The sequence below is a fragment of the Schistocerca piceifrons genome, chromosome 2 (genome assembly GCF_021461385.2).
Source record: "Schistocerca piceifrons isolate TAMUIC-IGC-003096 chromosome 2, iqSchPice1.1, whole genome shotgun sequence".
In the NCBI taxonomy this organism is placed as follows: Eukaryota; Metazoa; Arthropoda; class Insecta; order Orthoptera; family Acrididae; genus Schistocerca; species Schistocerca piceifrons.
The window spans coordinates 556478028-557631460 of NC_060139.1; the positions used below are offsets into that span (position 1 = coordinate 556478028).

The 1153433-nt window shown below is 41.5% G+C and overlaps 5 protein-coding genes and 1 non-coding gene across 12 annotated transcripts; 2 read left to right on the forward strand and 4 right to left on the reverse strand.

The window, feature by feature from the left end:
- Positions 1-634: 634 nt before the first annotated feature.
- Positions 635-145029, reverse strand: LOC124776550 (alpha-1,2-mannosyltransferase ALG9). 3 transcript variants are annotated; one of them, XR_007015633.1, is made up of 14 exons: positions 144816-145029; positions 144584-144740; positions 139048-139253; positions 120970-121083; positions 107681-107791; positions 107382-107469; positions 99742-99936; positions 86269-86385; positions 75506-75713; positions 57420-57561; positions 52956-53085; positions 50481-50614; positions 27260-27466; positions 635-652 (listed from the first exon to the last, which is right to left on the reverse strand). XR_007015633.1 is itself a non-coding variant. In XM_047251585.1 (13 exons), exons 1-13 carry the CDS (start codon positions 144902-144904, stop codon positions 27337-27339), a joined length of 1821 nt encoding a protein of 606 aa, XP_047107541.1. In that variant the 5' UTR covers positions 144905-145029; the 3' UTR covers positions 27242-27336. The 3 variants fall into 3 exon arrangements, 2 of the variants coding, with proteins under 2 accessions (XP_047107541.1, XP_047107542.1); XM_047251585.1 differs by lacking the exon at positions 635-652 and having other exon boundaries at positions 27242-27466; XM_047251586.1 differs by lacking the exons at positions 635-652; positions 144816-145029 and having other exon boundaries at positions 27242-27466; positions 144506-144627.
- On the reverse strand, positions 64745-64816 carry Trnat-ggu. The gene has a single exon. It is a non-coding gene; the product is annotated as a tRNA-Thr (tRNA).
- A 42-nt stretch (positions 145030-145071) lies between the features above and the next one.
- On the forward strand, positions 145072-312279 carry LOC124776551 (cilia- and flagella-associated protein 300-like). Its single transcript, XM_047251587.1, has 7 exons — positions 145072-145345; positions 145417-145565; positions 201405-201437; positions 214733-214905; positions 246087-246259; positions 308508-308736; positions 312017-312279. The coding sequence occupies exons 1-6, from the start codon at positions 145257-145259 to the stop codon at positions 308704-308706; spliced, it is 816 nt and encodes a 271-aa protein (XP_047107543.1). The 5' UTR covers positions 145072-145256; the 3' UTR covers positions 308707-308736; positions 312017-312279.
- Positions 312280-351069: 38790 nt separating this feature from the next.
- On the reverse strand, positions 351070-833146 carry LOC124777213. 3 transcript variants are annotated; one of them, XM_047252529.1, is made up of 14 exons: positions 832961-833146; positions 688551-688655; positions 534417-534582; positions 534281-534337; positions 527536-527723; positions 502509-502629; positions 497073-497326; positions 474480-474593; positions 447756-447916; positions 436054-436259; positions 393376-393613; positions 381141-381274; positions 359550-359805; positions 351070-352728 (listed from the first exon to the last, which is right to left on the reverse strand). In XM_047252529.1, exons 3-14 carry the CDS (start codon positions 534548-534550, stop codon positions 352612-352614), a joined length of 1980 nt encoding a protein of 659 aa, XP_047108485.1. In that variant the 5' UTR covers positions 534551-534582; positions 688551-688655; positions 832961-833146; the 3' UTR covers positions 351070-352611. The 3 variants fall into 3 exon arrangements, with proteins under 3 accessions (XP_047108485.1, XP_047108484.1, XP_047108487.1); XM_047252528.1 differs by lacking the exons at positions 688551-688655; positions 832961-833146 and adding an exon at positions 670943-671081; XM_047252531.1 differs by lacking the exons at positions 688551-688655; positions 832961-833146 and adding an exon at positions 535602-535804.
- A 126883-nt stretch (positions 833147-960029) lies between these two features.
- On the reverse strand, positions 960030-962369 carry LOC124776517. 2 transcript variants are annotated; one of them, XM_047251542.1, is made up of 2 exons: positions 961789-962369; positions 960030-961676 (listed from the first exon to the last, which is right to left on the reverse strand). In XM_047251542.1, exon 2 carries the CDS (start codon positions 961630-961632, stop codon positions 960469-960471), a length of 1164 nt encoding a protein of 387 aa, XP_047107498.1. In that variant the 5' UTR covers positions 961633-961676; positions 961789-962369; the 3' UTR covers positions 960030-960468. The 2 variants fall into 2 exon arrangements, with proteins under 2 accessions (XP_047107498.1, XP_047107499.1); XM_047251543.1 differs by having other exon boundaries at positions 961784-962369.
- On the forward strand, positions 962090-974905 carry LOC124776518 (beta carbonic anhydrase 1). Of its 2 annotated transcripts, XM_047251544.1 has the most exons (6): positions 962090-962401; positions 962481-962565; positions 971058-971197; positions 971416-971523; positions 972230-972469; positions 973255-974905. In XM_047251544.1, exons 1-6 carry the CDS (start codon positions 962309-962311, stop codon positions 973462-973464), a joined length of 876 nt encoding a protein of 291 aa, XP_047107500.1. In that variant the 5' UTR covers positions 962090-962308; the 3' UTR covers positions 973465-974905. The 2 variants fall into 2 exon arrangements, with proteins under 2 accessions (XP_047107500.1, XP_047107502.1); XM_047251546.1 differs by lacking the exon at positions 971416-971523 and having other exon boundaries at positions 962104-962401.
- The last annotated feature ends 178528 nt before the right edge of the window (positions 974906-1153433 follow it).

Consider the following 1153433-nt stretch of genomic DNA (forward strand, 5'->3'; position numbering starts at 1 on the left):
CCATTCACCGAAAAGCACAATCACTGAGTCACCAATAGGTACACATAAAAAGAAAGAAAAACTTTACTAGATTCCTCAGTAATCCTTTATCAAGTGTCCATACACTCCTGCTCATGCACATACTCCTCTCTCTCCACATGGTGCCATGTAGGGCATAGGAGGGTGTTTTCTGCATGTATCTGCTGAAAAAGGGAATGTTCAGAAATCTAGCAAGTTTTTTTTTCTTTCTTTTTGTGTGTGACTATTGATGACTCAATGCTTCTGCTTTTTGGTGAGTGGTCTGTTTTAATCCAAAAGTAGTGAAAATTTGTTAGTTACAGGACTGAGTGATTAGGGTGTGATCTACTGTACACAGGAGTCAGAATATACAGTGACAGTACCTATTTTCTTTGAAAAATGCAATGTAATAAGTAAATGTCTAAGCCACAAAATGGAGATGAGTATCGGCTATTCAGTATAATTGAGGAGGCAGCAATGTTATTTCTAATTTATTTACGTTTAGTTGGCATATGCATTTGTAGCATTAAGCAGTATAGTGAAGTTTTATAGTTGATACTATACACAAATTATGGTTCTTTGATTTGCTTATCTTTTTGTTAATGTATACGTTGACTCTTTCAACATCCCCGAATGTTCTCCTCCTTGATGGGATCTGTGGAATAAGGTGAATGAATGAACGGTTTTCAAATATCCTTTAAATAAAGATATTAAATACTCTACTTACCAGGCAGTGTCAAAAACAGTTGGAAACGTGTGTGAAAAATCTAATAGGATACAAAGTTTGCATGCACTAAATTTTATCAAGAGACTAACAATATTCATAAATGTGTCACAATTAGACAAACTGGCAATGAAAATTCCGAGTAGATGCTCGAAGAAAGTATATTTGATTTAATGTTTGGAAATGTGAGAATTACAGTTGCCTTGCCACTTCAGATAGTGAAAAGAGCAAATACTGGAGTTGTATGTAAAATAATCACTTACCTTTAGCAGATCAATGCACGGAGCACAGAAATGTGTAACAGGGAACAGCATTCACACTAGCTTTCGAGCACTAGTTCTTTTTCTAGCAAAAATGTGGCTGTGAGACTGGTGCTGATAATTATTGAAAGTAATTGCCTGAGCTGATGGCAGCGGGGAAGGACACAAGTGAGGAATAGTGTCAGAGGCAGCTCCCTGGAAAGGTGACTCGGCCCCCACACAATACGGTAAAAAGAGAACAGAAGGTAGAACAAAAATAGAGTTAGGAAAAGGGAGGATGAAGATGAGGATGAGAATGTGAATGAGATAAAGGTGAAGATGAAAAAGGAGAAAGGGGGGAAGAGCGAATGCCCATACGGAGGGAGAGGGAAGAATGGTGGGAGAAGACAGTCCACGATCTGGGTGGAGAAGGAGTGGCGCGGACAAGAAAGAAGGGAAAACATAAGGTGAAACAGTGGGAACAGGTTAGTGGAGTTTTTGGTTGGGAGATTGTGAGAGCGCAATATAAGTTGGCGAGAAAATTCCCATCAGTGTGGCACAGAGAAACTTGTGCTGGAAGGGATTATCCATGTGGTCTGCATAGTGAAGCAGCTGTTGAAATCATTTTTATGTGAGGTACTGAAAGTTTGGAAACTGGATGGTCAGATCTGCGGTTAGTCACAGCATGGCAGTGGCCATTCATGGATGTAGTCACTTGTCATGCCCACATCTAAAGCTGTACAGCAGCTGAAGCACAGATGATATATAACACACCTGCCTTCATATGTGGTCCTACTTCTTGTTGGGTAAGAAATGTCTTGTGAATGGACTGCAGTAGGAGACAGTGGGCGAGTGTGTTGGACAAGTCTTCTATCTGGGCTGATCACAACAGAATGACCCAAATTAGTGCTCCAGCACCCGCACCATGTATAGAATACCCTTGTTAATCCTTATTACAATCCCACTCCCAGTCCTGTACCCTAGGAGTCATTCCAGATTCAAAACATGCTGCACATGTAATAGAAATGACTTTAATAGTTGCTTCATTACACAGGCCATTTGGATACACCCTTCCAGCACAAGTTCCTATGAAATATGCGGATGGGAATGGGCTCTCCGACATATCTTGCACTTTTGCAATCCTGTTGGCCTAATCCACCACTAATCTGTTCCCTCTCTGTCTATGCTCTGCCCACCATCTATTTGTCTTGCTGTGCAGCTATAGTCATCTGTCCAAAGACATGCCTCTTTCCCTCCTACCCTCTCCTCATGTCCTTTCCTATCTCCCTGTTCAGGCTACTGCTTTCAGTAATCATGTATGAATAATCAGTCTTGTCATGGCCACAGGAGTGTACATTTGCGTACTTTTGCACAAGAAGAGCTAGTGCTCGGAAGCTAGTGTGAAGGTCGTTTTTCTTTCTGTTACATGTTTCTGTACTCCATACGTTAATCTGCTATAGGTGAGTGGTGGCCTTTACCGTATTTTACGAATTGTACCATCAAGGAATTTCCATTATTGAAATCTTTGCGACACATATCCCACACTGCTAATGTGACTGACTGGAGCTGGCTGCTACAATTGAAACGGGTGACCTACAGCAGGTGACAATATGTAAAAAAAAAAAAGTAAAATTTGAGAAACAAACATGACTTGAAATATGAATATGTTGAATTGAAATAAGAAAGGAAATATCTGTTAAAGATTGCACATTTATTATTGACAGCTGTTTACTAAGACTGTGCCACTTACACTTGTAGCTAATTATGTATTATTTAATGACAAATTAAGGCATGATGATAGCTGAAACAGTGTGGTTTTCTACTTGATTAGGTGTTACACACACTCTCTCTCTCTCTGATTACTAAAGTGTTAGTTTTCAACAAAAATTTGTAATATGAGTTTGTTTTTACACGTAATGCTTGGCATTCAGCATCAACAGAGACTTTTCACTAAACATCCACAGCAATGAATCTGCTTCACATGAGATGCATGTCAAAGTTAGTTATGTAGCCACCATTGGAGGAACAATGCACAACCCTTCTGAACTCATGTCATCAATATATCTTGCAATGGATATGTCAACTAATATACTGCCTGTTTGTACTCATTTTTGATCTCACTCAGTAGCTTTTTGTAGTGCTGCTCCTATTTGTGTACACTAATTATTGGGATAGTGACACAAAATGGAATAGAAAATACTGTACACTGGATTTATCTAATTACATTATATTTTCAATAACTGATTATAACATAATAAATACCCTGAAATGAGAGACATCCCTATGGACCAAGTATTTTATGAGAAATGGTGAAGAGCTACAGGAGGATTTTATTTCTATTTACACAATAGGAAACAGAATTGTAATAATCATAAGTGTAACCAGCTCAACAGAAAGGTAGTATGGCTTGATTTTCAGAAAACAGTAACTACAGACATTAACAAATGGAGTGCATTTAAAGCAAGCAGATCACTTATAATGTTCTCCCTACACCAGTTGGAAAAAAGAATACCTGAAAGAAATAAGAAAGCACATCTAGTATTCACGATCTTAAAAAAGCATAGGACAATGTCCCATTAACCAACCTGTTTGAACTCTGGAACCATATACTTAATGTACAGGATGTCGCATAAATGTTGTCAAGCTTCTAGGGGAGGTGTGGCACATAAGGATTGACAATTGCATAGCAAACCATAGTTGCAAACACCAAGGGTGAGTGGTGGCAAAGGTCAAATACTGGAAAGGAAACAAGACTGATTCATTTGAAACAATGATTGGGTATAATGAGCACACATGGTGTATGACATGAGTACAGTTCTAATGTCACTACAGATACTTGAAGTTTGCACCATCAATGCCTGACACAAAGCATTTACTGCCAGACACACTGGGAGTGTCTTTGAGTGTAGCAGCTAGTCAGACAATTCTTGTGATGAGATCCATTTCAGACTTTACACGATCTTGATCTGTGCAATTTTGGACACTGTTCATAGGTCTTTGACAGGTCATTCATGTATTGATGGACTGGGCATGGTGGGCCTGTTCTCTGGTTCACCCACACACACTGTATTTATTGAGCCTTGGTTTCTTTCAATGGGGGCCATGAAATCCATTATGTATTGTAGTCCTGTGGAGTCTGAAATGAATCTGGTTGCAAGAAACATATGCGCAGCTTCTATAATCAAAGAAATTTCAGGTGTGTTCGAGCATATCCGACAGTCAATACTCCATCGGTATCGGGTGTGCGTAGCATCTGATGGTTTAAATTTCAAGCATACAGTTATGTTGTAATATTAAAGCTGTATTCGTGCTGTACACCGTGTGTACTCACTATGTCCAATAACTGTTACTAATGAATCACTCTTGTTTCCCTTCTGAACTTTGATCTCTGCTGCCACTTACTCCTGACATTTGCAGCCATGGGTTGCTATGCAATTCTCAATCCTTACGATGTGCTCCCTTCCCTATAAATTTGTTGCAACATTTCTGGAGCACCCTTTATATAAAGATATGAACAGAAGAATAATTGTAAGATCTATCATCACTAAACTGATTAAAATAAATAAAGGAGTGAAGTGGATGTTGTTTATTTACTACATTATTCAAAACATACTTACAAATTTCCTTCAGGAAATGGGAAAAATAAATGCAGTAGATTGGGAATTCAGTTGGAAGAGCACAGTGTATATACCCCTCTATTTGCATAACCAGGTGGTGGTTACAACTGATGAAGAAATCACTTACATGGTGAGAAAATTAATAGAAGAATATAGCAAATGAGGACTGAAGTTGAACATCAAGAAGACAGAATACTTAACATGGGAATACAATTGGTAGCTCTAGAAATATCAGACAATGTAACCATCAGTAATCATAAATACCTTGGGAGTAAGATGTAACAGCCGATTTTGATAATGTGATGTTCCACATGTATACTCTCGGGGCAACTCAAGATGTTTGTGAAATCCAATCACGTCATTTATCTAGCTATTAAGCTGGGGAACTGTGCATCAGTGGAGGTAAAGAGAAGGTAAGGTATTATGAGACCAAGCAGCTGAGGTCATCCGTCATACAGAGAAGCATATGCACAGTGTTGAGAAGGCAAAGTGCCAGATGAGTGTCCCTACCTGCTGGGGGTGGCTGCCTATGTTTTGGCTATCTTTTCTAGTTTCAAAGTAAAGGATGATGTAAGAACTGAAATCTAAAGAAGAAAAACAACTTAATGGTTGATGTGTTAGTCACGAGAGAGAATTCTACTTGAAACTATCTGTGATGCTGAGCATAGATTTGAGTATATGAGCTATATGTAGAATATTAAGGAACTGATTTGCTTGTAAAAGTGTTATGTTAAATATAACAGTTATAAGAAACTTTCCGAGTTCCTTGGAAGTTTTGGCAGACGACATGAGTTCTCTTTCCAACATCACAACTACACAATAGGATATGAGGTCTATCACAAATTGTTGGAGCATGGTTATTGGGTACCAATCACCAACAAACTATATTAGACAACCAGAATATTTTATAGGATACATGACTGAATTTGACAGCTCGTACTATGCAATGAGGGAGGTTGGTAAGGAAACAAACGCTATTTGTATGCAAGAAGAAACGCATTGCAGGAGTATAATAAATAAAGATGGAATGTGTGAAGATGACTTAAATCAGATTAAAAATGAAACTTAATAATATAGGGTGTTTAAAAAAAGAATGACCTGATATCAAAACTATTTATTGATAAAAACATACTACTAACTTGAGATTAATTGCAAAATATTCATAAAATCTGGAAGTTTTAGCTATGCTATTACAGCTGCCCTCTGTCCAGCAGCAGCACAAACTACATCTACACGATAGCTAAATTAGGCATAAACTTTATAAAATGTATCTGCTTTTACAGGAGTTATGGTGACTATTACTCTGTTCTCCTATGTCATGAGGTAAAGGGGAGATGAACAGATTTTCCTTCACATACAGCCCCCCCCCCCCCCCCCCACCACAAGAAAAAATTGCACAGGGTCACATCCAGCGATCTTGGAGGCCAAGTATGCAGGGCAGCATCTCAAAGTCCTGTGCACCCTACTCAGCGTTGAGGCAGTGCGTCATTGAGAAACTGATGTATGTTGGTGTTCCAGTATGACGGTGTTCCATCCTGTTGGAAAATGAAGTCATCAGAGTTCTTGTGAAGTTCTGGAGAAAGTCAATTCTACAGCATTTGAAGATGGCTCATTCCAGTCATGGTGCTTTCCTCAAAAAAAAAGACCATACACTTTTTCACAAGTCTCTTTCATGCTCAGTAATGTCATTAGGGTCCTGGAGTCACCATATGTGCATGTAATGTCATTTACTTTACTGCTAATATGAAATATTTCTTCATCAGTGAAAACTGACATAGTAAAAATGTGTCATCTTCTGTGTCCTCTAGTAGAGCAATGTTGAAGTCAACCCATTTCCTTTTAACACGAACCCAAAGAGCTTGCACTAATTGTAGTCAGTATGGTTTATGGACCAAATGATGTCTTAACCTTCTCGAGTTTTCTCCTTGCTTGGTGAGTAGACTTTCGTGGACTCTGGTCAAACGTTTGCCAAATTCTTTCCACCGCATTATGAGTGCAAGGTTGACCTGGGCTCTTACCTTTGCACATGCATCATGTCTCTTCAAATTGGCAATACCAACGAGAGATGTTTTTGAGTGCAGGTGGATGAATACCAAAACACCAACAAAAAGCATGCTGGACTGAAATCATTGACTCACTCTTTGCAAATTGCATCATACAAAGAGCCTTCTGCTGAGTGAACACCATCTTACTTCTGATGGAACTGCAAACTGAGAAGACATATTGACTGACATGTAACAGGAATTTTCTGAAAAACTATAGGCCATGTCCATTCAAACAACATATTTCCTTGCCTGCATGTCCCATGTTTTGTAATTATTAGCATCCAACATCAGGTCATGCTTTTTTATGTACACTGACAGAAAAAAGAAACCCAACACTAGGGAAGAGTTGTGTGACATAAACAAAAGTTGCTAGGTGTGTTTCTACATCAGGAAGATATCTATTCAAATTTTGCACCAGTCACATAAGAGTGGCACTAGTAGTTCACTTGGTGGATGCAAATCAGGTTTCCTTTATATATAAGCTGTAATTGCCACGAGCATTAGTTATCTTTGAGACTGGATGTGTTAAGTTTATGTTAGTTAAGAATGCCATTACACTTATGAAGACGGTAGTATCGACAGCTCACCGAGTTTGAACAAGGTCACGTCATAGGACTACAAGAAGCTGGATGTTCCTCCCATGATACTGCAGAAAGGCTTGGCAGGAATTTAGCCACTGTGCGTGATTGCTGGTACTGGTGGTCACAGGAAGGTACGTTTATAAGATGACTGGTATCTGAATTGGCACATGGTACAACCAAGAGGGAAGACCGTTGTGTTCAGTATGGCTGTGGCACATCATATTGCGTTTGCAGCAACATTTCAAGCAGCTGTTGGCACCACACTAACACAATGAACTGTTACAAATTGGTTACTTCTGGAATAGCTCTAAGTCAGACACTGACCCAACCCATTGCCATTGCCATTTGCAACTTCAGTGTGTTTTCTGATGAAAGGTGGTTCCCTCTCCGTGCCAGTGATGGCTGTGTGTTTGTTACAAGGCCCCGGGAATAGACAACATTCCATTAAAATTACTGATAGCCTAGGGAGAGTCAGCCATGACAAAACTCTACCATCTGGTGATCAAGATGTATGAGACAGGTGAAATACCCTGAGACTTCAAGAAGTATACAATAATTCCAATCCCAAATAAAGGAGGTGTTGACACATGTGAAAATTACTGAACTATCAATTTAATAAGTCATGGCTGCAAAATACTAACACGAATTCTTACAGACAAATGGAAGAACTGGTAGAAGCCGACCTTGGAGAAGATCAGTTTGGATTCCGTAGAAATGTTGGAACATGTGAGGCAATACTGACCCTATGAATTATCTTAGAAGATAGATTAAGGAAAGGCAAACTTACGTTTATAGCATTTCTAGACTTAGAGAAAGCTTTTGACAATGTCGACTGGGATACTCTCTTTCAAATTCTGAAGGTGGCAGGGGTCAAATATAGGGAGCGAAAGGCTATTTACAATTTGTACAAAAACCAGACAGCGGCTACAAGAGTTGAGGGGCATGAAAGGGAAGCAGTGATTGGGAAGGGTTGTAGCCTATCCCCTATGTTATTCAATCTGTATATTGAGTAAAGGAAACAAAAATTTTTAAAAAATGGAGAAGAAATTAAAATTCATGGAGAAGAAATACAAACTCTGAGGTTTGCCAATGACATTGTAATTCTGCCAGAGACAGCAAAGAACCTGGAAGAGCAGTTAAACGGAATGGACAGTGTCTTGAAAGGAGGATATAAGCTAAACATCAACAAAAGCAAAATGAGGATAATGGAATGTAGCCGAATTAAATCAGGTGTGTTGCGGGAATTAGATTAGGAAATGACATGCTTAAAGTAGTAAATGAGTTTTGCTATTTGGGGAGCAAAATAACTGATGATGGTCGAAGTAGAGAGGATATAAAATGTAGACTGGCAATGGCAAGGAAAGCGTTTCTGAAGAAGAGAAAGTTGTTAACATCGAGTATAGATTTAAGTGTCAGGAAGTATTTTCTGCAAGTATTTGTATGGAGTGTAGCTATGTATGGAAGAAAAACACGGACAATAAATAGTTTAGACAAAATGAGAATAGAAGTTTTCACAATGTGGCGCTACAGAAGAATGCTGAAGATTAGAGGGGTAGATCACGTAACTAAAGAGGAGGTACTGAACAGAATTGGGGAGAAGAGGAATTTGTGGCACAAATTGACTAGAAGAAGTGATCAGTTGGTAGGACATGTTCTGAGGCGTCAAGGTATCACCAATTTAGTATTGGAGGGCAGCGTGGAGGGTAAAAATCGTAGCACTGGAATTTTCAACAGCTGGAATATGTGGAGACATGGTTTATATTTATTAACAGTTTTGGTGTATCACACCCACCTGACTGTTTACCTTCCCCAAAAAATAACCACCAGAACCACACTCTCCTGATCCTAAGATGCTAGTCATCCCTTCCCCTGTTGATTGTGCAGTTTAGAATTATCCATCTTTGGTGCAGTTGTGTGATGCCATTCCCTTAAATGGCTTTCTGACTCAGATTCAGAGAAATAAGTCAACATCTGAAGCCCCATCACAGTGTCTGCTAACAAACTTCCTTCCTTCCATGCTGAAGTGATGAAAGTAGTTTCTCAATACAGTTTACCTTTTCTCTTTATTGTGGGTGGTTTTCATTCACATAACCAGGTTGTACGAACCTTTGATAATGCATTTTATCAATAAGAGTAATCAAATTACCTTTAGTGACAGAAAGTTAGCAGCACTCTTCATTAGAAGCTAGCTGGCAGTTGGGATGAATTATGTCACTAGCACACTTGATATGTGATTCAATTACTGAAGTGGTGTGACAACAGTTCTGCTGTTAACCAGGCAACTGAATTTTCCTTTCATATTACACAGAGACAGAAATTCTGTATCTGTCTGGGCTGGAATTCACTGTCTGCAAAAACATTCATCATCAATTTGGAACCGGTTAAAGACAGTTATTTGATATTTACATCAATGTCTGTCATGTTCTCAAACACTATACTGCTGACACTCTTCTACGAGATATACTAGTATTTCTAAGGAGTGTACAAGTAATCTGAATTACCTGATGGTCTGGTAGATAAAAATTGCACAAACTGTGCAGTTTCTGGTTGATTAAAGTCTATAGAAGTTCCAACAACATTTCCTTTGTTTCCTTAACACTCCTCTTGTTATAACGGCAAGTTGAACACATGTGTGTCGTGTCGTTTTGAAATATATAAGTCACTGAGCAAGATGACAAAGCAAGACATGTGAACAAGGTAACATCGAATGAACACTGAGTCCAAGTTTAGCGGCCGCTGCCTGGCTGGCCGCTTAGGTGGCACGGTTGCTGCACAGCTGGCAGACAGCGCCGCATGTAGAGGACGTGCATAATTGCGCGGCGGCACCTTGAATGGCCGGCTAGTCACAACACTTTTCCCCCCTTTGAAATTTTTTCAGTGGTCTTGATGGAGGTGGCCTGGAGATTGCTAACGTCCATAGGTGTTCTTTGGCTAGCCGTAAAGTCTTGAGGAGGAGGCTTCCCGTACGGACGGAAGTGTCCCCAATGATAACGGGTCGAGATGACAGGAGACGTAGGAGTCGAATCTGCTGGGGCCCCGTGCACTAATCTGCCTGTTGCGGCAAGTCCAGTTGATATAACAGGAGACATGGGCAATGTGTCCGCATCCGTAGGAGAAGGAGGTGAGTAGATTGGCTTCGACAGATGATGGTCATCCGGTTCCTGCATGGGCACGTTCTTGTCCTGGCACCGAGACGATGGTGAGAGGGCTGCGTTGTGAGTAATGAGAGATGCCAAGATCCCGAGCGTCAGGTAGAGCTGAAGGTGGTGTAGCGGCATTCGGAACAGGCGTTGCCGGCACACGAGGCTGAAGCTGGTCCGAATCACGCACTGCAACACCCGTGTCCGTCTGGGTTTCATACAGGCATTGCCCACGGTGTCGTAAGATGCGGCCCAGACTCCATTTTGGCCGCCTGCCATATCCCCGTACCCAGACGAGGTTGTCGGCGGTGAACCGGCCAAGCGAAGGCACCCGCGGCCGTGAGGTGGAAGGCTGCAGAAGATGAAGTAGTGTGGGGGGCTGTCGGCCATGTAAGAGCTCAGCCGGGTTGTGGTCGCCCATGGGGGTGAAACGCTAAGAAGCCAGAAACTGGAGAAGCGCATCATCAGCAGCAGAAGAAGTCAGAAATTTCCGCATCTGAGCCTTAAATGTGCGGACCAGTCGTTCAGCCTCACCGTTTGACATGCATAACGCCGTGACGAGCACAAAAATCCACAAATTCGGACAATGCAAATTGTGGACCATTATCAGTAACAAGAGTAGAGGGAAGGCCTTCCAAAGAAATAATGCGGGCGAGAGCACTTGTGGTTGCCGCGGTGGTAGGCGACGTGCAACGGACAATGAAAGGAAAGTTAGAGTAGGCGTCAATAACGAGGAGCCAATAAGTACCTAAAAAAGGTGCCACAAAGTCGGCATGAATACGCTCCCAGGGCGTCTCAGGCGAAGGCCACGGTGACAAAGATGACATCGGGGCGGCGGCCTGTGACGCTCAAGCGCCACAGGCAGCGACCATGTGTGCTATTTCAGAGTTGATGCCAGGCCAGTACACATGGCGGCACGCCAGAGATTTTGTGCGAGACACACACCAGTGCCCTTGGTGAAGGAGGTGCAAGACCGAAGCACGCAAAGACGCAGGTACCACAACACGTGGCAAAGCATTGTTGGTGGAAAGGAGGATAACACCATCCCTAGCCGTGAGGCGGTAGTGCAAAGCATAGTAGTTCTGCAACGGGTCAGAAGTCTTAGTGGACGGACGATCTGGCCAACCCTTCTGAATACAGCGTAAAACCCGGGAGAGGGTAGGATCAGAACCCGTAGCAGCTGCCAGCCGGCCCCGGTGATGGGGAATCCGTCCACAACCCGCTGCTCGGCAACATCCAGATGGAAACACGAAAGTTCGTCCCTATCGAATGCCAGATCCGGACCCATGGGAAGGCGAGACAGTGCATCAGCATTCGTATGTTGAGCCGTCGGTCGGAAATGAATCTCATAATTGAAACGAGACAAGTAAAGAGCACAACGCTGGAGGCGGTGTGCAGCCTTGTTGGGAAGTGACATTGATGGATGAAACAAGGAAACAAGTGGCTTGTGATCCGTAACAAGATTAAATTTGGATCCATAGAGAAAAACACCAAACTTATGAAGAGCATAAATAATGGCCAAAGCTTCTTTTTCAATTTGAGAATACTTCTGTTGGGCATCTGTGAGCGTTTTGGAGGCATAAGCAATGGGTTGTTCAGAGCCGTCCGAAAAACGGTGTGCAAGGACTGCACTGACCCCGTATTGAGAGGAGTCCATGGCAAACACAAGATGTTGGTCAGGTCGATAAGTAAACAGGCACAGGGCCTGTTTCAGCATAGTCTTCAATTTCTGGAAAGCCACATCGCATGACGCGGACCAGTGAAAAGGCATGTTTTTATGGAACAGGCGATGCAACGGCTGAGCCACCGACGCAGCAGATGGTAAAAACTTGTAATAATATGCTATTTTCCCCAAGAAGGCCTGCAGTTCCTTAACAGATGTAGGGTGAGGAAGAGCATCGATTGCAGCAACAGTTTGCTGAAGCGGACAAATACCATCCCGAGAGAGTTGAAACCTCAAGTATGTGATAGATGCCTGAAAAAATTGTGATTTCTGAAGATTACACTTAAGACTGGCAGTCTGTAAGACATGAAAAAGTGTGTGGAGGTTCTGAAGATGTTCTTTGGTGGTGGAGCCAGTGACAACAATGTCGTCCATGTAATTTATACATCCAGGGACAGGGAGCAATAATTGTTCCAAGAATCGCTGAAAGAGAGCAGGGGCGCTAGCAACCCCGAATGGCAATCGTTGGTATTGATAGAGGCCAAAAGGCGTGTTAAGGACCAGAAACTGCTGGGAAGCAGCGTCGAGAGGAAGTTGTTGATAAGCTTCTGACAGGTCAATTTTAGAAAAATACTAGCCACCCGCAAGTTTAGTGAACAATTCTTCAGGTCGGGGCATAGGGTAAGTGTCGATGAGGCATTGCGCATTTACAGTGGCTTTAAAATTGCCACAGAGACAAATATCACCATTGGGCTTAGCAACGACAACAGGAGAGGACCACTCACTGGAAGTGACAGGAAGCAAGACCCCCGAAGTAGTGAGGTGATCCAGCTCCCGTTTTACCCGATCACGAAGGGCCACAGGAATGGGCCGAGCCCGAAAAAACTTAGGCCGAGCAGTGGGTTTGAGCGTGACATGAGCTTCAAAATCGTTTGCACAGCCTAACCCAGGAGAAAAAAGGGTCGAAAATGTCGTCGACAAGGAATCCAATTGAGCATAACGAATAGCATCAGAGACGATATTGACAGAGTCATGTATGGAGAACCCAAAAACGCGAAAGGCATCGAAACCAAAAAGATTCTCTGTGTTACTGTGATCGACCACAAATATGGGAACAGTGCGAACGACAGATTTGTAAGATACCTCAGCATTAAATTGTCCCAAGAGAGAAATCTTTTGTTTATTGTACATCTGTAATTGCCGAGTGACAGGTGATAGGAGTGGAGAACCCAACTGAAGATACGTCTGAGAATTAATTATATTGGCAGCAGAACCGGTATCCACCTGCATGCGAACATCCTGACCAAGGATTTGGACAGTAAGGAATAACTTCCCTGAAAGGGAAGAAGTGCAGTTGACAGACAACACAGAAGCAGAATCAGCATCACAGTCATGAACATCATGTATGTGGTTGGATTTGCAAACGGCAGACACATGACCCTTCTTTTTGCAATTGTGACACACGGCCCAACGTTGGGGACAGTCCTCCCGTGAATGTTTCGTAAAACACCGCGGACATGAAGGAAGTTGCCGGAGGTTTTGCTGCAGTTTCTTAGAGGCTTGTTTACGGTTAGGCCGAGGCTGCACGTGGGAGCGTACTGCGGCCACGCCGGCCAGCGGGGACGCTCCGCACGCGTCGTCAACAGCGCACATGGGTTGTATTTCCCTGACGTCACCCCATGCCTCTATTTGCGCCCCAGCAGCACGAAAAATTCCAAAAGACTGCGCGATGGATAGGACTTCATCTAGAGTCGGATTTGCCAACTGAAGGGCATGTTGCCAAACTTCTTTGTCGGATGCCGACCAGATAATAGCATCCTGTACTATGGAATCGGCATAGGATTCTTTGTGAACGTTAGTAACAAACTGACACTTTCGACTGAGGCCTCGAGGTTCAGCAGCCCAAGCACGATAGGATTGATGCGGTTGTTTTTGACAATGATAAAAGGCAACACGAGAGGCTACCACATGCGTTTGCTTTTGAAAATCGACAGACAGAAGTGAGCACATTTCAGCAAAGGACAAAGACGCAGGATCTTTCAAAGGAGCCAATTGCGACAACAACCGATACATTTGAGGTGAAATACATGAAAGGAACAGAGACTTACATGTTTGTTCGTCTGTGACATGAAATGCCAAGAAGTGCTGTCGAAGACATTTTTCGTAATCAGACCAATCTTCCGCTCTCGTCATAAGGAGGGAAAGGAGATATAGTCAACGACAAGAAACGCCCCGCATTTGATGCCATGACGAAATCGCGAATCGCTGATGTTAGAAGCGTTTGCTGTTCAATAAGACCTTGCAAGAGCTGCTCGACAGTAGCCATGGAAACCTGTGGGTCAACGATGAAAATGAAAAATCCCATCCTCATCGCCAATTGTTATAACGTCAAGTTGAACACATATATTTCAAAACAACACAACGCATATAAGTCACTGAGCGAGTTGACAAAGCAAGACATGGGAACAAGGTAACATTTGAATGAACACTGAGTCCAAGTCTAACGGCCGCTGCCTGGCTGGACGCTTAGGTGGCGCGGCTGCTGCATGGCTGGCAGACAGTGTCGCATGTAGAGGATGCGTGTAATTGCGCAGCGGCACTTTGAATGGTCAGCTAGTCACAACACCTCTACCCCTTCCCTCCCCACTGACCTCACCTTTGGTAGTTCCAGCCCTCTTCCTACCTGTATCCTCTCACCTACTCCCTCTACAGTTTCACACACATTTCTATTCCCCTTCTCAGTCATTTTCTTTTGCCTAACTCTCTCCTCTCTAGTAACACCTCTCACACAGCCTCCTGATGCTGCACCTAGAACTCTACCCACTTGTCCCCATCACATTCCTGCACACTCCCACAGGCAGCACTACAGCATCTACCCCTAAGCCTACCCTACTATTCCACCCCATCCCACAACTTTTATGTAGCCTGATTACCCACCCCAACCAAGGTTGCTACTCACCCCTGTGGTTTAAATGTTCCTGTTTACTGTTCAATGCCTCCTCTAGGTGGGGAGTAGCAATCTATCCTAACTCATATTATTGAACTGATTAACAGGTAATTCAAGGTAGACTGTTGAAACAAAAAATGGGATAATTTAGACTGGTATCATCATTACATTACTTGTAAAAAATCTGTGTGTGATATTTAGGGATACAACAGTTTTGCTCAGTCTATAAGACTATTAGCATTTGATATACATTATTTGATACTAGTTTTGTTTACATGTTGTTGAAAATTATTGCCTTCATGATTCAGTTTATCTTCATGGACTTGTGTATAGTTTGCTGTCATCCACTTGGTCTTTGTGGCCACTTACTGTTTTTCTTGGAAATGACTTGGGTAGTGTCTTACAAAAGACACAAAAAAGGTTGATTTTTGTGTGCAAAATAGCTTGTCATTATGGATCAACAATTTCGGGAGCTTTGGCTATGTCAAATAACACAGCAGGAACAATGTCAGGTACACATGCTATTGCAACAACTAAAACAGGAGCAGATGCAGGAGTTAATCATGTAAATGCAGAGCTGATCCAAAAAGTAAGCATGCCACATGTGGGGACAACCTTTGCCCCACCCCTGCCATTTGCTGTGTTTGATGACACTGGAAAGAGGTGGGAAAACTATCTGTGTAAATTTATGTTGTATTGAAACATCCCGTAGTCCAAAGTGCTTTGTTATATAATAGTAGTAGTCTTTATGAAACAGGTCAACAGCTATCTGTGTGTGCATGGACCCTCGAGCGTTAGAATTTATGTTTGCGAATACTGCCAAAGCATTTGAAGTGCCAGCAGCAGCTCAAAATGCTTTTTCAAACAGTTGGCAAACAGCTCAGCTCTTCACCACACACCGACCGGTTATTCCCCCACATGTGACTTAGGGTGTGAGCCCTGCACAAGGGGAAATGTTTCTTACTCCCAAGTAGATTTCAATGGAATTAGTACACAAACACAGCCTAGCCATGTGTCTCAATTTAGGTCACATTCCTTTGATAGTAACAAAAGTTCCCCTCAGTGTCAGATTAGCCCCAATTGATGCTTAAGTTTTGTCCATACTGTAACGTGTGCCATGAGCATTATCAGTATCCTCTTCTTTTTTGGACATGCTACAACTGTCACAAGCACTTGGCAGCGATGTGCTGGAGCCATAAAACAACACTGTGGGCTGATGTGTGGGTGTTCACCAATACACTGTGGGCAGCAGAACCTGACCAAGCATCAGTGTTCGCCGTAAATCCAGTCCTAGCAGAACCCATCCAAGTGCCTAATAAACTCCTCATCGAGTTGGACTTTAGTGGTATTATGACCTAATTCCACATGGATATGGGGCAGTAGTTTCTCTGATTATCCAGGACTAACTAGCAATTGAGGACAAGATAAGTCAACAGATCACGAAAAATCCCCTTCTTGATAGAAAAATAGATGTGTAATTTCTTTATTTACATTGTTGCAAAATCCATAGAAATTCTCGTTTCACCAGCTATTGATGGCCCTTAAAAAGTGCATTATTTCATTGAAAAAATCTGTAGTTGATTGAATTTTGCAGTAGATATGGAAGTTTTGCATGTTGATCATATGGCAACATACTGTTCTCTTTGCATGCTATCATTTGTGAAAATCTTGTTTTGATATCTCAAACAGTTCATGAGATACTAGGGCTGTTATGAAAATTTCATTCTGCTTTTTTGCTGCCATACACAATCAGAACAGAGTGGATTGTATTCAACCCAGTTTCTCGAGATTGGAGATATATAGCGATATCCTCCCAAGTTTCAAGAATAATTTAATATGTTAGCCACCAAATTTTTTAGCAAATAGTTTATTATAATTGTTTGAGAGATATTGTAGTTTGGCTGCCACATGCATGACATTCTGTTTCATGTCCAGGGTAAACTTGCGTTCTAGCAGAGTTTCCGCCTTGTAGGCTGTGATGTCAGAAGCCAAACAAGACTGGCCAGTGCATGTAGCATTCAAGGAATCTTGTAAGCAAAGAAAAACAGCACTGGAACTGTCATGAAAAATGAGTGAAAGCTCCCTGCCAAGAAGGTGGCTAGCAGACAACGGAACAAGCTAGCGAGTCATTGTGCAAGCATGCAAGTAAGCTTACAGTGAGTTTTACACAACTTGAGATGGGCTTATGGCATCATGTACCTTGGTAAGCAGCGAACCTAAGAGGGGAGGCAGGCATTTCATCACCAGACAGAACAAGTTAGTTTCCTCTTTTCCAACACCAACACATCTCATACCATATATCATCATGACATCCCACATCAATTACACAAAATTTGCAAGGTATACACTAAATCAATTATTTGTCCATATTATGGAGTTTCAAACAGTTGTGTTCCTCACCATTGTTACATGTACAGAAATGACTAATAGCCAAAGACAATAAGTTTATGTCTGTTATTCTATAACCATAGTCTTGCATACTGAACATATTGGTGCAGCTGCAGAACTTGGTATTTTAAGTGGACTTATACCCTCTTCTTAAACTTTCTATTCCTTCATCTTGCTGAAGATGTCTTCTCAATGCAAGAGTTTCTTATATTATTCATCTGCTCTACTTTTCTCATGATAGAACACAACTGCCAATTATTTCTCTCAATACACAGAATTCACAAGAAACTTCTGTAAATACAAATAATGACTGTGGATGCCAAAGAGTATATAAAACTATCACCACATTATATATATATGAACTCTAAACAAATCTGCAACTATGTTGTACAGCCAGTTGTCTAATTTTCAGCATCAGCAATGGATGGAACACAACACAAAAAGTCTTAAGGCCATAGAGCAATGAGTATTAATAAACAATCTAAGTGAAGCATACAACTCTGTGACTATTGAAATGCAGACTAACTACGCAGAACCTCACAATGCATTGCATTTTGAGGGCAAAGGCTTGACAAACAATTACAGAGAGTAAAGAGCGATCAAGACAAACTCAAGCAACCTGTTGGGTGCAGCTGAGATTAGGCTGCTTGACTTTAAGTGTGCTTCTTCAAGCCTTCAGAACACACAAATGATCCACTCTTTATTAACTTGGAACAATAACTTTATTTATTCAAGAGTAAAGCAATCATATCCAATGCGTGAGAAGATGTCTTCCATGAGCGTTATATCATCCATAACACACTCGGAAGGCTAACGGAGAACAAGCAGTAGAGTGCAAGTTGTAAATATGTACAATTACAAAGAGAATGAAAGAAAGGCAAAGAATAAAAAACCAATGCGTACTCAATTTCACTTGGCAATGACTACACACACACACACACACACCAGACAATGACAGAAGATGATATGTTGCTACAAACTGTTCCAGACAGACACGGGTGTTGCAGTGCGTCATTCGGACCAGCTTTGGCCCCGTGTGCCGGCAACACCTGTTCCAGATGCCGCTACACCACCTTCGGCTCTACCTGATGCTCGGGATACTGGAATCTCTCATTACACACAATGCAGTCCTCTCACCATCATATCGGTGCCAGCACAAGAACTGACACCACCAGGAGACGTGCCCATGCAGGAACCAGATGACCATCATCTGTCGGAGCAACTCTACTCACCACCTTCTCCTACGGATGCAGACACATCGCCCATGTCTCCTGCTATAACAACCGGACTTGCTACAATGGGCAGATTGGTGCATGGGGCCCCAGCAAATTCGACCCCCACGTCTCCTGTCATCTCGACCCGTTAGCAATCTACAGGCCACCTCCATCAAGACCTGTGCAAAAACTTCAAAGGGGGGAAAACTGTTGTGACTCGCCGATCTTTCAAAGTGCCGCCGTGCAGTTACGTGCGTCCTCTACATGTGGCGCTGTCTGCCAGCCATGCAGCAGCAGCACCACCTAAGCGGCCAGCCAGCCAGCCAGCCAGCGGCCGCTAGACTCGGACTCAGTTATGATTTGACTGTTAAAGTGTACACACGTCTTACTCTGTTTACTTGATCTGTGACTTTCATGTAATGCGTCTTCCTTGAAATATATTTGTTCAACTTGAAGTTATTACAAAAAGAAAGGTACTGGAAGGAAGAAAAAGGCATGATCATAGTGTTTTTAGATTTAAAGAAGGCACAGCTCAGTGTGATGAGGCATGTGACTGCCTGGAAAAATGAAATACCCCTAAGCTTATAACTAACTTTACAACTACAAAAATTCAGATGCTGTATGATAATTATGAACACAATGTACAGAGAGGATTTGGAAAATTAAAGTGGTCTGGAACAAAGGGACGTATGCAAAAGGACAGTTCCCTTTCCCCATTACCCTGCATCACACTCACGGATCTCGTAATGAAGTTCAACAAGGACAGAGATGATCACCCTTGGTACACAAAACAGGTCAGAACACTGTCACAGTAAAAATGAAAACAGCATGCCAAATTTAAGCAAATGCAAAATTTCCTAGATTGGCCATCTTTTGCAGAAGCTAAAAAGTTAACATGGACTTCAATGCAAGATACTTATAATAGTTTCCACAACGAAACTGTGTCTTGAAACCTGGCAGAAAATCCAAAGAGATTCTGGTAATATGCTAATGGCACGACGCAATCAATTCTTTCTCTGTGTGACAGCAATGGAAATAATATCGATGACAGTGCTGCTAAAGCATGGTTACCAAACATAGCCTTTCAGAATTCCTTCACCAAATAAGACGAAGTAAACATTCCAGAATTCGAATCCAGAACATGAGTAACTTAAGAGGTAAGTGAAGCAACTTACATCATTAATAAAAGCAAGTCTCCTGGTCCAGACTGTATACCAATTAGTTTCCTTTCAGAGTATGCTAAATCAATAGCTCCACACTTAGCAATAGTATATGACTGCTTGCTCGGCAAAAGATCCATACCCAAAGACTGCAAAGTTGCACAGTTCACACCAATATTCAAGAAAGGCAGTACGAATAATCCACTAAATTACAGGCCAATATCATTAATGTCAATATGCAGCAGGATTTTGGAACATATATTTTGTTCAAACATTATGAATTACCTTGAAGAGAATGGTCTACTTATGCACAGTCAACACAGATTTAGAAAACATCGTTCTTGTGAAACGCAACTAGCTCTTTACTCACATGAAGTGTTGAGGACTACTGGCAAGGGATTTCAAACTGATTCCAAATTTCTAGATTTCCTGAAGGCTTTCGACATGGTACTTCACAAGCACATTTTAGTCAAATTGCTTGCTTACGAAATATTGTCTCAGTTATGTGAGTGGATTTGTGACTTCCTGTCAGAGAGGTCACAGTTCGTGGTAATTGATGGAAAGTCACTGAGTACAACAGAAGTGATTTCTGTCTTCCCCCAAGGTATTGGTTATAAGCCCTCTCTTGTTTCTTATCAATATGAATGATTTAGGAGTCAATCTGAGCAGCCGTCTTAGGTTATTTGCAGATGATGCTGTCATTTATCATCTAGTGAAGTATGATTAGAAGATCAAAAAAAATTGCAAGACAATACAGAAAAGATACCTGTATAGTGCGAAAATTGGCAATTGGCCCGAAATAATGAAAAGTGTGAGGTCATTCTCATGAGTGCTAAAAGGAATCCATTAAACTTTGGTTACACGATAAATCAGTCAAATCTAAAGCCCATAAATTCAACTAAATAGCTCTGAATTACAATTGCGAACAACTTAAATTGGAATGAAGACATAGAAAATTTTTGTGGGAAGGTGAATCAAAGACAGTGTTTTATTGGCAAAACACTTAGAAGATGTGGCAGATCTACTAAAGAGGCTACCTACACTATGCTTGTCCTTTCTCTTTTGGAGTACCACTGCACAGTGTAGGATCCTGTCCAGGTAAGATTAACGTTCACAGAAGAGCAGCAAGTTTTGCATCATAGAGAAATAGGGGAATGAGTGTCACTGACATAATATAGGATTTGGGATGGACATCATTCACAGAAAGGCATTTTTCGTTGTTGCAAAATCTTTTCATGAAATGTCAATCAACAACTTTCTCCTCCAAAAGTGAAAATATTTCGTTGTTGCCAACCTACGTAGGGAGAAATATTCATCATAATAAAATAAGGGAAATCAGAGCTCGCACAGAAAGACAAGTGTTCATTTTTTCCACACGCTGTTTGAGAGTGGAATAACAGAGAATTATTGTGAAGGTGGTTCGATGAACCCTCTGCCAGGCACATAAGTGTGATTTGTAGAGTATCCATGTAGATGTAGAACAAAGTGGAAAAAGAATTTCTAAATATTCTTGCATTTTCAGACTATACAGAGATACAGAGGAAATTGGATGTGTGGACACAAAAGTTCAAAGACTTCAGCATAACTGTGAGCAAAACCAAGTTAGAGGCAATGGGAATGAGTTGAGCACTCGCACTTCATAATCTATTTTCATTGGGGCAGAAGGTCAAGAAAGTGAATAATTTCACATATTTTGGTAGTGTTGTGACAAGTAGTGGGCATGCCAATATTGAGGTTCTGAACTCAGTCACAAAATAATCAAAATTCTTCAATCTAATATGAAGACTTGTCTGGAATAAGGATGTTTCTCTAACAGCTAAACAGACAAAGTTCAAAACTTTCCTTCATTTCACAAGCTAGTAGTTCACTTACTTGTCTTTTGGCTAAAACACAGCTCTCCAGACTATAGGACATGATGGACTAAAGGTCTTCAATGGCACCACTGAGGAGGAAGTAAATGCCAGAAATGCAAATCACTTGGTGTTTGGTTAACTTGGCAGTTAGTGATCTCAGTCAATTCAGGAAAGGATACTATTGCTCCAGTGTCAAACCAACACTGTGAGTGGAGCTCTATGAAATTCCTCAGTCTGTCCTATAAAAGACATGGAGAGACCGGTTACTGGAAGTGACAATGAAGGAAAGGCTGAGCACAATGAGCCTGAAATGGTTTGGTCATATGAAACGGATGCAGCCTAACCAATATTCCCATGAGTACTTTCGAAGGAATGTGTGAGGACAAAAATCCATTTTATGTCCAAGAAAAAGATGGAAGGATCAAATTAAATAAGACCTTCAAGGAAAGAAGTGATATGGGCTGCTGTTGTGAGGAAGGAAATCTACCATGACAGAAACAGATGGAGGCAAACCATTCATAAATATTCTACCCAGTTCGTTGATAGGTCTCCCCGTAAAGTAATAAGACGATGCGGCAGCCCAGAAATCATGTATTGAAAACTCTGTGACTTAGTGTTCTGTTCCATACGTGCATATTACCTTGCCACTGAGATATAAAGTCATGGGTCAGTAGAAAATGAACCTGGAAGTGAGGACATTAAGTTACAACTATGAACAAAAAATTAATGAGCCACGTGCAAGCTACTATTTTGGTCTACAGACCTCAGAGGCAAATATCAGTGGCATCACTCAGTGATAAAATGGTCACTAGATTTGAATGCAATTATTATTATAACTATTGTAAAGAGTCACGACTCCACTCCTTTGTCTGTTTTGATGGCCTATGTAAGACTGCTGGAGAGAGAGTTAAGCCTGAGCCAGCACATAGAACACGGTGATGCTGAATATTCTGGACTTTTTATGTTAATAAGTGGTAAGGTAGGAGGAGGAGTGTGCTTTGTTCCGCAGGCACTGACTTGTGCATTTGAGTATAATCTGGAAAATATTGTGTAAATACATAATGGGAGAATTTTATGGAGGTTACAAGGCAACTCTTGAAAAGGGAACAAGTCTCCTATATTTATTTCATTTTAGTTTTTGTAGGTGGAGAAATGGCTAAGCCATTAAGACTAGCTCAGATTTTTGTTTTATCCTTTTCAAGTAGAAATTGTAGTTTGAGAAACAGAGGGATTATCAAGTTTCATCTACAAATCGCCCCAGAGTACAAATTTTGAGGAATAAAAACAAAAGAAAAGAGTGGTCCAATATCCCATGTCCAATATTTGCAGACAGAAAGAAGTTATGATTCTTTCCACCAATGCAATTTTAGTGTTGATGTAATTATTCTAATGTAGAAAAGATTTAAATGATGCAAGGGTCAAGCAGCATCATATAAGCCACAATGTCATATGTAAAAGAAGCTTTGAGATAAAACTCTAAGGTTTTATATTTTTTTCCACTGAAATAGTTTATTTCATAGCTACTTTGACAGTAAATAGCTGTCATCTTCAGATTCCCAGGTATATAACTACACATCAATCTCATCAACTGGCGGGTAGTTACATTTATGGTAGATATGAGAATCTGAAGATGACAGCTAGTTACTGTCGCAACTGGTCACAAAATAAACTACGTTGTATCAAGTGATCTTGGCTTCTAATATTACAAATTACAGCATTATATTGTCCCAAAAACATGTGTGAATTATATAAGTGCACTCCAGTCTATGCAACTGGCTATGCTGCGATATCTCTGAGGCAAAGCTAATGCTCAGGCAACTAGCCGAACATTGAAAAAAAATCTATACATAGCTATTCAAATTCAATTAGACATTTCTTGTAGATAAAATTATAATCTTAACACATTACGAAGAGAATGTCAGAGTTGGTGATAGTTCTGGTCTTTTTGTAATTAGTAGGAGAATGCATTGCACTTGACATATCTCATCACGGATGTAACAGAAATCCAAATAAATTATGCTATCATACACCAATAATCAATCACTTGAGGGTTCATAGGAGACCATCATTTTGACTGACTACTACTATAATAGTACCACAAGGCACATCAGGTACCAACTTTTTCAAACAATGCAGGGCCAAAACTATTGACAGCTAGTGCTACATATTTAATATTCGTCAACAGTGTCACATAACATAGCCACCATTATAAAACAAAACCATGGACTGTGATACACAGCATACCTACTTCCAGCTGCTTGGATGATAATTAGTTTGTCTCACTTGCCTTAAGCTAAGAAACAGTCTAATAATGTCACATTGTATATTCAGACAAGTGTGGAAAGAAGTTTACCATATGATCTGCCCTCAATTATAAAAGACAACGAGACAAAAGTGTTAGAGCGTTTTGGAGTTCGATTGCTATCTGAACTTCTTCCTAAATTATGAGGAAGTACATTTTAATTATACGCACATCAAAAAAAGTTTTGCATCACCTCCGTTCCGAGAGTTCCGGAACCTGTACAGAAAATTGGAATAGACATCAACATAAACATCATTTCTGTCCTTTTTACTGCTCATGAAAACCATACATTGCATGTTGTACCACCATACAGTGAGACCTTCAGAGATGGTCGTCCAGATTGCTGTACACACCGGTACCTCTAATACCCAGTAGCACGTCCACCTACATTGATGCATGCCTGTATTCATCATGGCATACTATCCACAAGTTCATCAAGGCACTGTTGGTCCAGATTACCTCACTCCTCAATGGCGATTCTGCGTAGATCTCTCAGAGTGGTTGCTGGGTCATATCGTCCATAAACAGCCCTTTTAAATTTATCCCAGGCATGTTCATTAGGGTTCATGTCTGGAGAACATGCTGGCCACTCTAGTCAAGCGATGTTGTTATCCTGAAGGCAGTCATTCAAACATGTGCATGATGAGGGCACAAATTGTCGTCCATGAAGATGAATGCCTCGCCAATATGCTGCCGATATGATTGCAGTATCGGTCGGAGGATGGCATTCACATATTGTACAGACATTACAGAGTCTTCCATGATCACCAGCGGCATACATCAACCCCACAGAATGCCAACCCAAAACAGCAGGGAACCTCTGCCTTGCTGCACTCACTGGACAGTGTGTCTAAAGAGTTCAGCCTGACTGAGTTGCCACCAAACACGTCCCTGACGATTGTCTGGCTGAAGACATATGCAACACTCATCGGTGAAGAGAATATGATGCCAATCCTGGGCGGTCCATTCGGCATATTTTTGGGCCCATCTGTAGTGCGTTGCATGGTGTAGTGGTTACAAAGATGGACCTCACCACGGACATCAGAAATGAAGTTGTGCATCATGCAGCCTACTGCTCACAGTTTGAGTCATAACACGACATCCTGTGGCTCCATGAAAAGCACTATTCAACGTGGTGTCGTTGCTGTCAGGGTTACTCTGAGCCATAATCCGCAGGTAGCGGTCATCCACTGCAGTAGTAGTCCTTGGGCAGCCTGAGCGAGGCATGTCATCAACAGTTCCTGTCTCTCTTTGTATCTACTCCATGCCTGAACAGCATTGCTTTGGTCCACTCCCAAGATGCCTGGACACTTCCCTTGTTGACAGCCCTTCCTGACACAAAGTAACAATGTGGACATGATCGAAACACGGTAATGACCATCAAGGCATGGTTAACCTACAGACAACACGAGCTGTGTATCTCCTTCCTGGTGGAATGACTGGAACTGATCAGCTGTCGGACCCCCTCCATCTAATAAGTGCTGCTCATGCATGGCTGTTTAGTCATTGGGTGGGTTTAGTGACATCTCTGAACAGTCATAGGGACTGTGTCTGTGATACAATATCCACAGTCATCATCTATCTTCAGGAGTTCTACGAAACAAGGGTGATGCAGTTGTTTTTTTTTTTTTTTTTATGTGTGTATATTGACTGGTTGCCGGCTTTGCAAAGTAGTTAGCTCATCATTAGCCATCATACAGCCTGAATTTCTTATTTTAACCATGTTTTTAGAACACAGACCAGTTTACAGGTTGAGTGATTGATGGTGCTGCTGAATGGGAGCCAAACCAGTAAGTTTGTATGTTATGCCCTTTTAACCATACCGCTGTTAAATGACTTCACCTTAGTGAAGTAATCGGAGAAGTCTATTTCTGCTCTGGTCGGAGTACAAATGACAACAGAGAATTCCAGACTCCATTTCACCTTGTTAATTAATAATCTTCATCTGTCTAAATGTTCATACGTAATATTTGATAAATAAAATAAACCAGAAGAACTGTAGTTGTGCATACACCATTGAAGCCCACATTTACAATAGCCTTCTAATTAGCAACAGATAAATCCCATATGCAACTGGAAAATGTGATTTGCTAGTTAAATTGTATATATTACATATCAATAGCAATCTCTGAAAGATTTCAAACTAACAACAGTCAGCAGTGTCCTATAGATAAAGTTATAGGACTGTATTGTCTACTCACTGAACCATTCTACCAATTTTTTTTTTTTTTTTTTTCTTATCTGCACTTCTTGAGCTTTTCTCAATACAGTAGTTAACTTACATATAATACAGGACAACCCATGTTACGTATAACCAGTCTGATACGTGTTACTAGACAATGTGTGACATAAAGAACATTACAGAATTAAGGGATTTTAGACTAAATCTGCTTTTACAGTATAAAGAGTTCTTTGAATATAACTTGCCATAATAAGCAGTGGCATGTCAGACAACATGAAGCATATGTCCAACTTAATTTATCCACTTATGTTGTATATATAATGTGAACAACTGAATTTGAAATTTATAGTTGTAAATCTTGGAATCTATATTTGAATCACTTAAAATCATACTGTCTGCAAAGATAAAATATTCCGTTGTTATATTTCTCTTTAAATACCTGTTATGTATTTTCTCTCAGACTAAAACCAATTATGTGGAGCACTGTACCTATTAAATGTAATCATCACAGTACTTACCATAACATCACCTATTCTGACTTATCCTATATCCTGATGTGCTTTCTGTACAATGTAAGATCTAAAGGACCAATAAAAATGCAACACAATATCACTGGAACTAGTCATATGTAACAGCACACCAAGGTATGATTACTTAAAATGCTATAGCTTCAGAACTGAAAGAAAAGGACATCGTTCAGGACAGAATTTGGTACTGAGATTTTTAAAGTTGCTGTAGTGTAGTCATTACAGACTTACTGGAATACAAGCAGTTGGCTGACAGGGATCTGGGTACAGTGGGATGTCTCTAATGGTCTACCTTCTGAATATTCAGACAACACATAACCATTAGCTGTGCGAGAGGGTATCACTCTCTCAGTCTCTGACAATTACTGGTACATATTTACTTCTGAAATTACAGTTGTGATTCTTTCTATTTTGTTTGAATCCTCTCATTAGGAAATGTTAGTGCAGACACTGCTTAATATATAGTGGTGGGCACTTATACATGCCAAACATTCTTAGTGCACTGTGCTTACAAACATCTGCGGAATTTATACATTGTTTATAATTTATATGTCAGTTCATTTCCTTAAGAAATATAAATAAATGCATTAAATTATCTGATATTACACTGCACAAACTTTTGAAAATAAGTCAAATGGGTTGCTCAAATAAAACAAAAAAGGTAGATAGAAAGGGTTCACCTGTCATTTACTTGTATTCTGTATCAATGGAGGTTTATATAATGTTCAACCTCTCTTTCACTGTACGATTACATGTTCTATCTGTTAACTCCATTCTCTTCCTCCATTAATTCAAATTTTGTGGACCTCAGGAGATTATAAGGTGCATAGGTACAAAACCTCTCTGACAGCCCAGGTATATAGAAAGCTCTGAAAAATCTGTGCGACCTGGAACACACGGAAAGTACTGTGATTATAAAGAGGCGAAATAACACTGTTACTAATATATCTCACTTATTCCAAGCAAAGAGAGAATAATAAGACAGTAATTAATTCTAATCCAGAGCTGTAGATTTCTGAAGAGAGACATTATTGTTGTTGTTGCTGTGGTCTTCAGTCCTGAGACTGGTTTGATGCAGCTCTCCATGCTACCCTATCCTGTGCAAGCTTCTTCATCTCCCAGTACTTACTGCAACCCACATCCTCCTGAATCTGCTTAGTGGATTCATCTCTTGGTCTCTCTCTATGATTTTTACCCTCCACGCTGCCCTCCAAAACCAAATTGGTGATCCCTTGATGCCTCAGAATAAGCCCTACTAACCAATCCCTTCTTTTTGTCAAGTTGTGCCACATACTCCTCTTCTCCCCAATTCTATTCAATACTTCATCATTAGTTATGTGATCTACCCATCTAATCTTCAGCATTCTTCTGTAGCACCACATTTCAAAAGCTTCTATTCTCTTCTTGTCCAAACTATTTATTGTCCAAGTTTCACTTCCATACATGGCTACACTCCATACAAATACTTTCAGAAATGACTTCCTGACACTTAAATCTATACTCGATGTTAACAAATTTCTCTTCTTCAGAAACGCTCTCCTTGCCATTGCCAGTCTACATTTTATATCTTCTCTACTTCGACCATCATCAGTTATTTTGCTCCCCAAATAGCAAAACTCTTTTACTACTTTAAGTGTCTCATTTCCTAATCTAATTCCCTCAGCATCACCGGACTTAATTCAACCACATTCCATTATCCTCATTTTGCTTTTGTTGATGTTCATCTTATATCCTCCTTTCAAGACACTGTCCATTCCGTTCAACTGCTCTTCCAAGTCCTTTGCTGTCTCTGATAGAATTACAATGTCATCGGCGAACCTCAAAGTTTTTATTTCTTCTCCATGGATTTTAATACCTACTCTGAATTTTTCTTTTGTTTCCTTTACCGCTTGCTCAATATACAGATTGAATAACATAGGGGAGAGGCTACAACCCTGTCTCACTCCCTTCCCAACCACTGCCTCCCTTTCATGCCCCTCAACTCTTATAACTGCCATCTGGTTTCTGTACAAATTGTAAATAGCCTTTCGCTCCCTGTATTTTACCCCTGCCACCTTTAGAATTTGAAAGAGAGTATTCCAGTCAACATCGTCAAAAGCTTTCTCTAAGTCTACAAATGCTAGAAATTAGGTTTGCCTTTCCTTAATCTTTCTTCTAAGATAAATCGTAAAGTCAGTATTGCCTCACGTGTTCCAACATTTCTACGGAATCCAAACTGATCTTCCCCGAGGTCGGCTTCCACCAGTTTTTCCATTCGTCTGTAAAGAATTCGAGTTAGTATTTTGCAGCTGTGACTTATTAAACTGATAGTTCGGTAATTTTCACATCTGTCAACACCTGCTTTCTTTGGGATTGGAATTATTATGTTCTTCTTGAAGTCTGAGGGTATTTCGCCTGTTTCATACATCTTGCTCACCAGATGGTAGAGTTTTGTCAGGACTGGCTCTCCCAAGCCCTTCAGTAGTTCTAATGGAATGTTGTCTAATCCCGGGGCCTTGTTTCTACGTAGGTCTTTCAGTGCTCTGTCAAACTCTTCACGCAGTATCGTATCTCCCATTTCATCTTCATATACATCCTCTTCCATTTCCATAATATTGTCCTCAAGTACATTGCCCTTGTATAGACCCTCTATGTACTCCTTCCACCTTTCTGCTTTCCCTTCTTTGCTTAGAACTGGGTTTCCATCTGAGCTCTTGATATTCATACAAGTGGTTCTCTTTTCTCCGAAGGTCTCTTTAATTTTCCTGTAGGCAGTATCTATCTTACCCCTAGTGAGATAAGCCTCTACATCCTTACATTTGTCCTCTAGCCATCCCTGCTTAGCCATTTTGCACTTCCTGTCTATCTAATTTTTGAGACGTCTGTATTCCTTTTTGCCTGCTTCATTTAGTGCATTTTTATATTTTCTCCTTTCATCAATTAAATTCAATATTTCTTCTGTTACCCAAGGAGTTCTACTAGCCCTCGTCTTTTTACCTACTTGATCCTCTGCTGCCTTCACTACTTCATCTCTCAGAGCTACCCATTCTTCTTCTACTGTACTTCTTTCCCCCTTTCCTGTCAATTGTTCCCTTATGCTCTCCCTGAAACTCTGTACAACCTCTGGTTCTTTCAGTTTATCCAGGTCCCATCTCCTGTAATTCCCACCTTTTTGCAGTTTCTTCAGTTTTAATCTACAGTTCATAACCAATAGATTGTGGTCAGAGTCCACATCTGCCCCTGGAAATGTCTTACAATTTAAAACCTGGTTCCTAAATCTCTGTCTTACCATTATATAATCTATCTGATTCCTTCTAGTATCTCCAGGATTCTTCCATGTATATAACCTTTCATGATTCTTGAACCAAGTGTTAGCTATGATTAAGTTATGCTCTGTGCAAAACTCTACCAGGCGACTTCCTCTTTCATTTCTTAGCTCCAATCCATATTCACCTACTATGTTTCCTTCTCTCCCTTTTCCTACTCTCGAATTCCAGTCACCCATGACAATTAAATTTTCGTCTCCCTTCACAGTCTGAATAATTTCTTTTATTTCATCATACATTTCTTCAATTTCTTCATCATCTGCAGAGCTAGTTGGCATATAAACTTGTACTACTGTAGTAGGCGTGGGCTTTGTGTCTGTCTTGGCCACAATAATGCGTTCACTATGCTGTTTGTAGTAGCTTACCCGCATTCCTATTTTCCTATTCATTATTAAACCTACTCCTGCATTACCCCTATTCGATTTTGTGTTTATAACCCTGTAGTCACCTGACCAGAAGTCTTGTTCCTCCTGCCACCGAACTTCACTAATTCCCACTATATCTAACTTCAACCTATCCATTTCCCTTTGTAAATTTTCTAACCTACCTGCCCGATTAAGGGATCTGACATTCCACGCTCCGATCCGTAGAACAACAGTTTTCTTTCTCCTGATAACGACATCCTCTTGAGTAGTCACCGCCCGCAGATCCGAATGGGGGACTATTTTACCTCCGTAATATTTTACCCAAGAGGACGCCATCATCATTTAATCATACAGTAAAGCTGCATGCCCTCGGGAAAAATTATGGCTGCAGTTTCCCCTTGCTTTCAGCCGTTCGTGGTACCAGCACAGCAAGGCCGTTTTGGTTTATGTTGCAAGGCCAGGTCAGTCAATCATCCAGACTGTTGCCCCTGAAACTACTGAAAAGGCTGCTGCCCCTCTTCAGGAACCACACGTTTGTCTGGCCTCTCAACAGATACCCCTCCGTTGTGGTTGCACCTACGGTACGGCCATCTGTATCGCTGAGGCACGCAAGCCTCCCCACTAACGGCAAGGTCCATGGTTCATGGGGAAGGAAGAGAGACATATAAGAGAATAATTTATCAGTATCTGTCTGAATGCCTTCATTAACTGACAGTGCTCTACAAGCTCCAGAAATAAGCTGCATTCTGAAACTGAAAGCTTCATAGACAATGCGCAGGAAGAGTCATAAAGTGGTGTCACCTGCTTTATGTCAAATAAGAGCTGAACAACATGAGAGAGCAATGTAACTTACTGAGACATGTGGCTCCATCCTCCAAACCCCAAAATGTAATATGCTGGAAGGAGGGGCAGGATAGGGATAGTGCTTGGTTGAGATGAAGACTGTGGGTACGAGGCAAATGTAGACAGCAGATATTGTTTGTAGTAAATAGTATTGATTTTTGAATTAGGGATTTTATAGTTCTTCACGGATCTACACTAATAGACATGCGGTGCGATGTTCGCACAGTGGCTGAGTCATGTGCACAATGTCTTTCTTCCTTTCCATTTCTGTGCCACACTGCTTCTACTTATTCTATTTTCTAGTAAGATAGTTGTAAACAATGATACAAAACTTACAAAGTGAAACATAGAACAGTGCCACAGCAGTATCTACGGTTTGGGTTTTTTGTCTTTACATCACGCGACACTGGCACAAGAGAGTGTAGAAAGGCACTGAGATACCACAGATGTGAGATGAGTCACAGGCATTGACATCATCATTATGCTGTCCCAACACCCTCTAGTTCAGTGGGCATGATAGCAGAAAATCCACCTAAAATAGCTTTCTAAACCAGTGTATAGCATAATGGGAGAATGTATCAGGCATCAGGGGATTATGACGAAGAGAGAATTACAGAATATTACAGAGCTGCATTAAGGGCCACGGATTGTAGCTGATAAAGTTCCTGTGGTCAAATAAATATGTCAGTGGTACCACAGGGCTGAAGCGCAACACACTGGATGGGTTTCTCAGGGATGGTAGGTGAAGTTTAAGGTTTACGTGACAGTACCCCAGTCATTATAACCATAAATGTGACTGCAGTGACTTCATCATGGATTCCTTTCTTTTTGTGAACAGTTCACATTAAGCTCTTGTTTCTGAATTTGTGTGCTTATTTCTTTCAACTCAGTGATTAGGAGAGTGTGTCACATGGAGCATGGGATAACTCTGACAAAGAAGAGTGGTATGTAGTAAGGCTAAGTATAGAGTGAAGGAGAATAATATATGGAAAAGGCTGGGTGCAAAGATTCATAATGTTAGTAGGAGTACTGATGTAAGATGCTTCCAGGATTGCCACACCACTATTCCTAAGAGACTGTTTGACCAACACCATCTAAATCACAGGGCCTTACAACACTCTGCCAATAGGGCGAATGTATCAGGCATCAGGGGATTATGACGAAGAGAGAATTACAGAATATTACAGAGCTGCATTAAGGGCCACGGATTATAGCTGATAAAGTTCCTGTGGTCAAATAAATATGTCAGTGGTACCACAGGGCTGAAGCGCAACACACTGGATGGGTTTCTCAGGGATGGTAGGTGAAGTTTAAGGTTTACGTGACAGTTCCCCAGTCATTATAACCATAAATGTGACTGCAGTGACTTCATCATGGATTCCTTTCTTTTTGTGAATAGTTCACATTAAGCTCTTGTTTCTGAATTTGTGTGCTTATTTCTTTCAACTCAGTGATTAGGAGAGTGTGTCACATGGAGCATGGGATAACTCTGACAAAGAAGAGTGGTATGTAGTAAGGCTAAGTATAGAGTGAAGGAGAATAATATATGGAAAAGGCTGGGTGCAAAGATTCATAATGTTAGTAGGAGTACTGATGTAAGATGCTTCCAGGATTGCCACACCACTATTCCTAAGAGACTGTTTGACCAACACCATCTAAATCACAGGGCCTTACAACACTCTGCCAATAGGCGAGTGATGTCATCAACTTCAGGTATACAGCCAGTGCCACCTACCTGTAGCAATGCAACCTAGATGCCTGCAGAAACGCTATGTGGAGCCATGTAAACAACTGTTTCGAAGCTATAGTGTTAGTGAGTTGAGTTCCCTTGTGAAATCATTTGCTTTTCTGCTCTTTGAAGTTATATTGCCTGTAGCAGTTCAGGAGTGATCATCACCATGGTGAATAAGTGTTGTGTTTTGGGTTGTGATGGTAATTATGACGAGAAAAAGAAGGTTCACATTTTTAAATTTCCAGCTGACGAGAATACATGAAGGAAGTGATTATCTGCAATCAAATGAGAGAACTTCATTACTAGCAAGCATTCTGTGGTGAGTACCTTTTATTTTAAGCCGTACTTATCGAAGAAAGTATATTGCAGTTGAAGTCTGAGTATCGGTACAATTTTTAGCAACATGCGTGCAGTATATTATTTGTCATTTTGTGGGTCTGCCAATTGCACTTCTGCGAAGATGACATATTGTGGGAAACACAAGCAGTAGACTGGAAAACTGGAGCTATGTTAACCGCACCACTAAGAAAGCCACAACTCTGACAAAAATGCAGTCCCAAGCAAATTTCCTAACTGCTCTTCGCATATTTCAAAAGTGATGCCAAAAACGAGAGTACCTCCCTCTGAAAAACAGAAGAAAAGGGAAACTGCTGCACTGAGAGCATCCATAGAGGACAGTATTAAATCTCTAGAAGTATATAATAAGAGTTTTCCTTCAATTCATTTTAAGAACTGATACAGAAGCTTGACTCTGTCACTTGTAGTGAAAAGTGGTCAAAAGCAGTGAAAGATTCATATATATTGTTTTTTTTATGTAGACAATGAAAAAACACCACATCATATTTTGTACATAATTATTAATCAGGAACTCAGTGTAATCATTTATGTAAAGGGTTGTGAAATCACTTCCAAGAAAGTTAGAAAACCTGTAAGTAATATCCATGATCTAGACAATATTAAAGTATTTGTTGAAAGTTTAGCATGGAAAAAGGAAGAAAAACATCTTCAAGACATCATTGTTGAGTTGTTAGATAACTTAGAATGTGATGGGAAAACTAAAGCTGCCGTTGAATTCATAAGAAGCCAATTTTAGTTAAGCTTTTCACCTCCTGAGAGACATACCCCCCATGTTTTAGTATTTGCTTCTTTGTTATCCTTTTTTTTTTTTTTTTTTAATTTCAAGCCATGCTTACAGATTCATACAGAGCACTGCAAATATTGTTCTGCCTTATCCTAATACTATTAGAAACATCTGTGCAAATATTTATGTTGATCCTAACAGTCCAAACTTTCTAGATTACATTAAGGAGAAAGTACCAAACCTGAATCATCAAAATTGTTTTGTGACACTCATGTTAGATGAAATACACATTAAGCCAGCCATGGACTACAAAGGAGGAAATTTAGTTGGTATGGCATATGATACCACTACTCTTGCAACAACTGCTCATGTGTTTATGGTGCAAGGTGCAATTTCATCATTTAAAGATGTTGTCCACATCTTGCCTGTAAATAAAATGACTGCTGACCAGTTGTTCAATGTAATAAAAAAAAAGTATTGATTGGGTTGGAAAACCTAGGTTTCAAGGTTATTTCTATTTGTTCTGACAATAATTCAATAAATAGAAAAGCTGTTAGTAACTTAGCAAATCCATCACAACTTAGTACTGCTTACCCACACCCTTCAGATCATTCCAGACCTGGTTTTATGTTATACACCCAGTACACATTTATAAATGCATCAGAGATAACTGGGTGAATCTGAAAGATGAACTTCTGACATTTTGCTTCCCCAGCTTTGAAAACACATCTGTGAGAATGCAAGCTTCATTTTCTACAATTAGGTCCATATTTGCCATTGAAACGAACAAATTATTGAAATTTGGGATGGTTTAAGTATGAAAGCTCTGTGATCCTATTTGTCAGAAAAACAAAATGTAAAGCTTCTTTGTCAAATTTTCAATGACAGCATAAAGTGTAGTTTACTGGAGTTGGGGCCTACAAATGACATTAAAAATTATGAAGGAACTGCTGAATTTATTAAAGTAATAAGCACATGGTGGAAAATCGTGAATGTTAAGTCCTCTCTGAAAGGAATTAGACGTAGAGAGGAAATGCAAAAGTCTCTAACAAGCTACAAGGATGATGGAAGGTGTAAATTTCTACAAAATTTCTAAATTAGCTAAACAACTGGAGCTCCATGAATTTGTCAAGTGGTAAGCTCAGTAAGGAAACACACTCTGCATTCAAGCATATAACACACGCATTATTAGAACTGAGAACATTTTGTCTGTCAGAACTTAAAATGTCATATTTGCTGCCTGGAAAATTTCAGACTGATGCCTTGGAAGCCAGGTTTGGAGTGTATCGATGGCTGGATTCCAATACTATGTGTCAATGAAGCAAATATTTGAAGCAGTGAAAAAGCTGAGATTATCAACTTTGTTAGAGCTTTCTTTACAAGGTGACTCAACCACGAAAATTGTAATTAGGTCTCTACAAAGCTGTGATCAGTCTGAATGTCTTGATGTTGCCTGTGGCATCTCAGCATCAGTATTTATAAAGTAAGTGTTGGTTGATGTGATTTGGAACTTATTGGTCCAAAGTGTGGTAACTGTGCTCAGTTTTTAACAATAGATAAGCAGCTGGCATGTGGTGCTGAGCACAAACTAATTAAAGATCTCGATAGAGGTGGCTTGCGATATCTACAGAAAATTCCAATGCTGATAGTAATGTAGTCTTTGTCTTTCATGTGAAAACTATTAACAGATGAACACTGTGATTCCAACGGCAAACAGCATGTAAATTAATTCTTGATTGTGTCATGGCCAATGATGATTTTGCAGTAGATGTCTGTGACAAACATTCAGCACAGGAATAGTGTAAATCTGTTGTTTGGTCAAGTGTTAATATTTTGCTTAGTTGTTGTTGTTGTCTTCAGTTCAGAGACAGGTTTGATGCAGCTCTCCATGCTACTCTATCCTGTGCAAGCTTCTTCATCTCCCAGTACCTACTGCAACCTACATCCTTCTGAATCTGTTTAGTGTATTCATCTCTTGGTCTCTCTCTATGATTTTTACTCTCCACGCTGCCCTCCAAAACCAAAGTGGTGATCCCTTGATGCCTCAGAATAAGCCCTACAAACCGATCCCTTCTTCTAGTCATGTTGTGCCACAAATTTCTCTTCTCTCCAATTCAATACCTACTCATTAGTTATGTGAGCTGCCCATCTAATCTTCAGCATTCTTCTGTAGCACCACATTTCGAAAGCTTCTACTCTCTTCTTGTCTAAACTATTTATAGTCCACGTTTCACTTTCATACATGGCTACACCCCATACAAATACTTTCAGAAACAACTTCCTGACACTTAAGTCTATTATATCCTCTCACTTCGACCATCATCAATTATTTTGCTCCCCAAACAGCAAAACTCATTTACTACTTTAAGCGTTCCATTTCCTAATCTAATTCCTGCAGCATCACCCGGTTTAATTCGAATACATTCCATTATCCTTGTATTGCTTTTGTTGATGTTCATCTTATATCCTCCTTTCAAGACACTGTACATTCCATTCAACTGCTCTTCCAGGTCCTTTGCTGTCTCTGACAGAATTACAATGTCATCGGCGAACCTCGAAAGTTTTTATTTCTTCTCCATAGATTTTAATTTCTACTCCGGATTTTTCTTTTGTTTTCTTTACTGCTTGCTCAATATAAAGATTGAATAACATCGGGGATAGGCTACAATCCTGTCTCACTCCCTTCCCAACCACTGCTTGCTGGATGGATGAGGTGTGTGCTTTTGATGACACTTGTTATCACCATACTTATAACTCTTGTTGCTGATGTGAAGTGTTACAGTTTTAGTTAGTTAGTTTCATGTTCCATGGATCATTTTGCATGAGAAACCATATGATTTAGAATGAGTCATTTTAAATTCACATTGCAAATTAATTTGTACATATGGCTACATGCCGAAGATTTTTATTTTACATTTACTTTACCGTGCAAATGTGAAATGAGCTGTTCCACACTTGTGACCTTAGGTGATGTCTGCTTTTCTGTGAAATATAGTCTGTCAGTAAACTGAAGAGCGAGTGAGCGAGTCTCCACTCTGCCTACCCATCTACATCGCAAGGCACTTCTACAGGCTGCTTCACAACGTAGTACTGGCCCTGACGGGGCACGTGCTTTAAATCTGTGGTGACACCGTGTACAGATACGTCCCGGCTGCTGCATCTATTTTTAGGCAAATGCGTTCAGACCATAAGGAATGCAAAATATGATAGCTTCTTCCGAAACACAACATTTGAGAGTAAATAATATAAACATACGAACGGAAGTCACGATTTTACTGCAAACATAAAACAGAATGCCTGTTCATGTGAATGTATGTTCCTCTTTTGTTATTTGTAAAATGAACCCCATATAACGCAACCACTGTAGAATTTAAGGCTTATTATTACTTTGTGTTTCTACTAAAAGTTTTCTTTGAAGGGTTGCATTGAAACTTAACAATTCTTGCAACACAAAGAGTGTTTAAAAAGTAGCCATAAATTTATAATTTTGTGTGTTGTATTAGTCCGATTTGCACTACTTTTTTCTCGCTGTCTTCGTAAACATGGTTGAAAAGTATGTGAACAATGTTATGCATATTGGGTATTTACTCTGCTGTCAGCTGTCAAAAATGTTACATGTGTTTTGATAGCATCAATGATTATTTGTTTTGTATAAAAACAGATTAGAGAATCTGTATTAAATTTTGTTAACAATTGAACAAAGTGTATGAAATTTTTAGAAATGGTTAAATATTGCTTTTGGTGAGTCTGTTATGAGTAAACCAAGGACATACAAGTGGTATAAAGATATCAAAGCCGGCCTTAAAGGTGAGTGGTTTTACAAGCACAGATGAGATTAAAAATGCACAGTTAAGAGAACTATCAACTACCCCAAAGAAACAGTTCCTAAAGTGTTTTGGGAATTGGATAATTTGGAAATTCATGGTAAGGACTATGGGACCAAACTGCTGGGTCATCGGTCCCTAGGCTTACGCACTACTTAATCTAACTTAAACTAACTTATGCTAAGGATAACACATACACACATGCCCGCAGGAGGACTCGAACCTCTGACGGGGGGAGCCGCGCGAACTGTGACAAGACGCCTAAGACAGCACAGCTACTCTACTGTCAGCCTTCGAGAATTGATTAAAGCTCTGGCATAAGTGTATAGTGTGTAATGGCAAATATTTTGAAGAGGATAACATTGCTGCAGATTAATAAATAAAGTTCTTACCAAAAAATAAAAATTAATATGTGAACGCACCTCGTATGTCAAGCTTTTTACTTAGAAGTCCAGAATCGGTGTACATGTTTTGAAGGAAAATTCAGTAATGTTTAGAGTAGCTATTGCACATGCTTCAAGCAATATGTCTTAGAATCAGGTGAATAGTAACAAAGATAGAGATTTAGTGACAGAATACATTCAAATGCTGCTGTTTCATGTGGCTATGCAACTGTCTATAACAATGGGTTTCCTCCAAAATTATTAGTTTTCTTTCGTGGCAATTCCAGTAAACCATGCGGCTCATTTTCGCGTTCCTTACTTAGCGTATTTACTCAAATTTAAGCCGCACCTGAAAAATGAGACTCGAAATAAAGGAAAAAAAAATTTCCCGAATCTAAGCCACACCTGAAATTTGAGACTCGAAATTCAAGGGGAGAGAAAAGTTTTAGGCCGCACCTCCAAATCGAAACAAAGTTGGTTTATTGTAATATGAGACACAATTTAGGTTGAATGAAAGACGATACAGCTACAGTAGTTTGGTTCGATTTGTAAGCTTAGCAGTTAAGCTTTACCAGGTAGCCATTGCTACGCTCCGTCTGTATTTATAAGGGTACCCTTCCTTTTTCACGTGCTTCGTCTGATTTGGATCGATTGCTTATTTTGCTTTGATCTGATAAGTGCCGTTTTCTTTGTTATAGGTGTTTACGTCACTCTAAGCTGAAAATGCATTACTGTACTGTGTCTTGCATTGTTTGTCACATTCTGATAGTGCGTGTTTACGGCCTGTCGCCACTCGTGGTATGGCTTGCTTTTTTGCGCGCTACTGCCGCTTACAACTAAAAAAAAAAAAAAAAAGAAGAGAGGAATCGTCTCATTAGCGAAACAATGGCAAGAGACTGCTATTTGTTGTTACTTACACTGCTGCTTTCTTTGATAATGATCAACAAGAACCAAATGATAGACTGCGTATGATTGAACCTGTTCTGAACGAGAGTTAGGCGAAAATTTTTCTCCATTTGAAAATCTTTGCGGCCGCTTCTTTAGTACATCAAATTCTGCACAGAAGTTAGTCATCTTAGATTTAAAAATCTAGTCAGTTGCCATGCTTCATTTCTGACTGTAGCACTATTAAGCATAAGAATAATACTAATATAAACATGACACGATACGTATATTCTTCCGCGTTTGCTGTTGTCTCACTCTAGTTTCGTAGTTTATTAGGCAGACAGGATTTAAATGAGATAGCAGCAAACACGAAAGAATACATGGCAAAATGTTTATATTCATATTATTCTTATGGTGAAGAGAATACTGCATGTGATTCACATTTCATCAGGTTCCTATTAGCAACCATCTCTTCTCACAGGTAGGGAAAAAATTCAGTCTTGCCAGTCGGATTTTCGTAGTAAATTGAAATTCTGCTGCATTTGAAGATAAACAATACGGAATTTGTATTTACTTCATTGGATAATGTATGAAAATGCAGTGGTCGAAACTCGGGGCGGATGAAAAAAAGCTCGTCTTCCACCTTTTTTTTTTTTAATTTATTTCCTGATGCAGAGGTTTTGGTGCCAGTATTTATCTTTGTGCCTACAAAGCATGCCTGTGTAGCACTACATATATTCGACGGCAGAAGTTAGTTGTGGCGGCACCTACCAACATTTTTCAGAACTTCCGCTTGCTTTGCACTCGATTCTAAGCCGCAGGCAGGTTTTTGGATTACAAAAACTGGAAAAAAAGTGCGGCTTAGATTCGAGTAAATACAGTATGCATCCTGTTGTGGCGAGGTTGATGTTTGCATAAATTGAAGCCCTTGGACTGGGACTGCTAATATTAGCCAACAGTTCTTTTTGTGTCGCCTCTTTAACACACACTGTAACAACATAAGAGACAACCGAACACCTGTTACTCAGCAAATACCTCCTCTTCTTTGCGTTCTGCACATTTCTTTGCAATGCAGGGCGATGAGTCATTACTTCCGGATACCGAAGTATATCAGTGAGTATACAAAGTTATCTGAGTGACGCTGGCAACTAAGATCCCACAACAGAAATTACGTATATCACTGTACGGCGATCTACACCACTAGACAGGTAAAGGGGAAACTGATTTTGGGTGCCCCTGTAGGCCGGTGGCAGCGTTCTTCTCCGAAAGGCCACTTCCCCCACCAAAAGCGCTGCTCGCTCTTGAGTTTACAGACTATACTGTGCTAGTCATAGGTACCTCTTTTCATTTTGATACTTGAACTAATAAATTCCTGGATTCTTAACGTACTTTTTCTTAGTTCTGGTGCCTTTTTTGTGTTGCATTGTGTGTTTTCCAAATATGTTACTTGCTGTGTGTACTCGCCCTAATATTTAGATAGGTCTTTTTCTGCTATACAGCATACCATATTAATTAAAAAATAAAGCTGTTTCATCCCTCCAACAATCTGCTTGTAGTTTTTCACTGAAAGCAGCAAACTCTTGTTTCACATTCAAGATGCAATTATAGCAACTTTACTGTCTCTAAGATGGCTCTCAATCATGTTGCTTATTATCTGCACAGCATTCTTTGCCACATTGCCATTTTGTAGAGTTTGGTGAGAAGTATTTGCATGTCTTTGACCATGTGCTATGTTGATCATGCTTTGAAAGTTAATTGTGACTGAACAAGGGTGTCATGTTTGTATTTCCTTTACATGTCATGAAATTGGATTGTCTTGTTTTTCTTTCTCCATTTGTGTGAAAGTTATTTTTGTGCAGAAATCTGTTAGTGGGATGTGAGCTACCATTTGAAAACTTGAATCTATTATCTTCCCTACATATTGTGCTGTGCCCATTAGCACAATAATTGAGAACCACACTGTTAATATTGAAGAGGTTTTGTAGGAGAAACTTTGCTATCTAGAAATGCAAATGTGATATGGTTTGAGTAATTATTACCATCTGTCCTTACAATAACCATTAAGAGGCTGTGGCATCAGTCATTATGTCTGTGAAAGAAACATAGCAAATGAAAACAAGGTTACATTCATGAGGACTGCTACTCTGTGCAATGTTTCCATAAGTGTAATGTAGAATGAATGCTTTCATTGTTAGAGTAATGCTGGGCTGTTTCATGAAATTAATACACACTTCTGTATGTTTTGGTTGTGCCACTTTCACTGTTTACAATTTACTTAAAACCATATATTTGAAATATGTTATGGATGTATATTATTATTAGTTGAACATCGTTTAGATGTGTAAGCTGTATATTCTACAATTTTGTTTGTGTGAATGTTACGAGAATAAAACTGTGTCAAATGCTTCTGCTTTTTTCCCAGAGATAACAAATCAACTCACAGTAATTTCATTTATAGTCAAGCTTGATCATCTAAACGTCTTTTACTGTCTTATATTTATCCGTTTCTAAAATGGTGTTAGCGCAACGATTTGGCAAAAGGCAGGGTTCACGCTAAGTGCCTCGCCTGGATTGCATAACATCATAGTTGAGTTGTGAGGCCTTGTCGTTTAGGTGGCGTTGTTTTGACAGAGCTACCAAACAGACTGAAACAGAGTTATGGACTCCTCTGTGAGAAAGCTTGCAGCCGGCTACCGGAAGCAATGAGTGAACCACGAAAAGGAACTTAAGCATGTGTAGTAAGTGTGATAATGCATCTCTGGTATTGTTCTCAGTACTAGTGCTACTTCTCTGGGACAGCCAGCGACTGCAACCATATAAACAGTTTCCAAATGTATCTGGTTACCTGTTTTAGCTGTTGAAGTGTTACAGACAGGCGCTCATAGATATTGTGAGCCAAAGACCAATCAGAAGTGTCCACAATGAACTTTAAAGAATTAACTACTTCCATGTGCAGCAGGAGAGAGATTTCAAGGGGTCAAATTATTCAAAGAAGGGAAGAGTGTAGGGACACAAGTCTAGACAGATGGGCTTGATGCTATTAAGCAGGTTACTTGCAGCAATATACTGATCCAGCACTGTGCCACGGCATTCACTAGACATCACTGACTGCCTGTGGAGACGACTGCCACAAGCAGGAGGCACTTCTCTATACAGTATACGTGACTTTAGCAGCTGGAAAATCACAACAAACCCGCTCTGGCATGTATAAATACTGGTTTTCTTGCCAGGTTAATCATTCATCAATTGTCATCATGCCAGCCTCTGCAACAAGGTCAGCTCTGCTCTGCTATCATCCTGACAGCGCCGTTTGCCAGGGGGTTCAGCCATCGCCAGATGGGCCCCAAGTCTAACCGAGGCTTTCTTGGCATCTGAACTGCTGGATACCCTCCCCATACCCCCAGTACAGCTTGAATAACATGGGGAATAGGCTACAACTCTGTCTTGTCCTCTTCTCAACTACTCCTTCCCTTTCATATCCTTCAACTCTTATGACTGCCGTCTCACACTTGTACAAGTTGAAAATACCTTTCACTTCCCTGTATCGCTCTATCTTCAAAATTGCAAAGAGTATAGTACAGTCAACATTGCCAAGAGCTTTCTTGAAATTTACAAATGCTACAAATGTAGATTTGCCTTTCTTCAGCCTATTTTCTAAAATAAAATGCAAGGTAAGTGTCACCTTGCATGTTCCTCCATTTCTCGAGACCCAAACTGATCTTCCCTGAAGTCAGCTCCTACTACATTTCTCATTCTTCTATAAACAATTCATATAAATATTTTGATAACATGACTTTTTAAAGTCGCTTTCTTTGGGATTTGAATTATTATCTTCCTCTATCAGTCTTAAGGTATTTGCTGTCTCATATATCTTGCACGCTTCTCGTGGTCTTGCGGTAGCATTCTTGCTTCCTGAGCACGGGGTCCCAGGTTCGATTCTCGGCGGGGTCAGGGATTTTTCCCTACCTCGAGATGACTGGGTATTGTTGTGTTGTCTTCATCATCATCATTCATCCCCATTACGGTCGGAGGAAGGCAATGGCAAACCACCTCCACTAGGACCTTGCCTAGTAAGGCAGTGCGGGTCTCCCACATCGTTCCCCTACGCTCTGTAAAGAAGCATGGTACTTCATTTCCATTTTTTTTCCATATCTTGCACACCACATGAATATTTCTGTCATGGCTGGCTCATCCAAGGTTCTCAATTCTGAGAGAATGTTGTCTACTCCAGGAGCCTTGTTTCTGCTTAGGTCTTTTAGTGCTTTGTCAAATTCTTCTTGCAATAACATATCTCCTACATCATCTTTACTTACTTCCCCTTCTCTTTTTATAACACTGTCCTAAAGTTTGTTTCACCCATATAGGCCCTCCATATATTCCTTCACCTTTCAGCTTTACCTTCTTTTGTTAGCCACCTGAGCCCTTGATATTCATAGCTGCTTCTCTTGTCTCCAAATGTCTCTTTAATTTCTCTATAAGCTACATCTATCTTTCCTCTAGTCACATATATCTACAGCCTTGCATTTCTGATCTAGCCATTCCTGCTTACCCATTATGAATTTCCTGCCAATTTCATTTTTTATACATCTGTGTTCCCTTTCATTTACTTCATTTGCTGCATTTTTATATTTTCTCCTATCATCAGTCAAATTCCATACCAACTGTGTTACATCCTTTAATTGGGTACGGAGTCCAGAGAATTTAAAAAGGGAAATAGATTGATTGAAATTAGATATAGTGGGAATTAGTGAAGTGCGGTGCCAGGGAGAACAAGTTTTCTGGTCATCTCAGTATGGAGTTATCAACATAACACCAGGTGGTGGTAATATAGGAGTAGGCCTTGTTACCTATGCGACCCTCTGCTGCCTTCACTATTTCACCTCTCAAACTTACTCATTCATCTTCTATTGTATTTCTTTCCACCTTATCAGTCCAAAGTTGCCTAATGCTCCATCTGAAACTCTCAACAAGCCTCTGGTTCCTGCAACTTACCCAAAAGTCCCAACTTCTTAATCTCCTATCATTTTATAATTTATTTAGTTTTAATCTGTGTTTCATAACCAATAAAATATGGTCAGGGTCCACATCTGCCCCGGAAATGCCTTACTGTTTAAAATCTGGTTTCAAAATCTCTGTCTTACCATTGTATAATCAATCTTAAAACTTCTCGTGTACCCTGGTATCCTCCACATACATGATATTCCTTCGTAATTCTTAAACCAGCTGTTAGCAATTATTAAATTATTCTCTGTGCAAAATTCTAGTAGGCAGCTCCCTCTTCCTTTCCTTTCCCCCAGTCCATGTTCTCCCATTATTTTTTTCTTCTCTTTGTCATCCTGCTATCAAAGAATAATTTCCTTTATCTCATCATACATTTCTTCAATCTCTTTATCGTCTGCAGAACTATATTGCATATACCATTGTGGCAGGTATTGGCTTTATCTGTCTTGATTATGAGAACACATTCACTACATTGTTAACAATTGCTTACCCACATGTCTATTTCCTTGTTTATTATTAGGCCTACTCCTATATTACCACCATCTGGTTTTGTGTTGATAACTCCATACTGACATGGCCAGAAAACTTATTCTTCCTGGCACAGCACTTCACTAGTTCCCACTATATCTAATTTCAATCAATCTATTTCCCTTTTTAAATTCTCTGGACTCCATACCCAATTAAAGGATCTAACATTCCACACTACTACCAGTAGAATGCCAGGTTTGTTTTTCCTGACGAGACATCCTCCTGAGTAGTCCCCACCTGGAGATCTGAATGGGGGACTATTTCAACTCTGGAACATTTTCCATATGGGACTGCAATCATCACTGAGCTGCATGTCCTTGGGAAATATAACAGCAGTAGTTTCCCCTTGGTTTCAGCTGTTCCCAATAGCAACATACCATGGCCTTTTTGGCTAATGTTACGAGGCCAGATAAGTCAATCATACACACATTTACCCCTGCAACTATTGCAAAGGCTACTGCCCCTCTTCAGGAACCACATGTTAGTCTGAGGTCTCCACATATCTCCCTCTGTCGTGGATGCACCTACAGTATGGCTACCTGTGTCACTGAGGCATGCAAGCCACCCTGGCTTGGCAAGTCCAGGATTCATGGAGAATAATATTTGGTATTAAATTATTATGACGACAAGGTGAAAAATAGGCACCACAGTTGTGAAACACTGTAATTTTTTGGTCACAATTGCACTTACGTTTTGGTGTAATCACATTTAAGAAAAGACATTGAGTTCCACATTTTTTTAGGGAGCAGACTCCATAACTGTACAGCTTTATGAAAAAAATGTCCCACAACAAGCAGCGCTGTGTTACCTGGGGATGGCAATCCATTAATGGGACAGTTCCAATTAACCTATTTCTTTATTATGTGGCTATATCAAGCTGCTGAAAAACGGAAGTTTTTGTCTTTATAAGTGGAGAGAATATGATGAAAAGCAGCCCATTATTCACCTGATTCAGCTTGAGATACTACCTACATTAAGTTAGCTAAGATGTTCAGTTCTGCATAGTTAGACCAAGTGATATTACAGTTTCCCCACATGAGGAATTATAAATGTGGCTTCAAGTTAAACTAAATGTACATTTTCTTAGATGTGCATTAAGGATTTATGTTCACTGAGGGAAAATTTGAAAAGAAGACACATAATTGATCACAATGGCTAAATATACTGCAGCTCTTATACCTCTCTAAACAAGCTTACAAACAAACAAAAGAAATGTGCGTATATTTTGAGACCAAAGGCGCATTAATTAATTGTAATTATTATTGTTGGTATTATTATTGTTTTAACTGAATATTTTTGGTGTATCATGGAAAATTTAAAGTTTATTTTCATTAAATTTTTCCATAGAACAGTACAGTGTGTGCTGTCATAAGTATTTTCTAGTAGTTGGCGAAAAATGTTCACTAATGGCTGAAACTGGCCCTGTGGTTTAATCTGTCAGTTACCTATCCACTAGCCGACTGGACTGCATTAACATCCACAGTGGCTCAAATATCATTTACTTTCATTAACTTGTTGTTACTGGTAAACAGAACAAGTTCATCTTAAAACTAAGGTATGAAATGAGGATGCACAAGAAAGAAAAAGTGAGAAACAGTGTACAGAACATAATTATTGAAAGAAGAGACAGATTAGTTGGGCATCTTCTATGGCATGGGACAGTTAATTTGGCATTTAAAGGACCTAACACTGGAAAATTTACATGGGGAGACAAATTCTAGACATATTGACACTGTGTATAGAAGGTATGCAGAGATGAAAAGATACCACAGAATATAAATAAATGGAGGACATTATCAAATCAGTTAAAACTATAGCATCTCTTGGGAAATGGGTCACAGAGAGTAATAAACTGCTTTTTACGTCAGGAGAGTAGCTGATATCAAATTGCGATATGAAATTAAAGCTGCTTGTCATATCAGGAAATGATGTGGTTAATTTTACATATTGTGAGTAATATTTGAAAATGATAATAATAATAATAATAATAGTGGAAAGACACACCAATGGTGGTCCAAAGCTCTGGAACTTTGTCTGGCAAGTGACAGTTAAGGAGAAGGTGGAGGCATATTGATCTTGTTAAAAATCCTTGGTCAATCTGGCTCTGCATGGTCACATCTTTTAAAGCCCCCATCCATGTCTAAAGGTCAACCAGATCAATAGTAAATACTTCTCAGACCGACAATGACAGGTTGAAACATTTTATAGAAGATATTTAGGTAATTAAACCAGGAAGCTGGGAAGGTTTACTAAAACAGAGCAACTGGGAAGGTTTACTAAAACACAAATAAAGTGTATGGATATGTCAATATTAAAATGAAAGTAAATATGGTGGAATGAAATTCATGAATAAGTAAAACAGAAAGAACAAAAGTGTGAATAAATGGAAAAAGTGACCACAACAAGTAGTTAAATAGGCAAATGAATAATAATAATAATAATAATAAATGTGAGAATTTAAAAATAACAACATGCTGTAATACAGAAAAAAAATTGTACTAAACTCGTGAAAGCCAATAAGATGTTTATGAACAAAATAATTGTCAAGTGTCATTTAGTTGCTTTAAACGTGAAAGTGGAAGATTCATGATAAATAATAATGAAAATTGTAAAATGCATGTTAAGTATCTCAGATGACAAATTAATAAACTGTAAAATGAAAATTTGGAACTTCAAGAGATCTATTACAATCTAGTACCTTCTGCAACAAAAACTGGAGCTGTAATCCAGGTACTAAAGAACAACAGGCAAATTTGAAAGGGGTGGGTGAGTAAGGGGAAGGAGGGATAGTGGGGGTATTAAATGCCTAGGGCAGGGAGATAAGGGAAGGGAGGGAAGTCAGGTGTCTGTCTTTCAGTGGTAGAGGCAAAATGAGATTAAATAATGTAAAAAGACCAAAACTGGGTAAGCAAGGTATGGGGTGAAAGATAGACAGCAAGAAAGTAATATTGTGCCTAGCACAGTTTATGGCCAACCTGACACAGAAGAACAAAAGACACATTGGTGGAACAGTTTCCACATGTGCAGTTAAGCGGTACTGGCATAGGATGGGAGGGAATCCAAATGGCACGAGTAATAAAGCAACAGTAAAGTCATTGATGTTTTAGTATTATCAGAAACAGAGTGGTCAAATTTTCTTGTATTAATTTATTTGGCTAGACAGCTGAGCATATCAAGCCCACATAAAGTTTTGCAGCACTGCTGGTACATGCTGTAGCTGTTTTCATATATGGCCATACTTTTGATTAGGTATTGAATATATGCAACAGGAGTTCATTGGGAGGTTGTATGTGAGTGATGTTACAGATCTTGCACACAGGCAGATAGATCATTCACATGGGAATTGCCCTTGAGGTATAGAATTTTGGATGAGGGGTGGGACTGGGGTCCACTAAGATAGTGCGTAGTTTGGATGGGTGATGGAATACTAGTACTTTGAGAATGAGCATAGAATTCCGTGTAGCATATCTCTCATATCAAGGCACAAGAGGTAACTGAAGCTCTGGCAAAGGATATGAATGAGTTTTTCAAGGTCATGGGGGAGATGAGTACAAATCAGTGCAAGGTACAATAGGTTTGTTCATGTCACAATAAGAAATGGCAACAGAAATTTATTTCTGGAGCGACTAGGTACAGTCGGTCCATATATATTCTGGTAAAGTAATTGGCTTATTTCAATACTTTTGCTTCCCACTGGAGATGTGGCACCTGCCAGTGCCTAGGCTGTAAGTGAGGGATTTTTAATGTGAGATGGATGCCAGAAGACAAATGAAGTACAACTGGCAGATGATGCATTTTATATGATCAGAAGGTTTCATGGGGACATCTAGAGGCTAGAAATCAACATCTGGAAAGGTAGGCCATTGAATGCAGTAGGTTTGGGAAGATGTTAGGTCCACTGAGAAAAGAGCAAAGGCTGTCCTTGCCACGGGTCCATATCATAAAGATTCCATTAGTGAGTTTGAGTAAGACATAGGACTTAAGGGATTGAGTTCGGATGGCTCTTAAACAGGATGCATAGGAAAGTGCTGCATGAATACCAAAATCAAAGGAAAATCCAGGATGGAATAATGACAGTATTATGGAAAAGTTAGATTGCTACTCACCATATAGTGGAGATGCTGAGTCGCAGACAGGCACAACAAAAGGCCTTCTTCTGCATTAGACAACATACAAACACATATCCATGCAAGTGCAATGCACACCCACATATATGACCACTCAACTATGGCTGAGGAAGTTTCTGTAGGATCATTGTGGTCATGCAAGTGAGAGTCGTGTTTGTGTGGATGTGTATGTGAATGTCATCTAATGTAGAAGAAGGCCTTTTGGCTGAAAACTTAACTTAGTAGCAGTATTTTTGTTGTGCCTGTCTGCAATTCAGCTTCTTCACTATATAGCTAGTAGCAATCTACCCTTTTTGTAATATTGTCAGTATGAGTATAAAAGGCAGTTCGGCACACTTTCCTGTAAATTTCGCTTCCAAAGGATGGAATACTTATGGGTCCAATTGTGCTTCATGAAAAGGATTTTAAAGAAAGTGGTGGCTGTGGTGTAGGGTCAGTGCTTGGAAAGTGTGTCTTCCATTACAGCAATGCCAAAGGCATGGGCGATGTTCATGTACAATGATACAGCACCAACAGTGGCAGGATTCTAGTGGTAATGCGATAGGAACTTATAAGATGTAAATGATGAAGTTATTAATGTGTTGTATACAGAAAATGGAACTTCAGACACCAACATGGAGATGGTGGTCATAAATGGCAGAGGAAGTCTCTGTAGGAGCCTTGTAGCCAGGCATGATCAAGTGATCAATGGAACTGTTTTTGTGGGCTTTTGGGAGCAGATGAAAGATGGATTTATAGGGGTTTACATTCAGGTGAAAAGTTTAGGAATGGATCTATTATTCTGAAGAGGCTCTGAAGCATCCTAGTGGTGAGATTTGTAAACATAGGTGTTGGAGAGCTGCTTGATATCATCACATAGTCACTGTGGTCCTGACGTCATCAGTGGGATGAATGATAAGGTCAGGATTTGTTTTTATTTGTAAATGGCTGTTTGTCCCACACATAATTTACAAAATCATACAAGATCAAGAAATAAACTTTGAGCAAATTTGGAAGACTGGAAACATCCCAGAAGTAAGGAATGTAGCCCTCACATATGCACAGCACAAGAAGGGCAATACAGAAATGTCAACAATTATGGAAGTGTATTCCTTTTGCCTGTTGCTTATGAAGTCTCAGCAAAAATCCTGTTGAAGCTTATTATGTGAATGTAAAGGAGGGCCCAAAAGACTAAATCTTGTTCAGAACAGATATTCAAACTGTAGTCCACAATTAATCACAAGCTACCAAACATAAACCTTTATAGATTTAGAAAAGACTCTTGTGACCAAATGATAACAGAATTCTGAGTTAAATGTAAATTAGAAGATCTTGCCCATAAAACTCCTAGAGACAATTTTACAAGAACTTGTGTGTGTCAGCTTATCCACTGGTCTGCACTTCTACATGGTGAATGGTTGTTTTTACTCAGTCCATTATTTCTTTTCCACCAGAATTTTCCATCATCATAGCAGAGAAATACAATGTAATATTTATGTACTATGATTTAAACTAAGACATTGATCCCAATATTAAAATATATGGAATAACACAGTCCATAAAAAATAGATCATAAACTCTAACAGTATTTTCTGTGTACCTCAATATATTAGCACGATTCTCAAGGACACAAGTGCTCGTAATGCAACTCACAGCTCTCCCAAAGAAAAAAAATGTATTGTAGTAATCTGTATTTACTACATAAAACATATCATTTACCTTAATTCTAGTGAAAATTGCAAGTCCTTTGTAAAAAGAAAGAAGATCAGATGGACTCAAAGCAAGTTATTACTCTGTTCAAGGAACAAACAGTTCGAAATATCTCCAATAATACGACTTTATACAAACCTCTCCACATCCAAAAATGGTATTGACTTGATAACCATCCAGTAATCTTTCTGATGTGAATAATTGGATTCTTTTGGTGTCTCACGTCCTTCCAGATCCAAATCAAATAAGAAATGGCAGTTTTCAATGTCAAACTGAAAATATAAATTGTTTTAAACCTTTAATTACAAAACATGTTTGCTAAATAATAAAAGAAATGGTCTTACAAAGGCTATTAAGTAAAACTCACTAGTGTTTGTGAAAAACTTTTATCATTCTAACTAACTGAACAAATCACTACTATTAAAAAAAAAAAAAAAAAAAAAAAATACCTTGATCCATAAATTGTGACTTCTTAATTTCTTACAGAAAACTATTCGTGAAATTCAGAAAGATGGTTGCAGTTTTCTTGAAATGTCCACTAATTCACAGTGATCGAGGCCTCTGCAACAGTGTCGAATGAGTTGAACGAATCAGAGCAGAGTCTGGCTGACACCGTCCTCTGTATACATCCAGTCACTTGAACAGTATTCCAGACTACATTTGTTGAACAATTGTTTAAAAACAAACTCTGTCAGAGATAAGCCAGAGCTTTCCAGGCTTTTATTTTTGACTCCAGATCATATTGCCTGCTATGCTACATGCACAGTTCCAACATTAATTTGTTTAACCTGTAGTAGAATCTACAACTTTCTCATGCCCCATATGATGAGCTTGTACAATTTTTTCTTGGCTTTGGAGCCACCTGCCCTTTATGACAGTAATTTAAAAAAAAAATAACAGTAGAACTCATCATATCAATTAATGTAAAACATAAAAAACAGTGAGCCCGCTGTGATTTCATCCATTCTATTACATGTTTGTTTCTCATGAAATCGTCAGTCCAGTTACACATACAGCTACAGACATCATATAAAGTCTTTCCTTTGGAAGGCATTATCGGGCAATCAACACCCAATGATGCTGATTGCCTCATTATGCCTTCCAAAGAAAAGATGATGGTTAAAGACTTACTCTAGAGTTTTCCACTCATTAAAGCCTTTGGCTATGTATATTCATGTCCTTTCTGGATGTTTTCCATTATCATCTATCCACCTTCCATTAGGACACTGCCACAGTCTTTTATCTCCTATGATCTACAAAAGAACTTCCTTGGCATACCTATCATCGATTTACCTGGCAACATGTCATCCTTATCAATAACTCATTTCCTTTATGTTTACAATTATGCCTTCCACCTCAGTCTGTTCCCTGATCGATTTGTTTGTTTCCCTGTCTCTCCCAATAATCTTCAAGGTGCATCTCTCCAGTTACCACTCACCAGCCTTCAGGTTTTAGATGATTTTTTTTGCACTGAAGTTACATGTCTTCATGCGAAAGATCAGAAAAGATAGTAAATTTTCCTTTTCAATTACAGGTACATGAGAAGCTTGGATACAAAAGCACTCCAGGGCATTTTTACACTTCTGTTTATTACTTTTCCTATCCGCCGAGTTATTGTCTTCAACCACACTCAGCATAAAAGATCAGTTCCATGACTTTATTAGTAATTTGTGCTATTATCTTTTTCATAGTTTGTTTATATCACTTTGTCCTGGTCTCACTGTAATTGATTTTTAGACAGGTGTGCAACATTGCTCTACGAAGTTCTTTCGTTCAGTTATCTACAGTAGAGGGGAAACTGTACAATGTCATCAGTAAAACTGAAATGATTTAGACATGTTCCATTAACAAATATTCCTTACTTGTTTTCCCACTTTAATGGCCCATAAGTAAGCTCTGTTACAGCTGATAACAATCCAGGAGATATGCAATCTCCTTGCTAGACTCCTCTTTCCAATTTCAATTTACCACAATCCTGGTGAATTCTAATGTTAGCTGCAGCACTCACAATATACTCTTTGGTATACTGACACAGGCTGCATCAGTCAGATTTAGTTGAAACTGAGAAAAAAAATTTACTCAAAATCCCTGACAATGTTGTAATTCATACTCACTGGTCTGGTCTATAATATTGTTCATAATCTGTAAGTGGTCCACAGCATAACACCTACTTCTAGTCAGCTTGTTGCTTTGCTTGATTAGAATCTATTGTTTTTTATAAGCAGCTGATGATTTTGTATATTTAGGAGGCTGACAGGTCTAGTTTACAGCATCATTTGTATTTAGCAGAAATGCCTTCTTCTACAGACATTCTATGCATTACATTATATGTGCCTTCTATAAAATACCACATCCACCTTTAACCACTTCTGCCAGAAGAAAGAACCACTGGCTCTGAAATCTTGTAAAAGTTAAACCTTTTTGTGTGTGTGTTCTCCTGCCGCCACTTAGTGAGTAGATTTTTTACTATCCATTTACGTTATACTGTCAAATTTAATTCAGGGGCATATATGACATAAGAGTGTAAAGGTGCCTGTACTTGCCACCAGTTGTACAATGTAAATTTAATCTTAGCCAAAATGATACCCCAAGTAAAAAAAGATATTTACTTACATATCTTGACGGTTCTTCTTTATTCATATCATTCATAAATTCAGGTATTATGGATGTTGCATTGTGAGCACTGCTGTATGGTTTTGGCAGCTGGCCTCTAAATTCAGATTTCAGGAACTGCAAATTCCAGCTGCAATTAAAATGTGACATAAATACCCATGTGACAATAGTCTACTTACATATCAAACTACAGTATGTTTAGAATTACAGGTGTTAAATTTTTACTTTTACATAGCTGATCTTCCAGAAATGTACCAAAAACCAAACTATTTATGTAACATACCACATTATAGTCTGTCTTTTCAAGTACACACAGAGTTTTCACAACAAGAATTTGGAATCTACATCTACATCTACACTGATACTCCGCAAGCCACCCAACGGTGTGTGGCGGAGGGCACTTTACGTGCCACTGTCATTACCTCCCTTTCCTGTTCCAGTCGCGTATGGTTCGCGGGAAGAACGACTGTCTGAAAGCCTCCGTGCGCGCTCTAATCTCTCTAATTTTACATTCTAAGTCATGGTATTGTTCATACATCTTCTCAAATGCTTGCATTCAGCAACATTTGTTCTACATGTAATTGTTACTTTTGGTGAAAAAATGATTAAAACTTTACTTGCTTGTACACTTACATTCATCAACGTCATATGGAATAATCTTCTGGGGTATTTCTCACAGAGACATAAAGACTACCAGTCATTTCCTTCCCTTTCCTGTTCCACTCACAAGAAGAGTGAGAGAGAACTGACTGTCTATATGCCACCTCAAGAGCCCTAATCTCTCTAATATTACCTTCATAGTCCTAGTATGAACTGTAAATTGGCAGCAGTAGAACTGTTCTGCAGTAAGCGTCAAATGTCAGTTCTCTAAATTTTCTGAAAAATCTTCCTCAAAAACAACATCGCCTTCCTTCCACTGACTCCCATTTGAGTTCCCAGAGCATTTCTGTAATACTTCATGTTGTTCGGATCCACCGGTGACAAATCTAGCAGCCTGCCTCTGAATTGCTTCGATGTCTTCCTTTAATATGACCGGATGCAGATCCCACACACTAACAGTACACAACAATGCGTGACAGTAGTGTCCTTATATGCAGTCTCCTTTACAGATAAACTACACTTTCCTAAAATTCTCTCAATATACTGAAGTCAATGATTTGCCTTTGCTACTACAATCCTCACATGCTTTGCAATGTTATGCTTAGATTTTTCAACAACTTTACTGTGTCCAGTAGCACACTACTAATGCTGTACTCAAACATCATGGGTTATTTTTCCTACTTATCTAAATTAACTTAAATTTTTCTAGATTTAGAGCTGGTCACCATTCATCACACTAATTAGAATTTCTGCCTAAGTTATCGTGTACCCGTTACAGTCACTCAACCACGACACTTTCCTGCACACCACAGTATCATCAGTGAACAGCCGCAGACTGCTCTTTACCCTGTCTGCCAGATCATTTATATATATGGAAAATAACAGTGGTCCTATCAAACTTCTCTAGAGCAATCCAGGTGACAGCCTTATCTCTAATGAACACTCACTGTCAAGGACAACATACTGGGTTCTATTACTTAAAAAGTCTTTGTGCCGCTCACATACCAGTAAACCTAATCTGTATGCTTGTACCTTCATTAACAGTCGGCAGCATGGCACCGTGTCAAATGCTTTATGGAAATCTAGGACAATAGACTTTGCCTGTCACCCTTCATCCATGGTTTGCAGCATCTCATGTGAGAAAAGGGCAAGCTAAGTTTCACACTAGTGATGCTTTCTAAAACTGTGCTGATTTTGGACAGAGGCTCTTCCTTCTCAAGAAAATTTATTATATTCAAACTGGGAATATGTTGTATTGGGAATCTAGGAAACCTGCTTTCTCGAATCACTACACAACAATTCAAACAAATCGTATTAATGATTTTTATTACAGAAAATAAATGACAATACTTAACTCTGAGAAATACAGATGTGTTGGAAGCAAAGGGTGACATGCAAAATAAACCATGTTCTTCAGTATATACAATTCCTAAGTAGCTGGTCTTGAAGTGCCTAATCTTGATGCTGTTATAGAAGTGGGCCACAACCAGTTGGCACGGCACTTATGTCCTCTTCGAATAGAGGTTGCTGCCATTGCGTTGTCGTCCTGGCGAGGGGTCGGTCAGCGCGCAATTGGCTGACGTCTTCTTCACAGCCGTCTCTACTCTCTCATTTCCGACTGGCACGCTGACACTTGACTTTATGCCATAACAGAATATGTTAAGGGATTCCGCAGCAAACATGTTAAAAATATTGGTTTGTAATTTTTCATGTCCATTATTTACCCTTCTTATACGCATGAGTCACCTGCACTTTTTTCCAGTCACTTGGGACTTTACACTGGGCAAGAAATTTGCAATAAATGCAAACTAAGTAAGGGGCCAATGGTATAGAGTACACTGTGTAAAACTGAACTGGGATTCCATCAGGGATGGACCTGGCAAGTTATTTGTTTTGAACTCTTTCAGTTGTTTCTCTACACCAGGGATGATTATTACCATGTCCTCCATACAGGAGTCTATGTGATGGTCTAACAATGGTATATTTGTATGATTCTCTTGCATGAACATTTTCTTAACTACGAAATTTAAAGTTTCAGCTTTACTTTTGCTATCTTGTAACCTTCTACCGCCACATCAAAATGGAGAACAAGTCACTGGATAGGAGCCTTAGAACCATTTAATGATTTTACGTAGAACCAGAATTTTCTCAGGTTCTCGGTGAGACCTTTTGCTAAGGTATGACAGTGGTAGTTGTAGTAAGCTTCGCACATTGATCTTCCTACACACTTCCACCTGTCCTCACTTGTGCATTCTCTTTTGAATCGAGAGATTTTTCGAATTTCGTTGTTAAACAATAGTAGGTCTTTTTCATCCTTAATCCACTTACTCGGCACATACTTCTCCAGAGTATGATTTATAATCCATTTACACTCTGCCCATAATTCCTCTACGTCCATCATACTGCAAGCAAATGATGTCGGTTCATTGTCTAAGTGCAATACCAACAACTATCTATCTGCTCTTTCTAGCAGAAATACTCTCCCAGCCTTTATTATTGATTTATTAATTTTAGTAATCTAAGTCACTATGGTGACATCATGGTTACTAATCCCTGTCTCTATACTGATGCTGTCAATTAGGTCATGCCTGTTAGTAGCTATGAGGTATAAAATATTTCTGTTGCATTTGGGCTGTTGAACTAGCTGATCAAGACATTTTTTGGAAAATGTGTTCAAAAGAACTTTGCAACACGGTCTGTCTGTGCCCCCTGCAATGAATCCGCAGACGTCCTAATCTATACTTGGTAGGTTAAAGTCAATTCCAATTAATATGGCATGATCTGAGTATTTCCACACTACTGATTGTAGGCTCTCTGTCAATGACTCTAAAAACTTCACAGTGGAATCAGGTGGCCAGTCAAAACATTCAGTCGTTAACTTCATTTCACCTAGAACTGTTATATGTGACCAGATAACTTCACCGTCACATTCAAATTTGACATCAGTAGAGACAATATTTTTTCAGCTGCAATAAACACACCTCCTCCTATGATGTACAAGCTGTGTTTTCGATATATGTTCCATAAATCGCTAAGTGTTTCAAAATTTCCACTTGGGGTTTCAGCCAGCGCTCAGTCCCAAGAATAATTTGAGCACATGAACTTTCCTGGATGCCAAACTACTGTGATTTGAATCCAAATACTGTTTAATTTTACTAGGGTGTATGCTTTAGTAGCCAGGATTTTGAAACGAATGGCACACTGTGATTGTTCTTCATTTCCAACAGTAGTACACATAACAACAAAGTTCAAATAAATGTCGTCATACTTTGAATTTTCATCTATTCTTTTAGGACTGCATGATACATTTGAAATATCACACTTTGCACTTACACTGGAAACTTTGTCCATGCTGACAGAGAAACACAAACCACAGAACATAAATAACATTTAAAAATTATATATATTCAATGAAACTAACCTTCAAACTACGTGTTACTGAATAAAAACAAGTGAATCGCATTATGCAATTCAACTGCCATCTACCAAGCTGCCATAGAGAAATAATTATTTGCTGGCTCACTAGATATCACTGCTAGTGTACATGTTGTTCCTTTATTCAGAAAGCAAATAAACCAAATAACTGTTTTGACGAAAGCACTGCTGAACTGCCACTGGAAGGCTGTGACACTCCTGAGAGCCATGTCGTACAGTTTGAAAGCCCTTGCATTAATCTTAGTATAACTCATATGATACATAAATCTGCTGAATGTGGCATAAATTATTAGTCTTTTAGCCCTGCTGTACAAATAACAGATAATTTGACAAACACAGAGCCTGAATGATTTGATCCCTCTGTTATTTTTATAACAAATGACTATAATTTTCATCAAATTGAAAAAAAAAACAGGGGGCAGTTCTTACTTATTGTCTGGCAGAAAGAAGCTGGATGGGTAACGATACCACTCCTTTCCAACACAAACATTTATGGTAGTGTCAGAAGGAATCCTTTTTTCTGCATTGAGACTATTCAGCTCCAAGAAAATATCTATGGGTGCGTGGTAACCTGTAACAAAGAATGGAGTACACAAGATTGACAAAAATAATAAAGTGATAAAAACTGAATACGAAATTATTGAAGCTGGTTTCAAAAATAATGGGTCTCCTATGTTTTAGAAACAAAAAGAAAGCATGTCACTTCTCAAAAATAATTACAACTGTGATGTTACAAACTCTTGGCTATTGGGACTGATGTTTTGGCCCTCTTGCTGAGGCTTTCTTCAATGAACTGACTTTAGAAAGGCTGAAATGTTGGATAAAAAGATTCTATATGAATGACACAGCACAAATAACCTAGAATTTTTAACATGGTCGACAATGGCCATGAGGACTCCATTCTTTGGTTATTTAATTGTTTATCGGAATTAAACAACATACAATATAATTTAATAACTATACCATTTTTATCTACTGGTATCTCACATCAAAACTACGATAATTACAAAATAATTTAGGTAGAAATAATCATAAAAATTGACATTCAATGTGCAATAAATTCTTTTCAGCAGAGAAGTCTATAAGCATAAGTAACATAGGTTCAGAGGTATTCATCTTGAGATTGAAAATTCTTGCGTCCACAGTTACTTACATGTAAATTTGCTTTTGCACCAGTTTTGCCTTGAGCAAACACAATTTTTTCTTCTTTTTATCCAGATATATATTGCTGAAAGACTGCATCATCAGTGTTTTTTTTATTTCTATCAAATAACAGGAAGCATTGCTTTTTTACTGTCTGTACCTATACAAAATCAGCATTTAAGAAAATATTCACAAACTGAAATAGAATTTTTTTTAAATATCTAGATAGCACATATTGGGGTTTATGTAGCTTCCTGCACTTTTCAGTACTGCTGTTATTCTACTCCTGTTAATCATCTTCAGCTATAGAGATCTTAACACACAAAATTTATTTAATATCAAAAATTACCCCTGGAATGTCAAATTGTTGTGATTTACATTATTTTAATCCATATTTAAGATTGTGTTTCTCACAACATGGTCTTCTCTGTGTAACTGCACTTGTAACTTGCACTGTCTCACTGTTCACTATATATGACAACAAGATAGTGAATAGTTGAATACGAGGGTTGTTTTTTAAGTAAGAGCCGTTCGCGCGTATAGTTCCGTAGTTCGCGCGGACGCCGTAACAAGCCACCGCGCCACTTGCCGGCATCCTTCCCGTTCACACTGATGCAAGTTGCAGCTCTGTAGCTGACGTTTACGCATCGCTGTGCTACTTTATAATGTTTATGATTATTGAATCGCCCGCCGCGTGTGAGATACCGTCAGTGATACGTTTTTTGACTGCAGAAATTCATCGTCAGTTAACAGAAGTTTACGGCTTGAATGCAATGAGTGAAGGTAAAGTGCGTCAATGGGTTAGAGAGTTTAAAAATGGCCATCAAAAAATGATGAAGAACGCTCAGGCCGGCCCTCTGTGATCACTGATGATTTGGTGGCTGCAGTCGAAACAAAGATTCGTGAGGACAGAAGATTCACAATTTCCACTCTTTCTTTGGAATTTCCACAAGTTTCAAGATCGGTTTTATACAAAATTGTGTCTGAAAACATAAACTTTAAGAGACTGTGTTCTCGGTGGGTACCCAGACTCCTCACAGAGGACCACAAAGGGAAGAGATTTGCCACTTCATTGGACTTTTTGATTCGTTAGGAGGAAGAAGGGGATGACATGTTGAGTCAAATTGTCACTGGAGATGAAACATCCCATATCACTCCCGAAAGCAAGTGACAATCGATGGAATGGCGACACACAACCTCACCTATCAAGGTCAAAGCCAAACAGACGCTGTCAAAGTGCAAGATTATGGCAACTGTGTTCTGGGACCGGCGCGGTGTTTTGCTAGTGGACGTTATGCCACGAGGAACGACAATCAACTCAGATGCCTACTGTGCAACTCTAAAGAAGCTCCGCAGAGCAATTCAAAACAAAAGGCGCGGCATGCTGACGAAAGGAGTTTTGCTCCTGCACGATAACGCTAGGCCTCACACCTCTCAAAAGACTTGGGATTTGATTGATTCTTTTGGCTGGGAAGTTTTGAACCACGCACCATACAGCCCCGACCTTGCTCCTAGCGATTTTCACCTTTTCCGGTACCTGAAACACCATCTTGGTGGGCAGCGCTTCAATGACGACAATGAAGTGAAAGCGGCCGTGAACTCTTGGCTGTCGGAGCAGGCGGCCGAATTCTTTGACGAGGGAATTAAAAACTTAGTTGTACGGTATGACAAGTGCTTAAATAAACAAGGCAACTATGTAGAAAAATAGGTAAAAGTGTGTAGAATCAGAAAATAAAAGTTTTTTTTACAAAAGTATTTGTATCTTTTTTAAAAAATAAAAACAGCCCTTACTTAAAAAACAATCCTCGTATCTTCTAGGCAAGAGTTCTGATCTTAAGACTTTGCCTCAATTGTCTCAAAGAATTGTCAGATGACCCAAACTCATAAACACACACACACACACACACACACACACACACACACAGAGAGAGAGAGAGAGAGAGAGAGAGAGAGAGAGAGCGGGGAGGGGGGGGGCAAAAGGGGGGGGGGGGGAGAATCTTGAGGTGAAAACTCTCGCCAAGATGATATTCAACCATTCATCACCTTATTTTCATACCTGGAGAACAGTGAGACAGTGCAAGTTACAAGTGCAGTTTCACTGAAGAGATAATGTTGAAAGCAACACAGTCTTTTAAAATAGAGTAAAATGATGTAAACCACAATAGTTTAACATTCCAGGAGTAATTTTCAACACAAATAAGCTTTTTATACAGTACAGTGTCAATAATTTGAGGTGAATGGGACTGGAATCACCTAGAACTATTGAAAACTCTGAAATTTATGTAGGAGAAAGAAATAAAGCAATGTTGAAAAGAACACGGTATATCATTCAACTGTTTTTGCACTAATGGTGTGTGATGTAGACTGCATTTGCTTCAAGTTTTATGTCCAGTCTACCTGTAGTCTCATATCATAACTGATATGACTTCATTTTTGCATGATTTAGTTTTCAAAACAGAACTTCTTCACAACATTTCCCATAACATTAAACTCTGTATATTACTGAAAAATTTGCAGAGATGACAGTATGCAAAAATACATAATGAATGCATATAGCACCTGTTAAATATTCTTGACCAGATCCTGCTAACAGATGAATCAGTGTGTAGTAGTTAGTAACATCAGGGACATAGAATGTTCAAATCAAACTGCTGATAAAAAGCTTGAAATTTAGAAATATTATACCATGCAATTATTTTGTTAATCACAGCAGGTATGTTATTACCATTGTATTGAACCATTGTGATTTGAATGTACAGGATGCTAGAAAACTATTTACATCATTTCCTAGTTTGTGTTTCACATGTTGACTGATTAAGTATTTTTAATGTAGGTATTGGATTGAAAATGTTTGATTAATAATATCTGGTCACCTATTAGCGGATGTTAATGTGGGGTGGACCTCAACAGCTTGAACTCTGCTGGGGATACTTTCAATGAAGTGCCTGATTGTCGTATATGAACGGTAGCCCATTCTTCCTTAAGAACCAAATCCAGAGAAAGTAGTGAAGTCGCATGCTGGGATCTGGAGTGAAGTTTACATTCTAACTTGTTCCATAGGCGTTCCACTGTGTTCAGGTCAGGACTCTGGTGGGCTGTCCACAAACCATTGTCACATATATGCTGCTTTACGACAGGATGTATTGCCATTCTGCTACAATCAGTCACTGTCTCTGAACTGTTCCTCTAATGCACATAGTATACAAAGCTGTAAAATGTGTTCATATCCTTCTGCACTTTGTGTTTTCTTGGGCGCAGTGGGAGAACCATGCCCTAACTATTAAAAACACCCCCCTGCTATTACACCACCTCCTCTGTACTTCACTGTTTGCATTACACGTGGTGGCAGGTAATGTTTTCCAGGTATTCTCCAAACCAAAACCCTACCATAGGATTTCTACAGGTTATAGTGTGATTCATAAATCTACATCACGCAATTCACCTCATCCATTGCCCAGTGGCATCACTCTTTACACCAGCTCAAATGTGCTTAGCGTTCACTACAGAAATGTACGGCTTATGAGGAGCAACTCAATCATGGTGCTCTATTCTTTTTAATTCATTATGCACAGTCATCGTGCTAGCTGGACTGATGGTAGCACTCACAAGTGATTCCTTCTGATGATTAGATGCTATTTTTTTTAAATGTCTGTCAGTCTCCATCCACTGGTACATGAGGTCATCATGGTCTTGGTTTAAGTATGGTTGTTCCTTCAATTTCCTTTTCACACAATGTCCCTGATGGATTTGTTATTCAGCTGACATCCAATGAGCAGTCCACATTCTAAGTCTCTGAGCTGAGACTGTTATTGCTTCTCTACTGACACAACAATATTCCCTGCTCCTTTTATAAAGGCGATCTGCCTGTTGTGACATCTAGTGGTCAAACCCACATTACACAGAGATGTCCAAATACTTCTGATCAGATACTAAGCATTTGAAACTAGTCACCGTTAACTTGAATGTGACCACAACTAAGGTAGAAAATTAAAGATGTAATAAGATACGTATTAAGTATTAGGAGAGACTTGCTTATACCACTGCATCAAACTTGCCCATATATATTTCATAAAGAAGTCAATCTATATGATAAAACAAAAACCCCTTTGAAACAAAAACGAGGGAAGATTAAGGTTTGAAATTGGGGTCATCAGAAGCAGACCGTAATGTTACAACAGCCAGGGAAGGAAATTGGTAATGTTCTTTGCAAAGGAACCATTGCAGTATCTGATATAAGTAAACTATGTAAATGTGAATATGGGTGGCCAGGAATAGATTTTAACATCTGCAAGCCTTGTTCTTTAACCACATAAAAGAATTTTACACAAGGAATGTAAGAAACATACCTGTGATGAAAAAATGATTCTACTGATGAGGCCCTTGTATACTAAACAACATCAGACTCACTCGATGTTTAGTGAGATAGCACCCTTGTGGTTACATATATATGGAAAATGTAATGGTACCACAACAAAAATTTTATAATTCTGGCAAATATCAAACAATAAAGTTAGCATAAAGCTTAAAATCATTAACTGGGAAATAAACAAACATCAATGATGATATCCCCCACCCTGTATACCATTGTCATTAAATCTGCAATATAACCTAAGACTAAAGCGAGCTTCCAGGTGTTTAGCTGCATAGTTGTTTCCATTTCTGCACAATATTTCAATGACCGACCTGGCCATCTTCTTCAGGTGCCATGAGTTTTGCTATTATGTGTATTCAATGCCTGGACTCCAACCAGACTGTGAGGTATTGTTGGTCTCATGCTGCTATTTACAGCCGAGTTCGATTCCCAATTACCACTGCGCCCTTTGATGCTCTTTTGTTTTGCAGATCATGCACTGATACTCCATAAACAAAAATTCCCCCCATGTTTCCCAACTCTGGTGGATGTGACGGTCAGCGAAATTTTAATGAACTGAGTGCCGGACCCCAAGTGCAGGCACAGTGGACATTGGGAATTGAACTCAGCTATAAACAGCAACACGAGACCAATAACTGCTCACAGACTGGTTGGAGTCCAGTCCAGTGAGTGCAGATAATAGAAAAATTCACAGCACCTGAAGATGATGGCCAGATCAGTTGTCAAAATATTGAAAATGGAAAAAAAACTTAGCTGAACACTCAGAAGCTCACTATTAATCACTCACACTGAGAAAACCTGAGAGGCGAGAAACCATTTCACATAATCTAAGATTAATGAGTATAATGTAGTTATTTAAAACTCAATGTCTATTTTATTAGTTTCCTAATACTAAATGCAGCGAATCTCCTCCACCTCCTGGACTTAACAAAACAGAAACTGAGGTCAATTGCATCACATTTAGCTATATTCATTAGTGAATCAGACATATTCTTCACACTGAAACTTGCAACATTAATCACTGTAAGAAATTCAATGCCAAATAACTACGATAAACTATATAGACTGGTCATATGGCAGAAAGTGCACATCACAAGCAGATGGCTCATTGACTTCACAAGTGGTTTTTGAGGTATTTACATTATTGTTTTTATATGAGAGAGAAATCATGTCACTACTATCATGTAGATCATCAAACAAGTCCGATCATTATTTAATATTTTTCTTTTATTTATAATTTTTCATTTTAATATTCTCTTGTATGTTAGAGCACAATTCACTGTGGCCCACATGCTGGGTAGGACTGTCACTTCAGCAAAGGTTGTTTGTTCTTGTGGAAAGTGATCTGCTATGCACTACTACGCACCCATTCTTGATAGCCAATAGGGAGTGTGGGAGAGAAATACCTTGTTAACTGCTAGTCGCCACATGGAGCTTCAGTTCCACGCTGGTTTCTCTCTCTTGCCCTGACTTTCAGCTAGCAATGTGATTCCTTTCCTACTCCTTTTTTTTTCCCCCTGACACCGAAATTAAAATCATCTTATGACCACCATGACTGGCTAACGACTTCACACACAACCTTGGGCGAGGCTATTTGCATTCTGAAGAAGCTACAAAGCCTCTTTTTTTCATAAAGATTTACACCAAATAATGCTGTAACTTTTCCTCCTACAAATTAGTGCCCACACAGATGGTTTTTGCCTGTTTCCCACTATGGCAGTCTTGAATATTGACATGACACTGTGATTATTCATTACTGAATTTCTTTTAGTAGAGCCAATCAGTTTCATTGTCAGCCTTCACAAATAAAATACCCTTTTTGGACACAAATTCCGGCAGGGCACAAGTTGTTAGCATTCCCCCCAAAGGATGCCCTCACAATGCTTATCCTGACGAGGCCCCTCTGCACTTGCATGAACTTTTGTAGTAGTGGGATACTGGAACCTTAAAACTGCTCACCAGAAATGTTCTTGATAACCTCCCAAGTGCATGTAAGAAGAGGCACTTACTGAGCTGAAATTATTCACAGAGGAGTAAGTGTTAAGATAATTTTGGAACATAAGAAGTACTAATTCCATGTGGAACAGTGGTGGCCAGTGTACAACAGAAACAGTACACATTGATCAGTTTCAGATGGAAGAAATATAGTCTCAGAAAAAAACTGAGGACACATCATTGTGTTAGAAGACACAAAAACCAATCCATAATGACAGAAGCTGAAGTAATTAATTAAAACTTGTGCCAAGGCTGGGACTTGAACCCAGGTCTCCTGCTTACCAGGCAGATGTGCTATCCACTACACCACCCTGGCATTGTGCCTAACATTTGTTGTTGTTGTGGTCTTCAGTCCTGAGACTGGTTTGATGCAGCTCTCCATGCTAATCTATCCTGTGCAAGCTCCTTCATCTCCCAGTACCTACTGCAACCTACATCCTTCTGAATCTGCTTAGTGTATTCATCTCTTGGTCTCCCTCTACAATTTTTACCCTCCACGCTGCCCTCCAATGCTAAATTTGTGATCCCTTGATGCCTCAGGACATGTCCTACCAACTGATTTCTTCTTCTAGTCAAGTTGTGCCACAAACTTCTCTTCTCCCCAATCCTATTCAGTACCTCCTCATTAGTTATGTGATCTACCCACCTAATCTTCAACATTCTTCTGTAGCACCACATTTCGAAAGCTTCTATTCTCTTCTTGTCCAAACTATTAATTACCCATGTTTCACTTCCATACATGGCTACACTCCATACATATACTTTCAGAAACGGCTTCCTGACACTTAAATCTATACTCGATGTTAACAAATTTCTCTTCTTCAGAAACGCTTTCCTTGCCATTGCCAGTCTACATTTTATATCCTCTCTACTTCGACCATCATCAGTTATTTTGCTCCCCAAATAGCAAAACTCCTTTACTACTTTAAGTGTCTCATTTCCTAATCTAATTCCCTCAGCATCACCCGACTTAATTCGACTACATTCCATTATCCTTGTTTTGCTTTTGTTGATGTTCATCTTATATCCTTCTTTCAAGACACTGTCCATTCCATTCAACTGCTCTTCCAAGTCCTTTGCTGTCTCTGACAGAATTACAATATCATCGGCAAACCTCAAAGTTTTTATTTCTTCTCCCTGGATTTTAATACCTACTCCAAATTTTTCTTTTGTTTCCTTTACTTTCATTATTAAACCTGCTCCTGCATTACCCCTATTTGATTTTGTATTTATAACCCTGTATTCACCTGACCAGAAGTCTTGTTCCTCCTGCCACCGAACTTCACTAATTCCCACTATTTGCCTAACATAGCTGAACATACTATCCTAGTCCAATGCCCTCCCTAACACAAACTTTGATTCATGCCACAGCCCATCTTGATTTTACTGACTTAAATCATCAGTATTGCTGAATAAAATGTAATTCCAGTCCATGATGAATCAGAATACGTTGCCAAACACTGAAGCACTTGCAATCACATTGCCCACCAAAAATAAAATGTGAGAGAAATTAATGCATTTGTAGGAGCAGAACAGTAACCCTTTGTAGCCAGTGTTGGAGAAATCTGCATGGTTATTTGAAGAAAGGCAATATTTATCTGCCATGGACTTGACACAGCACAAAATGCTGACTGAGGATGCACACCTGAAACCTCAGAGGCCTTACCGAATCCCCTCACATGTGTAGCATACGACAGCAGTTAGATGCAGGAATAATTCAGTTTTCCTGTAGCTCGTGGGCATCAGCACTGTCATGGTGTCTAAAAAGAGTAGCAATGGGGAAAAATATTATTGCCTGTACTGATACACAAATGGGAAATCGAGTTAGGACACCTGACACTTATGCATTGCCCTGTGTCAATGAAATGCTCTACCACTTGGGTAACTGCAAGTATTTTACTACGTTAGATATGAGGTCACATTACTATCAGATACCCATAGCCCATCCGAAGAGAGCCAACATGATATTTGTCATTCCTTCCAGGCTGTATGAATACCTTAGAACAGTTTCCACACTAAAAACTGCACCTGCTACTTCTTAGTGGTTTAGAGCCTTGCCACTGAACCCTACTATTTATATGTTATACCTTGTTGACATCAGTGTCTTGTCTTGGTCAGTCGAGGAACATGTACAATGGCTATGGAGAATACTGTCATGTTTCACAATGTGGAAACCTGAGCTTAAAACTAAAGGAACATCACTCCTTTGCAATGTGAAGTGCAATCCCTCGACCACATTATAAGTTCCATTATATGTTCTGCAGGTGTTAAACCTGATCTACATCTCTCAAAAGCCATTGGTAACAGACCTACACTGAGGAGGGGACCTTTAATCGTTTCTAGGTCTTGCAAATCACTATTACATATTTGTGCAACATCACTTTAATTAAATTATTGAAAAAATAACTACCTTTCTATTGGACCACTTAATATGACATGGACAAGCAGCAAATTATAGATGTTTTGACAAAATTTCTTATCTGGACTTGTGAAAAACTGTTCATTGTGTCATGTGATTATATTGTAAGACATGAAACCTATTGGTTATGCTCGATAAAGCAGAAACTAAGAACAGTACTATTGAGAAGGAGCTGCTAGCTATGGTATAAAGTGTACTTCGAGTGCTACCTTTATGATAATCATTTCACGGTAGTCACTGACTAGTACAGCTTATAAATTTACTACTAAGGCTAATAAATTTAAAAGACCCAAGTAGCTGACTGATATGACATAAGTGAGGTAAACAACTTCAAACTGTCGATGGGCTATTACAAAAGCCCATGTGTTGCAAGAGGACACTGTGCTTGAAGCTGAACTGGAAGAGGTACAGGAAAAACAGGAGGAATCCTAACAAGTTGCGGCTTGCTGGAATTTGTGTCCAAAGAAAATATTATAAATTGTAAAAGCCCACAATGAAACTAATTGGTTACACCATAAGTGCTTCAGTGATGAATAATCATGAAGTATCATGATAGCTGTCCAAAATGAGAAGCAGATAACAATCACATGAGTGGACACTAAATAATGGTGGAAAAGTTGACAGGATGACACTGAAGGTTATATCTGCAACTGTATTCCTTGTGCACACCACACACAACATACTAAGCCTGAAATTCCACTGCAAATACTACCTGAGACTCCCAGACCATATGAAATAGTAGCTTTAGACATCCTAGAACCATTTTCACAGAGACAGTAACAAAATACATATACATTATCAATCACTGTTTTCTTCTCACATTTCCTATTCTTGGACCCAATTGCTGACATAACAGAAAAAAAAAAAAAAATTGTGGCAAAAGCATTCATTATGCATTTGGTTGTATCTTTTGGAAGTTCTAACAAGATACTAACATATCCAAGGATAAATCTTCATTACTCAATCAAGTTTGTAAACGTTTTAGAATAAAGAACTAGAGGACAATATCTTTTCAACCTAAGGTGAATGGAAGGATTTAACTCGCAAACAGAACCATAACTAAAATGCTTTCCTAAGTCAATAAATCCACAATGATTGGGATGGATATTTGCCCTACATTATGTCTGCCTACAACAGTCAAACCCAAGAGTCAACTGGACATACCTCCTACAAGGTTGTGTAAGGTCAGAAAATGAGTTCCCCATTCGAGGTAGAAAATTTACTGGTAGGTGAAGGCAAAGTATTAGCATGGAGACTTAAAACTACATGGAGAAAAGTGCAGCAGAAATTGCTAAGCAAGTAAACAGGAGCAATAAAGATGTAATTTTGCTAATCTGTTGACAGGGTGACTGGGATCTACTGAGAAATCCTGCATTTAAAAAGGAAAAAAACTATGAAATTCTTCCCATCTTACGAGTCACCATACCATATTTTTCGACTCTTATCACCCACGAATGCTGAGTTACAACAATCCGATTGCACTGTGACCACATATTTCGAAAAGCTATAGCCATACTGCAGTCATCTGCCATCACCATCAGCTGTCAGTACCTACAAACTTACAAGATATTAAATGTCAAAAAAAAGTTTCTGCTTCAGGCGTTCCATCAATAAGCTTTGTGCTCTCAGCACTCATATGGACTTTGATCAAGGGATAGAAGCTTTCCTTCAATCCATGTTTTGCTGAAATTATCACACTATTGTGGGCTCTGCAGCAGACAACCCACACCTGACATCAATTACAACTGCAATGGGATCACAGAGATGGAATGTGCATCAGTGGAAATATATCATATGCTCAGATGAATCATGTTTCTTGTTACGGCAGATAATTGACTGTGTTCAGATATGCCATCATCCAGGCGAATGACTGCTCGAAACATGGTGCATGACGCACACAGGCTGGTGGGGCCAGTATTATGCTATTGGGGACATTCACCTGGGCTTCTGTGGGATCTTTCGTAGCAATCAAAGGTTCCATGGCAGCTGTGGACTACTTGGACATTATTGTGGACTATCTGGATCACTTCATGGTCATTGTCTTCGCCGATGGCAGTGGCATCTTCCAACAGGATAACTGTTGATGTCAAAATATTAGAATCATGCTAAGGTAGTTTGAGGAGCATGACAGAAAACTCATGTTGATGTCATGATCAACAAATTCACCTGATCTGACCCCAATGGTACCCATCTGGGACGTTATTGGGCACCAAGTTCTGGCACAGTTACATGAAATGTGTGGCCTATGTATAGATATCTAGTGACACATATCTCCAGAAATCCACCAAGAACTCATCAAATCCATGTCATGAAGAATAACTGCTGAATTAAGTTCTGAAGTCCAACCAACACGCTATTAAGCAGTGGTCACAATGTTTTAGCTTACCACTGTAAATGGAGAAAAAGGATAGCTATGGTGAGCAACACTGTCATAATTTTGTAGAGGCCTGGTCTGAGACCCCTACTGTTGCTGGGATAAAAGGGTGTGGAGTGCAGTGGATCAGGCCAGTCAGTATGCTGGGTGGCAATGATACAACATTAGCAGAAAAAGAACTTTTTACATTAAAGTTTACAATCAGTTCTTCTCTGTTGCAGTGCTCAGGACAGCAGCAGTGCATGCACTGTCTCAGAACGTGCTGCTGATGTCTCACTGATTCGGAGGATATCACCCGGCAGGCTGTGCTGACAACCAGCGTAGCTTGTACAACAGGCATTGGTATCCAGGACAGTGACCACATTATTACCAGAGCACTCTCGTAGACTTTGAATCGGTCTGCTGGGGTAACCTCTCACCAGCTCTGCACAGTATGGAGATGGACAACAGCATAGTCTGATGGCATGCCAAACACCATGAGTTTGTCTCAGGAACCAGGACGTAGAAATCTCCAAGTGTTCTCACCAGTTGACAGTGCACAGCAAATGAGTTCAGCAGACCACATGGGTAGCAGTCTCGAAGGCGGAAGTCATCTTGGCAATTGGTAGCAGCAAATCAGAGAGTTGGCCTCATAGATGGTCTCCTACGACGTAAAGATGTCAAGGCTCAGAAGCCTGAGTATTTATTATTGCTCATCGAAGGGAATGACGATATGCCTAGCCAGTGATGACTGATTATGGCCTACTTTTCCAAGCTCATCAGTAGTCTTCACCACCCCTCTATCTCGCAAGAATGGTTTTCAGGACTTCAGTTTGTTGCCTTTCCAGCAGATCAGCAGGCCGATTGGTGCTCTTGTGAAACTTTTATTCTCTGTTGGAAAATCATGCTGCACTGTTAGAAAAAAACATTGTCTTCTCCTCGTTCAGGTCATGTTGCTAAGTTATACTTCTGGCTTCTCACTCGCACGAGGTGAGGCAATATCTTACAGGTTTGTTCTGCTGTTCACATTGTTTGCTTTCTACCGTTTTGTCATTTTTACTGTGACACAGGGCACTGGACTGTTTTGCTTTGACTTGGTGCTGATTGGAGAGGACTTTGAGAAAATTTTACATCTGGACATAACACATTTCTGCTGTGTGACAATTTTCAAAATACATATGGGGTGAAACCCAGCATAAAATAAATATTTAACTTTGCATGTGATTTACATATCACTGCTCAATCTACTTCTGAACACAATAGCAATATTGTGATGATTACTGAATAAACAGGGATGTCTGATTAATGTAGGGTAGATTCTTTGCTAGTGTGAGTAAGGGACCTATTCCCTTCTTATCTGTATTTCTACAATCAAAAATAAAAGCACAGCATTAGTTGTCTCAACCACTCACACTAACAAGGTAATCTGGAGGCACATTGCACAAATTTGGCAGAGGAAAGATGTCAGTTTGTGCAAAGGAGGAAATACTTTCAACTATATCACTGTTCAACATCTCCAGGTCTCCCAGTCAATAGTGACATACAGTTATTTCTCTACTATAAATAATAAATTGATGAATACAGATAAGACTGATTCTTAAATAAATGATATTTTCTTTGAAAGAATAAATATTTTCAAAACATTGAACTGGCTGTGGCATCAGAGCTTAGTATGAAAAAACTTTGAATTCTTTCATAATTTTTTTCAAAACCAAACATCGTATACCAAATTATTTACTACTAAAAAGTTTTATTGAAAAGGGAAATCATTTTGCAACTGGTGTTACTCTACAAAACCTACTGAAGTGCAGTAGCTACTAGAAATCTGTTTGCCTATATGCTTCATAGATGTCACTACTGTGGGCTTAGATGTATTCTTCATTTACCTAAAAACCGTAATCTGATGAAAACAGATTAAGTAAAATACATGTAGCAGACTTTTAAATTTTGATAACGATTATAGTAACCCATTGTGATAAAATAAAAGGTGAGTATAGTTAACCATAAAAAGCTATTAAAAGAAATTATATAAAGATAATACAGAGGGGTTCAAAAAAATGTCTCCACTCTTTAAAAGTCCATAACTTGCAAACTAACTGACAGAGTTGTCTCATTTTTGGTGAAAGTGTAGCTTACAGTCCAACTCAAAGATATCACTGTAGGTCTTTGAAATGGTCACCATTAACATCCACACACAAACGATGCCGCTGAACTGCAGCAAGAACTACTGACTGCAACCTGTTCAGTTGGATATTTGCACATGAATGTACGATGGATTCTTGAATTTCATCCAATGTGCATGGCTTTTGTCGATAAACGACGTCCTTTAGTGTTCCCCACAGGTAAAAGTCCAGAGGCATTAGGTCTGGGAAACGTGGTGGATACTCCACAGCACCTCTATCCATCTTCCTGGTAGATTTTCGTTGAGGTACGCTGTAACACGATTTTGGTAGTGGGCTGGGGCACCATCTTGTTGAAAGTAAATTCTTCCATCTCCATACAAGTCTCGGATTGCATGTAAACTGAATGTTTGAAGCTTCTGAAGGTACATCTCACTGGTAACTGTGCCGTCAAAGAATGGCCCGATCAAGCCCCAGTAAGACAACCCACACCACACATTTATTCCTGGCAAATTCACAGCTTTGTCTACATGGACGTCTGGATTTTCGGCAGCCCAGTAGATGCAATTGTGACGATTTACTGTACCACTGAGTCTGAACTGTGCCTCATCAGACCACACAAACATCTTTGCAAACTCTTCATCGTTGTGCACCATCTTAGTAAACCAGTTGCAGTACTCCATTCTACGATCTGGGTCGTCCTCGTTCATTGCGTGTAGCGATTGTGGGATGTAGCACTTCCACTTTGCTGTCTTCAAAATTCACCGAACACTTGAAAATGGCTCTGAGCACCATGGGACTTAACAGCTGTGGTCATCAGTCCCCTAGAACTTAAAACTACTTAAACCTAACTAACCTAAGGACATCACACACATCCATGCCCGAGGCAGAATTCGAACCTGCAACCGTAGCAGTCGCACGGTTCCAGACTGCGCGCCTAGAACCGCGAGACCACCACGGCCGGCACCGAACACTTGAGCGACTCACTCCAGTTTCATGGGCTCACTGTTTCACAGACTTCTGTGGTGAGCGAGTGAACTGTTGTAACACACGATGGGAGTTAGCTGGACTTGTTACTGTTACAGGTCGTTCAGATCATTGTTTGTGTACATCTTTAACACAGCCTTCGGCTTCAAATTTGTCTCGAATGTGACGAATCATTAAACGTGTCAGTGGCTCTGTTTGATACTCATTTCACCATTGCTGTTGAACCTCATTAATGTTTTCGTACTTAAAATACCACTTCAAAACTGACTTCCTTTCATTGAATGTAAGCCTTGCGCCAGCCATGTTTACTCGAGTTACTAGGTGCAACTAACAACAAAACACTGACTACCTGGTGACTGTCATCTGCCAAAACAAAACAACGCAATACAACGCTTGTGTGGTGATTGTCAGAACTACAAAATATTACACTACCACTACACTTTGTCAATTAGTTTGCCAGTTATGGAATTTTAAACAGTGGATAACATTTTGTGGACCCCTCTGTATAAACATTGTATAAACGTTTTCTGTGGGAGACATATCACAATGTTGAAAAGCCCTCTATGGTTAAGTTCTTACAATCGCTGTACACCTATGTAACATCTTGGCAGCCGAACCAATACAGGGCACTGATCACTGATCTGTCTTTTCTTCAGTCATTTAGTCATATCGACATTTTTTCTTTCATAGGTAATTTATAGGTCGCTATAGACAGTGTATTACATATATTTTCTTTTCATAATTTTATACGGTTAACTGTATTTGTCTTTTATTTTATAACAATTGGTTTCTATAATAGTTATCAAAATTTAGAAGTCTGGTATAAATATTTTACCTAATGTGTTTTTTATCAGATTATGGTTCTTATGTAAATGAAGAATACATCTAAGCCCACAATAGTGACATCTATGAAGCATATAGGAAAACAGATTTCTGATATCTACTGCACTTTAGCAGGTTTTGTACAGTAATGCCAGTTGCAAAATGACTGTGTGGACGATGCGGCCTATTTTACATCCTATTTTAGTTCTAAGTGACGATGCTTTGTTGAGTGTATTTATATGTTTTGACGATGCCATTATGTCCTCTGGTAAACCTTCCGGGTGTAAGGTCATGGTCCATGAAACTCTTCAGCTCCTAACGGTTCGTCCAGAGCTGCGCTGGACATCTTCAGAGGGGTGTTTCTCCTCCAGTGAGTCTTGCCGACTGACGGGTCGGACGTCTGAGAGCGACTTAATATATCGTAGAAAGTGGGCGTGACCAGAGTTACACGTGATATGCAGAGATAATCTTTGTCAGAGATAAAACTTAACTATTGATCGTAATCTCGTCACGGATAAAACTGTCTAGCAATTCTGTAGTGCTGCTGTCCAAATATCACTAAGTTTCATGGTCATAAAGAAAGTAATGGATCAGATTGGAAAGATTTTAAGTAAACATGATATTAGACCTGTTTTTAGACCAACGAAGAAAATTTGTCATGTTCTCCGGTCTGTAAAAGATAAACGCGCTCCTCTATCAGCCAGTGGTGTATATAAAATTCCGTGTACATGTGGTAAAGTTTGTATTGAAACAACAAAAAGAAGCGTAAATATGCGGTTAAAAGAACACAGAAGTCTTTGCCGATTAGGAAAAACAGATAAATCGGCTGTAGCAGAACACGCTTTTCAGTCAGGAAATCATCAAGTGAAGTTTTCCGAAACAAAAATTTTATCTACGACAACGAACTATTACCCATGGCTTTGTAGAGAAGCAATTGAAATATATAAACATAGGGATAATTTTAATCGGAAAGAAGAGACCATGAAACTTAGTGATATTTGGACAGTAGCACTACAGAATTGCTAGACAGTTTTACCCGTGACGAGATTACGATTGATAGTTAAGTTTTATCTCTGACAAAGATTATTTCTGCATATCACGTGTAACTCTGGTCACGCCCACTTTCTAAGATATATAAGTCGCTCTCAGACGTCTGACCCGTCAGTCGGCAAGACTCACCGGAGGAGAAACACCCCTCTGAAGATGTCCAGCGCAGCTCTGGACGAAACGTTAGGAGCTGAAGAGTTTCATGGACCACGACCTTACATCCCGGAAGGTTTACCAGAAGATATGTCATCCGGTCGTGAAAGCCTTCATACTATGATGCCATTATGGCTTCATCACATTAGGCCATGGTGTGGAACAGGCACGCTTTACCTTGTTTTATCTGTACATTTCCCAGTTTGTATGAGAGTATACTGTGATATGAAATGCTATATTGTTTTGAAAGATAGCCTACCCACTCAGTGTATATTATTTTTTTATATTGTAGATCTGAAGATGGTCATTACTGACTGAAACTGGTCATCATCGAAGGAATTTATATTGTGATCAAAGACTGGAATAAAAAAAACATTTGAAGGTAGTATATGTCTGTCTGAATGTTTAATAGGGTATCATTCAAAATCTGAAGTAAATCAGTCAAGAACTTTTTGATATTTTTACTAACAACTTATACATATACCCAAATCTTTATTAGAGTAATGTGTAAAAATCTGAATAAACCAGTCAAGTACTTTTTGAGATTTTTGTTAACAATGTTTCACCCTTATGTATTCCATATATATTTATATATTAACATATATTAAAAATATATAGCCTATACCATTCATATGTTGTTTAGTAATTTTAAGTACATAGGTCAAGAACTAAGTGAGATTTTTGTAACAACTTTTCCCCTTTATATATTACATATTTATTTATATATTACAAGTGAAGAACTTTTGGAGATTTTCAGCAAACTAACATTTACATTTTTATTTACACAGATGAAAGGTGACCATGTTCTCTCTATTACACCATCCACAGTGTTCTTTTCCATACGTTCTATAATTTGATGAAATAGTATCGGCATAACAGCAAAACAGTTCTGCTATTGAGTAATTAGGTAGATTTTTCTTCAACTTCATTTTCAGTGCATTGCTCTATGTTTAGTAGTGCTCAAGAAGTGTTCTAACATGGAAGAACAACTATTTAACCAAACAAAGTGGAAGTCTACAGAAATAAAAACTATGTACAAACTAAACTGTTAGTACTATAAAGGAGTATGTAAATGAGTTACTGTATTACTACCTATGGACATACCATTGTATAGTGCAAATATCCTTGAAATCCCAAACAGTGAGCAAACAGCTATTGCTGCCACCATTATTGGCACTGTGTGATTCAGATAATGTGATGCCTTTTCTCCATCTTCCACAAAGAACCGAAACCAAAGTTTCTGCAGTGCATCAACAGTTATTGCTCCATTAAGGCAAATAAGTGGATAAACAGGGAACAAAAATCGTTCCTCCTGAAAAAAAAAGATGTTTTTGTAAGGGATATGTCACTATCATTATCAGTTCTATAAGTAAATTATCATAACTACTTCTGTCTATTAGAAAATGTCTTCCTTAATTGATAGTAGTTGTAAAATAATATTAAGGTCAGTCACGAGAAAATACTACTGCACAGTAACTTTTCATAACTATGGCCACTATGGGAAAGAGTTTGGCCAGTTGGATGCATAACAGGGAAGTTTTCCATCATAGTTAACACTACGGTCAATATCATTTAATCATGTCAACATCCAAACATCAGCCTCCAAATGTTTTCATTACATATCCTCTTTCTGATAGAACCTACAACTTCTTTGAGGGACACTGCTTTAAAACTACTCAAATATCACAAACACATAAGTTTATTATCAAAACAAAAATCAGGAAAAATCAAACAATGGAAAATACAGGTTGAAATATCAGCAGTATTATGAAAAGGATAGACTGCTAGTCACTGTAAAGATGATACGTTGATTTGCAGATACGAACAATGAAAAGACAATTACACACTGAGCCTTTGGCCAGAGGCTTCTTCAGAAAAGAAAACATACACACACTTTCACATAAGCATGCACATCATACATATATGACTGCTCTGTCTGGATAGAATGCAAAGGTGTCATGTCACATGAAAGCAACAATCTGTGTGTGGAAGAGGGAGGAATAGAAGGGCATAAGTGAGGGGAGAAATGTCAGTGCTGCCTAACAGCATGTGCAGGGACCAGATGGTGGCCAGACAAGGCTGCCTGGTGCAGTGTCGGGAGACTGTGATCAAGAGATTGGGGGCAGGGGAGGGGAGGGGGAGGGTGGCAGGAAGCAACACAGCCTGCAATGCTTTAACAAGTGCATTGAAATGTGTGTGTTTTTTTTTTTTTTTTTTTTAACACCTCTTGTATGATGGATTAGTGTCATCGAATCATTCTCAAGCGTACCTAGTGGTTCCACCATGTATACCAGAGCAAAAATTGCGGTCGCGCTACGCTCCAAAGGTGTCAGATGACATTCGGTGGAATTGCAGCCTCACGATATCGTTAGAGGAGGGGTCAACAGTGCCAACACGTTGCTGATGAAGCGCAGCCGAGCTCGAGGGTGACGTCACAGTGCGCCACACACAGCATTTCAGTAAGTAATAATCTCACTTGTCTTCATAATAATTCACAGATGTGTGTAGTTTTCAATCCACTCCAGTTTCATATCAATCAAAAATCATCCGCATAGTACTTTTTTGGTTATTATGTGACGTTCCCCCTGAATCACCCTGTATAATAGAGGGTCCCTATTATCAAAACTATTCTACTAGGTACTTACGTATCTAGTGCATGATCAATTATTCTTCAATCAATGTTCTTTTTCATGCTCTTGTCACTGACATATGACAGTACTATCTCTATTTGGTTTGCTGAATATATAGATATAATTTACCCCAAAAATGTCACTGCTATCAATTTTAAGTTTTTTAAGAAAATTTCTGCTCCTACTGTTATGTAAGCTCAACTCATTTCAATTGCTTTTTATACTTCGATAATAATGTGAAGCCCTTTGTACTTTGATAATGATGTGAAACCTGAGTTTCTCTTGGCATATAAAAGGTTCAAACAACACATGGGAATGCAGCCAGGTAAAGTCTTCATCAACCACCGATATTTTGACAGGTGCACACCCCATCATTTTCAAGCCACAAATGCAGTAAGAGAATGCTTTGCAAGTACATTTAAAACCTTGGTATATGGCGCATATGTGGAAAGAGAACACACACTCTCACACACAGTGTAAACAACTAGCACCACCACACAACCAATGAAGAACCAATGTCAGAGGTTAATGATAGTTAATATTAATTCCAACAGGTGAGCACAAGGAGGGAGCTGGATTCCATGCAGAATTTTAGCAACAACTTCACTGTTAATTTAATCTCAACTGCTTCCTTAATAACACTATTTCAATAGTTGGAAGTGCATGCCAGAATCTCTGTGATGTTATATTCCACAGGATGACTGGTGCCAAGGCAACAACAATAGCAGATCTGCACTGCTGTTGTGAAGCATGGTAGATACTTATCCTCAGTACACTGGTCCTCCATGGCCCTGATGGTCTGACCAATGTATGGCATGCCACAACTGCTAGGAATTCGGGCTGTTGGAAATGCTTCCTGCATAAGACAAAAAGAACACAGACATTGGTTCCACTTTGTCACAGAAGGTTGAAAATGCAACATGAGTCTAAGCTCTCTTTCACTATAACTGTTCAGGTGAAAAGTGATCTCAGAGTGGGCTAAGACAGCTGGCAAACTTTCAGAGTCTGAGATGACATGGGCCCCATGGCCTGAGCCGGATGGTGACAACTATCAACCTGAAGATACAAATCAGTGTGCATTGGTTTCCTATACACAGCATGTCCCAATGTACTGTAGATCTTCCTCCTAACCAACACATCAAAGCAGCCATCAATTCCCACTTTCATTGTAAAGAGAATATTCATGTGGATAGAATTCAGATGTTCTAAAATGTCATTTACATTCTCATTTCCATGAGGCCAAAGAACAAAAGTAGCATATATATATATATATATATACACACACAAAGCGCTCCCCAATGCAATTCCAGTTCTCTGTTCAAAGAACTGGTCATTGAATAAAAATTAATTTGATGTCAATACACACCAAAATAGGTTCATTAATTTAACACAAACCCATCCTGAACTAAGTATAATGAATGTGACAATGAAATGTTACAGGAGAGAGAGAGAGAGAGAGAGAGAGAGAGAGAGAGAGAGAGAGAGAGAGAGAGACCATGTGGTACAATTATTAGTTTACGCCCACTCTTGATGCTGACTCTTGCTCAAAAATCTCACATGCAGCTTCAGTTTATATCTTGGTGAATTTATGTTTCTTGTCTACTGTGATAAATACACCACTTCCATTTCCCACTACCCTGTCCTTTCAATACATACTTGGATTTACTCCAGAAAAGTCACTGTTTTCAATTTTTAGCTTTAGGCAACTTGCTGTTTCTAGTGTTATGTGACTTACACTGCTTATTAAGAGTCCTTCAAACTCTGGCACATTGTTGTGAATGCTTTGGCACTTGGTCTCCACAACTTTAATACTCTCCCCTGTGCAGGCACTTCTTTGGAATTTAAACTAATTCTACATTGGTTCATACAGGTATCATTATATGGACTGGCCTTGTGTGCATCCCAAACACAGTTAGTACCAAGGTAGCAGCCTTTGATGTGTGGTGCACATCTGATCCATTTAGGACGAATCCACAGTTTTCAATCTTGTTGAGAACAGAAAGGCTTCTTAGATCATCTGGAGAGTATCATTCCACATCTCACCTTGACAGATTATCAGGCACCTTTAACTGAAATCTTCCTAATAATGTCCCATTCAATAAAAGATTTTTATAATTCAGCAACATGTGCTCTGGACTCTCTGAAAGGCTGCAAGGTTTTTTAGTATTTGGTCAACTTTTGAACCTACACAGAGATGCCCATCTGTCCTTGACTGCAGAGCAGCCCTCTTTTCTCCAAAATCAAATGAGAATTCTTTGTAATCATCCAGAAAAGTCTGAGTGGATGCAGCAGCAACTTAGTGAATAATGTTCATACTGCAATCCACCTATTCCTGGACACTTTCTTTAATGAGTGCATATTGAGGGACTGATGGCACTGAACAACCCTGCAACACTGCTGAAGAGCATTTTTCTATCAATTTTTAGAGGACACAACACAGATCCTCTAACAGGAGACTTTCAGCCATTCAGTTCCATGGGCATGTTGTAGTGGAGCCTGATTCTACATGATGAGCATTAAAATCCCCGCAGAGAAGAAATGGGGGATGAAGGGGATATAGCTGTGTGGAAAGATTGAGAGAGCCTTGTGATGTGGAATGCCATTGGGGGGTGGGGGGAGGGGAGGAGGAGGAGGTCAGGGGGGAGGGTAGTGGTGAGAGGGTGGAGGAGAGGGGAGAGGAGGAGTAGGTCAAGGGGAGAGGGTAGTTGGGAGAGGGTGGAGGAGGTGGGAGGGGGTGAGGGGAGGGGAGAGGTGAGGAGGGGAGGGGAGGGGAGGGGAGAGAGGGGGGAGGATGAAATTCAAATTTTATTATTTATGGTATGGTATCAGTGTGTGCAATCTGTAACCCTTTGATGTCTGATGTTAGTAGATTCATTTAGTATATTTCTATTAGTTGCACTTCTTGATGTTTGCTGAGATGGTCCTGCCAGTCAGTTCAACCTAACCATGTTGCAGCATTCTTAATAGATCTTCATCTCCTTGTGTGCTGACGAGTGCTGGAAAAGGATGTTAATTGTCTTCCAGGTTACCCAAATGGCATGAACACCTGAACTTTAAACCTTCTATATTGTTATTTTCTCTTACAAAACATTGTATCTCATAATGTTGTATATAATGTGGGTTGGCAGATCCTTTTGAAAAACCGGTTGGCACTTAGACGAGACTAAGACAAGGTTTCCTCTACACAAGCCAGTTCAACAGCCATTTGTCATGGCATCCACTGAATAATATCTAGCACAGTGGGATGTCCCGAAAGCTACTAATAAACATCACAAACATCTTTCACTGTCACAGAAGCCTGAAAGTGGGACATGTAATATCATAAAAATGTCATCTCACACTTCAAGAGGTCAGGTAAAGTGAGCATATCATAAATTTATTCAACATGTGCACTATTGTAGTAACTGTATCATAAAGATTAGTTGCAAAATTGGACCTTTTGCAGGTGAATCAGTTATCGATAATGAAATAATGTAAAAAAAAGGGTGAAAAATAATGTGTTGATTTTGGTAAGTTTTTGAAGAGGAGCAAAGATTACTTACGTTAAAATGCTAAGAAAAGGAATTTAAGCCTTCCACAAAACAAAAAACAAAAAAGTTGTATACTGTGACTACAATATCAATAGCCACAACTGGAGTCAGTCAACTTGTACAAATATTTTGATGCAACAATCTGTAGGGATATGAAATTGAATAACAACATAGATAAAACAGGTGGCAGAATTCAGTACATTGCTAGAATACTAATGAAATAAAGGATAGCATTGAAATTTCCAGTTTTAATATAATTTTTTGTGTGCTTCTGGGTGTGAAAATATCCAACACAACTGCAGTTTCATCGTGCAGCGACTCACGCTTCCTGTATGCACAGAAGTCATTACAAAAATTTACCAGAGGGGCAGCTCAGTTATGGATGCTCATCGTTTGTTCACCAGGTAATTGGGTCGCATTCACCATTTCTTTACTTGAGGTATACTGTTCACTGTGGTTAGGTTCATGTGGGATTTCATTCTACTTAACAAGATACCATCAACAAGAAATGTTAACTGCTAAGTGAGGGTGAGGACAATATCACAGCGGTAGCAGTCAGTACTGAGAAAGAGCCAAATGTAATCTCAGTGGCTGCTGGTATCAGAGACATCAATTTGGCAAATCTTGTGAAAGGATTTGGGCCTACATCCATACAAAGCTGTACTGACTCAAGAGTGAAGCCAAATGATGACAGACTGCATCGTGAGGTCATTGATTGGGCCGTACAGCAGATGGAAGATGATTCCAATTTCAGTGGAAAAATCATCTTCTCAGACGAGGCACATTTTTGTGTTAGTGGCTCCATCAATATGCAAAACTGTCAGTATAGAAGTCAGAAGAACCTACAAGTGATCCATGAGATGCCACTCCATTCAGAAAAACACACTGTGTGGTGCGGTTTATGGCACGGCAGTGTCAGTGGAGCTTATTTCTTTCGAGATGATGATGGAAGAACCATTACTGTCAATAGCAACCCCTACAGATCCATGTTACGGGAATTTCTGTGGCCAGAACTTGAGACCATCGATATTAAATCATGTGCTTCCAGCAACGTGGCACTACATGCCACACAGCTGGTTTTACGCTTGATTTTCCGAGGGAGAATTATGGTGACCAGATCATTTCAAGACATGGATCTGTGAACTGACTGCCATGGTCATGTGATTTCACATCCATGGATTTCTTTCTTTCAGAATAATAAAAATCCCAGATCTGTGCTGATAAGTCACAAACTCTGGAATACTTGGAGGTGAACACCTGTCCTGCTATCAAGATGTAATGCCACTACTACAATATTTTAGAGCCTATGTTATTCCAAATTACAAAGCAATGTACCTTCGGACATGCATGTGTGTGTGAAGAAACAGCACTGCGGCAACTACAGCTATTATGAAATACATGAAATGTATTCACATTTGCAAATACTGACAACCATCAGCTGTATAATGGAATGACGACTATGAAAATTTGTGCCGGACTGGGACTCGAACCCAGATTTTCCACTTATTGTGAGTGTTTCCTGTACCATTTGGCTAGCTGAGCATGACTCATGACCAGAACAAAACTTCCATATGTCATCGACAATGTGTCTACAACCTGTTCTCATACATCCATGACACACATTCCCATAAAGGAGGGACTTTTACTTGAAAGTTGCTTGCCCGGTGTCAGCAGATAAGAATGATATTGCAGTGCCTCTACTATTCCGAATTACAATGCACTGTTCCTTCAGATATACATGCACGTCCAAAGGAACAGGCACTGTGGTGACTACAACCGTCATGAAATACATCACATGTATTCGCAATTACGAATATGGACAACAATCATCTGTGTAATGGAATGACGACTGAAAATCTGTGCCAGACTGGGACTCTCACTCTTAATGAAAGACCCTTTACAATAAGTCTACAAAAGAGACTGCTAATAGAACACTTGTGCAGCTCATCCTTGGGTGTGCTGAACCCATACCCAATAGGCTAACAGGGGATATTGAATATATACAGAGAAGGGAAGCAGATACATCACAGGTCTGTTTGACTCATGAGAAAATGTCACAAAGCTGCTGGAGAAACTGAACTGGTGCACATATTAATGTGCATACAGTCACACACAGTCTTGCCTCAGCAGCCAGAGACTGAAGTAATTGAGACGTCAACATATCGCAAGGATAGTACCTTCTGAAATGCAAGTAGCTGAGTGAATATTGTGCAGTCAGAGAGAAACATAGTATACTTAATTTCATGAAAGGGGATGTATCTTGGCATAATAGTGTGATGTCAGTCGAAATCAGTAAATTGCAATAGCCGTAGAGGTGAGATAGATAATCAAAAAGGGAAGTTGAAGGAAACAGTCACCCTTAAAAGAACATTAATTCGCCTGTGTTGCTCAAAAAGGGCAAAGCTGATGTCCTTAATCTTTTAAGTGCACCAAAAGACATCCACTATTATGAATGCCAAAATTACAGCTGCACTACTCTTAACATGTAAAATCGAGGCAACATGTGGGAAATGTGAGCAGACTGTTCGTGGATCAGGGATTGCACACTTGTTACTACTTGTTACATGAACTGCTCAGGCAAGAACACTGCATGGGCGTGCAAGTTCCACAGCAAAAGATATGAATAATACCAACAAAGGAAAAAACAACCCACCAAAGAAGGTAAACAGTGATGCACAAAGAACAGGCTTTTAGCACAGGGAAGACACCTTTGCTTCTTTATACTGGAAACTTTAAAATAGACTGACACATTTATGATAATAGCAAGAGGTTGCAATTATGATCAACTAACACACAAATAACTGACTAACTAACTAGCATGCAGTGTCCACAGAAATTATGGTCTGTGTAGGTTATAGTTGTCTACATTTACATTTATACTTTGCCATCCAGAGCAGAGGGCAATTCTCATTGTACCAGTCATTAGGCCTTTTTTTTAAATTTTTTTTCATTCTTTCACATATCAAGTGCAGAAAGAATGATTACTTAACTACCTCTGTGTGTGCTATAATTAGTTTAATCTTGACTTCGTGATTCCATGAGTCATATATGTAGGAGGTTGTAATACATTCATTTCTAAAGTAGGCTTTCACAGGATAGTTTGCATGCATTTTCAAGTGTCTGCCAGATCAGTTTGTTCAGCATCTCTGTGACATTCTCTCATGACTCAAACAAACCTGTGATGTTTGTGCTGCCCTTCTCTGTTTACATTCAATATTACAATAAAAGGATAGTTGTTATTCATCACATAACAGAAATGCTGAGTCGCAGATAGGCACAACAAAAGTGAGCTGTGTTTTTTGTATTTGTGATTTGTGTGTGTGTGTGTGTGTGTGTGTGTGTGTGTGTGTGTGTGTGTGTGATTTCTGTTGTGCCTGTCTGTGACTCAGCATTTCTGATCTCTACCTATTTTTCCTGTGTGCTACGAGTCACAATCTTTACAACAGATCTTATGAAGTATGTTATTGCTCACTGAAAACTGCATGTCTGTATTGAAAGTCTTGTCTTCTGACACTGTGGTAAGGAGGGTGACTGAAAATTTCATTTTCTTAAAAATATTTCCCCTTTTGTTGAACAACTAACCAACCAACAGATGGTATTAAGTATCCTTTTTGTAATCATATGGGACACCTTTTGTAGGGACACTAGTGCTTTAGCTCGTTTTTTTAGCCTCTTCTCAGAAATACTGTCAATAAGTGTGATCTAAGAAAAAGCTTAACAGTCAAGCACAGTTTGCACTCATTGTTCAAAATCATCCAGAATATGTTTGTAATTCAATATCACTGTAATTTGTCATCTGTACTTTTGAATCCCATAATAATAATAATAATAATAAAGGAATACAAACGTCTCAAAAATGAGATCGACAGGAAGTGCAAAATGGCTAAGCAGGGATGGCTAGAGGACAAATGTAAGGATGTAGAGGCTTATCTCACTAGGGGTAAGATAGATACTGCCTACAGGAAAATTAAAGAGACCTTTGGAGATAAGAGAACCACTTGTATGAACATCAAGGGCTCAGATGGAAACCCAGTTCTAAGCAAAGAAGGGAAAGCAGAAAGGTGGAAGGAGTATATAGAGGGTCTATACAAGGGCGATGTACTTGAGGACAATATTATGGAAATGGCAGAGGATGTAGATGAAGATGAAATGGGAGATACGATACTGCGTGAAGAGTTTGACAGAGCACTGAAAGACCTGAGTCGAAATAAAGCCCCCGGAGTAGACAACATTCCATTGGAACTACTGACGGCCTTGGGAGAGCCAGTCCTGACAAAACTCTACCATCTGGTGAGCAAGATGTATGAAACAGGCGAAATACCCTCAGACTTCAAGAAGAATATAATAATTCCAATCCCAAAGAAAGCAGGTGTTGACAGATGTGAAAATTACCGAACAATCAGTTTAATAAGCCACAGCTGCAAAGTACTAACATGAATTCTTTACAGACGAATGGAAAAACTAGTAGAAGCCGACCTCGGGGAAGATCAGTTTGGATTCTGTAGAAATACTGGAACACGTGAGGCAATACTGACCCTACGACTTATCTTAGAAGAAAGATTAAGGAAAGGCAAACCTACGTTTCTAGCATTTGTAGACTTAGAGAAAGCTTTTGACAATGTTGACTGGAATACTCTCTTTCATATTCTAAAGGTGGCAGGGGTAAAATACAAGGAGCGAAAGGCTATTTACAATTTGTATAGAAACCAGATGGCAGTTATAAGAGTCGAGGGACATGAAAGGGAAGCAGTGGTTGGGAAGGGAGTGAGACAGGGTTGTAGCCTCTCCCCGATGTTATTCAATCCGTATATTGAGCAAGCAGTAAAGGAAACAAAAGAAAAATTTGGAGTAGGTATTAAAATCCATGGAGAAGAAATTAAAACTTTGAGGTTCGCCGATGACATTGTAATTCTGTCAGAGACAGCAAAGGACTTGGAAGAGCAGTTGAACGAAATGGATGGTGTCTTGAACAGAGGATATAAGATGAACATCAACAAAAGCAAAACGAGGATAATGGAATGTAGTCGAATTAAGTCGGGTGATGCTGAGGGAATTACATTAGGAAATGAGACACTTAAAGTAGTAAAGGAGTTTTGCTATTTGGGGAGCAAAATAACTGATGATGGTCGAAGCAGAGAGGATATAAAATGTAGACTGGCAATGGCAAGGAAAGCGTTTCTGAAGAAGAGAAATTTGTTAACATCGAGTATAGATTTAAGTGTCAGGAAGTCATTTCTGAAAGTATTTGTATGGAGTGTAGCCACGTATGGAAGTGAAACATGGACGGTAAATAGTTTGGACAAGAAGAGAATAGAAGCTTTTGAAATGTGGTGCTACAGAAGAATGCTGAAGATTAGATGGGTAGATCATATAACTAATGAGGAAGTATTGAATAGGATTGGGGAGAAGAGAAGTTTGTGGCACAACTTGACCAGAAGAAGGGATCGGTTGGTAGGACATGTTCTGAGGCATCAAGGGATCACCGATTTAGTTTTGGAGGGCAGCGTGGAGGGTAAAAATCGTAGGGGGAGACCAAGAGATGAATACACTAAGCAGATTCAAAAGGATGTAGGTTGCAGTAGGTACTGGGAGATGAAGAAGCTTGCACAGGATAGAGTAGCATAGAGAGCTGCATCAAACCAGTCTCAGGACTGAAGACCACAACAACAACAACAACAATAATAATAATAATAATAATAATACAAACCTTGTGAGGTTGTGCAAAGAACACAACCATCCATAAGAACATGGGCATAAGAGACAACCAGAAAGGCAAGCAACCTGGATTTCGTGGCTTTGATGGAACAAGCCAAGACACCAAAAGCTGAAAGCAAGAGAAGAAACATATTTGTTATTTTTATCATCTCCTTATATTACTAAAAATTTCCATAATTTTTCCACTCATAGGATTTCTATATTTGTGGATGCAAAAAGATTTGAGAGAATGTCTTCACATTTAAGGTTCTTTTTTAAGAACAAAAACATACAAAAATATGTATCACTGGTTAAATTCATAGTCATATCATATAGTGTTCATCGATATTCACAGGGGCATGTGAAAACCACTTTGCTTCTCTAGAGGGTTGGCTAAAACTAGGTTGCATCAGCAACTTGTTTGTAAAACCTGAAATGTTGTTTTGTTTATAAAAAAAAGTTTGAAAATCCTCCTTCCAATGAAATTTTACTGAGGAAAAGATACATAGCTTCTTCTAACTCAAGATTTTGGTTAGTATTTTATATACATAGTAATTCATGAATGCAAGACACTGCTCAAATTACTTATTTGATTAAGTAACATCAAGCATACTTCCTGGAAAAGATGTGTCTCTGGCTTTAGTAACAGGTTCCAGCATATACCAAAGTATATTCGACAAATTCCTCTTTTTAACAGGTAGGTAAACACATAGCAAATAAAGGTATGTGAGACATAGTTTTTACTCATTTATTTATTCATAACTGGATCCCCCCCAGGGGACACCACATTATTGAAGGCACCTTCAGTGCTGCGTGGCAGGGTTTCTGTGCATTGATGAAGATCCCCCCCAGGGGACACCACATTATTGAAGGCACCTTCAGTGCTGCGTGGCAGGGTTTCTGTGCATTGATGAAGTCGAGGCTTCTGCTAGCAGTAGCATAGCTTCTGGTAAGGCCACCTATGCTGGAGTGGTCTTGACAGAGTAGTGAGACAAAGTGTGTCCCACAACGTAAGGCAGGGAGAGTTCTAGAGTTGCAGTGAAGCCAGTTTCCCTAACGGCACAAACCTGATACAAATTCTGGTCTTCCAGGTAGGGCATTTGGCATGGGGCCGATAAACCCATACTCCAAAAAAAGACAATTGCAGAAACAACAGACATCTTGGATACTGGATGGAAAACACATATCATCACCCCAGCAATGGAAATAGGTAACTGGTGTGACAATAACAACATGGACTGTGAGGATGATGCTTCACCCTAGAAAAACAGAACAAACAGCCAATGAAATTTTAAAATTTAAGAGTAATATTGTAGAACTACAGAAAATAATATGGCAAGAAAATGGGCAGGTTGATGAACTCATATACTAAACAGTATGAAGTGGGCCAGAGAAAATAACTGGCCAATTTGGAACAGGGTTTGTAATAGGCAGGAATGCCCGGAAAAGCCTATTAGGATTTGAATCAATAAATGGAGGAATGTGCAGACTTAGAATAAGAGGGAAATTCAGTATCATATCAACAATAAATGAACATGCACCAATGGAGGATAAGAATGATATAATAAAGTACCAGTTCTATGTGCGTGTGGAAGAAGTATGCTGCGCAGAACCTAAGAATGATTTGATATTAGCAGTAGGAGATTTTAATACAAAAGTAATGAGGAATGAGCATCCAGATGGAGTTTCTGGCAAGCATTCATTGTACAAAGAAAACAACAACAATGGAGCCTTACTGTGCAAATTCACAACATGAAATAATATGATAATTAAGAGCACCTGTTTCCCACAAAAGAAGATTTGTCTGCATACAGGGAAGTCTGCAGTTAATGGGATAGTCAACCAGATTGACCATATTTTAATGAATGCCCACCATTCCACCTCAATTACAGATGCATGGAGTTCCCGAGGACCAAATTGTGACTTGGATCACTTTGTGACAAAATCAGTCTTAAGAGATAAACTATCATTAGGAAATACCAATAGGTCAGAAATAAGGATGGACCGGAATATAGGTAAACTCAAAATTCCTGATGAAATAAAAAAATACCAACTAACACCAAGTAGGAAATTGAGTAGTAAAGGGCCACCAGCAGGAGTAGGCAAAAGATGGAGCAGGATTTAACAAGCCATTAACAATTTTGTATAAAAAAGAACAGGTGTGAGAAGAAGCAGAAGAATCCAGGAATGGTTTGACGAAGACTGCAGGTTAGCAATAGAGGAAATGAGTAGGGCAGGAATGAGATTGTCACAAAGAGAAGGCAGAAATAATGTGGAACAATACAGAAAATTAAGGAAGAGTGCTAACAGACTGTGCAAGAGAAAGAAAAGAAAGCACACTAAGAAGAAATTTCAAGAACTAGAAGAGGTAAAGGAATGGAATGAAATGAGAAAATTCTATCATGTTGTAAGCAAAATAAGGAGTAGATTCCAGCCACAAACAAAAGCATGCTCAAGTAAAGATGGGAGGATGATAAGGGAGGAAGAACAGATAGTGAGAGATGTGCAGAATATTTCAAACACCCATAATACCACCCTGGAAGAAAGAGAGGGCCTAACAGGAAAAAAGAGCAGAGATGAAGTAGGCAATGATGGAGGGAAGCCAAGGCTGCAAGAGGTATTTATGGCTGTCCACAACATGAGAAACAATCAAGCCCCCAATTAAGACAGCACAATGTCTGAATTAACAGGATGTGGGAGAAGTGCTGTAATAAAGGAACTGCACACACAGATATCATATATATGGTAAACTGAAACCATGCCAGATAATTGGAGAACTGGAATAACAATTCCCATTTATAACAAAGGAGACAGACCAACATGTGAAAAGCAAGGCTTACATGATCTTCACAAATATGCTAAACAAAAAGATGCAAAATTTCACAAAAGATGCATATCAGTGTAGTTCTTAATCAGACAGAGTAACAACTGATCACATATTTGTGGTCAGAGAAATAGCTGAAAAGTTCTACAGAGATAATAAAGCTCTGCACTTACTATTCACTGTTTTCAAACAATTCTTTGACAGCAAAAATACAGAAGGCTGAAAGAAGTTGGTTTATGTGCCAAATTAATAAATATAATCAGAATGATAATGATACAGACAAGAGCAAAAATAGATATATTCAACAGGCCAAGTGAAAACTTTGTAACAAATGAGTGAAGCAAAGTGACAATCTCACCACTGTGTAATTCAATACAGCTCTGCACAGCATAACAAATAAATTCAATAAAGCAGGCACCATATTTATTAAAATTAGCCAGATATGTGCATACGCTGATAACACTGCAATGGTAAGAAGAAATGGCAATATACTTAACGGAACAAACATGGCAATGGAAAGAGAAATATTAAAAATCGGCCTCAGAATAAATTAAAATAAAAGAAATTCTGTCTAAACATAAATGGGAAATGTTTCAAAGGAGTGTCCTCTTTCAGTTACTGGGAGCTTTGATGCATTGGAAAGTTATAAGGGAAAAGTTGCATGCAGAAAACAGAGCTTATTTTGTAAATCTACAACTCTTCAGAAACAATCTTGTTATAAGAAGAATGGGACTCCCTAGTTCACCCAGTGGCTATAAATGGGTCAGAGGTACTGACGCTGACAGAAGATGGCAAAAATGCCTTAAGATTTGATCAAGAAGTACTATGCAAAATTTATGGTCCAATATGGGAGAAAGAAGGCTGCAGGGTGTGCTATAACACCAAGCTACAGGCATTAATACAAGGAAGAAATATAGTAAAATTTATCAAATCACAACTAATACAATGGCTAGGATATGTGGAGAGAATGGCAGAGAAAAAAGAATACAAAAGAAAATGATTAAAGATGTGCTCTATGTTACTAGATGAAAATAGATGCCTAGAACAAACAGAAATGTTGATGATGTAAAAGAGCAGCTCATGAGTATGTGAGACCAGGGGTGGAAAAGAGATGCAAAAAACTGTGAAGTGTGGAGGGAAACAATTGAAGCCAAGGCTCACCAAAGGCTGTAGTGCTACAGAAGAAGAAGCAGTTTCATAACTGGCATCATTTGTTCAGGAGCAGCCTGACTGCCTCATAATTGCCTACGTAGACAAAATTTGATCAACATTAACATCATTTTAAACGCAAGCCATTTATGAGCTGCAGTATATGAGCAACTGGAGCAGTGATGATGAGCACATAAATTTTAAAATGTGGCAGATTAAAAAACTCTACAGTGAGTATCAGCAAATTAGTAACATAAAGAAGTAAAGACAGAGGGTAAGAAACAAAAACTGCAGAGAGGAAGGGGGGGGCACACACTTTTAAAGGTGAAATGAAAACTCAAGATACAAAAAAGTGAAATTGGAAACAAAAATCAGGTAGAGGAAAAGAGGAAGGCAACTAGAGCAATCTGAGAAGTCAATCATTGAAGTTGTCACATATTTATTTAATATGGCTAATAATTGGCAAGAATTTTCTAATAGCATCATTTTAGTTATTGAGCTCATGCACTCTAACATTCCTTGGCAATGTCTGCAATGGTTTAATCAAGCTAAACCCAAAGAAAATATGCTGGCACAGGTATTATTACTAAACACCTTTTCTCAGTTTTGAGAATGTGACTGCATGTTTTACACATTGATATTAGAGCACCTGAACACTGCCTGAAAGGCCATAGGTAGTGACAAATAGTCATAACTTTTCTTTCCCTCTGATGCTTACTTTATCATGGATCCAACATCTGCAACAGAACATGTGCCAAAATACAACAGATCCGAGAATCTAAAACTTCGACAATATATTGATCTTGAACTTTTCATTACTTACATGTTAATTAGTTCACCATATCTCTAAATGCAAGCAATTACTTAAGATATACCCAATTATCTGCTTCTAGATTGACAAGAAAGAACTTGTAAGACTGTCATGCAAGACAGACAATATGAACTTGAGGAGCTTGAATGGCAGGTCAATTCCACAAGTATCTGACAGAGGTGACATTTCATCTCCATAAAGTTACACAGAGGTCCATAACTACTCAATCCATGACGTAACATATGCACTGGAATAATGTGTTACTATTCAGTATGCAACAGAAAGTTATGGCCACAACTTTCAGGAAACATTCCACATACATAGAGCAAGTAAATGCGTTATATGCGCATGAGTATAAAACACTTTATTTCCATGTTGGACATTATTTTCTTCACAATCACATTAATCACGGGAAGCACACAGGAAAAGAATGTATCAGCACAGTATGAAACACTTTCCAAAAGGAAATGTACAAAATGTCCTCTGTTAACAAGAATACATACATCAACCCATTTTTCCACTGAATCCCTGATGTGGTGATGTATCCCTGGAGAACTGGCTGTTGTTTCACAGCCTTCCACAATTCGGACACGAAGACTCTGTAAATATTGTACCAAGGTTCCATAAACAAGAGTTTCCAAATGCCCCCACAAATAAAAGTCTAGAGGTTTTAGGTCCAGAGAGTGTGGAGGCTAAGGAATCAGTTCAACTCTTGCTCCCAAAGACAACAAGCAGTTGCTTCAAATATTCTCCAGTTGGTGTACCATCATTCTAGACATCTCTCCCAATGCAAATGCTGAATGCCACAGCCACTATCATCTGCTGAGACACACAGGAAACCATGATGAACAGTAAACAGTTGATGCTATGTGCTGGATGCCAGTAAAAAAAAAAAAAAAACTTAAACTTTGTGTTCTGCCTTACGGCAGGTCTTGTCATGGGGGAAGCCTCATCAGAGAAGTCCATCGCATGAGCTTCTAGGGAAGTGATTCCGGTGGTGGTTTCTCATTGCCTTCCACTGATGATGATGAAATGATAATGAGGACAACACAACACCCAGTCCCTGAGCGGAGAAAATGTCCGACCCAGCCGGGAATCGAACCCGGGCCCCTTGGCGTGACAGACCGCCGCGCTGACCACTCAGCTATCGGGGCGGACGATGCTAGTAAAGCAGTGAATTTAGTAACATATCAATACAAGTAATGAAGAGTGTCACATGTCACCATTATTTTCATTCTATTAAACCAACACTGGCAGTGAACCTAAGAATTAAAACTTACTATACATTCTGACCAAACACAGCCAAAAGGGTATTTTGCACATTTCATGTAAGAAAACATTTCTTGTAATCCTGGTATGTTGTTTGCATGTGTTTCCCATCATCAATATGATTATGATGAGAAGTAGAAATTGAGTTTTAACAGGGAAATAAAGTGTTTCTGGGCCACTGTTCATATAACACATTGTATTTCTCTATGTTTGAGGAATGTTTCCAGAAAGTTTGGGCACACATTTTTGTTACACACCTTGGAAGGAACTGTCTGAAGCAGACGAGTCACCCTGACCAGCACAGTATCAGAATGTAATACATTGGTACTGGTGGTTCAGTGAAGCACCCAGTAATTTCTGTGGGAGGTACAAACATAAAACCCTCAAAGTGCCTAATTAAAAATTCAGCACAAAAGAAAGCACCTTATATGATCTTGTAAATTTGCTCACTAGAGTACGGAGGCTTGAAAATATAACATGATCATGAGTTCCAATAATAAAGTTTTCAAATTGATGGTTAGACATTATCACACAATGGAGGTCCGTTGGCATTCCATAAATATCTGTAATGTTATTTCATGACATGGGCTAAGCTCAATGATTTTCTAACACACACAAGATGATAATGATCTTTGTGAAGCCTACATTGACAAAGGAACCTTGATTGTGAGCTCACAAAAGGCCAATAATGTTTACAGAATTTGACACTCTACATATTGTCCACCACGCAACTGCAATATTGGCTGTTAATGGCAACAGGGTGCGAACTGGAGGTATTCAATGGTGCACACAGCATGAGGCTATGGAGCGTAGGTGAACTGCTTAGTCAATGAGTAACTCACAACAGTGCTAGAGGTGTTGATACAAAATAAAACAATGGCAATGACAAACAAAATGAACATTGCATTATACCTACAACATTGCTGAAGTTGGCACTTTGTCAGACAGGAATCCAAGGGATTTTGCAGAGTGAGAAGTACGTGACAGATGAAATATTAGCATTTCTGCAAGATAAGTCAGTGGAATGTGTGGTGCCATATGCACTCAACTGTGCGGACAATGTACTTGACGAGTACAACTGGTGATGAAATGTGCTTAACAAGTGAAAGTGATATTAAAACAAATATTGAGACATGTAATTCATCAGCCTTGTCGGACAGGGAGCCACAAACCCCATCTATAGTGAAATGTAGTAAAGGACAATCATTTTCAGCATAATTATGTATATGGTAGATCATCCATGGCATACTTAAAAGCAAGTTCATAAGATTTCAAATAACTCCACAGTAATGTGACTGTGTAGTGCATAAAATTTTCACTGCCAATGTTCTGATTTAAATACCAAACCCCTCCGCAGTGCCTCATGAAAGGAAGGCATGTGACACTGTTAATGATGATCCATCCATTGGATGGGGTCGTCAAGTCTGGGGGCCCCTTGGTGCTCTCCCTTCACTCTCTTCTATCATCATCGTGTAACACAAACATTACACTTCACACACACACACACACACACACACACACACACACACACACACACACACACAAAAAAAAAAAAATCACTCAATACATACACATAATATTACAAATACTGCGATGGAGCATATCACAAATAAATAAACTAAACCAGATACAATTTACAACATATATGTTGACAGTGACCTATTACATTATGCACATCAAACTGCATGTGACATCGAGCACAGTGGTTCCAGGGAAGCAGTGGACGTTTGCATAACTGCAAACAGTGCCACAGAATTGGAAGATGGAAGAAACGAAATTTCAAATAAAGTGTCACCTTGACAATGCTCAACAAACTGCACAATCGGCCCAAAAATTTGTAGATGAGATAAACAAACTTATTTCATCATTCAATAAGGAATTTGTTTCCAACTCTGACCAATTGGGTTTTGAAGAGGAAACACATATGAAAGGAACCCTAGAAATTAGAGGTACCATGAGAGTTGTATCACGATCAACTAACATCAATTCTTTAACACATTTGTATATAATTATGCTGGCTGTTCATCTAAATGGTAAATTGGCTGGAAAGTTATTTACTGTGCTGCAAATAGTTGGAGTTACTTTGCCCACTATGATTCTTTCCCAAGTGAGTGATCTTGCAAGGACAGTAGGGAATATTTATGTCACAGCAAGCAACAGTGGGAAAATGGGCAAAAGAGAACTACGACTATGGTATCAGCACTGCTTGTGGCCAATAGCTCATTAAAACAACTTGCTTTTGCTTTATTCCTTGTCTGCATATAAAAATCATACTACTGTAGAGTAAACTATCCCTCCTGCAAAATATGTGACATTGCAACTCATACCATCTGGAACCACTGGACATATTAAGCCTCCGGATGTTTGTTTTCTCCGTGCCTATAAAACACCAAATGCAGTTATGCCTTCAAGGACAGCCAGTTTCATGATAAGCTCCATGACAGACTGTTTTGCATTTGGTTGCATGGCATTACATTCAATCAGTTCTCATCACCTCATTACACTAATAGGATTATATATGCATTTTTTAACAGTGGATACCTAGCTGAACATCCCAGACGGTTTGTAACTCCCAAGGAATTTGCTTTCATTCTTGATGGAGCTAACCTTTGTGATCACCGTGGCATGCCAATTTTTATTCAGTGTTCATGGTGCAAGTTAATGGTTTGTTTTGAACATTTCTTGAATGTTTGTAAAGTGTAATACATACATCCCATAGAAGGTTGATCTCTGCACCTCGAGAAACTCATTTCCTGTCACCCTTCTGATGCACATGCTGTGTCATTAGCAGCTAATATTTTTCCTATAGTAACTGTTAACACAACACTTTCAAATGAGCCTTGCTAAAGAATGAACTAGTGAACTAGCACTCAAGGGGTTCCTTGTGAGACCACCGGCATAATTTCATCGAATTCATGAATTCTCAGAATGACAGGATGTCATAAGGGAATTTCAAACTATCACCTGGCCACTGTTTTCTTGCAGAATGATCTGAATTAAGTACTTTCAGGACACGAGGAACAAGAAAGGTCTCCATCAATTAGTGGGTAGCTACTGAAATTACATCCTTCAATATTGTTCCGAATGTATTTATTTCAACTGTTCTATCAACATTACAGTGAAGGTTCAGCATTTCTACATCTACATTTGCATGGATACTCTGCAAATCACATTTAAGTGCCTGGCAGAGGGTTCATCGAACCACCTTCACAATTCTCTATTATTCCAATCTCGTATAGCGCATGGAAAGAATGAACACCTATATCTTTCCGTACGAGCTCTTATTTCCCTTATTTTATTGTGGTGATCGTTTCTCCCTATGTAGGTCAGTGTCAACAAAATATTTTTGCATTTGGAGAAGAAAGTTGGTGATTGGAATTTTGAGAGAAGATTCCGTTGCAACAAAAAACGCCTTTCTTTTGATGATGTCCAGCCCAAATCCTGTATCATTTCTGTGACACTCTCTCCCATATTTCATGTGAATACAAAACATGCTGCCTTTCTTTGAACTTTTCAATGTACTCCATCAGTCCTATCAGGTGAGGATCCCAAACTGTGCAGCAGTAATCTAAAAGAGAACAGACAAGTCTAGTGTAGGCAGTCTCCTTAGTAGGTCTTACATTTTCTAAATGTCCTGCCAATAAAACGCAGTCTTTGGTTAACCTTCCCCACAACATTTCCTATGTGTTTGTTCCAATTTAAGTTGTTCGTAGCTGTAATACCTAGGCATTTAGTTGAATTTACGGCTTTTAGATTAGACTGATTTATCATGTGACCAAAGTTTAAGGAGTTCCTTTTAGCATTCATCTGGATGATCTCACACTTTTCATCATTTAGGGTCAACTGCCACTTTTCGCACCATTCAGATATCTTTTCTAAATCGTTTTGCAGTTTGTTTTGATCTTCTGATGACTTTATAAGTCAATAAATGACAGTGTCATCTGCAAACAACCGAAGACGGCTGCTCAGATTGTCTCCCAAATCATTTATATAGATAAGGAACAGCAAAGGGCCTATAACACTACCTTGGGGAATGCCAGAAATCATTTCTGTTTCACTCAATGACTTTCCTTTAATTAATACGAACTGTGACTTCTCTGACAGGAAATCACAAATCCAACCATATAACTGAGATGATATTCCATAAGCACGCATTTCACTATGAGCCTCTTGTGTGGTACAGTGTCAAAAGCCTTCCGGAAATCCAGAAATACGGAATCGATCTGAAATCCCTTGTCAATAGCACTCAACACTACATGTGAATAAAGAGCTAGTTGTGTTTCACAGGAATGATGTTTTCTAAACCCATGTTGACTGTGTGTCAATAGACCATTTTCTTCGAGGTAATTCACAATGTTCGAACACAATATATGTCCCAAAATAATGCTGCATATCGATGTTAATGATATGGGCCTGTAATTTAGTGGATCACTCCTACTACCTTTCTGAATATTGGTGTGACCTGTGCAACTTTCCAGTCTTTGGGTACAGATCTTTCGTCGAGCAAATGGTTGTATATAATTGTTAAGTATGGAGCTAATGCATCAGTATACTCTGAAAGGAACCTAATTGGTATACAGTCTGGACCAGAAGACAAGCTTTTATTAATTGACTTACGTTGCTTCACTACTTCGAGGATATTTACTTCTACGTTACTCATGTTGGCAGCTGTTCTCGATTTGAATTCTGGTATATTTACTTCGTATTCTTTTGTGAATGCATTTTGGAAGGCTGTGTTTAGTAACTCTGCTTTGGCAGCACTATCTTTGATAGTATCTCCATTACTATTGTGCAGAGAAGGCATTGATTGTTTCTTGCCACTAACATACTTAACATACGATCAGAATCTCTTTGGATTTTCTGCCGGGTTTTGAGACAAAGTTTCGTTGTGGAAACTGTTATAAGCATCTAGCATTGAAGTCTGTGCTAAATTTCGAACTTCTGTAAAATATCGCCAATCTTGGTGATTTTGCATCTGTTTAAATTTGGCATGTTTGTTTTGTTGTTTCTGCAGCAGTGTTATAACCCGTTTTGTGTACCAAGCAGGATCAGCTCCGTTGTTTGTTAATACATTTGGTATAAATCTCTCAATTGCTGCCGATACTATTTCTTTGAATCCAAACCACATCTGGTTTGAAATGAATGGAGAATGTCTCCAGGAAGGCGTCAAGTGAAATTTTAACTGTTTTTTTTTTTTTTTTTTTTCCAATGGGTATATTTTTCGTTATGTTTTGAGGATTTTGGGATTACAATATTCAATCTCGCTATGACAACCCTGTGTTCACTAATCCCTGAATTGGTTTTGATTCTCGTTATTAACTCAGGATTATTTGATGAGGTCAAGTGTGTTTTCACAACCGTTTACTATTTGCGTGGGCTCATGAACTAACTGCTCGAAATAATTTTCAGAGAATGCATTTAGCACAATTTCGGATGATATTTTATGCATACCTCCGGAATTAAACATGTATTTTTGCCAACATATCAAGGGTAAATTAAAGTCACCAGCAACTATTATCATATGAGTCAGGTACGTGATTGAAATCAAACTCAAGTTTTCTTTGAACCTTTCAGCAACTGTATCATCTGAACTGGAAGGTCAGTAAAAGGGTCCAATTATTATTTTATTCCGGTTGCCAACAATGACCTCTGCCCATACTAACTCACAGGAAGTATCTACTTCAATTTCGCAACAAGTTAAACTACTTCTAACAGCAACAAACATGCCACTGCCAACCATGTTTAGCCTGTCCTTTCAGAACAGTGTTAGGTTCTTCGCAAAAATTTTGGCTGAGCTTGTATCTGGTTTTAGTCAGCTTTCAGTACCTATAACGATCTGAGCATCAGCGCTTTCTATTAGTGCTTGGAGCTCTGGTACTCTCCCATCATAGCTCCAACAATTTAAATTGTTATACAAATGGTTCCTGTATTTACGTTCTTCCTGGGTCCAGCCTGCACCCTTTGTGACTGAAGCCCTTCTTGTGTTTTCCCCGAGACCCTCTAACCTAAAAAACCACCCAGTCCATGCGACACAGCCCCTTCTACCCATATAGCTGCCTCCTGCACATAGTGGACACCTGACCTATTCAATGGCACCCGAAACCCAACCACCCTTTGGTGCAAGTCAAGGAATCTGCAGCCTACATGGTCGCAGAACCGCCTGAGCCTCTGATTCAGACTCTCCACTCGGCTCTGTACCAGAGGTCTGCAATTGATCCTGTCCACTATGCTGCAAATGGTCAGCTCTGCTTTCATCTTGCAAGCAAGACTGGCACCCTTTACCACTTCTGTTAGCCGCTCAAAACCAGAGAGAATCTCTTCTGATCCAAAGTGACACACATCATTGGTACTGACATGAGCAACCACCTGCATATGGCTGCACTCTGTGCTCTTCATGGCCTCCGGGAGGACCCTTTCCACATGGAGAATGAGTGCATCTGGTATGCACACGGAGTGTACATTGGTTTTCTTACCCTTCTTGTCAGCCAAGTCCCTAATGGGACCCATAACGCGCCTAACATTGGAGCTCCCAACTACCAATAATTCCACCCTCTGTGATTGCCCGGATCTTGCAGACTGAGTGGTTTCCTCTGAAACAGGACAGGCGACAGCATCTGCCTCAGCGACAGTGTCAGCCACAGACAACAGCTGGAACCTGTTTGTCAGACAAACCGGGGAGGCCTTATGTGTGGCCACCTGGGAAGTCTTTTCACCGCCTGCTTTGCACCGGGGTGACCCCCCACTTGACCACAGGTGAGGCGTCAGCCTCAGTGCGAGTAGTAACTGGGTTGGCCACCAGTGAGGACCGGTCGGAGCACTCAGACGTGTTGGACATCTGTTGGATCCCCAAGGCCGGCCCACAACAGTGGTGCCCATCCATTGCAGCCTCAAGCTGTGTAACCAAAGCCATCACATCCTGAAGCTGAGAGCGAAGTGTCACTAACTCGGCTCGCAGCATCTGCACACAACAATCGCAGTCCCTGTCCATACTAAAGACGGTGGAAAACTAATCTATGCAGATAAACGGACTATTGGCACATGCTGCGCAACTCTACTCTTGACCCTGACGAAAACGCAGGAACTGTGTCTAATAATACACAGATATTCAAAAACGTAACTACTGAAGCATTCAGGTGAAACTAAATAATTCTCCCCTGATTAGGAACTTGTAATATGTCACAAAATCAGTTTACTTTCCGACGCAAATGAAAATGCGAGAACTGTGGCTATTAGATATTAAATTTACATGCAGAAACTCAAGAAATTAAACTATTAAAGCACACAGATGATATAATAAAATTAATTCCTTTCATTTGATTATTGATGTTGCCCGACAATATCAGGATCCAACCAACGAGTTTCATCCTGTCAACATGGTTTCTAGTGATATATGTAAGTAAATAACAGTAATCACATTTTGACATTCTACTCACCAGAAAAAGAGGAGAGAATAAAGCTGCTAAGAACACAAAGTTGAAGTTCAGGAACCCATTAACAAAGTAAAATGAAAATGGCTCTGTGCCATACAGATTGGGTCCATGATTTGTGAATATATTGTAGTGAACAATGTTGTATGGAGCAATAACAAGTCGACCAAAATATGAAGAGTCTGTTTTCACCATTGGAAGCTGTTTAAAACAAAAAATCAGTATTAAAATTAAGCATTGTGAATTGCAATTTATTCAGATCATAATATAAATTTGCTAATAATGCAATTAGGGTACAGGAGTAATATAAAAATGAGTATTAGGATACAGGTGTTATATAAAAATGAGTAACATAATTAATTAATATAAAATTATATTAATGGGATAAATCAGCATTTTAAACTGAATAATACAGTTCTCTTCTTTTTCTCATTTTTATTTTGTACAGCAGTATTTACACAACGGTGATGATAAGTGACATCCTGATTAAATTATCCATTCACAGTTCATCCTCAATGAACTCTTCCCACTGAGCAGTGACAGTTCTATGGCAAAAATATTATGTAGTTACTATTTTGTTGTTGTTGTTTTTTTAAATTTGTTGTAGATTTTCATTCCCTTATATTGTGGTGCCTGAGCATATAATCTGGATCAGTTGAAACTAAGCATAAAGTGATCTTAATTTCTTTTATTAAGTGAGTGATCAAAATGTTCTTCCTTTAATAATTATGAGTTACAGTCTTAAAAGATGATGGGCTCGTAAACATAGAGGACGGTTAAAAGCCCCTGATTTTTAAATGAAGGGTGACATGGTTCCCTCCACCACACAAATTTCTAATGACATATTTTTTTCTGGAATTACCTAGGCACATAATGCTCCACTCAAAAACAACCCCATATCTTATTACTGACTGTAAGTAGCTATGATATAGTCTCTTTGTTATGTCTACAGCAACAAGCAGATGTATGGTAAATAAATTTTCCATTATATCACATCTCATATAACACTTACCGCAACACACTTATTTTACCATCAGTAAGAAATGCATTTGATGTTTCACTGTCTTTAACACTGAGATAATAATGAAACAAATGTATACATTAAATTTAAATACTCCTTCAAAGAATCAAGTCATCAATGGCTCATTTTTTTAGGAACAATATATTGTTTCACTTGGATTTCATAAAAAATTAAAGGTCAAAACAAAATTATATGATTAAAGCCTATAATTAATAATAAATGAAGTACTGCCCAACATTTCAACACTAACATCTTTCACTATTTAAAAATATTTATGTAGTCAATTATGGATTGAATTTTATTGCCCAATTAGAGTGTATTGAGATGCGAGAAAATGAAATAGATCATGAACTCTTAGACATTAAATCTATTTAACAGTTTTAATACCATGAATAATGATGTACATTCAGACGTAAGAGCTGTCAACAAGAAACCAGATGCTATGTGGCACGTTGTGCACTTAACAAAAAGCAGTACAATTTCCAATTTAGATTTGAAATCTGATGCAAGGATTGGAGTGTAAATAGTATGGCAGTGAAGAAAGCATACACCGAGTCTCACAAGTTCATGAAATATGATCACGTCAGACACAGCTGATCAAGTTAGTTAACCATTCAGCCTATGTAAATCCATGGGGTTCATTACAGAAGGAAAAAAAAGTATAATTTTAAAAGTGTCCTAAATCAACTATCATATAACTGAAATATAGATGTGACATAATAATGTGATGAATGCAAAAAATCTTTCATGCGTGTTTAATGGTTTGAGGAGGAGTTGGGTGGAAGAGACCAAACAGCGAGGCATTATTCTCATAGGATTAGGGAAGGACGAGTAAGGAAGACAGCCATGACCTTTCAAAGGAACCATCCTGACATTTGCCTGAAGAGATTTAGGGAAATCACGGAAAACCTAAATCAGTATGGCTGGGAATTGAACCGCTGTCCTCCTGTATGCGAGTCCATTGTGCTAACCACTGTGCCACCTCACTCGGTGTTTAAAGAGGAATGGGACATAGCACTGATAGAGTTCGAGGATGAGATACAAATAAATTCACAAAACAACTCCTTAAGAAAATGCTATACAAAAACAGAGCAGATGGTGCAGTGGCAAGACATTCAGGTGGATGGCAGTTCAAATCCTCATCTGGCTATTCAGGCTTAGGTTTTCTGTGGTGTCACTACATGGCTTATAGCAAGTGCCAGGGAGGTTCCTTTGAAGAGTACATGGCTAATTTTCTTTTCCACCTGACACTGTGTGCCACCTATTATGATCTCACTGTTGAAAGCACATTAAACCCAAATCTATCTTTTTTCCTTCCTAAACAAAACTATATTGCTCATGTAACTAATTTAACACCTTGTGAGGTGATTATTACGGTAGTTCGGAACCATACAGAAATTACTCACTGACAAGATAACGTGGAATGCGATGTGTATGCCAGAGAACAGTTGTACTGGTTTACCATCAGTGCCAATACAACAACAACTTCCCCATCTATCAGACAGCTGACCCATTTCAAACAGCAATGTTGACAGATCACAGTCAAAATGTGTGGAAATCTGATATAACCTGGTGTGTGTGTGTGTGTGTGTGTGTGTGTGTGTGTGTGTGTGTGTGTGTGCAGTCTTCAAATTTGTAACCACCTTCAACAATGGCCTCTATTTTCTTGAGATCTTCCCTCAAACCTCTGTCCCTATAAAACCAACTAAATGCAAGTATATCTCCACATCAACAGTTGCACCCCTTTCACAATGTGTTGAATCTGCTTCAGCACCAAGTTTCTCAATATCTACAATAATAAATGCTTTTACACTTTCCTCTCCCATAAGTGCACCACTAACTTTGGTCATAAAAAAATCTCCCAGATAGTTCTCCTCCTCTCTTACAGCTCTTACAGCAGCAAAGTTCCTACTTTCAAACCAAACAGTCACCTCGTCTTCTCCCTTCCACCTATACTAGTCTTTCTCTGAAATCAGTCACAACCATCAAATATAAAAGAATATCCACCCAGGGAAATTTATGATGGAATGATGACATGAATCTAGTTGTGAGAGATACACATAGAAGGTTTGGATTCACTAGACGAATTCTGAGGAAGTGTAGATGTAGATTTAATACATCAACACAGATATTTTATAAAATTATGACATATTTTTGAATACATTTTGATGGCCTAGTGTTCTTGCCATGTTGAACTGATGGAAAGGATAGGTACTGTTTACAAAAGAGTTGCATGATTCAGCACTTATCAGTCTAATCAACAAACGACTGCACAGTATTTCTTCCTCCAACATAAATATCACTTATTGTTAATTACAAGAAAATCAGAACAAAATGGGCTATATCGTGGCAACAGTTCTTCCTGTGCAGGAGTTGCAAATGAGAAAAAGGAGCAGGAGAACGTGACTCTGGTTTTATATGTTCTCAATGCTACAAAACATACAACCAACTGCAAAGCTCACACTGTAAGATTTTGGATGAAATCGAATAACCCCACCACCACCACCACCACCACCACCACCAACAACAACAACAACTTCATCACTTTTGCCATTCTAAAAAAAAATCCTTAATCACATGTCTAGTATGTGCTGTAAATGTAAATGATGTTGATGAGTGCTTATTATGTGTAGGATGAGCAAAAGGTATTAAAACTAAGAGCAGCATACAACAGTAAAACAGCAACAGGTAGGCTACAGGTACAATGTCTTGGCATAATTAAAGTATTACCATATTCAACTACTTACGTTGTCTTCCAAGTATATGAGATCACATTTTAACAGACGATACTTCTGTAAATTCCTGTAGTATGAACTTTACACTGACTCCTCTCTTCCCATGCAAGTGAGACACATTCATCCAGTGGTGGATTGGGAGTAGTACAGTATGTCTGCTATCTCACTGAATGTGATAGCTGTATATAGCCTATTATTATGATCAAGTCACCACTTCCCCACCTCCCACCCATATTCCCCTTCTGTCTGTGTCTAGCATATAGAGTGTGGTCAGACATGACATTGTTTTCCAAAGTGTTTGTGTGTCATTTAATTGAGGTGGAATGTGGGAAACGGCACTGTATTCATCTAAACATCACATGCAGGCTGATCACCACACTGACCTCGATCAATAAACTGCGAGGTGGATTCAACCCGTGGTCGGCGCACTTCCCCGTATCCCAGAAACAAGCACTTTAACATGCTTGGCTATCCGAACGGGTCTTGCTAGTACAATATAAATGATAAATATGTTTTTGAATCATAAAGGTTTGATTAATTTATATCAAATTAGGGCATTGTCCAATTAGTGCTTAAATACACTGAAGCCCAAATGACCATTGGAGGAGGACAACCAAGGTACACCAAGCTCCAGCTCAGTTTATGGAATGAGGAAGTTAGTCAATGGATCTGCATTAAATTTCATCAGAAAAGTTGGGGAAGCAATGAAATCTACTCCACTTAATAAGAATTCTCTTGTTTGTCACTGAACACCTAGCTTTATTTCCAGTGTACACTTCGGTTGGTTTAGTACACAGACACAACTATACTGTGGAGTGGCAAATACTGAAAATGACACTGGTTTTATTCCTACAGCAGTATAAATACCCGACTGGACAGCTTAGCCCATTTAAAGTGCCACCTCTGTGATACAGGGAGGTGAGCCTGCCCTGGGTCGTATCTCCCTCGTAGATTACCGATGAGAGCTGGTGAACTAGCTTGTACATGATGTTTAGATGGTTTTACACATCTAGTTATATAAATACCACCTCAGACACACACTACAAAAAAAAATTAGAAAACATTCTCACACTTCAACATAGATTACTACAGACATAGACGGATGGAATATATGTGTGGTGCAGGGAGCGAGTGGTGGTGTCAGGCAGAGCATCCAGCCACCATCTACCACAAACATAGCTTGAAACCATAATGTCAAAGCCGACCTAACAGAAGATACAAGAAAAGGCGAAGAAGAATAAGAATGAGAGGAGGAGGAGGAGGAGGAGGAGGAAGAAGAAGTACAGCAGGATATATGAAATATGATGTTTTTGTGTAAGTTCATTATACCTGTGTTGCCCGCAAGGCTAGCCGCACAGTCTAATGCGTTGCTTCCCAAGCGAGCAGGTGTGCTGATCCCTGGCACGAATTCACCTGGCGGATTAGTGTTGAGGTCTGGTGTGCCGGCCAGTCTGTGGATGGTTTTTAGGGAAGTTTTCCATCTACCTTGACGAATGTGGGCTGGTTCCCCTTATCCTGCCTCAGTTACACTATGTCGGCAATTGCTGCACAAACACTGTTTCCACGTATGCGTACACCACATTTATTCTAGCACGCAAAAATTTGGGGTTAAACTTATCTGCTAAGAGACGTTCCCCACGCAGCAGAGGGGGGGCGTCCACTGGGGGCCAAACCGCACAATAACCCTGAGTTCGGTGTGGGGTGGTGGTGGTACGAGTGGACTGCTGTGATCTGTTGTGGGGTTGTGAACCACTGAGGGTGGGATGAAGCCTCTCTGTTGTTTCTAGGTCCCTGGTTTAATATATACATACATACTTATGTTCCCCTACATATAAACTGTAACACGAGAAAAAATTTACCATGGAAACAATGAGTGTGAAAATATAATAATAATAATAATAATAATAATAATAATAATAATAATAATAATAATAATAATAATAATTCATGACATTGCAATGACAATCTCAGTAAAATAAAGGTGTTTGGCAAAACACAAAGAGGTCGCCGACAGAAAACGGGGCAGATATTGAAAGGTAACTGATGATCTTTTTTTCTCTCTCAAAGGCATTAATAGTCATCTGGTATATATTTTTGTGAACTAAAGAGCAATAACTAGTACACTATTTCTGAAGTGGCTTCCTTGACACAGAGATGACAATTCGTTTCATAGTGTACAAAATAATGTCCTGACTGACTCATCATTGTCCAGCACCAAACCGTTACGGCTAGAAACTTGATAAATGGAGAGGGTCTTAATCTTATACTGTTAAGTGTCATTTAAGAATGGATTTTTCGAGATTCCATTCTCAAGGAATGAAACAGGGGACCAAAGGGTTTTGAAAATATGTCACTATTAAGGCAATTTGAAGCTAGACCTATGAAAATTGGTCTTTGGTTTCTCAATCAGAAATAAAGAAATACATGTTTCAGTACTTTTGACAGTATTATGAAAAGGATAGCTGCTTCTTACCATATAGTGGAGATGATGAGTCGCAGGTTGGCACAACAAAAGGACTGGCAGAAAATAAGCTTTCAGCCAACAATGCCTTCATCCAAAGATAGATCATACATACACACACACACTCAATGCAAACAGAACTCACACACACATGACGGCAGTCTCTGGCTATTGAAGCCACACTCAGTAATTTTGGAAATTTAACCCCTATGGGGATGAAGTAGTGGGTGAAAACTCATTCTTAAAGAAATACTAAAGTGTTTTCAAAGCTACATCTAAGAAAATTGGTACTTGACTTCACAGTTACAAATAAAAAACAGCTTATTGCAAATTCAGCCCCTCTGGGGGTGATATTTGGGATGAAAGTTTTTATGGAAATATTTCATTATGCAATCATTTTTAAGCTAAACCTATGAAAATTTGTATTTGGCTTCTCTGTTTAAAAAAAAATGCATTTCACTATTTTTGGACATTTATGCTTTTAGGGGATGAAATAGGGGTGATACGTATTATGAAAATATTTCATTATGAAAGCATTTTTAAAACTGAATCTAAGAAAATTTATATCTAGCTTCTCGGCTAGGAATTAAAATAATAATAATAATAATAATAATAATAAACACTTGTTCCACTATTTCTGGAAATTCAGTCCCTAAAGGGGCAAAACATAGAAAGAAAGTTTTTATGCAAATATTTCATTATGAAAGCATTTCTAAAACCAAATCTCTGAAAATTTGTATTTGGCTTCTCAATTAAGAGGGAAAAAATATGTTTTTCATTATTTTTAGGACATTCAATCACTAAGGGGGTGAAATAGGGAACAAAAATTTTTGTGATAATATTTTGTTACCAGTATATTAAAACATTTGTAAAGCAAAATCTATGAATATTGGTATGGGACTTCTAAGGAAATATTTGTTACAGGATGACAGTTTCTATGGAAATACCAGTGACAAGAAGGCGAAAGGCACGATTAGCAAAGACCTCTGACTTCAGCTAACAGAGTTGCTTTCTGGTCAAAAGTACATTCAGAAAATACCATGCTTCTATGGCCATAATTAGTGCAAAAAGTTTTGAAGATGTTGCAGTTTGTGAACAACATAAAAATTTGTTAAAGTTAAACATAAAAATCTGTGTAGATCAAACAATCTGCATGCGGAAAGAAACTGGCACTAGTCTAGTGCTCCCATAAAGATTTTGAACATGCTTTCTTTACAGTCAAACATCTGGTCAGGCTCAATCACTAGTTACAAGGTATCATTAGAGACTCCTAAAACTAATAGTCTAAGTAAAAATTTATTCTGTTGACTTCCTCCAAAAAAATATTTGCTCTAAAGAGCAATTCAAGTGCAAGTGTTTACAATGTAGAAATGTTTGATTTTAAATGACAGAGAATGGAATAAGTAGTAGTTACATAATTAATATTTACCAAAATAACTGCAACGGATATTCCACTCCACTGTATGAATTTGATGACATCTTTTCGCCGGAAAACAATGTCCAGTGCAATGGGAACACTACAGAAAAATTGGTCAAATCACCATTGTCCCTTGTTGAAGCTCATTATAGGAAATAATTACATATATAAACACATACTTCATATTCTGAAATAATAACAATAGCAGCAACAGTAAGAACATTAACAGAAAAATGACAATAATAGTATTAAACAACAATAATATACTAATACATAAGTAGTACACCCTGTTGTTAGTGCTTTATACTCACCCTAGCAGCCCTGCAAATGGCCAGCTTATAAATGAGGAGATTGCTGTAGCAAAAATGGCTAGTTCATACTTCCTTTGATACCATGCACCAAGAGAGACCATAGTCATATACCTGAAATGCAAAGAACATATAAATCACCAAAAAATGACGTCTGCTCATCATATAGTCATAGTTTATGGCCCATATACAATTTAGTTTTGGAGTAAGGCACAGCTTAGAGCCAGGCCAAAATATTAGGCATAATGGCTGCTGCCACAGTTATGTATTGCAAAACTCTATTTAAATTTCGAGTAATGCATTTCTTTCACATGGGGGCGGATTCTTCTGTGAATGGCTCAATGTTTATGCTCCATACACTATGAATGTGACAAACTGATTCCACATTCATTTCACTGCCTGCTGGTGGGATATCCTCTTTACCACTTGGCAGGGATACAATGAGATTGATGATGGATCAGAGCTGTAACACAGATATCCCCACTGAAACGCACATAGGAGGTGATACCTGAACTGTTACATCAGTCATCTGTCCATTGAATGATGGTAACAGGGGGGGGGGGGGGGGTGTGTATAGATGGGGCTTCCTCAGAGGACACCATTAACACGACCTTCATCTGCATCTGAGTTTTAAAATATATGACCAGTCATTCCAATTCAGAGTTTGATGCTGGGTGAAAAGGGACACTGGTCAGGTCATCATGCCATTTTTTGGCAAAACTGGCAGAACTCAGATGTCAAAAAGTGAGTCCCACTGTTGGATACTATCATTCACAGCGTGTCCTCTATTGCAAAGATATTGGACAGGGACCGGACTGTTGCAGCGGTAGCTGTGGAAGTCACTCTGGCCATAAGAGGAAAATCAGAGAGGGCATCTACTACCAGATGTCACACTGTGCCTTTAAATTGTCTGCTTAAATCAAAGTGTACCCACTCCCGTGGATGTACTGGCTTGAACCATGGCAAAAAACCCTGCACTAGATCACACTGATTTTGCATACGTGTATCAGAACTGTACAGCTCATTCAGTCTGCACATCTATCTCCGGCCAGTAAACATGACACATTTTCATGACCTTCATACAACTCATTCCTGATTGCCTGCAATGCAGGAGGTGGATGATATGGGGTCAGCACCCAGGTGATGTTACGATTTTGCACACTGCATCCCCCATAGCCATCAACAGGATGCCATCAATGGCATTAAGGTGGTGTCAGAAGGAGAAATAAATTCTCAAAGTGGAGTCCAAGCACTTGACAATACACTCAAAGCCAACCCTGCTGAACTGACATCATCACCTCTGAAGAAGGAGGCCCACTCATCTAGCCTTCATGACATCATCATAAGCTGTGACTGTAAACCTGGCAATAGAATGCATTACATGTCCGTTTATCGAAAAGTAAGCAGTCTTCTACTTACTGAAATAGTGGTCCACTGGGAGACCTGATAAGGTGAGACTGTGAAGTATGTTGTAATTATAACTGCTGAGAAACAATGCCTAACTCTGAAGCCACTGTTCTCTCAAGGAGTTTCAACTCTGGACCAAACATGGTGATTGGCAGACTATGATCGGTTAGTAAATGGAAATTGCTGCCATACAGAAATATATGGAACTCTCTTTTACCCTACACATTATGGTCAAGGCTTCTTTCTCGATAAGAGAATAATTTTTCTTTTCCCACTGAAGATAAAGTTTATGCCATAAGTCCTATAAACAGCTCTGTCCCATCAGTGTCTAGATGGGACAGCATGTCATCAATGCCAAACACTGACATGTCTGCGGCTAACATAACACTTCTTCCAGATTCAATGCATTATTTCAAGGTAGCAAATGCTCTCTAATAGGCGTTAGGCTATACAAATTTAATCCTTTTATGTGAAAGATTTCGTGAGGGGCAAATGAGGACCATTCTGGGAATGCATTTTCTGTAATAATTTATTTTCCAGGTAGAGTTTGCAGTTCTTAAAGATTCCAGAAAGTAGACTTTAATTTGTTTATACAGTTGTGAGCCCTGAGCTTATCAAACAAAGAATGTAAATTGACAAGCTGTTGCCCCCTCGTAGCTTTACTCACAGTTAAGTTAAGTAGTTAACATGCACAAGCACACAATGCAAGAATCGTTCTAAACACCATCAGAAAATTGTGGGCACACTTGCAATGTCAAGTGGCAGTGAATTGTAAAAATACAACCCAAAAGGCATGTTTATCAGATATAGAGCAGAATGCCAGTTTTTAAAAAAAGTAGTAAACACTTGAAAAATTTGCCAGCAGTTTGTTCAGGAGCCCTTGAAATGGCCCCAGATGGAGACGGCTCTTTGAGTACATGACAGATGAATCCACTAAGTGGTGCTCCAAGTAAAATTCAAACAGCTGCAGAACATTTTCACAAATGGTAAAATCTGGGATACAGTGATGTGTGACTTCTCCTGGAAGTTGCAAGCTGATGAATTCCAGAACAGAAAATCCAACATAAGCAATATACAAATAGTCCCAGATGTATCCAAAATGAAATACAACTCCACAATAAGGTAATCAACACAATACTATAATTGTGTATACCAGAGTGCTTCATGTACATTATGTGAAGTGGTTTCCCTAGCTGTAGAGCATACTTATTTAAAGCAGCCAAGAAATTAAAGGTTTCTCTCATCTTAGACATAGCTCCTGGCGACTCTACTGGTGTGGCTCAAGGCCCGTCATCCACCCCTACTGAGATGACTAATCAATTTCACCTCCATATCACTGCACACTGGTGGGATATACTCATCACTACTTGGCAACTATATGCAACTCACACTTGCATCTTTACTTCCCATTTCTTCAACTATATTTAACCTTCCTGTGGAGAGAGTCAGTTCTTCTTAAGACTATTTATTTATCAGTTTATTTACAAGTCGCATACACTTTCCAATTTTGCTTCTTTGCACTGCCTCCACACTCTTATATTTGGTCACTAAGCTAACATGTTTTTTGGGTCATTCATGCCTCTTCCTCCTCTGATTTCACCATGTCTACAGGGGCTGCATGATCTTAATTTTCCCTCACTAAATCACATTCCTCTTCTATTGACACAGAACTGTTATTGAATTTGGTTGATTTAATGGTTACTGATTGGTTGAATTTGCACTTCAGCTAATTATTTAATACACCTTTTTCTCAAACATCTGTTCTTTTATTGAGCTGAAACTTACAGTGAAAATAAGATAGTAATTACTATAAAGTTTTAAAAGGAACAATAAAGTATAAACTTTTATTAGAGAAAAGTTGAAGAATAATCAATCCTAAAATACCAAAAAAATCTTCATTACTCCTTCTAAGCAATGAGGTGTACCTATGCAGAATACACTGAAAAAGCATTTTTTAAGACAATATAGTTTTGGGGAAAGAATATTGTTCTCTCAAACACTTCAATGCATTCGGCTCTAGCCAATTTTACAATATTGTGGTTAGCATGTTGCATCCTTTTTAGGAGTGTCATAGAGAGATGGAAAAATAAAAGCAAATTTACCACTTCTAACTAACAGAACACATGGAGGTCATGCAGTAACATAATAATGGAAAAAACACAAGCAATTGTAAGAGTGAATACCACAATTCCCTGTACAGTTGAGGTGTCAAACAGTTAATATGCATTTGCAGTTGCGTTGAATGGAATGGATGAAAGAAACACAGGAGAGGGGAGGGGAAGGTATGTATGAAGGTGTGGGAGGGAAAGGGCTAGGGGTGTACAGGAAGAGAGGCACCAAGGGAAAGAGATAAAAATGTAACACCAGTAAAGTCACTCCAGTGCAGCAAAAGATGTCATATGCATTTAACAATGAAACAGACAGTGTTTGTTAGGCAATGAGGGAGGCAAGAGGATAAGAAGAGCTGTAAAGAGAAAAAGGGAGCACATAGAAGAACAGTGGGGATGTAGATAAATAGGTGGGAGAATAAAACTTAAGTAAATTATTGAGGAGCAGCTGGTGAAGGGATGAGGAGGGCAGGCACAGAATAAGGGGTTGGAGATGGCTCTGCAGCAGGGGATAGTGAAGATTGTGGGATCAAAGTATGTGCTGTTTGGGTATTTCCCCCAGTTGCATACTGAAGGAAAATCTTCATCCATTGTTCTGCTGGTGGCACTCCACCTCTTCTCTCCCCTGGGTCTTTATCGCAATCCATTCAACATTTTCTTTGTTGAAACAATATAGAGTTGTATAATGCTCTTCAGGTGAACATTGACATGGTCTGTGGCATTTTTCATGGCATATACATGCTGCTCATTGAGCTATATTTGCACTTAGCAAATGTATGTGCACCACTGACCAGTCTTCACATTTTGGAAACTATAGCTACCAGAATGTAATCAGAGCTTCTCTTTATTCATACAATTTATCTCATGCTGAAGCCAGAGTTCAAGATGAAGGAAAAGCTTCTTTCTCCCTCTTGGTTCATATTTTATTCATGAATTCTAAAGCTTAAGCTTTGAAATTTGAAGGAAAAGCATTTGCTTCACTTTGTTCACATGGCCTGTTGGTCAGTTGGTTGGTTGGTTAGTTTAAAAGAGAGGGGGAGGGACCAATCTGCTACGTCATCAGTCCCTCGTTCTCATTAAAATAATTCCACAAGAGTGGGAGTAAAATAAGCAAGACTTAGAAAACAAAGCTGGAAGAAAGAAGAAAACTGCAAGAATGACAGAAAGGCAACAAAAACTAAAATGGACAACATCGGATAAGAAAACCACAGAGTGATGCAAGAAACACGTAGAAGAGATCAAAACAAGAGAGCAGATTACCGTGGCTGGCTGACCATGAGAATAAAAAGGAGAAGCCAACCACTCTGCAACACATTAAAACCTCCACCCTAAAAGCACTAGGGTGGGGGACACAGAGAGACAAAGGACATGTGCTAAAACTTAGATCAAAAGATAAAAACCCATCCTCACGAATACAACGTAAAACTAAAGCTGCTGTTGAGGCATTGTTGCCCAACACCGAAGGTAGGGTGCTGGGAAAGTTAAAAGTCCCTCGCAGAGTGGCTAAAAGTGGGCAGTCCAGCAAGAAGTGGACAACCGTCATTTGTGAGCCACAGCAACACTGAGGTGGGTCCTCGTGACGGAGGAGGTAACCATGTGTTAGCCACATTTGGCCAATGCAGAGCCAGCAGAGGACAACTGATTCCCTGTGAGAGAACCGTATGGAAGACTTCCACACATTTGTAGTCTCCTTAATGCAACACAATTTGTTGTGGGTACTGTTATGCCATTCCGTCTCCCAAAGGCAAAAAAACCCTGCAGCATAAGACACAACGCAGGTCAGTTGCAGAGATGCCCATCTCCAGAAGCCGTTTCCGCATAGTCTGTTTGGCCAGCCTGTTGGCAAGTTCGTTGCCTGGGATTCCGACGTGTCCTGAATAGATGCTACCACAGGATGGCGAGGGCAGCACTGGTCGATAGCTTGTAGGTTGCTCAAAGAGTCAGTACACAGGAGAAATGTCTCACCAGGGCATGAGCGGATGTGCTCAACAGCACGAGATATGGGCGCCAGCTCTCCAGTGAAAACACTGCAGCCATCTGGCAGGAGTGCTGCTCAATATGTCCTCCATGAACACATGCAAAGCCTGCGTGACCATCAGCCATCAAGCCATCTGTGTAAACCACTTCATTGCCCTGGTACATGTCGAAAATCGAGAGGAAGTGATAGCAGAGAGCCGCAGGGTTAACGGAGTCCTTAGGGCCACCCAAAAGGTCCAGAAGAATCTGCAGCCTAGGTGCACACCACTGAGGTGTACGTGAATGGACCTCGAGGAGAGGTGGTAATGGGAAGGACTCCAGTTCAGATAAAAGGGACCGGATGCAAAACACAATCGAAAGCCCTGACATGGGCCGCCGATGCGGGAGATGAACCTCTGCAGTTGGGAAAAGGAGATGGTAATTTGGATGCACAGGAGAACTACGAACATGTGCAACGTAACTGGCAAGCAGTTGTGCATGCCTAACCTTCAATGGAGGGACTCCGGCCTCCACCAGGACACTGTGTCATCGACTTGTTCTAAAAGTTCCCGTCGCTAGGCGAAAGCCACAGTGGTGCACTGGGTTGAGTAAACGCAACACTGATGGTGCCGCCAAACTGTAAACCAGACTCCCATAGTCAATGTGGGATTGAAAAAGGGCTCTGTAGAGCTGCAGCAGTGTAGAGCGATCTGCACCCCAGTTGGTGTTGCTCAGGTAGTGGAGGGCACTGAGGTGCGGCCAGCACTTCCACTTAAGCTGATGAAGGTGAGGTAGCCAAGTCAATTGGGCATTGAAAATCAGTCCTAAGAATCGATATGTCTCCACTACAGTGAGTGGATCGTCGTTAAGGTAAAGTTCTGGTTCTGGATGAACGGTGCATAGCCGACAGAAATGCTCGGCACACGACTTTGAGGCTAAAAACTGGAAGCTGTGGGCTAGAGCCCATGACTGCACCTTGTGAATGGCTCTCTGTAGGTGCCACTCAGCAACACCAGTACTGGAGGTGCAGCACAAATGCAAAAGTCATCCGCATATAGAGACAGTGAGACTGGCGGCCCTACAGCTGCTGCTAGACTGCTAATAGCCACTAAAAATACACAGACACTCAATACGGTGCCACAGAACCCCATTTTCCTGAATACGGGTGGGGGCGGGCGGGGGGGGGGGGGGGGGGGGGGGGAGGGGGAACTATGGGAGGCACCGACTTGGACACGGAAAGTATGGAGCAACAGGATGTTTTGGATAAAAATTGGGAGCGGGCCCCAGAAACCCCCCCTCACACAATGTGGCAAGGATATGATGTCGCCAGGTCATGTTGTATGCTTTACGTAAGTCAAAAAAGACGGCAACCAGATGTTGGTGTCTGGAAAAGGCTGTTCGGATGGCAGACTTGAGGGACACAAGATTATCAGTGGTAGAGTGATCCTGGTGAAAGCCGCCTTGACATGGAGCCAGTAGGCCACGTGACTTCAGGACCCGACCCAACCCAGCCGCCGACACACCATATGTTCCAGCAGCTTACAAAGAAAGTTGGTGAGGCTGATGGGCCAGTAGCTATCCACATCAAGCAGGTTTTAACCAGGTTTGAGCACCAGAATGATGGTGCCGCTTGTAGTTAGATGAGAGATGTTTAGTCATCTGACTGTGGATCCGATCTGACCCAGGAGCTGTGTCAGGGCAATGTCAAAGGGCGTGGAGGACTCCCACTCTGTAAATGAGGTGTCATAGGGTTCACTGTGGTATGTAGTGAAAGAGAGGACTTTCTTTTCCATCTACAGTTTCTGGGTGCGACGCAGAGGCTCGAGCATAGTGCTCAGCAAAGTGCTCGGCAATTGTGTTTGCATCGGTAGATAACACGCCATTGATGTTAATGCCAGGGACACCTGTTGGGGTCTGGTACCCAATAAGACGTCTGATATTCGTTCATACTTGGGAAGATAATGTATGGCATCCAATGGTTGACACGTACCTCTCCCAACATTCCTGTTTCCGTTGTTTTATAAGCTGGTGAACACGGGCATGGAGCCGCTTAAAGGAAATTAGGTGCTCTAGGGAAGGGTGCCACTTATGTGGCTGTAGAGGTTGTTGACACTCTTTAATTGCCTCAGCGACTTCTGGCAACCCTGAAGGGACTGTCTTTTGCCAGGGGTACCCTAAAGAACAAGGGATTGCATTTTCCGCCACAAAAATTATAGTTTTAGTGACCTGCACGACGACAACATTGATGGCACCATGTGGGGGAGATTAAGCAGTGACAGCAGAGGTGAAGGCTTCCCTGTCTGCCTTGTTTGAAGCCCATCTGGGTAGGCATCTGGGGGCATGACACCGGGGGAGTGACAGCAAGACCACACAGGTCATCATGTGCTCTCCTGTGGATAAATGGGAGAAGACCAGGACTGCAAATCGAGAGATCAAAGGTTGAATATGTGCCATGTGCCACAATGAAATGTGTGGAGGCATCTGTATTTAAGAAGCAGAGGTTGAGTTGTGACATTAAATTTTCGACCTCCCTACCTTGGCCAGTAAGCATGGCACCACCACACAAGGGTATGCACATTAAAATCTCCCAAAAGTAGGAAAGGTTTAGGGAGTTGATCAATCAGCGCAGCCAATACGTTCATGGATGGCCTACTGCACCATCTGCAGGAAGATATACACTGCAGACAGTTATTTCCTGTGTCGTCCTTATCCTGACAGCCACAGCTTCAAGAAGGGTTTGAAGGGGCACAGGTTCACTATATACTGAGTTCAGGACATAGATGCAAACTCCACCTGACACTCTATTACAGTCACTATGGTTCCTGTAATATCCCTTGTAGCCACGGAGGGCAGGGGTGTGCATTGCTGGGAACCAGGTTTCATTGAGGGCAATGCAGAAGGCAGGTGTAAAGCTTAACAGTTGCCGTAGCTCAGCAAGATGGTGGAAAAAGCTACCGCAATTCCACTGGAGGATTACGTGATCATGAGACTGGGAAGGTATGAAACACTCAATGCAGCAGTCTACGCCTCAGGGTCACCTGCTGCCACCAGATGAGTAGCTGTGCAACCAACATCCATTGTATCTGAGGGCCCAGAGAGATCTAGGTCATCAGGGGATGCCAGAATCTCCACCTCATCCTCAGACACAGAGCTTGTAGGTAGTGGTGGTGTGGGTGCCACTGCAGTGCCTTGTTTCTTTGGGGTCTTTTTCTTTTTAGGTTTATCTCGCTGCTCCTTCTGTTTGTCTGGCTGGGACTGAGGGGACTGAGGAGGACCGTGAAGCCCTACCTGTGGTTGCTTCAGCCACTGGTGCTTGTCAGCTTTGCCACTGGTAGCAACCTGGGAAGGGAGTGACCCACGGGATCCCTTCCTGGTGAGAGAAGCCGAAGAAGCATCACATCGGGGGAGGGATATATTACTTTACGTCACAGTGGTAGACCATCACCTTGACCTTCTCAGGTAATGTGTCACCCTTGAAGGCCAAGATGAAGGCACCGGTGGCAATCTGATTATCCCTCAGACCCTGGTGGACGCGCCAGACGAAATGGACACCTTGTCGCTCTAAATTGGCATGCAGCTCATCGTCAGACTGCAAAAGAAGGTCCCTGTGAAATATGATACCCTGGACCATATTTAAGCTCTTATGTGGCGTGATGGAAACAAACACCCCCAGCTTGTCGCAGAGGAGTAGTGCCCGTGACTGGGCAGAGGATGCTGTTCCGATCACGACCGACCCTTACCACATTTTGTACAAGCCCTCCACAACCCCAAACTTGTCCTCTAAATGCTCAATGAAAAACTGAGGTTTCATTGACAAGTAAGGTTCCCCATCAACTCTCGTACATATGAAGTACCGGGGTGAATAAGCTTCGCTGCCATCCTTAGCCTGGTGTTCCTCCCATGGTGTGGCTGGAAGGGGGGGGGGGGGGATGAGTTTGACCTTGTCCCACTTAGAAACTGCTCATGTTTGACCACCAGCAAGAGATGACGTACTACACTTCATGGTGTGTCATCTGCTCTGATGCCACCCAGCTGCAGCAAAGGCCATCCTGCAGACCCGATGCCCCAGGGTGATGGACATCTACTCCTTGGTATATGTGGGGAGTTAATGGTGTAGGCATCAGCAGAGCAATCCCTGTGTGGTCAGGGGGCTACAACCAACAGGGTACATGGAGGCCCCACCACAACAGACTGGCTACTATGCTGGACATCAGGCACAAAGGACCTAAGAAGTCCATTATCGTTGGCAGTGCAGATAGCAATACTGCACAGAGGATGGAGGAAAATGCACCTCGGCCAACAGCTGGAGAATGAGCGGAAGTGCAGATCCATATCGGCAAAGGATGCATGTTGTCTCAGCGCATGATGGACACTATGCACCTTGTAAGGCGCCCTTCCCCAATTGGCTTGCTCTTCGGGAAAATTTTGAAAAATGGAGCTTAAAACCTACAGAGGACCATCACATAAAAGCCGAAACATGAGAGACTCCTTTTAGTCACCTTTTACAACAGGCAGGACAAGGGCAAAGCTGCAGTTGTATTGCACAAGCAGGCTTACACTTGAAAGGTGCAGTGTTTACTGTCTGATTCAGGGCATTGCAAGATCAGTGCTGACCCTACAAAAAGTGTAAAGAGAAAGATTGACAACATCCTGAAGAAAAGTTTCTTGTTGCAGAGTCTTAAATCTTACTGAGGTGTCTCCTCTAGATTATATAGCTTTCCAAACATCCATCAGTAAGGGGCTCCTCTTAGGCCTGTTGTGACTAACATTAGTGCTCTGACAAACCATGTAGCAAAACACTTGCTACTCTGCAATGAATGAAGTCACTGAGCCATGACACGCTACGGGCACATCAATGTGCACACCATCACGCTGCTGTCTTCAAGTCAATTATAAACAAAGAAATTAAGAGTGGCAAGGAGATGATGTCACAAAAAATAAACTGAAAGTAGTTGCTTGCACCTCCATTCTTGATGGCTCCCGTGTACTTGCTGGCTACAATTTTAATTTTAGTATTGTTAATAATGGTACTTTTAGTCATGGTAATGGCTGGTTTACTGGTGCCATTGTAAGAACTGGTAGTAGATCAGTGTGAGCATCGCATTAAGAGCCTGGTGGATTCATTGTGTTGATTACAGGAATTGCAATGAATGAACACTGATATTTTAGTAATTTTTTATGAGGTCTCTCCCTCTCTCTCTCTCTCTCTCTCTCTCTCTCTTCGCAGTCCTTTATCTGATTCATTATGGTTAATTGAGATTAGGTTCAGTATTGAATTACTGAATCTATTTTGACATGTGTTTACTTCCACCTACTTTTTATTCAATGAGAAGTACCATGAAAAGACAGACGGAGTTGCAATGGGAAGCTCGTTGTCACCATTATTGACAGTTTGTTTACAGAAGACTTTGAGGAATGTGCCTTGGAGTTGGTGGCATTGAAACCTGCATATTTTTTTCAGATATGTAGATTATACTTTTGTTGTTTGGCCGCATGGTAGTGAGAATTTAAATTGCTGTATAGAACATCTGAATTCAATCAACCTGAATATTAATATCATTATGTAGTTGGGAAAGAATGGATCCCCCGATGTGTTGGTACATTGGAACATGCTGTTTATAGGAAATCAACTCAAATTGACTTTTTTCTACAGGTACCAACTCGCTCAGTGTGAAGGGATGCTTTGTACATTGCTTCACAGGGCTCATGTCATCTGAGACCCTGACAGTTTGTCAGCTGAGTTAGCCCATCTCAAAGCCAGCTTCCATCAGAATGGTTATAGTGAAAAAGACAAGTCAATATGCTTTGCACTATCGACCAGCCATGGACAGGTTGAGTGCTGATAATAACAATGTGTCCTTTTAGGATCCATAAAGGATGACATTGGTTTGCATTAAGGTATGTGTCCATCATATTTCTCGCAGTCATGGCATGTCATATACTGGTCAGGCCATCAAGGGCAGTGGAGAACTGGTATATTGAGCATAAGCATCACATACGCTTACAACAGCTGAGTAAATCTGTTACTACAGAACATTGTTTGCACTGATCATCCTATGGACTGTAATTTGGAGATTCTGGCATGTATTCGCAGTTACCTGAATAGTGTTATTAAGAAAGCATTGAGATTAAATTAATACATGATCTTAGAAATAGAGATTAAGGTTTTTGCTTAAATTCTGCATTGAATCCTGCTCTCTCTCTTGACAAAAACAGAGGGACAGAGCTTTGTGTGTGTGTGTGTGTGTGTGTGTGTGTGTGTGTGTGTGTGTGTTTTATATCCTTGCAAATATATTATGTATATTTCCAGCTTTCTTGCTGCATTTATGCCATGAAAATGACAGGGTGGTCACCTGTCGAAATATCAGTGGTCGTCAAGGACATCACCTGGCAACAGTCCTGTAACTTGTTTGAACATTTTATATGCTGGGAGAAACTCATGTTTCACATATTCCACAGTTGTGAGAACCTCACAGTAAATTCCTTATGTCTATTTCCACGCAAGCCTTTGATATTTTACAAGGTGTACACCCTCCTACCATCTTCTTTATTGCATTGACATGCAGTTAGGAACTTATGAAATGTACAACAAATGCTTGTTGATCTAAACTTTTGAGACTGGATTAATAAAAAATAGAAAAAAAGATAAGAACCTGGTTTTAAGCTTCAGGTGTTCTACATTGGCTCTCCCCAGGTAAGTGTAACACATGGAACATTCATACAAAAAAGTCCACTTTTGGCACATTGTTTAACTCCTGTATCACATTGCTTTGAATGCCAGTTACATTGTTGAAGCATTGACCATTCATATGAATTTCTGCACTGTTTTGTTTTGTGGTATGTTCATACTGATAGCTCAAAGTCTTGTCATCAACAATGATTTTTTCCAGAAAAAAATTGTCCCTGTTTTGGTTTCAATCCAATTGGGGCACATTGGGCATCCAAGTGTCTTCATATTTTTTCAGGAGTCAATATGTGTGGGACAAGCTTTGTACACACTCTTATTTTCTTCAAAATATTCTGGAGAATTTATTAAACAATTGATTTAGAGATGTTGTTCCATTGCGGTCTGTAACATAATGTTGATACAGTACAGTCACATGTCCACTACTTAGCACTGCAAGCTTACAGTCTGACTGTTCAAGTGCACATCCATGGTTTACAGCAGTTTGTGCAAGCTGCCACCGTCGTACTGTGCTGATGTTGCTTATACACCAGGAATAAAACCAGTCTCAGAACATTTTGGATAGATGGTGTATGATAATACTTCAGAGCTGCAGGTAGATCTCAGGATACACCAATCATGTCAGCCAAGTATATATTTAAAAATGTAAGTCATCATCAGCATCAGCAGCAGCAGCAGCAGCAGCAGCAGCAACAACACCACCAGCCAATTTACACTGATTCCCACATAAAAGCCTCCTGTAGACTTTTTTGTGCATTATTGTCTTCAGCTATACACATTTATATTGTTCTTGCATGTCTTTTAATGTCATCTACTCAGTTTCTATCAGGTCATTGTCCTGATCTTTCCTTACTCTTAGAATCCAGCAGATAATTATTTTCATTCCTCTTCCATCATTTTACTTGGCAAATGTCCTACCAACCTCCATTTCATTTTCATTAATTAATGAGGCAACTGCTCACAATTTTATTGACACTATATCTAGATGCATATGAATAACATAATGTATTTCAGCAAGGGATAAGCTTTTCATTAGAACTACACATAAAAACAGTGATGATTCATTCACGTTTTGAGTATATTAAGAGAAATACTACATACGTTCAAATGCAACATTTGTTCTAATTTTTACTCACATTGAAAAGGTAGAGGGCAGGAATGCTGTGCTAGAAATAAACATTCCTGCACTAAATATCATAAATGCCAACATAAGACGACCAATCTGGACTCCAAATTCACGGCAAACGCTCCTGAAAAGGAAAATCCACAACTAAAACACAAACATGAATTAAATTTTAGCTTGTCACTCTTAAATATTGGCTTATTATCCCTTAACGAAATGGTATACTCAATGATAAGTGTGAAATGTTACAAAACTTCTATGAATTAAAATATAAAAAGATGCTTGATTGGGGAAAAGTTATAACTCTTATTGTTTCTTCATGTTTCTTGCCATTAATATATATTCTTACACTTACTACTGATTTTTTTCTTTTCTTTGTTTATAATTCACAACATATCATGACTGACTTAATCTTTTTTGCATGACATTTCAACTGATAACAGAGCTTGTTTCTCTCACATTCAATGTCTCACTTGCTGACAGAGAGAGAGAGAGAGAGAGAGAGAGAGAGAGAGAGATCCTAGAAAACCCAAAACCATCAAAAAGAGACAGTCCAGAATGAATCTTTGATTCCGAAGCAGTGTGTGAAGTGTTCTGAAATTTCCTGGCAGATTAAAATTGTTTGCAGACTGGGTCTCAAACCTGAAACCTTACCTTTCACAAGAGAAATGGCTCAGTCACAACACAGAGGAATCTTTCCAGAATGAATCTTTCAGTGTGCAGTGGAGTTGCATCTTTTTGAAACTTCCTGGCACATTAGAGTTGTTATGCCATTTCTCCATAATAGCATTTCTTTCAGTAGTGCTAGACACACAAGGTCTGTGGGAGAGCTTCTGTAAATTTTGCAATATGAGAGAGAGGTATGACAGAAGTAAAACCAAGCGGACAGGTCATGAGTCATGCCTGTATATCTCAGTTAGCAGAGCACCAGCTGTGAAAGGCATAGTTTTGGGTTCGAGTCTCTGGCAGCACAAAGTTTTAGTCTGCCATACAGTTTCAAAACAGACAACATGATGCTGCTGAGTGAATGATTTGTTCTGGAAACAAACCCCTGCACTGTGGCTTTCCCATTTCTCAGCAACATCCTTCACTGCAGGTGTACTGGTACCATTAGGTACACAAGAAAACTTCTATGATTTTTAGAAAGTAGGAGAGGGGTACTGGTCAAATTAAAGCTGTGGTGGTGAGTTATGAGTTGTGCCTTGATAGCTCAGTTAGTGAAGCATTGCCAACAAAGGATAAGGTTCTGGATTCAAGTCCCAGGCCACCATAATGTTTCAATCTGCCATGAAGTTTCAAATACAAATATGGGGAAGAAACAGTCTTGGTTGCAGGGTTGTAAGTATTATTTATTTACCAATGACACATTTCGTCTGATTCAAGCATCTTCAGATTGGGTGATATTAGATAATGTTAGTTTTCAAATAGAAATATGTAGCATACAAAATATCCCATGTGCCTAACACCATCTAACATCAGCCAATCTGATGATTCCTGAATCAGATGAAACATGTCACTGATAAATAAATAACAATTACAACCCTGCAACCAAGACTGCTTGTTTCTTCATCATAAATTACTGGTTGCTGTACCATCCCTACTATGAGTTGGAAAAAGTTTTCAAATAGAAATATGTTTTGATTTCTCCTGTTCTATATCAGGCTGTTCCAGCACTACCACATGAAGCAAGAGCATACACAGGCCCCTGTCAGCTTGTCACAGCCAGATGCAGCTAGTATATGCTACCTGTAAGGCAGCCCTAATGCATGTGTTCTGCACATGCAAGAGGTGCTTGGCCATCCCTGCCAGCTGGATCTCTGCCAGGGCATCTACAATCACACACACTACAGCCAGATTCTGTCACTACCAGCCCCTCAGTTGCTAGCCCACCCTTTCCCACAGGTGCCCAGCAGCATGTGGGCTGGCAATCACACCTGAACAGCCTGTTCTATAGCATATCACCACAATTGTCTATATTTACATACATGAGTAACTGAATTAGTCATTTGTCTTGTGGCATATAGCAGCTCTATCATCCTGTTGACGGCAACAGTGCATCACTGCATGGTTCTCACATGAGACACCAAGCATGTTGCCAAGCCATCCGAACCTACGAAAACTCCACTTCTGCCCACAAATCATGGAGTTTGCTATTGTCCAAATCACGCATATCTAGCGTGACAGTTTCCCAGAAGCAAAAACTAGAAAGAGGTCGTATGACCTGATTAGCACATACAAGTTCATTCATGACTGTGGACTGATACACGAACGATTATGATGCAGTTAGGGAGAAATGGAGTTGATGTATTGTCTTGCTGAAAGTAGATTACCTGTTGGCTGCTGTAAACAAGCAAAGATACACATAATATCAGGAAACAGGTCCTGCCCATTTGCCAGTGAGTTGCTGGTACACATATCAGTGGCCTTATTTCATCTTGTGTAAGTATCCTACACACAAGAACACATCCACTGCCTAACTAAACAGTACCATGTTGCCAAGTGAGTGGCAACACCCCACATGTAGTTTTCAACATATCATATCCTGCCATTGATTTCATCCATTGTCTACTGTAGCTCATTAGTCTAGGTAACTTTTACCCATGCTTCAAGGGTGCAATAGTGGAGTTCCTGTGGATACACCAATCTCCATTCCCAGTAACATGTGCTGAGTACAGGTGCACAAATAAGGTATAAGAAGATGGTGATTCAACATGTCATAGCTGTTCACCAGTTACTGTCACCTATAATTGGATTGGAGAGTGGTTTCCTGCATGATGCCCCATCTATCTGTTGTTAAAATCTGTGACATTCAATGGTGACACCTCTGATCAAAACATTGTTTCTCACAACAAATGAATCTAATAGCACCACCTTTCTCTGAACTGAGATCCTAAAGGTACTCGTACAGTCTCAATGGGGACAAGTAGAAAGATAAGTGCCTCCATGCCCACAGAGTCAGGGTATGACACACATTTGAAACCCACAATTGTTGTGTTGATATTGAACTTGTTCACTCTGGCCTTACTGACACACTGATGGCCAGTATCTGGTACGATTACATCTTATTCACAACTGCTCCATTTCCAATGTTAATGGGATGACATTTCTCTCTTTAAACCAATGTTTCTCTATTTGCCTCCCATCAAAAGTAGCCTGAAAGCTAAAATGACTTAATATTTTCACTCTTAGCTTCAATATTTCACATTCTCCTGATAAATACAGAATTGAGGTCAATGTCTACCTTTTTATACAGGGGATGCAGAACTCCATCTAAGTGAAGTGTGTTATTTAGAGAACACAGATCCAAAATAGTCTTTCCCGAAATACCTTGCAAAGTGGGGATGGTAAAGAGGTGTGGTAATATGGAGGCAAAAATAGGGCAGGGAAGTACTAGGAGGTGGAGAGGGAGACAGATGGCTCTCAATGGCAGTGATTGGATTATTAATGGAAATAAAATATGTGGAGGGAGGGGGGGGGAGAGAGGGGGAGAGAGAGAGAGGGGAGGGGCAGGGGGAGAGGGGGAGGGAGGAGGGGGGAGAGAGGGGGGGAGGGGGGAGGGAGGGAGTAAGAGCAAGAGAGGATAGGTGTCAGGGGAAGGATAGTCATGAGTATTGGAAGATATTAGTGTGATCTTCAACATCACTTCCCTTAAACTGTATTGTTGGAGACTACTGAACATGAGTTGGGTGCTTTTTTTTCCACTAATTCCTCTCCTGTGCCCACCTCTTCATCTCAGAGTAGCACTTGCAACCTACATCCTCAGTTATTTGATTGATGTATTCCAATCTGTGTCTTCCTCACAGTTTTTTTCCCCCTCTACAGCTCCCTCTAGTACCATGGAAGTCATTCCCTGATGTCTTAACAGATGTTCTATCATCCTGTCCCTTCTCCTTGTCAGTGTTTTCCACATATTCCGTTCCTCTTCAGTTCTGTGCAGAACCTCCGCATTCCTTACCTTACCAGTCCACATAGTTGGCAACATTCTCCTGTAGCACCACATCTCAAATACTTTGATTCTCTTCTGTTCTGGCTTTGCCACAGTCCATCTTTCACTACCATACAAGGCTGGGCTTCAGATGTACATTCTCTGAAATCTTTTCCTCAAATTACGGTCTCTGTTTGATAGTAGTAGATTTCTCTTGGCCAGGACTGCCCTTTTATCCAGTGCCAGTCTGCTTTTGATGTCCTCTTTGCCCCATCCGTCATAAGTTATTTTGCTATGTAGGTAGCAGAATTCCTTAACTTCGTCTACTTCATGACCATCAATCCTGATGTTAAGTTTCTTGCTGTTCTCATTCCTGCTACTTCTAATTACTTTTGTCTTTCTTTGATTTACTCTCAATCCAAATTCTGTGCCCATTAGATTGCTCACTCCCTTCAGCATACCATATAATTCTTCTTCACTTTCACTCAGGGCAGCAATGTCATCAGAAAAATCGTATTATTGATATCCTGTCACCTTGTATTTTAATTCACTCCTGAATCTTTCTTTTATTTCCATCATCATCGCATCTTCAATGTACAGATTGAACAGTAAAGGGGAACACACCCCTCCCCCCCCCCCCCACACACACACACACACACACACACACATACGTGCTCACGCAACTCACACACAAGTGACTGCAGTCTCTGGCAGGTGAAGCCACACTAGCTTCAGCTGAAAGAGACTGCAGTCATGTGTGTGCGAGTTGCGTTTTGTGTGTGTGTGTGTCTGTGTGTGTGTGTGTGTGTGTGTGTGTGTGTGTGTGGAGGAGGGGGGGGGGGGAGAAGGCGGAGGGGGCTCTTATTTTCGATGTTGGCTGAAAGCTTATTTATTTGTTACTGTCTTTTTGTTGTGCCTGTGTGGGACTCAGCATCTCCCCTATTTTTCTCAGAATTTCGAACAGCCGCCACCATTTTACATTTTCGAACACTTCTTCCAAGTCAACAAATCCTATGAACGTGTCTTCATTTTTCTTTAGTCTTGCTTCCATTATCAACCGCAATGTCAGAATTGCCTCTCTGGTGCCTTCACCTTTCCTAAAGCATAGCTGATTGTCATCTAGCACATCTTCAATTTTCTTTTCATTCTTCTGTATATTATTCTTGTCACCAACTTGTATGCATGAGCTGCTAAGCTCATTGGGCAATAATTCTCGCACTTGTCAGCTCTTGCAGTCTTTGGAATTGTGTGGATGATATTTCTCTGAAAGTCAGATGGTATGTCGTCAGACTTATGCATTCCACACACCAATGTGAATAATTGCTCTGTTGCCGCTCCTCCCAATGATTTTAGAAATTCTGATGGAATGTTATTTATCCATTCTGCCTTATTTGATCTTAAGTCCTCCAATGCTCTCTTAAATTATTATTCTAATACTGGATTCCCTGTCTCTTCTAAATAGACTCCTGTTTCTTCTTCTATCACATTAGACAACTCTTACCTCTCATAGAGGCCTTCAATGTACTCTTTCCACCTATTCACTCTCTTCCCTGAATTTAAAAGTGGAATTCCCATTGCACTCTTACATTGCTTCTAATATCACAGATGATTGTTTTGACTTTCCAGTATGCAGAGTCGTTCCTTCTAACAATTATATCTTTTTTGATTTCGTCACATTCTTCACGCAGCCATTTTGTCTTAGCTTCACTTTACTTTCTACTTATTTCATTCCCCAGGGACTTGATTTCTGTATTCCTGTACTTCCCTGAACATTTTTGTACTTCCTTCTTTCATTGATGAAACCCTGTGGCTAAGCATGCCTTGGTGCACGGCCAGCACATCTTGGCACAGTGTTACACCGTCCGGGTTATCTGGATACTTCCCACCAACACCAACCTATCTGAACTCCGGAGATGGGAACTTGCTCTTCAATATATCCTCTCTTCCCGTTACCCACCAGGCCTCAATCTCTGCTAATTTAAAGTTGCCGCCACTCATACCTCACCTGTCATTCAACATCATCTTTGCCTCTGCACTTCCGCCTCGACTGACATCTCTGCCCAAACTCTTTGTCTTTAAATATGTCTGCTTGTGTCTGTATATGTGTGGATGGATATGTGTGTGTGTTACCCCTAAGGTAAGTCTTTCTGCTCCCGGGATTGGAATGACTCCTTGACTCCTTACCCTCTCCCTTAAAACCCACATCCTTTCGTCTTTCCCTCTCCTTCCCTCTTTCCTGATGAGGCAACAGTTTGTTGCGAAAGCTTGAATTTTGTGTGTATGTTTGTGTTTGTTTGTGTGTCTATCGACCTGCCAGCGCTTTCGTTTGGTAAGTCACATCATCTTTGTTTTTAGAAGTACTTCTTCTGTTACACATGGTTTCTTCACAGTTACCTTCTTTGTACCTATAATTTTCTTGCCAACTTCTGTGACTGCCCTTTCTAAAGATTTTCATTCCTCTCCAATTGGGCTGCCTACGGAGCTATTCCTTATTACCATATCTATAGTCTTAGGGAACGTCAAACATGTCCTGTCATCCCTTAGTACCTCTGTATCCCACTTTTTTGTGTATTGATTCTTCTTGATTATCTTTTGAACTTCAGCCTGCTCTTTATCACTACTGCAGTGTGATCTGAGTCTATATCTGCTCCTGGGTATGCCTTACAATCCAATATCTGATGTCGGAATCTCTGCCTGACCATGATGTAATCTAACTGGAATCTTCCCGTATTACCCGGCCTTTTTCAAGTATCCTCCTCCTCTTGTGATTATTGAACAGAATATTTGCTATTACTAGCTGAAATTTATTACAGAACTCAAACAGTCCTTCTCCTCTCTCATTCCTTGTCCCAAGCTCATATTCTCCAGTAACCTTTTCTTATACTCCTTCCCCTACAATTGCACCCTCATGGCTATTAAGATTTTCATTTCCCTTTATGTACCATATTACCCTTTCAACATCCTCATTTACTTTCTTCGTCTCTTCAGCTTGTGACATCAGCATCTATACCTGAGCTGTCATTGTAAGTGTTGGTTTGGTGTCAATTCTGACAATAACAACCCTATCACTGAACTCTTCACTGTAACACACTCTTTGCCCTACCTTTCTATTCATAATGAATCCTTCTCCCATTATATCATTTCCTGTTGCTTTTGATATTAACCTACACTCATCTGACCAAAAATCCCTGACTTCTTTCCATTTCACTTCACTGTCTCCTACTATATCTAGATTGAGTCTTTGCATTTCCCTTTTCAGATTTTCTACCACATTCAAGCTTCTGAGATTCCACACCCTGACTTGTGGAATGTTATCATTTCATTGATTATTCAACATTTTTGTCATGGTCACCTCCCCCTTGGCAGTCCCCTCCCAGAGATCTGAATGGGGGGCTATTCCTGATTCTTTTGGCAATGGAGAGATCATCATGAGACTTTACCAGTTACGGGCCATATGTCCTGTGGAAATACATTATATGTCTTTAATTCAGTGGTTTCCATTGCCTTCTGCATCCTCATGCATCATTACTGATTCTTCCGCCTTTAGGGGCAGTTTCCCACCCCAAGGACAAGAGAGTGCCCTGAGCCTCTGTTCACTCCCCTGAGCCTCTGTTCACTCCTCTGCTGTATCTGATACTGCCTTTGGCAGAATGAGGGTGACTTCTCAAGCCAGAAGCCTTCAGCTGCCAATGCTGATTATTAATCAAAATTTACGCGGGGATGGGTTTCAAAGCACCATGAAAGAGAAGTAAAATGATATTGCCAGAGTGTAAACTGTGCCGTATGATTCCTATGGACAAACAAATGAGTGAAAAACTGAAGTCTTCACAGAACAGAAGACATAACCAAAAATTCATAGGGTCTGTTCTGTATTTGACCCTCCCCTCACATTTCACACACTTTCTGTTCTTCCTATATATTCTCATGGTCTTCTGTTCATTATCTGACATTTGCCATTGTTTTCACAACTTCTCAGTCATACTCCTCTCACAATATTATTATATTCTCATCTTAAGATATGTTCTTCACAACCAACTGGCATGCACAATTGTAGTCATAACGTTTTAATATCGTTTGTCAGTAATTTGGATCATTTTACAATTATACAAGATCTGACAGCCTAATACGTGGAAAATACAAGACATACTGAAATGTTACAAGCCATCTGGCTTGCCTCCTTCCGTTCATAAACTAACACTATCTGCTCCTTGTCACAACTGGAAATTGCGGGACACATGATTCTCACCACTTTATTTAACTCTGACTACTGTACTTGATACTGAGTAAGGTATTTGTTAAAAAATTGCAGGGGTTGTCTGTCTGAACTAACGTCGCTTCAGCTGAGGCACACAGCACCGGGAATAAAGATGCACTCCGCTCACCACTCAGAGAATTAAGTCTCTTACACGGGTGGCACAACCACTCGAGCGAGGGTTGCGGGACTCTCGTGTCACTCAAAGGAGGATAGGATGTTTGTTGTTATGGCATATGGTACTGTCTGGTGCCTGGCTACAGGTTTTGAATCTTAAGGGTTGGCTCACCACCTGATAACATCTGGAGAGTCCTTACTATTCTTGAAGAGACGTGGCTTGCTGCTGTGGTAACAGGACCTGGTGGAGCTCCCATTTTGTTTGCTTAGCACGTTGGAAATTCTGAGTTGTATAAACAATGTTCTGATTTGTCTATCAACTCTTGACATCAGGTGGGAATTTCTGCAACAAACTTTGAGATCTTATTGGCCCTCTACCTGATATACACGGAGATGATAAAAGTCATGGAATAGTGATACGGACACACACAGATGGCGGTAGTACCACATTCACACGGTATGAAAGGGCAGTGCAATGGCAGAGCTGTCATTTCCACCCAAATGATTCATATGAAAAGGTTTCCAATGTGATTATGACCATATAATGGGAATCAACATACTTTGAACATGGAATGGTAGTTGGAACTTGAGGCATGGGACATCCCATTTCGGAAATCGTTATGAAATTCAGTATTTGGAGATCCATAATTTCAAAAGTGTGATGGGAATACCAAATTTCAGGCATTAACTCTCAACATAGACAACACAGGGGCCGGCATTCATCACTTAATGACTGAGAGCAGTAGCATGTGCGACGCACTGACAATGCTAACAGACAAGCAACACCGTCGCAGTAACTGCAGAGATCAGTGTGAGACACATGACAAACATATCCGTTATGACAGTGTGGTGAAATTAGACACTGATGGTCTATGGTCGCCGACGACCGATGCGAGTGCCTTTGCTAACAGCGCAACATCACCTGCAGAACTTCTATTGGGCTTGTGGCCATATCGGAAGGACCCTAGAGGACTGGAAAACCATGACCTGCTCATATGAGTCCTGATTACAGTTGGTAAGCGCTGATGGTAGGGTTCAAGAGTGGTGCAGACTCCACAATGCCATGAATCTAAGTTGTCAGCAAAGTACTGTCAAGCTGGTGGTGGCTCCATAATGGTGTGGCTGTGTTTAAATGAAATGGACTTGGTCCTCCAGTCATCTAAACTGATCACTGACTGGAAATGGTTTTGTTTTGCTATCTGGAGACTATTTGCAGCCATTCATGGACTTCATGTTTGCAAATGACGATGGAATTTTTATCGATGCACCATCTCACTGTGCCTGAACCACAATTGTTCCCAATTGGTTTGAAGAACAGTCTGGTCAATTTGAGTGAATGATTTGGCAACCCATTGAAAATTTATCAGACTTAACTGAAAGGTCAGTTCATGCACGAAATCCTGTGCCAGTAACGATTCCACAGTTATGGACAGCTATAGAGGGAGGCCCCCCCCCCCCCCCACAACTAACCCTGGACCTTACTGTTGGTGGGGAGGCTTGTGTGCCTCAATGACACAGATAGTCATGCTGTAGGTGCAACCACAACAGAGAGGTATTGTTGGGAGGCCACACAAACATGTGGTTCCTGAAGAGGGACAGCAGCCTTTTCAGTATGTGCAGGGGGCAACATCAACCCAAAAGGCCTTGCTGTGCTGGTACGGCTGACAGCAAGGGGAAACTACAGTTGTAATTTTTCCCGAGGGCTTGCAGCTCTACTGTATGGTTAAATGATGATGGCATCCTCTTGGGTAAATGTGAAGTGTGGAATGTCAGATCCCTTACTTGCCCAGGTAGGCTAGAAAATTTTAAAATGGAAACAAATAGGTTTAAGTTAAATATAGTGGGAGTTAGTGAAATTCAGAGGCAGGAGGAATAGATCTCCTGGTCAGGTGAATACAGATTATAAATACAAAATCAAATAGGGGTAATGCACGAGTAGGTCTAATAGTGAATAAAAAAGTAGGTACTCAGGTAAGCTACTATGAACAGCATAGTGAATGCATTATTGTAACGAAGACAGACACAAAGCCCACACCCACCACAGTAGTACAAGTTCATATGCCAACTAGCTCCGCAGATGATGAAGAGACTGAAGAAATATAAGATAAAATAAATTATTCACATAGTAAAGGAAAACAAAAATTTAATAGTCATGGGGGACTGAAATTTGATAGCTGGAAAAGGAAAAGTAGGAAAAATAGTAGGTGAATATGGACTGGAGAAATGGTTTGAAAGAGGAAGCTGCCTGGTAGAATTTTGTACAGAGCACAACTTAATCATAGCCAACACTTGGTTTAAGTATCATGAAAGAAGGTTGTATATGTGAAAGAGGCCTGGAGACACTGGAAGGTTTCAGATAGATTATAGAATGGTAAGACAGAGATTTAGGAACCAGGTTTTAAATTGTAAGACATTTCCAGTGGCAGATGTGGTCTCTGACCACAATTTATTGGTTATGAACAGTAGATCAGGGGTGGGCAAATAGTGGCCCGCAGGCCCCATGTGGCCCGCGGAGGGGTTTTATGTGGCCCGCCAAGACATTTACAAAAATCATAGGAAAAACAAAATTTCCCTTCCCCGGGCGACTAACAAAATCCACGAGCGTCTGCGCTACTTGGTAGTGCGTACTACCGACAATGAACCTAGCTGCATGTGGGCATGGTGGATTATGGGAGCACTACCATCAGCCACCACGGGCACGGAAAAAAACACTGTGCATCCTCCTACTGGCGCAAATTTATGCTCCGCGCGGTGGCTGATGGGAGCGCTGTATTTCCCCTGCGCCGAGTGAACAGTACGACGTTCAGAGCAATTTTCTTCTTTTTTGGGTGGTTTACTTGTGTTTTGTCTGTGTAGCTGTACAATGCAATTTTTTTTTTTACTTCAGTGCAATCACGACTCCTAAGAAGAAGCGTAAAGTCAGTGATAAGTGCCGTCTGTTTAATGAAGACTGGACGACCAAATATTTCTTTATTGATACAGGAAATAAAGCCGCACGCTTACTATGCCATGATACAGTTGCCATATTCAAGGAGTACAATCTGAAATGACATCACGAAACAAAACACAGTGACTTTGGCTGCAAACTTTCAGATGAAGAACGAAAAATAAAAGCAGCGGAGTTCATGAAACACTTGAAGAAGCAACAAGCGTTATGTACGAAGCAAACACCACTTCAAAATAGTGCTACAGATGCAAGTTTCATGGTCGCCTATAACCTTGTTAAATGAAACAAACCTTTTTCGGATAGGGTTTTCACTGGCAATGGATGAAAGACAGATATTGAAGATACTGCACAAGTACTCATCTTTATCCGTGGAATTAATGAACATTTCGTCATCACCGAGGAATTACTTGGTATAGTATCCATGAAAGATAGAACCACTGGTCAGGACTTGTTAGAACGTGTTGTTAATTGTGTGGAAACAAGTGGCTTATCCTGGAACAAAATGGTAATCATTACAGCAGATGGGGCCAGAGCTTTCTGTGAGAAAAATATAGGTATGGTGAAACTTTTAAAAAACAAGTTCCAAGCCGAAGACACAGACAGCGATATTTTGGATTTTCATTGTATTTTACATCAGGAAAGCCTCTGTAAGACTGCACTAGACTTAAAGCATGTGGTAGATCCTGTTGTTGGTGTTGTGAACACAATCAGAGCAAGGGCACTCCATCACAGACAGTTCAAATCTCTTCTTGAGGTGGGGACAGAACATGAAGATGTAATTTACCATAACAGTGTGAGGTGGTTGAGCTTGGGCAAAGTACTAAAAAAGTCTGGGCATTACAGAATGAAAATATTTTATTTCTGGACACTAAGGAGATATCTCATGATTTTGTTTCAAAAATAGGATGTGAAGAGTGGAGATATGAGATGATGTTTGCAGCTGATATTTTTGAAAAACTGAATGAGCTGAATGTGACATTGCAGGGAAAGGGGTTGTTTGCTCATGCAATGTGGACATATGTCAAAGCATTTAAAACAAAACTAGGTCTGTTTGCAAGGCAAGCAAATGAAGGCAAATTTTCTCATTTCCCTTTACTAGGGAACCAGAAAGCACCTGGAAGTGTTTCAGCTAAGATTAGGGATTATCTGCAGAGTTTAGAGGCTGAGTTTACTACAAGATTTCAGGATTTTAAGAAAATTGATCCTCAATTTAATGTTTTATCGTATCCCATCACTGCTGATATTGACACCGCATCACAGGAGCTGCAACTTTAACTGATTGACATGCAGGCAGATCATGCAGTGAAAGAAATGTTTAGTGCTGTAATTTTAGTTGACTTTTATAAATCTTTGTCAGCTGAAAGATTTCCATGTAACAAGAAATTTGCAGGCAAAATGTTCTCCAAATTTGGATCACCGTATATTTATGAACAAAGTTTTTCTTGCTTGAAAATCAACAAGAGCAAAAACCGAACTTGTTTAACAGACAGTAATTTGCAGGTTGTGATGAGAATATCAACTAGCAGTCTGACTCCTGATTTAAAAAAAATTGTGATAGGATGCATTTGCCCCGTTAAACTTGTTTTAAAATTTAATGTACTTGGAGATGATACTAAATTAGCAAAATAAATGAAATTGAACACAAATATCTTATTTGAGGATGTCAGAAGGAAAGTGACTTTAGTCTTACCAAAATTATAAGAAGTATACTTATACCCCTTTGCTTCCCACTCTTTCATTTATATCTAATGATTTTTATGATACCTACACTCCTGGAAATTGAAATAAGAACACCGTGAATTCATTGTCCCAGGAAGGGGAAACTTTATTGACACATTCCTGGGGTCAGATACATCACATGATCACACTGACAGAACCACAGGCACATAGACACAGGCAACAGAGCATGCACAATGTCGGCACTACTACAGTGTATATCCACCTTTCGCAGCAATGCAGACTGCTATTCTCCCATGGAGACGATCGTAGAGATGCTGGATGTAGTCCTGTGGAATGGCTTGCCATGCCATTTCCACCTGGCGCCTCAGTTGGACCAGCGTTCGTGCTGGACGTGCAGACCGCGTGAGACGACGCTTCATCCAGTCCCAAACATGCTCAATGGGGGACAGATCCGGAGATCTTGCTGGCCAGGGTAGTTGACTTACACCTTCTAGAGCACGTTGGGTGGCACGGGATACATGCGGACGTGCATTGTCCTGTTGGAACAGCAAGTTCCCTTGCCGGTCTAGGAATGGTAGAACGATGGGTTCGATGACGGTTTGGATGTACCGTGCACTATTCAGTGTCCCCTCGACGATCACCAGTGGTGTACGGCCAGTGTAGGAGATCGCTCCCCACACCACGATGCCGGGTGTTGGCCCTGTGTGCCTCGGTCGTATGCAGTCCTGATTGTGGCGCTCACCTACACGGCGCCAAACACGCATACGACCATCATTGGCACCAAGGCAGAAGCGACTCTCATCGCTGAAGACGACACGTCTCCATTCGTCCCTCCATTCACGCCTGTCGCGACACCACTGGAGCCGGGCTGCACGATGTTGGGGCGTGAGCGGAAGACGGCCTAACGGTGTGCGGGACCGTAGCCCAGCTTCATGGAGACGGTTGCGAATGGTCCTCGCCGATACCCCAGGAGCAACAGTGTCCCTAATTTGCTGGGAAGTGGCGGTGCGGTCCCCTACGGCACTGCGTAGGATCCTACGGTCTTGGCGTGCATCCGTGCGTCGCTGCGGTCCGGTCCCAGGTCGACGGGCACGTGCACCTTCCGCCGACCACTGGCGACAACATCGATGTACTGTGGAGACCTCACGCCCCACGTGTTGAGCAATACGGCGGTACGTCCACCCGGCCTCCCGCGTGCCCACTATACGCCCTCGCTCAAAGTCCGTCAACTGCACATACGGTTCACGTCCACGCTGTCGCGGCATGCTACCAGTGTTAAAGACTGCGATGGAGCTCCGTATGCCACGGCAAACTGGCTGACACTGACGGCGGCGGTGCACAAATGCTGCGCAGCTAGCGCCATTCGACAGCCAACACCGCGGTTCCTGGTGTGTCCGCTGTGCCGTGCGTGTGATCATTGCTTGTACAGCCCTCTCGCAGTGTCCGGAGCAAGTATGGTGGGTCTGACACACCGGTGTCAATGTGTTCTTTTTTCCATTTCCAGGAGTGTATTATGAAATGTAAAGCTAACTAATCAATGAATTTTAACGCTTTCACTGCTACACCCGAAATTGCAACTCGTTGTGTGATATGTGATCAGAAATAGAGAAAACTTGCATTTTCCCACGTGGAATGTTTCCTTCTATTATATATATATATACACACACACACAAAGATGAGGTGACTTACCGAACGAAAGCGCTGGCAGGTCGATAGGTAAGTCACCTCATCTTTGTTTTTATATATATAATTTTTCCCACGTGGAATGTTTCCCTCTATATATATATGGCATTACAAGTGAAAAGTTTATAAGGTGCGGCCCTCCGCTAACCTCTGTGTCTATAATGTGGCCCCCAAGCCAAAACAATTGCCCACCCCTGCAGTACATTAAAACTGAAGAAATTGTAAAAAGGCAGAAATTTAAGGAGATGGGACCTGGATAAACCAGTAGAACTAGAGGTTGTAGAGAGTTTCAGAGGGAGCATTTGGGAATGACTGCAAGATCAGGGGAAAGGAATACAGTAGAAGAAGAATGGGTAGCTTTGAAAGATGAAATAGTATAGATGGCAGGGGATAAAGAAGGTAAAAAGATGAGGGCTTGTAGAAATCTTTGGGTAACACAAGATATATGGAGTTTAATTGATAAAAGGAGAAAAGATACAAATGCAGTGAATGAAGCAGGCGAAAGGGAATACAAACGTCTAAAAAATGAGGTTCACAGGAAGTGCAAAATGGGTGAGCAGGAATGGCTACAGGACAAATGTAAGGATTTAGAAGCATGTATCACTAGTGGAAAGATAGATGCCGCCTATAGGAAAATTAAAGAGACCTTTGGATAAAAGAAAACCACCTGTATGAATATCAAGAGCTCAGATGGAAAATCAGTCCTAAGCAAAGAAGGGAAAGCAGAAAGGTGGAAGGAGTATACAGAGGGTCTATATAAGGGAGATGTACTTGAGGGCCATATTATGGAAATGGAAGAGAACATAGATGAAGGTGAAATGGGAGATGTGATACTGCGTAAAGAACTTGACAAAGTACTGAAAGACCTAACTCAAAACAAGGCCCCTAGAGAAGACAACATTTCATTAGAAATATTGATAGCCTTGGGAGAGCCAGCCATGACAAAACTCTTCCACCTGGTGAGCAAGATGTATGAGACAGGTGAAGCACCCTCATACTTCAAGAAGAATACAATAAATACAGTTCCAAAGAAAGCAGGTGTTAACAGGTATTAAAATTAAAGTCGCGTTTTCTAACATGAGTTCTTTACAGAAGGATGGAAAAACTGGTAGAAGAAGACCTTGGGGAAGATAAGTCTGGATTCCAAAGAACGTGGGAACATGCGAGGCAATACTTTCCTTGTGACTTCTCATAGAAGATAGGTTAAGGAAAGGCAAGCCTATGTTTACAGCATTTGTGGACTTAGAGAAAGCTTTTGACAATGCTGTCTGGAATAATCTCTTTCAAATTCTATAGATAGCAGGGGTCAAATATAGAGAGTGAATGCCTATTCACAATTGGTACAGAAACCAGATGGCAGTTATAAAGAAACAAAGGGCATGAAAGGGAAGCAGTGATTGTGAAGGGAGTGAGACAGGGTTGTTGCCTATCCATGATGTTATTCAATCTGTATTATGGGCAAGCAGTAAATGAAACAAAAGAAAAGTTTGGAGTAAGATTTAAAGTCCAGGGAGAAGGAATAAAAACTTTGAGGTTTCCTGATGACATTGTAATTATATTAGATACAGCAAAGGACTTGGAAGAGCAGTTCAACTGAAGGAACAGTGTCTTGAAAGGAGGATATAAGTTGAACATCAACAACAGCAAAACGAGGCTAATGGAATGTAGTCGAATTAAATCAGGTGATGCTGAGAGAATTAGATTAGGAAATGAGACACTTAAAGTAGTAGATGGGTTTTCCTAGCTGGGAAGCAAGTTAAACTGATGATGTTTGAAGTAGAGAGGATATAAAATGTAGATTGGCAATGGCAAGAAAAGTGTTTCTGAAGAAGAGAAATTTGTTAACATCGAGTACAGATTTAAGTTCGGGAAGTCTTTTCTGAAAATATTTGTATGAAGTGTAGTCATGTATGGAAGCGAAACATGGATGATAAACAGTCTAGGCAAGAAGAGAACAGAAGCTCTATAGAAGAATGCTGAAGATTAGATGGGTGGATCACGTAACTAATGAGGAGGTATTGAATAGAATTGTGGATAAATGGAATTTGTCATACAGTCTGACTAGAAGAAGGGATCGGTTGGTAAGACACATTCTGAGGCATCAAGGGATCACCAATTTAGTACTGGAGGGAAATGTGGGGAATACAAATCATTGAGGGAGACCAAGAGATGAATACAGTAAGCAGATTCAGAAGGATGTAGGTTGCAATAGTTACTCAGCGATGAAGAGGTTTGCAAAGAATAGATAGCATGCAGCACTATGCTGAGCAAAATGAGGTCCGACACGATATTATGGCATATTCCCTGACTTCTGTCACCTAAGAGTATTACATAGTGGGAAATTATTTAACATGGCAGTTTCACACCATTGGACAGACATAAATAACATTTTGCCTGTCTAGTGTTTGCTTTGTGTAGTGGGAACAGGGAAGTGTTTGCATGGACACATGATCAGGAACTCTGGGATTGGTCATCTTAGAGGCAACGTCATGTGCTCAATTGCTAAGAGGGTGATCATTCTGGTGTTAAAACTGCACTGGGGCATCATGATCCACAGATTCTGGGCTAGTGCAGATCTCACGCTGACCCACATTTTCATGTCCATCGACACGGCAAGAGGCTGGTGAGTATATTGTGCGGCACCAGCTCATTAGGTGGGAGTTTATCATTTTTATAATGGTATTCCAACGCCACATTGTCGTTTGATTTCAGTTAGAAAGATAGGGTCTTTCCAGTTTAGTTACAACAATCAACCACTGCATAGTTGAATTCAGATACAAGGAGTTCATTCACATCACTGAGGGAATGTGCAACTTGAATCCATTATTCTTCCCTGCAAATCATACTTGTGCTGATTAATTGTTCATCATGATAGCTCCTTATTTTCAATCTGCTGGTTTTCTTGTGTACGAAGTCAAACTTCTGCAATAAATTGATTCTTTGAGGGTGTGGCGGAGTCTAGAAAATCATTGACTCTGGTAACAACTTCTAAGTTCACATGTATGGAGCATGTATTGCAATATGTAAAGGAATTTGAATACACACACATGTTTAATGAGGAGAGGACAGGAGTCTGAGCTCCCAAACATTAAAATGGCTACCTATTTCCAACAACAGATGACCAACAGCTAGCATTCTGATTTTTACCCATTTTTTGTGAACATTATCTATTCATTTCACATGTTGTATATATTGCCTATTCTTCAGAAACATCTAGCACCACTTATCACATATTTTCTTAACAACTTATTCTCTGCTCAGCCATTTCTGAGATTTTCATTCATCTTCTCTTTAATTTCAGCTTTTTAAATATAATCACAAAATTGAAATCTACAATTTAACATACAAAGCTACATTGTACATACCTACTGTATTTGCCTGCTGCTATTCATAAATCAAACAAATAAACTGCAACCTGAATTGCCTATTTCAGCAATGTTATCATTATTAATACTTCTATATTCACCAACATACAAAAATATCTTACTTGTAAAAGTAAACTTCACAAAAGGCACACAAGAGTCCCAAAAGGCATCTTGTGAAGTAAAAGATCAAGAGCCTATTTGGCTGCAGTAAACGATGGTACAGCCATGCAGGTACCACATGGAGGAGAAGATACATGTATGAGCGGAGAGCATAGTTCGGACTATACTCCCAGGTTTGAAATCCTTTCCCAAATAGGAGGTAGTGGCTCTGAAAAAGAAAAAAATTATCAGCGCCAAAATTTCGCATGCTTGGATTTGACCTAACTGATCATGATCTCTCTCTCTCTCTCTCTCTCTCTCTCTCTCACACACACACACACACACACACACACACACACACACACAAAGTTGACTGCTGGTGATGCGATTGTGAAGTGGAAACACAAAGGAACAACCACAGCTAACTCAAGACCACACAGACCTCATGCACTGACAGATAGTAACCATCAAGCATTGTGGAGGGTGGTTATAGAAAATGACTCTGTGCAGGGAATTGAAAATGCTACAGTGCTCAAGCAGCTCCTCAGGGCTGAATTTCCTCTGACCTTTAAACTGATTTACCCAGTCAGTAATAGGGATAGGACTTACAGTTTAATATAGACTCTGATGTTTGGTGCAACTTGGAATTTTTCAGATTCCACAGATCATTTTCATAGATAATAAAAATAATTACAGAACAAAATTTAGTATCGACTACAGTAAGATTTAAACCACTGAGCTTTTGATTTGTAGTCTGGCACTTATACAAACTATATGTTATTATACTGAAGATGTGGCAAATATATTATTCAGAATGTTAATGTATTGAAGGATACATGTATCAATGGTAAAGTCTCATTAAACTTCATCATGATAGTGAGAAACTCAAAATTGAAAGAAAGAGAACTCTTTCAAGGAGATCCCATATCACCAAAAGTAATGTCAGAACTCCTAGAGGAAATTTTTAGATTCCTAAAATGGGGAAACAATGACCAAATGGGGCATACCTGAACCACTCTCATTTTGCTGATGACATTGTGCTACTTGCCCATAACGCAGAAAAACTTTAGCTACAAGTGGGAAAACTTAAATGAATAAGATTGAAAGTGATCCAAAATTTCTAAAACAATAAGATTGAATCAATGTATAACCGACATACTGAAAAGAAAATAGTACCGGAAAAATATTTTTTCATATTTAGGGTAGTTGAATGGACGGACAGCAACAGAAAGACTAGAACTGAAATTGCCTTTTGTGCTTCTGATAAACCAAGTAAGATGTAGCTTACAAAACTAAGCTTCTGGTGTACCTCAAAAGAAAAGTTTCATATCAATGTGTATTACTCATTTTGTTTTATGGTAGTGCAACAGGAGCTTTAAATATGAAATCAGTATTTAAAAAATTAGGGCTTCTATGTGAATAATAGAATACATATTCGAAATTACTAACATACAAATGAAAACAAGCAAACTGATGAGAGGAATAGACTGGAGTTGAAGTAGTAATTATGACTGTAATTAAATGGGCAGGGCATTTAGCTAAGTAAATGTTTGGCAGATGAACCGTAGAAATTCTTTACTGGATTCCGAGAAATAAAAAGAAGATCATGGCGACAACATATTGAAAAATAGGTAGACGACATTATTAGATATGATGAGAATAATTTGAATGCGCACAGCTGGAGACCATAAGGCATGTAAAAGTCTAGTGATGGTGTTAATCCAATAGTGATGATTAACAGATTATGATGATACTAATGAGGATACTAGGTTGAATCAGTGCCATGTTTCTGAAGATCATTATAACAGATTTTGTTAATGTCTCCTGATTTTCTTGAAAAGGAGAATAATTCCAGCATGGTTCCAGTTCTGCAGAACTGTCTTCCCCTGCTGAATTCTGTAAATAATTTGGGACAGTCATTTTGGATTACTTTTCTTCTGGTTTTAATTATTTTTATTGGAACATCATCATCAATTTGTCTTTTGTCTTTTTGCACAGTTAAACTGACTTTACACACCTAATCTGGCATTACTTCCAGAATTTCATTACTTCCAAGAATCATGTTCCTCTTATTGCTTGCTTGTAACTTGCACCTACTGTGCAATAATTTCTTTATTCCAAATGATATTTCCTTTCCTTTTAACTTCTTTGTGCCAGTAGAACCTTTTGCAGTTTGAATGTGTTCATTTATTAAATCATTGGCACTTCTGTCTGCATCTGGGATCCAGATACTGAACTTGCAGTGTAATTTATTCTGGCATATCTCCCTATTCTTAAATCTTATCCACATAATTTTCAGTTCTTATCTCCTACTTAACAAGTCTGTTTCTTCTCAGATTTACATCTAACTTCACTCTACATCTTAAGAGTCTATGATCAGTTCCCATTCTTAAGTGTTTTCTGTCCAACACACCTGTACAATTTCTTTATTGTTTGCTAAAACAGATAAATTCAGTTTTAGTCAGACTCAGTCCATTCTAAAACACTATTCTGTTTATTTATTTCTAGAAGAATGTGTTGACAACAAGCATATTTCTTCTTGGCAAAGTCTATTAACAAGTGATTTCTGCTACTATGTACAAAGTTTCCAAATAAAAAACATTCTTTGTCTTTTCTCTTATTTCCACACTGAAATTCCCTGATATCATCTTTTAGAGGGATTTATTGACATCTAATTAGTTTCTGTAACTCTTTGTATAGGTTGTATAACTCTGTATTGGAATGTGTGCATATTGGTGCAGTGATGGTAATGACTGCCATGGCATGTTCATTTTATTTTGAAATATATCTTGCCATTTTGGCCGAGATTCCTTCATTATCAGTAATTTATGGTCACAAATAAAAATTGGTTTCTTTAAGTCCATGTCACTTTCTATATAGGCAAATTCTGTAAACCTGCTTGCAGGTGTAGAGGAAGATGGGCGTGTCCCACAACCTGCAGCCACTGGCCTAGTTTTCTGTTTTCTCAGTACAGTACTCCCGATATTCTTTCATCTGGAGTAAAATACCAGCATTCTGGGAACTCATAGATGGTAATTGGTCCTCTGACATCAGCACCCTTGGTTCACTAGCCTGCCAGTACACGAATTACATGAAGAGTTTGGCAAGATATGTGACCACTGCTAAACCTAGACAGAATTCTGCTCACAGAAGCCTCGGTCCAATCCTGAGTGCTTTCAAATCTCAGAACTTGTGATGAATAAGACAGTTCTCATATTGATCAGGCGCAGGTGGTGAACTTAGTTATATATTGTCATTTAGCAGTGAGATTAGTAATACATTTCATCTAGAGGGTTGCATACAATGACTTACCATGCCATATGCAGCGTACATGAGCAGCCCAACTACGTTTGATCTCCACATAGTAAAGTTTCTCTTCTTCAGAAAAAGAGGTTTTACATAGTTACAGGCGTGCAAACATAAAGCTGATGCCGATTTAAAAATGTAAGGATGATCAAAAGCAGAAAAGCTGAGGGAGGAGGTTAAACCCTATGGTTCCGTAGCACATGGAAATGTTGAGAAGGTGTGGCAGGTGAATGAATGCACAAACAGTACCAAGTGAGGGCAAGAGGGTGGTGTTTGGAAGGGAGCTACAAGGCTATAAAATGGGTGCGGTAATGGTAATGACTTTGAAGGTGAGTGATGCAGTCTTAAAAGAAGAGTCTTGTGAATGATATTTTTCACTTCAGGCTATGATAAAGTGCACTCAAAGCCCTGGAAGATAATAAAATAATACAATTCAGATTGTTTCTTCATAGGAATTCAGTAGCAGTGGTGCAGAAGGGAAGAGCTTTGCAAGAGATATGTTCGCAAACCACAAAAGAAAAGTTCTCCATGTCTTTATGAATACTGACAAGACCTCCAGAACATTTGGTGATGTAAATTTGCTAATGAGAATAAAAAGTAAATAATTCATCACCCAGAATGTTTGATTCTTTGCTTTTTACCTGTTTTTATTGCAGAGGAAAAGTTCTGACGGGAATGACTGGAATATTTGGACATAGAACAAGTTATCATCATGTACGAAGACAGATGATGCAATGAGGCTGAAGCAGTTAATATTTATACCGGCTACTCCATCAGTATGTTAGGTCTACAGTACTTGGTCCATATCCCAGACAAACTACCTTATATTATCAATTAGTGTCAGCTACAGTTAAAACAGAACTTGGAAAATGTTGTTATGTATTTTTTTAACTAGCAAAAAACTTGTCCAAGGTTGAAATGAAATTAATCCAAAACAAATAATAACATCTTCGGATCAAACCTCAATCCTTTAGATTTGCAGGCAATGCTTACTGACTGAAACGTCATATCACAAAATGAAATGCAGTAACATTCATACTGAAAAACATAGCTTGTCAGTAGAGTTTGTACCCAGCATAATCAATTTCTAGGATGAATCTTCCAGGAAGTTTCTACATGATCAATTATTCATAGTTCCTAATGTTTGGGGGCAATAATCACTACTGTCAAAAGCTATACTATTCTAGCATACCCATCAAATTTATCAGAAATTGCAGTTTCAACACTTTCATAAAATGGTTGGTATGAGGCTTTCAGGTCTTTAAATATGCTCTAGCAGTTAACTGGCCTGTTGAGCCATCTATTAGAAAATAGGTCCTAGTACCACTTGATAACAGAAACTATGAATGATTATAATAGTCATCACTGCTGTAAGGGTTTATAGTTTTAGTCGACAAATAATGTTATATCTGTAAGTTTTATGATTTGAACTGAGGTTTGTGTTTGGTCCTGGAGCATCTCTTGCAATAATTAAATTCATGTTTTCGTTATGGTGTGGAAGAACTAATTGCTTTCAGTGTATAGATAATTACCTTGTGAAAATCACACACCATTTCTCAAGAAATTAAGCTGACAACTTTGTTTTACTACAATTATGACTATTTTCACATTAATCTTTATTTCTAAAACAATTAAAAAAGAATTACATACCGCATCTTCTGCACAGGACAACTATGAGTCTTCCATTACTAATCCTCCAAAGTGAGTGTCAATGTTGTTTGTCTGAGAGTGTTTATTAGAATACTTTTCACATGCTGTTGATCAATATAATATAAGTAAAAGACCATGCAAGATATAGGAAACCAATTAAAAGTGTTTGAAAAAAAAGTTGGAAACATGGCAAGACAGACGGTGTCAATATTATGACAAACTATACGCCTACGGTTTGCTGCCTGGAAATTATTTACCACACAACTGAACCACCCGGAAACTCTGGCGGTACTAGAGTTTGGGAAATTGTCCATCGTCACGAAAACACAGTAATTAAACGAAAGAACTGCAAAGAATAAAGAACTGATAAAACGTATTTCAGAAATGGCAACGAAGTTATTACCAAATCGGTGGACGTAAAGTAATATCAGGGAACTGTCAGTGCAACAGCAACAACTACTACTATTTACTACTACAAGTACTACTACTTCGAATGACTTGGCTGGCTGCTTGTATTACCGGTACCTAAAACGGTAACTCGTGCGTAAATCATGGCTTTGCTGTACTCAAATTCTTAGCATCTTGAAACAGTTTATCACTCACTGGTTCCCAGTAGTTGTATGTTTCGTCGCAGTCAGAAATGTGGCTCCAAATTGCTGCACAAAATCGTGCAGAAAGTAGTGCCTTAAATGCGGTTTCGCCACTTGGATACACAATACCCATATCAGACGGACTTGGCGCAGGATTATATTCTTCTCGCCTAAAACACAAAAGTTCAATTTCACGACTTTCATTCATAAGTTTTACAGTGTAAGAAGTTCGTTTACTCAAAGACCTGGAATTTCCTGATGATTTTCGTCCACTTATTTTTTTAATATCCTTGCGACTATGGGCATGATTACGCTGGCGTATTGATGGGGACATGGTCGTCTCAGGTTAAAGTTCATAAACGTGTCACAGACGTACGTCAAAACAACACAATACAGCTGTTGTTTACACACAAACCGCTTCCTTCGATCAAGCCGGTCAGCTGCGATCGGTGATCTCTGGTGTCAAGGATATTAAAAACTTATCATACTACTCTTAGCGAATTACAAGCATATATAGTGAATAGGAGTATTCGTGCTATAACTCATTAAATTACCATACTGAAGGTACAAATGTATACGTTCTCTCATCAGTAGTACGGCTTTGGCCAGACCAAAACTAAAATACCCAACAGAACGAAAGAGCCGGCTAATATTTCGTTGCTAGGCATCAGATTCTCCTAAGAATCATGGAGGATACTTACACTTTCATATACGTGCCGAACCGAGAGTTCAATACTTTTAAAAAGAAAGACGTAGCCGAACTGTTAATGAAATGGTTGGTAAATGCGAGGTTGGACATTAATTGTTTTTGATACAAAACATTACATTTCTCTCGTATTTCTGCAGGTCAATGAAAGACAATCTCAGATTTCAGACCTACTGCTTCAATCAGCCATTTCAAACGTATCGGAAAAATGATTTGATAGAAGCATTTCTTAAGGACCAGACTGTGATAGCGTCATTGGATTGCTTCCAACAATCTTGGAAGCCTCGCGGTAAGTTTATTTGGTTTTCGTTACAAAAAAAAAGTCAGAAACAAAAAATCCATCGTAGAAGGAATACTGCATTTACATTTACACGGAACAATGAACATTGTATCTATGTTTTGAACCTACTTTGTTCATCCTAGAACTTAGTTCTCCACCAGTGCCGTATCTTTTATGTTTATTACATCCTCAAGATTTTTTCTGATGAATTACCGGTTTTAGTCAGTTAAGCTTAGCTTCCATTAAAATAACTATGTTTATAGATTAATGACATAAGCAGTGGTTCAATATTTAAAACTACTCTTTTCGATGACGGAAATGCTGTTTAATAGACGCACATAAAAATGCACATCTTTATCGTATTTTTTTAGGACACTAGACTACAAACACGACAATGTTTCAGGTGATAGTGTCACAAGCAAGCACAACATTACTACAAAGCTTTATTTATCAGGACTGTGGCAGATAAGCAGCGTAACACATTAGTCGGTTTGTTGACGCAATACATTGTTGCGCGGAGTCGACAAAACGCTCTCGAAGTCAACAAATGTGGCTTCCGGCGTCATGGGGCCACTGTATTCGGCATGAATACAGTCTCAATCAGGTTCAACACAACGAAAATAGAGACCTCCACCAGCAAGAAGTTGCGAGGTTTTCTTCATGGTTTTGGAGAGAAGTTCAGCACTGACGCGGAAATATTATTTTGTAAACTGTGTGAAGTTAGCGTAGAAAACCGCTTTAATGTGCATCACTGTAATACAACCAAACACAGCAATTATGTGAAGAGAAGTGCTGAAAATGACGGCAGACAAACACTTCATTCGAACAGACCACCATCAACCTTGTTAATCACTCTTCAAGGACTCGAGTGAGATGATGGTGCCTTGCAACATACCACTGCAATCTTAGTTTGCGAGATTTTTTATTTTGAAATTTGGGACTGCTTCGCTGGACACCCAGCGTATGGCTATGTGTACGTGTCCAGCATCTCCTCCTAAACCACTGGCTCAGTTCGATACACATACCAAGGGCGCCCATGCTCCGGGGCAAGGGGGCCGCCCCCTCCCCCCACATATAGTGTTACCATGTGTATTTTTTCAAGAAAATGATTGAAAGTCAGTATTACACAGGTTTTTAACAGTGTCAGAAAATTACCTTTTTTTACAGCTACATGCAAATCACTATACATATTCCAAAATAATAAAAGTACAACAGATCTAGTTCACCTCCTTGCACATGGGCACCCTTGACACATACCGCTTGCCATCTGGGAATCAGCACTGTGGGGAATTAGAACCTCATAGCTCCCACAGGAGCAGAGATGTGGCTGAAAAAGGGCTTCCAACTGCTGTTATCTAGGCTTCTCTGCATGACAGGATTTTGTGTGGGTAGTATCTGCATGCATTGCAATGGCTACACCTGCAGATGGGCACAACTGAGCAGAGGGGGAGCAGGAGATGGGTAGTCAGAGGTGGGAGGATGAGGTGGAGAGAAAGGAGAATGGGAAGATGGACAGACAGAGAGGTGGGAGTAGGAGATGAATGTAGAGAGAGGGGGAGGAGGAGATGGGAACAGAGAAAGGGGGAAGGATGAGATGTGCAGGAGGTGAGAAGAGACTGGCACAGACAGATGACAAGAAGTGGACTGATAGAGAAGGAAGGAGGAACTGGAGATACAGAAAGAGTTTGGAGAAGATGGGCAGAGAGGGAGGATGGAGCAGGAGATGAATGGATAGAGATGGGAGGAAGAGACAGACAGTGAGTGAGAGGGAGGAGACGGTGGACAGATAGAGGGCAAGGATAGGATTGTCAGAGATTGGGGTTAGAGGAAATGAACTGAGAGAGGGTGAAAGGAAGCTGACCTGAGAGATTGGGGTATATAGTGAGGAGGATTAGATGGAGAGAGGACTGTCAAGAGATAGAGGGTGGATGAGGTGGATTAAGAGACGGAGGAGGAGATCGGCACAAAGAAAGGAGAGTAAATGGATAGAGAGGGGTGAGGTGAGATGCTCATTGAGAGGGAGCAGATCAGATGGACAGAGATAGGGGAGATGTACACAGAAAATTGAGGAAGAGGAATCGGACAGAGGGACAATGGAGATGGAGATGGGAAGAGACAGGGAAAAAAAGGAAAATGATATAGATATCTGGTATAGGTATTAAATGAACCATCGATACATACACTGTTGCGACAATACTTCCACAGTGTGAGGAAAGTCGATGTAGTTAGAAATGCTTCAGATGGTTTTCACCTGCGAAGCCCTATGAACGAAAAAAATCAAAATAATAGCTGTAAACACAGCACCATTTTGTTGATATGTCACTGCAAAGAGAGTTCCCATTATTTACTTTACAATTACATACTGGAATAAATAAACTCTATAACTCCTGCACAGAGGTGGACAGAGTGACGAACACAATTGACAGAGCCACGGGAAGAAGCTAGTATATACATAAAAAAGTGGATATATGTATGTGTGTATGTCCAACATCTCCTCCTAAAACACTAGATCAGTTTCAACCAAATTTGGGCATGTCTGACTGTAGAGAGGGGGGGAGTAGGAGATGGTTAGTAAGAGGGGATGGATGAGATGGGTAGAGAATGGGGGGGGGGGGAGACAGACAAAGAAATAGGGGAGGAGGAGATGGACAGATGGAGAGGTAGGTATAGGACTTGGACACAGAGGGAGGGGCAGGAGGAGACGCAGAGACAGAGAGAGGTGGGAAAGGAGGTGCACAGATAACAGTCAGAGGATGAGGTGGACAGAGAGAGGGAGCAGGAGAAGATAGAGTGGCAGGATAGATAGTTGGAGGGTAGTGTGAGAGGGAGAGAGAGACAGACAAGACAAGGAGATGGGCTGGGGGATGGAGAAGGGGAAGTTGGCCTGAGAGACTGGGTAGGAGGATACTGGCAGACAGAGTGGAGAAAGGGGAATGATTAGAGCTGGGGGAGGAAGAGGTGGAGAGAAAGAGAGGGGGAGGAGGAGATGGAAAGAGAGAGAAGGTAAAGGAATGGACCAAGAGGGATGAGGATGGATAGTCATAGAGAGAGGTAGGATGAGATGGACCAATAGAGGGGATATGGACACAGAGCTGTGGAGATGTGGACATAGATGGAGAGACAGTGGATGGGGAGATGACACAGGAGGGAGGAGGCAGAGGATATGGTGCTGTAAAGACAGTTCAAATTACATTCATTTATAATTACAGATTGGACTAACTAAACTCTCCACATCTCTGGCATAGGGAGCCAGGGAGGGAAAGAGGTGGACTGAGCGAGTGTGTTCATGAGTTGCATCCAATTTAAGTATAGAATGTGTATGTGGGTCAGGCTACCAAGAAAAGTCTAATCTATGTCCATAAAGCAGAGTGTAAGTATGTATGCCCAGTGTGTTCTCCCAAACCTGTGACCTATTTCAGCCAAATTTAGCACACAAACAGAAGTTTCGAGAGTATCAGCCCTCTGGTGTTTATAACCTCCTGGCTCTAATGACAGCGAAGATGTGGCATAAACGTGTTTTTTCCAGTGCCATACGTGTAGGTTGCCCTGTATGACAGACACGTTGTGTTGGAGTAGTAACCTATTGCTCTATTAGGGTAAGGTTGGGGATGAATACAGGATGGAATGGACAGAGAGGAGAGAAGAATGAGATGATAGGCAGAGAGAGGGCCGGAGGGGGTGGACAGAGAGGGGGGCTGAAAGAGTTGGCCAAAGAGAAGAGGGTAACAGGGGATGGTCAGAAAGCAGGGGCAGGAGGAGAACAGGTAGGTAGGGAGGATATAGATGGCAAGAGGGGGAAATCAATAGAGACAAGGGGAAGGAGATAGGAACAGAGAGGCAGGAAGAAGAAGGTGAGTAGGAAGAATGTGGAGGAGGAGATGGATATGGGGAGTGGAGCAGGAGAAGATGGAAAGGTGGGGCAAGAGATTGTGGAGAGAGAGAGAGGATGGAGGGGGAGATGGGCAGATAGAGAGGCAGGAGAAGTAGATGGGTAGAGAGATAGGGAGGGAGAGATGGACAGAGAGGTGAGTGAGGATGAAATGAACAGAAATGGGGTGAGAAAGTGATAGATGGAGAAAGGAGAGAGGTGTATGGACAGGGAGAGGAGAGACAGGTATGGTCAGAGGAGGATGTGGACCAAGACGAGGGGGAGAGAAAGAGAGGTGCTCATTATATGTAACAAATGCATATGTAGGCAAAGCTGCAGGTATCAAGCTAGTTTATATTTTTATTTATTTATTTCTCCTCTCTATATGTATAAAGCAGAGTGTATGTCTGGGATCTCCTGCCAAACCCGTGGATCAATTACAACCAAATTTGGAACAGAAATAGCAGGTCTTGTAAGTATCAGCACTGTGGGGTTTATAAGCTTCTAGATCCAATATGAGCAAAGATATGGGCCAGAACGTGTTTGTCCAGCCCCTGCTACATAGGGTGCCCTACACAACAGGTGTGGCAATAGGATCAGCCTGACCTACCTTCCTGCTTTGCTGTGCATGCTATACATTAGTTGCATGCAATGGGTTCGCAGCCCCTATAATATAGGTTGTACAGAGAGAGGGGAGGGATCTGGACAGATAGAAGTTAGAGGAGATGGATAGTGAGTGATTGGGGTGGAGCAGTAGACAGACAGTGAAGGGAGGGAAGAGGAGATGGACAGGGAGAGAGGAGGAAGGTTGAGATAGACAGAGGGAAGAGGGCAGGAAGGGATGGGTACAGAGAGGGGGCAGAAGGTGTTTTTCAGAGAGGGTTTGAGGAGGACATGGGGCAGAGGGGAATTAGGTATAGATGGGTCAGAGAGGGGGGGGGTCTAAGAGGAGATTGACAGAGGGAGGAGAAAGGCATTGACAGAGAGATGGAGAAGAAAGAGATGGTGAGAGAGAGGGGTTGGAGGAGATGAGAAGAGTGAGGGAGGAGGAGATGGAACAAGAATGGGGGAAGGAGGAGATGTGTGCAATATGTGTCAAACTTGCATACAGGTGAAGCCATTGGGAAAGGCTGGTACATCGATCGAAATGTATAAAGTTGAGGATGTGTATGTATGTGTAAGAACACCTGGACTGGAACAGTCCACATTTTACACACAAACTAGTTGCCTGGTGAGAACCAACATAAGGTGCTCATAATCTTTTTACTATTTGTGGAGCTACAGCGATGTGTGGTTTTTTTAGCCCATGCTGTATATACTGCCCTTCATGACAAGTGTGCTGTGTGAGAGAATATCGATCTGCTGTGCAGAACAGCCTACACAACAGGGAAAAGAAACGGTTTTCCTACCTCCAATGTGTAGGCTGTCTAGCGCAACAGGCATGCTGTGTTGGAGTAGTATCGGTCTGCTTTATCAACCTGCTTTGCATGGCAGCCTATACCACAAGGGGAAAAAAGGATTTTCAATATAGACTATGCTGCACGAGAGGTGTGTTGTGGGAGTTATAGCAGCCTGCTGTATTGGCCTCTTTTGCAGGGGCTGCATGTGCAGATAGGTTTGCTTTGGGGAAGGTTGAGATGGATAGAAGAGGAGATAGAGAAAGAGGGGGGCAGGAGGGGATGGATAGGAAGAGAAGGGGCAGAAGGGGATGGGTAGGGGGAGAGGGGGCAGGAAAGGTTGTAGAGACATAGAGGGAGTGAAGGATCAGATGAACAAAGAGAGAGAGGAGGTGGAGGAGATGGACAGAGAGAGAAGAGGACGAGATAGACAGTGGAAGATGATGGAGGAGATGGAGAGAAAGAGGGGAGAGGATGAACAGAGAGAATTGGGAGGGTGAGATGGACAGATAGGGAGGTAAGGAAGTGATGGGCAGGCAGTGGAGGGAAGAGGATATGGAGTGAGGGAGGAAGATATGATCAGAACAGTCAAACAGATGGAGCAAGGGACATTGACAAAGAAATGGAGAGGGCAGATGGAGAAACAGAGGTTGAAAGGCAGAGGAGATGGATAGATAGAGGTGGGAGGTAGACAGAGATAGAGGGGGAAGGAGATGTGTGCAATATGAGTGTCGAATGTGTATGGTAGCAAAGCTGCAGGGAAAAGTATGCTCTATATCCATACACAGTACAAAAACGAATGTATGTGCTTGCATTTGTATGTATGCTCTACTTCTTCTCCTAAACCACTGGACCGATTTCAACTGAACTTTGTACTTATTTACCTTACTGTCAGGCAACAAAAGCTGTTGGGGTGAGAAACACTTACCTATCAAAGGGGTGAGGGTATGGATGAAAATGACGTCATAAATACTGAGATGCATGAAGAACTGCTGCATTGTACATGACATTACATTTATTACTTCATTGCTGCTACATTTTGCAGTACATTTTGCAGGTAGTCACCACTTATGTCACTTAATATGCCTACAAAATTGTGTCATTGTGTAACACATAGCTCAGGAGATATGATGTCATAAACGTTAAGCATAAAGCCTAATGCTGTGTGGTATGGACATAGATGTACAGCTATAAATAAATACCTGGACAATGCCAGGGTTTTCTGCTAGTATGTACAGGGAGTGGCAAAAAGATTTGACGGTTTTTAAGTACAAATAACACAAATGTTAAGAGTGATAAATATGTTTTATTGGTTATTATAGAATGGTGTTAATGGAAATTAAAGAAAATAACATTGGAACAACGGATTTCATCAGTTTAAGACTTGAAGATGACGTCCTTCAAATGGTACCCTTCTGTGATAAGCACTTTTCCAGTCTCACACCAAAACTTCGAACTCCTTCCCTAACATTGCAGAGGCAGGTTGGCGATTTCTTGAGTTATGGCCACCTTAAGTTCGCCCAATGTGTGGGGCTTGTTTGTGTATACTCTTGATTTCAAGAAATCCCACAAGGAAAAATCACAAACGCTTAGATCAGGAGAGCATTCTGGCCATGCAATATCTCTGAAACACGAAGTTACTCGGCCACGAAACTTACTTTTCAGAATGTCTATTACCTCATTGGCTGTGTGGGCAGTTGCCCCATGCTGCTGGAACCACATTCTACTGTGCACTAAGCGTTTCTCTGAAATTGAGGGATCAGGAAGTTTTGTAACATCAACCGATAATGTGAATTGACCATAACAGTTTAACCACCCCTCTTCAAAGAAGTATGGCCCAATGACAAGTTTTTGTTACACCACACCACACAGTGACCTTAGGACTATGCAAAGGATGTTCATGCAGTTCTTCAGGATTTGTAGCTGACCAATAACGAAAGTTCTGTTTGTTTACATCACCCTCCAGATGAAAATGCACCTCGTCACTCATCATGAAATTTTTTCAGCTGTAATCAAATCAGTCAATTGTTCTGAAAATGCTTTTTGCTTTTCATTATAATTGGGCTTTAACTGCTGAACAATAGCCATTTTGTATGGATGGATGTGCAGACTGAAACACAAAATTCATCTTACCGAGTGGTCAGACATATACAAAGCAGCAGCTTGTTGACATGTCAGCCACCAAGGACTGGCTTACACAGCTTCTCTTATTCTGTCTATATGCTCTGGCATCTGGGCTGACCTTGGACGGCCTGTCGAATTTCATTTCAATGCTGAACCGGTAGCTCTGAAGCTACTCACCCACAACATAATTGTGTTGCGTGTCAGAACTTTTCCTCATGGACCTAAATTAAAATGCCTACAGAATCGCTGCAGCACAGCAATACAGGAATTGTTACTTTCAAAAAGTGCCTCGACAACAAATGCGCGATGCTCAACTGGCCACTGCTCCATGGTTGCTAAAAATGTCCACATGTAGTGTCTGAAATGTGCCTATACCCACTACCCCTACCCCCACTCCCTCCAACCACCACCACCACCACCTACTCGCTCAACTGTGTGGCAATGAAAACTGTCAGATCATTTTGCTGCTTCTTGATTATAAAGCTGTGTGTGTGTAGGTATGTATGTGTAGGAACTTATCCCAGGCTCCTGGTCCAAAGTGAGCCAAATTTGAGACACAAACCCCTTGCCCCCACAGCACCAACATAGGGGGTATATAATGCTCTAGCTTTCATGTATATGAGGATACAGACATGCATGTTGTTTAAGCATCTGCCATATAGGCTGCCCTGCATGACAGGTGCAATGTGTGAGAACAGTACTGACTTACCTTATCGCTCTGCTATGCAGGGAAGCACACATGTCAGGGACAAAATACTTGTTTTCCCAGCCCCTCATGTGGATGGACAGAGAGATGGAGGAAGGTGGGAATGGTTAGTGAGAGAGTGGGTTGAGGATATAGAAAAAGGTATAGAGCAGGGAATAGGAGATGGACAGGGTGAGGCAGGAAGAGGAGATGGACAGAAAGAAATAGGAAGGAGGAGAGGGGCAGGGAGAATTGGGGAGAAAGGTATAGACAGAAAGAGAGGGAGGAGGATATGGTCTGAGAGGGTTGCAAGTGAAGGTCATAGGGCAGGGAGGAGAGGAACAGTGAGAGGGTGGGGGGACCAGTAGTATGCAGATAGACGGGAAGGAAGAGATTGATACAGAAAAAGGCTGGAGGAGATGAATAACGAGAACTGGGGAGGAGTGGATAGGGAGAGGGGATAGGGGGACAGGAAAAGAAAGATAGGAGGTGGAGTGGGAGGCAATGGAAAGAGGCATGGAGGCAGAAGGAAATGAACAGAGAGAGGGGTGAGAATGATGTGGAAAGAAAGATGAGAAGTATGGAATGTGCATAGCACTGTGTGATTTATAACGCTCTAGCTCAAACATTTACAGAGATACAGGCATGTGTCTTTTTTCAGCCCCTGACATATAGGTTGCCATGCACAATGGGTGTGTTGTGTGGCAATAGTATTGGCATGTCTTGTCGACATGCTTCTCAGGGAAGCCTACACACCAGGTGCAGGAAATAATTTTGCGTTTCCTGACATGTAGGCTGCATGTTGTGTTGGAGTAGTATCAGACTGATTTATCAACCTTTCTTGCAGGGTCTACAATTGTGGGTGGATATGGCTGGGGAAGGTCAAGATGGAGAGAGGAGGGAATGACCAAAGTGAGGGGGCAGGGGGGGATGTGAAGAGAGAGAGAAAGGAAAGAGGACATCAACAAAGAGACAGAGATGGAAGGAAGAAGTTGGATAGGGGGAGAGGGAGGAAGTGATGGACAGAAAGTGACGGAAAAGGAAATGATGAGCAGAGAGATGGGAAGAAGTTTGTGAACACAGAAGTATGGAGGAAATGTTCAGAGTGTATATGTGGCGAAGATCAGAGGGAGGGAGGGGAGGAACAGAGAGTGCGGTAAAGAAGATGAATAGGGAGAGAAGGACAGCAGGTGAAAGGCAGCTGGAGGAGATGAACAGGGAGAGAAGTAGAGAGTAGGGTGGGAATAGGGAGAAATGGTCAGAGGTGGAGAGAGATGAGGGAGAGGAGGAGATGGCTAGAAAGGAGCTGAGGAGGAGATTGGCAGAGAGGTGAAAGAAGGAAATGGACAGAGGGGCAAGTAGGGTATTGACAGATGTTGGGGTGGATGTGGTCTGAGAGTGAGGGATCAGGAGATGGGCAAGGAGGGGCCAAGGAGTAGGTGGACCAGGAGAGGGGAAGAAGAAGATGTGTGCAATATCTTTGTTGAAGATGTATGCTGGTGAAGCCACAGTAATTAGAGTACATAAAAAGCAGGGGCTATGAATGTACACATTTCTGGGATCTCCACCCAAACCCCTGGATTGATATGAGCCAAATTTGGGACAAAAACAGCAAACATCATAAGGATCAGCATTCTAACCCCATAGTCCAATAGGGGCAGAGACATGGGCAGAAACGAATTTTTGAGCCTCTCCCGTGCAGAGTGCTCAGCACAACAGGTATGTAGTGTGAAAATAGCACTGGCTCATCTCATTGGCTTGCTTTTCGGGGCAGCCTACACCTGAGGGACAAAAAAGGTTTTTACAGACCTCATCATGTAGGCTGTCTTGCATGACAAGCATGTTATGAGAGTAGTATCAACCTGCTTTATTGTCCCCTTTTGCAGGGGGCACATGTGTGTAGGTAAGGTAGTGGGAAGGCTAAGATGGACAGACGACAGATGGACAGAGAGAGAAGGGGGCAGGAGGGGAGGGACATGGAGAGAGAGAGCAGGAGGTTATGGGTAGAGAGAGGAAGCCAGGAGGGTATGGACAGAGCAGGGAGAGGAGAAGATGTACAGAGAAAGGGAGGAGGAGGGGAAGTTGTAGCAGGCAGGTGGAAGTTGTAGTGGGGTAGTGGGCCAGTGGAAAATATAGAGAGGAGAGGAGGAGATGAACATAGGGAAGGAGAGGAGGATATGGATGGAGTTAGGGGAAGGAAGAACCAGTCGGAGAGAGGGAGCAGGACAGATGGACAAAGAGAGAGGGCAGGAGTGTATGAAGCAATGAGAAAATGGGGAGGAGGAGATAGACAGATAGAGATGGGAAGATGAGATGGATGGAGAGATGGAAGTAGGATGAGGTGGGAAAAGAGAGGAGGGTGTGAGGGGGAACTGAAGGTTTGTGAAACATATGGTTTGAATGCATATTCAGAGGAAGATTCAGGGAAAAGGTTAGTATATACGAGGTCATCAGAAACAGTGTGAAAACTTGTAAGGGTATTGCAGATGAGGTTGTTCTGAGAAATAACTGTTAAGAAAAAAACATGATACTTTGCATCATTTCCATGATATTTAGCATGAAGTTAGTCTATCAGGTTGTCACATGTAACTTGCATGCGCTAAAATGCAGTAATGCACAGACATCTATGGCTCTTTGAGTTACCACTTGTTCAAATGCTCATTACCAGTTGAAGTGTGCCTTTTTAGGAAGTGATACATTTAACCTTAGTGACCAAAGTCTACATTTGTTTGGTTTGGGGAAACCAAATGCAGGATACATTTGGCGATACTGAGTGCAGCAAGCTGCTTGAATTTGCTTGCAGGATGATGTGGCTAGCTAATGTCAATGTTAAATAACTCCAATAAGTCCAATGTATCTAACTTTTTCTTGACAATTATTTCTCAACACAGCCTCCCCTGCAACACCCTTAAAAGCATTCCAAACAATTTGACAACCCTGTATATAAAACAGTATGTATGTGCGTACAGGGTAATCATAACTAAAGTTCCAGTTTCAAAGTGCTTTAAAAGGAGAAGTTCCAGACACTCAAGGGTATGAAGAGAACCATTGATCCAATGTATGCTAAGGGTCTGTACAAAATGATTACAAAAATTAGAAAGACAGGTTCTTTTGAAGTATGCTGTGGCAGAGGGAGGAACGCAGTTGATCTGACATCTGTCAAAAATGTGGCCACAGCATTACAGGTGGGGTTGAACGGTAGTGTGCAAACATGCAGAGCATGGGGAATTGCCTGAATACTGGACATACCTGTGAGCACAGTGCATAAAATCCTAGGTAACATCCTGCATTGCTCTCCATACAAAAATCACCCATGTTCGAGACTTGCTTCCTGCTGACCTGCAAGCAAAACAAACATTCACTTTGGAATGTCATGCTCTCATGGAAGTGGACAGTCAACAACCATGGAATGTTCTGTGGCCAGACAAAACCCATTTCCATCTCCAATGAAATGTCACTATGCAGATTTGCAAATTATGAGCAATGGAAAATCCGCTCACACTTCAACCAGTAACACTTCATTCTGCAAAGGTGACTGTGCAGCGAGTTGATGCCGTGGCTTATCGTAGGGCCACATTTTTTCTAGGAGATGAGTCCTGCAGGTCTTGTTACCTCTACTGTCACTGGTAAATGCTATGAGAGTCTTTTGAGCACCAACATCATTCCACCCCTTGAACAGTGTACATGTGTCAGTAGGACCATTTTCACACAATATGGCACTCCTCTGCTCATTGCACAGCTAGTGGAGTGGCTGCAGCAGAGATACTACAGAAATGCTAAAATTACCAGCTGTCATTCCCATGCAGCATGGCTGTCCAGATCATTCGATCTTAAGCCATGTGATTTCTCAAAAAAATGGTTCAAATGGCTATGAGCACTATGGGACTTAACATCAGAGGTCATCAGTCCCCTAGAAGTTAGAACTACTTAAACCTAACTAACCTAAGGACATCACACAGCCGGCTGGAGTGGCCGAGCGGTTCTAGGCGCTACAGTCTGGAACCGCGCGACTGCTACGATCATAGGTTCCAATCCTGCCTCGGGCATGGATGTGTGTGATGTCCTTAGGTTAGATAGGTTTAAGTAGTTCTAGGTTCTAGGGGACTGATGACCACAGCAGTTAAGTCCCACAGTGCTCAGAGCCGTTTGACATCACACACATCCATGCCCAAGGCAGGATTCGAACCTGCGACCATAGTGGTCATGCAATTCCAGACTGAAGCACCTAGAACTGCTTGGCCACAGCGGGCGGCTGTGATTTCTCACTGTGGGGTTACTTGAAAGATGCTCTGTCCAGTACTCTTATTGCAAACATAGCTGAACTGAAAGCAAGCCTTCTGAACATGACCTCTGAGACACTCCATCTGTTGTGGAACATACTGTTTCTGAATTTCAACTTGTGACAGAAAATGGTGGACAGCATACTGAACATGTCTTGTGCCAGTCTCAAGATAATTAGAAACAGATGTCATTATGCTTTTTATACAATTTTTGGCCTCAGGACAATTAAAAACTGATTCTTCCCATCCAATGTGGGACAACCTTGCCATGGTGTATGGGCCTGCCCAGCTAATTGAACCACAAATGTTAATTGCCAAACTTGTGCTGTCATACATGTTGCTCAGTAAAGATGGTGTAAAGTGCAATTCAAACTACAGCCACCATATTGCAATTCATCTGTCATTTGTAACCAATCTCATGTATCTTAAAAGGCTTACAGCATCGTCTATTGATAAAATTTTGGTTAAATTTTTTTGTTCCAAAACTTTTCCCCTGAGTCAATAATATGCTGTTCAAATTCAATGTAATTCTGTGGAGTGGTTCTCTTTCTACGGCATTTGAAACTGGAGCTTTAATTATGTACAATCTGTATAAAATAGTTTTCCAGCCCCAATTTGTGGGCTGCCCGGCATAAGAGGCTTGCTGTGTTGGAGTAGTGTCAGCATACTATGCATGGCAGACTGCACGTCAAGGGAAAATAGGGTTTCCAAGCCCTTGTCATATAGGCTGTGCTGCATGAGAGACCTGTTGCGGAAGTAGTACCAGCCTGTTTTATCGACCTGTTTTGCAGGGGCTACATGTGTGGATGGGCATGGCTGGGGAAGTTCGATATGGATAGAAGAGGAGACAGAGAGAGAGGGGCTGGGACGGGATGGATAGGAAAAGGGGTGACAGGAGGGGAGGAGTGGGAAGAGAGGGGGCTGGGAGAAAGTGAAGACAGAGTGGAAGGTGGAGGATGAGATGGACAAAGAGAGAGGGGTGGATGAGATGGACAGAAACAGGCAAACGAACAGGAGATGTAAGTATATCTGGAACCTCCTCTCAAACCACTGGATTGATTTTGATCAAATTTGGCACACAAACAGCAAACTTTACAAGTATCACCATTGGGGAGTTTATAACCCTCTAGCTTCAATAGGAATAGAGATATGGCAGAAACATCCATCTCCTTCCCCTCTCTCTCCGTCCATCTCCTCCTATCCCCTCTGCTCACACCTACTCCTGCCCACCTCAACCATTCATCTCAGCCTGCTAACTCTCCCTATCCATCACCTCCTGACCCCTCTCCTTATCCATCCCCTTTCCCTCTCTATCTGTCCCTCCCTACTGCCCCCTCTCCCTATCAATCTCCTCCCCCATCTATCAGTCCCCCTGTCTGCATCTCTCCATCATCTCATCCTATCCCCGTCTCATAGTCCGCCCCCTCCTGTCCCTTGCTCCCTATCTTTCTCCTTCTGCTCCCTCCCTCTGCTCATCCCCTCCTCTCTTCATATCAACCTATCTCCAGCCATCTGCATCTGCAGGTGTTACCCCTGTAAAACAGGTCGACAAAGCAGACAGACACTACTCCCACAACATGCCTGTCGTGCTGGGCAACCAATATGTCAGGGGTGTCAAACCTGTTTCTTACCTATGGTATGTAGGCTGCCCTGCAAAGTAGATCAATAATGTGGACAAATACTATTTCCACACAGAATTCCCATCATGTAGGGTAGCTTATATGGCAGGGGCTGTAGTAACAAGTGTTTGCCCATATTTCTCACATTTTTCAAGCTGTTGTTGTTGTTGTTGTCTTCAGTCCTGAGACTGGTTTGATGCAGCTCTCCATGCTACTCTATCCTGTGCAAGCTTCTTCATCTCCCAGTACTTACTGCAACCTACATCCTTCTGAATCTGCTTAGTGTATTCATCTCTTAGTCTCCCTCTACGATTTTTGCCCTCCATGCTGCCCTCCAATGCTAAATTTGTGATCCCTTGATGCCTCAGAACATGTCCTACCAACCGATCCCTCCTTCTTGTCAAGTTGTTCCACAAACTCCTCTTCTCCCCAATTCTGTTCAATACCTCGTCATTAGTTATGTCATCTACCCATCTAATCTTCAGCATTCTTCTGTAGCACCACATTTCAAAAGCTTCTATTCTCTTCTTGTCCAAACTATTTATTGTCCACGTTTCACTTCCATACATGGCTACACTCCATACAAATACTTTCAGAAATGACTTCCTGACACTTAAATCTATACTCGATGTTAACAAATTTCTCTTCTTCAGAAACGCTTTCCTTGCCATTGCCAGTCTACATTTTATATCCTCTCTACTTTGACCATCATCAGTTATTTTGCTCCCCAAATAGCAAAACTCCTTTACTACTTTAAGTGTCTCATTTCCTAATCTAATTCCCTCAGCATCACCTGACTTAATTTGACTACATTCAATTATCCTCGTTTTGCTTTTGTTGATGTTCATCTTATATCCTCCTTTAAAGACACTGTCCATTCCGTTCAGCTGCTCTTCCAAGTCCTTTGCTGTCTCTGACAGAATTACAATGTCATTGCGAACCTCAACGTTTTTATTTCTTCTCCATGGAATTTAATACCTACTCTGAATTTTTCTTTTGTTTCCTTTACTGCTTGCTCAATATACAGATTGAATAACATCGGGGACAGGCTACAACCCTGTCTCACTCCCTTCCCAACTGCTGCTTCCCTTTCATGCCCCTCGACTCTTATAACTACCATCTGGTTTCTGTACAAATTGTAAATAGCCTTTCGCTCCCTGTATTTTACCCCTGCCACCTTCATAATTTGAAAGAGAGCATTCCAGTCAACATTGTCAAAAGCTTTCTCTAAGTCTACAAATGCTAGAAATGTAGGTTTGCCTTTCCTTAATCTATTTTCTAAGACAAGTCGTAGGGTCAGTATTGCCTTACTTGTTCGAACATTTCTGCGGAATCCAAACTGATCTTCGCTGAGGTTGGCTTCTACCAGTTTTTCCATTTGTCTGTAAAGAATTCGCATTAGCATTTTGCAGCTTTGACTTATTAAACTGATAGTTCGGTAATTTTCACATCTGTCAACACCTGCTTTCTTTGGGATTGGAATTATTATATCCTTCTTGAAGTCTGAGGGTATTTCACCTGTCTTATACATGTTGCTCACCAGATGGTAGAGTTTTGTCAGGACTGGCTCTCCCAAGGCCGTCAGTAGTTCCAATGGAATGTTGTCTACTCCCGGGGCCTTGTTTCGACTCAGGTCTTTCAGTGCTCTGTCAAACTCTTCACGCAGTATCGTATCTCCCATTTCATCTTCATCTACATCCTCTTCCATTTCCATAATATTGTCCTCCAGTACATTGCCCTTGTATAGACTCTCTATATACTCCTTCCACCTTTCTGCTTTCCCTTCTTTGCTTAGAACTGGGTTTCCATCTGAGCTCTTGATATTCATACAAGTGGTTCTCATTTCTCCAAAGGTCTCTTTAATTTTCCTGTAGGCAGTATCTATCTTACCCCTAATGAGATAAGCCTCTACATCCTTACATTTGTCCTCCAGCCATCCCTGCTTAGCCATTTTGCACTTCCTGTCGATCTCGTTTTTGAGATGTTTGTATTCCTTTTTGCCTGCTTCATTTACTGTGTTTTTATATTTTCTCCTTTCATCAATTAAATTCAATATTTCTTCTGTTACCCAAGGATTTCTACTAGCCCTCGTCTTTTTACCTACTTGATCCTCTGCTGCCTTCACTACTTCATCCCTCAGAGCTACTCATTCTTCTTCTACTGTATTTCTTTCCCCCATTCCTGTCAATTGGCCCTTATGCTCTCCCTGAACCTCTGTACAACCTCTGGTTCAGTCAGTTTATCCAAGTCCCATCTTCTTAAATTCACACCTTTTTGCAGTTTCTTCAGTTTTAATCTACAGTTCATAATCAATAGATTGTGGTCAGAGTCCACATCTGCCCCTGGAAATGTCTTACAATTCAAAACCTGGTTCCTAAATCTCTGTCTTACCATTATATAATCTATCTGATACCTTCTAGTATCTCCAGGATTCTTCCATGTATACAACCTTCTTTTATGATTCTTGAACCAAGTGTTAGCTATGATTAAGTTATGCTCTGCGCAAAATTCTACCAGACGGCTTCCTCTTTCATTTCTCTCCCCCAATCCATATTCACCCACTATGTTTCCTTCTCTACCATTTCCTACTCTCGAATTCCAATCACCCATGACTGAAATTTACGTCACCCTTCACTACCTGAATAATTTCTTTTATAACATCATACATTTCATCAATTTCTTCATCATCTGCAGAGGTAGTTGGAATATAAACTTGTACTACTGTAGTAGGCGTGGGCTTTGTGTCTGTCTTGGCCACAATAATGCGTTCACTATGCTGTTGGTAGTAGCTTACCCGCACTCCTATTTTTTAATTCATTATTAAACCTACTCCTGCATTACCCCTATTTGATTTTGTATTTATAACCCTGTATTCACCTGACCAGAAGTCTTGTTCCTCCTGCCTCCGAACTTCACTAATTCTCACTATATCTAACTTCAACCTATCCATTTCCCTTTTTAAAATTTCTAACCTACCTGCCCCATTAAGGGATCTGACATTCCACACTCCGATCCATAGAATGCCAGTTTTCTTTCTCCTGATAACGACGTCCTCTTGAGTAGTCCCTGCCCGGAGATCCGAATGGGAGACTATTTTACCTCCGGAATATTTTACCCACGAGGACGCCATCATCATTTAACCATACAGTAAAGCTGCATGCCCTTGGGAAAAATTACGGCTGTAGTTTCCCCTTGCTTTCAGCCATTCGCAGTACCAGCACAGCAAGGCCATTTTGGTTAGTGTTGCAAGGCCAGATCAGTCAATCATCCAGACTGTTGCCCCTACAACTACTGAAAAGGCTGCTGCCCCTCTTCAGGAACCACACGTTTGTCTGGCCTCTCAACAGATGCCCCTCCGTTGTGGTTGCACCTACGGTACGGCCATCTGTATCGCTGAGGCACGCAAGCCTCCCCACCAACGGCAAGGTCCATGGTTCATGGGGGTAGGAGCAAGCTAGGATGTTAAAATCCCACAGTGCTGATACGAAGTTTGATGCTTGTTTGCCATATTTGGTTCAAATTGATCCAGGGTTTGGGAGGAGAGCTTGGACATACATACATATTTATAGTGTGAATTTATAGCTGCCCATACAGCAAGAGTTGAAGATATGATTTTAGTATATATATCCTTCATCTCTTTGTATATTGCCTCCTTCCCCTCCCTCTTTCCCTCTCACCCTCTCACCCCTTGTGTTCCCTTCCTTCCCCTGTCTCTCTCTCTCCAACACATCCTCCCACTACTGTCTATCCATATCCTCCTCCCCACTCTCTCTCTCTCCATCTCCTTCTCCTCATTCTCTTTGTCCCTGTCCTCAACCCCTCTCTCCAAACCATATCATCCTCCTCTTCCCTCTGTCTATATCCTCCTCATACACTTTCTGTCCCTCTCCTCCTCCCCCATCTTCCTGTTGCATCTGACCTCTATGCCTTTACACCTTCACAGTAGTAACTGTATTCCCCCTCCTCCACATCTCTCTCGCTGTTTCCTCCTCTCCCTCTCTCTGTCTGTCCCATTCTCGACTCTCTCTATGCCCATCACTTCCTCTACCTCTTTCTATCCACATCTTCCTCCCACCTCTTTCCATCTATCTCATCTTCCCACCTGCTGTCTCTGACCACATCCACCTGTCTCCATTTCCTGTTCTCTCACCCTATCTATTACCTGCTGCCTCCCCCATTTGCCTATACATTTCCTCCTGCCCTTCTCCCTGTTTCCAACTAGTCCCCCACTCTCACACTGTTCCCCTCTTACCTTACCTCTGCCAACCAACTGCAACCCTCTTTGTCAATCTCCCCTCCCTCTGTTCCTATCTATCATGAACTTCCCTCTCTCTCAGATCTGCCTTTCATCTATCCATCTCAATCTTTTCCCACCCTGAAAAACAGGTCATTAAGGCAGGGCAATACTACTAAAACATAATGTTACTGTCATGGAGGACAATCTACATATTGGAGCCTGGAAAACTATTTCTTGATCAGAGTGCATTGGCTCCCTGCAAAGCAGGTCGATAATGCAGGCCAGTACAATTCCTACACAACATGCCTGTCTTGCATGTGGCCTATAGGGTTGGGGCAATCAATAGGAGTCCAGATTTTGCTGAAATCATACCAAGGGTTCAGGAGAAGATCCTGGGCACAGATACGTGCTGCTTTGCATATGTATATAGCCTTTTACCTGCAGCTTCACTCATGTATGTGTTTGACACGTATATTGCATACATTTCTTCCTCCTACTCCTTTCTCTCTGCCCATCATCTCCTCCCCCCTCTCTCTGTTCATCTCTTCTTCTCTCCCCTTTATGTTCATCTACTTCTCCTCCCCACCTCTCTCTCAGTTCATTTCCTCTTGCCCCTTTGCTCTCTGTCCATCTTCCCTTACCCCTTTTCTCTCTGTCCATCTTGTCCTCCCCCCTCTACCTCTCCACCTCCTCCTCCCCCTCTTTCTCTTTGTCCATCTCCTTCATCCCCTATCTTCATCCATCTCATCCTGGCCCAACACCCTGTCTATCTTCTCCTGCCAATCAGTCCTTATCAGTCTCCTCCAGCACCTTCCCCCTCCAACTCCTCCATCTCACCTCAACCTATCCATCTCCTCCTATCCCCTCTCCCTATCACTATCCTCCTTCCACAATGTCCCCACCCATTTTCTCCTCCATCATCTCTTTGTCCATCTGCTTCTCTTGCTCTCCCTATCCCTGCCTCCTTCCCTCTCTCCCTACGGATCGCCCTCTCCTCCCACCCATCTCCTCCTTCCACCTATCTCTCTGTCCCTCCTTGTCCTCTCTCTCTATGCCTATTTGCCAATGTAGTCCCTATACAACAGTTGGATGAAGCAAGTCCATACTACTTCAACCCCACATGCAGGGCAGCCTACCTGAAAGGAGCTGGGAGAACCTCCTACTGGAGGTAGGAGGTTATAATCCCCACAGAGCTGATACTCTTGAAGTTTGCTGTTTGTGTGCCAAATTTGGCTGAAAGCATTCCAGGGGCTTGCAAAGAGATCCTGGATGTACATATTTACACTTTTTTCCCACGGCTTCATCTGTGTACTTGTTCGACACATATATTGCATACATCTCCTACTCCCCCAACCTGCCCATTACATCGCTGCCACTTTATCTGTCCATCTACTCCTCACTCCACTCCCTGCCCATCTCCTTCTCTCACCTCTATGCTCATCTCATCCTTCCTCCCTTGTGACAATCTTCTCTTTACCCTCTCTGCTAGTCATCTCCTTCCCATCTCTGCCCATTTTCTCATTCCCCCTCTGACTGTCCATCTTTTTCTCTCCCCTCTGTCTGCCCATTTAGTCCTCACCCCTCTCTCTATATGCCTCTCATTCTGTCTCATCTCTGTGTCCATCTTCTCCAATTACTCTCTCTCTCTGGCCATTTCCTCCTCCCCATCAATCTCTGTACATCCCCCTCTGCCTCTCTCTCCCTACCCATCCGCTCACGTCCCATTCATACTTTACTGACTCCCCCCTTCTTCTCTCTCTGTCTCCATCTCCTCCTCTATCTATCTCAACCTACCCCCTGGCATGCCTGTCTGCACACGTAGTCCCTCTGCAGAAGGGGCCAATAAAGCAGGCTGATACTATTTCCACAACACACTTGTCGAGCAGTGCAGCCTGTACATTAAGTGCTTGAAAACTGTTTTTTACCCATGAAATATATAGACTGCCATACAAAGCAGACCAATAAAGCAGGCTGATAGTACTCCAACACAAGACATCTGTCATGTAGGGCAGTTTACATGTTCGGAGCTAGAAAACTGTTTCTTGCCCTGATACTATTCCCACACAACACACTTGTCATGTAGGGCAACCTATATGACAGAAGCTGAAAAAAACATACTCTGCCCATACCTCTGCTCCTATTGTATCTAGGACTTTATAAAGTTCACAGTACTGATACTTGTGAAGTCTTCTGTTGTCTGCCCAAATTTGGGAGGCAATCCCAGACATATACACATATACATATACACTCTGCTTTATATTTTCCCCATTGATTTCAATACATATTGAACACACCTTCTCCTCCCAATCTCTGTGTCAACCTCTTCCTCCTTTTGTCTATCCACCTCATCCTCTCGCCTCTATCTATCTCCTCCTCCTCACTCTCTCTGTCTTGTCATCCTCTTCCCCCTCCTCCTCCTCCTCCTCTCCTTGTCCGCTTCCTCCTACCCCTCTGTTTGACCATAACGTCCTCCCTCCCCCCTCTCTGTTTACATCTCTGCATCCTTAACCACCAGCTCACTACCCCTTTACAACTTTCACCTGGCTCTGTCCATTTCCACCTCTTTTTGCCTTGTCCATCCCCTCTATCCACCTCAACTTGTTCCCAGCAATTCTCATTGGCATGTGTAGTCCCTGCACTACAGTTCAATAAACCATGCCAATAATACTCCCACAACACACCTGTCACGCAGGTCAAACTACAAATCAGAGCCTCCAAAAACATTTATGTGCCTGTGATGTACAGGCTGTCAAGAGAAACATGCTGAAAAAGCATGTTTATACTGCTCCAACACAACATACCTGCCACGCAGGGTAGCCTACATGCTTGGTGCTGGAAAACTGTTTCTTGCCCCTGATTTATAGGCTGCACTGCAAAGCAGGGTGGTAAGGCAGGCCGGCACTATTCTCACTCAATGCACCTGCTGTGTAGAGCAGCCTGTACACCACAGGCTGGAAAAAACTTGTTTTCTCTCATATCTTCACTCCTATTGCAGCTGGGAGGTTATAATCTGTACAATGCTGATATTTATGAGGCACCTCCCTGTCCACAGTGTATGTACCCACAGTCCTTTTAATAGATGTACCACATATCTGTCCATCTCCTTTCCTCATCCTCCCTGTTTTATCCATCTTGCTCTCCACTGTATCTCTATGTCCTCCTCCCCAACTCTCTGTGTCCTCCTCTATCACCATCCATCTTGTCTGCCCCCTCTCTATGACTGTCTCATCTCATTCCTCTGTCCATCTCCTTCCCTTCTTCTCTATCCATCTCCTCCTCCCCTCTCTCCATCCACCTCCTCTTCTCCCTATCTCTAACCATCTTCTCCTCCCTCCTCTCTCTGTCCATCTAATCCTCTCCACTGTATCTGCCATTCTCCTGATCCACTCTCTCTCAGGCCAGTTCCCCTCCCCCTTTCTGTGTCCATTTCCTCCCCCTTTTCTCTCTCTCTGTCCACCCCTTTTTCCCTCTGTCTCTGGCCATCCACAACTTCCCTCTATCTGTGCACCTCCCTTCCCCATTGACTCTCTGTCAGTCTCCTTGTGCCCTCACTCTGTGTGTCCATCTCCTATTCCTCTTCCCTCCCTCTCTGCCTATCTCATTGTCCCACCTCTATATATTCATCTCCTCCTCTCCCCTGTCTGTGTCAGTCGCTTCTTACCATCACTCTATCTGTCCATTTTTTCCTTGACATCACTACCTTTCCATCTTCTCCTCCCCTCTGTGGAAATCTCCTTCTGCCACCTATTTGCCTGTCCGTCTCCCCTCCCCCTTTTTCTATCCATCTCATCCTCCCGCCTCTCACTATCCATCTCCTACTCCCCCTGAGCTCTGGCATGCCCATCTGCATGTGTAGCCAAACCAACACATACTGATACTGCCTTCATAAACTATCTGTCGTACAGAGCAGCTTACATGACAGAGGTTGTCACCTATATCTGCATTCCTGTGGTAGCTATGAGGGTCCAACAGCCTTAGCACTGATTCCCAGATAGCAATGAGTATTTTTATTATAGGAAGATGACATTGATTTTGATCAGGTGATGGGATATGCCACCTGGAGGATAGTAGATGTACTGATAATGCTTTCAAAGACGTCTGCTAACAAATACTGTTGTGACTTAGTTATCAAACTGCCATCTATGTCTACCCTTTAATAGGGAATGCTCACAGCCAGAAGGCTCAGTGTGGTGCACATGTGTGAAGCAATCAGGCAACTATGACACAGTAATGCACTCATGCTTCCTGTAGCCAACTAACTGAGTTTCAAATGGGTCAGATTGTTGCCTTTCAATTGGTAGGATGGTCCTTTCAGAGTACTGCCACACAGATTGAATGTGATATGTCGTTTGTGCAATGATGCTGGTATCAGTGATCACATGAATATTCTTACACCCTTAAATGATGTTCTGGATGTGCATGCGGTACAGTTGCCTGCCAGGACCATCCTATTATAAGGGTGACAGTGGCAGATCATGCAGTTACCAGACCACAGATAAGAGGGATTGTGAGCCCAGGCATGTCAACAAGAACAATTGGGAACTGGTTATTAGCAGAGGGATGATGGGTATACACACCTGTAGCCCATCTTCCGCTCACATCACAGCATCAATGTTCACGGCTCGACTGGTACCATCAGACGATCACTTGGAAGATGGATGGCATGCTATGGTCTTCAGCGATGGAAACAGATTCTGCCTACATGCAAGTGATGATTATTTTTGCTTGCAATGTAGACCCAGTATGCACTGTCTTGAAGAGTGTGTTTGTCCAAGGCACACTGGCTCCACCCCAGGCCTTATGGTCTGGGGTACATAAGCTACAAATCTCATTCACCTTTGGTGTTGAAATGATTTTTCATTGGTGGTGGCAGGAGATCATAGAAGGGCCAAGCCCCATGTTCAGAATCACTTTTGGTTGACAACATCTAGGTTTATTTTGTGAAAACATTTAAAATGTTCCTTTACAATGCAATGAGGCAAAAAGCCAGTTAACAACAACAAAAAATCACAAAGTGTTAGAAGGGCTTAAAAATTCGGTTTGAAATTTATCCCTTTATAAAAAATTACACCAAGGTCAGCACACAATAATGACAGAGAGCCAGAAGGCTTAGAATTTACTTTAAAATTCTCTCTTAAAAATATTTACAATAAGATCAAAATCAATAATCACCAATTGCCAGAAGACTTAGAAACTACCTCGAAGTTTTTAAGTAATACAACAAGGTCAAGATCAATACAGAGCCCCAAAAGGCTTAGAAATATTCCCTTTAAAACTATTAAAAAAGCCACCTTAACAGAAATAGATCAAGATAGTTTGCAATTCTTCCAAAACTATTTAAGAGAGTAAATGGCCCATTTCAAAACAACTAAGCCATGGTGGTGACTACCAGTAATACAACAAACATAAAAACAGTGACAACAAGCAGGCCTGTAGGGGCTTAGACATTTGGTAAAGTGACAACAATTCTATCTGTGATGAACTAAACTTGCAATGTTGTTGTTGTTGTGGTCTTCAGTCCTGAGACTGGTTTGATGCAGCTCTCCATGCTACTCTATCCTGTGCAAGCTTTTTCATCTCCCAGTACCTACTGCAACCTACATCCTTCTGAGTCTGCTTAGTGTATTCATCTCTTGGTCTCCCTCTACGATTTTTACCCTCCACGCTGCCCTCCAATACTAAATTGGTGATCCCTTGATGCCTCAGAACATGTCCTACCAACCGATCCCTTCTTCTGGTCAAGTTGTGCCACAAACTTCTCTTCTCCCCAATCCTATTCAATACTTCCTCATTAGTTATGTGATCTACCCACCTAATCTTCTGCATTCTTCTGTAGCACCACATTTCGAAAGCTTCTATTCTCTTCTTGTCCAAACTATTTATCGTCCATGTTTCACTTCAAACTTGCAATAGGAAGTTAAACTCTACAGCAAGTTTAGTTCATAACACAGAGATATATATATATATATGATGAACTAAACTTGCAATAGAGTTTAACTTGGTGAAATTTAGCAACTGAATGGCTTTAAACCTTCATAATTGCGCAATTTTGAGCTTCATTCCAAGAGGGGAAGGCAGCAAGGGCGAATTTAATGAGAAATGGAAAATTAAGAAGATCCCCAGGACAGAGCATTACAATAAGTATAAGAACTTAAGTGATTGATGAAACCGCAGATCAGCATGGAATAGTGGTTCCGATGAGGTCCTAGTACTGGTCTTCACCAGAACCACACCCACTTAGTCTCCTGTCATCAAGTCAGTTGGCTGGTGAAGAACAAGGAACAATTTGTTGGCTGGTCAGACAATCAGGACCTGGGGTAGCATATAATATGGCTAACTAGCCCAGCCTGCAAAACTGACAGCCTGGTATTGTAACCATGTAAATATACAAGAATAATTCAACACTTGAACCTTCTGCAAAATTTGTTCGCTTCCCTTTTATTTTATTTTATTTTATTTATTTATTTTTTTTTTGAAAAAAGTGACAACATTTAAAATAAGATTATAACACTTAAGCCCAAGAAATAATCAAAGATAATGCAATAAAACTATCATTTGTCCTCAGAACTAATGGAGACTAAATTTCTGAATGAGCTGTCAGTCTTAATACTGTCCAAGTACTGGATTTGTGGAGCAACTTGTTATTGGACAGTATTAAGATTGATAGCTCATTCAGAAATTTCACTAGAATACTACACCTTACCAATACAGGGCAGTCATCAAAAATCCACAGTCTCCACTACATGACAGCCATCTCCCTGTGAGGCTAGGGCTAACAGATATCCCACTGGATGGCCAACGTAATTCTAAAACATAATTTAAAAAGAAAGAGTTTCACAAGTAAAAGTAGTTGAAGGTTTAGTTGCAGAGAAGTGAGGGAAGGGCCAAAAAAGATACCAGGTGCTGTATGACATTGGTAGGCCACAAGGTGGGGACCAAAGAACGAAGAAGAAATTAGAGGACAGAGAAGCATGAAGGGCTATGAAGTCTGAACCTGCCGCAAGGCAGATAACCAAATGATGATGATTACTGGAATTGCTATATAAGATTACCTTTCCCCTTCCAACTTTTATGGTTGTATAGTTACCTTAAACATCCACCATGTTTTGGGATATTATCATTCATAAATACCACCTAGTGAAATCATAGCCGCATTGAGATACCACGACAAAAAGTATATAATGATCTAAACATTTATTAGCACAAACATCAAATTTTTTTGTGATGTTATTAATGAATTTAGGAATGGGAATACACAAAGAATGTAGCCAGTGAAAGTACAAAGGTGCTTCATAAATGGAAAATACCCATGATTAATTACTACTTACTACATTGTATTTGTGATTATTGTTTGGAGGAAGCTCTTGTGAGAGAGACATCTCTGCTTATCTTAACATTTGTATTTAAGTTACATGTCCAGGTAAACCATCTCCATTGCTTATTATTACCTATTATTTGCATAGTGTTTACATTACACCTGCATGATAGACACTAATAGCTTGATCAAGTAACATTTGCTGATGTTCAAATATACTCCTAGCAGCATAACATTTGTGTGTGTAGTGGTGTGTTGCAATGGGGCAGTGAACCCCCTAGAAATATTCATGCCTGAGAAAATTCACAGTGTATGAAGATTTTAAACTTAAAATAATGAATTCTCCTACTCCTACACAGCCACTTTTGCCAAGTCACCATGAGTGGCTGTGGAGGAGGAAGGGGCCGGGCTCCCTGAGGTGAGCCCCCAGGTGCAGTCGTTCTGCAAGCACACAGCAGGAAACCGGGCTGACATCCTTGCCTCGCTCAAGAAGGGACATGATGCAAAGAGCCCATCTGACAATGAGAAGCATACCGAGAGCTGATGGACACCTGCAGCCATTAGGACGGAACGCTAAGAATGTATGTGCGAAAGCATCTGAGTTCTTCTGGCCTTGTGTCAGTCATTTTACCTGCCTTAGAAAACAGGGCTGTGCCGACAATACCAGCACCCCACAGGCATAGCGAGGAGTGTGCAAAAACTGCAGGGAATCAGCACAGGGAAGCGTGTGAAGGAAACCAGCACTCTTAAGAAGATGTTTTCCTTGACAGTGAGGACATTCCTTGTAAATGATGGATGCTGGCAGATTTTGAGATGGAGCCCAAACATAAGTCTGTCCAGGGCTCACGCAGAGGGAGTGATTATAAAGAAGTGTTGTGTAGGTGCTCTCCCAACAGCCTCGGAATGCAGGAAAACATATTAAGAATGTGAAGTCACCAGAAAGATGCCAATTCACGAGGCACATGCCAGCCCATGCCAGATAGAAAATTTCCACTCTGCACATAGAGGCATGGCAATGAAATGGTGATCTGTCATTGGGCTACATTGTAAATTTTGTCTGCCAATGACAACGCCAAAAGGAATAATGTTTTAAGAGGAGTTGAGCTGAGAGATGGAGGAGAAGGAAAAAGGGGGGAGTCATGGAGACACCACGGAAGCAAGAGGACATGGGCACTCTTCCACCCATCGCCAACATCCATCTTCTGATGCTGTGATAGCACAGCTTAGGCCATGCAATTGACAATGGGTAGACAATGTTGAGATCGTACCTGGGACCCTCTGCAAAGCCGCAATTGGTATCAAGAACAGCCAACCCGTGCAGCACAGCTCAGATGCACCGCGCTGCACCGACTGCCATCGACAGCAGTATACAACGAACGATAACAAGAATAGTGAGACGATTCATTCTCTCCTCCTTCCCCTTAATAACTGAGTCATGTCCACACCTATTTATAATTTTGTTTTGTTTTGTGTAAACAGCCCAAAAATAAATACAGTTCTTTCATTTTCTGAACATATAAGCAATCTTTTATATTCATACAGGAACCCCTTAATTTTGTACCCTTTGTGTTTGATTTCATTTAATTTCTTGAATTCACTACAGTTTTCACACCCAACATGGGGCGGTGGTATCTGATGTAACAAAAGAATCTCTCGAGTTCACAACGTTTTTAGCACGCAATGTGGGGCCACCTGATTGATAATTTTCATGACATGTGAGGTCACAAAATAATTTCTCGAATTCACAACAATATACAGAGAAGAGCAGCACAAACGGTCACAGGTTTGTTTAACCCATGGGAGAGTGTCACAGAGTTACTGAAAGAACTGAACCAGGAGACTCTTGAAGATAGGTGTAAACTATCCTGAGAAAGTTATTAACAAAGTTTCAAGAACCACCTTTAAATGATTACTCCTACAACCCCCTATGTATCGCTCACATAGGGATCATGAGGATAAGGTTAGAATAATTACTGCATGCACAGAGGCATTCAAACAATCATTCTTCCTGCTCTCCAGATGTGAATGTAACAGGAAGAAACCCTAATAACTGGTACAGTGGGATGTACCCTCTGAATGCACCTCATAGTGGTTTGCAGAGCAGTGATATCACAAACAAATTGTAAAGTTTTCTGTGTTTGTTGTTTGTGAAACAAAATGCAGAATGTGAAATGAATTGGATGCTAAGAGACATGTATCACAGAAGATAAATGAGAATGAGTTGTCTGCACAGCTAGAGAACAACCTTTTGGAGAAACATGATATTGGACAACAACTGCCCAGTGCTTATAGGCAATCAGTTGAAGAACACAATGATCAGAATCACAAAAAACATTACATACTCTCTAAAATTGTGGACTGTATTAAACTTCATGGTTCATCTCAGATACACTTCATGAACTTAGTAGACTGGCAAATGCAGTGAAACATTGACTCCTTACAAATTTCACTGTTGAATTTGATCTTGCACTTGACAAACACCTTTTGAAGGCTAATGCCTTAAAAAGCAGTTATAAAAATATTCGAAGTGATGTACTTTCTTGCAACATGGAGGTATATCGTGACTGAGTAAGAAAGGACATTTCTGCCACTAATTTTGCATCAGTTATCACAGAGGAGGCAACTGATATTTCAACAATGTCTCTGTTTATGATAGTTATCAGATATGTTTTGTCTGAGGGCAAACATTTAGAAAGATTTTGGAGATCCTTCACTCCTTGTGAACATGATGCAAAAATGTTAGCAGAATTGCTTAAAGAAACTTTACTGGATATTATGGATAATTCAGATAAAGTTATTTCTCAGCACTATGATGCTACAGCTGTTATGAGTGGTCATTGTTCAAGTGTACAGAGTCTTCTAAATGTGTATTTTAGATGTGCCTATTTTGTTCATTGTTATGGCCATAAGTTTAATCTGGTTGTGGCCCTAACAGAGTCAGAATATGGATGTGGACATTAGATTTTTTTTTCTTTTTTGCTGACTTTATTGAGGTTCCTAGCATTTTTCATAATTCTTCTCAGAGAACAGTGGTGCTAATGACAAAGTGAGCAGAGAAGTCCCTCACATTTCCAACACAAGAGAGAATTTTAATTACTGAATTCAGAGAACTCTGCAGGCTCTTAGGTAGTGATGGAGATTGAGAGTAGATCATGAACTAAAGTTCATGTTAGCATAGGATATGATTAAGACAGTTTTTGGGAGAAGCGTTTAGTGCTCAGCCACAAGCGTAATGTGTAATGGAGTTCTTCAGACTAGCCTTGGAGATCAAATCCAGACAATGTCAGATCATTGCATGGGATTGACTGTCACCACCAATTAGGAGTCAGCCTTCTGTTACCACAGAGCTGTTATCAACAGGGGAAGTTGAAGCTACAACTTGAGCATCAAAGAAATTTACAGTTACACCTTGTCCAGTGAGAACTGATTTTGACTTTGTCTATGGCTCTTTACATGGTATCCAGTCATAATAAATTGTATTGAATCATGTTTTGGCACCTTAGAAGGTCAAGAAGAAAGTTTTCCCCAACTTGTTGAGTAGAATCTTGAAGATAAACTAAGGATCTTTAACCAGTGTTGTGGAAATGGAGCAGATGAACTGTTCTCTTCACAAGCTTTAGATAAGATATTTCAACTCTGCACCTTTAGGCTTTAAGCTTTCACATCCACAGATGTAGCAATCATGTAAATTTTTTGTAAAAAATATAAGTCTCCATTCATGCATGAAAGTTGATATTAATTACATAATATTTTAATTTGCCTTGAAGAATTTTATGGTGTATGCACTGTCGCCATTGCCATTCAACAAGATATACTGCTCTCATAATTTTTCTGGTTTCATTCTTCCAGGACTTCATTTCTTAGGTCGCATATGACTTACTCTGTAGAGGATCTTTTCCATAAGCCAAAATGACAGTTAATTTGAAAGTAAAAAGAAGGTCTTTCTTGTATCATTACCCATTTTCTCAAAATATTTTGAAAAATCTGGAGGAATTAAAATAAGTGTGTAGTTACAATTGACAGGACTATCTCCATTTTTATACAAGGTTAATATTATTGTTTTTTAAATCTGTCAGTAAGTGTGCTTTGAATTATTTTCTATTATAGAGATGGTCATATTAAGTTAGCCTAATGTGGCAGCAATGGAACCATAGAAGTTCCAATGCAGTGAGGTACAGTTTTGGTATTGTCATTTTTCTGATTGTGTACTCTTAGTTTTTCTTTTTCTGAATGAAATTCATAAAAGCAATATATGTGTTTCTCAGCTAAGTTATGAACATTAATAATTAATAAAACAGTTTAGTACTTTTTTGTGTGCAGTAACTGCAGTAGATAAGTTACATTGGTAAGCCCAGTTAAACCAAATAAAATACCAGTTTTATGGACATAAAGTGTACATGGGTAAATCATGTCAACAATGGAAGATAAGAATTTAGAGACAGTTACAAGACAGGAGGGAAGATAAAACAATGATTTTCAAGCCAGCCCAGTCAAAATTTCATCTGCGCTGATGTGTATCAGCAGTGGGTCCACAGACCCAAGTCTAATTTTGTGAGTGGCCATCTCTAGAGAGAGAGAGAGAGAGAGAGAGAGAGAGAGAGAGAGAGAGAGAGAGAGAGAAGCCAGCATATGTGCCATCCATCAATTCACAAACCCCAACCAAGTGATAACGCAAGCATCAGCTACTCCACAAGAATGAATGCTGAGCTTGCTTCCACTGATACCTCAACAAACAACAATGCAAACTCAAACTATACAAATGTAAACTTGGCCAGAAGGTCAAGTTTTAACTTCTCTGCCCCTGAAATTTGGAGTTAAATTATTATGACTGAATAATACCTAGTTACCTGAATGGAAACTTTTGGGCAAGAGAAGTCACTTCCACAATACTTTACAAAATTATCTGCCACACTTCCAGGTATGAAATTAATTATTAATTGAATTTTCAAATGTATAAAACAAGATGATTAGAAGTTATAGTTCATGATCATACTCCATCTGATACTTTTTATCAGAGTTAGTATGAGGAATAAAATCTCTGCTGCTCTGCTGAGCTCTGGCGATCATTGATTCTGAAAATTTTCAAAATAATCAGAGGCACCATCGTACACCATGGGGAAGCTGTCGTGGGTGCTATGACATACTCACTCTGCAGCATAGGAACAGGTGTCCAAGTTTTGTATCAATTTCGATAAAATCCAAAATTTAATCTCTTAAAATAGAGCATAAGTGACTGGGGTACAAGCTCTACTGATTTCCCAGGATACAAAGTTCCCTAAGTGTTATGACACACCAAATAATGTTTCAAGCCACAGACAAGGAACAAGTTAAAATAACCAAAGAACTGAATGGACCTTTTCCATTCATGAAATTATATTTTTCCATAAATGATTTTCTAGCTACATTCCAGTATACATCATCCTCTTGTGTGAGATGAAATGTTATCACAATTAATCAAATTTCATTCCATATTCAATCTGGCCGCTTACAAAAATGCCACTAATTACAATTCCACTGTGATCCTACTCTCACAGGCCTCAATCAGAAGTAAGTAGCCCATTGTACATGTAGTCTTCCACATTAGATTCACAGAATTTTTATATCATGTGTCAGAGATAATCTGTCTCTCACAGTCATAATGAGTCTCTGAGCCATATAAATCACTTGCTCAGTTACACATAAACATTTCTGCTACATGATAAAAAAACGATAGAACGAGGGTAATATTACAAAGTCCCTGGCACTCCACACTTTAGGCAGGGAGGCTTTTTGGGAGATGATGGTGAAAGGTGTGGCAGCATTGAATGCAGAGAGATTCTGATGTAGTGAAGTATAGTTGTGTTTCTGACATCTTTAGGTTGTTTGCTCTAAGTTTCAGTTTTTCTGAATACAATGTGTGCATGCAGTATTTGTGTTTCTCAGGTAAGTTATGAATGTGGATAATTACTGAAGCAATTTAGTATTGTGCAGGGTTTGTATGTGTGCATTGAGTGCAGCAGATAAATACAAAATACAGGAATACAGAGACATGAAACTTTTCCAAAATTTCTCCTTCCCTTTTTGGCACAATAAATATATGCTGACACACTGAACATCCTCTGGAACAGTATTCTTCATATACATTTCGAAACCTCTCAAGCTAATTCTGTCATTTAAATGGATAATATGAGATACCATTTTGTCATGAAATTTTTTCTTTTAGTTTGAATTATAATAGAGGAATTTTGTAGACTTTCCACAGTTGCATTTAATAGTTTGAATTTACTCAGCTGAGCCCCTGAGTATCTGAGATACTACAGAAGTCCAGCAAGAGTACTATATTGTTGAATTACATCGTGACTAGGCTTCAAGGGAATATAGTGTTTACATGACTCTTCAGTGCTTAACCACTTACATGACCGAGCTAAAACATGAATTTAAAGAAGAGATCATCTAACAAACATGATTTTTCTGAATGGTAGAACAGTCTGTTTAAGAATTCATGTATCTTTAAGGTGATGGCAGAAAGTAGACTGCCAATTCCTAAAGAATCCAAAATAAACAAACCTCCACCACAAATAGAAAAGATAAGGCAGAATTGATTGACAAATGGTGGTCACTGTTTTTATCAGTACAAGCAATACCAGAAAAAATGTTCACTTATGACTATGTAGTTAGAGTGACAGAAGCCCAAGTGAACAAACGATCTTCCACAAATTAACATGGCTCTCTATATGTCACTTTCACTGCCAGATTGGTATTTGACTTGAAACAATTTCTTTTGTAAATTACAATGTCAACAGATTACATATCACAGTATAGTATAGATAACTGTAGAAGAAAGAAATGGAAGCTACAGTTTAATATCCAGTGATATTGAGAGTGTGAGAAATCTGTGTCTTCACTTGTATTGTGCACACCACCATATAATGCTTACTACAAATACAGATTCTACACAACATGAATCAGTGTTGGTATCTGTCTGTGCAAGGTCTAATTTCTGTAGTTTTACTATCATAGTCAGCACATGAGATGTATGTTGAAGTATGTACTATGTTTTTTTACTTACACTGGAATATAAGCTCTCAGAATTCTAATAGTAATATTCTCTTTGATGTACCATGCCTTTCTTTTTTTATAGGGATTCACATAGGAGCCAGTGGATAATTTTTGTTATGCTCTTCCAGTAACTGAACATTCTTGTGACAAGTTGCTTGTGCAGTTCTTTTTTGACTCTTCACAATATCTTCCAGTAATCAAACTTGGCAAGGCTCTTCAAGCAATAAACAGTAATCATGAATTAATAAAATGAGATTTTGCAAGTGACTTCTTTCATGGCTTAATTGCTTTTCTTAGCATTCATCCCACAAATCTCAGTTTGGTATCTGCCTTACACACAATCACAATACTATGTTCCACACATCATGTTTGTTCTTGCTAAAATAAACTTGGTGATGAGTGAGGGTCAGATTTTCACCATATGTTAGTGTCAGTGCTAACACACCTGATAAACATCTCGATGGAGGAAATAGTGCAACATCTGACTGCCCAGAAGCAAGCTTTTGCAGAACAGCAGCAGGTTCTCACCACCCTCTCAATCAAGTGGTGTCTCCACATTAATGGCAGGTTTCTCTCCTGCCAATGCAGCCATCACCTTTTCCAGCATACGATGAATCAGCTGAAGATTGGGACTCCTACAACACATGGTTATGCCAACATTTCCGGGTTTTTCACATCGGCGATAGAAACTTGTGTAGGGCTTTGTTTCTTTCTTGACTTTTGCTGCATGTGCATCAGTTATTGTGCTAACTTGCTCCTTTGTAAGAGACCGAGCGAGGTGGCGCAGTGGTTAGCACACTGGACTCGCATTCGGGAGGACGACGGTTCAATCCCGTCTCCGGCCATCCTGATTTAGGTTTTCCGTGATTTCCCTAAATCGTTTCAGGCAAATGCCGGGATGGTTCCTTTGAAAGGGCACGGCCGATTTCCTTCCCAATCCTTCCCTAACCCGAGCTTGCGCTCCGTCTCTAATGACCTCGTTGTCGACGGGACGTTAAACACTAACCACCACCTCCTTTGTAAGAGCAGGCCAGTTTATCCTTCAATGAAATGTGCAAGCTTCTCTCAACCTATTACTGTTATAGAACTCATGTGACGTGTTTAGAATTTTACCATTTTCAGAAATGCCCAAATCAGTCTTACAAAGATAGGAAAGTCCTTGGAAAAGCACATCAATGAGAGAGTCTGATGCTAACAGTCCTTTGAAGTGTCATGGGCTGCAGGTGATCAGATTGCTGCATGGGTGGAGAGTATCGGAAGTTGCTGAGTCAACCCCTGTTAGGCACACTGTAAGCGTTCAGGATGATGGGGAAGCCATTGTAGCAGTACAACCTTCAACTCAGCATTGCATGGGGCAGCATCGATTACAGCCACAGCAGCAAGGGGCTGCTGTACATTCATGATAATATCAGGAACTTGGGTGGTCATCCGGAAGGTTTTTTCTCCATGTAAAATGATAAATGCCAGGATTCAGGGAAAAATTGTTTTTGTTCCCAAGAATTACTACTAACTTGCACAATATTCACAAAAGCTGGCTATGGTCACAGAGTGAACTGCACATGGTGTGGAAAGAGCACACCACCCTCAATAGGAAGGACTGCTGGACACATACAACGGGTAAGGAAGCTGACAGGCAAGAGAGCGACCCGCTGTTGAATCATTACCTTGTCAGACCTCTTGCGTATCTCATATAATGGCACCTGGATCTCCCATTGGTGAGTTTGTGGCAGAAAGTTGGCATCTCTCACTCAGCAATACCGTGGTGGTGTCCCTAGCTCAGCGTAATAGAGAGGGAGCCGGTCACAGGTACTGCAGAGTAGTTTACATAACTGTTCATGCCACTACCAGAGGCTAAGTTAAAATGATGGAAGCAGATTACAATAAACATTTTTACCATTATTACCCATTACCATTTACAATTCCTCCCACCTTCCATGATTGTTACAATGGCTTACACGCAAATCACCCTTAGTGACCAATTCAAAATGAAGATTTTTCTTCTGATATACATGGAAGGTGACTGAAATTTACTGTTTTTCTTTTATCATTGTCCATTTGTGCCACTTGAGTCATTCATAATTGGAAGTCTCTGTTGATATACAATGGTGTCCAAAATTAAAGCAACCAACTGCTGTTTCCCCATCCTGTGCCTAATTCATGATATAATCATACTAACTGACACCCACGTGTCCATTCAATCATGTTCTGCACAAAAGATGGCATTCCAGTCAATAGACAACCATGCCAACAGTGACGTCAAGGCACTTACGAAACGATGTAGTGTTTGCCAATTAGCTCCACATCCACAATCACTGTATACACATTCACAGACAGTGCAGTATGGTACAGAGAAGATGCTTACCAGACTCTCTGTGGTGGAGGGCCAGAGAAAGGTAGGAAGCAGGACAGTCACAAACTGATGTGGACCAATGGCTTAGTGTGAATCGTTCTGTTGTTTCTCAATTAGTGTGAATCGTTCTGTTGTTTCTCAGATGGGGCGACAGTGTATATGGACCAAAACTGCATCCCAAACACTAGGGCAGAGCCAACCATGTGTGATTTCAGAAGAGGAGACAGTTATTTAGCTGTAAGAGCATGACAGTATCCCCTTAGTACTGCATGGCAAATGGCATGTGAACTTGCAGCATCCACTGGACATGTTGTATCAAGGCAAAAGGTGTGCAGAAGACTTTGGCAGAGTGGCCTTTACTGTAGGAGACCTGCTGTATGTTTACCTCTGATGCGTCTTCAGAGAAGGGAACGTTTGGAGTGGAATCATCAACATGCCACCTGGGCAGCCGAACAGTTGGACAATGTTGTTTTCACAGATGAGTCCTGATTTAATCTGGAGAGTGGTACTCAAGGGATTTGCATCTGGAGGGAATGTGGATCATGAGCTTGGGACCCAAACATTGTGGAAAGAGACCAATATTGAGGAGGATCGCTAACAATGTGGGCAGGGATTAGTTGACCACTTGAACCCCTTTTCATGAAATTATATGGAGAATCGGCAATGTTTAACTGATGTGAGGTATTATGATGAGATCTTGGGACCTCATTTGCAGCTGTTGTGAGGTACTGTGGGCCATAGAGCACAGTTGGCTGATGTTTTCTTGGAAATGAAAAATATTTCACACATGGCATGGCCTGCTCTCTCTCCCAATTTGAATTCCATAGAGCATGTCTGGCATGCACTAGGGAGACAGCTTACAACATTTCAACTTCCACCAATAACTCTCCAAGACTGCAAGCAACTGTGCAGGAAGAATGGGTGTCATTGCCTCAACATGGGACTGATGACATAATTCACAGCATGCCCCATCATTGTCAGGCCTGTATTGCTGTCAGAGGTGGTCACACCCCATACTGAGCACATTAACCAGTTGTCAGAATGTGTATGCAAATCCTTTAAGTTGGAAAAAATGAAGAACATTTTTGTCTATTGTTATGCATGTTTCAGTTGTTACATTCTGTATTCTTTACATTGTTTCTACTCTACTATCACCTGCTTATATTGTTTTTTTGGAAAATAAAAGCAACGTCGTAAAACTTCTGTTTGTTGCTTTAATTTTGGACATGAGTGTAGTTAAGGTATTGTTACACACTTTGCAAAGCCATCAGTGTTGGTGCAGTAGCTGGTAGCTGACTGGAAGTATGGAGCCAAGGCAGTGTGGGCAAAATGGCGGTGACTGGCTAGGCTGCAGCTGAGCTGAACAGCATGGTCACCCAGGCACCATAATAAGGACCTAGAGTCAAGATGACTAGAGGGCTGGCTAACCAAATGAGAGCATGTCAAGTACCAGTGACTGCAACACTCGCAGGTGGGAATCTCGTTATTGGGGTCTCAAGTGACTCACAATAAATGGGGTGAAGTATCAACAAGAGATGGATACAAATACACAATGAGCCTGTAATAGGCATAATTGGCAATTGATCAAACCAGGTGCCAAACATTTTGATTACAAATCATTAGTTTGTTTTTACTCCTGGCATCTCAAAACTACTTTCCCATAAAATTGCTTTGAATAAATTTTGTGTAGAAGTTCAGCACACAGTTATACAAAGCACTGTAGCTTAACCTGTTGGTAGGGCTGTGCCTGTAAAGTAGTATGACTCATCAGACATTACCTACAGTATTCACTGTCTGGCTGGGGACCTGGTGGTTCATGGATTTGCAGTAGCAAAATTTATACTGAATCCATACAATGATGCCAATGACCATTAGAGCTCCAGATACAGAGGTAATCCTTGAAATGGCCACTCGATTGGGATAATGCTTGAAATGCCCACTTGATTGACAGTGTGTGCAGTAGGAAAATGGAGTGATGAAGGAAAACAGTTCAAAACAACTGACACACAGCAAAATTGAATTTATATCCCTTAACATTAGACATGACTTACCAAAGTGTGAAGCATTCGAATCTTTGTAAGGCTGTATTTTCTGATATGTAAGTGATATACTTGGATAAATAATTAGGGCACTGTTGATGCCTTATAGAAAAACCTGAGAAAGTCAGATGGGTCACTGCCACAAGAGAGGAGCAATACCTTGGCATAATGTGGCTGGAAAAGAATGTGATGTTCCTGGTACTGTCAGAGGGCTTAGTACTAATTAATCCAGCAAGCTCCTCATTGACAGAAGAAAGAAATACAGAATAGAGCTGACAACATGGCAATAGGGCAAGTGATGAAAGCAGGAGGGTCAAAACATTAATTGCAGTGCATGCGGTCATAGGTGCCCACTGGCAATTCCAGCAGAGTGGATGCACATGCACCATGTTCCATTAGTAATGTAAATAACTGTGTCAGCAGAATCAGTCCATGCTCACTCAGTCCACTGCAGAAATCAACAAGTGCGCAGTCTTGCATCAATTACTAGATTAAGCGTTTCAGCATTTCTATTTGCCTATGGGTGTAGTGACATGGACACTAAGCGAGTTCTTTGCAAGTTGGTGTGTCGTACATTGGAATATGCAATAGAGCTTGTGGCATCACTGTTAGTGACAATGATTCTGAATGTATGTTAATGTAGGTAACTACTACCAGTTCTCATGGGCTAATCTTTTCCTATCTCCCACTGTACTGGGGATTGCTACTGTATCTAAACTACAGAAGTAACAGGCATCATGGTGCACATACTGTGTTGCATCCAGCATGAAAAGTATTTGTTGTGTAAAGTGCACTACATGCACATCTCTCAATGAGAGCATATAATTATTTACAGTATTTAGATAAGGAGGTATATCCTTATAATTGGTATGTTTCCCTCAACTGCTGTTTTCAAATGAACAAAGTTGCAATAATATGAAGTATCTATATCTGTTATTTCCCAATAGCTCAGTCTGAGCATCCTCTTAACTGCATTGAACATTTTTATACATGACATAATAAAATAAAAATACACTTCAAAGTGGGCAGGTAAGCCCAGAGAGAGGGGGTAAACTGTCAGATAAAACACATAAATACCTAATCAAATACAAAGTTATGCAGGCAGAGCTTCAAAATCTTATGCAAAACACACTCAACATTTTTCATACATTTGTTAGTATCTGGAGTAGGGGCTGTTGTGATAACTTTTCCCTTGTTGTTTATGTTGTCATGTACTTCTGGTTATAAATTGATATCTTTCACGTGAAAGTATTGGGCAATGAGCACCTAACGGTTCTCCCTACACCTTAAGGTGCACCATAAATTCAAATATTACTTCTAATTGTTACTAAAACATGATCTTTTTAGCAGTTTTTTACTGTCTCAAAGGCCTGAGGTGACATAATCATTGATGACATTGTGTCATTAAGTGTTTTGTATCTTTGTGCCTGTACTCTTTGTCACTGTAGGTCATCACTGATGGCCTTTGCAGTGATTTACTCAACCTACCTGCAATATCCTAAGAACTGTTGCTTTGCATTGGAGATTCTTGCAGACGTTGGCAGTTGATTTCCCAGTGATGAACCTACCTTGAAGTCTAAAATCTGCAAGTCAGTGTGGTAAATTATAGAAAGTAGCTTGAAGCATATATCTTTTTTTAATATGTATTTTGTGAGGACATGTAAACTGTGTTTGGTAAAATCAATAAGCCATTTTGATGTGCAAAGGGGAGATTGTGGCTCTATTCCAGAGTTTTTTAACTGCATTTTGTAAAGGTGATAGATGCTGTAGCTAAGCAAGTCTCAGTACAGTTGCTGTGGCTTGACACAGTGGTATGTACTCTAGTCAGCAGGATATGCTGTCACATCAGCAGCAACCAAACCTCTGGAGCATGTGGTGCCTTTATGACAAACAATATTCATGCTGTTGAAAAACATTGGAAAATGTATCTGGCTCATTAGTGCAGTGGCAGAATCAATAATGACTTGTAATACTTGATAGTTTTCTGTTATCATTACATATGCAAAGCACATACTTTACTTCAATTATGTTTTGTAACATAAGGATATAGCTGGAATTGCTGCAGATTGATAAGCTAGTACACATAGTCACTTTTAGATACTCAGGTTCTCATGATATGATTGCAGCTACAAAATAAGTGGCAGTTCTCACCCTAATTTGAGTGAAGTTTCACTGAACGTGATCAATAATGGGTGTTACTTACACCATATGTTGAATAGAACTTTGCAGTATTTGTATCTTAATGTCCGATTTCTGCTTAGTTTAAGATCTCTGCTAGGAGTAAGTTAACTTGGGTAGGATTTGGTTACACTGGTGTATTAGAGAGAGAGGATTTTCGTGAAAATATATATTGTAATGGGAAAACTTCTTGGTATTTGTATCTTAATGTCCGATTTCTGCTTAGTTTGAGATCTCTGCTAGGAGTAAGTTAACTCAGGCAGGATTAGATTAGATTAGATTTACTTTCATTCCAATTGATCCGTAGTGAGGAGGTCCTCCTGGATGTGGAACATGTCAGAAAAACAACAATACATGACAAATATTTACAACTAAAACAAATAAGCTAATGTACCATTCCACAGGTCCCAAGTGGAATGATCGTCATTTTTAATGAACACTAAGAGTCATTTTACAAATACTAATGCACTGAATTTAAAATAAAAAAAAGTTTTTTATTTATTTATAAGGTAATAAACATGTAATACAACTACTGTAATACTTATTTACAATGAACACATTACTGCACTGAAATGGTGCAGAAGTTATGTTGTACTTATATACAAATCAGTTGGTTTTACTAAGAAATTCATCAATGGAGTAGAAGGAGTTGGCCACCAATAAATCCTTTAGGCTTCTCTTAAACTGAATTTCATTGGTTGTTAAGCTTTTTATGGCTGCTGGCAAGTTATTGAAAATGTGTGTTCCTGAATAATGCACACCTTTTTGTACAAGACTAAGTGACTTTAAATTCTTGTGAAGATTATTCTTATTTCTAGTATTGATTCCATGAATTGAGCTGTTGGTTTGGAAAAGTGATATATTTTTAATGACAAATTTCATTAAGGAATAAATATACTGGGAAGCTGTAGTTAGTATCCCTAGTTCCCTAAACAGGCTTCTGCAGGATGTTCTTGAGTTCACACCACATATAATTCTTACTGCACGTTTTTGTGCCCGGAAAACTTTAGCTTGGCTTGATGAATTACCCCAAAAACTAATCCCATATGACATTATGGAATGAAAGTAAGCATAGTATGCCAGCTTTTTCATTTTTATATCCCCTACGTCTGACAAAATTCGCATTGCAAACAGAGATTTGTTAAGACGCTTCAGCAGTTCTGTGGTGTGCTCCTCCCAATTGAATTTATTATCAAGCTGTAATCCCAAGAATTTAACACTGTCCACTTCTTCTATCTTCTTGTCATCATATGTTAGACATATACTCTTGGGACACCCCTTACAAGTTCTGAACTGCATGTAGTGTGTTTTTTCAAAGTTTAGTGACAAAGAATTGGCTAGGAACCAGTGATTAATGTCCACAAATATTTTATTGGCTGATCTTTCTAAGACTACACTTGATTTGCTATTTATTGCAATGTTTGTATCATCGGCAAACAAAACAAACTTGGCATCTGGTAATGTTACTGATGAAAGGTCATTGATATACACAAGAAAAAGTAAGGGCCCCAAAATGGAACCTTGTGGGACCCCACATGTAATTAGTTCCCAGTTGGATGATGCCTGATAGACATGTATCAAGCTCTTTCCTAATAACACCCTTTGTTTCCTGCCAGAGATATAAGATTTGAACCATTTTGCAGCATTTCCTGTTACACTATAATATTCTAGTTTACTTAAAAGGATATTGTGATTTACGCAGTCAAATGCCTTTGATAGATCACAAAATATACCAGTTGCCTGCAATTTTTTGTCTAATGAATTAAGGACATTTTCACTATAAGTGAAGATAGCCTTCTCAATATCAGAACCTTTTAGAAATCCAAACTGTGAATTTGACAGTATGTTATTTGAGATAAGATGGTTATAAAGACGACGGTACATTACTTTTTCGAAAATTTTTGAGAATGCTGGTAACAGTGAAATTGGACGGAAATTTGATGCTATTTCTTTATCTCCCTTCTTAAACAGTGGCTTAACTTCAGCATATTTCAGCCATTCAGGAAATATTCCACTGATAAACGACTGGTTACACAGATAGCTTAATATGTTACTTAGCTCAGAATCACATTCTTTAATTAACTTTGTTGATATTTCATCATACCCACTAGATGTTTTTGATTTTAAAGATTTTATGATGGACATTATTTCTGTTGGGGTAGTGAGGGTCAAATTCATATTATGGAAATTACTTGAAATGTCTGGTCTAAGGTAATCCATAGCAGCATCTACCGAACCTGACAACCCCATCTTTTCAGTAACAGTTATAAAATGTTTGTTAAAAAGTTCTGCAACACTATACACATCTGTCACCAATGTATCATTTACTCTTAATGCTATTTGTTCCTCTTCATGTCTGGTCCTACCGGTCTCCTCCTTCACTATATCCCATATTGTCTTTATTTTGTTATCTGATATGACTATCTTTTCCTTGTAATATATTTGCTTTGACATCCATATTACAGTCTTTAATATTTTGCAGTATTTCTTATAATGTGCTATAGCATCAACATTGGAAATGTTTCGGATTGACAGATACAGTTTTCTTTTTGTTTTACAAGATACCCTTATTCCTCGAGTAATCCATGGCTTCTTTGTAGATTTTCCTCTAACCTTGGTAAGTTTTGGGGGAAAGCAGTGTTCAAATAAGGTAAGCACTTTATTAGCAAAAATGTTATATTTTTCATTCATGCCATGAGCACTGTAAACATCAGTCCAGTGAATGTCTCTGAGGAGTGTCCTAAAATAATCAATTTTTGGCTTACTGATTACCCTCTTGAGCTCAGATTTAACAGATTTTATATCCTGTTCAGTATTAACATTTAACAGAAGGAACTGCATGTCATGGTCTGAGAGGCCATTGGCTATTGGTTTTGTAATATAATTTTGTTCATTGGACTTTTCTATAAAGATATTATCAATGGCTGTTTGTGAGCAAGTGGCTATCCTAGTGGGGAACTTTACTGTGGGAATTAAGTTGAATGATAGTGTTACTAACTCAAATAAGTTCTTATTCGGAGAGTCTTTAAGGAAATCTACATTGAAATCACCAGCAACCACTATTTCTTTGTTTTTGGTTATTAAATGGGCCAGTACAGCTTCAAGGTGGTTTACAAACAGATTAAAGTTACCTGCAGGTGCTCGATATACACTTAATATTATGAAAGATTTTTTGTGAAAATCTAATTCTGTTGCACATGCTTCCATATGCTGTTCTAGGCAAAATTTATGAATGTCTATGTTCTTAAATTTATGACAGTTCCTGATGAATGTGGCAACTCCTCCTTTCTCCATTTCTGATCTACAAAAGTGAGATGCTAACCTAAACCCTGTAACACTTAAAAGTTCTATTTGGCTATGTTGGTGTATTATAGAGAGAGAGCTCTCATGGAGCAAGACTTTCCTCGAAAATCCATATTGTAGTGGGCCTTTGGCAAATATGGACCTCCATTAATCGCTCCTGCTACAGTGAGAGACAGGACAGCCAAATCCTCCAGGAAGTGTTAACTGAAATTCTTAATGTGACTGGTATACTTGGGTTTACTCAAAACTATGTCAATTATGGTCTTGATTATTCAATCACATAATGGAGTCACTTTGCATAAGAAACTAGAAATATTTTCCTTTATCTACTTAAAACTATTAGTAATAGTTTGCATGCTATGATTGGTATGATAGACTGTGCAGAATGGTTTCTGGCGAGCTCTGAGCAGTTTAACATTGGACTTATTTAAGCCATGAGTCAAGTGCATGACCATTTATGTGATAATGGATTTAACATTTTAACTTTATGTTTTAATAGTTCTATGCTAAGTTGGGATACAGTGGGTGTTTGGCACATGGATGCTGTTTGGTGTCAGAGTGATGGCCACCACTTGCAGCTAGAGAAGTGGTGGGGAAACTGGTGCACATTCAAACTTTTGCAAGCGTGCAAGAATGTGGTGTCAGTCACTGTAGTGGCTAAGCTTTTCTAATTGTAACTTCATTAATATTTCCTATCAGGAGGATGGAAAGACATTTACCAGGCAATCAGTAATGATACTATGGTGCAGAAATCTTCAGTGACATGCTTGTGACCCTGTTGCCTCTAAGCTGATGAAAGTAAGCTTATCTTTATTAGTTTCCTGTTTTATAATAAGTTTTCCTTTCTACCAGATAATAATCAACAATATTGAACCTAAATGGGATTGAATTGCTGCTTCAGTGCACAAAATCTGAGTGTAGAATAATAGTAAGGGTTTTGTTTGAAAGTATGATTCTAACTCAACTCTTATAAGCTTTAAGTGCTGTATAGAAGGTAGCTGTTTTAATGAACTGTTTCATTTTCATGTAAATAAATTGGCTGACTTCAAAAGTAATGGCAGTGGGTAACATGTTACATTTGTATTACACTCTGTGAAAGTAGCATAGGAAGCTGCTCGTGGCATTATAAATCATTACTGATGAAACATCTTGAAATACTTGTTGAGAGATAGAACCACACTGGACCAGTGCTGGCCTAAAGCTGGCTTGAGGAATTAAACCCCTCCCTAAAGCTGAGGCAGGTAAAGAAAGGGTAAGATTGACCTCTCCAAAGTACTAAACTCATTAACTGACCAGAACAAAAAAAAAAAATATATATATATATACCCTCGCATGTCAAAACCTCATTCCACAGGCGGTACGAGTTTTACATAATTTAAAGTATAAAATAGTTATTTAACTAATTAACTAACATCTCATAGAAAACAGGATAATCAAATTACACAAATGCAAATTTATGTCACATTTATCTTGGTTGCTTGATGTGTGTTGTGAGTCGTATGGGACGTGCTGGTTATCAATTCAAACAAACCCAGGACTCAACCACAAGACAACAATAATCCATTTCCATTGGGCTGAATATTAACTCTGAAATGAGCCCAACAGCATACAGCAGAAGAAATGGAAGAGAATACTAAAGTGCCTGATAGGAACAGTCAACGCTAGCCACGACGAATAACTTCGGCGATATGGTTACTGGATCACTGTTTTAGCGGAATGTGAATGTCAACCACTGCTGAACAAAGATGTATGATAGGTCTTACTTTGATTGATACACTTTCCAATGAATAGCTACTGGTACCGGGACACAGTCTTGCTTGATAGGTCTTACTTTGGTTGATGCACAAACTGACGAATAGCTACTGGTACCGAGACACAGTCTTGCTTCCACACCGGCAAAATAGAGGACACAGAAGTGATAAAATTTCAATAACATCTTGAATCAGACACCTCTATTCAGACCCAAAGCCAGTAACCTTATCGAGGCCACATCCACACTAGACATAGCGTTGACAACCGTCCCACTACTGAGGCCCACTCACCACTCCGGCCTTCGCGCTCACCACCAGCTGCGTGTGCAATGAGGAACTGCTTCACGCAGAGCACACAGTGCTCCCTTGGGATCGCTAGTCAACAAAAGATGGCACGTGGCAGGAATTGAAACTAACACTGCAAGCGACATTAAGAGGCAGAGGAATTGAACTGTGAAGAGCACACAGTTCACACACTACATGTGAAGCATTGTAGGAAGAAATAAAACAGTTGTGTACTGGTAACAGTTATTGCTTGCAAATGCAAGATTTATGTATCTCAGCTATCCATTGGTACTAATAACACCAAGTGAGATGGCAATTTTCTAGGTGTTCAAATTGTAGCACAAGAAGGAGTTTCTGACTGACTGTCAAGTGGAGCATAATTTGTGTTCTTCATGTGTATGTAACACTTACATTGGGTTATGACCACATGTGTTTCTGACAAATGGATCACTGTTAAGCCTTTTACTCCATTTAGCATCTATTTCACTTATAGCAACATTATGCAAACTGACTCAGTTTTCTATAAGCTTTGTGGAGGTCTTTTGTCTCCCTGGACTTGCATTACTTAAATTCAAGCAATTTGTTACTGTTGATTCATAACACTTATTCTCTTCAGTTTTTTTGTTCATGACCAAGTCTAAGTGGTCGGCAGTGTCTAACTTATGTAATTTGTGACTGTTACAGTTGTCAACACCTTTGACCCATACTGACATGGATTCAGAATCATTTATTTTATGATGATTCCTGGTCCTGATAACCACTCATATTGGATAACCATCCAACTCTGGATGTAGAAAATTTACCAATCGATAACTAGGGACTCAAGGATGCAACAGTTTTGCCTATATAAGTAATGATTTTGGTAAGAAGGTGTCAGTCTTTGTGCACAAATAACAGCATTTGATTGCTCACACAGAAGATGCCATGTTATTATAGGAGGAGAAGGCATACCTGCCTTACTGTGTATAAGCCATCGATAATATTGTAATTAATACCGAGAAATACGTAGGCATACAGGTTATTTTGCATGGCCCGTCAGTGTTCTGTGGTGGTGTTCTGAATTTTACGCTTACTAACAATGATTCTGCACAGCATGGTAATGGCTGGGTTATCATTGCTCTAGTACATGGACCGAAAGTAGAAAAAGTACCAGGTCTCGAATCATTTATCAGTCATGACATCATTGTCTATCGGACATTTCAGGCCTGTGAGTTGTACAACAGAGACATGGGTAAATCGTATTACATGTCCACCATGCCTTTGGTTATCAGGACCAGGAATCATCATAAAATAAATGAATCTGGATCCATGTCAGAATGGGTCAAAGGTGTTGACAACTGTAAGGAAATAAAGATTTTAGGTGATCTCACACACTATTACAGAAATTAAATAAAGTCTTCCTTTTACCCTATCCCTAAAAAAAATTAAAAATATATAAAAAAACTACACACTGATCTTGCCAAAAGCCGAGAAGCGATTCTTCTTGGTGTTGTAGCTCTCTGGGGCACCCTGGGATGCACTCTATGTGAACCTTGACCTTAGTGATTACATAACCGCTTATTGCTCTGTGTTTACAAACAGACTGCACATAGTGCATCTTATGTAATTTGTGACTGCTGTATCACAGACTTGCTCACACTTTCACATTTTCCTGTAACTGGCAGAAATTTGCCACAACCAAAAAAGAAGAAGAAGAAAAAAAAAAGAAAAAAAGAAAAGAGAGAGAGAGAGAGAGAGAGAGAGTGTGTGTCATGTTATAAGTCATGCTGTTAAGCATCAGTAGCTAGAGCAGAAAAATATAAGATTCATTTTTCTGCTCTAGCTGCTGATGCTTAACAGCATGACTTATAACATGACACACACACACTCTCTCTCTCTTTTCTTTTTCTTTTTTTTTTTTTTTTTTTTTCTTCTTCTTCTTTTTCGGAACAGCATGCATCTCTCTGTTGCACTCAATTTTCTCCATGTAATACATTTTACAGATACAAACAAATAGTTAAATGATCCATATCTTTCTTGTCCTATTTTGATACATTCTTATCAGCAAATCTTTCTCCTTTAGTCCCTGGACCTCAGTGCGTAGGGATGGATGCTTGATTCTTAAAGCACAGTGAGGACATGCTGGTAATGCCGTATCTTTCTTCTTTTTCTGCTTTGTTGTGGTGACAGCTTTACTAGTTGGTGTGACTTTAGGTGTTTAAGTTGGTCCTCCTTGAGGTGGCACAGTTCAGTCATGATACGTCTTTAGTCGATCGAAGTATACTTTGCAGTACAATCAGGTAAATGAATTTTGGCATTCACTGTGGTGATGATGCACGATAGAGAGAAGGGGCCCTCATACCGAGGAGTGAACTTCTTAGTTTGTCCCTTTTTTACCATGGAATTTCATAACAATACCAAATCACTGGGTTTGTATTGAGGGAGTATAGTGCCTTTGTTGCTACAGTCTGGCTATTTTTGTGTGGCTTTGAAATTACTGTGTTTAACTTGGCTCCATATGGCTCTTAGATGGCAGACCAGCCTTTTCACTGACACTGGGTGGCAAAGTGTCAATCTGGATCTCCCACAGACTGCTTCATATGGCGAGTATCCCGTTGCTTCGTGGATATGACTATTGTTAGCTGAAGTGACAAATCCGATGTATCTGTCCCAATATAACTTGGTCTTTCCTACATAATATGATAGCATTTGAACAATAATTTTGTCCACTCAATCTAGGCACCCATTGGCCTTAGGATGAAAGGGCACAGTTCACCATTTTTTGGTTCATAAAATTTTGCAAACTTGTGCAACCAGTGCCAAAATACAATTTGAGCCTTGGTCAATGAGTATTGCATCAGGTCTTCCAAACGGCAATACCAAGAGATTGACAAAGGCAAAAGCAACAATTTCAGCAGTCATATCTGCAAGTGGTATCAAAATTAGATACCTTGAAAAGTGATTGATAACTGACAATGCTTTGTGGAAATGGGCTGAAAATATCTAAGACCACAATCTGAAGTGGTTTGTAAAGGAACTTTAGTCTTTGGCGAAAGAACTCATTTTTGCACAAGGCAGACAATTTTGTGTATACTTCCTAACATCAGTTTGTTGGCCTCTCAACCAATCTGAGGCTATTCTTGCATTCACGGCTCATCGCCCATTGTGACACTGTGCTGCTACTTGTTGTTACAATTCTTTAGGTATTACTACTCTGTTACCCAATGGAGTCTTGTGATACAGTATACTGTCTTCTGTGACAAAATCAGAGAGTGATGCATACTGGTGGCATTCTACATCTCTCTCTTTTGAGTCTTTTAGTTCTTCTGTGGAAACATCATCTGTTTGTGCAACTCTAAACTTTCTGCTTAGGCTGTTGGCATTGCTGTGCCAACAGCCAGGCTTATGCTGAACTGTGTAATCATATCCTGATAATTTTAATGTCTATCTAGTCAAGCAACTACTGGGGCCTTTTGAACTTAACATCCATACTAAAGCAGTGTGGTCTGTAACCACAGGGAACTGACACATACACAAGTAACACTTAAAGTAATTTACTCTAAGCATGAAGGCTAGCAGCTCCTTCTTGACAGCACTGTCCTTTCTGCTGACTTCATTTGTGTGGAGGTGTAAACAGTTGATCTTTCTTCACTATTATGTTCCTGACTTGAAACAGCTCCGACACCATACCAGAATGCATCAGTTAAAAGAATGAAAGGTTTTTCAAACTTTGGAATGTTAGTAAATATGAACTAGTCAAAGTTTATTTAATTTTCCTTATTGTTACTTTGCACTCATCTGTCCATTCAAACACTATATCTTTCTTTAGTAATTTTGTTAATAGCTTTGCTGTTGTAGCATAATCCTGTGCAAAATGCCTATAATAATTGGCTGAAGCTAGGACAGATTTTAACTCTTTAACATTTCTTGGGGTTGGAAAATTATCCACTTCTTCATTTAGCCTTCATGTGGCTTAACTCCATCTGTACTAATGATGTGTCCCAGGTACTGAACCTGTGACCATGCAAAAGAACGTTTCTCTAGTTTTAAACTCAAGTGTGCACTTTGCAATCTCGACAATGTAATTCTTAATCTTTCAGCATGCTCTTCCATTTTTTTTTTTTTGCCAAAATTATGATGTCATCAAGATACACAAAACACATAGTAGGCTTTAAAACTCTCAATAAGAAGTCAGCAAATCACTGAAAAAAATGGCAGGAGCATTTCTTAGACCAAAAAGCACAATAAGAATTCATAAAGTCAAGATGGGATCACAGAAGCAGTTTTAGGTTTGTCTTGTGGTGCAATTAGTATCTGATGGTACCCAGGACACATGTGGCAGGTGTCAAGTATGGTGCCCCCCCCCCTTTTTTTTATGACAAGTGGACTGGTCCACAGGCTTGCAGCTTGCAGAGTGTTGAATTGTCACCGCAGCCAATTTCTGCTGAATCATGTCTTTAACAACTGATTGTAAATGATGAGGTAACTGATATGGCTTCTGCACAGTTGGTCTAGCATCTCCTGTGGGAATTTCATGTTGTATGAGGTCACTTACTAGCAAATATCACCTTTCCTTGAATAACCACACATATTTCTCTAAAACTGGATACAAAATATTTTGCACTGTCTCTAGAAAATGTGCCAACTTCTCTTTCAACTGATTTCTTATCAAGGTGGCTAGTGCACAAATCTTCCTTGCAGATATTTTTGTCTTGACACTGTTTCTGGTTCAAAACTTCTATTTGCATAACTTCTACGCCACTGGCTTGTAATGTGCCATGTGGGTTTTTTCTCCCATTGACCAAAATTGTCAACACACACAGGTAACTGAAACCTGTTCCCTTTTACTTTGGGTCTACTTAGACCTCTCTTAACATGGATTTGCAGCCTGTCGAGAAAATCGTTCTTGATGAGTGGGTTGACCAGAAAGTCTGATCTTGGTGGTGCCTGGTCTTTTACTTAAATCCAGAAACTTTTCTTGTTCCACCACTGATTGTTACAGATATGATAGTTTTCAATGTGCATTTACATGGTTCCATTGAAGCTTGTGAGGTAGGCCTCCCTTCACAGGTTCCTCACAAATGAGACGCACACTCACTGTCTGGACAGTGGTCTGTGTCGCTGAACCAAACAGCATGTATCCTACAATCTATCAAGCCTGATAGCACATTAGAAGATTGTTTCCCAGGATGATATCAAAATTCCATCTGCATTTCCTCACTACTTCCATATCAAAGACATACTTTTTCCCTTCAGTGTGTAGGTCTATTGTACAAGTACCAGCAGGTCTGATTATCTTGTCTCCAAGTCCACTTATATTGTACCATGGCGATTTTAACACATGCTTGTCATTATTAGGAAAAAAAGAACACTAACCTGAGCTCTAGTATCCACAAGAATTTTGACACTCTTCCCTCTGACCTTCCCCTCTAAAACTAAATATGCCACCTCAGTGGGCTCTTCCCTTTTTGTTGGGTTCATATATTTCATGGTGAGTGTCAGAACCTGCCCCACACTTGTTTCCCAATGGAATAGTACTCCTGTCTGACTGACTATTTCTTTTGTTGCCTGTTGAGGGAATTTAGCCACTTATTTTGCGGGCAGTAATCTTATTCATGTCCGACAGTATGGCATTTCTTACAACAGATAGCCCAGTAGTGCTTGCCCATATGGTTGGGCTTCTCGCATCTCTGCAAATTTGTGTCATTAATGAACACATGTCATGCTTTGTTGGCACACACTTGGGCGGGTCTTCAGACTTCCTTGCATTATAGAGCAAGTCTTACTACTTCATGCAAGGAGATAGGGGAGGCTACCTTTACCTCTCTCCCTGTACCTCTCCCTATATGTAGATTGATTCCATATATGAATACATCAATTGTTCTCGCATCAGCTTCTTCAATTAACACTTCATTATGTGTATTGTCCCTTCCTAGGGTGTACATGTGACAAGATACTGCCCTAATTCTGTCTGCTAATGCTTCAAAGGCCTCCCTGCTTTTTTTGTCGAAGGGTGGAAACTAATCATGGCAATAGCTAATCCTTTACTTATCAGAGTAACGCTCTGCTAACCCCTATGCCAAGAATTCAAAAGTGAGTGCTTCCCACAAAGCATCTACTGATTCAACAAAAGTTTGCGCATCACCCAAAAGCTTCAGCTTGGTGAAATTTAACAATAAATGGTCTGGCCATGTGCATATATGTCCAATGTGTCTGACATTTTTCAAAAATGTTGTTACACTTTTGCTTGGCTTTCCAGCAAAAGAAGGTACGAAAGTTATGGCTGGAAGTGACTGGCTATATCTGGCACTAACTTTTCTGTTTGAACTTTAGGGGCTCTTGAAGGGCTTGAAGTTGTCACATTTTCAGCAGCTCTAGCTTCATGTTCACAATTTATCATGTTAAGCTGTTCCTGTAGCTCTATTTATTCAAGTAGTAGGGTGCTTATCTGCTGTTGCAGTAAAATAATGTTATCAGGCTCATTCAGGGCCACATCTGCAGCACTGAAAGCCAATTTGGTCCTCTCTGCTCGTTGGCAAGGTCATAAATCCAGCACGATTTCAAAACTGGGGTTTAAACTGAACAGATGTATACAAAAAAAAGATCTCGCTCTATTCTAGGTGATGAAAATATCCGTCAGCAGATGTTCACTGGAGTTATTAACTAGCAGAATGCATTGCAGTGACACTTACATACACTGAGGTGGCAGTGGTGTTGGCATCGGTATCAGGGGTGGCGAAGGCTGGAATGTCAGGGGCAAGCTGTGAGAAGCTGCTGCATGGTTACGGCACCCAGCAGCAGTGCTCAGTGTGGTGCAGCCTGCAACTACTCTTCTACTGTTTGCTCCTTGCCCCGGCATGGATGCAATGTAGTGGCACATGGCTATATGGTGCTCTCGTGTACTTGATTGGACTATCACTGCCTAACACACTGTCGGTCATGCCCAAATGTGCTTCTAGCGCGAACAGCTAAGTGGCCCATGGAATCAAATCTCTATGCATTGCTATGGTTGCCAAAACATAGAATCAGCAGAAAAATATCAATTTGGATCAAATGGTGGGAAAGATCCCACTCTTGGACTCCAGTCTGTAAATGTCAGGCAGGTATCAGAAACTGAGGTGGGCATCCAGAGTGTTTTCCCTTCACTTAAAATGAGAAATGTCAGGATTCAGGGAAAAATGGGTTTTATTCCTAAGAATTACCACTGAGGGATACAATATTCATGATAACTGGCTATGGTCACAGAGTGAACTGCACATGGTGTGAAAAGAGCATTTTGTCCTCTATAGGAAGGACTGGTTGACACATCCAGAGGATAATGAAGCTGGCAGGCAAAAGAGCGAGTCACTGTTGTGGCTGCTACCTCGCTGAGTCTCTTGCATACCTCAAGTGATGGCGGGTGTGTGGCAGAAAGTTGGCATCTCTCTCTCAACAATACCATGGTGGTGCCAATAGCTCAGTGTAAGAGGCTAAGTTAAAATGATGGAAGCACAATACAACAAAAAATATTATCATATTACCCATTAGCATGTACACTGCATTACAGCAGTGGCCACATGCCTTCATCCAACATGAACATGCATAGAGTTACAAGTGTCCAAAGAAAGGGCACATTGCATGAGTGTGTGTTTTGCACACAGTAGTACCATTGGACATAAACTGTATCTCTACAATGACTGTTTCTCCCAACAGATTGTTTATTGACTTGCGTGTGTTTCATAAACCACTAAAAATGTGAGTGTCCACAGGAGCTGAAGTACTTTACTAAATGCACAGATGTATGTGGATTTGGGCTCTCCTCATCTCACACAGCTTTCACAGAAGTTGGTTAGCTGGAATAAACAGCAGATTCCAATCCTTGGTCAGTTCTCTTCTTCTGTAACTTACAAATCTGTTGTTTGCCCTTCCTTATAGTGGGTCATTCCCATACAGCAGACCTGTTGGAATTAGAGGTGTCTATCACTTTTGGTTTCTCCTTGGCTGATGAAGTAACTTTAGTGTCAGATCAAGTTTCATATCAGCAACTGGAGTCACTCTGCTCAGAGTTTTCATCTCTGTTTTCCCCTGGGCTCAGTTGTACTACCAGTTTTCAGGCCCCTCACCACAAAAGACCTTTTTTTGTGTATGTGTGTGTGTGTGTGGGGGGGGGGGGGGGCAGATGTCTGGCATGTTGCCCTACTGTCAAGACTGAATTAGACCATCTGACATCATTTGATGTCACTCGGCCTATCTCTTCCAGTGAATGAGCTGGTCATCATTAAGAAGCTGATGGGTAAACTTCACCTCTGCAGTGACTTCAGTGTCATGATTAATGCACAGTATCTGATAGATACGTAGCCTTTGCCCCACCTTGATGATTGCTCACAAAATTATCTTGTGGCCACTACTCTTCCAAGATTTATTTGCTGGAAGTGTACCTCCAGCTCCCCTTGGATGAGGCCACTAGGTGCCTTCTCATTACAATGCACCTTTCAGACTATACCTGTATCAACACTTGCCTTTCTGCGTCACCAGTGCACCTGCAGTTTTTCAGTGATTTTTTGGAACACTTGACAGCCTCTATACCCGGCTGCATCACTTACCTCAACAATATAATTCATTTGTGTATTTCCACTGGAGAACACCTTAGTAATCTTTGATCATTGTGTTTGCAGTCTGTGGGTCTCAAGTGCAATCTTAGCAATTCTCAATTTTTTCAACCATCAACTGAGTTTTTAAAACCTGGGTTTTAAGGTTTGTCATACAGGTGTCAAGCCATTTCTTCACTATGTTGATGCAATTGCAGCTTTGCCATGGTCAACCTACATTAAGGAACTCCAAGCATTTATAGGTAATGTTGTATACTAACATAAGTTTTTACCAGGTGCATCCACAATTGCTCAGCCACTGCATGCACGTTTATGTAGAAATATGCCTTTTGGTCTGAACAACCCATTGCTTACACTTCTAAGGCTTTAACTCCTGCTCAGCAGAAGTATTCTCAGGTTGAAAAGGAGGCTTTAGTGATTGTTTTCACCCTCAAGAAATTTCATTTCTTCTTGTATACTTCTAAGTTCCATTTAATCATGGATCACAAGCCATTGGTTGCTCTTTTTAATCCTTTGGCTTCTGTGCTGGACAAGGCATCGTTTGCTGTGGTGGGCTCTCTTCCTCTCCCGTTACCATTATCAGATCCACTACCAGCCGCTGTGCAGCACACTAGTGTCAATGCATTGTCTTGCCTTCTAATCAGGCTGAACCTAGTGTTCAGTAGGATTAGTTGCTTTGTTTCTATTTAGATATTGAGAACCAGAATGCACTTGGTTTTCCCATCACTAGTGCTGCAGCTGTTACTGCAGATTCTGTCCTTAGTTGGGTTCTTGCTTTTGTGTAGCATGATTGGCCAAAAATGTCCCCAGGCCATCTACTCCCTGAGTTGTGACTGCTACTTCCTTACACTGTAACGTACTGCAGCTTCTGCATGTCAGTCACTGGGAGACCTCTTACACCAAAGCTTTGGCCTACTGGTGTGTGTATTGGCTGGGCATAGATGGGGATGTTATGCAGCTTATTGCTGCTTGCACTCACTGCATTTGGCAAAAGACGGCCCTGCGGGTGTCTTTCTCCCCCTGGCTAGCACAGAACACAGAAGCTCCCATTGGAGTGTCTACATGTCGATTTTCATGGAGCCTTCCTGAACCAGTATTGGCTCATTGTTGTGGACGGCTGTTCCCAGTTCCCATAAGTGACACATTGTCCATCCATGTCTGTGGTAACCAGTATTTCGGTTCCGTCTAAGACTTTTGCCATTGAGGGTCTCCCCTCTATTGTGTATACTGATAATGGCCCCAAGTTTCTTTGGAAGTATATGTCGGGCAGTTTCCCTGAAGCTGCTTTAGTCAATTTTTTGAGTTCGTACCCTTTCACTCTAGTAGGGGACAAGAGCCTGGCAGAGCTGCTACATGAATGCCAATCATGGACCCTCCTTCACCTGCTGCATCATCACCTCCACTACAGTTCCGGCTGGGTGCACTTCTCTGGGCTTGTGGCTTCGGCCATCACTGCACTTGATTCCTGACATCATCAACCATTGCCAGAGCTAGCGCCTGTGCATCATGCACGCTCCTGGTGGGCAGATGTCCCATCACTTTGACCAGCTGCAGCCACATGCAGCAGGCCCTGTTCTGGAAAGCCCAATGCCTTCCCATATCTGCCACTGCTGATGGCTGTTCCTGTGTCACAGATAGTCTGGTTTGTGCTGCAGAAGGGATCACTGCTTGGCAGATTGCTGTCTGGGGTTCCTACCTCTGCCCCTCCTTCCTTGGTTGCCATCACAAACGCAGCCCTCACTGCACCTTATGCCACAGCCATTGCTATCACCTCCATCATTGGGTCCTTTGCGGCCATCGTCTCCAATGCCCCTGCTGATGCTTTTGGTGCTGACTGCTGACCTCGACAAGGCATCACTATGTAGATGCCATCCCCAGTCCTGCCCTATAGTCTTTCACAAAAGAGGGGATGGTGCACCTATCCACCCCCTCATCGCTTCCACCCTTACTCACCTGTGCCTGCCCACACATGCTGCAGCAGCTGCCATCATCAGGCAATAAAATGGACATCAGCACCATCATTGGTGTTTCCTGTGGCTCTTAATCTCAATGTCTTATGAGATCAATGTTTTTCTTTTTTCACAGTACCCGTGCTATTTTGGTACTGGTGTTTGTTTGGTACTAGTGCTTGTTCGGTGCCAGTTCTTTTTTACTGTACCGTGCATTTTTCCATGTCTGGTGTTCTTTATGCATATCTGTATATGGTTTTCCCACCCCTTAGAGGGGAGAAGTGGTGTATCTTCACTCATGTCATGTGTGATTTTGGGGAGCGCACTTTCATACAGTTCACAGATCCACTTATAGAGGCCACCAGGGTTGGCACCATGGTATACTCTGGTGAGCCACCAGAGAAACAACATTATTTAAGTGATCCCAAATGAGTGCTTGGTCTATTCTTTATGCTGTATTACTGTTGTCCGGTCAGTGTGTTCAGTGCTATGCACAACCTGTATCTTACATGTTGCTCTAAAAAGTACTATGTCCATACATCATTTCTGTTCTTGCTGTAAGACAGACAAGTACTAGTAGACACTTAACAGCTGTGACTAACCTGATTGGCTGATCACTGAAAGTATAGTCAAACAATAAATTCTTTTTTCAGCAATATGGAAAGGATAGATTGCTACTCACCACACATAGGAGCCATTTAGTTGTAGACACATATTCACACATGACTGAGTTGACCCTTAACATCCAGAAACAACAGTGCCCATGTGTGAGTGTGAGTTGTGCCTGTCTGAATGTTTGTGTGTTTTCTTTTTATGAAGCACTTAATCCACAAGCTAAACATTTGTAATATTCTTTTTTATAGTGCCTGCCTGCAAGTCAACTCCTCCTCCGTATGGTGAGTAACAATCTGTCCTTCCAATATTGGTGTTTTGTCATCCTGGGCTGTCCACTGTTTAAATTTTTTCTTGTACAGTAAAAGACAAAAATAAAAATATTATATACCATGAAAGAATTATTGAAATGAGACAGAAATCCGAAGATGTGATGTACATGTACACACAAACAAATGATTACAATTTCAGAAAAATGTATGATTTATTCAAGAGAAAGAGCTTCACAATTTGAGCAAGTCAGTAACACATTGGTCCATCTCTGGCCCTTATTCAAGCACTTATTTGGCTTGACATAGATTGACAGATTTGTTGGATGTCCTTCTGAGGGATACTGTGACAAATTCTGCCCCATTGGTGCATTAGATCATCAAAATCCTAAGATGGTTGAAGGACATTGCCCATAATTCCCCAATAATTCTCAATTTGGAAGAGATCTGATGATATTTCTGGTCAAAATAAGGTTTGGAAAGCATGAAAACAAGCAGTAGAAACTCGTGCCAAGTGAGGGCAGGGATTGTCTTGCTGAAATGTAAGCCCAGGAATGCTTGCCATGAAGGGCAACAAGATGGGGAGTAGAATATTGTCGATGTATAGCTGTGCTGTAAGGGTGCTGTGGATGACAACCAAAAGGGCCATGCTATGAAATGAAATGGCACAACAGACTATTGCTCTTGGTTATGGAACAGTATGGCAGTTGACAAATGGTTCAAATGGCTCTGAGCACTATGGGACTTAACATCTGAGGTCATCAGTCCCCTAGAACTTAGAACTACTTAAACCTAACTAACCTAAGGACATCACACACATCCATGCCCGAGGCAGGATTCGAACCTGTGACCGCAGCGGTCTCGCGGTTCCAAACAGAAGCGCCTAGAACCACACGGTCACACCGGCCGGCAAGGCAGTTGACAATTGGGTTGATATCCCACTGCTGTCTGGAGCGTCTCCAGACATGTTGTCACTAGTCATCAGGGTTCACGTTGAAGCAGGACTCATGAACTCATCACTGAAGACAGTTCTACTCCAGTCAGTGAGATTCCATGCCGAAGATGTGTCTGTAGATGACTCAGACAGTGGTGAGATACCAATCTGACTGTCACCCACCATGCAGCCCAACAACCAGGAGTGATGGTCTGAGGTGCCATTTCATTTCTTAGCACAATGCCTTTGGTTGTTATCCATGGCATCCTTACAACACAGCAGTATGTTGATGATCTTCTACAGGTCGTTTGGTTGATCTTCATGGATAGCTATTCTGGGCTTATATTTCACCATGATAATGTCTGCCTACAAATGGCAAGAGTTTCTACTGCTTGTGTTTGTGCTTGCTAAAACTTACCTTGGCCAGCAAGGTCACTGGATGTCTCCCCATTTGAGAACATTTGGAGCATTACAGGCAGGGTCCTCCAACCATCTCAGGAGTTTGGTGATCTGTTGCACTAATTGGGCAAAATTTGGCATAATATCCCTCAGCAGGATATCCAACAACTCTATCAATAAATGCCATGCTGAATAACTGTTTGCAATAGGCCAAAAATGGACCAATGCATTATTGACTTGGTTAGTTTGTGAAGCTCTTTCTCTTGAATAAATCATGTAATTTTTTTAAAAACTGTAATCAATTGTTTGTCTGTACGTGTATGTCACATCTACCAATTTCCCTCCCATTTTGATAATTTGTTCACAGATTTCTTGGAGTGTACTTACATATATTACATTGCAGGTTTTAAGCAAACAGCCAGCTGGCAGCTAGTGCTGATCATATGAAACTGTTCCCGCATTTCATAAAAAAAATTTCATATAACTACAAAAAATGATGGCCTTAGTGCACACAGGTGACATATGCTGATAAACATTTTCCCACTGATGTTGTATCCCCATTAAGAACAACATACTAAATTGTGTTTATTAAAATTTTCTAGACTGTTATGCTGCAGTCCTGCAGATTCTCTTGAATTTGTTGTTGTTTTTTATGTGTGAGGATATATTCACTGGGATTGTGTCTTCAAAGTTAAATAGGAGTGTTTTTTTGTGTGGAAGGGATGACAGTTGGTACTGGTACTATTGGTGGTTGTTGGATTTTATATTGATAGACTTATGGACTGTGCCATCAGAGAGATGGAGATCAATGTCCTGGAAGATGGCGCATTGGGTTGAGAAAGAGAAAATCAAGCAGATGGAGGAGAAGGTTTTGGAGGAATGAGGATAAGACATCTTGGTCCTTGGTCAGATTATGAATGTATTATCAACAAACATGAACCAGACAAGGGTTTGGGGTTTTGGGAGGCTGGGAAGATTTTCTCTAGGTGGCCCATAAACAGAGCAGCATGGAGGGTGCTGTGCTGTACCCATGGCTGTGCTACAGATTTGTTTATACACTGGTGTCCAAAATCAAAGCAACAAACCACTTTTTCCCCATCCTGTGTCTAATTCATGATATAATCATGCAAACTGTCAGCAGATGTCCTTATGATCATGTTCTGCATGGAAGATGGCAATGCATGGAAGATGGCATTCCCATCAATGGACAACCATTCCAAGAATGACATCAGGGCACCCATTAAATGGTATAGTCTTTGCCAGATAGTCCCACATCCACAGTCACTACGTACACAATCACAGACAGTGCAGTATGGCACAGAGAAGATGCCTACCGGACTCACTGCAGTGGAGGGCCATAGGAAGAATGGAAGCAGGACAATCACACGCTGATGTGACCTGATGACTTATTGTGAATCATTCTGTTGTTTCTCCAATGTGGTGACAATTTATAGAGACTGAAACTGTATACCGAAGACCAGGGCAAGGCTGATCATGTGTGACATCAGAGAGAGAATACCATTATTTGGCTGTAAGGGCTTAATAGTACCGCCTTAGAGCTGCATGGCAACTGGCACCTGACCTTGCAGCATGTACTGGAAGCCTGTATCGATGCAGAAGGTGAACAGAAGGCTTCAGCAGAATGGCATTTACTGTCAGAGACCTGCTGTATGTGTACTTCTGATGCATCTTCACAGAAGGAAACGTCTGTAGTGAAGTCGTCAACAAGCCACCTGCTCTGTCGAACAGTAGGCCAATGTTCTTTTCACTGATGAGTCCTGATTTGGTCTGAAGCATTGGAGGGAATGTGGAACATAATTTTGGGACCCAAATATTGTGGAAAAAGGCTGATATCGAGGAGGATTCCTGATGGTGTGGGCAAGGATTACATTGATCACTCAAACAGCTCTTCATGGAATTATATAGATGAATCAGGAAGGCTTAACTGCTGTCAGGTATCATGACAAGATCGTGGGACCTTTTGTGTGGTTGTTTCAAGACATTGTGGACCCAGACTTCGTACTGATGGACGATAATGCTCAACCTCATAGACTATGGGTTGTCAATGTTTTCTTGGAAATGGAAGATATTGCACACACCATGTGGCCTACTCGCTCTCCTAATTTGAATCCTATAGAGCATGTTTGGGATGCACTAGGGAGATAGGTTGCATCATGTCAGTGTCCACCAACCACACTTCAAGAGTTGTGATCAGCTCTGCTGGAAGAATGAGTGTTATTGCCTCAACCTGAGACTGACAACTTCATTCACAGCATTCCTCAATGTTGTCAGGCCTGTATTGCTGCCAGAGGTGGTCACACCCTATACTGAGAACATTAACAAGTTGTTGGAATGTGTGTGCAAATTCGTTAAGTTGGAAAAAATAAACATTTTTGTCTATCATTATGACTGTTGCAGTTGTTCGTATTCTGTATTCATTACATTATTTCTGTTATATTATCACCTGTTTCTACAGTTTTGTTGGAAAATAAAAGCAACCTTGCAGAATTTCTATTTGTTGCTTCAATTTTTGGACACCAGTGTACATTTTCCCCTTGAAGAGAATTAGTCGTGAATGAGGATGTAATTGGTAAGGTGTATAAGGAATGAGTTAGTGAGTTTTGAGACAAAAGAATGCTGGAAGTGGTAGTCTTTGACAGCAGCAAGGCGATGAACGTGAGAGATGCCAAAGAATAGCGAGATGGTATCAACAGTGATAAGTATGGATCCATTAAATAAGTGGGTGGCGAGTGTCACGAGTTGGTGAAGGAATTGGTTTGTATGAGAGGCTAGGCTATGGGTAATTAGTTGGAAGTGTTGAGTGACAAGAGCAGAGATTCATTTAGTGGATGCACAGTAACCACCTACAATGGGGGTGTCCAGCATTTTTAAATTTGTGGATTTTGGGAAGCATTTAGAAGGTGGGTATGTGGAGATCATTGGGGTGAGGAGTAATATGGGTTCAGGAGAGAGATCCTGGTATGGGCCTATGGACTAGAGTAGGAACTGGAGGTTATGTTGCACTTCTGGAATGGGGTCACTATGACAGACCTTGTAGGTGGAGGATTCAGACAGTTGGGGAAGCCTTCTTTCAGAAAGTCACTGTGATTCACCATTACTGTGGCAGCACGTTTGTCTGCAGGGAAGGTACAAATGGCTGTTCTTTCTTCTGTTGCGAATTTTGTATTTTTGGGAAGGGACCAGTGGAAGAATGGTGAGGCTAAGTTAGAGGTAAGGAATTCCTAAAAAGTGACCAAGATTGGTTAGGTGGGAAGGGATGAGGTCACAGTTTGATAGGTGCATGAAGTGGGACAGGTGAGGTTCAGTGGTAGGATTAGTTTGGCTTTAGTTGGAGGTATTGGTAGCAAGGAAGTCTTTCCACTATTTGGATGAGTCCAGCATGGTTGAGCTTAGTGTGGGGTTGGAGGCAGAGCCTTTGCTAAGGACTGATACTCCTGTAGGATAGATATTTGTGGTGGATATGTTGATGACAATGCTTTTGGAATTTTTAGGTTCTAAATTTAGTTTCAGGAGGGAGTTTCAGAGGATGTGGTAAATGGAAAAGTTTAACAAAGTAGAGGCTGAGTGTTATGAGGGGTGAGGGGTTGACAACAGGGTTTTCAGGGCTTAGGATAGCTGTTGGGAGGTAGTGGTGTCCCAAGGTGGCATTATGATCTCAATAAGTTTGATAATTTATGGAAATGGTGCCTGGAGTGCTCTTTCAGGTGTTGGAAGGTAAGGCATCCAATTTGGGAGGTGTAGTTTAGGTAGATGATTGATCAGTGACAGTATCTAGCAGAGGTGCCTGTGCCAAGAAGATTTGTTTTTGTAGTACTATGTTTGTGAGGGATAGGGACTGACAGAATCTGAAATTATGACCATCTATCATGAAGCCCAGAAGTGAAGAATATCCTGTCTGAGGTAGTACATATCCCTACTACTGTGGTATTCCACTATCCAACCAACCTACACAACATCCTGTTCCATCCCTATACCATTCCCACTCCTAACTCCTAGCCACAGAGGTTATAACCCTGTGGAAGATGTAGATGCAAAATCTGACTGATTCACCTACCCAGGACATTGTCCTGTTGCAGGCTTATCCCAATCCATCAGAGGCAAAGTCACCTGTGAAAGCAGCCATGTCATGTACCAGCTCTTCTGCTATTTTTGCACAGCATTTGACCACCAAATGAATGGCCATCACATGAATGGCCAAGAACACAGTTGACTGTACAGAGATAGAATGCACAACTGAGCACAACATGATTAAGTTCAGTGGCTGCTTCACAATTCATGCCATCTGTATCCTTCCACCCAGCACCAGTTTTCTGAACTATGCAGGTGGAAGTTATCATTGCATTACATCCTTTGCTACCATAATCCTCCTGGCTTCAATCTCCACTAACCCACTGCACCCACATCCTCTACCCAACAGTCTCACCCTCCTCTATCCTGCCACCTACCATATTTACTCGAATCTAAGCCACACTCGAATCTAAGCCGCACCTGAAAAATGTGACACGAAATAAAGGAAAAAAAAATTTCCCGAATCTAAGCCGCACCTGAAATTTGAGACTCGAAATTCAAGGGGAGAGAAAAGTTTTAGGCCGCACCTCCAAATCGAAACAAAGTTGGTCCATTGTGATATGAGACACAATTTAGGTCGAATGAATGACGATACCGCTACAGTAGTTTGGTTGGAGTCGTAAGCTTAGCAGTTAAGCTTTACCAGGTAGCCATTGCTATGCGCCAGGTGCTCCGTCCGTATTTATACGGGTACTCTTCCTTTATCACGTGCTTCGCCTGGTTTGAATCGATTGCTTATTTTGCTTTGATCTGATAAGTGCCGTTTTCTTTGTTGTAGGTGTTTACGTCACTCTAAGCTGAAAATGCATTACTGTACTGCGTCATGCATTGTTTGTCGCATTCTGATAGTTCGTGTTTACGGCCTGTCGCCGCTCGCGGCATGGCTTGCTTTTGTTCGCGCTACCACCGCTTAAAATTTAAAAAGAAAAAAAAAAAAAAGAGAGAGGAATCGTCTCATTAGCGAAACAATGGCAATAGACTGCTATTTGTTGTTACTTACACAGCTGCTTTCTTTGATAATGATCAACAAGAACCAAATAATAAACTGCGTATGATATAACATGTTCTGAACGAGAGTTAGGCGAAAATGTTTCTCCGTTTGAGAATCTTTGCGGCCGCTTCTTTAGTACATCAAATTCTGCACAGAAATTAGAGTCATCTTAGATTTAAAAATCCAGTCAGTTGCCGTGCTTCATTTCTGACTGTATCACTATTAGGCATAAGAATAATACGAATATAAACATGACACGATATGTATATTCTTCCGCGTTTGCTGGTGTCTCACTCTGGTTTCGTAGTTTATTAGGTATACAGGATGAGATAGCAGCAAACACGAAAGAATACATGGCAAAATGTTTATATTCGTATTATTCTTATGGTGAAGAGAATACTGCATGTGATTCACATTTCATCAGGTTCCTATTAGCAACCATCTCTTCTCACAGGTAGGAAAAAATTCAGAACGTAGAGTTTGCCACATTGACAAATATCCCAAACAGTCTTGCCAGTCGGATTTTCGTACTACATTGAAATTCTGCTACATTCGAAGATGAACAATACGGAATTTGTATTTACTTCGTTGGATAATGTATGAATATGCAGTGGTTGAAACTCGGGGCGGAGAAAAAAATCTAGTCTTCCACCTTTTTTTTAATTTATTTACTAACGCAGAGGTTTTGGCGCCAGTATTTATCTTTGTGCCTTCAAAGCATGCCTGTGTAGCACTACATATATTCGACGGCAGAAGTTAGTTGTGGCGGCACCTACCAACATTTTTCAGAACTTCCGCTTGCTTTGCACTCGATTCTAAGCCACAGGCGATTTTTTGGATTGCAAAAAGCAGAAAAAAAGTGCGGCTTAGATTCGAGTAAATACGGTATGCCCTCATGTCCTGTGTGCTCTCCCTCATGCATTCCTATCCCACACATGGGCTACCTCCTACTGTGCTGCCAACTACCCCTCTCCAGCCCATTCCCTGCTTCCCATCTCATTCTTCATCTACCCACACCACATGACACAATCCCTCACTCCAGTCGACCAGGCAAACTGCAGTTCCAGCTAGCACACTGTAGCTACAGACGTGTATGTGTTCTTGTATAGCAATAACAAACATGATTTATGTAACACAGTACTTTATAGAGTGACACATAAGATAAAATGAAGTACTGGTTGTGCTTAGTACTGAACACACTGACTGGACAACAGTAATACAGATTACAAAATAAGCCAAGCACTCATTTGCAATCACTTAAATAATATCGTTTCTTTGGTAACTCACCAGAGCATGGCAGGAGGCCAACCCAGGTGGCCTCTATGAGTGGGCCTGTGAACTATACGGATGTGTGATCTCCGACATGCAGGAGCTGCAATACATTCTGGCATAAAGGAAGTGGAAATCACAACCCGGGAAGCAGCATCCTTCTTATCTAACAAGAGAACCCCATTATACACAAAAATGTGGTGCTGGAGGGAGAAGCAGGAAGGCCCAGAGAATTACCTGGTGAAAATCCCATCATACACAAAAAGGTGCTGCTGGAGGGACAGGTAACTACACAAGAAATCCAAGGCAAGGCCTGGATGGGGGCAGGGGTCAGGGGGGGGGGGGGGGTTTCTCTGGCGAACTGTACTGCACAAAACAGAGGGCCTTCATTTATGGATGATGCTTTAGTGGCACTAGTGATCGGAAAACCATCAACCATGTTCCGGATCTAAGTATCTAAGAAGAAACAAAACAACTCATCCTTATCGAACGTCATGTCCGGGTCCAATGAGAAGACGAGATAAGACATCGACATTGGCATATTGCACCATTGGCTGATAATAGATCTGATAACGATAATGGGAGAGGAAGAGACCCACCACTGCAAACAATATGCTGCCTTGTCTGGCATGGAAGCCAAAGGACTAAAAAGAGCAACCAACAGTTTGTGATGTGTGATTAAATGGAACTGAAAACCATAAAAGAAGACATGAAATTTCTTGAGGGTGAGCACAGTCACTAAAACCTCCTTTACATGAATTACCCTAGGACTATATGTGTGCCAACACCATGTCAAGACCATGCTGAGGGGAATCTGTAGCCAACACAAGATGCTTACCAGACTGAACAATGGCCAGCCGTAGGGCAGATGGAAGCTTAAATTTAAGCAAAGCAAACACTCTGTTACAAGCTGCAGACCAGAAAAAGGCACATTTTTATGCAGAAGTGCATGCAGGGGCTGAGCAACAGTGGATACATCTGGTAAAAAGATGTGGTGGTATGCAACTTTACCTGGAAATGCCTGTAGTTCCTTAATGGAGGTTGCCCATGGCAAAGCTGGAATTGCGTCAATATGGTGATGCAGTGGCTTGACTGCTGTGTGGGAAACCTCAAACCTAGGTATTGAATTGACAACTAAAAAAAATTTTGTTTTGGCAAGGTTGCACTTGAGACCTGCAGACTGCAAAAACAGAAAACAACAATAAGAGATTTCTAAGGTGGTCTTCAGTGGAATAACCTGAAACAAAGATATCATTGAGATAATTGATGCTGTCAGAATTTCTAAAAAACACTGAAAAATTGCAGGCATGCTAGTGATGCCAAAAGGCAAGCATTGATATTAATATAGGCTGAAAGGTGTATTGACATCAAGTGGCCTCATCCAAGGGAAGCTGGGTTTATGCTTCTGACAAATCAATCTTCAAAAAGTGGTGGACACATGATAATTTTGCAAGCAACTCATCAGAGAAGGGCAAAGGTTATGTATCTATCATGGACTGTGCTTTAGTTGTGACACTCAAAACACTGCATAGGTGAAGCTTACCTGTTGATTTCTTAATGATGACTGATGATGTACCCCATTCACTGGAAGAAATAGGCTGAATGACATCGACCGATGTCAAATGGTCTAATATGGCCTTGACAGAGTCACACAATGCAACAGGCATCTACCACACCCAGAAAAAATGAGGGCATGCCTTCTCTTTCATGGTAATTTGGGCCTAACAATTGGTAGCACAACCAAGTTCAGGGGAGACCAGAGGTGAAAATTCAGAGAAGAGGGAATCCAGTTGCTTATACAGAACTTGAAATGACACAAAATTTACCTCATCAGCAATTGAGAAACCAAAAGCGTTAAATGCCTCTAACCCAAACAGGTCTGCTGTAAGGGAATGATCTACAACAATGAAGGTGAGGGGGTGAACGACAAATTTGTAAGAGATATGTGTGAAGGTGGGAATTTAAGGAGATGGGACCTGGATAAACTGACTAAACCAGAGGTTGTACAGAGTTTCAGGGAGAGTGTAAGGGAACAAATGGCAGGAATGGGGGAAAGAAATACAGTATAAGAAGCATGGGTATGTTTTAGGGATGAAGTAGTGAAGGCAGCAGAGGATCAAGTAGGTAAAAAGACGAGGGCTAGTAGAAATCCTTGGGTAACAGAAGAAATATTGAATTTAATTGATGAAAGGAGGAAATATAAAAATGCAGTAAATGAAGCAGGCAAAAAGGAATACAAATGTCTCAAAAATGATATCGACAGGATGTGCAAAATGGCTAAGCAGGGATGGCTAGAGGATAAATGTAAGGATGTAGAGGCTTATCTCACTAGGGGTAAGATAGATACTGCCTACAGGAAAATTAAAGATACCTTTGGAGAAAAGAGAACCACTTGTATGAATATCAAGAGCTCAGATGGAAACCCAGTTCTAAGCAAAGAAGAGAAAGCAGAAAGGTGGAATGCGTATATAGAGGGTCTATACAAGGGCGATGTACTTGAGGACAATATTAAGGAAATGGAAAAGGATGTAGATGAAGATGAAATTGGTGATATGATACTGCGTGAAGAGTTCAACAGAGCACTGAAAGACCTGAGTCGAAACAAGGCCCCGGGAGTAGACAACATTCTATTAGAACTACTGACGGCCTTGGGAGAGCCAGTCCTGACAAAACTCTACCATCTGGTGAGCAAGATGTATGAGACAGGCGAAATACCCTCAGACTTCAAGAAGAATATAATAATCCCAATCCCAAAGAAAGCAGGTGTTGACAGATGTGAAAATGACTGAACTATCAGTTTAATAAGTCACAGTTGCAAAATACTGATGCGAATTCTTTACAGACGAATGTAAAAACTAGTAGAAGCCGACCTCGGGGAAGATCAGTTTGGATTCCGTAGAAATGTTGGAACACGTGAGGCAATACTGACCCTAAGACTTATCTCAGAAGAAAGATTAAGGAAAGGCAAACCTACGTTTCTAGCATTTGTAGAATTAGAGAAAGCTTTTGACAATGTTGACTGGAATACTCTCTTTCAAATTCTGAAGGTGGCAGGGATAAAATACAGGGAGCAAAAGGCTATTTACAATTTGTATAGAAACCAAATGGCAGTTATAAGAGTTGAGGGGCATGAAAGGGTAGCAGTGGTTGGGAAGGGAGTGAGACAGGGTTGTAACCTCTCCCCGATGTTATTCAATCTGTATATTGAGCAAGCAGTGAAGGAAACAAAAGAAAAATTCAGAGTAGGTATTAAAATCCATGGAGAAGAAATAAAATTTTTGAGGTTCTCTGATGACATTGTAATTCTGTCAGAGACAGCAAAGGACTTGGAAGAGCAGTTGAACAGAATTGACAGTGTCTTGAAGGGAGGATATAAGATGAACATCAACAAAAGCAAAACGAGGATAATGGAATGTAGGCGAATTAAGTCGGGTGATGTTGAGGGTATTAGATTAGGAAATGAGACACTTAAAGTAGTAAAGGAGTTTTGCTACTTGGGGAGCAAAATAAAAGATGATGGTCGAAGTAGAGAGGATATAAAATGTAGACTGGCAATGGGAAGGAAAGCGTTTCTGAAGAAGAGAAATTTGTTAACATCGAGTATTGATTTAAGTATTAGGAAGTCGTTTCTGAAAGTATTTGTATGGAGTGTAGCCATGTATGGAAGTGAAACATGGATGATAAATAGTTTAGACAAGAAGAGAATAGAAGCTTTCGAAATGTGGTGCTACAGAAGAATGCTGAAGGTTAGATGGGTAGATCATATAACTAATGAGGAGGTATTGAATAGGATTGGGGAGAGGAGAAGTTTGTGGCACAACTTGACTAGAAGAAGGGATCAGTTGGTAGGACATTTTCTGAGACATCGAGGGATCATCAATTTAGTATTGGAGGGCAGCGTGGAGGGTAAAAATCGTAGAGGGAGACCAAGAGATGAATACACTAAGCAGATTCTGAAGGATGTAGGTTGCAGTAGTTACTGGGAGATGAAGAACCTAGCACAGGATAGAGTAGCATGGAGAGCTGCATCAAACCAGTCTCAGGACTGAAGACCACAACAACAACAACAACAACATATGTGAAGAACTGACCTAGGACTGGAATATCCTGCTTATTGTAGCTAACCAACTTCCATGAAAGCTGTGTGAGGTGAGGAGAGCCCAAGTCCACATACATTTGTGCATTTATTAAAGTACTTCAGGTCCTGTGTCCACTCACATTTTTAGTGGTTTATGAAACACACACAAGTCAATAAACAATCTGTTGGGAGAAACAGTCATTGTAGAGATACAGTTTATGTCCATCGGTACTAGTGCATCCACCATGTTTGAGGAGTTACACACTATGCAGTGTGGCCTTTCTTTCAACACTTATTTCAAACAGCCCAACACTTAGGGCATATAGCACATTTGCATTGGATGAAGCAGTACGAGCAAGATGGAAGGGGTGCATGTGGCCACTGCTGTGATGCAGCTGCTGTGGTCACAATCGATGCTGCCCCATGCAATGCTGAATTGAAGGCTGTAAGGCTTTCCTGTCATCATGAACACTTGCAGCGTGCCTAACAGTGGTTGACTGAGTAACTTCCATACCTCCCCTCATGCAGCAATCTGATCGCCTGCGGTCCATGTCACTTCAAAGGACTGTGCTATATTGAGCACGTCCATAAGCACTGGAGCCTCACATTAAAGTGCTTTATTGCTGACTTCCCTGTCTGGGGCCACACAAATAATAACATCAAGCACCATGTGATCAGTATAGGATTCGTGATGGGTACTATTGACAAATTTACAATGATGGCTCAACACATGTAATTCTGCATCCCAGGCTCTGTAAGGCTGGTTTGGGCATTTTTGACAATGGTAAAATTCTGCACACCTCACAATGACATGCATCCTGCCACAGTAATAGGTTGAGTGAAGCTTACACATTTCATCAAATGATAAGCTGGCTGCTTCTTGCAAAGGCACAAGTTGGCACAGCAACCAATAAATGCACAACAAAAGCTAGAAAAGAAAGAGCTAAATAGGTTTGCATCACCCATGCAAAAAACCTGGGAATGTTGGTTAACCATGTCTCGTAGGAGTCTCAATCTTCAGCTTATTCATTATATGCTGGAAAGGATGATGGTTGCACTGTCAGAAGAGTAACCTACTGTGAACACCCAGATCTTCAGTCCTGAGACTGGTTTGATGCAGCTCTCCATGCTACCCTATCCTGTGCAAGCTTCATCTCCCAGTACTTACTGCAACCTACATCCTTCTGAATCTGCTTCATGTATTCTCCTCACATACATACATACATAAAAACACTAGACACAGAAAAATACATGGTACAGAAAAAAAGCACTGGTACCACAGTTCTCTAACTCGTTAAAGGATTTGTTCAAAAAGTAGCTAGTTTCCTTCCTTTTCTGTGTGCTTTTCAATGACTCAAAGCTTCTGCTATTCAGTGGTTGGTTTCCTTTACTCCTAAATTATTTGCAACGGTCAGAAAGATTTGCTAGTGAGCATGCTAATATTATTCTCAGTAATAGCAATGCAATCATAGATATAATAACTTCTACAAATATCTTCAGATCTCTCAATTTTGCATTTCAATAACTAAAGGAAAATTTCTTCCAAACAGGAATTGCTGCAGATACTGTTGAAATTAAACAAGTTCCTTGTACTGTAACATCAATGTCATTTTTTGATCCTCTTCTTGACAGTGATAATGGAATTGTAAGAGGTGATGGCTGGATTTCAAAGTGCATGATTTATTCTATAGATGGTTTCGAAATATATGATGAACTTGGAAAGGTAATATTTCAGTTTATTTGATTAGCTGTTAGCATGCTAGACTACTTCTAATTGCCAAAATTCATTTTTCTAGCAGCATATTTTGGCAGCCTGCATTTGAACACATCAATTGATTTTTCAAATAATGGAAGCTTCAGGTGGGAATATCAACAGCATTAGGAAAAGCATAGACTGCTACCCACTTTAAAGATGACACATTGAGCTGCAGATAGGCACAATGAAAAGACTGTTACACATTTAGCTTTTGGCCAAGTTCTTCTTCAGAAAAGAAAACACACACACACACACACACACACACACACACACACACACGCAAGCAAGCAAGCACACCTCAAGCACACATGACTGCCAAATTTGGCAGCTCAGATCAGGATGCCAGTTCTGGTCCAAGCTGCTGGAGATGGCAGTCATGTTTGCTTGAGGTGTGGTTGGTTGTGTGAATGTGTGTATGTTTTCTTTTCTGAGGAAGTCTTTGACTGAAAGCTAAAGCTAAATGTATAATAGTATTTTCATTGTGCCTGTCTGCAACTAACCTGTCATTTTTAGAATCAGTTTCTTTTTCAACAATTTATGCTGATTAGTCTGCAGTTTTTCCCATGACTTATACTATCTTTAGTAAAATTTGTAAACAGTGTCTTATTTTCATATACTATGAGGAATATGTTTATGATTGCCATATACTGTTCTTTATAGCATTACAGAATAAAAAAGATATGCAACATACAATGTTAACTTATGCAAAAGATAAAAGATATTTATTACATTTGTAGGAAATAAAAAAGTGTAAGCAAAATAACATGTTCACATGGAAATTTTGTCCTAGGTACTGATGCAAAGAGTTTGGTGATATGATTCAGCAGACAAAATAAGGCAACAAGTAAAGGGCTTTTATGCAAATCTTGATTCTTCAAATTCAGTTAGACTAAATTCATTCAGAGACAGAAAGTAATTACTACTCAGAATCACAGAAATTATACATTTCTTTATCACACATGTTACATGAAAATTAATATGATAATAGAAAATACTGGATGGAATACAAACAGTTGTATAAGACAGGCAAATTCACCATAGATAACTATTGAGCAGTGGACAAACAAACAGTTGAAGGATGTTGTAGTTCAGCTTTTGAACTTTTGGTTCTTACAATGAGAAATATTAGTTATAAAGTTTGTTGCAGATAAAACTAATGCTCCTATCACTCATCTCGCCTGTCCCTTAGTGGTGGAAAAATGCTGGATAATGGCTGGCAGTAATGGTGTTTTGAATAAAATATTCTAACCTGGTCTGAACAATGTTTATTTTTGTGATCTAGAGAATGATTTTCCACATTGTAGCATTGTTAGCACATTATGTAACTAACTGTCCCTGAAATCATCCTATCTTCCACACAGTAAGTGATTTAATGGAATGACTTATTAAGTTAAGGTATTCTTGCAAAGTCTTTTCTCAGTATAGTGTTTTGGTGTTCATTGCCTAAAAGCTTGAGAGGTTTGAAGCAAAGTGTCCGTATCTGAACTTCTGGAGAGCTCCATGCCTGCATCTGATTGCAGGAAGCATTACTCGTATCAGGCTATAGGCTGCATTCAAGGCTATTCAGAAGACTTTATCATGGGTGCATCTACTGTGTAGTGAATTATACTGATTATGTCACACTCTACAGTCATACTCTGCAAGCCTCTGTGAAATACATGGACTGGAGTACATCCCAATGTACCATGTATTAGGATTTCATTGCATCCTATTTGCAAATGATGTGCAGGAAGAGTGATGGCTTAAATGCCTCTGTGTCCTTTAATTAGTCTAATCTTATCGTTGCAGTCTCTAATGGAATAATACTTATGGCACTGTTGTATATTCCTAGATTCCTCACTTTTACTCATTCTTGAAACACTGTAAGTAAACTTTTGCAGGATATTTGACATCCGCCTTTGGGCATCTGCCAGTTCTGGTTACTTAGCATTTCTGTGACATTCTTCTATGATTCAAACAAACCTGTAGCTGTTTGTACTGTCCTTCTTTGTATACTTTTAATGTTCCCTGATACCTGTAGTTGGTATGGGGCCCCCATACATGAACATTACTCTAGAATGTGTAGCACAAGTGTTTTGTAAGCAACCTAACTGTCTGTGCATCATGAACAGAGAGAGCATTTGTTATTGGGTATACAGTTATTTTCTTGCTTTGAGCTTCACCAAACGAAATGTTGTCAATTAGGGTGTCACTGTCTTTACTCACCCATGTTGAACATTTAATTACGGAGATAAAATTGCAGGATCCAAATAAGGTTTCCAGTTCACTTTTTCTGTCAGCATCCTTTATGTGATCTATATTGAAGTCACTGATGTCTGATAGATAGCATATTAAGGAATCCAGATTCCTCATAAACAGTTTAAAATTCCCCAGTGGTGATTTGTATGGTGTTGGGGGAACAAAGTGCTAATCCTCAAGAGCATAGTTTTGGCTTATTGGGTGTTATATGTTTGGATAAATCTGTAAATTTTAAATCACAACAGCTTTTTCTACAGATGGTTCTATTTTTTCTTCAGTTATGCAATATGTTATCTGCATTATAAATTGTTGGAAACTCCCAGAAATTATTTTACTTGTAACATTGTTCCTACTCTTGTGAGTTAATATTGTCTTCACCTACAAGTACTTGCAAAACTTTTGAGAGCAAATATATGACTTTTACTCTCATACATCAAAGAAGAATATACCAAAGTCACTAAACACAGAAAAGAAAAATAAACTCTTACTGTAATAACCCAAAAATCTTCATAATGTAACAAGCCAGTGTTTACCTCAATTTGGTCACCACACAAAGGTTTCTCAGTTTTTGCATTAGGTTTCCTTTGTATTACAAAACTGAATACTAGAAAACTAAAGCTTCAAACATAAATAAATTACAATTCAATACATATAACACACTCATGAAGAAACAGCGATTTCAGTTACGCTTTGTCACAACACTAATGAAGTAACCCGAGGTTATCAGTCTCTTCATTATTCGCTTTACATTTTTAGTTTAATTGGAATGTGCAATGGGGAGGACATCCATCAGGCAATAGTATGCAGATCTTTACAACTCTACCATCCCTCAAAAGATGCAAAATAGGCTACATTGCCCTTGGTCTGTCACTGTGAAAAGACGTCTGTACTCTTCACCAACACCAGCCATGTAAATAAACAATTCTCCATCTGAAGATGATGGTGTGAACCACTGAAAAACATAGTGGAAGAATAAACAAGTGACTGATGCAGAAACTGCTTTATTTGTATGATATAGTGTAAAAAGTTAATTATTTCCGCTTAAAACAAGAACCCAGCATTCACTTAACTGCAATCTCTGTTAATTAAATAGTGTCTATTTGATAGTTTAATCACAGGATACTACAGTTTCACTTTTTATAAAATGCATAATTTTACATTTATGAACATTTTAAAGAAAGTTACCAATCTCTGCAAAACTTTGAACTCTTTTCTATATCTCACTGAATAATTGTGCAGCTTTTCTAGCCAGAACATCATTATAGAAACTACATCACCACAAAAAATCCTGAATGCAGTATCTTTTCAAAGATTCTACAATAGATGGAGTTCACTGATATTGTATCACCTCTCCTATTCTTCTTGTGGCCAGGTGACCTGTACTTCCTTCTAAGCACTGGCAAAGTTTATTGTTCAAAGGAACTGTGATGGATTATTGTTACATTCTTGGATGCTGTATCTCTCTTCAGACTAAGAAAAGTTATTGAGTAGCACCTAGTTTGCCTTTCATAGTATCTACCAGAGTAAATTTATTTTGGACACTGATTTGTCTGGTGCATGTATCCAAATTCTGAAGTACTCACTGAAGTGCAAATCATCAGTCATTGAGCACTGAGAAATGCACAAGAAGTAAAGAAAGCACAATGAAAGATGAATGGCAGTTGGAGCAGTTCTGAAGTGTGATATCTGCTTCATTATTAGATGACTCAGATTTTCCGTATTGAAGAGGTCCTCATGAGCTTGATGCCATGGGCACTTGATGATACCTCTCCACAACCTATTGTAGGCAGTAAAATCCCCGTGGAGAAAGAATGGATGGGGAGTGTTAGAGTACCTCTTGATCAAATTGTTCATGAGAGAGCAAGCAGTTGTCTACTGACCCACTTACACTGTTACATCTGCAATTTCTAGGTTGGCAGGGAGAAGCAGAGGTGAAGAATGGCATACATAATGTACAATGATATCTGATCCTCCTTTAGCTCTCCCTGCTGAGGTTATCCTTCCTTCAAAGGTTGTTATCCTGTAGGAGAGGAGCACTATATAATTTAAAAAGTGTTTCTTGTAAACATGAGCTAAAGAGTGTGCCTGTCCTAGAAGTCTGAATTCCTTCCAGTGTATGCTTAATCCCTTAATGTTCCACTGTAAAATTGTAACTGTCTTATATGTGATGTTTTATTTTACCTTTCCCCCTGTCTTCCCATCAAGTTAGTCATACTTCAGTGGCAGAGAGATCACTTGAGGAACTAGCTGGTTTCCTCTGGCAGACTGCAACATCCATGTTATCTGTGTTTGAGCCATCAACTGATTTGGATTTGGAATCAGTGTAGAGCAATTTGAGAACTCTGAAATAATTAGATTAATCTGTTTCTATCATCTTTTTTTTCTGCTTCTGTGGAGACTGTGGTGATTGGGGACACACTGTTACATTGTTCTTGGTCTGCCAGAGAGGCCAACCTATTGTATCAGGGTATATTTTCTTCTAACATTTACTGATGGTATGGAGGAGACAACTGATTTAACTGAAGTCCACAGCTGTACATACACATGATAGTATGTGTGTTCATGCTGGCTTTAGCTGCCAAAATAGGTATGTGTAGGAATTCTTTATCAGTGTGGCAATTGACACACATAATGACAGTAATTTAAACAGTTTGTGAGACATGTATATCTTTTTCATTTCAGTATAAGGTATTTAGCTCATACATATTACTTTATAGATTTTATTTCCCTCTTAAAAAGTTGGACAGTGTTGATTTCAAACTACATGTTTTACCTAGCAATTCATTCAAAATAATGGGGATTAACACCTTAGTCTGTCTTTGTATGCCTCTTGGCTACATTTTCCACAAGTTTTGTGCCCACCCACAAGGCTAATATTTGGAACAGTACATTTGGTTGGAGTTGCATGGTCTCACCTTAAAGTCAAAAAATCTACCACTACATGTCCAAACAGTGGTGGAGAATTTAAGTCAATGTGTATGTGGCAGTCTCATTGAGTTCTGGATTAAGTTATTTCATAATATTCATTCACATCTCTTTTGTCTACCCCCTTTCGACTCCTCTTTGAGCCCTTTTTAAGTCAATAAACCCTTCAACAGACAACATCATGATAGCTGTGTTTTCTCTTACTTTTGAGATTTTTCCAAACACCCAGGCATTAGGGATCAGTTCACCTTACTGGTAATTAACCATTTCTCATGATTCATTGTAAACTGTTGCTTGCATAAAGTATCATTACATTTTAAATAATTCATCCTCTCTTTTAATAAAAAAAAAAGACATTTCAAAGAAAATTCCGAGTCCTTTTACTATCTGGTAGTCTCTTCTGAGCTAATGCTCTCACTGGACTATCTGAAGTCAACTTCATTGAGTATGCAGTTTTGCTCCTGGGCAATACAGCAATCCTGTAAATGCTAAAATTCTTGAACTGACAATTATTATATTCCCACAAGCAGCTAAGAAAATACAAGTCAATAAGTGAGCACCCCAGAAAAGTGAGTAAACTTCAAAACAACTGCAGTGCAGCAGGTTCTCCAGAAATTTCTTTCTTTCACCTGTATGACTTCAACAGGCATCAATTCCATTGACATATACCTGACATGCAAGTTGAAGGTTTTTATAAACGTCTGTATCGTTGCCATAATCCAGACAGATGGAGCAAGTTTTCTATCTCCTATGACACACAATATTTCACCATCACACCAAATGGTAGTTAATGAAGCATGCTCAGAGTTCACATTATTGGGAGACTTGTGGCATTGACAGCCCTCCAGCTTGGAAGCTCTGGTTTTGTGAAACCTTAACATAGTGAGTGCTCTCTGTAGTTTTAGAGGAACTGATCATTTGGTATGACTCAGGAACCATGTGGAGCTTATCAGATAACACATCAAAAAAGGAAAATGTGTTTCCGAGAATAACATCCATTGAGTTCCATGCATTTGGCTCAAGCAGATTCTTTTTTTTTTTCATTTTTTCCAGGAAGAGAATTGTTTCCAACTTTGCAATAAGCTCATTTACAGTAGACATGCTCCTCACATACCATAAATATCTTCCCTCAGATACACCGAGGTGACATAAGTCATGGGATAATGAAATGCGTATATTCAGATGGTAGTAGTGTTACGTACACAAGATGTAAAAGGTTAGTGCATTGGTGGAGATGTCATTTGTACTCAGGTGATTTGTGGGAAAAGGATCCTGATGTGGTCACAGCCACATGATGGGCATTGACAGTCTTTGGACATGCAGTGATAGTTGGAGTTAGACATATGGGACATTTCATTTCACAAATCATTAGGAAATTCAATATTCTGAGGTCCACAGTGTCAAGAGTGTGCTGATAATACCAAATTTCAGGTATTACCATGACCACACAGTGACCTCTTAACATCCAAAAGCAGCAGAATTTCATTAGAGTTGTCAATGCTAACAGAGAAGCAACACTGCATTAAGTAACCACAGAAATCAATATGGGCAAAATGACAAATGTATCTATTAGAAAGTATGGCAAAATTTGTCATTAATGAACTATGGCAGCAGATGAGTGATGTGAGTACCTTTGCTAACAGCACAACCTGCCTGCAGCACCTCTCCTGGGCTTGTGGCCATATTGGTTGGACCCTAGATAACAGATGATGTGGCCAGATGAGTCCCAATTTCAGTTGGTAAGAGCTAATGGTAGGGTCCAAGTGTGGCACATACCCAATGAAGCCATGGACTCAGTTTGTCAACAAGACACTGTGCAAGCTGGTGATGGCTCCATAATGGTATGGTCTGTGTTTACATGGAATGGACTAGGTCATCTGGTTCAAATGAACCAATCCTTGACTGGAAATGGTTATTTCAGTTACTTGAAGACTGTTTGTAGCCTTTCTTGGACATCATGTTTCCAAATAAAGATGGAATTTTTGTACATGACAATTCACCATGTCACCAGGCCACAATTGTTGGCAATTAGTTTGAAGAACATTCTGGACAATTTTAATGAATGATTTGGCGACCCACATCACCCAGTCTGAATCCCATTGAACATTTATGGGACATAATCCTGCACTGGTGATTCTTTTCACAATTATGGACGCCTATAGAGGCAGCATGGCTCAATATTTCTACAAGGAACTTCCAATGACTTGTTGAGTCCATGCCATATTGAGTTGCTCTGCTATTCTGGGCAAGAGGACATCCAACACAATATTAGGAAATATTCCATGACTTTGATCACCTCAGTGTATAATTCATATGTTGTATTCACCATAGTGAACCACCTACTCACAAATTAACCACCGGAATAACAAAGAGGCATGAAATGGAATTCAAAGTAGTACTCCATCTACACCCTTGCCTCAGTTTGGTTCCCCTGTGGTAATTCTCATTTCTTAACCTCTTAAATTAGCTCTGAGAGAAGGTATTTTTGCCATATGAGGAGCATGTCTACTGTAAATGAGTATTATGAAAAAAAAAATTCTGTTTCAACTTTTTATGAAATGAAAAAGAGAGTAGCTGTTTAACCCTTTTAGAAATAGCCATTGTTCATTATGCCCGACAGAAAATACAAGACTTTTGCTGTTTTGGTGAATTTTCACCTTCATAAGATTACTGAATTCCTTGGTAAACTGTAATAGTAGGTCAGTATCTCTTTTCTAGTTACATAATGATACCAGAAACTTCTCCTTTACCAAAAATAATTTTTTGGTTTTGATCTGGTGTCAATAAAGTGTGGCACCCTATCATGAACAAAGCAGCTTCTTCACATGCAAAACTCAATCCACTGTACTGTGTACCTATTTATAAATGGCAGCTATCTAAAGACTCACAAAATAAAAATCATTTACAGATGAACTGCAGTATACACAACCACAGTACAAAGCTAAATGGACCACTTGTAGACTCTGCACCATTTTTAAATTTTCAGGTTATTTGACTTTAATCATCATATTGTGAGATTTACAAAATTTTAGCCAATGTTAAAAATGGCCTTAATCATAAGACGTATTTGAAATGAAATGAAGTCCCATGCTTCTTTACAGAGCGTAGGGGAACGATGCGGGAGACCTGCACCACCTTACTATACTGATCACTTTATTGCTAACATATAGGGAGCTTCTCTGTAATGAGGAACAAATATCTTTGAAATTCTGTCTTAAAACAGAGGGAAACTGAAAATCAGCAAAAAATTAAAATAAAATAGAAAAATGCCTTATTAGCTGCTCCTTTTACAAAACAATTTAGACACAGCAAATTCGTATCAACTGCATGACTCATAGCAATGTGCATTGTAAATGGACCTATGTTCTCATGGCATGTAGACAACTACTGTTCTTTGATAAATACTGCTGTAGTCATGTAAATATTAGGCTGGAAATAATTGATAAACAGCAGTTATATATCTGAGAAAACAGCAACTTTTTTCAAAGTAATGGCTTTCCTGCTCACTTTACTATGTTGAACTTAGACTACATAAGCACAGGTACAATAAGCCTAGCACTTATGGTAATTACAACACCAAGAGGGATACATATGACTCAGAAGTGTGTTACATCATACCTGGAGAACAGTGAAAATTAAGTTGCTAAATATCTATATTTCAATCACATTTGATAAATGACTTTGGACATCAAAGAAAGCTTATGCATACTTCACCCTACAACTGAGTGTTATCTTGCTGACATAGAGCATATGCAGTTGCAATAGGAGTTGCACCAGCAACATGGATTTCGACAAGATCACAGAACCACAACAGCTCACACAAAACTTTGGCACAGAGGCTAAAGTTATATACATGAAGCAAAGAATGCATATTTATTTGTTTAGCCCATTGATCATATGTAGTATAATGTACGATGCAATATTGGACTTGACTGTAGCCTTCACAAAGAACAAAGATAAGATTGTACGTAAGCCTACATATTATAAATTACAAAAGTAACAACTTACATAAATTGAAGTTCATGTATTCACTTACTGAACAGAAGTAGTGGTACTACAGATAGTCTGTAACTGATCTCTCAAAAGCAGAACTATTCAGTATTCATTTTATATCATTTGGCAAGTTGCTTAATTGTTTTATTCCCATTATTCCCATACAGAAGGTACCTTTCATATAACGACGGTATTATGAAAAGGATTGACTTCTACTCACCACGTAGAGGAGATGTTGAGCTGCAGACAGGCACAACAAAAAAACAGCTATAAGTTTGTACTTTCATCCAAAAGGTTTTCTTCTAAAGTAGAAAACACACACACACACACACACACACACACACACACACACACACACACACACACACCTTGACCACTGTCTCTGGCACTAAGGCTGGACTCTGTACAACAAATGTGCCTGATGTGAGAAGCAGTCTGTGGGTGTGGGGGTGAGGAGGAGGCTGGGTTGGGGAGGGAAAGGAATAGCAGAGGAGGTTTGGGGAAGGTGTAATGCTGCTTGTGGGAGCATGCAGGGACATGGTGAGGATGTGGTGGAGCTACAACGTGCAGCGGGAAGGTTTGGAAGGGGTGGAAGGGAGGGAGGAGGAGGGGGAAACAGAAAAAGAGAGAAGTAGAGGAGAGGAAAAGACTAGTGTGTGTTTGGTGAAATAGAAGCCTTTGTAGTGCTGAAGTAGCAGCTTGCTCTGCCTTTGATCAGATAGCTGATGCCTGTGACCATACTGGAGTAGGTGGTGTTGGCAGGATGTAAGGGACAGGTCTTGCATCTAGGTTCACTGCAGTGGTATGAGCCATGAGGCTAGGGATTGGGACCAGGAATGGACAAGGACATTGCATAGGTTTAGTGCATGATGGGATACCACTGTGGGAGGGGTTGGAAGGGTAGTGCATAGGACATTCCTCATTTCAGGGCACAACAAGAAGTAGTCAAAATTCTGGTGGAGAATATGATTCAGTTGCTCCAGTTATGGGTGGTACTGAGTCACAAGGGATGGTCCTTTTTGGCGACATGGTGGGAATTTGGGAGACAGTATGTGACCAGAGAAACAAAGCATGGGGGACATGTTTCTGTACAAGGTTGGGAGGGTAATTTTGGTCTGTGAAGATCTCAATGAAACCCTTGGTGTATTTAGAGAGTGAATGCTTGTCACTGCAGATGCTATTGCCGTGGCTGAATAGGCTGTATGGAAGGGATTTCTTGATATGGAGTAGGTGGAAGCTATTGAAGAGTAGGTGCTGCTGATGTCTGGTAGGTTTGATACAGTTGGGGGTACAGATGTAGCCATCTTTGAGGTGGAGGTTAACATCAAGGAAGGTGGATTGCTTGGTTGAGGAGGACCAGGTGAACTGAATGGGGGACAAGGTGTTGAGGTTCTGGAGGAATGTGGATAGGATGTCCTAACCTCATCCTCAGTCCAGACCATTAAGACATCATCAGTGAGTCTGAAACAGGTGAGCGTTTTGGGATTCTGGGTGGTTTTGAAGGATTCCTGTAGATGGCCAGTGAGTAGGTTTCTATAAGATGGTTCCATGCAGGTGCCCATTGCTGTACCATGAATTTGTTTGTAGATGATGCCTTCAGAGGTGACTGCGTGTGAAATGTGGGTGAGGAAGGTGAACAAGGAGGTTATAGGTTTGGAGTCAGTTGGGTGTTGGGAAAGATAGTGTTCAATAGTGGCAAGTTGGGCATTATGGATGTTAGTGTAAAGGGTGGTAGTGTAAAGGGTGGTAGCATCAGTAGTGATGAGCAGGGCACCATGTGGTAAAGGAACAGGAACCATGGAGAGTCAGTAGAGGAAATAGATGGTGTCTTTCATACAGGGAGGTACATTATGAGTGATATGCTGAAGGTGTTGGTCCCTGAGAGTAGAGATTCTCTCAGTGGGGCACAGTAACCGACCACAGTTGGGTGCCCTGGGTGGTTGGGTTTATGGATTAAAGCAAGCACGTTGAAGGTAGAGTGCGAGAAGTGGTAGGTGTGAGGAGAGCAATAGACTCAGGGGAGAGATTCTGGGATGGACCTAAGGACTTGAGGAAAGACTAGAGATCCTGCTGGATTTCTGGAATGGAATCACTGTGACAGGGTTTGAATATGGACAAATCTGACTGCTCGTGGTCCAGGTGATCCCTACAGTTAAGAACCACGGTGGTGGAATCTTTGTTGGCAGATAGCATTATAAGGTTAAGATCAGAATTTAGGTAGTGGATTTCAGTTCTTTCTGTGTGTGTAAGATTATTTTTCATGTTGAGGGATGTGAGAAATGATCAGAGGCAAAGTTTGAGGTTAAGAAATTCTGGAATGTTAACATGAGGTGATTTGGGGGCTGTAGGGGTGAATCACAGTTGGATGGCAGAATGAACTGAGTTAGGCATGGTTCAACAGTGACTTTGGGTTGAGTCTGAAGCCTTAGTCCCACAGAAGTATCAGTCGTTTCTAAAGGCCTTACCTTTTGTCCCACTCTCAAATCCAGTCGTTATGGACTCATAATGACCTTCTCTCCTTCTCACAGTCCCTACACTGGAAACACATTTTCACCTACCAGTCCTACCAATCAGACCTGATATGGATCCTTGTAGTACACCTTGGGAAATTGTTTTCTAGTTTGAGGAGTAATTTCTTGAATTTGAAGTTACAGTTACTCTTTGTTTCCTGTCTGTTAAGTGAGAACTGAACTATTGTAAAGCAGTGCCCCAGAATCCATAATCTTTAATTTATGGAGAAATAGGAAGTGGTTCACTGAAGTGAAGGCTTTTGTCAGAAAACAGAATATTCCTGTGACCTTTATACCATCATTTAATGTGGAGCTTATTTTTGGAGTAAAACTCATTGACGGCATTTGCAGTGCTTTTTACCTGTTGAAGTCCAAACTGGTTTTTAAAAATTATGTCATTTGCAGTCAGAAGTTGTTGAATTTGTTTTGCTGCAATCTTTTCAACACTTTAAAGAAGACTGACAGAAGAGAGAGAGGGTGGGAATTCCCCATATATTCTGTCAATTCCTTTTTGAATAATGGTTTTATGTCAGCATATTTCAATATGGTTTGAAAACATCCCTGCACAAAAGAATGGTTTATAATATCTGACAGTGCTTGTGAAATGTTATTGTACACAGTCCTGATTACAGAAATGAGTCTTTCATCAAACCCAGACAACATGTTTTTTAAAGACAGTATTTCATTTTCCAACTCTCTCTGGGTGATTTTTTCAAACTCTTTGAAAGATGTGTTGCAGTTGTTTTCCAAGCGTATATTTGCTGTAGGTTGCCATATCTAAATCTGATCTTGCTACATTTAAGAAAAATTCACTGAAGAAATTTGCCATATGAGCAAGGTTTATTATAATATAATTTTTAAATTTGATTTTCAAGTTCTCTTGATTTTTGACTTTGGCTCCTGATTCTGACTGAACACCTGACAAGAATACCTTTGTCTTATTTCTGTGTCTGAGAATAAATGTATTATTTGCCATTTTTTTAGGTGTAGCTACAATTTTTCTGAATACAGCTTTATAGCATTTAACATGTATGACAAAATCAGGATTCACTGTACAAAAACCAACACACACCAATGCCCATACATGGTGCCAGGTGGACACCAGAACTTTCCTACAAAATCAGCCTCTCAGTTTCAAAGGCAACAGATCAGTCTTTACTGGGCAATAATAAATTAAAGTGGTTTACATTTCCCTCACTGAAAATCCTATGTTTGACCTTTATAATGTTTTTTGCCTATCCTCCTTTAATAGCGATGGGAATTATTAAAGCTTTATGGTAATTGAACCTTGTACATACTGTTTCATGGACCACTTACAGTTCTCTTTGTCAGTCAAAATTTGACACAAGGCTATCTGACTGATTGGTGTTACTCTTGTTGCAAGGTTTACCATGACAGTAACATTATATTATTTAATGACCCTGACTAGAGCAGCTCTCTGTTTATATTTACTGAGAAAAACTATGTTGAAATCACCATAAAATTAAGCATCACATGTAATTATTTAGGAACCATTAAATTTTTCCCTGAAATATCCCAAAATTTCCTGGCAGAGAACAGTCCACAATGGCTGTTATCAAATTTAATCTCAAAGTCTTTCTTACTAATTTGGAGGGTAATATTAGCTATTCTTGATGAATATGGCTGCTGTTCTGTAGTGATCACTAGGTCTACAATAGTGGTCAACCTAAGAGACATTTTGATGGGAGACAGAAACACACATTACAGAAATATCATTTAACTAATGCATTATTAGTGTATTTAAATCTTATACTTTGTTGTATAGGGACTTAACAATTTGGTGAATGATCTTCATTACAGAATTTGAGAGAATATCTAGAGTACCCCTTACTATCAGTTTAAGTGCTGTTCTCTTAGAACTATTGTTTCTATTAGACAGAAGTACTTGTGGATACACAATTTTTGTTGCAAAGATGTTTGGTGCTTGCACATCAGTTCTAGGTGCTGTGTTGCTGGTTTTCCTGTTGTCAAACAATGTCCTGTCTCTATTTATCTTGTAGGCTTCCTCTTTCTTCTTCTTTCTACTAAATTTTGCAGTTTGTGTGTGTTTCTTCTGTATATTCAATTTGTCATTGTTTCCAGACCAAATCTGGTAGGTTTGTTTCTGGTTCTGTTTTTGCAGAATATTTCACTTGTGTTGCATACGTGTTTGGTGTTTGCATGTCAGCTGTTGGTGCTATGTTGCTGTTTTTTCTGTCTGTTTATTTTGCTGGCTTCTTGTTTGTCCTGCTTTCCATTAAATTCTGCAGTTTGTGGGTGTTTCTTCTGAATCTGCAATTTGTCATTGTTTTCAGACCAAGTCTGCTACAGCTGATTCAAGTGCTGTTTTTGCGTAGTATTTCTTCCGTAGCCTGGTTTTTACATTAGTGATAAGTTCCCTCTTGCTACACTGATTCAAGTGGTAGTAGTAGTATTAGTAGTAGTAGTAGCAGTAGCAATAGCAGTAGTGGTAGTAGCACTTTTTGTTGTTTTATTCATCCATAGTCTGCTGCTCATGGTCTCACGGTAGCGTTATCGCTTCCCAATCATGGGGTCCCAGGTTCGATTCTCAGTGGGGTCAGGGATTTTCACCTGCCCCGCGATGACTGGGTGTTGTTGTGTTGCCTTCATCATCATCATTCATCCCCATTATGGTCAGAGGAAGGCAATGGCAAACCACCTCAATTAGGACCTTGCCTATTACAGCGGTGCAGGTCTCACGCATCGTTCCCCTATGCTCTGTCAATAAGCATGGAACTTCATTTCCTTTTCATTCATCCACAGATTGCTCTTACCAGGATATGGGACATGTTAACAGTTTAAACACAAAGAAAATAACATGATTCATATAACAGGCCTTTTACATTCTTACTGTTCTAGCTTGCCAGGGATGGAAAAAGCAGTCAGCTGTGACCTTAAAGTAGGAACCATCCCAGCATTTACCTGAAATAATTTAAAAACTGTTTTAATTAGTTATAAGTATAACCTGGCCATTAGACCGAACACAACTTTTTTCCATGAAACCATTAACAACTTGAACACAGTATTTAAGTAACATTCACACAGACCAATTACATACACAAAGAGCTGTAGTAGTACACATAAAGAACTGAGGCAGAGTATAGCTCAACTAGCCATAAACGGACTGGGGCCCATGACAGGCTCTGAGAGTGATTCTCTCTCTCTCTCTCTCCCTCTCTCTCTCTCTCTCTCTCTCTCTCTCTCTCTCTCTCTCTCTCCCTCACACACACACACACACACACACACACACACACACACACACACAAAAGTCTAAGTCTGAGGTGCCCTCTGCAGACAACATAGCACTGCCACATGCACAGCCTTTTGAAAGTATATGCACATGTCACTAAATTCCTTGGATTGTTGAGATATCCATACTGTCCTCATCCACTGGGCTCTGGCTAAGGTGGCATACTGCAATGGGAGCATATGCTCTGAAGTGTTCAGGTGCAGACTCATTTTGCACCTACCTTCCCATGTCAAACCATATGGCAACACTGCCAACATTGGGATTGTTTTCATGTCAACCTCAGACATTGGCTCTGGTGATAGCACTTGCAGTGCTGATGATACTGGTACCAGCAGTTGCTCAGGAGCAGGTGACAGAATCCCTGACAGTGGTGTCAGAAGGAGTAAAGGAACTGCTGGTTCGGCCTCCGAGGATGGATGCTCTTGCCTGTGCGGGTGTGGAGTGGAGAACCGGCAGCCAACAGCAGGTGATGTGATGACAGAAGTGGACAGGCTTGGAGGTGATGTTATGACAGGCAGGGGTGGGGGTGGGCAGGCAGTGGGGGTGGGGGCAGCCATCCATGCGAAGGCAAAGCTGATCAAGGTGCCTCAAGCAGAGGCTGTCCTCCATGCGGACATCACAGAGTCGCCACCTCTGGCATCTGGCGGTGACAGCTGGAATCCTTTTACGGCACTGTCCAAAACTGTGTACCCAGACAGCCACACCCAGCCAAAAGAGGCACAGTGCAGCTGGACAGGTTGATGCCTGAATGGAGGACACATAGGGTATAGCACTGTCCTCAGCTGGCATCCATGGAGTAGCTCTGCCAGGCTCAAAATGGCAATGTTGGATGAAGAGTTGGCAACATCTGAATGTTGAACATTTGTGCAAGGTGTCCACCTTACCATTAGATTGTGGATGGAATGGCAGGACGAGGATGTGACGGATACCACAGGAATTGCAAAATGCTGCAAACTCTTGCAATGAAAACTGTGGACCATTATTGGCACTAACATCATGAGCAAATCTCTGAGTGAAAAAATTTTGGACAAGGTTGCTATGGTGGAAGTTATGGATGTGGGAACACAATTAACGACATATGGAAAATGAGAATATGGGTCAATGACACAGCCAGTAAGTGTTAAGAAATGGGCCTGTGAAATCCACATGCATATGGTCCCATGCTTGTGATGGCATCAGCCAAGGAGACAATGATACCCAGGGAAGTGCTTGGTGTGTCACACACAGTGACCAGGAGGCAACCACGTGGGTAATGTCACCATCCAAGCCAGGATAAAACAAGAGTCAATGGGCCAATGCTTTTGTGCATCAGAGAGCCTCCAAATGAAGCACTGATGGGGTCACTACCTGAGAGGCCATGTGATCCATGTCTAACAGCAGAACACCATCCACAACAGACAATCAAAGTTGAAAGGGGGTCGGACATACAAGAAGATGGTGAATCCACCTAACTATGTTGTACAAATGTTATGACCTTCCACAAAATGTAATCTGAAACTACAGCCTTTGCAGTCCATGTTCTAGTTACAGGGAAACATCAATCATTTGCTGTGTGGTGACATCAATGTGGAAGCAAAGCAATTCCTTCTGATCAAATCCTGGGTCCAGACCATCTGGCAGGCAGGGAAAAACATCAGTATTTGTGTGTTGATTTGTAGGGCAGAAATGAATCTTATAACACAAAAGGAAAAGAGCCCACCATTGAATGTAACATGCTGCTTTATCTGGCAACAACACAGAAGGACAGAACAATGGTTTGTGATCAGTGACCAGGTGGAATTTGGTACCATAAAGAAAAACGTGGAATTTCTTCCTAGCATATACAATGGCCAAAGCTTCCTTTTCTATCTGATAGTACCTAGTTTGAGCTGGGATCAGCATTTTTAAGGCATAAGCAATAGGACACCTGGAGCTATCAGAATATCTAGACATAAGCTCTGCCCCCAACCCCTACTGTGAAGCATCCATCATAAGGATTAAGTGGAGGCCTAGTTGGTACATCAGTATGCAGTACATAGACTGAAACATGGTCTTAAGGGTGTAAAATGCAGTTTCACAAGCTGGTAACCAGTGGTTAACATATGTTGTGACTCTTTATCTAAAGGGAGTTGTAAACAGCATCTGACATCTGACAGATCAATTTTTGAGAAATGTTCACCACCTCATAACTTTTCAAAGAATTCGTCTGGATGCAGTATCAGGTATGTATCCACAATGGATTTTGCATTCACAGAAACACTGAAATTGCCACAGAGATGTAACTGGCCTGGTGGTTTCTTTACTACAACTGAGTGGGTAGACCATTCACTTGATGCAGTAGGCTGAACAATGCCAGATTCCATAAGGTGATCTAATTTATCTTTGACTTGTTCCCTGAATGCTACTGGAACCAGACAGGCCCAGAAAAAAATGAGGCCAAGCAAAAGGCTTCATGACAATGTGTGCTTGAAAACTGTTGGCATACCCCAACCTATGAGAGAACAAAGAGCACAACTCAGAACACCAATCGATCTAACTATGTATACAGCTTGTTCAGACACTAAATTCATTTCATCTGAAAGGGTAAAACCAAACAACTTAAAAGCATCTAATCCAAATAGATTCTCCACACATGCATTATCTACAACAAGAAATGTAGGTGACCAGACTACTGACTTGTAGGTCACTGGGGCAGAGAATTGGTTGAGAATAGGAATACTCTGTTTACTAACTTTCACGACACAGGGAGAAGCAGAGGGGAGCCCCAGAGCCCATATAAGTTTTTGAGTTCATCGAGGTTACCACAGCTCTTGTATCCACTTGCATGTGGAAGACTCCACAAAGAACCTTAACATCAATGAAAAGCTTGTTTGGCACAACAGAAATAGCCATTGCAATGTTTACATCTATATCCACATCAGGATTGTTGTGCTGGATTTGTGCATTACAAACAAAGCAATGTGACATTTTTGTTGCAATTATGACAGGTAGCCCAGCTTTTTGGGTAGTCTGAGTGGTCATAATTAATGAAACAATAAGGGCAGGATGGGAGTGTGGAATGCATACATTGTTGTTTACTGGCCTGCTTACTTTTTTTTGCGGACTGCTCCTGGGAGTGAGGCCAGCCACCTTGACATTGGGATCACATGTGGGCCACCACAGCCATGTCTTCTCCCTGTGAACTATCAGGAGCTTGGTGTGGAGGAGAGGGTTGAATTGCTGATACCTCACACCAAGTTTCAGTTTGGTTACCTGCAGCTTGCAACACCTCAAATGTCTGTGAAATAGCTAAAACCTTGGAGAGGGATGGATTTTCACACTAGATAGCACATTCTTGCATCTCACTATTCAGAGCTAAATGAATGATAGCATCTCTCACCATCTGATTGGCATACAGCTCTTTATGCATCTCGGACACAGAATGACAATGATGGCTTAACCCACGGAGTTCAGGCACCCATGCTCGATAGTATCAATGTGGTTGTTTCATACAGTGGTAAAACACAACACAGGGTGTGCTTACAGTAGTACTTTTTTGAAAGAAGTTCACACATTTGGTCAAATGTTAAAGAAGACAGATCTTGCAAAGGAGTGAGTTGACACAGGACTTGATACATTCTCCATCTCCATCTGCATCTACATCCATACTCTGCAAACTACAATGAGGTGCATGGCAGAGGGTACATCCAATTGTACCATTTATTAGGTTTTCTTCCTGTTCCATTTAAATATGGAGCATGGGAGGAATGATTGTTTGATGCATCTGTGCATGCAGTAATTATTCTAATCTTATCCTCGAGATCCATGTGTGAGCAATACATGGTGGGTTGTAGCATATGAGTACAGTAATCATTTAAAGCCAGTTCTTGAAACTTTGTTAATAGACTTCCTCGGGATTGTTTACACCTGTCTTCAAGAATCTGCCATTTCAGTTCCTTCAGTATCTCTGTGACACTCTCCCATGGTTAAACAAACCAGTGACCATTCGTGCTGCCCTTTTCTGTATACATTCAATATACCCTGTTAGTCCTATCTGGTATGGGTCCCATACACTGGAGCAATATTATAAGATGGGTCACACAAGTGATTTTTAACCAATCTCTTTTGTAAACTGATTGCACTTCCCCAGTATTCTACTAATGAACTGAAGTCTATCACCTGCTTTAGCCATGACTGAACATAAGTGATCATTCTATTTCATATCCCCACAAAGTGTTACATCCAGTATTTATATGAGTTGCCCAATTCCAACAGTGACTCATAGACTTTATAGCTATAGGATACTACATTTTTTCGTTTTGTAAAGTGCACAATTTTACATTTCTGAACATTTAGAGCAAGTTGCCAACCTCCACTCCAGGTTGAAATCTTATCAAGACCTGATTGAATATTTATGCAGCTCTTTTCAGATATTACTTGATTATAGATAACTGCATCAACTGCAAAAAGCCTGATTTTACTATTAATATTGTCTACAAGGTCACTAATATCAACTAGAACAGTAAGTGTCCCAACACACTTCCCTGGGGCACACCTGATATTACTTCTACATCTGACGATTACTCTCCATCTAAGATGACATGCTGTGTCCTCCCGACCAAAAATGTGCTCAATCCAGTCAAAAATTTCACTTGATACCTCAGATGATCCTATTTTTGACAATAAATGTAGTAGGTGTGGTACTGAGTCAAATGCTTTTCAGAAATTAAGAAACACTGCATCTATCTGGTTACCTCGATCCAAAGCTTTCAGTAAGTTGTGAGAAAAGTATAAGTTGGGTTTCACATGATCAGTGTTTTCAAAATCTATGCTGGTTGGCATTGAGGAAGTCATTCTGTTCAAGATACCTCATTATGTTTGGGCTCAGAATATGTTCTAAGATTCTATAACAAGGATATTGGATAGTAGTTTTGTGGATCACTTCTACTATCCTTCTTGTAGACAGGTATGACCTGTGCCTTTTTCCAAGAACTGGGCATGGTCTTTTGTTTGAGGGATCTATGATAGATTATAGTTAGAAGACGGCCTATTTCAGCTGCAAATTCAGTATAACATCTCACAGGAATTCCATCGGGGCCTGGAACTTTGTTCAGTTTTAACAGTTTCAGCTGTTTCTCGACACCACTGACACTAATACTTATTTCATTCATCTTTTCAGATGTATGACGATTAAGTTGGAGCAATTCTCCTGGGTTTTCTTTGTAAAGGACTATATGAAAATGGAGTTAAACTTTTGCTTTACCACCCTCAATTTCAGTTCCTGTCTCATTCAATAGGGGCTAAACACTAACTTTAGTGCCACTAACAGCATTTATATATGACCAGTATTTCTTTGGATTTTGTGAAATATTATTTGACAATATTCTGCTATGGTCGTCATTGAAGGCATCACGCATTTTTCTCCTGATAGCCAAATGCATTTCATTCAGCATCTCTCCATCTATAGCTCCATGCTTTGTTCTACACATATTGTGCAGTAATCTCTGTTTCTTAGAAGTTGCTTTACAGTGACTGTATACCAAGTTGGTTCCCTCCCATTATGAACTGTTCTAGGGGTACATATCTATCCAATGTGCGGTCAACTATTCTTTTAAACTTAAGTGAGAATTCCTCTACATGCTTGTGCCCTGTGCTGAAACTTACAAGCTACTCATTGACATATCTACTGGTTTTATCTGGTTTACTGGACATATATATCTTGATGCTTGTTTTAGTTGTCCTTTGTACTTTGGTAATCACTGTTGGCACAACCATGTCATTGTCACTGATACTTGGACATATCCATGAAAGGAACAAGGCACTACATAAAATAATATCAGGAATCCCAAAAGCTTGAAAGAGTTGTAGCAGACGTTTCTCATGTGTGTCACATTCCTCAGTGGACTCATAGTATGTAGAAAAGGGAGGCAGAGAAGCCACAATGGCTGCAGAGTCTAAAACTGCAGGCAACAGAGGCTGAAGAGCATGCCAACTAGACAAAACAGAAGCTACTGATTGAAGTACCTGAGTTTGATTGTCTAGTGCCTATGATTGGTGGTGCAATGCCTTGGCAAATGATTCTTGCTGTTCAACCAACTGACATAAAATGTGCCCTGTAACACCCTCAGCCACTGTGAGAAGAAATGGAGGACAAACCAGAGTAGAAATATGCACGCAGAACATGACCATACTCATTGCCAAATGTGTTATCATTAGGCATAAGTACAACAAGACCAGTAGACTGATCACAACTTTATTCCATGGAAGCATTAACTACTTGAGCACAGTACCTAAGTAACATTCAGAAGGAACCAATTACATAAACAAAGAGTTGTAGCAGTACTCACTCAGGTAGCCTTAAGTAGACTGGAGTCCATGGCAGGCTCTGACAGTGATATCTCTCTCTCTCTCTCTTCTCTCTCTCTCTCTGTCACAAACACACACACACACACACACACACACACACACACGCATGCATGCACACAAGGCTCATTTGCCCTATGCAGACAACACAGCACTGTTGAGCATGTAATCTTTTGAAAGTACGCACATGCATCACTGCAGAAAACCGAATCATGATAGCCAGGTGAAGATTCAAGCCACCACCCTCCTGAATACAAGGTCAGTCTGTTTAACACTGTGCTATCTCATTCAGTTTATTGCTAGTGTACTATCCTGGTTTGGAAAGAACGCATTTACTAATATTCATTCATTTACTAATGTTCATTCATTTCTCACTGTCAGTCACTGCACACACAACACATGCTAAACACACATTATTTCAAAATGTGACATTACACACACTATCAGCTGATGTCAGGGCCGTAGTGTTGATGTTAAGTTTCCATTTTATGTACAATGACTTTCCATTTGCTAGCCTGAAAAATAAGTCAGCATCCCTCCTTAATGATTGGCATGTTTAGCGCAGAAAGACCATGAGGTGTTAGAATCATACACTGCATGTGTTTGGGAGTATGGTTTCCCAGAAAAGGAAAAAAAGAAGGAGAAAATACAGTGTGAAAATGTTACATGAAATGTTAAATGTTTTATTATCTTTGTTGTTATTTGCATTACATTTATTATCAAACCACTACAGTGTGTTATCTAAAGAGATCATCAGTGTATAGAATGTATTGCTTAAGAGATACTTTTTAATTTTCTTTTTAAATAAGTGTGTTTTAGCAAATTCTTCAATATCCTTTTTTATTGTACACTTTTAGTTCTTGATAGAAAATGCTGTTTTGAGTTTTATGTTTATTCATTCTTGTTAAATGTTAGTTCAGTCTAGATTTTGTTCCATGGTAATGGACAGAGCTGTTTGTGTAGTAATGTAATTATCAATTTTGTTTTTGATGTGCACAACTGAGTAGTAAATGTACTAGTAGTAAGTGGTACAGTGAAAATCCCCAGTGTTGTGATCATGTCTTTAAAATGAGCTTGACTATTGCCTGTGGTTATTATTATTATAGCCCTTTTCTGTAGCTTGAAACCTCTTTTCATGTTTTGTGAACTTGTTGTCGACAAAAGAATTCCATAGCTAAGTCCTGAGTATACATATGAATAGTATGTAACTGAAAGGCACTGGCCGTTACACCCTGATGACAAGACTCTAAGGGCATAACATGGTGATGACATTCTGTTTGGAGGTATTATGTGTTCACACCACTTTAACTGAGAATCGATATTCATTCTTAGAAATTTTGTGCTTGTTACACATTCTACAGAAGTGTTAGCTACATTTTATTTAACAATATCATTTTCCTTTTTCAAACTGAAATTTGTGATATTTGTTTTCCTTATCAATGTCACTTCATTACTTATTGGCCAGTTGTAAACTTCCTTGAGGGTTTCATTTGCCTTCTCTGTAAAGAGGTCTCTTGTTTTCTCAGTGACTATGATAATGCTGTCATCAGCAAAGAAAATTTGTTCTTCATGACTAACAATATTGAAAAGTCATTGATGTATGTCTGAAACAGTGTTGGTCCTAATATACTACTGTGAGGAACTCCTGTATTAATGTGATTTGGTTCTGATAGGTGGTTCACTAAAAGTGTGACCTTATTTGTGGTATGTGTACCTCTACCCTTTGTACCCTGCCTGCTAGATATGATTGGAACTAGTCATTAGCTAAGCCTCTTATTCCTAGTGATTCCAGCTGATTTAGTAGAATCTTATGGTCAATAACGTCAAAAGCCTAAGAATATCTAAAATATACCTGTGACACACTCATTTTTGTCAATAACAGCAAATACCATTTTTGAGAATTTTGCTTTCACTGATTCTTGACTTTTACCAGTTTGGGAACCAAACTGTGATTCACTTGGAAGGTAATAGATAATCTGTCTTTCATAATTGATTTAATAATTTTTGAGAATGATGACAGCAGGGAAATAGGTTAGTGGTTTTCTGTGTCTTGTGCATTACCTTCCTGTTGCAGAGGCAAAACTCTTGCCTGTTTTATATACTCTGGAAACTTTCCTGATGTAAGTGATTCATTTATGATGTTTATTAAGAACCCTTGCATAATCTGTATGCATTGTTTCAGCACACACATTGGTGCTTCATCTAAGTCTACTGATTTTGTTAGTTTTGTGCAGTTTTACTGATTTCATAGTCTGTGGGAGGTAGTAACATCATTGTACTTAATGCATGATTATTTTGTAGGGGTTAAATTTGCTTTTGGGAATTTTTATTGTAATTTATCTGCAATAATCAAAAAATGCCCATTCACATAGTTTTCTAGGTGCGGTTGATGAATTATTACTGTGACCCCTTCCGTACCAGAATTTTGTTATGCTTTTGTGCTGACTGCCGCATATCACATCCACTGAAACAACTCCTCTCATTGCTATTAATGTATAATGACTAGACATTCACATTATTTGTTCAAAAGTATTATAGTGTATTATTAGTTTGGATAATTTCTCTGTTAACATATGACCAAACAGTCAGGCCATATTTGAATGGCAAATTTGCTGGAATAATACTGGTGAAATTTAAATTTCAATATGAAGCTGTTTATGTTTTTTACACATCGAATCAGTATCAGAAGTAATTTTCTGTGAGATTGGAGCACTCATTGTTTATCCTTACAGCCACATTATCAAAATTAGCTCCAGTCACCAAATAATTTTATATTTTGTAAATACTTTTGGATTAAAGAAGATCACCCACCAAAAAGCAGAATCATTGAGTTCTCAATAGGCACACACAAAAGAAAGAAAACTTGCTAGCTTTCAGAGTTATCCTTTGACAAGCTAGAGTAATTCCACTATCTCTCTCTCTCTCTCTCTCTCTCTCTCTCTCTCTCTCTCTCTCCCTCTCCCTCTCCCTCTCCCCCTCTCTCCTCCTCTCTTCACATGCCCCTGCATGGTGCCACCTGAACTAACAGTTCCAATGATACTTTTCGGCAGGTGTACTGGTTGTGGTAGGGTAGTGTCAGGTGGGATGCTTACAGGAAGAGAAAGGCGGGAAGGAGGGAGAAAGAAGGGTGGATGGGTGGGTAGCAGCAGCCCAGAGGGCTGGACCCAAGACCAAGAGTTCTGCTCTCATTCCTCTGCAGGATTCTGCTGTCAGTATCACCTGGTCTTCTTGAACTCAATATGCCACTTTCCTGAACATAAGGCTCTAACTCTCTGATAAATCCGTAAAACCTTCTTCTCTATCAAACTCATCAGTCACAAACTTTGCTAGCAGCCACCCCTTCCGCACCAAAGTCACCATCCATTTATAGTGTATATACAGAAATGACAGGTCCTATGCCCAGTATGCGGAAAGTCTAATGAATGTCTTCACAGTCAGGTGCTGCCACCTGATCTTCATCCACAAGCAGATCTCCAGTACCACACCCTCCCACATTCCTAAGGCCAGTATTACACTTATGTATTTCTTTGTCAAAGTTGGTATGTCAAATATTTTTCTCAAATAAATATGATAGCATAATAGGAAGCTTCATCAAATCTTGTCTTTTGTCAAAGAAATATGATCAAATCTAGGACTTTGCCATAGTTTTGACCATAAAAGTCATTTGTCTTCTGTTCCCTGCAACGTGAAAGGTAACCGCTTGAAGCACTGGCAACACTATGGCTATTTGATGTCTGAAGTGTGTTTGTAAATGTGTTTAGGTGGTGTGTTCCTTCAACTCTTTTTATAACTTTGCTTTCACTCAGGTTGGGGTGAGTAGGGGGCACAAGGTATGTTATTAATCATGTGCTGATGGGCAGGTGGGATATACTGCAAGTGACTTCAAATCCACAATTACAGCTATAGCCATCCACCTCTACACCTGGAAATATCCAGGCAGCTTTTCAGTTAACCAAAATAGAGAAGAAAGAATTACTCTACTTTGTCTATTTTTGAACTCTGGATGCCACAAGTTAAAAAGTGCTTCATCTGTTTCACACTTTTTTTAAATTTTTTAGTTGTTGGAACATTAATTCCATTAATTATATTATTCAAAAATAAAAATAGTTGTTAATGCCCATATAGTGTACTAAACATTTATTTTCAGATATTACTCCTTCAGTGCTTTCTAACTCATTTCAAATGTTTCTTGAATTATTTTGCTTAATGTGCACTGTGATATTGAGTGCTGTATTGTTAGCTAGAGGATCATCTCCAGTGGCAAGAAATTGCAGTGTTATGGTGAGCCTGTCTTCTGCATATATAGCATTTCTGAATGGAGTATTCTGTTTTGTAATATGAGGAGCCACTTTACTGAGCAAGTACTAAAATGCCCTCTCATCGATTTGTAAGTAATTTATGTAAGACTTGACGTCCTCCACTTGCAGTGCTCACAAAAAAATTTGCTGAATGCATTTATTATCTCAACGTGAAACCCACTGCTTCACCCAAGTGTGTTTCCTGTCCACTCAGCCTGCAAAATGTTTGGTTTGCCCTTATCTGTCTCCTACTTCAATCCCCTTGCCATGTGCATCGTATCTGTTGGAGTGCTGCAAGACCTGTCCCATGCACTCACCTAGCATATTGTATTCCAATCCTGTCACAGGCATACACTCCTGGAAATGGAAAAAAGAACACATTGACACCGGTGTGTCAGACCCACCATACTTGCTCCGGACACTGCGAGAGGGCTGTACAAGCAATGATCACACGCACGGCACAGCGGACACACCAGGAACCGCGGTGTTGGCCGTCGAATGGCGCTAGCTGCGCAGCATTTGTGCACCGCCGCCGTCAGTGTCAGCCAGTTTGCCGTGGCATACGGAGCTCCATCGCAGTCTTTAACACTGGTAGCATGCCGCGACAGCGTGGACGTGAACCATATGTGCAGCTGACGGACTTTGAGCGAGGGCGTATAGTGGGCATGCGGGAGGCCGGATGGACGTACCGCCGAATTGCTCAACACGTGGGGCGTGAGGTCTCCACAGTACATCGATGTTGTCGCCAGTGGTCGGCGGAAGGTGCACGTGCCCGTCGACCTGGGACCGGACCGCAGCGACGCACGGATGCACGCCAAGACCGTAGGATCCTACGCAGTGCCGTAGGGGACCGCACCGCCACTTCCCAGCAAATTAGGGACACTGTTGCTCCTGGGGTATCGGCGAGGACCATTCGCAACCGTCTCCATGAAGCTGGGCTACGGTCCCGCACACCGTTAGGCCGTCTTCCGCTCACGCCCGCCTCCAGTGGTGTCGCGACAGGCGTGAATGGAGGGACGAATGGAGACGTGTCGTCTTCAGCGAAGAGAGTTGCTTCTGCCTTGGTGCCAATGATGGTCGTATGCGTGTTTGGCATCGTGCAGGTGAGCGCCACAATCAGGACTGCATACGATCGAGGCACACAGGGCCAACACCCGGCATCATGGTGTGGGGAGCGATCTCCTACACTGGCCGTACACCACTGGTGATCGTCGAGGGGACACTGAATAGTGCACGGTACATCCAAACCGTCATCGAATCCATCGTTCTACCATTCCTTGACCGCCAAGGGAACTTGCTGTTCCAACAGGACAATGCACGTCCGCATGTATCCCGTTCCACCCAACGTGCTCTAGAAGGTGTAAGTCAACTACCCTGGCCAGCAAGATCTCCGGATCTGTCCCCCATTGAGCATGTTTGGGACAGGTTGAAGCGTCGTCTCACGCGGTCTGCACGTCCAGCACGAACGCTGGTCCAACTGAGGCGCCAGGTGGAAATGGCATGGCAAGCCGTTCCACAGGACTACATCCAGCATCTCTACGATCGTCTCCATGGGAGAATAGCAGCCTGCATTGCTGCGAAAGGTGGATATACACTGTAGTAGTGCCGACATTGTGCATGCTCTGTTGCCTGTGTCTATGTGCCTGTGGTTCTGTCAGTGTGATCATGTGATGTATCTGACCCCAGGAATGTGTCAATAAAGTTTCCCCTTCCTGGGACAATGAATTTACGGTGTTCTTATTTCAATTTCCAGGAGTGTATTATAGCCTAACACTGGCAACACCACATGTGAAGGAAACTACATCATGCACCACTTCTCTGCAACCTTAGCATAATTTTTGATGTTGGGAACACCACCATCAGCTGTCTATCTGGATGAAAGTTTGTTTCAAGACATCTGCCATCTGGAAACTACCTCTCAAATCCAGCTTCTGATTTCATAAGTGAATGCTTTCTGTCAATACATCCTTTAGTTCTAGAGTCCCCATGACCTTGACCTCCATTATTTCCTATTCTTCACCCATTTCTGACCTTGTTGTAACTTCACCAATCATCATCAGCTTAAGTTTTTCAGCAATCTCATCTATTCTATCCTGTTTCTCCACTCCTAATCCTTGTATCCTCTTTCATCAGTCCAAAATGCTGCTACCTCTGCCTGCACGAGAACTATCTCTCTCTAATGCTGTGTTCCTACCACCAAGTCCACCCCTTCCCTAGCTCTTACTCTTCCCTTCCTTTCACCCTTTCACCACTCCCTTACCCACCCTCTTTCTAGTACAGTTCACCTGCTTCGACCCACACTGCAGTCATGCCAAAGTGCCAGAACATTGTTGTCATGTGTGTGTGTGTGTGTGTGTGTGTGTGTGTGTGTGTGTGTGTGTGTGGGTGGGTGGGTGGGTGAGTGCACACTTGCATACATGCTCTGAGGGAGAATTAAAGCTTTTAAGTTGAACTACAGTGTTCCAGTTTTTGTTTGTGTGTCTATCTATGAATCAACACCTCCACTTTACACTAAGTGTTTATATTGATTCCACTCTTTATGGTCATAACATTGCTCAAGAGAGCTTGGTATGAAATGGCCCAGCTTTTAATTGAAAAATATAGTTTTGTTGTATATAATTTGTGTGTGATGTATACATTAATGAGCCAAAATATTATGACCCTGAGCTTTATACTGTGTTGCTCAATCTCTGAAATTCAATGCAGCAGCTATTCTGTGAGGCCTTAATTTGACAAGTCATTGGTAGGTTTCCAGAAATATGTGGCACCAGATGTGCATGCACAGGTATCACACATGCTGCAAACTCCAGTGGTTTGTGGGTGAGAAGCTGGCACCCAGTAGTGTACTAACGTGTTCCATGATTTTCTGATCAGGCAAATGGTTCAAATGGCTCTGAGCACTATGGGACTAAACATCTGTGGTCATCAGTCCCCTTGATCAGGCAAATTTGGTACCAAGATATAATTGTGAATTCACTATCAAGCTCCTGAAACTGCTGTAGTATGATTCTGGTCTTGTGATATGGACAGTTTTCCTGTTGGAAGATGCCATTGCCATCACAGAAGAGATAAACATGAAAGGATATGAGTGGTGTGTTGTAAAGTTCTCATAGTCCTCAGCTATCACGGTCCCTGTAGTTAGTAGATACTACCACAGTCCTGACTGAAACTGTTTTACAGGTCTGCATCCATGCATTTTTGAGCACCTGTTTACCTTTAGGACTGCATATCAAAAAAAGACCATTGAACTAATGTAATAACAAATGCAATACATCTAACAACATGACATCTTTTCTATTGACCCAGGGTCCAGACTTGGTGATAACTGTGTTTACTGAAATTGTAATTGGTGATATCATTGGGTCAGCATTGAACTATGTAGGGACTGTCTGTTGCGGATGCTCATGTTCAAAATTGTATGCTGAATTGTGTACTCTGTGTACACTTGTGCCTACACCAGCATTTTATTCTGTCATCAGATCTGCCACCACTCACTGGCCATCCTGCTTTACGGAGCAGGCAGTCCTCCAGCCTCCATGCTCTGTGATAAGGCGTGGGTGTCCAACACCTCATTGCCTCCTTGTGGTTTCACAGTCCTCCAAGCACTTTCAGTGGATGCTCACAACAGAGGGATGCAAGCAGCTGGTCAGTTTCACCATTTCTGAGATGCTAGTTTCCAGGCACTGGGTCATGCCAAGTACCGTATTTACTCGAATCTAAGCCGCACTCGAATCTAAGCCGCACCTGAAAAATGAGACTCGAAATAAAGGAAAAAAAAGATTCCCGAATCTAAGCCGCACCTGAAATTTGAGACTCGAAATTCAAGGGGAGAGAAAAGTTTTAGGCCGCACCTCCAAATCGAAACAAAGTTGGTCCATTGTGATATGAGACACAATTTAGGTCGAATGAATGACGATACCGCTACAGTAGTTTGGTTCGAGTCGTAACCTTAGCAGTTAAGCTCTGCCACGTAGCCATTGCTATGCGTCAGGCGCTCCGTCCGTACCCTTCCTTTTTCACGTGCTTCGTCTGGTTTGAATCGATTGCTTATTTTGCTTTGATCTGATAAGTGCCGTTTTCTTTGTTATAGGTGTTTGCGTCACTCTCAAGCTGAAAATGCATTACTGCACTGTGTCATGCATTGTTTGTCGCATTCTGATAGTGCGTGTTTACGGCCTGTCGCGACTCGCGGAATGGCTTGCTTTTGTGCGCGCTACAGCCGCGTACAATTTAAAAAAAAAAAAAAAGAGGAAACGTCTCATTAGTGAAACAATGGCAAGAGACGTTACTTACACTGCTGCTTTCTTTGATAATGATCAACAAGAATCAAATGATAGACTGCGTATGATACAACATGTTCTGAACGAGGGTTAGGCGAAAATTTTCTCCGTTTGAAAATCTTTGCGGCCGCTTCTTTATTACATCAAATTCTGCACAGAAATTAGAGTCATCTTAGATTTAAAAATCTAGTCACTTGCCGTGCTTCATTTCTGACTGTATCACTGTTAGGCATAAGAATAATACAGATATAAACATGAAACGATACGTATATTCTTCCGCGTTTGCTGTTGTCTCACCCTAGTTTCGTAGTTTATTAGGCAGACAGGATTTAAATGAGATAGCAGCAAACACGAAAGAATACATGGCAAAATGTTTATATTCGTATTATTCTTATGGTGAAGAGAATACTGTATGTGATTCAAATTTCGTCAGGTTCCTATTAGCAACCATCTCTTCTCACAGATAGGAAAAAATTCAGAACGTAGAGTTGGCCATACTGACAAACATCCCAAACAGTCTTGCCAGTCAGATTTTCGTAGTACACTGAAATTGTGCTACATTCGAAGATGAACAATACGGAATTTGTATTTACTTCATTGGATAATTATGAAAATGCAGTGGTCGAAACTTGCGGCGGAGAAAAAAAGCTCGTCTTCCACTTTTTTTAAAAAAAAATATTTACTGACGCAGAGGTTTTGGCGCCAGTATTTACCTTTGTGCCTACAAAGCATGCCCGCGTAGAGCTACATATATTCGACGGTAGAAGTTAGTTGTGGTGGCACGTACCAACATTTTTCATAACTTCCGCTTGCTTTGCACTCGATTCTAAGCCGCAGGCGGGTTTTTGGATTACGAAAACCGGAAAAAAAGTGCGGCTTAGATTCGAGTAAATACGGTAGTCCTTTGTCAAAAGTTGTTCATGGCAGGGTGTTTCCCAATTTGCAGCCCATTCCATAGCTAGAATGATTCCTTGTTCTTCTCTGCTCCACTTACATACTTTCTTTATCATGTTAAGTACCTGCATCATCACTAGCTGGCTTTCAGTCTTGTGGTAGGCAGTGGCCATAATGTTTTGACTCATAATTGGAAGTTATAATTTACTTGCAAAAGCTGAACAAAGAGCCAGAATTCTCATGTTTCTAATGTAGAGATTCTTAAAATTCTACTGTAGAGTGAAAAAGAGAAGCACATAATATTATTCTAGCAAAATTAATTTTATTGCCTGTAGTCTACAAATTTTACTCGTATTTTATGTATTTAAAGATAATGGTATATGGTGAGACCTGTTGATTTAGAATCATTCAATTTCAGGTACTTCTGGATAGTGAAAGTGAAAATTATGATATATTTTCTGAACAGGACCGGGAACAGTTTATTTTCCAGATCTTTAAGCATCTCTGTCTTGGAGGAAAATGGTGCCAATATGAAGATAACATAAATCCCTACTTGGAAACAACAAAGTTAATATACAAAGATCTGCTAAGGTATGTTACCATCTGAAAAGCTATATTCTCTTTGTACTGCAGCAGCAGCAAGTAGGTTGCTTTTGGATCAAGGATTAATTTATTTAAAGCAGTAAATATATAACTGGATCACTGCTGAAAGAGGATAATGGCTTCAAAATTGGAAATGCAGATTTTGTCAGTTTTGGTTTATTGAGACATAGATGGATTGATTGGAACCAAAACTGGACATCATCATTGCCTTTCCACTTGTAGAGACCAGAGTGAAATATCAAATTGTTATAATGGTTTCTAGTATGGGACAACTCCAAGAATCATTATGTCTAAGAAATAAATGTGTGGCACTCCTGGAGTCATGCTGGACCAGTCAGTGGTTTTTGTTGCAAACTCTGACTAACTAGTCCACAGATAACATTAAGATGAGCAGCCTAGAGTTGTGGTCAAGTGGTCAATCATCTTCTTAAGATGTTTTGTATTATTTTTGTATAAACTTAAGACAGTTTTGTCAACAAGTGCACATCATTTTTTATTCATTTTGTGTGAACTTGGTACAGTTTTGTGAACATTGAAGAGTTGTATGCTAACCTAAACATAATCAGTGGTTTTGGTTGAAAAGCATTGAGAAATTGTAAGTTATTTGGATATCTTTTACACATGCTTCATTACATGATTACATATGGAAGTAATGCATTTTTCTGTGTGATAGTATGCCCAGAGCAGAGATATTTACTTTATATTACATTTATTGTGCCAGAAATACTGCCATTAATTAATTATATGTTCTTACTATTATATAATTGAAATAAATGTATTAGAATACATTTGCTTCTTTTATTAGTGTAAAGAGAGAACTTCAGATGTTAAGAATCATGATATCAGTTACAGCTATTTTTCAGACATGGCGATATTAGCCCTACACAGTCCAGAAAATTAATGGTTCCATACTGCAGAAATAAAATTGCATTAAGTTGTTAAACAGTTGGTGTGGAATAACTATTCCCTCTCATGAATAATTTATCAATCATGAGTTGTCCCCTTTTAGAAATAAGCAATTCAATTCAAATTGTGCCAGATAGGAGTATTGAGCAGTATCTCATTTCCTTTGACGTAGATTACAAAAAATGTACCCAGAATTAGGTAAAGACATAAATGCTGCAGTGGTTGTTGTAGTGTTGCCATTATTAACTGTCTGTGAAAGACCTTAGACTGAATAATTGGGAACTACGATTGTGGCTGGGTTCTTTAATTCAGACAGCTCCTTAGCAGTCCATTGTGGGCTCACGAGATACACTATGTGATCAAAAGTATCCAGACACCCCCAAAACCATACATTTTCATATTAGGTGCATTGTGCTGTCACCTGCTGCCAGGTACCCCATATCAGGGACCTCAGTAGTGATTAGACATCGTGAGAGAGCAAAATGGGGTGCTCTGCAGAACTCACAAACTTTGAAAGTGGTCAGGTGATTGGGTGTCACTTGTGTCAATAGTCTGTATGCAAGATTTCCACACTCCTAAACATCCCTAGGTCCACTGTTTCTGATATGATAGTGAAGTGGAAACATGAAGGGACACGTACAGCGCAAAAGCGTCCAGGCCGACCTTGTCTGTTGACTGACAGAGACCGCCAACAGTTGAAGAGTGTCATAATGTGTAATAGGCAGACATCTATCCAGACCATCACACAGGAATTCCAAACTGCATCAGGATCAACTGCAAGTACTATGACAGTTAGGTGGGAAGTGAGAAAACTTCAATTTAATGGTCAAGAGGCTGCTCATAAGCCACAAATCACCTAGTAAATGCCAAACGATGCCTCGCTTGGTGTAAGGTGCATAAACATTGGAAAAATGTTGTGTGGAGAGACGAATCACGATACACAACATCCGATGGCAGGGTGTGGGTGTGGCGAATGCCTGGTTAATGTCATCTGACAGCATGTGTAGTGCTAACAGTAAAATTCGTAGGTGGCGGTGTTATGGTGTGATCATGTTTTCATGGAGGGGGCTTGCACCCCATGTTGTTTAGTGTGGCACTATCACAGCACAGGCCTATATTGATGTTTTAAGCACCTTCTTGCTTCCCACTGTTGAAGAGCAATTCGGGAAAGGCAATTGCATCTTCCAACATGATCGAGCACCTGTTCGTAATGCACAATGGACTGGCTTGCACAGAGTCCTGACCTGAATCCTACAGAACACCTTTGGGATGTTTTGAAATGCCGACTTCGTGCCAGGCCTCACTGACCAACATTGATACCTCTCCTCAGTGCAACACTCCATGAAAAATGGGTTGCCATTCCCCAAGAAACCTTCCAGCATGTGATTGAACTTATGCCTGCGAAAGTGGAAGCTGTCATCAAGGCTAAGGGTGGGCCAACACCATATTGAATTCCAGCATTACCGATGGAGGGTGCCACGAACTTGTAAGTCATTTTCAGCCAGGTGTCTGGATACTTTTGATCACATATTGTATCTCACCACCATTGACAATTTTCTCCTGCTGGGCATAATTATATGGAGGCTATCCTATGGAGGAATCATTAAGTAGGCTATTTATTTATTTTAAAAAAAAAATCTTGAGAAGGTCTACAATATGACTTGAAGGCATAATATTGCAGGAAAACTTCATTATTGGGAACTTCAGGCATTTCTTCTCATCTTTTTGTGTTTCTTCTTGTTTTTTAACTACTTCAGATATCATGATGGGAAATTCTCTAAGACAGTTTTGAGTGGCAGAATGTCTCTCAGGGGAGCATCCTCATTGTTAACACTTTGGCTTTACGTCCATGATTAAGCAGCCAGTATAGGCTCACCTCTGTAATATCAACATATCAATTATAGGTATTCATGAAGAGGCTGAAAGAGTAGATGGTGCAGCAGTTTCAGGTTAGCAGTGGAATTCTAGGAGCATTTACTGTCAATTTCAGTCATGATGAACAGTATTCTGTAGATGAGGGGTTTGCTTAGGTTTCTGGGCCTCAAGTTTGATTAGAAACACACTTGGAAGCCACAACTGAGGGACCTAAAATGTGGTTCCTCAAAACACTTAGCATTTTGAAGCGTCTTATGCATTCAGCTTGAAGATCTTTTAAAAAACACCTGCCCCAATTTATAAAGCCTTCATGTGGTTACTTATTTTTTTATTGTATAAAAATAAATAAATACTCATCAGCAAGATCTGCCAGTCTAAAAGATCAACACTGTTCACTATGAGTTGATCAGGCTGGCCATAAGCAACTACAGAATCAGTCCCATTCCAGTTGCTGCACCAAGACTGGTTAGCAACTACTGTCCATTTGACAGTGATTTCTCATGGTGCATCAAGCATAGAGGTTCTTGTCTGATCCTAAACACCATCTGGCCAGTCACTCATCCATCACTTTCACCAGCTGCCCAAGTGCAACAAAATGCGAAGCAAGACTTTGCAGTACATGGTGTGGAGCCAGTTTCAGTCATTATACAAGACTGGAATCAGCTGCCACCCTGAATGCTCAGAGGCCCAAAGTTAATTTAGATTTACAACAGACTGACAAAATACTGCTAGTGATTTCATTTTTCAAACAAAATTTTAACCAATGATGCAGGCATCACAATTACATACTGGGTATATTGACGAGTGTAAGCTGGGAGATGATGTTTATGCTCACTGATTTGTCCCAGTCATTTTCTCAGAATATGCCCACTCAACAAGTTTGGTTCATGATGTGGAGGGAGATGTATGCAATTTTGAGGGTATTGGATCAATGACACATGTTTATAAACTGGAAGATGCAGCAACCAAAGAGACATTTTCAATAGTTACAGTTTCGAAAAACAAAATCACCTGCTGTAGCCCTGTGGCCAGGAGAAGCATCATGCATCATTGAGAGATGTGAATGGAAGTGAGGGAAAACAAACTGTAGTCATATAACTTAGTATCCAACAGTCTCATCACCCTGTCTAGCCAGAGAGGTGAAATTAAGTGCTACTAACATTTCTTCAGGTAAAATATTGCCGTTTGATGTATGGTTTCAACCTATTGCAAGAATATCCACCATTTGCAGTGCTTGTGATGTACATGTGTTAATATGCACATTTTGTGTGAGTGCACTCAGTTTGCAACAGGGAAGGTACCTCATAATTTTGCTAATGGTTTATCTTTATAATGCAGGTGACAACACACAAAATGTTGAACTTTTGCTCTTCAACTCAACTCTTTGAGCAAGTGTTGTTTAGGTAGTTTTAACTTGTTCCTCAAAGTGATTTACCTAATAAATTTTCTTGTGTGGCTGCCTTACAACTTTTCAGAATCTCTTTATTAGTTTATCAATTTTTATAATTTTTCTACCCAGGGTGTACCATAACTCAGATCTAGTTCTAGTGGCCAAATTAATAGGTGTCCTGTATGCAAATGGCAACATAACCAACAAATATATACGGTACCATAACATTCATACTGTTGCATTAAAGCATTGCTAGGAAACAAGTAAACTGCGTTAGTAGTGTTGACAATAAATCGGACCATGACCATCTAGTAACACTGTTTTGTCTTAAGCTTTTTTATGAAAAAAGTTAACTGTGGCTCGTAGTTGATATATAAACTTACTGTAGGTCCACCGTGTCCTTTGTACATAAGGAAAACTACAAACACCAGTCCATTTTGCAATTACTTCAAACAGTAGGAGAGAATTTTTTGAGAAAAATTATATTTAAAGCTAAAAAAATGCGTACAGATATTGATTGGCCCAGTTTATGTGTATAGAAAATACGAGAAATATGGAAAGCTGTTTATCAAATGATTGACAAAAAATGTACTAAGGAGCTGATACATACAGCTAATACTGAAGGCACTTACATACCTAATTTATGAAATCTTAACAGCCTTTGCATAAATATTAATGACAGTGTTTCACATTCCAATAATCTCCTAGCAGTTATTTAGGATTCAAATTTTCCAAAATAATGTTCTTAATTCTAATTATGCCAATGAAAATGAAAATGTATATACAGGCTGTTCAATTCATCTGAAGACATCGAAATATGTCAAAAACAATACACTAGACACATAAAAAAATTATAATAAAAATCTGTTCATGTTGGAGGGGGACATCTAGTGATACCAAACTCAAATCCCCATCACACCCTGTGTCTTGGGGCAGGGGGCAACTTTGAAATCTTAAACGGGAACCCCCAAGTTTTATTGCAGATTTGGGTTCTATGGAAACAATACATAAGTATTAGCTGAAATGTTGTTTTTTTTTTGTTAAGTGGCAGATGGCACTTATTTATTTATTTATTTATTTCTTGTTCCTTAGATCCAGTTAGTGAGTCAATCACAAGGATATGGAACGTGTCAAATTGTACAGGTTTCAATTTAAACTTACAATAAATACAAGGGCATTTCAATGGCAAATTGTACATAGTTTAAGTAAGACATACTATAAATACAGTAACAGATACAATGTCAGCTAGATAACATAACTACCATTTGACAGAAAAAGGAGTTTCAAATAAAGGTTAAAGATAAGAGCACAAAGTTAAATCAGATATTAGGCCTACAAGAGTAAATACATGTACAGCCAATCTGTTGAGCACAAAGTTAAATCAGATATTAGGCCTACAAGAGTAAATACATGTACAGCCAATCTGTTGTTACAAAAAGTGTGCTAATGCCCAAATTCACAATAAAATCAATTGAACTACTTCTAGACATAATACGTTTAGTGATGGTATACATTTTCTTTCAGGTATTCATCCACAGTATAATAAGATTTCTCTGTCAGGTAATCTTTGAGAACTTGTTTAAATTTTGGCAGTTCTGTATGAACACATTTGATATGTAGTGGTAGAGCATTGAACAGCTTAATGCTGGAGTAGTAAACTCCTTTTTTGTACCAGAGTGAGACGTTTCATTTTTAAATGTAGATTGTTTTTGTTTCTGGTGTTATAACCATGGAATTTACTGTTGTCTTGGTAGATGGAATAATTTTTCCACACAAAGGTGAGCAAGGAAAAAATATACCGTGAGGCAGTTGTTAGGATACCTATCTTCTGAAACAAGTGCCTGCAAGAGTGTCTTTGATGGACCCCACACATTATTCTGATTGCTTTTTTTTGGATGGTGAAAACTTTTTTTGCAAGTGGTTGGTTCCCCCAGAATATGATAGCATATGACATCAATGAGTGGAAGTAGCCAAAGTAGGCAACCTTAATAGTGTCAACTTCAGCCACTGAAGAAATTACCCGTAATGCAAATGTTGCCGAGCTAAGTTTTTGACATAGATGAAGAATGTGAACTGACCAATTACATTTACTGTCTATGTAAGCACCCAGGAATTTTGTGTCTTCAACTTTCTGTATTGGTTGATCTCTACATTTTATGTTAATTTCATCAGGATTACTTTGTGATGTATGGAACCTCATATATTGAGTTTTATCTGCATTGAGCGAGAGACCATTTGAGGAGAACCAATTTAAGGTGTCATTAAAAACAGTATTTGTAGTTTTTTCAAGATCATGATCAATCAAATCGTCAATTAGAATTGTGGTATCATTGGCAAACAGGGTAAATTTGCTGTTTGTCTCAGAACAAAGAGGAAGATCATTAATAAAGATGAGGAAAAGCAGTGGGCCCAAAACGGAGCCTTGAGGCACACCACACGTTATCGTGCCCCATTCAGACGAGGCAGGTTCTCCAGAAGAGCCATTTAGCATTACAGTCTGCTTCCGATCCTGTAGATATGATTGCAGCCACAAGCCAACAGTACCACCTAAACCATAGTATTCTGCCTTTTTCCAAAGAATTTGGTGGTTTACACAGTCGAAGGCTTTCGTAAGATCACAAAAAATACCCACTGGAGACATTTTTTTGTTAATGGCTTCCAAAACTTGGTTGCTGAAAGAGAATATTGCCTGTTCAGTACAAAGACCGGCACGAAAACCAAACTGATTTTTGCTTAAGATACTGTGGAAGTTGAGATGGTCTACAATCCTCCTGTGCATGAGTTTTTCTAGAATTTTCAAGAAGGTAGTTAATAGGGATATTGGGCGATAGTTTGTTACAATGCTTTTATCCCCTTTTTTAAAGAGAGGAATCACTACAGCCAACTTAAGTCTGTCAGGGACAATCCCATCTTGTAGGGATGCATTGTATATGTTGCATAAGACGGGACTAACAAATTTATAACAGTGTTTCAGTATTTTACTAGAAATATTGTCCACAGCAGCAGAATTTTTATTTTTTAATGATCTAATTACTCTTATGACTTCGCTTACAGTAACTGGAGGTAAGGATATCTGTGGGATTCTGTTACTAATAGCTTTCTGTAGGAGGGACAATGATTCTTCCATAGAACCATTACAGCCTGTCTTCTCTGCTGCTCTCAAAAAGTGGTTATTAAATATTTCTGCAACCAACTCAGGTTTCTTTATGATACTGTCCCCTGTATTAATCTCTACCTGAGACATGTTCCCTGTTGTCCTGCCAGTTTCCCTCTTTATTACATTCCATATAGTTTTAATTTTATTTTCTGAGCTTTCAATTTCTGATTTTATGCACATACTTTTAGATTTATTTATAACCTTCTTGAGAATGCTACAGTAAAGTTTGTAGTGTTGTCGTTTCTTTGGATCATTACAAGTCCTGAGAGAACTGTATAACATCCTCTTTGTTCTACAAGATGTTATTATCCCCGTAGTGATCCAAAACTTCTTGGCATTGCCTATATGACTATTTCTAACTACTTTTTTGGGAAAGATGGACTCAAATACAGACATGAATTCATTTAAAAATGAATTGTACTTTTTGTTTACACCTGTTTCCCTATAAACTCGGCTCCAGTCTATCTCTTTTAGGCTATCATTGAATTTTTTATGGCCCTGTTCATTTATTATCCTAAAAGATTTCCAAGAATGCTCGGAACTGTTGCACACACTGATGTAATTGAGCCTAAGCAATTGACCACCATGATCAGAAAGGCCAAGGATTGGATGTACAGTGATCTCATTGCATTTAGACTTATCTATAAATATATTATCTATCAGACTTTTACTGTTAACAGTAATCCTAGTTGGGAAATCTACTATTGCCATCAGATTATAAGACTCCATTAAATGTGCTAAATCAGCTTTACTATTGCTCTCATTTAGGAAATCAACATTAAAGTCACCAGTAATTATCAAGTTCTTGGACTTTGAGTACAGTATGGATAATAAAGAATCTAAGTGCTTAAGAAATACATTCAAATTCCCTGAGGGAGATCTATACAGTGCTAACACTACAGCCGTGAAGTCATTTACAGTAATCTCAACACCACATACTTCAATTTGTTGCTCTATACAATGGCTCTTTAAATCTAATGCATTGTAAGATATGTTGTTTTTTACATAAATTACCACTCCACCTTTTTCCATTATGGTTCTAGAGTAATACGCTGCCTGACAGTAACCACTTAGCTGTAACCTTTCAATATCTTTCACATGATGTTCACTAAAACATAATACATCAGTATCTTTTATTCCTTGTGGTTCCTCTAACAGAACAGTAATGTCATTTACTTTATTACCAAGTCCTCCCACATTTTGGTGAAAAATCGTCATTTCTTTGGAATTAGAGACAGAGCTAAACTTTTGCCTAAAAAATTATCGGTAGCTGCAGACACAGTACGTTCATTACTAACAATTTCCTGAAACATTTGAGTTTGAAACCGAGTCTGACTTGATGGTTGGAGCCATTCAAGAGCGATTGGTTCCAACTTTGGGGTACATTTGTGGACTTCTTCCAATATTTTTGTTTTTAAGAGGGTACCTAATGCTTTTTTCCCTGATCTGTTCAGGTGCATACCGTGTCTTGTAAATAATTTAAATAATTCTCGTCCAAAACTGCTTACATCTACAACACAAGTATTTTTAAAATGCTTACACAACTTTGCTAACTTAGAGTTCGTTTGTGAGATAGCCTCATTTACACAGGACTGTGGTATTAAGTCATGTCTCTTTGGAATGTTCACAACAAATACCTTAGACTGATGAAGCGCCGATATTTTCTTCCTGTAATTGGAAAAATCAAAATGGGAAGAAAATTGTGTTTCAACAATCTATCCAATGACACAGGGCAGGCAATTATTTTACAACTTTTGATGGGTCAGAGGAAAATAATGTTGAGAATGGGGTTTCCCATTAAAAGTTAAGAAAAATTGACTCTCTTACCCTCACAGTATGGAGATTGGGGGGAGGGGGTGTTAATTCAAGTGCCATTGGATAACCTTTTGAAACATACAATTTTCTACTTATTTTGATTTTTCTGACTACAGCATCATCTGTCATGAAATGAAAAAAAATTTTCAGAGAAAACTTATGTATTTTTGTTCATAGAATCTAAATCTGAAATAAAAAATGAGGGTTCCCATTGAAGTTTCAAACTTCCTCTCCTCCCCCTCCGCACCCCAACACATAGGGTGCGGGGGCAGCCAAATTCCGCATCATTGTATATTGCCCATCGAGACAAACAAATTTGAACTGTAAATTTTTTCAATCTGATGTGTAGTTTTCAAGATATTTGGATGTCTTCAGATAAATTATACATGCTGTATATAAAGGGTGAGCCAGGAAGAAAGGTACAAGCTTAAAGGGGTGATAATATCAGACATTCTGAACAAAGAATTTCATATGGACATATGCCCTATTCCAAAACATTTCCCAGATGTTGACAGGCTTGATTCATGTAATGCATTGCACAACAGAAGGGCATGACTTTCTCAAAGCAATCATCACTTGTGGTGAGTCATGGGAATATTACAGCACACCCAGAACCAAACAGGCCTCTATGGACTGGAAACATGCTGGTTTTCCAATATGAAAAAAATTCAAAGTGACTCAAAGTGCTAGGAAAGTGCTTGTGACAGTGTTCTGGGGTATAAATGGTGTGTTATTGGTGAACTTTGGTGAACACAGGAACACTGTGAATGCTGCAGCCTCTATTAAAACTTTGGTTAAGTTGCATCTTGTCCTTCACAACAAACACCACAACGTCAATGCTGACAGTGTCAAACTACTTCAGGACAATATTCACCCCCAAGTTGCTGCTATGGTTCATGAGAAAATCGCCAGATTCGGGTGGAAGGTGCTCCAGCATCTACCATTTTGTACGTAGAAGAAGTTGCGATTAGATGAATGATGAACACTAACTTCACTTAACGAAGGTTTATTCAGCACTTGCACATACAAGAGTGTGGAGCAAACTGCCTCTGGCCATTAACACATACAGTATATATACAGCTACAGAACATTTGAGTACAATGATTCTTGATATTTGTGTATACTTCTAGAATGTACCCAAACCAAATATGGAAATTAGAATTGTACAGTCTAGGTGAGTTTTGATCTCATGACCCTCCATGCAACAGTTTAGCATCATAACCACACCACAGTGCTACTCAGCTTTTTCTGTGACAATATAGTTCAGACCTTGCTTCATCAGACTTTTATCTGTTTGGTCTCATGAAGAAACTCCTGGCTGGTCAATGCTTTTTGACAGAGCGGAAGTGAAATCAGCAGTCTGCAGATGGCTATACTTCAATCAAATGGGATTCTATGAACAGGGCATATTGAAACTGGTACCACAATGGGAGAAGTGTGTTGAGAATGTTGGTGTCTATGTAGAAGAGTAGGTAACAGTTGTAAGTTCCTTTGTGAGTTTTTTGTTTTTTACGTATTAAACTTCTTGGTAATAAAATTATTGTGCACTACTTTCTGATCTTCCCTTGTACCTAAGCAACAGTGCATTTTTAGTGCCCACCAGGAGGCAACCCAGACAAATACTGCTCGTCATGACTTGCATGAAGTACCGAGTGTTGACCAAAAGCATCAGTTTCCATAATGAAATTTACACTCTGCAGCAGAGGGTGTGCTAATATGAAACTTCCTTGCAGACTACAAATGTGTGCCAGACCAAAACTCAAACTTAGGTCTTCTGTCTTTTGCAGGCAAGTGCTCTACCAACTGAGATACCCAAGCATTAGATACTGCTAGAAATAAAGCTGTGAGGATGGGTCGCGAGATATTCTTGGGTAGCTTGGTTGGTAGAGCACTTGCCTGCAAGAGGAAAAGGTCTCGAGTTTGATTCTTGGCCTGACACACAGTTTTAATCTGGCAGGAAGTTTCATATCAGCTCACACTCCACTTGAGAGTGGAAATTTCATTCTGGAAATGTCCCCCAAGATGTGGTGAAGCCAAGTCTCTGCAATTTCCTTTCTTCCCAAAGTGCTAGTCCGGCAAGTTTTGCAAGAGAATGTCAGTGAAATTTGGAAGGTAAGAGATGAGGTACTGGTGGAACTAAAGCTGTGAGGATGGGTTGTGAGTCATGCTTGGGTAGCTCATACAGTAGAGCACTTGCCTGCAAATGGCAGAGGTCCTGAGTTCGAGTCTGAGTCTGGCACACTGTTTTACTTTACCAGTAAGTTTCGTGTCAGCAGACACTCAGCTGAAGAGTGAAAATTTCATTCTGGAAACTTCCTCCAAGCTATGACTAAGCTATGTCTCCACAATATCTTTACTACGAGGAATGTTAGTCCTGCAGGTTTCACAGGAGAACTTTTGTGAAGTGTGGAAAATAGAAGTAAAGCTGTGAGGATGAGCCATGAGTCGTGACTGGGTAGCTCATTTTGCAGAGCACTTGCTTGTTAAAGGCAAAGGTCCTGAGTTTGAGTCTCAGTCTGGCACATAGTTTTAATCTACCAGAAATTTTCATATCAGTGTGCACTCCACTGCAGGGTGAAAATTTTGTTCTGAGAATATCCCCCAGGCTGTGGGTAAGCCTTATCTCTGTTATATCCTAGCCAGTAATGCCACCCGAGCCCGCTGCCAAAAGGTTGGCAGCATCAAAGTCCGGACGCCGTCCGCATAAGCAGCGCCGAGCGAGACAGCAAATCGCCGCAAGTCTGCACGCGCCACCGCTGACTTCTGGCTTCTTAAGCACTGGAGTCGCGAGCACTAGGACAGTTCTGTATTCGCCGCTCAGTTGTATACTCGCCACTGAATTGTGTACTTGCTAGTCAGTTGTGTGTTCATCACAGCAGAGTTGTTGTTTGTCGTCAGCCGACGCTGACCTAGCCGCTCCGACTCGAACTAGACAGATTTCTGTAGACACGGAGGTCACCACTGTGTTTCTGTATCTTCGTTAATAAAGATAAGTACCGACTTTTATTTAATCAGAGTGTTTGGGTTTTCATCTTTCTGTTCACTGTTCCAGCGGACCGGTCAGCCCGCTATTAAAAGTGTGGCGGTGACTTCGTAAGCCGTTTCTACCGCAAATTGTTTGTCGCTACGAACACCGCCACAAAAATCTCCACAATATCCTTTCTTCCAAGAGAGCTAATACTGTGAGTTTCATGGAGAACTTTTGTGATGGATAGTAGTTAGGAGTTGAGATACTGGTGCAAGTAAAGCCCTGAGGATTGGTTGTGAGTCATGCTTGGGTGGCTCAGTCAGTAGAGCACTTAACCTGCAAAACGCAAAGGTCCTGAGTTCAAGTCTAAGTCTGGCCCATAGTTTTAATCTGCTACTAAGTTTCAAGCAGTGGCTTGTTTCCCATTACAGACAAAATTGCTCTTAAAGTGTAATTTTATTTGGCCATTCAATAGAATTCTCACTAATTAGTCTAGTGTGATATTCATTTTATTGATTTCATATGAATGTATTGTCGTTTGAACATTGCACAGAGTACTGTACATATGACATAGTATTAAGCATCCCTGGTGGAGAGAAACAACTGAAAGAGTTGAAAACATGTAAGTTTCCAGGTCTGGATGGAATCCCAATTCGGTTTTGCAAAGAGTACTCTATGTCATTGGCCCCTTACTTAGTTTGTATTTATCGAGAGTCTCTTGACCAGCAAAAAGTGCCAAATGTCTAGATAAAAGTGCAGGTGACTCCTGTATATAAGAAGGGTAAAAGAAGAGTCCCACGAAATTACAGACCAATGTCCTTAACATAGTAGGTGAATATGGATTGGGGGGAAGAAATGAAAGAGGAAGAAGCCTTGTAGAATTTTGCACAGAGCATAACTTAATCATAGCTAACACTTGGTTCAAGAATCATAAAAGAAGGTTATATACCTGGAAGAATCCTGGAGATACTAAAAGGTATCAGATAGATTATATAATGGTAAGACAGAGATTTAGGAACCAGGTTTTAAATTGTAAGACATTTCCAGGGGCAGATGTGGATTCTGACCACAATCTATTGGTTATGAACTGCAGATTGAAACTGAAGAAACTGCAAAAAGGTGGGAATTACAGGAGATGGGACCTGGATAAACTGAAAGAACCAGAGGTTGCAGAGAGTTTCAGGGAGAGCATAAGGGAACAATTGACAGGAATGGGGGAAAGAAATACAGTAGAAGAAGAATGGGTAGCTCTGAGGGATGAAGTAGTGAAGGCAGCAGACGATCAAGTAGGTAAAAAGATGAGGGCTAATAGAAATCCTTGGGTAACAGAAGAAATATTGAATTTAATTGATGAAAGGAGAAAATATAAAAATGCAGTAAATGAAGCAGGCAAAAAGGAATACAAATGTCTCAAAAATGATATCGACAGGAAGTGCAAAATGGCTAAGCAGGGATGGCTAGAGGACAAATGTAAGGATGTAGAGGCTTGTCTCACTAGGTGTAAGATAGATACTGCCTACAGGAAAATTAAAGAGACCTTTGGAGAGAAGAGAACCACTTGTATGAATATCAAGAGCTCAGATGGCAACCCAGTTCTAAGCAAAGAAGGGAAGGCAGAAAGGTGGAAGGAGTATATAGAGGGTTTATACAAGGGCGATGAACTTGAGGACAATATTATGGAAATGGAAGAGGATGTAGATGAAGACGAAACGGGAGATATTATACGCGTGAAGAGTTTGACAGAGCACTGAAAGACCTGAGTCGAAACAAGGCCCCGGGAGTAGACAACATTCCATTAGAACTTTTGACGGCCTTGGGAGAGCCAGTCCTGACAAAACTCTACCATCTGGTGAGCAAGATGTATGAGACAGGCGAAATACCCTCAGACTTCAAGAAGAATATAATAATTCCAATCCCAAAGAAAGCAGGTGTTGACAGATGTGAAAATTACCGAACTATCAGTTTAATAAGTCACAGCTGCAAAATACTAACGCGAATTCTTTACAGATGAATGGAAAAACTGGTAGAAGCGGACCTCGGGGAAGATCAGTTTGGATTCCGTAGAAATGTTGGAACACGTGAGGCAGTACTGACCTTATGACTTATCTTAGAAGAAAGATTAAGAAAAGGCAAACCTACGTTTCTAGCATTTGTAGACTTAGAGAAAGCTTTTGACAATGTTAATTGGAATACTCTCTTTCAAATTCTGAAGGTGGCAGGGTTAAAATACAGGGAGCGAAAGGCTATTTACAATTTGTACAGAAACCAGATGGCAGTTATAAGAGTCGAGGGGCATGAAAGGGAAGCAGTGGTTGGGAAAGGAGTGAGATAGGGTTGTAGCCTCTCCCCGATGTTATTCAATCTGTATATTGAGCAAGCAGTGAAGGAAACAAAAGAAAAATTCGGAGTAGGTATTAAAATTCATGGAGAAGAAGTAAAAACTTTGAGGTTCGCCGATGACATTGTAATTCTGTCAGAGACAGCAAAGGACTTGGAAGAGCAGTTGAACGGAATGGACAGTGTCTTGAAAGGAGGATATAAGATGAACATCAACAAAAGCAAAACGAGGTTAATGGAATGTGGTCGAATTAAGTCGGGTGATGCTGAGGGAATTAGATTAGGAAATGAGACACTTAAAGTAGTAAAGGAGTTTTGCTATTTAGGGAGTAAAATAACTGATGATGGTCGAAGTAGAGAGGATATAAAATGTAGACTGGCAATGGCAAGGAAAGCGTTTCTGAAGAAGAGAAATTTGTTAACATCAAGTATAGATTTAAGTGTCAGGAAGTCGTTTCTGAAAGTATTTGTATGGAGTGTAGCCATGTATGGAAGTGAAACATGGACGATAAATAGTTTGGACAAGAAGAGAATAGAAGCTTTCGAAATGTGGTGCTACAGAAGAATGCTGAAGATAAGGTGGGTAGATCACGTAACTAATGAGGAGGTATTGAATAGGATTGGGGAGAAGAGAAGTTTGTGGCACAACTTGACTAGAAGAAGGGATCGGTTGGTAGGACATGTTTTGAGGCATCAAGGGATCACAAATTTAGCATTGGAGGGCACCGTGGAAGGTAAAAATCTTAGAGGGAGACCAAGAGATGAATAAACTAAACAGATTCAGAAGGATGTAGGTTGCAGTAGGTACTGGGAGATGAAGAAGCTTGCACAGGATAGAGTAGCATGGAGAGCTGCATCAAACCAGTCTCAGGACTGAAGACCACAACAACAACATCCTTAACATTGGTTTGCTGCAGAATTCTGGAGCATATTCTGAGTATGAATGTAATAAATTTCATAGAGACCAAAAAGCTTGTGTCCACAAATCAGCACAGCTATAGAAAGCATAGCTTGTACAAAACTCAGCTTCCTCTTTTCTCACATGATATACTGTGAACTATGGATAAAGGGCAACAGGCGGATTCCATATTTCCAGATTTCCATAAAGCATTCAACATGGTACCCCACTGCAGATTGTTAACAAAGGAACGTGCATTTGGAATAAGCTTCCAGATGTGTAACTGCCCTGAAGACTTTTTAAGTAATAGAACCCAGTATGTTGTCCTTGACAGTGAGTGTTCATCAGAGACAAGACTGTCATCAAGTTGGCTCCAGGGAAATGTGATAGGACCACTGTTATTTTCAATATACATAAATGATCTGGCAGACAGTGTGGGCAGCACGCTGCAGTTGTTCACTGATGGTGCAGTGGTGTACAGGAAGGTATCAGAGGTAAGTGACTGAGGTTGACACAAGATGACCTAGACAAAATTTCTAGTTGGTGTGATGAATGGGAGCTGGCTCTCAATGTAGAGAAATGAAAGCTAATGCATATGAGTAGGAGAAACAAACCTATAATGTTTGGATTCAGCATTAGTAGTGTCCTGCTTGACACAGTCACATCATTTAAATATTTGGGCATAACGTTGCAAAGTGATAAGAAATGGAACGAGCATGTGATGACTGTGGTGGGGAAGGTGAATGGCCAACTTTAGTTTATTGGGAGAATTTTAGGAAAGTGTTGTTCATCTATAAAGGAGACAGCTTGTAAGATACTAGTGTGACCTATTCTTGAGTATTGGTCAAGTGTTTGGGAGTCACACCAGGTCAGATTGAAAGAAGACACTGAGGCAGTTCAGAGGCGAGGTGCTAGATTTGATACCAGCAGGTCCAATCAGCATGCAAGTGTTATGGATATGCTTTGGGATCCCAAGTGGGAATTCCTGGAGGAAAGAAGATATTCATTTTGAAGAACACTACTGCGAAAGTTTAGGGAGCTGGCATTTGAAGCAGACTGCAGAACAATCCTACTGCCTCCAACATATATATTGCATAGGGACCATGAAGATAAGATATGAGAAATTAGGCTCATATGGAGGTATATAGGTAGTCAATTTTCCTTCACTCTATCTGCAAGTGGAACAAGAAAGGCAGCAACTAGTTGTGGTATAGTGACTTACAGAGTATATATGTAGATGTAGATGTAGAATATGTATTAACAGGAACAGTAAAGTGTGAAAAATAACTGGTACTGCAGCAACTACAGCACCTCCCTGCCCAACATTTCCTGCTACTGCCACGCAACAGTACTGCTTAGTTTCTGCTGGTGTACTGGTTGTTCTTTACATTTTACTGCCCTTGCCAATACATAATGATAAAATGAATATAGCACTAGACTAATTTGGTTCTGTTCTGTCAAATGGGCATCTAAAATCCCATTTTAGAAATAGTTTTGTTTGTAATGGGAAAAAAACAGAGCTTTCCACCAAAACTGTGCATCACAGGCAAGATGTTACAAGCAGTGTTTGTTTGGGCTGACTCCAGCAACATATTACAAAAATATCTGTCAAAACACCATGGAAAATGTACATGGTGGCTCTTAGGAGGGACGTCATATATATCAGCAACAAGTAAGCCACTATTAAAGAAAGGGAAAACAATGACAATCATTAACAGTTCCTGGCCTACCTCCAGATTGGTCCATCTTTGTTGTTGGTTAGTCTGTAGGTTTGGCTGCAATTTAGAGCACTCAGGTTCAATTTCTGTTGCTGCTAGGGATTTTTGTGTGGCGAAAGTACTGAAAGAAGATGCACACAGCCTCATGAGCCTAATTGAGAAGCTATTTGAATGGGAAGTATCACCTCCAAGACCTGGAAATTTCACTGTAGAGGGGAGAGCAGTCTTCTGACTGCATACTCCTCTACACCACATCTAAATAATGTGATTTGTCAGAAGATGACATGGCAGCTGGTCAGTACTGGATGGTCATCAGGGCATGATAGAGGAGTTACTAATTTCAGTCTATCAAATATTCTGAAAGTGCTGAGGAAGTGATATACCAACATGTAGTAAAACAGTAGTGTATTAAGCCTTGCCAATTTATTAATCATTCTGGCTATGTTGAATGATTGAGCAATCTTTGTGTATGAGTTGCCCCATTGGGAATGCACTGTCATAACAAAATTTTTAATTTGAGACAAATGGCTAAAACATCTCATTTACATTACCCAAAATTAAATGTTCCTGGACATGATTAAAAATCATGAAGATACTTTTATTAGTAAGTCTCCTACATATATGTTTATTAATACTCTTACATATAGGCATAAATGACCTCACTTTCTTATTCTGCTGCATTAGTAGCCATAAAAAAAAACATCATTATGTTGCAGACTGAGTCTTCTCCACTTTCTTGGCTGAAGGTTTCTGTTGCATGTGTGGCACTGATAGGTCACATCGACCACACAAATTACAATCTTTGGAATATTAACTGCTCGGACGAGTTGCCATGTTTAATTCAGTCTGCCTTTGTACTTCATGCAGTGTTCATGTGTATCAGTCTTTATCGTAAAGTATATGTGTATATAGGAAACTTGGGAACTGTTTATTACATATATTACGATCCATAACCAGAATTCCATATTGCTGACCATGGTCAAAAAGTTCTATGTCTTCCGTGACTTCCGTGCCGGTCATATGGAATCAACAGGTTTCACATCCGACGCCATGGCTACTTCACCGAACATTCTTTAGAAAGATTTGGAGGCCCAGCTCTTACGACCAGGCCAACACAACCCTCCACCGTCAGTTATTTTACAGCTAACGGACAATGATCTGTGATCTTCGACAAGGGTAACCTCTACTTTAGCAACTCCACAATGATCAAATGTTCCGCAGTTACCTCAAACAATGGACTCAGGCTTTGATTCACTGGATTACACGCAACAACAACTGAAAAGTGAAGTGGATGATCTACTAAATAGTGTGGTGATCGAGGACTCGTACAAAGTTAAAAGGGACCGAAATTCGCACACTTGCTTTGATCCTCTATGCGCCACGACGTCGATTACAGTAGTGCCATGTGCAACGCTGCCATTTGTGCAAAATGCACACACAGTCAACTATTACAAAGCTACGCCAGCCTCGCCTTCCTTCAAATCAGTAACAGACATTTTTATGCATCCAGTTTACCAGAACAAACCACTGGATCGGTGGCCCAGTTTCGCGACCACGTGGGTACGATTGCACCCAACATAGCCTCTTCACGCAGTAACATTGTACTATGACAGTGCGACTGCCAACAGGTTTCACCAGTGTTTTATGGTCCTACCACAAAGGGTGCATGGCCAGTGAGCATGGGAAACTCTTGTTGTTGCCACTTTAAGCTCCAGGCCATCTTCCCCCTAAACCCCTCCCCCTCACCCATGGGGGGCTTCGATTCCGACCATACAATCGCTCGCTCCTTCCGCAGTACCATCTGCATCTGCCGTGCCAGCCTTCTGCATCATTTCCAAGTTGGACAATGTCAGTGCTATTACTGCAATTTCTGATCCAGTTTACAGGCCCACATTACGTGCCAGTTGCCTGTTTACTCCCACGGTACCGACCGTGCCTGCTGCATCATGTTTTTGGGTGTCTTCAGACACATTACAACCAGCCATTGTTCCGAATGTGTGTGCTAGTAACATTTTCGCTCCGGTGATGCCGGACCCAGCATGAACTCTTGTGCAGTGGGACCGCAGGCCTTCCAAGACACGCTGAAGCCACCTTTGTCTCCACCTCCAGGCCGCCTACCCAAGCTACCTCCCCTAACGAGGACAATCCAGTTTTATGGTTTGCACTGGTGGAACACCTCTTCAAGCTGCATCAAGTGACTGATGAAAACTCCAAGTTTGTATGTTTGGTCACACATCTTTATGACCACTTGGATTTAATTTGTGATCTCCTACTTTCGCCTCCACCGTCACCAAAGTACGAGTTCGCCAAGAAAATGATATTGGACCAACTTGCCTGTTTGCCACAGGAATTGATAATTGAGATTTGTACGAGGAGCAGCTGGGGGAATGCACTCCATCACAACTTTGGCGCCGCCTCAGGTTACCCATGAGTGAACACACGATGCCAGACGTAACTCTGTACGTGGTATGGTCTGCCAAGTTACCTACTGACCTACAGATACACCTAATGCTGCACTCTTTTGAGTCTATCGGTTCTTGACTACACATTGCAGATCAGATGCATGTGCTCCTGCACCAGAAACACCCAGCTCATCCCCCATCGCTGTGTGACACTACACCTCCTGTTTACCAGCCGTCTGCAGGCAGGGGCAGGGCCCGTTTCGCTTCCATGCCTTCTACGCTGTTAGGCAGTATTCGTTCGCTGTCTCCTCTTTCTGAGCACTCAAGACTTGCCCACACTCCATACATCCCGGCTTACATCCCAGAACAGATCAACAAGGACAAGCCTCCCCCGCTATCACAGTCACCACCACATCCGGCTCATCCATACTGTTGGTTCCACAAGATTTTTGGGGCTGAGGCCAAGAAGTGCAGGTTACCGTGCGAACACCCAAATGCTGACCGCAGGAACTAAGTGAAGTTGAGTTTTGCGGAGAACTTCACAGCCCCTGTCCCCTAACATTGCACTCCGTCCACTCATCCCCTCGGCTGAGTGGTTGTTTATATGTGACAGACATTTCATCCCAGTTTGTCTACCTAATTGACACTGGCAATGACGTGTCTATCATACGTCAACCATTGGCTCCTACCAACTTTTCCCGACAAAGTCTCTCCTGCGAGCTGTCAACGTATCAATGTTACAAACTGTTGGTTCTGTGAAAGTGATGGTACGCCTATCTCCTTCTCTGCGTTTCCTGTGGACCTTCTACCTTACTGACATCGACGAACCAATTCTTGCTATGGATTTTTTGTCCCATTACAAGCTCTCCCCATACATAGTCCAGTGTTCAGTGTTACACCACCTGTCTAACGCTCAGATACTGTGTTCCGGCATCCATACTCCTCGTTCCGTTTCCGTCACAACGTGGGATTTAGTTCGTGAGTGTTCCACTGTCGCAGGCAAGATTTTGACCTGTGTCACTAACCCACTTTCAGAATATAGCTGAGTGGTGCACATCCACCGGGAGAACAACGAGTTGAAACAACGCATTGCTCACACTTATAATGAGCTCGCTGCGGCCCGCACCTCACTGTTGAAACTGCAATCCACAGTTCCTCCACCAGATTGAACTTCATCACAAAGCATCAGTTCAAACAATCATCAGGTTAGTTCGAAAACATTCATTGCATGTGACGATTCGTGTTCAGTGACCTCTGCACTGCCTAAGCGCCCACTATGTTCAGTGCCTCATGTTTCAAACAGTGTCTCTAATAGCAGTCACTCGCGCGGCATGACCATGCCCACTACGCAGGCAGCCGCCCCGTTTGTTGATAAACATTCCGCCTCTCCCGCATGCCAGCCGAGCAACTCGGCGGCCATCACTGTCCCTTGTGTGACGCCAGTGCCTCTCTCGCCCGTGCTGGTCACCCAAGGTAAAGTTAACAACAGACAGTCACTGTGCGCCCCACTCTGCTCCGTGCTGTGCATGCAGCCGACCTCTACAAACAAGCACACACTGCGCTCGCGTAATAGGCATGTGACTTTCATGCTGCCTATTCCCACTCGCGCTAATGGCTATGCCTCATCACGCCCCACTCATCCCAAAACTCCACATCAGAACGTTACTCAGCCTTGTGTGCAGTTCTCAGTCTCTTCTGTCACTGACGGAATGACATACAAGCTAATTACCACTGCCGGTCCTCCTATTAGACACAAGGTTAGATGCTTCAACCCCATTAAGTTGCGCATGGCCCAACAACAAATTATCAAACTTCTGGAGGCAGGCATTCTACAGCCATTGGACAGCAATTGGTCTTCACCAATTCACCTCGTCACCAAACACAACGGATCTTTTCGAATGTTTGGTGATTACAGATGTTTAAATGCTCGCACTGTCTTGGAAAATTACCCTGTGCCAAACATAAACGATTTCACTCATATGTTATTGGGCGCCACAATGTTCAGTGTGATTGACTGCAAACGTGCTTATCACCAGATTCCCGTAGTGCCAGAAGACATTCCAAAGATTGCGATCATCACGCTGCTTGGTTTGTTCCAGTACAACTTTGTGCCATTCGGTTTAAAGAATGCGGCACAAACGTGGCAACGTTTCATTCTGTGGCAAAGAAACTCAATCTTGTGACGATTTGAGCTCTGCTTTGCATACCTGGATGACATACTCATTTTCAGCAAATCGACTGAAGACCACGAAGATCATTTATCCCAGGTCCTCCAGACTTTGGCATCCAGCGGTGTCGAGGTCAACAAAGAAAAATTGCAATTGTATCAGTCTTCTGTGACATTTCTGGGTTACACTGTCTCCGCAGATGGAATACAGCCTCCCAAATCCCACATGCAGGCTATCACGTCATTGCCACCACCAGCTATGTACAAAGAACTCAGACGTTTCCTAGGTACTGTAAATTACTACTGCCATCATCTACCTTCTGCCGCCACCGTGCAGGGCCCGCTGACGGACTCACTCTCTGGCAAACAATCTTCGGACATTAAACCAGTCCATTGGACTGAACCCGTGCTAGAGGCTTTCTGGGCTCTTAAAACAGCTTTAGCTCCCACAGTAGTACTCGCCCACCCTGATCCGTCTGCTGATTTGTTCATCACCATGGATCAAAGACAACACAGTTTCACCACTTCATTTCTTCTCCAAAAAACTGTCTACAGCACAGAAGAAATATTCCACTTTTGATAGAGAGCTTCTGGCGGGATATAAGGCTGTCAGACATTTCCGGACTGCCATCAAGGGCCTTCCTTTCTTCATTCTTACTGATCACAAACTGCTGGTGGATGTCTTCTGCTACCTGCCAGAGGGTCCTCCCCCCTGATGTATCCGCCACTTCGACCTGGTCTCTCAATTTACTACGGACGTATGCTACATCAAAGGCATGGAGAACATCCCCGCTGATTTCCTCTCACAGATCAATGCCATTTCAACTATCATCAATGTATCCGACCTCGCCCCTCTACGTGCTTTGGATGAGGACACTCAGGTTCTGCTCATGGACCCACAGTCTTCACTCTTGTTTACCAAGGCTAAGTTCCCTGGCATTTCAGATGACATGTGGTGCAACTTTTCTACGGGCATTCTGCGGCCTTTGCTCTTGCCCACTCTGCGCCGACAGGTTTTTGACGCCTTGCATAATCTCGCCCACCCCAGCGTCCGAGCAACCACTTACCTCGTCACTGAGCATTTTGTGTGAAAAGATGTGAAATGGGACTGTCAAACATGGGCAAGCAGCTGCATTTCCTGTCAACAAAACAAAATAGGACGGCACACCTCTCCACCACTCAGCAAGTTTGACATCCCTAAGGGACGTTTCCGTCATGTATACCTTATCGGTCCCCTGCCTCTGTCGGAGGGCCACAGGTATATCCTGTCAACAATAGACTGAATGTCTCATTGGGTGGAAGCCGTCCCCTTACCCAACATCACAGCAGAAACTGTGGCCAAAGGATTCGTTTCTTCTTGGATCACTAGGTTCGGCTGTCCATCCACCATCACAACCGACCATTGTCGACAGTTCAAATCTGCACTTTTTATGGTTCTCTGTGATCTTTGCAGTATTAAAAAGATCCATACGACAGCCTACCACCTGCAAAACAACTGGCTGATGGAACGTTGGCACCGCACCCTTAAAACTGCAATCAGGTGCCACGACTGTCTCTGGTCCAAGGCACTTCCTTGGGTGTTGCTGGGTCTACGTTCTACATTCAAACCAGATTTACATGGGACGATTTCCAAATTCGTTTTTGGTGAAAACCCAGTTTTACTTGGGGAACTAATTCTCCCAGAGGATCCCGGGGATTCCCCCTCCTTCTCAGACTTTATTGTAAGGATGCCTGCACACTTTAGAAACACCCGGCTACACCCACCTGTCAGCCATTCCCCACCTGACACTTATGTGCCGAGCACACTCAGCACTTGCTCACATGTCATGCAGAGGGACGACTCTGTCAGACAACCCGTACAATCCCCTCACGTCGGCCCCTTTGAAGTACTCTGGAGGGGTGAGACGATGTTTGACATTATGACAAAAGATCGTCTGCAAACGGTTTTCTATGCAGGCTCAAGCCTGCCTTCGTAGACTCCAACACCCCTCTGCCGTCCCTGTTGGACTGCCCGAGCACATGTTCTTTTGACGAACCCACTAATGAGTCCATTCAGCCTATGGTTGGGTTTTCTCCATACAACAATACACCACTGCAGTTCACGGGTTCCTCAGGCATGTCATCATCATCCCCATTCACAGGTTTTAAAGACATTTCAGGTACTAGAGATGCAGACACCCTGTCCTTCATTTTGCGCTGCAACGTACCATCTGACCTCGTTGACAATGTGTCGATTATGGTGTTAGATAATTATGTGCTTGTACTGCTCACTGACAGCACAGACGTGACCCTCACCAAGGAACTCAATGTCAAGATGGTGCATAACTTGTTCCTCCCACAAGAGAGTGACCCGCCATGTGTTCGAGCTTTCATTTCTTCGGACAGCTTAGTCTGCATTCGGGGAAGGCACACTCACATGCCACCTCCTCTCCCATACCGCTACTCCCAAGTTGGTTGACGCATCATTACCCCCCACTGGATTTTGGATTATGCGTTGGACCGGCGGCCGCCCTCCGCACGCCAACCCGACGACCCACACGACGCCCCCCCCTCCCCCCATCAGGTGTCATAGGCCAAACTCTGTACTGTGGAGGGGGAGCGGGGGATGGGGGAGGGGGGGCAGTGTGGCATCAATAGGTCACATTGACCACACAAATTACAATCTTTGGAATATTAACTGCTCGGATGAGCTGCCATGCTTAATTCAGTCTGACTTTGTGCTTCATGCAGTGTTCATGTGTATCAGTCTTTATGGTAAAATGTATATGTATATAGGAAACTTGGGAACTGTTAATTACGTGTATTATGACCCATACCCCCCCCCCCCCCCTCCCCCCATGAACCATGGACCTTGCCGTTGGTGGGGAGGCTTGCGTGCCTCAGCGATACAGATAGCCGTACCGTAGGTGCAACCACAACGGAGGGGTATCGGTTGAGAGGCCAGACAAACGTGTGGTTCCTGAAGAGGGGCAGCAGCCTTTTCAGTAGTTGCAAGGGCAACAGTCTGGATGATTGACTGATGTGGGCTTGTAACAATAACCAAAACGGCCTTGCTGTGCTGGTACTGCGAACGGCTGAAAGCAAGGGGAAACTACAGCCGTAATTTTTCCCGAGGGCATGCAGCTTTACTGTATGATTAAATGATGATGGCGTCCTCTAGGGTAAAATATTCCGGAGGTAAAATAGTCCCCCATTCGGATCTCCGGGCGGGGACTACTCAAGAGGATGTCGTTATCAGGAGAAAGAAAACTGGCGTTCTACGGATCGGAGCGTGGAATGTCAGATCCCTTAATCGGACAGGTAGGTTAGAAAATTTAAAAAGGGAAATGGATAGGTTGAAGTTAGATATAGTGGGAATTAGTGAAGTTCGGTGGCAGGAGGAACAAGACTTCTGGTCAGGTGACTACAGGGTTATAAACACAAAATCAAATAGGGGTAATGCAGGAGTAGGTTTAATAATGAATAGGAAAATAGGAATGCGGGTAAGCTACTACAAACAGCATAGTGAACGCATTATTGTGGCCAAGATAGATACGAAGCCCACACCTACTACAGTAGTACAAGTTTATATGCCAACTAGCTCTACAGATGACGAAGAAATTGAAGAAATGTATGATGAAATAAAAGAAATCATTCAGATTGTGAAGGGAGACGAAAATTTAATAGTCATGGGTGACTGGAATTCGAGTGTAGGAAAAGGGAGAGAAGGAAACATAGTAGGTGAATATGGATTGGGGGACAGAAATGAAAGAGGAAGCCGCCTGGTAGAATTTTGCACAGAGCACAACATAATCATAACTAACACTTGGTTTAAGAATCATGAAAGAAGGTTGTATACATGGAAGAACCCTGGAGATACTAAAAGGTATCAGATAGATTATATAATGGTAAGACAGAGATTTAGGAACCAGGTTTTAAATTGTAAGACATTTCCAGGGGCAGATGTGGACTCTGACCATAATCTATTGGTTATGACCTGTCGATTAAAACTGAAGAAACTGCAAAAAGGTGGGAATTTAAGGAGATTGGACCTGGATAAACCAAAAGAACCAGAGGTTGTACAGAGATTCAGGGAGAGCATAAGGGAGCAATTGACAGGAATGGGGGAAATAAATACAGTAGAAGAAGAATGGGTAGCTTTGAGGGATGAAGTAGTGAAGGCAGCAGAGGATCAAGTAGGTAAAAAGACGAGGGCTAGTAGAAATCCTTGGGTAACAGAAGAAATATTGAATTTAATTGATGAAAGGAGAAAATATAAAAATGCAGTAAGTGAAACAGGCAAAAAGGAATGCAAACGTCTCAAAAATGAGATCGACAGGAAGTGCAAAATGGCGAAGCAGGGATGGCTAGAGGACAAATGTAAGGATGTAGAGGCCTATCTCACTAGGGGTAAGATAGATACCGCCTACAGGAAAATTAAAGAGACCTTTGGAGATAAGAGAACGACTTGTATGAATATCAAGAGCTCAGATGGAAACCCAGTTCTAAGCAAAGAAGGGAAAGCAGAAAGGTGGAAGGAGTATATAGAGGGTCTATACAAGGGCGATGTACTTGAGGACAATATTATGGAAATGGAAGAGGATGTAGATGAAGATGAAATGGGAGATATGATACTGTGTGAAGAGTTTGACAGAGCACTGATAGAACTGAGTCGAAACAAGGCCCCCGGAGTAGACAATATTCCATTGGAACTACTGACAGCAGTGGGAGAGCCAGTCCTGACAAAACTCTACCATCTGGTGAGCAAGATGTATGAAACAGGCGAAATACCCTCAGACTTCAAGAAGAATATAATAATTCCAATCCCAAAGAAAGCAGGTGTTGACAGATGTGAAAATTACCGAACTATCAGCTTAATAAGTCACAGCTGCAAAATACTAACACGAATTCTTTACAGACGAATGTAAAAACTAGTAGAAGCCAACCTCGGGGAAGATCAGTTTGGATTCTGTAGAAACACTGGAACACGTGAGGCAATACTGACCTTACGACTTATCTTAGAAGAAAGATTAAGGAAAGGCAAACCTACGTTTCTAGCATTTGTAGACTTAGAGAAAGCTTTTGACAATGTTGACTGGAATACTCTCTTTCAAATTCTAAAGGTGGCAGGGGTAAAATACAGGGAGCGAAAAGCTATTTACAATTTGTACAGAAACCAGATGGCAGTTATAAGAGTCGAGGGACATGAAAGGGAAGCAGCGGTTGGGAAGGGAGTAAGACAGGATTGTAGCCTCTCCCTGATGTTGTTCAGTCTGTATATTGAGCAAGCAGTAAAGGAAACAAAAGAAAAATTCAGAGTAGGTATTAAAATTCATGGAGAAAAAATAAAAACTTCGAGGTTCGCCGATGACATTGTAATTCTGTCAGAGACAGCAAAGGACTTGGAAGAGCAGTTGAATGGAATGGACAGTGTCTTGAAAGGAGGATATAAGATGAACATCAACAAAAGCAAAACAAGGATCATGGAATGTGGTCGAATTAAGTCGGGTGATGCTGAGGGAATTAGATTAGGAAATGAGGCACTTAAAGTAGTAAAGGAGTTTTGCTATTTGGGGAGCAAAATAACTGATGATGGTCGAAGTAGAGAGGATATAAAATGAAGGCTGGCAATGGCAAGGAAAGCGTTTCTGAAGAAGAAAAATTTGTTAACATCCAGTATTGATTTAAGTGTCAGGAAGTCATTTCTGAAAGTATTTGTATGGAGTGTAGCCATGTATGGAAGTGAAACATGGACGATAAATAGTTTGGACAAGAAGAGAATAGAAGCTTTCGAAATGTGGTGCTACAGAAGAATGCTGAAGATTAGATGGGTAGATCACATAACTAATGAGGAAGTATTGAATAGGATTGGGGAGAAGAGAAGTTTGTGGCACAACTTGACCAGAAGAAGGGATCGGTTGGTAGGACATGTTCTGAGGCATCAAGGGATCACCAATTTAGTATTGGAGGGTAAAAATCGTAGGGGGAGACCAAGAGATGAATATACTAAGCAGATTCAGAAGGATGTAGGTTGCAGTAGGTACTGGGAGATGAAAAAGCTTGCACAGGATAGAGTAGCATGGAGAGCTGCATCAAACCAGTCTCAGGACTGAAGACCACAACAACAACAACAACAACATGACCCATAACCAGAATCCCATACATTGTTCAAGTTGATGCTTTGGTGATGATGTTTGTGCTGCTGATGCTGTCTCACTTCCTCCATTCTGTCTGGCTTGTTTCTGACAGTTGTCACCTTTCGCAATTCTGTTTAGTGTTGGCTTTTCTTTGGTTCTTGATCCTTCAGATTGTACCATTGTCACATTTTTTGCAAAAATCACTGCAAATTATGTTTATAAGTGCAGGTTTGAATAAACATGTTCTTGCAGTAGCATCTAAAATCTGCATATCTTTTCATTTCATTGTTAACTGAAGACAATATCTACTGAGAAACAAATTTATCTTCACAGTTGGAGCATGGCTATAACACCATGCAGTTTCCACCAAGAAGTTATTTGCAGAGTAAATTCTCTCACTGCATAGAGGTTCATCATATCAATGTGCTATTGTGCTTACAATTGTTTTTGTATAAATGTCTTTTCAAATACATGCTTAAGAGCACACTTGAAGACCTTGACCTTTTTTTATGTTGCTTCTTCAGTAATCCCACTGGATGTACAAACTAAAGATATAGGCATGTATAACATTGGCCACATGCATTGAGGGCACCTGTGGTGGAAACATCCCTGCTATTGCAGGTCAGTCACATAAACTTCTGTAGTGGATAAATACAAGACTGCCCAGAGGGGAATTCACTTTTCACTGTACAGTTAAACCATGACCACCACTGCTATTTACTTGGACCTGTTCAGACTTGTGTTGTATAGTCATTTGACTATTGAGCATGTGGTTTCCACAACTAGCAGGCTTAATGGATCTTTCCTTATTATTATAATTACAATATATGAGAACAGTGAAATAGTTGTGCTTGGAATTATATAAATTTTAATGAGGCACTTTTGTGTATTAATTTCTGCCTGTAACTAAGGCTTTTATTAATGTCCCTTAAGACAATTATTGTTTGGTTTCAAGGGCTAATAGACAATTTCAATCTGTTCTTACAGAAGTTTATCTATATTCAATTACCTGTGTTGGTGTAAAGTGAGAATTACAACAGTTTTCTTCAACTAAAACCATTACACCATGATTCTGGCAAATTATTTCATTTTTTCATTGACACTGCAAACAGCATATTTTAATCTGATACTGAGTTTCACTAGTGATGAAGTAATATATTCTAGCTACAGAAACTCATTTAGCATTCCTCCACAGTGGCATCCATACCTATCAGAAAGAAGAAGTACTTTTTCTGTCTTTTGTTTATGCTGTAAAGTCCTCTCATAGATTCCTGTTGTCTATTTGGTTTGCAAAGTTGACCAATGAGTGTAAATGTTTGTCAAGAGCGTTTGGAGATAAATGACTCCGAACAAATGAACATTTACATTTTTATTTATATAAATTGGCATGGAGCAAAAATGGTCCCATATGTGACTCCCTTTATGATTTCTCACCACTACAATTAACTGGCCACCAACATCACCAGACCTTATGCCAATAGATTTTTGTTTATAGGGTTGGGCGAAGGCTGAGGCGTACAAATGAATGGTGAGTACATGAGATGAATTGCTAGGTCGCATCATGGATGCTACTGCCCTCATTAGGGAATGTACAGAGACACTCATAAAGGAACATTGCCAGGTGTCAATAAATGATCTTGATGAAACTTGATGGGTGTATAGCGGGGACAAAATAATGCAATACTTATTTTTTTGTTTGTCCCTAATTTCACTTTTAAGAGGTAAAACACACCCTGAAAGGTAATTTGGTATATTAGGTTTGGAGAGAATGCCTTTAAATAATGATAAATAAAATATATTTCTTGTATAAAGGTTGATATATAATTAATGTTTTGAAAACTGTATGATCAAATTTTGTAATAATTTGAAATTCTGCAAGCAATCCCAAAGTAATTTTGAAAGATGAAAACTTTTGTTGCAATATAAATTAAAGAAGCTTTCCAGTTACATATATACATATCCATGTGTAATAAACCTGGTTTTTGAAATACTATTTTGGGAGAATAAGCTGTACACAGTGTGCTGTCTGAGTATTTTCAACATACCTAATTAAAATATATAAATATTCATTATTAATCTAGTTTTTTATTTTACTTATATTTGTTTCATGTTTTAGCTGGTTATTTTGTGTTCTACATCCTTCTTCTGCTTCGTCTTCTTCCTATTTAACATATGTGCATTTTATTAATTGAAAATAATAAATAACACATTATTATGATACCAAATCATTACACTAATGATAATCTGTAAATAAATGCTTAAAACATAATGTTTTTGTACACCATACACATAAAATGAACAATTTTTTTTCTCATAATATACATGGTAGAGAACACAATGTACAACAGCAGGATTTCAAATTGTTGCTGGTGACCTTCAAAATATCCTGACTTGTATCAGGCATATTTTAGTGCATGGGTAAGCTGTGGCAATGAAAACTTCTTTCAAATAAATGATAAAATCATCTCCGATTGACAGCTGAGTCAATGCATCATTATCTGGCAATGTTTCAGCAAGTATCTTATTTGCCATCTTCAGGTGAAGCATTGGCTTCACATCTTATCTCAGTCATTATAGCTGCTAGACCATGGGCTTCTCTGCATCCTCGGTGCTGGTCAGACCAATCGAGTGTGAGCAGAATCAGCACAGCAGCTCATGGTTTCGGGGGCCATGAGCAGTGGGTCTCAGTCTCTCACCTCAGTGCATCCTGTTTATTTTATCAGCCAGCACCATTGTGCTTCCATTAATGCACTCTCAATATATTCTTGCTAATGTTGTGTCCCACGTGGTGCTAAGTTGGAAGCCACTATCCCAGTTGACCAGGTTATCATTGACTCATATCTCCAATTCCTATTTAATAATAGGGTCCCAGAAATCATTCATTCTACACAGCATCTTGGTTTGTTCAAATTGAAACATGTGTTCTTCACTGAGGCTGTGCTCCGCTACAGCAGATTTCTCTTTTTTCCTGAGGTGAACGCTTCTCACATGTTCAGAGAGGTGTTGTGCGATGAAATGCTGCATGTGTCCAATATATTGTTTTCCACATTCAAAGGAAATGCTGTATATACCTGGTGTTCTAGGACCCAAGTTGTCCTTCATTGAGCCCAGCATATTCCTGATTTTTGCTGGTACCACTGGTGCTGACTACTGGGACAAAATTAATTCGCTGCTTCAGGACCAGGCTTACAAACAAGTGGAGAAGTACCCTACAACAGCTGTGACTAGAAAGACCATTGCTCTTCACAACAACTCAGGTCCATACCAGGACCTGGTAAAAAGGCTTTACCCCAAAACTCCAGTTCCACCATGGTTATACGGGCTCCCCAAGACACACAAGAGGGAGGTACCACTACGCCCAATAGACACTATAAATTCTCCCACCTATGGTATAGCCAAAACACCTGGCACAACTGCTGAAGCCTCCTGTCGCTAAATGTCCCCACCACATCAAGAATTCCATGGAATTTCTTGACAAATATGATATTATGGTCAACTTTGACGTCATATCAGTCTTCACAAGGGTACTGCTAGTGGACATCTTGAAACTACTTGAGAACCATTTTGGTGAAGACACAGTGGAATTATTCCACCATGCACTCACAACCATGTACTGCCATTGTGGGGGCAAGTTTTACCAACAGATGGATGGAGTCATGATGGGATCCCCACTGGTACCATGTATGGCCAACCTGTACAGGGAATATTTTGAGGATATCACCTTCGAAACAGCACACCTTGAACCCAAGATCTTTTATCAATATCAATATGAGTATGATACTTTTGCAGTCTGGCCACTCAGTGAGCACACTTTAAAAGAATTTCTCAACTCTCTGAACAGCATACACAAGAACATCAAGTTCACAATGGAATTAGAAGAAAATGGGTGCCTACCCTTCCTCGACATCCTAATAAAGAAGAAAACATACATCACAGTGGGACACTTGATCTACCAAAAGAAAACACACATGGACCTGTACTTCAATGCCAGCAGCTGCCGCATAGCGCATGACATATGTGACAAGAAAGTCTACCTACTGAGATGCAGCATCTGAAGAAAACCTTAAAGAAGAATGGCTACACTGAAGTGCAGACTCGATGTGCTCTCAAGATGAGTAAGATGAAGAAGGAGGACTGTCAGGAAGAAGAGGACAACAAGGACCTGGCATTCCTCCCATAGACAGGGCTGCCCAGGGGAAAGATTTTCAGGACACTGGAGAAGAACAAGAACAAGATCAAAACCATCTTCCATCCTCCATCAAAAATGAGGAATATGATTGGCTCAATGAAGGACAACTTGGGTCTAAGAACACCAGGTATATACAGCATTTCCTGTGAATGTGAAAAACAGTATATTGGACAGATGCAGTGCTGCATCACATAACACCTCTCTGAACACATGAGAAGCATTCATCTCAGACAAAAGGAGAAATCTGCAATAGTGGAGCACAACCTCAGTGAAGAACACATGTTTCAATTTGAACAAACCAAAATGCTGTGTAAAGCGAACAGCTTCTGGAACTCTATTATTAAAGAGGCAGTGAAGATATGAGTCAATGATAGCCTGGTCAACTGGGATAGTGGCTTCCAACTTAGCACTGCATGAGATACAACATTAGCAAGAATACAATAGGAGTGCACTGATGGAGGCAGGTTGCTGGCAGCTGATGGAATAAAAAGGTCATAATGAGATAAGATGCTGGGACGCATCGCCTGTGGTCTCATACAACACGTGCTGCTGAGCCAGTTCCACTCACACCTGACTGGTCTGACTGGTGCTGAGAATGCAGAGAAGCCCATGGTTTAGCAGCTATAAAGACCCAGGCAAGACATGACCCCCACACTTTGCCTGAAGATGGTGAGCAAGAAACTTGCTGAAACGTTGCCAGAGAAGGACACGTATTGACTCGGCTGTCAACTTGAGAAGATTTTATCATCGATATTCACTGAGAAAGCCTGCATTCTCATATCTTTCAAATATTTTTTGGCCTGTTCAGAAGTTTGGTAACCAGTTATGATGCTGTTGAAAGGACATTTGGGATTTCAAAAAGAGATTCTTGAATTCTTGGTCCAAAGTCATCATTAGTTTCTTTCAAAACTATGAAAAGGTGCTTTGTGAAAAAAACTGTTTTGACCACCATACCCATCAACAAGAAACTTGTTCATCTGGTGGTCCCAAAGGGCTTACAGGTACAGTCATGAGATGTATACAGCTTTCAATGTTGGATAAACTTCGTGAGAAGATTGACAGATCTAGTTCCACTGAATGATTATGATGTCATTCTCCACTTGAGAAGCAATATAATCCAGCTCCAATCAATAGTACATAATCAATTCTCTTTGCTAAGATTTACTAATGTATCGAAATATGTCTGACACAAATCAGGATATTTAGACTGTCACACATAACAATTTTAAATCCTGCCAAAGTTTGTTGTATATTGTGTTCTCTGTCATGTATATTATGTGAAGAAATTTCGTCAATTTTATATGCAGGGTGTAAGAAAACGTTATATTTCAAACATTTATTTACAGGGTATCAGTACTGTAATGATTCTGAAAACATAAAATAACTATTTATTTTTTTATTTAGCACTTGAATTGTCACATTCATGATATGGACTTGTCAAGGTACAGAACAGTATAAAATATTACATATTTACATCATGTACAAAATCTTAACATTGGTATCAACACATCTCTTTAACAAAAGCATTATTCTGCTTAATTTGATTATAAAAGTATATATGTACATACATAGTATAAAAGCTAGTGAAACCCCTTGGTTGATTTTACTAAAACTATTAAATACCAGTACTTTAGTTAACTAAGCATTGTAACATATGGCACAAAAGCTAGGTGCATAATAAGAAACATACATGGACAAAAGAAGTTTGGTTTTATCTAGGAATGGTTGATAATTGTGAATTCTTGTTTAAAGAGTCATGAAGCAGACCTACAGATCTGAGCAAAATGCCAGGTATTCATTAATGCTGTAGAAGCTGTTGTTTATTAGTAGATTTTTTAGTTCTTTTTTGAATGTATTAATGTTTGGTATTTTTTTGATCTGGCAGTGCACTGTACAGAATTTTTGGTTGGTAAACAGCACTGTCCTGATATACTAATTTTCTGTGTGCATCCCTATGATAGTCATTGCTGTTCCTTGTTTGATAATTGTGGATCTCACTATTCAAAGCTGAAAGTTGATGGTTTTTAACAAAGAAGATGCTTTCAAATATTAATATAGATGGTAATTCCTTAAAGATACCTCTACAGGGTGCTATGTAAGTAACACCACTTATTAATCTTACAGCTTTCTTTTGAAGCTTAAAAGACTGCTTTGCAAAAGAGGTATTTCCCCAGAACACTATACCATACTTCAGTATGCTATGCATGTATGTGTAATAAGCACTTAACACTGTTTCAGTATTGCAGCAATCTTTAACCACTCTTAATATGTAACAGTACTTCCTTAATTTTTTTTTAAGCATTTCTACATGTTTTTCCCATCTTAGATGCTCATCCACCCATAATCCTAAAAATTTTATGTGATTCTTTTGGCTATTTGATAATGTGAATTTTACATTGGTCAAGTTTTTGTTCCTTATATGGTTGAAGTTCATCCATACAGTTTTCTTCTCATTGACAACTAGACAGTTATCTGTAAACCATTTTTCTGCCACTTCTGCTGTTTTGTCAGTTTTTTCCTGCATCTCATAATCATTCCTCTCTTTTATAATGAAGCTGGTATCTCAGCAAATAATATGGTATCAGCTGTTGAAAACTGTTGTGGTAGGTCATTAATAAAAATCAAGAGTAACAATGGTCCCAATACCAAGCCCTGGGGTACCCCATAATTAACTCTCTTATACTCAGAATGGTACACATTTTCATCCTGGGAAATTTGTACTCTTAGTTTCCTATCAGTTAAATATGACTTGAACTACTCTTAGGAGATATCATGAACACCATAATTATACAGTTTTAATAGCAGTAGATTATGATTTATAAGATCAAATGCTTTAGAAAGGTCCAAAAACAACCCACAGATCAGTTCCTTGTCCTCAATTGCTTTGTAAACAAGTTTTAGGAAACTGAAGAGAGTCGTTTGTGTAGATTTTCCTTTTCTGAAACCATTCTGTGCATTTACAAGAATTTTATTTTTGTTTAGGAAGTCTAGCAATATGACATACATTATTCTTTCAATTATTTTTGAAAATACAGATAATAATGATAGTGGTCTGAAATTTTTAATGTCAAATGTGTCACCACTTTTATAAACTAGTATTACTGTTGACTGCTTAAGTTTACTTGGAAACACACCAGTTTCAAAGGCGTCATTGATTATGTCCACAAGTTGAGAGACAACATTATCGGTACCATATTTAATAATTTTGTCAGGGATACCATCAAATCCCCAGGTCATTTTACTCTTTAGTTTGTTAGTTTGCTGATACCCGCTTGTACTTCTTTGGGTGTTAAGGGGTATAGATACATTGTCCTTTCATTTATTGGAGTTATTACCTTTGTCTTTGGGTTACATTTAGTGGTGATCAGGTTTTGGGCTACATTAATATAATGACCTTTAAATATATTAGCTATTAGAAGTGGATCATCAACAATTTCATTTCTGTGTTTTATGGTGATTTTATTACTTGCATTTTCATGTTTGCCTGTATGATTATTAATAACTGTCGACATATATTTCATTTTGTTGTTACCCTTTCTGATATATGAATCATTATGCTTCCTTTTTTGCAGCAACTATACGTTCCCTGTGCTTTCTCCTATAACACTTTACATATGGTTCCAAGATAGTATTTTGCTTTACACACTTATATAGTATTCTTAGACTTTCTGATGACTCTTTGATTTCACTTGTGATCCATGAATTTGATTTTTTGTTCATTTTCATTCTCTTCAGAGGGAATGAAATATCATAGCAGTATTTATAATTTGACAAGAACTTGTTGAATTTTGTATCTACAGAACTATTGCTTTCCATGTCCCAGTTTACATTTTTTAACATTTCATTAAACATCCTAATGCTGTCATCATTAATTAATCTTCTCTCAATATGTCTCCTGTTGTCATGTTTCTCATGAGATTTCTCTAGAGTCAATTTATCAGCTTGGTGGTCAGAGAAACCTGTATCCAATACCTCAGATTTAAAGCCACATTTTGATTTGTCAATGAATATTTGGTCTATAGTACTTTATTTTTGCTGCTGTATCTGGTGGTATCTTCTACACACATGTCCATATTGTATGTTTTTAGTAGATTAACAAGTTTCTGCCCTTTTTTACAGTTGTCCTTGAAATTAACACTGAAATCCCCAAACACAATTATGTACAGGGTGTTTACAAAAGAATATCAGGGTTTTAACACTTTATAATATTTATTATATTGAACTTACAGTTATAATGATATGCCAAATGAAAGAGCCACTCAAACAGTTTTACCAAGAACCTTATAAATGTTCAATGTGAGCACCATTTGTCACATGGCACACATCAAGTCTATAGCCAAATTCTTCCCAAATGTTGATAAGTGTGTCTTCAGTGATTATAACAACAGCTGCTTCAATCCAGTTTCTTAATTGAGGGAGGTCTTCTGGTAGTGGAGGCATGTACACATGATGCTTGATGAAGCCCCAAAGGAAAAAATTGCATGGCGTTAGGTTGGGTGAACATGAAGGCCATGCAAAGCAAGCTTTGTCATTGGGCCCCTTGCGGCCTCTCCAGCGCTTGGGTACAGTGTAGTTCAAACAATCGCGTACTTCGCTATGCCAGTGAGGTGGCGCACTACCTTGCTGGAAAATGGAGGTCTCTGGCTCATCTTCTTCCAACTGAGGGAAGAGCCATTGCTCTAGTGTATGAAGGAAAGAAGTGCCAGTTACAGTAGTTTCACCAAAAAGAAAGGCCCATAATCTTTCTACTTGGATATGACACAAAAAAGTCACTTTAGGGGAATCTCGCATTTTTACCACCTCATGAGGGTTTTCTGAGCCCCATATGTGCACATTGTGAGTGTTAATGTGTCCACTAAGGTGAAAGGCCAATTCATCACTGAAGACAACATGATCCAGAAAATATTCATCATGAAACAACATTTCGTTTGCGAAGTTGGCACATAAGCCATGGTCTGCCAGCTTTAGAGCCTGTAATAACTGTAAACAGTAAGGATGTAGTTGTATGTGTTTTCTTAAAACTTCCCAAACAGTCAACACAGGAACTTGTAACTCATGACTAGCCTTCCAGACTTATTTGTTTGGGGTATGAGTGAACAAATCTCTCACTCGCTAAACAGTCTCTTCGCTAACTCTTGGTCATCCTGTGGTCTTCCATTTACAAAGGCAGCCGGTATCCTCAAATTGATGATACCATCTACGAATGTTGTTATCACTTGGAGGATCACAACCTAACTTCAGCCGGACTGCATGTTGCACAGTAACTACAGATTCAGTATTTGCAAACTGCAAAACACAAAACGCTTTCTGTTCACTAGTCGCCATCTTTGCTACTACTGCTGTCTAATGGATTGCAGCAGAAACATTGTGTGCTGTGCATGTGCACTGGTGCCAAACACAACTGTTTGAGTTGCTCTTTCATTTGACATATCATTTATAACTGTAAGTTTAATGTAATAAATATTATAAAGCATTAAAACCCCGATATTTATTTATAAACACCCTGTATTTTGATGACTATTTAGATAGTTCAGAAGATTTTCCAAATTTTCAGAGAACAATTCGAAATTGCCAGGTAGGGCCCTATATATACATGCAATTTTAATTTTACTGTCTTTTTGTTCACATAAACAATATTCAAAATCTTTTTCAATACAGCAGACATTTTTAAACCTAATTTCCTTTGATTTAATATCTGTTGTTACAAATATACATGTTCCACCCCCAAAAACATAAAACAAATGTAAGTAAAATAAAATAACTAAACTAATAATGAATGTTTATATATTTTAATTAGGTACGTTGAAAATACTCTGACAGCAGATTGTGTCCAATTTATTTGTCAAAAATGATAGTTCAGAAACCAGCTTAATTAGTCTTGGATGTATGTAATTGGATAGCTACTTTATATTGTAACAAAAGTTTTCATTTTCAAAATTAGTTAATGGTGGTGGGGCATTTTGCAAAATTTAAAATTATTACAAAATTTGATCATACATTTTTCAAGAATGTTAATGACATATCAACATTTATTTATATTTTGGTTCAGTCTGGAACCACGCTGCTGCTATGGTTGCAGGTTCGAATCCTGCCTCCGGCATGGATGTGTGTGATGTCCTTAGGTTAGTTAGGTTTAAGTAGTTCTAAGTCTAGGGGACTGATGACCTCAGATGTTAAGTCCCGTAGTGCTTAAAACCATTTGAACCATTTTTTATTTCTTATATGTCTTCATTTTGAAGATATTTCCTCCAAACTTAATATGCCAAATTCCCTTTTAACCTCATATGCCAAATTACCTTTTGATGCGCAGTTTATTCTTTGAAAGTGAAACTGGGCACCAACAAAAAAATACTTACTGCATTATTTTTCCACCTCTACACAACTGCCAAGTTTCATCAAGATCAGTTATTGACACCTGAGAAAGTTCCCTTCTCAGACAAGCAACACAGCATATTCTCCCAACAGTGCACAAATGCAGTGAAGTAGTTAACATTGAGACATTTCAACATTTATTGTGAACTGTACAACAGGTTTAATGTAATGTGTACAATAATGCTTAGAGATCAATGTGTTAAAAATACGTATTGTGTAATCTTTCACATAGGGATAATGGGGATAAGATTAGACTAATTACTGTATACACAGAGGCATTCAAACAATCATTCTTCCCATGCTCCATATGTGAATGGAACAGGAAGAAACCCAAATAATTGGTACAATGGGACACACTCTCTGCCTTGTATCTCACCATGGTTTGCAGAGTATAGATGTAGATATAGACTGATACTTTGTAAAACACATGTTGTAATCTTTACTAACTGTTGTACATGTGTAAACCTGACAATATATTGAATAATATAGAAACTATATAACAATGTACATTAAACATACTCTACATTGGAAACATTATTCTCTTATGATACATTGTGTTCATATGAAGTTTTTTGCTTCAAATGATCATTCCTGTCATACTCCTGGATACTGACCATTCCTTATGGCATACCATGTATATACACTAAATTCTAGAGTGTTTTATGTAAGTGTCAATATTCTACCAAAATTAAATAGCTTGCATTTAGTGCTGTAACTTCTATCAATTGTTATACATTTAATGGTTGAAGAAATAAGTAAAAAGGCCTGCCAGTATTAGGCAGATGGGAGTAATTGTATACAATCTTAAAAGTCCAAGCATTTCGGGACAAAGGAAAATGTTTTTTTGGAAATACTGCCCCTAATCTCTAGAAGATTTCTTGAGTTCCAGCTCCAGATAATGTTGTTTGTATTATTATTATTATTATTATTATTTTCCTTTCTCAGACATTATGTCTGGTTAAAAATGGAAAGTGACGTGGACCTTGATCAAGCGTGACTTTCTTTTAACAGTATGGTATATGTTACATTGCATTTAAGAACTTTCGGGTAATTGAACATGGTTATTATTGTTATTATTATTATTATTATTATTATTATTATTATTTGCATATGGACCATATTGGATCACATGGTGCTTTTAGATTCAGTTTCCTGATCTTCCATATGGGTCCCATTCTCTCTCCTTATGCAATTTTTCTTTCTTCAGCCCATTTTATTCCCATTTTTTTAAATCTAACCCTCTGGCTGTATTACCCAACAGTTTACCTTTTCACTGAACATTTTTCTGCCCGCTACTTGCACTGCTTGTATTTGGACTCTCCTGAGATCTTTTAACATGTTAGATTCACAGTATATTCTTTAATTTTTCCATATAGACTTATGTCATAATTTTGTGTAACAATAATGGACATTCCTCACTGGAGCAATACATAAAATATGGGAACAGAAACCACTCACCTATAGCAGTTCAATGCATGGAGTACATAAACATATAACAGAAAACAATACTCTTGCTAGCACTAGCTCTTTTTCTTGCAAAATTACATCCATTCGCACTTGCAACCACACAGACACCCAAACACACTCTCATATGGTCACGGCAAGACGGATTATTGATGCTCTATTATTGAAAGCAATTGCCTGAGCTGGTGGAGGTTTGAGGTGTTGACTGGATAGGACGGATTGGTTCAGATGACCCATAGTAAGTTGGCTTAGATGGTCCCGTGTGAGTACCCCTGGTGGTACCATGGATTTGTTTGTAGATTTTGCCTTTGATAGTGAAATAATTATAGGTCACAATGTGGTTGACTTGGAGGAATAGGAAAGAGGTGTTGTGTTTAGTATCAGGAGGACAATGGGAAAGGCCATGGACATGAATGGTGTCAGTACACAAGCATGTCACATGAACAGTGACCAACACCTTGATATGGTGGTAATGGGACAGGAATAGTGGAGAGGCATTGAAGGAAGTGAGCAATGTCTTGAATGAATGCAGGACAAGAGGTTACGGACAACAGTTTGGAAGTGTTGGTCGACAAATGCAGAAGTTTGTTCTTGGAAGCATTGTACCGAGCTACAATGGGATGACCAGTAGGGAGACCTGTGGGGTTGGGTTTGTGGAATAGGTAAAAGGTATGTTCCATAGGAATGGTGTTGGTCTCAAAGAGGAGGGATTTAGGAAACAAAGATGAGGCCTGGTTAGAATTGAGGAATTCCTGGAATACTATCAGGGGATTACTGTATGGAAGGGGAGAAGCGTCACAGTTGAAGGGAGGTTGGAACTGTTTTAAACAAGGTTCTGTGTGGGGTCTTGGTTGGCTGTTGACACTGACGTGTGTTGTGAAGGAATTTTCCCAATGAAAAGAAAGAGAAAAGGAAGTAAAGTCCTTTACAACTCAAGTATGGTTGAAAGTAGCTTTGGAGCTAGAGGTGAGGCACTGTAGAAAGTACTGAGACTTCTGCAGGGGTCAGAATTTGGCAGAATGTTTGACAACAGTGTTACAGGGTAGGTGTTCAGGAGTAGTGTGTTTATGGAGGGTGGAGGAGGTTTTTGAGGATGTGGAATGTGAAGTGAGACAGCAATTCATGGTTGGGGAGCTGTGAGGGGTTGACAGGAGTGTTCAGGGAGGATGGGGTCAGAGTGGATGGTTTTTTTCTTTAAAAAAAAAAAAAAAAAAAAAAAAAAAAAAAAAAAAAAAAAAAAAAAAAAAAAAAAAACCAAGGATTGCATTATCGTGAAGGACCAAATTCATGAAGTTGAGAGACTGGTGGGATTGGTAAAGGTAATATGGGAGATGTCAACAACTACCAATATGTTTCACTATCAACATCATTTTCCAAAATTTTTGAGATGTAATGTATTCTAGAATGGTATCTCACAAGAGTAACAATAACATCCTCAATATATCACAGTTTGCATTCCAGAAGAGTTGCAACAATGAGAACACCATTTATGTGTACACTCAACAAATTTTACAAGCAATGAATAACAAAATAGTGCCTGTTGGTATTTTCTGCAGCCTATCTAAGCTAAGGTATTTGACAGTGTGACTCATGATATAGTCTTAGAGAAACTGAGATTTTATGGGACTGATGCTAAGCCAATCAATGGAAAATATCATATCTAAGTAAAAAAAATGCAGAAAGTTGTACTATGTCATGTCTAAGTAAAATAATACAGAAAGTCGTACTAAGTAATTAAACAAATGTAGTCCAGGGACATTATTCTGACTGGAGAGAAATCACTTATGGGATTACCCAAGACTCTGTCTTAGGTTTACTGTTGTTCCTCATATATGCAAATAATCTTCCATGTTATATACAACAAGCAGAATTAGTTCTTTGTGGAGATGACACTAAAATTGTAATCAATACAAGCACACATACTAGGACGTGTCATTTTGGAAGGCAAAAATAAAATTTCATGCTTTTTATGAGTGAGGGGGGTTCAAAAATGTGCCTTTGGATGTGTAATATCCTAATTTAAAAGACTTTTCTTTATTGATAAACATTTAGCTTGGTAAATTTGCACTTGATTGTGAAGTATATTGAAAATTCTGACAAAAGTCCATAAATAAATATAACGTCCACCAAAATTTGCTCAAAAAGTGTTTTAATGAACTCAAATTTCTTTATATTTTGTCTCTATCATAAAACATTGAAAACACATTGTAAAAATGTAAAAAACCTTAAACCAACAACATTCATCCAATCTTGCTTCAATTCATTTCTAGGCATCATTTGCCTTCTTGCTTCCCAGCCTCTTAATACATCCTTCTCTTATCTCATGAGTATACACTTTGCCAGAAGCCTCTGTTACTTTTTTCACACATCTCTCTATGGACTGTCTGTGACATGGTTATTTTGGAAGTTGCTTTGTCTCTTGAACATAGTTTCCTATTTCTGATATTTTAAGTTTACAAGTAAATGGAGGTTCAAATAATTTTTCTAACCAGTCTATCGGTACCAACAGTGAAACTGCATTTGGATATACTGCAGGTGTTTTCCTTGGCCAAACAGATACATCACCTGGTGTATCATCATCTTTATTCCTCAATTCATTTATCTTCTGACCCCTTTTTTCTGGGTCTTTTGAGCACAAAAGTGTTGAAGCACCATATCACTAAATTTGTACCATGGTGAATGTTGGATTGTTGGCAAAAAATATCTGCTATTGACTTCTTCCTGGATTTTATGAGCTTCAATTGATAAAGATTGTGGAGGGTTATTCCTCCCAAGAGAGTTTTAGTTTGGTAGCAAACCAGCAGGGATAGTAAATGCCAACATTGTATTCCACAAGCAGTCATAATGTCTCCAAGTTGTTTCCTTCAAGTCCTTGTTTTGAAACCCATATCACACAAAACCTATTTACAGTTGTTAACCAATTTCTAATAATTCCAGATCAGTTGGAATTGCAGCTATCCTTATAGCTGAGTTATCCTGTGGCCATAAGCCTGACCTGTAGAGAGATCTTTGACAACAATATCACTCAATGAAACCAAAGGCTCTGTCAAGGATATGCTGAAAAAATGAGGGATTGATTTCAAATAAATTTAGCCTATCCAGCATCGAGAATGAAATTCTTCAGCAAATGAGTTCATGGCTTTTTCTTGGGCCTTTTTACGTTATTGTAATCAAACACAAGTCTCCTGTCTCCTCTAGTAATTAATCCAGCATCCAAATGTGCAGCTGTTGCAATGGCAGCTATAGCACATAGACCAACACCATACCTAATACTTTGCAATGAAAAATTTCACTATTGTAAAGTGTAATACTGACTTGTGCTGGAAATAGAAAGTAAATCAGAATCATCACATGGTATCTACAAAGGATCTTCAGAGTTTTCATCTTTAACATTAGTTATCTCTTCATTTTCTTTGAAGAAACTAATTTTATTTGGTCATAATGTTTTATATTCCTCCCCATTCTGGTTATATTCATAAATTCTTTTTATTTCATACTCCTGTCTCTCCTGATTTTTAATTTGCCTTCTGTGCTCAGGTAGACATGGTAACCCAATTTGATGCTGTCCAACAGACCCAACCTTCTCTCTTTGACTTTTAATAAACCTAGCTCTTTGACAGTTATCTCCATATCCTTATTAAAAGAACAAAAGATGTGCACTTCATCTTTGCAGTTGCACAACCTGGGCATGGACCCCAAAATTCTGAAAAAAGCATAACCATACACTTGCAATTGAGGATATCAAAGAGCTTGTCTAATGTTGCTATGAAAGCCACTTTCACTTCCAGGTACCCTCTGTCAACTGGTATCTTTTTCCTCTTCCCCAGTTTCCTTCTGTTTTCTTTAGCACTGTGACTCAAATTTAAAATTGGCACCAAAAAAAAACTGTGTACTAACACCCACTTTTCAAGAACTTTTGGATAAATGTCCTTTGCAAGAGTGCCTATTGGGTAATTTGTGACATTCTCTCCACTCTGCTCTCTTAGTAGAAGTTCATATCTCACAACATCATAAAGAGTTGGGAGTTCAGAAGGCAGCATTTATCGACCAGTTCCAAGAAGTTACTCATGTGAGTGGTAGGTTCCTGTCTTGTCTTCCTTTCACCAGCCATGGTTCTGAATTTTCAGATTTTGAAAATGGAAAAAAAACTATTTGTGCCTGGAAAAATAAGGAGGAGAAAATATCACTACTTGTATGGAATTAATGTAGAATACTCTTCTGCAAATGAGTATTGCTAGTTTAAAAACTTTTACAAGAGCTATAAGGAAAGTTCACAGATGTTATAGTACATTTCTGTTCTTGAGTAGAAGTACAGGCAGGATTAATGATAAGAAGGCGCTTCTTGAAAGAAGATAGTTTGTTACAAATTTTAAAGAAAACATCAAAATACCATGGAATTGAAGTAGCAGTTTACCGAGCAGAACAATGTAATTGCCATTTCTTGTAAATATAATTGGAAATCGCTAACCAAATCACAACTTTATATCCCACTTAATTTTGTGAAAAACAAAATCGCCGGCCGCGATGGTCTAGCGGTTCTGGCGCTGCAGTCCGGAACCGCGGGTCTGCTACGGTCGCAGGTTCGAATCCTGCCTCGGGCATGGGTGTGTGTGATGTCCTTAGGTTAGTTAGGTTTAAGTAGTTCTAAGTTCTAAGGGACTTATGACCTAAGATGTTGAGTCCCATAGTGCTCAGAGCCATTTGAACCAAAAACAAAATCAAAGTATTTGATCTACCCTAATACAAATGGCAACAGAAGAAATGGTAAACAATGTTCTTAAAAGTATCACTGACTGGTTTTCCCTGAATGATCTCACTCTAAATTTTAAAAAGAGTGCAATGTATTCAGGTCTGCATGTCTAGTGATACGACATCAATGATATGTGTAACACAAGTAAAAATGGTGTAATTTCAAAATTCTTAGATGTCCATATTGGCTGGAAGATAAACTGGAAAAAGCACATTTTGGAACACCTAAAATAACTCAGTTCAGCTACATTTGCACTTAGATCTTTGCAAATGTTGGGGAAAGACAAATTAGTAAGCTGATACATTTTGCACATTTTCATTCAGCAATATCATATGGAATAATGTTATGGGATAACCTGTCTTTGAGAAAGAAAGTCTTCATTGCTTAAAAATGTGATGTAAGAATAATAGGCGGTGCTCACTCATGATCATCTTGTAGACATCTGCTTAAGGAGTTAGACATTTTGACTGCTGTTTCACAGTATGTTTCTTCCCTCATAAAGTTTGTTGTAAATAGTCCACTGCAGTTCAAAAGAAACATTGACGTACATAACTGCAATGCCAGAGAAAAAAATGACATTCATTATGCCACATTAAAGTTGTCTTCAGCACAAAAGGGGATGCACAATGCTGCAACCATGATTTTTTATCACTTTCTCAGTGATATCGAATGTCTAACAAACAGCAAAGTAAAATTTGAAAATAAACTGAAGAAGTTTCTTCTCAACAGCGCCTTCTATTCCATATAAGAGTTTCTATAACTGAAATGTGTAAAAGATGGTGACTAGGAATTATTAACTCAAATCTCCATGTTTTCTTTTTCTTTATGCTACTTGAAAATTATCGGGCATGTAGGCATACTTACAAAGTAATTTGTGATGTGAATATAAAATTTGCATCATAACAACTTATGATGCAAATGATCCATGGAACATGAAACTAAGTAACTAACTTGGGGCTGGATGGGTGACATCCTGCAATGCCAGTTTTAATGGTAAGCCAGTTAGGTGGGATACCATGAGCCAGACATGATTCTAGAGAGGGGATCTGTGATTGGAATTTTGCAAGGGCAAAGAAGAGTTCTTGGAATTTTGTGTGTAAGCTTGTTGCTGAGAGTCTTTGGATGCATACATAAAATGTCAGTCTTCATTTTCTAATATCTCCTGCCATGTTTGATAGTTTCTCTGTTACTTTACAAGATGGCCATTTGTATACACCCTCTAATTCTTCTGGTCAAGAATTTTCCTCACAGTCTTTCATTCTTTTTTCAGGATGTTTCCCAGATCATCTCTTCCATTGAGAATTAAAATTTTTCTTGCATACAGAGCTTTAGATCTGATCACCATGTTGTAGTGTCTAACCTTTGTATGTGTGGAGATGCACTTCTTGATGAAGATGTTTTGCATTTTCCCCTATGCTCTCTTCTATTCTTGCTTTTCTAGCTTTGTTGGTTCTATGGTCTCATAGAGGTATTTGAAGTGCATAACTCTTGATTTTCCCAAAATTTGTTTTTAATTTATGAAAGGTAAACATAGTGCAATGAACTCAGTTTTTTCAAAAGAGATTTGTAGACCTCATTTTTCAGTGAATTCTTTGAGGAATACTATCAGTTTGATTGTATGAGTTCACTGTCCACTTGTATTGCTAAGTCATCTATGAAAGCGAAGCATGTAATCGTAAAGTCATCTTTGGTCCATCCAAGTTGAGTAAGTTTTTAAAGATTTTGGATTTTAAATTACTTTTCCCATTCCCTGATGACTTTATCTAGGATGAGGTCTTCCTGGAGAACAATGATTTTAACTGAAAATGGGCTCTGATAAATTTTACTATGGAGTTTTGTATCCCTGAGTGTTTACTTGATGAGGATTACTGTCTTTGCATCTAGTCCCTTAGGATGTCAATAATTGATTTTGATTGACCAAGTCATATGCCTTCATAAAGTTGAAAAAAAGTGTAGATGATTGGACTGTTTCATATTGCCTTATATTTCATTGCTGTTTCTAAGTTGAAGATCTGATCTGTGCATGAACTCCCTGATCAAAAGTTTGCTTGGTATTCAATGATCTTACGTCCAAGCTTTGCTTGTGTTTTTTGGAGTGCACATTATGAGAATATCTTACACCTGATTTGAAGGACAGAAATCCATCTGTAGTTATTTGTGCCTGTACTACCACTTTTCCTGTAGAGTGAGAGGATGAGTGCACACTTCTAGTCTACTGGCACCTTTTGTGTTTGCTAAATACCCATGGTGATTTGTGTAATGACATCATCTGTTTTTTAAATGAACTTCATAATTATGAGCAAGAAAATCCATAGTACGATGTATTCAAAGGCAAGTTAATATAAGTAATTTTCATACAGTTTTTATGAACAGTAAATATGTTTGTAAATGTAAACTTAAGGGAATTCAAACAATAAAGAAAAGAATAGAAATTGATCCTGAAATCGATAATTTTATTACAGCAGATCTAGATTTCAGCTATTAAATAGCCATCTTCAGTGCTAAAAATTACAAAACAGGAGAATAGTTTACAACACTCATAAGTGCAAACATAAACACCATGCATTTACGTACCATATAACAACACATGACATTAGTCCAAAGTGTCACACTGTAAACAATGTTGGTTGACATAGAACATACAGGAGTCTAATATGAGCTGAAGCCAATACTTACATGGTTTAACAGGAAGAAAATGTGATAGCAGAGATGCATGATTCCCTTTATTGTGGTACCAGTTAATAATTAAAGAATATTGATGCTAATTTTTTTTAAATGTGCTGAACAATAAAACCCTGAATAATGGTTAAACCATGGAAAATGAATCCCATATTATGTGGAGCTATAAATAAAGCTCACTCAACAACAATAAATACAGGAAGGTATGTAATGTATTATTGCATTTAAAGCTAATCGAAGAGAAGCCATTTACAATTACATACAACTGTGAAAAGTACAATATTAAAATAATTAAAATATAAAGGAGTGAAAATAGTACAACAAAATATGGTCTGCTCTCTCTAGACACAACCTAAAATCTTATAGATCATACATTAGCACCATCTCTGGACTTACAGTAGAAACGTGTGGAATAAATTAGCATTACAATGTCAAAAGAAAGGAAACTAGCCAGTGACACATGAAAAATGAACAAGTAAGTAAAATAAAGGCTTGAAAATAGTACAGTAAAACATGATGGCCCTGTCTGGTCATAAATAAAATCAGACAGACTGTAAAAAATACATTAGCACCAACTCTCCACTTAGAGTATAAACGCGTGGAATAAAACAGCATTACAATGTCAAATATGGAGCTAGCCAGTGGTGCATAGAAATGAGTAAAAAATAAGTAAAATGAAGGAGTGTATCAAAAATATGGGGAATAAAATATGTTCAAACAAACTGTGATTGAGTGAGACCATGGTTATATTCAAATGTGCACTCTCACTGGGCTAAATTAAGGAATAAGATATCCATGCTTAGTGTAATTTTTTGACATTATTTCCCCAGAAACAAATAAAAGTATGAAAGTAGTATAGTAAGTTACAAAAGCATCCATAAAAAAGTATTATGTACCAGCTTGAAAAGCCAAACAACTGCCTGTACGAGATCACTCACTGTGTGTGTGTGTGTGTGTGTGTGTGTGTGTGTGTGTGTGTGTGTGTGTTTTCAGAGCCAGTGGCTCCTTCTTCTAGTAGAATGGGTGAAGGGAAAGGAAGAAGGGTGAAGGGAAAGGACTGATGAGGTTTAGGAAATGGGGAGAGTTCAGAAAAGTCACCCAGAACCATGGATCCAGGGAAACTTACTGGATGTGAGAAACTTACTGGATGGGATGAGAAGGAAAGATTGATTGTTGGGGACTGCATCAGACCATACTTGAAAACTTTAGAGCTTAAAGATAGAAGGCAGAGCAATATGGAATACACAGATTACTGACAAAGAATCGTGCATGAGTTAATAAGTGTGAAAAGCTAAGTGCATTGTATACAGTAGAGGTAGGGGTGGGGAAAATAGAGGGGTCAGAAAATAAAAGATTTAGAAAACTAAAAGGGAGTGAAAAATAGAATATTGAGACCAATGAAATTAATGTAAATTAAGCACAGGTAGATGGTGTGAACCAGGGACATATTGTAACACCAGTTCTCACCTGTGGAGTTCTGGAAAACTGATCCACTGGTATCGACTCAGTTTACTCCATGTCAAACAACTGATTGAGCATCTTAAATGTAGTTTTGATCTTGATTGGTATTTGCACTGTCTTTCCCACAACTTTTGACTTCCACTTCTTCTTCCACCTGACCTCACTCCGTATTCTGCTCACTCGACTAGAACACACAGCTGATGTCCTGGTACTGTCAGTCCTGCGTTATGTGCATATCATGTGACATTTTGCTCCATGGGACCACATGAATCCATACTGATGACATCCATACAATATTTATTGTTCCACGGATGAATAAATAAATAAATAAATATGCACCAAGCCAGGCATCTCGGTTGCATGCTATCCTCCAGCCTGAGAAAATAGAAGTTTATACACCTTACCAAACACACATGATTTACACTTGCAAACTCTAGCATGACCAACTTTACAATGCCACAAGTTCCTATGTCACTAATTTTACTAAAAGCTAGAGCATGTTCACACAGAATCAACAACTTTTAGTTTATAAATACCATTTGAACCTAGTCCAGAACAGAGAGTTCACCTTTTTTGAATACCTTACATCCATCTTTGCAAAAACATCATGTATCCCCTTATTAACCAAAGATGGGAAACTACCAAAGAGGAAACTGACAACAATTTAGTGACTAACCATCTTCTGATTGAAGATATGCCTGTTGAATTGTTGATAACATTTCCTTTCTTTTCACTTACTAATTCGACAGCATCAATACACTTCATAATTTTTTGTCTGCAAGTTATGTGGTACAAAATATTGAAGCCATCCCTTTCTTGAAGTCATGTGCAATGATGCTCCAGAATCAACTGTCCACTCAATCTGGTTGAAATCCATCATACCAAGAGCACAAACCAAAGACTTGTATGTTTCCTGGAAATCCTTCTTTGAGGATTCTAGCCTCTGGAAACAATCAGATTTGAAGATACCATACTTCCAGCAGATGAAGCATTTCATTTTCTTCTTTTTTTGTGTGTCTTTGGAAAAAAGTCTTCTTTGATTTCTTACAATGTTTTGTGAATAAAGGACTATTACTGCCATCTTTGTCCAGCTTGGGATAGTCTTTCACACATTCATTTAGCAAATGTTATATACACTGGGCAGTACCTTTGGAGTCTTAGCTTCCTTTGTGTGACCGTGCAGACTCCAAGCATGGTTGCATGTTTGCTGTAGCCCAGATTCTTGTGTTCTTAATTTTCATGTGTGAATTCTTAGTGCTGTTGTGCTCCCTTACATCTGTGTTTGTCCATGACCATGCACTCGGACCCTCTGCTTACATGTTAGGCTGACACTCACTGTTTGTTCAAAGGTATCCTGTGTCATGGTATTCGTTGCTCATTCCAAGCTTTCTCTTTCTTTGTGAATGCTACCATCTTGCTTTGCAAGATATACCAGCAGGCAACAAGAACTTGCTCTCAGATGTCTGTTCATTTTTGTGTTAGTGTGTATATTGCTAGCATCACAGCCCCAGCGACTTTGGAGGCAATAAATGCAACTTCAGGAGGTGCGGCAGAAACAACAACAACAACAACAATAACAACAACAACAACACCAGCAGCAGCAGCAGCAGCAGCAGCAGCAGCAGTTGCAACAGCAGCTCATTCATTTGTTGACTGCACAGCCAGTGATCAAAGTGCAGGTGGCACAGCCTCCACCACCAGCACCAGTCCCATTTGCAAGTTTTGTGAGACCTTGGAAAGATGGGAAAATTATTTATGCCATTTAAGCTTTACTGTAAGACAAGGATCATCACTGAGTCTGTAGATTACTTTATTGCTGTCAAGTAGCAGTTGTTTGCATGAGAGCTGCAGAAATTGCGGCCCCTTGTGGATCTTGCAAAAGCTGAATTTGCTGGGTTGTGTCAATCACTAATGCACTACTGAGGTCAGCAAATGCACATGGTAGCTGCCTGCTTACTATTCAGCCAACATTATAAGCATCCTGGCAGTCATAATGCAGTGTGGTTACTCAACTTGCAAGGGTTAGCACATAGATGTCATTTTGATTGTAAACAATGATGTAACATGTCCTACATAGATACTCTAATTCACAATGCTGTGATACGGCTGTTGCCAGACAGTTCAGTTCAGACCAAGGCATTACCAAATGTGGATCCTACATTAGACAAGGTACCACAGATCTGCAGAGTGGGAGGAATTGATTACTGCAGCACAAAACAATTTTTCAGATGATTGGTGGTTGGCTAAAATTCATGAGTCACACCAGCAGGGCAGGTCTTTATTGAAGCCTTTTCAGGCTTTAGCAACCATGTTGTCGAGTTGGTCAGTGAAGCATGGTGACTGAGGGGTACTCCTGCATCCCAACACTGGTTGGCTACAAGATGAGGGCTGCAACAAACTGCTCTCTGTCGCTGCTGTGTTAGTCACCAGCAGAGTGCACTGGAGGTGCAGAGTGCTGTGTTTCCCCTGTGCCAGACTCATCACCATGGGCAGCAGTCTTTCCCAGACTGTTGATGATTACAATGGCCCCATTTCATTGCAACTTGTTGAGCCTGCCATATGCTAGCACATTTATCCATGGTCGGCAGGAAACAGTGGTGAGCAGCACCATGGAGTAATGTTCCATTGTTTGCAATCTAGTCCCCAAGCACATCAGCAGATCTACAGCAACACAGAATTGTGGTAGACTTGGAGATAGCTGTGTGTTGCGTGGAGTTTCAATTAGACACAGTGTCTTTGGTCAGTCAGATCAATTTAGACACAAGGGACAGAAGCTGCTAAAGCAAAATTTACAAAGTAAAGGAGGAAAAGTAACAAGCATCTTCCTAGACTTAAGTAACGTATTTGACGACTTAAGTAATGTATTTGACACAGGTGAGCATGGGGTACTTTTAGGTAAATTTGAAGCACTAGGAGTAAGGGTGGGGGGTAAATAAATGGTTTAGGTCTCATCTGGCAGGCAGAGTGTAGAGGCTAGAGATATCCCAAATTTCAAATGGCTCTAACTATATGGTAAAATATCTTTCAGTTCTAGAATATTTGAATATAGGAATCCCTCAATGGAGTATGTAAGGCTCAATACTGTTCCTTATTTACATTAACAACTTCCCACTGTGGGTCACACAAGGAGAAGCTGTGTTATTTGCCGATGACAGCAATATAATAATTATAGATAGGACGCCAGAAATGTTAGAAGTAAAAGCTGAAAAGGCACTTTTGGCAGTCTGCAACTGAGCAAATCACAATAAAGTAACTCTTAATGTAAAAAGGCTAATAGTATGAACTTCTACATAAATAGAAAACCTGATATAATAATACTTAAAATACATAATGAAACCATAGTGTGTGTGGTTGTCACAAAATTTTTAGGTATGTATGTTGATAGCAGTTAAAGTGAGATGAACATATCAGGATAGTTGAAAAAAGAATTAGCACAGCATGCTATCTATGCCTTATGCATACTAACCACAACATGTAATAGCCCATGCCTAAAAGAAACATGCTATGCACACACACATTCTAACATCAGTTATGGCATAATATTCTGGAGTGCAAATGCTCAGAATGTCGAAAATGTGCTCAAATTGCAAAAACAAGCCATAAGAATACTAAGCAAGAGTCACAAAAGCACCCACTGCATTGAGATATTTAAAAAATGGGGTATTGTGACAGTTCCAAGCGAGTAGGTATTCCAAACTGCAGTTTTTATACAAAAAACACTCAACAATATGCAGAAAACAGCTCCATACCTGATCATCAAACCATATGCAGTGATTGCTTCTGCCTGGATAGAATGAATAGATCAAAGACCCAAACCACTATGTTTTACTGAGGAGTCATGATACATAATAAACTGCTAAAAAGAGATCAAAACATAAAGGATCTCTATAAATTTAAAACGTATCTTAAAGAATATTTACTAAACATTAGTTTTTGCTCCATCAAAGAATTCATGTTATATAAAATTATCACAAATAGATAAGCAATTTGACCAATTACAAACTGTACAAAGAGGGTGGAAAATGGTTGTTAGCAACACAGTACATTGTAATTTGAATTTACTCCATGCAATGCAAAACCCAAGATGTATTATTGGAGGGGTCTTATGGCTGCTTTCTCTTGTTTGAAGCAAGTTCTTTTGCCTTATGTAATGCAGTGATAAATTATGCATACATATATTTCTATTATGAATTCCTTATGTATACCCTTTTTTTCATTGTCTTATGTCCTTCTATTATGAATTATGTTTGTGTGTAATAATGTCACCCACACAAAGAAATTTGTCTATGGATGAATGAATAAATAAATAAAATAAATAAATCATTGGCTGGGAGATGCCCTTCCCCTGTCCCCTTTTTACAACACTCTCAGCACCATTCCCTTGCAGGGACAACCACTAGTCACAATGAAATACAAAATCATTGAATGCCAGCTTGCACATTTCACTGTAAATTTGCAATCGGCAGAAAATAATTTTAGCATTGCTGCTTTCTCTATTTTTGAATTTCAAGCATTCAACAATGTTAACCTTGTCTCACAGATAGTACTACTTCAAAACTTTCGGGCATTGCTTCAGTCATTCAATCAACTTTTGGTAAGGATCTGGGTAGAGCCACCAGTTATGAGTTCCACATTATATTGAACTCATCAGCAGTTTCTAAATCCTCTTAAGCCCAATTCACATCATTTCTTATGTGAGATAAAATGAAGACAGAACTCAAGAGATAATATTTTCAGTTGGTGCCACTAGTTTTATCAAGCCAGTGCGCCTCCCCTGTGGTCAGAATACTGGAACCCAGTGGCTCCATTTGACTTTGCGGCACTTTTAAGTACACAGTCACCCCCAAAAGTGAAATAGATGTTTATCCGACACTGCATCCCAAGGAGTTGTTGACTTAAGTTGGTCAGTGATCAGTATTTATGCAAAATTGACCTCAGTGATGCACACATTCAGTTGCCATTGGACACTAATTCTTGGCAAATTTTAGTGTTAAATGTCCTTTCAGAACATAACAGCTTAACAATTTGCTGTTTGTGGTAGCATCAGCTCCAGAAGTAAACCAGCATCTTCTTTGAGCAACTTATCAAAGGCATTACATGCTGCATCGGTTATTTGGATGACATTTGAATTACTAGCTCCACATGACAATGACATTTGAAAAATTTGCAGGTAGTTTTCCAGCAACTGTTAGACAACAGGCTGTCATACAAGCTAGAGGAATTATTTCTTTCTTCTAAAGTGCGGTATTTAGGGTATGTCTTAAATAAGGATGATATGGTCACAATTGCAGAACATGTAGCAGCTATTAACAAATTCCCAGTTCCTGGTAATATTAAGATGTTGCACTTCTTTATGTGTAAGCTACTCATCTCCATGTTTTGTCCCTGGTCCAAACTTCCAGACAGGAAGGCACAGCATTTATAGCACAGAGTCTTGTTTCTCAGTACTTATTCTAATGTCATTCAGTACTGGCACACTTCCCAACATGTGAACACAGACACTTTGTCTTGGTTATTGGTGCAGTCCATCATTGACTCCAACAAACAGCAGGTAATCTGTCTTGCAGTGGAGCAGAACCTTCAGAATACCCTCTGTGAATTTCTTTTGATGCGTTAAGTTGCACTCTGGGTTTATAAGTTCACAATAAAGTGTTGTAGAATGGGACCTCATGCTAACTACAGAAGATCAAAATTGCTATGTTGTTATTCTGTCTTCTCTGTGACAATACATCCAAACAAATAGTACATGTGTCCTGTTGGGGGATGTCCCAAATGAAAACACTTGCCTGGTGATATGTCTATTGCCAGTAATTAGTTCTGCTACCGAACATGCAGTGTATTTTTTCATGGTCCCTACCAGAGCACCCATGGGAATCAGTGCATTTGGACTTCTTGCGGGCCATGTGGCTGTCAGTGGTAGATGTCTTGTCTAATTTCTCGTATTTTTCTCAGTTGCTATCTATGACATTGCATACTAAAAATCATATCTTAGCTACCATTTACACTCTCGAGGGTGCGCTGTGCATCCTTGTCTCTGACAATTGTCACCAGGTGGAATTCAACTTTCCTGGTGTAATTCCATGGGCTCTGAGCTCAGTTGCATGTTTGCTCTAGTCTGGGTTCTTGTATACTTTGGCCTTTGCTTGTGAATATTGCATGTGAATATTTTATGCTGTCACACTCTCCTATTTCTATGTGTACCCTGACCACACTTACAGACTCTCTGATTGCCAGTTAGGTTCACTCTCACTGTTTGATCAAGTGTGCTTCACATTATTGCTCTCCAAGCTCATTCTGAACACTTTTGTGACTGCTACCATTTTGCTATGCAAACAAACTTTCTGTAACAACAAAATGAGATTGTCTATTAGTGCATGTACCTAATAATCATATACAATGGAAATTAATATAAACAGTGGTCCCTGATAAAAACAGATGTAGGTGCAAGCACTACTACATTGTTACACATATGTATTGCAAATATAATTATTAAACAAAGTTCTACTTAGTCTTACAGCAGTAGAAACCACACATTCATCAGTTGAAACACTATGCAACACAAGTTCAGATAAACAGCAGCAACAGTTTCAGCTTACTTCTAGAGGCAAAGCTGAATAATAGCAACTGAGGATGAGTTAACTGCTGGTCAGCCTTTTATTTGCCTGTTATGAAAGTTATTGTGACCATCCTATGATGTTGGTAGCTTTCCCTCACTGAAGATAGGCAGTTTTCCACATACCAATACATCCATGCCTTCCATTTACATGTCAGATTGGACTACCAAATCCTTACGTTGTTATCCTTTCCTAATTACTCATCAAACAATCATTTTGCATTGCCTTACCGTTGCCTGTTTTCCTACAATTTTCCAACCCTTTTGTGTCTTGTTTCAAGATTATACTTCCCTTTCTCCATCTTTGTCTCTCTCTCTTTCATGCCTTACCTCCTCAGTTTTGAGATTGTTATCAGAATTATTTTGGCACTTCTGCAGCCTGTCTTGCTGCTGCATTTTTGCACACATCCGGGCAGTGTGTGTGTGGGGTTAAGGGGGGGAGGGTTGGTCAGTGTGTGTCGATGTTTGTGTGGGCACATGCAACACATATGCAGCTGAATTCTGATTGGAATACAAGAATTATATGATGTAATCCCGGTATGATATTCTCCTGCACTGCATATATTTGGACTTACTGTGTTCACATGTAGATCAAGGTTCTGTTCTGAGTGAAAATAACAATAATGTTTGAATTTGTTTCTTGCTTTAATTGTAATGTGCTGCCTTGAGTAAAGGCTACCATTATGAACATATACAAACACTGGGCAGGCTGTATTTTATAATTTTGAATATTTGTTTTGTTTTCTCCATATTTAATTTGTTTTGTAACTCTGACAATATTTTCTCTATTGTAAATAGTCTGTTATCCCTCAAAGAACAATTCTGTGGATCAGTAGTGACTATGTACTACTGTGGAACATTGCTAGCACTGATGAGCAGTTTGTATTTTGTGTCACACAACAAATTAAGTACATTCAAGTCTTCTTGCATCTGTATATGTAAAAACTCACAGGTAGGATAGTTTTCTTGTCAGTAACAAAAGTAGATACTGAAGTGTAGATATTTGGTGTAACTGAGTGGTACACCATTATTTCTCCACAGTTTTCATCATCTCAAATCATCGGATTCACCTTTGAATTATCACTGCTGCAGTATCAGCAGAAATATAATAAGTTGTCATTAAAATATTTGTTTCATCCACAAACAGTACTGTAGTTCCACTTTGATTTTTTTCTGCTGTCATTCACAAAGACAGGAATAGGGCAAATCGCAGAACTGTCTCCTGATGGTGTCTATGCATCATGTTTTCGTAATATACTGTAAAAACTAAAACTGCTATGTGTTACTGTGTGTTTAAATTTTTCCTTTAAGGCATAGACAGTCATAGAAGAATGACTGGATCTAAATGCAAGCCATGTGCATAATCCCATAACTGCTTGTGATTTGCTAAAATCAAGATACATCAGAAATATGTTGTTTATTATCTACTGCTGTTGATATTTCATTTTTAAAGATAAAAATTATTGACTTGATTGACTTGCCAACTCTGAAGCCATACTGTTAATTGCATATTATGATGTCTTTAACCCTTTTTAATCTCATATGAAACAATTTCTCAAGAATTTTGTTGCAAAGCTGACAACTTTAATATGGATCTATAGTTACCAGTTCCACATTTTCCATTCTTCTTTATAGCTTTTAGGTTCTTTGTAAGTATACCAGCTTCAAACACTGATTTCAAAATGTTTGTCAGCAGTTCTGAAATAGATGTCCATCATTTAGTTATATGCACATTTAGTGAATCATTTGAGCCACATTTTTTACATACAATGATTTATAGTTATGCATGTTCAGTCTCTCAAGCATATTATATTATTACATACTCAGAAGTTATTCTGTGGAGTAGAATGAGATGGTAAGTGGGTATGATTTCATGTTTTGTCTGAAGTTAATTTTATTGTGTATTAAATTCTTTACATCTCTGGTTTATATAAGTTTTGATGTTAATATTTGATATATCAGCACCATTTATTCAGTAATCCTATCATAATTTTCATCTATTCCCTAGATGTTGCAGTGTAGACTATAATGTCCTTGTAGTACATTCTGAATCTGTTCCAACCCTTTTTTACCATTTGCCTGTTTGTTATAAAGGGTATTAATTAACTGCTGTGCTATTTTTAAAAACAAAAATTTAAGGCACTGTGGTGGAACTTCTCAGTTTATTTTTACTTTCAATCAGCTGTTCATGACTACTCTGCATATATTTGATTCTGGTGATAATTAATTGCCTCTATTGAAGGAAATATGTTTAAAATTGTAAGATACCACTCAATGTAAGAAGCTGCAGTAATTACGCCAGAATATGATCATGGCTACAGCAACTGAATATTTCTTGTTATTTTGCTTTGTTGAAATAACTTAAGTGATTAAAGCACAATTTTCTCTATAGAATTATTGTCTAGAAATGAGCCCACATCCAGTCACATGCTACAAACCCAAATAGGATTGAAACACTGAAAGAAATTATAAGGATCTATTACTGAGGCTAGTTTCTTACCTTCACTTTTATAAATGAATATTGCCAATGTTTATTACTATTTTTTGTGAAATACACCTTGAGAAATTGATAGGTTGATCTAAAACTGAGGAATTGTGGCAGACTATCATCTGCAAAATAATTTCAGTTTGTTTGCTAGCAATTTCTGTGTAGCCCAAAGAGATTTAATTTTTCTGTCAGGAAGAGATTTAATACATTCAGTAGTTGCTGGTACAGAGAGCATTCTATAGTTTTGGATCCTTACGTAGCTTGCATTTATAGTAACTCTCTTGCCCAGTACAAACTATCAAGTGACTCGAATAAGAAGGGGAAAAGAAAGGACCCACAAAGTTACAGATTAATATCCTTAACATGGGTTTGTTGCAGACTCCTTGAACATATTTTAAGTTCAAATATAATACATTTTCTTGAGATGGAAAATCTTCTGTCCACAAATCAATATGGTTTTAGAAAGCATTGCACATGTAAAACTCAGCTTGCCCTTTTCTTACATGGTATTCTATGAACCATGGATGAAGGCTATAGACAGATTTCATATTCTCAGATTTCTGGAAAGCATTTGACAAGGTGCAACCTTCAGGCTGTTAGTGAACCTCTGAGCAAATGTATTTGGTTTCCAGACATGTGAATGGTTTGAAGACTTCTTAAGTAGTAGAATCCAGTTGTTGTCCTCTAGGGCGAATGTTCACTGGAGACAAGGGTATCATCAGGGGTACCTCTGGGAAGTGTGATAGGACCATTCTTGTTCTTTAAATACATAAACAATCTGACAGACAGGGTGAGCAGCAAACTGCAGCTACTGTTGATAATTCTATGGTAGAGACTATAGAGGAAGGCATTTTTGTTTTATCGTGTGGCTTACACAAAATTTCTCATTGGTATCATGAATGGCAGCTAGTTCTAAATTTAGAGAAATGTAAGTTGATGCAGATAAGTAGAAAAACCAATCCTGTAATGCCAGAACACAGCATTAGTAGTGTGCTGCTTGACACAGTCATGTTGGTTAAATGTCCAAGTGTAACATTGCAAAGCAATAGGAAATGAAATGAACATGCAAAGGTGGTAATAAGGAAGGTAAGTGTTCTACTTTGGTTAATTGGGAGAATTTTAGGAAAGTGTGATTCATTTTCAAAGATGACCACATATGGAACACTAGTGTGACCCATTCTTGAGTACTGCTCGAATGTTTGGGAATCCAATCAAATTAAATTAAATTAAATTAAATTAAAACATTCAGATGTTATATGCATACAATTCAGAGGTATGTTGCTAGACTTGTTACTGATAGGTTTGAGCAACACACAAAGATGCTTTGTGATCATAACTAGGAATCCTTGGAAGGAAGATGACATTCTTTTCATGAAACACTATTGATAAACTTTATAGAACCAGCATTTGAAGCTGACTGCAAAACAATTCTACTGCCACCAAAGTATGTTTTGTGAACATGATAAGCAAAATTCAGCTCATATGAAGGCATACAGACAGTCATTTTCCCTTGCTCCATTTGTGACTGGAATAGGAAAGGAAATGATTAGTAATGCTACCAGTACAAGATACCTTCTTCCATGCACCATACAGTGGCTTGCAAAGTATTATGTAGATGGCTTAATAAATGAATCTACCTGAGTACTATACATTTATGTCTAGGTTTAGTCTTGATGTGTAGGCATTTAGTCAGTGTTATAAAAACTTTCTTTTCTTTTTCTCAGCAGTCATATTAATCTTCTTTTTTGCTGTCTCATCACTAACGTCAAGAAATTCTTTTATACTGATGATTTTGTTTCCTGTTTAATAATGCCTCACTGTGAAGCTTCATGGCAGGAATATATTCCGTGACATAACAGAAATTGGATCCAGATGTTCTGGGACAATATTCTACATATTGAGCTGTCTGCACAGGTCTGACACCTTAGCTCAATTCTTCTGTCTGCTAGTATATGGAAACAATGCTAAGGCAATGGCTATGCATGAATGCTTCTGTGAAGTCTGAGAAAGTAAACACTGTTACTAAGCAGAGTGTTACCCATGAAATATAGAAGTTTTTGTACGAGTCTTGTAAATGGTTATAGGCTGTTAATATGTTTCATTATATTTCAAACTGCATTCATATTACTTACATTTACATTTCTACATGTTTGTTTTTATGGGAAACTGAACACAAGGTCAATCATGCAGGAGTATTTCTACAAAATGTTAGATTTTTTGTTTGCAGTGATTATTTTGCAAATCTCTTCCAAAACTCTTTCTGTAAATACTCTATCAAAGTCATTATTTAAAATTCCATTATGCTCAGTCTTCTTTCGTTAGTTAACCCAAAGAGAGAGATATATCTCATTGTGATAATAGTGATCAGTTGCAAACTTACTATTGCTTTGACATATAATTTCCTAAAAATAAATGGATAAAAAATAAATACAAATTCGCCAATTGCAGTTGTGTTTTGTCCCTGTAATGTATTGTTGCTTTGCTCCTCTAGATTTATAAGCTTTTTATATTCAGACTTTTTTCAGTCATGTTCTTGTCTAATATTTAATAAATTCTTCTTTTTCCCCATTCCCTTTGATCTTGTTAAGATAAAGAAATCCCTGTACTTGTAATTCACATTAATTTTCCAATTTACTAAATTTTTAGATCATTTTGTAATACAGTAACAATATATTATGTTATAGTATAATCATCCTTCATATGCTGAATAGATCCATCATCAAAATTAGTGGTTATATACCACAGTGTATAGCATTAATATGTGCAAAAAAGACTACATAAATATTGATGATAGGAAAGTGTGTGCATTGAAGTTCCGTATGGCCATTCTATTTATTGTCAGCAGTTAGAATACAAAATATGTATAAAATAGCTAAGTGCATCAGGACACAGATTTTCACAGTATTTTCAAGTATTGAACTAACTTTTGAAGTTCATTCTGCTTCTATAAACACTTTAGTGCCATGCTCAATTCCATCTTTCATTCTGCAATATACATTCTGCAAAGTAATTTGATAAAAGACTTTTTATGTTCAGTAGTTAGGATCTTTATAATTCATTTTAGTATGTTTAAGTTGATGATTACATTTTTGGGATAGCAAACAGTTGTGCAAGGTGACTGAGAAGGGTAAGGATAATTATTTTGCATGTGATATAGATCTCTGTGGTTACAGCTTCGTCTGTTCACTGGAATTAATCAGCATCTGAAATAATAATCTGAATGGGGTCTAGCTGTATTGTTAGAAACCAAATGACAAAGATTAGTGTTGACTGACTTCTGGACACTGCCAGTTATCAGACAACAATTTCTTTAGCTAGTCTCTGTCCATGAAAGTAGAAATAACATATGGAGTGAATGATTGCTGAAATATTATATGTAACTGATCTAAAAATAATCTCATTCACTGACATATTAGACCCATTAAAAACAGTGCTGACTGCTAGCTAAAATTGCTAATGACTGGAAAATACTCAATAGGGAACAATATCAAATGATTTCTATCAACTACTCACACCATAAACTTCAGAGAGGGCTTTCTTAGAATGTGTGTATAGTAGAAGTAATAATGTTATCAAGTGTGAAATCAGTTGAGGCAGATAATTAGAATATAACAACAAAAATAATCACTTATTTATAATATAAATGGATAGATAAGAGATCTACTCAAAATCTACTCACCAACTGGTGGCAGGGAACACACACACAAAAGGATTTAGCTCTTACAAGCTTTCGGAGCCTGTGGCTCATTCTTCTGGCAGAATAGTTGAAGGGGAAGGAAGAGTGGTGAAGGAAATAGGACTGGAGAGGTTTAGGGGAAGGGGTACAGTTTAGAAAAGTCATCGAGAACCCTGGGTCAGGGGAGACTTACTGAACAGGATGAGAAGGAAAAACTGGTCAGTCTTTCCTTCTCATCCCATACCAATAAGTCTCCCCTGATTTGGGGTTGTGGGTGACTTTTCTAAACTGTACCCCTTCCCCTAAACCTCTTCAGTCCTATTTCCTTCACCACTCTTCCTTCCCCTTCAACTCTTCTGGCCACAGGCTCCGAAAGTTTGTAAGAGTTAAATACTTTCGTGTGTTTGCTCCTCTGCCGCTGCTTGGTGAGTAGATTTTTTATCTATCAGATAAATGATTAGAATAAGCCAGAATGTTTTTTATTCAATAGTTCGATACTAGTTTACTCTAATTCAATAAATATTTGCTCTCTGTATGTAAAAAACGAAAAGAGAGAAAGAAAAATTGAGATTCAGAATAGACAGACCTGTAATTCACGAGAGCCAGCCAAACAGGTACTATGAGTATGAATTACAAAATTCATATTTCAACAACAGACATGAGAATGTAAAACATGTCATATTGGATTATGATAATGAGTTCATTTTGTAGATTTTATCACATCTGAGGCTTTAACTTTTGGCTTTTTTGCTTAAGTTCTAATCAGTGGGACACTTTTATATTTTCTGTTCTCAGGGTACATAAAGACAGTACAAACAAGAAATTATATATATCATCTTTAGTATTCAGAGTAGTTGCAAGAGACAAAAATGGTATTGCTTATTTTCCGTTCAATCCTGACAACATCCAGAATTTTGCATACTTGATAATCGACCCACCAGAAAGAAAGATCACTACTGTCACACATAATTATGGTGGAAATTTCAGTTCTTAACAAGACATATTATTTAAACAGCTGACTAAGGTAACAATATATTATTTTTAAAATATTTGCACTTATCCTTGATTATTTTACTTTATGCATTGTTTTTCTTACCAAGAAGTTGTAATTTCTGCTTCCATATATATTACACAGTGTTCCAGAAATATAAAAAAAATGTTCATAGCACTATTGTCTCCAAATCATGGATGTTATTAGTGGTAATAATGATATAAGAACAAATAAAATTTGAATACCATCTTTATTAGTTTTTGTGTAGCTGTGGCATGGCAATATTTATTTTCTCTAATTACCTGTACAAATGTTAAGATTTTGGCTCACTAAGTGTTTTCTATTCTGTCATTCATCTTGAAAATCAGGATTTTTGATGAAAATAGTTTGCTATGTGATGAACCGTGCAGTTAATTACAAAAAAGGAAAATTTTATAGAGAAAAAGTAGTAAATTATGTTTATGAGACAGAATTACTGAGCAGTACTTATCTTCAGGAGGTGAAATATGCAGTACACAGATAGGCATATATGAAAATAAAAGTGCTTTATCTACTCTCATACTAACTTGAGAGGAGGGTCTCTTTCATTCTGGGACCTGGGTGACCCGCCCTACTTTTTAACCATTTGCAACGTATCCCTCTCTGTTTCCAACATTGGAACTATTTGTTCCAAAAGCTAAACAGTATGTCCCTTTTACTTTTATATGTGTCTATCAGTGGTTCTGAATGTAGGGATTAGCCATCAATTCTGTCTCATAACTTAATAGAACTATATAGTTAGGAAAAGATGATTTCCTCTATTGAAAAGAGCTTGTAGAAGTGCTAAATTTTCTCTGTCTATTATGTAAATGAGAGGTAAATCATTCATTTACTAGGTACTAATCAGTTAAAAGTCTGTTCTTTGAGGAATGCTGTGCCCATACACATGAAACTTCCTGGCAGATTAAAACATTGTGCCAGACCAAGACTCAAACTCATGTTTGGGTAGCTCAGTTGGTAGAGAAATGGTCCACAAAAGGCAATGGTCTTGAGTTTTCATATCAGTGCACTCTCCATATCTATGCAATATCCTTTCTTTCAGGAGTGCTAGTCTTGCAATGCACGCAGAAGAACTTCTGTGAAGTTAGGAAGGTAGGTGACAAGATACTGGCAGAAGTAAAGCTGTGAGGATGGGTCATGAGTCATGCTTGGATAGCTCAGTCAGTAGAACACTTGCCTGCAGAAGCAAAGGTCCTGAGTTCAAGTCTGGGCCCAGCACACAGTTTTAATCTGCCAGGAAGTTTCATATCATTGCACATTCTGCTGTTGAATGAAAATTTCATCCTGGGTGCTTTCAGCATAGTGTAAACTCATCAGTGAGAATGTTGGCCTTTGATCCATAATTCAAACTTCTGCATAGAATTTGTGAAAATATGAGTGATGTGTCAATTGCTTAGTCCATCTTGAATCCAGACTGAGAAATGATAAAGAAATATATTTTTTTAAATTAATTTGTGTGTTGTACTAGTTTATAAGTTAAGAGCTAGCAACTGCAGTGACAATTATACCAATTTTGGACTGAATTGACCGCAAATGCGTAAGCCACACAGATGAACCAGAGTGTATTCCTTGCAATTTTTTAAAGTGAAAATCTTCCACTTATTTATATGAGTGGCATTTAAAGTAATACTTTTTGTGGATACAAACATTTTAAATTAGTTGAGTGTTCACTACTTGCAATCTACATTCAGTTATACCAGTAAAGATAAATAATGTTGCAGTTAATGCATATAAAGTAACATATAAGTGGTCTGCAGGCTCTGACTCCAGTCAAAATTTAGACAAATAATTGTGAAGGACATTCAAATCACTGAAAGGGGTGAAGTGAGATGAGACAAATATGCTGAATTAAATTATTAGTAATGAAGAAATGTTCATGAATTTTTACTTTGGACTGTAAAGGTAAATGATTGGAAGGGCATTACTCTATTGTGTGAAAATACTCTTTGCTAAGCTTTGTATGAGACAAAATTGAATAGTTATTGTATTGTACAAGATTCACAGTAAGAACTCCAGAGAAATCTGATAGAGAAATGAGTTTAGGAATAATAATTATAGCACAATTAGTTTAACAGCTCATGCATTCAAATTGCAAACAATAATAATACAGAAAAAATGAAAAGAAAATTGAGGATTGGAGTTAGATGACAAACAGTTAAAGGCACCAGAGCGGCAGTTCTCACATTGTGGTTGATATTGCAACCAAGAGTGAAGAAAAATGAAGACATGTTCATTGTATTTATCAACCAGCAAAAAACTTTTGGCAATCGGAAGTGGTGCAAGATGTTCGAAATTCTGAGAAAAATAGGGGGAAGGTATAGGGAAGAACAGGTAATATACAATATGTACAAGAACAAAAAGGGATCCGTAAGACTGGAAGACCAAGAACAGAATACTTGGATTAAAAAGCAATGACAAAAGTAAAAGAAAGTTTCAAGAGTGTGTTGAATGAAATGAACATCTAATGAGTACAGAATATGAATTGAAAGTAAGCTGAGGAAAGATGAAAGTAATGAGAAGTAGCAGAAATGAGAACAGCGAGAGACTTAACATTATAATCGGGGATCACGAAGTAGGTGAGGTTAAGGAATTCTGCTACATAGGTAGCAAAGTAACCCATGACGGGTGGAGCAAATAAAAAGCCATCTATCACTAGCAACAAGGGCATTCCTGGCCAAGAGAAGTCTACATATATCAAGCACAGGTCTTAATTTGAGAAAGAAATTTCTGAAAATGTACATTTGGAGCACAGCATTGTATAGTAGTGAGACACGGACTGTGGAAGAACTGGAACAGGAGAGAATTGAAGCCTTTGAGGTGCAGTGCACAAGAAGAACATTGAAAATTAGGTGGACTAATAAATTAAAGAATGAGGAAGTTCTGTGCAGAATCTGCAAGGAAACGAACATATGGAAAACACTGATCAGAAGAAGGGACAAGGTGAATCAACATCTGTTTAGACATCAGGGAATTACTTTCATAGTACTAGAGGGAGCTGTAGAGGGTAAAAACTGTAGAGGAAGACAGAGATAGGATACATCCAGCAAATAACTGAGGATGTGGGTTGAAAATGTTACTCTGAGATGAAAATGTTAGCAGAGGAGAGACTTCGTGATAGGACACATCAAACCAGTCAGAAGACTGTAGAGTCAGAAAAAAAGTGGCTGTCATAAATTTATTAGCTTTAGAAATCCATTGTACAAGGGCTAGTCACAATGTTTCATCATCTCAAAAAATATATAAAGGTAAATAATTATTTTTTGTTTGTTTGCAGGTACATGCTACCTTTTCAACCTAATGGTGGTAAATGGTGAAAAAATGTCCACGTATATCCCATATAACTGATTCAGCAACTATGCAGCTTTCATTACTATGAATTAGTAATTGGAGGACCTTACATCAGAGCAAACCAAGTACAAATTATATTTTTAAAGTTATAAAGCTTTAAAACAAAACCTGATAAATAAAAACAGTTTGTAAACTCACTCATAGCATATGTTCAATATTATTGATTAGCATTTCATACATCAGACACCTGTAACAGGCTACAATTGTTCATTACAAATAAGTGGAATAAAAAAAACAGAACTATCATTTTATTATAAATTGATTTCATAGTATTCCATATCCTTGGAGTATGTGTAACTGAACTGTATTATGTTAAACTTTTCTTTTCAAATTCTGGTACATCCTATGTTTAATCTAGCTAGAGTAAGACCATACATGTTTTTCTCTTTGTTAGAACTGAAGTTAACATGTTATAACTGTGGAAAATATAACTTTTCACCAAACAGAACTTTTACATTGAGCTCTGGATTTTTTGCTCAAGTCATGTATTTCTTGTGTGAGGAATATGTATTAGCTAAATCTCACCTTGTTCTCACTGTGACTGTTCCGATGCTTCCTCAATGTTCATCCAGCATGTAGTACAGTTCCTCCATAAGCTGTGCACCAAGATTGGCTGCTTATTAGTCTGTCTTACTCTTTATAGTCATCTGTGTAGCTTTAAAAATAACAGCCTTTCTCACACTGGTATGTCTTTTCAGTGGTTTTAACCATGTTATTTTTGAGTTGTTGACACTCCAAACCTCTGACAATTCTATCAAAATGAAAACTGACTTGAGGAAACTGTTAAATTATCTGTGCATCAATTCTGCCTCCTTGCAGTTTTAGACCTTTCATTAATTAATCTTTAAAATTTAGCTTTAAGTGTTATCAGTTTATTTCAAATAAACTATACATGTTATTACTGAAAGAAAGAAGGTTAATCTTCCTTGAAACCCTGCATTGGTAAGGGAAATGTTGTATTTGTAGAACAGTGAATCTGAAAAAGAAGTATAAGAACAATTATTACAGCTGAACACTGAGACAAGAGTCCAAGTATGTTCCAGGAGTGGTTAGTAACTAATGCCAAAATTTTTCTGAACCTTCAAAACACACTAGTGCCAATTGGCTTATATCTCTGCATTCTTCTGTAATTTAAGAAGTTTGTTGGGCATAATTGAAAGCTAATGCATTTAAAATGTATTAGTAGTGTAGTCTTCTGCTGTTAAAAAAAAAAAAAAACAGACTTCATTTACCTTCATACAGGCACAGTTGGGTAAAAATGGGGCAGGTAGTTGCCTATAGTCAAGTAGTAAGAACAATCATTGCATTTGCCTGAATTAATTTAGAGAACCTACAAAAAACCTATATCTAAATGACCAGATGCCTCCATCTTCCCAAATACAAGACCATTCTGTTAAAAACAGTACTTCTAGCATACAACACTATCTTGTTTGTACATTATTGCACATAACTTATTTCATAATGTGAAAATCTAGTGCTCCACTGTTTATTCACTTTTCAACACAAATCACTGCACACACTCCACTTACCATACACACATTATTTCATAATGTATAAAGTCAGTGCTACATTGATCATTCAAACTCAATAACTGAACACTCGGTATCCATCTTTCATCTTTGTTTGCCATTGGCCATTAACATAATGGAATAGGTTTTACATCTTACACATGATACTGATATATTTACAGATCATAACCTTACTCTCTACGTTTTAACAAATGTTTCATATATTTTATTACGTGCTCAATCACAGATATTTATACTTAATTATATACACAGCTACAAGCATTTGTACCAAATTGTCTACACAACTACAAACATTTAGCCATATATTTTAAATTTTAATGTATGTCCACATTTTGTCCCTTCAAGAAATTCTGTTACATTATAAAACGGATTTTCAGCCAGCCAGCTGTACAGTTTTCTTTGAAACAGGTTAGAAGGCGTGGACCATGCTGAGGGTGTTTGGGAACTGATTGTGGGTGAGTGGGCTTTTTTTTACTTGTCTGTGTCTCGGAACATCCATTTTAATTTGTCCTCTGGTGTTGTGTTTGTGTATATCTCCCCTTATATAAAATTCTTTGATATTTATTTTAATGTATAGTGCTGTGACTTACCAAACGGGAAAGTGCTGGTAGATAGACACAATAAAAACACAAACACACACACAAATATCAAGCTCTCGCAACCCACAGTTGCTTCATCAGGAAATAGGAGAGGAGAGGGAAAGACGAAAGGATGTGGGTTTTACAGGAGAGGGTGAGGACTCATTCCAATCCCGGGAGAGGAAAGACTTACCCTCTCCCTTAAATCCCACATCCTTTTGTCTTTCCCTCTCCTTCCCTCTTTCCTGACGAAGCAACCGTGGGTTGCGAAAGCTTGTTATTTATGTGTGTTTGTATGTTTTTTTATTGTGTCTATCTACCAGCGCGTTCCCGTTTGGTAAGTCACAGCATATTTTTTTAATATATTTTTCCCATGTGGAATATATATATATATGAAAGCACTGGCACGGCAATAGACACACAAACAAACACAAATATACACACAAAATTCTAGCTTTCGCAACCAACGGTTGCTTCGTCAGGAAAGAGGGAAGGAGAGGGAAAGACGAAAGGATGTCGGTTTTAAAGGAGAGGGTAAGGAGTCATTCCAATCCCGGGAGCGGAAAGACTTACCTTAGGGGGAAAAAAGGATGGGTATACACTCGCACACACACACATATCCATCCACACATATACAGACACAAGCAGACATATTAAAAGGCAAAGAGTTTGGGCAGAGATGTCAGTCGAGGCGGAAGTGCAGAGGCAAGGATGTTGTTGAATGACAGGTGAGGTATGAGGGGCAGCAACTTGAAATTAGTGGAGATTGAGGCCTGGTGGATAACGGGAAGAGAGAATATATTGAAGAGCAAGTTCCCATCTCCGGAGTTCAGATAGGTTGGTGTTAGTGGGAAGTATCCAGATAACCCGGACGGTGTAACACTGTGCCAAGATGTGCTGGCCGTGCACCAAGGCATGTTTAGCCACAGGGTGATCCTCATTACCAACAAACACTGTCTGCCTGTGTCCATTCATGCAAATGGACAGTTTGTTGCTGGTCATTCCCAAATAGAATGCGTCACAGTGTAGGCAGGTCAGTTGGTAAATCACGTGGGTGCTTTCACACGTGGCTCTGCCTTTGATCGTGTACACCTTCCGGGTTACAGGACTGGAGTAGGTGGTGGTGGGAGGGTGCATAGTAATCCGGAAACCATCCTTGTAACCATTGATGCCACTTCTTTATACACAAATATCCCGCACGTCCAGGGCCTCGCTGTGATGGAGCACTTCCTTTCACGCCGATCACCTGCCACCCTACCTAAAACCTCTTTCCTCATTACCTTAGTCAACTCCATCCTGGCCCACTTTCGAAGGCCAGACATACCAACAATTAAAGGGAACAGCCATGGGTACCAGGATGGCCCCCTCGTATGCCAACCTATTCATGGGTCGCTTAGAGGAAGCCTTCTTGGTTACCCAGATCTGCCAACACAAAGTTTGGTACAGATTTATTGATGACATCTTCATGATCTGGACTCACAGTGAAGAAGAACTCCAGAATTTCCTCTCCAACCTCAACTCCTTTGGTTCCATCAGATTCGCCTGGTCCTACTCCAAATCCCATGCCACTTTCCTTGACGTTGACCTCCACCTGTCCAATGGCCAGCTTCACACGTCCGTCCACATCAAACCCACCTACGAGCAACAGTACCTCCATTATGACAGCTGCCACCCATTCCACATCAAACAGTCCCTTCCCTACAGCCTAGGTCTTCGTGGCAAACGAATCTGCTCCAGTCCGGAATCCATGAACCATTACACCAACAACCTGACAACAGCTTTCGCATCCCGCAACTACCCTCCCGACCTGGTACAGAAGCAAATAACCAGAGCCACTTCCTCATCCTCTCAAACCCAGAAACTCCCACAGAAGAACCACAAAAGTGCCCCACTTGTGACAGGATACTTTCCGGGACTGGATCCTCCAGCAGGGATATGACTTCCTCAAATCCTGCCCTGAAATGAGATCCATCCTTCATGAAATCCTCCCCACTCCACCAAGAGTGTCTTTCTGCCGTCCACCTAACCTTCGTAACCTCTTAGTTCATCCCTATGAAATCCCCAAACCTTCTTCCCTACCCTCTGGCTCCTACCCTCGTAACCGCCCCCGGTGTAAAACCTGTCCCATGCACCCTCCCACCACCACCTACTCCAGTCCTGTAACCCGGAAGGTGTACACGATCAAAGGCAGAGCTACGTGTGAAAGCACCCACGTGATTTACCAACTGACCTGCCTACACTGTGACACATTCTATGTGGGAATGACCAGCAACAAACTGTCCATTCGCATGAATGGACACAGGCAGACAGTGTTTGTTGGTAATGAGGATCACCCTGTGGCTAAACATGCCTTGGTGCACGGCCAGCACATCTTGGCACAGTGTTACACCGTCCGGGTTATCTGGATAGTTCCCACTAACACCAACCTATCTGAACTCCGGAGATGGAAACTTGCTCTTCAATATATCCTCTCTTCCCGTTATCCACCAGGCCTCAATCTCCACTAATTTCAAGTTGCCGCCACTCATACCTCACCTGTCATTCAACAACATCTTTGCCTCTGCACTTCCGCCTCGACTGACATCTCTGCCCAAACTCTTTGCCTTTTAATATGTCTGCTTGTGTCTGTATATGTGTGGATGGATATGTGTGTGTGTGCGAGTGTATACCCGTCCTTTTTACCCCCTAAGGTAAGTCTTTCCGCTCCCGGGATTGGAATGACTCCTTACCCTCTCCTTTAAAACCCACATCCTTTCGTCTTTCCCTCTCCTTCCCTCTTTCCTGACGAAGCAATTGTTGGTTGCGAAAGCCAGAATTTTGTGTGTATATTTGTGTTTGTTTGTGTGTCTATCGACGTGCCAGCGCTTTCGTTTGGTAAGCCACATCGTCTTTGTTTTTAGATATATTTTTCCCACGTGGAATGTTTCCCTCTATTATATTTATATATATATGTATATAGTCCAGCCCTACGCATTTCTCGTCCAACCTTTTTTTTTGTATTTTCAATATAGCAGCTATATGTGTGAAGTGGCATCATACTAGCAGTCCATAAGAAATGTGAGACTGTAAAAATCCAAAACCTGTCAATCTTAAATAGTTAGGAGTAAATCTCTCAATTTCCACATTATGTATGTTACCCTTGACATTCTTTTGCAAATGTGACTGGTGTGTTCTCCCCAGAGTCAGTATGAAATCCGAAAAGTTTAACTAATAGAAGATTCTGGGTCTTGTCAGGATTACACAGCAGTTTGTTAGAGGAGAACAGTGACATTTATTGTAATACTGATGTGTCCTGGTGAGTTGCAATAGTTGTTGTCTCATCCGCATAGCAGACCACAGATTGAGGGACATGATGTGGCAAATCATTGATGGCAATTATGAAAAAGAATGATCCAAGCACTGATCTTTGTGGTACTTCTGTTTCTACCATTTTCATTAGAGAATGTCTGTTTCTCATTGAAACATATTGTTTTCTGTGTCTTAAGTATGAAGCAATTATTATTAGTGCTGTAGTTTGTACTCCACAAAGTTCAAGTTTCTCAGTCAAGATTCCATAAGGGATACAATCAAAGGCATTACTTAGGTCACATGAAACCAGTGAGGTTCTTTTCCTCAGCAGTGCTTATCTGGTTTACAATTTCAAGAACTGCTAAGGTAGTAATTTTTCCTCATTTGTAACCAAAATGTTTGTTCAAAAGGAGATTATTTTCTTCAAAACAGTCACTTAATTGATTAAGAGTTTCGAATATTTAGGAAATTACAAGATCTATTGAGATTGGGCAATAATTTTGGAGGAGATTTTTGTCTCCTTTTATAAAAACTGGTATAACTTTTGAAATTTTTAATGATACAAAGAAAATTCCAAACTGAAGAATTTGTTAAAAATGAGGGCTAAAAGCACACAGATAAAATGAACAGTTTTCTTGATAATTTAGTTGGATAGCCAGTAATATCCATAGTTTTGGAGTTGGAGAATTATTTTGCTGCTTTTATCACATCTGTGCCTGTGATAATTTTCCACTGAAAAGATTGTTTCACTGGCAGCTACTTACCAAGTAGTTCACTTTCAGATGTGTTGGTCATGTTTATTCCGTTTCCAATTTCTTTACTATGTCACAGAGACTATACACATGCTGTCAGTTGAAATCAGGACCACTGTGTGATAAACACATTTACTCACATTGGTTTAACATAATTTAACAACTTAACTGTGTTCAGCCATATACTGCCTTGGTTTCCAGCAGACTGCTTATCTGTATACCTCATACTGCTTCAGTTGAAATTATTAACTATTTGTCACGCTTAACACAGTCCCAAAACTGAAACTGGTGCATTGTGCCTATAAACCCCTTGACAATTTCCATGGCTACACTTAATCTACACCAAAGATTATGACTGTGGATAAGTAGTATCATTACATTTCCTTTATTGTAACCCCAGCTTTAGGACCAACAAACATTTATTGAATACAGAATTAAATCTGTAATTGTAGATTAAATTGTTCATCAGTCCACAAGATCAAACAATAATAGTCTCTGATTGAAGCTAATATACATAGATCCAAGCATGACTAATCCATAGTGAACTCATATTGCAATTATAATATTAAACACACTTCCAAATAAGTCTTACATTAATGGAACACATATGCTCACTAATTACAAGCACTATACAGAAATTTTTGTGCCAGCTTGTGAAGTGCAGGTAACAGGCTCATCTTTCTAGTCATTCAGTAATCTGAAAGTAGTAACTATCCAAACACAAGTCCAATCCAGGCCAGGTAAACAGCAGCTGTGGTAATAGATAACATCATAGAGGCTGAGTTGGATAATAGCAGCTAGTGAAGAAAAAACTGAGACTGGGCTATGTGCTGGGCAGCCTTGCATTGGCCAACTACAGAAATATGTGTGACTGGGCTGTAATATCAGCAGCTTCTGTGTCAGATGTGGGTAATGTTACGCATATCACTACATCTGTATCTTCAATTGAATGTGTGGTGGGGTTAATAAACCCTTACTAGATTTTTTAATTGAAAAAATGTTAAAAATATTGAAAAATGAATTCCACAACCTTGACCAAAATTTACTGAAGTACACAACATTCCAAGTCTGAACAAATTGCAAATTTCTTCTTTCTTGCTGCACTTTCCAAATTTGCGAATATTTACTTTAACGACTCTCATACCATCAACCATCCCATCCCTGAACAAAGATTTACAGGCCTTCTTCTGTTTTTATTTATTTTGTTTATCAGTATCTTTGAAAGGAAAGGTAATACAATTTGATAGATAACAAACAATCTACTGTACTCACCAAGTGGCAGTAGGAGAACACACATACAAAGATATTGAAATTTTCAAGCTTTCAGTATCCTTATATGTTTGTTCTCCTGTGCCTGCTTGATAAGTAGACTTTTTTTATCTATCCCATTACATGATATTTACAAAAACTGATTGTTTTCATTTAAAAAGGGAATTAATTTTTTTATATACTATGTCATATTTATAGGAAACAATAAGCATTAGATACAGAAACTAAGTTATCAAAATGACTTCAAATTACTGTTTCTCTCAAAATATTCACAATCATATAAAATTGGCAGATTGTGTTAGCATATAGAAAACTATTATTTGGTACATTACAATGAATATATGTATAAGTATTTTGAAGAAATAAAAAAAAATATAAATTGAAAATGTTATGTTACATGGATATAGGTTAGTTACTATATTAAGGATGAAATAAATAAATAAATAATGTAAATACAGAGGCAGATAAGATAAAATGCAAATACTTGAACTGTTTCAAAGTTTTTAAGTGCTGGTGGTACAAAAGAAAATTGTAAAAAATTTCAAAATTTACAAGGCTTTTCTTCACTTGAAATAAGAAACAAATCTGTTAAACATAGACAAGCAAAGTAAACTGCATAATTACACATCAAGACACAAAGGAACTGCAGACATTAGCTGCCAGTGGGCATTGATTTATGTCAATGAGGCAAGTTGAAAATTTGAGCCAGACTGAGATTCGAACCCAAGTCTCGTGCTTACTAAGCAGATGCACTGACCATTATGCCATTCGGACACAGTGATTACTACAACTGCACAGAGTACAGCTTCCCATCAGCCCCATATTCTCTACAGTAGAGATGCAGTGCCCCTTCTCATTAACCTCATTACTCATGGTATCTCACTGATTCCTGTAAGAGTTCGAGCTTGGTGAGCATTCGCACTTAAGGGATTATTAGCTGTCTTCACCTCATATATATAATTATACATAGTGATTCCTGCACTCTAAAGTACATAACTAAACATTTTCTTCATCAAAACCTGTTAAATATATAGTTAATTTACATTTCACTGCACTATAAATAATTAATAGCAATTTCTTTAGAGCAAAGGTACAATAGATCAAACCATAAAAATGAAATGCCAGGACATTTATAATGCTAGCAAAACAGAGTAGGTCACTTTCTGCAAATGTCTTTCCATATAAGGTTTTTTTTACTGTTATTACATATCTTATGTTGTTTCAATACCATGAGAATTATTTTAATTGTTTTCTGAAAGATAAAATTACTTCACTTGTATTTGGTGTTTTAAGGATTACTGGATAAATTGCAGTATCACTGGTATAATGGAGTTGCTGATCCTAGGTCCATTGGTCACAGGTAGCGCTGCAAATGACAGCGTAGAAGAGATAGCAGTTGATATAATTTTGTATGCTTTTGTATGACCCTGGTGGTTATGGGAAATGCTATATGTGTGTGTCCACATGAGTAATATTTTTCCTGCCATAAATTACAGTATTTTGGGTGGTTTGGGCTTCCTAGACGCCATAACTTTTAGTAAGTGCCAGGGTATAGGCTTCATGTTTGTGTCCTTGAAGTTGTTAACCTTGAGTTGGTATGTTACTCTTGTGGTGGCTCAATGGCATAGTATATATTGACCCTGATCACTCTGGTCGTGGATGCTGAACAGGAACAAAATTCCCCCTGCTCCCCTACCCCCACCTCCCATCTACATGCACAGCTGCACAGGGGTTGCTAAAGCATTTTTCCTACCTCAACCCCTGTAGTTGATTATAGTTCCTCAGTGCCCATTCCTTATTATCTTGTACTTGACTCTTCCTAATATTTATACACAACACTATTATCACTGCTAAAAACACAAAATAACAATCAAAGGATAATGAATAATACTGCCACTAAAAATAAGCTATGCTCACAGCATCTAATGCTGTACTGTATTAAATATAAATCTGTTCAAAATCTACAATTAATACATTGTCCACACAGTGAAAAAACGAATCCTATATCTTGTTTATTGTTTTGTGGCTCATAAAAATTAAATTATTCTGATCAGCCTAGCCCTAATTTTAATTCATAAATACATCACATATTGCTTGGTATACACTGTGTTCTATATCATGTTGGAATTCTCTCTCTGTTCTATATCATGTTGGAATTCTCTCTCTTTAGTATATTATTGCTTCATATTTTCCATATCTGCTTTGCCATGGAAATTCTTCAAACTGATTGATGATGAACAGGGATCATTTATTACATCTGTTGCTACGGTAGATGTGGTACATTTTATTAATGTTTTTCAAGATCTATTCAATGTGGTTTGATACTGGCCAGCAGTGAGATGAAAATCTGTTCAGCTGCATGTCTCTTCATTTTTCTTTACAATTATTACTCATGATCTGTGTTCCATTATCACCCAGGATCTTCTTGGGATCTACTAACACTTTTGTAGCATTTCCTATTGCTTTCAGGAATGGGGTTAATAGATCAACTCCCATAATTCCCTTAAGCTCTTGAAGAAAGATCAGATTCAGAATTCCTTCGTGTTTTATTGTCAATGTTTTAGTTTTTTCACATAGTTGGCAGGAACTAAGACTCTTTCTTGTGCACCAGACCATGTTATTACAAATTTTGGCCCTGTTTGAAACTCGAAACAGTTTTTCAGTTATTCTTCTTCAGTTCCTCTTTTGTAACAATCTCATGTACTGTGTCAATTACCTCAGTACACAGCAGTTGTGTACTAGTCATTTTTCAATCAGTGTTCTCATCTGCATGTATTACTGCTCTAGCTGATGTTTCTCCTTGTTATTTGCATAAATAGCTGGTGTGCACTACTCTGGTTCTGTCTGCTTAAATATTTTCCACACCCAATCTACAAATTCCTTCATAGTATCCATGACTGTGGTACATACACACATGGGTAAGCTCTGCACTACATAGCTCATGATTGTGCATTCTTTGAATTGGCTTCATTTCCTTTTTAATAAAATTTTGTGAATGTGCCACCTTTATCTATATCGTGTGAGTGATTTAATTGGATACATAGAAAATCTACTCACCAAGTGGCGGCTGAACACACACATAAAGGAGGGTTATAATTAGGCAAGCTTTTGGAGCCAGTGGCTTCTTCTTCAGTCAAAAGGGTTGAAGGTGAAGGAAGAGGGGTGAAGAAAAATGACTGGAGAGGTCTAGGAAAAGGGGAAGATTTCGGGAAGTCACCCAGAACCATGGATCGGGGGAGACTTAACACAGGATGAGAAGGAAAGACTGATTGTTGGGGATTGCATTGGAAGAGATTTGAAAACCTGAGAGCTTAAAGATAGAAGACAGCATAATATGCAAGACAGAGATTACGGCTTAAACATCATTCATGAGATAATAATAGTGAAAAGCTAAGTGCATTGTACATAACAGAGGTGGGAGGGGATAGTGAAATATAGACAGATAAGAAGAAATATAGACAGATAAGATAATAGACAGAAATGTCTCAGCATTTCTTCATAGTAACTACTAGTTTTTCTTCACTCCACTACAGTTTTCTACATCCTTCATTGCCTATTTTTCACTGCCCACCTTCCACGCCTGTTATGTACAATTCACTTAGCTTTTCACTCTTATTAACTCGTGCATGATGTTTAAGCAATAATCTCTGTCTTGCATATCATGCTGTCTGCCATCTTTAAGCTCTTAGGTTTTCAAATCTCGTCCAATGCAGTCCCCAACTATCAGTCTCTCCTTCTCATCCTGTGTGGTAAGCCTTCCCTGACCTGCAGTTCTGGGTAACATTCCCAAAATCTACCCCTTTTCCTAGGCCTCTCCAGTCCTTTTCCTTCACCCCTATTCCTTCCCCTTCAATCCTTCTGCCTGAAGAAGGAGCCACAGGCTCCAAGAGCTTGCCTAATTATAACCTTCTTTTCTGTGTGTGTTCCACCACTGTTTGGTGAATAGATTTTTTATCAATCCAATTAAATTATTTTGTTAAAAATTGATTGTTTTTGTTGTTTTATGGTGTGAATAGTTAGAAGTGAAAGTCAAAATTTCATCCTGGTACTTCTTACTCCAATACATTATTAGAAAAGTCTTTCCAAGTTACACAAAGATCGTGTTATTGACTCTAGCAATGAATCTCAGCTACACATTCATTCCTCCAAACTTAACACAAATGTGATTTACAGCACCTCTGACTGTGCATCAAGTAGAATTCCCTTCTTGGGTTATATTTATTAAACTGCTAACTTTTATGAATTTGTAGATCATTTTGAACTGCCATGTCCCCACCACTAGCCTATTCGTAAAGCACATTTTTTGCGCGATAGTTTGGCTGCCACAATTCTTTCCATTTCTGCTAAAATTTTTCATTTGATAGCTGCTATTTCCACACTATGTTTCCATTCAACAGTATCTTTATCTGTTCTGTGCTATCTAGATTGCTAATGATTTCAATTTGCATTGGAATCAATTGTAGTAATCTTCCATCCATCTCATTCCTTGCTTCTTCTCCTCTTACGACTGATTTTCATTTTTTCCCATTGGCTGACTTCATCTCACTAATACTTTATTCTCTGATGCTACTCACATTTTTGCTCCACCTGGATTGTGTTCTTCTGTAAGTCTTGTCTCAGAATCTGAATTATTTTATATCATTCCCTACTGATTCTGCTTGGCTTTCTTTTAAATCTTTAAATCAGTTTCTTGATTCCAATTAAAATACTGATATAATTCATTTTGTACAGTTTTGGAGACTTCTTATTTTTCATTTAGTTTTTGTTCTTTTATCTTCATGACTTTCCACATCTTTCTTGCACTTATTTGCAGTAATGAATTTTTTCCTTCAAAAATTTGAATACAGTGGTAATATTTAAGGTACCTATGATAATTTTATTGCTTCAGTGACATTTATTTGTTTTTGTGGGTTTTAGACTACAAATGGCTATGTTGTTGGATCTTTCTGAGTGTAGTGAAAATTATCCTCCACTGTGATGTGATAAATGTTTTGTAACACTACAGTCTACATTTGATGCATTCTATGTTCCATATGGCAAGCAATCTACATTTGACGCATTCTATGTTCCATATGGCACTCGTACACTGTCTACAGAAAGTCAAAGTTTGATACTGTTTATCTACTATTCAAAGTTGTACTGTTTATTATACTGCATCTGAAAACTGTATGTTGTAACATGGTAAACGACTTGTAACATCAGTTCCCCACTTGCAAGTATCAATTCTGTATCTCCATCTATGCTCTGCAAACCACTGTGAGGTGCACAGCAGAGAGAATGTCGCACTGTACCAGTTATTATTGTTTCATCCTGTTCTGTTCATGTGTGGAGTGTGGGAAGAATGATCATTTGAATGCCTCTGTGCATGCAGTAACTATTCTAATCTTATCCTCACAATCTCTATGTGAACAATATGTAGGGGGTTGTAGTATATCCCTAGATTAATCATTTAAAGCCAATTCTTAACTTTGTTAATAGATTTTCATGGGATAGTTTACATCATTCTTCACGAGTCTGCCATTTCAGTTCTTTCAGTATCTCTGTGACACTCTCCCACAGATTAAACTAACTGGTGACCATTCGTGCTGCCCTTCTCCTGTTACTCCTATCTGGTACGGGTCCCATAAACTTGAGCAATATTCTAGGGTGGGTTGCGTGACTGATTTTTAAGCTATCTCCTTTGTAGACTGTCTGCACTTTCCCAATATTCCACCAATAAACCAAAGTCTACCACTTGCTTTATGCACGACTGAACCTATGTGACCATTCCATTTCATATCCCTACAAAGTGCTACACCCAGGTATTTGTATGTGTTGGCTGATTCCAACAGTGACTCATTGGTATTATAGTCATAGGACTAGTCATTATTTCATTTTGTGAAGTGCAAAATTTTACACTTCTGAACATTTAGTTGCCGATATCTGCAGCATGCTCAAGTCTTATCAAAACTTGATTGAATATTTATGCACCTTCTTTCAAATAGTACTTGATTACAGATAACTGCATCATCTACAAAAAGCTTGATTTTACTATTAATATTGCCTGCAAGGTCATTAATATACAACATGGACAGTAAGGATCCCATCACATTTCCCTGGGGCACACCTGATGTTACTTCTACGTCTGATGATAACTATCCATCTAAGATAACAAGCTGTGTCCTCCATAGCAAAAAGTCCTCAATCCAGTCACACATTTCACTTGATACTCCATATGACCATATTTTTGACTGTAAGTGTAGTAGGTGTGAATGCTTTTTGGAAATCAAGAAATACTACATCTACCTGGTTGCCTTAATCCAAAGGTTTCAGTACATCATGTGAGAAAAGTGCAAGTTGGGTTTCACATGATCGGTGTTTCTATGCTAGTTGGCACTGAGCAAGTCATTCTGTTCAGGATACCTCATTATGTCTGTGCTCAGAATATGTTCTAAGATTCTACAAGAAATCGATATCAAAGATATTGGATCGATAGTTTTGTGGATCACTTCTACTACCCTTCTTGTAGATGGGTGTGACCAGTGCCTCTTTTCAAGAACTAAGCATGGTTTTTTGTTTAAGGGTTCTCCGATAGATTATAGTTGAAGGGGGTGGGGACTAACTCAGTAGAGAATCTGACAGGGATTCCATCGGGGCCTGGAGCTTAGTTCAATTTTAACGATTTCAGCTGTTTCTCAACATCAATGACACTAAAACATATTTCATTCATCTTTTCAGTGGTACAAGGATTAAATTGGGGTGATTCTCCTGGGTTTTCCTTTGTAAAGGAACATTTTAAAACAGAGTTAAGCATTTCTGCTTTTGCTTTGCTACCCTCCATTTCAGTTCCCGTCTTGTTCACCAGGAACTGGGCTCTAGCTTTGGTGTCACTAACTGTCTTTATATATGACCAGAAAGACGACAGTATTCTGCTATGGTAGTCATTGAAGGCATCACACTCTGCCCGCTTGACAGCCAAACACGTTTGATTCAGCATCTCTCTATCTACAGCTCTACACTTTGTTTTACACTGATTATGAAGTAATATCTGTTTCTTTAGAAGTTTTTTAACAGTGACTGTATACCATTGAGGTTCCCTCCCATTATGGACTGTTCTACTGGGTACAAATGCATCCAGTGCATGGTAAACTATTCTTTTAAACTTGAGCCATGGCTGTCCTACATGCTCCTGCCCTATGCTGTAGGTTTCCAGTTCCTCATTGAGATATGATACTACTGATTTTTTTTTCTAGTTTACTGAACATATATATCTTCCTGCTTGTTTTAGTTGTTCTTCATACTTTGGCAATCATTGTTGCCACAACCACATCATGGTCACTGGTAGCAGTTTCGATGTGGACATCCTCAAAGAGGTCAGGTCTGTTTGTTGCCATTAGATCCAATAATTTCCATCATGAGAGAGGTTCAATAGTGATAAGAGACTGATTGTGGACCAAAAGTTGCTGTATAGTGTATACCTAATGTATTAATTCTGTACCTTGTGAAGTGCTGTTGGAATATGCCTGTTTAACATTCAGTACCATAGAAATTTGTTTAATTGCAGCTATGTGTAATACACGGGTTTCTGAAATGTTAGAGAACAAATGTAATCCCATCAAAAGTTAATATTTAATAAGAAAATCAGTTCTGTACAACTCAACAAATATCTTCTCAATGTGTCGCATTTCTCAATACTAACTTGTGGCGTCGATAGGTCATATCGATTACGAACAACATGATCTTTGACTAAGATCAGACATTGGAGCCGCCATATTATTCTAGGAGTCTACTTTTATCTCTCTTGCTGTGTACATTTGTATGACTACTGTGGAAATATATATCTGTGTGCAGATATTTGTGGGACTGTTCATTCAGTATACCCTCTACACGCATCCCGTTCCCAAAAACTCATTTGTTGCATGTAAGTTTAATGCTGGGCCATCACTAATTGATAACTTAACTTAGCTCAATTAATTGACTATAGTTAATGCATATGAAGCATATACTCCTATGGATCCCAGCAAACTGCCTGTTCTCATGGCATATACTTCCAGGTTCCAAATAATTCGTTGTGTGTCACTCATGACAATGTCTCAAAATTTAAAACCGGGCATTGTTTGTATCACTCCCACTCAGTATATACTCAACTAGCATCCATTGCCATCAAATTAACACTTTTCCCAGACCTACATCTACATTTACATTTACATCTATATTCTCCAAGCCACTTTACATGTAGCATGCAGTATACTTCGGTTAACAGTGTCAACTCCCCCTTTCATGTTCCATTCAGGAATGATGGAACACAGTTGAAGGGTTACAGCAACTGCTTCACAAAAAATTCATCTGTGTCACTGTTTTCAAACATAAATGGATCAGTGGAATTCTAATCAGTGTGAGGCTTTTCCACGGTAAGCAGGGGCATTGCTTCAATGCTTTCACTGTAGATTTTTAGCAATTACCATAGTAGAGACTGAGAACCAAGTTATTTTTTTATGAAAATTTGATGACAACACAGTTATAGTTGTTCAGATTCATTGCTTCTAGATATGATTCAATGCCCAAACAGTTTTTGGGACACCAAGAGAGTTATTACACTGATTTTCTTTATTCAGTTAAACAACCAGCCAAGCTGTAAAAGGCATGACCACTATATAAATGTCATGAAAGTTACTTTTATGGATCAATAAGACAACACCATTTCCTGCTTTATTCCAAGCAACTTCTGAAACTGATTATTGCAGATGTGCACACTAAAACTGGAAACAGGCAAATTCTCTGCATTAAATTGAATCAGAGCAAGCTTACAGCCAAGAATATGTGAACCTAAGGAGTGCAATTGCTGTAACAATGATCTGACTGTGTTTTGAGAAACACCTGTTCATCAGAAAGCACTAGTGTTATTCACACTGATGTACATAAATATGACATTAGTTCTGTTGTATATGAACCTTTTGTAAGACGTGGTGCATACAGAATCTTATGCAGGATTTTGGTTGAGGGGCTGAGCTCATAGAAATTATGTATCACCGTGCCCTCTGCAAATTCTCTAGAGGGAATGAAGGTGTTGTGGTGCCCCGTTGTATCTTCTCTAAAACTTAGAGCCGCGCTCCTTGGACTATTAGTGTGAACTTACTTGAATGCCAGATACAGGTTCAGCTTCCCCGCAGCTCTGGCATCTTCTGCTTGCATCAAACTCTTCTCCGAAGATTTTATATTTTGAAGAAGGTGAAAATTCATCTACTATTCCCAAAATCCTATTATCTAGTCCAAATAAAGACTTTCTGAAAATGCAGTTGCTGTTAACATATTCTATATCCAAAATTCAATACACCATTTCTCTGCCACATTAAACAGTAAGCCCACACTTTCTTAGGGCATTCGCACACGGCTGAATTAAACCAAATTAGATAACATTTTTTCTCAACGATACAATACTAATATACATGTCCGTCTGCTCAAGACCAAGTCACTATTAATAATAATACTTTTTTTTCTCCTGTTGTCTCTCCACAACACACAACAATCACCAATGTTTTTCGTGCATGAAATTCGTCCACGGAATTCTGGGCCGGAAGTTTTTCTTTTCTCTTTGCTGCAACCGAGCGCGTCACTTGTTGGCGGTTTTGCTCTTCTTTCTCGGTTAGCCTGCACAAATAACGTTCTGCAGCAGTGTGTATCTGTTTATGCTACAACCCACTACAAAATAATGTGTGTTCGAAGTGGCTGGAACAAAAGTGACTCCAGACTTTCGTAAAATTCTGGGGGCACTATGGTGTTAACTTAGTCTATTAAAATAACAACTACAATAGTGAGTTTTTTAGTTCTCGGAGGAGGCTGGAAATCAGTGATCTAGCAAGCAGGACAGGAAATTCTTTAAAATCATCCCCTCCCCCTTTTTTTAAGGACCTAACCCTTTGTATTGAAGGTGAAGTTTGGCTGATAATTTATTAATACCCCCATATTAATGTGACAGCTGCTGTTATTGTGTTGACATTTAAAGTTATGAATTATACTATTTACCCATCTTATGTGAGGTACACATCCATGCTGACTATTGAAACTCAACTAAATCTATAGAGTACATTTGCAAATGTATACATAAAGTTGATGTTCAAGGGTTTAATTTCACAATGGAAGCAATTACTGAGATCAGGAGAAATTAAGTAACTGTTATATGGACTGTTAACTGAGTAGTGATGAAGATACCTGGTGTAGCTTCGTATTTTCTGCATATGCCAGAGACCACACAGTCATCCATGACAGTTTCTGTTAGGAACAGTCAGTGTGTTTATTTTAATGTAAATACATTCAAAAAAACACCATACACCACATCAAAAATGATGCTGATCATTTTCTTTCTTTCATTCTTAAAACACTTACTGTAAAGATACATCAAGTTGCAGACAGGTGCAATTAAAAGTCACTCACATGTAGCTTTTGGCCACAACCTTCATCATTCAAGACACACACACACACACACACACACACACACTAGCAAGCACACTTCATGCACACACAACTACCAACTCCAGCATCTCGGGCCAGAATGCAACATCACGTGGGATGCAAGCAGCAATCTCTAGCACGTGGGGAACGGGAAGACGAAGAGAAATGGGAAGGAATACATGCTATCTGGTGGAGTGTGCAAGGACTAGACTCCAACAGGCACAATGTCAGTGGTTGTGGGGTAGGGAGATGGGGAAAAAAGGAAAAATAAAGGACAGGCACAGGGAAAGATGGGCAGATGCACTGGCAGAGGGCTGCAAATAAACAGGGTGGAAGACGAGCAAGGAGAGGAGACGTTGGGTGGAGGTTTTGGGGATATGTGTTACCATAGGTTGAGGCCAGGATAATTATGGGAGTGGAGAATGTGTTGTACGGATAACTCCCTTCTACACAGTTCAGACAAGCTGGCGGGAGATCTGGTTGCGGACTAGGTCTGAGAGATAGTGCCTGTCTGTGAAGGCCTTGGTGAGATCCTCAGCATACTGAGCAAGGGAGTTTTTGTCACTAAAGATACGCTGTCCCTGGATGGCCAGCCTGTATGGGATAGATATTTTGGTGTGAAAGGGATGACAGATGTCAAAATGCAGGTACTGTTGGTGGTTGGTTGGTTTACTGTGGACAGAGGTGCAGATGGAGCCATCAGAGAGGAGGAGGTCAACATCTAGGAAGGTGGCTTGCTGGGTTGAGGAGGAGGATCACATGAAGCGGATGGGTGAGAGGATGTTCTGGTTGTGAAGAAACAAAGATAGGCTGTCTTGGCCCTGGGCCCAGATAATGAAGATATCATCAATGAACCTCAACCAGACTAGGGGTTTGGTGTTTTGGGAGGCTAGAATGGTCACCTCTAGATGGCCCATAACAAAGTGCCGTGCGGGTGCCCATGGCTGTGCCATGGATTTCTTTGTACACTATCCCTTCAGATGAAAAGTGGTTGTGGTTTAGGACAAAGTTAGTAAGGTGTATGAGGAATGAGGTAGTGAGTTTGAAGTCTGGAGGGCAGTAGGAAAGGTAGTGTTCAATAGTGGCAAGACCATGGGAATGAGAGATGTTGGTGTATAGGGAGGTGGCATCAACAGTGACAAGTAGGGATCCAGGAGGTAAAGGGTTGGGGCACTCATTGACCAACACCTCCAACCAGTTGCCCATCATTTAGCCTCCCACATCAAAGGCACCAACCACTGCCTTCACCAACTCTCCACAATCCCCACCCCATTACCTCCCAGATCCCTACTCATCACTGTTGACGCCACCTGCCTATATACCAACATCTCTCACTCTTTTTATTTGCAGCCCTCTAATAATGCATCCGCCCATTTTTCCCCGCTCCTCTCCTTTTTTGTTCATTTTTTCCCCATGTCCCTGTGCCACAACCGCCTGATTCTACACCTGTTGTAGTCTAGTCCCTCCACACTTCACCAGACAACATCTGTCTCTCTCCCCACCAGTACTCTACTATCACTCCCCTTTCCTCTTTCCCTTTACCTTCCCCACCTGCTCCAGATTGCTTTTTGCATCCCATTTGATGTTGCATTCCAGCCCAAGACGCTGGAGTTGGCAGTTGTGTATGCATGTGCTTGCTTTGTGTGTGTGTGTGTGTGTGTGTGTGTGTGTGTGTGTGTGTGTGTGTGTGTGTGTGTGTGTGTCTTACCTGACGAAGGCTGTGACTGAAAGCTATATGTGAGTGACTTCATTCTGACTGACTTTTAATCATGGCTGTTTGCAACTTGACATATATTCTTTATGGTAAGTAGCAATCTATCTTTTCCTACACTATTGATATTCCTACTTGGAATTTACATTGATTTACCGAAGTCCTCACTGTCACACTTAGGATACAAGCAGTAATGAGTTCAGGTGTCACATGCTTGAAATCCATGTCTGTGGTGTGTAGTTCTATATAATTACAGGATCTCCAGTCTCTCCTCAAATCCTTAGGCCTATCCCAGAACCTCCCCCTGGGGTCCATCTGTCTCCTCACCCCTACACTGGACTCGCACTCGGGAGGACGACGGTTCAATCCCGCGTCCAGCCATCCTGATTTCGGTTTTCCGTGATTTCCCTAAATCGCTCCAGGCAAATGCCGGGATGGTTCCTTCGAAAGGGCATGGCCGACTTCCTTCCCTGTCCTTCCCTAATCTGATGAGACCGATGACCTCGCTGTTTGGTCTCTTCCCCCAAACAACCCAACCCCTCCTCACCCCTACCAGTCCCCACACTCCCTAAAGTCCATAAACCCATCCACACAGGATGCCCCATTGTGGCCAATTACTGTGCCCCCACTGAGAGACTCTATGCTCTCATAGACCAACACTTTCAGCCTATTACCCAAAACCTACCTTCCTATATAAAAGGTACCAATCATTTCCTCTACCGACTCTCCACAGCTACTGTTCCTTTGCCACATGGTGCCCTGCTCATTATTATTGATGCCACTTCCCTTTACACTAACATCCCTAAAGCCCATGGCCTTACTGCTATCGAACACTACCTTTCCAGATTCCCTATGGATTCCAAACCAAACACCTCCTTCCTAGTCGCCATGACCAACTATATCCTCGATCACAATTACTTCTCTTTTGAAGGCATTACCTACAAACAAATCTGGGGTACAGCTTTTGTCACCCACATGGCACCATCCTATACCAACCTATTCATGGGCCATCTAAAGGAATCCTTCCTGAACACCCAGAATACCAAACCCCGCACCTGCTTCAGATTCATTAATCACATCTTCGGATCGGGATCTAGGGTGAGGATACCCTATCCGCATTCCTCCAGAACCTCAAAACCTTCTCCCCACTCACTTCACCTCGTCCTACTCAACCCATCAAGCCACCTTCCTCCATGTTGACCTCCACCTCAAAGATGGCTATATCAGTACCTATGTCCGTATCAAACCTACCAACCACCAGCAACATGTACACTTCGACAGCTGCCACTCATTCGATACCATGAAGTCCCTTCCATACAACCTAGGCAACCATGACCTCACATCTGTAGTGGTGAGCAGTCCCTCTCACAATATACCAAGAGTCTCAATGAGGCCTTTACAGAACGTAATTACCCTCCCAACCTTGTACAAAAAGAGATCTCCCGTGTCTTGTCTTTCCAGTCACCCAACACCTCCTAAAGTCCCACTGTCCGACCACAGAGGAGCATCATCCTCATGACATATTACCACCCACGATTGGATCAATTGAATTACATTCTCTGCCAGGGTTTCAACCACCTCCCATCATGCCCTGACATGAGAAATGCCCTACCCACTATCTTTCTCGCTCCTCCCACAGTGGTATTCCACCGCACACACAATATCCTCTTCTATCCCTACACAACCGTGCTCCAAACCCCTTGCCTCATGGCTCATATCCCTGTAATAACCAAGATGCAAGACCTGTCCCATATATCCTCCCACCACCACCAATTACTCCAGTCTGGTTACAAGCACCATCTGTCCCATCAAAAACAGGGCTACATGTGAAACCAGTCATATGATCTGCAAACTAAGCTGCAACCACTATGCTGCATTCTACATGGGCATGATGACCAATAAGTTCTCTCTCTCTCTCTCTCTCTCTCTCTCTCTGTCTGTCTGCCTATCTGCCTGTGTGTGTGTGTGTGTGTGTGTGTGTGTGTGTGAGAGAGAGAGAGAGAGAGAGAGAGAGAGAGAGAGAGAGAGAGAGAGTTGTCTATTTTTGACAAAGGCGATTGTTGGCCAAAAGCTAAATTGCTGACAGTCTTTTTATTGTGGCTTTCTGCGACTCAGCATCTGCACTATGTGGTGAATAGCAACCATACTTTTCATTATATTGTTATGTAATTTCAATTAGTGTTGATAACTGCCAACCACACACACAGAACTGACAGAAAGGCCTGCAAGGCTTCTCAAAACTAATCAACACTGTAAAGCCTACCCAAATATTTGGACTGAGGATGTAAAAACTGTTTAAATGAAATGTTTGTATTCACTTTACTAGCATATACACTGCTAATAATGTTCTATGGAAGGTAATGTAGAAGTAGTTACTAAATCATAAGTGTGAGTAGATTCCTGCTAGTCATCATTTGTTGTTAGCTTACTTTACAGAAGTTGTATTGATTCGAGAATTTTTCTGTAAATTCTAGAACCACTCAGCCTTCTACCATCTTGAACACATGATATTCTGGTTGTCATCGTGGGATGGTAGAATCCTACCTACTGCGCGTCACATGTTCGTGTGTGCAGGTTTAAAATCAGTTGCAGGAAGAAAGTAGACACGGCGGACGAGCGGCACCAACAAGTACCTCTCGGGCAATCCATAGATGTTTTAGTGCTCAACTACGCAATGTGAATTCTACGCTGGATGAGCATGAAACAAAACTTGATTACTTTAGTACAAAGTTGTAGAAGATACTGTTGAGTGAACTTTTATTGTTTAATTATCATATTTAAAGTTAGTTTTAAATTTTAAATATGATGATTACACAATAAAAGTTCACTCAACAGTATTTTCTACAACTTTGTACTAAAGTAATCAAGTTAGTTTTAAATGAAGATCATAGAGAATTTTCTAAAAGCAGTCCACAAGGGATCCAGCTACAGGATGTGAACATTACAAGACTAGCCTATGCAGATGACGTAGCACTAATAAGTAGTTCCAAAAGAGAATTAATCAGAATGATGCAAAATTACCACAAAATTGCTGAGAAAACAGGATTACATGTTAACGAAGAAAAGACAGAATACCTGCCCATAAGAAAGAAAACCAGAAAAGATGCACCTCTGAATGCCCATTTATCAAAAGCAAACAAGACACTTTTTAATTTCATCAAAATTCTAAAAAAAAGATCACTTAGCAGTAACTTCAAAATCTGCTTATATCAATCGACCATTATATGTGTGATGTTATATGGATGTGAAACATTAATATTTAGAAAGAAAGATGAAGAAAACCTGTTGATATTCAAAAGAAAAGTACTAAAGAAAATTTTTGGACCTGTATATGACGAAAATAACGTGGAATGGAGAATAACAAGAAATGAAGAATTAAGAGGGCTGTACAAACACCGTAACATCATCAAAGTGCTCAAGAGGAGAAGGTTGAATTGGGCAGGCCATATAGCAAGAATGACAGAGAATAGACTACCTAGAACGGCATTCAGCAGAATAATAGATGGGACGAGAGGAAGAGGGAGACCCTGAATCAGATGGCGGGATAACATTTGGAAGGACACAACTAGGATGAACAGCAACAGCAACTGGACAAACAGCACATTGGACAGGCAGAAGTGGAAGAGGTTCATAGAGCAGGCATATGGTTGATAAGGCCCTTGCCACATGTAAAGTAAAGTAAGTTTTAAATGCTTGCAAGAGCTAAGGCACATAAAAGTATGGAAAATATACAACAAGTTGGGGAAACTCAAGACCCAGCTATAGCCATAAGAATTAGCAAAGAAGTGCCTAACTGGGGTGCGTTGATAAATTTAATCAAAGCTCCAAGTCTTAAGTTAAACTAATTAAATTCTCAATTAAATGCTCAGAGTGTGACTCTAAGTAAAGAAGTAGTCTTAGTAAATTCTCAATTAAATACCCAGAGTGAAGATTTAAATGCTCAGAGTGAAACTCTAAATATTCAAACAACAAATTTAGGTTTGTTAAACTCCAAAGTCGACTCTCAGAGCAAAGAATTTAGTAATCTATGTGAAGGCATGGGTGCTTTGAAGACTGAGTTCGACACAATAAGTAATAAAGTAGAAAATTTAAAAGTAGATTTAAAGAACGAGTTGACAAATTCTTTGACCACTGATATACATCATATGTTCACTGACCTTAATCAGAAACAGAGTAACACGTTTCAGGATTTATCAAAAAGATTAGAACTTAACATTGAGAGCAAATGTAATAATGTAGAATCCGAACTTACTGAAAACTTAGGATCTTTTGAAAATGTGTATAATGTTAAGTATAATGATGTAAGGCAGTGGTTGAATAATTTGAAAGAGAGTGTAGATAAGCAGAATGAATTAATGCCAGTCATTCAGTCGCAAATTACAGGTGTCAATACATGGGTAGATAATGTAGAAATAAATTTCAAAGAGAAAATAGCTAACTCTGATATTATAAATGTAATTAGTTTGGAGGAACAATTTGGAAAAATTATAGATCGAAAGGTTACCGAGAGAATAACATCTGGGAATGTATCGCCGATTCCTACTTCTGAACTTAGTGATACCAGGAAGGGTATGGACAACCTGTGGAGAAAATTTAAGCTTATCCAAGATAAAGTAGAAAAAAGGGTAACTTCACCTAATGTTGCATTAACTAGTGAATGATTTGCAATAGGAAGCTAATTCAGGGTTATCTAGACAATTCCTTAAATTTAAGCTGGATGGAGATGTACTTCTGACCCATTTCTTCAAAATATTTAACCAAGCTTTACCAAAAAATTGGAAAGATTCCAAGAAGATTGAATTTGCTTTGGGGTACCTTCTAGGGGATGCCTCAGAATGGGAAACAGTAAATATTGAGAATTTTTGCTCTAGGCGAGGCTTTCAAAAGAAATTTAAAGAGTAGTACTGGTCTGCCAGTGCTCAAGAAAAGTTAATAACACATATATGGCACCCAAAATATTATAATAATACTTGGGGTAATATAAGGAAATATTTTGATTGGCATTTAACATGAGCAAAGTTTTTAGATAAGCCAATGGAAGAAGAAGGATTAGTAAGTATTTTAACTAGACAATTGCCAATCTATGCGAGAAAAGACAACTTGTGTAGTGATTGGAAGAGAGAAGAGCTGTTGTCTTTTGTTGATGCAATTGATGCAATAAATAAGGACTGCAATGAAACTTTACACCAAAGTGAAAGTTTGAACTATGAAAGAAATAGTGGAAATAATTTTAAAAAATATGAGGCAAACTTAGCAAAATTACACCATTACAGTAAGAAAAGTTGTAACAACAATTATCAAAAGAAACAGCCACCTTCAAATTTAGATCCAGTAGCTTCTCAAGAATTTGTACCAAGTAGCCATAAAACACAGAGTGGGAATGCAGTATCTTGTTTTGGTAACCAACCGATAATTAGTAGTAATGAGGAGTACACTTCCATGATAAACATACTTCATGGGCAACGAAAATTAAGGATTTTGAACTTATCCTAAATGAATTACCCCATTTATTGACTGGGTTGTCACCTTTAGAAGTTATAAGCAAACCTTTTATAGGAGAACCTCTAATTAAGTGTTTTAATTGGCCTGAACAACCTAGTGTCAATTACAAAGTAAATCAGGAAATAGTTTCTAAGAATTTAATTGAAAAGGCACTACAAAGAGTAAGTAAGCATAACGAAAAGGCTGTGGAACCTCAGTACCACGTCAATGACCTGGTTCTTATAAAACATCTTCACAGCTCAACTCTGAAGAAAGAGACTCACAAGTTTCTCCAAAAATATGAGGGACCGTACCTGGTACAAATGGTAATCCATCCTAAGATGTTATTTTTATTAGATCCCACAACTGGATTAGAGAAGGAGAAATACAATGTAATGGATGAAGAATTGTATATCCCCCAGGGACGTTAACATTATGAGTTAATGGGTGGAGTAACGACCGTCAGATTCCGAGTTGGCTTTGGTGTTTCTTCCAAAATAGTTTTCCTGGACCAAATTCCTTTAAAATCTAGAACTAACCTGTAATCTTATTGCTTAGAAAACCGGGTATGACTATAAAATAGAGAACTATTTAGAGAATTACAGAAAAAAAGTGATATCTAGACGGAATAAACTGAATAGTTTGTGGAAAATATAATTTTTGTTTGTGGAAAGTATAATATAATGTGACTAGCTGAACAAATGTTATACCGTAGTGTATAGATTTTATATTTTGTACAGAGTATTTTATACCTTTTATGAGATGTGATATAGATGAGAGGGTTTGTATAAATTTTGAAATGGGTGGGTATTGTAGCTAAAAGCATGATTTACAAGAACAGATAAATCATGACTAACACAAAACACTCATCACACCTTTCAAACAACCCTTACAAACAAGTGTGCCTGAGTTTTCATCATTTACCGTTCCATTGGGTTGCTACGATTTCTTTCGGGGACCTCAAAGGGTGAAAGTGGGACAAGTCCATTCTGTAGTGGACAATTTAACTCCAGATCTCCTCTGGCGTCTCACTCAAGTACCTGAGGGGTAGGGATCCGAGGGAATGGGGGTTGGAAGCGTTTCCTGTCTTTGGGTCTACCTTCTTCTTCGATCCTAGCATCCACATTTATTTTTTCTTTACTTCTCATCTGAGGACCTGTCTATTTTTTCCCTCTTTTCATATTCACAAACTTCTATCACTGAAGTCCTTCCGTATTTCTGTGTTTACTAGAAACCAAAATCTTATCTTTAGATAAGAAGGCTGAAAAATCAGACTACATGAACACACATTCACATATATACAAATATACACTTCTACACAAACCTTAAATTATGTAAGACAAAGCCTGTCATGATGTGAGAACTGCCAGGTGTTATAGGGGGAAATGTGTGTACATATGGAAATATGCACCCATATATAGGAAGCTATGACTGTTCTACATTGAATATACATATGAAGAGGTGCACATAAACAAAGAACAGTGACTGTTCTAAATAGAGATTAGAATAGGCACAATGCACTCATGTGCACAGAAAGACAAAATCATATAAGTTTAAGGAACGAAAATGCTACATAACGAACAACTATAAAGTAGTAATGAGTAATGGATAAATAAGAAAGAGGTGTGAGCAAAGAGAGAAAATGAAAGTAGGAGAGGAAAAAAGTCATGTTGATCATTAAGAAACACCAGTTTAATAAATACTATGATAAATTGAAGGATAATGGGACGTATATAGTATAGTATTTATTGAAAATACAGAAGTTGATAGGTAGAGGAGGACTCTAGGGAGTAAATGATAAATTAAAGAATGAATGTGAAGTTTAAGATAGATTTATTATCTTTACCAGAAGATACTTAATTATGGTATACATAGACATATATACTAGGTAATGAATCGTGAGGCCTACTCAGAAACGATAAGGGTGGCGTACCTGGCATTCACTAAGTATAAAGGGCAGGTGTACCTACGTGGAGGTAGGACGATCCTATCTAAGGGGCATACCTACCAGAATGGAAAGAGGAAGTGCTCTCATAAGGTCAACCTACAAGCAAGAAATAGGTGCTGGTCCTAGGAGAAGGGAACAGTATCATGACAAAGGTCATAAATTTTATAGGGATTATTCTGGGAAGTGTGAATTCTATGAATGACAAGCATTATCATGTTTCATGGAAATAAATGAGTGTCAAAAGAACACTTCCATTTTGCCCACAGTTCCTCCAAGCTACAAATAATGAAAATAGTACATACTAGGAGAAAGGTAGTACAAAAGATAGGAATAGAAAATAGAGTACTCATGTGTCATAAACACCTGAAGTTCACAATTGAAAAAGGAAATAAAGAAAAGAAAAAGAATCCTCACAATTCCTAAATATTAGTAAAGCTGACTAAAACCACGAGTAAATGCTCATGTCTTAATAACAAAGTAAAATGAGAAAAGAGTAGAGAAACAATAAGCGAAAGATTGTTCAAGAGAGGACAGACTTGTTATTGAAAGGAAAGATACGTATATAAACATATGTAAGAAATGTATACTGTTAAGATATGAAATGTTATTATGAGTGATATTATTTGCATAATAATTATGTATGAAGTATCTCGTATTCAATTTAGCGATTTGAGAATTTCTGTGTAAATTCTAGAACCACTCAGCCTTCTACTGTCTCGAGCAAACGATATTCCGGATATGAGTGTGGGATGGTAGAATCCTACCTACTGTGCATCACATGTTTGTGTGTGCAGGTTTAAAATCAGTCACGGGAAGAAAGTAGATGTGACGGACGAACGGCACCAACAAGTGCCTGTCGGGCAATCCATAGATATTTTAGTGTGTGTGTGTAAGGAAAAACCACGGATTTTATATGCAGGTCTGTGCTTATTGGGTCATTGACTATTGTTATTAAAACAAAGACAGTGGAAAAAGAACTCCTGGAAACTCTTGACATAACCTTGCTATAGGCAAGACTTATTTTCTGATTTATGCTAAGAAGAGTTAAGGTTTCAAAGCCAACTTTCTTTTAACTGTAATTTAATTTGTTTCTGACATTTGACTGTACGAGGGACTTACTGGAAGTTATTTATTTATGTTGAAAGTGAGAGTCAAAAGTGAAAGTAAAATACATCGTTAACTGACGAAAAGTAAAGTTTGTATGTCTCCTTATTTCATAAGTAGAAAGAGTCTAAAAATTCCTGTACCTAGCATTACTCGACAGAGAAGAAGTCAAGAGGGTTTCCAGCTACTGGCTATCCAGTAAAGAGGAGTGGCTACAAATTCAAAGTAAGTCACCTCGTAAAGAAGTGGAAGGTGAAACTTCCTGGCAGATTAAAACTGTATACCAGACCAAGACTCAAACTCGGAACCTTTGCCTTTCGCGGGCAAGTGCTCTACCGTCTGAGCTACCCAAGCACGACTCACGCCCCATCCTCACAGCTTTACTTAAGCCAGGAAAGCTGTGAGGATGGGGCTCAGACGGTAGAGCACTTACTTGCCTGCGAAAGGCAAAGGTCCCGAGTTCGAGTCTCAGCATTTCTCACAGTTTTAATCTGCCAGGAAGTTTCATATCAGTGCACACTCTGCTGCAGAGTGAAAATCTCATTCTGGAAGTGGAAGGTGGTTTGGGGGAATAAACTGAAATAACCCAGATTCACACACTCACTTTAAATCAGAAACGTTAGATCTCCAGTGACTGATTCTGTACATTAATGTATAACGTGATTCGTTTCACGTCCCTGAAGGTGTGTGTGTGTGTGTGTGTGTGTGTGTGTGTGTGTGTGTGAGAGAGAGAGAGAGAGAGAGAGAGAGAGAGAGAGAGAAGACTGAATGCAAGAGTCTGTGGTGGTCATTCAGCTATTTAGTTATGACAAGTGGTTGCTGTTTTGGTAAGTGTTTCTGGCCTGTCCTGTTTCTTAGTTCTCTGGCAGACCTTCAAAACTGAATTGGCCGAGGATTTCTTACATTCTGATTGAGGAGAGGTACCTCCTGCCCATCAAAATCCTAGTTAAATCAATATCTACAATGTAGGAAAAGATTGACTGCTACTTACCGTAAAAATTACATGTGAAGTAGCAGACAGGCACAGTTAAAAGACACTTACACATAAAGCTTTCAGCTACAGCCTTCTTCAGAAAAAGGTAAACACACACCACTCATTCACACGAGCAAGCACACCTCAGGCAGACATGACCGCCAACTCTGGCAGCTCGAGCCAGATTCTGGCTATGTTTGTGAGGTGTGCTTAATTGTGTGGATGAATGATGTGCATGTTCTCTTTTCCTAATGAAGGCTATGGCTGAAAGCTTGTGTGTGTGTTTCAGTTGTGCCTGTCTGCAGCTTAATGTGTAATCTTTATGGTAAGTAGCAGCCTATCTTTTCCCACATAATTGATATTCCTAACTGGAGTTTCCATTCTTTAATTCAATATCTGGAAAGGATTTATTTCATTTGGGTGCCTACTTTTCAAATAGTTAATGGAATAAATGCTGAGATTCTCATAGTCTACAATTTCTTCACTTACACTTCCTGTCAATTACAAATTAAATATTCCTTCATGCCTCACGATATGATTAGGCAACCTATCCCCTTGAGATAAAATCAGTAAATCTTCACTAGTTACTCAATCACTTATCTTTCAAGAAGTTGATTTTACATTATAACAACTGTAATGTTGGGGCTGCTTATATATAATTTTCCGAAAATCTGCATGGGATCATTTCCACTAGAACTTACAATCTCTACTGATTAATGATATTGAAGATTCTTCCCATTTTGGCTGAGAAATATAACTTTATTGAATGGCTGTGCAACAGAGTAATTCTTGACCCTTATCATCATCATCCCCCCCCCCCCCCCCCAAAAAAAAAAAAAAATTAATAATTTTTTTAAAAACTGTTAACAACCTACAAAGTAAAACAATTAACTGTGTCCCTGTCTTAGCCTCATCTTACCTCTCCACTGATACTGTTTTCAAGGAGTAAGTGCATTATCCAGTTGAGTTTCATATCTTGGAATTACCTGCACTTCCCTTCCATAAACTTGATAGAAATTGGGAGTGCCAGTAATGCTACTGTGGAACCTGGAGGCACACATTGTGAAACTGAATGAGGCTGTGAATATAATAATTATAGTAAAATATTGCTTTTTAACTGTCTATGGTAAATGGTAAATTCTTTTCAATCACAGAACCCATGTCATGGCAACAACCCTGCCTTCAGTGTTTTCAGTTTCCAGTAACAGCTGCCTTCACCATGATAATAAACAAGTAACTAAGTAGCGGTATGAGGCTTGTAACATATAGGTTTCCACTTGGAGAATCAATGTTTCCCCTGTGGGCAATTGTACATGGTTTTGTTCTTAACAAAGTGTAAGCAGTGTCCAGAAAGGATGGCTGTAAATATTGTGTAAAAGTCTGTTGGTTAAACAAATTTGGATTACATTAATCTCTTAAAAAACATAGAATAAATTTTTAAAAAAGTAAGAAATCTCCTTCTGATATATCGTGAATAATTTTACATACAACAGGGTGGGAAAACAGTTAGAGTAGAAACATTTGCTATAATGTCAGTCAAAGAATAAATGTAGAAAAGTATAGATCAACATGTGCTGTGTCCTCCGAACAGGATACAGCCAGGACAAATGCACCACAGGTGCAAAGGTGTGAATTGGTGCCAGTGCCACAGAGACTCGCCACTTGCACGAGTGCCACCAGTGCCACAGGCAGTGCTGAGGGTTAAGGTATCAACTTTGCCTTGGCCAATTGCTGGCTGAGTACAATCTGCCAATGACTGGACGACAACGGAGAGAAGCCTACTCAGAAGATAGAAGAGCAACTCTTGCCGACTGGTTATAGGTCATAGTCCAGGGCTGACTTACACAGGGAACATCGTTTAGTGAACTCTCAAAGTGAACAGACAGTTGTTGTAAACTGCATTTGATATATACTGTGAAGTTACCTATGATTATGTGCTCTTATCCATTGAGGACCTTTCTTGTGTTATATTACATGCAGTATTGCAGACTTCATTATTTGACAGTCACAAAGATAAGTAAACTTTTCACTAATTTGTGTAACTTTGTTACTAATTTGTTGGAGTGTTATAGAATCTTCATTCTGTTACCTGACCCTGGGGCACAGCTGTGTAATAGTGACAGGGAGAAATTGTCTTAGCGGTGTACTGCACCAGAAGCTCCTTCACAAACTCAAAAACTCTGCCTACTGTAACAATGGTGGCAACTCAGCCTCCACAGCAGTAGCAACAACCCCTTTACAAAACATGTTCTCGCAAGTCATCATACAGTGTACCATACTACTACTACTACTACTACTGCTGCTGCTGCTCTCTCACCTACCATGGCCCCTCCCCACCCCCCCACACACCAAATTTTCCTTTTTTAATGGTTACCAAGAACAAATACTGTCAGTACTCCTCCATCTTGGCCCGAATTTCTTTTATTTTACAGTTGTAGAAATTATGAAGGATGTATATAATGTAGTTATTCACTAGTGTTGGTACATGAATGTTCATATTTTGGGAGAAAGACTTTTGAAGACATACATCTGTCATCATTTTTCAAGTGGCCTCCTTTCTGTGTGAATTATACTTCTTTAAGATTCTTTTAAGACATGTTAGTTTGGAAACTTCATTCCTCAAAGTGATATTTTTGCCTGGTTATTACACTGTAAATTGTTCAGACAGATATTCCTAGACTTATGACATTTGTTACTAGTGCTACTCACAGATTTTTGACTGTGTAGGCAAACAATATCAGGTCTTCTCCTCAATATATTTGTGTATATTATATTAGGTTTATTTATGTTTATGGGCCCACTGCTAGTGTTGGCACTAACTGTTGATCACCTTCCAGCCTTCTTGCATTTTATAACAAGTTTTAGTTCACATCCTTGTACACTTCTGTCGATAGTTCAAAAAACACACATTATCTGTGTTATATCCCAGCCAGTAATGCCACCTGAGCCCGCTGCCAAAAGGTTGGCAGCATCAAAGTCTGGACGCCGTCCACATAAGCAGCGCCAGCGAGACAGGAAATCGCCGCAAGTCTGCTGGCTTCTGGCTTCTTAAGCGCTGGAGTCGCGAGCGCTAGGACAGTTCTGTATTCGCCGCTCAGTTGTATACTCGCCACCGAATTGTGTACTTGCTAGTCAGTTGTGTGTTCATTGCAGCAGAGTTGTTGTTTGTCGTCAGTCGACGCTGACCTAGCCGCTCCGACTCGAACTAGACAGATTTCTGTAGACACGGAGTTCACCACTGTGTTTCTGTATCTTCGTTAATAAAGATAAGTACCGACTTTTATTTAATCAGAGTGTTTGGGTTTTCATCTTTCTGTTCACTGTTCCAGCGGACCGGTCGGCCCGCTATTAAAAGTGTGGCGGTGACTTCGTAAGCCGTTTCTACCGCGAATTGTTTGTCGCTACGAACGCCGCCACAAAACTGGCGACGAGGACTTCCAAACTCGTGTGCAGGGCTGGTTCAACTTGTTTCTGGTTATACTAATTATAGCGATAAAATTTTGGGGGCTGGGTTAATTTGTGTTCACTATGTCTGCCGAATTACAACAGTTGATCTTGTTACAGAGTCAGCAAATACAAAGTCTGGTGGAAGCAATCGCCAAACAAGCGGCTAATCCTCCAACACAAAAGGAACAAGCACAGGAAGCACCACCTTTCCGTGCTTTTGATGCATCAAGAGAAGAATGGCGAGAATATTTCGCGCAGTTGCAGGTGCACATGACAGTCTACAAAATCACAGGTACTGAGCGGCAGCTTTATTTAATTTCCACTGCAGGCGTGGAAGTCTATCGACTACTTTGTAAGTTGTTCCCGGAATCCCATCCAGAAGCTTTAGACTATGACGTTGTTGTTAACAAGCTTGCTGAGTATTTCGAGTCGCGAGTTCATGTGGCAGCAGCCAGATTCAAGTTCTTCAGATTAAAGAAACTGCCACATCAATCTAATAAACAGTGGTTAACAGATTTACGGGGCCTCACCCGTCAGTGCCGATTTAATTGTGTGTGTGGAGCTTCCTACAGTGATGTCATGTTACGAGACGCTATTACTCAAAACATTGCAGATTCTCGTATTCGTGCTGCTATCTTAAAGTTGCCTGACCCGTCATTAGAGACTGTGATGAACATCATTGAAGCCCAAGATACTTTTGACTATGCTGAGTGTGAGTTAGATCAGCCATGTATTTCTCAAATTGCCTGTGCTAAGCAAGTTATGTCACGCCCGCGGCCCCACCGGCAGAGTCAGACTGTAAACACTAGCCGGCCGCGTCATGTTAAACACATTCGTCAGCCGCGTGTGCAAAATGATAGAGTTAAGTCTTGCCCTAAGTGTGTTCTTGTTCATCCTCGTGAACGTTGCCCGTTAAGAAACGCGGTTTGTCACTTTTGTCAAAGGAAAGGACACATCCAGACTGTTTGTTTGCGTAAACGCAAGAACAATTCTAGTGCTGCCCAGCCCATGGATATTCATGTTCTTCAAAGCCAGTCCGCCCAGAAGGTCGCGTTTAAAGACTCTTCCACGGTTCGTGTGGGTAATAAACTTGTTCGCAATAAGCCACCCACCCAGCCCTCTGCTATGCGACCCAAGCGTAATTCAAACGCTGTAAAAAGTAATGTACAGACTGCAAATGAAGCAGGAGTAGTTGTTCCACCCGCCCAACCCACGAGTTGTCGTTCGCAGCGAACACGCGCTAAACGCGCTGATTTTGTGTCTTCCACCTCCACTGCACCGATCCAGAGACAGTGTAATAAACTATTTGTGAAGCTACGCATCCAGGATAAGACCTTCAATTTTCAATTAGACACTGGTGCGTCTGTGACTCTCATAAATAGTGCTACGTATGCGGCTATCGGCCGCCCTAAACTTTCAGCGGCAAAACATTCTTTGGCTACTTATAGTGGAGAACAAATTCCTGTGTTAGGTGTATGTAGCGTGCCAGCCACATTCCGTGGCAATACCAAAACAGTTTCATTCACAGTGCTCCGCGCTACAGACAGTGTAAACATTTTCGGATTAGACTGTTTTGACTTGTTTGGCCTGTCTATCCAAGACAATGTGTTGCAAATTAATTCTGTTGTTGTTCCTCAAGACAGCATAACCGAGTTGTGTAAACGATACAGTGACATATTTAAAGACGAACTAGGTTGTGCTGCGAACTTTGCCGCTCATATTACGTTAAAAGATAATGCTCAGCCTCGATTTTTTTGTGCTCGTCCAGTGCCTCATGCCCTCCAGGCACCTGTAGAAGATGAACTTCGTCGTTGGCAAAACAATGGTGTTATTCAACCCGTTTCAGCGAGCCAGTGGGCTTCTCCCTTAGTTATTATAAAGAAACCGTCTGGCAAGTTACGTTTGTGTGCTGATTTTAAGTCGACAGTTAATCCTCAGACTGTCATTGATTCTTTTCCTTTGCCTAGACCGGACAAGCTGATGGATAAGTTAGGGGAAGCTCGTTTCTTTTCCAAAATTGATCTCCGTGAAGCATATTTGCAATTGCCCCTCGACAAGCAATCACAACAGTATTTTGTCATAAACACGTCGTTGCGGTTGTTCCGTTTTCTGCATTTGCCTTTTGGTTGTGCGTCAGCTCCAGCTGTTTTTCAGCGTTTTTTGTCACAACTTCTGGCTAATGTGCCATCGTGTTGCAACTATTTAGACGATATTGTTGTGTCCGGTCGGACGCCTGCTGAACATTTCCGTAATTTGGAGTGTTTGTTTACAGTGTTGTCTCAGGCAGGCCTACGTTGCAACATTGATAAATGTTCATTTTTCCTTACGGAGATGGAGTATCTGGGACATGTTATTAATGCTCAAGGCATTCATCCCTCCCAGTCACATTTAGCAGCTATTCGTGATTTGCCCGCCCCTCGCAATCTGCATGAATTGCAAGCAGTTCTTGGCAAATTGACGTATTATATTAGGTTTATACCTAATGCATCACAGATTGCTGCACCGTTGCATCGTCTCCGCCGTAAGAATGTTCCGTTTGTGTGGTCAGCTGATTGCCAATCAGCCTTTCAGCAGCTTAAGGAGGCTTTATTGAATGATCGTTGTCTGGTCCATTACGACCCTAACAAGCCTCTGGTGTTAGCTTGTGATGCCTCTTCTTTCGGCCTCGGTGCTGTGTTGTCTCACCGAGTCGGTAACACCGAACGTCCTATTGCGTTCGCATCTAAATTGCTAAACAAAGCTCAGTGTAATTATAGCCAATTGGACAAGGAAGCATTGGCTATTGTGTTCGGTGTCACAAAATTCCATCACTACCTCTATGGTAGACCATTCTATTTAGTAACAGATCACAAGCCCCTGACGTCACTGTTTCATCCGTCTAAACCAGTTCCTCAGCGGACAGCTCAGAGACTACAACGTTGGGCTCTTTTGTTATCACAATACCAGTATGAGATACTGTATCGCCCTACAGCTCAGCATGCAAACGCTGACGCGCTTTCTAGATTGCCGCGGATGATGTCTTTGATTCCTCTGACGACTCTTGCCATCAGATTGACGCCGATGAGCATCAATCCCTCCGGGATTTTCCGATTGGTTATCGTCAGGTGGCACGTGAGACAGCTACGGATCCTCATCTGAGTTTACTATTACGTTTTGTTCAACGTGGTTGGCCGTCCAAGGCAAAGGACATATCGGATCCTGTGGTTCGTCGCTATTATCCGCAACGTCATCTGTTGTCTGTTTCGCACGGTGTTTTGCTGTTACGCACCGAGAATGACCAGCTTCGTGTAGTGGTTCCCCAAGTGCTCCAATCCAAGGTCCTCGACTTGTTGCATCAAGGTCATTGGGGAGTGGTCCGCACCAAGCAGCTTGCCCGCCGTCATTGTACATGGATCGGCATTGATAAGCAGATTACGCAGATGTCTACAGATTGTTCGACGTGTGCCGAACACCAAGCTGCTCTGCCTCAACGCTATTTTGAGTGGGCACGCCCTGCCGGTCCCTGGCAGCGAGTACATATTGATTTCGCTGGTCCATATTGGAATTCTCGTTGGCTCATCGTGATAGATGCATTTAGTAATTTTCCGTTTGTTGTGCCCATGCAGTCTACAACGTCTGCACAAACTATACAGGCGTTGACTTCAATTTTTTGTATTGAGGGTCTTCCAGAAGTTTTAGTGTCTGACAATGGTCCACAATTTACCTCTGCTGAATTTGAAAGTTTTTGTTCTGCCAATGGCATTTGCCATGTTCTTACTCCGCCGTTCCACCCTCAATCGAATGGTGCAGCGGAACGTTTTGTACGCACATTCAAGGATCATATGGACCGCCTTCGTGCTACGCGCTCTCGTCAGCAGGCCCTCATCACGTTCCTGTCGTCGTACCGGACCACGCCACGCGACGGCCCTTCGCCTGCGGAGCTTCTCCACGGCCGTCGTCATCGCACCCTACTACGGTTGTTGCACCCCCCGGATTGACCCGCCGCTTCTGAGCATCGCACGCGTTTTCAGCGCAACGACGCCGTTTTTTTCAGAGTTTATCACGGTCGCCGTCGTTGGGAACGTGGTACCGTGATAAGTGTCCAGGGTCGCGGTTTTTATACTGTTCAAGGTGCTACTGGGGTGCACAGGAGGCATCAGAACCAGTTGCGCCGCGCTGGCCGCCCGGATTCTGCCGCTCGTTCTTTGTCCACAGATTTGGTCTGCGGCGGGTTCCAGCCGCGCCTTCCGACTTCGCTGCCGCCCCCAGGGCAGCAGCAGCAGCAGCAGCCGTCGCCGCTACCACGCCAACAGCCCGTCCCGTTGATGCCCCCCGCGCAGCTTCATCCGGGAGCGCCCCAGGTGGTCGCTCCGGCGCCTGCGGTCCCTCTTCAGTCGCCACCCGCCTTCGGAGCTGATGGACATCGACCCTTCAGCCGGGCCGCCTTCCCAAGCGGTGGCTGTGCAGCCTGTCCTGCAGCCGCTTTCCTTGGGCACCCCCAAGGAGTCTGACACCGCAGCGCCTTGTCCGGCGCCCACTCAGCAGCCGTCGACGCAGCGTCAGGAGACGCCGCCTCTCTTCCTGGGTCCCGACGCCCCGTCGCGTCCAGTACCAGAAGCTGCGCCCATGGTCACAGGCGTGCACCCTGACCTCGGTTTTCAGTCGGTGTTTCCCGAGGCCCCGCGCAGCCAATGCTGGGGTGCGGACCGGGGACTGCCACCGACAACAGTCTCCGCCCCGGTCTCTTCTGCTACGCCTGCGGCCAGACCCCTCCCCCGCCGTCGACGCTCGCCACGTCATTATTCAACGACGGTGCGGCGATTTGGGGGGGAGGAGTGTTATAGCCTAGCCAGTAATGCCACCCGAGCCCGCTGCCAAAAGGTTGGCAGCATCAAAGTCCGGACGCCGTCCGCATAAGCAGCGCCAGCGAGACAGGAAATCGCCGCAAGTCTGCGCGCGCCACCGCTGGCTTCTGGCTGCTTAAGCGCTGGAGTCGCGAGCGCTAGGACAGTTCTGTATTCGCCGCTCAGTTGTATACTCGCCACCGAATTGTGTACTTGCTAGTCAGTTGTGTGTTCATCGCAGCAGAGTTGTTGTTTGTCGTCAGCCGACGCTGACCTAGCCGCTCCGACTCGAACTAGACAGATTTCTGTAGACACGGAGTTCACCACTGTGTTTCTGTATCTTCGTTAATAAAGATAAGTACCGACTTTTATTTAATCAGAGTGTTTGGGTTTTCATCTTTCTGTTCACTGTTCCAGCAGACCGGTCGGCCCGCTATTAAAAGTGTGGCGGTGACTTCGTAAGCCGTTTGTCGCTACGAACACCGCCACAAAAATCTGAGAGGTCATTAATAAATATCATGAACAATGATGATCCAATCACATTCCCTTCTCAGAGTGCACAGAATACTATTTTGTTTCCGATTTGGCCTTTCCATTATGAACAACACATTGGGTCCTGATTGCTAGGAAATGTTTTACCCAGTTACATTTCTATTTGGATATTCTGCAATGTAATATTTCTTTACTAGGATACAGTACTGAACTTCAGTGAAAACATTTTAGAAATTAAGAAATACAGCATTAATATTGACTTGCAGAATTGATTATTTTTACAGAGGGATTATCTGGCTCGCAAAAAGCTTCTCATATCTTCTATAAGTTTATAGAAGTTAGGGTTCCAGTGCCCTGAGACAGTGGTTGTGTGTGTGTGTGTGTGTGTGTGTGTGTGGGGGGGGGGCACTAGGCATGCATGCATGTACGCATTTTCTATTTCAGAAGAAGGACTTCGCCCAATAACTCAGTTTTCTTCATTGTGCACGATTGTGACCAAATGCCTCTTCATTGTGCATGATTGTGACAAAATGCCTCCTCTACATGGTGAGCAGCCATATATCCTTTCCATACTGTTATTAGGGAAACAGTTTTGTAGATCTCCTTGGTGAACTTTCTTATGCTTCTGTAGAAACTGGTGCCTTTTCCCAGTTGCATGGAATGCAACATTGCTCAATCCTGTTATAACTGGCTCCTCTTCTAACAACCATTCAGTGTAAGTGTGGAAGTGCCCAGGTCCAAGGAGAGGCTATCACAGGGAAAGAAAGCAAAAGGAGGTGGTCCAGGGCAAAGAAAACAAGGAAGGTTTTGAAGGGAGAGGTGACGGGGGAAGAGGAGCACCAGCAGATATCAGTAGCAGTGTTGTAGCAGAAAATTAAATGGAAAGCATGATCAATATAGCATCAATCACTTCATCACCTAAATCTTTCTTTGACTTCTGTTCATTTACATTCATTCTCATTTGATGAAAATCACAATTTCACTACTGTTGAACGCAAATGTCAGTGTCTCTCTGATGTCCACAGTTTTAATTTTTCTGCTGATAGCTCCTATTTAGGGAATGAAAATAGTTATTGTGCATCAAGTTCATTAGACAGGAATAAAAATAATAACAAATGTATTCAGTGACATTTGTGTCTTTACAGTTTTGGTAACAATTTATGACACACAAACTTGCAATTCATATAAATACAGTACTGATTATTAAGTCTTAATACAGCAATTTTAACAAAATGGATCCTGAGTATTACCAAATGCAGTATTATTAACTTCAGTATAAAAATGTTATCATACAGCAAAGTATGCTGTGTAAGCATGAATGTTTTAGGTAATTTACATTGTCAGTACATTTCTGGAACATTATTAATCTTATAAATGTCTCAGAGTTACATACCTCTGCCACTGTAACACAATTGTTGATGATTATCATGATGATAACAACAACAATAATAATAAATAAATAATAGTAATAATTACACATACAAAATTAGGAAATATGTATACTCCATGGCATACGGGAATATAACAACTAACAAATAATCAGATGTACATATGCTGCTTTGTGGTACTTTTCTCCATTATTCTACTTACAAACATTATTCCAGCCTTATGAAATATAAAAATAGCTTTCTTCAACTCCTTTGACAAACCTTGCCTGTTTACATTTCTTCAAATTTCTATTTCTAAAATAACTTTTTAAGCTAGTATCCACAGTATACACACACACCATTTTACAGGAGGAGGAAAAAAATACTGGCAACATTAAATCAAAATAATCAGTTTTTTTAAAGACATGGAATGACTAGCACAGCTCCTTACAACCGTGTTAAATTTCCATATAAAAATGACAGTCTGGCAGGTTAAAACTACACAACAATAACACATATAAATGGTACCTGACTTTTGTATTTATTTTAAACTTAAGTAAGTCATTTTTTCATAAATAACTGTACACTGACTAGCATAAGAAAGGCAAGCAACTTTATAAAACAAAGTAAATGCCATTGTAGGAATTCTCTTATCAAGTATCATGAACAACTCAATGTTCAAATTTAAATGAAATGTGGAATATCTGCATTGTACAGAACCTGTCATTAACGACAATGATGGTCTGAAAGGAAGCAAGGAAGTGTTATGTGTCATCTTGAGCTTTTAATAGCTAATTAAATATTAAAAATGTGCACCAGTTTAGAAAATGGCAAGACATTTGACTATTCCTGGTGCTGAACATATGTTTCCATTTTTATATATCACATTGGTTAACGGATCTCATTGGTGTAAGACAAATATTTGTTATTAGAACTACATAATATCAAAACAGTATCACTGTGCAACATTTATTTTGATTTTGGTCTCTTACTGACTTCATGTAGTTAACACAGAACATAAAAACACTTACCCTCTACTCACAGATTATAGACGTAGATGCACATATGTGCACAATGCAATAAAGGATATATGAGAAAAGCAAAGATCTGAACTCACGGCGCTCAGATTGAGGCTGAATATCTGCTTGGGACTGACAATTTCTTCAGTAGTTTGTCAATCATCAGTTATGCTCGTATCACTTCCACTACAAATTCACACACAAAAACAGTAAAAAAGGAAAAATACATCATAGATGGAGTCATTAAAAGAAGGCAAACTGTTTTAGTACCCCCTCCAAATAATAGCACGTGTGGACAATATTTAAACATTTTCAATGCTCATTTGGTTGTCGAAGTTTGCAGTAACAGTACTTGCTTAAATGATGATCAGCACTACTTAGGCAGGAAGCGGCACTCCCATAACGATTTATGCGGCTGACATCTTCAATCTGCAGGAACAATGGGAAAAATTGAGTATCAAGAATTTTTCATGAAATAATTTACAAAATGATTCATCTTTTTTAGTTGAATAGAGGTCATATTGGATGTTACTACATAAAACATTGCTATAAAAATGTACAGCTGAATGAGAATTTATAACCTGTATATCCTGGTAACTCATGAGTATCTGAAGTAAACAAATTTCACATATCAAAAAATAGAGCAATATCAAATTGTGCAACACATGAAACTATGCTGTAACAGCACGGGCGAATGTTAAATGAACTTAAAGTTCTTTAACAGATATGAGGAGCAAAAATATTTGGATACATATTTAGTTTATATAATTCTCTGTTTAGGCCTACATTTATTCTGTTACAGGAGTGTTACTGACAAGAGGACCTTACAGACCAGCCCTCTTTGATTTTCTTCATATTTATAAGATTTGGAGGTCCAGTATCCTGAAGCAGTATAATGAAATTAGAAAAGTCTTTGAAGACTGCAAGTTTTCTGAGCTTTGCTATATACAAAATTACTTTGATCTTACTAATGTAGTTTCTGGTTGCTGCGGGCGTAGTGTAGAAGTCTAATGATTGCAAAGTCACTGGTCTGAACCTCATTAGTTGACTTGTTCTTTTTACTTTCCTTATTTATTGATAAATGGAAACTTTAATTAATAAATACTGAATCATAATTTCTTAACAAACATACAATCATTGTATTTTTAGTTATTGGTTGTATTAAAATTTGATGCATATATGTAAAATTCCCTTGCTGTTAAGATGAAAAAATTGTATGTATAAATCATACTGTTCAGTCTCTAGAAATCAAGTGTTTATTTTCTATTGACGTTTGGTATTTTTGTGCCAGTTTTTAATACATTAAGAATATTTGCATCATCTTATGTTTATTAATTAAAAAATTTTGATTCAATGTTTGATAACGAACATTCCACTTGTTAGTAAAACTATAATTTTTAAAAAGTAGATAAGACAAGCAATCAGTCAGATGTGTACCAACAACTTTTATTATGAAAAGTATAGATTGCTACTCACCTCATACAGAAGAAGGCTTTGTATCACAATGAAAAGATTGCTAACCATTTAAGCTAACAGACAAAAAAGTCCTTATTCACAAACATTCGTGATTATCATACTTTCATACTCCTCACTCAGCTACCTTTATACTTAAAGCTTGGAACACCTCTTAATCTTCAAAAGTGATTTTTTGAGGTCTTTCTGGGGCAGGGGATTGCATTCTACTGTTGTAAGGAAATTGATGTCCAGGCACTGACTTTCAAATCCTATACATATGACAAAAATCAAAGAGGTCCCATCTGAAAGTTCCCCTTGAGAGATAAGAAGTTTAGTGAGTTATCATATTTCTATACAATCCTACTTGCACAGAGGTCTAATCTAATCAAAACAATCAAAACATTTGTATAGTCCAAAGTGACACTGTGGCCAATGCTCCAAAAGCACTACAACAAAAACCATTTCCTTATGTAAAAAGAGTTACCCTGGATCAAATTCTATAACTAGAAAGAAACGGTATCACTGAGAAAAACATTTTTGATGTTATAAATTGTTTGTTGTAGTGTAGACTAGCATGACAACCAATAAACTATAAACAAGGAGCTAACAACAGCAGGTAATTTGCATCTGAGTACAGAACATTTTTTGAGATGATCTTGGAAAGTGTGAGTATGACCTAACGCACAACAGTTGACTTTGATAAAGGGCATGCTGTAATGGCGTCTTAGCTTTAACAAGCTTCACAATCATTAGTATCTATTAAATGACCATTTATTTTGTATGAAGCATTTCACTGTAAAGCGTAGGATGTTTACGCTTCTTCCAAGAGTGGGACATAACAAATTTGTAATGCTGATTAGGCAAACATTTCTGGTACAAATCATTCGCTGCACATTGTTAAAAAAGGTACTAGTTAGCAGATGACATACTTTTGCTTGCTCACTGACCCAATAACATTCTCATTTATGACTTCAGTGGGTACACCATCATTCTTGTTCCAATGAATAACAGAAATAAGTAGTCTCTTCTGAACAATTCAGCTTCCTATTACAGGTGATCAATGTCCCTGTCTGGTTATGCCACCTTCCAAGGGAACACTTGTATCACTGGACATTGTGGCTTTGGTGAGATTATATTTTAGGAAACCTGAAGTTGCTACAGACAGCACCATGAAAACTATGGACAACATTCATTTTATTGCTACTCCTTTCATAAATGATATCTTCTCCCAGGATATGGCATTTTCTGTCATGACTGTTTTCAATGCCAAATGACCAAACATATGCTAAGGAAGTTTGAGACCCATGCTGATTTGCCATAATGAAAAATGCCTGGGATGTCATAGAAGATTAGTTCAGAACACACTAATAAGCTTTTAATCTACCGAAATAATGTGACTTATGTATGGCCATACAGTGTCATCTACGTCCCACACTACCATGCACTCCATCATCTGGAAACTTTTTGCATGCCAATGTGGGAATAAGGGTGCTATAAGGTATGAGATCAGTGAACATATGTCAGCTTGTTGTTTCATCTGAATTCCACTTGTTACAAAACTTGTACCAATATTCTCCTCACAACACTATTTTATAGACAATCAAACCTCTTTATCCTAAGTATCGCATTGTTCCTCCTCCCAAATCCTACAGCCATCTTCTAGTTGTTTCTTCTCATGCCTGAAATCATGCAGAGTGATAAGACACACGTCAGCTTATGCTTCAGCTCTGACTTCCCCACTACCAGCATGTAATAAGTCATTTCAAATGTTAAATGAGACTTTTTGCTCCTGTCAGATACTTATCAGACACTTAAAAACGCTAGCAACAGTCATTTCAAAATTATTTGAGAACCTGATTTTTATACTACTACATGGAGAGGCACTTTATACCCTGTTTCTCTCTCAGTCTTATAATGTCAGTTACACATAACACTGCATTCTTCACGCATTCACTAAGCTGAAGCGTCTTTATGCTATTGAATATATTTTGTTATTCTTAACAACATCATGTAATACTGTCTTCTGCAAACCAACATACATGATCTACATCTACATCTACATCTACATCTACATCCATACTCCGCAAGCCACCTGACGGTGTGTGGCGGAGGGTACTTTGAGTACCTCTATCGGTTCTCCCTTCAGTTCCAGTCTCGTATTGTTCGTGGAAAGAAAGAGTGTCGGTATGCCTCTGTGTGGGCTCTAATCTCTCTGATTTTATCCACATGGTCTCTTCGTGAGATGTACGTAGGAGGGAGCAATATACTGCTTGACTCCTCGGTGAAGGTATGTTCTCAAAACTTCAACAAAAGCCCGTGCTGAGCTACTGAGCGCCTCTCTTGCTGTCTTTTCCACTGGAGTTTATCTATCATCTCTGTAACGCTTTTGCGATTACTAAATCATCCTGTAATGAAGTGCGCTGCTCTCTGTTGGATCTTCTCTATCTCTTCTATCAACCCTATCTGGTATGGATCCCACACTGCTGAGCAGTATTCAAGCAGTGGGCGAACAAGTGTACTGTAACCTACTTCCTTTGTTTTCAGACTGCATTTCCTTAGGATTCTTCCAATGAATCTCAGTCTGGCATCTGCTTTACCGACGATTAATTTCATATGGTCATTCCATTTTAGATCACTCCTAATGCCTACTCCCAGATAATTTGTGGAATTAACTGCTTCCCGTTGCTGACCTGCTACATTGTAGCTTAATGATAAAGGATCTTTCTTTCTATGTATTCGCAGCACATTACACTTGTCTACATTCAGATTCAATTGCCATTCCCTGCACCATGCCTCAATTCGTTGCAGATCCTCCTGCATTTCAGTATAATTTTCCATTGTTACAACCTCTCAATATACTACAGCAATGTCCGCAAAAAGCCTCAGTGAACTTCCGATGTTATCCTTAAGGTCATTTATGTATATTGTGAATAGCAACGGTCCCATGACACTCACCTGCGGCACACCTGAAATCACTCTAACTTCGGAAGACTTCTTTCCATTGAGAATGACATGCTGCATTCTGTTATGTATGTGGTGGATTGTAATAATTTGATCCATATCTGTTTCTCATAAACCATGTCAAGGGGAGGAGAGATTCTAGAACTTGAATAAAAGCAGATGTGAATGTAAGTGATATTATTTGAAATATGGAATGAGAAACCAATAAAAAGTGTTAAACCTGAAAATAAGGAAAGCAGATAAGACAACGGGGGGCAATGTGGTAATAGTAGCATTGTTAGGAAATGAAAAACACCGAAAAAGGCCAATAATCGAATGGATCATTACTGGAATTTTCAGCACATTCACGAAAATGATTTAAATGTTAAGGCAAATTTCTGTCTGAAAATTCATTTTTGATGTTTGTGTAGCAGAACTGGAGAAGATAAAAAAAGTAAAAGGTGTAGAGGGATACAGAGACAGAGGAATTTTTCACTAGCTCAGAAGGAGAACGTAAGGTTCAGTGTGTGAACAGTCTGTTGTGATACATTATGAAGGTAAAAACCATTTCAATATTTTCTGGACAAGACTTAGAGAAAGCACTGAGAACCCATGTTGAGAAGGTCTTACCAAACTTTAAACCCAATTTCTCCATTATTCAAGCCCTTGTCATTACACCGTGTAGATTTCATATTGCAATGCTTAACCACACAATTATTGGAATCCACACTCCATAATACAATGGTTACATTTTTTGACAACTAATCACTATAAATGGCTGAATCAGATCTTTCTACAGACAATATTGCTAAAAAATACAAGTCACAGAGTTAAACAATTGAGATATAATGAAACTGTTATGTGGCTTCAGCTGCAAACTAACTGGTTATAGCTCCAGAAAAGAGCCATAAGAATCATAACCAAAAATGGAAGTCAAACTCCTTGTAAAGATCTGTTCAAAACACTGGGGATTTTAACTGCTCTGTGTGAATACATTTACCAGTCAGTTGTACACATCAAAAATGACATTGGTAATTACTGCACAAATAGTTGTCTGTGACCGTGGAACAAGAGCTAGACTCAACTTACATTTGCCAAGAAAAAAATAAACATAAAACTCAAAATAGCATTTGCTACCAAGGAATAAAACTGTACAATAAATTATCAAAAGAGATAAAAGAAATTGCAAAAATGCACTTATTTAAAAAGGCAGCTACAAAGTGCCTGTTATACAATACGTTTTATACATTGAAGGATTACTTAGATAAAACAGTGTAGGGGTTTGGTAAAAAAAAAGTTATACAAATATATAATAATAATGATTATAAATCATCCAACATTCCACATAACACCTTTTTTCCTTCTTTTTCCTTTTCTAGAAAAACTTACTCCCAAGCTATGCATTGCACAATACTAACACCTCTTCCTCTTTCTGAGGTCAACATCTCACTCATTATAGAAGGATGCTGACTCAGTTTTTCAGGATAGCAAATGGGAAGTTGTGGTACAGAAAATGGCCCAGAGATCACCAGTGTGTGTGTGTGTGTGTGTGTGTGTGTGCGCGCGCACGCTTAATGAGTGAAGTGTTATGAAACAATGTGTATAGTGTGTGCAGTGACTGATAGTGAGATACGAGTGAACAGTGTAGCATTACATTATTTAATATGTTATTTGTAAAAAAAAATTATTGTACACCAGGAGTAAATCTAATGATTGTTTCTAACTAGAAGTCTGTAAATGTATGTGTATATGAATTAGCTTATTTTAAATTGGTCTAAACTTGTAAATACTTTGACATGTCCTATATCCTTGTAAAAGAGATCTACAAATGAATAAAGCTGCTGCTGCTACTACTACTATTACTAATTTTACAGGTCTGTGATGCAACTGTGATGTACTTTGGTAATGAGCATAGTTTCTTGACATGTAGCCTCTAAATGCCAGTGGGAAAAGCCCCAACTTTTTTATGTTTTAAATGCTCAGTTTTGTAATAAATCAATATACCTTAGCAGAACTGAGTGCAAGGTGGTACAATGATTAAGGCGCTGGACTCATATACAGGAGGAAAGTGGTTCAAATCCTTATCCAGCCATTCAGGTTTCTTTCTTTTCCTCGGGAAATATGAACATACCTTAAACATGATCTGGTGGGGCCATCATTGAAAGTTAACTTAAAACCAAATGTTTTCTGTATTTCTTCACTGATTTTTTTTATGTCTTGTGCACTGCAGATTACATTATCCTTACTGCAGTGTTATTGTTACAGTGTCTATCAGTTCTCCATAGCAACACTTAGTACAAAGGTTATTCAGTTTTGCCACAGCTGGAAATTCTATGAGCTATTTACCTTAACCAGCAAATTCATTTGGGTGGATGTAGAAGTCTCTATCTAAGAGAAGGGCCTCATTATAGAGGCATTTTATAAGTTTCAGAGTTCCCACTCTCCTTTCTTTATAAGAAATTTGATCAGGAAGGCCAATAGTGCCATTCCATTATGTTTCAGGCACAGAGTGGAGCAGCATTCACTCAGCGAGACAACCTACTGTACAGTAATAGTGCCTTGAAGTTAAGTTTTAGTTTTTAGGTATTGGAAAGTTGGTGCAGGACTTCTACACTACTTTTCCAGTTAGAGATAACCAGATCCCTCCTCTTACATTCTAAAATGATAAGTTCCACTTCATGACTGTTTGGACATTAGAGGATAAGTATCTGACAAAACAATATTTTTCCTTGTAGTCGGTATTATGCAACACACTAAAAAGCTAAAGAAGACCGTAATAAATTTGAAAAGTTTCATTGCACTTCTTAAATTTATCAGAGGAAAAAACAATTCATGCTACTATTTAAAACACTTACCCGAATGGTAAAGCTGTCTTCTTGTATATTGTATCGCATGGAGACTTCGAAAAGTCCATTTCCTGGCTCTGTTGAAACCTTTAACTGATATATTTCATGTGAATGTCGTGTTTTTGCTGAAAGATCTGGAACAAACCCATCTAAATCTGCATTTTTTCGGAAGTGCAGCAAATTATGATTTGGTACAAGGCGAGCAGCCCACTGCACATGTTCAAGATGTAATGGTGAACACAAATGACGCCGTTCACTGGTAAACCTGCAAAATAAAAGTAAAATTGGTTACCTTTCTAATTAATTGTCAAAAGTTTACCTAATAATGACTGTTCCCTGGATAGTATGAGAAGTTATTTCCTTGAAAAATTCATTATTTTCCATATTAACCACACTGACTAACCCTAATACAAATTAACACATTAGAAATATTCCTGCATTGTTAACTACATCCACATACATACTGCACTAGCCACCATATGGAACATGGAGCATGCAGAAGGCGTTACATACCACTAACAGTCCTTTCTTTTCCTCTTGCACTTGGAAATACAGTAAGGGAAGAATGTCTTCTATAACCCTCTGTACGAGCCCTAATTCTTCTCATCTTATACTCGTGGTCCGTACGTGAAATGTTAATCGTCGGCAGTAGGGAATAACAATATTAATGTGCTAATAGTAAACTGCAGGAGCGTCTATAGAAATGTCCCAGACCTGCTCTCATTAATAAACGGTCACAACGCCCATATAGTACTAGGGACAGAAAGTTGGCTGAAACCAGACGTAAACAGTAATGAAATCCTAAACTCATATTGGAATGTATACCGCAGAGACAGGCTGGACAGTGAAGGGGGAGGCGTGTTTATAGCGATAAGAAGTGCAATAGTATCGAAGGAAACTGACGGAGATCTGAAATTTGAAATAATTTGGGTGAAGGTCACTGTTAAAGCAGGCTCAGACATGGTAATTGGATGTCTCTATAGGCCCCCTGGCTCAGCAGCTGTTGTGGCTGAACACCTGAAGGATAATTTGGAAAATATTTCGAGTAGATTTCCCCACCATGTTATAGTTCTGGGTGGAGATTTTAATTTGCCGGATATAGACTGGGAGACTCAAACGTACATAACGGGTGGCAGGGACAAAGAATCCAGTGAAATGGTTTTAAGTGCTTTATCTGAAAACTACCTTGAGCAGTTAAACAGAGAACCGACTCGTGGTGATAACATATTAGACCTTCTGGTGACAAACAGCCCCAAACTATTTGAAACAGTTAACGCAGAACAGGGAATCGGCGATCAGAAAGCGGTTACTGCATCGATGAGTTCAGCCATAAATAGAAATATTAAAAAAGGTAGAAAGATTTTTCTGTTTAGCAAAAGTGACAAAAAGCAGATTTCAGAGTACCTGACGGCTCAAAAGAAAAGTTTTGTCCCAAGTACAGATAGTGTTGAGGATCAGTGGACAAAATTCAAAACCATCGTATAATATGCATTAGATGAGTATATGCCAAGCACGATCGTAAGAGATGGAAAAGAGCCACCATGGTACAACAACCGAGTTAGGAAACTGCTGCGGAAGCAAAGGGAACTTCACAGCAAACCGTAGGTCTCTAGAAGAGCGTAGCATTCCAAAGGATTGGAAAATGGCACAGGTCATCCCCGTTTTCAAGAAGGGGCGTTGAACAGATGTGCAGAACTATAGACCTATATCTCTAACGTCAATCAGTTGTAGAATTTTGGAACACGTATAATGTTCGAGTATAATGACTTTTCTGGAGACTAGAAATCTACTCTGTAGGAATCAGCATGGGTTTAGAAAAAGACGGTCGTGTGAAACCCAGCTCGCACTATTCGTCCATGAGACTCAGAGAGCCATAGACACGGGTTCACAGGTAGATGCCGTGTTTCTTGACTTTCGCAAGGTGTTCGATACAGTTCCCCACAGTCGTTTAATGAACAAAGTAAGAGCATATGGACTATCAGACCAATTGTGTGATTGGATTGAAGAGTTCCTAGATAACAGAACGCAGCATGTCATTCTCAATGGAGAGAAGTCTTCCGAAGTAAGAGTGATTTTAGGTGTGCCACAGGGGAGTGTCATAGGACCGTTGCTATTCACAGTATACATAAATGACCTTGTGGATGACATCGGAAGTTCACTGAGGCTTTTTGCAGATGATGCTGTGGTGTATCGAGAGGTTGTAACAATGGAAAATTGTACTGAAATGCAGGAGGATCTGCAGCGAATTGGCGCATGGTGCAGGGAATGGCAATTCAATTTCAATGTAGAAAAGTGTAATGTGCTGCGAATACATAGAAAGATAGATCCCTTATCATTTAGCTACAAAATAGCAGGTCAGCAACTGGAATCAGTTAATTCCATAAATTATCTGGGAGTACGCATTAGGAGTGATTTAAAATGGAATGATCATATAATGTTGATCGTCGGTAAAACAGATGCCAGACTGAGATTCATTGGAAGAATCCTAAGGAAATGCAATCCAAAAACAAAGGAAGTAGGTTACAGTACGCTTGTTTGCCCACTGCTTGAATACTGCTCAGCAGTGTGGGATCCGTACCAGATAGGGTTGACAGAAGAGATAGAGAGGATCCAACGGAGAGCAGCGCGCTTTGTTACAGGATCATTCAGTAATAGCGAAAGCGTTACAGAGATGATAGATAAACTCCAGTGGAAGACTCTGCAGGAGAGACGCTCAGTAGCTCGGTACGGGCTTTTGTTAAAGTTTCGAGAACATACCTTCACCGAAGGGTCAAGCAGTATATTGCTCCCTCCTACGTATATATCGCGAAGAGACCATGAGGATAAAATCAGAGAGATTAGAGCCCACACAGAAGCATACCGACAATCCTTCTTTCCACGAACAATACGAGACTGTTATAGAAGGGAGAACTGATATAGGTACTCAGGGTACCCTCCGCCACACACTGTCAGGTGGCTTGCGGAGTATGGATGTAGATGTAGATGTAGTGTTTTGCAGTGTGTCTCAACATTTCCTTAACAGTGCCTTGTAGAACACTGTTGTCTTCCATACTGGGATTCCTGTTTGACCTCTAGGGATTTCCATTTAAGTTTATGAAGCATTTGTGTTACACTTGTGCTATGATCAAACCCAAAGGTAACAAATCTATCAGCTCACCTCTGTATTGCTTTTATGTCATCCTTTAATCCACTCTAGTGGGGATTCCAAATGCTCAAGCAGTACTCATGAATGGGTCACACTAGTCTTCTACAGCAAAACCCCTATTTTATGTTTTCGTGCATGCCAGACTTTAAAAACGCAAAACCGAAGAAAATGCAGAATCAAGGAAAATGTAAACCCCCTCCCCCAAACACGAGCAAAAACACACATCATTGGCATATACGAGGGTGGTTTGAAAAGTTCTCAGAATGGAATAGAAAAAAAGTACTTATATCAATGAAACATTTTTTTATTTTTTGATGTAGTCTCCTTGTAGATTAATGCACTTGATCTGACGATGTTCCAGTGCCTTGATCCCATCTCAAAAATGAGTTTCCTCCAGGCCTGTAAAATAGTTGTCAACGCCGGCTATCAATTCTTCATTTGAAGTGAATCTTCATCCACCAAGAAAAATGTTCAGTTTTGGGAATAGATGGAAGTCTGATGGAGCCATAGCAGGTGAATGAGGTGAGTGTGGCAACAATTCATACCTTAGTTCACATAATTTTGCCATGGCAACAGCACATGTGTGCAGGCATGCATTGTCTTGATGGAAGATGACTTTGTTCCTTGCTAAACCAAGCCTTTTTTCTGTGTCTTTTGTTGCAATTTGCCCAGAAGATTAGCATACTATTCTCCAGTAATTGTTTGCCCAGTAGGGAGATAATCTACAAACAGAATCCCCTTCGCATCCCAGAACACTGATGCCATGACCTTTCCCACTGAAGGAATTGTCTTTGCTTTCTTTGGTGACGAAGAATCAGCACGTTTCCACTGCTTTGACTGTTGTTTTGTCTCATGGTTGTGCACCCAAGTTTCATCTGTGGTCACAAACCGGTGCAAAAAATTTTGTTCATTTCTTCTAAAATGGACCAAACATTGTTCTGATATGTCCATTCTCATGCGTTTTTGATCCAGTGTCAAGAGTCATGGCACCCATCTTGCAGATAATTTTTTTCATTTCTAATTCTTCAGTTAAAATGTGATATACCCTTTCACATGACATCTGGCATGTGTGAGCACTTTCAATCGGTGATCCTCCATGACCACACATCTTGGCCGACCACTGTGCAGATCATCATCTAAGCTCTCCCAACCAAATTTAAATTCATTTGTCCACTTGGCAACAGCTGAATATGAAGGAGCAGAGTCACCCAGTTTCTGGAAATCAGCATGAATGATCTTTGCTTTCATACATTTCTTTATGAAGTACTTAATCACTGTTCGAATTTTTTCCACCTTTGCACATTACTACGCGGGAACAACAACAGAGCCATGTCATCGCCACAGCTATCTTCCAAGAGCACTGACATGACACGTGTTTACAGACAACAATCCAATGAATATCACATGAACAACTCGTTGTGCTAGCACTGACCTCTCGTGGTGATACCAAGAACTTTTTTAAATCACCTTTGTATGATTAAAAATCGCAATCCTCTCCAATACTTTGTATAAAATCTAAGTGAAGGAAATTAAATGACAATACAAAGTTTATATAATAATTTGTGTTAGTGAGTTTCATCATTTCTTAAGAAGTCACAGATGTGTAAGATCAAGTAAAAATTCATCAAAAACTTTAAATTGGTGTGTGGATACAAGGCAATCAAGCTATTTTCTAATATGCTATGACCACAAATTATACATTCAAAACATGCATTTTTGAGAGATCTTCCTTTGTGCTCACCCAGAAAAAGCAAAAATTGATGAACATGAACTAAACCAAAAACATCACACCAGATAAGTGGTTAAACCATAAGCATAAATTCAGACATCTGCTTAATGACACACTTTGTCACCATTGCTGTTACTGTTTAATGCTTTTCTTACAAGCTGCATTTCATTTGCTCACCACTGCTGAAGTATTATTTTAGGCTTGGCAAGAGAAACGGAGATGTAAAAAAAATGAGTTTACTTCTCCAGTTGAAGTTACAAGCTAATTAGAAGGCAGCTAAGTTAACTTCTGGACACTGTGTAAAATGTAAAGTTGAAAGGAACCTCAGGTCCTACCGTTTCGCTTCATGCCCTCTGTCACTGCTGCCAATCTTTAACGATCTACAGTGTGTGGTGTGTGTGGTACAAAGTATATATGTGAGTAGTGAACGTAGTTGCTGGAACTGTACTTTGTCAGATTTGAACACAAGTGTTTAAAATGTGCTATCACAAAACCCTTGTTCTATTTCCTTGGGACATCTCTGTCAAAGCACACCATCTGCACTAGAAGTACATTTTCAGCATTTCACAAAATGCTTTCACTCCTACCTGCACTCCTATCATTGAATCGCCACTCTCCCTCTCCACACATCCAGTAGGTGAGCTCACTTTACATGTGTTAGTGTGGTGTGGTAGCTGTGCTGGCTATTGGGTGACTTAGTAAGCTGCCAGTCAGTGAGAGTTCATTAGCCAGAAATGGGCAACATTTTCTTGATTCTGACTGAGTACATTTCTCGAGACTCACTGTTTAAATTTAATGGGTTGACAATTGATTTTGTTGCTGAATACAGTAAATCAGAATTACATGCAAAAAGATGAATCTGAGTTATATGTGGCACAATAAAAGACGGCGGCTGGGCCCATTGTCATATATTGGCTTGGTCTGGAAAACTTTGCTTAGACTGTCTTGTTTTTTCCCTACCACTGCAACCTAGCATTAGTTTTACCATAACTGCACAGTGAAGCGAAATGTTGCAAGTTGTGTTGGCAACACCAATCATGGATTGTGTCAGCATTTCCTCTCTCGCGTCTCACTTCTCCACAATGGCCTTAAACAGACCTTTAATTCCGCCACCACCCATAGTGCGAACCATCTGGCTTTTGTGCCACTTATAACTCATTCAGTTACATCAAATGTCAATAGAAAGAAAATGTGACAAAGTCTAGTGAGACGTCGAGTAAGAACTTAGAATCAAGGTAAACCTTACTAGCAAGAAATGTAAAACTATGGAACTTTTAGCATTGATCTTAAAGGTTTTTCACAGGGGCTACCAATTTATGGCGTAGAATCGTGAAAAATGTAAAATCGGAGAACTTAAAATTGTAATCCCACTGTATATGCCATCTCCTTTATAGATGAGCTACACCTTCCTAAGACTCGGCCAAAGAACCGAAGTCGATCATTTGCCTTTCCCATTACAATCCTTACATTCTCATGCTGTATCATATTGCTTTGCAACATCATGTGTCAAGTAATACTTTACTAATGCTGTATTCAAACATTAGAGAATTGTCTCCCCTACTCATCTGCATTGCCTTACACCTTTTTACATTTAGAGCTAGCCAACTAGAAATTTTGTTTAAGTCATCTTGCATCCTGCTATAGTCACTCAATGAAGAAACCTTCCTGTACACCTCAATGTCATCAGAAAACAGCTTCAGATTGTTGCTCTCCCTGTTCATCACATCATTTATGTACAAAGTGAATAACAGCAGCCTCAACATACTTCTCTGGGGTGCTTCTGATGATAACCTTGTTTTTGATGAACACTGACAATTTATTGGGTTCTACTATGTAAGAGATCTTGAGCCACTCACATATCTGGTAGCCTAACTCATATGCTCAGACTTTAGTCAACAGTCTGCAGTACTGCCCCGTGTCAAACACTTTTGGAAAATCTAGGAATATAGAATCTGTCTGTTATTGTTCATCCATGATTCACAGGACAGCTTGTGAGAGAAGGGCAAGCTCAGTTTCACATGACCTCTAAATTTGTGGACAGAAGTTTCCTGTCTCAAGGAAATGTACAGGGCAGGAGGGAGGAGGGGGGAAGAGGGGGGGGGGGGGGGGGGGGGGGGGAGGAGGAGGAGAGATTCACTACGTGACGTCATTGCGGTCTTCAGTCCAAAGACGGGCTTGATGCTGCTCTCCATGCCACTCTATCCTATGCAAGCCTCTTCATCTTTGAATAACTACTGCAACTTACACCCTTTTTAATCTGCTTACTGCAATTTACACCCTTCTTAATCTGCTAACTGAATTCACCTCTCCATCTCCCTCTACAATTTTTACCTCCCCCCCCCCCCCCCCCCCCCCCAAGCACACACACACACACACACACACACACACACACACACACACACACACACACTTCCCTACAATATTAAACTGCTGATACCTTGATGTCTCAGAATGTGTCCTATCAGCCAATCCCTTCTAATCTAGTTGTGCCATTAAATTTTTTTTCCCCCCAATTATATTCAGTTACATGCTCTATCTATCTAATGTTAGGCATTCTTCTGTAATATCACATTTCGAAAGCTTCTATTCTCTTCATGTCTAAACTGTTTATTGACCTTGTTTCACTACCATACATGGCTACACTCCATACAAAAAATTCTGGAAAAGACTTCCTAACATTTAAATCTATATACAATGTTAACAAATTTCTCTTATTCATATACGCTTTTCTTCCAATTGCCAGTCTGCATTTCATATCCTCTCTACCTTAGCTATCACCATTTATTTTGCTGCCCAAATAACAAAACTCATCTACTACTTGTAAGTGTCTCATTTCCCAATCTAGTTCCCTCAACACCGCCTGATGTAATTCCATTATGGTCCATTATCATTGTTTTGAAATGCAACACTTTTTTTCTTGGCCCATTTCAGTTGAAAAGTTGCAGAATTTGTTGTGGGACATTGTCGAGTATCCCTGCTTTAGTCCTTATAGTTTCACAAGTTCCGATAGGTGGCGGCGCTATACACAGCGTTCCAAATGGCACCTGTAACATAGGTACATTTCAAGCAGAGAGCTATCATTGAGTTTCTTTGGTAGAAAATCCAAACATTGGCAGGTATTCATAGACACTTGTACAATGCTTACAGAGACCTGGCAGTGATCAAAAGCACAGTGCATCATTGGGTGAGACATCTGTCATCACTGCAACAAGCTTGACCAAACCTCTCCAATCTCATGCATGCCAGCTGACCTGTGCTCCCCCAGGAAAGTGAGAAACGACTTCAGCATGTTCGTCACTACAAATATGCAAATGAACTTCTCCTTCTCCATGACAACACAAGGCCTCACAGAAGTCTGCGCACTTGATAGGAACTACAGAAACCTCCATTGGACTGTTCCTCATACGTCTTACAACCTGGATAACACACCTTGTGATTTCCATCTGTTTGGCACAATGAAGAATGCACTCCACAGGAAGCAGTACATGGATGATTGGGAGGTTATCCATCCAACACGACATTGATTCCATTGTCAATCAGTAGAGGGCTATTGTAATAACTTCAGGTTGAACAAATATATTTCAAGGAAGACGCAATACATGAAAGTCACAGATCAAGTAAACAGAGTAAGATGTGTGTACACTTTAACAGTCAAATCATAACCGAGTCCAAGTCTAGCGGCCACTGACTGGCTGGCCGCTTAGGTGGCACTGCTGCTGCATGACTGGCAGACAGCGCCGCATGTAGAGGACACGCGTAACTGCGCAGCAGCACTTTGAAAGATCGGTGAGTCACAACACTTTTCCCCCCTTTGAATTTTTTGCACAGGTCTTGATGGAGGTGGCCTGTAGATTGCTAACGTCCATAGGTGTTGTTTGACTGGCCATAAAGACGAGGAGGAGGCTTCCCATACGGACGGAAGTGTCCCCCATGATAATGGATCGAGATGACAGGAGTCGTGGGGGTCGAATCTGCTGGGGTCCCATGCACCAATCTGCCCGCTGTGGCAAGTCCGGTTGTTATAACAGGAGACATGGGCGATATGTCCGCGTCCGTAGGAGAAGGAGGCGAGTAGAGTTGCTCCGACAGATGATGGTCATGTGGTTCCTGCATGGGCACGTCTCCTGGTGGCGTCAGTTCTTGTGCTGGCACCGATATGATGGTGAGAGGACTGCGTTCTGAGTAATGAGAGATTCCAGTGTCCCGAGTGTCAGGTAGAGCTGAAGGTGGTGTAGCGGCATCCGGAACAGGCGTTGCCAGCACACGAGGCTGCAGCTGGTCCGAATGATGCACTGCAGCACCCATGTCCGTCTGGATTTCATACAGGTGTTGGCCACGGTGTCGTAAGATGTGGCCACGACTCCATTTTGGCCGCCTTCCATATCCCTGTACCCATACAAGGTCATCGGCGGTGAACTGGCCAAGCGAAGGCACCCGCGGCCGTGAGGTGGAAGGCCACAGAAGATGAAGTAGCATGCAGGGCTGTTGGCCATGTAAGAGCTCAGCCGGGCTGTAGTTGACCATGGGGGTGAAACAGTAAGAAGCCAGAAATTGAAGAAGCGCATCATCAGCAGCAGAAGAAGTCAGGAGTTTCCTCATCTGAGCCTTAAATGTGCAGACCAATCATTCAGCCTCACCGTTTGACTGTGGATGGAATGGAGGCGCCGTGACATGCAGGACACCGTGACGGGCACAAAAATCCGCAAAATTGGAAGGGGCAAATTGCGGACCATTATCAGTGACAAGAGTAGAGGGAAGGCCTTCCAAAGAGAAAATGCGAGCTAGAGCATTTATGGTTGCCACGGTGGTAGGCGATGTGCAACGGACAATGAAAGGAAAGTTAGAGTAGGGTTCAATAATGAGAAGCCAATAAGTACCTAAAAAAGGTCCCGCGAAGTCAGCATGAATATGCTCCCAGAGCTTCTCAGGCGAAGACCACGGTGACAAAGATGACTTCGGGGCAGCGGCCTGTGACACACAAGGGCCGCTTGGCAGCAACGATGTGTGCGATTTCAGAGTCGATGCTGGGCCAGTACACATGACAGCGCGCCAGAGATTTTGTGCGAGAGACATCCCAGTGCCCTTGGTGAAGGAGATGCAAGACTGAAGCACACAAAGACGCAGGTACCACAACACGCGGCGAAGCATTTTCGGTGGAAAGGAGGATAAACCCTCCCCAGCCGTGAGGTGGTAACGCAAAGCGTAGTAGTTCCGCAACGGATCGGAAGTCTTAGCGGACAGACAATCTGGCCAACCCTCCTGAATACAGCAAAAAACCCGAGAGAGGGTAGGGTCAGAACCCGTAGCAGCCGCCAGCTGGTCCCCGGTGATGGGGAACCCGTCCACAACCCGGTGCTCATCAACATCCAGGTGGAAACACAAAAGTTCGTCCCTATCGAATGCCAGATCAGGACCCATGGGAAGGGGAGACAGTGCATCAGCATTCGCAAGTTGAGCCGTCGGTCGGAAATGAATCTCATAATTGAAACGAGACAAGTAAAGAGCCCAACGCTGGAGGCGGTGTGCAGCCTTGTCGGGAAGTGACGTTGATGGATGAAACAAGGAAACAAGTGGTTTGTGATCTGTAACAAGATGAAATTTGGATCCATAGAGAAAAACACCAAACTTATGAAGAGCATAAAATATGGCCAAAGCTTCTTTTTCAATTTGAGAATACTTTTGTTGGGCATTCGTGAGTGTTTTGGAGGCATAAGCAATGGGTTGTTCAGAACTGTCAGAAAAATGGTTTTTTTGTAAATATTATTTGTATTTTACGCTGGGTCTTGCCTAGGGAAAACTGCTATCGAACGATTACATCGATAGGTCGTGTGAAGACTCAAAGTGTGTAGGATCTTTGGTAGTGTTAACTCTGCCGCGTGGAGCGCGAGCAGAGCTGTGGGAGTCTGGCTGGAGTAGAGAGTGGAGCAGGTGTGTTGTGTGACGCTCCCGCGAGTTGCCGCGCTTTCGGGGTTTGGCAGCATGTAATTGCGCTCGACTCGCGATGATAGTTTCTGACATGGTGTCGTGGACGGGAAGCATTAGCTAGCGCACATCAAGAGCCCATTTCGCCTGGTGACCGTGTCGAGAAGAAGGCGCGCCAACATCCAGCTTCTGCAACAGCGACGGCCGACAATGAGTGACTGTCGCCACCTCCTCGATCGACGGCTTCAAACCTTCAATCAACCAACAAGGAAGACTAAAAGCACGTAAAGTTTCAGAACTGTATGGCAGACCTCAGCTTTTCAAATTGTTCCATTTGCCTCGCAAAATTACAGCAACTTAGCATGAACCTTTGTTGCTCATTGTCCCAATTGCATTGCCAAGCAGGGTCCCTTCCTTTTCCGAAATGAACCCGAGTGTCGTTGAAATTCAAACGCCAGCATAATTCCATTTCACTGCTTTAATTTCAAAGTTCAATTTTAGTATTCATAGCTGGCTACAATAGGTAGATTACAAAGCACAAATTAAGAGTGCGAGTTTTGTTACCGTATTTTAGCTTACCTGTGACTGCAGCTCAGCTTGGTACGTATTAAATTTTTCTATTGTTAACTGTTCAGAATCGTTTAATTCAAGTTCAAAGTTAAATTTCTTCTTTCTAAATTGCGTAGATTCAAGTAGCTTTAGAAATGATTGTTGAGGTAGTCCAAGACTAACTGTATTTCGATGTGCTTCAGAAGGAAAGCTCACTATTAACTTCAGTCACTAAATTAACTTTCGATTTTCCGGTTTCATTAATTCTTTTGCTAAATTAAGTGTAGCGAAATTTATTACTTCTGACAAACTTTCAGTTTTCACACTACACGTGTCAACCTTCAGTTGCCACGCTTCTAGTGCTAATTATATGTGTAATAACCTTTCTTTTTCAGTTATTATAGTAATTGTCCATAGGACTGGCGACCGTAATTTCCCCCAAATCTCAAATATCTAATTACCGCTAGTTGATTGTTAACGTAACGGCCGCACATTTACTTTCTTTATTAACTTTATCCCTATTTCAAAATTAATTTCCACCAGTTTCACTTGCATTTTTCCTTTCATTTAGATGTAACCCTTTCCTCCCTCTTTACCGACAGGTTAACTTCGGTGACGATTGCTTTTCCAAAATTCCCATTAGGTACACGCGGTTTCATTTTTCACTGTCATTAAGGTCGATAAGTGAGGGGGAGGTTACATATTGATAGAGGCCGAAAGGCGTGTTAAGGACCAGAAACTGCCGGGAAGCAGCGTCGAGAGGAAGTTGATGATAAGCTTCTGACAGGTCAAGTTTAGAAAAATACTGCCCTCCAGCAAGTATAGCGAACAATTCTTCAGGTCGAGGCATAGGGTAAGTGTTGATAAGGCATTGAGCATTTACAGTGGCTTTGAAATCGCCACAGAGACGTATATCACCATTTGGCTTAGCAACGACAACAACAGGAGAGGACCACTCACTGGAAGTGACAGGAAGCAAGACCCCTGAAGCAGTGAGATGATCCAGCTCCCATTTGACCTGATCACGAAGGGCCACAGGAATGGGCCAAGCCCGAAAAAACTTAGGCCGAGCAGTGGGTTTGAGCATGATATGAGCTTCAAAGTCGTTTGCATGGCCTAACCCAGGAGAAAAAAGGGACGAAAATGTTGTCAACAAGGAATCCAGTTGAGCATAAGGAATAGCATCAGAGACGATATTGACAGAGTCATGTATGGAGAACCCAAAAACGCGAAAGGCATAGAAACCAAAAAGATTCTCCACATTACTATGGTCGACCACAAATATGGGAACAGTGAGAACGACAGATTTGTAAGATACCTCAGCATCAAATTGTCCCAAGAGAGAAATCTTCTGTTTATTGTAAGTCCGTAATTGCCTAGTGACTGGTGGCAGGATTGGAGAACCCAGCTGAAGATACGTCTGAGAATTGATGATAGTGGCAGCAGAACCAGTATCCACCTGCATGCGAACATCTCGACCAAGTATTTCGACAGTGAGGAATAACTTCCCTGAAAGGGAAGAAGTACAATTGACAGACAACACAGAATCAGAATCAGTGTCATGTTCATGAACATCATGTATGCGGTCGGATTTGCAAACGGATGACACATGACCCTTTTTTTTCATTTGTGACACACGGCCCAACATTGTGGAGAATCTTCTCGTGAATGTTTCGTAAAACACCGCGGACACGAAGGAAGTTGTCGTGGGTTTTGCTGCAGTTTCTTAGAGGTTTGTTTACGGTTAGGCCGAGGCTGCGCTTGGGAGCGTACTGTGGCCGCGTCGGCCAGCGGGGACACGTCACACACTTCGTCAACATCGCACAGAGGTTGTATTTCCCCGACATCGCCCCATGCCTCTATTTGTGCTCCAGCGGCGTGAGAAATTTCAAAAGACTGAGCAATGGATAGGACTTCAACTGGAGTCGGATTTTCCAACTGTAGGGTACATTGCCTAACTTCTTTGTCGGGCACCGATCGGATAATAACATCCCGTACCATGGAATCGGAGTAGGATTCTTTGTGAACTTCAGTAACGAATGACACTTTCTACTGAGGCCATCAAGTTCAGCAGCCCAAGCGCAATAGGATCGATTCGGTTGTTTTTGACAATGATAAAAGGCAACACGAGAGGCTACCACATGCGTTTGCTTTTGAAAATAGACGGACAGGAGTGAGCACATTTCAGCAAAGCACAAAGATGCAGGATCTTTCAAAGGAGCCAATTGCAACAACAACCGATACATTTGAGGTGAAATCCATGAAAGGAACAGAGATTTACATGTTTGTTCGTCCGCAACATGAAACGCCAAGAAGTGCTGTCGAAGACGTTTTTCGTTATCAGACCAGTCTTCCGCCATCTCGTCGTAAGGACGCAATGCAGGTAGAGACAACGATGAGAGACACCCCGCATTTGATGCCACGATGAAATCACGAATCGCATTTGTGAGAAGCGTTTGCTGTTCTATGAGACCTTGCAATAGTTGCTCTAAAGTAGCCATGGAAACATGTGGGTCAACGATGGAAAAGAAAAATCCCATCCTCGACGCCAATTGTAATAACTTCAAGTTGAACAAATATATTTCAAGGAAGACACGATACATGAAAGTCACAGATCAAGTAAACAGAGTAAGATGTGTGTACACTTTAACAGTCAAATCATAACTGAGACCAAGTCTAGCAGCCGCTGGCTGGCTGGCCGCTTAGGCGGCGCTGTTGCTGCTTGACTGGCAGACAGCGCTGCATGCAAAGGACGCGCATAACAGCGCGGCGGCACTTTGAAAGATCGACGAGTCACAGCAGCTATGATAATGGCATACATGCCCTCCCAGTAAGGTAGCTTAAAGCTATCAGACTTATTGGAGGTTGAAAAATAGGGTTAGAGTTGGGAATAACGTGGTGTATTGGAATCCTGAGAAAAAAAATTTGCTTTCAGAAAAAAGTATGTTTGATTACTTATTGAATGCCCCTTTTATTCCATTCAAACTCAGAATGGTTTCAAGAATTCTACAGCAAATTTATGATGAGGACATTTATCTGTAGTTATTCTTTTACCTTTCTTATATGCAGGAGTCACCAGCAGTTTTTTCCCCAATCACTTGGGACTTTACCCTGGGCGAGAGATTCATGATAAATGCAAGTTAACTAAGGGTCCAATAATGCAGAGAGCTCCCTGTAAAATCTAACTAGGATTCCATATGGATGCTACTACATTGCTAATCATCTAACTATCTCCCTAAAATTCATTAGAAAACCACAATAAAAATATTTAGTAACCTAAGAGTGATATCTTGTTACCAATGATCTCATTACTTTGTCTCCCCCCCCCCCCCCCTCTCCCTTGACAAGTGGTGACATAAGGTGCCCATTGCTATAAGAAAAGTAATGTAATGGCTCAAACACTGACAGCCAGCAGCACAGCCCAGCAACCAAAACAGGACTGCAATTACTGTCCAATGTGCTGCCAGCTCAGCAGCATCAACAGACACAGCTTCTGCAGCCAGTGCATTCATGTGAGGGACAACACGTGGACTTGTGTCTCACGACTGACCATCCTTCCGATTACGCCACACCAGGCCATCGACCCTGCTCCAGATGGTTTACATGGCCTCAATACAGGGGACCTTCCGCAATTGTCAGCACGTGTAAATCGGATTTAAACCACTAGGACCAGCCAATCAGGAGGTGATCACAGCTGGGCTCTCTCTGATGATACATGATGTGTGTTGGTCATTCTGCATCTATGACACTTCCTATGCTGGGCCGTCAAAGAAAGACTGCTGCCTGGGTGACCAACTTGGGCACAGGGATGTAACCTCAGCACCATGCCACTACCCCACAGTGGTCTGCTGCCATCTGCCGACATGCTGCTACTGTCCGTGGGAAATGTCTGCATTGGCACACCTGTACCAGTGTGCAGAGGTGCGAGGATCACCTCCTGTCATCTGTGGTCTGTCTGTTTTAGATGTGCTGAACCATGTTTGTTCGTATTCATCAATAAAATCTTCTATCAATTGATTGGCTGCTTTCTTCAGCCGCTCCATCGCCAACCTCCGGTGGGAAACCACTCACCCAGTCCTACCCTGCAGTAAACTGCTATAATATTGGTGTCAGTATACTTTCTGCAGCTGTAAATGGTCACACAACACAGCACTGAAGGGAAGGAAGTGCAACTGCAGTGGTACTCAGCTCAAGTTTTTTGCCGGCAAGTGGTGTTTTATTTTGGGCCTATCTCATTGTGATTGTCCTTTCCTTTGTATTTTGCATATACTATGCATAGTGGTGGTAGTCCTGAACAAAATGGTTGTCCCTGAGAAACCAACAACCCAGAAGACAATTCAGCATATATTAAATGAAGTAATTTAGGTTAGAGCTGACAATGAAGTTGTGTGTAGAAAAGTGAATCATTTGAAGGATGAAAGATGGGAAGGGTCATATTCAGGCATGTTTTCACATGTCCTTGATGCTAGTATGGTTGCATTGGTGGCTGGTCCCTTTTGGACACTTCCATTATCATTAGATGCCTTTCGGTCTGAAAAACGCACCAGCGACTTTAAAATGCTTATGAGACAGAGTTCTGCAAGGCCTGAAACCAAAACAATGCCTAGTATATCCAGATGACATAATAGTTACTCCAAGGACATCTGGGAGCACATGGTGCATCTGCAGGAAGTATTTGAATGGCTGCGTGTAACTTCCTATTGCAGGAAAACTACTATTTAGGTCACATTATTGGCAGGACAGGGTATGTACCAACCCACAGCTTGTGTGAGCAGAAAAAGATTTTCCAATGCCCAGCACAGTAAAAGAAGTACATGGGTCTGCAAATTTCTATAGAAAATACATTCCAAACTTTGGAGAGGTAAGCAAGATCCCTTAGGCATTTGTTTAAAAGAAAAAGAGCTGTAAAATTTAGCTGGATTCAGAGCTGTCAAGAAGTATTTGAATGGTCAAATGGATTACCAACCATGAGTCCTGTTCTGATATTTCCAGACCATCAACAACAGTTCATCTTGTCCTGTCACTCTAGCAACCATGCCCTTGGTTCTATCCTGAACCAAGTGGTGCATGGGAAGGAACACTTCATAGCCAATGCTTCCAGGTAACTGAATTAAACAGGAAAAAAAGTGTTCAATTTCAGAAAAGGAAATGCTGGCATTAATTTTTGGTATCACATATTTTCTAGGCTATCTTTATGGGAGACATTTTAATGTCATAACAGATCACACTACACTGAAATGGCTTCTAAAATTACAGGATCCAACCAGTAGGGTAACCTGCTGGACCTTAAGGCTTAACGAATTTGACTTTGAGGTAGTGCATCATTCAGGAAAGTCTCATGGTAACGCTAACGGAATAAGCTGCAAAGTACACACCATAGAATGCCCCAGAATAAGCACAGAAGGGTAGCACAGAACTCAGAATGCAAACACCAATTGTCAACAATACAAAAAACATGCAAATTTCAGCTCTGATGATGATTGAGTGCTTTACAAGCAAACACAATTTGGCTGTCGTATTATTGTGCCAGTCTGTTAAGGGGACAAAGCATTGAAAGAAGTCCTCGATTCCATCTTAGCTGGGCACATCAGATGATGAGCCATGGACTGCAGCATTGTAGAAAATTACTGGTAGCCACAGGGAAAACAATATGTCGTGCTACGTAAAGAACTGCATCCCTTATGCTCAAAGAGCTGATCTGAGTCCTCCGCAAATACTCCTGTAAAGACTGTGTGAGGCATAGAAACCTTTTCAATTAATCAGCCTCACACTACTTGGCCCTTTTGTACAAACACCAGTGGCAAATCAATATGAACTAACCCTAACTGATCACATTTCACATTACTTGGCCATGATCACCATACCAAACCAGCAAGTACACATAGTGGCTCACGTTTTCATTAACTGTTGGCTACTGAAATCTGGCACGCCAAAAACAATAATAACTGACCAAGGCATGAACTTTACGTCTGAATTGTTTAAGCCGCTATGTTGATATTGCACATTAAGAAGTTGTAACTAGCGCCCTTCACCCACAAGCGAACAGAGGAACAAAGAGAATGCATAGGACTTTGAGCAGAATGCTAAGTTATTTTGTGAACAGTAGCCACAATATTTGGGACACCCTTTTACAATATGTTTTGAGTGTGTACAGTTCAAAAATCCATGTCAGCATTGGTCCTCCACCCAACAAGGCTGTTTTTAATATAAAAATTCCCTCACCTTTTTAATTATGTCAACCTACTCCAGGAGTGGATGTATCCTCTGTTCGAGACTTTCCCAAAAGCCTAAAAGTGATGTGGCATCAGGTGAAAGAAATGAACACAAAGGCTCTAGAAAGATGGGAAAATACACAATAAAAAAAGTGAAATTATCACTCCGGGCAGTGGGTTATGTTAGCAACCCCTGTTCTGAAGAGGAAAATGAAGTTCATTCTGCAATACCAGGAATCCTATCAAGTATTCAAAACAACACCCTCAGTTAATGTTAAAATACAACTCCCAACCTGAACTGTGTTAGTCCAAATGAGTAGAATCCACCCATTTCAAGAAGAATCGGAAGCACTGCCTTAATTGATGGTAGCTCCTTCCAAATGGGGAAGGGAATTGGGTAAAGAATGCAGGCGAAAAAAGACATAAATAAGCCAGTGATGGAGAGTATACCTGAGATTGTTCCAACACAATCCATAAATCTTAAAACAATGTGGTGGTGTCACAAGTTGACTGTTTGTAATTTCTTATCAGTTATGTATTATGGTTACGTTTATGTGATGTTATCTCTATGAAAAATGTTCATGAGGAACACTTGCATATAGTTAATAGGATTGAGAACTGTTAATAGAGCACTGGTGTATCTAATTCAATTTGATTGTTTTGTTTTGTATGCAGTTCACATGGAAGGTAGATATGCAGGCAGAATGTGAGTTGGTAGTGAGTGAGTATATATGTGACACACACTGGCTTGTAACTTGTTGAATATCCTTTATAAAGGATGTTCCCTAGATCAATTCAGTCATTTTGCGTAATGAGGTATTTAAGGAAATACTACTCTCCTCCTCGGTGTCATTGTGGTGCTGAGACATGTGAGTCACTGTTTGCCCAACAAAGTGAACAAATACGGCACCTGAGTCATGCGAATATACTCTGTCTTGCTCTGAGAAGCCTGCAACTAATTTCCCCAGGGAGCTCATTACAAGTGAAACTGAATTTTTCCAGAAGATTGTGTCACACTGACTGTACTCATTACCAAAACCAGCAGTAGCCATTGCCACCTGCCACGACCAAGGACATTTCGGCAGCACCCAGCACATAAAACTACAAAGTCAGGGATCGCTAATGAATGGTATGCAATGTGATATTTGAGGTTCCACTTTCTGGTTATCTGCCACCATTACCAGAACCACAAGTCTAAACACCAGCTAATTGTTGATTTACCAACCGACCTACCTATTGAAATCCTGCCCAAGGAAAACCAGTCTTTCCTGAATGCCATGCTAGATCCAACTCTTCTGACTACCCTGGACCAAATGGCAGCAGCACAAAATGGACATGTGATGATGGAACATCTACTTGATCATGAAAGAAAATAATGTAACAAACAACAAAACCAACTCATAACCATAGGGACTAGCACATCAGATATTTGTGTAATTTTCAGCATGATAAGTATCGTGTACTGCCATCTCAGATGTAAAGCTGCTCAATATTTACCCCTTACCTCCCTTCAGCCTACGGGTCCACAACAGTCACTGGCAAAGATGTTACTCAACCACAGAGAACAATAATAAATTGTGGAGAAAAAACCAAAGTGAGGCGCATACACTCAGAGCCGAAGGATGGTGGAAGTGAGATACTATATTTAGTGTAAAATAAAACAAAAAGGAGACATGCCAAAGTCTTATTCAAGCGATGAAGAAACAATGATAGATAAGGAAGTGTCTCTTTTACAGTCAGACCAATAAACCAGGAATACAGAGAACTGGATTAATCTAAGAAGGGAGGAAATGTAACAGATCAAACATAGACAGCAAGGACTGCAGCCCAGCAACCAAAAACCAGGCCACAGTTACTGACCAATGCTCTGCCAGCTCAGCAGCATCAGCAGACACAGCTTCTACAGCTGGTGCTTCCACATGATGCACATCACACAGACTCCTGTCACACGGTTAACCAACCTACTGATTACGCCACACCAGGCCATCGACCCTGCTCTAAATGTTTCGACATGGCCTTGATACAAGGGGGCTTCCCCACCGATCAGTATGTGAAAACAGAATACAAACTACCATGATCAACCCATCAGAAAATTGTCCCAGCTGGGCTGTTTGAGGATGCACAGCCTGTGATGGTCACAGCTGCATCAATAACACTGCCACTGCCAGGCCGTGAACCAATGACTACTGCCTTAGTGTCCAATATGAACACAGTGACATCACATCATTGCCAAAACGCTACCCTGCAGTCGTCAGCTGCCATCAGCACGCTACGGTAGCTGGGTTGCACGCTACAATCCATGGGAAATGCCTGCATCGGCACACCCATACCAATGTGCAGGGGTTCAAATATCACCTCCCATCACCTGCAATCTATCTGTTTCAGAAGTCTGTTCATGTTCATCAATAATGTTCTATCAACTTATTGGTTGCCTCCTTTGCCCACTCCACCACCAACCTCCAGCAGAAAACCAATTGCCCACTTCTATCTTGCAGTAAATGCTGCTACAGTAGATTAGTACAAAAATAATGTTGTCCTTCAGTTTTTGTCCAGAATGAAGAACGGAAATTCTAATGTTAATGCTTCTCCGGTATGTCAGGGTTGTATCCATAAACTATACTTTGGTTACCAATGACACTCTTCAAAAGACAGAGTAAAAGCTGCTCTTAAAACAGTTCCATAACATCCACACTTATAAGCAAGTCAGCATGGAGCAAGTAAGCATGAATTTTGCCACAATCCTCTCTGTTTCATTTTTTTACCATCAAAATTTGTTAACTTCAGATTTTACAGGACTTATAAGATGATAATCATCTTTCATTGGTGTTTCGTCATTTTACACACTTACACCAGTCATAAATTCAAACTTAACTTTGGTAAGCACAAGTTTTAAAATTTCATACACTTCCTTAACTAACTTTATGTATCTTGTAGGAAAGAAGAAAAGAGGGAAGTAATAGAAATGGGAGAGAATAAGTAGAATCAATTACATTTTAAATGCAAGTTCACATTATACAAAAATAATTTACATGTAACATTTAATGAATGAGGAGCTCGCTGCTTACTGTGTTCAAAAATTAATAAAGAAATGTATATTACTGGCTACTCCATCCATGAGCTGTCTAAGGATACTGAACATAAAATTGAGTGTTCTCTTAACACAAGAACTGAGACTTAATGTTATAACATTAATCCTGTGAATGGTGTATCGCAAAAACATTAGCCTCTTTTAAAAGTAATTTTTTAATGTGTATCAAACAATGGAAAATCCAGGATGGAATGTAACAATACCAGAGAAGGAAAGTTGCTACTCACCATATAGCGAAGACGCTGAGTCATGGTAGGCGAAATAAAAAGATTCACACAGTTAAAGCTTTTGGCCATTAAGGCCTTTGTCAGCAGTACACACACACACACACACACACACACACACACACAAATGCAACTTGCACAAACATCAGCAGTCTCAGAGAGCTAGACCACACTGTGAACAGTAGCAGCAGTGCATGATGGGAGTGGCGACTGGGTGGGGGTAAGGAGAAGGCTGGGGTGGGGAGGGGGAGGGATAGTATGGTGGGAGTGGCGGACAGTCAAGTGTTGCAGTTTAGACGGAGAGTAGGAGAGAAGGTGCGGAGGGAGGAGGGGGTAAGTACTGGAAAGGAGAGAAATAAAAGAAATTAAAAGACTGGGTGGGGCAGTGAAATGACAGCTGTGTAGTTCTGGAATGGGAACAGAGAAGGGCTGGATGGGTGAGGACAGTGACTAACGAAGGTTGAGGCCAGGAGGGTTACGGGAACATAGGATGTATTGCAGGGAAAGTTCCCAACTGCGCAATTCAGAAAAGCTGGGATGTGTATGATGCGTTGATATGGAAGAGCAGTTTCACATGGTATTTGTTTGAATTTTGTTTAATATTTACCTGCATAGTTGAGACAATATGAGGAAACATTTCCCATAGCTTGTGTATTTAGTAAAGAGAATTAGCAAACTGGTATTGCCACAGCCTGTATCAACTGATTTACGAGGAACATCATAATACTTACTTGTTCAAGAAATCTACAAACGTTTCAGCAGCTTTCTTGACAGTCTTGTCTTCTAGACTAACCTCTTGCCAGTCAAGACATGCACACCAATGAGCCTCTACATAGGCATCAGAACATGTCCGTTCCAAGGGAATCTTTAAACATGAAACAATTAATTAATTTCAAGTATAATGATATACTACAAAATACAGGCACTTGTTTAAAATTATTAGACCAGAATTCAAGTCAAAACAGATCTACCGAGTTTTAACAAACACCTTTTGTTAACAACTTTTTAAATTTGCAGTCAGAAATTTGTTCCACAAAAACTACACAGAGGAATGCAGCAAAACCTTATGCGAATGGCAAATGCTGCAGAAGAGAAGATTTTTCTCAAAAAACTCATGTCATGCATAGAATGTGGACAATTAGCTACAGTCTGAAAGGTTGAAAGGAAATGATAAGGTATGTAATAGAGCACAATGATAAACGGTGGTTTAGCCATCATAGAGTACAAATGAGGAACACATACAAAAATACAACAGTAGAAGATGTTAATGAAGTAGAGTCTTCCATTGTGATAAAACAATGAGCATGATCATACAGATTCATATGATATTTGCATGGTAGGAGCAGAAGGCTCATTACCAGGTGCAGCAGACAAAACTTGATAGTAAAGATGATTTATTTTAACTGACATAGGAGACAAAATTGCTTACATTTCCACTGACAGTTTTTGGGGGTTCTGCAATCTTACTATTTATTCTTTTCCTCCTTTTGTGTTGTAGTTCTAGTTCTAATATGCAAATCATGAGTCTCGAATTCTGATATGTCTGCATTTCTATGTTGTTATCAGTTATATTATAAACTTTAAAACATTATCCAAAATAAAAAGTGTAACACTTGCATTTAATAAGTTTAGGAAACCACAGGAAACCTAAATGGAGAAGGCCCAAATCGAAGTCCACTGCTTTTTTTTCCCTCTTTTTTCTCACTCTCGAACAGTGAGGAATAAATAACATGTTGTGTAGCAAATTTTTTATGGTAACTACACTGAGGTGACAAAAGTCATGGGATAGCGTTATGCACATATGAAGATTACGGCAGGTATAAAAGGGCAGTGCACTGGCAGAGCTGTTGTTTGTAATTAGACGATTCATTTGAAAAGGTTTCTGACATGATTGTGGCCACACGATGGGAATGAACAGACTTCGACTGTGGAATGGTAGTTGGAATGTAGCAATATCCCCGTCCTAGCCTCCTCCTTACCCCCACCCAGTTGCCACTCCCATCATGCATTTGTGCTGCTGCTCTCAGTGCGGCTTCAGTTGCCTGAGACTGCACTAGCATGTGTGAGTTGTGTGTGTGTGTGTGTGTGTGTGTGTGTGTGTGTGTGTGTGTGTGTGTGTGTGTGTGTAATCTTTTTTTGATGGAGGCCTTACTGAATGAAAGCTTTAGTTTTGACAGTCTTTTTGTTGTGCCTATCAGCGTCTCAGCATCTCCACTATTAGTGAGTAGCAACTTTCCTTTTCATAACATTGTTACATTCCAGCCTGGATTTTCCATTGTTTGAATGGTACTTGGGGTTAGACCTATGGCACATTCAATTTCAGAAATTGTTAGGGAATTCAATATTCTGACATCCACAGTGTCAAGAGAGTGCTGACAATACCAAATTTCAGGCATTACCTCTCACTACAGACAATGCAATGGTCAACAGCCTTCACTTAATGACCAAGAGTAGTGTAGTTGGCATAGAGTTGTCAGTGCTAACACAGAAGCAACACTGTGTGAAATAACCACTGAAATCAACGTGGGATGTGCAACAAATGTATGTGTTAGGACAGTGCAGCAAAATTTGGCATTAATGGGCCATGGCAGCAGATGACAAACATGACTGCCTTTGCTAACAGCATGATATTGCCTGCAGTGCTTCTCATTGGCTCTTAACCATATCCGTTGGACCCTTTATTAGTGGAAAACTGTGGCCTGGTCAGATGAAACCCAATTTCAGCTCATTAGAGCTTATGGTAGGGTTTGAGCCATCCATCCAAGTTGTCAAAAATGCACTAGTCGAACTGTGGGCTATGTTTACATGGAATGGACTAGATTCTCCAGTCCAACTGAACTGATCATTGACTGGAAATGATTATATTCAACTACTTGGAGACCATTTGCAGCCATTCATGAACCTCATGTTACCAAACACTGCTGGAATTTTTATGGAGGACAACTCACCATGTCACCGGGCCACAATTGTTTGAGATTAGTTTGAAGAACGTTCTGACAATTCAAGCAAATCATTTGGCCACCCAGATCACCCACCATGAATCTCATCAAGCATTGTGGAACATAACTGAAATGTCAGTTTGTGCACAAAATCCTACACTGGCATCATTTTCACAATTATGGGCAGCTACAGAGGCAGCATGACCCAGTATTTATGCAGAGGACTTCCAATGATTTATTGAGTCCACACTGCACTACATAGGGCAAAAGGAGGTCCTACTTGATATTAGGAGGTATCCCATGACTTTTGTCATGTCAGTGCATTTTGAAATGGGTGTACAACACTGTAGTTAATGTCACTGTAAAATTCCAGAAATACTTCATGATGCTGTTAATTTGTTTTCCGACAAATAAAGAGTCTAAGAATCACAGCTGGTGCACGTAGTTACAAGCATCTCCTAAAACAGAAACTGTCCTATCCTAGAGAGATGCAGAGCCCAGTACCTGAGTGGTGAGACTGCAAGCACAGCATTCTTTCGCCATCACTCCTCTTACACTCACGTCAGTTTCACATACTGGTGATTCCTTCACTCACCTAAATGAGTGAGCACTCAATATGCTGAAGCAACAAGCACTGCCATTTGGCTGAAGAAACATGGCGATTAGTTTAGTCACAATATAGCAACTCTAATGAGTCTGGATGCCTTGGAATGCTTTTCAATTAGAGATTCCCTGTGTTTCCATGGTCTATAAAGAATGTATGTTATGATTCATCAAATATTTCGAAGGTGATTGAACACGATTATGTGTAGCCAATATTAAAATGACTATGAATGTAGAATGTTATTGATTTTGCTGTCCCACTGTACAAATTGTATAAATGAATAGATGCAGCAATCTGTGGCAGGTGGTGGGCATAAGGAGAAGGCATGGGGTTGGGAGCAGGAGATGTAGCAGGGTTGTGTTGGGGGAAGCTGTGGGAGCCAGCAGGGGTATGGTGGGGACAGGATAGGGCTGCTAAGTGCAGCCAAACTGACAACTACCCTTACATTAGTATATAAGACACACATGGCAAAAATAAGCTGAATTGGAAGTGACACACCACAAACTTCACAGAGTAGTGGATCCTCCTGCCACAGGAGCAAATTGTGTATGTTAAAAGGCTATTTCCTACATGAAGTGTTCATCAAGCCTGTGTGATCAATTTGAGTGACCACAGTTTGTTTTCCGCCACCTCTACCTGCTCAGTTTCCCACTGTCCCACAATTCATCTGTGAGCCAATGAAATGATGTGCATGAACACACAACACCATCCTGACATGCCTCTTTGCCTGCTTTGTCAGCTCTGTCTTTTCTCTGTATCCTGAGTATGTCCATGTACCCAGCAGAAGACCACCTCCTTGCCACGATGTAGGTGCTGCTGTATGGAGTCATGGATGAGCTGAACAAACTGGTCTACCAGATACATTTGGGGGACCTCTTGTAGCGCACTGACTGAGTCAGAACAGATGAGAAACTTCATACATCGATGCCTGTAAATCCACTCCAGTGCCATCATAATGCCATATAACTCCACATCCTAATTTGTAAACTGTTCCAGAAAACCCTTTGAAAACTCTAGCAGGGAAAACAGGTGAACAACTGAGCATTCTCTTGCTGGGACCCATCTGTATGTACAATGATAAAATGGTGGTACATACTTAAAAATAAGGAAACAGTAGGAAGAAAGTAGTCTAGGTTTCCTTGTACTGTGTCAAGCTTAATATCATTTTATGCTTCTGAAGACGCCAAGGTGGCAATTTGTCCCATTTCTGGCTGATATTTAAAGGTCTGGTCCTTGAGAAAGTCAGTAGAATGTATCCTGAATGGTTTGGCCGCATGGGACTGATTCCTGAACAGCCACTCAAAGTGGGGGTGGACTCAACACAAAATGCCTATGACTGAGGCAATGCCAAGACTTTCAGGGTCTATCAAGCCAGAAGAAGGCACTGCCAAATCCAGGGTGATGGGTCACCAGCCACAGCACACAGACTCTGAACTAGGCTGATCTTAAAGGCTCCAGTCAATATCTGAATGCCCCAGTGGTGGATAGCATCTAACATCTTGAGGTAAAAAATATGGACTGACCCATAAATGATGCTACCATGATCTAACTGTGATCTGACAAATGGACTATAAAACTGCAGAGGATGGAACCTGTCAGCTCCCATGCCTTTCCACTGAGGCATTTCAATAAATTCAACATTTGAAACCCTTTGTTCGCAAGTCTTTGAGGTGCAGGAACCACGTTAATTTTGAATCAAATAGTAGGCCCAAAAAGTGCACAGCAGCCTTAAAATGTAAAATGTGGTCCCCTATTGTGAGTTCTGCTCGATTAAAAGTTTGACAAGCATGGTTAAATTTGATATATGTAGTCTCCTCTGGTCAGAAACTAAAGCCAGTTTTACTGTCTCACACTTCCAGCATACTAATGGTCAGCTGTAGTTGTCTTGTTGTTGTTGTTGTTGTTGTTGTAAGATAGGAGGAAAAGTAGAAGATTGTGAAGATGTACACAAACAAAGAGCATTTAACAGGGCTCCTGACTGCTGACGAGTTGCCACAGACAGTGACTGCAAACAATGTGACACTGAATACACCACACTGGGGAAACCTATTCTCCTAGGCATTGCAGTCTGACAAGGCATCACCAGTGCCATACCAAAAGCACTGTTCCTTGAGGAAGGGTTGGATAAGAAGCAACAGACGTCGACATAGTCCCCATTCACAAAGTTGGTGAAGAATGTTCTACCTTCAAGTAATGTTGTTCCCTTTTTCAAGACAGACAACAACAATGAGGCAACTACAGCCGACCATCAGGATTCTGGAAGCTTGGAAGAATAAACAAAATAGTTTTGGCATACGAAGGAATTCTATATCACAATCTCCAGTAGAATTAAGTCGTCAAAGGCAGGATGTGGTAGCAGCTGAAATTGTGTTCAGAGCGGCACAGGTGACCTCAGAATCTGAGAAGCCAGATAAGGCAGCAGTTGACAATGTCCTTAGGAATCTTACCCATACATCTGGTAAGGGTACACTCCTGTAACAGTTAGGGTTCATACGATCCTTGACTGGTTTCCACAATGGAATTAATATTGCCTCCTCCTGGGTACTCTTGATCAAACCAGATCTGACTGAAATAAGATGGGAGTTTGCCATTGGTTTCGGGTCACAGATGATGGAGCATGGCATAATGAATCTGATCTGGTCCTGGAGCAGAGTCACTAGCCACTGATATAGCTTGTTCCAACTACCAGATGAAGGATGGTAGACCACCTCATCCCACAGGAAAAAGCAGAGCAGCCACTTTTCCACAGTCCTACAAAACAAGTGGAATACAGAAGTCTGGATGATGCTGAGATGATAACAAAGGTGTTCAGCTAAAACCTGAGCCAGATCTTTAGGCACGTCTGTCTACCAACACCCCATTTGTCAACAAGGCCGTAAGAGGAGGTGTACTGCCCTTTCCTGAAATCTGCCTTATTGATTCCCAAACTTACACAGTGGAAGTGGACCAATTAATGGAAGTCATGAATTCCTTCCAGGAGTCGTCTTCCATTCTTTTATCCACTTGTGCTCTCACTGATCTGAAGGCACGAAGGTTTCCTATCATTGGACAGTGTCTGAATTTTCGCAAAGCTGGCTCCGACTGCCAAGTGACATTTGTCATACCATCAAGGGACATGACATCATCTGCCGGCCGCGGTGGTCTAGTGGTTCTAGGCGCTCAGTCCGGAACCGCGTGACTGCTACGGTCGCAAGTTCAAATCCTGCCTCGGGCATGGATGTGTGTGAGGTCCTTAGGTTAGTTAGGTTTAAGTAGTTCTAAGTTCTAGTGGACTGATGACCACAAATGTTAAGTCCCATAGTGCTCAGAGCCATTTGAACCATTTTTGAACCATGACATCATCTGAGGTGGTTGCTCGACTGGGGAATGGAATCTGTGGCAGCTCATTGAATCTCACAGGTGACATATGGCCCACCATCTCCTGGTACAATCCTGTTGTTCAAAGATGGTCTGCTGACTATATTGCAACCAATTTCCCCTTTAAACCATCCATATTTGCAATCTTCTGTCAACCACCAATTAGAGTCAGCAGACAAATACACACCAGAAAGTGGCCGCTGGAAAGGAAATCTGTGGTCAGTTCCCCCTGAATTAAGTCTACAGTAGCTGGGGAAGAAAAACAAAGGTCAGTGGCTGAAGATAATCCTGCAGCAGTAGAAAAGTGTGTCATCTGACCAGCGTTCAAAGGGCAAGACATTCTCTCAATGGATGAACTGCTCAGTAATTCGACCCCTGGAACAAAAATGGTAGGTGAGCCCCACAACACATTGTGTGCATTGTAATCCCCCATGAGGAGGAACACAAGGGGAACAGTGAGAGTTCTGTCACTGAATCTTTTTGTGAAATCTTATGGGACTTAACTGCTAAGGTCATACTTAACCTAAATTATCCTAAGGACAAACACACACACACACACACACACACACACACACACACACACACACCCATGCCCGAGGGAGGACTCAAACCTCTGCCAGGACCAGCTGCACTGTCCATGACAACTGTGATTTTAACTGGTTTGATAACTTCCACTGTAACTGCTTTTATGACCATGGTAAGAGGAACAGGAGAGGAATTACATCTGTCATCAATGAAAACAGCAACACTACCCTTATCCCTATCTCCAGTAACACTGTCCTTCCTGTAGGAGCAGCAGTCCATTAATGCTTGTGTGTTGGCAACTTTAAAATGAGATTCTTGTAAGCAGGTGCAGAACAGTTTCTACTTGGTCAGGAGCTGTAATTCTTTAAACTGTAATGAGTGTCAGTTTAAGTTCCACTGCAACAGAGTAGTCCCTGTGGGAGTCATTCATTAGTGATGGTTGTCCTTGTACTTCTTCCTTATTGGTGGTGATTACCTGAGATGTCAGGAGGAACATTAGACTGTGTCAGATTCTGCCTTTCCTCCAGGAGCATATCAACATTCTCAACAGTAAATTCACCACTGGACAAGGAGAGTGCCCGTCTACACAAAGGTTTAGCTGCCACTTTCTTCAATTTTGAACAGCTTTTTATGTTGCTTATTTCTTATTTGTGGCAGGAGTTGCTTGCATTGGTTGAAAGGACAGCTTAATGGGCTTTCCGATGGTGTGCAATGGTAGGGAGCTCAAGTTTTAAGTCCACTGTTAACAGCTTCTGAATGATTTTGGGTTCAAAAGTAGCTTTTCTCCCCTCACATACACAAGTGTACTTAAATCTGTTTTCTGGGTTTGTGTGGAGGCATCAAACTTGGTAACTGACTTCTTAAGGGCCGATGTAAAAGAAGTAGTAAATACCTGAGGTTGCATAGCTATTTTAGCTTCACCATGGGGCATGTGTCCCCTAATTTTCAACTCCTGAACTTTCCTTTCCTCATTAGAAACCCCACACTTTCTGCTTCATACTGCATGATCCATGGAGCAGTTTATACATTTTAGTGGAAGTGTACAAGAATCATCTGATTCGAGGGCTGAGCCTCCACAATTGCCACACACAGCCCTCCAGTTACATGCCACAGTGGTATGACTGAATCCTGACATTTGAAGCATCGCACTGGTTTGGGCACTAATGGTCAAACCTTAAAGACAGGTATAGCCTGCAAGAATATGTTCACGTAATTCTGGAGTGTTAAATGCTATAATAAATGTTGCAGTTTTTTCCAATGTGCCAATTACTCTTATATAGTTCTCCACTTCTGTGACACCCTTATTTTTCTATTCTTCACGTAATTCCTCAGGGTCCAACTCCATTATATCGGACAGGTAACCATGCCTTTACCAAAGTTAAGGGCCTTATGCAACTCAGCCAAAACAGGGTAATCATCAATGGCCTTGCATCCCAGAAGCTTCGATAGTTAGTTTTATCTGGCAGTTTCAATTAGAAGTGTTCCATTACGAAGTCATTTAATACTTTTTAAGGACCCAGCAATACCCTCCAATGCCATGCAAATATAGAACGGGAATACCTCCTCAAAGATTCCCTCTGCTCTCTTGATTACACCGAAAGTGTTATGGCAGACTACTGCTCTGTTACTATAACTCTGCAAGTTCTTCTTGGACAGACTGACCAACTAAACTCTCTTTGTTGAGAGGGTGAAGGTGCTACCTGATGATAACACCCATCCTGTCAGTGGTAGATGTGGATTGAGGTCACTCCACAGGGACCCCATCAGCCACTAGGGAAACAAATGTTGATCCAAACAGAGCCCTGCATACCTGAGAAGGCCTTATACAATGGTGGGGCAGCAGATGCCCCAGAGAGAATGTTTTATTTCACCATTCTTTCACCTCATCAGTACTTGGCACACCTTGGGGTGAGACACACAACGTTCTACCGCAGTGCCTAACGATGGTCTTTACTTATGCCCAGAGTTTATGGTGGCCTGGTGGTACTGGCCAGTCCCCATCTTGGGAAACCTGGGGTCACCAAACTCATAGCAAGCTAAGAAAACCACAGAAGTAGTAGTAGTAGTGGTAGTAGAGGGGTTTTGGGTGCACAACAGCAGGGTTAAGGAAACCACAGCCCTCCCTTCCCTATGTTATGGGACATACTTCATCAGACCCCTCCGCTGAGGTCTGTCCGGCTTGGGCAACCCTGTCAGTAGCTATACTACTGCCAGCATAGTCCTCAGCATTACTGAGGAATGCAAACCCTCCCACCTGGCACTTAAGGTACCTACGATAAAGTGGTGTCCCGCAGGAAGAAGCAGTCATTGAAGTGAGCACATTGTGTTGGGTAGAACGTTCAGCAACTGGCTGGTCCATCTGTCTCTTGGCCACAGTTTGTCAGTGGCCATTAATGCAGAGACAGCTTATTAGTTGTCATACCCATGGAGAAAGCAGCACAGTGCGCTGCAGATTAGTTTGTAAATCAAGTGACCGCTTTCACAGGTAGCCCTGCCTTTGTTGGGACAGGAAATGCCTGTGATTGGATTGGATTATGTGGTAATGGGAGGATGTATGGGATAGGTATTGCATGTAGGTCTATTGCAGGGTTATGAGCCATGAGGCAAGGGGCTGTGAACAAGTGCTGAGTTGGGAATCACAAGGACATTACACAAGTTTAGTGGGCAGTGGAATACCATTGTGGGAAGGGTGGGGAGGAAAGTGCATAGGGTATTCCCCATTTCAGGACATGACAAAAGGCAGTTGAGACCTTGGTGGAGAATGTCATTCAGCTGCTTCAGTATTTGGTTGTACTGAGCCACAAAAAGAGTGCTCCTTTATGACCAGACAGTGGGCATGTGCGAGATGGTAGGTGATCGTGGAGATAAAGCATGGGAGATCTGTTTCTGGGTATGGTTAGGAGGGTAATTTCAGCCTGTGAAGGCCTCAGTGAAAACTTTGGCATATTTGAAGAGGGACTACTGGTCACTACAAATGCAATGACCATGACCATGGGTGGCTGGACTATATGGAGAGGACTTCTTGGCACTGGATGAGTGGCAGCTGTCGAAGTGGAGGTATTGTTGTTGGCTGCTAGGTTTGATGTGGATGGAGGTACTGACGTAGCCATCCTTTAAGTGCAGGTCCACAGCAAGGAAAGTGGTTTGCTGGACTGAAGAGGACCAGGTGAAGTGAATGGAGGAGAAAGTTTGGAGGTTCCAGAGGAATGTGGATACGGTGTCCTTACACTCAGTCCAGATCATGAAGATGTCGTCACTGAATCTGAACCAGATGAAGGGGATTGAGATTCCGGATAGATGGGAAGGATTCCTCTAGATTGCCAATGTATAGGTTAGCACAGGATGGTGAAATGTGGGTGCCCATTTCTGTACAACTGATATGCTTGAAGGTGATCCGTTCAAAGGAGAAGTAATTGTGAGTGAGTATATAGTTGATCATGGTGACCAGGTAGGAGGTTGTAGGTTTGGAGTCACTCGGGGACTGAGAAAGTTGGCGTTCAAAAGTGGCAAGGGCATGAGCATAGGGGATGTTAATGTAGAGGCAGGTAGCATCGAAAATTATGAGCAGGGTACCTGATGGAAAATAAACAGAAACAGTGCACAGTTGGTGGAGGAAATGATGATGTATTTTATATGGAAGGGTAGGTTACAGTTAATAGGCTGAAAGTGTTGGTCCATGACGCACAGTAACTGGCCACATTGGGGCATCCTGGGTGGTTGGGTTTAAGGTATTTAGGACCCATGTGGAAGTCAGGTGTGTGAGGAGTGGTGTGGATGAGGAGAGAAATGGACTCAGGTGAGAGGTCCTGGGATGGACCTAATGATTTGAGGAGGGACTGGAGATCCTACTGGATTTCAGGAATGGGGTCATTGTGGTAGGGTTTGTAGATGGATGTGTTTGACACCTGGCAGAGGTTACAAGATAAGGATCAGGTTTTGGCTGGTGGAGTGTGGTTCACTCTGTGGATGTAAGGTTGGTTTTCACGCTGAGGGACTTGAAAAATGATGGTGAGGCGAAGCCTGAGGTTAGAAACTTCTGGAAAATTGACAAGGGGTGATTTGGAAGCAGTGGGAATGAATCACCATTGGATGGAGGAGTGAACCAGGTCAGACAGGGTTCAATATTGATTTTGGATTGAGTCTGATTGTTAGGGCTGGTGGCAAAAAAGTGTTTCCATTGTAGGGATCTGAAGAAAAGAGAAAAATTCCAGGATGATTAGGACAAGTTCATGACAATGCTTCATATTTGCTTAGGTTCTATATTCTGTATGGTATTGGGAGGGAGTTTCTGAGGATGTGGTAAATGTAGCAGGTCTGTGAGAGAGGGTTTGTCAGCTATGAGGAGATGTGGATTTCATTCACCAAAATCAACAATTTTTGAAAGTCTGCAACTATGTCACTATTCGTTTAAATAATAAAAAAGTGAACAACTTACACTTTTTAATGCATAACAGGATAAGGTTCAGAAATTTCTCTCTTTCTCAGGTGCAACTATTTCCGTGTGTTTGTTGTTCTGCCCCTCTTGCTCTGAGTCATCTTTTAATGGTTACTGCATTTCAAGAGAGAGAGAGAGAGAGAGAGAGAGAGAGAGAGAGAGAGAGAGAGAGAGAGAACAATATACACAACAGTCATCACACAAAATACCAATATATCGAAATATTTAAGAATGGGAATAAATTCCTGAAACGTGTCACGTTAAGCATGGAAACTGATGCAGTCTTTATTATTGAAATCAGAAACACAACAGTGAAATATCCACAAACTATAATTCCCCAGTATTATTGCAACTGTCTCTAGCAGCTTTGTGCAATTTCGGATACTTCCTGCCAGTGGTCTGTAACTGTCAGTAGTACTAGTTTATATGTTTTCTGGTATACTGCAATGGCACAACATTGAAAGATTTGTTTAACTTAATATTTATTGATGCAAAGAGCCCAGGACATAACTCAATTTTATTTTATTTATTTGTATATATAGTTACTGCTTCTTTTCTTTTATTGGTTCTGGCATGCATCATGCTGTATGTGTTAATTCCACTGTTTCCCATTTGAGATACTGTTAAGCAGAACAAACATGCTTACATTTCCATCTTCTCCTTCATTTTCCTGGGTGGATATTAGTAAAATATAGGACTCCGCCATTCCATATGGTACTTAAGAATAAAAGACACCTTTGGCTTTATTTTTGGGGTTGAAAATACACACACACACACACACACACACACACACACACACACACACACACACACACACACACATCTCAAACTTGTTTTGCAAAATCTGATTATAATGTCTTATGTACCAGGCATGATTACACCTAGTGTGCTCACAGTAACTGACGGGACCACTGCAACTGGCAGGCTGTGTAGATGTTCACTCCCCTTCACATCTTTTTGCCTATGCCCCATGAACTCTAGATCTTCCTAAGTACTAAGTGCTAATTTCCAGTTTGTGCTTTAACAACCTTCACATTTATCACACATAATTAAATTACAACATGAAAATATCATAAATTACAGGAAGTCAGATGAAGATGATCTACCTCTTTGAAAAGGCTGATGGACCTACTGCGTATATTGCCTCTACCTGCTCCTTCAAAGTGTAGCACATTTCTAAGTGTTGGATTAATATCAAATGGTGTAGTCAGCCTCACAGAATTTCGCTTGAAGTTTTCCACAGCTTCACGATATTTGTTTGAGAACCAAGGTGGAAAGACAAAAGCAAACATTGGTAGTCTTTCCTCTTGTTTACCTTGATCAGTGTTTCGAATATCTGCAAAACTACAGAAACATACAAAAACAACAATATTAAATTGGGATTTTCCCCTAATCTTGATCAGATATAGAATTTTGGATTTAAGAGGAAAAAAAACTACATTTATTGAAACACAATGCATTTCATGCCATATTTTCTGTGAATGTGACAAAATTCCAGTAAGTATAAATTAAACAAGATGACACCAAACACACAAAATGGTATCCTTGCATGCTAGTGGCTCAGTAATGGCAATTTGCAGCAACCTACAACAAAGTTTGCATTCAATTTTTGAAGTACAGTTTGAAACTTATAATTTGTCCAGGCAATTCAAGTAGCAACATGATATATGCATCTATCACCATTTATATAAATACTAAACAAGCAATTTTACAGTGAATGACAGAGGGTGTTTCATAAACCTTAGCTGTCCATCACTTTTCCTACAACTGACGTTATGTGCCCATTCATTTTCATGTTATTTTGCAACTTTATGCCTACATATTTAGTTAATGATATGAATATAATAGAGGGAAACATTCCACGTGGGAAAAATATATCTAAAAACAAAGATGATGTGACTTACCAAACGAAAGTGCTGGCAAGTCGATAGATACACAAACAAACACAAACATACACACAAAATTCAAGCTATCGCAACAAACGGTTACTTCATCAGGAAAGAGGGAAGGAGAGGGAAAGACGAAAGGATGTGGGTTTTAAGGGAGAGGGTAAGGAGTCATTCCAATCCCAGAAGCGGAAAGACTTACCTTAGGGGGAAAAAAGGACGGGTATACACTCACACACACACACATATCCATCCACACATATACAGACACAAGCAGACATACTTAAAGACAAAGAGTTTGGGCAGAGATGTCAGTCGAGGCGGAAGTACAGAGGCAAAGATGTTGTTGAAAGACAGGTGAGGTATGAGTGGCGGCAAATTGAAATTAGCGGAGATTGAGGCCTGGTGGGTAACGGGAAGAGAGGATATATTGAAGAGCAAGTTCCCATCTCCGGAGTTCGGATAGGTTGGTGTTGGTGGGAAGTATCCAGATAACCCGGACGGTGTAACATTGTGCCAAGATGTGCTGGCCGTGCACCAAGGCATGTTTAGCCACAGGGTGATCCTCATTACCAACAAACACTGTCTGCCTGTGTCCATTCATGTGAATGGACAGTTTGTTGCTGGTCATTCCCACATCGAATGCATCACAGTGTAGGCAGGTCAGTTGGTAAATCACGTGGGTGCTTTCACACGTGGCTCTGCCTTTGATTGTGTACACCTTCCGGGTTACAGGACTGGATTAGGTGGTGGTCGGAGGGTGTATGGGACAGGTTTTACACCGGGGGCGGTTACAAGGGTAGGAGCCAGAGGGTAGGGAAGGTGGTTTGGGGATTTCATAGGGATGGATTTGAGGAAGTCGTATCCCTGCTGGAGAGCCACATTCAGAGTCTGATCCAGTCCCGGAAAGTATCCTGTCACAAGTGGGGCACTTTTGGGGTTCTTCTGTGGGAGGTTCTGGGTTTGAGGAGATGAGGAAGTGGCTCTGGTTATTTGCTTCTGTACCAGGTCAGGAGGGTAGTTGCGGGATGCGAAAGCTGTTTTCAGGTTGTTGGTGTAATAGTTCAGGGATTCCGGACTGGAGCAGATTCGTTTGCCACAAAGACCTAGGCTGTAGGGAAGGGACCGTTTGATGTGGAATGGGTGGCAGCTGTCATAATGGAGGTACTGTTGCTTGTTGGTGGGTTTGATGTGGACGGACGTGTGAAGCTGGCCATTGGACAGGTGGAGGTCAACGTCAAGGAAAGTGGCATGGGATTTGGAGTAGGACCAGGTGAATCTGATGGAACCAAAGGAGTTGAGGTTGGAGAGGAAATTCTGGAGTTCTTCACTGTGAGTCCAGATCATGAAGACGTCATCAATAAATCTGTACCAAACTTTGGGTTGGCAGGCCTGGGTAACCAAGAAGGCTTCCTCGAAGCGACCCATGAATAGACTGGCGTACGAGGGGGCCATCCTGGTACCCGTGGCTGTTCCCTTTAATTGTTGGTATGTCTGGCCTTCGAAATTGGGCAAGGATGGAGCTGGCTAAGGTAATGAGGAAAGAGGTTTTAGGTAAGGTGGCAGGTGATCGGCGTGAAAGGAAATGCTCCATCGCAGTGAGGCCCTGGACGTGCGGAATATTTGTGTATAAGGAAGTGGCATCAATGGTTACAAGGATGGTTTCCGGAGGTAACAGACTGGGTAAGGATTCCATGCATTCGAGAAAGTGGTTGGTGTCTTTGATGTAGGATGGGAGACTGCATGTAATGGGTGTAAGGTGTTGATCTACGTAGGCAGAGATACGTTCTGTGGGGGCTTGGTAACCAGCTACTATGGGACGGCTGGGATGATTGGTTTTGTGAATTTTAGGAAGAAGGTAGAAGGTAGGGGTGCGGGGTGTTGGTGGGGTCAGGAGGTTGATGGAGTCTGGTGAAAGGTTTTGTAGGGGCCCTAAGGTTCTGAGGATTCCTTGAAGCTCCGCCTGGACATCAGGAATGGGATTACCTTGGCAAGCTTTGTATGTAGTGTTGTCTGAAAACTGACGCAGTCCCTCAGCCACATACTCCCGACGATCAAGTACCACGGTCGTGGAACCGTTGTCCGCCGGAAGAATGGCAATGGATCGGTCAGCCTTCAGATCACGGATAGCCTGGGCTTCAGCAGTGGTGAAGTTGGGAGTAGGATTAAGGTTTTTTAAGAAGGATTGAGAGGCAAGGCTGGAAGTCAGAAATTCCTGGAAAGCTTGGAGAGGGTGATTTTGAGGCAGAGGAGGTGGGTCCCGCTGTGACATAGGACGGAACTGTTCCAGGCAGGGTTCAATTTGGATAGTGTCTTGGGGAGTTGGATCATTAGGAGTAGGATTAGGATCATTTTTCTTCGTGGCAAAGTGTTATTTCCAGCAGAGAGTACGGGTGTAGGACAGCAAATCTTTGACAAGGGCTGTTTAGCTGAATCTGGGAGTGAGGCTGAAGGTGAGGCCTTTGGATAGGACAGAGGTTTCAGATTGGGAGAGAGGTTTGAAGGAAAGGTTAACTACTGAATTAGGGTGTTGTGGTTCCAGATTGTGTTGATTGGAATTTTGAGGTTTTGGGGGGAGTGGAGCTGGAAGTGGGAGATTGAGTAGATGGGAGAGACTGGGTCTGTGTGCAATGAGAGGAGGTTGAGGTTTGCTGGAAAGGCTGTGAAGGGTGAGTGAGTTGCCTTTCCGGAGGTGGGAAACCAGGAGATTGGATAGTTTTTTGAGGTGGAGGGTGGCATGCTGTTCTAATTTGCAGTTGGCCTGTAGGAGGATGCTCTGAACAGCCAGTGTGGATGTGGAAGAGGAAAGATTGAGGACTTTTATTAAGGATAGGAGTTGACGGGTGTGTTCATTGGCTGAGTTGATGTGTAGGTGAAGGATTAGGTGGGTGAGGGCAATGGATTGTTCAGTTTGGAACTGGTATAGGGACTGATGGAAAGAAGGGTTACAGCCAGAGATGGGAACTTTAAGTGTGAGGCCTTTGGGGGTAATGCCAAATGTCAGACAAGCCTGAGAAAATAAAATATGGGAGTGTAATCTGGCTAGGGCGAAGGCATGTTTGCGGAGGGAATGTAAATAAAACTTAATGGGGTCGTTGTGGGGATGTTGTGAGGGTGACATGGTACTAAAAGGTGGAAAGTGGAACATGAGGCTGAAATGAAAATTAAAATAAAAATATATGGGGAGAGATAAAGGTGAACTAGAAAGCAACTGGAGATCTGGTGTGAAAAAAGGTGAAAAAGCGCTGGTTATAGCTGGGCTATGTTGAACCTGTGGTGAACTTGGGTTGATAGACAACGATGTGCACAAGGTTAGGTGGTTGTGTTGCCACCAAAACATGTTAAAGGGTGGAGCAATTCGCAGACCCTGAATGTGGCTCTCCAGCAGGGATACGACTTCCTCAAATCCTGCCCATTCAGTTTCATGTTATTTTGCAACTTTATGCCTACATATTTAATTAATGATATGAATATAATAGAGGGAAACATTCCATGTGGGAAAAATATATCTAAAAACAAAGATGATGTGACTTACCAAACGAAATTGCTGGCAGGTCGATAGACACACAAACAAACACAAACATACACACAAAATTCAAGCATTCACAACAAACGGTTGCTTCATCAGGAAAGAGGGAAGGAGAGGGAAAGACGAAAGGATGTGGGTTTCAAGGGAGAGGGTAAGGAGTCATTCCAATCCTGGGAGCAGAAAGACTTACCTTAGGGGGAAAATGGACAGGTATACACTCGCACATACACACGCACCCACACACACATATCCATCCATACATACACAGACACAAGCAGACATTTGTAAAGGCAAAGAGTTTGGGCAGAGATGCCAGTTGAGGCGGAAGTACAGAGACAAAGATGTTGTTGAAAGACAGGTGAGGTATGAGCGGCGGCAAATTGAAATTAGCGGAGATTGAGGCTTGGCGGATAACGAGAAGAGAGGATATACTGAAGGGAAAGTTCCCATCTCCGGAGTTCTGACAGGTTGGTGTTAGTGGAAAGTATCCAGATAACCCGGATGGTGTAACACTGTGCCAAGATGTGCTGGCCGTGCACCAAGGCATGTTTATCTCTCCCCATATATTTTTATTTTAATTTTCATTTCAGCCTCATGTTCCACTTTCCACCTTCTGGTACCATGTCACCCTCACAACATCCCCACAACGACCCCATTAAGTTTTATTTACATTCCCTCCGCAAACATGCCTTCGCCCTAGCCAGATTGCACTCCCATATTTTATTTTCTCAGGCTTGTCTGACATTTGGCATTACCCCCAAAGGCCTCACACTTAAAGTTCCCATCTCTGGCTGTAACCCTTCTTTCCATCAGTCCCTATACCAGTTCCAAACTGAACAATCCATTGCCCTCACCCACCTAATCCTTCACCTACACATCAACTCAGCCAATGAACACACCCGTCAACTCCTATCCTTAATAAAAGTCCTCAATCTTTCCTCTTCCACATCCACACTGGCTGTTCAGAGCATCCTCCTACAGGCCAACTGCAAATTAGAACAGCATGCCACCCTCCACCTCAAAAAACTATCCAATCTCCTGGTTTCCCACCTCCGGAAAGGCAACTCACTCACCCTTCACAACCTTTCCAGCAAACCTCAACCTCCTCTCATTGCACACAGACCCAGTCTCTCCCATCTGCTCAATCTCCCACTTCCAGCTCCACTCCCCCCAAAACCTCAAAATTCCAATCAACACAATCTGGAACCACAACACCCTAATTCAGTAGTTAACCTTTCCTTCAAACATCTCTCCCAATCCGAAACCTCTGTCCTATCCAAAGGCCTCACCTTCAGCCTCACTCCCAGATTCAGCTAAACATCCCTTGTCAAAGATTTACTGTCCTACACCCGTACTCTCTGCTGGAAATATCACTTTGCCACGAAGAAAAATGATCCTAATCCTATTCCTAATGATCCAACTCCCCAAGACACTATCCAAATTGAACCCTGCCTGGAACAGTTCCGTCCTCCGTCACAGCGGGACCCACCTCCTCTTCCTCAAAATCACCCTCTCCAAGCTTTCCAGGAATTTCTGACTTCCAGCCTTGCCTCTCAATCCTTCTTAAAAAACCTTAATCCTACTCCCAACTTCACCACTGCTGAAGCCCAGGCTATCCGTGATCTGAAGGCTGACCGATCCATTGCCATTCTTCCGGCGGACAACGGTTCCACGACCGTGGTACTTGATCGTCGGGAGTATGTGGCTGAGGGACTGCGTCAGTTTTCAGACAACACTACATACAAAGCTTGCCAAGGTAATCCCATTCCTGATGTCCAGGCGGAGCTTCAAGGAATCCTCAGAACCTTAGGCCCCCTACAAAACCTTTCACCTGACTCCATCAACCTCCTAACCCCACCAACACCCCGCACCCCTACCTTCTACCTTCTTCCTAAAATTCACAAACCCAATCATCCCAGCCGTCCCATTGTAGCTGGTTACCAAGCCCCCACAGAACGTACCTCTGCCTACGTAGATCAACACCTTACACCCATTACATGCAGTCTCCCATCCTACAGCAAAGACACCAACCACTTTCTTGAACGCATGGAATCCTTACCCAGTCTGTTACCCCCGGAAACCATCCTTGTAACCATTGATGCCACTTCCTTATACACAAATATTCTGCACGTCCAGGGCCTCACTGCGATGGAGCACTTCCTTTCACGCAGATCACCTGCCACCTTACCTAAAACCTCTTTCCTCATTACCTTAGCCAGCTCCATCCTGGCCCACTTTCGAAGGCCAGACATACCAACAATTAAAGGGAACAGCCATGGGTACCAGGATGGCCCCCTCGTATGCCAGTCTATTCATGGGTCGCTTCGAGGAAGCCTTCTTGGTTACCCAGGCCTGCCAACCCAAAGTTTGGTACAGATTTATTGATGGCGTCTTCATGATCTGGACTCACAGTGAAGAACTCCAGAATTTCCTCTCCAACCTCAACTCCTTTGGTTCCATCAGATTCACCTGGTCCTACTCCAAATCCCGTGCCACTTTCCTTGATGTTGACCTCCACCTGTCCAATGGCCAGCTTCACACGTCCATCCACATCAAACCCACCAACAAGCAACAGTACCTCCATTATGACAACTGCCACCCATTCCACATCAAACGGTCCCTTCCCTACAGCCTAGGTCTTTGTGGCAAACGAATCTGCTCCAGTCTGGAATCCCTGAACCATTACACCAACAACCTGAAAACAGCTTTCGCATCCCGCAACTACCCTCCTGACCTGGTACAGAAGCAAATAACCAGAGCCACTTCCTCATCTCCTCAAACCCAGAACCTCCCACAGAAGAACCCCAAAAGTGCCCCACTTGTGACAGGAAACTTTCCGGGACTGGATCCTCCAGCAGGGATACGACTTCCTCAAATCCTGCCCTGAAATGAGATCCATCCTTCATGAAATCCTCCCCACTCCACCAAGAGTTTCTTTCCGCCATCCACCTAACCTTCGTAACCTCTTAGTTCATCCCTATGAAATCCCCAAACCACCTTCCCTACCCTCTGGCTCCTACCCTTGTAACCGCTCCCGGTGTAAAACCTGTCCCATGCACCCTCCCACCACCACCTACTCCAGTCCTGTAACCCGGAAGGTGTACACGATCAAAGGCAGAGCCACGTGTGAAAGCACCCACGTGATTTGCCAACTGACGTGCCTACACTGTGAAGCTTTCTATGTGGGAATGACCAGCAACAAAATGTCCATTCACATGAATGGACACAGGCAGACAGTGTTTCTTGGTAATGAAGATCACCCTGTGGCTAAACATGCCTTGGTGCACGGCCAGCACATCTTGGCACAATGTTACACCGTCCGGATTATCTGGATACTTCCCACTAACACCAACCTGTCAGAACTCCGGAGATGGGAACTTTCCCTTCAGTATATCCTCTCTTCTCGATATCCGCCAGGCCTCAATCTCCGCTAATTTCAATTTGCCGCCGCTCATACCTCACCTGTCTTTCAGCAACATCTTTGCCTCTGTACTTCCGCCTCAACTGACATCTCTGCCCAAACTCTATGCCTTTACAAAGGTCTGCTTGTGTCTGTGTATGTACGGATGGATGTGTGTGTGTGTGTATATACCCGTCCTTTTTTCCCCCTAAGGTAAGTCTTTACGCTCCCGGGATTGGAATGACTCCTTCCCCTCTCCCTTAAAACCCACATTCTTTCGTCTTTCCCTCTCCTTCCCTCTTTCCTGATGAAGCAACCATTTGTTGCAAAAGCTTGAATTTTGTGTGTATGTTTGTGTTTGTTTGTGTGTCTATCGACCTGCCAGCACTTTCGTTTGGTAAGTCACATCATCTTTGTTTATACATATTTAATTAATGTGATATGGTCCAGCACTATGCAATTAATACTCTTTTTGAACATTATATGAAGCTGTCAGCCATTTCACCAAATAGGAATCCTCTACATCTTATCCTGAATTGCCCCCCCCCCCCCCCCCCCCATAAAGTCATTTAACGAGGATACTGATATGTGCTTTTCCTGTGATTTCTTGTTTGCACCTTTTAGTATGTTGTCTATTGTCTGTTGTACTACTGAAATTTAGTGCTATGACAAATTTTAAGATAATGTACTAAATACAGTATCTTGTTAATTTCATCTGTTTCCAAATTTATAACCACTTCTAGTGACACAATGACCCACTTTCAGATCTCATTCAGAATGTTAATCACATGCAAAATCTTTCAATAATCTACAAATCAGTAGCACAGAGGCAAAGTATTTACAGTGTATTTTCACATATAAATTCTAATAGCCAAATATCACAAGGTTGTTTTTTGATTCCACAGTTATTGAAAACAATAAACTTTATGACCACTAATAGAAATAAGCAGATGTCCATGTTCGTGATACAAAAATGTAACAAGAATGAAAGTTATCTGCACATTAACTCAAAGAAGTTAATAATAGATAATATGAGTTATTATATGATAACACATTGGTGTGGTCCTCCAACTGGCTGTTTTGGGTGGAGGCAAAGTATACAAAGACTGATATAATGATGTCTTGTGATCTTGGATATTACATGTTAATTTATAAAACTGCAGGATGAAAATTTACTAGTGTAGCTAATCTATGAGTTCTATTAATGATTTGCTTTAACTAAAAGATATCATAACAATGATTTGCTATAACTAAAAGATATCAGGTTAGAAAAGTATAAAAGTCCACAGTACTATTTTATTATGCCTCCTTACGTGTAAAACTGCTACATTTGTTTATGCAAATTTGTAATTACAGGTTTAACTGAATAATGAAGAATGTTATCTGGTCCAGAAAAATTAGAACAACAAAAATATAATGTCAAATTCTGAAGTCTAACAAGCATATAGCTCAATGTCAAAAGTAATTTTGGGTGTGGCCAGTCTTTAATTACTAATGTCTTTCAAGTTAATTAGTTTTTGCAAAACTGAAACAGGTTGCTGAAAAGAATGAAATGAGGAGCTTGGCTCTGAGCACTGTGGGACTTAACTTCTGAGGTCATCAGTCCCCTAGAACTTAGAACTACGTAAACCTAACTAAGCTAAGGACATCACAAACATCCATCGCCGAGGCAGGATTCGAACCTGTGACTGTAGTGGTCGTGAACTACTGATTAACTCACACTAATTTTCATGGGGAATGTTGTTTTAACATCTTAGATTACTAATTTCTTTTAATTAACAAGATGACACTGAAAAGTAATAATGCTATTACAGCCAGCATGTAATAAAAATAATAAACTAACATAAAATACTATGTGAATAAGAATTTAGCAACTGTGATTGCACATAGCATTTATATTACTTGTATAAATACAGCCAGACAAAGGAGAAAGAAGTTAGTTATTTAAAAAGAGCAGAATAATAGCACGTGGACTGATTTCACTTAGGGATGTTTCAACATCCATGCAAGTCGCACTTATGCAAATACCTGAATGTAACAATTTGTGACTCATCCTAGAATTGTTGCACAAGTGTGTGGGACCCACACCAAATAGGTCTAACAGGGAGCACTGAATGTATACAAACAAGGGGAGCAGAAGGTGTGTGTCAACTATCCTACCAGAGCCTATTTGCAAAGTTTCAAGAACCAGCAGTAACTGTAGAATCTACAAATGTACTACAGCCCGCAACATACAGCTCACTTAAGGGCTACAAAGGCAAGATTACACTAATTATTGAAAACACACAGACATTTAAGGAGACATTTTTTGTGTACTGCATATGCAAATGAAACATGAAGAAACCCTAGGGATGGTACAATGGGAAGTACCCTCTGCCATGGACTTCACAATGGCTTGCAGATGATGTAGATGAAAGGTTATTAATATACATAGATGACAGGAACAGTCCTTTCACCCTTCTCTGGAGCAGTCCTTACTTTATCTTTGCTTCTGATAAATACTTTTTATCCAGTACAATATAGGACAAAGTACTGGGTTCCATTATCCAACAAGTCCCTAAGCCAGCCACATTTTGAGAACTGCTTCAATATTTGTTAACAGTCGACAGTACTGAAGACTCTCAGAAAAATCTAGTAATAGAGTATCTGTCAACCTGTGTCTGCAATATGTTGCAGGACACTGTGTGTGAACACCAGCAGGTATTTTACAACCTAAAATATTCTTCTCTACCAGCCTTTTGCACAATTATAATTGAACACACATAGTAACTTTGACAAAATGAATACATCTCTTTTCATTTTTATTTGACCATCCTACTGAGCTAGTCTTTAAGGCAGCTGTTATCTCAAACTAATTTCTTATAGATTGATTTATTATTGGGCTACAGAATTTTAAACATTTGTTATGGATGCTGAACTGTGAGGATGTACAATTACATCACATGCGTACTCTTGCAAGTATAGCATTCTGATGGAGGCATTGAGTATTACAATGTGGAGAGTATTTTGCTCTGTGGTGAAATGATGGTACTTCAGTGTTTTGACCAGTCATGTCACACAACTTTTTATCATTATAGCCTTCATTTCATTACTGCTGTACATTTATCTATTTTCAATATTAATATCCACAAACAAATTATGAAAGCCATCTGTTTTAACCTGTTACCATTAGTTTATGGAAATAATATTCATCTTTTGCCTATATTTTTAAGTCCATATTACATATCGACTTCTCAGTTCTAGTAAATGCAAGGCACAACATAAATTATTATGTCACCAGTGTTGTTGACTGTTTAATTTCTTATTATAATGCCTCCATTTCTCCCTTCTGCTGCATTCCTGGTTACTCATCATCCATGAATTTTGACCTTCAAACAACTTAGTAAGCAGCCTTGACACAGACTTTCTCATCCTAAATCGATCTTACCAGCCCATGATATACTTGATAACAGGTAGGTTGGTTGGTTGGTTGGTTGGTTGGTTGGTTTGGGGTATAAAGGGACCAAGCTATGGGGTCATCAGTCCCTTTTTCCTAATGCAAGCAAGGCACAAGGTACAAAAACACCCAAAGTATGTTTGAGAAAGTAAAAGGGGGAAAAGAAATGGGGAACCACACCTAAAATGAAAATGAATGGAATGAACAAAAATCAGATAAAACTTACACCACAAGGAAAAGTAGAAGAATGTACTAAAACCATAGAGCAGATGGTCTGTGGCTGATCACAATAATGAAAGAGGATGGGCAAGCCACTCTGCAACACATAAAATGTCCACCCCAAAAAGACAAGGCGAGATGAACACATGTAGGGAAAAGATGACCACCAACACAAACAAATGCAAAGAAAGTGTGACAGAGTTAAAATGGAGGTAGGGTGGCGGCCTAAGAGAGAAGGCTAAATGCCCACCCTTAGATGGTATGATAAAAAACTATGGGAGGCACCAACTTGGACACGGAAAGTACGGAGCGATAGGAAATTTTGGATAAAAACTGGGAGCGGACCCCGGAGATCCCACTCATATAATGTGGCAAGCATATGATGTCGTCAGATCGTGTTGTAAGCTTTTAGGAAACCAAAAAAAGATGGCGACCAGGTGTTGGTATCTGGAAAAGGCTGTTAAAGGCTGTTCGGCTGGCAGACTCAACGGAAACTAAATTATCTGTGGTAGAGTGACGCTCTCAGAAACCGCCCTGGCATGGAGCCAGTAGCCACGTAACTCCAGGACCCAATACAACTGCCAACTTACCATACATTCTAACAGCTTACAAAAAACGTTGGTGAGGCTGATGGGCCGATAGCTATCCACATCAAGTGGGTATTTGCCGGGTTTGAGCACTGGAATGATGGTGCTCTCTCACTGTTGCGAAGGAAAGATGCCATCACACCAGATCCAGTTGAAGATGGCAAGGAGATGTTGCTTGTAGTCAAACGAGAGATGTTTGATGATCTGACTGTGGATCCGATTTGGCCCAGGAGCTGTGTAAGGGAAATGTGCAAGGACATTGAGGAGCTCCTACTCCATAAATGGAGAATTATAGGGTTCACTGTGACGTTCTGTGAACAAGAGGGCTTTCCTTTTCACCACCGTTTGAGGGTGCAAAATGCTGGGGGATAATTCTCCGATGCAGAGGCTCGAGCATAGTGCTCAGCAAAGTGCTCGGCAATTGCATTTGCATCGGTAGATAACAAGCCACTGATGTTAATGCCAATGACACCTGCACCCAATGGTTGAGACGTACCTCTCCCAACATTCCTGTTTCTGTCTTTTTATAAGCTGGCGAACGCAGGCATGGAGCCATTTAAAAGCTATTTGGTGCTGTAGGGAAGGGTGCTGCTTATGTTTCTGTGGAGCCTGCCAATGCTCTTTAATGGACTCAGTGATTTCCAGCTACCACCAAGGTACTGACTTTCGCCATGGGCACCCTAAATAAGAAGGGATCACGTTTTCCGCTGCAGAAAATATCACTCTAGTGATCCGTTCAACTACCACATCGATGGTACTATGTGAGGGAGATTCAACGGGGACAGCAAAGGTGAAAGCTTCCCAGTCTGCCTTGTTTAAAGCCCATCTCGGTAGACGTCCAGAGGAATGGCACTGGGGGAGTGACAGGTAGATGGGAAAGAGGTCACTACCACACAAGTCATCGTGGGCTCTCCAGTGTACTGATGGGAGAAGTCTTGAGCTGCAGAGGGATAAATCAATGGCCAAGTAAGTGCCACGAGCCACACTGAAATGTGAGGGGACCCCAGTATTTAAAAGGCAGAGGTTGAGTTGAGACAGGAAAGTTTTGACATCTCTACCTCGGCTAGTAAGCCCGATGCCACCCCACAAGGGGTTATGGGCGTTAGAATCCCCCCAAAGTAGGAAAGGTTTAGGGAGTTGATGAATCAGTGCAGCCAATGTGTTCAGGGGTACTGCGTCATCTGGAGGAAGATATATGTTGCAGACATTTACTTCCTGGTTGTCCTTATCCTGAGAACCACAGCTTCAAGAGGGGTTTGGAGGGGCACAGGTTCACTGCACACTGAGTTCAGGACATAGACACAAACTCCACCTGACACTCTATTATAGTTGCTACTGTTCTTCTAATACCCGTTATAGCCGTGGAGGGCAGGGGTCTGCATTGCCGGGAACCAGGTTTCCTGGAGGGCAATGCAAAAAACAGGTGTAAAGCTTAACAGTTGCCGTAGCTCAGCCAGGTGGTGAAAAAATCTGCAGCAATTCCACTGGAGTATGATGTTATCATAAGGCAGGTTAGGCCTCAGCGTCACCTGCTGCCACCAATTGAGTATTTGTATCTGTTCCTATTGTGGATGAGGCATCAGCAAGATCCATGTCCTCAGGGGATGCTAAGATCTCCACCTCATCCTCAGGTGCAGAATCGGTAGGGAGTGGTGGTGTTGGGGCCACCAGAGGGTCCTCTTTCTTAGCAGATTTATTTGTTTGCTTGCCCTCTCCCTTCTCTTTACGGGCTTGCTGGGAGGACTTCTCCGAAGCAGCATTAGGCACAGAGGAAGACCGTGAAGATCTTTGTCCAGCAGCTTTTGGCTCCTTTAGCCACTGGTGACTGTCCGCTGTGGCATTAGTGGAGACCTTGGGAGAGAGGGTACCAAGGGACCCCTTCCGCACAAGAGGAGCCAGAGAAGGCTGCTGGTTCTCTGCCTGGGGGAAGGGGAGAGGTGTCCCCTGCATTTGGAGGGCCTTGCTCCCGAAGTAGGTACTTTGGGAGCAATGGAAGGAGATTTTCCCCCTACCACCAAGGGGGTGGATGTATTCTGGAGGCCCAGAGGGCCCACTGTTCATGGCACAGAGTGTGATATGACTGGTACTTGTGACGGCAATGATAATGTAGCTACAGCATATGTGGACATCAACTGAATGGGGTGTAATCATCCAAATTTACGCTTAGCTTCTTGGTAAGTCAACTGGTCCAGGGTCTCGTACTTCATGACCTTCCACTCCTCTTGGAGTACTGTGCAGTCTGGCGAGCAGGGGGATTGGTGCTCTCCACAGTTGATACAAGTAGGAGGAGGCACACATGGACTATCTGGATGCAGTGGATGTCCGCCGTCTCGACATGTGGAGCTGGAAGTGCAGCGGGAAGACCTGTGGCCAAATTTCCAGCACTTAAAACACCGCATAGGGGGCGGAACATATGGTTTAATGTCACAGTGATAAACCATCAACTTGACCTTTCAAACAATGAATCACCCTCAAAGGCCAAGATGAAGGCAACAGTACCAGCCCTGTTATCTTTGAGTCCCCTGTAAACATGCCAGATGAAAAGAACACCCTGCCATTCTAGATTGGTGTGGAGCTCATCGTCAGACTGCAAGAGGAAGTTGTGATGGAAAATAATCCCCTGGACCATGTTGAAGCTTTATGTGGAGTGACGGAAACAGGAATATTACCCAGCCGGTCACAAGTGAGTAACACACGGGATTGGGCTGGGGAAGCTGTCTGAATCAAGACTGCACAGCTTCTCATCTTGGACTGCACAGCTTCTCATCTTGGACAGCACTGTCACTTCCCCAAACTTATCCTCAAGACGTTTAACAAAAAATTGAGGCATGTAGAAAAGAGTTCCCGTCCATTCTGTCACAGACTAGACACCGAGGTGAATATAGCTCTCTTCTTTCTGTAATGCTACATTCCTCCCATGGTGTAGCAAGTGAGGGAAATGATTTAGGGTCATATCTGTCAGCACTGTATTCAATCTTGCCCGAGACCAGCAAGAGACGACTTAGTCTGCTTCATTGCGGGTCATCCGCCCTGATGCCACCCACTCCGATTAGGGGCTCTCCCCATGGGCACCACCTAGCCACAGCAAAGGCCACCTGGCAGGATAGCCGTTGCCGGGAGTCCTGATGCCCCAGGAACATGGGCACCTACTCCTTGGCATACATGGCAAGTTTTCCGCTCAGGCATCAGCAGTGTGATCCCTGTGTTGTCATGGGGCTATCAACAAATGGGTACATGATGGCCCCACCACAACGGACTGGCTACCATGCTGGATATTGAGTGCAGAGAAATCCAATATAGTCATGGAGGCAAAAGAGGACAGGAGACAATGGAAGAAGATGACATACTCCAGAAAGTGTGCTCGCCCAAACAGGTGAATTGCAGGTGGAGATGCAAAGACATGACAAGAGGTTCAGGAGATAGAATCTAAGGGCACTATGGATAACTCATGCACTACTTAAGGCGTCTTTCCCCATATGGCCTGCACTTCTGTAGAATTTGGAAAGTGGCAGGTCAAACCATAAAATGGGACCTGAACTAATAGGGCCAGAAAGTGTGAGACTCCTTTTAGTTGCCTCTTTTGACAGCAAGGGACACCTCGAGCCTATTCTATCCCCCAGACCTGCAGGGGGGACCTGATAACACCATCACATTTTTATTACACGAAAAAAAATATACTAATTTTAAGGTTGTTCATAACACTCTCTCTCTCTTTGCAGGTTTCTCTCAGAAATCTGTTGGTGTTGATTAGTTTAGGATATGTGAAAATGCATGGTCATTAGTATCCCTGTAGGAACAAATTGAAGATACAGAAAATAAGTGGGCCTCACAAAGAAAAAGAATGATTAAAAATGGAATAATAATAATAACAATAATAATAATAATACAGTGTGATCAAAGAGTCATGCACATGAAAATAAATGTGTGTATAAATAGGAGTTGCACTGCACTAGATCAGTCAGCCACAGCTATATAGCACTATACAAATTACTACAACAAATGAAGATGCCAATGTTGTTGTTGTTGTTGTTGTCTTCAGTCCAGAGATTGGTTTGATGCAGCTCTCCTTGCTACTCTATCATGCGCAAGCCTCTTCATCTCCGAATGACTACTGCAACCTACATCCAACTGAATCTGCTTAGTGTGTTCATCTCTTGGTCACCCTCTTCGCTTTTTACCCTCCATGCTGCCTCCATTCTGAGGCGTCCATTGATGCCTCAGAATGTGTCCTACCAATCGATCCCTTCTCCCCAATTGTATTTAAACCTCCTCATTAGTTATGTGATCTACCCATCTAATCTTCAGCGTTCTTCCACATTTCGAAAGCTTCTATTCTCTGCTTGTCTACACTGTTTATCATCCATGTTTCACTTCCGTACATGGCTACACTCCATACAAATATTTTCAGAAAAGACTTCCTAACACTTAAATCTATACTCAATGTTAACAAATTTCTCTTCTTCAGAAATGCTTTCTTGCCATAGCCAGTCTACATTTTATAACCTCTCTACTTCAACCACATCAGTTATTTTGCTCCCCAAATAGCAAACTCATTTAATACTTTAAGTATGTCATTTCAAAATCTAATTCCCTTAGCATCACCCGATTTAAATTGACTACATTCCATTATCCTTGTTTTGCTTTTGTTGATGTTCATCTTATATTCTCCTTTTAAGACACCGTCCATTCCATTCAAGCTGCTCTTCCAGGTCCTTTGCTGTCTCTGACAGAATTACAATGTTGTCAGCAAACCTCAAAGTTTTTATTTCCAAGGATTTTAATTCCTACTCCAAATTTTTCTTTTGTTTCAATATACAAATTGAATAACATCAGGGATAGGCTACAATCCTCTCTCATTCCCTTCTCAACCACAGCTTCCCTTTCATGCCCCTCAACTCTTATAACTGCCATCTGGTTTCTGTATAATTTGTAAAGAGCCTTTCGCTCCCTGTATTTTATCCCTGCCACCTTCAGAATTTGAAAGTAAGTATTCTAGTCTACAACTGCCAGAAATGTAGATTTGGCTTTCCTTACCATATCTTCTAAGATAAGACGTACTGTCAGTATTGCCTCGCATGTAATAACATATCTACGGAATACAAACTGATCTTCCCCAAGGTCAGCTTCTACCAGTTTTTCCATTTGTTTGTAAAGAATTCTTGTTAGTATTTTGCAACCATGACTTATAAAACTGATAGTTCGGTAATTTTCACACCTGTCAACTCCTGCTTTCTTTGGGATTGGAATTGTTATATGCTTCTTGAAGTATGAGGGTATTTCACCTGCCTCATGAATCTTGCTCACCAGATGGAAAAATTTTGTCACAGCTGGCTCTCCAAGGTTATCAGTAGATCTAATGGAATGTTATCTACTCATTGTTTCAACTTAAGTCTTTCAGTGCTCTGTCAAATTCTTCACACAGTATCATATCTCCCATTTCATCGTCATCTACGTACTCTTCCATTTCCATAATATTCCCTCAAGTACATCGCCCTTGTATAGACCCTCTATATACTCCTTCCACCTTTCTGCTTTCCCTTCTTTGCTTAGGATAGGTTTTCCATCTGAGCTCTTGATATTCATACAAGTGGTTCTCTTTTCTCCAAAGGTCTCTTTGATTTTCCTGTAGGCAGTATCTATCTTACCCCCCATGATATATGCCTCTACATCCTTACATTTGTCCTCTAGCCATCCCTACTTAGCCATTTAGCACTTCCTGTCAATCTCATTTTTGAGATGTTTGTACTACTTTTTGCCTGTTTCATTTACTGCATTTTTATATTTTCTCCTTTCATCAATTAAATTCAATATCGCTTCTGTTACCCAAGGATTTCTATCAGTCCTCATCTTTTTACCTACTTGATCCTCTGCTGCCTTCACTATTTCACCTCTCAAAGCTACCCATTCTTCTTCTACTGTATTCCTTTCCCCTGTTCTTTTCAACCATTCCCTAATGCTTTCTCTGACACACTCTACAACCTTCATGTCCCATCTCCTTGAATTCCTACCTTTTTGCATTTTCTTCAATTTTAATCTACAGTTCATAACCAATAAATTGTGGCCAGAGTCCTGGAAATGTCTTACAATTTAAAACCTGGTTCGTAGATATCTGTCTTCTATCTGAAAACTTCCAGTATCTCCAGGCCTCTTCCATGTATACAACCTTCTTTCATGATTCTTAAAACAATTGTTAGCTTTGATTAAGTTATGCTCTGTGAAAATTCTACAAGACAGCTTCCTCTTTCATTCCTTACTCCCAGTCCATATTCACCTACTATTTTTCTCTTTCTTCCTTTTCCTACTATCGAATTCCAGTCCCCTATGACTATTAAATTTTTGTCTCCCTTAACTATCTGAATAATTTCTTTTATTGCATCATACATTTCTTCAGTCTCGTCATCATCTGCGGAGCTAGTTGGCTTATAAGCTTGTACTTCTGTGGTAGATGTGGGCTTCGTGTCTATCTTGGCTACAATAATGCATTCACTATGCTGTGCGTAGTGGCTTATCCAGATTTCTATTTTTTTTATTCATTATTAGACCTACTCCTGCTTACCATTATTTGACTTTGTATTATAACCCTGTATTCCCCTGACCCGAAGTCTTGTTCCTCCTGCCACTGAACTTCACTAATTCCTAATAAATCTAACTGTATCCTATCCACTTCGCTTTTTAAATTTTCTAATCTACAGGGTTATTACAAATGATTGAAGCGATTTGACAGCTCTACAATAACTTTATTATTTGAGATATTTTCACAATGCTTTGCACACACATACGAAAACTCTAAAAGTTTTTTTAGGCATTCACAAATGTTCGATATGTGCCCCTTTCGTGATTCGGCAGACATCAAGCCGATAATCAAGTTCCTCCCACACTCGGCGCAGCATGTCCCCATCAATGAGTTCGAAAGCATTGTTGATGCGAGCTCGCAGTTCTGGCACGTTTCTTGGTAGAGGAGGTTTAAACACTGAATCTTTCACATCACTATGCGTGAAACTTGCCCGCACGCGTTCAACCGTTTCTTCGCTCACTGCAGGCTGACCCGTTGATTTCCCCTTACAGAGGCATCCAGAAGCTTTAAACTGCGCATACCATCGCCGAATGGAGTTAGCAGTTGGTGGATCTTTGTTGAACTTTGTCCTGAAGTGTCATTGCACTGTTATGACTGACTGATGTGAGTGCATTTCAAGCACAACATACGCTTTCTCGGCTCCTGTCACCATTTTGTCTCACTGTGCTCTTGAGCGCTCTGGCAGCAGAAACCTGAAGTGCGGCTTCAGCCGAACAAAACTTTATGACTTTTTCTATGTATCTGTAGTGTGTCGTGACCATATGTCAATGAATGGAGCTACAGTGAATTTATGAAATCGCTTCAATCATTTGTAATAGCCCTGTACCTGCCTGATTAAGGGATCTGACATTCTACGCTCCGATCCGTAGAATGCCAGTTTTGTTTCTCCTGATAATGATGTCCTCCTGGGTAGTCCCCACCTGGAGATCCTAAGGGGGGACTATTTTACCTCTGGAATATTTTACCCCTGGAATATTTTACCCAAGAGGATGCCTTCATCATTTAACCATACAGTAAAGTTGCATGCCCTCAGGAAAAATTATGGCTGTAGTTTTCCCTTGCTTTCAGCCATTCACAGTACCAGCACAGCAAGGCCGTTTTGGTTGATGTAACAAGGTCAGGTCAGTCAATCATGCGGACTGTTGTCCCTGCAACAACTGAAAAGGCTGTTGCCCCTCTTCAGAAACCACCTGTTTGTCTGGCCTTTCAACAGATACCCCTCCATTGTGGTTGCACCTATGTACAGCTATCTATCTCACTGAGGCACACAAACCTCCCCACCAAAGGCAAGGTCCAGGGTTCAAGAGGGGGGGGGGGGGGGGGGGGGGGGGAAGAGGGGGGTGTTCCCATTGTAATGGGTACAAATCACACATATGTAGTACTGTGCAGTTTACTGGTTGGTAAAATGTTGTCTTCCCAAGAGTAATGAGTTTTCATTTTTGAATAGTATTCTACCAGTAATTTGTATGCACGTGTTGTAGACACATTTTGGGGGAAATACCAAGATTCCATAACGCCAAAACAATTCAATAATAGAAAGATTAATTACCCACTGCAGATGAGAAGAGAATGGGGGTACCTGCCAATTTGATGGACGCCAAGCGGGCTATGGTAAGAAATGTGATGCTGTGTTCATACTCAATAAGTTTGAAAGAACTTGTCTGTCCAGTCTTAGATTTTGTATGGTAGTGCTCAGAAAGCAATGCAGACGTTATAATTTAATGCATGTTATGTTCATAGTGTGCAGAAATTGAAGGCACCAGATAAAGAAAAGTATCTATATCTACATCTACATTTATACTTCGCAAGCCACCCAACAGTGTGTGGCGGAGGCCACTGTCGTTACCTCCCTTTCCTGTTCCACTCGCGTATGGTTCGCGGGAAGAACAACTGCCAGAAAGCCTCCGTGCATGCTCGAATCTCTCTAATTTTACATTTGTGATCTCCTCGGGAGGTATAAATACGGGGAAGCAATATATTCGATACCTCATCCAAAAATGCACCCTCTTGAAACCTGGACAGCAAGCTACACCGCGATGCAGAGGGCCTCTCTTGAAGAATCTGCCACTTGAGTTTACTAAACATCTCCGTAATGCTATCATGGTTACCAAATAACCCTGTGACGAAACGCGCCGCTCTTCTTTGGATCTTCTCTATCTCCTCCGTCAGACCGATCTGGTACGGATCCCACACTGATGAGCAATACTCAAGTATAGGTCGAACGAGTATTTTGTAAGCCACCTCCTTTGTTGATGGACTACATTTTCTAAGCACTCTCCCAATGAATCTCAACCTGGTACCCGCCTTACCAACAATTAATTTTATATGATCATTCCACTTCAAATCATTCCGTATGCATACTCCCAGATATTTTACAGAAGTAACTGCTACCAGTGTTTGTTCTGCTATCATATAATCATACAATAAAGGATCCTTCTTTCTATGTATTTGCAATACATTACATTTGTCTGTGTTAAGGGTCAGTTGCCACTCCCTGCACCAAGTGCCTATCCGCTGCAGATCTTCCTGCATTTCACTGCAATTTTCTAATGCTGCAACTTCTCTGTATACTACAGCATCATCCGCGAAAAGCCACATGGAACTTCCGACACTATCTACTAGGTCATTTATATATATTGTGAAAAGCAATGGTCCAATAACACTCCCCTGTGGTACACCAGAGGTTACTTTAACGTCTGTAGATGTCTCTCCTTGAGGGCAACATGCTGTGTTCTGTTTGCTAAAAACTCTTCAATCCAGCCACACAGCTGGTCTGATATTCCGTAGGCTCTTACTTTGTTTATCAGGCGACAGTGTGGAACTGTATCGATCGCCTTCCGGAAGTCAAGGAAAATGGCATCTACCTGGGAGCCTGTATCTAATATTTTCTGGGTCTCATGAACAAATAAAGCGAGTTGGGTCTCACATGATCGCTGTTTCCGGAATCCATGTTGATTCCTACAGAGTAGATTCTGGGTTTCCAGAAATGACATGATATGCAAGCAAAAAACATGTTCTAAAATTCTACAACAGATCGATGTCAGAGATGTACGCCTATAGTTTTGCGCATCTGCTCGACAACCTTTCTTGAAAACTGGGACTACCTGTGCTTTTTTCCAATCATTTGGAACCTTCCATTCATCAAGAGACTTGCGGTACACAGCTGTTGGAAGGGGGGCAAGTTCTTTCGCGTCCTCTGTGTAGAATCAAACTGGTATCCCGTCAGGTCCAGTGGACTTTCCTCTGTTGAGTCATTTCTGTTGCTTTTCTATTCCTTGGACACATATTTTGATGTCAGCCATTTTTTCGTTCGTGCGAGGATTTAGAGAAGGAACTGCAGTGCGGTCTTCCTCTGTAAAAGAGCTTTGGAAAAAGGTGTTTAGTATTTCAGCTTAACGCGTGTCATCCTCTGTTTCAATGCCATCATCATCCCAGAGTGTCTGGATATGTTGTTTCGATCCACTTACTGATTTAATGTAAGTCCAGGACTTCCTAGGATTTTCTGTCAAGTCGGTACATAGAATTTTACTTTCAAATTCACTGAACGCTTCATGCATAGCCCTCCTTACGCTAACTTTGACATTGTTTAGCTTCTGTCTGAGAGGTTTTAGCTGTGTTTAAACTTGCAGTGAACCTCTCTTTGCTTTCGCAGTAGTTTCCTAACTTTGTTGTTGAACCACGGTGGGTTTTTCCCGTCCCTCACAGTTTTACTGCACGTACCTGTCTAAAACGCATTTCATGATTGCCTTGAACTATTTCCACAAACACTCAACATTGTCAGTGTCGGAACAGAAATTTTCGTTTTGATCTGTTAGGTAGTCTAAAATCTGCCTCCTATTACTCTTGCTAAACATAAACCTTCCTCCCTTTTTTTATAATCCTATTTACTTCCATATTCAGGGATGCTTTAATGGCCTTATAATCACTGTATTATGCAATGTTTTGGTCATCTGTTGGCATTAATGGAAGCACAGGACTGGATTATATAATCTTCCATGGTGGGGTTTCAATAGTCAGAACACAATAATACAGTTAACTGATGTTTGACATGTCTTCATGAAAAATCTTGCACTATCAGAAAACTGGAGTGATGTTTGCCATATTGTGTTGTTGAGCAGTGAGCCCTATTTCCTTTAAAACTATAATGCACGTTGTTGCATATCAAGATGTCATTACACAGTTTATTTTGATTCTTGAAGCAGACGAACACTGTTGTTGGCTGCAGCAGGACAGTACCAATTTCCACACATCTAATGACACAGATCATTTATCAAACAAATTATTTGTTGATGAAACCATGTCTAAAGGATTATGGCCTCCATACTCTCCCAATTTAATGTCTCCAGACTCTTCTTCCTGTGGGGCCACCTGAAAGGAGCAGTCTACAAAAACAAGCCACTAACTCTGATGGACCTAAAGATTGCCACAGCAATGGAGATTTCATCATCAGTAGCAAACTGCTCTGCACATGGTAAAATGAGTTCGTGCATGTGTTAATGAAAAGGAAACCATTTTGGATACATGTTATAAACGATGTGAGTGAAATTATGAAATAAACACACGCGAGCGTGCACGCACGCACGCACGCACGCACGCACACACACACACACACACACACACACACAAACACACAATGACGCGCGCGCGCCCACACACACACACACAATTACTTTTCAGTGTGCACACTTTCCAAGTACCCTGTAAAATGCTTATATACTTGCAGTACTATCTATGTACTATGAAATTGCTAATAGGTCTAGAGAACTGAAATTACAATCTCCTACTGAACAACTTTGGTAACAAAATACATGATACACAAAATCTTTCCTTCATGTCTCCACTGCATGCAGTAGAGACAAAATCTGTAGATATGCAAGTGCCACTCTCTTATAAGAATTTACAGTAATGTGAAGCAAATGATGATAAAATGAAACTGGCATTCATGAAACCTCCCACTGAAGAGAGTGGCTATGCTTCAAAGGGATATGCCTTAATTTTTGTCATGTTGAAGCCATATTTTTCCAGCTGAATGATTGTACAGCACCTACTACAAAGGATTGTCGGCATAATTTGATCGTTTGTACCTCCAGCCACTTATTCTCCTGCTGATAAGTGACTTTTCTTCTCAACAGTATAAAAGCACATACTGCACCTTGCTCATTTCCCATAATTTATGTGCACCTGCTATCCAGTACAATGACACTCTCATTCCATTGTAGCACATGAAGGGTGTCTTATTTGTTCTGCACTACACTCCTGTTGTGTGCATTTGCTTTTGTTGTTGTCTTTATTATTGATGGTGGTGATGTTATGTTATATTAGGGCACTAAGAATTGAAGTCATCAGCATCATTAGTAAAATGTTTTCTGATGAATGTGGTTAAAATGCTTAAAACTGCAAGGTAAATCTATAAGCAAGGTCTGCCTTATAATGTTCCATTTTCAATGCTACTCATTCACATACTTAAATAGAAGCAAACCAATAGGTAAAACTGATCTGTAAGCCTTGTATACAATCCAGTGATAAAATACAAGTAAAATAACAGTACAGACTAAAACACTCTTAACAGGTGTTGTGGCTTACTAATTACCAGGAGAATAACAATGAGACAGTAATAAATTGGTATGTCAGATGTAGCACAGAATGAAATTATCACCAGCTACAAAATTGCCAGATAATAGTTTTGCTGCCCTCTTTATGATTCAAAAAACCATTATTAAAATATTCTTATGTTGTGCTCCACAGTTTTTATGAAAGGTATTTTTATGCTTACAACCACAAAGCTGTTAATGCATTCATTGTGCTGCAGCTAGTTTTGACAATATTGCATTATCTGGCACACTTGGACCTTTGTTTCGCGTTCAGGTCTGTCGCATCATTTGATATTGTCAAAATTATTTGCAACAGACTAATGATATGAGCAACTTCATGGTGGTATTCATAAAAATAGATGCCCCTAAAGTATGGCATACAGATATTTGTACACTATAAGCCAGAGGAAGAATCCTTATGTCACTGGACAGTCCCTATCCTCAAGGATATTAAAATTCCTTCTTCTTGCCTCAGTGACTGACAGGAGGAACAGCACGCTTGAATTGCTGACTTCACTGACCATACCTTCCTGTTCCTCATCCCTAACCACTCTTTCTCCCAAAGACTTACAATTCTGAATCTCAACTGTAAGGTTGCTGCATGTATCAGGGCAGTGCACAGTGCCACAGAATCTGTGATGCAGGTATTCTTGACTGCACCATTTCTCTGCATTCCCACTTTTTCTGGCTAACAGTACAATGACTGTGCTGGCGTAAGCTGTCGCCAGCACACCAGCTGGCAAAGATGAAGTGAAAATCGATTAGTCTGTGGTGAATCAAGCATGCCTATCGCCAGAGACATGACTACAAGCAACATGCCACCAACACTCTCTTGACCAGAGGGTCTCACTGACTCACTCTTCCAGTTTGGTGTCTGTCAGTATATTCACAGAGCAGATATAGTTCATCGCAGGTTACGACAGTACATAGCGACCAGATTAGTGCCTATGGCAGGACTAATAGTGAGACTAAAGTTTGTAATAACAAGAGTACTGATATTTTCTGCAAGACAACTATTACTGATGAGCTTGTACCACAATACATGGACTCTATTCAAATGAAGTAAATGATCATGTAAATAAGGAACTGTATTAATCCATCTGTGCATTTGTGTCGTAGAAAGAGGATACCGGCCACCCGTCACAACATCCTCTTCCTTGCTGCTTCCTTGCAGTACAAGACTCTACAGTGACAATGAGGATGGGAACGAGGATAATTCAATGGTGATCCAAGATAATCAACTTGGCTGAAGATTTTTTCTAGCTTCTCTTGTGTTTTGTATTGCACGGGTGCTCGTGTTCAAGTGTTTCTATTTACTAATTTGTTGTGTTCTTGCATGTATTCAAGGAGGGAAGCTGCAGAACTAATCAAATTTCTCTTTTCAGAAGCTTTGCTTGTTTTTTGCTATAATGTATTCATGTAAACCATGAATTCCCCATCCCCCTGTACCTCACTCACAGATGGCCAGTGTGATGGATCTAATGCAAGCTTTTCAGTTTCAGAATCAACAAATCACAACCTTGCCAATGAGTGTACAACAACCACTGGCTGCACAAGCTGTGTCTGCCACACAAACACAACTGACCAGCCAACCGGCCCAACAAGTGCTGTCAACCAGTATACCACAGTCCCGGCAATTTAAGGACACAGAAGAGGAATGGCTCCAATACTTGACTCAGTTCCAAGCACATTGTCAAGTTCATCATGTTCAAGATACTATAAAGTTACAATACTTCCTTTCAACTGCAGGGTCCCCAGTGTTCAGGTTAATAGAAATATTATTCCCAACTGTGTCTCCCAAGCTATGACTGAGTAATCGCAGTATTAACTCAATACTGTGACCAGCACGTCCAGGTAGCTGCAGCTAGAAATTAGTTCTTTCTCTTGCAGAAAAAGCCGGAACAGCCAGTGGTACACAGAATTAACGGGTATGACTAGGAAGTATAAATTTAAGTGTAGTTGTAGCAACATTTACAATGATTTAATGATCTGCGAGGCAATAACATTGAATGTCCCAGATGACAGAATACAGGAACAGATCATAAAGCACTCTGATCCATCACTTCCTCAAGTATTGCAAACCTTGGAGCAATATGCCTTGGGAGCCATAGTGGCCAAGAAGTTGACCAAGCCCCAATTTGTCAGGTTGAGTCGCCCCTTGATCCCATCCGCCCCAAGCAGCCACAACAACGAGCGTGTACACAACTTTGTGGACAGACACACAGACGTGTAAACAAACCTGTGAATTTAGTAAAGTCTTGCCCTACATGTTTTGCTCACCATAATAGACAGAACTGCACATCCCGTAATGCAGCATGTTACATGTGTGGAAAAAAAGGCCATTTCCAAGCAGTTTGTTTGCAACGGCACAAGAAAGCCAATTTTGCCTGCTCCCAGAAAGAACAGGCTCATGCGCATGCAGTGAACACTGTTTTTTCAAAACGTACAACAGCTTCTGACAAAAGTAAGATTAAGGTTGTGCCTTCTCGCCCTAGTGCTGTGCAACGATGTTCTAACAAACAATTTGTCTCATTACAAATTGCTGGCTGTTGTGTGAACTTTTAGTCAGACACAGGTGCCTCAGTACCTTTGCTTAATCATGCCACATACAAACAGTTAGGCTCACCATGCCTTTCTAAATCTAGAATTGCTTACAACGGACAGGAAATTCCAGTGCTTGGACAGTGCAGTTTGCCTGCCACTTACAAATCTCACACTAGGGCAGTAAATTTTACTGCGCTGAAATGAAGATACAGTGTGAACATATTCAGTTTAGGATTTGTTTGTACTTAGCATCCAAGACAATGTATTTTCAATGTCTACATTTGGGCCAAAAGACAGTGTAGCTAGCTTGCTTAAGGAATTTCCTGAATTATTTTCAGAAGGAATGGGAAAAGCTAATAACTTGACAGTGCATGTTACATTGAAAGACAATGCACAACATAAGTTTTTCCGGGTACGCCCATTCCAATTGCTTTAAGAAGCAAAGTAGACAGTGAATTGAAAGAATTGCACAATAATGGTGTAATTGCTTCCATTCCATTCAAGTTAGCCAATGGGCAAGTCCTCTCATTTTGTTGCCTACGCCTTATGGTTGCATTCACATTTGTGTTGACTTCAAGTCTACAGTCAACCCACGGGCAGTAGTCGACACTTATCCATTACCTCACCCTGAAGAACTCATGGACAGGCTTGATGCAGGACGTTCAATTTCTAAGATAGACTTGCGTAGTGTCTACTTGCAAATTCCATTGGTTGAATAAACACAAAAAGCGTTTATTGTAAATTCACACTTAGGACTGTTCAAGTATTTGTGTTTGCTCTTCAGCAATGCTTCCACTCCAGCCATTTTTCAATGTTACTTTGAACAGCTGACAGCAAAAGTGCCATTTTGTTCAAACTATCTTGATGATATTGTTGTCTCAGGTCGTACACCAGTGGAACACGTTGCCAGTTTGCATACTCTTTCTTGAGTGTTGTCAGAATCAGGACTCAAGTGTTGTCTCGAAAAGTGTGACTTTTTTCAAACTGAACGACAGTGCTTTAGTTATGTGATAAACAGTCTGAGTGAGCATCCCCTCCAATCTCATTTGCATGCACGCCGTGACCTGCCTGTTCTTCACAATGTGTCTGAACTGCAGTTGGTACTAGGCACGACAACATACTACACTCGGTTCCTACCAATGATGATGATGATTGGTTTGTGGGGTGCTCAACTGCGCAGTTATCAGCGCCTGTACGAATTCCCAGTCTTTGCTCAGTCCAATCTCACACTTTCATGAATGATGATGAAATGATAAAGACAACACAAACACCCAGTCATCTCGAGGCAGGTGAAAATCCCTGACCCCGCCAGGAATCAAACTCGGGAGCCCATGCTCTGGAAGCAAGAACGCGACCACGAGACAGTTCCTACCGAATGCCGCTCAGATCATAGCTCCATTGCATCACTTGTGTTACAAAAATGTACCTTTTGTGTAGACTAAAGACTGTCAAGATGCATTTCAGGAACTCAAAAATACTTTGCTTAGTGACAGATGTATAATGCATTTTGACACAGCCAAGCTAGTAGTTTTGCAAGTCGACAGTTCTTCTTATGGAATCAGCACCGTCCTTTTGCACAGAATTGGGGCACAATACAGACCTATTGCTTTTGCCTCAAAGTTTTTAACTCAACCTCAATAATATTATTCACAAATTTAAAAAGAAGCCCTCGCTATTGTGTATGGTGTGACAAAATTCCATCACTATCTGCTTGGTCACAAGTTCTATTTAGTGACAGATCGCAAGCCTTTGCACTCTTTGTTTCATCTGCCAAAGCCGGTTCCTACATGCACTGCTCAAAAATTGCAATTTTGGGCTTTGTTGCTTTCACAGTATCAGTATGAAATTGTGTACAGACCTACAGCAAAGCATGGCAATGCAGACGCCCTGTCTTGCACTCCAATAGGCCCAGACTTTGAATTTGATGCATCTGCCACATCTTGTTGCTAAATCGATGTGCAGGACTCTGAATTGCTGGAATCTTTTCCCTTGCACTACAGAAAAATTGTGCAGGCCACAAAAGCACACCCAGATCTCAAGATTTTGTTGCATTACATTTGCACGTCTTGACCTCGTTCATTGAACTGTATCCAGAACTCTGTTGTGCGCCAGAACTCTGTTGTGCGCCGATACTTGGCTCATCGGCATAACCTTTAAGTACAACAGGCTGTGATTCTAGTTCCAAATGACAGTGGACAATCGCATGTGCTTATTATCAAAGTGTTGCAAAAGGGTGCATTGCAATTGTTGCATCAAGGACATTGAAGAACTGTTCACACTAAACAGTTAGCATAATGGCACTGTACTTGGCAGGGCATGGTCATCCACATTGAACAGATGATGTCACAGTGTTATGCATGTGCAGAAAACCAATCCACTCCACCACAGACACTCACAGCTTGGCCTAAGACTCAATTGTCATCACAATGAGTGCACATTGACTGTGCGTGTCCATTTTGGAACACTCGTTTGCTCACAGTGGTAGACTATTGCCGTGCCTATGGCTTTACCACATCATGTAGCACCATTCAAGCACTGTCCTCGATATTATGCATAGAAGGTTTGCTGGAAGTACTTGTGTTGGACAATGGACCACAGTTCACTTCACGTGATTTTGAACAGTTTTGAGGAAAAAATGGCATTTGTTACCAAACAAGAGCTCCATTTCGCCCCCAGTCCAACAGAGAAGCTAAACGTTTCGTACGCACTTTTAAACAACAGGTGGCCAATCGTGCATGTTATTTGCCTGTGATTCTGCTACTTTGCTTTCCCCAGATTCACGACCCCATGGGAATGTGTAGCCTTGCAGCCACCCACTGGTGCCACTGGGGCACTCCAGGAGGAGCAAATGGATGATGTACCCTCGCCCACACTCCCAACGTCCCTGTTTGCCGACCCGATGAACTTGGACCCGTTGTCGCTGCCGCCATCGACACTGCAAGACATGCCCTCAGGCCTGGATGTGTGCCCTGGAGGGCCTGGATGTGTGCCCTGGAGGGCCTGGATGTGTGCCCTGGCAGCAATTTTCCAGAGGATGTTCCTGTTGCCTCGCAAGCCAGATGGCAGGAAACGATCGGGAGTACATCATCCTCCACAGTCACAGCTCCACCAGCTCATCTCTACATCCAGGGTCCTACCCCCCCCCCCCCCCTCCTCCCCATCTCCTGTTGTCTTGTTTGTTTTGTTTTGCTTTAGGGGGGCAAAAAACAACTGGGGTCATAGGCGCCCAAGTCAAAACTATAGAACACAAAGACAGATAGGAGTTAAAAAACGACTATACTCAGTCCCAACTGACATAAGAGAAGACAGCTAAAAACAGGCACGTGGAGAAAGGGCTAAAAAAGACACCCTACAGAAACAGAGGTCCAAAACTAAAAATTAAATGGCCTTCGCCATATTGCTTTGGCAGATAAAAAGTAAAATTCAGTCAACAACCCGCATGTCATTTGCTAAAATGTCCAATAACTTAGACGGCAAACCCAAGTGGGAACATAAACAGTTAAAAAATGGGCATTCCATCAGCAAGTGGCGGACAGTTAAAACTTGGGCGCAATGTGTACAAAGTGGTGGGGTGGCACCACTTATCAAATGACGATGGCTAAAAAGGCAGTGCCCAATACACAGCCTAGTTAAAGTTATCTCCTCCTGGTGGGAGGGCCGAGAGGAAGTCGTCCAAGCCGCTGGGAAAGGCTTAATTAGCCGGAACTTATTCCCATGAAGGGAGGACCATTGGCAATGCCAAAGGGACACCACCTCCTGACATACAGCAGCACACAGAACATCAGAGGGAATGTAGGAACTAGCAGCTGAGGTACGAGAATTGCAGCCTTGGCAGCAGCGTCAGCAGCCTCATTTCCTGGCAGACCAACATGACCAGGAACTCTCAGAAACATCACACTGGCTCCATAAAGAGTGAGCAAGTGACAGTTTTACTGGACCCACTGCACTAAGGGGTCGGCAGTGTACAGCGCACAGACTTTCAAGGGCGCTAAGGGAGTCTCAGCAGAGGATACGATTGAAAAGCCTATGTCGCCAGATGTACTCCATGGCCTGAGACAGTGTGAACAGCTTGCCTGTAAATACTGAGCAGTGTGCTGGAAGCCAATATCGAAAGACATGGGTGTCAATGATGAAGGCACACCTGACTCCATGGTCAGTCCGAGAACCATCAGTGTATACAAAGGTACTATCGCAAAGTTGCATGTGAAGGTCATGAAACTGAAGGCGATAAAGTGAGGCTGGAGTAGTGTCCTTAGGAAGCGAATGAAGGCCAAGGTTTAACATGGACTGCTCCACGAAGTCAAGGTCCTGAAGGGTTCACACCCACCAGGAATGTTGTAGGTAATGTGAAGTTAAGCCTCCATAGCAAGTGCCGAAAGCAGACTCCAGGTGGTAACAGGGAAGGGGGACTCGCTCTATACTGGTGATCAAAGGAATCAATGAAGAACGAGGCAGCACAGGATGGGTGGCTACGCATGGCAGACAAACGGCATGCATACCTGCTGAGGAGAAAGTCACAGTGGTAGGACAGAGGTAGTTCAGCAGCTTCAGCATACAGACTCTCAACTGGGCTAGCGTAAAGGGCACCAGTGGCCAAACGGGTGCCACGATGGAGGAAAGCGTTGAGACATCATAAGAGGGATGATCGTGCAGATGCATAAACAAAGCATCCATAGTCGAGTTCTGAACAGACAAGAGACCAGTACGCATGGAGGAGGGTGGTTCGATAGGCACCCCAGGAAGTACCACTGATGACACATAGGTCACTGAGGAACTGCGTACTATGAGCTGTCTGGTAAGACACATGGGAGGACCAAGAGAGTTTCCTATTAAGCATGAGCCCCAGGAGTTTCACACTTTCAACAAATGGAAGGGAAACAGGCCCAAGATGTAAAGATGTTGAGAGAAACCATTTGTGCCACCAGAAATTCATACAGACGGTTTTGTCAGTGAAAACGCGAAAGCCATTGTCAATGCTCCTGGAGTAAAGACAATCAAGACATCACTGAAGACACTGCTCAGTGAGACAGGTCCTTGGAGAACTGCAATATACGGCAAAATTGTCAACAAAAAGGGAGCCAGAGATGCCTGGCAGGAGAGAGGCCATTGTAAGGTTAATGGCGATAGCAAAGAGGATGACACTCAGCTGGTGGCTTTGACACCTTGATGGCCTGTTACACAGCTGGATGGGGGGATGGTGATGCTACCTTGACACTGAGTGATTTCACAACCTCAGAGCTGAATTTGAGGTCACATGTCGTTTATGGAGCTAGGGGTATCAAGAACAGATCTGTAGGCGCCAGACGGGAGAACACAGGGTTTGCAACTAGACAATAACTTGCGAGTGACTGGGTAAGGCACTTATCCACATCTCTTGGACAGCCCACTCATCAAGATACATGGGACAATCCCGAGACAATGCAGCATGGCCATCACTGCAGTTGATACAGTGGGGAGAAGGGGACGGACAACTGCCCTCGTGCATATGCCTACCACAGGTTACACATTTGGCTTGATGTCAACAAGACATTCTAGTGTGGTTGAAATGATGACAATGCTAGCAGTGCATTGGGTTCGGAATGTAGGTCAGACCATTGAGCAGCCGAGTGTAAATAACACCATGGGAAGAATTCAAAGTTCTATGGGCCTCAACACGAACAGGGTAGCTGTGGAGAAGCAAGGGAGCAAACAGTTGTTGTGCTTGAGAATCAGAAGTAGTCTCCTAATGCAAAGTGCCATTCCGTAAATGAGAGCAGGATTTCACAGGGCTGGCAATTGCATCAACACCTTCCTGAATAATAAACGGATTTACCATGGCGAAGAACTGACCGTCTTCAGTATGTGAGACCATGAGGAAGGGTCTCTGAATCACTAGCCTCATTAAGTTTTGTAGATGATTGACTCACTGCAAGAAAATTCCCCATGATTGGCAGCGTCTCTGATGGCACACTCCATCCAACTGGGGGCCCCCTTCAGGAACACACAGGAAGGAAGAAGGAAAAGAGAAACCTCAAACGTCGAAGCAGAGGAACAAAAGGAGAATGGATACAAAGAAAGGAAAAGGGAATGAAAAAAGATGGTGAGACTGTTCTTACGTCAGCGACAGACAATGCAGAACATTCCCAATAACACCCCAGACATGTTCCCCAAGGGAGGGGGAAAAGAATAGCCAAAGAATAGCCAAAGCATAGACATGCAACACAGAAGGGAAAAAATGCTGCAAAGGCTGGGGCCCCTTGGTAGCCAAGCATTAACCTGTGAACCTGCCAAAGAGTGGTGAGCGCCCTGGGGGGACTCCCCATTGTCATTCACATCCTCCCTACACAAAACAGAGCGGCATTTCAGGGGAGGAGGAATGTGTTGGTGTGAGCTGTCGCCAGCACATCAATCAGCAAAGACGACGTGAAGAAGATCAATTAGTAGCAAGCATTATCACGAGAGAAGCCAGAGACACACCGACAAGCAACATGCCGTCAGCACCCTCTCAACAGCAAGTATTTAGGCTGCTGCCACTGGCTGGAGGGCCTCACTGACTCACTCTTCCAGTTTGATGTCTGTCAGTATACTCAAGGAGCTGGTATAGCTCAATGCAGGTTATGATAGTACATAGTGACCAGATTGGTGTCTATAGTGGGACTAGCATTGAGACTTAAGTTTGTAATAGCATGATTACCAATATTGTCAACAAGAGGACTATTACTGATGAGTTTGTACCTCAATACATGGACTCTATTCAAGTTAAGTAAATGTTCATGTAAATAAAGAACCATATTATTCTAAGTGTGCATTTGTGTTGGAGAAAGAGGATACCGGTCACCCATAACAACATCCGCTCCCTTGCTTCCTTGCAGTACAGGACTTTACAATGACAGCTCCTTTCACAGTCCCTATAAGTGGAGGAAGTGTCGTCATCCACCTGGACTTGTTTATTAACTGGGTACATACCATGGAGGATTCAAACAGCACTCGGAGTTTGAACATGTGAGAAATTTAATGGCATGATTACATGTCATAAGATCCAATGCCCTCAAGACTGCGTATTATTGGTGCAAAATGTTGATATTTCACTGAGAAACCACATCTTGAGGATACATTCTGAGAACAACAAAGAGCAGTCTATGAGTACTTTCTGTTTAGGATTACAGGTTTGGCTACATGCAGTGATAATTTCTGTAAGCAAATGCTTCATATATAGCTATGTAATAGACCTGGCTGACAGTGTTGTTTATGTTCTCTAAATTGTATTGTACTTATGCTGTCATCTCATGTTTTAATAACTAGTTGGTTTCTTAGGATCATGTCTTCTATCATATTTGGAGTTAGAACACAATTGGTGACAAGCAGAGCTTTCATGTGCTCAACTTCGGTGAGCATTTTTCAAGCAACTTATCCATGGATGTGCTACTTCAATTACATCTCTGGCAACAGCAGCTTATTACAGCCAACATGGAAAAATTTGTGGCTAGTTGGCAGTTCAGGTGTCACCATTTCAAGTGCACCATCTACTGTTTCTGCTGTATGACGACTCTTCTGAAGATTGAGAAACTTATGGAAAACAGCTCTGTCAGCACTTTGTTGCACTTAGGACAACAGACAAAGAAACTTTTAAGGTTTTGTTTTTATTATGGGTTCCTTCTCACACATACCAGTTGTATCAAGTAGCCCCTTTGCAGGAACCAGTCTCCCTCACTTTTGTTTAAATGTATAGTTTTTCGTCTTCTTATCAACATAAGCACAACCATGCCATTGCCACTTGTGCAGAATTTTACCAGGACCACAAGCAGCCGCAGCAGCCTTATCGGGCTTGAGCAGCAGAGTTGCAGGGTTTGAATATTTACTGTCACTTTACAATTAACGCCTCCAAAAATTCCTATGCAGATTCTGTGGTTAGAGATGTGATCATCTATCTCGCACCTGATAAGGAAGTTCATCAGAGAGCCCTTCGATGTGAGAATCCGTCCTTGGAAGAAGCTTTAAATATTGCTCAGTCCTTTGAAGTCTCTCATGCTGTGGGCCACCAAATCAAAGATAGGGTGATGTCACCATTGTTGATAGTGAACCACATCAGTGCATGGTAACAAATTCCCTGAACGAAGAGGGATTCAATGCTGTTCAAACCAGTAAACCCAGCTGCAATGGACAAACCTATCAGCAACAATGAGGAACCGGTGTGGCACTTCTGTCATACCCCCTTGCTTTGTGCAACATGAGAGTCATGCTCCAGGCGGTGAATGTCATGCTCCAAGTGTCACAAGAAAGGCCACATTGCACCTATCTGTTGTTTCTAGCCTTCCTCAGAACAAATGGACATTTACATTCATTATATTTCATCATTATCTGCAGGGCAGAATAAGCTCTATATTGAAGTGTTTGTTCTGAACAAATCATTATCACTGAAAGTGGACGCTGACGTAGCTGTTTCAGTCCTCAGTTCTCAAACATATGCAAGGCTGAGCTCCCCACCATTGACTCATGTTAAACTCCATCTGGTAAGCTACAATAAACAGCATCTTCTCATTCTCGGTCAGTCTATTGCTTCCATGGCTTACAAATCTGTAGTCCATCCTACCACAAAATTACATCTCTGGCAACAGCAGATTATGACAGCCAACTTGGAAAAATTCATGGCTAGGTTGGCAGTTCAGGTGTCACCCTCGTACTGAAAATTTGTTAGGGTTAGATCCTTTCCTTGCTTTTGAATTTTCTATTACTGACACAGTGCATCTTGTATCAGATCAGGTTCCTTATCAAGACTAGATTCATTGTGTTCTGAATTTTCAGATTTGTTTTCTAAAGGATTAGCATGTGCAAACAACTTCATAGCACATATCAAGCTTAAACCTTTGGCTTGTACGCATTTTTTTTTATGCATGGACCTTACCTGTGTCCTTTTGTGAACAAGTCAAGTCCCAAATGGATCAGTTGACGTTACTCGGAATCATTCAACTGATTTGAAGACGTGAGTGGTCTACACCATCAGTGATTGTAAGAAAACCCTTGCGTCAGCTTGAACTTTTTGGAGTCTGTAAAGTTACTGTAAATGCAGAGTCTGTTATTGATATTTAGCTTCTGCCTCAAGCTGATCAATTACTTGCAAAATTAGCCAGGAGCCAATTCTCTTCAAAATGTACTTAGCTGGGACTTACCTGCAGGTTCCATTAACTGGTGCATCGAAACAATTGCTTGTAGTGAACATGTCTTTCAGTCTTTACCAATATAACTGTTTAATGTTTGGAGAGGCTGATGCCCTGGCTATATTTCAACACTTTTGGAGCAACTTATGACAGATGCTCCTTGCTGCATCAAATATCTTAACAATCCTGTAGTAACAAATGCTACAACAAGAGAACACTTATGTGATCTCCATTCTGTTTTGCACACTGAAGGCCTTAACTGTCATCTTACTAAGTCACTGGTTTTTCAACCCTGAATTTTTTATATCAGTCATGAAATTTCCAGACAAGTGTTTGACCCTAAGAACAGCAAGTTGCCACCATTATGGCTTTACTTCATCAGACTAATTTGCAGGAACTACAGGTGTTCCTTGGTAAAATAGTATACTACCACAGGTTTGTGAGTGTAGCCACTCCGGCTAATCATCTGCAGCAGTTGCTTTGTAAAAACATTCATTTCAAGAGGCCTCTGGCATGTGAGCATGCATTTGTGCAACTTAAAACAAATTGCTCTGTCGTCTTCCAACCTGGAAGACATTTATTCTTAGCCACAAATGCATTAGAGTATCGGGTGGGGGCAGTTCCATCATGCTGACAGAACTGAGAAACCCATCAGTTTTGCAACCAAAACACTGAACGCAGCTCAGCAGCACTATTCACAGATCAAAAAAGAAGCCCTAGAAATTGCTTATGTCTTTAAAAGAAGTTAGGTATTCTTATATGGTACAAAATTCCACGTAGTCACAAATCATAAATCTTTAGTTGCCTCGTTTCACCCTTCTGCTGCTTTCCCTGACAAAGCTGCTAATTGCTTTCAACATTGGGCCTTACTTTTGTTGAGATATCATTACAAGACCCATTTCTGCCCCACATCATAGCATGCTAAAGCAGACACATTGTCTCAGCTGCCCATAGCACCTGGTCCATTGTTTGATCAGGAATAACTTTCATGTTTTCAACTTAACACAGAAGCATGAAAGACTAATCATTCCCCCATTACCAGTTCCAGGATTGCATCTGCAGTAGTTCCAGACCCAGTGCTGAAACAAGTGGTGAGCCTGATACAACACAGAAGGCCCGACTATTTACCAGTCTACGCATCCTACCCATTGTGGAACCTCTGCACTTTTCTTAATCGTCTTTCCCTGTCAGATGGTGTCATTCTCTTGTCAACAGAAGGTTGTACTCCCTGTGTTGTGATTCCAACAATGTTGCATAGGGAGGTTCTCAGCCTGTTACATCAAGGTCATTGCAGAGTTATAGTCACTAAACAATTGGTTAACATTCTGACCCGATACTGATTGCTATTTACAGCACTTGGTTGCTGCTTGCCGCATGTATTCAAATCAACAGTTTTTTTTTCCTTAGCCAGTGCCCACACTACCTAGCGAAAGAATTGATATTGACTTCACTGGACCTTTTATAGACACGTTTTGGTTATTGGTTGTTGGTGCCTTTTCCAAGTTTCCTTTATGTTGTTCACTTGTTCACTGTTTTGTCTTCCACAGTTAATGCGTCTGTCAAGTTGCAGTCCTCTTTTTTTTTTTGTCGAAGACCTACCTTATGTTTTTTCTCAGTTCTTACAAAACGACTTCAACTGGGGTCAAGAGGCCAGCCAAATTCTTGCATGGCTGGCAGCTGCTGACACTGCTCCATCTCCTGTTGCCTGACAGGCATCCTGCAATAGCACCAATGTCATTGTAGTCTGTGCCCAGAACTCCAGTCTGGGCCCAAGGGTTCAGACAACACCAAAGTCAGATTCCAGGTGTCATCGACAGTCACAGCGGTTGATATGTGTTCATGGCGTGTACTGACAAGTGACTTGTGGCGCGCCACTACATTCAGCTACACCCCGGGTGGGTGCAGATGCCTCCCTGCAGACCACTGTGCAGGTGTCACTTCTACTGGCATCACAGTTAGCTGTGGCAGCAAGCCACCTGGGCTATGAGCATCCACCTTCCCGACTTGGTCTCCAGTTGCCCCACCAGTGGACCAGCTCAGCACAGACAACACGGCTCAACCTCTTGACACCCTTGTGGTGTCTTCTCTCATGGGAGGGAACACTGGGGCTTCATCAGTACACCCACAGTTACCTCCAATGCCAGCGGATCCTGCAGTGATGCAGGTGTCTACTGTCCACCGGCTGGCGCTGCCTTCATTACCTCCAAAAATTGTGGCTCCCCATCTCATGGCACATAGAGAGGAGTCCAACATCGACATGATCCCTGGATATGGAGTGCCAGGGTTGTCCGCCTGCTCTCGTGTAGGGGGCAGAAGACACGCATGTCTGCATTCGTGCCAGTGCCACCCCAACTCGCTGGTTGATATTGACTGGAAACTGTTCATGCCCAGGACAACCAGTTCAAACAATATAGGTGTACCAATCATCAGCATGCTGTGGAGATGCTGGCACATGGTCGCTCTTTCCCTCTGCCACCACCACTACAAAACATGTCAATATGTGTGTTCATTTGAGTAGAGCACCATTCGGGTGCTCTGGGCTCCCACCACAGGCCACTGACCTTGGTCAGCTGCTTCTATCGCCTGCAGCTAATAGCAAGTCGCCCCTGGCAAGCAAATACTTCTTATATAGCCATGTACTGGCTCTGGCTGGCAGTCTTTTGTATGTTCTGTAAACTGTGTGGTGTGACATAATCAATAGTTGGTTTCTTATGATCATGACTTATATCATGTTCGGAGTTAGGAATTGGCCATATACATTATGGACCAAGTAGATGCTGCTGAATCATACGGGGCGATTTATCAGTCTCAACACAGAAGCTGAGAATTGGATAACCACCTCAGAAGCCCCATTTGTGAAAGTGTCCAAGGATATAATGCTTCCACATAGTGTGAAAGGCCCTTCAAGATTGAAGAATGTGTCATATTTACCTGATCACCCTGAATATAAGATGCGCTGCAAACACCCCCCCCCCCCCCCCCAAAATCCTGTTTTGAAGAGGCTCCAGGAGAAACTATTATTTTTAATGTATTCTGCTGAGTTACAATTCCAAACTGTTTTACTCATAAAAAGCATCTTAAGAGCTATATAATTTTATCCATGCTGTACCTTGTGAACTCTGGCCATTAAGGATTTTTGGTGAATGATGCAACCACCCACACATAATAACACAGGGCAGCCAATCGAGATGTTCTGTTTAGGATTGTGGCTGGTTGTGTTGTTCACCAATAATCTTAAGAGCTGCTGAAATAAATTAACACTACCCACTGCAACCAGTCATGGTACTTTCTCAGATAGAATATACAACACTGATACGCAAGTAGTTCTGCGTTAAAAACCACAGAAAGTCGCTGGGCTAGTTTTGTTCTGCAGCATAATGTATGTGTCACCATTTTCATCATTGTTATGCTCCAGTTTGTACCTGCTTTGAATTCTGTGAGACACAGGGTCAGGAAACTGCACTATCTCCAGAGTTTTCATTCGGATAATTTTTCAAGTAATCAGGAGTTGAGTTTCTCTCTTACATACTGAGCAACCTGCTGCTTTATGTCTTAAAACATTCCCTGATTTGATCCCCCGAAACTATGAAGTGTAGAATTGGCAATTCCTACTTTATTCTTTCTAAGAACATTTGCTTCTGAGACATAATTTTTTTCCCTGCTGTACAACTGTTTGTAGCCTTGGCTTCACGAATAACTTAACTTAAAATTAGTGTTTCACTGTCTGTGTGAACCAATTGTGAACTGCAAACTCATAAATCCATATTATCAACAGAGTCAAGACTGTGTTTTGCATCAGTTATCAGTTACTACAATTTACTAATTTATGGCACTAAGCAAAGTGGATAACAACAATATTATATTCGCTTGGCTCCCTAGTAATGGACTGGTAGAAATCAGACCCTTCAGGCTAACAGTCCAATTCACAATTTGTTACCAAACTTGAAAATCAAGCAAACTTGAAAATCAAGCAGTAGCTAGTTTAATGCCATTGCTGAACCTCTTGTTTCATTTATTGTCTCCTGTAGAAGTATATACTATTGCTGAGTATTTGTCCATTTGCAAAATCACTTCGGTTCCAACTACATTTAATGTCAGTGTACACATGTTAGATGTTCATAAAAAGCAAGGTATGTGAGATGTGATCCAAAGTTTGGCAACACAACAAAATTTGCTCACTGTTCCCAAATTTGACCAACCTGATGCCACTGCACTCCATCTCACACTTCTGAAATCTTCAAATTAAATCTGCATGTGAACTCAGCTACCAGAGCTTCAGCTGCTTAGTTGGGTACATATGGGATGCATGATGTGTTGTCGATATAGTAGTGATTGTTGTATTGGCATCTCCACACAGTAAGACTGTCAAGGATTGTTTATCTCCAGAACTGACACTGGAATTGACTAATTGGTTTCTTAGACTTTATAATCCTGGTCATACTGATGGACCATAAATTCCAGCATTCCTTCTTCCTCTGCAGTTAATTAGCACACAATAGTAACTGGTCAACAATGTACTAACATTTTCTGCTCTCAGGCAATGGATCGAGATGGCTTCTTATTTCCAGGATAGAAAGAGAACCAAAGTCACACCCATCTTCATGAAAATCTCAGAAATGATTCACTGAACTACTGCCTTGTATTTTAAGTATGTATCTACTGCAGAAACACTAAGAGAAAACAGTGATACGCATAAATACAAAAAGCTGCAATCAGGTAAATGCAGCACATGTCCTTCATATAAAAACTAGTATAAGCCATGTATCCTGTGTCCTGCTCAATATCCCACTGAAAAATTCTAAAGAAATTGTTTCTATGTGATAATCAATATGTATTTTCATTGACTGGGGACTGAGTGTGAGGCAAAATGTGGATCACCATTCTTGATCAGGGAGAAAAAAATCTGAACATGGCACTGCCATTTGGACAACATCTATATGTAACATGATGTAATAATGGAATTTATAAACTTTATATGTTATAAATTGTTGAAGAAAGCAATATTTTACATCCAGATTTTTGAACTATGTGTAGAGTATCGTTGTAACACCTGCAATCACTGTAAGGATCCAGTCCTCTTCTATAGATCCAGGATAGACAACAAATATACACTGAAGTGACAAAAGTCATGAGATACCTCCCAATATCTTGTTGAATCTCCTTTTATTCAACATAGTGCAGCAACTCGACGTGATATGGACTCAACAAGTCAGAATTCCTCTACAGAAACATTGAGACATGCTGCCTCTATAACCATCCATACTTGAAAAATTGTCGCTGGTGCAGGATGTTGTGCATGAACTGGCCTCTCTATTATGTCCCATAAATATTCAATGCTATTCATGTTGGGCAAATTGGATGGTCGAATTGTTTTCTTGAATTGTTCAGAATGTTCTTCAAACCAATCATGAATAGCTGTGGCCTGGTGACATGACACCATTGTTTGGGAACAGAGTCCATGAATGGCTGCAAATGGTCTCGAAGTAGCCAAACATAACCATTTCCAGTCAATCATCAGTTCATTTGGATCAGAGGACCCAGTCCATTCCATGCAAACACAGCCCACACCATTATGGAGCCACCAGCAGCTCACACAGCACCTTGCTGACAACTCATCTCCATGGCTTCATGAGGTCTGCACCACACTCTAACCCTACCATCAGCTCTTACCAACTGAAATAGGGGCTCATACGACCAGGCCATGGTTTTCCAGTTGTGTAGGGTCCAACTGATATGGTCACTTACCCAAGAGAGGCACTGCAGGCAATGTCGTGCTGTTTGACAAAGACACTCACATCGGCTGTCTGCCACCACAGCCCTTAATGCCAAATTTCACTCTACTGTCCTAACAATTATGTTCGTCATACATCCCCCATTGATTTTGCAGTTATTCCACACAGTGTTGCCTGTCTGTTAGCACTGAAAACTCTATGCAAATGCCACTGCCCTCGGTCACTAGGTGAAGGCCATCGACCACTTCATTGTCCATGGTGAGAGGCAATGCCTGCAATTTGGTATTCTCAGTACCCTTTAACACCATGTAGCCTGGAATAATGAATTCCCTAACAATTCCCCACATGGAATTTCCCATGTTCTTGCTTCAACTACTACTGTGCATTCAAAGTCTGTTAATTCCCATTGTGTGTCCATAATCACATCAGAAGCCTTTTCACTTTAATCACCTGAGAACAAATGACTGCTCTGCCAATGCACTGCCCTTTTATACTTTGTGTACGCATTATTACCACCATCTGTATACGTGCATATCACTACACAATGAGTACAGCACCTCAGTGTAAACTTTGTAATCACTTAAAATCCTGAGGAGTTCTGCATTATCAGAAGCTCTTGTAGCTTGTAATAAGCTGTTCAATTACATGATGTATGTTCAAGTCAACACAGAGGATCTGTTAATGTACTTCACACTAAAACCAACTTCACTGATAAAGTTATGAACTGCCTAACTACTATTCCACTAAAGCTGTAGAAATACAATAACAGTATTAGGCAATACACAGCTGACTGGTTTTCCTATATGTTCAGCAGTTACAACTGTCAATTGACGGACCTGACATTGAAATATTATCTACAATCAGTCACTGTTTCTTCTGCCCAATGATAGGGGGTGTAAAGGTGGTTGGCCAAAGATTTGAATATTCATTTTTATTATGTATTGTGTGTTTTATTAGGCATATGCCATCCCTCCCGTTGCACCAATAATCAAGATACACTGGCATTATCATCTACCAATTCTATATACTGCTCATTTTCTGTTAAGATGCGAATAATGCTTGCAAATACATTAAAGTACCATTTCGTATACTAATGAATACAATAATAATAATAATAATAATAATAATAATAATTGAAAGATCAAAACTTACCGGTGGCCATGATCGCTCATGATGATAAATACAGTGTTGTTAAGATGGCCTTCTCTATGCAATGACTTCATCATTTCGAGCAGATCCCCATCAGCTGCTCCCACATCATTATATGAATCATGAGACAATTCACCATGGAATCCAAACATAAACTTTGGTTTTGACTTATAAACTTTAAAGAAGTGACTGATATAATTCATCATTATCTGGAAAACAGAGAGAAGTAGTAATTTAATTTACTGTTTAAGTAAAAGTTTTATGAAGAAACAGAATACTGTAGAACTGTGCAGCACAGAACTACTTGTGCATTAAAAGACAGACTGAAGTTTTGGCAAAACAAAATTTTACTAACACACCACAGGTTGTAGTAGCAGCTTCCATATATGATTATCACATGGAATCACGGTAAGGTCAAACAATTTCTTGTTAGACTACTTATTTTTAGGCCACTGTTCAATGGTACTGACTGATGATAGTGATATGATCAGACACTTGATAACCAAATCCTAAACTTTTCACTGCAGACACACTTGCTAAGTAAACCAAGTAGGGGAAAGTCTGACTTATTTCCAAAATATGTTGTGGTTTTTCATGTCGCATCTTCTATGACAAATGTGCTAAAGAAAAAATATCAGTTGGGCTCTATTACTTCTTAAAGGCAGCAACCATTCTTGAAAACAACAGTGATTCAGAACAGTTAGAATTGCTAATGATATCTGATAGTATTCTTCATTATCCTATCTCTGTTCATCAGTATGACTCTTTCTAACAAATATTACAAAATGGCATTCAATATGTGAGGAGCATCATTTCAAATCACATCATATCCACTAATGGACAAAATTTGGTTTGATACATTTTTATATACGCGTAGTTTCTAAAGCAATCTTTCATACTGTGAAGTCAGATTGTAATAAATTTTATTCACTGATAGTATAAGCAGCTGCTAAAATCTAGCTGTTGTTTCAAATTGTATTCAGTCCTGTATAGTGCATGTTGCAAATCATATTATGTCTGACATTAATACTAAATGAAGCTGATTAGTTACTTTGCTCAGCTTGTTACAGTGACAACCAATGTGCTTTTCTTGATAACGCTGTGTGTGCAATATTGACAGTTATGTTTTACTTGTGAATTGTATGTAAGGAAACAGCTTTTTGGATTATTGAGGAAGGAACTGCTGATAATTCAAAAGGAAGCCTAAAGGAGGAAAAGAAAACCAGACATGTTCATCAACTTAAATTTGAGACAAGGTACGTAAAAATAAACTTAAAAAAAGAATACTGCAACTGTAAGTCTCACTACAAATATTAATCTGACCCAACCAAAATCTTAATGAATGTTGATGACCTACAATTTTGAATGCTGATAATCTATAATTTAATACAGAATTAAGTCAACATTCAAGTTTATGACTTTCCCAATTCTTTTAAGGAACTTGTATTGCTTCGAGAATTTTGGGGTAAATTCTAGTAACACTTGGCTCTCTGCCATCTCAAACACCTGATATTTTAATGACAAGGGTGAGAGAGCCTTTTTACTGTACCACACATATCTGTGTGTGCAGGAAGGACAGCTGTCATGAGGAGCCAGAAGCTGTGTCAGATGAGCGGCCCCGACAAGTGGTTACAAGCAGCACTTAGAAATTATATCAAAAAGTCAAAGAGTATCTGGATAAGTTCCATAGTGTGTGGTGTCATGAGGATTGTTAAAGAGACAGATGAAGAGTGTGTTATATAGAAAGTCTTACTTTATGTCTTGGCTCTGCATGAGGCAGAACAGATGTAACTGTATGAATGTGTAGTAGATTCTAACATTTATCTTGAAACCAGTTGGCTTGCTGGAGTTTGTACATAATAATTGTTACTTTGGGACGAGAGTCACACATATGTCGTCGTTTAACTGACAAGAGCCAATGAGTACATAATTTATTGCAAGAATATAGAGCTGGTTAATAATATTCCCCTTTCGGAGAAGAATTAAACGGCGAGAGCGACGTAGCTGATAACCCAAAGAAGAGGATCAGCTGCATGCACAATGTGTAAGTCAACTGGAAGAGACGTGTGAGTCATGCAACCCAACACCGCACTGTCTGTTGTCATCCAAGAAAGCATTAGAAACTCTGATAAAGATCCTAATATGATTGTGTTCACACCTCCATGCCAGCACAAAGATGGTCATTACTCATTACCACTGCTGTAATATTCCTACTAAGGGCCAAAAATAAAGTATTTGGAGTTCTAAACAAAAGTAAGCAGGATCAGCATGTTTAAGTGATGATTCAGGTTTCTTGACCAAAGAGATGCCACTCTAGAGCTGATACCAGGAAACCTACATCACGGACCCATAAGTATCACACACCAATAAATAGACTTGGAACCAGTGTGTGCAAATCTTTTTGCAAAGCTGTTTGGATTTGGACAGAGTCATCTAAATGCAATTACTATATCAGTTATGGGTGGTGAAGGATGTAAATAACATGAAGAGAGTTGTCATGAGGAAGAGAAGTTAGCAGCAAAGAAATAGAAGGGTATTAGTTTCCCCTTGAGCCTAAAGGATAGGGAGAGGGGGGGGGGGGGGGGGGGGGGGGGGGGGGGACGGTATTCCTCCAAAAAATATTCAGCTCAAAATTGAACTTAGCTTAGATTTCTGAAAACCTGCATCTGATACATGTAGCTACTGCCTTAAAATGTCTCTTAGGTTGGTTATAGCTGTTCAGAATGAAAAATCAGGAATTCTGACAAACTCGAGTGCTCATAGACCAAGGGCAAAAATTTTTCATCAACCTGGGCTCTGAAATGCAGCTGAGTTCTTCCAAAACTATTAAACAATAAGGCATATTATCCACAACAAATAAATTATCACACTCTGTGTGACACGCAAGGATAATAGAAATCCACACTTCTATGTCTGGACAGAAAATCAAGCTGTCAGAAGTTCTGTTGAGGTTGCTTCAGGTCTTTGTGATCTTCTGTACAGATTTGAGTTCCCTACTGAGAATGATAGCTTGAGGCCTCTTGCAGTAGGTTGTGAAGAGCAAAATCTTCAAAAAACTGACAGACAGACTACCACAGTGTTTATAAATGAGTAGGTTTAGTTAATTTCTTAGTTGAGGACTGGAGTGTGAGGGACCACTAAGAATTTAGTGAACTTTTTAAAAAGGAGGATGGTATCAGTGAGATGAAGTGAATTACATTATGAAAATCAATGAAATATGAAACTTACAAATTTAAAATAAAAATGGAGCCAACCTCTCACTGTGATGAACCATCCAAGACTTTCAGTCCCATTCTAAGAAAGGGAAAACATTGCCTTACTGTTTAACCATCAGTTACTTCACCAGACAGTAGAATGAATAAAGCAAACAATACTGATGTGAGAAACTTGCTACGTAAATATTTTGGAGATGAATGGAGGAGCATAGGAGATTTAGATTTCTGTGCTAACATCATTGATGCATTTGTTACATTAACTGTCAACAAGGAATAAGTTAGTATGATAGCTTTTGTTTGCTTGGAAGGAGGAGGAGCATTGAACCAAATTTAACAAAAAATTGACAGGATGGTCATTCTGAACATTCCACGAAGCAAAATGTTTAACCCGAAGATTTAGACTTTGGATTAACAATTTTGTTTAATAATAATGCATACAAGCATTTAAATAATACAGTATATCATTGAAGAATTGAAGCAGAAAGACATTGTGAGAATTGTATATCAAGATGGCTAAAGTGAATATTTTATTGTGTAATAAGATGAGCCGTGCGTGATTAGCCGAGCGGTCTAAGGCGCTGCAGTCATGGACTGTGCAGCTGGTCCCGGCGGAGGTTCGAGCCCTCCCTCGGGCATGGGTGTGTGTGTTTGTCTTAGGATAATTTAGGTTAAGTAGTGTGTAAGCTTAGGGACTGATGACCTTAGCTGTTAAGTCCCATAAGATTTCACACACATTTGAACATTTTTTTGTAATAAAATGATTTCCAATAATAACATGTTAGTCTGATATAAATCCTATTGCTATCAACTGGCAGCAAGAAAGACATTATACACATACTATACATTAGAATGTTTACTGTGAAAATTAATTTATTATTAACAGATAATGTTGTTATATAATGGTAACAAAAATAACTGGTTAGTTATGCATTTTCCTTATTAATCATTTTTTTTATTTCTACATTTTGCATTTTACTGTATCAAAATGTGTTAAGTTCAACACATTTTCCTCAAATTTGAAGAACTATAGCAAATCATCACTTTACATGTTTCCAGAAGTAAGTCTCAAACACAATAATTTCACATCCTACAATGTGTGAAAAGTTTCCCAGCTTATGCGTAATTAGTTTTTCGCTTCACCTGTAAAATGTCGTTTTTTGGGTGTAACACAAATTGAAATAATATTGCTCATACTATTGACAAGCACACAGACATGACCGTACTGAACAAAAAATTGGTTCTTCCAGTCCACAGAAATAAAAGCAGCATAGAGAATATTAAGTCTAATTTTCTTGAATCATCTCTCTCCTTTTTTTTTTTTTTTTTTCCAGATCGCTGCATCTTGTATCTCAGCATAGCAAGTTTGAAAACCTGTCAGAAGGCATGGACCTTGAATTTTGCCAATAGGCAACACAGATACTGCTATGAGTGCTAGTATTGCCATGTCAAAGCATTGGCCATGCAGTACCACAAAGCCACTTTCTGTCTCACTGGCCACAGCAGCACTGTAAAGCTCACCACACTGTGGCTCCACTTTCAGTTGTGTATTTGCTGGGCTCTCATATTGTTCTCATTACACACCATTGGTTTTGGTCTCACATTTTCACTGTGTCTTATGTTTTTGTTCTTTGGACTGCTCATTGTTTTCCTCGTCATCTGTCGTTCTATTCACACTTGGCAGTCTGCTGCTTGTGACCCCTGGCCAGTCATAATAACTGATGACAAAGCAAAAGGTTAACAGCATACCATGGATGTTAAACTCTTGCAACAGCAACAGGACAACAGCTGTTGCTGCTGCAGCAATTGCAACAGCAGTTTCAACAACAGCAGCAGCAGCAAAATGAGTTGCTCTACCAGGAAAATCAGCTTCTGAAGGATCAACTACAGATACAGAGTACTCACCTGATACAGGCAGTGGTCACTTCCCAGCCAGAGAGCAGATCACCTAGCACTCTACTTCTCAATTATGTCAAAGAGAATTGAGACACACATTTACAGCAGCTGAAGCAGCACTTTCATGTTACAGGTGACATTTCCCAATGAACACTCTTCCTGTCTTGTTCTTTCCTGAAGGTGTTTTTCTTATTTAAGAAGTTGGCTCATTTCTTAAATCCAGTCACTTTTATATTTGAGATGTCCACGTTATTTTTGAAGTACTATTCACAATGATTCCACAACTGCAACGCAACTCAAATTTCACAATAGCACAAGCAACCTGGTCAAATTGTAACAGTCTTGCGTGATTGATTAACAGGTACTGAGTCACTGTTGCAATTTCACCTTTGTGACTCTACATCTACATCTACATTGATACTCCGCAAGCCACCCAACGGTGTGTGGTGGAGGGCACTTTACGTGCCACTGTCATTACCTCCCTTTCCTGTTCCAGTCGCGTATGGTTCGCGGGAAGAACGACTGTCTGAAAGCCTCCGTGCGCGCTCTAATCTCTCTGATTTTACATTCGTGATCTCCTCGGGAAGTGTAAGTAGGGGGAAGCAATATATTCGATACCTCATCCAGAAACGCACCCTCTCGAAACCTGGCGAGCAAGCTACACCGCGATGCAGAGCGCCTCTCTTGCAGAGTCTGCCACTTGAGTTTATTAAACATCTCCGTAACGCTATCACGGTTACCAAATAGCCCAGTGACGAAACGCGCCGCTCTTCTTTGGATCTTCTCTATCTCCTCCGTCAACCCGACCTGGTACGGATCCCACACTGATGAGCAATACTCAAGTATAGGTCGAACGAGTGTTTTGTAAGCCACCTCCTTTGTTGATGGACTACATTTTCTAAGCACTCTCCCAATGAATCTCAACCTGGTACCCGCCTTACCAACAATTAGTTTTATATGATCATTCCACTTCAAATCGCTCCATACGCATACTCCCAGATATTTTACAGAAGTAACTGCTACCAGTGTTTGTTCCGCTATCATATAATCATACAATAAAGGATCCTTCTTTCTATGTATTCGCAATACATTACATTTGTCTATGTTAAGGGTCAGCTGCCACTCCCTGCACCAAGTGCCTATCCGCTGCAGATCTTCCTGTATTTCGCTACAATTTTCTAATGCAGCAACTTCTCTGTATACTACAGCATCATCCGCGAAAAGCCGCATGGAACTTCCGACACTATCTACTAAGTCATTTATATATATTGTGAAAAGCAATGGCCCCATAACACTCCCCTGTGGAACGCCAGAGGTTACTTTAACGTCTGTAGACGTCTCTCCATTGATAACAACATGCTGTGTTCTGTTTGCTAAAAACTCTTCAATCCAGCCACACAGCTGGTCTGATATTCCGTAGGCTCTTACTTTGTTTATCAGGCGACAGTGCGGAACTGTATCGAACGCCTTCCGGAAGTCAAGAAAAATAGCATCTACCTGGGAGCCTGTATCTAATATTTTCTGGGTCTCATGAACAAATAAGGCGAGTTGGGTCTCACACGATCGCTGTTTCCGGAATCCATGTTGATTCCTACATAGTAGATTCTGGGTTTCCAGAAATGACATGATACGCGAGCAAAAAACATGTTCTAAAATTCTGCAAGAGATCGACGTAAAAGATATAGGTCTATAGTATTGCGCATCTGCTCGACGACCCTTCTTGAAGACTGGGACTATCTGTGCTCTTTTCCAATCATTTGGAACCCTCCGTTCTTCTAGAGACTTGCGGTACACGGCTGTTAGAAGGGGGGCAAGTTCTTTCGCGTACTCTGTGTAGAATCGAATTGGTATCCCGTCAGGTCCAGTGGACTTTCCTCTATTGAGTGATTCCAGTTGCTTTTCTATTCCTTGGACACTTATTTCGATGTCAGCCATTTTTTCGTTTGTGCGAGGATTTAGAGAAGGAACTGCAGTGCGGTCTTCCTCTGTGAAACAGCTTTGGAAAAAGGTGTTTAGTATTTCAGCTTTACGCGTGTCATCCTCTGTTTCAATGCCATCATCATCCCGTAGTGTCTGGATATGCTGTTTCGAGCCACTTACTGATTTAACGTAAGACCAGAACTTCCTAGGATTTTCTGTCAAGTCGGTACATAGAATTTTACTTTCGAATTCAATGAACGCTTCACGCATAGCCCTCCTTACGCTAACTTTGACATCGTTTAGCTTCAGTTTGTCTGAGAGGTTTTGGCTGCGTTTAAACTTGGAGTGGAGCTCTCTTTGCTTTCGCAGTAGTTTCCTAACTTTGTTGTTGTACCACGGTGGGTTTTTCCCGTCCCTCACAGTTTTACTCGGCACGTACCTGTCTAAAACGCATTTTACGATTGCCTTGAACTTTTTCCATAAACACTCAACATTGTCAGTGTCGGAACAGAAATTTTCGTTTTGATCTGTTAGGTAGTCTGAAATCTGCCTTCTATTACTCTTGCTAAACAGATAAACCTTCCTCCCTTTTTTTATATTCCTATTAACTTCCATATTCAGGGATGCTGCAACGGCCTTATGATCACTGATTCCCTGTTCTGTACATACAGATTCGAAAAGTTCGGGTCTGTTTGTTATCAGTAGGTCCAAGATGTTATCTCCACGAGTCGGTTCTCTGTTTAATTGCTCGAGGTAATTTTCGGATAGTGCACTCAGTATAATGTCACTCGATGCTCTGTCCCTACCACCCGTCCTAAACATCTGAGTGTTCCAGTCTATATCTGGTAAATTGAAATCTCCACCTAAGACTATAACATGCTGAGAAAATTTATGTGAAATGTATTCCAAATTTTCTCTCAGTTGTTCTGCCACTAATGCTGCTGAGTCGGGAGGTCGGTAAAAGGAGCCAATTATTAACCTAGTTCGGTTGTTTAGTGTAACCTCCACCCATAATAATTCACAGGAACTATCCACTTCTACTTCACTACAGGATAAACTACTACTAACAGCGATGAACACTCCACCACCGGTTGCATGCAATCTATCCTTTCTAAACACCGTGTGTACCTTTGTAAAAATTTCGGCAGAATTTATCTCTGGCTTAAGCCAGCTTTCTGTACCTATAACGATTTCAGCTTCGGTGCTTTCTATCAGCGCTTGAAGTTCCGGTACTTTACCAACGCAGCTTCGACAGTTGACAATTACAATACCGACTGCTGCTTGGTCCCCGCATGTCCTGACTTTGCCCCGCACCCGTTGAGGCTGTTGCCCTTTCTGTACTTGCCCAAGGCCATCTAACCTAAAAAACCGTGTAGCCGCTTGTTGCGTGTAGTCCATATCTGGACACTAAGTCAAGGCATAGTGATCCAAATGGCTCCCAATCCATCAGTTCGCACATCAGCCCTAAGCTTGACAACCCATCAATGAAAGATATTCTGACAATTACACAAACTGCAGAAATAGCACAGGCAGCTAAGGATGCCTCCTGGCTCACCCACACGTAACAGTGGTTAAGATGTCACATTGCACCATAGGAGCATGAAACCATTGTAAAGCATTTCAGAGACAGTGGTGTCATGATTCATCGCTTCCCAATATGTCAATGGCCTCTGCACAGCCAATCATTCAGCCAATTATTCCTTGTCGGTGTGTGCAGTGGCGTCTTCTGTGATACTAAGACTGCTTCACAGCACACCCGCAAGCAGACTGTTAGGATTTCTGGGCACACTGTACCCTCCGTGGGAAAGATTGGCATCTCCAAACAGTTTGTTGTAAACCATCAGGCCAATCGCACCCAGCTCTCTGCCTGTATCTTGGTATCAAGGAACAGTGCACGAACTTCAGGCAATAGTTCTCCCTGGCAATCTTTTCATTAATAAGTTGCTTACAATCCTAATAATTGTGGATGAAAACATCTATTTCTAGGTGGATGCTGGAGCTACCATTTCCCTCATAAGTCTCTAAACATGTGCTTATATGGGTTCCCCAGATTTGGCCTACCCTCCTGTTGATTAGTAGCATATGGTGACAGCTAAATTCACTATCTATGCACCCTACAAGAAGATCACATGGCAGAACATTTTTGGTCTGGAAGCCTTCTCATTCTTTGGACTCTCCACCAATGATGAGATTCAGGTCATACCTGACTAGCACCTGTGTTTGAACCTGGCCTAGGGTGCACCTCAGATTTCCAAGCTCTTATCTCCTTCATACAGACACAGTGTCTCATTTCTGTCTTGCATAGCCCTTTCCAGTCTCCTTATGGACAGCTACTAAGCAGGAACTCTATCATCTAAATAAGACCGGGGTGACTGAATCATTTAAAATTAGAACTTGGGCCATGCCTCTAGTATTGGTAAAGAAACACAGTGGCTCCCTCTGGCTATACGGTGACTATGAATTGACAATGCCTATGCATAGATCAAAACATGCCCTAACCCATGTCCAGAACAACTCTTCATATGCTTGTCAGGGGAGAATATTTTGCTGTGATTGACCTTGCTGATGCATATTTGCAGATCCAGATGGATGAGGTGTCGCACACCATCATGGTTATAAACACTCTTCCACCTTATACTCACCTTATACTCATCTTATCTTTCATCTTCTTGCCTTCTGGGATCTCTTCTGTTCTGAAAATCTTCTAGTGATATCAGGAATAGTTAAACACATCCACATCCATTTACACTAACTATCTCAATGACATAACTGTTGAAGGAGCTACACGTCAGAAACAGCTGTGAAACCTTTGTACGCTATTCACTACGAGGTGGAATCCAAAATTTTCGGGACTCATGCTGCCATCTGGAAAGTAGGAGTAGCAGATCTTTGCACCGCTAGGTGGCGAGAGCTGCAAATCTGATGAGTCAGTGTGTGGAGAGGCGATGAGTTAGTGTGCAGAGAGGCATTCAGCTGGGAGGCTGTGTTGCGTGTCCACAGTGATTTCCGTAATACTCTGTGTTTGGTGTGTGGCAATTTTACGGCGGATCCGCAAATGGTAAAGACCGCATCTGATGATCCAACCTTTTTGTCACAGGTTATCACCGGTGACGAGAGCTGGATTTATGGTTATGACAAAGCAACAATTGCCCCAGTGGAAGAGCCTGGGCTCTCCAAGACCCAAGAAAGTGGGGCAGGTGAAGAACAAAGTGAAGAACATGATCATCGTTTTCTTTGATGCCAAGGGAATTGTACACAAAAAATTCGTCCAACCCAACCACACAGTGAATTCTGCATACTACTGTGACGTTTTATGACGGCTCCATAAAAACGTGTAGCGACGATGGCCTGAACGTTGGTGTCAAGGGAACTGGCTGCTGCATCACGACAATGCACCCTGTCACATGTCCTTGCTCACCAGGACCTTTTTGGCAAAAAGCAACATGGCGGTTGCACCCCACCCACCGTACTTGCCAGGTTTGGCACCTTGTGACTTCGCGCTATTCCCAAAACCGTAACTCAAGTTGAAAGGCCATTGGTTCGACACTCTAGAGAGGATTCAAGAAGCATCACTGGCAGTGATAAACACCCTCAAAGAACAGGACTTCCAAAAAATGTTTGACCAATGGCAGAAGTGCTGGGACCGGTGTATGTGTGTGTGTGTGTGGATGGGAACTACTTTGAGGGTGATGGTAACCATTAGTCCAAAGGTAAGGTTTTCAACAGATGGCAGCACCAGTCCCAAAAATTTTGGATAGCACCTCGTATGTTACATGACACAAGGCTAATGTGCCTCTTAAACAACTTTTAGTTTTCCAGGAGCAAGTGGAGTATGGTAAATTATTATTCAAAGTTCATTTAAGCAATACACATCATGCATCCACTAAACCAGCTGCGGAAAAAAGGCATTTAGTGCAGGTGGGTGGCTATCTGTGAGGGTGCCTTCACGCAGTTGACGTGCATGGTGAGCTTGGCAACCTGGCTTATGCCTTTTTCATCACTGTGTCACACTATGGTTGCCTCTCCATACAGCAATCGTGCAGTGCTGGTGCACCGGAATGATGATAGCATTGAGCAACTGACTGCCTATGTGTCAAAGATGCTGACACCCACTCATAAGAACTAATCACAAATAGGAAAAGAAGCTGTAGCAATTGTCTTTACCATTAATAAATTCTGCGTTTACCTGTTTCGGATTATGTCCACTTTAATTATGGGCCACTCTTCAGACCATACTCTAGACTTCCAGAATGAACAGCTCAATGGCTCCAGCGTTGAGCACTTTTCCTCAGCTCCATTGAATACAAGCATCCAGTGCAATATACCAATGTGGATGCCCTATATCGCCTACTCGAGATATTTGCTATCAAATTACTAAATAACAGCATTTTCACAGCTAGAAAAAGCTGCTCCTGGCATTAAATTTCGTACATATTTTATGCGCATACAATGAACAAGGTGAAGTGCTAAGTGTATATTTTATTTTATTAATGAATATTATTTAGTGGAGGAAATTTTTTGTCTCTTAGTGGACAACGAAAAGTGATACCACTTGAAAATATAACCAGTTTGCCCCTTTCTGATATATGAAGTGTATTGTCATAGTATCATAAACAAAAGAGAGAACTTTGCTTACTTTTTGTTATTGTGACCATAATGAACTGTTGCAGTGCTTACCTTGTGTCTTGGGATCGAGCCCATGCAATATTTCTTGTGTTTTGAAAACTCTGGCGCTGCAGCGACATAATATGTCCTCATGTAGTGATCAGTTGGAGGGTCACTGAATCCCTTCAGTCTGTAGGTAAATGTGCCAATGCTTGGACAGTCTTCCATGTAAGCTATAGGTGAACAGAATTACATCAGATTACAGAGGTACAATAACCATTTTCAAATATCAGTCTGTGATGTTGCTGAAACATATTTAAGACAATGATAATGTAGACTGAAATAGTTTAGATGAATAAACACAAAAAGGCTATGAAGAGGGATTGGGAAAAAAGATTATTTATATTATGAAGAAAAAATGGAAACTTAGGGTTTAATGTCTTCTAAGTGATGAGATCAATAGACACAGAGCACAAGATTATACACTCCTGGAAATTGAAATAAGAACACCGTGAATTCATTGTCCCAGGAAGGGGAAACTTTATTGACACATTCCTGGGGTCAGATACATCATATGATCACACTGACAGAACCACAGGCACATAGACACAGGCAACAGAGCATGCACAATGTCGGCACTAGTACAGTGTATATCCACCTTTCGCAGCAATGCAGGCTGCTATTCTCCCATGGAGACGATCGTAGAGATGCTGGATGCAGTCCTGTGGAACGGCTTGCCATGCCATTTCCACCTGGCGCCTCAGTTGGACCAGCGTTCGTGCTGGACGTGCAGACCGCGTGAGACGACGCTTCATCCAGTCCCAAACATGCTCAATGGGGGACAGATCCGGAGATCTTGCTGGCCAGGGTAGTTGACTTACACCTTCTAGAGCACGTTGGGTGGCACGGGATACATGCGGACGTGCATTGTCCTGTTGGAACAGCAAGTTCCCTTGCCGGTCTAGGAATGGTAGAACGATGGGTTCGATGACGGTTTGGATGTACCGTGCACTATTCAGTGTCCCCTCGACGATCACCAGTGGTGTACGGCCAGTGTAGGAGATCGCTCCCCACACCATGATGCCGGGTGTTGGCCCTGTGTGCCTCGGTCGTATGCAGTCCTGATTGTGGCGCTCACCTGCACGGCGCCAAACACGCATACGACCATCATTGGCACCAAGGCAGAAGCGACTCTCATCGCTGAAGACAACACGTCTCCATTCATCCCTCCATTCACGCCTGTCGCGACACCACTGGAGGCGGGCTGCACAATGTTGGGGCGTGAGCGGAAGACGGCCTAACGGTGTGCGGGACCGTAGCCCAGATTCATGGAGACGGTTGCGAATGGTCCTCGCCGATACCCCAGGAGCAACAGTGTCCCTAATTTGCTGGGAAGTGGCGGTGCGGTCCCCTACGGCACTGCGTAGGATCCTACGGTCTTGGCGTGCATCCGTGCGTCGCTGCGCTCCGGTCCCAGGTCGACGGGCACGTGCACCTTCCACCGACCACTGGCGGCAACATCGATGTACTGTGGAGACCTCACGCCCCACGTGTTGAGCAATTCGGCGGTACGTCCACCCGGCCTCCCGCATGCCCACTATACGCCCTCGCTCAAAGTCCGTCAACTGCACATACGGTTCACGTCCACGCTGTCGCGGCGTGCTACCAGTGTTAAAGACTGCGATGGAGCTCCGTATGCCACGGCAAACTGGCTGACACTGACGGCGACGGTGCACAAATGCTGCGCAGCTAGCGCCATTCGACGGCCAACACCGCGGTTCCTGGTGTGTCCGCTGTGCCGTGCGTGTGATCATTGCTTGTACAGCCCTCTCGCAGTGTCCGGAGCAAGTATGGTGGGTCTGACACACCGGTGTCAATGTGTTCTTTTTTCCATTTCCAGGAGTGTATTAGGGAAGATAGGAAAGCAAATTGGGCATGCCCTTTCAAAGGAGCCGTCCTGGCATTCATCGTAAGTAATTTGGGAAAATAAGGGAAAAATCTACATACAGATGTCTGGCGCGCGTGCACACACACACACACACACACACACACACACACACACACACACACACAAACCTAAAAATATCATTATCTTTAAGGGGACTGTTCTGCAGTTCCCCTGAAATCACATACAGGGGCTCTTTAACTGTCATATTCTTTGACCCAGCAGGATACTTTGTGGCACCGAATCCTCCTCCATCAGCAAACACTATATTCAGGAGAATGGTGTGCCTCCTGCATGTGACCCTCGTTGCTTGCATATCTTTGCAACTGGAACCTAAGAGTCCATTGTCACGTAGATTACCTCTATCTACGCTATAGCGCTTCATCAATAGCTGCTGCTGAATATCGACTTTAAAGAACCCTCTGCAGGGTACAAAATTGGTATTTAAAGCATGGATTCCAATTTGCCTCCTCTAAAAACCAAGTAATGTATTTCTCCATGCTAATGAGTTACTCTGTTTCCTATAATTAAGCCACATGCTATTAACTATAGTTCAGCAGCACTGCTTCCTTAGGCTCTCATTCAACAGTGGGCTGACAAGACTACCTTTCTATCCTACTAGGAATCAGGTGGAAACAAAGTTCATGATCACTCACACAGATTGTGACATGAAGGCCAGTAGGACAAACAAGCAGTTGCGTGGTCTCTAATGACAACAAGATCATGCCAACTAGAAGAAAAGTCCAGAATATAGTGAAGAGTGTCACAAATTCATGATAAATTCATTCCAAGAGTAGCTCAACTTGAAAATAGTAAGCAGGCAAAGACAAACTGTGACTATCTCAGTTCTGCAGGCCACAATATTTATATGCCGCATCATGTCAGCCAACATACCCACCTCACAAATTATTTGTGCACTCCATGGTTGAGGGGCAAGTTGCTGTTTGGACAGGTCAGTTATCTCTGACTGCATGCCATTATTTCTTCTCATGTTGAACTGGGCTGGGAATCTGTATCACTACCAGATACTACACCCCTACACCTTTTAACAAGCATGTAGGACGAAAAATTGTTAGATATGCATCTGGCCCAGTAAGGAAAAAGGGAACAAGGTGCTGGCATCCCTGCCAAAGGGTTTCACAACATGTCTGCATCATGACTGGTGCCTGTGCTGTGGGCGAAAGTACTAGTTGATTGTAAGCCTCTGAAGTGTTGCCTGGGCCTGCCAGTGAGAGACTGGGTGCTGGCAGTGATGTGAGGATGGCAGTTATTCCACCTCTGTGGATATTTCCCTGTCTTTATGGTCAACACATTTCCAATTTTTGGACAGGGTTACTGGTTGTGGTAACCAGAGGTGACCTAAGGAGTGCCAGTAGTTCCACTCCTAATAGGTCCCATTCCTGCTCTTTATTGTCATCTCTATGTCACAGAAGGTGGGGGCAGAGGTTGTAACATGGTGGCAGATAGGCTGGTGAGTGAGCTCATCAAGACTGAAATTACGAATACTGAGATTGCGACAGCCCTAGTGGGCTGAGGGGTGAGAGGTGGCATTCTGGCCCAGATGATGGCAGACGACTGCTTTTGATCAGCTATGATTTCAAACAGTTGTGCAACCTCCTGCCAGTGACAACAACATGGATCCATCCAGGATTCTGACTGAAAATATAAGCCTATACATCGGATCCCGCATGATAATGTGGCTGAGTGCATAAGCAATGAGTTTGCTGGGTTGGGTGAGGTAGGTCAAAGAGAGTAGATAATGTGTGCCCATACAATATTTTGACTGAACTATGTTTGTTAACATTGGCCAATCTACACTCCTGGAAATGGAAAAAAGAACACATTGACACCAGTGTGTCAGACCCACCATACTTGCTCCGGACACTGCGAGAGGGCTGTACAAGCAATGATCACACGCACGGCACAGCGGACACACCAGGAACCGCGGTGTTGGCCGTCGAATGGCGCTAGCTGCGCAGCATTTGTGCACCGCCGCCGTCAGTGTCAGCCAGTTTGCCGTGCCATACGGAGCTCCATCGCAGTCTTTAACACTGGTAGCATGCCGCGACAGCGTGGACGTGAACCGTATGTGCAGTTGACGGACTTTGAGCGAGGGCGTATAGTGGGCATGCGGGAGGCCGGGTGGACGTACCGCCGAATTGCTCAACACGTGGGGCGTGAGGTCTCCACAGTACATCGATGTTGTCGCCAGTGGTCGGCGAAAGGTGCACGTGCCCGTCGACCTGGGACCGGACCGCAGCGACGCACGGATGCACGCCGAGACCGTAGGATCCTACGCAGTGCCTTAGGGGACCGCACCGCCACTTCCCAGCAAATTAGGGACACTGTTGCTCCTGGGGTATCGGCGAGGACCATTTGCAACCGTCTCCATGAAGCTAGGCTACGGTCCCGCACACCGTTAGGCCGTCTTCCGCTCACGCCCCAACATCGTGCAGCCCGCCTCCAGTGGTGTCGCGACAGGCGTGAATGGAAGGACGAATGGAGACGTGTCGTCTTCAGCGATGAGAGTCGCTTCTGCCTTGGTGCCAATGATGGTCGTATGCGTGTTTGGCGCCGTGCAGGTGAGCGTCACAATCAGGACTGCATACGACCGAGGCACACGGGGCCAACACCTGGCATCATGGTGTGGGGAGCGATCTCCTACACTGGCCGTACACCACTGGTGATCGTCGAGGGGACACTGAATAGTGCACGGTACATCCAAACCGTCATCGAACCCATCGTTCTACCATTCCTAGACCGGCAAGGGAACTTGCTGTTCCAACAGGACAGTGCACGTCCTCATGTATCCCGTGCCACCCAACGTGCTCTAGAAGGTGTAAGTCAACTACCCTGGCCAGCAAGATCTCCGGATCTGTCCCCCATTGAGCATGTTTGGGGCTGGATGAAGCGTCGTCTCACGCGGTCTGCACGTCCAGCACGAACGCTGGTCCAACTGAGGCGCCAGGTGGAAATGGCATGGCAAGCCGTTCCACAGGACTACATCCAGCATCTCTACGATCGTCTCCATGGGAGAATAGCAGCCTGCATTGCTGCGAAAGGTGGATATACACTGTACTAGTGCCGACATTGTGCATGCTCTGTTGCCTGTGTCTATGTGCCTGTGGTTCTGTCAGTGTGATCATGTGATGTATCTGACCCCAGGAATGTGTCAATAAAGTTTCCCCTTCCTGGGACAATGAATTCACGGTGTTCTTATTTCAATTTCCAGGAGTGTATAAGTTGTGGAGAAACTAGTGAGTTCTTTCCCAGAACAGACTTTTGTCATGACTGTCTGCACTTACTTTCTGAACATCCTGACCAATTACTCCTCTTTGAAAATTGATCCTGGGTGGAATGAATCTGTTCTTTTGGTTGGTGCTTCAGGGTGAAAAACTGCTAAGATCATAAGCATCTGTGTCATAATGTAAGAAAAAACAAGTACTAAATAAAAAATCTGAGGCGAAAAAGGCAAAAACCCGAACAAGCAAGTTTAAAGGGGGGCAGTTAAGGGCAAGGACATCCCTAGGGAGAATTTCTCAAAACATCATTGAGATGGTGGAGGTCCCCGCAGTGGGGAAGAAGTTTGCTTTGCCATGCCGCTGCGGTGAATAAAAAGTAAGACGTGACTGTCAGAATGTGTGTTATCCACTAGAACATCTAACAAAGCAGACGGCAAACATAGATGTAAAAATAAACTGTTAAAATATGGTCACCAGGTAAAGTGGTGCATCGTCAAGAGTTGAGAGCAGTATGACAGAGTGGGGCATGGTCACCACTTAATAAATGGCAGTGACTAAAATGACAGTGTTCTATATGCAGCCAGGCTAAAATGACCGCCTTGCAATGCGAGGGCTGACAGGAAGTCCACCACATTACTGGGAGAGGTTTAATGTCCTGGAGTTTATTCCCCTGGAGAGAAGACCACTGTGCACTCCAAAGTGGTACTACATGCCTACAGACAGTGACACAAAGATTATCCAAGGGAAGAGAATGACTAGCAGGCCGAGGGTGGAGAGCTGCAGCCTTTGCAGCAGCATCAGCAATCTTGTTCTCTAGCATGCCGACGTGACCAGGAGCGCACGGGAACATCAAGTTGACTACCCCAACAGTAAGCGAGTGAAGGCATTCTTATATTCATTGTGCTAAAGAGTGGATTGAGTACAGAGAGTGAAGCCTATGAAGAGCACTGAGAGAATCTGAGCAGATGACACAATTCAGAAGCCCGTGTCACCGGGTATATTGGGTGGCCTGATAGAGGGCGCACAGAGCTCTGAAGTAAAAATTGAGTACTGGTCAAGAAGGTAATATTGAAAAGCATCATCACCAAGTACAATGGGACACTGGTCTTGGAACTACTGGTGTAGATGAAGACACTATCACCAAACTGCGTGCAAAGTGAGAGAAACTCGCTTCGATACACCAGGCTAGGAGTAGTGTACTTGGGAAGCGAATGGAAACCGAAATGAATGTGTACCTCAGCATGAACCCAGAGTGGTGAAGAGTTTGCACTTATGGGGAACGTGGCAGGGAGCATGAAGCAAACTATTGAAGCAGCAAATGAAAACAACTCTGGGAGGCAAAAGAAAAGGTGGGTGCAGCCCATAGTAGCAGTCAAGGGAATCATCAAACAAGGGAGCACAGGATGGGTGACCGCGTATAGTAGACACACAACTGAGGAGAACATCCCGCTGATAGGACAATGGTAAATCAGTAAGTCAGCAACCTCAGCATAAAGACAACGGGAGTAGTATAGAAGGTACCAGTTGCTAAATCTGGATGATTGGTGATGTTAAGATGACATAAGACAGACGGACATGTGGATAAATATATGATATGTCCATAACCATATGTACATGGGAATGGTATAAAAAGAGGAGGATGGTCTGATCCGCTCCCCCACCAGGTATCACATAAAACACCTAGAACATTGAGGGAGCAAGTACAATGAGCTGCTAGATGTGTGAAGATCAACGGAATTTCCTATCAAATATTAGTCCCTAGAATTTTGTTGTGTCAACAAATGGAAGAAGGAATGGGGTGAGACATACTGATGGGGGAAGAAATTCTGGATGCCTGCAGAAGTTCATACAGACAGTCTTGTCAGCAGGAACCCGGAAGCCATTGTTGATGCTTCATGAGTAAAGATGGTCAAGACATTGCTGAAAATGCTGCTCAAGTAGACAGGTTCACTAAGAGCTGCAATAGATCTCACAGCCATCAACGGAAAGAGAGCCTGAGATACCTAGCGGGAGGCAATCCATAATATGGTTAATGGCTAGGGCAAATAAGACAACACTGAGCATAGAGCCCTGAGACACCCTGTTCTCTTGAATAAAAGTGTCCAACAGAGTCGAGCCCACACAAACCTTAAAAAACATAGGCTTTTAAAAATTCCCAGATAAAAAGGGGCAGGTGACCCCGGAAGTCCCATTCGTACATAATACGGAGGATACCCCTCCTCCAGCAGGTGTCATACACCTTCTCCAAATCAAAAAACATGGCCATAGCTTGACACTTCCACAAAAATTATTCATAATATGAGCTAACAAGGTGGCAAGAGGATCAACTGCAAAGTGGTGCCCATAGAATCCACATTGGTCATTAGTGAGGAGATTCGAGGATTCAAGCCACCACACTAGGCGACAAATAATCATATGTTCCATCACTTTGTAGATATAACTAGTGAGGGAAATTTGGCGGTAGCTGGAAGGAAGGTGTTTGTCCTTACTAGGCTTAGGTAAGGGAATGACAAGGGCCTTATGGCAGCGACAGGGAAATGTGCTATCAGTCCAAATGCTGTTATATGTATGGAGGAGAAAGCGAGGCCTCAGGAGAAATGTGTTGCAACATCAGAATGTTAACACTGGCCGTTCCTGGAGCGAGCAGATGACTGGGACGAAGAGAGTGCATGTTTAAGCTCCCTCATAGTAAAAGCAATATTGTAAATTTCACAATTCTGGGAGGAGAAAGTCCTTCCCTCCACAACCATTTCAGAGGGAGGAAGGCAAGATGGTAGGAGGTGGAACTTGAAATGTCTGCAAAATATGGGCCCAAGGTGTTGGAGTCATCAAGAGGGTCTACAATGACATGGTTTGCTATGGTGAGGAACTGGGGTATGGACCGTAATACCTCAAAAAACAGAAGGGGGAGAGCTTTGAAAAGATATATCCAACTAGCTTTTTTTCTATTTATGAAAATGTGGCAACACTGCACATGTAGCTGTTTATAATGGATACAGTTTGCCATCATGGGATGCCGTTTAGAAACGTGGAGAGCTTGTCTCTGCGTGCAGACTGCATCGCAGCATGCCTCAGCCCTAGGGGACGGAGGCCCATTGTGGTGAGGAAGAGGTGTGAGGTAGGGAACATTCCGTGACAGTAAGGATAGTGTTTGTAAGGTATTCTACTTGGTCATCAAAGTAGGGGAAATGGTGCTTACTGAAAGTGGTTAGCAAGGAGTGGAGCTGCCAGTCAGCTTTTGATAGCTGTCAGTTGGTTGGATGCACAGATGGGATAGGCGTTAGCAAACGAATGACACAGGGGAAATAGTCACTCAAGTGTGTGTCAGAGAGAACGAACCACTCGAGATCACAAGCAAGCTGAGTAGTACAGATCGAAAGGTCCAAGAGGGAAAAGGAGTGTGTGGTATCGGAAAGGAATGTGAGTGTACCTGTGTTCAAACAGATTAGTTTGAGCCTCTCGGACAGGGGCATGGAGAGCCCCAAAAGGGATGATGGGCACTGAAAGTGCTGAGCAACGAAAAGGAAGAAGGAAGCTGAGTAATCAATTGCAAAACCTCTTCCATGGTGACAGCAGAAGAAGAGAGTGAGTAGATGTTGCAATGAGAGAAGGTGAAACTGGGAAGGGAAAGACAGACAGCAACAGCTTGAAGCTGGATGTGCAAGAAAATGGTGTGATATAAATGTTGTCTGAATGAGCAACATGACTCCCCATGAGCCGAAGTCTCTGGCTCAGGGGAAAGGTCAAAAGAGACTAAACTGAGGAGTGGGAGGCGAGGAGGACGTAATTTTGTTTCCTGGAGGCAGAAAACAACTGGATAGTATGATCACAAGAGGAGTCATAATTGAACCCTATTGGATACGAAGCCGTGAATGTTCCATTGGAAAATAACCATATTCCATGATAGGCAGGAGCTGGGTCAAATAAGAGGTCAGGCACTGCAGTGGTTGCTGAGTGCCAGAATCTGAATGCGCCTAATGACCAGGTTCAGGAGCTGAAGGAGTCTGGTCCATAGTTTGACAGAGGTGGCGGTATTCGCCCTTAGTTGGCCAGAGGACTGGTTGTTAGCAGTGTGTGAAACAGATGTTGGCCAGGTGTGGGTATCACATGGTAACACCAATGAAGAAGAATGCTGAGGTGGAAAATGGGAAGATTGTTTGCCTTTGTTTGACTGCTTAGAACCTTAGTGTTTGTCAGGTGCAGACCCCGACATTGGCTGGCTAGAGGTGTGCAGAAAGTCATTGTGGGAGTGCTACTCCTTAGATTTTTGTGCTTCTGTTTGCGAGGCACGCAATGTCTCTAGTGCAAGTGAAGGTCTGTTGGTATAGAGTGCATCCACAGCAGATGAATATGAGGATGATTTCACAACCATGGCACTAAACTAGAAGTCGCAAGTTTGCATAACCATGTCCTTCATAGGAGGGGTGTAGCAAGAACTGTACTACAATTGGCAGAGGGTGGCGTACGAGGTTAGTGGCTAGCCAACATTTTCCAAGCAGTGCGAGTAGGATCCTTTTCCTTTGCCTGGATCTCCTGAATGGCTCTCTCACTGAGGTAGATTGGACAGTCATGGGAAGCAGCAGCATGATCACCCTTGCAATTGATGCAGTGAGGGATAGGAGGTGGACACAGCCTCATGTGTGTTCCTGCTGCAAGTTACATATTTGGCTGCATTATCACAAGATTCACGGGTGTGTTTGTAGTGCTGACATTCATTCATAGTGATGCATGGGATTCAGGATATATGGTCTAACAGTAATAGCTTCATAGCCAGCCTTAATTTTTGAAGTTAAGCACCACACGTTCAAATGTGAGGAGTAGACTGAGGGTTGGCACTAATTCCTTATCAACACTTTTCATGATGCAGTGAACTATAGTCAGTGAGATAGGCTGTTATTTCAGTCTTGGTTAGGCCATCAAGCAGTGAAGTGTATATAACACCACAGGAGGAATTAAGACTGCAGTGGGTCTCTACTAACAGGATAGCTGTGGTAAAGTGTTGCATTGAAAAGTTACTGTGCTTAAAAAGCACTATCCTCCTCCAAAAGCAAGGTCCCATTACACAGCCAAGAGCAGGACTTCACAGGACTGGCAATGGCATCTACACCCTTCTGAATAACAAATGGATTAAATGTCATGAAATTGTGATCAACTTCCATGCAGACACTACGAGGTATCGGGGTGCAGCTGGTTTAAGTATCGATTCTTTCATCTCAACCCATTTACAATTTTGGGATTAGAAACTCATTGCTAAAAAGTCCTCCATGGTTGCCAGCATCTCCAATGGCACACACATTCCTGCTGGGGGCCACCCTCATGGGGGAAGCACACCTGCCTTATATGATTGTCCGCACCTCAGGTCACACCTCCTGGAATCCAAAAGAGGGACCAATCGGCATAGAGGAAGGTACCAGCTCAGGCAATCACTCCTCCCTGGGCCTGACCTTTACCAGGGGGTACATACCAGCCCTACTTGTCAACCCAATCAACTTTTATGCGTCAAATGTGTGGGCTGGCTTTGAGGCATGCACAGGGAGGAAGAAGAAGAAGAAAAGGTGAAACAGAGACCTCAAATGCTACAACGGAGCAAGAGTAAGAAAAGGAAGGACAGGGAAAGAAAGGTGGGTGGACAGGATGAATCCATACACAGTTTACCAAGAACTTCGGTTTCCCAAAGAGGGCACACAACTCGGTCTTCAAGGGAGGGGAAAAGAATAGCAGGAGGATTGACATGCAGCACGGAAAGGAAAGTAGCACTGCAAAGGCACCACTATCAGTGCCCCATTTCCTTGTACCAGTCGCAAATGGTTCGTGGAAAGAACGAGTGCTGGTATGTCTCTGTGTGGATTTTATCTTTTTTGGGTTGTTTTGGGGAAGACCAGACAGCGAGGTCATCGGTCTCATCGGAATAGGGAAGGATGGGGAAGGAAGTCGGCCATGCCCTTTGAAAGGAACCATCCCGGCATTTGCCTGGAGCGATTTAGGAAAATCACGGAAAACCTAAATCAGGATGGCCGGACGCGGGATTGAACCGTTGTCCTCCCGAATGCGAGTCCAGTGTTCTAATTTCATCTTCTGGGCCTTTTTGGCAAGATATACATAGGAGGAAGATCTATATTGGTTGACTCTTCCAGGAACATACACTATCAGAACTTTAACAGTACATCACTTTGTGATGCACACTGCCTCTCTGGAAACATCTGCCATTGGAAATGGCCGAGCATCTCCAAGACACTTTTGTGCTAACTAAATGAACCTGTCTCTTCTATGGATCTTCTCTGTTTCCTCGATCAAATTTATCTGGTTTGACACTGATGAGTAATATTCAAGCATTGGTTTTTCTAAGCTACCTCCTTTGTTGAAAGATTACATTTCCTGAGGATTCTTCAATGAATCTCAGTCTGACATCTGTCTTACGTGGCATTAGTTTTATGTGGTCATTCCACTTTAAATTGCTTTGTATACATGTCCTTGATATTTTATGAAAGTAACTGCTTGCAGTGATTGTTCTGAAATTGTGTATCAATACAATAATGGGTCTTTCTTTCACAACTTCTTTCTGTTGAGAATGACACACTGTGTTCAGTTTGCTAGATGTTATGCTTTTTTTCTTAGTATATGCCCAGCATATACTTGGCTGAAGTAGCAAAATATGCAATCACTCACTGGGCCAGGAATGTAGACCATGGGCTTGAAGTTGTTGAAGTAATGTCTGTGTAATCTGTTATACCTATGCATAGAGAATGGCTTATTAATTAATAGAATTTCCTTAGTTTTATTATTGATTGGCAACTGCAAAAGCAACATTCAAGTCTATTTTTGAGATATTATGGCCACAGCAAGTTAAGCTGACAATTCCTATGGACTAAGTATTGGATACAGACCCATGCTGGTTGCACATAACTACATACTGTGACTGATCTATTATAACTATCACTGGAATTATTGACGGCTAGAAGATACCAGGGGCACTACTTCCATTTTTGTGTTTTATCTAGTTCTACCTTAAATGGATCATGTTTAGGGAGTAGCTTTAGGCATGCTCTGTAAAAGTGAGGTGCTGTGGATTTCTTTAATTTATATGTGCTTTACAAAGCCTATTGTACAACCTGACATAGGTTCAAACAGTTGCTTGAACTGTCAATATGTTGTATCAAGTTCTCGAACAATATCACACTTTAAATCAGATCTACTTGGTCTTGATTTTAGAAACCAAAAGGCAAAAAAGTGTTTGCTTCTTAAATTAGTTGGTAATTTTTTTTTGTACTTAGTAGCATGTATTGAGTTTTGATCTTGCCATGTGGACAATTCACTATTTTACTTCACTACTCTATGCTTAGCTTGCTGCGGCAGTTGTGAACCAATGCTCAGTACATGGCCAAACTGGTGACACACAGCCATAGCCGTCCAATGGGAAGTCCACTACCTGCATTTACAACTCTACTATGCAAACCACTGTGAAGTGCATGGCAGAGGATATGAACCATTGTATCCATTATTAGGGTTTCTTCCCATCCCATTCAGGTATGGAGTGCAGGAAGAATGATCGTTTAAATGCCTCCATATGTGCTGTAATCAATCTAATCTTGTCCTCATGATCACTATGTGAAAGATAAACATGGGGTTGTAGTATATTCTTAGAGCCATCATTTAAAGCCTTTTCTTGAAACTTTGCACATAGGCTTTCTCGAGATAGTTTATGTCTATCTTCAATAATCTACCAGTTCAGTTTCTTCATCTCTGTTACACTCTCCCACGGATCAAACAAACATGTCACCATTCATGCTGCCTTCTATATATACGTTCAATATCCCCCTTTAGTCCTATTTGGTATGAGTCCCACACGCTTGAGCAATATTTTACAATGGGTCCCCATGAGTGATTTGTAAGCAATCTCCTTTGTAGACTGATTGCATTTTTCCAGTATTCTACCAATAAACCGAAGTCTATTACCTGCTTTACCCATGACTGAGCCTATGTGGCTATTCTATTTCATATCCCTACAAAGTGGTACAGTGAGGTATTTGTATGAAATGGTCAGTTGAATTGTGACTCACTGATATTATAGTCATAGGATAGTACCTTTTTTTTTCATTTTGTGAAGTGCAAAATTTCATGTTTCTTGTACACAATTAAAGCATGTTGCCAGTATTTATACCACTTTGAAATCTTATCAAGATCTGACTGAATATTTATGCAGATTCTTCCCGACTGCACGTCATTATAGAAAAAAATCTGCTTTTCAAGTGTGCTTCAAACTATGGCATTACTATTAACATTGGCCACAAAGATCTCAACACATTTCCCTGGGGTATACCCAAAGTTACTTCTACATCTGACACTGACCCTCCATCCAAGATAACTTGCTGCATCCTCCCTACCAAAAAATCCTCAGTTCAGCCACAAATTTCACATGATACTCCATATGACTGTACTTTTGACAATAAGCATAGATGTGGTACTGAGTCAAATGCTTTTCAGAAATCAAGAAATACAACATCTATCCGATTAGCTTGGTCCACAGCTTTCTGTATGGCATGTGAGAAAAGTGTGAGTTGGGTTTCGCATAACCAACATTTTCAGAATCCGTACTACTTTGGCATCGAGGAGGTCATTCTTTTTGAGTTCACAATATGTTTTAAAATTTTAGAAGAAACCAATGTCAAAGACACTGGTCGGTAATTTTGTGGGTTACCTCTACTCTCCTCCTTGTAAAAGGATGTGACCTGTGCTTTCTTCCAACTACTGGACATGTTTTCCTGTTTGAGGGACCTACGACTGATTACAGTTAGGAGAGGGTCTAACTCAATGACAAATTCGGTATAGAATCTGACAGGGGTTCCATCAGGGCCTGGAGCTTTATTCAATTTTAATGATTTCAGCTGTTTCTGAGCATCACTGACATTAATACTTATTTCATTCATCTTTTCAATGGTACAAGGACTAAATTGGGGCAATTCTCCTGGGTTTTCCTTTGTAAAGGAACATTTGAAAATTGAGTTAAGCACTTCATCTTTCACTTTGCTAACCCTACTTTCAGTTCCTATCTCGTCAGCGAGATACTGGGCACTAACTCTGGTGCCACTAATAGCCTCTACATATGACCAGAATTTCTTTAGGTTTTGTGTAAGATCATTTCACAAATTCTGCTATGATGGTCATACACAAAAAGGGGGGAAAGGTATACAGTAGAAGAAGCATGGGTAGCTTTGAGAGATGAAATAGTGAAGGCAGCAGAGGATCAAGTAGGTAAAATGACAAGGGCTAGTAGAAATCCATGGTTGAATTTAATTGATGAAAGGAGAAAATATAAAAATGCAGTAAATGAAACCGGCAAAAAGTAGTACAAACATCTCAAAAACGAGATCGACAGGAAGTGCAAAATGGCTAAGCAAGGATGGCTAGAGGACAAATGTAAGGATGTAGAGGCTTATTTCACTAGGGGTAAGATAGATACTGCCTACAGGAAAATCAAAGAGACCTTTGGAGAAAAGAGAACCACTTGTATGAATATCAAGAGCTCAGATGGAAAACCTGTTCTAAGCAAATAAGGGAAAGCAGAAAGGTGGAAGGAGTATATAGAGGGTTTATACAAGGGCAGTGTACTTGAGGGCAATATTATGGAAATGGAAGAGGACGTAGATGACGATGAAATGGGAGATATGATATTGCATGAAGAGTTTGACAGAGCACTGAAAGACCAAAGTAGAAACAAGGCCCTGGGAGTAGAGAACATTCCATTAGGGCCACTGATAGCCTTGGGAGAGCCAGCCATGACAAATCTCTTCCATCTGGTAAGCAAGATGGACGAGACAGGTGAAACACCCTCCTACTTCAAGAAGAGTATAACAATTTCAGTCCCAAAGAAAGCAGGAGTTGGCAGGTGTGAAAATTATTGAACTAAAAGTTTAATAAGTCACAGCTGCAAAATACTAACATGAATTCTTTACAGACAAATGGAAAAACTGGTAGAAGCTGACATCGGGGACAATCAGTTTGGATTCCGTAAATGTTGGAACATGTGAGGCAATCTGACCCTATGACATATCTAAGAAGATAGATTAAGGAAAGGCCAACCTATGTTTCTAGCATTTGTAGGCTTAGAGAAAGCTTTTGACAATGTTGTCTGGAATACTCTCTTTCAAATTCTGAAGATAGCAGTGATCCAATAGAGTGAGTGAAAGGCTATTTACAATTTGTACAGAAACCAGATGGCAGTTATAAGAGTCAAGGGGCATGAAAGGGAAGCAGTGGTTGGGAAGGAGGTGAGACAGGGCTGCAGCCTATACCCGATGTTATTCAATGAAACAAAAGAAAAATTTGGAGTAGGAATTAAAATCCATGGAGAAGAAATAAAAACTTAGTTGTTTCCTGATGACATTGTAATTCTGTCAGAGACAGTAAAGGACCTGGAGGAGCAGATGAACAGAATGGACAATGTCTTGAAAGAAGAATATAAGAAGAACATCAACAAAAGCAAAACAAGGATAATGGAATGTAGTTGAAATAAATCAGGTGATGCTGTGGGAATTAGATTAGGAAATGAGGCACTTAAAGTAGGAAATGAATTTTGCTCTTTGGGCAGCAAAATAACTGATGATGGTCGAAGTAGAGGAAATATAAAATGTAGACTGGCAATGGCAAGGAAAGCGTTTCTGAAGAAGAGAAATTTCTTAACATCGAGTGTAGATTTAATTGTCAGGAAGTCTTTTCTGGAAGTATTTGTATGGAGTGTAGTCCTGTATGGAAGTGAGACATGGACGATAAATAGTTTAGAAAAGCAGAGAATAGAAGCTTTCAAAATGTGGTGCCACAGAAGAATGCAGAAGATTAAATGGGTAGATCTTGTAACTAATGAGGAGGTACTGAATAGGATTGGGGAGAAGAGGAATTTGTGGCACAACTTGACTAGAAGAAGGGATTGCTTGGTAGGATATGTTCTGGGGCATCAACGGGTCATGAATTTAGTATTGGAGGGCAGCGTGGAGGGTAAAAATTATATAAGGAGACCAAGAGATGAATACACTATGCCGATTCAGAAGGATGTAGGTTGCAGAAGGTACTTGGAGATGAAAAAGCTTGCACAGGACAGAGTAGCATGGAGAGCTGCATCAAACCAGTCTCTGGACTGAAGACAACAACAACAACAACAACAACAACAGTCATTGAAGGCTTCACACTTTGTTCTCTTGACAGCCAAATGCATTTCAGTCAGAATCTCTCTATCTACGGTCCTATGCTTTGTTTTACACCTATTATGCTGTAATCTCTATTTCTTAAGGAGTTTTTTTTTTTAGAATGACTGTATACCGGGGAGGGTCCCTCCCATCATGAACTGTTCTACTGGGTACACAGGGTGTATACGTGGACAAGGAAAGAAAATTCCCGGATTTTTCCTGGTTGAAAATACACTTTCTCCTGGGTGACAGTATATTTTCCCTTATCAATCGTTTGAATAGTTATGGTTTTATACACGGGCATGCAATTTCCTGGCACTTTAGAAAACGAAACTCAGGGAAAAAGACATGCTTTGGAAATATCTTTGATGTGCAGCAACATGTACGCTGCATATTAGGAAAGCATACATTGGAATTCCATCAAACACTGCATGTTACTTTCCGCTTTTGTAAGCCACTCGTAGCTCATGTCACGTGATCTCACCAGCCGATGACAGCAGATATTAAGAGCATAGGATACATGATGTAGTCAGCCAACAAACAGCAACATCACTGTTATGTAGCACGAACACACAAACAGGGAAAGCTAATACTTTAAATTAATATACATAGTGTTGCTACAAGAAAAGCAAAGCTTTCACATATATTGGTCTCACGCTGCAAGAGAAGCTAAGCTTTCGTGTATACTGTTGATCTTTTTTGCGTGTGTTACACTTCAAGATATATCACACAAATGTGCCAGTAAAATTTTTAATAATGTCTGATCTTCTGGGTTTGAAATTCTTCTAAATGGCTCGTCATCAAAGAGTTGATTTTTAAATGAGAGTCAAACACTCTGTGATCTAATAAATTCATGGTACATTCTTGCATATAGTTCAACTTATGTGAAAGGATATTTACTTTGAAAGTAAGGCTTTTCAAACCACTATTCACAATATTTTCCCGCGACCTGTTAGAAATAGATTCGTTTCAGCAGTTGCCAGAGAGCGCAGATAACAGGCAACACCGCGCTTGGGTAGTTATCATGATGTAGGAAGCTCGTATGTACGTATGTGTAAAACATTGAAAGATCATACATTATGTCACAAAATAAACAAGACATCAGAGGATACTGCAAGAGCATCGGAATTTCGTTAACCATATAAAAATGGGCGCATTTAAAGTGCATACTTAAAGGGCACATTTGTATGTCCAGATTCCCAATGAAGTAGACCTTGACCTGATATTAAGCTTTTCAGTGTGGTTTTCGGGATGTAAATTTTCATAGAGCACCAGTACTGCATTATATCATGTTTGCTTCTTTATTATGGCATAATGCCATACATGCTAGAAAATGAAAACGTGCACTTGAAATGCAGCGAACAGTTGAAACTAGCCAGTACCGTGGAATTAAACATTTCGTTTCAAATAAATTGACTGCCTCTGTGGAAAAGGTTAACGAAAGTCAAATTTCTTTAGCAAACAGACAAAAATAACTTCATTGTTCTGCATGGCGATTAATGCTTGACTGTCAGAAAGGTAGAAATAAAATAAAAGCTGAAACTAATGACATATTTCAGCCTTCCGTAATTATGTGAATGTGTTCTAATTCACTTGATAGCTCCCGGCCACAGATATCCATTTTGTTTTCATTTGACATGAGAGTAAACGAAGAGGAAACAGCAAAATCACTAAATGTAAACACGGGTCACGTGGAGACTACCCACTAGAACTCAGACTGCTCTGTGCATCAGCCCCGGATCTATGACATTTGCGAACCGGGTCAATACAAAAAAAAATCGAAATTTCAAAATATGTTCATCTTGTAGCGCACATCTTTCTGAAAAGTCTGAAATATAAAACATATGTATTTGAGGAAATGTAAGACATATTATTTGGTCTTAAGTACGCCAAAGTGCAGTGCCACACCTCTTCATAAAGCATTTTTCTACCGCACACCCAAACTATATTCAGGAGAGTGGAAATTGAAATGTCCTGTGGTGCCTCTCCTGCTCCCAGTCGGCTGGAGTTGATTGCACCCTGTTTCCTAAATGGCTGCTGGAACAGTCTCTTCAACATGTTGAATGGGACCCCCAGGCACACACACTAAGTGCACCTGTTGTTCTTTCTTGTCCCTAGCTGCTAAGGGGTACCATTATTTGCCATTTTTTTTTAATGGCAATGATTAATAGACCCCTTACTCTTGACACAGGGCAAAGTAGGTTTCCCAAAACAGGTGAAGTGAGCCCCACTGACTCAGTTTCAGTTTCAATGAAAGATAGCACATCAAACCAGTTGCTTAGGGAGATCAGTATAACACTAGTACTCCCCTGGTCCCCCCATCTACCCTGTACAGGACTCCTAAGTCCACTACTGACACACCATTCACAGTCAAATGGACGAATAGTGACAGATCCTGTACTTCCTGCAGATGAGACAGGATTCACAGATACTTGACGTCCCAGAGCGCTTCCAATACACTGATATGCAGCAGTTGCCAATCACTTAACAGTAGTATGCTGCTTACAAGTGTTAGTCAACTCATCCCTTGTTCGAGAACAGCATTTACAATGCGGCTGCATTGTGGCTGGTGCAGTGTATTACAAGACAGTGAACAAATAGCTTTAAACTAAGCCTGCTAACTACCTTTCATTCTGTTGAGCTAAAAAATTACTAATTCCCCATAAGAATCAAAGAAAATACACAAAACAAGATTTATATTAAGCCAACAAAAAAAGCTGTGGTAAAAGTTATACTTTCCTAAAACTTTTTGAGGTTAGTTATAGGCATTAACAAACTAAAAAATAGAGTTTATTTACAATAAATGTAGATAATACGTACCCCTCTTGAAGCAAAAACTAGGTTTACTATAATGTGTTACTTACAATATCTGCCACAGTACCCAAATTCACAAATGCCGATTTATTACAAATTAGGTGAGGTACAGGACAATGGTCTTGAAAATTCTCAAAAATGTATGTCTATTTGTGTGATATACACAAATTCTTGGGGAGCTATTCTTTGGCAGTAACTGTGAATCACAAATGCTGATTTGCTATGAAATAAGTTATCCACAACAATCGCACCAGTAACTTACAAAAATTTTCTAAAATATAGTTTTGTAAGTGTCCAAAAATTCTCAAAAATAATCTACTTCTCACATAGTTATATAATGAAACTAAAGAACAATTGTTCTGAACAAGAATAGGCCTACTGTTCTCAAAAATTTTAAAAGAGCACAAATAAGTTTAAGCTTACAATGAATGATAACAGTACGAGTTTATCGTGCCACTCAAAAATGTTCAAAATTTCACAATATATCAAATACAAATGAGTACTGATACAATCAACGAAAGATTATGCAGAAGTGATGTAAACAATAACATATATGAATCCAGAATTTCAAATTGGCATACGAATCTGGCACACACAGTCTCACACAAAGGAGAATTCTGAAGTCAGTTTTTACATACAGATAGATGTGCAAATTGCTTGAATTTTTACTTAGCTGATTCTGTGACAGTCTCTATACTGGTGTGCCGAAGATGAAAACTGCAGTGACAGTTTATCTCAGTCAAAATTGGAAAAATGTGCGGCGAGAACAAAGCATGTCTTCTGCCTGGAGCAGCTAACAAAACTGACCAGTGCTCCATTCATCTCCATAGTGTTGATGTGAACTTCTGCAGGTCTCCATCAGCTCCTGTGGGTACCATCTGGATAGCATGAAGCTTGCTGATAGAGTTGTTGTTGCTGGGCACTGGCCGTAGAAAACACTGGTTAGGTCCCTACTTGTTGCACACAATCAACTGTGTCATTACAGAATGTGCAATGAGGTCTCTTACGTTTGGTGCTGCAGTTTTGAGATGATTTATTTGAGGCAGCTATCCTGGGGCTTGCACACAACAATTTGGAGGCAATTTTTTTGTGAGTTTCTGCTCACTCTAGGAGAGGACTACAGCAAAGTAACAGATTTTCTTTGTGTGTGCCTACCACTAATGACAGATGTTAATCACTAACTACTGGCCTAACCTCTTAATCCCACATTACCAGACAACCAGTTGCTCAGTAATTCAGACACGATGTTGACTGACTACCATCAGTTAAAGGCTAAAGTCATGACTGGTTGCTAGTATGATATTCTACATTGGTGTTGATGCCACATGGTCTATACAGCCTGTACTGACACTGTTATTTTGGGTGCTTTAGTGAGTTTTAGAAGCTCAATTAATGTTGGGTCAGATTACTATAATGCCTTTGCACTGATTTGCTGTCCAGAGATAGACCTATGTCACAGATTTAAGATTCAGCATACAATGTGTCATTGTTCATATGAAATATCACCCTCGTGAGCCAGGCCTTAAAGATCCGCAGTCCACGCTGCATATGTTTACTGGTGCTGCTTAACATGATAATTTAACTCAGGCCTAACTGCTACCACATGGTTTAGTGACTGTAGCAGCCACTCAACAAACCATATACATTACAGAAGCAACACAAACTGAAGAGTTGACTGCACAGCTCTTGCACTCACATGAACTCCTAATCTTATCACCCCAATACTATGTATGAAATGCATATGGATCCACAGTGCCATCGATACTCCACCTAGTAGATCCCAAACATCACAGCAGCATGAAGTTAGTAAAAGCTCCACTATTAGCCTGTTAATGCCTTCGCCTATCTACTACCTCCTATTGCATGGGCCACAGTAAACAAGAATTTCTGTTGTATGTCAAGCCATTGAGATGTTTAGCCAGCACGAATCATATGCATCATATGAGATATATATTTTGGAACAACAAAAGGAACTGTGAAATAACAAACAACATTCGGACAAAACCTATAATTTTACGAGGTTGAGAAGCAAATATGATTGAGTCATCAGTAAAAAAAAAGTGATTTATTAATCGGAAGTGGATAATGTATCATTAACCACTTATAAATTAGTTTAAATTAATTATGTTTTGAGAATATTCATAGACAATGAATAATCTTCAACTGTGTGATATTTTTCAAAACAATGAGGTACATGCAACACAACTCAACAGTTTTTATATTCCAACTTTTTTCACTCCATTTCTTATTTTTCGTACATACTTTTCAAATTCTTGTTAGATGAGTATTCAATGGTGTGGGATCCATATGTTTCAAAAAACTAAACCCCAATGTTCTGCATATAGTATCATTGGTATATCTCCAGTTGATAACAGTCCTTGCCTTTTACAAACTTGTGACACCACATTTTGTAATGCTGCTTCTGGTATTTGAAGTCTATACTCTGTCTAATTCTGTTTCTTTTTCACATGGTCTTTGTTGTACAGAATATATGAATTAAAAAGTACTATATGAAATATGTAAAGAAAAAGTTTTGGTGGCCTTTCAAGTACTTCTTTGTAACAGGGAAACTTGCTAATATCTGATCTTGGCAGATAATACCAATCTCTTCCCTGCTGTAATCACTGACACATTTTGGTTTGAAAGTACTGTTTCATTGACTGTTGTTTTGTTCAGTCATTACTTCCGTGCTTTGTAGAAATAAAATAGGCATCCTGTTTATCCTTACACTTCAGTGCTAATATGCTTTGCACTTATCATGCATTCCTCATTTTTAATTTTGCTTCAACGAGATCTTCCAGTGTATTTTCTCTATTAAAAAACACTATCTCAACAACATTTCTTCCATTTTCAATTAAAGTTATAAACAATTCTGATAAAGCATACCAATTATCCACATACAAAGTGTGTCCTTTATTTAGAATTGACTTTCATCCAACAGTTTCAGATGCATTTTAATCGCAATCTGTTTTATTGTTTTATGAATATATTTTAAAATTCTAGCAATAGCTCAATGCTGATTCACAAAGCTTCTAAAATTTTATCCCAAACTTTGCCCTCTTTGAGGGAATAATTTGTTTATAAGATTGTGTCCCTTAAATTTCATTACTGATTCATTGATCACAATGTTCTCTTCCATTACAAACACTACTATGAATTTTTTTATTAAAATTGTCTATCACAGGCATGACTACATAATTTATTCATCGTGCCAGTCATATCATTATTTGCATAATATAAAAACCTAGTGATTTGCACATTTCTTTTCAGTGGCATAGTTTTCCTGAAATCGGTGTTTCTATGATGGCTCTGTTAGGCTAGTACATCTAATTTTTTTTTTGTAACTTAAGCCATTATAATGAATAATGCAAAGTACATTTTAAGTTAATTACAACTGACAAGGATCTGTGTCTCATCAATTTTCTTTCTTGTATTTTCATTGATCATTAATGGTTGTTCTGGATACTGATTTGTTTCCACAACAATATCAGCCAAAAACACATTGTCAAACAGTGCACAAAGAATGGCTAACACTTTTGTACTTCTGCCTAACTGCTCTTATACCAAGTGTCAGCATACACTCCTGAATTTGTGGCATGTTATTTTCTTCTTTCCAAATCTACTGCATAGATGATTGATGACGATACTGTCTTCATCAGTGATGTTATCTTCAGTGATTAATCTTCTTGAACACATGAAACACAACACCACTACTGTCCTATAACTATCAGAAAGGTCTATCAAATCATTGTTCACAATAACAACATACTGCTCACTACTATCATCAGTACTAGACATTCTTTTTACTGACACAATAGGTATACAGGGTGGTTAAATCTTTTAGGGACTTATAATCGACATGCATGAATGCAACAAAGTTGTACAAATAACTGAAGAACATTGAGAGCTGTTGAATCACGAGTCCGACTCATGTTGTTGTCGTTTGTGCCGCATTGCATACCATGAGCCTGGCGCATCTTGTTTACATGTGGACAGTGTAAAGAACCATGGTGCAGGTTCATGCTTACTGTTTATGGCCCAACTTCCTTACCATGAGTCACACTCGTGGTTGTAGGCCAAGGAGTTAATAGAGGCAGCCATCCCACCAAGAAGGGATCAACTTCAACAATGACTTGAGCTCTGCAGCAGCAATGGATCAAATGTGTAATCATCCACATAACCCAATTATTCCTAACAAGATTCATGAATCGGCCCAGATCCAGTAAACCAGCAGAAGCGAAATTGCAAATTTATCAACTGGCCTTTAAGCCCCCTCATAGGTAACATACATACGCCCCATTCTAAGACACTTCATGGTAAGTTATCTATTCTGTATTAAATTTTGACCTATTCCAAGGACTTACCATGTATAGAGATGTATGCTCCTGTCAGTAAATCATGAGTTCCTTAACCACGAAGTTTTTTTGGGGGGTTTGAGTTATAAAGAGATCAAACTACAGCGTAATCAGTCAACCAAGAAGTAATTGGTACAAATAGTCTTAGGAATAATTAAAGAGTTGGTTATGTATTCATGGACAATGGGCATGAGCAATGATATTTATCAATTGCATGCTGCATTTTGGAGGCAAAGTTGGTAGCTATCACTCGTGTCTTCAAGTACATGCATAATTTTTTACTAGAGCTGTGATTAAATGAGTTGTCTCCAAGGCTTGGAACAATGTAAAACTCAGAACTGCTTCACAATCTAGGTATTGAGATCATATTTGTATATAGAGTGAGTGAGTGAGAGTACATGCACACGAGTGTGTGTGTGTGTGTGTGTGTGTGTGTGTGTGTGTGTGTGTGTGTGTGTGTGTGTGTGTGTGTAACGATGCAAAATCTGTCCAACATATCATACAATTCAATGAGGGAAAGCAAGCTATAACACAAAATTTAAACTGTTAATAATCTGTTGAGCTGGTTTTGTTCATAGTAGATAGAGTGCCTCACCCTGCAGATAAAGTATGAGCATACTTGAGCCATGGATGCTCCACACCCACACAGTCAGTAACATCATCTCCAGCAAAGCAACTAATTAATTCATTCATTCACTCACTCACTTCAGAAGAATGTATCGGCCACTTATCTTGTTCTCATTCATGTTACTCACATAGAGTTTGTGTTAACCTTATTTTACAGAAACAAGTCTATCCTTTAGGATAGACTCTTTAGAGAGTTCTGTCAACTGTCTCACTATTGAATAGTATCATCATCATCATCATCATCATCATCATCACTGGCCTTTTGGTTGGTTGGTTGATTTGGTGGGAGAGGACCAAACAGTGAGCTCATCAGTCCCATTGGATTAGGGAAGGAAGTCGGCCATGCCCTTTCAAAGGAACCATCCTGGCATTTGCCTGAAGCGATTTAGGGAAATCACGGAAAACCTAAATCAGGGTGGTTGGATGCGGGTTTGAACCACTGTACTCTCAAAAGAGAGGACAGTGTGCTAACCACTGCACCACCTCGCTCGGCTACTCTCTTTTATGAGTGTCATTCAGAAAGTAAAGAATGCTTGTGCACAGATTCTGTGTTGTGTTTGCTGACAGCAAGATGTAGAGACTTGCCCACTTCAATTTATACATGGATCTATTGACAGCTAAATCTATAGCCCGCAAAGCACATGACCGACTGTGTGTGATGGAGGGCATACCTGACACCACTATCATTTCCCTGCAGTGTAACTCTGCCACAGCGGACCTCTTTGTCTATAGAGATGCAACATGTTACATTTATTTATGTTCATGGTCAACTGCCGGTCCTTGCAATAATTGCCAATCCTCTTATGGTCTTCCTGCATTTTGCTACAGTCTTCTGACCTTAGTACCTTTCTACAGATAACTGCATCATCTGTGAACAGCTTCACAGAGACTTCAGTGTTATCCATTAGATCATTGACATATTGAACCATAGTGGGTCTTGAACAAATGCTTCACATAGTTCTTGCCACATTATATTTATCAGTTTTGAGCTTTTGGCAACTTCCTCCATCTTCATCATCAGGAAATTAAATTTCAGTAGACAGTTAGATATCTCAGTTGGCCAAATTATGTCAGGGAGACATCATTGCAATTACATAGTTGTAAAAAGTATGTTTTGGATTTGGGAACATAGACAGTCAGTGACAGCAACACTGTCCTTTGGTCACAAGTGTCTGCAAGAAATCTGCTGTACTGGAAGAAGTGGTGGTGATGATGATGATGATGATGATTGGTTTGTGGGGCACTCAACTGCATGGTTATCAGTGCCCATACAAATTCCCATTCTCTGCTCGGTCCAGTCTCGCCACTTTCACGAATGATGATGAAATGATGAGGATAACACAAACACCCAGTCATCTTGAGGCAGGTGATACGGAAGAAGTGAATCTCTCTATGTGGTAACGACTGCTGGCATAACAGCATACTGAATGAATTACTAACTGCAAATCAAATTTTGAAGCACAATGTGAGATTGTCATGAGGATGCTGGGGGTTATGGTAGTGTTCCGTAACATGATGGACAAATCAAATCATGTAGAGAGTACCATTATTTTATAACTCTGAGTCACATAACATGGATCCAAAACAGAACAATTAAGAGAATATTGGAAAAGGAAATCCTGAGAACTGAATTAATTTGAAGTGCAAAAAAGTTTAAAAAGGCTGACATAGAGATTTTAACCGAACTGAGGATACACTAAGATACATATTATAAATCAAAATAGCTGCTACAGTCAAATCAAGGGATTGGATGTAGAGTGTGTGACACAGTCAGAAAAAATATTAAATAAATAAAATTGGTTAAATAGTAACAAAAATATGTGTACTATCTAAATTATATGTGGACAACTGTGTAAGGTTTCATTACAATGACTATAACAGTAATTACAAATACCTGATACAGTAGTAAAACAGCATTACTTCACAAAGCTAACTGATAATCACAATCTATTGTTGCAATCTCTTAAAGCTTCCCCCGGATGCCTTGAAAGACACAAATGAGGAAATATATCCAGGAGGTGATTGATATAGTTGTCAGGGCTGTCTTTGTACAATAATAATGACCTGTAGACTCGGTTGTCGCCGGGTGCTGCCTTTGTCATTTTAATCGAGAGTAACATGTTTATCTTTTGAGTAATTATTACCCAGCTACGGCAATGAAAAAACATCACAACTGCATTTGCAGAGAAATTTGGCCATGTTCATTCAATATCCACATCAAAAATACCTGTGATTGTAACAAAACAAAGTGCAGTTATATGTTTGGATACAAACTGTGAGTACTAAAAGCTTTGTAAATACTTTACTGATAAAACCATACTGCAAATTTTATACATATTATAATGAACTGTATGAACAGCCCTAAATGGTGAACGTATCATCATCATAGCATGAGGTTAACTTCATACTATCCACTCTTAGAACTCATATCTATTCACAGGTATTTAGTCTATAAAAACACACAACGTGAATTAACAAATGAAGAAAATTTATTAGCTGATAAATATCATCCCATAAATATAAACAAAATTTTCAGAAGCAACCAAAATAGTAAAACAACAGCTGCAGTAATGCTATGGGAAAATACAAAACATGACCAAAAGGTAGCAAATGTAGTTTCTTTCAATAAGTATTACCTGTAACATAGCCACTGGATTGATATTCCTTCCACAAAAATGGATAGACATTAACATAGGAAGCTTTGTCACCCATTCTTTTTCTTGTTTCTGGGAGTTCCAGTTCAATCTTCCCTACAAAATGTTCAATAATAGTTTCAAAAAGCATTGTAATTACTATTCACAAAAATATAACTGTTACAGTAATAGTATGAAAAACTTAGTGATAAGTCATGAGTTGTAATCTTACGTACATGTAATTTTATCCTTATCTTGTATGTATGGAAAAAGTTACTAGACAGGTTTAAAAATTTAATATAGGAATGTAATTCTTTTTTTGCAGTGTAAGAAATTATAATTCACAACAAGGATCATATTCATTTTGATTACTTTTTTAAATAATCTGAAAGTGGACAATAAATTGAGCCAGAAGGCAGCCAGTTGAAAAATGCTCCTGTTTGAGCACAAAAAGGTGAATTTCTTGTCTTTAAAAGACTCTGACAGGAAAGTGGGGAATGAGCTGTCTCAGTCATCATACTGCCTTCATCAACAAAAGTTCTGGCACTCAACATGTTTCCGCTCTTTTAACAGAATGTTCTAAATCCTTTTACTCAGCCTCCCTCTGTAGTGGCATTCACAATCAGCACCTCCCCATCACTGTTACTTACTACATGTCTTTCCCACTGTCTCCTTCTCTACCACCGGCACTTTCTCCTGTCTACCTCTGCCACTATCATTGTCTTCGTTCCTTTCTCTCTCACTCTTCCTTATCACTGTCTCCTCCTCTGTCTTTCTGCGATAGTGCCATTGTCTTTGTCTCATTCTTTTTCTTCCCCACTGACATTGCCTCTTTCTGTCTCACTTACAGTCTGCTGTCTTTCTCTTCAACAACCATTGTCTCTTGTCCACACATGTCCTTGTGGATGGTCTGCCCAGGTTTTTAACTCCTAGACTGGGAAACTTTAACAAAGGGGTATAGGGGATGGGTGAAAGTGTGCAAATGTTATGCTAGAGTTCGCTGGTCTAGGCAGGTGGCAAGTGGAAGGGGTGAGGGGGTTCCAGACCATGCAAACCTATGTATGGTCTCCACTCACCTCTCTCTTTTCATTTCTACCATCTCCTCTCTCTTTTACCCCCACTGCTATTCTCTCTACCTACATCACTTTCTCTTTTACTGGCACTGTTTCACACTGACCATCACTATCTCCTCTCTTCTTGTTTCCCACCGCTATTGTCTTAATCAATCTGTGCCCTATTATGGCAACACAGTGCACATACAAGGAAAATAGACATCCATCTGAAAGAATCAATGAGAATTATTATGGGTATTTAAAATCCATACTGATCCCTTGCTGCACACAATCATAAACATTCCACCACCTGAATTGTGATGCCAAGGAGCAACCAATCAAGAATGGAGGAATCTACATCACCCCAAGTATCCCTTCCAATTCATACAGTCTTAAATGACCCTCCTATAGATCAATTGATATCACGTACTCCACAGTAACATAATGGAAGAAACAACAAGAAGTCTGACATGAAAGAAGAGTTTTGCAAGAGATGGAGTGCTGCAACAACAAAACATCTGCCAGAATTAGATCTGAAGAGAAGTGAGTGGACAAGACAACAGGATAAGAACTGGTCATACCAGGTGGAATGCTATGATGCATCAGTGGAGACTCCGAAACTCTTCAGCCTGCAATTGTAGGGCCCAAGTACAAATCATTCAGCATACTGCACACTGATGCGCTGCCCTCTCAGAGAGTGTGCCCAGAACCATTCAGTGACTTTATTAATGCTATCAACTACTTCAACAATCTGCTATCAACTGCTTCATTCCCTAGATGTTGTACTATGTTTAAACGTATCTGTTTTAATTATGGCTGTAATTTTATGGTTTAAATGTTCTCCTTCTAGTATTATTGAATTATTAATTTTCATAATTTAAACATATTAAATTTGCACCTAAATCCTTAAATGTATAACTGTTACCTATATGTGTTTCTTAATATTTGTTGTTGTCACCATATGATAAATAAATAAATCTCTTTCTCTTTCATTGCCAAAATTTTGGGTGGTGAAGGCAGAATAAGAATTGAGGCAGTAGATACCCTACCTTTCTGTCAGAGTCTTTTGAAGACGAGCATATGGCTATATTTGTGCTCCAATAGGAGCATTTTCAGTTGGTTCCCTTCTTTTCCCTGTTACAGCAGGGTGCGCTACTCATATAAAATAAATTCTGTAGGTTGGTACAGTTTTGACAGTTTATTTATATACTTCCAACACATTTAGATATTTCAATACATGTTGTTTTTGTGGTCTTCAGTCCAGAGACTGGTTTGATGCAGCTCTCCATGCTACTCTATCCTGTGCGAGCTTCTTCATCTCCCAGTACCTACTGCAACCTACATCCTACTGAATCTGTTTAGTTTATTCATCTCTTGGCCTCCCTCTACAATTTTTACCCTCCACACTGCCCTCCAATACTAAACTGGTAATCCCTTGATGCCTCAGAATATGCCCTACCAACCGATCCCTTCTTCTAGTCAAGTTGTGACACAAATTTCTCTTCTCTCCAATTCTATTCAATACATCCTCATTAGTTATGTGATCTACCAATCTAATCTTTAGCATTCTACTGTAGCACCATATTTTGAAAGCTTCTCTTCTCTTCTTGTCCAAACTATTTATCGTCCATGTTTCACTTCCATACATGGCTACACTCCATACATATACTTTCAGAAACGACTTCCTGACACTTAAATCTATACTTGATGTTAACAACTTTCTCTTCTTCAGAAACGCTTTCCTTGCCATTGCCAGTCTACATTTTATATTCTCTCTACTTCGACCATCATCAGTTATTTAGCTCCCCAAATAGCAAAACTCATTTAATACTTTAAGCCTCTCATTTCCTAAGCTAATTCCCACAGTATCACCCGATTTAATTCGACTACATTCCATTATTCTCGTTTTGCTTCTGTTGATGTTCATCTTATATCCTCCTTTCAAGATACTGTCCATTCCATTCAACTGCTCCTCCAGGTCCTTTGCTGTCTCTGACAATATTACAATGTCATCGGCAAAACCTCAAAGTTTTTATTTCTTCTCCATGGATTTTGATCCATACTCCAAATTTTTCTTTTGTTTCCTTTACTGCTTGCTCAATATACAGATTGAATAACATCGGGGATAGGCTACAACCCTGTCTCACTCCCTTCCCAACCATGGCTTCCCTTTCATTCCCCTCGACTCCTATAACTACCTTCTGGTTTCTGTACAAATTGTAAATAGCCTTTCGCTCCCTGTATTTTACTCCTGCCACGTTCAGAATTTGAAAGAGAGTATTCCAGACAACATTGTCAAAAGCTTTCTCTAAGTCTACAAATGCTAGAAATGTAGGTTTGCCTCTCCTTAATCTATTTTCTAAGAAAAGTTGTAAGGTCAGTGTTGCCTCACGTGTTCCAACATTTCTACGGAATCCAAACTGATCTTCCCCGAGGTCGGCTTCTACCAGTTTTTCCATTTGTCTGTAAAGAATTCGTGTTAGTATTTCGCAGCCGTGGCTTATTAAACTGATAGTTTCGTAATTTTCACATCTGTCAACACCTGCTTTCTTTGGGATTGGAATTATTATATTCTTCTTGAAGCCTGAGGGTATTTCGCCTGTCTCATACATCTTGCTCACTATATGGTAGAGTTTTGTTAGGCCTGGCTCTCCCAAGGCTGTCATTAGTTCTAATGGGATGTTGTCTTCTCCTGGGGCCTTGTTTCAACTTAGGTCCTTCAGTGCTCTGTCAAACTCTTCACGCAGCATCATATCTCCTATTTCGTCTGCATCTACATTCTCTTCCATTTCTATCATATTGTCCTCAAGAACATCGCCCTTGTATAGTCTCTCTATATACTCCTTCCACCTTTCTGCTTTCCCTCCTTTGCTTATTACTGGATTTCCATCTGAGCTCTTGATATTCACGCAAGTTGTTATCTTTTCTCCAAGGATCTCTTTAATTTCCCCCCATGAACCATGGACCTTGCCGTTGGTGGGGAGGCTTGCGTGCCTCAGCGATACAGATAGCCGTACCGTAGGTGCAACCACAACAGAGGGGTATCTGTTGAGAGGCCAGACAAACGTGTGGTTCCTGAAGAGGGGCAGCAGCCTTTTCAGTAGTTGCAAGGGCAACAGTCTGGATGATTGACTGATCTGGCCTTGTAACAATAACCAAAACGGCCTTGTTGTGCTGGTACTGCGAACGGCTGAAAGCAAGGGGAAACTACAGCCGTAATTTTTCCCGAGGGCATGCAGCTTTACTGTATGATTAAATGATGATGGCGTCCTCTTGGGTAAAATATTCCGGAGGTAAAATAGTCCCCCATTCGGATCTCCGGGCGGGGACTACTCAAGAGGATGTCGTTATCAGGAGAAAGAAAACTGGCGTTCTACGGATCGGAGCGTGGAATGTCAGATCCCTTAATCGGACAGGTAGGTTAGAAAATTTAAAAATGGAAATGGATAGGTTGAAGTTAGATATAGTGGGAATTAGTGAAGTTCGGTGGCAGGAGGAACAAGACTTCTGGTCAGGTGACTACAGGGTTATAAACACAAAATCAAATAGGGGTAATGCAGGAGTAGGTTTAATAATGAATAGGAAAATAGGAATGCGGGTAAGCTACTACAAACAGCATAGTGAACGCATTATTGTGGCCAAGATAGACACGAAGCCCACACCTACTACAGTAGTACAAGTTTATATGCCAACTAGCTCTGCAGATGATGAAGAAATTGAAGAAATGTATGATGAAATAAAAGAAATTATTCAGATTGTGAAGGGAGACGAAAATTTAATAGTCATGGGTGACTGGAATTCGACTGTAGGAAAAGGGAGAGAAGGAAACATAGTAGGTGAATATGGATTGGGGGACAGAAATGAAAGAGGAAGCCGCCTGGTAGAATTTTGCACAGAGCACAACATAATCATAACTAACACTTGGTTTAAGAATCATGAAAGAAGGTTGTATACATGGAAGAACCCTGGAGATACTAAAAGGTATCAGATAGATTATATAATGGTAAGACAGAGATTTAGGAACCAGGTTTTAAATTGTAAGACATTTCCAGGGGCAGATGTGGACTCTGACCACAATCTATTGGTTATGACCTGTAGATTAAAACTGAAGAAACTGCAAAAAGGTGGGAATTTAAGCCATTTCTTTAGTACATAAAATTCTGCACAGAAATTAGTCATCTTAGATTTAAAAATCTAGTCAGTTGCCATGCTTCGTTTCTGACTGTATCACTATTAGGCATAAGAATAATACGAATATAAACATGACATGATACGTATATTCTTCCGGGTTTGCTGTTGTCTCACTCTAGTTTCGTAGTTTATTAGGCAGACAGGATTTAAATGGGATAGCAGCAAACACGAAAGAATACATGGCAAAATGTTTATATTCCTATTATTCTTATGGTGAAGAGAATACTGCGTGTGATTCACATTTCATCAGGTTCCTATTAGCAACAGTCTTGCCAGTCAGATTTTCGTAGTACATTGAAATTCTACTAAATTCGAAGATGAACAATATGGAATTTGTATTTACTTCGTTGGATAATGTATGAAAATGCAGTGGTCGAAACTCGGGGCGGAGAAAAAAAAAAGCTCGTCTTCCACCTTTTTTTAAAAAAAATTATTTACTGACGCAGAGGTTTTGTCGCCAGTATTTATCTCTGTGCCTACAAAGCATGCCTGTGTAGCGCTGCATATATTCGACGGCAGAAGTTAGTTGTGGCGGCACCTACCAACATTTTTCAGAACTTCCGCTTGCTTTGCACTCGATTCTAAGCTGCAGGCGGTTTTTTGGATTACAAAAACCGGAAGAAAAGTGCGGCTTAGATTCGAGTAAATACGGTATTGAAGCAGCTTAACAATTATTAAAAGTAAAATGTGTTTCTACCCAATAAACCTGTTGGATTGGTATTTGATAGGAAGTGTAAATATTTGAAACCAAATAATGATTGAAATTACAAAGTGGATCTACTATCATACAGGGTAACAATTATTGAACTATATGAAATAAAGTTGTCATAATTTATGAATGGTTTGCATTAGGATTTTCAAACTTCATGGTTGACTACAGGGCATGATGGGAATTAGGATGCACATGTGCGTGCATCTTCTTTTTGCTAGCCGTTTGCATGTGAAAATGTCATGGTAAAACATGCCTAAGCATACAGCGCTTGTGGAGGCCTACTATGCGAGCAATAAATGCCCAACTGTGGCTCAAAGGAAGTTTGCGACCAAGTTCAAGCTGAAGACAACCAACAATCAAGAATTTGATTCACAAGTTTGAGAGAACAAGTAGTGTTCATGATGACAGTGTTGGCAATGTCAGTCTCCACTCTACCTGAAAACATGGAGAAGACATGCACTGTGTTTCAAACAAGCCCCAGGAAACTTGTTGTTGAAGACCTGCACCTCTTCCGATACAAAATTCAAACCCCTCAGACACTAAGTCCCAGGCCCATGGGACAGCACTTGTGTTTCACAAACACTATTGTCCACAGAATTGACAAACAAGACTTTGACGTGAATATGGTTTGGTTTAGCGAAGAAGCCCACTTTTATTTGGATGGGTTCGTTAATAAGCAAAATTGGCATATTTGGGGCACTGAGAATCCGCATTTCATGATTGAGAAGTCTCTTCACCCTCAATGTGTGACTGTGTGGTGTGCAGTGTCCAGTTACAGAATAATCAGTGCAATATTCCCTGATGGCATGGTGACTACTGAACAGTATGTGAAGGTTTTGGAAGATGATTATCCAAAGTGACTCTGATTTCGACAACATGTGGTTCATGCCAGATGGAGCTTGACCGAATCAAAACAGTAGTGTGTTTGATATCCTAGACAAGCACTCTGGGGATCGCATTCTGGCTCTGGGGTACCAGAGACCACTGGCATGGGCCTCTATTGGCTGCCGTATTCTCTGGACCTGAACACATGTGACTCCTTTTTGTGGGGCGATAGTAAAGACAAGGTGTACAGCAATAACCCCAAAACCATTGCTAAGTTGAAACCAGCCATTCAGGATGTCATCAGCAGCATCGATGTTCCGACACTTCAGCAGGTCATGCAGAATTTTGCTATATGTCTGCACTACATCACCGCCAATGATGGCACGCATATCAAACTTGTCATAACCTAAATCTGAGTATCTGTGATGACATTTACATGTTGAATAAAAAGTGTACATGCTGTATTTGTAATTAATTTATGTTTTTTTCATATAATTCAATAATGGTCACCCTGTATATTCAGGAACAAACAGAATAGGGAGTGAAAACAAATAATTTCCAGTCAAGGAGCAGTATCAAAATGCAGTTTTGTTTTTGGGCTCAGAAGAGATCATGCTGTAGAACAATTTGGTAAACAGCACACCAGTAAACAATTGATTATACCAAGAGATGCTACTGAGTTGAGGTTGTGTGTCCTATCAGAAGCAAACACAGAGGTTGGTTGTCAAACTGCAGTTGCCACCTTATCGCTAAGCATTGTGTTGAAACATCTTGTGAAATGGGTTTTGGTGTATTTAATATGTGTGTATTATTACATTAGATTAGTACTTGTTCCATAGATCATGAACACGACACTTCGCAATGATGTGAAACGTGTCACGTCAATAAAAGACGTCTATACAAGATATTACATTACACAAAATATTACATGGCACTTAATTTTTTTTTTTTTTTTTTTTTGTGGGGGTTGGGGAAATTACTCATTTACTAAATCCAAAAATTCATCTAATGAGTATAAGGAGTTGCCATTAAGAAATTCTTTTAATTTCCTTTTAAATGCTATATGGCTATCTGTCAGACTTTTGATGCTATTAGGTAAGTGATCAAAGACTTTTGTGGCAGCATAATTTAACCCCTTCTGAGCCAAAGTTAGATTTAACCTTCAGTAGTGAAGATCATCCTTTCTCCTAGCGTTGTAGTCATGTACACTGCTATTAATTTTGAATTCGTTCGGATTGTTAATAAAAAATTTCATAAGTGAATATATATATTGTGAGGCTACAGTGGAGATCTCTAACTCTTTAAATAAGTGTCTGCAGGATGACCTTGGATGAGCTCCAGCAATTATTCTGATTACACGTTTTTGTGCGATGAACACTCTTTTACTCAATGATGAGTTACCCCAGAATATGATGCCATACAAAAGCAGAGAATGAAAATATGCGTGGTAAGCTAATTTACTGAAATATATATCACCAAAATTTGCAATGACCCTAATAGCATAAGTAGCTGACCTCAAACATTTCAGCAGATCCTCCGTGTGTTTTTTCCAGTTCAACCCCTCAACCTAGAAATTTTAAATATTCTACCTTAGCTACTGATTTCTGATCGAAGTCTATATTTATTAATGGTGTCATTCCATTTACTGTGTGGAACTGTATATACTGTGTTTTGTCAAAGTTTAATGACAGCCCATTTGCAGGGAACCACTTAATGATTTTCTGAAAAACATCATTTACAGTTTCACCAGTTAATTCTTGTCTGTTGGGTGTGATAGCTAGACTTGTATCATCGTCAAAAAGTACCAGCTTTGCATCTTCATGAAAATAGCATGGCAAGTCATTAATATATATTAAGAACAGCAGAGGACCAAAGACCGAACCTTGCAGCACCCCATTCTTGATTGTTCCCCAGTTTGAGAAATAAACAGTTTTTTGCATATTATGTGAACTGCTTATTTCAACTTTCTGCTCTCTTCCAGTTAGGTATGATTTAAACCATTTGAGCACTGTCCCATTCATACCACAGTACTTGAGCTTATCTAGAAGTATTCCATGATTTACACAATCAAAAGCCTTTGATAGATCACAAAAAATCCCAACGGGTGACTTCCGATTACTCAGAGCATTTAATATTTCATTACTGAAAGTATATATGGCATTTTCCGTTGAAAAACCCTTCTGGAAACCAAACTGACATTTTGTTAAAACTTTATTTTCACAAACGTGTGAAGCTACTCTACAATGCATTACTTTTTCAAGAATTTTGGATAAGGCAGTCAGAAGAGAGATTGGGCAGTAGTTGTTGACATCAGACGTATCCCCTTTTTTATGCAATGGTTTAACAATGGCATACTTCAGTCTATCTGGGAAAATACCCTGCTTCAGAGAGCTATTACATATGTGCCCTTGTTCCTGATTACCATATATTTGTAATATTTTTGAAGATGTGTTACCATGAACTACAACAAAACCCATTTGGGGGTTTTGCTTCCTGCAATGACTGTTTTACCATTTATAGGATGACAACAAAAATAAGCAGTTTTCATCAATGTTGCGATCCTTTATTATTGTTTTCACATTTGTTTTAAGCACTTTTTCATTGTACATGGTCAAAGGAGAGAAATCAGAGTACACAATTAACAAAAATAAACCACAAACTCTTTTTAATTAAGGATCAACTCCATCTGTGGCAGTTTAAATTAGTGTGTGGTTCTGTTTGATACTTTAGTGGCTGAATTGCTTCAAGTACACAGCAGCCAAATAACAACTTTTCCACAAAGTAGCAGCTGCCTGACAAGTCCACCCCAGTGCTGCAGATGATTAGGCGGGCTGCTTAGACTCAGTAATAATGGATATTTTGAAAACATTACAGTAATGTACATTAATAAAGTGAACACGCGGAAGTCCTTATAACAAGAACATGCAGCAGTGGCACCTGGAAACTCGAAGGGGCATGGCCTGAGGCCTGCTCATATTGTCTTCTCCATTGATGCTGCACTCACACTCTCTCTCTCTCTCTCTCTCTCTCTCTCTCTCTCTCGTGTGTGTGTGTGTGTGTGTGTGTGTGTGTGTGTGTGTGTGTGTACACGCGCATTTGCGCACGCACGGACGCATGTGTGTGTGGGCGCTCGTGCACGCGCACTCTAGCTTGAGAATGCATTTACTCTCAAAGTTAGCAAGTTTTCATTATTTTTTGTGTGTGCCTGTTGATGACTCAAAGCTTTTGCTTTTTGGTGAGTGGTCTCCCATACTCCTAAAATATTTACTTTTGAACAGAGCTTTCCTACTACTATATTACCCACAGTAATAGCTACATCGATTCTGAAACAATTGATCAGTATAAAAACAAAATGAAATCAGCCATAAAAGTAAAGATGACTCCTGAAATGCTTTGACAATTTTGTTTGATGACAGTGCTGAGTCACACTGTTCACAGTGAAGTGTTCAGCTTGCTTCCCAGAAGAACAATTACTGCTTGCAGCTAGCACAAAGAGTGCATAAAAGTTCCTAAGAATATTGCTTTTCATATGGTACACCCCTTTCCCCTCCCCTCAGGACAAACTATACTGAAAATGTCTAGACAAGACATGTTCATAAACTTAAGAGTTGGAACAGATATTTACAAATTATTTAAAATTCATCTCAATGATGCTGAACAAAAGGACGATCTCTTCAAAATTTGTTCCTTTATCAGTCAGCTCCATAACAAATTCTTGGAATTCACAGTATTCTCTGAATACTTCAGCAGCAATTAGCAAATACACTGGTGTCCAAAATTAAAGCAACGAACCATTATTTCCCTGTCTTGTGTCTAATTCACCATATAATCATACAAATTGTCAACAGATGTCTGTACAGTTGTGTTCTGCATAGAAAATGGCATTCTGGTCAATGGACAACCACACGTATGATGATGTCAGGGCTCCTATCAAATGGGGTAATGTTTGCCGGGTAGTCCAACATCCATAATCGCTTTGTGTACAGTCACCAATGATGCAGTACAGCGTAAAGATGATGCCTACTAGACATTCTGCACAGGGCAGGGCCAACCCTGTGTGATATCAGAAAGAGAGGACCATTATTTGGAAGTAAGGGCATGACAGTACCGCCTTAGTACTGCACTGTACCTGGGATGTGATCTTGCAGCACCTACATATACATCTACGTGATTACTCTGCTATTCACAATAAAGTGCCTGGCAGAGGATTCAATGAACCGCCTTCAAGCTGTCTCTCTACCGTTGCACTCTGGAACGGGTAAAATGAGCACTTCATTTTTTCTGTGTGAGCCCTGACTCTTACTTTATCATGATGATCATTTCTCCCAACGTAGTTGGGTGTCAACAGAATGTTTTCGCAATTGGAGGAGAAAACTAGTGGTTGAAATTTCATGAGAAGATCCCGTTGCAACAAAAAATGCCTTTGTTTTAATGATGTTGTTGTGTTGTTGTGGTCTTCAGTCCTGAGACTGGTTTGATGCAGCTCTCCATGCTAATCTATCCTGTGCAAGTTCCTTCATCTCACAGTACCTACTGCAACCTACATCCTTCTGAATCTGGTTAGTGTATTCATCTCTTAGTCTCCCTCTATGATTTTTACCCTCCACGCTGCCCTCCAATGCTAAATTTGTGATCCCTTGATGCCTCAGGACATGTCCTACCAACCGATCCCTTCTTCTAGTCAAGTTGTGCCACAAACTTCTCTTCTCCCCAATCCTATTCAATACCTCCTCATTAGTTACGTGATCTACCCACCTAATCTTCAACATTCTTCTGTAGCACCATATTTCGAAAGCTTCTATTCTCTTCTTGTCCAAACTATTTACTGTCCATGTTTCACTTCGATACATGGCTACACTCCATACAAATACTTCCAGAAAAGACTTCCTGACAATTAAATCTATACTCGATGTTAACAAATTTCTCTTCTTCAGAAACGCTTTCTTTGCCATTGCCAGTCTACATTTTATATCCTCTCTACTTTGATCATCATCATCAGTTATTTTGCTCCCCAAATAGCAAAACTCCTTTACTACTTTAAGTGTCTCATTTCCTAATCTAATACCCTCAGCATCACCCGACTTAATTAGACTACATTCCATTATATTTGTTTTGCTTTTGTTGATGTTCATCTTATATCCTCCTTTCAAGACACTGTCCATTCCGTACTACTGCTCTTCCAAGTCCTTTGCTGTCTCTGACAGAATTACAATGTCATCGGCGAACCTCAAAGTTTTTATTTCTTCTCCCTGGATTTTAATACCTACTCCAAATTTTTCTTTTGTTTCCTTTACTGCTTGCTCAATATACAGATTGAATAACACCGGGGAGAGGCTACAACCCTGTCTTACTCCCTTCCCAACCACTGCTTCCCTTTCATGCCCCTCGACTCTTATAACTGCCATCTGGTTTCTGTACAAATTGTAAATATCCTTTCACTCCCTGTATTTTACCCCTACCAACTTTAGAATTTGAAAGAGAGTATTCCAGTCAACATTGTCAAAGGCTTTCTCTAAGTCTACAAATGCTAGAAATGTAGGTTTGCCTTGCCTTAATCTACTTTCTAAGATAAGTCGTAGGGTCAGTATTGCCTCACGTGTTTCAGTATTTCTGCGGAATCCGAACTGATTTTCCCCGAGGTCGGCTTCTACCAGTTTTTCCAATCATCTGTAAAGAATTCGCGTTAGTATTTTGCAGCTGTGACTTATTAAACTGATAGTTCGGTAATTTTCACATCTGTCAACACCTGCTTTCTTTGGGATTGGAATTATTATATTCTTCTTGAAGTCTGGGGGTATTTCGCCTGTTTCATACATCTCGCTCACCAGATGGTAGAGTTTTGTCAGGACTGGCTCTCCCAAGGCCGTCAGTAGTTCTAATGGAATGTTGTCTACTCCCGGGGCCTTGTTTCGACTGAGGTCTTTCAGTGCTCTGTCAAACTCTTCACGCAGTATCATATCTCGCATTTCATCTTCATCTACATCCTCTTCCATTTCCATAATATTGTCCTCAAGTACATCGCCCTTGTATAGACCCTCTATATACTCCTTCCACCTTTCTGCTTTGCCTTCTTTGCTTAGAACTGGGTTTCCATCTGAGCTCTTGATACTCATACAAGTGGCTCTCTTTTCTCCAAAGGTCTCTTTAATTTTCCTGTAGGCTGTATCTATCTTACCCCTAGTGAGATAAGCCTCGACGTCCTTACATTTGTCCTCTTGCCATGCCTGCTTAGCCATTTTGCACTTCCTGTCGATCTCATTTTTGAGACATTTGTATTCCTTTTTGCCTGCTTCATTTACTGCATTTTTATATTTTCTCCTTTCATCAATTAAATTCAATATTTTTTCTGTTACCCAAGGATTTCTACAAACACTCGTCCTTTTACCTACTTGATCCTCTGCTGCCTTCACTACTTCATCCCTCAGAGCTACCCATTCGCCTTCTACTGTATTTCTTTCCCCCATTCCTGTCAATTGTTCCCTTATGCTCTCCCTGAAACTCTGTACAACCTCTGGTTTAGTCAGTTTATCCATGTCCCATCTCCTTAAATTCTCATCCTTTTGCAATTTCTTCAGTTTTAATCTACAGTTCATAACCAATAGATTGTGGTCAGAGTCCATATCTGCCCCTGGAAATATCCTACAGTTTAAAACCTGGTTCCTAAATCTCTGTCTTACCATTATATAATCTATCTGATACCTTCCAGTATCTCCAGGCTTCTTCCATGTATACAGCCTCCTTTCACGATTCTTGAACCAAGTGTTAGCTATGATTAAGTTGTGCTCTGTGCAAAATTCTACCAGGCAGCTTCCTCTTTCATTCCTTACTCCCATTCCATATTCACCTACTACGTTTCCTTCTCTTCCATTTCCTACTGTCGAGTTCCAGTCACCCATGACTATTAAATTTTTGTCTTCCTTCACTATGTGAATAATTTCTTTTATCTCATCATACATTTCATCAATCTCTTCATCATCAGCGGAGCTAGTTGGCATATAAACTTGTACTACTGTGGTAGGCGTGAGCTTCGTATCTATCTTAGCCACAATAATGAATTCACTATGCTGTTTGTAGTAGCTTACCTGCATACCTATTTTTTAATTCATTATTAAACCTACTCCTGCATTACCCCCCACTACATCTAACTTTAACCTGTCCATTTCCCTTTTTAAATTTTCTAACCTACCTGCCCAATTAAGGGATCTGACATTCCACACTCCGATCCGTAGAATGCCAGTTTTCTTTCTCCTGATAATGACGTCCTCTTGAGTAGTCCCCGCCCGGAGATCCGAATGGGGGACTATTTTACCTCCGGAATATTTTACCCAAGAGGACGCCATCATCATTTAACCATACAGTAAAGCTGCATGCCCTCGGGAAAAATTACGGCTGTAGTTTCCCCTTGCTTTCAGCCGTTCGCAGTACCACAACAGCAAGGCCGTTTTGGTTAATGTTACAAGGCCAGATCAGTCAATCATCCAGACTGTTGCCCCTCCAACTACTGAGAAGGTTGCTGCCCCTCTTCAGGAACCACACATTTGTCTGGCCTCTCAACAGATACCCCTCCATTGTGGTTGCACCTACGGTACGGCCACCTCTGTATCATTGAGGCACGCAAGCCTCCTCACCAACGGCAAGGTCCATGGGGGGGGTGGGGGGGGGGGGTGTTTTAATGATTGCCGCTCCAATTCACACATCGCATCCGTGACACTATTTTCTCTATTTTGCGATAATACAAAATGAGCTGCCCTTCTTTGAACTTTTTTGATGTCGTCCATCAGTCCCACCTGATGCAGATACCACACTGCACAGCAATACTCCAGAATACAGTGGACAAGTGTGATGCAAGCAGTCTATTTCGTAGACCTGTTGCACCATCTAAGTGTTCTGCCAATGATTCGCATTCTTTGGTTTGCTCTACCCACAATGTTATCTATTGATAGTTCCAATTTAGGTTATTTGTAATTGTAATTTGTCAAGTATTTAGTTGAATTTATGGCCTTCGAAATTCAGTGGATTTCTTTTAGTACTCATGTCAATAGCTTCACACTTTTCATTAATCAGGGTCAATTTCCACTTTTTGCACCATACAGATATCTTATCTAAATCATTTTGCAATTCATTTTGATCATCTGATGACTTTACAAGATGGTAAATGACAGTATCATCTATAAACTATCTAAGATGGCTACTCTGATTGTCTCCTATGTCGTTAATATAGATCAGGAACAAAAGAGGGCCTATAACACTTTCTTTGGGAACACCGGATATTATTTGTTCTACTCAATGACTTTCTGTCTTATTACTATAAACAATGACCTTCCTGACAGGAAATCATGAATCTAGTCGCACAACTGAGGCAATATTCCATAGGTACACAGTTTGGTTAGAAGTCGCATGTGAGGAATGATGTCTAAAGCCTTCTGGAAATGTAAAAATATGGAATCAATTTGGCATCCCTTGTCGATAGCACTCATTACTTCATGAGTATAAAGAGCTAGTTGTGTTTCACAAGAATGATATTTTCTGAATCTGTGCTGACTATGTGTCAGTAAATCATTTTACTTAAGGTAATTCATACTGTTCGAAAACAGTATATATTCCAAAACCCTACTGCAAATCGACATTAGTAATATGGGCCTGTAATTTAGCGGATTACTCCTACTTCCCTTTTTGGGTATTGGTGTGACTTGAGGAATTTTCCAGTCTTTAGGTACATTTCTTTCTGTGATTGAGCAGCTGTATATAATTGCTAAATATGGAGCTATTGTATCAGCGTACTCTAAAAGGAACCTGACTGGTATGCAATCTGGACCAGAAGCCTTGCTTTTATTAAGTGATTTAAGCTGCTTTGCTACACCGAGGATATCTACTTCTATGTTTCTCACCTTGGCAGTTGTTCCTGACGGGAATTCAGAAATATTTACTCCATCTTGTTTGGTGAAGGAGTTTCAGAAAACTGTGTTTAATAACTCTGCTTTAGTGGCACCGTCATCAGTGACTTGCATCGTTGTTATCGCACAGTGAAGGTATTGATTGCGTCTTGCCATTGGTGTGCTTTATGTATGACCAGAATCTCCTTGGGTTTTCTGCTAGATTCCGAGACAGAGTTTCATTGTGGAAATTATTAAAAGCATTTCACATTGAAGTATGTGCTATATTTCGAACTTCTGCAAACCTTTGCCAATCATGGCGATTTTGCGTTCTTTTCAATTTGGCGTGCTTTTTTCGATGCTTCTGCAACAGCAATCTGATCTGCTTTGTGTACCATGGGGGATCAGTACCATCACTTATTAATTTATATGGTATACATCTCTCAATTACTGTCAATACTATATCTTTGAAATCATTCCACATCTTTTCTATGCTTACACCGATAAGATCGGAGGGAGTGAAGACTGTCTTTTAAAAAGGCCTTAAGAGTATTTTTATCAGCTTTTTTAAATAGATATACTTTGCATTTCTTTTTGATAGTTGTAGGTGTTATGGTATTCAGCCTAGCAGCAACTACCTTGTGGTTGCTATTCCCTGTATTCGTCACGATACCTACTATTTATTCAGGATTATTTGTTGCTAAGACGTCAAGTATGCTTTCACAACCATTTATGTTTTGAGTGGGCTCGTGAACTAACTGTTCAAAATAATGTCGTGATAAAACACTCACAAGGAAACCTCCCCATCGCACCCCCCTCAGATTTAGTTATAAGTTGGCACAGTGGATAGGCCTTGAAAAACTGAACACAGATCAATCGAGAAAACAGGAAGAAGTTGTGAGGAACTATGAAAAAAATAAGTACAATATACAAACTGAGTAGTTCATGTGAACATAGAAAACATCAAGGACAGTGGGAGTGGTCGTGTGGTTAGTGAGAGCAGCTACGGAATGAGAGGTCCTAGGTTCAAGTCTTCCTTCGAATGAAAAGTTTAATTTTTTATTTTCAGTTTATGTGACAAACTCTTATGTTTTCATCACTTTTTTGGGAGTGATTATCACATCCACAAGGAAACCTAAATTGGGCAAGGTAGAAGAATCTTTTTACCCATTCGCTAAGTGTACAAGTTAGGTGGGTCGACAACATAGTCCTGTCATGTGACGCACATGCCGTCACCAGTGTCGTATAAAATATATCAGACGTGTTATCCTGTGGAGGAATCGGTTGACCTATGTCCTTGCGATCAAATGTTTTCGGTTCCGATTGGAGAGGCACATCCTTTTGTCTATTAAACGCACGGTTCTGCGGTGCGGTCGCAAAACACTAAACTTATTACAGTGAACAGAGACGTCAATGAACGAACGGACAGATCATAACTTTGTAAAAATAAAGAAAGTACAATTTTCAGTCGAGGGAAGACTTGAACCAAGGACCTCTCGCTCTGCAGCTACTCACGCTAACCACGGGACCATGGCGCTCCTGAGCTCACATTTTCCTTGATATTGCCTGTCTCGTGCATGGACTACTCAGTTTGTATATTTTGCTTATTTTTTTCGTAGTTCCACACAACTTCTTCCTGTTTTCTCGATTGATCTGTGTTCAGTTTTTCAAGGCCTATCCACTGTGCCAACTTATAACTAAATCTGAGGGGGGCGCGATGGGGAGGTTCCCTTGTCAGTACAATTTCAGATGATGTTTTATGCCTGCCGCCAGCTTTAATGTGTAATTTTTCCAGCATATTGAGAGTAGACTGCAGTCACCACTGACTATAACTATACGAGTGTGGTACCAATTTGAAATGAGACTCAAGTTTTCTTTGAACTGTTCAGCAACTATATTTCCAACTCGAGGGGGTAGGTAAAACGATCCAATTAATAGCTTAGTCCGACTGTCAAGAATAACCTCTACCCATAATATTTTGTATCAACTGTCTACTTCAATTACACTACAAGGTAAACTACTTCTGACAGCAATAAATACTCAACCATCAACTGTATTTAATCTATCCTTTCTGAGCACTCTTAGATCATTTAAAAAAATGTTGGCTGAACTTATTTCTGGCTTTAGCCAGCTTTCTGTACCTATAACTACTTGAGCTTCAGTGCTTTCTATTAGGGCTTGGAGCTCTGGTTCTTTCCCAATGCAGCTACAACAATTTATAACTACAATACTGATCGTTTCTACAACTACCTTACTGTGCTTTTCTTGCCCCTTTTTAGACGAACACCCTTTCTGTGGTTTCCTGAGCTCTTCTAAACTAAAAACTTGCCCAGTCCACACCACACAGCCCCTGCTACCCATGTAGCGGCTTCCTGTGTGTAGTGGACTCCTGACCTATTAAGCAGAACCCGGGAACCCACTGATCGATGGTGCAAGTCAAGGAATCTGCAGCCTACACTGTCACAGAACCACCTGAGCCTCTGATTCAGACCCTGCACTCGGCTCTGCACCAAAGGGCCACAGTTGGTTCTATCGATGATGCTGCAGATGGTGAGCTCCATCATAATCTCACAAGCATGACTGGCAGTCTTTACAATTTCTGCTAGCCGCCCGAAACCATATAGAATCTCCTCCGATCCAAAGTGACACACATCATTGGTACCGACATGAGCCACTACCTGCAGTTGGCTGCACCCTGTACTCTTCATGGGATCCGGAAGCACTCTTTCCACATCCGGAATTACTCATCCCCCACTCCCAGTATGCACACTGAGTGCACACTGGCTTCCTTCTTCCTTCTCTCCTTGGCAGCCACGTTCCTATGGGGCCCCATTATGCGCCTAACATTGGAGCTCCCAACTATCATCAAACCCATCCTCTGTGAATGCCCAGACCATGCAGCCCAAGAAGCTTCCTCGGAACAGGGTGGACGACGGTATTTGGTTTAGAGACTTCGTCAGCCACAGATAACACCCAAAACCTGTTTGTCAAAGGAACCAGGGGGAGGCCCCACAATCGCCCCTCAGAAAGTCTTTTGCCGCCTGCCAAACTTTGGAATGATCTCCCACTCAACCACCGGTGAGGGGTCAACCTCAGTGCAGGCGGTACCCAAGGCAGCCACGGCAGTGGACCGACTGGGGGACACGTGGGATGTGCTCAACGTCCCTCACATCCCCACATCCGACCCCCCACAGTGATGCCCCTTGGCAGCAGCCTCAAGCTGTGTGACGCAAGCCAACACAGCCTGGAGCTATGAGTGAAGGGTCACCAACTTAGCTCGCATCTGTACACAGCAATCACAGTTCCTGGATATGTCATATCGAGACAAATGGTGTACAAAAGGCTTTGAAAAGTCACCTTTATTGTTGGAGACCTGCTGTACGTGCTCCTCGGATGCGTCTTCACAGAAGGGAACGTCTAGAGTGGAGTCATCAACATGCCAGATGGGCAGTCTAACAGTGGGTCAATCTTTTTCTCAGAGATGAGTCCCAATTTGGTCTGGAAAGTGATTCTTGATGCATTTGCATCTGGAGGAAATGTGGAACATGATTTTGGGACCCAAACATTATGGTAAGAGGCCAGTATCGAGCAGGATCCCTAATGTTGTGGGCAAGGATTATGTTGACAACATTAACACCTCCTCAAGAAATTGTACGGGTGAACTGGCAAGGTGTAACTGCTATCAGGTATCATGACAAAGTCTTGGGCCCTCGTGTGGTGGTTGTGAGGTGGTGCACGCCCAGGCTTCGTATTGCTGGATGATAATGATCGATCTCATGGAGCAAGAGCAGCTGATGTTTTCTTGAAAACTGAAGATATTGCATTCACGGCGTGGACTGCTTGCTTTCCCCGATTTGAATCCCATAGAGCATGTCTCGAGTGCACTAGGGAGACAGGTTCGATCATGTCAGCAACCACTCTCCAAGGCTTACGAGCAGCTGTCCAGGAAGAATGGGAGTTACTGCCTCAATGTGAGATTTACGATATCATTCACAGCATGCCCCATCGTTTTCAGGACTGTATTGCTACCAGAGGTGGTCACGCCCATACTGAGCACATGACCAGTTGTAGGAATGTGTGTGCAAATCTATTAAGTTGGAAAAAACGAAGAACATTTTTGTCTACCGTTATGCATACTGCAGTTTTTTACGTTCTGTATTCTTTACATTGTTTCTACTTTACTGTCACCCGTTTGTACTGTTTTGTGGTAAAATAAACACAATCTTGCAAATTTTCCATTTGTTACTTTAATTTCGGACACCAGTTTAGTTCAGTACTATGGACATCACTTTCTGAAACATTTTAATTGTGAGATTTGGGCTCAGATAGATGGCCATGAGCTTTCCCTTAAGTGGTTTCTGCTAAAAAGAAAAAAAAGAAAAAGAAATACGTGTGATCCTACTGAAGTTTCAGTTTATGGGGCTTCGTGCCTCACCAGTACTGCAGATGACTGCCTTACAGCAAAATACAGATTTTTCATACAATCTACTTCAACAACTTCTTTTACGTTTTCATCAGATGAACAACAGGAACCTATCATATAAACAGAATGAATAATTACCCCACTGAAAGTGAGAGTAACGTGAAGAATAAAGAAAGAGGAACCCATGATTACAGATTCAACACTAAAACAGAAATATTGGCAGTAAGGTGTAAACATAGTGTTTAATCATGAGACACTGCAACCAACAACCCTCGGCAAGTGATGGATCAAGTCTGGAAAAAAGTATATTCAAATTCTGCAGTCTATATTGACTGCAAAATACAAGTCCACTGGAGGTACTGATAGGCTTGACTGGAATATGTAGAAGTACTGGATCGGAATTTGGATAAATAAATGGTACTTTCAACTGATAACCAGTGCAATAGATGCATTGACTTGGAAATGAAAATACTTCTATGCTTCAATTCTTAAAATTTGTTGCAAGGGTATATCTTGCTCAGTCATCATCTCTGTCCAACCTTAAGTGAGGTTCATATCTTTCACACATAAAACCATTAACATCACATGTTCAGGCAGCAATGAGAATTTCCAGAACCACACATATGATTGAATGTACAGCAAAGTTTACAAGAAAAATGCAAGGAAGCAGTACTGTATACATAATATGTGGTTATATATTGACAGTTTTGCTGCTTACCCGCCAGGCTAGCTGAGCTATAATGCGCTGCTTCCTTGACTCGGGTAGGCGCGCCGGCTCCAGATCGAATCTGCCTGGTGGATTAACGACAAGGGCCAGTATGCCAGCCAGCCTGGATGTGGTTTTTGGGCAGTTTTCCACATCCCACTAGGTAAATACCGAGCTGGTCCCCACGTTCCGCCTCAGTTACATCCAGGCTGGCCGGCATATCAGCCCTTGTTGTTAATCCATTGGGCGGATTCGATCCGGGGCCAGCGTGCCTACCCGAGTCAAGGAAGCAGTGCATTAGCGCTCTCAGCTACCCTCGCAAACATTTGAAACATGTTCACATTATCCCATGTCTTACACTAGACGCAGACAGCTGGGGTACACTAATTCTATCCCAGGGGGTTCGGGGTGGTGGCAGTAAGGGTATCCGGCCACCCTCTGCCACTAACACTGCCAAATCAATAGTGACAAGGCCGACCCCGCATTGCCGCGGGAATAAGGCCTCACAAGAATGATGACGATTGACAGTTTTGCTGCTTGGCATTCAAAGTAAAAAGTTATTGTAATGTTAATTGGTATTCGTGTGATCCCCATTTGGAGGTGGATTGCAATACACAGTCAAATTTTTTCTAACATTATTTCTTTGCTAATAAATTACAAGAGACTTCCTAGCTTCCAGAAATATTAGTTCTTTCCTCTGAGAGGAGAGCAGGATACTTTGGAAAATGTTTAAAAGGAAGAGCAGATCACCCAGACACTAGGATAAGAGGATCCCACCTGTAGTGAGGACAGGCATAGGCAAAGAGGAAGGAGGAAGCACTGCTACACTTTACACCTGCTGAAAATAAGTATTGGCAGCAATTCCATCTCATAATTTATTAGTTTTCTCAACAAAATTTTTCTTTGTACTATACTTTTCTTCTTATTTTTATTTTGTTATACTTAGCACCACCTGGCAATTAATTTATGTCACAGGAAATAGTGTGTTTCATGACTCGCTCTGGACTTTTTGACCTTTATGGGTAAAGATATCTGTGATGAGCAATGTCTTTGGTGTAAAGTATCCCACACAGTTTGTTGAGCATTGATGTAACACTCTTATGCTCAATAAATAAACTAGTCATGAACTGTGTAGATATTCTGTGAATCTTTGTTCTCTCATCCATTAATCTACATTGAGAAGAGTCCAGACTGATGAATGATGCTCAAGATCTGGGCAAACAAGCGTTTTGTAAACAACCTGTTTCATATATGAATTACAATTTGTTAGGATTATTTCAAAAATCTTAAAATGGGGTCTGCGTTCCCATGGTAGAATTTAACAATTGTTCAATATTAAACTGTTCTGGAGAGGAGCTCATTGAGATCTGAAGGTTTTGAACGATTCCAGTGACTGACTGCCAATTTTCTGATAAATACTATCAACTTTGCATTCTCTGAAAATGTCCAAATTATGATACGATTAACTGTAGCAGCAAAGTGTTCCTGGTTTCCACCTTTCAAAGCAGTTAATGTCAGGAGATTTACCTAATTGTCTTTGTGTGTATGTGTGTGTGTGTGTGTGTGTGTGTGTGTGTGTGTGTGTGTGTGAGAGAGAGAGAGAGAGAGAGAGAGAGAGAGAGAGAGAGAAAGTGTGTATGTTTGTATGGTGGAGATATAAATGGACTGGGACTTCAAACATTCATACACAAACGATCAAAAATGTTATACTGATGTTGTATAAGCTTCTTAAAACACAAGTCATATTTCACATATTGCAAAAGTTAGAAAGGCAGCTTTAATTACTATGATAGAAGGTGCTTCACTACAAATACCTGTAAGAATAGGGATGAGTGCTTGTGGTGTTCCATCTCCAACAATATTATATCCGTGTAGTTCAATTGCATTCAGGTTTTCAGTAAGAAACTTATAAGACTGTGGCATTTTTCTGATGAACATATTGTGAGACAATGAGTCAAATCCAAACATCAGAACATTCAGTCTGAGAGCATCATGTGGTAGTTTATCCCAACCAGTGCGATCCAAAACATCTTGATCATGGCGTATTCCTGCCAAAACACTGTGCCATCTACAACAAATTAAGAATCACTGCAAAAAAATGTTCAACTTTGAAAAATTTGATACAAGCATATTTTCTTCTTAAATAAAACTTATCTCTTAAGGGTACACAATACTGACACTGTAGCTATAAGATAATGCAACCAGTCATTTCACATTATTTTCACTCAACCTCACATTGCTCAAAATGCATACTGTAATGGAACATATTTTTGGACTACCTCTTAATTTCACCAGCACTTCATCTCGAGTAACTTCAGCATAACAAAACAGAACTCATGTTAATGTTCACCCATCATCGCCCAATGATAAGCCTCCTTGATCTAAACAGCCAGTTAATAGAGTAATACATCAATTCACGTCCCATGAGCTACAGCACTTGCCTAGGTAAGTTGGCTTGAGTGCTCCAACAACACAGATTGCAGTATCACAGGTGCTATAACATTTGAGGGCTATCTGTAGAAAGGCCAGACTAACCCATGGCCAGAAGAGTGGCAGCAGCCTTTTCGGTAGTTGCAGGAGCAACAGTCAGGATGATTGACCGATGTGGCCTTGTAACATTAGCCAACATGGCCTTGCTGTGCTGATTCTGCGAACAGTGAAACCAATTCGAAAATATAGCAGTAATTTTTTTCCCCAAGGGCATGCAGACTTACTGTATGGATTTATGATTATGGCGTCCTTTTCAGTAAAATACTACAGACATAAAATAGCCCCCATTCAGATATCCAGTTAGGGGCTACGCAGGAAGAGTCTTCATTGGGGTCTGGCATTCTACAGATTGGAGTCTGGAATGCTAGATCCCTTAATTAGATGGGTACATTAGAGAACTGAAAAAGCGAAATGGGATATGGTGAAGTTAGTTGTAGTAGGAATTACTGAAGTGTGGGGCAGGAATAGGCCAAATAGTGAATAAGAAAGCAGGAATACACATAAGCTACTATGAACAACATAGTGAACACATACTAGTATCCAAAACAGACACAAAGCCAAAACCCATCACTGTAGTAGAAGTTTATATGCGAACTAGCCACTCATATGAAGAGATTGAAAGAAAAATAATGAGGTAAAGGAAATTATCTAGGCAGTTAATGGAGACAGAAATTTAATTGTGTTGGGGACTAGAATTCGGCAATGACCATCCAGCGAATGTTTGTGTGTACAGGTCTCCACAGCAGACAGCTGGTTCATGCGCACATGCTGACTGCTGATAACATCTTTTATGTTCCCTCAGAGAGACAGTCATTGGAGTGTGCAGTGTGAAATGTCTGAAAGCAAATACCCTGCAACAATTGTGGGAAGGGTCCAGGTTGGAGGGCATTTCCTGGGTTATCTCATCATTCTGGAAGGCACAATGGATCAACACAAGTATCAATCTATCCTTGGGGATCATGCTCACTACTACATGCAGTTTGTTTTTTCTTGGCATAATTGTGGGTTGAACAAGCATTGAGGTACGAGCGGGAGCATTATTGTGATGCAATTTCCAAGACTGGTTTTGCCACAGCTCCGGTTGTTTTCTTCAAATTGCTTCAGGCAAACAGCACTCCCAGGTAATATTCCTTACTAACCATACAACCTTAAGGTAGAAACTAATGACACACTATCCCACTGTAATCGAAGAAAACAGCGTGAAGAACCTTCACATGTGATCAAACTTGTTGCATTGTTTTGGTATTGACTCTTCAGGCAGTTTCCATTGGGACAGTTGGGTCTTGGTTTCGACATCATGCCCATATATGTTCTGTCAGTTGTTATAACTTTCAGTAGAAGTTCTGGATCATTGTCAACTTCATTCTGCAATTCCTGAGCTATGTCTACACAATGTCATTTTTGATCAAAATTCAACAATTCCGAACACACTTTGCTGCTACACGTTTCACGCCCGAAACATTTTTTAAAAAATTAAAAAAGTAAAAAAATCGTTTGGCATAAGCCAAGGTAGATGCCAACATCATTAGCAACCTAGCTGATGGTGATTTTCCAGAATCAAATTTTTTTTTACTTTTTCCACATTGTCATCAATAACTGATGTGCTAGGGCAACCAGACAGTCATCATCTTCAACATCTTCCTGACTCTTTTTGAAATGTCTATACCACTTGAAAACTCTAGTCGTTGTCATAACAGATTTGCCAAAAGCCACAGTCAACATTTCAAATGCAGTGCTGCATTTTATTCCTTTTTCAACCAAAATTTAATGCAAATTCTTTGACCCCTCTTTCTCATAAGTAAAAATACACCATGCACTCGAAAACAGGTGAAACCTTTTCAACTGTCAACAAACAAGTTAAAAAAGCTTTGAAAATCAGATACATAAAGCCTATGAAATTAAAAATATTCCTGTTATTTTTATCACACCTCGTACTTGCCATAGATCCTCAACCAAGAAACCTAGCACAGCTGGCCACAGCACTGGCTCCACATCCCTGTCTGTGTCTTCTAGAACCTCACTGACAATCTTCCTGCACATCTCACAGTGCTCCACACTACAAAAGGTGATCATCTGGGCATGTGATAACATTAATGTGATTACACACCATATAATGGTAAAACAGAGATTCAGAAACCAGATTTTAAACTACAAGACACATCCAGAGGCTGATGTGGATTGACCGTAATTTATTTGTTACAAACTGCAGATTAATACCAAAGAAACTCCAAATGTTAGGAAACTGAGCAGACAGAACCTGCATAAATTGAAATGACCAGAGGTTACTGAGATTTCAGGAGCAGTATTAGGCAACACTTAACTGAAACAGGGGAAAGGAATGCAATAGAAGGGAAATGGTTAGCTTTAAGAGATGAAATAATGAGGGCAGCAGAGGATTACACACATAAAAAGACAAGGACTAGAATAAATCCCTTGATAATAAAAAGATATAGAATTTAACTGCTGAAAGTAGAAAATATAAAAATTCAGCAAACAAAGGAGGTGAAAGAATATAAGGTCATAACAAAATGACTTTTTTCATAAAAAAAATGAGATATGGCAAAGTAGGAATGGCTGGCAGACAAATGCAAGATTGTAGAAGCGTGCATAACTAGGGGAAAGGCAGATGCTGTCTATAGAAAAATTGGAGTCCAGCCCAGGATGCTCAAGGTGACGGTTATGTGTGCATGAGGTGTGCTTGCTTGCGTGAACAGTGTACATTTCTCTTTTTCTGATGAAAGCTATGGCCAAGAGCTCTGTGTGAGTGTCTTAATTGTGCCTGTCTGCAGTTTAATGTGTCTTCTTTATGGTAAATAGCAACCTAGCTTTTCCTACATTGTTGAAAAATGAAAGAGCTCTTTCAAGAAAAGAGAAGCAACTGTATGAATTTTAAGAGCTCAGATGGCAAATCAGTATTAAGCACCTGACAAGTGAAATCTGGGAGGAATATATACAGCACCTATATGGGGGAAACAGACTTGAGGACAATATTATAGAAAGAGAAGAGGAAGTGGGAAAAAGATGAGATGGAAGATATACTGCTGTCAGAAAAATTTGACAGAGTACTGAAAGAACTAAATAGAAACAAGACCCTTGGAGTACATGACTTTCTTTCAGAAGTATTGAGATCCTTGCAAGAGCCAGCCATCAGACACAGCTGCACTAGTGCCACTGCATGTGGACGATTTGTGTGTGTGTGTGTGTGTGTGTGTGTGTGTGTGTGTGTGTTTCTAGCATTCTTATTTTGCCTCAGCAACTCAACACCGCCTCTATGTGGTGAGTAGAATTCCATCCTTTTAATAAATTTTTATTACATGTTTCATGTTTTATCATCCATATTAATTGTTTTAGAGATCATGCCCTATGATCACATACTTCACAAAGCATGCAAGCCATCTACCTTTTACAGCAAGGAATATTCTGTAGTAGGAAGTTAACTTCCTGCTACCTTGGATGTTGGGCACCAAATTTGCTTCAATAAATACAACAAAAAAGAATGAGTTGACGGAATGGAAAGGAAAGGAAATACATCTAAGAGCACCTAGAATTTTTTTGGTAAGCCAAATAGGGTCTTCCAGTATGTCAAAAACGGGAACAGTCAGTTTGCATCACTAGTTTCACGTTATGGCATTGAGATCTGAATTAAGATTAAAGGCTGTGCAGTGAGCAATGGTGATACGCATGCTCAGGAATACTAGTCAGCACAGCAGAACAACAAATAAATCAGGGAAGAGCCTGGAGTGAATGCTAGTGTTGACCAGCAAAAGGGAAGGAGGAAAGGAAGGAAGGAAGGAAGGAAGGAAGGAAGGAAGGGAGATTAGTTTTCAATACCCATTGACATTGAGATCATTAGAGATGGAGCGCAAGCTTGGAATGTATCAAGGACGGGGAAGGAAGTCAGCTGCGCCCTTGCAAAGGAACCACCCTGACATTTCCTGAAGGAATTTAGTGCTGAGCATTATCTAGAGCATGATTTAAGGGACTTGAGTGCTTGCTGCACCCAACCAACATTAGTTTTCCTGAACTCTAGAGAAATGAACTTGCTTTCTAACATATTTTCACATCCTGTCACCCTCCAGGAAATACACTCCATTAACTATATCCTCTTTTCCACCTTTTTCACTTTTTTAGTCCTTCTCTTTCTTATTTTGTGCTTATTTCTTCCTCCATCTATTTTGTTTGTTTTATATTTGCATCTTGTGGTTTACTTAGTTTTTAGCTATAATCTCTATCTTACAATACATTTTCACATTTGAATTTTGTCTATTATAACCCACTGTTAGGGAAACCTCATTATCTGCAGCATTTGCCTACTCCACCACAATTTTTGAAAGAAATTTCTTCCCATGTTTTTGATGTTTTTCTGATTTTTTCTTTTCTTTCAACAACTGAATTATTTCTAATGTTTCAAAAGCTAGACAGTTTAAGGCTGTATTTTACTGTTGTCAATAATCCCTTCTCTGGTTGGTTATCTTTTATATTTTGGTAAATTGGTAATATATCTCATCTGTCTTATATGCAGAGTTTCAATTTTTTTCTTGCATTATTTTACGGCAAATGTCCATGAGGCTGCTGGAAAAGCCCTCTACAAGATTTATTCATCTATATTGCTCAAATGTAGAGCATATGTTTACTGATAATTTGTGCTATAAGTAATTAGGTAAAGCATGTTTTCAACAAATTATTAATAAAATATATAGTCCAGTAAAACTATTTTGAATGAAATTATTTAAATAATAGTTGTGGAATATGGAACTTACGTGTAACCTTTACTTGATATGCAGTTGACTTTCACAAAATCAGACTCCTCCAAGTGGTACTCTGTATGTGTTTGAGTTGTTACACCATCATGTGTTGCATGATCACTATCACGAAATATATCTGTCAGATGAAATCACGGAGGGAAAACTTAATTATCATTAAAATATTGTATACAATCTTTTCCCCAAAACTTAAGGGGACTACAGTTACAATACAAGTAAATTTCTCTCTCTCTCTCTCTCTCTCTCTCTCTCTCTCTCTCTCTCTCACACACACACACACACACACACACACACACACGTGTGGTGATTTTTTTATGTATACAGAAGCATCACTTACAGGAAGTACAGATAATTTGCATATGAAAATTCCTCTTCTATTTCTTTGTTTGGTCAATGGTTTAGTCAATAATTAATACCAAAGTGTTTTGTTTACAGAAATAGGCAGCCACACTGGCAGAAATTCATAGTTCAAGTTGACAATACAGGGAGGATAGGTACAAGGAAACATACACCACATTTGCTCGACAATATTTGCCACGTAAAACACTGCCAGATAAGCTCTGAAGGTGTAAAATGTTTCCACAGTTATGACTCTTCTGCTTGGTTCACTACTGAAACTTTCTCTGAATTTTACAACCAACATAATTCCTTCTGACAAAGCAGTTTCATGAAATCTTTATAGTGTGATAATTTTATGTATGACTTAATTAGTTTTATGTTCTTCTGACTTGTCATTTATGAGCTATAAAAATGTAAAAATAGCTTCATAAATATTTGTTTTCATGAAAAACGGTTCATAATGCTTCAGTTCCTTTCAGCTTAATCTGTCATTTGATTTTCCATACACATTAAAAGTCACGATATAATTTGCAAGAGAACAAAAAACAAGTTGACATTCATAATTAGTAAAACATGATTTTATTAATACAGTATGATGCATTTCAAGTTGTTAACTTCAATTCATTTACACATTGTTTTCTGTAGCTTCCGTCATGAAGAAGAGCCTTAAGGAAAGTGGATCAAGTTACACATTAACCTCAGAATTACAAAGTGTGTGTAAGCGAAAAATGTTCACTGAGAGCATGTTGGATAATGATAATTCGAAATTTACAAAAATAAGTGGCACCTCATTTAACCACACAACTTCAAAGATGATTTTGATAAACCCCTTTTGTGGAGACAAGGGCACATAGTTAACTGCAAAGCTTAGGGAGAATCACACACTAAAATAGAGAATACCTCAACACAGGAACACGTTCATGCAGAGGTGCTTCCATTATTTTCAAAATTTTTGACAGTATACCAAAAGCAAAATAAGATAGAAACTGTTTTTTTGAAGTATTAAAGTAGAATCTTTGAACATATAATGCGATTGTATATATCAAAAGTCTACCCACCCAGAAACAGCAGGAGAAAAAACATATAAAGGTACTGAAATTTGCAAGCTTTCAGAGCCAGAGGCTCTTTCTTCTCATAGAAGCATTGAAAGGGAAATAACAGTGATGAAGGAAAAGAACTGGTGAGACCTAGGAAATGGGGAGAGTTCAGCAAAGTCATCCAGAACCCTGGGTCAGGAGAGAATTACCAGACAGGATGAGAAGGAAAGACCGATTATTGGGGACTGCACAAGACAATATTTGGAAACTTGAGAGCTTAAAAATGGAAGACAGGATAATATGCATGACAGATATTAATGACAAAACATCACGCACAAGTTAATAAGAGAGAAAAGCTAAGTACATTGTATGTAGTAGAGGTGGGAGCAGGTAGACAGGTAGGAAAATACGAGGGCTATTCAGAAAGTAGGGAACGTTTCCACCGGACGCTGCTAGGCACACACCGATCGCATATATTTTGGTGCGTGTGTACTTGGCAGCTTAGTCGGCATCCATCTGTGACAGCAGGAATGTCTCCGTGCATCTGGTTTTTTTTATATTAGAATTTGAAATGCGCGCTGCAACTGAAAATCCTGCCAGTTGTGAGGTGTGATCTGTGATATGGTTTTTGTTGGCAAAAAACCTAAAACCAATAGAAGTTTATCGTGAACTGAGTGAAGTGTACAGAAACAACATAATGAGTGAATGTTCCGTCCGAAAATGATGCATTCGGTTTAAAAATGGCCGAACCTACATTCATGATGAAGAGAAGAATGGACACCCAAGCATTGTGACTGGCGATCTCGTCGCTAAAGTTTATGAAACTATTAAAGTTGATGAAACTATTCGTGAAAACCATCGCTTCACAATAACGGAGCTTTCACTTTCTTTCCCACAAGTTTCACGGATTTTGTTGTTTGACATTGTCACTCAAAAGCCTGGCTACCACAAATTTTGTGCACAATGGGTGCCCAAAATGCTTGCAGAGCACCATAATGAAAAGCGAATGGGGGCAACGTTGACATTTCTGGAGGCCTACCATTAATATGGTGATTCATTACTGGATCAAATCGTAACCAGTGACAAGACTTGGGTGAAACTTGTCAATTGTGAGACAAAATTACAGTCCATGGAATGGGGGCACACAACGTCCCCCCAAAAACCAAGAAAATGTTTGCAAACCTTGTCAGCAAGGTAATTGGGGCGACAATGTTTTGGGATAGGCAAGGTGTACTTCTTATTGATTTCACTGAACATGGAGCAACCATAAATTCTGCCCGGTACTGTCAAACTCTGCACAGCCTTAGAAGAGCAGTTCACAAACGTCAAGGAAAGCTGACATCCAAACTTTCGTTTTTGCATGACAGTGCCCAACCTCACATGGCAAACGGGTGCAGAAGCAACCTAGGGTCTGACAAGGATATTATGAGGATTGAGAGAGGGACGGAAAGCTATTCTATGTGTGGTGGGCAAAACCTCATGCAGAATGGACTTCATTCCAGGGCACAATTTTGGGAAGCTGTAGCCTATTTGAAGTAATACATTCAAGGCCAGGATAATTCTGAGTGATAAGAGGTATAATCCTAAGCTGTTTTTTGGAGGCATCAGCAATAGCAGGATTGGGTGTGATGGCCCAGGGAATCTGCTTTTGAATTAAGCTGGTGGGATAATTACTTCCAGTGAGGGCTGAGGTGAGAATTGTGGTGTATGGCCATAGAGTCAGCATCTGAACAAGTACATAGGCCTTGAATGCCAAGGCTGTATGGGAGGGAAGTTTGAAGTGGAAAGGATGGCAACTGTCAAACTGTAAGTACTGTTGTTTGTTAGTAGATGCAATGTGAATAAAAAAGTGCAGCTGACCCTCAGTGGGATGAAGTCAACATCAAGGAAAGTGGCATGGGATTCGGAACAGGACCATGTGAAATTTAATTGGGAGAATGTATTTAGAGATTCCACAAATTTTAACAGGCCAGCCTCACCAAGAGTCAACATGGCAAAGTTGTCAACAATGTTAGTAAACCAGGGCTGAAGGCTTATGTATCCCAGGAAAGCCCCCTCCAATAGGACGCTTAAAAGAATAGTTGACCAGGCACTGGATAGATATGTACCTGGTAGAACATTTCATAATGGGAGCAACCCTCCATGACATACAGTAGAGTAAAGAAATTTCTAAATCTGGTACCAAGCACTGCGGGTTTCCAATCCACGCCAGACAGCATGGGCCTCGATTACCACTAGAGGTCTCTGCAGCTGTTGCAGCGCAAGCCATGGCTGCACACGTTCCTGGCCCGCATATAAAGTGAGGGCGCCATGGTGGAGCACGTGGTCCCAGCAGCCAATACAGACATACCCTATCCTGTATTTAAGCGCTTGCCTCTCGCTCAGCTAGGTAGTCTGATATTCGCATGTGTATATCAACATCTCACCTACAGACAGCGTGTTTACGTTACTTTGTTTCCGTGTACGAGTGGACGTTGTGGATTCGTTAGTTCGTCGCTTGTGAGCCCGTTGCTTCTTGTGTGGTGGTGTTTGTAAGATCTTGCTTGGTCGTCTGGCGTTGCTCATTACCATCCTTTCCCATTCATTTGTTTGCTCATGGGCCACCCCTGTTTGGTCCCACCGCACTTCATTCTCAACAACCCCGCGACTGTTCCGGTAGCGGTTACAACATTTTTGGCGACTAGGTAAACGGTGATAGTTGTTGGCATGGAGGCAAAGTTGGTCTGTCTTCTGGGGCAACAGAAGCAGCTCATGAAACAGCAGCAGCTCCAGTTAGACATTTTACAGCAGTCGCTGTGGTTGCTAATGGACAAAGTTGATGCAAGGGATGCACTGCCACAACAGCTTTCAAGTCATTAGGTGTCCGACGCTTTCCCACGTCTGATATCGTTCCCCTCATTTAATGACGCTAAAGAAGACTAGGAAACATACTTACATTGGCTGAAACAACATTTCACAGCTCTTCAAGTCATGGATGACTCCTTGCAGCAGTCACTGTTTTTGTCTTGGGCTTCCCGAGGCATGTTCTTTCTTCTCCGCAAGTTGGCACCATTGTCCGATCCTGTGGCTCTCTCTTTCCAGGAGATATGCCTTTTGCTGACAAACTATTATTCCCAACACTAGCACATGGTCGCCTCTCGAGAGAGTTCCGCCAGTACCATAAACAGCCTTGTCAGTCGTATTATTCCTGGGTCCCGGACTTTCAGCAGACTCCCTGATCTAGGATGTGGTGATTCAGCTGGCTCCCGATCCTGAGGCCTGCACTGTGGCATTGAAACTCGATAACTCCTCCTTGGAAGAGATTCTCCGCATTGCCCACTCCTTTGAGATTGCTCAAGTGGCTAACGAGCGTCTCATGGTGCGGCCGCAACTGGTGGCGATCGAGGCATCTCGGTGGGTTCCATCCTCACGACGTCGACGTGGCCCAGCCGACAGAGGCCAGCGCCATTGGGACTCCTCTTTGTCAGATGTCTCTATGGCATCGGCGCCTCCAGTTGCCCCTTGTCGCCAGTCGTGAGGCCCACTTCCATATTGCCCACAGTGCTTTACCACACATTCTCGAGCTGATTGTCCCCACCGCTGGAAAACGTGCACTCTGTGTAACAAGGAGAGTCACATCCAATCGGTTTGTCGTAGTCGCCTGACTCACTCCAGTCCTGCCCCTCCTGGGCCTCAAGATACCGTCCATGCTCTGCAATCGGTCATCCCACAGGATGACCCTTCAGTGCAGAAGCATTTTCTCATGCTCCGCCCTTTCACTGAGGAGGCCAGTTTTCAGGTCAACACTGGGCTCCCTGATTAATATGGTGACATATACCCGACTGGGCTCTCCTGAGTTGTCACCCCCCTCTCGGCGTTTGGTCGCTTATTGAGATGGTTCCATTCCCCTTCGTGGGCACTCCGTCGTTCAGGCAACATACAAATGTGTTTCCCAGCTCCTTGCTGTCTTTGTTGTTGACCATCTGTTGGCTTCAAATATTTTTGGCCTGGATGTGTTTCAAATGTTTGGCTTTTCAATTTCCAATGAAGTTGAGGTCATTTCCACGGCTGTTCCTTTTCAGGACTTGGACGATCTGTGCTCCACTTTTGCGTCGTTGTTTGCAACGGACCTCGGATGTGCTTCCGATTTTCAGGTGCACATCATACTTCAGCCAGATGTGCAGCCTCGCTTTTTCTAGGCCCAACCCCTTCCGGTGACCTTACGACCGGCAGTCAACCAGGAACTTGATCGGCTCCAGGTTGCTGGCATTCTAGAGTCTGTGACATACAGTGCCTGGGCGACACCATTGGTGGTCATACGGAAACCCAATGGGTCCCTTCGGCTGTGTGAGGATTTCGGCACTACTGTCAATGCTCAGTCCCTTGTAGACATTTACCCCATTCCCCGACAGAAAGACCTTCTCCCCAAGCTTGCCGGGGGAGAGTACTTTTCAAAGATCGACCTGGCTGAGGCATACCACCAGTTACCCTTTGATGCTGATTCCCAGAACATCTTGGTTATCAATATGCCTTTCGCATTTTACAAGTACAAGCACCTTCCATTTGAATTCTCTTCAGTGCCAGCCATTTTCCAGTGGCTTCTGCAGCAGCTTACACAGCCTATCCCTGACTGTGTGAATTACCTGGATGACATCTTGGTCACTGGGCGTTCCCACCAGGCATTTGCAAAACCTCAGTGCCTTATTTCAATCTCTGCAATCTGCAGGTTTACACTGTCGGCTGGACAAGTGTTGTTTTTTTCAATCGGAACTGGAATACTTAGGCCACTGGCGTAGCAAAGATGGCATTCGCCCTTCAGATTGTAATGTCGTGGCCATTGAGGCCCTTCCTCGTCCCAAGAACTTCCAGGTGTTTTTGGGCAAGGTTACTTATTACTTACGGTTCTTGCCCCAGGGTGCCTCCATTGCTCAACCCCTCAATCACTTGATTCACAAACAGGTGCCTTTTGATTGAACTCCTGCCTGTGACCAGGCTTTTCTCCGTTTAAAGGTGATGCTGAAGACTGCCCCTTGCCTTACTCCCTTCTCTCTGGATCGCCCCTTGGTTGTGGCAGCTGATGTGTCGGCATATGGCATTGGGGCCATCCTCACGCATCAGAATGCCAACAGCTCAGAACAGCCCATCACTTATGCATCTAAGACGTTGACCCCCACACAATGGAACTACTCCCAGCTTGAAAAGGAGGCCCTGGTGATCATGTTCGCCATCCAAAAATTTCACACCTATCTCTTTGGGGCAAAGGTCACCCTCCAGACAGACCATAAACCTTTAATTACCCTTTTCGGACCCCACTCTCACCTAGAGGACGGCTCAACGTCTTCCGCGCTGGGCGTTATTTTTTCGAAATTATGCTTACACCATCCATCCCACTGCCCGCCATGCTAACACAGATGCTTTGTCACGTCTCCCAGCAGGACCCAATCCTGCGTTTGGTCAACAGGAGGTCCTCTTCACATTGATTCCGCCCACCGGGATGCACTGGACGGTCTGCCTTTTATGGCTGCTCACACTGCCATGGCTACACGCCGAGACCCTATCTTGCGGACGGTTCTCCGCTACATGGTCCACTGGTGGCCCTCCTATATTACTCGTCGGATGCAGACCAATTTCATCCCCTGGTGCCACCTGTCCCACAGGCTCTCCATGGTCAATGATGTCCTTCTGTTGGCCATGGAGTCGGATGCCCATCCCTCTGGATTTACGGCATCAAGTGCTCGCTCAGATTGTTACACTGTGGGTACTGGCGTTTGTTCCGCATGAAAGTTTTGGTCTGCCAGCACGTGTATTGGCCTGGCATCGATGGTGACATTGACCACCTGGTCCGTCAGTGCGTTGTGTGTGAGCGTCATCAGGTAAGCCCCCCCTCAGTCATTTACACCCTGGCCTGAGCCTCGCCAGCCCTGGGATCGCATCCATCTCGATTCTGCGGGCCTATTTTTGGGATCCATGTGGTTACTTATCGTTGATGCTTACTCCAAATACCCGTATGTCACCCGCATGGCATCCACCACCATGGAGGCCACATTCACGACCCTGGCCCAAGTTCTCACCATAGAGGGCCTGCCTCACACATTAGTCTCTGATAATGGCCCCCAATTCACGGCATCCTCCTTCCACAACTTCTTTCTGGCCAACGCTATCAAACATATCCATAGCCCACCTTTTCACCCTTCCTCCAATGGCGTGACAGAAGCTTGTCTGCACATTTAAACAACAGTTGATGAAGGCAGTCAAAACATCTCCAACCATGTCGGCCCTCATCCTGTTTTTGAGCACCTATCGCATGATGCCAACTGATGGATGTAGTCCAGCGGTGCTACTCCATGGGCGACAGCTGCGGACCCTGCTCCATTTGCTGACGCCGTCCTCCTCCCGCCCCCATTCCCGGTCCTCTCAGTGTTACGTTCCCGGCACAGCCCTGTGGGCCCGAGTGTACGGGCACAAGGCGGGTTGGATGCCCGCCATGGTCATCGCGGCCCATGGGTGGTATGTGACTTCTGTGCAGACATCGAAAGGGTTGGAGTGCCACCATCATAACCAGCTCCGCCCTCGTGACCCCATGGGTCTCCCGCTGCCACCTCCTCCTCTGCTACCTCCTTCAGTTCAGACGTGGACATCGAATTGCCGCCGCCGCCACTGCCCCCCCCCCCCCCCTCCTGCGCTGCCTCCATGCCTCCAGGTGGATCGGTGGCTCCCTCCGCCGCGCTGGCCTCTTGACCTCTGGGTCAGCTGTCATGGACACGTCGGACGTCCCTTCCTCCCCACCAACGGCGGTTGGCGAGCCCGTATCTTCTCCCATCTGCCGACCATCTCGGCACTGTCCAGGGTGTTTCTGCCCCTACTCACAAGTTTCATGGGGGAGGGTTCTGGTACCGAGCGCCGCGGGTTTCGAATCCACGCCAAACGGCATGGACCTTAGTAAATGAATCGACTTCATTTACTTCCGTTACGATGGACGTGGAATAATTATGGGCAAATTTTAAACATATTGTAAATCACGCATTGGACAAGAATATGCCGAAAAAGTGGGTTACAGATGGAAGAGACCCACCGTGGTTTAACAGCGCAATTCGGAGAATGCTCAGGAAGCAAAGGCAGTTGCACTCACGGTACAAGAAAGATCAGGAGAACGAGGACAGGCAAAAGTTAGTAGAGATTTGTACTGCTGTAAAAAGAGCAACACGTGAAGCATTCAACCACTACCACCATCATACCTTAGCAAAAGATCTTGCTGAAAACCCAAGGAAATTCTGGTCTTACGTAAAATCTGTAAGCGGGTCGAAGGCTTCCATCCAGTCACTCACTGATCAGTCTGGCCTGGCAATGGAAGACAGCAAAACGAAAGCTGAAATTTTAAATTTGGCATTTGAGAAATCTTTCATGCAGGAGGATCGTACGAACATACCGCCGTTTGAGTTTCGTACAGATTCCTGTATAGAGGATATAGTGATAGGCATCCCTGGGATTGTGAAGCAGCTGAATGGGTTGAAAATAAATAAATCGCCAGGTCCTGATGGGATTCCAATTCAGTTTTACAGAGAGTACTCTAAAACATTGGCTCCTTACTTAGCTTGCATTTATCGCGAATCTCTTGCCCAACATAAAGTCCTGAACGACAGGAAAAAAGCGCAGGTGACGCCTGTATATAAGAAGGGTAGAAGGTTAGATCCTCAAAATTACAGACCAATATCCTTAACATCGGTTTGTTGCAGGATCCTCGAACATATTCTCAGTTCGAATACCAAGAATTTCCTTGAGACAGAGAAGTTGCTGTCTATACATCAGCATGGCTTTAGAAAGCATCTCTCCTACGAAACGCAACTCGCCCTTTTTTCACATTATATCTTGCGAACCATGGATGAAGGGTATCAGACGGATGACATATTCCTTGACTTCCGGAAAGCGTTTGACTCGGTGCCCCACTGCAGACTCCTAACTAAGGTACAAGCATATGGGATTGGTTCCCAAATATGTGCGTGGCTCAAAGACTTCTTAAGTAATAGAATGCAGTACATTGACCTCGATGGAGAGTGTTCATCGGAGGTGAGGGTATCATCTGGAGTGCCCCAGGGAAGTGTGGTAGGTCCGCTGTTGTTTTCTATCTACATAAATGATCTTTTGGATAGTGTGGATAGCAATGTGTGGCTGTTTGCTGATGACGCTGTGGTGTACGGGAAGGTGTCGTCGTTAAGTGACTGTAGGAAGATACAAGATGACTTGGACAGGATTTGTGATTGGTGTAAAGAATGGCAGCTAACTCTAAATATAGATAAATGTAAATTAATGCAGATCAATAGGAAAAAGAATCCTGTAATGTTTGAATACTCCATTAGTAGTGTAGCGCTTGACACAGTCACGTCGATTAAATATTTGGGCATAACACTGCAGAGCGATATGAAGTGGGACAAGCATGTAATGGCAGTTGTGGAGAAGGCAGATAGTTGTCTTCGGTTCATTGGTAGAATTTTGGGAAGATGTGGTTCATCTGTAAAGGAGACCGCTTATAAAACACTAATACGACCTATTCTTGAGTACTGCTCGAGCCTTTGGGGATCCCTATTAGGTCAGATTGAGGGAGGACATAGAAGCAATTCAGAAGCGGGCTGCTAGATTTGTTACTGGTAGGTTTGATCATCACGCAAGTGTTACGGAAATGATTCAGGAACTCGGGTGGGAGTCTCTAGAGGAAAGGAGACGTTCTCTTTTCATGAATCGCTACTGAGGAAATTTAGAGAACCAGCATTTGAGACTGACTGCAGTACAATTGTACTGCCGCCAACTTACATTTCGTGGAAAGACCACCAAGATAAGATAAGAGAGACTAGGACTCGTACAGAGGCATATAGGCAGTCATTTTTCCCTCATTCTGTTTGGGAGTGGAACAGGGAGAGAAGATGCTAGTTGTGGTACGAGGTACCCTCCGCCATGCACCGTATGGTGGATTGCGGAATATGTATGTAGATGTAGACCTCAATTAGCACTAGAGGTCTCTGCAGCCGTCGCACCGTAAGCCGTGGCTGCGCACATTCCTGGCCCGCGTATAACGTGTACCCAGCAGCCAATACAAACGTACCCTATCCTGTATTTAAGCGCCTGCCTTTTGCTCAGCTACGCAGTCTGATATTTGCATGTGTCTATCAACATCTCGCCTACAGACAACGTGTTTACGTTACTTTGTTTCTGTGTATGAATGAACATTGTGGATTTGTTAGATTGTCGCTTGTGACCCCGTTGCTTCTTGCATGTTGTTGTTTGTAAGGTCTTGCTCGGTCACCTGTGTCCGTCCTTTCCCATTCGTTTGTTTGCTCGCAGGCCGCCCCCGTTTGGTCCCGCCATGCTGCGTTCTCGGCAACCCCACAACCATTCTGGTCGCGGTTACAACATTAAACATATGGACATTACTACATAACAGGTGTAAAACAAAGCATAGGAATATGGATAGAGAGAAGCTGATTAAATGTGTTTGGTTGTCAAGAGAGCAATGTGTGAATCCTTCAATGACTACCCTAGCAGAATACTGTCGAATGATCTTTCACAAAACCCAAATAAATTCTGATCATCTATAAAGGCTGTTAATAGCACCAAAGTTAGTATCCAGTCCCTAGCAAATAAGACAGGAACTGAAATTAAGTGCACCAAAGCAAAAGCTAAAACAGGAAACCAATGCTGAAATTCTTATCTCAGTTTTCAAATATTTCTTTACAAAGGAAAACCCAGGAGAACTGCTCCAACTTACTCCTCGTGCCACTGAAGCACTTAGTGAAATAAGTGTTAGTGGTGTTGAGAAACAGCTGAAACTGTTAAAATTGAACAAAGCTCCAGGGCCCAATGGACTGCCTCTTTTCTAACTATACTCTAGCATAGATACCGTGAACAAAAAAGTGTACCTTGGACAAAAAACTGTGCCCAGTAGTTGGAAGCAAGCACAAGCCATTCCCAGCTACAAGAAGGGTAGCAGAAGTGATCCACAAAACTACGATCCAATATCCTTGATACTGATTTGAAGGAATATTATGAAACGCGTAGTTGCTACTCGCTACATGGCGGAGATGTTCAGTCGCACATTGGCACAACAAAAAGAATGGCAGAAAGTGAGCTTTTGGACAAAAAGGCCTTCGCCAGAGATAGACAATATACACACAGACACTCACACAAATGCAACTCACACACCAGTCTCTCTGGCTGCTCAGGCCACACTGCGAGCAGAAGTGCGTGATGGGGGAAGACTTCAGGTGGTGAGGCTAAGGAGGAGGCTGCAGCAGGGAAGGGGAGGGATGGTGGGTTAGGGGTGGGGACAGTAAAGTGCTGCTTGTGGGAGCATAGATGGACAAGGTGTAAAGAGAGTAGGGAAGTTGAGTGCAGCCGGGAGGTTAGATGGAGGGAGATGCACAGGGGTGGGTGGTGGGGGGCGAGAGCGTGATAGCGAAAAAGGAGAGAACTTTGATACTGATTTGTTGTAGAATCTTAGAACTTTTTCTGAACTCAAACAAAATGAGACATCTCAAATAGAATTACCTCCTCCACTCCAATCAGCAAGGATTGCACAAACATCAACCATGCAAAACCCAACTCACACTTTTCTCTAATGACATAAGGAAAGATCTGGATCAAGGCAAGTCAGGTAGATGCAGTATTTCTTGATTTCCGAAAAGCATTTGACTCTGTACCATAACTGTGCTTACTGTCAAAAGTATGATCATATTAAGTATCAAGCAAAAATTGTGACTAGATTGGGGATGTATTGGTAGGGAGGATGCGGAAAGTTATCTCAGATGGAGGGTCATCATCATATGCAGAAGTAACTACGGGTGAGGCCCAGGGAAGTGTGTTGGGACCCTTGCTGTTCATGATATTAATGACCATGCAGACAATGTTAATAGTAACCTCAGACTCTTTGCAGGTGATGCAGTTACCTGTAATGAAGTACTGTCTCGAAGAAGCTGCATAAATATTTAGTCTGATCTTTGAAATTTTATAAAGTGATGCAAAGATGGTTAATTTGTTTGAAATGTTCAGAATGTACAATTCTGCACTTCACAAAACGAAAATCCTGTGACTATAATATCAATGAATCACAGTTGGACTCAGCCAACTCATTCAAATACCTGGAAGTAACACTTTGTAGGGATACGAAATGGAATAATCACATAGGCTCAGTCACATTTAAAGCAGGTGGTAGACTTTGGTATGAAATTACAATGAAATGAACACCGTTAGCTGCTTACAGGCATTGACATACGTCAACGGGGACAGATGAAAATGTGTGCCCCGAGTGGGACTCGAACCCGGGATCTCCTGCTTACATGGCAGACGCTCTATCCATCTGAGCCACCGAGGACACAGAGGATAGCACGACTGCAGGGATTTATCTCTGGCACGCCTCCTGCGAAACCCACATTCTCAACGTATTGTCCCGCACTACAGTCGTAGTGCCCCCGCCCACTATACTCATTACTCGCGGCGCGTTGCTGATTCCCATAAGAGTTCGGGCACTGTTTGTGCATTCGCACAGAAGAAGAAGATGGTCAAGTGGCTGGTGAGCCTTAACTATATATATACTAAGATGGTATCTGTTCTTTCGGACATGTCCGAACCATCGGTGACCATGCAGCTCGTTAGAATGAAATTACAATGAAATGAACACCATTAGCTGCTTACAGGCATTGACATAAGTCAACGGGGACAGAAGAAAATGTGTGCCCCGAGTGGGACTCGAACCCGGGATCTCCTGCTTACATGGCAGACGCTCCATCCATCTGAGCCACTGAGGACACAGAGGATAGCGTGACTGCAGGGATTTATCTCTGGCACGCCTCCCATGAAACCGACATTCTCAACATATTGTCCCGCACTACATTTGTAGTGCCCCCTCCCCCCCCCCCCCCCCCCATTATACTCATTACTCGCGGCGCACTGCCGATTCCCGTAAGAGTTCGGGCACTGTTTGTGCATTCGCACAGAAGAAGAAGATGGTCAAGTGGCCAGTGAGCCTTAACTATATATATACTAAGATGGTATGTCCGAAAGAACAGATACCATCTTAGTATATATATATAGACTTTGGTATATTGGTGGAATAATGGGGAAATGCAATTAGTCTACAAAGGAGATTGCTTCCAAATTACTCAAGTGTGCCATTGTAGAATGCAGGCGATGGCGTGATGAACCATCCCTGTTTCTTCTTCTCTTACTATCAAATCTATTCATCAAGAATCAGCAACATTAATGTGCATGGGTCCCTTTGAAGTAAAATATTCCGGAGGTAAACTAGGTTCCCATTCGGATCTCCAGGCGGAACCTACTTCGAAGAGATTCAGGCCAAAAGGAATTTTCAGGTTGGGAACATGGAACGTTAAAAGTTTGAACAGGCCAGGAACGTTCCAGACATTATTAGACGAATTAGATAGATACAATGTAGACATTACAGGTATTCAAGAAACTCGGTGGTAGGGGGAGGGTAGCATAAGGAGGGGTAACTACACATTTTTTATGGAGGTGCGGAAAGCTCACAGTTTTGGAACAGGTTTCGCAGTACAGAGAAAAGCGCTTCACACAATCAGAGATATAAGGTTCATTAGTGACCGACTATCAGTTATAGTGTTGTCCGGCAGGTGGAATAGACTAGTAGTAGTTAATGTACATGCACCAACTGAGGACACTGAAGAGGTTGTTAAAGACAGCTTTTATGGAGAACTGGATCAACTGTGGGATGAGTTCTCCTTGTATGATACAAAATTAATCATAGGTGATTTTAATGCGAAGATAGGGAAGGAGGAAGCATTCCGGCCTGCAATTGGGAAGGAAAGTTTGCATAACATTTCGAATGATAATGGCACAAGAGTGGTTAATTTTGCTGTTTCAAAAGACATGATTGTTGAGAGCACATATTTCAAAAGGAAGGTCATTCATAAAGCAACTTGGGTCTCTCCAGATGGACACATCCGAAACCAAATTGATCATGTTCTTGTAGATCGGAGATGGCACACTAGTATAGAAAATGTTAGGACTTTCAGGGGAGCAGACTGCGATTCTGATCATTTTCTTGTAATTGCCAAAGTTCACCAACGGCTATCTTCAGCAACATCGAGGTATCACAAAGCAGAACTTGTTAGTTGACACTGACAAGCTAAATGGTGAAAACTTTAGAAGAAGGTACATGATAGAAATTTCAAATAGGTTTGATGCTCTCAGGACACATGAAGATCAAGACGAGGTTGTAAATAAACAGTGGATCATTGTGAGGAATAATATCAAAGAGGCAGCGAAGGCCACAATAGATACAATTAAGAACAGGAGGAAACAGTGGTTTGATGAGGAATGCAAGAAATTGGTAGAGGAAAGGAGAAAAGCGCGATTAGATTAGGATAGAATGGGAGACAGAAAACGAGAGGAGTTATTGAACTTGAGAAGGGAAGTTGGTCGTAGGCTACGGGCAAAGAAGAGGGATTATTTGAACAATCAAATTACAAAAATGGAAACAAACAGTAAAACAAAAAACATTAGGGAACTTTACCTAGACATAAATGGGTATAGAAAGGGCTTCAGGGCTAGGACAAATGCACTTCGAGGGGATGCTGGGGGAATACTGACAGACCCCAGTTCTATATTAAGTAAATGGAGGGCGTATTTTGAGCATCTATTAAATGTACACCAGGAAGCAGGAAATGAGCAGGCGTACAAAATACATACAGCAGAATCCCAGATACCTGAGCCAATGTTAAAGGAAGCAAGAGATGCAATCAACAAATTGAAAAACCATAAAGCACCATTATCAGATTGCTTAACTGCAGAATTAGTTAAAAATGGGGGACAGAAATTGGTGGAAGTAGTTCACAAAGTGATAACTAAAGTATGGAACTCAGAGATGATACCTGAAGAGTGGCAGGAGTCGATTCTGATCCCAATTTTTAAGAAGGGCGACAAAATGGATTGTAGTAATTATAGATGGATTATTATCAGTATTACCAGTATGTTCCAAAATTTTCTCTAATATTCTGCAAAGCAGGCTTACACCATATGCAGATGAAATTGTGGGGGGGATTACCAAGCCGGCTTTCGGAGGAACAGATCAACTATAGACCAAATATTCACCCTGCGTCAAATTTTGGAAAAGAAATGGGAATACAATAAACCAGTTCATAATCTTTTCATAGATTTTATAAAAGCATATGGTTCAGTATTGCAATCAAAATTGTACAGAATTCTTTTGGAACTTGGAATACCAAAGAAGTATGTTAGACTTATAGAAGCGAGTTTGAAAAAGGTAAAGTACGCGTGGGGAAATTAGAGTCAGAAGAATTTGTAATAAAGAACGGACTTAAGCAAGGAGATGCCCTGTCTCCACTACTTTTTAACTTAGTCCTAGAATATATTGTACAAATGGCAGCAGATAATTCAGAGGGTTTGGAGTTAAATTGAAATATTAAGATATTAGGGTATGCAGATGATCTAAACATCATTAGCGATAGGAAAGAATCTGTAACAGCAAATGCGAATGCATTAATCAAGGCTAGTGAAGATGTAGGTCTAAGGATAAGTGAAGACAAAACTAAATACCTGGTTACTACTAGAATGCCAACAGCAGTAGATCAGGAAATGTTAAGAGTTGGAGACATGCAGTTTGAAAAAGTGAACACATTTAAGTATCTAGGCGTGAACATCACTTCGAGAAATGAGATTGAATCCGAACTGAAGAAGAGATTACAGGCGGGAAATGCATGCTACTTGTCACTGACTAGATTACTTTCATCACGGATATTGTCTAGGAATTTAAAGATTATAATATACAAAACTATTATTCCACCAGTTATGCTGTATGGGTGTGAGACTTGGTCTCTCATTGTGCGAAATGAAAAGCTGTTTTGAGTATTTGAAAACAGAATTTTGAGGAAAATTTTTGGAGCAAAAAGGGATGACATTAGCGGAGAGTGGCGAAAACTGCATAACGAAGACGTTCACAAACTCTGTTCAAGCCCTGACATAATCAGTAGGCTGCGATGGGCGAGTCACGTAGCTCGAATGGATGAGGGCAGGGCAGCGCGCAGAGTACTGGTAGGGCAGGCACCTAGAGGGAAAACGACCTGTGGGGAGACCGAGGCGTAGATGGGGAGGACGATGTGATGGCCAATTTTAGGAGCCTATGTATTGAAAGTGAATGGAAGGAAATAGCCCAAGACAGGGACAGATGGCGAAAATACGTTGCTGCAGTAATGGACTCTAGAGTCCGGTATGACCAGTGAGTAAGTAAGTAAGTGCCATTGTAGACTATTGCTCAAGAGTGTGGGACTATTACCAAATAGGACTCACAGAGGATACTGAACGAGTACAGTGAAGGACAGCATGAATGATCAAAGGTTTGTTTGACCCATGGGAGACTTATAGAGATGCTGAAGAACCGGAACTGGCAGACTACTGAAGATAGACACAAACTATCCCAACAAAGCCTACTTACAAAGTTTCGAGAACCAGCTTTAAATGATAAGTCTAGGAATATATTACAACCTCCAAAATATTACTCACTTAGAGAACATGAGTATAAGATTCAACTAATTACAACATGCACAGAAGCCTTTAAACAATCATTCTTCCTGTACTCCTTATGTGAATGGAAGGGTAGGAACCCTAATAACTGCTACAATGGTATGGTGCCTCTGCCATGTTCTTCAGAGTGGTTTACAGAGAACAGATATAAATGTATATGAACTGTAGTCCAGCCCGCCAGGTTGGACAAGATTTCTAAGACGTGGTACAACTCTTCTAGCTTTAGACTAGATGACTAACACTGTGTTGACCCAAGGAGGTCCAGAACACACAAACAAAACACAAGCAATAGTAATCAGAGAGTTTAAAAGAGATCTTTATCTTGCCCTTCTGGTAAAAGGAGGGATTCTTTGCATTAATGCAAAATTCCTGAAAAGTAAGTCTCTAGTAATTAGTATTCTTGATTCATATGCAAGGCTCAGCAATTTTACATCGGGCACATAACTGGGAATACTCGACGCACTAATGTAAAGATTGTGGCCATCTTGTGTCTGTTTAGAGGTTACTTGTAATAATAATTTTCACAGGCATTCCATGAAACCAGAGCACTGTCAGTCCAATCCCTGCGATTTCCACTGTGTGTGCTGGGTCCATTTTAGGATAAGTATTTCCAAGAGACAAATATGACAAATAGCTACAAGAACAGCATTTAAAGGTATTTCTACAGGGGTGTTATACGTAACATATGGTTATTATCAAGTCACAGAAATGGGACAGGTGCACCTATACAGGTACAAGGTGCCTACATTTCTATAGGCATAAAATAGGGTGGGGCAAATAAAAGTGGCCCAGAGAATGAAGTTCCAGGGTACAAAGAAACACAGCAGAGAAAGTAAACACAGTACTAACCTGCAGATGCTCTTGGCATTTTTGGGCACTGGTCAGCAAGTTGCTGAAGGCAGATCGAAGCTGGACTGCTGGAATTGCTGCAGTATTATCTAAAATGTTCTGCTGTAGTTCTTCAGGACTATGAGGGTTGTTACGACACATCTTACACTTGAGGGCTCCCCACACAAAGTAGTCACACAATGACAAATCGTGTGACCAGGGTGGCCAGCTAGGACTGCGACCAGACTGACTTTTGCTTTAACAACTCTGTCATGTGTGAAGACTGTGTAAATGTGCTCCAGTGTTCAGTCGGCTGTATGGGCAGTTTCTCCATCCTATTGGAAATTACTGTAGGTCCTCTCCTCCTCTCTTTTATATGCATGAATGGATACATTCACACCCAGTTGTATCCACTTGTTCAGGCCACTTTTATTTGACCCACCCTGTATAAAAAAGGGGGGAAACTCATTCCACATTTTTAGATTTCTAGAAGGCTTGTGCATGGTTTGTCACAAGCGACTTCTAATCAAATTGCATGCCTTTGGTGTATCATATTGGTCATGTGACTGGATCCATGACTTCCTGTCGGAAAGGTCACTGTTTGCAGTAACTGATGGAAAGTCATTGAGTAAAACAGAAGCAATATCTGGTACTCCCCAAGGAAGAGGTCCTCTCCTGTTCCTGATCTATGTCAATGATTTAGGAGACAATCTGAGCAGCCGTATTAGATGTTTGCATATGATGCTGTCATCTACCATCTTATAAAGTCAACAGATGATCAAAACAATTTGCAAAACAATTTAAACAAGGCATTTGTATGAAGCAAAAAGTAGAAATTGGCTCAAAATTGTGGAAAGTGTGAAGTCATCCACACAAGTACTAAAAGGAATACACTAAATTTTGGTTAAGGAATAAAACACACAAATCTAAAGACTGTAAATTCAACTAAGTACCGTATTTACTCGAATCTAAGCCACATTTGAATCTAAGCCGCACCTGAAAAATGAGAATCTAAATCAAGGAAAAAAAATTTTCCCGAATCTAAGCTGCATCAGAAATTTGAGACTTGAAATTCAAGGTGAGAGAAAAGTTTTAGGCCGCACCACCTCCAAATCGAAACAAAGTCGGTCCATTATAATATGAGACATAATTTAGGTCGAATGAATGACGATACAGCTACAGTAGTTTGGTTCGAGTCATAAGCTTAGCAGTTAAGCTTTACCAGGCAACCATTGCTATGCGTCAGGCGCTCCATCCGTATTTATATGGGTACCCTTCCTTTTTCACGTGCTTCGTCTGGTTTGAATTGATTGCTTACTTTTCTTTGATCTGGTAAGAGCCGTTCTCTTTGTTATAGGTGTTTACATCACTCTAAGCTGAAAATGCATTACTGTATTGTGCCATGCATTGTTTGTCGCTTTCTGATAATGAGTGTTTACGGCCTGTCGCTGCCCGCGGCATGGCTTGCTTTTGTGCACGCTACCGCCGCTTGCAATTAAAAAAAAACAAAAAAACAAAAAAACAAAAAAAAAGAAAAGGAGAGGAATCATCTCATTAGTGAAACAATGGCAAGAGACTGCTATTTGTTGTTACTCACATTGCTGCTTTCTTTGATAATGATCAACAAGAACCAAATAATAGACTGTGTATGATAGAAGATGTTCTGAACGAGAGTTTAGCGAAAAATTTTCTCCGTTTGAAAATCTTTGCAGATGCCTCTTTTAGTATATTACATTCTGCACCAAAATTAGAAGTCATCTTAGATTTAAAAATCTAGTCAATTGCCGTGCTTCATTTCTGACTGTATCACTATTAGGCATAAGAATAATACGAATATAAACATGACATGATATGTATATTCTTCTGCTTTTCCTGTTGTCTCACTCTAGTTTCGTAGTTTATTAGGCAGACAGGATTTAAATAAGATAGCTGCAAACACGAAAGAATACATGACAAAATGTTTATATTCATATTATTCTTATGGTGAAGAGAATACTGCATGTGATTCACAATTCACAAAAGTTCCTATTAGCAACCATCTCTTCTCACAGGTAGGAAAAAATTCAGAACGTAGTGTTTCCCATATTGACAAACATCCCAAACAGTCTTGCCAGTCAGATTTTCGTAGTACATTGAAATGCTGCTACATTCGAAGATGAACAATACGAAATTTGTATTTCCTTCATTGGATAATGTATGAAAATGCAGTGGTCGAAACTTGGGGCGGAGAAAAAAGCTCGTCTTCCACCTTTTTTATTTATTTATTTTTTATTTTATTTACTGATGCAGAGGTTATGGCGCCAGTATTTATCTTTGTGCCTGCAAAGCATGCCTGTGTAGCGCTACATATATTTGACGGCAGAAGTTAGTTGTGGCGGCACCTACCAACATTATTCAGAACTTCCGTTTACTTTGCACTCGATTCTAAGCCGCAGGCGGTTTTTTGGATTACAAAAACTAGAAAAAAAGTGCGGCTTAGATTCGAGTAAATACGGTACTTAGAGTACACTTTTTTTATGGGAGAATTTAAAGTAGACTGGGGCAGCAGAGAGAATTTGGAGCAAGGAGGGAAGTGTTCCTGGATAATCCATGCAGTTGTGTGCACCACTGTGCCAAGGTGGCTTAATGGCTAACGCACCTGCCTAGTAAGCAGGAGACCTGGGTTAGATTCCCAGTGTTGGTACAAATTTTCACTCACTGCTTCAGTCTATACATAAAATCTTATCTGTATGAAATCATTAAAGTCTCTGAAATTATGTCATTTCATTTGCACTTAGGGATTACAGTTACGAATAACTTATATTGAAATGATTAAATAGCAAATGATGTGAGGAAATCAAACCAGGGACTGCTACTCATTGACAGAACACTTAGAAAATGCATTAGGTCTACTAATTACTTGCACTATGCTTGTTCGCTCTCTTCTGTAGTACTGCTTCGCAGTGTGGGATCCGCGTCAGATAGGACAGATGGAGCACATCGAGAAAGTTCAAAGAAGTGCAGCATGTTTCATATTCTTGTGAAATAGGAGAGAGCATGCCATACATATGACATGCAAATTATGGTGGCAGTAAATAAAGCAAAGGTGTGTTTTGTTGCAGCAGGAACTTGTCATGAATTTCAATCACCACCTTTCTCCTCAGAGTGTGGAAACATTTTGTTGGCACCTACCTACGTACGGGGGATTATCATCATAATAAAGTAAGAGAAATCAGAGCTCGCATGAAAAGATTTAAGTGTTCATTTTTCCCATCCGCTGTTTAAGAGTGGAATGGTAGAGAAATAGCTTGAAGGTAGTTCGATGAACCCTCTGCAGGTCGTTTAATTGTGAACTTCAGATTGATAATGAAGATTTAGATGATTGGCTATATAGAAACAAAATGTGGAATAAACACCAAAGACCTAAAAGAAAACTGCATCGAACAGCTCTTTAAGAGCTGAACTTTTGTAAAAAAAATCTGTAACATACAAGATAGCAGTTCTGATGAGATACAGCTTGTGGCAACTGAGACACATATTAAATTCAAAACACAGGCCATGGCCAATAAATTCAGTGAAGTCTTTCTTGCAGCAACTGAAAGGAGAGGAAGAGGACTTTGAAAGCAGAATCACTAGATTTAAACAGGCCTTGCATATTCCATCAGCAGGTGTTACTTTTGCCACAACTATTGGAGGAATATCAAAAATCATTAGGCCATGGAAAAGCATTAACTCATACAGATATGATTGTTTTCAACATAGGCACTAAAATCTACTGCTGACATGATAGTGCACCATTGAGTTGTCTTGTAATCAGTTGCACTGACAACATGTATTTTCTGAAAAACTGGTGTGTGTTTGTGTGATATTAACAGCCATTTACAAAAGTAGTAACTTCTAATCATAAAATAATCTCTCTCCTCCCAACTTTCTCAAACATTTTTGAGAAGGCAGCTTGAAATACACTATTGGACAACTTTTCTGAAATTAACCTTGTAACAACTGTTCATTTTTAGCTTCTGTAAATGATTCTGAACATAGAAAGCATTATATCATCTCATGAACACAGTTCTTGTTCAACCAAACAATTCTGTAACCTTGCCAAGACCTTTGATTGAGTATAAGTAGATTTTAACACAGAAATTAAACTAAGGTGTTGAAGGTGTTTCACTTGCAAGGATGGAATCACATCTTAACAACAGATAACAGCGTCCCACCATCAAATCATACCATAGGATGGGCAAACATTGAATATATTGTCTTGCAAGGTTTGATACTTGGTCCACTCTTTTTCTCAAGCTACAAGAAATAAAAATTATTAAATATTTTGGAGGTTTCTTCAGAAACTGTGACATTTGCTGAAGACACAAGCTTAATGAATAAGAGTTCAAAGATATCTACGCCTTGCAAAACTAGAAGAACAGTGGAGCACATTTATAGCTGGTGCACAGCCAACTGCCGAATTCTTACAGTTCGAAACAAATATGTGTACCAGAAGTAGGTCTACCTCCATAGTCAGCATGTCTGGTTGCTACGCAGAAGGTCCGGGGTCAGTTCCTGTTACTGCTATGGTGGGAGGACTAGAATAGTGCGCACTCAGCCTAGTGATGCCAACTGAGGAGCTACTTGAGTGAGAAGAAGTGGCTCTAGAGTCTGGGAAGCTGCCAATGGCTGGCAGAGCAGTGTGCAGACACCATGACCCTCCGTAATACATCCAAATGACACCACTAGGGCCACCACTCGGTACCGCATGGCAGTCAGTATGTGGAGTTGGTACCAGAAGTAGAGATCATGTGTGAAATTTCTAGAAATCCAAAACCCAAACTGATAGTAAAATGAAGTGGCACGAACAGCAAGTGAATAAGTTAACCAAAAAGCTCAGTTCTGCCTGTTTTGCACTTGGTAATTCCTCTCATTGCACTGACATGAAGATAGATTTTCCTGCATACTTTCACTGAATACTGTCAAAAAGTACAGGGTGACACACGGGAGACGGACGGCTTTGAACTGCGTAGTACTGAGGGCGCGGCGGTGGGAGGTGGTCATGGTGGGGATAGTTCTGATCCACACAAGATGCCATTTCATTTACTCAGTCACTATGGAGCAGTGGGACTTGCAACGTCGAGTGTTTGTCTACGGCAGTTTCGTGAAAAGTAGTGAGTCTATTATTGCTACGCAGCGATTGTTTCATGTGTGGTTTAATGTCGGTCGACATGGAGCTGTTCGGAGCCATAACACAATCCTCAGATAGGTGGAAAACTTCACATCACCTGGAAACATACTGGATAAGAAGCATCCTGGCCCGAGACGCAGAGTAACGACACCAGAAAATGTTGAAAGGGTAAGGCAAGCCGCAGTCAGAAGCCGAGGACGGTCAGCTAGATGTCATGTTAGTGAGTTACAAATCAATCGTGAATCAATTAGAAGAATTTTGCATAAATAATTAAAATTCCATCCCTACAAAATGCTCATTGTCCAACAACTTAAGGAAACTGATTTTGCTGTATGAGAAGACTTCGCTTACAGAATGCAAGTGATTTTGGGATCGAATGAAAATGAAATTTTATTGATGAGTGATGAAACTCATTTTCATTTAAACAGGACCGTGAATAAGCAAAACCTATTACTGGGCTCCAAAGCATCCACACCTTATCCACCAGCGTCCTCTACACTCAGAAAAAGCAACAGTCTGGTGTGTTCTTGGCTCTGTTGGCATTATTGGACCTTTTTTTTTTTTTTTTTAAAGAGAATGTGGCCACAGTTACTGTTAATTCGGTTCGTTACATTCATATGCTTGAAACATTCTTGAAACCAGAACTAAGAAGACGACAAATCCCTTTACAACGCATTTGGTTCCAGCAGGATGGGGCAGCATCACACATTGCAAACACTTCAATGACAGTTCTTAGACGCATGTTTCCTGGCCGGATTATCTCACGTTTTGGCAATGTTCCTTGACCTCCCAGGTCTCTCAACTTGTCAGTATGTGACTTTTTTCTGTGGGGGTACCTTAAGAATTGTGTCTATAACCACAAACCACTAAATTTGGATGAGTTGGAGAATGCAATCATTCAAGAAATTGCTGCCATCCCTGCAGAGATTTTAGTCGGTGTGATGGAGGATTTTGAAAAGAGACTTGATTCCTGCATTCGAAATGATGGACATCACCTTGACGACATTATTTTTCACAAATAACTCTGTTAACTAAAATGGCAAATAATGAGCTTTGATTTTGTGTAAATAAGCATGCATTAATTTTAAAGTTGGCTGAGTATTATTTCATTAAAAACCGTCCGTCTCCTGTGTGTCACCCTGTACTTATTACACAGAAGTGTTTAGTTAGAGTATTATGTAAACTTGATAACTGTATGTCTTAAAGAAGCCTTTTCAGGAATCTTGGGATCTTTATACTAATGAGTCAGTATGGTGGTTGATGATAATAGGGTATTTAATATGAACTGTGATGTTCACAACCACAAAACTAAAAGTAAAAATAATTTCTACACATACTATACATCATGCTTAGGGTTGAGAATTGAGTCTTATGTTCTGGTGAAAAAGCCTTTAAAAAGTTGTCAATAGACAGCAGGTGGGGAAATTGAAATCCCCTTAAACTTTCAAACACATAGTAAAAGATTACCTCAGTGGTCACTTCTTTTATAATTTATCAGAACATTGGGACACATTGACATAAATTCTGACTAACACAAATGTTCATTTCTAGTACACAGACAGCTGATAGTGGTCTCTGAAATTAAGTTACATAAGTAACTAGGATGAAGTGGTAGATGGCTCTGAGCACTATGGGACTCAACTGCTGAGGTCATTAGTCCCCTAGAACTTAGAACTAGTTAAACCTAACTAACCTAAGGACATCACAAACATCCATGCCCGAGGCAGGATTTGAACCTGCGACCGTAGCGGTCTTGCGGTTCCAGACTGCAGCGCCTTTAACCGCACGGCCACTTCGGCCGGCTGAAGTGGTAGACAGCAGGTGAGTAGTGTAAGATAAAGTAACTCACATAAATACCAGTGTGAGTAGCACCTGACATAATTTACTGTTAGTATACTTTAGAGAAGTTTCCAGCAACATCTGCTTCTGCCTGTTAATGTACAACTAGACTGGTTGCACACCCCCATCCCTATCTTTTTTGATATGATTAAAAGAACACAATGTCTTATATGCAAGTGAAATTCTCCACTAATTTTTCCTGTTAAAGCCATTTGCAGAAGTTATAAATGTGAATAGAAACACAATAATTACATGTTTGATAAACATACTAAAATAAAATGTTATATACCTGTAAATCCACACTCAATGTCTCCATATTTTTTGCGTGCAGTACTTGTTATACGAGCAGTACTGCCATCCATCTCAACCCAATCTTGTTCATCTGAGCACTTTATAGGTCCAAGATCTTTGATGAATTTCATTATATCTGGATTGTTTACTTCCAGATAGGGATGTCTACATGCCTGGCCTCCAGCTCTGATGATTAAAACCATTACAACATTAAATTATCAAAATAAATCAATTCCAAATGATATTATAACATGTGACGGATTTGACTAAAAATTAGTAATATAGACAGTAAACGACATTAAACATAAATATGACACTGGATTCTGATATTCCTTTTCACTGATCATTAAGATAGCTTTCTTGCACTCTTCTCTACACCTAGTATAAATTTAAACTCATTTGTACACTCATTCACTCGTCGTCATACTCAACAGATCTAAGGACAATCGTTAAATATTTGAAAAATAAATGTTCTATTGGAGTAAATGAGATCTCTAACAAAATATTAAAACAATGTTGTGCAGTTACAGCTGATGTTCTGAGTCACATATGTAACGCATCACTAACTCGAGGTATTTTCCCAGACAGGTTAAAATATACTACTGTCAAGCCTCTTCACAAAAAAAGGGGACATCACATGCCAATCGTCAAGAAAGTATTGCACTCAAGAGTTGTTAGCCATCTCAAAAGTAATGTGATACTTGGTAAATCACAGTTCGGATTTCAAAAATGCTGTTCCACTGAAACAGCAATATACAGTTTCACTGCCCACATACTGGAGACTTTAAATAGTAAAACATCATCAATATGAATTTTCTGTGACTTATCCAAAGCATCTGATTGTGTGAACCATGACATTATGTTATAGAAATTACAATTCTACTGATAATGATGATGATGGTGATGACGATTGGTCTGTGAGGCATTCAACTGCGCGGCCATCAACGCCCGTACACATTCCCAATCTGTGCACAGTCCAATCTAGCCGCTTTCAGAAATGAGACTGGAATGATGAGGACAACACAAACACCCAGTCCCCGGGCAGCCAATCCTCAACCTGGCCGGGAATCGAACCTGGGACCCTGTGATCCAGAGGTATCAGCGCTAGGCTCTAGACCTACAATTCTATTGTGTAAATGGAATGGCATATGAGTGATTTAAGTCATATCTATAGAACAGGAAGCAAAATGTTTCTTTATATGGTTTAAGTGATTTATGAAGTTTGCAACTTCATCTATTTTGGATGAAATTGCATTGGGTGTTCCACAGAGCTTGATCATGGTTCCCCTCCTGTTGCAAATATATGTGAATGACCTCCCTACTTATCTGAAACAAGAAGCTAGACTGACACTGTTTGTTGGAAACACAAGCATCATTATTAATCCAGTAAAAGAAACTCCAATAGAAAATGATACAAATAATGTCTTTGGAAAAGTTATTAACTGGTTTTCTGCAAATGGGATTGCTCTGAACTTTGAGGGGGAAAAAAATAGTACATCCAATTTTCTGCTGCAAGGAGTACAGTTCCTTCAATAAATATAAAACATCAATAGAAGTCAGTAGCAAGGGTAGAGCATACCAAGTTTTTGGGTGTACACATAGGTGAGAATCTTAATTGGAAAAAAAATCATATTTTGGATGTCCTAAAGGGACTAGGTTCAGCAACTTTTGCAATCAGAATAATTGCCATTTTGAGGATATAGAAATTAGTAAGCTAACATTCTTTGCATACTTTCACTCTGATGTCAAGCAGAATAATATTTTGGGGTAACTCAACACTTAGGCAAAAGGTATTCACTGTTCAACAGAAAGTGGTCAGAATAATGTGCGGGGCTCATAGTCGCACATTTTGTAGGCATCTGTTTAAAAGGTTAGGAATTCTTACATCAGCCTTTTATTCAGTAATGAAATTCGTTCTCTACAACAGGGACCAGTTTAAAAACAACAATGAAATTTGTGACTATAATACCAGAAGAAAGAAAGACTTACACTGTCCTCTACTTAACCCATCTTTGGCACAGAAATGGGTCAAACAGGCCACTGTAAAACTTTTCGATAAATTACCAGATGAAATAAAATATCTGACAGGCGGCAGTAATAGTTTCAAAAATAAACTTAAATCATATTGCCCTGGCAACTCCTTTTATACCAGAGATGAATTCTTTAATAGGAATAAATAAATCTGTAGGTATAATTTATGCATTTTGTATCACTTATGGGAATGGGGTAGGTAATAAAAATGAGGGTGGCTTTAGACTCTTCTTTCCCTTTTGTGTAGCCAGTATATGCACTTCTCAAGTAACTGTAGCAATGTTGTAGATCAGGAAAATCTGTGGACTTATCTGTTTTACACAGTGTATCAGCATGATCACTCTCCCTCGTGTCAAATACTTACCTTGTTTGATTGATACTTATCTACATTAGTTTATAAAAGCTTTGTGCTGTTCACTTTTTTTCACTACTTCTGGTCTTAAATATCACACCAATTACTTTGGATTAATTTAGAGAGATAGTTTTGAATTAGATACTTATTTGCATTTTCAGTATTGAAGACTGTTTCATTTCCAGGTTCCTCCTTTGCACTGTATAGATAACCTTCATGCCGTCAAAAACCCAGGATTAGTTAACCAGTTGGTTTATGGACTGATGGTCATTAACTTGGCGAAGGTACGAGCCTTAAGCAATGACCAATGGTTGACATAACTAACAACAAGGATACATTAACAAAATAAACTGAGACATACTAATGGGACGTCCATGGGAAGGGGGGGGGGGGGGGGGTATAAATAAAAGAACACTGACCTGTCACATTCATTGGTTTCTCCAATTCCCAATCAAACTACCACCTTCCAAACTAACCTAGACCTCACATTACATGCATTTCACAATACAAAATACTGTTACCCTCAGTTGATCACCATCTCCACTAGAACTCTATCAGGCTAACAAAAAACACATTCTAAGCTACCACCAACAAGAAATAAATGATATATTATGAACAGAACATATTACTGTCATCTATAGCTGAAATATACAAACAAAAATATCCCAGATGCCATCTCCTTAAAAAATGACATCACATTTCAAAAGCATTATAAATTTGTCCTAAGACTTACACTCATGCCTTCTTTAATACTATATCATAGATTTTCGCAAAAAGCGAGATCAGTGATACTGGTTGTCAGTTTCATAATTCACTTCCGTTTTCTTGCTTAATGATTATTTATTTTCAATGAAAATTACTCCTCTATCGTGGCATTCAGAACACAAGTAACCATATACTTTTGAGAGAGATAATGAAACACCATCTAGGGCAGATGAGTGTTTGATTTTCATTTTTATTATCCACGTCCAGTGATGCCTTTCAATTGAGGATGACAAGGTAGCCGGTCAGTACCTTTGGGTACTTCTTGCCCTCTTCGGGTGGAGTTTATTTTTTTTTTTTAATCATGTTTAAAAGCTCTGTCATAGTTACTTCAGAACAAAATTCATGCTTGAGATTTTTGGCACTATACTCATTTCATATGTCTAATGTTTTGCTATCATTTTATGCACTGCAGTTAAAATATCCATTCAAAATGTTTGCTATGTTTTGAGGACTTACATGCTTTCAGTAATATTCACATGGCAGGTGGCCTAAGTCCGTTTTGTTACTTTCCTTCGTTCTCCCATTTATGAAGACCTACAAATCTTCTGAATAGTTATATGCTTAGTCTGTAGCTCCCTTTCAGAAAAGGGTCTCTTATTACAAGGGACTTAGTTTAATGTTTCTAAATTCAGTTTATTTCTTGCATGGGTTACCTCCTTAGCAATACGGTTCTTCTGTGTTTGGCCTTCTACTAATATTTTGTGCGCAGGAGGTTGAACATTAAGTCTATATCAGACAGTGACCAGTAACAAGACAATGATTATATTACTATGCACATGTAAATAAATGGCATTACATGTGGATTTATCTTCCATCAAGAAGTCAACATCAAGATGGATCAGTATAAAAGAACTGTAGACCACTTTCACACTCACAACAGCCTTCACCAAAAACCAGTTTGGTTAAAAAAAAAAGATCAACAGGGTAAGCTATTTCCTCACAAATGGAATTCTTGAATCAATAAATAACAAAATTCCACCTACTGAAACATTCTGTGGCTTGTCAAAAGCCTCTGACACTGCAGATCACAATATCCTCTTACAAAGGCTTATTGTTACAACACAGCAAAAAGCAGCATGCGATTCTTAATGGTACCGATGGCTGTCCTGTTTCATCTAAGCATCTGAGCATCCTGTTTCATCTGAGCATATCTTAGACCTACATAGAAGGCTCAGTGTGGCAACTTATGCTCTGCGTGTAATCACCCCCATTGGTGATGAGGACGCTACTAAAGCTGCCTACTTTGGTTATTTTCATTCTATCATGTCGTATGGCATAATATTTTGGGGCAACAAGCCTTTAGCCAAAAAAATATTTACTGCACAGAAGAGAGCTGTTAGAATCATGAGTGGTGTTCATCCAAGATATTCTTGCAGAAGTCTGTTTCATAAGTTACAAATATTAACACTTACCTCTCAATTCATATTTTCTTTGATGATTTTTGTTTCTAACAACCTATCTCTTTTTAAAACTAATAGTGAATGTCATGATCATAATACTAGGTCTAAAAATGATCTACACAGGGATCTGAAACATTTAAGTCTTGTTCAGAAAGGTGTTCATTATTCAGCCACAAAAATTTTCAACTCCCTTCCATCAGGTATTAAAGATCACATTAATGTCTTACCTACTTTTAAATGTAAATTGAGAGAATACCTAATGGTAAATTCCTTCTATTCTCTTGATGAGTATCTACAGATAAAGCAATGATTTTTTATACTGATAAAAATTTGTTTGCTATAGATCACATTAACTGTTTAATTTGGAAAATGTACTATATTTCCTTTTTAGGTATTGTTTTATATTACTTGAGCTATACCTTTGATTTGATTTTAACCTACAAACTTATTCATAATCTTATGGTACATTTTTGTCATTTTATATATGTGTATTATTTGTTTAATTTGGAAAATGTACTATATTTCCTTTTTAGGTATTGTTTTATATTACTTGAGCTATACCTTTGATTTGATTTTAACCTACAAACTTATTCATAATCTTATGGTACATTTTTGTCATTTTATATATGTGTATTATATCTGTTGTATGTAATCATGACTCATTCCACATCCTTGTGATTTATCACAATACGGATTAATTGAATACGAAATAAATAAATAAATAAATAAAAAAAAAAATAACTGAACTACATTAAAGTGTGGAGTGCCACAAGGTCCACCTTGGGACCTCAAGTGTTTCTTACTTTAATCAACAATCTCCCACTCTGTGCAAATTTGCTCTGACATTTTATACTGGTTTAAGTCTAATGGCTTAACACCAAGTACTTAAAAAGCTCAACATATGCCATTTCATGCATCTCGACAAGGAAATTAAGTAATCCACTTAACTGTGAAAATCTAAATATATTACATTCTGAATCTTCTAAGTTCCAGGCATTCTAATTGATTACAAAGTTAAATTGGTCTGGGCATATGCTAGACCATCAAAAAAGACACAGTGTGTCAACTTATGCTCTTTGTGTAATCACCCCTGTTGGTGAAATGAATTGTATCAAAGCTGCTTATTTTGGCAATTTTCACTCTGTCATGTCACATGGTATAATTTTTTGGGGGTAATCAGCCTTTGGCCCAAAAAATCTTTATTGCACAAAAAGAGAGAATTTAGAATCATGAGAGGTAGTCATTAAATATATTCTTGCAGTTATCTGTTCTGTAAGTTCAAAACGTTAACCACAACATCTCAATACTTACTTTGTTTGACGATTTTTGTCTGTAAGAACCATTCTCTTTTTAGATCTAATAGTGCATACCATGTTGACAATACAGTCTAGAAATGATTGACACAGAGATCTAAAACATATCAGTCTTACACAAACAGGTGATCACTATTCTGCCAAAAAAGGTTTCAATTCTCTTCCATCAGATATTAAAGTCCACAGTAATGCTCTGCCTACACTTAAATCTAAATTGGTATTCTACTGTCTTCTTGAGCACATGCAGGTTAATCAATGACTGTTTTTGTGAACCTGTATTTTCCATTTGTATTTATGTTCTGAGACTTTCAGTTTATAATGTGTCAGCCATAATTTGCCTTCCTTGTTTAACATGGTAACCTATAAATATCCTTTTTTCTTTAGATTAAGTTACTCTCAGTAATTTATGTTATGTTGACTTTACTATACCTTATTAACTATACTTCAACCTTTAAGTTTATTCTCCTAGTTGTTACATTTTTATTACTGAACATTTTCTTATTGTTTCCCTATAATTATGTAAACCTGACTCGTTCCACCTGACACATTCAACATCCTTGTGATTTGTCATAGTATGGATTCATGGAATTTAAAATAAATAAATATCAGATCTGTGAGAGTAAAATGTTAACCTCATTTAAGAATCTCAAGCACTGACCTCTGTCTTATAGACATCCAATGTGCAGTGAATATTTAGTTATAGGAATACAGCTCAAATCACTGCACTATAGATTAAGAAGTAACTGAAGTTTAAGATATACCAACTGCTTTTGTAAAGTGACCACTAACAAGATGAAAATAACTGTTGGCTTTCTTGCCAACGGGAGAGGAGTGAATTCTTCTGGATAAAATTACAACAGCTTCATCAACATACATACTTACGCAAGTTTTCGCCATGTCTCATCAGGAGAAGCTTGAATCATGCTGGATATATATTTCCTGTAACAACAATACATATTCTCAAGTGGAAGTTGTGTAATACACAGGTAATACAGTCATTATAAGAAAAGTTACTTACAGTCTGGCCTCTCTGTCACTGTCATCTATATAAGTATACCCAAAATGTGTTCTAGCAATCTGTACTCCAATATATATGAAGCAGAGACCAAGAAAAATGCAAACAATTCTCCGGACATGAAATGTAGACGTCATTCTTGGTGACTGATTAATCCTTACATTTGCAGCTGTAAGAGTAAAGAAAAAAATTACATTTGTGTTAAGGACAAACAATTTCCTTAACTACCTTTTTTTTAAAAAATTTAAAGGCAGAAGCATTTTTTGTAACATAATACCATCTGAATCTCTAGTAAGGACACACAACTAGATTAACAGCTATGAAATAGTAACAGTCATATTCCACTCGTGTACCATTTACTATTACCCCATGCCAATACAAACAAATTTTTCAAAAACAAGAATTTTTAATTAACTGCTCGTAATTCATGACGAAAAATTAAAAATTACATGGGCACTATGGCAAAAAATATATGAGAAGTAATTACAGGAGAGTTTCCCCCACAAAAAACACGGCAATGTGATTCAAGAATCAACATTCAACGCATTTGTCAAACTTTTTGATGTTGTACTCTGCGCTTCCTTCTTTCATTGCCTATTGGTTTGCACCTAACGACCCTCAATATACGTGTTGCTGATACGAGTGGGTGCTTCTTGTTACTGATTGATTACCACGTTTGAAAGTGCGTCTAGTGTTTTCGTTCCTTTATAGCTGCATTAAATCACTGTTCAGCAACGAGTCTACAAGTCAGCGTATTCGAGTTGTTTGACAGCTTCGAGGTTAAACCTTGAACTGAAGCTACAGAAGTTAATAACATAACTTTCCATATTCATTGACATTAACTTTATTTGAATTTCCCTCCTTCACGTAAAGGGACGGAGCTGTTATCTTCACTGTGACAAACCAAGGGTTCATCTTTTACCGAAGACACTACAAAAGCGTCTGTTCAATAAATTGGGGACAAACTCTTTTCTACGTTTTAAAAAGTGAGAGCAATTCCAGTTGTTGCGTACAAGTAAATAGTACGCTACAGACAACTAGTAAACATAAACAATACCGCTCCAATATCGAGCGTCTCGACTGCGCACTCGTCGGCAATGGTTCACAAATAATAGCAGACGACTTCATGATCTCCAGAGTAGGAACTTACTGTTTAACCAGTATACGATTTTATTTCTTTTAACGTACCTTTAGTGGTTAAAAACGATGTTAATAACTTAGAAATCGGTGCACTTTCACAAGCCGTGCGCTTTAAATAGCAGTTATTGAATGCACATCAACGCTTTCATGCAAAAAGAGAAATTCCTCCTTTTTTCGTAAGCATAAAGTGCTGATATACTCAACTATACCACCGCAAAACCACATCGCGACACCTTTCACCCCTCACCCTCTTCACATACCCTACACATTCGGCGTATTTGTACCGACTGCATCCATAAGGTTTGCGCATGCGCGTCAGGGATGTCAAAAGTGCGTGTCGCATCCGAAGCGTATGTCGGAGGATTTGGGGAAGGGAAACTTTATATTTCCACAGTCTCGTTATACGATCAAACCGGGTTGCTCTTTCACATCAGCTTCCTGACACAAGTCTTCCGTTCTAACCAAGACACAATAACATTTCTTCTTGCTCTCCCCTATCGTTAATTCTGGGTAATTACGCAATTGTAGGCCTACTGGGCATCAGTGGATAATATCAGGCTGTTTGACGTAGCAAATGCCACTTTTCCGCAGGTAAATGGAAAAATGGAAAGTAGAGAAACGTAGCAGTATGTTTTGTTAGATTATTCAAAAGGAAAAAAACTGAAGTCAAATCACGTGACACAAGTGTACCTGTAGAAACTAGACGAAGAAGTAGTAGCTCTTAATGAGGAACTCGTAGCTTCTAGCTCAGAACAGGGGCCTATAGAGGAACTGTGGCTCAAGTTTAAAAAAATAGTAAGCGATGCATTGTACAGATGTTAAAACAATTAAGTGATGGATTCAGTGGGTGGTCCAGGAGAGGGCAACATCGGCCCGGAAATTAAAAATCCGCCCCACCCCCGAGAAGTTCATATCTATTTGCATATAACATTGCAAGTCAAAATAGTGTATCAACTGAAATTAACGTACGGGCTGGTGTAACAACCAACGAAGCTTGTTTTGTTTTGACAAATTTCAACTGTCCCAGCAGCCACGGTTTACGGAGTTTGGAATCAACAATGGACAAGTCGTGATAACTCTACATATACCGGTACTGATAGGTGCAAACAGGCCACCGCCTGATAAACAATACGACAATAATAAGCTTCCACTCCTGCAATAAATTTCTAGTTCTTGTATGGAACTATACTGACAGTCAGTAGCTTTACTTTGGAAGAGTGCTGTGATCATGCAATGTACGTGCGGCCTTCGTCAATTTGTCGTATAAAAAGAAGTGTTTAAGGTGCAAATGCGATGTCAAAAAAACTCTTAATCTGCTTTCTTTTTTAATAAAAAAAACAGCTTATTGCAGAAACTACAGATGAGTGTGAGTCTATTGAAAGAAATGATAGGGAATGTGGTGGCTAATTGCTTACCGTATTGGATTTGCTGTTACTCTTCCTCAATTTCGAAAGAAAAATGTTCTATTTCTGACTTGTCATCCTAAACTGTGCGTTGAAAGTAGCAGAAAAATGGGAGTTCAGATACAATTGTTTATACTTGGCCGCGATCAGGATGGGGCTTTTTGTAAACCGTGTGAGATGCATTTAAAATATGATATTGAACCTCTTCAAAAGCAGGGGTAGTGTTCATTTCTGTACCTCTCGCTAAGTTTAGAAAATCTGTGGAAGCACGGAACAACTAAAAAAGCACGCCAACTCAGTAAAACAATGCAAATCCGTTACATTTAAGAAAATTTTAAATTAAAGGAATTAAACGCTCCAGTTCATGTGCAGATAATCAAACAAAAGAAACTGAAAAAGTTTTAAATTGCCAAGCAGTGTCTTATTTAATTTGAGGTACGTATTTCCTTAGTAAGGAAGAAATCCACACAACAAAATATGAACCTCTAATACGCAAGATAGTACTAAACGGCGACATTAATCTTGATAAATTAAATTTCTGAGTGAAGGTTTCATATGTTAGCAAATATACTGCTTCAGATGCTTTTCCTTGATAACAGATGAATTTGCAAATTTTTCTAACCAAAGCGAATGTGAGAATCATATTATGTTGTACTTGTGTAGAACAAAAAGTACCACATATTATGATTCTCACATTCCGTTTCACAAGTTTTGACTCTTGAATTCCTTTGTTGTGACATAGTTCACATTCATTTGTTGTTTTTATTTCTGCTCTCACTATTCATCAGCTTTGCTTGTGACGGTAATATAATCTTACCACATGACTCTCATTCTATAACCAGTGTATAGTATGATAACTGCCAAGACTACGGATGGAGAACATACACGTCAATGACTGGACAGAAAGTTCATAATATTGTGAAAAAATTGGGTACTAGGGAGATTTGAACACGGGTCTCCCACTTTGCAGCTCAACTCCGCGACCACAGAACTACGATGCGCTGATTCTTGCATTTCGCACGATGTTGCAAATCCCGGGATTGGCACAATCAGTTTCTATTTTGCTTCTTTTTTCGCAGCTCAGTACACTTCTTCCTTTTTCCATGGTGAATCTGTGATCAGTATTTGACGGGCAGTCCACTGGGCTATTTTATCTCTAAACCCGACAGGGGTGCAATGGGGAGTTTCCCTTGTAAGCGACTGTAATTTACCTTATCTATAACATGTTTGTTGATTGTAGCAGTCATGGACTGTGCGGCTGGTCCCGGCGGAGGTTCGAGTCCTCCCTCGAGCATGGGTATGTGTGTTTGTCCTTAGGATAATTTAGGTTAAGTAGTGTGTAAGCTTAGGGACTGATGACCGTAGCAGTTAAGTCCCATAAGATTTCACACACATTTGAACATATTTTTTGATTTTAGCATAATCTGTTCTAGTGTAGCATGTGTCTGTCATTCTAGTGTCGGAACTTACTACATCTAAAAGATTGTATGAGCTTAGTACATCATTGAGCTTCACGTGGACTATACTACATCGACGGGAAAAATCGCATCAAAAAATAATTTATTTAGGGTAATGAAATTTTGGAAATACATTTGACTAGGTAACATATTTAAGTGACTAACACTGGAAGATCACAGGCTAATGTAAGTGAGACGAACTATTGCAAATGTGAAATGCTGGTACATTAATAACCCTTTATAACCGTCAGAACGCTGCATGCAAGCATACAAACATGCATGCATTGTGTTGTACAGATGCCAGATGTCAGTTTGGTGGTTAGCACACTGGACTCGCATTCGGGAGGACGACGGTTCAATCCCGTCTCCGGCCATCCTGATTTAGGTTTTCCGTGATTTCCCTAAATCACTTCAGGCAAATGCCGGAATGGTTCCTTTGAAAGGGCACGGCCGATTTCCTTCCCCATCCTTCCCTCACCCTAGCTTGCGCTCCTCTCTAATGACCTCGTTGTCGACGGGACGTTAAACACTAATCTCCTCCTCCTCCTTCCATGTCAGTTTGTATAATGGAGTTCCGTGCCTGTTGAACTTGGTCGGTCAATACAGAAGGGTTAATTCTGTTCGTGGATGACACTGGAATTGTCGCTGAAGATGTCCCATATGTGCTTGATTGGAGCCAAATCTTGTGATCGAGTAGGCCAAGGCAACATGTCGACGCTCCGTAGAGCATGTTGTGTTGCACGAATGGTATGTAGGCTAGCATTATCCTGTTGGAAAACACCCCCTGGAATGCCATTAGTCAGTGGCAGCCCTACAGGTCGAATCGCCAGACTGATGTACAGATTTACAGTCAGCGTGCGTGAGATAACCATGAGAATGCTCCTGCTGCCATACGAAATCATATCTAGAATATACCTCCAGGTTATGGATGTGTTCAGCACACAGCCAGGTCGGTTACGGGCCCTCAGCTGGTCTCTTTCTACCCAATACACGGCCATCCTGGCACCAAGGAAGAACGAAATTTCACGAGAAAACACAGCAGACCTCCACCTTACCCTCCAACAAGCCTCGCTTGACTCCACTGAAGTCGCAAATGGCGATTGTTTGTGGTCAGTGAAATGCATGCTACAAGGTGTCTGGCTGGGACCTATCATAGATACAACAGTTCGTTGTGTCATTAGGAGGCCAACTGCTGCTCCAGTTGCTGTTGCAGATGCAGTATGGTGCTCCAGAGCCATACGCCGAACACGATGGTCTTCCCTCTCGGTAATACCACGTGGCTATCCTGAGCCCCATCTTCTTGCGACTGATCATTCTCTTGACCACCGCCGGCAGCAATCATATTTATTGGCTTCATTGCTGCCGAGTCTTTCTGCAGTATTGTGGAAGGAACATACAGCTTCTTGTAGCCCTATTACATGACCTCATAAAACTTACTGAGGTGTTAATAATGGCGTCTTTGTTGCCTTAAAGGCATTCTTGACTAACATCAACTCATCACGTCCAGTCTCAAAAGTAACTAACGCACACGACCGTGTATTTACAGCAAACCTGATTTGCATCCTCATTGCGGCGCTACTAGTGCCACTTTCGTGTTCCGATGCGGAATTTGAATAGGCACCACTTTTCAGATGTACACTGACCCGCACGAAAAACTCAACACTGAATAAATGATGTGCAATTATTGTATAATTATCTGTTTAATCAAAGTGAAGCACTTCAATCAATTTTTTTTAGACGGAGTACGCGCTGCTTTGCGAACAAACAATGAAGTGTTGATTGTCTATTGCACTAGCCTAAAAAACACATCACTGAATGTGAGCGAATAATGTTTCCTCGCTGCCGGCCGCGGTGGTCTAGCGGTTCTAGGCGCGCAGTCCGGAACCGCGCGGCTGCTACCGTCGCAGGTTCGAATCCTGCCTCGGGCATGGATGTGTGTGATGTCCTTAGGTTAGTTAGGTTTAAGTAGTTCGAAGTTCTAGGGGACTGATGACCACAGATGTTAAGTCCCATAGTGCTCAGAGCCATTTTTTGTTTCCTCGCTCTTGTAGCGCTTACAGTTGTACCCTGAATTTTTCCCTTTCAATCACACGTGTTTGTAGGCTCTTTCTGTGATTGTTGTAATCAGTTTTCTGGAGTAAACATGTCGTTAAGCCCTGAACGAGCTGCAAAAGCTGTTGCTTTGGTGAAAGATGACCGCGGCATGCAATACGTTGCAGAAGTGGTGATGACTACACTTTACACGATGTATGGAACTGTACGAAGGCACACGGAAACTCGAGGCTTTGCAAGGAGACCAGGTACAGGCCCGAGAAGAGCAACATCAGAGAAAGATGACCCCTTCTCACAACTCCAGGTTCTCCGCAACCATCACACTACACCTATTGAAGCACGAAATCGACTCCACTAGCTTCGAGCAGTCAATCTTAGTGAGGGAACCGTTTGAAGAAGACCGGAAGAAGCCAATCTTCAGTCCACAAGACCTTGGTTGGTTGGTTGAGGTTTAAGGGACCAAACAGCAAGGTCATCAGTCCCTTGTTTCAAATATGCGCCATTCCGCTAATGGAACAACTCAGTAAAGTCAGAACAATAAAACGGAAAAAGGGAAAAAACGTAAAAAGGCAGTCATGTTGTCATTGGTAAAAAACAAAATGAGGGAAGTCGGCAAGTGAACGAACCCAACACTATGCTGAAGCAGCATAGGCAAGACCACCTGTGACTTAAAAGGTACAACTGCTATAATGTAGAAAGTACGTATGGGAATAGAAAGACTAACCAAGCCTTTAAAAAAAGGTAAAAACAGAGTAAAAGGGGAAGAAAAGAGGAATTCGGTCAGGGAGGTGAATCAGGAATCTCCGAACACTGCTTACAGTGGGAGACACCCAAACACTCACCGCCCTGTCCCAACACCAGAGAGAGATTAAAAACCTTAAAACTGAGAATAAAAACCACTTTCCCGGAGGAAACTGAGAACCAGAGAGACCATCCGGGAATCGTCAGCCAACATCAAAGGTAAAGTGTGGGGGAGTCTGTACTTAGCACGCAGAGCCAAAAGAAGGGGGCATTCAACCAAAATGTGGGCTTCTGACTGGAAGGCTCCACAACCACATAGTGGGGGTGGCTCATCACGCAAAAGAAAACCATGGGTCAACCGAGTATGGCCAATGCGGAGACGACACAGTGTGGTCGAGTCCTTTCGGGAGATGCGAAAGGAAGAACGCCACGGGCCTGGTGTCACCTTAATTGCACGAAGTTTATTAGACAGGGGAGTAGCCTCCCAAGAATTGGCCCATGACTGTGCGAAGTGGGATTTGATGTGAAGCCGTAAATCCGCTGCAGGAGGGGCTACAGAAAACGGGGGGTAAGTAACTGCTCCCCCAGCCAAACGATCAGCGAGCTCATTACCCGGGATACCCACATGGCCAGGGACCCAAAGGAAGTCAATAGAACAAGCAGCACGGTGAATATGAGCGAGATGGTCATGGATGGCAGAGACCAAGGGATGGCGCGAAAAACACCGGTCAATAGCAAGAAGGCCACTCATCGAGTCCGTGCATAACAAAACGCGATTGTGTTGGGACTGTTTAATAAAGGTAAGGGCCTGGGAAATTGCCATCAATTCCGCAGTAAACACCCCACATGTAGGTGGCAGCAGATGACTTTCCGTTCCAACAGAGGACGTGAAGGCATACCCAACACGATCAGCAGATTTAGAGCCATCAGTGTAAAAAACAACAGCATCCCGAAACTCCCATGAAATTTGGCGGAAAAAGGAACGGATCACCACCGGGGGGATGGAATCTTTCGGACCGCGGCGGAGATCCATCCGAAGTCGAGGCCGAGGAACTAACCAAGGAGGGGTGGAGGGGAGGGAGCGAGGAAGACAGGACAAAGAAGGAAGCTGAAAATCACGGCGGCAAAGAGACGCAAGGCGCAGCCCAACCGGTACACCCGCCCGAGGGCGGGAGTCGGGTGGGCGACGTCCATGGTCTGGGAACAGGATAGAATAGGAAGGATGAGTGGCAGAGGAACGGATAGTGAGTGCATAAGACACCAGAAGCTGGGACCGCCGAACAGAAAGGGGGGGATCCCAGCTTCAACCAGGAGACTATCAACAGGGCTAGTAGGGAAGGCACCGGTGGCCAAACGGATACCACGATGGTGGACTGGATCCAGCACGTGCAGTGTGGAAGGAGCAGCTGAACCATAAACTTGACAACCATAGTCCAAGCGAGACAGAACTAGAGCACGATAAAGACGGAGAAGAAGGGAATGGTCCGCACCCCAAGAGGAGTGGGCAAGGAAGCGAAGGACGTTGAGTTTACGGAAACATCCTACCTTCAGGAGTCTGATATGGGGCAGCCAAGTGAGCTTGTTGTCAAAAAGAAGACCCAGGAAACGAAACTGTGGGACCACAGGCAATCGTTGTGCAGCGAGATAGAGCTCTGGATCAGGGTGGATCATAGTACAGCGACAGAAGTGGACCACCCGCGATTTTAAAGGAGAGAATTGAAACCCGTGTGAGAGGGTCCATGCAGAGGCACGCCGTATAGCTACCTGGAGCTGCCGCTCTGCAGATGCCATCGAGGAGGAACTAACCCAAATGCAGAAATCATCCACATACAGGGCAGGGGCGACCAAGGGACCGACAGAGGCCACAAGACCATCGATAGCAATGAGGAAAAGAAGGAACTAAAAGCAGTACCAACTCGAACTCTGAATGACCGATGGATCAGGAACTGGCGGATAAAAATTGGGAGTGGGCCCCGAAGACCCCACTGATGAAGGGTAAGTAAGATGTGATGGCGCCAGGCTGTGTCATAGGCCTTGCGAAGGTCAAAAAACGCTGCAACCAAATGGCGGCGCTGGGAAAAAGCCTGCCGAACTGCGGATTCCAAGCGAAGTAAATGCTCGATTGAAGACCGTCCCCCTCGAAAGCCACACTGGTAAGGCGACAATAGATCCCGAGATTCGAGGACCCAACTGAGCCAACGGGCTACCATCCGTTCAAGTAACTTACAAACAACATTGGTCAAACTAATTGGCCGATAGCTGTCAACAGATAGGGGGTTCTTACCAGGTTTAAGGACAGGAACCACAATGCTATCCCTCCACTGAGAAGGGAAGTCACCCTGGAGCCAGATACGGTTAAACACCCAAAGAAGATGTTGCCGTTGTGGAGCACTGAGATGTTGAAGCAGTTGGTTATGAATGGAATCTGGGCCAGGGGCCGTATCATGAGAAGAAGATAGAGCAGAAAGAAATTCCCATTCAGTAAAAGGTTCGTTGTAAGATTCTGACTCACAAGGGGTGAAACATAAGGTGGAAGCTTCAGCCAGCTGTTTTTGATGAAGGAAAGCAGCTGGATAGGAGGCTGACGCTGACGCCACTGCAAAATGGGTCGCAAGATGTTCTGCAAGAACTAATGGGTCCGTACAAATGCCATCTGGGAGGTGAAGGCCTGGGAGGGTGGACTGCCGATGGCAACCTTGGAGAGAACGAAGTGCAGCCCATACCCGTGACAGAGGGACAGTAGAACCAAGGGAAGAAACAAATCGTTCCCAACATATCCGCTTACCCTGTTTGATTAAATAACGGGCTTTAGCACGGAGGCGTTTAAAGGTAGTAAGGCTGGCTACAGATGGGTGCCTCTTAAAGTGTTGCAAAGCTCGACGGCGATCACGGATGGCAATGGCAATGGCCGTACTCCACCACGGGACTTGCCGGCGACGAAATGGTCCAGATGAGCACGGGACAGCAAGGCTAGCAGCGTGAACAATCGCGTCAGACACGTCACGTAGGACGTCATCAATACAACCCGACAAAGAGGGAGAAAACTCGACCTGTGCAATGTATAGAGGCCAATCGGCGCGGTGGAAAGACCAACGAGGTAACCTGTCCATCGGGGAGCGGGAAGGGAGCGTGATAATCAACGGGAAATGGTCACTATCACAAAGGTCGTCGTGTGGCGACCAGTGTAATGAATGGAGGAGAGAGGGAGAAGAAAGAGAAAGATCAATGGCAGAAAAGGTACCATGACCGGCATTGAAATGAGTAGGGGAGCCATCATTAAGAAGGCACAGGTCGTGGTCTGCAATAAATTGGTCTATAAGAAGACCTCGTCTAGATGGAAAGGCACTGCCCCACAAAGGATGATGAGCATTAAAATCCCCAAGGAGGAGGAAGTTGCTGAAGAAGGGCGGTTAAGGCAGCAGGTGTAAGAGTCCTGTCAGGAGGGAGATAAAGATTGCAAACTGTGACTGCAGAGTCTAAGTGGACCCTAACAGCAACCTCTTCCAATGTAGTTTGGAGAGGAATCCACGTGCTAGCAATGTCTGTATGGACCAACGTACAAACGCCACCAGAAGCCCGCAAGGGTCCGACCCGATTTCGACAGAAAACACGGAACCCACGGAGGGTCGGTGAGTGAGCGTCAGTAAAATGAGATTCCTGGAGAACCACACAAGCTGCAGAGTAGGACGCAAGAAGGGATTGCAATTCCGGAAGGTGCCGATAGTATCCATTACAATTCCATTGGGGAACCACAGAACGATGGTTTAAATGAGGGTTGAACACGCTAAATCCAGTCATACCGCCGGGTCCCCACCCGTCACTGACAAGGAGGGGGCGACATCCATGAACGACAGGTCAGAATCCCGTTGTGAAGCCGAGGAAGGGACCTTCGGTGACACCAGAGGCTCTTTGTCCCGGGACTTATGTTTCTTCTTCTTTTCAGGCTGAGATCGAGGAGGGCTGTGTGGCATAAAGGAGCCAGCTGCAGCAAGATCAGGAACAGAAAGAGACCGGGCGACCTGGGGGCCGACAGACCGCGGCTCTCGCGGTCGCCGCGCGGCAGCAGACCTTTGACCTGGAAGGTGCCGGGAAGGGGCATCCCGGGAGAGGCGCCCTTGACCGGCAGACGCCGAAGGAGTGGGACACTTCTCCGGCTGGGGAGGTGGAGCAGCGCCCATAGGAGAAGGTGTGGGAGCCGCAGGGGAGGGGGGGAGGAGAGGGGTCCGGGATGGGGGTAAGGAAGGGGGAGGAAGGGGTGAAGATGTAACCAAGGCGTAACTAGATGTCATGGACACAGGGTGCAGTCGTGCATATTTCTTACGGGCCTCTGTGTAGGTTAAACGATCGAGGGACTTCTGTATCTTTTTTTCTTTCTTATATACTGGGCGATCTGGTGAACGTGGAGAATGACTACCGTGACAATTTACACATACAGGAGGGGGAACACAGGGACTCCCCTCATGGAGTAGACGTCCACAGTCACCACAGAGAGGGGCCTGGGAACAGCAAGAAGACATGTGGCCAAAACGCAAGCACTTCAAACACCTCATAGGAGGTGGGATGTACAGCTTCACATCACAGCGATAGACCATAATCTTAACTTTCTCAGGAAGGGTATCCCTTCAAAGGCCAGGATAAAGGCACCAGTATCAATACAATTATCTTTAGGACCCTTCTGAACACGCCGAACAAAATGAACACCCCGCCGTCCGAGATTTTCCCGAAGTTCCTCATCAGTCTGAAGGATGAGGTCCTTGTGAAAAATTACACCTTGTACCATATTTAGAGACTGGTGAGGGGTAATGGACATAGGAATTGTGCCAAGATGGGTACAGGCACGAAGGGCCGCAGATTTGGCAGCTGAAGCAGTTTTTATCAGCAACGAACCCGACCGCATCTTGCTCAGCGAGTCCACTTCGCCAAACTTGTCTTCAATGTGTTCCACAAAGAATAAAGGTTTGACACTGGTGAAAGTATCTCCATCAGTCCTGGTGCAAACTAGATAACGGGGGAAAGGTTTTGCCCCTAGACGACGGGCCTGACCCTCTTCCCAGGGGATAGCCATGGAAGGGAAGGCCGAAGGGGCAAGAGAAGCAGTACTTGAGGAATCAGTTCCACGCAGAGAGACGGCCGCAGAAGAACGGCCAGAGTTTTGGACCCGTATGCGTTTCATCTGCATAGCGTCCGCCCTGATACCACCCACTCCGATCAGGGGCTCTCCTCACGGGCGCCACCCAGCCACAGCAAGGGCCGTCTGGCACGGCGGCCATTGCCGGGAGTTCCGATGCTCCAGGATGACGAGCAACCACTCCAAGGCATGCATGAGGAGGTCACAGCTCAGGTATCAGAAGTGTGATCCCTGTGTGTTCAGGGGGCTCAACCAAAAGGGTACATAGCGACTCCACCACACGGGCTGGCTACCGTGCTGGCTATGCACCCTAGCATCAGACAACGACGTGATAGAAAAGGTGGAATGTACTAGGAGGGCGCATGTCGGAGACACTAGGTAAGGTGCTCTTCCCCAAATGGCTCACACTACGGAGGCGAAATTTTGTAATGGAGGTCAAACCCCAGAGGGGGACCAAAGAATGCCAAAAGGAGGAGATGATTATGCAATAAAGCCGGAGTGTAAAACCAACAGAACCAGGAGGATAGCGGGGGCCAACATAAGCAAGGACACCAATAGAGGGAGAGGAGAGGGCGAGGGGAAAGGAGCATGGAGGGGAAAGGAGGGGAAGGGAAAGGAAATGCAGCCCGGGAGAGAAAGAAGGCTGCAATGGCTCGGGGCCCCGTGCTCGCCACGCACGTATCCACAAAAGAGTTGTGGACCCCCTGGGGGGTCCACAAGACCTGTTACAAATATGGTTCAAATGGCTCTAAGCACTATGGGACTTAACATCTGAGGTCATCAGTCCCCTAGACTTAGAACTACTTAAACCTAACTAACCTAAGGACATCACACACATCCATGACCGAGGCAGGATTCGAACCTGCGACCGTAGCAGCGGCGCGGTTCCCGACTGAAGCGCCTAGAACCGCTCGGCCACGGCAACCGGCTAGACCTGCAACAGTTCCGGAACTCACCAGAGGACACTGCACAGCTCGACAACGTTTCACAGGGGAACATCTTGGCTGGACAGTGCAAAAATGGAATCAATTGTTGTTAACCGACGGGTCACGATTTGGCCTCTGGTCACCTGACGGAAGAGACAGGGTCTGTAGAACTCCAGGGGAAAGATATTCACCTTGCACAGTCTCATCCAGGTAGCCTATTCGTGGTGGTTCTGTGATTGTGTGGACAGGAATCAATACAGCTGCAAGGGCGGATTTGGTCTTCGTGGGGCATGAGAGCCCTACTGCACATCGGTATGTGGAGGAAATCTTTCTGGAGCACGTTGTTCCTTTTGCTCTATTTATTGGTGATGATTTTACACTAATGTACAGCAATGCACGCCCAAATGTTACGAGAATTGTGCAAGAGTTCTTGGATGAGCAGGAACACATGCTATGGGTTGGCCTGCTATAGAGCACGTTCAGGGCCAGCTGGTGATGAAAGTCTGTCAGCACTATCCAGACACCCTGCAGGACCTACGGAACGCAGTCCTGGAAGGATGGGAAATGATTCATCAACAGAACGTTACCACATTAATCAGGAACATGCCTGAAAGGTTGAATGCTGTCATTGGTGCAAGTGGTGTCAATACACACATACGAAGATGCGGACAAAAGTCTACTCAATCGTCTCCGGGGTCTGTGAAGTAATGTGTGAGGTGTATAGCGTCAAAACAGACATGCTGCTGCTGATGATGATCATGTTTGGTTTGTGGGGCGCTCATCTGTGCAGTTATCAGTGCCCGCACAAATTCCCAACCTTTGCTCAGTCCAATCTCGCTTTTTTATGAATGATGATGATATGATGAGGACAACACAAACACCCAGTCATTTCGAGACAGGTAAAAATCCCTGACCACGCCGGGAATCGAACACAGGACCACGTCCTCAAGAAGCGAGAACGCACCCGCGAGACCCAGACATACTAATAAGTTCTAATCTATAGCATATTATATCACTGGACGTTAGTACATGTTTAGTTAATACATGTTGTCAATGTTCCTCTTTGAACATTTGCAGCATGTCTAGTTTCTTTTTGAGATATTTAAATGCGTCATCTTTAAGTATCTTATCCCTTCTTGGTGATTTGGCATCTTGCAGGAATTACACTTACTGAAGGTACATTGCTTACAACAACCTAATGTATAAACTGGGTATGTAGAACTGGGCATGTGTGCATACGAGGGGCGTTTGAAAAGTCCGTGCAAAAATAAAAACTACTCACGTTTTTGGGGTAAACCTTTTTTTTATTTTTCGATATAGTCTCCTTTTAGACTTATACACTTCGTCCAACGCTGTTCTAATTTGTTGATCCCTTCCAAATAATAGGAATTGTCCAAGTCTGCAAAATAGCTATTAGTTGCTGCAATCACCTCCTCATCTGAATAAAATCTTTGTCCCACCAGCCATTTCTTCAAATTGGGGAACAAATAGTAGTCCGCGGGTGCCAAGTCTGGAGAAAAAGGGGGGTGTGAAACGAGTTGGAAACCTATTTCCATTGATTTTGCGACCACAACTGCTGAGGTGTGTGCTGGTGCATTGTCGTGATGGAAAAGGACATTTTTGCGGTCCAATCGCCGGCGTTTTCCTTGCAGCTCGGTTGTCAAACGGTCCAATAACGATGAATAATATGCACCTGTATTATTTTTACCCTTTTTCAGATAGTCGATGAGGATTATCCCTTGCGAATCCCAAAAGACAGTCGCCATAACCTTTCCGGCCGAAGGAATGGTCTTCGCCTTTTTTGGTGCAGATTCTCCCTTGGTAAGCCACTGTTTAGATTGTTCTTTGGTCTCAGGAGTATAGCAATGTATCCATGTTTCATCCACAGTGACGAAACGACGCTTAGTCCTGCAGATTCTTCCTGAACAGCTGCAAACCATCCTCGCAACACTTCACACGATTCCGTTTTTGGTCAAGTGTGAGCAATCGCGGAACCTATCTTGCGGATAGCTTTCTCATGTCCAAATGTTTATGCAAAATATTATGTACCCGTTCATTCGATATGCCCACAGCACCAGCAATCTCATGCACCTTAACTCTTTTGTCATCCATCACCATATCATGGATTTTATCAATGATTTCTGGAGTCGTAACCTCCACAGGACGTCCAGAACGTTCAGCATCACTTGTGCCCATATGGCAACTACGAAAACTTTGAAACCACTTATAAACTCTTCCAATCGAAGGTGCAGAGTCGCGTAATGTTTATCAAACTTCTCCTTAGTCTTCTGAGGCGTTTTGCCTTTCATAAAGTAATGCTTAATCACCACACGAAATTCTTTTTCGTCCATTTTTTGACAATCACTCGACTCCTTTGATTCACACAAATGACAAACACAAAGAAATAGACCAATATCGCTGAAACTTGGTGTGCGTTCTTTCCAAAGATGCTACTAACTAAACATGACCTTTTGTTGATTGTTTACTCGTTCTGGGAACTGTAAATAATGATAGGCAGCAACTGTACTGATTTATTGTAAATTCCAAAACAAGCAGCAATTCTGTGCAGTTCTGTTGCTTGTTATGTCAGTTATGTCTGCTATATATATAAACCAGAGTGTATGTTTGTCTGTATGTCCAGGATTTCCTCCCAAGCCCTTGAATCGATTTCAGCCAAACCAGACACAGAAACAGCAAGCCTCACAAGTATTAGCACCATGTGGTTTATAGTCTCCCAGCTCTAATTGGACTGGAGATATGAGTAAAAATGTTTTTCTAACCCTGGCATGTAAGCTTCCCTGAATAACAGGCATGTTGTGTGGGAACAGTATCAGCCAGCCAAATCACCCTGCTCTGAGGACAGCCTACATTTCAGGGGCAATAAATAGCTTTCTGGACCTCGATGTGTAGGCTGCCCTGCATGACAGGTATGCAGTGGAAGTAATATCAGCCTGCTTTATTTATATTGTATTGTAGGCGCCATACATACCATCGAGTATGGCTGGAAACAGGCTGAGATAGACACAGGAGAGGAAGGACAGAGCAAGTGGTAGGAGGAAATGAACAGAGAGAGAGTGGAGTAGGTGGAGATGCATGAGGCAGGTAGGTGTTCAAAATGGTTAAGATCACTATGGGACTTAACTGCTGTGGTCATCAGTCCCCTAGAACTTAGGACTACTTAAACCTAACTAACCTAAGAACATCAAACACATCCATGCCCAAGGCAGGATTCGAACCTGTGACCATAGCGGTCGCGCGGTTCCAGACTGTAGCGCTTAGAACCGCTTGGCCACCCTGGCTGCTGTAGAACATGTAGAGTGGTAGAGGGGTAGAGGGCAGGTGGTAAAGGAAGAGGGGCCAGAGACAGAAAGAAAGAGGGGGTGGAGGATATCATCAGAGGAAATAGGGGGTAGATATGGCCAGAGAGAGTGATTGGAGGAAATGAACAAAGAGAGGGGAGGAAGGGATGAAGTGTCAGAGGGAGTGAGGAGGAGGAGATAGACAGAGAGGGAACCTGAGGTGGACTGACAGAGTGAGGAAATGGTGGGCACAGAGAGGAGGAGGTGTGTTCAGTATATGTGTCCAAACATACAGGGTGACAGTTATTGTGCTATATGAAATAAAATCGTCATAAATTCTGAACAGTTTGCGTTTGGACATTCAAACTGCACAGTTGGCTGTGACGCATGATGAGAATTAGTATGCGCATGCATAGTTTGGTTTAGTGATGAATCCCACTTTTATTTGGAGGGGTTCGTCAATAAGCAAAATTGGGGCATTTGGTGGACTGAGAATCGTCATTTCGCGATCGAGAAGTCTCTCCACCCTCAACAGGTGACTGTGTGATGTGCAATATCCAGTTAACTGAATAATCGGTGCGATATTCCTTCATGGCATGATGACTACCGAACGGTATGTGAAGGTTTTGGAAGATGATTTTATCCCCATTATCCAAAGTGACCTTGATTTCGACAAGATGTGGTTCACGCAAGACAGAACTCGACCCCATCGAAGCAGGAGAGTGTTTGATGTACTGGAGGAGCGCTTTGGGGATCGGATTCCTGCTCTGGGGTGCCCAGAGGCCTATGGCGTGGGCCTCGAATGGCCGCCATAGTCTCCGAATCTGAACACATAGGGCAGTATGAAAGACAAGGTGTACAGCAAGAATCCCAAAACCATTGCTGAGCTGAAAACAGCCATTCAGGAGGTCGTCGACAGCACTGATGTTCCGACACTTCAGCGGATCACGCAGAATTTCGTTATTCGCCTGCGCCATATCATCGCAATTATGGCAGGCATATCGAACGTGTCATAACCTAAATCCGAATATCTGTAGAGACGTTTACTTATTGAATAAAATGTGTGCACGCTGTAGTTTGAAACTAATTTACGTTTTTTTCATGCAGTTCAATAAAAGTTACCCTGTACGCAGACAAAGGTGCAAGGAAAAGCCTAGTTTCTAATATTTTCAAGTGTTATTTACAACTTAGTGGTACAAACATACATTTCACGTTTCTGCTGTAATATCACAGTTACAAAACAACAGCAAGTTGTACATTGATTTGAATACAGAATGTAGTAGCTTTCGTTTTATTGATTGGTAATTGTATCATATTGTCAGCTGAGTAGTAGATGAAAGTGTCTAATGCTGAAGTTATGTACGATGTTCATGCAATGGCAATATTTTAGGCTGAGTTATTGCCCGACTCATATTGGCAACGTATTTACAACTTGATACATGATTCAGAGACAGTTTTCCAGTACTACTTTGAAACAGTATATATTCCTTATCACTTCATAATCTTCTGTTACGTGTGTATAACTGTAAGATTTATCGTATAACGGGCTACCTCTATTCTACATCCATCTTTTATGTTGTTCTAAACTTGGTAAAAATACATGTTTCTTTCTTTCTTAACATCATAATGAAATTAGTTTGTGCCTTTACTGTAACGCTTCTTGTGTTACACTGAAGAACACAGCACCTACCACACTTTGTTAACCTTTCACCGCCACAGTAGAATACCTGACAATTAGCAGTCAGTTACAATCTAATTTTATTGGCAAGACATGGGTATGAGGGCTGTGGCCAGCTTAATGTAAAAACAATTACATTCCCTTTACTAATTGTTGTAGAGAGTTCAAACTGCATAATAATGTAGTTGGAATGATTCTTTCCCAATTCATGTGTTTCAAAATCTCTATTTACTTACAGAAGAATACCGAATTACAAGCAGAAGCAACATTCTGTCAGTGGATCCTTGATGAAGGAGGTTTGCAACCTATTTGAGATCCATGAAAACTACTGAATGTGCACAAGAACGAAACGATGACAAGAGAAATGTGCACATACGGATGAGCAAGTTTGCAGACAAGAAAAACCAACGTAGCAAACGTTGTAGTCAATACATGTAAATCGAAAAAGGACGATTGAGTTTAACGTCCCGTCGACATCGACGTCACTAGAGTAGGAGCACAAGCTCTTATTACGTCAGGGATGGGGAAGGAAATCGGCCGTACCCTTTCAAAGGAACCACCACGGTATTTGTCTGGAGCGATTTAGGGAACTCACGGAAAACCTAAAAGTGGATGGCCGGACGCGGGTTTGAAGCGTTGTCCTTCCGAATGCAAGTCTACACAAATAGATACTATGTCACAATACGTGAGCTTGGTGCACAACTGAAGATAGTCACAATTCCATACACAACCAAGTAGTGGGAAGGAAAGGCTATCGGGCGACGTATACAAAATGTGTGTGTTTTTAACTGACATGCGAATCTGGATGAAAAAGAACGGGAGTTCTACTACATCCAGCAGTGACCGCTTGACTGAGACATAAAATGTGAAGTAAAGGGAACCCTCACCGACCCAGGTGCAATAAATACATGTCGATCAAAGAATCGATCTTAAACGTCTGGCTTGAACATTTTTATCTGTATTGAGAGGTTAAACCGTGATTGTAAGGTATCTTGGAACCCTCAACAGACTACAAGCAGCTCCCTGAGAATAGCCGTAAAAGATTCAAATGGTTCAAATGGCTCTGAGCACTATGGGACTCAACTGCTGTGGTCATTAGTCCCCTAGAACTTAGAACTACTTAAACCTAACTAACCTAAGGACATCACACACATCCATGCCCGAGGCAGGATTCGAACCTGCGACCGTAGCAGTTGCACGGTTCCTGACTGCGCGCCTAGAACCGCGAGACCACCGCGGCCGGCAGCCGTAAAAGAATCGAGAATCTTGTTGGCCCACGTTACAAATTTGGGAATGAACTGAAATAACGTGAAAAGCCCTAGAATCCTCCTTAGCTATCCCGTGAATGCTTTGTAAACAAAAATGTATCGTGTCGTGTTCACATTCATGGCTTGTTAATGAAGCGAAAAGCCTGAAGATTCTCCTCATCAGTCTCTCTTAACCCGTCAGCCGAGTGAAAAATGTGGCTTCTCCATACTTATTACCATGCTCGTTGGTAACGAGCAAACCTGTCTTCTAACTGCTAGTACGCGGTCTGCGATCATTAGCTTCCCATTCTATTGTACAGTAAAGAGGTGTAGTAGGTATTGACATTGCCTCAAAAAGTAGTTTGTAACAGTTATTTATTACGGTTACTGTAAATCTGCGGTACATTCCTAAAGACCTTAACCAATCAGGAGATCTGTGGAGTACGGTTTGCGAGGGACGACTGCTAAATTTAGTAGAAAACAAATTGTCGTTGTTGTGGTCTTCAATCCTGAGACTGGTTTCATGCAGCTCTCCATGCTACCCTATCCTGTGCAAGCTGCTTCATCTCCCAGTACTTACTGCAACCTACATCCTTCTGAATCTGCTTAGTGTATTCATCTCTTGGTCTCCCTCTACGATTTTTACCCTCCACGCTGCCCTCCAATGCTAAATTTGTGATCTCTTGATGCCTCAGAACATGTGCTACTAACCGGTCCCTTCTTTTTGTCAAGTTGTGCCACAAACTCCTCTTCTCCCCAATTCTATTCAATACTTCATCATTAGTTATGTTTCTGAAAGTATTTGTATGGAGTGTAGCCATGTATGGAAGTGAAACATGGACGATAACTAGTATGGACAAGAAGAGAATAGAAGCTTTTGAAATGTGGTGCTACAGAAGAATGCTGAAGATAAGGTGGGTAGATCACGTAACTAATGAGGTATTGAATAGGATTGGGGAGAAGAGAAGTTTGTGGCACAACTTGACTAGAAGAAGGGATCGGTTGGTAGGACATGTTTTGAGGCATCAAGGGATCACAAATTTAGCATTGGAGGGCAGCGTGGAGGGTAAATATCGTAGAGGGAGACCAAGAGATGAATACACTAAGCAGATTCAGAAGGATGTAGGTTGCAGTAGGTACTGGGAGATGAAGAAGCTTGCGCAGGATAGAGTAGCATGGAGAGCTGCATCAAACCAGTCTCAGGACTGAAGACCACAACAACAGTTATGTGATCTACCCATCTAATCTTCAGCATTCTTCTGTAGCACCACATTTCGAAAGCTTGTATTCTCTTCTTGTCCAGCTATTCATCGTCCACGTTTCACTTCCATACATGGCTACACTCCATACAAATACTTTCAGAAACGACTTCCTGATACTTAAATCTATACTCGATGTTAACAAATTCCTCTTCTTCAGAAACGCTTTCCTTGCCATTGCCAGTCTACATTTTATATCCTCTCTACTTCGATCATCATCAGTTATTTTGCTCTCCAAATAGCAAAACTCATTTACTACTTTAAGCGTCTCATTTCCTAATCTAATTCCCTCAGCCTCACCCGACTTAATTCGACTACATTCCATTATCCTCGTTTTGCTTTTGTTGATGTTCATCTTATATCCTCCTTTCAAGACACTGTCCATTCCGTACAACTGCTCTTCCAAGTCCTTTGCTGTCTCTGATAGAATTACAATGTCATCGGCGAACCTCAAAGATTTTATTTCTTCTCCATGGATTTTAATACCTACTCCGAATTTTTCTTTTGTTTCCTTTACTGCTTGCTCAATATACAGATTGAATAACATCGGGGAGAGGCTACAACCCTGTCTCACTCCCTTCCCAACCACTGCTTCCTTTTCATGCCCCTCGACTCTTATAACTGCCATCTGGATTCTGTACAAATTGTAAATAGCCTTTCGCTCCCTGTATTTTACCCCTGCCACCTTTAGAATTTGAAACAGAGTATTCCAGTCAACATTGTCAAAAGCTTTCTCTTAGTCTACAAATGCTAGAAACGTAGGTTTGCCTTTCCTTAATCTTTCTTCTAAGATAAGTCGTAAGGTCAGTATTGCCTCACGTGTTCCAGTATTTCTACGGAATCCAAACTGATCTTCGCCGAGGTCGGTTTCTACCAGTTTTTCCAATCGTCTGTAAAGAATTCGTGTTAGTATTTTGCAGCTGTGACTTATTAAACTGATAGTTCGGTAATTTTCACATCTGTCAACACCTGCTTTCTTTGGGATTGGAATTATTATATTCTTCTTGAAGTCTGAGGGTATTTCGCCGTCAGTAGTTCTAATGGAATGTTGTCTACTCCCGGGGCCTTGTTTCGACTGAGGTCTTTCAGTGCTCTGTCAAACTCTTCACGCAGTATCGTATCTCCCATTTCATCTTCATCTACATCCTCTTCCATTTCCATAATATTGTCCTCAAGTACATCGCCCTTGTATAGACCCTGTATATACTCCTTCCACCTTTCTGCTTTGCCTTCTTTGCTTAGAACTGGGTTTCCATCTGAGCTCTTGATACTCATACAAGTGGTTCTCCTTTCCCCAAAGGTCTCTTTAATTTTCCTGTAGGCTGTATCTATCTTACCCCTAGTGAGATAAGCCTCGACGTCCTTACATTTGTCCTCTAGCCATCCCTGCTTAGCCATTTTGCACTTCCTATCGATTTCATTTTTGAGACGTTTGTATTCCTTTTTGCCTGCTTCATTTACTGCATTTTTATATTTTCTCCTTTCATCAATTAAATTCAATATTTTTTCTGTTACCCAAGGATTTCTACTAGCCCTCGTCTTTTTACCTACTTGATCCTCTGCTGCCTTCACTACTTCATCCCTCAGAGCTACCCATTCGCCTTCTACTGTATTTCTTTCCCCCATTCCTGTCAATTGTTCCCTTATGCTCTGCCTGAAACTCTGTACAACCTCTGGTTTAGTCAGTTTATGCAGGTCCCATCTCCTTAAATTCCCACCTTTTTGCAGTTTCTTAAGTTTTAATCTACAGTTCATAACCAATAGATTGTGGTCAGAGTCCACATCTGCCCCTGAAATGTCTTACAATTTAAAACCTGGTTCCTAAATCTCTGTCTTACCATTATATAATCTATCTGAAACCTTCCAGTGTCTCCAGGCCTCTTCCAGGTATACAACTTCTGTCATGATGCTTGAACCAAGTATTAATTATGATTAAGTTATGCTTTGTGAAAAATTCTACCAGGTGGCTTCCTCTTTCATTCCTTACCCCCATTCGATATTCAACTACTACTTTTCCTTCTCTTCCTTTTCCTACTGTCGAATTCCCTTCAGTACCTGAATAATTTATTTTATCTCATCATACATTTCATCAATCTCTCCGTAATCTGCGAGGCTTGTTGGCATATAAACTTGTACTACTGTGGTAGGTGTGGGCTTCGAGTCTGTCTTTGCTACAATAATGCGTTCACCATGCCTTTCGCAGTAGCTTCCCCGTTTTTTATTCATTATTAAACCTACTCCTGCGTTACCCCTAGTTGATTTTGTATTTACGATCCTGTATTCACCTGACCAGAAGTCTTGTTCCTCCTGCCACCGAACTTCACTAAGTCCCACCATATCTAGCTCTAACCTATCCATTTCCCTTCTTAAATTTTCTAACCTACCTGCCCGATTAAGGGATCTAACATTCCACGCTCCGATCCGTAGAACGCCAGTTCTCTTTCTCCTGATAACGAAGTCCTCTTGAGTAGTCCCCGCCAGGAGATCTGAATGGGGGGCTATTTTACCTCCGGAATATTTTACCCAAGAGGACGCCATCATCATTTAACCATACAGTAAAGCTGCATGCCCTCGGGAAAAATTACGTTCGTAGTTTCCCCTCGCTTTCAGCCGTTCGCAGTACCATCACAGCAAGGCCGTTTTGGCTAGTGTTACAAGGCCAGATCAGTCAATCATCCAGACTGTTGCCCCTGCAACTACTGAAAAGGCTGCTGCCCCTCTTCAGGAACCACGCGTTTGTCTGGCCTCTCAACAGATACCTCTCCATTGTGGTTGCACCTACGGTACGGCCATCTGTATCGCTGAGGCACACAAGCCTCCCCACCAACGGCAAGGTCCATGGTTCATGGGGGGAGGGAAAACAAATTACCGGTAATAAATACTTTTCACCACAATAAAAATTCATCTGTCAATATAACCTCCATTAACTCAATGCAGTTGGTCCAGCGAGATGTCAGTTTTCTAATTCCCCCAATAATAATTTGTTTCGAAATCTACATAATACTCGTAGTCATACAATCAGGCATTCGAGCTATCTTTTTGAGTTTATGAAACAGAAAAAAAGCCATCTGTGAGTCAAGTCTGGGGAACAGGTTAGGTGAGGAATTACTTCGAAGTCCAGATCCAGCACTTATACTCATCGCAACGACAAATGTGTCAAGTTTGTTATCCTGTCGCAAAAACACTTTTCCCGCGCTAAGTTTGACAGCTTCTTCAAAAAACTATGCAAAGCTCTAATACCGTTCTCCAAAAAAATCGCCATTGTTTTACTCGTTTCCAAACAGTCAATCGTTATGAGTCTGTGAGTCCAAAGCTTCTTGTATCCACAAAATAGTTTTTGCTTTTTTTTCAATGCATTGCCACATTCACAACCAATTGTTTCAATCGCAGTTTTTTTTACAGAGTGCACTGGTGGAGCCACATTTTTCCAAGTCACATAAGAACGCCATCGCTTGCAGAAATATTGAGCCATGCTGCCTCTATAGCCGTCCATAATGGCGAAAGTGTTGCCAAGGTAGGATTTTGTGCACAAACTAACATTTCGAATATGTCCCACAATCGTTCGATGGGATTCACGTCAGGCGATCTGGGCGACCACATCGTTTGCACGAACTGTCCAAAATGTTCTTCAAACTAGTCGACAATAATTGTGGCTCGGTGAAACGGAACAGTCACCTATACAAAAATCCATCGTTGTTTGGAACGTATTGGGCTTCGGACCTATGCAGTGCCCTATGCGCGCTGTAATCGAATTAGTGGTTTCCATACCAATCCAAGCATGGCTGCAGATTGTCTCCTAGTAGCCGAACATAACCGAGGACCCAGTCCATTCCATCAAAAGTCAGCTCACATCATTATGTAGCCACCACCAGCTTGACAGTGCCTTGTTGACAACCTGGGACCTTGGCTTCGCGGGGTCTGGAGCACACTTAAACCTAACCATTAGCTCTTACAAACTGAAATCGGGACTCATCTGACCGGGCACGGTCCTCCCGTCGTCTAGAGTCCACACGATATGGTCACGAGCACAGGAGGGATGCTGCAGGTGATAGTGTGCTGTTAGCGAAGGCACTCGCGTCAGTATTCTGCCACAGCCCATTAACGCCAAATATCGCCTCACTGTCCTAATGGATACCTCCATCGTATGTCCCACATTGATTTCTGCAGTTATTTCACGCAGTGTTGCTTGTCTATTAGTACTGTTAATTCTACGCAAATGCCGCTACTATCGGTCGTGAAGTGAACGACTTGGACTGCTGTATTGTCCGCGGTGAGAGGTAATGCCCGAAATTTTGTATTCTCGGCACACTCTTGACACTGTGGATCTCGGAATGTTGAAGTCCGTAACGTTTTCCGAAATGGAATGTTCCATACATCTAGCTCTAACTACCATTCCGCGTTCGAATTCTGTTAATTCCCATCGTGCGGCCATAATCATGTCGCGAACCTTTTCACATGAATCACCTGAGTACAGAGGACGGCTCCGCCAATGCACTGCACTTCTATACCTCGTGTACGCGTTGCTACCACCATCTGTGTATATGCATATCACTGACCCATGACTTTTGTCACCTCTGTTTATTACTCGCATTTGAATAGTGACCATCAACTAAACCTCTGAACCTTCACCCTCAGCAACAGGTTCACAAGCAGCAGACTTATCACCAGCGTATGAACCCTCATCAACACGTGGACGATAACCAGCACCAGAAGAGCAAGCATCACTTGCAGAAACCAAGCAGGTTCAAAAAATGGCTCTGGGCACTATGGGACATGACATCAGTCCCCTAGAACTTGGAACTACTTAAACCTAACTAACCAAAGGACATCACACACATCCATGCCCGAGGCAGGATTCGAACCTGCGACCGTAGCAGTCACGGGGTTCCAGACTGAACCGCTCGGCCACCTCGGCCGGCCAAGCAGGAAATAAAGGAATCATCACTACCAAAGGCACCAAAAGCACCGCAAATTAAAGTCATGCACTAGACCAGGACACAAAGCTAGCCATCTACCTTTCGTAGCAGCATACTTCCAGTTGAGTCATCTGATCAAAGCGAACGGACCGAAACAAAGTGTTGGCGGTTTCCTCCTACACCCTACAGGAACTGTCTCACGCTACTGACAGCCTAGAGAGTCTGACTCTCCTGCTGCCTCAGCAGTGGTAAACTAGGCTGTAAACTATTACTGAGTGGCTGCCTGTGATGGGTAGTTATCCAGGCTCAAGTCACAAAGCTGTTTATAGTTTTAACTCATTACAAACTATCTATTCAGCAGTTCCAGCGGGCCTGCAGCTTGCATGGATTCGCGAAAAAGACATATTTTAAGTACAAGTTTCTTGCTGCACTATTTATTGGTTCAAATGGTTCAAATGGCTCAGAGCACTATGAGACTTAACATCTATGGTCATCAGTCCCCTAGGACTTAGAACTACTTAAACTTAACTAACCTAAGGACATCACACAACACCCAGTCATCACGAGGCAGAGAAAATCCCTGACCCCGCCAGGAATCGAACCCGGGTGCGGGAAGCGAGAACGCTACCGCACGACCACGAGCTGCGGACACACTACTTATTAATTTCTTCGTAGTGATATAAGTTACACGACCAGATTGTTCCGGCAGTTTGCGGTTATCGAGTGTACCTGTGAAGATGGTTTAATAGATATAATATTATTCCTTACTTCTATGTCGGTCTGTGTCTACATATGGCACCTTATGCTTACGTCATAACTGGAATGACATGTCCCTATGGCATCTTGAAACAAACAGATTTTAAACATAAAAATACCTCGTAAATTTTATTGTCATTATAAAAGTAAAACGGTAAATTATCGCGATAAACACGAAACAACAGAACACTTAACTATCTCTGAAAAATAGAAATTCCATTGTAACAAAAGCTGTCAAAAATAAAAAAAAAATAACTCTACAGTATCACGCAAAGAAAAAGTAAACATGTAAATAACATGATCACATCGTAACAGAAAGACAACCACATTTACGCTCGAAGATGCCGGATGGACCACGTCATACCAGCTAAGACGTAAATGTAAGGTGTCATACGTGGCCACAGACTAAGGGACAACATTACACCTTCTATACCATCTTCATATGTACACTTGATAATGGCTAAACGCCGAAACGAGCTCCTCTTGTAACCTGTATCACTACGAGTAAATGAATAAATAGTGCAGCAAAAATCTTGTACTTAAAATCTATTCAGCATAGTGAGTTAGTTGTATATACTACGGGCCACTTGCAACACATATGATAACGATGTGAAAGGAGTCAATTTGAAATTATTAAATCAATTTGTATTTAACTGTATATGAATGCTATCTATGTACAATAGAGCTCACAGAACTCAAAAAGCATTAACGTAAGTATGTAACTATTTTGGCTCCTTAAGATATGCGTCTTGTTGTTATAAAGAAACAGATCACTATTTTGAACCTTTTTTTTTCGAGTAACATGAATGAATACACCATTAATATTTTAAATGTTTCACAGCTGAACAATAACAGAAAACAAATTGTCTTTTCTCTAGAACTTTTCGTTTAGAATTCTAGTAAACAATAATGGCTGTTGCTTCAGCGCATGTAAAAGTCACGTTAGTAGGTGTCATATAGCTCCTAAATGCTAGCACATGTTTCAAGCGGCCACGTTTTCCAAGAGGAACATTGGATGCTATTTTCATTAAGGATTTCTATGCAAAAAATTATATTTGTATCCACTTCCTCGTCTTTTTATGCTGTTCTGTAGTGTGCCTTTTCCATCTATTTTCACAAATTTAACTTACAGTGACTATTCCGGGTCAGTATCTTATACGGATGTCGGATGTCTGTGCGCGATAAAGAGGGTATTTGGTGGCTGTACAGTATATGGACATCTTCTGTCAATTTATTGTTCAGCGCTACAGTCAATATTTCGGAGATGACTTCGTATTTCAACGGTATCTGCTCCTATGATCTTGACTGAGCATGCTTGGGACCTGTTGAAACTTGCGGTACGTCGTCGCAGGAACCCGCCCCCCCTCCCATTTATCTTCTGTCACTGGATGGTCCCAGATGGAAGAAGGACCGCTGTCTAAGAATGGGGCAGGCATGAGCGGTAAAGCCTCGACCACGCGGACACTATGCCAAGGAGGATCCAACGTTTTACAATGTATAGGGTGAAGCTACACGGTATCGAATGTTACTCAACAGCAGATTTTAATTTCGCAATGTGCAAAGTTGTTCACCTTTGAACTGACTATCTCTATTTTGGTTATTATTTTATTCGTATTTCCCTGCTCCCCTTGAATCTAAACCCGCACACGTTTATGGGTATATAGGTCGTGCAAAACTTTTTTCGGGAAGTTTGTGGCAGTTGAAGATAAAGACTGGATCGAAAAAAAAAATGAATAGGGGTGTATAAAGGGCCTGCGTACTAAATACCTGGGGCGACAAAAGTCATTGGATACCAATAAGCACGTATACAAATGGCGCTTTTATTACGTACACAAAGTATAAAAGGCCAGTGCATTGGCAGGGCTGTCATTTGCACTCAGGTGGCTCATGTGAAAAGGTTGCACGTGATTATGGCCGCATGACGGTAATTAACAGACTTAAAACGCAGAATGGTAGCTGGAGCTAGACGCACAGGCATTCCGTTTCGGAAATCACTAAGGAATTCAATAGTCCGCGATCCACAATGTCGGAAGTGTACCTAGACTATCAAATTTAAGGTATTACCTCTCACCACGGACAACGCAGTGGCCAATGGCCTTCATTTAACGACCAACAGCAGTGGCGTTTGCGTAGAGTTGTAAATGCTAACAGACAAGCTACACTGCGTGAAACAACCACAGAAATGAACGTGGGACGTATGACAAACGTATCCGTTAGGACAAAGCGGCGAAATTTGGCGTAATTGGGCTATGGTAGCAGACGATCGACACAAGTGTCTTTGGCAACAGCAGCACGACGTCGCCTTCAGCACCTCTCCTGTGCTCGTGACCATATTGTTTGGATGCTAGACGACTGGAAAACCGTCGCCTGGTCAGATAAGTCCGGATTTTAGTTGGTGGAAGCTGATGATATTCGCATGTGGCGCAGACCCCACGAAGCCATGGGGCCAAGTTGTCGACAAGGCAAACTGATGGTGTCTCCATTTGGTGTGGGCTGAGTTTACATGAAATTGACTGGGTCTTCTGGTCCAACTGAACCGATCATTGACTGTAAATTGTTATATTTGGCTATTTGCAGACCATTTGCACCCAAACAACGATGAAATTTTCATAAATGATTATGCGCAATATCACTAGGTCTCAGTTCAAATCAAATGGTTCAAATGGTTCTGAATATTATGGGACTTAACATCTGAGGTCATCAGTCCCCTAGAACCTAGAACTACTTAAACCTAACTAACCTAACGACATCACTCACATCTGTGGCCGAGGCAGGATTCGAACATGCGACCGTAGCGGTCGCGTGGTTCCAGACTGAAGCGACCTAGAACCGCTCGGCCTCACCGGCCGGCCTGGGTCTCAGTTGTTCGCGATTGGTTAGAAGAACATTTTGGAAAATTCGAGCGAATAGATTGACCATCCAGATCGCCCAACATGAATCCCATCGAACATTTAAGGGACATAATGGAGAGGTCAGTTCGTGCACAAATCCTGCACCGGCAACACTTTCGTAAATATAGACGCTTACAGAGGCAGCATGCCTCAGTATTTCTGCAGGGGTCTTCCAACGACTTGTTAAGTCCATGCCACGTCGTTTTGCTGCACAACACCGAGCAAAAGGAGGTCCGACACGATACTAGGAGGTATCCCATGACTTTTGTCAGCTCAGTGTATAGAATTAAGTTTTCAGTTAATCTGAAATGGAAAGCTTACATTCAGTTTTCGTTACTTTTTCAGAGTTTTTTGGTCTGGAGGGGCGAGAAAGAACCGGTGTCAAAGCTAAATGAGATGTCAAAGATTTTCCTAAACCTGAAACTGCGTGCACCGGTCAGTGAAACAGGCCCATTAAAGTTAAATCTTTAAGTAGCCAAGTGACGTACTTCCTTCGCATCAAGTGGCATATGGTCACATATGAAGTGCTAATATTACATGTCCAATATCGACAAAAGCCCAAAGAACTTTATAAAATAATGTCAACATCATGTCTACATTCCTGCGATTCTCTCAAATACAGTATACACTTGCTTCACGTGCGATATTCTTATTTGTGTCTATATGCTATTGTCGTCACTTTTGCATCTCATTTGGCTTTTTATGTAATTATTTGTGATTGCGTCGTAGGCAGCTGATGTACACAGTCGAAGTAAGATCAATTCACACTGAACGTCAATGGAACGAAACAGAACTGTAAGCAACGTCACCATCAGATGGAGGGGTGTTATCGCTACACAGAACGTCGACACAAAGCCACTTCGCTTCGCCTAGTACCGAACCCAGCAACGCCCTCACAAGCTTTTCAAACTGTTTCTGACCACCCTTTACATCGGTGATGCACGAAGTTATGTAAATACCGCGAGAAATTCATGGTTGAACATAAATGCAAATACTAGCCCAACCTGCAAGTTGCGCTGTTGTATTTGACCACGAATGGCACCTGTGCAGTGTCCTCAATACGTCGCAAGTGTCAGTCACGGTCAGGAAAGTGTTCTGTGCAGCTCTGATTGCATTGCGTCGGTGATAAGTGAAGTCAAACGAGGAGAGATTGTTGGTGCTCTTATGGTGGGTGCTTACGTAGCCAAGGTAGGCAGAGTGTTGGGTGCTTCAAAAGACACCGAATCGCAGATTTACGCGGCATAGAGGGAAAGCTGAAAACATCATCCGCTAAGTCACAACGCGGACGAAAGTGTGTGTAAGTGATTGTAATGGACGGTCATGGAAGAGCACTATGACGATACATAAGGGGACGACAGCTGCAAAAGTTACCGCAGAACAGAAAGTGACACGAAGGGGGATCCAGAAGCAGGGGATCACAGGGCGAGCTGGAACTCCAGTGTCATTCATCACACATGCTAATGCCCGCAACAACAGGAAAATGTTGCGACGAAGCCGTAAAACCCAAACAATGGAGCAATGGAAGAATGCAATTAATCGGATGAGTCTTGTTTCGCACAGTTTCCAACTTCTGGCCTAGTTTACGTCCCAAGAGTGAAACATGGCGGGGTTCGGTGATGATTTGGGTAGCCACATCGTGGAATTCTGTGTGTCACGTGCTTACTGTGCAAGATCGCATTACTGCCGAGGATTATGTCGCCGTTTTGGCTGATCAGGTCCAAATGGTTCAAGTGGCTCTGAGCACTATGGGACTTAACATCTGAGGTCATCAGTCCCCTAGAACTTAGAACTACTTTAACCTAACTAACCTAAGGACATCACACACATCTATGCCCGAGGCAGGATTCGAATCTGCGACCGTAGCAATCACGCGGTTCCAGACTGAAGCGTCTAGAACCGCTCGTCCACTGCGGCCGGCCTGATCAGGTCCGTCCCATGGTACAGTGTTTGTTCCCCAATGTTGATGCTGTGTTCCAAAACAACAGGACCCGTGTTCAAACAGCTCACTCGTCCATGACTGGTTTTTCTGAACACGAGAACAATTCATGACATCCCACCTCTAAGGAACTCACAGCTTATTAATGGCAAAAACAAAATTTATAACGAGTGGTTTTGAAAAAGATTGTATGGTAAATTTTCCACACTGCTGAGAAATGAACGAATAGGAAAACTGTCGCCCAAAAGTTGCAAAACACTGCTATTTATTGGTTGGAGAAAACGAAGAGGGTCGCCAAAAATATAAAAACACCAAAAAACAACATATTTCCATGCCTAACACATGGTAGGAAACCCATTAGCATTCAGAACACTTTCCAATGGTTTCCGAATGGATAAATATAGGCCCTGTAGGGTTTTCAATGGAATCAAACATTCTCCCTGCAACATAGTGCCCATGTCGGGTAACGATGATGGAATTAGATAGAGATCACTCACATTGCTCTCCGAAGTAGACCACAAAGGCACAACAATACTGAGATCTGGTGACTGTGGGGGCCAGGGGAGATGCGGCAGTTCATCCAAATCCTCACAGAAACCAGTCCTGGACGACGTGAGCTGTGTGAGCACGGGTCCTATCGTTTTGGAACACAGTATCAACATTGGTGAACAAACACTGTACCATGGTCACGTAATCTTCGGCAGTAATGTGACCTTACAGAGTAACCATGGGACACACAGAATACCACGTTGTTGTTGTTGTTGTGGTCTTCAGTCCTAAGACTGGTTTGATGCAGCTCTCCATGCTACTCTATCCCGTGCAAGCCTCTTCATCTCCCAGTACCCACTGCAGCCTACATCCTTCTGAATCTGCTTAGTGTATTCATCTCTTGGTCTCCCTCTACGATTTTTACCCTCCACGCTGCCCTACAGTACCAAATTGGTGATCCCTTGATGCCTCAGAACATGTCCTACCAAACAATCCCTTCTTCTAGTCAAGTTGTGCCACAAACTCCTCCCCAATTCTATTCAACACCTCCTCATCAGTTATGTGATCTACCACCTAATCTTCAACATTCTTCTGTAGCACCACATTTCGAAAGCTTCTATTCTCTTCTTGTCTAAACTATTTATCGTCCATGTTTCACTTCCATACATGGCTACACTCCATACAAATACTTTCAGAAACGACTTCCTGACACTTAAATCAATACTCTTCTTCAGAAACGCTTTCCTTGCCATTGCCAGTCTACATTTTATATTCTCTCTACTTCGATCATCATCAGTTATTTTGCTCCCCAAATAGCAAAACTCCTTTACTACTTTAAATGTCTCATTTCCTAATCTAATTCCCGCAGCATCACCCGACTTAATTCGACTACATTCCATTATCCTCGTTTTGCTTTTGTTGATGTTCATCTTATATCCTCCTTTCAAGACACTGTCCATTCCGTTCAACTGCTCTTCCAAGTCCTTTGCTGTCTCCGACAGAATTACAATGTCATCGGCGAACCTCAAAGTTTTTATTTCTTCTCCATGGATTTTAATACCTACTCCGAACGTTTCTTTTGTTTCCTTTACTGCTTGCTCAATATACAGATTGAATAGCATCGGGGACAGGCTACAACCCTGTCTCACTCCCTTCCCAACCACTGCTTCCCTTTCATGTCCCTCGACTCTTATAACTGCCATCTGGTTTCTGTACAAATTGTAAATAGCCTTTCGCTCCCTGTATTTTACCCCTGCCATCTTTAGAATTTGAAAGAGAGTATTCCAGTCAACATTGTCGAAAGCTTTCTCTAAGTCTACAAATGCTAGAAACGTAGGTTTGCCTTGCCTTAATCTACTTTCTAAGATAAGTCGTAGCGTCAGTATTGCCTCACGTGTTCCAGTATTTCTGCGGAATCCAAACTGATTTTCCCCGAGGTCGGCTTCTACCAGTTTTTCCAATCGTCTGTAAATAATTCGCGTTAGTATTTTGCAGCTGTGACTTATTAAACTGATAGTTCGGTAATTTTCACATCTGTCAACACCTGCTTTCTTTGGGATTGGAATTATTATATTCTTCTTGAAGTCTGGGGGAATTTCGCCTGTTTCATACATCTCGCTCACCAGATGGTAGAGTTTTGTCAGGACTGGCTCTCCCAAGGCCGTCAGTAGTTCTAATGGAATGTTGTCTACTCCCGGGGCCTTGTTTCGACTGAGGTCTTTCAGTGCTCTGTCAAACTCTTCACGCAGTATCATATCTCGCATTTCATCTTCATCTACATCCTCTTCCATTTCCATAATATTGTCCTCAAGTACATCGCCCTTGTATAGACCCTGTATATACTCCTTCCACCTTTCTGCTTTGCCTTCTTTGCTTAGAACTGGGTTTCCATCTGAGCTCTTGATATTCATACAAGTGGTTCTCTTTTCTCCAAAGGTCTCTTTAATTTTCCTGTAGGCAGTATCTATATTACCCATAGTGAGCTAAGCCTCTACATCCTTACATTTGTCCTCTAGCCATGCCTGCTTAGCCATTTTGCACTTCCTATCGTTTTCATTTTTGAGACGTTTGTATTCCTTTTTGCCTACTTCATTTACTGCGTTTTTATATTTTCTCCTTTCATCAATTAAAGTGAATATTTCTTCTGTTACCCAAGGATTTCTACTAGCCCTCGTCTTTTTACCTACTTGATCCTCTGCTGCCTTCACTACTTCATCCCTCAGAGCTACCCATTCGCCTTCTACTGTATTTCTTTCCCCCATTCTTGTCAATTGTTCCCTTATGCTCTCCCTGAAACTCTGTATAGCCTCTGGTTCTTTCAGTTTATCCAGGTCCCATCTCCTTAAATTCCCACCTTTTTGCAGTTTCTTCAGTTTTAATCTACAGTTCAGAAATAATTATTAAGAAAAAAGTTAGATACGTTCCGCCGTTTACGCGTTATTTAACACTGAAGTTAGCCAGTCAGGTCGTTAGGCGCACAAATTCGAGGACTTTCAAGTGCTAAAATGCGGTAATACATAGACATCTGTGGATTCGTGGTTACCACTTGTTCAAATGCTCATTAATATTTAAAATGTGCCTTTCTCGGATGCAATAAATTTAAGCTAGATCAACAAAAGCTACGTTTGTTCGGTTTTCGGAAACCAAGCTGAGAACAAGTTGGTGACACTGTCTCTGAGAAGTTGCTTGAATTTGTGTATGCCACGATAGGCTAACTTCAATGCTAAATAAACCGAAACGGTGCGACTTACCAATTTTTTTCTTAACACAACCTCGTCTGCAACACCATTACAAGCTTTATAGGCTGTTTCTGATCACCCCATACATGTACAAAAAATAGCTATTTAGAATTCAGTATATAGAGGGATTTCACCTTATACTTTCTGGTTTTTATTGCTTTATAATTACCAACAAACGTCAAAAACAACTTTATTTTTCTCTCTTAACAGAACTGACATTTAAAATGTTAAAAGAGATTTTTTAATGAAAATTGTTTCATTAATTCATATTTTTATTCGTGTTTTTTCTTTGTCCAGGTATTGTCAAACCTAAATCATTTTTCACTTTCAGATATTTGGCACCTTTTGTAGAAATGTAGTCATAGGGGAAATGTGGAAGTTATCATGGAACCTTCGCAAGGTGTCCCGAAAACAGAGCAAAAAATAACATAAAGATTACGAAGGTATAAAAGCACGAAGTTCACCTCTGTAACACGATTAAATGTGTCTTAGGAAGTCTTTCTTGAAGGTATCTGTGTGAAGTGTAGCCATCTACAGCAGTGAAACATGGACGATAAACAGTTCAGACAAAAACAGAGTATAGGCTTTGGAAATGTGGTGCTACAGAAGAATGCTGAAGGTTAGATGGGCAGATCGAATAGGTAATAACGAAGTCCTGGATCGAATTGTGGGGAAAAGCAGTTTATGGCACAGTTGACTAAAGGAAAAAGTCGGTTAGTAGAAAACATGCCGAGGCATCAAAGAATCGTCAATTTGCTAATGAAGGAAAAATTGTAGAGGGAGACCAATGCTTGACTATAGTAAAATTGCCCACATGTCTGCAGGTGGCAGTAGTTTTGCAGAAATGAAAAGACTTACTGTCAAAGTCGAACTGTTCTTCCCGAGAATCGTGGACGTCGACTACCCGTTCCGCTGTCAGCCCGTATAAATGCCGTCGTGTAAAACGTATAGACGAATGTTGTGACATTCCATTCCGTGACATTCAGTATGAATCGCTCTAGGCGTTTCTCGCATCGGAGATCCTTGTGCTCGCGTGCAGCGTCATGTGTATGCACAGCACAGTGTAGTTTTCTGAATATCTGGTAAACAAGTCTTGCCTCACGTGTGTGTTTTGGCACCTTACGTGCAGCGCCGGCTACCACTAGTCAAGTCCTGGTAAATTTCCCTCTTACACAAAAGAGACAGCATTCATAACTACCGGCCGCTGTGGCCGAGAGATTCTAGGCATTCCAGGGTGGAACCGCGCGACCGCTTCGATCGCAGGTTCGAATCCTGCCTCGGGCATGGATGTGTGTGATGTCCTTAGTTTAGTTAGGTTTAAGTAGTTCTAAGTTCTACGGGACTGATGACCTCAGAAGTTGAGTCCCATAGCGCTCAGAGCCATGTGAACCATTTGAGCATTCATAACTCACCTCTTCTACATCCCATTACAATGATTGTAGACGGGACCACTGGCGTTTGGCATATGCAAACATGTTGGGCTGCTAGTCCCGTCGTCAATCCCATACAGAAAATGTATTCAGCAGATTTAGAGTCGACTGTGCGTTTTTTTTAACTTCGTGACAGGATGTATCTCTTTCATATCAACGCAGCGTCCGCCCCCCGTAGCTGAGTGGTCAGCGCGACAGACTGTCAATCCTAAGGGCCCGGCTTCGATTCCCGGCTGGGTCGGAGATTTTCTCCGCTAAGGGACTGGGTGTTGTGTTGTCCTAATCATCATCATTTCATCCCCATCGACGCGCAAGTCGCCGAAGTGGCGTCAAATCGAAAGACTTGCACCAGGCGAGCGGTCTACCCGACGGGAGGCCCTCGTCACACGACATTATTATTATTATCAACGCAGCACTTGCTGACCGTTGAAATGCAGTAGTGCTATTTGTTTCTGTGCTTCACCAATATTTACGCTGGAAAAATAATAAATAGGAGAGTAACAGCAGCGCGTCCAGCAGCGGAGAAGTAGCAGGTGCGGCGGGTCTGCTCTTGGCGGAAGGTGTGGTCGCGGTTCCCGGTATAGCGGAGCTGGTCCGCTCTGAGGTAAACGCTGCGCTTCGCGATAAAGACAATCTCGATCTGGTAGCAAGCACTATATCAGATAAAGTAACGGCAGCAGTACTGGCCAAAATGCATGAAACTGTTCAGGCTAATACCGCCAAAATTACGGTATTAAAAAAGTCGGCGTCTGAGAACGAGAAAATGGACAAGAGTTAGAAGTAAAACTATCTGCCGCGACAGACGAGCTAGAACAGACCGAAGGCGAAATAGTCTACGACTGTTTGGCGTAGCAGAAAATAAGGAAGAAGACACAGACTACCCACAGGTTGCACGTGAAAAATTGGGCGTTGAAGTGACTAGGGCAGACATTGACAGGAGCCACCGGGTGGGCCGAAAACTAACAGGTGTTACCAAACCTCGTCCAATAATAGTAAATTCGTCTCATACCGAGAAAGGGCAGAGATCTTTACCCAGAAGAAGAGATTAGCAAGGAAAGGGCTTAAAATAAGGGAATATTTGACATGCGAACGGCTAAAGATTTTAAACAGTGCTATATCCCATTTCGGTCTTCAGAATGTGTGGACACAGGATGGTAATCATCAAGACAGCAGCTGGAAAGAAGACAGTCACAAACGTGACAGAACTGAATAGTATTAAGTGAAGCTACACGAGCCAGAACTGCGAACTTAACACCATTTGCCTTGTTTAAGTACTAACAAATTGTTACATCCCCTAACTCAGATATACTGTCTTGTAATTGTATTAAATTTTTAATCATCCCCATATTTGTACCTTCTACTAACTGTTTTTGTAATTGTATTAACCTTGTATTATTTTTTGTACCTGTAGTTGTAACGTTTACTTAATTTTAATTACTGCTAATACTATTTTTATTTGCTCACTTTATTCTCTTCCATTCTGTAACAGTACCATTGCAATTATTAGTCTCTCCTTTAGTTCATTAGTCACCCATCTCTTCCGTTTAAATTGTTCAAAACAAAAATTACTATCAGTGTTACTTCAGTAAATTTCAATTTAATTGCAGCTTCCTACGATAATCTATTAGTTATTAGTTTGCTTCTCTCTGCTGACAGCATCGGCATTTTAAATCACTCCCCTTTTTTCTTTCGATCATAAGCTGTTTCAGATACACTAATTACATTTCATCTTTTACGACAGAGGATACACGGTCACACACAGCCGTCACTGTTTCGGTCATATTCCCCTCGCACCGAATACTGCTCCTCCATTTTCGATACCCGTGCAACCTCGGGAAATGTCTTGCGATCGCCTTTCTTTCTGCACTCGCGGAGTCACAAATAGGGTGCGCAAAATCTCGTACACCCCTGTGGGATGTTACTTCGCGGAAGCAGCGGCCAGTGCCCCTCGCGGCAGGTAGTGGTTAACAAAGGGACAAACCAGTCTACCACCCTACTCCAGTCTGCTCAGCAGAACGCGTCAGAGCTTTTAGCAGCGCACTGCAACATCCAGTCTTCATCTGCACATTACGAAGAACTTAGCCTCCTCTTCAACCAACTAGACCACCACGTAATCCTCTTATCCGAAACGTGGTTAAAACCACACCTATCCTCTACATCTGTTCATCTCCCAGGGTACACATTTCTTAGGGCAGACAGATAAAAAAAAGCGAGGTAGCGGTGTCGACGCGTATATACGAACAGATCTCAAAGCGAAAGTCTTATGTATGTCAATCCCCGCTGAAGAAAAGAAGCTGAATTCTTGTTCACTGAAATAACGTACAAAGTCGGGAGTGCTCGATTGGTGTCGTCTACATGCCGCCAAAAACAAGCTCAATGAGTTCCTTTCAGTCGGAATTACATTCACTTCAGTGTCAATACGAACACATCATCGTAATGGGAGACATGAACATAGACCTACTCAAAGACACTCCCTCCGCAATAGACCTAAGAACATTGTTTAGTTGTAATAGCATGAACATTCTTCCATTACAACCTAAACATCATACGGCGCACAGTCATACTCTTATAGACATAATTGCAAGGAAAAAGACTGACAAAGTAAGTGATGTTGGTCAAACCACCTGCCCCAGGCCTCTCAGCACATGATGTCAAATCGCATTACTTAACTTGTAGGAACATGAAACGTCAAATCGCATTACTTAACTTGTAGGAACATGAAACGTATTGATCTTGACGCTCTAACAGCCGATTGCTCAGAAATCTCATGGCATCAATAATCAGAGAACCTACAATCGAGGGCAAAATTAATGAACTTGGTGATAAACTCACTGCCTTCTAAGACAAACATGCACCTGTACGCATAATCCGTGTAAGAAAATCTCCTGCTCCATGGCTGGCATCTGAATTACGTCAGATGATGAATAATAGGGATGCTGCCCACAGGCGTTTTAAGGCAGATCCGAAACCCGAGCGTTTCGAAGAATATAGAAAGCTACGGAACAGAGTGGAACAATGCACTCGCAATGCTAAAATCAGGCACGCCCGCTGCTTTGTATGCAGCGATCTGACGCCCACGACTCTGTGGAAGAATCTCCGTAGCATGGGGGTCGGAAAGGCAAAATCGGAAACCACTGTCTCAGCTAACGAATTAAATGAATTCTTCCCTGCACCTCTGAATTCCCATACGGCGGATAATTACCGTCAACAAGAATCCCCTGACTGGATAACTAACCACGATACCTTACAATAAATACGGCAAGAAAAGCAATAAAGAGAATCTCTTCTGATGCGACAGGCAATAACAGTATCAGAATAACCATGATCAAGAATAATCCATTAAATTTCGGGCATGCAGCCGCGCAAATAAAATTTCTTCTACTGATATTTCGGCCGCGTATCGTCCGGCCATCTTCAGAGCGAGTCACAAGACTGATGACGAGGTGCCAAGCGCGGCCTTATATGCTCCACCGCGGCGGTACTGCGCATGCGGGTCACAGATGCTGCGCCGCCTGTGGCGAAAGCGTACGGACGTTCGATGTGCTTATCGATGTTTGATCGGCGGCGATGACACGGTGACGACTTCTCTGCAATTTAATTAGTCCAAGAGCCGGATTCCATGCTTTGTCCAAATTGAAACCTTTATCTCTGTTTATTAAATTGTTGGCTAATCGAATTTCTATGGCTTCCTTGAATACAGAATCCCAAAAAGAAGAGGTGGATGTTAAAATCTTCACATCACTGTAATTCATGGAATGACCCGTATCAATACAATGTTCGGCCACAGCTGACTTGTCTGGTTGTAATAGGCGTGTGTATCTTCGGTGCTCCACACACCTTTCATGAACGGTGCGTGTTGTTTGACCTATGTATGACTGCTCACAATTTCCGCAAGGAATCTGGTACACACCCGCCTTACGAAGCAATAAATCGTCCTTTACAGAGCCGAGTAAAGCCGCAATCTTCGTGGGGGGCCGGAAGATCACCTTAACACTGTTTTTCTCTAGAATACGGCCTATCTTTGAAGAAAGAGCACCCACATAAGGCAGAAACGCCCTAGATCTGAAGAAATTACTATCTTCTTCCGCATCGTATACCTTCTTTTTAGGTTTTACATCGAATGCTCTACGAATTTGTTGCGGAGAATATCCATTCGATTTAAAAATACTCTTGAGGTATGTTAGCTCTCCTTGTAAATTGTCTTCATCGGATACACAGTGCGCCCGATGCACTAAGGTCTTAAGGACACCCATGCTCTGAGAAGGATGATGGCAGCTACTGGCATGAAGGTATAGATTTGTATGCGTTGGTTTCCGATGTACGGCATGTCCTAATGTGCCATCACTTTTACGGCGAACGACAACATCCAGAAAGGGGAGGCACCCGTCTTTTTCTATTTCCATGGTAAATTTAATGCTAGCATGGATAGAATTCAAATGCTGAAGAAATCGATGTAATTCATCCATACCATGGGGCCATACCACGAATGTGTCGTCCACGTACCTCCAGAAGACCGTGGGTTTAAAACATGCTGAGTCCAGTGCCTTGTCCTCGAAGTCTTCCATGAATAAATTAGCTACCAGAGGGGAGAGGGGGCTTCCCATGGCAACACCGTCAATTTGCTCATAAAATTCACCATCAAACTGAAAATAAGATGATAAAAGCACATGTTCAAATAAGGCCGTAATGTTCTTATCAAAATGTTGGTTGATAAGAGCTAAAGAGTCCTTTAAAGGTACCTTGGTGTATAATGATACTACGTCAAAACTAACAAGAACATCCATACTATTTAGCCTGACATTGCTAAGTCTCTGAATAAAATCCATTGGTAGCTAATTTATTCATGGAAGACTTCGAGGACAAGGCACTGGACTCAGCATGTTTTAAACCCACGGTCTTCTGGAGGTACGTGGACGACACATTCGTGGTATGGCCCCATGGTATGGATGAATTACATCGATTTCTTCAGCATTTGAATTCTATCCATGCTAGCATTAAATTTACCATGGAAATAGAAAAAGACGGGTGCCTCCCCTTTCTGGATGTTGTCGTTCGCCGTAAAAGTGATGGCACATTAGGACATGCCGTACATCGGAAACCAACGCATACAAATCTATACCTTCATGCCAGTAGCTGCCATCACCCTTCTCAGAGCATGGGTGTCCTTAAGACCTTAGTGCATCGGGCGCACTGTGTATCCGATGAAGACAATTTACAAGGAGAGCTAACATACCTCAAGAGTATTTTTAAATCGAATGGATATTCTCCGCAACAAATTCGTAGAGCATTCGATGTAAAACCTAAAAAGAAGGTATACGATGCGGAAGAAGATAGTAATTTCTTCAGATCTAGGGCGTTTCTGCCTTATGTGGGTGCTCTTTCTTCAAAGATAGGCCGTATTCTAGAGAAAAACAGTGTTAAGGTGATCTTCCGGCCCCCCACGAAGATTGCGGCTTTACTCGGCTCTGTAAAGGACGATTTATTGCTTCGTAAGGCGGGTGTGTACCAGATTCCTTGCGGAAATTGTGAGCAGTCATACATAGGTCAAACAACACGCACCGTTCATGAAAGGTGTGTGGAGCACCGAAGATACACACGCCTATTACAACCAGACAAGTCAGCTGTGGCCGAACATTGTATTGATACGGGTCATTCCATGAATTACAGTGATGTGAAGATTTTAACATCCACTTCTTCTTTTTGGGATTCTGTATTCAAGGAAGCCATAGAAATTCGATTAGCCAACAATTTAATAAACAGAGATAAAGGTTTCAATTTGGACAAAGCATGGAATCCGGCTCTTGGACTAATTAAATTGCAGAGAAGTCGTCACCGTGTCATCGCCGCCGATCAAACATCGATAAGCACATCGAACGTCCGTACGCTTTCGCCACAGGCGGCGCAGCATCTGTGACCCGCATGCGCAGTACCGCCGCGGTGGAGCATATAAGGCCGCGCTTGGCACCTTGTCATCAGTCTTGTGACTCGCTCTGAAGATGGCCGGACGATACGCGGCCGAAATATCAGTAGAAGAAATTTTATTTGCGCGGCTGCATGCCCGAAATTTAATGGATTATTCATTACGCCGCGAGAAGTTGAAAATGCACATGATCAAGAATGTTGCAGATATCTTAGTACCCGTCTTAACTGACATATTTAATTTTTCCCTCGTGAACGGAATGTACCCCACTGCATGGAAAAGAAGCATAATTCGACCCATCCCTAAGATCGAAAACCCGCAACTGCCTAGTGATTGCCGACCAAAGCACTTGAATATATTGTTCATGATCAAATTACTGAACATCAGCACGAATTCAACCTATGTGACAAATTTCAACCCGGATTCCTTTTTTAAACACCACAGCACGAAAACTGCACTAATTAAAGTAACTGATGACCTGAAATATGCCATCGACAGCCGAGAAGCAACAATATTGACGGTACTAGACTTCAGCCAAGCTTTTGACGCTGTTAACGTTGACACATTGCTCAGAAAAATGCGACAGCTTAATTTCTCAGATAGTGCTATGAGGCGGTTTGAAAGCTACTTAAAAGACAGACAGCAATGTGTTGTCTGTGTACATGAAAAATCTCCCTGGAAACATATCTCCTCAGGAGTGCCACAAGGATCAGTCTTAGGGCCACTTTTGTTTTCTTTATACGTCAATGATATTTCGTCGCTTCTGTCGTTCTGTAAATATCATTTCTATGCCGACGACCTCCAGCTTTACCTAAGCGTCAGACCTGAAGATATAAACACTGCAATCGCTCAGATGAATGATGATCTGTCTTCATTGGTGAGATAGGCGAAAAACCTGGGGCTTAAACTAATTGCAAAGAAGATACTAGTAATCTTAATAGCTCATCAGAAATTAATAAGTTCAGATTTCCGCGAACGACTGCCTCCTATTCAGCTCGACGGTATTCCAATACCGTATCAGAAAACAGTTAAGAACTTGGGTGTAACTTTGGATGAGCATCTCAACTGGGCAGAGAATACAGTCGCTGTGAGCCGGAAGACGTCCGCTTGTCTCTATGCCCTCACAAAGTATCAGAACGTATTTCCACAGAACGTGAAACGCCAGCTCGTGCAAACACTCGTTCTACTGAACCTCCACTATTGTAATTTAATTCAACAAGGCATGAGTAGTGAAAACAAAAGACGGTTAGAACTAACCATGAATGCCTGTGTGCGTTACACCTGCAACATTCACAGATAAGCCGCGAGGATTGGCCGCTTGGTTTTAGGCGCCATGTCACGGATTGCGCGGCCCCTCCTGCCGAAGGTTCGAGTCCTCCCTCGGGCATCCAAGTGCTAGCCAAGCCCGACAGCGCTTAACATCAGTGATCTGACGGGAACCGGTGTTACCACCGCTGCAAGGCCGTTGTCCAGAGATATTAACTACTGCTTTCAAGTGTCTGCATGAAATTTGCCATTACAAATACATTAGCTCTCTTTTTCAAACCAACAGTTCAGTTCATGGTATCAGTACTAGAAATAAGAAAGATCTTCACAAAGATTGAAAGTCACTTATTTTGTCCCAGAAAGCTATCTCTTATCCAGCAACATGCATTTTCAGTAACTTGTCAGACAACCATAATAAGTTTAACTGCTGATAAAGCTAGTTTAAGAGGAATCTAAGGAATTTATTGCTGGACAACTCCCTCTATTCTACAGACGAATTTCTTTTCTGAACCAGTTGGCGTGTATGTTACTAATAAGATCAAGTAATGCGAGTGTTACGTACAATCTGACTTCTGTACAAATTCAATGCAGTAATGCGATCCTTTGTCAATAAGTACTGTAAAATGATTTTTTTACTTGATGATGCATGGATACAACAGCATGAGAATTATCACATGCAACTCAGTGTACCTCTGTGGGAGGTAAAGTAGTGCAATTTTTTCTCTTTGTGAATATTTATTGTGCATTCTGTTTTCACATTTTTTTCATTCTAGAGGATCTCCACACTATGGATCTATTGGAACGAAAAGAACATCTGTTCTAATCTAACAGTCGTGCCCTTAGGAGAGAATTCACGTAACCCAAAGTTTCTGCCACTTTTGAAAAGCATTCTGGAAGTGTTATCTTTGTTAGGGTGTTTGGTATCCTCTGCGATTCTGCTTGAGTCTACTCCACCCTATTAAATCTTCGCCCTTTCAGCGTGGCTTCCGTCTCGGGGATGAAGGAGTCGTGCGGAGCGCAGTCAGGAGGGGAATAACTGTCATTTTGAAACTTGAGTTTCTCCCAGCGTATAAGATGTTCAAACAACGTACGGGAACGCAGCTGGGTGACGTCTTCGACAACTGTCGATATTTCGACAGGCACATACTTCATTCCCACTTTGTGATTTTGACAGGGTGGGCGCCTGTGGAAATATCGGCCGTTGTAGAAGATGCCACCCGGCTGCATTCCCGCTGTTTGAACTGTGATCTGATTTTTAATCGAAAATTCCTGAATAACGTAGGCCATTTGCGGTAGTGCAGTGTCATAGTGGAGTACACAATCGTCCGTAAGCCACTTCTGCGTACTTTTTTCCTCATACCCTCCCACATATGTATTAGAACATCAAGACAGAACTCTGCATTGACCATGTGGCCAAAAGCGACGAACTCTATATGAACAATTTCACACATCACTTAATGTTTGTTAGTCTTGACTTGTGGAGCTCCTTTTAGCGGAGGCAAAAGATTTTTGCGTCGCACGTTTGCTGCCATGGTCATAGCCATAAACCAAACTTTTATCATTAGCGACAACCTATGAAGGAAAGATAGAATCGTCTTCAAGCGGTTGTTTAAGTTGCCTGTAGTCATCCATGCGGTGTTGCGTCTGATGGTCTTGAAGCAATCGTTGCATACTCTTCGCTGAAATCCTGTTCAAGCTCTGTTCTTCTGACGGAATACCTTCGTATATGCCATCATTTACTCCCAAAGTGGTGCAGAGGTCTTGGATGTATGACCATGATTTTTCAGAATCCGATGCTTCAGTTTCTAAACACTTCCTTGTAATATGCTATTGGTCTGTCTAGTGACTGCAACAGCAATCCACATATTCTCAAAATAGGGCCGCACATGTTTACATTGAAACGTCCCCTTTTTACAATTTGTACAGGACTGTGCTTAAACTGACACACAATATTTTTAGCGCAACGCAATCTGACTTTCAAAACTCCCTACTAAAGAATGGCCCTGACAAACATTAAACTATACCTTTCACAAATCACTTACCTCACAAAAATCTTCGCTGCTCAAGCTACTGCAATACAGCGAGCGCCACTACTGCCAGCTAAATAAAAGATTCAAACTACTGAAGGCACTAACTACTGATAGGGGTAGTTAGCAAATGAAAGATATTAATAGAGAGCAAACAATGTATTTACCTTAATATCATCACAAATCATAATATATATATATCAGTTCATGACAAACTGCAAACCTCCGCCATCTCTCTCCCCACATCCACCACTGCTGGCGGCTCACCTCCAACTGCGCAACGCTATGCGCTGTTCACAGCCAGTTGCCGCTGCCCAACACTACAATGGCAGACAACAATGTAAACTAGCCACAGACTGCACACAGCACAGCCAGTGATTTTCATATTGAGCGCTACGTAACGTTGTCAATAAGAAAACATAAACAGCCTACTTACATAGAGAAAACATAAACAGCCTACTTACATACAGAAAACATAAACAGCCTACTTACATAGCCCCCATGCTCCCCACAAAAAATTTTTACAAATGGTGTTGGGCACTGGCCAATACAGATTTGACAAAAATTTTTCACAATTACAGTAACAAAGATATAAAATGCACACACTTATTGATACAATGTTGGTCAAAAGCTAAAATTTTCTCACAGTCTATAAAGACAGTCTTGATCATTCATCACAGTGAAACTGCCGTTTCTTTTCTCAAAGTCTGAGCAGTAAAAGACAATGCACACAGAAGTAGTGGATTTCCATGCAGTCTTGAAGAAGTAGTGTTGTCCTTCCAACGGAAAGACAGTGCTGACTCTTGACATGCTGACAGGTAATGGGCCACAACAGAGCAAACCCACAGCAGAGTTCATTCGACGTTTTGAAGAATATTGTTAGGTAGGTCATCACAGAGCAGACCCACTGGAGTCCTGGTAGAGATTGTGGTATTGGTGGGCCACCAGAGGTGCAGACCCACTGCAGTCCTGGTAGAAATAATGGCGTTGGTAGGTCATCATAGATGCAGACCCACTGTAGTCCTTGTAGAGATAATGGTATTGGTGGGCCACCAGAGGTGCAGACCCACTGTAGTCCTGGTAGAGACGGCCAGCAGCCATCCGTTGCGACTGTGCAGGTGCACAATCACCATCGAAGATTCTTGCAGAGAATATAGCAAGTCCATAAACCACCACTTGTGCACTCAGAAAGTTTTTCTTTTAATTGTCCTTAGAACCAGCAATGCTGTTATCCAGTCCCTTGCTGAGTTACCAACACACGTGCAAACACTAACAGTCCCTACTTCTCATATATTGTCCACATACTATGACCAACAGAAACGTGTGCAGTGAAATGTAACTAACAAGTTAATAATGTCATGAACTGGTGATAATTACAATTTTATAACATAAGAATACAATTACAAAGGTACAAAATACATCATTAAAAACATAACAATATAGATAACATTTGTAGTACAGGCTTTACAAAAGAATCGAACTAACATATACATCAGTGGAATTATGACATGAGTACATACATAAAAGATCACAATAACTTTTGAAACATCAACTTCACACATGAGCATTAAACAGAATAAATAATGTGTAAGCATATTTATAAGGTAAATAACATATTATTAATGCCAATTATATTTGAGGATAACAGTATTCCTCATCATAGTGAATGTAGCTTAATATTAAAAGAAGAAAAAATTCTATGAAACTACACAGAGACAGGAAGAAAACAAATACACAAGGGTACACACACACATAGTGGGATAACACCAATAGGAAAGGACAGGGTTCGTTTTCAGTGTAACATTTGGTACTGCAGTCCATCCCAAAACTTCATTCTATAGATCTTTTGTCTTATTTCAACCTTTGCTTCCACCAAAAAAAATTCTATCTAAGCATGCTTTCTGTATTCTATTCATATTTCTTTCAATATAATTATTTTTCAGTGTACAATACTCATTTTGGCCCAAATCTTTTTCATATTGTCCATAGTCAGTTTCTTATATAGTCTACCCCCTCTTAAGCTAACTTAAATCTACTGAGCTCAGATGCTAAACTAAGGGACGAGGCAATGCAGCATCACATAACAAATAATATAAACAGCAATTACCAAAAAATTGGAAAATTGCAAAGCAAGCTACCGTAAATCTAAATTAACAGATAAAATGCAAAATTACAACTAATATGAGCCAATGTGCAGCAACATGAAAAATCAATGAGTAGTAAAATTGGCTTAGCAGAGTAACACAAATTAAAGTTCAGTAGCACTATGCCTGGCAAACAGCAGCTTATATCTAAACATGACATAGCTCAAGAAGAAAAAATATTACAGTAAAAACAACAATGCAGATAAGGGAAATGTATATTCACATCTTAATGTCTATGTAATTAAAGTGGTGCACCACAAGAAGTTATTCTACCAAAAAGTTACCAATTACTTGAAAAGAAAATTATGAATGCAGTTACTAGTTCCTTCTTATTGTTCTTTCCTGTCCAAGTGCTCCTTTTTTAAAGAATGTGGATCATAAAATAATTATTTAATAGATCTGTTGACAGAAAGTGTTCACATTAGCAAATGCATTTTATTTTATAAAAGCAATGCTGCAACACAGCTGGAAAACAGATGTCAAATGAAATAAGCAACTATGAAAAGCAAAGCATAAAAATATCATTCAATAGTCATGTGGCATTTCGTAAGTTAGTAGAAATTCTCTCAACTCTCATAGAAAGACGCTTGTCATAATCAGGTGTGCAGATGTACGAATATTTCCCATCAATTCATAAGCATTTCAGTAATTAGCACAAAGTGCGAGTAATCATATGTTTTCAAGTAACGAGGGTGTCGCATTAGCGATGAAAGGCACACCCTAATGGCTTGTTCTCCAGGTGTTTGACACGTCCCACGTCCCCTTTTTTTTCTACCTGTGCCGCTGAAAAGGGCTCGCAATAATGGCTTTTTCTCCAGGCGTCTGACACAGCTGGGTGCCCACGACGCATTATGTGTAGGTGGTCCGTTAACTTTCTTACGGAAATATTTACGACAGCAGTTTCCGCTACAGAGACAGTCGCACATAAAAATATTTCACAGGTCAAGAATTAGCGTTGCAAATCTGTAGAAACAAAATCCTATAAATATAAGTGTCCAAAAAAAATTTTCGTCTGCATTGTAATACATTCACGAATATACACACACATTTCATAACTCTTAAAGTACGTTTCTTGGTTTCCAACATCCTTTTCATAAATCAGAGTCCCTAAACACTACTCATTATTCCTTACCTCATTATACATATACATATTCGTCGACACTTCTTCAATATTTCATCATGAGAAATACGTAGCATAATAAACATTCCTCAACAACATAATACACATCGTCGTCGTAATAATAACATCATAACACCTCAGTCAAATCTCAAAATCGTCGTAACTTCCTCCAATAATTTCCAAGCCTAAAAAAATTCTCTGCTCATGTCAAAAGTGTCAGCTGCCTCAAACGTACTTTAAAAATCATGAATCCATACCAAATACATCATTCAAAGCTCTCATAGTATCACAATGGTTCCAAAAAAAAAATATGAACAGTTTACAAAGTACAGACAAAATACAGTTTCATAAGTGTGAAGTTATCCAACGGTGTAATTGCGTAAACATCTGTCACTGATGTAGTAAAAAACATGCTTATCTCTCAGTTAAATGATCAGATAGCTGTGTAATTTGTGTGTTAGAGAAATATGGTACCGATGTGTAAAGTTGTATAAGCAAATACCATATTAGCTAGGGCTCCTTGTGCTTGCCAAACACATGGTACACAAAGTAAGCGTGTACCCCCCTGAGGATTAATGTAATTATACCCTCAGGTGTTACAGATTACAGCAATGGAATGAAATGTATCACGGAAAAACTTTGTATCATTATGTTTCAAATATCTTTGAAAATAAATGTTTTTAGTACAAAATTGATCACTCAAATGCGTGTCCTGTAGCGCTAAATGTGCGTCTTGCTGTAAGATAATTCTGTGGAAGTGTCGTACTTATCGTCCTCCGAAAGCCAAGTTCTGCAGAAGCCAATGTACTTACCTCATGATAAACAAAAGTGAAATGCTTTGCGTAGAGATATCTTAGTTATTACGCTTATTGTTGTGATGATGAAAGTACTGTACAGTAACGTATTGTTGTGCCACGAAAAAGCTGTCTCATTGTTGCTATACCACAAAAGTTACTACTAAAACATGTTTTTCTTTCCAGAAGAATTCAGAAAACTGTGCAGATATAAAACAGATACACCGCAAAAGTAACATTGTAAATTGTCACTCATTAGTAGCGTCGTGATAAAAATCGTGTAGCTGTCACATAAACTAACCTCTGTGTCATCTGGTATCTCTCAGAAAGCACTTTAAATACAGAATGTATTTTCAGGTAACCAAAATGTTGCATTAAAATCTCATTAGCAGTACTGGTAAATGTTCTAAGTATGTGAGCCTTATAGTCGTTATGTAATCGTACAACTAACAAGCAAGAATGTACACACACAATAACACTGTGACGTCTGTTCACTATAACAATGCATTTGTAATTACTGTTTAAATAAGTTCTCTTGGTTCTTGATTGGATATTTAACTTCAAACATTGTTGCATGTTAACAGTTTCTAAAGCATACTAGTAACGTGAAGTGAAACGTTTTATGGCAAAGACAAAGTTAAAAAGCAGATTATCTTTCAATAAACGGTTTTACATGTGAAGTGTGGTGCAATCCTTTACTCTTCATAGTACTCAGAGTTTGAACTTGAATGCAATTGTCAGGCGGTATACGTCGGTAAAGAATACTGGAATTTTTCTCAAGGTTAGCGTCTATGTTATTTTTCTCTGAGCCACCTGGCACACGCGGCTGCCTGCAGTGCGAGTCATTGTCTGTCTCTTTGTTGGCGCGCGTTGTTATTGGGATTAGGAGACCTAACTTCTACAAATTCGCCTTTCCGAGAGGGCCCAGCTCTGTTAGAATCCCGCCAGTTCTGATGAAATTCACGTCTGTCGTTTTGTCGGTAGTTTACATAGTTTCTTGTTTGTCGGTCATGTGGTGGAGAATTTCTCCCTGGATCGTAACTCTGCGCCGAACTGTTGCGTCTGAAGTTATTCTGCCTCCCTTGATAATACTTGTTTTGGTTCCCATATTGTCTGTTTCTCTGATTGTCTCTGTGATAGTCATTACTACGGAAATGCGATCTTTCTCTGTAACTATTATTACTCTGCCAACGGTTGTCGTACGGGTGGTGTCTATTTTGGTCACGATTTGCGTTGTAAGAATAGACCTGTCGTGTCCAGTTATTGTTTCTGTCGTCACGGAATTGTGACGGATGTGACCTGTAATTGTTGTGTCCTTGTTTTCGCGTTCCGCGATTGTCAGCGTCACTTTCCAGTTCTTGTAACAGTCCCTGAAATGCTTCAATGTCGTCTTTGCAACGCCCTGCCAAAATAATGTGTCGTAAATGTTCAGGCAATTTGATTAAGCAAATGCGAATAAGTTCTGAGGGGCTGTATGGGTTTGAAAGATACTGATTCTTGTGCAACATGTCTTCAAAATATTTGACAAGACTGGAAAATTCAGATTGTTAGAAATGTTTCATCATTATGATGTTATGTTTTACGCGGTCTTGTGTGGCTTGAGACCAATATGCTGAGAGGAAGGCATGGTAAAATTCTCCTTCACTGTGGCAATCGTGAATGACCGATCGCATTCTTACAGCTGGTTCATTCTCTAAGTAGCCACACATAAATTCTAACCTGTGCTCCAATGACCAGTTGGGAGGGAAACAATGAGAGAATTGATGGAGCCACGCTTGTGGATGAATGTCGTTGGCAGAATTCTTAAACGTTTTCAATTTACGTGTAGTAATGAACAGCTTATAGTCAAAATCATCATGTCGGTGAGTCGCATATCGGTCATTGTTAGGTCGTGTCGGCCGTTCCATCTCAAAATTCGGTGCACATTGCCAATTTCTTTCATAACTTCCGAAATGCCCTGTGTTATTATTTTGCGGCTTTTCCGTGTTTCTAAGTCCCTCTTCCCGTGTTGGAGCGCGAGTGTCTTCTGAAATACGTAATTCTTGTATTACCTGTGTCAGCTGATCTTGTACTTCCCGGATTTCTCTTTGGTGTTGCGTATCAATTTGATTCAGATTTTGTTTCAGTTTCCTAATTTGTGCGTTCTGTTCTGTGTCATTAAAGACTACCGGTTTTGCGTCATTCAGATTATCATCTACCTTCGCAGATAAATTATTTAGCTGATCCGAAAGTTCAACTACTTTCTCTGATAATGAACACATTTCCTCAGTGTGTTTTTCTGAACCAAGTTTCAGAGTGTCCATTTGTGTTGAAATCGAATCTACTGTGTCCTTTAAGTTATCCTGAGTTTTTGCAAGTTGCGTAACCGAATCGGTAGATGCAACTGAGTCAATTTTAGCTTGCAAGGTGTTGTGATTTTCATGAACAATAGTTTGCAGTTCTTTTATGGCTGCTTCGTGGTTCTGTAATGCATTTTCATGACGCGAAAAAATAGGTTGAAAATGCTCACAAATTTGAGTTTTTACGTCATTACAGACTTTTTGACATTTCGATTCAATGTTATGTAACTCAGCAGTTAAATCCTCACGTGTTTGTTCGAGAGTTTGTTCCAATGAGTCTAACTTTTTGAGATTTTGTTCCACTGTGTCTAACTGTTGCTGTGTTTGTCTCTGGTGTTGTTCCATTGTGTCTAACTTTTCAAGCTTTTGCTGTGTTTGTCTCTGATTTTGTTCCATTTGTTGCATTAATTGCAATAATAATGTATTAGTGTCTGGAATCTGTTTCTCTACGCTTTTCGGCAGTGCATTTGCACCGGCAACATTCACATTTTGACAAGCAGAAAATGCGTCTTGACTTATTTGAGAAAACGGTGATAACCCAAAACCTGAATCTACAGTATTTGCGAAATTGTGTCCTGTCATTTCGGATTCCTGAGGCGAGCTGTTGCCGACCGATCGATCGATAATGCTTCCCTGTTCACTACCTGTTTCACTGTCTACACCATTGTTTGCAGCCCGCTCCATTTCCCTATTCACAATTACCAAATTACTACTTTGAACATCAGTTAATTCATTACTCTGCGGCGCTAACACACTGCCTTCGTCTTCACTGTCATTTCTCAGTTTACTTTGGAGCCTAGTATTACGTTTTTCACACGCCATTATTGTCACAGTATTTCACACGACAACACAGAAAAACACAATTTGAAGATCAAAAATAAGAGAACCCATTAACATAGCACTGAAAATAATATCTAGTTAATTGCAAGCGCAGCTGCGAAATACTTGCTGCAAATCTACATGCATGCCACAACTGTTTTACTATACAATAATGAAAGACTGCAACTACAAAGGAGATTTTCTCTACAATTACGCGCTAGCAATAAACAAAATCTACACTAATTACACAAACTACAAGAAAAAATCAGAAGATTCCAGGTTCGAATCCTGGCAGGGTCGCCATATGAAACGTCCCCTTTTTACAATTTGTACAGGACTGTGCTTAAACTGACACACAATATTTTTAGCGCAACGCAATCTGACTTTCAAAACTCCCTACTAAAGAATGGCCCTGACAAACATTAAACTATACCTTTCACAAATCACTTACCTCACAAAAATCTTCGCTGCTCAAGCTACTGCAATACAGCGAGCGCCACTACTGCCAGCTAAATAAAAGATTCAAACTACTGAAGGCACTAACTACTGATAGGGGTAGTTAGCAAATGAAAGATATTAATAGAGAGCAAACAATGTATTTACCTTAATATCATCACAAATCATAATATATATATATATCAGTTCATGACAAACTGCAAACCTCCGCCATCTCTCTCCCCACATCCACCACTGCTGGCGGCTCACCTCCAACTGCGCAACGCTATGCGCTGTTCACAGCCAGTTGCCGCTGCCCAACACTACAATGGCAGACAACAATGTAAACTAGCCACAGACTGCACACAGCACAGCCAGTGATTTTCATATTGAGCGCTACGTAACGTTGTCAATAAGAAAACATAAACAGCCTACTTACATAGAGAAAACATAAACAGCCTACTTACATACAGAAAACATAAACAGCCTACTTACAACATGTCTCATTGTATCCGTATATTTGACCAACGCGCTATAAGGTGCTCCAATAGGTGTTGAAAATAAAGTCGTAGAAGTAGATGAATCGCATGTCACAACTCGCAAGTACAGGAAAGGATGACTTTTGAGAAACGAAATTGAACAGATATCTGTGTTTGGAGGCATTAAAAGAGAGTCTCGGAAGTGCTTCATAATTCAAGTGTATTCAAGGGAGAAACGGCCTGTAATGTCCCTTATTAAGAACTTCATCTTGCCAGGAACGAAAGAGATTACCAATGCTGGAAGTCTTAGTACAGATTGACGAAAGAGGATTTTACCAGGAATTTGTAGACCATTCATTGAAATTCGTGTTTTCGGGAGACTCATTGGTTAGTAAGCAGAATATCGAGCGCTTGTGGAAATCTCTGAAATCCTCTATTAAACGAGAAGGCCAGCGGGAACAGAGACGAACTGTGCATATTTCAGTACCTGTACTTCCACAATTTGCGGTTGCGTGGAAAAAAGTTTACTTGCGAGACTCTCCCATTTTCCTGACAGATGTAGCCAGTGTACCTCAGCTACAGTCAAAAAAGGATTGCTCCCGGCTTCTTACACAATACGCGAAAGTGTCCAGGAGGATCTGGGTGACGAATAAGGTAAGTGATATTCCATTTAATTACATCATTCGAAGACAATCCTTCGTCATTGTTGTTGTCGACGCTGTAAAGAAAATCGATATCGTTCATCTTTTATCGTTGACTGAATGTCAACGACACAGACACACATTGCTATAGTTGGTATCACGAACGATTGCAGTCGAGCTTAGGCTTGTTCTGCGCACCTACGTTACGTATACTCCGACATCCAATGAGCGTTCAGTAGTGTTCTGAGCGCTCTGCTCTGAATGCCGTAGCTAATGCGACCACTAAACATGATCTCAGCGAGTTGTTTAGTGAATTTATATTTCATTTGTTGCGAGCTGTCATTGCGGATCGTGGTGGTAAGTGATAAATTATGCATAGGCAGAGGCATAATTTGCAGGATATACGCTTCCTTCAAACGGAAAGCACGTGCATGCGCGTAACGCAAATGTCGCTCGGAATCGTCAACAATGCCATTCTCGTTCGTGCCTCGACATGCGCGAACCGTCATTATTCTTGAATCGAACTATAGACTGGCAATATCGTATACAATATCATTGCTGTCACTGAAGCCAGCAGTACAGAATCGCAATATAGCGGCGAGCGCAAAGGAATGGCAAAACACTCGCAATAAATGGAATAAAGTGATACAATTACATTGTAACAAATAAGCCCTCGGTCACAAACATTAAGTCAAAATTGACCTGGTTTCGACGCTACTATGAGCGTCGTCTTCAGAATTAGACTAACTGTACTAAAACATTAGGTATATAGTACATTAATAAAATTCAAGTTTGTACTGACTCGAAAAGATGCAGTACTCACTTGTGTTAACGTGCCACAGCAATGCCTCTGCGACGTGGTTACCGTCGTCGCTGGCGGCGCAGTGTACCTGTGTATCGCAGTTTGAAGGCGACTGATATTGACTTGGCTGGGCAGTTTATTAAACAGCAATTGATTGGAGGTCCAAATGTTTTTCGTGGACTGCATCTGAGCTTCACTTGTGATGTACAAGCAGTGTTCGGAGGTAGTACATGGCTGACATTGGCTGTTGTATGGGGAAACCAAGCAGATTATTGTGGCCTTGAAGCATTTCCAGATGCTAACATTTTGGCATGGAAAACTTGGAGTATTGCTGAGACTACAGGACTGTTGGCTAAACAGCCTTATGGTACTCTTGTTCCCAGCATGCCATTTAATTGTCTACTAGAAGAAAGAAGTTAAATGCTGATGAGTACCTTTTTTTGTGGGCGAAAGTCGGCAATGGCAATTGTAAAATAAATATCAACGGTTACTGTATGTTGTGACATAGTAAGTACTGCATCTTTTCGAGTCAGTACAAACTTTAATTTTATTAATGTACTATATACCTAATGTTTTAATACAGTTAGTCTAATTCTGAAGACCGGGTCAATTTTGAATTTATATTTGTGACCGAGGGCGTATTTGTTACAATATAGTTCTGACACGGTCACTGAACCTTAGCAGCTATGTTCAACGTTTTATGATACAATTACGTTACCTTTTGAGTTTTGACATAATGGTCAATACATGCGTCGCGTTTGACTTTAATTTTTCGTACAGCAGACGAAAGATGCAAGGAAAGAAACATGTCTCATTGCAAGCATAACTAGAAACATCTTACATATTTTTGCTTTTGTAGGGTATTAAGCCTAAATAATTACATTACAGTGAGTCTTACCCGAAATACGGGCAGTATTTAAATAGTTTGTGGGTATTTTAGAGGGTTTAAAAATCTAATATTAACAGACGCAGCTTAATTATGTGTCTTTACCAGTTCACATCAACTTTAGCTTTTCTTCGAATAGTATGCTCACTATGAAAGTGCTCCTACAAGTAGAACGTGCTATTAGTCTATGATAACAAGTGTCTTTATTCATTTGAATGTTCTTACGAAAACTACAGTCCGCTTTAAACGTGTATATATTGTATGTAAATTGGTGCTCATCTCCTAACGCGATTTTACAATGTATGTATTAAACTCAACCAGAGCGCAAATATTTATTCCACTCCAGAAATTCTTTAATCCACCTCGTAAAGCTTACAACGCCATTTCGCTTTAGAAAATCGTGTTAGTACCACACACAAACTTCCTGGCGCCGCCATCCTACCTCAACAAACGTCACGCTTTAGTGAAAGCTACGTCATTGCCAGTCTAGCAATGTATGCCGGCAGTCAACAGTCTAATAAAGACTCTGTAAACAAAATCGATATCTGGCGCCTTGACAGTCGTGCGTTCGAAATATATCGCTTACAAAAGATATTGGAAATTACCTTAAATAGAATAATATGGAACAAGAAACTATTGTGTATCAGTCATGGCTATGCCATAGTATCCTGTGACCTTTGTGCTCTGGTTCATCGCTGATAACCGCAACAAGTAGATATTGAACGCTGACACAACAAAGCGATGTAATAATCACACGTCAGTTCAAACTAAAAAGTAAAAGAATTAAAAATATGGAGACGTGTCCGTTTCACAATCCATGAAGGTCATTTATTTGCAGAACTCGGCCTATGTGAACAGTACACGTTCGACGAATAGACGATCTAAGGATACAAAGCACAATGCTCTGAAGAAACAGTTGAGTGTAACAGATAATTATGACCAGTAGATTCACAAGAGTCACAAATGAGTATTATTTGGAAAAAGCTAAAATCTGATGAAAGAAAACATACGTGAGCCATAATGCAGAACATTTACCGAAACAGAAGGTACTGTTTGTATGTTCTTCCCTTATCCGTAAAGGAAGTGCAAACGTGGAGTTTCAGTGGAATAACTGAAAAACAACGCAATGGAACATTATACACACTTGAGAAGCGCAATATGTGATTATGCTACATCATTTTCGGTGTATATCCATTGCATTAGCACAATATCAAAAGCAACAGTGATCACATTATCAAATGATTCAACAGCAATACAAACTTCGTAACCAGATATTTAGCGTAATACAGCTGTGTATCATGATGCAAAAACTTGCTTGTAAGTATGATGAAGATGGTTTATGAAACATCGATCTTGTAACGTGATCTGTAATTTGTCAGTTTGCTATCGTACAAAATAAACAGGACATCTGGCATAAACTTTGTACGGTCCAAAACATATTGTTTCTTCGAGGAGGTGTGCTTCAATAGCCTTGTCCTCATTAAACTTTAACATCGATTGTACGCAAACGCAAGGTTTTACAGATAAAACAACTTGATGGTTGGTACAACAAACACATCTCCGTAATTTAAACTCATTTCAGTCTGGTGCAGTTAAAGCCGTTCGAGCAGGACTATTTACCTTGTCAGCTGAGAATGCTCTACCGTCTGCATAATTTCAACCCTACAGGTCTGCGACACTGTGGATACGGAGATAGCAGGAGAGAGCTGAGTAACTGAGGCGTTCCCTGGAATAATAACTTTACGTCCATTAAGTCGTTTTCCGCTTCCTCCAAGTATTGCATCTGTGCTAGTCTGTCTCCGTACTAAAACGTTCTTCTGCTGACAAAATATTGTTACACTGTTGTTACTCTCCGAGACACAACACACTCTAGAAACATTTGACTGCCGTGTTGCACCTGCCGCGGTGGTCGTGCGGTTCTAGGCGCTCGAGTCCGGAGCCGCGCTGTTGCTACGGTCGCAGGTTCGAATCCTGCCTCGGGCATGGATGTGTGTGATGTCCTTAGGTTAAGTAGTTCTAAGTTTAGGGGACTGATGACCTTAGCTGTTAAGTCCCATAGTGCTTAGAGCCATTTGAACCATTTGAACCGTGTTGCACCACGCCTTTTTTTATTCGTTTAATAGTTTAGTCACTGTCTAGAGCCAGCTGCTTCGCTCGCGTTTGTGTAGTTCTTATAACAAAATAATTTTGTAAACATACAACAGGTCTACTGAAAAATTAATATATTAAAGAGCCGTTTCTTTTTGTAAACAATTCTCAGAACGCCGACTTGTGTTGACTGTTGCATAGCTTTATTTGACTGAATTGAAACATTTCAACACCTTCTAAACTTTTCATGCTATTTAAGACCATAGAATCATTGTCATTTCTCAGTGTACTTCTGTCCAAAAAGCGATTCTAGTAGCGGAGTCGGAGGTTTTTGTTAATCCTGCCTTTTCAGCCTTGCGATGATCTTCCCATAGATACTTTAATTCCCTAACAAGCATTTTTTTTATTCCTAACCGAGAAGCCAAATACAAATTTTCATAGATTTAGCTTCAAAAATGCTTTCATAATGAAATATTTTCATAAATACTTTGATCCTGTACTTCACCCGCTTAGAGGTTGAATTTCCTAAAACACAGAAGCACTTGGTCTGACCGAGAAGTCAAACTTCAATTTTCATAATATTGGTTTAAAAATGCTATTGCAATTCTTCAATAATGATCTAGCTGTTATATTTCCAAAAATGCTGAAACAAGTTTTTTTTTTAATTTTCTGAGTGAGAAACCAGATACCAATTTTCGTACTTCTAGTTTCAAAATTGCCTTAACAGCAGCGTATTTTCAAAGAATCTTTAGTCCCCTATTTCACTCCCCCCCTAGGGATGGAATTTCGAAAAATCCCTTCTTAAACGATGATAACAGTGTAAGATCAACACCCTCGCAAAATTTCATGTACTTATCCTTTGCGGTTTGGGCCAGGCGATGATCGGTCAGAAAATTAATCAGGACATGTCCTTTTATACACAGAGATTTGGCCTTGAGCGCCAGGAATTGTTAACATAAAAAATGGATTTTTTTAACTTTGACATGAAGGTATTTGCTTAAAATAACAAAAAAATCCTTCTTCACTATTGGCCAAACAAAGAAAAGGTTAGTTTTAAAAATCGAAGAAAAAAAACAATCAAGTTTACAAAAGTACCTACTCCTTGAGATATAAACGATTCATTAAGTAAAATGATGATATCACTTTGTCTATTGTTCTGCGTGTAGTGTTGGCAGAAGAGCCAACACTGTGTTGCTAGAGGAGGCCGAAATGCACGCGTTTAATTATACGCTGACTGGCGCGAGGTCTGGAACAGTTAAGGGAATTAATAGTAGCAAATAAAGTACGTAGTTGATATAATACTTAACTTTAATCCACAATTGGTGTACATCGCTCTTGACGGTACAGGTTATAATGTCAATATCAAATGCTATGGCGCCTTGCTAGGTCGTAGCAAATGACGTAGCTGAAGGCTATGCTAACTATTGTCTCGGCAAATGAGAGCGTAGTTGTCAGTGATCCATCTCTGGCTAAGTCGGCTGTACAACTGGGGCGAGTGCTAGTAAGTCTCTTTAGACCTGCCGTGTGGCGGCGCTCGGTCTGCAATCACTGACAGTGGCGACACGCGGGTCCGACGTATACTAACGGACCGCGGCCGATTTAAAGGCTACCACCTAGCAAGTGTGGTGTCTGGCGGTGACACCACACTGTGGTCAGATTTAAAAACTGCAGCTGTACATGCTACTCTATTCTGTGCAAGCTTCTCCATCTCCGAGTAACTACTGCAACCTATATCCTTCGAAATCTGTTTATTGTACTCATGCCATGGTCTCCTTCTACGATTTTTACCCTCCGCGCTTCCCTCCAATACTAAATTGATGATCCCTTGATGCCTCAGAACGTATCCTACCAACCGATCCCTACCTCTAGTCAAGTTGTACCACAAATTTCTCTTCTCCCCAATATCATTCCGTACCTCCTCATTAGTTACGTGACCTACACATCTACTCTTCAGCATTCTTCTGTAGCACCACATTTCGAAAGCTACTATTCTCTTCATGTCAAAACTATTTATCGTCCACGTTTCACTCCATACAAATACTTTTAGTAAAGACTTTCTGACACTCAAACCTAAACTCAAAGTTAACAAATTTCTCTTCTTCAGAAACGCTTTCCCTGCCATATCCAGTCTACATTTTATATCCTCCCTACTTCGATCATAATCAGTTATTCTGCTCCCCAAATAGCAAAACTCATCCATTAAGTGTCTCATTTCCTTATATAATTCCCTCAGCAACACCTGATTTAATTCGACTGCATTCCATTATCCTTGTTTTGCCTTTGTTGATGTTCATCCTATATCCTGCTTTCAAGACACTGTCCATTCCGCCATGCTGCTCTTCCAGATCATTTGCTGTCTCTAACAGAATTACAGTGTCCTCGGCAAACCTCAAAGTTTTTATATCATCTGCATGGATTTGAATTCCTGCTTCAAATTTTTCTTTTGTTTCCTTTACTGCTTGCTCAATATACAGACTGAATAACGTCGGAGATAGCTCCAAACTTGTCTCCCTCCCTTCCCAACCACTGCTTCCCTTTCATGCCCCTCGACTCTTATAACTGCCATCTGTACAAATTGTAAATAACCTTTCATTCCCTGCATTTTACCCCTGCCACCTTCAGAATTTGAAAGAGAGTATTCCAGTCAATATTGTCAAAAGCTTTCTCTAAGTCTACAAATGCTAGAAACGTAGGTTTGCTTTACCTTGTTCTATCTTCTAAGATAAGTCTGGGTTTCCATCTGAGCTCTTGCTATTCATACAAGTGATTCTCTTTTCTCCAAAGGTCTCTTTAATTTTTCTGTAGACAGTCTCTATCTTACCCCTAGTGATATATGCCTCTACATCCTTACATTTGTCCTCCAACCAGCCCTGCTTAGCTATTTTGCAGTTCCTGTCGATCTCATTTTTGAGACGCTTGTATTCTTGTTTGCATGCTTCATTTACTGCATTTTTATATTTTCTCCTTTCACCAATTAAATTCAGTATCTCTTCTGTTACCCAAGGATTTCTATTAGCCCTCGTATTTTTACCTACTTTACCCTCTGCTGCCTTCACTATTTCATCTCTCAAAGCTTCCCATTCTTCTTCTACTGTATTTCTTTCCTCCATTCTTGTCAATCGTTACTCAAATCACTCTCTGGAATCCTCTACAACCACTGGTTCTTTCAGTTTAACCAGGACCCATCTCCTTAAATTCCCACCTGTTTGCTGTTTCTTCATTTTTAATAACCAATAAATTATGGTCAGATTCCACACCTGGTCCAGGAAATGTCTTACAATTTAAAACCTGGTTCCTATATCTCTGTCTTACCATTACATAATCTATCTGAAACCTTCCAGTGTCTCCAGGCCTCTTCCAGGTATACAACTTTTTCATGATTCTTGAACCAAGTATTAATTATGATTAAGTTATGCTTTGTGCAAAATTCTACCAGATGGCTTCCTCTTTCATTCCTTACCCCCATTCGATATTCAACTACTACTTTTCCTTCATAATCTATCTGAAACCGTCCAGTGTCTCCAGGCCTCTTCCAGGTGTACAACTTTTTCATGATTCTTGAACCAAGTATTAATTATGATTAAGTTATGCTTTGTGCAAAATTCTACCAGGTGGCTTCCTCTTTCATTCCTTACCCCCATTCGATATTCAGCTACTACTTTTCCTTCTCTTCCTTTTCCTACTGTCGAATTCTCTTCAGTACCTGAATAATTTATTTTATCTCATCATACATTTCTTCAATCTCTCCGTAATCTGCGGGGCTTGTTGGCATGTAAACTTGTACTACTGTGGTAGGCGTGGGCTTCGAGTCTGTCTTTGTTACAATAATGCGTTCACTACGCCGTTCGCAGTAGCTTCCCCGTTTTTTATTCATTATTAAACCTACTCCTGCGTTACCCCTATTTGATTTTGTATTTACGATCCTGTATTCACCTGACCAGAAGTCTTGTTCCTCCTGCCACCGAACTTCGCTAAATCCCACCATATCTAGATCCAACCTAGCCATTTCCCTTCTTAAATTTTCTAACCTACCTGCCCGATTAAGGGATGTGACATTCCGCGCTCCGATCCGTAGAACGGCAGTTCTCTTTCTCCTGATAACGAAGTCCTCTTGAGTTGTCCCCGCCCGGAGATCCTAATGGGGGCCTATTTTACCTCCGGAATATTTTACCCAAGAGGACGCTATCATTTAACCATACAGTAAAGTTGCAAGCCCTCTGGAAAAATTACGGCTGTAGTGCCTCTTGGTTCCAGCTGTTCGCAGTAATCGCACAGCAAGGCCGTTTTGGTTAATGTTGCAAGGCCAGATGAGTCAATTATCTAGGTTGTTGCCCCTGCAACTACTGAAAAGGCTGCTGCCGCTCCTCAGGAACCACACGTTTGTCTGGCCTCTCAACAGATACCCCTCCGTTGTGGTTGCACCTACGGTATGGCTATCTGTATCGTTGAGGCACACAAGCCTCCCCACCAACGGCAAGGTCCATGGTTCATAGGAAGAGGCCAGATGAATAAGTTCTTTAGAGAGAAAGTTCTTTATTCATTTCGAAAGCTGTGAACTGACACCTGTGATTTGTGCCGGAAAGGTGAAGCTCTACTGAGTGTCAACGCAAATGATCCTCATAAAGAAGTATATGGAGAACATAAAATAAAAGTTGAACATTAAGACTGTCTTTAGCAAAAAAGGGATGCACAATGCTGCAACTAAAATTTTTGATCACTTACCCAGTGACATAAAATGTCTGACAGACAGCAACGTTTCTGTTTAACAACTCCCATTTCATAAAAGAACTTCTATCACTGTAATGTGTAAAAGGTGGTGGGGAGGAATTAATGACTCGTTCCTCAGCATTACGATGTATCATACAAACGATCCACGGAACGTGAAGGTAACTAGCTAACTACACTAAAGGAAAAGGTATCTGAGGTCGGCCAAACTGGAAAACACATATACCTTAGGAGCCCGAGTTTGGTCAGGAGCTGAACTTGTTCTAGAAAACAATAAAATTTACTTGTTTGGTCATTGTGCAGTAAAAAAAGATTCAAATCCTGTTTGTTATTTTTTCTATGATTTCACAAGTAGGAAACCGAAGGATCTAAATAATATTAGGACCATCATACTTCTGTCGGAATCGTGAGAAGGGAAAATAAAAATACGAGTATGTGAATATCTTTGGTATTCAAAGCAAAAAATGTACCCATACAGTACGTGTTTCCAGTTAGGGGACACTCATACAGTCAATGCGACCATAATTTCGGCCTACATGGAAAAACTGTACTAGATGTTGAAAATACTGAGAATGACCGCTAATCTGTTGCACCGCTTTAGAACTGCGGAGAGAGTCCAGCACCATGTAAAGTGCTATCCATGTATATTCATTCTACATCAAATAAAGAAAAAGAGGATATACATTAAGATTCTTTTGCGCTACTCAAGTTCCTATGAGAGAAAATGCCGAAGTGCTAAAGACGACTATAGAAGACTGTTCAACTGCGAAAGAAAATGAATACTTAGAATGTGAAACAGAAAAATGATTGCAAAGACAATTGAAGATCATTTGAGAGAAAGTCACGACCCTCGCGATCCCATTCTGTAGTGTTTCCGCTATGGCAAGCGCTGTCTACTAAGTACCGTAACATAAATAAAACGTGCAACGCATGACACGAGCAAAAAATGCAATTACTTAAAACTTTTGGCCATCTGGAGCTCCATGTGCGTCGTTTTCACTTCTGGCCAAGCCCTGGATATACTATAACTTTTGACGAAATTGGTGATGACGAATAGGCACGAACCTGTCATAAGAAGTGACGGAAGCACGTACTGAGAACTCTAATCTTCCGTACTTTTCGTTTGATGATCGTCCAAAAGCACCGGGGAGGGGAAAGGGCGATGAGGTCGTGTATAAGGTAGCAGTTCTGCAATCCATGCTGCGTGTGAGTGTCTTTCCGGAGCTTCGACCTAAAAATACTTTGATTTGCTTATCAGTGTCGTTTCTGGTCTGTTGGTGACAGACGACGGGTAGCTCAATTTCTCGTGTAACGGATGGAAGTCGCCAAGGGACGTCGGCAGAGTAGAATTTAACGTCCCATCTATAATGAATTCATTAGAGACAAAGCACGAACTCGAACCGAGTACAGATAGGGAGATGTACCAGAATGACCTCTTTCAAAGGAACCATCTAGTTTGCATGAAGCAAGTTTAAAGAAACCATGGAAGGCGTAAATCGGAATGACCGGTCAGAGAATCGAATCTGAACGCGAGTGCAGCGTCTTACCAGTGCAGCAAAGCGCTCCGCGGGTCAGATACCGAATACTCGTAAGTACTGGAGGTAAAGCACGAGGCTGTGTAGCCAGTACGACAGCATGGGAAATGTGATGGTGACGCTCTCTAGACAAAGTAACCCAGTGGAGAGCACCTTTGACAAATCCGTCGCCAGAGATCATTACTCTGGGCAGGGCGGGGTCCGTGCAAGACAATGCACCTTACAATACGGTTAGAAATACACCTTTAAAAAAAGCTACGTCACACCACGAGGAAATTATCCGAATGGGACGTAAATCAGTAGATGTGAAGTAAACGTACAGACAATCAAAAGATTGCAATTTCAGAAAAATTGGATCTTTTACTCAAGAGAAAGAGCATGTCAATAACGTTTTTAGTCCATGTCAGGCTCTTATGCAATTAATTATTCGGCTTGGCATTGATTGATAAAGTTGTTAGATGTCCTGCTGAGGGATATCGTGCCAAATTCTGTCCAAATGGTGCGTTAGATCGTCAAACTCTCGAGATGGTTGGAGGACTCCGCCCAGAATGCTCCAAACGTTCTCAATTGCGTTCACAACAGCGAAAGACATCCAGCGACCTTGCGGTCAAGACAGGGTTCGGCAAGCAGCAGAAACTCTCGCAGTGTGCGAGCGGGCATCATCTTGCTGAAATGTAAGCCCAGAATGGCTTGCCATGAAGGATAACAAAACGGAGCGTCCAGTATCGTCGAAGTACCTCTTTCCTGCAAGGATTCTGCTGATGACAGCCAAAGAGGTCCTGCTATGAAAAGAAATGGGACCCCAGCCCATCACTCCTGGTTTTCGAGCCATATAGCGGGCGACAGTCGGGTTGGTATTCGTCGGAACGTCTTCAGACACGTTTTAGTTGATCATCACGGCTCAGCTCGAACCGAGATTCATTCCTGAAGATAATTCTATTCCAGTCAATGACATTCCAGGCCATAGACTTCTCTGGAGATGCCCTGGACAACGGTGGGATACTAACCTGTTTTTCACGTTGGATTGTCAAGATCCCGGGAAGGTTGGAGTGCTCTGTCCAGAATGCTCCAAATGTTCTTAATTGGGGAGACATAAGGCGACCTTATTGGTCAAGACAGGGTTTGGCATGCACCAAAACAAGCAGTAGAAACTCTCCCTGTGTGCGATCGGGTATTACCTTCTGAAATGCAAGCCATGGATGGTTTGACATAATGGGCAACAAAACAGGGCGTATATTATCGTCGATATACCACTATGCTGTAAGGGGTCCGCGGATGACAACAAATGGTTCAAATGACTCTGAGCGCTATGGGACTTAACTTCTGAGGTCATCAGTACCCTACAACTTAGAACCACTTAAACCAAACTAATCTAAGGATAACACACACATCCATGCCCGAGGCAGGATTCGAACCTGCGACCGTAGCGGTCGCGCGGTTCCAGACTGTAGCGCCTCGAACGGCTCGGCCACTCCGGCCGGCCGCGGCGGATGACAGCCAAAGAGGTACTCCTAAGAAAAGAAATAGCACCCCAGACCATCACTCTTGGTTGTCGAGCCGTATAGCGAGCGACAGTGAGGTTGATATCTCACCACTGTCTGGGACGCCTCCAGACACGTTTTCGTTGATCATCGAGGCTCTATTCGAAGTGGGACTCTTCCCTGAAGACAATTCTACTTCAGTTAAGGAGATTCCAGGCCGAGGACGTGTCTAGGGGCGCCGTGGACAACGGTGGAGTACCAGCCTGACTGTCGCCAGTCGTATGGCCTGACAACCGGGCTGTCATTTCTTTTCATAGTAAGGTCCGCTTTGGCTTGTTATCCGCGGAACCCTTACAACTCAGCGGTACGTCGACGATATTGTACGCCTCATTTTGTTGCCGTTCATGGCAAGCCATCCTGGCCTTACATTTCGGCAAGATAACGCCCGCCCGCACACGGCGAGAGTTTCTAGTGATTGTCTTGGTGCTTGCTAGACCTTATCTTGGCCAGCAAGGTCACCAAATCTCTCCTCAACTGAGAATGTGTGGAGCATTTAGGGCCTGGGCCCGTTAAGTAGATCAAAATTTTGAAGATCTAACGTGCCAGCTGGACAGGATTTGGCATGATAACCCTCAAGTGCACATCCAACAACTCTCTCAATCAATGTCAAGTCGATTAACTGCTTGTACAAGGCCAGAGGTGGATCAACACGTTATTGACTTGCTCATTTTGTGAAGCTGTTGAACAAATCATACAATCATTGTCTGTGTATGTACATACATCACATCTACCAATTTACGTCCCATTAAGACAATTCCTTCGTGGAGCGTTGCCTTTTTCTGTCTTAGAGTATATCTGCCACGAACGATTGGATCATTGTTTCAGCGTACCACTCGTTTCTTAACTCCTCGTATCTTAAACCAATCAGACATCCACATAAGCACAGCGGAGACCTGTCAGCATCTGGCTGGGACGCTTCCACGTTTTCTACCTTCTGTGTGTGCTGCAAATGTCAGTTACTCTCGATAGTGTCAGGTACTTATAGCAAGGTCGTACGTCACTTAAGGAATCCAAGCAAAGGATGAAAGAGGTAAAGTTATTTGTAGAAGCGTGCAGTCGTATTTTCTGTCTTCAGCTGGCGAATGGGACAGGAAAGTGAAACAGAAATACTCACCCGAAATACCTACATCCAGTAAATTATGACGCGTGAAATATGAATGCGCAGAGTGTCACATTTGTATATGAGCTTGGGAGACATGGCGAAGCAAGTGAATTCACGGTGACTGGGCGATTTTAATTCAACCTGGCTCGGCACTGAGTAGCTGTTCTTTATGAAGAAGAGCTGACTGTCCAACGTGGCTACAAGGACTGGTATACCACTCGCACCCATATAACAGGGTGCCTACGGCCTCAGCTGTTTTGCGCTCTAAATGGAGAAAACCTACCCACAGGGGCCGGAAACGAATGTTAATAATTATCGGTTTCAAACCCAATTGTAATTGCTCTTCCAGTGTGTGCTGGTTCATCTCGACCAGATTCTGGTCGAACACTAAGAAGAGAACTGCGTACAATTGACATTAGAATGAGGTGCTTTGAAACAGGCCACTTCGCACGGCAGCATATAAAAGTAAAGGGGGGTGGTCAAATATATGGAAATACCAATAAAACAACACGGTATTGGAAATTCGATGGAAATTCAAAACAGTTTCCAGTCATCTCCCAACGGATAAAAACAGGCCCTGTATGGTTTTCAAGGGACTGTTATACGATTCTTCCTCCAAAGTAGTAGAAAGTTCAGGAAACAATGAGCAAGATGGGTAGCAATCATGCGTCCTTTTCTCCAAAATACACCAAAAAGTGCCAATAATGTTAGGATCAGATGACTGTGGTGGCCAGGGGAGATGCGACACTTGATCATTGTGCTCACAAACCAACCCTGAATGATGTGAGTTTGTGAACAGCGGCCGGGTTTTTGGAACGCATCATTACCACTGGGGAACAAACACTGTTCTATGTAAAGGACCCGATCACATAACCCTTGGCAGTAATGTAACATCGTAGAGTAGCCATGGGGCTCATGGGATGCCACAATGTAGCTGACCAAATAATCACCGAACCCGCACCCATGTTTCACGCTTAGGACGTAAACTAAGCTAGAAGTTGGAAATAGTTTCATACTATACATCGGATGAGTCTTGTTTCATAGCTCATCCGATAAATTACATTCTTCCATTGCTCCATAGTCCAGAATCTATGGTTTCGTCACCTTGTTTTTCTGTTACAGGCATCTGCATCTCTAATAAGTGGTTTTGGAACTCCAGTTCTCCGTGCAATTCCCTTTTTATAGAGCTTCCTTCGTGTTGTTTTGGCGTTAACAGGGGACGCGAATTTCTGCTGTGACTTTTGCAGCTGTCGTTCTCTTATTTTTCGTAACAATCCTCTGTCGTGGTCCTCAACAGTCACATTCGTCCGCATTGTGACTTAGTGGATGATGTTTTGGTGTATTTCCTGTATGCGGTATAAATCTTCGATAATATGTCTCTTGAAACACCAGACACAGGCTACATTGATTATGGAAGCACCAACCATAGGAGTACCAATGATTTGCCCACGTTAGAATTCACTTAAATCCTGCGTAATGCACTCACCATTACGAGGAACATTGTTCTTCCCAGGACCGACACTTACAACGTATTGGAAACATTACATAGGTGGGTTCGTGTCAAAGCGGCAGCGCAACCTGCAGACTTGCCTAGTAGCTGCTTTTATGTTCATGGATGCATGTCTGGCGATATTTCCGTATTTTTGTTCAATTCCTATACGCGTCCTCTACAGCGAAATAACACAGAAACTAGTCAATAGCTGGCTAGATAAGTATACTATCGTCCGACATCCCTAAACATTTTTGGAAATTTGTGGTAAGGACTATGGGACGAAACTGCTGAGGTATCGGTCCCTGGGCTTACACACTACTTAATCTAACCTAAACTAACTTACGCTAAGGACAACACACACCCATGCCCTTGGGAGGACTCGAACCTCCGACGGGGGGAGCCTCGCGAACCGTGACAGGACGCCTCAGACCGCACAGCTACCCTGCGCGGCTCCGACATCCCTACACACCTCATCTACAGCCATACAACACAGAAACTGGTTAGTAGCTGGCTAGATGAGTGTACTGTGGTCTGACGTCTCGATATCGCCTCTTTTCACGTGCTGTACGGCGTCGAGTGCACTGACAGGCCAATGCGACGTTTAGCTCACAGTGTACGGAAGGGAGAAGTTCAGGCCAGAAGCGATTCTGTGATGTGCTGTGGATGTTTTTCATACCAATTTTTGTGCTCACTCATCAGGTTTTCTTGAACAAGAATCAGAACGTTTATTTAACGTGCTCGGTACCTAGTGTTTCTTTCCTTGTAGGTCTTCATTGTGAGTGAGGTGTGGACACGGCCGTCTTACAAGACGACAACAGGGTTTTACAGAGGCACATGGTCGACCCTCTATTGGCCATCTGAATCGTCCTGTTTTAATCCCATAGAAAATGGGACAGATGTAGCAATTAACACTCCAGGAAAATTCCTGTAGCTCTACGGGGTCTGATCATCAGTGAGTGGTTTCAGCTGCATGTGGCATAGCTGAAGAGACTTGTGGACTCTCTTCTTCACTGAACTGAGTCCATTATGAAAGCTAGAGGTGATGTTACCCGGTATTAGCATCGTTCTCCTGGATGCGACTAACTTTTGGTCGGTTGTGTCTATCACGGCGCCTAACAGGCTAGAACTATCGACGTTTCATGCAGGTGACTTTGCCTCCCCTACTGGAAGAAGTGCCACTGATGTTTCGAAAGGTTATGTGACTGCTACATGCTGGAGCTCCAGCCCACTTCACCGTCGACGTCCGGACGCATCTCAGTCGTGTCTTCACTGGTCGATGGATCGGATGCGGGGCTTCAGTTGCATGGCCTGCTCGTTCACCGGATCTCAACCCATGTGATCTTTGGTTATGGGGCATTTCAAAAGTATCGTGAATGCAGTGCCCATTCCAGATGTGGAGACACTGGAGCGGCGTATTCGTGCTGCCTTTGACGCTGTTCGGATACAGTCTGGCCAATGTGAACGTGTGAAACGGAACATGCTATGGCGCGTACACGCATACTCTGAGGCACATGGAATCAACACATACTCTATGGCTGCAAGGTACAGGGCGGATTAGACCGCATTCTCTGTGACAATGTACGATTGCATAAATGGTATCTAGCGTGGAAACCATGCATTTCCGGGCATACTAAGTTCATTAGACCTTCTTTGTTCCATATCCCCTCATCAACCACTCCTTAAGAGTTTGTACATGGTTGAAAAAATCACCCTGTATATTAAATAGTTGCCTATGTCTGAATATGTATTAGAATATAGTGCACTATTTTCAAGCAACTCGGTAAAGAATCTTTCGGAACTTTTGGTCACGACGTTAAACAGCGACTTGTCTTTACATAATAGTATAAATTTTGTTTATGCATTTATATATCAAAGATATTAGAGACATATGTAACATGTGTCTGTCCAAACGTGTATCAGATTATTGCGTAAAAATTTGAATTACATCAGTCGATTACTTTTCGAGATTTTTGTTAACAACGTTTCCCGTTTATATAGCAAACATACAGGGCGAATCACCTAAAAGTTGCAACGCGAATATTGCGGAAATGGAAAGCCCTATTGATGTACAGTTGAAACAGAATGAATTAGTAATCAGAGGTTCTATTGATAGCCAATAAACAGATTGTAATAATACTTAGAAAGCGTATTTTTTGTGCAGACATGGAGCAGTGCCTATTGAGATTAACAAACTAAAAGTAAGGTAAATTACAAAGTTAGTCGCCGGCCGGTGTAGCCGTGCGGTTCTAGGCGCTTCAGTCTGGAGCCGCGTGACCGCTACGGTCGCAGGTTCGAATCCTGCCTCGGGCATGGATATGTGTGATGTCCTTAGGTTAGTTAGGTTTAAGTAGTTCTAAGTTCTATGGGACTGATGACCACAGATGTTAAGTCCCATAGTGCTCAGAGCCATTTGAACCATTTTTACAAAGTTAGTCGTGTTTGTTGTAGAATTGAAATGAGAGGAATCGTATTTTGAAAAATCTCCACACAGACACTTGTTTGCGCCATTCAACCCGCGTAGTTGCTGGGTACGATGTTGTTCTGTTTCCTTATAGAGTGCTGGTGTGTTCCTTGAGTGCATTGCGACTTGCAATCAGTAGCCCATGAGTGAACGATGTGATTTGCCGATACAGAAAAAGCCGACACGCTCATGGTGTATGGAGAGTGTCGGGAGAACACAGTTCGTTCCTGTACGATGCATGCGGCAAGTTATCCCTACAGGCGTCAACCATCTCTGCTACACACGATGACATGCAACGACGTATTACTGCAGCCTGCTCGGTCATCTCCGCTCCGCTGAAATGCTAGCACACGTACAGCAGTCGTCCCATACAATGTGAATTGCCGCTGCCGGCTGTCATTTTAAAGACAATCTGTGATGATCAATAGTCTCGTTACTGGTCAGAATCTACATAAGTAGTGTATGCAGTTGGGTTGTTCTTTAGTGTGTGTTGCTATAGCTATCTTACAAGTGTCAGTGTGCAAACGTTTCAAAATACAGTATCTCGTAAACGACTCGCACTAGAATCCTGCAACAAACACAACTGGCATTCTAATTTACCCTACTTTTTATCTGTTAATGTCAGTACACATTGTTCCATTTAAAAAAGTGTACGTTGCACAAAAAATACACTTTATAACTATTATTAGACTTTGTTCATTGGCTTAGAATACGACCCCTGACTAACAATTCATTCTGTGGAAAACGCACATCGATAGCACTCTCCATTTCCGCAAGATTTGCGGTGCAAATTTCAGAATATTCATTCTGAATATACTACTGGCCATTAAAATTGCTACACCAATAAGAAATGCAGATGATAAACGGGTATTCTTTGCACAAATATATATTGCTAGAACTGACATGTGCTTGCATTTTCACTCAATTTGGGTGCATAGATCCTGAGAAATCAGTACTCAGAACAACCACCTATGGCCGTAATGACGGCCTTGATACGCCTGGGCATTGAGTCAAACAGAGCTTGGATGGCGTGTACAGGTACAGCTGCCCATGCAGCTTCAGCACGATACCACAGTTCATCAAGAGTAGTGACTGGCGTATTGTGACGAGCCAGTTGCTCGGCCACCATTGACCAGACGTTTTCAGTTGGTGAGAGATCTGGAGAATGTGCTGGACAGGGCCGCAGTCGTACATTTTCTGTAACCAGAAAGGCCTGTACAGGACCTGAAACATGCGTTCGTGCATTATCCTGCTGAAATGTAAGGTTTCGCAGTGATCGAATGAAGGGTAGAGCCACGGGTCGTAAGACATCTGAAATGTAACGTCCACTGTTCAAAGTGACGTCAATGCGAACAAGAGGTGACCGAGACGTGTAACCAATGGCACCCAATACCATCACGCCGGGTGATACGCCAGTATGGCGATGACGAATACACGTTTCCAATGTGCGTTCACCGCGATCTCGGTAAACACGGATGCGACCATCATGTTGCTGTAAACAGAACATGGATTCATCCGAAAAAACAACGTTTTGCCATTCGTGCACCCAGGTTCGTCGTTGAGTACACCATCGCAGGCGCTCCTGTCTGTGATGCAGCGTCAAGGGTAACCGCAGCCATGGTCTCCGAGCTGATAGTCCATGCTGCTGAAAACGTCGTCGAACTGTTCGTGCAGATGGTTGTTGTCTTGCAAACGTCCCCATCTGTTGACTCAGGGATCGAGACGTGGCTGCACGATCCGTTACAGTCATGCGGATAAGATGCCTGTCATCTCAACTGCTAGTGATACGAGGTCGTTGGGATCCAGCAGGGCGTTCCGTATTACCCTCCTGAACCCACTGATTTCATATTCTGCTAACAGTCATTGGATCTCGACCAACGCGAGCAGTAATGTCTCGATACGATAAACCGCAATCGCGACAGGCTACAATCCGACCTTTATCAAAGCCGGAAACCTGATGGTACGCATATCTCCTCCTTACACGAGGCATCACAACAACGTTTCACCATGCAATGCCGATCAACTGCTGTTTGTGTATGAGAAATCGGTTGGAAACTTCCCTCATGTCAGCACGTTGCAGGTTTCGCCACCGGCGCCAACCTTGTGTGAATGCTCTGAAAAGCTAATCATTTGCATATCACAGCATCTTCTTCCTGTCGGTTAAATTGCGCGTCTGTAGCACGCCATCTTCGTGGTGTAGCAATTTTAATGGCAAGTAGTGTACTTATTTAAAATACACATTACAAATTATGCAACCTACGCGCCTCCGATCGTTTATTAGATTATCGTGTAAAAATGTGATGCAAATCACTCTCGAGCTTTTCGAGATTTTTGGTTGTTGTTGTTGTGGTCTTCAGTCCTGAGACTGGTTTGAAACAACTTTGTCTTAATGGTGTAGTATAGATTGAGGTCGGGAACCAGTGATCTAGACAGATATGTCGTGGCTGTGGAAGTCTCACAAAAGCGCCTAAGCGAGACACACCGCTGGGACGACAGGAGGGGAAGGCCGAGGGGGCTGGCGGCTGACATCATTAAAGCTGCGGGCTGCAGTGCGCCGGTGTCACATTCTGAGCCGCGCGGCCAAGGCCGCCCACTGGCAGGGAGGAGGAAGCGCCGCGCGCGCCGCACAACAGCTGCTCGTCACGTCGCAGCCGATGGCGCAGAGGTTTAGCGTTGCACAACACCACCAGCTGATAAATCCAGTGATTGACCAACAGCATTCGGAGATATTTTGGCTGTGCGAAGTCAACTGCCAAGCAATAGTGTAGCACTACGAAACTGTTGTGATCGTCAGAATCGAATCTGCGACCTCTAGAGCTCCAAAACTACCTTTCACGTCAACCGGATATGAAATATGTTCTCAAAATGTCTAACTTCGCGACAAAGACATTAAGTTTGCTAATTGCAACAATTACTTTTTCTATTTTGTCACAACTATTCCACTTATGCATCTGCACTCGTAACGACAAAATTTCGTACCGTCGAGGACAAAATTCACAAAACCATACCGGTAAAATTTTCAGATTTAGATTGCAGCATTCCTCGAGCAGGATAATAAAAGGCTGAATATTTTACAAAGAAGTACAGGCATGAAAAATAACAAAATGTGTCATTTCGAAGTGAAACGCGTTGTGGTTGTCACTGTCGTTCCTAGCTCTACTAAGAGCTATTCTTAATACTATGGTTAGAATCGCGCTGTAAATCTTGCGATCAAACACGACAGAAGGGATAGATTACATTCCTTTGTAATTTCTAAAATCTGTAGTGGAAGTAGCAACCAAGCGAATATTCAGGTTTGTATAAAATCGATGAGACAGGGGACATAACATAGTTTCGGGCTTTCGGCAGAATTTCGTCGACATAATTCCGAAGATAGAAAGCACAAAAATTACGAGAAATACTGCATAAATTTCTTGACAGCTCATGTATCCAAGTTGCTGACCAGAATAATATACAAACTAACGGAAAAGAAAACTGAGGACCTGTTACGCGGCCACTAATTTATCTTTAGTGAAAGTTAAGGAACCAGAGACGCAGTTCTGACGTTTTGCTTAAGGGTGAAAGGTAGACTTTAGAACCATCAATACACATTTTAGAACAGTCAAAACACCTTAAGAGAATTTTTCGACTTAGAAATGCATTCCACTATATATGTCCAAGATACATAAAACCTCCAGAAAATAGACATACGCTGCAGGTAAAGACGAGTAATCGTTACAGCGCGGAAGCGTTGTTACAAATATGTCTTAAAAGACCGTGCACAGAATAGCGGAAAGCGGGGGGGGGGGGGGGGGCGGCTCTTCGTGCTCCATTCTTATATTTGAGCTTGGAACATGGGGGGGGGGGGGAGGGGGAGTTTTTAGTTTCGCTCCGTCCAGCGGCCATTTGTATAGCGTTTCGCACATCTGTCTTACTGTAGCAATGTTACAATATATGGAGCAAGGGTTGAACGACGGACCAGGCGTATGGGGCGAATCGATTAATTACTTTAAAAAAATCTTGCTTCATTTGGATTTTGTGTGCAAAAAACACGTTTTTATGTGGATTTTTGAAGCTCGCCACTGATATACATTTAACTTGTACGAACCGGTTCAGACTTTGCACGAAGGTAGATAAATGGATAAAGTCAAAGCGAAATTTTTTATCCAATAATCTTTATCAATTGTCGAGATACGATGGTTTAAAGTCGAGTTATATGTAGCACGTTAAATTCGTTCTTACGTGAACTGAATGCGTGGAAGCGGTTTAAAGTGAATCAAATAAATAAAAAATGCATTCTTATCATAAAATGAAAACTCACTTTCAGAAATTTAGATTCATTCTGATATTACGTGCAAAAAACACGTTTTTTGTAGTTTTTTTACTGCGCCTTCTACATTTCAGACTTGAGTGAATCGGTTCAAATTTTGTAAGAAGGTAGACAAATACGTGTAATTAATAGTCGTCCTGTTGCTTTGTGAAAGCTTCACCCGTTGCCACGATATAAGCAACACGGTTCGGAACACAATAAAAGAAACCTCTGCCGGATCAATCGACGACCGAGTCAACAAAAATCTACATCGATTGCCAAACAATGGCGGTCCAATGTGAAAATTATGGTAGAGTAAAAGTCGGGAGTCATAATGAAAAATCATCGTAGTACAAAAATGGCTAATATGCACTAAGCAGAATAGGGATGTTAAAGAAGGGAACTAACTTATCGATTTATCAGGCAGGTTCAAACACATTTAAATCAAAACATCTTGACATATTCGCACTTTTTTACGATATAACTCTACTTTCGCAGCGAAGTGAATTCTCTTAACTCACAAACTATTAGACGCGTCGTGAGGGGTGCAATAACAGACAGACATAAATTTATGTGCTTCTAGAGAGCGGGATGCATCAGCAGTGTGGGTGCATCCATACTAGCAAGTATCCTAGAGTGGGGATGCATGCATCTTAAACTTTAATGACATGTGTCAAATGCCATGTTGGATGACATGATTGCATGAGTCATATTATACGACATGACATCATGTATCATATTACATTAGTTGGGACGATGCGTTACATTACATGACATGGGTACCAATATTAACAAGTAAAAAAGCGCGAATATGTCAAGATGTTTTGATTTCAATATCTTTGAAGCTGCCAGATAAGTCGAAAAGCTAGTTCCTTTCTTTTGCATTCCTAATTCTGCGCAGGACATCTTCACTTTTTTTTTTGTGCTACGATACGAGCAATTGGCACTGGGTATGTAGTACGTACAAGAACCAAGAGGGAACAATAAGAATGGAAGACCAAGAGAAAAGTTCTCGGATTGAAAGGAACGTAAGGCATCTGCAACTACATACATACTCTAGAAACCACTATGAAGTGTATGGCAGACGGAACTTAGCATGTTACCTCATGTTAGAGGTTCTTCCAGTTCCATGAGATGAAGATTGGCAATGGAAGGATATCAATGATAAGATTCGTTGATAACACTGATGTCCTCTGTGAAAGTAGGGAAGAATAATAGGACCTGTTGAACTGCATGAACAGCAAAGAGTATAGAATATTGATTGAGAGAGAACGAAACTATTGTGAAAGTATTGAGAAGCAAATATGACAGCAGCGACAATCATAACATCAACATTGGGAGCGAAGCAACAGGTGAAGGGAAAGGTTTCTGCTGCCTTGCAACAAAAATTATGCATTGCACACGAATCAACGAAGCTGTAAGCAGCAAATTAAGACAGGATATTCTCCGCTAAAAGAGCACTGTGTGGAAGTGAATTATTGTGGGAAAACTGGAGAAGAACAGATTCGAAAAGTTTGAGCTGCGGTACTACAAGAGGATGATGACACTTAAAGCCAAGTAATGATGTTCAGTGCAGGCTTAGTGAGCAAAGGAAAGTGTGGAAAATACGAGGGATTACCCTCTTCTCCGAAAATTTGAAGTAAAGTAAGTAACACGGCGATCTGGCCTGAAAATGATCTGGTGCTCTTTGGAATTGCGTGTGAATTTATTCAATAATAAAATCTAAATGAGACTGAATTTCGCAAGCGAACTCTCTCTGGATTATTTGTACGCCTATACCAATGGCATAACACTTCATTGTTCGAGAAAGTTGTAAATTTCTTGGGAGTGAGTTTAGTTTAGATAAATAGCAGAAATCTCAGGGAGACAGCACCACGACAGTCAAGTAGAATGCAACACATGGTGTTAAGGAAGCTTCGGATAAGATAAGAGGAACGTGACGAGGATAGCTGTTTCCTGTTCCTGAAGAGAAAGTGAGTGGAAAACCTGCTGCGTGCTAGGGCATGAAGGCGGCGTTAGATTTTGCAGCGGGAAAGTTCTCTCTCCTGCTGCGTGTTCCTGCCTTACCGATGCAGAACGATACGTCAATAAAAGCTATAATTTACGAACATCTGCATGCTGATTCACAGTTAACGATGGGCGTACCAATTCTGCCGAAGAAAGAATTTATTTTTCTTTATTGCAGCCTTGGAAGATTAGTGTTTAACGTCTCGTCGACATCGAGGTCATTAGAGACGGAGTATGAGCTTGTATTATGAAAGGATGGCGAAGGAAATCGGCCGCGCCCTTTCAAAGGAACCATCCACGCATTTGCCTTAAGCGATTTATGGAAATCACGGAAAGCCTAAATGTACATGGTCGGACGCGCGTTTGATCTGTCGTCCTCCCGAATGCGAGTACAGTGTGCTAACCACAGCGCCGCCTCGCTCGGTGTTTGCAGTCTTAACAAACGAGAAAACTAAGTTCAGAAGCGGTGAAAAGAGCAACTGAGGCGTAATCGTCAAATGTAGCAGCATGTGACAGGTAGCTTGCGTCCCTTTTTAAAACTAATTTTTCTGTTTATACTACGAGGGTCGTTCAATAAGTAATACCCCACATTTTTTTCTCAGAACATGTTTATTGTTAAGAGTCAGATTTTAGTGGCAACATACATCAACATGTCTTGTCCGTGTCCTGTTTTTTACGTAGTCTCCTTCACGTTCTATGACGGTACGCCAACGTTGTGGAAGAGCATGTATTCCCTGCTGGTAAAAGTTCTTCTCTTGTAGGAGCAGTCTTGTTTTCACTGTATGACTAACACTCTCGACATCTTTAAATTGTGTTCCCCGTAGAGAATCTTTAAGCGGCCCAAAGAGATGGAAGACCGAGGGTGTCAGGTCTGGGCTATAGGGTGGATGAGGTAATGATATCTATCCCAACTTGGCGATGCGTTCCGGGGTTCTCAGACTTGCGTGTGGGCGTGCATTATTGTGTTGGAGCAAGATTTCTGCTGGATTCTAGTCCGATCGTACACGTCGGAAACGGTTCTTGAGTTTATTCAGTCTTCACGTATTCCTCTGAAATGATGGTTGACTCTCTTGGCATCACATCCACGAGAATGACGCCATCACAATCCCAGAAGACTGTCACCATGACTTTTCCGGCAGAGGGGGTTGTCTTGAATTCCATCTTTTGTGGAGAATGAGGATGATGACACTCCATGGACTGCTTTTTTGTTTCCGGCGCAAAGTAGTGCACTCAGCTTTCATCCCCCGTAACGACCCGTGACAGAATGGGCTCTCCGTCGGTCTCTAAACGCTCCAACAATTCAGATGAAATGGCCTTCCCTTTAATCTTGTGGTCCGTTATGAGCTTTCGTGGAACCCATCATGAGCACCTCTTTGAATATCCGAGAGTCTCAATCATTGCAGAAGTACTTCCAATGCTGACCGACAATTGTAGAGCCAACTGTCGAGTTGTGATGCGGCGGTCAGCACGAATAATGGTACCCGCACGCTTCATCGTATCTGGAGCAGTGACGGTGACAGGACGCCCCGAGCGTGGGTGATCATGGAGCTCTGTTTCTGCATTTTCTGAGGCTGTAACTTTCTTTACCCATCGCCTAATTGTACTCCTATCAACTACAGTATCGCCATACACTGCACACAAACGTTTATGGGTGTTCACCACGGTTTCTTTTTCTACACACAAGAATTCAATAACAGCACGTTGCTTGTTACGTGAGTCTTATGTAGACGCCATTTTGACGCTGTACTACGGCTCTGCCATCTGCCAAAACGGTTCGAAACTTCACCGGCGCACAGAACAAACATCAAATGTGTAGCACCAACGAGGACGTATGTCTACGTATATTAAAGGCTTTTATTTAAAAAAAATACGGGGCATTACTTATTGAACGAGCTTGGTATTTTATTATTCGAATTTCCTAAAAATAATACGGAAATGCATTGCTTCAACAAGTCAGATATGTAGAGTGTTCCGTAAATTAAATATTCCTACGACATTAAAGTGATGATTTAGCCCAATTATACGATGAGGTAGCTCCGATGTATGTCAAAATGTTAGACGATAATATTACAGTACAGGGTCCATTGTAAAATAATGCACGGTAACTGTGTAAAATGTGTTTCGATGTAATCGGAATATGACTAACAATAATAAACCAAAATCCTTGTTAACGCACCCCACAATAATGTCATCACTAGTCGAATCTGAAAGGGACCGCATTCTAGGCCAGAGTGTGGCTGGGTGGGAGAGTATTGCAACTACATGAAACGTCTGCGCAGCTGCGAATAGGAACAATCCTCAGCTGTATAAGGAAGAGGAGACAATGAAAATTTGTTCCTGACCGGAACTACAACCCGGATTTCCCGCATTACGTAGCGGTAGCCTTAAGCGCTTTGTCTATCCGTAACGGTCGCGCGGTTTCAGACTGAACCGCCTAGAACCGCTCGGCCACAACGGCCGGCTACAACATGGTTAATGAGTAACAGCTGGAGATATGAATGAAACCATTACGTAGACTCGGTTGAGCTGCCAGGGAATCAGTCAGTTATGCAGAGAGAGAGAGAGAGAGAGAGAGAGTGGTTATGTGCCAAATAATATATCTCTGCTGATCATAATTGTCTGCTGCGTCAAAAACGAGCGCTATAAGAGGCTTTATCGGCTGATTGTATCAGCAAGTCTAGTACAGAAGTTTGTTCAAAGCCTCTGATCTTCGCGTTGGTTGTCTTTCTCAAATTATCTCACAGAAACCCATCTGTGAAGCGGACGTTTCTGAATTACATTGTCCTCTTCCCCGCCAATTGCCGCTTGCTTCCCGGATATCTTCTCAAGAGTCATTAAAGCTCTTTTGTACTTACCGCCAAAGGTTTACGGCGAAGAGAGAACATGGAAATCTTTTGAAGCTACAATATCCACGCCGACGTTCGGAGCCGTATAATCCCAGGAGACTTACAGTTGCATTAATGAACATTTCTGAAAGTGTGTGAAAGCGTCTAAGGGTTCACGTGTGTGTGTGTGTGTGTGTGTACGCTCGCGTATGTACGGTGGGGAGGGGGGGGGGAGAGGTAGGTGGATGAAAGAGTGGGGAGGGGAGGGGGTAGGAGCGAGAGAGATCGAGAGACAGGAGACAGAGTGACACACAGGTGTTGAAGTCTTCATGAAGACCGGTCAATGATCGAACTCTACAAGAGAAGACAAATGAAAATATAATAGCTGAGCAAACAACGGTTCAAATAGGTCTGAGCACTATGAGGTCATCAGTCCCCTAGAACTTAGAACTACTTAAACCTAACTAACCTAAGGACATCACACACATCCATGCCCGAGGCAGGATTCGAACCTGCGACCGTAGCAGTCGCGCGGTTCCGGACTGAAGCGCCTAGAACCGCTAGGCCACCGCGGCCGGCTGAGCAAGCAATCACATTAAATAATTGTCAAGATTTTTCCTCTAACTAACGTGCTGTCTGTCCAGGAAAACCTTCCTCGACCCTTTCAACAGGCAATAATTCAAAGATAACTTAATTAGACACATAAATGTCTAATGTTTCTGTATTGGGATTTGTATTGTGAGTAGATTGCAGTCTCTTGCTTCTACCGCAAATCATTTAGAGCCTGTTTTGCGGGACTGGATCTTTGGGCGTCGTGAAACAAGTGAAACACAGGCCATGGACTCAGCAGCATTGACTGAATGTGTGGTGAAATGTCTCGAAGTTCTGAAGATCGTGTCGAGATGTATGATATGTTTATCGTAGGGCTACTACATGAGAAGTGGTAGCGTTCGTCCGTGAAGCGAACGAGTTACTGTATGCAATAAAACATCTGAAAAATTCGGTTTCCAGGATAGAAGACCAGAAAATAAAGGCCTTCTGTTTTGGTAAGACCCCTTGCCTTTCACACACTTAATTTTTACAAACACATCAATTTCAAACGTGTTTTGTTACAGCTGATACCGTCCATTCACTTTCATAGGTTTTAAATGTAGACGAGTAGAGTCAAAAATTAAAACAAAATGGTTAAGTTTTATATATTTACTAGCGGAAAAAGTCGGTGTTGCCCACGAATTTATTTATAGATGTTCGTCCACGCAGCGTCAGGCTTAGTGCTTAATGTTTATGACATATCTCCTGAACTACGGGTCTTACAATGATACAATATTGTAGGTACATTCAGCGGCATATGTGAATATTGTCTGAAAAATGTGTTGCGAATGGCGTTAGTAGCAACGCAGTAAACAATTTAAACGCCATGCACAAAGCGGCAGTTTTTCAAGCATCTCACTGTATATGACGTCATGTCTCCTGAACTATATGACGTAAAATGATATAATATTGTATGTACATTAAGCGGCATATGAGAATACTGTCTGTGAAATTTATTGGGATTAGGAGTTAGTAGAAAAGAAGTAATAAATTTAAACAGCATGCATGATGCGGCAGCTTTTTACGCGTCTCGTTGTTTATGACGTTTTATCTCCTAAACTATTTGTCGTACAATGATATAAATTTGCACTTACATTCAGTGGTATATGTGCACACTGTTGGTAAAATGTGTCGCGAATACAGTAGTAGTAACATCATGCCTCATACAGTACTGAACTGGATGAACAGCGGAAAAGTAGTAAACGATAAACATTTTTCCTTTTATCATTTCGTAGAGGTTGCTAACGAAAATAAATATCGTAAAGGTTTGAAGTTATGTGTAAAGTTTGTTGCAAGTCGCTAAATGCTCTCATTCTCAAATACCGGATGAATCAAGTCTTGGAATTCACCTCGTCGCAAGCTACGCTTCTTTTCCACCCTCCTCCCTTCCCCCTTTTGACAAGTAGTTGATTCTTATACTCACAGCGACTGTCACCTAACAATGAGGTATATGTGTACCAAGTTTGGATGCAACCGATCCATTGGTTTGGGCGGAGTTGTTTAAAAGACTTTGACTGAAAAGAGGCGTACCAGCTGCCTCATTCTACCTTCATCAGCATCTTTAAAAATTTTCCCAAAAATTTGGCACGCGAACATATCACGCTTTTTTCTAACATGCAGTTCACCTCAAACTTACAACCTCCTCCAAATGTAACTCACTTATGCCCATTAGTCCATCACTGTAAGTTGCCCATATCCATCCACTCCCAGTTGCCCTTTCTGACACAATCAATCAGCCCAACTCGTTGTCATTATCTCTTAGGGTCCCTCTGTGAATGTCTTCTGTGTCACAGTCTCAGTCTACTTAGCTCTGTCCTGTTAATAGTCTCCTCTCATTGTCATTGTCTCCCTCTTGCTCTCTCTTACTGGTGATCTCTCATTCCTTCCTTACTACTGCTGTCCTTTCTTCTCACCGTCACTATCTCTCTCTTTCTCGTTGCAATTGTCACTTATTCTGCCTCTCATTACCACTGGCTCTCCCTCACTTCCTCTTTCTCTTTCTCTTTATTGCTGCCCTCCACCCTGGCACTATCTCCTTTACTCTTTTCCTAGCACTGTTCTCTCACTGGAATACCGTGTCGGACCTCCTTTTGTCTGGAGTAGTGCAGCAACCCGACGTGGCATGGAGTCAACAAGTTGTTGGAAGGGCCCTGCATAAATATTGAACCATGCTGCATCTATAGTCGTATGTAATTGCGAAAGTGTTGAAAGCGCAGGATTTTGCTCACGAACTGACCTCCTGATTATGTCCCACAAATGCACGATGGGATTCATGCCGAGCGATCTTTGTGGCCAAATCACTCGCTCGAACTGTTCAGAATGTTCCTCAAACCAATCGCGAACGATTTTCGCCCAGTGACAAGGGGGTTTATCAGTCCAATTAAATTCCATCTTGTTTGGGAACATGCAGTCCATGAGAGGATGCAGATGGTCTCAGTTGGTTCAGTTGGACCAAAAGACCCTGTGCATTTAATGTAAACTCGGCCCACACCATTATGGAGACACCACCAGCTTGGACAGTGCCTTGTCGACAACTTGGCCCCATGGCTTCGTGGGGTCTGCGCCACACTCGAACCCTACCATCAGCTCTTACCAACTGAAATCGGGACGCATCTGACCAGGATGCGGTCAGATGCCCATTAACGCATAGCCCATTAACGCCAAATTTCCCTGCTCTGTCCTAAAGAATATGTTTGTCGTACGTCCCACATTTACTTCCACGGTTACTTCACACAGTGTTGCTTGTCTGTTAGCACTGATAACTCTACGATATTGCGGTGCTTATTTTATTCCGTATTAAGATGTAATATTCCTTCGGACATAAATGCATATCCCTCTCTGAACTATACCTGATAAACAAAGTAAGAGCCTACGGAATATCAGACCAGCTGTGTGGCTGGATTGAAGAGTTTTTAGCAAACAGAACACAGTATGTTGTTCCCAATGGAGAGACGTCTACAGACGTTAAAGTAACCTCTGGCGTGCCGCAGGGGAGTGTTATGGGACCACTGCTTTTCACAATATATATAAATGACCTAGTAGATAGTGTCGGAAGTTCCATGCGGCTTTTCGCGGATGATGCTGTAGTATACAGAGAAGTTGCAGCATTAGAAAATTGTAACGAAATGCAGGAAGATCTGTAGCGGATAGGCACTTGGTGCAGGGAGTGGCAACTGAACCTTAACATAGACAAATGTAATGTATAGCGAATACATAGAAAGAAGGATCCTTTATTGTATGATTATATGATAGCGGAACAAACACTGGTAGCAGTTACTTCTGTAAAATATCTGGGAGTATGCGTGCGGAACGATATGAAGTGGAATGATCATATAAAATTAATTGTTGGTAAGGCGGATGCCAGGTTGAGATTCATTGGGAGAGTCCTTAGAAAATGTAGTCCATCAACAAAGGAGGTGGCTTACAAAACACTCGTTCGACCTATATTTGAGTATTGCTCATCAGTGTGGAATCCGTACCAGATCGGGTTGACGGAGAAGATAGAGAAGATCCAAAGAAGAGCGGCGCGTTTCGTCACAGGGTTATTTGGTAACCGTGATAGCGTTACGGAGATGTTTAGCAAACTCAAGTGGCAGACTCTGCAAGAGAGGCGCTCTGCATCGCAATGTAGCTTGCTGTCCAGGTTTCGAGAGGGTGCGTTTCTGGATGAGGTATCGAATGTACTGCTTCCCCCTACTTATACCTCCCGAGGAGATCACGAATGTAAAATTAGAGAGATTCGAGCGCGCACGGAGGCTTTCAGACAGTCGTTCTTCCCGCGAACCATACGCGACTGGAACAGAAAAGGGAGGTAATGACAGTGGCACGTAAAGTGCCCTCCGCCACACACTGTTGGGTGGCTTTCGGAGTATAAATGTAGATGTACCTTAAGTTCTTGATTACTGAGTTCTTCTTGAAATGCGGCATACGTTTTTTCCTCTTTTTTTAGATATTACTGTACGGAGTGATCATCTACTGTGGTTTTTCCATAATCAGAACATCCGCAAACCTACTTTCAGTGTCTGTGTAAATACATTTAAATGTTGGTTGAAAGCTCGTCATGCTGGCAGTTTGTGACAAACTGGGAAATTACGAAATTTCGTACCGACCAATGCTTTGTTCCATTAGTTTCAATTCTGGCAAGTAAGCTGAAATGGTGGATTTGTTTTTATCATGTTTAGACTCTAATCTTGTGACTACAAGTTAATCTGATTAAATTCAACAAAAAATCTGTTAAATATGCAATGTCTGCTTTCAACTTGATTAAATTTTCTTTTAAAATTGAATCTTTACCATCCAAAAACTCTAAAACAGTCTCAACAAGTGAGAAAAATCTTGTCAAGTATAAGCCTTTCGAGAGTCAGCATACTTCACTATGAAGCAGCAATCGATCATAGTTCTCGTCACTTTCTTTACACAACAAAGCCAGCATACGCCAATAATATTGCATCATTATCAAATAACGTTGACCCATGGAGAAACGGGTCGTTCGGAGATAACTATACAAGATAGTCATTAAACCGTGTTGTTCCTCAAAGATTTTTTTTTTTTTTGTGTATGATAAGCAGGTTTATATTGAACTGTTTTTTAAAACCTCTTCAGTGGATAGCAAAAGTTAACTGTTACGCAATAGTATTCAGCTTTCTAGATTTTACAATAACGAGCGAGATGTTGTAAGATGCCTAAAAAGCACCATCGTCATCTTTTTGTGACGTCGGAGCGAACATACTGTCCACCGTGGATCTCAATTGAAGTTTTTCCTTAAGTATAGGAAGGTATTCAAACCTTTTTCAGTTTTATCAGTGTGACATCTTCTCAGAGGACCCTCCAGCTTGGATGGTTTCATAGCGTCACTGCTTAGCACTTCCTTCCATAAAAGGCACGTAGGTAATTATTTGTCCGACAATGCGACAATGATAAAATGAAGCCAGACTTAAAATAATCAGCTCTGCCCATCTACATTTCCTTCTATATTCGGCCATGTTTAATATCAGTTAACCGTGGACAAATATCAAGCTGTTTAGGTATATATGATAAGACATCATTATCAAATTCAACCCTCCCAAACTACCAAAAAGAATATTTACTTTATTTTGTCGGCACCAAACAATACAGCGTTGATTCACTTTAACTTGTATGGTACCTAACTATGGCCTGCTAACAAAGAGATGAAAGAGGATCTCAGCGATGTAACACAGGCTGGTCCGTAATTAGCCATTGCGAAACGACAGTTGTACCAAGCTGTGTTGCGTAGCAAATTAATAAATCTCTTGATGAGTGTCGAAGCAGTTTCATGAGCAGCGCCAGATACTCTTTTCGCTCCCCAGAGAAGGGTAAGTAGTGTCAGTTCGGAAACACTTTTTTTGGCACAAGCGACTTAATAATTTGGTGCCCCCTCTTACCTTGTACACCTTCACCCGAGTTAGTTTGTGCTACAAATTGGGACATGCGCTGTGTACAGATCTTGTTCTTGGACCCTCCTGGCCCTCGTCTCACATTGGCGACCCAGGCGACAACCACTAATTGTCTTTTACAGAAATCTTACAGCAATGGCGCCTCGGGGGCGCCACTCAGCTTGGCGCCCCAAAACTTAAAAACAGGCCCTGAGGGCAAGAGGCAGTACTTTACGGAGTGGAGTTAGAAAAAGAATTGAAGCTCTGAGAACCATGAGGACCTAAAGCACACCATCATCGAATTTGAGATTGTAGCATGATGCATACTCTTGACATCTGTTGACCTTATGGTGAACCAGTTGTATCTATATCTCTAAGCCCACGCTGTGTGTATGAAACTTCATGAAATGTTGTCTCATCGATTTCCCGGATGTTCATTTCCATAACTGCCCAAAGCATAAAGCACGATATTGTTACTCTATGCCACTCAAATGTTATCTAGGGTTGGCAGCATAACTTAATGTCTACATCACGTACGCAGCAACAGTACTTCCTAACGGAGATATTTTTGTGGCGGTGTTCGTAGCGACAAACACTTGGCTGTAGAAATGGCTTACGAAGTCACCGCCACACTTTTATAGCGGGCCGACCGGTCCGCTGGAACAGTAAACAGAAAGATGAAACCCCAAACACTCTGATTAAATAAGTCGGTACTTATCTTTATTTATGAAGATACAGAAACACAGTAGTGAACTCGGTGTCTACAGAAATCTGTCTAGTTCGAGTCGGAGCGGCTAGGTCAGCGTCGGCTGACGACAAACAACAACTCTGCTGCGATGAACACACAACTGACTAACAAGTACACAATTCGGTGGCGAGTACACAACTGAGCGGCGAATGCAGAACTGTCCTAGCGCTCGCGACTCCAGCGCTTAAGAAGCCAGAAGCCAGCGGTGGCGCGCGCAGACTTGCGGCGATTTGCTGTCTCGCTGGCGCTGCTTATGCGGACGGCGTCCGGACTTTGATGCTGCCAACCTTTTGGCAGCGGGCTCGGTTGGCATTACTGGCTAGGACATAACAGATATTTCTGCAGTTTCTATTTGGACCTCAAGCCACAGAATGTGCTTAATGAAAATGAAGATAACGAGGCCCATGAAGAGCTGGAATAGTCATAGTTGTGTGTGTGTGGTGCAGTTAGTATTTGTGTTCTCATTATAATTTCAAGTTAATTAAAAGCTTACAATTGTCAAAAGAGACTATTGTCAGTTGCCTATATACGGACATTTTGTGAATTAGCATTAATAATAAATATAATCCTAAATATTAATTAATATGGCACATTATTCTATCATAGGAAATATACATGTTGCGGCTTGGTTAAAAACCAGGGCACACCTATGAGAGTGGTGGTTTATATACAAATCTGATTTTGACAAACTTCTATTTTTTCTCGAAACTTCGTGCCTGTGCTTTGGGCCCTTATGGTTCCCAGTGCCTCCGTTAATAGTGTCTCCTAATGTTGCGAGCAGGGCAGCGAGAATAGACAGTCGCTCCACCTTCTCCCCTAACCGATGAGTCAAACAGTGATATACACCAGAGCAAGCTTCAGCACTGTGGGAACAATACGGAATATTGGATGCTACCTCCCTAAACAGGATCCTTTTCTTGTGGACCCTCCCTTACATTTAATGCACCCCTATTTTTTGCCTGACATTTGGTAGTTATTCATTTCGTCTAAACTCGTGAAATGGATTTTTTTAAATTTTTATTTTTACTTACGTACAGATAAGACGTCGAGTTAGGTCGCTCTTTGAAAAGCAATTTTTATTCGACCAGCGTAATTGCAATGCGACTGTCCGCTTAAGGAATTAATTAGTTACAGCAACAGGTAACACAGAAATTTTTTCTCCGTTAAAAGCAGTAACTGAAGTTATTTAAAATCAGTAGCAATGTACAAGCTGGCTAATGAAACTAAGAAGTGTCTCCAATAACTTAAATTCTATTGCCGTCCAGAATAAATTACAAGTCTCATTTTGTAACAACTACACTAATCCAGAATGAGATTTTCACTCTGCAGCGGAGTGTGCGCTGATATGAAACTTCCTGGCAGATTAAAACTGTGTGCCCGACCGAGACTCGAACTCGGGACCTTTGGCAAAGGTACCGAGTTCGAGTCTCGGTCGGGCACACAGTTTTAATCTGCCAGGAAGTTTCAACTACACTAATGTACAACGTATCTCAAAAGGTATGGTACAACTTCAATGTGTTACAGCATCCAAACTAATTAGGATATTCACACCATGTTTGGCTTATGTAACACACAATATCAAAAAAAGTTTTTGTGCCACCCAGTCAGTTTCAACATGTGCAATTTTTGTGACTGCGTTTTGCCTTCGAAAACATTTGCAAGTGAATGCAAAAAGAATGGTCAATGAAATTATGGTGCAGTTCTTTGATAGCGAGAGTAGCTTTTCATTATCGAGTTTAGAGACTAATTGGCTACAGTAGTAGTTATTAATTTTATAAACAAAGTGAAGTGTTGACCCTGTGAGTTTCGTTAGTGATATCCCGCTTCGTGTTATAACCTAATGATCATGAGGATGTCATTAAGATATCTACAACGTTGGTGTTTGCCTTCATTAACATTGTGGTGTCTCACACTACACAGAATGTTTTTACCAAACAGCCTACCTTACAATGTGAAACGATGTGGAGGTAAATGTCGGCTCTGGGTCAGATATTTGTGCGTGTGATGTCGGTGGCAAATTGCGCACGTAGATAAAGAAGAGTTTTGTTATGAATCTACAGATAATGATCGATGCCAAGCAACGCCAAACCTATCAATCAATCCATTTAAATAGTATCTTGTTTCTTTTTTTCCGTCATATAAACATCACACAATACATTGCTTTCCTTCTTTCTAAAATTATCAGGACACATTTCGTCCCAACATTCGCTGTACAATACATGTTGGTTAATATGCAACAAGTCAATCTTTTGAGACAACAAACTCCTTTCGTAATGTGTATAGCATTTCTTTCAGTCATACTTAACTTCAATATAAATTTGTTCTTCATTTGCCATGTCTGGTCTTTACATGGATGTAAGTTTTAAAACACAAATAAAATCACCAGCTAAAAATGTTATAAGACGATGTACACAACAGCACAACTTATAAGTTCTGGAGCAGCTGAAAGTAAAACTACTTTTATGTCGACTAAAACAGCACAACACCTTCTAGCAAAAGCCCCAAAATCTGAAGAAAAGTTCAACGTACCGAATAGCATTTCGTCAGTGGACAGGAAACACGGTGGGCATTATTTTTTTCAGCTAAAAAGATGTTTTCTCCGTGATCTTGTTTGTTTTTATTGACATTAACTAAAATTTTATAACAATAGATATTCGTTCTTATGTGAAGCAAGGTAATAGAGAGAACTTTGATAAATAGAATTTTGGAAAATTCCTTAGAACTGAGCAGTTTTGTCCTATTCCAAGATGAATGGGACAATACGTAGGTTTACCATACGCAAGTATAAGGAGGAGGTCGTTATCAGGAGAAAGAAAACTGGCGTTCTATGGATCGGAGCGTGGAATGTCAGATATCTTAATCGGGCAGGTAGGTTAGAAAATTTAAAAAGGGAAATGGATAGGTTAAAGTTAGATATAGTGGGAATTAGGGAAGTTCGGTGGCAGGAGGAACAAGATTTCTGGTCAGGTGACTACAGGGTTATAAACACAAAATCAAATAGGGGTAATGCAGGAGTAGGTTTAATAGTGAATAGGAAAATAGGAATGCGGGTAAGCTCCTACAAACAGCATAGTGAACGCATTATTGTGGCAAAGATAGATACGAATCCCACGCCTACTACAGTAGTACAAGTTTATATGCCAACTAGCTCTGCAGATGACGAAGAAATTGAAGAAATGTATGGTGAAATAAAAGAAATCATTCAGATAGTGAAGGGTGACGAAAATTTAATAGTCATGGGTGACTGGAATACGGTAGTAGGAAAAGGGAGCGAAGGAAATGTGGTAGGTGAATATGGACTGGGGTTAAGAAATGAAAGAGGAAGCCGCCTGGTAGAATTTTGCACAGAGCATAAGTTAATCATAGCTAACACTTGGTTCAAGAACCATAAAAGAAGGTTGTATACATGGAAGAATCCTGGAGATACTAAAAGCTATCAGATAGATTATATAATGGTAAGACAGAGATTTAGGAACCAGGTTTTAAATTGTAAGATATTTCCAGGAGCAGATGTGGACTCTGACCACAATCTATTGGTTATGATCTGTAGATTAAAACTGAAGAAACTGCAAAAAGGTGGGAATTTAAGGAGATGGGACCTGGATAAACTGACTAAACCAGAGGTTGTACAGAATTTCAGGGAGAGCATAAGGGAACAATTGACAGGAATTGGGGAAAGAAATACAGTAGAAGAAGAATGGGTAGCTCTGAGGGATGAAGTAGTGAAGGCAGCAGAGGATCAAGTAGGTAAAAAGACGAGGGCTAGTAGAAATCCTTGGGTAACAGAAGATATATTGTATTTAATTGATGAAAGGAGAAACTATAAAAATGCAGTGAATGAAGCCGGCAAAAAGAAATACAAACGTCTCAAAAATTATATCGACAGGAAGTGCAAAACTGCTAAGCCGGGGTGGCTAGAGGACAAATGTAAGGATATAGAAGCGAGTGTCACTAGGGGTAAGATAAATACTGCCTATGGAAATGGAAGAGGATGTAGATGAAGATGAAATGGGAGATACGATACTGCGTGAAGAGTTTGACAGAGCACTGAAAGACCTGAGTCGAAACAAGGCCCCGGAGTAGACAACATTCCATTAGAGCTACTGACGGCCTTGGGAGAGCCAGTCCTGACAAAACTCTACCATCTGGTGAGCAAGATGCATGAAACAGGCGAAATACCCTCAGACTTCAAGAAGAATATAATAATTCCAATCCCAAAGAAAGCAGGTGTTCAAATGGTTCAAATGGCTCTGAGCACTATGGGACTCAACTGCTGAGGTCACTAGTCCCCTAGAACTTAGAACTAGTTAAACCTAACTAACCTAAAGACATCACAAACATCTATGCCCGAGGCAGGATTCGAACCTGCGACCGTAGCGGTCTTGCGGTTCCAGACTGCAGCGCCTTTAACCGCACGGCCACTTCGGCCGGCGAAAGCAGGTGTTGACAGATGTGAAAATTACCGAACTATCAGTTCAATAAGACACAGCTGCAAAATACTAACGCGAATTCTTTACAGACGAATGGAAAAACTAGTAGAAACCGACCTTGGGGAAGGTCGGTTTGGATTCCGTAGAAATATTGGAACACGTGAGGCACTACTGACCCTACGACTTATCTTAGAAGCTAGATTAAGGAAGGGCAAACCTACGTTTCTAGCATTTGTAGACTTAGAGAAAGCTTTTGACAATGTTGACTGGAATACTCTCTTTCAAATTCTGAATGTGGCAGGGGTAAAATACAGTGAGCGAAAGGCTATTTACAATTTGTACAGAAACCAGATGGCAGTTATTAGGGTCGAGGGGTATGAAACGGAAGCAGTGGTTGGGAAGGGAGTGAGACAGGGTTGTAGGCTCTCCCCGATGTTATTCAATCTGTATATTGAGCAAGCAGTGACGGAAACAAAAGAAAAATTCGGAGTACGTATTAAAATCCATGGAGAAGAAATAATAACTTTGAGGTTCGCCGATGACACTGCAATTCTGTCAGAGACAGCAAAGGACTTGGAAGAGCAGTTGAACGAGATGGATAGTGTCTTGAAAGGAGGATATACGATGAACATCAACAAAAGCAAAACGAGGATAATGGAATGTAGTCGAATAAAGTCCGGTGATGCTGAGGGAATTAGATTAGGAAATGAGACACTTAAAGTAGTAAAGGAGTTTTGCTATTTGGGGAGCAAAATAACTGATGATGGTCGAAGTAGAGAGGATATAAAATGTAGGCTGGCAATGGCAAGGAAAGCGTTTCTGAAGAAGAGAAATTTGTTAACATCGAGTATAGATTTAAGTGTCAGGAAGTCATTTTTGAAAGTATTTGTATGTAGTGTAGCCATGTATGGAAGTGAAACATGGACGATAAACAGTTTGGACAAGAAGAGAATAGAAGCTTTTGAAATGTGGTGCTACAGAAGAATGCTGAAGATTAGATGGGTAGATCACATAACTACTGAGGAAGTATTGAATAGGACTGGGGAGAAGAGAAGTTTGTGGCACAACTTGACTAGAAGAAGGGATCGGTTGCTATGACATGTTCTGAGGCATCAAGGAATCACCAATTTAGTATTGGAGGGCAGCGTGGAGGGTAAATATCGTAGAGGGAGACCAAGAGATGAATACACTAAGCAGATTCAGAAGGATGTAGGTTGCGGTAGGTACTGGGAGATGAAGAAGCTTGCCCGGGATAGAGTAGCATGGAGAACTGCATCAAACCAGTCTCAGGACTGAAGACCACAAAAACAACAACAAATCAAGGTTTTCGAATATTTTATACACCAATTATTGTTAATCTAATATAGATAGACTGGTAACTAATGACTGGCATCTGGCTTCACGTTTTGTTCCGAGGTGCTTTCCTTCGAGAAAAAAATCATTTTTTCACCTTCTAAAAAGTAAGAAAACTACCGATGGAACATTTCATACATTCAGTGACTCTGGAGACATTTGCTTTAGGAGAAGATCCCGTCACTTATTTTAGCTGTGGCGCTGGCTCAATACCAAATCCAATAAAATAAGTAATGAGAACAGACCGTCAGGAATGAGCGCAAAATGTGGTTGTTCTTGATGTTATATGAATAAACTGTAATTACATTATCAGAATAAATAAAGTATTCTGTCATATGGAAGTTTCAGCGATTTTCCAATTTCCAGTAATATATTATAGTTGAGATTAGTATCTTCATGTTTATGGTGTTTAGGGTTGTATAAGCTGGTATTTTTTCGAACTAATTCCATGACTTGTAAATGATCCATTACAATCAGAAAAAAGTCAGAAAATGAAACGAACTTCAGTAAAAACGCTTCCGATATAGCTTGATATTACTCGTATTACTTGAAATACTCGTCAGTGCTTTCGAGACGAACGATTCTAGCCAATTTCGAGTCACTGCAGTCACTCGCCTACAGAGGCATCATTACAAAGGGTTGCATTCATTGCATTAATGTGGTCCTACGCAACCACAGCTGCGCGGCTGCAGTTGTCTGAGACACCGAATTGGTATGACACCTAGAGAAAGAAAAGACCATCCACGACGAAACGACAGTATGATAGTGGATAAAGGAATCCCAAATGGAGGCTAAGTAAATCATGATTTGGATACTGAACCAGACAGTTTTATCTTTGACGGTATACCAATAGGAAAATGCATTCATTTATAACAAAAAAAGTACAAAAGTTACAATGAAATCATGTTTGAACATAGTCAACCTCGTTTTCAATGCACGTTTGCCCATCGCCGTACAACCTTTCTGATGCCCAGAGGAAAAAAAGTTATCCGGTGAACAGCAAGCCATATACAGGGTGATTCACGTAGATATACAAATAGTTTAATATGTTATTCTACAAGTAAAACTAATGAAAAAAGTTCGTATAAACGTAGGTCCGCAAATGTTTAGTTACGGAGTTACGGCTAATAAAGGATTTTGCCTGAAATTTAGCAACTCCACTAATATGAAGCCATCGCAAAACTGTACGAGCTTAAAGTAAAGCATGATTTCCATTTATATTGTTGTTATTGATCCGGTGAATCTAAAAAAACATGTCCCAGATGTGTATCTGCAGTAGTTTTCCAGAACATCCAAAGAAAGAATTCACGTGGGCTATGGTATTAATAAAAACAGATTATCAGACACATTCAAACAGTTTCAGTTAACGTTATTGCCATCATTTTCCCAAAATTAAATTCTCTACAACTTCTGTTGGAAACTTTGTGCAACTATCTGGACTTTAAAAAACAAATTGGGCCAAGCAGTTGATAAATTAAAAATTTTACGAAATTACTTCTTTCTTCTGGCTGTTCTGAAAAACTACTGCAATTACAAGTCTGGGGCACGTTTTATTAAATTTACCAGATCAATAACAACAAAACAAATGGAAATCGTGCTTTACTTTAACCTCGTACAGTTTTCCGATGGCTTCATGTTAGTGGAGTTGCTAAATTTCAGGCAAAATCCTTTATTAGCCGTAACTCAGTAACTAAACATTTACGGACCTATGTTTATCTGAACTTTTTTCTTTAATTTTACTTGTAGAATAACATATTAAAATATTTGTATATCTTCGTGAATCATCTTGTATGCTATGTATGGTAATGCGACGGGACGCTATATCTTCCGACAATCTATACCGACGTTTGTTTCGAATTGCAAATTGTAAAGCGTATTACAGTGAAATACATTGTTGGCTGTTTTCTCCGCAATGTCTCACAAATGGTCCTCGTCAGTCTCACAAACTAGCGGGCATCGCTTGTCCAGCAGTGATTGTCACTTTAGTTACCTTCCTTAGCAAAACTGTCCACTAGTTGTTATTCTCATTCGATTGCTCTTGAGCTCAACACTGAGTTGTTTTGGGGACAGGTGATATGAAACTTCAATATGTTATCCATGATTCCACACGCAGAACCACGACTAATGTGCATACGGTTTGCCACTCATCAGTAGTCAGTAGTCGGTTATCAGAATCTTGGTATCACTAATGGATGTGGTTGGCCGCCCTGAACGTTTTTCATCCTTCTTGTTTGTTCTACAATATTTAAACTATTCAGTTCTCCTGTGTAAAGAAAAATTAAACGGGTAAAAATATAACTGCACCCGGAGAAAACTTACAGAGAAATTACTGTTGCATTGAGGTAGAGGTAACTTGTACATTTGAATTAGCGTCTTAATTTACATCATTTAATACGAGGGGCAGTCGTAATCATAACTTCTTTAGCCATCTGGATTGGTCTGACACAACTGCAACATTTCCATTGCTGCCGAAAAAGAATTCCCGGACGATACTCCTCCACTAGCTGGTGTATAGAATCTATGAGTCTCGAGATATACCATCAGACGTTCGAAAAAAACATCATCCACACAATCCCGAAAATAGCAAGGGAAGAAAAGCGCGAGAGCTACCGCACAATCAGCTTAGCGGCTAGAGCATCCTAGTTATTCACAAGAATAATATTCAGAAGAATGGAAAAGAAAATTGAGTGTCTGTTGCATGAGATCAGTTTGGCTTTTGAAAAGGCAACTGCAGAAAGGCATTTGTGAGGTAGCGACTGATAATGGAAGCATGACTTAAGAAAAATCGAAACAAGTTCATAGGATTTGTCGACATGGAAAAAGCTTTTGATAATGTAAAATGCTGAAAGATGCTTGAAATTCTGAGAAAAGGAAGTGTAAACTGTAGGGATACGCGGATAATATACAGGGTAATACACAATATGCACAAGAACCAACAGGAAACAAGAAGGTTGGAAGACCAAGAATGAAATTCTCAGATTAAAAAGCGTATAAGACAGGAGTGTAGTCTTTCGTCCCTTCTGTTCAATCAATACATCGAAGAAAGAATGATGGAAATAAAAAAGAAAGTTCAAGAGTGGTTTAAAATTCATGTGCTGAAAGGATACGAATGATAATATTCGTCTAATGAGTACAGAATATGGACTGAGAGTAAACCGAAGACAAGCGAGAGTAATGAGAAATGGCAGACATCAGACGAATGTTGAAAATTAGGTGGACCGATAAGGTAACGAATGATGACGTACTCCACAGAATCGTCACGGAAAGGAATACATGGAGAACACTGACAGTAAAAGATACAGGACGGTGAGACATCTATTAAGCCATCAGGGAATAAATTCCATGGGAGTACAGCAGGGGTGTTCAGCCTTTTACCTTCATTGAGGCACTGAGCCGCATTCGAAGATGACGAGTATTTTTGGGCAGAACATATTGTACGTAACACTAACAGTAACCACTAAAAAAAACAGGGATGAATCAATGACAGAATAGCATCGTGCGGCGGGAAAGTGGAAAATATTCAATTCACCTAATTTTACATATTCGGGATTTTACGTATTTTTTCCGATCGTGTGACAACTATACATCTCCAGAGCCGCATTGATGCATCTTTTGAGCCGCAAGCGGCCCGCAGGTCGCTGGTTGGACACTCCTGTGCTAGAGGGAGCTGTTGAGGGTACAAACTGTAAGGGCAGACAGAGATTACAATACACCCAGCAAATAATTGAGGATGTAGGGTGCAAATGCTACTCTCAGGTGAAGAGGTTGGTACAAAAGAGGAATCTGTGGCGGCCCGCATCAAACCTGCCAGAATACTGATGGGGTTCAAAAATGGTTCAAATGGCTCTGAGCACTATGGGACTTAACATCTGAGTCATCAGTCCCCTAGAACTTAGAACTACTTAAACCTAACTAACCTAAGGACATCACACTCATCCATGCCCGAGACAGGATTCGAACCTGCGACCGTAGCGGTCGCATGGTTCCGGACTGAAGCGCCTAGAACCGCTCGGCCACGCCGGCCAGCACTGAGGGGGGGGGGGGGGGGGGGGGGAAGGAAAACGCTACTTTAACATTGGGTAGTGCCATTTCCTCGTGGTGCGTGGAATTGTGGTGCGCGAATTTCAATCTGTAAGAGGACCGCAGACACGTAAAAGCAAACAAACAAAAAATCGGGAAGAGGTCCCGGGTTCGAGTCCGGGTCGGGGCACACATTTTCAACTGTCCCCGTTGACTTACATCAACGCCTGTATGCAGCTAAGGGTATTCATTTCATTGTATTTTATTTTTTTCGAAGTGATAATCAAATCATCATGGCTACCCCAAAGTAACTACAAATGACTTATGTATAAACTATGCAATATGCTCACTGGTGAGCCAAAACCTTATGACTATCTGCTTAACATGTTGTTGGTCTACATTTGGAATGCAACACAACAACGATCGCTTGTATCATTGATTCGACTAGTCCTTGGTATGTTGTCGGAGGTATGTGGTTACAGATTTCTACGCACAGACCACGCAATTCCCGTGGATTACGCATGCTGGCGGCTAGACGATAGCCGTCCAGATTCGTTCCATCGGATTGAGATCAGACGAATTTGGCGACCAATACATCAATATGAGTTGACTAGCATGCTCTCAAACCACATTCGGACGGTACAGGTCTTGTAATACGGGCAGTTATCCTGCTGGAAGACGCCATCACCGTCGGGGAAGACGTCAAGCGTGGAGGGGTGCAGATGGGCTGCAATAATGCTCACGTAGTCTACAATTGACATGCTGCCTCCGATTAAAAGCACAGCCGAATTTCCCCGCACAGAATAACGCTGGCACCACCGCTCTGCGACAGTGGCGCAGTGCAATTCTCGGGCAGCCGTTCGCCTGAATGATGGCTTTCCCGGAACACGATCAACGAACAGGCGTAACATGAAATGACAATGAAATGAATACCCCTAGCTGCATACAGGCGTTGATATAAGTCAACGGGGACAGTTAAAAATGTATGCCCCGACCGGGACTCGAACCCGGGGTCTCCTGCTTACATGGCGGACGCTCTTTGCATCTGAGCCACCGAGGACACAGAGTATAGTGCGACTGCAGGGACTTATCTCTGGCACGCCTCCCGTGAGGCCCACATTCGCAACTTATTGTCCCACAGTATATTCATAGTACCCCTGCCCATTATACTCATTACTCGCGGCTTTACTGCCGATTCCCGGAAGAGTTCGGGCACTGTTTCTGCATCCGCATAGAAGAAGGTGGTCAAATGGCCGGTGAGCCTTAACTATATGTATACGAAGACGGTATCTGTTCTTTTGGACATGTCCGAAAGAACAGATACAATCTTCATATATGTAATATGAAATGTTGGCCATCCAATCAGGCGTCACGTGCCATTGATCAAAGGTCCAATCTCTATGATCCTGTAGCCACTGGTATTGAAACTGACTATGTCATTATGTCAACATGGGAATACGTAGAGCTCGCCTGTGCACGTGAAACAAAGTGCGCCGAAAGGCGTGCTCAGAAATGCTTGAATCTGCATCTGTGTCGTCAGATGTCACATATCGCTGCCCCTCCTGCTCGTTGGCTGACTTCCTTCAACCATATTCAATAGATGCTCGCGACGATAGGCTGCGTACAGCGGACAACTTCGTCGTTTTCGAGATACTTGTTCCCAGACCTTAAAAATATGTACTTTGTCAAGGTCGTTTACGTCAGTAGATTTTCTTATGAGCTGCCCGTATCGTCGCTAGAATAATTCTGCATTGCTTTCTGTTCCGTTTACATACGAGACGTGTTTTTTGAAGTAAGGTCCGTTCTTCCGTTTTGTTGTGGACACCAGTAGTTTGCGTGCACACCGCAACGAGTGCGTGTGTCGTGTACCGGAATTCCTCGGGAACAACTATGCTCAGTTTTAGCTCTGTAGCTAACCTGTACGGTTCTGTTATGTGCTTTCAAAATTTTTGAGAGTATCAACTCGCCCGCGGCGTGTGAGGTTCGCTCAGTGATACGGTTTTTGTTAACAAGGAACCTGTCTGCTGCAGAAATTCATCAACAGATTTTCGAAGTGTACGGTGAAACTGATATGAGTGAAAGCAAAGTGCGTAAGTGGGTACGAGAATTCAAGGATGGCCGTGACAACGTCCATGATGAGGACCGCTCCGGTCGTCCTTCTTTGATTACAGACGATTTGGTGGCTTCAGTTGAAGCGAGGATTCGTGAGAACAGGCGCTTCACAATAACAGGTCTCTCAAACGAATTTCCTGACGTGTCGAGATCAGTGCTTTACAACACTGTTTCTGAACACCTAAATTTTAGGAAACTGTGCTCCCATTGGGTCCCGAAACTTCTAACAAAGGACCACAAAAACCAAAGATTTGAGTGTGCGATGTCCATCTTGACTCGTTATCACGAAGAAGGTGACGGCTTCTTGAGTCAGATCGTAACTGGAGACGATACGTGGGTTTCGCATGTCACGCCCGAATCGAAGTAACAGAGCATGGAATGGAGGCACACACACTTACCTGTAAAGGTGAAGGCCAAACAGACTCTGTCCCAGCGCAAAATCATGGCGTCGGTGTTTTGGTATAGGCATGGTGTTTTGTTGGTCGACTTAATGCTACGAGAAACCAATATCAATGCAGAAGCATACTCCCATACCCTGAGAAAGCTACGCAGAGTTATACAAAACAAAAGATGCGGCATGCTGACAAAGGGAACTGTCCTTCTCCATGACAATGCAAGACCTCACACTGCAGGCCAGGCCCGCGATTTATTGGACAGTTTTGGCTGGGAAGTTTTAGACCACACACCCTACATTCCTGACCTTGCGCCGAGCGATTACCATCTGTTCCTCCACCTCAAACAACACCTCAGTGGCAACTGTTACAACGATGACGACGACGTGAAAACGGCAGTGAACACTTGGTTATCGGAGCTGGCGGCAAGTTTTTATGAAGAGGGTATTTTAAAATTGTTTGAGAGGTATGATACGTGTTTGAACAAACTTAGCAACTACGTCGAAAAATAGAGTAAAGTATATAATTTCTGAAAATAAATTTACTTTTCTGAAATAACCTTTCGTTGTGTACTTATGTTCAAAAGGACCTTACTTAAAAAACACGCCTCGTACTTTCCTTACCACGTCACGTCACGTGCCGGCATTGCCACCAGGTGGTATTTTATGAAGGTGTGCTGAAAAGTAATGCCTCCGAATTTTTTATGTGGAAACTTATTAGGCTTTTTAAATGAAACAGTCGTTATTAACATTCCACTTTTTTTATTCTTCATATCTACATATTTGCCGCCCTCTGCCGCCAGAGGGCTCCGAATTGTAGCGTATAACGTGGCGGTGCAACGTAACTATATCGGTGTGTGAGAAGCAGTGTGCTGCAATCGAGTTTTGAATTCTAAGAGTTCGTCCACACATGGAGGACCCTCCCCGTTAGCATGACATTGCCAGACCACACACGAGCGCTGCGACATCTGCCTTCAGTTCACTCTCACTGTTCATACAGTCCTGACTTGGCCTCAACCGATTTTCATCTGTTTCGACAACTTAAAGAACACATTCGAGGACTTCACTTCGATAGTGATGAAGCGGTGCAAGCAGAGATGAGGTTGTGGCTCCGTCAACAAAGTCAAACATGCTATAGTGATGGTATCAACACACATCTCTTGTTGAACGAAACGTGTACGTCGCCAGGGTTGATTTGGGGGAAGAGACCAAACAGTGAGATCATCGGTCCCACCGGATTAGATAAGTATGGGGAAGGAAGACGGCCCTGCCCTTTCGAAGGAATCATCCCAGCATTTGCCTGAAGCGATTTAGGGAAATCACGGAAAACATAAATCAGGGCGAGTACGTTGAGAAATAAATATGTAGACATGAAGACTAAAGATGTAGAATGTTAACAGAGTTTGTTTTCTTTAAATATCTTTGAGAGTTTTCAGATAAAGAATTAGGAGCCATTACTTTCCAGCACGCCCTCGTGTGTTCAAACAATGGCTCTGAGCACTATGGGACTTAACTGCTAAGGTCATCCGTCCCTAAGCTTACACACTACTTAACCTAAAGTATCCTAAGGACAAACACACACACCCACGACCGAGGCAGGATTCGAACCTGCGACCGTAGCAGTCGTGCGGTTCCGGACTGAAGCGCCTAGAACCGCTCGGCCACCGCGGCCGGCTCCTCGTGTGTCGCAGATGGCAGTTTTCACAATGTTTTGGCTCCTCATTGTACCCTGTTAGCACTCTTATAAATGGTGTAAATCTATTAATTATCTCTCTAGGCACTGAGTAATTTACATTACGGTTTCTCTTTCGTTCTCCCGGTTTTTTTTATGATTTAACGTGACACAATGTAATGATCTATTGTGAACCTTAATACTAACACATTATACGGTATCTCTACCTGTAGTTAAGCAAAATATGGAGTATTAGACCTACTCTAATTGATAAAAGTGTTGAGAAATTTTAGGATTTATGTAATGCAGATTGAAAATTGTATCTTTACGGCTGAACATCCGCCTCTCCTAAATAAAAGAAATGGAATCCTGTTCTTCTTTCGTGCAAACGGAGAGTGACACAGCAATACTTACCACCTAACAACGCAAAGCGAACTGATGAGATAACAATGAAACAAATCTACCATTAGCGAAAAAACCTGTGCCACTTAGTAGTGTCTGGCGATCGCAGTAATGTGTAAGCCGCGCAGCCAGCCTACGGACGATTACAGAAATATGCAAACACGTACTGCGTCATCCTCATGTAACTCGTACTGAGAAAGGATGCAAATGAGAGGGGGAAAAAAGGGGAGGAAAGGACAGTAATACCTACATTTATACTCAGCAAGCCACCGTGCGGTGCGTGGCGGAGGGTACCCTGTACCTCTACTAGTCATTTCCTTTCCTGTACCAGTCACAATTAGAGCGAGGGAAATACGACTGTCTGTATGCATCCGTATGAGCAATAATTTCTCGTATATTATCTCCACGCTCCTTACGCGAAATGTATGTTGGCGGAAGTAGAATCGTTCTTCTGTCAAACACCGGTTCTCTAAACGTTCTCAGTATCGTTCACCGAAAAGAAAGTGGCCTTCCCTCCAGGGATACCCATTTGAAGATATTGCAGAGCCTGTGTTATCCTGATTACGATACAAAGTTCCAAACAAACAGACACTGCGGCTACCACAGCCGTTACGAATGACATCAAATGAATTCGCAATTACCAATAAGGACTACCGTCAGCTGTAGAATGGAATGACGACAGTGAAAATTTCTCACCGACCGGGACTCGACCCAGGATTTCCCGCTTATCGCGAGCTCTTGCCTTACCATTTGGCTATCCTTGCACGACTCACGGCCAGGCCCACGCTTCCATATAGTCAGCAATATGCATGCACGTCCAAAGGAACTTTGCAACGTAACCATAATAATACAGCCTCTGCAATATCATATTTATCTGCCGATATCGAGCAAGCGACTTTCAAGTACAACGTTTGACCTGTACGGGAATATACGTAACGGATGTACGAGTTCAGGTCGTAGACGCATGGTCGACGACATATGGAAGATTGGGTCTGGCCGTGAGTCGTGCGAGGAACGCCAAATAGTAAGGCGAGAGCTCGCGATAAGCGGGAAATCGAGGTTCGAGTACCGGTCCGGCAGAAGTTTTCATTGTCGCCATTGCATTCTACAGCTGATGGTAGTCCTTCCACGCAATTGCGGTTTCATTTGATACACATTTGACTTACCGAAGCATTTCCGTAATACTTGCGTGCCATTCGAACCTACCTATTAACAGTGGCACCTCCATATTCCCTGAATTTACTCTCATTTCCTTTGTTTTGCCTGTATTTATCTTGAGGTCAGCAGTCTCTGCTTCTTCTTTCAGGAAGTTTAATTTAGCTTGCACGTCAGTGAGCCTTTGAGCTAATAAAACTCTGTCGTCTGCAAAATCCAAATCCTCCAGACGTTCATGGGTCCCCCACTGGATTCCTCGTCTCCTGCTGCTGTGACTCTTCTCATAACTGAGTCTAGAACAACTAGAAAAAGTGTTGGTGATAAAATGCAACCCTGCCGGACTCCAGTTGTTATTTTTATGGGCTCTGTCATATTTCCCTTGTGGAGTACGCAACATTTTTATCCATCATATAGATCTTTTATGACGTTTAAGATCTTCTGTAGTATGCCATACTTCCGCAACACCTGCCACAGTACTTTATAGTTCACGGAATCGAAGGCCTTTTGAAAATCAATGAATGCCAGGTACATGGTTGCTTGGAATTCTTTGCTTTGCTCTAAAATGATACTAAGAGTCTTAATGAGACTAACACTACTGCGTTGTGCCCTAAAACCGGCCTGTCCTTTACGCAGTCGCTTTTCAAGAGACTCTCATTCTGTTTACAATAATTCTGGTGAGGACCTTACTGGGCACTGACAACAATGTAATGCCACGCCAGTTGTTACAGTCTGACAAATTCCCTTTTTTGGGAGCTTTACCACCAAACCATTCTTCCACTCCTTTGCACACTTCTCTTCAAGCCAAATATGCTTCAGCCACTGTTAATAGGGGAGCAGCGGGTGGAGACTGTCAACTCATTCCTGTATCTGGGTAGTATAGTGACGGAAGATGGTGGAGCTGGAGATGACGTGAAAAACCGCATTAAAAAGGCAAATGCTGCCTTCATACAATTGTATCCAATACGGAAAAACAGAAATACCACGTACAAAACAAACATCCGTATTTTTAATACAAATGTGAAGGCTGTCCTTCTCAACGCCAGTGAAAGCTGTAAAATGGATAAAAAGATAACATCGCAGTTACAAAGCTTCATAAATAGATGTCTTCATGAATATCTGGTAGCCAGAAAAAATATATAATGAGGAGCTCTGGCGAATAACAAACCAGATACCTACAGAAAACCAGATACGAGAGAGAAAGTGGGGTTGATTGGGGCACACATTGAGAAAACCAGATGGAGCCATCGAGGAAAAAGCATTGGAATGGAATCCCCAGGGAACAAGGAAGAGAGGAAAACCTAGTGGCACGTGGAAGAGGACAGTGGAAGGGGAAGCAAAAAGAGTTGGCAAGACCTGGACAGAATTGAGGCAAATGGCCAAAGACAGAGACCGATGGCGAGCTCTCCTGGATGCCCTATGCTCCCCATAGGGGCAAAAGGAATTTAGTCAAATAAGTCAATTCGAACCTACCGGTAACAAATACAGCAGGTCGCATCTGAATTGCTTCAGTGTCTTCCTTTAATACGACCATGCGCGGATCCCGAACTCTCGAGCAGTACTCGAGAATAGGTTGCACTAGCGTCCTATATGCAGTCTCCTTTACAGATGAAGCACACTTCCCTAAAATTTCCCCATTTCGATGTCAATCATTCGTCTTCCCTACTACAATCATTACATCCTCGTTCCATTTCATTTCGCTTTGCAACGTTACGACTAGATATTTAACAGACGTGACTGTGTTAAGCAGGACTCTACTAATGCTGCTCCCCAACATTATGAGTTTGTTTTCCCTACATTTAAAGCTAGTTGCCATTCATCGTATCAGCTGAGAAGATTGTCAAGTCACCTTGCACCCTCCTACAGCCACTCAACTTCGATACCTTCCCTTACATCACAGCATCATCAGCAAACAACCGCAGATTGCTGTCAACCCTGTCCGCCATATCATTTATGGGTATAGAAAATAACAGCTGTTCCGTCACACTTCCTTCGGGCACTCCTGACGATACCGTTATCTCTGACGAATGTTCAACGTCGAGGACAAGATTCTGGGTTCTATTACTTCAGAAATCTTCTGGCCACCCAGATATCTGGGAACCCATTCCAGAAGCTCGCACTTTCATTAACAGTCTGCAGAGGGGCACCGTGTCAAATGCTTTTCGGAAATGTACAAATATGGAATCTGCCTATTTTCCTTCATCCATGTTTCGCTGTATATCATGTGAGAGAAGAGCAAGCTGAGTTTCGCACGAACGATGCTTTCTAAAATCACGCTAATTTGTGAATATAAGCTTTTCGGTCTCTAGGAAATGGAAAGTACTCTTGTAAAACCGAAATGGGGTTGGTCAGGGCCTGGCGACTTACTTGTTTTCAACTCTTTCATTTGTTTCTCCATGAGTTTGAAAGATGTTTCGCTCAACGAAATTGCATAGATAACAAATAGCAGTTTACTTTCCATCTTACCCGTAATAGAAATGAATACGACCTTAAGCACATCATAAAAGTCGGTGGGGAATAAAAGCCACTTGCATGCTTCAATGCTTGAGGCACAATGCATTAACCTCGGAAACCTCTTCCTCTGTCTTCAAGGTGGTTTACTGGTGAAATACACATTTACATCGAATCTTAATGACTGTTATACCTAGTATGGAAATGTTCCTAGATTACTACGTTTTTCCCATGAATTTTTAGGTACTGTAAAATCTTATGTGACGGCTGGATACACATTAAGTTAGAATATTTTAATATCTATCCATACTTGGGCCGCTTTAACAGCTCAACATTTCAAATTGTTACATATGTACTTTTTTTGTTTGTTTTTTTCTTCGGGACTGGAACACTTAGGAAAGATGGGCGAAACGTAAAATAGAAAAAGCAACTGCCAACATTATCTGTATTAAGAGGCCTTATGTAACGCCTTGTTTTATATTATGACACTTTGCTTCGATTTGCGAACTGCAGCCGGCCGGGGTGGCCGAGCGGTGCTAGGCGCTACAGTCTGGAACCGCGCGACCGCTACGGTCGCAGGTTCGAATCCTGCCTTGGGCATGGCTGTGTGTAATGTTCTTAGTTTAGTTAGGTTTAAGTAGTTCTAAGTTCTAGGGGACTGATGACCTTAGCAGTTAAGTCCCATAGTGCTCAGAGCCTTTTGAACCATTTTTGATTAAAAGCGACAGCTTTATTCTAGAGGACAGTAAGAGAAATAAATCGATGAACTGCAAAAGTACTTGCACTTTTTATCTGGAAGGTGTGTAAGGAAAATCTATTGTTCTCTTTCGAGTAATATTGGGGAGGTCGGAATGTGAAACTATTAAAAACATGTAAGGTTAACACTTTCAAGAGAAGTAATCGATAAAGAGTTTCAGAGTGGATGACAATATATGCATTTATTTATTTCACGTGACACAATTCTCCTGCAACTAACCAAGCGTCCTTAGACGAGTGTCACTGCAATGTGCACAGTGCATGAGCTCGCACGTAATAATAAATGCATGATATTCGGGGAATGACAGTCTTAGTAATATGGTGTTAAATAATTTTGTCATAACGTAGCGTTCCTGTTAAATGTGGTAATGACAAACTAAATAATCTGCGTGGAATAGTAAGAAGGAATCAAAGCCGGAGAAGAAGTTGACTGATTTGGGAAGGAGCGAGAAATAATAGGGTAAAAATAGCAAATGAGACAATTCAGTTATACAAAAGCTGTCTCACACATGACGCAATACAAATAATGAACGTACAGGCTCCTCCACATTATGAAATTCGAGTGAAAACCCAAGAATTGTTCTAAAAAGTCATGGAACGTATAATAGAGTAGCAATAAGACACATATGCAGAAATATCGAGCTGACCTCGCGTTCGAAGTTTGTTCCACCAGTTCATCATCAAAATGCTTATACAGATTCAAAAATAAACGACGATTTGACTGAATGTCGGCCTTGATTCGCGAAAGAAATTTCTGAAAGGCAAGTCAGTGGTACACTATTGAATGGTAGTGAACCACGGACTGTGGGAAAAACAGAAAAGAAGAGAATCGAAGCTTTTGAGATGTAGTGCTACAGGAGGATGTCGAAAATTAAGTGGACTGTTATGATAACAAATCAGGAAGTTTTCCGCAGAATTGGCGAATAAAGGAGCACATGGAAGCGCTAACAAGAAGGAGTAACAGGACGATGGGACTTGTACTAACGAAGGGGAGGCTTCAGACACGGCCAACCGATTCGGCTCAAATTTGGCAGGTCGCTTGTGTACAACCTAAACCGAAGGAATCTAAGATATTTTGGGTCAACACCCCCGCAATTTTGAGAAAATCACCACTAAAAGTTATGACGAGCAATCGAATCAAAATTGGAGGGCTCGATAGATAATTGTAAGTAAAGTATTTTGCATCATCAGGTATGGGGTCCGCAAACGCATACTTTTCCGGAAATCGAGGAAAGAAACTTTTACAACTGTCGCTTCTGTGCCCACATGGTAAATCCTTTTTGCCGACAGCGCTGATACCGCAACGGCCGAGGTAACTGGCTGGGAATCGGAAAACCCGGGTTAGAATCTCGAAGAAACCTAGCGGATGTTATTCGTTTCGTTTGTATTTTTCCATATATCAATTGATAGTGATAGGAAGGTTAATAAGGTAAGTAAATCAATAAGGAATGATAATAATAAGGCAGGCACACTAATTTCCCAAACGCCGTGAGTTAGTAAAGTATTAAACTTTTAAGCCTTGTCACACGAAAACAACTCCGACTAAGAGTGCTGCGAATTCCTCACGAGGGACCACAGATAGCCAACTGCGCGAAGCTTGTTTACAGAGAGGTACCGGACAGAATGCGCGCGGGGAGAGTTACGTTGTCCCGGTTGCCTCTCCGTCATATCATAGTTGTGCACCTGGAAGAGTGAAGGTGTCCAGCACGAGCCTAATAGAGGTCAATCGGAAAGAATTGTTTTCCGTCATTAGGCTGCCGCGAACCTCGCGCATACATGTAGTGATTTTTCCATCGTTAATGCGCCGAATGAAATACGTTTTGTGAATGAATATAATGTAGTTCCGTAAGTAACGTATGACGAGTACTGTATGTAGTTTGTAGTAATTAGCTCGTCTGTTTATGCCGTAGTAACTAGTTATTGTTTGTTGTGTCATATCTTTCAGGTGCATAATCTGAATAATGGAGGATGTACACTCTTCGACTAGCGCTGTAATATATAGTTGGGAGCCTGTCACAGACGATGGCAAGCGGTAAGTTCCCGACGCTGTGTTTTGGTTTGTAAAAGTGTTGCAAGACAGAAGTATTATCAATTCACTACCGGAAGCAGGCAGTTCTGTTTCTCGGCGTTCCAGATTGATAGGAGCGGCTATCATCGAGCGATTTTTGGAGCTGACGAACGAAATGACTTTTGTTGATACTGAAGTACTATACCATGAAGACGAAGCAGAAGGTGATTCAGTGGAAGATATCCCGACTAGTGAATCGCAAAATGGTCATAACACTTTGGAAGTCTCCACGTCACTGGGAATATGTGCTTCATCTGTTCCCGATGAGTATTACGAACCGGTTACCAAACGATTGAACTACGGCGCTATACCCCTTGAAGCGAAAGTAAAGGCGGTAGCACTAGCCAGGAATCATCCAAATTGGAACTTACAAACACTGCAAAAGAATGGAACATCAGCAGCCCTGAAAAGGAAGGAGGACTTGAAATTGTGGGAAAGTGATATCGTTAAAGGAGGGACAAGATACGACAAATACTAGACTATAAATAAGTGGACATGCGACCGATTTGTCGAATCTCGTTGTCGTAATGAGAATGTAACAACGAGAATGCTTCAGGAGTGGGCTGCAGGTGCAGCGCTTCAATATACGGCCAACAAGGATTTTACGTTTGCCGCATCATTATCTTGGGCAATAAATTTCAAATCGGAGTATAAAATTCGCCAACGGCACGTCACTAAATACATCTCTCATAAGGAGGTACAAAATATAGAAGATATACAGAAAGTGGCGGCTCTTTTCAGCACGCAAACGGCGTCACTTATGACCGGTTTTAATCTTGATTACGTGATCAACACCGATGAAACAGGATGCGAGTATCGGGTGAACATTCGACGCACGTTATCGCATAAGGGAGAAAAACGAACCCATTTCGCAATTGATAGTAAAAACAAACTAACACATTCGTACACGGCGCAATATGTCATCACAGCCTCTGGAAAAATGTTGCCTAAGGTTTTCCTGTGTTTACAAGAAACGAATGTTACATTTGGTCCTCGGGTTATAGAAGAGGTCAATCGTTTAACCGACTCGTTGAAAAATGTTTATATTACCTGCTCCAAATCCGGGAAACTGACGAATGCGATTTACAGAATATTTCTTGAGAATGTTTTAAAACCATACGTTTCTGATAACAAGTTTTGTCTAATATTGGATTCCTGGAGTGGTTACATTAATACTACAACATATGACACAATATTTATAGATGGCGTGGGTTAGCCGACGTGCACATTAAAAGTAATACCACCAAACTACACACCTGTGTGCCAGCCGTGTGATGTTTATTTCTATCATCAGGTTAAAAACTATTTCCAGGCTTCAGAATTGCAGTGTGCTTCTGGAAACCCAGCGGGAATTGCACAACCGCACGGATGCAATAGCTATTCACAGCATAATTCATAACCAACTTTCACCACCGATTTTTCAGGCAATGATATCGTATGCGTGGTACGCATCAAAATTAATTCCTGAAAAGACATATTTTCAAATGTAAACCAAGTTTGTTTCCCGCCGACTGCTGGGAAGGAACTGTGTAGCTGTCGAAAGATTGCATTCATTAGATGTTCTTGGTGCCGTGAGTATATTTGTTCCGAATGTTTATAAGACAAGTACCATCCATCTAGTTGTTCGAAGAAAAGTGAGGACACGTAACAGTGACTGGAAGAGCCATTGTAAAGTGATCTGTAGTAACATTTTAGTTGTTTACTATCCCAAGAGGTTTGAGAAATTTATTTGCCTACCTTATTATTATCATTCCTTATTGATTTACTTACCTTATCAACCCTCCTATCCCTATCAATTGAGATATGGAAAAATAAAAACGAAACGAATAACATCCGCTAGGTTTCTTCGAGATTCGTACTCGGGTTTTCCGATTCCCAGCCAGTTACCTCGGCCGTTGCGTTGTCGGTGCTGTAGGCGAAAAGTGGGTATAGCAGCGGGAGTTGTGAAAGTTTCTTACCTCGATTTATGGAAAAGTATGCGTTTTCGGACCCCATACCTGATGATAAAAAATGCTCTGTTTACAATTATCTATCGATCCCGCCAAATTTGAGTCGATTGCTCGTCATAACCTTTAGGGGTGATTTTCGCAAAAACACGGGGGTGTTGACCCAGAATATCTTAGATTCCTTCGTTTATGGTTGTACACAAGCGACCTGCTAAATCTGTGCCAAATCGGTTGGCCGTGTCTGAGGCCTTCCCCTTGTAAGACATCAAGGAATAACTTCCATTGTACTAAAGGGAGCTGTAGAGTGTAAAAACTGTCGGGGAAGACAGAGAATAGAATAATCCAACAAATAATTGAGGACGTAGGGTGGAAGCGCTGCTGTGAGATGAAGAGGTTGGCACAGGAGAGGACTGTGAGATGATCGTATTATATCTAGTGTTCAAAAAATGTTCAAATGTGTGTGAAATCTTATGGGACTTAACTGCTAAGGTCATCAGTCCCTAAGCTTACACACTACTTAACCTAAATTATCCTAAGGACAAACACACACACCCATGCCCGAGGGAGGACTCTAACCTCCGCCGGGACCAGCCGCACAGTCCATGACTGCAGCGCCTCGACCGCTCGACTAATCCCGCGCTATATCTAGTGTGAAAAGGGAAACGTCTACCACTGCTTGGCAGAAATTCGAGAGCGGCAGGGTCGTGGCCTACTGAGACAACAGTTTATCGCTCCGCGATATTGTTCCTCGCGTTGGTTGGGACCCCACGCCTGTCATTCGAATCTGTAATCGATGCTTTCTAGAGGACTGTATTCAAAGCTATCAGAATCTCAAAGGAAACATAAGATTAGCACCCGAGAGGCCACGCATGTCGTTCGCTTGTCTGTGAAGTATCGTACAGCCACGTCACATATCTCGAGTAAGGAAATGTGTGTGTTTGTAACAAGACAGGTATCCACACGGACGTTTAGAATACCATGGGCTGACAGCACGGTGGCCGCTGTTGACGATACCCTTGACGTCCCACAGAGAAAGGCGCGTCGACAGTGGTGCTTATGCCGGGTCTCTCTCCCACGGGTCGCCAGGTGCATTTTCTCTGCTGTTCCGGCAGATATTTGCAATTTAGTTTCTACAACGTGTAGTCTTTCATACGACGCCCAGAGTCGATCGAAAGCATCGTCTTGCTTCCCTTTAGAAACAATACGAGTTATAAACTGGAATTTAACGTGCCCGTTCGACAGAGCGGTGCCAAGTTAGTGTACTGCGTTATTTATTTTATCGATATGTATTAACAACAGCAGTAAGACACGAAGAACAATTAGTACTCCAGCTGCGACTAAGCAGGGCTGGTGCATGGTGGTAGCTGTCGCTCCTGGAGTATTGGTTACTCTTCGTGTTTTACTGTTCCTGTTAATACGCAGGGATAAAAGGAATATCGCACTAGACTAATTTGAGAGTTATGTGTCGAATGGAAACGTAAAATGTCAAAGGGCCCGGGTTCAATTCCCGGCTGGGTTGGAGATTTTCTCCGCTCAGGGACTGGGTGTTGTGTTGTCCTAATCATCATCATCATTTCATCCCCATCGACGCGCAAGTCGCCGAAGATGCGTCAAATCGAAAGACTTGCACCCGGCGAACGGTCTACCCGACGGGAGGCCCTAGTCACACGACATTTTACCGAAGGAAAGAGAATCAACTTGTAGAATGATTTTTAGAATTTTTCAGTTCGTTTAGTCCCTTGTTAAAAATGTGTTTCTAAGCACCACCTCCTCAAAAATATTTATAAGTAACTTAGATGACAAAATCCTGAATTCCAAGCCCCACCTCCTCAAAAATATCATCTACTACTACAGATATGTAAATGATACCCTCATTTTAATTAAAGGCACTAAAGATGACATCAGTGGGTTGAAACAGTTATTCGACAACTCCCATGAAAACATAAAATTCACAGTTGAACACCGAACAGACGACAGAATAAATTTCTTAGACCTTACCATTAGAATAAAGAATAACAAACATCAGTTTGAAATTTATCGGAAGCCTACCACAACACACACTACAATCCACAACTCCTCTTGTCACCCCACAGGCCATAAAATGGCAGCATTTCGGTACATGATCAATAGAGCTATCCAATTACGACTCTCTGAAGACAAATGTGATCAAGAAATTGAAATAATAAAAACAAACAGCTATTGCAAGTGGTTATAACGGCTCCGTAGTAGTCACCCTAAAACGCCCAATAAATGCAAAGCAATCACAACACAAAAAACAGAACTAATATAACATCTTCCACACAATCCCCTTTCTAGGTAACATTTCATATGAGACAGCCAATGTCTTCAAACGAAAAGGCATAAGCATATCCTTTACCACAGACAAGATTGGACAGAAGCTAACCCACAACGACAGCACACGAAACCCACTTCATCACAAAGGTGTCTACAAAATTGAATGTTTGGACTGTGACTGCTCTACATAGGCCATACAGGCAGATCATTTGAGATTATATTCAAAGAACACATGGCAGCACTAAAAAACAAAAAATACCACACATCAGCAATAACCACCCACCTGCATGAAACAAAACACCATGTTAATAACACAAGTATCAGCATCCTACACATCCAACCAAAAGCAGGAAATTAGACATCGTTGGAACACTCCAAATATACAATACACCAAACAAAACAACTTGAATCCATATTAAGTGACAAAAATGACAGTATTTACAATAGTATCATCTCTGTTTTCAGCAAAAAATGTTCAAATGTGTGTGAATTCCTAAGGGACCAAACTGCCTATGTCATCGGTCCCTAGACTTACACACTACTGAAACTAACTTACGCTAAGAACAACACACACACACCCATGCCCGAGGGAGGACTCGAACCTCCGACGTGAGGGGCCACGCAGTCCGTGACATGAAGCCTCAAACCTCGCGGCCACTCCGCGCGGCTGTCTTCAGCAACTCCCTATATCATCAAAATTGCACACACACACACACACACACACACACACACACACACACACACAAACCTTAATACTTCCATAAATATTTAGTTATGTTACCATGACAGCTGCCAAGAGTAAAGAGATTGACCTCATTTAGATATATATCATCACACCAATAGCTTGTACCCCTTGTCAGCTTGAAACTATAGGTACATCAACTACTGGCACAAATTATACATACATCCGCATATTTTAATGCATTAACCAATGTATTACTCCAAATTTTAGGCAGTTATTACATGTTGTTGTTGTTGTTGTTGTTGTTGTTGTGGTCTTCAGTCCTGAGACTAGTTTGATGCAGCTCTCCATGCTACTCCATCCTGTGCAAGCTTTTTCATCTCCCAGTACCTACTGCAACCTACGTCCTTCTGAATCTGCTTAGTGTATTCATCTCTTGGTCTCCCTCTACGATTTTTACCCTCCACGCTGGCCTCCAATACTAAATTGGTGATCCCTTGATGCCTCAGGACATGTTCTACCAACCGATCCCTTCTCCTGGTCAAGTTGTGCCACAAACTTCTCTTCTCCCCAATCCTATTCAATACTTCCTCATTAGTTATGTGATCTACCCATCTAATCTTCAGCATTCTTCTGTAGCACCACATTTCGAAAGCTTCTATTCTCTTCTTGTCCAAACTATTTATCGTCCATGTTTCACTTCCATACATGGCTACACTCCATACGAATACTTTCAGAAATGACTTCCTGACACTTAAATCAATACTGGATGTTAACAAATTTCTCTTCTTCAGAAACGCTTTCCTTGCCATTGCCAGTCTACATTTTATATCCTCTCTACTTCGACCATCATCAGTTATTTTGCTCCCCAAATAGCAAAACTCCTTTACTACTTTAAGTGTCTCATTTCCTAATCTAATTCCCTCAGCATCACCCGACTTAATTAGACTACATTCCATTATCCTTGTTTTGATTTTGTTGATGTGCATCTTATATCCTCCTTTCAAGACACTGTCCATTCCATTCAACTGCTCTTCCAAGTCCTTTGCTGTCTCTGACGGAATTACAATGTCACCGGCGAACCTCACAGTCTTTATTTCTTCTCCATGAATTTTAATACGTACTCCGAATTTTTCTCTTGTTTCCTTTACTGCTTGCTCAATATACAGATTGAACAACATCGGGGAGAGGCTACAACCCTGTCTCACTCCCTTCCCAACCACTGCTTCCCTTTCATGTCCCTCGACTCTTATAACTGCCATCTGGTTTCTGTACAAATTGTAAATAGATTCTCGCTCCCTGTATTTTACCCCTGCCACCTTTAGAATTTGAAAGAGAGTATTCCAGTCAACATTGTCAAAAGCCTTCTCTAAGTCTACAAACGCTAGAAACGTAGGTTTGCCTTTCCTTAATCTTTCTTCTAAGATAAGTCGTAAGGTCAGTATTGCCTCACGTGTTCCAGTGTTTCTACGGAATCCAAACTGATCTTCCCCGAGGTTGGCTTCTACTAGTTTTTCCATTCGTCTGTAAAGAATTCGTGTTAGTATATTGCAGCTGTGACTTATTAAACTGATAGTTCGGTAATTTTCACATCTGTCAACACCTGCTTTCTTTGGGATTGGAATTATTATATTCTTCTTGAAGTCTGAGGGTATTTCGCCTGTTTCATACATCTTGCTCACCAGATGGTAGAGTTTTGTGAGGACTGGCTCCCCCAAGGCCGTCAGTAGTTCCAATGGAATGTTGTCAACTCCGGGGGCCTTGTTTCGACTCAGGTCTTTCAGAGCTCTGTCAAACTCATCACGCAGTATCATATCTCCCATTTCATCTTCATCTACATCCTCTTCCATTTCCATAATATTGTCCTCAATTACATCGCCCTTGTATAGACCCTCTATATACTCCTTCCACCTTTCTGCTTTCCCTTCTTTGCTTAGAACTGGGTTTCCATCTGAGCTCTTGATATTCATACAAATCGTTCTCTTATCTCCAAAGGTCTCTTTAATTTTCCTGTAGGCAGTATCTATCTTACCCCTAGTGAGATAGGCCTCTACATCTTTACATTTGTCCTCTAGCCATCCCTGCTTAGCCATTTTGCACTTCCTGTCGATCTCATTTTTGAGACGTTTGTATGCCTTTTTGCCTGCTTCATTTACTGCATTTTTATATTTTCTCCTTTCATCAATTAAATTCAAAATTTCTTCTGTTACCCAAGGATTTCTAGTAGTCCTCGTCTTTTTACCTACTTGATCCTCTGCTGCCTTCGTTACTTCATCCCTCAAAGCTACCCATTCTTCTTCTACTGTATTTCTTTCCCCCATTCCTGTCAATTGTTCCCTTATGCTCTCCCTGAAACTCTGTACAACCTCTGGTTTAGTCAGTTTATCCAGGTCCCATCTCCTTAAATTCCCACCTTCTTGCAGTTTCTTCAGTTTTAATCTACAGGTCATAACCAATAAATTGTGGTCAGAGTCCACATCTGCCCCTGGAAATGTCTTACAATTTAAACCTGGTTCCTAAATCTCTGTCTTACCATTATAAAATCTATCTGATACCTTTTAGTATCTCCAGGGTTCTTCCATGCATACAACCTTCTTTCATTATTCTTAAACCAAGAGTTAGTTATGATTATGTTGTGCTCTGTGCAAAATTCTACCAGGCGTCTTCCTCTTTCATTTCTTACCCCCAATCCATATTCACCTACTATGGTTCCTTCTCTCCCTTTTCCTACACTCGAATTCCAGTCACCCATGACTATTAAATTTTCGTCTCCCTTCACAATCTGAATAATTTCTTTTATTTCATCATACATTTCTTCAATTTCTTCGTCATCTGCAGAGCTAGTTGGCATATAAACTTGTACTACTGTAGTAGGTGTGGGCTTCGTATCTTTCTTGGCCACAATAATGCGTTCACTATGCTGTTTGTAGTAGCTTACCCGCATTCCTATTTTCCTATTCATTATTAAACCTACTCCTGCATTACCCCTATTTGATTTTGTGTTTATAACCCTGTAGTCACCTGACCAGAAGTCTTGCTCCTCCTGCCACCGAACTTCACTAATTCCCACTATATCTAACTTCAACCTATCCATTTCCCTTTTTAAATTTTCTAACCTACCTGCCCGATTAAGGGATCTGACATTCCACGCTCCGATCCGTAGAACGCCAGTTTTCTCTCTCCTGATAACGACATCCTCTTGAGTAGTCCCCGCCCGGAGATCCGAATGGGGGACTATTTTACCTCCGGAATATTTTACCCAAGAGGACGCCATCATCATTTAATCATACAGTAAAGCTGCATGCCCTCGGGAAAAATTACAGCTGTAGTTTCCCCTTGCTTTCAGCCGTTCGCAGTACCAGCACAGCAAGGCCGTTTTGGTTATTGTTACAAGGCCAGATCAGTCAATCATCCAGACTGTTGCCCTTGCAACTACTGAAAAGGCTGCTGCCCCTCTTCAGGAACCACACGTTTGTCTGGCCTCTCAACAGATACCCCTCCGTTGTGGTTGCACCTACGGAACGGCTATCTGTATCGCTGAGGCACGCAAGCCTCCCCACCAACGGCAAGGTCCATGGTTCATGGGGGGGGGGGGGGGGTTATTACACGTAACTTACATAATCTTAAGACCCCTTGCCAAGTAAAGTTTGTTCTCATACAATCGCTCTTTCCACCCTCTCTCTCCCTCCCTCTCCCTCTCACTTTCCCTTTCCCTTTCTCTTCCCCTGCCTCCAGCCTTTCAAATCTATCTAATAATCCCAATCAAAATTGTTATTTATGTGCAATTTTACCGCTGCAGCCATTATGTTTATTGTACTTAAAGTCTGTAACATTGCACCTGGTTGTATAAAAAAGTACGAAGTTTAAGCTATTTTAACATTTTACCTGATTGTATGAACGAGTATGAAGTTTAAGCTATTTTAACTTTTCAAGATCAGATTTATATACCACCTGTAGAAGCCAACCTCGGGGAAGATCAGTTTGGATTCCGTAGAAACACTGGAACACGTGAGGCAATACTGACCTTACGACTTATCTTAGAAGAAAGATTAAGGAAAGGCAAACCTACGTTTCTAGCATTTGTAGACTTAGAGAAAGCTTTTGACAATGTTGACTGGAATACTCTCTTTCAAATTCTAAAGGTGGCAGGGGTAAAATACAGGGAGCGAAAGGCTATTTACAATTTTTACAGAAACCAGATGGCAGTTATAAGAGTCGAGGGACATGAAAGGGAAGCAGTGGTTGGGAAGGGAGTAAGACAGGGTTGTAGCCTCTCCCCGATGTTGTTCAATCTATATATTGAGCAAGAAGTAAAGGAAACAAAAGAAAAATTCGGAGTAGGTATTAAAATTCATGGAGAAGAAATAAAAACTTTGAGGTTCGCCGATGACATTGTAATTCTGTCAGAGACAGCAAAGGACTTGGAAAAGCAGTTGAATGGAATGGACAGTGTCTTGAAAGGAGGATATAAGATGAACATCAACAAAAGCAAAACAAGGATAATGGAATGTAGTCTAATTAAGTCGGGTGATGCTGAGGGAATTAGATTAGGAAATGAGGCACTTAAAGTAGTAAAGGAGTTTTGCTATTTGGGGAGCAAAATAACTGATGATGGTCGAAGTAGAGAGGATATAAAATGTAGGCTGGCAATGGCAAGGAAAGCGTTTCTGAAGAAGAGAAATTTGTTAACATCCAGTATTGATTTAAGTGTCAGGAAGTCGTTTCTGAAAGTATGTGTGTGGAGTGTAGCCATGTATGGAAGTGAAACATGGACGATAAATAGTTTGGACAAGAAGAGAATAGAAGCTTTCGAAATGTGGTGCTACAGAAGAATGCTGAAGATTAGATGGGTAGATCACATAACTAATGAGGAAGTATTGAATAGGATTGGGGAGAAGAGAAGTTTGTGGCACAACTTGACCATAAGAAGGGATCGGTTGGTAGGACATGTTCTGAGTCATCAAGGGATCACCAATTTAGTATTGGAGTGCAGCGTGGAGGGTAAAAATCGTAGAGGGAGACCAAGAGATGAATACACTAAGCAGATTCAGAAGGATGTAGGTTGCAGTAGGTACTGGGAGATGAAAAAGCTTGCACAGGATAGAGTAGCATGGAGAGCTGCATCAAACCAGTCTCAGGACTGAAGACCACAACAACAACAACTGGAGTATTTATTCCAACGCATGTATCCGACACCTCAAAACAAACACCTCCAAATCCTTAAAAAATAAAAAAGTAATAGTAGTCTGTAATAATGTTGTTACTTTGCGATAATGTTTTGTCTTCTGTTATACGATCCTTGCACACAATTGTTTCCAGACGCCATATTTGTTTACAAAGTATGACAGTATACATGTGATGTGTTACGACAGTGAAAGGAACCTGTGACCACTGGAGGTACTCTATTTTACTTATTTTATGTTTACCGTTACATATACTTTACTTTTTGTCAAAAGAAACCCAAAACCATGTTCTGAAATAGTGTTTTGTTTTTTCCACTAGACAATGCCACAAGTTCCCCCATAAATCGTAACACAACACACACACAAATGTCATACTAACAAATGTAAATCCTCCTGATGATGGAGGTTTAAACCTTTGAAAAGCGCCATGGAGATGAATAAAAAAACAGTGACTGGTAACAGTAAACTTGTTGTTTCATTTAAATGCAGACATATTGTTTTACAAAATGTATCTACACAAACTAAACAAAAAATTTAAGATACGTCATGTTAGTGCCATACTCATAAACGTGGCAGAGAACACAAGAACCTCAAGAAATTATCATGGGAGGACCTTGTGCAGGCGATTAGTTTGGGCTCCTGATCAGTGAACTGTTTGTTTCTGTAATGGGTTGACAAGTGTGATGAGGGCGTGGCGAATGTAATGGTTTTGATACTTGCAGGTGACACACAGTTTAGAAAAAAATCTTGCATGTTGAGTATTCCGCAGTTTGTATGTATTTCATAAAGGACACTTAGTTGTACACCATGACCTGTATTTCAAAAGTATATATTTGCCGGACCGGTTTTCGGGCATATAGGCCATCGTCTGCGGTATCTGATACGGAGGATAAACAAACAAACGAATCCGTATCGATGACAATAACACAAAACATTTTGTGAACATTAAGGTAGAAACATACATATTTACATACTGTGGATGTCGAAATCGAACAACTTACACTGTGAACATAAGGATACGCCCTAAGGTCACAAGTGAATACCCATTTCACCTGACTGCATAATTCACAACAGTTCTTGCCATCCATGGTCCTATAATGACGTGTTTTAGTCAGGTTCTATGTATTCTCAATCCACATCGTTTTAACCATCGTGATGATTTTACTCTTGACAAACAGGTCGTTTGTTGTAGACGTGCACAGTATACAAGTAATCTTATGTCTCTAGTTAGTGTCCACAAAACGTTCTGTGTTATCGACATCCATATGCAAACATTTGTTTGTTTATCCTTTGTATCTAAAAATGTTCAAATGTGTGTGAAATCTTATGGGACTTAACTGCTAAGATCATCAGTCCCAAAGCTTACACACTACTTAACCTAAATTATCCTAAGGACAAACACATATTCCCATGCCCGAGGGAGGACTCCAACCTCAGCCGGGACCAGCCACACAGTCTATGACTGGAGCGCCTAAGACCGCTCGGCTAATCCCGCGCGGCTGTCCTTTGTATCTAAGACCACGGATATGTACCAGTACTGGTCTGGCAAGTAAATACAAGGGATGTAAATACAGTAGTGGCAACACTGATAGAACGCAAATTTAATGAACCAGCATATACAACTGCATTACATTCATTTAATGTAGTCAACCGCAAAGTCTGTTACCTTTTTCCAAATGTCGGTAAGCCGTTTGGGAGCGTTGACAAGGAGTCCTGTGTTGACGACAGTGGCAGAGCGCCCTACTGCGCGGAGTGCAGATGCCACGTCAGGAAATCGGCGGCCTCGGAGTTGCTCCTTCAAATTCAGGAAACAGGTCCAAGTCACAAGGACTCATGTCTGGTGAGTACGGAGGGTGTTACAGAGAACTCCCAATGCCGCCGTTGCGATAAATGATTGACATTGTTTGCGACATGACCAAAGTGCGTTGTGATGCAGCACAATACGGCGATCGTTCCGTAATAATCGTGGACGTTCGCGCAGCTTCGTCGGACACAGACGTCAGAAATCGGCAATAGCAGTCGCGTTGACGGTAGTCGTACACTACAATCAGCAAGATCTTCACAGGACTGGATTCCTGTCGAAATTTCTGTGGATGTGGCGAAGCCGGGTGACGCCATTCATTCGACTAACGCTTTAATTCAAGCTCGTAATCTTGTGCCCACGTCTTATCCAACGTGACAATACCCTGCACAAATGCCTCTCCGTCGCGGTATCTGTCCAGGGGATGCCAGCCAGTGCATACTGCTGTCATTTCTGTGCGTCGGTGAGTCGATGTGGAACCCAACAGGATGCAATTATCCCCGTGTTAAGATATTTCGTCAGTATGTGCTACACCATTTGATGACTGAGATAAACCCCTTCGGATAGTTCCCGGACAGTCCATCGATGGTCTACGGAAACAAGGCCATTCACATCGTCAATTCGATATTGAGGTATGAACGGCCGACTTGTGCCTTGAAAATCCGCAGTCTCATTCAGACCCGCACGAAACACCTTGACCCAACGTGAAACCGCCGTGTACGTAATTCAGTCTCGCCACCGGCTTCACGCAATCGTCGATAACATTCTGACGCATTCTTGCCATGGTCAACCACGATTTTAATCCACGAACGTAGATCACGTATTGAAAACACGTTTCAGGGCGTTGAAATCAACACTCTTCGCTTCAAAGCCACGCAGCAACAACACTCTCAATTGGGTCGTTCTCAAAGGGACACTGTACATCGACAAAAGAGCCGCCTAACCGCTCCCATGTCTGCCCCCGGTAGCTGAATCGTCAGCGCGGCAGACTGTCAATCCTAAGGGCCCGGGTTCGACTCCCGGCTGGGTCGGAGATTTTCTCCGCGCAGTGACTGGGTGTTGTGTTGTCCTAATCATAATGATTTCATCCCTGTCGACGCGCAAGTCGCCGAACTGGCGTCAAGTCGAAAGACTTGCACCCGGCGAACGGTCTACCCGACGGGAGGCCCTATTCACACGACCGCTCCCATATCCTAATTGCGCATGCCTGACCTTCCGCGAGTGGACTACGTTGCCACTGCTCTATTTACAGCCATTTTCTTTGGAAGTACAGCTCAAAGTGTACAACAAAAATCCTTTATTAACACAATTTAGTGATTTGAAACTGAACACGCCGCTCCCCTCTTCCAGGGCCGTTTTCTTGCACCCCAAATTCTGGCATAGAAAACTACTTACGTCTCGGGGATATGCATCAACTATATCAGGATTAAGCACTAATATGCGACAGCTATTTATCAAGGTCAGCCGTGGATGCATGTCTTGACCTACGTCTTCTGGTTGATAGTGATATCTTTACTGAACTCAGTTTATAGGAACTTTAATTTCTTGGAATATCTGACATGCAAAGATTTAAAAAAATCTCACCAAGGAACTTTGCTCGACAGATGTTCGTACTCGTATCCATTGAGAATGATGGCTGTTACACAAACTAAGTTGTTAAGTTCAATATCACGCACATGCGAAAGGCTACCGTGACCCAGTTATCATTTCAACACGTAACCTTTGTATAATGTCTGTAGTCTAGCCTATCAGAGATGATATTGTATCTAATTTACGTTTTTAACTATTTTCATTTGCACTCGAATTCGCGTTCCTCTTACCATAAACTTACTGTCATATTACACTACTGGCCATTAAAATTGCTACGCCACGAAGATGACGTGCTATAGACGCGAAATTTAAGCGACAGGAAGAAGATGCTGTGCCATGCAAATGATTAGCTTTTCAGAGCATTCACACAAGGTTAGCGCCGGTGGCGACACCTACAACGTGCTGACATGAAGGAAGTTTCCAACCGATTTCTCATACACAAACAGCAATTGACCGGCGTTGCCTGGTGAAACGTTGTTGTGATGCCTCGTGTAAGGAGGAGAAATGCGTACCATCACGTTTCCGACTTTGATAAAGGTCGGATTGTAGCCTATCGCGATTGCGGCTTAGCGTATAGCGACATTGCTGCTCGCGTTGGTCGAGATCCAATGACTGTTAGCAGAATCTGGAATCGGTGGGTTCAGGAGGGTAATACGGGACGCCGTGCTGTATCCCAACGGCCTCGTGTCACTAGCAGTCGAGAGGACAGACATCTTATCCGCATGGCTGCAACAGATCGTGCAGCCACGTCTCGATCCCTGAGTCAACAAATGGGGACGTTTGCAAGACAACAACCATCTACACGAACAGTTCGACGACGTTTGCAGCAGCATGGACTATCAGCTGGGAGACAGTGGCTGCGGTTACCCTTGACGCTGCATCACAGACAGGACTGCCTGCGATGGTGTACTCAACGACGAACCTGGGTGCACGAATGGCAAAACGTTGTTTTTTCGGATGAATCAAGGTTCTGTTTACAGCATCGTGATGGTCGCATCCGTTTTTGGCGACATCGCGGTGAACGCACATTGGAAGCGTGTACTCGTCATCGCCATGGTGGCGTATCACCCGGCGTGATGGTATGGCGTGCCATTGGTTACACGTCTCGGTCACCTCTCGTTCGCATTGACGGCACTTTGAACAGTGGACGTTACATTTCAGATGTGTTACGACCCATGGCTCTACCCTTCATTCGATCCCTGTGAAACCCTACATTTCAGCAGGATAATGTTGCAGGTCCTGTACGGGCCTTTCTGGATCGCGAAAATGTTCGACTGCTGCCCTGGCCAGCACATTCTCCAGATCTCTCACCAACTGAAAACGTCTGGTCAATGGTGGCCGAGCAACTGAATCGTCACAATACGCCAGTCACCACTGTTGATGAACTGTGGTATCGTGTTGAAGGTGCATGGGCCGCTGTACCTCTACATGCCATTCAAGCTCTGTTTGGCTCAATGCCGAGGCGTATCAAGGCCGTTGTTACGGCCAGAGGTTGTTGTTCTGGGTACTGATTTCTCAGGATCTATGCACCCAAATTGCGTGAAAATGTAATCACATGTCAGTTCTAGTATAGTATATTCGTCCAATGAATACCCGTTTATCATCTGCATTTCTTCTTGTTGTAGCAATTTTAATTGCCAGTAGTGTATTTTCTGCCATGCGTTTCTCGCGGAGTTTCCATATTTTCCTCCAGCCCCCGTATTTTCCTTTCTACCTTCCTAAAACTGCCTTCGAAAGCAGCGTGCTTTCTCCTTCACAAAACGCGTTCGCTGTTGTTCTTGCTTGTAGTATGTGTATGCACCAAGTTTTGCTACCTCTTGTGCCTGCGACCGTCGTACCAACATATGTGAAAACAAACATACATCTTAAGAGCTTGAGCTTAATCACACAACGAAGGTAACGGACCACCAAATACTTATTTGATAACTGCCCGCAACAAAACGTCTGCGCCAACGCTGAAGGATAACATTAACCCTAAATATTGGAAATTTGAGATAAGTTCCTATAGGACCAAAGTGCTGAGGACATCAGTCCCTAGGCTTACACACTACTTAATCTGACTTAAACTAACTTACTCTAAGGACAACACACACACCGATGCCCGAGGACGACTCGAACCTCCGACGGGGGAAGCCGCGCGAACGGTGGCAAGGCGCCTTAGATTACTAAACCCTCGAAAAATTTACGGTTTCATCAGCGTGTAAAACCAGATATTTTGTACCTAATTTGGTATGTAGCTAGCCATTGGATAGCTAATAATTGTAACTGACTTATGCATAACCCATACATTATGACTTCGTTTGACTAAATTTCGAGTAGCAAAATTTTGCGACTGTTTAGTAGCAATGAAACATTTTCCCCCTTTGTGTTCTAGGGTTAAGCTACACACATTAGTATATTATTTTAAACGTATTGTATTGTATTGTATGTTAACCGGGGACCTAGAAACGACGGAGAGGCTCCGTCCCCGTCGCAGCCTCAGTGGTCCACTACGACTGCCGCAGTCCACTTCACCCCTCCGCCGCGCTACACCGAACCCAGGGTTATTGTGGGGTTCGGCCCCCGGTGGACCGCCCCAGGGAACGTCTCACACCAGACGAGTGTAACCCCTATGTTTGCGTGGTAGAGTAATGGTGGTGTACGCGTACGCGGGGAACTTGTTTACACAGCAATCGCCGACATAATGTATCTGAGGCGGAATAAGGGGAACCAGCCCGCATTCGCCGAGGCAGATGGAAAACCGCCTAAAAACCATCCAAAGACTGGCCGGTTCACCGGACCTCGACACAAATCCGCCATGCGGATTCGTGCCGGGGACCAGGCGCTCCTTCCCGCTCGGAAAGACGTGCGTTAGACCGCACGGCCAACCGTCCGGGCATTATTTTAAAGGTAATACTATGTAGTTGAAATCGTCTGAAAAAGAACTTCGAATAAAAGTAGCATGTCAATGTAAATGAAAGCATAACGTAACTAGCCACAGAATTTTAAATGTTTTTAATTTAGGAAATGTCCTGGAGGGTTTACTGCCTCAACCTGCGGGAGTTCCAATGTTTATCTCCGGTGCATTGTCTCTGGGAGCCCACCTATGTAGTCATATCTGTGTTACTGTGCGATTACGCTTTTATCGAGAGCATTGCACTTCAGCGCAACACATTTACTGTTCATAAACTTCAGCAAAGATAACCATTTTCACGCTCAGTATTGGTGGCACGTAAAGTTCACTTTTCAACAAAGATATAGAGTAAAAGTTAAATGTAGTTGTCTAACGTCGTCATACAGCAGAGTCACGTATAAAGTTTGTAGGTTTTCGCAGTATTGCTAGATACTCAAGTACGCGATTTATTGGATGGAGTAATCGTAATCATATTATAGGCATGGCTGACAACACTAACGGTTTGCAGTTTTGCTACGTTGAATACAGATGTTACACATGCTTCGCTGCGATTAGTGGTCTACCATTCTTCGGCATTTACCGTGAAGCACGACTCAAATACCGTAACGGAGAGACGCAACATTGCTTCGAGAAGGTTATTTCCTCCTCAAGCGCCTGCTGCGTGTACAAACAGCGGAGAAACTGTTTTAATGCCGTAGTTCACGTCTCTGAAAGCATGATGCACACTGTCAAGAAAAGGGCAACAGATTTGTCATTTATATTTTACCATCAGCTTTAAGAATTCAGATGAATGTGATTAAGAATGAGTAACAACGAATTCTTGTTCAGAAAAAAACAGAACACCTTGAACGACCAGAGATGGGACGTTCATATTCGCAGGACATGAGTCGTGGAATGATGGCGGCATGAGGACACTTTTGATATTAAATTGATATGCCAATTAATTAAACTGATCTATTAATTATAACCACCCGCACCACTACGCCAAGGATGATGTCATGTGTTTTCCCCAACCGACACCATCCTCCCCACCCCTGCCCCTTTTCCTTTTTTCAGCTACTCTATTTTTTATTTATTTATTTATTTATTTATTGTTCCGTGGGACCAAATTAAGGAGAAGTCTCCATGATCATGGAACGAGTCAATACATGAAATTATAACACGACATTAGAAACAGATAAAATGAAATATAAAAAAAACATATTCAGGTGACAAGTCGTAAGTTTAAATGAAGAAAATCAACAATGTAACATTGGAATTTGCTTAACTTTTTAGTTCTTCCAGGAGCTCCTCGACAGAATAGAAGGAGTGAGCCATGAGGAAATTCTTCAGTTTAGACTTAAAAGAGTTTGGGCTACTGCTTGGTGATAGTTTCGAATTTTGTCCGAAATTTCGAATTTAGGTGGGAATTTGGAATTGTGGTGGGAATTTCATTTTCCCAGGGTTGTGCTGCCGACCCACCCCACTCTCGACCCGGGAATTGGCGGGAAATTAAAAATGGCTGGGCCCTTTCTGGGACTCTAACGCTTCTCCTTCTGGATGGGAAGCACAAGTGCACCCCCTCTCCCTCCAACAATCGAAACTATCCAGATGCAGCAGAGGAAAGTTAGATTAGTGTACTTTATTTATTTTGGTTGGAAACTGAAGTAAAGATCGGTCCTAATTAGGTAAGTTACCATAAAGATCTGTCCTAATTACACAACTATATGCATAGCTTTACACAAGGAGCACCTAAAATCGCAACAGATCTCAAAAATCGACGATGCCATACAACTGCTGTTATCCTGCTGGGAAAAAATTTCAAAATACCACTCGAAACTTGTGCCAGACACACTCAAACCCTACCGTTCACTTCAAGCTGGCAGGAAAAAGTCTTAAGTGGAAGGTACTATATTTTTTTTGGGAGGGGGGAGGAGGGAGGGAGAAATATGTTCAACTGATGAGAAGCAGATAGAGAGGATTTTAATAAGTGTATTACCTATAAGCATACAGCTGAGGACTACGTCTATCACTGTTTGGTGTCAGAGTTCGCTACAGACGAATCCCACTGCATTGCTCGACAGCCACCCTGCAGGTGAGTTAATCTAAATTCAGGAAAGCCAATACACGCTACCACAACTGATGGAAAATGTTTCACTGTTCTAATTACACATCGAAATCGTCGTGAAAAATGCCAGCACTCATAATCAACAGGTCATAAACAACATATGTACTAGGGACTAGGCTTTTTCAGCTGCTACCACTTCCGCATGACGCCTATGTTGACCACACCCGTATGCCGTATCTGATGGCAGAACCTTCAGTCCAATGCAGCCCCGGCGAGCATGTGGCCGCTCTTTGCTAACGATACCGGCATACACAACAGGCTACAATGCCCACTGAACAAAGCAAGATAAATGACAGTCAATTTGACTGTGCAATTTGACTGTCTAAAATGTAACCATCCCCAGGAGGCCCACAACCGCCTCGGGCGCCCACACACACTGGGACCACCTCCCTACCGAAACCGCATGCCGTTCTCGAATGGAGAACACTTTTATTTAATGTTTACGCACCTCCTATAGGCGAGCATATATTAAAAAAAACACAGTTGTGACGATAATTAATATCCTCTTTCCACGAAAATAGGTGCAGTCCATTTCTATTTAGTTTTATGAGCAAAAGTGATATAGTTTTTACATTCGACTGAAGTATAGAATTCACATCTCTCTGTCCCCTCGCCTCCTGCTATTTTATGACATCCAACAAAGTGAAGAAAAAAAACTACAGCACTGCTGCCAATTACAGATGACCAAGCTCCAGAGGTCAGAATGATTTCTTTCAGTCTCATGGACAAAATGACTTGACTTGAGAGCATCCCCCACGCTCAAATCAGTGTTTGTAAATAAATTGTCATGCACTTGTGTATTACAAACATTTCAGACATGTGAAATAACATTAAGATTACAGTCTTACACTTTCACATGGCAGAAAAAACACAATCATTATACATTCGACAACAACAAGTTATAAAGCAAGAGGAGATTGTTGTTTTGTACACTATGACAGGTCTCATTTTACTAAAGCTATATTGCACTGGCGTTTATGAAACAAATTGTGAGAGTATGTCTTGTAAGAGAACCACCTAACATCACCTAGTAGAGAACCCTGTAAGATCCCTCCAATACATAGAAAACAAATACTATACGTGTGATGACATATGACTTTTTTGCTCCATAACTCACCTCTAGCGATGTGTTTGTAAAATTTCTGTCATCCAGCAGACAATCATTCGCAATAGCAACAGATTCTTGTGTTCTAGTTCTGTAAGAAATTCAATCATCACAGAACAGCCTGTTTCATGCAATCTACTCACACATCGGGAATACACTGTCATTTCTAGATTCCACAATGAGCTACAATTCAAGATATGTCTACTTTATAATTAGAGGCTATGAAGTATGAAATAGCACAGGACTTGAGGTAACATGCATTTTTAAACATACAATCATATCGATAGTCATAAAAACAGTCATCATTCCACAAGAATAGATTTAGTCGATTTTTATTAGTTTTATGAGCAAAATCGTTGTAGTTTGAGAGCATTCAGCATGTTCAAATTACAAATTTTCACACACAAGGGCATTACATTCATTTCAGATGTATGAAATACCTATACAGATCAGCATCCACATCATTTAGTACATTTGAGAGCACTCCTCATCGTTATTTTGTAATATCCGGCAGGTAAAAAACTACGAACTATCTCCACGCAAACTTTCACCAGTCATACCACTCCTTGTAATAGAACCTCCTATAAGATTTTACCATGTCTCTCTCTTCTGATACATCAAAAAAAAAACACTGTCTGTGTGTTGACATCGAGCATATTACATACACATGTATCGCTCCACTGGAACAGGTGGCCAGTGGTTGCGGTCACTTGCACAGACTTATGTAAAGTTTTGTTGCCTGTACTGGAGTAAGACCACAACCAACAGACCATCAATCACAAGAGAGGGTTCCTGTGTTGTTCTTTCATAAGCAGTTTAATGCATTGTTTTTCAGTTGTAACATATCCAAGCAGTGTATGACTACAGCTTTGTACACTGTCATACACTTTGTTTTTCTATCATGTCTTTGAGGTCTGTGTCAGGTGCTAAAACAATATTGACAAATTTCGATACATTGGCTCTCACAGAAAGCTGAACATTGCATGGTGTAAACTATGCTGCTCCCACAACACACACGATGGTAAAAATAAACGAGAGAGGCAATATTTCTCATTGACAAAAATGTGGAAGAGATCCCAACATATGGAAACTGGAAGAGCTTGTGGCATTTTAGCGTGTTTCCAAACAGCTATCCAAAGGTGATGACCTATACAGTTAATCTCATCTGCCCCATTGATAGGGTAGCAGATATCTCGGTGTTCCATTCTGAAGTTCATTGTTTCCTCATTTTTCAGCATACCAGTAGATGGATGGGAAAGACCTTGTCAATATGGGTGGATGTACTGTACTAAGAACTGCAGTTGATACCACAATCAATTTTAGCAATTTCACCAGATGTTCTGCAATTTCAACACCAGCCAATGACACAGCAGAATGCTTCCCAATATCTGTACCATTGCTAAATCACCCCTACACTGCTTTGCAAGTACCATATTCTAATCGCTACAGTCTGGAACCACGCGGCTGATACGCTCGCAGGTTCGAATCCTGCATCGGGCATGGATGTGTGTGATGTCCTTAGGTTAGTTAGGTTTAAGTAGTTCTAAGTTCTAGGGGACTGATGACCTCAGATGTTAAGTCCCATAATGCTCAGAGCCATTTGAACCATTTTTGCATGCATGTCGAGGAGGGTAGCATCCCTTATCAGTGTACAGTAGACATGAGAGAGGTGTGGTGATAAAACATAGGGGGAGATAGGTCCAGTGTGTGTGTGGGTGCCCGAGATGACTGTGCTCCTGCCTGGGAGCAGTGCAGTGTGGTTACATTTTAGATGATCAAGTTGCACTCGGGGTGACCATCTTTTCTCTTGCTTTGTTCAGGGGACACTATAGCCTGTTGTATATGCCAATGTCATTAGCAGATAGCAGCCACTTGGACAATGCAGCCACATGCTCGCTGGGGCTCCATTGGACTGAAGATTCTGCCATCAGATAGAGCGTAAGGGTGTGATCAACATAGGTATCATGTGGAAGTGGTAGCAGCTAGCCATTTGTAAAAGCCTGTATCTCCACCTATGCTGGGGAGGGGGAGGGAAAGTGAGGGATCAGGGAAGGTGAGAGTGGCTTTAAGTTTGGTACTTCCTGACCACACATCGAGGAGAATGCATGTTCAACTGCTGCCCCTCTCTTCTGGTGTAATGTTTTGAGATGACGATTTTCTCTGGTCCCTAGTACGTATGTTGCATTATTACCCATCAGTTATAAGTGCTGGTATTTTTCACGACAATTTCGATGTGTAATTAGAACAGTGGAACATTTTCTATTAGTTGTGGTAGTGAGTATTGGCCTTCCTGAATTTCGATTACCTGAGCTGAAGGCAGATTGTCGAGCAATGCAGCGGGAGTCTTCTGTAGCGAACTCTGATGTCAAACAGTGATAGACATAGTCCTCAGCTGTATGATTACAGGTAATGCACTTATTAAACTCGTCTCTGTCTGACACCAGCATGTCGTCAATTGAACATATTTCCTACCAAAAAATAAATTACCTTCCACTCCAGGCTTTTTCCTGTCGGCTTGTAGGTGAAAGGTACAGTTTCATGTGGTATTGTGAAATTTTTTCCAGCAGGATAACAGCATTGGTGGGTTATTAATTGAACAATGTACGGGAAGGTGGGGCAAGACGGGGAGGAGGTGGTAAGACGGGGATGGGCTATAAGCTACAGTTAGAGTATTGCCATCTGTGGATAGCTGCGTCAACATCATCAGTACACAGGCCCCAGTGCGTTGACATTGCTGAACCTTAGTTTCACGGCGGTTTCTGTGAGCTTTGCAAGGAACGTACAATTGTTATACTGATTTGCAATGTTTTACACCTTTCGAGGTCCTAAAACATGTGTTTCGTGAACATTTGTCCAGACTGTATATACAGCACTGAATAGTACGTCTTATTAACAGTAAACTGCTGTGTCAGTAGTCAATGTTCACTACATAGTGTTCATGTAGGCGTAACATAACCTGACAGCGTGGTAGGGGGCAAGACAGGGTGGGGCAAGATGGGGACCTTCTCCGTCTTGCCCCTGCTATTTGTCCCACCATTACGTTCTTATCGTCTCGCTGCGGGTTTTGAACAAGTACATTATACGTTGAATACAATTGTATATAGAATGATATTCGTTATTCCAACGTTTCCTAACTAATTACAAAGTATGCCTTAGGCTATATGGTGAATAAAAATACACAAACCGTGCAAAGTCGGTATTTTTGCTATGCTTAAACGACTGACTATTGGAAATATGGTATTTACTATATAATATAGATTACCAGGAATGATCCGAGTCAATAGTACGTTCCACGTGTTTTATTTCAGATGGTTCGCAAGTATCGGCGACGAACGTCTAGGCAAGATTGGTCATTGGAGCCAATGGAAGGCGCTGTAAATGCTGTTATAGAAGGTCATATGGGTTCTTTCAGGACTGCTCGACAGTTCAACGTGCCACAGAAATCTGTGTTTCAGCGTCGGGGTGCCCACGATACTTGTGCAGGGACAGAAAGTGATGATGACGAGGCTGTCCACACTTGTGTACTACGTGAATGTAAGAGGCCTAAATAAAACGTACTGCCTGATTCTACAATTCGCAGAACCATGTTTCGAAACCTTATCGTCATATGATTACGTTATTCCAGTCCTTATTTAAGCTTTAGAGATGAATTCATGCCAGTTCCCCATCTTACCCCGCATATGGGGCAAGACCGGGAATTGGTAGTTTATGTTTCAAATCGAGATATTTCTAACTAAATGTAACAAGTTTGCAGGTTTCTTTGCATGCTATTGTAATTCAATGGTTAAGTAAACAAATGATAATCAAACCTACTTGAATTTGTTTATTTTTGTCCCTTTTGTAAGGGTTTAAAGTTAGTTTCCGCATCTTGCCCTGCCTTCCCCTAATTAATCAGTGTATCTGTTTGATATCAAAATTTTCCTCATGCCGCCATCGTCGCACTACTGACATGTATGTTAGAATGTTCCGCAGAAATTATTGGCATTTCAGTCACATTGGTTCACTACGTGTCCTGTTGCCTAGTAGACATAGGGTCTGCCATGTACCTTGATAACTTGTTCCATGCATGATGGCATCGATGTGTATAAGGCGTGAATGGCATCCCGTGTTGTAGCCATCCATGCTGCATTTCTCTATTCCAAAGTTCATCTTCTGTGGTTGGTACTGGGCACAGCGCTGCACCTATTGTTTCACCACATCCCATACACCTACGATTGGCGACAAGTCTGGTGATCTGACGCGCCAGAGCGAAAGGCTGGCATCCTGTGACACCCAGAAGGCATGTGCTCGTGCAAGAACAAGTGGTCGTGCGTGTCTTGCTGAAAAATTGCATCTGGGGTGTTGCGTAGAAAGGGTATGGCTACAGAGTGCAGGATGTCATTCACATAGGTCACACTCGTGATAGTTCCCTGAAAGCTCACCAACTATGGTTTGTGGTTGTTTCCAACAGCATCCCACACTGTAAGGCTAACAGCCGTGTACCGCAAGTCTCTAGAGGAACGGAAGGTTCCATATGATTGGAAAAGAGCACAGGTAGTCCCAGTCTTCAAGAAGGGTCGTCGAGCAGATGCGCAAAACTATAGACCTATATCTCTGACGTCGATCTGTTGTAGAATTTTAGAACATGTTTTTTGCTCGAGTATCATGTCGTTTTTGGAAACCTAGAATCTACTCTGTAGTAATCAACATGGATTCTGGAAACAGCGATCGTGTGAGACCCAACTCGCTTTATTTGTTCATGAGACCCAGAAAATATTAGATACAGGCTCCCAGGTAGATGCTATTTTCCTCGACTTCCGGAAGGCGTTCGATACAGTTACGCACTGTCGCCTGATAAACAAAGTAAGAGCCTACGGAATATCAGACCAGCTGTGTGGCTGGATTGAAGAGTTTTTAGCAAACAGAAAACAGCACGTTGTTATCAATGGAGAGACGTCTACAGACGTTAAAGTAACCTCTGGCGTGCCACAGGGGAGTGTTATGGGACCATTGCTTTTCACAATATGTGTAAATGACCTACTAGATAGTGTCGGAAGTTCCATGCGTCTTTTCGCGGATGATACTGTAGTATACGGAGAAATTGCAGCATTAGAAAGTTGTAGCGAAATGCAGGAAGATCTGCAGCGGATAGGCACTTGGTGCTGGGAGTGGCAACTGAACCTTAACATAGACAAATGTAATGTATTGCGAATACATAGAAAGAAGGATCCTTTATTGTATGATTATATGATTGCGGAACAAACACTGGTAGCAGTTACTTCTGTAAAATATCTGGGAGTATGCGTGCGGAACGATATGAAGTAGAATGATCATATAAAATTAATTGTTGGTAAGGCGGTTACCAGGTTGAGATTCATTGGGAGAGTCCTTAGAAAATGTAGTCCATCAACAACGGAGGTGGCTTACAAAACACTCGTTCGACCTATATTTGAGTATTGCTTATCAGTGTGGGATCCGTACCAGATCGGGTTGACGGAGGAGATAGAGAAGATCCAAAGAAGAGCGGCGGGTTTTCGTCACAGGGTTATTTGGTAACCGTGATAGCTTTACGGAGATGTTTAGCTAACTCAAGTGGCAGACTCTGCAAGAGAGGCGCTCTGCATCGCGGTGTAGCTTGCTCGCCAGGTTTCGAGAGGGTGCGTTTCTGGATAAGGTATCGAATATATTGCTTCCCCCTACTTATACCTCCCGAGGAGTTCACTAATGTAAAATTAGAGAGATTCGAGCGCGCACGGAGGCTTTCAAACTGTCATTCTTCCCGCGAACCATACGCGACTGGAACAGAAAAGGGAGGTAATGACAGTGGCACGTAAAGCGCCCTCCGCCACACACCGCTGGGTGGCTTGCGGAGTATAAATGTAGATGTTGATGTAGATTTGACGCTGTATGTCTTGTGCGAATGCAAGCACTGTGATGCTGCTTCCCCTGTCTGCGGAGAACCAAAATGCAGCCACCATTTCGAAACAAAAATAGCCTGGATTCCTTAGAAAACACTATCTGATGCCATTCCTGTCCCCAGTGACATCGTCCCATACACCACTGCCATCTAGCACGTTTCTGCACACTCGTTAAAGGTAGGCAAACCATGTCGTAATAAACAGCGATGGATTGTCTCCCCTGATAGTGTACCATGTGTTACATTGTTCCACTGCTGCATCAGAGCTGAGGAGATCGCAAACATGTCCTGCAATGTCATTCGGACGAGGTGTCGGTCCTCTCGGGGAGGAGGGGGTGGTCTGCGTGATGCGCCCTGACCCATCTGGTTGTGTTCCACGGCCTTCCGTGAACCATTCTGCACACATTCGTTGCGCTACCGAAACACTTCGTCCCACACAAGTAGCAATTTGCCGGATAGATGCATCACATTCTCTCGTGCCAGTAACGCGGCCTCTTTCAAACTCACTTATTAGACGGTACGGTTCGCGCATACGCCTGCGAGGCATCTTGCACGACTGCTCAAGTCACACTGATCCACTACCTTCGGTTTATAGCGACAACGAGAGCCGCAGCCATATTTTAACGGTAGGTGGTGTTGCGTCGCGGTATCTATGTTGACCTTGCACCCGCGGACCGACATGGTTCAAACGCTATTGATTTGTCCAGAAAATACTAATGTACATGTCCTACGAATATCAACATCCTATCTCTAGTCGTTCAAGGTTTTCTGTTTTTCATGAAGATGAGTGTAAATCACCTTGTTTGCTACTTTGTACTGATATCCTAACACTCATTGGGTTTGAAAATGCGTTTCAGAAAGGAAGTTCAATATCAACGGGAAACAGCTGTAATTTCACTTACAGATTGGAGACCAGCAACGCGTCAATCTGCGCTGTAGAAAGTACTGCAGGTATGGGAGGGATCACACAATGACGGGAACTGATTAATACTGTCGAGTTGCATTATCCCGAATTCAGCTTATTTCTAGCAAGCTGCCTACAAATATTTTGTATTTGACTAGTTTATTACTGTCGTGTCAGTAAAATAGGTATCATATTAGCAGATAACTAAAATATTTTGAGACAATGTTGAAATTGATAATCCTGCAATAATAAATATTTACACTTTGCTGCCCTCTGTTGTCATCGTATTAATTGCACAGTTCCGTTTCTAAAATCGCTTTCGGTTGTTAAGATTCCCTAGACTACACTTAAGGTGTCTTCCTTCCCCTAAAATGAGTAACCTTTGGATTACAGGATCAGTTCGTATGAAAGTTCGCATTTCAAATACGTGGAAAATGTGCGTTCACTGTCGTTCTCACCTGATTGTCTATGACAACAGTAACAGAGTGGTACTTGATCTGAGGCCAAGTGATTCTAATCTCAATTGGATAATAAAGTAATTGACCAATAGAGGAAATAAAGTCGAGAAGCAATATCCCTGATCACCACATCATGGCCGCGCGGGGTAGCCGCGCGGTCTAAGGCTTCTTGTCACGGTCCGTGCGGCTCCCCACGTCGGACGTTCGAGTCCTCTCTCGGGCATGGTTGTGTGTGTCGTCCTTAGCGTAAGTCAGTTTAAGTTAAATTAAATAGTATGTAAGCTTAGGGACCGATAACCTAAGCAGTTTGGTCCCATAAGATCTTACCATAAATTTCCAAATTTTTTGCACATCAAGATCCAATTAAGGACCAGACGTTGTGAGAACTACTCCCGTTGAATGTTCATGACACACTTCAAAAAATTGCAAACATCAATCCAGCGCTGAGTCTGCTTAAATGTGTTAATGCTATGGTGAAAGCCCTAGAAGTACCCAGCCCGAATCTTTATCTTGGAGTAAATTTGCGATCGCGAGAATTACTACATAGTATAAAAATAACTGCCTCGATCGCGTAGATTTACTAATCCTTATTATGACGCGCCCCGCCTCTGTAGCTGAATGGTCAGTTGTAGATGACTGCCATGCGGAGGACCCGGGCTCAATTCCTGGTACTGTCAAGTGCACTCACTCAGCCTCGTAATGTCACTTGAGGTGCTACTTGGATTCCGTGGTCTGGAAAAAGGGCAAAACGGCTGGGAGAGGGGTGTGCTGGGCACATGCCCCCCCCTATAACGCATCCGCATGACGTCGCAAGGCAGAGGGTGACACGGCGGCCGGTCGGCTTCCCTTGTGCCTTCAAGGCCTGGAGAGGAGCTCGTTATTATGATGCATATCGACGTCAGTTATAATCAGATATATAAGATAAAATGTTATGTAAGGAGGATTTTACATAAGCCAAAGAAACTGGTTAACAAGGAACTTGGTGATTTTTATAACATACTGAGGTCTAAGACAGCTCACCTAGGCTGCCAACTTCTGTAACACCCCAATACTGAGCACCAACGATAACCAAAAACTTTTACGCCGGTGAGCTGATTATTAAGGGAAGGATATTCACAATGAAGTAAGCAGCTAACTTGGTTTAGTGTAAAATACTGTATCAATAACGTTGAATGTAGATACTACAGAGCTTTTTTATACACTTACAAAACATTCAAAATTTTGAACATCGAATGTTAACATACTCCATGAAAATGTAAAATCCTATTTACCTATTTCTTTTGCTTTATTTTCGCCTTGAATGAATACTGTTACTGACTCATGCTAGCCAAGGATATTCCTCTTCTCATCTTTCTAGATGAACACACAGCCTTGCACTCTCTTGGGGGATAGTACTTTGATAATATTCCCACGCTCGGGTTCCCGGGTTCGATTCCCGGCGGGGTCAGGGATTTTCTATGCCTCTTGATGACTGGGTGTTGTGTGATGTCCTTAGGTTAGTTAGGTTTAAGTAGTTCTAAGTTCTAGGGGAGTGATGACCATAGATGTTAAGTCCCATAGTGCTCAGATCCATTTGATAATATTTCTATTTGTACGATGTCCACAATGGACGATTCACGTCTATTGTCTACGCTAATTTCTGTTTATTCCGAGTTGCAGTTGGCATCAGCTAGTTGAAATAAGACATCCTTCATTGTTGTGTCAATTTTTCAAACTTTAGAGTTTTGTTTGGTAAAAAATAGGCTGTATTATTTCAGATACTTTGACGTCTTAAGCTACACTATAAATAATGCGAAAACGAACTTAAACGCATTGGCTAATAATAAATAAAAAATGTTCAAATGTGTGTGAAATCTTATGGGACTCAACTGCCAAGGTCATCAGTCCCTAACCTTACACACTACTTAACCTAAATTATCCTAATGACAAACACACATACCCATGCCCGAGGGAGGACTCGAACCCCCGCCGGGACCAGCCGCACAGTCCATGACTGCAGCGCCCTCGACCGCTCGGCTAACCCCGCGCGGCAATAATAAATAAGTAATGTGATGTACCGTACCGTGATTCGGACAAAGCCGATACACGACAAACTCTTACTTCAATGTACTGATCGGCGACATTCTTGTTATTTCAACAGAAGCTTTACAACGATGAGGCAAATTAGGGGAAAAATATTAAACATGTGATTTTAGCATCCCATACGAGGTCTTCATGCGATAATTTTTTAACCTTCACATACGGGAGCTCCTTTACCATGCTGGATGGTTGGCACACTACAACTGACAGATACGGCCGAAAAGTTGCCGCAAGGGCGCTACCGTGAGGTGTCTATTGGCGCACTAACAGAACAGTACACAACTGTACTCACACAATAAAACAGAAAAAAGACATGATTCATTTCAAAATTAGTTAAGATTACTAAATGTCTGTGATTTAGACTGTTCTGTTTATGAGCACGAGAATTATACAGACCGGCAAGTGGGCAGCAGATGAAAGCGCATGACAATGTCTCAGTTTATATTGCGAAGTAGGAGACGAAATTCTGTTGTTCTCAGCGATACCGTGGCATGAGGACAGTTACTCGTAGACGCTTTTGGTGGTGAGCCTTTCATCGGCCGGGAGCAAGAGAGAAGTAGACTGGGTAAAACGCCTTCTGGTTGTTTCATTCCATACACATTCATGGCACAAACACCGCACTATAGCGCACAGTAGTCATCATCATGACATCCTAAACACTATCGGCTGGACAAAGGTACTGGGCGACAGGTCACCCACACTAGGATCTTGCCGTAAGTAAGTATTATGTGGAGTATGTCACACCGATACTACACTCAACCGATGAGTACGTGAACTCAGCTGCGCGCTACACGACATAACCTATGGAGAACAATATCGAGGTAAATACCGTTTTAGAGATTTAAATCCTTCGCTGAGAGCAGCTGCGGCGTCCTTTGCAGCGGATATCACGGACGAAACGGCAGCTGAGCGGCGCGTGTAAGTGAGGCGCTACAACAGGTGCGTCGCTGGCGAGGCCCCGAGCTGCACTGGCTGGCTGAACTGGCGCGCCGCCAGCGCGCGGACCACGGGCCGCGCAGAGCACAGGCCGGACGCTCGCTTTCCCGCCCCGCCGATAGCAGCAGCAACAGCAGTACGCCGGCGCGGCCGACCTTGGCTGCCTCTTCCAGACGAGTTTGCGTGCGGCCAGTCTCATCCGCAACATGACCGCGAGGCGTGCTACAGGTATTCTGCAAACCCCCCACCGAGGTCTAGACGGAGACTGCGTTTTACTGACCACTATTTACATACCAAAACGGACTACCGACATCTGCTTTTAAGGTACACTGCCTGACAGAAGAGTGAAGCAAGCAGAAGGGGAAGAGAGAACGAAACGAAACTTCACAGCCTGAGAGAGTTGTTGTTGTTGTGGTCTTCAGTCCAGAGACTGGTTTGATGCTACCCTATCCTGTGCAAGCCTCTTCATCTCCCAGTACCTACTGCAACCTACATCCTTCTGAATCTGTTTAGTGTATTCATCTCTTGGTCTCCCTCTACGATTTATCCTCCACGCTGCCCTCCAATACTAAATTGGTGATCCCTTGATGCCTCTGCAGAACATGTCCTACCAACCGATCCCTTCTTCTAGTCAAGTTGTGCCACAAACTTCTCTTCTCCCCAATCCTATTCAGTACCTGCTCATTAGTTATATGATCTACCCATCTAATCTTCAGCATTCTTCTGTAGCACCACATTTCGAAAGCTTCTATCTCTTCTTGTCCAAACTAGTTATCGCCCATGTTTCACTTCCATACATGGCTACGATCCATACAAATGCTTTCAGAAACGACTTTCTGACACTTGCATCTATACTCGATGTTAACAAATTTCTCTTCTTCAGAAACACTTTCCTTGCCATTGCCAGTCTACAATTGATATCCTCTCTACTTCGACCATCATCAGTTATTTTGCTCCCCAAATAGCAAAACTCCTTTACTACTTTAAGTGTCTCATTTCCTAATCTAATTCCCTCAGCATCACCCGACTTAATTAGACTACATTCCATTATCCTCATTTTGCTTTTGTTGATGTTCATCTTATATCCTCCTTTCAAGACACTGTCCATTCCATTCAACAACTCTTCCAAGTCCTTTGCTGTCTCTGACAGAATTACAATGTCATCAGCGAACCTCAACGTTTTTATTTCTTCTCCATAGACTTCAATACCTACTCCGAATTTTTCTTTTGATTTCTTTACTTCTTGCTCAATATACAGATTGAATAACATCGGGAATAGGCTGCAACCCTGTCTCACTCCCTTCCCAACCACTGCTTCCCTTTCATGCCCGTCGACTCTTATAACTACCATCTGGTTTCTGTACAAATTGTAAATAGCCTTTCGCTCCCTGTATTTTACCCCTGCCGCCTTTAGAATTTGAAAGAGAGTATTCCAGTCAACATTGTCAAAAGCTTTCTCTAAGTATGTGATGTTGTTGCACTGATTACAAAATTAAGTGAAATTTACAAAGAACTTTGCAGTATGGGCCTATTTACCTTTGTGGCGTTGCACCCCCTCTGACCTCCATACATCCATTGATTCGATTGGTAAGGGTACCGTTGTATCCTCTCGTGCGGCAACCTGACCAACAACTGTTGTAACTCATCCTTGATAACGTATACTGGCGATGGGACGGATTTAACGCCCGAAGGAAGGAAGACTGGATTTAACGTCTAGTCGACATCGAGGTCATTATAGACGGTGCACAAGCTTGGATTGTATCGAGGATGGGGAAGGAAATCGGCCATGCCCTTGCAAAGAAACTATCCCGGCATTTGCCTGGCGTGATTTAGGGAAGTCACGAAAAACCTAAATCTGGATGGCTGGACACAGATTTGAACAGTCGTCCTTCCGAATGCGAGTCCATTGTGCTAACCACTGGATCACCTCGCTCTCTAATGTCCGAGTTAGTACTACTCATGTTTTATCGTGAATAGATCTGAAGTCTTGCTGGCCACGGGAGTTCCTCAACATCACGCCAACAGTTCATAGAGACATGTGCCACCTGTGAACGAGCACTGTTCAAAAATGGTTCAAATGGCTCTGAGCACTACGGGACTTAACAGCTGTGGTTATCAGTCCCCTAGAACTTAGAACTACTTAAACCTAACCAACCTAAGGACATCACACACATCCATGCCCGAGGCAGGATTCGAACCTGCGACCGTAGCAGACGAGCACTGTACTTTTGACAAATGATCCAGCAGTACAGTAGCCTGACAGGTAACATCTAAGGACGCAGGATGTTCGTTACGTACCATTGTGTCATCAGAGTACCTTCAATCAGTATTAGCCACGACCTTAAATCATATCCGATAGCTCCCTACACGACGCCACGATTAACACCTCTCTGTCTCTCCAAAACATTGGAAGAATGAGACATATTCCCAGGTCGCCGCCATACTTGCTGACGGTGCTTATCCGAGGTAGTGCAGGACTGCGATTCGTCGCTGAACACAATGTGACGTAACTAATCAGCAGTTGGTGAAACTTCCTGGCAGATTAAAACTGTGTGCCCGACCGAGACTCGAACTCGGGACCTTTGCCTTTCGCGGGCAAGTGCTTTACCAACTGAGCTACCGAAGCACGACTCACGCCCGGTACTCACAGCTTTACTTCTGCCAATATCTCGTCTCCTACCTTCCAAGCTTGGAAGGTAGGAGACGAGATACTGGCAGAAGTAAAGCTGTGAGTATTGGGCGTGAGTCGTGCTTCGGTAGCTCAGTTGGTAAAGCACTTGCCCGCGAAAGGCAAAGGTCCCGAGTTCGAGTCTCGGTCGGGCACACAGTTTTAATCTGCCAGGAAGTTTCATATCAGCACACACTCCGCTGCAGAGTGAAAATCTCATTCCAGCAGTAGGTGCTTCCTGGTCGTGGTTCAAATGGTTCAAATGGCTCTGAGCACTATGGGACTTAACTTCTGAGGTCATCAGTCCCCTAGAATTTAGAACTACTTAAACCTAACTAACCTAAGGACATCACACACACCCATACCAGAGGCAGGATTCGAACCTGCGACCGCAGCCGTCGCGCGATTCCAGACTGTAGCGCCTAGAACCGCTCGGCCACCCCGGCCGGCCCTGGTCGTGGCACCACTACGAGGGGCGTTCAATAATTACCGCAGCACAATTTTTTCTCGGTCAGTTTCGGTTGAAAAAATGCGGAATTTGTTGTGGGACGTCGGGGAATATCCTCGCTTCAGGCCTTATACGCTGAAGAGCCTAAGAAACTGGTTCACCTGCCTAATATCGTGTAGGGCCCCCGCGAGCACGCAGAAGTGCCGCAACACGTCATATCATGGACTCGACTAGTGGCTGTAGTAGCGCTGGAGGGAATTGAGACCATGAATCCTGCAGGCGTGTCCATAAATGCGTAAGAGTACAAGGGGTGGAGGTCTCTTCTGAGCAATACGTTGCAAGGCATCCCAGATTGCTCAATAATGTTCATGCCTTGGGAGTTTGGTGACCAGCGGAAGTGTTTAAATTCAGAAGAGTGTTCCTGGAGCCACTCTGTAGCAATTCTGCACGTGTGGGGTGCCGCATTGTCATGCTGCAATAGCCCAAGTCCATTGGATTGCACATTGGACATGAATAGATGCACATGATCAGACAGGATGCTTAAGTGTACGTGTCACCTGTCAGAGTCGTATCTAGATATATCAGGGGTCACATATCACTCCAACAGCACATGCCCCACACCATTACAGAGCCTCCATCAGCTTCAACAGTCCCCTGTTGACTTGCAGGGTCGATGGATTCATGAGGTTGTCTCCAGACCCGTACACGTCCATCCGCTCGATACGATTTGAAACGAGACTCTTATTACCAGGCAACATGTTTCCAGTCATAAACAGTCCAATGTCGGTGTTGACGGGTCCAGATGAGGCGTAAAGCTTTGTGTTGTACAGTCATCAAGGGTACACGAGTGGCCCTTCGTCTTCGAAAGCCCATATCGATGATATTACGGTATATTGATAATTTTTACTTATGGACCGTCTGACAGCAACTGAATAAAACACAATTTTAGTGCCCTACGCGTTTCGCCTTTATTTTCTGCAAGGCATCATCAGTGACAGGTTGCGTGGACAATTACGCTCCTGTTGCATTTTTGGTGTTGTTCTTCTTCTTATGAATGCCAATTTGCGGTTTTTTCCCACATACCACAGCACTATAAACTGAACGCTTGTTTCAATGCAATGTTTTGGTTTCTGTTCTGTTTCTGTTCTGAAACCAAAACATTGCATTGAAACAAGCGTTCAGTTCATAGTGCTGTGGTATGTGGGAAAAAAACCGAAAACTGGCATTCATAAGAAGAAGAATATCACCAAAAATGCAACAGGAGCGTAATATGTAAGAAATTGTCCACGCAACCTGCCGCTGATGATGCCTTGCAGAAAATAAAGGCGAAACGCGTATGGCACTAAAATTGTGTTTTATTCAGTTGCTGTCAGACGGTCGATAAGTAAAAATTATCAATATACCGTAATATTACACGCAACTGAGGAAGACAGGACCAAAAAAGTTGAAGATATCGATGATGTTTCATTGAATGGTTCGCACCCTGTCACTTGTTGACTGCCCAGCATTTAAAACTGCAGGAACTTGCGGAAAGGTTGTACTTCTGTCTTGCTGAACGATTCTCTTGAATCGTCGTTTCTCCCGTTCTTACAAGATCTTTTTCCGGATGCAGCAATGTTGGAGATCTGATGTTTTGCCGGATTGCTGATATTCAAGGTACAGTCGTGAAATCGTCGTACGGGACAATCCTCTATTCATCACTACGTCGGAAATGCTATCTCCCATCGCTCGTACGCCGACTACAACACCTCGTTCAAACTCACTCAAATCTTGATGACCTGCCATTGTAGCAGCAGTAACCGATCTAACAGCTGCGCCAGACACTTGTTGTCTTATATAGGCGTTGCGACCGCAGCGCCGTATTCTGCCTGTTTACATATCTCTACATTTGAATGCGCAAGCCTATACCAGTTTCTTTGGCGCTTCAGTGAAGTTTCATGAAGTTCTGATAGGTAGCGCCGCTGTATGTAGTCTTCAGAATGCTGTCTGTAACGGAGGTGCGTTCCAAGCAGAGGGCAGCCATTGAGATTCTTTTGAGGGAAAACCAGAGCGTCACAGATATTCATAGACGCTTGCCAAATGTTTACAGAGACCTGAAAATGAAAAAAGCACGGTGAATCGTTGGGCCAGGCCTCTGTCATCATCGCAACAAGGTCGGGCAAACCCGTCCGATCTCCCGCGAGCTGGCCGGACACACACAGCTGTGACTCCTGCAATAGTGGAACGTGCGGACACTCTCATTCGCTGCAAAACTGGACGTCTCTGTTGCCAGTGCTGACACACTCGTCCACCAGCTGGGTTACTCAAAGCTATGTTCCTACTGGGCTCCACACTGCATAATAGAAGTCCAGAAAGAGCAACGAAGGACCATCTAAACGAAATTGTTTGCGTGTTACGTGGCTGGTCGTGACAATTTTTTTTGGAATGTCGTCACAGGCGATAATACTTGGTTCCATCACTTTGAACTGGAAACAAAACGACTATCCAAAGAGTGGCGTATCTTTATTCCGAAAAAGATTTTCAAGCCGCATCCTCAGGTGGTAATGTCGTGGCGACGGTCTCCTGGGGCTTTGAAAGGGTTATTCTGTTTGATGTTCTCCCTCAAGGTGTAACGGTCAACTTGGTAGTCCATTGTGTTATTCTCCGGAAAATGAAGGAACAAAAATGCAACAAACTCCTCATTCTCCACAACAATACAATGCCTCACACAAGCCTGCACACACAAGATGAGCTCAGGAAACTTCATTGGACTGTTCTTCCTCATCCACCATGCAGCCCAGACCTCCTAGATGGGGAGGTTACTGATGCAGTAAGACGTTGGCTCTAACGTTGAGCAGTAGAGTGCTACCACGCGGAGATACAAGCCGTCCCAGTCATGTGGCGAAGGCCGTCGCATTGAACGGAGATTGTGTTGAAAAATAGTGGGAAATAATGTGGTGTACTGGAACCCTGAAAAAAACCAACCTCCTTTAGGAAACAAATGTTTTGCACTACTTATTGAAACGCCTTTCGCACATTAGATGGAAAAGCAATTCATCTTTCTCCTAGAAGTTTTGAAAGTCCTCAGCCTTATAATGATTGCACATGCCCATCTATTACGTATCATGATCGTAAACAATAATAAATTTGTCTTACAATAACACACGGCCAAATAGAAAGGAACTAACATGAAGACTGATCACATATGACTAGAGAACAATCTGTTCCTTTTAACTGGATCATGTGTAGACCAATGTGTTACTGCTTATGAGCGTGATACATAATACACTACTGGCCATTAAAATTGCTACACCAAGAAAAAATTCAGATGATAAACGGGTATTCATTGGACAAATATATTATACTAGAACTGACATGTGATTACATTTTCACGCAATTTGGGTGCATAGATCCTGAGAAATCAGTACCAAGAACAACCACCTCTGGCCGTAATAACGGCCTTGACACGCCTGGGCATTGAGTCAAACAGAGCTTGGAGGGCGTGTACAGGTACAGCTGCCCATGCAGCTTCAACACGATACCACAGTTCATCAAGAGTAGTGACTGGCATATTGTGACGCGTGAGTTGCTCGGCCATCATTGACCAGACGTTTTCAGCTGGTGAGAGATCTGGAGAATGTGCTGGCCAGGGCAGCAGTCGAACATTTTCTGCATCCAGAAAGGCCCGTACACGACCTGCAACATGCGGTCGTGCATTATCCTGCTGAAATGTAGGGTTTCGCAGGCATCGAATGAAGGGTAGAACCACGGGTCGTAGCACATCTGAAATGTAACGCCCACTGTTCAAAGTGCCATCAATGCGAACAAGAGGTGACCGAGACGTGTAACCAATGGCACCCATGCCATCACGCCGGGTGATACGCCAGTATGCCGATGACGAGTTCACGCTTTCAATGTGCGTTCACCGCGATGTCGCCAAACACGGATGCGACCATCATAATGCTGTAAACGGAACCTGGATTCATCCGAAAAAATAACGTTTTGCCATTCGTGCACCGAGGTTCGTCGTTGAGTACACCATTGCAGGCGCTCCTGTCTGTGATGCAGCGTCAAGGGTAACCGCAGTCATGGTCCCCCAGCTGATAGTCCATGCTGCTGCAAACGTCGTCGAACTGCTCGTGCAGATGGTTGTTGTCTTGCAAACGTCCCCATCTGTTGACTCAGGGATCGAGACGTGGCTACACGATCCGTTACAACCACGCGTATAAGATGCCTGTCATCTCGACTGCTAGTGATACGTGGCCGTTGGGATCCGTATTACTCTCCTGAACCCACCGATTCCATATTCTGCTAACAGTCATTGGATTTCGACCAACACGAACAGCAATGTCGCGATACAATAAACCGCAATCGCGATAGGCTACAATCCGACCTTTATCAATGTCGGAAACGTGATGGTACGCATTTCTCCTCCTTACACGAGGCATCACAACAACGTTTCACCAGGCAACGCCGGTCAACTGCTGTTTGTGTATGAGAAATCGGTTGGAAACTCTCCTCATGTCAGCACGTTGTAGGTGTCGCCACCGGTGCCAACTTTGTGTGAATGCTCTGAAAAGCTAATTATTTGCATATCACAGCATCTTCTTCCTGTCGGTTAAATTTCGCGTCTGTAGCACGTCATCTTCGCGGTGTAGCAATTTTAATGGCCAGTAGTGTAGATGGACACGTGCAGTCATTGTAACGGTGAGGGCTTTCGAAACATCTAAGAAAAAGATGAATTTATTTTGCATCTAATGCATTTGACTTTTCTTCCAGTGATGGTGGTCTGAGTGACCGAAATCGGTAGACAATAGAGGTTTATTTAAACAGCTGATGCTTAAAATGCAGTTCCTTAAATATCTGACGGCTATTGAAAATCTATTGGACGTAGGCTTGAGTGTCTTGCTGGCCAAGGGAGTTTCTCAGCATGACACAAACAGTTCATAGAGAGGTGGCATATATGGAACGAGTACAGTCCAGTTGAGAAATGGCCCTACGAACTGTCTCGTGAGAGGTAACACCTGAGGGCGCAGGATGTTCGTAACGCAACGTTGTACCATCAGAGTTCCCTCAATCACTACCAGTCATAACCGATAGCCCCCTACACCATGACGCTAGTAATAACACTTCTGCGCCTCTCCAAAACATTGGAAGAATGTCCGAAATACTTGCTAACGATTATCATCCGAGGTAGCGTAGAACTATGATTCTTCACTGAACACGGCGTTACTAGTCAGCAGGCCACGTTTCCTGGTCACGGCACCACTGCAAACCCAGCCATCTGTGCTGAAGTGTTAACGGCTGCCTGCGCATGGGACGGTAATTCCCTAGCTCGGCTCCCGCTAGTCTCCGGTTAGTTGTGGAGGATGACATCAAGTATTGCATACAGTCGACTATTTTTTCTCGGATGACAGGCCCAGATGCTGAAGGGATTACGGTGTGTTTGGACCGCAATTCTCCCTTGTGGTGGTTACACGTGGTCGATCGCAACATCAACGAGGAGTTTGGCTGCCCTTACTTTTCAATGCAGTCTAACATCGAGATACTACGAGCGTGGTTTGAAAAGTTTTCGGAACGGAATAGAAAAAAAGTACTTACATCACTGAAACTTTTTTTTATTTCCCAGTGTAGTCTTCTCGCAGATTACTGCACTTGTTCCAACGATGTTCCAGTTCCTTGATCACATCTCGAAAATGAGTTTCCTCTAGACCTGCAAAATAGCTGCAACTCCGGCTATCAATTCTTCGTTTGAGGTGAATCTTCGTACACTAAGAAAAATTTTCAGTTTGTAATGTTATGTGAGCCTCACTGCCCCCTTTTTTTTAAATTTGTGTCTGATTTTATTCTGAGAAGCTCAGTAATGTATGTAAATACCGTAAATGTTCATTTGATTCAAAAAGTACTTGAAGTGAAGTGAAGCGCAGCTGGACAGCAACAAACTCTTTAGCGCGCAATATCCGCAACGATAATAGTTGTGAATCTTTGAGTATGAACTCCAAAAAAAATGACGATTTATTAAAAAAAAAGAGAACGGTTAATCTGTATCTTGTGGAAAGAGGACGTGTTGCTAGGCCGTCGCTCAGAACGTATTGTTACATTTAATGAAAATTGATATTTTAGTGATAAAACCGAGTAAATATGTGTAAGAGGTGCCAAACATTTATGTACACAAACTTTCTGGAAGTGAAGAATAGAAATATCTTGTTTTTGGAAAATGATGTAAACTTCATTGTCGTTGCCATCTATCAATCGACAGAATTGTAAGTGTACAAAGTTCACCAAAATACAGGAAAAGAAATGCATTCTCTGTAGTTTTCATTCAATAAGTAACAACCTCTCAATTTCGTAATTGGATTATGTTCTTGTACAATAGTATGGTGCTGAACGCCACTGACCAATTTTGATGTAGCAGGACGTGTAGTTTGAAGGAAGTTTGAGTTCTAAGCGATCTCCTTTTCTCACGAAAAGCAGATTTCTGTTTGATATTATTTACTTAGAACTAGGGTCCCTTTGGTATGAAAAGCTACGAAAACTTGGGCTCAAAGCTATCCGCAATAAGGCCAAGTAACTAACAGAGTCATATTTTAAACCTTAAAGAACAATAACTTATTATATTCATTTATATTCATGTTATTAAAAAAAGTCATTTTATATATGTGTTTGGAGAGAGAGAGATTGATTTTTGATTGAGATTTTTACTTGGTCGTAACTGTTACCTGAATTTTGGTTGCTGCCTCCTTGAATGATCAGCTTCTGCACCATCTGGAGACGTACTACAATTTGGAGGAAGTTATTGTTCTTTAATGTTCTTTAGTGTTCACTCACCATCTGATGCTTTTCACGCCCGTTGTGTACCCTGCCAGAACTCGTAACATAGCCGGCCGCTGTGGCCGAGCGGTTCTAGACGCTTTAGTCCGGAACAGCGCACCTGCTACGGTCGCAGGTTCGAATCCTGCCAAGAGCATGGATGTGTGTGATGTCCTTAGGTAGGTTAGGTTTAAGTAGTTCTAATGATCTCAGATGTTAAGTCCAATAGTGCTTAGAGCCAATTGAACCATTCTTTTGAACTCGTAACAACAATAATGCACTCTAATGGATGTTCTGTCATAGGGAACTGCAACTCTAGTCATTTACATACAGAGGCGGACGAAAGTATTCAGACACTGGGAGTAATCAGAAAAGTAAAGTTTAAATGTGTTTTTAACCTCAAAACATATATTTTATTCTTTACAGATGAGCAGTATATATGTCAATCTGAACATATACAGAACAACAAGTACCAAAACGCACCTTATGTAAGGAAAAAAATGGAAATCGAAATATACAATGGGCAAAAGTACTCAGACACTCAGCAGTCAGTAATTGGTAACGCGCCCCTTTTTCTGTATTAAAGCCCTCAGTTCTAGTCGCATGAAGTAAACAACCTTTCCCGTTACATCCGAACCGACATTCACCAATTCCTCTTGTATCAGTGCATGCAAATGTGTCCAACTGCTCACATGTCTTTTGAGTAGTCTCGTTTTCAGTTCATTCCAGATGTTTTCGATGGGATTGAGGTCCGGAGACTGCGGTGGGGCGATGAGCCAATGACGCGTGTTGCATAGGATCCACAGTTGACAATTTTCGCCGTGTGCTTAGGATCACTGCCTTATTGGAAATAAATGTCGTTCCAAGATCCAACTTCGCAGCACTTTTCGTCAGATCTTGTTTGAGTATATCGAGATAGACAGATTTTTCCATGGTGCCTTCAATAAAGACAAGCTAACCACCACCTCTGGAAGGCATGAATTCCCACATCACACTGCCACCTCCATGTTTGACGGTTGCTGGAATTTTTTTGGGCTCCCACTCTGTGTTTTCTTGGCGCCATACTAAACTGCGGCCATCCACGTGGCCCAAAATAAATTTGCATTCATCACTCCTCAGAATCTTGTCCCAAAAGGTCACATCCTTGCCGACAAATTCTTCAGCAAAAACCATCCCCTTTTTTGCGTTACGCTTACTGACGAACGGTTTGCGCTTTGGCACTCTCGCATTGTACCCAGCACTGATCAGATATCTGCGCACTGTTCTGACACTAACTTCGGTACCAAAGCCTTCTGCCAGTTCTGCCGCTATAGCAGGGGTCGTTGTCCACGGGTCGTTTTTCACCATTCGAATTATCGTCCTCTTGTCTCTGTTCGTGAGTTTCTGAGGACGCACCTGTCGTGGACGATTGACGAGAGTTTTTTCTTCTTTCCATTTCTGGACGACACTAAATATACGAGGGTTGTCCAGAAAGTAAGTTCTGATCGGTCGAAAAATGGAAACCACAGTGAAAATCAGGAACATTTTATTTGCAAGAGTTAGCTTCACTTCTTTGCATAGTCACCGGTTCGACTTAGACATTTTTCGGAACATTATACCTCATTTCCAACACCATCGTTATAGAAGGCAGCCTCCTGTGCTTTCTGATAATTCTCTACACTGGTCTATAGCGTGTAGCCTCTGCCCAAGTGTTGTCTTCATATCCAGTATTTCATGTGAACGGAGATGATACTCATGACGAGCCAGTTAGGGCTGTGTTGTGGGTGATCGAACATTTCCCATCGAAAAGGCTGCAGGAGAGTCTTCACTGCCCCTGCAGAGCGTGGCTGAGAATTGCCATGAAGAAGTGCGTGGCAGTTGTGTTAGGTGGGCTGCATTCATTAAGGCGAAGCCTCTCAACCGGCGCTCCTACTTGGCGGGAGACATCGTTGTTCTAGGCACCTTTACCCTCTCACGGTGCGCTCACAACTGAAAAGAGCGTCTTGATGCGATCGTCGGTCATACTAGAGACACTACCCAACACATCTGTGCAAAGCTTCATCGGGTTTTCACTTTGGTGTCCATTTTGCGACTGATCGGAACTTACTATCTGGACAACCCCCGTAGTTTTTCGGCTTCGGTTGATGACCTTGCATGGCGTTACGTTGGTCTTTTTTGGCAAGACCTGTGTTTTCCTGCAGTTCGAGACAGCTTCCTTGCGTACACTGAATGCTTGCTGCGCCGAGTTGTGCTTTCAGACTGCTGTTACCTTGTCTAGCGGGACGGTGTCTGATTACTTCTGTCGCTCGTGAAACACACGCCTGTGATGGTAACACAGACTAATCGTTCCAGGTGGAAGGTACGGTGACCTTCGCATAGTTGACGTCTTTCGAAATATTCCCTGTATTATGGCACATACGCAGATATACATTCCGTGTTTGCATCAGTCGCAATTGACCGTGGGACACGCATGTCACCTGTTTCTGAATACTTTTGTCCGCCTCTGTACGTACTGTGTACGTGTACAAAGTTACACTGACATTCTACTACGTCTTCTGTGTGCTTCCCCTGTTTTTTGCCATTCGCTGTATATCACGGTACCAATTCGACAGCCGGCCGCGGTGGTCTCGCGGTTCTAGGCGCGCAGTCCGGAACCGCGCGACTGCTACGGTCGCAGGTTCGAATCCTGCCTCGGGCATGGATGTGTGTGATGTGCTTAGGTTAGTTAGGTTTAAGTAGTTCTAAGTTCCGGGGGACTGATGACCACAGCAGTTGAGTCCCATAGTGCTCAGAGCCATTTGAACAATTTTTTTGAACCAATTCGACAGAAAAGGTCAGCTTTCGCCGCAAGTGTCTGGGGCTCGAAATTGCGAAGTGAATATGTCGCAATCAAACTGCGTCGCATCCAAAGAGAAATATTGCCTTATTTCGCCCATGGGTGCTAGTGCAGCAGTTCCATGTTAAACAGGAAGCGAAGCGCTATTTGTCCAGCAACACTGTCTAAACGTGTTCCATTTGTTTGCCACTTTGACGGTCGTTGTGGCCGAGCGGTTCTAGGCGCTTCAGTCTGGACTTACAAATGCAACAGGCGGAATGGGAGAAAAACCAAAAATGGATAGAAATTTACGTTTCACGCATTAGTTATTCACCGTCATTTCTTAGTTTTTGATATAACTTTTGCATAATATTTTCCTAGAAAACTAACTAATTCGATGTTAATGCTTGTCTTGGTTTGAGTTTCCAATAGTTACTTCCTTAATTAGCAGTGGATAACTGCGGCTCGTAGAGAGAATTTTCGACCTACAGAAAATCATTTACGAGTACTGTGGTTTGCTCATTTTGAAAAGAGATACTACCTAGAAAATTATGTGAATATACGTCGACTTAAGGACGGTACTATACCCATGGGCAGAAATGATCTCATTAGTAAGTACAATGGTTTACTTGTATGTTTTTCGGGTTGCTAAGGAAAGAAAACCACGGAAGTCTAGAAACGAAGTTGGTGTTGTTCAAATCGAGCGTGAGAATGATGTGGCTGTTTCTTGTTGTATCTGAGATCAGAATTATTCATTACCATCAAATATAAGCAAGTAAAAGAAAAAAAAATGGGTAAAATTGAGAAAGGAAAGATTGAGAAAACTGTATGATATAAAAAGAAACTGAAGTCTATAATAAATAAGTACAGTCGAAGACGTGTCAGTTAGGTAAGGTGAAACAACCGAAATTTGAAAACTTAGTGAAAGATCAAATAATCTCACTCTGTGGTACTTACTCAGTTTCATGCAACAAACTTGTATAGAGAACTTATTGCATTTTCACTTCAACTTGTCATAAAAGAGTCAAACATTCTTGAACAGATACCTCAAACTTCCCGTCTTTTGATGTACATATAATAAAGGAAACTAGAAATCTACGTTCATTTGAGAACAAATTTCAGACAGACCAGACTGATTAGTAGGAGTTGTGAAGCAAATATGTTTGTGTTTTGTTCTTCGATTTGCTTTCGTTGTTTCTCATCCCCTCCAAATCACTAGGCCAGTGTTAATATCCATCCCAGCGAACGGTGGCGGTTAGGAGCTTCAATTTTTGGAACAGTTGCCTCACTTCTCCACTACAGCGTAATGGGGTCTGCATTGCTCAGACTGATGGACATTTTTAGCACAATGCCCGTCGAGTTACTCCTGGTCTTTGAAAGACTGCTGAGGGAGAACGCAGCCAGCTGCAAATACTCTTAAGAGACGTTATTGTGCCACCATGGTCGGTTTCGCGCAATTATACACATCTTCAGATGGTTACTGTTCACTAGAGTAAATCTAAGGACACATAACGTGTTCCCATTATACATCTTTAATTACGTGCACATTATCATATTTCCCTATATTACAGAAGTCATCCAAACAGTACAGCGGTCCTAAAGTGGCATTAAATAGTGCAGTACAGGAGCAGAGGACATGCCAGTAGCAATTCTGAAACTGTATTAAAAGAAATGTAGCCCTCTCAAGGTGGGAATTATGGTCCGAAACCAATCATGCCAATAAACTTAACCTTCTTAAGAATACAGTGGAACCTCGCATAGCGAGCGTAATTCGTTTCAGAATCTTGATCGTAGTCGAAACACTCGTTAAGCGAAACAATTTATCCCATATAAATTAATGTAAAATATGATAATGTGTTCCATGCAAAAGAAGTACTAAAAGTTTTATCTTATTCAAGCCCAGAAAATTAAAGATACAGTATTATGTACTTTATTAGTCACGATACATAACTAATTCTTTTTTACCATGAAGCTATCTATAAACATTAATTTATCCTGACACAACACTTGGTGAAAATGTGACACAGCATTATCGCCAAACACGCTTGTAGCGAGCGTAGTCACTGCTTTATTGCAGTGATGATTTTCAGTGTACGATACAACCAATTCCCATGCTTTCAGAATTTCTCTTATTCCGCCAGAAGATTGCTGCTTTGCTGTTATCGCCTCCTCCTCCTCCTCCTCCTCCTCTGAACCTCTGAACTCCTCTCTATAACTTCCTGCTGTAAAACACACTGCAACCCCATAAGCTCTTTGGTGATAATTTCTTGGCTGTGATCTTCCACAAGCTTATCGATGTCATTGTTATCCACTTCTGGTCCCACACTCTTGGCCAAAGACACAATCTCGTTGTCTACAGCCTCCACAAGTGCTGACTCAGATGCCTCTGAGTCACATTAGACAACGCACTCTGGTCAAAGCTTCTTCCAAGCAGAAATCAGACAGTTCTCTTGGTAACCCCTTCCCACGCCTATTCGATCATCTTGACGCAGGCAACGGTGCTGAAATGATATTTCCAAAACTCTTTGAGAGTTAGATTGGTAGCTTCAATCAACTCAAAGCAATGTTCGAAGAGTGATTTAGCGTAGAGTTCCTTAAAGCTAGAAACAATCTGCCGGTTCATAGGCTAGAGTAACGGAGTGGTGTTGGGAGGCAGAAATTCTTCAAGGAGTTGGTCTTGCAGGCCTGGAGAATGGGCAGGAGCGATGTCCATAACACGCAAGACATGGAATGGCAGATTCATCTCAAGCAAATATTTATTCACCGAAGGACCAAACACTCCATTGATCCAATCACAAAAAAGATCATGTGTCACCCAAGCCTTGTTTTTGGACCTCCACATCACATTTAACATGCTTACTAGACTTTACACTTCTTGAAGGTTCGTGGAGTTTCTGAATGGTAAAGAAGCAGCGCTTTAATTTTCAAATCGTCGCTTGCATTGGCACTGAGCAGCAGTGTGAGATGGTCTTTCTTTGGCTTGTGACTGAGCAACGAATTCTCTTCTGCTGTTATAAAGGTACTCTTCGACACCTTCTTCCACAACAGACCCGTCTCGTCACAATTAAAAACCTTTTGCGGCAGATTATCCTCAGAATCTAAGAGCATCTTCAAGTTGCTGATGAAGTTCTCTGCTGCCTTTATGTCGGAGCTGGCTGCTTTGCCGTACCTCACAACGCTGTGGATGCCAGCTCTTTTCTTAAACTTCTCGAATCACTTACGCCTTCCCTTAAATTCTTCTTCAGCCGCTGATGATTCTGGCGTCTTCTTAATGACATCGGCGAAAATCATTCTCGTCTTCTCAGAAGTGATGTTATCGTTAATAGTGTCGCCTTGGAACTGCTTTTCCTTTATACATAAAGGAGCAACCTTTCGACTTCGTCCAGATTACGAAACCGTTGTTTAGATACGCTTGTCATTCTCTTTGAAACATCAGTGTCCTTTATCTTGTCCTAGTTCTTGAGAATAGTGCAAATAATTGATGCAGACCGATTGTGTGTGCATGCTAAATCAGCAACGCTCGCATCGCGTTCGCGTTTTTCAGTGATTTTACGTTTCGTTTCTAAGGTCATTTTCTTTCTCTTATGGTTGACTTCTTGCGGCCTTATCTTTGGGGACCCTTCTACGAAGGTTATTAAAACTTGCGCACAAAATAAACACTATGTGAACACAAGTTTAGAAAAATGCGTGATCACAAACTGCACTCGTTAAGCGAGTCATTTTTTTACAATTTGCTCGTTGCGCGATTAGCGAGTTATGGGAGGTGCTCGTAAAACGAGGTTCCACTGTACCTATGGTTGCCTGCCTTCTCCCTTAACAAAGCTTAACCTTAATAACAGCCACAGCGTTCAAGATCCAGCTTGGGGACAATCTTGGTCTTATTTGCCCCATAAGCAAAAATTTACGATATTTGGAAGCCTATCACTGCTTGCAGAAAGGAAATGTAGCGAAAGTAAATGACATTACCGCTCAGGACAACATTAACAAGAAACAATTTACGGAATGGGTGGTTGCTGAATCGAAACGTGACTGGAACGTGGGAAGAACAGCACACGTGCATGAGTTTTTCCCAAACATCTGTGAAAGACTTGAGCTCAATTATAAACCACTTCTTCAATGACAGTGGCAAGACATGGTCCACACCCTGTATGTTTTTGTTAAATTAACAACAGTAGGCGCTGCGCGGAGTGGCCGCGCGGTCCGGGGCGCCATGTCACGGCTTGCGCGGCCCCTCCCACCGGAGGTTCGAGTCCTCCCTCGGACATGCGTATGTGTGTTGTTCTCAGCATAAGTTGAAGTAGTGTGTAAGTCTAGGGACCGATGACCTCAGCAGTATGGTCCTTAGGAGTTCACACACATTCGAACAACAGTAGGCCAAAGCCGAGTAACTGTGGATTGGTGGTTTGTGTGAACATACTCCTTTGAATGGAATCCATACATTGAATTTTCACAGGGATTTACATGAGTTCTGATAGTGTTTATGGCAGATTCCGTGATGAAGAAAAGCAGCAGGTACATGATGTTGTAGCGAATAACGCGCCTAAATCCAGATAAGCTGAATGTTAAAATTGTAGAGGTCCAGGGTGGATAACCTCTACGGTGACAGGGTCGAGTCGAGGCGGTGGGTTGTCAAAATGATGACAGTTGGACTCTCATAGAAACATAATTATTAATTAGACATTTTATTACTCCTTGGATTACATAGCTCAACAGGTTGAGCTACGCCTACAAGCCATCTGGGCAGAAGGGCAGCTCGGCATTGGACCCGCAAAGGCGCTTATCCAGCAGCGGCGGCAGCTCACGTTGCGGAAGGGAGGCATCCTGGCTGCCCGACGAGTAGTGCGGTGCGGCGCAGTTGAATCGCACCAGTGGCCCAGCGCGGTGAAGATAGCCTGCAGCTGCACCTGCTGTAAACAAACACAAATGCGATGAATGGGCCGCTGGCGTAGCACACGCACACTAGTGTTGGTACACTCTTGGAAGTAGGTCCTACTGTTGTACCAGTTACTGTAACGTTCTTCATAAAAGTGTAACGTTCTTTATAAATTACTGAAATACTTAAATGGATGCCTGAACTGGGAATGCATACAAAACTGGAGTTACCGTATAGCGTGTTGTAACTGCAAGTGGTGTGCTTACTTTGTGTTGTTGTTAGCAAAATTTTATACGAACTGATTGGGCAATGCAACTCCCAATATCAATAAAGAAATACAGTCACTGCAAAATACATTCAGCGCCTTAGGTACTGAATCCTCTGGCACTGTTCAAAACTGATAAATTTGGTCCCTGTGCACATGACGAATAATTAAAATTGTCCTACCTCTAAATCAGCAACGGTGGATCGCGTTATATTCTGCTCTCTCATGGAGAAGAATAAAATATACAGCTACCGACTCAGCTGTGTGCAATGCTGACCGTAATACTTTGAAACAGACATGAAATTCTTTTGTCAAATAAATGACAATATTTAAGAAAGATTCAATGTCTTTAAAAAACATATGACGTGGACAGGGAGGCGGTAGTGATTTGGGTGAATTACTAACACTGTATTTTTAAATAGTGAAGTTGTATTCGAAGTTAAGTTGGTTTTTTTAAAACGTCTGACAATTGAAACTACATTACTAAGAAAAATTACAGTTCTTTACTAAATGAAAACCTTTCTTTGCTGACGAAGTCACAAACAATGACATTTTACAGCAAGTATTGTCTAATGTCACTAAAAAGCATAAAGACAAATCTTCAAATTGTGTATACCTGTGTTAACGAATCTTAGAAACATTACAAAAGGGAAATATCTAACTAGCCTATACATCAAATCTGTTTACGTACACTCACAGTTGCAATTTTCAGTCAACTCATTTACACTAACGCGACAGCAAAAGGAAAATAATAAAAAATTAACTTCTTTACCTCAACTGCGAGAAAACTTCTGCTTCCACATTTATATTTCCTATAATACATGCACTCGTAAAGCTTCCTTGTAGTATCAATCCAGTAATCCTTTCCTGTAGCAATTAAGTTTACATTTCATCATTTCACTTTACATTCCATTATAAAATCACTCATTATTTTTAACTACCTATTTTACTTGCGGTGTAACACAAAATATTGGTATGAGAAAATTCCTGCATTATAATCTAACACTTGGTGGCTTTACAGAGCACACCACAAAAACTACCTATTGCATCCGCTTTCGCGATGGATACACACTCACTGCTGTGCGCCATCATTAAAATCTCAGACCAGAAGCAGTATCTTTGGTTCTGCGGTGCAAAGTAAGCGATCCGCTTTATAGATCCCATCAGACATACATCGTTTACAATGCAATAATTTCATTTCAGTTTACAGTAGTATCATTACAATATTCGGGTGCCACATATAAATGCACCCCAGTAGACTCCTTTCAATATCTTATTACTACGTCACTAGAAATGAAACTTCCAGACATTCTAATGAATTAACAGCCATCAACGTTTTTCTTGATCTTAATTTAGCTACGTAGTTTTCATTTCGAAAATTGTGCATAGTCGCAGCGTCTGTAAACACCACGCGAGCGGAAAACCATTAAAAATGACGAGAAACAATTTCTTAATGTTTTTCACATGATTACAGGCAAAATCGGCTTTGAAGTTTTTCGAGGAATAGTATTTACTGGATGTATAAAAAAAGATTAGGTATGAAATGCGTGTCGCAATCCATAACGTTGACGTCTGATAATAGTATGTACTGTGGGGCTTTGGTTCAAATCTCGTTGGGACCATTTTTTCTGCGTCAGTTTGAATATTTACATTATTTAAATACGAAATTCATGAAACATATGCTAATAATCACATACATAATCATCATTTATTTATGAAAAATGTGCGTCTTCTTATTTCCAATTACATATCGTGCACAAAATTCCTGTTTTCAGTTGTCGGTATGTTATTAAATATTATTAAAGAATGTTTACATTAAGAAATCGTTACACAACTAATTTTTTTTTGGAGAAAAATGAAAAATCAAGTGCTCTTTACTTGGATATGTCCACTGCTTTATACTGCAGATGCGGTCTCACACGAGCCAGAGCGATAAACGTCGTAGAGACACGGAAAACAATTTTCACGGCATCCAGCATATCGTCGAATGCTGCATTTTTACAGTTTCCACCGTACCTCTGGAATCTCAACCCAATAAAACTGATGTGGAGCCAAGTTAAGGCCGGCTGGTGAGGCCGTGCGGTTCTAGGCGCTTCAGTCTGGAACCGCGTGACCGCTATGGTCGCAGGTTCGAATCCTGCCTCGGGCATGGATGTGTGTGATGTCCTTAGGTTAGTTAGGTTTAATTAGTTCTAAGTTCTAGGCGACTGATGACCTCAGAAGTTAAGTCGCATAGTGCTCAGAGCCATTTGAACCAACCAAGTTAAGGGATTGGCCGAGAGAAATAACAAGACATTTAAGCTCCCAGACGTATTGGAACTAATGCACGAAGCTTTGTCACGCGCCACTGCCCAACGCTGGCGAAATGCAGAACAGCAAGTCACAAAAGAAGAGGACAAAATTTATGTTCTTTTGTGGTTTCGCGGATTCTGTTGTTGATCGCCTCGTTATCAACATAGCAGGTGACAGTTCCAGTACTGAAATGCAGTCGATATGGGAGTAGTTCAAAGATTACCAGACGACTGCTATACCTTCAGTGACCTTAGTCCCACATAGCTTACGCAGAAAAATTACCCTGTGTTTAGGAATTTTCATCACTCTTGTTATTAATTACAGTACTAAGATCAAGAGCATGTTATGATTTTCGTCTGGTCACGTAAGAAGCATTTTGCCAAAGTTTTTCCATATACTATTTTATTCTGATTAAAAATAAAATGGCATTGGATGCCATATTGTTTGAAACTCCAGGCAGATTAAAACTGTGTGCCAAACCGAGACTCGAACTCGGAACCTTTGACTTTCGGGGGCAAGTGCTCTACCAACTGAGCTACCCAAGCACGACTCACGCCCCATCCTCACAGCTTTACTTCTGCCAGTATCTCGTCTCCTACCTTTCAAAGTTTACAGAAGCTCTCCTGCAAACCTTACAGAACTAGCACTCCTGAAAGAAACGATATTGCGGAGACATGGCTTAGCCACAGCCTGGGGGATGTTTCCAGAATGAGATTTTCACTCTGCAGCGGAGTTGCAGAAGGTTGGTAGTTGGTAGAGTACTTGCCCGCGAAAGGTAAAGGTCCCGAGTTCGAGTCTCGGTCCGGCACACAGTTTAAATCTGCCACGAAGTTTCATATCAGCGCACACGCCGCTGCAGAGTGAAAATCTCATTCTGCCATATTGTTTCTCTGCTCGTCTCCTTTTAATTGCAGCTGTTCACATCACTGCAAGTTAGTTGTACAACTTTGCCCAGCCAGTTCTGTCCGAAGTTCAAATGTGTGTGAAATCTTATGGGACCTAACTGCAAAGGTCATCAGTCCCAGAGCTTACACACTACTTAACCTAAATTATCGTAAGGACAAACACACACACCCATGCCCGAGGGAGGACTCCAACCTCCGCCGGAACCAGCCGCACAGTCCAGGATCTGTCCGAGTTAAACGCGGCAGTAAAGCTGTTGCTCCGTATCATTGCTAAGTCGATGTTCGCGTAACGCACAACATAAAAGTATGTTTATCATCGTACTTGACTATATTCGAAACAGCTTGGCTTCCGTGCCACGTGAAACGAAATCCAACGAGATTCCATCAAACGCGGTAGAATACGTAGTGTAATGTTTACATCACTTTTATTCTTACGATTAACGCAGTATACAATTCCGACACATGCGAGCGGCGGCGAGCATCGTCGAAGTTCGCCCGTCCAGGCAAGACGAATGAGTAGCTGTACTGCCCTGGGCCTGAACTGTTGGCCTCCAAAGCCGGCAGTGTCTGATGGTTGGCCTGCAGGAGGCCCGCTGGTCGGAAGGTGTAAAAGGGACACATGCGCTAAATCGGCTAAAAATATCGAAATCTCTTTTTTGTCATTTCACATGCTCTGCAGCTTTCTTCGTAAAATGTAATCTCATGATTGTTTTCCGAGATACTGACAATTTTACAATTCGTTGGACATCAAGTGACACGACAATTTCCTAGTTGCAGTAAGTTTTCAAGCGTATGACTTCCTGTTATCTCCATGTGATGTGAGCATCTTTGATTAATATTTCAGTAACTTCCCAGCCTGTAACCTAGGTGACTTCTCGTTGTTGTGGTCTTCAGTCCTAAGACTGGTTTGATGCAGCTCTCCATGCTACTCTATCCTGTGCAAGCTTCTTCATCACCCAGTACTTACTGCAGCCTACATCCTTCTACATCTGCTTAGTGTATTCATCTCTCGGTCTTCCTCTACGATTTTTACCCTCCACGCTGCCCTCCAATGCTAAATTTGCGATCCCTTGATACCTCAGAACATGTCCTACCAACCGGTCCCTTCTTCTTGTCAAGTTGTGCCACAAACTCCTCCCCAATTCTATTCAATACCTCCTCGTTAGTTATGTGATCTACCCATCTAATCTTCAGCATTCTTCTGTAGCACCACATTTCAAAAGCTTCTAATCTCTTCTTGTCTAAGCTATTTATCGTCCACGTTTCACTTCCATACATGGCTACACTCCATACAAATACTTTCAGGAACGACTTCCTGACACTTAAATCTATACTCAATGTTAACAAATTTCTCTTATTCAGAAACGCTTTCCTTGCCATTGCCAGTCTACATTTTATATCCTCTCTACTTCGACCATCATCAATTATTTTGCTCCCCAAAATAATCTGAAATAGAAAAGATGCAAACTTATTACGGTTTAACCATAAGAAGGAACAGTAATGATTCTGGAAGGCCATCGGAGGTTCGAGTGCTCCCTTGGGCATGGGTGTGTGTGTTGTCCTTAGCGTAAGTTAGCTTAAGTTAGATTAAGTAGTGTGTAAGCCTAGGGACCGATGACCTCAACAGTTTGGTCCCATAGAAGTTACCACAAATTTCAAACTTTTGATTTTGAAAGTGTGAGAAGAGCTGTATGGGCAATTTTTTTTCCTTAATCAAACGATGAAGACCCACACCGCAGTCTTTGTAAAGCGGTCCTGAAAGTGGGTGCAAATACAAACGGGCGTTATGTTCTGGCGAAAATTATGAGCATAAATACTCTTTACCACTAACAGTTACGAGCACAATAAAACCTATATTTAGGGAACCTGCTAATAATGATCTACTCAAGAAGTGCTTACATGGTAAAACTCAAAATCTCAGTGAAAGTTGGAACTTCGTAATTTGGAAACATCCCACAAAAACGGTGTTTGTACACTATGAATCTTGAACATTTGGTGTATTAGATGATGTTTTAATGATGACATATCAAGAAAAACTGATGTACTTTACAGACTAACAGTCAATGTAGTTGCAAACACAAGACTGGCGTTAGAGAAGTATCGTTGTTTAAAAAAATTCGTAAAGCACGCATAGCTGGACTCAGGTGCGCAAAAGAAGTGAGAAAACAAAGAACAGACAAGAATAACAGAAGAGAAGATGCCTACGTTTCAAATGTTGTTGAATATGGCGAAGGAAAATATTAATTGTAAAACTTGTTCTAAAAATTTGTAAATAATACAAAAATAAAATTTTAAATCAAGTTGTCTCAAAACTGTATTTGTTGTCCTATAGGTACCGTAATTTACAGACTTGTGTGTCATGGAAACTCGAAATTTTCTGCTGTTGCTCCAAGGCAGCATACAGACGCAGATCTGGCTTTGTAAATGTTTTTCTTTTAAGGCTCAAAAAGAATATTCATTTTTTTTAAATTCCCATAATTTTTTTACAAATATCAATAGAACTCTTCAAATTCAACGTGCTTGAAACTGTCGTAGATTAAAGCCATCATTACAGGAAATCTCCTTTGCAAGTTTCAATGTTCTATTTTAATAGTTTGTTCGTAAATGGTAGCTAAATACTTGAAAATTTGCATTGCCGCCATAGTGGGATTGGCTCGCGCCTGTCTCCCCTTTCTCACCAGCACTGGACTTAGCGCAGCGGTCGATCCACTGCTAGCAGAAATTAAAGTTCGGCAGTGGTAGCTTGCCGTACGATGTCGCTCTGCCAGACTAAGGTCCGTTTAGCTAAAAATGTTCGGAGTTATCGGTATTTATACAGTTACAGTAGCTATTTGTTTTTCCGAATCACCATTTTTAATCATGTACACCAAAACAAGCTCGTGGCTCGTATGTGTAATGACTGGCTTGCCGATCCCGCAGTATTCCTGCCTTTCTGCTGCATCGACGTTGTTGTGTCACCGATCCGCTTGTTGGCCTGCCATGTGGAAACCGACAGGTGGCGTTATGCCTCTGGGAAAGGACGTTCCGGTCTGCTCTGCGCGTGTCTGCTCCCGTAGCCTTTTGCTTTTGCGACAACCGAAGTAGCGCCGCAATTATACCCTGTAGTGCAGTAAATTACGGCACAAAGTAGAAGAAGACGCGAGCAAGAAAACGAAGTCGTCAGCAGTCAACGCAGTTCAGTACGACTAACAGACCAACAAATGTTAACGACCGCTGCAGATGTAGAAACTGCACAAATTGTTATGACAAGGGAAAGATCAAGACATGGTATTTCGCAAAATTCAAGGAGTCAAGGGTCTACAGAAAATCAGTGAAAAAACAACTGGTAATAGCAGACAATTGAGTCAGTATAAGCTTCGGAGATGGGTCATACGTCCAGTGCCGATGTTTCAACTATGGAAAAGTTGGCTCGGTTGAAGAAGAAAATTACAGATCCTTGATATCATTTAGCACAAGAAAATAAAGACACAAAAGGTAAAAAAATGCACATTGTACCGCCCTCTAAATATTATTTGATCTGCTTATAAGTATACATTTTCTGGAGCACAAAATGTTGGTGGTTTGAAAAGTTTGGACACTTTTTTTCTTTTTTCCACCGTGTGTCCAGGGAGAACGCGACACTGGACGTTAGGCCCTGCCCCCCATGTTACGCTCACAATCATTATCTTCTATTGGTAGTTCTTATGTCACCGACCCTCCGTACATTATTGACTACTCGTAACGTTGGAAATACAACGTCTTAATCTCGATCTTGTCGTAGTTCCTGGTGCTGACTCTCGATATTTTGCGATCCATCTGCCCGTCATCTTCAGGAAAGATTCTGCTGTTGCTTGGTCCTGCTGAGAACCGTCGTGCTATACAGGGTTTAACAAAAAGGTAAGGTCAAACTTTCAGGAAATATTTCTCATACGTAGAAGAAGAAAATGTGTTATACGGACATTGGTCTGGAAAAGCTTTACTTCGATGTCAGACTTCTACAGATCAACACGTCAATCATGGGAAACACACAAGAGTAGAACATATCAGCACAGTACGAAGCACTTCCCTAAATTAAATGTTCAAAATGTCCACCTTTAGCAAGGATACATGCATCAACCTGCAGTCGCATGGAATCCCTGATCTGTTGGTGTATCCCTGGAGAATTGCGCATTGTTTACAGCCTTGTACCATACGGGCACGAAGACTCTGTACATCTTGAACGAGGGATCAGTATACAAGGACTTTCAAATACCCCACAAATAAAAGCCTAGTGAGTTTAGGCGCCTTGCCACGGTTCGCGCGGCTCCCACCGTCGGAGGTTCGAGTCCTTCCTCGGGCATGGGTGTGTGTGTTGTTCTTAGCGTAAGTAAGTTTAAGTTAGATTAAGTAGTGTGTAAGCCTAGGGACGGATGACCTCAGCGGTTTGGTCCCATAGGAACTTACCACAAAAAAATTGAGTTTTGGTCCGGAGAGCATGGAGGCAAAGGAATTGGTCCAACTCGACCTCTCCATCTGTCATGGGATTAGTTATTTAGAAGCCTACGAACATTATCAATGAAATGAGGAGGGGCTCCATCTTGCATGAAGTACATGTTTCGTCGCATTCGAAAAGGCACGTGTTCTGGCAGAACAGGTATATTATTATCTAAGAAAGAATGGTAAGTTTCTCCATTGAGCACAAGGACCTGTCAGCCACTAAGAATGCCGGTCCAAATATTGACAGTTAATTTTTATGGTGATACGACTGTATAATTTCTGAAAATTCTCTCTTGGCCATATGCGGAGGTGGTAGAAATTTACAATCTGATCACGTTGAAATGAAGTCTTATTCGTGAAACAGTACATTTGCATTACAATTAGAGTAGACACAATGTTGAATGAAACATTCGCAATAAGAACGCGTGCAGGAAAATTAGCTGGCGATAGCGCCTGCACACGGTGCACGTGGTATGGGTACGGCAGGTTCTCTCTTAGCAGTCTCCAGGCAGTCATGTGGTCAACATTACTTGTTGCCGCTAATTGTCTCACGCAACACTAGGGTTGTCCTCAACTCCAAGAAGAAGTTTCTATTCCATTAGGCCTGGATACACAGGGCGAGAGGGGGGGGGGGGGGGGGGGGGTGGCTGCAAACAGTGGTATCTGCTCCAGGTGAAAATTTCAGGGGGCACCTAATTCATATTCTAGAAGGAAAAAACCTTGAAACTTCCGGGTAGATTAAAACTGTGTGCTGGACCGAGACTCGAAGTCGGGACCTTTACCTTTCGCGGGCAGTTGCTCTACTGAGAGCCAGGAAGTTTCATATCAGCGTACACTCCTCTGCAAAGTGAAAATCTCATTCTGGAAACACCCCCCAGGATGTGGCTAAGCCATGTCTCCGCCATATCCTTTCTTTCAGGAGTGCTAGTTCTGCAAGGTTTGCAGGAGAGCTTCTGTGAAGTTTGGAAGGTAGGAGACGAGGTACTGGCAGAAGTAAAGCTGTGAGGACGAGGCGTGATTCGTGCTTGGGTAGCTCAGTTGGTAGAACACTTGCCGGCGAAAGGCAAAGGTCCCGAGTTCAAGTCTCAGTCCAGCACACAGTTTCAATCTGCCAGTAAGTTTCATATCAGCGCACACTCCGCTGTAGAGTGTAAATCTCACTCTGAAAAAAACCTTGTTTCACAAAGCGCCTAGCATTCAGCGCGCGTTGGCCTATCAATTATTCATATGGTTTTGAAACGCATCCCAGTTTGCTTTTTAAAATTTTCGAACACATTCTAACTTGATTTCTGAACGAATCATAAGTCGGATTTTTACTGCGTCTTTGCCAGGGGAATTCCCGTCGCATCTAGAAATAAACCACTTTCACGGAGACAAAAGGGGACGGGACTATAGGGTCTGAGCCGAATAAACCCGAACGGGTGAGTATCAATCAGTGTTTGTTTATATAGTTGACTGGGTGTGCGAATGATAAGCGTTGTTATAATTATTAACGAAATCCATAGATTTAGACTTCTACAGTGCAAACAAACGACTAACAGAAATAACAGGTAAGAAATATTACATATTCTCTTCTCGGTGGATCCAAGAAAATGAAATCCTGACAGAAAATTTTTGTTAGATCGCTACACTACTAAAGGCCAGTTGTAAAGTCCCCGGTTAGCAGCCGCTCAGTTCTGTTCTCGGAATAATGCGGAAAACGTTGTACGAACACTTAATAACGCCTAACCAGAGAATAAATGCGGGATAAGTAAACCGGTGATTCTGGCAGTGTTACTGAAGTTAACCGGAGAACAAGTTTTGACAGTGGCAGAAATAGTTACAGAATTAGTGATGACAAGATTGTTTATTAAAAAGAATAAGAAGAAGAAACGGCGACATCACACATGTTACATGGAAGAATATGGCGATTACAAATTTATATAAAAATTTCGAGCTACAGCTACTACTTTTCGACCTCTTGCTTGAGAAACTGGAGCATATGAATGAAATGTGAAACTATTTCCTGACATAAAACTTTCTGCTTGTAATAGGCATAATGGCATTTGATATTGGTACTTCGTGAATTATATTCTGTCGTGTTATTTACGTAAATGAGGTAGATAAAAATGACCATTTGTACCAAAACAGTCTGTCATATTTGGCGTGAGTTACAACTGCTGCAATAATAGAAAGGCCTAAATCGTTTTATCTAGCAGACAGTGACAAAATAAATGTAACCAATCGAGAAACTACGCCACTCTTGGGTCCTATTCATATTAACAGCTTTTTCAGTATTAGACAACGAAATTTTGATTTTTCATTTACCAAAATATTTGACGAACTTTGGTGGATTAATAGATTGTTTCGTAGAAAGAAAAGCATGCAGTGTAAAGTTGTAGCGAATTCAGAGAGAAGAAAATACTCGGACCTAAAGATTGAAGAAATGTGTACTGTCTTGCTTGTCTCTTGTCCTTACTGGTTTATGTTTCCTATATTTAATTTTATGTCACACAAGAAAGGAAGTTATTAGCTAATTGGCAATAAAGAGTGTAATTTTGTGAAGAGTTCTTATTCTCCCGGTTACAAATAATCCCAACCAGTATAATTGTGAGCGAGCTTTTTTTAAAAGGTACAGAATGTCAAACCGGCCGATTGGAAGAAGGAGAGGCACCAGAGGACATTTTAATTTCCACTGTCCTGAACATAGGCTTGATGGATTACATTACAAAACGTACACGTTTGAATTCCACAGAGCGAAATACAGTGACGTGCGATAGAAGAATACTGTGTGAAGAGGCGTAGCACGACACTTCGGCACACTTAACGGCCAAATAACATGTCTAACATTTCCTCGAACATTTATGTTTTATATATCAAACTCTTCAGAAAGATGTGCGCTACAAAGTGAACATATTTTTGAAAAATCGATTTTTTTAAATTTTTTGACGTTCTGCCTCAAACGTTCGAACAGAGGGGGCCGGGGGGGGGGGGGAGGAGGGAAGGGGGGTGCCATTATCAAGTTCTTCTCCCGGCTCGGAAACATCGTAGATTTGAGGCTGTATTCCATTTGAGGTGTCCTCTTCCTTGTAGGCCTACCCCGGTCGCGACCAGTAAGCTTGTACGTCCCATACTCCCTAAGACGACGATCAATTCATCTACATCTATTCCGATCACGTACAGCGCGCGGAAAAAAGAACACCTATATCTTTCGGTGCGAGCTCTGATTTCCCTTATTTTATTATGTTGATCGTATTTCATTGTGTAGGACGGCGTCAACAAAATATTTTCGCATTCGGAGAAGAAAATTGGCCTTTGTTTTAATCCTATATCATTTTAGTGACACATTCACCCGTATTTCGCGATAATATTAAACGTGCTGCCCTTCTTTGAACTTTTTCGATGTACTCCGTCAGTCCTATCAGGTAAAGATCGCACACCGCGCAGCAGTATTCTACAAGAATATGAGCAAGCGTAGTGTATGCAGTCTCCGTAGTAGGTCTGTTACATTTTCTAAGTGACCTGCCAATAAAACGCATTCTTGGTTAGCCTTACCCACAACATTTTCTATGTGTTTCTTCCAACTTAAGTCCGCAGCTCGTGGTCTCGCGGTCGCGTTCTCGCTTTCCGAGCACGGGGTCTCGGTTCGATTCCCGGCGGGAACAGGGATTTTCTTACCTCCATATGACTGATTGTTTGTGTTGTCCTCATCATTGCATCATCATTCATGGAAGTGGCGAGATTGGATTGAGCAACGGTTGGGAATTTCTACAGGTTCCCATAACCACGCAGTTATGAGCCCCACAAACCAAACATCATCATCTTCCAATTTAAGTTGTTCATAATAGTACTTCCTAGGTATTTAGTTGAATTTACGGCCTTTAGATTTGACTGATTTATAGTTAAACCGAGGTTTAACGGATTCCTTTTAGCACTCATGTCGATGGCCTCACACCTTTCGTTATTTAGGGTCAACTGCGCCCCCCCCCTCCCCTCCCCCCTGCTATGATAGTCATACACAAAAACGGGGGAAAGGTATACAGCAGAAGAAGCATGGGTAGCTTTGAGAGATGAAATAGTGAGGACAGCAGAGGATCAAGTAGGTAAAATGACAAGGGCTAGTAGAAATCCTCGGTTGAATTTAATTGATGAAAAGAGAAAATATAAAAATGCAGTAAATGAAGCAGGCAAAAAGGAATACAAACGTCTCAAAAATGAGATTGACAGGAAGTGCAAAATGGCTAAGCAGGGGTGGCTAGAGGAGAAATGTAAGGATGTAGAGGCTTATCTCACTAGGGGTAAGATAGATACTGCCTACAGGAAAATTAAAGAGACCTTTTGAGAAAAGAGAACCACTTGTATGAATATCAAGAGCTCAGATGGAAACCCAAAGAAGGGAAAGTTGAAAGGAGTATGTAGAGGGTCTATACAAGGGCGACGTAATTCAGTACAATATAATGGAAATGGAAGAGGATGTAGATGAAGATGAAATGGGAGATACGATACTGCGTGAAGAGTTTGACAGAGCACTGAAAGAACTGAGTCGAAACAAGGCCCCGGGAGTAGACAACATTCCATTAGAACTACTGACGGCCTTGGGAGAGCCAGTCCTGATAAAACTCTACCGTCTGGTGAGCAAAATGTATGAGGCAGGCGAAATACTCCCAGACTTCAAGAAGAATATAATAATTCCAATCCCAAAGAAAGCAAGTGTTGACAGATGTGAAAATTATCGAACAATCAGTTTAATAAGCCACAGCTGCAATATACTAACGCGAATTATTTACAGACGAATGGAAAAACTAGTAGAAACCGACCTTGGGGAAGATCAGTTTGGATTCCGTAGAAATATTGGAACACGTGAGGCAATACTGACCCTACGACTTATCTTAGAAGCTAGATTAAGGAAAGACAAACCTACGTTTCTAGCATTTGTAGACTTAGAGAAAGCGTTTGACAATGTTGACTGGAATACTCTCTTTCAAATTCTGAAGGTGGCAGGGGTAAAATACAGGGAGCGAAAGGCTAATTACAATTGGTACAGAAACCAGATGGCAGTTATAAGAGTCGAGGGACATAAAAGGGAAGCAGTGGTTGGGAAGGGAGTGAGACAGGGTTGTAGCCTTTCCCCGATGTTATTCAATCTTTATATTGGGCAAGCAGTGCAGGAAACAAGAGAAAAATTCGGAGTAGGTATTAAAATTCATGGAGAAGTAATAAAAATTTTGAGGTTTGCCGATGACGTAATTCTGTCAGAGACAGCAAAGGACTTGGAAGAGCAGTTGAACGGAATGGATAGTGTCTTGAAAGGAGGATATAAGATTAACATCGACAAAAGCAAAAGGAGGATAATGAGACATTTAAAGTAGTAAAGGAGTTTTGCTATTTGGGGAGCAAAATAACTGATGATGGTCGAAGTAGAGAGGATATAAAATGTAGACTGGCAATGGCAAGGAAAGCGTTTCTGAATAAGGGAAATTTGTTAACATCGAGTATAGATTTAAGTGTCAGGAAGTCGTTTCTGAACGTATTTGTATGGAGTGTAGCCATGTATGAAAGTGAAACGTGGACGATAAATAGCTTAGACAAGAAGAGAATAGAAGCTTTCGAAATGTGGTGCTACAGAAGAATGCTGAAGATTAGATGGGTAGATCACATAACTAACGAGGAGGTATTGAACAGAATTGGGGAGGAGTTTGTGGCACAACTTGGCAAGAAGAAGGGACCGGTTGGTAGGACATGTTCTGAGGCATCAAGGAATCACAAATTTAGCATTGGAGGGCAGCGTGGAGGGTAAAAATCGTAGAGGGAGACCGAGATATGAATACACTAAGCAGGTTCAGAAGGATGTAGGTTGCAGTAGGTACTGGGAGATGAAGAAGCTTGCACAGGATAGAGTAGCATGGAGAGCTGCACCAAACCAGTTTCAGAACTGAAGACAACAACAACAAGGGTCAACTGCCAACTTTTGCACCATACATATACCTCTCCTAAATGGTTTTGCAATTTGTTTTGATCTTCTTATGATGTTACTAGTCGATAAACGACAGCGTCGTCTACAAACAACCTAAGACGGCTGCTCAGATTGTCTCCTAATCATTTACACTCCTGGAAATGGAAAAAAGAACACATTGACACCGGTGTGTCAGACCCACCATACTTGCTCCGGACACTGCGAGAGGGCTGTACAAGCAATGATCACACGCACGGCACAGCGGACACACCAGGAACCGCGGTGTTGGCCGTCGAATGGCGCTAGCTGCACAGTATTTGTGCACCGCCGCCGTCAGTGTCAGCCAGTTTGCCGTGGCATACGGAGCTCCATCGCAGTCTTTAACACTGGTAGCATGCCGCGACAGCGTGGACGTGAACCGTATGTGCAGTTGACGGACTTTGAGCGAGGGCGTATAGTGGGCATGCGGGAGGCCGGGTGGACGTACCGCCGAATTGCTCAACACGTGGGGCGTGAGGTCTCCACAGTACATCGATGTTGTCGCCAGTGGTCGGCGGAAGGTGCACGTGCCCGTCGACCTGGGACCGGACCGCAGCGACGCACGGATGCACGCCAAGACCGTAGGATCCTACGCAGTGCCGTAGGAGACCGCACCGCCACTTCCCAGCAAATTAGGGACACTGTTGCTCCTGGGGTATCGGCGAGGACCATTCGCAACCGTCTCCATGAAGCTGGGCTACGGTCCCGCACACCGTTAGGCCGTCTTCCGCTCACGCCCCATCATCGTGCAGCCCGCCTCCAGTGGTGTCGCGACAGGCGTGAATGGAGGGACGAATGGAGACGTGTCGTCTTCAGCGATGAGAGTCGCTTCTGCCTTGGTGCCAATGATGGTCGTATGCGTGTTTGGCGCCGTGCAGGTGAGCGCCACAATCAGGACTGCATACGACCGAGGCACACAGGGCCAACACCCGGCATCATGGTGTGGGGAGCGATCTCCTACACTGGCCGTACAGCACTGGTGATCGTCGAGGGGACACTGAATAGTGCACGGTACATCCAAACCGTCATCGAACCCATCGTTCTACCATTCCTAGACCGGCAAGGGAACTTACTGTTCCAACAGGACAATGCACGTCCGCATGTATCCCGTGCCACCCAACGTGCTCTAGAAGGTGTAAGTCAACTACCCTGGCCAGCAAGATCTCCGGATCTGTCCCCCATTGAGCATGTTTGGGACTGGATGAAGCGTCGTCTCACGCGGTCTGCACGTCCAGCACGAACGCTGGTCCAACTGAGGCGCCAGGTGGAAATGGCATGGCAAGCCGTTCCACAGGACTACATCCAGCATCTCTACGATCGTCTCCATGGGAGAATAGCAGCCTGCATTGCTGCGAAAGGTGGATATACACTGTACTAGTGCCGACATTGTGCATGCTCTGTTGCCTGTGTCTATGTGCCTGTGGTTCTGTCAGTGTGATCATGTGATGTATCTGACCTCAGGAATGTGTCAATAAAGTTTCCCCTTCCTGGGACAATGAATTCACGGTGTTCTTATTTCAATTTCCAGGAGTGTATATAGACGAGGAACAGCAAAGGGCCTAGAATAATACCTCGGGGAACGCCAGAAATCAATTCTGTTTTACTCGATGACTTTCCATCAATTACAACGAACTGTGACCTCTCTGACAGGAAATCACGAATTCAGCCAGTTACATAACTGAGATGATATTCCGTAAGCAAGCAATTTCACTACAAGCCGCTCGTGCGGTCGGTGTCAAAAGCCTTCTGTAAATCTAGAAGTACGGAATCAATTTGAAATCCCTTGTCAATAGCACTCAACACTTCGTAAGAGTAAAGAGCTAGTTGTGTTTCACAAGAACGATGTTTTCTAAATCCGCGCTTCAACGTCTTCCCGTCGGGGCACCGTCGTTCTGGAAATGTCTCTCGATGCACATGTTGAGTGCCACGGCCTTTGCCATCTGCTAATCCATACGGCAAATATGCATCTGCCAGCTCCGCAATTGAGTACAATTCCACTGTATTGGAAACCAAGTCCTTGACGAACAGTAAACAGATGTTGCTACGTGCTTGATGCTGGCAGAATAATGAAGTTAGCCGCATGTAAACACAAGCAATAAATTTAGTTGTATGTGAACACAAGCAATGAAGTAAGTAACACGTCAACATGGCCCCCGTTCAACTAGATAACAGACATTGTAGGTGAATCTAGAAATGTACTTTTTAACCAAACATAATGAAGAGAGCACCTTGAACATTACCTTTAAGAAATCGTTTGATGTAATGGATTTCTGTTTCTATGTGTCTCTCATGATTAATGTGATTATGAAGAGAATTAGGAAATGAGCTCTACCATGGCAAAAAAGCATTTTCGAATCCATGTCCACATAACATATTTTATTTCTCCATAAGTAAGGAATGTTTCCTGAAAGTTTGGCCATACCCTTTTGTTATACCCTGTATAGGTCCCCATAACGCGTACGGCGTATGCGCCGTCTACCACAGGTTCTGAACTACCTCTCCCTCCCCTCTACCCAACCCTCGACCCAAGGCTGGGGTGTGTGCCACAGTGCAGCTCCGGTGCCAACGAAGTATCACCCTCAAAGACTATCCTCTAACACTTAGGCCGGTCACACGAAAGGACTTTGAGCTTCGTGCAGAATAATACAGGGTTTTACGTTGTGCTAATAAAATGGTTCAAATGGCTCTGAGCACTATGGGACTTAACAGATGTGGTCATCGCACATCCATGCCCGAGGCAGGATTCGAACCTGCGACCGTAGCAGTCGCGCGTTTCCGGACTGCGCGCCTAGAACCGCGAGACCACCGCGGCCGGCGTTGTGCTAATAGGAAAACCCTTGGCTCTATTCATCAAGTTCTCTGTCAACTTAATTTCAGCTGAATCCTTATAAACACCGTCCGAAAAACCGGACGTACGAGCATCTACCGCGGTTTCGTCAAATATCGTTCCGAGTCCCCCGTTTAAATAATGCTCCCCTACCACCGATTTTTCAGGCTGTTGTAGCCTCGGATGACAACGATGTTCCATGTACCTGTCCTCAACTTTGCGAATGGACTTGTCGATGTAAGCCTTTTTGTGTGTGTCAGGCTTCCTAAGCCACAAATCAACCTTGACAGAGTCGAGGCGTGTCGTGTCCTTATCTCGGCAGGTGGGTGGAACTCCTTCTTCATGCCAAATCTTCTGAAAATTCTTCCAGTCTTGGAAGATATGCCCATGCATAAGGAGTAAAGGCGACAGATTCATGCTGCGGGGATCGCCCAGGTCTTACAGACCGACGAATCTGTTTCTCGGAGTATCTATTTTTCTCAAACACCGGCGACAAGTGTGCAGTTTCCTGTGTTAGACTATTGGCGTCGGAAATAGCACATGCTCTGCTTACCAGAGTCCTTGGACGCTAGAGCTTTGTTACGCTTGGTGGTAACTCTTTGCAAGCGGATGTCGGTCGGCATGTGTCGGTTTTCGGTGAAGACTGTGTCCCAAAGTAACACAATATATTTTTTACTATTACATCCAAAAATGTAAGCTTTCCATCACTTTCAACGTCCATGGTAAATTTAATGCTGGGGTGAAGACAGCAGGAGAGGTCCGAAAACCGAATAAGAGAATTTTGTCCGTGGGGCTGGACAAAAAAGATGTCGTAAACGTATCTCCAGAAACATGTTGGTTGCAGAGGGTCCGGCAGCAAACCCATGGAGACTACCAAGAATTATTACGCCGGGAAAGTCTTCGCAGTCACAATATCAGAACATATTTCCTGTATAAAATGGCAGGTATATTCAAAGTGACATAGTAGAATCCTGATATTTAGTATTAAAGGATCAGGTGCAGTGTTCTTCCGATAGATTATTCTAGTTTTAGTAAATATATTAAACAATGTAAATAGATAATAAAGTGTGTAATATAGCGTCCAATAGTCGCCTTTGGAAGGGGTGTATTGGCAAATCGGTTGCGACTGAAAACCTACAGGACCATACTGAGGCGAGCACAACGTACACTGAAGAGCCAAAGAAACTGGTATAGGTATGCGTATCCAAAACAGAGATATGTAAACAGACAGAATACTGCACTGCGGCCGGCAACGACTATATAAGACAACAAGTGTCTGGCGCAGTTGTTAAATCGGTTACTGCTCTACGATGGCAGGTAATCAAGGTTTTGAATGGGTTTGAACGTGGTATTATAGTCGGCGCACGAGCGATGGGATACAGCATCTCCGAGCTACCGATGAAGTGGGGCTTTCCCGTACGACCATTTCACGAGTGTACCGTGAATATCCGGAATCCGGTAAAACATCGAATCTCCGACATCGCTGCAGTCGGAAAAAGATCCTGCAAGAACGGGACCGCCTGCCGCGGTAGCCGTGCGGTTCTAGGCGCTGCAGTCCGGAACTGGGGGACTGCTACGGTCGCAGGTTCGAATCCTTCCTCGGGCATGGATGTGTATGATGTCCTTAGGTTAGTTAGGTTTAAGTAGTTCGAAGTTCTAGGGGGCTGATGACCTAAGATGTTAAGTCCCATAGTGCTCAGAGCCATTTGAACCAAGAACGGGACCAACGAAGTCTGAAGAGAGTCGTTCAACGTGACAGAAGTGCAATCCTTCCGCAAATTCCTGCAGATTTCAATGCCGGGCCATCAACAAGTGTCAGCGTGCGAACCATTCAACGGAACATCATCGATATGGGCTTTCGAGGCCAAAGGCGCACTCATGTACCCTTGATGAATGCACGACACAAAGCTTTACGCCTCACCTTGGCCAGTCAATACCGACATAGGACTATTGATGATTGGAAACATGTTGTCTGATCGGACGAGTCTCGTTTCACATTGTATCGGGCGGATGAACGTGTACAGGTATGGAGACAACCTCATGAATCCATGGACCCCGAATGTCAGTAGGGGACTGTTCAAGCTGGTGCATGCTCTGTTATGGTGCAGGGCATGTCCAGGTGGAGTAATATGGGACCCCTCATACATCTAGATACGACTCTGACAGGTACACACACGTACGTAAGCATCCTGTCTGATCACCTGCATGACCATTGTGAATTCCTACGAACCTGGGAAATTCCAGCAGGACAAAGTGACACTCCACACATCCAGAACTGCTACAGAGTGGATCCAGGAACATTCCTCTGAGTTTAAACACTTCTGATGGATACCAATTTCTCCATACATGAGCATTATTGAGCATATCTGGGATGTCTTGCGACAAGCTGTTCAGAAGAGATCTCCAACCCCTCGTACTCTTACGGATTTATGGACAGCCCTGTAGTATTTACAGTGTCAGTTCTCTCCAGCATTATTTCAGAGGAGCAGATGCGGATACAGACCACTTCCAAGTCATACGCAAATTATGATTACAGCTGTGCTACAAAAATGAAAAAGAACAACGTGGCCAAGAGACAGTTTGATCCACAGATGTGCCAGCAATGTAACATTTGAGTGCGTACCAAGTCTGAGGTATTGGCATCAGGTCACGATGATGATGTAAGAGCTAACAATCGATGGGAAGAAATAAGGACCTCTATAACTGAAGCAGCTGAAGAAATTCTAGGAGAGAAAAAGTTAACAACGAAGAAGAAATGGTTCATTGCGATATGTGAACAAGCTGTGAAGGCCAGGAAGAGAGGAAGGGCGGTGCACACGCTGGACAGACGATGTACGGTACAACAGGAAGCACTGAAGACCGTAAGAAGAGAAACAATTATGATTCTGAGAACCGGAAACAGAAATTCATGAACAATATGATTGATGAAATCGAAAAGGCAAATACAGTATCAGACAGCAGGAAAATGTTTCAGACGTTGAAACATGTGAGGAATGGTCACAGAAACTAAGCTTTAGTTATTAATGATATGGATGGAAATATGTTAACAGACAAGAAAAAAATTCTGAATAGATGTAGAGAATATTTTGAAGAGTTATTAAATGCTGAAGATCCAGATAGTGTCTTTGCACATGAGAATAACACAGAGGGTGAAGGAGAAGCCGCAAACATTCAAGTGACTCAACAAGAAGTAGAAAGAGCAATGAGGAAACTAAAGAATAATAAGGCACCAGGAGAAGGTAGGATAACGGCAGAGATGTTTAAGGCAGGAGGAGAAACAACTCAGAAAGAGCTATACAATCTCATAAAAGAAATATGAGAAAAAGAGAAAATCCCAGAAGAGCGGAAATCAGCTGTCACTATCCCACTGCATAAAAAGAACAATAATAGGAATTTTAACAACTACAGAGGCATTTCTCTCCTAAGTGTACCTTATAAAGTTCTATCTTTAATAATACTTGAAAAAATTAAGCTATTTGCAAAAGGTATTGTAGAAGAGTACCAGGCAGGCTTCCAGGAAGGAAGATCGACCATGGATCAAACGCCATGAGGAAAATCTGGAAAAAGTGCGGGGAATTCAACCATCGGTTTCTGGTGACGTTCGTGGACAGTATTCACAGATTAAGTATGTACAACATCCTGAGAGAGCTTGGTATACCAATGAAGTTAATAAGAATGTGGTCAAGGTGTGCACAGCAGAGACAGAAGCCAAAGTCAAATACCAAGGGGAGCTGTCCAAGGAATTCCGTATCAGAACTGGTGTGAGACGAAGTGATGTTGTTTCACCACTGTTAACTAATCTGGTCCTAGAGAAAGTAATCCTAGAAATGAAAGCAGAAAACGAAGGGGTGACGCAAAATGGTAGGACAGATTTACTGGGTTATGCAGACGACATCGAATTTCCAGGAGAATCAGAGGAAGATATGGCAGAAACTGTAGAGGGCCTAGCGCAAAATGCAAGTAACATTGGGTTACGGATTAATGCGGAAAAGAGTGAGGTAATGGAAGTAACAAGAGAAGCCCCCAATGACATCCCATTACCTGTACGGATGTGGAAATTTGCCAAAGTGGAAAATTTTAAATACATTGGTACATGGTTCAACACGCAAAATAATTTAAAACAGGAAATAAACCAACGTATTGTGAATGGGTCTAAAACTTATTTCAGTCTAAAGCAGACAATGTTATCCAACAATCTGTCAATTAAGACCAAACTTAAAGCATACAATGCCGCGATAGTGCCAGTATTGTTGTATGGGACAGAAACCCTAAGTACAACAAAGAAGGATGAAGAAAACCTGTTGGTCTTCGAAAGAAAAATTATGAGAAGGATCTTTGGGCCTGTCCAGGATGGCAGCTCGTGGAGACGCAGAAAAAAAAAAGAAAAACAAAAATTGTATGAGCCGATGAGGCAACCAAACATCGTTCAAAAACTGGAGGCGCGGAGAAAAGGCTTTGCAGGCCACAATGCTAGGAGACTAGACACCTCTCGGGCAAAAGCCGTACTTATGGGAAGATCTGATGGTACCCGTCCAAACGGAAGACCCAGAAACCGATGGAAGGATGAGCTACAGAAAGACCTTTGCCAGCTAGGAGTCCATGACAGCTGTCCAAAGTGCACAAGGTCACCACCTATGGAGTAGCATTGTAAGGTCGGCACGTAATATACAGGGTCCTCGATCACCGATTTGATGATGACTACTTCAGATATTAGTCGACTCCATGCCAAGTCGTGCTGCGGCACTTCTGCGTGTCCGCCGGGCCCTACACCATATTAGGCAGTGTAGTTTACTCCCGAAGCCCCTGCAGTCTCAGTCGACTACCCGTGCCAAGTCAGCCTACTGCAACGCCCCTCGTGTTTAATTCCTGTGTCGAGATCCTCTTGTCGCAAGAGGCCGTGAAACCCCAAAAAGTCTCTCGTCTGAAGAGAGGTGTGTGCGTTGCTCTTTAGCACCCAAATTCTTAACGAAGAATGAGACACTCTGGACGCCAACATAGTAACAGAAGGGAATGTTAAACGATGGTGTGTTCACACTATGCAGGCAAAGTGCCAACATAACGTCGTATAGTTTAGCAGTGTACTGAAAGTTGGAGGTGAAAGTCAGGATATGAGGGGCTATCCAATTTTCCAAAAAAATCGGAATATTGTAATAGTAATAAAGAATTAGCAATGGTAGCAGAGGTTGTTGATGACCAAAGAAAAATTCGTAATAAGTGTAGTGCCTACTTGATAAAGGAGACACAGCAGATTTTCTACACAGCTGAGAACTGAAAAAAAAGCAAAAGTGTCGTTCAAATATTTCAAAACATTAATATATATTTTCTCGAGAAAATATGTACATACAAAAGTCTAATAATAGTTAGAAGGCAGTACATAGAGCCTTTTTTATGCATTGTGTCTTGTTTTCTTTCAAAGTGCCAAATAGCTTCGAAAACCTATTAGTTTCGTTTCAGTAGAGCTGTCATTTCCACTCTCGAAACAATTATCAAAGAACTTTTTCCATTTTGTTACGTTCTTATTTATACGCAGTGGATGGTTTTTCATCGTCCAGTTAGTGTAAAACATAAATATTTTCGCTTTCGGATTCTTGGTCTCCCTTGTGGTGGGACACCCAAAGGAAAAATATCAAGTATTCATGAAAACTATTCAATCTGCCACAAAAGTAACGCAAACAACAAAATAAAGATTAAGAAGTCAACAAAACATCACCGCACATACCGGCTCTTAAAGTGAGCCGATACACCTCTCCCATTACATAAACACACTATATACATATATATGACGAAAATAAACACTAAACGAAAAAACTACAGAGAACGAAACTCGTCCAGCTTGAAGGGGGAAACCAGATGGCGCTATGGTTGGCCCGCTAGATGGCGCTGCCATACGTCAAACGGATATCAACTGCGTTTTTTTTTTTTAAATAGGAACCACCATTTTTTATTATATTTTCGTGTAATACGTAATGAAATATGAAAGTTTTAGTTGGACCACTTTTTTCGCTTTGTGATAGATGGCGCTGTAATAGTCACAACGTATAAGTACGTGGTATCACGTAACATTCCGCCAGTGCGGACGGTATTTGCTTCGTGATACATTACCCGTGTTAAAATGGACCGTTTACCAATTGCGGAAAAAGTCGATATCGTGTTGATGTATGGCTATTGTGATCAAAATGCCCAACGGGTGTGTGCTATGTATGCTGCTCGGTATCCTGGACGACATCATCCAAGAGTCCGGACCATTCGCCGGATAGTTACATTATTTAAGAAAACAGGAAGTGTTCAGCCACATGTGAAACGTCAGCCACGACCTCCAACAAATGATGATTCCGAAGTAGGTGTTTTAGATGCTGTCGCGGCTAATCCGCACATCAGTAGCAAACAAATTGCGCGAGAATCGGGAATCTAAAAAACGTCGGTGTTGAGAACGCTACATTAACATCGACTGCACCCGTACCATATTTCTATGCACCAGGAATTGCATGGTGACGACGTTGAACGTCGTGTACAGTTCTGCCACTGGGCACAAGAGAAATTACTGGCCGATGACAGATTTTTTGCACGCGTTCTATTTAGCGACGAAGCGTCATTCACCAACAGCGGTAACGTAAACCGGCATTATATGCACTATTGGGCAACGGAAAATCCACGATGGCTGCGACAAGTGGAACATCAGCGACCTTGGCGGGTTAATTTATGGTGCGGCATTATGGGAGGAAGGATAATTGGTCCCCATTTTATCGATGGCAATCTAAATGGTGCAATGTATGCTGATTTCCTACGTCATGTTCTACCGATGTTACTACAAGATGTTTCACTGCATGACACAATGGCAATGTACTTCCACCATGATGGATGTCCGCGTGCGGTTGAAGCGGTATTGAATAGCATATTTCATGACAGGTGGATTGGTCGTCAAAGCACCGTACCATGGCCCGCACGTTCACCAGATATGACGTCCCCGGATTTCTTTCTGTGGGGAAAGTTGAAGGATATTTGCCATCGATCCACCGACAGCGCCTGACAACATGCGTCAGCGCATTGTCAATGCACGTGCGAATATTACGGAAGGCGAACTACTCGCTATTGAGAGGAATGTCGTTACACGTATTGCCAAATGCATTGAGGTTGACGGACATCATTTTGAGCATTTATTGCATTAATGTGGTATTTACAGGTAATCACGCTGTAACAATATGCGTTGTCAGAAATGATAAGTTCAAAAAGGTTCATGTATTACAGTGGAACAACCGAAATAAAATGTTCAAACGTATCTACGTTCTGTATTTTAATTTGAAAAACCTACCTGTTACCAACTGTTCGTCTAAAATTGTGAGCCATATGTTTGTGACTATTACAGCGCCATCTATTGCAAAGCGAAAAAAGTGGTCCAACTAAAACATTCATATTTCTTCACGTACTACACGAATATGTAATAAAAAATGGTGGTTCCTACTAAAAAAAAACCAGTTGATATCCGTTTGATCTATGGCAGCGCCATCTAGCGGGCCAACCATAGCGCCATCTGGTTTCCCTCTTCAAGCTAGAAAAAATCGGTCGATATAAGAACCATCTATCTATCATAATTCAAGAGACATGGCGATATAAGTAGTGAGATGCTTGAAAGACTTCCGCATGATGCACGACTTTCAAAATTATTACGTCTGTGCTACTAATTTTATTCGCAAAAAAATTCGCAGACAGTATCCACATATGCCGCTAAATCCACCTATAAAAGTATATCTCGGTACCACACATAGTTGAGGAGATAAAACATACTGAGACGCATGAAAAACTGCCGCTTTGTAATGACGTTTAAAGTTGTTACTTATTTTCTACTAACTGTGTTCGCAACACATTTTGCAGACAGTATCTACAAAAATGGCACTGAATGTACACATACAAATACTTCATTGTATGAAATATACTTCAAAGATATAATATCACAAACGCTGAGATGCGTGAAAATGTGCCGCCTCATGCATGAAGTTTTAATACATTTATTCTTTAACTCCTACAGTCGTATCAACTTAAGGGACTCCCCAACACCTGCAATACTTTTGACAGCTACCAACCGCGAAGCGCAAACGGCTGTAGGCGAAACCAATAGCCGTCTAGAGACTTTTACAAAATTGCTTTTTAGGCACGCGAAGCAGCTGTACTTAATCATTTGCACATTATACAGGGTGAAAAGAATTTAAACCGACAAACTCTGGGAGGTTGTAGGGGACATCAAAACAAATAATTTCCCCTAATGTCATTTTTTCCTATGAGGATTATGTAAACCGGTAGAGGCCGTATTACGCTCTTCAGTTGTTAGAGGCCCTATTACGATCTTCAGTTGTAGGCAACTGCTGTCCACCAGTGTAGTAGTGTATTGTCTCTGTTTACTAATGGAGCGATACACCTGGAATGGGTACACTGATATGGTCAGTGTGTACTACGTAGCGCACCACAACAGACGAGCTGCACAGCGGGTTTATCAACAACAATATCCTAATCGCCGTATCCCGCATCATACGACTTTTGCTGCTGTGTACCAACGTCTGCGTGAGACCGGGTCATTTTGCAGATTACCTGGACAGGGACACCGTCGCACGGTAAGAACGCTGCAATTTGAGGAAGCTGTCTTGCAGCATGTGGAGCGGGATCCTTCAATCAGCACTCGTGCAATTGCACGTAACATAGGGACGAATCAGACGAATGTAAGAACAGTCCTTCGAAACAATTGTTACGTCCATTTCACATACAGCGTGTCCACAACCTGGAACCAGTTGATTATTCACCCAGAGCACAGTTTTCGCGGTGGTACCTGGGACACTGTGAAATGCATCCTACATTTCCATCCTCTGTGTTGTTTACCGATGAAGCAACGTTCTGGTGTGATGGAGTCTTCAACATGCACAGTTCGCATGTTTGGATTGTGATAACCCACATGCCACAGTTACTGGCGCTCATCAAGTGCGATTCTTCGTTAATGTGTGGGTCGGTGTTGTTGGGGGCTGTTTAATTGGGCCGTATCTGCTACCTAGGCCATTAAATGGCAGGCACTATTACAAATTTCTCGCCAGAGCATTGCCAGAATTACTGGAAGACGTCCCGCTCCCTACAAGACAACGCATGTGGTTCCAACGTGACGGGGCACCGGCGCATTTCAGTCGTCGTGTGCGTCGATTCCTGGACCGGCGGTTCCCAGAAACGTGGACTGGCAGAGGTGGTCCTGTACCATGGCCTGTTCGATCCCCAGATATGCCCCCTCTGGACTTTTTGTGTGGGGAGAGATGCGCAACCTTGTTTACGCAACTCCTGTTGCATCAGAAGAGGATCTGGTAGACTGGATAGTAGCAGCAGCTGCAGCAGCAGGAACAATTCAGGGTACTCCTGGGATTTTTGCCCGTGTCAGACAGAACATGATCCGACGGTGTAACCTTTGTTTACGTGTCAATGGAGGCATTTTTGAAAATCTACTTTAATTCAAATTGGGTTGTGTTAATGTGTTGTCTCTTGGTCATAAAAAATGAAAAAGTGTTTGCTGGTTTAATTAATTTGCCGGCAAAGAAATCTTCCTCTACCGGTTTAAATACTCCTCATAGGGAAAATGACATTAGGGAAAAATATTCTCTTTGAGTTATTTATGCATGATGTAGCTATTCGTCACTTCAGCGTTGCACAAAACAAATACTGCACGCTACCTACGGTACAGTTTCATTAAATGCAACAACAGTCCATTTCTTACAAGAATCTGTACTTAAGTAGTAAGAACGTTTCTTACATTCTATGTAACAACATTTAAGTTCATTAATAATAACAAATAATAACCTCAAAAATTAAAATAATATCTAGTACAGTATTTCAAGACCAAAACAGGTACGAAAAGATAATTTGCAAGGGTACACGAGTGGGCCTTCGGCTGCGAAAGCCCATATCGATGGGTCTGGGAGCTTTCAACGCACGTTCTTGCGAGATGTACGGCATATTGCTTCTTGTTTGCAGTTAACGTTTTTCGACATTTTAACTCGCCAGTTAAACAACCCTGTGTCCACACGCACAGCCCATAGCCTATTGATACTGTTGCCAGACCGTATAACCGTTCCTGACTCACTATATAACGTAAAAATGTTTATAAACACTTTTAGTTTGCAAAAAGAACGCTCGGCATTTGTAACAGCCACAGGTTCCGCTGGATATACACATAAGAGCCAAATAAACTGGTACACCTGCCTAACATCGTGCAGGGTCCCCGCGAGCACGTAGAAGTGCCGCAACACGCCAGGGCATGGAGTCTACTAATGGCTGAAGTAGTGCTGAGGGAATTGACACCATGAACCCTACAGAGCTGTCTATAAATCCGTAAGAGTGCGAGGGGCTGGAGATCTCTTCTGAACAGTACGTTGCAAGGCATACCTGATGTACTCAATAATGTTCTTGTCTGGTCAGTTTAGTGGCAGCGGAAGTGTTTAAACTCATAAAGTGTTCCTGGAGCCACTCTGTAGCAATTCTGGATGTGTGGCGCGTAGTATTGTCCTGCTGGAATCGCCCAAATCCATCGGAATGCACAATGGACATGAATGGATGCAGGTGATCAGACAAGATGCTTACGTAAGTGTCACCTATCACAATTGTAACTAGTCGTATCGGGGGTCCCATATCACTCCAACTGTACACGCCCCACACCATTTCAGAGCCTCCACCAGCTTGAACAGTTCATTGCTGACATTCAGGACACATGGATTAATGAGGCTGACTGCATACCCGCACATGTCCATCCACTCTATACAATTTGAAACGAGACTCGTCCGATCAGGTAACATGTTTCCAGTCATCAACAGTCCAATGTCGGTGAGGACGGGCGCAGGCGAGGTGTAAACACTTGTGTCGTGTATTCATCAAGGGTACACGAGTGTGCCTTCGGCTCCGAAAGCCCATATCTACTGTGTTTCGTTGAATGGTTCGCACGCTGACACTTGTTTATGGCCCAGCACTGAAATCTGTGGCAATTTGCGGAAGGGTTGCACTTCTGTGATGTTGAACGATTCTCTTGATTCGTCGTTGGTCCCCTTCTTGCAGGATCTTTTCCGGTCGCAGCGGTGTCGGAGATTTGATGTTTTATCGGATTCCTAATATTCACGATACGCTCGTAAAATGGTCGTACGGGAAAATCCCCACTTCATCGCTACCTTGGAGATGCTGTGTCCCATCGCTCGTGCGGCAGCTATAACGCCACGATCAAATTCACTTAAGTCTTGACAACCTGCCATTGTAGAGCGGTAACCGATCTAACAACTGCGCCAGACACTTGTTGTCTTATATAGATGTTGCCAACCGCAGCGCCGTATTCTAACTGTTTACGTATCTCTATAGTTGAATACACATGCCTATACCAGCTTCTTTGGCACTTCAGTGTATCATAATAGCGCCTTTAAGAATTAAATTTAGATTTTGACTGAATTCTTTTTTTAAACACCATTGTACATGCCACTCATGACTGCTGCTCACGATACCCTTAGCCGTAACATTTGCTGAAAGCTAAGCCCTTTAGTTGTATATATTCAGTTAACTGAATGAATTTCATAACCATCTTTGATTATTTTAACGTGGGGAAAGAGTTCACTTGACAGATCGATTCTGCTAATTTTCCCCCCTAGAATTTTTTGTTATTTCTTTCCTGTCTTTCCTTCCTCTTCTTTGTCCTCAGTAATCCCATAGCACTGCCCTTGGTGCCCCACCTTAGTCGCCCTCTGCTACTATTGCTGGGTAGTTTCCCTACTATGCGCTGGTTACTACCCGCATGTCTTGCTAAGAGTAAGCAACAAATCACGACCTGAAGCGTTTCGCAGATATGTAGGAGTCCTTGCAGCGACTCACGCCGTTGCTAAGAAACGGCCTGAAACGGGGCGACTGGCCGACTGCATGACTGTGGATCTGCCTCTATTTACCAAACCGCAAGAAAATCGAGAGATACAGGGAGAGCACGGAGCAGACATAGCAGTCGAAAGGTAAGACATCAACAAACACATGAGTTCTGCCAATCTGTGGCATACAAAACAGGCGTTAAATGGGCTACAGCTTTCTGTGTGCGCACGACACAGATTCTCACAGTCATATACAGGGTGTTTCAAAAATGACCGGTATATTTGAAACGGCAATAAAAACTAAACGAGCAGCGATAGAAATACACCGTTTGTTGCAATATGCTTGGGACAACAGTACATTTTCAGGCGGACAAACTTTCGAAATTACAGTAGTTACAATTTTCAACAACAGATAGCGCTGCAAGTGATGTGAAAGATATAGAAGACAACGCAGTCTGTGGGTGCGCCATTCTGTACGTCGTCATTCTGCTGTAAGCGTGTTCTGTTCACAACGTGCAAGTGTGCTGTAGACAACATGGTTTATTCCTTAGAACAGAGGATTTTTCTGGTGTTGGAATTCCACCGCCTAGAACACAGTGTTGTTGCAACAAGACGAAGTTTTCAACGGAGGTTTAATGTAACCAAAGGACCGAAAAGCGATACAATAAAGGATCTGTTTGAAAAATTTCAATGGACTGGGAACGTGATGGATGAACGTGCTGGAAAGGTAGGGCGACCGCGGACGGCAACCACAGAGGACAACGCGCAGCTAGTACAGCAGGTGATGCAACAGCGGCCTCGGGTTTCTGTTCGCCGTGTTGCAGCTGCGGTCCAAATGACGCCAACGTCCACGTATCGTCTCATGCACCAGAGTTTACACCTCTATCCATACAAAATTCAAACGCGGCAACCCCTCAGCGCCGCTACCATTGCTGCTCGAGAGACATTCGCTAACGATATAGTGCACAGGATTGATGACGGCGATATGCATGTGGGCAGCATTTGGTTTACTGACAAAGCTTATTTTTACCTGGACGGCTTCGTCAGTAAACAGAACTGGCGCATATGGGGAACCAAAAAGCCCCATGTTGCAGTCCCATCGTCCCTGCATCCTCAAAAAGTACTGGTCTGGGCCGCCATTTCTTCCAAAGGAATCATTGGCCCATTTTTCAGATCCGAAACGATTACTGCATCACGCTATCTGGACATTCTTCGTGAATTTGTGGCGGTACAAACTGCCTTAGACGACACTGCGAACACCTCGTGGTTTATGCAAGATGGTGCCCGGCCACATCGCACGGCCGACGTCTTTAATTTCCTGAATGAATATTTCGATGATCGTGTGATTGCTTTGGGCTATCCGAAACATACAGGAGGCGGCGTGGATTGGCCTCCCTATTCGCCAGACATGAACCCCTGTGACTTCTTTCTGTGGGGACACTTGAAAGACCAGGTGTACCGCCAGAATCCAGAAACAATTGAACAGCTGAAGCAGTACATCTCATCTGCATGTGAAGCCATTCCGCCAGACACGTTGTCAAAGGTTTCGGGTAATTTCATTCAGAGACTACGCCATATTATTGCTACGCATGGTGGATATGTGGAAAATATCGTACTATAGAGTTTCCCAGACCGCAGCGCCATCTGTTGTTGACAATTGTAACTACTGTAATTTCGAAAGTTTGTCTGCCTGAAAATGTACTGTTGTCCCAAGCATATTGCAACAAACGGTGTATTTCTATCGCTGCTCGTTTAGTTTTTATTACCGTTTCAAATATACCGGTCATTTTTGAAACACCCTGTATGTGTAATGAATACGTTGGTCTTTCACTTGTTAGACACATTCATTGCAGTTTGATTTTACAAACCAGTCATCCAGACTGTTTATCATGGCTTGTCTGAAGAAGTTTGTGTAGAACTCTGAATGTTATCCCAGCCTTATAAAACTCGTACTTGCAAGAAAACACTACAAATTCTACATTCTCGTACAAAATTTCCGTAGCCAGTAGGTCTCTGCATTCGCTCGCACAGATAACATGCAAGAAGTCAAGTGTATACATGGAAACTTGAAACACACATGCATATACCGTAACAAATAACAAATTTTATAATAATTTCTAACTTATTGTAGACGTTTTTAATTTATTACACCAATCTTTTCAGAAAAGTTCAAATGGTTCAAATGGCTCTGAGGACCATGGGACTTAACTGCTGAGGTCATCAATCCCCTAGAACTTAGAAATACTTGAACGTAACTAAGTTAAGGACATCACACACATCCATGCCCGAGGCAGGATTCGAACCTGCGACCGTAGCGGTTGCACGGTTCCAGACTCTAGCGCCTAGAACCGCTCGGCCACTCCGGCCGGCTCAGAAAAGTAATTTGACATTTATATCATAGGCGTCTCAAGAAGTGTAGATGTTAATGGGATGAAATGCGACTTGAAATTATTGTTTTCGCTGGCGTATAATTACATAACGTGAACAGCTTTATAGTCTTATGCCAGAAGTAATATCCTCAGTCCCATTGCGCTGCTCCAATATTTGCATGGATTCTTAGCTGTATCTAGTAAGCTACTGCTTGGCTTCTTAGCTCTCACTAGTAAACTACTGAATCTGTAGATACGAACTGAACTCAAACACAATAAAAAGGCGTATTCAATGCAACTATTATATATTGCAAAAACATTGCTCAGTCGAAGCCCAACTCGCGGTTTTCTCTCGAGATCCCCCTCAAGTCATGGAGCAAGGCAGTCAGGTACGTACAGTACTTCTTGACTTCTGAAAAGCGTTTCAGTCGCTATTTTTCTAGTGTTGGTCCATAACACGTCTGAAATTTTATAGGTGGAGTTCTGCTTCATCCAGTGTAATGAAGTACTATTTAAAAAACAAAAAAATAAACCCTCATAATTACCCAGTCAGATTTTGATAATAATTCAAGTTTGGGAAAAGATTAGTAAATTGCTTTAAATGTGCATAAATGTAAAATTTTGCTTTACACAAAACATAGAATAACAGTAAAGATCTTCTTGATTGTCAGTGAATCACAGTTGGAACCAATCAACTCATACAAAAAGCTGGCTATCAGTCGTAGGTAAAGCATGTTGCAGGCCTCAGTTTCTTGACGGGAGACTGGCAAAACACAACGAATCTAAGAAGGAGACTGCTTAAAAACACTAGTGCAACCCATCCAAAGATACTGATGAAGCGTTTGGAACCTGTATGAAAAAGGACTAACAGGGTACATTGGACGTATACGAAAATGTGCGGAACGAATGCTCACAAGTTTGTTGCAGTCAGGAGAATGTCACGGAAGCGCTGCAAACCCTGTATATCCAGACTCTTGAAGATAGACGCCAACTGTTCGGTGAAAGCCTACTTACCAGGTTTCAAGAATCAGAATGAAGTGAGGAGGTCTAGGAACATAATACATACTCCATGTACCGCTCTCATAGCGACCGTGAGGACAAGGTTGGACTGACTACAGCATGAACAAAGGCATTTAAGTGTCATTGTTCCTGTCCTTCAAACGAGAATGGAACGGGAACAAGCCCTAATAAGTGGTACAGTGTGAAATAATCGCCGCCATTAGCTTTACAGTAGTTTGCAACCTATGTGTGCACAAGTGCATGTTAATGCAGAGATTGCTGAAATTCGAGCAACCAATATTTTGATTCCTACCCCTACCATCTTTGGCTGTCAAACAACACTGACGGCACACAGGTGACAAAAGTCATGGGATACCGCCTAATATGGAATCGGAGCTCCCTCTACCCGGTGTAGAGCAGAAATTCGACGTTTCATGGACTCAGCAAGTCGTTGGAAGTTCTCTGCAGAAATATTATTAAGTCATGCTACCTCAGTAGACGTCCATAATTGCGGGAGTGTTACCGGTGCAGATTTTGTGCACGAACTGACGTGTCGCTTATGTCCCATAAATGTTCGATGGGATTAATGCCGGATGACCTGGTTCACCAAATAATTCTCTCGAATAGTCCGTATGGTTCTTCAAACCAATAGCTCATAATTGTGGCCTGGCGCATTGTCATCCATAAAAATTCCAACATTGTTTGGCTACATCAAATCCATGAATGGCTTCAAGTGGTCTCCAAGTAGCCGAACATAACCATTTACATCAATGATCAGTTCAATTGGACCAGAGGACTCAGTTCATTACATGTAAAGACAGCCCACACCATTACGGAGCCACCACCATCTTTCAAAGGCCCTGTTGACAACCTGGGTCCACGACTGCGTGTGGTCTGCACCACACTCGAACCCCACCATCAGCACTTACCAATTGAAATTGGTTATTTCCCGCAGTGTTGCTTGTCTGTTAGCACTGACAAGTCTACGTAAACATTCCTGCTCTCAGTCGGTAACTGAAGGCCGTCGGCCGCTTCGTTGTCCGAGGTGAAAGATAAAGCCTGAAATTTGGTATTCTCGACGCACACTTGACACTGTGAATCTCGGAATACTGAAATCCTTAAAGAGTTCCGAAATGGAATGTCCAATGCGTCTAGCTCCTACTACCATTCTTCAAATCTGTTACTTCCCGTCGTACGGACATAATCAAGGCGGAAACGTTTTTACACGAATCATTTGGGTACAAATGGCAGCTCCGCCAATGCACTGTCCATTTATACTTTGAGCATGTGATACTACCACCATCTGTATATGTTTATATTGCTATCCCATGACTTTGTCACTGTGTATAGCAATCATGGCGTAATGCTCTGTTTAGTTTCGGTGCTACATAATTTACAGCAGTACGTATCACTTGTGCGTGCCCTCTTATACATTCTTATTCCCTTTGCTCTGACTCCTGAAGCAGATCCGTTGATGACGAGTTCATTGAAGACCTCATATACGACCGAGATGTTGGTGGGGATCTCGGTAGCTATGTTTCCTGTTGCTTCTCATCGACCCCACAACTTATGAGTAGTTTACCAAGATACACTGAAGAGCTAAAGAAACCGGTACACCTGCCTAATATCGTGCAGGGCTCCCGCGAGCACGCAGAAGTGCCGTAACGCGACGTTGCATGGACTCGACTAATGTCTGAAGTAGTGCAGGAGGACATTGACACCATGAATCCTGCAGGGCTGTCCATAGATCCGAAAGAGTGCGTGGGGCTGTAGATCTCTTCTGAACAGTACGTTGCAAGGCATCCCAGATACGCTCAATAATGTTCATATCTGGGTAGTTTGGTGGTCAGCGAAAGTGCTTAAACTCAGAAGAGCGTTCCTGCAGCCACTCTGTAGAAATTCTGGACGTGTGGGGTGTCGCATTGTCCTGCTGGAATTGCCCAAGTCCATCGGAATGCAGGACGCATGGATGGATGCAGGTGGTCAGACAGGATGCTTACGTACGTGTCATCTAGACGTATCAGGGGTCCCATATCACTCCAACTGCACACGCCCCACACCATTACAAAGTCTCCACCAGCTTAAACAGTCCCCTGCCGACATGCAGGATCCACGGATTCATGAGGTTGTGTCCATACCCACGCACGTCCATCCTTTCGATACAATTTGAAACGAGACTCGTCCGATCAGGCAACATGTTTCCAGCCACCAACAGTCCGATATCGGTGTTGACGGGCCCAGGCGAGGCGTAAAGCTTTGTGTCGTGCTGTCATCAAGGGTACACGAGTCGGCCTTTGGCTCCGAATGTCCATATCGATGATGTTTCGTTGAATGATTCGCAAGCTGACACTTGTTGATGACCCAGCACTGAAATCTGTTGCAATCTGCGGAAGGGTTGCATTTCTGTTATGTCGAACGATTCTCTTCAGTCGTCGTTGGCCCTGTTCTTGCAGGGTCTTTTTCTGGCCGCAGCAATGTCGCAGATTTGATATTTTTCCTGATTCCTAATATTCACGGTACACTCGTGAAATGATCGTACGGGAAAATCTCCACTTCATGGCTACAACGGAAATGCCGTGTCCCACCGCTTGTGCGCCGACTACAACCCCACGTTCAAACTCAAATCTTGATAACTTGCCATTGTAGCAGCTGTAACCTATCTGTCAACTAAGCCAACTAATAACAAGGGCTGAAACTTACTAAATTTGTTTCGGTATGCTTTTCTCCATCTACATTTACGTGACTACTCTGCAATTCACAGTTAAATGTCTGGCAGAGGGTCTATCGAACCACATTCACACAATTTCTTTATTGTTCCACTCTCTGACAGCGCTCGAGAGAAACGAACACTTAAATATTTCGTGCGAGCTCTGATTTATTTTATTACAACGGTCATTCCTCCCTGTGTAGCTGGATATCAACAAAATATTTTCACGTGCGGAGCACGCTAAAAGATCTCGGCGCAACGAAAAATGTCTTTGTTTTAATGATTGCCACCCCAATTTGTGTATCATATCCATGACACTTTCTTCTCTATTTCGCAACAATACTAAACGAGCAGCCCTTCTTTGAACTTACCTGCAATACAGTCTGTTAAGGATCCCATACTGTACAGCAGTTGTCTAACAGAAGACAGGCAGAAATAATGCAGGTAATTTCTTTAGCAGACTTGTTGCAGCTTTCCAGTGTCCTGCTTGGAGGTAAAGAAAGAGAAGGAAGGTGTCATTCACATCACAGATTTAAAGCCGATGTCCGCCATCTTAACTAGTTCAAAACATTAGGGTCACTGCATTCATACCTCCATAGTTCACCACGGTGACACTTCTCCGTGACGTCACTTTGATGTGACCGTGCCCCGTTTCGACAGTGTTGGGTGCTTTGATTGTGTGGAGGCTTAGTTGTATCATCAAAAATGCCACCTTGGGTTGTTTACGGGTGTACAAATCGATCCGATCGTAACCCTAAAGTTAAAGGAATTACATATCATTCATAAGTGACGCAATTCAACCAATACTCTCTTTTGTATACACGAATTATTGTTGCACTGTTTACTTTTATTGCAGTGGTTTTATTTCTGCCATATGATTTTAGATTTGTCGTACTTTATTTAGCATAAATTCTCTCTCTTCTTTTCTGCGTTGTTCATTGCCTTCCGGGTCGCAAACGCTCCGACATCCGAGACACACGCTATTTACCTGTGCCAGCACAATGCACGGCTACGTAACGGCGCGGACTGTTGGGGCAGCATGTCATGCCCTAAATTCCTCTCGCCGATAATTATTATTCATTGTTCACATTTCCTCCCACTTTAAAAAAGATTCTGGCTAGAACAGCCGGAGACACCGGTCATGCATGTGTGAGTTTTGTGTGTATGATAGTATGGATGTGTGTTTGTGTGCTGCGCTTCATTCTGAAGAAGGATTTGGCTGAAAATTTATGTGAACACTCTCTTCGTCCTGCCAGTCTTGTACTCGGCGTGCGAGCAGCAATATATCCGTTTCACAGTATAGTTATTCCCTCACGAAGTTTGCAGTAAACAATCCACTGCACTTCAACAGGAACAAGGATGTGCATAATTAAAATACCAGAAATATCACATTAAGGTTGTCTGTAGCACAAATAGGGATTCACGTTCGAAATTGCCTTCCTCACACTATGTTGTTCACGTAAGCACTGTAATTTTAGTATTGCGCGTACACGACAGAAATAATGAACAAGAAGCAATCGTAAACAGTGGTCTGCTGATGTTTTGGGCAGGCCCCGCCACTCTGGCTTCAATACAACGTATAGCGTTAAGTCTCTAGCGTCACCTCCCTTCTTTTTTTGCCTCCATGGTGTTCTGCCAATAATACGTAGTCTTTGATTTACCTTCTCCACGACATTATCTACGTGAACTTTCCAGTTTAAGTTGTTCCTAAGTAACTGGAATTTAGAGGTTTTCTTTTAACACTCATGTGAATGACTTCACACTTTTCATTATTTACAGTCAATTGCCACTTTTCGCAACATAAAAATACCTTGTCTAAATCGTAGTACTACTAAAGTGGCACTCACCTGAAGATGGCCAGAAGACTCTGCGCCGAAATATCGTGGCAGGACGTTACTGATATCCGGCAGTTCTCCCGTGTTTTTATGGAACCTTGTCTAAATCATTTTGCAACTGGTCTTAGACAATTGATGACTTTACATAACGGCAAATGATAGCATCATCTACAAATAATCTAATATGGATGCTCAGATTGTTTCCTAAACAGTTTATGTAGATTAGGAATACTTCCTTGGGCAACGTCAGATATTACTTCTTTTTTCTGGATGATTTTCTCTTAATTACTACTAACTGTGATCTTCGCGACAGGAAACCACGAATCCAACCGCACAACTGAGACGATACTCCTTAGGAACACAAAATGTTTAGAAGTGGCTTGTGAAAAACTGTGTTAAAAGCCTTTTGGAAATCTAGAAATATGGAACCAACTTGAGATTTCCTTTTATATCACTCATTACATCACAAGAATAGAGAGCTAACTGGTTTTCACAAGAACGGTATTTTCTGAACCCATGCTGCCTCATTTTCCTGTAGCCAATTCATAATGTCGAACACAGTATATATTTCAAAGTCCTACAGAAAATTGACGTCAGTGATAAGAGTGTATAATTCATCGAATTACTCCTAGGTCGTGTCTTGAATATTGGCGATATGTGCACCTTTCCAGTCTTCCGGTACGGATCTTTCGTCGAGCGAGTGGTTGTGTATGACTATTAAGTATGGAGCTATTGCATCAGCATACTCTAAAAGAAATCTAACTGGTATACAATCTGCACGGGAGGATTTGGCTTTATTAAGTAATTTAAGCTGCTTTGCTACACCGACTACATCAACTTCTACGTTACTCATGTTGGTAGCGGTTCTTGATTCGAATCCTGGAATATTTACTTCGTGATCTTTGGCGAATGAATTTAGGTAAACTGCATATAGTGCCTCTGTTTCGGTGGCTCTGTCATTGCTAACATTACCTTCACTACCAAGCAGTGAAGGTATTGTTGTGGCTTGCTATTGGTGTACTTCACAATCTCTTTGGATTTTGTGCCAGATTTCCGAATAGAGTTTCGTTTCTTGAACCTATTAAAAGCATCTCGCAATGAAGTTCACACTAAATTTCTAGATTTTGTAAAAGATTGCCAATCTTGGAGATTTTCCTTTCTTTTAATTTTGGCGCGCTTTTTTCGTTGCTTCTTCCGCAATGTTCTTACCTTTTTTGTGTACCATGGGTGTCAATTCCACCTGTTATTTTTCTCAAGAACCATAGTCTACCTTTTATGGAAGTGTTCAGATAAAAATTATTTGCCACTTGCCTTAAAAAGCTTATTAAAAGTATTTACAATTTTAGGGTTACCTGTTATCAGTTCATGATGCGCCTGTAAATAATTTCCTCCACTTTCATGGTTCCTTTTGTTGGCTCACTTTTACTATGTTTGCAGCAGTTCTCATATTGCTATTGGAGAAATTTATTTTTTCTTGAAAATATATGCAACGGTAAAACTGGACTCATACTAGGAGAGACAGTGGTTATAATCGATGGATGGCTATCCAGATTTAGGTTCTTCATGACTTTGCTCACTCACAGAAGGTGAATTCTGGAGTGTTCCCTTGAAAGGGCAAGGCCATACCATTGTCAACATTGTCAGCTGATCTACTATTTAAGTTTATCCATGTTGTATGGATGTTGTTTGAGGTCTGCGACTGTATTATAAGATTATGTGGGATAATTTTATACTGCTGCAGTCACTTTTTATTAATAGTTTATTAGCACAATGCATTTCGGCCGCATTCCGCCATCATCAGGTGCGTTATACAGTTACTATTAGCTGATAGGTTACGTACATTATCTGTGTGTGCCAGTGGCGTTAAGAATCGAAAAATAAACATTTTTGTTGGCGATTTCGTCTTCTGGCACACAGAGCACAGTAACAGGTAAATCACAACTTAGCATTTTCACAAATGTCTGTTTACATGGTTTACATGGTATGGTAAACAGACATTCCTTGGCTAGTTGATGTCTACATGTGTGAAACTGCTCCATTAAAATTCCATCCTGGTCAACTGAAATATTTATTTGATCTGATAATTTGCAGACAAGTTCTACTACCGATGTCGGTGTTTTGGTAATTTCAGAAACTTGATCTGATATTGTAATACGCGCTGACAAAATTTTACGTATGCCCATTATGATACTGATCACTTTACGGGACAAAAAATCTATTTTCTTGAACATTTCTGCCACCTATGAACCAGGCCGGTCATTTGAACCGATGGTTGTTCCACTTCTGCACCATGCTCAATATTATTTAATTTGGCTGCATCCATCTTTCGCAACAATAAATAAACTCTTGTTCTTTTCATTAAATTAATTAATTATTCTCTCATAGTTATTCTAATTTCCAAATACACACAACTAATGATATCTGATATAAAGAAACAATCTAGCAGCGTTTTGCATCCTCAGACATTCTGCAGCCAAAGACAGGCATCTTATTCCCGTGAAATGCTAATAACTACAACTACACTGCTGATGAAAATTATTCATCTTAATAGGCGAATTTTGAATACTGAGGATACTAGAGCGTACTCGGATGCATGCACAAGACTGAGTAAGAAAACATTTTTCTTTAAAACTATGTTTGGGTCTGTTAGAAATTTCTTCGTGAAGGGTAGACAAACTTCTCAGGTCACCGACAAAACTGCAGTTCACCTAAAATGCACCCCACCGCTTTCCACTTAAATTGCACCTCACCGCTGCCTCACCAAAAGAAAGTGGCAACAATGGTGAGCTAACCAGTACAATACAAGTAATCAGAATTCGAATGAATGGCAAGATCGCAGGCAAGAGTGGCTGCAAAATCGCGACTGGACTAATTGGACTCTGAAGACAAGGCGGAAGAAATTAAAACTTTTATATCGCCTCCAAACGGGGAAATTATGAGCATCCATATTAAGCTCCAGAATACTGGCCATGCGTAGGAGGCCGGCCGGTGTGGCCGTGCGGTTCTAGGCGCTTCAGTCTGGAACCCCGTGACCGCTACGGTCGCACGTTCGAATCCTGCCTCGGGCATGGATGTATGTGATGTCGTTAGGTTAGTTAGGTTTAAGTAGTTCTAGGGGACTGATGACCTGAGATGTTAAGTCCCATAGTGCTCAGAGCCATTTGAAACATTTTTGAACAGTATTCATTCAAGGTGAAAATAAAGCAAAAGAAATAGGAGTGGGGGCAGTGACAACAGTGTAAACATGCTCATTTATAATGATGGGAGCGACAAACGTGAAGAATTATATCAGTAACTGAATGAGTATACTGGTCAGCCTGCGAAAGTATTGCAGTTGTCTGTACATGCACATGTTGAAGATAACCATGTTGTGACTGCTTTGGTGCTGATGCTGCCAGGAGTGTACTGTCTACAAATTTATGTAAGACATTTTGTGAATCTGCCAAAATACGTACTTTCCCAGTAAAAAATTGCAATATTCTGGGAGCAATTGGTGCCAGGACAAAAAAGGTAAAGATACAAGCCCGTTTGCCTTAAGGAGTATACCGGGAGACGCCGAGTATACCGGGAGACGCACCAGCAGCGGTAGCAGAACAGCAGTTATCTGAGGCACGGTAATTTAGTTTACTTTTTTTTTCACTTGCTTCTGCAAAGAAGTGAACTATACCTGTGCATTTTACAATGTACACTAGTGGTTAGCAAATTACTGTACGTTTTTGTTTTTGCTCGTACAAGGCATATAGTTATATCAGCCACCATAGTTTGCATACTTATCTCGTGCAGTACCTTTAGAGTAAGCAGAGTTTCTAGTAACAGCCAACTGTAGATACATCCACTCCAGTTGAGAAATTTATTTCTGTTTAAGAGCTTGTCGTCTCAGGGCTTAATGTGAAATCTGCAGTTTTTAGTGTTTTTTTATTCTCCTCGTTATATTTTGCGTACATTCCAAATTCAGCAGCACCATTTGAGATCTTATATATATTTTTACACACTGCAATATGGCTGGGGACTGTGCTTGTTGTGAGTGGACACAGGGAGAATTGGCTGCTGACCTTAAACAGCTGGAAGCAGCGTTGCCTACCGTCGATATGCTTTTGGCTAGTGCTCAAAGTTGCGGCGGCATCGGGGCGCTGGGGATGAGTCCTGCAACATCTTTGGTGTCGTTGGAATCCCCTGGTGACCCAGGTGTCACTGCATCTTCTAACAGTCAGCATCTGACCGCTCCGTCCTCACTCCAGAGTGGGTGGCAGACAGTGGTGGGTTCGCGTGTCACTGGGCGGAAGGCGAAGGAGCAGGTCGCGCGGCTGGCTCTCTACGCCTTATAACAGGTACGAGGTGCTACCCAGTGTTGATGATAACTCTGAGCCAGAACGGGATGCCTCTCCTGTTGGCCCAGCGGCCGATTTTCCTGTCCAGTCCGGACAAGTGCAGAGGGTGGGTATGCTTGAAATTGGGAGCTCCAGTGTTAGGTGGGTGATGCAGCCACTCAGGGAAATAGCAGGCAAGGTGGGGAAGAATGCCAGTGGTTACTCGGTATCTTTGCCGGGGGTCTCATCCGCGATCTGGAGGGGGCCCTGCCTCCAGCTATCGAGCGCACTGGGTTCAACCGGCTGCACATAGTGGCACATGTCGGCACGAAAGACGCCTGCCGCTTGGGTTCTGAGGACATCCTCGGCTCCTTTACGCGGATGACAGATTTGGTGAATGGAACTAGCATTGCACGTTGGATGCAGGCTAATCTGTCTATTTGTAGCATCGTACCCAGGGGTGAACGCGGTCCTCTGGTTTGGAGCAGTGAGGGAGGTCTAAACCAGAGGCTCAGACGACTTTGGGACGGTATCGGATCCGAATTTCTCGATCTGCGCTATAGGGTACAGAATTATGGGGTTCCCGTAATAGGTCAGCCTTGCACTGCACGCAGAAAGCGACTACTAGGGTAGCGGAGTACGTGTGGGGTGCACACGGGGGCTTTTTCGGTTAGAGAAACCCTCCGTTCGGGTCAAAGACGATTTGCCTAATAAATTAGCCACAATGTCCTCAGAGAACATTCGTCGTCGCAGAGCAGAGATAGAAAAAGTTAATATGATTTTAGTAAACTGTAGGAGCATCCGAGGAAAGGTCCCAGAATTAGGATTGCTTACTGAAAGTTATTGTTGGGTCTTGTCCACTCATCTCGTATAGGGTGACTAAGGGATACTGCATTCTCGGAATGCTATACAACAATTCAAGCAAACAACATTAGTAGTTTTATTTCAATAAAACAGATTGACAATACTTGACTTGTATTTACACCAAGTGTCGCAAGCGATGGGCGACATGCAATATAAATCAGAGTCCTGTGTAATATGCAATATTCAGGCAAGTCTGTCACGCAGTTTGTAGATCACTACTAACGGTTCTTGTAGCGCTCTCTGCTAGGCCGTGCTAATACTGTCCACTAATGTCCGGCCGAGGCCGGCAGTAGCGGTGCTTATGTTCACTTCTTGCTGAGGCCGCTCCTGTCGTGGCGCGGTCCTTGTCAGCGGGCTATTGGCTCAAGTCGCCTCACTGCCTTCTCTGGTCTTGCATTCTTCCTCTTCGTTCTTGTGGTTACACCAGAACAGTTGTAATTCACGGACATTATTAAAAACAGAAAGTTGGCTAAACCAGACGTTAATGAAAACGAAATCCTAAGTGCACGTTGGAATGTTTATCGTAAGGATAGGTTTGTTGCCAGTGGTGGCGGCTTGTTTATTTCAGTAAAGAATACGATAAAATCTAGCGATGTTATCACAAATTCCGATTTAAATTAATCTAGGCGAAGTAAGTATCAAAGATTGGTCAACAATGGTAATCGAATGCTTTTATAGACCGCCTGGGTCAGGAGCTCTAGTGGCAGAACTCTTCAGACAGAACTTGCAGAATATTGTTAGTAATTTTCCTGATGGTGCCGTCGTCATAGGGGGGTGACTTCAGCGTGCCAGGTATAGATTAGGAGTGTCATGGTATCAAAACCAGTGCCAGTGACAGGGATTCGTGTGTCATTGTTCTGGATGACTTGTCCGAAAATTACTTTGAGCAGATAGAGAACCAACTCTTCAGGGTAAAGTCTTAGATCTCCTGGCAACAAACAGACCTGATCTTATCGAATCAGTTAATTTAGAGGAAAGTATCAGTGATCATAAGACTGTGATAACATCTATGACAACGGGTCTAACAAAGAATGTTAAGAAAGGTAGGAAGATATTTTTGCTTAGCAAGAGCGACAGGACACAAATTTCAGAGTCTCTAAGCAGTCAGCATAAAATATTCGTTGATGAGGACGAAGATGTGGAAAACAAATGCTCTAGACAAATATGCTCCGAGTGAAGTCTTAAGGGATGGGAAGGCCACGCCATGATTTAACAGCCGTGTTAGAAAACTGCTACGTAAAGAAGGACAGCTGCATCTCAGGTTCAAGAGAAGTAAAAATCGAGCTGACAAACAAAAGCTGAACGAAGCGAAAATGAGCATAAGGAGAGCGATGAGAGAAGCGTTCAATGACTTTGAAAGTAAAGCTTTGGCAATGGAACTGAGTAAAAACCCTAAGAGATTTCGAGAGTATGTAAAATGAGTAAGTGGGTCAAAATCATCTGTTCATTCACTCAATGAGCATAATGGCACCGAAACGGAAGATAACAGAGAGAAGGTCGAAATACTGAATTTGGTCTTCCGAAATTGTTTCACAGCGGAAGATCGCAACACGGTCCATCCTTTCAATTGTCGTACAAACTTCGAAATGGCAGATACTGAGATAACCAACGAGGGAACAGAAAAACAACTACAACCGCTTAGTAGTGGAAAGGCGTCAGGACTAGACGAGATAACTATAAGATTCTACAAAGATTATGCAAAAGCAGTAATTTATCGTAGATCGCTCTAACAACGAAGGGTACCTAGCGACTGGAAGAAAACGCAGGTCAATCCCGTTTTTAACAACGGTCATAGGAAAGATGTACACAATTATAGACCCATACCGTTGACGTCAATCTGTTGTAGCCCGCATCTCGTGGTCGTGCGGTAGCGTTCTCGCTTCCCACGCCCGGGTTCCCGGGTTCGATTCCCGGCGGGGTCAGGGATTTTCTCTGCCTCGTGATGGCTGGGTGTTGTGTGATGTCCTTAGGTTAGTTAGGTTTAAGTAGTTCTAAGTTCTAGGGGACTGATGACCATAGATGTTAAGTCCCATAGTGCTCAGAGCCATTTGAACCAATCTGTTGTAGAATTATGGAACATGTTTTATGCTCAAGAATTACGAAGTACTTGGAGAAAGAAAATCTCCTCTATAAAAATCAACACGGATTCCGCAAACAGAGATCATGAGAAACTCAGTTCGCTCTACTCCTTGATGAAATCCACAGCGCCGTCGATAATGGCGCTGAGGTTGATGCCGAATTCCTTGGTTTCAGGAAGGCATTTGACACCGTCCCGCACTTCCGTTATATATAAATCTAATAGAAAGCGTCGGAACGCTGTTCTCAGTTGGTACGGCTGTGTATAAAAAAGTAGCAACGCCAGAAGATAGTAACGATTTGCAGAATGACTCCGTAGAATTGACGAGTGGTACAGGCTCTGGCAGTTGACCCTGAACGTAAATAAATGTAACGTATTACGCATACATAGGAAAAGAAATCCAGTACTGTGTAGCTACACTACTGATGACAAATCGCGAGAAACAGTATCTGCCGTAAAAATCTAGAAGTAACTATCCAAAGCGACCTTAAGTGGAATGACTACATAAAACAAATAGTGGAAAAAGCAGATGTCAGACTCAGATTCATAGGAAGAATCTTATGAAAATATAACTCATCCACGAAGGAAGTGACTTATTAAGACGCTTGTTTGACCGATTCTTGAGTATTGCTCATCTATCTTGGAGCCCTACCAGATTGGACTGACAGAAGAGACAGGAAGATCCTACGAAGAGCGGAATGTTTCGTCTCGGGATCGTTTGGTCGGCACGAGAACGTTACGGAGACGTTACAAGAGAGGCTCTGTGCATCACGGAGAGATTTACTATTAAAATTTCGAGAGATCACCTTGCGAGAAAAGTCGGATAACATATTACTTCGCCTCTGTACGTCTCGCGTTGTGACCATAAAGAGAAAATTTGAAAAATTAGAGCCAACACAGAGGTATATCGACAGTCACTCTTCCCATGCGCTATTAACAAGGTTGGAGGGCTCTGTTAGTGGTACAAAAAGTACCATCTACCACACACCATTAGGTGGCTTTCGGAGTATGATTTAGGTGTAGAAGGGTAGAAAATGTAGTTATTCAGAGCACCATTTCAAGTGGTTGATAATTTAGTATTAGACTGTACTTTAGGGATCGACTTCCTGGTTGAGAGGGACACTAGATTTGACGTCTCGCCAGGAAAGCGTAATTGTAAGGTTGATGGTCAGCATGTGATTGAGGATTATTGTAAAGGGATGCTGGAATGCTAATTCTGCTGAGGTGTAAACGCGAAGATAATTTCTGATAAGTGTGACAAACACCGCACTCTGCAGCCTGAGTTCTATGAAATACCAGTGAACCAGAATCGAACTCACGTGTATAAAATAGCTTCAAACGACTGATTATAAATGAGTTAATGTGTTAAACCTTTCACTCTCTTTGTTATTGCTCGCGTAACAACTAATATATTGACAAATGGATGAGATAGAATATGTTGCTACGAAAAGAGCCCTGAAATACTTTTTAGGGATGCTGTACTGTGACTTTCTTTGGATCATTAGTTTTCAACAAAACAGAATATATTATGTTCTTATTATTCTGGATCTGGCTTTCTATAAAAGAAACATTGTTTCGTTACTGTAGATTTGATTTGATTTTAACACGAGAGCTAAAACAGCTTAGGTCTAACCCGCCGCTGCCCGCACCGAAACTAGGTTTATTATACGGTATCGCTCCCTGTATATCTAGTAAAGCCAACCAGTGCCCTTGAATAGTGCAAGGAGTCCCTCTACCAGTTTTTTGTTAGACACAATTTCTTCAGGTCTAGTTGTCCCGAAGATTCTGTATCTTTTACTCTCCAATGCCATGCATTCAAAGATTAGGTGTGATGCAGTTTCTTCACCCTCATCACAGATCCTACATTTAGGGTCCTCTTTCATTATACCCATTGAGTGTAGATGTTTTTTGAAGTTTCCATGGCCGGTCATCAGTCCAGTCATGAGTTTGACCTCTTTCCTGTTCAATCCCAGGATTACAGAGATTCTTTTAAAACACGGCTTGGGCATCATTACCTTACCATGTTTTTGTTTGCAGACCTTGGTCCAATATCCTACGTGCTGTTTCCTAAGCCAGTTCCGTAGTTATAATTTGATCACAGCCTTGGTGATTGTCAAAACAGGTTCTGGTCCAATAAATGGAGTTGTTGCCCCCGTCCTAGCCAATCTATCGGCTTGTTCATTGCCACAGATCCCTGAGTGGCCAGGGACCCACACTAGGTACACCCTATTGCTTCCCCATAGCTCCACCAGAGCCCTGTGGCACTCTGCAACAATCTTAGATCTTGTTGCAGGAGCTGCCATTGATTTCAGGGCTGCCTGGCTGTCTGAATAGATGTAGATGGTACGATCATTGTAGTACCTACTCATATTCTCCTCCACACATGCCTGATTGCAGTAATTTCGACTTGGAATACAGAGAACAGTTTCCCTAGAGAGATGCTGCTCTCTAGTCTTGGCTGAACCCCGTACAACCTTGCCCCAACGCCTTGATCTGATTTCGACCCACCGGTGAACCAAACGATGTCCCCCGTATGGTGTAGAACTGTTTTCTCCCACTGCTCCATGCTTCCAATTATTATGTTCTAAGGTTTGTCGAAGCAGTTAGGAGTTATTATAGAGTCAGCGGGCATTTCCCCAGCCATACCTATATTTACCTCACTATGTTAGTGTGTGATTCTGGATATCCAAATAAGACTCAGTTTTGGCCAGTTTTAAGTCTTATGCCCCAGCTGCTGCCTCCATCTTAACCCAAAGGTGAAGTGGAGGCATGTCCAGCATGGCTTCCATTCCAGCGGTTGGTGTGCTGCTAATTCCGCCCATTATGGCTAAGCAGGCCAATCTGTGCACCTTAGCAAGCTCTTTAGCAGCAACCTGCTGTTCTACCTTCTTCCACCACACTACAGCCCCATAGGAAATCCTAGGTCTAACCATTGTGGTGTATATCCAGTGCATACCCCTGTGGCTTAGACCCCAGTTTTTGCTACAAGCCCTCCTAGAACTCACTAAAGTGCTTTTTGCCTTGGGGCAGATACTCTTAATATGAGGGGTCCAAGTTAGCTTCTCATCCAAGGTACCCCTAGATATTTCATTGTCCCCTTCACAGGTAGAGTTTCATCGAAGAGCTGTAGATTCCAACTTGCATGCTGAATATGTCTCTTCGTAAATGGCACCACAACAGTCCTCTTAGGATTAACTCTCAGATCCTGTTTAATGCACCATTTTTGCACAATGTCCAACCCTCCTTGTGCCATATTCCTGACTGTGTCAGTGAATTTGCCAAGTATTACTATGACAAGGTCATGTGCGTATCCTTGGCAGAAGCATAGTCTGGAATTTAGTTCCTCAATGAGTTCTTTCACCACTAGATTCCACAATAGAGGAGACAAAACTCCTCCTTGTGGGCAGCCTCTAGTGGTCTTAATTACCATCTTTTCATTCATCATGGTTGCCTCTACCTTCCTTCCACTAAGTGTGGTTCTGGTCCACCTACATATAGTGGTTCCCAGATCATGCACCTCTGCTGCCCTTACCATGGAATCGAAGGTCATGTTACTAAAGGCCCCCTCGATATCCAGGAAGATGCAGAAGGCTATTTCTTGGAAGTGAAGTATTTTTTCCACCTTCCCGACGAATTGGTGGAGAGCTGTTTCACATGATTTACCTGGTTGGTTTGCGTGTTGGTTCTGGTGTAGAGGGACCCTACATAGCCTCCTCTCCCCAACGTATACATTAACAAGTTTTTCCAGTGTTTTGGGAATGAAGACTGATTGGTCTCATATCCTTGGCCTTGGTATGATCAATTCTGCCTGGCTTTGGAATGAAGACAACCTTCACTGCCCTCCAAACATTGGGAATGATTCCTACTGCTAAGCTAACCCTAAATAGCCTGCATAGGATTCTTATAAGCTTTCCTCCTGCCTGTTGCAGGAGAGCTGGAAAAATTCCATCTGGGCGAGGTGACTTGAATGGCTGGAATGTTCCCACCGCCCACTGGATTTTGTTGAAGTTCACACACTCCTTGGCCGATTCCCAGGCCTCTCTTCGAGTGTCTGAGAACCGTTGTCTCTCTGGGGTCACATACTGGTCTGTGTTATCCGGCAGAGTATATTGAGGAAAGTGAGTTTTGAGGAGCAATTCCAGCGCCTCAGGTGCTGTTTTTGTATATTCCCCATCCTCCTTCCACAACGTACCTCCTGGATTAGTTGGTACTCTAGTGGGAAATTTGTGAAGTCTGGCTTGTGCAGCTGTGCCTTCCACTTCCTCACAGAATGCCTTCCAGAATGCCTCCTTTGCTTGTCTTATTGCAAGGTTGTAACTGACAAGCGCCTCACGATATTTAGCCCATTGTCCTTTGCGTCTCTCAATATTAAACAGTCTCCGTACCTGTTTTCTTTCCATTTACAATTTGTTATTCCACCGAAGAATACTCCTATTTGTGCACTTTCTGGTGATTGTGCAGTTGTCTTGATATGAGGTCACTATGGCAGAGGTAACAGCGTCTGCTAGTTCCTCAAATTCTACTGGCATCCATATCGTGGTTTTAATTTCCGATAAGCCTAAGTCAAGGTCTCTCCTATATGTCTCCCAGTCTGTTTTCCTGGGATTTCTATAAGTCATGGTCTGTCTGATTCCCATTTCAACCTTGAATTTAATGTACATGTGGTCCGATGAGGATGGCTCCAACACCACATGCCATTGTTTGAGATAGCTCCCCATCGCCATGGAACCAAATGTTATGTCAGTTACTTCTTCTCTTCTGCTATTCCTGAATGTAGGTTCATTGTCCCTATTCAGGACCTCTAAGTTGTTAGCTAAGAGGAATTCAAGAAGGTACTCACCTCTACTGTTGGTGTCCTTGCTGCCCCACACTAGGTTGTGGGCATTAGCGTCGCACCCCACCAGCAGTTGGCCACCTTGCCGATGGCAAGTCTCTACCAGTCTCCTCACCTCCAAGGGAGGGGGAGAACTGTCTTCGTAAGGAAGGTATGCTGAGGCCAAGACAATTTCCCTCGTGATACCTTCCTCACATTGCTGCATTTTGGTGGTCACTAAGTCCCTAGAGCAGAAATCCATCATTGGCTTGAAAGAAATGCCGTTTCTAACATAGATGCATGTTCTGGAGTTTCTTAGATTTCTAGCATAGATCAGCTTACCTCCAGTGCCTCTGAGGCCCGATACACCCCCTTTGTATAAATAGGGTTCTTGTATCAGGGCCACATTCACTTCCTGTCGCCCCTGGCAGCGTCTCAGCGCAGCAGATGTCCCTTTACTGTGCTGCAGATTAATCTGCAGCACCTCCAGGCTCCATCTTACTGCCATCTTTGAGGTCTTTGAGAACCCTGATGGTGACCTGCGAGAACCCCAAAAACAGTTTCAGGTCCTGCTCCCGCATTGCCTTCAGGGACTTCTCATCAACCTCCACCACCAGGGTTCCTCCTTCCAGAGCAACCTTCTGGTTAATCACTCTCCAGTCTTCTGTCGGGACTTTTTGGTTCTGGGCCCCTATTTTCCCGAACAGAGTCTTGGGAGAGACTTCCTTGATCTTGGGTACCGATAATGATATCTTTGCGGTCTTAAGAAGTTCTGCTGCCGTCTTGACCAGCAGCTTCGCATCTTCCCACGGGGATATCATGGGCACCTTGTGCTTGTGCACCCCCTCACAGACAAAAATGAGTGCACCACGGTCTAGATAGGCCCTCCTGAAGTTGGGACCCTGGCCAGCATCCCCTTCCCCCCCCACCCCCCCCCAAATCTTTTCAAAGAGGGCCATCTGGACTAGTTCCTCCTGCTGCGAGGTAATGGCCACCAGTGGATAACCTTCCTGGATAACTGCCATCATAAAAACCGAGACTGCAATACTATAGGTCTGTTTCCCTATTTCTTGCCTCGGTTTTTTCTGGACTCGCTTATCCAGCTAGGAGGGAGTCTTTGATTCCTCCCTTATCCGCTTACTACCTGTCTTTGACGTTGTGGGGGTCTGCATGTCCCCTTCAACTTGAGACAGTTTTTTCCTCGGGGTCTTGGGTTCTAGTCCCTTTACTTCCCCCCATTTGTGTTTAGGAAGACATTCTTTTCCTTACTTTTCCCTCTGTTCCCTGAGTAGCTTCCTCCTTTGGGCCCCAAGCAAGCGTTTGATCTTAATCTTGTCTAGCTTCTCGGTTACAGTTCCCACTTCTGGCTCAGGTCTAGACCCTGATTCAGAAGTGGAAGTGCCTTCCATCGGTTCAGTCCCCGATGTTTGGGTATCTGGGGTCTCAATTTGCCCCTCAGTTTCTTTTTCTCTTTCTGTAAACGTGTCCATGTTGGTCCCACGAGATTTGGGGATCTAGAAGGTCCACACCACGAATACCCCGCGCGGTGTGAGGCTAATTACTCAGGGAGATCGCCCTGTATCCCTGAGGCTCCGTTTGCGACACATCTTCCCATGTACCACGCACCCCTCAGCACGGATCGCATCACACCTTGGATTGGGTCAGGGAATATGGTAGGACTAGGAGTGGATAGGGAAGAAGGGGCGTTGTGGGACACTCTTAGTCTGAGGCCTTTCTGGCAGTAGGTCCTCTACCTTCGGCATAGCCCTCAGCTTCACTTGGATACGCAAGCCTCTCCACCTGAACGGACAGTGCTTCGTCAACGTGGTGTCCCCCGGAGAGGTTCGTTACTGTAACTCGCTATTAAGTTCAACATATCTTTCTTACTTTACATTTATTGAAAAGGTTACTGAAAATTATTTCGTTATCGATACTGATGTTACAGTACGCAATGTTTGTTCAACATCAAAATTTTGAAGTGGATTTTTGTTAACATTAGAACACCAATAAGTACCACGACTAACACGAGAACATGAGACTATTATCAGAGAAAAAAATGTTTTTACTATAATGTTTGGCAGACCAGAACTACGCACAGCAAGATTTCTTTTATGTCATGAAGGTAAATTATCTTTTTGCACTGTTAATAATATAACATCATCCGCAGCCGCGCCCACCTGTAAAACACATCATAAAACCTGTTGTTCTGCCCTGCAATCCCGAAAACTGAAAGCGTGCCAAGTATAGACTGGGTTGCATGGATTCACTGCGGGGGCGACAGACAGACAGTCTTGCGAAATACTTTTGAACACGTTTTCTGAAAACTGTCTTGAGCAGCTAGTTCGGCAGCGCACGCGCAATGGAAATATCTTAAGACTTTGTAGCTACAAAGAAGCCGGACCTTGTCGACAATGTCAGTATAAAAACGGGGATTAGCGATCATGATGTCATTATAGCAACTATGATTGTTGTTGTGGTCTTCACTCCTGAGACTGCTTTGATGCAGCCCTCCATGCTACTCTATCCTGTGCAAGCTTCTTCATCTCCCAGTAACCTATTGCATCCTACATCCTTCTGTATCTTTTTAGTGTATTCATCTCTTGGTCTCCATTTACGATTTTTACCCTCCACGCTGCCCTCCAATACTAAATTGGTGATCCCTTGATGCCTCAGAATATGTCCTACCAACCGATCCCTTCTTCTAGTCAAGTTGTTCCACAAATTTTTCTTCTCCACAATTCTATTCATTACCTCCTCATTAGTTACGTGATGTAGCCATATAACCTACAGCATTCTTCTGTAGCACCACATTTCGAAAGCTTCTTTTCTCTTCTTTTCTAAACTATTTATTGTCCACGTTTCACTTCCATACATGGCTACACTCCATACAAATACTTTCAGAAACGACTTCCTGACACTTATATCTATACTCGATGTTAACAAATTTCTCTTCTTCAGAAACGCTTTCCTAGCCATTGCCAGTCTACATTTTATATACTCTCTACTTCGACCATCATCAGTTATTTTGCTCCCCAAATAGCAAAACTCATTTACTACTTTAAGCGTCTCATTTCCTAATTCCCGCAGCATCACCTGATTTAATTCGACTACATTCCATTATCCTCATTTTGCTTTTGTTGATGTTCATCTTATATCCTTCTTTCAAGACAGTGTCCATTCCGTTCAGCTGCTCTTCCAGGTCCTTTGCTATCTCTGAGAGATTTACAATGTCATCGGTGAACCTCAAAGTTTTTATTTGTTCTCCATGGATTCTAATTCCTACTCCGTTTTTTTCTTTTGTTTCCTTTACTGCTTTCTCAATATACAGATTGGATAACATCGGGGATAGCCTACAACACTGTCTCACTCCCTTCCCAACCACTGCTTCCCTTTCATGCCCCTCGACTCTTTATAACCGCCATCTGGTTTCTGTACAAATTGTAAATACCCTTTCGCTTCCTGTATTTTACCCCTGCCACCTTCAGAATTCGGAAGAGAGTATTCCAGTCAACATTGTCAAAAGCTTTCTCTGAGTCTACAAATGCTAGAAACGTAGGCTTGCCTATCCTTAATCTATTCTCTAAGATAAGTCGTAGGGTCCGTATTGCTTCACGTGTTCCAACATTTCTACGGAATCCAAACTGATCTTCGCCGAGGTCGACTTCTACCAGTTTTTCCATTCATTTGTAAAGAATTCGCGTTAATATTTTCCAGCTGTGACTTATTAAACTGATAGGTCGGTAATTTTCACATATGTCAGCACCTGCTTTCTTTGGGATTGGAATTATTATATTCTTCTTGAAGTCTGAGGGTATTTCGCCTGTTTCATACATTTTGCTCACCAGATGGTAGAGTTTTGTCAGGGCTGGCTCTCCCAAGGCTATCAGTAGTTCTAATGGAATGTTGTCTACGCCCGGGGCCTTGTTTCGACTTAGGTCTTTCAGTGCTCTGTCAAGCTCTTCACGCTGTATCGTATCTCCCATTTCATCTTCATCTACCTCCTCTTCCATTTCCATAATATTGTCCTAAAAAAACATCGCCCTTGTATAGACCCTCTATATACTCCTTCCACCTTTCTGCTTTCCCTTCTTAGCTTAGAACTGGGTTTCCATCTGAGCTCTTGATGTTCTTGCGAGTGGTTCTCTTTTCTCCAAAGGTCTGCTTAATTTTCCTGCAGGCAGTGTCTATCTTACTCCTGGCGATACATGCTGCTACATCCTTACATTTGTCCTCTAGCCAACCCTGCTTAGCCATTTTGCAGATCCTGTCGAAATCATTTTTGAGAGGTTTATATTCCTTTTTGCCTGCTTCATTTACTGCATTTCTGTATTTTCTCCTTTCGTCAGTTAAATTCAATATCTCTTCCTTTACCCAAGGATTTCTACTAGCTCTCGTCTTTTTACCTACTTGAACCCCTGCTCCCTTCACTATTTCATCTCCCAAAGTTACCCATTCTTCTTCTACTGTACTTCTTTCCCCTATTCTTGTCAATCGTGCCCTAATGCTCTCCCTGAAACTCTCTACAACCTCTGGTTCTTTCAATTTATCCAGGTCCCATCTCCTTAAATTCCCACCTTTTTGCAGTTTCTTCAATTTTAACCTACAGTTCATAACCAATGTATTGTGGTCAGTGTCCACATCTGCCCCTGGAAATGTTTTACTGTTTAAAACCTGGTTCCTGAATCTCTGTCTTACCATTATATAATCTATCTGAGACCTTCTATTATCTCCAGGGTTCTTCTATGTATACAACCTTCTTTCATTATTCTTGAACCAAGTGTTAGCTATGATTAAGCTATGCTCTGTGCAAAATTGTACTACGCGGCTTATTCTTTCATTCCTTAACCCCATCCCATACTCACCTACTACGTTTCCTTCCCTTCCTTTTCCTACTATCGAATTTCAGTCGTCCATGACTATTAAATTTTCGTCTCCCTTCACTATGTGAATAATTTCTTTTATCTCATCATACATTTCATCAATCTCTTCGTCATCTGCAGAGCTAGTTGGCATATAAACTTGTACTACTGTGGTAGGCATTTGCTTCGTATCTATCTTGACCACAATAATGAGTTCAGTATGCTGTTTTTAGTAGTTTACCCGCATTCCTACTTTCTTATTCATTATTAAACCTACTCCTGCATTACCCCTATTTGATTTTTTATTTATAACCCTGTATCCATCTGACCAGAAGTCTTGTTAATCCTGCCACCGAACTTCACTAATTCCCACTATATCTAACTTTAACCTATCCATTTCCCTTTTTAAATTTTCTAACCTACCTGCCGATTAAGGGATCTCACATTCCACGCTCAGACCCGTAGAACGCCAGTTTTCTTTCTCCTGATAACAACGTCCTCCTGAGTAGTCCCCGCCCGGAGATCCGAATGGGGGACTATTTTACCTCCGGAATATTTTACCCAAGAGGACGCCATCATCATTTAACCATACAGTAAAGCTGCATGCCCTTGGGATAAATTACGGCTGTAGTTTCCCCTTGCTTTCAGCCGTTCGCAGTACCAGCACAGCAAGGCCGTTTTGGTTAGTGTTACAATGCCAGATCAGTCAGTCATCCAGACTGTTGCCCCTGCAACTGAAGAGGCTGCTGCCCCTCTTCAGAACCACACGTTTGTCTGGCCTCTCAACAGATACCCCTCCGTTGTGGTTGCACGGTACGGCTATCTGTATCGCTGAGGCACGCAAGCCTCCCCACCAACGGCAAGGTCCATGGTTCATGGGTTACGAAAGTTAATATATCAGTCAAGAAGGCTAGGAGTGTCTTTCTCTAGATGGAGGAGACAAGCAGTTATTAGCTTCTTACTTTGACAGTGAATTTGGCATCCCTTAGTTCCATTAAGACGGATGTAGACGATTTATTGGCAAAGTTGAAGCAGATTGTAAATCATTATCTGGAGAGTTATGTGCCGAGTAAGCGGATAAAGGATGGAAAAGACCCACCACTGTTTAATAACGAAATTCGATGGATGCTGAGACTGTTGCACTCTCGGTTCAAAAGGGAACACATACATGACGACAAGCGAAGATACGTAGAGATCCGTGTCTCTGTGAAAATATCTATGCGCGAAGCATACAACAACTACCATCGTCATACCTTAGCTAAAGATGTGGCAGAGAAACCGAGAAAATTCTGGTGAAATCGCTAAGCGTGTCTAAGACTGCGAGGTGCCGGGGCTAGCAGTGTATTTAACACTAAATTCTTCTAGAATCTTCATATATAAATAATGCTCTAAGCCCCCCCCCCCACCCTATTCTAACTCCGACTTTTGCTGTTGCACATGGATTAAAAAGAAATGCGAACTGACTGTAATCGAACCTGCAAGTGGAGTAGAAAAGAGTTTGGCACCTGCAATAATTTAATTTAATAAATAAGTTAAATAGAGGAAAGTTTCATTAACGTAGTGAGAAATGAAAGGGTTGTTCTACCGATTAACAGAATGAAAGTTCTGTCCAAAATAACAGTATGATTTATTAAGACTAAACTCAAAATAATAAAACACATGAAACATTTACAATACATCAAATTGGCTCAAATTGGATACTCAAATAAATGCTGTGATTGTGAAGTTGTCCCTAAACTAGATTGTGACATTTATGACGAAGTGGTATGTGGTGCCAATTCCTTGCAACTCAAATCTTAAGAGAAACACAGCCAACGCAACATTAATTGCTGCTGCAGTAGTGAGAACTCAGGCAATGAACACCCAAGACAGAACAAGGTTAGAAAAAAGACGAACAGGCGCGCTCTGCTGAGCTGATTATCAGCTAGGAAAATCCCTAATCTGCCGGTGCTGCGCACATACATTACAGGCTGTCTTCTTAACTGCAAGAACACGATCTGGCATACCGGAGGCGATGGCTGGTTGCTTCGACGTCCCGTCATGGTGATGATAAAGCCACGAGTATAGCCCAAAACAAATTATCCTGGTCTGGTTGTTCCAGACTAAAGACCTCCTAGCAATACAAATGCGCCTCTGAGGGAGACGAAGAAGGCTCGCCACACAATCACTGACGGCACAGTGATTGATTTTAACAAGCGAAGTCACACAGTAACTCCGATACAGTAACTTTAGCCAAAACTGCTCAAGACAGACAACATAGGCCGCTTGTACACAGAACGCTCAATTGCCAACTGTACTCGGAAAGTTACGTTAAAGTCGAAACTTCAGCAACTTCGTCAAACAGTTACAATTAAATAAAAGTACATTAGACAACCGACGGGAGGCAGGCGGTCCAGAGCAGCGAGAGCTCAATCTTGTAACCTACTCTGACCAAAAGGTGAGGGTCGACCTTCACAAGAGCACCCGTACCAACCGAACACAGAACATTCCCGCCCCCACGACAGTGGCCGTGGTTAAACGTTCCAATCAGCAACTCGAAAACCGGCGGAAAATTCCGCTCTATTGCCGAAGCACTACCATTCCACCAATGGAGATTCTTGGCGCCAATTTCTGCGCCGATTTTGCTACGTCATGGAGCTATGCCCTGAGCAAGCCAATCACAGTTACGATTTTGTAGAAAACGCGGGAATTTGCCCGCCAAGACTGCTTGGGAACAAAAGTCATTCCCATGCCTCGCTGGTAGCCCGCCAGAAAGTGAGTGTTTTCGCTCTGTTTCTGCGAAATAACGGAATCTCTAGCCCAGCCGCTCCTTCAGGCCCCTGCGAGCGTGTCTTCGCCGTTCTTACGACAATGTCGGCGTCTGCAAAGCATTCACTCGACTCCCTCACACCCGTCGGCTTAACCCTTTCAAGATGAGCAGAGCCCGCCTGTCACTGGACCACCCGGGTGACGAGAGACGCGGGAAGTCCGCGTGTGAAGGAATAGCGACTTTTCACCGCATGCAAATAGAGATGAAGATCGAATTACTCAGACTAAGATATAAATATGAAATATGAGAGGAGGCTCATGCCACCTCTCAAGACTTCCCTTATTGACCAGTCTGGTGTAGCAGTTGAAGATAGCAAAACGAAAGCTGAAGCTTTAAACTTAACGTTCAAGAAATCGTTCACATAGGAGAATCGTACAAACATACCTTCATTTGACCGTCGCACAGACCCCCGTATGGACGAAATAGTAATAAGAATACCTGGCGTAGAGAAACAACTGAAAAATTGGAAAGCAAATAAATGACCAGGTTCGCGTGGGATCCCAGTTCGATTTTTATAAAGAATACTCTACGGCATTGGCTCCTAATCTACCTTGCATTTATCGCGAACCTCTTGCCCAGCACAAAGTCCCAAGCGACTGGAAAGAAAGCGCAGGTGACTCCGGTATATAAGAAAGGTAAAAGAACGGGCCCGCAAAATTACAGACCAATATCCCTAACTTCTGTTTGCTGCAGAATTCTTGAACATTTTCTCAGTTTGAACATATTAACCTTTCTTGAGACTGAGAAGCCTAAGTCCACGAATCAGCATGGTTTTAGGAAGCATTGCTCGTGCGAAACTCAGTTTGCCCTTTTCTCACACGATATACTAAGAACTATGGTTGAAGGGCAACAGACAGATTCCATATTTCTAGATCTGCGGAAAGCATTTGACACGGTGCCCCATTCCAGGCTGTTAGCGAAGGTACGAGCATATGGAATAAATTAACAGATAAGTGAGTGACCCGAAGATTTCTTAAATAATAGAACCTAGTATGTTGTCATCGAAGGCGAATGTTCATCAAAGACAAGGGTATCTTCAGGAGTGTCCTAGGGAAGTGTGATAAGACCGCTGCTGTTCTCTATATACATAAATGATTCGGTGGAGACGGTGGGCAGCATGCTGCGCTTGTTTGCTGATGACACCGTGGTGTACAGTAAGGTGTCGAAGTTGAGTGGCTGTAGGAAGATACAAGCCGAATTAGACAAAATTTTCATTTGATGTGATGAATGGTAGCTACTTCTAAATGTGGAAAAATGTAAGTTAATGCGGATGAGTAGGAAGATCAAACCTGAAATGTTCGGATACAGTATTATTAATGTCGTTCTTGACACAGTCAAGTCGTTTAAATATCTGGGCACGAGGTTGCAAAGCGAAATGAGGTGGAACGAGCATTTGAGTACTGTGGTGGGGAAGGCGAATCATCGACTTTGGTTTATTGGAAGAATTTTAGGGAAGTGTGGTTCACCTGTAAAGGAGAGCGTATATAGGACCCTGGTGTGACCTGTTCTTGAGTACTGCTCGAGTGTTTGGCATTTTTACCAGGTCGGATTGAAGAATTGCATCGAAGTAATTCAGAGGCGGGCTGGTAGACTTGTTACCGGTAGGTTCGAACAGCATGTAAGTGTTAAGGAGAGGCTTCGGAAACTCATATGGGAATCCCTGGAGGAAAAGTGACGTTCTTTTCAAGAAACACTATTGAGAAAATTTAGAGGACCGGCATCTGAAGCTGACTATCAAACGATTCTACTGCCGGCAACAAACATTGCTCTTAAGGACCATGAAGATAAGATACGAGAAATTAGGGCTCATGTGGAAGCACACAGACAGTAGTTTTCCTCCCGCTCTGTTTGCAAGTGGAACAGAAAAGTAGTGGTACAGGGTACCCTCACCAAGCACCGTACGGTGGCTTGCGGAGTATCTATGAGATGTAGATGTAGACCTTTATGCCTGCTCTACTGGTCGACGTCAGAGCCAACGCCTTGCTGCTCAAATATTCTCCCCGGCATCCACATATTGCTTCCGGTGGAGTGCTTCCTTCATTAGGCTAAACAAATGGAAGTCAGAAGGTGCTAGATCCCGGCTGTAGGGTGGATACCAGTAGGCGCACACCTTTGAGTACTCCAGCTGGTGGAACAGTGTGTCAGCACTAGAAAGAGAGACATCCAATTGTGTAGCAACGTGTTTGATTGTGATCTGTCCATCAGCTCGAATGAGAGAGCCCACACGGTGGCAACATTGCAGGAGTGTGCCGGTACGAGGGACATAGGACAGGTTTGCGCGACACTGCAACAGTGATGACAGAGGCCTCGCCCAACGATTCACCGTGCTTTTGTTCACTGGCAGATCATTATAGATATTCTACAAGCGCCTATGAATATCTGCAATGTTCTGGCTCTCCGCCAAAAGAAAGTGAGTGACAGCTGTCTGCTCGGAACACACCTCCTTCACCACCACAAATCCGAGCTTGATGAAGCTATAAGGGCTGAAGCGCAAATATCCGACGATGTCCCACAACTAATTCCGCATTTTGTCAAGCGAAACTGGCCAACAAAAAAATAATTTGCGCTACTTATTGAGCGCCCATCATATGTTGAAAAATAGGGTTTCGAAGCCCAGAGAGCGGGGAATAATATGGTGTACTGGAACGCTAAATAAAAACCAATCTCCTTTCACAATAAAGGTGTTGCATTACTTATTGAACGCCCCCCGCACGTGGGATCCACCCGATTATTGTGCCAGAGTCGACGGTCTTACCCATCCGTGTCTAGTCCCAGCTAGCGCTCTGTTTCCAGTAATATCCCTTTTTCTGGGTATGACATTTCCACAACTGTACTTTTTATCTCTTTCTTTCTTCGCTACTGCACCGATGGCCACTTAAATTGGAACGCCAAAAAGTACAACAAATAAAGCACTTATACTTATTGTGTACTGATAGTACAACAGAAAGTTTAGCTGATCGAATTTGTAAGTGATTTAGAGGTAAACAGGATGTGAAATTTAGGCATTTTGCTATCAAGTTGAACTGGATTTAGATGACAGATACGGGTACATCATTCCATGCTGAGATTCACTTGTCACGAGTGGTGGTTTGTGTTTGCATGTGACTGCCCAAAAAAACCTTTTCTGGAGAGAGATGTCTACGTTGATTTATAGGATCCAAATTTTTAATGAAGAATGAGTTAGGATGGATGCCAACAGTCATAGAACAGAAGGGAACGTCACCGCTGAACGGTGGTGTATTCACACTACACAGTACAGTATAGGCCAGAGCCGGCCAAGGGGTGGACGATGAGCGGGTCGGGGCTCGCTGTCCCCCACTTTCCATGGTCCTAGTCGGAAGTACTGGGCACGGCGCGCGCGGCATTTCACGTAGCAGTGGGATGCCGCACTGTATTCCGACATGTGGTGTGGCATTTTTCGAAGTGCTTGTGCTGTGTATTCCTCGCTATTTGCTTGTGGTTTACAGGAAATGAGAAAGAACAGTGGCTGTGTCACGAGCAATTGAATGTGAGTCGCAATTACGGTACTTTCTCGAAAAGAAGAATGAAAATTCTCAGTGTCGCATTATCGCCGAGCAGGGCAGATATGCTGCAGAACGGCATTACACCACAAAGCAAAAGTAATTTAAAGATTTCCGTAGCAGACATGAAAGGGAAAACGAGTTGGTGAACCTAAAAAGGTGCAATGCAGCACAGCGGGCCGAAACGTGAATAACCCGTGAAAACCATTATTTTATCCTGTTTGTATTTTTACGAATTTGTTTGTAAGAATCCAATGCGTTTCCAATCCGTCTGTTGCTTCTTATTTTTTTCACGCAGTCAACTGTTGCGGCACTTCATTGAAAGCAAGCAACAAAATAGCGCTCAAAATTTGTAGGATTTAGTAAACCTTTGAGCGATGGCGAGTTCATTAAACGGTGCATTGTTGTGACAACGCAGCTTGTGACGCCATTGGAGGTATAGAAATTTTCCAAAATTAGGCTTTCGAGACAAACAATAACTCGCCGTATAGCTGTCACGCCGGCGGACATCTGTAGGCAGTTAAATGACGATGACAGTAAGTTTACTCCATTCTCGCTTGCTCTGCACGAGCCGATCAACGTTTCGGAGACGGCACAACTTGCGATTGATGTTCGTCGAGTTGACAGCAGTTTGGGCATTTTGGCATCAAGCTGAACTGAATTTAGATGACAGATACGGGTACGTCATTCCATACTGTTGCAGCTCTGTGCCAGAGTTCATTAATCATAGCGACCGGCAAGTGGTTGAATGCCAGTCTCTCGACAACGCATGACCAGATGTATTCAGTGGGGGAGAGAAATGAAAAACGTCACGTCAAGGGAAATGTTGAGGCACCATCTAAATCGAGGTAGGTGAGGACGGCATAAGCAACACACCATCTTACGTAAAGTTTCTGAAAGATAGCGACACAGAAACTTCAAGATACTTCATCGTGATGGTGTACGCAGAAATGGGACTGCGACGACGTCGTGCTCTTCCTGTGTCCGCTGTTGGTCAGCGCACTATCTACGTCCCTCTCTCTGCTGCCATGTCAAGGCAAGCAGAAATAACGGTCGCCGTGCTGGCACTCCGTTGTGTTCCACACAGTCTCACACTATCAGTGGGGACACTCGCCTTCCTGGAAACAAGCCCATTTCCCGACTCAAAGTACACGACATTGTTGTACGATCATGCAAGGATGAGCAAACAATGCATCTTTCCCCTCAGGCGCTAGTCATGCAGGGTCACTAAGTTTTTACGTGGTGTTGAGTACGGCCCTCTGAACCCACCGATTCCAAAATCGCACGACAAGTCGTGACCTCCCCACCAGTCCGAGCAGCAGTCGCTCCAAAGAGTGATAAACCGCAGTCTTGACAGGCTACTATCCTACCACCGTCGAAATCCGGCATTGGCTCGTAGATGTTCCTCCTTCCAAGACCAGTCATAACGTAGTCTCACAAACACCATTCAAATGTGTTTTGTGAATCCAAAACCCACTGCGTTATACACTGACGGAAAAAAATGGCAACACTAAGAAGGAGTTGTACGACATAAACGAATGTTGGTAGGCGTGTTTCTACATCTGAAAGATGATTATCAAAATTTCGCGCCAGTCGCATAAGAGTGGCGCTAGTAGTGCCACTATAAGGATGCAAATCAGGTTTACTTTAAATACACACTTTAAAGGTCGTGAGCGTTAGTTACCTTTGGGATTGGACGTGTTGAATTGAAGTTATTCAAGAATGCCTTTAACGCAACAAAGACACCATTATCAACACCTCGCTCAGTCTGAACGAGATCGTATAACAGGTCTACGAGAAGCTGGATGTTCCTTCTGCGATATTGCAGAAAAACTTGGCAGGAATGTAGCGACTGAACATGATTGCTGGCAGCGGTGGTCACGGGGATGTACGTTCGCAAGAATCTGTTGTGTTTGCCGCGCGGGATTAGCCGAGCGGTCTCAGGTGCTGCAGTCATGGACTGTGCGGCTGGTCCCGGCGGAGGTTCGAGTCCTCCCTCGGGCATGGGTGTGTGTGTTTGTCCTTAGGATAATTTAGGTTAAGTAGTGTGTAAGCTTAGGGACTGATGACCTTAGCAGTTAAGTCCCGTAAGAATTCACACACATTTCAACACTTTTCTGTTGTGTTTTTTGATGGAAGCTGGTCTCATCTTGGCTGCAGTGATGGTCGTGTGTTGGCTAGGAGGAGGCCAGTTAAAGCCAGCAGCCAACCTGTCCGCATGCTAGACACAGTGGACCTACCTACACCTGGTGTTATGATCTGCCGTGCAATTTGGTATGACAGCAGGAGCACTCTCATGTCTATCCCACGCACCCCGATTGCAAACTTATACGTCAGCCTCGTGATTCGACCTGTCCATTCATGAACAGCATCCCATGAGGTGTTTTCCACCAGGATAACGATGGCCCCCATACCGCTGTAGTAACCCAACATGAGCTACAGTGTGTCGACATGTTGCCCTTGCTTGCTCGATCACCGGATCCGTCTCCAGTCGAGCACACATCGGACAGCATCGGACGACAACTCCAGCGCCATCCACAAACAGCATTAGCTGTCCCTGTATTGAGCGAGCGAGTGCAACAGGCATGGAACTCCATACCACAAACTGATGTCCAGCATGAAGTATCTGCGCCAGCAGAACAGAAATGCGAAAACACCAGTCCGAAAACAATTTATTGGACTCACCAAAACGAAACAATAACACAATCTCCAAAAGAACAACAGACTCGATCCCAACTGCGGATCGACACAAATATAAAATAACAAATCATAATAATAGAAAAGACCCGACTCTTCACAGGGAGCGCTAACAATAAACAATTCTACAGTGTCAAGAGGTTTTTCGACCAAGTCCATCTACAAGAGGTCGGCCAGCTAGAAGAGGCGCCTGTCCGTGGCTGTCGGGCTGCCAGCTTTGTATACTTCTAAGCGGTGCGTCGAACTGCCCTTTGCCGGCGGTGCGCTGCCTTATAAAGCCCGTTTGGCGGATGTATCTTCCGGAACTATTGGCTATCATGTGCCTGAAGTATCAAAGTAGTTCCTGAACTAACTGCGACCTCTGGTGAAGCTGTTCTGCAGGCTCCGCGAATGGGTAGCTGTCCCTGGCGGCCGTTAGTAGAGACCTGGTGCTGTGTTGTGCTGTTGGTAAATGTTTGTGTTGACAACACAAGCGACGTAGGTTTTCCTGGTGAATACACGCCCTGTGATGCAGGCATCCCGTGTTGGTTGCACGTGAAGTGGGATGCCGATTCAGTAGGCAACTACAATGTATGAAGTGGGTGGCCACAGTACAGCAAATGTATAACAATGCATGACAATGCATGCACGATTGCGGACTTGCATTCAACAGCCTGGCGGTTACACTGGTTATTAATGTACCAGAATTTCACATTTGCAATGGCTTATCTCGAATTTACATTAACCTGATGAACCTGTGATCTTACAATATTAACCAATCAAATACGTTACCTAGACAAATGTATTCCCGAAATTTCATTGCCCTACACTCATTTTTAGTGTTGTGGTTTTTTTCTGTTAGTGGCGTTCCTCATGCAGGAGTCCCCGGAAGGAATGGTCAATATTCAGGAATCATTCGAAGCAAAAAATGTCTATTAAACATAGGCTATAAAATTCATACCTTAAAAGGTATGAGTACTTCTTCATCTTAGATACTATGAAACACATTTCTTCTACAGAAGAAATCCTCATAGCTGTTAAGGTTTCAATTTTAGAGTCCATATTCGCTAGATTTTTTTTGCGTCGAATGATCGTTCCTGTCATATTTCTGGATACTGACCATTCGTTCCGGAACACCCTGTATACAGAATGGATACAGCGTTACTCCTGCTTGCTTTCTGCAGTTGCGCTGGAAGACTAATCCTTTACATAGACAAGCATGTACTATATGTTAATTTGACTTTTGTTGCGTGCCATCATCATGGTTTTGTAATTTTAATTGTCAGCACAATAGTTTTGGGGTCGCAGCCCCATTCTGAAACGCTCGTTCTCGTTTAAACAAGACGAACTGTCATCTTGCAACTTGGAATTGTCACTAACAACAGTGATGACGGCTTTTGGCAGCATTACACCTTCGCTGACTGTAACGAGACTGAGCGTTTGAGAATGAGGCTGCAATCCCAAAAAAGTAGAGAATAAATAAATTAATAATAAAATGTAGCTGTGGAGCTATCTCCACGCAGAAAAATATTTAATCAGCTACGGACCCTCTCGTGAAATCATGCTTATAAAGTTGTGGACAGGAACATGAAACATAATAACCTTGTTTCCGAAGAGCCGTTTTCCTTTCTTCTCTCGTTTGACCACTGTGTTCGTTATCCGACAGCAGATCTTCAAGAGCAAAGACAATCGCTGCAGATATATTGTATCGCTGTTGTGCAGATCGCAGTCAGCCGTTATTGCGTTCTCCTAACGGTCCGTGTCGAAAATGTAATGTATGTAATGTTACGTGACAAATAGTAAGGAGGTAAGAGAGTTACATTTTCTCAGTTGGAACAGCTGTCGTTACGCCAGTTTTCAACAGCCGCCAGCCAGGAAGCGTAAACATTTCAGCCCGTTACTTGGTCTGGAAGATAGCAACCTCTACACTCTTGAGCAAGAATGGGAGCGAACTCAGCAGAAAATCGTTACAAGGGTGCAGACCGAACTTCCTTTGTAACTTTATGTAAGAGACACTGGATAGGACGCGACATCACCTAGCAGGGGTTTGCCTAAGCAGTAAAGGCACTGTAACAAGTTCTTTAAGCAAATGTAGCAGGACTGAAGAACGCTGACGACCCGAGAAAAGGAGAACCGATTTGGCCGTTACGAATGACGTCATGGAGCGAATCCTCTCCTCGACGACATAAATACTCCAGCCCCGCCAGCCTGAATCACTCGATCAGTAGGATCGATGGCATTCATGTCGTTCGCAGTCGATCTCTGATTATGGTATGATAACATCCCGTGTGCGAGATAGTTCTAGTGTTCATCGTACACTTTCTACCTTATGAGAAAGTCAGTGATCCGTAGCCACGGATAATGAAGACCGGCGTTCAGTACCGAAGTCAACACAGCAGTCAGCACTGATGAGTAGTCCAGTAGTCTACGAACACGTCTCAGGTCCAGGGCAGAAGCTGCCTTAAAACTCTAACGTCGCCCAAGTCTGACTACCTATCGTATCAGCGGGCCAGTTTCAGCATTCAGCACGACGTCACGGTATCCAGCATCATTGTCCACCTTATGGTACAACACAGGCACTGATCTGGAAGGGATGCAGTAGGGTACTCCCCGAAACAGCGCGTGAATCAAGCACACACATCGCAGTCACTGTAATCTCCAAGCAGGGCTACCGACTGAACGTGCCTATCCCGCCAGCGGGCAGCAAACCACACCAGGGTGTAATCGACTTCCACTCTGAGCTGATGCCACGTCCTGGGCAGCCTAGAGTTTGCTGTTGCATTCAGCCGATTCCTCTCTGGATTACGTAGCTATCAGTCGTCGCAAAAGGCATGCCAACTACTTGTATTCTGAGTAATACATGGAATAATCTTGAATAATGTTTTAGTAAGCCTAACTACGACACACAAGTCCTCGGTCTGTATCCTAACAAAACAGTAGGGGTTTCCAGCCCGGCAGTTGGCAACCCCTACAGTAAGCACCATATACGAAGGAGCTTGAAAAGTTCATGGCTTTAGCCTCTTCCATTTCCGATTCAAAGATGAGTTTTGTGTCTTCAAAAATCTTTGTATGTTGTTATATAACTGCATAAATATCACATATTTCCTATTCTTACAATTGTTTTTAATTTCACTTAGAAAGTAAGATGACAGAGGTAAGTTTCACATTTATGGATTTATATGGCGCCATGAAGTTTTTGTTTCTGCACCGTAATCGTTCAAAGGACACATTAACATGTCAGAACCCTAGAGGGAAGTGTCATTCCATAGTACTACGAAAACTTGCATGTCTCGTCTCAAGACTGAGCGTTTCATTGTTGGAGATCCAACACTGTCTGTGGCACACAACATCAACACACCCGGCGACAAACTATGTTCTCCATAAGCTGAGTCTTGAGGACCGACGAATAATCCCCAAAAAGGTATTCGGGATACTGGATATTCCCTGGGGGCGTTTTGGTTTCATTATTAATAATATTCTGGGAACGGGGAAGCATCCAACGAAGTGGGCGCCAAACTCTATGAACAGCGAACAACAGAAGCAAGAGTTGAAACATCCATAGCTGTTTTAGACAATTTTGAAGCTAAATACTACTCTTTGTCTAGGTTAGTGACTGAGGATGAAACCTGGATCAATATTTATGACTCTGAAAGAGGGAAAAGTGAAAACAATACCTCCACAGAGGATCGCAGTTACCGAAAAAGTTCTGCACTCAGAAACCGCGCAAAAAGTCATGGCGTTCGTTTCCTGCAGCGAAGGTAGTTGCCGATATTGTGAAGGTGGATTACTTCAGAGCGAGTACTATAACAGGAGAAAGGTACTAGCCTCCTCGACCACCTTAAGGATGAGATTAAGAGGAAATATCATAGAAAGCTGACCAATGAGACGCTATTATTGCACGACAATGCACCTTCGCACACGCTCCAAATCGTGGCTTCCTAACTTCGCCCTGGGTTTCAAAAAAATGGCTCTGAGCACTATGGGACTTCACTTCTGTGGTCATCAGTCCCCTAGAACTTAGAACTACTTAAACCTAACTAACCTAAGGACATCACACACATTCATGCCCGAAGCAGGATTCGAACCTGCGACCGTAGCGGTCACGCGGTTCCAGACTGAAGCGCGTTTAACCGCACGGCCACACCGGCCGGCTCCCTGGGTTTCAATTTGGCCCCTTATTCACCTGATTTGGCACTTTCGGACTGTTATGTGATACCTACACTGAAAAAGCATCTGGAGTTTCGTCATTTTGGCGATAATGAAGGCATCAAACTTGACTAATTGAATGTTACCTTTAACATGTATCACATGTATTCTTTTTGAAGCAGCTGGAAAAGTTACAGCAGTGATGGAAGGAGTGCATCAGCCATGGAGAGGGTGGCGGGACATGAGTTAATGTGTACTGCCAACATTCTGCCACTATTCTTTATTTTTGTTTATTTATATTTATGTAGTTATTTATTTATTCATTCATCTGTAGACAAATTTCTTTTTATGGATGTCGTCATTACAGACCACACACAAACACACACACACACACACACACACACACACTCGAGTAATGTCTGAAGTAATGCTGGAGGGAATTGACAGCATGAATCCTGCAGGCCTGTCCATAAGTCGGTAAGAGTACGAGGGGGTGGAGATCTCTTCTGTACAGCGCGTTGCAAGGCATCCCAGACAGGCTCAATAATGTTCATGTCTAGGGAGTCTGGTGGCCAGATGAAGTGTTTACACTCAGAAGACTGTTCCTGGAGACACTCTGTATAAATTCTTGACCTGTGGGGTGTCGCATTGTCGTGCTGGAATTGCCCAAGTTCGTCGGTATGCACAATGGACATGAATGGATGCAGGTGGTCAGAAAGGACGATTACGTACGTGTCGCCTGTCACAGTCGTATCTAGACGTATCAGGGGTCCCATATCACTCCAACTGGACAAGCCACACACCACTGAAAAGCCTCCACCAGCTTGAACAGCCCACTGCTGACATGCAGGGTCCTTGGAAACATGAAGTTGTCTCCAGACCCGTACACGTCCATCCGCTCAATACAATTTGGAACTAGACTCATCCGACCAGACAACATGTTTCCAGTCATCAACCGTCCAGTGTCGATGTCGACGGGTACAGACGTGGCGTAAAGCCTTGTGTCGTGCACTCATCAAAGGTACATGAGCTGGCCTTCGGCTCCGAAGGCCCATATCGATGATGTTTCGTTGAATGGTTCGCACACTGACACGCGTTGATGGCCCAGCTTTGAAATCTGCAGCAATTTCCGGCAGGGTTCCACTTCTGTCACATTGAACGGTTCTCTTCAATCGTAGTTGCTCCCGTTCTAGCAGGATCCGTTTCCGGCCGCAGCGATGTCGGCGATTTGACGTTTTACCGGATTCCTGATATTCACGGTACATTCGTGAAATTGTCGCGTGAGAAAATCCCTACTTCATCGTTATCTCGGATGTACTGAGTCCCATCCCTCGTGCGGCAACTATAATGCCACGTTCAACCTCACTTAAATCTTGGTAACCTGCCATTGTAGTAGCAGTAACCGATCTAACAACTGCGCCAGACACTTGTTGTCTTGTATAGGCGTGGCCGACCGCAGCGCCGTATTCTGCCTGTTTACATATTCTTGTACTTGAATACGCATGCCTATACCAAATTGTTTGGCGCCTCAGTGTAGTTACCCTATAGGGCTAGTCACGTAAGATGTTGTTGTTGTTGTTGTTGTTGTTGTTGTGGTCTTCAGTCCTGAGACTGGTTTGATGCAGCTCTCCATGCTACTCTATCCTGTGCAAGTTTCTTCATCTCCCAATACGTACTGCAGCCTACATCCTTCTGAATCTGTTTAGTGTATTCATCTCTTGGTCTCCCTCTACGATTTTTACCCTCCACGCTGCCCTCCAATACCAAATTGGTGATCCCTTGATGCCACAGAACATATCCTACCAACCGATCCCTTCTTCTTGTCAAGTTGTGCCACAAACTCCTCTTCTCCCCAGTCCTATTCAATACTACCTCATTAGTTATGTGATCTACCCATCTAATCTTCAGCATTCTTCTGTAGCACCACATTTCAAAGATTTCTATTCTCTTCTTGTCCATACTATTTATCGTCCATGTTTCACTTCCATACATGGCTATACTCCATACAAATTATTTCAGAAACTTCCTGACATTTAAATCTATACTCGATGTTAACAAATTTCTCTTCTTCAGAAACGCATTCCTTGCCATTGCCAGTCTACATTTTATATCCTCTGTACTTAGACCATCATCAGTTACTTTCCTCACCAAATAGCAAAACTCATTTACTACTTTAGGTGTCTCATTTCCCAATCTAATACCCTCAGCATCGCCCGACTTAATTCGACTACATTCCATTATCCTCGTTTTGCTTTTGTTGATGTTCATCTTATACCCTCCTTTCAAGACACTGTCCATTCCGTTCAACTGCTCTTCCAATTCCTTTGTTGTCTCTGACAGAATTACAATGTCATCGGCGAACCTCAAAGTTTTTATTTTTTCTCCATGGATTTTAATACCTACTCCGAATTTTTCTTTTGTTTCCTTTACTGCTTGCTCAATACACAGATTGAATGACATCGGGGAGAGGCTACAACCCTGTCTCACTCCCTTCCCAAGCACTGGTTCCCTTTAATGTCCCTTGACTCTTATAACTGCTATCTGGTTCCTATACAAATTGTAAATAGCGTTTCGCTCTCTGTATTTTACCCCTGCCTCATTCAGAATTTGAAAGAGATTATTCCAGTCAACATTGTCAAAAGATTTCTCCAAGTCTACAAATGCTAGAAACGTAGGTTTGCCTTTTCTTAATCTAGCTTATAAGATAAGTCGTAGGGTCAGTATTGCCTCACATGTTCCCATATTTCTACGGAATTCAAACTAATCTTACCCGAGGTCGGCTTCTACCAGTGTTTTCATTCGTCTGTACAGAATTCGCGTTAGTATTTTGCGGCCGTGACTTATTAAACTGATAGTTCGGTAATTTTCACATCTGTCAACGCCTGCTTTCTTTGAGATTGGAATTATTATATTCTTCTTGAAGTCTGAGGGTTTTTTGCCTGTTTCATACATTTTGCTCACCAGATGGTAGAGTTTTGTCAGGACTGGCTCTCCCAAGGCTGTCAGTAGTTCTAATGGAATGTTGTCTACGCCCGGGGCCTTATTTCGACTTAGGCCTTTCAGTGCTCTATCGAATTCTACACGCAGTATCAAATCTCCCGTTTCATCTTCATGTACATCCTCTTCCATTTCCATAATATTGTCCTCAAGAACATCGCCCTTGTACAGTCCCTCTATATACTCCTTCCACCTTTCTGCTTTCCCTTCTTTGCTTAGAACTGGGTTTCAGTCTGAGCTCTTGATATTCATACAAGTGATTCTCTTTTCTCCAAAGGTCTCTTTAATTTTCCTGTAGGCAGTATCTATCTTACCACTAGTGAGGTAAGCCTCTACATCCTTACATTTGTCCTCTAGCCATCCCTGCTTAGCCATTTTGCACTTCCTGTCGATCTCATTTTTGAGACGTTTGTATTCCTTTTTGCCTGCTTCATTTACTGCATTTACATATTTTCTCCTTTCATCAATTAAATTCAGTATTTCTGCTGTCACCCAAGGATTTCTACTAGCCCTCGTCTTTTTACCTACTTGATCCTCTGCTGCCTTCACCACTTCATCCCTCAAAGCTATCCATTCCTCTTCTACTGTATTTCTTTCCCCCATTCTTGTCAGTTGTTCCTTTATGCTCTTCCTGAAACTCTCTACAACCTCTAGTTCTTTCAGTTTATCCAGGTCCCATCTCCTCAAATTCCCACCTTTTTGCAGTTTCTTCAGTTTTAATCTACAGTACATAACCAATAGATTGTGGTTAGAGTCCACATCTGCCCCTGGAAATGTCTTACAATTTAAAACCTGGTTCCCAAATCTTTGTCTTACCATTATATAATCTATCTGAAACCTTATAGTACCTCCAGGGTTCTTCTATGTATACAACCTTCTTTCATTATTCTTGAACCAAGTGTTAGCTATGATTAAGCTATGCTCTGTGCAAAATTTTACCAGGCGGCTTATTCTTTCATTCCTTAACCCCATTCCATACTCACCTACAACATTTCCTTCCCTTCCTTTTCCTACTATCGAATTTCAGTCATCCGTGACTATTAAATTTTCGTCTCCCTTCACTATGTGAATAATTTCTTTTATCTCATCATACATTTCATCAATATCTTCGTCATCTGCAGAGCTAGTTGGCATATAAACTTGTACTACTGTGGTAGGCATTTGCTTCGTATCTATCTTGACCACAATAATGAGTTCAGTATGCTGTTTTAGTAGTTTTCCCGCATTCCTACTTTTTTATTCATTATTAAACCTACTCCTGCATTACCTCTATTTGATTTTTTATTTATAACCCTGTATCCACCTGACCAGAAGTCTTGTTAATACTGCCACCGAACTTCACTAATTCCCACTATATCTAACTTTAACCTATCCATTTCCCTTTTTAAATTTTCTAACCTACCTGCCCGATTAAGGGATCTCACATTCCACGCTCCGATCAGTAGAACGGGTTTTCCTTCTCCTGATAATGACGTCCTCCTGAGTAGTCCCTGCCCGGAGATCCGAATGGGGGACTATTGTACCTCCGGAATATTTTACCCGAGAGGACGCCATAATCATTTATCCATACGGTAAAGCTGCATGCCCTCGGGAAAAATTACGGCCGTAGTTTCCCCTTGCTTTCAGCCGTTCGCAGTACCAGCACAGCAAGGTCGTTTTGGTTAGTGTTACAAGACCAGATCAGTCAATCATCCAGACTGTTGCCTCTGCAACTACTGAAGAGGCTGCTGCCCCTCTTCAGGAACCATACGTTTGTCTGGCCTCTCAACAGATACCCTTCCGTTGTGGTTGCACCTACGGTACAGCTATCTGTGTCGCTGAGGCACGCTTGCCTCCCCACCAACGGGAAGGTCTATGGTTCATGGGGGGGACGTATGATGTAACACCGCTTTTATTTCGTGAACTGTTACACATATCGAAACGCGGTTTTCGGAAAATATTAGAGCTTCGAGGCGCATGTATGTTTTTGTTTGCTTAAAGTTTCTAGCGGTGATAAAAACTGAGATAATGAAGCAAGTACTTTTTTTATGCAACCGGATACTTTTTATCTGCATTCGATAGCACTTGAGAAGACAATTACAGTTTGTTAATATTGACGTTGAAATCAGTCGTAAAAAAACCGAGAAGTGTCCTAGGATGTGCGAGCACTGTGGCTGGAAACGGCATTTGCGATGCAAGCACTGCTAAGCAGGCGTCTCGGACAAGAGTGTGTAGTGGTATACCGTAAGGCAGACCTGCGCTACGACGGAAAGCTATACTTCCCCTGGAAACAACTTACGACCTAGATGCAGGTTCACCTACGAATGTTGTACGTGGAAATACGGCATAGGCTAGAATCTAGCGTACGACGAAGGGCTTAGACAAACTATTTCACATTTGTGTATCCTCCCAGATTTACTTGAGTAGAAACAGAGAAATCAACTGTTCATTCTTGAAAATAAAGAGGTCGTATACTCTGGAAAAAGCGGCTACCGTATTAAATATCAAATTGTTAGAGAGAAGATTTTACCTATCTCTTCCTGTGCTTCTTAGAGGTAAAATATATGCTGTCGGACAACTGTCTCTACCTACACCGCTCTAAATTATATCATATGGGATAGATTAAAAAAATGGTTGAAATGGCTCTGAGCACTATGGGACTTAGCATCTGAGGTCATCAGTACCCTAGAACTTAGAACTACTTAAACCTAACTAACCTAAGGACTTCACACACATCCATGCCCGAGGCAGGATTCGAACCTGCGACCGTAGCGGTCGCGTGGTTCCAGACTGAAGCGCCTAGAACCGCTCGGCCACACCGGCAGGCTGGGATAGATTCGTTGAACTAAACATTTTATTAAAAATACGTTGGTGACCACCTGTATACCGCTAAATAAATATTCTTCTTAACGAAACGTTGTTTCATTCCAAACGTGAGCGTGCAATGACAGTGTTACCAGCTACATGCAGTACATGCCGTCGACTTATTTGACATTGCAGAGAAATTTCGTACTCACGCAACTGAAATAAACGATTTACTAGCAATGATTTGGGAACCAAACATATCACACAACATAAATTTTGTCTTCCAAAAAAACTTTATCCTTTATCTAAACGTGTGTTCAAACTATTGACCACGGACTGGAAGGCACATTTGCAATCGCCGTTCGAAAGAGCGATAAATAGATCGTGGATGATATGGTAGAGCATGCACTGGCGATTCACATATCGTCTGCCGTAGTTGGGGCTTCGTCATAAACTACATCTTTGAGCACTCCTCAAAGAAAGAAATCGAGAGGAATTCAGTCGAGGGACCTCGCAGGTCATTTCACAACAGAATTTCGTCCTATCAAACCTCCAGGAAAGTTCTAATTCAGTATTTGCGTTACAACAAGGGGCGAGTGAGCTGGATAACAATCGTGTTGCAGCTGCGTACACTGTCCAATATCCAGTGGTACCTCTTCTAGAAGAACCGGCAGAATGTTGATCAGATAGTGTGCGTACGAATGTCCATTTAGAACGCCTGAGAGTAAGGCCCACAACGGTATTTTCTACGATGTCGCACCATACTTTTACTCTCCACGGTCACTGATGATGAACCTGACGAAGCAAGTGTTGAACTTTCTGCTGCCCAATAGTGCATGTTATGCAAATTTACTTTAGTGTGGTTAGTAAGCGTTGCTTCATGGGTAAAGAGCACACGTTGGAAAAACTTAGGGTCGTCTGTCAGTTGCTGAAGGGCAAACCGACAAAATTCTGTGCGCCGTTCGAAATCACGGTCGTGGAGTGTCTTATGTAGTAACAGATGATAGGCTTTGAAATTCTGTCGAAGCAGGAGGCGAATTACACTCGTCTACCTGACTCCATATTTCTTGGCGATATGTCTCGTACTACTGTGCGATCCATTAGCATCGTAGCCAGGACAGCTTATTCGTGTTAACTGTCAGTTGCAGTCTTCTTTCTTGTACTCTTTTTGACAGTCAAGCAGCCTGTCGGCACTAGTCTCAATAATTTTTGTAACAGCCTGGCGCGTCGGACATTGGGGATCTGGATAGATAGCCTATACCGCTGTACTGTTTTATGGCATTTCTTTTACATTCAACATATAAAACCAGTATTCCAACTTCTCCTCACTTATGCACATGGCTGCACACAATGAATGATTTTTTAAAAATTTAATGGTATGGCTAGGGCCCCCCGTCGGGCAGACCGTTCGCCGGGCACCGGTCTTTCAATTTGACGCCACTTCGGCGACCTGCAGTCGATGACGATGATGACAGCACAACACCCAGTCCCTGGGCGGAGAAAATTCCCCGACACAGCCGGGAATCGAACCCGGGCCCAGAGGACTGACAATCCGTCACGCTGACCATGCAGCTACCGTGGGCGGACGCACAATGAATGATGAAGCAGAAGCGAGCGGCATGCAGTGCGGGCAAGTAAACAGGCAACTGTGTTGACATTCTGACACAGCGTAGCACAAGAGCACCGCTTGGCAGTGTTTGCGCTGCTAATGCCGATCCCCGCCACCGTGCTCTCACACCCTACGACACTTCTCGAACTTTGATGACACGTTTCGACGTTAACATTAACAAACTCTATATCATTGTAATTGTCTTCTCAAGAGCTATCGAATACAGTTATAAAAAGTATACGATTCCATTAAAAAACAATTTGTTGCTTCAATATCTCCGTTGATACCAGCGCTTAAAACATTAACCAACCAAAAAAATACGTGCCCCTAGCTCTAACATTTGCCTGAAACTGCGTTTCGATATTTTTAACCAATCACGAAATGAAAGGAGTGTTTCGCCTTATGTGACGACCCATAGGCCTATATACGTTTCAGCGCAAATAGCTCTGGAACAATAATAGATATTGAAAAACGACTTCACGGGCACAAATTTAAGGCAGAGGCTCATGAAAGTTAATACTGCAAGACATTCTAAAAATTAAGCAAACATTATTTTCAACACAAACGTATATTTCTTTACATGGACCCGCCATATTATTTCTTACACGATCGATAACATGAAACATCACAAAAAGATAGTGGATATAAATATATGTAAACACAATTTATCACTGCGTTACATTAAGTAGAAATATACTGCTTCAAACAAGAGAAATAAATCGGAAGACTGCTCCGATAACAGGCCTTCGTTTTGTATTGCATGAAGTAAATTGCAAACTATAGTGTAGTCTATTGCCTACAGCCATACTCCATCCTCTTTGTCTAATTTGTAATCAGTCAACTTGATAATTTATTTGTAAAAATTTTATGCTGCATGAACTCCTTAATGGAGTAAAAACTATTTTTTGGGAAATATTCTTTAAGAAATGTTTTAAATTTGTAGAGTTCCTTTATGTTTTTTATATTTTTTGGCTGTTTAAAATATCTTGACTCCTTGGCAAAACATAGTGTTTTGAGTATTTGCTCTCTTCAGTCTATCCAGGTTAAAGCAGTCGCTGTATCTGGTTTGACGACTATTTGTGGAGGTGTTTGCTGTTCATTGCTCAACTGTTTTGGATAAAAACTTGTATAAATACTTATTCACTTGGAACTGTCAGAATACCCCATTTTTGAGTAGCTCAGTGCAGTATGTCCCTCTGTAATCCTTGCTGTTTATTGTGATGACTCGTTTTTGCAGTCTGAACACATTTCGCCAGCCGGAGTGGCCGAGCGTTTCTAGGCGCTACAGTCTGGAACCGCGCTGCCGCTACGGTCGCAGGTTCGAATCCTGCCTTTGGCATGGATGTGTGTGATGTCCTTAGGTTAGCTAGGTTTAAGTAGTTCTAAGTTCTAGGGGACTGATGACCTGAGCAGTTAAGTCCCATAGAGCTCAGAGCCATTTATTGAACACATTTCCCACAATCTGAGCATTTGCAAAATGGTTCAAATGGCTCTGAGCACTATGCGACTTAACTTCTGAGGTTATCAGTCGCCTAGAACTTAGAACTAATTAAACCTAACTAACCTAAGGACATCACACACATCCATGCCCCAGGCAGGATTCGAACCTGCGACCGTAGCGGTCGTTCGACTCCTGACTGTAGCGCCCAGAACCGCACGGCCACGAGCATTTGCACCCCACAATATTATGTCATAAGTGATGATAGAGTGTATGTGTGCATAGTATGTCGCTTTTAGGCTTGAGCTATTACACGCTGTAGTTAATATTCGTAAGGCATATCATGCTCTGGTGATTCTTATTGCGAGTACTCTGGTATGATCATTCCGTTGCAATCGTTGATCAACATACATTGCAAATCCATTTGTGCAAATCCAAGAATTCACCGGCCTTCCTCGTATGCAGCAGAGAGTGATCCAGGGCAGGGAGACGGCTTCGCCTGCGACACACAAGTGCACCGGCATGGGCAGGCTCGGGCGCGGGGCGGGCGCAGGCAGCGGACATAATTAATGCCGCGGAGGCCGGCCATTGTCTCGCGGCCATTGTGCCTCCGCTGCGGCGCTCGCCGGGCGCACGTGCTCGTCGCTCGCTGCGCCTCCTCAGCAAATAACTCAGCCATCACGTCCACATACAGGCTACCTAATGTGTCGACAGAAGTGCCGACACAGTGTTATTTTGAGGGGGCCGATAGGCACGCTATCTAACGCAGACGGGCGTGAATTCTGGAACAGGATAACTATTGAATGGTAGCAATAAAAGTACGTAGCTGCTTTATACTTAACTTTATTCGTTGATGAATACAGCGTTCTTCTGGAGACATTTATACTATAACTCTCAAAGTAGGTAAGGCTAATGGCGCCTTGCTAGGTCGTAGCCATGGACTTAGCAGAAGGCTATTCTAACTGTCTCTCGGCAAATGAGAGGAAGGCTTCGTCCGTATTGTCGCTAGCAATGTCGTCGTACAACTGGGGCGAGTGCTCGTCCGTATCTCGAGACCTGCCTTGTGGTGGCGCTAGGTCTGCGATCACACAGTGGCGACACGCGGGTCCGACATGTACTAAATGGACCGCGGCCGATTTAAGCTACCACCTAGCAAGTGTGGTGTCTGGCGGTGACACCACACTACCCTAGCAGGAATCGTCCGTATTCAGGGGTATGACAGGAACGATCATTCGAAGCAAAATACTAAATATGGGCTCTAAAATGCATACCTTAAAAGTTATGAGCACTTATTCATCTTCGACACTGTGAAATAAATCTCTTCTGCTGCAAGCTCTTTGCTTTCCATACTTTTGGAGGTGATAGTATCGACCAAAAAAAGTACAGAAGTCCAGTAAACATGGGATGGAAAGTCCATACGTTAAAAGCTATGAGAACTTATTCATCTATGCTACTGTGAAATACATATCTTCCCGCGAACCCCCTCACAGCTCTTAAGGTATGCATTTGAGCCAATGTTTTCTAGATAATTTTGCTTCTGATTATTAGTCCTCTCATATTTCTAAACATTGACCATTCCTCCTGGCACATCATGTCCACTGATATGACAAAAGTCATGGGGCATCAGCGTGCACATGTACGGATGGCAGTAGTACGCCTACACAAGGTATAAAAGGTCATTGCATTGTACTCAAGTGAGTCATGTGAAAACGTTTCCGACGTGATTATCGCCACGCGACGGGAATTAACTGACTTTGAAAGTGGAATGGTGGTTGGAGCTACACGCATGGAACATTCAATTACGGAAATCGTTAGTGAATTAAATATTCCAAGATCCAAAGTGTGAAGTGTGTGCTGAGAATACCAGATTTCATGCATTACCGCTCGCCACAGACAACGCAGTGGCCGACAGCCTTCACTTAACGACCCATTGCAGTGACGTGCTAACAGACAAGCAACGCTGCGTGAAATAACCGCAGAATTCAGTGTATGACATACAACGAATGTTTGCGTTAGGGCAATGCGGCGAAATCTGACGTTAATGGGCTACGGCAGCAGACGACCGACGCGAGTGCCTTTGCTAACAGCTCATCACCTGCAGCATCTCTCCTGTGCTCGTGACCATATCGGTTGAGCACTAGACGAGTGGAAAACCGTGGTCTGATCAGAATGACTCCCTATTTCAGTTTGTAACACCAGATCGTAGATTTCGAGCGAGCCGTAGCCCCACGAAGCCATGGACCAAGTTGTCAACAAAGCATTGTGAGAGCTGATGGTGCTTCCGTAACAGAGTGGGCTGTGTTTATATGGAGTGGACTGGGACTTCTGGTTATGTTCGGCTACTTGGAGACCATTTTCAGCCATTCATGGACTTCATGGAATTTTAATGGACGACAATGCACTATGTTACAATTATTTGCGATTGATTTGAAGACATTCTGGACAATTCGAGCGGATGATTTGCCTACCCAGATCACCCGACATCAATCCCACTGAATATCTATGAGACATAATCGAGAGATCAGTTTATGAACATCACGTCCACCAGTAACACTTTGACAATTACGGTCGGCCATAGAGACAACATTAGCTCACTATTTCTGCAGGGGACTTCTAACGACTTCTTGAGTTCATGCCACGTCGAGGGCAAAACAGGTCCCATACGATATTAGGAGGTGTCCCTTGACATTTGTTACCTCAGTGTATATTCCCGTATAAGGGCCTTACCGGGGAGGTCGTGAGATAGGCCTTCACCAAGGGCGCAGGCGCAGAGGGGCACAAAAACTGGTCGAAATGAAGACTCTTCGTGAAACAACCGGTGGGAGTTACGTGAGTTCTCCTACCCCTCGTGTTCCTATCTTCTGCCTACAACTACATCTACATCCGTACTCTGCAAACCACCGTGGAGTGCGTGTACCTGTTATTAGGATTCTTTCCCTTCCACTCACGCATACAGCGCCGGAAGAATGACTGACTGATTGCCTCTGGCGCTAGGGTTGGGGACAACCGAATGAAAAAAAAGTGATTCGGTCGATTGTTGAAAATAACCAACTAATTCGGCTATAGTTTTATGTGTCAGTTGAACTATTTACTCATTCTTCTTAGTGAAACCAGTCTCTGGCAACAATCGAATGAAATTCCCATTCTTCCAATGTTTTCGAAAGGCACAGTTGTGTTACTTCTGACGACATGGTGTGGGTTGTCATCGGGTATGAGACTGGTTGTGAACTCTTGACGGCACAGCGGCGTGTCCCCTTCCCGTCGGTCTCGGTAGCGGCTTTCTACCTGTAGTTCCCGGGAACGGGAAAGGGTCGGTCTCGTTCTCGCAACGGCACGTCGGCCGGTCTCGTTCCAGCCTCGGTCCCGTTCCCATCTGTCTCGGTCTCGCTCGGCCGGATTCGTCCTTCACGTGGTCACTCGTCGCAGTTCCACTGCCGACTGCCCATAGTTAATTCAGTATAGAGTTGTTCGTTTCGTTCGCTGCCCGCGCCCATTCTAGATATGTTGCATACCTTTTTTGAACTCTGAGTTTCTGGTTCTTTTCGTATTCTATTCAGCGTCCATGACCGGTAGTTAAAATCTATTTTATAATCACATAATTTACATAAAATTACGTGGTATGTAACACACACATCTTTTCAGGTAACAAAACAGCGTTTCAGTTTACGTCACTATTTCGATAAACAGCAGAAGAAATTCTTGTAAAAAGGCAAGATTTTTTATTACACATGCAAAAGAAGTCGGCACGGCACACACGAGTGGACATTTTCCGTCTTTTTTTTTATCCAAGGTAAAAGAGCATGTTCATTGTTATGGAAGACAGACCGATTTACAACCGAATGAAGTCCGCGTACCATAATCGAGTGTTCGGTGTCACATTTTGTAAAGAGAATATGATAACTTGTACAATATTATTTCAGTGGTACAGGGTGGCGCACGGAAAAGCTCATTATCGCCTACCAATCGTCATCTATTGTTTCGAAGTTGTTGTTTGCATTAGGTTATTTGTTGTTTCTTCACTGCCAAATTATTACATGTTTATCTACTCTGCTCGTAGCGGTCAACAAACCCTGCGTAATTGGCGAGCAGTCTGTACTCGGGGCCATTTTTTCGTGCGCAACCTTACATTATTTCACTGCGAGCAGCCATATAACGCTACAGTTGGCTAAACGAGAGGTTTTGGAGAATCACGAAAATTACAAGTGTATGAGAATTCTGTTATGAATAAAAACTCTGAACTCCAGGGTGGGGGGGAGGCAAGTGCCCCCTCTTGGCGCCTTCCATCTTCAGTCATCTATGCTACTAATTTTCAATTTTTCGTAAGAACTGTATACCAAGCACAAATGAACAGTGAACGAGTAAAAATGAACGGTTCCCAAAAAAGAGCGATCACTAGTGAACTAGTTCCCAAGGATGAACGAGTTCGCCCATCTCTTGTCCCTAGGCGTTACCCCTCATGCGACAGTATCGTGGTGCCATTTTTCAACAGCTCGATGCTCATCTTCTACAGGTGGCACGTGCCTCTATGAACTGCCTGCGTGATGTTTAGGTACTCCTGGCGCCAGCAGAATCCTCAGATCCGTTCCCAACAGATGATGTGAGGGACCAGCTGGGACACCACCTCTGTCCCAGTGCCAGTATTCACAACAGCAAGGACCAGTTGCAACAGTAGTGGGACAGCTTCCGTCAGGAGAGGATCCAGTGGCTTTATGACACCCTTCCCAACGAATCAATGTATACATCCAGTCACAGGAGATGCAGTGTCGTACAGATAAGTGGGCTCATACTGCCAAGCCCTTTGACCTTTGATTCGACTTAGCATCACTGAAATAATATCAGATAACCTCTCAACCGATGATGTTTCCTCCTTCCCTTTCGTAGGCTTCACTTTTTCCCACAGGCGGGGTATATTGCGCAGAAAATTATGTTACCAGCTCCATGCTTGCAAATTCACCTACATTTTACAGCATAGCAGATTTAGTACAAGTTTATCACGGACATGAAGGAGTACTGTTCCTGTTCACACATTGGTATCAGATTGGTGCATAAGTTCGTAGCGTTTATGTTTTGCATGTTGGTATTCCGGTTGCTATGGGTTCATTTATCGATGGTCCTTTTTTATTTTTAATTTACTCTTGTTATCTGAGTTCACATACCGTCATTTTGCCATTTAGAAATGGTGAGTGGAGTTGTGGACGCTAGAAAATGGAGTCTTTCTTTAACTGGTGCCTTATCCTGCGTGGCGCAGGGTCGGCATTGTTATTGTTAGGAACGGACTTGACAAGGTTAATGGTTAAGGGGTGGCCGGATGCCCTTCCTGCCGCCACCCTGAACCCCCCCCCCTCCCCCCGCCCCAGGATGAAATGAGCGTACCCCAGTTGTCCGCATCTGGTGTAATCCATGGAATAGTGCGAACGTGTTCAGATGTCTGCGAGTCGTGTAACTGAGACGGAACATGGAGACCAGCCCGGTATTCACCTAGCGGGATGTCGAAAGCCGCCTAAAAACCACATCCAGGCTGGCTGGCACAATGGCCGACGTCGGGAATCCGCCGGGCGGATTTGTTCCAGGACCAGAGCGCCTACCCGAGTCCAGGAAGCAGCGCGTTTGCGCTGTCAACGAACCTGACGGGTACGCTAGAAAATGGAGTGCCAAGTGAAAAACTCGGAACGTTTCCGAGATGTTCTAGAGTTCAATAGAGGGGTGACTGCAGCGGAGGCAGCCAGAAACATTTGCGCCGTTTATGGGGATAGATAATGCCAATGGACAGACTACGGGGAGAAAATAGTTTTCTCGTTTTTAGGAGGATAGTTTTGACATTAGTGACACTCCACGTACAGAAAAACCTTCAGGGTTTGATGAAAATCGTTTAAACGCAGTGTAGTCGAGAACGGGCAGATGTGATGAACTCCGACCATTCCACCACTGTGCGACATTTGCATGCAGTTAGCAATATTAAAAAACAGGGTGTACGGGACCACATATCTTAAGCCAAAATCAAAAAAATCTGCGTGTGGCCTATGTGCATCTCCGCTTGCTCGTCATCAATTGACTCGCGAACAACACCGACGACTCCTATATCGTATCGCTACCAGTGTCAAGATACACTATGTGATCAAAGGTATCCGGACACCCCGAAAAACATACATTTTTCATATTAGGTGCCTTGTGCTGCCACGTACTGCCAGGTACTCCATATCAGCGACCTCAGTAGTCATTAGACATCGTGAGAGAGCAGAATGGGTAGCTCCGCGGAACTCACGGACTTTCGTCGTGGTCAGGTGATTGGGTGTCACGTGTGTCATACGTCTGTACGCGAGATTTCCACACACCTAAACATCCCTAGGTCCACTGTTTCCGATGTGTTAGAGAGGTGGAAACGTGAAGGGACACGTACAGCACAAAAACGTACAGGCCGACCTCGTCTGCTGACTGACAGACCGCCGGCAGTTGAAGAGGGAAGGGTCGTAATGTGTAACAGACAGACATTTATCCAGACCATCACACAGGAATTCCAGACTGCATCAGAATCCACTGAAAGTACTATGACAGTTAGGTGGGAGATGAGAAAACTTGGATTTCATAGTCGAGGGGCTGCTCATAAGCCACACATCACGTCGGTAAATGCCAAACAACGCCTCGCTTGGTGTAAGGAGCCTAAACAATGGACGATTGGACAGTGTAAAAACGCTTTGTGGAGTGACGAATCACGGTACTCAATGTGGCGAGACGATGGCAGGGTGTGGGTATGACGAATGCCCGGTGAACGTCATCTGCCAGTGTGTGTTGTGCCAACAGTAAAATTCGGAGGCGGTGATGTTATGATGTGGTCATCTTTTTCATAGAGGGGACTTGCACCCCTTGTTGTTTTGCGTGGCACTAATACAGCACAAGCCTACGTTGATGTTTTAAGCACCTTCTTGCTTCCCACTTTGAAGAGCAATTCGGGGATGGCGATTGCATCTTTCAACACGATCGAGCACATGTTCATAATGCACGGCCTGTGGCGAAGTGGTTACACGACAATAACATCCCTGTAGTGGACTGACCTGCACAGAGTCCTGACCTTTGGGATGTTTTGGAACGCCGATTTTGTTCCAGGCCTCACCGACCGACATCGATACCTCTCCTCAGTGCAGCACTCCGTGAAGAATGGGTTACTATTCCCCAAGTAACGTTCCAGTACCTGATTGAACATATTCCCGGGGGAGTGGAAGCTGTCATCAAGGCTAAGGGTGGGCCAACACCATATTGAATTCTAGCTTTACCGATGGAGGGCGCCATGAACTTGTAAGTCATTTTCAGCCAGGTGTCCGGATACTTTTGATCGCATAGTGTATGGTGTCTTTATGCTAAAAAACGGAAAAGAAATGAATGGTTGAACCCAAACAAAGCAGAAACTCCCCATACAAATACCCTCGCGCATCCACGAAAGATAATATTATGCATCTGGTGGGACAGCGACAGTATGTTGTACTACGAATTGCTTCCCGAAGTGTAACCATCACTACTGACATTAATTGTAAGAACTGAGACGTCTTGCAGATGCAGTTCAATAACAACAAGAAGGGAGACTGCATGAAGTGAAGCTACTCCACGATAAGACCCGGCAGCATTCTGACAAAAAGCACTATACAGGAGTTCGGTTTGGAAGTCATTCCGTGCCCATATTACTCAACTGATCTTACGCTCTCAGATTTTCACTTTTTCCGCTCTCTATTCAACAAACCTCAAGGAACTTCATTTCTGGATGAAAATATGCTTGGAACATGGCTCGACGAGTTCTTCGCCTCAACACGAAAAGTTACCCCAGCGTTGGCACACTGTTGTAAATAGTGAAGGAGAATATGTTACTGATGACTAAGGTCTATGTGGTGTCACCGCCAGACACCACACTTGCTAGGTGGTAGCCTTTAAATCGGCCGCGGTCCATTAGTATACGTCGGACCCACGTGTCGCCACTGTCAGTGATTGCAGACCGAGCGCCGTCACACGGCAGGTCTAGAGAGACTTACTAGCACTCGCCCCAGTTGTACAGCCGACTTTGCTAGGAAAGGTTCACTGACAAATACGCTCTCATTTGCCGAGACGATAGTTAGCATAGCCTTCAGCTACGTCATATGCTACGACCTAGCAAGGCGCCATTATCAATATATATATAACTTGTGATCCCTGTACCGTCAGACCGATATTCTCCAATTATGGATTAAAGTTAAGTATTCTACCAGTTACCTCCTGTTTTGCTAGTCTTACTTCTCTGACCTGTTCCAGACCTCACGCCAGCCTGTGTGAGCTCAAACGCGTGCCTTTCGGCTTCACCTCATAGTGACTTGGCTGTCTTGCCAAGTCACAACAGTCTATGTTATGTGTATCTGTTGTGTTTATTAAACTTTTGGAAAAACGTTACAAACTTATGCATCAATCTAATACTTCAGTTTCACAGTTAAGCTTATTTTAGTCATCACTGTAAACAGTCATCAACCACGTTCCCACTAGAATTACCACACGTACTTTATAATAAAGTACTGTGAGTTATTTCGGGCAACTATTCTCTGTACTTTATGAGAACAAAAAAAGTACATTTAAGTTCTTTTTCCACATTGTTTTATTTTTATAGCATTCATTTTACGTAAATCGTTAAAAGACCATGAATTATGAATGAAGGAAAACAGATTAAAAAAGAAGATCTACACATTCTTTCAAATCAGTAAAACAGACAAAGGAGACGCTTGGGGAGGCAAGACAAAAATTGATTTAGAAGAAATGCAGATTGAACAGGAGGCTTTACTCATCAGAGATAAATTCAGACTAGAAGTCACGAAATTCAAAGGTTATCAGAAAGCTGAAACAAACAGAAAACATCTGGTGTCAGATAGTCAGATGAAAGGAAAAGGCTCATTCTGAGAAATGAAACAGTTTTGGAGGACGAAGGAAAAGAGAAATAAATAGTTACCTTGACATGATCCTAGCTGGTATGTAACAGTCAAACAGAGAAAAGTCTACTGAAGGTGATGGTTATTTTGCGTCTAACGAATCGGATGTCAGAGCCATGAACTGAGTTCTCAATTTAGAACGCAGTCTATTTCAAATGTCAGTACTGTCAATGAAAAACGACATGACTATAAGAGTAGATACACTAAATAGCTGCTTATATTGAGTAATCTTTATTTATGATAGACTGTTTCGGCTTAATCGCCATTTTCAAGTACCTGCAACTACAATTTTGGTAAGAACAGGTATGGATGTCAACATAATCACCAAATTATATTACAAATGTAAAACACCAAAGCAGAACACAATACATATCGAGATGTCCCTAACTCGAGAAACATCACCTACACAGAAAATAAGATTCGTACCAGCAGTCTACCTTGGTAGAATCTCCAACAGAATTAATGCACTTTTAAAACCATAAATATTCAACTAGCCTTTCGAACCAATAACAACCTTTCAATAAAATTACGTTCCGCCACCACTAGAACATCGAAATATGATAACCCAGGCATGTATAAAATCACATTTGGCAGCTGTAACAGCTTTTAAATTGGCCAAACTGGAAGAAATTTTGACGTGAGATATAAAGAACACACTAGAGAGAGCGAATTTAATCAGTCCAACTTCTTTCTATACTTGAAAAATCAACATCACACTGCTGATACGATCGAAAATGCACTACAGATTCTGCACAAAAGGTTTTGCAATGAACATTCTTGAGGAATTAGAAATTTATATGCACACGAAAAAATACCCACAAAAAATATTAAACGAACATACAGAATTTAGACACAAGTACTACCTTAAAAAGCTTTATCGAACTTTTAGAACACAAAAGGGATACATCGGAAGCAACATATGCAACAACCAAAGATAATCGTAACAAATTTTAGTTAATAAAATAATATCGCTGTTCATCTGCACAACTTTGTAAACTAATAGCGTCGTAAGCGTGGAACTGTCAAACTGCTGTCACGTCGTAATTAACATTTAATTTCAACATTTTGACCACATTTACGATCTTATTAAAGCAGTGACAGTTAAAAAACAGTCCACTAATGACGCAATATGGACGTCACATCAATCTAGACGTCAGTACAAGACAGATACTTTAACATGAATGTCATTGACATCCATACCTGTTCTCACCAAAATTGTAATTACAGGTACTTGAAAATGGCGATTAAGCCGAAACAGTCTGTCGCAAATAAAGATCGCTTATTATAAGCAGCTATTTGGTGTATTTAATAATCATCTTGTCATTAGACATAGGAGTATATTACGCTGCTGGCCCTAAAGAAGAAAATCTGTGAATGTAAAAATTTCTTGTCGAAGTTTCAATTGAGAAAGAGTGATAACCCTTAATTTCATATTCTTTGCGACTACGATTAGTAAGTACTGCATAGAAGTCTCAAAGATTGTGTGAAGAAAATAAACATCTGTATGTGGATTATTTATTTCACGAAAAGTTATCCGACGGCCTTTCAAGTATCATTCGTTATCGGCACTAGTCGCAGCATTTCGTGTAATTAGTAGATGACTGCTGCTAACCTCAGGGATTTGATGTTTGTAGCATTATTGTAGCGTGGAAAAACCTTGTATTGAGTGTTTCAATTCATTTTGTGAGACGCGGGTTTTCTTTCATGCATGAATGTATTGCATATATGAGTGTGTACTTTTTGTTGTGGTGGTTAGCTGGATTGGTGGTTGATAGTGGGTGAGGCGAATGGTTTATTCTTATTATTTACAGGTTAAGTAACACCTGTAAATAAAACATCAAAATCTAAATCAAAAAGGGAAAAAAGTCTGGGCTGCATGAGAAATTTCTGAACTCTACTTCTGATACCACATTTAAAAGCACATCTTGTAATGATCAAGAAAATGTTACTGACGCTGAACTAGCCTTATCATGTCACACTGTAAAACAGAGTTTGCCCTACAACAGTGTGGACTGTATTGTACCACCAAATAAAATTATTTATGCTAATTCAAGTACAGATTCAGTTACTGGTCTGGCTTGAACCAAAATAGAAGCTCTAATTATAGATGTGTTGGGTCATATTCTATTCAAAATGCCATAAATGATCTAAATATAGAAAACTTATTTTACACTTAAAAACTCATGCTTCTAACAAGAAAATGATAAATCTGTTTCCATTACTGGTACAATATATTAAAACAAAACTGGCATTCAGAATAACTTAACAGATTTTTATGAAAATAATGATAGTCTGCTGATGGCATGTTACAAGCTTTCCAGAAGTCAGTGGAAAAATACAAATAATGTTTTTTTACGGTGTGTCTGGGCTAAGTGCTGACAACACAAACACTAATTTTGGAGTTGAACATTCTTTATTCACAAATATGAGGGATTTGGTACCAGGTTTCATTAACGGAAATTGATATGCACACATAATGAATAGCTGCATGAGTTCCTTTATAGAAATGGCATTGAGACAGTAACTTTGAAAATTGGTGCTAATTTTTCTCACTCCCATGTAAAAAGAGAAGAACTGAAAAAAAATTATGGAATCTGTGGATGAAGACTTTCATGAAGTGGAGTGCCATGTGACAAGATTACTCTCTCTTTTACTCTGCACAGATACATTATTATTAAACTGGAAAGCCATCAGAAGTTATTTTTTAACTTTAGGAGAAAACTATCAAATGATTTTGAAAAAATTACTGATGCCTAACCCTTATAATACGTTTATTGAAATTTTCTTCCATTTTTGTAGTCTTATTATAATTTTTTTAATTAAACTGTAAAAAGGTTGGAAGGCAACTGCCTAACAATTTTGGATGAGTATAATACAATTGATAATCTTAAAAATGGACTAACAAAAAGAAAACAAGATCTCTCCTTCAGATATGAAAGAGGCAAAAAAGTTAAAGGTGTCTTCACTTGAAGTGACTACTAAAATTCACAGACTTTTTTATTATTTGTTGATGAAGCTTCAGCGTATCTAAGTAAATTGCTTGATCTTAGTGACACAGACTAGTTATTTTCACTAATCAATATTAATTTAAAAAGCAATGTTGAATTTGACGATTTTGTTAACGCGCTTGAAAGTCTGAATCTGCAAAAACCCAATTATTAAACAAATTATATGAGCAAATAAATACTGCAGAAGGCTTTGCAAAATTATCCACCACATAAAAAGACAACAAATTTTTAATAGTCAAACGCTTTAATCTGTAAAATGGCTGGAAGGCAACTGCATAACAATTTTGGATGAGTATAATATAATGGATAATCTTAAAAATGGACTAACAAAAAGAAAGCAAGCTCTCTCCTTTGGATATGAAAGAGGCAAAAAAATTAAAGTGTCTTCACTTGAAGTGACTAGTAAAATTCACATGCCTTTTTATTATTTGTTGATAAATCTTCAGAATATTTAAATAAATTGTTTGATCTTAGTGACACAAACTGGTTATTTTCGCTAAGCAATATTAATTTAAAAATCAATATTGAATTTGACCATTTTGTTAATATGCTTGAAAGTTTGAAGCTGCAAAACCTCAATTATTAAACAAATTATATGAGCAAAGGTAAACTTCAGAAGGCTTTGCAGAATTATCCACTACACAAAAAGACAAGAAATATTTAATAAGCAAATGATGATTTTACAAATGTGTTCACATAAATTTCATTCCCACCACTTAAACATTCACAGAGAGAGTGGCGAGACAAAAATGTCTGTGAACTTTATAAAAATTATATATGTTGGTACTAGAGCCTGCTGAAAACTAATGCCTTTGATGTTTTTGTGTGAAAACTCTTCAAACTCTTTAGATAAAACAAACGTTATTAACACTATATGTCTTTATTTTTCATGTCTATCTATTTATTTCTCGACATAGTCAACTTGGTGACAAACATAATCCTCCCAACGAGAGACCAGGTTGTTGATACAGTTGCTTTAGAATGTTCGAATTTTTTGATGGAGTCACCTCCCCTCTGCTTGCATTACTTCGTTACTATCAAAATGAAGTGCTCGACCGTGTTATCTTAGTTTTAGGTCCGTGCGGTTCTAGGCGCTACAGTCTGGAGCCGAGCGACCGCTACGGTCGCAGGTTCGAATCCTGCCTCGGCATGGATGTGTGTGATGTCCTTAGGTTAGTTAGGTTTAATTAGTTCTAAGTTCTAAGCGACTGATGACCTCAGAAGTTAAGTCGCATAGTGCTCAGAGCCATTTGCACCAATCTTCGTTTTAGAAACAGATGAAAATCGGATGGAGCCAAGTCGGGACTGCATGAAGGATGAATTCAAGGCGTCAGATGTCGTAGCATTCGTGCTTGGTTTGGCATTTTCATGCTGAAGGGGAGGTTGCTCTATATGTAGAAGAAACTCTTCGAATTCGAAACTTGATTACAGCGCGCTGTTTCTCGATGGAAGGAAGGAAGCGACGTAGTTAAGTTACACACGGCCATATTAGAAGCTACAGTTCGGAGCTCTCTAGTGGCAGAGGGCTGCAAAGAAGAATCAAGATGTAGTATGTTAATGTGTTTGTTTTATTTAAAAAACTTTAAGAGTTTTCACTTAAAGAATTTCGAAGCACTACTTATTAACACGCCACCGTACAGTGTACGTTTTCTCCCACCTTTAACAAGCAATAAATTTGAATTGCTAAGAAAAAATTGCAATGCTAATTCGCATCCGTCTGGGCCGCCGCTGAGACGACAACTCGAGTCGCCTGATTCCTGGCGCATGCAATTTTAAGCGGAGACATTCGATCGCTTTGGCACTGTAAAATCGTTATTGTTGACTGAAGTATGTTATCTCCTGTCGTCACTGGTTGCGTATAAACAGTAGCACACAACTAAGCTGTTTATTGTTTACAGGTAGCGATAAATAGTTTAGTACAACCTGAAATTGTGTACTGAAAACGTGGCTACAGCTTGAAAATCCGGCCAACAGCGGACTTCCAATGAAAATAACTGTAAACAAAAACATATTTCAATATCTCTGGAAAGTAATTCGCCGTGTGTGACTCTTTGGTAGGAAGTTGCATTTAGAATCACTTGTATGCACGCTCTTATCGCCGCTGCCTCTCGATTGTTCTCTTGGTATATTCTTCTGTGGTATAAAGACGTATTTAGTTATTAGTGGCGATTACTGTATGTATGTCTTATGTTCTGATAAACGTATGAACACAGTTGAAATTAATGTGCTCTGGTAACTGTTATCGGACATTACTGGTGAGAATTAAAACTATTATGTTTCATGAACTCTTCGCTACTATGGTGTCGTTGTCAGCTATTGTCCAAGCGTAATAGAGTCTGTAACTTTGACACGTATGAAATTTTCTGCTACTTAATTAAATTAAATAAAGAACTTTACGCTGACCACAAGGAATGAGTTGTCGAAACAACAAGGCGCGTCAGCTGAAGAAAAACAATGACTGGTGGGACATCCACAGACCGGAATTGACGGCTGAGTAAGAAATGGAAAGAGTGATGAAAGGAACGCTGGGCCGCATCCATGCTGAATTGGGTGGCAAGATGTCGTCTCTGAACGAAATAAACAAAAAGTTCTAGTTTCTGCTCAGGAAAAGATTGCTTTGCTACGACGCTGACAAGGAGAACCTGAAGACCAAATGTGAAAGTTTGACAAAATTTACAACCATGACAAGGTTGGCGCACAGTTACATGCAGAAGTTTTGAAATGCAGGGTGTTGCCATCAGGCTGTGATTCCATCCTACTTTCACGAACAAAATAACTTTTTCAATTCATTGGTAAATGTGTTCCCAAATTTAAGCGTGGTCGTCCAAATCACGTTGACAGTCTTCGTCTCCATGGTTAGCTGCGAGAGATTCTTTGGCAAACTTATGCTCATATTTCGGTATCTCCGTCCATCTATGGGACAAAACGGGTTCAGTGACCTTTCTCTGCTTAGTACTGGAAGGAAGGTGACAGAAGAATGTAATTATGACTGAGCAATTTGCAACAGCGATAGCAGGAAACATATTTTTTGCGAAGTGATTCATCTGTGGATAGAAAAATGGATATGTTTTTGTTCTTTTCAAAACAAATGTAATTCAACCATTTGCTGCGCAAAAGCGCAGTTAGTGTTTCTTATGTTATTTTGGTGTTTCTTTTTACTGAAACAGTGAAAAGAGCTTTTCAGACACAAAAATAGGATTAATATTTTTTGGCGATTTGAAATTTGAAATAGAGTTTCGCTCTGTTTATAGTTTCAGTTTTCTTTCTGCATTGTGTAAGAATATAGTTAAGATGTAGCGAGATCTCACTATTACTGTATAATAGAAAAAATATACTTTTATGTAAATGTTTGAGTTTTCACTGTATGTTCTGTAGGTTGAAATGTTGTACATATTGATTTAAGGAATTGAATTTCATTATATTTTCTTGCTGTAGGAACACAATTAATTTGAAGTTTTCCTGTCATCAAAGAATGGAATGACTAATGAATGATTTGTAGCAGCAAGATCATAACATTATTTAATTATTCTTAATTATTTAAGCATAGACATTGCATTTTAGTAATAATTTAAAACTCAGACGGTTGGTTGATTTTGGAATTTAGAACTGGCGATTTGACGACTTCTTGTTGAAACAGATAACCAAAGGGTACAAGACTTAATACTCTTCTTGCTTAAATACTCAACAGTTGATGAAAACCTTGTAGGCTACATTGCGATTTTTATTTACTGAAATATTAAAGAAAATATATAGCAGATGACAAAGGTTGGAATGGAGGGATGAGGAATAAACAAAAACGTGAAGAAGTTGGTAGCAGTGGGAGGGCGGAGGGGTGGGGGGGGGGGGAGGGCAGGACTGACCCGGGCGCCAGTTATCCTAGTTGCGCCACTGGGTACGCTAAGTATGTTGATAAAATTTCAAAGTGGAGCAAAGATTAGCAATTTGATTTAAATCTTCGGGAATGTGAAACTATGCACTTCAGCAGACGGTAAACTTTAGTGTCTTATGACTACAATATCGAGTCGCAACTTTAGTCAATCAACTCATACGAATACCTGGGTGTAGCAGTTTGTAGGCATATGAAATGAAACAATCACATAGCCTCAGACGTCCATAAAGCAGGTAGCAGACTTCGATTCATTGGTAGAATACTAGGGAAATGCAGTCAGTGTACATAGGAGATCGCATGCAAAAACTTACGGGACCCATCCTAAAATATTGCTTAAATGTGCGGGGCCTGTATCATATAGGACTAATAAGGGATACTGAACTGATAAGAGAAATGGGTTGGTCGCATGTCTGTTTGACTTGTGGGGGAGGGTCACGCAGATGCTGAAGCAACTGAATTTACAGGCACTTGAAGATAGATACAAACTATCCTGAGAAAGCTTATTTGTAAAGTTTCAAGAACCGGCTTTAAATGACGAATCTAGCAATGCACTACAACTTCCTGCGTATCACTTTCGTAAGGATAATGAGGACAAGATTAGATTAGTTATAGCATGGCATTTAAACAGTCATTCTTCCCGTACTCCATACGTAAATGTAACGTGAAGAAACCCTAATAACTGGTACAATGGAACGTACTGTCTGCCGTGCACCTGCACACATAGGCTCTTGTTTGTATGGATGTAGATGTAGATTAGATCTTCAAGCAACGCAAAACTGAAGTATCCTTTCTTCGAAATAATAAACTCATTTGGCTCACAGGTCTGTGCGGCTATTTCTATTAAATGTCTCTTCTGTGGCTTGCGTGGCAGGTGTGTTAAGTATAGCTGTTTACTGTAGATGACTTATAGGTAGATACAAAGTAAAGTGTCGTGTTTGTGGTGTCTGTGACGACGATACAGAAGGACTAGACAGGAACCTGGTGCAAGTTTTAAGCCTGCTCTTTCCTGTGAGCAGCAAGAGAGCTGTAGCAACTAGTGTTCCCAACCGACAGACAAATCACATGCAACATTATATGACCTGACTTCATGACAGAAGGCGAAGAGGTTTTGGAATCCAGCTCAGGATACTAGCACACGGTCTGTTTATGGAGAACTACATGTCGCCCCTAGCAGGCCGAACATTGACGATAAACATGTCTTCTGCCACCAAGATTTGGACTGGTTGCCTGTGGGTGCACCTCTGTACTACCCTACATTAGCGACCTCGGAGACGAGTGTCACCAATGCCTGCACTTATCGGGGGTGACTTTTTTGTTGCAGAGGCTAGCCGTCGTCTCTCATTTCCCAGTTGTACCACGGAGAATTTCCGCTGCTGATACAAGGAGCAATCAGATATCGCCGGGATACACTCATCTTACATGTGCTGTTGCTGATTCTGTGTAATATATTCCTGTCAGCAGAAGTGGGCGACATACACAACGCGACGTCTTGATTTCTGAATTCATATATATTATTGAAATTGCTGTACGTATACTTGTGTTTATTTATGTATGTTCCACACCTTCTACAAAATGACTGGTCTGATTTCAACTAAACTTGTTACACACATCACTTACTGTCTGGAAAGAATTGCTGTGAGGCCAAGAGCCACCTAACTATGAAAAGGGTAGGGGCTGGGGTGAAAATTCAGTGTAGCCCGCAACGCACGGATACCCATACTTTAGTCATTCAGTACTTGAGAATGAGATCGTTTAGAGAATGCAACAAACTTTACACATAATTTCAAACCTTTATGAAAATTTTTTCTCGCTGACACACCCCAAAAAATGATGAAAGGAAGAAATTTTATCGCTTACTACATTTTCGTTGTTCATGCAGTAAAACTGCCGCATGAAGCACGCTCTTTTAATTTATTACTTCTTTACTTCCAGCTCTACACGCAACACATTTCGTAGACAGTTATGTCACCACATTATACATGTCGCCGAATGTACCTGGAATAGTATATAACTACGACACTCCGTTCAGTAGATATGGCGTCAGATACTGAGATGCATATAAAACTGCGGCATCATGTATGACATTTTATTACTTCTTTGCTGCTAACTATATTCGCAACACTTTTCGCAGACAGATTCCACATATGCCGCTGACGTACGTAGAAAAATATATCATTGTGCAGGACATAGTTCAACGATACGTTGTCATAAACATTAAGCTGCGTGAAAATTAAACTGCAGGGCGAAATTCACTAGAGATTCGAGTGAAATATGTGCACAAACACGTGTGGGCTTTGTTAAATATATGAGAAACCTATGTGACATGTGTGTACCCGGGCAAAGCCACTGGTAAAAAACACATTCTAAACGCCTGGAACGACTTCACCCAAATTTCGTACACATACCAGTTACTATCTGGAAATAAATACTGTGGAAGTAAGAGCCACCGCCTCCTATCGGCGTGAGCGTGATATCATGGAGAAAGAGGGGGGAGTAGGAGAGAGACAGACAGCGAGTGGGGAGGAGGAGATGTACACAGATAGGAGGGGAGGAGAAGATGGCCAGAGGGAGGGGGAGGGGGAAATGGATAGACAGAGCGGTGAGGGGGAGATGGACGGAGAGAGGGGGACTGAGCAGATGGACTAATAGAAGGTTCACATGGTTCAAATGGCTCTGAGCACTATGGGACTTAACTTCTGAGGTCATCAGTCCCCTAGAACTTACAACTACTTAAACCTAACTAACCTAAGGACATCACACACATCCATGCCCGAGGCAGGATTCGAACCTGCGACCGTTGCTGTCGCGCGGTTCCAGACGGTAGCGCCTCCAACCGCTCGGCCACTTCGACCGGCACTGATAGAAGTTGGGAAGAAATGTATACCTGGGCAACGCCAGGTGCTCATTTAGTAACGTTATAGGTTTATAAAGGATGGTTAAGAATTTTTATCTGATTTTATACTATCAAAATTAAGTGAATTTCTGTTAATTGGAATGAACGTTATTTGTATCTGTTACTCCTTCTTCGGAAATATATCCTATTTGTTTAACACCTGTGAGCGAACGTAAAAGCTGACGGACAATTTAATTTTGTATCAGTGTGCACACATTTTGAGGTTATCAGATCCACTATCCTTCTTCAACGATAGTGTTCGTGGCCCATGTCCTACAATTCATCCCAACACTATCTGGAGTTCTGGAACAAATTTAAGAACAGGCAGCAGATGCAAGTAGTGAACGATCTCCGATAACTGTAAGGAAATGAGACGCCTACAGCGCTCCTTATGATCTTACTTATTGTGTAGTTACCAGTTTCGGCGCTACAGTGCGCCATCATCAGGCCGTAGTTGATGCTGAAGGGGTTATCACGATCCAGATATACGACGATTGCCCAGAAAATAATGCACCACATTTTTTTCTTCAACAATCTTTATTGAACATAACGAGAGTTACACACATGAAAGAATGGTGTTTTATCTACATACCCTATTTTTCCACGTAATCTTCACCCCATTAAATGGCCTTCCTCCAGCGCGAAACAAGAGTGTGTATGTCCTGTCGGTACCAATCCTTGTACTGGTGACGGAGTGTGAATCACCTCTCACCGTCCTCAAAATGTTTTCCATGAATGGCATACTTTAATGGACCAAACAAGTGGAAGTCCAAGGGAGCTAGGTGAGGGCTGCCAGATCTGACAGCCGTGGATGGTCTCCCCGACTGCTGCAAATCGTGGAGCTCCGCCAAACCGCCTTCAGATGACCTCACCCTCCGTGCCTAGCGACTAACTGTACTTCTGTCGACAGCAGATGCTGCACAGACTTTGCGCAGTCAGAAATTCAATGACGGCATATTGCTTGTAACGTACATCACCTGCAGACGCCATTTTGAAACTGTCCTGCAGCTACGCTATCAGTCGGAAGAGACGGAAACTTGTCTCGCTCACTCAGGAGACTGCAAATAATACATACGTAACGTTTCGCGTTAGTAGCATTGTTTTCGATTAAGAAAAAAAATGCGTTGCATTACTTTCTGGGCAACCCTCGTACACTGCATCAGTGGCCAACATAACTGCTTTACGCAGACTATCTGTAACTGTTGTGTCAGCACTCCAACTGCCAGTTGGCAGTTGATGGTTGGAGTGCTGACATTACAATTACAGTCTGCATAAACCAGTTATGTTGCTCACTGATGCAGTGTATACAGGGACCGTGATAACCCCTTCAGTGTCAACTACAGCCTGAAGATGGCACATCGAAGCGCCGATACAGGTAGCTACACAATAAATGAGATTGTAAGGACAGCTGTAGGCGTCTCATTTTCTTACAATAGTGAACGGTTGTGGCCCCAAGACGTCCAGTCAAAAGGATGGACATACAAAAATCTCTGCCATCCGTCCAGAAAGTGTCTCGGCAGTCACGCAATGGCTGGACAACCACTTCTGAGAGCGTGGTCTGCGACTATGGAAACCTCACGAATGCTCTTCCAGAAGTCCTTAATCTAAGCCTTGAGATTTTTACCACAGAAGAAATCTATTCAACAGAGATACACTCTCAAGGAATGAAAGAAAGGCATCAGTTTTGCTCATTAAAACCCGACTGTGTGTACTGCCGCGAAATCTTATAAAATACTTAAAATCCTATACACGAAAATAACCGACGTTTTGAACGTGTTTCAGCGGCCTCCCTCCTGACAGACTAATTAGCTGGAGTGTCGATGCGTCGACATACTGAGTTTTTAACGGTGTGATAAGACGAACGACGCCACATTTCGTCGACATTATTGGGCGTAAAACACTACTGTGCGTTATTATGGAACTGGGAGGGGATATATGGCTGACTATTCGTAGGTTATGTGGCTTGCCTGCTGTTGGTTTCGAAGAAACGACGAGAATTGTGTATGCTCTGTTTGCTTAGTCCGAACCCACCACATCAGTGACACACACAATATCAAAGAAGAATTGAAACAGCTGCATAACACATTCCGAGCCAACGCATAGGACAGTAAAATAATACGTAGAGCTACACGGTTCAACAGGAAGCCAGTCGCAAGAAATGCAATAAAAGAACAGCTCTCTGCGCTGCACTTACGTTGCATCATAGGCGTCAGCGAACGAGTAGACAAGATGCTTCGTCGGAGGGGCTAGTGTAAAATAACACTCCAGCAGAGTGATGTGTAACCTTACATCTACCTAGCCGAGCCGACGAATGATGGTCGCGATAGTTGAAATCATGTAATCATTAGTAGTTAATGATGCCATCAGTGTTTGCAAAAGTATTGAAAAGGCTGTGTATGTAAGGAAAATTGATCATTTTCTATGATCCGACTTGCTATCAAACGTACAGTCCGGCTTTAGAAGTCGTTTAACAACTGAAAATGCTATATTCTCTTTTCTCTGTGAGGTACTGGATGGGCTAAACAAAAAGTTTCGAAGGCAAGGCATTTGATTGTGTTGATCACAAAATATTGCTCCAGAAGCTGGACCACTACGGAATATGGGGAGTACGGGCAGTAGCTCTTGCTTTAGCAACAGGCAACAAAAGGTCATTATTCACAATGTTGATAACGACTCTGCTGTGGGATCTGAGTGGGGTACTGTCAAGTGGGGGGTGCCCCAGGATCAGTGTTGGGGCCCCTCCTGTTTCTTATTTATATAAATGATATGCCCTCTAGTATTACGGGTAACTCTAAAATATTTCCGTTTGCTGATGACAGTAGCTTGGTAGTAAAGGATGTTGTGTGCAACATTGACTCGGTTTCAAATAGTGCAGTACATGACCTCAGTTCATGACTTGTAGAAAATATACTAACGTTAAATCACAGTAAGAGTTAGTTTAACACACAATACAACAAAATATGACATTTTAATTTCACAGAACGGGCATATGATTATTGAAACTGAACAGTTCAAATTTCTAGGTGTTCAGGTAGATAGTAAGCTGTCGTGGAAAGCCCATATTCAGGATCTTGTTCAAAGACTTAATACTGCCAATTTTACTATTTGAACGGTACCAAAACTGAGTGATACTTTGACACGAAAATTGGTCTACTTTGCTTATTTTCATTGAGTTATGTCGAATGGTATTATATTTTGGGGTAACTCTTCCCATTCCAGAAGGATATTTATGGCTCAGAAACGGGCGGTTAGGGCAATAAGTGTTGTGAGTTCACGAACCTCTTGTCGACCTCTGTTCACGAGTCTGGGTATTTTGACATTGACCTCTCAGTATGTATATTCATTATTGTTGTTTCTTATTACCAATATTAGTTTATCCCAAGAATAAGCAGCTTTCAGGCAGAAATCAAACCTGCATTTGGATCGGACTTCCTTAACTCTTGCGCAAAAAGGTGTGCAGTATACTGCTGCATCCATTTTCAATAAGCTGCCACTCGAAATCAAAAATCTTAGCAGTAATCCGCGCGCTTTCAAATCGAAACTGAAGAGTTTCCTCATGGGTCACTCCTTCTATTCTGTCGAGGAGTTCCTTGAAAAATTATGCTGATTCTTATCGTATTGCTGATAGCGTTTACTTAAACTTATGGACTGACTTTTTTCAGGTTCACGAATAATTTATTTTTATCTGTTATTATTTTTATGAGCTTTGAGATTTGCTCCTCAATTTGGTACTACAGTACTTGACGTGTAAATAAATAAATAAATGTACACATTATTATTTTAATCCTATTCATGCAACTACACTTAAAACAAGTTCTTGTTACAGGCTACCAGTCTTTAAGCAGAAATTTGTCAGTGAACTGGAAGGAGTTATCCAGGATAAATTATTTTAAGTTGGATTTAAAACTTCCTTTCCTCTGGCCGACATTTTATGTTATTGGGTAAATGATCAAAGATTTCTGTTGCTGCATATTGAACTCCTTTCTCAATGTCAGCTTTAATAATTGGTAACGAAGTTGTGGGAATGAACATCACTGTTCTTCCCAAATTGTGATGGAGTATTTATGATGAATTTTACTAATGAATGTATGTACTGTGAAAGTGCAGTTAAAATTCCAAGCTCCTTGAACAGATACCTACATGACGTCCGTGAGCAAACAACACATATTATTCTTACTGCTCTCTTTTCTGTAATCAATACTTTCTTTCTAAGTGATCAGTTACCCCAGAAAATGATTCCATAAGATATTATTGTGTGCACTTAGTTGTTTGGGAAGCTCAATAATACACTTCCTTCAATTCATGTTTTCATCAATTTGTACACCTACAAGTATGGAGCACTGTACTCTATTTACTGCTTCCTGCTCATGCACTGTATCAGGGTTGTTACAACTCTGTTTGTTGTACAAAACTGAATATAGCGTTTTCTTAAAATTTAGGTAGAGTTCATATTCTGAAAACTACATTTCCTTGGAAAATATCATTTCTGTTTCTTTCTCTCCCATGAGATACAGCACTACCATCGTCTGCTTGTTGTACGTTAAGTGGAAGGTCAGTCACATATATAAGGGACAAGAGTGGACCCAAAATTGAACCCTGTGGGACTCCCTTTGTGATTTCTCCCCAGCCACTAAACATTCTACCCCTGTGAAATGCTTTGAATTATTCAGCAGAACATTTTGCTTTTAGTTTTTAAAATGTGATTCAAACTTGCTACATGAAAAGCTATCAATTCCGGAAAACCGAAATTTTTCTAAGGGTGTAGCACGATCTAGACAATCAAATGCTTTGGAAATATCATAGAAAATACCAGTTGGCGATATTTTATTATTAAAAGTTTGTACTGTTTAAATTCTTCATTTGTGTGTCCATAGTGTCTGTAGTTGCTTTATAATTCTTGAAGATATTTTTGTTCTGTCATTGTAACTACAAAAATGCATGATTTTTTTCACCAGACGCGTTTCGCTTTATTGAGGTAAAGCATCATCAATGATGGTGATTTTCGGTTGATTTCTCGCTTACATCGAGAAATGCTGTCTGTTAGCACATCGTTGTGTTTCTGCATTAGACCCTGATAATTTTGGTCTGATTTTTAGTTTTTCTGCAGTGCTATGTATTACTTAGAAGTACGAAAACAAACAGAATACAGCGGTGTACATAAAAGTGTGTTGTGTAAAACATAAGGAATGCATAGTGCTGCAGAAAAAACTAAAATTTAGACCAAAATTATCAGTGTGTAAAGCAGAAACATAACGATGTGCTACCAGACGACATTTCCCGATGTAAGGAGAAATCAACGGAAAATCACCACCACTGATGATGATTTACCTCAATAAAGCGCAATTCGTCTGATGAAAAAAAATCAGCATCTCTGCAGTTGCAACGACAGAACAAAAATACCCCCAAGATTTGTACTATTTGATGAGCGAAAGTATAAATAGTATTCTCTGTCGAGCAACCCATCGGAAGTCCAAACTGTGGTGTGCTAAGCAACTTGTTTCCACTTATGTGTGAGATTATCTTGAGTACAATACTTTTTCGAATATTTTGGAAAAAGATATTAGTAAGGAAATTGGACGATAATTGTTTCAATCTGTCTTGTCACTTTTGTTATGAAGAGATGTAATAGTTGCATATACTAACCTGTCTGGAAAAGTACCTTGTGACAGTGATGCATTGCGCATATCAAAAAGGACATTACTTGTTAAGTTGGAACAACATTTCAGAATTCTATTTAAAACTGCATTATACCGATGGTTGCCGCGCGTTTTCAAGGAGGGACGGCGATCGCAGTATTACCACCAGTTGCAGTACGTGCGAGGGGTTTATGTAACCTCCATGAGTCCGTGTCCTGATTTCCCTGACAATGCTGAATGACATCATGGAAGAACAGAAGAGGTCCAGAGAACTGTCAAAAATGTCATTAGTCGAGTGTGCGGTCTCAAACTGTAGATACAAGCGATAGTTTCCTGTTACTGAAAGTTGAAATATACCTCTATAGCGGTATATTCAATTTCCTGAAATCTAACAACTGAAGGAAGGGACCTACTTCTGCCTTGGCTGTTGTAAGATGAACAGGTAAACTGCCGATCCTTATGTTATGTACATTTTCATGGACAATAATTTCTTTTATTTTAATTCCATGGTGGGTAATAATTATTATTGTATAAATATATTTTAATGTTTTTATTTTCCACCTGCATGTATCAGTATATTGTGCACACATTGTTGAAGACTGAGGGATTGACTGCTCATCGCATCATGTCATTTAAATATTTAACTAACCACTAGTCGAACCCGCAGATTTTCATTCATGAAGTCCGATTAAACATTTTCTATCTGTTTTACAGTCTTTACGGTCAATGGGCCTTCAACCAATGACGAAGTACAATAACCACCATGGTCAGATTTACATCTACATGACTACTTTGCAGTTCACAGTTAAGTGCCTGGCAGGGAGCTCATCAAACCACCTTCAAGCTGCTTCTGTAGCCCACTGGTCTCGCATTCGGGAGGACGACGGTTCAAACCCGCGTCTGGTCATTCTGATTTAGGTTTTCCGTGATTTCCCTAAATCGCTTCAGCCAAATGCCAGGATGGTTCCTTTGAAAGGGCACAGCCGACTTCCTTCCCCGCCCTCCTTAATCCGAAGGCACCGATGACCTTGCTGTTTGGTTCCCTCCCCCAAATCAGCCAACCAACCTACTTCTCTACCGTTCCACTCTCTAACAGTGCGCGGGAAGAGCAGACACTAAGTCTTTCCACGCGAGATCTGATTTCCCTTATTTTATTATGACGGTCATTTCTCCCCATGTATGTGGGCACCAACAAAATATTTTCACACTCTGAGGAGAAAGCTGGTGACTGAAATTTCATGAGAAGATCCTGCCACAGTGAAAAATTTTATTTTAATGACTGCCACCTCATTTCGTGTATCATATTCGTGGCACACTCTCTCCTATTTCGCGATAGTACAAAACGAGCTGCCCTTCTTTGAACTTTTGCGATGTCTTTCGTCAATCCTATCTGATCCGGATCCCACACCGCACAACAATACTGCAAAAGAGAGCGGACAAGTGTAGTGTATGCAGTCTCTTTAGTAGACCTGTTACACTTCCTACATGTTCTACCAATAAAGCGCTCTCTTTGGTTTGCTTTCCGCACAACATTATCTACGTGGTGGTTCCACTTTAAGTTACTCGTAATTCTAGTCAGTAAGTATTTAATTGACTTTACAACCTTTAGATTTGTGTGATTTATAGTGTATCCGAAATTTAGCAGATTTCTTTTAGTACCCAGGTGGATGACTTCACACTTTTCATTATTTAGAGTCAATTGCCACTTTTTACATCATACAGATATCTTGTCTAAATCATCTGATGAGTATCCAAGACGGTAAATGACAGCATCCTCCGCATACAATCTAAGAGGGCTGCCCAGATGGTCTCCTAAATCATTTATGTAGATCTGGGTCTGCAACACTTCCTTGGGGAACGTCAGATATTACTTCTGTTTTACTCGATGACTTTCCGTCAGTCATATGAATTGGGCCCTTTCTGACAGGAAATCACGAATCCACTCACACAACTGATACGGTACTCCATAGGCACGCAATTTGATTATACGTCTCTTTTGAGGAACAACGTCAAAGCCTTACCTGAAATCTAAAAATATAGAATTTGACGTCCTCTGCCGAGAGCACTCACTACTTCGTGAGAATAAAGAGGTAGTTTTGTTTCACAAAATCGATATTTTCTGAATTCGTTTGACTATTTGTCAGCAAATGGTTTTCGTCGACGGAACTAATAGTGTTCGAACGCGATATATGTACCATAATCCTACCGCAAATCGAAATTAGTGATATGGGTCTGTAAATCAACGGATTACTGATATTTCCTTTATTTTATTTTATTTTATTTACATGTCAAGTGCCGTAGGACCAAATTGAGGAGCAAACCTCCAAGGTCATGGAACGTGTTAGTATATGAAATCACAACATAAAAGTAATAACAGATAAATATAAAATGTTTATGTACCCGAAAAAGTCGAGCCAAAAGTTTAAGTAAACGCAATCAATCATACAACAACAATCAGCTTAATTTTTCAAGGAACTCGACAGAATAGAAGGAGTGACACATGAGGAAACTCTTCAGTTTCGATGTGAAATCGCGTGGATTACTGCTAAGATTTTTGAATTCTAGTGGTAACTTGTTGAAAATGGATGCAGCAGTATACTGCACACCTTTCTGCACAAAGAGTTAAGGAAGTCCGATCCAAATGGATGTTTGATTTCTGCCGAGTATTAACAGAGTGAAAGCTGCTTATTCTTGGAAATAAGCCAATATTGTTAACAAGAAGTGACAGAAAGGAATTTATATATTTAGAGGCCAATGTCAAAATACCCTGACTTGTGAGCAGGGGTCGACAAGAGGTTTGTGAACTTCCGCCACTTATTGCCCGAACCGCCCGTTTCTGGGCCAAAAATATCCTTTTAGAATTAGAAGAGTTACCCCAAAATATAATACCATACGACATAAGCGAATGAAAATAAGCAAAGTAGATTAGTTTTCGTGTCGGACGATCACTCACTTAAGATACCGTTCGAATCGTAAAAATGGCAGCATTAAGTCTTTGAACAAGATCCTAAACGTGGCCGTCCCACGACAGTTTACTATCTATCTGAACACCTATAAATCTGAACTGTTCAGTTTCACTAATCATATGCCCATTCTGTGAAATTAAAACGTCAGTTTTTTTTTTTAAATTGTGTCTTAGAAACTATAGAAACTGAGTCTTATTGTGATTTAGCGTTAGTTTATTTTCTACAAGCCATGAACTTATCTCATGAAGTACTCTATTTGAAACCGAGCCAATGTTGCACACAACACCCTTTAGTACCAAGCTAGTGTCATTATCGAACAGAAATATTTCAGAGTTACCTGTAATACTAGAGGCCATATCATTCATATACACAAGGAACAAGAGTGGCCCCAACACTGACCCATAGGGCACCCCCCACTTGACTGTACCCCACTCAGACCCCACATCACAGCCATTCTCAACACTGTGAATAATGACATTTTGCTGTCTGTTGATAAAGTAAGAGGTGAACCAATTGTGAGCTACTCCCTGTATTCCATAATGGTCCAGCTTCTGGAACAATATTTTGTGATCAACACAAACAAACGTCTAACATGTGCAGCACAGTACTTTAATATTCTGCTAGGCATTCCATCATATCCATGAGAGTCCTTAGTCTTCAGTGATTCAATTATTGACTCAATCTCCCCCTTGTCTGTACCACAGAGGAGTATTTCAGACATCAATCTCGGAAAGGCATTTGCCAAGAAATTTATATGAACCCTGTAGAAACTAAATTTTTATTTAATTCACCAGCAATATACAGAAAATGGTTTTAAATACTGTACATATATCTGATTTATCAGTGACAGAAATATTTTTACTATGAACTGACTTTATATCATCGACCTCGTGCTGCTGACCAGACACTTCCTTCACAATTGACCATGTAGTTTTAATTTTATCCTGTGAATTAGCTACTCTATTTGCATACCACTTTTACTGCTACTGCAGCTTGCTTGTGACTACTTCTAACATTCTGATATAATTGCCGCTTTGTTCTCTATGATATACTTATCCCATTAGTCAGCCACCTGGGCTGGCTTTTACTGCTAGTACCCCATTTAGAAAGTTCTAATGGAAAGCAACTGTAAAAGAACATAAGAAATGTGTTAAGGAAAGCATTATATTTCTCATCAATGTTATCGGCACTATAAACATCCTACCACTCTTGTTCCTTGCCGTTGGATTAGCTTTGCCACATCGTTCGTAATTATATGTGACATTTCTTTGAGTACAAAGGCCTTTTAGTGTTAAAATTTGTGCATCATGGTCTGAAAGGCCATTCACCCTTATACTAACAGAATGCCCATCTAGTAATGAAGACCGAGTAAAAATATTGCCTATTGCTGTGCTACTGTTCCCCTGCACTCTAATTGAAAATGTACAGTCTGCATCAGATCATATGAAGTTAGGTGATCTACCAACATCTCTTTTCTTGCACAATCATATAAAAAATTTATATTGAAGTCACAACATATAACTGATTTCTGGTACTTCCTATAGATTGAATCAAGAACCCTCTCTAGCTTCGGCAGAAATGCTCGGAAGTCAGAGTAGGGGGATATAAAGAACAACAATTAGAAGTTTAGTTTCACGAAATTCAACTGCCCCTGCACAACATTCAAATATCTGTTCAGTGCAGTGCCGTGATACGTCTATGGACTCAAATGGAATACTGGTTTTTACCTACATGGCCACTTCCCCATCCACAAGGACATCCTTGAAAAACAGCCAGCTAATCTGTATCCTAGTAAAGGAAGCCTCTGAATTGTCAAATTATTTAACCGGTGCTCCGATATACCAATAATTTCAGAATCAACATCTATAAACAGTTCATTAACTTTATCTCTAATACCTCTTATATTTTGATGAAATATGCTAATTCCTTCTCTACTCGGAAACATGTCCTCTGATAGTGAGCCATTAGTTAGAGGGACTTTATCTAAGCAGGTACACCTATCAGCTGACTTCAACCTAAAAAAGGTGCGGCTCTAACACCAACTACTACAGGAATTTTTCCATGAGTGATCCCACCACACTGTCACCTATAAACTTTGCCAGCCTCCCCTTCCCATACGTATTGAGGTGCAGGCCATGCCTAGTGAAACCCGATCTACTGATAGACTCAACTGGCACCACTGGAATGTGACCAATACCCTCTTCCATCAGTGCCTTCTCCAGCTCCATGTTAACGTGCCTAATAGCCGCATTAAGATGAGGCCGATCATGACGCTGAATCAGTTGCACGAAATGCACTTCAGCGCCACTAGTTTGAGTAGCTATTTTTACCAGATCACCACCATCATCATATTCCCCGTCCATATCATGACTGTTCCTTACTCCACCCACTATTACACCTGATCCTCTTTCGTAAAATTACTACATTACTCCCCTACACTGTCAGTCAACTGAGCCAACCCTGCACTAGGCTTCACGATGCTGGTGAGCTGGTACTTACTCCCCAACACTTCCTGCAACTGGTGGCCCACACCTCTACCGTGCGAACTACTTAGCAGCAGAACCTTCTTCTTTCTGTTACACTTTTCAGCTGACCTAGGCCTCCTAACTGCTGAGGACTGCTGCATGTTCCCTGCACCTACAGCTACAAGAGGCTCCTCTCCACTCAACTCTGACAGTTGGTCAAATCTATTGCATATACGCGAAGTATAACTGTCTGAATACCTCCCCTTCCTAGCTGCCTTCTTGCCAACTGCCAGCTCCCATTCCCCAGTACCCTTCACCCTCCTCAACCTATTTAGTTCCTCCTTTGCGTGTTATAACTGCACCTGAAGGGCACAGACCTTAGGCTCCTACTCCTCTATCAACTTATTTCTGCTACAGATTCTGCATTCCCAGGAGAGGTTCACAATAGAATGCCCGCTGGCTTCCACACTGAATGCCCCCCAATGAAAAGACTTTGAACAAATCCCACACCGTAACCCACTACTCACAAACCTACGACAGAGCTCACACTTCCCACTCATGGTAAAATTTCACAGTTAATGGAAAAAACTATACGTCTACATTACCTAAGTTCAGTTACACCGGTAGAACTATTTATAGAACTAACAACAGCGGTCTCGAAATTCTCTCTCTACTAAGAAAGAAACTACTTGTAGTAATACTACTGAACCACAACTAATACTAGTGCCAACAAAACTTCACAAAATTATTAGCTAAACCCAAAAATTCAAGCGGTCCCTGGAACACACAACGAAATTAAAACAATGAATGAAAATTTTACTGAACTATTTCCCTAGAAACAATAAGAAACGTCAGCTGAAAACTAAAGCACAAACTTTACTAAACGGCTTAAACGCACAGAAAACTCTAGAAAGCACATCGAGCGAACGTTTCCAAAAGTTTATTAAATCACTTTTTCGCCACAAACAGCACAAAACACCACTGAAAACTATTAAATTTAATAAGCGTGAGGCTTGGACGAACGACGTAAGCACACTCACCTTCTTGGGTATTGTTGTGCTTGCGCAACTTTCCCGTCTTGGGTACGAATCTTTTGACGAGCGAGCGGTTGTATATGATTGCTAAGTAAGAAGCTATGTATCAGCATAATCTGAAAGGAACCTGACTAGTATACAATTTGGAACGGCGGTCCTGCTACTTCATTACATCGAGGATAACTACCAAGTTACCCATGTTTGCAGTTTTTCTGGATTCGAATTCTGGGATATTTACTTGGTCGACTTTTTTGCAGGAATTTCGTAAAACCGTATTTAGTAACTCTGTTTTAGTGGCACTGTCACCGATAACGTCACCATTATTATCGCGCAGTGAATGTATTGATTGCGTCTTGCTACTGGTGTACTTTAAATACGACTAGAATATCTTTGCGTTTTCTGCCAGATTTCGAGAGACAGTTTCGTTGTGGAAACCATTAAAAGCATCTCTCGCTAAAGTCTGCGCTAAATTTCGTGCTACTGTAAAACTTCTCCAATCTTGGGGATTTTGCGCTCTTTTAAATTTGGCGTGTGTTTTTAGTTGCTTCTGCGACAGTCTTCTGACCTTTTTTGTGAACCATGCGGCGTCAGTAGCACCTCTTTTTAATTTATTTGGTATATACATCTTAATTGTAGTCGATACTATTTCTTTTTATTTAAACTACAGGTGATCTACGCTGACTTAATCATATAGTAAGGGAATGGACATTGTTTCTTGGGAAGGTGTCAACTGAATTGTTATCTGTTTTTTTTTTAATTGATATATTTTGCGTTTACTTTTGGTGGGTTTGGATGTTACGGTATTCGGTCTAGCTACAACAACTTTGTGGTCACTAACCTATGTACCTGTAGTGATGCTCCCTACCTGATCAGGATTATTTGTTGCTAAGAGGTCAAGCATTTTTTCTCAATCACTTACACCTCGAGTGGACTCCTGAACAAACTGTTCAAAATAATTTTCTGACAAAGCACTCAGTACGATTTCGGACGACGTTTTATGCCTACCACCGATTTTAAACATGTAATTTCGCCAACATATCAAGGATAGATTGAAGTCACCACTAACTATAGTTTTATGAGTGGAGTACCTATTTCAAATGAGACTCTAGTTTTCTTTGAACTATTCAACAACTGTATCATCTGAGTCGGGGGACCGGTAAAAGGAACCAATTTATGATCTGATTCCGGTTGCCAAGTATTACCTCTACCCACACTAACTCACACGAGCTATTTACTTCAATTTCATTACAATATAAACTACTTCTGATAGCAATAAACACTCCACCACCAACTGTGTTTAGTCTGTCCTTTCTGAACACGCTTAGGTCCTTTATAAAAATTTCGGCTGAACTTATTTCCCGCTTTAGACAGCTTTCCGTACCTATACTGATTTGAGTTTCAGTGTTTTCTGTTAGGACCTGGAACTCTGATTCTAGCTACAACAGTTTACAACCACATAATTGATTCATATTACGTCTGCCCTCTTCCTGTCTTCGTCTTGCACCCTTTCAAACTGAAGCCCTCTCTGCGCTTTCCCGAGACCCTCCAACCTAAAAAATCACGAGCGCTGGCACGAAAACATCAGGAATAACAGGATCTAAAATAATGCTTACATATCTAATTACATGGTGCCAACGTATAATTTTAACAAGATTTAAATATTTGTCTTTTTTTCATCTGCCAGAAAGGAATTCAAATACAATCGCCCAAATCAGTTGGATGGTACTCTTAAAAATTCTTGAGAAACCGACTCCGAAGTTTTCTGAGCGGCATAATATCGAATAGTCAGATTGACTTTTCGACAGGTAGTGAGGCTGCGTGGTAGAATGCTCGCCGGCGCTGTGGAAAACCTGTATAGCAGGTCACCTTAGGCTTCAGGCTCGCTCCGTAGCTCGTTACCGCCGTGGGTCGCAATCGCAGCCACGCGTGGCAGCGGGGCCGGGCGAGTCAGCCGCGGCTCGCCTGCGAGTTTCCACTGCACTCGTGACAATCGTAGACACTCCAGCGTCGTTTCTTACGGAACTATGACGACGATAGAGGGCGTTCTGGGAATGTTAGCAGACAGGACGTACGTTCTGCTGGACAGAACAGGAACAAGCCGGGGTAGTTCCTGCTGAAATAAATTCAATGTACTTGTTTTGTTTTATTAGGAATGTTTGTCATTTCATGTTAGATGAACGAGGTGTGCACGCCGTCATCTGATTTTCCACAAGATTACTCTTACAGCCAGATTGACTGGCTCAAAATGGCTCTGAGCACTATGGGATTCAACATCTGAGGTCATGAGTCCCCTAGAACTTAGAACTACTTAAACCTAACTAACCTAAGGACATCTCACACATCCATGCCCGAGGGCAGGATTCGAACCTGCGACCGTAGCGGTCGCGCGGTTCCAAACTGAAGCGTCTAGAACCGCTCGGCCACTACGGCTGGCGATTGACTGGTTGAACAAGGGTGTTCAAGACTTATATTCCTATCTTCCTTTACATAGTGACGGTTTGAAGGTTGTAGTATATTGTTAGAGCGTTCAGTTAATTCAAGAATGTTATTACGAATGCGAACTTCGCTCTCGTAACTGATATGCTTTGCTAGTAAATGAATCAAAGACTCTACGCCGAGTTAAAAAATTTTGGATTCCATACTGCTAATTATTTCCACTTATTGACCGAAAGAGCTAATAAAACTAAATTTCATTTGATCTCGTGCTTACTTGTGGTGCTCGCTTCTCCCAGGAAACATACGATCTGTATTTAATAGTGGAAATAAATCATTGTGTAGCAGATATTTTGAAAGATTTAAATTATAACTTCATCATATAAGTTGAATTAATTAGTGACGCACTTCGCTGAATGCGCAGTTCTTTGAAGGGCAATTAGCTCCCATGAATGAGAGTTTATCAAAGACCCTCTAGCTATTAAAGTTCAAATTTCCTAAAATGCAATCTGATCTAATGGACTAATAATACTGTGCTGTTTAGTGCAACGTTTCGTTATCTGGTGTGTTTTTATTACGATAACTCGACACAATTTAGATCCTGCGCTGTGTTCTTAAGAATCCAATGCCAAGTTTATTGACATTTAATTCCAAGCTTTAGCAAACAAGATTAACGCCAGATCGACGTTGGACGTGCACTTTACAAACTATAAAAACTGATGCATTTCTTTCGCTCATAGTCTAATTTAACTCAGTTACACATTTAGCTGAAAAGCTCAATCACGGACGAAGGTCACCGTAAAAAATAATAAAATAAAATGAACACTTGGACTTATTCGAGATTTGAATGATTTTTGTAATGAACTGAAGGGACTGTGCTCCAGATTTCAGCTTGGGACAATGTGGGAATAATAATCTTAATATTTTCCACTTTACCTTTTGTTGCCTTATTGTTTCGGAAAGAAATGCATCGTTGTGTTAAAAAGATATGAGAAAAAATAGGAGCACTATCCGAGATAGATTCCAGATAGTGGCTCAAAGGCATACATGTGATCCTGTGGGTTACGTTCAGTACCGAAAAGAGGGATGCAGAGCGATACTCGTATATAAGGGAAAGCACCACTAGCATGAAAAGACGTAAGTGCAAAATTACCCCACATTCGACCCGTACAACAGATCGAAGAGCGAAAGTTGTTTATGCAGACTCCATCAACCTTCTATGCCATTTTCTACATCAGCAAGTCCTTCCTGAAATATATTCTCTGACTGGGTTCAACGTCCTGTCGACATCGAGGCCATTAGAGACGGAGCAGAAACTCGGGTTGTGTCAAGAGCGGGGAAGGAAGTAGGCCGTGCCCTTTCAAAGGAACCATCCCGGCATTTGCCTGGAGCGATTTAGGAAAATGACGGAAAACCTAAATCTGCATGGCTGGACGCGGGATTGAACCATCGTCCTTTCGAATGCGAGTCCAGTGTGAAGATATTCTCTGAGTACAAATTGAATAACAGGGGTGACAGAACGCATCCTGTCGCACTCCTCCGCAGATATTTACCAAGTTGATGGCCTCACCATCAAACTTAACTGTGCTCTCTGGTACCAATATAAATTCTCTATACTGTGGATGTCCTTCTGATCTAGATCCGTTCTTTAGAGAATTTCCATAAAATTATGACGTTGAGTTTTCATAATGCAAAAAATGGTTCAAATGGCGCTGAGCACTATGGGACTTAACATCTGAGGTCATCAGTCCCCTAGAACTTAGAATTACTTAAACCTAACTAACCTAAAGACATCACACAAATCCACGCCCGAGGCAGGATTCGAACGTGCGACCGTAGCAGCAGCGCGGTTCCGGAGTGAAGCGCCTAGAACCGATCGGTCACAACGGCCGGCATTTCATAATCAATTGAAAAAAGACCTAGATTTTTATTCTGATCATAGCACTTTCGCACTAGAACTTGTAGTGCAACTATTGCTTCTGTTTTACCTAAACCTTCATAAACTCAAACTGTGCCTCAAAAATGAATTTCTCGCATTTTTCATATAAACTTTGATGGACGACTTTCAGAAATATTTTCAGTGAATGGATCATTAGACTAATGGTCTATGATTTTCACGTTTTGGTGATTTCCTCTCTTTGGTAAGGGTATGAAAGTTAATAATAGTCACTGGGCAAGGTAGTTAAAAGTTGGTGTGAGGCTCTGAGACCTTCTTCATGGAGAAGTTTAATGAGTTCCACTTGAATTTCATCAGGTCCTGTTGCTTTATTGGTTTTTGAGTTTCGTATGGATTTCGATTTCATTTTGCATAATTGGAGGTCCTGTTCGATTATTGTTACTAGAAATCTCATCATTTGGTCTATCATCTGGAAAGAAGTTCCTAATACAGTCTTATCATATCGATTTCCTCTCCTCGCCATGAAGAACTATTTTATTATCTTCGTTGATTGTCAAGAAGACGTTTCTGTACATCCGCGTGGTTTATTTCAGTTTTTTATATATGTTAAAATTCATAATGCGAAGCTTGTAAGCTTTCAGTTTCCTCAGATTCGAGTTGTAACTATTCATTTTTTGCTACTTTAATCTTTTATCTTGTAAGCCTCTGAATATTATTGTAATTAGTTTGATCTTCTGGGCTCTATTCTTTTCTAAATTTTAATGTAGCAATTTTAGTTTTTATAATGAAAACTGTTAAATGTTATGGAAAAGCGGTACAAGCTAAAGATCATTCTATCACGACAAACGTCATTTCTCATTCACATTAGTTGGCTTAGCCATCTCAGAACCGAACTGTCACCTTAGAATCTAATGTGATATCGGGTTATCCTATAAATCAGCCTTTCACCACAACCAAGATTTCCAGAGAAGGGGTGGGGTGTATGTAGAAGGTCAGTTATTGGAACATCTGAGATTTTCCCGGTGTGTTTCTCCTTCTAATAATTTTCGAGTATGCAATCGGATACCGTCGACATTCTGCCGCGATATTTCGGCCCAGAGACGTCCGGTCGCCTTCAGGTGAGTAACCAACTACTGAAGGACCCAGGTGCCTTCACGGTCGGGTGATGACATGCGCGGGACAGCCACGTTGCGCGTGCTGCCCATGGTAGTGGAAGTGAGAAATGATGTAATCATTGCTTGTCGAATGACCCCTTCGACCCCGCTGTGACAGGATAATTTTAACTATAGGATTTCAACTTTATCCAGTTGAGAGCCGTTATCACGATTTATAAGATTGACGACAGGACGTATTTCCAACGCTTATTTGATTACTGAATCCCAAAAACTGGAAACTGGAGCTAAAATTTTTGTTCTGTTGTATTCCACAGAGTGTCTCGTGGAAATAAAGTGTACTGCTACTGCCAATTTGAAATGTCGCTGAAAACGGGTGTATCTTCCGTGTTCCGTTCAACGCTCCTGGACAGTTGGTGTCGTCTGGCCTATACACTAGGTGATCAAAAGTATCCGGACACCTGGCTGAAAATGACTTACAAGTTCGTGGCGCCCTCCATCGGTAAGGCTGGAATTCAATATGGTGTTGGCCCACCCTTAGCCTTGATGACAGCATCCACTCTCGCAGGCATACGTTCAATAAGGTTCTGGAAGTTTTCTTGGGGAATGGCAGCCCATTCTTCACGGAGTGCTGCACTGAGGACATGTATCGATGTCGGTCGGTGAGGCCTGGCACGAAGTCGGCGTTCCAAAACATCCCAAAGGTGTTTTATAGGATTCAGGACTCTGTGCAGGACAGTCCTTTACAGGGATGTTATTGTCGTGTAACCACTCCGCCACAGGTCGTGCATTATGAAAAGGTGCTCGATCGTGTTGAAAGATGCAATAGCCATCCCCGAATTGCTCTTCAACAGTGGGAAGCAAGGAGGTGCTTAAACGTCAGTGTAGACCTGTGCTGTGGTAGTGCCACGCAAAACAACAAGGGGTGCAAGCCCCTTCCATTAAAAACACAACAACACCGTAACACCACCGCCTCCGAATTTTACTATTGGCACTACACATGCTGGCAGATGACGTTTACCGGGCATTCGCCATACCCACACCCTGCCATCGGAACGCCACGTGGCGTACCGTGATTCGTCATTCCACACAACGTTTTTCCACTGTTCAATGTTCCTGTGTTTACGCTCCTTACACCAAGCAAGGCGTCTTTTGCATTTACCGGCGTGATGTGTGGCTTATGAGCAGCCGCTCGACTACGAAATCTTAAGTTTTCTCACCTCCCGCATAACTGGCATAGTACTTGCAGTTTGGAATTCCTGTGTGATGGTCTAGATAGATGTCTGCCTATTACACATCACGTCCCTCTTAAACTGTCGGCGGTCTCTGTCGGTCAACAGACGAGGTCGGCCTGTACGCTTTTGTGCTGTACGTGTCCATTCGAGTTTCCACTTCACTATCACATCGGAAACAGTGGACCTAGGGATGTTTAGAAGTGTGGAAATCTCGCGTACAGACGTATGACACAAGTGACACCCATTCACCTGACTACGTTAAGTCCGTGAGTTCCGCGGAGTGCCTATTTTGCTCTCTCACGATGTCTAATGACTACTGAGTCGCTGATATGGAGTACCGGGTAGTAGGTGACAGTAAAATGCACCTAATATGAAAAACGCATATTTTTGGAGGTGTCCAGATACTTTTGATCACATAGTGTATATGCAACACCACACTCACGGAAAATTTTGTTAACGCCCGCTTTTTTCAGTTGTAAGTCGTCTTTAACGGATCCAACCAGAACCAAGCTTTTCGCTGGTGGACGGAAGATAATCTTGTTTTTATTTCCCCTAAGCAAACTACCTATTTTGGAAGACACATTCGCGGCATATTGAAGGATGAAGGAACGCAGTTGATTTATAGTCGTCATCCGTGTCCTCAGTGGGTGCTTCTTGTTATTGTAGCTGTGTATGGCCTTCGTTATTTGGCGTGATCGTGGCCAAAAACCTTCTCCAAGTGTTGTAATTCTGCCTGGAGGTTTTCATCGTCATATATTACGTGCGCCCGAGGTATTAAGGTACTAAGAACACTGGCTGTTTGTACGGGGTGATGTTAACTAGACGTCTGGAGATACAGATCTGTGTGCGTGGGTTTTCTGCACATAGAATGTTCCAATGACCCATCCATCTCCACAGGTTGTGCTGTAGTGGTTGGACGGAGAGCACGTTGAATCTGCCACTCTGAGTACCCATTTTTTCGAAATACAGTTCTCAGATGTTCCAATTCCTGAGGTAGACTCTCTGCGTCAGAGATAGTGCGCGCCCTATGTACTAGAGTTTTAAGTACCCCATTCCTCTGTGAAGGGTGGTGGCAGCTGTCTGCGTGCAAATGCCGATCAGTGTGCGTCGTTGTCTTCCGATACACCCCATGACCTAGGGTGCCGTCAGCCCTTCTCTTGACCAAGACGTCAACGAAAGGTAATTTACCCTCCGTTTCAGTCTCCATTGTGAATTTGATGTTGGGGTGTATGGAGTTAAGATGTGTAAGGAAGTCAAGGAGTTTATCCACAAATGTTAGTGCTGTCGAACAGGTTGCAGCTCGACTTCCGCCTGAATCAGCTGAGGAAATACATCGTGAAACTTGTCGTGCGTTGACGAAATCCAAGCCGATGAAGTCAAATATCACCAGTAAAAAGAGGGCGGCCATTCGTGATCTGAGGGAGCGCTCTGAAATTGTTGTCTTACCGGCTGACAAAGGCAATGCTACAGTTGTTGTCTCCCATAAAGACTACACTGATAAGATGCAGAGCCTGCTAAATGACGATTCCTACCGGAAGATCACCGTTGACCCTACAAAGAAGGTGGAGAACAAGACGAGGTCGCTTCTCAAGGACGCAGGTTTACCGGACTCAGTCCGGAACCGCGCGACTGCTACGGTCGCAGGTTCGAATCCTGCCTCGGGCATGGATGTGTGTGATGTCCTTAGGTTAGTTATGTTTAAGTAGTTCTAAGTTCTAGCGGACTGATGACCACAGATGTTAAGTCCCATAGTGCTCAGAGCCATTTGAACCATTTAATTTACCGGAGGGTGACGCTAAGAAATTGTTACCCCAACGTCCGGTACCGCCTAGACTATATGGACTCCCGAAGGTTCACAAAGAGGGGGTACCATTACGCCCCATTGTCAGCAACATCAGGGCACCTACATATTTGTTGGCCAAATACCTGACGGGAATATTAAGTCTTTATGTGGGTAAATGCCCTCATCACATCCGTAATTCCTTGGATTTTGTTAAACGCCTTGATAGCTTCAGGTTGGATGAGTCAGATGTCATGGTGAGTTTTGACGTCGTTTCCTTGTTTACGAGGGTACCCCTGCGAGAGTCACTAGGATTGATTAGTCAGAAGTTTGACGAGAAGACCACTGAACTTTTTAGGCACGTCCTGACTTCCACGTATTTTCTTTTTAATGGAGAATACTACGAACAAACGGATGGAATCGCTTTGGGTAGCCCACTCTCACCGGTGGTAGCGAATTTGTACATGTAGAACTTCGAGGAGGAAGCCCTGTCGTCATCCGAATGGAAACCTACTTGCTTTTTCCGTTACGTGGACGACACTTTCGTCATCTGGCCACATGGTATGGATAAACTCCTTGACTTCCTTATACATCGAAACTCCATACACCCCAACGTCAAATTCACTATGGAGACTGAAACGAAGGGTAAATTACCTTTCGTTGACGTCTTGGTCAAGAGAAGGGCTGGCGGCACCCTAGGTCATGGGGTGTATCGGAAGACAACGCACACTGATCGGTATTTGCACGCAGACAGCTGCCTCCACCCTTCACAGAGGAATGGGTAGTACTTAAAACTCCAGTACATAGGGCGCGCACTATCTCTGACGCAGAGAGTCTACCCCAGGAATTGGAACATCTGAGAACCGTATTTCGAAAAAATGAGTACTCAGTGTGGCAGATTCAACGTGCTGTCCGCCCAACCACTACAGCACAACCTGTGGAGATGGATGAAAGCACGAGGGAGGAGGTAGGCACTGCGTTTATTCCATATACAGGCGCACTCTCGGGGAAAATCGTCCGCATTTTGAAGAACACCGGGTCGGAACTGTGTTTTGTCCTCCGAATAAAACTCGTGCATTGGTGGGGAGCGCCAAAGATGACCTCGGTTTGAGGAAGGCCGGCGTGTACCAGATTCCGTGTCAATGTGGCAAGACGTATATTGGTCAGACGATGCGTACCGTCGAGGGTCGATGCCGTGAACACCAGAGGCACACTCGACTGATGTATCCGAGCAAGTCGGCGGTTGCTGAACATTGTTTGTCGGAAATTCACGCTATGGAGCATGAACGCACAAGGATTCTGGTACAGACGTCGAGATACTCGGACAGCGTTGTTAGAGAAGCCATCGAAATTCGCACCAATGACGACCTCATAAACCGTGACTGTAGCTATAATCTTAGCAAGGCTTGGGAACCAGCGATTGGGTTAATCAAGAGTAAATCGAGCAAACGTATAGTTGCGACGACCACGGCAGACAGAGCCATCACACCGACGTCATCTCAGACGCCGTCGCAATCTGTTCCACCGCGCGACCGTGGCGCGGGGCGCGGACGGCGGAGGGAGGGCGCCGCGGGCGGAGGGTATTAAAATCCGCCGCCGCCGCGACCGAACCCAGTTCCATCTGAGCATCCATAGCGTACGGATCTCCGTGCCGGCACGTTCACAGGAGCTCAGTCCGTCAGTTCACCTGATGATGGCGACATGTATGATCGCCGAAATATTGTGCCCGTTGGACACTATAGACCGGCAGCACACCCGTGGATATTTTGATTATCAAATACGCCAGGAGAAACTCAAGAATCACAATAATCGTATTGATACGTGTGACAAGTACCGTAGTGCACCACTTGTCTTGGTACGTTCGATCAAGAACTTTAACTATAAACCTTTCCGTGATGCACAACACGTCTGTTGTAGCATCTTTCACTGGAGTTGGATGTTAACGGCTATGACGCTCTCCCGCTTACTAAATGAACCCGTGGCGAAATGTGGTGTCCTTCTTTGGAACTTTCCTACCAGTTCTATTAACCTATGTGGCATGGGGCCAGACTGACTCTATAATCGATTCAAGTTCTCTCCTAAATCAAATACTGCTAGACATTATACGGTTACCATTAAATGTATTTGCAGTTGCGAATATGGACAACCATTAGGTGCCGAATGGAATGACGACAATGAAAATTTGTGGCGGACCTGAACTCGAACCTGGACTCCCCGCTTATTGCGAGCGGTCGCCTTACCATTTGACTATCTGTGCAAGACTTACGCCCATGTCCAAACTTCCATATTTCGTGAACCATGCACCTACAACCTGTACTCGTACATCCATTATTTATGTTTGCGTACAAGTGAGACATTTTATTTGAAAGTCGTTTGCTCGGTATCAGTGAATAAACACGATATTGCAGTACCTGTGTTGTTCTGAATTACGATGCAAAGTTCCTTTGGACATGCCTGCATGGTTGACGACATATGGAAGTTTGGGTCTCGCTCTGAGTCGCGCACGGATAGCCAAATAGTAAGGCGGCAGATCGAGATAAGCGGGAAATCCGGGTTGGAGTCCTGGTCTGGCACAAATTTTCACTGTCGTCATTCCATTCCACAGCTGATGGTCGTCATTATTCCCAACTGCGAATATATTTAATGTCATTCATAACTGTTGTAGTCGCCGCAGTGCCTACTCCTATGGGCATGCATGCATGTCCAAAAAAACTTTGCATCTTAAATCAGAACAACATAGGCACTATAATATCGCATTATACGGTTAGGGACATACCAGTAATTGATCGCAGGTCGTGAATCGAACAATAATTGACTTCCGACACGTTTATGCGAATGCGATACATTTGCTCATGCTGATGGATTGTGTTGTATTGAGCAAGTAAGTGTGGCGCCCAGCATAAAGGTAGTGGAAGCAAACTGCTTACCACAGAAAAATTGTTACTGTATTTAAATTGCTTGCTTGCACGCTTGCAGCTAGTCTGGTCACGGGGCGATTAATATGTAACAAAAATAAGGTGGGTAACACGCGAGAAATTATTAATAATCATTTATTAAAACCAGGCGCACTATAAATACTCAACTTAGTGAGACGAACAGGTGCGGGACTTAAGTTAAAGATCTGAACAAGCCTCACCTAACTCATCGACCCTAACTAATCTAATAGTTATTCATCCTGGACTGTTGTCAAACAGTTTATATTTCAGGCTCAGTTAGTCACATACTCTTCATCACTCGGCGTCGACTATCCAGCGATCACTCATTGACGGCTGCTGGGCTATAAGAGCAGTAACTGTAGATGACTTGGCACAACAACTGGAACTTGTCGACAACTGGTTATATGCGACGACTGATCGGCAACTGTCCGATTGAATCTGTGCGCATGGAAGTGTAGTTCCACCACCCTCACACTAGTGTGGTGACCAACACAAGAAGTGCTATTGTCACCTCTGCCAGAGGGTTAGTTTACTAATCAAGGAGGCACAGGATGTGGGTCTATGATGTTGTACGTATGTTTGGGAGTGATCATCCATTAATACGGTTCCATCGAGGAGTTAGTTGACAGAAAGCAACTGAATGGTAGCGATTTAAAGGCAGAGAGGGAAAACCGTCACAGCAGACGCATTGGGAAGAAAACCCCTGCGACAATCTCCGCGGGTAGTAGGACTGCTGGAGGATTTGTAGCTGCGTGTTGAGGAATGTTTCTAGAGAGGTACTACTGTTATAGCTGGTCTCCGACGAAATTTCCTGGGTCAGCTGCTGCGTCAATATATCTGCAACATGGCGAGTCATGATATGAGTGGTCTATATGATTATAAAGTAGGCCGCTCGTTGTGATGACTCGGTGTGAATTTGTTTGTGTCTTTGTGTGTTCGGTTTCCCTGCGTGTGCCGTCTAGTTGGCTACATAAGTGCAGCTGGCGGTGTCTCTCACACTTGCTGTAATATAAGGGTTCCATTGAAATGAAACTTCCTGGCAGATTAAAACTGTGTACCAGACCGAAACTCGAACTCTGGACCTTTGCCTTTCGCGGGTAAGTGCTCTACCACCTGAGCTACCCAAGCACGACTGACGCCCCGACCTCACAGCTTTACTTCCGTCAGTACCTCATCTCCTATCTTCCAAACTTCACAAAAGCTCTCCTGCGAAACTTGCAGAACTAGCACTCCTGGAAGAAAGGATAATGCGGAAACGTGGCTTTGCCTGGGTGATGTTTCCAGAATGAAATTTTCACTCTGAAGCGGAGAGTGCGATGATATGAAGGTAGGAGACGAGGTACTGGCGTAAGTAAAGCTGTGAGGAGGGGGCGTCACTAGTGCCTGGGTAGCTCAGATGGTAGAGCACTTGCCCACGAAAGGAAAAGGTCCCGAGTTCGAGTCTCGGTCCGGCACACAGATTAAAAAAAAAAAAAAAAAGAAAGGAAGATGGTAGAGCACTTACCCACGAAAGGAAAAGGTCCGGAGTTCGAGTCTCGGTTCTCGGTCCGGCACACAGTTTCAATCTGCTAGAATGTTTCATATCAGCGCAGGCTCTGCTGGCAGATTAAAACTGTGTACCAGACCGAAACTCGAACTCTGGACCTTCCCCTTTCGCGGGCAAGTGTTCTACCACCTGAGCTACCCAAGGGAGCTGCAAGGGTGCGTTGTTTGTGTGCTTAATTTAAACCCGCCATAGGTGGTTAATTTTCCGTAAGTAAAAGTGGTCTTGGGCAATTATGCTTCCGCATGTGTTTGTAATGTTAGTTCCCCAGATTCAGGATGAAGGGGTTGTACAAAGCTCTCTAGTTCTTGGAACGTCGTGTGGCGTGTTTTTTGAATACCTACGCCAGGGTATCGATGCGGAGTTCATAATGTAAGTTCACAGTGTATGTGTATCGTGGAACATTGTTTATAATGCCTTATACCTCGTTCTGTATGACTTGCAGGCGGCGCAAACGTGTTGCAGCTGCTCAACCACTGACTGGAGGTGCATATGTCATTAGTAGTCTAATGGTGGCTGGGGGTGGGGTTATTCACTTATGGATGTCACCAGCGCTCTGAAGAATGCTTTTGTACAGTGGGGTCCTGACTGTGTTCGGTCGAGAGCAATTGTGTGGTGAAGGCAATGATTCTTAGAAGCACTGCCATCGTGAAATGGGGAAATACTGTCGCCATTAAGCCAACACACATGGTTCTGATTTGGTTTTGTCGGCCTGTGAGTAGCTGGGTGCGTCTAATTCCGCCATTCGTTTTTGTGTGGATGTAGTGCCCGGGCAGGCTTGTGCGTTGGTTGTTTGGGTTGCATCTGTTGGCAGATGTGAGGCAGCAGTTGTGAGGGGTGAGTTATGCAAGCTGCAGTCTCTCTGTGCGATTCGTGTAGCAGAGTTTCATTGATCTGTTGAGTGCGTTACTGTTTTGGTGTAGACATGTTCCCCTTTCTGTTGATTGAGTTTTTCCTCCTCCTTCTCTGGGGCTTAGGTTTTGCTTGGTGGGTGCACCTTTCATGTTTTGCTGTGTGTTACAGTTCAAGATCTCAGGTTGTTTTGATGTGTCGTGTATCGTCTGTGGCGTTGGGCTCGGTGTGGATACTGGATCAGGTGTTGTCTGTAGGGACTGTGTTGCTGTTGCTGGGGATGTTGTTTGAGTGTATTCAGGGTGCTGAGGGTCCTTCTCCTGCCCCGCGACATGGACAGCGAAGCAAATGTCACGCCTCATGGGTGACTTATGTCTGCTTTGTTACATTTGCGTTATTGTGTGTGATGGCTGCCGGCACATTTGTGGCAGCGAGATGCCAAACCACAGCACGTGTCTGCATGTCTAAATCCCTCACAGCGGTGGCGCCGTTGGGCGTCCATCGGTGGTTCGTATAGCTGCGATGTTATGACGAGGCGATTTTCCTTCAGAAAGGCGGCGGATTTGGCCGTCTCGGCCAGCTCCACAAAGTAGTTTGCGAGTGCTCTTTGGTTTAGGAACCCGGCCATTTGGCTCAAGGTCACGCAATCCCAGCCGAGTTGAATGAGTTCTGTGTGCATTGTCACACTCGTTGTTTCTGCGTCCATCCCTGTGATGACGTTCTGTTGTGTACTGTACATGCGGTACTAGATTTGATTGTTTTTAAGAAAATCCAACAGGTTCGTGTAGTCTGCTTTGTTCGACGTACAGTGTAGCGTGCTCCAGCGGCAGTTTCGTGTGGCACGTGGTAGGCTTGTGTGCCACTAAGGCGGTATTCAGACGACTCAGGTCGCCACAGTTGCGGATCATGACTGGCGGGAACCCAGTCTAAGTTGTTGTGGACTGCGCTGAGGTTGCTGTGAGGTTGTTCTCTTATGCACCTGGGTGGTTTGTATTGGCCCTGTTTTTGTCGTTTCTAAATAGTGAACATGATTTTCAGAACGATGTACTGTCGTTGCCGCGTTTCGGTGTGTGCGAGTTATCTGTTACCAGAGTTCGTCGCTGTGGCTCTGTTCATGTCGATCATCTTGTGTGCAGATACCGATTGTGACATGCGTTGTTTCTGTGTGAAATATAATTGCGTTCCTGACGTCGCTTCCTCTTACTTCGATGAGAACTTGACAGGTGGGAAGCGGGACGTTGATGTTGGGGAGATCACCCAATACTTTTGCCTCTTGCCGCGCCAGCGTCTTACTGTGGGCGGAATAAGGACTTCTAGTTGTGGGATCTGTCACCGCCTCAGCATACATAAACTTTATTTAGAGAGATGACGATTTTGCTTTTTTCAAGATGGCGCCGGTAATTGTATGTAGATCTACGGAAATGAGTGGCTCTATTCCTACTGTTGCAAGGGAACACGGAAAGGAGAGAATGGCCTACAGTGCGCGGGTTTATTCGAAGTGAACGGGCCCCTGACAATAACGTGCCGTAACGAAGAACGGGGAGTCCCGCTGAGGAGGTTTCAATCGAAGTGGCGGGAACTATGAGCAAGCAACTCTTTTCTATTGTGCGCTAGAAAGCGTTAGCAGAATTTGCAACATGACAATCTGCTTTGGCGGAGCGCTGTGCGTCTGCATTAAGCCGCAAACTGCGGAAGAAACAGTTTACGTGGAATACCAAAGTTTAGATTCCAGGAGGGAATGCTACATATCTATTCAACCACCAAATACTGCAAGCCTTAAATTATAAAATATCGCTAGTTGGTATTTTTGCGATCGTTTCAAGCCGTTTAATTGTGTAGATCATTTTACATTCTTAAAATTGAAGAACCATACTTATCAAATAGAATGCAAAAGTTATGTCAAATAATTCAAGCAATGTTGGAAAGGTAGAAAATTTTAGTTACTTTGGAGTAATCACAAAGGGAGTCCCACAGGGTGCAATTTTGGGTCCACTCATATTTCTTATACACTGTAAGACACAAAAACTAATAAATAAATAAATACAAACGACGCACCAGGTAGGTATTATCCATATGGAGAGGAAATCGATAGGTGTGATGCAAATGTACAGACAAACAAATGGTTACGATTTCAAAAAAAATTGGATGATTTATTCAAGAGAGGTTGACAAATTGAGCAAGTCAATAACGAATTGGTCCACCTCTGGGGCCTTTATGCAGGCTGTTATTCGGTCTGGCACTGATTGATATATTTGTTGGATATCGTCCTGAGGGATATTGTGCCATATTGTATCCAAGTGGCGCTTTAGATCGTCAAAATCGCCAACTGGTTGAGGGGTCATGCCTATAATGCTCCAAACGTTCTCAATTGTGGAGAGATACGGCGACCTGCCAAGCACGAAGAAGAGCAGTAGAAGCTCTCGCCATGTGCGGGCAGACATTATCTTATGGAAATGTAAGCCCAGGATGGCTTGCCATGAAGGGTAACAAAACAGTCCATGGAATATCGTCAGTGTACCGCTGTGCTGTAAGGGTGCCACGGATGATAAACAAATGGGTCCTGCTATGAAAATCAATGGCCCCCAAACAATCACTCATGGCTGTCGGGCTGTATGGCGGGTGATAGTGACGTTGGTATGCCACTGCTGTCCAGGGTGTCTCCAGACGCGTTTTTGGCCTAGAGTCTCGCTGTCTGGAATAGAATTGTTTCAGCGATGAGTCCAGCTGTGAACTGAGCCCGATGCCCAGCATGTACGTGTCTGGAGGCGCCGTGGACAGCAGTGTGATACCAACCTGACCTTCGCCCTCGCCCTCGCTCCTTTGGTAGCTATCAGATACACGCTTACAAGACAGCGGTACGTCGACGACATTCTACACCCCACTTTGTTGCCTTTCATGGCAGGGCATTCTGGGCTTAAATTTCAGCAAGATAATGCCCGCCACACATAGTTAGAGTGTCTAGTGCTTGTGTTCGTGCTTTCCAAACCCTACCTCGGCCAGCAAGGTCGCTAGATCTCTACCCAATTCAGAATGTCGACTGTCTAACGCATCAGTTGGACGGAATTTGGCACGTAATCCCTCAGGAGAACATCGAACAACTCTGTAATTGAATACCAAGCCGAATAACTTCTTGCATCAGGGCCAGAGGTGGACCAACGCGTTATTGACGTGTTCAATTTGTGGTGCATGCACACGTACATCACATCTACCGATTTCCGTCCAATTCGGGTACTTCCTTCGTGATGCGTCGCTTTTTTTCTTCAGCGTATATGTGAATAACCTTCCACCAAACATTCGACAAGTAGAATTGGTACTTTTTAGGGGTGATTCTAATGCTAAAGTAAATCCCGTCAGAGAAAGCAACATAAGAGATTGTTAATAAAGTTTTACAAAGAATGGTCTACCCGAGGGGAGGAGTGCAAATTTATATATATACAAAAATATATAATTAAACAAATTAATTATCCTATTGACATATTTGATTTTTATGAATTTTGCAGCGAATAAATTGTCTTTCACTTTTAATTCACAAATTCCGTAAACTGTGAGCCAGTGGTGTCGTGAAATTACATCGAATCTGGTATCCTTGGCTATATTCGTCTTCTTCCGCCGTAAGTATTTCTCTTTCTTGGCCGTGTGTACAATATTAATTCGTAATCGGACTTCCTCTTCCGACGCAGGCAGCTATGTGGACATGACATTGGGATAAAGCGCGGAAGAAAAGAAAACTTCCGTGGTTTTTCACAAAAACGAACTCTCAGACTTCATATTTTCATAGGATTACTATTCAGACAACACATAGTATCACAAGAAATACGTCTTCTCGCCAAGAGAACTAAAGACAGGGTCTATGTAATAACTGACAAAAAATTGAATGGAGTTTTTATCATTTGCCATTCGCCTTCCGGCGTAGCAAATTACATCTTTTCCGGCGCTTACAGTGGCCGCGCTGATCATTATTATCATTGGTTTTAAATTTTTGTCGCAGCTTGTTGGGGCTTTTCCGTATGTACCTATACAGAGGCCCTAGTCACACGACATTTACATTTACAAAGAATTATTGCTATGTGATTAATCTGATATTAGGAGATATTTGGTAGATTCAGTATCGTTTATGAAGACATATGAATGCGACTGACATAGTTAGGCACACTTTTCCACTAATTCTTAATGCTCATTGCATGATGGGTGACTGGTTTAATTTTATCAAAGACTGTGAGCTCAGTGAAATAAGAGACACAAACAGGACATAGATCTCTACCGCGGGAGGTTCCACAGAGACACACGGGTCGGCTCACGGTACTTTCACGTTAAAGCGGTCGGCGACCTCACAGATTGTATTGCGAGACTGCGGACACAATGTGCACAAGAGCTTGGCCGGCGCCTTGCAGCCACATCTGGAAATCGTGTTGAAAAATACAGAGGACGTCTGCGTTGTCCTAAGAGACCCAGCAGCGCCAGCAGCCTTTAGCTCGGCGGTCATGTACGCTAGGCTGCTCCCCGCAAATTTTTCGCTGGATGGTCACTGATTTGTAGAATTTTGTTTACGCGGTAAAGTGGAGATAAATTCTAGAAGTTTCGACGCCAAAAACCAAAGTAAAGTCGGTGGTTGGTCGGCTGTCGGAAGAATGTGTGAGTAGATATCTTAGGTGTTGCGAAGCAACTCAAATCACTTAAGAAAGGCAAGTATTCCGGTCCAGATGGTATACCAATCAGGTTCCTTTCAGAGTATGCAGACACAATAGCGTCTTACAATTACGAGCAAATTAAACTGGAAAGACCACGTAGATAATATTGTGGGGAAGGCGAAACAAAGACTGCACTTTGTTGGCAGAACACTTAGAAGATGCGACAAAGCCACTAATGAGACAGCCTACATTACACTTGTCCGGCCTGTGCCGGAATATTGCTGCGCGGTATGGGATCCTTACCAGGTAGGATTGACGGAGGACATCGAAAAAGTGCAAAGAAGGGCAGCTCGTTTCGTGTTATCGCGCAATAGGGTGAGAGTGTCACTGATATGATACGCGAGTTGGGATGACAATCACTGAAACAAAGGCGGTTGTCTTTGTGGCGAGATCTATTTACGAAATTTCAATAACCAACTTTCTCTTCCGAATGCGAAAATATTTTGTTGACACCCACGTACGTAGGGAGAAATGATCATCATAAATAAAATAAGAGAAATCAGAGCTCGAACTGAAATATTTAGTTATCCGTTTTCCCAAGTGCCATTCGAGAGTGGAATGGTAGAGAAGTAGTATGAAAATGGTTCGATGAACCCTCTGCCAAGCACTTAAATATGAATTGCAGAGTAACCATATAGATGTAGATGTAGAATGAGAATGCACAGGCAGTTCTCTTACTATGACTCGACGCCCGCAGTTGTGGGGAGAGAGGCGGAGGAAATCACAGGTTTGCTGGAGAGCCAGCAGTTTTGATGAGGGGTCCTCCACCTGCAAGCCCGTGAGGAACGGACATCTTTCGTGTCAGCTGTTCAAATGGTTCAAATGGCTCTAAGCACTATGGGACTTAACATCTGAGGTCATCAGTCCCCTGCACTTACAACTACTTAAACCTAACTAACCTAAGCACATCACACACATCCATGCTCGAGGTAGGATTCGAACCTGCGACCGTAGCAGTCGCGCGGTTCCGGACTGAAGTGCCTAGAACCGCTCTGCCACAGCGGCCGGCCGTGTCAGCTGTTGTTGCCGACGGACGGAGCTGCTATATTTTGCTCTCAGGCGAGCAGTTAGGTCACTTTACTTGTAATCTTAGACGATCCTGAACTTCGCCTTTATGTTTGGGCTTTCTTGTCTAGTACGCAGCACACAATAATCTTGAGAGCACTTGTTATGCTCTCACGTTGAGACGTTTCTGGCCGGGATTCCACGTCTCTAGAGAAGCTAGATGACAGTATTCAGATTTAGTAGTTTGTGGACCGCAGTCTGCAGTCCAAGGCCTTGTATTTTAGCACTCAGAATATTCTGAAGGGCAGCAGCTTTGTCTACGGTGCAGATTTCTTCGAGAATCGTCACTCTGTTTCGCTACTACTCTGTATTCACGGTGATATTGCCATTCCCTCTGGCATTGCAGGGTGGTAAAAGTAAATAGCAGCGGTCACTATTAACGTATATTTTATCTCCACTGAGGTTTCATACCAACTGTTTGGAGCAGTTTCTTCTAGAAACTCTACTGAGGCGATGTCAGTAATTTCGTTGATCACGTATCCAGATACAGGGCAGAACTAGGCAGCTGATTGCTAGTACTGGTTTACATTGACTTTGATTTTGTTTTATATGTCCGTTGGACGTTTATGTCATTGTGTCATCTTGATTTAAATTGGTTCTGCCTTGAAGTAAATTTATATACTGCCGGATTGTATTCATTCTTTCAGTAGAGATTGGTTTCCCTTGGTCATTGATTTTTATTGTTTATGTTTTTTGTTAATAATGTTCAGATGCAGTAGTTAATTTTGTTGAGCTTATGACCTGAGAATATAGTCTGAATATCCTGTAAAATCACTGAACAGTCCTTGGGATATGCTCTAGTTATAGTATATTCATTGTGATGTAACTATTTGTTGTTGTCGGTTAGGTACTGTTTCTAACCACTACTTACAGGGTCTATTTATAAGTGAGTGGGCCATTCTTCACATCGCGTTAGTTGAATCCGTTGCACAACTTTTCACACTTGTAGCTACCCTAGGTTTGTGTGCCTCCATATTCCGATACTTAAGAAGTGTATAAAAAGCACACACACACACACACACACACACACACACACGCAACAAACCAGTAGGGGTTTAGATATTCGCTAATGAAATTCATAATTAACAACAATTACAATTTGAAAAGAATAGTGATGTCTGTACTTGCAATACTAGACGAAAAATATTATCTTTATTATCCACTGTTAAAACTGACAGTAGCTCAGAAAGGAGTTCAATTTAAAACAACAAAAACTTTTAATAATTTGCCCACTACCATAAAATGTCTGGCAGGTAGTTTTAATTCTAACGTAAAATAGTTTCTCCTGGACAGCTCCTATGCCATGTACTAATTGTTATATGTAGTGCCATGAATAGGACAAAAAATTATGTATTTATTAATGTGAATACTAATCATGTGTACATATCTTGTAAACTGACTCATTCCACATCATTTCGATGAAATATTCGTTCATATGATCTACAGAACAGGTAACTAACTAAAATCTGCGAGCTATTTTGATGGACGAAGGAATTAGTCCCTTGTGTCAGCGCAGTCTGTGGCGGCAGATGTAGCTATCAGCGGATGAAGCGGACCGTTTGTAAGTCTTATGTGGGAAGCACAAAGTGTTTCCTGTTACGTGCGGCGTCTGTGCGGCGACTGATCATTATCGTGCGGCGCCACGCTGGAGACTGCCCGGCGTTTGGCGCCCTCCGTGGGTATCGTTCAATATCGTGTGAGGCGGTGCACACAGCATCTGGCCGACAGCCAGTGTCTGCAACCATCCTTCATCCTCTGCACATCTTCCTGCGTTTCGTTGAATTTTTTTCTGGCGTTGCGACTTCCTTGCACACAGAGCATCGTCTGCCACGTCATTTGCTACAGTACTGCTCGTAAAAAGTGAAGCACCAAAACCGAGGGATGTGATCACATTGAAATTTATTCCACCGATTAGGGATACGACACTACACAAATGATTAGTATTACAGGTCTAACTAACCTAAGGACATCACACACATCCATGCCCGAGGCAGGATTCGAACCTGCGACCGTAGCGGTCGCGCAGTGCCAGACTGAAGCGCCTAGAACCTCTCGGTTATACCGGCCGGCAAACTGGTATAAGTATGCGTATTTAAATAGAGAGATATGTAAACAGGTAGAATACGGTGCTAAGGTCGGCAACGCCTATAAAAGACAACTGTCTGGCGCAGTTGTTAGATCGGTTACTGCTGCTACAATAGTAGGTTGTAAGCGAGTTTGAACGTGGTGTTATAGTCAGCGCACGAGCGATGGGACACAGCATCTCCGAGTTAGCGATGATGTGGGGATTTTCCGGTACGATCATTTCACGAGTGTACCGTGAATATCGGGAATTCGGTAAAACATCAAATCTCCAACATCGCTACGGCCGGAAAAAGATCCTGCGAGAACGGGACCAACGAAGACTGAAGAGAATCGTTTAACGTGACAGAAGTGCTATCCCTCCGCAAATGGCTGCAGATTTCAGTGCTGAGCCATCAACGAGTGTCAGCGTGCTAACCATTCAACAAAACATCATCGATATGGGCTATCGGAGCCTAAGGCCCGCTACCTACACTGGACTGTTGATGGCTGGAAACATGTTGCCTGGTCGGATGAGTTTCGTTTCAAATTGTAACGAACGAATGGACGTGTATGGGCACGGAGACAAACTCATGAATCCATGCTCTCTGCATGTCAACTGGGGACTATTCAAGCTGGTAGAGGCTCTGTAATGGTGTGGGACGTTTGCGGTTTGAGTGATATGAGACCCCTGATACGTCTAGGTACGACTCTGGCAGGTGACACGTACGTAAGCATCCTGTCTGATCACCTGCATCCAACAGACTTGGATAATTCCAGCAGAACAATGCGACACTCCAGTCGGCCGCTGTGGCCATGAGATTGTAGATGATAGGGATAGTAGCAGTTGTCATGCAGGATATACAAAATTGTACTTTTGCTAGCCGACCTTTGTGACCGAGCGGTTCAAGGCGCTTCAGTCGGGAACCGCGCTGTTGCTACGGTGGCAGGTTTGAATCCTGCCTCGGGAACGGATGTGTGTGATGTCCTTCGGTTGGTTAGGTTTAAGTAGTCCTAAGTCTAGGGGACTGATGACCTCAGATGTTTAAGTCCCATAGTGCTTAGAGCCATTTTTGCGACACTTGCTACAGAGTGGCTCAAGAAGGACTCTCCGCTGGCCACCAAACTTCCCAGACATGAACATTATAGAGCATATCTGGGATACCTCGTAACTTGCTGTTCGGAAGAGATCTCCTCACCCTCGTACTCTTGCGGATTTATGGACAGTTCTGCAGGATTCATGGTGTTAATTCCTTCCAGCACTACTTCAGACATTGTTCAAGTCCATGCCACGCCCTGTTGCGGCACTTCTGTGTGCTCCCGGGGGTCCTACACGATATTAGGCAGTTGTACCAGTCTCTCTAGCTCTTCAGTGTGTTACGTGCATGAAGAGCATCGGATCTTGACTCGTCACTGTGAGGGACATGGAGGTGCCGCCTATTCGTGTGAGACAGCGTTATCAGTATCTGACAAAGTTTGACAGGGGCTTGATTTTGGTTCCGCATTTGACCCACTGAGCCAGTCATGCAACATTAAGTGTTTAACATTAGTACAGAAGTAGACAGGTACATGGGAACGACTGTATTTAACAACCTGTCACAGCATATCAAATACTTTTAGGTAATATATAGTGGTTTTTAAGAGTGAATTAGAGCACCTTCTGTTGTGGAAACTATTTCTGCAAAATAACTTAAAATTAAGATTTTAGGTTTTTTCAAATGATCATTAAGTTTACAAATACAAAAATATTTCATGGTGTTGAGTCATTTCACAGTGTCGCATTGAAATAAAAGGCACATCTTTGACTTCTTTTCACATCTCAGAGACTACTCGCTATGGTATCCATGAAACACGACTAATACGACGCAGTTTTAATGTTTCACTAGCGGATGTTGAACTGGTGGTTCCTATCTTCGAAGTTGAGTATGTTCTGATTTAAACGGGTGTTGCTATATAGCTTCACTAAACTGTTGCATTGTGGCCCTAATAGCTAGCGGGAGGACGTGTGGGTCTTGGCGAAGTTTTGTATATCTGCTGTTGGGATGTCGTATGTGTTTTCCTTAATTGATAGGTACAAACTGATGTCGGTCGATGCAACTACATACACTTACATTTAGCTCACTTATTAACAGTACATTTATTTTGTCTGGACATTAATGTATTTGGTTCATGGGATCTATTTTACAAATAACATCCTACAACTTGGAAGCATAGGCGGCATAGCGTGATTAGTATAACGGAATAACTTAACTTATTCATTAAATGTACAGTTGCAAATAATGATCGACTAAAAATGTTAGTAGGTACACCAAATTGGAAGACCTCAAGTAAAAGTTTAATCGTATTATATCAACTTTCGATTAAAAAATCTGATATTGAAATACCTAACGCGCAAACGTTTCGTGCCACTACGTAACCGCTTCTGAAGTAGTTATAGACCAGACGTTATTGTACTGAACAAGTTCACCCGCACCAGTGATCATACAGTGCAGTGCACTAGTACGTAAGGGATCATGTTATGTTATTCAAACAGCCAGTCTGACCCTTAAAATACACTCCTGGAAATGGAAAAAAGAACACATTGACACCGGTGTGTCAGACCCATCATACTTGCTCCGGACACTGCGAGAGGTCCGTACAAGCAATGATCACACGCACGGCACAGCGGACACACCAGGAACCGCGGTGTTGGCCGTCGAATGGCGCTAGCTGCGCAGCATTTGTGCACCGCCGCCGTCAGTGTCAGCCAGTTTGCCGTGGCATACGGAGCTCCATCGCAGTCTTTAACACTGGTAGCATGCCGCGACAGCGTGGACGTGAACCGTATGTGCAGTTGACGGACTTTGAGCGAGGGCGTATAGTGGGCATGCGGGAGGCCGGGTGGACGTACCGCCGAATTGCTCAACACGTGGGGCGTGAGGTCTCCACAGTACATCGATGTTGTCGCCAGTGGTCGGCGGAAGGTGCCCGTGCCCGTCGACCTGGGACCGGACCGCAGCGACGCGCGGATGCACGCCAAGACCGTAGGATCCTACGCAGTGCCGTAGGGGACCGCATCGCCACTTCCCAGCAAATTAGGGACACCGTTGCTCCTGGGGTATCGGCGAGGACCATTCGCAACCGTCTCCATGAAGCTGGGCTACGGTCCCGCACACCGTTAGGCCATCTTCCGCTCACGCCCCAACATCGTGCAGCCCGCCTCCAGTGGTGTCGCGACAGGCGTGAATGGAGGGACGAATGGAGACGTGTCGTCTTCAGCGATGAGAGTCGCTTCTGCCTTGGTGCCAATGATGGTCGTATGCGTGTTTGGCGCCGTGCAGGTGAGCGCCACAATCAGGACTGCATACGACCGAGGCACACAGGGCCAACACCCGGCATCATGGTGTGGGGAGCGATCTCCTACACTGGCCGTACACCCCTAGTGATCGTCGAGGGAACACTGAATAGTGCACGGTACATCCAAACCGTCATCGAACCCATCGTTATACCATTCCTAGACCGGCAAGGGAACTTGCTGTTCCAACAGGACAATGCACGTCCGCATGTATCTCGTGCCACCCAACGTGCTCTAGAAGGTGTAAGTCAACTACCCTGGCCAGCAAGATCTCCGGATCTGTCCCCCATTGAGCATGTTTGGGACTGGATGAAGCGTCGTCTCACGCGGTCTGCACGTCCAGCACGAACGCTGGTCCAACTGAGGCGCCAGGTGGAAATGGCATGGCAAGCCGTTCCACAGGACTACATCCAGCATCTCTACGATCGTCTCCATGGGAGAATAGCAGCCTGCATTGCTGCGAAAGGTGGATATACGCTGTACTAGTGCCGACATTGTGCATGCTCTGTTGCCTGTGTCTATGTGCCTGTGGTTCTGTCAGTGTGATCATGTGATGTATCTGACCCCAGGAATGTGTCAATAAAGTTTCCCCTTCCTGGGACAATGAATTCACGGTGTTCTTATTTCAATTTCCCGGAGTGTATTAATGTATCACAAGAAACTAAAATTCAGTTCTTGTTCGCTGGCTATGAAAGTGACTAAGCTCAAATGATCCCTTCAGAAACCAGAATACAAAATCTCACTCTACTTTACTATTGTCTATATAAAGGCCATCTCTCGCAAAAATACGGAGTGCACCAATTACGCGTGATTCTCCGACAAGGAAACATCAGCAAATTGACCTTATATTTTAAGGAGAAAGAACACACTTGCAAGACATTAGTCCCAGAAATCGACCCAGCGCAAAAATTTTGGCCATAATTCCGATAGTACGCAATTATGACCTTCTGAAAGTACAGCTTCTAAACTTTCGCGCGTATCGATTTTGTCACTCCCTACGTGCCACTGCAGTTGCATAATGCCCCAGCGCCAAGTACTGTACAGCGGAGTAAGGCTAAGCGCAAATTGAGACGCGTGTAGCACGTGAGACGCGACGCGACACTACAGCGCTACGCGCACATTCTGCACACGTCGCGCGGGTCGATCGCATGAGACGCGTACACGTATTTGCACGCGCCGGTTGACGAAGCTCGGAGCTGACGGAAACGAAGCGCGCGCACACTGTGATCTTTCTCAAACGATTTTACAGAAACTACTCAGTAAAAATATTTCATTTTTACCTTGGTTGTAGCGTTATATGTCAGCTTCGTGGTGAAGTGCCCATCATCTCGCTAATGGTCATACTCATTGAGGTATACACATTTTAGTAAAACGCTAAGAAAAATTCGAAAAGTTTGCGATGAATAATAGGGATCGCTATGATATTGCGTTTGGTGCGTATTACACCATATATGTTGCTGCGAATGAAATGTAGCCAACATGATGACTTTTTGTTTAGACTTGCCTCCGATCTCGATAAAATGGATGCTATGAAGCCGGTTGGAGTGGTCGAGCGGTTCTAGGCACTACAGTCTGGAACCGCGCTTTCGAATCCTGCCTCAGGCATCGATGTGTGTGATGTCCTTAGGTTAGTTAGGTTTCAGTAGTTCTAAGTTCTAGTGTACTGATGACCTCAGAAGTTAAGTCCCATAGTGCTCAGAACCATTTGAATCATTTGATCCTATGTAGCGCGCTCACTTCCAAGTTCACGTCCGCGAGAATGAAATACTCGCAACATCTCTCCCATCTCCGCTCGAGACATCGAAACGAAAGTTTGGCGGATGTTAGAACACAAGGAGGAGAGTAGTTTGTCAGTTCGTAAACTCTTGGAAATTTCTTATCTATGGCGATATATCAGTAATTACACTTCCCTTTTTATTTGTTTCATTCCAGTGACTGTAATTTTTTAACAGTTATCGACAGCTTTCGAAACAAGAGTTAGCTAGGCGCAAATTGAGACACGTATAGCGCGTGTGGCGGGACGCAGGGCAGCGGACGTTCTTGTAACTTCACAGGTTCGAATGGGACCGCGCAAATTGAGTCGCGACGCGACTGGGACGCGACACCACGGGGGTGAAAGCTGTATGGGAGAAGAGGCAACAAGCCACGTAGTTCCTTCCAGACCACTAGAGGCGCTAGGGGTCAAACGAAGCTGCAACTGACCAATGAGAGCTGTCCAATGACGGTTGTTGATATTCTGTCGTCTTGCTCTGTATTGAAGTCTACGGTTACAGTCGTTTTCGTATTTGTTTCATATTCACATACTACTGATCTTAATTACCAAGAGATTTTTTACTTTAAATTACATGAAGTACACCGTGGAATTGAAGAGATTTCCTGCTAAAAAAATTTCCATAATTAATCCTAAGGTAAGAAGTTTAATTTTCAGTAAATAATCTCTTAGCCTATGAATGAAATATATTCTGTTCTATCATGAATTAAGCTGTGTGGTTTCCGTTTGTTTATTTAAATAACTTTGATTTGTCAGTAGTAGTTTTATTTAATGAAGAATTTTATTTTTTTCAGAATATTCAACATAACAAATTGACGTTGAAATTCTTTTGTAATTTCCCTGGCTGTTCGTTTGAATATTACGTGGGTTTAACGGAGAAGGTTAGCAACAAGCATTTCTACAGGTTTCCGAAACAACCTCAAGAGTTGCTTCTGAAGTGGAAAAGTGTTTGTAAACTGTCACATAATGTGAACTCTGCTACTTATTTTGTTTGTGAAGATGATTTTTTCGGAGAAGATTTTATGAATAAAACTAGGCATGATCTGAAAAATGATGTTTTTCCAAAACATGTGGCAGGTGTTCCTTATGAAATTGCTAATGTCAGTAGTGAATCAGGTAAAACTGCTGTTAATAGTGAATTAGGCCAACCAGGCACTGTATTTCAGTTAAAAGAAAATTTTTATTGTGTGGTTGAGAAATAAAAAGTAAGTTTCGTTTTCATTTCACTGTTTTTATCCACCTTTCCTATTTTTGATACTTAATATTGACGTCTTCTTTTCTGTGTTGAATCATTTACAATCTTAGGACAATTTCTTAAGAAATTAATTGTCAGCAGTGCAAGTTTCCTGGGCAATTACTCAGAAATTACAGTCCTGAAACATAGGTGTAACAAATTTTAAAATTCTTCATTAATTAACACTATGATGAAGATTTCTTAATTGAACCTCTTTAACTGCCGATTATTCTCTTAATAATAGGTTTTTTCCTCCATTGACCCAGCAGCTTGTAAGACATCAAAGTACGACATTTTTCAGGAATATTTGTAGCCCAATTTAGCTGCTACAATTTTTATTTAGCTAGACACAGTTATTTAGACTACAAGCTTGTTTCGACTTACTGTCAGTTTCAAGTCTTGTGTCTAATTATTATGACGCACAAAACATCCTTTTATATGTTGATAGAAATCAATATAAGTATGTCAGTTTGCAAGTCTATTTTCGACGTTTATGTCTGACAATCGCTGCTCAAGAAAACATCGTAGGAGCAGCGACTGTCAGACGCAAACGTCAAAAATAGACACATATAAAAGCTCCGGGATGTTTTGTGCGTCATAAGAATTAGACATAACACTTGAAACTGACAGTAAGTCGAAACAAGCTTGTAGTGTAAATAACTGAAGCTAAATAAAATTGTAGCAGCTAAACTGGACTACACATATTCCTGAATAATATGTTTGTCATTGCTGTATTACAATGTGCTACAGCTGTGTTTAAATTATTTTACACTACTGGCCATTAAAATTGCTACACCAAGAAGAAATGCAGATGACAAACTGGTATTCATTGGACAAATATATTATACTAGAACTGACATGTGAATACATTTTCACGCTATTTGGATGCATAGATCCTGAGAAATCAGTACCCAGAACAACCACCTCTGGCCGTAATAACGGCCTTGATACCCCTGGGCATTGAGTCAAACACAGTTTGGACGGCGTACAGGTACAGCTGCCTATGCAGCTTCAACACGATACCACAGTTCATCAAGAGTAGTGACTGGCGTATTGTGACGAGCCAGTTGCTCGGACACCATTGACCAGACGTTTTGAGTTGGTGAGAGATATGAGCATGTGCTGGCCAGGACAGTGGTCGAACAAAAGTATCCAGAAAGACCCGTACAGGACCTGCAACATGCGGTCGTGCATTATCCTGCTGAAATGTAGGGTTTCGCACAGATCCAATGAAGTGTGGAGCCACGGGTCGTAACACGTCTGAAATGTAACGTCCACTGTTCAAAGTGCCGTCAATGCGAACAAGAGGTGACCGAGACGTGTAACCAATGGCACCCCTGCCATCACGCCGTGTGATACGCCAGAATGGCGATGACGCATACACGCTTCCAATGTGCGTTCACCGCGAAGTCGCCAAACACGGATGCGACCACCATGATGCTGTAAACAGAACCTGGATTCATCCGAAAAAATAACGTTTCGCCATTCGTGCACCCAGGTTCGTCGTTGAGTACACCATCGCAGGCGCACCTGTCTGTGATGCAGCGTCAAGGATAACCGCACCCATGGTCTCCGAGCTGATAGTTCATGCTGCTGCAAACATCGTCGAACTGTTCGTGCAGATGGTTGTTGTCTTGCAAACGTCCCCATCTGTTGACTCAGGGATCGAGACATGGCTGCACGATCCGTTACAGCCATGCGGATAAGATGCCTGTCATCTCGACTACTAGTGATACGAGGCCGTTGGGATCCAGCACGGCGTACCCTCCTGAACCCACCGATTTCATATTCTGCTAACGGTCATTGGATCTCGACCAACGCGAGCAGCAATGTCACGATACGATAAACCGCAATCGCGATAGGCTACAATCAGACCTTTATCAAAAGTCGGAAACGTGATGGTACGCTTTTCTCCTGCTTACACGAGGCATCACAACAATGTTTCAGCAGGCAACGCCGGTCAACTGCTGTTTGTGTATGAGAAATCGGTTGGAAACTTTCCTCATGTCAGCACGTTGTAGCTGTCGTCACCGGCGCCAACCTTGTGTGAATTCTCTGAAAAGCTAATCATTTGCATATCACAGCATCTTCTTCCTGTCGGTTAAATTTCGCGTCTGTAGCACGTCATCTTCGTGGTGTAGCAATTTTAATGGCCAGTGGTATACATATACTGTGGACTGATGTAAACAAATCATTATTGTTATTAAAATCTCGGGATCTGTGATACGTTAAAGAAGGAGGAAGGATGGAATGATGGCAGCAAGTTGTGTTCGGTAATGGGAATAGGAGGGGGCAGGGAGACAGCAGCAAACTGTGAAGGCCCCCAGAAGCTGGCAGCCGCTGCCTTGGCTACAGGATCCACATCCATACTCTGCAAACCAGTAAGACGTGCATAGCAGAGGGTACATCCCATTGTACCGGTTATCAGCACGTCTTCCGGTTCCATTGACACATGAAGCGCGGGAAGCATAACTGTTTAAATGCCTCTTGGCGTTCTATAAGTAATATATGTTGTCCTCATAATCCCCACCGGAGCGAAACGTAGGAAGTTCTAGTATATCTCTAGAGTCATCATCTAAAGTTGGTTCTTGAAACCTCATAAGTAGTGTTTCTTGAGATAGTTTCCAAACTCGGAGAGTTTCTATCTATGTTCAAGTGTCTCCCAGTCGTGTTTCTTCAGCATCTTTGTGACAAAAAATGGTTCAAATGGCTCTGAGCACTATGGGGCTTAACTTCTGAGGTCATCAGCCCCCTAGAACTTAGAACTACTTAAACCTAACTAACCTGAGGACATCACACACATCCATACCCGAGGCAGGATTCGAACCTGCGACCGTAGCGGTCGCGCGGTTCCAGACTGTAGCTCCTAGAACCGCTCGGCCACTTCGGCCGGCCATTTTTGTGACACTTGCCCATTGATCAAATAATCATGTTACCATGTTCTAAGCACGAAACTTCTCTACATACATCCTATACCACTTGTTAGTCCTATTTGGTATGGGTTACAGACACGAGAGCAAAATTCTAGGATGGGTTCTAAATTTTTTTGCATGCGATCTCCCTTGTATATTAATGAATTTCCCTAATAGTCTACCAATTCCAACGACCTTGCAGCAGTGGTAACACCGGTTAAGCGCTGTCGGGCTGGGTGAGCAGTTGGAGGGGTTGTGGGGCGGCAGGTGGAATATACAGGGTGTTTCAAAAATGACCGGTATATTTGAAACGGCAATAAAAACTAAACGAGCAGCGATAGAAATACACCGTTTGTTGCAATATGCTTGGGACAACAGTACATTTTCAGGCGGACAAACTTTCGAAATTACAGTAGTTACAATTTTCAACAACAGATGGCGCTGCAAGTGATGTGAAAGATATAGAAGACAACACAGTCTGTGGGTGCACCATTCTGTATGTCGTCTTTCTACTGTAAGCGTGTGCTGTTCACAACGTGCACGTGTGCTGTGGATAACATGGTTTATTCCTTAGAACAGAGGATTTTTCTGGTGTTGGAATACCACCGCCTAGAACACAGTGTTGTTGCAACAAGACGAAGTTTTCAGCGGAGGTTTAATGTAACCAAAGGACCGAAAAGCGATACAATAAAGGATCTGTTTGAAAAATTTCAATGGACTGGGAACGTGACGGATGAACGTGCTGGAAAGGTAGGGCGACCGCGTACGGCAACCACAGAGGGCAACGCGCAGCTAGTGCAGCAGGTGATCCAACAGCGGCCTCGGGTTTCCGTTTGCCGTGTTGCAGCTGCGGTCCGAATGACGCCAATGTCCACGTATCGTCTCATGCGCCAGAGTTTACACCTCTATCCATACAAAATTCAAACGCGGCAACCCCTCAGCGCCGCTACCATTGCTGCACGAGAGACATTCGCTAACGATATAGTGCACAGGATTGATGACGGCGATATGCATGTGGGCAGCATTTGGTTTACTGACGAAGCTTATTTTTACCTGGACGGCTTCGTCAATAAACAGAACTGGCGCATATGGGGAACCAAAAAGCCCCATGTTGCAGTCCCATCGTCCCTGCATCCTCAAAAAGTACTGGTCTGGGCCGCCATTTCTTCCAAAGGAATCATTGGCCCATTTTTCAGATCCGAAACGATTACTGCATCACGCTATCTGGACATTCTTCGTGAATTTGTGGCGGTACAAACTGCCTTAGACGACACTGCGAACACCTCGTGGTTTATGCAAGATGGTGCCCGGCCACATCGCACGGCCGACGTCTTTAATTTCCTGAATGAATATTTCGATGATCGTGTGATTGCTTTGGGCTATCCGAAACATACAGGAGGCGGCGTGGATTGGCCTCCCTATTCGCCAGACATGAACCCCTGTGACTTCTTTCTGTGGGGACACTTGAAAGACCAGGCGTACCGCCAGAATCCAGAAACAATTGAACAGCTGAAGCAGTACATCTCATCTGCATGTGAAGCCATTCCGCCAGACACGTTGTCAAAGGTTTCGGGTAATTTCATTCAGAGACTACGCCATATTATTGCTACGCATAGTGGATATGTGGAAAATATCGTACTATAGAGTTTCCCAGACCGCAGCGCCATCTGTTGTTGAAAATTGTAACTACTGTAATTTCGAAAGTTTATCTGCCTGAAAATGTACTGTTGTCCCAAGCATATTGCAACAAACGGTGTATTTCTATCGCTGCTCGTTTAGTTTGTATTGCCGTTTGAAATATACCGGTCATTTTTGAAACACCCGGTATGTTGTTATTTAAATGTAGAATGTAATGTAGAAAAAATGCATTTCCCGGCCGATCTCAATGTTAGCAATGTTAGTACTAATATTTTCTACTCTCATTTCAACATTATCTACTCTTTGCACAATATGAGTAGTATCAGTTTTGATTGCATCTACTTCTGCTTGACATATGTTTACTTTTATATTAACATCTTTAAACCTATCTGAGCAAAGTTCAGATTCCGCCTCGATCTCTTCTGTTAACTTGTGCTCCAGCTTCGCATCTTCCATTTGGAAGTCTTTGCGAAACTCAGCAACTTCGGATTTTACTGTTTTATACATTTCAGAAAATTGTTGAGCAACCGTTTTCTTAATATCCTCATGATTGTAATCAATTTTATAATTCAAACTGTCCAGATCTTCTTTCAACTTATTGCAACCAGCCTTGAAGGTATTGTCCATTACCTCCAATCGTTTATTAAAATTGGTTTGGCTGGCCACAATCCTGTTATTTACCTCAATTATATCAGATTTTAACTCAGCTGTCATTCTAGCATTACTGGCTGACATTTTTGCATTACTGCTTTTGACCTCAGTTATTTCAGACTTTAATTCAGCATTACTGATAGCTATTTCTTGTAACATAACATTTAAATCGATAGCCCCAGTATCTTTGGGTTGCTCACTAGCTGGTTTTTTTATCATACTCAGGTGACGAAAAACTAGCTCCAATACCAGAATCATCAAAACGAAATGAAACATCTGATTGATCAGTCATATCTAACTTATCCTTTTTAAACTCTTCCACCTCTGATGACTGTTTCGTTTTTAACTCATCAGATAAACTATCATCCAATAAATTAACAATTTCTGATTTCTGCTTTACTACAAGGGTCACTATTATTGAATCATTGCCCCTTTTCACACTACTGTCAGGAGACAATACTTCATATTTCACTTTAACATTACTATTTTCATGTATATTTATACTTGAACCGTTGTCTGGATTTACAGTTCCCTCAACAGACATAGGTTCTGATTTAAGTTTAACCTCAGTTTCTTCTGGCGATTCCATCGCCGACAGTGTTTTAGTGCAGGTTAGTAAAATTTTTAACAGCTTTTCACTTAACTTAGTTCCTTCTGCACGACGTATGGCGTTGCCGGCGCAGCGTACCAGGATTACTGATGCGACGCAGCGCGTTGAACTGCAGACGGCACTCCGACGGAAATTAATCGTTATATAAATGTTCCTATTATTTATTTAATGCTGTTGTTTGCCGTTCTCAACACTGGCTCACTAACTACAATATTGGCAACCAGAAAGTGATTAGCAAAACGTGAAGCTTGTAATTAGAATTCCTAGTGCCCACTTCATCTGAGAAATACATTTATAGCTACAGCTTATAGCTCTGAGGAATTAGGAGATTGTCTGAGATTCATAATCAAAAACGATTCTCTAAAAATGTCCACTATATTCTGAAAGTCACAGATCAAAAAGAATCCACACAATCCAACTAACAGAGCAGTTCAGAGTCTAATGCGCTGATGCAACTATAACTGCTCAAATTAAATGTTTAAGTGAATGCTCGCCATAATTTGATGATAATGTTCATCAAACACCACGCTAAATAATGGTAGAATGTCTGTCCCGCGACGGCACGTGAAAATACGACATACGCAAACTGAAGATAGATCATTAAAGTCATCCCAGAATTAACACTTCACTCGAAAACAATTTCATGGTTACGCATATCCCGAGTAACTTATTACGGCATCCAAGGCTGTTCATAGCAATGATACCGACGCGACGCGACTCCCGACACAGGTGGTGCGCTAATCAGCGTCTGCAGAGAACTGGGGCCTTTCTTTCTCGCGCAGCGTTCTTATATATAAAGCCGCGGTGCGGACGGCTAAAGGAACGCCTGATCAATTCCGCTCTCCCGACTAGCCGCTGGGCTAGTAATGCACCACTTTAAGTTATTGAATAAATCATCGCTTCCTTTGCTGATGGCCGATGAAGCTCTCAATTTAAATGTGCCTTCAGCACCCAGGTAAGTAATCATAATAAAAGTCTGACGTGGCTAAGTCAAATATTTTGGGCGAGAGAATTAATTTAATTACACTACACGCAGTAGACGAGCTCTGAACTTGCCCTTTGGAGATATGCTATCGCTATAGTTTTATAGTTATTCAATTGAAACTTCTCACATCTTTATGATTATAGCGGATCTCCCTTCTACTTAAATTTAAACATCCTAGCCTTATTTATTAGCCTACTTAATCTATCTTGCTTCCTTAATTTTTAAGACAAAAACCAGAAAACTATGAATCTCAACTAAAATTTTAATTTGTGAGATCCAGAATACTGTTTCTACTAAATTATTATGCAAAAGGAATCTAAATACAAATTTTTAAGTTTCTAGCTCTTTTCTGTTGCGCCAATGATTTTTACAGAAAAACGTCCAAATTTCGAAAATGGTTAAAGTTATTGAACTGATATTCAACACATACTGATTCTACAAGTTACAGCGGACTGGCTGGCACATAATGGAAAGACTGATGTGAATTTTATACGGCGTGAGTAGGCTGCTTCCCTACAGGGTGACCATCCGGTCTTGGATGGGTGACCATCCAGTCGTCTGAACGCCATTGGCAAACGGGGTGCACTCAGCACTTAGGAGGCAAACTGAGGAGCTACTTAACTGAGAAGTAGCGGCTCCGGTCTCGTAAACCGACATACGGCCGGGAGAGCGGTGTGCTGACCACATGCCCCTCCGTATCCGCATCCAGTGACGCCTGTGGGCTGAGGATGACACGGCGGCCTTCTTGGCATGTTCAGGCGGAGTTTAGTTTAGTTTTAATATTCTACCAATGAACCCCAGTCTGCAACCTGTTTTACGGCTTCAACTGAGCCTACGTAATCATTCCATTTCACATCCCTAAAAAATGCCACGGCCAGGCATTTGCACAAGCCGACCGATTCCAGTTATGACTCGTTGGTACTGTAGTAATAGAATAGAACTTTTTTCTCCGCTTTGTGAAACTCACAATTTTACATATCTGAACATTTACAGCAAGTTGTCAATCTTTGCACCGCTTCGAAATCTTATCAATACCCGACAGATTATTTGTGCAGCTTCTTTCACACAGTAGCTCATCATAGATTACTACATCATCCGCGAAAAATCGGGGGACACTGGCAATATTGTCTGAAAGGTCATTGGTATATGAGATGAACAGCAAGGGACCCGACACGCTTGCCTGGTGTGGACCCGAAGTTACTTCTATTGCTGTCGATTACTTTCCATCTAAGATAATGGGCTACGTCTTCTCTACGAAGAAACCCGAAATCCATTCACAAATTTCGCTTGATATCCCATAAATTGGTTTTTTTCATAATAATCATTGATGTGACACTGAATCAAATGCTTTCGGGAAATTGAGAAATACTACATTTGCCTGACTGGTTCGATCCATGGTTTTCTGGATGTCATGCGAGAAGAGTGCTTATTGTATTTCACATGATCAATGTTTCCGTAATCAGTTCTGGCCGTCATGGAGGTGGTAATTTTGTTCGAGATACCTCATTAAGCTTGAGCTCAGAATATGTTATAAGATTCTACAACAAATGATGACAATGGTACTGGACGGTAGTTTCTTTGGATCACTTCTGCTACCCTTCTTGTAAACAAGTGTGACCTGTAGTTTCTCCCAGCTACCGGTCGCGGTTTCTTGTTCGAAGGATCTATGATAGATTATGGGTGAAAGAGATCCTACCTTGAGCATAAATTTGGTATAGAATCTGATAGGGATTCCATCGTTCCCTAGGTCTTTATTCAGTTTTAACAATTTCAGCTTTTTTTTAACGTTACTGACAACAATATCTGTATCATTCACTTTTTCTGTGGTACGAGAAACAAATTGTGGAAATACTCCTGGGTTTTATTTTGCACAGGAACATTTGAAAACAGAGTAAGCATTTCTGCTTTTGCTTTGCTACTCTCAATTTCAGTTCCTGTCTCGTCCGTGTGTGACTGGATACTAACTTTCCGCCGGCCAGAGTGACCGAGCGGTTATAGGCGTTTCAGTCTGGAACCGCGCGACCGCTACGGTCGCAGGTTCGAATCCTGCCTCGGGCATGGACGTGTGTGCTGTCCTTAGGTTAGTTAGGTTTAACTAGTTCTAAGGTCTAGGGGACTGATGATCTCAGATGTTGAGTCCCATAGTGCTCAGAGCCATTTGAATCATTTTTTTACTAACTTTCCTACAGGGGCGGATGCAGGGTGGATACTCCAGGGAGGGAGGGGGAGGGGGTGGCAGCGGGTGAAATTACGAGCTGAAGTTGTAGCTTTTCGTGTTAACAATAACCAGAATGAGCACATTTAGGGCTGTTGGAAAAATCGAAAAAATTACATCAGTTTTTAGGCTAAGTTATAATGACCCGAGTTTTCTTGGTCCTTGTTCAATAATGGTTCACATGGCTCTGAGCGCTATGGGACTCAACTTCTGAGGTCATCAGTCCCCTAGAACTTAGAACTACTTAAACCTAACTAACCTAAGGACATCTCACACATCCAAGCCCGACGCAGGATTCGAACCCGCGACCGTAGCGGTCGCGCGGTTACAGACTGTAGCCCCTAGAACCACTCGGCCACTCCGTCCGGCTCTTGGTACTTGTCCCTGAGCTACTGGGAAGGGGGGGGCGGCGGGGCGGGGGTGGGAGCCACCCTTTGTCCTACAGGGGCGGATGCAGGGTGGATACTCCAGGGAGGGAGGGGGAGGGGGTGGCAGCGGGTGAAATTACGAGCTGAAGTTGTAGCTTTTCGTGTTAACAATAACCAGAATGAGCACATTTAGGGCTGTTGGAAAAATCGAAAAAATTACATCAGTTTTTAGGCTAAGTTATAATGACCCGAGTTTTCTTGGTCCTTGTTCAATAATGGTTCACATGGCTCTGAGCGCTATGGGACTCAACTTCTGAGGTCATCAGTCCCCTAGAACTTAGAACTACTTAAACCTAACTAACCTAAGGACATCTCACACATCCAAGCCCGACGCAGGATTCGAACCCGCGACCGTAGCGGTCGCGCGGTTACAGACTGTAGCCCCTAGAACCACTCGGCCACTCCGTCCGGCTCTTGGTACTTGTCCCTGAGCTACTGGGAAGGGGGGGGCGGCGGGGCGGGGGTGGGAGCCACCCTTTGTCCCCCATTCCGTGGATATGTCAGTGAAGGTCAACAGCCTTTATATACGATTAGTATTTCTTTGGGTTTTATGAAAGGTCGTTCGATAATATCCTGTTACGGTAGTCGTTGAAGGGTTCACTTATTGGACTCCTGAAGATAAACGCGTTTCGTTATACATTTCCTTATGTATAGCTCTACGTATTGTTTCAGATCTACTATGCGGAAGTTTCTTTGCAGTGTCTGCACACCATGTAGGGTCCGTCACGTCATAAACTGTTTTAGTCGGTACATACCTTCCAGATGGTGGTCAACTATTCTTCAAAACCTGAGCCACAGTAAATCTTCACGCTCCGCTCAAGAGCGTAATGTTCCGAGTTCCTCTGTATCTAGTCCGATGAAAACATAAACCCCGCTACGTATTTTAGTTACCATTTATACTCCGGTAATCACTGCTGCTGCAGCTGCCACGTGGCCACTGATACCACTTTCTGTGCGGCAGAGTGCCTTCCACTGCTGAGGCGGCAGCCGCTGATAGCGCACACGCGCCACATGCACATCCTGTGAGCCCGATAGTCGGGCCTGCACTGGTTGGCGCTGCGCAGCTCGTTCAGATCACGCTCGCTCAGAGCTGTACGTTAGACAGGATCTTTCTAACCAAAGTTACTAAATCAATACCCTACTCATTGTTTCATAACCACGATTTTACTGTTTACCACCGTTCCTCAATATAATGAACACATAATAACACATTGTGTAGGATACATTGTTGTCTTCACCTTGTCCAAACTACGCTTTTATTCAATACGTAGATCCAGCTATTTCTTAGTGAGTATTTCGATTTGGCTCAGTCCTTGGTCATTTTTTGCTTTATTGATATTTCACTGCCAGTGAATACAATTCGCCGTTCTTCAACCACATGAGAGTAAAAATTTTAAAACATAGTACAAAAAATGGACATGGCGATTGACAAAAAACGCTGTTGCATACAATAAAAAGACAGATCATTAATTGCATAAATCAAAATATGGAAGGCTCATTTGTTGATTAGTTAAAATAGGGACACAAATGAGTGAAAAATCAATGTTTCAGACGAATTAATTCACTTGGGCGACAAAAGTGATGGGAAAGCGATATGCACATATTCAGATATCGGTAGTATTGCGTACACACAGTACAAAAGGGCAGAGCGTTGGCAGAGCTGTCATTTGTACTCAGGTGATTCATATGAAAAGGTTTCCAACGTGATTATGGCCACACGGTGGGAATAAACAGACTTTCAAAGTGGAATGGTAGTTGGAGCTAGACGCATGGGACACTCCATTTCGGAAATCGTTAGGGAATTCAATATTTTGAGATCCACGGTGTCAACGGTGTGCCGAGAACACTAAATTTCGAGTATTATCTCTTACCATGAAAACGCACTGCCCGACGGCTTTCACTTCACGATCGAGAGTAGCTGCGACTGCGTATAGTAGTCAGTGCTAACAGACAAGCATTTCCGCTTCATTTAACCGCAGAAATCAATGTGAGGCGTACAACTAACGTGTTCATTAGATGATATCAATCCCATGGAACTTTGATGGAATATAATCAAGAGGTCAGTTCGTGCATAAAATCGTCCAAAGGCAACACCTTTGCATTAACATATAACAGCACGGCTTAATATTTTTCCAGGGTTCATCTAACGACTTGTTGAGTCCATGGGATGTCCAATTGCTGCACTACGCTGGGCAAAAGGACGTCCGACACGATATTAGGAGGTGTCCCATGACTTTTGTCACCTCAGTATAAGGCTCATGGACCGTTGCACAACATAAACGGTAAAAGGCCGATGTGTTGATTGAGTAAAATAGATACAGAGATGAGTGAGGTAATGAGTGGATGTAGACTGCCAGAGAACGTATCATTCAAGGTACTGTGTAGGAGGGTGTTTCTGCGGACCGATGTTCGGAGGAGGGATTTGGGAGAGCGAGGGGGACGCAGTTCCGAAGCAAGAATTAGCAAACGGGTGACGCGGAGTTGAGAGGAAAGGAGGCCTCATAAGGTAGGATCTCCTAGAGTTGGTAGGACGGTTATATGTCACGGCAGATTTCATGGTTGGGTGAAGGAACGCCATTAAAGTTTCATTGGGAGAGGACGTGGCGGGCGTAGAGGAGTAATGTTGTGGGAATGTGCTGAAAAAAGTGAGGCAGAGTACCAGGATCAGTGAGCAGGGGAGAAACTAGTGTGAAGGTAGTGTCAAGTTTACAGGTAACGTAGGATACTAGGAGGTGTTCAAGATGGAAGAGCAGAGTGGGGAATTTTGAATGTTGGAAGAGGAGGCAAATGTCTGAGAGTAACCTGATCCCAAAGGCTAGGCGGAGTGCATGGCATTCGCGGATCTATAGGGTGTGATAAAAAGAGAGGCAAAAGCCCACGTCACATTTGCATAGCATGGGATGGGTCGTATCAGGGATTTATAGATGTGGGGGAATCGTGGAAGGGTGCAATCCCCATGTTCGGCCGGTTAGTAGTTTTGGTAATTTTAATCTGTTACGGGCTTTCTGTTGAATGGTTACTAGATGTGGCTTCCATGTCATTCGGCGATCAAGTATTGGTCCGAGGTATTTTAATGTGTTAGCTACCTGGATAGGATAGTCGTAAGTGGTAAGGTACAAATTATACGGGCGGAAGCTGCGGGTAGTTCGGCCTATAGTTATTGTCTGGGTTTTGGTATGGTTGATTCTGAGGAGCCACTGGTTGCACCAGGAGATGAACTGATTGTGATGGAGCTGGAGGGATCTTTAGTATTTCTTGTGTAACCGCTGAAAACCTAGAGGAGCCGAGTTTCGTTTGTTTAGGTGCAAGAACAAAAGAAAATGTGTTTCGAAGCACAGAAAACACAGAAGTCTGTCCACACTTTGCTCTTCATAAATCATCATCGCAAAAGCTCTGTAAAATTCACCCAGTAGTGTAATAGTTACTCATAGTCTCACCAGACAAAAAATTAGTCAACCCCTTAAAAGTTGAGGCCCTGGTGCTCTAGCAAATAGAACACTAAACTTCGAAACTTCGAATAGGGGTGGGGATTTTTCCTCGTTCCAGTCCCTCCATGGAGGCCCCAGGTACTTACCTGGCTTTCAGATGAGTACCGGGGTCCTTCACGGGGCAGTGAGCGCACCACCCTACCCTTCCCACTGCCGCAGCAAAGAAAGTTTTAACTCTGGCGCTTGCACGTTATGTGCTCGCTTTCTGATCGGCTATATCCGCCGATTAATAGCAGGACAACTGTACAACATCTCGACGCCTATTGCACTTCAAAATTGTCCATAAGGCCGAAATTGGCCAGTCGTACAAAACGTATCCTCCATACAGTCCCAATTTCTCCCCATGCGATTTCCATATTAAAAACGTTAAATGAATCACATCTCATATTAATGTAAAAAAAGTACTTACCAAAACTTCTCAGCTATGCATCTGCGTAATGAGAATGACAGTATAAGTTAGATTAGGTTAGGTAGTGTGTAGGCCTAGGGACCGATGACCTCATCAGTTTGGTCCAAATAGTAACTGTATATACGTAACACATTTGTCCTTATATATATTTGTGTGTGGTATTCTCATGCACTGTACAGAGCAGGTCAAAGATTATTCAACTGTGTGTTAAGGGAATAAAAAGATATACCTACTACTGATTAGATCGGTCGCCAGCACGACATAGATGCTAACATTTCACATAATTACAAACACTAAATGGGGTAACACTCATATCGTAAGACTTTCTGCAAACGTGACATCACATGCAATAGCGACGCCACATGAATTGTTACTGACTTTGTGACGAGGAAGAATATGAATGTCCACACTTCGCTCTTCATCATTCATAAATATGAATGCTCCTTGCTTCACCTGTAGCAATTTAAGCTGCCTTACTATGTTTTTTCGCAAGACTTTCTGTTTATTCACCTTCTCGCCTTAAGTTTAAACCCACACACGTTTGAAGACGGCGCAAAACTTTTTTGGGCAAGTAACTTGTCTGCATTTCAGATCTGACATTGATGTAGCCTTCTGTGCAGAACACAGAAGTGAAAAAGTGGGTAACCAAAAAACACGAGCAATCCACAATGTTAATACCCGATATGAAATGTAACTTGTGTTGCTATTGATGGCTATCGAAATTATAGCAATGGGGATTACAAAATCCTGTAATATCGCTGGCTTGTTATTTCCCCTTTCGTAAACCTGCGTGTGAAATGTTGTAGACAGTGTTGTCACTGATGTCTGTCGAAATGACGAAAAGAGAGAGCGGAACTTTCTTTTATGCTGCTGACTTTGTTTTTTTCTTTCGCCGTCCATCTAGTGGATAGCGAAGGTTCGGGTTACCATCGAACATTCCAGTAAACATATGTGATCAAAGGAGCTACAAGGTTTCCTGTTACCATCGAACATTCCAGTAGACCGTCATTTTTTCCGTTTTCCGTCGTTCCTTAGTTGCTTCAAAATTCATGGAGGTGTATTCCGTCTATGCAAGTAAATGAATGGCAGCTTGATTTTTTGCCATGCGCATTTCGCTTCTTCAGTGGCCCGTAATACATGTTTCTTTTTATGCATATAATAATTGTATTGTGTAGTAGTTAGAATATGTTACTACGTTACATTTTATCATGTTTTTCTCTTTGCTAAAGATGCTTCATAAATTAAAAAAAATCCAGTTTGTGATACTTTAAACAGTTTATACCGGGCAACTACACAAATACCGCCATCTACCCTTTCTGAACTTGACCTTGTCATTGAGCTATCAGAACTCAATTTTCTACTAGTCTCTCTCCATTACTGCCGAACGCTGAAAAAATGCTGCTATACCGCTGCAGACAGTCATTTCCGGGAGAAATGTTGCTGCGTAGAGGTAGAGCTCGACCTAGACTAGAACTTGTAACTGAAATGCAATGTCATATTTTTATAGGAGTTGTAACTGCGTTTAAAACTTATGGTAAATTAGTTCTGTTTGTTGAAGCAATCTCGTTGGCACCTACGAAGTTCGGAAGGAATCGATTGGCAAGTTCTGAGTTGCCACATGAGGACTTTTCAGAGGCCTTTGATTAGAAGAGCAGTACCTGGGAGACGAGAGACCAGTGTCGAATCGCGATCTGGTGCAGTTTTAGATTACCTCGAATATACAGCGAACCTAGCTGTATCTTAAAGAGCAAGAAATTCTGTTTCATTTCAGTCTTAAAAGTATCTTCGATGGCTACGTGTGAATGCATAATAGCTGAGAGTGTTGACAGCACAGCAGTACAGCACAAATCTGCCATGTCAAGTGGTGATGCAATATGTTTACGTCACCTCTTCAGAGCACCCGACTGTATGCTTAAGGATTACAGTTTTAGCTATGAAAAGGAGTTGGTAAAAAGGCATCGAGACATCGTTTAATGAACCAGCTAGTGTCGAGGGTTATCAGTAAATTGAACAAGACTCAAACTGAACGCAGGTACCGAGGTGAATTAATGCTCGTCCTTTTGTTCTTCATTGGCTGCGATAATACAGTGAAGTGACTAAAGTCATAGGCTAGCGATACGCACATATACAGATGGCGATAGCATCGCTTACAAAAGATATAAAAGGGCAGTGCATTGGCGGAGCTGTTATTTTTACCCAGTAGATTCGTGTGAAAATGTGTCCGGTATGATTACGGTCTCACGACGGGAATTAACAGATTCTGAACGCGGAATAGTAGTTGGAGCTAGACGCAGGGGCATTCCACTTCGAAAGTTGTTAGGGAATTCGGTATTCCGAAATCCCCAGTGTCAAGAGTGTGCCGAGAACACCAAACTTCAAGCGTTACCCCTCAAATTTCAGGTGTTACCCCTCACCAGGAACAATGCAGTGACCGACAGCCTTCAGTTAACGGCCGAGAGCATCGGCGATTGCACAGAATTGTGAGTTCTAACAGACAAGCAACACTGCGTGAACTAATCGCAGAAATCAATGTGGGACTTACGAAGAAAATATCTGTTAGGGCAGTGCGACGAAATTTGTCGTTAATGGATTATTGCAGCAGACCACCGACGCAAGTGTCTTGCTAACAGCACGACATCGCCTGCAGTGCCTCTCCTCGGCTCGTGACCATAACGGTTAGGTGCTAGACAACTTGGAAACCGTGGCCTGGTCAGATGAGTCCCGATTTCAGTTGGTAATGGATGATGGTGGGGTCGAGTGTAGCGAGCGTAGACCGCATGAAGAAATGGACCCAAGTTGTCAACAATGCACTGTACAAGGCTCCATAACGGTGTGGGCTGCGTTTACATGGAGTGCACTGTCTCCTCAAGTCCAACTAGGCCGATCGTTGACTGGAAATTGTTATGTTCGGCTTGCTAGGGACCATTTTCAGCCATTCATGGACTTTATATACAAACCAATGATGGAATATCTGTGGATAGCGATGCACCATGTCACCGGGCCACAACTGTTCGCGACTGGTTTGATGAACATTCTGGACAATTCGAGAGAATGCTGTGTCTTCCCAGATTGCCCGACATGAAGCACAACGAATATTTTTGGCACATAACCGGAAGGTCAGTTCGTGCACAAAATTCTGCATCGGCAACACTTTCGCAATTATGGACGGTTTGCAAAAGAAGGTCCGCCAGATACCCCATGACGTTTGTTACCTCAGTGTAAGAAGTTATAAGGTATTAATTATCAACTCGAAAAAAAGTTACTTACTTAATTTTTCGTTTGTTTGCAGTTATGGATAAGACTGACTTCCTCGCGCCACAGTGCTGTAGCACGCCACCAGAGGAGCCAAGACAAAATTTCGCAGCTCACTGAAGGAGAACAAAAATGATGCAAAGTCAGCTTCGGATTGGCGGAAGTGAACGGCAAAAATGCGCCATCGTATTATGACCCCGTGCTTGGGTGACACAGACGCTGCCGTAGTGGTCAAACAATTCTGAATGATGAATAACAAAGTGGCAGGGAATATTTATCAGAAGTCTGGGAATCGCCCTAGTGCTCGAAAACTGGAATATCACAATCGAGGCTATAGTGGGAAAAGTGAAAATCAGTGAGAGTTCAGCTTTCAACATCTTGCACCCCATTTTGAGGGAGGTAAATGTTCGTCTCCCACTGTGTTCCGTGACCGCTCACAGCCATTCAAAAGATGCGCCGAACCATGACAGCAGCGGAGATGCTGCAGCTGTCAGGTTAGGGACAGTAATTTCATCCCTACTCCTAATTTTGCCCGCCCCCCCCCCCCCCCCCCCCTATGAATTTACAGTTTCCACATTTGGTAACTGATGTTTAACTGTGAGCAAATGTGTGACACCATTTGCCTGTTGTGTTGAGAGAGTATGTGGTGTGCAGCATGTTTTGCACCCTTTATGAGGGAACTCATTGTTTTTAATGCTGAGTGATCAGCGAGGCAGGCTGCCAAGCGGAGGACCCGAGTTCGGTTCCCGGTACTTCCAAACATTTTTCCTTTGTCAGAGGATTGGTCCTGGGGTGCACTCAGGTTCTTGATGGTAATGGTAGAGCTACGTGGCCGAGTAACAGCGGCTCCGCGGTCTGGAAACTCTGCAAAACGCCCGGGATAGCAGTGTGCTGACCATGTGCCCCTCGACACCCCATCCGCATGACGCCGCAAGGCAGAGGATGACACGGCGGCCGGTAGACATCCCTTGGGACTTCACGGCCTGGAGAGGAGCTCGTTTTTCGAATTAGTGTAGCAGTCAAATTAAACAGCCTGTAATTCCTTGTGTGAGGACTGATTTGTGTTCTAATACTGGGCTGTCTTTCGATCGTGTGTTGTTGTTTCGGGGCGTGTAATCGCTGTAGACAAGCTGATGTGACGTGTGTCACTGCAGCGGACATTATAACAAACCTGGGGAGGTACGTACTTTCGTCTCGCTTGCAATTACTGTTTTCGTCCTGTGAAGGAAATCTTGAAGTGTTATTAAAATTTAGTTTTATTTGCTATTCATAAAGATTATTTTAAATTTTCCAGATGGGAATATGGTCTTCATCTACATGGACGAAGAATTCCAAGTGCTGTACATGTTTTGAAGACTGAAAATAATTTGAAAACATTGTTCATTCACAGCCTTCAGTGATTTACAACAGTGAAGGCGTTTGGCTTCGTTAGAAAGGAAAAACAGATTTAAATTAATTGTACTTTTAATACTTCTTACGGGGGACGAAATTACGAACACTTTTTTGTATTTCTGTTTTTGTAGTGTTAATGTTAAGTCAAAAAGTGACTACAATACTTTATAACAATTTAACTGTGACTTGTCTTGAAATAGAGAGTTTATCCAGGAATATTTACACCAATTTTTAGACTTTTGCCATAACCATTCGGGGATTATGCAGGTCCTAACCTACTGAGATGATGAAATTTGGGCCTCCTATTTTATCAGGAGAGTTCAGTTCAAATAATTTTTTAACCCTCAAATCACCATGGGCAATTGCTCGCTGTGTCAGTATGACCTCGAGACGATGACCAAAGCAAGCAGTGGAAACCTGTGGATTCAGCTCCGCCGAAAAAAGTGAAGCCCACATCATAGTTAAGCAAGGTGATGCTACTCATTTTATGGACTGCCATAGTGTGCTGCCTATAGATTATACTCGTAAGCGACAAACCGACACAGGAGCATAATATCAAAATGTCATGACAAGGTTACGGGAAGCTGTCAAAACGGTGTGTCATGGGGAGCTGTCCAACGGGTGTTTTTGCCCCACGACCGTCCTCCAGCTCGTTCCGTACATTACGCAGTCACACACACCACTTCTTTGGGCTTTCAAATTTGATCTCATCGGTTCCCCCCATTCCCCCCATTTACTGACTTCTTCCTATTTTCTCGGATGGATAAATCATAGCATGGCAGGCGTTTCCAGAATGACGACAAAGTAATTTTCGATGTAGAATTTGCAGACTTCTACAACCAAGGTCATCCTCAAGCCACGAATCGTTGGGAAAATGTGTCGCAATGAAGAGTGAACATATAGAGAACGGCTAACGCCGCCGACAAGTTTCATGGTCGTAGCCGGACGTTTTTGTGGTGATAATGAAAACTTTATGACAACACCTCGTATAGCCAATGGCTACCTCATGCAGCTATGACTGAAGTTTTTCGTATACTCTAGAACGATCAGCACTGTGGCCACATCCAATTATGACCTGGTTTTACGATAGTCACCGGGTTGTATCACCGAGTATATGGGCAGATGACTGTGTGAGCGCTATTGTGAGGAAACGAAATGTCCTTCCAGCCGACATTATGGGAAGAGCTGTAAAATACTCGTTTGGGTTGGCACAGCGGCGCGATGCGACCAGCCTAAAGGAGAACAAATTGGAGGGTCAGTGCCGGACTGTGTCTGGCCTCATTCCTCAGTAGTGGAAGATGGTACACAAATTCTTCCCACGCGGTCGTCAATGGCCTGGTGTTCTTCGGACAAATATCGATACCTGAAAGCGATATCTGATCTCTGGGGCGGCCAATCAGGCCCCAACATGTATACTTTGGTTCACTATACTACTGATATAGCCTACGAGCTATCAAATACGAGTAAGATATCAGACTGGTCCTTCTAGTTTTGGATACTGAATTTCCGTAGCTGCACTTAGGTTAACAGAAAGGTTACACCAACATGCAAAAAAAAAAAAAAAAAAAAAAAAAAAAAAAAAAAAAAAAAAAGCCTTTAAGAAAGGAATCCACATCCTACACGTTACTTCTGCTAAAGACTCTGTCTTTCTTGATTAAATTATGTGCTAATCTAAATTCGATTGTCTCCTTTATTACCTTGTCCCAGAAATTAGTCGTCTGCACCACAATCTTGGTATCTTGGTATTTCATTTCATGTTCAAAGGTGAGGCAGTGTTCGGTGTCAACTGATTCAGTTCGCTGTTTGAGTCGCGTGTAACGCTTCCGTTCTTTACATCATTCTTCAACAATTCTCATAGTGTATCCAACTGATTCAGTTCGCTGTTTGAGTCGCGTGTAACGCTTCCGTTCTTTACATCATTCTTCAACAATTCTCATAGTGTATCCAACATTGGAAATACCATATTCGGACGGTATGTGATATAGTTGCGTATGTGTGGAACATGTGAAGAACTGAAGAACAAAGATTACCAAGGGAAATGTTGCGAAATAGAAATGCAGAAATAGCATTTGAAGGAAATTTTCGAATTAAAACTTTTAAAACAGTATTTAAGGTTTATTATTTAATTATGTAAAAAACTGATATACGGTTTATGAGTTACTGAAATATCAAAGAAAAAGAAAGGATTAAAATCATTATGATATTGAACACGATTTATTAATGTCGCTTGAGGAACTATATTTTTCTATATAAAAAAGAGCAAAAAGTTGAGACTCATATCTCAGCAAAAATCAATATTTAAATTTTAAATAGAGCATATTGTAACCATAAGCAAAACTTGTTTGTTAGGAGAATGCAAAATAACGAAAGGAAAATAACTACTAATCAAATCATACAAAGTAATTACGTGTACATCTTTTAAGAAGGCTCGCAGCCACAGTGTTATTTTATAGTCTTGCTGTGCGAGCCCCGACATGGCTGCTGCGGTATTACTCTATCACATTTCTTTGTCAAAGAAATGTCACTAAATATTCATCATATTTCTCGGACAAAGATCTTTGACGTGCCGCAAATTGGGGTATTACACTGTTATCAAATATTTCGGCATAGCTGCTTGAGAATGGCTGGAACGTGGCAACAGAAGAACCGCATGGTATCACGAGAAACTGTTATTTGTAATGCTGTTAGTTTCATAGTCCACAGTCACTAAACGAGGTTGTGAGTTTTCCAACACAAATACGAAATGTAATTAAACTAATGTACGTCCTCCTATTAATGTTAACAAATAATGATAAAACCTGAGTACAATGCACTGTATTGCCAATTCATATTACAACTGCTGACGGCAGAACGCGAAGCTAAGTTTTGTTTACATACTGACGGGACCGAAGGCGTCCTACAATATTCTACAGTACACGTATGAACCACGTGGACGGTCATTAGCGTTAGTGTCATAGTGCGTTACCACTGCTGTGTATGCTTAGCGTCTGCTGAAATGTACAGTGCTCGCGTAAATATACGTTATTGAGGAGTACGCTCAGACGGGGAAGTATCGAGTAACACTTTGCCCTCCGCACGTCTAGTACAAATTTATTAGTTTGGCGCCGGCGGATTACTTGGCTTGTCGCCGGCCGCTTGTCACCTTTCGTGGATGACAAGCTTCAAATACATTGACTTTTGCGCGCTTTAATTTTCCGGAAATCCTCTATTTTCCCTATCGTTCCACAAACTCGAAATTTCTTTTCAAGTAACTTCTCTGCAAGTTCTACACTGTTACAATAGTTATCCATGCAGAGGTGATGCCACTTTCCTTCAGAAGGTGTCAGTAGTTCCATCACCGTTTTTGCTCAAGGCTGTCCAGCGCCGGAATATATCTTGAATGAGGAAATGCATCCCGTACTCGAATCACACAGCATCCGAATGAGTATGCCGGATTTCGTAATTTTCGACGGATTGTAAACTTTAAAATTTAACCGTCCACACCACGGTATCATTCCTTCATCAGTTGAGATGTGTTGACTTAGATTAAACGTTTCTTTAAACTTTTTGTAAAAATAATCAATTACGAATTGCCCTTTGGCAAGCCGGTCGGCATTATCCAGTTTATTGTTGCTTTCGGAAAAATGTAAAAATGATAATATTTGTCTGAATCGGTTGCGGGACTTCGTTTTGCGAAATATCGATGTGTCTATCAACGGATTCGTTGACCAACAGTCATTGATCCTTGCTTTTCTTACAATTCCCATATGGATAGCAAGCCCAAACCATTTTCTAAGTTCGGGTCCCGTAACGTCGACAAATTTGGCATTTTTTAAATCCAATTTCCTTCTATTGCAATGTTGACTGTAGTACTTTTTGGATTCGTTGCTAATATATTCAAATACATCGTTCCCAGTTTACAATTGTACGATATCCTCGACGCTCTGTGTATCTTTGGGAAATATGTTTGGAACCGGGGATCCTTCAAATTTATTATTGGTCCTCCGTAAATCAAAGTCTGACCACTGTGCACTGTCTTCTTCGTCTGATTCAGCCGAATCCATTGGCAACCGTAGCGTTCGCCGAATTCTTCATGGAAGTATTTCACTATCTTCCTACATTTCAGCTCCACTTTCATTTTTTGGATATCCAATGTCTTCTTCCCAATCGGCTAAGTCGTCCAGAACGTCAGACAAGACGTCCGCGCATTCATTGTAAATAATCCTATTGTCTCTTTCGTCTGTCATGATCAAAGGGCACAAGTACTTATAAAAACAAAACACTTGTTGACGTGTGTAACTAGTTGTTGTTGTTGTTGTGGTCTTCAGTCCTGAGACTGGTTTGATGCAGCTCTCCACGCTACTCTATTATGTGCAAGCTTCTTCATCTCCCAGTAACTACTGCAACCTACATCCTTCTGAATCTGCTTAGTGTATTCATCTCTTGGTCTCCCTCTACGATTTTTACCCTCCACACTGCCCTCCAATGCTAAATTTGTGATCCCTTGATGCCTCAGAACATGTCCTACCAACCGATCACTTCTTCTAGTCAAGTTGTGCCACAAACTCCTCTTCTCCCCAATTCTATTCAATACCTCCTCATTAGTTATGTGATCTACCCATCTAATCTTCAGCACTCTTCTGTAGCACCACATTTCAAAAGCTTCTATTCTCTTCTTGTCCACACTATTTATCATCAATGTTTCACTTCCATAGATGGCTACACTCCATACAAATACTTTCTGAAACGACTTACTGACACTTAAATCTATACTCGATGTTAACAAATCTCTCTTCTTCAGAAACGCTTTCCTTGCCATTGCCAGTCTACATATTATATCCACTCTACTTCGGCCATCATCAGTTATTTTGCTCCCCAAATAGCAAAACTCCTTTATTACTTTAAGCGTCTCATTTCCTAATCTAATCCCCTCAGCATCACCCGACTTAATTCGACTACATTCCATTATCCTTGTTTTGCTTTCGTTGATGTTCATCTTATATCCTCCTTTCAAAACACTATCCATTCCGTTCAACTGCTCTTCCAAGTCCTTTGCTGTCTCTGACAGAATTTCAATGTCATCGGCAAACCTCAAAGTTTTTAATTCTTCTCCATGAATTTTAATACCTACTCCGAATTTTTCTTTTGTTTCCCTCACTGCTTACTCAATATACAGATTGAACAACATCGGGGAGAGGCTACAACCCTGTCTCACTCCCTTCCCAACCACTGCTTCCCTTTTGTGGCCCTCGACTCTTATAACTGCCATCCGGTTTCTGTACAAATTGTAAATAGCGTTTCGCTCCCTGTATTTTACCCCTGCCACCTTCAGAATTTGAAAGAGAGTATTCCAGTCAACATTTTCAAAAGCTTTCTCCAAGTCTACAAATGCTAGAAACATAGGTTTGTCTTTTCTTAATCTAGCTTCTAAGATAAGTCGTAGGGTCAGTATTGCCTCAAGTGTTCCAATATTTCTACGGAATCCAAACCGATCTTCCCCGAGGTCGGCTTCTACTAGTTTGTCCATTCGTTTGTAAAGAATTCGCGTTAGTATCTTGCAGCCGTGACTTATTAAACTGATAGTTCGGTTATTTTCACATCTGTCAACACCTGCTTTCTTTGGGATTGGAATTATTATATTCTTCTTGAAGTCTGAGGGTATTCCGCCTGTCTCATATGTCTTGCTCACCAGATGGTAGAGTTTTGTCAGGACTGGCTCTCCCAAGGCTGTCAGTAGTTCTAATGGAATGTTGTCTACGCCCGGGGCCTTGTTTCGACTCAGGTCTTTCATTGCTCTGTCAAACTCTTCACGCAGTATCATATCTCCCATTTCATCTTTATCTACATCCTCTTCCATTTCCATAATATTGTCCTCAATTACATAGCCCTTGTATAGACCCTCTATATACTCCTTCCACCTTTCTGCTTTCCCTTCTTTGCTTAGAACTGGGTTTCCATCTGAGCTCTTGATATTCCTACAAGTGGTTCTCTTATCTCCAAAGGTCTCTTCAATTTTCCTGTAGTCGGTATCTATCTTACCCCTGGTGAGACAAGCCTCTACATCCTTACATTTGTCCTCTAGCCATCCCTGCTTTGCCATTTTGCACTTCCTGTCAATCTCATTTTTGAGACGTTTGTATGCCTTTTTGCCTGCTTCATTTACTGCATTTTATATTTTCTCCTTTCATCAATTAAATTCAATATTTCTTCTGTTACCCATGGATTTCCAGCAGCCCTCATCTTTTTACCTACTTGATCCTCTGCTGCCTTCATTACTTCATCCCTCAGAGCTACCCATTCTTCTTCTACTGTATTTCTTTCCCCCATTCCTGTCAATTGCTCCCTTATGCTCTCCTTGAAACTCTGTACAACCTCTGGTTCTTTCAGTTTATCCAGGTCCCATCTCCTTAAATTACCACATTTTTGCAGTTTCTTCAGTTTTAATCTACAGTTCATAACCAATTGATTGTGGTCAGAGTCCACATCTGCCCCTGGAAACGTCTTACAATTTAAAATCTGGTTCCTAAATCTCTGTCTTACCATTATATAATCTATCTGATACCTTCTAGTTGTATCTCCAGGATTCTTCCATGTATACAACCTTCTTTTATGATTCTTGAACCAAGTGTTAGCTATGATTAAGTTGTGCTCTGTGCAAAATTCTACCAGGCAGCTTCCTCTTTCATTTCTTCCCTCCAGTCCATATTCACCTACTACGTTTCCTTCTCTCCCTTTTCCTACTACCGAATTGCAGTCACCCATGACTATTAAATTTTCAGATCCCTTCACTATCAGGATAATTTCTTTTATTTCATCATACATTTCTTCAATTTCTTCTTCATCTGCAGAGCTAGTTGGCATATAAACTTGTACTACTGTGGTAGGCATGGGCTTCGTGTCTATCTTGGCCACAATAATGCGTTCACTATACTGTTTGTAGTAGCTTACCCACACTCCTATTTTTTTTATTCATTATTACCCCTATTTGATTTTGTATTTATAACCCTGTATTCGCCTGACCAAAAGTCTTGCTCTTCCTGCCACCGAACTTCACTAATTCCCACTATATCTAACTTTAACCTATCCATTTCCCTTCTTAAATTTTCTAACCTGCCTGACCGATTAAGGGATCTAACATTCCACGCTCCAATCCGTTGAACGCCAGTTTTCTTTCTCCTGATAACGACGTCGTCCTGAGTAGTCCCCGCCCAGAGATCTGACTGGGGGACTATTTTACCTCTGAAATATTTTACCCAAGAGGACGCCATAAACATTTAACCATACAGTAAAGCTGCATGTCCTTGGGAAAAATTACGGCCGTAGTTTCCCCTTGCTTTCAGCCGTTCGCAGTACCAGCACAGCAAGGCTGTTTTGGTTAGTGTTACAAGGCCAGATCATTCAATCATCCAGACTGTTGCCCCTGCAACTACTAAAAAGGCTGCTGCCCCTCTTCAGGAACCACACATTTGTCTGGCCTCTCAACAGATACCCCTCCATTGTGGTTGCACCTACCGTACGGCTATCTGTATCGCTGAGGCACGCAAGCCTCCCCACCAACGGCAACGTCCATGGTTCATGGGGCGGGTGGGGGGGGGTGTGTGTAATTATTGTTACCTAAACAAAACACCAACATAATGCAAAAGAGACTAATGTGCTGTCGACGGCTGCTGCACAATACTATGTACATGACATCACTTTGGTGTCTCCGGCCTCTGTGCGATACTATGCAGACGACACCATTGTGGTGTTGCCGGCCACTGCGCGATACTTTGCACACGACACCACTTTGGTGTCGCCGGCCACTGACCGATACTATGCAGACGACACCGCTGTGGTGTCGCTGGACGGCAGTGTTAATAACGTAGTTCAGTTCCATCGAGAAGATGAATGGAAAGATTTGCTAACACCGTTAGATGGGGCTCTAGAGAGAGCAGCGGTCGTGGCAGGAAAGAGTGTAAGATCGTGCATAAAGTTGTGAATGATGTTAGGAAATCCAGACGGAGGATACAGTCAGTAATTCCACGGGGAAACGATCCAGTTTCTGGCAAATTTGAAGGATGGGGGTTTCGTTTCAAAAAATGTAAAATAGACTAACATTTCTGATTCAGATGGAGGACATCGTAGCTTGGCATGCATGCTTTCTTAGAACTTAGAGAGAAAACGAGAAAGATGTGAAGAAACATGTCGTGTATACTGATGAAACGTGGGTGCAAACACATTATACTGTCAGTAAATGTTGGCAGCATAGTAACATAGCAGGTACGCGGAAAAATGAAATTTCTGGACAAAGAGCAAAAGTGGCTCATGCGGGAGGAGAAATATGGTTCACTGAGGGTGCATAGCTCAACTATGATTCTAGATCAACATTGGAAAACTACCAAAACGAATGAACAACGAAAATTATATAAAATTGTTGCAAGGGCGCCTATGACAAATATTCCAGCTGGAACGTATTTTCGTAAAGCAGATACATAAGCCGGCCGGAGTGGCCGTGCGGTTATAGGCACTACAGTTTGGAGACGAACGACCGCTACAGTTGTAGGTTCGAATCATGCCTCGGGTGTGGATGTGTGTGATATCCTTAGGTTAGTTGGGTTTAATTAGTTCTAAGTTCTAGACGACTGATGACCTGAGAAGTTAAGTCGCATAGTGCTCTGAACCATTTGAACCAGATACATAATCATGGTTGACTAAGCATAAAATTCCGTTCGGTACGGATTTAACACCCAGCAAGCTCTTGAAAGTTGTGAAACATTAAAAATCCGAGCCAGAATACAGTAGACAGAGTACTAAAAGAATCTGGGAAATGAATTGCAGTGTTACACATTCCACTTGACAACTGTGATCTGAGCCCCATCGAACTTATCTGGAATTTAATGAAACTCAAGGTTATCGAGCAACGTTGGCAGCGTTATTCTTTCCCAGCTTAAACAAACTGCTACGGCCGCAATACAGAGCATTACGAAAGACGACTGGAAGAAGGTGTGTGACAAAGTGAAAACTATTGTGAACGAATACTGGCACAGAGGTGCACTGATGGACGAAGCTACTGGGAGCGTAATTATTCAACTTCAGCCACACATTACAGTGACATTTAGTCCCGTGGTTCTGATGATACATCACAGGAGGCAGATTAAGACTCGACAGAGACAGGTACTTCGTACGTCAGCAACAGCTCTACCGAGTCAGCAGTGAGGCAGAAGTGCTAGGTGTTCAGCCCTTACATATGTATTAAAAGCTGTTGAAAACACTGCATTAACTTTTTTCACTGGGTTACCTTTTATGTTCCTGTCTCTTTTTTCATTTGAAATCCTTGTGTATGTGTTTATGAATATTTTCATTTATCCAGCATAATAATTAAACATTTGAAAATGCTGATGCATTCATTAAAAAACAGTAGTAAAATAATCAGTTTCCCTCGGTTGTGCAATGCGGTCATAAATGTATTTTTCGCTACAAGATTTAAAAATGTAGTGATCAGATTCATCTCTATAAAGATTTGAAAGTAAAGAAAATGTTACAGCACCTGACAAGATTGAAACCCACAAGCTATTGCACAGTAAGTATACGTGTTGTCCACTGCACCACGTCAGCTAACAGCATGTACTATTATTTTAATGGTATATATTCTCGCATGAAATTTCGAAACTTTCTTTTTTTTCGTTCGTTACTTGCAAATGATGGCCCATGAGGGTGAATCGCTCTAGGATGTGATACCTGGGTCCCTAACCTACACCACAATATATATGGTTTCAAAAGTCGATCCCCTACCAGTGGGGACCTCTCTCTGTTAGTTATTAGATTGTACACCAGAATTTCTATTTCACTTTTGTTTATTAAGCGTTCCTATAGACTAATGTATTAACAGCGAATGTACTTTTATCTGCTGCACGCCCAAATCAAGTTAGGAGGGATATCCACAAAGTACATTACATTTTGGAATTAAAAATAAATAAAGAATTGGAAATTTTTTTTATTATATACAGATGAAAGCCACACTAAATACTACTTTTCTACATAGTTGCCATTTAAATTAGGGCACTTATCGTAGCGATGGACGAGCTTGAAATTCCTTCGTCGTAAAATTCGGCCGCCTACGCCTTCAACCACGTGGTTACCTCTTCTTGAAGCTGTGCGTCATCAGCAAAACGCTGCATAGCCAACCACTTCTTCATTACTGGGAATAAGTGGAAGTCGCTCGCTGCCAGGTCGGGACTGTACGGCGGATGAGGAAACAACTCCCACTTAAAAGATTCGAGAACTTCACAAGTGGCATTTGCCGTGTGGGCCCGGGCGTTGTCGTGAATCAGCAAGATCTTTGAGCCCAACTTTCCCCTGCGCATGTTTTGTATTGCTCTTCTGAGGTTGTGCAGAGTTTGGCAATATCTTTGAGAGTTTATTGTAGTGCCTCTTTGCAGGAAATCCACAAAAATCACACCTTTTCTGTCCCAAAAGACAGTCGCCATCACCTTCCTTGCCGACATTGTCTGCATGCATTTCTTGGGTTTTTGGGGGGAATTTGTGTGCCCCCATTGCACTGACTGCAATTTTATCTCGCAGTTCACATGCTTAACCCATGTTTCGTCACCAGTAATGATACGATCGAGTAATAAGTCGGCATCTTTCTCGTAAGCGTCCAAACACGTTAACGCTGCAGCCATTCGCTGATTTTTGTGAATCTCTGTCAAGATTTTTGGTATCCATCTTGCACAAAACTTGTGGTAACCAAGCTTTTCGGTAATGATTTCGTGCAACAAACTTCGTGAAATTTGTGGAAAACTCATAGAGAGTTCCGTTATTGTGAAATTACGGTTTTCACGGACCGCGGCATCGACTTTTTCGACAAGTTCGGCAGTCACTATGCTGGGTCTTCCACTTCGCTCTTCGTCGTGAACGTTAGTTCGGCCATTTTTAAATTTTATGACCCATTGACGCACTCCACCTTCAGTGATTATGTTATCCCCATACACTTCACAAAGCTGCCGATAGATTTCTATCGGTGTACAGTTTTTTGCAGTCAGAAACCTTATTACAGCACGCACTTCACACTTCGCGGCATTCTCAATTAACGCTGACATTTCAAACTGTCGCAGTAACTCAACGGAGTACAGCACGAACCTCTCACTAGCACGGCAGGATGCCGACTGAGCGGCGCAATGCCATGACACCAAGATGGCCGCGCTAGCCCCACCCCTAACGGACACAAACGAAAACGTAATGTACTTTGTGGATAGCCCTCGTATTAGATCCAGAACCAACAGTTTTATTTTAAGTTCACACGACTTTCTGTACAAGAATGTGTTATTATCAAACGTATTACGCGTTCGCTTCAGTCATTAGATCGTAAGACTACAGTTCTTTTTCAATTTCCCACGTTTTCCTGTAGAAGAATATATTAAAAGAGAATTTACCGGTGACTCTTAAAAGCGCGCACAGCTGCAGTGTTCGACCGTAAAACAGCAGTTTTATATTATTATTGTTCATTTCGATTGTTTTTGAATACAAGATTGTGTTAACAGAATGTATATTTGTTTTATCTGCTACACGTATACCAAGTACAGTTCACGAACCGTGTTACATTTACACTGAGCGCAGTTGTACCGTTCGGGGTCATCCGAAACAACCAATAGCAGCAAACATCAACAGTTCGCAGCGCGCCCAGCTAAAACGGCAATTGTAAACTGAACGGGTAATACACAGTTCACAGTAGCTGGGTCGTAAATGTATCATCGAAAGTCCATCCACATGAAAAATGAATATTAGCTGACGTGCGTTTAAGTTCAAAAAGATCTGATTGTGAGCATATCCGAGTGCTTGCCAAGTAGGCCTTCTTTCTGATACTTAAGCCGTTTATAATTCGTTTCGCGAATTTCACACTCGTTGTAATACATTCGAAACTAGGAACGATCTTTACATTCTCGGACATTACCTGCTATTTATTCTTATAAAAGACGTTTCAGCCTTGTCTTTGCTTCTATGCCTTGCGTGTATCTATCAAGTCTCTCTTTCCCGGCTGCAACATTTACTTTCCTAGCATGTTCACCTGTGACGCTTTCACCTTTACCTGTACAACTTAACCTACAGCTAGCAAATGTTCCACTACATTTAGCAGGAAACTCAGTTCCTATTCACTCTCAGCTATCACTGCTGTATCATCAGTGAATGGTATTGTGCTCACTTTCTGTCCTTGACAAACAACAACAGTTCCTTGGTTCCCTTTCGCATGGAACAAATAAACATCAATGGTGATAATGAATTTGCCTTATATCTTTTCCGGTTTTGAATCTTATACAAGTCTGCCTGTGCAGACTAGTTTAATTCGATTTGAAGAGACAGTGGCGTTCCATCAAACTGTCTAAAAAAAGAAAAACATTTTACTTCATCCCAAAGTGTAAAAGGCCTTTTCATCTTTATGGTGTTACAATAAGCTCCGAAATACGACCTCCTTTGCGTTCTGAATTTGCTTTCCCACTCATTATACACAACACATAATGGTTTCACAGTGTTTTTACACATGACAGCCGCTTTCAGGAAACAGAAGACGATCGCTTTCTTTGATAGCATCTGAGGAGGCGCTAGATTTGATCAACACAATTTGACGAAAGGTAACATCTGACAGAAGTTCCCTATTGCACTACGTCAAATATATTTGACAGAGCAATTTTGTCTAAGAAATTTCACACTGAAATACCGGTCTAACAGACGACTGAAACAGTCAACTCGCCTTATACAGTTATGTAACTGGATTCCTGAATTCCTGTCAGAGAGGTCATAGTTCGTAGTAATTGATGGAAAGTCATCGAGTAAAACAGAAGTGATTTCTGGCGTTCCCCAAGGTAGTGTTATAGGCCCTTTCCTTCCTTCTCTACATAAACGATTTGGGAGACAATCTGAGCAGCCGTCTTAGGTTGTTTCCAGATGAAACTGTCGTTTATCGACTAATAAAGTCATTACAAGATCAAAACAAATTGCAAAACGATCCAGAAAAGGTATCTGTATGGTGCGAAAATTGGCAATTGACACTAAATAACGAAAAGTGTGAGGTCATCCACATGAGTGCTAAAAGGAATCCGTTAAACGTTGGGTACACGATAAATCAGTCAAATCTAAAGGCTGTAAATTCAACTAAATACCTGGGAATTACAATTACGAATAAATTAAATTGGAAAGAACACATAAAAAATGTTGTGAGGAAGGCCAACCAAAGACTGTGTTTTATTGGCAGGACACTTAGGAAATGTAACAGATCTACTAAGGAGACTGCTTACACTACACTTGTCTGTCCTCTTTTAGAATACTCCTGCGTGGTGTGGATCCTTACCAGATAGGATTGACGGAGTACATCGAAAAAGTTCAGAGAAAGGCAACACGTTTTGTATTACCGCGAAATAGGGCAGAGAGAGTCACTGAAATTATATAGTATTTGGGGTCCACATCATTAAAAAAAAAAAGGCATTTTTCGTTGCGGCGGAATCTTCTTACGTAATTCCAGTCACCAACTTTCTCCTCCAAATGCAAAAATATTTTGTTGACACCGTCCTACGTAGGGAGAAACGACCACCATGATAAAATAAGGGAAATCAGAGCTCGTAAGAAAAGGTATACAGGGTGTTCCATTGATCGTGACCGGGCCAAATATCTCACGAAATAAGCGTCAATCGAAAAAACTACAAAGAACGAAACTTGTCTAGCTTGAAGGGGGAAACCACATGGCGCTATGGTTGGCCCGCTAGATTGCGCTGCCATAGGTCAAACGGGTATCAACTGCGTTTTTTAAAATAGGAACCCCAATTTTTTATTATATATTCGTGTAGTACGTAAAGAAATATGAATGTTTTAGTTGGACCACTTCTTTCGCTTTGTAATAGATGGCGATGTAATAGTCACGAACATATGCCTCACAATTTTAGACGAACAGTTGGTAACAGGTAGGTTTTTTTAAATTAAAATACAGGGCGTAGGTACGTCTGAACATTTTATTTCAGTTGTTCCAATATGATACATGTACCTTTGTGAACTTATCATTTCTGAGAACTCATGCTGTTACAGCGTGATTACCTGTAAATACCACATTCATGCAATAAATGCTCAAAATGATATCCGTCAACCTCAATGCATTTGGCAATACGTGTAACGACATTCCTCTCAACAGCGAGTAGTTCGCCTTCCGTAACGTTCCCACATGCATTGACAATGTGCTGACGCATGTTGTCAGGCGTTGTCGGTGGATCACGATAGCAAATATCCTTCAACTTTCCCAGCAGAAAGAAATCCAGGGACGTCAGCTCCGGTGAACGTGCGGGCCATGGTATGGTGCATCGACGACCAATTCCACCTGTTACGAAATGTGCTATTCAATACCGCTTCAACCGCACGCGAGCTATGTGCCGGACATCCATCATGCTGGATGTATATAGCCATTCTGTCATGCAGTGAAACATCTTGTAGTAACATCGGTAGAACATTACGTAGGAAATCAGCGTACATTGCATCATTTGGATTGCCATCGATAAAATGGGGACCAATTATCCTTCCTCCCATAATTCCGCACCATACATTAACCTGCCAAGGTCGCTGATGTTCCACCTGTCGCAGCAATCGTGGATTTTCCGTTGCCCAATAGTGCATATAATGCCGGTTTACGTTATCGCTATTGGTGAATAACGCTTCGCCGCTAAATAGAATGCGTTCAAAAAATCTATCATCGTCCCGTAATTTGTCTTGTGCCCAGTGGCAGAACTGTACACGACGTTCAAAGTCGTCGTCATGCAATTCCTCGTGCATAGAAATATGGTACGGGAGCAATCGATGTTGATATAGCATTCTCAACATCGACGTTTTTGAGATTCCCGATTCTCGCACAATTTGTCTGCTACTGATGTGCGGATTAGCCGCGACAGCAGCTAAAACACTTACTTGGGCATCATCATTTGTAGCAGTTCGTGGTTGACGTTTCACATGTGGCTGAACACTTCCTGTTTCCTTAAATAACGTAACTATCCGGCGAACGGTCCGGACACTGGGATGATGTTGTCCAGGATACCGAGCAGCATACATAGCACACACCCGTTGGGCATTTTGATTACAACAGCCATACATCAACACGATATCGACCTTTTCCGCAATTGGTAAACGGTCCATTTTAACACGGGTAATGTATCACGAAGCGAATACCGTCCACACTGGCGGAATGTTACGTGATACCACGTACTTATACGTTTGTGACTATTACAGCGCCATCTATCAGAAAGCGAAAAAAGTGGTCCAACTAAAACTTTCATATTTCTTTACGTACTACACGAATATGTAATAAAAAAGGGGGGTTCCTATTTTAAAAAACGCAGTTGATATCCGTTTGACCTATGGCAGCGCCATCTAGCGGGCCAACCATAGCGCCATCTGGTTTCCCCCTTTAAGCTAGACAAGTTTCGTTCTTTGTAGTTTTTTCGTTTGACGCTTCTTATTTCGTGAGATATTTGGCCCGGTCACGACCAATGGACCACCCTGTAGGTGTTCATTCTTTCTGTGCGCTATACGAGATTGGAATAACAGAGAATTGTGAAAGTGGTTCGATGAACTCTCTTCCAGGCACTTAAACGTAATTTGCAGAGTAGCCATTTAGGTATAGATGTAGATGCAGTGTGTCACCCCCCCCCCCCCTTTTTATTTTCCCATCATCTGTCCCGTTTCCGCCCACCTGCTCGCGACTGTGGTATGTCATATTTTAGTGCAGTGTTCCAGTGACTGTTCAGTGTTGTTTCGTCTTTCCCCGTGTTGCGAACAGAAACCATGCTGTCGCTGGATGTGAATTTTATGTCTTGCGAACAGAAACCAAACTTTCGCCGTGTTTTTTAACTGACTGTCCATTATTTTACCTGCCTTCTTCATATGTATTTTATTAGCATCATCATCCCTTTGTTCTATGTTTTAAGTTCCACGAATTTTTCGCCATGTTATCCTTTGTCTCCGATTTTATCGCCTGTTTTTTTATTATATATTATCTTCATCTTTTTAAAACAAAGTCTGTAGGCTGAAGAGCGGCATACTAAGCTGCTGCCAGCCCGCCCCCTTCGGGGGGAATCGAAATTCAATAAAGAAAAAAAAAATAGTGTGATACAGGATATACTGACATGGAGAGCTGCATCAAATCAATTTTCGGACTATAGACTACAACAAAGTATATAGAGGTAATATTAAGAAGCGATATTAAATGGTACGATGAAATAAAATCGGTATTAGGGAAGGTGAATAGAGGGCTTGCATTTGTTGGAAGGGTTCTAGGAAAATGCAGTGTATCTGTAAATGAAACTGCATACAAGATGCTAAATCCAATCTCTGGAATCGTTATCATGTAGGCGTGATAACAGACATCGAACAAGTTCAGAAATGAGCTGCTAGGGACGTAGCAGGTCGGTAAAGTCCACGCGAGTGTGGAACAGAAATTTTTGTTAAGCTTAAATGTGAATCCTTGGAAGAAAGACAACGTAGTTCGCACGAAACCCTGTCGGTTAAATTTAGAGATCCTATACTGGAAAAAAGATTGTGCGACCTCTATGTTGCCATCATCGTATATCTCGCGTAAGGGCCATGATAATAAGATAAGAGAGAATAGAGCTCGTATAGAGGATCAGGTGGACAGCAGAGTTAATATTTCCCTCGCCCAGTGCACGAATGGAGTAGGACAGAAAATCGATATTTTCACGACTCACACTCTGCCATGCACTGTACCTTCGCTAGTGGAATGTATATGTGAACGCAACTGTGCGTTTGTGAAATACTATCTACCTACCCTGCAGTCTCAAGTTCCCCTTCTTCATCTACACTCCTGGAAATGGAAAAAAGAACACATTGACAACGGTGTGTCAGACCCACCATACTTGCTCCGGACACTGCGAGAGGGCTGTACAAGCAATGATTACACGCACGGCACAGCGGACACACCAGGAACCGCGGTGTTGGCCGTCGAATGGCGCTAGCTGCGCAGCATTTGTGCACCGCCGCCGTCAGTGTCAGCCAGTTTGCCGTGGCATACGGAGCTCCATCGCAGTCTTTAACACTGGTAGCATGCCGCGACAGCGTGGACGTGAACCGTATGTGCAGTTGACGGACTTTGAGCGAGGGCGTATAGTGGGCATGCGGGAGGCCGGGTGGACGTACCGCCGAGTTGCTCAACACGTGGGGCGTGAGGTCTCCACAGTACATCGATGTTGTCGCCAGTGGTCGGCGGAAGGTGCACGTGCCCGTCGACCTGGGACCGGACCGCAGCGACGCACGGATGCACGCCAAGACCGTAGGATCCTACGCAGTGCCGTAGGGGACCGCACCGCCGCTTGGCGCTGCAGTCCGGAACCGCGGGACTGCTACGGTCGCAGGTTCGAATCCTGCCTCGGGCATGGGTGTGTGTGATGTCCTTAGGTTAGTTAGGTTTAAGTAGTTCTAAGTTCTAGGGGACTTATGACCTAAGATGTTGAGTCCCATAGTGCTCAGAGCCATTTGAGCCATTTGAGCACCGCCAATTCCCAGCAAATTAGGGCCACTGTTGCTCCTGGGATATCGGCGAGGACCATTCGCAACCGTCTCCATGAAGCTGGGCTACGGTCCCGCACACCGTTAGGCCGTCTTCCGCTCACGCCCCAACATCGTGCAGCCCGCCTCCAGTGGTGTCGCGACAGGCGTGAATGGAGGGACGAATGGAGACGTGTCGTCTTCAGCGATGAGAGTCGCTTCTGCCTTGGTGCCAATGATGGTCGTATGCGTGTTTGGCGCCGTGCAGGTGAGCGCCACAATCAGGACTGCATACGACCGAGGCACACAGGGCCAACACCCGGCATCATGGTGTGGGGAGCGATCTCCTACACTGGCCGTACACCACTGATGATCGTCGAGAGGACACTGAATAGTGCACGGTACATCCAAACCGTCATCGAACCCATCGTTCTACCATTCCTAGACCGGCAAGGGAACTTGCTGTTCCAACAGGACAATGCACGTCCGCATGTATCCCGTGCCACCCAACGTGCTCTAGAAGGTGTAAGTCAACTACCCTGGCCAGCAAGATCTCCGGATCTGTCCCCCATTGAGCATGTTTGGGACTGGATGAAGCGTCGTCTCACGCGGTCTGCACGTCCAGCACGAACGCTGGTCCAACTGAGGCGCCAGGTGGAAATGGCATGGCAAGCCGTTCCACAGGACTACATCCAGCATCTCTACGATCGTCTCCATGGGAGAATAGCAGCCTGCATTGCTGCGAAAGGTGGATATACACTGTACTAGTGCCGACATTGTGCATGCTCTGTTGCCTGTGTCTATGTGCCTGTGGTTCTGTCAGTGTGATCATGTGATGTATCTGACCCCAGGAATGTGTCAATAAAGTTTCCCCTTCCTGGGACAATGAATTGACGGTGTTCTTATTTCAATTTCCAGGAGTGTATATACATACACGCAAGCCACCTTACGGTGCGTGGCGACGGGTTACCTGTGCCACTACTAGTCATTTCCTCTTCCGTTCCACTCGCAAATTGTGCGAGGGAGAAGAGATTGTCTACATGCATCCGTACGAATCCTAATCTCTCTGATCTTATCTTCAAGGTACTTACGTGAAATGTACGGTGGCAGCACCAGAATCGTATTACAGTCAGTTTCAAATGCCGGTTCTCGAAATTTTCTCAATACTGCTCCTCGAAAAGAACATCGCCTTCCCTCCAGTAATTCCCATTTGATTAACAAAATTCTCATGTATTGTTCCGCGTCAGTTGCACATTTTTTAATTGGATTACATGTTTCGATCGCTCTGGGTCATCATCAGATCTAAAACAAAGTAAAACTAAATATGTACCATACTAATATTTACAATGACTAGAAAAGAGAAGAACAGTACATAAACGTAGAATTTACCTAAGGAGTTGCGTCAGCAATCCGTCTTGCCTATTCGGAACCATATATCCGAGTACTACGGTTTGCAATTGCAGTCAGTGTTTCAAATTGGTACATGTTGGAGGTAGGGGGGAAAGGGGGAAGGGGAAATTGTGTGAGACTGATTGGGGGAGGGGAAAGTAAACAGGAAGGAAGTGGTGGGGATGTTATTATTTTAACAAGAGAGGGCTTGCTAAAATTATAGAAACGTGTAATTATGTAAAAATTCTCGTTGAAACACTAAAAGTGTAGAAAAATGGGTATGTAAAATCTAAACGGCATAAAACAGTGAAATTATCAAATGGGGCAAGAGCCGGCCGGAGTGTCCGAGCGGTTCTAGGCGCTACAGTCCGCAACCGCGCGACCGCTACGGTCGCAGGTTCAAATCCTGCCTCGGGCATGGATGTGTGTGATGTCCTTAGGTTAGTTAGGTTTAGGTAGTTCTAAGTTCTAGGGGACTGATGACCTAAGAAGTTAAGTCCCATAGTGCTCAGAGCCATTTGAACCATTTGAACCAAATAGGGCAAGAGGGGATTGAGAATGACTGACCAAAGAAGGCAAGGGAGGGAATGACTGACCAAAGAAGGCAAGGGAGGAGGCAGACCGGGGGGGGGGGGGGGGGGGGAGGGGGCGTGGCAGGCCTGCTATGTGTTTAATAAGAGACGGTCTCATACAGAAATTGCAAATAGTCAATAACGCAAAAAACCTTCTGTTAAGATCCAGACTGGATGCATAAGACTGTAAATGGGGGATAAAATAGTAGATTACGAAAGTGGAAATGAAGTAGCGGACACTGATTTAGTAGAATAGAAAGACATAGAGAGAATTGTAGCACAGGCAAAGCTGCCCACTCATAAACAGAATCACCTTGCCGTCAAAGTCACCAACGCGTTAAGAAAACAACTGCAATCAAAAAGCAGCCGTAATAATGAAGGTAGGAATATAGACAATTTAAATAAGAAGTTCAAGTGATATAAAGCATTAATCACAAAGGCAGATAAAGGCAGCGCTGTGGTCCATATGAATGATGAAGTTTATGCAAACAAAACTGAAAAAAGGACCTCTGAAACGGGACTGACGAAGTGACTAGGGATCATACAAAAAATTTCCATGCACACCTAAAACGCAGAACCGAGCGAGGTGGCGCAGTGGTTAGCACACTGGACTCGCATTCGAGAGGAAGACGGTTCAATCCCGCGTCCGGCCATCTTGATTTAGGTTTTCCGTGATTTCCCTAAATAGCTCCAGGGAAATGCCGGGATGGTTCCTTTGAAAGGGCACGGCCGACTTTCTTCCCCGTCCTTCCCTAACCCGATGAGACCGATGACCTCGATGTTTGATCTCTTCCCCCAAACAACCCAACCAAACCCCCAAAAACGCAAAATTCAAAACTCACATTTTCTGTTTTCAGACAGGGAAAAAGGCGACAAGTAGTGATGAACCCACAAACGCCAGACGCGCGTGCACGGGTTAAGTTTCATAAAAAGGACAAATCCGTGAGAGTTATATCCAACACTTGACAGACTCCAATTTCTCGATAACTGCACCGCTAACACAAAGGTTGAAAACACTACACATATTTACGAGCAGAACAGCTTAGAAAATACGTAAGAGTTTGCGGACAAAGTTAAGGATTGAGTTATACCAACTGATTTCATCTTTACATCCCTAGATGTGGTGAATTTGTATATTAATATTGCTATCTGTGAGACATTAGAGATAATTAAGAATAACCATACAGAACACAATAAAATGGCCTTAGGAGAAATAGTTGAATTAATGGAGGTTCTAGAAGTGGCGTTTCTCATCAACTGTTTCACGTTTAATGGAGGGCTAGCCATGGGAAATATCCTTGCTGCCATTATGACTGAGGTTTTCCTCACTCATTTAGAAAACCAATTTTTCACTAACAACTCTGCAATAGCCAGTGAAGTTATTTACTATTATCGCTATGTTGATGATGCTATTTTGTTAGTTAAAGGAAATCAAAGCGATGTTAATGACATAGCGGAGAGAATGAGTGCCGTTCACCCAAAAATTAGGTGTACAATCGAGCACTAAAATAAAGGATCCATCAACAGCCTCGATCTTACTGTTCCAAGAGAGGCGGGTAAACACTGTTTTAGCCTGTACAGAAAACCGACCAGTACAGACATTATTATTTACTCTAAGTATTGGCAACCTGAAAGGATCAAGACAGCGTATTTTCGATCCATGAACAATAGATTATTAAAACTGCCACGAAGCGAGAATGAGAAGAATAAAGAAATAACTATTATGAAGCAAGCTGCTGTGAGTAACGGTTATCAGGTCGTAAAAATAACTAAGTTACTAGAGAAAATTAAACGACAACAACAGCATAAAAGCCGGCCGAAGTGGCCGTGCGGTTAAAGGCGCTGCAGTCTGGAACCGCAAGACCGCTACGGTCGCAGGTTCGAATCCTGCCTCGGGCATGGATGTTTGTGATGTCCTTAGGTTAGTTAGGTTTAACTAGTTCTAAGTTCTAGGGGACTAATGACCTCAGCAGTTGAGTCCCATAGTGCTCAGAGCCATTTGAGCCAACAGCATAAAATCCATGGCAACAAGCTAGAAGGTGAACATGAAGAAAAGAATGTCGTTTACATATACGTGAGTTATAAAGTATAGGTTCAGAAGTTATTGCTAGACAATTTCGCAATGCCAATTTGCGTATAGTGTTTAAAACTAATGGCGTTATTCGCTTCGTGTGAACAGAAAAGCCTCGAAATTCACGGTAGCAGGTGAGTATAAACTGAAGTGTGGAAACTGTCCAGAAGTTTACGTAGGTCAAACAGGCAGAACGTCTGACATAATTTGCAAAGACCACGCTTCGATTCACAGTAATAAAACAGGGTTTGGTGAGCACCTTCTAACATCGAAGCATGCTTGCTGCTATAACTATTAATACGCATTTGTAAATGCTACAAAGTGAATCTAAGGGACACCTCGTGACAATGTTGGAACAAACAGTGATTGTTACACATCGTCTGCAAGAGCCTGGCAACATTAAATCAGCAGGACTATTTTATTAACATAGAAACTTTGAAAGCTTCTTCCAGCCGTCCATCTCATCGCAGCTCACGTGTGATCAACAGACGCACTTGCCGAGAAGAGAGAATGGGAGCGCATTAGCTCACACACCGTCCTAGCAGCAGGCAGGCGCGCAGACTGGCTTCTGTACATAGTGCAATGCTGCGCGCCGTACAAACCCTCCAAGGAGAAGCAAATGCAGTTAACCAGAACTCACACACACTGTTTCTTATAATTTTAGTTGCTGCACATAGTTTCATTTTTATAATTTATTATTGTATATTTTTTCCGCTTTATACTTTCAATATTTTTTTAAAAATTCATAATATTTAACGATACTTCATGCTGTTGTAATTCTTTAAAATAATCTCACTTCCGTAATTTACGATCTTTATGTCTTTCACCACTATTTATATATTCATTGTTCCAGGCCTACACTTTTCATATTCTAATTAAAAAAAGATTTATACAGTTTTATTTTTATACTTTCAGAGTAAGAGCTTATGACTTTATACTTTCAAAGTTTAACACTTTGAATATCGTCAGATACTAAGTTTTCGCTACTTTACTTCCACTGACGCAACTACTTAGGTAAATTCTCCGATTATGTATAATTCTTGTACTTTCTACTCATTGTAAATATTAGACGGTACATATTTAGTTTTACTTTGTTTTAGATCTGATGATAATCTACAGTGATCGGAACATGCAGTCCAGCTAAAAAATGTACAACTGAGACAGAACAATAAATGGGAATTATGGTTCAAATGTCCGCTCCCGGAAGCTAATTGGTCAGCGCGACGGAATGTCAATCCTAAGGGCCCGGGTTCGATTCCCGGCTGGTCGGAGATTTTCTCCGCTCAGGGACTGTGTGTTATGTTGTCCTAATCATAATCATTTCGTCCCCACCGACGCACAAGTCACCGAAGTGGCGTCAAATCGAAAGACTTGCACCAGGCAAATGGTCTACCCGACGGAAGGCCCTCGTCACACGACAATATTATATGGTTCAAATGGCTCTAAGCGCTATGGGACTTAACTCAGGTCAACCGAGCGAGGTGGCGCAGTGGTTAGCACACTGGACTCGCATTCGGGAGGACGACGGTTCAATTCCGTCTACAGCCATCCTGATTTAGGTTTTCCGTGATTTCCCTAAACCGTTGCAGGCAAATGCCGGGATGGTTCCTTTGAAAGGGCACGGCCGATTTCCTTCACCATCCTTGCCTAACCCGAGCTTGTGCTCCGTCTCTAATGACCTCGTTGTCGACGGGACGTTAAAAAACACTAACCTAACTAACTTAACTCAGGTCATCAGCCCCTAGCCTTAGAACTACTTAAACCTAACTAACCTAAGGAAATCACACGCATCCATACCCGAGGCAGGATTCGAACCTGCGACCGTAGCAGCATTGCGGTTCTGAACTGAAGCGCCTAGAACCGCTCGGCCACAGCGGCTGGCTAATGAGAATTATCTTAGTGGTCTAAAACTGCTGTTGATTTTATCAAGCCGATTATGTCGACTAAAGTGAGAATTCCCATTTGAGTTCCCATAATACTTGCGTGTTGTTCGACCGTCCCAGTGACAAATATAGCACCCCGCCTCTGAACTGCTTCGATATTTTCCTTTAATCCGACATGGTGCTGATCCCAAACTCTCGGACAGTACTCAACAAGAGGTCGCACTGGTGCGGTCTCCTTTACAGATGAAACACACTTTCTTAAAATTATCCCAATAAACCGAAGTCACCATTCGTCTTCCCTACAACGATCCTCACATGCTCGATCCATTTCGTATTGCTTTGTAACGTTACGCCTACACATTTAATCGGCCCTGTGTCAAACAGCACTTTACTAGTACTGTATTCGAACTTCATGGGTTTGTTTTTCCTACTCCTCTGCATTATCTTATATTTTGCTACGTTTTTAGAATTATCTGCCATTCATCACACCAACAAGAAATTTTGCCTAAGTCGTCTTCCATCCTGCTACACCCACACAACGACGACGCCTTCCCGTGCACTACAGCATACGGTCGCAGACTCCAGCTTACCCTGTCCACCACATCTTTTACGTATATTGAAAATGACAGCGATCCTATTATGCTTCACTGGGGCACCCCTGACTACAACCTTTGTCTGATGAACTCTCGCCGTGGAGCACAATGTACTGGATTCTTTTACTTAAGAAGTCTTAGAGCCACTCAGATACCCAGGAACCTATTCCGCATGGTTGTACCTTCCTTATCAGTAGGCAGTGTGGCACCGTGTCAAATGCTTTACGGAAATCTAGGAATATCGAATCCACCTCTTCCCCTTCACCCATGATTCGCTGGATCTCATCTGAGGAAAGGGTAAGCTGAGTTTCGCGCGAGTGATGCTTTCTAAAACCATACTGATTTGTGGACAGAAGCTTTTCCCTCTCAAGAAAATGAATTGAGAAAATGATTTTGCAGCAAACCGATGTTAAAGATATTGGTCTGTAATTTTTCGGGTCCGTTCTTTTACTATTCTCATATACAGGAGTCGCCTACGCTTTTTTCCAATCGCTTGGGACTTTGCATCGGGATCTCGCGACTTACTTGCTTTCAACTGTTTTAGTTGTTTCTCTACATCAGTGATGCTTATTACTGTGTCTCCATACGGGAATCCGTTCTCCTGCGTGAACAATTTCTTAAATGCGAAATGTAAGACTTCGGCATTCTTTTTGCTATGTTCTACTGCTACACCAAACTGGCCAAAAAGTGACTGGATGAAAGCCTTAGACCCACTTAGCGTCTTTACGTACGAACCAAGTTCATGTCAGTCACATGTACATACATCAAAAAAAGTTTTGCATCACCCTGGTTCCCAGAGCTCCTGAAAATAGACGTTGACTGTGGATATTGTATCACAGGCACAGTCCCTTTGACTGTTCAGATATTTCACCAAACCCGCCCAGAGATGTAAACAACCATGCATGAGCAGCGCCTATTAGACGGAGGCAGTCCGACACCCGATCAGTTCCAGTCATTCCACCAGGAAGGAGGTACACGGCTCGTGTTGTCTGTAGTTCAACCGTGCCTAGATGGTCACTACCGTTGTTCGATCACGTCCACATTGTTACTTTGTGCCAGGAAGGGCTCTCAGCGAGGGAAGTGCCCAGGCGTCTTGGAGTGAACAAAAGCGATGTTGTTCGGACGTGGAGGAGATACAGAGAGGAACAGGAACTGGCGATGACATGCCTCGCTCAGGCCACCCAAGGGCTACTACAGCAATGGGTGACCGCTACTTACGGATTATGGTTCGGAGGAACCCTGACAGGAACGCCACCATGTTGAATAATACTTCTAGTGCAGCCACAGGACGTCGTGTTACGACTCAAACGGTGCGTAATAGGCTGCATGATGCACAACTTCACTCCCGGAGACGCACGTGGTAGCCTCGCGGTCTCGGGCACCTTGCCTCGTTGGTGCGACTCCCCCCTTCGGAGGTTCGAGTCCTCCCTCAGGTTTGGGTGTGTGTGTTGTCCATAGCGTATGTTAGTTTAAGTTAGATTAAGTAGTGTGTAAGCCTAGTGACCAATGACCTCAGCAGTTTGGAACTTAACACAAATAAAAAAAAAAAATTCACTTCCGATGTCCATGGCTATGTCCATCTTTGGAACCACGACACGATGCAGTGCAGTACACATGGGCCTAACAACATGCCGAATGGACCGCATCACGTTCACGTTCTCTTCACAGGTGAGTGTCGCATATGCCTTCAACCAGACAATCGTGTTTGGAGACAACCCGGTCAGAGTGAAGGCCTTAGACACACTGTCCAGCGAGTGCAGCAAAGTGGAGGTTCCCTTCTGTTTTGGGGTGGCGTTTTGTGAGGCAGACGTACGGCGCTGGTGGTGATGGAAGGCGTCGTAATGGCTATACGTTTACTGAATGCCATCCTCCAACTGATGGTGCAAGCATATCGGCAGCATATTGGCGAGGCATCCGTCTCCATGGACGACAATACGCGCCCCCATCGTGCACATTTGTGAATGGCTTCCTTCAGGATAACGAAATTGCTCGACTAGACTGGCCGGCATGTTCTCAAGACTTGGACCCTATCGAACATGCCTGGGTTAGATTGAAAAGGGCTGTTTATGGACGACGTGACTCACGAACCACTCTGGGGGATTCATGCCGAATTTCAGTTGAGGAGTGGGACAATCTGGACCAACAGTGCCTTGATGAACTTGTGGATAGTATGCCATGACGAATACAGGCATGCATCAATGCGAGAGGACGTACTACTGGGTACTAAATGTACCGGTGTGTATAGCAATCTGGACCACCACCTCTGAAGGTCTCACTGTATGGTGGTAAAACTTGCAATGTGTGGTTTTTATGAGCAATAACAAGGGCGGAAATGATGTTTATGTTCATCTCTATTCCAATTTTCTATACCGGTTCCGGAACTCTGAGAACCGAGGTGATGCAAAACTTTTTTTGATGTGTGTATGATGTGATAACAGACGCCAAGTGTGGCGTATTAACACCAAATGTAGTAGGTGGGTGCCAGGAGGTGCCATATTAAACTCGGTGAGAACTTTCCAAATGATTTATTTGTTTCCACTACAATGCTCCATTCCCTCGGTCGCCGCGCGGGATTAGCCGAGCGGTCAGAGGCGCTGCAGTCATGGACTGTGCGGCTGATCCCGGCGGAGGTACGAGTCCTCCCGCGGGCATAGGTGTAAGTATTTGTCATTAGGATAATTTAAGTTAAGTAGTATGTAAGCTTAGGGACTGATGACCTCAGAAGTTAAGTTCCATAAGATTTCACACACATTTGAACATTTGATTTCACCTCGGTCCATGTCACTGGGCCCAGCAATGCTGAGGCCACCGCCCCAGTGATCCAGTGCAACACGCTGTGTCGAGCCGGCCTTGTACGACAGCTGCTGAGTTCCGATTACGTCAGGATGGCTGCACCAGCAGCCGACTAAGTGGCTACTGTTCTCGATGTCTCCGCGCTGCTCCGCCGGGAGCCGTAGCGCGGCTAGCTGACAACTGCACGTTGCTCGCGCCGCGATTCCTCGCTGGTGTGGCGCTAGTCGCGGCGCCACACAAGCGCCCGCTATCCAATGTCCGGATCTGCGGCCCTCGGCTCGGGAAGTCTCTGGCGCGGTAGCGAGCCGAATAGTTGCCCGCCCTGGCTGGCTGTGGACCCCGCGTCGGCCTCAGAGGGTCGAACCAACGACCCGCCGTGGAGTGGGACGCTGGCGCCCCATCTGTTGCTGCGTGTAGCCCGGTGGTGTGATACGCCCCGCCGTCAAGGAGAGCTGCCACACTTGAATGAGTCTCCTTAGAAAACAACACCTATTTATCCTCAGCTGTGCGCCTCTGTTTCGCTAACACACCGCTTCGTGTCGCGTATGCAGAACACTTAGGTTGGCCAGTGGCCCCCTTCTGCCTGTGACTAGCGCCATGGGAACTGCTGTGTGCGCCCTCTCCGGCAGTTCTACCCTTCCCTGGCCCCTATTTGCCTTCGCAACTGTTGGTATGCTTAACTTGCTGCAATCCGGCTAGCACCGAGCTGTAACTCGTGTTCCGAATATTGCACAAAACTAACTTTCCCTATCCTAAACGGCGGTGCCACTACATTATTCCCCTCTTCAGAAAGACCCAGTCCCCAGGTCGCCCTGTAACTAACTCTTTAAACTTGTTTGGATTGGCACTTATGACATACTTACTTACTATTAGAAAACTTACACGTGGTCTAGTGCTCCTAGAAACGTGACATGAGGGGAAAAGCATAAAAAAATCCTTAATGGATGACCACTCCGCTGAACTCTTGTACTACCCTTTACCTTCGCTCTCGGTATCCAATCTACTGGGACTTGGACTACCCTCGGACTCCTCTGGGAATTGGCTCTCCACCTGTTCCGAAAGAAAACAACGCATAACAAAGTTAAGGCTGCGATGACACGTGGCACAGAGGTGCACAAAATGATCGTTACTTGCCGTTGCCGTTCCCTATATTGAGCGACATGTTGAACAAGCTGTTCGACTGATATGCGTCCCTCTTGCTCTAAAATGAACTGGTTTACGGATCTCAACAGACCTGCCCCTGAGTTTGATTTAACACGGTCAGATTCTACCTTGGCAAAAACTCCTAACTGGTTTCTGGCCAGTACAGCTGTGGCTGCGTAACATTCAATTGCGTGACTCCTGAAATTGACGCTGGCAGATGGAAGGTTGGTCCTATTATGTTACACTTAGTTCAATTGATTAAAATTCCGCTTCCTTCGAGCTCTACACGTTTCGCTTCCGTAAACACTCCTTGCTCAAAACAACTTGCTACTACTATCAAATTCTCGTAGGTGGAGAAGATCCAGTGTATTCCTACCCGTTGCAAGCTCAATTTTGGTTCCACGATGTCGCTTGGACAGTCTATTCCTTTCCCCCTAGCTAAAAATAACTGCACGGTGCGCATGTCCCATATTTGTAGCGTCACAGATTTTCCTCCAACATTCAAACTCAACACCGATTATGTGACTACTTTCATTCTTAAATTACATTATGTGAACTGGTGCAATAAACGCGACTTTTCTGACCCAGCACTGTCGATAACTAAAAATTTAAACAGGAAATCGTACGACTCTGACATCGTCCAACACATATTTATTACGGCTTTGCCGCAAAATTTACTCCGACGCATTTATTTCTCCAGAACTGCGTTTGATTTCTCCTCCAACAACACTCCACATACGTCAAACGCTACACTTTCCTTTTCAGTGACCTGAGGACAGGGATCACCATCACCCTTCCTCCCTTTTCAAAAGGACTGCTGCCCCAGCAGGCTCAGAATACTCGAAAACACATATAAAATACAATGCCTAATTACTCTATGCAAACCGAATGATACATGACACGAAACAGAAAAAAATACAAATACTCTACTACTTTCTAGATCGCAAAGCATACGGTACTTCTTGCTGTACTCTATCTGCTCTGTCTGGTTTTCTCTGTGTTAAGCGCCTCTCTTCATTCTCTCCTTCTTCCTCTTTCCTTCCTTTGACACGCCTGGAGTCACATCCGGGCAACCTTTAAATGGCCGTAACCGCTCAATGTGTACTTTTCGTTTTTCTAGTTGGCAGCTGAAGATTAACATTAACGGGAGATGTGGTTTCAAAAACTTGGTATGGCCCTTGATACCTCGTGAGGAACTTCTCCGTTTTCCCTTTTTTGCGTATAATGGCTGGACAGCATTACCCATTGCCCCACTTTATACTGCAGTAAACTTCCTTTCCGTTTTACTGCGCCTTCCTGCCTTTCCAAAGCCTTTGTATTCGCCTTTTGTACCCGTATCCAAGCATCCAGAATTGTTCTCGCGAATTGACGTACAAATCCACCGGTCCTTCCTTTCTGTAGCTTCACTAAATCAAATGGTAACAGCAGTTTTCGCCCGTACACTACCTCATATGGAGAAAAACCGGTGTCTGTATGGACTTTTGCATTGTATGCGGATACAATATGCTTCAAATACTCTTCCCACTGCCGGTGACGAGAATCCACGCAAAAACTCAGCATCTTCCCGATTGTTCTGTGTACCCGTTCTGTCCTTCCGTTGGCCTGTGGATGCAACGCGCTCGTCCTCAACTTCTTCACGTTCAACAATTCGCACAGTTCCTTCATTAAATCTGACATGAAGTTGGTCCCATGGTCAGTAATTTTTGTCTCCGGTACACCAAACTTCAAAATCCAGTTCTTTACTAACGCTTGGCATAACCACCATCTCCACATACCTCGAAAAATGGTCTATTATTGTGAGAACGAATCTGTTCCCCGATGGTGTTCGCCTAAAAGGTCCTAGGGCATCAATCCTCAGAAAAGAAAATAGACATTTCGCTTCCGGTAATCGTTGTAGTTGTATCTGTTTCCGACTCAAATCTGCTCTCTGCGCACATGGTATACAATTCTTGACATACTGATCCAAATCTCCTTTCCTACCTCTCTACCAATACCTCTCCGCCACTCTCCTATTCATCGCTCTACAACCTCCATGACCAAATAATACGTGACCATGTGCTTCCTTTAAATCCTCAACCCTCAACTTCGCTGGCACTACTACCCTTGGCCCTAACTTCGTTTCCCTGCACATAAGACCGTCGTACACATTAAACTGTTGCTGTGTCCGATACAATTTACAATCGTTGTCCGCGTCCTGTAATTTTTGCCATACTGCTAGGTCATAAACTATACCTTCTACTTTCGCCACCTTCCTACTTAGTGCATCCGCATTACCGTGCTTCTTCCCAGGTTTGTGCACAACCTCATAGTGAATTCACTGAGCCTCACATCTAGTGAGTCTAGTGAACGGATCCTTCAACCCCAACAACCACTTCAACGCAGCATGATCCGTCACTACTCGAAATCTTCTCCCGTACAAATAACATTTAAAATATGTGATTCCATAGATTACGCTAAGCATCTCCCTCTCTATTGTTGAGTAATTCTTCTCTGCTGCATTCAACTGCCTAGTCGCATAGGTTGTCCTTTCCCATCAACTTCTTGACTAAGAACACACCCTAATGCTTGATTCAATGCATCACAAGCTAGTATAAACTCCTTTTCAAAATCTGGAAACACAAGAACAGGACTTTATGTTAACACTTCTTTCAGTTTGTCAAACGCTTTCTGTCTGTCCAATCAAATTTCACACCCTTCCGTAACAATCGCGTCAACAGCTCTAAATCTGCAAAACCCTTCACGAACTTTCGATAGAAATTGCAAAGTCCGATGAATGACTGCACTACCTTAAGTGTTTTCGGTTACCGAAAATCCCTTACAGCCTCTGATCTGTTCACACTCTGTCCTCATTGATAATATGACCCAAACGTTTTACTTCTTCTAATGCGAAATGACACTTCTCCAGGCTCAACGTCAAATGAGCTGCTCTTAACCTCATAAAGACTTCCCTTAACCGCTGTCTATGTTGCTCCATACTACTTGGTTCAAATGGTTCAAATGGCTCTGAGCACTATGGGACTTAACTTCTGAGGTCATCAGTCCCCTAGAACTTAGAACTACTTAAACCTAACTAAGGACATCACACACGTCCATGCCCGAGGCAGGATTCGAACCTGCGACCGTAGCGGTCGCGCGGTTCCAGACTGTAGTGCGTAGAACCGCTCGGCCACACCGGCCGGCCATACTACTTGAAAACAATATAATGTAATACAAATCGACAAGACACTGCCGTGGTTTCAAACCCCTCAAGACACTGTCTAGCAACCTCTGAAACGTTGCCGGAGTGTTTTTCAAACCGAATGGCATTCTAATGTACTGGTAATGGCCTCCGGGTGTAGAGAAAGCAGTTTTTGGACGATCCTCTGGAGCCACCTCTAACTGATGATAACCACTTGTCAAATCCATCGTAGAAAAGTACTGGCCCTGTCCTAAGGGATCCAAAGTCTCCGATATGTCTGGGATGGGGTATGCGTCCGTTACTGTCTTATTATTGAGGTATCGGTAGTCACAACAGAAACTGTATTTCTTAGTTCCATCCGGAGACTTTTTAGGCACAACGACAATGCCTGTTCCCCAGCAACTATTACTATGCTCTATAATACCGTCCGCAAGCTGCTGATCAACGAAATCCTCCACAATCGGCTGCAAATACCTCGGTATTCTGTATGGTTTACGGTAAACAGGTGCTTCATTCCCCTCTGGTACCCGATGTTGAACTAATGGAGTTGCTGGTAAAGGCCCTTGTGGAAAAAACAAATCCTTAAATTCCCACAATAATTCTTCCATATGCTCTCTTTCTACTCCTTTCAAATGCTTAATTTTGTCACGCAATGCAGTTCTATTGGAGTTAGTGGTTGATCGCTTCGCCTACCTCTCGAACACCAGTCTTCGTCATCTGGCACATCCAAATTTGCTACTAAAACTCCTTTCCTTAAATTCGCGTCTACAGCTACTACTCGCCCGTCGTTCCCCTCATGTACGCGTACAACACTACGTTTCACAAAACAACCCAGTGAACCCAAATCTTCATTATACTTCAATGGTACCCACTGTACCCACAGGTAGATTCGACTCCACACCTACCCAAAGCGACATCTCGGTGCCACTAGACACTCACTCATGCGAATTGTACGCAGTTCAATTGGTTTGTTCATTACAGTTTCCTCTAGCGGAAATAACATTCCACCAAGTTCCACAGTTCGTTGTCCAAGGTCAATTTTGGCATGATGTTGATGCAAGAAATCTACGCCTAGGATCATGTCGTAGCCCTCGCTCACCCATGGTACTATCTCCATGCATGCATTAAATCGGACTTTCCCTATGCGAAAGTCAACTGTCACCGACCCCAAAGGCATGACCTCCTTATCACCCACTCCATGCAACCTATAACGTTATATTCTTAGTAGTCACTGACACTTGCGCCCCTGTGTCCAACAAAATCATAAACTTTTTAGTTCCTACGGATGCTACCACTGAACATTCCACCTCTGCATACGTATTCGTAGCATTGAAATTAAATGGGACCTCCCTTAGGTTGGTCTTGGGCCCCCTCTGCCGTTTAATGACTGACCACCTCTCCTCTCTCCACTTCTTCATCCTCCACGCTGATGATTTCCACCCCTTCCTCTATTCCTCGGTGACTGGGTACATCGCCTCTGCAGATGTCCCATACGACCACACTTATAACATTTAAAACCCGCACGTTTAATTCCTCACACTGAATTGCCAGCTGACATATGCGCCGGTAACCCGCTCAAAAATACATCAAGTGCGCTTTGTAACCTCTCCCTAAAGTACCGAGCGCTATTCTGTTTCTTGTACCTTTGTAAAAGCCCTTCCTTTAACTGCTTAAACTGTCCTGCCTTCCTGAAGGCCTCACAACACCTTACATATGTTTTCGCTTCACCCGTTAATCTAATCTTGGTTATATGTAACAACTGCTCATCAGACCAACCATTAACCACCGCTGAAGTCTCCAAGTCCTCCACAAAGGAACGCACATCCTCAGATGCCTTGCCAGAAAACGGAATAATCAAACTTGCGGCAGCTGGATCCATCTCCTGCATCCTAGGCAACAACGACTGATCAGATGTGGTTTCCCGCTCACTTCAAGATGCTAATTCATTTCTCAACTGCATATTATCTGCTGTCAATTGTGCTACTTTTTACATCAAAATCCGCACCTCTTCTGGTTCCGACACACCTTGCGTCCTTGACTCTGCCATTGTGTTGCTTTCGTTCCCAGTTAGTCCTGAAACAAAACGACTAAGTACAAGAATAATCTGACTTCCTACAGCTCCATATCATCATACTCAGTAACATCATACTCAAATTAACACCAAAAGTAATTAAACGCCACAAAACAATGTTGCTCCCTAAATGTACTAACACTTATTCTGACAACAAAATATATTATGCCCACGCAAACATCTAAAAATGTGGCTTGCCAGGAGCCATACTCGAAAAAACAAAAAAGAAAGAAAACGCCCAACACTCATAAAGAACAATTTTGTCAGCACTCACCACATCTTGTGACCGTACTGCAGGCGGTGAGCTCAAACGTCGTACTGGACAGATGACGTCCGCTATTCTGACACCAAATGTTGTGGTATCAGACGCCAAATGTGGTGTACTGACACCAAATGTAGTGGCTAGGTGCCAGGAGTTGCCATATTAAACTCGGCGAGAACTTTTCAAATGATTTATTTGTTTCCACTACAATGCTCCATTCACCTCGGTCTGTGTCACAGGGTCCAGCAATGCTGAGGCCACTGCCCCAGCGACCCAGTGCAAAGCATTGTGTAGAGCCGGCCTTGTACGCTAGCTGCAGAGTTATGATTATGTCAGGATGTCTGCTCCAGCAGCCGACTCAACGGCCACTGTCCTCGATGTCTCCACGATGCTCTACCGGGAACCGTAGCGCGGCCAGCTGACAACCACCCGATGCCCGAGCTGCGATTCCTCGCCGGCGTCTCACGAGTTGAGGCGCCACACAAGCGCCCACTATCCGGTGTCCGGATCTGCGGCCCTCGCCTCGGGAAGTCTCTGGCGTGTGTCGGGAGCCGAGACAACTGCCCGCAGCAGCAAGCCAAAGCGTGGCCCGCCCTGGCTGGCTGCGGACCCTACGTCGGCCTCAGAGCGTCGAACCAACGACCCACAGTGGAGTGCGATGCTGGCGGCCCATCTGTTGCTGCGTGTAGCCCGGTGGTGTGACACGCCCCGCCGTCCAGGAGAGCTGCCACACTTGAATTAGTCGCATTAGAAAACAACACCTATTTATACTCGGCTGTGCGCCTCTGTTTCGCTAATGCACCGCTTCGTGTCACGTACGCATAACATTTAGGTTGGCCAGTGGCCCTCTTCTGCCTGTGACTTGCGCCATGGGAACTGCTGTGTGCGCCCTCTCCGGCAGTTCTATGCCCCCCTATCCTCTATTTGCCTTCGCAACTGCTGGTATGCGTAACTTACTGCAATCCGGCCCACACCTGGCTGTAACTCGTGCTTCAAATATCGCACAAAACTAACTTTCCCTATCCTAAACTGTGATGCCGCTACAATGTACAAGGTGTTTCAAAAATACTTTTAAAACTTTCGGGAAGGTTTCTCACACCAAAGCAAAAAAAATCCTTTCAACATGTTTCCACACTGAAGCACCAAAGAAACTGGTACAGGCGTGCGTATTCAAATACAGAGATACGTAAACAGGCAGAATAAGGCACAGTGGTCGGTAACGCCTATATAAGACAACAAATGCCTGGCGCTGTTGTTAGATTGGTTACTGCAGGTTATCAAGATTTAAGTGAGTTTGAAGTGGTGTTATAGACAGCGCACCAGCGATGGTACACAACATCTCCGAGATAGCGATGAAGTGGTGACAGGCCCGTACGACCATTTCACGAGTGTACCGTGAATATCAGGAATCCGGTGAAACATTAAATCTCCGACATCGCTGCGGCCGGAAAAAGTTCCCGCAAAAATGTGACCAACGACGACTGTAGAGAATTGTTCAGCGTGAAAGACGTGCAACCCTTCCGCAAATTACTGCAGATTTCGGTGATGGGCCATCAACAAGTGTCACCATGCGGACCATTCAACGAAACATCATCGATGTGGGCTTTCGGAGTCGAAGGCCCACTCGTGTACCCTTGATGACTGCATGACAAAACGCTTTATGTCTCGTCTGGGCGGAAAAGTCTCCTTTCAAATTGTATCGGGCAGATGGATGTGTATGGATATGGCGACAGCCGCGAGGGATTAGCCGATCGGTCTTAGGCGCTGCAGTCATGGACTGTGCGGCTGGTCCCGGCAGAGGTTCGAGTTCTCCCTCAGGCATGGGTGTGTATGTTTCTCCTTTGGATAATTTAGGTTAAGTAGTGTGTAAGCTTAGGGACTGATTACCTTAGCAGTTAAGTCCCATAAGATTTCACACACATTTGAAAATTTCTTGATATGGCGACAACTAAAAATGGTTCAAATGGCTCTGAGCACTATGGGACTTAACAGCTATGGTCATCAGTCCCCTAGAACTTAGAACTACTTAAACCTAACTAACCTAAGGACAGTACACAACACCCGCCGGCCACGGTGGTCTCGCGGTTCTAGGCGCTCAGTCCGGAACCGCGCGACTGCCACGGTCGCAGGTTCGAATCCTGCCTCGGACATGGATGTGTGTGATGTCCTTAGGTTAGTTAGGTTTAAGTAGTTCTAAATTCTAGGGGACTGATGACCACAGACGTTAAGTCCCATAGTGCTCAGAGCCATTTGAACCATTTGAACACAACACCCAGTCATCACGAGGCAGAGAAAATCCCTGACCCCGCCGGGAATCGAACCCGGGAACCCGGGCGAGGGAAGCGAGAACGCTACCGCACGACCACGAGCTGCGGACTAGCGACAACTTCATGAATCCAGGGACCCTGCACGTCAGCAGGGGAATGTTCAAGCTGGTGGAGACTCCGTAATGACGTGGGGCGTGGGCAGCTGGAGTGATATGAGAACCCTGGTACGGCTAGATACGACTCTGACAGGTGACGCCGGCCTGTGTGGCCGTGCGGTTCTAGGCGCTTCAGTCTGGGACCGCGTGACCGCTACGGTCGCAGGTTCGAATCCTGCCTCAGGCTTGGATGTGTGTGATGTCCTTAGGTTAGTTAGGTTTAAGTAGTTCTAAGTTCTAGGGGACTGATGACCACAGATGTTAAGTCCCATAGTGCTCAGAGCCATTTGAACCATTTGACAGGTGACACGTACGTAAGCATCCTGTGTGATCACCTGCATGCATTCATGTGCATTGTGCATTCCGACGGATTGGGCAATTCTAGCAGGACGATGCGACACCCCGCACGCCCAGAATTGCTACAGAGTGGTTCCAAGAACACTCTTCTGAGTTTAAACACTTCCTCTGGCCACCAGACTCCGCAGAAATTCACATTATTGACCATATCTGGGATGCCTTCAACGCATTTTTCAGAAGAGATCTCCACACCATCGTACTCTTACGGAGTTATGGACAGCTCTGCAGAATTCAGGATGTCAGTTCCCTCCAGCACTGCTTGAAACATAAGTCGATCGCACACCACGTTGTGTTCCGGCACTTCTGCGTGCTTGCGGGGGCCGTACACGATATAAGGCAGGGGTACCACTTTCTTTGGCTCTTCAGTGTACAATGGATACTTGTTCATTTTCGATAGTGTGCAACACGGCTCATCTCCTTGAGCTCTTTGCTTTCCATATTTTGGGAGCAGGTAATACAGATGAAAGGAAGAAAAAACGTCCAGTACACATCGGTTCCAAAATGCATACATTAAGTACTATGCCCACATCTTCAATAAAAGAGGTGTATTTCACAGTAACGCAAGATGAATAATGTCCTTACGGTATGCGTTTTAGATCCCATTTTCACTGGACTTTTTCGTTGTTTTACTCCACACTACTTCCTCCTAAAATAGTGACAGCAAAGAGCTTTTACTAGAGGAGACCTATTCCTCAAAACGAAGACGAACAAGTGCTCATAGCCCATGACGTAAGACCGAGCGAGGTGACGCAGTGGTTAGACACTGGACTCGCATTCGGGAGGACGACTGTTCAATCCCGCGTCCGGCCATCCTGATTTAGGTTTTCCGTGATTTCCCTAAATCACTCCAGGCAAATGCCGGGATGGTTCCTCTGAAAGGGCACGGCCGACTTGCTTCCCCATCCTTCCCTAATCCGATGAGACCGATGACCACGCTGTCTGGTCTCCTTCCCCAAACCAACCAACCAACCAACCCATGACGTAGCATTTTAAAGCCCATATCTACTAAACATATTGTCCCCAAATGTTATAAAAGTATCTTCGAAACACCTTGTATACAGGATGAACCATTCGCGCACTAGCGCGCCATAGCACGATTCCTTGCATACTAACAGTATGAACATGTTTTGTCACATATCCGATAAGTACCCTTATTCAATACTGCATATCCGTTATGGCCAGTTAGTGCAATGGGTACTGTTTTGCGTTAGAACACTCGATTTCGATTCCAGCTCTAGTTGCAATGTTTGTTGTACTCTAATTTTCATTTGTTCAGTGATGCTGTAGCATATAATGTTTCTTAAACGGCACACACCTTGCAGTAACAGTTATTTTAACGTTGAAAATAACAATTATAGGTCAGAAATGTCAGAAATATTACCGGCCATTGGACAGAAATAACTGCAAAACACATGAATATGGAGACGTTAAATTTTTAAATAGACTATCAGTGACAGCGTGCCATCACAACATTTTCATTTCTACGTTAGTACTAAATAATTGCACTTGTTTTGTGTAACGTGCTGTAGTTACGAAATACCATATCACGCAATGTAAAACTAGAAAATAAAAAGCTGTTACACTCAGACCCAGAATGGAACTGGCGTATTCCACTGTAGAGCTCTACCCATTACATTAACTTTGCAGTCAGGGCCGTTTCTATTATTAGGCAAGACTAGGCGGCCGCCTAGGGCGGCAAAATTTAGGAGCATCAAAGGGCGGAAAAAGTTAATTTCAAATCAAATAGCCAAAAAATTGAGCAAATGTAGAGAAAAAATTAAAAAGAGGAATAATTAAAACACCAAATTGTTTTTTAAAAGTATACGGAAAATTACTTAATAAGTTTTCACTTATCATACTTTGACGAAAGTGGGCGCTGAAAAAATGAGATTTATTCCTAATTCTAAAATACTTCAATTAAAACAGAAACGAAATAACACCACGATTATACAGATGACGTAGTTTGTTGAATCGGCACGTCTCCCATCATCGGAGTATAATTTCTAAATTCAAGGAAACATTCATTCACATCAGAAAATAGTTTCACACCTTTATTAGTTCATTTTCTTGCAATTACATAAAATAAGTAATAGATGCCACATCTGGCTGCGCTGCTATATTCAGCTGAGTTCTAGTTTAAAATGTTCAGCACATTCATCCTACATCAATAATTTGGGGAATTTCAAAAATTTAGGACAAAAAATAAGAAATTGAGGACATTTGTTGTCCTGAATCAGTTTTAAAGGAATTGAGTACCGATCATGAAAACCGGGGACTCTCCCCAGAAAATGATATCTGGTCACCTTAATGACTGTTGGGCCATTGGATGTTAGTAGTGGTGGTGGTGGGGGGGGGGGGGGGGGGAGAGGAGACGGATATCGGGGAGACGGATGGTAGTAAAAAAACAGGGGGTGTCATTTTTCAATTCTTACCTACGGTGACAAAACCCCCAGCAACGGCCCTGTTTGCAGTGCCGCTACTGCTACCAACTACTGAATTGAGTTACTCATCGGCGATGTGCTTACGGTGTCGCCAAATTGTCCTTCTTTAACGTCCATTTTATACCAAAAATATACACGTAAAGAATTGTTGTTACAGATATTTTGTGTCAAGAGCAAGGTCCCATTTCACACATCCGCTTTCACACATGACGTCCTATATGATGTCATTAGTTTACGTTGCGACCTATTATCAAATGTTATCTGGGCATTTATTAGTTTCTCGTGTAATCTGTAACATTTGCAAGCATCAAGCATAGCTTAAACTGTGGACAGATAAACAAGCATCATTTTAATTTTTATTTTTTTACATAAATACTTGGTTGTTTATTTCTGAATTGGGCACGATTTCTGAGGGTAATGTCAGGGAGGAACTTTAGAGCAGAAGTTAAATTGGCGTGAGTGTAACGATTAGTAATTATAAATATAATATTGTTTCTTATAATTATTAATGTAGAAAAAATTTTCCGTGTGAGATTATCAGATGCATTGCTGATACGATCATGAGTGAATTCAGTTGTAATGCTATTCATAATTTTGGCTGTTTTCTAATATTTTTTTTTCGAGTGTGACGTCGTTGAAGCGTTGCGTATATGAAATCGATTGTTCTTTTACATGTTTTGTTGTTGGTGGTTGATCACTCTTGTAGTGAATGTGTATTCTTGTATCTGTGGTTTGCAGTAATGATGTGTTAAGTGGGCAATGCTTTTGGTATCGGTGCACGCGTTTCAGTTACACAGACTTTATTGATATCACGATATTGCATCTCGCGGTTCGGTTTGCGGTTTTCGGTACCACTGTCTCCGTTTGAAATATAGAGGTCAAAGGAAAAATTCTATTCCAACTGTGAAATTTTTGTATTTTTATATTTGGTTTTAGTCCAGATGAATTCGCATCTCATATTTTTCGAAGTGTTGGGTGCTCTGGAATGACTTTATTAATCTTATTTTTAAGTTCGTTTCCTCCTAAAACACCTTTATTTCCCTGGTTGTCTCGTTAATTTCATTTTCTTTGCTAACTAGAATACTTTGCGTGTAATTTAAGTTTGTTTATGAACAAAATGGTCTATCTTGTTGTTGTCATCTTGAGTAACGCAATCAACTTGTAATTAAATGTAAACGGTTCAAAATGGTTCAAATGGATCTGAGCATTATGGGACTTAACATCTAAGGTCATCAGTCCCCTATAACTTAGAACTACTTAAACCTAACTAACCTAAGGACACCACACACATCCATGCCCGAGGCAGGATTCGAACCTACGACCGTAGCGATCGCGCGGTTCCAGACTGACGCGCCTAGAACCGCTCGGCCACTGCGGCCGGCAATGTAAACGGTGGTTGTCTTAGTAATTAAAGTCTTTACGCGTCATGTGACTCATTGGTTAAAGCAGACAGGTGGAATCGGACCTTACTCTATTCCAGATATTTTAGTACTGTTAGTGTCAAGGAATCGCGCTGTAGCGTTCGATTGCGCGAATTTCGATTCACTGTGCGTGTATATGTATCTTTTAAATATACTTTCCATTACCTGTCCCGTAAGGTTAGAGGTTGGAACCGCTGTAGAGCCTAGATATTTTCAGGCAAATAGCAGACGAGGCGACAATTCAGCTGGGAATATTTGAGAATATATTTCCAGTTTTCGCATTTGCATTGCAACCAAGGGAAACGACCCGAAAACCTTGCTCGGAATAAGGGGATTGATTTGTCGGAGAAAATGTCGTAGACAAAAATATGAAAGCCTGGTACAAAATGGTTATGCCTTCCGTGGCCACTTGTTGACAAATGCCGGCCCGAGTGGCCGTGCGGTTCTGGGCGCTACAGTCTGGAATCGAGCGACCGCTACGGTCGCAGGTTCGAATCCTGCTTCGGGCATGGATGTTTGTGATGTCCTTAGGTTAGTTAGGTTTAATTAGTTCTAAGTTATAGGCGACTGATGTTAAGTCGCGTAGTACTCAGAGCCATTAAACCATTTTTTTGTTGACAAACTGCCTGCTGTCTTCTGTCTCGGATTCGTCTATTTAAGCCTGTAATTTAGCAATGTCAGTGATTTGCTATATATGAAAAATAAACCTAACCCGATGGATCGAACCTGAGGTGGCTGATGTTTCAGTTTTCACAAATATTAGTGCTGAACCAACGTATCGTTATAAGCAGGAGTAGATATTGCCGTGCTGTGAGTCCGTGGCTGCACCGTAAGACGGAGGCGCCGGGCACGCAGCGTTGGACACGTGGCGCGCAGCCTCCAGATCGCGAGCCAGGCACACTTGTGGGCTGCGCTGTGGGCGGCAGTTATCTGCGTGGGCGGCGCCCCCCGCCCGCTCTGATCCCACCACGGCGCCCCAACGGGCTCCCCCTAGAGACGCACCAAGTCTGATACTCTGACGGGCTGCACATACTGCTGAAACGGTCCCAACACGAACTGTCCTACTCACATACATCTTGAAGCCGGTTGGTCCAGCATGTGTACTCTAAAAGTAATTTCTCTCTTCATCTTAAAAAACCTGACGACCATGACCGGACCAGATAGATGAGAGATTAGTGAGGGGCGTACCATAGCCACTCTATACAAAATCTGGTAAGTTCCAAGAGGAGTCGTGGCCTGAGATATATATCGAACGCGCGGCTCTCGAGGTGGCATGTATGTATATTGTTTCCAGCGCTGACAAGAGCGACGACAAATGACGAACGTTTTGTGACTTGAGGCTCCTACACACACACCAATCGACCGACCGAAAAACTGGACATCTGTAAGCGCTTTGGTCAACCAACCGATCAACGTCTCTTGTAGGGACGTCACTCGCTTAGGATTAACCGACAGCCGAATCCCATCGTCGTGACTCCCCCCCCCCCCTCCGCCTCCCCCCCCCCCCCCCGCGACGCCAAGCCCATCCACCACCACCACCAATCCACCCAACAAACTGTGCCGTGTGTAGCGCTGTTGTGCCAACTGCCTTACAAAGTTCTTTTGTCACTGCACGCAGGATTAAGGTTGGATCAAATGGCTCTGAGCACTATGGGACTTAACTTCTGAGGTCATCAGCCTCCTAGAACTTAGAACTACTTAAACCTAACAAACCTAAGGACATCACACACATCCACACATCCATGCCCGAGGCAGGATTCGAACCTGCGACCGTAGCGGTCGCGCGGTTCCAGACTGTAGCGCCTAGAACCGCTCGGCCACTCCGGCCAGCCAGGATTAAGGATTAAATGGTGTTCTAATATACATAACTGAGTCCGAGGCCAACGACACTTTAACGACAAAGCTTCTGGAGAAATCTGAAGACTGCAGATATTTGTGGGACCACGTTGTGCGCGGAAGTTTAGCAACAGAGATGCAACAAATACTTTTTCCATGTGGCACATAGGAAGAGTAAAAGATATATATTTTATGAATAAAAGTCCGTCGACCATCTATATTTCGGTATTTAGATTTTATTTCCGATACTTGCTGGAAATGAAATCTAAAAACCGAACTACAGAGAGATACGCACCGGAAGCTAAACCCAAAAACCGGTATATGGACAGTCTATGGACGTGTGTTCGTAGAATATACTTGCGTCATTGTTATAAGTGTGGAATTTTTTTACAGTTCTAACTGTTGCTAAATTCCCCATTTCTGATGTATCTGTTGTAGCTATTAAATCATGTGCGCCACCACTATTTGTAATCTTTCTTATTCTAATTTGAAATGAGTTTCTTAAACTTAGAAGGGATCTTTCATGCTACATACGATAAATTAATAAAGTTTACATGAACATCTTTTGTTTTATTTATTTTGCGTTACAATGATGTACTCGTATTCGTAAAATGTAAAGTTTCAATGCCAGAAACGTAATAATTAATGAAATATTCCGGGCTATTATGCCGAAGTCGAATGGATTTCACATTGAAAGCCCAACGTTTCCTCCCCATCTGCAGAGGACATTCTCAAGGGGGATTGCAGCTTCTTTGAGAGTCCGATTCGACACCCTTGTTCGCTGCAGCTACCGTCTCCACAGATGGGAACAAAACGTTGAGTTTTAATGTGAAATCCATTCCACCACGACATAGTAGCCCAGTATATTTTATTGATCGTGAATGATGTATTTCCACAGTCGACTATAAGTAACATTGCAGGTTTCAGGAATAATTTTAGACAGTAATTGATAGGAAACAACAGCACTCATAACTTCTGCCAGTGGCTAGAAACTGTAAAGTACCGAGCAGCCTTTCCTCGCATCTTATAACCTCTCGTGAATGTATTCTTTTTCGTTAAGAATAGTTTGATGATGTTTAGCAACTCCGAACTATGTGTTTCAGTCATTCTTAGATAATAACGAAAATCATCGGTTTCCACTTCCTGAAGTAAAAGAGCATGGGTGAATTTCTTTCTTTGCATTAGGCATTACTTTATCTACGGCTACTCTCGGCATTTTTTCGTCTTGTTACTTTTAAAACAACCAAGACAAACCCCAGTTTTTGTTTCTCTGTAAAGCCAAACGAGATGTCGAATATAAACAGTGTGGCGTTGTATTCGCTGAGTGTAGTCTGTCGGGAAGTGTGTAGGCTGCTACGGTATACACTGAAGCGCCAAAAAAAACTGGTAGAGGCATTCGTATTAAAATACAGAGGTAAGTGAACAGGCAGAATACTGCGCTGCGGTCGGCAATGCCTATACGAGACAAGCGTCTGGCGCAATTGTTTGGAAATTTGTGGTAAGGTCTTATGGGACCAAACTGCTGAGGTCATCGGTCCCTAAGCTTACGCACTACTTAATCTAACTTAAACTGACTTACGCTAAGGACAACACACATATCCGTGCCTGAGGGAGGACTCGAACCTCCGACGGGGGGAGCCTCTCGGACCGTGACAAGGCGCTTGAGACCGCGCGGCTGCGCAATTGTTAGATCTTTTACTACTACTACAACGGCATGTTATCAAGATTTAAGTGAGTTTGAACGTGGTGTTATAGTCGGCGCACGAGCGATGGTACACAATCTGTCCGAGGTAGCGATGAAGTGGTGATTTCCCCGTACGACCATTTCATGAGTACACCTGGAATATTATGAATCCGGTAACAGATCAGATCCCCGACGTTGCTGCTGCCGGTAAAAGATCCTGGAAGAACTGGACCAACAACGACTGAAGACAACTGTTCACCGTGACAGAAGTGCAACCTTCTCGCAAATTGCTGCAGGCCGGCCGGATTGGCCGTGCGGTTCTAGGCGCTACAGTCGGGAACCGAGCGACCGCTACGGTCGCAGGTTCGAATCCTGCCTCGGGCATGGATGTGTGTGATGTCCTTAGGTTAGTTAGGTTTAATTAGTTCTAAGTTCTAGGCGACTGATGACCTCAGAAGTTAAGTCGCATAGTGCTCAGAGCCAAATTGCTGCAGATTTCAGTGCAGGGCCATCATCAAGTATCAGCGAACCAACCATTCAACAAAACATCATCGATATGGGCTTTCGGAGCCGAAGGCTCTCTCGTGTACCCTTGATGCCCGCACGACACAAAGCTTTACGCCTCGTCTGAGCCCGTCACCACCGACATTGGACTGTTCATGACTGGAAACATGTTGCCTCGTCGGACGAGTCTCGTTTCAAATTGTATCGAGGGGACGGACGTGTACGGGCATGGAGACAAGCTCATTAATCCATGGGCCCTCCATGTCAGCAGGGGACTGTTCAAGCTGGTGGCGACTCTGTAATGGTGGGGGGATGTGCAATTGGTGTGATATGGACCCCTGATACGTCTAGATACGACTCTGACAGGTGATAAATACGTAAGCATCCTTTCCGATCACCTGCATCTATTCATGTCCATTGTGCATTCCGACGAACTTGGGTAATTCCAGCAGGAATATGCGACACAACACACGTCCATAATTGCTACAGAGTGGTTGCAGGAACACTTTTCTGAGTTTAAACATTTCCGCTGGCCACCAAACTCCCTATACACGAACATTATTGAGCATATCTGGGATGGGGTGCAACGTGCTGTTCAGAAGAAATCCCCTCACTCGTACTCTTACTGATTTATGGACGGCCCTGTAGGATTCATGGTGTCAGTTCCCTCCAGCACTACTTCAGATATTAGCCGAATCTATGCCACGTCGCGTTGCGGCACTTCTGCGTGCTCGCGGAAGCCCTACACGATGTGAGGCAGGTGTACCAATTTCTTTGGCTCTTCAGTTTAGATCGGGTGGTCGGTATGCCGATAAACTCATGCTTGTGAAGGGGCCTTTAGAATTATTTACAGAGGAAACTAGTAATTTTACTTTTTACTCGCCAGGCACATCTTCAGCGGGTGCTGTACGTAGCCGGAAGCAATCTTTTTTTTTTTCAATAATCGGGATACACTCTTGATATGTCTCTGAGAAACATCAGCAGAGTCTCACACGTGACAGTTTCGCCAGACAACCGTAAATTGTGAAGTACAGATGTTGGACAATATGTAGTTCTTCTCGCTCTTCCGGTCGGCGCTCTCTCTTAATTGAGGATTTCAAAGATTTTCACAACCTCTCAATGTTCTGACAGTGCACCGATGGATCGTCGGAAGACAAGAATCCGACGGAATGGTACACACAGTCTTGATCTACGCCCCTCTTTCCTCAAAGTTTTATAAGTCTTCCAGCAGTCAGTTATAAATTTCGTGTGCGGAAAAAAATGAAGTACTTTAGAAGAGTCCCTAAAGTTTTCTTACCGTAGAGTGTACTCGAAGTATAAAGCACTTCCTAGACTTCTTTTCAATGTCTCCGAAAACCCATGTATGTTACATTTCGTTTTCTTAGAAGACGTCCACAATTCCGAGTGGCGACAAGCGATTCATCGACTTCTACAAACTTGTTCCTACCACCGACATGGACATTTTCATTCGTAACAATAACGTAGCACACCTCACGACAAAATCCGCTGTAGCCGCAAATAGTATTCACTGATACATCAATTTCCCGATGTAGTGGTTTGTAAAACGTATTATCTTTTACACAGAACGTCACTACACTGAGGTCACAAAAGTCATGAAGTAACTCATAACATCGCGTCGGACGTCTTTTTGCGCGGCGTAGTGCAGGAACTAGACGTGGCATTGACTAACCAAGTCGTTGGAAATGCCCTACAGAAATATTGTGCCATCCATAACTGCGAAAATGTTGTCAGTGCAGGATTTTGTGCACCAACTGACCTCTGGATTACTTCCTATAACTGCTCGAGTTGATTCATATCGGACGATCTGGATGGCCATATTATTCGTTCGAATTGTCAAGAATGTTCTTCAAACCAGTCGCGAACAATTGTGGCCCGCTGACATAGCGCATTGTCGTCCATAAAAATTCCGTCATTGTTTGTAAATATGAAGTCCATGAATGTCTGCAAATAGTCTACAAGAAGCCGAACGTAACTATTTCCAGTCAGTGATCGATTTAGTTGGACCATAAGACCCAGTCCATTCCATGTAAACATAGTCCACATCATTATGGAGCCACCACCATCTCGCACAGTGCCTTGTTGATAGCCTGAGTCCATGGCTTCGTGGGGTCTGCGCCACACTCGAACCCTACCATCAGCTTCTACCAGCTGAAATCGGGACTCATCCTTCCAGGCCACGGTTTTCAGACGGTATAACCGAGGTGGTCACGAACCCAGAAGACGCGCTGCAGGTGATGTCGTGCTCTTACCAAAGGCACTCACGTTGGTCCTCTTTGCCATAGCCCATTGACGCCAAGAGTCCCCGCACTGTCCTAACTCATACGTTCATCGTACGTCCCACATTGATTTCTGCGGTTACTTCACGCATTGTTGTTTGTCTGTTAGCACTGACAACTCTACGCAAAAGCCGCTAAGTCGTTAAGTGAAGGCCATCAGCCATTTCGTCGTCTGTTACGATAGGTAATGCCCGAATTTTGTGATTTCGGCACTCTCTTGACACTATGGACCTCGGAATAACGAATTTCGTAACGATGTCCAAAATCGAATGTCCCATGCGTCTACAAGCTCCAACTGCCATTTCGCGTCCAAAGCCTGTTAATTCCCGTCGTGCCCCCATAATCACGTCGGCAACCTTTTCACAGGAACCACCTGAGTACAAATGACAGCTCCACCAATGAGCTACCCTTTTATAACTTGTGTACGCGATAGTAACGCCATCAGTACATGTGCGTACCGCTATCCCATCTGTATATGTGCATATCGCTATCCCGTCACTTCTGTCACTTTGTTGTCTAATGTTACTCTTCTCGATGGTCAATTTGGAGCTGTAAGACCATGTATTTTTCCTGATGGAAGTCCTTTTCTTGCATTATTTGCAATAAGTTTACATCGGCGGTCTTCTTAGACAGTGTGACACACATCTCCCCCTGACAGTCGACGCAGTTCCTGGTTTGGCAATAACTCGTTACTCGCAAGGAAACTACAAACAGTTGTCTACACTACACAAACGCAGGATTAACTTCCGCCACTTGAGACAATTCGAACTCGATGCAGCACAGGATTCCATCATCCCTGTCAGCAACGTTATGCGAAGGACGGTTTTCAACGCAAAAAACAGTACCCATATTTGCCGCCTTTAGAGTGGTGCGTTCGATATACACTAAAAAAATGCACCACGAAGGAGTTATGCAAACTGTTCACAAGTTGATATTCATACAGGTATCGACGGAAAATGGAAAATTGTAAACTTTGAGAGCTGAGCACGTCTGCTTTCATGCCCCGCAGCTAATTCACTGCAAATAATAAACTGTAGCTGTCATCCTGCGGTGAAATAGTCTTTGCATTGGCTGGAATTGCTAATTAATAAAATACACAAAAATACAAAATAAAATGTCTAATGCCTGTAATTGATGTAGACAACAGAGGATTATTTTAAATAATGTTATTCAAGAAAGGACATCTCAAATAAAAGGGAAGCGGTCTACGATGTTAAGTTAAATTACAGATAGAAAATATCCTCATCAAACGCAGTAAAGTTACACTGGGAGCTTTATGAGAAAGGTAGCAAAATCCCCAAACTAAATAGTCATCAAATATATGTGAAAACTAAATAATCGCAATACACGAAATGTTCACCCGGTCAAAACAGTCCAGAGTTCAACATCATGCTTTACAAATTAACACACGGGATACAAAGAATAGTAACTCATACTCAGTCTATCCTTATTTCCGTAATACAAGCTGAAAAAGTTAATGTCCTACTCTGGAGCGTGTAATATATCAGGGGGAAAGAGACACTGCAAACACTATCTTTGGTTTGATCAAGAAACTTGAAGATGCCACTATTAATGAAATCCTGGAGAATGAAGAACACGTGCAAAAGCCTTCTGAGGACATTACATACGTCAAACCAATTTATGAGCGTTTTACTGATGATGGAGCTAATGACTATGTTCCTTTTGAATACGTCAAGAAGGTACCTGAGGCAAAAAATAAAGGCTGTGAAAACATTATGTGTCACTTCATGAGGGTCGAGGACTGGAACTATCTATCTCTTTGTCAGAGATATTATGGACAACAAGGAAGAAAACGTGAGAAATTCAAGTTCGTATTGGAGTACGTTTGGTGTGCTTTTCAAGAGACGGCAAGGGCTAATTCCATGCATGTGCATGATGTTGACATAAAGTGGTGGGCATGCGCAAATGCTAGAGCACTTGGATTGACGGATTTCGACGTTAGACCTATCTGGCTGTGAAATTTTAGGGCAGTTCACAAGGGTTGCGAAGTTACACGGTTTGTAACGTAAAAATATGCTCAAGCGCAAGAAGAGATAGAGAATTCTGCCATTGCATTTAGTATTGAATTCACGAACATCATCGCTCCTGACTACTCAGCTGTTTCTGTATTTAATCATGACTTTCACAGAGACCCCACACTATCTAGTATGGGCGAATAGGACAAATTTGTCGAGATGCAATCAACATCTGGGACATCACATTCGTATACAATTCAGCACATTATTTCCACGAAAGGCAGACTTCTTTCTCCGCTATTCATTGTCGTCTACGATACAAGTGGTACATTTGGTTCACTTATGCAAAATAAAATGAACTGAACTCCGAACATACATACAATGGCTTCAAAATCAGGCAAAATGGACAAGCATATTCTTGATAACTGTCTCTCACACAATGTTGGAACAAGTTGTTGTCCGGTTCTGGATTCATTTTCACTCCGTCAACAGGATCTGTTTGTAATTCCAGATAAACACATACAGGTAACAACCATTCCACCTGGCGTAATGTCCCTTGTTCAACCTTTGGATGTATACTTTTTTCACCAGTGGAAAAAGTTCACTAAAAGTTTTTATGAACGAGTTTTACTGAACTCCACAGTCGTAACACTAAAATCAACCTTCACGCATCAGTTCAGTGTCCCCATATTCAACAACATTATCAATCATTCCTGGAAGGAAGCTAATTTCAAGTTGAATGTTATGCTTTTCTGACAATTTTATATGGAATTTGAAAGATTCAAGTTGCTCAACAAACGACTGCACAACTGCGTCATTTATACAGTGTGTAAATTGTCGTTTACATTTGTGTTCAACAGATTTCTATGCCAAGACCCACAAACATGCTTATTAATAGAGACGTACAGCTAAATGAAATAAATAAACAATAAGCATTATGTTATACCTGTGTTTCCTGTTCTATTAATTACTACACCACTACGTATAAGAGTTACCAAAATATGTAATTACCGCTATGGGCAGCTAAAATTAGTGCAGTAAATACTGATTACACCTGACATTTCCATCCTAAATAACTTTATTTCAATATTGGTGAGGCACTTTACGAATGTATCTTGTAAGTAGACATAAGTAGGGATGTATGAGCGTACTTTTCTTTAGTTGTTTATATTTAGTAGTAACGTAACAACGCAAAGTAGCGTTTGCTTGGACAAAATCGTTGTTCGTGAACTAAATATTTAAGTTAAAGAAAAGCTAAGAGCAGCACTTGAGAGCTAATGCAATTTATGTGTAAATTCATATATGATACATGCATATAACATTAAATTTAGGGTTTTTAAGTATGTTTCGCAAGTCGAAGTGTGTGCGCTTGACTCACGTCAATGCGAGGGTTTAAATAACGGTGGTCATATTTGCGTGGTGCTTTTTGGCTGTGGACACACTACGTTTAGTTCATGTGGCAGTCGGGTTTGTGATCTAAACAGACAGTACGTATACGCGCCAGCTGGTTGTCCTTCGAGTCAGTCAAAATATTTCTAAGAATTGCGTCGTGGACTTGGGATATTCACACCCGTCACTAGTGAACACACTGTAATATTTTTAACTTGGTGACTTAAAATATTCACATTAGGTAAACTAGTCGAGTCGTGGACATGTGATATTCATGTATGTCGCAGCGAATACTCTAAAACACAGGGAGTATCAAAAAGAATCATCCGATTTGGCACGTCTATATTTCTGAAACTAACAAGCATATACAGTGAATTTTGTTTCTTGACGAACGGGAAACTCAAAAAGTTGTTTTTTCATACCTTTTCATAGGTGTTCAGTATGCCCCCCCCCCCCCTTGAGATGCACGGCATATGTCAGTGCGGTATTCAAATTGTTCCCACACTGCAGCGAGCATGACTTGAGTTACAGCTTCCACAGCTGCTGTTGCACGATGTCTCAGTTCATACACTGTTGTTGGTAACAGAGGCACATAACAGATTCTTTTGGAAACCCCCACATGAAATAATCACATACAGTCAGGTCCGGTGACTTTGGAAGCTAGTAATGTAAGGCTGAATCATTTGGTCCAGTGCGCCCGATCCATTATTCAGTAACCCTTTGATTTGAAAATTCCCACACTTCTAGATGCCAGTGTGGTGGTGCCCCATCCTGCTGTAAATGAAGCCGCTCGAATCAGTCTTCAACTGTGGGAAAATAAAGTTCTAAGCATATCGAGATATGTGCTTCCTCTAACAGTGTTCTCGGCAAAGAAAAATGAACCACACACCTTTTCCCGTGAAACGGCACAAAACACATTAAATTCTGGAGAGCCCCTCTCATGTTGCACAACTTTATTTGGTTGTTCCATACTCTATAATCTCACATTATGACGGTTCAACTTTCCTTTTAAATGGAATGTTGCCTCCTCACGAAACACCAAGCGTGGAAGAAAACTGTCATCCTCCATCTTGCCAAGAACCAAATTACAGAACTCCACACGTTACCTTCCATTCGGAAAATGGGTGCATCAGCGACTGTTATGTGATTTATAAATTATAGAGGGCAGCAACGAGTCGCTCTTTTTTTTTCAACTTTTATTACGCAAATCCGTTATCAATGCACTATTTTCTAATTTCGACGCATGTTAGTTCCTTGTTGTTCGGGCATCAGTCACAGTTCTTTGAATACTACTGTATAAAGGCATGCTGTATTCTAGACATTAGAATCCATCAACGAAGATGCATGTGGGGTGATGTGAATTACATCATTTCGTTGTCATATTTTGGATGTAAGTCAGCTCGTTCAGCTTTATATTTGTAGAGATTCTAAGTCAATGGCAGCGAGTGGTAAGGTTCCTTTCTGTTCTAAGCATACGTTTCCCTAGCCATTTGCTTGAGAGTTCTTGTGTGGGAGAGTAGGATTGTGAGGATCAAGTGTTCTGTTCTGCTTTTGTTCGTACCATTAGTGCAGCATACTGTTTAAATTCGGATGTCAAACACACATCCCTTGCATTTACCTGTCTCCAGCAAGCAGCTTGCTTTCATCGTGTTGGTTACTGAGATGTATATTGACAGTAGTCGGTTTTTTGTAGGTATAATTGGTAACAAACTGTGAAAAGCTAATAGTTTACAGCAGACGATGTTCAAACCAAAGCATGTTCGAAACACTTATGTAGTTGAGATAAAGTACCATCCTCAAGACTTAAAAGAGATTTGAAAGATACATTATCAACGAATGGGAACACTTATGTAGTTGAGATAAAGTACCATCCTCAAGACTTAAAAGAGATTTGAAAGATACATTATCAACGAATCTAGTGCTATTTGCTCACTTTGCAACGCAGCTTTGTTGCTGATTCTCTTCAAAAACGAAAAGTATCTCTCAGTTGACTCAACCAGGAGACAATATCACAGATATACTTTCACGAGATATATCTGTGAAGTAACTCTGTTCATCTTCCTTACGATGACATTAAGCCCAGTGGTTCACAGGTTCACGTTATGTTAGACAACAGAAGACAGTACCATAAGAAATCCGCTAAAGATGTTGGGCGTCCTATGTACCAACAAAAAACACTTCTGAATACTAGATAGGAGGAATGAATGGATTTTAACGCATGGCTAAACGTGTGAAATTATAGTATTATTCAAAGCTAAAGACTTTCACGATGCTTCTGTTAAGCTAAAAACCTTAGAAAAGTGACTATGTATATCCTGCAAGCCCTCATACAAGACATTATGGAGTTTATCTCATATCACAGTGGAACACCCCGCCCATCACTTATCTGGTTTTGGCGTGTGTTCACCCCAGCTATTTGACTAACAGATCAACAAAGAGCGCAAAACTGCCGCAGTATCGCATAACGCAAAGAAAGTAATAAGGCCCTGTGACTCCTGATTGAACTGCAGTGACAGTGTTGGCATTAATTGATTCAGAATTGATCCCTTTTTAATTAAAAATGGTTGCACATTGATGTTCTATTCAGCTATTGAACACCAGATGCAAATGTTGAACATAAAATTAATTAAGAAAGTGACTTGGGATTTCAATACCTTCAATCATCAAATTACATGACTCTCCTGACAGGCATTGGGAATAAATTGCGTTTACGTGGAGTAAAGCACGATAAATCAAAATTAATTCCTATCGACTGACCCAGGCGTAATGCGAAGTGCAAGAAGGATTCTACAATATACGGCCCATGAAACCCTCATGGAAACTTTGCCGATGTGATCCAACAAATTAATCAGTGGCCTAACTCAAGCCGGAGCGGGCGCAATATCACCGAATTCAGTGTGGCAGGGCGTCGTCGTTGTGCGGACGTCGGCCAGCCTCGTGGTGCTGCAAGGCTGCACTCGTCTATTCACTCCTAGCTATCTTGGTCAGTACATAGCTGAACAAAAACTTTCTATCTCCAAGCTCAATCGTTCTGTTTGCTAAGCCCTAAACTGCAGAGATGCTCACACTCCCTCAGGCAAGCTGAGTAAAGAACGCCACGTCCGCACTCTAGGCAAGCTGGGAACGGAAGACCTCTACGGAGACTTCTGCCAGTCTGCTCTTCACCTCGGTTTCCCCTCCAGCAAAATCACTTACGCCAATTGCAGCGCAAGTGGCGTTAATTATACGTCACTTCCCAGCGCCGACCAATTGCTGCTCTGGGAAGTGAACAAATTCCCACAAAATTTCCCTTCCTCTCAACTTCTGCTATTTAGCTCCTCCCAGGCTACCCACCAAGGTTAGCATCTGCATAAAACACCAATTTTTCCGAAATTCTGACTCCCAGGAGAGTACTTCAAATTCCTTGGTCCTACGTTCCCATCAGAGGCCGGCGTATTTCATTCTGTCGCTCTTCACCTGATTTACCCCAGACTCTGCGGACCGTGAGTTCAGCGTGAAGTTGCTATAGTCACAAACACGCATATTTCGGCCTCTTTTGACCACTCCACTGTAGCTTTGGGTGGTTTTCTCACATGTTGAACTGAAAATGGGACAACGGACATTTATCAACAGGCGTACAAGTTCTCCGTCTGCTTCCCGGTACACCAGCATGGAGTCGGGGTCAACAACCCTCTCCCTGTCACTCATCTTAAGGCAGCTGGAGGACGTGCCCCATTACCGCTTTCTCAGAGTTTGAGCCGCCCTAAGCTGCCTATTGTCACTCCCCTTCGCCGCTCCCCAGCAACGCACAGCCACCCGGCCGCGGTCAACTCTGAATACTTCCCTGCAATAAACTAGCCTCCAGTAAATCGACACGTTTCTACAAAGTTTTCATGTCGTGTGAATTACTTTAAAACCATCAGCCAACATTAATTATTCCAAAACGTCCATACTATACCCTCTACAACATGCATTGTGCCTTGTCAATCATTTTTGTTCAGCCCTACTTTTTGCTCAACGTGAGTTTGGTGATCTATAATGACTTCATGCAAGGGGCATAGTTCTTGCCATGTTACAACACCAGTCATTCTCTTTCATATTCCACTTGCAAATGGAGCAATGGGAGAAAATTTATGTAACTTTGTGCATTAGGTATTCTCTGTCATGCACTTTAAAGCAGCCAAGGGCAAAGAAATACAGGTCGCTATGGAGAGACGCAATCTATGATGGACACATCTTAAACCACTGTCCGATGGTGTTGCCAAGTATGTGTTGGAATATAAATGCTGCATTCCCTGACTTCTGGTAGGTATTCAGTACAGTTCTAAGATATCAGCAAAATATGGGACATCATGTTGGATTTATGACTGGATTGAAAAGTTCCTAGCAAACAGCACACTTTATCAGTGTGTAGTAATTTCATTGATTTTGGTTCTAAGAGGATGTACTGAAAAATGTTCCAGATTTGTGATCTGAAAACTCTTTTTTAAATAAACTAAACATTATTAATATTTTGCAACTTTATTCTTCATGTCTTCATACACTCCTGGAAATTGAAATAAGAACACCGTGAATTCATTGTCCCAGGAAGGGGAAACTTTATTGACACATTCCTGGGGTCAGATACATCACATGATCACACTGACAGAACCACAGGCACATAGACACAGGCAACAGAGCATGCACAATGTCGGCACTAGTACAGTGTATATCCACCTTTCGCAGCAATGCAGGCTGCTATTCTCCCATGGAGACGATCGTAGAGATGCTGGATGTAGTCCTGTGGAACGGCTTGCCATGCCATTTCCACCTGGCGCCTCAGTTGGACCAGCGTTCGTGCTGGACGTGCAGACCGCGTGAGACGACGCTTCATCCAGTCCCAAACATGCTCAATGGGGGACAGATCCGGAGATCTTGCTGGCCAGGGTAGTTGACTTACACCTTCTAGAGCACGTTGGGTGGCACGGGATACATGTGGACGTGCATTGTCCTGTTGGAACAGCAAGTTCCCTTGCCGGTCTAGGAATGGTAGAACGATGGGTTCGATGACGGTTTGGATGTACCGTGCACTATTCAGTGCCCCTCGACGATCACCAGTGGTGTACGGCCAGTGTAGGACATCGTTCCCCACACCATGATGCCGGGTGTTGGCCCTGTGTGCCTCGGTCGTATGCAGTCCTGATTGTGGCGCTCACCTGCACGGCGCCAAACACGCATACGACCATCATTGGCACCAAGGCAGAAGCGACTCTCATCGCTGAAGACGACACGTCTCCATTCGTCCCTCCATTCACGCCTGTCGCGACACCACTGGAGGCGGGCTGCACGATGATGGGGCGTGAGCGGAAGACGGCCTAACGGTGTGCGGGACCGTAGCCCAGCTTCATGGAGACGGTTGCGAATGGTCCTCGCCGATACCCCAGGAGCAACAGTGTCCCTAATTTGCTGGGAAGTGGCGGTGCGGTCCCCTACGGCACTGCGTAGGATCCTACGGTCTTGGCGTGCATCCGTGCGTCGCTGCGGTCCGGTCCCAGGTCGACGGGCACGTGCACCTTCCGCCGACCACTGGCGACAACATCGATGTACTGTGGAGACCTCACGCCCCACGTGTTGAGCAATTCGGCGGTACGTCCACCCGGCCTCCCGCATGCCCACTATACGCCCTCGCTCAAAGTCCGTCAACTGCACATACGGTTCACGTCCACGCTGTCGCGGCATGCTACCAGTGTTAAAGACTGCGATGGAGCTCCGTATGCCACAGCAAACTGGCTGACACTGACGGCGGCGGTGCACAAATGCTGCGCAGCTAGCGCCATTCGACGGCCAACACCGTGGTTCCTGGTGTGTCCGCTGTGGCGTGCGTGTGATCATTGCTTGTACAGCCCTCTCGCAGTGTCCGGAGCAAGTATGGTGGGTCTGACACACCGGTGTCAATGTGTTCTTTTTTCCATTTCCAGGAGTGTATTTATTTCTCGATATAGTCATCCTGGCACCGAACACATTTCTCTAAATGAGAGACCATTTTGTTGACACTGTCACTGCATAATGTTAGACATTGTTGATAGAGTCCAACCTTCACCTCTTTTGCACTGCTTCATCAATATCAAAATGGGACCCTTGAAGGACTTCTTTTGGAAACAGTTTAAATCAGAGATATTATTTATCAGGGTGCCCTCGTACATTCGATATTTTCAGCGCAAAATTCAGTGTCGCCTTTACAATATTCGTCTTAAATGCGTAAGAGTACACCTGGCGAGGGACTTTACTCTTTTTTAGGTGAAAATTTCATTGATTTCGATACATTATTCGCCAATTTCACCATAAAATTGACGTGAAAATTCAGTACTTTTGCTTTATGTATGTCAGCTGTCTCCTTTTACAAATCATGCAGAGACGTCTAATATTATGTGTGCAGCATAAAACACAGAGTGGAACAGGAACCCTTAGATGTAAAATTTCTGTGACATGGTTGCTGTGAAACTGACAGTAAATTACGTACGTTTTCTGGTTTCACCATAAACCATAAAGTATCCTGATAGATAGCCTTGGTATCATGAATTCTCCTGGTACAGTCAGTGTCCAAAATTGTTGTGTCATTATAGTTTTTCATAATATGCTTTGTCTGATAGACAGGCTTGACTCTGCAGGGGTAACAAACACGCTTTGTTCTATAACTGGTACAGGAGGAGGGAGGGTGAGCTTGGGAGACACTGGCCTTTGTCCCAGAACCACAGGCTCAGACTAACATCTTTTGTCTAACGTGTAGGCATGGACCAGCAGGGGAAGCAAACTTCTTTTATCATCGGAAAACTCAGGAAATCTGACAGTAATGCAAGCTGGCCCAATATCCCTGGTCAGCCACCTCGAATTCTAACATGGCAATTAACCAACTTAGATTTTTTAAATTTTCTACCAATTTACACTTAATACCACAGCCCTACTTCCACACTGAAGTCATATGAATGGCAGAAAACCCACTGGCACAATTGGGCTGTTATTGAATTTCCTGTCATTTTTTTTATTTCCCACCATTTTATACGTCGGGCAGCTGACCCATATCAGAGGAGATATGTTGGGTACAATACCTTTTGTTCCAGAACTGGGAAACATGGGAGGGGGGGGAGGGGAGGGGATGACATGAACAGAATAACAGGGGAATTAGAGAACGATAGCCCTTTCTTCTAGAACAACTGAAGGGGAGGGGGTTACATGAAAACTACATAATACGACAGTGGAGGGGCGAGGGGAGCGCAGGGTAGCGGCACCCTTTGTTCCTGAATTCTCGCTGTTACCTATTGCGGTGTCTACATTGACGATAAAAAATTGCAAGACGAAGCAGGAGCTGTGCGACATAAACAGAAGATGGTACATCTGAAGGATGATGTTTTTTCAGTTTTAGCGCCAGTCGCAAATCATATTTCCTTTAAATACGCGCTGTAATGTCTTTTGAGATTTGACGTGGTGAGTTGATGTTAGTCAAGAATGCCTTTAAGACGACAAAGACGCCATTATCATCACCTCACTGAGTTTGAATCAGGTCATGTAATGGGGCTACGAGAAGTTGGATGTTTCTTTTGCGATATTGCAGGTAGACTCGGTAGGGACATAGCCACTGTACCTGATTGCTGGCAGCAGCGGTCACGAGAATGTGCAAATCTCAAGAAAACATGGCTCTACCAAGTGGTAACGCGACTGTGCTCAGCGTATGGCTCTGGCGTATCGTACTTCATCTGCAGCAGCAATTTAAGCATCAGTTGGTTCAAAATGGCTCTGAGCACTATGGGACTTAACTTCTGAGGTCATCAGTCCCCTATAACTTAGAACTACTTAAACCTAACTAACCTGAGGACATCACAACATCCATGCCCGAGGCAGGATTCGAACCTGGAACCGTAGCGGTCGCGCGGTTCCAGACTGTAGTGTCTAGAACCGCTCGGCCACTTCGGCCGGCTAAGCATCAGTTGTCACCACTGTTATAAACTGTTATAAATTGGTTACGTCAAGGACAACTCCAAGCTAGACGCACTATTGCGCGCATTCCACTGACCTCAAACCACGGCCATTTGCGACTTCATTGGCATCAAGCAAGATCTCATTGGAGCGCAGGGTGGAGGTCTGTTGTTTTTTCTGATGAAAGCCAGTTCTGCTTCGGTGCCAGTGATGACCGCGTGTTGGTTAGGAGCAGGGCAGTTGAGGGCTTGCAACCAGTCAGTGCCTGTGCCAGATGTACTGGACATACTCCTGGAGTTACACTCTGAGGTGCGATTTTATATGACACCGGGAGCACTATCTATCCCACGCTCTCTGACTGCAAAACTGTACGTCGATCTGATGATTCGACCTGTTGTGCTGCCATTCGTGAACAGCCCTCCAGGGGGTGTTTTGTATTAGGATAACTTTCGCCCACATATCGCTTCTGTAACTCAACACGCTCTACAGAATGCGGACATGGTTTGCACAATCACCAGATCTGACCCTAATCGAGCATATCATATGACAACTCCAAGGTCATCCACAAACAGCATTAACCGTTCCTGTATTGACCGACCAAGTGCCACAAGGACATAGATCTGTCCCACAAACTCCCTCTAGCACCTGTACAACGCAATGCACGCACGTTTGCATACTTGCATTCAGCATTCTGACAGTTACACCGGCTGTTAATATACCAGCATTTCACACAATAAATTATGGTCAGTGTCTACTACTTCCCCTGGAAATGTCTTACGTTTACAATCTAATTCTAAAATCTCTATCTTACCATTCTATAATCAGTCTTAAACTTTCCACTGACTCCAAGTTTGTTCCAAAAATACAACCGTTAAAGGTGTTAAACTATACAGTCGGAAGTATACTTACTACCAATAGTCACAGTTTCATTTTAGTGCGTTTTGAAGAGCACAACACTTAAGCTGTTACATACTTTCGTTAATTTACATTTACGACCGTTATCTGCAGAGAAATTGTTAAGCTGTGTGATACAGAATGCTGCTGCAACGATTTGCTATCACTGTCGGTTTCACAGTTTTAAGATCCCATTGCATCACTACATTATAAATGGTACTAGTTTCTTCTGATTCAATTTCCCTAGAATACACGTTTCATTTTCATGCAACGAGTGCTTCCTTCATCCAGATTCAGAAACTTTTTCATCGGCTAATCGCAATTATTTGGTAGTACTTCACTTGTCGAAGAAAGCTTTCACTGCATTTACCAATGTTTTTCTGATGACTCCACTTTTTAAACACCTTGAAATCTTTCTTCCTAGATGGATAAATCCTTTGTTCCTGCCCCTGTAGATCACCAATTATTTTTTCCTTCAGAATCGCCCTTTTCTCGTTTCTACTTGTCTTCTTCGCTTCCGTTTCAGCTTAATTTATTCTTTAACCCATTTTTTGTTCTAAGTACTTTGAGGAATTACGTTTAACAATTGTTGTAAGTCTTCTTTACTTTCAGCCATAAGAGCTACTATATCATCTGCAAACCTTAATTATGGTATCGATTTTCCACGGAATTTTATTTCCATCTTGAAAATTTCATTGCATTTCTTCGTTGCTTCTACCATAAACAAATGAAACACAAAAAAATGGTTCAAATGGCTCTGAGCACTATGGGACTTAACTTCTAAGGGCATCAGTCCCCTAGAACTTAGAACTACTTAAACCTAACTAACCTAAGGACATCACACACATCCATGCCCGAGGCAGGATTCGAACCTGCGACCGTAGCGGTCACGCGGTTCCAGACTGTAGCGCCTTTAACCGCTTGGCCACGCCGGCCGGCAAATGAAACACAAAACACAGTAAGCGACGACGTTGAACCCTAATATTCCCTTCCCTTCAGACGCAGATTCTAATCCCGCTCCGCCAAATACAAGCACATTGTCTTAACCACTGTGCCTTTTCGTTCTGCAAACATTCCATTAGTCATCAGGCTCCGGTATGCAGTTTGCAAGAGACTATCACTTTTTTCAGTTGTATTTTTAGGTCTTGACACCGTCTATAGTCTAGAAAACATATTTACGAAGAGGTTCCGAAATAAAGGTTTCAATACCAAAACAATTGTAATTTCCTTACTGTGCTGGAATCTATCTGACGAGCAACCTTGTAAATACTCATTAGTGTCCTCGCAGACATTTGATCATTCGTCGTGTGGATGCACACGTAACTCAAAGAGACGAGTAGATTAATAAAAAATTGTGTCAAAGCCTCGTAGCAACAGCTGGACGATGGAGCTGCCTCTTAAACAGATCTGGATTTGAGAAGTGATACCATTTGTGCCATGTGTCCTCGAAAAAAAATGGAGAGTATTAATGACCCTATGCGTTCCTTTGTAACCACAAGAGGAATTTTTTTTATTTATTTCTGTAGGGAATGACTGGAAACAGGCACCTTCTAACAGACGGCAGTTTTGTGTCCAGTCCAGTCTAAGTGGTGGTCCAGAATTATCCCCAAGTTCTCTACAGAAGAAGGAAAGGTTGTTTCTGGCCTGTTTAGTATTAAGGGTTGAAGAGGTTCTCTGAACGGAGAGGTAATAAGACTTTTGTAAGCGACTAAGATTTCTTGCGTTTTAGATGTCTCCAGTTTCCCTATGCATCTTTCAAAGTACTAACAAACCAGTCATATGAATCACGAATGAGTGTGCAAAGGTTAAATATATCGAGAAAGCACCATGACGCTTTCTTGGAGTAGGAGAGTGAAGGAATAGTAATCAAGTGGCTGTCCAAGACCACCACAGCTAAGGAACTGGATGACACCTACACAGCAAGATAGAAAACTGATACGACTTACATACTTACAAGTTCGGCTTCAGGTGCTACTCGGTATTGAATTATTGTAAAATGTACGTGCGCTACATTTAACTTTATTTTTTAAATTAAGTTAATTCAGTCTCATTCTACTCTAAAAGAAAACGCTAATTATTATGATGAATTGTTCATTCACGAAAAATCTTGTGCCAGTAACGCTGCGATATGGAGTGTTCCGTCCCCACTCATTCCCTGGCGTGCCCACAGATTTTATTAAATAGATATCGGCGCACTCGCATTTAAGCAACCATGAGTCGTACAGCGGGGAGCATATTACGTATAACCTACTTGCCTGCAACACTGTATATGGCGCTTTGCGAACCTTCCGTTCAGGAAATGTCTAAAGCGTAACATGAAAGTTTAGTTACCTTGTGAAATTATACTGAAGAGCCAAAGAAACTGGTACACCTGTCTAATATCGCGTAGGGCCCCCGCAAGCAAGCAGAAGTGCCGCTACATGACGTGGCATGGATTCGATTCGACTGATGTCTCAAGTAGTACTGGAGGGAACTGAATCCTTCAGGGCTGCCCATCGATACGCAAGAGTACGAGAGGTGTGAAGATCTTTTCTAAACAGCACGTTACAAGGCATCCCAAATATGCTCAGTAATGTTCATGTCTGGGGAGTTTGGTGGCCAGCGGAAGTGTTTAAACTCAGAAGAGTGTTCCTAGAGCCACTCTGTAGCAATTCTGGAGATGTGGGGTGTCGCATATTCCTGCTGGAATTGCTTCAAAAAAATGTTCAAATGTGTGTGAAATCTTACGGGACTTAATTGCTAAGGTCTCAGCCCCTAAGCTTACCCACTACTTAACATAAATTATCCCAAGGACAAACACACACACACCCATGCCCGAGGGAGGACTCGAACCTCCGCCGGGACCAGCCGCACAGTCCATGACTGCAGCGCCTTAGATTGCTCGGCTAATCCCGCGCGGCGGAATTCCCTAAGTCCGTCGGAATGCACAATGGACATGAACGGATGCATGTGATCAGGCAGGATGCTTACGTACGTATTACTGTCAGAGTCGTATCTAGACGTATCATGGGTCCCATATCACTTCAACTGTACATGCCCCTCCCGGGTTCGATTCCCGGCGAGGTGAGGGATTTTCTCTGCCTCGTGATGACTGGGTGTTGTGTGATGTCCTTAGGTTGGTTAGGTTTAAGTAGTTCTAAGTTCTAGGGGACTGATGACCATAGATGTTAAGTCTCATAGTGCTCAGAGCCATTTGAACCATTTTGTACATGCCCCACAGCAATACAGATCCTCCACCAGCTTGAACAGTCCCCTGCTGACATGCAGGGTCCATGGATTCATGTGGTTGTCTCCATATCCCCACACGTCCATCCGCTCGATACAATTTGAAACGAGACTCGTCCGACCAGTCACCAGTCACCAATAGTCCAAAGTCGGTGTTGAGGACCCAGGCGAGGCGTATAGCTTTGTGCCGCGCTGTCATCAAGGGTACACGATTGGGCTTTCAGCTCCGAAAGCCTATATCGATGATGTTTCGTTGAATGGTTTGCACGCTGACACTTGTTGATGGTCCAGTACTGAAATCTGCAGCAATATGCGAAAGGGTTGTACTTCTGAACGATTATGTTTAGTTACCGTTGGTCCCGTTCTTGCAGCATCTTTTTCCGGCCGCAGCGATGTCGGAGATTTGATTTTTTGCCGGATTCCTGATATTCATGGCCCATTGGTGAAATTGTCGTAGGAGAAAATCCCCACTTCATCGGTACCTCGGAGATGCTGTGTCCCATCGCTCGCACGCCAACAATAACACCACGTTCGAACTCATTTAAATCTTCGAGAATCTACTATTGTAGCAGCGGTAACCGGAGTAACAACTGCCTGTTTACATAGCTCTGTATTTGAACACGCATGTCTATACCAGTTTCTTTGGCGCTACAGTGTATATTCAGATCCATAGTCCATCTGAGACAACTTTTAACACGAGTCAGAGTGTGGAATGATTTTTCTGCTTCAAGTACAGTCACTGGAAGATGTACCAGATGCACACAGCCGCACATACATACAGATACAAGTTTAAAATTTTAAGCTCGTGCATTTTATTCAAGAGCTCTAACGGTTCCAAAGTAATGTATTCAAAGTTCTAAGGATGAGTTTTTCAAATATTTAGTTTCTTCTTCTAAATCAAATGGTATTCACTGATAAATAACTTGAATGCCTCAGCGATCTGATAGTCATCTACCTTTAAAATTTCCATAAAACCCTAATGTTTCACCTAAAATCATCACTGATTCAAATAGGGTTTTCAAGCTAGACACCATGTTTCACCTAAAATCATCACTGATTCAAATAGGGTTTTCAAGCTAGACACCAGATTGTCAATAGTTACATAAAATACATTTATCTTGAATACATCTTCTGAATTCACATCTGTCACTTCATTCCTGGCTTCAAGGTGAAATGATTTCCTCTTCTTAGTGCGCACCTCTGGAAATTCTGGATCGCTATTAACTGTACTGGCAAGATCTTTAGATCAGGGAGAATGGTATCCCAATTTTCGAGGAGATATCTTAAGTCGTTTAATAAGCTCTCAAAATGTCTTACCTCAACATCAATGGTAATATTTCGAGCTTATTGTAATTTGCTTCTGCAGTCAATTGGCATTAACTTTAGCTAAATTGATTCCATGACTTGAATGGTATCACGTAATGTCCGCCTCCGCAGCGTAGTGGTAGCGTTATCGCCTACCACGCAAGGGGGCCCGGGTTCCATTTCCGGCATGGGACTGGGTATTGTGTGTCCTTCATCATCATTGACACGCAAGTCACCGAAGTGGCGTCAACTAAAAAGACTTGCAATACGGCGGAAACCCCGAAGGGGATATCCCGGCCAATAAATGCCATACGATCGTTTCATTTCATATCACGTAAACCAAAATATGTGCCGACTGGGGTGGCCGAGCGGTTCTGGGCGCTATAGTCTGGAACCGTGTGACCGCTACGGTCGCAGGTTCGAATCCTGCCTCGGGCATGGATGTGTGTGGTGTCCTTAGGTTAGTTAGGTTTAAGTAGTTCTAAGTTCTAGGGGACTGATGACCTTAGAAGTTAAGTCCCATAGTGCTCAGAGCCATTTGAACCATTTGAACCAAAATACGTCATACCACAGAACGTGATTTATCTGTAGTATTTGACTTATTGAGAGTTTCAATAGCAATGGCAATCTTACCCAAGTGAGCTGCAATTATTGATATTCCATCGTTAACTCGAGCACTCCAGTGCTATCAGACATGGAATATAAAGAACTTCCAACACTTTTTTTAGAATTTCTCATTGTTGTGGACTGCTACTGAACAGGTTGTAAAGAAGTTGAATCACTTCCAAAAATTTATCTGCTTCACAAGTTTCATCTGCAAGTACTTCACTTGAGGCTCTGACAACTACAAAAAATGGTTCAAATGGCTCTGAGCACTATGGGACTTAACATCTGAGGTCATCAGTCCCCTAGAACTTTGAACTACTTAAACCTAACTAACCTAAGGACATCACACACATCCATGCCCGAGGTAGGATTCGAACCTGCTACCGTAGCGGTCGCGCGGTTACAGACTGAAGCGCCTAGAACCGCTCGGCCACACCGGCCGGCCTAACAATCACGCAGTGAAAATTTTGCAAGAGGATTTCACAAAGAAAATGTGCCTGAGGTCTTTCATAAGACCCTCTAATATTACTAACCGTTATCATAACCTTGCTCGCGATATTCACTGATAGGAATTTAGTGTTTCATAAGTGTTGATCGAATTAAATGTGCAGTAGCAACTCTCGTTTTTTGATTACAATTTACGGGTTCCAAAAACCGTTCATTTGTTTCATATTTATCGATTTCCTTCTTCAAGTAAATACAACGCAGGATGCATGTTGTTTGTTCAGAATGATTGGAATCAGGAGTTGCATCAACAATAATTGAATAATACTTCTCATTGTCACTTGGTCCCTGATGTGGTGGGCACACTAGGAACAATTCATTCTCAGTATCATTTGACCGCTTGTAAACGCTTTCCAGATTCTTGTCTGTCTCTGACTTTGCTAATGTACTTTGCGAGGACTGGATCATGACTGATATCCCGGAGAAATTTTCATTATTTGGATCTCAAATTTTCTGAGCTGAACCTCTGGTGGCCAACCCTCTTTGACCAAGAAATGTCAGATCAACTGACATGAGAGCAACCATGTAAGTTGACTATTCTACGGACGAAAAAACGAAGATTAACCTTTTAATTTCCGGGAACCAGCATGGTTAATTTACATGTTTTATTCATTCATTTCATTTCTTCACTTTTACGATTCTTCTAGGACAGCTATTTACAAATAGAAATGCTTTATTTTGTGTTTACTTTTGATCGCAAAATGTTTTCTGTACATTAGTTTTTCGTGTAAAATCACCTTTTGATGGACTCAGAAGTGCCTTATCTTTGAATGTTGTTGGAAAATCTACCAAATTAGAACGATGTTTCACAACTGTTTCCGTGTGCATTTGTTGGGGAATTGTTTTGGGATGAATTCCAATATTTAAAGAATGCGCATTTTCGAATCCATCACAAGTTGGTTTTAGTGCTCAATGTCTAAGGAAAATATTGAGCATTCATTATTAAACACGGAATAGAATTGTAGGCAACTGGCCTGTGTGATTCATAAAACTGAAGTGAAAGGAAGAGCTGGACTGGTTATGCTGGCGCTGGGGTAATGTTCTTTTATTTATAATACGATACAAAAATTATTTTAGTATAACAGCCTGATTTTTTCCAACTTAGCAATCTGGGGATCCGAACCCTTGAAAGACTTGGGCCCCCCTTGAGGCCCCAGGGATTTTGCCCTCCCCCAGGCCTTCATTGGACCTGGAAATGGAACGAGTCACTTTTAACACTCATATGTAAATGCGGCTACATGCTGACCACATACATTTTTCTTGTTGTCTACTGTACTAGTGACTGGAATCAGGAAATTTTCTACTTGTTTGACGATATTACTTCATCAAAAAACAGCAAATTCACATATCTATGTTGTGTATCGAAAATGCAATACACCGTCAGTTTCTCACAGGAAGGCTTCTCATGCGCGAAAGGAACTACTGCAGCTTTCAACTTACTGGTAGTATTGCAAACAGAACACCTACATCAATGCCTACAATTATTAATTCTATCCCGTGTCTTGCCAACTCTGATGTATCCGCACTTTTGGCGGTAGCAGTTACTAATAAAAAAACTGCATAAGTAAACTTTCTAGATAATACAGATACACAATTATTTTACATTTTATAAAAACACAAACAAACAATGAATTCAAGAAACGGGTAAAAGGCCACAATCTAATTTCGGAGACCAACCAACTTAAAAAACGATCAGATTTCTGAATGTTGGCCTTAAAAACGTCAATCTGCTAGCCCTGGCCTCGACTGCGTTCAAATACAATGGACACAAAACCTACAGTTGTGCCCATTTGTCGTTCTTGCAACGCGTTCATGTTATTGCCCCAAGATGCCTATATATATTCGTCGATAAATGAATTACCTCCGACAGCAATAGCCTTACAAATTGTAGAGTGTTTTAGAAGTCCTGACATACACGTCTAAAAGCTACAGAGCTTTTTAGTATAAAAAGTGCCATGTGGAAACAGAATAAGTCAGAATATAATAGGTTTCCACGTAACAAGGACGCCAAAAACGACTGACTTTTTACCTTTCGAACTAATTTTTTATTTTGTAGATCAGTATTAAACTGCTCGTTAAATACATCACCAGGTTTGTTGGACAAATTGTATTCCCGCAGTTAGGTTCTGACACATTCAATTAAAAATACCTTGTGTACTGTGGATCGTTTCTGTCGCACCAGTCATGAATGCAACCAGTCAGTCATATAGAATAACTACGTAAAAATATCATTAATTAAAAACCTGAGTCGATTTTGTTTTTCTCGAATTGTTTCGGAAGATATGTTTCGTGCAAAAATTTACCTACTAATTCCCCTGCACAGTTTATACACTTGTCCTTGGATGTGTTGAACACACTTTAAACTGGTTTTAGAAACATATGAGGAAAACTGGTGACACAAAGACATCATCTTGACCGTATCATCTTGGCATGAGTGTGCGTCACGTAAGCACAACGGTTATCGAATGTCAAGGCCTGTCAATTAGAAACTGATCTAAGGTCAGTTGTAATCTGTTCCTATTTTATTTGGAGTAGTGTGTTGGTATATGAAGAGCAAACTTTGACGTAGAAGATAAATACATGGGTGTCACAAATGTCGGGAAATCCGACGCTGCAAATGAACTACTGCAACAATGTCAAATCGCAGTCGATAAACGTCGGAACAGTCGCTGCTGAAAATGTCTCTTACACTTCGTGCCGTAAGGAGTCACATACACTAATAGTGTGTCACTCTTTCTTCATTAAAGTATGTTGAGGTAATCGATTTTTAACTGAAATTAAATCTCTGGCCAATATGGAACAAAGAATGGACCGCGAAAAATGGGCGCCACTTGGATGTAATCATATTCAAAGCCTAACTGTCCAAATGGTTTCTTTAACTTCATCCAGTGTATACTATTTACTTATGCACACCCTCAATTTAAGGTTGTGCCACAATATAATTGCTCATATCTAGGATAGTGTGGGTCGAGCAATGTCATCAAATCGTCAAATAATTCGTCAGAGTGTGAGCTGCCTCAGCGGTTACCCCATCTCGCTTGAACCACACTCGATTAGGCGTCTTCTTCGTAGTTTAGACGCCAGGAAGTTCTGAAATCACCTTAAATGTTTGTCCACCATTTCCACACTTCACAATTCCATAACATACGGTCACTTTGTCGCCAACAGCCAAATTTCTGACTGTTAACCTAGCCAGGTAAATGGCAACGAGCTGTGTCGGCCAACAAGAGAACCAAATCACCAATCACCAAGAATTTGTTCCAAAAAAGTTACGCATTTTGCGTAATTTCGAGCTTCTAGTGGTTGAAGAAAGACCATTATATAAGGGTGAAAGTGTAACTTGCAACAAAGTATTCGCACTGCGCTACGACCGGAGAGATGCATAGTAGGAGTGTGTATACAGGCTCGTCGGTAATGGACTAGTCAATACGAGTGATACTTGCTCAGTATCGTCTGGTGATCTAGCTGACGATGGACGACATGTTGACTTTAATTTTAAGAGTTTAACTTGTATCTCTGAAGTTTTTCACACAGAACAAACAGTGTTACAGGAGTCCAATTCCATAGCTGAGTGGTCAGCATGCCTGAATGTTAAGCGAGGGGCTTGGGTTCGATTCCCAATCAAGCCGAAGATTTTCTTTATTCGGGGACCAAATTTTGACCTGTCCTCATCATCATTGACACACAAGGGGACTCCTGGAAAAATGTATCGTACATACCTCTCATTCTATGGTGTAGGATGGGACACTTCCTGTTCAAATTGCTTTGAAATGTTGGCGGTATTGTCCCTGGGTTGCAATGTATCAACCACATGTTTCCACGAAGATGCATGGTGCCTACACGGCCACAGTTCCATGACTACTGAAATGGCTTCGCAATTACTACAATGCGTCGCTAGGCAACAATGAAAATTTCATTATCAAATACAAACTGTTAGTTCCTTTTTGCAACACCCTACACAGGGTTATTCACAACAAGAATCCACGCAAGATAAGGTGGCCGATTCGCAGTTATCAAAGTTCATCGGGAGTGCAGGGCGATTTCATTTCTTTTGTTCGTAAGGGGAGGCCGACATTGTTTGCCCACTTTCGGCCAGTCGGTGACGGGCTGCAATGACAGTATTGAGGCGTACGCCCTGCAATATTTCTCAAACGATTTTATAGAAACTATTTAGCAAAAAATTTCACCTTTATATTACTTATATCTTTATATGTCAGATTCATGATGCTGTACCCTTTATTTCGATAATGGTCATAGTTGTGATATTTGAAATTAAGTAAGACACTACACGTAGGTTTGCAAGAAAAATTGGGATTCCTATGATTATGCGTTTTGTGCACATTATATAATACTTTGCTGAATATGAAATGTAACTGAAATATTGAATTTCTCTTTGTCCTTGGATGGAGGTCTCTATCTGTCACCAATCTCGAGAAAAAGGATCAGATATGCACGTGCCATTAGTAAAGCCAAAATGAAATACCCACAACATTCCTCGTATTTCATGTATGGTTTGAGATATCTAAATGAGATTTTGGCAAATTATGGCACACAAAGAGGAGACTATTTTACCACATGGCTATTGCGCAAAACTTCATCATCTACCATGTTTTTCCACCAAGTACAGACTTTTTCGATGAAAGAATGTAAGTTTCAAGGGTCAATTGCTGGTGAAGTGAGAAATGCTGTGAGTTTTGCAACAGCATGAGTGAAGAAATTACACGTTTCTTTTTGTACCGAAGATGCACTTTTTCATAAGCTATTGGGTTTACTTTTCCTCAGTTCCCCACTTAAATTCTCTCGAAATTGCGTCTGTTCAACATGTTAGTGAGGTGAAGTTGTGTAACCTCCGCTGTGTTTTGGCAAAAGAAGCAAATTTCAACATGGCAACAAGAAAAATGTAGGTTTAACTCAAAACTCGTCACTCGCGTCACTTCTCTGAAAGTTACAAATGGCTAAGAATTCGTCAGAATTCTTTTCAGACACTAACCAAGTAGAGGTGACAGATCTTTCTGAATGGTCACCATGCAAGTGTAGGCGTGAAGGGGCTCCTCTTAATATTTACAAAAAAATGTGATCATAGGTTTCAGTGTAGAACGGCACTTCCCCTACGCCTGTCCGCAAGTCCCAACACTATCACTCTCGCGACGCATGTCCTGCTGATGGTGCAGCTACCGGCGACGTTATTCTGAGTACACTCTAGCTCTGAGTTTTCTCAAGAGAACTGCGTGAAAACATAGAACACATACAGGAAAATGATATGTATTGGTGATTAGAGCATCTCTCCTAGTTTCAATTTGTAATACGTACCAGGGCATAGCTGCACTAGGGGACAGGCATGTCAGAACGTGCAGAAAATCATCAGATTTGCATTGCCCCATCGAATTAGTTACAGCCTGTCGACAGGCATTCTGATGATCAGATTTTGAAAGCAGGTTGCTATCACATCTTCCTCGGCAATTCGTGTCAGCAACTTCAATGAACTGCACGTGAGTGTTGACATTTACAGCATCACACAAACAGTGTCCATATTGTGCACCAGCAATGTGAGTAAAAACTCACATTTCTGACATATGTCATTTTTCTGCAAGTTTAGTACTTTCCCTGGAATTGTCTCCTGAAGCCCCAAAGTTACTTCAGAATCACCCTGTGCAGGCAACAAGACAAACCAACAAAAGTGCTAGCTGTAAGCTTTCTTGGAACAAGTGAGCCATTTGGAAGTTTTCACTCAGGTGACAGCAGTTTTCTGAAGTGCTCAGTCAGTTGCAGACGACGTATCAGTAGACAGCACTGTCCTGCTAAACCTGGATGCCATAATTTCCCTACATACTTGTTTCCACTGATGATGAGTCGAAAATTTTGGAAAGAATGCTTGACTACTTTCCAGTCCTTATTTGTGAGAAACTGAGAATGATGAATACTTTGAGGAGCTTCAATAGATACTGCAACACATTTATTTTCTCAGTGGGTGAATGAGGAACAGCCCATCAACTTCTCCTATATTTGACCTATCAATATCGAATAAATTTGGCTCGTTACCTGAAATAGGAGGGGAAGAGCCTCATACAGCTGTAGGTTACAGTAGGGTGCCACAGGCTTCTAGCCAAGAAACTCAGTGTATGTCGGTACCAAGAGAGAGTAGCAAGAAAAAGTCTTGTTGCTAGATAGTATTCATGGGAGGGGAGTAGACCAGATGGTGCAGGAAAAATTAGGAGCAGGGTACCACATTACAAGTGTTGTGAAGCCAAGTGCTAGCCTTAGCCAGGTGACAGAAGACATAGGAAAATTGTGCAAAAGTTTTGGAAAAGAGGATCAGGTTATTATGGTAGGTGGAGCAGGAAATAGGCTGGCTAATAACAGTAATTACAGCATTAGGGGTGACCTGGAAAAATAGGAGAAGCAACTACACACACAAAAATGTGAGTTTCATGGAGGTCCTGCAGCGCCATGACCAGCTGTAAGTTAATACTGCTGAGACCCATGTTAACTCTAAGTTGAGCAGGTTACTGCTGACTGAAATGAATTCTCAAATGAGTGCAGTGCCCGTTGCTACAATTGGGAGATGGGATTATACTAGACATTGCCTGCACCTGGATAGGAGAGGAAAAGATAGGTTGGCTAAACTTTTTGCAGAAAATGTATGGGGGGGGGGGGCCTCTATCACACAATGCAAGATCCCTGTGATTACTGGTGTCAGAGGGGTGCCTTTTTTTAGTTTAGAATCAAGTTTCAGGCGCCCTGTTTTGAAAGAGGTCACTATAGCAAAAGAGCCCCACATGAATGCACAGAAAAGTAAGGTTAGCTTATTCCACCAAAATATTAGAGAATTGAGTAATAAGGTAGAAGAGCTTCTTGCCTGCTTGCAAAATTTACCGGAAAATATAGACATCCTGTGCCTGTCTGAGCACTACATAGCCACCAGGTTAGATAAGTTATATATAAACATTACAGTCTAGCAGCTTACTCGTGCAGAACTAATATGCGAAAAGGTGGAGACAGAACACAAGTTCAAAAGCATTGACACAAGTAGATTTTGTAGCAATCACCTCATAGAAGTGTGTGCTTGTGAATTAATGATGAATAGTTCACTTTGAAAAACAGTTCACTTTTAATTGTAACAGTATATAGATCCCCACTGGGAAATTTTGAATTATTTTTGAGGAACCTGGATTCCTTACTGTGCTGTCTGTCAGGCATCAGCAAGCAGTTAATAGTCTGTGGTGACTTTGGTGTAGATTTTCTAAAGGATTCTGATAGGAAAAATGGTCTGGAAGCTTTATATGGATCCTACAATTTGCTCTCAGTAGTTAACTTTTAACATGTGTGGATAAATACAGTAGGTCCCTAATTTATAAGGTTTTCTTTGATGAGGCACAAAGAAAGAAAATAACTGTTTACCCAGTAACAAATGCTCTATCTGATCATGATGCACATTTAGTCAGGATAAATGACATAGTTCCTTACAGTGGGGATACACCTCACTGGAAGTCAGTCAGCATCATTAATGACTACAGGGAAAATGTTTTTAAGAGCAGTTTACAAGGAACAACCTGGGATGAAATTTATAAAGAACCAAATGCCAATATAAAATTTAATCTATTCCATGATAAATTCATATCAGTATTTGAAAATAGCTTTCCGTGTAAGCTGATCAGAAGGGACACTAAACAGCCATGTAAAAAAACCATGGATCACTAAGGGGATTTAAGTATCTTGTGAAAGGAAAAGGGAAATGTATCTTTTGACAAGAACAAGCAGAGAGCCTGCAGCAATTGTGCACTACAAAAACTACTCAAAATTACTAAGAAAGGTTATTAAAAGATCAAGAAACATGCACATAATGTCAGAAATTAGTAGTCTGACATCTGAGTCAAGGCAATTCAGAATACAGCGAAGCAAGAAACAGGACAACCAACCACAGAAGAGGATAACATTACTATTGAATTGAATGGAAGGGTTATAAATGACAAGTCATAGGTAGCAAATATATTTAATAATCATTTCTTAAACACAGTAGAAAGCATAGAGACCAAGAGTTCAAGAGAAAGATCACACAGCAAAATGTTGAAGAAGTAACTCTCATAAAATTATATCACATTAATGTACCACCAACTTCTATTTCTGAAATTAAGAGAGTCATACATTCTCTCAAGAATCAAAGCTCTCCTGGTTTTGATGGTGTTTCCAGTAGAATATTAAAGATTTGTTCCCATATAATAAGACCAATATTGTCTGAAATATGTAATACATCACTAATTCAAGGCATGTTTCCAGAGAGAGTAAAATATGCCGTTGTTACACCCCCCCCCCCCCCCCCCCGCTTTAAGAAAGGTAATAAGGGAGATGTCAGTAATTACTGGCCTATTTCACTGCTGACATCATTTTCCAAAATTCTTGAGAAAGTGATGTATTCTAGAACAGTATCTCACCTTGGCAACAATAATATCCTCAGCAAATCACAGTTTGGATTTCAGAAGGGTTGCTCTACTGAGAATGCCATTTATATGTTCACATGCCAGATATTACAAGCATTAAATAACAAAATAGAATTGGTAGGTATTTTCTGTGACCTATCCAAGGCATTTGATTGTGTGAGTCATAGTATACTCCTAGGAAAATTGAAGTTTTATGGGATTGATGGTACAGCCAACCAATGGATCATGTCATATCTAACCAAAAGAATGCAGAAAATTGTACTTAGTAGTACTTCAATCAGCAGAATCTAGGGACATGATTATGACTGGGGAGAAATCATGTATGGGGTCCCCCAAGCTTCAGTCTTAGGTCCACTACTGTTTCTAAAATATGTAAACGATCTACTGTCTAATGTACAATGAGCAGAATTAGTTCTTTTTGCAGATGACACTAGTATTGTAATCACTCCCAGTATACATACAGAAATGGAAGAAATGGTGAACAAAGTTCTCATAAGTATCATTGACTGGTTTTCTGCAAATGGTGTCACCTTGAATTTCACAAAGACACATCATATTCAGTTCTGCACCTCTAGGGGTACTGTGATGATGATGAAATAACACATAGGGTGTAAACTTCAAAATTCTTAGGTGTCCATATTGATGAGAATTTAAATTGAGAAAAAAAACACATTTTGGAACTCCTGAAACAACTTAGTTCAACCACATTTGCACTTTGAATCATATCAAATTTTGAGGAGAGAGAAATCAGTAAGTTGACATATTTTGCTTATTTTCATTCAGTAATGTTATATGGAATAAGGTTTTGGGGTAACTCATCTTTAAGGAATAAGGTCTTCATTGCCCAAAAATGTGCCGTAAGAATATCATGTATTGCTCACCCGCGATCATCTTGTAGACATATGTTTAACGACTTGGGCATTCTGACTACTGATTCACAGTTTATTTATTACCTCATGAGGTTTGTTGTAAATAATCCACTACAGTTCAAAATGAACAATGAGGTACATAATTACAATACTAGAAGAAAAAATGACATTAATTACTCAATTTTAAGGTTGTCTTTAGCTCAGAAAGGGGTCCACAATGCTGCAACAAAAGTTTTTGACTACTTACCTGGTGATATAAAATGTTAACAGACAGCAAGGTAAAATTTCAAAATAAATTGAAAAATTTTCTCCTTGACAACTCCTTCTATTCAGTAGAAGGATTTCTATGTTTGTAATGTGTAAAAGGTGGTGGGTAGGAATTGCTAACTCAATCTGTATATCTTGTTTTCATTTCGGGAAAGGGGGGGATTTGATATATATAGTGATGTTTACAGTACAAATAGGTCTACAAATTAATTTGCAATATGAATGTAAAATGACTCATTCCACATCATGATGATTTACAATGCAAAATGATCCATGGAACATGAAAGTAACTAACTCATCCAATTTTGGTTGAAAAAAATGTGGATTTTTTTGTGAGACAACGTGGAAAATACCCGCTTCAGATCCTTTAGTTTCATAAAGGACCGATAGGTGGCATCTGTAATGGACGTGCAGGCCATGCAGAGAGCTATCATTGAGTTTCTTTTGGCAGAGAACTAAAGCATCACAGTTATTCATAGGCGCTTGCTAAATGTCTATGGAAACCTGACAGTGAACAAAAACATGGTGAGTCATTGGGCGAGGTGTCTGTCATCATTGTAACAAGGTCATGCAAACATTTCTGATCTCCAAAGTGCTGGCAGGTCTCAGACAGCTGTGGCTCCTGCAATATTGGAGTGTGTCGACACTCTTATTTGAGGTGATCAACATATCACAATCAAAGATCTTACTACACAAATGGACATATATGTTGGTAATGCTAACACACACTCATCCACCAATTGGGGTACTGAAAGGTGTGTTCCCACTGGATTCCTTGCTGCCTAATGGAAGACCATAAAGAACAATGAAGAACCACCTGTGCAGAAATGCCTGTGCATTAGAAGGCTGATCGTGACAATTTTTTTATCAAACACTGTCAAAAGTGATAAAACATGCGTTCTTCACTTTGAATAGGAAAGAATGCACAATCCTTGGAGTGGTGCCACACCACCTCTCCTCCAAAGAAAAATTTTAAAGCCATATCCTCAGCCAGTAAAGTCATGGCAATGGTCTGCAGGGATTCTGTTTGATGTTCTCCATCATGATGAAATGATCAACTCTGAAGTGTATTGTGCTACCCTAAGGAAACTGAAGAAATGACTTCACCTTCAGGTATCCATCTTCTTGGCCAAATGAAGGATGCACTCCAAAGGAAGCAGTGTATGGATCATAGGGAAGTTACTGAGGCAGCAAGACATTGGCTCCAATGTTGACCAGTAGAGCTGTACCATGAGGACATACAAAACCTCTCAGTAAGATGGCGTAAGGCCGTCACACTAACGGAGATTAAATTGAAAAATATGATATTATAGCCAAAAGAGTGATGAATAATTAGGTGTATTGGAATCCTGACTAAAACCAACCTGCTTTCCAAAAAGATGTTGCATTACTTATTGAATGGCCTTCCACAACAGAGAGATGACCTGCTTGCAAACAGGTATCACAGTTATAAAAAGAAAATGTGGAATTTGACATACACTCAGAAGCCAAAACATTGTGGCCACTGCGCATCACAAGGTTGAATTCCATCTGGTGGTACTCTGGACACGTGATGCGGTGAGGAAAGTACAGGGTGTTTCAAAATTAGACCAACAGACTTCGAGGGGATATAGAAGGTGTCATGAGTCACATAATCAGAACAGGAACATTTGTCCAGAAATGTCATCCAACAACGCCACAGAATGTTGAAGTTATAGGTGCTGGCACCTATATATGTATGTATATACAGGGTGATCTTGTGAAGGTGCTACAAACTTTCAGGGGTGATTGAGAAGGTAACCATACCAATTTGAGGGAAAAGACCCTGATCTGAAAACAAATGAGTCAAAAGTTATAAGCAAAAATCTTTCTTATACCTCTGACAGTGGAACAGATGTACTGGTACTATTGTTGCTATGTCTCGGGTAGGCAATTTCCAGAGGTGATAGTATGGACTAAAACAAGAATAAAAGTCCCATAACCATAAACTCTAAAATGCATACCTTAAGAGCTGTAAGCACTCGTTCAATAGAGGAAATGTGTTTCACAGTAGCAAAGATTGTCACATGCTCATAGCTCTTAAGGTATGCATATTTACTTTTATTCTTGTTTTTGTCCACACTTCCATCTCTGAAACTTGACTAAACAACAGTCATAGCAACAGTATTACTCTTACATGTATTCCAGTATCAGAGGTATCAGAAAAATTTTCACTTATAACTTTTGATTCGCACATTTCCTGACAGGGTCCCTTACCTGAAATTGATACATTTATCCTTCTCCAACGTCCCTGGAAGTTTTTAATATCATCACAGAATCGCCATATGTCTACATACATATATAGGTGCCAGCTATTATAGTTTGATGGTCCATAGTGTCATTGGATGATGTTTCTGGATACAGGTTCCTATTCTCATCTTATTTCACAAGACACCTTCTACATCACCTCAAAGTTTGTTGGTCTCGTTTTCTACATCTACATCTACATATATACTCCGCTAGCCACCAAGCGGTGTGTGGCAGAGGGCTAATTTGCACCAAAGTCATATTTCCCCCCCTCTGTTCCACTCACAGATCGCGCGAGGGAGAAACGACTATCTGAACACTTCAGTAAGAGCTCTTATTTCCCTTATCTTTGAATGATGATCATTACGCGATTTGAAAGTTGGTGGTAATAATATATGCTCTACATCCTCGGTGAAGATTGGATTTCATAATTTAGTGAGCAGCCCCTTCTGTTTACCGCGTCGTCTATCTGCAAGTGTGTCCCACTTCAAACTTTCTATGAGATTTGTAATGCTCTTGCGATGGCTAAATGTACCAGTCATGAATCTTGCTGCTCTTCTTTGGACCTTCTCAATCTCTTGAATCAGACACAACTGATAAGGGTCCCATACAGACGAACGATATTCTAAGACTGGACGAACTAACATATTGTAAACTATTTCCTTTGTTGAAGGACTGCATCACTTCAGGATTCTACCAATAAACCGCAGTCTAGAGTTTGCCTTACCTGCTACTTGTGTAATCTGATCATACCATTTGAGATCATTTCGAATAGTCACACCCAGATACTTGACTGATGTTACCGCTTCCAAAGACTGGTCATTTATTTTGTACTCATACATTAATTTTTGCCTTGTTATATGCAGTAGGTTACACTTACTAATATTGAGAGATAACTGCCAGTCATTAGACCACGCATTTATTTTCTGCAAATCCTCATTGATTTGTTCACAACTTTCGTGTGATACTACTTTCCTGTAGACTACAGCATCATCGGCAAACAGTCTAAGGCCTCTATCAAAACCATCAACCAGATCATTTATGTAAATCATAAAAAGCAGAGGACCTATTACGCTGCCCTGGGACACACCTGAAGTTACTCTTGTTTCTGTTGAAGTTATCCCGTTCAGGACGACATACTGCTCCCTGTCTGTTAGAAAACTTTCTATCCAACCACATATGTCAGCAGATAAACTGTAAGTGCACACTTTTTGTAGCAAGCAACAGTGTGGAACTATGTCGAACACCTTTCGAAAGTCGAGAAATATGGTATCAACCTGGGAGCCGCTATCTAGAGGGCCAGCTGTGTCTCACATGACCTCTGTTTCCTAAAACCGTGCTAGTTTCTGCAGATGAGCTTCTCAGAGTCTAGAAAGGTCATTATGTCTGAACACAAAATATGTTCCATGATTCTACAACAAAACACTCTGGGTGAAGGATGACGAAACCTTGAGTAGGCAATGAAATATTGGTCATCCATACGTCACCCCAGACCATCTTCAAACACTCATCCGATACATAAAGGGAGATAAGCATCAACCCATTGCAGATCTTGAAGGCAGAGTACAATGCTGGTGCAGGTGTAAATGTTTCAAACCATACCATTCAGCACGTCACAGAACAGGGGCTCTGCAGCATACAAATGCTATGCGTTCCCTTGTTGACCCAAGGAAATCATTAGTTAAGACTGTGGTGGGTGCAGGATTATTGATAGTCAACCATGGATTAATAGAAACTTTTCACTTGTTATGGCACACTTCTTGTTACATCAGGTTGATGGACGTGTCCAGATGCTCCGTCATCAAGCTGAATGGCTGCTCGAAACATGCAATGGATGCTGGCCTCTAGGAGCATTATTATATCATAGATGAAGTTCACTTGGGCTCCCATGGTAGTAATCAGATGCACCATGACAGCTGAGGAGCATGAATATTGTTGTTGATGATCCCCATCCCTTCGTGCTCAATGTCTCCACCAAAGAGCAGGATAACTATCCTTGTCACAATGACAGAACCATACTACAGTGTTTTGAGGATCAGGATAATGAACTCTTATTGATCTTTTGGGGACAAAATCTGTCTGATCTTAAATCAATGGAATGCACTGGGGGTGCTACAGGGCCAACTCCACGCGCAGAAACCACCTGACCATAATATATGAGAATCATGTGACCTATGAGTAGACAGCTGATACATGAAGCACTAGTTGAGTAGATGCCATGCAGAATCGCTGCTGTGTTGCATTCCAAATCTAGACAAATGTGATATTAAGCAGATAGTCTTCATGTTTTGCCTCATAAGTGTATTTGGGATGAGTACTATTCCAGAATATCATATAGAGCCATATATCACCTGCAACATGTCACTGATAACTGAAATATCTTTATTTGAAACTGTCATTACAGTTCCTGAACAAAATAAGAATTTTCGTAGACAAGAAACAATGTGACTGATTACACACTGACGTATACTTCATTGTGAAACATAAATAGTTAAAAAGTAAGAAATAATTTTGTGCCATTCTGCTTAAAGGGAGTTGAATATGGAATGTAATTACACTATCTGTCTACTTTTACACTGCTGATCCTGGATGCTCAAAGATTATTAATGCCATTCCACGTGAGATGACCTTCAGTAGAGGCCTGAAATAAATCCCCTGTTAATGGGCAATAGTTAATTAAAATGATGGTCCACAATAATAATCTGCAGCTGACTGCATTACATTGATGCTCGTCCTTGCACTGAGTCTAAAAGTTCACATCTCTTAGAGCTTCTATGAAATCCAACGATTACATATTTTGCACTGTTCAAAATTATATTTACACATATTGAATTAAACGAAACTGTTCAAAATTATGTTTACACATACTGAATTAAACTAAACTTCAATCAATGACCACTGCAAAATAATATCACTTCAAGAAAGTTAAAACTATGATTCATAAGACTATAAATGCTGTAACGAATTCTTTGTGTGTATTTTGATAAATAACATCACCCTTAAGTGCAATATTTTCCCTCACTATCTTTTAGCATTTCAGTTAATTCAAGATTTTGTTCAAAGAAGTACAATATAATAAATATAACAATAAATATAACAAGCTAAAGACTGAAGTATAACAATAATAATTTCATTTTCATGTTCTGCAGCAGTGGCATCCCGATGTCCTTCGGCTGCCGCTGTATTATTATCTGCTGTTATCATTCATGCAGGCACTAACACATACTAAAATTCATCATTCATGAGTGAAGTGGCTTGCATGCCTCAATGAAACAGATAGTTATACTGTAGATGCAACCACAATGGAGTGGTATCTACTGAGACACCAGACAAATGTGTCATTTCTGAAGAGGGGCAGCAGCCTTTACAGTAGTTACATGGGCAACATTCTGGATGATTGACTGATATAGCCTTATAACAAAACCAATGTGGCCCTTCTGTGCCAGTACTACGAACCGCTGATAGCAAGTGCAAACTAGAGCAGTTATTTTTCCTGTGAGCATGCAGTTCTACTGTTTGGTTAAATGATGATGACCATCCTCTTGGGTAAAATGTCCCAGAGGTAAAATGGTGTCCCATGAGGATCTGGTCAGGGACTAGTCAGAAGGATGTCATCATCAGAAAAAACAAAACTGGTTCTCTAGGGGTTGGAATGTGGAATGTTAGTTCCCCTAATCAGGCAGGGTCAGAAAAATAGAAAATTTAAAAAGAGAAATGGATAGGTTGAAGTTAGGTATAGTGGGAATTAGTGAAGTTCAGTGGCAGGATGAACAGGACTTCTGGTTGGATGAGTACATGATTATAAACACAAAATCAAATAGGGGTAATGCAGGAGTACATATGACAATGAATAAGAAAATAGGAACGTGGCTAAGCTATTAAAGATAGCATAGTGAACAGACTGTCATAGTCAACATAGACATGAAACCAAGACCCACCATAGTGACACAAATTTATATGCCAACCAGCTTCACAGATTATGACAAGATGGGGGAAAAAATGATGAGATAAAGGAAATTCTGCAGATATTTAACAGAGAGAAAACTTTGATTGTGCCGGGAGACTGTAATTCAATAGTAGGAAAAGGAGGGGAATGAAAAATATTAGGAGAATATGGACTGGCAGAAAGGAATTGTGGAGGAAATTATATGGTAGAATTTTTCATAGACCATAATGTATACTGAAAAAGGCTGTGGGGCCCATCCAGAAGAAATTGATCCATAATTTAATCATTGATAACACTTGGTTTAAGACTCTTGTAAACATGGAAGAGGGTTTCATATTGATTATGTCATGGTAACACAGACGTATTGGAACCAGATTTTGAACCGTAAGAAATTTCCAGGGATAGATCTGGACTCTGACCACAATTTATTGGTTATGGACTGTAGATTACAACTGAATAAATTGCAGAAAGATAGGAAATGAAGGACATGGGGTCTCAATAAGTTGAAATAACCAGAGGTTGTTAAGAGTTTTGGAGGTACCATTAGGCAATGATTGACTTAAATAGGGGAATGTAATTCAGTAGAAGACAAATGGGTTGCTGTGAGAGGATTACATAGGGAAAAAGACAAAGCCTAGTAGAAATCCTTGTTTATCACAGGAAATATTGAATTTAATCAGTGAATTAAGAAATATAAAAATGCAGCAAATGAAGTGGGCAAAAGACTAAATAAAGGTCTAAAAATGAGAGTGACAGGAAGTGCAAAGGACTAAGCAGGAATGGTTAGAGGATAAATGTAAGAATACAGAAGCATATATCACTAGGGGAAAGATAGATACGGCCCATAGCAAAAATATAGAGGCCTTTCAAGAAAAGGGAAGCAGCTGTATGAATATCAAGAGCTCAGATGGAAAATCAGTACTAAGCAAAGAAGAGAAAGATGAAAGGTGGAAGAAGTATATAGATGGGACTGTACAAGGGAAATGAACTTGAAGGAAACATTATAGAAAAGGAAGAGGATTTAGATGAAGATGAGACAGGAGGTATGATGTAACAAGAAGAATTTGGCAAAGCAGTGAGTGACCTAAGTTGAGAAAAGGCCCCTGGACTAGACAACATTCCATCAGAATTACTGATATTCTTGGGAGAGCCAGCCACAACAAAACTACTTCATCTGGTGTGCAAGACATGTGAGACATGTTATATACCCTCATACTTCAAGAAGAATGTAATAATTCCAATTCCAAAGAAAGAAAGTGCTGACAGATAAGAATATTACCAAACTATCAGATTAATAAGTTATGATTGCAAAATATTAACACGAATTAATTACAGAAGAACAGAGACATTGGTAGAAGCTGACCTTGGGGAAGATTAGTTTGAGTTCTGGAAAAATTTTGGAACATGGGGAGCAATACTGACCCTAAGACATATCTTAGAAGACAGGTTAAGGAAAGGCAAACCTACATTTATAGCATTTGTAAGCCTAGAGAAATCTTTTAAAAGCAATGACTAGAATACACTCTTTGAAATTCTGAAGGTAGCAGAGGTAAAATGTATGGGGAAAAAGGCTATTTACAATTTGTAAGAAAACCAAATGGCAGTTATAAGAGTCAAGGGGCATGAAAGAGAAACAGAGCTTGAGCAGGGAGTGCAACAAGGTTGTAGCCTAACCCCCATGTTATTCAATCTCTACATTGAGCAAGCAGTAAAGGAAATCAAAGTAAAATTTGGTGAAGGAATTAAAGTTAAACTTCAAGGTCACTCACTGATTTGCCAAATTCTTGAGATTTATTTATTTATTTATTTATTTATTTATTTATTTATTTATTCTTTGCCCATGGACTCCAGCTGAAAATCCAGCTGAGAGTATTGGGTGTGTCATACAATAGCCTATTAACATCCAACTTGATTTCAATATATATATATAAATGAAACAAATGATTAAACAGAAATAGTCCATAATCATACAAAGGTTTTACATGTTTCACATTATATGTACACACAAATCAAAAAAACATACAGAAATGATAATTTTTACAGGTACATTTCAGTAATGATATATTTAAACACATCTTAGTATTCACTCAAACTGTATATACATTTCTCTGTGAGATATAGTTTCAAATGATTTTTAAAACATTTTAGATCTGTTTCTTTTTTAATGATTTTGGGGAGTTTATTAAAAAACCAGATTTGCTGATGACATTGTAATTCTGTCAGAGGCAGCAAAAAAAATCAGAAGAGCAGACAGAAGACAGCATCTTCAAGAGAGAGTATAAGATAAACATCAACAAAAGCAAAACTAGGGTACTGGAATGCAGTCAAATTAAATCAGGCAATACTGAGGGAATTGGATTAGGAAACGATGCAGTAGTAGTTGTGTTTTGCTATATGGGCAGCAAAATGATGGCCAAAGTGGAGAGGATGTAAAATGCAGACTACCACTGGCAAGAAAAGCTTTTCTGGCGAAGAGAAATTTGTTAACAAATATAGATATAAGTGTTAGGAAGTTTTTCTGAAGATATTTGTCCAGAGTGTAACCTTGTATGACAGTGGAACATGGAAGATAAACACTTCAGACAAGAAGAGAATAGAAGCTTTTGATGTGTTGTGCTACAGAGGAATGCTGATGATTAGATAGGTATATCATGTAACTAAGTGAGGAGGAACTGAATAGAATTGTGGAGAAAAAAAAACTGTGGCACAACTTGATTAAAAGAAGGGATTGGTTGATGCAACACGTTCTGAGACATCAAAAGATCACCAGCTTAGTATTTAGTACTGGTTGGGCAGGGGTGTGGATGGGGGAGGGGGGGAGGTGTAAGAATTTAGAGGGAGACTAAGAGATGGCGACAGTAAGCAAGTTCAAAATGATGTAGGCTGCAGCAATTATTCAGAGTTGAAGAGAGTTGTGCAGGCTAGAGTAACATGGAGAGCTGCATAAAACCAGTTTTCAGACTGAAGACGACAAAAACAACAACATATTCAGTAAAATCTGAAATGGCAGATGCACCTGAATAATCTAAATAAAAAGCTACATATAATAGAGGGAAACATTCCACGTGGGAAAAATATATCTAAAAAGAAAGATGATGAAACTTACCAAACAAAAGCGCTGGCAGGTCGATAGACACACAAACAAACACAAACATACACACAAAATTCTAGCTTTCGCAACCAATGGTTGCCTCGTCAGGAAAGAGGGAAGGAGAAGGAAAGACAAAAGGATATGGGTTTTAAGGGAGAGGGTAAGGAGTCATTCCAATCCCGGGAGCGGAAAGACTTACCTTAGGGGGAAAAAAGGACAGGTATACACTCGCACACACACACATATCCATCCACACATACACAGACACAAGCAGACATTTTCATGTCTGCTTGTGTCTGTGTATGTGTGGATGGATATGTGTGTGTGTGCGAGTGTATACCTGTCCTTTTTTCCCCCTAAGGTAAGTCTTTCCGCTCCCGGGATTGGAATGACTCCTTACCCTCTCCCTTAAAACCCATATCCTTTTGTCTTTCCTTCTCCTTCCCTCTTTCCTGACGAGGCAACCATTGGTTGCGAAAGCTAGAATTTTGTGTGTATGTTTGTGTTTGTTTGTGTGTCTATCGACCTGCCAGCGCTTTTGTTTGGTAAGTTTCATCATCTTTCTTTTTAGATATAAAAAGCTACATACATTCACATCTGCTGTAAGAAGCCTCACATAAAATACAAGCCATGCATTAATGATCACATTGTAACATAACAGTATCCAGTCACTACCGATGTACAGAATTGTCTTTTGGAGGAACTCCATAATTAGCAGAAAAACATTTTGACTACAGAAAAAGATTGTCAGAATAATAAAACAAGCTACATACCAAGCCCCTTTGGGCTAATATTTAAAAGTCCCAATATATTTCCCCTGCTTTGTTTATGTATTTAACAAGCACTAATCTTTGCGAAAGGGAGCACTTTAAAAGGAGAAAATATCTTCAGCATAACTGTGATTTTTCACTCTTATGACACTAGGCAGAAGCATAACTTGCATGTCAATACAGCAAGTACAAATATTTGTACTGCCAACATGCAGTGAAGAACTTTCTGCAACAGTCATGGTGTAGTATCTTGTGTCTGTGTTTTTAACAAATTTGGTAGTGTGAATACTTTTCTAAAAGACAACAAGGCTTGTTTTTTTTTTTTTTTTTTCCTCCATTTTCATTTGGAATTTAGTAGGAGGATGAATAGGGAACGTGCCTGCATGCACATGCAGGAAGAGCTGGCCACAGTTTGCAGATAGCTGAAATTGCTGTTGAACGCAGTCAACTGTCTACAGGCTGCCACCTCTGAGCCGTCTACAGGGTTTAGTTGTGGCAGGGAAACTGGTGCGTCATATTGGGCACCTCGAGTGTTGCATATTTTGTCCATGGGCTCTGCCATCGAGGCACCTTCCAGCATAGCCAACACAAGGAGACCACACTCACTGCCAGGTGAGTGGCAGATTGTAGCCTGTTCGTGTAGCTTGGGACAGAGGATGAATGTGGAGACTAGCTGTCTGGCCTTGACCATTAACACTATAAATGGACAAGTGACTGCTCCATTGGGAGTGTCTGAGCAGGTACACTGAGAGAGAGGTGTCTAATTTATTGGAAGCTCCAGTGTTTGGCACATTATGAAGCCCCTTATGAAAATTGTGTCCAATGCTGGAAAGAAGTCCAGTGTGCACTCAATATGTCTGCCAGGGTGCCTCATCCAAGATGGGGCTATCAAGTGTGTGAGATGCAGTCATCTGCAAGTTGTGGATCATTTCTGCAGCAGTTGAGTACTGAGGCCATCCTCAGTGTGAAGTGGGACTACCTTCCCATCATTATCTGAAATTGCTTCTTCATGTCAACAATCTCTGAAGAGGTTATGTTAGCACGAATTTTTAACTTTCCGGACTTTATACTGCTATGCCTATAACCAGTTCCAATTATAAGCTTCCTTTTAAAAAATTATTACAAATGAGTTTAAATGTCAGGTTAAATTTAATTTCACATATATTTGCTACCCAGTTTATAGTAGCAACTAAGGGGAGTAAAGTGTTTGTTAATAATCCCATTTTGAAATTTCATGACATGAACTGTGCAGTCATGTTGCTACATATACTACTTCTGGAAAGCTATGATGTTTATTCACTGTGATTATTTCAAATGATAGCTCTACTTGAGAGGAAACCAGAATACTGTTAACAATAACTTATTCAAAGTGATGTAATGTAATGTAAATTGTTGTACTGTAAAATTCATTGCAATTGTCAATGAAATTAAGTAAACTTTTCCAAAATGAATATGAGAACATGTAGGGCAATATATGACCCATTTTTAAATGTAGCTAACTAAAATTATCTTACGACATGTCATTGTTATTTTGTAAATCTTACATTTAACAATATATTCGATTGTTTAGTTTTATATAAAAGGAAGCGGTGCATGAGCCACTAAGTCAGTCTGCATTATTGTCTTTTGGAGGCTGTCAGATGGCCACTGTATATTCCATCTACGTACATGCAAATAAGTCACAATATGACAAGAAAAGTGATATACTCTGTTTTATTTAAAAATTAGTATGTCAGCAATGTCAAATTCTGGGACTTTCTGAAGCAACAACCCCTGAGGATATCAAAGCTGAATATCTCATCACATGGAGCAGCTAAGTTATAATGTGAACTTTCATTAACTGTGACTCGTCTTCATATATGTGAATGGTGGAGGCCCAAACTAAGTTGCTCTGATGGTATGATTGACAATTCACTATTATCACTGTCCAGCTGTGGACAGAACTAGAGAAACTGTATATCTTTTTCTAACTCAGTGTCAGTGGTAATTAAAATGCTTCCCTCATCTCTCACATTTGAGTGCGGCATTTTAAGTGCATATGGATGGCTGGCAGAAATGGTGATAACATCTTCATGAGATGCAAGCAGAGCTTACAATTCTGCAATACTGTACCCAGAATATATTGGAGTTCTTTGGTTTTGAGCCAAGTCAGGAGTCTCAACAAGAGGTTCATCAGTTCTTTGATGGTGTTGGCTGCAGATCTCTGAACCTGCATTGTGGAGTGGACAATTGTTGGATAGGTCTTTATAGGTCAGGATACAGTACACAGAGGAAGCAACTATGTACTTGGGCAGTATAGTACTTGTGGTATACATGTGGCTTCTTTTTTGTTTAGTTTAGTTTTAGGTCCTCTGGTGAACACTTAGCACCCGATACACAGAGTGTGAAATCAGACTGCAAACAAAGTAAAGACACTTCAAAGTTCAACATTTTAACAGTAAACTGCTGAAGCATTCAAAGCAAAGTCCCAGAATTTACCACGCTCCAGGAAAACTGTAGCACTCAAATTATAATTGAAACTGGCAGGGTGATAAAACTTGAAATAGAAAGCTTTGAAATATTTAATGAGGCATGGAACACATGTACAAGAGAGGAAGGAGTTAGACACTGTAGAAAGGGAATGTTCATTGCAACTGATAAAAATATTATACCTACTAATGTTCAAATTGACTCTGACTGCAAAGCTATCTGGACAGGAGTAACTAGCCTAGGTGAACTCAAGTCAATCATCGGACGTTTTCACTCGCCACCCAATACTGCCATTACAGTTGCATAATACTTCAAAGAAAGTCTATGCCCAGTAGTGTGTAAGCACCCCAATACTGCAATATTAGTTTGAGGTGACTTAAACCAGTGAGTATAGACTCAAATGTGTATGGAAACATCACAGGTAGTACGAACAGACAGTTTGGTGAAACAGTGCTAAACACATTTTCCAACAACTGTTGTGAGCAGCTAGTTCAACAACCACACATAATGGAAATATTTTAGACCATGTAGCTACAAATAGGCCTGACCTTATCAGCAGTGTCAGATAGAGATCAGGATTATTGATCATGGTGTCATCATAGTGATGATGGTTACTAAAGTTAATAAATCTATAAAGAAGGTTAGGAGAGCTTTTATGCTTGAAAAAGCAGATGAGCAGTTGTTAGCATCCTGCTTATGTAATGAATGGATCTCATTCAGGTCGAGTATCATGGACATAGAGGAATTTTGGGCAGATTTTAAACTGATTATAATTCACAGTTTGGAGAAGTACGTGCTGAGTAAGTGGTTAAGGATGGAAAAGAGCATTGTAGTTTAACAAGAAAATTTGCAAAAATGCTGAGGGAATATAGATTGTTGCACTTTCAGTTCAAAATATAACACAGAAATGTTGGCATGTAAGCATTAGTATAAATGTGCATGTCAATAAAAAGATCAATGTGCAAAGCATACAACAAGTTCCTCTGTCATACATTAGGGTAAGGTCTTGTTGAGAGCCTGTGAAAATTCTTGTCTTATGTAAAATTGCTAAACAGGTTGAAGGCTTCTATTCAGCACTCATTGACCAGTTTGGTGTGGGATCGATGACCGAGCAGTTTGGCCTGCCTCCCCCCCCCTCCCCCTCCCCCCTCCTCTTAAGCCAAACTACCAATCAGTCTAGTGCAACAATGGAAGATGGTAAAAGGAAAGCTGAAGTTGTAAATTTAGCACTTAAAAATGTCATTCATGCAGGAGGATCATACAGACATCCCATAGTGTGCTATCATACAGACTCTAGCAGTATGGAGGATATAGTAGGAAATTGGCACTTCTGGTGTTGACAGGCAAGTAAAAGAGTTGAAAATAAATAAGGTGCTAGGTGTGAGTGAATTCCCAATTTGATTTTATAGAGAGTACACCCAGCATTGGCCCCCTAACTGGTCTAATGTTTATCACAAATCCCACACCCAGTGCAAAATCCCAAGAAACTGGAAAAAATGCAGGTGACTCCTGCATATAAGAAGGATAAAAGAACGGATTTACAAAATTACAGACCAATTTCCTAAACTTTGGTTGCTGCCTAATTCATGAGTATATCTTAAGTTTGAATATTGAATTGCCTTGAGACAGAAAAGTTTCTGTCCAGAGTCCAGTGCAGATTTCAAGAGCATCACTCATGTGAAACTCAGCTTACCCTTTTCTCACACAATATCCACTGGACCACATATGAAGGGCAATAGGCATATTCCAGATTCCTAGATTTCTGGAAAGCACTTGATGCAGTGCCTCACTGCAGACTGTTAATGAAGGCCCAAACACGTGGAAAAGGTTCTCAGATATCTGAATGACTCAAAGAGGTTTTAAGTAATAGAATCTAGTGTGTTGTTCAGGACAGTGTGTATTCGTCATCAAGGGCAAGAGTATCCTCAGGAGTATGGGGCTGCTCTTGTTCTCTACAGACAAAACCACCCAATGAATAGGGCGAGCAGCAATGTGCAATTATCTGCTGATGGCACTGCTGTGTATGGGAAACTGTCTTCATTGTTTGACTGTAGGAGCATACAGGATAATTTGGGCAGCACTTCTGTTTGGTCCAATGAATGGCAATTGCTCTAAATGTAGAAAAATGTGCAAATGCAAATATACTTTCACTCAATACTGTCCTATGACATAATCCACTGGGGCAGTTCAGCTACACTCAAAATGTATTTACTCACATTCTACAGAAGAGTAAGATATGAATATCATGTACAGTTGATAACCAATCATTTCGCAGAAGCGTCTTCAGGGACTTTACATTCTTGTACTTACCCGCAATACAATAACTCCCTAACGATGTTGCTGCACAATGTAACCTACAGTGACATAAACAAATCTTTAAAATATGCTCTTTGCAATGGTTACTAGTACAAATGAGTGGGTGTCATATATTGGAAGCTACATGATGTCAAAACTCAATCAGTCATTTGTAATTATACTGTGCTTGTATTAAGGGATATAAATTCCAATCAACAGTAACATTCACACTAAACAAGCTTTAACTTTATTAGTATGCAGACAGCAGCTTGCAATGCTCTTTGTAAAGTTGGGTACTGCTTACTTTTGAAGTCTTAGATAAACACAGCAGTTGATTATCAATCTGAGAAAATTCACACTAGCTGAAACCGCTTGTTAGTATATTTCACAACAGTGATCTGTAGTGGCTGCATCTGCAAGTTAGAGCATAATCTGACTCATTTCACAATTGTGAGTATGTCTCTTTATGATTGTTTATCTGTAAAACTGTTTGTGAGAGACAACATAACAAATTAAATCAGCAAATAATGTTCTAAATAATTGATAGAATTGTAAACTCTAATAAAAATGGCTGCCGTTTAAGAAATTTATGATACTGTTTTATGTTCTTGATGTTTTCTACATTACTTGCTGCACACAATGTAATCCTACAGGATCAAACAAAAATAAAATCAAACTACAACATGATACAGGGGTGATTATGATGCAAAAGTAAGACAAAAACGAAGGTGTGATTGTTTAGTGGGAAACTTTGGATGTGGTGGCAGAAATGACGTGAGTCATATATTCATAGTCATAATTGTCAAATGAACAACATGTTGGGATTAAGACATTCTACAAGAAGAGACTAGTCTTTCAGCAAGAAACAAATGGAACCAAGACTGAAGCTGCTAGAGAGCTACTCACTGTAAAGATGACACATTGAGTTGCAGACAGGTGCAATGAAAAGACTGTTACACATTTATCTTTCAGCCAAAACAACCTTCACCAAAGGAAACACACATTCACGTACACAAGCAAGCACACCTCACACACACATGAGCACCATCTCCAACACCCTGACCAATCTGAGTTGCTGGAAATGGCACCTACGTGTGCATGAGGTGTGCTTGCTTGTTGCTTGTGTGTGTGTGTGTGTGTGTGTGTGTGTGTGTGTGTGTGTATGTATGTATGTGTTCTCAACATGTCATATTTTTCTTTATATTGTTGATATTCCAACATGGAATTTCCATTGTTTGAAAATGGAACTGACTATATTTGCACTAAACAATTCAGAAATTGTGAAAGATATGCTGGCCCTAAACCAGTTTTGAATTTCAAATTACCACAGACCACCAATACATATAGTAAAAATAGACAAAAGTCTAGAAAGACAGAAATTATTCAGCCAGGAAACGTAGATTATGAAAATTTAATGATAAACAGGTACACTAGATTAAATTAAACAAAAGTTCATTACTGATTATATTGAAAAATGAAGCTTATACAGACATCCACAAAAGTTCTGTTATTTAACAAAGGTACTTCAGCAACATAAAATATGCTGTAGGTATGATGAAACCAAATGAAAAGCAAATTTCAGATAGAACACAGCAGCTCTTAAAAGGGAAGGTGCAAGTTTCAAGGAAAGGATAATATGAACATGTTAAATTATGCAAATAATGAGACACACTAGGGCATTATGCAGAGAATTGGTAGAAAGTATGCTGTTTGGCTTGATATTTTATTTTAGTATGTAAACTTATTTCAGCTTTATTGCCTTCATCAGTACATGTCCTAACGTTGTAGATGTTGTAGATGAACATATGTCAACTTTGAGTAAACTAATTAGTGCTGTCTGTAGTTATTGGATGCAATATTTTTCTCACTGATGTTTTAAAGTTGTTCAATAATCTGTTGTTGCACTTATAATACATTTTTTTATTATTTGATAGGCATAGAAATTCAAGTTTGGCATATCCATCTACATCAGGACATGTACTGATGAAGGCAATACAGCCAAAATAAGCTTATATATCAAAATAAAATATCAAGCAGCACATCATACTGTCTACCAATTTTCTGCATAATGTCCTACTGTGACATAATATATACTGCAGGTTCCACAATAAAGAAACACATGAAAATAATGATATTTCACCAGTAATATCAAATGAAATGTGTAATGCAATTTGACTTACGAAGAAAGGAAGGACATCAGAGAATTAAGAATTTTAAATAGAAAATCAGAGCATAAGTAATACAAAACAAACCTGTAAAATTATTTGCAGGATATCTGGGGAAGCAGAATATTACCTGAAAACTGAAAAAAAATGCTGTAACTATCCGACTTCATAAGAGAGGTATTGGTAACATACAAAAATTTTAGACCTGATAGCTTTCAATATTTACTCATACTAAAATTATCATTATCCACATATCACCATTTGAAAATCATGAATGAAATTATAAGTCAGAGCAGTAAATATGAATTGCCACTTGGCTTGAGATTCATAGATGTTGAGAAAGCTTTTGAGTTAGTTACAACAAAATCTCTAGTAGCAGCTCAAGAGAAACAAGGCGCTGATTTGAAGCTTCATGACAAATTGTAACTGTTTGCTGGACCAGGACTCAAATCCAGAATCTTGCATTTCATAGGCAATGTTTTTATCAACTGAACACTCCAGACAAAGCTGACTACTCAGCTCTGAACATTAGTCGATTTGTGTCTACATCATAAAGTTGTTCTTGATTGAAAATTTCCATTTATGAGCCTAATTCTTGCCATTTGCGGGAAGTGTTACTGTTTTGTTTCAATATGTAGAAAACAGCAGCTCAGTATCATCAAATACTCTCAAGTACGTATGGTGAGGACACTAAAGAATGTGTCATGAGTGGTTTCAGTGCTTCAAGAATGGTGATTTTAACGTTGTAGACCAGCGTAGTGGTGGAAGAGAGAAAGTTTTCCAAGATGCAGAATTGGAGACATTGTTGAGTGAAGACTAGTGTGAAACTCAAGTAGAATTGGCATGATTAGTGGGAGTGACACAGCAAGCCATTTCAAAAAGTCTCAAGGCTATGGGCATGATTCAGAAAGAGGGAACTTGGGTCCCATGCGAGCTGAAAGCAAGAGACATTGAACAGCATTTGTGTCTTTGTGAACAGTTGCTTCAGAGGCAAAAACTGAAGGGATTTCTGCATCGCATTGTGACTGGGAACGAAAAATGGGTTCATTAAGATAACCATAAATGCAAAAAAGCATGGGGATATTCCGGCCATGTTTCCACATTGACGGCCAAACTGAATATTCATGGCTCCAAGATCACACTCTGCATTTGGTGGGACCAGCTCGGTGTCATGTACTATAAGGTGTTAAAACCAAGTGAAACCATCACAGGTGCTCATTATCGAATGCAATTAATGTGTTTGAGCAGAGCATTAAAAGACAAACGGATGCAATACAGCAAGAGGCACAATAAAGTGATTTTGCAGCATGACAACGCTCAACCCCACATTGCAAAAGAGGTCAAAACGTACTTGGAAATGTTAAAATGGGAAGTCCTGCTCCACCTGCTGTATTCTCCAGACATTGCTCCCTCTGACTGTCACCTGTTTAGATGAATGGCGCATGACCTGGCTGACCAACACTTCTGATCTCATGAAGAAGTCACAAATTGGATTGATTCGTGGATTGCTTCAAAAGATGAACAATTTTTTCGACACAGGATTCATACACTGCCCAAAAGATGGGAGAAAGTAGTGGCCAGTGATGGAAAATACTTTGAATGATACATGTGTAACCAATTTGTTTCATTAAAGCCTCAAATGTTGGGGAAAAAATGGCAGAAGTAAAGTTGTACACCTTGTATAAAAACATAAGCAAATTTGGATAGGATTAGGTGAGGACAGGGAAGAAGTATCATCCTAAATGGCTCCACCATACACTAAGGGTCTTTACCAGAATGAATCTATATCTCTACAGAGGAGAATGCACAAAGTCATTGCAGAAAGAAAGATTCATTCTGAAAGGTGTTGATTTAACTAGTTTTGAAGACTGAAGAAACAAATATGTCAATGCACCTATTACATTTCATCATGATAATTGTAAATTCATAACTGAAAGAGAGGTCAAGCAAGAAGATTCCATATTACTAAAACTTTTCTAGTTTTCAGAACCTTAAACTGGGAAATAGAAGAATGGATCAATGTTAATGGAACATTATGAACTATATTCACTTAGCTGATGGCACTGTAATGTTTGCTCCAGTGCACATGAATTTCGATAACTAATAGAAGAATTTAACAAAGATACAAGCACACAGAACATGTTTCCTGATATGTCACTGGCTCAAAGACTTTTTAAGTAACAGAACCCAGTATGTTGTCAATGACGGCGAGTTTTCAACAGAGACAATGGTATTGTTGGGAGTGTCCCAGGGAAGTGTGATTGGACTGCAGTTATTTTTCTATACCTATAAATTATTTGGTGGACAGGGTGAGCAGCAGTCAGCAGCTGTTTGCTGATGATGCTGTGGTGTACAGGAAGGTGTCATCATTCAGTGGAGGGTACAATTATGACAATATTATGAAATGCATTGATCAGTACTCACCATATAGCAGAGATGCTGAGTCACAGATAGGCACAACAAAAAGACAGTCAAACAAGTAAACTTTTGGCCAAAACGGCCTTAATCAGAATTAGACAACATACATCATACACACTCGCACAAATGCACTGTGTGTGTGTGTGTGTGTGTGTGTGTGTGTGTGTGTGTGTGTGTGTGTGTTTTGTCTAATCCTGATGAAAGCCTTTTTGGCTGAAAGCTTACTTGTTGATGGTCTGTTTGTTGTGCCTATATCTGACTCAGCATCTCCACTTTATGGTGGGTAGCACTCTATCCTTTTCATAATATTATCATCATCCTATCCTGTATTTTGCACTGTAGGAGGATACAACACGACAGACAAAATTTACAGTTGATATGATGAATGACGGATAGTGGTAAATGTAGAAAAATGTAAGTTAATGCAAAGTAGTAGGAAAAACAAACCATAAAGGTCAAATACAGCAATAGTGGTGCGCTACTTGATGCAGCCACATCAATTAAATATCTAAGCAAAATATAGCAAAGTGATTTGGAATGGATTGAGCATGTAGAGCTTGTAGCAGGGAAGGTGAATGGTTGACTTCAGGTTATGGGGAGAATTTTAAGAAAGGGTGGTTCATCTGTAAAGAAGATCACATGTAGTACACTAGTGCAATTCATTCTTGAGTACTACTCAAGTGCTTGGGATTTGTGCCACGTCAGACTGAAGGAAGTCATCGAAGCAGTTCAGAGGCATGCTGCCAGATTTGTTACCAGTAGGTTTAACAACACATGAGTATGAGGGAGATGCTTCAAAAACCCAAATGGGAATCCCTGGAGGGAAGACAATGTTCTGAGGAACAATATTGAGAAAATTTAGAGAACCACCATTTTCAGTTGACTGCAGAAAGATTTTGCTGCCGCCAATGTTGATTTTGAGTAAAGATCTTGAAGAGAGGAGAAATTAGGGCTCTTATGGAGGCATATACACAGTCATTTTTCCCTCACTATATTTGCAAGTGGAACAGCAAAGAAAATGGCACAGGGTACCCTGCATCACACTCTATACGGTGGATTGTGTAACATGTATGTATGTAGACATAGATGTAGATACAGAAGGTTGGAAGTAGGCCTAAAAATCGATGATAATATGAGTGAAACAAATTATTCAATACATTGAAATATTATACCACAAATTAACAATGAAATCATAGAATGAGTTAAAGAGTGTTTGTATTTATGGCTATTGAAGAGTATAAACAGACAAATAAAAATGTTTGGAAGTGCTTTTCATAGGGCAAATAGAGTTTTCAAAATGGAAGAGTCCATTGTGCTTGAGATGGAGAGTTTGCTGTAGGTGTGTACTGCCAGTTATGGCTTATGGCAGTGAGACATGGAGTTTTAATGTGAAAACCACTCAAAGATTGGAGGGAAGCTAAGTAGGCTAAGGAGGGATGTAGGATATGAATTACTATGAGAAGAAAGAAAACAAACAACTGGATTGGGAATCAAGAGGGGTGAGAAGTCTAAATTATGACATAATCAACATGAAATGGAGGTTGGTGAAACATTTATCTGGCTAATGGAACACATAAAGACCAAGGAAATTCTTTGCTGGATTCCAAGACATCAAGATAAAAGATAAGACTGAGTCTACGATGTAACTGAAGGAAGGTATATAGAAATATGAAAATATCCAGAAACAATACGGATGTACGTGGCTGAAGATTGCAGTGCATGGGGCAACAGATGACTAATGGCTGACAGTAACTACAATGACAACAAAAACAAAGAACAGCAGCTAGTACTTCAATTTTTGCTGTTCTTTGCTTATTTGTCTTGTGACTATTTGCTTTTTTCTGTTGCGTAAGCTCTTGCCTTCTTTCATTGATCAGTTTAATGATTCAGCATGTCCACCATATGACTGTAACATTTCTGTGGACTTAATGACCAAACGTGACTTTAGTCAGACTGCTGCAATTTTTCTTAGTCTGCTAACATGATATTCATGAAATGTTTGTTCTATTTTGTGCAGATTTGTATGAGTGGCTTTGTGCCAGTCGGTAAGCCAGTTTGAGCTTGCAGGTTTGCACAACATTTCCAGATGTTACAGTGTTTTTATCTAATACATGAGAAAGGACTGCTTCAGTCTCTAATGGTCTTGTCATCAATAGGACTCTGAACACTAATCTTCCTTCCTGAGCAGTGTCTCATATAGTGTGACAGCAAGAAGTAGTGGCTTTGTTGATAAGAGGGGCGTTTGGCAAGGAGAGAAATAAGTCAAAGGTGCCCAGTCACAGTGCATCAAAGTTTTCCAATGTGCTGGAGCTACATAGATGCCAAGGCAATGAACTGTCTCATTCATTCTGAAGGGACTTGAGTGGCTGACTTGTGTAGCAAAATTAACAGCTAAGAGCTTTAACGGCTAGCAAAACTTATAACAATTATGTGGATAAATGACACTGGAAATACCCTACCCTGTTCGTGCATAAGGGAAATTCTCCCTGACAGATAAGTCTGCAGTATTCAGACACCCCCACTCTCAAATACTCTGCAGAATAGAAATCTTACCTAGAAAAACTTATGGCATTTAATGATGTCCATAACATACAAGCTAGCCCCGGAAGTATGGAACAACAGTGTCAAAACTGGATTTGTTGTTCAAGAATTAGGTTCTGCACTTGAATATAACACAGAATTTCATTAGGCATGACAAATGTGCTCAGCCACTTTGGAAACTGCTGACTGTAAACTGATCAGCCAATGCAATTTTGTCAAATAAAGACATGTTTGGAGACTGTGACTGTTATATGAAATAAACTGCTGATTGTGTACTGCACTGCACTGCATTTTAGCGTCTTTGACACTCATATACCTTTTAAGATATGTATTTGCTTTTGTAAGTTGTGAATCAGAACATGTGGTGCACATTGAAAATTTGTTTTGAGCCTAAATGAATGTGGTTTACTGCGCTGAGCAACATCCTTGAGAGTTTATTTCATTGCAAGAAAACTGCAGAAACTAATTCGCCAGATGGACATTTCATGTAACTTGCATTCAAACACAAATATGTAGTGCACCCATTTGGCTACACATTTACAATTGTGAATCACTGTTTATCCTATGGCGACTCACAGGAAACCAATGTATAATTTGTTTTGGTGAAAGCATGAAAAAACAGTCTGATGATGAATTGTGAAAAATTTGAAACCAGTAATGGTACTTTTTAAATAAAGTAACCTAAAACCAATTTGTGACTGGTTTTCTATAGGCCGTCAACAATTTATGATCAGCCAATAGTTCATAGCAATGCATTTCCTTGCCTGCCTTGGCCTATCTAAATTTGCCTGGATAGTGGCTAGCAGAGCTGTGTTTGATCAATATTTTATTTAAATTTACCATAAGATGACATGAATACAGCACCAACAGTTATTATATAGTAACCTTACTTCAGTCACTATCCCATGTAGCTTATAAAGTTACAACTGGTTTTAACATAATAGCCATCTTCAGACAGCCTTATCCAATGCTTTTGCATAACCTGATAGTCCCAACACAACAAGCAGCTACAGAGCCAGAGTGAGACTACACGTGAAAGACATATCTTGATTGATTTATGAGCCCTCCAGCCATGTTTATACCCTTAATATTACAGCAAGGGTATGCCAAAGAGTACACTTTTATTGTATTCTTAGTACTGAAGTTCCTATTTGTTATACTGTGGCTACTGGAAAGGGGGAGAAATAAGTGATAAGACTAACTGACCATGGGTGAGATGTAGAATCCGGATAAAAATTTATAAATCATACCCAATTTGGAATGATGATAAAGTTGCTACACACTTGTTGGATACTGTCATTTTCGTTTCTGTCAGTCTGAAGCAGTTGCTTGAGTTGTTGATCTGTTGAACTGTATGGTTCTCCTGCTGTATTTACATTGAGGATACATAACTACATAAGAACCTCTTCTGTCAATTTTAGTTCAATTTCGTGTACAGTAAGGTAAGAAACAGTCTGAAAAGTTTGTAAGGCTCTTGCAGGGTAAACTGTACTGAGAAATAATTGTTAAGGGAAAAAAATCAAATCTTTGCACTGTTTCTGGGTTAATTAACATTGAAGTTAATGAATCAGGCCATTGCGAGTGCAAATTCAAGTTGCCCACCACATAAAATTAATGTCAGTTGTTCTCATACCATAGTGCACAAGACTGATCAGTCTTCGACTTGAGTTTGATGTCCAATTTTTGTGCTGCTCTCTTCATCAATTTTAGAAAACAAAATGAAGAACATGTTTGGTGACCTGTCTCTGGCAGGTTGCTTGAATATGTGCACACAACCATCTGATTGGCTAATGTCAAAGCTAATTAACTCGGAAATGGCAGAATGTATCAGACCCTTTTTCTTATCAATTATTTCTCAGCACAACCTATCCTGAAACACAAATACAAGCTTTTCAGGCTGTTCCTGACCACCCTGTGTTTGTTGTTATAAATAACTTTTAGACACTATCAATAATATAGTAAAACTGTTCTGCAACAACTGACTGAATCAATTTTTTCATTTGGTTGTTTCCATCATCAGCTACTGCAGTGTATGACAGTCAAAATGCAGAGGTTCTCTATAGTGAAGGAATGTTTGTTGTTAGACAATAAATGCTTGTAGTTAGAAAATATTTCAAAATTGCTGAAACAACTAGAATGTGTACTTCAATATTTTTCTTTAGTTTCAAAATGAATCTAAAAAATCAACACATGAATATCAATAGTTCACAAATGGACATTAAGCTTGGTATAATAACAGTACAAAATATTGCTATATAGGCGAAGTGTGGGTTCTAATCATTGTATGGCAGCAAAATTTGTTAGATACTCTTATGTGTCAATGTGGAACCAATTTACAATGAAAAAACAAAATTAGATGCAATTTTGGCCACCAGGTGCATATCTGACACTGTGAATGCAAGGAAGATGTACAGAAATGTTTCCATATGTAATGGATTAGGAACAGGATGTGAGCAGAAAAGGTCAAACAAGCGTGAAAGGTATAATGCTGATTTTATTATTAACTGCCACTTACACAATTTGTTCAATATGAGCACTGGAGATCAGATATGCATCTGATTGCCAAAATTGGAACTAATTTTTTTCCATTGTAAATTGGTTCCACATTAATGCATTAGCGCATCTAGCAAGTTTCACTGTCATACAATAATTACGGCCCACAGTGGAACTCCATGAACAGCTGCACTGTAATTATAACCACCCATATAAGTTAACGACAGTATGTGATGTGACAGTGACAATAAGTGGATGAATCATCAGGTAATTTTCAACTAACTGATAAACCTGGCATTACCTGGATATTTTGCCAATTTTATATTAGAAACAAAAACAAAAAATGGACTGCATATCAAAAATATTTCATTTCCACGTATTCATGAAAACATCTTTCAAATTATATCATACAAATAAATATACATAATGTACAAATGTTTAAGTAACAATATAATGGAAAGGATAGTTGCTACTCACCATATAGCAGAGGAAAGACACAACAAGGCCTTTGTCGGCCAACAAGGCCTTTGTCAAAAATAGACAAAATGCACGCACACACACACACACACACACACACACACACACACACACACACACACACAAATGCACCAAAATGCACCTCATACAGACATGACACTCTGTTAGTTGGAGTCAGACTGGGAGCAGCAGGGCATTATGAGAGAGGCAACTGGGTAGGCATAAAGTGGAAGCTGGGGCAGAGAGGAGGAGGGAAAACAGGGTACAGGTGGGGGACAGTAAAGTGCTGCTGGGAGCATGCAGGGGTGAGGTGAAGAGTGGGGCAGCTAGGAGCAATCAGGAAGTTTGAAGGAGAGCAGGGGAGAGATGGGGGGTTAATGGAAAAGAAGAGACACAAAAAGATGGATGTGTTGGTGGTATAGAGAGTCTTGTAGAGTTGAAATGGGAACTGGGGAGGGGCTAGATGGGTAAGGATCATGACTAACAAAGGTTGAGGTCAGGTGGGTTATGGGAATGTAGGATATATTGCAGGAAGAATTCCCACTTGCACAATTCAGAAAAGCTGGTGTTAGTGGGAAGGATCAAGATAGCACAGGCTGTGAAGCAGTCATTGAAATAAAGGACATCATGTTGGGTGGCGGTGGCATGCTCAGCAATAGGGTGGTCCGGTTGTTTCTTGGCTACAGATTGTCGGTGACCGTTCATGCAGATAGATAGCTGTTGGTTATCAAGCCCATGTAGAATGCAGCACAGTGGTTGCAGCTTAGCTTGTATATCACATGACTGGTTTCACAGGCAGCCCTGCCTTTGATGGGATAGGTGATGTTTATGACAGGACTGGAGTAAGTGGTGTTGGGAGGATGTATGGGACAGGTCTTGCATCTAGGTACAAGACACGGGAGATCTGTTATACAAGATGTCTTTCATTTCAATGACTGCTTCACAGCTTGTGCGAGGTGGATCCTTCCCACCAACACCAGTTTTCTGAATTGCACAGGTGGGAACTCTCTGTGCAATATATCCTAGGTTCCCATAACTCTCCTGGCCTCAATCTTCATTAGTCAATATTCTTACCCTTCTAGCCCCTTCCCTGTTCCCATTCCAGCACTACACAGCCCTCTATCCCACCAACACACCCACTCTTTTTACTTCTCTTGTTTTCCACTAACTCCCCCCCCCCCTATCCTGCTATCCCTCCCCCTCCTCACTCCAGCCTCCTCCTCACCCCCATCCGGTTGCCTATCCCATAATGCCCTGCTGCTTGCAGTCTGGCTCCAGCTGCCAGAGACTTTGGTCATGAGTGTGTGAGGTGCATTTGCGTGTCTATTTTTGACAAAGATCTTTTTGGCCGAAAGCTAACTTTCTGACAGTCTTTTTGTTGTGCCTTTCTGCAACTCAGCATCCCTGCTATGTGGTGAGTAGCAACAATCATTTTCATTATATTATTATATTCCACACTGGATTTTCCATTGTTTAAAGGTATAAGCAGAATACTCCAGACAGTTTCTGTATGCTGGGCACAGCTGCTTTGCATGTCTACAACACGATTTTGTAACACACTCTACGGCAATGCGACTTCATAGCTCTCTAGAGGGCTATTGTTTTCACCTACAGTCATGTGTGCTTCACTGTTGAAAGCTATCAAAAGCACAACCAGGTGTCAGGGATTTCCTTAACTTGACTCGATGTAGGAATGTCTTACTAGTAAAGTACAGGGTGACAATTATTGAACTATATGAAGAAAAAAAGAAAATGTAAATTAGTTACGAACTATGGTATGCACACACTTCATTCAAAATGAAAACATCACTACATATATTCAGATTTATGTCGTGACATGCTCAATATGCCTGCATTGGCAGTGATTTGGTGCTGACGAATAGTGAAATTCTGCATGTCCAGCTGAAGTGTTGGAACATCGACGCTGCTGATGACCTGAATGGTTGTTTTCAGCTCAGCATTTGTTTTGGGGTTATTGCTGTACATCTTGTCTTTAATATAGCCCACAAAAAGGAGTCACATGTATTCAGATCTGGAGAATACGGCAGCCAATCGAGGCCCATGCCAGTGGCCTCTGAATATGGTCCCCAAAGTGCTCCTCCAGGACATCAATTATTCTCCTGTTTTGATGGGGTCAAGCTCCATCTTGTATGAACCAGATCTTGTCAAAATCAGGATCACTCTGGATAATGAGGATGAAATCCTCTTCTGAAACCTACATGTATTGTTTGGTAGCCACCGTGCCACCAAGAAATATTGCACCGATTATTCCATGACTGGATATTGCACATCACACAGTCACCTGTTGAGAGTAAAGAGACTTCTCAACCATGAAATGCAGATTCTCAGTCACCCAAATATGCCAATTTTGCTTATTGATGAACCCATCAAAATGAAAATGGGCTTCATCACTAAACCAAACCATACAGTGCCTGTTAATGCCCATCATGTCCTGTGGCCAACCATGCAGTTTGAACATCCTGACGCGAACCGTTCAGAAGTTATGACAATTTTATTTCATATAGTTCAATATAATAGTATTATAACTTCATGAAAGATGTGGTATTTCTTCACGTGTGTCAGTGTTTATGATTTCATACCTCTTAAACTATATGTTGTATGATAATGTATTTGTGTAGGTACATTCAGCAGCATATGAGGATAATGTCTGCAAAATATGTTGTGAGAAGAGTTAGTAGCACATAAGTAATAAATTTAAACATCACGCATGATGTGGTTGTTTTTCATGAATCTCACTGTTTATGACATCATATCTCCTGAAGTATGATAGGAAGGTGGCTCTTAGTCCTACACTGACTGTTGCCTAACAGTAAGGGATATGTGTACCAAGTTTGGTTGAAATTAGTCTAGTGGTTTAGGAGGAGATGTGGAAAAACACACACACACACACATATTTATAACATGCATGGATCTGTACAAACACATTCTTAAAAAACATTGTTGCATTCTTCCTAGAGGCCTCCTGCTACATTTATGTTGAGAATGGATGACTTCAGTGAAGTTTAGATCAGTAATAAATTTTAGATTCTGTTAATTATTAAGTAAAATTGTTCAATCATGCTAATTATATTTTAGCTAGTTTAGCAACCTCTGCTTCGCTTACATAGACTGTATGGCCTACAGAGATCTTTTTGCTTTTATTTAATCAAAATTTTATGTTGTTCACAAATTACAACACCTTCTAAGCTTTTCACACAAATTAAGGCCATATAAATATAGTCTTTCCTGAATGTACTTCTGACCAAAAAGGATCCTGGTAGCTGGAGTCCAAAGTTTTTGTTGATCATGCCTTTTGCATTCCTTTGGGAATATTTCCGTAGCAATTTTCATCCCCTAACATATTTCTTTACATCTAACCAAGAAGTAAAATATTTGCTTTCATAAATTTAACTTTAAAATTTTTTAATGTAACAAAATATTTTCTTAAAAATTTTCATCCCCTGTTGCATTTCCTTAAGGATCGAATTTCCAGAAACATGTATTTTTTTATTTCTAACCAGGAAGGCAAATACTAATTGTCATAGATGTATCCTTAAAAAAATCCCATAGCAGGTCTTTAGTAACTATTTATTTTCAAAAGAGCTTTCACCCAGTATTTTATCCCCTTGGTGGTTGAGTTTTCAAAACTGCTGACACATGTATTTTTTATTTTCTTACAGAGAAACTAAATATCAGTTTTCATAGTTCTAGCTTCAAAATTCCCTTAATAGTGACATACTTTCAAAAAGCCTTCCATCTCCTATTTCTCCCCCATAGAAGTGGAATTTCAGATAATCCCTTCATAAACAATGCCTACAGTATAAGATCCACACCCTCTCCAAACTTCAAGTTTCTATCCTTAGCAATTTCGGCTGCGTGATGATTAGACAGTGAATCAATCTGACACTATTTCACCCCCTTAGAGGTTGAATTTTAAAAAACAGTGACTTGTGCATGTTTTATTTTAACAGAGATGACAAATACAAATTTTCAAATATTCATAGACTTAGCTTCAAAAATGCTTGCACAATGAAATATTTCCATAAAAACTTCCATCCCCGATTTCACCCCCATAAGGGTTGAATGTCCAAAAACAGAGAAACACATATTTGTTATTTCTAACTGAGAAGCCAAATTTAAATTTTCACATATTTAGCTTTAAAAATGCTTTCATAATAAAATATTTTCATAAAAATCTAATCTCTTATTTCATCCACACTGGGGTTCAGTTTCAAAAACACTGAAACATGTATTTTTTATTTGTAACTGAGAAGTTAGACACCAATGTTCATAGATTTAGCTTCAAAAATACTTTAGCAGTTCTTTAATTATGACACATTTTCAAATAAAGCTTTCACCCACTATTTCACCACCTAAGGGTCAAATTGCCAAAAATGCTGAAATGTGTGTTTCTTTTTCTGACCAAGAAACCAAATACCAATTTTCGAAGCTTAGGATCAAAATTGCCTTAATAGCAACATATTTAAAAAATAAATAAATAAATAAATAAAAAATAAAAAAAATGGCCTTCAGCCTATGGGATTGAAATTTTAAAAAAATCCCTTCTTAAACAGTGCCTGCAGTATAAGATCCACACCTTTTCCAAATCGGAAGTTTCTATCCTTAGCAGTTTTGGGTGGGCGATGATGAGTCAGTCTGTCAGTCAGTCAGGACACTGCCTTTTATATAGAGAGATTAGAGATTAACTGTGGGTGAACCATCCATTGCACAACTTACTGTGAAATTTCAAATTAATCAGCACAAAAGTTTGCATCCTACTGTGTGGATAAAGTTTTAGGGTGCATTAAGGTTACAGAGTGGCTGTAGTAGTCTAGTGAGTACAGTACTAGACTCAGACCCTGGAGCTCCTGGGTCCAACCATGTATAGGGGTGGAGATTTTTCCTCATTCCAATCCCTCGAGGGTGACGGCAGACCCACTCAGCCTGCTTTCAAACGAGTACCAGGGATCTTTGCCTGTGGTACAAGGTGACTGCGGAGATTGGCCCACAACCTTCTCCTCCTGATGCCTTGATGAAAAAAGTCTGCACTCTACCTGCAGTCAGGCCAATAGCCTAGTCACGGGCTTGCGCAATGGAAGGATACAGAAGTTGTAATGTTGTTCTGGGACAAATTCCGAGCCTAATGACAGGTAGCTTCAGAGTGTCCAGCCTGAGGGTATATAAGGACCAACATAATGCTGGAGGGAGAAAAAATGCACTGAAGCAGTGGAACTGAGTGGATGTCCTGACTCAGTGATAAGCAGCAGCAGATAAAAGGGGCAGTGTAGGCTGAAAAAGCAGTGGCAGATGAAGCAATAACAGAAGTGAAGCTCTCCAGGAGCCCATCACACTTGCATCTATAATCTGCCAAGATGTTTTTAACACTCAATAGAAAAGTTGCTGACTCTTAAGCTCCAGTAACCTTGGGTTGCAATTCCTCAGTGGGTCTCTCCACTTCTCTGGTAGCCAGCTTCAGTCTCAGTGGGCTGTTCACATCGGATCAAGCAAGGGGTACTCACAGAGGGTATGCCAATGGGGCAGTGAGGTGATGTGAACAGAGAGTACATAAGATATAATATTTACTTGCTTGGCTACTTGATCACTTGCTTTTTAACCATACACTGCCACTTGTTGGACATATTCTTTTTTTTTTTTTTTTTTTTTTTTTTTTTTTGCAAGTGATATCTGTTGAATTTTGTTAGTTGATATAGTTTCAGAATGTGAATCACACTTGCAGTTGTAATGTCCCTACATAATGTAATATGATTGTAATATTCCGGCTGCGAGTACCAGCGATGATGCACTAGCGTAATTTGATACGACAGTGCTCTTTGCTTTGATAACAATGTTCTTTGCTGGTGGAAAAAAGGAGCATCTACTTTTTCTTGTAATTGTTGGAGATAAGTTTGCATATAGAAGTAATTTGAAGTGCGGAGGTCAACATGTAATTGTGATTATCAAGAATAAAAATTGAATTTGTGGAAAAAAGAAGGTAAATATTGTTTACGAACTATTATTTAACATTGGATCCCCTCATACCTTCATAAAAACTATTATTGTGTTTAGCAATACAGTACACAGAGATTTCTTCACGAATTAACAACAGTGGGCCATCTGCTACTATCACGGTCCGAACGATGCACTATATTTCACTGTCAGCTTGTATGTTCAAGACGTTCCCTATGCGACCAGTTTGTTAGTCAGAAGATATCATACTGCCACTGTTGTTGAACCTTATCATTTTGAAAGTGTTTCCAGAAAAGAAAATCTTATGGTGACTGTGAATACTGTAGCTGCTAAGGGAGACGGCATCTTCATCGTGAGTTGTAGCAGTTTTGTCTGACTTTGCCTGGCATTCTCTGAGAACCGGAGAAGAAGAAACCCCTGATGACAAACTCATCCTGTACCTAACCCGATCTCTCCTTACAGCAGCCATGAAGAAAACACTTTCATCTATAGTCAAATTTCTTTCACAGTTTGTAATAGACAGGTAAAAATTTTATAATGTGCGCATCTAGGCACAAAATTCAAAAGACAGCTTTTTTTAATGCAGTACCTGTCTTATCTTTGTCAAAGAGTAAGTTAGTTAATTAATTAATTTTTCCTTATGAGTAGCAGTTCACAGTCTTGTATAATGTACTGAATTTATCTTGATGATTACTTCTGATTCAGTCATGTGATTTCTTCCATTTCCATGCTACTGAGCATTTTGACATTTTTATCCAAAGTTCACAGTTAAGTGAATGCCTGTTCATAAACATGGATGAAAAACTGACCTAGAAGATACTTATTGGCACTCAACAGCAAGCAAATAAAGCAACAACAGTAACAGTGTCAACAGGTGATAAGTTGATAATAATGATTTAACTATGACAAAAAGATTGAATATTTCCGCTCAGAACTGAAGGTGTCAGGGGTCAGGTGACAGTTTACTGTTTTCGTTTGGTTGCTCCCACAGACTGGTTTCACTCGAAAGGAATGAATGGATAATAATGTAACTGGCACATAAAACTGGAAACGACTGAATCAATTCTTTTTACATCCTGTTGGTACGATACACTTATTTTAGTCAAAACAGTGAATGAATAGTCTAATCTACATGCAAAACTAAAACTGAATGAATCAATTGTTTTCATTTGATTTCTCCTATAGACTGGTTTCACTAAAAAAATCAATGAATAATTCAACTGATACACACAACTACAGCTGAATGAGCTGATTATTTTTCAACAACTGAATGAATCAGTTGTTTTCATTTGGTTGTTCTCATAATCAGCTACTGCAGTGTATGACAGCCAGCATGCAGAAGTTCTCTAAAGTGAGGTAACACCTATTGTTGGGCAACACATACTTGCAGTTAAATGATCTGTCAACATTTGCTGAAACAACTGGAGTTTAAAAAATAAATCTAACAATCTGACACACGAATATCAATTTTTCACAAATGGATTTATGTTTGATGCTATATCAATATAAAATATTGATAGTTTTGTTTGAATACCCATACTTGGTATAAGTTAATGACAGAAATTGATGTGGTCGGTTGGTTGACTTGGTGGAGATCATTGGTCTCATTGGATTGTGTCAAGGGTGGGGAGGGAAGTGAAGGAAAGTGATGTGACAGTGACAATAAGCAAATGAACCCTCAATTTATTTACAACATATACAAATACATTCTTGAGCAACAGTGTTGCATTCTTAACAGTGTTGGAAAAATAGATTGCTACTTCCCATAAAGAAGAAATATTAAGTTCCCCAATTAAAAGACACTTACACAAACAGTGGAAACTCCACATATGAATATCGACAATGTAGGAAAGCTTTCCACTAGAGCCTTCATCAGCAAAAGAGAAACACACCCCATTCACATACACAAGCAAGCACACCTCATGTACATGACTGCCAACTCTGGCGGCTCAGGCCAGAATGCAACTATCACGTGGGATGGCAGCAGCAATCTGGAGAAGGTAGGGAAGGGGAAGGGACAGTAGTGTATGGGTGAGGGGGGAGGGGAGGGGGAGGGGAGGACAGACGAAAGTTATCTAGTGGAGTGTGCAGGAACTAGAATGCCAACAGAAGCAGCATCAGGAGGGTTTGAGGCAGGGAGGTGGGGAAAAACGGAGTGATAAGGTGAGGAGTGGGGAAAGATGGGTGGGTCTATTGGGAGAGGGTGGCAAACAAAGAGGCTGGAAGACGAGAATGGGGAGACGACAGGACAGACGGGGTGGAAACGGTTGGGTGGAGTGTGTGGGGACAGTGTGATATCATAGGTTGAGGCCGGGATAATTACTGGAACAGAGAATGTGTAGTAACCCTAACTACCGTCAGGACTGTTTAGAAAAGAAAAGCTGGTGGTCGAGGGGAGGATACATATGGCTTGGGTATGTGTATGAATGATGTGTGTTTCTCTCTTTCTGGTGAAGGTTGTGACTAAGAGCTTTGTGTAAGTGAAGTGTCTTTTAATTGTGCCTGTCTGCAACTTAACGTGTCTTCTTTATGGTAAGTAGCAATCTATCTTTTCCTATATTACTGATATTCCTATATGGAGTTTCCATTTTTTATTGTTGCATTCTTCCTAGAGGCACATACATTGTTTGTTCTTCCCAACAGTAAACGAGTGAATAGTTGAGTCATAAACAGACATGAAACAAAATCATGTAGAAAATGATGTAAAATCTTAAAAATGACATAATCCTTAAAAAATTAAGTACACTATGGTACCATCAGGACCAAAAAGGCAAAATTGAATTTATATTTGGGTTTTAGAACTTGTGAACAGCATGTATCACATAAGGAAAAATATATTACATGTGAACAAACCCTCGACATTGCTAATAAACCATACTAAAGTGAATTAAAGCTGCTGGTCAACTTAGATATGAAAATGCTATACGTATGTGCTGTCCCATTAACAAGATACCCATGGTGAGAGTTTTGTCTTGGAAATGTTGTCTTCCTGTGGAATGAAAAAGTTCTCTTCCCTGTTTCCACATCACTAGGTGTTCACATCTTCATAACTTCATAGACCTCAAATGGCTACTGGTGTAACAGAACACCTGTTTGACAAAACACATTTGAAAAAAGCTTACTTCTTCAAAATTCTAATAATGGTTAGCAACTGTAAGGTGCTAGTTTCTAGTACTACACTGTGTTACATTTCTTTTCATTTGTTGCATGTGTGTTCATTTGTAGTGTCGTTACTGATCGCCACATGTTGGTAGAAGTAGGAAGACGTGACCACTGGAACTACTGCCAACCCATGTGAGTTAACAGTGTGTGATACTCATTGAGTAATTGTTGAACAACAGCCTTAACTTGATTAATTTCATAATCACTATTGCAAATAAGCACCATATTTGAGGACGAACATCTCTATAATACGGTGTCATGAAACCCATCTGATCAGAACAGCATGAGTGTTGTAAGTAGTGAATGAAGTTATTTCTCAATTTTTCCATAATCAGCAATGAGTTGTAAGAGAGCAATGGTGCATGAACGAGGTTTACTTGAATGTCATACATTGTGAGGCGTACAAGAATAGTGAATAGAGTGAAGAATTGACTGATATTTTTTGTTCCTCATAAACAAATGAAAACCAAGAATGAGAGTGAGAAAACCATAAAATTTACCACCTACAATGAAATATAACAAGAAAAGTGTGAGTCAGACTCACATATCTCTCTTAAAATTGTACAGATAGAAGAAATATAGAACTAGCCAGTATCTTTGCTGCTTCAAGAGCTTTGATAAAAAGGACAGTGGTCTTCTCATCAGTATATCATGTCATAACCATAGTCAAGTCTAAATCTTTAATTAGTGTGTCAATGAAGTGCAACGCTCAACAACGAAAGAACACTTGTATACAATGAGAACAGAACTGTACTCCTGGAAAGAGTGTGCTCCCATTTACATAAACACTGAAATTCCAAAATATACAAACATTAGACACATAAGAAATTTCTAGAAATTATAATTGTACATAAAAAGAAATAACTGCTGGTGTTCATGTTTGAACTGGTGCCCCACATCATGCCAGCCAGCAATACTAACTGCTACTCACTGTTTGTAGCACAGGCTGTGGCAGTATTTCCAATGTCAGAAATTACTTTGAAAAAAAGGAGATTAACAATTCCCTAAAGCATAAAATTTTGTTGTATTCGTGGCAACCTGACAAAAAATGTGATCTAAAGAATGGTATAGACAGTATAAAGAGAGCATTACATATAGTCTGTCTGTCATTATATCCACAATTGGTGTATTCTAAAGCAGTTAAAAGTACACTTAGTAAGTCATGTATGCTGTTTCAAGATAATATACGGCAGTCATCAAGGCACATTCATAAGCAGTCCATTCACTAATTTCAAATAAGTTTCATGAATACGCAAAACTGCATATGCATTCCAAATGACATAAATATGCTGTTAAAAAGTCAAGTAATGTTGTTAATCTGGTATCCCAGTCTGATATTTTGACAGCCTGCCAGGAGGCATGGATGTAGATAACAGCTGCTAGATGGTGCCCCATTAATCTGCAAGTACTGCTGTCACCACCACAGTGTTGTGCACAGGCAAGCCCACCATGCTGGCCTATTGGTGCTCATGGTAGTCCTATAAAGCCAGCAGCGCAAAGGGTCAGACCGCAGTTGTGTTCCGACAGCGCTCATCATTGTTTATGTATTCAACATTGCTCTGGTCACTGATAGTTGCTACGTCTTGTTATCAGATTTGATTTTGCTCTCTGGTCTTATCTCACCGTGTGATCTGTGGTGTCAGTCATCCCTGCCCTGTTGTGTGTGTCTGCATTGGACTGGCAATTCCCTGTTGGGGCTGTCAGCCTATTGGCTGGTGCGCTCTGGTATCACTTGATTCCAGTTACTAGAGTTCATGTTATGACTAGAGACCAGATTATATGCATCATAAAAACCTTAAACTATCACATGTAAATATGCTTGTAAATTGTCAAAAGATGCAAGATCAGATAATAAAAAAAACACGGTAGTTACTGTGTGCATCATATCTCAAAGTCAAACTTGTGCATATCAGTTATGAGGAAGAGAGTCAACCAAGCGAAAAATCGGTACAGTTAGAACGCTGATATCATTTTCTGAATACTTTCTGGTAAAGGTTAGGAAGGGGGCCTTTCTGGGATTATTTTCTAAAAAATTTGCAGAATGGAGACACACACCAATGTTTCATGAATTGTTCCTCCTTTGCCACTGTTGTCGGTAACAAGCGGATGTGATGCGAGTGAGTCGCAGCGAAACAACCAATATGTACAGGACCAACTTCAAGATATATCGCATGAAGAGGGGCATGCTATTGGTTACCAGGTACAGCCCCATCACTTTCCGCACCAAATTCATGAGAGAGGACACTGTACTGCACATGTTAACTAAAACAGACTACACAAGCTTGCTGCAGTTCCTCAGTGGAGGAAAGTACATCCCACATTAGCTGTGTCACCTACGTCTATGTTCTTACATCTTTGCCTGCTGGCATGATCCATCTCTGTCTAGTACCTGGGTGATGCTTCAGTCATCTGTTAGTTGACTCTTTGGTGGTAGTTTCTTGGAGTGGGTTGGTGACCACATGGGTTGTCAGTGAGAGAGAGAGAGAGAGAGAGAGAGAGAGAGAGAGAGAGAGAGAGAAGGCACATGTGGCATACGGAGCTTAAGGGCGCAGCATTGTCTAAGCAGCTGGTGGTCGGTAGAGTTGTGTTGGTCGGCAGTACTAGGGCCTAATGTGGACGCAGCCAGTTTACATTGGAAGCACAGTTGCTGATGTGAGTATTAGAGTGCTGTTCATTTTCTGGTGCCATCTGTTCTGCCCTTTGAGGATAAAGTACTCATTACCTGATTGACATTTGTGCTCCCATGTTGAAGTTGCTCCCGTTATGCTGGATTTCCTATGGTTCTTTTTCACTCTGTCTCAAGTATTAAATTTACTTTCCTGTGCCTCTGTTTAAAATTATGTGAGTGCGATATTCAATGTGTTTTAAAATTTCTTTTAATTGCAACTTGGTCAGTGTCTGCTTATGTTGTTACTCATATTAGTGACCATTGAGGTTGAAATTGAGTCTTATTTGTATTGGAGGTTGTTGCTTCCCTGACTGATGTGTCACTTAAGTTAATGTGTCTGAGTAGCCCTGTGATTTCTTGGTTATTACATTGACTTATTATATTTTATTATAAGATTAACCAGTTAACCCTCTAGTTATTCTTACTGTATTATTCTTGTTGTAATATGTAAGGATTGGTTGGGGCCTGGGGACATGCTCACATTGAGTTTCTTGTCTTGGTTTGAGCATTTTCATATGTTCTATGATTATTACGCATGAATTATATTTCCAAGTGGTTCGTAGTGTTTGGATGTGCTGCCCCAGTGTGTTATCTGTTACCCACCGGTTCATCAGGCATAGCCTGTCCACATTGGTGCAGGTAGCGCGCTGATTCCCATTGCACCACAGCCTATCGGACACTGTGGCCTCCTGGCTTGTTATGGCATCCCTCACAAGTTGAGTTTCTATCTTGTAGCAAGCAGTTGTTAATTTTACCTGGATAAATTATGGCTGTAGTTTCTCCTAGCTATTAGTCATTCACAGTACGAGAACAGCAAGGCCATTTTGGTTGATGTTACATGGCCAGATCACTCAATCATCCAGATTGTTGCCCCTGCAACTACTGACAAGGCTGCTGCTTCTCTTCGGGAACCATAAGTTTATCTGGCCTCTCAACAGATACCATCAAGTTCCTTTTTAACCATTTTAACCATACAGTCGTTGAGGTTCTTTGCAAATTTAGTGTCATATATACTATGATGCAGGTTTTTAGGCAGGCTTCTTACAAATTTGATAGCTGAGTATTGAGGACTTTTTTCAAGGATTGTCGGTCAGTGGAGTATGCTTCATATGTCATTCTTCCTCCACATGTTGTGGGTGTAGAATGGCATTTGTACTCTATTCTGCACTATCTATTGTGATTTGTATTATTGTTTTATATATTATATAAAGATGTAAAAGTTATGATGCCTCGGTTTCTTAAGCAGTTTCTGCACATTTCAGAGGCCTTTCTTCTTAACATGATCCTAATTGTCTTCTTTTCTTAGAGTTCCCAAACACCATCACTCAATACTGCTGGTATGGTTCAAGGAGTCCATGATAACGCTGTGCACAGAAGCTGTTTTTCTGCATACTGTGACAGCTGCTTCATTGTGACTATGATGGAGTCGAGTTTCTTATGGACAGAATTAACATGTTATTTCCATTTCAGCTGATTATTCACAGTAATACCTAAAAGAATCTAGTAGATTCTACTTCTTCCAGCCTTGTTTCCTCCACCTCTACATCCACATGCACAGCCTTCTCTTTGTTTCTGAACACTACATAGATAACATTTATTTAGATTTGCAACCAGTCCATTTTCTCAATAGCCATTGAGCTGTGGTGTTTGCAAATATGTATGCTCTTCTCTGAAGCTGTTCCACATTTTGGTCATTGTTCAGTATTGTCATGTCATCTGCATATGATATTTTCCTCTCTTTCTCTTAAATACTTACATCATTAATGGACAGATTGATGACAATGTCCCCATTACTAATCCTTGCGGCACTCCACATTTTATGGCTTTGGTTTCTGACTTATATGTGTTGCCTATTGATATATATTGTTTCCTGTTGTGTAAGGATGATTCTATCCATTCCCTGCTTGCCCTCAAATACCATAACATCCCAATTTTCATATAAGTATTTCATGGTCAATAGTGTTGAATATTTCAGAGAGATCCAGTAACACTGCAGATACAACTTGTTTTTATCTCTGGATTGTATTATGTATTCAGTCAGACTGGCAATTGCTGATTCTGTAGATTTACCCTTTCTGAAACCATGGCGTGATGGTACAAGAATGTTATATTTGTCCAAGTAATCAATTAACCTATTATACATAAGCATTTCCAGGATTTTTGAGAAATCTTGTATCAGTGAGACTGGCCTATAGTAGTTGGGATCATCCTTATCCCCTTTCTTGTACACTGGCACCTCTGCTGTATCCAACAATGATGTGATAATTTGCTCGCTCGCTAGCTTTATTATGTGAGCTAATGTTTCGTCGCCACCACCTGATTCTTGGACTTGTTTCCTCAGATCGTCTTCTGTGACTGGTTTCACGAACGTGGTTCTGCCTGTTTTTTTTTTTTTTTTTTTTTTTTTTTTTTTTTTTTTTTTTTTTTTTAAAATACCTTAGTAACCTTTTTTAGACTATTCCTGTCCGATATTTAGTTCTCTACCACATTTATATAGTTATCATTGAGTATGTTAGCTATTTCTCTACCATCTGTAGCTACTGCACTATCTATTTTCTTTGACCTAATCTCTGTTTATTTGTTTGAGCCATCTTTTTCCTTCCTTTTGACACTAATTCTATTCCAAGCTGCCTTTATTGTTTTTTATGTTGGTCTTAATGTTACCACTGAAAAATTACCTGGACTCTAACCCCACACCAGTTCCATTTCAAATGGAACAGTGAGTGCAGTACATAGAACTATGCTGGATACTACACATAAGGGAATGAATTTGATTTTGTACAAGGCACTCAATAGTTGTATCTAAGAAACACATGCAAATTATGAACACAGCTCAAATTTATGAAAGCATAGCTACACTTAATACTGCCATCCAGGATGCAATGGTGGATGCCAATCTACTAATAACACCACATCATTTGATGATTCAGCCTTAGAAAATCCTAGGCCTTATCACGCTGACAAATTGATTCAGGAAGTACAGGTAGAATACCAACTGCATATTTAGACTTTAGGGCATTATATGCATACAGATACGTACACAAAGAAACACACTTCGGGATCAGAAACTTGCTGGATTAGACAACACCAAACTAGGCATGTGAAATCTGGCAAGACCCTTCACCACAGATGACACTACACTCCCATGCTAAGAAGGATCTGATGGACCAGTCTAATCCTGTGAGGAAGAAGAGGAACTGATGGCCATCACTCACAGAGTCTTTTATATCAAATGCAAACCCTTCAGGGCCAACATTAACACTTGAAATAGATGAGGACATAGCATGCCTTATTACTCAACCAACTTGCAACTAAATCATACAAACCACAATATCTGAAACCACAGAGGCGACCAAGAACCTCATCCTTGTCCAGATAGCATTAAAAACTGACTAATCAAGGACCGCACAGAACAATTTTAACTGGAGACAGTGAAAGACAGATTTGGCCTCAAGAAAGCGGGCATATATAATATTCCATGTGGTTGTGGCAAATCCTACATCGGTCAAACGATCCGAACAGTCAAAGACTGCTGCAAAGAACGCCAATTCCCGCACGCACCTAGGCCAGCCTAACAAGTCGGCACTGGCAGAACACTGCTTGGAAACTGGACACAACGTGAAATATGAAGAGACCAAGATTCTGGCCCCTACCAGCTTCTACTGGGACAGCATCTTCAAGGAGGCCATTGATATTCGCGTAACGGACAATCTCATAAACCAAGACACAGGTTTTCAACTCAGCAAGACATGGACACCATTACTTAGCTCAAGCGAACACAAGATCCTTACACGACGGTCGCAGAGGACACTCCAAGGGATTCTGCATCCTCCACCACCTGGCGCGACGCCGGGGACCTGGGTCGGTGTCTGTAACAGATTGTTGGCAGCCGCAATTGAGGTGTCGGTGCTTGCAATCGGAATGTCAGCAGCCACAATTGGACTGTCAGCGCAGAGAGTCGACTCCCGACTGATGGACATAAATAACACCGATAATGAGCAGACAGACCATTCCATCAGAACTACCTGATGATGGCAGAAAGGTTATTTGCCAAAATATCATGGGACTTCAACGATTGCATCCGGCTGGGCACCTGAGAGCAATGGAAACAACACATATGCTGGGAAAGCCTACTATCACATAATTTTTAACATGTCTTACAAACAACAACATTTCCCCAACAACAACATTTGCCCGCCTTTAAGAAGGCTGAGATCCTGATGTTCAGGAAGCCATGAAAGGATGATTTCCCCATGGAATTACAGACCCATCAGCCTGCTGATTTCTCTCAACAAAGAGGCAGGAAAAGGTATAGTACTGCATAGACATAAACATCCTAAGACAGGAGCAATTCTTATTCAGGAATCACTACATGACAACTTCTCCCTGGATCGCAACAAGTACCATAAATGACTGAAATGCCATCACATCTGGCGTAAAGGCATCAGACATGAACTGAATGACACTAGGTCCCCTGCTGCATTCGTATGTCTCATTCACTCACACCGTACTTACATAAGTTTAAAAACTGGCATTCAGGGCAAATGATCAGCACTACACAGTATTCAGATAGAAGTACCCTGAGGCCTAATACCCCTATCGTTTAACCTCTTCATTAACAATCTTCTAACTACACATAACATGATGGTCATCATACATGCAGATGACACTGCTATCCAGGCACAGGATTGGAAACCATTAACCAGCAACTCACACCTACAGGCAAAATTCTGGACCGTCAAGCACAGGCTGGACAAATGGCGAGTTAAAGTAATTGTTCAAAAGTGTGGGGCAGCCCTGTTCACATGCAGGCCATGACAACTGAACAAATATGAACTCTGCAGACAGAATACCCGAACACACAGATCCAACATGCTTTTCCAGGATGATCAAATAGCTTGGTGCCTGGCTGGATTGGAAAGTCACTTGGGAGGATGACTTGCAGTACACGATAAACAGACATGTGAGTCCCATACTACTTTAACCAATGCTCAACTGGAAAAGCATTGGAATAAGATGGTGGGTAGTAACATGAATATGACTCATTTAAGCCTGCTGATGACACAGTTGAATAACTCCTTTATTTTAAGTCTGGAAAGCTATGACGACAACCTAAGTCTGGAAAGCTATGACGACAACCAATAAATAACACACTTTCACAAGTGTAACTGTCCGACTGTGGCCAACAGCTAATGCACCACAGACAACACAAATCAGCAAACCCCCTGTGACATAACACAATTACTGGCTGTATCAGCCTATGATGAAACTTGGCAGATAACTACCAGCAACACCAATAATCTTGCCTCATAAACTGTCCCACACACCTACTACACTGAAAGACAAGTTTTATAATCAAAATGGTCCATATAATTAGACAGGAACAATTATTCCACACAAGCCAGCCTATGAGACATCACAGGTGCTGATGACTAAGGTAATACATTTAAGAACCATCTACTAACATAGCCTAATACTAAGCACGAGCTGCCACAAGCGGCATGTACCTTTCATTCCACCACTCACGCTACTACCCAGTCATACTCTCACAACAGATTTTCATTCCATTCTGCAGATGCTGTGACATTCCAACCCTCATGCTTTTTCAGTTGCTTAGTCCACTATCTCATAGGTGGGACCGTGTTAATGGGTAAATCCAACATTAACAGATAACATCACAGACCTGTATTCTGCGACTGTACAATAGTATATTAACTATGGCAGGGGTGACAGTGAATTTTTGCATGGTCAGCATGAAAGTGTTGGCATGTAGGGCCTCCAATTTTTGTAGGAGGGGAAAAATGAAAAAAGCTGGAGGAAACTAAGTTTCAGATGTCACCAGAAGCAGGACTTTTGTTACTCTACGCAGCGAATCAGCTGTCTGTTTCGGTTGGAACTTGGAATAATTTGTGTGTAAAATTTTTCTGATCAGTCACAGTTTGGACTCTTATTTTATTTGGTGGTTTCGAAGATTCTGCCAATTTTTTTTTGTGTGAATTTTCAAAAAAGTGTTTGCATTTTTCAAAAGTTATCCACAGTCAGGATTTGTATTTATTTGTGGCTGATAGATCAGGCAGAACTTGTAATTATTTGTGTCAGCCACAGTCGTGACTTACATTTATTTTTGTGCTGTAATGAACAACTGGGACTTGTATTTACTGCTCAATAGCTGAACAATGGTTTATTTGGGGCATTAATGGCCATAACTTAAAAATTTTAGTGTTATCTATAATGTAACAGAGCTCACGATACAGTTAATGGACTTGAATACTATTTATGCACATTTAGTACAGGATTTTGCTGTTAGTACCAGTTCAGGCTCATAATGGATGCCAGTGAACAGTGTTTATACAGTTTGCTTAACAATAAACTTTCAGTCTTATTACAAACACTTCATTTTGGCTATATACAGTAGCTTGACATTTCATTATTTATTTACTATGAGGCCTAAGGAAACTGTTTGCTGCTGTCTTGTGCAATCAACTTCCTATACCTCTTAGAGACATAAACAGAACTATGATTACATCCAATTCTTCTATATTTCAGGGTACAGTTTATGTTAATACCCTGAGTGGTAGAGTCACGATTGAGTGTAGTCTGAGGTATCAGTTACTGTTAACTTATTATAGTAACAGCAGTTGTAGTTCACTGCATGAACAACACATGGCTTGAGGTATGTTCTGCACACCAGACATTCATCTAGGTCTTCATGGAAAAGGAAATGGTGACACTGTTCATACTGTGGGCCATTTCCAATGCAGTTAATGAGCAGATTGTTTGCCCATTCTGTCAGTCATCCCCTCTAGAACAATATTCTAGAAGAATCTGTGATGAACAAGGCATTATACATGAAATAACTTTCCTAACTCCAAACATCTTACAGTAATGGAAAATACTGTCTTTCGTGTTTTAAAAGAAAATTGGATGAAATAAGTACATCAGTGGAGGCATCATTAAAATATGATTCCTACTCCTCTGACTGAGGGATCAGAGATTGAGTGCATCACACCTATCATTCTGCAGAATGCAATCAGAAGTCATACAATGTGCAGTCTATGTATTACTCTGGATGTCCAACAATAAATTAAGATCCCACCCTTCCACTCCATAAAAAAAGTGTCTCTTGAGTTGTATAAGAAAGGAGAAAAACTTGACATCTTGTCAGTCGCACTGACTGCAAATGAAAATCAACACAATCAATGACAGTGGATAATTACACTGTTGTATGTTCCACAGTCTATCTACCTCTCCTCCCCGAGGAAGGTGCTACAAGTTCTAAGGCCTAGGATAGTGTAAGTACTTTTGTATATAGATGTAGATATGAGTCTATAAGCAGCACTGACATTTCACGTACAGAAATGGGCGAGTAATACTGGGTGCCAATTCTATCTCAAAGTTTTATAGTTTTCTTGAAAGAATTTTCCTCTTGATACAAAAGTAAAAATAAGACTTTTAAAGAAAATTACTCCACAAGAAATTCCACAAGAACAGAAATTGTTGTTAATAATGACATATTAGAAAAAATTAAACATCTTCATTATCTACTTTCTGGTATAAAATATGATTATGATAAGGATACAGAGAAGAAACAAGCAAAACTTATAAATATATGTGGGACAATAAATATGAGACTGAAAAACACAACATGAGACATGACTGAAATTTTTTAAGCCATAACTGTTCCTCCATTATTTTGTGGAAGTGAAGCACATGTTGTGTATAAAAAGCTAGAGAACAGAATTAGGGTAGTAAGAATGAAATTTCTCAGAACATATGACGAGGAATTCCTCCTTATACAAGACACCTTTTCAGTTTTGTTTTACCGAGACATGTTCCAGCACTATTTGTGCGCTCTTCAGTGGGTTAATTTATTTTCTTACTTACATGAAGCTATTGGGTGTTTATGTTGGTAGCCGGTCTGCTACACAATCTACAAGTTGTCATGGCTTTGATGTTGTTGTGTTTTCTATGTCTTGACGAGGTGAATGCACTGATTCTGTGACTTATGGTCATTTGACAACGCACTTCCTACGAATTTTCAAACATGGGAAGAGTTTTTGCCGCCATTACGTGTTGTTGTAACAAATGGCAGCGAAAACTCGGCCCATGTTTGAAAATTCATAGAAAGTGCATTGTCAAATGACTATAAGTCACAGAAATCAACGTATTCAACTCGACAAAGCATATGAGAAAACACTACAACATCAAAGCCATGAGAAGTTGTAGATCATGTAGCAGAATAGTTATCAACATAAATTCTCAATAGCTTCAAGTAAGTAAGAAAATAAAATAACCCACTGAAGACAGCACAAATAGTACTGAAACATGTTTGGGTAAAATAAAAATGAGACGATGTCTTGCATAAGGCAGAATTCCTTCTCATATTTTCATAGCGAGCAAGGACATAGGAAGAACTGCAACATCACAAGATGATTATTTCTCAGAACAGTGACATAGGGAAAAAATTGGCAGCAACAGAACAAAACTGAATGAAGGCATTAGCAGAATGAGCAAATAAAGACTGCCACCTATATTTTTCACATACAATATGCAAGTGAGGAAAAGTTAAAGTAGACAGGAAAAATTGGGTGTTAAAATAGGTAAATGCCTAATGTGGGAAGTGAAGAAGAAGAAGAAGAAGAAGAAGAAGAAGAAGAAGAAGAAGGAGGAGGAGGCAGAAGAGTAAGAGTCAGAAGAGGGAGATGGAGAACAACTAAGGCAAATAGTTCTACTGTTTGTTTATACTAAAAGACAAATTTCTCAGTTCTATCATAATTACTTTAATTTATATTTGTTCCATGGAATTCATTACAAATCTTCTCAATTAGGGATTTACCAAATAAACAATAAACAGAAATTGTAATTTACCAATGCTATAAAAACTTTCACTGAAGTTGAAGTCAAACGTAAATCTAAAATTTCTTAACATTATGATTTTAGTCACAGAAATGGTAAGCTTTTATAAATTGCTTTATAAAAGAAAACTAGGCCACCTGTTTTAAATTTACACTTTCTCCCAAATTACTAAATAATACAATAGATTTCAATTGGAGAAATTGCGCACACTTTAAAATAGTAAGTATCATCATTAATACTTCAAAATCACATAAAATGATTAAAACATATACTATAATAAATGAAGAAAAAACTGTCCGATCAACAATTTAGGCAACACATATATCATAAGTAGTTTATTTAGTTCCTTTGACAGCTGACATCTTCTAGAGATGGAAAAATAGCACCTCTCACTCGCAAGAATGCTGAAGGAGACATGGAATGTGGTGTTTCAAAATTAGAGGACACGAAATCAAGTTTCGATAGAAATCTATTTGTATTTGAAGGTTTCACAATGGGGGATATACCAGTGGGCGATAAAATGTCACGGGGCATCATTGGGGATCCATAATGTCTTAAGCTCACAGAAGCACACTGAGGTGTAACTGATGACTCATTCTGCAAAGGACTATCATCATCTAACACAGAAAGTGGGCTGCTGCTATGGAACTGTGGAGATGAAACATAATGTTCACTGAACAATTGACGTTTCAGCATTGACATCCGTATATCAGTGTACACTTCCTCAAAGAATGTTTCATATGACGACAACAGAGCTTCTAATTCTTCTGTTAATGTTTTTGGGAAGCTCAATATTGTCTGGGAGCACCTTGTAACTTTTTTAAAACTTACAGCATTCATTTCCCAGTCATCAGTCTGGGTACCTTGTGAATGCTTTCCACACACAGTATCACACACTCTGCATTTAGCTAATTTCAGTTCAGTTTCAACTTGTTTTTTGTGTAAAGTTAAAGCTTCTTCGACTTCTTCAGGCAGACTTGATGGGAATGTAATGTTTGTTTGTGTCCAAGTAGTGCTAAGATGAATGTCATGTTGAAGAGTTGATGGGTCACAGATATAACTCAAAGAAATGTCCTCATCTGCCCTCATCTCTCCTGTAGCTATTAGAAACGAATTTGTCACTTTGTCAGGTGTAACAAATAGATCTTTAGAGGCATCTTCAAAGAATTTTGAAATTGTTTCTTGTGCTGCTTTTTCTGTTTCAGAGTCCAATGTTTCATCACAAAATATATCACTTTCATTGATGTCACAAGATGTTAATATTTCCGTTTCTTGACAGGGAATAGATATTGCTTTTTCAATGCTTTTGAAAAGAGAAGGACTGCAAACTGGGTACCTCAATTTGTCCAAATAATTGATATGGAATGGGTTTCTTCTGCCATTATCAGGTGAAGTTCTTGAAAACTCTTCTGAATAACACCCGGTAACTTTCGCACATCCACTGTGTTCTGAAGGGCTGCTCACGTTTGTAGTTTGTGAATATTCATTCATCTCTTTGGCCATAATCAACCACTGTCGTCAGTCAACATCAACTGCGGTTGCAGCTTCTGTAAATACAACAAGGTTCTAGGTGTAAAAGGAAACACAGTGCATTATTATGTCCACAAAAATTAACGGATTATCAGTGATTAGGTACTTAAACTTAGTATACTACCTTACTTTCTTATTTTCGGAAAATTAAAGCAAAGAAAGACTTCATTTTCACTGAAACAGCACTGCTTCATATTGTTTTAAATGTTTCAAATAAACGTCACCGCCGACGATCGTGTTTTCCGATGTTGCACAAACACATGAATAATTTCGTATTTCTTCTTTATCATTGCATTACTCGACACTATTAATTATTCAGGTCTATATCATTTTTAGGCGGTTATGAGTGCTATGCATTGAGACTTCCCCGCTGTAAGGTAAATAAATAAACACCATGGTTCAATCTAATTTTCGCGTTTCATAGGTATGTTGGCGACCTTGCGTGATGACAAGCACTTTGAATAAACAAACACAACTGTTCTGTGCGAAGCGAGTGACGCGTTAAGTTTGAGAAGGTGAAAGCAGTTTCAATGTCAGTGCCGTATCATCACGAGAGCCCAAACTCAAATACACGCATGTCTCAATACCACGCTTCAGGCTCATGATAGAACGCCGGCGCCTGTAAGGCGCTGACATAATCCATGTAACGATGGACAGGATTTTGCGAGGTATAATGAAGTACAGAGCGACTGACAGGAAAACAATGGTAGAACAGTTTCAGAGAGTCAGGGATAATCCAGAGGTATGTATTCTTACAACTGATTTTACTCTTGTCTTTTAAAATGCAGCCTCAGTAACGCTAGAAAATTTTTTGATTGTAGCCCAAAGCAGTATTTTTTACTTGCATGGACAGCCGAATGATTCCAACGCGCTTCACCGAGACAAATATCGGCGACATGTTTGTTGGTAAGGTAATTTAATTCTGCCAGACTATTTAATAATGTATTTTTATTTTTAACGGACAGTCGTGTACAAGTGGTACAGTAAATTAAAACGCTCATTTTTTGTGTCATTACTCACAAAACTATAAGACTACTGTCTGAATTATAATACGCATTTATTAATATGTAATATTGTGAAAGCTATGAGGGGCTCACTATTTCTGGTCAAGCTCAAGTTGGCCTGTCTTTCATATTCATTCATTGCTTTTACATTGTATTCAATAGAACTCCTCAGGAAGGAGATGCTTCAAGCATGTTGAATGATGTAAAATATAAATTGAGAGCTACAGGTGCTCTACTATATGTACTGTCTCCCCCTGTGATCTAGTGAAAAACGAGATACATTGGTATATTTCTTGTGCATGACACTATATTACATAGTCAGTATGGTGACTTGTATCTATCGATTGTGTTCAGGCAGTATGCTGTTCATGTGGGTGATAAAGTGGAGAGACTATAAAATGTTTACTGGAAATAGCATGTGTATTGAATATTATGATAATGTCATTGTGCTCTGATAAGTGATGTCACCAGCTGCACTATTTGTTCTTGTTTTGTTCAGTTTGCGGTGAGACTGAGTTGTAGTATGGCCTGAGGCCTAAGTTATGTAACTTAATGATGTGATTGTGAATTAACTCCCCCCCCCCCCCCCCTCCCTTTTTTTTAAAAAGTTGTATTGGCAGGCAGTAGTGTAGCCAGAAGTTTTGATTAGATTGGAAGGTTGTGCATTGGCTGAGAGTTGGCAACGAAAGTCTTCAGACAGGTTTTCTTTTTGATTGATTGATATGTTTGAAGCAGTTGAAACGAGAATAATCGTACCAAAACTCCTTGTATCAATGGGGATCTGTTAGTTGTTGGTTTTTGTTTTGGTCATGTTTTCACATTAGTGACATTTCTTGAGACTTGTATCACATTCAGTCTGTTGATGCATTGTCATGTTGTATACTGCTCTTGTCCCTCATTCTTCTTTTTTGGACAAAGGAAGGAAGATCAGGGTTTACTGTCCTGTCAGTCATGGTGTCATTAGATGGAGCAAAAACTCAGAACATTTGGAAAATTCAGAGAGCTTTGAAAAGATAAACATCCTGTTCCTATCTGAGCACCAGATAATCACACACAAAATATTACATTCCAGCAGCTTACTCATGCCGAAATAATGTCAGAAAAGGAGGAGTTGTTTCGTATATAAAGACAGATGTTCAGAAACACTGCGATGAAGTGGATTTTGTAGTGATCAGCACACAGAAGTATGTGCTTGTGGATTAATACTGAAAAACAGTTCAGTTTTAATTGTTACTGTATATAGATCCCTCCCTTTGAAACTTTGAGCTGTTTGGGGAATCTGGATTTCCTCCTGTGCTACTTCTGGCAGCAGCAAGCAATTAATAGTCAGTGGTGACTTCAATGTAGATTTTATAAATGATTCTCAAAGGAAAAAGACCTGAAAACATTATTTGGACCTTACAATTTGATCTTACTAATTAAGGTTCCAACATGGGTGGGTAAACACAGTAGAACCCCTAACTGATATTGTTTTCGTAGGTGGAACTGAAAGCAAGAAAATAACTGTTACCCTGTAACAAATCTTCCTCAGATCATGATACACAATTAATTAGAATAAATAATATATTGCCTTATCCATTACAGTCAGAGGAAGGCAAGGCAAACCACCTCCACTAGGACCTTGCCTAGTATGGCGGTGTGGGTCTCCCGCGTTGTTCCCCTATGCTCTGTCAAGGAGTATGGGACTTCATCATCGTCATTATAGTATAGGTACTCCTCAGTGGAAATAAATTAGAATAATTTATAACACCATGACAAATGTTTTTAAAAATAGTTGCAAGAGATGACCTAGTATGAAATTTATAATCAACCAAATGCTAAAGTAAAATTTAATCTATTCTGTGATAAACTGAAAATAGCATTTGCCAAAAGCTAATCAGAAAGGACATTAACTAGCCTTGAAAAAATAAGGCCATGGACTACTAGAGGGATTAAAGTACCTTACAGTCTACTCTCTGTGAATAGCACCAAGGGGGCCACCAAGTTTATCCGACGGACAGATCACCATCAACAGTGTCATATGCCCTCACTTCATGAGACACTGCTGAGGGGTTCGGTATTTAAAAAAGGACATTGGCACAAAGTCTAGTGATTAGGATCTTTACTCCACCTCCTCTCCTCCCCTTGCTGGCCAGGTTGAGCACCACTGCACAAGTATGTGTTAGTGACCACAGCACGGAGGTGGGTTATGGAATGTAGTGAAATGAGAGACAGGACAACAAGCCACTGAACAGGATAACATCACTATTGAACTGAATGGAAGGGTTGTAAATGATGACTCTCAGATAGCAGATACACTCCTGGAAATGGAAAAAAGAACACATTGACACCGGTGTGTCAGACCCACCATACTTGCTCCGGACACTGCGAGAGGGCTGTACAAGCAATGATCACACGCACGGCACAGCGGACACACCAGGAACCGCGGTGTTGGCCGTCGAATGGCACTAGCTGCGCAGCATTTGTGCACCGCCGCCGTCAGTGTCAGCCATTTGCCGTGGCATACGGAGCTCCATCGCAGTCTTTAACACTGGTAGCATGCCACGACAGCGTGGACGTGAACCGTATGTGCAGTTGACGGACTTTGAGCGAGGGCGTATAGTGGGCATGCGAGAGGCCGGGTGGACGTACCGCCGAATTGCTCAACACGTGGGGCGTGAGGTCTCCACAGTACATCGATGTTGTCGCGAGTGGTCGGCAGAAGGTGCACGTGCCCGTCGACCTGGTACCGGACCGCAGCGACGCACGGATGCACGCCAAGACCGTAGGATCCTACGCAGCGCCGTAGGGGACCACACCGCCACTTCCCAGAAAATTAGGGACACTGTTGCTCCTGGGGTATCGGCGAGGACCATTCGCAACCGTCTCCATGAAGTTGGGCTACGGTCCTGCACTCCGTTAGGCCGTCTTCCGCTCACGCCCCAACATCGTGCAGCCCGCCTCCAGTGGTGTCGTGACAGGCGTGAATGGAGGGACGGATGGAGACGTGTCGTCTTCAGTGATGAGAGTCGCTTCTGCCTTGGTGCCAATGATGGTCGTATGCGTGTTTGGCGCCGTGCAGGTGAGCGCCACAATCAGGACTGCATACGACCGAGGCACACAGGGCCAACACCCGGCATCATGGTGTGGGGAGCGATCTCCTACACTGGCCGTACACCACTGGTGATCGTCGGGGGGACACTGAATAGTGCAAGATACATCCAAACCGTCATCGAACCCATCGTTCTACCATTCCTAGACCGGCAAGGGAACTTGCTGTTCCAACAGGACAATGCACGTCCGCATGTATCCCGTGCCACCCAACGTGCTCTAGAAGGTGTAAGTCAACTACCGTGGCCAGCAAGATCCCCGGATCTGTCCCCCATTGAGCATGTTTGGGACTGGATGAAGCGTCGTCTCACGCGGTCTGCACATCCAGCACGAACGCTGGTCCAACTGAGGCGCCAGGTGGAAATGGCATGGCAAGCCGTTCCACAGGCCTACATCCAGCATCTGTACGATCGTCTCCATGGGAGAATAGCAGCCTGCATTGCTGCGAAAGGTGGATATACACTGTACTAGTGCCGACATTGTGCATGCTCTGTTGCCTGTGTCTATGTGCCTGTGGTTCTGTCAGTGTGATCAAGTGATGTATCTGACCCCAGGAATGTGTCAATAAAGTTTCCCCTTCCTGGGACAATGAATTCACGGTGTTCTTATTTCAATTTCCAGGAGTGTATATTCAATAATAATTCCTTGAATATAGTGAAAGCACGGGGAGAAACAGTTAAACAGAAAAATAACAGCAGTATGTTGAAAAATCAACTCTCATAGTATTCCAGTCGTATGAATGTGTCACTAACCATTTGCAGCACTACCGTTTTTTTCCTAACTTTGTCTAAGTGTGAGTATAGGTCTAAAAAACGAGCTAATGGGTGAAGTTGTAATTCAGTTCTGCCCCTGTTGTTTATACTGGGTTAGTTTTTCATCTTGATACTTAAAGATAGATATCAGGTAATAGGTCACAATCCATACAAGTTGAGGTTGTGTGTGTGTGTGTGTGTGTGTGTGTGTGTGTGTGAGAGAGAGAGAGAGAGAGAGAGAGAGAGAGAGAGAGAGAGAGAGAGAGATTACTCCTTCCTTCATTCATTCGTTTGTTCATCCATCATGTTCCATATCCCATCAAATGGAGAACCATCATAGATGTGGAGTCAGTCATGATTTACTTTAATGTAAGGCAATGACATTGTAGAAACTGAATATAACAGTAACCTGTCATTAAACTGCTTAAAGCTATTCACACTTCAGTGACCCAAATTTAATCACGTAACTTCATAAAAATGCTGCTGCTTCCTTAGTTTTACTGCATAGTTGTTGTTTATCTGCTGTTAGGGATATTATATTTATTTGATTACACTGGTGTATTTCGAAGAAAATATTTTTTTTTACAACTGTAAGTGCTAGATTAAGGAAAGGCAAACCTACGTTTCTAGCATTTGTAGACTTTAGAGAAAGCTTTTGACAATGTTGACTGGAATACTCTTTCAAATTCTGAAGGTGTCAGGGGTAAAATACAGGGAGCGAAAGGCTATTTACAATTTGTACAGAAACCAGGTGGCAGTTATAAGAGTCGAGGGGCATGAAAGGGAAGCAGTGGTTGGGAAGGGAGTGTGAGAGGGTTGTAGCCTATCCCCCATGTTATTCAATCTGTATATTGAACAAGCAGTAAAGGAAACAAAAGAAGAATTCAGAGTAGGGATTAATATCCATGGAGAAGAAATAAAAACTTTGAGGTTCGCCGATGACATTGTAATTCTGTCAGAGACAGCAAAGGACTTGGAAGAGCAGTTGAACGGAATGGATAGTGTCTTGAAGGGAGGATATAATATGAACATCAACAAAAGCAAAACTAGGATAAGGGAATGTAGTCGAATTAAGTCAGGTGATGCTGAGGGAATTATATTAGGAAATAAGACACTTAAAGTAGTAAAGGAGTTTTGTTATATGGGGAGCAAAATAACTGATGATGGTCGAAGTAGAGAGGATATAAAATGTAGACTGGCAATGGCAAGGAAAGCGTTTCTGAAGAAGAGAAATTTGTTAACATCCAGTATTGATTTAAGTGTCAGGAAGTCGTTTCTGAAAGTATTTGTATGGAGTGTAGCCATGTATGGAAGTGAAACATGGACGATAAATAGTTTAGACAAGAAGAGAATAGAAGCTTTCGAAATGTGGTGCTACAGAAGAATGCTGAAGATTAGATGGGTAGATCACATAACTAATGAGGAAGTATTGAATAGGATTGGGGAGAAGAGAAGTTTGTGGCACAACTTGACTAGAAGAAGGGATCGGTTGGTAGGACATGTTTCGAGGCATCAAGGGATCACAAATTTAGTATTGGAGGGCAGCGTGGAGGGTAAAAATCGTAGAGGGAGACCAAGAGATGTATACACCAAGCAGATTCAGAAGGATGTAGGTTGCAGTAGGTACTGGGAGATGAAGAAGCTTGCACAGGATAGAGTAGCATGGAGAGCTGCATCAAACCAGTATCAGGACTGAAGACCACAACAACAAGTGTCGAGTCCTATTTACAGTACAATACTACTTGTAATTCAGCTTCGTAGTGAACACTGCTACTTGCCATCTAGTTAACAGAACTTCTCGCTCCCTGAATTCAGGAACTCAGATATTTATGGAGAGAGTGGCTAGTGAGTTATGTTTATAATTTCTGTTTGAGTTGTTAAGGATTTTGGATTCCTGGAATTATACAAAATAGTTGAGCCTTTTGTGGCCACTTGATGATATATTGTATGTTGGCTTTCATTTTGGAATTTTTGACCAATGTTCATTTAATGATTTTTCCGGCCCAGCATTTCACCAGCACCAATGGAAGGATGACAAAGACTGAACCTCTGTTGTTGGCGTTGGACTGAAGTAGAGACTACATCCAGAGATTATACGTACCTGTTGCTCCAACATGTGAAGGCCTTTCCCAAGGGACTTTCCCCTATCATTTCCACTGTGGTTCTTCACTTGTTACCTGCAACAGTCATTTACTTCAGTACGGGAATCAAGGGTCCATTTATCTTGAGGCTTTCTTCTTTCTTGTTAAAAGTTTCTCAACTTGTCCCACCCTGCAGTATTGTTTATGATAATAATCTTGGTACTGGTGTATCATCTGGTCATTCAGACAAGGCACTGTCCACGTCTGTGCAGTATGCGGTATATTCCAGGCATTGCAGCTGTATCCTTTTGTCCATCTGCCGGTATTAACCATTCTCTGATTTTCTTGGAGACTGAATCTTTAACACCTCAGATATGAGATTCAGCACCTGAAATGAATTTTGAGGGACTATGGTTGTGCCTCCAATTATATAACAAGTGTCACAAAACCTAACACTTGGTGTAGTGACATATAAAAAGAAGAAATGTTAGATGTGGCTTTCTGCCACAGGGTGACAAACTTGGCCATGTATTCCACAGAGCATAAAGACTATGTACAAACCGATCAAGAAGAGCAGTGTATGTCTCAGATTGGCAAAATACCAAGTGGACCAACTCACAGTGTGTACATGTGTTAAAGTCCTTGTTGGAATGAACAAATGGCCCACCAGTACTGATATAATCGAAAATAAATATCAGCTATGGTGGGGCTCACTCAGTGAGAGACCAAGCAAGAATAAAATTCACTGAAAAGGAAGTTCTTGCTGTGGAGAAGAGCCACTACAACTGTTTGTCAAGGAGAGCCATTGAAATGCATAAGCATGGCAATAGTTGCAGCAAGAAAGAAGGGCACCTCAAGGCAAAGTGATCCTATATTCCTCTGCTGCAGCAACTGACTGTTTGCAGGTAACAAGGGGAGAGTTACAGCAGTAACGACCAGGCCCTCAGACACTGGTGAAAATGAAGGTAACATCCAACTGAGGGCACTACTACAGTATGCCACAAGCCGTGGTGACTGAATCTTTGGCAATGCCATCCACTTGTGTGATGAAATGCCAGGAAAGTTCTTGCTTTATGTTACACAGGAACTTGGTGAATGTGTTACCACCAGAGCACATAACTCCATTCTGGATCATGGCGTATAATATAGTTACACTGAAACTGGTTATTATTATCAGCAACAGAAACCATAGTTTTTCCCTTATTATTGGAGTGTTTAATTTTTTGAGCACAGTATATGATCTCCAGCCCCTCCCACTGCCCACACCTTAATGAAAGAGTGGGGAATTCGACAGTAATTTTGCTAATGGAGTTTTTAATCTTGGCTACTACTAGTTCTTTTAATTATGTAGAGCTCTGTGTTCTTAACAAAAGATGCTCTGATACTAGGAGTTACTCACCTCCTATTCTTGATTATGTTGAATTATGCCCTTAATATGGTTTCAGGGGAAAATGAGAGTCAGAGCTTTAGAAAAATGTTTAAGGAAATAGTTCAGTTTACATCAGAAGTATCTATTTTATAAATTTCTTTCCAGCATATGTCCAGTAATCTGTATTACAAAGTGACTATCCCGGAACCCAGAACCAGTTGCAGCTTGCCTATCTAATGGCTTACCAGGACAACAGAAATTTGATTTTCAATATTTTGAATAATTATTGCCTGAATTTAAAAATTTAAAGTGCTGTCTTAATCTGTTCATTAAGATATGTAATCTTATATTAGAAGTTTAACACAGTAAGACAGATATTACAGTTAGAAACTGTGTTTGTCTTGAGGTGGCATAACTGGTGGTGCGCAAATACCCATTCATCCGTTATTTTAGAATGATAGCTCTTAGCAACTTCCAACAAACTTTATGCATTGTTTCAAATTGTTAAGAGACATTTTTTCACTAACACTCCACAGAAAATGATGAAAGGAAAAAAGTTTGACTTACTACATTTTTGCTGTTCATACAGCAAAACTTCAGCATCTGATACTATGTTTAATTTATTACTTCCATATCACCCACCGTATTTGCAAGATAGTTTTCAGACAGTCTTTGCATATGCCACTGAAATGGTGCCTGCAAAATTATATCATTGTTCAGGAGAGATGATGTGATAAACATTGAGATGCATGAGAAATGTGCTTTTGTTTAAAATAGAATGCAAATTTCCCAGACTATGTTCATCCAGTGTTTCATGATGACTCCAATAAACTTTAAGCATATTTTCAGACCTTTTCTTTGCTTACATTCTTAACATTAAATATTTGTAAAATAATTAGGTGTTTGAATCAGTTTTATATATGGATGTTCAATTCTTTAAGGAACTGGTGGTTTGCTTGTTTCTCCCTGTAAACACTGTGATGAAGTCAAGACAAACTGAGTGTTTTTTTTATGTCAGATACTAAAGCAGTTTATTGAATGTGTGTCCTGTTTCAATGGGTATGTTGTGGATTCACCAGAATTGAAACTTATTTGTTTTCAGTCCGGAATGCTGGTAATGTGATACCAAATTCACAGAATTTTCCAGAGGAAGTTACAACTACTGAACCAGCAGCATTGGAACTTGGTTGTGTTATAAATGACATCAGACATGTTATAGTATGTGGTCACTCAGATTGCAAGGTTAGTTCATTTAAATTTATTGATACTTAATCATGAATAGTAAGGTTTAGATAACTGTATGAAATACATAGTTCTAATTTGACACATCCAGTTGTGCTTTTCATGTAGGATAAAATTAAGTACTTGAATTAAACTCGGAGGAGAACTGTAAATTTAAAGTAAATTTTGGTACTCTTATTGTGTACATAAACATTCTGAAACAACTTTCTGTGATGTAGCAAAGAATTCTACAAAGTGCTATGTTTCCCTGTTGTGTACAAGACAGTTGGCAAAGTTGTACCATGTTGGACTCAGATATCAGAGACACACAAACTTGTCAGCTTAATGTAAGTTCTTCCTCAACTAATTTGTGCAAAAGGTGTGATCATACCATGCATGTACCTACCTGACTGCCCAATGTCCTATTTGACTTTTTTCTCTCTGATATTGAACACAACTCTGTAATGACCTGTGGTGTGTTACTAATCTAAATTTGAAAGTGTAACCATTATGAAAATGACTGGATGGAAAATAAGTAAAATAACTTCTAAATTAATTATAAGAAATGTCTCATGAAGATGAAGATGTGAGGAGGATTTTTTTTAAATTCCTTGTCTAGCAATATTTACTAGTGACAGTATTATGAAAAGGATAGATCACTACTCACTACATAGAGGAAGCGTTGAGTCGCAGACAGGTGCAGTGAAAAGACTGCCAGAGTTGAGTCGCAGACAGGTGCAGTGAAAAGACTGCCAGAAATTTAAGCTTTTGGGAAAAAGTCCTCAGCCATGTGTGTAAGAAAGTTGTGCTTGTGTGAATGCATGCATGTTCTATTTCCACAGAAGGACCTCTGTATGAAAGCTTAAATGTCTATCATTCTTTTAATTGTGTCTGTTTGTGACTTAGAATCTCCTGTATATGGCAAGTAATGATCTATTCTTTTCATAATATTGCAGTTATTCCATCCGGGACTTTCTGTTGTTTGATTATTTACTAGTAGTATGATTTTTATTGTCTCTTTGTTATTTATTTTTGTCCGTTTGGTTTTATAAGGCAATGAATTTGCTGCATCGCCTGAAGTGTGAAGAATTCTCTTCAAGGGATAATAGGCTTATATCACCTCTTCGTGCATGGCTTATTGCCCATGCCAATGCATCACTTAAGAAATTTGAAAAGTTGGAGACTGGAGGATTTCACCAACCATTGTTATTTCAAGCTGAGACTCCCATGCGCAAATTTGTGGCATATATTGATCCTGATAACAAATTCAGTATTGAAGACAAGCTGTCACAGGTGTGTAGTGTGGTGTCATTATTCATGTGAACACCTTTAATTTAGATGTGTGGTTTTAAGTGTGACTAATTAATTGGGTAGGGTATCAAAGTAATACACTGGTTATTTTAGAAATGGATTTTGTAGAAAATCTGATGACTCTATTCAGTCATCATATTTATGACAGACTGTGCTCACTTAGTTAGGATTCTGTTTGGTTTTAATCTGTATTTTAGTATTTTATCATGACTCCAAAGCAGACTGTTATTGATATTTGATAAATCCTTTACTTTTCCAGTAAAAATGTTTTGTATGAATCAGTTGCCAGACACCTGCTGTTATTTGTCTTTATTTACTGTTCCCAGCTAAACTGAGTTTTCAAATGCATATATGTACTTGGAAGGTTATAATGGTTTCTGTGAAAAGTTTAAAATTGGAAAGGGGAAAAAAAAAATCTGTTGTCCTCCTTGACATAGATGTCATCAAAAAGTGATTATAAAAATACATCAGACCTTGAAATAGAATTAATAATGCAAAGTGACTGGTTTGATGATGTACTCCAATAACAATTCCTAATTACTGATCATCAATAAGCACATACAAAGACCATAATTTAAGTACAGCCATTGTTTTTGATAACTGATAGTAATCAGTGTCCTCCTCATTTACCTTTCATTCTAATTCTTCATTGTTAACAATTTGTAATATCACACAAGAATTCTTTTTAGATGTTTTTGCTTTGAATTACACAGTATTTACATTTGCTAGTGATTAGATAATTCACTTTAAGAATTTTTCTACTTTAGGTCAATTGTCTCCAGCAACTACAGAACATCGCAAGTTACGGGTTCCTCAAGAAACGTTTGGAAACACATCAGTTGCATATACATGCACTGTGGTTTGATATATACACAGGTGACATCTATTATTTTAGTCGGCAAAACAAACGTTTTGTGGAAATAAATGAGCATACTGTCATGGGACTAATAAAAGAAGTGAATAGGTACTACTCATAATGGCCATCGTACTATACTTCACTGAGAGTTTATCTTTGTGAAATTGCTGAGTATAACGTTATACAATGACTGCACATTGTTAAACAGATTTACTTGGTGTTAGGCTAACATCTGATGTGTGTAAAAGGATCTGGGAAAGATTTCTCAAAACACATTATTGTCTAATTCTTGGACGAGAATGAACATTGTATGTGATACCATCATTTTGGAGATACTAATATAATTACATGTCATCTTCTGTATTACATTTAAGTAAAAACTGATTGCTGTACTTGTAAAATCAGTAAAAATGTACTTAGGGTGTACCTGGTTCTTCCACTGTGTGCCACAGTTGATAAAAATTTGTGTGATGGATGATGAGGTTCAAATGGCTCTGAGCACTATGGGACTTAACTTCTGAGGTCATCAGTCCCCTAGAACTTAGAACTACTTAAACCTAACTAACCTAAGGACATCACACACATTCATGCCTGAGGCAGGATTCGAACCTGCGACCGTAGCGGTCGCGCAGTTCCAGACTGTAGCGCCTAGAACTGCTCGGCCACTCCGGCCGCCTGGATAATGAGGAGTGAACTGACAGATTGTGAGTTGGTTGCCGGTAGCAGGTCAGAATGCCCATTCTTAATTTCTTAGGGTTTGTAAATGTAATGAGTTGGTATTGTGTTCTGTTAGGATGTAGATGCAAGTGCTACTCTGAGATGAAGAGTTTGGCACAGAAGAGGAATTTATGGCTGGTGGCATTAAACTGGTCAGAAGACTGATGACTCAAAAAGTTAACTTTAACCCCATCATTAGAATTTTCAGCAAAACTTGGAATTAAGACACACATGTAGGTTATTGCAATGGTGGGCTTATATCTTTATATCTTGGGCTACACTTCTCATTAATATGTTGTAACAGTTTTGTTTTTTCTGTTGAGATTTGTTGGCTTCACCAACTCACAACAACATTCCTACCCATCCTACACCTGGCATTGTGCCACAGATCAATCTGTCAGCATATTCAGTTTTCTGCCCACTCTCCATATCAAAAACAAATGTAGTCAATTTACATCTTCTGCTGAAAGAAAAAACTATATTCATTGACTCTCACTGTCTATCTTATACCGTCCCCCAGTTGGCTGCCACTGACAGGAACACATTGCCAATAGCAGCATGCAGTGGAAGAGGCTTCTACACTGGAAGTGCATTTTAGCCACAAAATCTTTTGTGGGCGCTGTACACTGAGTTGTTCACAGTATATGTTATGTAAATAGTACTTTGTTACATATGGAACATAGTAAATCAACTTCCAGTTCTGATTACGTGCATTAATAAGACTTGCTACTGACATTTTAACTGAAGTTTCAGTATTGAATAAGTAATTTTGTAACAAAAATAGTAAGTATTACATAAGAAATTTTGTAACAAAAATAGTCATGAATAAATCTGAAAGCACATAATACTAAAAAATATTGAATAAAATTTCACGATGCATGAAAAATCATTAATTTATTGAAGATGCAAGGTGGGTTTTAATTGTATTTGCTCATGTGGAGTGCACTATACATTTGTTTCATTTGCAATGAATGCATGCCGCAGCATCAAAGAAATTAGTGTTTAGAACCTCCTGTGAGTTAAAACTTTCTGCAGGGTCGGAGCTCAAATGTTGAACCTTGCTTTTCTTGCTGTCCATTACTGTTTTTAGGCATGATTCATGACATACTGTCAGCTTCAATTCTGCAATACCTTTCTCCTTGTTTCCAAACTCCACAGATGCTCCCCTGCAGATCCTGGTTTATTATGATTTGCGGAAGTATGTTATAGGCAAAACCTAGGTGTTGCTTCCAGATGGAGTTTTTCAGCCTTCAGCTGAGTGTGGGCTGTCTTGAAACTTCCTGGCAGATTTAAACTGAGTGCTGGTGCGGAATTTAAAACTGGGAACTGACTTATTGCAGAGAATGCTGTTACTGACTGAGCCATTTAGGCATAATCCCCGACTCACTTTTGCGACATTCAGAAACTGGAGGATAGGTACTGAATAACTCAAAAGCAGTACCTACAAAGGATAAGGTTGCAAGTTCTTACCCAGCTTTTTTGTCTGCCTGGAAGTTTTAAGGTACAAAGACTTGCAGTCACTTCAAATAATGGTGAAAGCACACAATCAAAGGAGCATATAGTGGGAGGAGCAATACTTTTAATCTGAAGAGAGACTTCTGTAAAAAAGATTTAGGGATATTGATGAAATAAACCTTTATCTCTACGTTTCCATAAAGATTTATTCCCATCAGCAGCTTATGGTGGTTCATAAATACAACTTTTTTGAGGAATATTTACAAGATGGGTAGACACCTACTGCCAAAACTATACCTCTAACTTTCTATGCGTGGTCCACTTCTGTGAATTATTTTGACCAATAATTTGTCTCGGAGCATTCAGAAAGTTCTACCAATGATGCCTGCCAATTTATAATTCCAATGATGTATGCCAGTTTATAACTGTAAAATGTAAACATTTCATGACAAGAAATGTCACACTTATTAAAATATTCCATACTACTGTGCCACTTGTAAATGAATGGCTTGGAGGAACCGTGTTTCATCCTCATAAAAGAATAGAAGCTATGAGCCTTCTTGAGGATATTCTCAGCAAGATGAGAACAAAACATTGTTTTTTTTCCCAAGAAATTCATTAACCCTGGCATAATAGACTGGAATATTTTAATAAGGGGGTTACAATACATTAAAGTGTGCGTCATATATCTTGGCGGCCGAGTTTAGGTTCGTTCTGCGCATCTGACGTCACAAAACACAGTCAGCCAATGAACAGAGAACGACGTTGCCAGATCTCGCTGCAGTGCAGAGCACGGACGAGTGTCTTCAGTTAGAAACGTTGAGTCATAAATAAAGTAATAGAACAAAAGCCATGTCTTGATAGCAGACTTTCTTTTATAGAAAGTTTGTAAAAAGTGTTCTTTATACCAATTGCTTCATATCATATTAATTAATTAAACCAAACAAGCAATAAGACTCCTAATTCAGGCGATAGGAAGGAAAGGTGTTTGTATCAATCTCACGGACCGCTTTTTCGCAATAAAGAACAGCGGTTATTGTTTATTTCCTATTGTACTTCGACGAAGCGTGAGTAATTCATAGTCATACCAATAGTGTTTGTCAGTATTTTGCTTGACATATTAGAATCCTTATGGAGGATTGATGCCACACGAGCTGCGTTAGCGTAATGGTTAAAGTGCTGAGCTACCAATCGAAAAGTTCCGAGTTCGAACCTTGTGTGGTGCACAAATTTTTCTTTTTATAAAAACAATATCGAAGTGTCTTACTTCAAGAATTTTATTTGTTTGAATGGAGTTTTTTGAAATTTCTAGTGCTTTGTCTCTTCATTAACCCTTTCGCTGCTGCAGACACGCATTCCGCGCTGTACGCGATTTTGTCATCACTGCACTGCTTGCCTGTGCAGACACATGGTGTTCTCACTGCCTTGACACACTTACCATTCGATTTCACAAAAACTATTTGGCCCAAAAATTTGATTTTTACACATCATCTTGACTGATGCCTTTCCCCCATAAATGACTAAATTTTGTTTCGATGTTCAACGCAGTTATTGTGCATCATTAAATGTAGTAAACCATTGCACGAAATTTTGAAGAGTTTGCAGAGGTAAAGTCCATAGCGTATACTTTCCGTATGGTCGATTTTAGTTGTCACAATGTTGAGAATGAAATGTGGACAAGATACCTAAATTTCATATAAAATTTACTGTATAACAATATCTCATTTAATTTAAGTACCACATAGGTGTCGTATGTAATACTGAGAAATATTCCATCTTTCGCGACTGTAATAAAAGTTTTATTTACACCAGGCGCTTTTGGCTTTATTTTAAAGCACTTCAATATATGATAGCGGAACAAACACTGGTAGCAGTTACGTCTGTAAAATATCTGGGAGTATGCGTGCGGAACGATTTGAAGTGGAATGATCATATAAAATTAATTGTTGGTAAGGCGGGTACCAGGTTGAGATTCATTGGGAGAGTGCTTAGAAAATGTAGTCCATCAACAAAGGAGGTGGCTTACAAAACACTCGTTCGACCTATACTTGAGTATTGCTCATCAGTGTGGGATCCGTACCAGGTCGGGTTGACGGAAGAGATAGAGAGGATCCAAAGAAGAGCGGTGCGTTTCGTTACCGGGTTATTTGGTAACCGTGATAGCGTTACGGAGATGTTTAATAAACTCAAGTGGCAGACTCTGCAAGAGAGGCGCTCTGCATCGCGGTGTAACTTGCTCGCCAGGTTTCGAGAGGGTGCGTTTCTGGATGAGGTATCGAATATATTGCTTCCCCCTACTTATACCTCCCGAGGAGATCACGAATGTAAAATTAGAGAGATTAGAGCGCGCACGGAGGCTTTCAGACAGTCGTTCTTCCCGCGAACCATACGCGACTGGAACAGGAAAGGGAGGTAATGACAGTGGCACGTAAAGTGCCCTCCGCCACACACCGTTGGGTGGCTTGCGGAGTATCAATGTAGATGTCGAAAGGTATGGTACATACACAATGGTACTCATGTTCTCTTTCTTGTTTTTGTTCCACAGTCGCAGTTTTACCTATGGTATTGAAATATATTCCTCTTCTGCAACTGTAATAAGCGACTTATTTAGACCAGACGCGTTTCTCTCTTTTGAAGCATCTTCAGTGGACAGTATTTTGTCTCCTCTATTGCCAAGTCACCTTTCGTAGTTTTGTGCTGCGGTAACACAATATTCAACGTTTGTGTCGGCTGATCAGTGTTTTAGCAAATAAATGCTGTTTGTGTGTGCCACACACAAAATTATATTTGACATAGCTCTGAGCACTTCACTGACAGACGGTATATTCAAGTCCTAATGTTTTTGTAAGTCCACAGTTTTGTTTAATGTATTTTGTCTACTTCCTTTTGATTGATTGAAGTGCTTTAAAATAAAGCCAAACGTGCCCAGTGTAAGTAAAACTTTTGTTACAGTCGCAAAAGGTGGAATATTTCTCAATATTACACACGACGCTTATGTGGTACTTAAATTAAATGAAATATATAGGTATCTTGTCCACATTTCATTCTCAACATTGTGGCAACTAAAATCGACCATACGGAAAGTATACTCTATGGACTTTACCTCTGCAAACTCTTCAAAATTTCGTGCAATGGTTTACTATATTTAATGCTGCATAATAACTGCGTTGAACATCGAAACAAAATTAAGTAATTTATGGGGGGAAGGTATCAGTCAAGAAGATAGGTAAAAATCTAATTTTTGAGCCAAATAGTTTTTTTGGAATCGAATGATAAAGAGTGTCAAAGCAGTCGGAACACAATGTGTCCGCACAGGCGAGCAGTGCAGTGACAAAATCGCCCACAGCGCGGAATCCGGGGTGCACGTCTCTGTAGCAGCGAAAGGGTTAATGCGGCCGTGGTGGCTTTACTTCATGAACTGCGCGCTCGCCCCTAAACGTAAGCTTGCGAACTATGCTATACTATGGCGCTGCTTCTATTGGCGCGTGTGTCGTGTGCAACTGGCAACGCAGCACTCTCCCGCGTCTGGGCGGGCATGCGCGAGCCGCCAAGATAAAAGAATTTAACTATAGTCATATCTGTCAACCCTACAGTCAAGGGTCTCTGTGATGTAAAAAGATGTCATGCATGTATATTTAAAGTGCAGTACAACAAATGGCTTAACATTATGAAATATTATTGTACAGAACAACATAAAATTAATTTTAAGTGTTTTGGTGAAGATAATCTATGACACAGTCGAAGAAACTGTCCAATACAAAGTTCTTTAATTCTGTCTTAAACTACAACACATTACCAATGGAGCCTAAGAAATATACTCTGGCAGATTACTGAATACATGTGTACCCATGTAGTGGACTCCTTTCTGTACTAATGTTAAGCACTTTAGTCATTTTAGAGCTTGAGTTTGGTCCTAGTTTTATATTCATGCTGTATTGCATCATTGAGCGAAGGACTTAATGAATATATGAAACAAAAGCCAAAATACTTAAATATTCTTGTATGGTGAGTTTCTTCAAAAACTGGTTCTTTAATTCATCAGTAAATGGAAATATGCAGAATAAATTAGTTTATTCATGTTTGAATCACCTATTGCATTAATCATGAACTGTGAATGTAGCTAAACGAAGACACTTAGTTAATTCTAGGGTGTGGGTTTCCAAATTCAGCTAGTCTCAAAAAACTAAATGTGGTATACTTCTTGTTTTTCATTTATTTTTGTAGTTTGTTTATAACTTGAGGAGATGTATCAGAATTATTGAATTTCATATACTTAGTCTTTTTAAAATGTAATGATAGTCCATTCACCTTGAACACTCTTTCTGTTCTCTAGTACTTCGTTAACTGTCTTTCAGTAAAAGGACTGCTGCTACTTTTATTGCTGTACTTATATCATATGCACACAGGACCAAATATACACTACTGGCCATTAAAATTGCTACACCAAGAAGAAATGCAGATGATAAACGGGTATTCATTGGACAAATATATTATACTAGAACTGACGTGTGATTACATTTTCACGCAATTTGGATGCGTAGATCCTGAGAAATAAATACCCAGAACAACCACCTCTGGCTGGAATAACGGCCTTGATACACCTGGGCATTGAGTCAAACAGAGCTTGGATGGCATGTACAGGTACAGCTGCCCATGCAGCTTCATCAGGATACCACAGCTCATCAAGAGCAGTGACTGGTGTATTGTGATGAGCCAGTTGCTCGGCCGCCATTGACCAGATGTTTTCAATTGGTGAGAGATCTGGAGAATGTGCTGGCCAGGGCAGCAGTCGAACATTTTCTGTATCCAGAAAGGCCCATACAGGACCTGCAATATGCGGTCTGCATTATCTGCTGAAATGTAGGGTTTCGCAGGGATCGAATGAAGGGTAGAGCCACGGGTCGTAACACATCTGAAATGTAACGTCCACTGTTCAAAGTGCCATCAGTGCAAACAAGAGGTGACAGAGACGTGTAACCAATGGCACCCCATACCATCACGCCGGGTAATACACCAGTATGGCGATGACGAATACACGCTTACAATGTGCGTTCGCCGCGATGTCGCCAAACATGGATGTGACCATCATGATGCTGTAAACAGAACCTGGATTCAACCGAAAAAATGATGTTTTGCCATTAGTGCACCCTGGTTCGTCGTTGAGTACACCATTGCAGGCGCTCTTGTCTGTGATGCAGTATCAAGGGTAACTGCAGCCATGGTCTCCGAGCTCATAGTTCATGCTGCTGCAAACGTCGTCGAACTGTTCGCGCGGATGGTTATTGTCTTGCAAAGGTCCCCATCTGTTGACTCGGATTGAGACGTGGCTGCACGATCCGTTACAGCCATGCAGATAAGCTGCCTGTCATCTCGACTGCTAGTGATACGAGGCCACTGGGATCCAGCACGGCATTCCGTATTACCCTCCTGAACCTACTGATTCCTTATTCTGCTAACAGTCATTGGATCTTGATCAACGTGAGCAGCAATGTTGCGATACGATAAACCGCAATTGCAATAGGCTACAATCCGATCTTTATCAAAGTCAGAAATGTGATGGTACACATTTCTCCTCCTTACACGAGGCATCGCAACGTTTCACCAGGCAACGCCAGTCAACTGCTGTTTGTGTATGAGAAATCAGTTGGAAACTTTCCTCATGTCAGCATGTTGTAGGTGTCACCAGCGGCGCAAACCTTTTGTGAATGCTCTGAAAAGCTAATCATTTGCATATCACATCATCATCTTCCTGTCGGTTAAATTTCATGTCTGTAGCATGTCATCTCTGTGGTGTAACAATTTTAATGGCCAGTAGTGTACATTATCAGTCAAATGTTTTCGATGACCTATCACAACTATGGATTTGTGGTTAAAACCAAGATTTTGTTTTAAATATTGTATCATATTCCCATTCTCCACCCCCCATGAACCACGGACCTTGCCGTTGGTGGGGAGGCTTGCGTGCCTCAGCGATACAGATAGCCGTACCGTAGGTGCAACCACAACGGAGGGGTATCTGTTGAGAGGCCAGACAAACGTGTGGTTCCTGAAGAGGGGCAGCAGCCTTTTCAGTAGTTGCAAGGGCAACAGTCTGGATGATTGACTGATCTGGCCTTGTAACATTAACCAAAACGGCCTTGCTGTGCTGGTACTGCGAACGGCTGAAAGCAAGGGGAAACTACAGCCGTAATTTTTCCCGAGGGCATGCAGCTTTACTGTATGATTACATGATGATGGCGTCCTCATGGGTAAAATATTCCGGAGGTAAAATAGTCCCCCATTCGGATCTCCGGGTGGGGACTACTCAAGAGGACGTCGTTATCAGGAGAAAGAAAACTGGCATTCTACGGATCGGAGCGTGGAATGTCAGATCCCTTAATCGGGCAGGTAGGTTAGAAAATTTAGAAAGGGAAATGGATAGGTTGAAGTTGGATATAGTGGGAATTAGTGAAGTTCGGTGGCAGGAGGAACGAGACTTCTGGTCAGGTGACTACAGGGTTATAAACACAAAATCAAATAGGGGTAATGCAGGAGTAGGTCTAATAATGAATAGGAAAATAGGAATGCGGGTAAGCTACTACAAACATCATAGTGAACGCATTATTGTGGCCAAGATAGATACGAAGCCCACACCTACTACAGTAGTACAAGTTTATATGCCAACTAGCTCTGCAGATGATGAAGAAATTGAAGAAATGTATGATGAAATAAAAGAAATTATTCAGATTGTGAAGGGAGACGAAAATTTAATAGTCATGGGTGACTGGAATTCGAGTGTAGGAAAAGGGAGAGAAGGAAACACAGTAGGTGAATATGGATTGGGGGACAGAAATGAAAGAGGAAGCCGCCTGGTAGAATTTTGCACAGAGCACAACATAATCATAACTAACACTTGGTTTAAGAATCATGAAAGAAGGTTGTATACATGGAAGAACCCTGGAGATACTAAAAGGTATCAGATAGATTATATAATGGTAAGACAGAGATTTAGGAACCAGGTTTTAAATTGTAAGACATTTCCAGGGGCAGATGTGGACTCTGACCACAATCTATTGGTTATGACCTGTAGATTAAAACCGAAGAAACTGCAAAAAGGTGGGAATTTAAGGAGATGGGACCTGGATAAACTAAAAGAACCAGAGGTTGTACAGAGATTCAGGGAGAGCATAAGGGAGCAAATGACAGGAATGGGGGAAATAAATACAGTAGAAGAAGAATGGGTTGCTTTGAGGGATGAAGTAGTGAAGGCAGCAGTGGATCAAGTAGGCAAAAAGACGAGGGTTAGTAGAAATCCTTGGGTAACAGAAGAAATATTGAATTTAATTGATGAAAGGAGAAAATATAAAAATGCAGTAAGTGAAACAGGCAAAAAAGAATACAAACGTCTCAAAAATGAGATTGACAGGAAGTGCAAAATGGCTAAGCAGGGATGGCTAGAGGACAAATGTAAGGATGTAGAGGCCTATCTCACTAGGGGTAAGATAGATACCGCCTACAGGAAAATTAAAGAGACCTTTGGAGATAAGAGAACGACTTGTATGAATATCAAGAGCTCAGATGGAAACCCAGTTCTAAGCAAAGAAGGGAAAGCAGAAAGGTGGAAGGAGTATATAGAGGGTCTATACAAGGACGATGTACTTGAGGACAATATTATGGAAATGGAAGAGGATGTAGATGAAGATGAAATGGGAGATATGATACTGCGTGAAGAGTTTGACAGAGCACTGAAGACCTGAGTCGAAACAAGGCCCCGGGAGTAGACAACATTCCGTTAGAACTACTGACAGCCTTGGGAGTGCCAGTCCTGACAAAACTCTACCATCTGGTGAGCAAGATGTATGAAACAGGCGAAATACCCACAGACTTCAAGAAGAATATAATAATTCCAATCCCAAAGAAAGCAGGTGTTGACAGATGTGAAAATTACCGAACTATCAGCTTAATAAGTCACAGCTGCAAAATACTAACACGAATTCTTTACAGACGAATGGAAAAACTAGCAGAAGCCAACCTCGGGGAAGATCAGTTTGGATTCCGTAGAAACACTGGAACACATGAGGCAATACTGACCTTACGACTTATCTTAGAAGAAAGATTAAGGAAAAGCAGACCTACGTTTCTAGCATTTGTAGACTTAGAGAAAGCTTTTGACAATGTTGACTGGAATACTCTCTTGCTAATTCTAAAGGTGGCAGGGGTAAAATACAGGGAGCGAAAGGCTATTTACAATTTATACAGAAACCAGATGGCAGTTATAAGAGTCGAGGGACATGAAAGGGAAGCAGTGGTTGGGAAGGGAGTAAGACAGGGTTGTAGCCTCTCCCCGATGTTGTTCAATCTGTATATTGAGCAAGCAGTAAAGGAAACAAAAGAAAAATTCGGAGTGGGTATTAAAATTCATGGAGAAGAAATAAAAACTTTGAGGTTCGCCAATGACATTGTAATTCTGCCAGAGACAGCAAAGAACTTGGAAGAGCAGTTGAATGGAATGGACAGTGTCTTGAAAGGAGGATATAAGATGAACATCAACAAAAGCAAAACAAGGATAATGGAATGTAGTCTAATTAAGTCGGATGATGCTGAGGGAATTAGATTAGGAAATGAGGCACTTAAAGTAGTAAAGGAGTTTTGCTATTTAGGGAGCAAAATAACTGATGATGGTCGAAGTAGAGAGGATATAAAATGTAGGCTGGCAATGGCAAGGAAAGCGTTTCTGAAGAAGAGAGATTTGTTAACATCCAGTATTGATTTAAGTGTCAGGAAGTCATTTCTGAAAGTATTCGTATGGAGTGTAGCCATGTATGGAAGTGAAACATGGACGATAAATAGTTTGGACAAGAAGAGAATAGAAGCTTTCGAAATGTGGTGCTACAGAAGAATGCTGAAGATTAGATGGGTAGATCACATAACTAATGAGGAAGTATTGAATAGGATTGGGGAGAAGAGAAGTTTGTGGCACAACTTGACCAGAAGAAGGGATCGGTTGGTAGGACATGTTCTGAGGCATCAAGGGATCACCAATTTGGTATTGGAGGGCAGCGTGGAGGGTAAAAATCGTAGAGGGAGACCAAGAGATGAATACACTAAGCAGATTCAGAAGGATGTAGGTTGCAGTAGGTACTGGGAGATGAAAAGGCTTGCACAGGATAGAGTAGCATGGAGAGCTGCATCAAACCAGCCTCAGGACTGAAGACCACAACAACAACACATCCCTATTCTGATTAAAAAAAAAAAAGAACAAAGATATAAAGATTAAGTGCAATTTATCCTTTCCATAATATTGTTGATATTCCAACATGGACTTTCCAAATGCTATCATAATTTTTAAGTGTTTTGCCAGCAGTGTATTTAAATCCTTCTGGAATATACCAGACTGGAAAGGTTAGTTACCTACATAACTTAGCACAGTGCAAAGCTCTTCTGAACATCATTTTACTGTTGTACTGGTTTATCATAACCACTGGAACATTTATTTTTGAGAGAGTTGTGAGAGCTGCATCAAACCAGTCTGAGGACTGAAGACCACAACAACAACAACGATTATATTTGTGGTGTAACTGCCAGACACAAACTGTCTCCAACTGTCTGAAAAATATTCTTACAGGGTCTGCAATTTTGGAGCTATATTTCATCAGTTCATTATTTCCCTTCAAAGCAGCTTCACCATTTTATTGTTTTGTTTTTGCTGTCTTACCTTTACTAAGTTACAGATAGTTTTCATTTTGATGCTGTGATGGCTTTGCTTAAAATTTTCCAATACACTTTTTATGGGATTTAACCTTGCTATCATTCATGTCCCTTGACATGAAGTAAAGTTTTATGTTAATTTAATTGGATAGATAAAAAATCTACTCACTAAGCGGTGGCAGAACACACACATAAAAGAAGATTATAATTAGGGAAGCTTTTGGAGTGAGTGAATCTTCCTTGCGGCAGAAGGGTTGAAGAGAAAGGAAGAAGGGTGAAGGAAAAGGACTGGAGAGGTCTAGGGAAAGGAGTAGATTTTGGGAAAGTCATCTAGAACTTCAGGTCAGGGGAGGATTACCAGACGGGATGAGGAGGAAAGACTGATTGTTGGGCACTGCATCGGAAGAGATTTGAAAACCTGAGAACTTAAAGGTGGAAGTCGGGATAATATGCAAGAGACAGATTACTGCTTAAACATTGTGCATGAGTTAATAAGAATGAAAAGCGAAGTGCATTGTACATAACAGAGGTGGGAGGGTGGTGGGGAAAAATCGGCAAGTAAGACAATGAAAGGTACAGAAGACAGAAACAAAGTGAAGAAAATAGTAATTACTATGAAGAAATGCTGAGATGGAAGAAATTAACATAAATTAAGGCCAGGTGGTTGGGAAGGGAGTGAGACAGGGTTGTAGCCTATCCCCAATGTTATTCAATCTGTATATTGAGCAAGCAATAAAGGAAACAAAAGAAAAGTTCAGAGTAGGTATTAAAATCCATGGAGAAGAAATAAAAACTTTGAGGTTTATTGATGACATTGTAATTCTGTCAGAAACAGCAAAGGACTTAGAAGAACAGCTGAACGGAATGGACAGTGTCTTGAAAGGAGGGTATAAGATGAATATCAACAAAACCAAAATGAGGATAATGGAATGTAGTCAAATTAACTCGGGTGATGCTGAGGGAATTAGATTTGGAAATGAGACACTTAAAGTAGTAAAGGAGTTTTGTTATTTGGGGAGCAAAATAACTGATGATGGTGGTAGTAGAGAGGATATAAAATGTAGAATGGCAATGGCAAGGAAAGTGTTTCTGAAGAAGAAAAATTTGTTAACATTGAGTATAGATTTAAATGTCAGGAAGTCGTTTCTGAAAGTATTTGTATGGAGTGTAGCCATGTATGGAAGTGAAACGTGGACGATAAATAGTTTAGACAAGAAGAGAATAGAAGCTTTCGAAATGTGGTTCTCCAGAAGAATGCTGACGATTAGATGGGTAGATCACATAACCAATGAGGAGGTATTGAATAGAATTGTAGAGAAGTGGAGCTTGTGGCACAACTTGACTAGAAGAAGGGATCGGTTGGTAGGACATGTTCTGAGACATCGAGGGATCACCTATTTAGTATTGGAGGGCAGCGTGGAGGGTAAAAATCTTAGAGGGAGACCAAGAGATGAATACACTAAGCAGATTCAGAAGGATGTAGGCTGCAGTAGGTACTGGGAGTTGAAGAAGCTTGCACAGGATAGAGTAGCATGGAGTGCTGCATCAAACCAGTCTCAGGACTGAAGACGACAACAACAACAACAACAACAACAAGGCCAGGTGGGTGGCGAGAAGCAAGGACATGTTGTAGCACTAGTTGCCACCTCCGTAGTTCTGAAAACTGGTGTCTGGGGAAAAATTCAGATGGTGCGTGTGGTGAAACAGGCACCGAGGTCTTTATTGTCATGCAGTGGAGCATGCTCTGCAACAGGATATTGCGTTTTGCCAGTGTACACTCTCTGCCTATGCCCATTCGTCCTAACTGACAATTTTGTGGTAGTCATGCTGATGTAAAAGGTCGGACAGTGTTGACATAACAGCTGGTATATGACAACACAACAACCAGTCCCTGAGTGAAGAAAATCTCTGACCCAGCCGGGAATCAAACATGGGCCCCTTGGCATGACAGACTGCCGAGCTGACCATTCAGCTATCGGGGCAGACACCTGACCTTAACTTACATTAATTTTCTGTCTCGGCAGTCTCTTACTCTTAGCCAGCTGATCTGTGAACTATGTGCCTCCTCAGCCAATTTCCAGTCCACCAGACTTCACTCCTTTTACAGAAACCTGTGGATACCTGCCCCTCATGTTTCCTTTTATGGTATCATCTGCCAAGCCAACTTCAAACTGAAACAATATGCCAGACTTCACCTCAAAGAGCTATCCCACCTTCTCCTAAACTAACTGAACAGTGGTGTTTCCCTTCCTGTCTCTCTGCAGCTCCCTAAACAGTCACACTGTCAACCATCACTCCTCTCCTACAAACCGAGCTTGTCCAATCTCCTTAACATCCCACAGCCTTCACCACTGCCTCCAGACAAGAAAGTCCATAATCACAAGAACCAGTCACAACAGTACAGTGTCCTCAACCTCTCATTTAAAGCACTTTCCCCTCTTGAATTATCTGTATTATCTAAGGGTCTCACTTGCAACTGTAAACCTGTATTTGATCATACTGCTTTGGTGAAGCACCTGCTTTCCTTCACGCATAATGTCAACTGGAAATATCACATTGCAACCCAGTCCCAAAACCTTTCAAAACCTGACATTGAACCCTGCCTTGAACAGTTCCAGTCGTGATCCCAACTTGATCCACTACCTCAATATCATCCCTTACAAGCCTTCAAAGAATTCCTCACATCCAACATTGCTTCATAACCCTTCCTTAGGCTCCTACAACATGACTGTTACCTGTCCTCTGCAGAACTCCAGGCTCTATGTTCCCTAAAAGCTGATGACTCCATCATTATCATCCCAACAGACAAAGGATCTACCTCTGTGGCACTTGACTGAGAGGAGTATGTTAGTGAAGGTCTACGCCAGCTGTCTGACACCTCTACATACAGTGTCTGCCATCAAGATCCCATCCCTCTTATTCAAACTGACCTGCAGTCCATCCTTAAAACCTCAGGCCCCTCACAAAGACAAACATCTCAACCCATAGAACTTCTCACCCCACCCAAACCATGCATTCCCACATTTTACCGTCTTCCTACAATGCACAAACCCAATCATCCTGGCCATCCTGTAGTTGCTGGCTTCAAAGCACTCACCAAACATGTATCTGCCTTGGTTCATCAACACGTGGAACCCATAGTACAGAAACTTCCCTTCTATATCAAAGATACCAACCATTTCCTAGATCGTCTGAAATCCGTGCCCATCCCACTCCCACCACACAACTTGCCTGTCACCATTGATGCTCCCTCCCTCTGTATCAACATCCCCTATGTACATGGCCTGTCTGCTGCTGAACATTCTCTTAGTCAGAGCCCAACTGATTCCAAACCTTTGACAACCTTCCTACTCACCTTAATCAATTTTATGGTTACCAACAACTACCTCACCTTTGAGGAATAGACATACAGACATATAAGGGGTACAGCCATGGGAACCAGGATGGCTCCTTCCTATGCCAACCTTCTCAGGGGTCACTTGGAGGGGGCTTTCCTGGGATACATAAGCCTTCAGCACCTGGTTTGTTTTAGATACATTGATGACATCTTTACCATATGAACTCAGTGAGGCTGAGCTGTTAAAATTCCTAGAATCTCTGAATGCCTTCTCCCAATTAAATTTCACATGGTCCTATTCCAAATCCCATGCCACTTTCTTTGATGTTGATCTCTTCCTCATCAAAGGCCAGCTACACACTTCTGTCCACTTTAAACCTACTAAAAAACACCACCACTTAAATCTTGACTGTTGCATCCTTTCCGTGTCAAATATTCCCTGCCATAGAGCCTTTGCATTTGAGGAAAACACTTTTGTTCAGATTTAGACTCTTTACAACAATACACCACCATTCTCACCTCAGCCCTCACTGAATGTAAGTACCCCACCAGCCTAGTACAAAACCAGATTTCCCAGGCCAACAACAGATGCAATCCTGGTATTGCTGATCCCTCAAAAAAACTTTCGGAGCACACCACTGCTCACTCAGTATTATCCTGGTCTGGAATGACTTCCTAAAATCATGCTATGAAATGAGAGCCATTCTGTCTAAGATTTTGCCCATCACACCTAGAATAGCTTTACATTGCCCTCCCAGTCTCCACAATATTCTTGTCACACCCTATGCTCCTTTTGCAAACATCTCCCTACCCTACGGCTCCTAATCCTGTGACGTCCCCACTGCGTGACTTGCCCTATACACCCTCCTACCACCACCATACCAGCTGTTACGCAAATACTGTTCTGCCTTTTACATCGGTGTACACAGGCAACACACAATATCCTATTGCAGAGTATGCTCTACTACATGACAATCCTGACCTTGGAGCCTGTTTTGCCACATGTGCCATCTGGATTCTTCCCCCAAATACCAGTTTTTAAGAACTCTGCAGGTGGGAATTAGTGCTACAACAAATCCTTGGTTCTCACCACACATGGTCTTAATTTACATTAATTTCTTCCATCTCAGCATTTCGTGACAGTAACTACTCTTTTCTTCACTTTGTTTTAGTTTTCTACATCTTTCAGTGTCTTACTGCCTATTTTTCACCAACACCCTTCCACCTCTTTTACGTACAATGCACTTCGCTTTTCACTCTTATTAACTCATGCACAATGTTTAAGCAGTAATCCGTCTCTTGCATATTATCCTGCCTTCCACCTTTAAGCTCTAGGGTTTTCAAATCTTTTCCGATGCAGTCCCCAACAATCAGTCTTTCCTTTTCATCCTGTCTTGTAATTGTCCCATGACCTGCAGTTCCTGACGACTTTCCCAAAATCTACTCCTTCCCCTAGACCTCTCCAGTCCTTTTCCTTTACTCGTCTTCCTTCCTCTTCAACTCTTCTGCTTGAAGAAAGAGTCACTCGCTCCAAAAGCTTGCCTAATTATAATCTTGTTTTATGTGAGTGTTCTGCTGCCACTTGGTGAATAGATTTCTTATTTACCCAATTACATTATTTTGTTAAAATTGGAAGTTTTCTCTTAGTTTAGCATGAGATTGTGATTCCATTTGAAACTCATGTTTAGGAACATTTACTGTAATTTTCTTATGTGGATTAGTCTTTATAGAATGAAATGTTTCAAAGTAGCCTATGAAAGTTATAAAGTAAATGATTGCTTTATCTTTGTCTTCTCTCATAATAAGTGAATGCTGGACTTGGATTCGGGAGGATGATGGTTCAAACCTGCATCTGGGCATCCGGATTTAGGTTTCCCATGGTTTCCCTATATTGCTGCAGGCAAATACCAAGATGGCCCCTTTGAAAGGACAAGGCTGATTTCCTTCTCCATTCTTCCCAAATCCGAGCTTGTGCTCCATCCCTAATGACCTCATTGTCGAGGGGACGTTAAACATTACTGTCTTCCCCCTCCTTCCCGTGTGTTCTCTCATCCTCACAATAGGTTAGTCCCTTGCAACCTGTGGTCAGAGTGATTTGTGCTTTGTAAATCAAAAAAATACATCATCATGCATGTTTTGATTAAATCTTCCTAGTCGATATTTTGCAAATACTTTTTGTATTCCTTGTTTCATTTATTACATTTGCATGCTTCCATTCTTATTTTTTATGTTGGGCAGCACAGTATTAAACATCAGCAGTTGAGCAGAAAGCTCTGAAAGAGCTTTTACTATAGGATTTATACTTTGACTTCACAGTCTTGATGCACCTATAAAACTGTTATCAATAGCAGTGCTCTTCACACCCCTAACTCTTGTTGAAAATTGTGTAAGGGAGCTACATTATATGAAATGGCGAGAAAATCTCATATAATTTTAGACTAGATACACTCTAAACAGTTAAATTAAAATCTCCATTAGTGTTAACTTGTTATATTTATGAGTTAAAAAAGTTAATAATGAATAAAGTTATTTTATGAATAACTCAAAACTACCAGTTGGAGCGCCGTATGTTCTGACCATTAGTGTTAAATGTTCATTTATTTCTGAGCACAAACTCAAAGATGCTGATCACTGCAAAATCTTGGGAGTAGTTGTCACATTAAAAACATTGACGTTCTGTTGCCATACCTGACCTGCAGCAACTGGATGCTTAGTTGTATCTACCCTTATTCATGTTTCCTATGTCAAGATTCCAATGAAATACGAATAGTATGTATATGATTTATAGCCTTCTGTTCCATCTGTTATTTTGTTTCAGTAAGTTAAATTCCCTTTTTTATCTTCACATTGTTCATGTTCAAAATTATCAGTTATTTTACTACCTTCAAATAATGATAGCCTGATTTGTGGGGTAACCTCAAAACTGGGTTGCCCTCACACGAGTGACTACAGGAATGTTTCCACAAATTGCAGTGTCTGGTCTTAAATAATCTATAGTTAGCCCAGTCAGTTTTCCTATCTCTTTCCCACTGATTCATAAAACCTTATTTGCTAATAACATCAATAGGAACTGACTGAAGCCTCAGTGTAACTCCTTACTGACCTTGCAGAGCTTTTCAATTTGGGGCAATCATAATGCATCAAAACAGGAACAAAACCAACATTTTGTATGGACTGTTGCTGAAGCCATCTTTATGGTGGTACTACGAATACTACATCCAAGATCCATGTCAATACTGTCTACTGCACCAGCCACTTTCATAAGATGTACCTCCTGTCCAAAATCCTTGCATATAGAACTTTTGTCCTCTACAACCTGGGTTGTAGAAGTTTGTGGCATGATACTTGGCCACTGATTCTTCCTACAATAGTTGGCACACAACTCTTTTATGACTACTACCTATCAGAAGGACTTTCAACCTATTTCCTACTATGTGAGAAACAATTAGTTATCTGCTGAACCATGGCTGTACTACGTTACGTGAGACTCTGAGACTTCCCTTAACTTGCTGAGGCAGAAAGGCCAAGGCATTTCTTGTGCCAATGACAAAATTGTTGTATACCATTTTCTTTGTATGTGCCTCACTTCTTATCATCACCTCCCATTCTTCCCTTCCACCCCCACCCTCACCCCCACCCCCAACCCCTCAACCTTCCCATTCCTAGGACTGTCCAGCCAACCCTTAAGGGACCTAAATTTTCCCCACCTGTCCAGCTTTTATCCTCACTACAGCTGCGTACCACATCAGAGCTAACTTTCCTACAACAGCTCAATCTCTCCAAGCTCATTTTTCTCAACAAACAGTAATGGGTACTTGAGTCAGTTAATAGAAGTTATTTTTTTCATTTAGATCATAAAGTACACTTTATCAAAACTAGACATGTTTGTCTAAGTGGAGTTACCACAATTGCCAAATTCAGTCTCCTTTATTTCCATACAAGCAGTTTCAGATCATTTGTTACAGTTACAGAGTAACCTGTCGACAGGTTATCGTGTAACTATAACAAATGTTTATGAATATGGGCAACTGGCCCAAAAATGGTCATAAGCAAATAAAAGGAAGTGATCTGGAAACTGAATTTGGACACTTTTCTTATAAGAACACTTTAGTTCTGCAATATTTTGCACATACTATTAGTAGGTGACTAGACAAAATTGAATTTTACAGAGTAATGAGGAATTGTTTTAATTATCTTTGGACAATGAAAATTTGAGACTAGAGACATGGATACTAATTGTACACTTTGTTTTCAGAAATGCTAATCAGAAAATGAAATCTACACTCAACTATATGGATGTTAATGTGTGCACGAAGAACAAGATGAACTTAAATTGTATGTTTAATACTAATTAAATAATTTAGGAGTGAAGGAGACCAAAGCTGCCATGCCCAGCCCAATGCAACTGTCTAGGATCAAATATAGTCCACCTGCTGGAATACTAACCCAGCATAATGTGTGTGTAGCTGGCACAATGTAGGACCACACATGCACACACACATGTGTGTGCGTGTGCACATGTGCGTGTGCATGCGGTTTGTTATTCCATCCTGGATTTTACATTATTTGATTATATAGAGAAGTAAAATATTTCATTTATAAATTTTCCTATAAATTTGTTTTACACAGTCCAATATTTTATTTATAGTCTAATCAAGGTTATTTTCTGGATAGCCCTTGTACCTTTATGTATGTCTCGCAGTGGAGTGTCGTCCATCCACACTTAAAGAAATTTTATATTTACCTTTTTGTTAAATGTTTAAATGCTGATATCATCTGTGAATCAAAAAGCTTTACATACAATTTTGTTTTTGTTTGGGATTAGTTTTGATCAGCAACCTTGTGTGACCATACCAAACAGATTTGTAAGACAAGTCATGTTGTTACAGTAACCACAGAAGATTCCATAAAATAAAGCTAAACAAATATCATCTAAGTAAGACTAGCTACAGTCACAAAATATAGTATTATCCTATATAACACATTACTGAGTTAATGAAGTTCAGAAAGCAGTACACTTTTGTATTATACAGGGTGAGTCACCTAACATTACCGCTGGATATATTTCGTAAACCACATCAAATACTGATGAATCGATTCCACAGACCAAACGTGAGGATAGGGGCTAGTGTAATTGGTTAATACAAACCATAAAAAAATGCACGGAAGTATGTTTTTTAACACAAACCTACATTTTTTAAATGGAACCCCGTTAGTTTTGTTAGCACATCTGAACATATAAACAAATACGTAATCAGTGTCGTTTGTTGCATTGTAAAATGTTAATTACATCCGGAGATATTGTAACCTAAAGTTGACGCTTGAGTACCACTCCTCCGCTGTTCGATCGTGTGTATCGGAGAGCACCGAATTACGTAGGGATCCAAAGGGAACGCTGATGGACCTTAGGTACAGAAGAGACTGGAACATTACGTCCACATGCTAACACCTTTTTATTGGTCTTTTTCACTGACGCACATGTAAATTACCATGAGGGGTGAGGTACACGTTCGACGGGCGTTTATAGGATGTGGAGGACGCATAAATTGGCCAGCTCGTTCTCCTGATCTTACACCTCTGGACTTCTTTCTGTGGGGTACGTTAAAGGAGAATGTGTACCGTGATGTGCCTACAACCCCAGAGGATATGAGACAACATATTGTGGCAGCCTGCGGCGTGTACGACATTCATTACGCCAGAGATTGCAATTGTGTGCAACAAATGATGGCCACCACATTGAACATCTATTGGCCTGACATGTTGGGACACACTCTATTCTACTCCGAAATTGAAAACGGAAACCACGCGTGTACGTGTACCTCACCCCTCATGGTAATGTACATGTGCATCAGTGAAAAAGACCAATAAAAAGGTGTTAGCATGTGGACGTAATGTGCTGTTCCAGTCTCTTGTGTACCTAAGGTCCATCACCGCTCCCTTTGGATCCCTACGTAATTCGGTGCTTTCCGATACACATGATCGAACAGCGGAGGAGTGGTACTCAAGCTCAACTTTAGGTTACAATATCTCCGGATGTAACTAACATTTTACAATGCACCAAACGGCACTGATTACATATTTGTTTATATGTTCAGATGTGCTAACAAAACTAACGGGGTTCCACTTAAAAAATGTAGGTTTGTGTTAAAAAACATACTTCCGTGCATTTCTTTATGGTTTGTATTAACCAATTACACTAGCCCCTCTCCTCACGTTCAGTCTGTGGAATCGATTCGTCAGTATTTGATGTGGTTTACGAAATATATCCAGCGGTAACGTTAGGTGACTCACCCTGTATATCAATAACTCCTATGATTGAGTGAGTGTACCATGATTTTGTGTCTACGAATTGTTTTATCTATCATTAATTGTAAATATAGTAGAAATCTTCTGGTGAAATGTGAATAATTTGTAATGGACTACTTTCTAAATAGTAGAAACCTTAAGTCATCAACAGGTGCACACAAATGAGGAAGGAAGCTTGCCATCTTTTGGAGTAAATCCTTTGTCAAGGTAAATGACTTACCCAATTTCCCTAGCAATGAAAACATGACTTCAACATTGAGACTGCAAATAAATCTAATACTTGTCATCTGTCCAAAACTTCCATGGCCTAACTCAATAAAAAATAGAAAATATTAGAAAAAATCTTTATTACTCAGAAAGATCCACATGCTCTTCTCTAACATTAATGTAATAATTATGGTATTTTTATAAGACAGAGTTTCAGGGGTGTGTTTACATTTAGATCAAATATTTAACACTACCAATGTACAAACATAAAAGTACACACCATGTCCTAGCTTAAGAATCTATTAGTTGCACCCTTTGGGATGTGAGAGGGATAGCTTGGTGCAGGTTAAGGTAGAAGTGCAGGTCACTCACACCCCAGGATGAAAACGAGCCACTAGTTATGTGGATCAGGGGCGACATGGATGAAGGGCAGCTGTCAGAGACAATCAGAGGTCAAAATAGTACATTCATAAGCACAGTACCTAAAAGCCAGAGATGGTAAGAACTAAGTGAAAAGTAAATATGGATTAGAGGAAGAGAAATGAATAGTGAAATTAAGAAAATTAAAAACTAAGGGGGTTGGGGGTGGAAATGAGAGGCAGGGGAGGAAACAAAATGAAAATTAAAACATGATAGTAATAAGGAACACAGTGAGGTGTGTAAAATGATGATGAAGTAATAGGAGGAGAAATGCATTAACAGAGGTTAAGTGCAGGAGGTGTGTTGAGCAACAGATTTTAGGGAAACTGGTATCAGATGGGGGGGATCCAAATGCACATGTGATATAGCAGGCACTCAGGTCTCTTGAATTGTGCAGGAAAGCATGTTCAGGAACTAGCTACTAGGTGCCCCAAGCACAGTTCTCCTATATTCATCCGTGTGCTCTGCAGGTTTAGTGGTCATCATTCCTCCATGAAATGTTACATAGTGGACACAACTTAGTTCATAAATGGCATATGTGGCTTTGCAAGTTGCTCTGCTTTACCAGGGCAGGGCTGGGGTAGGTGGGTGCACAAAGCAGATTTTACAGTGGGAATTATTGCAGGAGCTGCAAACTTGTGGTAGGTATAATGGTTGGGGACTGTCATATGGTTTGACTATGCTGTTACGGAGATTAGGAGGGTTATGGAGGTGTTGGTTGGTCTCGAGAGGATATCAGGAGGGAGAGAAGGTCTCCTCCCAAGGCTTGACTTTGTTTGCATAGTAATGCATTTAGGGTGTCAAGGCCTAAGGACTGTTTTGAATTTTGTTTGAAGTAGGAGCTGTATTAGTCAGTGAGAGGAGGATAAAGCCTATTAGAATGTTCCTGAATAAGATCTATGGGGTGATTAGAGGAGAGAAAGTCCTTGGAGAAGTTATTGGTGTAGGTGTTGATGGATTCAGGGAGAGTAAGGATGAAGTTAGCTATGATGACAATAAATGAGTTTTAGGAAGACTTCCAGTTGGTCATTGGGACAGGTAGTTTACTAGAGCTAACAGGCTCTGTATGTCTGGGGTGTTAGCATAAAGTGAGGTCACCTCAGTAATCACAAGAATGCTTGCAGGTGAGAGAAGGATGAGAATGGATTTGAAATGTTCCGGGAAGTGATTGATTTCATTTGCAAAGGATGGGTTGGAGGTGCTGGTTGACCAGGACTGAGATGGGTTAATTGGGGAACCAGCAGTCAGCACTATGTCTTCAGATTCTGGTGTTTAGAGCATCCAGAAGCAGAAAGGAACCACTACTATCAGAGTACAGAAAAAAACACCATCCAGCCCAAAAATCAAGGAAACTGTCGAACTACATGCCTTACCATACAGCAGTGGCAAGTTGAGGAAAAGTACACTGCTGTAACATACACTAGCTCCACGGCAAGTAACTGGGGCATTAGCGGCCACTAGGCAGGAAAAATACCACTGGTTGAACTTAACAAATAATAACATATAGAATGCATCAGTTAATAATAAGAAGTGGAGGAAGTCTAATTAGGTTCGCCTTCCCCAAATGTTCAACTCGCTGCTCTTCATCTCGGCGACGCTGCGAGCAACAACACGCAAGCAAATGGCGAGATCTCACAATGGTGGAGGTTTCACTACTTGAATTAAGGTCCACTAAACTTAAACTTGCTGGGTATGGTTGACAACGAGGTTGTACCCCTCCTTCCATCCAGCAGTGCATGCATGCCGCCAATGGTCCCAGTGTGTTCTCGCGCTGCGTGGACCTGACTGCTCGTCCATTCCCATCCGAACTCTCAACTCACACGGAAACACCACAACGTCGCCCCAAAGATAGTACCACCGTTACTAGATATCGATAACCACCGCTGCTGCCACTAGTGGACAGACAACGCTTGCAAACGGAGTGGCGCCAATGAACACAATGAGAAGACGACAACCGTAACTATACCAACTAAACGATGCCAACCTAGCAATGGCTCCAACGCGAGCTGCAGCATGGCTGACATGCAATACTTTTTTTTTTTCTGAAAGCAGGCTGGTTTTATACAGGATTCTAACACACCATATTATTCCCCACTCTATGGGCTACAAATCCATATTTTTCAGCATAATCTACGTTCAATGTGACTCCTTATGCACCTTACTGGGAGGATCGTATGCCCGCATTGTACCACTCTACTGGTCGACATCAGAGCTAACGACTTGCTGCACCGACAACCTCCCTGCATCCACGTACTGCTTCCCGCGGAGTGCATCCTTCATCAGGCCAGACAGACGAAAGTTGGAAGGTGCGAGATCCAGGCTATAGGGTGCATGAGCGAGAACAGTCCAGTGAAGTTTTGTGAACTCCTCTTGGGTGTACAGAGTTATGTGAGGCCTTGCATTGTTATAAAGAAGGTCTTTTGCATTTTTGTGGTGGTGAACACGCTGAAGTCGTTTCTTCAATTTCAGAGTTGGTGTTTGCACCATGAGGGGGGACAGCAAACAGAATAACCTCTTCAGAGTCCCAGAAGACTGTCGCCATGACTTTAGTGCTGATTTGAACTTTTTCTTCGGAGGAGAGGTGGTGTGACGCCAATCCATTGACTGAAGATTTGTTCTCGGTTAAAAGTGACACACCCATGTTTCATCGCCTATGATGATGCGGAAGCAATACTGCACAGATGGTACTTCGTTGCTCTTTACCGTCTAATGTCAGGCGGAGAGAGCCCCAGCGGGCGCACACACGTTTGAGCACCCCAACTAGTGGAAGAGTATGCCAGCACTACCAACAGAGATTCCAGTTGTGCAGCAAGATGTTTGATTGTCATCCGTGTATCGCCCCGAATGAGAGTGTCTGGATGTTCCAACATTGCAGGAATCGCAGCTGTGTGCAGTAGGATGGCTCTATAGAGATCAGACAGGTTTTGTCGAGATTTTTGTGATGACAGACGTCTCGCCCAACGACTCAACGTCCTTTTGTTTACTACCAGGTCTCTGTAGACATTCTGCAAGCGGCTATAAATATCTGCAATACTCTGGCTTTCCGCCAAAAGAAACTTAATGACAGGTCTCTGCTTGAAATGTACCTCTATGACAGATGCCATTTGGAAGGCTTATAGCGCCAGCACCTATCGGAACTTCATGAAACTGTAGGAGCTGAAGCAGTAATACTCCACGATGTCACACAACTAATTCCGCATTTTGTAAACCGAAATTGGCCGAGAAAAAAATGTGTTACATTGCTTATTGAATGCCACTCGTGCATATTGATAATAGCCAGTTTTGAGAGTTCTTACGTAATGCTGTACAATACTACTGTAGTTGCAGAGGAACCACTGTTAAACCGCGTAAGTTTGTAGTAAAATTCGCTGTAAGTACTATACTGTGCACGACCATTTGGTTTTGGGTTGTTGGAGTCACTCCTACTGGTTGTGTCTTTCATCCAACCTGATATTCAAAACCCAACACGGTTGTCAAGAACTGCGTTGTCGTTCTTCCATGGAATTCCATTTAAGATCCTGGAGCATACTTCTTACACTTTCGTATGAGGTCGTGTTATAGCCATTTTCATAAAATTAGGCTTTGCTTTCTGCAATTGGATAAGGGTCAAATACCGAGACTTCCCTATCCACAGAGCGGCACTTCTAGCACAGTTGTTGTCTGATGGCACTGTCTGCACTGCTGTGGACACGGAGCCCCATATCTGTGTGATCGCTATGTTAGCACTGCAGGCTGGTCTGGCGATCATGAGCTTTGCGACACTGGCATGGTATTTGTTTCAGTAAAGATGCAGTTGTTTAAGAATAGCACAGGTAGGCTTAGGACAAGTCAGATGCAACCTTAGGGTGACAACAGTACAAGCTGTGATGACAGAGTGCTGGGAGTGGAGTGTGAGTGGGGCTGAGAGTGGGGTTGCAGATGGTGGTTGGAGTGGGGGTGGAGGTGGGTATTGGCATGGGTGCGGGTGTGGAGGCAGGGGCAGAGGTGGGGTGGGAAACTGTTTAAAGTTATGACAGCTCGACTTCAATTTGGAGGCAGAGGAAAACCTAGTGTGCATCTTTGATTGTGTAAGTGACCTGATAACAATGACCACATGTCTGAGTGAATAACAGCTTAGAGGAAAACATGTTATGTAGATCAACAGACTGCCATCCTTTGTCCAACAGAGAGGCCTGGACCTGCAGGGGGAACAAACACCTTTTTTCCTAGAACTGATACGGGGTGGGGGCGGGAGGGGGGGGGACCTTGATTTTTGTTCCAGAATCATAGTCTTGAACTTATACGGGAAGCAGACATCCTTCATCTCAGGGTAGAAATCTGACAGCAATGCAGGCTAGGCCAGTATCTCTGGTCAGCATCCTGAATTCCACAGTGACGTTGTTGAAGTGGTGGAACGCCTACTAAAAGAACTGAGCTACTTGTGTCATACCTAACGGCCCATGTTCGACTCCCGGCTGGGTCGGAGATTTTCTCCCCTCAGGGACTGGGTGTTGTCTTGTCCTAATCATCGTCATTCCATCCCCTACGACACGCAGATTAGATTAGATTAGATTAATACTTATTCCATAGATCATAAATACGACACTTCGTAATGATGTGGAACGTGTCAGGTTAATAAAAGATGTCTGTACAAGATATTACATTACACAAAATATTGCATGACACTAATGTTTAAGTTTTTTTCCCCTTAATTTATATCTAAAAATTCAGCCAATGAGTAGAAGGAGTTGTCATCTAGAAATTCTTTTAATTTATTTTTAAATGTTAGTTGGCTATCTGTCAGGTTTTTGACGCTGTTTGGTAGGTGACCAAAGACTTTTGTGGCAGCATAATTTACCCCTTTCTGTGCCAAAGTCAGATTTAACCCTGCATAGTGAAGATCATCCTTTCTCCTGGTGTTATAGCTATGCACACTGCTATTACTTTTGAACTGGGTTGGATTATTAACAACAAATCTCATAAGTGAATATATATACTGTGAGGTTACTATGAGGATCCCTAGATCCTCAAATAGATGTCTGCAGGATGACCGTGGGTGGGCTCCAACAATTATTCTGATTACACGTTTTTGAGCAATGAATACTTTTCTACTCAACGATAAATTACCCCAGAATATGATGCCATACGAAAACAGTGAATGAAAGTAGGCATAGTAAGCTAATTTACTGAGATTCTTATCACCAAAATTTGCAATAACCCTAATAGCATACGTAGCTGAACTCAGACGTTTCAGCAGACCGTCAATGTGTTGCTTCCAGTTTAACCTCTCATCAATGGACACACCTAAAAATTTTGAAAATTCTACCTTAGCTACAGACTTCTGTTCAAAGTCTATATTTATTACTGGAGTTGTGCCATTTACTGTACGGAACCGTATATACTGTGTTCTATCAAAATTTAAAGAGAGTCCGTTTGCTGAGAACTACTTAATAATTTTGTGAAAAACATCATTTACAATTACATCACTTAGTTTTTGGATGTTATTACTATACTTGTATCATCAGCAAAAAGAACTAACTTTGCATCTTCATCAGTGTGGAATGGTAAGTCATTAATGTATATCAAGAACAGTAAAGGGCCTAAGACCGAACCTTGTGGGACCCCGTACTTGATATCCCCCCCCCCCCCCCCCCCCCCAGTTTGAGGAATCAGCTGTTGTTTTAACATTACATGAACCACTTATTTCAGCTTTCTGCATTCTTCCAGTTAAGTATGAATTAAACCATTTGTGTACTGCCCCACTCAAACCATAATGATTTAGCTTATCTAAAAGAATTCCATGATTTACACAATCAAAGGCCTTTGAGAGATCACAAAAAATTACCAATGGGTGATGTCCGGTTATTCAGAGCATTTAATATTTGATCAGTGAAAGCGCATATAGCATTTTCTGTTGAAAAGCCTTTCTGAAAACCAAACTGACATTTTGTTAGTATTTATTTTTAGAAATATGAGAGGCTACTCTTGAATACATTACTTTCTCAAAAATTTTTGATAGAGCTGTCAGAAGAGAGATTGGGCGGTAGTTGTTGACATCCGACGTATCCCCCTTTTTATGCAATGGTTTTACAATGGCGTATTTCAGTCTATCGGGGAAAACACCCTGCTCCAAAGAGCTATTACATACGAGACTGAGAATCCTACTTGTCTGTGGGGAACAAGCTTTAAGTACCTTGCTGGAAATGCCATCAATTCCGTAAGAGCTTTTACTTTTCAGTGAGTTTATTATTTTACTGATTTTAGTCGCCAAAGTGGCGTCAACTCGAAAGACTTGCACGAGGCGAACGGTCTACCCGACGGGAGGCCCTAGCCACACGGCATTTACATTTTTAATGTCTCTTTATTTTCGCCCTTATTTCACAAGGAAAGTTTCGACTGTGCCACGGAGCATCTTTTGCGGGCCCTCTTGTAAGATATAGTTTCAGCGAACTGCTGATGTAACTCCATGCCTGTGCAGTTGATGCAGTATTTTCATACCAGAAACATAGCTCCGCCATCCCTACTGACCCCAAATTTCTGACTTGGAAAACTAATATGGTATCGAAATTAATGACCATGTCCTACATCCCTTGGAACTACTATGATGATATTAGGTTTGTCAAAGTAAGATTTAATTGTACTGATTCCGTGGAAGTTGGTGTGTTTCATTTCCTCTGATTTGTAATGTTCAAATAACGAAAGACTGCCAGAAAAATAGAGAAATCATTGTTAGTTGCAAGCCTTGTAACTTAGTTAGGGATGTACAGTGAGAGCCGTTTTGGTCAGTCCATTAAGAGGGTACATGCACTGAGAAACCGTTGGTTTCAAACTCTCTGATTGCGATTTGAAGGTAAAAAGCGAAGCAGTCACATATCATCTATAAGAAAACAGCCACAACGCCATACACTGAGGCTCTCAAACGGCAAGATAGGCAGAGTTCCAGCGAACAGAAGAGATCCAGTGACAGCCGCCTTGGGTGAACGAGCCTACAGCAGGTGATATGTAAGTGCGAAATCAGACTCAGTTAATTTTGAGCACTAAGGACTTACAAAGCTTGCCTGTGCGTACCCTGGGCTATTGTTATTGTTATTTCTACCGTGCCTTTGTCTACGTGTATCTACGCCTCTATGTCACATTCATTGTGCGAGTACTTGGACCTAAGGGCTCTATTAGAATAATAGAAGCTGACACCTCCATGATTCGCGGTCTGTAGTACTACACAGCACTGTGTACACCTGAATTTCAGTAACGTTATAGGCTGAGTGGCCATTTTTTCTGGTAACTGATTTGAAAACCTAGTAACCCTTGTCTGTGTTTTTATAAACCAGTGTCCGTGACCTTCTGTATGTTCCTTGTTAATATGTGAAGAAGCAATAAAAAGGACGCCACTAGGCCACCCCAGAATCTCGTTTCCCCTGTCTGCACATCTACCTCCTCAGCCTAACAACCGAGTCACACCGTACCGTCTCCAACCACACAGACCTAAAAATTCTCGTTTTGACCCTATCGCCGTTTCACTCTTGTGTGCAGCCACTTGTGTACCAAGAAACGGGTGAACTCAGAAATTCTGCATCACCTCTGATCTGAGACTGAGCTTCTAAAGTAAGTATGCCACGACTGACGTCGGGTTGTCATAGATTTGAGTACTATTTTAATCTCTCTTCCTGAAACAAAATATGTCTTTACTGAGCTTTTCAGTGACATTTTACAGTGCTAGTTGTGGACTGCATCGCAATGGGAATAGGGTGACGACAGTATCAGGTGGCGGACACACTGCATTGCGACGTGGAGTTATCAAAGTCTTTGAAACGAGTTGAAGAGATTTTCAGTTAAACGTATTTGACATCTGTTAGCAGTATAGGGTCGATTTCAAAACGGAAATATTTACGGAAGATATGATTTAGGTTTCATCTGGATATGTTTAATTTATCTCATGAACCTCTTTTCATTTAATTCATTGTCTTACCAATGCTGAACTTTTTCAAGTTATTGCACGATGATGTATTGAGTAAGATGTGTGGTCTTCATGCTTATTTCTCCTTCTGACCCTCAACGCTTTTGTTCAGCGAGAGCCGATGAGCAGGTGTATCAGTAGACAAGTAGGTGTGCGCAGGAGCTACCCTGAAAGCATTATTAAGCATTTCCAAAAGTCTCCAGGATGAAATGGGATTACAGTTAGCGTTGTCCACTGAGCTCATTTGGCCGTAAGTGCGGCAACATTTAAAACAGTAGTCTGTTTCAACAGTTACACCTCTCATACGAATGTCGTGATAGCCTAAAGGGGTTGTCAGTACGAAACAATCGGAAAATAAACTATAGACAATATGCGCCAACCGTAAGATACTGAAGAGAAATTCCGTTCCACTGTCACCTAGTGTAACCTCTTCTTGTTGCTTTGGTTCCTCTCTGTCTGCCGGCCGCTGTGGCCGAGCGGTTCTAGGCGCTTCAGTTGGGAACGAAACGACTGCTACGTCGCAGGTTCGAATCCTGCCTCGGGCATAGATGTGTGTGATGTCCTTGGGTTAGTTAGGTTTAAGTAGTTCTAAGTTCTAGGGGACTGATGACCTCAACAAAGTCCCATAGTGCTCAGAGCCATTTGAACATCCGTCTTACACTGTTTGAAAATTGGAAAGCTCATTCATCAGGCCCTTTGGAATGACATATTCGACACACTGCAGTCGGCACTTTTTGTTCCTTGTTTCACATTCTCAAGACAATTGTTCCACCGTTCACGTTATCAGAGGCTTCACTGCAATGATTCAGTTGATTAACTACCTTTGCGGCTTTTGAGTTGTTTTTTCGGTCATTGCGAAAGATTGCTTTGCACAGATTGCTTTTGTGATTTAAAACTATATGTTGTTTTCAGCTTACGAAATTTAGTTACAAAATGTGAATATCCACACACAATGGTATGTTGTTTTTTCATTTGCGTTATTATGTATTAGAGATGGTGCAAATTGGGGTATTCACAATGAAAACTGTTTTCAGGTATACAGAGTGAATCATAATAAAACTGACAAATTGCAGAGACGTATTTCTGACTGGAAGTGAAGGAAAAACAGTCCTATGAACATGTGTCCGGAAATAGACGGTGTGCGTGCAACGACAACAAAAAAAAATGGTTCAAATGGCTCTGAGCACTATGGGACTCAACTGCTGTGGTCATAAGTCCCCTAGAACTTAGAACTACTTAATCCTAACTAACCTAAGGACAGCACACAACACCCAGCCATCACGAGGCAGAGAAAATCCCTGACCCCGCCGGGAATCGAACCCGGGAACCCGGGCGTGGGAAGCGAGAACGCTACCGCACGACCACGAGATGCGGGCCAACGACAACAAATCGTCGCGGAACACAATACAGAGTTGCATCGCATCCACGTCACAATGTATGTTCCAAGTGGCCGCCATGAGATTGTAGATGATAGGGATAGTAGCAGTTGTCATGCAGGATATACAAAATTGTACTTTTGCTAGCCGACCTTTGTGACCGAGCGGCTCTAGGCGCTTCAGTCCGGAACCGCGCTGCTGCTACGGTAGGAGGTCCGAATCCTGCCTCGGGCCTGGATGTGTGTGATGTCCTTAGGTTAGGTTAGGTTTAAGTAGTTCTAGGTTCTAGGGGACTGATGACCTCAGATGTTAAGTCCCATAGTGCTTAGAGCCATTTGAACCATTACTTTGGCTAAAACCGTGTTGGCGGGCCACTTGCCTGGAGCTCGTACTAGTGTTCGTCTCAATGTCCAGTAAAACCCGATCCTCCAAATCTGAAATACGCATAGTCCGCCACCTCCTGCACGTTCGTCTGTCAGAAAGGACCCATGATTACACAAACCCCCAAAAACGGGCTTAAAATGTTGTGTGACGTCGTCGGTGTCTGTGAGGATCTTCTTTTGGTATAGCTCTGCTGCCTCTCGACCGTATCCATCTACCTGGCCGTGCACAAACACCATCTCGGCTTGTTCCTGACATGAACAGCGAACCATTCTGCTGTTTACAGTAAGCTGCGTCAATCACAAGGAAAGGAACACACGGCACGTGGTCAGAGGAATAGTCCGTCATTCGTCAGTGCTATCTACCGTGGCAACGACGCATTTCTGGACACATGTTTAGGGTACCCTTTTCCCTCCATTTCCAGTCAGGAATCTGTACCTGCAGTTTGTCGCTTTCATTAATGTTCACGGTGTATAATATTAAGATGAATGCTATTTACGCATAAAGTTAATAGTGTCTGGTAATTCTAAAAAAGCTAATAACTTCTAGTGAATGAGGTTTTTAGATTGCAGTTGGCTTAAAGCAGAAAAAAAAATCTACGACAGGTATTGAAGACGAGGAGAAATGCCCAAATAATGTTCTCTGCACTTTATTTATGATGTTTGAGTTACAGTCGATATATTTGGATATTATTTGTAACTACGTTTTCGACCCAAATCATTGGAAAGGAAATGCGAATAAAACCCATTGGCCATTAGGAATTGCTGTTCCCAGACAATGATGTGGCAGCCGGCGGCACTGCGTCTTCGAAAGGGGAACTTCCCCAGTGCCACTCAACACAAAAAAACACATCAACAGAGCAAATGTATTCCGCTTGTCACTGGTCTCGTGGACTTCTGACAACATTGTAGAGTACGTTTGGAAACCACTGGGTGACAATGAGGCGTTGAGATCAGAAACGGAACGTGTCATCATTTTTGGGGTATATGAGTTACTACTGCAGTTGGTATTTTCACACGATTCATCATCTGTTGGTTCAAAAATGGGACTTGTTCAGTGATTTTCCACTGTCAGAATCAGTGTTGAAATTACGTTTCGTTCAGAAAGAGGACTTGTCACAGAGACAAGTCCGTATACTGCACGAAAGAACGTGAGGCGTGAGGGCAGCACTATAGTAGTTTGCAGTAATCAGCTGTGAGATTTCCAAATGGCTTTGGTGACGGAACTGTCAGACGAGTCCGAAGACGATTTACTTGAATTTAGAAGGAAGAAAAGATGCCCCGAATTGTGGGAGAGGAATGTGACTAAACAAATGAAGGCCAGGGGTTTGGAGTATGCCAATTGGTAAGGCAACATTGTTCCTAGGAGGTAAACAGGTGCAGATTGCACGTAAATGGTCATACAATGTTCATTGTTTGTATTCTCTGTACATGATGTAATATTCTGTAGCAGAGGCAAGTTGTGTAGAAATATTGTACTAAAATGTGAATATAAATTCCTTTCATGGACGCAAAGTTTAAATTTATGTATTAGTTGTAATACAGGAAATCGGTAAAAATATGTTATTCGCCGAATATGTAGGTTAATAATACGCTAATATCTGTTTACAGATGCCGGCGTAAATGTTTTGAGAAGTTCTCATTTAAGGAGAAGGAACTATTGTTGACAGAATTCAACAATATGCCCAACAAAGATGGACAGCCGGCCGCGGTGACCGAGCGGTTCTAGCCGGTGCAGTGCGGAACCACGCGGCTGCTACGGTCGCAGGTTCGAATCCTGCCTCGGGCATGGATGTGTGTGATGTCCGTAGGTTAGTTAGGTTTAAGTAGTTCTGAGTTCTAGGGGCTGATGACCTCAGATGTTAAGTCCAATAATGCTTAGAGCCATTTGAACCATTTTTTGAAAGATGGACAGGATGGCTGCTTGAGTGCTCACATTCTTTCTTTCTTTCCAAAAGCAAGGAGACCACGCCCAAATTCCGTTACCAAACGTGGAAGGACAGCAAATTATTATTATAAGGTAACTGGAATGACGACTGTACTATTATTTTATTAACCGTTTCGTTCCCGAATTATGTACAGCTTTGATCCACGTTTTGTAAAATCTTTAAGGCAAATAGTTAAGCCATATATTTAATAGGGTTAGGGTATTACCATTATGTAGATTTTTGTTTTATGATACTAATTCACTTGTATCTGCAGGTTAAATTTGGCTTCAAGGAAACTATGATATGCAAGAAAGCTTAATTATTGTACTCCATGGCACATCAAAACGCCGAGTGGAGAGACTGTGCCGCTTTTCAGTAGAATGACTGTTGTTTAGATCAAAAAGGGGATATGTCATTTTTATTACCATTTTTATTAGTTGCCTTCATTCTATGATTACAGATTGTTGGTATAACACTGCATTCTTCCTCACGAGTCTGTGGGACTAACTATAAGGTTTGGGAATAACGCTATTTGGAATTATGCAGTTTTTTCAATATATCTCAGAACATCAATTGAGTGAAATATCCCCTTTTTGATCTCAACGCCTCATTTATTGAACTATATGAAAATAAAAACGTAAATTAGTTACAACTACGGCTTGAACATACTTTATTCAACATGTAAACGTCACTACAGATATTCGGATTCAGGTTATGATATGTTCGATATGCCTTCCATCATTGGCGATGATGTAGCTCAGACGAATAGCGAAATTCTGCATGACCCACTGAAGTGTCGAACATCGATGCTGTCAATGACCTCCTGTATGGCTGTTTTCAGCTCAGCAATGATTTTGGAGTTCTTGTTGTACACCTTGTCTTAAATATAGCTCCCCAAAAAGGAGTCCCATGTGTTCAGATCCCGAGAATATGGCGGCCAATCGAGTCTCACGCCAGTGGCTTCTGGTACCCCAGAGTCAGAAAGCGGTCCCCAAAGTGCTCCTCTGGGACATCGAACAGTCTCCTGCTTCGATGGGGTCGAGCTCCGTCTTGCATGAAACACACACACCTTGTGGAAATCGAGGTCACTTTGAATATAGGGATGAAATATTTTATTAAAAATTTTCATACCCTATTGCGCTCCCTTAGGGGTTGAATTTCCTGAAACACTAAAACACGTATTTTTTAAACTTCTAACCGGGAAGTCAAATGCCATTAGTCATAGATGTAATTTTAAAAATCCTGTAGTGATTATTTAGTAATTATTTATTTTCAAAAAAACTTTCACCCACTATTTTACCCGCATAGTGGTTGAATTTACAAAAATACTGAAACAGGTACTGTTTTATTTTCTGATTGAGAAATCAAATAACAGTTTTAGTACTCCTAGCTTCAAAATTTCCTGAATAGTGACATACTTTCAAAAAGCCTTTCATCCCCTGTTTCAACGCCTCAGGAGTGGAATTTCGGACAGTCCCTTCTTAAATGATACCTGCAGTAAAAGATCCATACCCTTTCCAAACTTCAAGTCCCTATCCTTAGCAGTTTGGGGTGGACGTTGATGAGTGAATGAATCAGTCTGAGCCCACTTCAGCCTCTTAGACGTTGAATTTCCAAAAACACGTATTTTTTTAACTCCAACCGAGAAGACAGTCACCAATTTTTAAAGATTTAGCTTTAAAAATGGTTTCACATTGAAATATTTTCATAAAACGTTTCATTCCCCGTTGGGGGATATTAGTATGTTATTACATTACATTACATTTATCGTTTTCCATGGTTCCCTTGGAGAGGAGTCCCTGGGGTGTGGAAAGAGTCAAAGGATTTTTCTAATAGAGAAGCCAATTATAAATTTTGATAGATTTAGGTTCAAAAATGCTTGCACAAAGAAATATTTCCATAATAACTTTCATTCCCCGTTTCACCCCCGTAGGGACTGCATTTCCAAAAACAATGAAATACGTATTTTATCATTTCTAACTGAGAAGCCAAATTTAAGTTTTCATAGGTTTAGCTTCAAAAAACTTTCATAAGAAAACACCTACATAAAAAATCTCAACCCTTATTTCATTTTCAAAAAAAGCTTTCACCCCCATACGGTTAAATTTTCAAAAATGCTGAAATACGTATTTCTTTATTTCTGACGGAAAACTAAACACCTGTTTTAGTAGGTATCCCTTCTAAATTGCAATAATAGCGAATTTTTTTTTAAAAAAACACTTCATCCCCTATTTCACCTACTTAGGGTCGAAATTTCGGAAAATTCCTTCTTAAACTACAGCTACACTATAAGATCCACACCTTCTCCAAATTTCAAGTTATCCTTAGCGGTTTGGGCTGGGCAATGATGAGTGAGTGAGTGAGTGAGTCAGAGAGTACATTGCCTTTTATACACTGAAGTGCCAAAGAAACTGGTACACCTGCCTAATATCGTGTAGAGCCCGCGCGAGCACGCAGATGTGCCGCAACACGACGGGGCATGGACTCGACTAATGTCTGAAGTAGTGCTGGAGGGAATTGACACCATGAATCCCGTAGGGCTGTCCATAAATCCGTAAGATTACGAGGGTGTTGAGGTCTCTTCAGAACAGCAAGTTCCAAGGCATCCCACATGTGCTCAATAATATTCATGGCTGGGGAGTTTGGTGACCAGCGGAAGTGTTTAAACTCAGAAGAGTGTTCCTGGAGCCACACTGTAGCAATACTGGACGCGTGGGGTGTCTCATTGCCCTGCTGGAATTGCCCTACTCCGTCAGAATGCACAATGGACATGAATGTATGCAGGTGGTCAGACAGGATGTTTACGTACGTGTCATCTGTCAGAGTCGTATCTAGACATATCAGGGGTCCCATATCACTCCAGCTGCACACGCTCCACACCATTACAGAGCCTCCACCAGCTTGAACAGTCCCGTGCTGACATGCAGAATCCATGGAATGACGAGGTTGTCTCCATACCAGTGCACGTCCATCCGCTAGATACAATTTGGAACGAGACTCGTCCGACCAGGCAACGTGTTTCCAATGATCAACAGTGCAGTGCAATGTCAGGGTTGACGGGCCCAGGCGAGGTGTAATGTTTTTTGTCGTGCAGTCATCGGCGGTACTCGAGCGGGCCTTCGGCTTCGAAAGCCCCATCGATGATGTTTCGTTGAATGGTTCGCACGCTGAGACTCATTGATGGCCCAGCACTGAAATCTGCAGCAATTTGCAGAAGGGTTGCACTTCTGTCACGTTGACCCGTTCTCTTCAGTCTTCGGTGCTCCCGTTCTTGCAGTTTTTCTTTTATTCCGGCCGCAGCGATGTCGGAGATTTGATGTTTTACCGGATTTCTGACATTATGGTACACTCGTAAAGTGGTCGTACAGGAAAATCCCCACTTCATTGCTACCTCGGAGATGCTGTGTCAAATCGCTCGTGCGCCAGCAATAACACCGCGTTCAAACTCACTTAAATCTTGATAACCTACCATTGTCGCAGCAGTAACCGATCCAACTGCGCCAGACACTTGTCTTTTTTTCACAGGCGTTGCCGATTACAGCGCCATATTCTGCCTGTTGACGTATATCTGTATTTGAATACGCATGCCTATATCAGTTTCTTTTGCGCTTCACTGTGTAATAGCCTGATTACTTATCTGTAGCAGTTTAATGTTAGCATAGGATATGTTGTCCGCCCGGATAGCTGAGTGGTCAGCATGACGGATTGCCGCCCTACGGGCCCGGGTTCGATTCCCGGCTTGGTCGGAGATTTTCTTCTGGGGCTGGGACTGTGTGTTGTGTTGTCTTCGTCATCATTTCATCCCCATCCTGCGCGCAGGTCGCCCAATGTGGCGTCGAATATAATAAGACCTGCACCAAGACGGCCGGACCTGCAACGCAAGGGGCCTCCCGGCCAATGACGCCAAACGCTCATTTCCATTTCCATTGGAGATGTTATTCGGAGACTGGTAGAACTTCGCGGTTACAATATTTTACTATTTTACACGGCGGCGGAGCGGTAAACATCGTTACAAATAACATTAAAGTAAAATCTCTGTAAATAAAAAAGTTAATGTTCATTTGTACAAAATCGTAAATCTCAGAAAGTTCTTTATCGACTGCTTTGAAATTTTGAAACAACATTGCATTCGAATACGCGCGTGCCGGAAAATAATGACTCCGAATTTTTTGTTCCGTTCTCAATCGCTAGTACATGTCATGCGTATTTCTCGGTCGACTTTTCCGCTTCGCTGACGCAAGCTGCAACGTTCTACCACTGGAGGGTTCATATTTCTAGCGTGCGTGGGAAACTGCGTCCTGTAATCGAGTTTCTAACCGAGAAAAGTTCATACTACATACAGACGTGCACGTATTCAAGTATACGAATGCATCGTCGTGTCAAAATTTCAAAGTAATAGGTAAAGAATTTTTGGAGATTTACGACTTTTTACAAACGAACATGTACACCCATATAAGTAAAAGTGTAAATGTTCTTTTGTTCACAGTCTTAATTCTACGAAAGTTCTTCACCGATTCCTTTGAAATTTGAACACGCTGCTGCATTGCATTCAAATGTGGTTCACTTGAATTTGAATACAATGTTGCTTTCCAATATGCGTGTATTTATCTCGAAAAGTTCTTAGCTGGTTTACTTCAAATTTTTACAGAGTGCACGCCACAGAAAACTAAGAGGCCCCCAAAATCTTCGCAAGGATTTTCGGTAGTCTGTTCCTTAAACCGGCCCTGGCAGATGCAGTACGATGCGTCAGAGACATGGTCTTCCCTCTCGGTAGAGCCACGTGGCCACCCGGAAACCGGTCTTCATACGACCGTACATTCTCGCCATCACCGCTGCGAGCAGTCATGTACACTGGCTATACTCTGGCCAAGCCTTTATGTAGTATCGCAGAAGAAAGATCCAGCTTCTTGTAGCACTGTTACGTGACCTCGTTCAAACTCATAGAGATATTGACAGTAGTTAGATGACCTCGTACAAACTCATTGAGACGCTAATAGTAGTGTCTTTGTCGCCTGAAAGGCATACTTGATAACAACTATGTCCAATCTCAAAAGCAACTAACGCTTACGACCGTTACAACGTGTATTTAAAGCTATCCTGATCTGCATCCTCATAGCGGCGCTATTGGCGCCACAGTTAGGCGACTGGCGTGAAACCTGGACGGATATCATTTTTCCACGTAGAAACACGCCGACCAACTTTTGTTTATGTCCCACAATTACTCCTTGCCTTTGCGATTTTTTTATGTCAGTTTATATATAGTAGTGAAACGTTATTAGCAAACAGGAAACTTGTTTTTGTGGCTCATCATCTAATGGTTTGAATATCGTTACAGGATCTGAATTTGCAGCAACAATAAACAAGGCTCAAGATGAGTGAGAGGCAGGAAGAGAAGACTGACAGAGAGGTGAGAGGGAATGGACGTAGAACGGGACAGGAGGACATGTAAATAGAGGTAGGAGTAGGACATAGAAAAGGGGGGAGATGATGGACAGAAAGAGGGTGAGAGAGGGGGGGAGGTGATGGACAGAGAAAGGGACAGAGAGAGAGAGAGAGAGAGAGAGTGTGTGTGTGTGTGTGTGTGTGTGTGTGAGAGAGAGAGAGAGAGAGAGAGAGAGAGAGAGAGGGAGGGAGGGAGGGAGAAGGAGGAGGAGATATGCAAAACGAGGGGGGAAGAAGAGATGGACAGAGACAGGAGGGAGAAGGAGAACGGGACGTATATCCATTTCCCACACATATAAGAAACTTATGCTTTCTCTTTTCTTTCTTTTGATTTAACCAGGCATAGCCACAGCAGCACGTGGTGAGGAGCAACTGGTCAACGCCTAAATATACACTTCGATTTGCCTGTGACATGCAAAACCGCGTTGATCAGCAAAAATGCAGCTCAAACGGCAATGGTTGCATACATTAGAAAAACTGCTGACAATCACATCACTAATAGCCAGAATGGCAAAATATCATCCAGTCTGGACACCCAGCTGGAACTCAGTTATGAAAATCAGTTCTTGTGCCGAACATTGAGGAGGAGTTTGTGGAGAACGGAAGTAGCACATTGTATAGCTCGTTCGTTTCTAAAAGAAAATAAACGTCACATAAGCAACCAAGTGCGTTGTACACCATAGAGGAGTTTATCAGTATCAAAGACTGTATAGCCACAGGTCTAGTTAAAATCAATGTGTGAATCAGTTTTAGGATCCCAAAAATCTAGTTAATAGTATTTGTGTGTTCCGTTTTATTTCATAAACAAATTTGTTTTCTGTACTTTCAAGTTGACTGTTGAAATAATGTATTCAGATTGGAGAATTTTAATGAAATGAAAAATAATAATAAAACTTGAGATTGAATCGAGGAACTTGGGATGCTTTGATGTGTTGAAGGAATTCTGACTTGGTTTCAGATAAGTCGTAAATTTAAGTGCTAGAATGATAGTCATTGTCAAAAGAAATTTGAAATCATTTTCCTTTATAAATTGCTCAACACAACGTTAAGATTCTTCTGCTCTGTGACAGTGAAACTTATATTAGGAAGGGAGGAAAAAAGGTCCTATGAACATGTATCCGGAAATGGACAGTGTGCGTGCAATGACAACAAATCGTTCCGGAACACAGTAGAGAGCTGCATCGCATCCTCGTCACAACAGATATTCAAAGTGGCCGCCATGGGATTGCAGGTGATAGAGGCAGTTGCGGTTGACATGCAGGATACACACAATCGTAGTTTGGCTAACACCGATGGCTGGTCACTTGCCTGGAGCTTGCACTAGGGCTCGTCTCAATAGCTAGTAGAGCACGCCCCTCCAAATCTGGTGTACACAAAGTCCGCTGCCTCCCTGCACGTTCGTCTTTCTGAAAGGACCAATGATCACACAAACGCGTAAAAAGGACTTTAAATGTTGTGTGATGTGGTTGGTGTCTGCGAAGGTACTTTTTTTGGTGTTAATTTTAATTTTAATAACCAACAGCCTCAGCTGCAACGTTTATCTAGATTTACCCAAGTTTCAGTCGGGATAACCCAATCTTCTTCAGAATAAAATTAACTACCGTTTGCCCATAGTGAACATCGTCAAGCTAAAACTAAAATTCGTAAATTATCGTCACACTGTAAAAACTTACCTGAAACTGCCTCGGCCCCACCTCGCGACCGCGACGCGGCAGCCACGAATGCTGAGGCCATTGGTTATTAAAATTCATATTTATACAATTGCTGACAGGGCAGCGAAATGTTGAAAATATTTTTTTTTTTTTGTGTAGCTGTGCTGTCTCTCGATCGTTTCCCTCTGCTTGGCCATACGCAAACACCATCTCCGCTTGTCCACGACATGAATACTGCACCTTTCTGTTGCTTGCAGCACGCTGCGTCAATCACACAGCCTGTAACTCACAAGGAACACAAGGCACAAGGTGAGAGGAACAGAGGAACTGTCATTCGTCAGTGGCATCTACTGTGGCAACGACGCATTTCCAAACACATGTTCATAGGATCTTTCTTCCTCAATTTCCAGTCACGAATCCTATCATGCAGTTTGTCGGTTTTCTTAATGTTCTCCCTATATATGTTTAATTTTGTAGACCGAATACTATCTGTATGAAGGCCTTCCAAAAGCAAATTATGCACATAAAATTTAAAAAAAATGCGTTTTCAGTATGAATGAAAAACACGAGTCTTTTCTAAGATCCAAGAGATCTCTCTCTCCCCCCCCCCTCCCCCCGACAACATCCTGGCTAAGTTCTTGACTCTACTTGTTAAATGTCAATATATTTTCATCATAATGCTTAGTAATTGATCATGTTATGCTTATGTTAGTAAAAGCAACATCTCAGTTGGATGACAACTGATTATTCAATTCGTGGTTTTTTCATATTTACCATACATTTCTTACTACAGAGGCCTAAACTGAACCACTTTGACGCGTTGTCTGTGACATGTTGAGAAGCATAAATAAATGTACTGTGGAATTTTGTGGAACTTAATTACCAGGTTCTCCAACAGGCTAATACGCAGTGAAAACCGTAACTCAATTTTTACTAGTAATTTTTATATCTGGATATCAGTTGTTGTTGACGTGGCTGGCAGCTGCATTCTGGGTACCAGGAATTCATGGCCTCTAGTTTTTGCTAGTATTTTGAAATTTAATAGCTTAAAAACTTGAATAGATTTTGGAATGGAACCTCAACCAAATAACCTGTATATTGTGATCTGTATGTGGAAAAAATGTAAGAGTTGTAGTGTACATAGTGCAGCGAATATTTGTTTTTATCTTACTTACTGAATTACGTGTAATTTTTGTTTTAGGTACGCTGACCTTCCACACTGCTCTAAATAAAAGATCATAACTAATTTTATTCTTTTAATTATGAAGTTGTTGAAAAAGTAAACCGGGAATATTTACCAGTTTCTTATTTTCATTATTTAAAAAAAGTGTTATTTAGAAGTCAATTTTTCTCCTAATAGTTTAAGAACATATGACATGATCCAGCTCTAAATAATACACTACTGATCAATGTGGTACACCGTGTAGGCAAGCACTATATTATTATTCATGCAAAATTTTGTTTTTGTAGAGCTAATGTTCAAATGTGTGTGAATGCCCAAGGGACTAAACTGCTGAGGTCATTGTTCCCTAGTCCTACACGCTACTTAAACCAACTTAAACTAACCTACGCTTAGAACAACACACACACCCATGCCCGAAGGAGGACACGAACCTCTGGCGCAATCAGTGACATGGCGCCTCTAACAGCCCGGCTACTCCGCGTGGCTGTAGCGTTAATATCGGATGAGATAATAATAAATACGTAAAACGTTGATTACGGTGAATTGAAACTGAAGATTTACATGTCATTTTCTTCTCAGTGATAACACGTCAAAACATTCCAACGCCATAATCTTGTTGATTCTTCTTTACTCTTTCTTTCTTTTCCTCGTTATTCTAGCCTTCTTTGTTTTGCTATCAGCAGCTTCTCCAGCTTCAGTGACACGTTGCTTGTGCGTTCGTAACAGCCCACTTTTCACGATGTCCTCAGTTTACACGCGTAATCCGCTCGTTGTTTTTAATCTGGTTAGTACTCTATCATTAAAACATATTATGACGTCCATAACACCAACGTGAAAAGATGACGTGGCAACAAAAACAGTTTTTGGCAACCGTGAACTCAAGTACACTACTGTATCGACAGAAAGATACTGCAATAAATACCTGTTCATAGTACAGTTAATACATTCATCAAGGGCATTGCACGAACGAGTTGATATGGAAAGAGCGGCGCCAAAATTAAATAACGAGATGTTGTACACATGGGTGTCCATACCAATGGACAACAGTGGCCGCCCCCCCTCTCCCCCCTTTTTCTCAGAGGAAGGAAATATATGTATGTATATGATGATGATGAGGTTCCATACCCCGAGGAGCGTAGGGGATGATGCGGGAGACCCGTACCGCCGACTGGGTTCAAATGGTTCAAATGGCTCTGAGCACTATGGGACTTAATGTCTGAGGTCATCAGTCCCCTAGAACTACTTAAACCTAAGTAACCTAAGAGGATTACACACATCCATGCCCGAAGCAGGATTCGAACCTGCGACTGTAGCGGTCGCGCGGTTCCAGACTGAAGCGCCTAGAACCGCTCGGCCACAGCGGCCGGCGCCCAGTAGGCAAGGTCAGAGCGGAGATGTTTTGCCATTGCCTTCCTCCGACCGTAATGGGGATGAATAATGATGATGAAGACGACACAACACTCAGTCATCTCTAGGCAGGGAAAATCCCCGACTGCGCCGGGAATCGAACCCAGGACACCGTGCGCGGGAAGCGAGAACGCTACACAATACTTAAGAACTGTACAGATATCATACATATGTCATTTTGAAGAGAAACCCCGAAAGTTTTTTTTTTTTCATGTACACCGCCACAGTGTAGTTTGGTAATTTGCCGATAGTCAGCCCTAGCCGCAAATATGGCGAGTTCAGGTGCAGAACGAGCTTTCTGTGTGTTGGAGTTCGACAAAAACGAGTGTGCTATAGCTATTCAACGGATGTTTAGAACCAAGTACGGCAAGAAGCCACCAACAAGGAAGGCCATTTACCACTGGCACAACAAATTCGCCCGGCAAAGAGAAGTGGACGTCCAAGTGTGAGTGCAGTGAATGTGGAGCGCATACTAGAGACGTTCTTAAGGAGCTCAAAGAAATCGGTGCGTCGTGCATCCCGCGAACTCGAAATGGCTCCAATGACAGTGTGGAAAGTCCTGCGACAGAAGCTGTCTATGAAACCATTCAAATTGGAGCTAGTGCAGAAGCTCAGTCACGACGACAAAGACAAGCGTTTTGACATCTTCAACTTTTGTGGTCCTGTCCTCCTCAGTTGCGCGTAATACTACAGTATATTGATAATTTTCACTTATGGACCGTCTGACAGCAACTGAATAAAACACAATTTTAGTGCCATACGCGTTTCGCCTTTATTTTCTGCAAGGCATCATCAGTGGCAGGTTGCGTAGACAGTTTCTTACATATTACGCTCCTGTTGCATTTTTGGTGTTGTTCTTCTTCCTATGAGCGCCAATTTGCTGTTTTTTCCGCATTCCACAGCACTATGCACTGAACGCTTGTTTTTGTTTTTGTTAAAACAAGCGTTCAGTGCATAGTGCTGTGGAATGCGGAAAAAACAGCAAATTGGCGCTCATAGGAAGAAGAACAACACCAAAAATGCAACAGGAGCGTAATATGTAAGAAACTGTCTACGCAACCTGCCACTGATGATGCCTTGCAGAAAATAAAGGCGAAACGCGTATGGCACTAAAATTGTGTTTTATTCAGTTGCTGTCAGACGGTCCATAAGTGAAAATTATCAATATACCGTAGTACAAGCGTTTTGAGTTTTGTTCGCAGTTGCAACAATTGAATGATGATGGGGATGGCGGTGTTGATCGCTTGATTCTTTTCGACGAAGCCACTTTTCACACTAATAGGAAAGTGAACAGGCACAATTGTCGAATTTGGGATACAAAGCATCCACAAGGATGCGTTGAATTTGAGAGTGATTCCCCAAAGGTAAATGTTTTTTGTGCCTTGTCACGTCGAAAACTGTACGGGCCATTCTTCTTCGCCGAGATCCCTGTCACTGGATATTCCTACTTGGACATCTTTCGGCAATGGTTGATGACTCAAATGCAGTCGGACTCTCCGTTCATCTTTCAGCAGGATGGGTCTCCACCCAATTTTCATCGTAAAGTTCGTGGGCACCTGAACACGGAGCTGCCGCATCGATGGATCGGCCGTGCTACAGAAGGAGACAGCTGTTTCATAAAATGGCCCCCCCGGTCACCAGATCTCACACTGTATGACTTTTTTCTGTGGGGACAGATTAAAGATCTGATGTATGTATCGTCTATACCGCATGATTTAGCAGAGCTCCGGGAGAGAATACGGGAAGCGACTGCCACAGTCGGCGATACCATGCTGGGACGGGTATGGCAAGAATTCGATTGCTGTATTGACGTCTGCAGTGTCACTCAAGGCTGGCATATGGAATGTTTGTTTAAAAAAAAAACTTTCAGAGTTTCTCTTCAAAATGCAATATATATGACATCTGTACAATGTTTAGTTCTTGTGCAACAAATAATTGAAATTGTTCCCGAACTTTATGTACACCCTGTATAAGACCCCAGGTCTGGGCAGCCCACTAAAAATTACTGTATAGGCGCCCTTGAATGTAGGCAAGATTTTGAGTGTGACAGTAGTATGACAGCTACGCATCGAAGCGCCGCGTCTGCTTTAGAAAGGCATTTAAACACGAAAATGATGAGGTACTATGCATGCAGCTTAGGTTATACGACAACACTGGCTTGCGCCACTCGTTGCGTGAAACGAGTTGCACGCAGACGGTTTCGTATGTCTGTATGTCTGTAGACATGGCGCCACCAGTGTAAACTTCAGTTTCGTTGTTTTATGAGTGCCGTAGTCATGAGTAAAATGAAAGTTTTGGCAGCTGTACAACCTCTAGCGGAGTTAATGCTGATTTGCAAGCAATCGCAACACAAGACAAAAAAAGGTCGCTTTGGGTCCGTGAATGAATAAAGAAACGACGTCAGCTCTGTTGCTCATCGACCTTCCTGAAAGAAATTGAGTTGTACTAGAAGACACTAGAAATTATTTTAAGAATCTGTACTACAACTTGTTAATGGGAAGTTCTGCTGAGACGTTTTAAATAACTTAATATTGAATAAAGAATTCATCTCTCCAGGTTTCTGCAGCCTTTTCTACTGTTAACTATTTTTGTTAAAAAAGAAATGGCAAACTCGAACCAAGGAACTCTAGTTTTGTACATTTGGACTGTTCCGCAGCCAGATGTTTTGCTTGTCTGCATTTTTCTTAATTCATTTCTATATGTACTCAGAATTGAATGAATTTTGCTCTGCATCTCAGATATTGTCTACCAATCCATATACAGACCGCATAGGCCGGCCGATGTGGCCGAACGGTTCTAGGCGCTTCAGTCTGGAACCGCGCGACCGCTACTGTCGCAGGTTCGGATCCTGTCTCGTGCATGGATGTGTGTGATGTCCTTAGGTTAGTTAGGTTTAAGTAGTTCTAAGTTCTAGGGGACTGATGACCTCAGATGTTAAGTCCGATAGTGCTCAGAGCCATTTGAACCATTTTTCAGATCGCGTATGACAGCCTCAAGCGCAGCAATGCGTGGCTGCTTTCTCTCTCTCTCTCTCTCTCTCTCTTTTTTTTTTGAGTTATCGTCATTATTAAAACCCCAAAAACACACATGCATTACTTTGACACTCAAAACGTTAACAATTTGCTACGTTCCTCGCTTCATGTTTCAGTTTGTTTATTGTCTACCGACACACCGAAGCTCAATACTCAGGCAACTACGCCAAAGTCGGTTCACGTGGAAAATGTTTATAGTTTCCCCGAGTTGCGCAAAAGCGCCGCGTATGCACCGTGGCCGTTAGCACAGTTGCGAGCGATCTAGTGTGGTCGTGCAAACTAGGCTTAACCCTGTGGTACATGAATTTCACTGCAGTGGACAACTTTTAATGGTCAATTCTCTGGCGTTTTCAATCAGTCATTAGGCTGAAAATGCATGCAGAACACAAGACCAGTGTGGAGTGCCCACTGCAGTGAACTGAGTGCATTTGCAGCCTCAGGGCTGATTGAAAATGCCAAAGAAACGACCATTAATAGTTGTCCACTAGAGTAGACACTATGCGCCACAGGGTTAAAGTATATATTTTTCGAATCAGGAAGAATCACAGAATTATATTAATCACAAAAAATCGTTTTTTGGGCCCTAATGACGTCCAGATCCTCTAAAAGGAAGTGCAGCGCTCCTCAAAGTCGACGACAAACGGGCAGCTGCAGTTTATCTCCAAGCGACAGGCCGGGAAGGTAAGCGCGCGAAGTGGCGTATTGATGACACTGAGAGGGGGGAGGGGCTGTTACATAAACTGTGCTGACGTGCGCTGATTGGGAGAGCCCGCAGCGACGCTAGGTGGCAGGCCGGAAACCGGCCGGCGGCGCATCCGGGCCGTGAGCCGGCCGTCCCGCTGGCACACTTGCCGCCGGCGCATGCGCACCGCGCGCCGAACGGGGTCACCCGCTTTCCACGCGCCTCGCTGCCTCCCGTCGTTCGCTAGCTTCCTTCCTTCCGTACCTCTGCCTCTCGGGCAAAGTTACGCCGCTGTGACTGCCATCCTGCGTTTGAAGTTAGCAATGCAGAGATAAGTGCCCATCGTGAGCGCACGGATGTTCCCGCTGCCTCAATTTTTCAATGTCACTTCAATTAGCCCATTCGGCATCCACGGACAAGTGTATATGCAAACGAATAACGGAAAGCAGTCAAGCTTGCGGTTCGTGGAAGGTTCCAAACTCCAGCGTACCGGTAAATCAGTCTCTTTAGGTGAACACATCGGCCATCTATTTCATTTCGCTAGCCTCTCGATCCTCTGAAGTGAAATTTTTTACACCTTATCCGAGTGTACGCGTTGTGGTCTTCAGTCCTGAGACTGGTTTGATGCAGCTCTCCATGCTACTCTATCCTGTGAAAGCTGCTCCATCTCCCAGTACGTACTGCAGCCTACATCCTTCTGAATCTGCATAGTGTATTCATCTCTTGGTCTCCCTCTAGATTTTTACCCCCCCGTGCTGCCCTCCAACACTAAATTGGTGATCCCTTTATGCCTCAGAATATGTCCTACCAACCCATCCCTTCTTCTAGTCAAGTTGTTCCACAAATTTCTCTTCCCCCAAAATCTATTCAATACTTCCTCATTAGTTATGTGATCTACCCACCTAATCTTCAGCATCGTTCTGTAGCACCACATTTCGAAAGCTCCTATTCTCTTTTTGTCTAAACTATTTATCGTCCACGTTTCACTTCCATACATGGCTACACTCCATACAAATACTTTCAGAAAAGCCTTCCTGACACTTATATTTATACTCGATGTTGACAAATTTCTCTTCTTCAGAAACGCTTTCATTGCCAGTCTACATTTTATATCCGCTCTACTTCGACCATCATCAGTTATTTTGCCCCCCAAATAGCAAAACTCCTTTACTACTTTAAGTGTCTCATTGCCTAATGTAATTCCCTCAGCATCAACCGACTTAATTTGACTACATTCCATTATCCTCGTTTTACTTTTGTTGATGTTCATCTTATATCCTCCTTTCAAGACACTGTTCATTCCGTTCAACTGCTCTTCCAAGTACTTTGCTGTCTCTGGCAGAATTACAATGTCATCGGCAAACCTCAAAGTTTTTATTCCTTCTCCCTGGATTTTAATACCAACTCCAAATTTTTCTTTTGTTTCCTTATCTGCTTGCTCAATATACAGATTTAATAACATCGGGAAGAGGCTACAACCCTGTCTCACTCCCTTCCCAACCACTGCTTCCCTTTCATGCGCCTCGACTCTAATAACTTCCATCTGCTTTCTGTACAAATTGTAAATAGCCTTTCGCTCCCTGTATTTTACCCCTGCCACCTTTAGAATTAGCAAGAGAGTATTCCAGTCAACATTGTCAAAAGCTTTCTCTAAGTCTACAAATGCTAGAAACGTAGGTCTGCCTTTCCTTAATCTTTCTTCTAAGATAAGTCGTAAGGTCAGTATTGCCTCACGTGTTCCAACATTTCTGCGGAATCCAAACTGATCTTCCCTGAGGTCGGATTTTACCAGTTTTTCCATTCGTCTGTAAATAATTCGCGTTAGTATTTTGCAGCTGTGACTTATTAAACTGATAGTTCGGTAATTTTCACATCTGTCAACACCTGCTTTCTTTGGGATTGGAATTATTATATTCTTCTTGAAGTTTGAGGGTATTTCGCCTTTCTCGTACATCTTGCTCACCAGATGGTAGAGTTTTGTCAGGACTGGTTCTCCCAAGGCTGTCAGTAGTTCTAATGGGATGTTGCCTACTCCCGGGGCCTTGTTTCGACTCAGGTCTTTCAGTGCTACGTCAAACTCTTCACGCAGTATAGTATCTCCAATTACATCTTCATCTACATCCTCTTCCGTTTCAATAATATTGTCCTCAAGTACGTTGCCCTTGTATAGACCCTCTATATACTGCTTCCACCTTTCTGCTTCCCCCTCTTTGCTTAGAACTGGGTTTCCATCTGAGCTCTTGATATTCATACAAGTGGCTCTCTTTTCTCCAAAGGTCTCTTTAATTTTCCTGTAGGCTGTATCTATCTTACACCCAGTGAGATAAGCCTCTACATCCTTACATTTGTCCTCTAGCCGTGCCTGCTTAGCCATTTTGCACTTCCTGTCGATCTCATTTTTGAGACGTTTGTATTCCTTTTTGCCTGCTTCATTTACTGCATTTTTATATTTTCTCCTTTCATCAATTAAATTCAATATTTCTTCTGTTACCCAAGGATTTCTACTAGCCCTCGTCTTTTTACCTACTTGATCCCCTGCTGTCTTCACTACTTCATCCCTCAGAGCTACCCATTCGTCTTCTACTGTATTTCTTCCCCCCATTCCTGTCAATTGTTCCCTTATGCTCTCCCTGAAACTCTGTACAACCTCTGGTTCTTTCAGTTTATCCAGGTCCCATCTCCTTAAATTCCCACCTTTTTGCAGTTTCTTCAGTTTTAATCTACAGTTCATAACCAATAGATTGTGGTCAGAGTCCATATCTGCCCCTGGAAATGTCCTACAATTTGAAACCTGGTTCCTAAATCTCTGTCTTACCATTATATAATCTGTCTGACACCTTTTAGTGTCTCCAGGATTCTTCATTATATATACCACCTTCTTTTATGATTCTTGAACCAAGTGTTAGCTATGATTAAGTTATGCTCTGTGCAAAATTCTACCAGACGGCTTCCTCTTTCATTTCTTAGCCCCAATCCATATTCACCTACTATGTTTCCTTCTCTCCTTTTTCCTACTGTCGTTTTCCAGTCACCCATGACTATTAAATTTTCGTCTCTCTTCACCACCTGAATAATTTCTTTTATCTCATCATACATTTCTTCAATTTCTTCGTCATCTGCAGATCTAGTTGGCATATAAACTTGTACTACTGTAGTAGGCATCGGCTTCGTGTCTATCTTGGCCACTATAATACGTTCACTATGCTGTTTGTAGTAGCTTACCCGCACTCCTATTTTTTTATTCATTATTAAACCTACTCCTGCATTACCCCTATTTGATTTTGTATTTATAACCCTGTATTCACCTGACCAGAAGTCTTGTTCCTCCTGCCACCGAACTTCACTAATTCCCCCTATATCTAACTTCAACCTATCCATTTCCCTTTTTAAATTTTCTAACCTACCTGCCCGATTAAGGGATCTGACATTCCACGCTCCGATCCGTTGAACGCCAGTTTTCTTTCTCCTGATAACGACGTCCTCTTGAGTAGTCCCTGCCCGGAGATCCGAATGGGGGACTATTTTACCTCCGGAATATTTTACCCAAGAGGACGCCATCATCATTTAACTATGCAGTAAAGCTGCATGCCCTCGGGAAAAATTACGGCTGTAGTTTCCCCTTGCTTTCAGCCGTTCGCAGTACCAAAACAGCAAAGCCGTTTTGGTTAGTGTTACAACGCCAGATCGATCAATCATCCAGACTGTTGCCCTTGCAACTACTGAAAAGGCTGTTGCCCCTCTTCAGGAACCACACGTTTGTCTGGCCTCTCAACAGATACCCCTCCGTTGTGGTTGCACCTACGGTACGGCTATCTGTATCGTTGAGGCACGCAAGCCTCCCCACCAACGGCAAGGCCCATGGTTCATGGGGGGAGGAGGTATGACTGTAGTCTTCTTAATAGATGAACTTTAATAAAAGTACGGACATAACGGTCAGATTTGCGTTCCTTTCGGGCCTGTATTCTGTGCTATGAGACTTGTTTTACTTTTGATACTACAAATTACTGTTATATCAGCTATCTCCTTTCAGTAATTAAAGCGGAGCAAGATACGCGGAAACTTCACCTGGGGCCGCGTATGATTTTAGTTTTGGTACATAGCGATTTTATGTAAGGGTTCGTCCCTTAACTTTCGAAGAAAAAGCTTAAATTTGGTATTTTTCGTATACTAGCGGGCGTGTTGCTCTGCCGTTTGCCGGGTAAGCCGTTATGGAACCGGAACTGGCGTTGAGAATCTATTGGCAATTAAATCCTTTGACGCCGGCGATAGCCGCACGTTGTAGTTTCCCGCGGTACGGAATCGCACGTGCCAGCGCGTTCCGCTGTATACAGAGATGATGTGTCAACAAACGGATTCACGACGCTTTCTGCTTTTAAGTCTGAGCTTTGGAACAGCACTGGCTAATTTAGAATCACGTACTTCTGTCAATTATACCATATACTTAGTTTTCACATGATATCTAAGACGTAAGATATAAGATGCAAATTGTAAAAGTTCAAAGATCGTACACAAAAATACATATGCAGTATAATGAGACTGAACTACAGAAACACGAACACACAACATTGATAAAAAGTGTCCTTTGGGTAGACGAGGTTCGAGGAAACACTTCCGAGGCTCCTCTCCCGCTTATGACGCGGGCATATGGGCAAAGTAATTATAGAAACAAATACTAACATTATATCTGATACACAGTCTACATAGAGCTGGCCTCACGACGTACATACATATGTAGTAGTAAAATTATCAGAACAGAACATGCTAATGTAGGTGAGACAGGCTCGAGATGTTTACCGAAGCCCTCCCACTGGAAATACCCGAGTAAAGGGACTTCTTTTACTATCTATCTTTTACTATCTATCTTTTACTATCTAAATCTTATCAAAATGTACTTTATTTATCCCATTTGTGTTTTCGTAGTTAACAATGCAATTATGTGAAAGAGAAGCAAAATAACAGAGAATCTGCAGAAAAAGACGAAGACTATCTCTGCAGCTTTGTTACTTAGTTTTTAGTAAAAAACGACTTAGCATAGTTAACAAGGCTGTGGGTCACTCTGTAACGTTAGTAAATATATAAATAATATATCAGAGGTGAGTAAATGTTACTACACCTCCATTATGGAAAGCAACATCCAGCTATGCCAAGACTGCCGTCAATTAAATTGCTGACCCTGGACAAAGAATTCGAAAAACCCTGACATTATGGTCAAATCAGATACAGTTTGTCGACTATAAGTTGACCGATTAAAAATTAGAGCATGACGCGTTGAAAACTCTTAGCGTGTATAAATGATACAAACTTACTGAAGTCGGTGTACGGCAGTGTCGAGATATTTTGTTTGCGGAACGGACGTGTGGAGTGAAACATATCTACAGCTGCACAATTGGCTTGCATGCGCGAGACAGCGGTGCGGTGCATGCGATCGTCGATTGTCGGCGGCTTCTCATTGCCCTCATTAGAGAAGTATGGAAAACGTATGTATAGGAGAGCGACTTCTTTTCCCGTATAAAACTAACGAAACTACCCACGCGGCAGCCCTCATTTAGAGAAATTTAACCAATATTTATTAAAAATCTATTTCCAGTCAATTGAATTTCTCCGGATACAAAAAATGGTCCTGGTTTACCCGGGACAACTGTCTAAAACCCCACAGGACGACCCCGAACACCTTCAAAACTAAGACACACCTGGGAATCGCGGACGGATGGCAGCGCTAAGCTGTGCTCAACACTAAAAAAGTTTTTATATACACTGAAAGAGCCAAAGAAACTGGTACACCTGCCTAATATTGTGTAAGGCCTCCACGAGCACGCAGAATTGCCGCAACACGACGTGGATGGACTCGACTAATGTCTGAAGTAGTGCTGGACGGAACTGACACCATTAATCCTGCAGGGCTGTCCATAAATCCGTAAGAGTACGAGCGTGGAGATCTCTTCTGAACAGCATGTTGCAGGGCAGCCCAGATATGCTCAATAATGTTTACGTCTGGGGAATTTGGTGACCAGCGGCAGTGTTCCTGGAGCCACTCTGCAGCAATTCTGAACGTGTGGGGGGTCGCATTGTCCTGCTGGAATTGCCCAAGACCGTCGAAATGCGCAATGGACATGGTTGGATGCAGGTGATAAGACAGAATTCTTACGTACTTGTCACGTGTCAGAGTCGTATCTAGACGTATCAGGGGTCCCATATCACTCCAACTGCACACTACCCACACCATTACAGAGCCTCCACCAGCTCGAATATTCCCCTGCTGACATGCAAGGTCTATGGACTCATGAGGTTGTTTCCATACCTGTACACGTCCATCCGCTCGATACAATTTGAAACGAGACTCGTCCAACCAGGCAACATGCTTCCAGTCATCAACAGTTCAATGTCGTCGTTGACGGGCACCGGGCGAGTCGTAATGCTTTTTGTCGCGCAGTCATCAAGGGTATGCGAGTGGGCCTACGGCTCCGAAAACCCATATCGATTATGTTTCGTTGAATGGTTTGCATGTTGACACTTGTTGATGGCCCAGCATTGAAATCTGCAGCAATTTGCGGAAGGGCTGCAGTTCTGTCACATTTATTGATTTTCTTTAGTTGTCGTTGGTCCCGTTCATGCAGGATCTTTTTCCAGCGGCAGCGTTGTGGGAGATTTGATGTTTTACCGGATTCCTCACGTTCACGGTACCCTCGTGAAATTATCGTACGGGAAAATCCCCACTTTGTCGCTACCTCGGAGACGCTGTGTCCCATCGCTCGTGCACCGACTATAACACCACGTTCGGATTCACTTTAATCTTGATAACCTGCCATTGTAGTAGCAGTAACCGATCTAACAACTGCACCAGACACTTCTCGTCTTGCCGACCGCAGCGCCGTATTCTGCCTGTTTACACATCTCTGTATTTGAATACGCACGCCTATACCAGTTTCTTTGGTGCTTCAGTGTATTATGTGAAGGTTAGATGGGTCACAATTAGGATTTTTAATAGTATTCACTTTTAATTTATATACCTATCATTACGCTATTACACAATCTATTGTAGCAATAATTTTATTATTTCATTTTATAATCAATAGGCAGTATAGAAAAAGATGAAAAGTTAGGTAAAATGTGATCGTAATTATCATTTCAATAAAGGCTTGTTCATACATTACTTCACTCAAAATACACCGTCAGAAAATGAAGAAATAAAAGGATGGAAAGTACTGATACTTTGATTGGCTGGGTTACTTTTTTATAACTCCACGTTGACAATACTGATTAAATCAAAAATATTATTTTGTCTTGTAGTTAGCTCACGCCATCGTTGGTGACGGGTCTCGTGTTTAAAGGGTTAAGGGGTGGACTAAATATGAACATCATACTACGCTACATTCTAGAGTGTGTGGTTGTGACAGGTAATCGTAAAGTGCTCTTGGTGTTGTGTTTTCCATAGTCACATTTGTATACCTGCCTTCTGCATACACCCTCTAGGTGCTGCGAATAGCTCGTAAGGAATTGGGTTATGATATTGTGGGTAACTCTCCTGAGGCATTTCTGGATGTTAATGAAGGTGGCATTCCACTGAGGGTACCTTTGCTGTCCCAATCGCTCTCCCATTATGACAATGGCAAGTTTTCAAGATGTTCGTTTTCTACACTCCTGGAAATGGAAAAAAGAACACATTGACACCGGTGTGTCAGACCCACCATACTTGCTCCGGACACTGCGAGGGGGCTGTACAAGCAATGATCACACGCACGGCACAGCGGACACACCAGGAACCGCGGTGTTGGCCGTCGAATGGCGCTAGCTGCGCAGCATTTGTGCACCGCCGCCGTCAGTGTCAGCCAGTTTGCCGTGGCATACGGAGCTCCATCGCAGTCTTTAACACTGGTAGCATGCCGCGACAGCGTGGACGTGAACCGTATGTGCAGTTGACGGACTTTGAGCGAGGGCGTATAGTGGGCATGCGGGAGGCCGGGTGGACGTACCGCCGAATTGCTCAACACGTGGGGCGTGAGGTCTCCACAGTACATCGATGTTGTCGCCAGTGGTCGGCGGAAGGTGCACGTGCCCGTCGACCTGGGACCGGACCGCAGCGACGCACGGATGCACGCCAAGACCGTAGGATCCTACGCAGTGCCGTAGGGGACCGCACCGCCACTTCCCAGCAAATTAGGGACACTGTTGCTCCTGGGGTATCGGCGAGGACCATTCGCAACCGTCTCCATGAAGCTGGGCTACGGTCCCGCACACCGTTAGGCCGTCTTCCGCTTACGCCCCAACATCGTGCAGCCCGCCTCCAGTGGTGTCGCGACAGGCGTGAATGGAGGGACGAATGGAGACGTGTCGTCTTCAGCGATGAGAGTCGCTTCTGCCTTGGTGCCAATGATGGTCGTATGCGTGTTTGGCGCCGTGCAGGTGAGCGCCACAATCAGGACTGCATACGACCGAGGCACACAGGGCCAACACCCGGCATCATGGTGTGGGGAGCGATCTCCTAAACTGGCCGTACACCACTGGTGATCGTCGAGGGGACACTGAATAGTGCACGGTACAGCCAAACCGTCATCGAACCCATCGTTCTACCATTCCTAGACCGGCAAGGGAACTTGCTGTTCCAACAGGACAATGCACGTCCGCATGTATCCCGTGCCACCCAACGTGCTCTAGAAGGTGTAAGTCAACTACCCTGGCCAGCAAGATCTCCGGATCTGTCCCCCATTGAGCATGTTTGGGACTGGATGAAGCGTCGTCTCACGCGGTCTGCACGTCCAGCACGAACGCTGGTCCAACTGAGGCGCCAGGTGGAAATGTCATGGCAAGCCGTTCCACAGGACTACATCCAGCAAGTCTACGATCGTCTCCATGGGAGAATAGCAGCCTGCATTGCTGCGAAAGGTGGATATACACTGTACTAGTGCCGACATTGTGCATGCTCTGTTGCCTGTGTCTATGTGCCTGTGGTTCTGTCAGTGTGATCATGTGATGTATCTGACCCCAGGAATGTGTCAATAAAGTTTCCCCTTCCTGGGACAATGAATTCACGGTGTTCTTATTTCAATTTCCAGGAGTGTAGTACACTGTTGATGAAGTCTTGATCTTAGTAGAGACTGAACAACTTCGAGTTCAGTTTTTTGCTCCGCTTTGGGCGAAGAGGCCAATCTGTCTGAAAGTGTTTTAGATTACGTGCTTATAAAAATAGTACACCGATTACATGATATCCTGTCAACGATACTGGAAGCAGATTTTGTTACGAAAGCTCAGCGCGAAGCACGAATGGAACTGAAATGCCTTGCGAACGAAGAGCTCTGCTACTTACACACAACATCGAATTTTATCGCGTAAACCAAACGTCTTGTTAACAAATAGATCCTGGAATCTCCCGTAGCTGTTAAATAACACACACTGGCAGGAAGCCGGGACAGAACGTGAGGCTTGAGTGTCAACAGTTCGTCAGTGTGTCTAATACCCTGGACCGCGCTCTGTGGCAACATCTTTTCATGCGATTGTCGAGAATTGTTCACTACGACATTCGGGTCTTGCTTCTTCCTGTATACTTTTGTCTCTCTACAACAGCTGATTTTTTTCATAATGGACCATAAACTGTAAGAAGAAAGAAGACGTAGTAGGCACAATGTTTGTAGATTTGCATTGTTATTAAGGAATGACGGTTAATTGGACATGTTTATAATGCTCTCGTGTCTCGAAAGTCATTATCCGTCTCCTATACTTTTTATGAAACAGTATAACGCTTCCGTGACGCTTTTATTTTACTAGTGGTCTGGATTTGTAGACAGAACGATTATTCTATTTCAGGTGCTCCTTTCGGTCGCAACTATGTAAGAACGTCACAACGATATAAGAACGACTGACCGTGGTAATATGCGAGACCAACATACTCTAAAATTAAAGATTAATTGCAGGGAGAAGTAGTATAAGACAGGTACTACCATTGACAACCATCAATGGTGGAATTTAATTTGGTGGTTGGGATTGCATTTCGTAATCGAGTAGTCACAGATTACATCAATTACTAAACGGTTGAGAGAAAGGAAGTAAGTTTTGGACTTAATGTCACGCAGACGTTCGGGTCATTAGAGATGGGGGTAAGCTCGGATTTGGAAAGGATGGGGAATTAAATTGGCTGTGTTATTTCACTGGAACCATTCCGGCATTCGCCTTAAGCGATTTGGGGAAATTATAGGAAAGTTAAATGGACGGACCGGGATTTGAACCGCCGTTTTCCCGAATGTGAGTCCAGTGTCTTACTGCTGCGTCAACTGTCTCAATATTGGCTGTATGAGTTTACTTGTTAGAAACCAAGAGAGAAAGAGAGAGAGAGAGAGAGAGAGAGAGGGGGGGGGGGGGACGTGGCAGGAAAGGTTTCAGCGATTCTGCAGAGGGTTGGGTCCCCATGGAAATTAGGGTCCGTCACGTTTGGTGAAGTTAAAAAATGTGATGCGTACAATGGCTAATTCAAAATGCATGTCATCACACCTCCATGTCACATCTTATCAAATGGAGGTGGGTTCACAGCACTCAGAACGTTACAGCACGTCACTTCGCACAGTCAAATACTTCACGGTGAAAGTGAGGTTATGAGAGACTGTCTGGTTTAGCAAAAGTCAGCATATAACATCACCTTTAAGAAACGATCATCAGTAATAGTTGAATTAATAAACAGCAAAAATAAAATTAATAATGGTTGTTGCTGGCAAAGCTAATGCGCTAAATTTTACACACACGATAGGAAAATTGTCGTGTAAGCATTATAGAACATAAACATTTTTTCACACGAGAAGATACATCTACCTCGATATCTATTTCCGCAAACCATCTGACGGTGTGTGGCGAAGGGTATTTCTGATACCATTAACTGATCCCCTTTTTCCTGTTCCATTCGCAAATGGCACGTGGGAACAGCGATCGTTATTAAACTCTGTATTAACTCTATTTTCTCGAATTTTCTCGTTGTGGACATTACGCGAGATGTATGTGGCGAGAAGTAATATGTTGTCCGGCTTTTCTCGGAAAGTACTGTCTCGAAATTTCAACAGTAATTCTCTCCGTGATGCACAACGCATCTCTTGCAGCGTCTGCCACTTGTGTTTTTGAGCATCTCTGCAATGCTCTCGCGGCGGTTAATAGATTCTGTGAAGATACATGCCGCTCTTCGTTGGATCTTCTCACCTCTTCTATCAGTCCTACCTGTTAAGGGTCTGAAGCTTATAAACAGTACTCGAACAAGCCTCTTGTAAGCTACTTGTTTAGTAGTTCAATCTCAGTCCGGCATCTGATTTTCCTACTATTTGTTTTATGTTGTCATTTCACTTAAGGTCGGTCCGGATAGATACTCCTTGATGTTTTACGGTACTTACTTGTTGCACCAATTTTTCATCTATAGTGTATTTATACAGTAGTGAATTTCTTTTGCTATGTATGCGCAAAAACGTCATAATACATGTACATAGAACATGATCCACAATTGTACAAAATATTGATGACAACGATATAGACCTTTAATTGTGGGCATCTGTCCTACGATCCTTCTTGAAAACGGGAATGACCTGCGCTTTTCCTATTGCTAGGTACCTCTCGTTGCTCCAGCGACCTACGATAAACTTCTGCTAGAAGGGGAGCAAATTATTTCACATAATCTCTGTAGAATATTACAGGTGAATATTACAGGTATCTCATCTGATCCTAATTCCTTTCCACTACAAAGCGATTGTCGTTGTTTTCCTGTCCCTCGATTAGCTATCTCAATGTCTTTCACTTCGAAGTTCGTACGATGAGTGAAAGGAGGAACCGTATTACAATTTTTTCCTGCAAAACAAATTTCGGAAAACCATATTCAGTCTTTTAGCCTTCTCTCTGTCATTTTCAATTTCGGTGCCATTGTGGTCACTAAGTGACTGAATAGATGGTTTCAAACAACTTACTGATTATAGTAGGGTTTTTAGTCAGATCTGTTGACAAAATTTTACTTTCAGAGTCACTAAATACTTCTCTCATTGCTCTCTTTACGCTCGTTTTCGATTCGTTCGGCTTTTATTTGTCATTTATGTTTTGACTTCTCTTGAATCTGTGATGAGGCTCTCTTTTTTTACCCATCAGTTTTCTAAGTGGCTATGAAACCACGGGAGATCCTTCCCTTCTCTTAAAATACTGGTCGGAACATACTCGTTTAAGGCATATTGAACGATGCTTTCCAATTTTTCACTTTTGTGCTCCACATCTTCGTCCCAAATATTGGTTATTTGATGTTGACTACTTAGATACTCTGATGTTTGGACCCAGTCACTCTTGCAAAATAAAATTATTTTCCTACTTTTCTCAACATTGCCTGTAATACCCATAGTCATAGATGCTATAACACGCTTATGATCACTGATACCCTCCTATACGTTAACTGATTCGGGTTTGGGTTTGTTGGTTGCTAGTAGGTCTAAGATGTTACCTTCGCGAGTTAGTTCTCTATATGCTTGAAACAATTTTCGGATAAAACATTCCGAATAATGTCACATGAATCCCTGTCTCTGAGACCAGTTGATAGCATAATTCTCCTAATATATACCAGGTACGTTGAAGTCACCCCGTATTACAACAGCATTATCAGGAAACTTATTCATGAAATTCTGCAAGTTCCCTCTGAAACGCTCTACTACTACAGCTCCTAACGTAAGTGGTCTATAAAAGCAACCGATTACCATTTTTTACCCATCTTCAATGCTTAGCCTCACCTATATTAACTCACATTTGGAATCCGTGGTAACCTCGCTAGATATTATCGAATTCTTTACTGCAATAAATACGTCGCTACAGTTGATAGATAACCCATCCTTACGATAAATATTCTAATCTGAATTTAGGATTTTCTTATTGTTTACTTCCGGTTTCAAACAACTTTCTGATCCTAACAGTGCCTGGGCATTATAATCTCCACCAAGCGATGCTAATTCTGGACCTTAGCATGGATGCTCCTGCAGTTTCCTAATATCATATTAACCTTTTACTACTTCTAATTTGTAGGGAAGAGCATTCTCTGAGAAGAAGCTGACTGATGTATATTAGTTTTGGCAGCCCCTAGGACGGGGCTCCTGTAACCACTCCCACCCCTCCAAAAAAACACGTGCGCGCCATACGTACTCCACTACCATAGAAGGTGTTTTATGCGTGTAGTGCACACCTGACCTGTTGAGGGGGAACCCGAAAACTCTCCACAAGATAGCGGAGGTCGAGAAATTTGCATCCCATACAGTCGCAGAATCGTCTGAACCTCTAGTTTAGACCTTTCACTCTAATCCAAACCAGAGGACCCCAAACGACCTTTCGTATGATGCTACAGATATTGAGCTTAGCTTCCACAAATACAAGCAGTGCAACAATGTTTATAATGCAGTACACATTAGTCCTATGGATCTTATTTTCCTTCCCATTTCCAAATCACGTTTTAAAAACGTAAGTATAAGAAATGTATTTTTTCTCTCCCTGGAGTTGACTGTTTCACTGTTGAACCAATTATCGTAAAAACAATCTGTTTTTATTTATGTACAGTGTAGGCTTTTTCTTTGTTCTTTGTTCATGTATTTTAAAATGTAAATAAGAGATCACCTTCCAATATTAGCTACGTCTCTTTTGTAGAGAAACACTAGTAGAAAAAATATAAAGTTCTCGTTAAAACTTTGAAGTGTGCTAAGAAAACAAACCAAGGATTGGGGTGCCCGAAGCGGGGAGGGGGGTGGGGGGGTGGGAGGGGGCGACGGTGGGATCTAAGAAGGCACAAAAGCACAAATTCCACTACTATAAAGTGAGCAAGCGTGAAGAGCCTATGTTGTCTTCAAATGTTAGCAGACGACGCTTCCTTCTTACACGGTCAAAATTATCTTCCAAAGATTATTTGATGCTGACGTTTGATTTACCGCCATTTGGAATTCAGTGTCGAATGCTTTTCACGTGACATACTGTGACGTGTCATCTAGAGTGAATACTTTAAATTTAGCTCACTTTAAACGTATTTATTTCTAAACATAATAGTTTTCTGCATTTGTGACACCGCATTCCATTTCTGCTCGCCAGTACTGAAAACTCCATTAATTCATTAACTTTTGTGCACTATAAACGAAAGCCTATTTTTCCACTTAAGCTGCATTTGTTTAGACTTCTTCTAACTAGTTTCAGTTTCTGAAGCAATTACCGTGAGTTTAGCTGAATAAGAAACATTAGCGCCACGATGCGTAATGGTAACACAGTGATGATAACGTAGCTTACAGGTTGGTAGTTAGGTATAACAAGGTGCCATACGCATGGAAATAGTGTTGTTTGCACAATAAGTAGAATCGTTAATGTAATCTACACACTAAGTGTTTTTTTTTTTTTGAAATATTCGAATTTTGATATTTTGTCCACAACACCTTTTTGATAATTTTGTGTACGCTTCAGTCTCTCTAAAATTGTTAGCCCGTCTTCAGTTTTACCCTTTGGTCAGAGTTATATCTTCAAAGATTTTCTCCACCTTATGTACACCAACTATCTGTCAAACCATCAAGAACTAGTGATGTCTCTAAGGAAGACTCGAACAGCTCGAGCAGCTTAGTACGTCACAGCTCGAGAAATGTCGGATACTGCTCGATCTATCGATTGGCCAACGTTGTAGCACAGTCTAATATAACAGTCGCGACACTCACTGCTGTAAAAGTTGTTGCCGTTTGACAGATGGAGCGACACTAGCGCTCCAAGCGGTAGGTAAGGTGAACGTCAGACGCGTCGTAAGCATAATGTTTGTTTACATCCATTTCCTACGTAATTTCCGCATTATTTGAGTTATTTTCTTGCCTCCAAGGGTTTGTGTGGTATCAGAAGGCATATATGTTTCTAAAAATGATTCTAAAATAAGCGCCAGCACGGACAAAAATCATGAATAGAGTGGCAAGCTACAACACATTCGTGAAGAAACACTTGTGACATTGGACAGAATTGCAGCTTACCACGTTCATATCAAAAGAATATAAACACACAGATTCACATGTCAGAAGCACAGACATGTACCTCTACTTGCAAAAACGATCGACAGCTCGTTTATCGTTCTGTAGGCCTACTGCGTTTGTTTGTCATTTTCGCCTGTTGCCACAAGTACGACCTTCATCTTTTTATTATTCTAAGTGGGACAAGCAACTGCCAAATAGTGGGAAGAATATGCTGAAAACACTATAATGAGCTGATTACACTACATTTCACGAAAAACCAAATATTTGTATAATTTTCAAACAATCTGTCAGTGAAGAAGGTGCTGACAAAATAATGTCATCACACGAAAGAAGCAAGGGAAATTAAGTGACTAACAACAGAAGTGAACGAAATACATACCAAAGAAATCAGCAGCCCAAATGAGCCAACTTCTTCAGTTTCTTATTTGCTTTCTTGTTGTTAGAAACTACGTCTTGATTCCAATATTTCAGCCTGTAAACGAGTCTCACTTTAACAAATAACTTGATTAACAGCAGCTTAGTTTCTTCATAACATCCAGGAGGAAAACTTGGGACAGCCATCAACAAGTTCACATACAATTCACCACAGTTTTTCTTGTGAGAATGTTCATCAAAAACTGAAGCCATCTGATTTTCACAATCCCTAAAAAATAAACAAATATTTTCACTGCAAATAACCAAGCTTCCAAAATTGTCTTCGTAACTTTTGAAATGGCAATAAAATTTGTCATTTGCATCTAAGTCCTGGCTGTTGTCTACAAGTAGATTCCTGCACTTGACACAATTATGTAAAGAAAAAAGTTTCTTCAAGATGTAACAAAACACATATCTCATACTGTTTTGTTCTCCAAGGTCTGCTGGAACTTCCACATTTGGTAGCTTTGTTGCAGAACTTGTATCACTACTGCATAACAACTGTGAGACCTTTAATGTTCGAGCAGATTTCATGTCCAGTATTGCCTGACCCCAGTCAATTCCTTCACAATTACTTCTTGCCACATTAGAAGAATTTATCAGTTTGCTTAGTGTACAGTTGTTAAATGCAGCACAAAACTGCCTTGGAGATGGGTTGCTGCAAAAACCACCTCTCTGCCTTATAGTTGAAAAAAAGTTTTCCAATGTGTCTTGGTTAATTTTACGTGAGAATAAGTACAATTTTGTTCCAGTCAGTACCTCGGCAGCAAGCATTTCCAAAGCACATATATTGCTTAGAAGCCCCTTTACACATTTTATCCTCAGGGAGTAATCTTTTCCATCAGAGCCTACAAATTTCCAAGAGTGAATCCATGGCTTCATCACATGTAGAACATCCAGATGCTCTGAATCACTCCTAATACAGTTCCTTAGATGCACAGGCCCTTTCACACTGTATGTATTAAAGATATCAAAAATGTCATTAACTTTCTGACAAAAGTCTGAAGTGCCAGTTGCAGATAATGGCATACTACCACAAAACACAAGTGTGTCAATACCAGCTGCCACTGTATGGCTTAACACACGAACTGCAGTACCTACTTTCATTTTTGAAAAAGCTGGCAGTTCGACAGCTTTTTTAGTCAGCTTGGGAGCTAACTTGTATTTCCTGTGCAAGTCATTTGAATAGAGCTGAGAAATGTCCTTCCAAGAAGCAGTACCAACCAAACCATCATTTGATGTATGAATTATGTCATACCTAAATAGGTTGTTTCTGATGCTCTTAAACAAATGTGGGGTGTCATAGAAGAAATAGATCTTCTGCTCCTCATATACCAAACTTGGATTGTCTTGTGTAATTCCCAGTCTCTTTCTCCAGTCCACAAAATTTGAACCCTGATCAGTCACACAGGTCTTCACAACCAAGCCAATTTCCTTAAGTCTTTTGACTACTTCATAAAATATAGCAGTCAAATGAATAGCTCCCACTGTTCCTTTACAAAAACAGTAAAGCAATGGTTGTTTGAAACATGAAAAAATGCCATTAATCATTATCACCAACACACTGTTGGCAATTTTAGCTGTGCGTGTAAACCCCAAGTCCTCAAAACCAATAACAGTGTCAGAAGTGCTGTCATATGTCAAATTTGCCATTAGCGACATTTCATCCAATGACATATTCACAAGTTTATCATTATCAGAAAAATGTTGCACCTTTTGCTTTAAAAGATGGAATATATTGTCACTTATCCCACATTTTATTTGTATGCCTTCCACATACCTTTGTAGTGTATGCACTGATGGAAGCATAAAACATTCTGATAAAAACCTGTATGCCTGAGTGCTGTAATATAGTAAATTTAGAGCAAACAGCTTATTTTCGTCTTTCCATCTTGCAGCACGTTTCTCTTTCAATGGCATGCCAATCTGGCTTAACAACAAGTCAAGGGCATCTTTTTTTAAATATCGGGATCCTATAGTCTTTAACATTCGTTTGTCCTTGTTCACTTGCTCCTTCTGATACAATTTCTGTCGCTGTCTGTAGGCACTTTCCTTGTCCCGTAATAGTTTCGCTCGAAGTCTAGCGATTTGCACATTCTGACACTTCACACGCTTTTGCAAGACACGAACAGCTGCACTTAATCTAACCACTTCATCGTCAAAGCAGGTCTGTGTTGACGATTCACACGAATCTGGCACTGATACATGGTGAGCTGAACCAGCTGCTTCTGTGTCATAGGACTGTTTTACTGCTTTAGATTGACTGTCGAATCTTTGTGGCAGTTTCCTCTTCATCGTCAGCTGAGGTGGCTTATTTGGAATGTCAAACAGGGTGGGTACTGCATTCCACACGAGTTTGTTGTTGTCTGCGTTCATGAACTGGTTTTGTTCGAAATGTAGCGAACAAAACCTAATATTACTATACAGGTACACTGGGTCTTTCTTCATGAGGTCTTCTCGCCTGCTATTAACAAGCCATTTTCTGCTCCTAAAACGAAACATTCATCATTTATACACATATAGTTTGCAAGTGAATCCTGACGATACAGTTTAGTAACATGATGGTTATACCTCTCATGATCCTTAGGAAACCTAAAAAAAGACAGCTTTGGTGTCTTCTTTCTGTTGTTGGTGCAATTTATTGCGCTACAAACGCTCCCGCCAGTAAAAGCCATTGTAAAAATCAAAATAAACAACCACTATCCTCCTTCACGATCGCGCCGAACTCACAGTGTAACCTACCAGTCGCTTGGGGCGCTGCTGGCGCTGTAGGCAACAAAATCGAGGCGAAGTGTCGCGACTGTTATATTAGACTGTGGTTGTAGTGACTTTGTTGGTACTATTTCCATAAATTATCTTAGAGTTTCTCAGGCAATATGGATTTTAATACTGAAAATACGGGTATCTGTGAAACGAGCTGAAGTATGTTATAGGGTGCAGGTTACGCGAAAAAATGGGAAATGATAAATAAATAAATACAAGATTGAAATCACGATTCTGGCCAATTTCGGAACTTTCGCATGTCCTGCGATCTAGTGATGACTGACTGTATTACCTCCAAGACGGGTCTTGCTGCTATAGTTTATTCTCGCAGTAGCAATTATTGCAATCAGTTTCACGACATATTTCCTTTGTTAGACATTTAATTCTATATTAATTTTCTTCCTAGTTTATACTTTAAATGGTGTTTCAGCATTCTGGAAAAAGTGTGAACAGCTGGCGGTATCAGTTAACAGGTTAAAGTTTCGGGAACAGTTCGTTTACTTATATAAGGACATATCAACGAAACCGGATTACTCTTGTTAACTTTTTTCCTTGTGGAATGCAACTGCAGGCATGCCACACTCGCTTCCACTAGCTCGCTTTCGTCCATTTCGCGGCCATACTGTGGGTGGTGTAAACATCCCGAAATGTATTGCCGTGCAGCAGTGGCCGATAATGTTGTACGTGTGGCTGCGATTCGTATTGTCCCGGTGTCGGAATGTGTTGTAAGCTATTTTTATGGTTCGTGTGAACGTACCTGTAGATAGTGAGCGTACTGTCACTTCACAGCTAGAAGATTGTCAGTTACCCACAGAATTGGTGTAGACTACTGTACACCACAGCAACGTCGTTTGAAAATTAACCAATATCTTTTGTCATAAAACAATGAAAATCTGCCTCGTAGTGATCGCGCGCGGTCAACATTGGTTGATGACGGCTGTCTACAAATTGTGACTCATAGTTACTCCGAGGATAATGCAACAGGTCTGCGCGCTGCCCTTTTGGAGGGAATTGGGAGGGCTGCGTCGACCCTGACAGCACGCAAACATCTCCACATGAGCAATTTGGGTTTTAGGCGTCTGTTAAGGACAGGAGTACCAATCCCCACCACCATGGTGCACTCCTGGAGTGGAACATGAATCAGTGGTGTCAGGTTCTCTTCACTGACAAGTGCAGGATTTGCCTGACACCTGATGATCACCATAGAAGGGCTTGGAGGTGAGTACGTATCAATGCACATCTGAGGCTTGCTGTCAGTTGGGTTGAGTGTGGAGGCGGATTGATGGAGTTTTTAGCCAGTGTCATGAACGGATGTCGGACGCCTCTATCGTTATCGAGTGTAGTTTGAGGACTCTGCAGTATTGGAACACAATCCTTCTACCTCTTATCCAGCCCTTCAATCAACATTTTGGCTATGAGTTCCTCTTTCAAGACGGTAATGTATGAGAATAACCTGCCGACCTCGTGAACACCTTAAGTCCGGAGGCAACAGTTAACGAAATACAATTTCATGAGGTACTTGCTGATATGAACACCATCGAGTATGATTAAGAACCATTGAAATTTGGAGTACGTTATCACAGGAAACTTCCTCACACACTACATTGCTTCAGGACGGCCACCATCGAATTGTTGGTCAGTCTAGAGCATCAGCGTCTTGACCACCTAGTGGACAGCATGCCAAGGGGGATGCCGAGGGAGCCACGTGGCAACAATAGATCTTGATTTTACAGGCGTGCAAAACTGCACACTTTCGAAAAGACTGTCTTTTATTTTTCAAGTTTTTTTTCTTTTTATTTAACAGAATTTTTCATCTTCTTTTTCAGTTTCGTAATACTTTTTCTTTCATCCGGTGCTCCTCTGGAATTGAAGTGTGCATATGCTCACAGATATGCAGATGGTTAAACTTATTTTGAGCAGTTTATTTCCACTGACTGATACACTGACACAGTGAAATTGGTAAGAAATACTGGTACATCGATTATAAAAAAATTCGCCTTTTGTAGTAATATTCCTTAATATTCTCTAATGATGTGTGATTATAGGCTAGTTACATGCCCTAATATGATCTCAGTGACGTTAGGGTTTACAGGGTGATCCAGCTGCTCCAACCTACAGGTTTTATGCAGCTTGCAACGCCCTCAAAAACCATACAAGAGATTTTCATAGTCTCGATACGCACTAACTATTAGTCCTACGGAAAATAATTAACAGAACCCTTTTTGTAGAAAATTTAATGTAGTTAAATTTTATACTGGGATGCGTTTTCTCCGGAGACTGCAGTTTTTGGGGTGTTTCGAAACGATCCCCAAGTAGCACACATCATAGTCGTCGGTACTGGGTATTGCAGCAGTCAGTTTGGAGCATTAAGTAGCAATGCAAATTTATAATTTGACAATTTTTATGTAACAGAAAGGAAACACAAATGGAAGAATTTTTTAATTACATAGTCTGATCGACAAAATATACGTAACAAGTTTTAAGCACATTGTAAGAGGTTCATTAGGGGTTCATTACCATTCTCTAGAGCACTTGAGCAGATGTAATTTCGATAGATTTCTCACGCGCTGCCTGTGATATGGAATATCTATGCTACAATAAAATCGCAGGTCAGTGCAGTGTTGGCAGTAAGTCGAGTTTAGCCTTCGACCATAAATACAATAGACTGGCCCTGACGTCATTTTCGTGGCTCAAACATCTCTGGGCTGAAGTCACGTGAATGTTGGCAACACATGGTTGTTTCGTATTGCGCTTATGGCTGTACTCAGCGTTTTGTCGGGGAAATGGCATTACATTTCACGTGTAAGTGTTTCTATGATAGTGCAGGTGCGTTTATTGAAATCTGCTGAAGTGACTTTTATATGTTTTTTACACTTGAAATAGAGTATCACGTAAATTAGTGTTGAAAGTGATGCCTGTAAAGTCAGACTCATATTACATTTTGGAAAGTATCTGTGATAATTCGGTTACAGAAGTAAGTATAATCGTTTCTCGTTCCTACTCATAGGTTCCGTAAGGATGAAAACCGAAGGCAGCTTTGGATACAGGCCCTGAAGCGGAAAAACTTTAAGCCGTTTGCACATACGCGCCTTTGCTCGAAGCACTTCGCGGAGAAGTGTTTTGATAGGTTTTAGTTATTATTTACAATGTATATCTATTATTTGTATTTACAGTCTCTGTCATTTTTAAACCTAGACTCCAAAATTATTTTCTGAAACTGCAAAGTCTCACCTTTCATCTAAAATATCATTTTTTTAAAACTGATAGTTTAAACTTTTGTAAAAATAGTGGGAACTGAACCTTTGAAGTGCACCTAAAATTGATTCTCTATAATGGACCTGCTCCTAAAGTAAACAATTTTGACACCTATAGTTGACATAATTCCCATAGCCCATTTTCTTTTATAAGTGACTAGAGCTCGAAACGTGGCGAATACAATGTTTAAAGTTTTGACACGAGCCCACTCTTACTGTTTAAAAGAATTTTAACGACATTTTACTATAATTGATAGTTTATAGTAATTTCGTCCCGCTGCCCACCAGAGTGGCGTTCGATGTATTTGTTAGATTTTATAAATGGTACTTTGAACAAATCCAGGTCAAACGTAGTTCTGGCATAATTTTTCACAAATAAAAAAGTAGTTTTTGTTGGAAGCGTTTGGCAGTCAATTGAGAAATGTGGGGAAAATCCGATACAAACATAGGATGGCAGACCGCTGATTTGAAATCCCGCCACGTTTTGCCAACAGTCACGTGGTTTATGTTGGGACCACACTAGCCCCATAGCTTCTGCACAGCAAGGCCAGTCTACTAGTATCTATGGTCGAAGAGTTAAGCAGATCGCAGACAGCAGTCGTGTTTTGTAGCTCGCACGGAGCACTTGAGTTCTGGAGTTCGGACAGGGCAGTGCAGCTGTTGACTTGTGTTGGGCCGGTCGTGCAGAACGATGGCGGTGCCTGAGCGATGCGGTACAAGGTAATAAAAAAAATATTATGGTTTTTTGTTGCCACGCTCATATGTTAATTGCCGCAACTGATTCAATCTCAATTGTAATGTTAGTCCCATGTAATTCCTTCCAGAAATGTTTCAACGATAACTTTTGTTCTGAAAAAAACTTTGCCAGTCATTTATCTGAGTTTAAAGATTTTACGAATTTTTCCTGTGCATACTCATGTTGATTAAGCAAAAGTAAATCAGTTGTTTTCCTACAAATGAAAATCTAGTGGCCAGCATTGCACTGGGCTGTGCCAAAAATTTCTTATAGGAGCAGATATATAGAAAACGTTATCCGGCGACATCATTGTGCGGTAATAATTTTTCAGTTTATTCAGGATGATTTCTCAGGGCCATAACGCAGCGCTGGTGACGTCAAAACTTATTAATCTCGATATGCAGTCAGTCTTTAATGGAAGGTCACATTAAAACTTGAAATTTTATTATTGGGAACTTAAACGAATTTTTTTCTGTTGGGAGGTTACACTAAATGTAAATATTATAATCATAATTATTTTTCTGTTGGAAGGTTACAACATTTAAGCTAATAATGAAAGGCAATGGAAAACTATATCTGAAGCGTTCAAAACCCTTGACTTCATCCTCGCAGCACGCCTCTTAGCTGCTGACAATCGACTTTTTAGACGGCGACTGGCACAGCGCGAGCATCTTCACCCACAGAAAATATTCTGCCAACTACGAACTTGAGTATCACCGCTGGAGTTACATAAATCATACATATCAAAAGACTCCAGAGAAAGAAGTCCAGCGGGTTTATGCCAGGCGATCTAGGCGTTGGCTTTTGTATCTTGAGTCCACTGCAGCATCACTACATGAAATACGTGGGCAGAATATCTCTGAGAGTTGATTCCCAGCTCCTGGTAGCAGTTGATGGATGAGATGTGCGAGCGTATTAAGAGGGCTATTCTTTTTTTTTCTGATCGCTCGTGAAATACAAACCGCAGTGAAAGTCCGGCGAAGTTTTAAGCAGATGTATTGCGCAATGCCTCTAGTATACCCGTCTATCGCGTCACGTCGCACTTTTCAGCTCTGAGGGCATATCGAGCACGTAAAGATGCCTGAAAATAGGGCCTGCCGCCAAGTGTGAAGTCCTGATGAGTGCTTCCGCATTGTTTCATGCAGCCCAAATAATGTGACTGTCATGCGTTTCGTTATTCATACGACCACATACTGCAGGTGCAATGAAGTTGCTCCTGCAGTATTTTCGACTCACCATACAACCCGGACTTGACTCCTGATTTTCATCTCTTCGTTCACATGAACCGCTGCTATGAGGACAGCATCTTGGCATAGAAAACGAGCTACACACCAGGGTAGGGAATTGGTGGAAATCACAAACCGCTGCCTTCTATGACGAGGGTACTAGAAAGTCCGTACTGACAAATTTCTAAGTCGGAGCGGCGACAATACAGAGAAGTATCTCGAAGGTGTAGCTAAATGGTAAAAATAAAACATTTTTGATTTTCACTGTGGTTTCCATTTCGCTAGCGGCCGAAGATAAAAAAATAGCCTTTTTACGGCATGAGAAAGTGAATTTTGGTCTTAAAGCAGTATATTTATTGGAGATCAGAGCTTTTGGAGTGGCTGCGTATGACTCTTGGAGGCAATATGGGATGTGGATAGGCGATCACGTCAGGGTGTGGTATGTGCCATAGTCGCCTTGTTGAGAACTAGGGGGACATATTATAGAATAGAGTATATTTTTTGTGTGCAATTTTTCAAATAAGTCTGGTTTTGTGGGAGATTTAATCAGGATGCCCAACTTGCTTCGATTTGGAACGAAGGTTTCTTTCAGAAACGTGTGACTTTGTGCGATGGGATATGCGCTAGGTATTATAAGCTGATGGAAATAGAAATTTAGGGTGTTATTTACACATATGAATGGGTACAGAATGAAGATTGGTATGTTTTTGCAATATTGACTTACTTTGTTTATAGGTTGGGAACTTAAAACAGTGGTATGTCTAGAATAAAAATGTCCAGGGTGATGGGTCGTTATTCCGTTGGTCGTGAGACAATCTATTGACATTTTCTGGTTGGACGCCACAGCTTTTTTATATTGACTGCTATTTAATTTTGGTGTGCTATTGAGTTTATAGAAGCACCGTGGAGCTTGCTAAAATGGGTTGGCTTGTGTGCCTCAGCGATGCAGACAGCCATACCATAGGAGAAACCACAACCAAAGGATATCTTTGGAGAAATCAGCTTAATCCGTGGTTCCTGAAGCGGGGTTCAAATGGTTCAAATGGCTCTGAGCACTATGGGACTTAACATCTGTGGTCATCAGTCTCCTAGAACTTAGAACTACTTAAACCTAACTAACCTAAGGACATCACACACATCCATGCCCGAGGCAGGATTTGAACCTGCGACCGTAGCAGTCCCGCGGTTCCGGACTGCGCGCCTGATGCGGGGCACCAGCCTTATCAGTAGTTGCAAGGGCGACATATCAATGGCCTTGTAACATCAACCAAAACGGCCTTGGTATCCTGGTAATGCGAAGGGCTGAAAACAAGGGGAAGCTACAGCCGTAATTTTTTACTCGAGGGCACGCATCTGCACTGTTTGACTGAACGACGATGGCATCCTTTTGGGTAAAATATTACACAGGTAAAATACTCTCCTATTCAAATCTCCGGGCGAGAACTACTCAGGAGGATGCCATCATCAAGAAAAACAAAAGTGGCATTCTGCGGATCAGAGTGTGGAATGTTAGATTTCTTAATGCGGCAAGTAGGTTAGAGAATTTAAAAAGAGCAAAGGATAAATTAACATAAAATGGAAACTAGTACGGTGCTGCGGCAGAAAGGACAGTGAACGATTAGCAACACAAAATCATATAGGGGTAGAGTAGGAGTAGGCCTAGTAATGAGTATGAAAATAGAAATGCCGATAAGTTACTAAGAATGGTATACTGAATGCATTATCGTAGGCATGATAGATGAAGCCAGCACCCACCACAATGGTACAAATTTGTATGTCACCGAGTTCCTTAGTTGGTGAAGAGATTGAATAAATGTGTGATGAGATAAAAGAAATTGTTAAGATAATAAGTAGGAAAAGGAAGAGGAGGAAAACTAGTTGGACAACATGGACAGGGGGAAAGGAATGAAAGAGGAAGTCGTTTGGTAGAATTTTTAGGAGAACACAATTTAATCATCGCTAACGGTTGGTCTTATTCTTACGAATAGTGAAAGAAGATTGTATAAGTGGAAGAGACCTGACACACTGGAAGTTGTCGGATAGACCACATGATGATAAGATAGATTTAGAAACCAGGTTTTAAACTGCAAATTATTTCCAGTAGCATATATGTACTCTGACCATAATTTATTAGCTATGCACTGCGGATCGAAACTGAAGAAACTGGAGATATGAAGGACACTGAGGAGATGGAACATCGATAAACAGAAGAACAACAGGTCGTTGAGAGTTTCAAACAATGAATTAGGCAACGTTAGACTGAAACAGGAGCAAGGAATACAACAGAAGACGAACGGATAGATTTGAGAGATGAAACAGGAAAGGCAGCAATGGACCACATAGGCAAAAAGACAAGGTCTAGAGAAAACCCCTAGGTAACACTGAAGATTTTGAATTTAATTGACGAAAGCAGAAAATGTAAGAACTCAACAAATTAAGTAAGCGAAAGTGAATAGAGACGTCCAAAAACTGAGTGGACAGAAAGCGCACTGTGGCTAAGTAGGCATGGATAAATGACATCAGCAGGGCTGTTCAAGCGTGCATAAGTAGGGTAACGACAGATTCCACCTATAGAAAAAGTAAAGTGACCTTGAAGGAAAGAGGAGCGATTGTACGAATATAAAGAGCTCAAATAACAAGCCAGTACTGAGCAAACAAGCGAAAGCCGAAAGACAGAAGGAATACAGAGGGTCTTTATAAGCGGAACAACTGCGAGGACAATATTGTAGAAAGAGAAGAGCAAGCACTGAAAGACCTAAGACCTAAGTGGAATGGAAACAAGCTCCCTTGGAGCAAAGCATTTCCTCAGAATTGTTGAGCACCTTGGGAGAACGAGCAAAAAAAAAAAGAACAACACTATTCCATCTGGTATGCAAGATATTTGAGAAAAGCGAAATACCCGCAGACTTCAGGAACAATGTAATAATTCCAGTTCCTGGTGCTGATAGGTGTGAGTAATATCGAACTATCGGTTTAATAAGTCATAGTTGCATAATATTGTCACAAATTATCTGCGGAAGAATGGAAAAATTGGTAGAAGCCGACCTCGAGGAAGACCAGTTTGGACTCCAGAACATGCGAAGCAGTACTGACGCTACGACTTATTCCAGAAGGTAAGATAAAGAACGGCAAACGTACGCTTATAGTATTTGTTGATTTGGAGAAAGCTATTGACAGAAGTGACCGGACTACACTCTTTGAAATCTTAAGGATAGCAGGGATAAGATATGGAGAGCGAAAGTTTATCCACAACTTGTACAGAAACCAAACTGCAGTTATAAGAATCGATGGACATGAAAGAAAAGCCGTATTTGTCAAGGGAGTGAAACAAGGTTGTAGCCTACCCCGATGTTATTTAATCCGTATGCGCTAGCTGCGAGGGAAACCAAGGAAAAACTTTGCAAGGGAATTAAAGTTCAGGAAGAAGAAATAAAACTTTCACGTTTTGCTGATGACATTGTAATTCTGTCGGAGAGGGCAAAGGACTTGAAAGATCAGTTGAATGGAATGGAATGGGTAGTGTCTTGGCCGGCCTGGGTGGCCGAGCGGTTCTAGGTGCTTTAGTCTGGAACCGCGAGACCGCTACGGTCGCAGGTTCGAATCATGCCTCGGGCATGGATGTGTGTGCTGTCCTTAGGGTAGTTAGGTTTAAGTAGTTCTAAGTTCTAGGGGACTGATGACCTTAGAAGTTAAGTCCCATAGTGCTCAGAGCCATTTGATTTGATAGTCTCTTGAAAAGATATTATAAGATGAATATCAACAAAAGTAAAACAAAGGTAATGGAATGTAGTCGAACTAAATCGGGCGGTGCTGAGCGAATTAGATTAGGAAATGAGACAGTAAAAGCAATAGGCGAATTTACAATATGTCTGGAACTGAATATCTCTAACAAGGGAACATCGCACCCCCCTCCGATTTAGTTAAAAGTTGGCACAGTGGATAGGTCTTGAAAAACTGAACACAGATCAGTCGAGAAAACAGGAAGAAGTTGTGTGGAACTATGGAAAAATAAGCAAAATAGACAAACTGAGTAGTCCATGCCAAGGATGTTCTGAACGTAGGAGCGCCGTGGTCCCGTGGTTAGCGTGAGCAGCTGCGGAATGAGAGGTCCATGGTTCAAGTCTCCCCTCAAGTGAAAAGTTTTTCTTTATTTTCGCAAAGTTATGATCTGTCCATTCGTTCATTGACGTCTCTGTTCACTATAATAAGTTTAGTGTCTGTGTTTTGCGACCACACCGCAAAACCGTGCGATTAGTAGACGAAAGGACGTGCCTCTCCAATGGGAATCGAAAACATTTGATCGCAAGGTCATAGGTCAACCGATTCCTCCACAGGAAAACAGTCTGATATATTCTATACGACACTGGTGAGGGCATGTGCGTCACATGACAGGAATATGTTGTCGACCCACCTAACTTGTACACTTGGCGAATGGGTAAAAAGATTCTTCTACCTTGCCCGATTTAGGTTTTCTTGTTGATGTGAGAATTACTCCCAAAAAAGTGATGAAAACATAAGAGTTTGTCACATAAACTGCAACAAATGAATCCAACAGTTTCACAGTCGCACACTTTTCCCTGTGCTCTGTCAAAACATGTTTTTAACGTTTGCAAATTTTTCCGTGTGTAGACCGTCAAATCCAGCATATGTCCAAGCAAATCTGAACATGTCCTGGAATTTTGGAGAGCGAAGTTGATTATGTGTGAGTGCCTGAACTTTGATAATTGTCTGAAAATATAAAATAAAATTTTACGCTCGAAGGAAGACTTGAATCAAGGACCTCTCGTTCCGTAGCTGCTCCCGCTAACCACGGGACCACGGCGTTCTTGAGCTCACACTCTCCTTGATGTTGCCTATCTTCGCATGGACTACTCAGTTTGTATATTTTGCTTATTTTTTTCATAGTTCCACACAACTTCTTCCTGTTTTCTCGATTGAACTGTGTTCAGTTTTTCAAGACCTATCCACTGTGCCAACTTATAACTAAATCTGAGGGGGGTGCGATGGGGAGGTTCTCTTGTAAGAAAGAGAAGCACCTTCAATTACACTACTGTAAATACACAACGGAAATTAAACACGAATGAGAAGATATTGGGCCCTGTGCAGCGAAACTGAAAATGACATAATGCATTTTATTCCTAGACAACTGCTCTAACTCCCCACATAGACAAAGAAATTAATAATGGTGATCGAGTAATCTTGTCTACCTGAATAACAAATACAATGCAATATCATGACACATTTATTTCCAAAAGACATGAATGACATGGAACATAGACCAACATAACTTCTGTTCACAAAATGAAGTGTGCTGATGTACAATTGAGAAAGCTGAGCAGAGGATGGCAAATTGATTATAATTCCGACTTCAGAAAAGGATAACACAATACGACTGTAATTAATAAGATTGACGGTGATGTAAACTGTTGACTGGCACAAATTACCATAATGCGTTTAAATCGGACAGCGACTGCTGCTGCTGTGAGTGCGTGGTGCGTTGAGTGAAATTCACTGCTGGAGCTACAAAATGCTCACCATGTGCATGTAGATATCTCGAATGCGGTGGAAGGCGCACCTTTTCATTGTGTTGAACGGTGGACCTCCGTCCCCTCATTTGGCTCCACCTTCGTGCTGGCTCCACGGGCCTCAAATAAATAGACTTCCCTTTACTTCTCCACGGCACAAGACTGAATCCACTTCACTGCTCGTCGGCGTCTGACCGAATTCTATGCTTTCACACTTCAAGCAAGTCTGCAAAACGTGGAGTACATGCCACAAATCTAAATCCGGCAATCGCATATCGCCCCGTTCAGTGTGCAGCCTCCCTTCATCAGATGGAAAGAAAATTTCCTCCAATCCTAACACATCTCGAGGCATTGAACTGTTACGCTTTAATCAACACGCTGTTGTTTTGTGCGCATGGGAAACGCACAGCTTGTGTGTCTACGTGGTCATGAAAAAACGTTATAGCCCTCATGGCGACACAGCGTCGCACGTGCTTAAGTGTCGTCTCCATCCGGCCGCTTCGGCGAAATGTTTCCACAGTCCTGAGTTATACCGATCTTACGAGAAGGTTCCAAAGGAACAACCTGAGGACCCTGCATAAACGGCGGAAAGCACTCCTCCCCAGACGAGAACAATTTCAGTGCCTCGGTCCCTCGCAACTCGGCGAAAGCAGTCGTAAAAAGTTCTGCCTGTGGCCTCTGGGGCAATATGCTGTGCCCTGCTCTAGGTTCTCCGCTTTCCATGACCAGTGGACCCCCTGTGGCTTATGCCGTGTCCTCTGTCTCGGCATCTGTTGTGTTTAAGTGCCAGCCAGAGTCTCACTTCGCTGTGTCGATACCTGCTCTCTTGACCAATCACGTTCTCCGAATTGGCACCAATAAACTTCCCATGCAGCAGTCGCCGCTTTCCAATACAACTAGTGCTCAGTTCCACCACCTCTGATAACTTTATGCACCTGTCTACCTTTCAATTCGGTATTAAAACCACTGTCAACTCTCTTCCACTGACAATAGATCCTTCCTACTCCAATGAAAGCACCATAATTGCATATGTATGCTCAATTGAGGAAATAAACTGAAAAAAAGGCAGGTCCAAAGGACTTGTTTTGCTATTTGGGCAGAAAAATAACTGAGGATAGTCGAAGAAGAGATGATATAAAATGTAGACTGGCAACATGCAAGAAAGGAACTTATGAAAAAGAGGCATTTGTCAATATGTAATAGTAATTTTAGCATTAGCATGTCATTTCTGAAGGATTCTGTCTGGAGTGTAGACTTGTTTTATTTTTTGTTTATTTATTTACACGTAAAGTTCCGTAGGACCAAATTGAGGAGCAAATCTCCAAGGTCATGGAACGTGTCAGTACGTGAAATTACAACATAAAAGTAATAACAGATAAAAATAAATGTTCATGAACCTGAAAAAAGTCAGTCCATAAGTTTAAGTAAACACAGTCAACAATACAACAAGAATCAGCTTAATTTTTCAAGGAACTCCTCTACAGAATAGAAGGAGTGACCCATAAGGAAACTCTTCAGTTTCGATTTGAAAGCGCGTGGATTACTGCTAAGATTTTTGAATTCGAGTGGCAACTTATTGAAAATGGACGCAGCAGTATACTGCACACCTTTTTACACAAGAGTTAAAGAAGTCCAATCCAAATGCAGGTTTGATTTCTCCCGGGTATTAACCGAGTGAAAGCTGCTTATTCTTGGGAATAAACTAATATTGGTAACAAGAAACGCCAATAAGGAATATACATATTGAGAGGTCAATGTCAAAATACCCAGACTCGTGAACAGAGGCCGACGAGAGGTTCGTGAACTCACACCACTTATTGCCCGAACCGCCAGTTTCTGAGCCAAAATATCTTTGTAGAATATACCATATGACATAAGCGAATGAAAATAAGCAAAGTAGACTAATTTTCGTGTCGAAGTATCACTCACTTTTGATACCATTCCAATAGTAAAAATGGCAGTATTAAGTCTTTGAACAAGATCCTGAACGTGGGCTTTCCTCCTGTTGTCATAGGCAGCTTCATATATAAGTTTCTTTACTAGCATAAGCAACCGTGTGCGGTTACTTTTAGGTTTCATCTCCTACTTAGCTCGTCTCTTGTGCTATCCATTTCATTTTTTGATACACGTTGATCCACGGTTGGGAATATATGGGCTATTTAGCCCCGACCCATGTATAAACTTTCTCGTATTCGTATGCGCATGCGCATTCAAGTAACTACCCTTATCTTGCGCAGGTCAGGCTTGTAAGTGAGCGACCGTTTGTAGATGCAATTTATGGCGGGTCATGGCCCATCGAACATAGACCGGTGTGAGGTGGAGCGTAGACCATTAAGTTAAGTAGTAGTTCTGACTTTGTACATATGTACTGTTTGTGTTTTCCTTTTCTTTTTCGTTTATAAGTATATAGTTATGGTGTTCTTTTAATCATTGACAAAGGTCTTCTTAGGCACTTGTGGGTTTTATCGTTGTTCTGAAGAAGGTGTAGTTATCTACGCCGAAACCTGGGTTAACACTTAACACTAGGTGCTTTTTCCGCAATCGAGGCGGGTTTTTAGTTTTTTAATATACTTTCCACGACAGCTTACTATCTACCTGAACACCTAGAAATTTGAACTGTTCAGTTTCACTAATCATATGGCCGTTCTGTGAAATTAAAACGTCAGGTTTTGTTTAATTGTGTGTTGGAAACTGTAAAAACTGAGTCTTACTGTAATTTAACGTTAGTTTATTTTCTACAAGCCATGAACTGAGGTCATGTACTGCACTATTTGAAACCGAGTCACTATAGCACACAACATCCTTTACTACCAAGCTAGTGTCATCAGTAAACAGAAGTATTTTGGAGTTACCCATAATTCTAGAAGGCATATCATTTATATACATAAGGAACAGGTGTGAACACTGTGAATAATGACCTTTCGCTGTCTGTTGTTAAAATATGAGGCGAACCAATTGTGAGCTACTCCCCATATTCCGTAATTGTCCAACGTCTGGAGCAATATTTTGTGATCAACAAAATCAAACGCCTTAGTTAAATAAAAAATATGCTTAGCATTCTAAACCTTTTATTTAACCGATTATGTACCTCACAGAGAAAAGAGAATATAGTATTTTCAGTTGTTAAACGATTCTAAGGCCGAACTGTACTTTTGATAACAAATTATGTGATATAAAATGATCAATTATCCTCACATACACAGCGTTTTCAATAACTTTAGCAAACACTGATGGCACAGAAATAGGGCTAAAATGATCTGCATTATCCCTTTTTCTGAAGCGACTTTACTACTAAGTACTTTAATCATTCAGGAAAAATTACAAGTATGACTAAATACAGGGATAACATGTGCAGCACAGTACTTAAATATTCTGCTAGGCACTTCATCATGTCCATGAGAATCCTTAGTCTTCAGTGATTTAATTATTGATTCAATTTCCCCCTTGTCTGTATCACAGAGGAGTAGTTCAGACCTCAATCTCGGAAAGGCATTTGCCAAGAGAGTTATATGAACCCCGTAGAAACATAATTTTTATATAATCACCAGCAATGTTCAGAAAATGATTGTTAAGTACTGTACATTTATCTGACTTACCAGTAACACAAATATTTTTACTATGAACTGATTTTATATCGTCGACCTTGTGCTGATGACCAGACACATCCTTCGCATCTGCCCATATGGTTTTAATTTTATCCTTAGAATTAGCTATTCTATTTGCATACCACATACTCTTTGACTTCCTAGCAACATTTTTAAGCACCTTACAATACTGTTTGTAATGGGCTACTGTAGCTTGATTGTGACTACTTCTAACATTTTGATATAATTCCCGCTTTGTTCTATATGATATCCTTATCCCACTAGTAAGCCACCCGGGCTTTCCATTACCGCTAGTACCCTGTTTAGAATGTTCTAATGAAAAGCAACTCTCAAAGACCATGAGAAATGTCTTATGAAAAGCACAGTATTTATCATCTATATTATCGCCACTATAAACATCCTGCCACTCTTGTTCCTTGACAAGTTTTAAAAAACTCTATTGCTGTTGGATTAACTTTCCTACATAGTTTGTAATTAAATATGACACTGGTTAGAGTACAAAAGCCTTTTAATGTTAAAATTTGTGCATCATGGTCTGAAAGGCTATTCACGCTTTTACTAACAGAATGCCCGTCTAGTAATGAAGAATGAATAAAAATATTGTCTGTGACAGTGCTACTGTTCCCATGCACCCTAGTTGGAAAAAACACAGTTTGCATCAGATCGTATGAATTTAGAAGATCAACCAACATCCTTTTTCTTACACAATCATACACAAAATTAATATTGAAGTCACCACATATAATGCTCTGAAGTCGGTGTTAGGGGACCTATAAACAACAACAATTAGAAGTTTAGTTTTACTAAATTCAACTAGCGCTGCACAACTTTCAAATATCTGTTCAGCGCAGTGTCCTGATACGTCTATGGACTCAAATGGAATGAAAGTGAAACATGAAAAATAAGCAAGTCAGACAAGAAGAGAATAGAAACTTTTGAAATGTGGTGTTATAAAGAAATGCTAAAGATTAGATAGCTAGATCGAATAACTAATGAGGAGGTGCTTACTGAATCGAACCGGGAAAAAGACATTTATGGCACAACTTGATTAAAAGAAGGAATCAGTCGATAGGACACATCCTGAGGCATCAAGGAATCGTTAGTTTGGTAACGGAAAAAAGTATGGTGAGAGAAATTGTGGGACACCAGGGCTTGAATTACAGTAAGCATGTTCAAGTGGGTGTGGCTTCGGTACTTATTCAGAGATGAAGCGCGGGATAAACTGGCTTTGAGAGCTGCATCATACCAGTCTTTGGACTGAGGATCACATCACAACAAACATGCACAACAAGCAAAGCTCGAAACTAGCTAGTAGTGCTTAATGAATATCGATGTCATTCTTTGAAAATGATCTATGGCGGAGGTGAATTCAGACAATATATCGGTAAGAATGATGGGGAGGATGCAATTTTAGAGCCGACATGCAGAGTGATCTATGGATTTAAATACCTAATACCTGTGTGGGGCTGAGTTTCCACACAGACTCCTCCATCATGATCTCTGGGTCCACCTCCATGGAGGCAGTTAATATATATTATAAAAATGGATGTACATACGTGTGTTCAACATCTCCTCCTAAAAAACACTGGACCGATTTCAGAGAAACTTTGTACAAATATCACTTCTCTCCCCCCCCCCCCCCCCCCCCCCCCCGCCGGCCCAAGTGGCCGTGCGGTTAAAGGCGCTGCAGTCTGGAACCGCAAGACCGTTACGGTCGCAGGTTCGAATCCTGCCTCGTGCCTCGGGCATGGATGTTTGTGATGTCCTTAGGTTAGTTAGGTTTAACTAGTTCTAAGTTCTAGGGGACTAATGACCACAGCAGTTGAGTCCCATAGTGCTCAGAGCCATTTGAACCATTTTCTCTCCCCCCCTCTCTCTCTCTCTCTCTCTCTCTCTGCGCGCGCGCGCGCGCGCGTGTGTGTGTGTGTGTGTATGTGTGTGTGTGTGTGTGTCCATGAGGGCGAATCAAAAAGTAAGTAACACGCCACGAGAGCATGCTGTGTATCGCGTCCGTGGCCAATATGTAGCACGTGATAGTAACTGCTGACATGACCGACAGGATGGGTGGTGTGGTATCCTGTTGTTTAGTGTGTGCTAAGCTCAACGGTGCATTAAGTGGATGTTCTCTCCAGACTGGAGGTGCGTGCAACGATCAGATTGCACAGGCTGCGTAAGGCAATCAAAGAAAAGAGGGGGAGGGGGGGGGGATTGAGCGCCGATGTGATTTTGTTGCACGATAACGAATTACTCCACTCTGCTCTCCAAACATCAGAATTGCTACAGCGATTAAAATGGGAAGTATGGCAACATCCTCCATACAATCCAGACCTTGCATCATGCGATTATCATGTGTTCGGCGATATGAAAGAGGATGTTGGTGGACGATGATTTCGAAACGATGAGGAGGTGAAGACAGCTGTATCCAAATGATTACACAGCGCTGGAGGTGATTTCTACACATCCAGAATTGAAATATTTATTACCCATTCCGAGAAATGTTTATAGTCTCTTGGGGAGTATGTGGAACAGTGATTTTACATTGCATGCTGTCGTAGCAGTGTTGCCCATATGTATGTCGGTCAATAAATGGCTATAACTTGGAAGTAGAACTTACTTTTTGACTCGTCCTCGTATATCTCTCTCTTTCCATCCGAACAGACCTCAGAAGGCCCAACAGTACCGACTGCCCGTCCTGTCATCCTCAGATGGGTGCAGATATGGAGCCGTTGTCAGCTTTCGTGACCGGAGCCACTACTCTTGGAGAAAGTAGTTTCTCAATTGGCTTCGCAGTGACTGAGTGCACTCCGCTTGCCGAGAGCGGTCAACAGACCCAGACAGTTACCCATCTAAGTGCTAGCCAAGTCTGAAAGCACATAACATCGGTGATCTGATGAGAACTAGTGTTACCACTGCAGTATGGCCATTGCCACACGTATCATTTAATGTACGGAAGGAATCACTGTGGGGGTAAGACCATCTTCCTGTCAACAGGGTAGGGATGGGAGTGAAAAAACAGTGGAGCCCATGACGTGCGAATACCCATACTACAGTCATCCAGTATTTGAAAATGAGAGTACTTAGAGAATTGCAACAAACTTTATACATGGTTTCAAACCCTTAAAAAGCTTTTTCCTCGCTGACGAACCCTACGAAATTATCAAAGAAAAAAGTTTTTCTCTTACTACATTTTCGCTGTTCACGAAGTAAGACTGCCGCCTGAATTATAACGTTTTAATTTGTTACTTCTTTACAACTACCAGGTGTACCGGTATGAAATGAACGTTAAGATACAAATGTGTCGATAGGGAACATTTGTTGTGAACGAGCCTTAATTTTTGTTTGTTTGGTTGGTATGACATCTGTCAAAGATATTTAGTATACATCAAGTCATGGAACAAACAACATCATATGTTTTCATCGTGTTAACAACGTCGAATTTTGTACAAGAAAGTGATGATTTGCGAAAAGCATTAATTTTTTGTTTTCATTTGAAAAAAAGTGCTGCAGAGTCGCATCGAATGCTTGTCGAGGCATGTGGTGATCATGCTCTATCAGAAGCAACAGGCAAAAGATGGTTTCAACGGTTCAGAACTAATGATTTTGATGTAAGAAATGAAGAACGTGGAAGACCACCAAAAAAGATCGAAGACGCCGAGCCGACCGCGGTGGCCATGCGGTTCTAGACGCTTCAGTCCGGAACCGCGCGACTGCTACGGTCGCAGGTTCGAATCCTGCCTCGGGCATGGATGTGTGTGATGTCCTTAGGTTAGTTAGGTTTAAGTAGTTCTAAGTTCTAGGGGACTGATGACCTCAGATGTTAAGTCCCATAGTGCTCAGAGCCATTTGAGCCATTTGAACCATTTGAAGACGCCGAATTGCAAGCAATATTGGATGAAGATGATACTTTGAGTATCAAAGTAGCAAATGGCAGCAATGCTAAATGTTGCACAACAAACAATTTCTGACCGTTTGAAAGCTATGGGAAAGATCCAAAAGTGTGGAAAATGGGTGCCACATGAATTGAATGAAAGACAGATGGAAAACCGAAAAACCATTTGTCAAATTTTGCTTCAAAGACATGAAAGAAAATCAGTTTTACATCGAATTGTTACTGGTGATGAAAAATGGATTTATTTTAAGAATCCTAAACGGGAAAAATCATGGGTGAAACCGGGACAACCATCAATATCGACTGCAAAACCAGATCGATTCGGCAGGAAGACAATGCTCTGTGTTTGGTGGGATCGGAAAGGTGTGGTGTATCATGAGCTTCTAACACCTGGTGAATCTGTGAATATTAATCGCTACAGACAACAAATGATCAATTTGAACTATGCATTGATCGAAATGAGACCAAAATGGGCAAGAAGACATGGCAAAGTAATTTTTTTACACGACAATGCACCTGCACACAAAGCAAAACTGGTTCAGGATACAGTCAAAACACTTAGCTGGGAGCTGATACCCCACCCGCCGTATTTACCAGACTTGGCCCCTTCCGACTACCATTTGTTTTCAGCAATGGGCACGCATTGGCTGAGGAACACTTCGATTCCTACGAAGAAGTCGAAAATTGGGTGTCTGATTGGTTTGCTTCAAAAGACGAACATTTCTATTGGCGTGGTGTCCACAAATTGCCAGAAAGGTGGACAAAATGTATAGAAAGCAATGGTCAGTACTTTGAATAAAACGTTTTTACTTTTCAATTCAAAATTAGTGATTCATTATCAAATGGTTCAAATGGCTCTGAGCACTATGCGACTTAACTTCTGAGGTCATCAGTCGCCTAGAACTTAGAACTAATTAAACCTAACTAACCTAAGGACATCACACACATCCATGCCCGAGGCAGGATTCGAACCTGCGACCGTAGCGGTTTCATTATCACAAAAAAACGCTCATTTCATACCGGTACACACGGTAATTGTATTCGTCACACATTTTTAGACGGTATTCACATTTGACATTGATTTTAATAGCAAAATTATCACTGTACAACACATAGTTCAGTAGATATTACGTCAAATACTGATAGGCGGAAAACTGCGGCATCATGTATGACATTTTCACTTATTATTTCTTTAATATTAACTCTATTCGCAACATATTTCCACAGGCAGTATCTACATATACCACTGAATTTATCTACAAAAATATATGTTGTATGACACATAATTCAAGAGGTATGACGTCAAATACTGAAACGCGTGGAGAACTGCCGCATCATGCATGACGTTTTATTTTAATACTTCTTTACTACTAACTCTACTCGCAACAACTTTCGCAGATAGTATCCGTTTATGCCACTGACTGCATCTAGTAAAATATACAATTGTACAACACTTACTTCAGGAGATGTGACATTACAAACACTGAGATGCGTGAAAATGAAACCGTAGGGCGAAATTCATTAGAGACACAGGTGAAATATATGTACACATACGTTAAATAATGTGAAATATATTTCAAATGAGCGTGCATGGCAAAGCTAAGGATAAAAAGCTCATCATAAGCCTTGAAACTTTTTCATCTAAATTTGGTACACATATTAGTTACGATCTGGAAAGAAATACTGTGGGGATTAAGAACCACCTACTTCCTACTGGGGTGAGCGTGATAACATGGAGAGAGCAGGGGGGAGGAGGAAATGGACAGACAGGAAGGAGTAAGGAGGAGATAGACACAACTAGGGGTAGGAAGAGATGGGCAGAGAGGGGGAGGGGAAGTGGTCAGACAGAGGGGAGAGGAGGAAATGGACAGAAAAAGGAAAGAGCAGGAGATGATCAGTGAGAGGGGGAGGAGCAGGTGGACAAAGACGGGTAGGAGGAAGACATGGACAAAGAGAGGGGGGAGAAGGAGATGGAATTATAGGGAGGAGCAGATAGACAGAAAGGGAAAGAGCAGATGATTTTGCTGTCTGTCAGACATTTTATATCACTAGATAAGTGATCAGATCAATTATTTTAGTTGCAGCCATGTGCCCTCCCTCCCCCTCCCCTCTCTCTGTGCTAAAGACAACCTTAATGCGGGGCAATGAATGTCATTTTCACGCTGGTATTGTAGTTATGTACATCGTTGTTCCTTTTGAACTGCAGTGGATTATTTACAACAAGCTTCATGAGGGTATAAATATATTCTGGAGCAATAGTCAAAATGCCTAACTCCTTATACCGATGTCTATAAGATTATTGTGGCTGAGTACGACGTTTTATTCTTACAGCATGTTTTTGAACAATGAAGACTTTCTTTCTTGAAGATTAATTACCCCAGAACTTTATTACAAACGAGATAATTGAATGAAAATATACAAAACATGGCAACTTACTGATTTATTTCTCCTGAAGATTTGCAAAGATTCTAAGCGCAAATGTGGCTGAACTGAATTGTTTTAGGAGTTCTAAAATGTGCTTTTCCCAGTCTAAATTCACATCAATAGGGACATCTAAGAATTTTGAAGTTTACACCCTATTTATTATTTTCTCATCATTTTGTCACTGGTGTAGCACTTATAGATGTACAGAACTGAAAATGATGTCTCTTAAAAATTGAGAGTGAGGCCATTCGCAGAAAACTAGTCAATGATAGTTTTACCATTAATGGGCGTTTTGCAAAGGACGCTGTTGAAGTTATTAGGTGTTTTGTTGTCTGTGGTAGAATGGCTTCTTATTGACTGTTTGTATTAATGTTGTGAGGAACATCGTTGCGACAGGAATTATGAGAGAAACTGGGAGAAAACGGTAAGGGCGAATGACCATGTATAGTTGTTGGAGCAAGAAAATAGGCGTGTATATTATGGGAAGCAATAGCACTACTGATTAATGAGTCCCCATCCAGGATTAATTTCTTATACCGAAGCTCTAATCTAGTGTCTCTCAACTCAACGACGTTTGTAAGCTCGTCTGCTGAGTCCACCCGCAGCCTGCGTAAGAAGCGTACTACAGAAAACGTCCCCGACTGGCGCTCAGCGAAGGTGCTATAAAAGTCACAGTGATTGCAGACCGCAAGCACCAGCCGGAGAGCTTTCTTCTCTTCTGTGTAACCTCAACGACACGGACCGCCGTGGACGCGCAGGCTTTCTAACCGGACAGTGACCTTCCAGCAGGTGTCACCCAGCTGTTAACGATGGCATTTCTTCTCCTCGCACCTTTTTCCCTGTTGATATAGCTGCGAAGTGAGCTTAAATGCAGAGAATAAAGCTGCTCGAACTGGCCCGCGGTCTTCCACAGTAGCCAGTACATACAGGAAAAGTTCGGTGAATGGCCCCATATGTTAAAAACCGCGCCGGCTAGGATGAGGCGGCCGTGGTTACGCATTGAGAGACAGAACTACAAGCGCCCCTTGTCGTACAAATCACCTAAATGGAGGAGTTGTGCAAGCTGCGCCCCAGCTAATGGAGTCTGTGTAACAACTCATCCGATGTGAAAGTGAATTGGAAACGTGAAGGGACACGTACAGCGCAAAAGTGTACAGGCCTATCTCGTCTGTTGACCGACAGAGACCGCCGACAGTTGAAGAGGCCGGTAATGTATAATAGGCAGACATCTATCCAGACAATCACACAGGAATTCCAGACTGCATCAGGATCCGCTGCAAGAACTATGACAGTTAGGCAGGAGGTGAAAAGCATTTCATGGTCGAGCAGCTGCTCATAAGCCACACATAACGTCGATAAATGCCAAACGACGCCTCTTCTGGTGAAAGGAGCGTAAACATTGGACGATTTAACAGTGGAAAAATATTGTGTGGAGTGAGGAATCACAGTACTCAATGTAACGATCTGATGGCAGGGTGCTGGTTGGGCGAATACCCGGTGAAAGTCATCTGCCAGCGTGTGTAGTGCACACGGGAAAATTCGGAGGCGGTGGTATTACTGTGTGGTCGTGTTTTTCATGAAGTGGGCTTGCACCCCTTGTTGTTTCGCGTGGCACTATCACAGAACAGTCCTACATTGATATTTTAAGCACCTTCGTGCTTACCACTTTTGTAGAGCAATTCGGGGATGGCGATTGCATCTTTCAACACGATCGAGCACTTGTTCATAATGCACGGCCTGTGGCGGAGTGGTTACATGACAGTAACATACCTGTAATGGAGTGGCCTGCACGGTCCTGACCTGACTCCTGCAGAAAACTTTGTGATGTTTTGGAGCACCGACTTCGCGCCAGGCCTCACCGACCGACATCGATACCTCTTCTCAGTGCAGCATTCCGTGAAGAATGGGCTGCCATTCCCCAAGAAACCTTCCAGCACCTGATTGAACGTATGCCTGCGAGAGTGGAAGCTGTCATCAAGACTGAGGGTGGGCCAACTCCATATTGAATTCCAACATTACCGATGGAGGGCGCCACGAACTTGTAAGTTATTTTCAACCAGCTGTCCGGATACTTTTGATCATATAGTGTATCCATAAAGATGTATGTGTCTCTTGGAAATACCGGAGCGAGCAGCGATACAAGTCAGAAAGCAAATTCTTGGGTCTCTAGAAGTACGTAGCCAAATTACAGTGTCGAGAACGGTTGTTGTTCACGCTAGTAGAATTAAATCGTAAGCATGTAAATCTTACATAAGGATGAAAAAAATTTTTGGTTGTGATCTGGAACACCCAAATGCTTTGTGTGCATTGTGCAGGAGGAGTCTGTGGCATTCTTACCCATCCTATTCGACACATACTAAGTCTTTAATGTAGGTTGGTTCTTACAAAGAAGAAGACAGCAACACCTCATCATGATGCTGAGAAAAAAGGGCTTGTCACACAAAAACGTAAGTAAAAACACATAAAATGGTAGGTTAGCTCCCAACAAAATTTATCATCAACATTGTTTGGTTGCAGATGACAAACTACCTGTAATAAATAATACACAAGTGGTCCTGAAAAACCAGGCAAACCGAGTGTGAAGTTATTAACAAAAAGAAACGAATTGCTGTTTGAACTAAATATTCCCGTAATTTTGCAGTCATTTAGTAAAAATGTTCGCAGAAACCGATTATGGTGGCACAGACGTGCTGAAACATGTTTGGGAACTTGGAAAAAACGGTGTTTTGTATAATTGGCGGACCTTACAGCCAACAATTTCAACTGCAAACACGGTAAACACAAGGAGCTTCAAAACCAAAAGATGAATACGTTTGCTTTAATGAAAGGAATTTATGCAAAAATAGATTGATTTGGAGGAATTAGTGTAGTTTATTAAGTAGCATACAGAAGACATAGAGTTTTCCTCTGCCGACCCCTGGCAGAATTTCGTGTAACACGCTTAGCTTTCATGTTTAACGTCTTTTCTACTGTGAGGTCATTAGATATCGACCATAGGTTCTGATTGGGAAAGGTGGAACTATTTTTATAAATAATACCTGAAACGGTAACAGTGAATGAACTGTCGTGAAACGGAACCTCTAAGAGTTAGATTTTCTGGTGTCTCTTCTTGCAGCTTCTTTCAGTATATAACAATTACATACAATTACAATATAATCTTCATATCACACTCCAGTGGTGAGGAGAGTCAGCGGCACATTCTACTGTCGAGAAGGTACATTTCAGAAGTGGTAGCGAATCGATGTTTGAAATTCTAAGAGTAATAAGCATAGGCTATGGGGAAATAATTGTAATGCAATATCCTTGCATAGTTCACCTGCTCATGCTTCAATTCCAACGTGTTCGATACACATAATTCGAGTTAAACGTGATTCTGATTCGTCAGGTACTCTTGTTCTAACAGCCTTCAGTTTCTCGACACAACCATCACTTCATTTCACGAAGGCTTTGAAATCTGTATGATACATTTAACTTAACAGCCATCTACGTAGTAAACTTTCAAGTCCATATCTGTGAGACAGATTCCAGGCTCCAAACCATTTCTCTTTCGTGGGTATGAGAATGGGTAAAATCAGGAAGGAAGCATCTAAAAGACCCGCCATATTACTACATAAAATTGACCTGGCTGGCGTTAAAATTTGTGTTCTTATGAAACAATTGTCTCGTATATCGAATAGCTCTCGGTTCTCCTTCAATGTATATAATCACTTGTAGGTTAGTAGGACTGTAACATTGCCTTTACCCCTTGTCAATCCAGCCATCTTGCTTTTAAATTTACATTGCAATAGGTTCTCCGACATATTGTTTATTCATCTATTCGCTTCCACGTCGGAAATCAACCCTCTTGACAGTCGAATGTGTCACAGATTCTTCCTACCGCTCGTTGCAGGTATGTGATAGGAAGATAACCGGTAATTGTCATATGCTGGAAGTAATTGCGAGGAGATGGACCAGAAAATCTTTTAGACCATTCGTTTCATAACAATACATACACAGTGACGCAGATTTGTTCTATAAACTGCAAGGCACTCATGAGAGTGCTACTGATCTAGCCAACAAGTCAAAGTGCACTTGTCGCTGATTGATTTTTGCTGTCATTACAGTGGAAACTACGGAAGACACTTCGTTAAAATAAGTCCGTACCTGTTAGTACCTGTAGACACACTATTACCCTGCTATGCGGTTACTGTGTTACATGCCAGGCGGATGAATAATGTGTTTGCAGACTTGAAATACTATTGAGGTGAACGTGAGATAGCTACACTGAAGCCTCAAAGAATCTGGTATAGGCATGCGTATTCAAAGACGAGATACATAAATAAGCAGAATACGGCGCTGCGTTCGGCAGCGCCTATATAAGACAACAAGTGTCTGGCGCAGTTGTTAGATCGGTTACTGCTGTTACAATGGCAGATTATCGTTTTAAATGAGCCTGAACGTGGTGTCATAGTCGGCGTACGAGCAATGGGACACAGCATCTCCGAGATAGCGGCGAAGTGAGATATTTCCCACACGACCATTTCACGCGTGTACCGTGAATATCACGAATCCGGTAAAACATTAAATCTCCGACATCGCTGCTGCCGGAAAAAGACCCTGCAAGAACGGGACTAACGACGATTGAAGAGAATAGTTCAACGTGACAGAAGTGCAACCTTTCCGAAAATTGCTGCAAATTTCAGTGCTGGGCTATCAACAACTGTCAGCGTGCGAATCATTCAACGAAACATCATCGATACAGGTTCTCGAAGCCGAAGACCCACTCATGTACCCTTCATGACTGTACGATACAAATCTTTACGCGTCGCCTGGGCTCGTCAACACCAACGTTGGACTGGGTTGATGACTGGAAACATGCTGCCTGGTCGGACGAGTCTCTGTTTCAAAGTGTATCGAGCAGATGGACGTGTACGGGCATGGAGACATCATCATGAATGCGTGGACCTAGCATGTCAGAAGTGGACTTTCCAAGCTGGTGGAGGATCTTTGATGGGGTGGGGCGTGTGCAGTTAGTGATATGAGACCCTGATACGTCCAGATACGACTCTGACAGGTGACACATACATAAGCATCCTGTCTGATCACCTGCATGCATTCGTGTCCATTGTGTATTCCGATGGACTTGAGCAATTTAAGCAGGCCAATGTGACACCCCACACGTCCAGAATTCCTACAGAATGGCTCCAGGAACACTCTTCTGAGTTTAAGCGCTTCCGCTGTCTGCCAAACTCCCCAGACATGAAAATTATTGAGCATATCTGGGATGCCTTGCAACGTGCTGTTAAGAAGAGATCTCCACTCCCTTCTACTCTTACCGACTCATGGACAGTCCTGCAGAATTCATGGTGTCAGCTCCCTCCAGCACTACTACAGACATTAGTCGAGTGCATGCCACGTCTTGTTGTGGCACTTGTGCGTGCTCGCGGGGACCCTACACGATATTAGGCATGCGTACCAGTTTCTTTGGCTCCTCAGTTCTACAAGTAACTGATGGAATGTGCTTCTGGTTTAGACAAGTCTAAGCTAGTTACTACCTGCAGGGTAACAGTATAGAGGAATGTAAACTAGTAGACTAGAAACAGCATACTTCATCTAAGTGCTTTACTGTTTTGGAATGTTACAAGTGGGACACGGTAGAAATTGATAGCAAAAACTTCTTCTGAAGGGTGAGCTCTATAAAGTTTCATCTGATAGTTCAAAATATCTGAACACGTAAGTGCATCACACGCTGCAAGGTTATGTTGACATACGTCAGGTTACTGAAAGTTGGTGCACTGCGTGTTATTATAGTTGTCGGTGTTTATTTCGTTGTTCTAGGATAGCTCTCACACATTGTGTGGTAATCTGGTAATACAGTCAGCGTTTGAGACTTGAACATTGCAGTTATTTGTGCCGGGTTCTGACATAACTGATACCTTCATAACCTGACAGTAATGGTTTCATGCCAGCAAATGATGGATTTTCAATATTTATTACAGGTAGTTTGTCATCTGCAACCCAACGATGTTGATGAATTTTATGCGTTTTTACTTACGTTTTTGTGTGGCAAGCCCCTTTTTCTTAGTATCATGGTGAGGTGTTGCAGACGACAAGCTACCTGTAATAAATAATACACAAATGGTCCTGAAAAACCATGCTAACCGAGTATGAAGGTATTAACAAAAAGAAAGGAATTGTTGTTTGAACTAAATATTCCCGTAAATTTTGCAATCATTTAGTAAAAATGTCCACATTACAGATTAAATAAAACAGAAATCCACTGATGGTCGCACAGAGGTGCTGAAACATGTTTGGGAACTTGGAAAGAACGGTGTTCTGCATAACTGACCTTACATCCAACAATTACAGCAAACAAATCCTCATGACTATGGATGGAGCCCATAGTAGCCTGAACTAAGACAAACCTGTGGATGTTATAATAAAATACGTATCTGGTTTCTTAGTTTTGACCAAAAAGTTGCATAACGTATTTATATGCCTCTCTCTTCTGTAATGGCTAACTCTCCACGCTGCAATAAAGAGTGTCTGATCAGAGTTATCTGGACATCTGTCAGTGGATGTTAATATGTGTCTACCATTCGCCTCTTCATGGCTTGAACTGTGCAGTGAAGTGTCTGAAAATCCGTGGAGGAATGGCAGCCCATTATTCCTCAAGAGGCAAAACCAGGTAAGGTAGTGATACAGCGCACTGGGTCCTGGAGCGAAGTCGACGTTCTGACTCATCGCTAAGGTGTACCGTTAGGTTCAGGTCAGGACTCTGCGGAGTTCAGTCTATTTCAGGAATGTAACTGCCTCGTAGATACTGCATTATGACAAGGTGAATCGTCATGGTAATAAAACATCGTCTCCGAAATGTTTCTCTACTGTACGCAGTATGCAGTGCTGTAATACGTGTTCATATCTTTTCACATTTAGCATATTATCTAGCGCAATAAGGGGACCACACCCTGACCATAAAAATTCCCTGCATATCGTAAAACCGCCTCTTCGGCGCTCCACTGTTGACACTACACATGATGGTAGTTAAAGTTCTCCAGGTATTCACCAAACCGAAGCCTTTTCACCGAACTGTCACAGGGCACAGAGCGATTCATTACTCAAAACCACTTGTTTCTAGTCGTCCAGTTTCCTGTGGCGTCGCTCTTTACACTGCCTCAAGCGTCGCTTAACGTTACTACAGAAAGTGGGCGTTTGGCGTCATCGGTCGGGAAGGCCCTTACAGGCCAGTTCCGGCATCCGTGGTGCAGGTCTTATTACATTGGGCGACCTGCGAGCAGGATGGGGATGAAATAATGATGAAGACAACACAACACCCAGTCGCTGAGCGCAGAAAATCCTCGACCCATCAGGGAATCGAACCCGGGCCCGTAGGACGGCAATTCGTCACGCTGACCACTCAGCTATTGGGGTGGAACATTAGTACAGAATTATGTGGCTTATGAGAAGCTGCTGAAGTATTATACCAGTTTCTGTTTGACTCCCTACTCACAATGATTATGCTAGCTGGGTTGCTGCTAGCAGTTTACAGCTCACAACTGAGTCCTTTCACGGATTTCATGCTTTTTTTTTTTTTTACAACCACCCTCTACATAGCTCGATGGTTCCTGTCCACCGGTAACTGAGGTCTGCCTGATATTAGCTCAACTGCGGGTGGTTCTTCGCATTTCCATTTCACAGTTACATCGTCAATATTCGATTCGGGCAGCCTTAGAAGGGTGGAAGTGTCTCTGATGGGTGTGTTACTCAGATTATATCCGGTGACTGGTTCTTGTACGAAGGTATTGCATGTCTACACTGACCCATTCTGCTGTTGCTGCTTCTTTACTGACAATATAATACTCCCCGTCTCCTTTTATACCGGTAGGTTTGCCTCTCACAACATATAGTGGTCAATTCAACGTTACAAATGGGTGTCTGGATGCTTTTGATCAGATGGTATACTTTTCTGTTTGCTGAAATGCATACACGAAACCACAATATGTGTGATGTTGGAGAAGCAGTATGGGAGAATGGAGATAGGGGTGCTGGAAATTTGGAAATACGGTGGTCTACGGCCAAAATCGTGTGAAAAACTAATATTTCCTCAGATGTTAAGCCCCATAGTGCTTGGAGCCATTTGAATCATTTTTCCTCTTTAAGTGTCGCAGAGTCCCAGTCTGGCACACAGTTTTAATCTGCTTGAAGGTTTCTGATACATCTTTGTCACTTGCTAAAATTGACTGTCACTGTATGCATAGATACATCAATATTTTTGTAAGGCTCATAGCATACTAGGCGGAAAGTTTGGTAAAAACAAACGCTGGGTTTGAAATGCTGTGCACTACCCAACTTTGACGAACATGGACATGATAAACGTTTTCAAAAGCACGCTCTCAGTAGCTGAAAAGGCACGTTAATCAGACACACACGTTTTCACTGTGCTGCGTCGCTAACTAGGCGAGCTGAAGGCTGACAACAAGCCCCACAAATATACAAAACAAGGACTATGCATCTAAAAATATGAATGAAGTGGTTACCAGATTAGGAAAAACTCTTAGCAACACAAGGACTTCCAGTTATTAAGCGGACAGTATATCGTAGCAGTCGGTCGCGACCGTAAACAAACGAGAACTTAGATTCTCGGAGGGGAAAGGAGAGCTGCGGGAGAATAAGCCCTGCCTCTCTCTCGAAGGGCTGCCACCCTACGTCCGCGTTCTGTGCTTCCGTGAAAGCAGAACTGGCATAACAGTCATAGGGATCGCTGATTCCTTTTATTGTGGTGAGAGTCGCATTCGAATCCGTTTATGCACTAGGATTTGTCGCTTCACTCATTTCAAAATAAGAAAAAAAATACAAGCAGTTCATAATACAAAGCAAACTAGAGTACACAAAGCATTTAATAGTGGTTACAGCGCAACGGTTTGCTACGGTTGGCAGTAGCAGGTCATACCCGACACCTACTGGTATCTTATGGAACCATAGTTCAAAATATTCCCCAACTAAAACTTGCCACGATGTAGTGTCCTCATAATAAGTACGTTAAAGAGCAAACATCGCAACAATCCCAACACTGCGAAAAAGTTCATAATAGCTGAATCCCAACAGATACCACTAACTGGAACAGTCACAAAACTCGCACGCGAGCATGGGCGATAACTTTAGATAAAACTTTATTGCCTTGGCGTAATGTATCGCTTGAAATAGGCTGTAAGAGAAACTAACAGAAATGAGTTACGTGTATGTGATTGCAGGCCTTCTCGGCGTATTCTAGTGATGAAATCTTCCTTGTCGCTATGCATAATTGAATTTAGTGCCCATCATCTTCAAGCGAAGATGATGATGGGTGCGAAACTCATCGAAACGTTGCGATAAGACGACGCCACCACCTCGGCTGATCAACCTAGAAGATTTCATCATGAGTTATGAATGTCATGATGTGACGTTAATTTGAGATAAATAAATCACATTCAAATTGGGGAAAATGAATTTAGTTTGACTCAAGCACAAAACTAGCTGAACTCCCTTCGCATCAATATCAATTATTAAAATTGAGGACCACAGGAGCTAGTTGTATATTGTGCCCTAGCGATCGACCCGCTCGGAAATTCACCACCTAGTAAATCTGCCACTGAGTTCTATTCAGTACTCTATCTAGGGTCAAATGTGGGTGACGCAAAGCAGTGCAACCCCAGCGTTCGTTTTTACAAAGCTTTCCGCCTAGTATGCTATGAGCTTTACAAAAATTTTGATGTATCTGTGCATACAGTGCAGTCAATTTTAGCAAGTAACAAAGATGTAGTATCAGAAACCTTCAAGTAGATTAAAACTGCGTGCCAGACTGGGAGTCTTTGACACTTTAAAAGAGTATACCAGGTATAATATTTAAGAAATTCCCAGAAGACGCAAATTATAAGCCTCTTATATTACACGTTGGATTCCTGAACGTAACACTTGCCCATCAAAAAGATTTGTCGGGTGCAAAATAAGCCTCTTACACTACACGGTGGATTCCTGAACGTAACACTTTCCCATCAAAAAGATTTGGCAGGCGCAAAAAATAGGGTGGATGTGACAACTGCGCCCACTTATCCTAGCACAACTGGACGCAACCTCCTTTCATCCTACCTTATAAAGATGACTCGAAGCTGTCGTTCCGATTGGTTTTTTCTCTGCCGGCCGCAGACTAACGTCCACGCAATAAACAATGCGTAACAGAGTGGCAAATAAAAAAGTTACAACTTTACTATAATGAGAACTGCTGGATGTTAGGATGCCAAATAAATTTGTTTTATTTGTCCAATCGCGAAATTAGTAAAAAAAATTCTAGAGCCAGTCTAATATTAAAGGATCGTGGACGCTAATCATAATTTCCATAGCACCGTAGAATGTCACAAAATGCTTCATGCAATTTTAGAACTCTCACGAGATCGCAGATATATGTATTCCGAGGCAACTTTTAACAAATTATTCCCTCTTTAAGCGAAATCGCACTTCACACACTAAATCAAGTGTCACCTCTTCAGAAACCGATCGTAGATTCCTTATATTAACACAAGATAGCATAAGTACATCATCCGAGGTAATTTTTCAACAAACTGTTCCGTCTTTATATGAATTCAGATTCTATACACGGATTTATGTATTACCTCCTCGGAAACCGAACCGATTGGTAGTGAGGTATCTTAACAGTTTGGCTCTCAGGGCACGCTTCTGACTGGATTTTGGTATCTACGAATGAGCATCAATGTTAATTGAAATTTATAATTAGTTTTTACGGCAGAATTGAGAGTAATTGAAATTATTATTAACAAGTAATCAGTGCAAGTAACGTCAGCAGCACGGTTGGATATACATTTTAAAATCGAAACAGTTAATATAAATAACGAACATTATGCTGCTTCGCGCTCTGCTTCTTAAGTGAACTACCAACGTTTCTCTATGTTCAACACGATACGCCTTCCGCTGACATTACTGTTCTCAGACTGAGAGACCATCTCTCGAGCCACGTGACGGGTAAGCACCTTGTTACTTTAAAGCGACGTGAATATTTGTATATTGTATCTTCAAGAATAATAACAACATATAATAACATGTAGGCGCAGATGTTTCATCAGCGGCACAACTCGAACACGGCACCTCTACATCTCGCGGGCATCTGCTCTGTCAACTGAACTGCTCCAAGCTCGACTCACGACGCGTCCCCACAACTTTACTTGTGTTAGTACTTCATCTCCGACATTCGAAACTTCACAGTTCTTCTGCGTAACTTGTTAGACTACTACTCCTGGAAGAAAGGATATTGTGATAACATGGCTTAACCACAGCCTGGGACACTGTTTCCAGAATGAATTTTTCACTCTTCAGTAGGGTGTGCCCTGGCAGATTAAAACCCTATGCCGGGCCAGGATACAAACCCGTGACCTTTGCTTTTGCGGACAAGTGCTCCACTGACTGAACTCCTCGAACACCAGTCACGACCCGTCCTTACAGGTTCATTTCAGCTAGTACCTCATTCGTGAGGAAGTTTCACATCAGCAGATGTTCCGATGCAGAATTGGAAATTCATTCTGGAAAGATATATCTACCAAAATGAAAGACGCTCCTATCGTAGCACAAAAAGAGGCGAATCTATACTGAGCAGACTTATGGATATAAAAGAAGGAAACTAAAGAAGAAATCTAAAACAAAATATCTTGACAGTCTTGCAGTTTTTTTGCGTATTAGTTTTAGAACCTATGTCAAGTAATATAATGCACCGTGCGAAGCAATGTAACATGACACATGTTGGCATGCTGTATACCATGACACGTGTCATCATGCATCCAAGATGACATTTGTCATGTCGTGCAATATGACACAACGTGCCATTTAAGTTCAGAGTGCATGCATTCCAACTCTGTGATACTTTCTATTACGAATGCACCCGTAATCCAGGATGCTTCCTATTGTAGATGCATACCATTCTCTCGAAGCACATAAATTTGTGTTTATTTTTTCTTACACCCCTCACCATACTTGTAATAATGGGTGGGTTTGGGGAGAAACGGCCTCCTCGGGGAAAAAATAAACGACTCCCAGCCAGAAATAAAAAGAATTAGCGTCTCCCTCAGGGAAAAATCCACTGGCAGAAATTTTTTCCCCCAGAAAAACATTTTAGCTATTACAAGTACGCTCCTCAGCCATACGTTATTATATATTGTTTAATATGGCTGGCGAATCTTCTAGAGTTTGGGCACAGGGTCAGGGATTATAGCCTATAAATTGCAAGACGCCGGTGAGCAACACGTTGTAGCTAAGAGTTCACTGTCCTGGGGAAGTAGGATTAACTCGTAAAAAAGCGTGAATATGTCAAGATGTTTTAATTTAAATGTCTTCGAAGCGGACAGATCAGTCTAAAAGCTAATTCCGTTCTTTTACATTCGTGACTCTGTCCAGAACATATTCGTCTTCTTTTGTGCTATGATAGTAGCATTTTTCATTCTGGTTCCCAACTTTTACTCTACCATGAAATGCTGCAACATCCAGTTCGCATTAAATATGAGTGTGATTGGGTGAAATAAGTAGAAGAACTGCGAAACAACGTATGAATGACAAAATGCTATCAACTTTTAAAATCCGTACGAAAATTGACGAACTTAGGCTTTTTTGTCCGAGAATAAATTTTCTACAAGATAGCAAGCAGTTTTTAAAGATTTTACGTGCATTTCATGTGCAACTGTAGACCACAATGTCGTGACAATAGATAAAGCTTTCACATACCAAAAGGACGACAAATAATTACATGTATTTCTCTACCTTTTTACAAAATTTAAAGCGCTTTCCTCATGTCTGAAACAAATAAGCGGGGCGCGAAAAAAAAATTCTCAAAAAGTTTTTTAACGTAAAATCCGAATGAAGCTGCATTTCTGAGAGCGAGTTTTCAGTTTTATCGGTAGAATGAATTTTTTATTTATTTTATTCGCCTTAAACAATTTTCACCCTTATTATTAATTTGAGTTTAATGGCTTTCACGTCGTGCCCATGCAGCCATCTCAGTAGCCGTAGTGGAAAGACGATACGACAGTGTTTTGGAGGCGATTTTCGTGACAGTAACGACGATACGAATTTATTGACGGCACAACACCAATTCCTCAAGGGGGGAAAATCTCCGACCCGGCCGGGAATAGATGCCGGTCCTTCGAGTAGCAGGCTACCACGCTGACCCCGCAGCTGTCGGGCGGACTTCTCGCACATACAGTTCATGCAAGAACGAATGTTATGTGCTACATTTAGCTCGATTTTAAACCATCGTATCTCGACAGTGGACAAAGATTTGACAAAAAAAAATCGTTTTGACTTCGTGCAAAGTTAGCAGCATTTCGTACAAGTTTAAAGTATAGAAATAGTACGCCACAAAAGCCTTCCAGAAAAAAGTGTGGTAGATTTAGCTTGACTTTAAACCACTGCATCTCGACAACGGATAAAGATCGTTGGATAAAACAAATTCATTTCGACTCTATCCGTTTTTTTACCTTCACGCAAGTTTGAACCTATTCATACGAGTTTAAAGTACAGAAATCGCGCGCTTCAAAAATCTCCCAGAACAACGATTTTTTTTGCATTGTTTTTCACGTACAGTCCGAAGGGTCCTCACGCAAATAGTGCCATCAGCTGAGCATTTAATTCACCTCAAGTAAAATCTTTTCAAAAGTTATTAATCGATACGCACAATTTGTCTGGGCGCCAGCTCCGGGTCGTCAATCTAACTTAGCTTGATATAAACATAGCTACCGTAAGACAAATGTCCGAATGGCTGTACAAATGGCCGATGGCCTGGACTACACCAAAAACGATTCATCCCATGTTCCTAGCTCAAATAGGAACCAAGCATCAAGACCTCTCCCCCCCACCCCCACCCCCCTCCCCCAACCGCATAACTGCGCGCGGCCCTTTCAGACATAGACTGACGGGAAAAATTGAAATCGCAACACCAAGAAGGAGTTGTGCAAAATAGACGGAATTGATAGGGCTGTTTCTACATCCGAAAGACGATATCTATGGAAACTACGCCCCAGTCGCATGAAGAGTGGTGGCAGTAGAAGTCACTGTGAGGATGCATATCAGATTTGCTTTAAATATATGCTGTAAGGTTAGTTACCTTTCAGATTGGACGTGGTAGTTGATGTTAGTCAAGAATGCCTTTAAGGCGACAAAGATGCGATTATCAACACTTCACTTTGGACGAGGTCGTGTAATAGGGCTACAAGAAGCTGGATGTTCCTTCTGCGATATTACAGAAAGACTTGATAGGAATATAATCACTGCACGTGATTGATGGCAGCTGCGGTCATCAGAATGTGCGGTCGCAAGAAGACCGGACTCCGCACGGCTACGTGGCATTACCGAGAGGGAAGACCATCGTGTTCGGCATGTACACTCCTGGAAATTGAAATAAGAACACCGTGAATTCATTGTCCCAGGAAGGGGAAACTTTATTGACACATTCCTGGGGTCAGATACATCACATGATCACACTGACAGAACCACAGGCACATAGACGCAGGCAACAGAGCATGCACAATGTCGGCACTAGTACAGTGTATATCCACCTTTCGCAGCAATGCAGGCTGCTATTCTCCCATGGAGACGATCGTAGAGATGCTGGATGTAGTCCAGTGGAACGGCTTGCCATGCCATTTCCACCTGGCGCCTCAGTTGGACCAGCGTTCGTGCTGGACGTGCAGACCGCGTGAGACGACGCTTCATCCAGTCCCAAACATGCTCAATGGGGGACAGATCCGGAGATCTTGCTGGCCAGGGTAGTTGACTTACACCTTCTAGAGCACGTTGGGTGGCACGGGATACATGCGGACATGCATTGTCCAGTTGGAACAGCAAGTTCCCTTGCCGGTCTAGGAATGGTAGAACGATGGGTTCGATGACGGTTTGGATGTACCGTGCACTATTCAGTGTCCCCTCGACGATCACCAGTGGTGTACGGCCAGTGTAGGAGATCGCTCCCCACACCATGACGCCGGGTGTTGGCCCTGTGTGCCTCGGTCGTATGTAGTCCTGATTGTGGCGCTCACCTGCACGGCGCCAAACACGCACACGACCATCATTGGCACCAAGGCAGAAGCGACTCTCATCGCTGAAGACGACACGTCTCCATTCGTCTCTCCATTCACGCCTGTCGCGACACCACTGGAGGCGGGCTGCACGATGTTGGGGCGTGAGCGGAAGACGGCCTAACGGTGTGCGGGACCGTAGCCCAGCTTCATGGAGACGGTTGCGAATGGTCCTCGCCGATACCCCAGGAGCAACAGTGTCCCTAATTTGCTGGGAAGTGGCGGTGCGGTCCCCTACGGCACTGCGTAGGATCCTACGGTCTTGGCGTGCATCCGTGCGTCGCTGCGGTCCGGTCCCAGGTCGACGGGCACGTGCACCTTCCGCCGACCACTGGCGACAACATCGATGTACTGTGGAGACCTCACGTCCCACGTGTTGAGCAATTCGGCGGTACGTCCACCCGGCCTCCCGCGTGCCCACTATACGCCCTCGCTCAAAGTCCGTCAACTGCACATACGGTTCACGTCCACGCTGTCGCGGCATGCTACCAGTGTTAAAGACTGCGATGGAGCTCCGTATGCCACGGCAAACTGGCTGACACTGACGGCAGCGGTGCACAAATGCTGCGCAGCTATCGCCATTCGACGGCCAACAACGCGGTTCCTGGTGTGTCCGCTGTGCCGTGCGTGTGATCATTGCTTGTACAGCCCTCTCGCAGTGTCCGGAGCAAGTATGGTGGGTCTGACACACCGGTGTCAATGTGTTCTTTTTTCCATTTCCAGGAGTGTAGCTTTGGCGTATCTTCCTGCATCTGCAGCAGCAATTTGAGCAGCAGTTGGCACTACAGTGACACAACAAAATATTACAAATCAGTTACTCCCTGTAGCGTGCATTCCACTGACTCCAAAGCACCGCCATTTGCGATTGTAGTGGTGTCAAGTAAAGGCTCTTGGAGGGCAGGATGGAAGTATGTTGTGCTTTATCATGAAAGCTGGTTCTGCCTCGGTGCCTGTGTTGGGCGTGTGTTGGTTAGAAGAAGGCCAGTTGAGAGCGTGCAACTAACCTGTATGCGTACTAGACACTATGTACCTACACCTGGTGATGTGGTTTGGGCTGCGTTGTCGTATTACAGAAGGCGCACTCTCGCGGTTGTCCCACGCGCCCTGACTGCAAGTCTGTACGTCGATTTTGTGGTTCGACCTATTGTGCTACAATTAATGACCAGCATTCTAGGGAGTGTTTTCTAACAGGATAACGCTCGCCCACATAAGCGCTGTTGTAACCAAACATGCTCTACAGAGTGTCGACATGTCACCTTGGCCTGGTTGATCATCAGATCTATCTCCAAGCGAGCACGTATGGGACATTATCGGACGACAGCTCCAGCGTCGTCGATAATCAGCACTAATCGATCCTCTACTGATCGATCGTGTGCAACAGGCATGGAACACCATTCCACAAACAGACATCTGGCACCTGTAAAACACGATGTATGCACGTTTGCATTCTTTATTCAACATTCTGGCGGTTACACCGGTTATTAATGTACCAGCATTCCACATTTGCAATGGCTAATCTCGCGCTTACATTAACCTGCGATTTCGCAATGTTGATCACTTAAATATGTTACGTCATCATCATCATCATCATTTAAGACTGATTATGCCTTTCAGCGTTCAGTCTGGAGCATAGTCCCTAATAAAATTCCTCCATGATCCCCTATTCAGTGCTGACATTGGTACCTCTTCTGATGTTAAGCCTATTACTTCAAAATCATTCTTAACCGAATCCAGGTACCTTCTCCTTGGTCTACTCCGACTCCTCCTAATCTCTACTGCTGAATCCATGAGTCTCTTGGGTAACCTTGCCTCTCCCATGCGTGTAACATGACCCCACCATCTAAGCCTGTTCGCCCTGACCGCTACATCTATAGAGTTCATTCCCAGTTTTTCTTTGATTTCCTCATTGTGGACACCCTCCTGCCATTGTTCCCATCTTGTAGTACCTGCAATCATCCTAGCTACTTTCATATCCGAACCCTCAACCTTATTGATAAGGTAACCTGAATCCACCCAGCTTTCGCTCCCATACAACAAAGTTCGTCGAAAGATTGAACGGTGGCCGCGCCAGAGTAGCCGAGCGGTCTAAGGCGCTGCTTTCATATCCGTACCCTCAACCTTATTGATAAGGTAACCTGAATCCACCCAGCTTTCGCTCCCATACAACAAAGTTCGTCGAAAGATTGAACGGTGGCTGCGCCAGAGTAGCCGAGCGGTCTAAGGCGCTGCAGTCATGGACTGTGCGGCTGGTTCCGGCGGAGGTTCGAGTCCTCCCTCGGGCATGAGTGTGTGTGTTTGTCCTTAGGATAATTTAGATTAAGTAGTGTGTAAGCTTAGGTACTGATGACCTTAGCAGTTAAGTCCCATAAGATTTCACACACATTAGAACATTTTTGATTGAACGGTGCACAGATAACTTAGTCTTGGCACTGACTTCCTTCTTGCAGAAGAGAGTAGATCGTAGCTGAGCGCTCACTGCATTAGCTGTGCTACACCTCGCTTCCAGTTCTTTCACTATGTTGCCATCCTGTGAGAATATGCATCCTAAGCACTTGATATGTTACGTCGACAAATATTCCCCATGGGGACAAATAAATTCCCGAAATTTCATTTCATTCCGAGTTGTAGCGGTATGGGCAACGAATAATCTTACGCTCTGCGGCTAACGTGCAATGTTATTGTACTACATTTTGTGATAATGGAACGTTTTGAAAGATAGACACCTCCTTTCAAACTTTTTCTTCGCACAGTGCCATTAGCATGTCGCTTGTACGGGACAGCAATCTGTATCGACCACACAGAGGGAAGACCTGTGTGTCAGTCGAACAGCACCGGAGCGCGGCGCGGTGCGGCCGCCAATTACGGGCTTTGCCGATTGCGCGCTCGGCTGGTTGCCCAAGTGGAGCGCTCCGCAGAGCACAGCCATCAGATTCTGCGCCGCTGCCCCCGGCTCTCGCCAACTAGAGCACGCCGGAGAGCCACGTGATCGGCAGCTGGCCAATCTCTGGCTTCCGCCCTGGCGGAAAGAGAAAGTGCATCCCCGGATGGCCTCTACGAGCATTTTTGTCCGTAATGACATTACGGCGTGTAATTCTATCATCACTACCACGTGTTCTCCGGCACATGTACATCTCTGCACGCTCCTCATTCACCATATTTTCCTCTTCTTATGTAGTTCATCCTTTGACCTTCTACATCTAAATGTACACTCCGCTAGTCACCAAGCGATGTGTGGCGGAGGGCACAATTCGCGCCAAAGTCATATCCCCCCCCCCCCCCCCCCCCCCCTCTGTTCCACTCGCGGATAGCGTGAGGCGTGAGGGAAAAACGACTGTCTGAACGCCTTAGTACGAGCTCTTATTTCCCTTATCATTGCTCGATTTGAAAGTTGGTGGTAATAATATATGCTCTACATCCTCGGTGAAGATCGGATGTCGGAATTTAGTGAGCAACCCCTTCCGTTTAGCACGCCGTTTATCTGCAAGTGTGTCCCACTTCAAACTGTCTATGAGATTTGTAACGCTCTCGCGATGGCTAAATGTACCATCACGAATCTTGCCGCTTTTCTTTGGACGTTCTCAATCTCTTGAATCAGATCCAACTGGTAAGGGTCCCATACAGACGAACAATATTCTGAGACTGGACGAACTAACGTAATGCAAGCAATTTCCTTTGTAGACTGACTGCATCGCTTCAGGATTCTACCAATAAACCGCAATCTAGAGTTCGCCTTACCAGTTACTTGTGTAATCTGATCATTCCATCTGAGATCATTTCGAATGGTCACACACAGATACTTGACCGATATTACCGCTTCCAAAGACTGGGCATTTATTTTGTACTCACATATTAATGGGGATTTTCGTCTTGTTATACGCAGTAGGTTACACTTAACAATATTGAGAGATAACTGCCAGTCATTACGCCACGCATTTATTTTCTGGAAATCCTCATTGATTTGTTCACAACTTTCGTGTGATACTACTTTCCTGTAGACTACAGCATCTTCGGCAAACAGTCTAATGCCGCTGTCAATACCATCAACCAGATCGTTTATGTAAATCATAAAAAGCAGCGGACCTATTACGCTGCCCTGGGACACACCTGAAGTTCCGCTTGTTTCTTTGAAGTCACCCCGTTCAGGACGACATACTGCTCCCTGTCTGTTAGAAAACTACCTATCCAAGCGCATATGTCATCGGATAGACCGTAAGCGCGCACTTTCTGGAGCAAGCGACAGTGCAGAAATGAGTCGAACGCCTTCCGGAAGTCGAGGAATATGGCATCAACCTGGGAGCCGGTATCTAGAGCCTGTTGTATATCATGCACAAAGAGGGCCAGCTGTGTCTCGCATGACCGCTGTTTCCTAAAACAGTGCTGTTTTCTGCAGATGAGCTTCTCAGTGTCCAGAAAGGTCATTATGTCTGAACACAAAATACGTTCCATGATTCTACAACAAATCGATGTCAGTGAAATTGCCCGGTAATTACGTTCATCCGATTTTCTACCCTTTTTATTGATTACTATGACCCGGGCCTTCTTCCAGTCCCGTGGAACTTTCCGCTGTTCCAATGATCTCTGGTAGATGATGGATAAGAATGGTGCTATACCTGTAGCATAGTCAACATTTAATCTTACGGGGTTACCGTCTGGGCCAGATGCCTTCCTGGCGTCTAAGGATCTTAACTGTTTTACAATCCCAGATACACTAAACACTAAGCCACGTTTTTTCTAAACCACGATAAAAAAACGACGCACCACAAAGGAATTATCTGAATGGGACGCAAATCGGTAGATGTGATGTACATGTACAGATTAACAAATGATTAAAATTTCAGAAAAAATTGGATGATTTATTCCAGAGAAAGACCTCCACATACTGAGAAAGTCAATAATGCGTTCGTCCACCCCTGGCCCATATGCAAGCAATCATTTGGGTTGACTTTCGCTGACAGTGTTGTTGGATGCCCTCCTGAGGGATATCGTACCAAATTCTGTCCAATTGGCGCTTCGGATCATCAAAATCACTAGCTAGCTGGAGGGCCCTGCCATAATGCTCCTATCGTTCTCAATTGGGGAGAGATCATGCGACGTTGCTGACCAAGGTAGGGTATGGCAAGCACGAGGACAAGCAGTAGAAACTCTCACCATGTGCGGGCGGGCGGGCACTATCCTTCTGAATTGTAAGCCCAGAATGGCTTGTCATAAAGGGCAACAAAACGGGGACTGGAATCTCATTGACGGAGTAGAACCGTCTTCAGTGATGAGTCCCACTTCGAACTGAGCTCTGATGACCAGCGAAGCCGAGTCTGGAGACGACCCGGACAGCGGTGGGATACCAACCTGACTGTTGCCGCAACGCGGCCCGACAACCTTGAGTGATGGTCTGGGGTGCCATTTACTTTGTTTGTCATCCACGGTACCCTTACAGTACAGCGGTACGTCGACGATATTCTATACCCCGTTTTGTTACCCTTCATGGCAACCCATCCTGGGCTTTTATTTAACAAGATAATGCACGCCCGCATGAGGCGAGAGTTTCAACTGTTTCTCTTCGTGCTTGACAAACACTTCGTTGGCTACCATGGTCGCCGGATCTCCCCTCAATTGAGAACGTTTGGAGCATTATGGGCAGGGTCCACCAACCAGTTCGGGATTCTGACGATGTCACGCCAATTGGACAGAATTTGGCACAGTATCCTTCAGGAGGGCATCCAACAACTCTGTCAATCAACACCAAGCCGAATTACTGCTCGCATGAGGGCCAGAGGTGGCCCAACGTGTTATTTACTTGCCCAATTTGTGAAGCTCTTGGATTAATCATCCAATTTTTCTAAAATTGGAGTCATTTGTCTCTACATGTACATCACATCTACCGATTTTCGTTCCATTTCTTTTTTTTTTTTTGTTTTTTTTTTGTTAGAGTGTATTGTCATCAAATACCACAGTCATTTTTTTTATTCCTGCTTTTGACTGTTCGTGACGGTCCATTCTCCTTCTCCATTTTTGATACGAGATGAGTTCAAAAAGTGTTACACATTTTTATGTAAGGCCAAATAACTGTTATGGATGTTAAACTACACTTCAAAGTCACTATTTTCAACATAGTTACCAAGTCTCTGTTAACAGTGGTCGGAACCTTCTAGTAAACGCTCCTCGGTCACGGAGCCACTAGAGAACCTCTGCGTGAACGTGCTCGTCGTTCGAAAAGCTCTTTCCCCCATATGTTTCTCCAGCTTCCCGAAAAGACTGGAATCGCCCACGTCTGTGTGGCCTTGGTCAAATTGTTGACACCGTTTCACTACAGCTGAATGCGACATTGCATTTGGTCCATATACTGCCAGCATTTCACGATGAATCTTTGTGCATTTTAACCGTTTCGTCCACAAGAATCGTTCTGTCCCGCATACTTCAACTTTGGAGTACGTTTCCAATTGCCATGCTATTTCAGTCGCACACTGTGATGCACATGTTACCCACATGTTACCAGTGTGGGACAAATGTAAATTATTTTATGAAGTCACTGTGCGATGAGGCGCAGTGGCTGCACACAGGGCTCGTATTTGGGAGGACGGCGGTTCAAATCTCCGTGTGGCCATCCACATATACATTTTCCTTCATTTCCGTAAATCACTGCAGTCAAACGCCGGGATACCTCCTTTGAAATAGGGCAAGGCCAATTTCCTTCCTCATCTTTCCCTAATCAGGGTTCATTTTCTCACTCTAATGACCGCGCCGTCGACGTGACGTTAATCTTTAATATTCCTTCCTTTTTTTCTCAAGTCCTTATGTACCTTGCCGTTCCTTCTCTTATATATGCGGTACAGAACTTTCAGCCTTGCAAGTTAATTCACAAAAAATAAAACGAGCAACCAGGAGCTGTTAATAATGCTATTTATTAGAACCTGGTTCTCATTCAAATGAGCAAAAAATAGTCGAAGTTTGTAATCTTTTTTTGAGACAGTGAAAGGACATACAAAGAATCTGTTTGGGAAATTTGATTGAACATACTTTGTACTTAATTTTAGAAATTCAATAAAAAACAAAATGGCGCCCGTAATTATGGTTTGATTAAGGCCTGCGGGTTTGAAGTACGCAGACTGTGCGCAGTGTAGTCCCCCAGGCGTTACCTGAAATCAGAAATGGATAACATCAGTCGACACTACATTAAATTTATGGGAGCTTATACTCGACCACAACGAAATAACCTTAAATTTAGCTATAGGGTGCTAACTCAAACTTTGAGTTCGATTTTCATTTTTTTTCAGTCTTTATGGCTTTACAAAAAATAGTCATTGTTAACAAAATTCATGTATTATAGATACAAGGTCACAAGAAAAGTGTTTACTTTTCGAGGGTCAGAGGTAGAAGTTAATAGACTAAACACTTTATATTTCATGCTGCACGCAGTTTTGAAAAATCGTTTCTCGAGAAAAACCTGTCTAAAATTTAGGAAAAACTTTTATATTTATTATGAGTTCCATTTGAACAAAATTACATGTTATATATTTTTGATGTCGGTAAACACACTTCTGAGGTTAGATTTTGAAAATTCAAAACGGCTAATCCAATATGACTGACCAAAAATCACGTTTTGACCAATTTTAACCAAAATATGACCAAAAATAGTGTTTTCATTACTGAAGTTTAGTCTGCAATCCCAGGACCGTATATCAACTCTTCCTCTAAATCGAATTGTTCCTGGATAGCAATTCCCTCGTTCCTCTTGGCGAGAATAGCCGATCTGGCTGAGCTGGATATGCTGCGTTCGGCAGCCTGCTCACGCTGTCCGTCGGCTTTTTTTCGGCGAATATGTACGTTTCACAAAAATGGTTCAAATGGCTCTGAGCACTATGGGACTTATCTGCTGAGGTCATCAGTACCCTAGAACTTAGAACTACTTAAACCTAACTAACATAAGGAAACCACACACATCCATGCCCGAGGCAGGATTCGAACCTGCGACCGCAGTGGTCGCGCGGTTCCAGACTGTAGCGCCTAGAACCGCTCGACCACTCCGGTCGACCTGTACCTTTCACCTTTCCTTCTTTACTTACTACTGGATTTACACCTGAGCTCTTATACAGCTGCTTCTTTTTTTCTCCAAGGACCTCTTTAATTTCCCTGTAACGGTATCTATGTTTTCCGTAGTCATGCATGATTATGTAGCCTTGCATTTGTCCTCTAATCATTCCTGATTAGCCATTTTGCACTTGCTGTCAATTTCATATTTTAGATATCTATATTCCCTTTAACCTACTTCATTTGCTGACATTTATATTCTCTCATTTCATCAATTAAATTCTGTATCTCCGCTGATATCTATGGGTCTTTAATAGGCCTTTTCTATTTACCCACTTGATCCTCTGCTGCCTTCACTATTTGATCTCTCGAAGCTATCTGTTCGTCTTCTAGTGTATTCCTGTCCCCTGATTCAGCCAGTCGTTACCTAATGCAGCCTGTGAAACTCTCAGCATCTTCTAGTCCTTTCAACTTACCCGCGTCATATCTACTGAATATCCTACCTTTTTGGATTTTTATAAGTTTTAATCTACAATTCATAACCAATAAATTATGGGCAGAGTCCACATCTGCATCTGAAAATGTCTTACAGCTTAAAATCTGGTTCAGAGATCTCTGTTTTTTTTTTTTTTCATTTTATAGTCATGTTTATAAATACTAAATCAAATTGAAATACGCAGGAGTTGGTCTAAAAAGAATAAGAAAATAGGGATGAGAGTAAACTACTGTGTACAACATAGTGGACGCATTGTTGCAGCCAAGGTAGATCGAGGCCGACACCAACCATAGTAGTACAGTTTTATATGCCAACTAGCTCCGCAGATGATGAAGAGATTGGAAGAATGTATGACGAGATAAAATACATTATTCAGGTGGACAAGGCAGAGGAAAATTTAATTGTGATGAAGTATTGGGACTTGACAGTAGGAAAAGGAAGAGAAAGTAAAATGCATAGAGAATTTGGACTGTCTGCATCACTAGTGAAAAGATAACACAGCTTATAGGAAAAGTAAAGGGGCCTTTGGAGAAAGGGAAACAGCTGTGTGAATATCAAGAGCTCAGATGGAGAACCAAAGCTAGGCAAAGAAGTCAGAGCCGAAAGCCGGAAGGAGTATAAAGAAGGGCTGTACGTGGGAGATGAACATGACAATTATAGAAAGAGAGGAGGTTCAAAAATGGCTCTGAGCACTATGGGACTTCTGAGGTCATCAGTCCCCTAGAACTCAAAACTACTTAAACCTAACTAACCTAAGGACATCACACACATCCATGCCCGAGGCAGGATTCGAACCTGCGACCGTAGCGATCGCGCGGTTCCAGACTGTAGCGCCTAGAACAGCTCGGTCACCCCGTCCGGCAAGAGGAGGACGTAGATGAAGATGAAATAGGAGATACGATACTGCGAGATGAATTTGACACATCACTGAAAAGTCGAAACAAGGCTCCTTGGGAGAACCAGCCATGACAACTCTTCTATCTGGTGTACCAGATGTATGAGACAGGCGAAGTAACCACGAACTTCATGAAGAATTTAGTAATTCCAATTCCAATGAAAGCAGTTGCTAACAGATATGAATATCTAACCGCTAGTTTAATAAGTCATGTTTTCAAAATGCTAACGCGAATTCGTTACGGAAGAATGGAAAAACTGGTGGAAGCCAACCTCAGGGAAGACTAGTTCGGATTCTGGAGAATTATCGAAACACGAGAGGCAACACTGACTCTATGACTTCTCTTAGAAGATATGTTAAGGAAAAGCAAACCTACATTTCTGGCATTTGTAGACTTAGGAGAAGCTTTTGAATGTGTAGACTGGATTACATGCTTTGAAATTCTGATGGTAGTAGGGATAAAACACAGGGAAGAAAGGCTATTTACAACTTGAAGCTTCCTGGCAGATTGAAACTGTGTGCCGGAGTGCGTCTCGAACTCGGGAACTTTGCCTTTCGCGGGCAAGTGCTGTACCAGCTGAGCTATCCAAGCACGGCTCACGACCCGTCCTCACAGCTTTACATCCGGCAGTACCTCATCACCTAGTATCCAAATTTCACAGAAGCTCTTTTGTAAAACTTGTAGGACTACCACTGCTGGAAGGAAGCTGCGCAGACCTGGCTTACCCATAGCCTGGGGGACGTTTCCGGAAAGAAACTTTGCACTCTGCAGCGGAGTGTTGGCCAATACCTCATGTCCTACCTTCCAGAGTTCACAGAAGCTTTCCTGCGAAACTTGCAGCATTAGCACTCTTAGAAGAATGCTATATCTCCACATTATTCTTTCATCCAGGAGTGCTTATCCTGCAAGTTTCGCAGGAGAGCTTCTGTCCAATTTGGAAGGTAGGAGAAAAGATACTACCGAAAGCAAAGTTGTGAGTGGTCGTGAGTTATGCTTGGTTAGTTCAGTCGATAGAGCACTTGCCTCTGAAAGGCAAAGTTCTCGAGTTAGAGTCTCGATCCGGGCAGTAAAATAACTGATGACCGTCAAAGAAGAGAGGGTGTAAAATGTAGTTTTCCATTGGCAAGGAAAGCGTTTCTGAAGACTAAAAATTTATTAACATAGAATATAAAAATAATGTTTGGGAGTCTTGGATGTAGAACTGCATAGAAGCGTGGACGATAAATAGTTTAGACAAGAAGAGAATAGAAACTTTTGAAATGTGGTGCTACAGAAGAATGCTGAAGATTAGGTGGGTAGACAGCGTAACTAATGAGGAAGTACTTAATAAAACCAAGAAGCAAAATAATTTGTGGCACAACTTGACGGAAACATCAAGAGATCACGATGCATCGACCTATCCCTGCCTGCTCGTTTAAGGGGTGTTCCCGGTGACCTCATGTCCCTGAGTAGTCCACGCGTGGAGATCTGGATAGGGAAATATTTTACCTCAGGAATATTTTGCCCAAGAGGCTGGCATCATCATTTAACCATATAAAAGGGCTGCATGCCCTCGGTAAAAATAACGAGTGTTGCTCTCGATTTCATCTGTTCGCAATACCATCACAGCATAGCCATGTTGGCTGATACTACAACGTAAGTCAGTCGTTCAGCCTGTTACCCCTGCAACTATTGAAAAGGCTACCGCCCCTCTTCAGGAACCGCATATTTGCCTTCGTTTGTACTACAATGAAGTACTGTGGCACGCCCGAAGTTACTTCTGTGTTTGTTGACGACGTTCCATTAAAGATAACCAACATAAAGCGTCTTCAAAACCAGGTAAATGCGGCGGCGTGGGTTGATCTCTCACTATCCTTTAAATAATCAGTCCACCTACCTGGATAGGTTTCAGAATATCTGCCCCTTGACTCTGTGGTGGTAGATACTGATTTAGTCGACAAAAGCACCGCTGACGAAATTTCGACTAAATGCCTACCACGCAAAGTCCACATAAGTCCAGTCCATGGGCAGCAGCTAAAAGTTAGTTAAAATATCGATCGTTCGGGATTCTTGTTTGACTCTTTCGAAAAAATGTCTAAAATTTCCTTTAAATTGGTTTATTGTCTTTAAAACACAGAAAATGGTTATCAAGTTCGTATTTTATATCCCGACATCAATTATGCAATGTTACTGATTGTCTCTATTACAAGCTCACACCCGAAAGCAGCCAGAAGATATTTAGTCGGACCTGATATTTTGAACATCCTAAACAGTCACTGACCCACGGCTACTTGCGAGTTAACACATTCAGTGGTTCAGTAGGCTTATTGTAAAGAAGTGTTCTGATATGTCTCGTTACCGGCACGGAGTTTATGTACGACATGTAATGTTCACACGTTAATACCTCCTAAAACAAACCGCAACGCTCAAACTTCTACAACATGTTCAACTCTGTAATCGCTTTTCATCAACGACACGAGAACCAATCAAACACTCGAATTTCTTCATTTTGGTACAAATTTGATCAGCGCGATTGGACATAGGTGTTTTACAGAAGACGGATCCCGGACGACTATTTCGACTCATAGACCTGAGGCATAAAGCCCTACTCAAACGCGTGGGGAATGCTGAATTCCTGTTGGCTATATGTTAAGCAGCCATCCAGGTCATCTCGAGCTCTTCTGTACTCGTGGTATTTCTAATGTCACCCAATCAGATTACCACAAGCAATTTAGACCAGAAATTTTGTAATTCCGAAACTAAATAAAATATAATGGAAACAAGATACAATTCCTTTCCACAAAATAAATTACTAATAAATTTAATACTGGCTGCCTTTTACAGAATCAGGCTCACTCGAACATACGTCACAAATTCCCCATTATATAACTTTCTCAAGCATATATTTACATAGTTTTAATAAAATATCGCATTCTCACGTTCGTATGTCCTCTGTTCACTCTCTAAATCTCTCCAAAACACTCACATAACCAAAACACGATGAAACAATAACTTTCCAAAGTACTTCTAATTACATCAGAATCTGTGCTAATGAAACTAAAGAAAATTCCAGAAAATTAGGTTACATGAACCTATCCTCTTGGCTGTAGTTCCAATTGATACTATAGATGAATGCATTACAGTCCCTAACCCAGTTTCACTGTGCCAGCACGGTTGTTACGTGTTTTAGGTAAAAATTAATATCTCCAGAAGTATTGATATTATTGATTTGGAACTTTAACAGCATGATTGTGTTATCCATAGAATTTGTTATACGAAGTGTGAAAAAGATCGATTAATATTTAATAGCACTCCTTCAAATTGATAGAGGGTACTTGAGTTATTGCACGCAGCGTTAGACAACCAGATGGCTCGCCGGTCTCAGTAGCAAGCGTCAGCTATGCGAGCTTGAGAACCAAAATCTGCTCTTCTACCGGCTCCACGGCAAGCTACTCTTTCAGTGTAAGATGACAACTTCTAATAATTTTCTAAGTTACAAACAGATTCACAAATTTAGTCCGATACCCCACACGATCCTACTTCTATTAATAAACATTGGTGTTGTACTTAATCAAAGGCTATTCGGAAGTCAAGAAATACTGCATCTACCTGATTTCCTTAGTCCATGGCTTTCAGGATGTCACGTGAGGAAAACACCCTTTGGTTTTCGCATGATCGATAGTTTCGAAATCCATTTTGGTTGGGAAAGAGGAGATTCTTCGTTCGATACACCATATTATGTTTGAGCCAAGAATGTTTTCTAGGATTCTACAACAAATGTATGTTAAGGATATTGGACAACAGTTTTGTGTATCACCTATCCTACTCTTCTCGTATACGTTGTGTCCGGAATTTTCTCCCATCTGCTGGGCAAAGCTGCTGCTTAAAGTTTCTTTTTGTTGGAACGATATCTGATGTTTCCCATTCAAAGTATCTAATGTGGCTTTCAGCATAAGAGATTGAAGGATAGTATGGAAAGCGAGCATTTGAATGACCGCACCGTGGATTGTAGCCAACTCTTGGCAAATACGATTCCAGTGCCTATACGCTGCAACATCTGATTCGGCAGCCCTTGACTAGGTGAGTGGAAAAATGTAGAGACCTGAACATGTCCTGCTCTAACCAATCCCAGAGATATGTCGACATGCGAACTAGAAACTACTAATAAACGTAATGTAGCAGCGAGTGCGGTTGAGTGATGTACGGGACCAACGCCAAATATGATGTTCTGATCGGATACAAGATGCGATCCCGACTCCTTTGTGCTGTCGGCAACGCGCGAGGCAACTGCTACCTCAGAAGAATATAGGTAATGTTATGTTCCTCCTTCAGACAAAATGCAATATTTTAGATTCCAATATCCAGCCGTATGTGGCGAGCAAAATAATTGTGCAAGGCGTGTTCGAACATGTCTGGGGTGTGTTTGGTCGGCGACTTGTTCGTCTCTGTTCTACAGGGACCACTATCAATGCTCTTGGGACTCGCATGAGAATCACATAGAGGCAGAATCGCTGGGAACATCCCGGTGGCCGTCTTTTATTCCATGCTACGCCATTGGGAGGCACCATACCGATTTCTGAATCTAAGAAATAACGTACAGTGGTGTAATCCTTATTATTTGTGACTTTTTCCCAGATGCTTAAGTTTATTATAAAAATCAAGTAAAACTTAAAATAGGTTGGCTGCTCCTCACGAATAAGTAATGTCTATTGCGTTAACCAGTTTGCCACTCTGTGTAATAAGAGTGGATAAGTAATTGAATATGACTGAAAGCAGTGTCAAATTATACAGTAACGAAAAGCTGAAAAATACATTAGTTATTTGGTTTCCTATTTAGAATAATTTCTTTGTGAACGTAGTTAGGAGGATCTACTGGAATGGCTTATTGAATCTGTAACGCAGCATAGGACAAAAAGCACTTTCTGGATCCAGCCACTGTTAGTGCCTTTTGTACTGTTGCAGTTTACTGCTTGTTACGCTTCTGCTTTGCTGTCTGGGCGACGACAGGCAAATATATTCATGCAAATGTGTTTGTTTCTTTATTTCCTGTGGAATTAACAGGAATCATAACAAGCCAACGCAGTCTATTAAACAACGGCCAAATGGTGTTAGCCGTATTGTCAAGTTCGCTTTTCTTCCACTACGAAAATGGAAAATAAAATAATATTTGTTCATTATAAACCAACTCTCTAAGGTCATTATACAGTAGAGATTAGTATCCTTCTGTCTGTGGAAATATACGTTCAGTGATTTGACGTGTGGGTGATGATTAGTTGCTGCCAGCAATTATCTGTAAAGAAAAAAATATTTGAAGAGTAGCTGCAGATGACTTATTCAAAAGAAATGAAATTTCGTGTTAATATTTATGAAGAAATTTACTTAACTTGAAAAAAAAAAAAACCTGAAAGATTTCTTAGAGAAACTTGAGACGGTGAAAAAGATTCATAAATATTTGAGTTTTAACATGTAGACAGTTTTAACATCTAGACCAGAGATGTCAAATCTTTTAGCTTATCTGAACCACATTAGAAGAAGACTAGTATTTTGGGCCGCAGAAAGAAACAGGGATGATTGGAGGTATATAGTTAACACATTTAAGTAATTTAGAATTTATTAATTTATGATTATTTGTTTTAAAAAGAAAATGGAATTAATATTTTATATGAAAGTAATTACATGTCATAGAATTAATGAAACACTTGAGTTTGAATTTGGAAAACTAATATACCAATATTAGGTTCGATCGAAGTTGTGCTATTGTCAGGTGTTCTCAAGGTGTTCATCTGAGATTCTGGTTCCATTGTTACTCTTTGTGTGCTTTACTCTTGAAAATAACTGTTCACAAACATACGTGCTTCCAAACAAAGATGAGATATGTAACACATGACGTTGCAGCAAAGGATATTTCTCTCTGGGCAAGTATGATTTGTGAAAGTCCAACAAAGACACACGATAAAATTTGGATGTCACACTGCAACTATATGCTTTCCCTCTGATAATCTTCTGGCGATATATCTATATTGTTTGTAAAAGGTGTTGCATAAATACAAAAACTTTGACTATTTTTTCGAACATACTGAAATCGATTTTCAAATTCTTGCATCATATCTAAACGTATGGCTGCATATTTAGGATTATGTTTCAGTTTATCATCACTTTACATAAACAACATTTTATGGACCCTTTTTTTGCCGATTGTGGGATATATGATCACTTCTTGGGCTGCATTGAGCTTAGCGCCGCATGCAGCCCGCTTACAGCGGGTAGGTTAGGTTAGGTTCCCTGATCTAGACAATGTAATATAAGGCTTTTAGTATAGCATAGGCGGCAGTTGTTTGATGGAATAATTACGAAATATCATAACTGGAACATTAGTATTTCCGAGAAGTCCTCTATGTTCCATATCTAGCAACTCAAACGAATCTGAAGAGAGAGAGAGAAAAAAGAATAACATGAATACAGTACAAGATGAAGGATAATATGAGGATCAAAGCGAACACAATACTTCCACATTGTCTATACCAAGTAAAAAGCTCACAGAATATCTAGTGATCGTTATTTACTAAATATGCAGGTTCCTGGAGATTTTGGACACAAGCAGAACTAATTTTTCTGTAGAGCAGTCAGAAAGACGTCTTTGTCGTACAGAAACCAGCATGACGTCGAAATCCGGAAGTGTTGCCTCGGATGAGGCAACCCCTCCGTCCTGAAAGAGTGCTGTTACGTGTTTCCTTCAAAAGCCGTAGACAAACGCTTCTTTTCTGCCCACCATCCCAGCGGTTGCATACGAGCAGCAGCGCCCAGCCTCCCGCGGCAGGGAATGCGCGTCCGGAACGATGGGAGCGGGGGATTTGCCTCCCTGTGGCATTCGTCGCGCCCTGGACCCCACAGCCCTCTTGTTTGCACGCACTGGACACAATGGACGCTCTCGGCAGGTCGGCGGCGGTTAAGTTATGACCCCCGGGAGATGGTTGTTCGCGCAGCGGGAGACCTCGACGCGTGGGAGAGACAGCAACCCCAAGTCGAGGGACAGCATTGACACTTGACACCTCTGTGAGGGCAGGGCGTGTTACTGGGGACCCAAAAATGTTCATTTTACTTTTGTAGCATCAGTCAGGACAGCAGGTGCAGAAATAAACCCAGATTTCTCAAGAGCTAAGTCTACAACGTGTTTAGCTTCAATTCATCCAAATTACAATGAAATTGGCCGAGGTCTACGATTGTCTCATAGAATTTCTCGATATCCGAAAAGCATTTGACTCAGTACCACACATACACTTATTATCAAATGTACGATCGTATGCGGTATCAGAGGAAGTATGCGAGGTTTTCTTGGTAGTGTTGATGCAACATGTTATCTTGGATGAATAGTCATCGACAGATGTAGAAGTAACTTCGGCTGCATTCCAGGGAAGTGTGTTGGGTTCCTTGCTCTTCATATTGTATATTAATGATCGTGTGGACAGTATTAATAGTAATCTCAGACTTTTCGCAGATGATGCATTTATCGTCAAAAAAGTACAGTTGAACGAAGCTGAACAAATACTCAGTGAGACCTTGGTAAGATTTCAAAGTGGTGCAAAAACAGGGGAAGTCACTTTAAATGTTCAGAAATGTAAAGCTGTGCTCTTTACAAAAGGAAAAAGCGTGGTACGCTATGAATATAATATCAATGAGCCACAGGTGAAACCAGCAAACGCATACAAATTCCTACAAACGAAATACAATACATACAAATGAAATGAAACGATCGCCCAGAGCCTGTCGTAGGTGAAGCAGGTACCAGGCTTCAGATTGCTGGCAGAGTACTAGGGACATACAACCAGTTTACAACGGAGATTGCTTACAAATCACTCGTGTGACCTACCGTACAATATTGCTCAAGCGTGTGGGACCTATACCAAACAGAACTACCAAGAGGCATCGAACGCCTGTGGAGAAGGGAAGTACAAATTGTCACAGGTTTGTTTGACCAGCGGAAGAGTGTCAGAGATATGACGTCACAGAGATGTTGAAAGAATTGAACAGGCGGAATCTTGAAGATAGACGGAAACCATCCTGAGAGAGACTACTAATAAATTTTCAATACCCGCCATTAAATGATGATTTTAGGAATATACTACAACCCCCTGCTCATCGTTCCCATCTACATCTACATCTACATTGATACTCCGCAAGCCACCCAACGGTCTGTGGCGGAGGGCACTTTACGTGCCACTGTCATTACCTCCCTTTTCTGTTCCAGTCGCGTATGGTTCGCGGGAAGACCGACTGTCTGAATGCCTCCGTGCGCGCTCGAATCTCTCTAATTTTACATTCGTGATCTCCTCGGGAGGTATAAGTAGGGAGAAGCAATATATTCGATACCTCATCCAGAAACGCACCCTCTCGAAACCTAGCGAGCAAGCTACACCGCGATGCAGAGCGCCTCTCTTGCAGAGTCTGCACTTGAGTTTGCTAAACATCTCCGTAACGCTATCACAGTTACCAAAAAACCCTGTGACGAAACGCGCCGCTCTTCTTTGGATCTTCTCTATCTCCTCCGTCAACCCGATCTGGTACAGATCCCACACTGATGAGCAATACTCAAGTATAGGTCGAACGAGTGTTTTGTAAGCCACCTCCTTTGTTGATGGACTACATTTTCTAAGGACTCTCCCAATGATTCTCAACCTGGTACCCGCCTTACCAACAATTAATTTTATATGATCATTCCACTTCAAATCGTTCCGCACGCATACTCCTAGATATTTTACAGAAGTAACTGCTACCAGTGTTTGTTCTGCTATCATATAATCATACAGTAAAGGATCCTTCTTCCTATGTATTCGCAATACATTACATTTGTCTATGTTAAGGGCCAGTTGCCGCTCCCTGCACCAAGTGCCTATCCGCTGCAGATCTTCCTGCATTTCGCTACAATTTTCTAATGCTGCAGCTTCTCTGTATACTACAGCATCATCCGCGAAAAGCCGCATGGAACTTCCGACACTGTCTACTAGGTCATTTATATATATTGTGAAAAGCAATGGTCCCATAACACTCCCCTGTGGCACGCCAGAGGTTACTTTAACGTCTGTAGACGTCTCTCCATTGATAACAACATGCTGTGTTCTGTTTGCTAAAAACTCTTCAATCCAGCCACACAGCTGGTCTGATATTCGGTAGGCTCTTACTTTTTTACCAGGTGACAGTGCGGATCTGTATCGAACGCCTTCCAGAAGTCAAGGAAAATAGCACCTACCTGGGAGCCTGTATCTAATATTTTCTGGGTCTCATGAACAAATAAAGCGAGTTGGGTCTCACACGATCGCTGTTTCCGGAATCCATGTTGATTCCTACAGAGTAGATTCTGGGTTTCCAAAAACGACATGATACTCGGGCAAAAAACATGTTCTAAAATTCTACAACAAATCGACGTCAGAGATATAGGTCTATAGTTTTGCACATCTGCTCGACGACCTTTCTTGAAGACTGGGACTACCTGTGCTCTTTTCCAATCATTGGGAACCTTCCGTTCCTCCGGAGACTTGCGGTACACGGCTGTTAGAAGGGGGGCAAGTTCTTTCGCGTACTCTGTGTAGAATCGAATTGGTATCCCGTCAGGTCCAGTGGACTTTCCTCTGTTGAGTGATTCCAGTTGCTTTTCTATTCCTTGGACACTTATTTCGATGTCAGCCATTTTTTCGTTTGTGCGAGGATTTAGAGAAGGAACTGCAGTGCGGTCTTCCTCTGTGAAACAGCTTTGGAAAAAGGTGTTTAGTATTTCAGCTTTACGCGTGTCATCCTCTGTTTCAATGGCATCATCATCCCGGAGTGTCTGTTTCGAGCCACTTACTGATTTAACGTAAGACCAGAACTTCCTAGGATTTTCTGTCAAGTCGGTACATAGAATTTTACTTTCGAATTCACTGAACGCTTCACGCATAGCCCTCCTTACGCTAACTTTGACATCGTTTAGCTTCTGTTTGTCTGAAAGGTTTTGGCTGCGTTTAAACTTGGAGTGAAGCTCTCTTTGCTTTCGCAGTAGTTTCCTAACTTTGTTGTTGAACCACGGTGGGTTTTTCCCGTCCCTCACAGTTTTACTCGGCACGTACCTGTCTAAACGCATTTTACGATTGCCTTGAACTTTTTCCACAAACACTCAACATTGTCAGTGTCGGAACAGAAATTTTCGTTTTGATCTGTTAGGTAATCTGAAATCTGCCTTCTATTACTCTTGCTAAACGGATAAACCTTCCTCCCTTTTTTTTTGTATTCCTATGAACTTCCATATTCAGAGATGCTGCAACGGCCTTATGATCACTGATTCCCTGTTCTGCACTTACAGAGTCGAAAAGTTCGGGTCTGTTTGTTATGAGTAGGTCCAAGATGTTATCTCCACGAGTCGGTTCTCTGTTTAATTGCTCGAGGTAATTTTCGGATAGTGCTCTCAGTGTAATGTCACTCGATGCTCTGTCCCTACCACCCGTCCTAAACATCTGAGCATCCCAGTCTACATCTGGTAAATTGAAATCTCCACCTAAGACTATAACATGCTGAGAAAATTTATGTGAAATGTATTCCAAATTTTCTCTCAGTTGTTCTGCCACCAATGCTCCTGAGTCAGGAGGTCGGTAAAAGGAGCCAATTATTAACCTAGCTCGGTTGTTGAGTGTAACCTCCACCCATAATAATTCACAGGAACTATCCACTTCTACTTCACTACAGGATAAACTACTACTAACAGGGACAAACACGCCACCACCGGTTGCATGCAATCTATCCTTTCTAAACACCGTCTGTACCTTTGTAAAATTTCGGCAGAATTTATCTCTGGCTTCAGCCAGCTTTCTGTACCTAGAACGATTTCAACTTCGGTGCTTTCTATCAGCGCTTGAAGTTCCGGTACTTTACCAATGCAGCTTCGACAGTTTACAATTACAATACCGATTGCTGCTTGGTCCCCGCATGTCCTGACTTTGCCCCGCACCCTTTGAGGCTGTTGCCCTTTCTGTACTTGCCCGAGGCCATCTAACCTAAAAAACCGCCCAGTACACGCCACACAACCCCTGCTACCCGTGTAGCCGCTTGCTGCGTGTAGTGGACTCCTGACCTATCCAGCGGAACCCGAAACCCCACCACCCTGTGGCGCAAGTCGAGGAATCTGCAGCCCACACGGTCGCAGAACCGTCTCAGCCTCTGATTCAGACCCTCCACTCGGCTCTGTACCAAAGATCTGCAGTCAGTCCTGTCGACGATGCTGCAGATGGTGAGCTCTGCTTTCATCCCGCTATCGAGACTGGCAGTCTTCACCAAATCAGATAGCCGGCGGAAGCCAGAGAGGATTTCCTCCGATACATAGTGACACACATCATTGGTGCCGACATGAGCGACCACCTGCAGATGGGTTCACCCTGTACCCTTCATGGCATCCGGAAAGACCCTTTCCACATCTGGAATGACTCCCCCCGGTATGCACACGGAGTGCACATTGGTTTTCTTCCCCTCTCTTGCTGCCATTTCCCTAAGGGGCCCCATTACGCGCCTGACGATGGAGCTTCCAATTACCAGTAAGCCCACCCTCTGTGACCGCCCGGATCTTGCAGACTGAGGGGCAACCTCAGTGATTGCGATCACGAAGACACGATTAATTACAGCACACACCGAGGCACTTAAACCATCCTTCTTCCTGCGCTTCATACGCGAATTGAAGGAGTAAAGGCCCTAATAACTGCCGCATTGGAACGGACGTACACTCTGCCATGCACTTCACATTGGTTCACAGAGTATAGATGTAGATGCAGATGTAGATGTAGGTTTACGAAGTTTCAGTTACTTTTGTTTGCAAAAATGATTATTTTTGGATTCCACCTTTTGTAAAAGATCAAATGTTTTTAAAAATGTTCAAATCTGTGTGAATTACTAAGATACCAAACTGCTGAGGTCATTGGTCCGTAGACTTACACACTAGTTAAACTAACTTATACTAAGAACAACACACACATACATGTCCGAGGGCAGACTTGAACCTCCGGCGGGAGGGGCCGCGCAGTCCATGGCATGGCGCCTCAAACCACGCGGCCAGTCCTCGCGGTTCAAATACTTTTATTTTTCTATCTTATCCAGACATGTCACAATTACTCATGTGACATCACTAGAGGTGTTCGCTTTATTCCAATGAAAAAAAGATATTATTTTAAGTTTTATTGGTTTCTTATGTTATTATTTTAGTCCTAAAAACTACACTCCTGGAAATTGAAATAAGAACACCGTGAATTCGTTGTCCCAGGAAGGGGAAACTTTATTAACACATTCCTGGGGTCAGATACATCACATGATCACACTGACAGAACCACAGGCACATAGACACAGGCAACAGAGCATGCACAATGTCGGCACTAGTACAGTGTATATCCACCTTTCGCAGCAATGCAGGCTGCTATTCTCCCATGGAGACGATCGTAGAGATGCTGGATGTAGTCCTGTGGAACGGCTTGCCAAGCCATTTCCACCTGGCGCCTCAGTTGGACCAGCGTTCGTGCTGGACGTGCAGACCGCGTGAGACGACGCTTCATCCAGTCCCAAACATGCTCAATGGGGGACAGATCCGGAGATCTTGCTGGCCAGGGTAGTTGACTTACACCTTCTAGAGCACGTTGGGTGGCACGGGATACATGCGGACGTGCATTGTCCTGTTGGAACAGCAAGTTCCCTTGCCGGTCTAGGAATGGTAGAACGATGGGTTCGATGACGGTTTGGATGTACCGTGCACTATTCAGTGTCCCCTCGACGATCACCAGTGGTGTACGGCCAGTGTAGGAGATCGCTCCCCACACCATGATGCCGGGTGTTGGCCCTGTGTGCCTCAGTCGTATGCAGTCCTGATTGTGGCGCTCACCTGCACGGCGCCAAACACGCATACGACCATCATTGGCACCAAGGCAGAAGCGACTCTCATCGCTGAAGACGACACGTCTCCATTCGTCCCTCCATTCACGCCTGTCGCGACACCACTGGAGGCGGGCTGCACGATGTTGGGGCGTGAGCGGAAGACGGCCTAACGGTGTGCGGGACCGTAGCCCAGCTTCATGGAGACGGTTGCGAATGGTCATCGCCGATACCCCAGGAGCAACAGTGTCCCTAATTTGCTGGGAAGTGGCGGTGCGGTCCCCTACGGCACTGCGTAGGATCCTACGGTCTTGGCGTGCATCCGTGCGTCGCTGCGGTCCGGTCCCAGGTCGACGGGCACGTGCACCTTCCGCCGACCACTGGCGACAACATCGATGTACTGTGGAGACCTCACGCCCCACGTGTTGAGCAATTCGGCGGTACGTCCACCCGGCCTCCCGCATGCCCACTATACGCCCTCGCTCAAAGTCCGTCAACTGCACATACGGTTCACGTCCACGCTGTCGCGGCATGCTACCAGTGTTAAAGACTGCGATGGAGCTCCGTATGCCACGGCAAACTGGCTGACACTGATGGCGGCGGTGCACAAATGCTGCGCAGCTAGCGCCATTCGACGGCCAACACCGCGGTTCCTGGTGTGTCCGCTGTGCCGTGCGTGTGATCATTGCTTGTACAGCCCTCTCGCAGTGTCCGGAGCAAGTATGGTGGGTCTGACACACCGGTGTCAATGTGTTCTTTTTTCCATTTCCAGGAGTGTAAAATTCGCGTCTACACATGTTGTGATCCTTCAGTTCAAAGTGAACAGTTTATGTTTTACGTTTAACATGGTTGCATGCTGTGTAATGTATGACCAGAAAGCACGTCATCGGTCACGCACGGGTCTAACGAGTTGGGAGTTAATGGGGTTCAAGAACTGCCTCTCAAAGAACAATTTAATTATTTTACATTCAGTTCCATTACATCTGACAAAGCCGCCAGCGTTTCTCACATGGTGCTACACAGTCTCAGTCCCTCTCTCTGTCTCTTTCTCTGTCACTCTCTCTGCTACCTTCACCATGAGTTCATCACTTTCTGCAAAACGTATGAAAAGATTCGCGAAGTAGATGCAGATGAAGAGCATTAGAATATACAATTGAAAATGTCTGCACGAAGCTGAACATCGAAGAAAATATGTGAGTCGAATTGGGTGCAGATGCATCTGCAGTCTTATGACGATACTTCGCTGAAACAACGCAAACTACAATATTTCATTGTACTTATAAGACGAAAATACAGCGGCGGGTGAAGCAAAAGAGCTTTCATCAGTTTTTACGCAGACCTAACTTCGTTCTCTCTGCCATTTTCTTGGATGATGAGTTTGGTGAGCCGTGAAATATACTCACTTCCTTATCTCGTCTGTTTGTTTTACCTATTAGAATACAGGTAATTCATGGCGTAGCACTGAGCGAGGTGGCACAGTGGTTAGCACACTGGACTCACATTCGGGAGGACGACGGTTCAATGCCGCTTTCGGCCATCCTGATTTGGCTTTTCCGTGATTTCTCTAAATCGCTCAGACAAATTCCGGGATGGTTCCGTTGACAGGGCGCGATCGACATCCTTCTCCATCCTTCCCTAATTCGATGAGACCGACGACCTCGCTGTTTGGTCTCTTCCCCCAAATCAGCAAACCTGGCGTAGCCAGGGCGGATAATAGCGGTCTAAAGTTTTACATAAAGTAAAAAAATTACTAAAATCTTTTAAAAATGAAGATCACATGTGAACTGACTGGTTTTAGCTGCGTATACAGCCATCTTCTGATAGATTACAAAAACATGTATAGTACCTGCTCATAAAATGAGGCTAAGCACAATTTTAGGAAATTATTTTATCCATTTTGGTTGGAGACCACAGCCGTTTTCATACATTTCACTGTAGGAAATACTACAACCTGTCAAGTTTTTTTAAATTGATTTTATTGTACCATTACTTGTTTTGGGCCCGAACCCATTGTCAGATGATAGCGCTGATTTGTTTGCAAGCTTTACACCTGTGTCCTAAAATATATCAAAGTTTTTGTAATGCATAGTTGACACAAGATTTTACATTTGCGTCCTAAAATATAACAAAGTTTTTACGGTTACTTATTTTACACTTAAATATGCTCTATACATTCTACTTATTTCATGAAAAGCACTTCTTCACATGTTATAAGACAAATGTTTGATTTTGTTACAATCCAAACCGATTAATGAGCTGGACTAAATACAAGATGGAGGATACATAGGCGTATGATTTGATGTTCCAAGGTACGTGATATATGTGTAGATATGGCACACTTCTGGAGTTACTTCAAAGATATTTCTTCACAGTACAGATAATTTTATAGACTTAGACATTAAATTATTCAGGTCTGAAAGATACGGTAACGGTCAATGAAAAATTTTATCTATCACAATTAATTATTGTTTCTATAATTTCAAATTATAGGCGTTGTGTGAAATTTTGGAGGTACATTTGGTTTTTTTTTAATTCTAGTTGATCATTCAGTATGCAGTCAGGTTTATTGTGAACATGGTTGTATATTTGTAATTCCTCTAACAAACTCACCTGTACTCTTTTGTCGGCAAATGAAATATCTCTAAGTTTTCTCCAGTGCTTATCGCTGTGTGTCCGTGTTGGACCAAGTGAGTAGCGAAGGTTTACTAACTTACGTTGGTGAGCCCTAGAGCAACCATGTGTTCACGGTTTCTAAAGTTGAAGTTCCTACTAGTTTGACTAATGTAAAATGTGGGGCACACATAACAGTTTAGTTTATAAATTCTAGACATGTGGTTTACTTCAGTTTTTATATTTAAGTTTTAAACAATTTTATTTTTCAGAATGAGATTTTCACTCTGCAGCGGAGTGTGCGCTGATATGAAACTTCCTCGCAGATTAAAACTGTGTGCCGGACCGAAACTCGAACTCGGGACTTTTGCCTTTCGCGGGCAAGTGCTCTACCGACTGAGCTACCCAAGCACGACTCACGCCCCGTCCTCACAGCTTCACTTCTGCCAGTACCTCGTCTCCTACCTTCCAAACTTTACAGAAACTCTCCCGCGAAACTTGCAGAATGTGTTCAAATGTGTGTGAAATCTTATGGGACTTAACTGCTAAGGTCATCAGTCCCTAAGCTTACACACTACTTAACCTTAATTATCCTAAGGACTAACACACACACCCATGCCCGAGGGAGGACTCGAACGTCCACCGGGACCAGCCGCACAGTCCACGACTGCAGCGCCTCAGACCGCTCGGCTAATTCAGCACGGCGAACCTTGCAGAACTAGCACTCCTGAAAGAAAGGATATTGCGGAGACATGGCTTAGCCACAGCCTGGGGGGTGTTTCCAGAGTGAGATTTTCACTCTGCAGCGGAGTGTGCGCTGATATGAAACTTCCTGGGAGATTAAAACTGTGTGCCAGATCGAGACTCGAACTGGTGACCTTTGCCTTTCGCGGGCAACTTCTCTACCAACTGAGCTACCCAAGCACGACTCGCGCCCCGTCCTACAGCTTCACTTCTGCCAGTACCTCGTCTCCTACATTCCAAACTTTACAGAAGCTCTCCTGCGAACCTTGCAGAAGGAGAGCTTCTGTAAAGTGTGGAAGATAGGAGACGAGGTACTGGCGGAAGTAAAGCTGTGAAGACGGGGCGTGAGTCGTGCTTGGGTAGCTCAGTTGGTAGAGCACTTGCCCGCGAAAGGCAAAGGTCCCGAGTTTGAGTCTCGGCCCGCCACACAGTTTTAATCTGCCAGGAAGTTTCAATTTTATTTTTCATTTTATTGTCTGTGTAAAAACTAATTTTGATATTTTTGGCACGGAATAAGTTTGAAATCTGATATGATACTAATGAATGGTATGCAAACATATTTCACACAGGTTTGAGGAGTTATTTGTGCTAAAGTTGCTAAAGTGCTGTTTGTCTGGACTTAGAGATATCTTTGTTACTATGTTTGTTTAGACACCTCTGTTACTATATTTGTTTTTAATTCTATTGTGAAGTTTAGTGGTTGTCTCAGAGGTGTCAGTTTGATTGTTTTTAGTTCCTGCAGTCATTCAGTGTCCAAAGGGACTTTTTTCAGTTTTATTGAGCATTTTCCTATAATATGCTATTTTATGTTCCTCAGGGTGACATGATAAGCCGCTGAATGTGACATCTGTTGTACTGACTTTTGTGTGTATTTAAAATTCATGTTTACAATTGTATTTACTAATTTTTAGATCCAAGAAATTTCTGCCATTATGATTTTAATGTTCAGTAGTAAATTTTATGTTTTGGTGAAACTGATCAATTGATTCTACTGTTCCATCAAATAAGGTAAGGATGTCATCCACATTGCGTTTGTAATACATTATGTTTTTCTTTATTGTCAGGCTGGCATGGAAAATGATGTTTCTAAATGATTTATGTAAATGTTGGCTAGCAAACTAGCTAGGTAATTGACCGTTGCAAGGCCATTTCCCTGTTTATAAAATTTGTTATTAAAGCTGAAATAGTTCTGTGATAGCACTAAGGTTAGAATTTCGTCGAGTTCATAAATTTCAGGTAGACTTGCTTTGATATAAAAATACCAGCCTATCTGAAATTTATGAGTCAAAAGACGAATTCACGGAATGCAGGTATTGATGGCTCCAGTGTGCAAAGATCGATGTATCTGGTTGTCTGTGCGTGGAATGCATAGGGACTTGAAGGTGGCATTATTGAGATGGCGAAACTGGTTGCCTAAATAAAATAATTACTCAGAACATACAGATATTTGGCGATTTTTCTTGGTAAATATTTGACCGGCCACTGTCCCGATTCCACAGTGAATCAACAGAGCTAAAATGTTTGGTTGAAAAGTTACTGGTGTAACGATGTCGCATGCAAAATACTACACATCAATGCAGACTGCAGAGATGTGTCTTGAATACATACTATTTTATCTGAGTGGTATATCCCACGATTTTATTGAGACATATCTCTTACGAGAGCGTCCACTATGGTGATGACGTTGTCTCTTAGACTCATTTTGCGAATGTTTTTATAATCGATCTGAAGATAGCTGCATACTCAGCTGAAGCTGTGGCTACTAAAAATTTTATCTGAAAATGTTTTAGCTTCGTGTGTTAGAATACAGATTATAATTTCCTTGAATTTTTATGTTTTTTTTCTGAATTGTCATATGGGGACTGGAACAAATAGACGAAAATAGGGTATAAGTTATTAAAACACATCCTGAGGCATGAAAGGATATGCCAGCTTCTTAACGGACTTTCAGAAAGAGAGGGAGGGGATGGGATGGAGGGCGACCAACAGTAAAGATGCTCAAATAGATGTAGAGTGCGGTAGTTAAGCAGATAGGCAATGACTTGCGCAGGATGGAATAGCGTGGAGAGCTGTATCTAATCAGTCTCCGAACTGTCAACAACAACAACAACAACAACAACGGGGTAGAGAGCAAGCGAGAGCATTCTACAAGCATCTACGAAACAGAATCGAAAATATGTCAATTCTGCTTCTCGATAGCTGTTCTTAGAAGTTCAGAAACAAGCTGAACGGTTGGATGTAGAAATGAAAGCACCACGCATTGATCTCAGTATCCTGAAGAACAGTTACCAAGGATCTGATAAAGTCTCCTTTTAAGGTAACGTCATATATGAGCTGAAGGAAGTAACGCAGTTATCAAGGTTTCTTTCTGCTAGGTTCTGATTACAGAAGAATAGGAGATTCGAGGTCTTTCTAAACAGGCATTAGAGACATCACTCAAGAACTGGACGGAAAAAAAAGAAAATCGGCCGGGGAGAGATTTGAACCCTAGTCTTCCCAAATACGAAGCCAGTGCCTTAGCCATTGCTCCAACTAGCTCGCCGGTACAACTTACGGCGATGATGATGATCTTATAGCCTAGTTATGTGCGCAACACATTCTATTTGCTTCTTTCTACTTTATTAGGCAGAAATAAAATCTGTGGGTTTCTAGATCGAAGCGGTGCGCCAAGGCCAGTCTTAAAATCCCTGAGTCTCTAGTGGAGATCATCGACTTGCGTGGCAGTGAAGCTTATCAATTTTTTCACATTTTAGCCAGACAAAAAATTAGTATATCAAGATTAGAACGTACGGTATCTACACTTTATGGCACTAAAGACTAGGCTTGGAGCGTCCGTTGTCGAAAAACTGACAACTGCTCACTGATATTGGTTTACTGAATATCGACGTGTGCTTTGGGGCTGATGTAGACGCGATTATTACCATGTTTGTGAAGGGTGATAATAGTCGACTTCAGTATGTTCTATGAGTTATCTACTGGATCAAGTAGCTACCACGCAATATATTCTGCTTAACAATTTCTAGGGAACAACTGACACTCCCGAGCAACAACAGCAATTTGCTACAGAACAGCTGACAGTTCCTAAGAACACCCGAACAACGATAGTAAAAGGAAATGTAGAGGGCGGGACGTGTTAACTGCAACCAAGCCTGTGCATGAACACTCTGTATGCATTCGACAACCCATTCAGTACGGTGTTTGACGAAGGTCGCCGTGGAACCGGTCAGTGCGACATTCCGTGTGGTACGGCAACATGTCTGCAAATCATCATTTGTGCTTGTATGTTCGTGGACGAGCAGTCTGACGGCTCGAAGCCGGTCAAAGTGTCAGCACTGTGGCCACAGAAATGATTGTGTCCATTAGTGTCATCTCACGATTACAAAGGGCCGCAGACGGTGGAAAGGCTATGACAAAGCATTCTGGTCGTCATAGACGATCACCGCACCGCAAGAGGATAGATATACGAGGTGTGATGAGGAAGTTTTAAGAATGGGCTTTTAATTGTACAATGGTAGTACTTACATGCTACTGTGATGTATCTCCTTCAAAATAATCCTCTTCTGACTGAACACACAAACTCCAACGGTGTTTCCACTTTTGGAAACATTCCTGTAAATTTTTTTCCTAACGTGTGTTAAGGACGCTCTCTGTATTTGCCTGGATGTCTTCAATCGAATCAAATCGCTTCCCTTTCAGTAAAAATTTCAGTTTAGGAATCAGGTAGAAGTCCGCAGGGGCCAAGTCAGGGGAATATGGCGGTTGCGGAAGCACAGTAGCATTGTGATGGTGTAGCACCCGTCTTTCCACACTGCGGGTCTTTTCTTCCGCACCTTTTCGCGCAAACGCTCAAGGACATATTTGAAGTATTCCTGGTTAATTGTCTGTCCTCCAAGGGTAAATTAATGATGCACAATACCGGTATAATCGAAAAACATCACCAACATTGCCTTCACCTTCGACCGACTTTGCCGTGCTGTTTTGGGTCGTGGTGACTCTGGAGTCTTCCACTGCGAAGACGGCACTTTGGTTTCAGGATCACATCCATATACCCACGATTCGTCACCTGTAATTACCCTATTTAACAAATCTGGGTCATTTTTAGTTCTATTCAGTTCTTGGCACACTTAAAGTCGGTATTGTCTCTGGTCACTTGACAACACTTTTGGAATGAGTTTGGCGGATCCTCGACGCATCTTCAGATCTTCACTTAAAATTGACTGAACTGCATAGAAACTTTAATTAAATTCATCAGCCATCTCCCTGATCGTAAACCTACGATCAGGGAACTTTCATAACGTGTCTGGGTAAAACGAAACTGAAAAGGTGTCTCTTACAACTGACAAAAGATATCAGTAACTGTAATTGCCAATTTCATTAAATGCAGCTGCACTTGCAAACTGAGCTGCCACTTAATATGTTTTTTGGTATACTAACATGTGTTGAATTAGTGCATTGATAGCGAAGTAAAAGCCTCCTCAGAATCTATAAATACCAGGAAACTGGTATTTCGTGGTCATTGCTCCGTTCTATAACTTAACAATTATTGGCCCGTCCTATATTCACTTCCAAAGCTAGTTTGTTGCCGTTTTCTCTACGTGCTTGGTGATCATTTTTAGTAATTATCTTGTACATTACATAGAGATATTTATTGTCTTTGTTCTGAAATAAAACCATTAGAGGACAGTTCAGTTTAGAGAAACTGCCATTATCCATAGGCATCTGTAATTCTTTTTACAGGTTTATTTTGTGTTTGCGTGCAATTTAAGCCATTGCTATTACTACTGAAACATATCTTATCACAGTAAATAACAATCGAGAGAAATTTTTTTGAATGACTTAATCGTCTCCTTTGACTGTTGAAATTATATTTTTGTAAAATCCGCTGTTGCAGTTTCGCACAATTACCCATTCTGACTGGGTGTTGTGTGATGTCCTTAGGATAGTTAGATTTAAGTAGTTCTAAGTTCTAGGGGACTGATGACCATAGATGTTAAGTCTCATAGTGCTCAGAGCCATTTGAACCATTTTTTTTACCCATTCTCAAGGCGTAACAGCAAACATTTTGTGTTTCAGCACATATAAAACTTTTAAAAGCGTCACAACGTGATTCATTTTGTGGATGTGACAATGATGCATATAACGGTCTGAAGTTTTTAAAATTTTTAGATATGCTGAGACTGAAGCAAAAGGTTTTCAATGGTTCCAGCTGAAGATGACTAAATGGCCGAAATAGCAACGCTAGATTTTATAAATAAAAAAATTATCGGTCAAAAGCTACGATGACGTCTTTCAAAAAGTTCTGTGAGATTGTGAACCCCAAAAAAGAAAAACTAAAGAGAGGAATTGTGCAAACTTTTCCAGACTTTTTTAAATCGGTTCGCATGTGATAACATGCGCAACCAATATGTTTCAGAAGGCCAAGCTTAAAAACAAGATTTTTATAGGGCTCATATCTCGGGTAATTTTGCAATTGAAAGGTGTTTTTGATAGGCCTTTGGCTGGGACCATTTGCATACCCAACTGCAACTATTCTACAGTACAGGGATATTTTTTGAATATTACACATTTCCTCCAACTTAGCCGCGAACAGATCGACTGGTTCTTTCTGCATTAGATGTGGTCTAGGATGCCCCATAAGGAGCTTATGGAGGCCCATTTAGTTCAAGGGCAGTTCCTGAGAAAGTCCTTACAGTGTACTCTCTACGTATTTATCTAAAATTGCCGTCTCCCCGTTTTCAAAAATCTTTATCCGTGATCGAGGACAAGCTCAAAAAAAAAAATGTGTTTTGGATACCAAAATCAGGCCGCGGATTCGCGGATTCCAAGATGTCTATGCCAGCAAATGCCTGTAATTTTTAGAATATATATTCTAAGATTTTGGTCTCGAACGACCTTGAAATTTTTCTGGATGTCATTATCCGTCTCCCAGATACGGAGGTTCAAAGTTACCTTACTTTAGCATCTAAAATACGCACGTGAAATGCGGCGTGCGGCGAAGATGTAGTTTACTGTCTCCGTTATCATCAGAGGGTATCTGGGAGCTCCACGTTGTAGTAGTGAAGCACAAGCAAAATTTTTGTGCACTTAAAATCCGGTCTGAGGTGTAAATTTAGTATTTCATTATTTCAATTTCACATACGTAAACTATAAAAATTTTACTATCCCATCAAATTCTTGTCATATGAGAGAAATACTTTCTGTAGCAGGGAAAGAAGAGAAACAGAGGCAAAATGCTCCTACCGTAGCACAAAATAGCGAACACGCTTCTGTGTAAAAGACGCTATCTGAAAACTGCGGTACAAGCTGCATCTTTCTACCTTTCTCAACATCTTTAACAATTTTACAATGAAGACTTTCACGACGGGATGTTTCAGCTGCTGAGAATTTTTCCAGCTTATATGGCCGTGGTCCATGGAACTCTTCAATCCCTGACGTTTCATCCAAGGCTACGTTGGACGTCTTCGGAGGTGCTCCTGGTTGTGCTGAGTCTTGCCGACTGTCGACAAGACTCAGCACAACCAGGAGCACCTCCGGAGATGTCCAAAGTAGCCTTGGACGAAACGTCAGGGATTGTAGAGTTCCATGGACCACGGCCATACAATCCGGAAAAATTCTCAGCAGCTTTAACAATTTTTCCAAAAATTTTGGCATTCGAACATATTCGCGCTTTTTGATTTTGAGACAGTGACAAAGAGACTGAAAAGTAATAAATACTAGCAGATAGTAGACAGTGGTTATGGTATAGAAAGAGCGAAGGAGGCAATGACAGTATGAGACAAGAGAGGGACACAGTGGCAATGGAACATAGCAGAGAGTGACCGAACAGTTCTAGGAAATGAGTGAAGGAGTCAATGCGAGTGGGATAGCAATAAAGAAAAGAAGAAAGTGGCAGTGGATGAGAGCGAGTGATAATGAGACACAGTTCGTATGGCAATGAAAACGAGGAAGAGAGCGATAGTGACAATGAGGAGAGACAGCAGCAGTGGGAAGGAGTGAATAAGATAGCAGCAGTAAGAGAGGGAAATAGGAGTGCTGTGACGACGAAAGGACACCGTAGTAGGATAGAACGAAGGAGATTGTGGCTGCCAGACAAAAGACGCTGACAAAGAGGTAATGGTTATTATGAGCTGGGCAGAATGGGTGAGTGAGAATGGGCAAGTGGAATGGATGAGTATGAGTGACTTACGATGGAGGTTGTAGGCAAGTTACAGTTTGCGGAGCGTGTGAGAGTGAGAGATAAGTTGCACTTTAAGAAGAGCGTGAATATGTTCTCTCGCCAAAAATTTTGGGAAATTTTTTAAAGTGCCGAGGAAGGTAGACTGAGGCAGCTTGTAAAACACTTTTCAGTCAGAGTCTTAAACAGGAGAATACTGTCTTTTTTGTCCTCCGACAGGACCATTTTTCCACTGGTGTTTGTTTACTTCGACAGGAGGATCGAGAACACGGATGGTTGATCGTATAAAAGAATGATGTTCCGGAAGAAATGGCAGATGAGGTATGCGTATAAAGCTCGTCGAGGTATGAAGAAGGGAAAGATGTTTGAAGACGACGGACTCTGTATTTGTAATCGTACGTTAATGGTAATGCGAAGCTACAGACTGCTTACAGGGAATAGGGCTGTGTTGTTTGGATACGGGTGATTAGCACTGTGTGGTGCGGCTGAGGTCCTAGACCGGGTCGCAGGGCCAGGTAGAGGGCTGACAGGCACTCAGTTCGCGCCCTCTGGCCCGCCCATTGTGGGGCACGTTCGGCGCGGGTCGCTGACCACCCACCCACCCACCCACACACACACACACACGCCTTTTTTCTTCTGGGACGCGCTCGCCTGTTCTCTCAGAGATAAAGGTGGTCCTGCTGGGGTGCTCGCCGACAATAGGTGCTCACCTGTGTGAGAGGTTGCGTTGGCGGCTGCAAACGCCTGTAAAGCCGCCATCTCCAGAAAGGACACGCGAAGTGGTCATCTATCTGAAACCGTGCCGCGGCTCGGCTTGTCCGCGCGCGTAGTCAAATAGCGAGTGTGCGGCGCTGAGCACGGATAGCGGCGCGCGCCTCCCTTGGGGACAGCCACGTTCCAAACAGGCGGGGATGATGGATGGCCGCTGGCGGCCTCTTCAGACGCCGCGGTCCGACTAAGAGTGACCGGCAATTAGTACCCATTTGACTCAGCTGTTAGTTCCATCGGTATTTTCCTATATCTTCCTTCCGAGAATATTATTTTTCGCTCACTATTGATAAACACATTCCTACACTGCGCTGCGGAGACACTACTATTAAGTTGTGTGGATAAAAATCCAAATTCGCAAAAATGCTTTGATAACTGAAATGATAATTAAATCAAGACCTTAAGATGTCGACAGCCGTTGATACACATCAACGGGGACAGTTGAAAATGTGTGCCCCGTCCGGGAATCGAACCCGGGATCTCCTGCTTACATGGCAGACGCTCTATCCATCTTTTTTTTCCGCTGATGTCATTTTGTTCGTAATTGTTTGTTGGATATGTTCGGGGCGGACGTCCCATGACACTTGTTAAAGTTCGTCGTTGATCCGTTAGCTCAGTTTTTTACTACAGGGGGCAGCTAACTCTCTGACCAAACACGCTGAGCTACCGTGCCGGAGTCCGTCTGAGCCACCGAGGGCACAGAGGATAGTGCGACTGCAGGGATTTATCCCTTGTACGCTCCCCGTCACACACACATCCCCAACTTAATGTCCACACACTACATTCGTAGAGCCCCTGTCCATTACACTCATTACTCGCGGCAGACAATCTTAACGAGTCCCGTAAGAGTTCGGGCGATGTGTGTGCATCCAGCGCAGAAGAAGAAGGTCAATGGTCGGTTAGCCTTGATAACTAGTTTCAGTTCATTTACGAGCCCTCTTCAGGTCATTACTTAATTTAGTGGGTATCTGCGACTAGACATCGCACATCGTCATAATCTGCTGAGCTGAATATCACTTGTTGTCTACAGCTACATGTATACTCCGCAAGCCACCCAACGGTGTGTGGCGGCGGGCACTTTAAGTGCCACTGTCATTACCTTCCTTTCCTGATCCAGTCGCGTATGGTTCGCGGGAAGAACGACTGCCGGAAAGCCTCCGTGCGCGTTCGAATCTCTCTAATTTTACATTCGTGATCTCCTCGGGAGGTATAAGTAGGAGGAAGCAATATATTCGATACCTCATCCAGAAACGCACCCTCTCGAAACCTGGACAACAAGCTACACCGCGATGCAGAGTGCCTCTCTTGTAGAGTCTGCCACTTGAGTTTGCTAAACATCTGAGTAACGCTATCACGCTTACCAAATAATCCTGTGACGAAACGCGCCGCTCTTCTTGTCATGTACATACTTAAGTAAAAGGTCGGCATTGTTACATAATACGAAGGGCGTTCAATAAGTAATACAGCAAATTTTTTATCGGCCAATTTGCGCCGAAAAATGTGTGACATCGTGGGATATTTCGGCCTCAGCTCCTATAGTTTCACGAAGCGCCGACAGGTGGCGGCGTCATATGTAGCCATCAAAATGGCTTTCGTAACGGAGGTGCGTTCCAAGCAGATAGCTGTCTTTGAGTTTCCTTTAGCGGAAACCAGACTATCGCAGATATTCATAGGTGCTTGCAGAGAATCATGGAGACTTGGCGATGAAGAAATCCACGGTGAGTAGTTGGGCGAGCGTCTGTTGTCATCGCAACAAGGCCGCGAAACTCTGTCCGATCTACCGTACTGCGACGCTGGAACGTGCGGGCACTTTCATTCGAGGTGGTCGACGGATCACAATCAAACACTTCGCTGCTCCAGTGCGACTCTGCTCTGATGATAGTGCTGACACACTCGTCCACCGTTCCAGGTACTCAGAGGTATCCGCCCGCTGGTTCCCTCGCCGACTAAAAGAAGAGCATAAAGAACAACAAAGGAGTATTTGTGCTGAACTTCTTGCGCGTTACGAGGCTGATCGTCACAATTTTTTTATCTAACATCGTCACGTCCGAAGAAATATGAATTTATCACTTCGAACAAAACGTCAGTCTATGGAGTGGCGCCACACCACCTCTCCTGCGCAGAAAAAGTTCAAAGCCGCACGGTCAGCAGGTAAAGTCATGGCGAAGATCATCTGGGGCTCCGAAGGGGTTAATCTGTTTGATGTTCTCCCTCATGGTGCAACTCTGAAATGTATTGAGCTTCCTTCAGGGCCGGTCGCAGGTTCGAATCCTGCCTCGGGCATGGCTGTGTGTGATGTCCTTAGGTTAGTTAGGTTTAAGTAGTTTCAAGTCTAGGGGACTGATGATCTCAGATGTTAAGTCCCATAGTGCTTAGAGCCATTTTAACCATTTTTGTTTATCCAATAAAGGTAGCGCTGGTGCCACTAGCGTTCTATCATAGAAACCATTGACACGATCTCTGGCAGTCTGACTGCATGGTGGCAAAGGTCAAGCAATCAGAACACGCGACTACAGCAACATTCACGACAGTAAGCTGCTCCTGAGGGAGGCGACGGAGGTAACAGTAGAAAGATTGAGATTTTTCTTTAACCTGATGCAGAAATAAGACAGGGAGTAGTTTGTACAAAGACACGGTGGCGATACATTTCGCTCTGAATTTAAAAAAAATGTAGCCATAAAAAAAGGCGCACATGCTTCATAATGTAAGGCTCTGTTTAACTAGGAGTACTGCTCGTAAGTAGCAGTCCAATAAAAAGGAAGTATTGTCCTGGGTATATCTAAGTCTGATTATGAATCAGTAAAGTATTTCTTCAACGTACGTAGTTACAGACCAGCAAACAGTAGTCACAATTAGGCGGACGACGAAAATTAACATTACCAAATACTGCTGCATTCAGCAGTAGTAATTATAAAGCCATAGTCACTCTTGGAAGTAGTGTATGAGAAGAGCAATTGCGACTATGAACTGCAAGAACAAGCGCAAAAGCAGTCGATTAAATACATCTGTCGTCGGTAGCAATTTTAAAAGTAGTTATGTTGTTTGACATTGTCGAATGAGTACACAGGCGATCTGTTATGTTATGACGCACCACGTTTTCTATTATCGCGAAATGTGGGTGAGAGTGTCACAGAAATGATACAGGATTTGGGCTGGACATCATTTAAAAAAAGGCGTTATTCGTTGCGACGGAATCTTCTCACGAAATTGCAATTACCAACTTTCTCCTCAGAATGCGAAAATATTTTGTTGACATCGACCTACATTGGGAGAAACGATCACCACGATAAAATAAGGGAAATCAGAGCTCGTACAGAAAAATAAGGGGTTCGTTATTTCCGCGCGCTATACGAGATTGGAATAATAGAGAATTGTGAAGGTGGTTCGATGAACCCTCTGCCAGGCTCATAAATGTAATTTGCAGAGTATCCATGTAGATGTAGACGTAGAGTGGCGCTCAATGTTACACATTTTTTCCTGAAAGAAGCTTGCTTTTGTTCAGGATTCCAACACGCCATGTTCTTCCCCACTCTCTTGTCTGCAAAACCCTATTTTCCAACATAATCTCCGTTCGAAGCGACGGCCCTACGCCACTTACTGGTATGGCCTGTATGTCCACTTTGTACCACTCTATTGGTCGACGTCGGAGCCAACGTCTTACTGGATCAACAACATCAGCACCATCCACATTAGTTTTATTCAGGATTCCAACACGCCAAGTTATTACCCACTCTCTTGTCTGCAAAACCCTATTTTCCAACATAATCTCTGTTCGATGCGACGGCCCTACGCCACTTACTGGTGTGGCCTGTATGTCCACTTTGTACCACTCTATTGGTCGACGTCGGAGCCAACGTCTTACTGGATCAACAACATCAGCACCATCCACATTGTAATTCCCGCGGAGGGCATCCTTCATTGGACAAAACAGGTGGAGATCTGAAGGTGTGGGATCCAGGGTGTAGAGTGGATGAGGAAGAACAGTCCAGTGAAGTTTTGTGAGCTCATCTCGTGTGCGCAGACGTGTTGTCGTTTGCATTTTTACGGCGACGAACACGCTCAAGTCGTTTATTTAATTTCCTGACGGAAGTTTCAAATGGTTCAAATGGTTCTGAGCACTGTGGGACTTAACATCTGAGGTCATCAGTCCCGTAGACTTACAACTACTTAAACCTAACTAACCTAAGGACATCAGACACATCCATGCCCGAGGCAGGATGCGAACCTGCGACCGTAGCAGCAGCGCGGTTCTGGACTGAAGCGCCTAGAACTGCTCGGCCGCCACAATTGCCTGTTGGAAAAACCTTTTGGTTCGTTAATTTTTCCTCTGAGTAGTCGTGGTTCCTCAAGAATTACCGTAAATGTTTTTTTAAAAAAAAGATAAGATCATAAACTTACGTGATGACGGCACGTGCTTCAGTCCAAAATTTACAAAATGGGCTGACAGTAAGAATGATCGTAACACAGGTAAAAGTTACAAATTCCGCCAGTTATATAACGATGTTGTCATTTGGAAAATTCTTAGTGGCTGTGGAACCACAAGCAACAAAATTAACCTAACTCAGGATGACGGAGCAAAGTTCTGAAGCTGACTCGTAGTGCACAGAGTTACGCTGTGGTGTGTCTACCATAGAGATCGAGCGAGGTGGCGTAGTAGTCAGTCAACGGACTCGTACAGCGATTGATATTCGTGTAACGGTCAAGTCATCTATATCCACATGCCACTCCGCAAGCCACCTAACGGTGTGCGGCGGAGGAACTTCTCGTACCTCTAATGATATCCCCTTCCCTGCCCCAATCGCGACTGGCGCATGGGAAGAATGATTGTCGCCTAAGCCTCTGTGTTAGCTCCAATTCGTCGAATTTTCTCGTCGTGGTTATTTCGCGAGCTGTATATTGGGGGAAGCGTTGTGTTGTCCGTCTCTGCCCGGAATGTGTTCTCTCGAAATTTCAGTAGTAAACTTCCCTGTGATGTACAGCGCCTCTCTTGTAACGTCTGTAAATGGAATTTGTTGAGCATTTTGTAACGCTCTTGCGCCGACTGAACGATACCGTGACTAAACGCGCCGCTGTTCGTTGGATATTCTTTATCTCTTCTATCATTCCTACCTGGCAAGGATACCATAATGATGAACAGTACTCAAGGATCCATCAAAGAAACGCCTTATAAGTCACTTTCTTCGTGAATGAGTTACATTTCCTCAAGATTCTTGCTATGGATCTCAGTCTGGCAAGATGCTTTCATACTGTTTGTTTTGTGTGGTCATTCCACGTCGGCCGGTGAGGCCGAGGGGTTCTAGGCGCTTCAGTCTGCAACCGCGCGACCGCTACGGTCGCAGGTTCGAATCCTGCCTCGGGCATGGATGTGTGTGATGTCCTTAGGTTACTTAGGTTTAAGTAGTTCTAGGGGACTGATGGCCTCAGATGTTAAGTCCCATAGTGCTCAGAGCCATTTGACCCATTTGATTTTTGTGGTCATTCCACTTAAAATCGCTCTGGATAGTTATTCCTAGATATTTTACGGTAGATACTGTTTCCAGCTCTTTGTCATCAATAAGAAGTTGTACAATATTGGATTTCTTTCCCTATGTGTATGCTCTACGCTACATTTAATTAAGTTAAGGGTCAACGGCTAGAGTCTGCACTATTCATCAATCCTCTGCAGGTGGCGTTGCTGTTTTGTTATTGACAACAGCAACATCTGTGAACGATGTTAAAGAGTATCAGATGCTTTCTACTAGATCACTTATATACGTTATTGGCAGTGGCGGTCCTATCACATTTCCTTAGAGTACGCCGGAAATTACTCTTCGATCTGTTAATTCTGTTCCTTCAGGAGCGACGTGTTGAGTTTTATCTGCAGGGAAGTCCTGAAGCCAGTCGAATCTCTTGTCTGATACTCGGTAAGCTCGCATTTGTTTTCACTGAATGGCAGTGCGGGACGCGTAAATGTCTTCCTAAAGTCAAGGAACACGGTATCAACCTGAGCGCCGTTGTCTGCAGTGCTATGGATTTCATGGAGGAGCTGAGCGGGCTGAGTTTCGAAATATCTCTGTTTGCGGAACCCATGTTGATTTTTATAGATGGGATTTTTACTCTCCAAGATCGTCATAATTCTTGAGCATAAAACGTGTTCCATAATTCTTCAACAAATAGACGTCAACGATGTAGGCCTATAATTATGTCCATCTGTCCTGCGAGCTTCTTGAAAACGGAAATGACCTGCGCTTTTTCCAGTCTGAGTACCTTCGTTGCTCCAGCGATCTACGATAAAATGATGCTAGAGGGGGGCAAGTTATTTCGCATAATCTTTGTGGGATCTTACAGGTATCTCATCTGGTACTGATGAGTCAAATACCAGTATCATTCCTCTGAAACATCACGGCCTATTTCATATTTCATCCTTGTCCAATATGAGCTTGTGCTTCTACATCTACATCTACATTTATTCTCCGCAGGCCACCCAACGGTGTGTGGCGGAGGGCACTTTACGTGCCACTGTCATTACCTCCCTTTCCTGTTCCAGTCGCGTATGGTTCGCGGGAAGAACGACTGCCGGAAACCCTCCGCACGCGCTCGAATCTCTCTAATTTTACATTCGTAATCTCCTCGGGAGGTATAAGTAGGGGGAAGCAATATATTCGATACCTCATCCAGAAACGCACCCCATCGAAACATGGACAGCAAGCTACACCGCGATGCAGAGCGCCTCTCTTCCAGAGTCTGCCACTTGAGTTTGCTAATCATCTCCGTAACGCTATCACGCCAACTAAATAACCCTATGACGAGACGCGCCGCTCTTCTTTGGATCTTCTCTATCTCCTCTTTCAACCCGACCTGGTACGGATCCCACACTGATGAGCAATACTCAAGTATAGGTCGAACGAGTGTTTTGTAAGCCACCTCCTTTGTTGATGGACTACATTTTCTAAGGACTCTCCCAATGAATCTCAACCTGGTCCCCGCCTTACCAACAATTAATTTTATATGATCATTCCACTTCAAATCGTTCCGTACGCATACTCCCAGATATTTTACAGAAGTAACTGCTACCAGTGTTTGTTCCGCTATCATATAATCAATCATACAATAAAGGATTCTTCTTTCTATGTATTCGCAAGTTAAGGGTCAGTTGGCACTCCCTGCACCAAGTGCCTATCCGCTGCAGATCTTCCTGCATTTCGCTGCAATTTTCTAATGCTGCAACTACTCTGTATACTACAGCATCATCCGCGAAAAGCCGCAAGGTATCTAATAACCTTGTCGCCGACGAAATGCCAAATAGTAGTGTTTCTTCCGTTTGCTACTGAGCAGTCTTGTACCATATCTATATATATGCATATTTTTTTCAGAACCAAGAGGAGGCAGATTAGATCTGTCAGTGAAAAATCGCTTCCATCCAATGCGGGAACCGCTAGTATACATACTTGCAGACGTGTGCTGGACGTCCGAAGCACGAGTAGGGATCAGAGAATGCACACAGAGCCAGAGAAGCGAGCGCAGCCTTATGTTTTCGGCACGGCGAGTAGCAGCGGCGAGAATGTGTGACGGTGGCCGCGAAGTAGGTCACACACGGCGAGCAGGCGGCCGCATCGAGGGCAGGCAGCGGCGGCGGCGGCGGCGGCCAAGATCACGGCCACGCTACACGCCGCGCGCTGCACGCGCCGCCAGCCACGAGTCGGCCGGGGGCGGCCTTCGGGGGCCGTAGCCGGGCCGCGCCGCGCTTCCACACAGTTACGGGGCCCACCGCGGCCGCCTCCGGCGAGGTCAGGCGCTCCTAGAGCCGCGCGCTCGCCTTCACCCACAGAGGCACCGCCATCTTAGGCCACTGTTACACAGTAAAACATCCCTGCACCAACCTGTCTATCTGTACCTTCTTCTTCTGTGTCTGTATGACAGGCATTCAATAGGTTGTTGTTGTTGTGGTCTTCAGTCCAGAGACTCGTTTGATGCAGCTCTCCATGCTACTCTATCCTGAGCAAGCTTCTTCATCTCCCAGTACCTACTGCAACCTACATCCTTCTGAATCTGTTTAGTGTATTCATCTCTTGGTCTCCCTCTACGATTTTTACCTTCCACGCTGCCCTGCAGTACTAAATTGGTCATCCCGTGATGCCTCAGAACATGTCTTACCAACCGATCCCTTCTTCTAGTCAAGTTGTGCCACAAATTTCTCTTCTCTCCAATTCTATTCAATATCTCCTCATTAGTTATGTGGTCTACCCATCTAATCTTCAGCATCCTCCTGTAGCACCATATTTCGAAAGCTTCTATTCTCTTTTTGTCTAAACTATTTATCGTCCACGTTTCACTTCCAAACGTGGCTACACCCCATACAAATACTTTCAGAAAAGACTTCTTGACACTTAAATCTATACTCGATGTTAACAAATTTCTCTTCTTCAGAATCGCTTTCCTTGCCATTGCCAGTCTACTTTTTATATCCTCTCTTCTTCGACCGTCGGCCGGAGTGGCCAAGCGGTTCTAGGCGCTACAGTCTGGAACGGCACGACCGCTACAGTCGCAGGTTCGAATCCTGCCTCAGGCATGAATGTGTGTGATGTCCTTAGGTTAGTTAGGTTTAAGTAGTTCTAAGTTCTAGGGGACTGATGACCTTAGCAGTTAAGTCCCATAGTGCTCAGAGCCATTTGAACCACAGCTGTGACTCCTCCAATGTTGGACACTTTCACTCGAGATCACAATGACAGGTGATGAAACATGGATTCATCACTTCGAACGAGAAACAAACGTCAGTCCATGGAGTAGAACCTCACCACCTCTCCTGCACCCTCAGCTGGTAAAACCATGGAAACGATCTTTTGGACTCTGAGGGGTTATTCTGTTTGATGTTCTCCCTCAGAGTGCAACGATTTACTCTGAAGTGTATTGCGATAGCTTTAGGAAATTGAAAAGAACCACTTCAACACGTTCGTCGCCACAAAAACACGAACGAACATTTCCTTCTCCATAACAACGCAAGGCCTCACGCAAGTTTGCGCCCACGAGAGCAGTTCACAGAACTTCGCTGGGCAGTTGTTCCTCATCCACCCTACAGCCCGAATCGGGCACCTTTCGCCTTCCGTCTGTATGGATCAATGAAGGATGCATTCTGCGGTAAGCAGCATTTGGATGATGGGGAGTTTATTGATGCAGCAAGATATTGGCTCTGACGTCGATTAGAGTGGCGTCGTGCGGATAAACAGTCCGTCCCAGTAAGGTGGAGTAAGGCCGTTGCATTGATCTAAAATCATGTTGAAAAATAGCAATTTGTAACCAAAAGAGTGAGGACTAATGTGGTGTACTGGAATCTTGAACAAAACCAACCTGTTTTCTGAAAAAAATGAGTTGCATTACTTACTGAACAATCCTCGTATACTACTGGGTGCTAAAAAATGAAGTAACGGTTTTACGTCTTTCTAGGATTTATTACATTCAGTTTACAATTATAAATAATACATCAAAGGAAAAAGCAATTCAGACAGTTTTTCTTACAAGTGTTCAATGTGGGCACCATTCGTCACACGACGCACATCGAATCGATAGGCGAGTTCCTCCCAAACCTCGATCAGTGTGTCTGCCTTCAGGCCTATTTCGTAAGATGGGTTGGTCAGCTGGTATCGGAGGCACATACACATGATTGTTTATAAATCCCGAAAGGTAAAAATTGAGTGGCGTCAGATCGAGTGAATGTGGAGGCCATGCGAAACAGGCTCGGTCATCTGGATGCTTGCGGCCGGTGCAGCGGTCGGGTACTATGTCATTTAACCGATCGCGTACTCAGTTGTGCCAGTGAAGCGGCGCACCATCTAGCTGCCAAATAAAGTTCTACGGTTCAGCTTCTTTCAATTCCAGAAAGAGCAATAGTTCTACCTCATCGAGATAAGAAACACCACGTACAGTTGATTCTCTGAAAAAGGGCTGATGAACTCTCTGCCGCAATATGGCACAAAGAAACATTCATTTTAGGGGAATCTCGTTGCAACTATACCATGTTGTGGGGATTTGATGACCCCTCAGGCATGCAGATTATGAGTGTTCACACTTACACCTGGGTGAACTGTCGATTCATCACTGAAGCCGACACGATCCAGAAAATCTTCATTGTCATGAAGTTACATTTCGGTTGTAATGTTGGCACGTAAAATGCACTCTGTAGCCTTTAGAGCTTGTGGCAACTGCAAACGATAAGGATAGTCTTAAGCGTCTCTTCAAAAGTGTCCTCGCAGACGCTACTGAAATTTCTAATTCAAGATTAGTCTTCCGAAAAGATTTCATCCGGGTACGCGTGAACGATTCTCTCAATCGTTCAAGACGTTCTTCAGTCACTTTTGGTCGTCCCCTGCTCTTCCGTTTGTAAAGACAGCTGGTGTCTTCAAACTGATGATACCATCTACGTACGGGTGCTATTATGACTTGCAGGATTACAATTAAACGTAATACTAAATACACATTGCACTATGACAACAAATTCAGTCCTTGCGAACTGTAAAACACGAAAGCTTTCTGTTCAATGGTCGCCATGTTTGCTACTAGCGCTTTCTAACGGGAGATATTGGAAACAGTGCATGAGCTTGCGCACAACTAGAAAAAAAAAGACAAAACTGTTAGTGTTGTTGTTTCATTTGATGTACTATTTATAATTGTATGCCTTAAAATCCCCAATATCCATTTTCAAACACCCGGTATTATAAGTTACAGTCCGCCGCCACGGTTACTGTCCGTATGTTCGGGCTAATTTTAGGGACTGCTGTATGAATTTTGACACGGTTTTCAGCGACAGATAGACTGATCCATGAGGAAGCTTTGTCTATACAATGTGAACCAGAACACCGAAAATCTTTCAGAGGTTGTTCAGGGATACCTTCTGAGTGGAACCACGCGACCGCTACGGTTGCAGGTTCGAATCTTGCCTCGGGCATGGATGTGTGTGATGTCCTTAGGTTGGTTTGGGTTACGTAGTTCTAAGTTCTAGGGGACTGATGACCTCAGATGTTAAGTCCCATAGTAATCGGAGCCATTTGAACCATTTGAACCTTCTGAGCATTTCGGTATAAGGGACCGACGGTCCCTGTCGGCTCGTTACAGACCTATCGCATTTCGTTTTGTTTCTCGCTCCAGGTATTTTTGTATCTGAATTGCACTGAAAATAGTTGCCAACATCACAAATGTCGACGGTATGCGCTGTGTTCCTTGTTTCCATTCGCTCGCTGTACCTGATGCTGACTAGACCCGTTTCACTCTTCACCTTCGAACTTGCATTCAGCACTGCTCGATTCTGTATTTCTTACGCGGCAGTGTTAGTTGTACGTTCACAGTGATACCATGGATACGTTTACTGATGAAGTGTTGGCCGATATGCTCCTTGTGTACGGCTTCACTCAATGCAATGGAAGAGCGACACAACGACGCTATGCTGAGATGTTCCCGCAGCGACGGCAGCCACGTCACAGAACAGTGTTTTGTCTGAGAGTTGTTGCATTACTCTGTATTCTGTGCCGTACGTTTTAGTTATTGCGTATTACAGGCTTCTTCACGGTTGTAAAGGCGTTTCCTCAGAGACGAGGATGACTGCCGTTACAAAGCGAATAACTGACGATTTTTTTCGGAATAGAAACTGTCTCGGTCATGAAATTATTCAATGTCACCACGATAATGCTGGTGTCCATTTTACATAATATGTGGTTTTATGGCTGATGGGTTGCGTATTCGGTTACTTTTGCTATTTTATATTATACGTGGTTTTTATGACTGGTGGGTCATTTATCCAGCTACTTTTACACAATTTGATGATGCCCTAAAACTGTGAAACACGTCATTGACATTAAACAATTTCTCAACCCCAACCGACAGTGTTTTCGTTCTGAAACACTTTTAAACCGGCTGCTCTAACAGCCTGCCGTGATAGACTGGGAAAACTTTTAGGTGATAATTGTATGATTACTCTGTAACGAGACGCCGGAGACTGTGAGCCCTTACGTGAAAGTACTCAGCAGGTATCTCTGAACTACCTCTTGAAAGTTTGTCGATGGAGTTCTGGTTCACCCTGTGTAAGTTGTAATTACAGTAACGGCAAATATAATCTATGTACCGTTGTTGTTGTTCTAACCTAGAATTCACCTCTCAGTAATGTGGATAATTGTCAGAAACGACAAATGATTCGGATACCACATTAAGCTATGGGGTCCCTTACTGGCATAGGTTAGGGACACACATGCCTCCGAAGTGGTGTCCTATTGAAAGATCTGTACCAGGCCACTGAGCAATACGAAATTTTTAGTACCAGAGTCTGCACATCGATCTATCTTCTTCTTCTATACACGTAAAAAGTTAAAGCCCTTCGCCGGATATTCCTGTGTCTATGCGAAGGCTAATCTCAAGAATTACAGTAGGCATTATGATACAGTTTTCACGATAGACTGATTCGCGAAGAAGGTTTGTGTATATGCGCTACGATAGACAAGTCCCCCAACCATAGATACTTAGCGTTACCCTAGTGAGTCGCTAGTCTTTCTATAAAAATAATGTTTATGATTTTGTGTTCCACGTCTGGTTTATGTTAATGTTAGTAAGAAACACTGCAGCTGTGCTTAGTTATATTACGTCACAACCGGTATCGTTCAGTGAATATCATTAGGTGACACTGAAAGTCCGCCAGCTGTCTTCGTAACTAATTCTCAAACGAGGGGGACTAACAAATACAGGAATTATTTTTAATAGTTATGTAAGTAGGCTGTTTAGGTTTTTTTTATTGGTAACGCCACCTCTGTATAAAAATCACTGGCTGTGCTGTGTGCAGTCTGTGTCTAGTTTGCATTGTTGTCTGCCATTGTAGTGTTGGGCAGCGGCAGCTGGATGTGAACAGCGCGTAGCGTTGTGCAGTTGGAGGTGAGCCGCCAGCAGTGGTGGATGTGGGGAGAGAGATGGCGGAGTTTTGTAATTTGTCATGAACTGCTATATATATTATGACTATTAAGGTAAATACATTGTTTGTTCTCTATTAAAATCTTTCATTTGCTAACTATGCCTATCAGTAGTTAGTGCCTTCCGTAGTTTGAATCTTTTATTTAGCTGGCAGTAGTGGCGCTCGCTGTGTTGCAATAGGTCGAGTAACCAAGATTTTTGTGAGGTAAGCGATTTGTGAAATGCATAGGTTAATGTTAGTCAGGGCCATTCTTTTGTAGGGATTTCTGAAGGTCAGATTGCGTTGCGCTAAAAATATTGTGTGTCAGGTTAAGCACAGTCCTGTACAATTGTTCAAAGGGGGCGTTTCATATGTCGACCCTTAGCCGAGGATACCTCACTGGAATCTTCTGATTTATTTCTTGTAGTTTGTGTAATTAGTGTAGCTTTTGTTTATTGCCAGCGCGTAAATAAGGAGAGAATTTCCATTGTAGTTGTAGTTTTTCATTGTTATACAGTAAAACATTTGTGGCATGCATGTAGATTTGCACCAAGTATTTCGCAGCTGCGCTTGCAATTAAGTAGACATTATTTCCATTGCATTGTTATTTTATTTTGCTCTTCAAATTGTGCTTTTCTGCGTTATCGTGTGAAATATTGTGACAATTATGGCGTGTGAAAAACGTAATACTAGGCTCCAAAGTAAACTGAGAAATGACAGTGAAGACGAAAGCAGTGTGTTAGCGCCGCAGAGTAATGAATTAACTAATGTTCAAAGTAGTAATTTGGTAACTGTGCATAGGGAAATGGAGCGGGTTGCAAATTATGGTGTACACAGTGAAACAATTGGTGAACAGGGAAGCATTATCGATCGATCGGTCGGCAACAGCTCGCCTCAGGAATCCGAAATGACAGGAAACAATCTCGCAAATACTGTAGATTCAGGTTTTGGGTCTTCACCGTTTTCTCAAATGAGTCAAGACACATTTTCTGCTTGTCAAAATGTGAATGTAGCCGGTGCAAATGCACTGCCGAAAAGCATAGAGGAACAGATTCCAGACACTAATACGTTATTATCGCAATTAATGCAACAAATGAAACAAAATCAGAATCAAACACAGCAAAAGCTACAAAAGTTAGACAGAATGGAACAAAATCTTCAAAAGTTAGACACAATGGAGCAACACCAGAGACAAACACAGCAACAGTTAGACACAATGGAACAAAATCAGAGACAAACACAGCAAAAGCTTCAAAAGTTAGACACAATGCAACAAAATCTTCAAAAGTTAGACACCACGCTTGAACAAACACGTGAAGATTCAACTACTGAGTTACATAACATCGAATCGAAATGTCAAAAAGTCTGTAATGACGTAAAAACACAAATTTGTGAGCATTTCCAACCTATTTTTTCGTGTCATGAAAATGCATTACAGAATCACGAAGCAGCCATAAAAGAACTGCAAACTATTGTTCATGAAAATCACGACACCTTGCAAGCTAAAATTGACTCAGTTGCATCTACCGATTTGGTTACGCAACTTGCAAAAACTCAAGAAAACTTAAAGGACACAGTAGATACTCTGAAAATTGGTTCAGAAAGACACATGGAGGAAATTAGTTCATTATCAGAGAAAGTAGTTGAACTTTCGGATCAGCTAAATAATTTATCTACGAAGGTAGATGATAATCTGAATGACACAAAACCGGTAGTCTTTAATGACACAGAAGAGAGCGAACAAATTAGGAAACTGAAACAAAATCTGAATCAAATTAATACGCAACACGAAAGAGAAATCCGGGAAGTACAAGATCAGCTGACACAGGTAATACAAGAATTACGTATTTCAGAGGACACTCGCGCTCCAACACGGGAAGAGGGACTTAGAAATACGGAAAAGCCGCAAAATAATAACACAGGGCATTTCGGAAGTTATGAAAGAAATTGACAATGTGCACCGAATTTTGAGATGGAACGGCCGACACAACCTAACAATGACCGATATGCGACTCGCCGACATGATGATTTTGACTATAAGCTGTTCATTACTACACGTTAATTCAAAACATTTAAGAATTCTGGCAACGACATTCATCCACAAGCATGGCTCCATCAGTTCGCTCATTGTTTTCCTCCCAACTGGTCGTTAGAACACAGATTAGAATTTATGTGTGGCTACTTAGAGAATGAACCAGCTGTGAGAATGCGATCGGTCATTCACGATTGCCACAGTGAAGGAGAATTTTACCATGCCTTCCTCTCAGCATATTGGTCTCAAGCCACACAAGACCGAGTAAAACATGGCATCATAATGATGAAACATTTCGAACAATCTGAATTCTCCAGTCTTGTGAAATATTTTGAAGACATGTTGCACAAGAATCAGTACCTGTCAAACCCATACAGCCCCTCAGAACTCATCCGCATTTGCTTAATCAAATTACCTGAACATTTACGACATATTATTTTAGCAGGACGTTGCAAAGAAGACATTGAGGCTTTTCAGGGACTGTTACAAGAACTGGAAATTGACACTGACAATCGGGGAACGCGGAAACAAGAGCACAACAATTACAGGTGACATCTGTCACAATTCCGCGATGAAAGAAATAATAACTGGACATGACAAGGCTATTCTCACAACACATATCGTGACCAAATCAGACACAACCCGTATGACAACCGTTGGCAGAGTAGTAATGATTACAGGTGTGGTGTAACGACGCGTATTTGGGTTTTGTTTGATATATGTATGACCATGTGCAGACTTCGTCACCTACGTCAGTTACAACCCACTTCAAAAATGATTCATATTCTTTTTAAATTGTCATAGAATGGTTCTTGAACGAAACTGTAAAACATCAGTTGAGTCGTGTGCAGAGAATTACATCACTTGGGCCAATTGGTTTTCGTAACTTTTTCGAATTTAAAGTTCGTTTGTTTCTCCTCAGAAAATTATATCGACACACGTTATTTTGACCTAATCGATATCAGAATCACACATTAAATAAACTTTTTAGATTCAAAGTTTCGGCCAACGCTGTCTGAATCAATAATCTTGTCAAATATATTATTAATCTGTTCACATAACTCTTCATAAATAAATCTTCAAGACACGTGTTTAAACTTTAGTAGCATACACTATTTTATTAGCTTCCTACACATACAGATGTGAACTTGAGCGTTGACAGACAGTGACTAACATCTCAATAAGATTAAGCTCCTTATGACGTCATTGTTGTACAAAAAGAGTATAAAAATTCATTTTTAATTTTTTAGAAACACGACGCAACAACTCGGTTCCAGGATCTTCTGTTGCTCCTTGGCTGTCGACCCGCGACGTATAGCGGCCAGCAATTTCCTCTCTGGTCGCGGCAACGAAGATGCTGTCCCCGTTCGTTGCGCCGATCTCTCCGTACATGAAACACATAAAAAAAATACAAAACTTTTAGATAATTCACATTTATTACAAATAATAAGACAACACATAAACAAAAACTAAATTAAACTTATAGTCACCTGCAAACTGGGCTGACTTGGTGGATGGGTGACGTTTAATTTCGTCCCACTACATACCCCACACACAAGCTCAGTTTGTCAGGTGTTAACCGGAATTAAAACTGTTCAATATACAATATTTAACTGTTAATACATTTTCCTCACATTTTACGTAACCTAGAGTCCTTGCTATTAGAGAGATTTAATCCTTTTAATACGATATCGTTTTGACTATTTGTCATTTACTCTTAATTGTGCTCTTATGGTAATTCGTAACCGAATATAGGGAGATTGCTCCTCTTCAGTTAATAGTTGCTAATAAATACTAATTTAGTACGTTCTTTAACGTTGTACATTAGGACAGAGCGTTCAAATTGTGATAGATTAATTTCAGTTTCATTTATTTACTAGAGTTATTCTTTTCAAGAATGTATATTACTAATAAGTTTCTCACAATAACTAATAGTACTATTTACTTTACGTCATTCTCTTCCCTAATGCCTTATTTATGCCTGAGGTCAAGAAGAAATCAAGCAAAACTTTCTTTAGAATCTCGGCACGGCTTTCTTTACCTTCGGACACCTTGTTGGGTAATGGCCATTTATTTAGGAGAAACAAGCGAGAGAGCCCCGTTTGGTGTGTTCTATATTAACACTATTGCAAACCTCTATTAAAGGCACTCTGCTATGTTCTCGTGAGCCATATAGCTCTGGACGCCCATGGTCCCTAAAACTATTAACCATCCCCTTTGGTTCCTACTATCCGAGTAAATTTAAAATATGCAAAATTCCTTTTGACCTAAGAGCAAAATTTCCTCCATATAAATCCCCCTTTTGGTTATCTTTCTCTTTTTGAAGTACCAGTAGATTATTGTAGAACACATGTTTAAGCTTTCTGTCATTTATTTAAAATAACACGTAACTATCACGAAAAACTTCACATGAATAAACTATGAACGCTCTTCCGTGTGTAACATATACTAAATATTAACTTATTTAGGAATGAAGGGTTTCATTTGATCAACACTATATAATCCTTTAATTACACCTGATGAAGGTTCCATAAGAAGTAATGCTTTGGGATGTACAATCTTATGTACAACATATGGACCTTCAAAGATCAAGAAGAATTTTCTACATTCCTTATCGATCTTAGAACTTTTAGGATGAGATCGTACTAACACAAGATCTCCTACCTGAAATGAGGGTTCTACAGCCTGTTGATTATAACTTTTAATTCTCCGTTCGGCATTTTTTACAATCTGTTCGCAAACTTTTTCGTCTGGAATATCTTGTTGTATCTCATTTACTGGTGGCCAAGGTAAAGCAGCTAGTAAAGGCTCACCTATAAGTCGTTTGCCTAAAATTTCTATAGGTGATAATCCCGTCGTTAGGTGAGGCAATTCATTTAATATCTTTTCGAATTCAGGCATTAGTTTGGCCCACCGAGTATGTTTATGTGCACAATAAGTTCTACATAATCGTCCTAATTCTTTCATGACTCTTTCTACTAAATTACTTTGAGGGTGATATTTCGAAATTAAGATATGTTTGATTCCATATTGTCTTATCATATCTTGAAATCTTTGACTAATAAAGGCACTACCGTTGTCAGACATAAGTCGTTTAGGAATGCCCCAGTTAACAAAGTAATTTCGGGTGAGGCAGCGTATAACGCTTGCTGTATTCGCTCGTTTCAAAGTATACAGTTTCACATGTTTGGACCAACATTCCATTACAACAAACACATATGTTAATCCTCCTGAACTCCGAGGCAGAGGGCCGAAAAAATCTAATGATAGTAGATCCCACAAACCTCGAGGAATTACAGCATATAATTTATAACGCTTGGATTTGTTATTAACTTTAACCTTTTGACAGGTTTCACAAGCCCTAATAATACTTCTCACAATACGGGACATATTTTTGAAATAATAATACTTCATTAGATGTTTAATACATTTATGAATTCCAAAATGCCCGTAACCTTCATGAATATAAGTAATTAACTCGTCCACAACAGTTTCCGGAATGCAAATTTTCCATCTCTGGTGTTCCCTCTGTGCTTTCCAATACAACAATTCGTTAAAATATAACCACACACCCCGGGTGTTAACTGTTTCGTCCCCATTAGTAAGGTTTTGTATAATTCGTAGAATAACATTTTTCTTTCCTTTACATAATACGGTAATCCACTAATTAGGACTCGCATTAGATGACTTTCAATTAATTTAGCACGGTTTAAATTCCATTCAAAATAATTCCTATAACCTCCCCACCGTTTAGAATATGGAGGAGGGTCTAACAACTCTAAAGTTAAGTGTTGTTGTTTTCGTCTTGACCAATAATTTTGTTTAAATTGCTTAACAAAATCATCCCAATCCCTGAATTCAGTTCTATGCAGTACTGCCCACTCCGCAGCTTCTGCTTCTAAATGTCCTATTACAAATTGAATGCGTTTTTCATTACTCCATTTAGGAGATAATGATGTTTCAAAAGCTTTTATAAAGATTATAGGGTGCAGTTCGCCTCCTGGTTTGAAGACAGGAAATCGACTTGCTACATTTGAATTTGTTGTTATGTCATCCAGACATTCTGCGAGAGAAATAGTCGGATTTTGTTTAGCTGGCAGAGACGGAGTTGCATCGGATTGGCTTGCCGTGACTGCCTTATTCATATTGTCGCCATCCGTGCTAGCAAATTCGATGCGACTGTTGTCTCTGATGATGTTATTACCTCTGCTACCTGAAATGTTCTCGTTATTATCTAATTCCGATAACCGTTTCGTAATTTCCTGTATCCGCATTTCTGTATTGGATACGCGATTAGCTAATATCGATTCTTCACTGTGTTCACGATGTGAACGCTCTGTACCTTCGTCAATATTATTATCTTTGGCAGTCTCAAGGTTACTGCATATTTCAGTAATTAAAAATTTCATGTTTTCGATTTCGGTATGGTCCTTTTCTACTTGATGAGTTAATGTTTCTAATTCTACATTATCTATTGAAGAAATCTCTACAGGTTTGGTAGAGACCTCTTTAATAGATTTCAATAATTCTCTGCGAACAGTTTCTGTTTGCATAGAAAATTCATCTCGTAACATATCGTTATTTTTCTGTATTTCATTTACAACTAAGATATTGACACTATCTAGTCTCTCGGATAAGTCAGTAATATCGTGTCGCATGCGAGCTTTTTCCTCGCGCGATTCCTGGATATGTTCTTCTAACCTTTTACAATTATCAGCAATCTTATTACTAAGTCCTACTAATTTTTCCTGCATTTCAACTTTAGAAGACTCTATTTTATCACTTAATTCTCGACTGGTTTCATTAAGATATTCCTGCAACCTGTCTGTTGATTTTGTTAGCTCCCCTTTAAGTCTAGCAGTAGATTCCTCGTTAGACTGTTTTAATTCCTGTTTTAGTTCCTGTTTCAATCTAGCAGTAGATTCCTCGTTAGACTGTTTTAATCTAGCCATAGATTCTTCGTTAGACTGTTTTAAGTCCTGTTTTAGTTCCTGTTTCAATCTAGCAGTAGATTCCTCGTTAGACTGTTTTAATCTAGCCATAGATTCTTCGTTAGACTGTTTTAATCTAGCCATAGATTCTTCGTTAGACTGTTTTAATTCCTCTTTTAATCTAGCAGTAGATTCTTCGTTAGATTGTTTCAATTTAGCGATCGCCCTAAAAAGGGATCTCACGCTCCTATCGGACATAGATTGCTCTTCGTCTGACATTTCACTTCCCGACATTATTGTAAGATATTAACTATTTACACACGCAAACTTGTAATCAACAATCCTGTAAAAGCACACTTCCTATGTACAACACTCTACTTCCAACTTGAAACAAACTCACCGGACACTAATATTGTAATTTGTAGTTCTCGATGATCAGTGTGCTGCTATGGGCTGCAGATGTAACAGCCGTCGATGCAGCCGCTGAGATGCTGCGACCCCGCTTCCGCAACCGGCAGGACGCTGAGTCGAACACCGAAAACGTCGCTGGCTGCAACCACGCCCGGCACCGCCGTAGACAGGCGAAGCCCTCAGCAACACCTCTAATACCAGCCGGAGGAACGCCCCGCAGCTGACGTACTGGGCCTATTAGTTTAGGGAGAAAAAAGGTTGTCGGGGTTTGCAGCGTTCAGCTGCTGCCCAACAGATGCGCCTTCTCGTGGAACAACTGCGTGACCGTACTGCTTGGCTGCGGCTCCGTCAGATGCCCACACCCACGAAGTCGCCGCTGGCTGGTGAAGGCTCCACGAAAACTCGCGTTGACTTCCGAAGGACTCTTGATTTCTTGTTTCGTACCTGTGTGCCTTAGTTGCACACAAGTCCTGTTTCTAAGGTCGCCACGGTGTGGTGTAACGACGTATTTGGGTTTTGTTTGATATATGTATGACCATGTGCAGACTTCGTCACCTACGTCAGTTACAACCCACTTCAAAAATGATTCATATTCTTTTTAAATTGTCATAGAATGGTTCTTGAACGAAACTGTAAAACATCAGTTGAGTCGTGTGCAGAGAATTACATCACTTGGGCCAATTGGTTTTCGTAACTTTTTCGAATTTAAAGTTCGTTTGTTTCTCCTCAGAAAATTATATCGACACACGTTATTTTGACCTAATCGATATCAGAATCACACATTAAATAAACTTTTTAGATTCAAAGTTTCGGCCAACGCTGTCTGAATCAATAATGTTGTCAAATATATTATTAATCTGTTCACATAACTCTTCATAAATAAATCTTCAAGACACGTGTTTAAACTTTAGTAGCATACACTATTTTATTAGCTTCCTACACATACAGATGTGAACTTGAGCGTTGACAGACAGTGACTAACATCTCAATAAGATTAAGCTCCTTATGACGTCATTGTTGTACAAAAAGAGTATAAAAATTCATTTTTAATTTTTTAGAAACACGACGCAACAACTCGGTTCCAGGATCTTCTGTTGCTCCTTGGCTGTCGACCCGCGACGTATAGCGGCCAGCAATTTCCTCTCTGGTCGCGGCAACGAAGATGCTGTCCCCGTTCGTTGCGCCGATCTCTCCGTACATGAAACACATAAAAAAAATACAAAACTTTTAGATAATTCACATTTATTACAAATAATAAGACAACACATAAACAAAAACTAAATTAAACTTATAGTCACCTGCAAACTGGGCTGACTTGGTGGATGGGTGACGTTTAATTTCGTCCCACTACACAGGGAAAGATCACCTCTCCGCGGTAGTGACTATCACAGAGACAATCAGAGAAACAGACAATTTGGGAACCAAAATAATTGTTATCAAGGGAGACAGAATAACTTTAGACGCAATGGTCCAGCGCGCAGTTACGATTCAGGGAGAAATTCTCCACCACGTGACCGACAAGAAAGAAACTATGGCATCTACCGACATGACGACAGACGATATGATCGTAACGACACCTGAATTGCATCAGAACTGGCGGGATTCAAACAGAGCAGGGCCCTCTCGAGGAGGTGAATTTGTAGAAGTTAGGTCTCCAAATCCCAATAACGATGCGCGCCAACAAAGAGACAATAGGCAATGACTCACACCGCTGGCAGCCACAAAACGTACTTATGAAACTGACGACGCAGCTGCCATAGCTAGTAATTACGTAAAAATGGAAGACATTAGGGACATCTTACTCCAAGGAACACGACGTAAAACATAACAACATTGCATATCCTGTGATTCACATTACTGTAAATGACGTAAAATTTACGGCAGTACTTGACTCTGGCAGTCCCATTTCAGTAATTAGTGAAACAGCTTGTAGCAAATGCAACAAATCGAACGATTGCCCCACACTTCCGTTACGTAAGATTAAATTACAAGGTGCAATCTTTGGAAAAAGTGTAGATGTACGCCAACAAACCAATTTAGAATTCTTTTGCCAAAGCCACAGCTTCTCTATGAACTTTCTTATTGTTCCATTATTGTCGACGGAAATTATATTGGGAGTAGACTTTTTGAATGAATACAAAGCAATCTTAAACTTTCACGATGCTGAAATAAGTTTAGAAAAAGAAGGTAAGTCAGTAGCTTTGAAATTTGAAGATTGGCTCTCAAACCATGACGAAGAAATTAATCGGCTTTACCTTCTGTTAGACAACAGTTCGAAATTTTCTACGGAACTAGACACTAACAATCACTCTGCAAGTACTGACAGGGATGATATCGACAGCATATTTGAAATTAATGAGTTAATTCAGAATAAAATTCAAACAATTGAGAATTGTAATGACACTGATAGGCAGGACCTTTTTGAGATTTTACAAGGACATTCCACAGTTTTTACTCATAAAACAGGAACAATCAAGGGATTTCAATACCAATTGCGTGTTCGTGAGCATACTAAATTTTGTGTTAGACCATATGTAATTCCAGCACATTATAGGTTCCGTGTTAGAACAGAAATACACTCCTGGAAATGGAAAAAAGAACACATTGACACCGGTGTGTCAGACCCACCATACTTGCTCCGGACACTGCGAGAGGGCTGTACAAGCAATGATCATACGCACGGCACAGCGGACACACCAGGAACCGCGGTGTTGGCCGTCGAATGGCGCTAGCTGCGCAGCATTTGTGCACCGCCGCCGTCAGTGTCAGCCACTTTGCCGTGGCATACGGAGCTCCATCGCAGTCTTTAACACTGGTAGCATGCCGCGATAGCGTGGACGTGAACCGTATGTGCAGTTGACGGACTTTGAGCGAGGGCGTATAGTGGGCATGCGGGAGGCCGGGTGGACGTACCGCCGAATTGCTCAACACGTGGGGCGTGAGGTCTCCACAGTACATCGATGTTGTCGCCAGTGGTCGGCGGAAGGTGCACGTGCCCGTCGACCTGGGACCGGACCGCAGCGACGCACGGATGCACGCCAAGACCGTAGGATCCTACGCAGTGCCGTAGGGGACCGCACCGCCACTTCCCAGCAAATTAGGGACACTGTTGCTCCTGGGGTATCGGCGAGGACCATTCGCAACCGTCTCCATGAAGCTGGGCTACGGTCCCGCACACCGTTAGGCCGTCTTCCGCTCACGCCCCAACATCGTGCAGCCCGCCTCCAGTGGTGTCGCGACAGGCGTGAATGGAGGGACGAATGGAGACGTGTCGTCTTCAGCGATGAGAGTCGCTTCTGCCTTGGTGCCAATGATGGTCGTATGCGTGTTTGGCGCCGTGCAGGTGAGCGCCACAATCAGGACTGCATACGACCGAGGCACACAGGGCCAACACCCGGCATCATGGTGTGGGGAGCGATCTCCTACACTGGCCGTACACCACTGGTGATCGTCGAGGGGACACTGAATAGTGCACGGTACATCCAAACCGTCATCGAACCCATCGTTCTACCATTCCTAGACCGGCAAGGGAACTTGCTGTTCCAACAGGACAATGCATGTCCGCATGTATCCCGTGCCACCCAACGTGCTCTAGAAGGTGTAAGTCAACTACCCTGGCCAGCAAGATCTCCGGATCTGTCCCCCATTGAGCATGTTTGGGACTGGATGAAGCGTCGTCTCACCCGGTCTGCACGTCCAGCACGAACGCTGGTCCAACTGAGGCGCCAGGTGGAAATGGCATGGCAAGCCGTTCCACAGGACTACATCCAGCATCTCTACGATCGTCTCCATGGGAGAATAGCAGCCTGCATTGCTGCGAAAGGTGGATATACACTGTACTAGTGCCGACATTGTGCATGCTCTGTTGCCTGTGTCTATGTGCCTGTGGTTCTGTCAGTGTGATCATGTGATGTATCTGACCCCAGGAATGTGTCAATAAAGTTTCCCCTTCCTGGGACAATGAATTCACGGTGTTTTTATTTCAATTTCCAGGAGTGTACAATCTATGCTTGACGAGGGCATTATTGAGCCTGCAGTAAGCTCATACAACAATCCATTACATGTTGTTGAGAAGAAAAATGGATCGATCAGGCTTGTCTTAGATTCGAGACAAATCAATACTATCATTATTCCTGAAACAGACAGGCCGCAAACGTTGGAAGAACTTCTTCAAAATTTTAATGGTGTAAAAGTGTTGTCTTCCATTGATCTCAGATCCAGCTTTTATCAGATCGAACTTCATCCCGAATGTAGAAAATACACAGCTTTTCTTTGTTTCGGCGTTTGTTATCAGTTTCGGAAACTTCCTTTTGGTTTGAACATTTCTTCAGCCGCATTCATTCGCAGGCTAAATTCCATATTACCTGAGTTCTTAAAACGTCACATCACCTTATATGTGGACGATATTCTGATAGCAAAAGCCTCATGGGAACAACACAATCGCATTCTCAACAGCGTGTTACATATTTTTGCAGAATCTGGAATTACAGTTAACTTGGAAAAGTCTGAATTCGGTAGGACAAAGGTGAAGTTTTTGGGACATATTATTTCTTCTGAAGGCATTCAGCCGGATCCTGAAAAGTTAGAAGCAATCAGAGCCATTCCAGTTTCATCCACAAAAAGACAAGTCCGCAGTTTTCTAGGTCTCGTAAATTTTTACCATCGTTTTCTGAATATGCAAATTCTTGTTACACCAAAACTTTGTTCTCTCACTGGAAAAAATACTATTTGGAACTGGGACGAACAAGCACAGTTGGAATTCAATTCTTTGAAAGAAGCGTTACTTCACGCGCCAATATTAGCTCATCCAGATCTGTCACAAGATTTCTGCCTTAGCACGGATTCTTCTAAAGTCGGTCTTGGTGCCCATTTATTTCAAGAAGCCATAGAAAATGACATTACTGTTCAGAAAACCATTGCTTTTGCTAGCCGAGTGCTAACAAAATCTGAAAAAAATTATTCCGTTACTGAATTAGAAGCTTTAGCAATCGTTTGGGCATTTAACAAATTCCGTTTCTTTCTTTCTGGTAAGCACGTAAAAGTATACAGTGATCATCGTGCATTACAATTTCTTATCTCTTCAAAATTAAATCATGACAGGTTAAAACGTTGGGCATTGTTTCTGCAAGAATTCCGCTTCACAATAGTCTAAATTCCCGGCAAGGAGAACATTGTTGCGGACGCGCTGTCACGCGCACCGTCTGCGCTTGAGAAAAGTAACACAGAAGGCAACATTGAGAAAAATTTCAGTATTCTTTACATTCAGAAAGTCGCCTTTGAAAACTTCATCACCACATCTTTAAAGGACATTGCTCATGAACAAGATAAAGATCCGATTTGGAAAGACATCAAAAGTAAATGGCATGAAAAGACACACACTCAGATTCGGCATTATTACCTGTTTAGAAACAACATACTCTTCAAACGCTGCACTGTTGATGACAAGCTATGGGTACTTTGCATTCCAGACGATTTTGTTAATAAGCTCATTTGGTACATTCATTTGAGCTACGCACATTTTGGCCCACGAAAATGTTATCATATTCTTCGAACGACTTGATATTTTAACAATATGGAAAAGCGAATTCGAAGAGTCTTGTCTATTTGTAAACTTTGTCAAAAGGCGAAACCATCTACTATCTCACATCGTGCTCCGCTGTTTCCCATCATTCCTTCTAAATTAAAAGAATTTGCTGCTGTTGATCTCTTGGGACCGCTTGTCAGAACATCTAATGGATTTTCGTACGTTCTAGTCGCTGTTGAACTTACTTCAAAATTTGTTTCTTTCACACCGTTACGTAAAGCCACTGGACAGTCTGTATCCAACGCCTTTGTTAAAAATTTCTTACGTGAAGTTGGACACGTTAGTAAAGTCATTTCAGATAACGGACCGCAATTCAGATCTGCTGTTTGGTCTCGCATGCTTCGCAACCATAAAATCAAACCTGTTTTTATTTCATTGTACTCACCACATTGTAACCCCTCCGAACGGATTATGAAAGAAATAAATAAGCTTTGCAGACTTTATTGTCACAGAAAGCATCAGCATTGGGACAGATATTTACGTTTATTTCAAAACGTGCTGAATGAAATGCCTCATGATTCCACTGCTTTACCACCTACTCTTGTACTGAAGAATGAAGAACCACCGAACAGAATCAGAGAGCTTGTACATTTCCCGAATACACGTAAACTTCGACACAAAGACATAATTGATTTGGCTCTTAAAAATATAAAATCCGCAGCAGACAAAAGGAGAAAACTACACGGTAAAGCAAATGCAAAGAAATTGTATATTGGTCAGAAAGTTCTCATTAAAGCTCATTCATTGTCACATAAGAAGAAACACTTAAGTCACAAATTCTTTCTAGTTTACAATGGACCATACAGAATCCGACGTATACCACATGATAATTGCGTTGAAGTTGAAACTCTGCGTACTAGGAAGAGTAAAGGTTTACACCACATTTCACATGTAAAACCATTTATTGAGAGATACTCTGCTTTTTAACTTAGTCTTTGGTATAAAACTTCACATTTCTAGTATGCTTTGTCAGACTTAGAATCTGTTAACATGCAACAATGTTTGAAGTTAAATATCCGGTCAAGAACCAAGAGAACTTATTTAAACAGAAATTACGAATACATTGTTATAGTGAACAGACGACAGTGTTGTTATTTGTATATTCTTGCTTGTTAGCTGCATGGTTACGTAACGACTATCAGGCTTACATACTTCGAACATGTACCGGTACTGCTAATGAGATTTTAATGTAACATTTTGGTTTACTTGAAAATACATTCTGGAGTTTATGTGACAACTACACGGTTTTATCACGACGCTACTAATGAGTGACAATTTACAATGTTGCTTTTGCGGTGTATCTGTTTTATATCTGCACAGTTTTACTGAATTATTCTGGATAGTAAAACATGTTTTAATAGTAACTTTTGTGGTATACCTACAATGAGACAGCCTTTTCTGTAGCACAACAATACGTTACATTATAGTACTTTCTTGATCACGGTAAGGTACGTAATAACTACGATATCTATATGCGAAGAATTTCACTTTCGTTTATGATGAGGTAAGTACATTGACTTCATCAGAACTTTGCTTACAGAGGACGATAATTACGACACTCCCACAGAATTATCTTACAGCAAGACGCACATTTAGCGCTACAGGACAAGCATTTGAGTGATTAATTTTGTACTTAAAACATTTATTTTTAAAGACATTTGAAGTACAATGATACAAAGGTTTTCCGTGATACATTTCATTCCATTGCTGTAATCTGTAACACCTGAGGGTATAATTACATTAACCCTCAGTGGGGTACACGCTTACTTTGTGTATCATGTGTTTGGCAAGCACAAGGAGCCCTAGCTAATATGGTATTTGCTTATACAACTTTACACATCAGTACCATATTTATCTAACACACAAATTACACAGCTATCTGATCATTTAACTGAGAGATAAACTTTTTTTTACTACATCAGTGACACATGTTTACGCAATTACACACTTACGAAATTGTATTTTGTCTGTACTTTGTAAACTGTTCATATTTTTTCGGAACCATTGTAATACTATGAGATCTTTGAATGTCGTATTTCTTATGGGATCATGATTTTTAAAGTACGTTTGAAGTAGATGACACTATTGAAATGAGCAGAGAATTTTTTTTAGGTTTTGAAATTATTGAAGGAAGCTACGACGATTTTGAGAGTTGACTGAGGTGTTATGATGTTATTATTACGATGACTATGTGTATTATGCTGTTGCGGTATGATCAGTAAGCTGATGCTATATGAGTTATTTGATTATGCTACATATCTGTAATGATGAAATATTGAACAAGTGTCGACGAATAAGGTAAGGAATAATGAGTAGTGGTTAGGGACTCTGGTTTGTGAAAAAGGTTGTTGGAAACCAAGAATCGTACTTTAAGAGTTATGAAATGTGTGTATATGCGTGAATGTATCACAATGCTGGCAAAAATTTTTTGGACGCTGTTATATTTATAGGATTTTGTTTCTACAGATTTGTAACCCAAATTCTTGACCTGTGAAATTTTTTATATGAGACTGCCACTGTAGCGGAAACTGGTGTCGTAAATATTTCGGTAAGAAAGTTAAGTGACCACCTGCACCTAATGTGTCGTGGGCACCCAGCTGGGCGACAGTCGCCTTAAAAAGAAAAAGCCATTAGCGTGTGCCTTCCAGAGGCACAGGTGGAAAAAAAAGGGAGGCCATTATCCTCGCTATTGACGTTCCTTTGTAGAAAGCATCGGAAAAACGACACGGTCGACCTTGATAACATATGATTACACTGTGGAGCTCTTAATTTATGATTTACTGAAATGCCTAATGAAATAACGAGAAATATTTTTATGTCTGTACACCTGATTATGACTACTGTCTCTCTAGTTGAGAGATTTTTCTTCTAACTTATGAAATGCCTAATGACTACTGAATGATGTTCTTATGCTTTACTTTGTACATAGTTGCTTATTTCATTTGATATCTAGTTTCTAGCTGCACTGCAGCATTGGTTAAAATAAAATTTTATAGATGTACTAATATAAATATTTTCTGTCTACAGATCGAGAAAATAATAATTTTTTTCAAAAAAATGAGGGAGCACAAAACGACATTTACCTTCACAGGAACTGCATTCATAATTTTCTTTTCAAGTACTTCGTAATTTTTGTGCTGCTGCATTGCCTCGTCCCTTAGTTTAGCATCTGAGCTCAGTAGATTTAAGTTAGCTTAAGAGGGGTAAACTATATAAGAAACTGACTATGGAGAATAGGTAAAGAATGCGTTGCGAAGTTATATGAAAAAGATTTGGGCCAAAATGAGTATTGTACACTGAGAAATAATTATATTGAAAGAAATATGAATAGAATACAGAAAGCAGGTATAGATAGGACTTTTTGGGAATAATGATGAATGAAGGGAGATCTCCAAGAAGTAAAGGAAGTTTTGTTTGCAAAATACTGCAGTAAAACAAACCCTGTCCTTTCCTTTTGTATTATTCCGCTATATGTGTGTGTACTCTTATGTATTTGTGTTTTTCCTGTCTTTATGTGTTTAGCTAATACGATTTATGTTGTAGAATTTTTCTAGTACTAAGCTATATTCACTATGAGGAGGAATACTGTTATCCTCAAATATAAGTTGCATTAATAATATGTTATTTTCTTTGTAAAGTTGTTTACAATTCTGTTCTGTTTCAATGTTCATGTGTGAAATTAATGTTTCGAAACCTATTCTCATTATTTTATATATTTACTTATGTCATAATTCCTGTAACTCTAATGGATATGTTATTTCGATTCTTTTGTAAAGCCTGTACTACAAATGTTATCTGTATTGTTATGTTCTTTAATGATGTATTTTGTACCTTTGTAATTTTATTTTCATGTTGTAAATTTATAATTGTATAGACACCAGTTCTTCAAATTAAGTTACATTTCACTGCACACGTTTCTGTTGGTCATAGTATATGGACAATATGTGAGAAGTAGGGACTGTTAGTGTTTGCATGTGTGTTAATAATTCTGCAAGGGACTGGATAACAGCATTGCTGGTTCTAAGGACAATTCCAAAAACTTCGTGAGTGTACAAATGGTGGTTTATGGACTTGCTATCTTCTCTGCAAGACTCTTCGATGGTGATTGTGCACCTCCACAGTCGCAATAGATGGCTGCTGGCCGTCTATACAAGGACTATAATGGGTCTGCATCTTTCATGGCCCACCAATACCGTAATCTCTACCAGGACTACAGTGGGTCTACTCTGTGATGACCTACCTACCAATATTCTTCAAAACGTCGACTGACTCTGCTGTGGGTTTGGTCTGTTGTGGCCCATTACCTGTCTGCATGTCGAGAGTCAGCACTGTCTTTCCGTTGGAAGGACACTACTTCTTCAAGACTGCATGGAAATCCGTTACTTCTGTGTGCATTCTCTTTTACTGTTCAGACTTTGAAAAAAAAGAAAAACACTGTAATTTTACTGTGATGAATCAGGACTGTCTTTATAGACTGTGAGAAAATTTTAGCTTTTGACCAACATTGTATCAATAAGTGTGTGCATTTGATATCTTTGTTATTGTAATTATGAAAAATTTTATCAAATCATTATTGGCCACTGCCCAAAACAATTTGTAAAATTTTTTGTGGGGAGCATGGGGGCTATGTAAGTAGGCTGTTTAGGTTTTTTTTATTGGTAACGCCACCTCTGTATAAAAATCACTGGCTGTGCTGTGTGCAGTCTGTGTCTAGTTTGCATTGTTGTCTGCCATTGTAGCGTTGGGCAGTGGCAGCTGGATGTGAACAGCGCGTAGCATTGCGCAGTTGGAGGTGAGCCGCCAGCAGTGGTGGATGTGGGGAGAGAGATGGCGGAGTTTTGTAATTTGTCATGAACTGCTATATATATTATGACTATTAAGGTAAATACATTGTTTGTTCTCTATTAAAATCTTTCATTTGCTAACTATGCCTATCAGTAGTTAGTGCCTTCCGTAGTTTGAATCTTTTATTTAGCTGGCAGTAGTGGCGCTCGCTGTATTGCAGTAGGTCGAGTAACCAAGATTTTTGTGAGGTAAGCGATTTGTGAAATGCATAGGTTAATGTTAGTCAGGGCCATTCTTTTGTAGGGATTTCTGAAAGTCAGATTGCGTTGCGCTAAAAATATTGTGTGTCAGGTTAAGCACAGTCCTGTACAATTGTTCAAAGGGGACGTTTCAGTTATATATTTCAAATTCTTTCCAAAACAACCTTATCCCCTTTAAAATACACCTCATTACAACTAATACATTTGTCCCACCTGTGCTTCCACTATTCGAAACATTATTTGTAGTCATCTTTAGAAAAGGTTGACGGCTCCTCCCTTGCTTATTTCTTGACTTCTTCAGTGTCTTCAAATCGGTGTCCTTTAATGCCCCTTTCCATGCGCGGAAATAAAAAAAAAAATCGAACGGAGCTTGGTCAGGAGAGTAACGTGCGTGGGACAGTGAAACCATGTCATTTTTAGCCAAAAACTGTCTAACAGAAATGGCTGTGTTTATGCAGGTGCGTTGTCGTGGTAAACGAACCAGTCTCCAGTCTTCTTGGACGTTCACTTCTGCGCAATCTTCTTAAAACTTCCAAATAAAAGGTTTGATTGGCGGTCTGACCAGGAGGAACAAACTCTGAATGAATTTTCGTCGATTCGGGCAGTTGATGGACGTCCAGAACGAGGTTTATGATCAATCGACATATCGCCATTTTTAAATCGAGCAAATGACTCGTACATTGTGTTTTTCTCATAGCGCCATCCTGGTAAGCTGTTTTCAACATTAAAACAGTTTCAGCAGCATTTTTACCGAGTAGAGAACAAAATTTCACGGCCGTACGTTGTTAGTTTAGACTTGCCATATTAAAACAACGAAACGAAAATCAAATAACGCTAGCAAAAGATGAACGGAACACGCCAGGTCGACAACAGATGCGGCATTGAACTGGCAATGAGGTTGCGCTATACACGCCTAGCGGCAGAAACGCGTACAACAGAAGCTCCGCCCACGGCAATGTTTTTTTGTTTTTGTTTTTTTTTATTTTTTTGTTTGGGGTACCCCGTCGCATAATTATGTCGAAGTCACGATTAAGAAGTCTAATCGTTTTGCGTAACATTAAAGGCACATTAGAAAAGAAGTCAGAAATACAAGCTTTTGAAATGTGATGCTGCAGGAGAACGCTGAAGAATGAATGAGGAGACTCGGCAACTAATGAGAAAGTAATGAAACGAATTGCGGAGAAAATAAATTTATCGGTAAATAATGAGGATGTAATTGGGGAGAAAACATATTTATGGCACAATTTGACATAGGAGAAAATCAATTGCTAAGGCACATTCTGACACATGAAGTAATAGGTAATTTGATAATGAACGGATGTGTGTGTGCGAGGGGAGGGGGGAATAAAGGAAGGTGACCAAGGCTTGAATACAGTAAGTTGGTTCAGCTGGATGTAGGTTGCGGTAGTTATAGGGCAATGCACATGACAGATCAGCTTGAAGAGGTCTCATCATCTCTCCATAACGACTGCAACCTACATCCAGCTGAAAATGCTTGTTATATCCAAGTCTTGGCTTTTTTTACAGTTTTTACTTCCCACATTTCCCTCGATCACCAAATTAACTATTTCTGCATGCCTCAGTATGTGTCCTTTCTGCTAATCCGTTATTTCATTCCGTTAATGCCACATAGCTGTTTTCTCACCAATTCAGTTTACTACTGTTTCATTACTCACCAATCCATCCATCTAATCTTCGGCACTCTTCTATAACAACAAACTTCTATTGTCTTCTTATCTTTATTGCTTACATTCCATTTCAGTATAACGCTACAATCCAAATAAATACTTTCAGAGAAGACCGTCTAATGCTTAAATCTATACTTGATGTTAGTCCTTTTTAGTCTCTGACACAACTGCAAAGGAATCAGCAAAACTTAAGATTTTTATGTCTTCTCTCTGAATCCGAATTCCTTTTCCAAATTTCTCATTAGTTTCGGTGATTGTTCGCTCTGCATACAGACAAAGACAACGGGTACAGGCTACAACCCTGTCTTAAGCACTTCTCGAACACTACCTTCCATTTCTGTCCTTTGAATCTCGTGCCTGCGCTAATTGTAGACAGTCTTTCATTCCCTACATTTTATGTCTGATAACTTCAGAATTTCAAAGAGTATACCAGTCAACATTATTGAAAAGCATTTCTAAACCTACAGCTTTCACAAACGTGAGTTTGACTTTCTTCAGCTCGTCTTTATAATGTAAACTGAACGGTCAAATGGTTCAAATGGCTCTGAGCACTATGGGACTTAACTTCTGAGGTCATCAGTCCCCTAGAACTTAGAACTACTTAAACCTAACTAACCTAAGGACATCACACACATCCATGCCCGAGGCAGGATTCGAACCTGCGACCGTAGTGGTCGCGCGGTTCCAGACTGTAGCGCCTGGAACCGCTCGGCCACTCCGGCCGGCAAACTGAACGGTCAATATTGCCTCCCATGTTCCTACATTTCTCCGGAATTCAAGCCAATGTTTTTCTAAATCGGCTTCTATCAGCCTTTCCTTTCTTTTGCAGGTAATTCCTGGAAGTATTTTGCAACCATGACGTATTGAACTGATGGTCCGGTAATGGTCATATCTGTTATCAGCTAACTTATTTGCTGCTGAGTGCTTAAAGTCCGAGGGTGTTTAGCTCTATGACGCTTGTCAAGTAGAATCGGTTATTCATCGTTGGTTCTCCTAAGTCTTAATAATTCTGAAAGTGCGTCGGGTTCTCTAGGTGCCTTGCTTAGAGCAAATAATCACTGAGTGCCTTGTTGAAGTCTTCTCGCATTAGGGACTGGTGACCTCAGAAGTGAAGTCCCATAGTGCTCAGAGCCACATTCAGGTAAAATAGTCCCTATTCGGATCTCCAGACAGGGACTACTCAGGAGAATACCATCACCAAGAGAAACAAAGCAGACATACTACGAGTCGGATCGTGAATTGTCAGAAAATTTAAAAAGGGAAATGGATATGTTGAAGTCAGGTATAGAGTGAATTAGCGAAATTCGATGGCAGAAGGAACAGAACTTCTGTTCAGGTGAGTACAGGATTATAAATAGAAAATCAAATAGGGGTAATGAAGGAGCAGATCTAATAATGAATAAGGAAATAGGGATGCGGGTAAGCCACCATGAACAGCGTAGTGAACGCAGTGTTGTAGCTAAGATAGACACAAAGTCAAAACCCACCACAGTAGTACAAGTTTACAGGGTGGTCCATCTGAAGTTTCGGATGAGATTATCATCGGGTAAAAATAGTGGGTAAGACAAGTTTATAAGCTCAAAGGGGGACATCAAATAATACTACACATGACCTCCAGACCCTGCCGCCTTGGGTGGGCCGGGGGAGGGGAGGGGGGGGGGCAGCTCTTAAATCTTAAATGGAAACACCCATTTTTATTGCAGATACGGATTCTCCATAAAAAAAGTACTCAAGTTTTGTCGTATACATTTTTTAAACCATTGACACATGGTGCTGAAATAGAGAAAAAAGTAAAATTGGGGGAGAACTCTGATTTATTTAGAACGATCCGGGAAAGATGCATCAAATCGGTACAAAAAGTGCACCAACTTTTACGTTACGCCAAATTAAGCTATTTTTTTTACAAAATATATCCTACTCCCCACAGTTTTTGATGGAGGGAGGCGGAATGGCATTAAAATCTCCTTAGGGAACTCTTCACAGTTGGTGTCCTGCACTGACAGCTTGTCATCTGCAACTCAAACGATGTAAATATGAATTTTATCAGCGTGTTAACATAGCCCTTGATTTTTTTAAGTTAGGGATACGTTAACTCGCTGATAAAATTCACAATTACATCGTTTGGGTTGCAGATGACAAGCTATCAGTGCAGGACACCATACAGACGGTCCTGCAAAACCATATAATGTAAAATGAAGATAAGAATAAAAACTAACAAAAACTGTCTTCAGGCCTCATTTTGTTAGAGAAGTTATAATCTAAAATATGTTCACTTTTACAGATATCCGATAAATGAAACCTACTGATGATGGCACAGTGGTGCTGAAACATATTTGGTCAAAAAGAAAAAACAATGTTTTGCATAAAAGAGGGAAACTATATCCAATAATAGTGACCATAATTTCCAGTCTGCAAGTCATCATTACTCTTTGACACACTGAAAGAAAATGTTTCTACTTGCTATTTACTCAACAGAATCAGGAACTGCGATTAGACATAAAAGTTTTGAGTTTTAACTGATTCGGTCAGAGTTCACACACACAATATACAGTAACATCTCTAATAATAATAATAATAATAATAATAATAATATCCCTATCGGAAACAGCACTGTTAACAGTATAGCTCTACTGGAAGTTCCAAGTAAAATGGTTTATCGACCTGACTTCTAATCACCAAAAGTTAATTGGTCGCCTTAAAAGTGAAAATAATCTCGGTATTTGCCATGCAGATTTGTTAACATTAAGTGCGGCGCAAAAGCTGTTACTTCCATAAAATTTAAGTGATCCAGGACGGTGTACAGTCTTCGCAAGTTCACTTCCTACTTTCACGGAAAATGCATTCAAGTCTGCCTGGCTCTGACGTCATCTGAGGGCAAGCACACTCAGGAGTTTCATCGACGCGCACAGATTGATATCTCGGTGCGAAGTGTCTCTTCCCACTACCTCTCTGGCCATATTTATATTTGGGCACAGCGGACAGCCAAATGGAACATCTGCTATCAACCGCTTTAGCAGAATCTAAATGTTCCCTTTCTATGACGCGATCAAGTAGGAATGGCCAGAGGATAAACATAAGGATACAAAAGAATTTATTACTGGAGAAAGATAGTTATCACTTACAGAAAAGCTAAAGAGGCCTTCACGAAAAGAAAAGCAGCTTTGCATCAGATGGAAAACCAGTGCTAAGCAGGGAAAGCTGAAACATGGAAGAAGTATACAGAGGGGTTATAAAAGGGAAATTAATTTGAAGACAGTATTACAAAATGGTAAAAGGACGTAGATGAGGATGACATGGGAAATATGATACAGGGAGAATAAGCTGATAGAGCACTGAATGACCTAAGTCGAAACAAGGCTCCCGGAAAAGACGACATTCCGTCAGAACTACTGATATCATTGGGAAAGCCAGCGATGACAAAACTATACCACCTGATATGCAAGATCTATGAGGCAGGCATAATACCCTCAGACTTCAAGAGGAATGTAATAATTCTAATTTCAAAGAAATTGCGAAGTACTAACACGACTTCTTTACAGAACAATGGAAAAACTGGTGGAAGCCGACGCCTGGAAAGATCAGTTGGGATTCCGGAGGAATGTAGGAGCACGTGAGGCAATACTGAGTCTATGACTTAACTCAGAAGATAAGTTAAGAAGAGGCAAACCTATGTCAATAGCATTTGCAGACTTAGAGAAAGCTTTTGACAATGCTGACAGGAAATTTCTCTTTGAAATTCTGAAGGTATCGTTAGTAAAATACAGGTAGTGAATGGCTATTTACAACTAGCATTGCTTGAGAAGCGTGTGAGGCAGAATTATAGACTATCCCCAATGTTATTCAATCTGTACATTGAGTAAGCAGTAAAGGAAACTAAAGAAAAATTTGCAGAAGGAATTTAAGTTCAGGGAGAAGAAATAAAAACTTTGAGATTTACGGATGACATGTTAATTCTGTCAGAGACTGCAAAGTATTTCGAAGAGCAGTTGAATGGAACGGACAGTTACTTGAGTAGAGAAAGTAAGATGAACATCAACAAAAGTAAAACAAGGGTAATGGAATGTGGTCGAATTAAATCAGGCGATTCGGAGGGAATTAGATCACTAGACACTAAAAGTAGTAGTCGAATTTGGACAGTAAACGAAATGACGTTGGCCGAAGTGGAGAGGATATGGAGACTAGCCGGCCGCGGTGGTCTCGCGGTTCTAGGCGCGCAGTCCGGAACCGCGCGACTGCTATGGTCGCAGGTTCGAATCCTGCCTCGGGCATGGATGTGTGTGATGTCATTAGGTTAGTTAGGTTTAAGTAGTTCTAAGTTCTAGGGGGGGAATTAGATCACTAGACACTAAAAGTAGTAGTCGAATTTGGACAGTAAACGAAATGACGTTGGCCGAAGTGGAGAGGATATGGAGACTAGCCGGCCGCGGTGGTCTCGCGGTTCTAGGCGCGCAGTCCGGAACCGCGCGACTGCTATGGTCGCAGGTTCGAATCCTGCCTCGGGCATGGATGTGTGTGATGTCATTAGGTTAGTTAGGTTTAAGTAGTTCTAAGTTCTAGGGGACTGATGACCACAGCTGTTAAGTCCCATAGTGCTCAGAGCCATTTGAACCATTTTTTGATATGGAGACTGGCAATGACGAAAACAGCATTTCTGAAGAAGAGAAGTTTGTTAATATCGAATATAGATTTAAGTGTTAGATAGTCTTTTCTGAAGGTATTTGTCTGGAGTATACCCATGTATGGAGGGCAAACATGGACGAGAAACAGTTTAAAGAAGAAGAGAACAGGGGCTTTGGAAATGTGGTGATACAGAGTAATGCTGAAGGTTAGAGGGCATATTGTTTAACTAATTAGGAAGCACTCAGCAGAATTGGGAAGACAGGAAATTTGTTGCACAACTTAGCTGAAAGAAGGGATCTTTTGATAGGACAAATTCTGGGACATCGAGGATCGGTAATTTAGTATTTGAGGGAAGTGGGGGAGAGGGGTGGGTAAAAATCGTAGAGGGAGACAGAGATGAATTCCGTAAGCAGATTCAGAAGGGTGTATGTTTGCAGTAGTTATTCGGAGATGAAGAGGTGGTAAGAGTAACTTGGCTAGATGCATCAAACCATTCTTCAGACTGTAGATCACAACAACAACGGCCACTGACAAAGCCTTATCCAGTAGTTAGTTTATAATTTCTTTCACCAGTATGTTTATCACTCCACGGTCTACAATGGAATTTGCACGCCGCCCGGTTCTGTGTTGTGACGGATGACCGAATTAAACCGGTTCCGTTCGGTGGAAGCCTTTAAATTTCGACAATGAATGTAGATCAACAGAACGACACACCGACCACCGACTTGGTGGCTGCTCAGAGCATTTCCCAGTTACGTTACACAGAAAGGAAAGAAAGGAATAAAAAAAAATAAAAAAATAACAGGTGAAGCCATCACCAACCTAAAGACTGGTTGATTTCGCTGCGCTGTCAACTAGGTATTACCCTCCGACGCTTAAAATGGACAGAGTCTATCGTCGACTCCAAACTACGATGAAAATCTGCTTTCTTCATGTTAACAGATCGTTGCCAGAGGTGAAAGAAACAAGTGACCGAAAAAAAATTCCGGCAACAACTAAACAATCAAGGATTAAGCAGTGGACATTTGGAATTTTAGTCTGTCACTTGTCCTCGAATCTTTTCTTTTGGCACCTGTCCCTCGTCGAAATCGTCTTCGTCGGCGTTGTGTGCTCAATAAGTTACTAAAGTAGTCTTGAAAAGCCTTCCTGAAATGAGAAACCAGCTTGAAATCAGAGTTCTTCTCTGGAGCTGAAATTGTTGTTGGTAAATGAGAGTATTCTTAATGGCAAATAAATCTCTTCAGACAGCAAATCTCCGTGATCAGCTAAAGTGTTTATGGAAACTAAAAATCTTCGAGTAAACTAAAAAATACGTTGGAAAACTAAGATCTGTTTACTGGTTTGAAATTATTCCTACCTGAAATATTACTGAAAAATACAATTCTTCTTGAAAACTAAAATTTTCTTGTATATGTAAAATATATATCTTTTTCTTCTATAGGGACAAATAACGGGTGTCGATTACTGTACAGAGGGGGCGGGAACAGCCTGAAAAGGTTGTAATGGTGTTGCAGGTTACTTCTGCTGGGAACTAATTGTTAAGAAAACATTCGCCGTTTTCGAGTTTATTAGCACTGAAGTTAGCCAATCAGGCAGCTGCGCGCGCTGACTCGAGTGGCTCGCCACACGCAGTTGTTCTCAAAGCGTAGATGATAACGCGTGAGACTGCTCAGCGTTTGGCTCGGTTTCGATCCTTGTCATTGTTCCACGTACAATTTTTGTATCGCTCTCTTTTTCGGTGTTAGGAAACCAAACGAACAACGTGTTTGGCGACACCATCTCAGGTGGGCCGCTTGAATTTGATCGCGCAACAGACTGATTGGTTAACTTCAATGCTAGTTGAAAACGGCGGACGTATCGAACTGTTTTAACAGTTATTTCTCAGCGCAACGTACCCTGCAACACTATTACATGTTTTTCAGACTGTTTCTGACTGCACTGTATAATAACTCCAGAGGAAAATCTGAACTAATGTGAAGTAAACTTTAAACCAACATTCCTTTTCTATGGGTCGCGGGAAAGGGAGGAGGGGACAGGGAGGGAAAGGAAGTGACGGGAGGATACCGGTTTGAGTACAAACTGGGGAGGGTGTTACGTGTAAGTATTACTGTACTCAGGTAATTGTTGATGGAGGGCCCATAACTAGAGCGCAGAAAGTTTACTGGGTGCCAGTCTTGGGGCATGAGACACACGATGAAGTCATCAACGTTGTATGTTGCCTGGCGCGAATAGTAAAGAGTCCAACCAGCCGCAGGGAGCCATGGTGCTCCTGGTGGGTTGGAAGGGCTCTAGTCCGGCAGTAACGTTGGGGCCTCGTGATCGCTTTAGGTGCCGTCCTGGCGAGCAAAACCAGTTTCTTAAGCATCCAGCTCCAATTGGAGGTCTCATCTCGAGATCAGAAACGGTGCTCGGTAGTGCCAGGGACGTGGCAGTGGTCGCAAAGTGGGTTGTGCGATAGGTCGGTAGAGTATATCAGCCGCAGAAGCGCAGTGCCTGACTCAGTCTCGGCTAAAGAGCCACTGTCCGTTACAGGTGCAGAAAGCAAGTTTCGGAAATAATAAATGCCAGAAAGGTCATATTAGTCTGTCCGACCTCTGTACCCGCAAGCCCATTTTTGCAGGCTCCCGCGTGCACTGACGGCCAACACATAACAGCACCTCGTTGCCGCAGCAGGTCTAACTGCAGCGGCGGGGTGTAGCGGCGCGTCAGAGGCCAGCGTGGGCCGGCGGCGACGCGTGGGCGTCTGCTAAGTATTTCGGCCGGTAACGGGCCGGTCCTGGGCCCGCCGCGGTCCCGTTCCCTCCAACCCCCCCCCCCCCCCCCCTGCTCCTGTATCTTCCCCCCCCCCTTACCCCCGCCACATCCTGGAACGTACATCAGCCGCTGCAGCCGTCGCGCTTCCGCGCCTCGCGAATGCGGGAAGTGGCACGCCTGGACCGGGCCGCTGCTCGAGCTGCTGCCGCCGTCGCCGCCGACGCTCTGCACGGCCGTGGCACGCAGATTACAGGGCGCAGATGAGAGCGAGTTCACGATCTGCTCCGGTAGCGAAACTCAGAAGGAGCTACAATCAACTCTTGCTGAAAGAATAGAGCACATTTCCAAAGTCATTTAAAAAATTAATTAATGTGTTGAAATAAACACGTGTCTCCTCTTCTTGATAATGGTTTCGGAACAGTGGGACTACTGTACTCTTTCGAACAATCGACAACTGTTGTCGTGTCTTCGAGAGTGAGGCATCTGTTCTTTCTATATTAACTAAGCGCATCGGACACAAAATCTGGTCAGCCCTAGGAGACATCACGCTAATCCCGTTTAATACCGCCTATAACCTTAATAATGACCTGAAATCGGTGACGAAGACAGTCCACAACTTACTTCAGGTTCGTCATATCCCGCTGAAGATCAGATCCTGTAGAGCTTCCTAAATGAGGCGATGATTGTTGCTACGTTTCGCTTCCTGCTCCAAATACCCCAGACGTTTTCTGTGTGGTTAACAACGGGTGATTTAGCGGGCCAGTTGAGGTCTGATGGGGTGGCAGAGTGTTCATCAAACCAGGGACGTTTACACGCGACCCCGTAACACAGGGTGATTCCCTTCTTGAAAGGTGGGATCGATCCCAAGATTCTCTTCATGAAGATGAAGAACAAAGGGCAACGCTTGCTCACTGAGAACGTTGTAATAAAGAAACTACACCGTCCAGTCACATTAATGTGATCACTTCTCAAATGCTAGAATAATGCGCAAACCACTGCGAGACGTGCATGAAAAGAATCGGCGAGGTCCCGGAACGTACCAACAGGAATGTGGGGCTTTGCTGACTCTTGTGCGGTGGCCAGCTGTGCTAGGTTTCTCGGTTGAGGATCCGCAGTGCAACCAGCACAGATTCTGAAAAAAAAAAAAAAAGGTTCAAATGGCTCTGAGCACTATGGGACTTAACATCTGAGGTCATCAGTCCCCTAGAACTTAGAACTACTTAAACCTAACTAACCTAAGGACATCACACACATCCATGCCCGAGGCAGGATTCGAACCTGCGACCGTAGCGGCCGCGTGGTTCCAGACCGAAGCGCCTAGAACCGCTCGGCCACATCGGCCGGCCACAGATTCTCGATTGGCTTTAAAATATGGGGAGTTTGGTTCCAAAGACACTGTGGCAAAACCAACCTTGTGCTCTTCGAAATACACGCGCACCTGGAGAGCTGTGTGACACATTGGATTCTCCTGCTGGAGCCGGTCGCTGTGGCCGTGCGGTCCTAGGCACTTCAGTCCGGAACCGCGCTGCTGCTACGATCGGCCGGCCGACGTGGCCGTGCGGTTAAAGGCGCTGCAGTCTGGAACCGCAAGACCGCTACGGTCGCAGGTTCGAATCCTGCCTCGGGCATGGCTGTTTGTGATGTCCTTAGGTTAGTTAGGTTTAACTAGTTCTAAGTTCTAGGGGACTAATGACCTCAGCAGTTGAGTCCCATAGTGCTCAGAGCCATTTTTTTTTTGCTACGATCGAAGGTTCGAATCCTGCCTCGGGCATGGATGTGTGCGATGTCCTTAGGTTACTTAGGTTGAAGTAGATCTAAGTCTAGGGGTCTGATGATCTCAGATGTTAAGTCCCATAGTGCTGAGAGCCATTTGAACCATTTTCTCCTGCTGGTAGATGTCGTAGTGCCGATGGGGAAACACTGCATTTAGGGGTGGACGGGGACCGCGAGGGTAGATACATACTTGTGTCGATCCATTGTGTCTTCCAGAATGACGAGATATTCCTTGGGACCGTAATGCCCGCTCCGCCGGCCTGAGGACGCTTATTATTTCACGCAGAACACGCCAACGGCCACCTACCTAATGGAGCATAAAACGCTATTCATTTCAAAAGATCACCTGACGCCACTAAGTGGAAGTCCAGTTGCGGTACTGGCTTGCAAGTTCCAGCATTTGTCGCCGATGAATAGCAGCCATCTTTGCTGCATTTACCAAGCGCTTGCTACAGATGCCCATATGCAGCAATATTCGATGAACGCTCGTTGAGGAGATACTGTTGGTAGCTCCTTGGTTCATCTGGGCTCTCAACTGCTCAACAGTTCCACGTCTGTTCGCCCGTATACATCTTCGCAGCCGTCGTTCAACTCTGTCATCTAAGGCCCGTGGTGGTGCACCACAGTGACCTCGGCACCGGTTTTGGATAGCGCCAGATTGCCATGCACGGTGTACTTTAACATGGCAGCACACCAACAGCTAGCGAACTTTGCCATTTCGGGAATGGTTGCACCCTAGGCCCGAGAGACAATGACTGCACTGTTTTTGGAAGATAAGACATTTTGTCATTGGAATAAGTGATTGATTATTTTATAAAATTTTTGTTTATTTATAGACGCAATCACATTCTAATGACACAGTCTTAGCCGGTTTCGGCCTTACAATGACCATCTTCAGATTCTAAAGGCGGCATACACTGAACACAGGTTCATGTGTTCAGTGCATGCCGCCTTTAGAATCTGAAGATGGTCATTGTATGGCCGAAACCAGTTATGACTGTTTCATAAGAATGTGATTGCGCCTATAAATAAACAAATAAATTTACTGCACTATTTCCCGTGTCCCCATCCATCCCCCCCCCCCCTCCCTCTCCTCGCGACACTCCTTATATACCTTCCACTGCTAGTGCTGGCACCTGCTGTCTATGAGTGATTTTGCGCCTTCACGTCGAACATAGGTGGTGGTCACATTAATGTGGCTGGACCGTGTAGTTCATGTTCACGGTAAGCTGAATGAGTGGGCCCAAATAGTAGTGCGATAAATACGCCAGAAATATCACAGACCCGCTTCCCACCTAAACTGCTAGTTTCCATACTACAGCTTAAACGTTTCATTGTACAGTCGGTACAGCTGGCGCCACGAAACATTTGAATAAGATACTAAATCGTGATTTTATAACCACACTACACGTCTCCAGTCAGCTACTGTCCAATTTCTCTGTTGTGTTTCCCATTGAAGAGGTGCAGATAATGACCTTTCGCGAGGTACTAGATCACGTGTGTTGATTGTATGCAGTGCCCTTCGCAATGCTAGCTCTGAAATTGACGGGCCTGCATTCTCCGACAGCTGCAGTTTCTGTCTGTTTTGAATCTGAGTGCTGTTAATAATGCGTGACACTCATTGTCGGTCGCTGTCAGTCAGGATCTATTTACGACCACTGTTCCTACGCCGTATTACATGACTTTCAATGGTGCAGCTTTCCTTGTAGACATGGTGGGTAGTCCGCACTCATACATCAACAACAAATCTGAAAGTATCATTCGCGGTAGTTTCTGGGGCAGGACCTGACACAATGCCTCCTTTATGTAACTATCACGTCTGCACGTCGACCTATCTGACTGCACTGATTACAAACAAACGACGGGAACATACACACCACTTCGCTGCTTGGATGGTCACTTAACTTCCTGATGCCAGTTCTATAACACCTACAGCGACTAATGTGCTCTTTTAACTGGGTGCCTAACATTTTGCCACGTGAGATGAAGTATCCATAGTCCAAAATGGATCAAACTCTTTTAGATGTTCTTTGTTGGATTTGGAAGCAGGGTGACTTCCATCTTGTGTTTGTCGCGTTATAACAGCAGTAACGCCCACTTCACATGGGCATATTCGCTGCTAACGGCAACAGGTGACATCTAAATCTGCATCTACGCTACGCAAGCCACTGTACAGTGCGTTGCGGATGGTACTTTGTATCAATATTAGAGATTTTAGCTTCTACTCCGTTCACATTTGAGCCAGAGAAAATATTGTCCATGTACCTCCGTTGTCACTCTAACCTATCTTACTCCATGGTATATGCGAGAGACGTATGGTGTTGTCAGCAGGCCCGGGTTCGAATCCCGGCTGGGTCGGAGATCTTCTCCGCTCAGGGACTGGGTGTTGTGTTGCACTCATCAACATCTTATCCTCATCGACACGCAAGTCGCCGAAGTGGCGTCAGCTCAAAAAACTTGCACCAGGCGACTGGTCTACCTGACGGGAGGCCCTAGCCACACGACATTTCATTTCAACAGAATGGTTGCACACTCTTCTTGCCAACATCACTTTTCTTTCAAGGATTCCATTTAAGTTGACCGGGTCTCTGTCACATTTTCGTACAGGTTCTACCGATTTCTTAAGAACCAAGAACTAGCATCTCTGAATTCGTTCGCTGTCTACTTATTCTGTCTAACAGATAAGGACTTCAAATGGTGGATGAGTGGAACTGGTCGTTAAGGGTATTTTGACGCCATCATCGATAATAATGTCAGCTATTAGTTTTTAATGGCAAAGTAACTGGAAAATCAGTCACTGCGCTGCGACAAGTCAGCACCTCCGTGACCTCTAAAATTCTATCCTACGTTTAGAGTCACTGGCGGAAGGTACGCAACGTGTCCGTCACAGTAAGCAAGAGCCTGGAAATGGGGTTAGTTCATACATGGTAGGAAGTTATCTGATACTGAAGTTCGCATTTTTAGTCCAAGTTCCTGATTTAAGTTTCCCGTGATTTTTCTAAGTCACTTCATGGTAACGGTGATATGGTTCCTTCAAAAATATCACAGTCTATCTCCTACTCATACATGTCCAACGTGGAGTCCTAATCCGTAACTACTGATCTAGACGTCAACGGGGTGCTAAGTACAATTCTTGTTTTTTATTTCCTCCCAAGAAAAACTTATTCCCAATGTTTTGTATCTGTAAAACACTATATCACTCCATTCCTGGCTGCTCATTAAAGGACTTTTAACTTAAACTGCGTTACAGATTGCTTCGAATTCGGCTCGTACCATCACATTACATCAGCTACATCACAGTATTTTCCCAATCTTACTGACCCTGTGCTCTGCAGGACCAGGTTCATTGCTGATCGTCCAGACAGCTCTCACACTCCTGTGCTGACGGTGACGAAACGTTTCGGTGTGTATGGCGCACATAAAAAGTGAGTGGAGAGTTTTTCTAACGGCTCAGTCTATCAGTTTTCTGCGGTGTAGCGCACACGATCCGGGCAGATTCTCTTTCTGTACACCCCATTCAGGCCTTCCCATCGGTCTCTTCAACGAAGTTAAGTCATCAGCAGCCAATACCTCGTTTACTTCATTGCTCGTAGTTTCACTGTAATGGCTATCATTATGTAAAAGATTCATGCAGTACAATTTGACGCCGAAGATGTCGACTTTTCACTGCAGCATCATAATTATAATAGTAACCGATAACTGGAAGTATATTAATTTACATTATAATGGTTAGAAACCAAGTCATAGATACTCATCG

Bases quoted from the DNA above. Each gene is read 5' to 3' on its own strand.
- LOC124776550 (XM_047251585.1), bottom strand. From the start codon at position 144,904: ATGTCCCCATCAATACGCCAGCGTAATCATGCCCATAGTCGCAAGGAT. The intron at 75,714-86,268 runs GTTTGTATTATT...TTTTTTTTTCAG, and splicing joins TCTTTGCACAACCTCACAAG to GAGGAACGATTTTTGTTCCC. The intron at 27,467-50,480 runs GTTTGTATAAAG...CGTGTGTTCCAG, and splicing joins CCATTTTTGGATGTGGAGAG to GTCGCACAGATTTTTCAGAG.
- LOC124776551 (XM_047251587.1), top strand. From the start codon at position 145,257: ATGGAGGATACTTACACTTTCATATACGTGCCGAACCGAGAGTTCAAT. The intron at 145,566-201,404 runs GTAAGTTTATTT...TCTTTTTTATAG, and splicing joins ACAATCTTGGAAGCCTCGCG to TGCCTGCCTGCAAGTCAACT. The intron at 246,260-308,507 runs GTATGTTACCAT...TTCTGTTCTCAG, and splicing joins ATATACAAAGATCTGCTAAG to GGTACATAAAGACAGTACAA.
- LOC124777213 (XM_047252529.1), bottom strand. From the start codon at position 534,550: ATGACGTCTACATTTCATGTCCGGAGAATTGTTTGCATTTTTCTTGGT. The intron at 502,630-527,535 runs GTATATAACATT...TTCATCTGACAG, and splicing joins CATTGAGTGTGGATTTACAG to ATATATTTCGTGATAGTGAT. The intron at 359,806-381,140 runs GTAAGTATTATG...TTTATTTTGCAG, and splicing joins TTTGTAGATTTCTTGAACAA to GTTTACCAGTGAACGGCGTC.
- LOC124776517 (XM_047251542.1), bottom strand. From the start codon at position 961,632: ATGGCCAAAGAGATGAATGAATATTCACAAACTACAAACGTGAGCAGC.
- LOC124776518 (XM_047251544.1), top strand. From the start codon at position 962,309: ATGGACAGGATTTTGCGAGGTATAATGAAGTACAGAGCGACTGACAGG. The intron at 962,566-971,057 runs GTAAGGTAATTT...ATTTGTTTTCAG, and splicing joins TATCGGCGACATGTTTGTTG to TCCGGAATGCTGGTAATGTG. The intron at 971,198-971,415 runs GTTAGTTCATTT...TCTGTGATGTAG, and splicing joins GTGGTCACTCAGATTGCAAG to CAAAGAATTCTACAAAGTGC.